The following is a 1,153,433-nucleotide window of genomic DNA, read 5'->3' as shown; positions in this document are numbered from 1 at the left end:
CGTTCTTTGTGTATGCACATACATGCACTTCAACCCCAATTACACAAACTTCAGCTATCCAAAATGGGGTCATGTCCCCCATCTGTTTTTTTCATTGAAAACTCTCCCAGTTATCCAAAAACCACAAATATGTGACATTATTCAATGTCCCGAGTGACATTCAGATAATTGAGGTTATACCGCATGCATGCTTGCTTGCACACGTGAGACCTTAGTATCAATATTATTATAGGCTTATAGAGTTGCTAGCCAAAGTGTCAAACATTTATGTGCTTCATTTATTTTAAAACACCATACAAAATATTTTAAAATAACAAATTCAGTCTAAACCATCCCCCAGTTATACAACAAATTAAACAACCAACTGACAGTGCACTGATATTGGTCCCATCTCCAGCAATCTCAATCAAACTCACCTTTCAGTTCTCTCCAATCAGAAGGCAGATAACTGTGCTTTGAGGTCAACAACTGAGATTATTTGGGACAGAAGTGGGGGAAAAGGGGATGTGAATTCTAAAGGCCTGGCCAGGACACTGGACCCATTGCACTAAGGAAACTGAGATTGGCAGATGGAAGAATACAAAAATATAGTGCCAATAAAAAAGTTTAAAAGCCTCTCTGAAACATTTCCAGAATAGTTTCTGTAAAATGTAGTGTATGCAGAATACATAATTGTGTGGTGTATATAACAAAAACTACACACTCATAGGACTAAGAAACTGTCCTTCTTCCTGAAGTGCAGGTTTTTAAACAAAAAGGTATTTCTAAAATAATTCTACATGAAACCCCATCCTAAACCTTCTCTTTAGGCTTGTCTACTACCTGGATAATTCTCCTCAACTTAAGTCTTCTCTGCAGACTTGGTTTCCACTAGGGATCTTTATCACAGGATCAGGGAGAAAAACATTAGCTCTGATCTCAGAATACTAATAGTAGATTTTTATAAGGTGGCATTGTAATTCATTAAGGGCTAGATTATGGTACTTAGACACAGCCTACAGTAAGGAGCATTGCTGTATAACACCTTATGCAGTGCTGAAAAACACCTCATCAGTAGCACCAGGGGACTTTCTTCTTCAGGGATACAAATGGGTACATAGAGGCAGCATGTCTGCTACTATACTCCTTTGTGCAACATAATTTACTTCCCTCCACCATAGGCGCTGACTTCCCCTCTTTCACATGGGTGCTCGACCCCCAACTCTACCTCTGGCCCTGCCCCCACTCCACTCCTTCCATGAGGTCCCGCCCCTGCCCCTCCTCTTCCCATCCCTTCACTGCCCCCATTCCAACCCCTTCCCCAAAGTCCCCACCCCAATTCTACCCCCTCCCAGGCAATATTCCAACTCCTTCCCAAAATCCCTGCCCCGGCCCCGCCTCTTCCCTTCCTCCTCCCCTGAGTGTGGCATGTTCCCACTCCTTCTCCCACTCCCGGAGCATGCTAACGCTGCCAAACAGCTGTTTGGTGGCGGACGGGCGGGAAATGCTGGGAGATAGGCAGAGGAACAGGGACGCGGCGCGCTCAGGAGGGAGGAGGAGATGGGGCGGGGTGGGGTGCGACGGGACCTTGGCTGCCGGTGGGTGTAGAGCACCGACTAATTTTTCCCCATGGGTGCTCCAGCCCCGGATCACCCATGAAGTCAGTGCCTATGCCCCCCAGTGATGTGCCAGTGTGTGAAGGAGAGGCAGTAACTATATTTAGACCATAGGGCACCCTGGAAGAGTAAGGAGTATGCAGTCCCAGAGGGCTCCAGAGCACAGGGGCTTTACCTGACCTACACAGGGTGGTGGGACTGTTCTTTACACCCCCTCGGCTATGGAAACCTGTGTATGGGGCCAGGCAAAATATATTTGGACAGAGGTTTTCCTACCTCTTAGGTGAATGCCTTAACCCAGGGATAGGCAACCTTTGGCACATGGCCTGTCAGGGAAATTTGCTGGCTGGCCAGGACGGTTTGTTTACCTGCAGCATCCACAGGTTCGGCTGATCGCAGCTCCCACAGGCCATGGTTCACCATTCCAGGCCAATGGGGGCTGCAGGAAGCAGCAGCCAACACATCCCTCGGCCCCCGCTGCATCCCGCAGCCCCCATTGGCCTGGAGCATCGAACCATGGCCAGTGGGAACTGAGATCGTCTGAACCTACGGATGCTGCAGGTAAACAAAGCGTTCTGGCCCACCCGTGGATTTGCCTGGTGGCCATGTGCCAAAGGTTGCTGATCCTTGCCTTAACCACTGGACAAGATGGTGATGCTCACACATTTTCTGACCCAAATGATATTTAATTAAAACAGCTTCAATAAGAGCAACAGAGACACTCACACAAGAATATCCTGTAGCTTTTAGGCTCACCTGAAAAGTGGGAGGTGTCCCTATTTAAATCTTTTCTTCTTATTAGGCAGAGGGGAGAATTGAACCTGCATTTCCCACATCCTGGATGAATAGCCTAACAGCTGGGCTAAAGGTTATAAGGGAGCTAGTTCCTACCTCCTCCCTGAGCTGTTTTGTATGGAGTTAGGCAGGCATCTAAGCCATTCTTGCAAGAATAGCTTAGGTCAGCAATTCTCAAACTTTAGCAACCCAAGGAACCCCATTTTGATTGAAAAAATTTCACTGAACCCCAAGTCCCCCACTCAGCCCCACGTCCTGCCCCCCACTCCACCCCTTCCCCCAAGACTCCATCCCCCACTCCACCTCTTCCTGCTCCACCCCTGCCCCTCTTCTTCCCACCTTCTCCCCTGAGCGCGCCCCATTCCCGCTCTTCCCACTCTCTCCCAGCATCTCCTGCATGCCACTGAACAGCTGTTCCCCAGCATGCAGGAGGTGCTGGAATGGAGGGGAGGAATTGATCAGTGGGGCTGGTGGCCCTGGACATGAATTCACCCCCTCCCCCAAGCCCATCCCATCCCTGCTCCTCTCCATCCCTCCCAGTGCCTCCTGCATGCTGGAGAACAGCTGTTCCCCAGCATGCAGGAGGCGCTGGGAAAGAGTGGGAGGGTTTGAGGGAGAGAGGGAGAGGAGATGATCAGTGGGACCCGCAGACCCGCTGGAGTACCCTCTTGGATCTCCAAGGTCCTTGGACCCCAGTCTGAGAAATGCTGGCTTAGGTGTCTGACTCCAGGAGGGGGTTCCCAGCTGTGGATCATAAGGACTAGGCACCTTCCTGCAGCTCGGACTTCAGCGCCTAACTCCTTGAGAGGCTTACGATATACCCCTGTCCTTGGCATCTCCCATTGGCTAGCTTAGGTGGGTCCCCTCTTACCATGCTGGCTTCTGTGGATCCCGTCTTAGGTGCCTATCCTTCCCGCTGCAGTGTAGAGAAGCCGAGGCACTTAACTCAGGATTTGTGAATTCCAGTGATATTCAAGGTCTCTAAAAGTTAGGGGTGGGAATCAGCTTTGCAATACCTGAGTCGTTTTGTGGAACTGTGCCTGAGAGTTTTGCACCTAATGTCAGTGAAAGCAGACTCTAATTAAACGCTTCATATAAAATTTAAATTGACACTTAATATAATGTTTATTGCCTACTATATAAATTCCAGTTATACATCTTACTAACAGCAACTGATATTATATGAAGATAAACATTTTTGCTTTAACCCAAATGGTAACCAGCTGGATCCATTTATCATCTTACCTGTGACATGAAGCGCTGACTTCTGCCCTCCTGTGACTTTCTGTCAGTGCAGGCCACACATATGTGTCCAGTGGTAGGATTTCTGTTATTGATGCAAATATATTTTACATTCAAATGTTTGTGTTATCTCACTGGCTTTCTTCTGAAATGAAGCATACATGCCTATGGAAATAGCAATCGCCAAATTATAGTGAGCGTCATATCAAAAGATGATTTTGGATCACTCTTAAAAGTGACTGTGTAAAACCTGCACCTTCTTACTAAAACTTTGAAGTGGTCACTTCAGAAAGTGGGCTGCCTACTTGAGGTGGTCTATAGAATTATGTTCATTGTATGTAATAGTATTAGCAATCCCCATTGAAGTATTCTATAGTAGATTATTTTTACTATATGTACAGTAACTGGATACTTGCAGTAGGATTCTAAAAATAGAATGTATATTATTATTCAAAAATTCTCTCAGTGCAGGACATAAATGTCTAATGACACCCCTGGTGTCCAGAGAGCTATGAAGATGCCTTCCAGGGGTGCCACATGACTCTTTCTGAACTCTGAGCTCCTTGCCTCTACCACTGGAAACTACTGCTTTACCTCTGCCAGCTCATGTGGTTGGGTCAGAGACTACAAGCGACTTGGTGTCCTGGTTTTAAATATACAGGGTTGGAGGAAAGGGGTGAAGAAATGGACACAGCTCACCATTCTCTGCTAAAAGCAGAGGATCTGCCTCACAGATCTCCCTTTTATTTGTATTGAATGTAACCTCTGAATTGTAGGCAGTGCTGATAGCGATGCCCATAGTTAAAGTTACCTGACATGTCCCATTGCAAGACCCTGTTTTCGATTGCTTATTTATATCATTCAGCCTGAAATTTTCCTTGCTGAGTGTCTGTTTTTTAAAAAAAAACAACTCTATTTCAGCATAAATGATTCAGCCATTCCTTAGAACAAGATTAGGAAAAATTCCTGTAGCTGTTTCACTGAAAAGCTCTAGACCCTCCCTACTTTGGAGCAGGAGGTTGAAGCTTGTCAAGGAGGTTGCCCTGGTATCAAGGATGTGCTTTTTCTCATGCTCATGAAAAACTGCTACAATTTGGGCAAGTTATTAGCCTTGGGGAAAAAAACAGTTCATACATGCTCAATAGAGTCTTGTTAGAGATTGGCAGCTAAATTCTCTGAAGAGTCTGTTGGTACTGAGAATGCACCATACCCTCAGAGCTCCTACCTGCCAACCAAACTGCACATCTACCATTCCCACAGACAGACTGACCATGCTCCAGCCTGGGCCTGCATGATTTTACCTGCAATTGTTCCTCCTGAATACCCTGTGCTTTCAATTTCTGCCCACCCCCAACTTTCCTGGCAACGAGGCAGTGTGGAACAGAAGGAGGAAACTGCCTGACTCATATGCAGTGGGGACAAAAGATGGATGGAATAGGGGTGAAGGGAGTAGATTGGGACAAAGTAGGGGGAGATTGGGAGCTATGGAGGTGACACTGTGTGCTGGGTTGGAGACTGGGACTTGCTAGGCCAGGAGACTGGGATTGCAAGTTAGTGGAAGTGGGGAATGTGAGTGGAGGGAAATTGGATCCAGTGAGCAGCAAGAGACTGAGATCAGGTGAGGAGATGAGGAGAGGTAGACTGACTGGCTGGGCAAAGATACTGGGATAAGTATCTGAGTGGGATTGGGAGCAGGGGGGAAAGACTGCAATCAGACAAGGAATCTGGGTGGGAGGTGGACTTGGATAAAGAACCTGGGGAGACTGGGATTGGCTGGGCAAGGATACTGGGACAAGGTGTATGGGTGAAAGATGGGGACTGGAGAAGGGGGGGGAACAGAAATCAGAGGTAGCCATGGGGGAAGACTGGGTCTTGGACAGTGAGCTTGGAGGGTGAGATTGGGACTAACTGTGCAAAGGGAGAATCTTGGGAGTGGGTCAAGGAGCCAAAAGGGGCAGATTAGGACGAGCAACTGGGAGAAGGTGGACAGGGACAGAATAGAGGGGCAAGGGCAGGGGCAGAAGTGTCTGTTACCACTAAAGTGCATTCCCCTCAAGAACCTGTCATGGAATCAAAGATTCCTGAGTCTCACCATTCTGATGCTGTCAGCAATTATCTGTGGCAAAACATGTCTTTAGTATTCCTTTAGTGATTGGTCTACATAGTGGATGACAACCTACTACACTCCATATTCATTCTACAACTACTCGGGCAACCGTTAAACCTTTTCTTGCTACTGTCCAAGTTGCTGTTATATATCTTCCATAAACCAAGGAAATAAAAGTCTTAATAACCACATATCATATTTGGCACAAAAGCTCCATTAAAGTCAATTGGACAGTGAGAAAAAAATCCCTGCTTTCATTTTGTCAAAAAGTTCAGTGTTTCTAAAAATCCAGGTGTCATGGATTTTTCCAGACCAGCCAATGTTTCTGTCACTAATGTACCCAGAGTGATTCACCAAGGCCTTCGTATTCATGGAATGGTACTCCTTGCACTTTATATACTCAGCTGATAAGTTTGGTGCCTGCAGAACCTAGTGAATGTGCTAGACCAGAAGAATTACTGCTCATTTTCAGAGCTTTCAATGCCTATACAGACTCAAGTCAATCAGACCATGATCAGATATTGGGACAGAATGTACTGGGATTACAGAACGCAGAGGAAGTGCATTACGTGTATTTAGGCAATCAGTGGGTGATTGCCAACACTTGGTTTAAGAAAAGAGACTATCATCTTTACACATACCAAAGCAGTGCAGTATGCACAGAAATAGATTTCTTGCTTACCCAAATGAACCAGAGTAAGATGGTTAAAGATTGCAAGGTTATCTTGAGCAAAAACAGTCTTATTCCAACATAACCCATTGGTGGCAATGGTTGTGACTGGCCAATAGACACGGCCTGAGCTTTGCTCCAATGAGATGTGCAACCAAAAGTGGGGAGTATGTGGCATGACTGAAGTCAAGTTTAGGGATACAATTAAAAGGTTTGAGACAAGAGATATATACATTGGTACAACAGAAGAGGAGTGGTGCATCTTGAGGAACATATTGATTCAAGAAGCTGATATGCTATGTTGATGTGCTAAGATGGGTAGATCACAATCTCATGTAAAACTTGTGGACTGAGGAGATGCAGAAAGAAGTAAGAAATAAGAGAAGCCAGAAAGGTGATGGAAAATAACCTTTCAGAAGAAGTAGTTGCTGCCTGAAGAGCCTCCAAGCAAACAGCAAATCAAGTAGTCAGAAAGGCAAGAAACCTAATTTAAGAAGAGCTAATTTAAGTATAATAAGTTGAACAACTGTCCTTAACTTGACAACAAGTAGTATATGTGATCAAATGGACAAGAAACAAAAGGAGGGAACATGAAGCAACCATGCCATTCATAAGGGATGCAAGTGGCAGACTGCTTGTTACATGTATGTAACCAATGGTGAAAACATTACATTGGAACTGACAATCACAGATGTTGATGACCGTTAAGGCTGCTCTGCTGAAGATGGTACCTGGAAAAGCAGCAGATCCATACAAAGTCATGTTGGAAATGATCAAAGCCTTGAGACTGGTTGGTATACACTGGCTCATGTAAATCCTGCATGCTATTTGAAAATAAAAGAAAAATCCCAAAACACTGGAGAATGTGTATTGGTACCATTAAACAAATAGAACACAATTGTTTAAAGTACTGAGGAATTAAGCTGCTGTCCCACTTCATGAAACTATTAGAGAGAATCAGATAGTTGCATTCATCAAATAGTGGAGCCCATTTTAGGAAAGAAGCAATTTGTTTTTAGAAAAGGAAAGTGAACAACAGATAGTATGTTCATTGCTAAACAGCTGGTAGAAAAGAAAGGAGGGAAATGTTGAGCATTTTTTTGATTTGGAGAAAACATTTAACAACGTACTTTAGCAACTACTGCTATGATGAGGTGAGACAATGTTTGTATGACAATTCCATGAAAAAGGTGAGAATGCCCTTCAGTGTAATGGAAGCTTTTGAGGTGAAGGTTGAGCTCCATAAAGGATCAGCCCTTAGTCCATTACTATTCATAATTCTGGTAGCCTTCATAAGAAAGCAAATCCAAATACAAGATGATACTGCATTAATGGCCTATAGTGAGGAAGTTTTGTTCCAGATGATTGATGCCTAGAACAGAAAACTAACAAACTATGGCCTCAAAATGAGTAAAGAAAAGAGTGAAGACATATGGGTGACTCAACTATGAGAGATGAATATCAACATCAAGGGCCAGCGCCTAAATCAGGTTTCTGCTTTTAAGTACCTTGGGGGCCAGTTAGCAGCAAATGTAGAAATTGACAGAATTGCAACAAGCCTGTTCAGTGTGGGAAAAGATAAGTGGATTTATTCATGATAAACAGATGTCCAGATTACTTCAGGGTCAATTATACAAAATCATGGGAAGACCTGCTCTTCTGTATGGATCAGAGACATGGGTAACCAAAGAGAGGCACTTGAGAGGACTTGGAGCCATTGAAATGACATATCTGAGGGGAGTGTGTGGGGTGATGTTGCTGGACAAAATGCTGAATGATGTCATCAGGAGTGAAACCAAGATCTACAATATCAAAGAGAAGCTGTAAGAGAGGAGGCTGAGATGGTAAGGCCATGCATGGATAAAGGGATTTCTTTTGGGGAGGCATCTGAGATTAGGATTCAAGGGAGGAGAAAAAGAGCATGGCCAAGAAAACAATGGATACATCAGGTATGGGAGGAGAGAGTGGACGTAAAGTGTTAGCACCTGTTAGTAAATATTAACCCTTTTAGTTTTCTTTTTCTTGTATATTAAATGTATTTACATATGAACTATTGTCCCAAAATCTTTAAGGTATTAGCAAAGAGTGTGTTTGAATAGTAAGGCCAGAGTGCTGGTTTATAAAGAAGATCTAAGATTAAGTATTGGACCATACTTCATTATGGTTGGTGCCTCCAACTCTGGGAAAACAGATGTTCAGGAAAGAGACCCCCCTCAGACTAGTAAAAGTGTCTGCAGAAATATAATCAGGACTGGGAGATTGATAAGGAACAATTGTTATTGCAGATGTTTTCTGTAATGATGAAATGGGGATCCATTAAAAGATGTTAACTCAGTGACAACTGCTGGTTGTTCCAGCTGTCAGTAATAATGACTGGATTAGAATGCCCTTGAGGTTACATGACTGATAAGATAAAACTACCATAAAGGATATTCCATAAGCAATGAAGTAAACAATGTTAAAACATAACACAGTGAAATTAATCCTGGGAAAGTATTTTTCCCTCCAAAAAGGGGTTTGTCTCCTCCCCTATAAAAGGACAGAGGTTTTGAAAATCAGGTAGGGAGTGCAAACTGCTGGCATCCCACCAGTTACAGAGGAAAGAGAGATGCAAAAGCCAGCTCTTTACCTTACACTAAGGGTAATAATATATCTATTCTTTCTGTATTCTGAATAGTGCTGTACTAATCTCAGACTTCAGAGTAGCAGCCGTGTTAGTCTGTATTCGCAAAAAGAAAAGGAGTACTTGTGGCACCTTAGAGACTAACAAATTTCTTAGAGCATAAGCTTTCGTGAGCTACAGCTCACTTCATTGGATGCATTTGGTGGAAAAAACAGAGGAGAGATTTATATACACACACACAGAGAACATGAAACAATGGGTTTATCATACACACTGTAAGGAGAGTGATCACTTAAGATAAGCCATCACCAGCAGCAGGGGGGGGAAAGGAGGAAAACCTTTCATGGTGACAAGCAAGGTAGGCTAATTCCAGCAGTTAACAAGAATATCCGAGGAACAGTGGGGGGTGGGGTGGGAGGGAGAAATACCATGGGGAAATAGTTTTACTTTGTGTAATGACTCATCCATTCCCAGTCTCTATTCAAGCCTAAGTTAATTGTATCCAGTTTGCAAATTAATTCCAATTCAGCAGTCTCTCGTTGGAGTCTGTTTTTGAAGCTTTTTTGTTGAAGTATAGCCACTCTTAGGTCTGTTAGACTGCTGAATTGGAATTAATTTGCAAACTGGATACAATTAACTTAGGCTTGAATAGAGACTGGGAATGGATGAGTCATTACACAAAGTAAAACTATTTCCCCATGGTATTTCTCCCTCCCACCCCACCCCCCACTGTTCCTCTGATATTCTTGTTAACTGCTGGAATTAGCCTACCTTGCTTGTCACCATGAAAGGTTTTCCTCCTTCCCCTCCCCCCCCCCCCACCGCTGCTGGTGATGGCTTATCTTAAGTGATCACTCTCTTTACAGTGTGTATGATAAACCCATTGTTTCATGTTCTCTCTGTGTGTGTATATAAATCTCTCCTCTGTTTTTTCCACCAAATGCATCCGATGAAGTGAGCTGTAGCTCACGAAAGCTTATGCTCTAAGAAATTTGTTAGTCTCTAAGGTGCCACAAGTACTCCTTTTCTTTTAATCTCAGACTGATCATCTTTGATTAGATAATTCCATTTGAGCCTGTTTGACAATTTCAGATTGTTAATAAATTCAAACATGCAACAGGAGTGAACATCGGACCAGCAAGCCTGAAAAAAGACTAATGCAGTGTCCCAACCCCAGCTACTTGGAAAAGGGAAGAAGGAGATACTACATTGGAAGGGCCAGAGAGACAATGGTGATCTGTGTCCCATCTACTGCCCACTATAGTTTATGATGTCCAGCTCTGTGAACCTATCTATTATTTCCTGCACATTGCCCAACCTCACTACTGTCTACATCAAGGCACACTTTAGCAGCTTGAATATCTCAATGACAAGTACCTCTACCATTGATTTTTCCAATGCCAAATTGATGACTCATCAATTGGAAGTAATCTAGGATTGTAAGCTTCCACATGGTGATCACCATTCATTTCTCCAGTGTAAGGACAGCTCTTCTCTTGGTGTTCATTCTCTGCAGGATGGGGTTGAGCTGAGCACACAATTCTGGAAATTTGCTTTTCTGAATTTGAAAGTTCTGGAGCTACTGCTTGTCATCTCAGATTTGCTTCTCAATTTGGCCCCACCACTTGGTGCTCATCAGATGGGACCAAAACTGCCACTCTACCAGTTGTAGTCATTCTGTATTCACTGTCCAATCATCTTGTTTAGTTTGTCCAAGTGCTATGTCCTTGCAAATACAACAGTATCATATGTCCTGTCCTTACAATGGAAAAGAGAAATGTATTCCTCTGTGCTGCATCAGTGTTTTCAGAAAGGAATTCATGAGTTATAGAATCATAGAATCATAGAATCATAGAATATTAGGGTTGGAAGAGACGTCAGGAGGTCATATAGTCCAATCCCCTGCTCAAAGCAGGACCAACACCAATTAAATCATCCCAGCCAAGGCTTTGTCAAGCAGGGCCTTAAAACCTCTAAGTATGGAGATTCCACCACCTCCCTAGGTAACCCATTCCACTGCTTCACCACCCTCCTTGTGAAATAGTGTTTCCTAATATCCAACCTAGATCTCCCCCACTGTAACATTGGTTCTTGTTCTGTCATCTGCCACTACTGAGAACAGCCGAGCTCCATCCTCTTTGGAACTCTGCTTCAGATAGTTGAAAGCTGCTATCAAATCCCCCCTCACTCTTCTCTTCTGCAGTTTCCAGTGGTGACTTCATGAGTGACTGGCTGGCACGAGAGAGCTATTGCTAATGGGATAGAACAGCAGGAAGTGTAGGCATCTGACTTCAATCCCACAGTTTTCTGAGAGTCTTGTGGTTATCCCACAATACTCATCAGCTGCCCCACAATGCACAGTGGCAATTTCCTACAAGGTAGTGCTCCTAGCGGTGAGGTAGAGGACGCAAGGATCCTCAATCACAGAGCAACATGTTTTTTTCTTTTCTTTTTGGCTGATACAACTGTGTGGACACAATACACTGGCGCAAGCAGCCAAGTATGAACACATGCTGCCAAAATGGCTTTGTTGGTGTCACAATGCCAAACAGAACTGTTACTGGAACGACGGTCTAGTGTCCACAAGGACTTATAAAGAGATGGGAACACAGAGGAAAAGAAGAGAAGTAAACGTATTCAGGGACTATTGAAGGGGGAGGCTTGGTTTTGTCAGCAATATTAGCAACCCCCCGGCCCCCAAAGGCCCACAGATTAAGGCTCTCCTTAAAGATTGCTTTCTCTGTGACAGCCCCAGATTTCCCGGCTGGACTCACAGCCACAGTCCTAGCCAGTCAGGGAGGAGGGGTTCCGTTAGCGCTGAGATTTAACTGGGAAATCTGGAGAACAGCCTGGGGTGAGTATTTTTTTCCCCCTCCCGCATCTGCCCCGTGCCGCTCAGGCTGCTAGAGCGGTGAGAAATGTCTGCAAAATCATCACTCTCACGGGCCCTCCACTCCCCGCGCGGTGAATGTTAGTAGCACCGAGGAGCTGCCGCGGGGAGTGCGTTCTCCTGGCGGGTGTTCCTATCCTGCTGCCAGGCTGACCCTCACAATCGGTCTGGGCGCAGCTGTCACGGAGCCGCTCTCCCATCCTGGGGGCCCCGAGTGTGACCCCCCTGCTGGAGGAGGCCTTTAGGACCCAGGGGGATGCCGGCCACCGGGCGAGGCTTTGGCGCCCACGCCTCCCACCAAAAAGCCACAGCCCGGTGGCGCTGGGGCGCTCCCATTCACAGTTTCCGCGAGAGGTCGGAGCCTGGCGCTGGCGGAGAGGGAGGCTTCTCCCCCGCCCATCCCAGCAGCAAAGGCACCCGCAGGAAAAATACCCCCAGGCGAGGCTGCGTGGCACTGTGAAGGTATTTGGGTTTGTTTTCTTCTGGCTTTTCAGAGGCTCCTGCCTTCCCCTTCCTCCCCCCCCCCCCCCCACGGCTGCGGCGTTTCAGCACTACCCTGCCTGGACAGCTCTCAGCCGCGTTCCTTCCCGTCCGCCCCTCACCTTGCACTTCTCCGGGAGCAATAACATCGACATTCTCCAGCCAAAAGCCCAGCCCCCGGCAGGGCAGGGGCAGGGGCACAAGTTGGAGGGGAAAGTTCAGCTGAATGATGCAATCTAAACACAAAGGTGGGTGGGGGGAGTGAGGGGAGGCTGGAAGGACCCCCTAGCCAGGCGCTGGCAGATGGGGCGCGTGCCCAAGACCAGCAGGGAGCGGCTCCTCCTCAGTACATTGCTGTCTGTTGTCATCCGGCATGTTAAACCCGAAGCGCGAGGAGGGGCTGGGGAAAACCATCAGGGGTCAAGCCAATGTTCTGGCTCCCCGAAGGGAAATCATCATTAATGGGGGAGGGTTGTGGGGTGAGTCACTTCCACCCGGCTCCCCTCAGCTCCTCCACTGCAGAAACTCCAGGAGTAAGTTGCTCTCATGTAATGTAAGATTAAAAAAGCAAAGGATTTATCTTAATCGATTAAAAAATACCCAAAAGGCAAGAAATACCATGTGTTTTATAGGACCGAATTGATTTTCAGCTGTTCAAAGCTTGGGGGAGGATGTTGTTTCTGTGGGTCTTTTTCCCCTTCTCAAAATGTTGATTCCTAAATATTTGCTCCAAATAAGCCTAAATAAAAATGAAGTTAAGGAACAGATGGCTGGTCTTTCTTTCACTAGTCAGCGACTGGACTGGATCATATTTTGGAAGGAATGATCAAATTATAGAAAGACAGATTTCATGGAGTCAGATGATAAAATTGATTTTCTAGTATATGAAAAATTAACATGGAGCCAGCATGTAAAAGACATACTATGCAATAACATTATGCCATGCATGGCATAGCAAAGGTAAGGATTTTATTTTTCAGCTAATAGTAAATTGGATAACCTTATATATCTTTTACTGATTTGTAGTTAAGTATCAGGCTTGACATTAACAGGGTCCATTTGTTTTTGTCAGCATAATCAGTTCTAACAAATAGAAAACATTGCTGATGATTTTAAGGATTTTATTGCTTAATCTCATCTTTGAAAATCATTAAGTGTTTTGTAGGAGTTGGCCTTTTGCAAAGTAATACAAAATAATGGAAACTGTAATAATCCATTTTAAGAACCTTTTGAGTTCCTGGTTCATTATTTAATTACTCCTGACTTTTTAATCTTGTGCACACCTGATTCTGCAACTCTTACTTATATTGCATAACACTTACTCCAGTGAGATGTCCTCTTGACTTCTGCAATGTAAGGGTTGCAGGAATTAATTTGACAGCATTGGTTCACATATATAATTCATTAAAGTCTGTTTGCTTTCACATAGAGCATACCTTATTCAAACACCAGGACGGGCTGCTGATGTTCCAAAAGAGGACAATATCGGATAAAATGCAAATTTCTTCATTAGTTCTATAGTATAATTCAGATACATTCCTTAAACTTTGGATCTGTAAGTCCCTTCAGCTTTCCAGTTACATGTGCAATCGATGAAACATTTACATCACCGTTTGGCAAGAGCATTTTATTCTCTCACTATAGCTATTTCTAGTGTTACCATCTTTGTAGCATCTGGACACCACTATGACATATACATGGCATGTAGTAAAGAAACAGAAGCAATATCAGGCTTATTTTATTGAGGAGGGGAAGGGTTGTGAAGTTCAATGAGTAGTGGCCAATGCTGATTTTGTTTGGTGAATAAACAGAGCCTCATCCCTTTTGAATTCAATATAATCTCCAGAGATTTAATCTGAGAACTCCCCAAACAGTATTCTTCCATATAGGATTTGTGGAAATCAAAATCCTAATGTCTAGCACTTTCCTTAACAGACTACAAACCTTTATCCATTCTAAAATGAAATTAAACTTCTCCTTTTATGTAAATTTGGAACTGAAGGTGTGTGCAAGGGGTCAGAGGTAAAACCACACGAAAATTCCAGCATTTCCTCATTTCAGTAGTGTGGAAGGCCAATCTCTTTCTTTCAAAATAAATACAGTACAGGGTTAGTAAAGGGACTGATCCTGCAGGCCTTACTCAGGAAAAATGATCACTGTCTTCATTGGGAATTATATCCCAATTAGAACCAAAAGCTGTAGGATTGTGCCAGTCATGTACGATTAACATTAGCATGCAGTGAACTGTTGTTTTTAAAGGATCCAACATTTATAATGTGGATCAAAAGAACAGGAAAATTAGGTAAATCGGTTTTTTTAAAGGCATAGGAATAAATCCATTGATTATGTGTCAGGTACAACTTATACATATGCTTGTGCAGATATTGTAACACAATCATCTCTACCCATATAGTAACTCCCGTCCATCAGCATTTCAGTCACTCACCACTCAGATTTCAGCATGTTTCACAGATATCCTATTTGTATGTGAGAATTCATAGCATTATCCATTACTGATAACGTATTCTAAAAGAAGAATATTAAACTGCATGCACAGTGTAGTCCATTGGATTGAGTATGACAAAAGCCTATGAATATGATGCTTTGTGAAGGACTGTATACTGACATTTGGACTATTTGACACATATTTCATGAATAACATGTGTCCTACTGCCTGTTTTATTCCTTCTGAATTTTCCACACTTTGGATGCCCAAGTTCATTGATGACATTGCATATAATATGCATTTTATCAAGGCTTGGTTCACTATTGATATCAAATTATTTGAGGAAAGACTGCTATCATTTTATTAGCTTATAAGAAATTTTGTACAAAATATTTATTTAAAAGATATTTGAGTCCCACCATGACACTGTTTCTACACAACTTACGAAAACATATGATGCAAATTCCAGACTTAAAGATAATTGGCCAAATTCTCTATCGCTTTTACACCCTGCCACCTTATTACTTGAATCTCTTGTCTATCAACCCATAGAAACAACAGGAGCAAATGGAAGTAGGTGGTGCAGTCTTTGCTGCTCTACTTGTTGTGGAAAGGTGCTACAAATTTCAATCTAGTGGCTGCAGTGTTTTGTCCTGCACTATGGCTGAACTACCCGTGCTGGATAGATAAATGTTGCACTCAGGTAACCTGTAACTGACTTAGGGCTTGTCTACATGGTGCAACAATACATACTACAGAGGTATGATTTCTAAAGCCACTACTATGTTGCACAATAATTGGTCCATGTAGACCCCTTTGGTTCACACTCAAAAGTTCCCTATTGTTTTTTAACAACTATCACACAGTAGGGAATGAGCAGGGTCTGGACAGACTGCATGACACCTTACTGTGCTTTGGAAATCATACTCCCATAATGTGCGCTACTCCACAATTAAGACCTGGCCAAAAGTTTGTGTGTGGGGGGGAGGGTTAGCGTGTGGGGAGACTAACTTGAAAGCATTAGGGATCTGTCATGTTTTAGTGTCACTAAACTTAAGGAAGTGTTTACATTTGTACATTAGCTAGGATTCCTAGTTCCAGGAAATTCTGGAGTCTTGAGTTGTTGAGTCTGATGCTGATGTTATAATCACAACCATTTCCTATTCCCACATTCAAGGGAAGCTACAATGCCCCAGTGAAGTAAATACCAGACTTAGAAAGATAATGAAATAAGATATTTCCACCCATTTAACCTCACTGAGCCATTCTAGCTCTTCATATAGAGAAGTAGGAAATGATTGTGATGGCACTAGTAAGATGGAACTCTAACAACCTCTCGGATTTTGATGGGATAGAGAATCAAAGAAGAAGTGCAAATATTAATGAAACATAAAGAAACATTAAACTGCTGAGGTCTAGATTGTGCCATTTAGGCTCAGCCTTACACTGGGGACAATGTGGAGCTGCAGAGCCCTGGAAGGAGCACTGGACACACTGTCTCATGGAGCTTTCTAGTGCATAGGAAGAACATGCACATAACTTCATTTCAGCCAACGAGGTACAACATAACCCTGGTCAGTATGTAAGGGGTGGAATGAGAATTGCATGGTCAGGGTACTAACTCAGGAAACCAGTGTTCAGCTTCCTGCTCCATCAAACACTTCCTGTATGACTTTGGGCAGATCACTTTGTCCCACTGTGCCTCAGTTTCCCCTCTGTAAAATGGGGATACTAGTACTTTGCTGCACAACAGGGGTGATATGAGGATAAATATCATAGTATCTCATGGTATTTAGTGTAACAGAGGCCATATATGCACTATATATAGATTCAGTTATAACTCCATCTCTCCTTCCCTGTTAGACAGGAGTGCTGAAACAATTTTTATAGTGTGGGTATTAAAGGCCATTGAACCAGACTGCAAACCTTGTATATAATGGAAACCAGTTCAAGCCAGGGAGTGCTGCAGCACTCCACACTCATATTCTAGTATCTATGCCAGTAGGAAGTAGAATCTAACCCCAAGTTTCAGAGTAGCAGCCGTGTTAATCTGTATTCGCAAAAAGAAAAGGAGTACTTGTGGCACCTTAGAGACTAACAAATTTATTTGAGCATAAGCTTTCGTGAGCTACAGCTCACTGCATCGGATGCATCTGATAAAGTGAGCTGTAGCTCACGAAAGCTTAACCCCAAGTTGTTTCACAGAGTTAATATCAACATATTTTAAAAAGCAATTTAATGAGATGACACTCACATGGTGAAAGTCGAGTCACTCTGGAGTACCATCTTACTTCCATTTCTACCCACTCACTTCCCTTCCAGAATGCTTTGAGCAGCCAATATCCTCATGGATGCCAAGAGTTAGAAATTAAGGATCAGATCCTAATGGAGCTATGCCTATTAACACCAGCTGAGGAGCTTGCGCTAATACTTTAGATCATCTAAAAGCTATGACAGCAAGCTTTCAGATGACTTACAGACTTGATGTAGCTCTCAAAGATCTGGAGATAGGGGTAACAAATCCAACTGGAACTGAACTTAATGGTAAAAGGCAAGATGGTAATCAGAATAATCAAAGCTGTGCTCAAAAATACACACAAAGGGATGTTAATATCTAATTTGATGGGAAAGCACAGGACCAGAGAAATGTTATACATCATTGGAAAGCTGGAATCATCAGATTGTTGGTGATGTATAGCATGTATAGTAGTAGTGTGAAGGGCAATAGAGATAAGAATTGTCTGGAAGATGGAAAGATGGAAATGGAATGATTTTAAGGCAAACAAAGAAATCTGGGTATAGGATTGGCTGCAGAAAAGATTTCAATGGTAGAGACAAACAGCTGGTAGGATGCCAAAGAAAATAATGCAGATGGCCCAGGATACCTAAGTTAGCACTTCTGGCTCTGCCATTGACTTGCTGTGTGATCTTGGGAAAGTCACTTAAACTTTGTGCTTCAGTTTCCCCACATATCAGATGACATTAACAGTGCTTACCCATCTTTGTAAAGTACTTTGAGATATTCTGATGGAAAGACCTATATAAGTGCTGCTGCTTCTTCTCATCTCAAAGCATCTTTACAGACAGAGAGCAGTACCGTATCATGCATTCCTGTCCATGGCTTGTTTCTCCACTTAGCGTATCCTGGTCTTGTCCCTGCATACGATTTCCCACCATCTAAGGGCTGACCTTGGTTGTATTTGTAATATTTTCTTTGACATCCTGTCAGCTGTTTATCTTCAGCAGCATCTTCACCAACATCATCTTTTTTACTTCATCCAATCCTGCACCCAGATTTCACATGCTTCTCTCCTAATGTTTTCATATGCCTTAAGACCATTTCACTTTACACCTGTCATCTTCTAGACAACTTATCTCCACTGCCTCCAGCTTTTTGGTATCTGTTTCATGCAGCTGTTTATGCAGCTGCTGCCAGACCAGAGTTATAGTGTTAGCATACTGGTTTGATAAGCTTTCACTTTGGTACCAATGTTTTTATCAGTCTCTCATTTCATCAACTTCTATGCTGCACTTAGAAAAGCAGTACTTGTGGCATCTTAGAGACTAACAAATTTATTAGAGCATAAGCTTTCACACTCTGAAACCTATGCTGCACTTGTAACTAAGGCACATCATTTAACCTCATCCTTGATGGAACCATCAGCACTGATCAAGCTTCCTAGATACATGCAATTTTATGACTTCACTGCTGCTGCATTTAACAGTTTGTCTATTGTCCATTTTCCAAGATGCACGCACTGGGTCTTCTTGACATTTATTATATCGTCAACTACACCAATTTTCCAAGGTGTGCAGAGTTTCATCATTAATTCAAATGTCTGCCAGCTATATGATGTCATCTGCCTAAACTAAAGAGCTTAACTTTAGATCACAGCCACCAACTCATTTACTATTCTTAACATCCAATTTAAGTAGAAGATGAAAAGTGATCATGCCTTCTTGTCTTATGCCAAACTTCAACTTGAACCAGTTGCTTAATTTTCCACCAATACTTATGGAACTACAGGAGTCCTCATATATAACTTTTATAATTGCATTTATCCTATTTGGGATTCCATATGGTTTTACTACTTTCTGTAATGCTTCACAAAGGCATTCGATTTGGTTTGGAGAGAAGTACATGAAAACAGAAAACATCTATAATCCCCATTCTCACTTCTCCACCTCTACACCATTAACTGTTGGAGCATGAATATCAAATGCAACTTTGCCAAGACGTGAAGGTTCATTGTTCCTCACCTACTCCTCCTCAAAAACTGGCCTTAATCTGTTAACAACTGATTTCATCATGATTTTTCCCAGGACTGATCATTATTTGGATTGGCAGGTCTCCTTTCTTCAGGATTGGTACAACTATTGTATTTCAAGTCATCCGGCATCTCCTCTTGCTCCCATACATTCATGTATATTTTTCCGAATGTTTTGATAGTACTTTGAAATGCCAACTTTTAGCAGTTCAGCTGTTATATTGTCTATTCCTGCAGCCTTCCTATTTTCTAACTGCTTCTCTGCTCTTTCTTTCAATGGTTGTTTAGTCCTGATATCCATTGTGCCTTGCAAGCTGCCATGTTCATCTAGTTTGTATAGAATGCTTGCATCTGGATGGACTACAAAGTTGAGCATTTTGTCAAAATGCTCCTTCCATACTTCCAGCCCTTCTTTGGCATTTATTATCAGTTCACCGGTTGCCTTTCTTACAGCTCATATCATTGATCTGATTGTGTTTCCATACAACTTAACCTTTGTGTATATCATTTTCATGTCTTGTTTTCTTGATGCCGCCTATAGTTGTTGAGCCTCTTTTTCAGACCTTTTGCTTGCCCAGTCTTTGTGATTTTTTCATTACTTTCCCCCACACTTTTACTTTTCTACTTTCCCAGCAGTTTTGGCTTATTACACTTTTCCTGTAATATTCTTGTTTTGTTTCTTGTCCAGCTTTTCTTTGTTTGCTTATGCCTTCCAATAACTTCCTTTGCAGTATTTTCTATCACTCCCTTGATCGTTTTCTATCCATTCCGTAGTGAGATTTCTTTATCATAGCAAATTAATGACTGGAAAGATGCTCCAAGTGTCACCCTGCTACCCTTTCATTTATCAAGGTCAAATTTGGCTCCAGTTGTACCCATCTTTTTCTTGGACTTGAACTACTAATTGGAAGGATTAAGTTAATCATAGCTACACTTGGTGTTTCTATAGACTAACATCCTATCGTGACCATCTATCCCTTTTACTGATAATAATGTGGTCAGTCTGGTTTTTGGTTTGACCATCCGATGAATTCCATGTAACCATGGACATGTCATTTGAAACTAAGTACCACCAATAACCAAATTGTGCATCTCACAGCATTAACCTTTCCTCATATGGTTTATCATCCCAATGACATGTGGTCCAACACTGTTCATTTGCTAACCTTATCCATTACAAACCTTTGCATTCATATCTCCCATTATCAGGATCTTATAACGATCAGGAATCTCATCTACAGTGGCATCCAACTGTTGATAAAATCCACGCTTCTCTTCCTGTTTTGATGCTTCTGATGGTGCATAACAATAGATCACAGTGATGCATAGTTCATTGTAGGCAGTAGTGACAATCAGCTCAGACATCAGTTTCCAGCTGTTCATCGAAGTAACTGTTCTCTTGTCCACTGTTATAGCAACCCCATGCCTATGCTTCACTTGTGCACTTAAATGTTCGGACTAAAGGAAAGTATAATTCTTAACTGTCAACTCTCCTGTACCCAGCCAATGTGTCTCCTGTAAGGCAGCAAGGGAAATGTGTAACTTCTGTAACTCCTCTGCTTCTAGCTCAGTTAGGCTAGGGGAAACATTCCAGCTGTTATCCAAAAATCCATTACTATTTCCATTTGCTAGGCATGATGAGCCTTGGTCAAAATCCACATAAGTCAGTCTGGTTTGCTTTACTGTTTCTATAATAAGTAATTTTATAATACAGTGGCTTATTAGGCCAACCCACTCTATCCCACTCATGGGAACACCTTGTCATATCCCGCTGGGAACAGGTATCAGTGGTTCCACCCTGTCCTCTTACCTTCCACAGCTAATGAGCTTGGACTGCTCAGATTTGAAATCAGAGTTTCCTTCTCCTAGATAGACTTGCCTGAAGAAACTAAGTAATCCCTGTCTATCCCCATTTGAAATCAGAGTTTTCCTTCTCCTAGATACTGTTCTTTCTGCTAGATACTTCATGCTGAGACAACAGCATAGAGGTAGGTCTCCTGGGTACTGGCTGGGGGTAGCCTGTCTTTGGGGAAATCCAGAAAGCTCACACAGAATATTACAGAATAAGGTGCTGTGAACCAACAGTATTATTATTATTATTATTACTATAAAATAAACACAGGTCCCTCATAGCAGGCAAAACTACAGGCCATTGACTGGAGAAATCAGTATATTTTCAGTATCACAAGCATCCTGCCCCTTCTCTGAATCTTGTTGGGAACTGAACACGCTGAAAATAAAAGAGGGCGTATGTGATGAATAATTACTTCTCATTCAATGTTTCTTGTTTTGAATAATGATCATTATTTTTCCTGGTATATGTCTGGACTTTGTTCCTTTGGAGGGCCAATTTGTTTTAAGAAGCTGTGAAAGGCCCCCAGCAGAGGAAGAAGTCATAATATGTTCTGAGCAATGCTCTTGCCGAACAAAGGCTCTGTTTTGCCTTTCCACAGCAACACCATTCCTGGGGGTGGGGGGAGAATCTGGAGCATTTTACACAAGCAAGAGATGTAGACAACCCAAGAGGAGAAAGGGAAACGTGTGGGTATGATGATGGGGAATGTGCATGTTACATATTTAGGAATTCAAGAGCTCAGTACCATGTGAGAAATCAGAGTGACAATTCAATTGGGTAGCTCTCTGGCATTAATGCGTGTTACTAATGTAAATACCGTGGGGGCGAAATCATCAGATGGTGTAAATCAGCATAGCTACAGTAAATTACAACAGCTGTGGAACGAGTCCCATGATTTCTAATGGAATTCTGACCATTCCTGCTTTGTTTATATGTGCTGTGGATTATTTTGCAGTACCAATACTGTAGTTCAGAGAAAACTCTGTTTAGCCCATTGATCAGAGTGTTCAGTAGGGTAAGAAGCTTGTCTCTATAGGAACAATCTGTAAAATGTATTTGAAAATAAATGGTCTTAATCGCATTCGGTATTTCTAAATCGCTTGCTGGCAACTACTATCTTTGTGAAGTGGGGACTGTCTCCCCCTCTGGATGTGTTTAACACATTATGGGTGCTTCCATAACCTAAATAAGGTAATAAAAATAATACTCAAATTAAGAAGTGGTATCATTTGTGATGCTTGTTGTACAGAAATCATGTAAAACAGACTGTAAGTAGTAAAGCCTCCACCCATACTTTAAGAATCTGAAAGAACAGTAGTGTTAAAAAACTAAATAAATATAATGAGACAGATTCTTTCCCTCATTTCTTGCCCCGGTTCACTGGTGAGGGGCAGAATCTGGCTGTCTCAACTCAACCAAGAATGTGCCCAGACTCTAACAATGGAGATATAGTGAAGGAGGCAAGGGGCAGGAAAGGAGAAGGGCAGAGTGAAGTTCTATTCCACAAATTTTCAGCTGGTGCATGATCCCTTAGAACCATATCCAATTGACATAAATCAGAGTAGCTCTTAGGCTGCTTTAATTTACAACAGGGGTAGAGTCAGAGCTGCTGCAGATTGAGAATTAGGGAACTTTAATTGGCTCCCTGTCTGCACCCCTCCTCTGCTTAGCAGACCTTACAGCAGCCAAAATTCTGGTCCCATGTGTTTCTTTGGATTTTGAGCCACTGCTAAAACAGACTGGAAACTAATATACCACTTCTTAGACAACACTCCCATGCTAGGGAGTATTAGTTTTAAATAAGTTAAATGCCACCAATTATAATTAAAAACTTATTAAATGCAAGAAAACTAATGCCACATTAAGTTTGAAATTTTAATTAAAAAACAAAGGCCTTGTTCTTGTGCAGCCTGCATCAGTTTTAAACCAATGTAACTCAACTAACATCAATGGAGTTACCTCAAATTACATCCAATGTCACTGCCTATAGGTATGTCTACACTGCAGTTAAACACCCATGGCTGGCCCGTGTCAGCCGACTCAGGCTCATGAGGCTTGGGCTAAGGGGCTGTTTAATTGTGGTGTAGATGTTCAGGCTCAGTCTGCAGCCTGAGCTCTGGGACTCTCACACCATTCAGGGTCCAGCCCAAGCATTCCCACACAATTAAACAGTCCCTTAGCCTGAGCCCCACGAGCTGGAGTCAGCAGGCATAGGCCAGGTATGGGTTTTAATTGCAGTGTAGACATTCCGTAAAACTCCATTATTTTTCAAACAACCTTTTTCAAACCTAATAAAGTACCAGCCTCACTGAGGGGTATGTAGCGTCTACATTTTAAAAGCAATCTCCTTTTCAGATATTCAATCTCAAAAGAGAAATCTGAACTTTTTTTTTCTATAAAGGCTGAAAAACTGGGCCTGATTTTGATCTTACTTCACACATTGACTTCAGTGGAGGTATCTCCTGATTTACACCAGTGAAACTCCTAAGAAGATTCTGTGGCATTTTTTGTTATGCTTATAGCAGTCCAGGACTTTTTTTTTTATAAGCATAGCTAAGAACAAGTATGAAAAACGTAAACACAAATTGTAAAGTTTTTCCAGAAAAATTACAAGATACTGGAAGTAAGAGCTTACAATAAAATTATCATCTTAACTATTAAAACATCAAGCTCGCAATGCTAGAATTATCAAACACATTTCACAGTATATTAATTGTGAGACTTTGTTATTTTGAACTTCTAGACCACTGGGCTAAGCAAACTAGATACTGTTTTCTTTTCAGAAGAGAAGCACCAGTACTTAAAAGACCATTAAAAGGAAAGAGAGAAGGTGACAAGGGACTGAGAGGTGAGAAGAGAATGTGTGTGTGTGTGTGTCTGTGAGTGTGTGTGTGAGAGAGAGATATGCTCACCAGGAAGAACACTTCTGGACGAATATTAGTGGGTTGGGAGTCTATATTGAGCATTAAACTTTGCTAGTGATGTTATTCTGCACCTGGCAATTAAAGAGATGCTGGCTATGTCTTCACTGCAAAAAAAGGTGGATTCTTTTAGTGGCACAGTTTACACACCTGAGCTACCCAGTCGTAAAATCCTAATGGAGACAAGGCACCTGTAATTTTTACCATGAGGAAGCCAGGTGAGATCAGCACTATATTCTCCCCACCTGCAGTTGACCTCGCCTAGTTTACCTCTGTAAAACTACAGTGCCTTGTCTCCAGTAGAATTTTACAGCAAGAGCTAACACACCTTAGTTGTCACATGGTGAAAACACACCTTTTATGGCAGTGAAGACAAAGCCTCTAGATTATTGGCTCAGACAAGTGTTACCACTGGAAAAAACAAGGAAGAACTTTTTAAAAAATGAAAACCCTCAACGGAAAATGTTTTCTGAGAGTGCTCTCCATGTTTCAAATGATCCCGGCTGCCATGGTGTTCACAATTTTATCATGGTTCTCTGCACAAGTCTAGGGAAAAGTTATAAACACAGGGAATAAACGGATAAAGAGAAACTTATGAAATGATACTATTCACGATAAACCAACCTTTAAAAAAATACTAGATTCATCATGAAAAGTGGAAATTTGTTTATTTAAAAGGCTAAAAATGTTGCCTTTTTGTTTTAGCCTGGCTCATCAGAAGAGAACACTTTGTCATATCACGGGTGAAAAAACAGACCAGTAAACTATTAGCTGCCATTATTTTTACAGCTGTCACTCCAGGCTGGCCCTGGAAGAGACTTGTATCACAGGAAAAGCATAATAGTAATAGAGCATGGTTATGAAGTGCTGGCCTTTCTACATTGTTATTTCTAAGCTAATTGAGAAAGAATAATCTAGTACTAAACCAGTATAACATTGCCATTGCTGGTTTTAGAGTAGCAGCCGTGTTAGTCTGTATTCACAAAAAGAAAAGGAGTACTTGTGGCACCTTAGAGACTAACAAATTTGTTTGAGCATAAGCTTTCGTGAGCTACAGCTCACTTCATCGGATGCCATTGCTATATGCTCAATATAATGATAAGTTCATCAGACTGTCTTTCTGGGATACTTACATATTATGTATTCAAGATGTCAATGATAGCATTAGGCTAACTACACCATTCAAAGACTATTTGGTTGTTATCCTCCGAATATTTTAAATACAGAAGCAGTGCAGTGATTATTGTATACGAGCTCAGAAGTGCATTCATTTAAGCCTTCAGTACATATATAATCCATGTTTTTATATATATTTGTTTTTTAGTGAGTGATGGAATAAGCTACACTTGCTTTTGGATGGATTACACTACATACAAACTGAAAATTATACCTCCTTGCAAGGAGATGAAAAAGGCCCTCGAACAATCCTTTTCAAACAGCTGGGCAGCAAAAAGCTTTTGAATGGATCATGCTTACAGCAGACCATTAGTTGAATGGGATCAGCATTTCTCCTGCTAAATAATCTGAAGTTAAGGATCTGGAAAAGAGATTTTTGCAGAGATGACCCATTTACAAACTGGACTTAGTCCAGAGACTATAGAGAAAGCCCGTCTAGAACTGAATGAAAACCCAGATGTTCTGCATCAGGATATCCAACAAGTCAGGGACATGATCATCACCAGGCCTGACATTGGGTTTTTACGTACAGATGATGCCTTCATCTTGAGATTTCTCCGAGCCAGAAAGTTTCACCAAACAGATGCCTTCAGACTGCTGGCCCAGTACTTCCAGTACCGCCAGTTAAATCTGGATATGTTCAAGAACTTCAAGGCTGATGATCCTGGGATCAAACGGGCTCTGATTGATGGATTTCCTGGAGTGCTGGAAAAACGTGATCACTATGGCAGGAAGATTCTTCTGCTTTTTGCAGCTAACTGGGATCAGAGTAGGTAAATGTAGATAGTGTACTTATATATTTATACACACACAAAACCTGTTCACTGTTGATTTATGACCATATTTGAGGCAGTGAGATCATTTTGATAAACATGTATTCTAAACATGAGTCCATTTCACTAAAGCCTTCATCTAATGTGATTGTCTATCATTTCTCATACCTATGCCCCTGATGATTTACTATACATCACTTCAAACAGGTAGCTCATATTTTTCCAGAATGTTTGCAGGTTTAAGCCAGACAATTGCCTCTTGCAATAAGTACTTTAATACCTATTACACAATAACGTTAGTAATGTCAGACATGAGCCGAACAGGCTGAGAGCAAAAACCTGACAATTTGTCACCACATGACAATTCTCATATGAACTGTGATACATAGGTGTGATGGGGCACTCTATTCAGCCCTCAACCCCACCCCCTCCTGGCTATTCTGGGCATTAGTTCTTCCAGGCCGATGCCCCTTCCTGCAGTTGCACTCCATCACTCTGTCTCTCTCTCACTTTGGGGCCCCATCTTGAGCTGCAGCTTCCTCTTCATGACTCAGCCCTCTGGACAGGTCACTAAGTGGTTTTCCCTTCCCAGGTGGAGTACTTCAAAGTCTTTCTTTTCAGGTGGCATTAGGCAGTCCTCACGCCTGCCACCCTGACCCTGTCTCTCCTGCAGTGACTCAGGCAGTCTTCTAGTTCACTACCCCTAGTAGTACCACTCTGTAGAAGTTGGAAGGGGAAATCAGGCCAACCCTCTAATCTTGCCTGGCCTAATTCAATCCTCTCAAGACCCTCTCAACAGGGCATTTACCTTACCTGTTCTGGCTCCACACCTCTAGGGGATACAGTCTTGGTTTTAGAGTAGCAGCCATGTTAGTCTGTATTTGCAAAAAGAAAAGGAGTACTTGTAGCACCTTAGAGACTAACAAATTTATTTGAGCATAAGCTTTCGTGAGCTACAGCAGTACAGCCTCTGAATGAAATATTCACAAGAACGGCATCTTAATTTCTACACACTTTGGTGCTGTGGGTAAGTCAGATATTTGGGAGATACAATCAGGCAAAGGGTATTTTCATATTTCTGCTATAATGTGTTACAACCAAAGATCTCTTCCAACCCCTAAAATAAAATGATATTAAAATTTAATGTGACTATTTAGTCAGCTCTCTCTACCTCTTTGAGGTGGTATAGACATATATGAAAGGGGCAGATCTGGAATGTTCTTCTCACAGTATCTTTCTCTTCTCAGGTCACTCCCCTGCAGTTCTTCTGCCTGCAAGATGAGGTTGAGAAACTTAATAAAATACAGGATTTTAATGCAGGGTAGCTCAAGCTGCAAAAGGCCAAATTCAAATTTTGAACCCCCCAAAGTTTGCACTGTTCTATTCCAGGGATTTGGGATGGCTCATTAGAAAGATGAAGGCTCATTATAAAGGCCCCAAAGCAGTGTAATCTATATCAGGATTAAGATTTTAACCCAAAAACTCAGTGCTGGTCAGATGCAGGGTTTGTTACTCCTGGGGGAATTCTGTGTGACTGGCCATGCAGAATTCATGTCACGCACATATTTCCTTGCTTCCCTGCAGAAAAATGACTTTCTGATGGGGTAGCAAAGGCAAATCATAAGAATGGTCATGTGCCTCTCCCCAGCAGCATGGGTGCCCGGAGCAGCTGATAGAGAGTGAAATCACTTCAAGGGGGCACTCTGGGGCAAGCCTGGCCCTTGCGCTATGTCAGGGTTGGGTGCAGCCAAGTACATGTCCCTGAGGGGGGGGTGTGCAGGGTGATTTCCTACCTCCTTTCAGCTAGTGGCCTATGCTTCCCACTGCTAGGCTGGAGTCTCCACATTTATTTACTGACCATAACATTTGCAGAATTTTAAAATATTGTGTACAGAATTTTTGTTTTTTGGGTGCAGAATTCTCTCAAGAGTCTTTCAAACTCAGGAATTAGTAGGCAAGTCTAGAGCTGTGCCTGTATTTTGCATTTTTGAAGTTTTTTTGAACATCTTTTTTAGCCATATGTTATCATATATGAAAAACTCAGATGTCTGTGTCATTAACCTTTGCACATGCAAATTCAGGATAAATACATTCAGCTATCTTATTCTGCATGTGCAAAAGCAGTTTGTTCACTTTGGGTGACATCTTGGCCCAATGTCAAAACTCCCATTGACTTAAATGTGTACATGGAATAAGTACATTTTTGCCCAATATTTGTAAAGTTGAGTTTTTGCCAGAAAACAGATGCCCTTCTCCCAACCCTCCAAAACAGCTCTTGGCCAAATATGTGCTGCCATGCTCAGTCTCTTTCAAGCAGGTTTATTTTCTAATTAATAAGTATATAATAATTAACATATCTGTGTTTATGGGTGGGCACTTTAAAAAGGAGGGTGAGCAGTAATTAAATTAATCAGAACAAGAGTTTCCAAAGCACTAAAAAGTAGAAAATAGAAAATGCAAGTTGAGGCCTGGAAACTGTCTACAACTAAATTCTATCTGTGCTCACAAGGTCAATATTTTTCATAAACGCAGAGAACATCGTGACAATAAGAGTTTTCAATTATCCCACGATGAATTTCAGCTACAGAAAAATAATATTGGGCCCATTTGTAGCAGGGGTCATAATGCAACACAGCCAGATACCTACCTACTGGAATAGACCATTTAACTTTCTATTTTCTGATCATGCTGAGTAAAGTTGCCTCAGTAGAGGTTGATTTTCAAAGGAACAGGTAGAGCAAAGTGTAAGTATCTTTGCCAGTGTTTTCTTCTTCTTGAAAGACAATACCATTATTCCATTGAAGTTGAGATGTGACTGGAGTATGTATGTGCATGTGTTTACAGCTCTGACTATCATTCATATAGCCATATAAATCACATATCCAAAGGAGCCATTGTATATAACATCAATAACAAACTGTTTAAAAACCCCAAGCATTTACATAACAGCCCACAATAGATCTTTATAGCCATAATGATATACTAGGTCCAAATTCAGGATCTGTTTGTCTACTCATTTACACTGGTGTAAATCAGAAATAGCTCCATTGATGTCAATGTCATTACCGTGGCATACTTTTAAAAAGTGTCAAATATGGATTTAGTGTACATGAGAAATCATATTTGCTCTTCAGAGTAAATCAATATCTTTCCCATTTCCCCCATGCCCACCTCCCAAAATAATAACTTGCAAGTTACCAAGTATCATAGAATCATAGAATATCAGGGTTGGAAGGGGCCTCAGGAGGTCATCTAGTTCAACCCCCTGCTCAAAGCAGGACCAATCCCCAACTAAATCATCCCAGCCAGGGCTTTGTCAAGCCTGATCTTAAAAACTTCAAAGGAAAGAGATTCTACCACCACCTCCCTAGGTAACACATTCCAGTGTTTCACCACCCTCCTAGTGAAAAAGTTTTTCCTAATATCCAACCTAAACCTCCCCCACTGCAACTTGAGACCATTACTGTCATCTGCTACCACTGAGAACAGTCTAGATCCATCCTCTTTGGAACCCCCTTTCAGGTAGTTGAAAACAGCTATCAAATCCCCCTCATTCTTCTCTTCCGCAGACTAAACAATACCAGTTCCCTAAGCCTCTCCTCATAAGTCATGTGTTCCAGTCCCCAATCATTTTTGTTGCCCTCCACTGGACGTTTTCCAATTTTTCCACATCCTTCTTGTAGTGTGGAGCCCAAAACTGGACACAGTACTCCAGATGAGGCCTCACCAATGTCGAATAGAGGGGAACGGTCACGTCCCTCGATCTGCTGGCAATGCCCCTACTTATACATCCCAAAACACCATTGGCCTTCTTGGCAACAAGGGCACACTGTTGACTCATATCCAGCTTTTTGTCCACTGTAACCCCTAGGTCCTTTTCTGCAGAACTGCTGCCTAGCCATTCGGTCCCTAGCCTGCCATATTTACTATTCTTTCTATACATCAGGATGATTTGTCCCTGTAACCTCAATAAGGATTCTTTAAAATACAGCCAGTTCTCCTGGACTCCTTTCCCCCTCATGTTATTGTCCCAGGGGATCCTGCCCATGAGTTCCCTGAGGGAATCAAAGTCTGCTTTTCTGAAGTCCAGGGTCTGTATTCTGCTGCTCTCTTTTCTTCCTTGTGTTAGGATCCTGAATTTGACCATCTCATGGTCACTGCCTCCCAGGTTCCCATCCACTTTTGCTTCCCCTACTAATTCTTCCCGGTTTGTTAGCAGCAGGTCAAGAAGAGCTCTGCCCCTAGTTGGTTCCTCCAGCACTTGCACCAGGAAATTGTCCCCTACACTTTCCAAAAACTTCCTGGATTGTCTGTGCACTGCTGTATTGCTCTCCCAGCAGATATCAGGGTGATTGAAGTCTCCCATGAGAACCAGGGCCTGTGATCTAGTAACTTCCGTTAGTTGCCGGAAGAAAGTCTCATCCACCTCATCCCCCTGGTCTGGTGGTCTATAGCAGACTCCCACCACGACATCACCCTTGTTGTTCACACTTCTAAACTTAATCCAGAGACTCTCAGGTTTTTCTGCAGTTTCATACAGGAGCTCTGAGCAGTCATACTGCTCTCTTACATACAATGCAACTCCCACACCTTTTCTGCCCTGCCTGTCCTTCCTGAACAGTTTATATCCATCCATGACAGTACTCCAGTCATGTGAGTTATCCCACCATGTCTCTGTTATTCCAATCATTTCATAATTCCTTGACTGTGCTAGGACTTCCAGTTTTCCCTGCTTTTTTCCCAGGCTTCTTGCATTTGTGTATAGGCACTTGAGATAACTCGCTGATTGTCCCTCTTTGTCAATATGAGGCAAGAGCCCTCCCTTCTTGCACTCTCCTGCTCATGCTTCCTCCCGGTATCCCACTTCCCCACTTACCTCAGGGCTTTGGTCTCCTTTCCCCGGTGAACCTAGTTTAAAGCCCTCCTCACTAGGTTACTAAGTACATAGCCTATAAAATAAATTGGAACCTCATGCACTTGCTGCTTCTTTTACCAAATACTGTTTCATTTATTGAGTTCCAAACTCTTTCAGTGAAGAGATACAAATGGTGCCTGCTTCTTCTATGTCCATGTCCAGGTCCCTTTCCCCCACCACAAGGTTCAATTCCTGTAACTCCATTGAGCTTCTCCTGATATAAGTTTACACTGATGTGAGAGGAGAATCAGGCCCTTCGTTGCATAACTTAGGTGCCTTGTCTGAGTTCCAGAACAACACTGATAGCTTTGAACACTCATCTTAGTGCAATGCAAATGTTTGTTACACTTACCTAATGGAGCTGATTACTATGCATCTTGTTCCATGAAAATTAGTTACATTCCCAAAACCACTTCTGATGTGCATCCCAATATCTTACCAAAGAGCAGAATTCAGCAAATGTGGAATAGGAATAGTGCAGATGCATTACACAGTTCAATACCTGAGTTCAAAAAAGAAGCAGGCAGAAAATGAAATTAACCCTTGCTCTTGGATGACTTCCAAGGAAATACTACATGTAAAAGAATAAAATCCACTAACCTAGAAGATGTTGCTGTCTTCACTTAATTCTTCTTCTCCTTCTGCTTTCAACTAGAAATGTGTGAGTAACTGATTTTTCAGTGTGCTGGTCAAACCAAGAACTTGGAAAAATTTCATTTCAAGTCCAACAAAATAGTTCATTGAATCCAAAAGAAAATATTTTATATCATTTTCAAGGTCTTTAAAACTTTCTTTAAAAACAAAATTGAACTGAAATTTAAAACATAGTCCATTTCCACTGAAAAGTCAAAATGTTTCATTTAAAAAGTGTCAAAATGAAATGTTTCAACTTTTTCAGGATTTTTTTCCCTGGCTGCAACAATTCAATAAATTCCCCACAAATCTGTGAAATGTTTCAGTCAAACTGAATCTGCATTTTTGACAAAAAAAATTTTGGCTGAAAATTTTCACCCGGCTTTAAATCTACCTTTAATTCTTTCCTTTTCTTTTCCCCTCCAACCTGACCTGTTTTCTCCATTTTGTTTATTTTATCTTCTTTCTTGTCTCTCTCTCTCTTTAACCTTAATGATGTGTTATGGTATCTTCCCATTTTCTTCCTCTGGCTCTTCCTTTCTTCTGCCCCTTGCTCTCCAATTCTATTATCCCCTCTTCTGATATATCTTTCTGACTGTTCCCTCTAGGTACCTGTTTTTCAACTTGGACTTTCCTTCTTCCTCCCTCCCTTTCCTCCACCTCTAATCTTGACCTGTCCTCCTAGGAAACAGCTTCTTAAGATTTGTGAATATGAAAGATTTGTGAATATGGTTTCCTAGGCCAAATCTTAATTCTCTGTTGTGTAAGTGCAAACAGGAGCAAAACAGTTTAAGCTCATAAAGAAATCTAAAATCTTTCTCCAAAATATTCCTCAAAATTCATTTCAAAACTGTAATAAAAAGGAGTAAGCTCTGATCCAACAGAAAAACTATAGAAAATTGCTTCATTTTTCAGTTTCTCATTCTAATCCAAGCGATTTCTAGCCACCCACTGCAATTTAAATTCAGTTTCACTTTGTTAAAGCCCTTCACTTCTTTGGATGGAACAGTGCCTGCAATTCTGGGCAGGAAATACTGGCAATTTGAGGATGCCCTAGATAGGATAAATGAGTGAAATAACAAGAAATGAATGCCCAGCATCTTCCTATTATTCTCTACTGATACACACACACACACACACACACACACACACACACACACACACACACTTATTTTCCTTCAGTGAACGCTTTATACAGTTCACTTAAAACATAATTCATTGGTGCATCAAAATTCAAACTATGTGGTGATATACTCTAAAAACAGCCAAAAAAGTTGTAAACCCAGTATGTCCTTTATTAGATAGACACACAGTACATGATGTGCCTGTCATTGCAGGTTTATTTCTAGCAGATTCTTTAGGCTGAAGAGGGGGCCTTGCCTCCTAGTTTTTAGATAAAAGCATTTGGGTTGGATTATTTTAGTTCAGACAAAAGCATTTGAAAAGGATAAACCAATGAAGTACTTTGAGTAAAGAACATGAGGATTACGTTAGCAGACTGTGTATCTAAAAGTGCTATAGGATACCTTGTATTTAAAGATGCTTTATGAAACCAAATTCTCTTCCAATATCTAGTTCCCAATTCTTTAATATTTTCTATGTGCTTTATGTATCTCTCATACTTAAAAATGCAACCACTGAGGATAGCTTGGATGTTAAGTTATTTTCTATAGTCATCATTTCCCACACTTAGGCCCATATCCTCTACAGTGCCTAAATACCTTTGAAGATCTGAACTTTAGTGTTCACAGCTGCTGCACACCTCCAAAGATGATGACTACAAGATCCCTGTTGGTCTCGGTATCTAGTAAGTGCATGACGCTGGTTTGGGCCTTATAACAGGGAAGCACCCACCTCTCACATGTGCCCCCTTCTGGTTAGGTGTGCTTGCTGTCTTTCAGTTCTGGTGACCCCTGTCAGTGGTTTCTCATGTGTTTTTTCAGTGACTTAGTCCTCTGGCTGAGTCACACACACACTACCTGTATGTGAATCAGAACAGACCCCTTCCGGGACATACAGTCCACCGGGGGCTATCTCAGTACCCCTTGGTTGGTGTCTCACTAGCCCTCCATGGGCTCAGTCTTTAAATAGTCCTGGCCCTGGTATGGAGCTATACCCGCAGGGCTCCCGCCCTGGAGAAACTACCTTCCTGCAGCCCTCCCCAGGATCACTTAGTCCCAGCAGCCAGCCAGTAGCTCCTTTGTTGCTCCCCCCACCCCTGCTGGCACTGAGCTATCTGTAGTCCGGATGCTTTTTCAGCCTCTCTTCTGTAGCTCCAGGCAGCAACTGACTCTGTTCTGTTCTGCAGCTTCTTTTATATGGCCTGATTGCGCCCTGATTGCCTGCTCCCAGCAACCTCTCTAATTGGCTGTTTCTTCACAACCACTCTAGGCTGCTTGGAGAACTTCTCTTCTGCTATTTCCTGGGATGCGGTGTAGGAAGATGCTAAGGCCTCCAGCAGGGGGCTTCTGGGCCTAGTCCACCCTATCACACACCTCTCCCCTCAGGCAGGATTGAGGTAGGGTTCTACTGCTGTCTTCTGCCCTGCTTTAGCAAGGTCTTCTCCTTACCAGACTTTTGTCTGGAGAGTGTTTTTCACTGTCCTTTTGCCCCCGTTAGTCAGGGTCTACTCTCCTAGGTCTCTCTTACTTAGAGAGCATTTAAGAGTCCTTTCAGTTCACCTTTGCCTCTGGGACTTCAGGGTCTTTGCACACCACAGTTTGTCCATCCCTGAATGCCACGCCTCCACTTCTGTCTTGAGGTAATATACCAGGTGGAGCAGGCATTATTTCTCCTCCTTAGCAAACTGTAAATCCATGGCCAGCTGTTCTCTCTGTCATCTGAGATCCTCCACTTCACTCTCCATTGGCTCCAGCTATTCAGTTAGCTCATCAACACTTCGGAGGGAACTGATAGAATTGGCCTGATCTACCTTTTTCCCTTGGGGTGACCTATGCTAACCTGTTCACTGTGAGGTACAGCCTGGGTTCCCACCATAATTGGCTGACCTTGAAAATCTGTCTGGGTCCCAAATGTATCCCACTGCTCCTTGGATTCTGTCTGGGTCCCCACGCTATCTTTCTGTACTCAGGGCCCCTAAGTTCAGGGTAAGGTATCGATGAAGGCTGGGGCTGTGGGGAAGTGGCCCTGGGAGCTGAAGGCAGTTTTGCTAAAGGGACAGAGTGGCATGTGGCTGCAATTCTTAGGATCCCTGGGTGGGTGGGCCCGTGTCCTCTCCCTTCCCCCCAGGCCACTGATGAAGGGCCTAAAATTGGACATCAATGTACCCAGAGAATGCGAATGTATGGTCTGCAGGTGCAGCTGGAGAGCTGGGGCCAGAGCAAAGTAAGAGGGTGAAACCATTGCCTCCAGGGAGAAAGCCCTGGGGGTTTGGCCTGATACCAGGGCCAGGAGTGGTTTAAAGACCTCAGGCATGCCTGAGCAGAAGGGGCACTCACAAGTGGTGGGTGACACACGTTTACAGACCTGTATGCAGCTATCTAATAATGGAGATGTTCAAATTGTTGTGAGAGGACGATGGGATGCAGTGTATGTCTGTGCATCCTACTATGTGCTTAGTCATTTTGCAGTACAGAATTTATATTCAGACAAGGTTTCAAGAAATAGTCCTCCAAGGTAATCAACACTGATTTGCTGGCATTTCCCAAAAGGGAGAAATTCCAGGAATTAAATTAATTCCAGAAATGCACAAGTATGTTGAGAGGAATGACATGCAGGAGAGGTGAGAGAGAAGGGAAATTATGTGTGCACTTTTTATCTTCAGAGGTATTTGTATTTCCATGGTGGGGGAAGTGATCTCGCTATCTGTGGACTTTAAAATCCAGATCCTGTCCATTGACTGAAATCTGGCTACATCTTCATAGGGGAATCCCAGGGATGGTGTGACCAGCCCTGTGCCCCTTGCTCCAAGCCTCCCAGACACAGCACAGGGGGCATGGTGGAGTGTGACTGGGGACAGGAAGCATGGCCAAAGCACCACTGTGCTGTGGCTCTCCCTGACTGTTGCTGATCTCTTTGCGGCCATTACATCCAGGATTAGTTTGCTGGTATAAACCCACTTTCCTCCTTAAACCCCACCAGCTACACTGGAGCATTGTTTTGGTGCAGCTGAGGATCTAGCCCCAAGATTTTTAAATATACTCCTTGGAAAACTCTCAGGGCTGTTAATCTGGAAATATTGACTGTATCACAATGCCACTGGGGTAGGAATATACATTGTTTACTGCGTCTTCCAATTCAATGATACAAGACTCAAGTAAGGCTGTAAATACTGAAGCTTTTATTTACCATGCTTTGGTAAAGTGCAGAATGTGTAAGCAGGGAGGTGATATATAGACAACAGCCAAGAGTAAAATAAAATATAAACTGAGCTAAGTATGGAATCTAAATATAGTTATAACCAAAACTCTTATAGTGACAGCAATACCCAAATAGATGGTTGCCTATTATGATATACTTATAAAGCAGCAGCAGTAGAATAATGCTGGCAATGCTGTGGTCATTGACGAACAAGCCAGTTTCAAACATTTATTATTAACTTTATTTAATTATATTACAGTAGCATTTAGGTGATCCAATCGAGATTACAGTCCCATTTTGCTAGGCACTGTGAAACCCACAGTAAGAGACTGTCCCTGCCTAAGAGACCTTACACTCTAAATAGAGACGCTAGATGGAGGGTGGGAGAAAGGAAATACTAGCAACTCCATTTTACAGGTGGCACAAAGAGATGAAGTGACTTGTTCCAGGTCACAGAGTGAATCTGTGGCAGAGTCAGAAAATCAACTCAAGTCTCTTGAATTTCAGTCCAGCATTTTAACCACATGACATATTTCTTCTCCAGCTGTGGAGTTTCTGGGCAACATTCCCTCTCTTCCCATCTCTAAAAGAAATGTACGTGAGTCTTCTCATTTGTGTGCAATGTTGCCTTTCGGTCTCAGAATCGTTTCTGTACATTTTTTGAAGCACTCTGTTCCAACTGAAAGTATTCTAAGTTTTAAATTCCCCTATCCCTTGCTGTCATGTACGGGATTTGGGGAGTGGGGTACACAAAAGGGAGCAGAGTAGGAGAAATGTTCTTCATAACTAGAGGGACTGAATGAGCCGTGTTGCCCACAGACAGCAACACTGGATGAAGCCTTTGATATAGAGCAGTTAGCCAGTGACCAAATGAGTTCCTGCAGGTCAAAGCCCCCACCAATAGCCAATGAGGAAACATGCTAGTCACCTCCGCGCAGTCATCTGACCTAGGGAATGTCCCATGGAGGACTGTCCATAAACTCTGTAATACATTTGTTGGTGATTTTCAAGACCCCCCTGTAATGGGTTGGACCCCCCCGTCTAGGGTGCCACCTGATGTCCTGGGGTTTCACTGAACCTGCCTGCTCCACTAGCCTGGGCTCCCTCTCCCTATTTTGCTGAATCAGGCTCTCCAGCCTCTGACAGCACACAGACAGACGCACCAGCTGTAGAATCACACAGGAATCTGCAAACAGCTGTCTATGGAAAGACTCAGCTAGGAAATTGCCCAAACTGGGTTTTATAATAAACAAAAACAAGTTTATTAACTACAAAAGGCAGATTTTAAATGATTATAAGGAAGAGCAGACGAACAAAACAGATTACTAAGCAAATAAAATAAAACAAAACATGTATACAAAGCTTAAGATCTTAAATAGATTGGTTTCAAGAAGTAATTTTTTCACCCTAAATGTTGCTTTGGGGCAGGATGCAGAAATTCTTGAAGGTTAGCTACCCCGCTTGCAGCTTAAATCTTTAGACACCATATTCACAGACCAGATCCCTTTTCCAACCTGAGCTCAACTCTCCCCATCCCTCACCCACCTTGTGTCTTTGTTTCTTAGATCTTTCCAGCAGCTGTCATCCTGGTTGCGGATTCAACGAAGAGTGAATCTAGATCAATTTACACCCCAGCCTTAAATGGAATTTACCTAAGGTGGCAACCTTTTGTTTCCCAGTCTTGACCTCCTACTCCTTTTGGTGGAAAATCCCTAGACCTCCAAGATAGTGTTTAGTACCAGGTGACATGACCTTGTAGTGTCAAAGCAACCTCCAAGCTTCTCAAGAAGGAGTGAGATTAGTATCTTCAAAGTCTTATTGTTTCTTCCTAATGGCCCATCAAGGCTGATGGCCTGCTATCTGGTGGGTGTTTCCCAAATACACACACAGTTGTAATTGTTACATAATCAATATTACTAATTTTAGATACAGAATGATACGTGTATACAAATTGGATAATCACATTCAGTAAATCATAACCTTTCCAATGATATCTCACATGACCCATCTTGCATAAAACATATCGTAGTTATGCCATATTCATAGCATAACAATATTTCTATGAAAAATATGGAGTGTAACGTCACACTCCCTATCCCCTTGCCTCACTTGTAACAGTTTGTAACCCTGAAACAATTGTAAATATGTGTAAAACTGAAATGCAAAGTTAAGGACCCACCTACCCCCTAATATGTTATGGAATTTATGGATAGCCGACAGGACATCATCCTAGCATCTCTCTGTCTTTCTCCTTCTTTGGATCTCTGAATATGATCTAACTGCTTAGATCCTTATGAAGCTGGTGGGCAGTATGTATTCCTTACTCCAGCCACCTCCTTTCATGAAATAATAACATTTCCTGAAGAGACAATCTGAAATGGTTCCTTTTGCTATCTCATAAATCTGACCTAGGATTTTGCTCATCATAAACTACTAATATAAATATGTCTGTTATAATAAATGGCTATTTTATTATCATGAAATATCTAGAGAGATTAAATTAGTTCCTAGGCTAATGGCCAAGAAAAATTTATGGTGGGCAAGTTGTGCTATGGGATACCTCACAAATTCTTCATTTCTGGAGACCATGGATCAAAGCCTAAGTACTGTAGATCACAAGTTAACGTTAGTTTGTTGAGGTCAACCTACTCCTAGTGAATATTGGGCACATCACAAATTTACTGCATAGTTTAGCATGAATGGAACACACGTATTCCAGCCAGTCTGTTCTTAGTCAGTAACACTGGCCTTTCCTTTGGCTACACTCTCTCTCTCTCTCTGTACACACACACACACACACACACAGAGGGAGAGAGAGAGAGAGAGAGAGAACTGATTAGCTACAGTTTTACATCCACAGTAAGGGATTTATCTATGCAATGATTGTAAAACATTAATTTTAAAAAAATCATCAGTCATTTAGTATACATAAATCCTTGTTAGTTATGTCTAATATAAAATATTATTGAAGTTTCTACTTGTGGTTGGTGGAAATTTGAAATGGGCTGAAGCAGTCTAGTTGTGGTATTGATTTTGTCAAAATCACATTAATTCTAGTTTTGGTTTTGCAAGCCCTAAATGACTCATAATTTTGATTTTGAATTTATGCCTCATAGGAAACAGTGAAAGGTCCCAAATATGGGAGAGATAGAATTGCCATATTGAATCACACCCATAGTCCATCTGGTGCTATAGCCTGTCTCTAACATTGGCCAACACCAAATGCTTCAGAGAAATGGGCAAGAAACCTGCCATAGGCAAATATGAGCTAATCAGCACCCTGCCCTCTTCCCCCCATGGAGGTCTCATCTTAATGCCTAATAATTAGAGATAAATTGGCTAAAGTTAGAAAAACAGTTAGGGCTAAATGCTCAATCCTGTCCAAATTGCAGTCAGTGAAAGTCTTACTACTGACTTCAGTCTGGATGGGTTTATGCCCAAACCTTAAAAATTAAGTGCAATGGGAGTGGCTGCAAGCTGTGGCATTTATGTATGCAAATGGACATTTCTTGTGCAGGCACAATGAAGGAGCAAGCACAGTGTTGTTTTTGTGCTTATTACACTAAACGTCTTCTTTTAAAAAGTGCCATATTATGTCCCTATGGGATCAGTGAGTTCCAGTTGCATAAATGACTCTGAGTGGGCTCACACCCCATTCTGGAGAAAGTTGCAGAAATGATGTAGGTGTATCCTTCAGATGAGATGTTCAATTTTGGTGCTTTCAGCCTTCCCACATCCAGCCCAGAGCAGCTTGGTTTAAGACTTGAATCCAGCATGGATCATAGTCTGAGAAGCAGCCCTAAATTGCTTTTTTGGTGTTCTCTATTCAGTGGAGATTGAATTCACCCCTGTACAGAAGGATCACACGAGGCCTGTTCCTCATGTTTGTCACGCTTAATCTTAAGAGCTACAGCGGCTCGAATTAAATTTAAATAGTGCACAGGCACTTGTTCAGGCACTTTTGCATGGGGGGAATTTCAATCAGGGTGAGAAAAGGTATAGTAATGAAAAACAGAAGGGATGAGACCTATGGAAATAGTTACACTTTAAAATCAATAAAATATATGTGGCTTGTTGTATTTTAAAGTAAATCATTTAGATTTTCGTGTCTGAAAAAGCCCCTTTCCCAGTAACATTGGATTGTGTTATCACAGGGCAGATACAGTAGCTCTTACATCAGTGGCCCCATTGACATCTGTGGGATAAAGGATCAGGTCCACAAGTAACAAAGTGCTAGATTGTGCCATCCTTATTAATGGTGAGTAGTACCATGCTCCTAGTATAAGGCCAATAAAATGTATGGGACCACTTAAGATACTGGCCAAAGTGAGAAAGGGTGACAGAATCCAAAGCATATCTATTAATTAGCCCAGTGGCTCTCAACCAGGAGTACATGTACCCATGGGGGTACACAGAGGTCTTCCAGGGGGTACATCAACTCATTTAGGTATTTGCCTAGTTTTACAACAGGCTGCATCAAAAGCACTAGCGAAGTCAGTACAAACTAAAATTTCATACAGACAATGACTGGTTTATACTGCTCTATATACTATACACTGAAATGTAAGTAAAATATTTACATTCCAATTGATTTATTTTACAATTACATGAGAAAGTAAGCAATTTTTCAGTAATAGTGTGACTATGACAATTTTGTGTTTTTATGTCTGATTTTGTAAGCAAGTAGTTTTTAAGTGAGGTGAAACTTGGGGGAACGCAAGACAAATCAGATTCCTGAAAGGGATAAAGTAGTCTGGAAACATTGAGAGCCACTGAATTAGCCTTTCTGCTTTGGAGGTCTGGGCTAAAATACATCTTACTGAAGTCACAAGAGATGGAATGAATGTGAGAATTCTCAACCTAAAACATGTTTGTGTTTGTATATGATTTATCATTATATAGCACAGCTGGCTGTCTCTGCTCAGGAGAGGTGCTAGAATGGAGAAGCAGGAACTATACAGCTCAAAACCAAAGTGCATTGGCAGAGCTATGAGGAGGAAGGTTGGAGTTTGTACAATGGCTGTTCACTCTAAGGACTGGCTAACGCGAGGCAATATGTCTAGCTCTCTATTTCAAAAGCATAAACATTGATCCAACGATAATTTTCCATAGCACAGTAATGAAAACTGGAGATTTTCCCTACTGCCTCCATTCAGCGAGATAATTAAGCACATGCCTAATTTTAAGCCTATGAATAGTCCCATGGACATTAACTACAGAGACAAAGTATAGCAATGGAACTGCTCATATGCTTGAAGTCAGGCATGTGCTTAAGTACCTTGCTGAAGTGGGACCTAAGTCACTGACATGTATGTCTTAAATGGAAATGAAACCAGCACACTTCCTTAAATAAAGAGCCCTATTTCGTTTTTACAGTACTAAAATTACAAAACGTTAGCTAATGCTGAATGCAAGTTAATAAAGTGGCAGAGAATTCTGTGAGACCTCTGATTTATTCAGTTTAAATATAAACATAAATTCAAAAGCAGGGAGGCTGGGAAAATTTTCATTCTTTGCATTACTACAGAAGTAACTAACAAACAATATATTGGGACTTTTATCCTGCAAAAGCTTGGCTTGCTGTATTTTGTCAAAGTTTGGTATTGCAGTAAAGGCCCTTTAATAGTATTTTTGAGAAGTCACAGTACTAGCTAGAATAAAGAAAAGTATAACCATAGTTGCTTTAAAAGGTACTCCTCAGATTTTCAAGCAGCCCAAACATGTCACAAGAATGTGTTTAAATTAATAGGAGTAAAACCTCCAAGTCCTGATTTTCTATTTTTGATATAATGTTACTGTGAGAGCAATAGAGAAAAACGGCAGGCCAACTGATATTACCAAACCTTGCAATTTCATCAAGGACTCCCATCCTATCAAATTACAGTCTTCGTAAATTAATTCTTCCAAAGGGTTGACTCCATTTTTTATAAATGAGGTTTCTCCTTCCATGTCCTGTACATCCGAGTCTTTCCCCACAGGTACTTTTACAAAACAACAGCCTCAATAAATCAAGGTATGAACATGGTGACATCAAGTCCAAAATAAAGACAGTCATTTACTGGCATGAAACCTGTCAGATCACAAGCAGGACTAAATTCTGGCTTTTTTGACCATTAAAGCTTTTGGTATGAGCTCTTTATCACATCTATTTGCTCTATGCATTAGCACATAAGAAGCTATTTATAATTAAACAAGTGGGCACAACGGTGACTTCAGTTACCTAACCTCTCTAATATTTCTCTGTAAATGCACTATGTGGGAGTGTCTTATTGCTACTGTTAAAAAAAAATCATTTAGCTTTCTTTACATTGGTTTCACAAAAACAAACAATACAGCCACACATAAACCATCCCAAATCCTCAACAGGAAGTTTCTTAGATGAGACAAAAGTATGTATAAAATAACACAAGCACCTGGCCCATGATTGAGATCAAACATCTGTAAATATGAGTGCACTATATTATAAGGGAACTGGTAGTGACCCCTATATTTAGGCTGTCTTAAATTTTAGGTTGTCTAATACTTTTGTAATTAGTATTATTTGAGATATTCAAACAGATGCATTGCTTGCTACAGGCCTTTGAAATTCAGCAGAGGGAATGCCCTTGAAGTGCATTTCCCAAGAAATATCATTCCAGTTTAGCTGAGTTATAAACTGTTAAAAAACATTATTTCCCTTCTCTCTTTTGCAATCCTCAGGAAACTTTTGGAGGACTGTCAAAATAATAACTGAACATATTAACATTCTAAGGGTAGGCCCACACCACCACCACAGCAGCTGCAGCCCTAGTATATTTGTACTGGAAATGTCTGGGAGCTGCCAGAGCCACTGTAGTGGCAGCAGGTGAGAAAGAACCACAGTGAACTGAAGTCAGCACTTATTTGAGAAAATTTGTGAATTTAAAGGGGTTTTGTTTGTTTGTTTGCTTGCTTTGTTTTACTATTTGACCAATTCTACTATCAGGTATATATCTACTGTAAGAATAATCAATTTGTGCACAAATAGGTTTATTAGGCAGTCGTTAGAGATCTTTGTCAGCATTAACAAAACGATGGGTACAAGTCAACCAGAAGGCATCATTTAACGTGGCTTGTGTGGTCGCGGCGGAGCGCTGGGAGAGAGCTCTCCCTGCACTCTAAAAATACCACCTCCACGAGGGGCATAGCTCCCAGCGTTGGGAGCCCGGCTCCCAGCACTATCTATACTGGTGCTTTACAGCGCTGAAACTTGCTGCACTCAGGGGGGGTGTTTTTTCACACCCCTGAGCGAGAAAGTTGCAGCTCTGTAAAGTGCCGGTGTAGACAAGCCCTTTGCAATGATATGGTGAGAACTAAAAGGTTTAAAACTCCTTAAAAGACTTGAGGCAAAGAGTGGGAGTCAAAAATGGCCAATTATCAGCAGAGGTTAATAGTAATCTGTCCCAGTAGTAAGATCTTTGTTGTTCATGAAGGTGAGGTGAATAGCGAAATGGCAAAATGGGCACTTAACAAAATGTTGTGGGTTAGTGAAGGTTAGGAAGGAGTGAAAAGAATTCTAGATTTAGCTAATCATACAATGAGCTAGTAGATGATGTTCATTGTAAGTAAACGCTAAGTTTTATCATATGGACATATCTGGTACTCAGGTCCTTTGTCCTTTATACTTGTACACACTGTTGGATTCGGAATTACTTTTACCCTCTGTGGAAAACATCTAGTCATTCTTGAAAGGACAATTAAAAAACATTCTCAAAGCACAGTGGTGGTCCGAAAATATAAGGTTAAGTTATATTAACTTAACTAGAGAATAAATGGAAAATGCCATTATGTATGTTAACATTCTATCCTCACCTTGAATACTGAATTCATTTTTCATCATGTCGTCTAAAAAACATTGGCATAGCATAAATATAAATGTTCAAAAAAGGGCAATGGATATAATTTGTGGAAGGTAGGAGTGAAGGAGGTGTCCACATCCGAAGAGATTAAAAAGCCCAGAACTATGTAAACTGGAATGGAAAAAGACAGGAGATTTAAAAGAGGTTATATAGAACAATGTATGGTACAGAGAAGGCTGATTGCTCCTGCTCATGCCTTTCCATAATAATAGAACAAAGGCTGAACCGTGTTGTAATTAGACACTAAATTTAAAATGTACAGAAGGAAATTGTTTTTTTCTGTAATGAAAAAATTAACTTGTGGAACTCACTGATGCAAAAAATTGAAGCAAATAGCTTAATATGATGCAAGAACAGATTATAATACACAGTGTTTGAATAAGAAAAGACTATGCAATTACACAGGCTAGGAAAAAACTACAAAAGCCATCAATTCTCATGCTTCCAAGCATAAACTGTTCACCAAGTGGCATTAGAGAAAATATCCTTATTATAATTATTATTAATAGTAGTACAATAGTGCCCAGAGGCTATGGTTGGGTACTTACAACATTGCAAGGTGGGTGATGGGAGATTTAAGCCTGCCTATCCAAGTACCCAACACTGACCACTGTTGGAGAAAGAATATAGGATTGAATGGACCATTTGTCTGTTTCAGCACATCATTTCCTAGATTCCTAAAAAAGAAGTTAAATAAATCATAAATACCTTTCCAAAATAACCATCCATGATTTTTATAAGTCAACTTTTTTGTTTTTTTATAGACAGGTATTCTTTGTCCAGTCCCTTGTGCAAAAAAGCTACGGGATTGTATAGTAATCAATTGGAACACTGCAGTAGCTCTGTTGTAAATAGGTTGTATTTGTGGCCATTACTGTAGCATTTGTAAGGACTGACACAGCCACAGGGCGCATTTACATAAGTAAAAACAACATACTGTCCAGGACTGGCAGCCACAGTGAAAGACAGACACCCTGTTCCCCACTCCTTTTGAATGTAAGAATTGTGTGTATATCCAGCATAGGTTTGGAAATTACATAGCCAAGAAAATAGCCAGAGAATATTTTAGAGGCATTTTCCTGTTTAACAAACAAACAAAAGAAAGAAATCAGAGCATATATTACACTGGAGCTAGATTGTAGCATTTACCCTGAGCAGTAAGGAGCAGTGTGCAGGCACGTACCTCTTTGTCATCTGCCAGGGTCTTGATTTTGCAAGGTGCTGAGGACACTGCCCCCACCCCCCATACCTCTCCAGCAAAGTACTTAGACACACACAACTTTAAGCATTTGAGTTGTCCTGTTGAAATCAAGGGGATTGCTCATATACTTAAAATTAAGCATGTGCTTTGGTGCTTTGCTGGATCGAGACAGAGTGCCCAGTGCCTTTTCAGATCAAACCCCAGAAGAGCTCAGGGAAGGATTTTTGGAGTTCAAGAGAGCATTGGGGGAGTACCCACTTTTCACCGTCCATTGGAACGAAGCACCATGGGATGGTACAGCTCGTTCTTCTCTCCATGGACTGGTGCAGAGGGAAACCGCTTTGCCATCTCCCCACCTCCTGCCTGTCCCTCCCCATATTTTTTTGAGGCAATTCCCACTTCCAGAGTTTCACTGCAGGCACAGTTCCTATGCTTTCTCCACCCCTCAAGTACATGGACTGTAAACGTCTTTGGCCCTTGTGCATCAGGAGTTCGTCCCCTCGCCCCTTGCATACTCATACTATGATCAAGGAATAACCCGTCATTTGATATGCGTGTCCACACATGAATGAGCATATGTAGGAAGAGATTTGTAACATAGGGTTGAACGTAGATCATGTGATGCTTTTTTCCCCCTTTGCTTTTTACTGGTTGCTATGGAGTCCTATTGGCAGTAAGTGGTATCAAAAAGCCTCATAAAGGGATAATACAAGGATAATACAAGTATATAAAAGGACTTCAAACAGAAACCTAATATGGTGAATATTTCTGTACATCTAAGAAGCACTCGCTGACAGATGCAAATTCTGAGAAAAGATAAGAAAAAATGACTATGCAATTCTTCTGGGAGTTGGAATATTTTCACTCCACTGGGAAACCTCAAAGATTCCCACTTGCTTTGAGGAAAGACATATTCCAGAGGAATTCAAAGCCAGTCAGGAAATGTGGGGAGAATCTGTCCCCCTTTTAATCATGATAAACTACATGGTATGTTTTTGACATGGACAAATATCTTTTAGAGCCTAATCTTAGCCCACCGGACTCTTCTTACTGTTACCCCATACAGATTTGAATCAAGGATTCAACAAAGCTACTGCGCTGACCTATTTCATCCCTTTATCCTGGATCTATGGTTACCTGGAAACAATATTTATATACCCACACACATGCTGTTACCAGATTTGCCTGTTACTTTGGGGTACGCTCATTTATTAGGGTTACTCTTCAGGGCAGGGAGGGGGAGTTCTGCAATTCTATCAATGTATTGCTTGTGTCACTTGTGTTTTCATATGGAGCTCTACTTTTCCCTGCTGCAAGTTCCCTCCCAATGGAGCTATCCTGCAAGACATAGGTTCCCCAGGCCTGGGTTCTTCCAGCCCCAGAATCACACGCACACACACACAGTCTAAGAGGACCAGGTTAATCCACACTCCCAAATTGACCCCTTATATGTCCCTGGACTCAGCAGGCTGGGTCGAGCAGCACTTCCAAGCTGTCACCCTCATAGGCCCTTGAACTCAGCAGGCTGGGTCGAACAGCACCTCCCAGCTGTTAACCTTATATGCCATGGGCACTGCACCAGAATAGAGTACACTTGAGCAGGTTGAGTCAAGCAACACTTTCAATCTACCACCCTTATATGCCTCCGGACTCAGCAGAGTGGGTCAAGCAAAACTTCCAAGCTGCCACCTTCATGTCCCAGCTTCAGCACGTCCTTATCCCCACTTTCACATTACAGTTCTGGTAATAACCCACTTGATGAGCAAACCCCACAGGATTTTTTGGCGCTGCGGGGATCTTTAGCTTAGGTATAAGGAATGTTGCTTCAGAGCGAATGCCGAAGCCAAAAAACACCCACGAGGGGAGACGGGGAGTGGGGGAGAGAGAGAGAGAGAGGCAACCAGCTTAACCATGACAGTTGTTTATTGCCAGGTAATAACCATAGGGGAGCCAAACTAACAAAACAGTTATAATATTAAATCTAACCTAAATTTGATTATAAAAGTCAGGTTTAGAAAACTATACCTGATCACACAAGTCAGGGTCAGAAGGCTATACCTAGAGAGAGAGAGCTGGGTTCTCACCACTCCGTGAAGCTTGAATCGATCGGGGGTCCCAGGTGGTGGTGGTAGCTGAGGGTCCTGAGTGCTGGATACAGGCAGAGCCCCCAGCACGATCAGCCAGGAGAAGATGAAGTCCCAATAGAAATGATGCAGATTTTGAATCCAGGCAGCAGAACACTTACTTGAGCATAGACAGGAGTTTTGTAGGGAAAGAACAGTGGTTCAAGGGAGAGCACTAGATTTGTTTATGGGTAAACTGATGGCTCAAGGGAATATACCAAAGTCGTTTTGTTCAGGCTAGACAATAGGAACTGATCATTTCTAGCTATGGATGGTGTTCCTTGGAAGAAGCTAACAATGCAATTAGGGAGCATCACTATGTTGGATACCGATAAAGGATTTATTACTAGAATTGGTATCTAGAAATTACTAGAATTATTACTGAGCTGGGTGTGTGTGCAGGCATGGGTTCATTAACATCTGGAGCAGAGAGCCCCATGATGCAGTGCTTCCCTGCTTTTCTGGTCCCAGCATTCCATGCGGTTCTTGCCTTGGAATCTCTGTTCTCCATTCTGTATGTTAATGGAGATGCCCCCATCCCATCTTCGATGCAAATGAGGCTAGGGGAGTTTCCTTAGTCCTGTCACCCTTGTCCCATGGGTTTAGCTGTGTCTCCCACTGCCTTTTCATTGCTTTTTGTAAGTCTTTCTTCCGATCGGTTTTGGTTCAAGCAGAGGCAGAGAGGGAGTGGTCTTTCGTGAGTCAGACAGGCTGGGTACTGTGCCCTGGTTTCCCAAGAACACAGAGCTGATAGGTAACAATGCTGTACAGAAAAATTAAATGAGTTCCAGTAACAAAAAATTAGAGATGCCTGCCTGGAAATGATGTACAATAATGGCCTTTAACTAAAGTTGATGTTAGAGAAGAATAAATTGGAGTTAACACCAACTAATTTACTGCCGGTTCTGGTTCTGTAGAGATTATGAGCAAATTCTGATTTACTGTGATGAGCAAAATGAGTCTGAATCTCATCAAAATCTTATATTGCAGTAAGATAATTCTCTGTTTTGAGTGTGCTACTAAATTGCTCATATTTTTCAGGAAATAAGAGGAAATGACTAACTTAACTTGTTGGATTCCATGAAGAAAATAACTAGGGCTGGTTAATATATTTGATGTGAATAATCATAGTTGTGAATTTAGCCCTTTTTCTCTGTTAGTGAATCACTGACAAATGTAACAATTTCTGTGAGTATATATGTAATTCATAATTTTGCTGGATGGTTTGGACAAAACATTTTTAGTGTATGAGTTGGCTGTGAAGTTTCCTGTTTGAGTATTCACTATTTTTGGAGAGTGCTTTGTCATCTAAATCACAATGTGTGTTTTTTTGGCTTCCTGATTGAAACCTTTTAAACAGGAAAATGATGACCAATCACAACCAACCATCGCATTTTGAAGATCAAATACTAAAACATATTTCTATAGACCTGTTCACAATCATTATCATTAATTATTATTTATATTACCATAGTTCCCAGTGGCTCCAATCAGTTTGGGCTGAGTGTGGTAGGAACACACAGAACCGATATAGGAACAGACAGTCTCTGCCCCAAAGAACTTAAATATGAAGGCTCTGATCCTGTGGTTACAATGTGTGAACTTACTGCTGTGCCCACACAAAGCTCAGTTTATGTCAATGAGGCATTGCATTAGTGCGTCAGTCCACAATTTTCAGATTTTGAGTCAAAGATCTGAACAAACAATATAGTGATGAGAATAGTAATCCCTGCTAGTCACCTGTTCAGCAGAGATCATGGATAAAGTCACATGAAGTTTAACAATTTGCACAAATGACCAAGCCCTTTCTAATAATAAATAAATTCAAGGAAATTGGGCCCCTCTCATTGATACTCCATGAAGAGCAAAGGGAACTACATAATAAAAAATAATAAAGAATAATGCCTGGCTCTTATACTGCACTTTTCATCAGCTGATCACAAGAGCTTTATAAATGAGGTGCACTATGATCACTAAGACTCTTTCCTGAGTGGCACAACCCAGCTCTGTGGCTGAGTTGATCAAAATAGTGCTGCCTGTATTAGCTTGCATGAATCAGTATTAAGTTTCACCTCCCATTGTGTGGCTCATACACATCACTTTCTTGGGTCCCTCTGGAGTTCCCTTCATAGTTTCTTTAGATTTGATTAACCTAAATCATTTTGGGGAATTGGCAAAATTTGCCACATTGCTCTTCACCTCCTTTTTCACTCTTTAAAGAAAATATATTATTCATCCACAGTCTTACTAGGAATCCTTTTGGTATTGTACTGTCAATCTTTCCTAGACTGAAAATTAACCATTTATACTCGTTGGTGGGGTTTTAGTTGTTGTTTTGTCTCTTAGCTAGTTTCTAATCCATCACAAAACTTTATTTCTTATTCCATGATACCTCGACTTTTTAAAAACTTATTGTGAGAAACTCTGTAAAAACCTTATCAGAAGTTCAAATACATTTAATCTGATTCTAGTTTAACCACTATTTTGGTGAGATGGGTTACGTATTCTAGTACCTTGGGGAAATAAACTTTTCCTTTACAGAAGCTGTTGTTCCCATTATATCATGTTTACCTAGCAGTTTTATAACGCTCTAATTATTATTTAAATAAGTCTATATGGTGCTGAACTAAAGCTCAGTGATCTATGATATCTACAGCATTTGCTGTCCTTCAGTCATAGAATATCAAGTTGGAAGGGACCTCAGGAGGTCATCTAGTCCAACTCCCTGCTCAAAGCAGGACCAATCCCCAATTCTTGCCCCAGACCCCTAAATGGCCCCCTCAAGGATTGAACTTACAACCCTGGGTTTAACAGGCCAATGCTCAAACCACTGAGCTATCTCTCCCCCTGTAGTATAGCAGCAGATTTGAATGAGAATTTGCATATTTCTGTTAGTAGTTGTATCACTTCATCCTTAATAGCAGTGATGCAGCAAAACACTTAAGCACATCCTCAACTTTACACATGTGAGTAGTCCCACTGAAATCAGGTTATGTCCCATTGAAGTCACCAGGAGTATTCACATGGTTAAATCTAAGTATGCTTAAATACTTTGCAGACTGAGTCCAGTGATCTCAAAACGCCTGGGTGATACCATTTCTCAGAAATATATGCTTCTTTCGGCACCTTAATCTTCAACAGCATCTCATCTTTATCAGCTGAAAATTGTAGGTATCTCCTCAACATCTGTGGTGGTGATGACTGAAGCAGATAAATCATATAGCTTCTCTGCGTTGTCTTTATCCCTTTTAATTGATCCCTTTGTACCCGATACTCTACTCAGTCAATTAATTCTCTCACAGGTGGCTTACTTCTGCTATAATTAAGTAAATTCTTAATTACTTTGTATAAATTTGACTAATTTTGACTAATCTGTCTTCAAAATCCCTTAGCTAAACCCTTCCCATTTTTCTATCATGCTATTGGTTCCTTACTACTATCTTCCATTTGACTATCTCCTCATTTTCTTAGGGATACTTGTTTGGCTTGAAGACTTCTTTTATGGTATCTTGCTATTCAAACAAACTGTTTGCTTGTTTCCTTCCTTCCTGGCTTTTGTTGTTGAGTGGCATGTGCATATCTTTGGTAATTCATTAATGACAGGCTGAAGTAGGCTCCATGCTGAGGCCACACAGCGGTATTGTAGTTGCCTTTCTTGAAACAGCAATTTATATCACTTTTTGTAAGTGTGTCAAGCTGGGGCGGGAAATGGAAAATTGAACCAAGTAACAAAAGTAGTCGAGTCCCAGAAAATTATTATGACTTAATGTATGGAAAATGATTTGGATGCAAATCAGTGAAACAGCTGAATGCTTCGCATGAAAGCCACAAGATTAGGAAGCTGAGGGCTTCAACCTCGGCAGTCAGCATTATTTCCATAGAGATTCTGCAAACATTGACTGGCATGCTTGTAAAGAATCCATCTGGAGGATCAGTGTGCTGCCTTCATGCCTAGTTGTACCTCACCCAATAAAAGAAACAGCATTAGCATTCAGTTTTATATGTGCCATGTCCTAGAATATGCAAATTTGTAGACAGGGTGTGACAGTATGCAGGAAAATGCTAGATTAGTTAATCCTCCCATACTCACAAATATGGTGTCCAACTCTCCCACAAGTAACCTTTATTAAAGTCAATGGGAAATGCAGGTGATCAGTAGCTCTGTTAATCTGGTCATTTAGTTAGGTGCTTAAATACAGATTTCGGTACCTAAGTGTAGGCATCCATGAAGAAGATTTGGGCCCAATCATAACAAAAATTTCAGTATGATTTAGAATTTAAATAAAACATATTAATGCTTTGTGCAAGCAGTTCTCATCCATCCCTAAAATTATTCCACTCCGTCTCCTTTTAAGGTGTCAAAGGTGGCAGCACAAGGAACGTCACCGTGAATGTTCTGTAAAGGAAGCTTTCCTGGCTAGAACTAGGAGACCAATCCATTTCTGCACCCTGTGTAGCCCTATTTGTTGTTTCCTACAGTGATGAACATTAAATCTGTTTTTAAAATGGCATATGTGGGATTAAATTCAGACTGGGATTATTCCATTCTCCCCCCTCCCCACCCCAACATAATCCAGGGTACAGAGCTGCCATTGGCAGAGAATCCACCTGACATAATTGTGCAAGGTACCTGCAATCTCCTTTCTGTTTTGATAACTACAACAACCCAGGACAGCCCCAAAAAGAGAGAGCACAGTGTGAGGAGGCATGGCCAGTATATCATGATCACATTTTCCAATTCAGTGCCCCCTACTAGAAAGTTGCTATTAGTATTCATGGAGGTCTGACCACAAGCTAAAGCAACCCTCCCATGATGTGACAAGAATGCCAGTGGGGTATGAATTGAGGGCACAGAGTCTGAAGGAGAAATTACTTTTCCTTTATTGGAAGTTCATGGTTGTCTGAAGTGTTTATTGGTTAAATCCTGCTATGAGGTGTTGTATTAATTTAGATGGAATATATGGGCCAAAGGTATTCACATAACTGAGTCATTGGTCTGACCATTAAACAGTTTCAAGTGAGGTTCATTTGAAATATAACGTACTAAGTATGGCTTTCATTTTAACGTTTCCTTTCTCTTTAGCTGGAGAGAGTTTTTAGAAGGAAAAAACTTGTTTGACAGTCTCTTAGGTGGTATTAAAGATGGTAATAACTGTCCTTTGTGGGGAAAGGAGAAGAAATTAGCAGAGATGGGCTGGAGCTCTTATTGTTGCTGTCGTTGTTAAAGTCCAGTCCCATTCCCAAGTAGACAAAACAAGGCAAACACACTCACAAAGGAGAAAGAAAATAAAATCAAAGACAAAAAACACAGCTTCTGTGTCTGGTGCTGACTCTCACTTGGAATCTCGCTGCTGGAAAAACACAGGCACAGTATGGTCTTATATGCCACTTGACCTCGCAAACTTGTACCAGCACTGGGCTATTTAGGGCACTGGTTTTAGCTGCCTCTTTTTGGTCACAGGCCTGCAGTAGCATTGCAAAATATGCAGTCTTGGCCAACTAGGCCAGACTCTTATCAGATAGAAGGAAAAAGGAGAGGACTAGGGCAGAGGATAAATGAGGCAAGGAAGGAAAAGGATGCATGGGCGGCAGGGGAGGAAATGGAGTCCCACAGTCTGTGTGGTGTTCGGGATTCAGCAATGCCAATAGAGGTGGTGGCATCCTCTGGCCCAATCTGGTCAGGACATTTTTCAGGATTAAGATGAGGAAGGCCAGCGTGATGGTGACAGCCATGATAATGAAGCTCACTCCAGTAGTCAGGTTTGTTTCCAAAGTCTCTTTCTTTAAGGACCTCCAAAGGCAGTGATGAGTGGAATAGCCTGTCCTCTCATTATTTTGGGCACCAATTAGGCCTAGTTGCCGACACTCCAATTTTTGTTTACTAATTTCTGGTTCCACACTTTTCTTGAATACCAGCATGATCTTAACACAGTCTTTGAGTTATATCGATAGACTTTTTTATTTGGACTAATTCAGTCTGTTTCCCTTCCATTCCTTTTCCCATCAACATGTGTTATTATAGGTTATGGTCACCCTTTATAAACTGTCACTCACTTTTTACAGTTGAGCTCACAATTAGGGTAAATCTGAATGATCACAACAGAAGCTGATGAGTGGACCTGGCCACCTATTTTGGATGTGGTTCCAAAGAATGGTAAGAGAGGAAATGCTATATGTACATTTGGCGTTTCTTTGGACAATAAGATCCTTAAAATTAATAAAATAAATATTCAGGTGAGACACAGATTAATTTACCATTGTTCTGCAGCCTTCCACTACTGAGAAAAGCACTGTCTTTAGTTTGACTTCTCAACTCAGATTTTTGGGGTACTATTTGGTTAGATTCCCAGTAGCCCCTTTGTTGTTGCTAGGGTGCTGATAATGCCCAATGCCAAGAAAGCTAAACACACTTTCATCCCAAACATCTGCAAGCTTCTGTGATTATCATATTTTGCTCTGGTGCTTATACTTTGAAGGGTATTTTTACTATGTTATGAAGCAGGAACAAAGAAGCACAGAAAATAAACTGATTCTTCAGGATATTAGAGAGGTGGGTGAGGTAATATATTTATTTACCAAATTCTGGTGGTGAGAAAGACAAGCTTACACAGAACTCTTCTTCAGGTCAGGGGTACAACAACACATAACACAACAATCTTCAGGATACAGTTTCTTCAAAGCAGAAATTGTAAACTCTTAGATTAAGATTTGCCAAAAGGGGCGAGCAAAACTAAGGGTTGAATTCAGTCCTGACAGATCAGTGGAGTTGCCCTTGGTTTTATGTAGTAAAGGCAAAACCTGCTTTAAAACTATGCTTTCCAGTTTTCGTTTAGCTTAATACAAATAGAAACAATATACCTTCAATATAAAACGACTCATTAAAGATTAAAGAAAACAGCAAAATAAAACAGAACTAGATTTTCCATGAGAGAGCACAATGTGTCCCTCCCCTGTCACAGGCAATATTAACTTTGAAAACCAAATGGTAGCCATCTTTCCACATGGTCAGAGCTCTAAAAAATACAGTGCAAAGATAACAGGGCTGGAGCACCCACAGAAAAAAATTAGCGGGTGCTTAGCACCCTCTAGCAGCCAGTTCCCTCATGTCCCTCCCAGTGCCTCCCACTCCTAGCAGCCCAGCCGACCAACTACTGCCCCTCCCTCCCAGTCAGCTGTTTCACAGCATGCAGGAGGCTCTGGAAGGAAGGCGGAGGAGCGGGGATGGGCCACACTCAGGGGAGGGGGTGGAACTGGGTGGGAAGAGGTGGGGCAGGAAGCGGTGGGGACTTGGGAGAAAGGATGGGATGGAGTTTGGGGTGGAATGGGGTGGGGGGGCATTGAGCAGCCCCGGGCCCGGAGGAAGCCAGTGCCTATGCATACATAATCATTTCCATAAGGACTAAACTATATTTTTTTGGAGAGACTCATGCTTATTGTTTACCAAAGAAAGTTTCCCAGTCCAGAATTACATGTTAAGAAAAATGTACAGTGTTTTCTTTTCTGTCTTTGTTTATCTCTCCCTTCTTCATAACTACAGATGTTAGTATGTTAGTAATTATTCTCTCTGAGATGACAGAGCCCCTGCAATCAGCCTACTGCTAATTAATACAGAGTTCCTATTTTGATCTGTTGTCGTTATTTTCCATTTTATGCTTGAACCATATAAGCTGGGCAATGGCTAAAATTTATTATACAAAAAAATGAACCCTTCCCTCCTTTTCAAATAGCCTCTCTTATTTATCGCTATGTAATTTATGCATGTCTTGTACAGACTTGCCTGTCTGTTTCTGGTTTTCCTCCTTATATTGCAGACAAATTGTTGGTGGAATGTATCCAAGGAGCAGGAATTCAATAGGAGGGCTAGCTCAAGCAAATTTTCTTAATAAAGCTAAACCTTGTTCTATGCATTACTTATTTCACCCACCTGAATCCTATTGTCTCAGGTTTATAACAGGGTTCCTTATCTCTTTTTTAAATAAATATAATCTGTGGTTTCAGGATTCACAGGGGTAGCCGTGTTCGTCTGTATCAGCAAAAACAAGGAGGAATCCTTGTGGCAGCTTAGAGACTAACAAATTTATTTGGGCATAAACTTTTGTGGGCTATAACCCATTTCATCATATGTTGTTGTTGTTTTTTTAAATCTGTGGTTTAACACTAGTTTATTGCTTCTTACTCTAGAAATGTTGTTCAAATTCTAACGGGCTTTCCTTACTCAAAGATCTTAGCACTGATATCTGTACTTTTGAATTACTGTGCGGTTTCTACACCTTGGAGCATGCCAATATATGGCCAGGCAGTGCTGGCTAGGAAAGGATTTATACCAGGGGCCAAATCTTCAGCTAGTGTACACCTGGTAGTCCCTAAATTATAGGCTATGTTTCTGTTTCTGCAAAGAATGACTATAGCTCATAGAATATTTTCTTCCAGCAAGAATGCTGATTTGCATCAGGTGAAGATCTGACCATAGCTCTTTGATTTATCAGGGTCTGTGAGTGTGAGTTTATCACATTTAGTTTCTAGTTGTTACCAGATTCATTACTGTAAGAAAATGAAAAAAGGAGGAAGGAACAAAAAGGAACAGAACAGCAAAAAATTAATGAAAGAGAATACTTGAATTTTGTGAAACACAGGAAAATCTGGCTGATGCATGTCTGTCTCATTAGTTCTGTGGGCTTGCTAGTTGTCATAGTTAATGCAGAGTGTTTTAAACTGATAGCCTAAACCTGTTTCATTTACTATAGACAAATATTTTTCCAATGTAGCTGAGCTAAAATTTATTATAAGGGATGCCACAAAATGCCAAGAGATTTAACTCAGGATCTATTTTATCCATCAGTGAACAGATGTTATCAAATCAAGGAATTCCTTGGTGATGCTTTTTAAATATCTGTCTTTTCTAAAGAACTTCACCAAAATAAATATCTGTTTCCTTGTACATGAAAAATCCCAGGCATATCTGCATTTCCTGTGGTCTGAAGATAATTACAACCTTTTACGTCTGCTTTGGCCTTAGGAACTCCTTCACAGATATTCTACGGGCTATTCTGTTGTCCTTGGAAGTTCTCATTGAAGATCAAGAGCTTCAGATAAACGGCTTCATTTTAATAATAGACTGGAGCAATTTCTCCTTCAAGCAAGCCTCCAAGCTAACACCGTCCATCCTCAAACTGGCCATTGAAGGGTTACAGGTATGTTGAATGTGGGATGCATGCATGCACTCAGTTACCTAGGTTTTGTCATTGTAGTCAGGATAATATTTCTCAGAAAGCAAAGGGGAGAAAAATCAATAAAAAATTTCAATTGAAAATCATTTGAGTATCATCCAGTTATAGCCTAGCCCAAGTTTCAGATGTTTATTTTTGATTATCTATTGCTTTCATTTGAACACTAAATCATCATTGCCTCAGGCCTGTATTACTTACTGTAGCAATTAGAATAATGTTTAGAGATTTGAGATTTAATCCATTTAAGAGTTCCTGGGGATTAAAATCCCACAACATCTGCCTTATGAAGCATGCTATACATGTGTGGGGTGCGTATGTATGTGCAGGATGGTGAAGGGAAAGGAAGGGGGAGTGGTTGTTATTATCAGGAGATGGAAATATACTGCCAAATCATTCAAATATATTTGGGTTTGGAGTGTAATGGGGAAGAGGGAGGGAAGACCCCCTGTGGGACTCAATGTACTGCCATTCAGACTTCCCTAATTTCCCTCAGAAGCCCTCCAAGTATGATAATACACCAGACATTAAATTATGTTATGGTCCAGTTCAGAGGAGGTACGTGCATCTGACACCTGTAAACAAACAGGAACAAGGTAAAACTACATGAAAACCAGATCTGTATACAATGGGGCCATAGCATTCTTTAAAAGAGCTGTTATAAAGAGGATTGTGATCAACTGTTCTCCAAGCTCACTGAAGGTAGGGTAAGAAGTAATCAGCAATCTGCAGCAAGGTTAAATATTAGGATTTTTTTTAAACTGTAATGGTAGTTCAGCTGTGGAATAGAGAGATTGTGGAATCCCTGCCACTGGAGGATTTTAAGAAGAGGTTGGATAAACATCTGTCAGGGATGGTCTAGGTCCTGCCTCAGTGCAAGGGGCTGGACTTGATGACTTCACGAGGTCCTCTGTCTGGCTCATTGGTCTAACACCCTTACTTGGATACTTCAAGAAACCTTTTGTTCCCACTCCAAGGTTCTGTCTACTTGATGGCTCTGTAATAAAATCCATATGAACTCCCCCACACTGGGGATATATTACATTCAGTCTGCCGGCCTCTTAGGTATCCTCTCAGGACCTTTCACAGGCTTCTTCCTAAAGCCCCTCTCAGAATCTTTGATTGGAGAGACCCAAAGTTCAAACCCCTTTACTGATCTTTCTCTCAAAATAGTAAGCCACACCCTACTCTTTCCCATCCTGCCTCATCATGGAGACCCAATACAGGTCTAACTCTCTGCCAGTCTCCCTTAAATTCAGAAAAGAGAGCTGTCCTTGTCTGCTTTCCCAGCATGCTTTTCTGAGAGGCCTACAATTTTCATGTGCCTTGGAAATTGCAACCTCTTCTCTTCCCTCCTGAATGCCTTTGTACTGGGTAGAAACTAGGAACAGGCCAGTGCTGGATCCAGAACCTGTCTTAAAGGGTCAGCATGCCCCATTACAGTCCCCTAGGTCACCTGGTTTGTTTCTGTTCCTGTAAAGAACGAACATAACTCTCAGAATTAGGTTTCTGGTGAGAATGTTCACAGAAAAGGCATTTAAAATTAGATTTCTGCAAATATTTAACAATATTAGCAAGAAATTAGGTGTTTCTGTGAACAGTTTAGGTATTTACATGGCTCCCACTTTAGCATCTCCCTCCCAAATATTTATGTAGCTATCCTCACAATACCTTCTATGCTAGGGGGAATTAGTATTATCCATACTTTTACAGATAACAAACTAAAGCAAAGAGAGATTAAGTGATTTGCCCAAAATTACACAGGATTGAACCCAGATTGCCTGAGTCCTAGTCTAGTGCCTTAACCCAAAGCTTTTTATTACAGGTTCTGAGGCTGCATTGTTTTCTGATAAATCCCTGTGTAATGTGCAAGGATTTCATTTGTTTATCTACAGGCTGCCAGTCTTAGTGGCAGATGATTTCTTAATTTTTTTATTTAAAAAGAACACACAGATGATTGCAATAAATATATTTGGAAATAAAAATAACTGTGTTTCTAGAACAAATTAAAACAAGGGGAATGTGTCATGGACTGTACAGACCACTGAAGGATTCCATTTGCAATGGTAATTGTAAACGCTGCAATTTGGATTGCAAATGTTGGAAAACAATGCCTTGATGCTTCTTGAAGGTTACTACACCTCATGACTTCCAAACAACCATTCTGTTCATTTCACCCAACCAAAAAGGAAAATTGTTCTCTTTTTTTGTTGAACATAATCTACCAATCTGACACCAACTAGTACTGGGCCATTCATCTGACATCAGAATAAAGGAATCAGGAACTTCTTTAGAGAATTTAGACATATGAATTGCAAAATCATTGTGGAGATTGTAAGTCAAATACTCTTATATAAAATACAGACTTTTCAAGTGACTGATTTCCCTGTTTAAAGAGTTTCAGTAACTTTTTCATTTTAACATACCTGTCACTATCCTAATAATTGTTTTAGTTGCTTCAGATGGTTTTTAAATATAAGCAAGACCTATATCGGAGGGGGAAAGGGAGAGAACCACTGTATGAGTGTGTTGCTTCTACTTCAGAGGATGCCTGGATTCATAGATTTCCAGGCCATAAGGGGCCATTGTGATCATCTAGTCTGACTGTATAATACAGGCCATAGAATTTCCCCAAAATAATTCCTAGAGCAGATCTTTTAGAAAAACATCCAATCTTGATTTTAAAATTGTTAGTGATGGAGAATCCACCACGAACCTTGGTAAATTGTTCCAATTGTTAATTACTCTCACCTTTAAAAATGTATGCCTTTTTCCCAATCTGAATGGAAGTACTTAGGAGGTTCTAGTCTCAAGGTTTATCATGTCCACAAAATATCTAAGTGGGTTTAGTGCTTTGTAAATATCTGCAGCCACTAATCTCCACATGCCGATATTCAAACAGGCAGATTAATGGAATATACCCATTCCCTTTTTTAAGGAACAATATTGGACCAAATTTATTCCTGTATCAGGCCAGTGAAGTGGATGGAGTTACAGCAGGAATGAAATTAGTTCATTTTTTTATTATTACATATGGAGTTGAACCCAAATCCTGATCTCTACGGAGCTTCAGATATGAATTTTGCAGATTCTCTTCCTAATTGGCTGAACCTAAACTCCAAATCTGAAACCTCTCTCTCTCGTCTTAGGGAAACTGATCTGGATACAAACTCAGAGCTTTGGACCCATCTTTGTTTGAAATCTAGGATTATTGAAAAATAAACATTAATTGATTGAATAATATTTCTTGTCACCGTTAAGGTGCATCATGTTATCCATCCTGGTGAAAGAGAGCTGCTTGACTTTGTAACTCAGCCCTTTTAGTTTTTCTCAATCTGCTCCTGCAATGCAACAACACTAAGTAATGAGAATGGATGTAATTTAGTGCACGTTAATTAATCCCATTCTGTAGAACTTCCTCTAGTTATACCTAATATGCTTGATAGTAATGAAATTATTCATATATAGATGTTATGCAGATTTCTTATTTATGAAGATTTGCAGATGTACAAATTCTAGTTAAAACTCAAGTTGACCTGAAATCACATTTTGCTCATTTTCCCATTATTTATTGGAGTTCTCTGTATGTAAGATCACACCAGTTAGTTCATTATAGGTCTACAGGGCAGCTCTTCTCTTTCTCAATTACCCTATTTAATTCCCTAAAATAGTGCTCGTATCACCATCTTAAACAAGGGTCGTTCTAATGCTAAATAACTATATGTACAGTGTGGCGCTTTTAATTATACCTCAAATGTGCAAGGACAAATGTGTTCTAAGCAAGGCTCTGATTAATTAAGTCCATTCTTTCATAGTGAGGAAATAGTTGCTGAATGTCTTAGTAGATGCTAAAAGAAATGGAGTACTTGTGGCACCTTAGTCTCTAAGGTGCCACAAGTACTCCTTTTCTTTTTGCGAATACAGACTAACACGGCTGCTACTCTGAAACCTGTCATTATAGTAGATGCTTTATTTCTTTCTAGAGTTTTTCTATTTTCTATTTCTGTTTCTTTCACTGATGTCTGGGGGAAGGTAGATCTTACAGAAAAATGGTCATACAGAGGCAAAGGGGAAAAAGATGATATTTATACAAAAGCAATTTACTATGCCAATAAGTTGCTGGATTTTGATTTCTATTTGTTAGCATTTCTATGTGAACAGCTTTCCCCCTTCACAGCCTTTCTCTTTCTGATTGCTCCTGCTGTGAAGTCATATTTTTATGTCTGTGATGTTGGTCTATTAATTATCCCTAAGGTTGTGGGCAATATTGACTGTAGTTTCAGTTAATCGGAGATTAGTTCATCAGGGTTTACCTATAACAACATTTCTTTAAACAATATATTCTCGGATAACTAAAAAAATTCCAAGAAATATAGTGAACTGTGGAAAATAGCCACCACAATCCTTTTTGTAGGGTGACACATTTTGGAGTGATCCACTGAAAAGACCATGGATGCTTAAGAAAATTATGGCAGAGGTATAGCTGCTGCAGTTAAGCTGTACTGGGTGCAAGGAGAACTACAGAGATTTCCTTTTCCCTGCCCAGAGCTTTCTGAAAGGGAAAGAGCATTCCTAGGCACATTGACCATCCCAGAAGGGCTATGGGGGGATGGACTGGGGCTATGGCCCATTCCCTGTGCACAGGCAAATGCGAAAATAAATGTGTCTGTGTGGGCTGTTTCTTTTCTGAAGGTGCATGAAGGGTTGCCAGTGATATGGTCAGGGCTGTCCCTAGGTGGGTGCGGGGCCCGGGACAAATAAGCCTCCTCGCTAGTCTCCTCACTGTCCAACCGGCGTGCCCTGCTCGCCTCCCACCTGCCCGCCACTTGCCTCCCCACTAGTCTCCTTGCAGTCTGTCCAGCACCCCCCTGCACCACTCTCCTCCTTGCCGTCCGCCCAACTGCCTGCTTCCTCACCCTCCTCCTGCCTTCCCACCTGCCTCCTTACCCACCTGCCCGCTGCTTGTCTCCCCAATACTATCCTCACTGTCCATCCAGCACCCCCGCCCCTCTGTCAGCCTTCCCACCACTCTCCTCCTCACTGTCCACCTGCCCTCCTGCCTCCTCACCCCATTCACCTGCTGCTTGCCTCCCCATTTTCCTCCTTGCCCCACTCACCCATCTCCTCACCTGAATATTGTGACAAATGGCATCCTGATTGTACATCAGTTGGGATGCGGGACAAAGGGATAAATATTGGGACAGTACTGATTTTATTGAAGTGCAGGATCCCCCAAAGTGTGGGGCCCAAGGTGGTTGCCCTGATTTGCCCTACCCAAGGGATGGCTCTGAGTATGGTAATCCTGGAGACACTGAGCTTTTTTCTGCCATATGCAAATGCAATTCTCCTGCCAGGTGGAGCCAGCAGCAACAAGGGCTGGGGTCAGTATCTAGGGGTTCCTTTTCAAAAATACAACACAAAACCAGCTCGATCCCCCACCCAGTGACCTGGGATAATTACACACAACCCCTGGGTGCCTCTAAGAGGTAATACTTCACCTCTCACAAATACAGGTCTGAGTGTAGCAAAAACTTTTAATAAAAGGAGGGAATTAACTCAGCATTAATTTGGGAAAACACCACAACTAGGGTTCATAAACACAAACCATGAGCAAAATACCCACCCCGAGTAAGTTGGGCAGCATCTTTTTCCCCTCAGGGTCTTACAACCCAAAAGTCCCCTTAATGTGCCCATCCCTTCTCTGTACTCCACTCACAGTTGCTGTCCTTGGCCAGTGCACCCCCAGAGTTCAGAGGTTCATTCACTGAGTTCACCTCCCACCCTGTGTGAAAGGCAGGGGGTGGTAAGGAGGCACCTTACACACTGCACTCTTCAGGCACTCCATCACCCCAACAGCCGATTGCCATGCCTCTGCAGGGCTCTGCTCTGACCCTGTCCACCAGCTTCTCTGTTGACCACACCTCTCCACCAGCCTCCCTGCTGGCCACTTGCCACCCCCTCCACCAGCTGCCCACTCACCAAGATGTCTTCAGGGCCCCCCCACACACAGACTTAACACAGCTCTCAGTGATTTCAGCTGTTAGTGGGGGAGCCTCACTGCTGGTGCACACTGAGCAGTCTCTTGCAATAGAGACACTGTCCCAAAGTAGGTCTAATACTTAGACCTAGGTATCAGTGATTTCAGCTCCACAGCATGTATCAAGACTCTCAATTGAGTCTAAATTAGCTCTTTTATTATACTATGGAGAGAGGAAGGGTCAAATGGTATCTAGGACCATTAAACAAGGCATCCACGTCCCCTCTCAACTCACTGGGCTTTGGAACTCATGTCCCTTGCCTAGCGAGTGCCATTCAGATGAGGATGAGTCCCTCTATTGGGGCATGCTGGTACAGTTCTGCTGCTCTCGGTTCACACAACAAGGATAACAACCATTTATTATTCCTGCCCCAATAACAAGGGGACTGGAAATCCAACACCAGCCACAACTGATCATTTGGGCAAGCAATCCCATCATGCTGAGCACCTAGGCAGGGTGAGTGTGTCATGGAAACAATATCAGCTTCTGAAGTCTTTTTCCACAGCTCACAACTAGATGTTAGGGGAGAGCTCATTCAGACCCTGCTTACAGAAATATATTATCTCCAGCAATTGGTGCTCTGTTCTAGTGTGTGTATACATACATACGCATGCACAAAGATAGATCACACAGCCAGCATTGAAGAGCAGCCACCTATGAGTTGAGATGTGACAGCTTCTTTAACACCACGCAGAAACACTACAGAACACTTGAGAAAAAATCAGGAAAAGTGTCTCTCAAAAACTGATCCCAATTTGATTAGTTTAGTAAAGAAATCCAGAAGATCAAAGGATCTGGAAGTCCAACCGAGCAGCACGCAGCACGCAGTGAAAATATAGCTGAATGAAGGCATAGCTGCCTAGAGCAATTATAGCTAGATATATTATAACTAACACATGAATTTGGGTGTCACAAAATTGATAGGTTGTCAGTCAAAAGACAGAAGCTTATATCGATTAGTGACGAACCAAAGAGTTTACTGCTGTTTAAACATTTGCTTAGGATAATACCACAACTTTTTATAAACTAAGATTAGAATGGCAAATTACCTATAGTTAAAACTTCTGGTAAATTCTATGCAAAATTAGAAGTAGCTTTGAATCAGTAAATCCATATTCAGGGTTAGTGTGTGATATATGGGAAGAAGGCTTGACTCAGTTGTAGTTATTTGGGAAGGCAAGTTTAAACTGACATGTGAGTAGTTAAATAATTGTCTCCTGTTGTAATTTTAACTGAATTGTCATTAACAGTCTCATTGACGATCGTATAATGATATTGAAAGTATAAAGCTTGACTGATGAATCAATAAGAACTTGAATTAAGGAGCCATATTGATACCAAAATCACAATCTTAAAAGAACATGGAATAAATTTATCCCCTTGTGATAAGTCTCTGATTTATCAGTTACTTCCTGATTAAGCTTTAACATCCTAGGTTAAGTCAATTCATTTAGGGATAAATCCTCAGCTGGTATAAATTGGTGCAGTTCCATTGATCTAAACTTTTTAAGCTTTGTTGGAACTATAACATAACCATCTTTATTTTACTCTGTAATTTCTTATTGTATTATACATTCTATGTTGCTTAATATAATATATAAAGGCCATGTTCTGATACGCTACTTGAGAGGAATAAGACCTTATTCTGCAAGCAGTTCCACTGAATTCAGTGAGACCACTCAAGAAGTGCTATTCAATGTGAGTAAGGCTATTAGAATCTGGTCCTAAAATTATAAGGACTCTTGAGTCTGCACTTTACCTAAAATAAAATGAATTGATAAGGATAATTGGTTATTTAGAGTTACTTACCCAATGTGTATGTTTTATATAGAGTTAGCCAGAAAATAGTCCTTTTCCCCAAGGAAACATTTAATTTTTCAGCAAAAAATCTAAACCCAATTTTAAAAATTTGTTACTGAAAACTTTCAGCAGAAAACCAAAAACTTTGATTCATAAATGCCAGTCCATAAATGACTCATGGTGTTTGTCAAGTTCCCATTCTCTTCTATGACACAGGCTACTTGATTGGACTACATGTTCCATGATGCACCACTGTCCCTCCTCTGACTGAGCAACCGTGATGCATCATAGGAGTCCCTGGACAGTTTGCATCAAGAGAGATATTGTCCAATTTGTGAACCTGGTGGATAGAGGAGTAAGGAGGCAGTAGACAGCCAAACTACAACTCTTATGAGGCACCGCCACACCATTTCTAAAACAAAATGTTCTGGGTGCTCAGCTTGTTGATGAAAAGTCAACATTTTCCATGGAAAGCAGATTTTTTTTTTATTATTCTTCAGTTGAAAACCCAAATTTTTTTTGCCAAAAAACAGTTTGCTGGAATTTTTTGCCCAGCTCTAGTTTTATACTATATCTATCCAAATGTTCTCACACATCTCTTCCCCTTTTCCGGCCTCCAGAGACTGTCCCATGCTCTTGCTTTTCTCCACTCTTACATATCAACTTCTACCTGGAGTAGTGTTTTAAAAAAAATAAAACTGTGGGGGAAGAATGTATGCGAGGTGGATAATCTTGAGTGCAGTCCACATCAATAACTGTGATCATTATTCAAACACAATTAACTATTCAATAAATTGCACCCTTTCAATTTACTATAAGTGCCTGAGTGAATGTTAATAGGGTCACTGAGCTCTTTGAACTGTCACTGACGTCAAAGAGCTCCTGTGGTTTGCAAGAAACAGCATAGTATAATTTTGCTTTCTTTGCAAGGGCATTTCTTAATGATATCATTATACCGTCTAAACTCCAACTCCATTTTTAGAAATGCAAAATGCTTCAGCTGACAAGTTATCTTCCCTTCTCCCTTGGAGAGTTGAATCTCAATTATAATTTATAATGTGTTACTTACCCAGTGAATATTCTTTTTCTTGCCTCTGGAAGGTGCCAGCTATGGTATTTTTAATGAAGTACCCTGTTTTACAGACTTTCTACTCTAAAAGTAGAGCAACTGCTCTTAAAGAGATAGGCTTATCAACAAGTTTGCTGAGCAGACAAAGCAAATAAATCCCACTTGTGTTATCTTATTAGGCAAAGCAAAATAATTTAGATACATCTCTGTTGCAGACAGTGTTGCTGCCTGCACAATATGTCTGGAGCTCTAATAAGAAACCTTGCAACCAGAATTCTGCCATCAGTGAAGGTGTAAAGTGTGTGAGCATGTACGCAGGCATGTGTGCATGAAGTACTGTTGGGGAAAAAAGGGAATGTTCATTCAAATGTTTGAAGTATATTGCTCTGACTGTTTTCACTCCCTCTTTTGGGGTTAATGTTCCATAACTATTCTAGCAAATGAGCTAAACTCTCAGGAGTCTTTGTTAAACTGGCACAGGAAGTGAATGTTGCAGAATATTCACAGAAAGTGAATTGTGAGTCCATCATTCTGAGAATTCACCACTCTAATCAGGAAACAGAAACGTACCATATTAGCTATGTATCCATCCAAAAAAGCCAGAATGGCAAAAAGTGAGTATTCAAAGCAGTACTTGTAGCAAGTAGTGGGTGAGTAATCGATATGCTGAAATATACTCACATAACATATACAGCAAATAACTATGAATAGAAATAAATTGGGGGAAATTGTGACCTGTTGGTAGACAATTTCCCATCAAAAACCAAGAATGAATAAATTGTTCACTACATATCTTGACGGGGTCAGACCAGATGGCTACAGGACAGTGATAGAAGGTAGATATATTAGCCCCAGATTAAGCAGGTTCCTTTTCCCTGAGTAAGATCATGGGCTGTTCTGAACAATCAGGAAGTTGCTGGAACCAATGAAGGCAGGCTAATTAGGACACCTGGAGCTAATTAAGAAGCTACCAGAATCAATTAGGGCAGACAGGCTAATCAGGGCACCTGGTTTTAAAAAGGACCTCACTTCAGTTAGTGAGGATTGTGTGAGAAGCTGGTAGCAAGAGGCACTAGGAGCTGAGAGTGAGAAGACGTACTGCTGGAGGACTGCGAAGTACAAGCATTACCAGACATTACCAGACATCAGGAGGAAGGTCCTGTGGTGAGGATAAAGAAGGTATTGGGAGGAGGCCATAGGGAAGTAGCCCAGGGAGTTGTAGCTGTTCCAGGAGACACTCTAGACAGCTGCAATCCACATGGCCCTGGGCCAGAACCTGGAGTAGAAGGTGGGCCCGGGTTCCCCCACATCCCCCTCAACTCCCTATTTGAGACAAGAGGAGGTGACCTGGACTTTGGGTCCCACCAGAGGAGAAGGTCCCTGGCCTATCCCAACCCACCAGGTGGATCAGCAGAGACTGCGGGGATTGTTCTCCTCCCTTTCCCCATGCTGGCCAGTGATGAGGTTAGCTGAGTAAATGGCAGGTTTGAGCCACTAGCAAAAGTGGCCAAACCAAGGGCTGATGTGAATCTCTGAGGCGAGCAAACCCACCAATAAGTGCAGGACCCACCGAGGCAGAGGATAAACTTAGTCACAATATATTTTGCCCAGCTTTAGCTGTGTGCATGGATAGGAGAGGGAGAGAAGCCAGTCATACTACAATATACAGAGTTATTTTATATCCCTATCCCAAAGAGGAAACTAGGTCTGGAAGTTCACAAGCTTAAGTAGCAGGAAGAATATGGAAAGTGATCATCTTTGCCTAAAAGCAACTTTGTCAGTTAATCCTCTTTTAACAACATTTTTTGTTTATTTATATTATACAGTACAAATACTGAGTGAATAACCACTTCATGGGTTCAGAATAATGAGTCTTAGAAGGCTTCGCCTATTAATAGAATGATTTGGAAGGACATGAACATTTTGCTGGAAATTGTAACAATCTATTTTTAAAGGCACCGCTGGTACAATAGTTTTGGTTGATTGCACTTTCTATTTCCCCACAATATCACTGTCTCAGACATTGGGTCATAGACAGTATCCTCCCCACTGTTTATGTTGTGTTGGGGGCACAATTTCACAAGTATATAATGTTATCAGTTGCTATTATTCCTGATGTTGTGGCAACCAAAAGGCAAAAATCTGTGACTTTCTCTGTATGTGCTCATTCACAGGTTGGGTGTGCAAATTCCAAACCCAAAGAACCCCCAGACATCACTTCTGCATGGGGCCTGTAGGCCACACTTTCAAGTCAGAGCTCTTTGAAATCAGGCAGCCTGGCACACTGAAAGAGTGGGAAAACATTTTGTAAATGATTTCATTGGAAATGAAACATCTGTTGATGTGTATGTAGGCAGCATTTCTTTTCTAAACCTGTCTGCTTCTGTAGAGGCAGCCTTGAAAAAAGTGACACAGTTGGGCACTTTGAACTCCTTGACTTAACTCAAATTTCATTGCAGCTTAACTGTTTTGTCATGTAAAGTATGTACCGCAGTTCTTTAAAGATCTCTAAATAGTGTCTGTATATGCAAAATGCAACATAGCAGTAACTTCTGAATGTTTTATCAATTCTTTTTATCTCAATTTCCGCATCTTCAATCATGACCTCGTTTAGCTTCCTGCTTGCTATTGCATGCATCCACATGCAATAAGTAGTGAAATATTGCCATGAAGGAAACTTTATGAAGCAGAGCTGTCAGTGCCATTTATTTGTGTTCAGTGTCAGAATTATTCAAATGTGCTTTGTGACAATGCATCAAATATTAATAAGCTTTCTATAAGGAGACAGTAATGGAAGGAAATTTGCAGTAGTTTGCTTTGCTAAATATACAAGAGAACATGCTGTTTCACATATTTTATTGCCATAACCGTCACATTCCCATGTTACGTCCTTCCTCCGATAATTTTTACCTATAAAACCTGATTTCTGAGATATTGTCTCTCCTTCAAAGAGATATATTTCAGGTGGCTGGGAGAATCTTGAAAGGTTCAAAGTCTTTTGGGGATGAATGCTTTTAAAAACTTGTAATATATTTGGGGGAAAACAGCACATTTTTCAAATTATAAACCTATTTTTGACAGGGCCTTGAAAATCCCTATGAATGCAACATAGATAAAATACATTAGTTTTCATCCTGTGGCAAAAGAAATTAAATAAAATTAGAGGTAGATATGTCTGTAAAATATGTCTACTTATGTAGCAATATAAGCAGAAGCTGTTCAAGACACTCTGCCACCTTAGGCAAAATTCAATGTGCTGCCCCCCGCCTAGCCCAAGAACAGAACTTCTCAACCAGTTTCATTGGACTTTCATGGGGAAGGGGCAGAAAGCGTTTACATGGTTTAGTATTTATAGCAGAAGTCAGGGCAGGGGGCAAGCAGCACGTCTCAGCACCACTAACTCGGATTTGGCCCAGCCACTCCTCCCTCATGAGGGTGTCCGATAGGTCAAATTTGAGTGACTGATGTGATCCAGTGTCCGGGTTTGCAGTCCCACTCAGGTTTGGCCTAGCCACCCTGATGCCCTAAGCAGAATGTGCTGCTATAGGCAGCTGCCTAGTTTGCCTACAGCTAGAGTAGCCCCCGAATATAAGGGTTTCTGTCCTCTTCTGGTGGCACCCACAAGAGAAGAGAGGACTGCAGGTCAGACACTCCATCAAGCAGGGGGCAGTATACATATAGATTTATGAGGAAATCCTGCCTCAATCCTTAGAGGTCCCAGACACAGAAGAACTGGTTCTGTGTTCTGAGACAGGACAAGTGTTATGATATTTCACTTCCCTATAAAAGGTTCGCTGCACGGTCACACAAGAGAGGCTGGGGGGCGGGGGATGACAGCGGGAGGACTGGCTAGGTTACCATATTGCTGGGATCCACCAGCCGTTTTCCCCAGGCTGAGTGGGGCACATAAGCTCTGGGAGTTACAACAGCCTCTAGGCATCAGTAGTGTCCAAAGACCAGCTGTTCAGCATGTCTAAGCCTTTTCCCCTTTATTCAGGCACCAGCTGTTCAGCACACCCACTAATAGGGATCTCAGTCTCTTCCTGTCCATCTCAGTCATAACTGTATGAAGCACATTGTCTCCCTCAGTGGGATCAGTATCAGCATGCAAGTACTATGCTTAAAGTACTATCAAGAATTAGTAGTTTGGGCTGGAATTTGTCCCATCACTAAAGACACTGGTCCAGAACTTCAGGAGTGTAAACCAGATGGTTCCATTAAAATCAGTATTGCTACACCAATTTATACCAGCTGAGGATCGGACCCATTACATTCAAAGTGTATAAAAAGCAAAAACAACAACCCCGTTAAACTAGATTTGCTAAAGATGATTTTTTTCATTAATTCTTGCTTATCTACCTCTGATTAATATAAAACTTGTAGATTAACACTGTTTTGATCAAAGAGAGAGCTCTCTGATGCGCCCTGTAAAATGAAAGAAGTTGCAATCAGCATGTGAAAAAGACCTGTTAGTGTCTCTCTTTAGACAACCTGTCTCTCTCTCCTTATACACTCCAGTAACAAAATTAAATAAATAAATAAACCACTCCTTTCATTATCATAATTGTATAAATCTTTCTATTTCTAAGGATTCATCTATTACTGAAACATAGCAATCTATGGGGTGGACTGTGGCAACTGTTTAGCAATACAATGCAAAATTCTTCATCTGCAACTTTTTTCCAGAGAAAACCACTGAGATAGTGACATGAAAATGTTTTGCCAAATTGTTCGTCTTGAAAGCCCTCCCACCAAAATAAAAAAAAAAATCAAAGCATATTGTGCTAATGACTTTCATTTTAAAAGTTCCTTTAATTTTATTTTTAAAAATTCAAAAATGTTTCTGAGTGGTCATTTTGATTTTGTCAAAACAAACATAAGAAGGGCCATACTGGGTCAAACCAAACGTCCATCTAACCCAGTTTCCTGTCTTCCGACAGTGGCCAATGCCAGGTGCCCCAGAGGAAATGAACAGAACAGGTAATCATCAAGCGATCCATTCCTTGTCGCCCATTCCCAGCTTCTGGCAAAAAGAGGCTAGGGATACCATCCCTATCCATCCTGGCTAATAGCCAATGATGGACCTACCCTCCATGAATTTATCTGGTTCTTTTTTGAACCCAGTTATAGTCTTGCCCTTCACAACATCCTCTGGCAAAGAGTTCCACAGGTTGACTGTGCATTGTGTGAAGAAATACTTCCTTTTGTTTTAAACCTGCTGCCTATTAATTTCATTTGGTGATCCCTAATTTGTGTGCTATGAGAAGGAGTAAATAACACTTCCTTATTTACTTTCTCCATACTAGTCATGATTTTATAGACCTCTATCATATTCCTACTTTAGTTGTCTCTTTTCCAAGATGAAAAGTCCCAGTCTTATTAATCTCTCCTCATACGGCAGCCATTCTATACCCTTAATCATTTTTGTTCCCCTTTTCTGAACCGTTTCCAATTCCAATATATCTTTTTTGAGATAGGGTGACCACATCTGCACACAATATTCAAGATGTGGGCGTACCATGGATTTATATAGAGGCAATATAATATATTCTGTCTTATTATCTATTCCTTTCTTAATGATTCCCAATGTTCTCTTGGCCTTTTTGACTGCCACTGCACATTGAGTGGATGTTTTCAGAGAACTATCCACAATTATTCCAAGATCTCTTTCTTGAGTGGTAACAGCTAATTTAGACCCCATCATTTTATATGTATTGTTGGGATTATGTTTTCCAATGTGCATTACTTTTCATTTATCAACATTAACTTTCATCTTTCATTTTGTTGCCCAGTCACCCAGTTTTGAGAGAGCCCTCTGTAGCTCTTTACAGTCTGCCTGGAACTTAACTATCTTGAGTAGTTTTGTATCATCTGCAACTTTTGCTACCCCACTGTTTAGCCCTTTACCCACATTATTTATGAATGTTGAATAGGACTGGACCCAGTACAGACGGCTGGGGGACACCACTATTTACATCTCTCCATTCTGAAAACTGACCATTTATTCCTATCCTTTGTTTCCTATCTTTTAACCAGTTACCAATCCATAAGAGGACCTTCCCTGTTACCCAATGATAGCTTACTTTGCTTAAGAGCCTTTGGTGAGGGACCTTGTCAAAGGCTTTCTGAAAATCTAAGTACACTATAATTACTGGATTCTACTTGTCCACATGCTTGTTGACTCCCTCAAAGAATTCTAGTAGATTGGTGAGGCATGATTTTCCTTTACAAAAACCATGTTGATTCTTCCCCAACAAGTTATGTTCATCTACATGTCTGACAGTTTTGTTCTTTACTAAAACTTTTCATTTGACCCCAAATTAATTTTTGATTTTTCAATTTGCTGAAAATTTTGAAAATGTTCGTTTCAGTCTGACCCGAAACAAACTTTTTCCAATTTTTTGAAATTCCCAACAAACTGAAAAATCCATTTTTGCCCAACTCTACACAGCAACACTGTAGACCTGATTCTCCTTTTACAACTTCAACAGCTATTTCTGGTTTACACTGTTGTAAATGCGAACAAATTAGTATTAACATCAGAATTATATTGTTTAAATATATCAATACATCATATGCAGTGTCAATGAACAGGGAATCGCTAAATGTATGTAGTCCAGCCTCTTTGAGTTACAGGCTTCATTTTTAAAACAAATCTGTACTTTAATGCATTTATTTTCAGCTTCAATGATATATGGAGCTGCAGTTTTGATACGACTTGCCAAATGTTTCAGCTGATTTACATAAAAAGGTTCACAGGCTGCAGAAACATTTGCCTGAAGGATAAAAATAATCATGCAAGAAATCAAAATGTTGAAAAGTGTATTAAATGCTGGCATTCAGTGGAAAGCTGCTTGCATTTCTCACTTTGCACATCTAGTATGTACATGTCAGAGTTCAGTGCACTAAAAGCATAGTTTCCTTAACTAATTCCAACATTTCAGTTGGATCTCCACAGAGCGCTAAATTGTGTTATTTACCCCCCCCCCTTACTTTGCAAAGGGGATGGGGTGGAGGTGGAGAGGTTGTACTACATCAGGATGAGCACTGGGGAGATTGCTACTTACACAGGCACAATCTTTCCCAATGCTTCTCTGCAGGCACTTTGCACCAACCATTGGTCCAGTAGGGGGAAGGAGTTGGACCATGACTCCGCCTACTCCCTGCCCACATCTACTTTTTTTTTTGGCATCTTGCTCGCCAGTGGAGCCAGATGTGAGTTGTCCTTGCAATTCCCAGAGCTCAGGGAGGGCAGAGACTGATACTGTGGGAGGCCCTTGTATGGTGTTGTCAACTCAAAACATTCAATCATCATGAATAAAGCCCCACAAAAGCATGAGATTGGCTTAAAATCATTTTTTTAAAAAAAACATGGCTAATTGTATTTGCCGTCTAGGTTTTTGAGCCTTTAAGGTGCACTTGATTCATGTTTTCAAGCTATTCTCTGCCACCATGAGGGCTCAAGCTAATTTTTTTAAATGAAAGCTGAGATCCTCATGCAAATCGTGATTCCAGCTGCTGGAAAGGAACGTGCCAAAAATCACAAGACTTATGATAAAAGCATGAGAGATGGCAACACTGTGATTGTGCAGCTGCATCCCATCACTGCTTTATCATTTGTTGCCCCCCAACTCTACTTGAATCCTGGGTTCAGTGGCTCCTCCCCTTAGGCTTGGGGAGGGGCCTTCAGATGCAGGTGGGATTTCAATAGGGGTGCAAGGCTGCTTGCCTACCCCATAGCCCATGGGAGCTTAGGCAAGGGCTCCTCACAACCTGGCCTCTACTAGTCCTGTGGAAGTGCTAATTGTGTTTCTTTGCTGCTTTCAGATCTATTTATTCATCTTTATCAGAAGTGGTGCCATTAGTGGAAACATGGGGCTCAATTATCCCCTTACTCTGAACATTGTCAGTAGTCATCTGCTAGGTGGGTGCTGGTGGATGGGCCAGTTTTGACACAAAAGTACCTCATTACATTACTGACTGCAGTTCAGATATTTGCCATCACAGGCAGTGTCTTAAAACAAATGCGTTTTTCCTTTAAATTAGGAGGCACTCCAGTGATGAAAGAATACATTTATACTGCTTTTTGCTTCTGTTAGCCCTGCTGAGACAAACCAGCAAAGAGACAGTATGCTGGAAACGCTTGTGCATCCACTGAATTCTTCACTAATCATTTATACCTGTGCAAACTCACTGGGCTGTATATATGTTAAAGACAGAATTTGACCTACAAACCCTTTACTATTGGTGAGAATGAACAAGAAGAAAAGAACCCAACAGTACTTTCAAATCCTAGGTGGAGTTAATGTGGTTTGTTTATTAGCAAGAACACATCTTTTTTTTACCTGCAAAATGAATATATTTGATTTGGAAATCATTGTGAGATAGACAACAAGCACTCATTTGTTATAGTGATAGAAGAGGGCTTTTCGTTCAAGCAAACAAAGGCATTACAAGAGCCAATGGCTGGATGCTGAAGCTAGACAAATTCAGATTAGAAATACAGTGCACATTTTTAATGGCGAGGGTAATGAACCTTTGGAATAATTTACTTAGAGGTTTGGTGACTCCTTCATCACTTGAAATCATTAAATCAGGATTGGAAGGTTTCCTAATAGATATGCTTTAGCTCAGTCAGGCCTTCCAGGACTTGACACAGTACTCAGTGGGGGAAATTTGATGGCCTGTTTATGCAGGAGGTCAGACTAGATAATTATAATGGTTGCTCCTGGCCTTCAAATCTAGGAATCTATGAAAAATAGGAAAACTGATTCTGCTCTTTTTGCACAGTACACTTTTCAGTGTAGAAACACAATTTAATGTTGCTTGTCTCTGTATTCCTGAGAGATAAGGCAGCATCTAAAATCTAAAGGGAAACATTTTTATGCACCAAACCAATCACTCTTTGACAAGGATGCAGTCTTAGAAAGAGATGATCAGCACCTACAGAATTTTATTAGTCAGGTCAATCTTGGCCTTCTCACCCAGGTATTTACTTTTGTTCTTTACTAAATTATGTTCTTTATTAAAACTTACAAAACTTTTCATTTGACCCCAAATTAATTTTGATTTTTCAAGTGGAAGAACTACATCATGAAGAGCTTTTTGACCCAGGTCTGTCTTTTTTAGAGTTCCCAGTAGCAACTAGTGTACTATAAATATAGGAGAACACAATGTCTGTTTCAAATAAGACAAAATGGTTAATATCATGTTTAATGAGATAATTGTATGCTTGGCCTGCACTTTGAGTCTAATGAGAGACTGGGATAAGCAAAAGTATGAGTGAGAATAAGGCCTCCAATTCTTATCCTGCCCTTGCAGTATAGACTTAAAGAAAGAGCTGATATGTGACTCCATGAAGGTAATAATGTAATCGGCCTTCCTGGGAAGTATAGGAAAGATTTTGTACTAATGCAGCACTAAAGAGCTTCTCACTCCTAGGACCTGGTGATTTCTCTTTGTAGTTTATCTTTTACTTGAGCTAAGGCAAACTTAAAGATGCCTTCAGCAGAAACAGAGATTTGAACTAAAGCAGCGGTCTGTCACTAGGGTACTAACAGCTTCCGGTTACTCAGTCAAGACTGCTCAATCTCTAATTTTGAATAATTACAGTAATCTCCAACACAATGGTTTGGATTTGGGTCCCATTTTGCTTACCCCCCTCCAAGCTCGGGAATTAGGTGGAAAGTAGATAAACACTTCCATGTGAGGTTCATCTTTTTTCCAAACAGAGCAAAATGAGAGGGGGGAATTTTTCAAAACCCAGATCAGAAATGGCTCACATCTGAGTCATCACTAACTGACAGCAGGGTACAAAGGAAATCGGATGTTAAATGTTCCTGCAATTGTAATTAAACTACTATTTCTGTTATACTAATGTAAAGTGTTATGCAAGGGATACATTAATATTAGCCATAGACGGGGAAACTGGGTTTAAGTAGATTTTTAACCTAACGTGTCTGTAGAGTTAAACATTTCAGCTTTATAAAGTACTTAATATTATATCCAAAGAGAAATAATAAGTTATATAAGTGGTGTAGCATTGGTAGGTGTCATTCCCCAGAGCCTGTTCTGGTCAGAGTCTGTACCAAGGGGATGGCCACAGCTGGTTTTCTGATGCCTAATGCAGTGTCAGTAATGAGGAGCAGAATGAATCAGGAGAAGTCCTAGCCCTGGTCTACACTACAAGTTTAGGTCAAATTTAGCAGCATTAGATCAATTTAACCCTGCACCCATCCACACAACAAAACCATTTTTGTCAAGTTAATGGGCTCTTAAAGTTGATTTCTGTGCTCCTCCCTGATGAGGGGATTAGCACTGAAATTGACACCACTAGGTCGAATTTGGGTTAGTGTGGACGCAATTAGATGGTATTGGCCTCCAGGAGCAATCCCACAGTGCTCCATTGTGACTGCTCTGGACAGCACTCTTGACTTGGATGCACTGGACATGTACACAGGAAAAGCCCCACAAACTTTTGAATTTCATTTCCTGTTTGGCCACCGTGGCGTGACCACACAGAGCGCAACAGCAGAGATGACCATGGAGTCCCAGAATTGTAAAAGAGCTCCAGTATGGACTGAACGGGAGGTACTGGATCTGATTGCTGTATGGGGAGACAAATCCATGCTATCAGAACTCCATTCCAAAAGATGAAATGCCAAAATATTTGAAAAAATCTCCAAGTGCATGAAGGACAGAGGCTATCACAGGGATCCACAGCAGTGCCACGTGAAACTTAAGGAGCTCAAGCAAGCCTACCAAAAAACCCAAGAGGCAAATGCCTGGTCAGGGTCAGAGCCCCAGACATGCTGCTTCTCTGATGAGCTGCATGCGATTCTAAGGGGTGCCCCTACAACTACCCCACACCTGTATGTGGACTCCTGCAAGGGAGTCTCACGCAACTGGGATGAGGATTTTGGGGGTGAGGAAGATGATAGCGCACACCAGGCAAGCAGAGAAACAGTTCTCCCTGACAGCCAGGAACAGTTTATCACCTTGGAGCCAATACCCTCCCAACCCGGGCTCCCGGACCTTGAAGGCAGAGAAGGCACCTCTGGTGAGTGTACCTTTGTAAATATAATACACAGTTTAAAAGCAAGTGTGTTTAATGATTAATTTGCCCTGAAGACTTGGGATGCATTCGCAGCCAGTACAGCTACTGGAAAAGTCTGTTAACGTGTCTGGGGATGGAGCGGAAATTCTCCAGGGACATCTAAATGAAGCTGTCCTGGAGGTATTCCCAAAGCCTTTGCAAAAGGTTTCTGGGGAGGGCAGCCTTATTGCGTCTTCCCTGGTGAGATACTTTACCATGGCAGGCCAATAGCATGTAGTCTGGAATCATTGCATAAGAAAGCATGGCAGCGTTTGGTCCCGGTGTTTGCTGGCATTCAAGCAACAACCGTTCTTTATCTCTCTGTGTTATCCTCAGGAGAGTGATATCATTCATGGTCACCTGATTGAAATAGGGGAATTTTATTAAGGGGACATCAAAGGTGGACATTCCTGCTGGGCTGTGTGCCTGTGGTTGAAAAGAAATCATCCCCGCTGTTAGCCACACGGGAGAGGGGTGAAACTATCATCACAGAAAATTGGGTGTGGTGGGGGGTTAGTTGGATTTGTGCTGCACATAACCCCAAAACATCAGCCCCTCCTTTTAAATGGCCAGTGTGTCTTTTTCAATTTTAATATCCCTTTTTTTCTTCCCGCAGCTGCAAATGTTTCAATGCTGCGAATAGCATCTCCATCCCAGAGGCTAGCTCAGATAAGAAGGCAAAAAAAACCACACTCGTGATGAAATGTTCTCTGAGCTCATGCTGTCCACCCAAACTGAAAGAGCCCAGCAGAATGTGTGGAGTCAGACAATGGCAGAGTCCAGGAAAGAACAAAATGAATGTGAGGACAGAGGACGCGTGAGAGGATAGATGGCCGGAGCAACAGGAGAGGTGGCAGGATCAAGAGGAAAGGTGGCAGTAGCATGATGAAAGGAGGCAGGATGCAATGCTGAGGCTACTGGAGGATCAAACTTATATGCTCCGGCATATGGTTGAGGTGCAGGAAAGGCACAGACCGCCACTGCAGCCCCTGTGTAACCAACTGTCCTCCTCCATAGCCTCCTCACACAGATGCCCAAGAACATGGCGGGAGGGAGCCCTCCAGGCACCCAACCATTCCACCCCAAAGGACTGCCCAAGCAACAGAAGACTGGCATTCAATAAGTTTTGAAGTGCAGTGTGGCCTTGTCCTTCCCTCCTCCCCTCATCCACCACCCTTCCCGGGCTAACTTGGCAGTTATCCTCCATTTGTGTGATGAATTAATAAAGAATGCATGAATTTGAAACAACAATGACTCTGCAAACAGTGATCAAAGGTGGGAGGGGAGGGCGGTTGGCTTACAGGGAAGTAGAGTCAACCAAGGAGGCGAGTTTTCATCAAGGAGAAACAAACAGAATTGTCACACTATACCTTGGTCAACCATGAAACTGGTTTTCAAAGCTTCTCTGATGTGCAGCGCACCCTGTTGAGCTCTTCTAACCACCCTGGTGTCTGGCTGCACATAATCAGCAGCCAAGTGATTTGCCTCAACTTCTCACCCCTCCATGAACGTCTCCCCCTTACTCTCACCAATATTGTGGAGCACACAGCAAGCAGTAATAACAATGGGAATATTGGTCTTGCTGAGGTCTAGCTGAATCAGTAAACTATGCCAGCATGCTTTTAAACGTCCAAATGCACATTCTACCACCATTCTGCACTTGTTCAATCTATAGCTGAACAGCTCCTGACTACTGTTCAGGGTGCCTGTGCATGGCTTCATGAGCCATGGCATTAAGGGGTAGGCTGGGTCCCCAAGGATAACTATAGGCATTTCAACATCCCCAATGGTTATTTTCTGGTCTGGAAAGTAAGTCCCTTGCTGCAGCTGTTCATACAGACCAGAGTTCCTGAAGATGCAGGCGTCATGTACCTTTCCCAGTCATCCCACACTGATGCTGGTGAAACGTCCCTTGTGATCCACCAGTGCTTGTAGCACTGTTGAAATGTACCCCTTTCGGTTTATGTACTGACTGCCTTGGTGGTCTAGTCCCAAGATAGGGATATGTGTTCCGTCTATTGCCCCATCACAGTTAGGGAATCCCATTGCAGCAAAGCCATCCACTGTGACCTGCACATTTCCTAAAATCACTACCCTTGATAGCAGCAGCTCAGTGATTGCGTTGGCTACTTGGATCACAGCAGCCCCCACAGTGGATTTGCCCACTCCAAATTGGTTCCCGACTGACCGATAGCTGTCTGGCATTGCAAGCTTCGAGAGGGCTATTGCCACTTGCTTGTGAACTGTGAGGGCTGCTCTCATCTTGGTATTCTTGCGCTTCAGAACAGGGGAAAGCAAGTCACAAAATTCCATGAAAGTGCCCTTACGCATGCGAAAGTTTCACAGATTCTACTGGGAATCATCCCAGACCTGCAACACTATGTGGTCCCACCAGTGTGTGCTTGTTTCCTGGGCCCAGAATCAGTGTTCCACGGCATGAGCCTGCCCCATTGCCACCAGGATAGCCAATTTGCTGGGGCCCATGTTTCGAGAGAAGTCTGTGTCCATGTCCTCATCACCGTGCTGCTGTCACCTTCTCGCCTGCTTTTGAAGGTTCTGGTTCTGCACATATCGCAGGATAATGTGCGAGGTGTTTACAATGTTCATAACTGCCGCGGTGATCTTGCTTGCAGTGCTATGGCGTCTGTGTGGGCAATCCATGGAAAAGGGCACAAAATGATTGTCTGTCATTGCTTTCATGGAGGAAGGGATGGAGGGGTGACTGATGACAAAGGCAAATGCGAGGTGTTTATTTACAATGCTCACAACTCCAGCTGTGGTCTGAGCAGACTCCCACTTTCAGAGCTATGGCACATGGGTGGGCAATCCAGGAAAAAGGGCATGACAGGATTGTCTGTCATTGCTTTCATGGCGGGGGAGGGGGGAAAGAGGAGTGACTGACGACATGTACCCCAAACCACCCGCAGCTACCTTTTCTGTTATCTCATTTATTTTTAAGTAATAAAGAAAGAGTGCATGGTTTCAAAACAATAGTTGCTTTATTTCAAAGGGGGAAGAGTGGTTGGCTTACAGGGAGTTAAATTCAACAAAGGGGGCGGCTTTGCAGCAATAAGAAACTGTTTTTTAAAGTCTCTGTAATGCACAGCGCGTCTTGCCCACCCCACCATAAACGTCTCCCCCTTACACAGGCATCATGTAGCACACAGCAAGCAGCAATAAACAATGCAAATGCTAGTTGCACCGATGAACAGCGGCAGCGAGCTTGTTAAAGTCCAAAGGCACATTGCACCACCATTGCTCCTTACTACTATCTGGGGTCATGAGCTATGGGAGCACGGGATAGGCTGGGGTAGGTGCAACCACGCGTGCTGCTGGCTATAAGAGCAGCCAGGTCGCTGGAGATCAGGATGGCAGAGTTGCAGTGGAAGCAGCCGAGTGAGCAAAGCAACATTGTATTGCCGTTCCGAGGACAGCTAAAAGTCATACATATGACAACGGCTTTCAGTCCTTCCACACGATCTGCTGCTGGATTGCAGGAGCTCTGGATGGCAGAGTTGCAGCAGAAGTGGGGGAGCGAGCAAAACACCATTGATGTTCCAGACGGCTACAAGTTCTACTGATGAGGACGGCTGCAAGACTTCTTCTCCAGCGACAAAGAAGATGAATAGGATGCGGCTAAAATTTAAACAGGTCCGCACATGTCCCAGAGTCACTACCGTTTAGACTTGCCTGCAACAGCAGTGATGACGGAGAGCTGAGCGGGCTCCTGATTGCAATGCTATGGAGTCTGCGCGGTTAACCCGTGAAAAAAGCCGTGAAACGATTGGCTGCCATTGCTTTCACAGAGGGAGGGAGGGAGCGAGGGTTGACTGACGATGTTTACCCAAAACCACCCGCAACAAATTTTTGGCCCCATCAGACATTGGAAGCTCAACCCAGAATTCCAATGGGCAGTGGGGACTGCAGGAACTGTGGGATAGTTACCCACAGTGCACCGCTCGGAATGTCGACGCTAGCCATGGTACTGTGGACGCACTCCGCCAACTTAATGTGCTTAGTGGGGACGCACACATTCGACTTTATACAATCTGTTCTCAAAAATCGACTTCTATAAAATAGGCCTCATTTCATAGTGTAGAAATACCCTTAGTGGCTATGTAGCTCTATGGGTCTGTAGAGCTTCTATTGGTCATTTATCACATAGGCTCCTTTTTAGCTGGATGGGACCTTAATGTTGGGCCAAATCCTGCAGACATGAAAACATCCATTGATGGAAGTCCTGCCTAAGTCCAGACTGCAGCATTTGCCCCATTGAGACTAAATCATAATGGGATTTTTGTGGCAGGCTTTCAAAGAACTTCCCAAAGCTGCCTCTAATCAATTTCCAGCTGCCACACCATTATTTTCATTGAATCAGAACCACTTTACAGTTTTATGGTTGTTAAAACTAAGGATTACACCCACATCTTTCTTCAGGCCATGTGCAATTTATTCCATTTCCCCACTGTTTTGATTGCATTTTATGTGTACTTCATAACACTTAGAGTAAAAAGTGATTTTCCTTTCTCTTTTCAAATAAGGATGAATTATTCTGGGGGGGAAGGAGTAATTGTTTCATTCATAGTGTGTGTAGCTGAATGCAGTTCAAGTTGAACAAGTGGAACTTTGTTAAACCCAGTTCATGTGCCTGAGTTGCTTTGCACCTAACTCCCCACATTTCCTGTTCCACAGGGGACACGGGCCCTTTGATTCCAGTTCAACTGATCATGTGACACTTCCCTATTTTATTACCATTTTAATATAAACAATGAGGACATGTAATTGATGCTTGTACACTTGCACAAGTCTGACTGAATATTTCTGGGACCTTCCTCTGCTCTTGCCCACACTGCTAAAAGGGTTCACCTTGGCACACTCCTTGCAATGCTGTCCTAGTGCAAGGCACTTCTCCTTTACCTGCTCATGCTGTCTCCTACAGTAAGTACACTATGGGCATATAGAACCATGGCTACTTGCTCCCTTTTTCTGTTGTCTCACTGCATGTTCCTGGGAGGTGCGATGCCTCTTAGAAGTTTCATCCTCTCTGTTGAGGCTTCCACCACATGCCCCATGGCTAAGCATCTATCTAATGTGAGCTTGTCTTCCTGGAGGGGTTGCTCCTGCATTTGGTGATCCCCCATGTGCTGCAGACTGTGTTGTCCCAAATCAGGGGGGTCTGTCAAATCCCCCAGATTGCATGTAGCAGCCAGTGTGTATAAGGCAGTAACCTAGAGATCTATCCCCTTCCCTTTGGTGTGGTCTCTAGTGAAAAACCTGTGTCACAGTTTCATTCTGCTCTGAGGTTTCAGAGTAGCAGCCGTGTTAGTCTGTATTCGCAAAAAGAAAAGGAGTACCGGTGGCACCTTAGAGACTAACAAATTTATTAGAGCATAAGCTTTCGATGAAGTGAGCTGTAGCTCACGAAAGCTTATGCTCTAATAAATTTGTTAGTCTCTAAGGTGCCACCGGTACTCCTTTTCATTCTGCTCTGAGGAGCAGTAGGTCCCCAGGGATTCTAGGACTGCTCTGAGGCTTGAGGTAGTGGTGAGCTTCAGATCTCCCTGCCTGATACGCTGATAAGTAAAGTAATAGTTTTATTTCCATGCTGTTGTCATCCTTCCACATAGCCTGGACTGTGTCCCCTAAAACTCCTGCTTCCACGGGGGTCCGAGGTTTGTGTCTGCAAAATCCAGGGCTCTGGAGGTTTCAGACTGAGTTCCCTGGCTCCATGGGCATGCATACGGGGTGTGCTGGGTGTGCCCAAGCACACCCTAATGTCTCCAAAAAAAAAAAAAAGTAGCTTTGCGTTTTAATTTAATCATGATATGCTCTTTTAATTTAAAGTATGGATTGTTGTATTATGCGATAAGCACCGAATTGCATAATATATATGTTGTAGAAATGTACAGAAAGCCCGGGTTCGCTCACAGCATGTCCCCCCACTACTGCGGCACCACATGGTCCTCCCTTCCTACTACTATCCTAGAAAATTATTTGACCTATATAAGAGGCCGTGTCAGGCCTGCCCAGTGCAGTGTCTACAGTGTTTGTAATCTTTGTCGCGTGTACTCTACTGAAATAGCATAACAAGCCTGTGGCTTTACGTTTTAATTCAATCATAGATACCCCCTTTTAATTTTAAAATATGGATTGGTTCATTGTTAAGATAAGAAAAGGAGCAGACAAACTGAATTATAATGAATGTGCTGATAGTAGTGCAAATACCTCTGACTCCTCGGTTAAGAACTTACATGAAGATAATGCCACTACCAGTTTCAGTGCATGCAATAAACTGAGTAATGACCAACAGAAACAGACTTTGTCTCTTAGTTCAGGTCAGTGTAGTTCCTATTCAAAGCCATCAAACATTCCATCTGATGACCCATCTATGATATTCCAAAAAATACATTAGAACGCCGGTCTCAATTATCTAGAGGTCCTTATCAGCCTAGATTGAGCATGTTTCCTAGAAGTAAAATAGGGAATAAACAAAGAAGTTTTCAGTCTGATTGGTATGAAAAGTATAGGTGGTTAGAATATAGCCCACCAAAGGATGCAGCATTTTGCTTTTACTGCCATTTCTTCTCCTCTAATGATGCAGCAAACAAAGATCACACTGATCCAGCATTTATTGATAAGGGATAAGCGGCTGCATCAGGCATGCCCAGCGCAGTGTCTACAGTGATCCAGTATTTACTGATAAGGGATTCAGAAACTGGCATAGGGCTAACGAATGTTTTAAAAACCACCAACTGTAAAAATCTCATGTGTTGAGCTGTTCTTCATGGTCAAATTTTAATGAAGGGAAATCTTATTTATGTACTGTTGGATGAGAGCAAGCAGACTTATCTGTCTAAACAAGAAGAATGGTGCCATAACTGAAGTGTAATGGAGCAATTGATTGACATTGTTCTGTGTTTGGCGAAAGGTGGGAGACCATTCAGGGGTCACAATGAAAAAGCTGACAGTTTTGAGAGAGGTTTATTTCTAAATCTTGTCAATACGCTCCAAAAATATGATCCCGTAATGGCAAAGCATGTGCAACAATCTCCTCAAAATGCTAGCTATCTGAGTAATCACATCCAAAATTATTTAATTGTGGCCTTGCACAAAGTTGTGCAACAAAAGATTGTGTCTTCACTAAATGGAAAAATGGTCTCAATAATTGCCAACGACACTACTGACTGTGGACACCATGAACAGATGTCCATTGTGGTGCGGTATTTTGACAATGAAAAATATAGACCATTTTGAAAAACACAGTCCATAGAACATTTTGTGTCTGTTCAGAGACTATTAACAGTTGATGCTCAGTCTATTTTTGACCAGTTAAATGATGTCCTTGACATTCTTAAAATTAACTGGTCATCAGTGATGTCTGTCTGTTTTGATGGTGCATCTACTATGTCTGGATATACTGCAGGAGTTCAAATGAAATGTAAAAAAAGAAACAGTGAAATACTCTATGTACACTGCTATGTACACTGCTATGTGCATTGTTTGAACCTCATCCTAGTTAGATGCATGCACGTCAAATAAACAAAACAGTGTATTTTTGGTGTTATTCAGACTCTTAATGCCTTCATGGAGGGGAGTCCTGTGTGACATGCAGTAATGGAGAAGATTTCACAAGAAGTAGGATCCCAGTTGAAGACTTTGAAGTCACTATCAAACACAAGATGGGCATGCAGAGCAGAAGCAGTGGCTGCTGTAAACAAAACTACTCCATCATTTTACAAGCTTTACAAGAGATTATTGAAACAACTCACCTTGCTGACACTAAAATAAAAGCCAGGGGCCTTATCCATGAACTAAATTCATTCAAGTTCATCTTTGCCCTTCACATGATGCACCCTATTCTCCAGATGGTGGTAAAAGTGAATAAGGCTTTTCAAGCTCCAGATCTCAACTTACTTACTGCAATAACGGGTAAAAAGCTTGCATAACTCTTTGTCTGCGATGAGAAGTGGCCCAGAATATTTTCAATCACAATGTGAAAATGTGTGTAGAGAATGATATATCGATTCCCCCAGTTAAGGAGAGAAAAATGTCCACTCGTATTGATGATGCGTTTAAGTCCCAGCATCACTTTGATACAAAAGAGGAGCAGGAGAGAATAACTTCATTTTACCCACTCGTAGACTCAGTGATTACCGGCATTGACCAGCAATTTGAACAGGAGACTTGTAGAACTGTGACTGCAATGGGAAAACTGCTGAGCTTAGACATTGGCAGGGATGATATGAGAATAATTGCCAACAAATTTAAAGTGTCCTTGGATGAGTTGGAAACTGAAGTCAGATTGCTTCGGGGTTATGACGGATCTGTTCCTAAAGGTAGCACCACGAACACCACCAGAGAGTGGCTTGATTGGCTAAAGGAATCAGATCGGTCTTCCATGTTCCAGGCCTTTTACAAATCTATTCAATGCTTTGCAGTCTTACCTGTTACAAGCTGTTTATGTGAAAGAACCTTTTCAAAACTAGCACATGTAAAAAACAAACTAAGAAGTACAATGTCCCAACAGTGCCTCGACTCACTCATGATTTTGTACATTGAACAAGAATTGGCTTCGTCAGTTAATTACAATGATGTGATTGAAGAATTTAAGTCCATAACACCTGGTGAGCGACATCTCATTCTCTAGGACAAGAAGATGAAGAAACCTTAATCTGTTTTGATCAATTTGGATTAGCTCATTATCTGGTTAAAGATAAAGATCATGAAAATTGACTATCTTTGTATATGCCTGGTTATCACTACAGCAAGAATTTGGTAGTTTGTGTCTTATTTTTTAAGTTTGTATTTTTTAAGTACAATTTAGTTGTTAATTTTAAAAAAATTAAGTTTAGTTAAATTTTAGTTTCTTTTGTTTGTTTGATGAATAAAGATAATGTTCTTTATGATTGAGTAGTCAATAAATGTTCGCCTTTAAAAAAATAAAATAAAATAAAATAAAATTCCCTGGGTGCACACCCTAATGAAATGTGTTGCACACATGTATGCCCGGCTCCCTCTGCCAGCTTCTGCACTGCAGAGAATTCATTCAGTTACTACCATCGTGTTTCATTCACAAAACATGAAGCTGAACACAGGTTAAGTTCTATTAAGCTCCGTGCACTGCTCCATCCATGGGCTGAGTTGCTCCCAGCCTAACACTCCATGATTTCCTTTCCACTGGTGTCCCCGTAGAAACAGCCCCTCCAAGGAACATTGGGCCTCTGATTTCAGTTCCACCCATCATGACACAGTAACATACTGTGATACGGGAGGCAGAATTTGAAAAAGATGCAGTTCAAGTTTAAAAATATAAAGTACCTAGGCTCATTTTATATTGGGTTTCATGTCCGTTTTATTTAAGATTCTATGTCCGATTGATTTTTGCCAACATGAAGGCGTGAAAAGTCAACATACTGGTTATACGTCCTGGAGGAAATCCAGCACCATTGAAGTTAATGGCAAAACTCCCATTGACTTCAGTTGGGCAAGGATTTCATCTCCTGTGTTTAAAACTCTTTGGTCTTCTCTGAATCGCTGGAATTACTGAACATGGGACAAGTGAGGGATGGTTTTAGCTTCTCTTTTGCAAAATTTCTGTTGCCTTGTTTTGTGCTGCAAATAATTTAAAAATAATTTCTACCCTTTTTCTAGAACTATCAACTAAAGCTGATTGAAAATACATAAAATTTCACAACTTTTTTTGTCAAAAATTTGACTACCCAATTAGGTGGCTAAAAAGCTTCAAAAAACAATTTACCAAAAAAAAAAAATGTTTTTAAACTCCAAACCAGATCAGCTATGAAGGACAGCATTTAGATTACATATATTATAAAATAGCATCAAAAACTGAACTGGAAAAAGCATGTCATCCCCTTACCTGTCAATGTCTTCTCAGAACAGAGGAGGATGCTTGTGAAGTGGAGAAGGGACAGACAAAGTGACCTGCTGTCTCAGGGTAGGTCTACACTGTAATCCAAAGGGTTATTGCAGCTGGGATAGACATGCCCATACTAGTTTTACCCATGCTAGCATTGCTAAAACTAGCAGTGTAGACATGGCGGGAGGGACTTCAATGTAAATTAGCAACAAGTAAGTACCGAGGGTCCCTTGCATATTTGTACAGCCTGATCTGAAGCCCATGCCACGTCATCTATTCCACCTTTTTTAGCTGTGCTAACACAGGTAAAATTAGCATGGGCACATCTATTCCAGCTGCAGTCACACCTCAGATTGCAGTGCAGACATATCCTATATATGCCATCTTCAGAGATGACTAACAGGCCCACTACCCCATCCAGGAAACACATTAATTCTCCATTCTTCTCATTCTTGACAGCGTGCGTGTCTCCCCATTCTTCCCCGTACTGGTGTGTGTGAATGTGGGAAACTGGGGGACACTACCCCCTCCTGTCAATGGATGAAAAAAATATCATGCTCAGCACAAACCTGTGCTACTTTCAGCATCCAAATGCAGGTGATTGTTTCCAGCGGATATTTGGTCATTTGCTCTGTCGCCAAGGAACTACAGGCTGCTTCCATAAGCATCCTTCTGTCCCACTTCAGCTGGACAAAATTAGGAGTCCCTCCGTTCCACATCAGACCATTAACCAGAGTTTTCCTCAATCAGCTGCTGAACCAGCAATCAGATCTTCAGCACAGCTGATCACAGCATTAGATAGAGAGGTCTGATTTAGTACAATGAATAACCTCACTGTGCTAGCGTGAAGCAAGTACATTGATATGAAATCAGTCATGTTTTGCTTTGTACTTTCTGAACTGGTAAAGCATAATTTAAACAGTTATAATAAAAATGACAACGACAACACTTGGCACTTACATTATTGCTTCTCATCCATGGATCTCAAACTATTTTACAAAGGAGGCTAGTCCCTTTACCCCTCTTATCTCTAATAGAGGAATCTGAAATACAAGGGCAACGCAAGTAACTTGTCCAAGGTCACACAGTAAATCAGAGCGGGAAATTGCACCTTGGTGCCCATTGAATCAGTTCTCTAACCACTGGATCATACTGCCTCCCCTTTCACAAGATGAGAAATCTTTAAAAAGAAGATACCATGTGCTAATGCTTCAGGGTCACCCTCTTAGGGTATGTCTACACTAAAATGTGATCCCAGGGTTGGTTGGACTTGAATCAGCTGATCTTGGCTTAGAGAACCCAGGTCTTGAGCGTCTACACTGATAGTTAACTCTACATTAAGAATTTTCTAACCCAGGCTCGAACGTGGGGCACTAGCATCTGTACTGCAGCATGCAGACCTGAGCCAAACCAACCATATCCCAGACTCCCCAGTGCCGTCCCAAAATGTGACTGCTCTAGCTCTTTGATTGTAGTGCACAGTGGAAAACTTGACTGCCCACCCTGCATGTTACTGGAAGGTTGAACAGCTTGCTAATACTGCGCACTTTTTGGTCTGCGCACTCCCAGCTCCTGGAGCCAGCAAAATGGAAGAGGTGCCTTTTAAATAATTTCTAGGGTTAGGAAAAGGGCAGAGCTTCTGTGAGATGCTGGTGGACATTTTGGCAGCATTTTCTGACCCACCAAAGGCAACTGATAGAGCTTATGATGGAGCAGGAGGAGGAATACCCAGACATGGCAGATTCAAACTGGCTGATGCTGCTCATGACACTTGGTATAGCTGCTGATGCCCCCTCTGCAGACCAGGACTTCTGGAGCTGGGTGGGATGGCTGCATGGGGCTGGCCCAGCCCAGCCACTCATGGGGGCTGACTGCATGGGCCACCCAGCTATGGAATCTTCCAAGCTGCATCTGGACTGCAACACACGAAGGGGACTTGGGCTGTGGTGCAGGTGATGCAGCAGGAGCTGCTACTCTGGCGGCCATTCGTGACACGAGCCACTCAATTCTTTCTGCTGAGCTCTGTCCTCCTGCCTTAGTCACCGTTCCTGTTCCAGGAACTGTGTAACTAGTGCCTGCTCCTGTGCTGAAACCCTGTCCTCAAGCTGTGCAGCCAGCCTCAGCCTTTCCCAGGGGCACCATTTTAGATTTTGAGGGGGAGGGAGGGAAACTTTAACCATGATTCCAAGAGCTACTTAGGCACCTGAAAACTCTAGGGGATTTTTGCAGATAGTAACTTAGAAATTAGCTGATTGAAGCACTGTATCTAATTCCTATATAAAACAAGAGGATTTAATAAATATTAGACCCACACAGCTCTAATACTAACATGTTCTCACATCTTGCGAGAAGTCACTTAAGGAACACTAGTTAGGTTTAAAATTTGAATGTATATTCTTTGATACTAACTCTTGAATACAATGGTGGAAAAATCTAGATTACTTGCTATCACTTTTTTGCAGTTCATCAAGCTTGGAATGGATCATTTAACTTTGGAAACATCCTACTAGGGCATGACCCCATGAGATATGTAGAGGTGTTACCTCACTACAAATAATAGACTAGAAACTAACCTTAAACAGGAGTGAAGCCTACACTTTCAAGTCACTTTCACAGTATTGCCAATTCCAAATGTTAAAAAATCATAAAAAGAAAAGGTGTACTTGTGGCACCTTAGAGACTAACATCGGATGCATCCGATGAAGTAAGCTGTAGCTCACGAAAGCTTATGCTCAAATAAATTTGTTAGTCTCTAAGGTGCCACAAGTACTCCTTTTCTTTTTGCGAATACAGACTAACATGGCTGCTACTCTGAAACCTGTTAAAAAATCATGAATCAGGCTCACCAAAAATTCATGGGATTGGCTTTAAAATCATGAGATTATGTTAAAACAACAGATTTTGGGTTCCTTTTATTTGCCTTCTGCTTTTTGAGCCTTTAGGGTGCAGGTACAAACTTCATTTTTCTTTAAGAATGAAGGCTGAAATTAATGCATATCCACTTCACTCCAGGAGCTGGGACTTTAAGGAAAATAATTATCCTGAGACTTATGACAAAATCATGAGTTGGCAACACTGCTTTTACTTCTGTTTAAAGGCTAGTTACTTTCCAGAAGACTCTTAAACACAACACTACAGAGTTGCAATTGAGTTGCAATTCTCACAGGAGAATATTTAAAACCAAACACCAAGAAAATTCTATATTTTAAAGCAGAGGGATTTTGAGCAGTTCTTCCTTTAGAAAGAAGTTGGAGGGTCAAATCTTCTAGTCCTTAATCTACTAAAACTTCTATTGCCATCAGTGCCTCCATTCAGAGATATAAGCATCACAGTGAACATGTGATAACATGTGTGGTCAATAACTATACTCTTCATATTTAAGTATCTGAGCCATCTTATCCAGAGTTACATCTTATATGCGTTGGCTCAGGGACTGGATTTTCTTGCAATTTCTGAACAGTGCTGAGCATACAGATGGTGCCCAGTAAATAATGCAAATCATAACGATAATCATTGACTTTATGGACTCTGTGGATGCGGTTTCTGTTCTTTGTTCTGGAATTGGCCTGAATCCAGCTGAAACCCTAAGAATTTGAGGCATAAACTCATCTGATACTCATACAACACTTTCTCATTCCTTTCCTTTTCTCAAACTCAGAACAAAAACTGACTGAACAAAACGGTTTCCAGTTAAAATGTAAAATTTCTCAGCAGCCATTGCTGTACAGCCCAGCCTGGGACAGAACCTGCCTCCCTTTGAGACTTAAGTGATCTCTTCTCATCTGACTCTCATTTTCCATCCTCCTAACCTCTGTGCTGCTTTTCATGCTGTCAGCCAGGGCATCCATCCTGGGACCATTTGCTGGAGTCTCAGAGAACTGTCCGCCTTGGTTTTGCTCCCATCTATCAGAATCCTCTTTTTTTTTTTTGCCACATACAGCAGAGAGAGAGGCTGGTCTGCTGGACAGGGAGCTAGCTTTGAAAGACCTGGGTTCTACGCCCCCCATGGACTTCCTCTCTGACCCCAGGCCTGTGCTTTAAGGACAGAATTTGAAAGATTTTTAGGCACCCAAATATGCAGCTTGGCATCTAATGGGGTTTACAAAGCACCAAAACTTCTAAGTGTGTTTGAAAAATCTCACTAGGTGCCTAAATACCTTTGAAAATCTGGCCTTTAGTCTGTGTGTGCCTCAGTGCCCCATCTGTACAATGGGGATAACAGCACTGCTCTACCTCACCAAGGGCCTGGGAGGAGAAATAGGTTAGACATTGTGGGGCACAGCATACTATGGTGATGGGACCACATAAGTACCACAGATATAGAGAAGTTCCAACTCTACACTGCTTGCCCTTCTCTGGGTTTGGCCTGTTCTTTTCACCTACAACCCAAATCTCCCCCTTTTTTGAATGCAACCTAGGTTCAGTGCCCTTCTCCCCCTCTCCCACTCCCCAGAGGTATTCCTCTTTTACAGGCTAAACTTCCATATCCTTAATTTAAACACCAGCCCTCTCTTATCTTAATCACTCTGCCTCTGTTTGTAAACAAAATACTGACTCCCTGCCCCAGAGGCACTTCTCCTCTGCAGAACTTACATTTCACAAAAAGAAAAGGAGTACTTGTGGCACCTTAGAGACTAACAAATTTATGTCTCTAAGGTGCCACAAGTACTCCTTTTCTTTTTGCGAATACAGACTAACACGGCTGCTACTCTGAAACCTTACATTTCACACTAATGCAGTGCTGTAGTTAAAAGCTCCACCTGGGACCTTGCACACCTCCTGTATGAAACTCAGGGGAGGGGGGGATCCCACCCTCCCCTGCCCCCTCCCCCCCAATTGGCACTCTTGGCCTTTCCTCTTGCATCTCACCATGCCTTTCCTCTAGTCACAAGTCATTCTGTCTTTGGTACTGGACCTGGCTGCTTGTGGTCCTTCTCTAGAACTTCAGCCATAAATTCATCACAGAAAGCTTCCTCTTGGAACAGCCCATGAAGGTTCATTGGCCTGGCCCAGCCCAGCCTTTTGCTGCAGTGTGTGCACATTGTTGAGGATACTGCAGACTGTTGAGGTCAATGGGCCCAGAAGAGAACAGGACACAGAGAGTTATTGTCTCAAATAACTCAGTGCAGGAACAGAGGAAAAAAAGTCTCGTGGAATTTCAAGGACTCAAAATGATGCTTTTACATACTGAACTTCAGTATACTGTGAAAGGGATGCTTCAGACCACAGAAGCTCCCTGGACACAGCCTGGTTAATTGCAGTAAAAGAATTGCAGGCATGGTAAATTAAAAATACAAAGCTGCTTTTTTATTTTAGAAAACTGCAAAACTACTTGGATTTGGGTAGTGGGGCCCATCAGTGGGCGTGTTACAAAAGTTTTTTATTATTTCAGGTCTTCCACATTTTGGAGGACATAGTTCTTGTGGTGCCTGATTGGCAAAGGGAGATGTTATTCCAAGCTGCTGATAGGAAACCTGCAGTTTATGCAACATACATATTCAAACGTCTAGTGACTGAACAGCACATCTCTGGAGTGGGCTGGTCAGCTACTGAGGTGGCCCTGGAAAATATGCCCTTCACACAGTGTGACTACCTATCTGGAGTTCCTGCTTTAAGAAGAGTTTGCAGCTATGAGCATCTGTGATTGGGTTAGAATTCAAGAGGGAATGAACAGGATGCTGAGTTAGCATCCACATATTTGGTTTAAAAAATGTTGACACAAAATATTTTGATTTTGGGGGGATTTTTTTGGGAGAGGAAGGGGGGATTCAATTGACATCATACTTCAAAATTCTACATGGATTTGCTAAATGTTTCAGTCAACCTAAAACTGCATTTTTTCAGCAAAAAATAGTTTTGTTCAAAAAAGTTCCCCAGCTCTAGTATGACGGCTGTATTCCTATTCTCTTCCTGGATTTTGTAGTAGTCTCCCTAGATAGAACCTAAAAGACAGAGTTTAGAGAGAGTTTTTCAGCAACAAGACTTTACAAGTTACCTAGACAGGGAGAGTTCTTGTTCGCCAGAGTTTCTTTGGCATTTCTTGCGTCTTTCCTCTGAAACCTCCAGTACTGGTCACTGTCACAAGATACTAGGTTAGATGGACCGCAGGTCTCATCTGGCATGTTCCTTTGTATTATCACATAAAATAACCTCAGGAAATATCATAATTATGATGCTATTCATAGCACTTCATTTTTAAAAAAAGAATATGCAAATCAGTTCAATTATTAACACACTACTGTGTTAATAATAGTGGGGTCTAATTAAAATTTACCCTAGAGGTGGTAATAAGATGGGTGCAATATCATGGGGTATATAAAAGCATTCATTTGACATTTTAATAGGAGAGACATCTACATAATGCAGCAAAATCTTACATTTGATAATGTCATCCACGTACTCACTCCTTGCAGACCTGCCTGCCTACCTTAATCAAATGCAATCAGCACAATTTTATAAAAGTGCCATTGACACACATAGTTCAAACAAACCACCTATTTAAGATTATTTTGATGTTATTTTTCTATAAAAAAATACTTGTGATTCTAGGTAGCAGAAGAAGATTTTATTGAATTATGACTTTTTTCAGGATTGGTTTGCATATGCAATTTTTAATTATTTCCCTAAAGAAAGGTTGATTCTCATTCGTTGACAACCATTAAAACATGTTGATTGTCAAGTAAATATAACCTTTACACTAAATTTGATACTTCTGTATGCTAACCAATATAGTGAATCTATACACATTTATTTAAGCCATGATATAGCTTAATGTATTTTGTACAGATGCTCAGCCCAGTTTTTACTTATTTTATTTTTTAATGTTAGGAAATAGTGAATGATGTATTAATTATTTAGTAGATGTTTTTATACATTTGTTTACTCATGATTTTTCTTAAGGTCCTGGCCAATGTCTAGGGATCCTAGGGGCTACAGAATACAATAATAATATGTGGATGGAATTTGGAATTCAAAATGCACAAAAAGCCCTTTAAAATTTATTTTATTAGTGAAATAAACCCACCTGAAATGTGCTAGATACACAAGACCAAATAAAAATAAGGACCTGTCTACAGGAACAATTAGTGCATGGCAAACTGGGGTATGAAGCAACCCACACCAGCCTACTGTGGATTAGCGGTCTGAGGCTATGTCTACACTAAAGAGCTTACAGCAGCACAGCTGTACCGATGTAGCTGTGCCACTGTAAGATCTCTTGTGTAGCCACTCTATGCTGACGGGAGAAAGCTTTCCCGTTGACATAACTAATCCATCCCCAACGGGTAATGGTAGCTACATCAGTGGGAGCAGCTTGCCAGCCAACACAGCACTGTCCACATCAGTGCTTATGTCAGTGTGACTTATGTCGCTCACGGTTGTGTTTCATTCACACCTGAGTGACAAATTATCCCGACATAAATGGTAGTGCAGACACAGCTTGCATGGATCCTGGTGACATGCATTCATTTAATAGTTCACACACGCCAGTAGCGTCCACCCAGACAGTTAGTCCATAGGAGGCTAGTGAGAGGTAGATTCACACCCCAGCTTGCTATTAACTAAACGTTTACATCATCAAGCCCTAAGCTTATAAAAATGTGTTTTGCATTTAAAATCAACTGATTTATTAATCAAAGCAAGTATTACCCATGGTTAGTGAACTGGACTGTTTCTAGTTACCACATCCTTCAAGACTTTAGAACTAGTAGATCTTAGAGTGGAAGAGGAAAACAAGCCTTTCTGCTTTTTCAACTCCCAATTGGTTTCTTAAAATAGTAATTGAACTGAACTAGCTGAATAAACTGAAATGAAGAAAATATTCTCTCTGCACCTACAAAAGGCAGTCAAAAGCTGGTCTGGCACTTCTGCAAACTCTGGTTCCAGGTGCTTGGCCAGTGACTTCCACCAATTCAGTGGTCTGACTGAAATTTCAGCAGCAATCATGAACTGATTAATATTATTTTTTAAAATGTAATTTAAATGATTTCAATAGATTGTAGTAAGTTTAGGCCTTTAACATAGGTTATCATAATTTCAAATTAATTTTAAATATGTTTATTTTTAAAAAATATTTAAGTTAAAAAATCTGATTTACATTTTAAAAATCCATGTTTTTCATTTTTGAAATGACTACATTTCAGAAAACAGGATTGTGCTTCCCTTATGCTGGCTATTGGATGGAAACAGAATGGTTCAGCATATTTGTTTATTCTAAATGGATAGCTTTTTTTTACAATTGATCCAGTGAATATAGCCTTGTTTAGAAGCATGCTATAACTTTAGTAATTTCTCATGTGCAAAGACCTTTACTGAAAACATGTTTTTCTCTTTGCCATGTCCTATAGGTCATTTTCTTTCTTACTTGACTCAAATGATTGAAATAGTATCCAGCAACTGTCATATTGTTAGACGAGGTTTTCTATGGTTTCCCTTGCTCATCCAGGCCCCTGAAGGAAAAGATATAGTTTTAAGGCCCATGGGAAGTAAGAGGATGAGTACAGTATACTGTCAAGAGAAGAATTATAGTAGGCAACAATCCAGTGGCAGACAAGTATTTGAAGTATGTGAAGGATATTCACATTCTCATGCTTAGGGACTACTGTGGGTAGCTCCCAATTCCCTGCACCACCAGATGAGACTATACCTCTTTGTTGCTAATAACAGTTTTTGTTCTTCTGGGGGACTCATGCAAGAATTGCATCTCTGGGAATCCTGGGGTCTGTGGTGAATTACTTTCCCAGAAATAACAGTGGCAGGAGCAACCAGGGCCACAACCAGAGCCAAAGACTGGGAATATAGGGAAGGCAGTGTTTAGGTCGGGCCATTGGGGACTTGGATTATTTTCTAGTCTACCCTGTTTTTGGGCTTCCCTCGTAATGAGCTCACCCCAGAGTGCATTAGGCACCAGATTTGAAGGCACCAGGGTCTAAGAACAAACACAGAGGCCCACCCATCAAAGCTGCTGGAAATAAGACATCCCTGACACCCAATATGAGTCTCAAGGGTTAGATGGATTTTAAAGTGTGGGATCATTGATGAGAAGGAGGGAATCAGAAGTCACTATGGGAGAAAGAGGAATTTGGGGAGCTCCAAGAAAGAGAATGAAAGACAAGCTGGGAATGGGCAGTCACAGAGAGAAAGATAGGTGGGAGAAGTCCAACTATGAGGGTGTGTGCACAGGGATGAATAAGGTGGGTGGTGATGCAGAAGGATGCGGACAGTGTTATTCAGTGCAAAAAGCCGAAGAATTCTATGTCTGAGAACAAAAGAGGTGAGCCAAGTCTCTTCCAAGTATCCAAGCCATCCTATGACTCAACTGTATGGTGATCTTTAATATTGGCTGCTGAATATTCCCCATGGTAGTCAGACATCACTGAAAACTCTCTTACAGACTTCCACTGATAATTTCAATCTTTCAAACTGACATCAGATCAGTGTTCCATATTATTTCCATTTAAATGCAAGATCATTTCATCTTCCCAAGCCTGAGGCAAAGCGTAGGTAGCATTTAAAATATATTTGGCTTGATATGGCAGTTGTTTCTCCAGAGCCTGAGATAAAAAACAGAACAAAGAACTTGAAATTCTTCAGCAGTATGTGCTGTTCTTTATGTCTTGAGCTATTATGTAGATGCCATGGTGATGGGTTCTTTAGAACAGCCTGACATTGCTACACTATACCTACCAAACTATAGGATTCCCTCTTTATAAGGAGGAAAGGCTTTCAACAGATGGCTCTGAAATGTGATTATGCTCTGAAAAGTGACTGGAAAAAATGGCATCTTGAGTTCTATATTTATTCTCCGCATATGACTATCACATCAAATTTTGTTCAGTTTAAAAGATAAAGCAATAGCAGCCTAACTGCAAACACTACAGATACAAACATTTTCTACTTTATACATCATCAACAACAGTGAGTCTGGAGTCAGAACTAAGATATATTAGTGAGTTTAACATGACAGATTTATGACATGACACATGTATAGGGCTAAATTCATCCCTGGTGTAATTCCAATAACCTCACTGGAACACACCAGGAAGAAATTTAATTTATACTAATTGATTCAAAGCTCAGTGAAGTTGATGGAAAAGCTCCCTATTCACTGTAATGGGAGGTAAACCCCTATAGAGGCAGGCATGTGCAGAACCAAATTGTCATTTATACAGACATTTTCCTAACCCTAACCTCATGTAGAGTTGGGTCCACAGTTGAGGCTCCAGTTTATATTCACAGCAGGATTGCTCTATAGCTAGGGGAATTCTGCAAATTTGACTGCAGCTCTCATTCTTCAGTCCCAGAGAAGTGTTTTATACAGGTTCTCTTGGTGGTAGAGAAGATATTGCCCATAACTTGCTCTGTATGCAAAATTTGTAAGTTTTTGGTTTCAATTTTGTCCTCAGTTCCATTGTTCATGCATATACATGAACCTGAAACCAAAGCTTGAAATAGAACTCATTCAGAATGATTGAGTTTCATTTGGCTTTGTACAGAAAATATAAGGTAGTACAAATTCATGAGCCACTCAGTTTGGCATGAATCTCCCAAATCAGGTGACCTTCAAAATTTCATAACTAGAGTTTTGTATACATTTGTGACTTGAAGAGAGTGTTTGCCATCTTGTTTATATTTCCTGATAAATATACATTAATCTTGTAACTATCTCTAGCAAGATACAGACATGTGTTCGTTAGCTAGCCATATACTGTTTATGCAGCAATGAAGAATATAGCTCTTGTACTCTTGCCCAGAAAATACTGGCTGAAATCCTGCTCCATTGAATTGAATGGCAAAACTCTCAATGACTGCAGTGTGGCCAGAATTTCATCCACAGACTTCTATTCAGCAAGCTAAAGGAGCAGCTTCTCTACAGGAATTTGGAAAGGTGTGGGGGGAGCAACATTAATCAATATGAGTAGCAGAGAAATTTAAGAGAAGTTAATGGTTGGTCAGACAATGCAACCTGATCCTGATCAACAACGTTGTCTGAGACAGAATGTTACAAAAACAGAGCTTGGTAGCATATCATGAACAGTGTGCAAGATTATGAATTATCCTTGGTCTGATTCATGTTGAACTTGGTTTAACTGTTCATAGCGAAAAAAGAAAGGGGGTATTCTGTAATAAGAACACATTTTAAAATCTTTCAGAAATGGCCTTGTGGAAGCAGTACCTGAACTCCTGAACATTCTAACAGTGGTTGTATTTTATTTATATTACAATCGCTGGTGCTAGCTGCTTTATATTTTTGTGGGAGTCTTGATTATTTCTATGATATATACTGTCTATTTAGGAAAATACTCTGGAATGGATGGTGTTAACAATACTGGAGACTACACTGTGTCTTGTTTTAAGAATTGGGAAAGGGGAAAGAATTGGAGCTATAAAAACGATTCACCATGGAAGTAACACAAATTATAGAGAACTGTGGTGTGACTGGATGAAAAAGCCATTGTTAAGTGTCATGCACATGAAGAGCAGATGTCTTGCTCTCATGGCCAGTTCAACTGAAACTAGCCACATGTCCCAGTCCAATCTTGCCCACTGTTCCAGCCTTCATCTCTCTATTCTCTGCCTCTGCTGCTACCCACCGGCCTGCCCTCTCTAAGCAGGGAGAGAGATGCTACTATCACTGTTTCTCTGGTAGGTGTGTGGCCACACAGTCAGAGCCATGGAATACCCTGTGTCACAGTGTGCTTCAGATGGTTTTCAGGGCTAGATTAAGGCAATCAAGGGAATAAATCAGGTAATTATGAAACTGGTGCTTTCTGTTTGGTCTTAAAACCACTTTTGGGGGAGGTGCCAACCTATGTGGACACCTAAATTTTCCCACCAAATGACTGTAGAGATAGAGAAGAATGGTGCTGACGTAATTATACAGAATGACTCATTCCTTCTTCTGTATCATAAGTGTGTCAGTGGCCCCTCTCTTGAATTTCTGTTTAAAGACTCGCTACACTCAGAAACTACTACACATACATGGCAAACGTGCAATGTCATAAAAAAAACATTCCTAATCATCCAATGAAGTGAGCTGTAGCTCACAAAAGCTTATGCTCAAATAAATTTGTTAGTCTCTAAGGTGCCACAAGTACTCCTTTTCTTTTTGCGAATACAGACTACACGGCTGCTACTCTGATTCCTGGTCAGGTTTCCCCTCAGTGTTAAACCTAGTTTTTTTTCAATAGTACTCACACTACACTAATGTTTTGTGGACAAGTACTAGCTTTGGTTCTGAAATGTTATATCTAAACTCTTACCAAACTGCTGGAAATGCTCCTACTGGAAATAACCTTGACCCCCTGGAAAACTGGCCAAGGAACAACATAAATGAAGGTATTTTAAAAGACTAGATAAATTTTAAAAGACTAGATAAATTACTGTGCCAGCTATCAGTTTCAGTGATGGGTCAATTAAGCTGATGGACATAGGCAAGATGGATATGCATGGGGGTATGTGTGAAATACTTTAGCAATCAGTAGGTAATGCAGCTTTTCTGATGACTCATGTTAGACTCCAGCACATTACTGATATAAAAGAAAACCTGCATTTAAGGAACATGGCTGCAATGCAGTTAGTTTGTGATAAAGATTTAGCTGTGTCTGAATTGTGTGGGGTTTTTTTTTTTGCTTTGCTTTTTTTGTTGTCAGTCACGTTCACAAGCATGAACTTTACTTTATTGAGGTCCGTATCTTAAAAATAAACCTAGCCCTCTATGCCATTAATTTACCAGGATTTTTATGACTGATTTTAGAAGGGATGCAAAATTCAGCTTTAAACAGAAACTCAGGTGCAATCATACCTAAGACGTGATTAATGGTCACTCCATAAGTATGCAACGTGACTAGGTAAATTCTCCAACAGGTCTGACAAATCTCAACAAACAATTACACACATGTGCAAACACAAAATACATGCAAAACCCCAAAATGAAACAGAAACAGCAAAAGGTCTTGAACTTTGCATACATCCAGGTAAGAGAATTCCCTAGCTGGGGGCCCCCCCTCACAGAGAACTCCCTGTTTCCCCAATCTCTCAGGCCAGGCAGCAGTTGCAACCTTGGGAACCTGAACTATAAGTACAACAGGCAATCAAATAGATAAAGAAGATCTATTTTATCTGATACTTTAAGTGTTAATAAACCCTTGACATGGGACTTTACGATAGACCCAAGAAGCAGTTTGAAGAGGGGAAATTTTGTGTGTTCTTGAAGCTGAAGTGGGTGATGCCAAAACCTGAAGTCAAGGTCTGCTGCTAGGCACAAAATTTCAGTGAATCTGAAGAATAGTCACAGTTTCCTACTCATGCTCCAAGAAAAATAGTTCATAAAAATAATCAGAACTAATTTTAAAAATACCACAGAACCATCTAGCCTGCACCCTGGAATTGACCTGGACCCATTGGGATTGGGGTGAGGAAGTGGCTACTGAGATTCGGAAGGGAAAAGTGATAGATCTACTTGTATTCTGCAGGCTTGTCCTGCATTGGTATTGTGGTGGAGGAAGGTGGAACTACAGGCAGACTCTTCAGAAAATATAGCTGCCAAACTCTAACAAGTTTCTACGGAACATAGATTCATAGATTCAAAAGCCAGAAGGGACCACTGTGATCCTTGAGTCTGAGCTCCTGCACAAGACAGGCATGAACTTTCCTGCTCAAGCTGCAAAATTTCCCTGGAGTTAGTCAAAGTTTCCTCTACTCATGATTTTCATGCTTGGCTGTAGGCAACAAAATGGCTGGTGAGCTACAACCACTGCTTCCCTTGGAATTGCTTGGACTGTGGAAATTGAGGGCTCTTTCAGCAACATTTTTTTATTGGTAAACTATAATACTCTTTTTGAGATCAGAGTTATGACTGTGCATTGGAGTGAAAGAATGAGGAATTGGATGTGTGCATTGAAGCTGGTTGTACGCTGGAAGGAAAAGCGTTTGTTGTAGAAGTCTGTGAGCATGGTTGGTGTATGCTAAGGCATGTGCTCTGAGGTTGATGTGGGTGTTAATGCTGCCTTAACTGGCAATTCCCATGATTTTTAGTGATTGAAATGCTAGGAAATTCCCTTGAGCAACCTTCACTGTAAGTTAACAGAGTTTAGTATGGCACATGTGTGATCATATTATATATATATAAAAATGTAAAAAAAGGTTAAGATTGCAAACTCAAGCACTAAAAAGTTAAGACATACCGGAATTAAAGTTGTCCAGTCAACCTTAATACAGATCCTTGTGAGTATGCATTATGATACAGCTGGGAGCAGCAATTGCTGTAAAACTCCAGCTCAGACCCATCTGCCCTAAGCTGTAGCATGCTTGGTGCAAAAGGAATCATCAGAAAATTAAGCTGCCAAACTCTAAGTCTCTATTGAGTATAGATCCATAGATTCCAAGGCCAGAAGGCTCCATTGTGATCCATCTAGTCCGATTTCCTGCACAATACAAGCCACAGGACTCCCCTGAATTAATTATAGCATGTGCAAACTGAAATTGGATCATTGTGATCATCCAGTCTGATCTCCTGCACAATACAGGTGCATTACAGCATGTGAGAACTGAGATTTTTTCAGTTTTGGAGGCTCATAGCTTGGCCAAATTTGGGCAACTTTTCACAGAAACATCAAAATGCACATCCCTAATACCAACATGACTCTTCCCTCCAACCACATTTTAAGTTCTTATTCCAAAGCATTTGGGCAATAAAGCTTTTCAACGAAGGGGTCAGAAGAATGTTATTAACATGGGCAAAACAATGTATTTCCCCCAACCTCATTCTCAGGAATGGGTGAATTGTTTTATCTGAAACTGTTAGAAAACAAAAATCAGCCTGAGGCAGAGACCTGCCTTGGAACATTTCAGCCCAAACAGTTACAGTCTGGTAAAGTTATAAGCAACTGACACAGGGTCTCATAATGGAAAGTGTCAGGTAACCCTAATTGTAGGTGGTGCTACCAACAATGCCTATAATATTAAAAAAGATAAAATAATCACTCATGATGAAAAAAAATCATTCTGCTCTCTGTACTGTATAGCAGTAGACTTTTTAGTCCAAAGTATCCTTCATAGCTGATTTTTAAATGAATTGCATAGAAAATATCATGAATAAAACTCAAAAAGCTATCTGTCACTGTAAAGACAACTTTTCTGAATAATACGTTTTGCTTAGCGTGAAGCCACGAATCTCTGATATTAATCGTATTGTGTTTGGCCTCAAAATATATTTCAAGGACAGTTAATTACAATTAAGTTTCTTATTAGCTGGGCACTGCTGCATTATTAGAAGAAAAAAAAGGATTGTATGGGGCAGAGTGCTACACAAAGAGATTATATTTTATTGAAGAGCAAGCACTTTGTTCCACTCCTGTCAATTTAGCCCTGGGGCTATTTTGGTCTTTGTGAAACACAAATACATGAAACGAGTTTCACTTCTGCATGGAGGGATGTGGCAAAAAAGTAACCCTAATGGCATATTAGAAATTAGGTGGAGACTGAATGACACAAATAATGCCAAATGATCAGATAGCTTCCATACATTTCCATTGTTCTGAAGACTAAGAATGTGTGTGTGATGCAGAATCAAAGGCAATTATGTAGGAATGTGTTTATCACTACATTAAGAGCTGCCTTGTATTAAATCTCCCTAGGGGAACATTTTCAGCAATGAACCAGGATTTAGATTTGAGACTCCCTGTGATGGGGCACCTGCTACTCCTGTTTTCTTTGCTCTCATACAGATTGCTCACAGACTTTCCTTCTGGAGACATCACCCTGTAGTTTATTTACAGTGCTTCACCTCACCATCTTTCCCATTCTCATGCAACCATACTATTTACAGAGACATTCAGCTTAGCTATCCCTTCTACCAAGGGGTGGGGAAAGGTCTCTCCACACAAAGAGTTCCCTTATAGGTCCAGCTAGCCTTGGGTGTCTCTTGCTTCTGCTCTGCACTTCCTTCCTGTGCTTTGTTTTCCAGTTTCCCTGTTATGGGCTAATTAGCTCATTAGCTTCCCTGCCCCAATCTGATCTGGTAAACAGGAATTCCTCTCCTTAGTCAGGCCATTTCTGGGACCATAAATGGTTAAACAGTGATCAGGGTGCTGGTTCAGTTGCCGATTCCCAGCACTCTGTTACACTCCCATAAAAGCCAATGGGAGTTACAGAATTTAACCCCACAGAACTCTTCCTCAAAAGGAAAAATAATCACAAAAGACCATTCAACAAGATCATGGCTATGACTCTCCTGTGTATTTATCAAGGACATGCAAACCTTAACGAGAGGGACCATACTAGCCTGGACTGTTTTGTCAGAACTGTTCCAACTAGCTCTAAAGTCTTCTCAGCATTCAAAGACTGGTCATGTCTTTGCTGTGTGCCACTTGTATCTAAAGCATGTGAGGCGAACAGAAAGTATTGTCATATTACATTTTTACAAGAATTGAAATTGGAGCTGGTTAACAGGAGCAGGGGCACAGGAGACAGCAAACAGAGCTGAAAACAGAGGAGTTTGGGGGAGAGTTTGTTAGGGGAATTTGGAGGAGGGAGTTTGTTTGGACAGTTTGGGGGGCAGTTTGTTAGGAGAATTTGGGGGGAATTTGAGGGGGAGCATTGGGGGGAATTTGTTAGGGGAGTTTGAGGGAAGGTGTGTGTGTGTGTGTGGTGTTTTTGTAGGTTTGTGTGTGTGTGGAAGGAGGTGGTTCCTTCTTAGGAGCTTAAGAGTGAAGACTATGACAGCTACAGAGGCAGCAGTGGTAGAGACCCAAAGAATGGAAGAGACAATGAAGATGACTGGATGAGCTTTTCTTGCAATATGTTACCCTGTTGACTCATATTTAGCTTATGATCCACTATGACCTCCGGATCCCTTTCTGCAGTACTCCTTCCTAGGCAGTCATTTTCCATTTTGTATGTTTGCAACTGATTGTTCCTTTGTAAGTGGAGTAATTTTCATTTGTCCTTATTGAATTTCATCCTATTTATTTCAGACCATTTCTCGAGTGTGTCCATATCATTTTTAATTTTAATCTTCCAAAAAACTTGTAACCCCTCCCAGCTTGGTATCATCTATAAACTTTATAAGTGTACTCTCTATGCCATTATCTAAATCACTGATGAAGATATTGGACAGAACTAGACCCAGAACTGACCCCGAGGGACCCCATTTGATATGCCATTCCAGCTTGATTGTGAACCACTGATGATTACTCTCTGGGAACAGTTTTCTAATCAGTTATGCACCAACCTTACAGTAGCTTCATCTAGGTTGTATTTCCCTAGTTTGTTTATGAGAAAGTCATGTGAGACAGTATCAAAAGCCTTACTAAAGTCAAAATATACCACCTCTACTGCCTTCCCCTATCAACAGTTGTTACCCTGTCAAAGAAAGCTATAGGTTGGTTTCACATGATTTGTTCGTGACAAATCCATGCTGACTGTTACTTATCCCCTTATCTTCTGGGTGTTTGCAAGGCTGCAAAAGAGCTGGAGGGTTTGAAGAAGTGGTCTCAGTGCAGGCAGATAATGGGGTTCCAGGAAGAGAGGATTTTGAGGGGGAGAGTCTTCGCCTAGGGACACCAGGGTGATCCTTGCCCTGGCAAATCCAAATTCATGAACACTACCCACTACCCCCACCTGCAGGGCTGCACTGCTGCTGCCACTGTTGTCTCATTGCCCTCCTGGACCTGGAAGACTCTCAGCTGCCTATTCATGGGTGGTGGGTGAACCATGGGCTTGGGAAAGCTAGCCCCCGGCACGGCCCACCCCTTCTGCCTAAGGCCCTGTCCCTCTAGCCCCCCTTCCCCTGCCAGAACCCAGAGGGCCCCCCCGCCCCCGCAGCCATTCGGGTCTTGCACAAAGTTTCAGTGACATTCCTATTTACTCTGAACTAGTTTGCCCATTGTTATAAGTAATGAAATCCTCTTTTCTCCATTGTCATATTTGTTACATAAAAGTGATGGATTACAGAACAAGTCTTAGTCCAGCAATGATATTCCCGTTTTATACATGACCACAACCATAAGCATGATGGGGAGTTTTGGTTTAAAGTTAATAGATCTCCTGAGATGAAAAGCAAGTGCCAACAGACCTTCCTTAATAGCCTTTTGTTTGGTTGTCTTTATCCACTTTAACCAATGCTATGGGCATTTTTCCTCTCTGTGACATTTTAATAGAAGTCATTCAGTGTCTACTTTCGTCATGTCTGAAATTCTTTGAGCCAAGAATACATGAGCAGATACTGCAAGGCCAATGTGAAGGAAATACAGAATAAAAGTGAAAAAGAAAAGTAGTACTTGTGGCACCTTAGAGACTAACAAATTTATTTGAGCATAAGCTTTCGTGAGCTACAGCTCACTTCATCGGATGCATTCCGATGGAGTGAGCTGTAGCTCACGAAAGCTTATGCTCAAATAAATTGGTTAGTCTCTAAGGTGCCACAAGTACTCCTTTTCTTTTTTGCAAATACAGATTAACACAGCTGCTACTCTGAAACCAGAATAAAAGTGCTATACTAGTGGTGTAGATTTCTTCAACAATATGGCTCAGGAAAACAATGCATGTTTAAGGAGACTGACTCTACAGAGGTGTTTCCCTTTTAAAGTAGCTTTTTGCTTTTACAGTTCCTGATGTATGTCAAATTAACTGGTGTACTTTATCCACTTTACCCCTGGCTGTTTGCATGCACTCATGTGTCTCCCTTCACTGCCCTTTTAAATCTGGTCAAAATGACTCAGTGTTTTCTTCTCTGTCCCCCAGAAACACAGTGCCCCCATTCTTTGACCTATTGATTTGATATCATAACTGATCTATTACCTTCAGGTCAGGCTGCAAAGCTCTTCTGTTTTCACAGGCTTTCTATAGGATAGGAAATAACTAGGAAGGGAGACTTTTAGTCTGGATAGTTTGGGGTAAGTTGTAAATGTTGTGTATTGGTCCAAATAATATCATATGTATTTTGCATTACATTTTTTCAAATGTGCCTATAGTTCAGTGATAGCCACATTTTAAATACCATCTAAATAAAGAAACATCAGTCCAAATCAGCTTCTTGCATTAATCACCAGTAAACCAGGATAATATAATGGCTAAGTGCAAACAATCAAATCTGTTCCCGGAGAGGAAAAAGAGCCTCCTATTTATTCACAATTAAAGCAGTTACTCCCTTAGCTCAAGTGGAAGAGGCTTATACTGGGTCAGTCCCCTCTGATGGCTATGGTATGTATATGTGGCCACCATTTGTTCCTTCAGAATACTGTGCTTACTCAAGCTAGGCAAAATTCTCTGAATTTAGAATTTTTGACTCAACTTTCCATCCAAAACTCAATTTTTAGCCATCTTCCTCTCTCCCTGAAAATTTTAATTAAAAAAAAATCAGGTTTTTCAATTAGTGGTTACCATTAAAAGGTCCACATTTAGCCACAGTTGGCTCCCTTTTTTTGTCTAAAATACCCCACAGTTATTTTTCCAAATATAAGGAAATGACAGGGGTCTTTTCACTGTGACCACATGTTGACTTTTAATGCTGGATACTGTGCTAACATTTTACTTTGGAAGGTTCTGTACCAGGACACAGGCCAACATGCTATATGTTGCTTCATTGCAATACGAGAAAGGTGCTGCACTACTGTCAATGCCAGCCTTACCTCATGCCTCCCAGAAGCGACTTACAACAGACCACGGTAGAAGATCCTAATCCAGTCAGCAAGGAGGACAGGGTTCATGAAAGAAGGGAGAGGAAATTGGGAGCTGTTGCAGGAGCTAGTGTGGTGACAATAATCAAAGAAATATTATTGACCTGGAACTCTGGCTCTAGGCATAGCTATAACAGCAACAACATGAAACCATGTGGACATCTTCAGGTAAAAAATCATTTAACCAACAGACAAAACTATAACAGCTTTTAATCATAAACATTGTCAGGGTCAAGTAATTTCGTCCCTTTTATCACTGGCTCATCCCAGTTCAATCCAAGCTTGAAGTTCCACCTACAATGAACCACCAGAGGGTAACACAAAGACAAACAGAATTAGCTTCGAGGCCTTGACTACTCTCCTAAGCTTATTGCTAAGCCTGCTGTCATGGAGAGGCTTGGAAACATGGTTCCTCTTAGAAATCTGGCATCTATATAGTTCCTCTGCTGTTTTGAGGATTTCAGATGAATAATTGTAGCTAATAGTTCACAGTAGGTTTGGTAGCTCAGAGAGTTTTGTTAAGTTCTCTAGTCTATTTCTGATTACTCAGTATAGCAGTAGCATATGCATTCATTCAGCAGACCTCTAGAACAGGATTCCATATAGCACCCCAGGAGTTTTATGGCTTCAAGTTAAACCTTAAAGTACTTCCAGATCTGATGGTCTTTTGGTTGCCTCCTGTCAAGGTTCCTTCCCCACTCTGAACTCTAGGGTACAGATGTGGGGACCGGCATGAAAACCCCCTAAGCCTATTTTTACCAGCTTAGGTTAAAACTTCCCCAAGGTACAAACTATTTTACCTTTTGCCCTTGGACTTTATTGCTGCCACTACCAAGCGTCTAACAGATATATAACAGGGAAAGAGTCCGCTTGGAAATGTCTTTCCCCCCAAAATCCTCCAAACCCTACACCCCCTTTCCTGGGGAAGGCTTGGAAAGGAAAAATCCTCATCAATTTGCAGAGGTGAACACAGACCCAAACCCTTGGATCTTAAGAATAATGAAAAAGCAATCAGGTTCTTAAAAGAAGAGTTTTAATTGAAGAAAAAAAAGTAAAAGAATCACCGCTGTAAAATCAGGATGGTAAATACCTTACAAGGTAATCAGATTCAAAACATAGAAAATCCCTCTAGGCAAAACCTTAAGTTACAAAAAGACACAAAAACAGGAATATACATTCCATTCAGCACAGCTATTTTATCAGCCATTTAAACAAAACAGAATTTAACGCATATCTAGCTAGATTACTTACTAAGTTCTAAGACTCCATCCCTTTTCTGTTCCCGGCAAAAGCATCACACAGACAGAGAGAGCCTTTGTTTCTCCCCCTCCTCCAGCTTTGAAAGTATCTTGTCTCCTCATTGGTCATTTTGGTCAGGTGCCAGCAAGGTTATCCTAGCTTCTTAACCCTTTACAGGTGAAAGGGTTTTTCCTCTGGCCAGGAGGGATTTAAAGGTGTTTACCCTTCCCTTTATATTTATGATACTTCCCCACTACCCCAACATGTAATTTCAAAATTTGTATACTCCGCAGGGTTCAGAGGTATAATCAAATAATCTTGCAGACTTCTTCACTGGCAACTTTATCCCCCCCACCACCACCCCCACACCCTTTAAAAGAACAGGGAAGCTACATTTAAAAAAAAAACAACAAAAACATATTAATGTAAGTTAATGGGTCAGATTTTATACCCACAGATGCTAAGAAATTCAAAGTTATAGTTTGACACCCACCAAAACTTAGTCACAGTGAGCACACACCTATATGACACATAATACAGAGGATACAGAACTGCTGGTATTATAGTACAAAATGCAGATAAGCAATGCGTCCCGGTAACTTTTGAATTCCTCACTTCTGTTTTATAAAATCTCAACCACACTGTTGAGGGGTTTTTTGTATTTAATTGGACTGCATGTTATTTTGGAGAGAGGACATGTATGCATGTGACACCTCTGCCAGGATTCCAAAGTGAAGACATGACAGTTACTCAAGCTAGAAGTCGTACCAGAGGCTGATTTGGGCTGAAAGTTAGTCTGAGGTGGGGGAAACCCAGTATAACCATTTTTAGTATGCTTTTTGGAGTTTTGGATATTTTTAAAATTCTTAAATGGTTCTGAGCTGCTTCAGCAAAATAGGAGGAGGAGAAAAAAGTGAAAGAATTCCCCCTGCAGCCCCAAGGTTACCTTAAAAGCTATTTGGTTAGACCATGTGATATGTCAGTGTGAGTCTAGCACAAATTAAAGTTTACTGAACAAATCTGTGTCCTTTACCCTAATCGTTGGTACCATCTGCCAATTCACGAACAGATGCTTTGTGGGCCCTCATTAATTTGCACTAATGACTGGGAGACCTATTGTCAATTATTGAATTTTGTGAATTAGTCAGTATGGCAGGAGAACAAAAACACACACAAAAACGCTGGAATAGTGGATCCCAATGTTCACTTTATACTTCAGTTTTCAATATGATAATATTTCAGCATATACTAGTGTATGTACTTAGGTATGCTACCAAAAAAAGGCAAAATCTTATTTGACTAAGATTTAGCTATAGCCCTCTATTATTAAATCCTTCTTAAAAGAGAGGACTTTTGGTGAGAATCGTAAGGCTCGTAGATTAGCCAGGGGAAAATTAACGAGTTCTTACAGTGTTTTTTTAAAATTGAATTTAGTGCAGGGAGAAGCTGTGAGATTGAACAGGAAACCTTATAACTATCCACCAAACCTGGGCAGTACCAGTACAAGCCTCCCCAGCACCCTGAGTCTGAGGAACTGTGCTGGTGGGGGTAGGAAAACAGTCAGCCCCCATGCTCATTCAATGGGTAGACAAGCATAAACATTCACCTCAGCTGGCTAACACAACCTGCCCTGTTTACATGAGGGCTTCAAAATGTGTTAAAGCACGTTAGCCAACATGTTTTAAAATACACCCTTTAGCCTAGCCTACATATAGCCATAGGCCACTGCAGAGGCATCAGACAGCAATAAGTTTCACTTTCTATCACTACCGAACTAGGCTAGTTTTGGACCTGGGACCTAGAGCTGAAAGTCTCCTTACATCACTATGGCACCAGTCACAGTACTTCTCTGTGGAGAAACTGTTACTGAACTATTAATACTATCTGTGGAAGCTCTAAACCATTATAGGGAATGATCAGATGTACTGAGAAGCAAGAAGCTTTAGTTTTTGTGCTCAATGTAGAAAAAAAATTACCTGATTATTTTTTATTTGCGATTAAATGTAGGCAAAACTGTGTTCAAATAGAAGAGGTTGTGCATTTATTTGCATTGATGAGGGGATTTTTACACAGATTGCACTGGACTTTTGAAGGAGATATGATTTTGCTTTTTGATTGCAAATGGTTGTACACATGCATTGTCATTAGCGATATGTTTGAGTCACAAAATTCAGAACTGGAATGTGATTTCAATCTGAACTTTCCCAAATTTGGAAGTTTGTTTGGATTTTGTGTGTTGGTTCAGATCATTGGTGGTTGAGTTCGGAAGGTTTGGATCCAGTGTTCCACCTCAGACCCATTTCTAACTTTTATAGTCAGAAGATTAACTTCCCTCTCTAATATCCTTTGGTGTCAGAAGATTTTATTTAGTGTTAGAAAATCATCTTGATTTTTAGCCTTCAGCACAAAAGAATGAAGAAAGAACAGTAGAAGGTTTCTGTTGTGCGTTCACATGGAAAAATAAATAAATAAATAAAAGAACACGGTGATGGAGGGAGTGGGAGGAAGTGGTGAAAAATTGTCTCTCACTCAACTCATAGATATTCCTCCCAAGTTATTTAACATAATGTTATGTGCTTGACAGTTTTCAGTCCCAGACTGCTGTGTATTGCAGTGCGGAGGTGGCACATAAAACTTGAGGGAGGGAAAGAACTGAGTTATCCTCCCTTCTGATCTCTGAACTAGGAGAGTCTTGTCTTTACAGCACGAAAGGAAAAGGTATATTGAGGTGGATGTGGACATCACAGTTTTCTTGAAAGTTCCACTCTGGCACTTCAGTGTTTATTTTTGTTACTAACTTCTTTGGAGAAAAAAAAGCACTGGAAAGAGAGAGAGAAAGAAACACAAACAAAAAAGAGGAATTCTGCAACAGAAAGTCTTTTCTACAGAACCAGTCAAGTCAATACTAGAAACAAAAGGTTTCCTACAATCTGTGTATGATGCTGTCAAATTTGAGCCCCATGGAGTGAGATAAGTACATAGATAGCTAGTCTGAGAAATCTGCAGATGTCACAGTTTCATCACCAGTGCAGAAACTGAAAGACTCCTACTGATTTCAAATGGCTTTGGATCTGGTCATTAATGCATTTCCAGACTTATTTGCAAGATGCAGTCCCTGCTCCCAGAAAACTCAATGACAAAATTATCATTGATATCAATGGGAAGGTTTAGGCCCAAATTTTGTAAGAAAGACTCAGCTAGAGAAAAGATTAAGGGTCTCTTTCCCAGCATGGATTCAAATAAAATGTACTCAAGACAGACAAAAAAAAAAATCTTCTCATTATAAAATGCACATTCCCAAGGAATCACAAAGGCACAAGAAAGACAAAGAATTTCTAAAAGCACAAGCTCTCCAACAGAAAATCAACTTTAATTACTTTCATCTTGCCTCAGAGAAATCAGCAGAGAGTCCAGGCGCGATCAGGGAGAGATCTCACACATCTTAGTGCAACTAGCTAAAAACAATGCAAAACACTTCTTGAGACATGAGCCTTTCTTTCAAATATATTTCTGCTATGATAGGTGTCTTTGTAAAAATAGTACACTGGCATTCCAGAGCTCTCTCTCAGCAATATCCATATTGAATGTACAGAGTTGAAAAGAAAAATGATGTGTCTTTCTAACTGATAGCCCTACAAACCCAGGCTGGGATTTGAAAGTCAAGCTGGGCTCTTTCCTGTTCATAAAGCCCAGTAATAAAAACTCTGCAGGATGCTGCAGCAAGCTGTCCTCTGTACCCCTTGGGGAATCCTATTGCCTATTGGGATTTCCACAGGTAATTAAGGCATAAATTGTTTAAATGTGAATGCATTTAAACAATGTGGTTGCATGGGTGGCTTCACTATTGTACTTAGTATATCCCATTGTACACAAGCCAGAATCACTGACCTCCAGGGCTGTGTTGCATTGATAGTAGTAAAACTTACTTTCCCCACTAACTTATATGTGCCAAGTGGAGGTATGCCAATATACACCACTGACCACCTGGCCCATATAATTCTGAATGCACATAGAATATAAATTTACTTTGGGAGACGGTGCCATTAGAGCTGGTCACAATATTCTGAGTGAAATGTTTTATCATTGGCAAATGGAGTTCAGTTGAAATTGAAATTTGCCATAGGAAAAGAACAATAGTAGGTCATTTGAACTAAAACATTTGGTTTTGGGTCAACATTAATCTCAGTGTCTGCTACCATGATCTACCATGGTGATTTATGGGAGTTGTAGTTCCAGGTCCTTAATTCCTCTATGCTCTTTTGCTTCCTGACATGCATCATCTCTTATGTTGCACTCCAGTCTTTCCCTGTGGCTGAGCTACTGGGAGAGACAGTCTGCAGCTCTGCTACAGAGACCAAGAATGACCCAGAACTACAGCTTCCATGAGGCACTGTGGTGGCTCAAGCAGACACAGAGAATAATGTCATTCTCAATGGAAATTTTTCAGAAATTGTCATTCTGTGAAATGTTTCTATATTTTGACTTTTCATCCCAAATTGGGACAAAAGCAAATATCAATATATGGGAATTTCCCATGGGATGGAAATGCCATTTTCCAATCAGCTTCAAGTGCTCTTTTTACATTACCCTTGTACAGAGCAGAAATCCACTTTTGGCTTTGCCGAAAGTTCATATATTTCCATTTTTTTCCAGGTGCATCTACTTTAAGGGCCATATCCTCGCTGGTGTTAATCATCATAGCTCTACTGAGGTCAATGGAACCACACTAATTTATAGTTGCTGAGGAGCTGGTTCTAAAATTCTTACTGAATGCTATAGCCATAATGGAAATAATAATTGCCTCCCTTTGGAGCTGGTGACAAGCAAAATGTCTCAATAGCGAACGTATCTTCTTAGTTATTTACAAAGAGGCCCCAGTTCCTGTCAGAAAGCAGCCAACTTGCCTCTCTCTGTGGGTGTCATCAGCACATATATGCAGCAGCCGTTGCACTACTTCCAAAAGTGAAAGGAGCCTAGCCTGTTTCCTGATAGACCCTGACATTTGCATGATGTGAATGTAGATACAAAATATCATTTACAATGTACCTTTAAAGAAACTTCAGTAGCCTCCTATTTATTATGTGTACCACATTGCAGTAGCATCCTCTTGCACCTATGCAAACACCTCTGTTACACTACTCTACCTGAATGTTAATGCTTGGATATTTATACTAAACCTCAGCAGCAAGCACTTGGTGGTGTAAGTTTCCATGGTGCTGTCACATGCTCTGTCTCTCTCTCTCTGTCAACATCTTCACATATCAGCATTTCCTACCCACCTTACTCCCCATAATGTGCTGCTCACTCACACAGAAAGTTCAGCTATTGTAATGATGATTTAAGGGGGAATGGAATGGGGGAGGGGCAAGGGTGGCAGAAAGGGTGAAAAAATGAGCTGTGTGTTGGAATGTAAGTGGGAATTTGCAGTTCAGTTATGTAACACAATAAGGAATTAAAATTAGTCCCCTCAAGGGATTTTCAGGAAACAAGCTGTATTCGTCACCCCTGCTGCATTTCCCTTCTCGGCACACTGCAGTGTGCTGGAGTGGAGTCTGAAGAAATTTGGGCAGAGAACTTGATATCTGCTTTTTTTTAAGCACTAGAAACCAAGGTGTAACTGCACTGCGGGAAATGGGATAGTGGCTCCTTAAAACAGTGCATGTGTTTCTTAGTCCTCCTGCACTACCCATCCCCCCACCACAAGCCAACTGCTGATTAAATGGTGTATCAGATAGTAAGATGCAAACTTGTTCCTCTGACTTTAGTCCAGCTGGCTGCCTGACTAATTTGGTGCATTTGTTAATTGCCTTCCCTTTCTTTCTTTTCTACAGGACAGCTTTCCTGCTCGTTTTGGGGGAGTCCATTTTGTCAACCAGCCCTGGTACATCCATGCCCTGTACACGCTAATCAAACCATTCCTCAAAGACAAGACAAGGAAAAGGGTAATTAGAGGGGGAGAAACCTATGAAGCTTCAGACCCAGAGTAGCTTGAATAACTCTCTTCTTTCTTTGCTTTATTCTTTTTCTCTGTTTTTTTTTTTTTTTTTTGAATGGGCCTCTGAGAACTGCAGCTATGACTGAAGCCTCAGCTGGAGTTTGCAATTAGCCTAGATTTAATCAATAATTCAGCAGAAGTAGGTTATTTTCAGAATTCAAGTCAGGGCCCAGAGAACCTTTGATTACTTACAAAGAACAGGCGCTATCCTATTATACAGTGGACAAGGCATGCCTATGGACGGAGGAATTATTTACTGAGCTGTGACAGTGGAGGGACAGGCACAGTCTCCCATTGAAGCCACCCATATGAAAAAGCTTCCATAGAGCTAGACCTCTGCCCAGTGAGATACCATCAACTCCAAGGAACTTGCCAGTTTTGCTTCTTCAGCAGGTTGCCTTTCTTAACTCCCACTGGGGTCCACAAAAACTTCCACTTCTCTACATCAGCTCACGCAGCAGGAAGCGAAGCAGGTCTTTGCTGAAGAGATGTACCTGGATTAGTGGACCTCACTGTCCTTGTCCACTTTTATCCTGAAGTCCATAGTCACGAGAATGGATCTCAGAAAGGCACCAAAATCTCGCCTGGGCTCCATTTGAGGAGTATTGAACAGGCTGAGAAGTCCTTCCGTGTGAAAACATGTCTGGATTAAAGAGTGGAAGGATAACTGGAGCTGAGCAGTGTTCAGATAAAACCATAAATTACTAGAAGCTTTGTGTGGTTCAGTGTTTTGTTACAAATTCAGAAACTGAGGATAAATTCAAAGAAAATTATTCAGTTACATGGACTTGGGTCAGTTTATAAATGTGTTGAAACAGCACAAAATTAGCAATTTGTGCAATTTTGATGAAAAATCAGTCAAAACGCCATGTTTTGTTTGAATCCCAAAACAACTCACTTGACTGGAGAGAATGTGGATCCAAATGCAGAAAAATGTTCACACGTGACCCTTTGCACACCAAAACTACTGTTTTGAACAGCTCTGAAAATACATAGGTCTAGATTTTGGGGCCTATCTGAAAAAGACAGTGATTCTGTCACTAAGCTGGACTCCAGGTTTAATTGCTACTGTACCAGTTTCAGCTCATTGCCTTTATGTTCAAGATCGTCTTGATCTTGTTCTAGTTTATATCTCTGATCTTGTCTCCTCTTGCTCCCTATGCTCCCTTACAGACCTCTCACCTTTCCCATCCCTTTATTATCTTCTCTCACTCTCTTCTTCATGCTCTCTCTCTTGTGGCACCCAATAATAGAACCATATCCCTCTTCTTCAGAGCCTGATTTAGAACTTAGAACTTAGAACTTCCAGGAATCTTTCCTCCCTTCCCTCAAAAATAATTCCACAACCCACTTTCCCTGGTTTTATATGATATCTTGTGGGAATGGCAGAGAACATCTCTAGTACCATATTTTCAGCATTGACTTCAATGACAGCAGAGTTAAGCTAACGCTGAGTGCTTTTGAAAAGCCCCACCCATAAATTGCAGAGCAAATTCACAGCTCTAAATGATAATGCTTTATGAAATAAGGAACTGACTGTGCCTTCGTTTTATTTTGTTTCAGATCTTTCTCCATGGTAACAATCTGAACAGTCTTCACCAGCTAATACACCCTGAATGCCTGCCCTCTGAATTTGGAGGTATTCTTCCTCCTTATGACATGGGAATTTGGGCTCGGACGTTACTTGGTCCTGACTACAGTGATGAAAATGACTACACTCACACTTCCTTCAACGCGATGCACGTGAAGCACTCAGCCTCCAACCTAGAGAGAGGGTTCTCACCGAAACACATGACAAGGTGAGAACTGGCCATGAGTGCAAATTCTGTCATGTTGTTTCACATTATAGGTTTTGTATTTAGTCATCACCAGTCTAATGGTTGGACTAACCCAATTTAGTAAGACACAGGAGCTCATTTTGCTGAAGCTGAAAGTAAGGGGCACTTTAGCCTGAAAAGTGATTACTACATAGCAGTGAAAGGCCAGTGTCTTGGCAGTACCATAATTACTTCTCTGATTACAAATGATTGTGAACAAAAACAAGTTGAAATTAATGAGGCCCTTTACATTGTATTCAATGAAAAAATATCACAATGGAATGCCATTTCCATGGCATAATATACAGGATTATTTCTGTTCTGTTTTACATTCACATGTTGATTTGGTACATGCTGAGCACATTTGTCAATGACAGATTTTAGCTCCCTGTAATGTACTACTTGTAGTTGGTGTATAACAAGCACCGTAGCCCTCTAAAAACTGAATAGTCTCCTTCAGGTGCCGGCCTATGCAGTCACTACCAATTATCTGTTCAGCTAGCAAAGCTGGTCTCTTAAGCCTACAGGAAGACCTTTACTTTTGGATCTGATGATTGTGCATAGTGCTTCCAAAGCTTAAAATGGTAGTTTTTAAATCCACGAAGCTAACTAATTTGTACTAATTGACTGGTGCGGGACCCAGTACAGAATAGTGAGGTTTGTGGATTTCTGAGTATCATTACAAGGCTGTGCTGGATGACACCACACTCTGAGGTCTGCTCTACATTACACAGACCTATATTGCTATAGCTACAGTAGAACCTCAGCGTTACGAACACCTCAGGAATGGAGCTTGTTCGTAACTCTGAAATGTTCCTAACTGAACAAAATGTTATGGTTATTTGAAAAGTTTACAACTGAACATTGAATTAATACAGCTTTGAAATGTTTCTATGCAGAAGAAAAATGCTGCTTTTAACCATCTTAATTTAAATGAAACAAACACAAAACAGTTTCTTTACCTTGTCAAATCTCTTTTTTAAAACTTTCCCTTTATTTTTTTCAGTAGTTTATGTTTAACACAGTACAGTACTGTATTTGCTTTTTTTTTTTTTTTGGTTTCTGCTGTTGTGCTGCCTGATTGTGTACTTCCAGTTCCAAGTAAGAGTGTCGTTGACCAGTCACTTCGTAACTCTGAGATTCTACTGTTCATCACTCGGGGTGTGAAAAATCCACACCCCTGAGCAAAGTAATTAAATTGATCCAACCCCCCCGGTAGACAGTGCTATCTTGGCGAGAGAGCTTCTCCTGCCAACATAGCTAACGCCTCTTGCAGAGTTGGATTAACTATGCTGATGGGAGAGCTTTCTCCTGTCAGCTTAGAGCATCTTCATTAAAGCTTTAAGTGTAGACTTGCCCTAAGAAAAACTCAACGATGGAGGGATACGTTGGCCCCTGGGGAATGTGACATCATCTCCTCTGGTCTCACCAGCTGTGCAGCAGCACATCCTCTCTACTCTGTACTCCACTAAACTGCAACCCACTACTTTGCTTTCAGTGAAGATTGCATCTATGTTTACCTCACTGGTGACACTTGAGGCGTTTACTACTCACAGACCCTGCATCAGTGTGTGTGACAGGAATAGGACCACTTTTTGTAACAGTGGAATCCAGCCTGACAGGACTGACAAGCCATAATGACATGCAATTAATTACATCTCTGGAGAGGGAAAAAGTATTTTTTTAAAGCTTCCCACATAAGAGAGATTCCACATTCTTATTCTGCAAATCTAGGCCCTGATCCTGTAAAGCAGTAGTGGGCAACCTGTGGCCCACTGCTTCCCGGAGCTCCTATTGGCCGGGAATGGCGAACCGTGGTCACTGGGAGTTGCGGTGGGCCATGCCTGTGGATGGTCAATGTCAGCAAAATTGTGTCATGGCCCGCAATCAGATTACCTTGATGCCCACCACTGCTGTAACGATTTATACACATACACATGCTTTGACTGGCTTCAGTGAAACGTCTCACAGCATACAAAGTTAACCGCATCTGTAAGCCTTTGTGGAACCAGGGCCTTAGCCTGCAGATAACTGGCTGCTTATCCACCAGAGCCTGGCACTAGTCATTAGTGTATTTTTAGGGGCAAGTGATTTCTTGATCTTAAATCTCCATTTTTCATATAATACAAATGAGTTTTTCCCCTTATCATTTAATCATTCTCTTTTTCTCCTCTCAGAGAAGCTCTGCTTCTCCACAGGCATCATAAAATCTTGTCTCTTTTAAATCAAGGCATAATTTTGTTTAGAATTTATCAGATGACCAACACCTGCTGTGTGCTTAGAGAGTGGCTAAAAAATATACATATATCTGACACTTTTAGTCAAATTTTCACGTGTGCATATCAAACTACATAACACCAGAGATAAGAAAATACCCCAGGAAGTCTAGGATGATGGCAAATGGTACAGGTACAATGAAGAAGAAACAGGTACATGAGCTGCCTCAGAGATGCAGAACTGAGCCGAGTTTTGGAATACTAATTAGCAATGAGACCACAACAGTACCTCCCTCCCCCATCCTCAGCAGGTTTTTTCCAGTACCATGAAATTGCACAAGATCTCTTCTTGTAAACAACTTCATGTTTATTTTAGCAAATGCCAGTCTGTGTAAATGAGGAAAACATTCTAAAAAACATCATAGAAAATAGTTCTTGAGCCTAGGAATTAAAATAATTTTGAGAGCAGTTTCACGAACTGGCAAATATTATAGTGTGAACAGGGTCTTACTCAAACCATCTGCTGTTTCCTTTTGGTCCAACCAAGGACCTGAGTGGAAATCAACCACTCACACTGAGAAAAAAATCATAACAAATGGAAATGATAGCCCCATCCTCTGAAATTATCTCATACCATGGAAAAATACCAGAGCCCTAATACTGAATAACAGATGGAAAACACAGCAAAACTGCTAATGACTCCAGATAATGAGTGTAATAACCAGAACAGCAGCAGCAGCAACAAAATCCATTCAGATTTGATCTGTTTACTAAGATTCAGCTCAATGAAGTTTGAAATAGACAAGGTAATAAAACATGAAAACTAGCATTAATACACTAATGGCAAGATCAACTCATTCTTAAAGTGTGGTTATGTTGGTTTTAGATTGTTTATATGGGTGAGAACGGGGGCCAGTCATCTCTCTTTGAGAGAGTGTTCCGGTCTAGGTCCAGCTCCTGTAAAAGTTCTGCCTCCAGTGATAGCAAGCCTGTTCGGCTGAGCAATGTAGCTCTTGTGGGAGATCATGATTATGGAGGGAGAAGTTCTCTCTCGCCTAATGAGGGCCAATGCCACACAGAGTTTTGAATATCAAGATAATGGCCCTGAGTTGGACTCTCTATTCAATAGGCAGTCAGTATGAGCCCAGAGCACCAGACTGAAGTCCTCATGGAGATCTTCGTTGTTTAATCAATGAGCTGCTGCATTTTGTACCAGTTGGAATTTTTTTCTGGGCATCTAGCTTCACAGTTAGATATAATGGCTTGAACTAATTAAGCCTAGAGGGTCAGGAATGCCCAACATGCCAGTTACAGATGGAAATGACTGCCCATAGCTATTTGGACTTCCGTTAGCAGTGACTGCAAAAGGATCTCCAAGCTGAAGACTGAGTTAGCAATCAGGGTGGATGTTACAGAGGAAGGTAATTCTTTGAAGATCTTCCCTTTTCCCAAGAGTGCCACCTTAGTCTTGCTTGGATTCAGCAGCAGTATGTATTCTGCCCTTACTATCATGTGAATCTCTTTCATTTCCAATACCTGCCTCTCTATTATACTGCTGTCACCTATCAACAGCTGGGTCTTGGGTCACTTCTTCCTCTGTGAACTAGATCCTTGGCAAAGGTGATGGAAGGGGAATCCCTGACTTGTGGTAGACTCGGACACAATTTGTCAGCTAACTGCACTTCCTCCATTCCCCATGTCAGAACAAGCACAACCCCTTGGAACTTGCCTTAAAGCCAATACCACTTACAAATAAACTGTTGAGAAATGAAATTTAACAAAACTACCCAGCCAAAACACTGTGTTATGACAGAGGTTAGGTTGAGAACTTGTATGAGTGATTTCAGGGCAAAATACCACAGGTGCAGGAACTAGTGGTGCTCCGTTTTATGCGGGGTCCCGGCTGCTGGCTCCACGCTCTCTCCCAGCTGTGGCTCCAGCCTTGGCCCCCTTACCCTTGTCCAAGTCCCCCTCTCCCAGAGACACAGCCCTGCTCGCGGCCACAGTTCTGGGGGGTGGGGTGGACAGGGATAAGGGGGCTGACTTTTAGCACCCTCACTCTTAAAAGTGTTCCAGTGCCACTGCAAATATGTTGCAATTATCCCAAAAATCAAACATCATAAACCCAGAAAATTCAGAATTACAGTTACACTTAAAAGAAATCCAGACATGCTAACATCTGGAAACCCATGGTGTAGGCACCAAAACATCCTTAACTCTGCCCTATAGTGACCAAGGACCAGATTTTCAAAGGATTTATGTGCCTAAAAATGTAGTTAGATACCTATTGGGATTTTTTTAAAGCACTTCAATAGGTTAGCCATTGACATCAATAGGAGTTAGGTGCCTAATCTAGTTAAGTGCTTTGAAAATTCCTATAGGCCCCATCTTCATCTTTAGGTGCCTAAATTCTTTTGATCATCTGGCCCTTAATCATTAAGATTATGATTAAGGCATTTTTAGGGTTTGTGACCCCAGATTAGATCAAACTAATTTTTAAATACACATTAGATGTTTTTCATATTTTCTGCTCATGTTTCTTAAAGGATCATTTTCAAGACAAATATAACTCAATCTAATTAACAAATTTACTTCTACTGTCTCAGAAAATTCCTGCAGTGCTCAAAGAGATGGAGCTGTATGTTTAGGGAAGATAGGTTTTATTTCTCATTTCTAACAAAGACAACGAATACCTGCTTTAATAGAAAAAAAAACAGTACTTAAGACAGCATAATAAACAAAGAAATATTTTTTGGAATATTTTTGAGCCTGAACTAGGGGCTCAATCTGGGCAGAGACGTGCAGGGTTCCTATTTATTCAGACTGGCTCCTGATGGCTAGGTTGTGGAAGTCAGGTCTTTCACTGTTTTATTAGTCATTAACTCCAATGTGACCTTACTATCCCCCTTCTGTTTTTATGGGGCACGTTTGATGCTGGCTCACAGTCAGCACCTAGTTACTGGAGAAGTGCTAAAATACCATAACATAAAAATTAGGGCTATCAATTAATCACAAAAAGAAAAGGGGTACTTGTGGCACCTTAGAGACTAACAAATTTATTTGAGCATAAGCTTTCATGACCTACAGCTCACTTCATCGGATGCATTCAGTGGAAAATACAGTGGGGAGATTTATATAAATAGAGAACATGAAACAATGGGTGTTACCATACACACTGTAACGAGAGTGATCACTTAAGATGAGCTATTACCAGCAGGAAGGCGGGGGGTGGGGGGAGGAGGAAAACTTTTTATGGTGATAATCAAGGTGGGCCATTTCCAACAATTAACAAGAACGTCTGAGGAACAGTGGGGGGTGGGGTAGGGGGGGAGAAATAACATGGGGAAATAGTTTTACTTTGTGTAATGACCCATCCACTCCCAGTCTCTATTCAAGCCTAAGTTAATTGTATCCAGTTTGCAAATTAATTCCAATTCAGCAGTCTCTCGTTGGAGTCTGTTTTTGAAGCTTTTTTGTTGAAGTATAGCCACTCTAAGATCTGTGATCGAGTGACCAGAGAGATTGAAGTGTTCTCCAACTGGTTTTTGAATGTTATAATTCTTTACGTCTGATTTATGTCCATTCATTCTTTTACGTAGAGACTGTCCAGTTTGGCCAATGTACATGGCAGAGGGGCATTGCTGGCACATGATGGCATATATCACATTGGTAGATGCGCAAGTGAACGAGCCTCTGATAGTGTGGCTGATGTGATTAGGCCCTATGATGGTATCCCCTGAATAGATATGTGGACAGAGTTGGCAACGGGCTTTGTTGCAAGGATAGGTTCCTGGGTTAGTGGTTCTGCTGTGTGGTGTGTGATTGCTGGTGAGTATTTGCTTCAGGTTGAGGGGTTGTCTGTAAGCAAGGACTGGCCTGTCTCCCAAGATCTGTGAGAATGATGGGTCGTCCTTCAGGATAGGTTGTAGATCCTTGATGATGCGTTGGAGAGGTTTTAGTTGGAGGCTGAAGGTGATGGCTAGTGTTGTTCTGTTATTTTCTTTGTTGGGCCTGTCCTGTAGTAGGTGACTTCTGGGTACTCTTCTGGCTCTGTCAATCTGTTTCTTCACTTCAGCAGGTGGGTATTTGTAGTTGTGAGAATGCTTGATAGAGATCTTGTAGGTGTTTGTCTCTGTCTGAGGGGTTGGAGCAAATGCGGTTGTATCGTAGAGCTTGGCTGTAGACAATGGATTGTGTGGTGTGGTCTGGGTGAAAGCTGGAGGCATGTAGATCGGAATAGCGGTCAGTAGGTTTCCGATATAGGGTGGTGTTTATGTGACCATCGCTTATTAGCACTGTAGTGTCCAGGAAGTGGATCTCTTGTGTGGACTGGTCCAGGCTGAGGTTGATGGTGGGATGGAAATTGTTGAAATCATGGTGGAATTCCTCAAGGGCTTCTTTTCCATGAGTCCAGATGATGAAGATGTCATCAATGTAGCAGAAGTAGAGTAGGGGCATTAGGGGACGAGAGCTGAGGAAGCGTTGTTCTAAGTCAGCCATAAAAATGTTGGCATACTGTGGGGCCATGCGGGTACCCATAGCAGTGCTGCTGATTTGAAGGTATACATTGTCCCCAAATGTGAAATATTTATGAGGACAAAGTCACAAAGTTCAGCTACCAGGTTTCCCGTGACATTAATCGGGGATACTGTTCCTGATGGCTTGTAGTCCATCTTTGTGTGGAATGTTGGTGTAGAGGGCTTCTACATCCATAGTGGCTAGGATGGTGTTTTCAGGAAGATCACCGATGGATTGTAGTTTCCGCAGGAAGTCAGTGGTGTCTCGAAGATAGCTGGGAATGCTGGTAGCGTTGGGCCTGAGGAGGGAGTCTACATTAATCACAGTTAACTCACACAATTATCTCAAAAAAATTATTCGTGATTCATCACAGTTTTAATTGCACTGTCAAACAATAGAATACCAATTGAAATTAAATATTTTCTATGTTTTTCTACATTTTCATATATATATATATTGTATTCTGTGTTGCAATTGAAATCAAAGTGTATATTATTTTTATTACAAATATTTGCACTGTAAAAAGATAAACAAAAGCAATAGTATTTCTCAATTCACCTCATACAAGTACTGTAGTGCAATCTCTGTTGTGAAAGTGCAATTTAAAAATGTAAATGTTTTTATTACATAACTGCAGTAAAAAAAAACAATGTAAAACTTCAGTGCCTACAAGTCCATTAGTCCTACTTCTTGTTCAGTCAATCGCTAAGACAAACAAGTTTGTTCACATTTACAGGAGATAATGCTGCCCTCTTCTATGTCACCGGAAAGTGGGAACAGGTATTTGCACAGCACTTTTACATGCCAGATATGCTAAACATTCGCATACCCCTTTATGCTTCGGCCACCATTCCAGAGGACATGCTTCCATGCTGATGACACTCGTTAAAAAATAATGTGTTAATTAAATTTGTGACTGAACTCCTTGGGGGAGAATTATATGTCCCCTGCTCTGTTTTACCCTCATTCTGCCATATATTTCATATTATAGCAGACTGGGATGATGACCCAGCACATTATTCATTTTAAGAACACTTTCACTGCAGATTTCACAAAACGCAAAGAGGGTACCAATGTGAGATTTCTAAAGATAGCTACAGTACTTGACCCAAGATTTAAGAATCTGAAGTGCCTTCCAAAATCTGAGAGGGACGAGGTGTGGAGAATGCTTTCAGAAGTCTTAAAAGAGCAACACTCCGATGCAGAAACTACAGAACCCGAACCACCACAAAAGAAAATGAACTTTCTGCTGGTGGCTTCTGACTTATAGTGAAAATGAACATGCATTGGTTTGCACTGCTTTGGATTGTTATCGAGCAGAACCTGTCATCGGCATGGACGCATGAAGGGACATGAATCTTTAGCACATTTGGCACGTAAATATCTTGCAACACTGGCTATAACAGTGCCATCAGAACACCTGTTCTCATTTTCAGGTGACTTTGTAAACAAGAAGCGGGCAGCAGTATCTCCTGAAAATTGTAATCAAACTTGTTTGTCTGAGTGATTGGCTAAACAAGAAGTAGGACTGAGTGTACAGCGTTATATTTTTGAATGCAGGTGGTTTTTTTTTTTTAACTTAAGTCTACATTTGTAAGTTCAACTTTCGTAATAAAGAGATTGCACTATGGTACTTGTATTAGATGAATTGAAAAATACTATTTCTTTGGCGTTTTTTACAGTGCAAATACTTGTAATCAAAATAAATATAAAGTGAGCACTGTACACTTTGTATTCTGTGTTGTAATTGAAATCAATATATTTGAAAATGTAGAAAACATCCAAAAATATTTAAATAAATGATATTCTATTATTGTTTAATAGTGCGATTAACAGTGTGATTAATCAAGATTAATGTTTTTAATTGCTTGACAGCCCTAATAAAAATCAGTAGGAAAATATGTGAAAGTGTCTGATTGCCCATGAACAGCAATTGCCTTGTCCCCCTTGCTAACTGGGAGCTGGCTTGTTCCATGCCAACTGGAGGGATGCAAGGAGGGGAACAGATATTTCATATGAGTATTGAGTCAAAATAGTTCTATTCCTTGCTTTATAAACAACATATAAAATACTGGTGGAGGTGGCACTTAGTTTTCACTATTCATATTTTGGGTTCAAAAATGAGGAAACTACTTACTTCTTTGTGGCACCTCATCCCCGTCATTGGTTCATGATGAGTGAAACAGGCCATAATACCCAAGGAGGCACCTGAGGGCATATTGTAAATGTACAAACAACGAGGAGTCCTATAGCACCTTAGAGACTAACAAATTTATTTGGGCATAAGCTTTTGTGGGCTAGAACCCACTTAATCAGATGAATGGAGTGGAAAATATAGTAGCAGGTATAAATACACAGGACATGAAAAGATGGGAGTTGCCTTACCAAGTGGGAGGTCAGTCTAATGAGACAATTCAATTAACAGTAGGATACCAAGGGAGGAAAAATCACTTTTGTAATGGTAATGAGAGTAGCCCATTTCAAACAGTTGACAAGAAAGTGTGAGTAACAGTAGGGGGAAATTAGTATGGGGGAAATTAGGTTTTGTAATGACCCAACCACTCCCAGTCTTTATTCAAGCCTAAGTTAATTGTATCCAGTTTGCAAATTAATTCCAATTCAGCAGTCTCTCATTGGAGTCTGTTTTTGAAGTTTTCTTGTTGAAGAATTGCCACTTTTAGGTCTGTTATTGATTGACCAGGGAGATTGAAGTGTTCTCCGACTGGTTTTTGAATGTTATAATTCCTGATGTCAAATTTGTGTCCATTGTTTTGCATAGAGACTGTCTGGTTTGGCCAATGTACATGGCAGGGGGGCATTGCAGGCACATAATGTCATATATCACATTGGTAAATGTACAGTAGCCTGTGCTGATTATTAGCTATTGAAAAATGTTACAATTGGTGACCGGATTTTGCTAAAGTTTCAGAAACTAATGGAAAAAGCTGTGGTGCATTTGCCCTTTTAACTGATCTTTGGCAGGCAGCATATGAAATGCTAGAGCATTCTCCAAAGAAGCAGAGGGCAAGGAATCAGAAGGCCTGGTCAGAAGTAACAGGCCATGACTACACCTACAACACTAGGGACCCCGAGCATACCCAGAGTGGGGCAGAGACCTGGCTGCCCTCCTAGGCAACTCTGGCTGTGGTTTTAATCCATACACAGCACTCAAGTACTACAGTGATCCGTGAACCGTAGGAGTGCAGACAAATACAGCTGACGTATTATAGCCAGGACTGGTAGCACTGCCTGTTAGTAAGGTGGCCCAATGCTTCCCATTATAACACCCTATTTTCAGTTGTATATAACTCTGCCAAACTTTATCCAGCAGGGCTGAAATATTCCAGGCCAGGCTGACTTTTATTGGGAGAGAAATTTTAGCCAAAATTGTACAGCTTTTTCCAAGAATGAAGCTAGGGGAAAAAATTGTTTAGCCAATGTTAAAATATTCTTAAGAACTTTTCTTTGAACAGCTCTAGTGCCCCCATGCTTTGGAGCAGGGACTTGAAATTTGGGTTGGGGGGCGGGGAACGGTCTTTGTGTAAGTGATGTGCCTTTTGCCATTTCTGTGAAAATCCACCCAAATTTGGCTAAATTATAAACCTTTGAAAAATCACAGTTCGCACACACTCAGTAAAGATGTCTTTGATTTTAGCAGCTAAAAGCTCCAAAGATTCCATTTTCACTGGGCCCACTCAGTCAGCTCCTAGTGCAGGACCATCCCCAAAGAACAACCAAACATGCTTCAGTCCAGGGCTACAGGAACAAAGCTGAACTTTTCCTGTAGATGCAGTTTCCCAACAGCTCTGGGCCAGGCTGAGCACTGAAACTGAGATCAAGGAGCCTGACTCTCCTGTGCTCTCAATAACGCTCCTGCTTGCACCCAGGCAGGGGGGAGAAGGAAGCCATCTGATTTTAATATCGAAGGACCAAAAGCCAGCCCAGAGGGGAAGGAAAGCAGTAGACTGGGACAAGGAGTCTGGCCAAGCTGGGAGTTGGGGAGAGAGAAACTGTGGGAGTTGGAGAGCTGGGACTGGTTGGGCAAGGGGACTGGGAGCAGATAGGGGAAATGGGAAGATAACACGTCATATGAGAACCTGGGGGTGGGAGGGAGAGACAGACTGGCTGAACAAGAAGATTGGGCCAAGGAACCACTGTGGGAGGGAATGGGGGCAGAGGGGAGGAGAGAGTGATCTTAGAAGGAGCTGGGTGCAGTCTTGGGATGGGGAAGAGAACTGGCACTGGCTGGACAAAGAGATTGGGACAATAAGCCAGAGAGGGGGTGAGGGAGTGAGAATGGGGAGACTGAGATTGTGTGAGGGGGGGATGGGAAAGACAGATCAGATGAGATCCAGCAGTGGGGATCTGGAACCAGTTGCAAAAGGAGGCTGGGCGTGAGTGTAGAGAGAGGGAGAGTGAGGAATGGAGTCTTGGACTAGGTAGGCAAGGAGAACGCAGTTGGAACAAGGAGCCATGGGTGGGGAAGAGACAGGCCTGGGACAGGAACTTTTTGGAGGGAATGGGGCAGAAGAGTCTGTGCTCACTCAAGCACACACCTCTTCTGGAGCCTGGCAGGGAACCCAAGACTCCTAAGTCTCACCAAATATCCACGAAACCCACTGGTGAATTGTGTCTTCTCCTCCTGTAGTGCCAGTCCACACACAGAGTCTGACAACCTACGATTGCTATCAGGTGTTCCAGTTACTCCTCTGCTCATGTGGCAGAGGTCTGTGCGGAGGATCTAAAGGTTCTAATCCTGCTGGTGAACAATGTATCAAAGTAATGCCACATGATGGAATTTTTGGGGTTTTTTTCAGTTTGCTTTTTTAAAAACCATAGGAAACTATATACACACAAAAACTATGTTAAAACAACATTATTAAGGTTGTGAAGTCAACCACTCAAAAGTTAGAAAATTTCAGAAATAAGGTTGCCAGTGTAACTTTAATTCAGCCTCTTTGTGCGTTATGATTACTTTTTAAATTAAATTACTTTAAATTACTTTTTAAATTAAATTAAATTACTTTAATTACTTCATCACATACTATTTTTTTCCACAGGACCCTGCCCTTCTTCTGGCACAGGATGAAACTGCTTTGGGGCTGAATTGGGGTGGTGTAGTGAAGGAAACTGTTGTGTGTAAGACCCCCCTGCCTCATTTGTTGCAGAAGTTGGAAGGTGTGTGGTGAATGAGATGGGATTTCAGGGAGAGAAAGACAGTCTTATGGTTAAGGCTCTTGAATGGTGCCATGGGGAATTGAATTTTATCCCTGCCTCTGCCAGAATTCCTATGTGACGTGAAGCAACCTACTTAACTCAAACTTTTCACAGGTGGTCAATAATTGTGTGGTCCTCATTTTCTGGGTGCCAGACTTGAGACCCTGGGGCCTGATTTTCAGAAGAGCACTCACAGTGCTGCAAACTGAAGTTAGTGGGAGCTGGGCTTTGGACATATGCAGTGCTATATAATTCTAAGTACTCTGAAAAACTAGGTCCTTGGTGTCTCAAACTGGTGTCTGTCTGAAAGGCTTGAAGCCTCTCGCTCCTGAGGGGAAAAAAACAACAACCTTGGCACAACTGTCTTGTTTGCCATAGCGCATCGGCTTGTTAGTAGCAGGAAGGAAAGAGTAAATAAGGGAGGCATAGGACTGGAAAAGGTGGCTTTCAAGGTGAGCATGTCATGAGCATGTTATTGGTACAGAAGTGGGGTTTTGTTGGTTTATAACGCCTTTCAGAAGTGTGATCCAGCCATCTTAAATTCCTGGCAGCTGAATCACCACAGTTTTACTTCACTCGTACCCTACCTTGTCTCTGAAACCAATGGAGTTAGAGCAGTATAAACCTGGATTAAGAGAGTAGTAATCTAGGCCTTGTTGTAGAGTTTGTGACTGAATGTAATGTAATCACATTAAAATAATCACACACATGTAAAGTCAGCTGCACTCTCTTGCATTTTTATATATACATTCCTACATAATGCTGTCATTTGAAAACAAAGGCTAATCTGCTGGAGAAACTGCAGGGTTTTCTTGGCTTTCCCAACTTCAGAATATCCCCACTGAGGAGTGAATCGTCCCATTTGTTTTCATTTACTCTTTCAATAGTAAGAACATATTTGAGCATTACTCAAAGCTTCATATGTGAGCATGAGGATTCACTCTTCTTTCCTCTTTGGATTTGCTCTCCTACACAAGGTTAGTTTGGTAAAGAAGTTTAAGATCATTGAATAGCTTTTAAGTACATTCAGATATAGCTCTGAATGTGTCAGACTCCTGAGTTCCAACCCTGCAAAGACACTCATGCTTAACTGAACACAGGAGAACAGATTCAGTGAAATCAATTGAACTACTTGCACACATAAAAGTTAACACATGAATAATTACAGGTTTCAGAGTAGCAGCCGTGTTAGTCTGTATTTGCAAAAAGAAAAGGAGTACTTGTGGCACCTTAGAGACTAACAAATTTATTAGAGCATAAGCTTTCGTGAGCTACAGCTCACTTCATCGGATGCATTTGGTGGAAAAAACAGAGGAGAGATTTATATACACACACAGAGAACATGAAACAATGGGTTTATCATACACACTGTAAGGAGAGTGATCACTTAAGATAAGCCATCACCAACAGCAGGGGGGGGAAGGAGGAAAACCTTTCATGGTGACAAGCAGGTAGGCTAATTCCAGCAGTTAACAAGAATATCAGAGGAACAGTGGGGGGTGGGGTGGGAGGGAGAAATACCATGGGGAAATAGTTTTACTTTGTGTAATGACTCATCCATTCCCAGTCTCTATTCAAGCCTAAGTTAATTGTATCCAGTTTGCAAATTAATTCCAATTCAGCAGTCTCTCGTTGGAGTCTGTTTTTGAAGCTTTTTTGTTGAAGTATAGCCACTCTTAGGTCTGTGATCGAGTGACCAGAGAGATTGAAGTGTTCTCCAACTGGTTTTTGAATGTTATAATTCTTGACGTCTGATTTGTGTCCATTCATTCTTTTACGTAGAGACTGTCCAGTTTGGCCAATGTACATGGCAGAGGGGCATTGCTGGCACATGATGGCATATATCACATTGGTAGATGCGCAGGTGAACGAGCCTCTGATAGTGTGGCTGATGTGATTAGGCCCTATGATGGTATCCCCTGAATAGATATGTGGACAGAGTTGGCAACGGGCTTTGTTGCAAGGATAGGTTCCTGGGTTAGTGGTTCTGTTGTGTGGTGTGTGGTTGCTGGTGAGTATTTGCTTCAGATTGGGGGGCTGTCTGTAAGCAAGGACTGGTCTGTCTCCCAAGATCTGAGAGAGCGATGGCTCATCCTTCAGGATAGGTTGTAGATCCTTGATGATGCGTTGGAGGGGTTTTAGTTGGGGGCTGAAGGTGATGGCTAGTGGCGTTCTGTTGTTTTCTTTGTTGGGCCTGTCCTGTAGTAGGTGACTTCTGGGTACTCTTCTGGCTCTGTCAATCTGTTTCTTCACTTCAGCAGGTGGGTATTGTAGTTGTAGGAATGCATGATAGAGATCTTGTAGGTGTTTGTCTCTGTCTGAGGGGTTGGAGCAAATGCGGTTATATCGTAGCGCTTGGCTGTAGACAATGGATCGAGTGGTATGATCTGGATGAAAGCTAGAGGCATGTAGGTAGGAATAGCGGTCAGTAGGTTTCTGATATAGGGTGGTGTTTATGTGACATTGATGACATCTTCATCATCTGGACCCATGGAAAAGAAGCTCTTGAGGAATTCCACCATGATTTCAACAATTTCCATCCCACCATCAACCTCAGCCTGGACCAGTCCACACAAGAGATCCACTTCCTGGACACTACGGTGCTAATAAGCGATGGTCACATAAACACCACCCTATATCGGAAACCTACTGACCGCTATTCCTACCTACATGCCTCTAGCTTTCATCCAGATCATACCACTCGATCCATTGTCTACAGCCAAGCGCTACGATATAACCGCATTTGCTCCAACCCCTCAGACAGAGACAAACACCTACAAGATCTCTATCATGCATTCCTACAACTACAGTACCCACCTGCTGAAGTGAAGAAACAGATTGACAGAGCCAGAAGAGTACCCAGAGGTCACCTACTACAGGACAGGCCCAACAAAGAAAACAACAGAACGCCACTAGCCATCACCTTCAGCCCCCAACTAAAACCCCTCCAACGCATCATCAAGGATCTACAACCTATCCTGAAGGACGAGCCATCGCTCTCTCAGATCTTGGGAGACAGACCAGTCCTTGCTTACAGACAGCCCCCCAATCTGAAGCAAATACTCACCAGCAACCACACACCACACAACAGAACCACTAACCCAGGAACCTATCCTTGCAACAAAGCCCGTTGCCAACTCTGTCCACATATCTATTCAGGGGATACCATCATAGGGCCTAATCACATCAGCCACACTATCAGAGGCTCGTTCACCTGCGCATCTACCAATGTGATATATGCCATCATGTGCCAGCAATGCCCCTCTGCCATGTACATTGGCCAAACTGGACAGTCTCTACGTAAAAGAATGAATGGACACAAATCAGACGTCAAGAATTATAACATTCAAAAACCAGTTGGAGAACACTTCAATCTCTCTGGTCACTCGATCACAGACCTAAGAGTGGCTATACTTCAACAAAAAAGCTTCAAAAACAGACTCCAACGAGAGACTGCTGAATTGGAATTAATTTGCAAACTGGATACAATTAACTTAGGCTTGAATAGAGACTGGGAATGGATGAGTCATTACACAAAGTAAAACTATTTCCCCATGGTATTTCTCCCTCCCACCCCACTCCCCACTGTTCCTCTGATATTCTTGTTAACTGCTGGAATTAGCCTACCTGCTTGTCACCATGAAAGGTTTTCCTCCTTCCCCCCCCTGCTGTTGGTGATGGCTTATCTTAAGTGATCACTCTCCTTACAGTGTGTATGATAAACCCATTGTTTCATGTTCTCTGTGTGTGTGTATATAAATCTCTCCTCTGTTTTTTCCACCAAATGCATCCGATGAAGTGAGCTGTAGCTCACGAAAGCTTATGCTCTAATAAATTTGTTAGTCTCTAAGGTGCCACAAGTACTCCTTTTCTTTTTGCGAATACAGACTAACACGGCTGCTACTCTGAAAATTGTAAGGAGAGTGATCACTTAAGATAAGCCATCACCAACAGCAGGGGGGGGAAAGGAGGAAAACCTTCCATGGTGACAAGCAGGTAGGCTAATTCCAGCAGTTAACAAGAATATCAGAAAAGGAGTACTTGTGGCAATGCATCCGATGAAGTGAGCTGTAGCTCACGAAAGCTTATGCTCAAATAAATTTGTTAGTCTCTAAGGTGCCACAAGTACTCCTTTTCTTTTTGCGAATACAGACTAACACGGCTGCTACTCTGAAACCTAAGAATATCAGAGGAACAGTGGGGGGTGGGGTGGGGGGGAGAAATACCATGGGGAAATAGTTTTACTTTGTGTAATGACTCATCCATTCCCAGTCTCTATTCAAGCCTAAGTTAATTGTATCCAGTTTGCAAATTAATTCCAATTCAGCAGTCTCTCGTTGGAGTCTGTTTTTGAAGCTTTTTTGTTGAAGTATAGCCACTCTTAGGTCTGTGATCGAGTGACCAGAGAGATTGAAGTGTTCTCCAACTGGTTTTTGAATGTTTGTTTGAATAATTGTTTTCAAGCTCAGGGCCTTACACAGGAACCTTTTACATGTAGTGAATGCTACCCTCTACTAAGGAGTTAAACTCCAGCTCACCTGCCCCCACCCCCAACACACACACACACACACACACACACACACACACTTCCTCATAAACCTGAGCATTTTCACTTTCAGATTTACTGAACAGTTTTATTGAACAAAAACCACAGAATCTGGGATTCAGTTGTGCCCACTCCCAACTCTATGTGGTTGAGTAGCATGGAGGGAGCTAGCTTTAGAAGGGGCGTAACTGCAACAGGTGAAAAATATTGCCTCTCAATTTAAAGTCCCCATTCAACAAGGCTCTTTTTTACTCCATCGAGATTTAAGTGCTCTGCTGAATCAGGGCCATATTCTGTGCAGGTATCATAGGGACTGAAGGACTTTGCAGACTGCTGAAGAGAGGAGTCACCTGATTTCTACTAAATGCTAGATCCAAAACTGAGTTGCTATGTGGTCCTTTGAAAGAGGATTGATGTGAATAATTGTACTTGCGACTGATACAATACAAATCCCCCTCTATCTCCAACATATATGAGACACTGATTTATGAGGAAAGATTTAGGACCTGTTTTGTTTTGTTTTTAAATTACCTTTAAATTACCTTTAAAATGGGCCTGCCATCCCATGTGGGAGCAAATAATAGAATTTAAATGTGTAACTAACCGGTCTGTGAGTACAAACATTTGTGCTGCCAATTGCGATGGAGAGCCCCAGGCCTGGGGGACTCCTTAGAGCCCAAGCAGGATGGGTGCATGCAAGTACCATGCAAGACTCATGTCTTTGAACAGGCCACCCCCAAATAACTGAAAGTAGGTGCTTCCCACATTTCCGCATGATAGACCCCTCCCTTACTAGAGAAGTTCTGGGCGCACTCGCTGGACCTAGACATCAATCTGAAATTGCTAGCGTCTCCCTCTCCAGCACGAACGAGCTGCTCCCATCATTGTGATAATCACCCGGCTTGGGTTTCAAAGCCATATTTATTCCAAAGCCTTCCACAAAAGCTACTCCAAGGTAGAGAAATCACAGTGTAATCACCTAATTCTTGTCTCCGGGAGACCACAGCTGTCACCGCCACACACTGTCAGAGGGACAGCAAATTCTGGGTGTAACTAAGTAAATACACCCCTTTTAAAAATGGATGCACAGTAGAACCTCAGAGTTATGAACTGACCGGTCAATCACACACCTCATTTGGAACTGGAAGTATATAATAAGGCAGCAGCAGAGACGGAAAGAAAAAAAACAAATGCGGTACCGTGCTGTGTTACATATAAACTACTGAAAAAAAGAAAGGGAATGTTTAAAAAAGATTTGACAAGGTGAGGAAACTGTTTCTGTGCCTGTTTCATTTAAATTAAGATGGTTAAAAGCAGCATTTTTCATCTTCATAGCAAAGCTTCAAAGCTGCATTAAGTCAATGTTTAGTTGTAAACCTTTGAAAGAACAACCATAACATTTTGTTCAGAGTCACGAACATCTCAGAGTTATGAACAACCTCCATTCCTGTGGTGTTTGTAACTCTGAGGTTCTACTGTAGATAGAGACAGAACCACCTGGCTCATGGATCCTGGCCTGTAAACCCTCCCACCCTGCTTCTTTCATCATATAAATGGTGTACTCTTTTCCAATCTGCTGATGACAGACGGGTCCTGCAAGACCATGCACAAGATAACAGGTTAGACTCCTGCAAAGCAGTCTCACTAGTGTCTTTGATCTTTCATTGGTTTAGGTGAGGAAAATAGACTCCATGAAGAAAAAGCTTCAAGACATCTTAAATAGAATATAATTTATTGAATACTAAATGCTGTGAATCTGTGCCACAAGAATAAATACTTTTAATGCTATTCTAAAAAAGAATACTTAAATGAGATTTAGCAACGACAGCTCCAAAATCCTAGACAATGAGGCATTAGCAGCATTAGTATTTCCTATCACATCATGTAAAAAAGTTTCATGGAAATTTCTTTTGCATCAGACTGCAGAAGGTGAAGTTTTACCATAGAAACAGGAGCAAAGGGCATTGGGGCTTTTATTATTGTGTGAATAATCAGTGAACATCACAGGCTTACCTCAAGACAAGAAAAACTTCCAGGGGTGAAGGATGTCTTCTGCTTTCCTTCAGTGGAAGCAGCTGTGATCCTTGGAGGACAAAGCCAGAGTTTGCATGTCCAGCTCCTGCCACCAAGCAGACCTCACTTCTAAATACAAAGTAAACCAGCATCCATTTTAGATCAGTGGGTTTTAAGGAGAAAACAGTCACACGTTAGTGCTCTGACTAGCCCTAGCATTTTAGCTTGGCACATCTAGCAATAACTTCAGATATTATTATCAGGAAGATGATTCATACTTTCTAAATCCAGCTAATGTTTGGATGGTATTAAACTGGAATGAGTCACCAGCACAAAGTAAAATGTGTGTGAAGGATCACTTGGCACTACCACCTGTGGGTTTAGAACAAAATGTTCAATTACCATGGAAGCAGCATGAATCCCAGTGAGGTTATCAAAGGAAGCAGGGAATGAATACATGACTAAAGTGCTCAGGCTAACAGCCATGCAGGATTCCTTTCCTCCATCGTGACTTACATTTCCCTGAAATGCACAGGAAGGACTGAATCCTTCATCCAGTAAAGGCAGCAAAACTTTCATTAGCATCACTGGGAACACGGGTAGGGCCCAATGTTTTCATCCTCCTGCTCTCCTGTGACACTAGAGATAGGTATTGCATCCACAACCTTCATTTGAATTGGAATGCTGGTGTTCAGCAGAGATTTTTCAGTTTAGTCAGTCAATTGTGGTTTGCAGTATGAAAACCGCTGAGACAAAAGATGTGCTTTGCAAGGCTGGAGTGATAGGTATTGTAAATAGTGGCAGCAAATGCTTTAGAAGAAAATCAGCAAGCAAATCACTAAAATATAGTGAGGTGGGGACGAGGACTGGATGGACCAGAAGACTGATAAAGGGATAATTCATCTTTCTTATTTAGATGATTGGCTCACATATGGTCCAAGACATAGTGGTTGTTCAGTGTGAATTAGGGTGCTTACCTTTGCCCCCAGTGAGCAGAGATCCATACCACCAAACCCACCTCACAGTTAGCACCCTTGAAAATCTTACTGGCAAGGCCTAGGAATTAACTGGCAGAGAGGATGAACTATCCTCCATGTCAGAGTTAAGATACACTGAGTGGAGGGGTTTGGGGGCACCTGCATTTTCCTTGCCCCTGTTCCATGGATAAACAAAGGTCTTTATTACCCAGGACTGTCCATCCAGCCACATTCACAAGAGCTAAATTCACTGAAGAACATTCTTTTTTGAAAAGTGAATACACGGCAATATGCAGTTTTAATTTAATTAAATTGATCAGAATGCTCCATTCTCTAACTCACTAGGAAACACACACAACAGTGTGGAACTGTCTGAATTCTCTTCTTGACTATAGAGAACAAATACAGAAGGGCAGGGAAGAATGACTACATAGGCTAAATCTGCTTCTCGGTGGTTGTGGCTTATTCCCTGGTCATGTGAGCTACTCATTCCTCAACTGCAGCCATCAGCTCAATTTCAACTAGTCATAACCCCATGACTTCTGAATTTATATACAGTAAAAGCTGTTTTATCCGGCACTTCACCAACCGGAAAGCTCTATAAAACGGCATTTCTGATCTTCATTGAAATTCCGGTTTATAGTCCGGTTGGCGCAGGGCCGGCAGGGAGTTGGTGCGCAGGCTCTGGGAGGTAGTTTGGGGTGCAGAAGGGGGCTCAGGGCATGGGAGGGGGCTCGGGGTGCTGGACCGGGGACTGTTAATCTCGGACGGCTTCCTGCAATCGGTGACCTGTCTTGGGTGCACCTAGGCGGAGGTGCGGCAGGCAGCTCCCATTGGCCACAGTTCCCAGCCAATGACAGCTGCAGAGCTAGCTCTTGGGGAGGGGCAGGCAGCAAAACCGCCTACCGTGCCTCCACCTAGGAGCAACCGGAACAGGTCACCGCTTGTGGGCAGCTGCCCAAGGTGAGCGCCCCCCGATCTAGCACCCCACAGCCCTCCCATGCTCTAATCTGCTGCCCTGAGCCCCCTCCTGCACCCAAACTCCCTCCCAGAGCCTGCACCCCCAACCCCGCACTTCCTCTCTCCCTCTTAGTTAACTGGCATTTTTCACTGATCGGCACCCCCGTTTCCCCAACATGCCAGATAAAACAGCTTTTACTGTATATCACTTATCTCCACTGTGTATCCTTGCACTCAGAAGTCAGTGGATACTGTACCTTATAAAATATCCAAGTTATTTTACAATATCTGTGATATGACCCGTGTAATAATCAGCCTAGAGTAGACCATGCTATTCATAGATTCATAGATTCATAGATACTAAGGTCAGAAGGGACCACTCTGATCATCTAGTCCGACCTCCTGCACAGCGCAGGCCACAGAATGTCACCCACCACTCCTATGAAAAACCTCACCCATGTCTGAGCTATTGAAGTCCTCAAATCATGGTTCAAAACTTCAAGGAGCAGAGAAGCCTCCCTCCAGTCAACCATGCCCCATGCTACAGAGGAAGGCAAAAAAAACCTCCAGGGCCTCTCCAATCTGCCCTGGAGGAAAACTCCCTCCCGACCCCAAACATGGCAATCAGCCAAACCCTGAGCACATGGGCAAGATTCACCAGCCAGATACCCAGGAAAGAATTTTCTATAGTAAATCGATCCCATCCATCTAATATCCCATCTCAGGGGATTTGGCCTATTTACCCTGAATATTTAAAGATCAATTACTTACCAAAATCCCATTATCCCATCATACCATCTCCTCCATAAACTTATCGAGTAGAATCTTAAAACCAGATATATCTTTTGCCCCCACTGCTTCCCTTGGAAGGTTATTCCAAAACTTCACTCCTCTGATGGTTAAAAACCTTCGTCTGATTTCAAGTCTAAACTTCCTGGTGGCCAGTTTATACCCATTTGTTCTTGTGTCCACATTGGTGCTGAGCTGAAATAATTCCTCTCCCTCTCCTATATTTATCCCTCTGATATATTTATAGAGAGCAATCATATCTCCCCTCAACCTTCTTTTAGTTAGGCTAAACAAGCCAAGCTCCTTAAGTCTCCTTTCAAAAGACAAGTTTTCCATTCCTCGGATCATCCGAGTAGCCCTTCTCTGTATCTGCTCCAGTTTGAATTCATCCTTTTTAAACATGGGAGACCAGAACTGCACACAGTATTCTAGGTGAGGTCTCACCAGTGCCTTGTATAACGGTACTAAAACCTCCTTATCCCTACTGGAAATGCCTCTCCTGATGCATCCCAAAACCGCATTAGCTTTTTTCACAGCCGTATCACATTGGCAGCTCATAGTCATCCTATGATCAACCAATACTCCAAGGTCCTTCTCCTCTTCCGTTACTTCTAATTGATGCGTCCCCAACTTATAGCTAAAATTCTTGTTATTAATCCCTAAATGCATAACCTTACACTTCTCACTATTAAATTTCATCCTATTACTATTACTCCAGTTTACAAGGTCATCCAGATCCTCCTGTATAATATCCCGATCCTTCTCCGAATTGGCAATACCTCCCAGCTTTGTATCATCTGCAAACTTTATTAGCACACTCCCACTTTTTGTGCCAAGGTCAGTAACAAAAAGATTAAATAAGATTGGTCCCAAAACCGATCCCTGAGGAACTCCACTGGTAACCTCCCTCCAACCTGACAGTTCGCCTTTCAGTAGGACCCGTTGCAGTCTCCCCTTTAACCAATTCCTTATCCACCTTCTGATGTTCATATTGATCCCCATCTTCTCCAATTTAACTAATAATTCCCCATGTGGCACGGTATCAAATGCCTTACTGAAATCTAGGTAAATTAGATCCACTGCATTTCCTTTATCTAAAAAATCTGTTACTTTTTCAAAAAAGGAGATTAGGTTGGTTTGGCACGATCTACCTTTTGTAAAACCATGTTGTATTTTGTCCCATTTACCATTGACTTCCATGTCCTTAACTAATTTCTCCTTCAAAATTTTTTCCAGGACCTTGCATACTACAGATGTCAAACTAACTGGCCTGTAGTTACCTGGATCACTTTTTTTTCCTTTCTTAAAAATAGGAACTATATTAGCAATTCTCCAATCATTCAGTACTATTCCTGAGTTTACAGATTCATTAAAAATTCTTGCTAATGGGCTTGCAATTTCAGGTGCCAATTCCTTTAATATTCTTGGATGAAGATTATCTGGGCCCCCCGATTTAGTCCCATTAAGCTGTTTCAGTTTCGCTTCTACCTCTGATATGGTAATATCTACCTCTATATCCTCCTTCCCATTTGTCATGCTATTACACCATGGAAATCAATAAAGTGAAAATGCAGCTGCTTATAACGCTAAGGGGCAGATCCTCAGGTGGTGTAAGTTGGTGCAGCTCCATTGAATTCAATCCAACTGAGGATCTGGCCCTAAGTCTCGCTTCCTATGAGGATACACCATTGTTGGAATAGAATATCTCATTCATGCATGGTGAAAATGGCCTTCAGAGCCAAGTAAATGCAGATGCATTGGAGTTACATCATGGGTGAACTGGGACATAGGAGATGCCTTCAGAAATGTACATTTAATTATACCCACTTAGACCTAATTATGCCTGCTTTACTCATGTTTAAGGAAGTCTACACAGATTTGCCTTACTCACTGAGAGTCTAGAAGATGCAAGCTAAAGTATTCCCCATTCTACTTTAACTTACATCTTCTGGCTTCTTGGTATGTAAGTTAGACATGGACACAAAGCAGGAATCTAAATTAACTTATACCACCTTACCCATCACTTTGGAATTTGGCACTAGGTAATCACTTAAAGGCAACAAAATAAAGAAATGTTGGAATTATGAACTTCCACTTATTTGTGTCTTTCATTTAACTAAGTGTTACATTATGTTTATGCACGACACTGGTAGGAAAACAGTCTCTGAGTTTGATCAGGGATGATGGTATAAGTCAAGGTAAACTCATCTACCATAAGTGCAAAATTTTGTACTGCCCACTTAACAGTTAAAATCAAAATGGCTTAAACTGGTATTTAAATGGTAGGGCTACAAGTTATATACACGATGAGGCAGCCAACATGATCAGATTTCATTGATAGATTTTGACGAGTGACTGACAGAATTGTTGTGAAGAAAGTGTTAATACACCTTCCTCTATTTCGGTATTTTTGAAAAACAAAAAAACAAAACCCCACCCTCCTGTGAATCCTAGTTTTAATATTAGATTGAGCATTTACCCTTAAATGCAAAGTTGAATCTGTTTGTGCACATCTAGAACATTACTGCTTTCTATGGATTGAAGGCACTTGTTAGTGACATGAAGTAGGCCCAGAAACAGGAGCCAAGAGAGTGAGTTTCACTGTTATAAAACAGGTATTTCCTTTATTTAACTGGTTTTTGCAGCTAGACAATATTAGATATATAGACAAGATAATCTATGGCAGGCAGAAGTGCCTTGTAAACAGGCAGTCTGTAATAGACCACAGTCTCTTTCTAAAATTAGGTAAAGTAATTACTGAATATAATATTTCAAGATGTATTTTAAAACACTAATATACATTCATGTTGCAAACCTTCCACCAATTCACATCATCACATCAATAGGAGCACCCTGCCTATGTGACCATACGTCCTGTTTTGGCTGGGACAGTCCCCTTTTTAAGCCCTGTCCTGGCTATCCTCAATTTTTGGCAAAAGTGGGCATTTTCCCCCTTGGCTCTTGATTGGGTGCTGAGAAGCGAGTGGCAATGCCAGCCCCCTTGTGGCGGGGCAGGCAGGGCTCAGGTGAACAGTCTTGCTGAAGGAGGGGGGGTGCAGGCAGGGCTTGGGCAAATGGCTTGGGCCAGACCCATTTGTGTATGTGGGGATTCGGGCAAGCGGCTAGGGCCAGCCCTGCAGTGGGGGCGGGAGAGTTTGGGCTACCCCATATGGTGTCCCGTTTTCCCTTTGGGAAATATGGTCACCCTATTGCAGCCCACTGTGAAATCTAGGACATTATAAGACAGATCCTCACTGGTGTAAATGGACAACATTCCTTTCTAAGGAGCTACATTTTAGTAACTACCAGAGCCGATGTACATGAAAAATTCCTTTTCCATCCCAGTGAGAATTAACATAATCAACAGCTGTTTCATTGTTTTCTTCCTAACTCCTTCCATAAAGCAAGCAACCAAAACAAACAAAAGCAAAACCCAACAACATCAAAATCCACCAAACACGCTTAAACTTTCATTTTCCAGCAAATAAAAATATCTGTGTTTAAAAAGTGAAAATCCGAACAGGACTTTGTTGTGATTACTTAGAGATGCAGGCAAGCTGTGCTGACTGTTTAAATCAGTACTCTGCCTCTCGGGTTAAGATGGATTTAAGTATTAGAAAGAAAGGGCTGAACTATTTATTTTAGTGGAGGGGGGCTAAGCTGCTTCTAATGAAGACAAAGGGGGGAAACAGATTATTGCTGTCAGAGAGCTGGGCCACAGATAATGTTGAGGTTGGGTCTCTGTATTGTTTTAATGTGCTGGTCATTGGACCTGGTTTATGCAGTGACCTGTGGTGAACAAGTGTACTGTGATGCATCTAGTGGACAAGTATATTATGATGAGGGATCTTTCAATAGGTATTCAGGCTATTTTAACTCAGACTGAAGGTGGGTTGGGGAAGGAGTGAAGGACTAGCCAGTGGGTGCAGGATTACATGTGCACACGTATGAGTTGCGACTCCTATTCCAGCCCCTGAGCTGTACTAGTAGTAGCGGTGGCAGGGCTGCTCTGTGCCCTGTCAGTGGATTGGGGGATTCGCTCTCTCCCACCCCATTGTAGCTCTCCTGCACGTAGATCATTTATCTAGGCTGTGTGCGCCTGTGAACGTCACCCTCTAAGGCTGGACATTCCAAGTGCCTTTGCTTCTGTGCGGGAGAGCGCACATTCTCTGCGACATCAAGTTAATCACAGGACGGGGCTTGTCACTTACTCTATGTTCATAAGGAAGGGGCTGCTCTCAAACAAAGAAACAATTACCTGCCATTCAGAGAGCATTAGGATTAGCTGCACAGCACGGTAAGGGGTATGATTTGAATGGTTTGTAACAATGCATAGGACCTTGCTTTTGTGTCTCTTCCTCTCCACATCACTGGGCCACATTAGGTTAATTATGTGTGGAATATGAACAGTGGTGGGTGACACATGGAAGAAATTGAAGATATGGACCCTGCAAACTAAGCAGAGAAACAAAACCCAGATGCCCTGGATGCTCAGGTGCTTGAAGGGTGAATTAAACGAGTTGACAGGCTTCAGGGGAGAAGCATGTTTAACAGAGGGAGATTGGAAGAAGGGAGATGAACCACAGCATACCCGGTCCAGAAGGGAGTTCCAGGCGTATGGGCCCACATGGAAAAAGGTGAGACGAGGAGTCTGGGAAGGATACAACAGAAGTGGTGAGACCTGCAGCCTTTCAGAGCAAAGGCACTGTGACAGGGTCAGGCCAGAGGGCTACAGGAGAGTGTTCCTATTGGGATCCAGGAAGTGGGTGGGCGGAAGCCCGCTCACTGCTAAAGGATCCCTCCCCCCAGCCTAAGATGGGAATCCACAGGACCTGGAAACCAAGTAATTCCGGGGGACAACTAATGAAATAACAGGGACAGGAGTGCGGTCAAAGGGTCAAATGAATTGAACCAGACAGGAACTCCGAGCAGAGAACCCCAGACAGTGCCCACTGCTCCTCGAAGGCATCAAGGGAGTCAGTGGACGCCGTCCAGAGGAACTCTGCCCTGATACACGAATGGACGGAGGCTACAGGATTGTGTTAGAAGGCAGATATATTGGTCCAAGATTAAGCAGGTCAATTTTCCCTGCGTAAGATAACGGCTGGAACAAATTCAGGCAGGCTAGGATACCTGGAGCCAATTAAGAAGCTGCTAGAATCAGTTAGGACAGGCTGGCTAATCAGGGTACCTGAATTTAAAAAGGAGCTCACTTCAGTTTGTGGTGTGCGTGCGAGGAGCTGAGAGTGAGAAGGCGCACTGCTGGAGGACTGAGGAGTACAAGCATTATCAGACACCTGGTGGTGAGGATAAAGAAGGTATTGGGAGGAGGCCATGGGGAAGTAGCCCAGGGAGTTGTAGCTGTCGCACAGCCGTTCCAGGAGGCACTCTAGACAGCTGCATTCCACAGGGCCCTGGGCTGGAACCTGGGGTAGAGGGTGGGCCTGGGTTCCACCCCCAAACCTCCCAACTCCTGATCAGACTCAGGAAGAGTTGACCTGGACTGTGGGTTCCAACAGAGGGGAAGGTCTCTGGGCTGTTCCCCGACCCACATGGTGGGTCAACAGAGACTGCGGGGATTGTTCTTTCTTTTTCCCATGCTGGCCAGTGATGAGGTTAGCTGAATGAACGGCAGGTTTGAGCCACTAGCAGAAGTGGCCAAACTAAGGGCTGCCATGAATCTCTGAGGCAGGCAACTCCGCCAATAAGCGCATGACCCACCAAGGCAGAGCACCCAAGTGAGGAGTGATGATAAAGCTTGAGCAAAGATGTCCAGAGGCGGCCACTGAAAGGCAGCATTTGGCAATCATGATATTTTTTCCATTATTCATAGAAGAGGAGCTATCTGTGGTATGTTTGCAAATGTTCTTTTTTTTTTTTTTAATTGCAGCCAGTAGGGGCATAAACCGAGCTTTGCAGAGGAAAGGACTGATAGACTATCAATGTTTTTTTCCTCTTTGTTTCAGTTTCTTTGATATATTACAGTACTGTGCATGCATGTATATGCATAAACACACACAGAGAAAGAAAGAGAAAAAGACTGTATGTTCTTATTTGAACTCAGGTTGCATCATTTTCACATCTATGTAATTTGTTTTTATGTATGTATAGAGTGGGGTCCAATCTCTATTTTTGTGTGAACTCAAACATAATGGATTCAGTAATCTTTGTGTATTAAAATGCATGAATTCTCCACGCAATGGATATATTTGGGGAAATGTATTTTTTTGAAACATTTGATACAAAGACTTCATATTAAGTATCTAGTTCTTGTAATCTAGAAAACCTAGAATGAAGCTGCTTGGAGATTTTTTAATTTGAAAAAATAGCTAGTAAAAAAAAAGCCATTTATAAATTTGGGGTTTAAGAAAAAGATTTAGAAACCTAAAGACTCTACTAATTTACCCATCAATCCTCACCAGGATTTGTTCTCTGTTCTCAGTACTGCAGGATGCATTTAAGTAATGATTCTTATCAATTGTCCAGCAGTATCTAACCAGTGAGCAAAAAGAAAAGGAGTACTTGTGGCACCTTAGAGACTAACAAATTTATTAGAGAAGGTGCCACAAGTACTCCTTTTCTTTTTGCGAATACAGACTAACACGGCTGCTACTCTGTAACCAGTGAGCAGTGAGTCAGCTAGTGGTCAAACAGAGGTTATCATCATATTAAGGACTAGGAATTAGAGACATGTACTATAGATAATGAACTGGCAGTAATCCTGGGTAACTGTATCAAGGAAAGACTGTTCTTTAAAACCATACTGATTATCATGTGGTTTATGATTTTATTTCTATCTTTTTTTAATTTTAAAACTCGAAATGATTTCCCCGTTGGTTTATTCTTAAATGTTAAAACCAAGTGATTTTGCCCCAAATAACAACACGAGTAAATTCCTGCCCCAAAACACAGATGATTGAGGCGTTTAGACAAATCCTTTATCCCCTACTATAACAACATCCATCATTGGAGCTACGCAGCATATCTATCCTACAAAACACACTGGCCCTTCCTTTCTTAAATTGTGAGCATGGGCAAAGGTAGAGGCAAATAGCTCCAGTAAAATGAATGTGTTTTATTTTTTTCCTGTTAGTTTAATGCATTCAGTTTTAGTTTTTGCATGTTATCTTGTCACTGTCAAATTAAGCTCTCCTTCATACTCACTCATTCACTCCTCTCTAACTGCTCATAGGCACTCCACTAAGCTTAGTACTGAATGACAAACTATTCTTATCAGCTTGAGGATAGAGAATTGGCTTTAAAATGGTCTGCTATTTAAAGTGAGTTTATGCAAGCCAAGTTGTTTCAGGTAGAGAGGGTTGTGATCTAGAGATCTGAGCACTGAGGGACTGAGAGTCAGGGACTCATCTCTTCTCATCCTGGGTCTGACCCCATCCGTGGCCTTGGGCTAGTCATAGAAGCCCTGTGCCTTAAATTCCCATATTTGTAAATCAGGGTTAATTCTGTCTTGCCAATCTCAAGGTATGTAGCAAGAATAAATTAGGCATCAGTCCTGCAAGCACAGGGCACACATGAGTAATTTTACATATCTGAGTAGTCCCCACTGAAATATTTGCAGGATCAGGACCTCATGGCCTTGTCCAGAGAGCAAGCCCCTACAAATCCCATTGTCTTCATTTCAGCACCTCATAAGAACAGCCATACTGGGTCAGACTAAAGGTCCATCTAGCCCAGTATCCTGTCTTCCGACAGTGGCCAATGCCAGGTGCCCCAGAGGGAATGAACAGAACAGGTAATCATCAAGTGATCCATTCCCTTTGGCCCATTCCCAGCTTCTGGCAAAAAGAGGCTAGGGACCCCTGGCTAGTAGCCATTGATGGATCTGTCCTCCATGAATGTATCTAGTTCTTTTTTGAACCCTTTTACAGTCTTGGCTTTCACAACATCCTCTGGCAAGGAACTCCACATGTTGACTGCAGTGTGTGAAGAAATACTTCCTTTTGTTGATTTTAAACCTGTTTGTTTTAAACCTCTCAGGGTCAGGCCTTTACTTTACAGTAAAGAACATGAATGATTATGTGTAAGTGTTAGATAGTTAAATTGGACATGTAATAAGCAAGTGGTATTCCTGTTAAGTATATGTTTTCCAATGATTTTATCTGGAATATATATAGTAAAATCATTACTTTTATGCATTTCAATTGAGCACCGTAGAAAAAGCAAAGGTCACGATATCCTGAAGAAGCTAAGGCACGTTGAAGATGTTAGTATTTCTGCCTTACTCTTTCTTAGCATGCGTGTGTTTTGCTTTCAGGTCTCAGTCTGTGGTGGAACCTGGCACGCTGAAACATGAGGAACTGGGTGAGAGCGAGAACACCCAACTTCTACTGGCTCTAGACTGAGTTCTACATCACCAACACGCACAAACGCATTGCCAAACTTCAACAACCTGCAACAACCAGAAACCTGCAAAGCACACAACACGCTTTAAACAAACACACACTCTCTCTCTCTCTCTCTCTCTCTCTGTGTGCTTGAAAACAGGTCCTTCATTTTTCCAGACCAACTAATGATTGTCACCAGCCACCTGTCTGTGCAGCCAAAGCTAAACAAAGACAGAGATTTCTTTTGGTGTAGGATGCTAACTAAGATAAAGTAAGGAGTCTAGTTGTTAAAAAAAAAAAAAAAAGATCTTTTTAGATTTGCAACATTAAAATGACTGAAAAGCGAAGGACGAACTCCTTTGTACACAACGAATGCACAGATGGATGTTTTTCTGAGTCATTATGCAGGGATGTGCTTTAATTTTCCTAAAACAAAGTTTAGATTAAGTGCATTTTAAAGTACAGTATCTTGAAGTTAAACTGTGCAGTCGAATTATTAGGTTTAATGTAGCTTGCATACCTGAGATAACAGCATCTCCAATACACTTCAATCCCTACCAAGGTTTTTTTTTTTTAAAAACAAACAAAAAAACCCCCCAAAACATCACCAGCATAATGTCATTCAACATTACAGTATGTGATATCATCCTGGCTGCTTGAAGGATTCATTTATTTCTGTACCCTGAAAAGATTATTCTTTATTTATGAAGCCTTTATAAAACTGTCAGCTAAATGTAATGAGCTATGTGGGCAGCAGACACACACAATTTGAAATGCAATTATTTAATTTTACCAATGTGTTTTTCCACAGGCAACTCTACAGCCTGTTAGCCCTGTGTGTGTCTGTAAATGTGTGCAGCGGGGAGAACTCTTTGGAAAAAATTCACTGGTGATTAATGGTTCAATCCAGATTATTTCATTTAGATCACTACAGCAAATGAAAGCTCTGCAGAGCCATTTAACCCTCTTCCATCCTGCAGTCAGCTAAAGGTATAGCCAGAAGGATCTGCTGATTGCAGATGGTGGCTGTGGTTAAATCAGAAAGGGAAAACTTAGAATGAATTATATAACATAGTACTTTGACTGGAAGGAAATGTGAAAGAACAAAAATGTAGAACTGAAATGCCAAAGATCAGTTTGTTATCTCTTTCTTTGCTCTACTTGCAAAATGAATCCCATCACTACATTGAAATGGAAATAGATAAAAATAATAAAAACAATCCACTGTTAAGAAATTGCATCTGCTGTGACTTTATTTCTTTAAACCATTGTACAATTTTTTCGCATGCACTTTTTACCTTTCATTCAGTTGTGCTACATGGCATTTATTAGAACAAGTGGTCGCTGCCCATATGTCAAATAAGGTAATTGTAAGTCAGATACACAATATGAGTTGACAGTGGACAGCATAATACTCTTTTAAATATGCCTCGGGGGGGCCACATAACTTGTGAGTGGTACACTGAAGCGATGACATAGTTCAACTGGGAATAGTCATCCCTAATGAATGAAAATAAAAGGTGTTACCTCTAACCGACGTAGAATATCACATTTATACCTGGCCAGAAGGGGTCTGTCCGATACTATTATACACAACTAGGGATTAATACAGCTACTAATGTTACATGCAGAATAATTGCAGAAAGTGTATAATTTGTGTGGTTTGTATTTCTCAGCAAGATGGGGTAGATATAGGGCTTGATCTGCAAGGTGCTAAGAGCTCTGCAAGGTGATGCTGATGTCAACAAGTATTGAGGGCCCTAAGCACTTTGCAAGAATGCCCAGAACCACAAATGAGCACTTAGCATGTTGCAAGATTGAAGACACATATCTTAGTGATTCCCCCCCATTAAAATTCACGGTAGAATACACTAGGCACATCGGCAGGTAGTAACATAGCATAGCTCCATTGGCTTCAATGGAGACAATACCATAGTGTCACTCAAGAGAGAGGCCTTGTTTTACAGCCTTTTTAGTTAACACATTTACCTGTGTTGCCACTGAAATGATACTCTCACAAGAACAGTGATGTAACATTTTGTAAGTCATGAGGTAGAGAGAAAGAAGACTAAGAAAATCTTAGCTGGGAAATTCTGCAATACATTTTAGTAGCCTGAATTTATTTAAGTCAGAGTTGTGCAGCTGAAGTGTTTTGAAAGCTATTGAATTCGTAGTCCATGAGCATCAGTGTCTATAAAAGGTAAAAAAGCCCTTTAAGCTGTTATGACTAAAACATACAATGGTGACATGAATAAACATCTGTGTTGGCCTGTAATACATATCCCAAAATATCAGGGCATGACTAAGATGGTGGTTCTTATTTAACTCTGTGCATAGGTACATGATAACTATGAACAGGAAAAAGAAATGCAATTTTCACTGACCTTATTGGTATGATACAAACATTAGATTGTACAGTCCTCTGTCAAATTGCCTCCCTTTGTTGAATGAATATGAAGGACAAAATATTTTACTGAAGATATTTTTCACTTTAAAAAGCATTTTCATTTGTTTCTTCCATTAAGATTTCCAATGTAGAAATTTCTTAGGGGGAAAACATCAGTTTGCAATCTAAAAAGCTTAAAATGAGGTGTGATGTATACACTGTACAATTTTATAGGTTCTTCCATATGCTTACTGGGTGCACAGCTATTCCAATAACTACATCCAACAAAAAATAACGTTCTTGACTCCTTGCCCCCAAAGCACAACAGAAGCATTTTCAGTGGTGGAGAAACTACTAATAATGAAGCCACATCATCCACATTGCCACATTCACGGCACTTCTGTTTTTAATGCACAATATAGCAATCCCTCATTATTTAATGAGCATTAATATGTTTATAGGTTCATGTTTAGTGTTGAGTGCTTTAATGTATTTGCCGATCATAATCCCAAATGATAAAGCATCTACCTTCAGAGGAAGAAACACTACTAAACTATAAGGGAACAATCGGAGCTACAAGAAAAGCATGATACGAGTTTTCACAAATTAAAAACTAAACATCTGTTATATCTCTAGAGAATGAGTATTAAATCCAAGCAATGGAAATTGCAATGTAGTTTAAGGTGAATTAAGGTGAATCTAAAAGGAAACAATTTTGGGTCAAAGCCAAACACTTCTATTCATTCTTTAAAAATTATTTTATCATTTATCTTTCTTAATCATTTTCAGTATTACAAAATATGCCATGCAACTAAACAATTGGCTGGAGAGGCTGCCTCCCACTGAGTCCAGTTATACTGAGCACCTCATTTATAAATAGTTCTCATTCATCGTTCTACCAAATCCTCCCAATAAACATTTTTACATATTTCGAATTGTGAAATGAACATAATTATTTTAGGATCTCCTGATAATTAAACTGAGAGTTGTGAATTTCTTGTTGAAGTGGGTATATAGTTGTCTCTGGTTTAGAAAGCACACCCAAGCTTTTCTGGATCATGACTGAAACTGAAGTCTTGATCAGTGCATGATCATCAAATTTTGCTAATCCAAAAGGAAATAAACGTGCACAACTCTAAAAAATAGTTACAGCATCTCATGGCACAAACCATCATGCAATGTGTTATACGGCACTATATGAACTAACTATTTAATAAATCCAAAATCTAAGTGACTCTTAGTTTATGGGAATACAAAGTTAAGGCTATTTTATCAAAATTGCCACTGTAATGAAGTAAACAATCTCAGACAGTCTGATTATGAGCATATAGAGTATGTGTGCATGGTGCTTAGATACCATGATATAAGGCACCTTAGTAACAATACATTTGACAGTTTACTGCAACATGAATGTTTCCCAAGCCTAAAATGGGAAGAGGCCTGTCTCCCTTCTCTGGAGATATAACTAACAAAATCTAAGAGCTCTAATTTCTGACATGGAAGTTAATACATTGAAAACTATATTCAAAGCTGTTCTTATCTGGTTCTGTGTTCTAGCAAGAAGTCTGTGCTTCCAGGCAAGGATCAGAATTCCACATCAGAATTTGGTCCTCTGCTCCCAGCTCAGAGAATTCTGTCTCTCTTCTATTTAGGTTCTTATTCTGAGGAATGACCACTCAGGTCAATCTAGAAGCAGCCCCTGGAAGGAGCTGTGTCCAACTCTTCTTGGACAGAAGATGGCATGACACAAGGGGCCTTGAAATGATAGGTGACATAGCAGTTAACTACATAATCCTAAAGTAAGAGCACCTGCAACTCCCACTTAAGACAATGGACGTCCCAGTACTTCCCAGGATGAGGTCCTGAAATTGAAGAGATCCTTTTAGCTGAAGGAGACTTAAAAGATTCTTTCATTCTAGGAAAACAAAACTGATTGGATATGAGTTTTTAGACTCTACTAACTGGCAGTTAAATAATACAAGTTTCTATTTCCATTTCCAGATGGCAAGAAAAGGCCACACTTAGCACGTAGAGTTCCTTCCTCTGCTAAAAGCAGGACGTGCACTTATTAAACATATTTTTAAAAAATTAGTGGTTCACAAAAGGAAATGATCAATGTATAGCTATGATAGAAAAATACAATTACCCATGTAGAAAAATACAAAATAAAACTATTCATTCACATTATCTACAGTTGATACTATATGCATATTGTTTCATACCTAAAACATTTATGATTAGAAATTGAATGAGAGAATTTCGAAGCTAGTTGTGTGCAAATGTTTATGCACATCTAATGTATACATGTCATTACCAGGTAGCAGTGCACGTACAAATCAGATATTTGTGCATTAACATGGCCAATAAGGTGACTAACTGGCTCTGTGCACATGTACGTCTGTGATACTGGTACACATAATATAGACATGTCACAAACATTTTCACATTCCTCATTTTGAAAATTTGACCTGATAGCTCTTTGGTTGACAAGAGTATTATTGCACTTGCAGCCTACAAGCAAATCTATCAGATCAGTGCCATTTCAGTATGAAACAGAATGGAACATTTTTAGGTAAGTCCATAGTAATTGTGGAACAATTTCTTCACATCTTCTAGCCCCTAGAAGAGTGACATTTGCCACATGGCCAGCCAAATTAATGTTGTGTATTTATATTTCCAGACTCCAATGGATTAAACCTCATCTGTTTCCTACATCAGAAATGACCTCTTAAATGGCAGGAAGGGTGCGTCTCTGTTGGGGTGTTAACTCAGGGTGCCACACATCCACAATGAATATCAGCCGATAACTGCCAGCATCCTGCCACACTTCATGCTCAAAAGAGTCGTCGAAGATAAGAACCTTCCCTTCTTCCCAGGTTCTGTAATAGAAAAGAACATCCTTTTTTATTGTGTTTTGGGCACCCATTAATGGGTACTTATCTGGGCAGGTATTTGTGCTGGAGATGCTCTTCTGTACATGGAGAAGGTATAATCAGCATGTTTTGCATAAGGAATCTAATACTACTTAAAGAGAAATGAGATGTCTGTATCAGAGCTCTGAATGAAATAAACTATAGAAAGTTCAGTTTGATGTAGCTCCATTCACTGAGTTATACTTTTATGTTCTCTGTCTCTCTCTTTGTATGCATACAGGAATATACACTATATATATATATATATATATATATATATATATATATATATATAGGGATCTGAGTCTAGAGTCTAGGAGGCATTGAGCATCCACCATTCTCAATAATCTGGATACTTTAAATCAAGTCCCGCCCCCCACCTTTTTTAGACATATACTATTAGAGGATAATGGAGAGATGAGCAATAGCCAGCAAAAGGTTTTAAAATAAACATATGTCAAACAAACTGGATTAAAAAAACAGAATTACAAAATTAAATCCTGGTTCATACTTAACGTCAAAAATGTGAGTAGACGCACTGCATAAATCTTTGCAGGATCGGAGCCTAAGCGCGTGTCTAGAGAGGAAAGCTGCACTAGTATAGTTTATTTTGGTATAATTATGCTGATATAACTACATCAAAAGTGAGAGTCCAAGCTGCTCTGTCCATGCCCTTTTAAGCTACAGCAGAACCTCTGTTTTAGAAATTGGGGATAGAGGCATTTTTAACATCAAAAAATCATAAAATGGAATATTTCAAAAAGATAGTAGGTCTCGTGCATACATTGCAGCACTTTCTTCTTGTCCTTCCACCCACTGCAAAGTGATTTCCAATGCCCTGAAAGCATTGGAATGTGAAGGGATGACAGCTTGTTCTTCACAGACATCACTTTTATTATGCAATATTTTTTTCCCTAATTGGGAACAATGGTTCATATGTCTGGTCATTTTAAAGACTGGTGTTCATAAAACCATGGTTCTACTGTAGTTTGCTTGGTTAAGCGCTGCTTCCATGGAGTGTGACACCATATGGAACAAACACATAGCACTCTGAGTGGGTATTCCAAAATGCAAAGCACGGCTAGCCAGGGAAAGTAAAGTTATTCCAGTGAAATTTTCCCATGTAGACATGGCCTTCGGCAGGGAACACAGTAAATATTACATATTTTTTATTTTAGTGCAGAAAATTGATACTTTCTCAAACCATAATACATACAATTCATTCAAACTGGCTTGTGTCTGAGCATGTCACATTCTTTAACAACAAGCTAAAGAACAAAACTTAAAGGACAATGGTGAGAAGCAAAGTATCAGAAGCAAAGGTACCTAATCGGTTGGAAGGATCAGAGTTAGGTTCAGTTTTAACATCTTCATTAATGACCTTCAGAAGGAGTTTAAAGGCATGTTAATTAAGGTCTCGATATTGCAAAGTCAATGGGACACTTGAGTGAATATAATCGTCCATGAAAAAAGAAAAGGAGTACTTGGGGCACCTTAAAGACTAACAAATTTATTTAAGCATAAGCTTTCGTGAGCTACAGCTCACTTCATCGGATGCATTCGGTGGAAAATACAGTGGGGAGATTTATATACACACACACAGAGAACATGAAACAATGGGTTTTATCATACACACTGTAAGGAGAGTGATCACTTAAGATGAGCTATTACCAGCAGGAAGGTGGGGGGGGGAAGGAGGAAAACCTTTTATGGTGATAATCCAGGTGGGCCATTTCCAGCAGTTAACAAGAACGTCTGAGGAACAGTGGGGGGTAGGGGAGAAACAACATGGGGAAATAGTTTTACTTTGTGTAATGACCCATCCACTCCCAGTCTCTATTCAAGCCTAAGTTAATTGTATCCAGTTTGCAAATTAATTCCAATTCAGCAGTCTCTCATTGGAGTCTGTTTTTGAAGTGTTTTTGTTGAAGGATAGCCACTCTCAGGTCTGTAATCGAGTGACCGGAGAGATTGAAGTGTTCTCCGACTGGTTTTTGAATGTTATAATTCTTGACGTCTGATTTGTGTCCATTTATTCTTTTACGTAGAGACTGTCCAGTTTGGCCAATGTACATGGCAGAGGGGCATTGCTGGTACATGATGGCATATATCACATTGGTAGATGCGCAGGTGAACGAGCCTTTGATAGTGTGGCTGATGTGATTAGGCCCTATGATGGTGTCCTCTGAATAGATACGTGGACAGAGTTGGCAACGGGCTTTGTTGCAAGGATAGGTTCCTGGGTTAGTGGTTCTGTTGTGTGGTGTGTGGTTGCTGGTGAGTATTTGCTTCAGTTGGGGGGCTGTCTGTTAGCAAGGGCTGGCCTGTCTCCCAAGATCTGTGAGAGTGATGGGTCGTTCTTCAGGATAGGTTGTAGATCCTTGAAGATGCGCTGGAGAGGTTTTAGTTGGGGGCTGAAGGTGATGGCTAGTGGTGTTCTGTTATTTTCTTTGTTGGGCCTGTCCTGTAGTAGGTGACTTCTGGGTACTCTTCTTGCTCTGTCAATCTGTTTCTTCACTTCAGCAGGTGGGTATTTGTAGTTGTGAGAATGCTTGATAGAGATCTTGTAGGTGTTTGTCTCTGTCTGAGGGGTTGGAGCAAATGCGGTTGTATCGTAGAGCTTGGCTGTAGACAATGGATCGTGTGGTGTGATCTGGATGAAAGCTGGAGGCATGTAGGTAGGAATAGCGGTCAGTAGGTTTCAGATATAGGGTGGTGTTTATGTGACCATTGCTTATTAGCACTGTAGTGTCCAGGAAGTGGATCTCTTGTGTGGACTGGTCCAGGCTGAGGTTGATGGTGGGACGGAGATTGCTGAAATCATGGTGGAATTCCTCAAGGGCTTCTTTTCCATGGGTCCAGATGATGAAGATGTCATCAATGTATCGCAAGTAGAGTAGAGGCGTTAGGGGACGAGAGCTGAGGAAGCGTTGTTCTAAGTCAGCCATAAACATGCTGGCGTACTGTGGGGCCATGCGGGTACCCATCGCAGTGCCGCTGATTTGAAGGTATACATTGTCCCCAAATGTGAAATAGTTATGGGTGAGGACAAAGTCACAAAGTTCAGCCACCAGGTTAGCCTTAAGGGTTTTCCTCCTCCCCCCGCCCTCCTGCTGGTAATAGCTCATCTTAAGTCATCACTCTCTTTACAGTGTGTATGATAAAACCCCTTGTTTCATGTTCTCTGTGTGTGTATATACATCTCTCCACTGTATTTTCCACTGAATGCATCCGACGAAGTGAGCTGTAGCTCACGAAAGCTTATGCTCAAATAAATTTGTTAGTCTCTAAGGTGCCACAAGTACTCCTTTTCTTTTTGTGAATACAGACTAACATGGCTGCTACTCTGAAACCTGTCATAATTGTCCATGAGTGTGTATCACTTTGCAAGACAAGAGCCTTAATTCTGAGGTGATGAATTAAGTATTGCAAGTAAGCACAGAGAAATAATACAAAGGGAAGTTGTGACACATGGCTAGAAAGGGTTAAACATCCTGCAAAATAAATAACCCACAGAAGATATGTGGGAGATAATGTTTGTGTTTTGGTACATTCACATATGTATGAGTAGGGTGGACAATGTAACCAACAGTCCCTGTCTATGCTGTATTCTGATAATTTAGAGGTCAAAAGAACATACTAGCATGTAAATGAATTGTAAACACAGGATATCTCAGTGTTCATCTCTCTTTGAAACATACTGTGAATTGTGACGGAACAAGCAAATGGCCTTATGTTAATTTGTGTAGCTAAGTACTGGTGATGAACCTCCTTCAAAGTCATCCTATAACTACCTTTTGTTCCCTGAGGAATTCCAACTTTTCAGAAGACATGAAATTGTATAAAAGATCCTTGGGTCCTGATTCTGTCATCTCAGATCCGCTTAGACTTCATCAGCAGAAGTTTGAGTCTCAAGTCTGAGGTCCCAGTTATGCTGGTATGCCCTGAATATGAGATTTGCTATGTACTCTCAACGTACGTCTCCTTCAGCAGTACTGCTGTCCAGCTTTCTCCTTCCCATTGTTTAGCTATGCCTCAGTGTACTTTTACCTAGATGTATTAGGCTGCATTTTTTCAAGCTGAACCTCATTTTATTTCCTGTCCATGTTTTAATCTCTTTACCTCTGTGACTCGGGCCCTAGTGGGGAGCAAGCTGTGGTCATTCAATTATGCAAATAATGGGGCAGACAATCCCCATAAAGATGGTTCCAATGCCTAGATTTACCAAGCCAGCATAAAACAGATTCTTTATTACCTCACTGGTTACTCAGAAGTCCAAACAACACAGTTCCCTTAAATATTGTCATTTGGGGCGGGGGGAGGATTTGTGTCTTTGGTAATGAATATTTAGCTTCTGCTGAAGTAAACTGGAGCTGTACATGTCAGTGTAGCAGAATCTGGCCCTTATACATTAGTTTTACATTTTTAATAAGTTAATTTAGTGTGTACAGAATGTGCCAGACTCAGAGCACTAGGGACTGAAACCCTCTCTTTACAGAGCAGTAACACCACCAGCTTCCCTATGCTTCCCTGACAAGTACCAGATGTGGAGGGACCAGTACAACAGGTGACAGGGTAATTCAGTCTCCATGCCACTAAGCTGTCTGCTCAGATTATGACAAATAAGGATGTCAGTTGTTATCATGGATTTAGAGTTGTGGACACCGGTACACTCAGATCTGGAATGAGACCCACCACTTTGTTTCACACAGGTCAACGAACAGCCATTTGATGACTCTCAGTGACTACTGCCCTGAAGTCACAACAGTGACCGAAAGGTGGAAGGCTCCATGCTCATTAACAAGCCTCTAAACCATCTAACCACCACTCCCTCCGGCCCAAATGTGTACAGTATCTTCAACCTATTTCAAATACTGAGCCAGAAAGCTGAGAACAAATGTATTCATCAGTGATTAGACAAAACATACTACATTAGCTGCAATGCTGACACTGTGATAGAATATTTGAATGAGGTACATGCTGGCAGGAGTCCCATCACTTCTGCAAACAGCTAGATTATTAATAGTTGAAAACTCCTACTCTCAGAATTCTACAAATCATCCGCTCTGGTTGGTTTACAGAAGACTTCACTCAACTACATGTTGTCATGATGCTTGATGTGTTTTTCATCATCAAATGCATCTCCACAGTAGCAGCATGCACTCAGATGCTGTTAGAAATATACTACCTCTCTGAAAATTCCCAGTGTAAACAACAGAACTCCGAGGGGCTGGGGTGGGGACTTCTGACTCAAAAAATAAAAATCTATACGTGAAAGGCAAATTTTTCCAAGTTAAGGTAATTAAATTGCTTAACTTTCCATTTTGTTAGTTTTATACATTTGTGATTTTATTTATAATGCCATATGCAGGCATCAGATGCTACAGCTTGGTCTTTGATATGTTTCTCTGGGGATTACGTTCCCTGAACTCAAATATCTAGTTATTGTTTTTTAAGATGAGCAAATGGAGATTGAACAGGTCTGCAATGCAACACAACTTTACCTAATAGAAAGCAGTTTTCCTTCTTAATGCATTTTAAACTTAAGAAAACTTTTTATCAAATCCACATATTGGGCTAAATCCTCCGCTACTGTAAAATCAGCATAGCTTCACTACCTTCAACTTCAATTGAACTGAAGTCAATGGAGCTATGCCAATACATACCAGCTGAGGACCTGGTCTATATGGGCAGACTAGAGTGCTTTTTATCCACAGCAGTAAAGAAGTAAACAGAGCTACAGTGAAGAGTCTAGATTTTGCTGATCAAGATGACTGATCTCCAAGCAGAGGAAAGGGAAAAATGGCATAACTCTTGCATTCAGATGGTAAATGTCATTGGATTAACGACCTGAGATTAAAGTCTTTGGGCTATGGACACAGTTACTAAGATAAAAATGGCCATGGCATGAAAGAGCAGGTTTAATCTCAAAAGAGTGTTGGGTCACTGCATGACAACTGAAATTCATTTATTTGTAACAAGTTCTAGGGACCAAACTGCTTGTTATATTTTTTAATTGAAGACCCCTTTGCCAGCAACCAACACACATCAGAATTGTCTTTTTTGTTTTGTGGGTCACATCTGAAAACAGGTGCACTCCAATTTTTTAAGCCTTAGGGAAGAGAAGGAAATAAACATACCTGTTCTCCTTGGCACATCGAATTCTGCAGCCTTCTTTTGGTATAACCAAGCCCAAATGCATCCTCAGCCTACAGTTTGTAGGCCCTGTGTGAGGCCAGACATGAGTCCCTGGGTGCATGACGGAATACTTGATCTGCAAACAGAGATACAATTCATTAATCAGGCCATTTTCACTAACCTTCTACTAGAAGAACAGAACTTTACTACAGCTGATTCAAGATAAGTCATGACAGCCCAACATTGCAGTATCCAGTGTTGCTAGAGCTGTGTCTGTCCCCGGATATTAGACAGACTAGGTTGGTGAGCGAATATCTTTTATGGGACTAACTTCTGTTGGTGAAAGAGACAAGTTTTTGAACTACACAGAGCTCTGCTTCAAATCTGGGAAAGGTACTAAGGCTATGCCTACACTGCCACTTATGTCAGTATAACTTATGTTGCTCAGGGGTGTGAATAAACCAGCCCACTGAGCGACATAAGTTACATCAACATAAGCGCCGGTGTGGACAATGCTACATTGGTGGGAGAGCTTCTACCACTGACAGAGCTACCACTGCTCATTGGAGAGTTCTCTCCAGTTGGCTTAGAGCGGCTACACGAGAGATCTTACAGGGGCGCAGCTGCATCGGTACAGCTGCCCCACTGTAAACTCGCTAATGTACACATGGCCTAAGAGTGTCACAGCTAAATACGAGATTGAACAGATCGTTTAGCATAAGTAGTTAGTACATATTCTAAGGGATCCCTCAAGGTGAAGTGGCCCATTAACACCACTCCAGTCATACGAAGGTAAGGAGGGCAGGAGAAGCAGCTGTGGGGAGGGTTACTGGGTTACAGATTGTTGTAATGAGCCGTAAATCCAGCATCTTTTTTAACACCATAATTTTTAGTGTCTAGCAAAGTTATGAATTTAAGCTCCCAGGCTTATCTTTTGACAGTGTTGTGCAGATTTCCTTTGCAGAGGAGGACTGATAGGTCGGATATAGATTGATCACTTTGTGAAAAGTGTTCACCCACAGATAATATGATTGTCTTATCATTTTCTTGTGTGAGTTCATCTGAGAGCATAGCAATTGTTTGGTTTCACCCACATAGCTGTTATTGGCATAGGCATCAACTTCTCTTTGCACTGGTGGGTGCTTGACCCCCCCACCCCGACTCCACCCCTGCCCCACGCCCTCCCGCCCTTGCCCTGTCCCCATTCTAACCCCTTTCATAAAGTCCCCACCCCAACTCCGCCCCCTCCCTCCCTGCCCCTATTGGACTCCTTTCCCAAATCCTCGCCCCGGCCCCACCTCTTCCCCTGAGCATGCCACTTTCCCATTCCTCCCCCTCCTTCCCACAGCTTGTTACGCCGCGAAACAGCTGTTTTGCGGCAGCAAGCGCTGGGAGGAGAAGCGGGGACATGGCATGCTCAGGGAGGAGGCAGAGGTGAACTAGAGTGGGGGGGCGGGGCAGGGAGCTTGGCTGCCAGTGGGTGAAGAGCACCCACCAATTTTTCCCCATGGGTGCTCCCAGCCCTGGAGCACCCACAGAGTTGGCACCTATGGTTATTGAGGCATTTAGTGCACTGGATGAGGTACACCACATGTTGTGACAGGTATGTGTAGGACCCATGGATTTTGAAAGCTGTGTTATGTGGGGTGTTGATCATTGTAGCTGTGGAGATCAGGCTGCAGGTTTTACATCTATTATTTTAGCAGGGTCTGGTTCTGTTTTGAGTTGGTGTGTTTCTGTCTGTGGGCAGCTTGCTTCTGATGAGCTTGGAGAGGCTGGGAGGTTATCAAGATTCAGGAAAGATTTCTTTCAGGATGGGTCACCACTGAGTATGGGTTGTAGTTGTTTGATGATACCTGTGTGGGTTCCAGTGTGAAATGGTATGTAACAACTAGGGTGTGCAGTCAGAGGGGTTTTTATTTCTGTATTGAAGTAGGTCCCCTTGGGGTCTCATGGAACAGGCCACCCAAATATCCCAAGAAAACCTTCTTCAACACAGAGATAAAACCCCGACCAACTGCACACCTATGGTCCCACCCTGGAATGCATATGGGGTATCATCAAACAACTTATGCCATACATATAATTAATAAGTACTGTACCACACATACTGTACAACACATATATATTAATATATAACATCCATAAAACTGCATTAAAATAATGTTACGGCCGTAAAGTCAAGCATTCAAAATTTAGGAAATGCCAGAATTAAATTTGCCCATGCTACTTTATTTGATTCCGTTATAGATTCATAGATACTAAGGTAAGAAGGGACCATTCTGATCATCTAGTCCGACCTCCTGCACAGCGCAGGCCACAGAATCTCACCCACCCACTCCTATGAAAAACCTCACCCATGTCTGAGCTATTGAAGTCCTTAAATCATGGTTCAAAGACTTCAAGGAGCAGAGAAGCCTCCCTCAAGTCAACCATGCCCCATGCTACAGAGGAAGGAGAAAAACCTCCAGGGCCTCTCCAATCTGCCCTGGAGGAAAATTCCTTCCCAACCCCAAAATATGGCAATCAGCTAAACCCTGAGCATATGGGCAAGATTCACCAGCCAGACACCCAGGAAAGAATTTTCTATAGTAACTCAGATCCCATTGTTATGATATGCAATAGGATACAATCATTATATGATATCACATACTATTTTTTCCACAGGATCTCTGTCTTGTTCAGAGAATGGGTAGTTAATTATTCAATTTTTTTTTACCCTCATCCAGTGTGTGTCCCCAGACTTTATATAATGCACACCATCCAATCCCTGTGCTGAATACAAAATTATGAATTTCCTTACAGGTGTTTCTACAATGCTCTACTCATAATATCTGAGTGCTTCAAAAAACATGAATGAATTTATCTTTACAACACCCTGTGAATGTATAACTTTATTTTATGGAAAGGGACCTGAGGAACAAAGAGAATTCTTTAATAGGGTATTAAATGGGAGGAAGCAGTAGATGAAATATATCTTGCTTTTAATAAGGCTTTTGACACAGTCCCATGCAACATTCTCATAAGCAAACTAGGAAAATGTGGTCTAGACTAAATTACTATAAGGTGGATGCATAACTGGTTGAAAGACTGTACTCAAAGAAAGAAAAGGAGTACCCGTGGCACCTTAGAGACTAACAAATTTATTAGAGCATAAGCTTTCGTGAGCTACAGCTCACTTCATCGGATGCATTTGGTGGAAAACATCCGATGAAGTGAGCTGTAGCTCACGAAAGCTTATGCTCTAATAAATTTGTTAGTCTCTAAGGTGCCATGGGTACTCCTTTTCTTTTTGCGAATACAGACTAACACGGCTGCTACTCTGAAACCTGTACTCAAAGAGTAGTTAACAGCGGTTCACTGTCAAACTGCGAGGAAATATCTAGTGGGATCCTGCAGGTGTCTGTTTGGGATCTGGTACTATTCAATGCTTTTATTAATTACTTGGATAATAGACTGGAAAGCATGCTTATAAAATTTGCAAATGACACCAAGCTGGGAGAAGATGCAAGAACATAAGAAGATAGGATTAGAATTCAAAACAACCTTGACAAATTGAGAATTGGTCAGAAATCAACAAAATGGAATTAAATAAAGACAAGCGCAAAGTACTACACTGTGGAATGAAAATACAAATGGGGAATAACTGACTAGGCAGCAGTACTCCTGAAAATTTGTGGATAGCAAATTAAATATGAGCCAACAACATGATGCAGCTGTGAAAGAGACTAATATCATTCTGGGGTGTATTAACAGAAGTGTGGTATGTGAAACACAGGAGGTAATAGTCCCGCTCTACTAGTGGTGCTAGTGAAGCCTCATCCAGGTTATTGTGTTCAGTTTTGGTTACCATTCTTTCAGAAAGATATTGACAAACTGGAGAGAGGTCAGAGGACAGCAACAAAACTGATAAAAGGTTTAAAAAACCTAACCTATGAGGAAAGGCTAAAAAAAGGGAGTCTGTTCGTCTTGAGAAAAGACGACTGAAGGGGGACCTGATAACAGTCTTCAAATAGCGTAAGGGCTGTTATAGAGGACGATGATCAATTATTCTCCATGTCCACTGAAGGTAGGACAAGAAGTAATGGTCTTAATCTGCAGCAAGGGAGATTTAGACTAGAGATTAGGGGAAACTAACTATAAGGTAGTTAAGCACTAGAATAGGCTTCCAAGACAGGTTGTGGAATCCCTTTCATTGGAGATTTTTAAGAACAGGTTAAATAAACACTTATCAGGGATGGTCTAGATATACTTGGTCCTGCCTCAGCAGGTCTGAGGTCCTTTCTAGACCTCCATTTCTATACTTTAAATTTGGAATGCTTGACTTTGCACCCCTAGCATCCTTTTAATGCACTTTTTGGAAGCAATTTCCTAATTAAAACATTGAAAAAAATGACATTTCATCCTGTAGAATCATACTGACCCAGCTCGGGTCATCAGTTGGGTCTGGACATTTAGATCCTCAACTAACTGAGTAACTGGTAGCAGGAATAGGCTGTTACTCTCTATGTGGACCAGGCACTTGGCAGGGAGATGCACACTTTGCCAGCATCCTGTGGTGAGTCTTAAAGTTGCCTTCCAGAGGCAGAAACCTGAAGAAACCTGGAAGTGTCACTACCGCCTGCCTGCCTTGAGGTGAATCTTCATGCTGACCCATGAGCCAGATTGGTGCAAGTGGGTATAGTTTATAACTCCCTGAACTGCAGTGGATCTGGCCTACTGAATGAACTCAGCTCAAGTCAGTGTCCCCTATGGGTACAGTACTCATCGACATCACCTTAACCCCACCCTCTTGGATTGCAGTAATGAAGCATGTCAATAAGTACCTGTCCTCTTCGGCACCCTGTAGCCTCAGGGAATCTTTCCAAGAAAGCACACGTTTTAGGGACACCTTTACAGGCATTTTCATTTTTTCTTCCTAACAAAACAAATCGGCAAGTGAAACACTAAATAAATAATCTCTACACTTCCCACTCACATAAGCATGTTTCAGCCAAAGATTTCAAAGAGCTTTCTACAAAAGCCAGGTAAGTATCACTGTCCCCATTTCACAGAAGCAAAGAGAGGATAGACACTGAAACTAAAGCAAAGAGAGATGGCTTGCAATATTATCAGTTTAAGTTACAGCATCCTGCTTTTAAATCATTCATTTAGGGTATGAGTCATAAGACAATGAATGAGGCTCTATGGGGAAAAAGAGATGAAAGTGACTCCCATCAAGACAAACTATACCTCAGTGTTGAAATGATATATTTTAAAGTTCTTTCTAATATGTAAATCCCTACACTACTTAAGGTCATTCCAACATTCAGGCCTCCCACATCACAGCTCAGAGAAAGAGCAGCTGGTTTATTAAAACATATACTGTAGCTCATATAGTTTCTGAATGACAGAATTGCATCTGGTTGGTGACAAAAGACTGGCGATACATTTTTTCCTTCCCACCTTCTCTCCAACCTCTGGGCTGATTTGTACTTGTGCACTACTGACTTTGCTAGAACAAAATCTTGGCAACTTTGCCAAGAGATGGGTATTGTGGTATTGGATTCTGCAGGTGCTCCTGGGCAATGTGATTTATCATAAAGAATTCTTGCTCATTATGCTCAGGGAAATTATGCAAATTTCACAGGCTCAAATGACGGTTCCAGAAACTTAATGAAATAGCTTTGGTTTTGTAAAGCTATATTACTATTTATTACAGAATATTAAGTGAACAAAGGGGAGGGGGCAATGGGAAGGCACACTAATAAATAGGTTACTTACCTTGCTGCCACAATGTGAACTGGCTCCAATCTCCCTTTTCTCGCAGGTTCTCATCTTCAGGTAAGAAGAGGCCTTTTCCTTTATCCATCACAGAAAGCCCTTCATCACGAATAAGCTTCCAGGTTTTTTCTAGGGACTTTAGTGAGAACCACCATTATTATTCTGAGAATTTGTGTTCAGTTTTAGCACCTCTTTAGTTTTTCTGCCTCTCTCTCTCTTTTTTTAATTTAACAGCAGTAACAGCATTCATCATTGTCAAGTTTTCTTACTTTCAATTTCTGTGAAGGCATTTTAAGGCTGTAAAAACAATCATGTCATTCTTCAGATTCAATTACTTTTGTTTCATAAAAATTTCAATAATCCCCAGCCAGCTCACAGACTGGCCCCCACTTTAATTTGCTTTTTAATTAGCCTAAGGGCTGTGTAACAGATCATTTTATATTGCAAGCTAACAAGAGTGCTGATGATCTATTCAATCTCAGCACACTAGTACTTGGCATACTCTCGAGACAACAAGCCCACTACCATAATCTGAAACTCAAAGCGCCAACTGAGTTTTACAGTTCAAAGTGGAACAACATAAGCACTCTACTTAACACTGCAATTATAAGTTAAAACTTCAGTGAGGTCTACTAAACTTCATTTGTACACTCTAATACCATTGAAAAGGAAGATAATATTTGACTTGAAATTCCAGTAGAAGGATTATATACACAGTCCCTGAAAATGGTAGACAAGTTTAAATCAAACATCTATCCTCTTTTTGGCCAGTATGCATTCAAAACTGAATCATTCTTCAAAAGTTAGTATGAGAAATTTAAAGCTCTACCCTTCTCTGCTTCCTTGGACATTATATTTGCATAGAATCTTATAAATTACAGAATTAATATTCTAATTGTAGCCAGTAATTTTAATCTTAGAGTCATATAAGTGAACACAGTAACAACTGGACCTAATGATACAAAAATTATTTCTATTTCCCAGCCATTTACTTTGTTCACTGAACCACATTTTGCATGAGCAATTTTGCATTTCCTCCTCCAATTTTTGAAAACAAAAGCATGTGTATAGGAATATTTTAATTCATTTCAACATGCAACATGGGCTCTTACTGGTTCGTCTCCATATCATCTGTTTGAATGTGATGGGCTAGATGCAAGGATTGCTGTGTGAGATTCTAAGATCTGTGTTAACGCAGGAGGTCAGAGTAGATGACCATAATGGTCGCTTCTAGTCTTAAAATGTGTGAATCCATGACATTTCCATTTCAGTCCAATGGCTGCCTTGACTTTCTTCAGTTAAATGACAGGCAGCAAGCGGAGCCCAGAAAATGGATACCTTGAAAAAACTGCAAAGTGAAGATGTGATTGTAGCATGGGTAGGTATGTTTGTGTTAGCTTTAATTTAGCTACAGGTAACAATAGTACAGGTAGTACAGGTAACAATAGTAGAGTAGACATAGTGGCATCATCTAGTAACCTGAGTACATACCCCAGCTGGCTCCGAGAGCATGCCAGATTGGCGCCAGCTTTGCTCGAGACAGTATGCTAAAAATAGCAGCGTGGATGTTGCAGCCTAGGCGGCTGCTCGGCCAATCACCCAAGCTTGTACATGGGGGTCAAAAAGGCTAGCTCAAACCAAGCTAGCACCAGTCTGTCTATTTAGGCTGGGAGGCACACTCCCTGCTGCAACATAGACATACCCTGGAGGGACTGGACTCTGATTGCTATGCCACGCTGAAGTCCATGCCACCACATCTACACAGATATTATCTGTGCTAATTAGATTAAAACTAATCTGGTTGTGCCTACCCATGTGACAATCAGACCTTAACTTTGCAGCACAGATGTATCTAAAGGGCTTTAGAAACACAATTCCTAGAATTCTCTGGCTTTTCCACAATAAAATGATTGACTCTTATCAGCTCTTTTCTGAGAGAGAGTGTGCCAAGATCTAGGAAAATTAGGATTCTATTTCCTGTCTACTGTAGATCTCCTTTTTTCTTTCCAGTGGCTAGGATTCTCTCTCTCTCTCTCTCTCCCTCTCCAATATAAGAGACAGTGTTCGCAATTACTGTGCTTCCTACTGTAGCCTCTTTTCAGGTGGGTTTCACTACAATCTTCGGGTACACTTAACTCCAACAAGAAAAAAAATCATTTTCCAACAAAAACCACAGAAGCTTTACTTTTCTTATTGGGGCGTGGGGGAGGGAGGAGCAAAAGTCCGAGGATCAAAAAAGTTTACAGACCCATTGCCAGCCATACATTGGTAAAAATACTTTACACCTTCGCTGCTTGGGAATCCAGGAGCATATGCAGGTAGCAAACATCCTTGACAAACGGAGGGGTAACAGATGGGTAAATAGAGGGATCAGATGCAAGCCTTTAGAGATTTCACCCTTCCCCACTAGTATGGCCTACATAGTGTCCAACCTGATGAGAAAGACTGCACTGCTTAGGTCTGATGGAAAAGACAGAGCTGAATTTAGAATACCGGTAGTAATGTAGTCCTAAATAGCTCACAGGCTTCCTCGTTGCCTCACGTGCATATCAAAGAGCCCTGCAAATCCCAAAGCAGGGTACTTTATGGATATGCAGTTTCATATCATCAGCCTCTGAGACTTTTTGGAAAGGCTAGAATGGAGCACTGAAGACAGTGTTGTTAACCCCAGCCTGAATCGGCAGGTGAGTTAATACCACTTCATGTTCAAAGCTATAAAAGGCTGTTGTTCCAGATGAAAATACTAGCATGAATAACTGACCACCTATTGGCAGGAACAGAGGAAGGATACCAGTGCAGCTTGAATTTATACAGGCTGTAATCTAAAGTAATATAGGTCAAGAAAATCAGAAAACTCTAAATGGTGCCGGAGGTGCTTTGCGACAAACGCCTCAATCCCCTGGCCCAAAGAGGAGAGGTTGAGACTGGGCAGTGAATAGCTAGAATATCAGTATCAGACATTTCTTCCATTTGAGCAAGGATCTAATGCAAAAGGTCTGTATCTTTCCCTCCCAAAAGGAGATATTGTTAATCCCTGACAATAACTGGCCCAGCACCCACCTCTTGCTAATATGAAGAGCATGGGTCTATATCATAGCTTGTATGTAGCATCTTCCCTACCACTTCTAGAGGTCTGCAAGCAAAACAGGCCAAAATTCAACTGGAAGGTCCTTTTACTTTCCTTTTAAGACTCTGTCTCCACAGACCCACGGACAAACTGATTTGAATAGAACTGAATATGTCTGCAAAGCAACTTGATAATTCTTCACCACAAGTAATATTCAAATCTGTCTCTTATCAGATGGAAAGTGGATTCAGGAACCTGAGCACTATGTGGAAAAGTTCAAACACAAACTCAGTGTTTATCTCCAAGACCCTGGTTTTGAAAACACTTACACACATGCTGAACTTTAACTATGAATAAGGCTGCGAGTTTCTCACGGAGGTCACAGATTCTGTGACTTTCCGCGACCTCTGTAGTGGCCAGGTGCACCGGCTGCTGCTGGGGCAGTCTCAGGCCACCATCACCACCCCAGCAACAGCAGGAGTTTGGGTGGGGAGCTCAGGGTTGGGAGTTGGGGCGATGGAGTGGGCGAGGGCTCTGGGTGGCACTTACTTTGGGGGTGGGGGGAAGATCCCCAGAAGTGGCACATCCCTTGGCTCCTAGGCCAGGGGGCTCTGTGCAATGTCTCCACCTGCAGGCAACACCCCCACAGCTCCCATTGGCTGTAGTTCCCAGCCAACGGGAACTGCAGAGCCAGCACTTGGGGAGGAGACAACACGCAGAGCTGTGTGATGTCACCATTTCCGGGGAGGCGTGGAGCTGGGTAGGGAGCTTGCCAGCCCCGCCTCCCCGCCGCAGCACTGGTTCCAGGACGACCCCTCCCCCAAACACCCACAGCATCCCTTGGGCTGCACCCCTCCCCAAGATTTAGTCGGGGGTATATAGTACAAGTCGTGGAGAGGTCACAGGCCATGAATTTTTGTTTACTGCCCATGACCTGTCCATGACTTTTACTAAAAATACCTGTGACTAAAACTTAACTATGAGTAGTCCTGTTGAAATCAAGCACATGAGTGTTTGCAGGACTGGGACCAACTGTCTTGCTGATATTCCAAGTACTGGCATTTCCCAGGAAAATATTTAAAATTACCATACCATATTATATGCATAATTTCAAACAACAGGTTGAGACAAGCCAACTCTTTTGAGTTGTGATCCAATCTTGATTCGAATCAAGAATCCAAATGTGAATAGTATCTTGAGTACAAGCATTTGTTTAATAAGAGCTGATTTCTATAAACCTCTATATATTTTTTTCCTCAATGTCTTTTTCTTAAACAGTAATTGCATCTTACTGTTGCTTTGCATTTGATTACACTGTAGATTTTAATTGCAAATACTGTACTACACTTGAGTATGTGTTTTCTTCACTTAATCTTGATTTTTAGGGAAAAAAAAAGAGTACTGAAAACAACAAGAAATCCTCACTCTGAGTTTCCAAAGCCTATTTAATCTATAATCACCACCAGTGTCACAAAATAAATGTTTAATGCCTTTGCTCTTTGCAAGACAGGGCTTTCCTTAAAGTCTCTACCCACTTTTTTATATTAAGCAGTTACTCCTCTTAATTTACAACTCAATTTCACCATTCAGTTTTAACCTTTATCCTTTCTTTTCTAAACCATTTCAAACCTAGGTGTCAGCACGACCTGCAAAAGGTTCTATTTAACCACCCAGCACTCCTTTCAAGGCCAATTATGGATTGGGGACATGTGGTAGGGTAGCTACCGCTTTCATTTTCTTCCAGCTGAGGATGGCTTGAATTTCTTAATTAGTAAAATCCAGATTGTCAGAGAAAACAGAGAGTACATGATCTACTTTAATCAATCATTTCCACTCACTGTAGTACATTGCTGGCAAAGTATTACTGGGATCCTTTCCAAATGTCAAAGCTACAATACAAGGAAAGGACAAAATTATTTGTGTTGGTATTTATTTAGGACTAGTGAAGATTATTTCAGGATACAAAAAATGGCTGACCTCTTGTACATTTTGAATGAGAACTAACTCACCAGAAAGTAAACATATATTGGATTTAAATAAAAATACCACACAATGGTGCAATGAATCAAAAATAACCTGCTACATGCTAGCAGAGGGCAACTAATTGCACCAAGGAAAGGTGTCAGCTGCAGAAGCAACTTAGTTAGCTATTCGTTCAGAGACGTATTTATTCCTTTAGTCGAGACTGAAGAAGAAAGGAGGAGTTTCTTGCATCTTATTAGGGCTTGTCTACACTGGCACTTTACAGCGCTGCACCTTTCTTGCTCAGGGGTGTGAAAAAACACCTCATGGATGTGGGATTTTTTTTAGAGCACTGGGAGACTTCTCTCCCAGCGCTGTGCCACAACTACACAAGCCACTATAAAGCATTGCCGTGGCAGCACTTTAACGTTGCCAGTGTAGACAAGCCCTCAGAATCCAAATCCCTCAAATACTATGATGACCTAGACAGACAGAGAGAGAAATATTACCAGCACACCTACTTACCAGTCACTCAACAGGCTCTTTCCATGCAGCTCGTTTAGATTCTCTGTCCTCTAGGGAAATGGAGGCTTGTCACCAATTAGGCTTGTCCCTATTTTTTTCAAGGACCCTCCAAAGCTTAATTATTAGACTGTATGCAGCAGTTGCAGGGGCATTAACCTCTTGCTTACCAGGCATAAGCATCCCTTGAAATGCCATTATTTTAAAATATGCTTATACTCATTTTTGAATATTCCCTGGATCCTGGAATTAGCTGTGTTATTGTAAAATAAAGGAAAGAAAAGTGACTATTCTCAAACTAGGAATACTAGAAAAAGGCATTTTTCTCTAAGTTCTTTGTACACTGGGCAAGACAAGACACAGTTCAATTCTCATCGCCATCCCAAAGAAACCATAACAGAACATTAAATACGTTTATGGTAGTCTAAGTGACAAAATGGTACTGTTTTGAACATGGCTATGCACTGCTGTGTTTATTAATACAATAGCAGACAGCGTAGATCAGAACAAACTGTGTTCAGCATTGTATCACTAATAATGAATAAACCCTCAGTGTGTAGAATTTAATCACTGTAAAAGTGCCATAGTGCTGAATATGATTTGTTCTTGTCTACACTGACTGCTAACTTGCATTCAACAATACATAGAACAGCTCTGAGGGAGAAGAGGCCTGATTACCCACTGCCTGGCACCTTGTGCAGCCATGTACCCCTGTGCAAAGAAAGTGTCAAACTCTTTCATTCCCGTTTGGTTGCAATTTACATCCATCTCACACAGATGTTAAATGACCATATAAGATGCAAAGCAGGGAAGAATGATTACAGATTGGTTTTCATTGTGTGAGATGAGGAAACAACTTGCACAGATTTTCATCCTTTTAACAAAAATTTAAATGGAAGTCGGAATGTCTGAAGTTAATAAAACAGCCGTTTTTATTAAGCTTGTTACCACTGTCTCGGGAATGCTACTGCACATTTTGCTCGCAGCACAGTACATTTTTAGAATTAATTTGACCTTTTTTTAAATATTCAAACAATTGTATTGAGTCATTGGGGGGTGGGAATGGTGGTGGGTGGGAGAGGAACAACACTACAAATCTTTTTTGGCGATACCTTCAACTTATATTTCGGACTCACACTAGCAACTGTGAAGGTTACTTTAAACTTAAAGAATGTGAAACATCTCTCTCCCCAGTTAAAGTAAAATGTAAACATAAATCAAGACCAGTAATACAGTCCAAGTGCGATGACATAATCTGTCTAAATATTGCATTACCTCTGAGTACTTTATTAGTCATCACTGCATAGTACTGTGCATCCAACCTGATTTAGCTTTTTCTTTTAATCATTATTTTGCTTACAGTGGTTAACAAATGTTAAAGGACCAGGTTTCACTGTTATTTGGACAAATGACTGACCTAGTTACCTTGGTAGTGATCTCCCATTTTCTACATAGGAAAAACACAGACTGCACAACTTTGTGTACAGCTGTAACAGTCTACAACTACTACAACAAAAGCATTTTAAATTTCATCAAGGGCAATATTTTTAACATATAAATAAAAGACACAAAATAAAATAAAATATCATAAACTAATAAATATGAGAGACATAATGTGAGTATACAAATATTTTCCAATGTCAGCTTTCAGATCCAAATTGACAAAAGCCTGGAAATTGCAGATGGTTTTCATATCAATTCATATCAAGCTTCAGAAATTCTACATTTTCCTTGACATCCAACTATCCCAATTGTTGTTTCACTTCCTTATATTATTGATCTTCCTCTTCTTGTTCCTACTCTCTTCTGTCATTCATTGTGATTGTATTTTTGTGCTTTCAGGGATTCCATTGCTTGTATGGTTTACATAACTCTATTCTATGGACTTAAAAGTGCTTTTAAGGTGCAATACCACCACTGAAGAAATTCAGGGAGGCACTGTACTTCAGAAAGGCAGGCTCAGCTCCTGGAAATCCCAGAGTGCTGGGGTTGCATAACCACTGCATCACCCTGGGTGAGGGTGCAGTATTCACTTCTCTCTCTGCTGGTGGATGGGACCGGGCCATGGCTCCATCTTTCCTGAAGCTAGCTCTGAAAGGGCACTGCCCTGAGGACTTCCACAGTGTGTGTGTAGCGCCTTATTGGGATCGAGAAAGTGCAAAAGGATCTCCCCTCCTACCAGCTTAAGGGGGGAGTCCACAGGACCTGGAAACCAAATAATTATGGGGGACAACTAATGAAATAACAGGGACAGGAGTGTGGTCAAAGGGTCAAACAAAGGAAACCAGACGGGGACACCAAGCAGAGAACCCCAGATAGCGCCCACTGCTCCTCGAAGGCGTCAAGGGAGTCAGTGGACGCCACCCTGAGGAACTCTGCCTGGGAAAAGTGAATGGACGGAGGTTCGGAAATAGGCCCCACAGTCACAGGAGACTCCATCAGCCAACCTCCTCACCCTGGTTTTATAGATGGCCACTTTAGCCAGGGCCAGGAGGAGGTTGACCAGGAGGTCCCATGACTTAGTGGGGTCACGGATAGGGAGTGCATAGCTAAGGAGGTGAGGGGGAAAGTGCAACCAAAATCTTAACAAAATATTTGTGAGGAGCTAGAATAGGGGCTGCAGCCTGGCGCACTCCAAGTATATGTGCGCCAGGGTTTCCCTCACGCCACAAAAGGAACAGGTGTCTGGGATAGGGGTGAACCACGCCAAATACATGCTTGAGCCCATGGCCCCGTAAAGGAGCCGCCAACTGATATCCCCGGTGGGCGTCGGGACCAGAGTGGAATATAGGCCGGTCCACCAGGGCTCCTCACCCTCTAGAGGTGGCAGGAGGTCCCGCCACTTTGTGTCGGGGTGGGAGGCGAGGGTGAGGATGTGAAGGGTGTGGAGCACGAGCGTGTATAGATGTTTCCTTGGCGCGGTCTGGAAATCGACCAGCTGCAAATCATGCAGCTGGCTCATGGTGAAGGGACGGGGGGGTTGGTAAGGTCCACGGGGCAGGGGCCCAATGAAAAGGTCCAGAGGGTCTGGAGTGGAGGGTGGGCAGGGCGCACCCTCTCTTAGGATCCAGTCGAGGTAAACCCAAGCCGCGGGCGGCAAAGTGGCCCTCACCTCCTGAAGTACGCGTCGGGGAGTACAAGGCCTGGAGAGCTCCATGCGCTGAGCGAGTGTTAGGAGATCCAGACAGTGTCCTCGGTCATAGTCCAGCAGGTCTCCGACTCTGGTGACTTCTGCCAGGACTAACCTCTGGCGCACTGAGGGGGACTCCACCACCTGCAAACGGAGCTGGGGGTTTGTAGCAGGAGCTCCACGAGGAGATCTCCCCCCCCCCCCGGGTGGCTGCCACTGAGAACAGTTTCCAGGTCCGGAGGAGGTCCTAGTAGAAGACTGACAGCTCAGAGAGTTCTCGCGGAAGACCTTGGATGGAGATAAAGGAGCTGCCAGTCATATCGGAGCCCTCGGAAGCGGCGCAGGAAGGCGTGCGCCAGTACGCTCCACGCAGGACTACCTGCACCATAAAGGAGCCTTTGCAGGGCCTGGAGGAGGAAGACATGGACCTGAGTGTGGAGACACTTCAGGCCTTGCTCTCCTCCTCCAGGGGTAGATGGAGAACCCCTGCAGGGACCTAGTGCAGTCCTGATCAGAAGAACTCCAGAATTGATGTCCGGAGGTTGGCCAGGAAACCTGGGGCCGGGACCAGGGTGTTGAGCCGGTACCAGAGCATGGACAGGACTAGTTGATTAAGCACCAGTGCTCTCCCTCGAAGGGAGAGGCACCAGAATAGTCCTGTCCATTTCCAGAGCCGCTCTATCACCCTTCCCTCTAAACCATGCCAGTTCTCTGGCAGAGACAGATGCGTGGCAGAAAGGTAAACACCGAGACAGAGCAGTGGACCCGCGCTCCACCAGATGGCCTGAAGCGCGGGTGAGAGGGAGCTCGCCTGCCACCAGTCCCCTACCACCAAGCCAGAGCTCTTGACCTAGTGGACCCACGTGGAGGAGGCTGCCGAGTAGATGGCCTGCCTCCACCCGCACCAAGTCACCCAGGTCCTGGACCATGAGGAGCACATGGTCGGTGTATGCCAACAGGACCAGTCGCAGCTCCGGCTCCTGCAGCACCAACCCTGTCAACCTCCTACGGAGGAGACAGAGGAAGGGCTCTATTGCCAGAGCATACAGCTGGCCCAAGAGGGGGCACCCCTGCCATACTCCTCGCCCGAAGCTGACTGGTCAGGCTCAACTGGACCCTGACCGAACCGGACACTCTGCGGAGGTGTACAGCACCCGGAGAAAACCCACAAACTGGGGTCCGAAGCCAAACGCTCGCAGAGTGCTCAGAAGATATCCGTGGTCCACCCCGTCGAATGCCTTCTCTTGATCCAGGGACAGGAGGACAAACGACAAACCATCCCTACACCCGAGTTCCAAGAGGTCCCGGACCAGATACAGGTTGCCGAAGATGGTGCAGCCCGGGACGGTGTAGATCTGGTCTGGGTGGATTGCGTTCGCCAGCACAGACCCTAGCCTCAGCAAGATGGCTTTCGCTACAACCTTGTAGTCCTTCGGAGACTTGTAGTCCCTAAGGAGAGCACCTGGCACCTGCGGAGACTCATCCTACAGCCCCGGGTGTTAAACGTTGCGATTGTGAGAGTTGCCATGAGGAGGGCTGGAGGGGATCCTCGCTGGCAGGGATGCGCAATAATCCTCTCCCGCTCATATGGATGCACTGGGGGAAGCACCCCTTGGGCCCGAGCGGGAGCACTGGTGGACTGAGTAGGAGGAGGGGCGGCTCCGGGTGCCAGGCAGCCAGGGGCGCCGGCGATGACGGGGCCGGCGCCCTGCCGGGGCTCAGGGGTCCCAGATGTCCCTCCTTGCCGGGCCAAGGGGCAGTCCCTCCAGACGTGCCCCACCGCCCGGCAGAGGTAGCACCGGGCTTTCCCCGTGGAATAATGCACCCGGTAATGGGCCCCCTGGTAGGGGACCAAGAATGACCCCTCAAGCCTCTCTCCGCCACTTGCCGGTGGCAGCAGTTGAAGCTGCACTTGCTGGCAGAACAAAAGGATGTGACGGCAGGCGGGGTCGCTGCAGCCCAGCGAGAGAAGGCTCATGACAAAAATGGGCTTCCCCGGGGTGGAGAGGGCAGGTAACAGGGCGGCATTGGGAAGAAAGGAAGGGATGAAGGTCAGGACCAGGTGGATGCCCAGGTCCTCTAGCGGCTCCAGGGGGATGAACCCCCCCCCCACTGCCAGGCCCTTCTCCACCGCCTCCTGGGTGGCGGCCTCTGATGCTAAAAAGAAGACGACCTTGCCATACATTTTGGAGGCTGCCACAATGGCCGTGGGCCCCACCACCCTCGCCAATGCCGGCACATAGGTCTCCACGTGGGGCAAGGTGGGCACCAGGAGGCAACGGACGCCGTGCTTCCTGGTCATGGTGGGAAAGGAGCCCCGGCCGCTATAGATGGTAGTGGAGGCGGTGGGCGGGAGAGATGACGTAGCGGCAGGTGGGGGGGCTGCTGCCACCTGGGTTTATGCCCTGGGGGCTGGGCGAGGGGCACCCGCAGATCTGGTGGAGGGAACAGCGGGAAGGGACGACGTGGCTGGTGGCGGGGCCGCAGTGGTGGGGGCAGCCCCTGCCATGGAGGGCCTGGTCTTTTTAGAGGGGCCCTTCCCGCCGGCTGGGGGGCTCCCCCAGAATCTGAGGGGGGGGAGGACGTGGCAGCAGCGGGGGTCACCCCGGTGCCTGCTGCTGCCGGCGCCCCAACGGGGGCGGTGGCAGGTGGTTTGGCAGCGGCGGTTGAGGTAGAGGCTCGGAGGGGTGATGGAAGGGCAGGCAGGGGAGGGGCAGTTGGGGCTGCTGGAGGGGCCCCACTCGCCGTGTCCCCCGCCCTAATGAGCAGGGAGGGAGGGGAAAACACCAGAGAGAGGAGGGGAAAGGAGAGACAGGTCGACCGTTCCTCCCCGCTAGGCCGCAGGCAGGGGAGGAGGGCGCCAAAAGGGGTGGGCTGGACAGCAGCCAAGGGTGGGAGGGTCCAGCAGCTAGCCAGCAACCAGGTAGCAGAGAAGGGGGGTGGGTGGTGTCCGGCCCAGCCAGGGGAGCAGCTGGGGCAGCGGTGGCAGCAGCAGCAAGAGCCCAAGGCCCAGCAGCAGCAATCTCCCTCCTTCCTCCAGGCCAGCTGGATTCAGCAGAGGAGCCGAAGGCAGTGCTTCTAGCCACTGGATGAACAGTTTCTGTTCCCTGACTGACCAGAGCAAGGGCTGCTCCGGGCTAATGAGAACACCTGACTCCAATTAACCTGCAAAGTGTCAGGTGAGGCCACTAAGCTAATGTGACCAGCTGACTCTAATTAAGGGCCCTCTGATAATATAAAAGGGCTCATCACTCCAGTCAGGCAGGGAGGAGCCAGAGGAGAGGAAGTGCAGGTGAAGGGATGGTTAATGAAGACACCCTCAAGTCATTGGTAAAGGAGAAGCAGGAGAGCTGTGGGGAAGTGGCCCAGGGAAATGTAGCAACTCTGGCAGTGAAAGATTGGCTGCCAACAGCTGCTACCATTAGGGTTCCTGGGCCGAAACCCAGAGTAGAGGGCAAGTCTGGGTTCCCCCCAACCCACCACTACAGAAATACCTCCTGGAAGGGGAAAACAGGCCCGTCAGGGAGGGTAAACTGTTTTGGTATGAGGCTGTAGGAGCAACAGAGACTGTGGGAATTCTCTCACCAACCTCCTTGCTGGCTTATGATGAAAAGGGCTCAGTAGACTGTATCCCTGGCCCTAGAGATAGAAGGGCTACATGGAGGGTTGCAGTGAGCCTCTGAGGCTAGCATAAACCGCCTGGAAGTGCGGGACCCACAGAGACAAGTTCGGAGCTCTGCCACAGTAGATACACACAGATTTTATATTCAATCAAAAGTTATTCAGGAAAATGTGTTTTTCTCAGTAACTGGGAAATTACAATGGACAGTCATTTTTTTTTGCTTTAGATCTGCACCAGAACCATAACATATGTTGTTTTATATATAAATATGAAAATGGCTGCCTTGGGGGGAACAGTCTGTTTTTTCATGGAAATGAGTAGTTGTGTTTTTAAAATGCCCGCATAGTATAATGTTGCTGATTCACACTTTGCAACACACACACATGCACAAAAATGTTACTTCGTCCCATTTCTCATCAAGGATTTCATAGTGGTCTGTTGTAGTGAGGTCTCTGTTTGTTTAAGGCTATATTCTTTACAAGATATACTAAAATACATTTTTGCACATGATGAAGTATTACTATAAATATTAAAACTGAACTACACTTGTCAAATTAAATGAGCAAAGAACATTAAAAGAACTAAACAGTATTATCCTGGTATCCTTTATTGTATCTGTCACTTGGGGCCTCAGCTCATATTTCTGATGCAATTAAAACTCCCAATGAAGCCACTGACTTTTGTAGCACAAGGGATGAAGGATTCAGCCCTTACTAACTAATTACAAAAACTCAACAGTTCACAGAAGGTGCCCGTCATTGGTGCAAATCACTGAGGTTCTGATGTCATTTGCACCTGATAAACTTCAATGGCCTATCATGTAAATTTTGTATTTACTAACTAAATCTATTTCAGCCACCCAGTATAAAGCATCTGGAGTTAACTTTATAGTCTATTAGGTAAAAAGAGAGGGAGAAACTCATTACTTACCTTCACCAATTCAGTATAACCAGTTTCCTTTGCTGTCCACCAAGGCTGAGCTTTTAGTCCATTAACATTGTAGAGAGAGCGCTGCCAAACCGATGCAAAGTGACCTCTCTGGTGCCCAAGCTCATACCACCTGTATGCCTAGAAGATTGCAATTGTTAACAACCAATTTACATCAGCCCAACTTCAGCAGAAAAGAATAATCTTAAAAAGGCATTTCAACACCTCTGAATGACACTCCCTCTTGGCAAAGCAACAGGCTTCCTATAGGAGCATCATTTTATCCTTTAAGATAGCCTGATAATAAGCACTTAAGAAAAAAAATAGAGTAGATAGCTAGAGTCAACCAAAGTTGTGAAACATTCCAGTCTGTATTCACCAAGACAGGTGAAAATCAACCCATGGTAATTCACTAAAAGGAGGGCTGTTCTAATAGTTCAGGGGCTAACCTGGGACTTGGGAGACTTGGGGTTCAATCCCTTGCTCCTTCCAGGTGAGCAAATCACTCCCCCGCCATGCCTCAGTTCCCTATCCATAGAACAGGGGTGACAGCACTTCCCTAGCACACAGGGATGCTGTGCAGACGAATACCATAAAGACTGTGAGGCACTAGACACCATGGAACCAGGGGCTTTGTGAGCACCTGAGAGAGGAATCCTGATTCCATACTAGCCAACACACCACATTCACCAGACCAGGAGGTGACCCTGAAATTCTCCCTGCTCTCCAGTCCCCTCTCCAAGGCTTCCCCGCTCAAGGCAGTGCTGCCGAGAGCCCCTCTCCCAGACCTCCTGAAACAAAGGACCCACCCTGCTTACCCCCTTATCATGTCTCAGCCACTCCAAGCCAGCTGGGGAGCAGAGGTTGAGGCAGGAGAGGAAGATCAGCTGGCACCAGAGAGGAGACCCAGCTCCAGCATCCTGACTGCCCAGCATGGGAACAGAAACCCCTAGAGGCAGGGGCTGACTGGCAGCTGCTTTCTCCCCACCCAGCTCCATGTGACTGTGCACATTTTGATTTAGTGAAACAATTATAAAGACCCATTTGATTGTGCCACTGTGCCACAGTTTGCTAACCACTGCTCCACAATAAATCCTGTCTAACTCTTATGCTCTTGCTTTGGTCTGATCCTGCAAGCTTGACCTCAGTGGGACTACTCACATAAGAAAGGAATCGTAGGCTCTCACCCTTTATCAGCAGGCAAGGTTAATTTTGCCTTTTTCTGCCACTAGAGTACAGATCCAAGGACAAGAAAAGATGATCTACTCCAAAGAGAACTCACCAGAAGGTAGAACACTGCTTGTGTTTATGATGTTGTATTAATTATTATTATTATTATTTGTATTCCAGTAACACGTAAAGGCCCTGGTTAGGCACTCTGTGCTAGACACTGTACAAACATAGAATAGAAAACAGTTCCCTTATCTCTTTTGTTACAGTGAATCCCTGACTGTTCACAGTAACTACAATCATCTAGTAAACTGCACACATATGGCACAAAGGACAAACACCCAAGATTGTTTGCAGTAGAAATACAGATGTTTAACATTTAAGCAAAAGGACAATCACTTTTGGTTCTCTCTGTAGGTAAGCCTATGGACAAAAGTGAATACAATCCAACTAAGCACATTTGACATTCCATCCAGTATAGGACAGTAATGCCAGCATATTAAACTGCCCCCAAAAGCCTAGAGAAGTAGAAACAAAAATAGAAGTGTTTCTTGTACAGGAATCGGATACTACAGTTCTGCATGCTTTGACTTAATCTTAGCCGTCACTGATTAAGGAAGCTATTGGATTTCTTCACATAATGGAATTCCTTCCTAAAAAATCTGATGTGTCATTTTAACCAATTACTTAATACACTTTTGTTCAAATAAAAAAAGTACTTTACACTTTAGTGGATGAGTTGGATTTCAAAGACAAGTTATTAAACAACCATCAAGGACTATGAAACCAGAGAGAATTATTTCTTTGGAGGTCTATGTTTAAGTTTTCATCACTCTTAAAATGTTGGATGATACTCTGGTGTATAGAACTCTGATGATCTATGAAGGAGAGAATTGCTGCAAAATGTGCTCTTACAGTAGATGTATAAAGCACTGAAAAGCTATGTTGACAAATAGAACAACAGTGGACAGCCTTGGAGCTTTTCCTTTTGACTGCTATAAAATATTACAAGTTTCTGAGGAGATTTTTAACATTGTGTCTTTAGGTATGGATCATAAAAATGTTATGTATTACCTTGGGTAATCTCCAGTATATCTTTATAGTTTAAATTTATCTGGTTTTTAAGCCTCTGAAATGGAAACACGATGATTTTTAACATATGTTCCTCAGCCTGTAGTTGTAACAACTATGGCTACTAGTAGACTTTACATGCTCACTGCCTGCGCTCATTTGCAATATACCTAAAGCTAGCCCAGGTGACAAGAGTTTGAATTACCGGTTTGAACTACTGACTGTGGAGAGAGATCACTAGTGCTCATTACGTGTAGGGATGTATATTATTGTTAGCCCATATTAAAAACATTTTTATTTCAAATACATCTGTTAATGTCGGGAAAGATTAAGCGGAGCCCACTCTACAATTTAAGATAGCTGCAACAGTAAACAATGTTTTCCAATTGATTGATAGTCTGATAAGTACTTAGTCCATATAATCCCCATGAAAAATCATTTTCTCCACTTATTCTTTATATAACACTTTCCATTTATTTTATATTTTTTTAATTGTGTGCCATTTTATAGGATTATTTGAGTTGGAAAGAGCCTCTTCTATTCTACCCCTGCAATTTACCAAAGATGAATTGCTAATTTAGCCCTAATAGATGAATGTCTACTTTCTGTGATGACAATTCCGTATGTTCCTTATGTACTGATCTCTTTCCTTGATTAAATCTTGAAGTTCAGCAAGTCTAGTAAGGCCAGTGAGAAAAATTTAGATTAACAGTTTCCATTATCACTTTCCATTGTGATAAATTTAACAGTCTGCTCTACCGCAAGAAGTTCATTCATCATTGATTAGATCTTTTTCTACAGAACTTTGGCCTTCAACTCCATACACATTAGTACAAATGCCTACTTGGGAATTAGGATGGTACAAATTAATTGTGTCTGTGTGGTATCGTTAGCCACACGTAATGAATAATTTAGTCCTCCTTACAAGCAGGATTCTTCTTCTCCTTAATCTTCTCCACTTTAAGCATAAAAGCATTTCAATTTTGTTTGATATATATTTATAGTACAAATACAAATTAGTAAATATATAAATAAATAAATATATATATAAAGGGGAGGCCAACTAATTCTTACTTGCAAATGAACTTTTAAATCCACAAGAATTCAGCAGAGGGATATTTTATTAAACTTCCACAGGAGATAACCCAACTTTAAAAATTCAGGTGCTAAAATATTGTCACCTGGATCTGGAGATTTAGCTTCAATCTAATTGTTCCATGAGGAGTTATAATCACAGTTCTATAAGATTTTCATAGAATAATTGAAGGTCAGTCATATTTGGTTATCTGGTTCCAGTTAAGATCACAGCCAAAGTCTGATTATAGCCACTGGTTTACGTTGACTACAGAAATGCCATGAGCAGATTCATTTGTTCCAATGATTGGATATAAGATACACAAGAGGCCTGCATTTCTAAAATGTTTCTAAAATGACTTGAATGTCAATGCCTCTGAAATATTTTTTGTGTCACTGATAAATAACACACAAATAGAAAACTGTCAACTGCTTTCTTGTTTTCAGCTGTCCATATTCCTTATCAAATAAACTTTTTTATTTTCCTGTCAATATTAGGATTCATAGTTTAAAAAACATCCATGTCTTCTGATTTCCCCTCAAAAGTAGTAAGGCTAATCCATGTGTAACTTTGAATATATTAAATTCAATAAATCAGAAGTTCTCTTTGTTTCCATTATATTTTGTGCGCATTATGTCCTGAAGAAAAATCCTCAATATTTAAGCAAGGATCCTATTTTTCTGATCTGCCTGCTAATCTAACACACAGATGATTACAGGAAACCAATGCACTGGTTCCAAGTACTGCACTACTTATATGTCTGTTGCAGTGAGAGTCCTACTCCCATTGTTGAGGTCTAAGGGAGTTTGTTACATTGAACCTGTGAGCAAACATGCACACATATACTGTATTCATCTACTTTTGTCCCTGGGGGAAAAGTTCCTGTAGTCCAGAGTTGGTTCCACCTTCAGCAGCATATCTTTTAGTCAAACATTACTCATTGAATCTGTGAATTTCTCTGGCCGCCCTGCCTACTCCTTGGTTTGCACTGGTTATCTTTCTGTGCCCTTCCCTCCCCCCTCCGGTGGATCAGGATTTAACAATGGGTTGCTGTGCACCCACACTCCAGGCAGACTTTCTGCTGCTGCTGACCTACAGCACCACCAGACTCTGGGCTGTTAAACCAATGGGACTATTCACGTTCCCAATGTTAAGACCATGCTTAGGTGCTTTTCTGGATTGGAAAAAGAGCGCTCAGCACCTTGAAGGACTGTATTTTTTAGAATAAGGGATATGTAAGACTCGTACCTCTTTGCTTCCAACTCTCTGCAGGGCATCACCTAAATGAAAATAAAAGCGTCCATCATCAGTGCCAGGGTCACCAGACTCTAGGCCTTCCTAGAGAAAGAAATAAAAAGAAACAGCAGTGAAACTGAGATAATTTAGCTGTTACAGTAAGCTGTCCATTCAATCCAAGAAATAGGCATGTAAAATATATCAGTAAATAAATATATACAAGTAAAATTATTTGTTATCCTGGAATTTAGGTTCATAGAAGAATCATGGAAGATTAGGGTTGGAAGAGACCTCAGGAGGTCATCTAGTCCAACCCCCTGCTCAAAGCAGGACCAACCTCAACTAAATCATCTCAGCCAGGGCTTTGTAAAGCTGGGCTTTAAAAACCTGTAAGGATGGAGATTCCACCACTCTCCTAGGTAACCCATTCCAGTGAAATAGTTTTTCCTAATATCCAAACTAGACCTCCCCAACTGCAACTTGAGACCACTACTTCTTCTGTCATCTGCCACTACTGAGAACAGCCTAGCTCCATCCTCTTTGGAAACCCCTTTCAGGTAGTTGAAAGTTGCTATCAAATCCCCCATCACTGTTCTCTTCTGCAAACTAAATAAGCTAAGTTCCCTCGGACTCTTCTGGTAAGCCATGTGCTCCAGCCCCCTAATCATTTTTGTTGCCCTCCGCTGGACACTCTCCAATTTCTCCACATCCTTTCTGTAATGAGGGGCCCAAAACTGGATGCAATACTCCAGATATGGTCTCACCAGTGCCAAATGGAGGGAAATAATCACTTCCCTCGGACTGCTGGCCATGTTCCTACTAATACAGCTCAACATGTTGTTAGCCTTTTTGGCAACAAGGGCACACTGTTGACTCATATCCAGCTTCTCGTCCACTGTAATCGCCAGGTTCTTTTCTGCAGAACTGCCGCTTAGCCAGTCAGTCCCCAGCCTGTAGCAGTGCATGGGATTCTTCGGTCCTAAGTGCAGGACTCTGCACTTGTCTTGGTTGAACCTCATTAGATTTCTTTTGGCCCAATCCTCCAATTTGTCTAGATCACTCTGGACCCTATCCCTACCCTCCAGTGTATCTACTTCTCCCCACAGCTTAGTGTCATCTGTGAACTTGCTAAGGGTAATCCATCCCATCATCCAGATCATTAAATGAAGATGTTGAACAAAACTGCTTGATACCGGCTTCCAACTAGTCATTGAGCCCTGGATCACTACCCATTGGGGTTGAATGAATAACATTTACTTCAGCCAAAAAAAAAAAATCTGAGAAACACTGTAGTTTTTTCAACTGTATCCTTCTTCCCACCCCTCCCCCACAAAAAGAAGGTTTTTGGTTTTTTTTAGGAAGCCTGGAAATTCCAAGACAAGATTTCACTTTACAAACTTTCCTCCCAAACATTCAAAAGTATGCAAATAAATAATTTGGATTACTCAGGCACCTTAAGGTTGGCCCCATACTGCCAATCTCAAAACAACCAGAAACTCAAACCTATCCATCACATAAGATCGTTCATTAGTGACTAAGGAAACATTAATACTTTATGCTTGAATCTTGGATGTATAAGGGTGTCTCAGTTTACAGATCTGTGCAGTTATGAATATATTCTGGGGTAGTATAAATAGTTATTTATAACTATTGTGCTTATAGCTAAACCTGTGTTATCATAATTCCCCTCCCTCTTTTCTACCATTTTTCTACCAGTAAAATGTATTTTTCATGAAAGAAAGAAAAAGAAAGAAAGAAAATGACTAATATGGGAATTCCACCTTCAAATATGGAATGCTCTCTACTATCTTGTTTTCTGCCTTGAGGATGAAGCCATAATGTACTTTAGCAAAGCCATCATTTGGAGCCAGACTCAGGACCTGTTTTAAAGCAAATTAATAATGATTACATATTCATTTATGCATTTCTTTTCAAAATTAATTTAGATTGCTCAGTATGTGGCAGACTAACAATCATGTTAGTGTTTGTTTAAACCACAAAATCCTATCATCTGCTAACAACTCTCTAAGAATCCCTTGACTTGGTCAGGTTTTTCCAGGCTTATTCATGACACTTTGGTATCTCACTACAATAATTTATGTGAACAGTAAAACAGTGTCAAGCACATCTTTATGGTTAGAAATCACAAGCTGCACAAATTAACATTATTTGCACCTATCTTAGCGATTCAGCTACATTTCTTTATTTTCTTTTCTCCCCCTCACGTCTCATAGAGCATGTCTTCACTGCAGAGTTAACTTGAGTAATCTACACTCAAGTTAATTCTCTTGACTTAGCCTTGTTCAAGTGCGAGTGGCCACATTGTAAAATAACATTTCAGCTACTATGACCACACTGCACTCACCCGTGTGTGGTGTGAAGACTTCTAGGGTTATATCCCATGGTTCTCTGCACTGCAGCAAACTGAGCTGTTCTATGAATTTTTTCCCAGTGAGTTGTGGGAGAACTTATTTGTCCTTCCTTGGCACACAGAGGGAATTACATCACTCAAGTGGAGCTAGTCTGTGTCCTCACTGCAGCATAGCTGTGTTACCATAAGACTGACAAGCTGTGTAAACTCAAGCTATAGCCTATAATGCCTAACAGGCTAGCCAGCTTGAGTTGAAAGAACCACCACATTCAAGTTAAAGGGTTTTTGTGTTTGGATGAACTTGAGTTGGGGGCAATGCTCAAGTCTGCAGTGAAGACAAGCCCACAGACAATAGAGAAGTGAAATGTTACTAGGGATACAATGAAGTGGCTTGGAGAACAGGCTTTGAGAGGATATTTGTGACCTAGGAACCTCTTGGTGTCAGCTGACAGAGGGCACTGGGGTGCACAGAGGTTACAGGGATCTTGGGTCTGGTTAATAGTAGTAGAACATAGTAGTTCACCAAAGTGTGTTATATAAGGTATGTAATAAAAGTCAGTCATACTGGTCCTCAATCATTGTAAAATGTGCGTACAGAGAATATGTAAGGAGTCATGTTTATATACTGAAATTTATGTTCTTCAGGTCTGTGGCTTGGGACAAAAAAGTTGAGAAACAAGTTTCTTTCAGGCAAGAGACCTTTATCTGTCCAACTATATGCAAATTGAGTATTTTATGGTTCCCAATGGACACACACTACTGTCTGAGCAAAATGCTAATCAAGTGATTGTAAAGTCTCCAGGGGAGGCCCTAGACAGGAAAACACAAGCGGTAGGGGGTTATCCTGTCACAAGTGTGGACAATGGATTTTTGGACTATAACTGTAGAGACAAAGAAAGTATAAATCTTTCCACTGAAGAGGCAAGAGTACAGCGTGGTTGTTTCATGAACAGAGGATCATAGCCAAGCCTTACTGCAGTATGCTGGAAGGATTTTAGCTTTTGCTCTTGACATGGCAATATTTTATTAGTTAAGTGTAGGCTCTAGTATGCATGTTATGATTTGATTTCAGATGTAGCCCTTTGTTTCCAGTACTTCTGCTCGTTATCATTGGACTCTCTGGTCTTTGTTCAATAAACTTATACTTGCTTTCTCTATAAACAAATCCAAGTGCTATATGTTAGGCAGAGCTGAGTTCTATGATGTAACTGGCAAACTGTGGGTACCATTCCTTTGGGAACAGGGCCTCTGGAAATTCTGTGAGTGCCCAGTGGATCAGGGCTGGGCACTCCAGGGAGATGCTTGGAAGACTCGGGGGTTGGAAAGTGCCTATCATTAACCTGTAACAAGAGAGCAGGGCCTGTGGAAGTCTGGAGGTACTGTAAATGTTGCCAGAGGCTGGTGGAGTTTGGGAGCTGACCCACAGACAAGGCTTCCTCTGGCTAAGCGCAGTGCCCCTGGGGAGCATCACAGTATTGTATGCATCTTATCCCCATAGATTGGGAGTGTTTTAAGCAAAGGGTGAAGTACGAAGAAGGTGGGTCTAAGCTCCAATACCCTCAAACTACACTCACCACTTTCACCCTTCTCTATTTTTTGAGACTAATTATGTGTTTACTTTAGTGTCGTGTGGTAATATATGATATTAATTATGTTCTTAAGTCTGTCTTTTGTTACAACGTCTACAACTTCCATTATTTTAAAGAATGAGAGGAATGGGCACGGACACCAGGACAGATCCTCAGCTTAATCAGCAGAGCTCCGTGGACATCAATGGAGCTATGCCAATTTACACCAGCTGAGGACTTAGCAGAGTGACCAAATCTGGGGGCCTGTATACACACCGGGGCTACAGCAGCACAGTTGCTGCTCTAGCACTGTAGCCTAGGCGTTCCCTGCATCGAGGGAAGGGGGTTTCCCACTGATGTAGGTAATCCACCTCCTCACGTGGCAATAGCTATGTGAATGGAAGAATTCTTCAATCGACCTAGCCATGTCAACACTGGGAGTTAGGTTGGCTTAACTAGGGCACTAAGGGACATAGGCGATGACTCCGTGGGAGCTCTGGGCTGGAGCACCCACAGAAAAAAAAATAGTGGGTGCTTAGCACCCACCTGCCAATCAGCTGTTCTGCGGTGGGCAGGGTGTGCTCAGAGGAGGGGGCGGAGTGGGGGCAGGGCCTCGGGGGGGGCAGGGCACCCACCCGGAAAAATGAAAGTCAGTGCCTGTGCTCAGGGAAGTAAATTTTTCATACCCTGAGCAATGTGGCTAGGTTGATCTAAATTTTAAGTGTAGACCAGGGCTAAGGCAATAACGAAACCTTCCATATTTTAAAAATGCAGTTATAGAACTATAGTACAAAAATATTCCTGAAGTTACTAGTTATGTCAGTCCTTAGCAATGCACATACATGCTTCACCCATATATTCCTGTGTCTTTTCCAGTAATTGTCTCACAACACACAATCCTGCCTCTTAATCCTGCCTCTTTGGGCAAGCACCTTCTCTTCTTTCCTTTGGACTAGATTCTGTGCTGTTTTACACCTCATATAATTATTTTTATCTGTGCAAACTGAGTACAAAGTGTGTAAAATGCTGCTACCTAAGAATGGTAGCATTTTACATCCACTTTTCTCAAGAATAAATTACTATAAAGGTTCAATCCAATAGATAATCTGTTTGGGAGTCTATAAAATTCAAGAAAGAAAGAAAGATACTAGAAAAAATATAGAGTTGGCAATCCACAGTTAAAATCTGTTTGATCATCCATTCAGAAAAAAAATGGTATTGCCATTGATTTTACATCTTTTGGCTACAATATTCTATAGCTAATAATTCTGTTCCAAGAAGCTGCACCTAGAGGACCAAACAAATTGAGTTTCAATAGTATTTATGTGCCATATAATTTTGTTACATCTGATTAACTAAGGTAGAAATTCCAAACATACAACATCTGACTTAGTTTTACAAGCCACTTGGCATGATAGTTAATTGTAAACAATATCTATCTGCATTAAGACAAAAATCTACATTCACGACCACTCCAGGAGAGTGATTCAATAAAAATCAGCAGAAAGTACACTTGAACCATTTAATGTAAATTATATTAACCTGTTGCTATTGTTGCATACAAAATTAATTATGTTTAGAAAGAAGTTATACTAAATTGCTCCTCAGGGGCTATTCAGAATAATAACCAATCAGTGGCACAAATGGGCAGACAGAATTTGCCTTCAGGTCACTTGCTCTGTAAGTGAGGAATTCCTTGAAGAGTGTTAAATCATGATCTGTAGACCTTTGAAAACAAACAAATATGTGACTCCTCCAAAGATTGCTTTTAATGCACTGTTCCTGAATTCCTAAACATAACATTCAAAGGAAGGGGGAAAAATTGAAATCCTATTTCTTAACATTCCCTTCCAGCAGTGGTACAGGGGACAGCTTGATAAAATAGGGCATATTTCCCATCAGGTTAAACTCTAGTTTTAGACACAAAAGTCTTTTAATTCAAGTTTCAGAGTAGCAGCCGTGTTAGTCTGTATTCGCAAAAAGAAAAAGTGGTTCTGTTTTGTGGTTGCTGGTGAGTATTTGCTTCAGGTTGTGGGGCTGTCTAAGCAAGGACTGGCCTGTCTCCCCACAACCTGAAGCAAATACTCACCAGCAACCACACAGCACACAACAGAACCACTAACCCAGGAACCTATCCTTGCAACAAAGCCCGTTGCCAATTCTGTCCACATATCTATTCAAGGGACACCATCATAGGGCCTAATCACATCAGCCACACTATCAGAGGCTCGTTCACCTACACATCTACCAATGTGATATATGCCATCACATGCCAGCAATGCCCTTCTGCCATGTACATTCGTCAAACTGGACAGTCTCTACGTAAAAGAATCAATGGACACAATTCAGATGTCAAAAATTATAACATTCAAAAACCAGTTGGAGAACACTTCAATCTCTCTGGTCACTCAATTACTGAGAGTGGCTTGTGGCACCTTAGAGACTAACAAATTTATTAGAGCATAAGCTTTCGTGAGCTACAGCTCACTTCATCGGATGGAAGTGAGCTGTAGCTCACGAAAGCTTATGCTCTAATAAATTTGTTAGTCTCTAAGGTGCCACAAGTACTCCTTTTCTTTTTGCGAATACAGACTAACACGGCTGCTACTCTGAAACCTGAGAGTGGCTATGCTTCAACAAAAAAACTTCAAAAACAGACTCCAACAAGAGACTGCTGAATTGGAATTAATTTGCAAACTGGATACAATTAACTTAAGCTTGAATAGAGACTGGGAGTGGATGGGTCATTACACAAAATAAAACTGTTTCCCCATGTTATTCCCCCCCCCCGCACACACACCCCCTACCGTTCCTCAGATGTTCTTGTCAACTGCTGGAAATGGCCCACCTTGATTATCACCACAAAAGGTTTTCTTCCTTCCCTCCCCCACTTTCTGCTGGTAATAGCTCATCTTAAGTGATCACTCTCCTTACAGTGTGTATGATAAAACCTATTGTTTCATGTTCTCTGTGTGTGTATATAAATCTCCCCACTATATTTTCCACTGAATGCATCCAATGAAGTGAGCTGTAGGTTACGAAAGCTTATGCTCAAATAAATTTGTTAGTCTCTAAGGTGCCACAAGTACTTTTTTTTTTTTTTTTTTTTAAATTCAAGGTATGATGTTTAGGTTCATCGTCTAAAGTGAAAAGAAAGGACATGTTGCACATAAGCCGATCACCTCTGAAATCAAAACCTGACCATACATACTACTTCTGCAGTCACTGACTTCTTATGGAAAACTTGAAAAAACTGATTTTAAAACAGTTCTGCTTATATCTCATTTTCTGAATCCAACTCCGTTGTTACAAAGATGATTCAACTTCAATGGCAAATAACCAGAGAAGAGGGGAAAATGGAAATCTGCCAAGACTCAAATTCAGATTACTTTATTTTCTTTGCAACAGCTAATGACATGACTACCACCTAATATTTGCAAACAGCAGCATTCATTTTCTTAGGGGATGTCATTCATTGTTGCAAGAAAACACCTACAGCCCTAAAATCAGGTCACTGCTTAAAGTAAGAAACGATTTTCAGCAATATTCTTTTAAAATGTAGCTATTTAGAATTAAATCAGTATATTCCATTACTGATTTAGGATTTTAGGACTCGATCCTCTGCAACGATGAGTGCCTCTTTGTGACTCCAAGTGAAATCTTGTGACCTTTTTTAACAAGGTCTAACACCTACACTGTTTGCAACATGCCATTGTATTTCAGAAGGAAGTCTCTAGTCCAAGGTCCATCATGTCTTTTCACTGTTCCATGACATTCTTTGCAGATTTGGCTGAGATACCAGCTATTAAAATTGCCATTTTTTTCATCTCACTTACGTTCTGTAGGAAAAAGTTTGGTAGCATGCCAAAATAATAATTGAACATTAACCTTCTAAGGCAGGGTTTATATAAGATGCCAAAGCAGCAGCCACAGCAAACACTGTGCTGAGAACACCTGGAAGTTGGGTACTGGAACTGGTCTCCTTGCTCCGACCACACCCTTCCCTAAACATGACATCCAGCTCCAGAAGCTCATCGATCCTCTGGGGGCACCACATGGGGAAGGAGCTCCCTCTACCTCCCAGGAGAGTGGGGGAGACAGAGCTGTGCAAGGTAGAGCAACAATTTTATTTGCTACAATAGCAACTGACTATCCTGTGGACCCGGCACAATGCACCAACAGCTTAGCCTATTCCTCACTTTGGATAACAGCCTTCTCCTGCACTGGCCAGTCTAGTTAATCCTGTAGCTCAGGTGGTCCAACAAGAGCACCAGCATCTTCAGGGGAAAGACAGGGCCTCCCCTCACGCAGCAGGGAACAGCCCCTCACACAGCCTGAGCTCTGGAAGCTTCTGACCTGCCAGACCGGATGAAACTCCACAAATGGTGGGAGGGATTTCCTGCTTTCTCTGTCATGTGGCTAGGGAAACCCTCCCAGATGGATGGAGCTTCCACCAGGATATTCAACTAAAGTGTGAAACAGGTAAGCAGCATCAATCCTAGTGAACAAGACACCACATAAAAAACATGATTAAATTGGCACTTGTGTTGGCAGTCTGAGCAAAGACGACAAGGTTTGAAAGGTCAGAGATTGAACCACCTTATCACATTCCTAATGCCCTACCAAATTCATGGTCCATTTTGATCGATTTCATGGCCAAATGTGGTCAGTTTCACATTTTCAGATGTTAACATTTGAAATTACATGATGTTGTAACTGCAAGGGTCCCAACCCAAAAGGAGGTTGGGGGGACAAAGCTGTTTTAGGGGGGTTGCAGGATTGCCACCCCCACTTCTGCACTGCCTTCATAGCTGGGCTCTGAAGGCAATACCTGTGGAGCTTCCTGCAGCCAGGGGAGGTTCCCAGAGGTCGGTCTGATCTCCCCCATGATACTGGGAGTGCCTCAGCCAGGGGCTCCTAGACTCAGCCAGGCTGAGGAGAAACAGGACTTCCTTTTCCCCTACACAGCCCAGGGAGGGATCAGACCCACCTCCAGGGGCTTCCTGCAGCCAGAGGAGGTACCCAGAGATATAGGTGGGTCTGACTTCCTCCCAAGAGTAGTTGTGCAAGGGAAGAAGTCGTCCCATCCCTCCAGAACCCAGCTGATTAGCAGCTGGAGCCCGATGAACAATAGATGCCCCAGTTGTGGCACCCCCAGCCCTGCCCATCCTCCTTCCCTCCAATAGCTAGATTTCACGGGGGAAGTCTGATTTCACTGTCTGTGAAGTGTTTTTCACGGCCGTGAATTTGGTAGGGCCTACACATCCATCTCTCCAGAACAGGGCTGAGGGACATTGGCAGAGCAAAGTAAGGGGTCTGTGCTATGTTCTGTCCTATAGATAATTAAAAGTTTTCACCTCTCATCATGAGTGTTAGATTCCTATGTATATTAGTATATAAATACATACACAGCTGGTTACCCTAAGATATAAGGAGCCAATTTATGTTAATCATGTGAAAGAGTTTCATCTGAACTTTACTAGTCTATAAAGAAGAGTGTTTAACATCTTGATAACAGGAATATTTGATTAACCAATTTAAAGTCAACTATTCATGAGAAAAGCGTTATTTATGTTAACCCGTAAGAGCCATACATATACATGATTTGCTTTACAAAGCATTAAGGGAGTTAGTAAGCAAACTTTTGAATAAATATATTAATGTATTTTTTCTCAATTGATATGAAATGGAAGCTCACCTCCTCATAAACTTTCTTGGCATTACTGTTATCTCCTTTTAAGAGGTAACCCACTCCAAGATCATTCTTCAGTGAGATATCATTGGGAAACAGATGAACTAGTTTCTGAAGAGTAACCAGAGACCCTCTCATGTGACCTAATTTGATTGAACAAAAGTGAATTATAACAAGAAATAAATGCTGATCAAACAATTGTGTCCCCACCTTTCATTAATGATCACAGATGATGCAGAACATAAAAGTGGACTTCGTTACATATGAATACATTTAACTAGCCCATTCTCACCTTTCAAGCAATACCTAAGAAATCTCCGATGTACACATCTTCCAGGGTTATGGGAACCTCTAGTGGACAATTCTATGTATGGCAGTAATAGTAATAATACTTTACATTTTTGTAGCTATTATTCTTCTGCAGATCTCAAAGTGCTCCACGAAGTCAGGAAAGCACTTTAACTCAAATTTTGGCCCTGATAAATCTAATCATTTAAGCATGTTATTAACTAAGCATGTGAATAGTTCCATTGAAATCAATTGTTTCACATGCTTAAAATTAAGTATGGGCTTCACTATTTTCCTGCACTGGGATCTTCCTGAAGAACAGAAAAATTAAGAGCAAGTCAATCCTAAAAACTGATCCATTTGGATGGACTCTGATGCCTATTAAGTCAATCTGGCTTTGTATACATTTAGGGGTCAGTTTGGATCATTACAGGACTGGAACCTACATTTTCAAAAGTGCCCTCTAGTTTGGCAGCTTCAGTTTTTAGTTTCCTACAGTGTGATTATCAGAACCCACAAGTCCAGCTGAAATCAGTGGGAGATACTGGTGCTGCCATCTCTGAATGTCAGGCCATTTGAGTCCAAAGTTAAGCAACTTAAAAACTGAGGCACTCAACATTTATTTTTCCAAATGTGTGCATAAGGGATTCCTTTCAAATCATGTTGCGTCAGTGCCAGTGTGACTAAGCCTCGATCTCCTGACTCCCAGATCTTCACTCATTCCACTAGACCACATCTTCTCTCCAGTATAATACTTGGGGTCTGAGGGGGCATAAATAGGTTGAATCCCACAATCCTATGGGGGGCCTGAGCTCAGAATTTCTCTCTCTCTTTTTTTTTTTTAAGACAAAATTCCAAAACTCCCCAGATTTTTTTTTAGGGAAGGGGATTTTAAATAGGGCTGTCAAATGGTTAAAAAAATTTATTGCATTGTTAACCAATAACAGAATACCGTTTATTTAAATATTTTTGGATGTTTTGCACATTTTCAAATATTTCGATTTCAAATTCAACACAGAATACAAAGTGTACAGTGCTCACTTTATATTTATTTTTATAATAAATATTTGCACTGAAAAAATAAAATAGTATTTTTCAATTCACCTAATACAAGGACTGTAGTGCAATCTCTTTATCATAAAAGTTGAACTTACAAATGTAGAATTATGCACAAAAGAACCTGCATTCAAAAATAAAACAATGTCAAACTTTAGCGCCTACAAGGTCCCCTCAGTCCTATTTCTTGTTCAGCCAATTGCTCAGACAAACAAGTTTGGTTACATGTGCAGGAGATAATGCTGACTGTTTCTTGTTTACAATGTCACCTGAAAGCGAGAACAGGCGTTCACAAGGCACTGTTGCAAGCCAACACAAGGTGTTGCAAGATATTTACATGCCAGATGTGCTAAAGATTCATATGTCCCTTCACAGGGCCATCCTTAGGATTTATGGAGTCCTACGCAGTATTATTAAACCGGCGCCCCTATGCTCAATGGCAGCCCGAGCTCGCAGCCTGGTGGGGGAGGGACGAGGCAGCAAAGGATACTGAGATGCCCCCCCGCCTGCCTCACAGCGGTGGAGAGTCACAGTTCCCCACAGAGACCCCCTTACCCTCTCCCTCACACAGAATGCGTGGCGCCGACGCATTCAGCTCTGTGAATACGGCCCCTGCCTAAGGAGACTGCAGTGCACACTAGGTGTGTGGGAGCTGACCCGCTCTTACCTGCTGTCACGGGCAGTGGGTGAAGCTGTCGCTTGGGGAGGCTAGCCCACCTCTTCTGCCTGTGGCCTCTGCCCATACTCCACTCCTGCTCTGCCTTAGGTCCTTCCCCTACTTTGCCTAGGCCCTGCCCTCTCCCCACTGTCTCCCTCCTCCTGCCCTCCCCCACCCTGCTCAACCCCTTCCAGCCAAATCCCTGAACCCAAAAGAAGCAAACGACATTTGAAAAAAACACTCTTCTGCAATTTCTTTCTAAAGAAAACGGAGCATGTTTTCCACTGCATGCCAGAAGGTGAAGACTGGACACGCAGAAGGTACCTAATTAAAAACACTAAACCTGGAAATAAAAAATGTCAGTCACGGGTTTTTTGATATACACTGAAGTTTGTTAGACATTTATTTGCAAAAACTATGTAGTAAGGGCCAAGTCAGCTGTCCTGCTGAATACAACATTAAATATTATAGAATACATGATGCAGCTCTTCTCTGATTTACATTTTTCTTAATCAGTATTTCTAAGCTGATTTATATTTTTAATGTACTTTTAAGCCTTCATAAGATAATCATTCCAGATTATTACATATTTAACTCACTGAAACAAAGACATTATTTTAAATTAATCAGTCACAGAGGTTTAGTGTTCATAACAATGTTCATTGCTTTTAGAAAAAGGAAACACTAATTTACTTTGTGTGATCTCCATAACAATAGACATGTTTATGAAATTTCACCAACTTTAAAAAATATGTTTCTAAAGATTTTAGGCATAACAAAGGATTTTATATCTTACTAAGGTACTGATTTTGCTAGAAGGCTCTCTTAAAACTAGCTAATCAAATAGTCAGAAGTAAAGCAAGGGAAACTCATTTGTCCAGCGAAAGGGATGGACAGAAAGGACAGGAAGACTTTGGAAGCAAGTTTTTTGTACTATCGTATTTCAAATTAAAATGTGTATTTTAGATAAGGGTGGTCTTTTGAAGGATTTATTTTAAAAAACTATATGTCTGAAGATCTAAGCATTTAAGGCTAAAGATGAATACTCAGATTGTGCATCTAAAAATCTATGCAAGGATTTTTTAGAGAAGTGATTTTATCATCTTCAGCAACACACTAGTGAAATATTTTAAAGCAAATTTTAAACTAAGGTCCTGCAGACTAATATGTTCTGAGTAAATATTACAGTAATGCACAACTGTTTTTTGTCAGTAAATTCAGAAACTGGCAATATATACCTGAGGGTTGGTAAATGCTTGTTAAATGGTTTAATTACCACTTGAATGGCTCTTTAACAGTTTCAGTGTTGTGCTAATAGGTCTGGCAGGCTTTTTCACTTTTAAGTTACTAGATTCCTTCTGGAGGAAGACTCACCAGGCTGCAACAGCTAGCTGTGGGAGCCTGCAGGAAGGGTCAGAACAGGGATAGGAAGAGGTGGGAAGGTGGATACTAAGATCTAGGTGTGTCCCAAATTTTCCAGTGCCCTACGCAGACAAGTATGCTGAGTATGCCTAAGGACGGCCCTGTCCCTTTGTGCTTCAACCACCATTCCAGAGGACATGCGTCCATGCTGATGACGGGTTCTGCTCAATAACGATCCAAAGCAGTGCAGACCAATGAATGTTCATTTTCATCATCCGAGTCAGATGCCACTAGGAGAAAGTTGATTTTCTTTTTTGGTGGTTCAGGTTCTGTAGTTTCTGCATCGGAGTGCTGCTCTTTTAAGACTTCTGAAAACATTCTCCACATCTCGTCCTTCTCAGATTTTGGAAGGCACTTCAGATTCTTAAACCTTGGGTCGAGTGCCATCCCTATCTTTAGAAATCTCACATTGGTAACTTCCTTGCGTTTTGTCAAATCTCCCCAAGGAGTTCAGTCACAAATTTAATTAACACATTATTGTTTAACGAGCATGGAAGGTTTCAGAGTAGCAGCCGTGTTAGTCTGTATCCGCAAAAAGAAAAGGAGTACTTGTGGCACCTTAGAGACTAACAAATTTATTCGAGCATAAGCTTTTGTGAGCTAAAGCTCACTTCATCAGATGCATGCAGTGGAAAATACAGTGGGGAGATTTTATATACACAGAGAACATGAAACAATGGGTGTTACCATACTATAACTAGAGTGATCAGGTAAACTGAGCTATTAGCAGGAGGAGAGAAAAAAACCCTTTTGTAGTGATAATCAAGGTGGGCCATTTCCAGCAGTAGACAAGAACGTGTGAGGAACGGTAGCGGGGGGAAAGTAAACATGGGGAAATAGTTTGACTTTGTGTAATGACACAAACTCCCAGTCTTTATTCTAAGTGTGTGTATGTGCGGATTTTTTCTTGTGCTTTTTCAGGGAGTTTCTTGAGCAGATGGTGGTTTCTTTTGGTAACCCTCAGTGGGATCAGAGGGTAATGGCTTGTAGAAAGTGGTGTTGGAGAGCTGCCTAGCAACCTCTTGTTCATATTCCGACCTATTCATGACGACAACAGCACCTCCTTTGTCAGCCTTTTTGATTATGATGTCCGAGTTGTTTCTGAAGCTGTGGATGGCCTGAAGGACGACCCATCACTCTCGCAGATCTTGGGAGACAGGCCACTCCTTGCTTACAGACAGCCCCTCAACCTGAAGCAAATACTCACCAGCAACCACACACCACACAAGAAAAACACTAACCCAGAAACCTATCCTTGCAACAAAGCCTGTTGCCAACTGTGTCCACATATCTATTCAGGAGACACCATTATAGGGATTAATCACATCAGCCACACTATCAGAAGCTCGTTCACTTGCAAATTTTTTATCATGTGATATATGGCCATCATGTGCCAGCAATGTCCCTCTGCCATGTACATTGGCCAAAGAAGACAGTCTTTACCAAAAAAAACCAAAAAAAAAACAAAACAAAACAAAAAAAAACCCACAAATCAGATGTCAAGAATTATAACATTCAGAAACCAGTCGGAGAGTACTTCAATCTCTCTGGTCACTCAATTACAGATCTAAAAGTTGCAATTCTTCAAAGTACAAACTTCAAAAACAGACTCCAACGAGAGACTGCTGAGTTGGAATTAATTTGCAAACTGGACAGCATTAAATTAGGCTTGAATAAAGAAGGAAGTGGATGTGACTTTACACAAAGTAAAACTATTTCCCCATGTTTATTCCCCCCCCCCCCCCACTGTTCCTCACACGTTCTTGTCTACAGCTGGAAATGGCCCACCTTGATTATCACTACAAAAGGTTTTTTTTTCTCTCCTGCTGGTGATAGCTCACCTTACCTGATCACTCTCGTTACAGTGTATATGGTAACACCTATTGTTTCATGTTCTCTGTGTATATAAAATCTCTCCATTGTATTTTCTACTGCATGCATCCGATGAAGTGAGCTGTAGCTCACGAAAGCTTATGCTCAAATAAATTTGTTAGTCTCTAAGGTGCCACAGGTACTCCTTTTCTATCAGCATGGAAGTATGTCCTCTGGAATGGTGACTGAAGCTTGAAGGGGCATACGAATATTCGGCGTATTTGGAACATAAATGTCTTGCAATGCTGGCTACAAAAGTGCCAAGGGAACACATTTCTCACTTTCAGGTGACATTGTAAATAAGAAGTGGGCAGCATTATCTCCCATAAATGTAAACAAGCTTGTTTGTCTGAGCGATTGGCTGAACAAGAAATAGGACTGAATGGACTTGTAAGTTCTAAAGTTTTACATTATTTTGTTTTTGAGTGCAGTTATTTTTTGTCCATAATTATATATTTGGAAGTTCAGCTTTCACAATATAGAGATTGCACCACAGTACTTCTATGAGGTGACTTGCAAAATACTATTTCTTTCACCATTTTTACAGTGCAAATATTTGTAATAAAAATCATAATATAAAGTGAGCACTGTATACTTTGAATTCTCTGTTGCAATTGAAATCAATATATTTGAAAATGTAGAAAAACATCCAAAATATTTATTAAATTTCAATTCATATTCTATCATTTAACAGTGCAATTAAAACTGCAATTAATCTCGATTAATTTTTTTTAGTTAATCACATGAGTTAACTATGATTAAATGACAGCCCTAATTTTAAAGTTTATTTTATGCAGCTCAGAGTTTGGGGCAGATGCTTTTCATGACTATAATGATTAAGCTTCCGTTGTTCTGCAATTAAGATAGAATTCTAAGTTAAAGTTATTAGCTGAAAAGTATGACCAATTTACAAAAAAGCATGTAAGAATTCAGATACCATGGTGATGGGCTACTTCATAAAAACCTAGACACACAAATATACAAGGAAAACTGTACAAGATACCATCTGTATTAGACAATCTAGAAGTAGCCCTAAATTATCCATGAATGTACTGAATATAGTTGTACTCTACCCCAGTGCAAGACCCTATCCATTAAATAAACAAATTATTTTTGAGTGACAAGGTCGGTGAGGTACTATCTTTTATTGTATCAACTTCTGTTGATGAAAGACAGTTTTGGTGCTTACACAGTGTTGTTCTTCAGGTATAAGAGTCCCAAAGCTGGCCTCTTTCACCGACAGAAGTTGGTCCTATAAAATATATTAACTTACGCACCTTGTCTCTCTAAAATCCTGGGGCCGACATGGCTGCACCACTGAAGACAAGTGATTTTTTTGTCAGCCAACTGATTGGTTGGTTAAGACAGTTTTCATGTCGTGCTTTAACCCATGAGATATAGTAAACCACACAGCTGAGATACAGAATACCTAATTGGTGGCATAATACTTTACTTAACTTTCTGCTTCTTAGAAAGAGTTTCAATAGCAAAGAGTGTAAATTATGTTAATAGAACAGTTTAAATAAATAAAACTAAACAAATAAAACTGACAGGAAGCTTGTGAGCAATAATAAATATGAGATTTCTTGTCTACAGAATTATACTCACTAATTACAGTCCCTTAACAGTACATTAACAGCTTCAAAATAGATTTTTAAAACCTCAAAATATGCATTAAAAAAGATGGTCTGATTTTGAGAAACAGCACTTTCCCAAACATCCAGGGACGAAGGACAGTCGCTAAAGGCACCAGATTGGGACTCAGGAGAAAAACAATAGCAACAATACCTAACAATTGTATAGTGCTTTTCATCAGTAGATCTCAAAGCACTTTACAAAGTGAAGATAAGCATCATTATTCCAATTTTACAGATAGTAAAACTGAGACAAAGAGGTGAAGTGACATACCCAAGGTTGTTCTGTTGCAGGTTCCCTGCATGATTACGTGTAAGCATTTAATCTCTCCTTGCCTCAGTTACGCCCTCTGAAAATAGGCCTAGCAAAACTTCCTTCTCCTACCTCTGTCTGTATAGATTGTAAACTTTATGAGTCAGGGACTGTCATTCACTATAGGAATATCACCTAGCACAATGTGGCCCAGTTCTTGGCATTCTAGGCATTACTGTAATCCAAATAACTGAGAACTAACAGCATTTTAGGGGGAGATTTTTCAAAAGTATGTAAGGGACTTGGGTATACAAATTCCATTGAAAATCAATGGAACTGGTCGGTGTTCCTCCTTCCCTTAAGCACATTTGAAAATCTTCCCCATAAATTCTGCACATTTAAGTCATACACATAAACCATATTTAAATCTTACCAAGAAATTGCTGCCTGTCTGCTTGTCGTTTCAGGCTCAATTTTACCAGATCAGCAGGGACGTCTGGCAGACTAGCCACCTCCCCAAAGGTATTGATGGCTTTTTGCAGTATTTCATTGCTTCTCATCTTCTCAGCTAAGTCATCCTCACACTAGGTGGAATCACAAAATTGTTATAAATAACAAATCATCATATAGTTTGGAGTTTAAAAAAATTTTTTTTGAGGAAAGGCAAAATTGTATTATTCCTCATTAACGTGTCAGATTTAACAAGTATCTTCAAGTGTAGGCAATTTTGGTGTGAGCTTGGAGCAGAACTCTAGTTGCTTGTGCACTCTGGCAAGGTGGATTTATATCCAGCATTCACATATCCCTGGGAAATATTTGTCATCATATGTATGAGAAAATATATATGCATATAAGCACAAGGCACTTTGTTCACAACCACCTACAGCAGATTCTTACTTCTGCATTCTCTTCTTGACAAGCATTCGTGTAAATGAGATGAAACAGCATTCTTACATCAGAAGGTGTATCATCATAGACCATTTTCTAATATATATAGATTTGGAGCCAAATTTTCGATTCATGTAACTTCATTGAAATCACTGAGTTATTCCAACTGAAAATTTGTCATGTTGTATTTTTCAAAGGTAACATGCTAATGCAATGCATCAAATCAAATTCTAAAAATTTTGTGGGTGATAATACTTGAAATCAAAATTTCTTCTTTAAAAAGACAATATGGAAGGAATATGTTTTATACAAATCAGAGCTGTCAGTGGAGAATGCCTAATTTTCTAAACTCTCCAGACGTTGCCTCATGAGAAAGTCAGAGAAGCAGCTGCCCTGGGAGCTGAAAGATACCGGAGCTATTGTTAAAGTGATACCACCATTTACCAGGTGCTCAATAATTTTCTGGTAGCTTGTGGCATCTACCTTGCTATAACAATAAATCTTGTGTTATTTAAAAACACATTGCTACACCTTATCAGCATGTGAATGAGAAGATTGGTTCTATAAGGCTTGGGAAAACGCTCAGAGCATTGGACCCTATCACTTTCTCCCCTCCACTCCAACCCCACATGGGGAACAGCAGCTGCATCCAGGAGGAGCCTGTGGGGGGGAAGAGGGGGGCGGAATGGCAGACTGTGACAATTCCCAGACTCTCAGGACTCCTCCCTCAAAGCAGCCAGCACCAGCCATAGCCAAGGTTGCAAGGTAAGGCCTTCTAGCTCCCCTTCCTGCCCCTCTGCTGCGCGAGTTCCCTCTCCTCTCCCAATGAGGGGGAAGCAGCCAGGAAAGCAACCTTCTCAGCCTTCTGACAGTATGAGAACTCTGGATATTTTCCCCCTTGTTTTCTGTGTTGGCATTGGCTGCTGCCCTCCCAGCCTCTATTCAGTTCTTCTTCCACCATTGGAACCCATCTGGACCCCAACCTGCTTCTCCCTGTTCATGGTGCTTTTCACCCTTACCTCTTCCATTCATATCTTGCGCTCGTGCACTCTCACTCTTCCCTTTATCTAGTTTCTTCTCTTACTCCCAAAAATTCTTTCCTGTCCCCCCACTTCAACCTATAGTAGCTGATAAATTCTACTAGGAATGTTCCATGAACCTCATTTTGTTTTTCAAGTTTGAAAGCAGACTTAGATGCATATTGACATGAAGGATGAAATCCTCACTCCATCGCAGACAATGGCAAAACTCCCATTGACTTCAAGAGAACCAAGATTTCACCCCTAGCATGGAACCTCTCTCCATTGTCTGCATATATTTTGCTCCTGAGTATTCAATAGTGAAACAGAGCTAGACTGATCTCACATACTTAATTTTAAAAGTGTGGATATTAATTTATATGCTTTCTATGCTGAGTCAAATTAGTAGTGTTCTATGACTCCTTCCTAATGTCTCCTATTTTTATTGTCCTGTGTTTCATTCATGTTTCGCTAATTAGCATGACGAGGTAGGTGTTTTTGTGTATCACAAGCACTTCAATAATGGAAACATATATAGGTCATTCAATCTGGATTCAATGTTTTATCGGCTACACTAGCATTAATTAAAAAGTTTCAATCACATTAGCTGCATATTGTTGCTGTTAGTAGTTAATACCTAACAACTCTTTACCTACAGGGTTTTTTTTTTTTTTTTTTAAAGTTTGCAATGTTCAATGAACTTCTTTGTTTATACAATCAATTCAGCACATCATGACTAATTGGCCCAGGCTCACTATTCTGAAACTAAAAGGGGAAAATACCAAGCAACATGGTCACATCAGCTAAACATTTGAGCGGTTTGTCCCAGAGACAAACTCAGAATTCAATAGTTAGGAATAATTTATTTTTTCTTGATGGAATACCCTCTAAGAAACTGGCTTATTTTCTAGGATGCAGGATGGGGAAGGATGTTTATGGAAAAAATATAGTAGGAATGAACAGTTGCCATCGTATAATCCGAGATAAGATACTAACATATATCAAATCTCAATGATACATATCACATCATATATCATTTGGAAAGAGCTCTTAGATCTCTGAGGATGAAAGGCACTACATCTATGTAAGATATTATCACTACAATATAGCAATTCTGACATGGTCTTAGCCATGCCAAGAAATCAACATAGAGATTGCTTGTACTTTTGGGATAATACCATAATAATAACTGCTATTGCAGAAATTTGGGGAAAGGAACATCCACAGCTTTACAATTACAAGAAAAAAACCAAGCCCCCATCTATCTATTAGAATCTGGCCAGTTCGTACGTATTGTATGAAGTCAATGGTGCCTTCATAATGCAGGAGTGAGGACACTCTTAGGATGAAATCCTGGCCTCCTTGAAGTCTCTGGCAAAGCTCCCATTGACTTCAGTGGGTCCAGGATTTCATCTCAGCTCATCATTGCAGACTGAGCCTTTAGTTAGCGATAAGAGACAGTGAATATGAGTAGGGTTTTACTGGTTCAAATACCCTGTTAAAAGTAACAGTGTCTTATAAATCAAATTATGTTATGGCAGTCCTGGGAATGATCCATAGTACTTCAGCGCACACCATGATTGACCAACTGCTTTCAAAGGCCCCTATCCTCCACTGAAATCAATAGGAGTTCCGTCAGTCACTTAAAGCATACAGAAGTAGAAAGTTAATGCCACCTAGCCCCTGATTACAAATTCTATAAGTAGAATACAAGGCTGCCAAAACCAGAGATGGACCTATAATAAGTTACTTATGCATGTCTGAGAAAAGAGTGCAAATTATGATATTAGGGTCTGATCCTCAGCCCCTTTCAGAATCATACTGCTACACTGAAGTGGTCGAAAGCGATATTAAAAAACTGTCTTAAAAGGGCAACTGAAGTTCCCAACATTTTGAAGAAAACCTTGGATGTCAAAAAGTCAGCATAGCTGGTTTCATACCCCTTGCTCCCAATTTAAGGAGTGCTTTGGGGGTGAGGAGAAGCAATGCCAGCGCCAGCACTCTGGACAATCCTCTGCCAGTGGAACAGCTTACAGGGAGTTGTTCCTGTTAGAGTACATTAGAGCAGCCTCTGGCTAGCCCCAGAATAGTAAATAGCAGAAATGGGATTTAACACTAACGTTACTCTCTGCTTCCTGAGCCGTTAGACTTCTGTCCCCATTTACACAAAATGCCTTTAGCTGAGGGCAAAATTTGACCCAGTACTTCTCTCACACACACACACACACACAAAGAAAAGGAGTACTTGTAGTACCTTAGAGACTAACAAATTTATTTGAGCATAAGCTTTCGTGAGCTACAGCTCACTTCATCGGATGCATTCGGTAGAAAATACAGTGGGGAGATTTATATACACAGAGAACATGAAAATGGGTTTTAGCATACACACTGTAAGGAGAGTGATCACTTAAGATGAGCTATTACCAGCAGGAGCAGGTGGGAGGAGGAGGAAAATCTTTTATGGTGATAATCAAGGTGGGCCATTTCCAGCAGTTAACAAGAACGTCTGAGGAACAGTGGGGAGTGGAGTGGGGGGAGAAATAACATGGGGAAATAGTTTTATTTTATGTAATGACCCATCCACTCCCAGTCTCTATTCAAGCCTAAGTTAATTGTATTCAGTTTGCAAATTAATTCCAATTCAGCAGTCTCTCGCTGGAGTCTGTTTTTGAAGTTTTTTTGTTGAAGGATAGCCACTCTCAGGTCTGTAATCGAGTGACCGGAGAGATTGAAGCATTCTCCGACTGGTTTTTGAATGTTATAATTCTTGACGTCTGATTTGTGTCCATTTATTCTTTTATGTAGAGACTGTCCAGTTTGACCAATGTACATGGCAGAGGGGCATTGCTGGCACATGATGGCATATATCACATTGGTAGATGCGCAGGTGAACGAGCCTCTGATAGTGTGGCTGATGTGATTAGGCCCTATGATGGTGTCCCCTGAATAGATATGTGGACACAGTTGGCAATGGGCTTTGTTGCAAGGATAGGTTCCTGGGTCAGTGGTTCTGTTGTGTGGTGGCTGGTGAGTATTTGCTTCAGGTTGGGGGGCTGTCTGTAAGCAAGGACTGGCCTGTCTCCCAGGATCTGTGAGAGTGATGGGTCATCCTTCAGGATAGCTTGTAGATCCTTGATGATGCGTTGGAGAGGTTTTAGTTGGGGGCTGAAGGTGATGGCTAGTGGCGTTCTGTTATTTTCTTTGTTGGGCCTGTCCTGTAGTAGGTAACTTCTGGGTACTCTTCTGGCTCTGTCAATCTGTTTCTTCACTTCAGCAGGTGGGTATTGTAGTTATAAGAATGCATGATAGAGATCTTGTAGGTGTTTGTGTCTGTCTGAGGGGTTGGAGCAAATGCGGTTATATCGTAGAGCTTTGCTGTAGACAATGGATCGTGTGGTGTGATCCGGATGAAAGCTAGAGGCATGTATGTAGGAATAGCGGTCAGTAGGTTTCCGATATAGGGTGGTGTTTATGTGACCATCGCTTATTAGCACCGTAGTGTCCAGGAAGTGGATCTCTTGTGTGGACTGGTCCAGGCTGACGTTGATGGTGGGATGGAAATTGTTGAAATCATGGTGGAATTCCTCAAGGGCTTCTTTTCCATGGGTTCAGATGATGAAGATATCATCAGTGTAGCAGAAGTAGTGTAGGGGCATTAGGGGACGAGAGCTGAGGAAGCATTTTCTAAGTCAGCCATAAAAATGTTGGCATACTGTGGGGCCATGCGGGTACCCATCGCAGTGCCGCTGATTTGAAGGTATACATTGTAATACATTTCCAAATGTGAAATAGTTATGGGTGAGGACAAAGTCACAAAGTTCAGCCACCAGGTTAGCCGTGACATTATCGGGGATACTGTTCCTGACGGGTTGTAGTCCATCTTCGTGTGGAATGATGGTGTAGAGGGCTTCTACATCCATAGTGGCTAGGATGGTGTTTTTAGGAAGATCACCGATGGATTGTAGTTTCCTCAGGAAGTCAGTGGTGTCTCGAAGATAACAGGAAGTGCTGGTAACATACGGCCTGAGGAGGGAGTCTACATAGCCAGACAATCCTGCTGTCAGGGTGTCAATGCCTGAGATGATGGGGCGTCCAGGATTTCCAGGTTTATGGATCTTGGGTAGCAGATAGAATACCCCAGGTCGGGGTTCCAGGGGTGTGTGTCTGTATGCGTATTTGTTCTTGTGCTTTTTCAGGGAGTTTCTTGAGCAAATGCTGTAGTTTCTTTTGGTAACCCTCAGTGGGATCAGAGGGTAATGGCTTGTAGAAAGTGGTGTTGGAGAGCTGCCTAGTAGCCTCTTGTTCATATTCCGACCTATTCGCATCATCAAGGATCTATAACCTATCCTGAAAGGATAACCCATCACTCTCACAGATCTTGGGAGACAGGCCAGTCCTTGCTTCCAGACAGCCCCCCAACCTGAAGCAAATACTCACCAGCCACCACACAACAGAACCACTAACCCAGCAACCTATCCTTGCAACAAAGCCCGTTGCCAATTCTGTCTACATATCTATTCAGGGGACACCATCATAGGGCCTAATCACATCAGCCACACTATCAGAGGCTCATTCACCTGCGCATCTACCAACATGATATATGCCATCATGTGCCAGCAATGCCCCTCTGCCATGTACATTGGTCAAACTGGACAGGCTCTACGTAAAAGAATAAATGGACACAAATCAGACGTCAAGAATTATAACATTCAAAAACCAGTCGGAGAACACTACAATCTCTCCGGTCACTCAGGTTACAGACCTGAGAGTGGCTATTCTTCAACAAAAAAACTTCAAAAACAGACTCCAGCGAGAGACTGTTGAATTGGAATTAATTTGCAAACTGAATACAATTAATTTAGGCTTGAATAGAGACTGGGAGTGGATGAGTCATTACACAAAGTAAAATTATTTCCCCATGTTATTTCTCCCCCACCACCCACTGTTCCTCAGACATTCTTGTTAACTGCTGGAAATGGCCCACCTTGATTATCACCATAAAAGATTTTCCTCCTCCTCCCCCCGGTTCCTGCTGGTAATAGCTTATCTTAAGTGATCACTCTCCTTACAGTGTGTATGATAAAACCCATTGTTTCATGTTCTCTGTGTGTGTATATAAATCTCCCCACTGTATTTTCCACCGAATGCATCCGATGAAGTGAGCTGTAACTCATGAAAGCTTATGCTCAAATAAATTTGTTAGTCTCTAAGGTGCCACAAGTACTCCTTTTCTTTTTGCGAATACAGACTAACACGGCTGCTTCTCTGAAATCTCTCTCTCTCTCACACACACACACACACACACACACACACACACACACACACACACACACACAAATCACTTTGATTGAAGTTGTGCCAAAACTGCTCTCTAAAAAAACTGTCTTTTTTTTTTTTTAATAACTGCAGCTTTAATCTAAATGCAATGGTGATAAGTATTAAAATCACCATCCTCTCACACTTGTACCAGCTTCATCCAAAGTCCCCACTGAAATGCAGGCTGCTGTTGGTTTCAATTTTAATTCTTCTGTAATGCTTCCATAGACATTTGATACCAGTTGAACCCTCCTCCTGTTGGCCAGTGGACTGCTTCAGCAGCAAGAGAACTACTATTTGAATGTGGCATTTTGTTAATACTTTATTTAGTGTTATGGAGTCTTGTTCTGGTCTGACTGTTAAGCTCTGTGAGACTGAGGATAGTGCTACACACATTTACGGCATTCTATTATACTATGGGGAGTTACTGTTTAAAACGTTTGGAAGCATTAAATTACAGCTCTGTGGAAGGGGTTAATTCATAAAGAAGGGAAATATGAAAAGCATTGTTTAATAAAGAAATCTGACCTTAACTGAAGCACCATCGCACAAATGGGGCCAAATGTTCTGCTGGTGTAAAGGGTATAGATCCTTTGACTTCAATGGAATTTCATCCATTTACATGACCAGAGAATTTGGTCCACTGTGTAGTAGTGTCTATGCACTAGATTTTTTTTAGTAGTTGGGACTTTGGTTTTAGCATAACTGTTATTTACCGAAGATTTTTATTACACCTATTCCTGTGATTCCTTCATGCTTTATGAAAATATAATGATTATTTCTGTTTTGGAGTTATTGTATCAAGGAACTAAATTATTATGAAGTCAGAGCTTGTTTTCCAGGGTCTTTATTTTCAGGGGGAGGATGCTTGAAATAGACAAGTGGGGGGTTTAACTTAAAAACTGGGATCACTGTATAGAATACAGAAAGAGTCTGTTTTGTACACAGGTCTCTACTATTAGGTAACCTCTGAATACTATTTTTCCATTTACAACAGTTTCACTGGTACCTGTGCTTTCCCATATCTTGCTCGTGGACTCTGTGGATATTTGCTCACTAATATTTCAAAGGTCTTCACAGCTTCTTCAACTTTTCCCTGAAAGGAAGATATTTATACTAAATATTTTCTGTATCTTGTAGCAAAACACTTACAAAACCCTGAGGGATAAATGGTGTAATATGACTAGTACCACTGATTCTATAAAACAAAGCAGAAAAATATTTCATATGGTTAATTAACAGGTTTTTCTCTTACACACTATCTGACCAGATTGCCAGCTTATTCCAGAGAAATACATTTTTATGAATACATATAGCTCAACATAATTAGCTGCTTTTGGTTAAAATCAATTGTTTTGTTTGGTCTTACAACGGGTGAAAAAAACGTAGATGGATTAAAATTGTACTGTAAAACACTAGACACTAAGGCAAATCACATTACATCTTAAAAAGTAAATTTGGTCAGAAGCAGTTAATCAAGGAATTTAAAATGCAGTACAAGAAATAGCTGACTGTAGCTAGAATTTTCACTTCAGCAGAGCTGAGTTGACCAAGGTTTTGCCTTGCCCAAGTAACATAGGCTTTTTTGCAATGGGCAACTTCAATGACCACATAGACAATAGTCCCTCTGGGTTGACTATATATAATGATTGACATGTCAACTATGATCCAGTCCCACGTGATCTAGTTTTTAGGATTATGATTACAGGAATAAGAATTACTGCTGTATTATGAGCTGAACATCACCATCTCTCATTTGAAGCGATGGCTCACTTCTGCTCCTGTTAGGGAATGAACATATTGCATTGGTATACCCAGAGAGATGGATCCAACCCAAAATGGTTTCAGACATAAATAAGAAATGTATATACCATACATCCAGTAAACAAGTCTGTTGATTATTTAGTGTGATATACTAACCCTTAACCCTTCACAGAAGGCAAGATGGCAGCTTCACCCAAAAGAGCAGTCATTAGGCTGGTACTCATGAATCCATCTCCTGATGTTGAGGATCTTGCTAACTGTCGCCCTGTCTCTAACCTGCATCTTTACATAAATTCATCGAGAAGACAATGACAACGGAACTTTGGGATCATTTGGAGTCTTCAGATTCAATTGCTTCCTCTACACTGAATCTGGGTACGGGACGGAGTCCACAGAAGTTGTGCTGGCTGGAAACTTTTTCCCAAAAATGGACAGCGATCAGATGTTCAGGCCGATTCTTTTATATCAGCAGCCTTTGATGTGATTGACTCAACTTTGGCCCTGGCACAGATGGATAGGATTGTACTTGAGTATTCCAGTTTCTCTCCTTCTTGGCGGGTGAGTAGAGGGGGAGAGAAGCTGAGTGATCATGGGGCACTTCAATTTCAGTGACATATGCTGGAAGTCTCATGCTGACAGTACTAAAATATACCTGGAATTTCTAAATATTATAATTTCCTAACTCAAAAAGTGTTGCAGCCAATATAGGGAAATTCTGTATTAGACCCTGTCTAATAAAGAGGAACCGATCACAGAACTAAAAATTAGTGGTAACTTAGGTACAAGTGATTATGACTTGACCATGTTTATAATATGCAAACAGAATAAAGTCCAGACCAGTGATATATACTGGTGCTTTAAAAGGGTCAATTTCATAAAGCTGAAAACAATTATGAGCCAAATCAGCTGTGAGGAAGAATTAATCAGAAAAAATTGAATAATAGGGAATTGTTTAAGAACATTTACTAAATGCCCCAAAAGCCACAGTCCCACATTTCAGGAAAAAGGTCATATTGGCTAAAAAAATGGCCAGGTTTAGGAGGGGAAGTGAAAGCATCTATAAAAAAAATGATTTATATCTATCTATATCTATATATATAACCAATGGAAGAAAGGGGAAATTGAAAGTAATGAACATAAATCAGAAGCCAGGAACTGTAGAAAAGTGATAAGGGAAGCAAAGGGACTCAAGGAAAAATCTACGGCCAACAGAGTTAAGAACAATAAGGAGAAGTTTTTAAAGTATTAGTAACAAAAATAATCTTAATAATGGTATTGGCCCATTACTAGATGGAAATAGTACAACAATAATAATATAGAAGAGAAAGAAGTGTTAAATAAATATTTCTGTTCTGTAACTGGGGGAAAAACAGAAGTTATGTGATCTGTAGTAATGTATCAATATCATATGATAACACTTTCTGTTCCACTAGTATTGCAGGAGGTTGTTAAACAGCAGCTATTAAAGTTAGCAATTTTTAAATCAGCAGGTCCAGATAACTTACATCCAAGAGTTTTAAAGAGCTGGCTGAGGAGCTCGCTAGATTAATAATGTTGATTTTCAACAAGTCTTGGAATACCAGGGCAATTCCAGAAGACTGGAAGAAAGCTAATGTGCCAATATTCAGAAAGGGTAAACAGACCTATAATTACTGGGTTATCCTATCTAACATCCATCCTCGGCAATATAATGGATGATATGGAACTCTATTAATAAAGAATTAAAGGAGGTTAATATAATTAATGCCAATCAAAATTTGTATGAGATTACAAGTTTGGTTGATAAAAGTAATTGTGTTGATATAATATACTTAGACTCCTGTAAGGTATTTGAGTTGGTACCACATGACATTTTGATTAAAAAACTAGAAAAATATAAAATTAACATGGCACACATTAAATGGATTAAAACTTGGCTAACTGATAGGTTTCTAATGTAATTGTAAATGGAGAATCATCATACAACAAGTGTGTTTTTAGTGATCGCGCTCCAATTATATTTATCACAGACACTGGTTGCGCATCATTAAAATCTCCTAGGTGGACTTTGCTACTAAAAGATGCAAAGTTTTGTTCTACAGTTGATACAGTCATTTCTAAAGTCATACAAGAAAGAAGCCCCCTAAGATACCATCTTCTGGGAAGCTCTGAATGCTACTGTAAGGGGTGAATGCATAAAGTATGCCTCTGAAAGGAGAGAGAATCACTCAAGTTACTAGACTTTCTGGACAGGAAATAGATGAGTTGCAGAGAAAGTATAAGATTGACCTCACTAATGAAAACCTTCCATGTTCTCTAATCAATGCCAAATATAAATATAATGAATGCTTATCCAGCATTCATTGAATTTTCACTCAACAGGGTCAAATAAAGATATTATGAATAGGGAAATAAAGCAGGTCAACTATTTGCCAGAAGACTTAGATTGGATCTAGCCAACAATATTTCTTCCTTATTACAAGAGGACAGGAATGCCATCTTTGAACCGATAGATATAAATAATCAGATTAAGCAATTCTAACAAGCTTCAAATCAGACATCCTCATCAATCCCATATTTATTGAATGCGGTTAATATTTTTGAAAAAATCTCTGGTTTTTGTATTAACTGGAATAAATCGCATGCAATGGATCTATCCAAAAGAACAGATCCTTCTCAGTTTCAGCATTTTCCATTTGAAAAATGCAAGGAAATAACTTATTTAGGTGTTAACATTTATCCTAATCACCCCAAAATTGTTTCTATATAAATATGGCCTATGTATTAAAAGAAATTTCCAAGGATGTAGAGATGTGGTGTCTCCTCCCTCTGTCTTTACTGCAGAGGAATAGAAATAGTCAAAATGAATATCTGCACAAGAAAGACTTATATCATTTGCTTATTGCCTTTCAAGGTCTCTCCTTTGCTTGAAAAAATAGGCTTATCATGCAATTTATATAAGATAACTTTGCTTGCCACACTGAAAAAATCCTAGGCAACTGGATGAATTTGTATCTATATTATCTACCATTCCAAATGCATCCTATTAGAAGGTGGTTCCCCTCTAGTAGCTCTGTACACACAGGCCTGGTTTGAGATTGAAAAAAGCATAGCTATGCCATTTGGTTCCCTTTCTTATTTTATATCCTTAAGAGAGTACCCACACACTTAAGGAAAAATCCAATCTTTGCATCTCCATGGAGCCCCCTGCACCATGTTGATTACAGTATCCGATCTTACTAATTCTCCTCTTGTACCACTATAGAATAGCCCAGGCCTCAGGATCAAAGCCAACTCTATGCTTACGACAATTTGAATAGAAAAAAGATTAACAATAATTAAAGATATAATACAAGACAATAGACTGGCCTTCTTCAATTATATATGCAGTTTCGGCTACCGCAGTCTCACAGTTCCTTCTTTCAGCAGCTATGCTCAAGGATTCATGCAAGGATGGGGGACAATAGGTCTCTTTCAACTCTTACCTCTAGGAACATGTTAAGAAATTTGGAAACAAAAGCCACTTTGTAGGAATTACTTATAGGTGGCTATTACCTCTCAATCTCAGTCTCAGAGAAAAACCAGGAGAAAAAACTTAGCCTTATTGTCCCAACAGAAACCTGGGAGGACATCTGGCTTAACATGAAGGATACTTCAAGTTCTTTATACTTGTGATTCTTCTAGACCAAGATATTAAACAGGTATTATGGGACTCCAGAATGTTTAAGGCTAGATTGTTGGAGATGCAAACAGCCCTATGCCAACCTTTAACACTTCCTCTATAGCTGTCAAAAATGCATGTGTTCTGCAACCCCATATTCAGTGCTCTCTCAAACTTTTAAGTGTTGCTATTTTTCACTCTCCAAGCTTGAGTATTGTAGGGGTGCTGGATTGGTATTACCAATTAACATTAAAAAATGGATTGCAGCAGTGGCCAAAAGAGTTCTCTCAGAAAATAGAAATTTGCAATTCCTCCCTCCTACACAGACTGGCTTAGTGAGCTCTTTACTATTGTATTAATGGAAAAAAAAATGACATGGTCTAATAACAATACTTGGGGGAAAAATAAAGCTATCTGGTTACACATCAAACTATTGCATACTTTTGCAGTTTAGGATATATTAGTCCCCAATACTCATAGCTTATGTTCTCACTTATATATCTACTTAGTCATTTTAACAATTGATGCCCTGCATGACCAATATAGGTTATGGGTGTTTGTTTTATGTGTGTGTGTGTGGGGGGGAGGGTGGTTGTTTGTTTGGTTTTGGTTTGTTTTTTCCCCTAGGTTTTACACATAACACTGAATTTTGTTACTCATACGGTATTTCCATCTTGTGCATATATTTATATCTTTTTTGTTTTGTTATGCATTTATATTAACAAGCTGTAGTATTATCAGTCCTTATATGATCCTATTTATTTGAAGAATTTGCTATCTCCTTATTCACTTTAAACACAATTGAGCTCAGCTGGTGTGCTTTTGTTGCAGTGATTCAATTTGAACATGTGAGTAGAGAAGTTGGAGCTTTGTGTACCCATTAGTAAGACAGAGCCAGAATTTATTGATGTTCAGGAGAATTTGTAAAAATTGAGGTTTCTGCCTGAAGAGATAGAGGAGTATATTTATTTTTACAGGTGGATATAGGACGTCCATATATCCATTGAACAAGGCCTGATAATTTTTTAAAATAAATATTTTGTATATGCACTTAGAGACAAAGATGTGAACATTTAAAAAAATACAAAATTCAGTAAGTGGTTAAGATGTAAATTTTATAAAACACAGTGAGTGCCTATGACAGACATGAAAGAACACACATTATGACCCGAAAGGATGAAAGGTGATGACCAAGCTAAAATGAACATTGAAGTACAATCACAAATGTGTGCTGAATACCTGGTTAGAGAAAAATGGAAACAAATATAAAATTAATTATCCCTGTTATCTTGATGCCTATTTGTTTTTAGCCATAGTTCACTGCACCAGGAGAAACAGAATTCAAACCTACCTTTTTACGTAGCTTTTCTGCAGCATTCAGTTCAGCTTTAATAGTCTTATCAAACTTGTTTAAGAGTTTTGGTTTCTTCTTAGCTAGAAGAGTTTAAAAAAACAAACAAACAAAAAACTACTATGACTTCCCCTGAACATTCACAAGTATATGTTTTGAAGTTTCCTTTAACCACAGCATGATAAGGTAGATTCAGAATACACCAGAAAAAAAATAGGCAAGCATTCATTATGCCTGCTAAAAACTATATTTACATATGAAAGCCAGCATTTATGCACTTAAATTGAATAACTGTTCACTTAAATGGACTTTTGGGAATAAAATTATCCATTTTGAATGTACAAACGTCTTTTCTGACTGGATACAGTCTAAATAATTAATGCAAGAAATGCACATTGGAAATAAAATATACTCTACAAAAACTTAATTTTCCCATACCAAAATTATATTTCACTGGGATCTGAATCCAATCGTGATTTAAAGATTTCTTGTGATGCAGAATCCATCTAACCCAGTGAATCACCCTCACTGTTAGAGACTTGCATTGTATTTAGAGTTTGAATTTATCTAGCTTCAACTTCTATATATGGGATCTTATTATGCATTTGTCTGTTAGGTTAAAGACTTCTCTACTAGCAGAAATTTTCTCTCCATGAAGAAGTTACCTCTTAACCCACTCATTATTAAACGAAATGTTCATAAAATGATCTGAAACAAGGAGTGAACAGTGAAGTGACAAAGTTTGCAGACAATACAAAATTACTCAAAATAGTTAAGTCCAAAGCTGATTGCAAAGAGTTACAAAGGGATCTCACAAAATTGGGTAACTGGGAGACAAAATGGCGGATGGAATTCAGTGTTGATAAGAGCAAAGTAATACACATTGGAAAAATAATCCCAATATTAAATACAAAACAGATGACATCTAAATTAGCTGTTACCACTCAAGAAAGAAATCTTGGAGTCATCATGGATAGTTCTCTGAAAACATCTGCTCAATTGCAATGACAGTCAAAAAAGCTAACTATGTTAGGAAACATTAGGAAAGGTATGGATAATAAGAGAGTGGCATGATATGCCCACACCTTTAACACTACATGCTGTTCTGGTTGTCCCATTCAGAAAATGTATATTATAATTGGAAAAAGTGCAAAGAAGCATAACAAAATGATTGGGGTATGGAACAGCTTCCATATGAGGAGAAACTAAAAAGACTCGGACAGTTTAGCTTAGAAAAGAGATGACTTGCAGGGATATGATAGAGGTCTGTAAAATCATGAATGGTGTTGGGAAAATGAATAGGGATTTTTTTTAATCCCTTTATATAACACCCAATGAAATTAATAGGCAGCAGGTTTAAAACTCACATAAGGAAGTACTTCTTCACACAATACACAGTCAACCTGTGGAACTCATTGTCAAGTGATGTTGTGAAGGCCAAAAAGTATAACTGAGTTCAAAAAATAATTAGATAAGTCCATGGAGGATAGAGCCATCAATGATTATTAGCCATGGTGGTCAGGAATGCAACTTTATGTTCTTATGTTATTAAATAAATTGAGTTTCTTTACTCTCTCACTGTTAACATGTTTTCCATCATTTGAACCATTACTGTAGCTCTTTTCTGAACCTTTTCAATATCCTTTTTGAAGTGTGAACATCAGGACTGGATGCGGTATTTATCCCATTAATGGTCTCACTAATTCTGTATTCAGAGGTAATATTGTCTCCCTACTCCTAATGATGCCCTCTTTATATGGAATAGCATTAGTCCTCTTAATCACAGCATCACACTGTGAGCTCACGTTCAGTTAGATATCTACGACGACCCTGAATCTTTTCCAGAGTCACAGCTTTCCAGGACAGTCATCTATCTTATTTTCTTTGTTCCTAAAAAAAATCTTCTATTTGGTTGCATTAAATGTGAGCGCACACACAAAATTACTGATGTTTACAGGATAAAACAGCAGATAACTGCTTTTCTCCAAGTTTATTATGGATTACGTATAAACAATCTTTGCTCTTACATTTCATTTAACACAAATATCTTCCCTGACACAAAAACCTACCAGATGTCCATGCTTTTATTTAAATTATAATTATTTGCATTTTTTAATTTAAATTAGATTTAATTATTTCTTTGTTTCTCTCGGGACAAAAAGCCATTAATAAAATGAGAGGAAACAGAAATATTATATTTCTGTGTAGGAGTTCAGAACAGCAACAGTCTTTTTGATTAATACTACATGTAAATGTCGCGCTGTTGCCATGTCAGAGCACCTGCTCCTGGCATGGAGTGGCCCTGCTGGCCCCTCAGCCTTTGTTCTCCCTTCTCAGAGGTCCTCAGGAATACTTCTCCATTATCATCTTAGGCTAATAAACACCCACATCACATAGTAATTTATTAAAGTGGACACCTCAAATGAAAAAATAAAGTTCAATACTATAACTCAAAAGGTTCGGGCTCCACCATCTTTCATGACTCCAGGATCTTTGTTTGTCTCAACTGTCCCTCAGACTGGAGGGCTCTTGGGCTTACCGCCAGAGTCCCTTACTAGAGTTCAGAAGCTCAAATGAAACAATATAACAATGTCCATCCACCCAGGGTTAACAAAACTCTCAAGACCCTCCCGAGTCTTTCCCAGCTCCCTGCCCCTTGTATGTGACCACAGGGCACTCCCCTGGACCTCCCTTTTGTTCCCGAGTCTCCTCCTGCTATGCAGGCCTCCCAGCTTCTGGCCTGTTTCCCTATTCCCAGGCAGCAGTTGCAATGAGAGCCCAGAGTCTGCTCTCTCTCATTCTCTGCCAACATCAAATCTATGCTCCAATGACAGTTTTATTATTTATAAAAAGTGGATCAGCTTCAAGAGGACAGATTGAGAAAGATCCACATCAGAATATCCCATAGTCCAGTGGTTAAGGCACTTTCCTGCAAAGTGAGACACCTATGTTCCAATCCCTTCTCCACATTAGGCTGAGGGGGAACCTGATCCCAATCCTCCCACATCCCCAGCAAGGTTCCCAATGATTGGGGCTAAGGAGGCAGCTGCCTCCTCCCAGCTGTTTTGCTTTTGTCAAAATAGCCAAAATCAAAATGAACATTTTCAAGTTGGGTTGAAACAAAACATTCTATTTAAACATTTCTAAAATGTTGATGTTTTTAGTTCAGTTGTAATCATTTAGTGAACTCAAAACAAATTTGTGAATAGTTTGGGTCGACCAAATCTGCATTTTTTTGGTGAATATGCCATTAATCAAAAATGTTTTGCTCACTTCTAGTCCTGACCACTTGTGGTCATTAAAGATTCTTTGGCACTTTTGGTATAACACTCTTGTGTCTTGACCAAATTTTAATTCTACTAATTATAGTTTCCAAATCTCAGTTCTTCCTCAACTTTCAAATGGAGAGAGTATTTTTTTATAGTTTCTTTATAAACTGTTGTGTAGCATTGCTATGTACTGTTAAACAAATGCCAAATTTCATTTCAGAGGTGGTGATATTTAAACATTGTGTAAAGTATTCCTTACTGCTGTGAAACTTTCAGTATAGGAAGCGCTTTGGGATACTTAGATAAAAAATACTATAGAAGCACAAATTTATTATCATAATTATTTTAGCCCTATTGATCCCTGATACAACACAGTGACTAACTAGATTTCAAAAACTGCTTTGTAAATTGGGGAAAAGCTATACAAAATCTAAAAAGATTTTGCTCCTACTTAGTATTTACTAACAAATAGGATGGAGAATAAAATTCAAAAGAATCTCACCTCATTAACAGATTGTTTTTACTTTCCTAACCATTTTATTGTCTCTTTGTATGTTATCCTTTGAAAGTCAGCATTTGTAGATGAGTACAGAAGAAAGTACTTCAAGAAGGCAATGATGATAGAATCAAATTGATCCCATGAGTGTTTTACATAATATGGAAACAGCCACTCTCAAATTGCACTATCCAAATGCACAATGCAATATGAACTATGCTAGTGAATAGGGGGATATTTTGAGTGAAAAATGCAATGCTCTAACACAGAAAACACAGTATGAATTACATTTATTTTGTTCATTTCCCCATGGAAGATTTAATAGATCTTCATTTTACTTTGTGGCCTAAGCTAATATTCTGTTTTGCTATGTCTCTCTTTTGTATTGATCTATAACAGGAAAGGAATAGGTTTGGTGTATTTTCATATGTAAAGTAAAGTAGTGTTTTAGCTATGATAAGGTCTTGATCGAAACATTCATATATTTTGAACCCAACAGAACCAGTGCAATTGTTATTCCCTATCAGAGTGGTGGACCATCCAGTCCAGCATCTTGCCTCCAGCAGTGACCAGCACCATATGCTATAGAGATGGTGCCAGAAACCTAGTAAAGAACAATTATGAAAAAGGGGCCATAAGACATCTGCCCATCAGCTAGCGATTAATAGAGGCCCTGAAGCAAGAAAGTCTATATCCTTCTCCTCCTTGATCGAGTGACCAGAGAGATTGAGCTGTAGCTCACGAAAGGTAATGCTCTAATAAATTTGTTAGTCTCTAAGGTGCCACAAGTACTCCTTTTCTTTTTGCGAATACAGACTAACACGGCTGCTACTCTGATACCCATCTAATGTATCTTTAGATTGTCTCATTAGCCATATAGTCATGATTGCTCCCAAAACAGTTAGGAATGCTTGAATGCACAAAATTAGTGTGTGTTTTACAGGACAGAATTTTCAAAGGCTTTCTCCACTTCGAGCCTTATGGTAGCATCTCAAGACCTCAACTGAGATTAAAACCATGGTATTAAATATTGTAATACACCTGATCAGAGACAGCCCCTGCCACAAAGAGCTTACAATCTAAACTCTCAAAGGATTGTAAAGGAAGAAGAGCCCAAAGATCAAGTGAATTGCCCAATTCATCAAGCCAGTGGGTGAACCACCAACAGAAATCAGGTCTCCTGATTCCAAATGGATCATGCTGCCTCTCTATCTTCAGGATTAAACCGGCTAACCAGAATGATTTATGGCAAATGAACAACCAAAAGATGTGCCTTGAGCTCAGTACTTTCATGACAGAGTTCTTTTGGTGAGAAAATCCGTTAGACTTTATTATTAATTATTATTATTGATTCCAAATATAGGACTTGATTTTAAATACTACTGTACTTTTTTATGGAGTTATTTTTGATATTCAGCCAAAATTAAAGTTCTTCACACTGGAACTCTGTATATAGAAAAACTTTACACATTTGTGACTTCTCAGAATTTAATTCTCAGTTCTTACTGCATGAATCAGGATCTAAGTGAAAGACTAGCTAACTGCAGAGAAGCTGATTGCCATAAGATACGAAGGAAGGTTACATGGTCTCGTGGCTAGGGTATATGTCAACATATAAAGCAGCTATTTTGTATTTTGGGTCTCATCCTTCTCACTTCTGTTGAGGATGGGAATGGTTAGTTTCCTTGGGGGAAAAGGGCAGACTGCCCCACACAGGAAGTATATCCCACTGAGTTGAGGACACTGCTGTTCACATAGATATGAGAAGGGAGGGAGACATCAGGCATATAGCAAACAACGGCACAGAAGTGATATTGAGAAAAAAACCCAGCATTGTAAATTGGACAGATATGATATACTGAGTCTCTTTCTCGGAGGTTTTTTTCCCGCTGAATGCATCCAATGAAGTGAGCTGTAGCTCACGAAAGCTTATGCCCAAATAAATTTGTTAGTCTCTAAGGCGCTACAAGTACTCCTGTTCTTCTCTCAGGTGGGAAGAATGTTTCCTCTGTTTCAATCAAAATAATATCATTTGATCCCCCTTAAAATTACACATCACCTCTATACCAGCAAGAGGCCAATATGCAAAGCAGAAAATGAACTGTTAACATAAATATTATTCAGCTGTGAGGCACCAACTAATACGACACAGTAAACATTACATAAAGGGCAATCATTTTCATCTTCCTGTTTTACTGAGATGCTGTACGGTTCATCTGGGAACTTTCAATGCAACCATCAAGTATTCCAGTATATTAAATGTAGCCTGTAGTCTTCCTGCAGGGGTATTTTAATAAATTATACATAACTTCCTTCTAGTGTAATAATCCTTTAACAGATGAGGTCACATCTGTTAAATTAGACATTACGGAGAAGCTAACAAATCTGGTTTCTGGGGGAAGGGGGACCTCCCTAAATAAATGCAGAATGATATGACCACCTAGGAGATTTACATTTCATCTCTGCTCAGGTACTAAAATAATAATGTATTTATATATCATGCTTTGATCTTGCAAGAACGGTATGAGGTGTGCTTAATTACAATCCTGGATATAGGAACAGGTTTGTTACTCAATGGCACAGAACTACTAAGAGTTGGTGACATAAAACAATCTCCATTGTCTCTCACAATTCCATTTCCATTGTTAAAAATGGGTAGGGCCCTACCACTTTCATGGTCAGAAGATTTTAAAAATAGTCAATTTTGTGGTTTCAGATGTTTACATTTGAAATTTCACAGTGTTGTAATAGTGGGCGTCACGACCCAAAAGGAAGTCGTGGGTGGAGGTCGCAAGGTTATTGTAGGGAGGGTTGTGTTACTCCTACCTTTTTATGTGAAGAAACATTGTATCGTTTGGGTTTTAATAGATTGCAAGTTACTTTTAATGGGCCTCTTATGCACAAGATTCATCAACTATTTATAATATAGGCACTTTTTACTAATCACATCTATTGAAAAGTTAAATTAAAGGGCAAGATACTAGTATCACAATTTAGCAGGATCAGGAGAAGAGGTATGTTTTGTCCTTATGGGACACATTAATTTTACCCCTTGACTTAAAAGTTCCTGTATAAACTTTTGCTCCCAAGAGAGGACATCAGAAGAACATCATTAACAATCCTAGAATAGTTATAGTTAAAATTAACTGATTTTAAAGTATTTTATTTTGCATACATTCATGTGTGTTATAGAAATGTTTTCCCACTCTTATACTCTTTTTAAATTTTGGGCACAGAAAATTTGCAATACTGTAGTTTTAGTTTGACACAGATGTGCACAAATACTCACTTGGCTGGCTAGGGTGTGGCTTTGATGGATCAGGAGTAGTGCATATACCTTTTAGGGCCATAAGGAAGAGATCTCAATTGGGAGCATGTGCCCCCTCTCCCTTCTCCTACCTTTACCCCCCACCCTTTTGCATACAGAGTAGGGGGGATGTTTCTTCCCCCTTCCTTCCTTATGTTCATAATGTGGTGATTGGAAGGGGACGGGCAGGGGGTGTCAGATGCTGCATCTAAAGCCTACAATCTGGAGCCTACTGCTGCTGCCATTAGGTGATTGGGGTGGTGTTGGGGTTCATTTGCTAGTGGTAGAGTGTTAGGGAGGTTGGTAGAGTTTGTGGACTCCTTATTGCTGCCCCACCCTTAAACTAGTTGCTAGATCCCTGGTGAAGCTGGGAAGTAGGCGGAGCTCCAGTTTTGGGGTCTGGAAAGGATTTTTTCCCATATTGGAAATTGGAAAACTGTGTGGGTTTTTTCACTTTCCATCTGGCATTCTGGAAGTCCAGTTTTGGGGGGTGGGGGAGAGGGTGTTAAATTTCCATTGTCGCAACTTTGATGGGTTCCCAAAGTAGTTGGTGGATTAGAAATGTTCTAATGAGTTCTCTGTAATGGTCTAATGAGTTCTCTGTTTGGACACTGGTCCTGAGCACAACAAGGCATGGTGAAGGGCTATGCCTCTATATCTCATAAAGCTTGTAGGTTCCCCTCCCCTTATCTCCCTTATATACCTGGTGTGGCAGAGAGGAGCTGGTTGGGGGTCTGACTTCCAAGAGGATATGTTGGCAGGCCTTAGGGTGGAGAGGGGGCATGGTCTTCAGACCCACTCTCTGGTTTATAATCCACTCAGGCCATTTATGCCCATTGAGAACCACATTGGAAGAAGGCTACTGGAAAGTCTGGACAGTAGTTATCCCAGTTAGGGAATAGTTTTCGATAACGTTGTGGCCTCTTTATTTAGCCATATTATGGCGTCTGTGTCTCTGCTTCCACATCCACAGCAACACACATGGATAGAAGTGTAGGCTGTGGCTTTATAAACCAAATCCAAAATAAAAGAACTAGCTTCAAACTAGCACTAGCAGTCAAGTGCAGGTTCCAGATCCGTCCAGCCAGGGCAACCCCCAGCAACTACCACCCTGAGGCCTCCCCTTCCCTACTCCATTAACTCTCCCTCATCCCCGCCCCATATGACATGAACTGACGCCACTAGCCATGGGGAAAAAAACAGGTACAGCCAAATTTGTGAGTAACATGAAAACAATAAGACCTAACCCCCATATCAGGCCTCCCAACTGCTGTGAGGAAGGCAAACAAAATCCATACTGCACTTCGCCGGTTCTCCAGTGAGGGGGGGAAAAAAAAAAACCTTTCCTTGAGCCAAGAGATGACAGGCTCTGCTCACTTCATAACTGGAAACCCAGTGATAACATGCATCACACAAACCAGATAAAGGAGAGAGCGGGAGCTTCTGGACACCAAGTAAATATTGAGCCCAGGAGGAGCTCTGAAAGACAGGGAGAGCTAATCAGTTTATACCACTCACTTCAGATCTCCCAATAGGCCACCAAGGCAAGGAGGGATCTATCCACCCTGATAGCCCTCATTGCACCAGTGGGGGCGGGGCCTGTGCTCACACACCCAGCCAAGAGTTGTTTATCTGGTCAAGTCTAGCTTCCTGTCTCTTGTGCCCAAAACAGAGGAGACCTTAAGTTGTTGTCCTTTCAAGAGGCTTTTACTGTCCCTATTATGTGATTTTGTACAGAGAATCACTATTTTACTTGTAAAAACAAATACTTGTTGTTTCTGATTTGCTTGGGTGTATTCACAGAGGAAAAAAAGGGGGTGGGGGCAAAACAAAAACAGCAAACTCAAAAATGAATGGTTGTACAGAACACAGAAAACCACCACAATCATCATTCCTGGTAGCTGGTTTAATTAATGTTTTCAAGTTAAACTGAAATTGTTAACTACCTACACAATGAGATCAACTTGGAAGATGCAGCTCACAACACTGTGCTTTATTATTAATTATTATTATTATAATAAATGTGAACCTTTTGACAGACTAATGTAAGTTAGTAGCAGGGAGATTTCTGATGAATGGCCTGTGAAATTATATCGTAAGTCTAGTAAGAATACAGATTAGATAATCATTTTAAATGTTTTATTTTCCCTAATAACTCAATCTCATTTTATAATCACAATTAGGCACTGTGAGGTGAGCATTGCTGTGCTGTTGTCAGATTTCTCAGGGGTAAAAGACAATCTGCCTTTGGCTTCATTCCTCAGACCTGTGGAATGCAATTAATGGCAAACAAAGCATCAGCTAAAGGCACCATAGCATACTAATCTACCCAAGCCAATACCATACCTCTAAAATAGGGAAGGGAAAAAAGGAAAGGAAGAAGCAAGAGGAAGAGAAAGATGATGGCAAATCAAATTACTGGTCTTTCCTCTTCCTCATTCTTGAATAAAAACATTATTCCATTATGAACAAATGGCAACCGTGCACCTAAACAGAATACTGAAGCACAGTTCTACTGAAAGATACCTCACCAGTTCCAAACAAGTTAAGCTTTCATCAATTCACATATCTGAAGGACTGAACAGGGCATTATGATTATCTAGTCTGATCTGCATAAAACAGTCAAAGATTTTCAAATCACTAATTTCTATATCAGGCCCATAACTTCTGATTACCCAGGAAGAATCCACCACATCCCTAGGCAAGTTGTTCTAATGGTTTTTTACCCTCACTGTTAAAAATGTGCACCTTATTTATAATCTGAATTTATTTAGCTTCAGCTTCCAGCCATTGGACCTCATTGTACTTTTTTTTTTTTTTTTGCTAGATTGAAGAGACATCGGTAAGTTCTTCCTTTGTAATTACCTGTCACATGTGACCAAGCCACCTCTTAGCTTTCTCTTAGATAAACTAACTAAGTTGAGCTTCTTTCGTTTCTCACTGAATGCCAAGTTTTCCAGACACTGAGTCATTACTGAAGCTCTTTTCTGAACCCTATTTAATTCATCCACATCCTTTTTGAAGAGTGGATACTAGAACTGGACATAATAGTCTGACTAATGCTGTATAGATATAATATTCCCTACTCCTAGGCATGTCTAGATAAACCAGTTAGTGCACAGCAAGCTGGAATGTAAATCTCCACTGATTTACAACATGCCATGCACTAATCGTCCACTTGGACCCTGCTACTGTGCTTTGACTTACGGCTGTTTAAACATGCATTCAGACCACTCCACCCAAATTGTTCATATTGCTCAAACGAAATATTCTCAGATCCTACATGGGGGCAGGTGTATCTGTCTGTTGAACAGAAACTCCACCACAAGTAACCTAGTGGTCTTCTTGATCTTTTAAGATCACTGAGTAACAAATAAAACTTTTAGTCTGTGTGTCTTGAAGGACTTTTAGTGGAATGCATGAAAAGTGCTTTTCCTGCACTAAATGAGAAACATGAATGAGGATACCAGATGAATGCAATAAATTAAACACACAGGAGAGAGGAGGGCAATAAGTTGGAGGGACCTCCATGACACATGAAGAGAGGCACAAGAAACATTTGGTATGACTATCCCATTCTGAGAAAGTGGAAGTTGTGTTGTTACAGCTGGCAGAGCCAGAGAATAAGAGAGAAAGCAGCCCTCCCATGTACAAAAGCATTCTCCATGAGGGATTCCTGCCTTTGCGATGTTTCACCTTATATAGCCCTGATCTATTTACTTTCAGGGTGCACTGAATGGCTCATTATTTTAAGAGAGTAATTGAGGAGGAAAATTCTGATGAAATGGTATTGCATAGGAAGGGTGTTCACATGACAATTTATTTACCTTTGGACAGTTGCTTTAGTTATTTGTTAGATTTTGTGGGGCTGCTAGTGCTGGATTTTCTATTGTTGTTTGAAAGTATTCATTGTGTTTTTAATCAATTGTCTGGTCTGCCTACAATGAGATATAGGCTGCTTCTTGTGGTTTTATAAGTCTCTTCCTGTGCTACACCGCCACAGTTGTGATCAGTGGAAGCAGCAATGCTAGATCCAGCTTGTGGGATCTTGTGCTGGCAGGACATTTTCTGTAAGGATCTGGGTCTCTGGAATGTCCTCCAGCCATTGATCTGTGGATTGGCACTTCTTATTTTCTTGAGAGAGAAATAAATGATAAAGAGATATTTACAGCAGTCATCCTTAAAAGCTTCCCACCTGGTTTTGTAACTAATATTGTACTAAGCCTAATTTTACTATTTTTCTCATACTGTGAACACAACAGTCATATTTTCAAAGATACAAAGGCTAAACTGAAAGAATAGCAAGAGTAACCATGGTGTATTGTATATAAACTAGCTAACTACTCTCTATTTGAAATTCAAAACTTGTTCAGGAAATATTGTTTTTCTTATAGATTCATATATACTAAGGTCAGAAGGGACCATTCTGATCATCTAGTCCGACCTCCTGCACAACGCAGGCCACAGAATCTCACCCACCCATGCCTATGAAAAACCTCACCTATGTCTGAGCTATTGAAGTCCTCAAATCATGGTGTAAAGACTTCAAGGAGCAGAGAATCCTCCCTCAAGTGAACCATGCCCCATGCTACAGAGGAAGGTGAAAAACCTCCAGGGCCTCTTCCAATCGGCTCTGGAGGAAAATTCCTTCTCGACCCCAAATATGGCGATCAGCTAAACCCTGAGCATATGGGCAAGATTCACCAGCCAGATATTACAGAAAATTCTTTCCTGGGTAACTCAGATCCCATCCATCTAATATCCCATCTCAGGGGATTAGGCCTATTTACCCTGAATATTTAAAGATCAATTAATTACCAAAATCACATTATCCCATCATACCATCTCCTCCATAAACTTATCGAGTTTAATCTGAAAGCCAGATAGATCTTTTGCCCCCACTGCTTCCCTTGGAAGGCTATTCCAATACTTCACTCCTCTGATGGTTGGAAACCTTTGTCTAATTTCAAGTCTAAACTTCCTGGTGGCCAGTTTATACCCATTTGTTCTTGTGTCCACTTGGTGCTGAGCTTAAATAATTCCTCTCCCTCTCCTGCATTTATCCTCTGATATATTTATAGAGAGCAATCATAGCTTCCCTCAACCTTCTCTTAGTTAGGCTAAACAAGCCAAGTTCCTTAAGTCTCCTTTCATAAGACAAGTTTTCCATTCCTCGGATCATCTTAGTAGCCCTTCTCTGTACCTGTTCCAGTTTGAATTCATCCTTTTTAAACATGGGAGACCAGAACTGCACACAGTATTCTACCTGAAAGGGGGTTTCAAAGAGGATGGCTCTAGACTGTTCTCAATGGTAGCAGATGACAGAATGAGGAGTAATGGTCTCAAGTTGCAATGGGGGAGGTTTAGATTGGATATTAGGAAAAACTTTTTCACTAAGAGGGTGGTGAAACACTGGAATGCGTTACCTAGGGAGGTGGTAGAATCTCCTTCCTTAGAGGTTTTTAAGGTCAGGCTTGACAAAGCCCTAGCTGGGATGATTTAACTGGGACTTGGTCCTGCTTTGAGCAGGGGGTTGGACTAGATGACCTTCTGGGGTCCCTTCCAACCCTGATATTCTATGATTCTATGATTCTATTCCAGGTGAGGTCTCACCTGTGCCTTGTATAATGGTACTAAAACCTCCTTATCCCTACTGGAAATACCTCTCCTGATGCATCCCAAAACCACATTAGCTTTTTTCACAGCCATATCACATTGGCAGCTCAGTCATCCTATGATCAACCAATACTCCACGGTCCTTCTCCTCTTCCGTTACTTCTAATTGATGCGTCCCCAGCTTATAACTAAAATTCTTGTTATTAATCCCTAAAAGCATAACCTTACACTTCTCACTATTAAATTTCATCCTATTACTATTACTCCAGTTTACAAGGTCATCCAGATCCTCCTGTATAATATCCCGATTCTTCTCTGAATTGGCAATACCTCCCAGCTTTGTATCATCTGCAAACTTTATTAGCACGCTCCCACTTTTTGTGCCAAGGTCAGTAATAAAAAGATTAAAAAAGATTGGTCCCAAAACCGATCCCTGAGGAACTTCACTGGTAACCTCCCTCCAGCCTGACAGTTCGCCTTTCAGTAGGACCCGTTGTAGTCTCCCCTTTAACCAATTCCTTATCCACCTTTTGATGTTCATATTGATCCCCATCTTTTCCAATTTAACTAATAATTCCCCGTGTGGCATAGTATCAAACGCCTTACTGAAATCTAGGTAAAATTAGATCCACTGCATTTCCTTTATCTAAAAAATCTGTTACTTTCTCAAAGAAGGAGATCAGGTTGGTTTGGCACAATCTACCTTTTGTAAAACCATGTTGTATTTTGTCCCATTTACCATTGACTTCAATGTCCTTAACTACTTTCTCCTTCAAAATTTTTTCCAGGACATTACATACTACAGATGTCAAACTAACTAGCCTATAGTTACCCGGATCACTTTTTTTTCCTTTCTTAAAAATAGGAACTATATTAGCAATTCTCCAATCATTTGGTACTACTCCTGAGTTTACAGATTGATTAAAAATTCTTGCTAATGGGCTTGCAATTTCAGGTGCCAATTCCTTTAATATTCTTGGATGAAGATTATCTGGGCCCCCCGATTTAGTCCCATTAAGCTGTTTCAGTTTCGCTTCTACCTCAAATATGGTAATATCTACCTCCATATCCTCATTCCCATTTGTCATGCTACCATTATCCCTAAGATCCTCTTTAGCCTTATTAAAGATCGAGACAAAGCATTTGTTTAGATATTGGGCCATGCCTAGATTATCTTTAACCTCCACTCCATCCTCAGTGTTTAGCGGCCCCACTTCTTTCTTAGTTTTCTTCTTATTTATATGGCTATAGAACCTTTTACTACTGGTTTTAATTCCCTTTGCAAGGTCAAACTCTACTCAACTTTTAGCCTGTCTCACTTTATCCCTACATGTTCTGACCTCAATAAGGTAGCTTTCCTTGCTGATCCCTCCCATCTTCCACTCCTTGTATGCTTTATGCTTCTTCTTAATCACCTCTCTAAGATGAAAAGGAGTACTTGTGGCACCCCAGAGACTAACAAATTTATTAGAGCATAAGCTTTCGTGAGCTACAGCTCACTTCATCGGATGCATTTGGTGGAAAAACCAAATTTTTTCCACCAAATGCATCCGATGAAGTGAGCTGTAGCTCACGAAAGCTTATGCTCTAATAAATTTGTTAGTCTCTAAGGTGCCACAAGTACTCCTTTTCTTTTTGCGAATACAGACTAACACGGCTGCTACTCTGAAACCTCTCTAAGATGCTTGCTCATCCAGCTTGGTCTACAACTCCTGCCTATGATTTTTTCCCCTTTCTTGGGATACAAGCTTCCGATAGCTTCTGTAGCTTTGATTTAAAGTAATCCCAGGCCTCCTCTACCTTTAGATCCATAAATTCTTCAGTCCAATCTACTTCCCTAACTAATTTCCTTAATTTTTGTAAGTCAGCCCTTTTGAAATCAAAAACTCTAGTTGCAGATTTATTTTTGTTAATCCTTCTGTTCAGTTTGAACTGAATTAGCTCATGATCACTTAAACCAAGATTATCCCCTACAACCATTTCTTCTATGAGGTCCTCGCTACTCACCAGAATTAAATCTAAAATGGCATCCCCTCTAGTCGGTTCAGCAACTACTTGATGAAGGAATCCATCAGCTATCGCATCTAGGAAAATCTGAGCCCTATTATTATTACTAGCACTGGTCCTCCAGTCTATATCCGGGAAGTTAAAGTCTCCCATGATCACGCAGTTTCCATTAGCATTTACTTTATTAAAAACATTAAAAAGGGCTCTAACCATATCCAAATAAGCTTTCGTGAGCTACAGCTCACTTCATCGGATGCGATGAAGTGAGCTGTAGCTCACGAAAGCTTATGCTCTAATAAATTTGTTAATCTCTAAGGTGCCACAAGTACTCCTTTTCTTTTTGCTAATTCTATAGGTTTCCATAAAGGAAAAATTAGAAGATAGAAAAACAAATGTGCATTTGACAGCAACTATGACATTTAAAAGCACTTGAACAGCAATAATTAAAGATGTTTCAAAATTATCCTAGTGCAACAGTCAGAAATGTCCTATAATTAACTTATCTAGAGATATAATCAGACAATAAATGCTTAGGTATTTTAGAAACTAATAAAGCTGTTGAATTTAATGACTATAATAAATCTTTAGCAGCGGTGATTCCATGTGTGATTTTCTCTGCAGCATGAAGGTGTTCTTCAGGGTTTATGCTGAAACTGGTTAGTGTACATTATATGCCAATGCTCATCATAGGCAACAATTACTGACCAATAATGGTATTTTTCAGTATATCCCCTCTTTGCTCATCATCCCAGGCCTCTTAATGAGTTTTGACTTCACTCACAGGAAATCATTATACATCCCTCATTAAGTCCAGAAATAGATTTCCATATTGACTTCCATAATAATACACTCTAGTATTCTAGTAATGGTCAAACACGAAGGCTTAGCATTGTGTTACTGCAGTGTTGGGTGCCTTGAAGGAAGATACTGGAGTATTTTTACAAGGGGCAATATATTAATATGTTCATTATTTGTAACGGAAAGAATAAAATTAATGTTAAAATCAAATTAGAATTATATGGACTTTGCATCTTTAAAAACAAAATTAGCTTCAGTGACACCTGAAGTGACGCCAAAACATCCCAGAGCATGGTCACTAAGACCGGTGCAAGAGGTAGGGAGATGCTTTAAATGCTGATAAAATACAAAGGTGAAGAACAAAAATTAGAACCATTAAACCACGTCACAGGATTGCTGGCCCCTTTAAGAGGAATACGGGCCCAGGCTACTAATGATAAGCTAATTAATGGTTAATTGAATAAGGAGCACTGAGCCTTATAAAAGGCCATCAGAGCTCAGTTGCAGGGAGGTGCTCAGAGAGAGACGCTCTTTTAAGGGAAAGGCGCTCCCAGAGAAACACAGGCTCCAGGGAGTAGAGCTGTACATACCCTAAGCTAAATGGTGGAGATTGCAGGCCAGAGAGGCCAGGACTGAGAACCACAGGCCCAAAGGAGGAGGGCTGTGCAACCCTGAGCCCAAGGGGAAAGACTATTTCAAGCTTATTTGGATTTAATAAAGTAGAACCTCAACAGGGAAATTTTGTCTTACATCTTTTGGAGTATGGAATTGTTAAGGAGCCCTGAAAGAAGGGAAACGTAGGCAGAGAGTGCCTGCAATGCCACACTAGGCCAGGATGCAGCACTACAGGGCAGGCACATGCTGAGACAACTGGTATGAGAAGGGGGATTCTGAGACACCCTCCCATTAAGAAGGGATGACCAAGCAATGCAGTGCAGAGACCTTTCTCAGCTGAAAGATGTTAACCCTCAGAATATAAGAACGGCCATACTGAGTCAGACTAATGGCGCAGCTAGCCCAGTACCCTCTCTGATAGTGGCTGGTGTCAGATATTTCAGAGGGAATGAACAGAACAGGGCAATTTCAAGTGATCTATCTCCTGTTGTTCACTCCCAGGTTCTGGCAGTTGGAGTTTAAAGACACCTAGAGCACGGAGCTACATCCCTAACCATCTAGGCTATCTTCCATGAATTTATCTAAGTCTTTTTTAAACCCAGTTATACTTTTGGCCTTCTCAACATCTCCCAGCAATGAGTTTCACACATTGACTGTGTGTTATACGAAGAAATACTTCCTTTTGTTTGGTTTAAATCTGCTGCCTATTAATTTTATTGATGACCTCTGATTCTCGTGTTATGTGAAGGGGTAAATACACTTCGCTATTCACTTATGCCACACCAGTCATGATTTTATAGACCTCTATCACATCCCCTCTTAGTCTCCTATTTTCTAAGCTGAACATTCCCTGTGTTTTTAGTCTCTCCTCATATGGAAGCTCTTCCAGACCCTAATCATTTGTGTTGCCCTTCTCTGCACCTTTTCCAATTTTAATACATCTTTTTTTGAGATGAGGCAACCAAAACTGTATGCAGTATTCAAGTTGTAGATGTACAGTGGATTGAAAGTGGCCTTGTGATATTTTTCTTATTATCTATCCCTTTCCTAATAAATGGCTTCTCACATTCTCTTAGCTTTTTTGACTGCTGCTGCACACTGAGAAGATGTTTTCAGGGAAATATCCACAATGACTCAGATATGCTTGTCTTGAGTGGTAATAGCAAATTTAAACCCCATCATTTAGTCTGGATAGTTGGGATGTTTTCCTGTGTGAATTACTTTGCACTTATTAACACGGATTGTCACCTGCCATTTTGTCTCCCAGTCACAGAGTTTTGTGAGATCTCTTTGTAACTTTGTGGCCAAGCTTTGTACTTAACTGTCTAGAGTAATCTTATATTGTCTGCAAATTTTGCTACTTCACTGTTCATCCCATTTTCCAGATCATTTATGAATATGCTGAAGAGCATATGGAGGGGCAGCCAGAACTTTGGGAATGCCAGCTCCAGTTTTTGGAAATGTCCAATATGCAGGAGAGGCCTGTTGAGGAGGCACCATGATGCAAAAGAGTCAGTTATTGTTGACACCGAAAGAGAAGGCACCACCGGGCTCAACCAATGGTATGTTTTGATTGAAGAAGTGGGGCACGCAGGATGGCTTTGTCCCTATATGAACCAAGATTGCATTGAGCACCAGAAGAATCAGGGAGAGAAGGTCTGTTAAAGACACTATGCCACAAACTACTGGGGCCTGGGTTATTGTGAAGTCTGAATGAAGGACTGTGGAGACTGAAGAGCGATAACCCAGGGACAGGCTGTTTTGGTTTTGGGGAGAATGGGCCCTGCTAAAAGTTTTAGCTTTGGGTGGATGGACTCTAATTATGAAGAAGTTAGAGCCTACAAGAACAGGCAAATATGGAGTAGTCCAGGAAATAAGCCCAGGGGTATACAATTAAAGGTAGGAGGATGGCCGCAGGTTTCACCCTTTGCATTGGTTAGAAGGGATATCCTGATGCCATTTCTCAGCCCCACAGGCTGAGAGCTGTGGAACCTGAATAATTTGGTAAAGGAGCCAGGTCAGAACTAGGAACCATGGATCTAAAACCATGGTGTAACGAGGCAGGCCTTCTCCCCAGGCCAATCTCCCCAAAAAACCAAGTGCCACATTCAGTCTCTTTTAGGTTGTTTTATTGTCTAAAACGTAAACACAACAAACAACAAAAAACAGTTCTTCAGCTCATCCCAGGGGTCTTACCCACATTACCTATCAGGATCTCACTGCCTTCTTTTCCCAGGGGACTCTGTCAGGAATGAGGCCTTGCATCTGCATCTGCACAGTCTCCAGGCAGCCTATGAGCACAGCAGGGCCACCTGATTGACTCTGCCTGATTGGCCAAGGAAGTCAGCAGGTCTGTTCTCAAGTACAACAGCAACAGCTAATCTCTGGCTGCTCAATGTTTTATGCCTGCAGCTGGGATCGCTCCTATGCCTATTTTGTTCACAGTCCTGATTCTGCCTCAAATCACAAACTTTCATCAGTCCTGCTCCAGTCTTGCTTCTGCCCTGCCCTGCCCCAGTCTGCTCCAGCCCTGCCTGGACTCCTGGCTCTGGATCCAAGCACTAGGTCTGACTGCCTACATCCCAGTTCGTAACACTCTGGCAGTCTTGCTGCCGCTGCTGCTTCTTGCAGCTGCCTAGTCTGACTCACCCAGGCTCTCTCCCCTTCTAGGCCCACCTGCCTCTTTTAAATCTAATTGGGATCAGCTGACGAGGCACAGGTGCACTGGTCCTGCTTGCTCCTTCTTAAAGAGCCAGTGTCACTCTGGGACTCATGGGACTATGATGAAGTTCCAAGACAAAGCAGCAACGGGACCTCTCTTAAAAATAAGGGGTCTATCCAAGGGAAGGGGAAGACCCAGATAGTGCTATGGTCCGGAGATCATCATTCAAAAGGTACCGTATGTCCAGGAGGAGAAGAAATGGGTGATCGTGAGTTAACTATTAACAGCAATAGGAAAAAGGGTGCAGTCTGTTAGGAGTGCTAGTGCCAATGTAGGATTCAGGCCTGTATTTTTGCCTGAGATAGTATTTTGTTTTTTCCACCAAATGCATCCGATGAAGTGAGCTGTAGCTCACGAAAGCTTATGCTCTAATAAATTTGTTAGTCTCTAAGGTGCCACAAGTACTCCTTTTCTTTTTGCGAATACAGACTAACACGGCTGCTACTCTGAAACCATAGTATTTTGAGTTTCGCTTGCCTGTTGGATTTGTTGATACACGTACATTACAACTGATGTGTGTAAACAAAGGACAAAGACACTGTGTATGTTCCTTCTCCCTAGCCAGATAGGTTTGTTAGTACAATGGGAACAGATAAAAGCAGTTAAAGTGTTACTGGAGTGAACATTTTAAGATTGCCTCAACCCCTATCTCAAGGCAAGATCAAGTAACCAGACCGAGAGGTGCAAAGAGGACTGGGGGGGGAGGTATAAAACACTAAAAGACCAAAGAAAGGCCTGTTCCTGATCATAGCACAACCTCACCTTACCCCTCCCATGGGGTATAAAAGAGATGGGACGAAGATCCCAGACCCACGTCCCCCTCCCCGCCCAAAACGGAACATGGCCATAAGTTGTAAGGGGTGGGATTGTGGGCATGCATTTCAGGTATAATTATTCCTGCTGAGGTGGTGTGGAGGGACGGGACACTGGGCTTTGCTGTGTCAGAGTTATGGGACATATGCTTGCTGGAAACTAACCCCAATAAACATCACATTGCCTGCACTTAGGACTTCTGGTCTTCTGCTTTCTGTCTGCAGGACAAGAACCAGGGGAGAGTGTGAAGAGAAAGCCCCCTAACATAGACATTAGCATCTGGATGCCCCAAAAGGAAGGTGGATTTATGTAGAGACATTTTTAATTCTGAGGGCTGAGCTACTGTTTGTAGGGAGGCTCCTCCCTAAGCAGCAGGAAGGCTCCTCCTTAAGCAGCAGCTTTAAGTCAGTTCAGCTGTGGGGAAAACTTTGCTTCATCTTTTGTGGGGTAAAAACTGTACAGTTCCTAAGAGGGATTCATCCTCTGGTGCATGCAAAGTACACGGATAGAGCATCCAGTGGTACCTAATATTATTTCTGTTAAATGACACTGCTGCACAAATGAAGGTTAGTTACTTGTAACCAGAGTTCAGGGTGACTAAATAGTCACACTTATGGGTAATGCGCTGGCTAGTACAGCCCAACTGTAAAACCTGCTCCAAACAGTGCCTGTTAGAGTGAACGTGCATCCCCTCCTACCTCTCCCCTCATCGTTGCTGAATATTCTGAAGGCACGGCTATATAAAAGGAGAGATGTGCCTTCTACAGCCTCAGTTCCTTCCACCTCTGACCCACAGAAACCAAAATAGGACTTTGAGAAAAAGGGAAAGGTGGGAGGGAAGTGTGAATATGCAAAGTCATCTTGAAGAACTCCAGTTACAAGTAACCAACCTTCATTCTTCGAGTGGCTCTGCATATGCCCACCTATAGGTAGTTTGGCAAACAGTGCAGAAAAAACTCAGAAGGAGAGAACAGAGTCTCAATTTAATAATGATTGAAGCACCACTCTACCAAATCCAGCATCTGCTCTTGCAGCCAAATCCAAAGCATAACATTTGCCAAATTTATAGAGTGACTTCCAAGAAGCAGCTTTACAGATTTCCCTGACAGGAACTCATTTAATACAAACAAATAGACAATGATGATGATGATGATGCCACTGCCTTAGTGGAAAGAGACCTCACAACAATAGGCTCAGGAATGGCTGTTAACTTGTAACATTCAATGATGTGCAGTTTACCCCTCTGGAAACAGTATGTGCAGATCTACTATATCCCAGTGGCTCTCAACCTTTCCAGACTACTGTTCCCCTTTCAGGAGCCTGATTTGTCTTCCATACCCTCACTTACGTTATTTCTAGGACCCACTTGTCCCATGTAACAATCCTCCAATTGTTGATAAAAAGGGCTTACCTGTCAATGATTTAAAAAAAAAAAGATGGATTTTAAAAATTTTAATTAAATACAGGTTTAATGGCCATTTTCTCTCTCACTGCCTTCTTCTGAACCAACACAGCTGAAACCAAGAGTTTAATCTTAAGGTTCTTTGCCACCAACTGAACTGACAGTGCCTTCGGACACCTCAGCAACCTTAATAGGAGGATCTGACGAAACAGGAACAAGAGCCGAGCACATCCCCAGGATCGTTTAAGCACCTTAGCCTTACCAGACAAAGCAGTTGGAACCAAAACAAGCCTCTTAGTCTTCAGATCTGACACTCTCGTAGAACCCAACAGCTTAGCAACAAGAACTTTCTTAAGCAGAAGCACCTGAAGTCTATTCTGCCTCTCCTTACATGCTCTGGGAGTGAAAGTCTGACAGAGTGACAGTGACCTTCTTTGAGGCAATTAAGACACCCAAAATGTTCGAGCGATGCCAGGAATGTGGGTGGGCTTGAAGTGCCTCTCTTAAAACTGGGCTTTTTTTCCTTAGGTCCACCATCACACGGAACTGAACCTGAAACCAAACTCAGCTAAGTATAACTACAAACTCAAACTAAAGTAACACTAAAAACTAACAACTACAACTCTCTAAAGTTGCTAATATAAGAGAAAACCCGCTGATCTGATGGACCAGAACAGATCACTTCCATCTGGCGCAATCATTTGGAAGGAACTGAAAAAGTAGAGGGTGCAGCATCCCCGTATACAGATAGCCTCACCCTCAGATCATTTGGAGATCCTTAGGGGAGAGGTAGAGGGTGCTCATGTGCATTCTAGCATGCACTGCCTGGAGAAAGTTCTACCGTTACGCTGCACCAATCAATGCATTACCCATAAGTGAGAATATTTAGAGTAATCTTGAAGTTATAGTTTTATATGTACTTCCATTTTTGAATGAGGATGGTGATGGGGTTTTTTTTTATCCTTGCTTTTGTCCTGATTGAAATGTGATCTCTATAAAAGTGGGCACCTGATGCTATTTCTTATTATTTCATTCTATGGTTTAATTAAATTTACCTAGAACATTTTTAATAAATGTCAAGTATTTAAGCTTATTAGAGTAACATATTTTCTGCTGAGCCTATCCCCCTGCAACTGTTTACATCCTAGCACTTATTTTAAGAATCTCCAAGTTTAATTCTCAAGTAAACCAAGTGATTTATTAAAAAAAGAAATATTTCACGCATACATACATGACTAAATACATACATAACTACATACAAGAATACTACACGACTAAATACATACATAATTACATACATGCATGCAGTACATACATAAATACTTTTTAAAAAAAGTTAGGAGGGAAAAGTCCTAGAAATGCTATCAAAAACCCGTTATGCTAAAAGAACATTTTAGTTCCATGGCTAAGGACTCAGAAGCCAGGAAACAAAGATTATGGTTCCACCAAGGAAGAACAGAAACCCTGAAGCCCCTGATGCCTCCTAGTGAAGGAGCTCCCCAGAGTAGTCAGTACTACTCGGTGTGCACTGTCTGACCACAGGGGATGCAGCCACATATGGAGGAACCGTGGTGCTAAAGTAGCAGATACCTTCTTATCATAACGTGACTCATGTATGTACTGTTTTCAGGCAAACACTAAAGTAGAATGAGAACTGTTTTTAGTGCCATCTGGTGTCCATTTAATGCATACACCATTTTTTCCAAACAATATATACACTTTTCTGGATTGAACGCAAGTACAGGATGTTAAGTATATTTAGTTCATACTAGATTTTTATTGTACTAACCAAGGCAGCCATGCTTTAACTGTGTTCTATGTTGCCGCACAAATATCTAGAAAAAAGGAGTAATTGTGGCACCTTAGAGACTAAAATTTGAGCATAAGCTTTCGTGAGCTACAGCTCACTTCATCGGATGCATTATCTAGAGTTACTATAAAAGGATTTTAGATTCATGGATAGGTATATACTGTATGTGTGGTGGTGACCCATATGAGAGAGCCGCCAAATGATCAAAGCTTTTATTAGCATATATCTTTGCCAGCCTCACTTCCACTCTGTCTAGTAATTCATCTCCTTAGGACCAATTATAATATTACAAATTTGTACACAGCTTCAAATAACTTTAAATCAGTCTATCACCAAAATATTTCCTTCTTTACAACTTAAATGGGGAACTTTTGCTCCCCCCAGTTTCACTGGTCTGAGGCTCAGGATGAGAGATATTCAATCCCAGATCAGATACAAATTTAAGGGACAATGTTGTGACCTTTAAGGGTTAGAAATGGGAGTTTGGAAATGGAAGGAGGAAATTCCTTGCTTTCTATGGCACAAAGAAATACTTTAAGCTTAATACTTCCGTACATATTCAGATATGGAAATGCTATTTTAGGTAGTGTGTTGAATTTGGTTTTTAATTTGTCCTCAAAAATCTGTAGTCAAAATAATAATAATTTATACATATGATGGTAGCAGCCAGGAACCACGATCATGGACCAGGACCCTGTTGTGTTAAGCACTGTACAAACACAGAACAAAGATTGTTCCTGTTCCAGTCCTTATTTTCAAAGCTCCCTGAAACACTTCAAAAATACTACTTCTAGAAAATACATGCCATATACAGAATACATAATGTACTCCCAGGAGGACAAAGGGGCTTGCTCAATGATGTTATAAGAACATGGTAGTTTTAATTGTGCCTGATAGTTTGCTTATCCATAGAACAAACATGGAATGGGCTGAAGCAGAAGCTCCCCCCATGCGACTCTGCTAGTGTGCTTCAAGCTTTGTCAAGGGGGACTACTAGTGATTAGCTAATTCCATCTTCTGTATCATGTGCATGGGAACAAATTGGTGGGACTTTATGACACAGAACACAGCTCTCAGCTCCTTTAATATTACACATACATTATCTCGCAAAAGCAAATACACTTTATGCTTATTTAACTCCAAATTATCTATTTAATGAAAATCACACTTTCTAGAAGATGTAACTTAGGTCTTCAATGTAATACAACTTTCTCATCCTTAAGAGAATACACATTTACCTTTTTCTTTTTGTTCCTGTTCAGTTTCTTTACTTTTTCCTGGAAGATTAAAAATAAAATAGCATAAGCATTTTAGCGAAGAACAGTACAAAACACACTACCAGTAAATCAATACCTATGGAAAAGAGACAGTTAACGTAAAAACTTTTTGTAGGACTTCATGGCTTGGGTACTTTATAGTTCAATTATAGCTTATTTTCTAACATAGGATGGGGATAATGCTGCATGAAATGTTTTAGAACCAACAGCAATCTTTTCCAAATAAGAAAGTCTGACCCCCGTCCCACATGTATATGAATCTCACACACACACACACACACACACACACACACACACACACAATTATACATAATTCTTCTAGGTTCTTCAGCCACTAAATGTTTGATTAACTTTGTACCTATGGGTTCAGTTTACTTTTCTTAATTTTACCTATTCACTTATGCTTGACAATAGGAGTAAAATTTCAAATGTGTTTAAATCTCATTAACTTTCAGTCAGATTTAGGATCCTTGGTGCCAAAGTCAGTTTTGAAAAATGGAACTTAGGCTTCTGAGTCATTTAGATGTTTGTGAATATTTTACCTGTGATATATATTAATTTACCTATTTACTACTTCAGATAGGAAATGTTTTGTTTGTCAGTATAAAGCTGAGAAAACAGCCCATCCTGAAAGTATGTATGAATGCAATCTACCTAATATCTCTATGTTTATAGTTTTCATAGAATTTCTCTCATTAACCTACACACTAATTAAAATACTAAAAAAGAATTCTCCTCAGCAAGGGCTACAAAAACAAAACAAATTAGAAATTCCCAAGCCTAGACATTTTGGAGATCTGATGAAAAAAGGAATAAAAATAAACTACAGCGACGTTTTCAACACACTAAATCTTTAAAATTGCCTGATTTTTACCAGACATCCTAGAAATTCTATCCTGGAATGATCGGCAGCATGTAAAATCTTTACAGTCAACAGTGACTACTGCTACTTCAATATGCCTAGATTGCTAAATTCTCTGGATTTCCCTTAATATTGACTTGTGTCCTGTAATGCATCAACCAAGTTACAAAATAGTGAATTAAATAAACATGGTGGTGTGAGAGAATTATTTGCCTCCATAATTAAATATAAACTTTAAACTACAAGTTATATTAATTAGAAATGGGAAAGATTCATAGGTTGATATATTCAAAAGCTATAGGCCCGCTTGGATAGGGAATACATTTACTATGATTTAGGATTGTACATGAACAAATGTAGTTGTCACCTGTTTGCATAATTACGTTATTTGCATGTGTAATTGTAATAAAAACATTTTTTTCTAAGTTCGTTTCAGTGTTTTCATGGAATGATATTTTAGAGAGACCTACAACCCAGTCTCTAGCTGACAGAGACAAAGTGATACATCTTGAGTTTTTGATTTCTATGATCGTGTGGAATTCACTGTCACTCAACCCCATCCACAGAGCATACAGAAGGACTGTGTAGTAAATCATGAAGTAGTGAACTATTTTAACTTCCCACTCCTCTCTATCCTTTCCCCCATCACCAACACCTTCCACTCACTTCTGTAAGCTCTTCCCCTCTCCTGCCTTCCCTTACCATTCACAACTTATTTCTACAGGTTCTTTCCTCTCTCAGTAAAAAGTACGGTATAGTCTCACCCAATTTACCCTCTTCACTTCCTCTCCAAGTTCACTGAATGTGCCATCTATAACTACTGCCTCAAGTTCCCCTTCTCTAGCTTCATTCTAAATTCTCTCCGATCTGGCTTCTGCCCTCTCAGCTGCATTTGCTCTCAAAGACTCTAATTACCTTTTCTTGAGCAGTCCTTAGGGCGTCTCTTCCATCCTCATTCTCCCTGATCTTTTGAGCTACTTTTGACATTGATCGTACCCTCCTTTAATTTTGTACTCCCTTAACGTTTGGTTCCCCATCTTACCTGATTCTCTGCCTACTTGGCTGAGTGTTCCTCTCTGCATCTTGGTCAGCGAGTACTGCTGCCCTCACTACTTATGTCTAGGTGATCTTATCTGCACACATGGTTTTAACTAACATCTTCATGGTAAAGACTTACAAATCTGACTTTCTCCCTCCTGAAAAAAAAAAAAAAAGAGATCCGTGGTGCTAGAAAGCGTTTTTTTCATCAACAGGAGTTGGTCCAATAAAATAACTCACACATCTTGTCTCTCATATCCTGGGTCCAAAACACCTACAACAACATTGTAAACAACTGTCTTCCTCCAGTAGAAATTAGACATCTCTGTGCAAGTGTCTTGCCAGCGTCTTAAACTTAGCAGGACCCAGACCAAGCTCCTTTCAGGCCCACCAACCCTTTCCCCTGTTTTTCGCCCTCATACAAAATACCTCCATCCTCCGTCATTCTGTCTTATAACCTGAGTGTCATCATTCACTCTGACCAACGTGCAAAAGTGAACATTTCTGGAGCAATAGGAGGCTGTAGTTATTGAAAAATTACACTGCTGTGATTCTAATGCGAAACATCTGGGTAAACTTGCATTCAGCTGATTGTGCTAACTAGAGCAGCTCTCAGCAGCCAGCAAGTAGTTGTGCAAATGTAAAGCAAAGTGCTCCCCCATGAAAAAAAACCAACCAAAAAACATGTGTTGCCACAAAGAAACATTTACTTTTCATGTAGCATTAAAAACAGTATTTTCAAAATTGAAAATATATTTTACATATTAGAAAAATGACCTGTTTCATGCTTAGAATATATGCAGCATCTTGCAGATACACATTAAACATACAACCATATATAATTAATACATACTATACCCATACACACATCAACTCTAATATACAATTTGTGTTTGTGGTTACTTAGTTTTATTTTATATTTATACTGTTTTACAAATACCTAAATTACTTCAGTTTTATATCAAATTTTACAAAACATACGTTGCCGTAAATATTTGATTTATATCTGCAGTATATCCCAGAATTTCCTATTTACAAGAGTTATATCATAACCACTAGCTCATCTCTGATTAGTGGGAATCATAGAATCACAGGACTGGAAGGGACATTGAGAGGTCATCTAGCCTAGTCCCCTGCACTCATGGCAGGACTAAGTATTATCTACACCATCCCTGACAGGTGTTTGTCCAACCTGCTCTTAAAAATCTGGCTGTTTGAACTCTCCCTCCAATTACCATGGAGTAGAACTGAAGAATTACTTCTCGCGTCTTGCTTACAACACTCCTGCTAATACATTTCAGAATGATGTTTGCTTTTTTTGCAACAGTATTACACTGTTGACTCATATTTAGCTTGTGATCCACTATAACCCCTTGCTATAGTACTCCTTCCTAGGCAGTCATTTCCCATTTTGTATGTGTGCAACTGATTGTTCCTTCCTAAGTGGAGTACTTTGCATTTGTCCTTATTGAATTTCATCCTATTTACTTCAGACCATTTCTCCAGTTTGTCTAGATAATTTTGAATTTTAATCTTCCAAAGCACTTGAAACCTTTCACAGCTTGGCAAACTTTTTAAGTATGCTCTCTATGCCATTATCTAAATCATCAATGAAGATATTGAACAGAACCGGACCCAGAACTGATTCCTGTGGGACCCAACTCGATACGCTCTTCCAGCTTGACTGTGAACCACTGCTAATTACTTACTCTCTGGGAACAGTTTTTCAACCAGTTATACACCTACCTTATGGTAGTATACATGTTGTATTTACCTAACGTGCAGAGGCAACTGAAGTGGTAATATATTTTCAACTTTAATATATTTTAGTTGTTAAACAGTGACCCATTTCATGATATTTATGTATTATTTTCCCGAACTGGTGTGTTTTCCAATACCACTGAAAAAGACAGCAGAGTGTAAGAATCCGTGGTCTCCTGAGGGCACAACAGGGCAGGCATGGAAAAGTACAGGGAAGGGTGGGGATGTGCCTTGCTTGGAACCCTTTGCCCAACTACGTTTCAGTCTACATTAGACCACAGGATTGTCAGAGAATCAAGGAGGTGTACCAGACCTTTTAATGTCTGCTTTAAACTGTGTAGGCATCCACTTTACACTTCTAAATCACAATATGGACCACTGGCACAATTTTCCTCCAAAAAATTTACACTGAATGTGTGACCTTTTTCCCAATCGTGTATTTCAGTGAGTAAAATGTCATTCCTTCCAAGTCACAAAGAAAAAAAATATACACCCCGGACCAAATTTTGGCCAACCACGTAATTGGCTTTAGAACTGGACTGACAAGCTTCATAAGCGGAGTAAACATGCAGCAACGTTCTAGTAGATAATGTCCTCAACCCATTGCCACTGCCTCATCTCCCCTCCCCCACAACCAAAATAAAGTTTATGTCCTGTTCGAATTTTGTCCTCCTTGCATATTAAATGTTGACAAAGAACTATAGGATGACAGATTGGTGATATTAATTAGTAGATGAGATAAGTAGGTACTGAAAAACCTTTATTAATACAGATACTAGATTTCTGCACTTAAGAGTACAAAATAAAGACGCCACCAAAGCAAAGATATTCTTCTGTGTTTTATTGCAGATAAAATTAAAACAGAAGAAATACACTTTCTTTTTTTCCTTTTTTCTTTTCTTTCTTTTTTTTTTTTTAATTAAAGATCCCCTTGACCATTCCCAGCTTGGCACACTTTTGTAAACAAGAAGCTCATAAAAAAAATATCACACACTTAATTACAAAGTGTTTAAAATTTGATCACAGCATAACATCCTCATAGTCCCATAATTCTATAAACAGACTGTCATATTACACAAAAATGAAGAAAAGTTTATGTTCTTTTCTTTCACAAGTCTTAAATTTTACTTCCAAGCTCCCTACAAAATATGGCTTTGTAAAATGTATTGCTTTGCAATTCACAAACACTGAGAATTTTACACCAAGAAGAATGCCATACTCCGCCTCAACCCACATCACAGTTTAAGATTATTGCTAACCTGACAAGTTTAAAGAAATCACTTTGGGGCATATTTTACACTTGCTCTGCTCGTGGAACTCAAAGTGAATTGGAATCCCACACATTAAACAAGCATATATGTCCTTTCCTATGGGTGTAACAGAAAAATCTCAAAACAGTGTTAAAGAAACAAACAAACAAAAAAATCTCCCTGTCATCTAAAACACAGCCTATGTTATTTTACTGATACTCTATTTTAAAATAAGGTATTTTATTTTTTCTAGTTCCCATATCAGACTTTAAAATATTTTAATCACAGCAACTATTCCTGAGCCAAAAAGGAACAACAAAAAGCCCAAGAATGAAAAGATGTCTCTACAGTTGTGGAACAGCAGCATGCAACAAGTAGACAACACATCAGCTTTATTAAAATTCTCAGTCATTCAAAATATAGATTAAATGGAGTTGAGTCATTAAAACTGTTTTTATATTTACAGTATTTAAATTTTTAAACCTCATTTTTAGGTAAATATCTGACAAAGTCAGCTTTTAAATTTATGTAGTTTATGCATATCTGTTGTTTTTCCTTCTCTGAATAGTTTATTGAGTATCACAATACATAAATTACAGCTGTGATAGTCAGTGCTCTGGCCAATATAAAGTATGCCTTACTAAGCCCAAACTGATTCCAATTACATACCTATGTGTCGATATACACCCCGACTTCCTGCCAGGCTGTTTTAAAGTCTTCGGGTTCCTTAGTTTTAAAATCAAATAAGCATAAAGTAACGTGTTCAAATTTCAACATAAAGGATTATGGAAAAAGTAATTTAATAATCTGTCTATATACTGCTTAGAATTAGACATGTATGTTTTATAAACTGTAGAATTATTATAAATGATTTGAAGCTCATGTAGTGTAACTTAACATAATATCAGTGCAGACAGATACAAATCATAACTTCACAGCTCCATGTCTCAGTGTTTCCAATAAAAATGCAGTTAAGCTCATGTTACATTAGTAGTAACACGTTTTAAATTTATGATCACATTTGTACAGTTTGCCCAATCTGTTCCCAATGTTTTCCTGTATGTACCTACAACAAAAATATATATATTAAAATCTGAAAAATCAATTGATGCTCCATCATAAATAGAATATTAACAAATTGCTTGAATACCACATCTAAAATGAATGTCACACACATGCCTGTCAAAAACAGGGAAGAAAGAAATAAAACCAATGAATGCACTAAACTTGACAAAAAAGTTAGACAGGAATGTAAATTTAAACATCTAAACGTTAAAAAAAGTGTAATAAAATGACAGTTGGCTAAAACCCATTTATAATATTTTAGTGTTCATTTCCCAAGATCCTGAACTGTTCAGTAATTACATCATGAGATCTATTACAACCATCTGCTCCCCTTGTGTAGCGTATGGTTAGGGCTGGTCCTCCTGCTGTAGGAACAGTCTTTTTGAAGCTTTAAGTATCTGAAAAAATAAGGGGAAATCTAAATTAAAGGACCAACCAAAACACAATTTAAAAAAAAAAGCTACATGCTAAAAAAAATTCAACTTTGTGGCATTGTAGTTTATTTGGAGAAAGCTATCATTCCCAGGAGCTATACTACTTTGCTATAGAAGATAGGGAGTACCAAATTTAAATACTAATCTGAAGAATAGATCTTTGAAAACAGAATAGATCTTTGAATTTAACTTGCAAAGGAAATTAGGGCCATGTCCAAATATACAAATATTATATTTTTAAAAGTCAATGACAGGTGGAAGGGAAGAAGGGACAGGGGAGAAAGGGATTTCAACCACATGTTAAGCTGAACTTAAAGATGTAAAGCACACAACAACAAGATAAGAGGAAAAAAATTTAAGAATATCTGCAATTTTAAGAATCAGAAAGCTGGGGGAAGTTTGGCAAATGTTTAAATACAGAAAAAGCTTAACTCTGTCACACTGAACCTTCCCTCTATCCTTGCCACATTGAACCCTTCATGTAAGACGGATGAGTTTCTGGCAAGTATCAGACTACAATAACTATCGACTCCAGACCAACTGCATACCATGACTGTTTGGAGACCCTGAGAACTGGGTTACACACAAGTTTTGCACTGCTGTAATCATATCAGTCTAGAAACAGATATAGATAAAGTGATACAATTCCCTAGTGTGGGCGCAATTATACCAGTATACAGGAGCTTATATTAGTATAGCTTATCCCCATAAATTTGAGAAATTGAGCAACAGGAGTGCCCATCCTTGCAAAGGCCTGACCACAGTGGTTTTAAACTGTTTACAAAAATTCCAAAATCTGAAATTTTTCAAGTCATTTTGGGGAAGGTGAATTGATAGGACCTTTGGTCTTAAATTCTTGATAATGGAGGATTTCTTGATGGACAGTCTATAGTAACTTAGGTCCCACATATCTCCGGTGAATATTACTTTCATCAAAATGTCAAATTTGATACAATCTAATGCAGATATATATTTTATCATCAATATTAAAAACAGTTTTTGCAGATTCTAAATCTGCTGAATCCTGCATGTGTGCGCAGGATAGATGGAATTACAGCGACAAAGCTGTGGTTGTTTAGATTTCCTTAACTCACTATTTCCATGCTTTAAAAAAAATTTTTTTTTTTAAAAGCAGAAGAACTTCATTAATTTTATTGCCTTTAACTAAATGAAATGTGTTTATAATCTACCCCACAATTTACCAATAATGGGCCTTGAAGTTTCATGCATTTAAAAAAAAAAAATTAGAAATGATTCTGTTTACCCTGATGTATCATTGGCTTTGACTGCCACAATGTATTCAAGTCTATCTGTGAAGTATTATTGTGCTGTAGTGCCTTGCTGGATTTTCCACTGGGCTTCCATTCTCCAAAATCCATAAGAAATACCTGTCTCAGATCTCCAATATACCCAAACCCTGTATTAAGCCCCTTCCTCTCCTTTCCCAGTGTTCAGAGGCTTCCCGCACCTAAACACACACACCTCTCTGTTCCAGAGATTCCACACATAATGGGCCAGATCTTCAGCTGGTGCAAGCTGGTCAAGTTTAAATATGTGCAGCTCAACTGAAGTTCATGTGGTGAGAATCTGGCCCTACATCTGCAAGCCGGCCCTACTGACATTATAATATGCCTGTGAAACCTCCTGGATCTCTCAGTTTCCCCAAAAGCAGATCAAATATATTAAATATTAAGCAACCAAGCTTCCCAAAGACACTTACAGGCACCAAGTGAATAGAGCATATTGAATTGAATGGCTACTTCTGTTGCATCAACTTAACAGAGTTTTAAATAAACAGAAGAAACTCACACTGAATAACTGATAAACTGAACTCCGGTGAAATTAAAGAAAAAATATAGTATAACACCAAAGAGGGTATGGTGAATTAATTTAAAACAGAAAATAGAAAACCTTGATATAAACTATTTTGGGAAGTTCTATGGCTTTTACTTTACAGGAAGTCAGACTAGATAGGTGGCCCCCAAACTGTGGGGCATTCACCTAGGGGGTGCAATAGGACCGGGCCAGCCCCCATTGGTGAGCAGGGAGGATGTACTGCTCTTCCCCCAGCACCGGGGGGGAGTAAGGGGGAGAATAGACACATTCCCTTACTAGTAAGGGTGGGGCACGGGAGGAAAAGTTTGGGCACCACTGGACTAGATAATCACACCCTTCTATGTAGTCTATGAAAACTCATGGATTTTAATCTTGTTTTGCATTTGTACTTATTTTCCTAAAGGAAGTTTCCAACCAGTGAGAATCAACCTATTACAACATGCTCATTTAAACTCAATATAGCCTTTGGACTAAATTTGGTACTTTTTGCTATTCAGAAGGTTACACTATATCTAATTATATAGCTTAAGATACAACTGTTCAGAGTCTTAATTTACATTTTTGATGTTATAAATGGTGAATTTTTTATTTCCTAGATGACTGTTTACTCATTACTTGTGTCAATTTCTATTTGAATGGAAATTGGCATTTAAAACAGTTTTTTTATTAGTTAAATAAAACTACCCGTACCTTAAATATGCTGGATACAAAAGTAAAAGCTTTTATCAAAACATATTTTGAATTTTGAACTACTTGATTTATTAAACAAAGGAAGTATCAGTATTTATTGAAGTGAACTGGTTATTTCTGGTCACCAAGTCCTTCCCAATTTTAGAACTAGTAGATCTTATCCTTTTACACTGAAGATTTTATTCATCAATTGGAAGAGGAAAACAAGCTTTCCTGCTTTTTCAACTCCCAATTAGTTTCTTAACTTTCAATGAACTAGGCACTGAACTGTACTGAACAGCTGAATACAATGAAATGAAAATAATAATCTCTGTGCACCTGCGGAAGAGGCTACTGCTGTCAAAAAATGGCTTAGCACTTCAACAAACTCTGCTTCCAGTGACTTCCACCAATTCAGCGGTCTGAAACTGCAGCAGCAAACATGTACTGGTTAATATTATTTATTTAAGTAATTTTAATAGATTATAAGTATCAGGAGGTAGCTGTGTTAGTCTGTATCCACAAAAACAATAAGGAGTCCGGTGGCACCTTAAAGACTAACAGTTAATTTCTTGTTGTTTTAATAGATTATAGTAAGTTTAGGCCTTAACACTGGATGTCAATTTCAAATGTACATATATTTTAAAAAGATATTTTAAATTCAAATAGTTAATTTAAATGTATCGTCATTTTTTAAAAAAATGATTTTTACCCATCTGAAGGAGAGGGAACACTCAATCACCCAAAATGTCTTTTCAGTCAGAACTGTTTGATAAGTGTTTGATATATTCTGGAGGATAGGGGGGATATAACAAGAATGTCTCCTGAGTGAAAGCAGCAAGTAAAGTCTGAGACCTTAAAAGTATCAGAACCATCTATATTTGAACGGATGTTATGTACCCAGTTAGCAATTTATAAAAAGATTATCCTCTCCTCCCCAAAATGACAACGGAGCACAGAAAATGCTCACAGAACTCCATCAAAAACAAGGGATGGGGGAAATGGAAGGCTAGGGTACTTGAAACACAAGGAAAAGCCACTACCTAATGGGGGGACCAGATGGCAGACAGCTGGATGCAAGCCAGCCACAGCTTGGTTTGGTGATAATGAGGTGTATGTAACAGCTGTGGAAAACCAGCTATGTTAGGAGGAGGGGTGAAAGAGAATAATCCCAAATCAGGACCTAGGGGAAACTGTTTTTCCTTCCCCAACATGCATATCACAAGTTACACTACCAAGTGTCAGCAGTAACCTAATGTTCCATTTAACAGTCCTACTTCACCAATTCTGAAATGGCAGAATGGGTATTGTGTAGCTTCCATTCTTTCATATGGTGTCATTTTTCATCCACCCACCATATGCACTTCCCCTGCATCGATAGCAAAATCCATTTCTGCCCATGTATGCAGATATTTAGGCAAGACAGACATTTTACACTTACTTCCCCCCTTACATCTTCACCTTTACTTTTTTAAAATTAAATTATAGACTTGTAGCCTCCATACTGACATAAAACTAAGTTTTATTTACAATATGTATTTTCTTAAAAAGTATTATGCAATTAGATCAAGATTTTCCACACTTATCAGAGTTTCTCATCTGAGCAAGGTAAAAAACTTAATGCTTTTCTTACACACTGTATGTATAGACAGGATAACCTGTTTCTTTTTGTTGAGTGGGTCATTTCATTTTGAATGGTCAGATAGTATATTTAGTAATCAGCACTGAATTTGTTAATTAACAAGCTCTAGTTTATACCAAGTCCTAAGGAGGAAGAGAAAAATATATTCTCTTCCCCCTACATTTCCCAGAAGAGAAGCAACATCCAGCAGAAGGCCAATCTCACAGTTTGTATTAAATGTAAAAACAACATACAATGGAAGAATAACCCTAAAATCACCAGCAACGGAACCATGAGAAATCTGCAGTAATTAAACCATGGGACCTTTTTTACTTGTATCATATGAGATTTCTAAATCTCCGCATGCAAATCAATTTACACTTGATTAGAGACTGGTAAATATCTTTTACTCTCTCATCTAAACTACTCTTCATACTTCAGTTACTGTAATGAATACAAATATAAAAGAGGCAAATAATAGAGATGAAGTTCTGTCTCCCTTAGGTACTAAAACACATTTGCTATGCTAAACTAAATTATTTGTTAATACTGGCAAAAGAAAGTTACATATCTTCATATTTTAAAGGACAGACAGAGAAAGTTACCTTAAAAAAAGGGGTATTTATTGTGACCAAACACAGAGTCAAATTGTGTTAGCTACTGGCATTTTCTGTATTGGTAGCGTAACACCGACAGACCCCAGTCGTCAGCAGTCGGGATCGAACCGGGACCTCTGGAACTTAGTGCCTCTACCTACCTTAGAGCCTCTACTGCATGAACTAAAAGCCAACTGGCTATTAGCTAAGGCTATAGAGCAGACTCATTAATCTCTCTGTGCTCTCAGTGCCACTAGACTGAGCACCACACCCAGTAGGTGGGGGGGTTACATACATCCCCTAGCTGAGGAAGCACACCCCGAGCTTCAGACACTTCCCAGTTGAAATCCCAGACGAGCCCCCACTTGTAACACCGATAGACCCTGGTCAGCGGTGCGTGAGATTGAACTTGGGACCTCTGGAACTTAGTGCATGAGCCAAAAGCCAACTGGCTGTTAGCTAAGGCTATAGAGCACTTTCTCTCTCTCAGAACACCACACCCAGTAGATGTGTGGGTTACAGTAAGAAAGCACAATTTCTCCAGACAGGGATTCATCAGACACCCCCCCCCCCCACACACACACACACTAAAAAAAAAAAGACCACAACACACACTACCATGCCGGCAGAAACTCATGTCAGACTACCTCTGAGCCAGTCTCTACATGGTTTATGAAAAATCTGTAACAGCCTTGATGGCTCTCTTTACACCAGAACATAAGGAACACACAGTAAACAATTAGGGCCCAGTTCTGCCACATGATCCATTCACGCTTCCATTAACAGTAGTAAAGATTACATAGTTACACATGTGGAAAGATAGGAGAATCAGCCACTCTTATTTAACATATGCCAAATTACTTTGAGCAAATAATGGAAACATTCACTGACATGATTATGAGGCAGAAATCACATCAGAAGAAATCCTAAATTACAGGAATGGCATCTACCAAAACCAAAAAATTGTAAATTGATGATTGGAATTTGAATTAAGCATCAAAACAGTATGCAAATCACACAACAGGGTGATGTTACTACATTTTGTACCAGTCTGAAGAACATTATGCAAGTACGATAATTCTCTACTTTGAAAATTATGGACTAGTTGCACCAGAGCCATAAAATATTAGCTTCATTATGTGTACTACCATACAGTATTGCATTTGTACTGAAGTCGGAAGCAGTAACATTTCCATGGAACAAATAAGCCTTGACAACAAGCATCTTTCCTTGGACTAAGGTTGTGGCCTCAAAACAAAAACATACCGAATCTGGATACTATCTTTACTGAATTTACTAGTGTCAAAGATATCTATCGGCCATACCTTAATCAGTTTATAAACTTTTTCTAAAACAGCTATTGTTAAACAGTTAACTAAATTGCATTTTTAGATAAATCTCATATCCATGCTCATATCATGTCATAAGTAGTGGAATGTACCATGCCTGGATTAACAATACATTTGCTGGATAAACTTCATAGCCAATATGGAATTATGTACTATTACAAAAACATTTTAGATTCCCTCAGTCAAGGTTCATTTAGAACACTAACCACTTCACAACTGTGATTTGTAAAAAGCCACAACGTGGGGTTCTTGGATCTTTTACTACCACAGCCACTCCTGCATTGACCAAAAGTCAAACAAATGCAGGTATCTTATATAGTAGGCGACAATTTTACCACTGAACCACTTGTTTACTGGATGACAACTGAATAGGATTTCACTGCATTTAAAAATACAGAGGATTCAAAAGTAGTATAGTGAAAACTTCAACCAGAAATATAGCCTGCACATGAAATATCTGAGATACCAGGTAGTATGTAAGATGCACAAAAGTTCGAGGATGAAGAAGGAATTGAAAGAGGAAAGGGAACAAGACTAAACAATAGACTAACTCATCGAAAATCTCTCCATAGCATTTTTTGAAAACTGAATAAGGATGAGTGTATCTCTGTCTTGTACCAGGAAATAAACCCAGACAATATTTTGCACTTGAAGACAAACACAAAGTTGACAAATTCTAAATGATACAAATTGAAGAGTTTCAGAGTAGCAGCCGTGTTAGTCTGTATTCTCAAAAAGAAAAGGAGTACTTGTGGCACCTTAGAGACTAACAAATTTATTAGAGCATAAGCTTTCGTGAGCTACAGCTCACTTCATCGGATGCATTTGGTGGAAAAAACAGAGTAGAGATTTATATACACACACAGAGAACATGAAACAATGGGTTTATCATACACACTGTAAGGAGAGTGATCACTTAAGATAAGCCATCACCAACAGCAGGGGGGGGAAGGAGGAAAACCTTTCATGGTGACAAGCAGGTAGGCTAATTCCAGCAGTTAACAAGAATATCAGAGGAACAGTGGGGGGTGGGGTGGGAGGGAGAAATACCATGGGGAAATAGTTTTACTTTGTGTAATAACTCATCCATTCCCAGTCTCTATTCAAGCCTAAGTTAATTGTATCCAGTTTGCAAATTAATTCCAATTCAGCAGTCTCTCGTTGGAGTCTGTTTTTGAAGCTTTTTTGTTGAAGTATAGCCACTCTTAGGTCTGTGATCGAGTGACCAGAGAGATTGAAGTGTTCTCCAACTGGTTTTTGAATGTTATAATTCTTGACGTCTGATTTGTGTCCATTCATTCTTTTACGTAGAGACTGTCCAGTTTGGCCAATGTACATGGCAGAGGGGCATTGCTGGCACATGATGGCATATATCACATTGGTAGATGCGCAGGTGAAGGAGCCTCTGATAGTGTGGCTGATGTGATTAGGCCCTATGATGGTATCCCCTGAATAGATATGTGGACAGAGTTGGCAACGGGCTTTGTTGCAAGGATAGGTTCCTGGGTTAGTGGTTCTGTTGTGTGGTGTGTGGTTGCTGGTGAGTATTTGCTTCAGATTGGGGGGCTGTCTGTAAGCAAGGACTGGTCTATCTCCCAAGATCTGAGAGAGCGATGGCTCATCCTTCAGGATAGGTTGTAGATCCTTGATGATGCGTTGGAGGGGTTTTAGTTGGGGGCTGAAGGTGATGGCGAGTGGCGTTCTGTTGTTTTCTTTGTTGGGCCTGTCCTGTAGTAGGTGACTTCTGGGTACTCTTCTGGCTCTGTCAATCTGTTTCTTCACTTCAGCAGGTGGGTACTGTAGTTGTAGGAATGCATGATAGAGATCTTGTAGGTGTTTGTCTCTGTCTGAGGGGTTGGAGCAAATGCGGTTATATCGTAGCGCTTGGCTGTAGACAATGGATCGAGTGGTATGATCTGGATGAAAGCTAGAGGCATGTAGGTAGGAATAGCGGTCAGTAGGTTTCCGATATAGGGTGGTGTTTATGTGACCATCGCTTATTAGCACCGTAGTGTCCAGGAAGTGGATCTCTTGTGTGGACTGGTCCAGGCTGAGGTTGATGGTGGGATGGAAATTGTTGAAATCATGGTGGAATTCCTCAAGAGCTTCTTTTCCATGGGTCCAGATGATGAAGATGTCATCAATGTAGCGCAAGTAGAGTAGGGGCATTAGGGAACGAGAGCTGAGGAAGCGTTGTTCTAAGTCAGCCATAAAAATGTTGGCATACTGTGGGGCCATGCGGGTACCCATCGCAGTGCCGCTGATTTGAAGGTATACATTGTCACCAAATGTGAAATAGTTATGGGTCAGGACAAAGTCACAAAGTTCTGCCACCAGGTTAGCCGTGACAGTATCGGGGATACTGTTCCTGACGGCTTGTAGTCCATCTTTGTGTGGAATATTGGTGTAGAGGGCTTCTACATCCATAGTGGCTAGGATGGTGTTTTTAGGAAGATCACCAATGGACTGTAGTTTCCTCAGGAAATCGGTGGTGTCTCGAAGATAGCTGGGAGTGCTGGTAACGAAGGGCCTGAGGAGGGAGTCTACATAGCCAGACAATCCTGCTGTCAGGGTGCCAATGCCTGAGATGATGGGGCGTCCAGGATTTCCAGGTTTATGGATCTTGGGTAGCAGATAGAATACCCCAGGTCCTGGCTCCAGGGGTGTGTCTGTGCGGATTTGTTCTTGTGCTTTTTCAGGGAGTTTCTTGAGCAAATGCTGTAGTTTCTTTTGGTAACTCTCACTGGGATCAGAGGGTAATGGCTTGTAGAAAGTGGTGTTGGAGAGCTGCCTAGTAGCCTCTTGTTCATACTCTGACCTATTCATGATGACGACAGCACCTCCTTTGTCAGCCTTTTTGATTATGATGTCAGAGTTGTTTCTGAGGCTGTGGATGGCACTGTGTTCTGCATGGCTGAGGTTATGGGGTAAGCGATGCTGCTTTTCCACAATTTCAGCTCGTGCACGTCGGCGGAAGCAGTCTATGTAGAAATCCAGGCTGCTGTTTCGACCTTCAGGAGGAGTCCACCTAGAATCCTTCTTTTTGTAGTGTTGGCAGGAAGGTCTCTGTGGGTTAATATGTTGGTCAGAGGTGTGTTGGAAATATTCCTTGAGTCTGAGACGTCGAAAATAGGATTCTAGGTCACCACAGAACTGTATCATGTTCGTGGGGGTGGAGGGGCAAAAGGAGAGGCCCCGAGATAGGACAGATTCTTCCGCTGGGCTAAGAGTATAGTTGGATAGATTAACAATATTGCTGGGTGGGTTACAGGAACCATTGTTGTGGCCCCTTGTGGCATATAGTAGTTTAGATAGCTTAGTGTCCTTTTTCTTTTGTAGAGAATCAAAGTGTGTTTTGTAAATGGCTTGTCTAGTTTTTGTAAAGTCCAGCCACGAGGAAGTTTGTGTGGAAGGTTGGTTCTTTATGAGTGTATCCAGTTTTGAGAGCTCATTCTTAATCTTTCCCTGTTTGCTGTAGAGGATGTTGATCAGGTGGTTCCGCAGTTTCCTTGAGAGTGTGTGGCACAAGCTGTCAGCATAGTCTGTGTGGTATGTAGATTGTAATGGATTTTTTACCTTCAGTCCTTTCGGTATGATGTCCATCTGTTTGCATTTGGAGAGGAAGATGATGTCTGTCTGTATCTGTGCGAGTTTTTTCATGAAGTTGACAGATTTCCACTCTATACGGCTAAATAATTCCACCATGATTTCAACAATTTCCATCCCACCATCAACCTCAGCCTGGACCAGTCCACACAAGAGATCCACTTCCTGGACACTACGGTGCTAATAAGCGATGGTCACATAAACACCACCCTATATCGGAAACCTACTGACCGCTATTCCTACCTACATGCCTCTAGCTTTCATCCAGATCATACCACTCGATCCATTGTCTACAGCCAAGCGCTACGATATAACCGCATTTGCTCCAACCCCTCAGACAGAGACAAACACCTACAAGATCTCTATCATGCATTCCTACAACTACAGTACCCACCTGCTGAAGTGAAGAAACAGATTGACAGAGCCAGAAGAGTACCCAGAAGTCACCTACTACAGGACAGGCCCAACAAAGAAAACAACAGAACGCCACTCGCCATCACCTTCAGCCCCCAACTAAAACCCCTCCAACGCATCATCAAGGATCTACAACCTATCCTGAAGGATGAGCCATCGCTCTCTCAGATCTTGGGAGATAGACCAGTCCTTGCTTACAGACAGCCCCCCAATCTGAAGCAAATACTCACCAGCAACCACACACCACACAACAGAACCACTAACCCAGGAACCTATCCTTGCAACAAAGCCCGTTGCCAACTCTGTCCACATATCTATTCAGGGGATACCATCATAGGGCCTAATCACATCAGCCACACTATCAGAGGCTCCTTCACCTGCGCATCTACCAATGTGATATATGCCATCATGTGCCAGCAATGCCCCTCTGCCATGTACATTGGCCAAACTGGACAGTCTCTACGTAAAAGAATGAATGGACACAAATCAGACGTCAAGAATTATAACATTCAAAAACCAGTTGGAGAACACTTCAATCTCTCTGGTCACTCGATCACAGACCTAAGAGTGGCTATACTTCAACAAAAAGCTTCAAAACAGACTCCAACGAGAGACTGCTGAATTGGAATTAATTTGCAAACTGGATACAATTAACTTAGGCTTGAATAGAGACTGGGAATGGATGAGTTATTACACAAAGTAAAACTATTCCCCATGGTATTTCTCCCTCCCACCCCACCCCCCACTGTTCCTCTGATATTCTTGTTAACTGCTGGAATTAGCCTACCTGCTTGTCACCATGAAAGGTTTTCCTCCTTCCCCCCCCTGCTGTTGGTGATGGCTTATCTTAAGTGATCACTCTCCTTACAGTGTGTATGATAAACCCATTGTTTCATGTTCTCTGTGTGTGTGTATATAAATCTCTACTCTGTTTTTTCCACCAAATGCATCCGATGAAGTGAGCTGTAGCTCACGAAAGCTTATGCTCTAATAAATTTGTTAGTCTCTAAGGTGCCACAAGTACTCCTTTTCAAATTGAAGAGTATGTGTCTAAAACTCTATTAGATTGATCAAAGACTAAAGAAACAGACTTGCACCCAGAAGAGACAGGAAACATGACAAAAAAAATAAATAAAGACAGTGAATCAGATGTTCACCTCTGCTGCAGCCCCTTTATGCCAGATGAAAGAGCTGGAGTGGCATAAATAGATCTTAAAAGTCCTGAACCATGCCGCAGACAGATTCCTACAGCACATATACAGTGGAGGACATCCATAAGGTTGTCTTTCAAGGATGCCTGGCAAGCTCTAGTGAAGGGGGTATTCCAGGGCATGGGTAGGGATGGAGCCACAACACAATACTTCAGAGATTCTGGGAAGCCCAGGGAGGGTGCCACACATTAGACAGCCCTCTAACCAAAGGGCTGACTAAAATTATGCTGGGGATCCCCAGAGCAGCCTAGTCGGATAGGCACATTTGATCTCCCTCTGGACTGCAAGGTCTATCCATCGGCTCATGTGAAATTCTGCACTGTACTTCTTACAACTTGTCTGCTCTGTTTTAAAAGAAAAACTGGCAATGTTTGATGTTGAACTCAAAGCAGGACCCAAGGAAAGTGTGCATGGGGCTCAATTTATTGGATAGTGACAAAGGAACAAAACCATGTACCTATCTATAGAATTAAATCTCAAAAAGTACTAAGTTCTGAACATCTGGAGCATATTTGTGGGTCTGACAAACATTATGCATCACTCTGTTCATTTAGATAATGAATGGAGGAACTGGAAGTACTGTGGCAGTCTGGTAAACTGATGACTAAGACAAAAATACTCAAAGTAGCATGTCATAAAACGGGTGGGGAAACTACAGCCCGTGGGCAGCATCAGGCCTGCCGGCCGCATCCAGCCCTCAAGCTCCCGCTGGGGAGTGTGGTCTGGGGCTTGCCCCACTCTGGCGCTCCAGACGGGGATCAAGGTCAGGGGCCGCTCTGCACAGCTCCTGGAAGCAGTGGCATGTCCTGCCTCCAGCTCCTGTGCATAGGGGCAGACAAGGGGTTCCACTCCACATGCCGCCCCCAGAGCTCCCATTAGCCGGGAACTACAGCCAATGGGAGCTGCAGGGTCACCGCGGACGGGGCAGCACAAAGCAGAGCCTCCTGGCCGTACCTCCACGTAGGAGCTGCAGGGTGGACGTCACTGCTTCCAGGAGATGCTTGAGGTAAGTACTGCCCAGAGCCTGCACTCCCCCCGAGCCATCCCCACCCACGCCCCAACCCGCTACCCCATCTGTGATCCCACTCCCGTCCTCCTAACCCCTCAGTCCAAGCCTGCACCCTCAACTGAAGCCCTCAACCTAGCTGCCCCAGCCCATATCCCCCTCCTGCAATCTGAACCCTCAATCCCAGCCCAGAGCACCCTCCTACACTCCAAACACCTCATTCCTAGCCCCACCCCAGCACCTCACCACCTTCCCCCCCCGGCACCTCACCACCTTGCCCCAGCCTGGAGCCCCCCCTTCCACACCCTGAACTCCTCATTTCTGGCCCTAACCCAGAGCCTGCACCTCCAGCCAGAGCCCTCACCCACCCTCCCCTTCTCCCCACACCCCAACTTTGTGAGCATTCATGGACCGCTATACAATTTCTATGCCAAGATGTGGCCCTTGGACCAAAAAGTTTGCCCACCCGTCATAAAAATCTTCCTTTCAGACGAGTACCTAAAATTACACTAAAGAATGCATTGCTTTCTTCAAATACACACATTTTTATTTCTCTCTTCATCTGTTGGACAGTGTTTTTATTTTGGCAATTTTTTTCTTGTTCATTTAAAATTTGAATTGAAAATAACTGGAATAGTATTCTGAAGTTACTTCCTGTTAACTCAATATAAATGGCCCTAGGGTGTATTCACATCAAGATAAGACTATTACTTCAGAAAGTGAAAGCAAATTCAAGTAATATTTGAGCACCTATACTTTTCTCTCTCTCTCACACACACACACACACACAAATTTCTTCCTAAATTTCACTACTGTGAAGGGTTTAATCTTATTAAAAAAGATAACACTCTAAAAATTAACTTACCCACTAGATCATCATTTGAGTAATTCTCTGCTTCAACAGGAACTTCTGTAAATCAAATTTTGCAGCAATTACATATAATGTGTCTGTTTTCAAAACTTTTAAATAATCCTGTATGGGTCATTTTACTAGTAACTATTTCATTAACACATGCTACTCCTTCAAAATACCTTTCTGAACAGATTATTTTTAGAGTGTGTGGGGAGAAGGGGGCTTTTGCTAGGGGTCTGTAATGGGGACACTGGGCCCACTACACACACCTTTTGAAATGTGCGTGTACATTGGCCATATATATTTTTTTTTTAGCATGTATGCGTTTTGCTTTATTTACACACATTTAAATTTAAAATTGTATTACTGTATTTTATTGCCAGAAGCTGGGACTGGACCATAGGGAATGGATCACTCAATAATTGCCCTGTTCTGTTCATTCCCTCTGAAGCATCTGGCATAGGCCACTGTACGAAGACAGGATACTGGGCTAGATGGACCAATGGTCTGACCAAGTATGACTATTCTTATGTCCTTTTGTATTTAAAGCCAAAAATATATACCTCGTCACTCAGCCTCACGGTTTGATAACATTTATTATAGCAAAGGTGTTGTTACAAAAATGACGACACTAAAAGCTTCAAAAATAGCATGCACTGAAACAGTGTTAACCTTTGCAGAACAAATCTGGAAACAGAAAAAAGAATTTAATTCATATCTGCCTAATTATAGAACAGGATTCCATTTCACAGCAGTCATAGTTCTTGAGTTTCATAATAGAAATATTTGCTAAAAAATTAGGAATTCAGAGATTTATTGAGAAGAGTTACTACACAAACCTGTTTCCTGAGGTTCAGCAGAAACAGTGTCTTCTGTATGTTCTTTTTCCTCTGTTACAAAGAAAATTAAGGTGTATGTTATGCTTACAGTATGTGTGCATGAGTTTGCTTATCAGACTAACTGCAGACTCAACAGATGGGTACGGATGTGACACTAGATATTACTTATTAAAATCTGTTCTGTGCAATAGTTTTTAATGCCTCTTCACTACAATAAGCATCTCATTTTCAGTAAAACTTCTATGTATTAAAAGCTGAAATAATTGTAATATGAAATACCAACAGTAATATACACTTTCAGTTAGTTGTATTAGAGCAAGGTTTTTTAAGTTTATTAAACTAAAACATTAGAAAAAAAACTACATTAACATAAGGTCAAATCCTCTAGGCATTACTCAGAAAAAACTCCCATCTAGTTCACTGGAAGCACTCACTGAGCAAAGACAGAGTAAGGCTTGTAAGATTTTTCTCACAGTAAGCTGACATATTAAGTTGCTTTTGTATTAAGTTCGGCCCAACAAGAATGTAGTTAGTAACACCAAAGCAACAAATTTAAAGGTTTTCAAAACTTAAATCTTTTCAAATAGTCTTCAAAATAAAGAGAGACAAGACTGGGGAGGTAATATCTTTTACTGGACCAACTTAAAGCTTCTCTGTCTCTCACCAACAGAAGTTGGCCCAATAAAAGATATTACCTCACCCAACTTGTGTCTCTAATATTCTGGGACCAACATGGCGACAGCAACACAGCATTCAGAATTAAAAGTTCATACATTCAATTTTTTAAATCAAATGCAAATACATTTCTGCAAGTAATTAAAACATTTATTTAACAATTGGTGTGTCAGTGGGCAAAATTAATATTTTCTATTGGGAGATCTAAAACCTCAAATATTTCTTTAATCCACGTAGGAAACATTAATTAATTACATCCCTTTGTTTTACATTTAACTGACAGATATGGCAATTTGAACATGAAAATAAATACTTTTACAAAACAAATATTCATACCGGATTGCTTTCTATTAATTTCCACGTCCTCAGGAATTTCACCTAGAGTTAAAGGTTTGCAAAAATAAAAACACAAAAAAAAAAAAAACTAACTGTTTTAGGGTCAAATACTTCAAAAAAAAATGCATATATCAGACGCTTAAGACTATATTTAGAAAACATATACCTGGCTCTGTATCTTCATTTACCGGTTTTGGAAGAGCCCCTGCAGCTAAGAAGACAGAATATTTGTAGCAATACCTAAAGTAAGTTCTACACTTGTTAAACTAGCAACAAAACAATGCGAAGGCTAATTGCTAAGGCTCATATTACCCCTCCGATGGAAAACCTCACAGGAAGAGAACTGAGATAAGGAAAATTCTACGAAGTTTGTGTCTGATTCCCAAGCAAGCACCTCAACCAATGGACCATCCATCTTCTTTAAGCATGCATTCCAGATGAAATAATCACAGGTTTCAGAGTAGCAGCCGTGTTAGTCTGTATTTGCAAAAAGAAAAGGAGGACTTGTGGCACCTTAGAGACTAACAAATTTATTAGAGCATAAGCTTTCGTGAGAAGTGAACTGTAGCTCACGAAAGCTTATGCTCTAATAAATTTGTTAGTCTCTAAGGTGCCACAAGTACTCCTTTTCTTTTTGCAGATGAAAAAATGTAAGTCAATTTCAAATAAGAAAATGTCAAATTGTTAGAAGTTTCCCAAAACCATTAGTAACAACTGTGTTGTATAGAAACTGTACTACATGGCAGAGTTAACACTGCTATAGGAACCAACACTTTTCGATTTCCTGACTTATGTGTTTGATTTTTCAATTTTAGCTGCACTAAAGTAAGTGGACATGTTTACTAAGACAAACTAAGGCTCAATTTATACTTTACCAGCCAGTGCCAGAGAGCAGGAGAATGATCCAAGTTGCCAGGCTTCATGGATTAGTGGGACTTGAAATATTTCACATACTGTGGTGGGGAATATTGGTCTATTATTGTGGAACTTTTGTAATAAATTAACCCTGCAAAGGGCTATTTACATGTGGACAATATGTATGGAGTTATTAGGGACTCTGGGAGAAAGGGGAAATTGAGGCAGGCAGGTCTGTCATACTGTGACCTGCAACTGGAGAGCACCCCAGGCAGGAGACATCTTAACAAATATGGTGGAGAATGTGGAAGGGTGACGGGCCTCTGAAGAAGGGAAACAGCCAGTGCATGGAAGAGGGAAATCGAGGCAAGGAGATTGCAGGGCCACCCTGAGGCCGGGGGGGCGGGGGCGGAGGCAGGTGGTGGTCACCATTTGACACACAGAGACTACTTGCACCAATAGAGCTTAGTCTTACTTGAACCAGGTATGCGGCACCAGTGCAAATTGTGACTTATTGTACATCATTTTATCTTTTCTACCCCTGGAGGCTTGATTGGTTCAGCTATTCTAGTCACTGCCCATCAATAGTTGAATTCAGGGGAAACCCTCATGACAGACAAAGCCTAAGGTCCCAATTCTGCAAACAGATACTCCAATGAGCAACTTAAGCATAAGAGTAAGTCCTATTGGAGTGAACTGGTCTGTTCCTGCAAGGCTCCGAGTACTTTCAGTTTCCATTGCTTACACAGGAGTTAAAGAAACAACACGCAGAAGCAGAACCTAAATTTAGTCAAGTTCAAAGATAATGAAGAAACTGAAGTATAAAATGGTTAAGGAACAATGAGACCACAAATAGGTTTGGACAACTGTGGAGTTCAGATACCACATCCAGTATCTGAGATTCACAAGAGGCAGTAAGCAGTAAAAATATTAACAAACATTTTGTTATAACCCGGGGGGAAAAGAAAACCTGCTTTTATATTTTTTTAAATTTTACACTCCAAAGGAAATTAGCTGTTTAAAACTACTGTATTCAACAGGAAAAATCTCAGTCAAGTACATGTTTTAACAAGTGTCTTAAAGTTGTATTAAGATAGAGTAACTACAGAAAAATAATCTTTAAGCCCTCCTTTCAGAGAGATAAGAACAGCTTATACTCACTTTCATCTTCCTTTTCAGCATCAGCAGCTGGTTCTGTTGGGAACAACATTTCTTAGCTTCAAGTTTATTCTTTTGGGCCAACATCATTGCTAAGCATCAAGAGAACATTTATAAAATGTCAAATGCCTAAAAAAAGGTTATTTTAAGGAAGGAATAATGTTCTACAATATTAAGAAATTTCTAATTACTCTATAAAAATGGAAACAAGTACATGATTTTGTTGAAAGATAACCACAAACAAATCATCATCTAGAACAGGTTTGCATTACCCAGAACAGTAGACTTAGTCTATCACGGTGGGGCTTAATTTAAATCATGCTTCGTTTTAAGGAGGCTAAAATTCCTGACAAGGACTGAGAAAGTGACCATGCCAATATGATATGGGCCCCAATTTTTGTAACATTTAGGAATCTTCTGTATATGAAACCCTAAAAATAATACACAAACATTGTTGCATAATTAATGTAATGTAAACAACTAAAAAATGTATTTATTTTCACCTTGTATGCTTTCTTCATAGTAGTCTTCATTTTCAGGCTCTTTACCTGAAATGGGGATACATTCAAATGATACATGAGAATAACATTCTTTAAAATGACCTTTATTAAACAAATGCAGAATTCATAAGCAAGGTGTTATTTATAATTAATTTACAAAGGGATGCTAGCTTGAAATCCTGTCAATTTCAATGTGTTAAAAGTAGTTTCAGATATTACACGTCCTGGAATCTCCCTGCCAAATTTCATAGATTCAAAAAATCACATTTTCCTACTTTTTAAAATGGTTCTCTTTCTCTCACTCTACACGAATGGGGGAAACAATTGATTAGGCAGGTAGAACAGTGAAGCTACCTATATACAGGTGTTGTAAATGTACCAAAAACAATTTTGTGATACAAACAGAAAAATTAACTGCTCTCTCTAATCTTTCACCTATAGCAACCTTAGATGTTACTTGAAAAATAATAAATTTTTCAGATAGTGAATTTTAAGTTACCTGTGCACCAGTAAAAAAAATAAAAATAATAATAAAAAAAAATCAATCAATCAATCTCCTTTTGGCTCTAGCAGAAATAGGGTAGCAGTTGGGGTTGTTTTCTCTTTATTTTGATGTTGGGGAGATTTATTTATATTTAAAAGGTTACTATCCCAAAGTACTTTACCTGCAGTTTCTTCTGTTTTTCCAGTCTCCAATTCTGCATACACTAAGGGGATATAATTTTATCTTACAGTTATTTACGTAAGTGCAGTCATACAAAAAGCATGGACTAATAGATTTTTCTGTAAAATAAAATCCCAGCATAAACGTATTAGGGTTATTAACCTAAATGATGTGTTAACTTTGCTCTTTACTTTTTTCCCCACTACTTACTCTTTTTCTCTTCTCTGGAGCTGTATTGCTCTACCAGTGAACCAATTCTTTTCCCCCTTAATTCTGTGTATTGTTTTTTCCTATTACTTTTAATAGGTATCTGGGTATAGGACAGGTAGGTAAGAATTGTCCTACTGGATCAGACCAGTGGTCCATATTCTAATCCCATATTCGGTCTCCTGTGGCCAACACCAGAAGCTTCAGAAGGTGCAAGATATCTTGCATTAGGCAGCTGTGGGATCATCTGTCCCTAACATCACATTGCCTCTGAATCCCTTTATAGTTAGGCCTTGTCTACACAACAGTTTTTCTGACAAAAGGCAGCTTTTGTCGACAAAACAGTGGAGGTCTACACACTACAATGCTCCTCCTGCTGATTTAACTTGCCTGATACGTAAATATAATAAAACCACCCTGATGAGAGGCATTGTGGCGTAGTTAGAGCGATGCAGCATCAGTGTAAACACTTAATTCCTTACATTTCCATAACTGGCCTCAAGCAGGTATACCACAATGCCCACTGTTACTACTCTGGTCACTGTTTTGAACTCTGCTCTCCTGCAGCCAGCTACACAGTTATGCACCCCTCCCTTTTTAAAGTCCCAGCAAGTTTTGAAATTGCTCTTCCTGTTTGCTCGGCTGGACAGCTCATGTAGCATCTGCCCAGGTGAGCAGGCTGGCTGCACACCGCAAATGAGCTCCTGTCTGTACTACAGGGGAGGTGCTGCTTCTACTGAGGCTGTGGGTCTGAGGCTGGGTCTGTGGGGAGAAATCACTGTAGGAAGGCAGGGGGAGAGAATCACAAGACACTCCCTACAGCCCCCCAATCCATGCATCTTCCAAGGTTGCAGCAGTACCCAAAGCACTCCACCCATGGGAGACTAAACACAATGACAGCCAAACAGTGTTGGGGGAATCCTGCTCTCTGCAACATTAGGGCTGCAGCGGCAGGTAGGCTGCATGGCTGAGTCCCCCGTCTTAAGAGAGACATCATGCTGACACACTCACTCAGGCACGCACCCTCCCCCAACACACATTGTGTGTGTGTGTGGATTTCTTGTGTTATTGTTCAGCAATGTCAGTTTGGTCACATAACCAAGTGCTACTTTCAAAAGTGATTTAAAATGCGTTACTTTTTGGGCACACACAGCAATCATTACAAAGTTCATAGCACAGCGCGACAAACAATGCCAGGCTCAACACACTACAGCAGCACCCTATTACTGTGGCTCAGTCTTAAAATGCTCCTTCAAGGCCTCCTTCAGCCACAGAGCAATCTTCCCCCATTGAGCTCCTCCTTGGGTTCAGAATGCACAGCACAATACTAAGCAGTAGCGCAGGATCCATGCTTTCTGACAGAGATGGCTGGCCTGCAGGTTACCAGGGCAGTTGAAAAGCAGCTGGCAATCTAGTAGGATGCCCATGGAACGATGGGATTGGGAAACCTGCATCATGTGACATTGAACACGCCCAAATGAGGCATTGCAAATTTTTCCCAAAACATGCTGCGGCCAGTTCCACGGTGGGATAGCTACCCATGGTGCACTGTTGTGTGCGTCGATGCAAGAGCTGCTATGGTGGATGAGCTCCACCGACACAAGCAGCATAATGTGCACATGCAACTGTGGTTTAATTACAGTGGTGTCTGTACACCAGGGGCGGGCAAACTTTTGGGCCCAGGGGCAACATCTGGGTATAGAAATTGTATGGCAGGCCATGAATGCTCACAAAGTTGGGGTGTGGGAGGGGTGAGGGTTCTGGCTGGGAGCGCAGGTTCTGGAGTGGGGCCAGAAATGAGTACTTCAGGGTGTGGGAGAGGGCTCCGGGCTGGGCCAAGACAGAGTGTGCTCTGGCTGAGGGTACAGGCTCTGGGGCGGGGCTGAGGATGAGGGGTTCGGAGAGCAGGAGGGTAGTCTGGGCTGGGACCGAGGGGTTCAGAGAGCAGGAAGAGGTAGCTTGGGGATGCAGGCTCCGGGCGGTGCTTTCCTCAAGCAGCTCTTGGAAGCAGCATGTTCCCACTTCGGTTCCTACATAGAGGCATAGCCAGGCAGCTCTGCTGCATGCTGCCCAGTCTGCAGGCGCTACCCCTGCAGCTCCCATTGGCTGCGGTTCCCGGCCAATGGAAGCTGTGGTTCCCGGCCAATGGGAGTTGTGGGGAGGGTGCTTGGGACGGCATGCAAAGTGGAGCCCCCTGGCTGCCCCTATGTACAGCGGCCAGAGGAGGGACATGTTGCTGCTTCTGGGAGCTGCGTGCAGCTGCCCCCGACCCTGCTCCTTGGCTGGAGCACCAGAGTAGGGCAAGCCCAAGACCCTGCTGTCCAGTGGGTGCTCAAGGGCTGGATTAAAACAGCTTGCAGCTGGATACGGCCCACGGGCTGTAGTTTGCCCACCCCTGCTGTACACTGACGTAACTTAACACGGCTTAAACCTTGAGGCATGAGGTTTAGTAACTCTCTCAAAATTTGTTTCAATTAACTGCTTTAACTGTCTGTATTCTTGTTATCCATATAAACACCAGTCTCTTTGAGACTTGCTAAATTTTTTGGTTTTGAGGACATCCTGTGGCAATGAGTTCCACAACTTGATTATATATGGTGTGGGGGAAAAAAATTCCTTTTATGAGTTTGCCACCTTTTAATCTAATTGACTGTCTCCTTTTTCTTATGTTCTGAGACAGAAAATAAGAACAAGGAGAAAACAGAAGCTCTTGATCTACCTTCTCTAGAACATTCGCTATTTTATATCCTTTTATTGTGGCTATTCTTATTTGTCTCCTTCAAAAGCTAAAGAATCAGAGTCTTTTCAATCACCTCTGTTCATGTGCAAAGGCCTCAAAGAAGCTTCATATTCCTGAATATAACACACTGCATCCAAACAAAATAAACAAACTTAACTTATTGGTGTTGAGAAGAGAGTAGAGACACCAACAAAGGACATCCAGCACTGAAAGCAGGATCAATGGGCCAAAGCAGAGCCACTAGTGACAGCTCCAGATGATTTTCCAGGTCCTGTAGGCTCCTTGCCTGACTGCAGTCAATAATCAATGGGCCGGAAGGTTCTAGGGCTATGGTAGTGGCAATGGGCAGCACGCAACCAGTAGGTCGAGGGGAGCAATGCTAAACTATCACATCAGAACTGTCCGAGGGAGCCCCTCAAGAAGCTTTGAGCTAGAGAAGTTCCCAACCTGTCTCTCACTGGGTCAGACCTCAAGAGTGAGAATCCTTTGAAGATATTATCTAAAAAAACATACGTGGAGGTGATAATCCTCCAAATATTATTCAAAACTAATGTCTCATTACAACCACCATTAGCTGAAGAGCATAATCCATCTTTTCCACAACCCAAAGTATATTCTGACTGAATAGACCACATAAGGTATTTGTAACTTTCTGACATGACCCAGAGTCCACACTGTAATATAGCTGGATTGTAGGCTGAAATTAAGGTTGTTTGGGGAGCATTAACTAACAATTATCTAATGCTCAATTACATTTAAACTAAGATATTATATTTCATTTAATTGGTATTTATTTTCTGCTTTAACTCCACCTTAATGACATTTGTTTAAGAGCCAAAATATCTTCCCACACGTTCAATATAACAGTATTAGATCTCTACCTGTATCCTGGGTCTCAGTCCATTCTTCATAATTTGGTTCTAAAAAACCAGAAGAATTAATATTAATCAAAAGTTCTGGGGTCTGATTTAGCAAAGCGTCATAAAAACATAGCATATTTCCTAAGTGTAGGTATTAAGAGTTGGAAATGAGCTCATCTAGTCAATGCAGCGCATTCAAGTGCTTTGCCAAGTAAAGTTTTGGGGCCTGACTGCAGCAGCTCCACATACACACAGAGCCTTTATTGAAGTCAATGGGAATTCCACACATGAAACAACTATATAACTAGACCCATAAATGTCGCATTAAAAAAAAATGTAATCAAGAGAATTTTGACAAAGTGAAAGTTCAAAAAGTATTTTTCCATTCAACCCAGGTGAGATCAAAAAGTTAGATTTCAGCACATTGTCCCAAACAGAGATAAATACTCACGACAATTATTGATATGCAGGATAGTTTTATACAATTATTTGGTCAAGCCAAATTTGCTACCTTTGTACATAATTCAAGGGCTATTTCTTTTTTGAAGTCTTTGGAGAGGAAAGAGGCTAATTGACTAAAAGGCTTTATTATTATTTTGCTGTTGGGCAATGGCAATTAGAACTTTAAGAATTGGCCATTTATTATACTGAGGTGTAATGTGTTGCTGATCATGTGAATTTTAAAATTTTGGAAAGGGACCCAGTACATTAGATGGGCACTGAGTATTTATTTCAAATTTATGCAATATCGGTAAGTACTACAAGAAAAGCTCAATTTAAATGCAAACAAATTAACATGTTATTCTAAAAATAGAATACCCCTAACGATTTAGAACAAGATTCACAAAAGGACTTCTGTGCCTAACTGCTACCTCAGGTGCCTAAATCCCAGAATCAGGCATCAACAGGATTCACAAATCCACACTCAGCTATCCCTGGGACCCTGCAGGAGCCTAAACTCACTTAACATTTAAATGTTTGCAGTAAAATTTCTCTAAGTGCCTATGTTTCTGCCTATGAGCATGCACATTGCAACCCATCTCATGAGTCCAGGCACCTAAACTCCACAGCAATGCCTGAACCAAGAAAATATAGGCATTCCTGTGGAGAAATAATTAAAAAAAAAAATCATTGGAGCCGAGGGACTGGATCCTGGGCCTTCCTTCTCCCAGGTGAGTGCTCCAAACATCATGCTACAGTGTTATTCTCATGCTCTATTTTTCATCTCTAGCCCAATGTGGACACTGTCACCCCACCCTAAACCCCACCCCAGCTTCTTGCTAAAACAGCATAACCACCTAACACCAAGAGAGGGTTTCCCAAGAGGACAGAGGTGCCTCCCTGCAGCCCAGATTTAGGCACACAGAGGGAGGAGCTTAGCACACACCTCTCAGCTTGGCACCTTCCTTTGGCTATGTTAGGTGAGAAGCTGACTAGAGTACTGACTTTTATGAATCCCATTCTGAGGGGCCAATCTCTCCACATTTATTATATAGGAAGCCTAGGCACCAAATTCAGGCTTTGTGAATCCCAGTGATTCAAATATAGGATAACAAAACTGGTGCATGTACATGAAATGACACTTTTTATGAGCTTGCATTGTCTAGTAGAGTGCTGGGCAATACAAGATGCACATTTTTGGGCGAAAGTCTGGGACTAGAGAATCTGCTGGTGTTCTTCTGCAGGGTAATTCATGAATGGGTAGCTAGTGGCACTCAATACTGTGTAGCTGGAATCAAGTTACATGCTGGAGGCTGTGTGAATTTGGTAGGGCCCTAGCAATGGGTAGATATTGCCCCTACCCAGTATTAAGTTAATAAAGTTGTTGCCTGCTACTTAAGAGCCATTCTAGTTTCTGTCTTTCACACATGCATGTTCTGCGCAAGATAGTGTTCCACTCATGTGGCTCCATTACAGGGGCAGCTGCATTGTTTTACATCACATACAAATTAGGTTTATAAAGTGCTTTGGAATCCTGCAGGATGGAAACTATAATATAAATGTAAGGCATCATCAAAAAGTTGATGAAGTCCTTAAATTGTAGGAAGAAAGGCACCCCCCTCCACCCAATTGAAATGCAGCTTTTTAACCACATGGTATAAAGAGGAAAAAGTTTTCTTTTACAGTACCTCCATGATGTTCAAGAGCAGCCTCCTGTGCTAATTCAGTGTTATCTAAAAAGAAAGATATATTTACTTGCTTTGTTTAGATTAATCGGTCATAAAATACCCAAGGAACACAGCAGTAACCAAAATACCCTGAGAGTAAACATTTAGCTCCAATTATATTCCGGATACTAATAGTATTTGTAATCATGCAACATTATGTTTAACCACTGAATACTGTTTTATAAAACCACACATCCACAATCTACAATAGGAATCCCCAGTCTTGGAAACATTTATACACGTGCTTAATTTTAAGCATGTGGGTAGTCTCGTTGACTTTGGTGGGACTATTTCCATAAATCAAATGAAGCACTTGTGTATTTGCAGGATTGGGGCCTACGGAGTTGTATTTACAACTATAAAGCAAATAGTATTCCAAGAATTAAGGCAACAGATTTTTGCATTTCCTCAAAATAATGTTTCTACATATACTATACATGATCTTAAAAAAATGTACACTAACTATTATTTTTCATTTTCTTTGTGGTCTCAGAAACAGGGTAAGAATTATTTCAAGATGAAAGGGAAGATAGAATTATGAACTTGATATTGTTTTGCAAACTATATATTTTTTAGATGAGAACATGTTTGGTTGATAAAGATAACGGTGTTGACACAATATACTTTAGTACCCCATGACTTGCAGAAGCCTAAGTCAAATGGCATTCTGATTAAAAAATAGCACTAAACAAATACAACTTAGCACATACTAAATGGATTAAAAACTGGCTGACATTTGAAAAACAACTAATTAGGACTCATCAACTGGGGGTACTATTAGTGTAGTCTGGCATGGATCTGCTCTTGTCCTAGTGCTATCTATCAGTGATCTGGAAGAAAACACAGAATCTTTACAAATAAAGTTTGCAGATTAAACAAAGATTGGAGAAGTGGTAAATAAGGACAGGTCATTAATAATAAAGGGATCGGGACTGTGAAAACTGGACTCACCTGAACATTTAATATAGCCAGATGCAAAAGATAATACATCGAGGAACAATGAATCGAGGGTCAGACTTGCAAAATGAGGGAGTATATCCAGGAAAACAGAAACTCTAAAGGAATTTAGGGGTCATGGTATATAACCAATTGAACACAAATGTCCAGTGCAAAGCTGTGACTAAGAGGGCTAGCACAATCCTTGGCTGAATAAAGAGGGTAATATAGGTTAGGAGTAGAGGTGGTATTACCTACATATAAAGCATCAGTTGGAAAACTATGTCCCTGTGTTCCATTATTGTAATAAAATGTCTTGGTTTCCATATTTTGAAAAGGATGCTGACAAATTGGAAATGGTTCAGAAAACAGCTACAAGAATGATTTGGAGTCTGGAAAACCTGCCTTACAGTGGGAGACTAAAGAAGCTCAGTCTATTTAATTTATCAAAGTGATGGTTAAGGAGAAACAATCGCAATCTGTAGCTACCTCTAGGGGGAGAAGATTTCTTATAGCAGGGGGATCTTAAATTTAACAAAAAAGAAAAGGAGTACTTGTGGCACCTTAGAGACCAACAAATTTATTTGAGCATAAGCTTTCGTGAGCTACAGCTCACTACATCGGATGCATCCGATGAAGTGAGCTGTAGCTCACGAAAGCTTATGCTCAAATAAATTTGTTGGTCTCTAAGGTGCCACAAGTACTCCTTTTCTTTTTGCAAATACAGACTAACAGGGCTGCTACTCTGAAACCTTAAATTTAACAATGGCTAAAAGCTGTAGCTAAACAAATTCAAATGAGAAAATAAGGTTCAAATTTTTATCAGTGATGGTAATTAACTACTGAAACAATTTACCAAGGGATGTGGTGGATTTTCTTATAGACTTTAAATTAAGATTTGATGTCCGTTTAAAAGGCTGCTCTAGTTTAATCAGAAGTTATTTGGCTTGCTGCAGGAATTAGGGGTGAAATTGTATGGCTTGTGTTATGCATGAGATCAAACTAGATAATCATAATGGTACCTTCTGGCTTTAAAACCTAAGGATCTATAGTTACTCCAGTTTAAGAGTCCCAAGTCAGCACAGGAAACTCCTTACAGGTTAAAAAAATTCAAACACATGGAGGGAAATCCATGAACTTCAGTGAAGCCAGGAAATTTTATCATTGACTTCAATGAGGCAAAGATTTCACCAATGGTGGCCTAAATTTTTTTCACTTACCAAAATTAAACAGAACTGCTGTTTTACAAAACCAAAGCCACACCCAGATTTGCCCATTCCTCATTACAGACTAACATTTACAACATGCACTAAAAACTGTTTATTATGCCAAACTACTTGAGAATACAAACCTGAATACCATATATAACATATACAAGTAATTTTTAATGAGAGGTTTTTTAATAGTTTACAAACCTGGAACTTCTGGCTCATATGCTGGCTCTTCTAAATCCATGTAATATTCATATGGATCTGTAAAGTAAGACATTTGCTGTTTTTTCATATTTAATGTTCTGATATTTTAATGGGTGACAATATTCTGGCTCTCAATCACTGCAAATAACCCCCAACTTCTCAATATACATACGGGCAACTGGCTGAGAATGAACAAACTAAGGCCCTGCAACTAAACCTGTGTGGTTGGACTCATGTATGTCTGATAGTAAAATTCCAGACAGAACATATGTTTTTTTCCACACACTGACAGACTAAGAGGAAGGAAAGAACCTATGGTTGGATATACTAAAAGTGAATGCATTGCTCTTTGACTAAGGTCTTATGTATTATGAGTTTTAGTACCTTATTTAGTTGATTTAAATCAGGAAACAAGAAGGGACAATAAAGCAAAAGAGAATTAAAAAAAGTTATCCATAGAAGTAGACTTTCATTATGTTAGTTCCATTATTGGCTATCACTCAATATCAAGTTCCATACGTAGGCTGTCACCGTGCCTCCAGCGGATCACAACTGAGACTACCAATTAGGAGAAACTGCTGAGAATAGGCGACTTCCCAAAACTGGTGTTTTTTCTTCCATAAGCTATACCATACCAGTAACAAAAATGAATTTCTGTCTCACCACATTGGCTAACAGGAAGTCAGAAATGCAGCCTCCTTAGGTATTTCAGCCCTGGATTCAACACCCAGACAGCAGATTTAATGATGAGTGGTTATTTAAAACCAATTTCAAAGGGTTCTTCTGATCCCAAAGGACCAGCCACATACCCAGATCAATATACAACTCAGATCTTACCCAATAATCACGTTGTTGCTAATCCTTTAGTATCTAATTTCTAAAGTCTTATTTATAAGAGAAAGAAAAAGGTGAGAGTTAAAACTGGTTAAAGGAATCAAATACATACAATAATTGCAGAGTTCTTGTACAGTAACTCCTCACTTAAAGTCGTCCCGGTTAACCTTGTTTCGTTATTACATTGCAGATCAATTAAAAAACATGCTCGTTTAAAGTTGCGCAATGCTCCTGGTTTGGCAGCTGCCTGCTTTGTTCGCTGCTTGCAGGAACAGCAGCCTGTTGGAGCTAGCTGGTGGGGGCTTGAAACCAGGGTGGACCAGCAGCTTCGCCATCAGCTCCCCTAAATTCCCTGTTCGGCAGCCGCCCAGCAGGCTATCAATTACCAGGCAGTTCAGCTGTCCCACCCCCACTGCCCTGGAGCTGCTCCTGCCCTCTGCCCTGGAGCTGCTCCCTGGAGCCTCCTGCTTGCTGTGCAAGGGGGGTGTAAGAGAAGTGCTAGTGTCAGGGTGTCCCTCTCCCCCCACTCCTTTATCTCATCTCCACAGAGGAGGGTGGGAGGGACACGACAGTTCAGGACAAAGGGAGCTTGCTGGCAGCAGCTGCTGTCTCAACTTGCTGATCTAATTAAAAAGACAATGTACTTAGAGTGAGGTCAGCATACTTAATGGGGCAATGGCACATCTCTCCATCACACACACGGTGTGTACGTCTGTCTCTCTCTGCCATGCTGTCTCCCCTCCCTCCATTCATGCTGCCTTGTAGAATGTGAGGCTACATTAACATGTTAACCTTGAGGGCTCAGCCAAGTGCTCATCGTTTAGCAGTAAGGCATTCCCTGGGAAATATCCCATCCTCTTCCACCCTCTGGCTTCACCACCTCAACCAAGTTTCACAATCATCATTGCTGTGTACAGTATTAAATTGTTTAAAATTTATATTGTGTGTGTGTATAGCTATATCTATATATAGTCTTTTGTCTGGCGAAAAACATTTCCCTGGAACCTAGACCCCCCATTTACATTAATTCGTATGGGGAAATTGGATTCACTTAACATCATTTCGCTTAAAGTGGCATTTTTCAGGAACACAACTACAGCATTAAGCAAGGAGTTACTATACCAGGTTTGGAGCAGTGATGGAATAAACTGCTTGCTTGTAAAATCTCTGGGTGCTTCCAAATCATTGGAAGGTCCTCAGTCCCTTGGTTAAAATGCTCCCATTAGTATAACTCCATAGTCGAGAGATCAGAGCAGGAAAGAGGCAAAACGGAGATGCTTCCAGGGCCTTTTATAGCTTCTGCCATGTGGAGGGAAAGCTCTCAGTCTTTGTGCCTATGTTTTTCCACAAACTAAATGGAGTTCAGTACCACATGGTCTAGTCATATGCCCTTGCATGCTTCTATGAGCCATAGCAGGGGCTATTACCCATATTCTAGCTAGAATGTCCACAAGAAAGTTTATCAAGTGAAGATAGGTTTCTTCCATGTCCTATTGTGTTCATTGATGGGCCGTTAACCAAAATATTCCCTTCCCAATGTGCTGGCTAGACTGGATGCAAATACCTTGTGCGTGTTACCCAGGAGTAAACATTTGAAATATAGGTACAGTGTCGATTTCATAACTCCAGATACAAAAATGATGCATGCATACAAATAGGATGATCACACCAACAAACCATAACTTTTCTATTGACACCTTACATGACATATGTTGTACAAGATTTGTTGCAATTATATAACAGTGGTAGCAACAATGATCTACTTGGTCATATTTTTATCAGATAATGTAAATTATCCATAGAAGTAGACTTTCATTATGTTAGTTCCATTAATGCGGTCATTCAACAGAAAGTTCCATATGTAGGCATAGGGCCTAAATTTCAAGTGCAGTTTCACGGTAAGAACAAGAGGGGGAAAAAAATGTGGATTCCAAACTTCTGATCATCTTTATATAAGGATGCCCATATCACAATAAAATCCTCCCATTTACAGCTCACTTACAAATTCTGCCAACACCCTTGTCTATCAACACATGTCTATCAACATACATAGAGAACCATTACAACTAAACAATAGAAAAAAATTAAGTCAGCATTGGTCTCTTGACTAATACATCTTTGTTCAAGAATAGGGAAACAAAATTATGGGAAATTGTACATTAATCTATGATGTACCACAGAAAGAGGGGAAAAAAGTTTTCATTATACCATTACGAACAGTCAGTTAAATGACAGGACACCACAATTTTTGGCTGTATTTTTCAAGTATTTTTTGAGGTCAAGGTCAATATTGCGTAGTGAATCAGCTACCTGGTTAAAGGGTTATGGGATAATAGTCTCCATACAAAACTGTCACTTGAATGGCAAGTCAGGTTTTCACCAAACAACAGTCACGGAGGCAGGAGTCTTGAGAGCAAAGCTTGCTGTTGAATGACAGCATTAATGGAAACAACATAATGAAAAAAGAAAAGGAGTACTTGTGGCACCTTGGAGACTAAAATTTATTTGAGCATAAGCTTTCGTGAGCTACAGCTCACTTCATCGGATGAAAGCTTATGCTCAAATAAATTTGTTAGTTAGTCTCTAAGGTGCCACAAGTACTCCTTTTCTTTTTGCGAATACAGACTAACACGGCTGCTACTCTGAAACCTAACATAATGAAAGTCTACTTCTATGGATAATAATTTTTTAAAAATTCTTTTGCTTTATTATTACCCCTTTGTTTACTGATTTAAAATAAACTAAATAAGATACTAAAACTCTTAATACATAAGACCTTACTTGAAAAGCAATGCATTTACTTTTAAGAATATCCAACCAGAGATCTCTTCCTAGTCTTTTTAGTCTGTCCATATGTGAAAAAACACATGTTTTGTGGAATTTTACTATCAAATACATATTCTAGACAGCCAGGGGCATACACTGAATGCACAAGCCTTTCTGCAGCTTTTGCACTACTGAAGACAGATACTTTTTTGTGATTACAAAAATTCTTCCCTTACACTATTAATTTTAAATTGCAAACCTCCGAGTCCATTTAAAGAATTCAAATACCTTAGACAACAACAATATAAAGTTTTTGGAGCAGTACAAAGTGTTTTTAAAATCACAACTCTAGATTAGTTCGGTGATTTCTATTTAACTTTTCTGTTTTTATTTTTAGCAGTATGGCAAAACACACCAGTATTATGCAGTTAAAAAAAACAGTCATACCAGGAATTTCAACTGCTTCAGGCTCACCTACTCCATGCTCTTCTACCAGATTGTCAGTTTCTGAGAGACAAGAATGAAAGAATTGTTTTCAATTATTTGTGTGCGCACGAGCGCGTGTGAGAGATTTTACTTACACACACACACACACACACACACACACACACACACACACACACAAAGACTAAGTAACGACAGAGTCAACTTTCAAATAGGCTTCAGCGCAGCCCCTAAATTTCCACAGTAAGACCATTTGGAGAATATAATAAAAAATGTGTAGGTAGAAGAAAGAAATTCTAAAGCAATCAAAAATAATCTTGTTAAAAACAAATAAATAAAACAATAGGATTAATTAACTTGCTATGAATTAAAATGCCTTAATCTTGTTTTGATTTATAAAATATTTATATTTGGGAATAGCTTTTGCTGAGGTTTAACATTTGTCACATATCTACACCAAACTGAAATTTAGATATAAATCACACTCTTAAAAGGCATGCATTACATGCACTTCAAAAATTGCAATGTACACTCCCGTAGATGAACAAAGGCGTATTTGTTTGTGAATATTTGCCAGTTATGTTCTCAGTTAATGGTCTGTACACACAAATGCAGTAACCGGCCTGTCACAAGGCCCTAAAAACTTCAATGAGAATTTCTGTCATGTTACGCTTAGATAAGTTAATTATATTAGCTCTTACTATATCTGTAAGAATCAACTAGAAATATTTTAATTGGTTCAGATACCTTCCTGAATTTGTTTTAGTATTTCAGATACTTCAGGTATTCCATCTTCTAAAGCTCCATAAAGGTCATCAGTTGTAGGAATTTCAAAAGGTTCTTGGTATACTTCATCCTTCCCCTGTTGTTCATCATTTAATCCTTCCTGTGCACCTTCCTCATACTCGTCATTTAATTCTTCCTCTTCACCATCCTCATGCCTCTCTCCTGATTAACAAGTTCAGAGGATGTAAACACCATACCCAGCAACCGCTGAATTAAATTTCCAATAAATAATCCAGATTCAAATTTATCTCTAGTAGTTCTTAGACATTCCCCCAAATAAGTAGGGTCTTAACCATTATCAGAATGGACTTCTAAAATGCCTGTATATTGATCCACTGGAAAAACAGCTAGGAGAGAGAGAGAACCAGTGACAGACGACACCATCCGTGTCCTCTCTTGCTATGTCAAGATGTAACATTTTGAAACACGATTTGTAGACTGGTCAATGGGAGCGACAGGTATTCAGAACCTCTGAAAGTCAGGCCAGTTATCAGGCTTTGTTCCCTAGACCACCTGAGCATTGATAACTTGTTGGCTATCCTCTCACATACACTTGAAAGGAAATACAGTACACTATCATCAAGAATCTCTCTCAAATTTGTCTAGTCTGTTGTGCTATTCATAAATTCTCCAGTGACTGCAAAGTCTGAATTCATACCAGCTTGTGAATGGAGTGCTTCACGAAGAATGGCCTGAATTTCCTCTTCCAGTTCTGCTTCAACATTCTTGTGCTCTAAATGGGTTATAAAACATGTCAAAGATAGGTGCAAAGGATAACAAAGTTTGCACTTGAAACTGTTGTAATTAGTTAGTTTGTAATAAAAAGATGGACAAATTCAGTAAAGCAACTCCTTGACCTCATTAGATCACTGTAGAGTTTTCTCATCACCTCTGTAATTAATTGGATTGGAGGTAGGGGATGAGAGAAAATAGGTTGCATTTTTTAAACCGTAAAAATGTACACCTTTGACAGACTTTTAGAAATTTCACTGAAGATGAATTGAAAGCATTTGCTCTATGCTTTTTAGTATGTCATGAACATCAACTTTTCTGTACAACTTTAAGTGACAGTATCACTAGTGATTTCAGATATTTGCATTCCAGCTGCCATATAGTAATCACCAAGAACTCTCTGGTGTTAGCCTATACAAAAATATTTACTGCAACATACACAAGAAGGAAAAAAAAACCCACCCCCCACAACTTTTAAAAATAAAAATGGAAGGCACTGAAAAAAATTGAACTGCTTCAAGTAGCAGTAAAACTCTACATCTTACCTGACCCACTATTACGTTTTATGGTTCTAAAACCCACTATATTATTTTAATCTCTTAAACAAAACACTCTTACCTTATGGGCAATGTCATGTGTGTGTGATGCTGTAGGGACAGCAAAATACTATCCAAGTCAGTGGGGTTTTTGTTTTGTAAAAAACAACAGGTAAGTGGTGTCAATTTTTCCACTGTTAAGACTTCCCAAGCAGTTCATGCCACATTACACACAACGGTCCCATTTCGACCCATTTATTTATGATTAAACCTTTGTCTCACTCTCCCCCACAGGCCTGTTTTAAAAAATTGCTTCAGATGATTGGTTCTCCTTCCAGCAGTTATATAGCTCCATAAATAAGATGTGAATACAGAATATTTCCAAAGCAGTACTACAGGAGTTAAAAGACAAGCCTCCTAAAAGAAAGTGTATGCATGCACGCGCGCGCGCCTTCAAGGACATTGTTTTGTAAGTCTTAACTTTATCTCACCTCTCAGATTTACGAGGCTCTAATTTAAGACACTACCCACACAAGAAAAAGAAGAGGTGATAAACAGCAATACATACTGTATTATCAAATGATCTTTCAAAGATGTCTTGAGAAAAAATATGCCATATCCATATTATTATTATTATATTTATTGCTTCCTTTATCATCTCTTTCATGTGATAGAGACAGAAACTGATTACTACAGTTAGGTATGTGCGACTGCTCATTTGTGTACACGTAGCTCAGTTACAAATATTTAAAATGTGCACAGGCTAAACCAGAAATTCACAGAAGCATGTGGCCAGGTAGGTGCTCAACTACTAGGTAAATACAAAAATACCCTATTTTAATGAAGTCATCAAGCTCTGAAAACCTATGTTGAGTCTGCAACAGTTTATACACAATAACATCTTCCTGCACTGAATACTTGGCCCACAGAGTTACTAAAGAGACCATTTCTTCTTACAATATGCACATGCTGGAAGGAAGGCTGAGTGTTTGTCAGTCACCAGATTTACTCCTGGGGGAATTCTGCACCACTGCGCATGTGCAGAATTTATGTCCCCTGCAGATTTCTTTGCTTCCCCGCAGAAAAATGGCTTTCTGACAGGGAAGCCACAAGAGCAGTCATAAGACCTCCCCAGCAGTATGTTTCAGGTGCCCAGGGCAGCTGGCAAAGAGGTAAATCACCATGGGGTATGGGATGGGACAGGGGAAGAAGCAGCTGGTGGCTCCTACCCTGCATCGGGCTCAGCTCCTAGTCTCAACTGGTCTGGGGAGGACAGGACTTCATCTTCCCTTCAGTATCCGGGACCATGTCAGATTCACCCCATATTTCTCCTCCGGCTGTAGGAAACTCTGCAAACCCTCCTTCCCCCTGCGCCCATCGCTCCTCAGCTGCAGGAGAAGGGATTACTACAGGAAGCTGTTCCCCCATCCAGCCCTCCTCATACCCATACCCTCCTGCTGAACCCCCCCCACACATGGATCAAGCCCCTACCAGCTGCACCTGAATCCCCCCCCCCCATAATAAGTCCCTCCATACTTGACATGGAGAGGCAGGGCTCTGGGGTGTTTCCGGGGCAGGGCCCTGTCCTTGCGCTGTGTCAGGGTTGGGTGCAGCTTCATCGCTGAGTCTGTGTTCCGGGGCGGGGGGAGCTGCAGAGTGATCTCCTGCCTCTGTGCAGCCAATGTCCTGTGATCCCCAATGTCATGCTGGAGCCTTCATTTATTTGACAGATAAAATTTTCAGAATTTTAAACTATTGTACATGGAATTTTTAATTTTTTGGAGCATAATTTTAAAAATTTTTCCTGCAGAATGCCCTAAGGAGTAATCATTGCAAGTTCCAGAAAGACAGGTCCTGGATTTTAAACATGAAGTTTTGGAACACTATATTTCTATCAATTGAAGAAAGATTTAATTTCCTATTATGAAGTGTGCATGCGCGCGCGCACACGCGCGCACACACACACACGATATGGAAGAAAATATCAGTTTATTAATCCTAATATGAATCTTTTTCTGGATTTGAAATTCAAAGATAAAAGGTAAACAAAATGACAACTAGTAAGTCTTTGTAAAAAACAGTGACCCTTAAACGCCTTCTGGCTCTTCAGTTTTACACACACTGAACATATACTACGTAATTTCATGTCAGCTTGAGCTACCTGAGCTTCTCAACAAGTTAAAATATTAGTCGTAAAATGGACTAATTTTTCAGAAAGGAAGCCTTTTAGTCCTTGTCCAGAGCCTACTTCACAGTGGCTCAAACTGAAGAATTTGTCTGAGGCAAGAACAATGGAATGGGTGTAATCTTTAATGCTTAAAGTAGGTAAAGTGCTATTTCTAAATAAAGAATTACCAATAGATTTCTTTTTTTTAAAATACTGATGTCTATTACAAAGATTTTAGAAAAACAAAAAGCAAACCAACCACAGAGAACTCATTTTCAAAACAGTTTCCATAAAACTCTCTTCTATTATCAATATTAATTTAAAATAGTAAGACTATTATATATGCAGTCCAAATCATGACTATTCTTTTTCTAATCCCTTATTCAGCAGCAAAAAAGTTACACTATATAGAGGGAAATGTCAGATAAATTTAAGATTATATAAATTAGATACTTGACTTTAGAATTTCAAAAAGAGTAAGTGACAACAATGGAATTACAGACACTGGGAGAATAACTGCTTAAAGGAATATACCAAACTGTATTCAATTCAATTTAGATACATAATTTTAATATGCTTTTTAGATTAAATAAATTATAAACACTGAAGACAAATGTTAACGTTTCCGACATAGGAATTTAGAAAACGCACCAGATGGTTGTTTCCATAGGGTGCTTCTTCTGATAAGATTATAGACATAGGATAGAAATTATTTAATACAAAATTGTAGGATTAAGTTGTACTATTAATATTAAATATAAATCAAATATTAATATTTATATGTATTATTATACCAAGTAGGTACTATACATGTATGCAGATGGGACCACTCAAAATAGTTAATTTGTGTAATACTACTTTGGGCACTTATGCAGTTCATGCATTCAGATCATTTAAAATCAGTGTGGGAAATTGAAAATTATTAACTCAGCTTTTAAATGAATTGTATAGCAAAATTAAATGATTTAAGAAAACCAGCAACGTTTGTATGTTTGGATGAAGTGCACATACTTGGTATCTTCAGAAAACATGGAAATTACTATTTAAAAACTCTATGAATTTTATCAACTGTGGTACAAGAAAAATAATTCTGCTTTTTTAGCCCAGACTCTAATATCTAGTTATTAACAATATGTCCTACATTCGTAACTCATTCTGTATAGTCCTATGCACATATTCAATAGGATATACTTTCTCAAGGGACAGAAAAAAGATGCAGAAAATCGGTTTTTAGAGTCCAATCAATGCATTGTGGCTGGTAGTAAGTAATACTTGATAGCAAGCACTAGTAAAATTAGGTCTTTATTTCCTTGAATTCTGCGTAGGACTGGTGGGTTTTAATCTTTGTGATGCTTTATGCAAGAAATCTGTTCCTGAAGGTAGATTCTGAACATTAGTACAAGTACTTGAGTAATACATAAGTACTGAATGCTTAAAATATGTAACATTGATCAAACTTTGCCCAGTTATTGAGCTTAAAATATTGCAAAAAACACAAAAAACATTTAAATTACAAAAAGAAAATACCATCTTTTTGGTAGGGGTGTGTGTGTGTGTGTGTGTGTGTGTGTGTGTGTGTGTGTGTGTGTGTGTGTGTGTGTGTGTGCGCGCGCGCGCGCGCACACGCATACAGTGCAAACCACTGTGTGGTCCTGAGCCTAGTTTGGTGGCCTCTTAGTATTACTGCAATACAAATAATAATAGCAGCAGCAGCAACATTAATATTTATATAAAGGGGCATTAATGATGGGTTTACAATGGTTTCCACACTTTTGTTCGAGCAGTTGAGCCAAATATGAACTCCCAGTATAAACTATATTATATATATATGTTATAAAAACCATTTTTAAAAATGCTGTTCTAATTTAAAAAACAAGCTTTATGCCTTTTTCCAAGTCACAAACTTAAATTCTATATTTGGATATTTTGTCCTCTAACTAGGAGATCAATGAAATCATAAGAGAGACAGCATTCATGTACATTTTTATGTATTGTACTACCTTCATGTAACACTTGGTGGAGCAAGTGTTAAATTAAACTTTGAAGACTATTCAAACCAGCAAATCTGCTCCCATTTTTGATTAAGTACTCTACTACATCTATATGCATATCAACATTTGTATTCTTACAGAAAAATATACTGGAACAATACTATACAAATTGTAGTCAAGAATGTTTACAGATGCTTTCTATTGTATGAATTAACCAGTTAAAAATTTTAATGTTTATTGATTTTAGAACAGTTATTTAAAGTGATTCCTGAATATTCTGTGAATGAATTACTACACTAAACTGACAATTACTAAGTAGTAAAATGTTGGCAACAGAAAGAAGGGATTTTTTTACCTGTGGTGAGAGGTCATGCAATTTCACATCCACGCAGACAAAAGGACCATAATTCAAGTGAAATGTTTCTTGCCTTTTGTTGTCATGTACAGTTTGTGAGAGACCTTACCTGATTTAACGAATGACTGCTCTGCAGGTTGAATGGACTCTTCAGATTCTGCTGGTGTTGGCTGTGCTGGGACAGATCTTTCTTTTAGTCCTGCATTTTTCAGTTATAAAGTTAACTTTAGGCTTTTTTTGTCTTGATTTAATTATATAGCATCATGAGATAATCTTGATAATCAGCATGAGATTCAATTATATTATCAATAAAACAAATGGACTGTATAAGCACCTGAGGATTTACTCAAACAAACAATGTACTGTTCTAAGTTGTCCTTAACAGTACATTCTCTGCAAAGACTAAAGCATGTTGGGAGGGTTATTTGAAGAATACATAAACATAAATTTAGAAAAATGGGTAAAGATGCCCAAACTTCTTTCATTGGTTTAAGTTTATTGAACAAAATCCACACTGATTTAAACACATCACAATACTGTTCATAGGTTTTGTTTAGTACGAAAAAGTAATGTATGCTGATAAAAACAGACATTTCTTTTTACTTCACCTATTTCCAAATTTAAAAAATGGTACTTAAGTGATTTTTTTAAGCTGTCTTAACTTGAGTTCTTCTAAAAAGTTTTCATAACACATAGCTCGCAATAAAACAATTGACTAGGCTCACAAATATAGCTCAATAAATTGTAAAGAAGGCTACAAGCTTAACTGTGCCTTCAGATTCAGCAATCTACCCTTCAGTTCTCTTCAGTACATAAATCAGGTCTATGAACGCTTAGCAAAACCATGATTCACAGAGTTCTGGTACAAAGGTTTCCCCAATATAGTAAGACTTGCTGTACAACTAAATAAGTGCCTTTGGATCTCACCATGATGGAAAACAAGGGAGCTGCACACATACAGTGATCAGTGCCAGGGGTAAGAGAGAGTCACAGAATTTCCAGGTGGGAAGATCACCTTGTCCCATCTTTCAGGTGTCCAGTGCAGAACTGGTACCTAATGCACATTTACCACTTACTTTCTAAAACTAGACTGCATAAGTGAAAGGTTTGAGTCACTCACATTGAGAGATTGAGATCTTAGGATGCAGAGCATTCTCAAAACACACCCTGATAATCAGGATAAATTTTGTTCTTCTATAGGACAATGGATACAAGCCAGAGTTCTTATTCAATAACCACACTACAAGATCTACACGCTTCCTGTATTGTTCTCATTGAAACATCAGACTGTATTGTTTCATTAATAGAAACATCCATTCCTAAAATGTCAAACTCATAAAATTTAAAATTGATTATACATCAGATTTGTTTTAGGATTAATGAAATCTAGCATTAGTCCCTGAACAGCGTTCATTAGGGCTCAAACAGATCTAATTTTTGAGGCCTGAACAATGGAGGAGGCAGTGAGAACTTTAGTTTCCTCAACTCTATTTTAGGTGTTTTTAGACAGGATTATGTTATATAGGTTTTTTGAATTCATTCTCAATAAAAAACTTAGCCTAAATGAACATCAATCAAAAGATAGAGAAATGACCAACTATAAGTATTTCAACAGCTCTGTAGAATCTTCTCTCTAATAGTTACAAGCACAGATGAAACATGTCAGTACTTAAAATATTTAAAGCCTGATTTAAAAAAAAAAAACAAACAAAGCTGCAGTTCACCACTCTGCATACTAACTCCTCCTCACTTATAAAAAAAAACATAGCAATTTAGTCATCTTGCTGCACATGCCAAAAACTCTCAGTTTCAGATCTCTCACAATATCAACTGAGTTTACAAACTTGGTAGATCAACAGAGCATAAAATGCATGTTAAAGTATGTGCCCATGTCTTGGTTTCATTGTTTCAAGTTCTCCATTTCTCTTTAAGTATGGACTGGGAGAGCAACAGATGTGCTGTAATTATGTGACAGGAAGTCAGGAAGCAAACAAGTTGCTCCAAAGTGAACTACACCATACCCCTTTAAAATTGACTTTAAGCCACCACTTCAGTTCCATCAGCCTTTTTACTATTATTCTGTTTTAGAGCAATTTTTCTGAAAACTAAATCTGCATTGTATACCTTAATTTCACAACCATTTCTATTTATGTAAACAAGTACTTTTATATTACTTAATGGGATATTTTAAATTACTGTGGTACAAGGATTGTTTAAGTCATACCTTTTATACTAATAAAGCTCAAGTGTTTTTAAATTACACAGAACAGCATGAGCAGATTGTAGCAGACCAGCAAATCCAGAGTTAAAAGATTAAAATTGTATATTTGACTGTTTCTCTATAAAAAAAACGTAAGATTGATTGGGTCACTCTAGTGCAACATACTTATGCAAGACATGCCTTTGGGTTTGTCTACATTACTTGCTGGATCGACAGGCAGCAATCAATCCAGCAGGGGTCGATTTATCTCATCTAGTGAAGACACTATAAATTGATCCCTGAGAGCTTTCCCATCGACTCCAGTACTCCACTGGAACGAGAACCACAGGCGGAGTCGAAGGAGGAGCGTCAGCTGTCGACTTGCTGCAGTTGCGTAACTTACATCAATCCCCCTCCCACCCCAGTGGAGACCAGGCCAAATGTCCTCAGACACATGTGACAAATGTCCTCAGAATATGCTCAGAGGTATCTTTCAGAAAGAAGGTACACTATGATGAACAATCTTCTGTTGAGTTGTTCCTTGTAAGTATAATTTCCTTGATTGAAACAGTACACACACATTTTATTTTCAGGCTCTTAAACATGCCTTTATACAGTAACAACTGCATTGGATTTAGATGTTTGATTTTAATGAAACGTGTTTTGAGACACAATTCTATGATTAGATTACAGAGTGACTGACCTTTCACACACCATGTATGTGTATGTTTATTCCATTTAAAACTATATACATATTGGAATTCTCAGAAAAACGTGAATTAACAATTACAAAGAAACATGATAGTCTGAACTACATTAGAAGTTGTCATGAAGCTGCTTTCAAAGAACAGCAGCTTAAGTAAGGTTCCAAGGCTGCAAAGTCTTACACACGTGCTTAACTTTATGCATGGGAATAGTCCCAATGAAATCAATGGAACTTCACATATGTATAATCCTTGTAAGATTGGGACTTAAGAGGATTGTTTGGGGTTTTTTGTGGCTTTTTTGGGGGGGTGCAGGAGCATATGAGGGAGAGTTAATTCTGCCTTTTTTACCCTCAATGCCACTCGATGCGTGCAACTTAAAAATACATACTTGTACATATTCTTAAATATAACTGCGCTCTGTTCACTTTGAAGACTTTTTTATTGTCAAGTGAAAAAAAGTTTTTTTTATGTATACCGAGACATCTGTTCCAGTTTCCCAGTAGGAGAAAAAGCAATCTAAAATAATTGATACTATTAATGGCAATATGGCAGTTCAGAGCTTGGAAGAGATAGAGGCATTAGAGAAAGGTATGACACTCAAATCTCCACCTCCCTCCACCCAGATGTACTTTTCTGTTACCAGATATAAGAAAAATGTTGATGTACACACTCTCAATCCATTGCATAACAACAGGTTTCAGAGTAGCAGCCGTGTTAGTCTGTATTCGCAAAAAGAAAAGGAGTACTTGTGGCACCTTGGAGACTAACAAATTTATTAGAGCATAAGCTTTCGTGAGCTACATGTTAAATGCATCCGATGAAGTGAGCTGTAGCTCATGAAAGCTTATGCTCTAAAAAATTTGTTAGTCTAAGATGCCACAAGTACTCCTTTTCTTTTTACTCTCAATCCAGACACTGGAGGGACTCTAGATGTAATCTGCCAATAGAAGTACTTCTAGTACCTAATTACAAGAGAAGTGTTTCTCTATCAAATATTTATCTTCATTTCCAACAGATTGCAGTGGAATAAGAATATTAATATTGTTACTGAAACTTAAATTTAGGAGAAGTCTGGGCTTGTTATGCAAGAATAGATATCAAGTCCCATTTCCAAAGGAGATTTAGAAAAAATTTTAGAGCTGTTCTCAGAGATTTCTATGTTCACTCCCACATTTTTGCTAATCATCTCTAAAATGTACCGTGATCAGTACACGGGTGTGTATATATACACACTTTATATTTGTATTTTCCCAGTATTTAGAAAGTAATTCAGTATGTCATTCCTCCTAATTGTGTCACATTGTACTGTAGTATTTGCCATTGTTTTTGTTTTCAAAAGTATTGTTTCTTTCACAGCACTACATAAAAGTATACTAGTGCACCTGTCATCCATAGGTCTTAAAGCACCATACAAATATTAAGCCTCAATACAACTAAGCATGAATATATGTACTGGATCAACTGAGAAACAGAAGTGAAGTAATTTATACAAGGACACAGAACAGTTTATGGTAGAACCAGAACTGCGGAGTCAAATTCCAAAACCTTGCTAGGACCACCAGCCACTATAATCAGTGACCCTCAAGTATCATTTCAGATCAATTCTATTGTTTGTCCAATAAAATCAGAATGTGTACAATAAGTATCTCTTATCATATACCAACTAGAAATTAAGTACAGATTTTGTAACGTACGGAAATACACTATTTCTGAAGAAAGTTTGTAACATCCTATTTACCCCAATTAATAAGACTCTTGGATACTTCTCACTCTTCATTGCTGAAAATAAAACAATGAAATGCCAATCCAAAAAATGAGCTAACGTACAGAAGAAGAACATTTAGAATTATTGTAGGAATAAGCTATTCTATGAGTGGCTGCAATACACAAGTCTGTTCTCTAATCCAGTCCAGCCAAAATACATATAATGGTATAATGTTAGCTTCCTGAAATTTGATCAACAAGCAACATCTCTGTAAGTGGCTAGATTTTCAAAAGCAGTAAGCGCCCAGAAGCTTCCATTGAGAAGGGAGCTGCTGGCTTCTGAGCACTTTTGAAAATCTGCCCCCAATTTTGGCCGCTGAATACTTTTGAAAATCTTGCCCATAGTGAACTAAGAAAGGTTTCAGACAACAGATGAAGCCAACACAACAGTAATTTAGCATAGTAATAGCAATACAAAGCAAACGGTCACAGGACCACTGAAAAACATTACAGCACTCAATAAAAGCATCAGACTCTGACAAACGTGTTTGACACTATTTCTAGTTTGCATGTCTTCTAATGAAATGAGAATTAGTTTCTTACAACAGGAATTTTCAACACTTAGGTAATGTCCAGGTTAACCTCTAAAGAATACTTTAATAAACTTCTACATATGATCCACAATGTTTTTACACTCTTCAAGAAAAATGTAACTTTAATACAAAGCAAGAAACATATATTTAAAGGGTTAGGTTGGTTTGATATTTTATGTAAAAAGAAAAAAGTCAGATTTCAAAGCTATACCAACAATTTTTAATGTACAGGACTTGTGATCAAATACATTATGTACACATTTTAGCTCCACAGCAGATATATTTGTTGTGTGTTTACAAATGCAAGTACACACATAAGCAATCCGCATAACCGTCACTCACACTAATGACTTTCAGAAAAATTGTTACTAATACACTAAATTATGTTATCAATACACTGAATTTTTCTCACCATCAAACTCCTATTTCTGTTTTTTCTTCTCATCTTCCTTTGCTGAATTTTCAGCAAGTCCAGAAGGGATTTTAGCTATCTTTTTAGTTACTGTGTCTTTCACTGCTTGAGAAGGGGTAACCTCCTTTGCAGCAGCTGATTTCTTCATAGTCTCCTTGTGTTTCACATTTTTGTGTATTCCTGATTTTTCATTTTCCTTGCCTGTGTCTTTTTTAACCTTGTCAGAATCTTTCTTCAATTTAGCCATCTCAACAACTTTCTTAACCTTTCGGTCAGCAACTTTTCCTTCCATGGCCTTCTTTTTCTCTTCTACAACTTTGTTTTCCTTCTTCCGGGATGCTTCTCTCTCTCTTATTTTCTTGAGTGGTTCTTTAATTGCTTCTTTTACTTTTCAGATTTTCATTTAAGAAATGGAAAATGTTAATTAAGAGCACAATGTTTAGATCATTGAACACAATTTTGTGCAAGTTATCTGCATAATTCAATGACAATCGCAGCTCCAAACCTGAAAAATCTATGACCACCCATATTATTTTTCCCCCATCTAATGCTGAGATAGTTAGCAGCCTACTTTTTATTCAAATTAACCCATAACAAAATTAGTGAAATATTTATGCAGAAAGATATCTTGATGCCTAAATACTTTTTAATTAGGATGGCAATTTAAAGCTATTAATACATTTATAAAACTAAACAAATTAGATCCGAGTTTCATACTGAAGTCTTAAATCATGGAGCAGATGCAGAAAATAAGCATCTTATATTAAACTGCTGTATTTTCAATTTCATCCACTAATAAAACTACTTTTCTATACCTAATACTGTTAATTTACTTTTACAGAACACTCATGCTTTTCAATTACTTTGTCTAACACCTCTTTGATCCTGCTACTTTGAATCTTATATGATAAAGTATTGTATTTGTAAGACTACCTTCTTTAAAACAAGAGCTATTCATGAATTTTTCAACCTCATAGTTTAGCAAGAAAATTTATAGTAACTAATATCCATAGCATAACACTTTAGGGACACTGTCACCTTAATTAGGCCAAAGATTACAAAAAAAAATTAATTTGAATAGGAAAAAGTTTGAGACCCCAACAGCACTGTTAGTGAATTAAAACCAGAATAGGGAGTACTAGAAACTGATTGTAAAAAAAACAAAAAACAAAAAACCCAAACTGATCAGTCTAGTTTCATTGTACAATGAAAGCAATTAATATACATACATTTTTATTCTGATTTTTATCTTGACATTGTCCCTTTCATACTTAATTTGTCTTATTTATTTAAATTACTTAAAAGCTTACGATATAATGCAACATTCAGATAACATGCTAAAGCAGATCAACACAGCCTTCTCAACTACTGAAAGTACACACACACACACACACACACACACACACAAAGATGATCAGTTGTATTTTAAAAGGGCTGTAAGGCATTTGATACCGGTAGAAATTTTAAAAAGGGGAGGGAATGTTTAGGAGTGCCCAACCTGTGGCTTCAGAGCCACATGCGGCTCTTAGAGGTTAACATGCAGCTCCTTGTATAGGCACCAACTCCAGGGCTGGAGCTACAGGTGCCAACTTTCCAATGTGCCAGGGGGTGCTCACTGCTCAACCCCTAACTCTGCTACAGGCCCTGCCCCCACTCCACCCCTTCCCACTCCCTTCTCTGAGCCTACCATGCCATCGCTCCTCCTCCCCACCCCAACCCGAGCCTCCTGCATGCCACGAAACAGCTGATTGGGAGGTGTAGGGAGGGAGGGGGATGTGCTGATCCCTGGGACTGCCAGTGGATGGGAGGAACTGGGAGGAAAATAGGGGAGCTAATGGGGGGCTGCTGACGTATTACTGTGGCTCTTTGGCAATGTACATTGGTAAATTCTGGCTCCTTCTCAGGTTTACACTAATGTTTGTCCTCAATTTTCATTAGGATTTAATATTTAAATTTCCTTAACAATATGCAGAAAAGGTGATTCAGCAAAATAAAGTTACTTTGATGCAATTTTCATACTTCGTGCAAAAAAAAAAATCTGTCAAAATAACTTTCCACTTCATACATAAACCTAGAAACTAGAAAAATATTTTGCTTACTATGACGGGTTTAGCATAGAAAAAAGTAATTTTCAGCCCTGTTCACACCTACAAATAAAAAATTAGTCTGGTCCTATGAAAAGCAATAGTAATTTTTTACCTATGTAATTTAACAGAAACAGATATTCAATCTTGCTCAGAAAAGTCTCCCCTTGAAGCCTACTGGAGGTTTTGCCAGAGTAAATAATAATGAAAGCTGTAATGTAGTGTATTACTAACTGATTACCTGTACTGTCTCATTACATTTTCTGCATATGAAAAGAATATACTCTTTCAATTCATAAAATTTATAATTCAGTCACTATATATCTTCTGAACAGGTTCTCCACAAGATGCACAAAGACTAAAGGCATTTCATAACATTCCTTCACTACAATACCATACAATTCTTCAGGAAAAACCCAAACACAATAAGTAATTAAATGGCTCATTTATTAATATTTTCAAAACAAGTTATTCCAAACACAATGCAAAACAAAAGCTATACATTTCAGCTGGCATGCAAAGATAAGAAAAAATAGTATTCATATGTGCATGAGAGCTTTCCCCAGTAGACATTTTTTCTAACAATCTTTCCACTGTAAATTAACAAAAAAATAATTTGGTACTCTAGCCTTAGAGGAAAAAATGATAACCAATGATGGTGTAAAGTTTATTACATTCAACAAGCAGGCTGCCCAGTACAGAGTAGTAGATGCAATACATTAGCTGGGAATAATCTTTCTTTGAATAAAACTAGAATTGCAAACAACCCTAGAAATAACATCCAATTATAACAAACAACCACTAAACTCTACTTTAATTTCTAAACCACACTAAAAAATTACTGGATGAAATTCTATGGTTTATGTTCAGTAAATTACCAGACTATATGATCCTAATGGTCCCTCTTCTACCTGAAGATCAATAAATCCCTTAAACAATAAAGATGTCACTGAAGAGGATTAAGGACAAAGCAAAATTGGGGCATATATTCAAAATGTATCTTTCTACATACACAATATGAAACAACAGTTGTAAGCCATACTCAGCGAAATCATGCAAAAAACTTGCAGTGTTTTTGAATAGATTTACATTTAATTATATCCTGGTTTAGGAAAGCACTAAAATTAGCTGCAGATGGATAACAGGAATTTGAAATTCTCACTAAGATAATTTGCAGGGTATTTGTTTGCTGTGTCTCCAACTGAAAAGACAACCATCGCATCTAGCATTAGTAGCCAGAGTTCAATTACCTGGTTTGCAAATCTCATGCATTTCAGGCATTAGAAATTATTTGCACAAAATTCACTGACAAAAAAAGCATCAAAGTACCTTTGGCCTTAGCTTTTCTCTTGTCTACCCCTCCTGGCTCCTCTCCTGATGTTTGTAAGATGGAAACAGGTTATAAACATATTTTGTGATATTCAATACATTAAGTAAACAACATACATAATTTACCAATCTAGAGCAACAAAATTTCATTGGCTCTTTATGGTAGTTAGAGTTCCAGATTTCTTCCAAATACCAACCATTTTAAATATATTTTGGAGTAATATATTTGTTAAAATAAGAACTCTTTATTGTACTTTCATTTGTTGGAGATAGCATAGATTGCAGAACTGGGCTCAAATTAGGGTCAGATGTTCATGGAACAGTTAAATGATTCCCACAAATACCAAGCATAAGCAGACCCCACACAGCCAGCAACAAAAGGATAATTAGACCATTACCACCATGGTGATGGCAGCCTTCCCTACCGATGAGCAAGTTTACGTCAATAGACATTGTGTAATCTGCTACTGCATAGCCAGCCAGCGAGATGAAGACCAAGTACAGTATGTCTCTGGGGCTATAGGTACTTTAATTGAAACAACTTTCAAACTACTAAATGTATCCACCAATCAATTATAATAATACTTTTGGCCTCTATAGTTAAACTGTGTACTTTGTGCTGAAAACTGACAAAAATGTCTTTATTACACTGAAAAAGACTTTTTGAACTGCTAGCCATACAAACTTGACCTGAGATCTGAAAGCCAAACTGCATTCTCTCCTCATGCTTTATCAGTGATAAAATAGTTAAGGCCTAACTTGGCTGGAAACATTACACTTGTGTAACTTTACTGCCTCCAGCAAATAAACTTACAAGAACCAAATAAATCACTCAGTTGAAGCAAAAGGAGTACTATTGAGCTGATGGAGATAGCAGAATAAAACATATTTAGCAAACTTATGAAGCAAGTAGATATGAAAATACATTTTAAGCTGTTACAGTGTTTGATAATTTAAAATGGTAAAAAAATCTGGTTATTTCAAAAGCTTTTTGCATAAATAAGAGCGTGATTTAATTAGGAAAAAAAATGTTCAGAATTTAATTTTACCTTTCCCCAAAAGATCAGTCATTTAAAATTTTATTTCTAATTGAAATGTGCATACTCCCCAGGGAGAGAGCTCAGCAAAAACCCTGTTTGTATTTTATGGATGTTTCACTTGTTTATAAATACCCATAATTTGCTGCAGTCTAACTCTTTTTCATGTAGACAAAGAACAGTCCTCAAGTTCTGAGCAAGTTCTTAATGCAGCCCTCAGGTGTTCAAATTTTATGTTATCCTCTATTTAGCAAGACAACTAATAGTATCATTTCCAAATCAAAGCCATGTCTATCATCATTCTTGGTCACAGAATTCTACAGTAAAATATCTCTAAACACTTAAAAACAAGAACAAACATACTTGAAAATTACTACTCTATTTCGATCTAATTTGAATGCTTTACAAACTTTTGGCACCAATATTAGTTTTGTTTTGTTAGAGAGAATTATTATGGTAAACAAATATGATTTCAACAAAACAAAACCCTTACCGCATATCAAGTGGTTAATGCCTCACATGGTTAGCATTAACATATTATAGTTATACTTTTCTAGGAGAACGATGCAATAGCTGAAATCAATCCTAAACCACACTGCTACATACATACATAAACAGCTAGCCACAAGAAAGATTTCAACCAAATCAGTAACTTTTCCTGAAAAGTTTGTTTTGTTTTGGCTGTACATACTACATTTTTTAGAAGATATTAAAATATAGTTTACATAAATTTACAGGCATATATTGTAAATGTCAGTATTATTACCATTTCAATCATATGTGATAAACATATGTGACAAAGTCAGGCCAGATGGCTGCAGGAGGGTCTGGGACAACGGATATGTTAGCCCTAGAATGCTAAAGGCCCTTTTTCCTACAAACTGGGAAAGGGTTACTTCAGGTCAGTTAGGGACACCTGAGTCCAATTAAGGGCTGCCTGAAACCTGTTAAAAAAAAAAATCTCTATTCTGGTGAGGGGAGGACAAACTGCTGCACAGCTGGTGGCAGCATGGAGATAGGTTTCTCCAGTGTGAGAGACTGTGCTCCTCCCCGGAGGGGAGACACCCAAACCCAGTGCCCGTTTAGGGGAAGGACCGACACCCCAGAGCCAGTGACAGGGCAACACCTGCCCCAGTGAGGGAGCCAGGGAAAGTTATTCCCCTTTAGTATTAGTGCGTTATAGACTTGTTTTCTTTTGTTTGGCCGAGGACCACTCCTCAGGCCTGCCCTGAGGCTTACCGGGAAGGCTCTGAGAAACAAACCCCGGAGAGGGAAGACAGACATGCTCCAGAGTGGGGCTGATTTACCCCAGGCCCTGTCCCTGCCAGAGGAGAGAGCGCTAAGTCCAGCGAGGCAGAAGGGGTGCCTTGCCACACATACTATTTTCAAGTTTTATGACAGATTTGGAGACTTCCGCAATTCTTTTCACAAGCTGCTTACTAAATTATGTGAAAACAAATATTACTATAAATATAGTGTCTTTTCATAATGCCTAATGTTAGTCAACTTGGTACTACACAACTCTACTTAACTGACACTAACTTTTAAAACATTACACACAAGGTATTCTTAAATTCTTACGCTTGTATCACACATTTTTTTTTAATACGAAAGAAAATGTAGAATGAATCACACAAAAAAAGCACCTTAAGCATTTCATCACTAGAGAAACAAGTACTATCAGAAACAATACTTAAAGATGAAGAATAGTTAGAGTATTTAAAACAAAATGAAACTTCTAAAGGATATCATTTTAAAGATGTTCGCACTTTATATTCTGATGTACAATACCTTCTTGGAAACTTCCAAGTTTCACTCTTTAAAAATAAATTAAAAAACAATTTACTTCCCATGTTTTATTTGACAAAATGTTCTTTTTTTCTAAACATTTAAATTAACATGACTGAATACACTTATGAAGTGCCTTCGAGTGTCAGTTTCATTAATTGAGGTCAGTATAGATCTAAAGAACTGCTGATGCAATTTTTGTTGTTTTGTATTTCAAAAAGGATTTTTTTTGGGGGGGTAGGGTCTACCAAACCAGTGGCTATTCAAAAATAAATAAGTAATTAAGGATGCTAATTTTTTTTTAAAATGCACATAAAAATGCTCATAAAATGTCACCGATTTTTAAGCAGAACTCCCAGTTGATGGGGATTTCCATTTGAATACTGACAGCATGATTTGGTCCTATACATTTAGAATCCAGAGGACATTCCTCCATCAGTTTACAACTCTTAGGCAGATTTTTTTTTTAAAAAAGGTAAAATGTAAATATTTCTGAGCGAGTTTCTAACAAAAGTAGGTCCTGTTTTCCCAGAAGTCACAATGCTGAACTTAATAATTAGCGATATTAAAGCTATAGTACAGTTTAATGAAATTTTAAAGAGTTAAATTATCTCAAATCCATTACTGACATTGACATTATTTGTTACTATCCTTGTTCTACAAAAGGTAAAGCACATTTACAAGAACTGTAAGTAAACATCAAAGTCTACATTTTAATACTTAGACATAACTTTTGTAGTTCACATTCAGTCTGAGCATATTTGTTTCCATACCCCAGAAAGTTCCATCAGAGACATCAGGGTAGCAGAAAGAAAAAAGAGTTTCATGTCGGTCCACCACCAAGTAGTTTCCCAAACTAGCCATCTTTATCTTGCATACAAAAAGTTTATCTCTAACAGAAGATTAACAAAGGAAGATATTTAAATTGTGGAACTAAGAACGCAAAAGTAAGTTTCCAAGCAAGAAGTTAATCTTTATATTATAAATCCACCGATCTTGAACACTGAATTTTACACATCTATCCATACTCCACACACGAACCACAAGAGAAAACTAATTTATGTTTGTTTTTTTCATCTTGTCCATATCATTTATTTTACTTATGCAATTTACTGTATTGGAATTGTATGGCCTTCTGCTCAACCAAAACAGTTTTCTTATAAAAGGCTACCACTTACCTTAACTTGGATTCTATTTGCTACCAAGTTTCACATGTCCTTCAGGTAACCAGGAAAATCAGAACTTGGAAAGATGTTCTTCCCACACTCTCAAATGAAAGAGAGCTTTGTAGTTTACACAGCTAGCATAACAGAGGATTGCAGGAACTGCTGTCAAGTCATTCACAGTAAGCTTCTCTCAAGACTCTCTTGCTTGCCTGCTCACCTAACTATGAAAGGAAGAATTGAGTCATAGCCATGGTACATTTGATCAGGGTTTCTGAGCTGAAGGACGTTGACCTACAAATCTATTAAAACACTTCCCGCAATTATATGGATCCCAAAAATATCTGGGACGGAATGTATGTTGTTAGAGGACATTCATAGCTCAGATTATCTATCTTCTCTCTAAATAGAAAGAATTCGGCTTTAAAAATTGGATTTTCTTTGTGAAGATAAATCACAGATGTATGAGTATTGCATCTTGTTTGCCAAGTAGAAACAAAGTCCAAGAAGTAAGTCTTTTGTCTTTGTTAGCCTCATCAGAGTGGAAGAACCATTCGTAAGTGCAACACAACTGTAAAAACTGATTGAAAAACCTCTTGGTAGTGGTGCAGCAGCATGAAATTAAGTGCTACAGAAAGCTACCTTGCTGGATGGCTATGGAGTTGGGAAACACATCAGTGCAGACTGACTGAACCACATTGACAGGACTTTTTGACCTCAAAGTATGAAGCAAAGAATGTTTTAAAAATGGATTTATTCTATCCTACCATTTTTTACTAACAGGAGCTGCAATTAAAATGTTCCCTAACCATTCAACGCCCTTCCCTGCCTTTCCTCCTCCCACATATAACCTAAATGAATAATTCACAAAATTTTAATTTCTTCTAAAGTAAGTCACTGGAGACTAACTAGTGATACAAAATTATGAAATGTTACTTAAGAATGAGCGGTCTTATAACCAACTGCCTTTGAAAAAGTTTAAGAGTGAAAGTTTTAAAAAGATACTTTTTTTAAAAAGCTCCAAAATATATGCAATAGTAATCCCAAAAGATATTTATATATTTCTTGGTTCATTTTATTCAACTTTAATAATAACTGATTCCAGACATTCTAAACATTGTCTCTTTAAAAAAAAATTGCTCACACTTTCACATTAAATACTGTTGAAGGTGTCACAGAAATCAGGGGTTCAGCCTTTAAATATATTAATCAGCCATTACAATTTTTGTGGGTGGAACAAAACTATAACTTATGTAACTCATTTTTATTAGTATCACAGCAAAGCAAGCAAAAGCTTATGCAGAAAGATTAAGGACTTTTCAGCATCCACCATCTCAGCTCACTAAATAGTATTTTTAATAAGCAGATCAGAAGCTTTTTTGTTTTTTTTGTTTTAAAAAACAGCGCCCCCCTAACCATTGTGTAGAAAACAAAAATGATAATCAAAGAATTAACCTGATTTTCTCTTCTAGAATTATAGAAGATTGCACAAGTTAGAAGAATCATATTTCATATTTACAATTAAGATTTCTGTTTGAAACCTCATAACCAGAAATTTTCAGATCCACCCCATTCAACTGAGGGTCAGCATGCCTAGTTTTTGAAGTGTCAAGTTATTTAGCCCCAACGCTTTTCTGAGCTCTCTGGAAAACCTAACAATTTTACAAATATAATTTGTCATACAATATCTTGTTTGTAGGTTGTGACTTGAATTCTGATAATTGTTTGCAATTTTGAATGTTATGAAATTTTTCATCTATGGAAAGCATAAGGGAGCAGAACAGAGAAGTTCATCCAGAAATATTGTTCATAAAAATTCTGGAGAGGTGGAGAGAATCATTGTCCTGTTGCTTTAAAAAAGCTGCAGTTACTTGTTTGATGCAACTCCATGCACCTTATTAAAAATAATCTTTTGAGAAAGATGAAGACCATCATAAATGTATCCCAAGAGAAAATATTTAGTCAAATCTTCACAGTAAAATTAATATTATGGTATAAGATGTAAGTTTAGTTCATGTCACATTAACAAGATCTCACAGAACAGTATTCTCTCTTTTAGGACTACAAAATAAACTGAGAAATTATCATTTATGCAGTATATACGTGCCATTAAAATACGTATTATCACTTAACTTCAACTGTTATACATAACCCGGCTCTCTTCTCCGAACATATTTTAGATCATATCAATGTATGTGGAAGTGAATGAAATTTTGCACTTTTTACACATTTCTTTGGCTTTTGTAGAATATTTTAATATACCAAATGCATTTAAAAAGTGATTTAAGTCACAAAGGATAATCATATGTTTGGCTTTTCCTGGACAAAGCCTCTTTTTGAGTCTCTTTTCTCTGTCCAAGGGGGATTTTATAAATAGGAAATGTCCTAGATTTTTGCAGAGCACACAAGCTGCAGCTCAGAAAGACCCCCCACTGGTCTGCTTCCCAATTGATCCCTACCTTGCAGCTAACTGGTCTATTTCCCTGCAAGCCACAGCTGCTAGATCCTGGATCTCAGCCCTGGGCAAGAGGGCCCACAGGGAGGCACTGACTGATGGCTGTCACTGCATCCTGAGCTTGGGCCAGCCACTCTGCCACAGTGACAGACAGTAACACTGCCCCCCACCCCTCCAGTGAGTACCCCTGCTGCAGGAACCCCCTTCAGCATTCCCAACTGTCCTCCCTTCTCAGCTCCCCCTTCTGCCCTCTCCTCCCCGCAGGTCCCTCCTTCGGCAGTGTCCTCTTTTTGGGAACCTGAAATATGCTAACCTTAAGTTTAGGCTTCAACCCAATTTAACCCACCATTTTGTTACATGGGCAGTACATGGGTATGTAAGGCTCAAGCATATTGTTTGTACTTAGACATGACGACATTGAGTTTCAGTTCTAACTATTCCCTTGCTTACCTGAATATAACTGTAGGCCTAACTTGACATAATTAACTTGCATTATTTCTTAATGGGCATGACTAGGGAGGTGAATGGAAGGTTAGATTGTAAATAGGGGCTTAACAAGCAGTATGTTGAAGTTATGATGTCTACACTAGTTAAGATAAGCCGAACACCCCAATGCTAGGGACAATGGACAAGATAAACACAGAATGTAAAGATCAGGTTCTATATGAGAAGCACATGGAAAGAGCAGGCTTTACAGGGAGAGATTCCTGAAAAGTAAGCAAGCCAATTCAAAAACATGTGATGCAATGTCATAAACATGTATGTAAATGTATATAAAGGAAGAGATTTTCTGTGCAACTTTGGATATGTGGTATGCCCTACACCCAGCCACTATGCTTGAGTCTGATCTAATCAGAGTAGCTTTGCTGTATACCAAATAAAGGAACCTGAGTGATGAAATATGGAGTTGAATTGAGTTTCTGGATCCTGGAGAACCAGATGAAGTGTTCTCCCAAAACTAGAGAAGACATTCTGGATAAGCTGCATGGAAAAGGTCTCGGAGGGAATCCCAACAACAAACACACACACTAAAGTAAAATTAAACCTCACGAAACTTGTATTAGGACCTCCAAGACCAAAGTCCCTCACATCGTTAGATAACCATTAGCATATTTCAGTCAATGAAACGAAGTTTTATCATAGACTTTAAGAGTGGGATTTCACAACTGCTCAGCATTGACTTAAAACTGCTCCCACTAATGTCAATGGGATTTTAGGGTACATCTACACCTGTGTAACCGTAGCGCAGTTAGGAATACCCACACTAGCTGTAATCAGGGTAGTGCATAACAGTGGAGAAGTGGTGGCGTCAGTGTTGGCTATGTCCCATAAGAAGCCAACTGGGGACTCTGGGTATGTTCTCAGGTTGCTAACCCACACAGAAGTCTGCACCACCACATCTTCTTTACTACCCACACAGGCTAAATTACAGTTAATGCAGATATGTCTTCCCACGCTACAATCACACCTTAATTTGCCATATAGACACAGTGTTAACTTCAACAGGAAGAGAGTTTAAGCCAATAATAAGCACTTTTAAAAATCCCATTCTAGAGACTGAACAGCTCTAGTAGGTCATCTAGTCTACCACCCATCTGTTTTCTAAAGTATTTTCTATTGCTCCAATTTTGTTTTAAGTGTCCTCAGCTTCCACCATTTTGCTTGGAAAATGCCCTTATATTCTTAATGTCTAGTTGAGTGTCATGAACATTTCTCAACAATAAGACGTTTCCCTCCCTTCATTTTATCTTGTTTCTTTGAGTTATACCCTACTCAAAGTAATTATTGCCCTTTCTGGGTGTTTGCAGTTCCCAAATATTTCAAGACAAATTCCGTACCTCATTCTGCAATTTACTTGCAGTTCAAGATGCCACCTACACTCAATTTCATTAGTTTCATTTTGAATTACGCATCAATGCTGTCCGAGCTACAACACTATTTATATATCTTTAAAACTGCCCTGTCAATTGAAAATTCATTTAAAATAAAGCACATTAAGTTTAAACCTGGATATGACAAATTAAAACCCTGAGATACGAGTTTCACAATAGAATTTTTTTACAAAACATAAGCGTAACAAAGTTAATAGGCATCATTAACAAAATGCTTATGGTATTTTGAACATTAAAATATCAAAGAATTATATGAATATACCATATTTGTAATTTAAACTGAGATCTCAGTTCAATGTTTCTAAACTAGGTAAGAACTGAAGCTGATTGAACACCACTGAAAACCTGCCTCTCTATAGCAGTTACCTTCACTATCAACCAATCCATATATGCCAAAATAGACTTTGGAAACATGCATTAAGCAGATTAACCCTTGCAAAAATGGAATCAGGTTTGTTGAATTTGGCAAAAAAATAGAAGACATTAAATTCTACTTTGTGTGGAGTAATCTTTAATATATTTCATCATTACATAAGAAATAATATTCACAATTTCCCACTTTCATAAAATGCTCACTAAAAAACCCTTGAAAACGGATCAGAGCAGCCCTTAGGGTGTGATTATTATACAAAAAATATCAGACTGAAAACTTTCTTTCAAATTAGATAAACATATTGACATGCTATTTCCTGAACACGATATGTTAACTAACCTAGAACAAAATATTTTTATACATTTTACAAGCACTAAACAGTGCTTCTAATTAAATGGGTAAAAAGCATGTATCTGAGAAATCAGTGAATCACAAAATTAATTTTAAATTTAAGGTATGAATAATTTATCATATGGTATTTCATAAGAGCACTCATTTGTATAATAGCTATATTAGTAAGGATTAACATATAAATATATATTTACATAACATATTAATCATGCCAGAATATCTTGTAATCAAGCCCATTACAAAATGCATCAATTAATGCTCGTTAGAAAGACAAATGTTTATAAGGGGTAACGGTACAGCTTACTATAGTTAGTTTGCCAACTTTAGTGCACAAAATGCACAAACTGAAGCAAAACCATACAGAAGCCAGCTATATAACTGCAGATACTTAGTTATTTTATCCTAGGCATAATTACACATTTGGGTAAATATTAATCTCCCTGTCACAAAATGGAGAAAGTCACTGAAAGGCTTTTCAAGTACTGAAACTATATCACATGGCTGGCTGATTTTAGCTCATATTTAGAATGTTCATTCAGAGTTCGGTTTGTTTTTTAAATCCACCCACTGTCATAAAGCCCTGTCATATTAAGATTGATGATTGCATGGACATTTTCACAAGCCAATAAAATTAGCCCCTGAATCAGTCACTGGTTCTGTAAATCCACAATAACGCAAGTCTTTTTTCCCTGAACCCCTTCATTCTGTGACGTACCATCAACATCATCTGCAGCTTCGCTCTCTTCTTCTTCTAGTATTTCAAAAGGAGTCATTACATCATAGAGAAATGAGAGGAAGCCATAAAACCAATCAGAACTTTCCTCTGCTAAAATATTAAGGACTTCCTCAAGGGAATCAATATTTTCATTACTGCCATCTTTGGTCAAGCCTACACAAGAATAGAGGAAAGAGAGAAAGAGAAAAAAAGGAGAGCAGTTAGGTGGAAAAAGGAAACTGAAGAAGAAGAATCTATGAAAGACATCTCATGTCACAGACAGCAGTCTTTACAGGAATGCTAATTAGAAATAGAAGAGAGGTTACAAAAAAAGTGTCACCCTGCAAAGTAGAGGTTCAAATTTGGACAATACATGCACTGTGTCAATGTTTCAGGCAACAAGGCAAATCTGGTTCCTCTTTCACACCTTCCTCCCTGTAAACAAACTGAATAATGTTCATATGCATCTTGTCTCTTGTGGCACTTAATATTAAAAGGCAGGAGCAGTCTCAGGAAAAAAAACAGTTACCTAACTTTCATTCTTCGAGATGGGTTGCTCATTTCCATTCCATGTTAGGTGTGTGCACACTCATGTGCGCAGCTGCTGAAGATTTTTCCCCTAGTGGTATCCACAGGGCTTGCCGTAGTGCCCCCTGGTGCCCCACACTCATGCGCCGGTATAAGGGGCATCGACGGGTATAAGGCACCCTCTCAGTTCCTTCTTACAGCAACTCTGACAGAGGGGTAAGGGAGCGGGGGGGATCTTTGAACGGACATGAGCAACACATCTCAAAAAAACACATACAAACAGTATTAACCATTTTTTTCTTCGAGTGCTTGCTCATGTTGATTCCACATTAGGCGACTCACAAGCAGTATCCCTGAAGGTGGGCTCAGAGTTCACAGGCATGCTGATTGTAACACTGCTTTCCCAAAGTGTGCGTTGTCCCAGGCCTACTGAGTGATAGCATAGTGGGACACAAAGGTATGAATAGATGACCATGTCACAGCTCTGGAGATGTCTTGGATCAGAACTTGTGCGAGGAAGACTGCTGACAAATCCTGAACTCTCATTGAATAGGCTGTCAAGATGGTCGGCAGCAGAACCTTTGCCTACTCATAGCAAAATCTGGTGCAGGCATTTATCCAGGACAAGATTCTCTGGGATGACATTGGCAGACCTTTTATCCTGTCCACCTCTGCCACAAATAGCTGCGTTGACTTGCAAAAGGGTCTAGTCCTTTCAATGTAGAAGGCCAGGGCACGCCTAACGTGCGGACCATGTTCCTCATCCAAACTGTGGGGCTTCGGGAATAAGACAGGCAGAAAATGTCCTGGCTGTAGTGGAACCGTGACACCACCTTAGGCAAGAAGGCCAAATGGGGGTGCAGCTGGACCTTGTATTTGAAGAACACTATGTAAAGGAGTTCTGAAGTCAGGGCTCTGATTTCAGAGACCCTTCTAGCTGACATAATTGCCACTAAGAAGGCAACATTCCAGGAGAGCAGCAGTGAACAAGAAGCCAATGGCTCAAAGTGGAGCTGTGTGAGCCTGGACAGAACCAGATTTAAGTCCCACGGGGGACTGGGGCGTGGACCTGTGGATATAGTTGCTCTAAGCTCTGGAGGAACCAGACTGTCATCTCATAAGAGAATACTGACCTGCCCTGGACTGGAGAATGGAAGGTTGAAATGGCCACCAAGTAGACCCTGACCAAAGGATAGAACCAGATCATGGTGCTTCAGGAGGAGCAGGTAGTCCAAGATGGTCTATAGAGAGGACTATGTCAGGGAAAGATTCTGATCAGCAGCCCAACAGATGAAGTGCTTCCACTTGGCCAAGAAGGTCACTCTGGTGGAGGGTTTTCTGCTACCTAGTAAAACTTGCTGGACCTGATCCAATCAGGCTTGTTCCTCTGAGTTCAGCCACACAGCAGTCAGGCTGCCAGGTGGAGGGATGCAAGGTTTAGATGGAGTAAACAGCCTTGGTTCTGGGAGATCAAGTTTGGGTGCATCGTGAGCTCTAGTCCAGCTACTACCAAAAGTTCCAGAAGTATGCCTAACCAATGCTGCGGGTGATTAGAATTATCCTTGCCTTGTCTCTTGATCTTTAAGAGGCCCTTGTGAATCAACGGTATCAATGGAAAGGCGTACAGCAGACCCCCACAGACTATGAGAGCAGAAAGGCATTGGACAGGGAGCACTTGCTGAGCCCTCATATTGAGCAGAACTGCTAGTCTTTCCTGTTTTTCCTGGTGGCGAACAGGTTCATTTGGGAAGTTCCCCACTTCTGGAAGATGGCACTGACTACCTCAGGGTGGAGGGACCACTCACGGCAAGAGGAAAAGGACGTGCTAAGGCAATCTGTCAGCGTATTCCAGTCCCCTGGAAGGTGCACTGTCTTGAGGTGAACATGTTGGATGAAGTCGTCCCACAACCGTAATGCCTCCTGGCACAGGGCTGAGGAACGATCAAGATCAAGGCCATATTGTCCATCAGGATCCACGCCACTTTGCCCAAGAGGTAAGGAAGAAACAACTGGCAAGCTAAGCAAATCTCCCTCAGTTTCCTGACGTTCATGGTGAGGGAGAGTTCCTCCTGTGACCGGAGATCTTGGGTACTGCAACTGCCAAGGTGGGCTCTCCAACCCAGGTCTGACGCGTCTGAGATCAATGTCACTGACTGGCATAGAATGGCAAACGGTCATTACTGATCGCGGATCTGCCCACCAAGTCAACAATGAGAGAACGGCCAACGGGATTGTGAGGAATAATTCCAGGTGGCGTTTGCTGGAGGAGTAGAAGTCTGAAGTGCAGCCATGCATACCATGCACACTGTCATGTGGCCCAGCAGTCTCAAAGCATACCGGAGGGGCCATGAGCGGGTGGAATCTGACATGGGGGAACTGGACTTCTGGCAGGTAGACTCTGGCCTAACTGAAGTTGAGCATTGCTCCTATAAAATCTATCCTCTGTACTGGGATCAGAGTGGATATCTGCTTGTTTATCAGCCATCCCAGCTCTAGCCAAGTGACCCTTACTATACTGAAGCTGTGTTGAACCTGAACTCACGAATGGCCCTTGATTAACCAGTCGTCAAGATATGGATAGATCTGTATGCCTCGATGTCTCAAGTGAACCGCAACTACCGCCATACACTTTGTAAAAATCCTTGGGGCTGATGAAAGTCCGAAAGTGAGTGCAGTGAATTGGTAGTGGCGCTGGCCCACCACGAATTGAAGGAACCGCCTGTGTCCACAGAAGATGGATATATGGAAATAGGCGTCTTTTAGAGCGAGGGCAGCATACCAATCTCCCAGATCCAGGGAGGAAACGGAGGACAGGGAGACCATGCAGAACTTCAACTTCTTGAGATGTTTGTTAAGGAGACGAAAGTCACTCTAGGATGGGCCTGAGGTCTCCTTTGGGCTTCGGGATCAGGAAATATTGGGAGTAAAACCCCCTTCCCCTCGAGGAACTACTTCTATGATCCCCACACACACACACACAGGAGAGTCTATCTCCTGAACGAGGAGATGCTTTTGAGAAGGGTGCCTGAAGAGGGACAGGACTGGGGGATGAGAGGGCGGGATGGATGAAAACTACAGAATGTATCCAAGTGTCGAAGTGGAGAGCACCAAGTGGTCTGAAGTTATTTGGAACCATGAAGTATGGAACGGAAATAAATGCTCAAAAACAAAAGGGCAGGGGGTGGATCCTGTGCTAAGTCTGATACGCTGCCCTGAAGCACACCCTCAAAAAGGCCTGTCTAAGGCTAGTTGGGTAGGCCGAGGTGGAAGGTGCAGGCTGTCTGCGTTTATAGCCCTTTCCTTACTTCTTGAAGGGCTCGTGCCTAGAGGTCCTGAGAACTTTTTAAGTGGTTGCGGCGGGAAGCCTTTTCTGGAGGCTAGGGACATGTATAGGCCCAAAGATCGCAGCATGACCCGAGTCTTTCAGCCCATACAGACTGGCATCTGTCAGCTCAGAGAACAGGGCATTGCCCTCGATGGGGAGGTCTTAGACCCACTGCTGCACTTCTGGAGAAAAGACAGAGCACTGCAGCCATGAGCGGTGCCGCATGGACACTGCCAAGGCCATTGACCTGGCTGCCGAGTCAGCCTCATCCAAGGCAACCACGATGGCCAGGAATTCGTGCCTCGAATCCTGAGGCAAGGACTCTTTAAATTTCATCACGGAGTCCCAGGTATTATATCTATATCTCCCCAGCAATGCCTGGTGGTTGGAGATCCTGAGTTGGAGTCTGGCAGTGGAATACATTTTTCTTCCAAACAAGTCCAGCATTCTTGTGTCCATATTTTTAGGTGTAGTGCTTGTCTGACCCTGTGTTTCCCCACTTATTTACAGCGGATGACAGTGGGGATCCGGGCAGTGGGTACATACATTCATAACCCTAGATCAGGACATAATACTTTTTCTCTGCCCTTTTCAATATTGTGAGAAGAGATCCTGCTGGGATGGGGTCTGCCAGAGTGCTTTGACTAGTTTCAGCATCCCTTCACGGACTAGCATCACAACCTTAGAGGGGGCCGCTGCAACCCAGAATATCCAAGAGACTGTCTTTGGGCTCCTTCAGCTCCACTTCTAGCTCCAAATTCGAGATGACCTGTTTAAGGAGCTCGTGGTGAACCCGAAAGTTATCCAATGGTAGTGAATGGGCAGGACCACCCACCACCTCATCTGGGGATGATGATGAGGACAATGCTAATGCTGTGGGAGGGGCTGGAACCTCCTCTGTAACTGGGATAGATGGCTCTGGAGCCTTGGTACCGGCATTGGAGTTTGAGTCAGCCAACTGCAACAGCGGCACTGGGGCTTGCTTCTCAGATATGGATGACTGATGGGAGTGGGATCCTAGCATCAGGCAGAACCCCCAGGAGTTCCAATATGGCCAGTGTGTTGGCTACTGCCCTGATGGCCAGGCGCCCACTGCAGGAACAGTCCCGAAACCCAGTGTACAGGCCAAATGGGGTTTCTGTGGCCAGGGGATGGATTCCCCTTCCAACTCCGAGAAGGACTCCTCCCTCAGAGATCATGGATGTCAGTTCTTCCCCCTACCAGCTATGATGGGGATTGACGCTGGAGGGAAGGAGACTGGCATTGTGACTCCGGGAATCAATACTGAGACAGAGAATGCTGAGGAGTCTGGGATCGAGGAGCCAGCGACAGACCATTGCGGCAAGCCCATGAGGGGTTTCCCTCTGGAGGAAGCCGCCTTCACTGACTCCGAGGTCGAAGGTTAATCTTGCAATGTGGGCGGCACGGGGAGGGCCATCAGGTCCCTTAAAGCCTGAAATGCCTCTGGTGTCAAAGTGGCTCTCGAGTGCAAGTCCCGACTGCTCCCAGGTTTTGGTGGCAGTTCCTCACTGGGCTCGGAGCCCTGGGTGGAGATGCTCCTGAATGCAGCTCAGAAGATGACAAGTGGCGTGGCACGGGTCCTGGCTCATCCGCCACTGCTTTCTTATCCTTCTTCAGTACAGGGGAGTGCCCTGGGACATGATGGCACCACTACCTATACTAACTAAAGCTAACAACTAAGAACTAAGAGGTAACTATACACAAGAAACGGAGACCAAAAACCACTTGGAAGTGCAAGGGAGAAAGACATTCAAACAACTGTCACAGGCAGTAAGAAGGAACTGAGAGGGCATGGGGTTGGTACTGTCCCTTATAATGATGCATGAGTGCGGGATCCCAGGGGGCACTATGGATACTACTGGGGAAAAATCTCTGGCAGCTGTGCACACGGGCATGCACACACCTAACATGGAATCGACATGAGTTAGCAGTCAAAGAAGAAACTAAGCATCCCTGCTTAGAATGATCAAATCCAATTTAAGGCTATCAAACTTTAGAGCTCACAATTATTAAATCTCTATGACAACAACCGAGAACAATGTTTGGTTTAACAACTGTGTATTTTAAACAAAAGTTTGTCACAATTAAAGGGTAAAATGTACTCAGAGTCAGTATCCACTGGCCTGATCAAGTGCCTCTGGAGTTATTCTGCCCATTCCAGCTTATATATGGAGGTGGGTATCAAGAGTTGTGCTTGTTCTTGTTTTCTATCCTTTCTACCTCAGCGTTTTCTATAGCATCATAACCATAGTGTTTTTTTTTTTTAAACTTGTTTGTCAATTCCCCTTGCTGGCATGCTGAGGGTATACACGACACAAGATATGATCCGATCCGCAGGCACCAGAAATAAGAGTAGATGCTTTTTTACTCTGTAGCTGTATTATGTCAAAAAAGGTATATTCATTCATTTTAAAACAAAAGCAGTACAAGCTGGGGTTAACCAGAGCAGTGGAGAGCTACTAAAAGAAACCAAAATTACAAGTGTACAGATTGTAAACTCTTTTGAGGTGAAGACTTACTGGTACTATGTTTGCACAGTACCATGCACAACAGGAGCTTGAGCTAAGCGGGGTCTCTGGGAGCTATGACACAAACAATGATTTTACGTTTTTTGTATATAGAAACCACTGCTCTGGCTCTATACTTCTAGAAAGTAGCCAGCAATCAATATGTTCCAACAATATAGGAAGAATACAACAGATAACCAGCCACTTAACAGACAATTAGTGGTCAACTTGAAAAAGACTGCCAAAATAACTTCTCAGAAAACTATGACCTAGCTTTTTTAGTCTTTACAAAAAAATCCCAAACCCAAGCTAATATACAATGCATATATTAAAACCACCCAAGAGAAATCCTAATCCTTACAGTCTTAGACCAAAGAAGGAAATAGATGCCTTTGCAAAAAGCCAAGCTGTCCAGATACTTGCATAGGCACAAGTGATAGATGTTCTTCTAGATTTTAATCTAGAAGTAAAACTAAATATCAGAAATAGCTGTTGTAGATTTGTTCTTAAAATAGACCAGGCTCAGTCAATGGTCCTTAATTAAATAGGTCCTTAAGCCCAGAAGAAACCAGATAGAGCTATTTAAAATCAATACCAATCTAGGGAACCAGGGTTTTCACAGACTGTAGAATGTGAAAAGTATAGTACAACTGCTTCCGTGTCATGACAGATTTTTTTCTGAGTGGGTCGAGGGGTTGGGGGTACATTTATTATCAAGAGAAATAAGGAAATGCATCTCTTCTCCCACAAATACTTCTTCCACAAAATAAGAGCATGCCAGTCTTCCATCTTTGAAGATGAAATATTAAGAGCAAATCTTAGGACTGCCATATCAAGCTGAGCACTGCAAATAATTCTGCTTCTGCATAGTACCATGTAGATGTTACCTGACCAGAGATTTTTCTGATTGTGCTCCCTATTTCCTGCTGCTTGCAGGTATTTTGCACTGAACATAAGTGGCTGTGATTGAGAAGAAGTTTGCTGGCTTACAGATTTAGGGAGTATGCTGTTCACCCCATTCTGGTGATTATGGGACCATAGTTGTTTCCTCTTATGTGAAAAGACATAAATGTTGAGGAATCCAGAGGAGCAGCATATTGACGGAGTTTCCTACACTAAAATTCCAAAAAATTGATCATGCTGCAACCTTCCAGGAAGGTCTACTTGCAATGACCCAGAAATGAGTCTATCTTGATTCCACACTCCAAATGGTGTTCATGATTCAGACTGGTGATGAGAATGTTGCATTTGGATTTCTATCAATAAAGGGAATGTGTTACTGAGGAAGTGCATACGACACTTCCAGAGCCTGGAAATTCCAGCTTCTAATGAAAAAATTCTGAAAAAAGGTTGGAAATGTAACATTCTCCAAGGAGTCTTATCCACATACAAGACCACTTTATCAAATCAGTTGCAGAAATTAGGCTGCGGACACATTGCTGTGGGTTCAGGAGCTGGTCTATTAAAAACTGGATCTTGTAGAATTTTTCCTAAATAGTTCCCAATAAGCCTGGAAAACAGAAGTGGCCTCAAGGTCACTTCTGCACTGGGCATTGCTGAGCACAAGATATGCCTCTTTGAAGTCCCCTGAAGCCACTTCTAACTGCAGCAGGAAGAAGCACTTGGGCAGACCTCTGCTGCTAAGGTAATTCCCCAAAATGCCCTCACTTCTACTTAGGAGGTAAATTTCCTTTCAGTTAGGATGAAAGTGAGGGAAGAGGTTAAAAAAAAGAATCCAGAACTTGTGCTCTCAGAGGAGCAGACGAGGAAGCTCCCTTTTTCTAAGCAGAGGCAGTAGACAAGATTGAGGTGTCAGTTCAGTCAACAGGAGGAACTAGCAAGTAAGGAAAAAAGGGTACGAGAACTCTTGGTAGTTGTCTCTATCATTTGGAATGAGAAGGTTAATCAAATGGCTACACCAGTGGACATACAAAAAACTAATTTAGCAAACTTGAAAGCTAACTTCTTTTTAAAAGGGTGCACAACATAGCAAAGAAAGAATAGCAGGATTAAAAAGCTAATATTCTCTATTCTTGATTACTTTGTTTATGCATGATTTGGCAACTTAAAACATGATGCTGCTTTGCATTTTTTTTTTTTAAAAAAAGATAACAAATATAGAGATTTATTTACTCCAGCCCAAAATAATGCAGGAATCTTATATTTGTTTAAAGTTTCAAAAATAAGTTTTGAGGACCAAATTCTGCCCTTATTTACACCAATGCTTCATGCAGTAGTTATAGGCCATCTCCAATGTCTTTTTTATAAAACATACCAAGCATCTTTCAAAGATCCCCAAAAACTTAAATCAATTCAGCCTGAAAATAAGGGCCTGCAACTGATGGCATCAGAGAACTTAAAAACCCAAAAAACAGTTTTGTTTGGGCAGAAAGATAAAAGTTCTCTGCCACCCACAAACTACTGCTTCAAATGCATGAAGGGTACTACCCAAACACCCAACCTTACTCCCCGTGAAGTCAATAACTTCAACAGGAAGAGGAATAGGGTCCAAAATCAATACAAAAGAAATTTAGATTGATACTGTAGTCTCCTCCTGTTCCAGTGTACATAAATATTGTAGCACATGGTATATTAAAATCAACTACTTATCACACTCCTGCAATAAAAACCTACACTCCTTTTGCTCCTCTTGAAAGCATATTGGTGAGAAGCACTTTTTGCTATTTAGAAAATGTAAATTGTATTTATAATTAAGTTAACTAAAACAAATTTTAAACCTCCTGTTGGCAGCTACAGTATTATTGGAAGTGGATGTCACCTTTGGTGCTGCCAGTAGGAGGTCTGAATGTCAAGGATTTTAAAGCACAGTGGTTTCTCTCCTACTTTAAAGGCCAGTTAAAGAACAGAAAAAATTATGATTTATTAGCATTAAATATTATGCAGTAAAGATCTTCTCATTATTAACACTATTAAATTAGCATGGAAACAATCTCTTAATTTTGTACTCCCACAGATATATGCACCACAAAAGATATCCTTTTACAAAAAAAAAAATTCTAATCAAAGTCACACAAGATACACAGTAAAATAGTCACACCATGCAAGTACTTGGATAGTTACACACAAGCAGATGAAGTAGCCTTATTAATATACATGTTTCTTCATTAGCTTCACAGACTTAATTTTAGACTGCACGTTTCTCAGGGCAGGGTCATGTCTTTTACTTGTCTTTAGAGCACTATGAATACATATGGTACTGTACAGATTATTATCTATTTATACAAGATTAATAACAGAACAAAGTCCTTTGGCTACTATCTATATCTTTCCTAAAATGTGAACTGCAATTAAATCATACTATGGACTAATGGCTTGACAAGTTTTATTTTTTTTTAATTCCTAAAGTTTGTGTATTAATCAGTAACAGAACTACTTAAAACCACCCATTATTTTTCCCATCCTCCAGAACATATTGTTGTAACAGTAAAATTATATTTCAAAACTGGTATTTAGAGGGAAAAATAATAACTGATCTGTGACCTTTTATAAAATATTTAAAGGAGACTGTATTTATGTTTTATGCACATTGGAAGGTGAGTTTATTATAGAAACAGTGTCATAGAACTGGCAGAATCCCCAATCATATCAAGTTCTGTAAAAGTGGAGATGTATCAAAGAGCAACACAAGTATCTTGCTACCAGCTATGCAGCCAGAATGAGACTGTCATGAAAGCAATATTCAGAGTATTGTCCTATTTATATACACCATGAGAAAATTCAGATTTGCAGAATGATTACAGAAAAAAAAATCTGTTAGAGTTTATCATAAGTTGACAAAAAACAAGATAAAATACAAGCAAGTGTAATGTTCAGTGCCAGCTCCCAATCTGTAGCTCTACAGACACACAGCCCCATAGTCATAGGTTTGATTAGAATTCTTCTTGCTCTGATCTTCAACAGACTGAATGTAGCTCTGATCTCAGGAGTTCTGTCCCTAAACAGAAGAACTAAACAAATAGACTGAAGAACAAAGATTCTTGTCTCTCTCTTCAGACAGGAATAGGGGAGGGTAGCACTAAATGGCCATTCAGAAAGCATGCACAACGTCCTGATTCTATACAAGAAGTTTGCACTGAAGTGTGGCATCAACACATAACACAAGAACTAGGGGTCACCAAATGAAATTAATAGGCAGCACGTTTAAAAAAACAAACAAAAGGAAGTATTTCTTCACACAACGCACAGTCAACCTGTGGAACTCTTTGCCAGAGGATGTTGTGAAGGCCAAGACTATAACTGGGTTCAAAAAAAGAACTAAATAAATTCATGGAGGATAGACCCATCAATGGCTATTAGCCAGGGTAGGTAGGGATGGTGTCCCTAGCCGCTGTTTGCCAGAAGCTGGGAATGGGCAACATGGGATGGATCACTTGACGATTGCCTATTCTGTTCATTCCCTCAGAAGCACCTGGCATTTAGCCACTGCCGAAAGACAGTATACTGACCAGTATGGCTGTTCTTATGTAATATTTTGCAATGATGCACCATCAAGATGCAAACAGTGCAGGTAATTTCAGGACACTGAATTGAAATTTTTCAGTTACTCTTTCTAATTCCATTTGATGACAAAGTATTTCACCAGCTTTGTACACTGAGTAACAATTTCTCAAAAGGTTTCTAATCAAGTACACAAATTATTTTCTCTTTAGTTTCAAGAGGTGAGTTTTAAGATCAATATATTGCTCCTTATTTCCCTCTATTCAGGCTCCCTATTTACTTTTTTTTAAAAAGACTAACGATCAATGTTGTTATAATAGAGTGGAAGGGAATTGTGGGAGAGATTCAGAAAGATTTAGTTTGGATGTCACTCCAACCAGTATATGTATTGTTTTTATTGGTAACATTTATATATATGTGCCCAGAACTCTGAATGGGTTAATCTGAACAAAAGAAAAAAGAAAAAAAAAGAAAAAACTGAAGCCAAAACCCAACATGAAACTTATTTGCAACTAGATATGAAATAACCGTGCAAGTCTTGAGCCAAGTTTGAGATCTGGTGGTCCAGAGGTCTTAATGAATCTGATGTAGTACATTGACATGAATAGTATCTGAAGTTTATGTTCTAGAAATATCTCCACTAAAATTCCAGGTGAATACAAGAAAAGGTATTCTCTAGCCACAAATTAAGTAATGTTGGTGTGCTCCAGAGGAAGCCTAGACTAGGCTTTTTCTATGTCAAAGGGATAGTCAATGTTATGCAAGACCTTTGAAGGGCAAAGGAAGTAAACAGTGATCTTTGGAGCTTTCAGGACCCCTCTGAGGGACAACAGAAAATAAAGGCAAAATGCTCATACTTTTAATGTATAGAAAGCATTTATATAATATTTAGCTATTTCTACTATAACCTGATTTACAATGGACCTGATATATGTTTGAACAATGCTGTATTATTGTGAGCGTTTTAAGTACTGATCCATCTTACATAAAATAATTTTAAAAAATTCTTGGTATAATGATAAGTGAATACATTGAGGGCTGAGGATCTTAAAGTCAAGTAACGTGAGGTACTAAATAATTCTACCTACTTTGTAAAGGAAAAAGAGTTCCTACAATTTTCATGAAAAGAATTATATTCTTAGGGTATTTCTCTATTTCCCAATTTAATCACTTAATGTCATAAAGTGAGACAAATCAAGCAATATGAAATATGAAGGGTATGTTACACAGACTTCAGATTGTAATCCAAAAAGTTCTGTGTGTACTTGCCTAGCAAAACTTTGGCATCTTCCACATCAAAATCTCCATCTCCATCAGCATCATATATCCCAAGCTTGCCTAAAATGCAAAAAGAAGGGATAAGGATGAAAGACTTCAGTAAATTCTTCCAAAGTAGTATGTTCAACATGTGTTCATTATATACAGTGGGTTGTAAATATTATATATATTTTAATGATTTAGCTTCTCTCTGCCCAACTCAATTTTAGATCACGTGGAAAACAGCAAAACCATACTGAGTACAACACATTCTCTAAATAGGATTCTTACTGGAGTATAGGTCGATATCTATTTCAATGCATAATTTCTTTAGTCTGTCAGACACAACAGCAAGTATATAATTCAATTAGAAATTGTGCACTTTATCTGAATGTACTGAATTCAAAACTAGCTGTATGACAACAAGCAATCTGAAAGGGTGTAATCAAACAAATTTATGCAAACATATAATCACCATTTCTTTTTTTTTTTCTTCATACTGACTGCTATTCTAGACACTTCCCATATATATTAAAAAATGTTGTCGGACAGTTAAAATTATGGTAGACTGGTTTCAGTATTGGGTTAGTGGAACAGAAGCAGCACATATCCCATAAAAAGTGGGAAAGAATTCACAGACATTTCACCAACGGCTACGCAGGTTTACTGTAGCTAAGAAACTAATCATCGTCCAGGGCATATCATCACCACCAGTCATGATCCGTGGTATACATGGAGAAACAAAAGCAACATGTCATAAATGGTGGCCGCCTTAATCAATAAAATCTAGTAAGGATTTTTAATACATGATCAAAACATGAGAGGTCTTGCTTTTCTTTTATTTCAGCCACAGTAGCTTTAGCAGCCATACAGAGTTAACACTCACGGGAATGTAGTCTCTTTTAAAAAATAAAGTATTACCTAAAACTATGTCATCTAAAAGATGATGTTTCCTGGGATCAACAAATGAATTAGTAGGTCATTTAATACTTAATTAGTTTTTGATATATCTCAATATCATGGCAAAACTCAAGCCTGAATCAGAAAGCTGCAAGACCATGGGGAGAAGTTGTAAAATTTAGAGGTTCTTACAGCCTATCGGTTTATTCTGAGCATGCCATTGTTTTTCCCTTCAGGAAAGAACAGTCACCAACCACTAACACAGTGGCAAACATTTATACAAAAATAAAAATAAATGTTAACCACTATTTTCCTGTTCTCCACAAAAAATAATCCTACAGAAAATTTTAATAAACTAAAATATAGTTTATAAAATAGGACAGTTTGGTGGAAGCTGAATTCCAGGAACAGGTTCAGAATAGACTATAAATAAGCCATCACTATTCTGTTGCAACAATGAAATCTAAATTATTGCTGTTGATTTTCAGATTGAAGTACATAGTTAGAAATTCTGTAACATTCAGTTAGTAAGAACTACTGAATTTCTCCAAGAATAGGAAGAAAAGTTAGAAATAACAGAATGCCGGAGTCTTTTATTTGAATAATGACTGAAGGAAAGAAATTTTTTTTAAAGTTAAAATAAAGAGTAAAACAGAATATGATTTGCATAAGATTTTAATCCCAGGGAGAGTGAAGGAAGTTTGTTTCCCAATAGCCTACCTTGAAGTACTTCTGACAAGTTATAACGGAAGTCCTTTGCTTTGGCTGCATGCATGGTAAAAATACAAAAATCATTATTTGCATCATCAGACCCTGATCAGGTTTTTAAACAGGTGCTTGAACCTTACATACAGTTCAAGTACAATATTCTCAGAGATTCACCTGCATCAAAAATCAAGAACAAACTAACAAAGTATCAGCCAGGTGAACACTGGACAGATTTCTTAGTGCCTAACAAACAAGAAGGTTGGTTTTTTTTTGTTTTTGTTTTTGTTTTTAAAAAACCACTATTAGAACCGTGAATTTTAAACATGATACGAAAAGCACAGCATGCATCTTATCATACCAGCTGTCCATTGACATATTTATCTTGTAAAAATAATACACTTGCAAATATATGTGCAGTAGTTAATTTACAAATCGGTGATGTGCTCCCATTTATCTGAAGGCAATATTAAATCTTCAGTCTTTCTTCCTGAAATTGGAAAATGCTTCAATTCAATGAAAGAAGATACAAGAAGCACATTTTCTGGCGCACTAAATTATACATATTAAGACATGAATGTTCTTACCTAGAACTTCTTCATAATCTACAAGTTCAAACCAAACAACTGCTACTGATGTCCAAACTCCCAGCAGTGCTATTACCATAAACCAGGTGAAAAACGAGCTTCCAGAGGGGCCTTCTTTCTTCCCATTCTTGTTTCCTCCATGCTTTGTCTCTGTTAAAGATGTGTAAACATGGAAACTGGGTTACTATTAGAAGGCATAATGTTTTATTATAAGAGTATGCATGTTTTTACAAACTACGCAAGTAACGTATTCTATCATGACAGAATAATGTTTCTGTAGTACCAAGTGCTCAATTACTTTTGTAAGGCTGTTTACACTACAAGCACTACAGTGGCACAGCTGCAGCTACGCTACTATAGCATTACCTAGTGCCACTATAGCATTACATAGCATAGTGTAGACATTTGCTACAGCAACAGAAAGGGTTTTTTCCCAATCAATCAATAGTTAATCCACCCCCTGGAAAGGCAGTAGTTAGGTCCACGGAAAAAATCATCTGTCGACCTATCCTTTCTCTGGGCTCAGTACCAGGGCTTAAATCATCTTAATTCCAAGTGACATAGACAGGTTGACGTAAGTTTTAGACCAGGTTTAAGTTACTTTCACTACTATTATCTCCTTTATTAGTAGTAGTAATTGTAATAGACAGGGTTTGCATAAGCAGGCAAAAAGTGTGTTTTTTAAAATGAGTGAAGCTAACTTGATTGAACATCCACCTCTTTAATGCCAGCATATACACAGTTTGACTCCTTTTAGATGACAGGTTTCAGAGTAGCAGCCGTGTTAGTCTGTATTCGCAAAAAGAAAAGGAGGAGTACTTGTGGCACCTTAGAGACTAACAAATTTATTAGAGCATAAGCTTTCGTGAGCTACAGCTCACTTCATCGGATGCATTTGGTGGAAAAAAAATAAATGCATCCGATGAAGTGAGCTGTAGCTCACAAAAGCTTATGCTCTAATAAATTTGTTAGTCTCTAAAGGTGCCACAAGTACTCCTTTTCCTTTTAGATGGTTTATATTGTTTGTATTGTTTCCTAGGCCTCCACCAAGGTGACAATATGATCAGATCAAAGGATCAAAGAGGTGTTAAATCAGATCTACACTAGTTTAAAGGGGATTTTCTATCTAGTTAAGATAAATTGACTGAGCTAACTCATTTAAAAAAAAAAAATACACCATTGTCACTTGTGTAGACAGAATTCAAATGCTAGAACACATTACGGGTTTTGATCTGCAACTCAGCCACCTTGTTGTTCCCTTCTCTACTGCTCAAAAAGGATGAGACAAATGAATAGCAGCAAGATGAATTGTATCCATTTGCCAAAAGTTTCCAAAGCCTTCATGTTAAAAACAGAGTTAGTATATTATGTACCCAACTCACAGGGCTAAACTATAAAATTACAATCTGGATGAGCTTCCCTTTATTAAGGGCAGAGAAAGAAATGTGACTTAGAGCATCAAAATTTCTCCCCCGCTTCCCCCTTGCTCTAGGGAAAAGGTTACTTCAAAACATTTTCATACAGCAGTTTACTCCCTGCTGTGTACTAGCCAACAATTCTTACTGGCAAGCAATGGCAGACCCAGTGCTATTCCTACTCCCCACCCACTTGCTCACAAAAGTATCAGACAGGTAGTCCCTGCTTTCCAAAGTAAATCTTGCAAACCTTCAAGATGTTTCTTGGAGACATTAAATTTACATTTAAAGTTACAATGAAAAAAAATCCAGCTAGAAATAAGAAAAATCTTTTTTTTTTAAAAATAAAAGTAAAAATACCAAAAAAGATTAACTACATTTTTTAAAAGAACACACACCACGTTATAAACACAAATAAAATGAATAAAAACAGAATATAGTTTTTTCCTGGATTTTCTCACAGGTCAAGGGAGTCTGCCAATACAATTAATTAGAAGAAAAAGGAACTAGTGATTATTTAGATGTGCAACGTGCATGCACTTCAAACCCACTGGGGAAAAGTAAAAACTTTACAAAAGGGTATTATAATCAAACAATACAGCAGCAAAATTATTGTAATGACTCAACTTTTAAAAGGTTGCCAGACAACAGAGTTAACCCAAATAGTTTAGGCCAAATTTTTTACAGAATTAAAAAGATGTATGTTATACATTTTTCAAAATACAAAGAATATTTAAGCATCACTAATGTACTGTGATTAAGATTTGTGTTTAATATCAGTATTATCATATTAAGTCCAAGTCAAATATTTGTTTGCCATCTTTAATAGGATTAATTAGGCAAAATGAAACCTAAATGTTAAATGATCACAAGTTTAAAAAAATAAAAATAAAAAACCACACACAAAAAGCCACACTAAAAGGTAGTAGCCCTAGATAAGGGTAGAGGAAGTAGGGATAGTGGTGGCCTCTTTAGCTTACTTACATGGCGGGGGGGGGGGGGGGGGGGGGAGGGGGAAGGGAGAGGAGGAAGAGGGAGGGAAAGTCAGCACAGAAGGGCTTCTAGTCACTGCTTGATGCCAGGATCACAGACATACTAAGCTAACCCTTCACCATATTTATTGATTTATATGCAGAGTAAAGACAGTCACAAAAACAGCTGCATCAGCTCAGTTGTTCCTGATGCAATATTTATAGTGGAGAAAAAAAATCTATTTAATATTGGTCCTAGAAGCACAGATTTTTGTTTATAAAGTATAAAATTCTGTTTCTTTCACATTCTAACGATAACATTCCCCTAGTATGGTGTTTCCACTAATCTTTAGAAAGAGGCTAGGACAGTTTAACCTCAGGCTCAGACACATGAGGATAGTTCAATACACTAGCGATTAGTGGTTAAATTCACAAGGGAAGGTTGCAGGCAAAGATAAACAAGGTGTAATATATTTAGCAAATATTACAAATCATATGAAAAAAATCCCTAGCTAAAAAAGTAACTGAATGTTTAGGGAGAGCACAGATAAATATGCTATTTTATAAGATAAACCGCCACCACACATCCAACTCTTATGAAACATAATTGTGATTATGTACTTGCAAGAACAGTTTATATTAAATGCGTGTTTTAGAGAAGTCTGTGATAAAGATCATACGATATATTAAAGAAAACTATTTGTATTTGCATGAGCAAATATAGCATGATTCTATTTTATACTCTTTTCTCGTGGCATTTTCTTTACCATTCTGTCTCTGGAAAAAGGACTGTGTACCACACAGCAACAAGACAGGACATCTAAATAATAGCTTTTTAAATTAAATAAGTAACCTAGTATTACTGCTGCAGACTTCTATTTCTAAAGAACAGTTTTATCCAAGTCTCGCAGAATCAGACCCTACAACACAAACATCATCTGTTACAAGTGTAGCTTCCATTTGCAAGCTTTGACTCCCAACCTTTAAGTGCTTTGAACAATTTTACTATGCAGAACTCAAACAAAACAGATCTGCTCTAACTTGCAACCATTAAAAAAAAAAACCCATCATTTACAGAGGCAAACATACATACATAGAGTCAGAGCTAAAAGCTAACCATCCATTAAGGAATACTAACTCTGGATTTGAACTCATTCCAGGGAGTTAATTCAACTTTGAAGCCCTTTCTCCACACATATCAGCTATGTAGAAAGTAGGTCAGTTTCCATATCTGGTAAGCCTTTGATTACCCTGCCATATGTCTTTATACAGATACCATAAGTGTCTTGAACTACATAATACTCCTCAACAACAAATGTTAAGCTACTGGTTATGACTGGTTTCTATGAATAAAGAGGTTATGTGGGACCAAATTTGTTCATTTACTTATGGTTCTTAATACATTCGGAAATTTGCTCACTTTAAATAAAATAAATAATAACTAAAATAAATAAGCAAGCAAGCAAGCTCAAGTGAAATCTTCACATGTAAAAAAAGCCTTCTATTTTAACAGGAATACTATGCTAAAAACCTATGTTGAGTATGACTGACCACCTGCCATAAAAATCTAGAGAAAAAAAGATCTCTACTTCAGAATTCATTTAAACAGCAAAAATAAAAGCAGTTTGTGATGCAGAGCAAAATAGTAAACTGAATTCAAAACACCCACATACTACAATATGCTCCTTATTCAGCTGAGCACAAAGATAGACACAGCAAAAGCGCAATTATGCATTTTTTTTCGTTTCTGCCAAAGGTTAGAATTATACCTGAATCTTCAGCCATGGCACTAGTGTTCCTTATCCATGGATAAAATAAGTATATTGGAATCCAAAATCAACATCCAAGGTGGAACAAGGAATGAGTTGTCCTCAATCTAGTCTTGCAACAGTGGCAAAAAAAAGTTTAATAAAGCTAACTCAGCTAGAACCTGAAACTGGACCTGACTGCCAACTCTTCACCGAAGCTATATTTAGAGCCATCTTCACAAGCTACAGGCTTTTAAGCTCTCAAATGGAAATCCAGCGCTGACGACAATCAGATTTACTCCCTCCTCTTAACAAAGCATTCTGGATAGTTGGTCCTTTCTCCTCCCTTAATCCCTGAACACCAGACATACCAGGCAAATGAAACAGAACAAACTGTGCTGCTGTATTTTTTGTAATAAGTCATGCCTCAATGCCTGAGTTGTAAGGGCATTAAATCCAGCAGTATAAACTAAAACAAAATCTGGACCCAGAGTTTGTCTGTGTAGCAATTTTCAAGCTAGCTTGCACCCAAGAAACTTGCTTTGTGTTGGCACATACACTTTTTTCTAACATCCTGAGTAAATTGTTTTTTTGAAACTTGTTGCTGTCCACATTAAGGATAAAACACAGCTAAATAACTACAAATGAAAAAAACATGACTACTAAGAATGTCCACGAATTAGAGAATAAATATGAACTGAGTAATGCAGACAGTCACTCCTGTCAACTGCACCTCAAGTTCGCCTCTAGCATTCTTAATTTGGATCAGGGCTACCAGCCATTTTGCATTAGCAAAAAGGAATGAAGATTGAAGTGCCAAAATGACGACTTAAACTCTGCAGCATAAATACACACAAAGAGGTTTTTTACTTATTAAATGGGCATTTTCCTACAAAGCCCATGTTGATTTTACCAATAGTAACCACAATCTCTCTATAAGCATAAAATTTCTAAAATTATGTGGCACAATCAAATATAGGGGCATCCTTCACCTCCTTTTCAGTTCTGAAAACCTGCAGATGACTGTTACCATTTAAAACTAAACCAGTTCAGTGGTGACCAACACCCACAGTGGTTCTCTGATAGAAAAATTAGATAACTGTGACAATGCTACATTCCACATATTTAATCCTCAATGCCCTTCATCCTCAAAAGCTCTCTTTAGGTCACAATGTTTTCCCTATGCTGAGAAAACAAGACAAGTAATTTACCAGCAACAGTGGTGATATAGTGGAGCCTATACTTTAGGCATTTATTTGTCAATAAATGACAAATTTATTTTTTAAAATCACCAAATATGGCAACAGAAGATACAGTATTACTACCTTGCAGAATATAAGCAAACTTGCGCTGCTTTTGTTGATTAGAAACCATAATCCCCAAAATACAACTTCAAATAATTCACAACACTAGAGAGGAAAATAATGTTAATGGAAAATACTGCTTATTAAATGATCATAGTAATTCACAAAGAGGTTTTTAAACGTGTAGAGAAACCATAACCAACTAATTTTAAAAATCAGATCATCCACCAACTAAAAATTTCTTCAAAAGCCCTTTTTTAAAGAAGGCATAACCAAACACAAATTTTAAAAACTTTGCATCTACTATGGACTTGGCAGTGCTCAGTGAATACAACTTGTGATTCAAGTACAATAAAATAGGAAGTAAATTCAAATAATAGGGAAAAGGCACAGAATAGGTGGTGGAGACAGTGGCCATATAATGGGGGCCAGTTAAGGTAATTATTATGTATAGTCTATCACACATGGATACCTGAAAATGCTATTTTGACAACTATAAAGATACACTATGACTCAGTGTCTCTCAAATGCACCCACCAGGGGCTTTTCTTGCCGCCACAGCCTCCTGGATGGTGGCTGAAGGGTGCCGGGGGGAAGCAGCGGAGCCAAAAAACACAAAAGGAGTGGGCAGCCAGTGTGAGTTCCCCACCTTCCCAGTAGTGGTAGGGTTCAGGCTTCTGGCTTCATCTCTGGGGTGCTGGGCTCTGTTCTCCAGCCATGTTGCAGCAGGCTCCATCCTACAACTGCGGGGCTTTGGGCTCTGTCCCCGTCCAGACTCACCACCCCATCGCCTCTGGCCCCTGCTGCTTCCCTACCTACCTCCCCATCCAAGGCTTAATTTGTCCTCCAGCTTACCAGAGCTGAATAAATCTGTTATAAATATCACTTTTCACATGTTTGTTAACATAGCTTTTCACTGCCTCCTAGCTAACAAGACCGTTGCTGTGAAAAGTGATATTAACATACAAATATCACTTAATAGAAACAGACTTACTAGCTAGCAAGTCACTAAAAAAAAAGCAAGCAAACAAGAAAAAAAAAAACCCAAAAGATAAGAACATGCAATGCACTGCATTTGTGTTTCCATTCTGTTTAGGTCCAGTAAAGAATACAGACAACTGTATGTTATTTTTATTATAGAGTCTGCAAAAAACCCTACATAAATAAATTACACTGATTTGGACCTGTATGTGTGATTTTTTTTCCCCTAAAGTTAATGAATTATTTTAGGAAAAACTGTTAGAGTGGCCACCAGCAAGAGTTGGTCGTCTCACTCTGAAGCCACTAAATTTTTTGTTGCAAGAACGCCTGCACTGTGTGGTTTTGTACAATGCTTTCAGTTTGCTATCATACAAGGTTAATGAGGGGTTCAGAGAAGGTGGACATATAGAACCTAGTTAGATTAGATAACAGTGGTATGCAAGAAAGGGTAACTAAAGAAAGCTCATTCCTCTCTGACTGGGCTTCAAAAGTAGATTTTCCATTAAAGTCTTTCCTATGAAAAATGATAGTTAGCAGATGGGAGAGCAATTTCAGAGATTTATGGTCTCCAATACTCAGTAAGTTACCAAAGCAACTGACAACTTTTACACAGACTTCATCTACCTAGCCTTCATAATTGAACACTTTGGTAGACCAATAGCTTCTTATTTGTGGACTCTTGCCTTCAATAAATAAATAAATAAAATAATAAAATCTCTCTGCATCCTATTCTTTCCACCAACTTTTTCTGTCACATGTCAATCTTTCCTCCTGCTCTGCTAGATTGTTTTGCAATATATTAATTTTACAGCTATTTTCTGTATATTCACAAGAAAATGATGTTGCTTAGTCACACTTTAGCCATTCTTAGCTAGAATACTTCCTTCCCAATGTAAAACTATGATAATCTTGGGAGTGTTCTATCACTATCAATATCTATTAATTATAACTGGGCACGTTATTTAAAAAAAATCTTAAGGCTTACTCCTATACTTACTACTCAAAGTATTATTTGCATCAAAACATGGAGACCTACTGCAGTGTTCCCCCCACCCCAAGAAAGTAGAACTTGTGTTGCAGATTTTAAATTTCAAATGAATACATCTAAATATTCTTAAACCTGTTCCTTCCTTACTCTGACTTGTGCTCCTTCCACCTTGTTGTTAATACGGTGTTGAACACATGATCAGCATTAATCTTTTTAGTGAAGACTGAAGTAAAATAGGCATTAAACATCTCAGCCTTCTTGATATTACTAATTATTAGCTCTCCTTCCTTGCTCAGTAGTGGACCTACAATTTGTGTTTTTCCCTTGCTTCTAATTTATGTAAAGAACTTCCTACTGTCCCTTTCTAGGTGCAACTCATTTTGTGCCTTAGCCTCTCTCATTTTTCTCCTTACATGCTTGTGCTATTTCTTTGTACTCCTCCTCAGCAATCTGTCCATATTTCCACTTTTTGTAGGATTCCATACGATTTTCAGGTTCCTAAAGAGCTCCTGATGAGGCCATATTAGCCCCTTACTATTCTTCAAATTCAGACAGTTTGATATTGTGCCTTAATATTAATCTCAGAAGATGCCAGCGCTCAGCTCCTTTTTTCTCTTAAGTTTCCTTCCTTGAACTGATCTTTTCTTTTTTCAGAAACTGAGTACTTGTGGCACCTTAGAGACTAAGAAATTTATTTAAGCATAAGCTTGTGTGAGCTACAGCTCATTTCATCGGATGAATTCAGTGGAAAATACAGTGCGGAGATTTATATACATAGAGAACATGAAACAATGGGTGTTACCATATACACACTGTAGGGAGAGTGATCACTTAAGGTGAGCTATTACCAGCAGGAGAGCGGGGGTTTGGGGGTGGGACCTTTTGCAGTGATAATCAAGGTGGGCCATTTCCAGCAGTTGACAAGAACTTCTGAGGAACCGGAGGGGAGGGGGGAATAAACATTGGGAAATAGGCTTGAATAAAGACCTGGAGTGGATGGGTCATTACACAAAGTAAAACTAAGTTAATTGTTTCAGAGTAGCAGCCCTGTTAGTCTGTATTCGCAAAAAGAAAAGGAGTACTTGTGGCACCTTAGAGACTAACATTTATTAGAGCATAAGCTTTCGTGAGCTACAGCTCACTTCATCGGATGCATTTGGTGGAAAAAACAGAGGAGAAATTTATATACACACACACAGAGAACATGAAACAGTGGGTTTATCATACACACTGTAAGGAGAGTGATCATTTAAGATAAGCCATCACCAACAGCAGGGGGGGGAAGGAGGAAAACCTTTCATGGTGACAAGCAGGTAGGCTAATTCCAGCAGTTAACAAGAATATCAGAGGAACAGTGGGGGGTGGGGTGGGAGGGAGAAATACCATGGGGAAATAGTTTTACTTTGTGTAATGACTCATCCATTCCCAGTCTCTATTCAAGCCTAAGTTAATTGTATCCAGTTTGCAAATTAATTCCAATTCAACAGTCTCTCGTTGGAGTCTGTTTTTGAAGCTTTTTTGTTGAAGTATAGCCACTCTTAGGTCTGTGATCGAGTGACCAGAGAGATTGAAGTGTTCTCCAACTGGTATTTGAATGTTATAATTCTTGACGTCTGATTTGTGTCCATCCTACAACTACAACACCCACCTGCTGAAGTGAAGAAACAGATTGACAGAGCCAGAAGAGTACCCAGAAGTCACCTACTACAGGACAGGCCCAACAAAGAAAACAACAGAACGCCACTAGCCATCACCTTCAGCCCCCAACTAAAACCTCTCCAACGCATCATCAAGGATCTACAACCTATCCTGAAGGACGAGCCATCGCTCTCTCAGATCTTGGGAGACAGACCAGTCCTTGCTTACAGACAGCCCCCCAATCTGAAGCAAATACTCACCAGCAACCACACACCACACAACAGAACCACTAACCCAGGAACCTATCCTTGCAACAAAGCCCGTTGCCAACTCTGTCCACATATCTGTTCAGGGGATACCATCATAGGGCCTAATCACATCAGCCACACTATCAGAGGCTCGTTCACCTGCGCATCTACCAATGTGATATATGCCATCATGTGCCAGCAATGCCCCTCTGCCATGTACATTGGACAGTCTCTACGTAAAAGAATGAATGGACACAAATCAGACGTCAAGAGTTATAACATTCAAAAACCAGTTGGAGAACACTTCAATCTCTCTGGTCACTCGATCACAGACCTAAGAGTGGCTATACTTCAACAAAAAAGCTTCAAAAACAGACTCCAACGAGAGACTGCTGAATTGGAATTAATTTGCAAACTGGATACAATTAACTTAGGCTTGAATAGAGACTGGGAATGGATGAGTCATTACACAAAGTAAAACTATTTCCCCATGGTATTTCTCCCTCCCACCCCACCCCCCACTGTTCCTCTGATATTCTTGTTAACTGCTGGAATTAGCCTACCTTGCTTGTCACCATGAAAGGTTTTCCTCCTTTCCCCCCCCTGCTGCTGGTGATGGCTTATCTTAAGTGATCACTCTCCTTACAGTGTGTATGATAAACCCATTGTTTCATGTTCTCTGTGTGTGTGTGTATATATAAATCTCTCCTCTGTTTTTTCCACCAAATGCATCCGATGAAGTGAGCTGTAGCTCACGAAAGCTTATGCTCTAATAAATTTGTTAGTCTCTAAGGTGCCACCAGTACTCCTTTTCTTTTTGCGAACACAGACTAACACGGCTGCTACTCTGAAATCTGTGATAAAACAGTGCTTTGGATCCAGCTATTGGTGGTGACAGAGCTCAAAGGATTGTGAAAGCAGGCTAGCCTTTCCCCAAAGGGCATACATGAGGTGAGAGCAGCAACAAACTACAACAGTGCTCTGGACCAAGGAGTCAAAATGGGTGCTTGTACTGTCTGAACCTCAAGCCCAACTGCTTTCTTCTGTGGGATCTATCACTCTTTCTGGAGTAGTCACATTGCCTCAGAGGAGGGAAAGGCAGTCCAAGCATGCACTGATGACGATACTGCTGCCACCGCCATTGATCATCATAGTGGCACCAGCGCATACACTCCCAAGGACCACATGATAGCCCTTGAAGGAGAGCAGAGTCTCAAATTTAATCTGAGAGCTGTTTTTGGCTGTCAAAGGGCAAATCCTCAATGGCTTGCTGGACAGCGGCGGCAATACCTGAATTTCATTGACAGGAAGCCCTGGTCATGGAAACTGCAGAGGCCACGATGTCTAGTGTGGAGTGCAAGGATGTCTTAGCTACCAAGCAACCCTCCGTGACAAATGCCCAAAATCCCTCTTGTAAAGCTTTGGCCAGCTGGTCTGCAAAATTTGACACAGCTATCCAGTTAAGTCTTACTTGGACAGCAAGGATTCCTGGTTAGCAATTCACATCTGTAAGGAAGAGCTGTAAATCTTCCTGCCCATGAGGTCCAAATCATTCAGAGTTCCTATCTTTGTGGGTGGATGTGAACCTGGCTTCTCCCTCATCAGTACCAGGCATCCGTTGAGTCCAGAAGCTGGAAAAACAGTTGGTAGTTCAGGGTTTCTAACCTCCCTACTTGGTATCAAAGAAGGGTTAAAGGTACCCACAACATCCTGCATGCCAGCACCAACTCCATGCCAGTCCACGCTTTTCTGGGGAGGCAGAAAAATCACTCCAAGACCAAAAGGAGTCTTAACTGGGTCTTACGCGACCCTTTTCCTCAGCACAGTTGATGGAAAACAGCTCCTGTTTCTTCAGAGAGGCACCTGCTCTAGAATGTGAAGCAGCAGCACTCTCACAGAGTCCCGGGGTAATCTCCAATCCAGCGAGGGCTTTGGTACAGAAGCAGGCCACATGGCCTATCCAAGCAATTGCTGCTTCAGATAAAGGTTCTGAGGCCACATGAGTCTATTTCTTAAGTGATATGTAGATCACGCAATGCTCCTTCACATGGCCCTCGCCAAAACAGAGCAAGCACTACACGTGGGGTTTTTCCCCCGAACGAAGGACAATGTTTAAACCCCGATGAAGGCATCACCAAGGAAAATTACTACAATTAACACTAACACTGAGGGTAGTACTAACTATATACAATGGGGTGGGGGTTGGGGAGAAAATGAACTAGTTGTGAGGTTTAGACCACAGAATTCCAACTCTAGCCACAAGCAGTAAAAAGGAACTGAGGGTGTATCGGGATGGTGCTGCCTGATTGAGCCAGGAGGGAATGTGGCCATGCGATCCAAGTGACACCCCTCTACTCGCAGGCAAATTTCTCCAGCTCCAGTGTGCTGGGCATGCACATTCCTAAGTGGAATACACAGCTGTATCTCCTCAAAGTAGTAGTCATGATATGTATCTAGCTGTATGTAAGGCTGGTTGGAACCTGGAATTCCCCTTCAGCAGGAAATCCTGGAAGAAAAAAAAAATTTTCTGCATCAGAAAAAAAAAATCTCAAATCTTCCAATGGAATGGGAATTAAGCTTAAAAAAAAAAATACATCAAAATGAGGTTGAAGAGGATCACTGAGCTGGCTGAAGACTCTGAAGTCCTGCTTTCAGGCTCCCCAACTTGGAGAGTGGAACAAAGAAGCCCTGACTGCTATGGCTCCAACAGGTCCCCAGGCTCCAGGGAGGGCTGCCAGGAAACCTGCCTGGTTTCTATCAGAAGAGGTGACAAAACTGACACATTCCTGTAGACATTTTTCTACTCGCTCTAGTCATGTGGCTTCAGTCCCACACTGGGGAAATGATTAAGGTACGATGGGAATGGGTGTGAATATAAGCACAGATTAAATATAAAAAGAGATACTGTAAGCATGGAGGTGTTCCTCATGTGAATGTAGAGGGTGCACTGGGCACCTTAAATGGCAATTTCTAGTTATCACGGATTAAAACTTTTCAACTTTGATTAATTAACGTGATGATTCTTCAAGGGAAAATATTTCCCTCCTTGTTCTATACACTCTGTAGTGTACTTCCTATCATGTTTAGCTATGTGTTCCAATTAAAACTACGAGAGAGCAGCCAGCTGAGATGTTCTTTTGCTGGATTGAATTTTTTTCATGGTTTGAAAGAGTTACCTGTAATGAAAAGAAATTCTAATGGCTATACTTCTATTATCCCTGTACTATGTTGTGAGCATAAAAAATTACAAAGATCATGAAGACATTCAAAAGGCATTCTAAAAATTGTCAAAATTTCAGAAGCTGGGAGCTTCAAGTTTGGTACTTCATTAAAGCAATCTGATTCTCAAAAACGTTAAGAACCTGAAGTAATTACTGAGTTCAAACGGGAGTTGTAGAAGCTAGTTAGGCAAATTAGAAGTCTAAATCTGGCTTCATACTCTCTCCTTAGGCATCCAAACTTTTAAAACAAACACCCTTAAGCATTCATCTTATCCATAATGGAAAGTATCACTTCTCTGCATTAATCCTTAAAAGTTCATTTAACAGAAAATTTCCATGAGCAGATTTTCCAACTACTGTCCACATCTTTTCACTAAGCATGGAAGATGGTATGGTAGATTTCTAGCTAGTTGTGGACCAGTAATCATGTTAATTTTGAATAACTCAAATTCTGGTCAACTCAAATTCCTTTCTTCTCCCCTCAAAGCAAATCACCATCCTATATTTAAAAGAGCACTTAGTTTATAAAACTGTAGTTCACAACAAGACTTCACTCTCTTAGCGTTGGATATGAAACATTTGTCATAACTAGGTATCATGCTCCAATAGCATTATGCAGTAGTAAGTTAGTTATAATATGTACAAAAGTACAGGTTAGGATCTTTAATTGTGAACAACAAAAATTTTAACAGTTCAAATATTACAGTCTGTCAAAATTCATCATATGCATATCTGATCACTTCATATTGCAATGTTTACAAGACAGTTCATACAGGTAAGATTTTTCATTTCAAATGAAGTCACACACAAAAAACCCCACCTCTCCATGCAGGAAGTCAGTCCATATGATGCAGGAGGGTTTTTTTTTGGGGGGGGGGGGGGGGAGGGGGGAAGAGGGGGGAGAGAGAAAGTCAATCACTGCATGCTCTCCACACAAATTACCAGTTTCTGATCTTCATCAGGAAAGAACCACCTGGAGAGAATCAGAACTTCACTGCATAAGTTCTCTACAATGAAGAATCCAATAAAAGAATTAGCTTTGAAACAGTTTTAACAAGGGCATTAAGCAGAGATACTGTGTTTCCATGCAGATTTTTAAAAACTGAAGCTTTTTTAAAAGATTCAACTATTTGTTTAGTGGTAGTCTGTGTACAGTTACAGAAACAGCAAGGGCAAAAGCGTTCACTTAAACAGTCACTTCATAATATAAGCTTACACAAGTTTGTCTTGTAGCACTACTACTGTACATTACTTCAAAGTTTTATTGCAGCAATTGAATATTCAAAGATTCTGTACTCCGTGTGCTCAGATTTTCAAAGTTATGCCTGTATAATAAGGCGACTCATATTAGATTCAATGTATGCAATTAACCCTATGCGGCTTGACCTCCAGTCGTGCTCCAGGACCTACTTTTTATAGCTTTTAATTCCATTGTAAAAATCAAGGCATTTTGGGGTTGTTCTCTTTTGTTTCATTTTTGAAGAATGTGGAAAGAGCAAAGATGACCCCTAAAAAGGGTGACATAAAAAAAGGGACTGTGCCCTTATTTGTTTTGATAAGGAAGCTGCTTTAACTTTAGAAATTTAGTTTAGAAATTCAAATGCTGCCTACGTTTTTTAAATTACTGATGTGTATACCTGGAGAACTAACAGATACCAAATACGTGAAACCTGATTACATTGTACACATTACAGCTGGACCTACAATTTAGTAGATAGTTATGACACAGTAAGCTTAATCAATTACACAGATCAACATACAGCAGCTTTTCTGTCTGTCTTTGTCCAATATAACTTTATGTATAAACCTAACATCCTACCTGACCTTATTTTCAGAAGTTCCTTCTGGCACACTTAGGTAGTTATCCTGGAGTCACACGGCAGTAGGATACCCAGGAAATATGGATACTTCTCCATTACGGATTTCTTACTTAAACCCATAATCCCCTGCCTCAGGGATCAAATTTACCATTTTTCCTTCATTCTTTTCTTAGTGGCACTGCAGGATGCTAGACGTTCTACATTACCACTAACTCGTTAATGGCATGGATGGTTTTGCACCTAGCAGCAGCATAAGGTGAAAAGTCATTGTGTAGATAAGGCCTAAGAGGTGATATAATAATCCCCCTCTCCCCCAACATACACACACTCAGTATTTGACACTTTAATACCTATTTGACTCAAACACATGACAAACATGTGGAAGAAAAGCTGCATCAAAGAACCATAATTTCCCCGATCATCAAATATGCTTCTCTACTGAGGACCTGAAGAACTTCTGCCTTACCGGAAAAATCAAACTGATATTCTAGATACTTCTAGAAACAAACTAACTTTTCAAAAGTTATATAGAGTGCTGATAAATGCTCCTTTCATTTTATCTAAGATTAATTAGACTGACTCATGTGGAAAAAGTTATTTCCTGAGGTTCTCTATAACAAAGATTGTCTTCATTATAAAGAAAAGGAGTACTTGTGGCACCTTAGAGACTAACAAATTTGAGCATAAGCATGCATCCGATGAAGTGAGCTGTAGCTCACGAAAGCTTATGCTCAAATAAATTTGTTAGTCTCTAAGGTGCCACAAGTACTCCTTTTCTTTTTGCGGATACAGACTAACACGGCTGCTACTCTGAAACCTGTCTTCATTATGGAGACTACCAGCAAATGTGACATCCCACGTCAAGGGTCCTTGAAATAGCAAAATGGATCTTCCTTAAGGAGCAGTTCCAGATAGCGTGGCAGTAAGGCTAAAAGACAAGTAGTAAAAGCTACATTCACCCTGCACTTCCATTAACCAAATTGTTCTTTGTATGACTAATTATTGCTTGAGAAATTAGATAGGCGAGGGATGTGTTTTATTGGACTAACTTCTGTTGATGAACAGTACAAACATTAGAGCAATGCAGAGCTGCTCTTTTGAAGAATGTGACATCCCATGTCTACTTCAGAAGAAAAGCTCTGTGTAGCTCAAAAGCTTGTACCATTCACCAATAGAATTTGGTCCAATATAATATATTACCTCACCTACCTTGTCACTCTCATATCCTGGGATCAAAAACAGCAACACCACCACTGCAAATAACTATTTCAAGTATGAGTAAATACACGATATTCACACTTAAGGTGTTTATGCAGTTGTGACATTATCTGATTAAAATATGACCATAGATCATTGTTGCAACCACCCTTATGTATTTGCAACAAATCTTGTACAAAATGTGGCGTGTAAGAGGTCTATGAAAGGGTTATGATTTGCTGGTTATGAATATGCTATCTGTATGCATATATCATTTTTTGTAATTGAAGTTATGAATATTGGCTCTATACCTGGATTTCAAATGTTTGCTCCTGGGGTAACGCCCACAAGGTGTTAGCCAGCACATCTTGGAGGGACTATTCAAATTAAGTGGCTCATCAAGAAACACTTAACTGTCAATGGACAATGGGAGATGCCCATCTACACTGAATGGACTGTCCTGCAAACATGCTGTTTGAGGTAAAGGTAATGGCTTCTACTGTGTCCAAACCTTCATGCATGGATATGTGACTTGCCTATATGACTCCAAACACTATCTTATCACCTGTAATTTTCCACTAGCTGTGCTGAGGGCTTTGCTTAAAACAATGGGTTTTCCTCCACATGGCAGAAGATATAAAGGGCCTGGAAACACCTCCATTTTGCCTCTATACTGCCTCTGGACTATAAACTTATATTAATGGGAGCATTCTAACTAAGGAACTGAGGACCTTCCAATGATTTGGAAGCTGCCAGAGACTTGACTTGAACCTGCAGTTTATTCCATCACTGCTACAAGCCTTAACCAAGAACTTTGCATTTATTGTATGTATTTGATTCTTTTAATCAAGTTTAACTTTCACCTTTTTTTCTTATGGATAAACCTTTAGATTCTAGATACTAAAGGATTGGCATCAGCGTGATTTTTGGGCAAGATCCGAGTTATATATTGACCTGGGTGTATGGCTGGTCCTTTAGGATCAGGAGAACCTTTTATGTGATGAGACTGGTTGTACAGAACCACTCCCCTTTACATCCAGTGGTTTTGGTGGTGATGATATAAGAACTGGAATGCCTAAGGAAATTGCTTTTATGACTTCTTGTTAGCCAGTGTGGTGAAACAGAAGTTTACTTTTGTTGCTGGTTTGGTATATTTTATGGAAGAATATACACCAGTTTTGGATTGTGTTTGCCCTGTTTCTCAGCAGTTTGTCCTGAGTTTGGCACTCAGTTGTGACCCACTGAGGCATGATTACAGTAATGCCATAGGAAACGGACACGACCACAAAAACAAGCTTTTGGATCATCCACTCTTTCTGTTCAGTGGCAATGCGCTACGTATCCCAAAATGTGAACTATGAAATACAATACCACTGTACAGGTTTCAGAGTAGCAGCCGTGTTAGTCTGTATTCGCAAAAAGAAAAGGAGTACTTGTGGCACCTTAGAGACTAACAAATTTATTAGAGCATAAGCTTTCGTGAGCTACAGCTCACTTCATCGGATGCATTTGGTGGAAAAAACAGAGGAGAGATTTATATATACACACACACACACAGAGAACATGAAACAATGGGTTTATCATACACACTGTAAGGAGAGTGATCACTTAAGATAAGCCATCACCAGCAGCGGGGGGGGAAAAAAAAAAGGGAAATCTGTCAACTTCATGAAAAAACTCGCACAGATACAGACAGACATCATCTTCCTCTCCAAATGCAAACAGATGGACATCATACCGAAAGGACTGAAGGTAAAAAATCCATTACAATATACATACCATACAGACTATGCTGACAGCTTGTGCCACACACTCTCAAAGAAACTGCGGAACCACCTGATCAACATCCTCTACAGCAAACAGGGAAAGATTAAGAATGAGCTCTCAAAACTGGATACTCTCATAAAGAACCAGCCTTCCACACAAACTTCCTCGTGGCTGGACTTTACAAAAACTAGACAAGCCATTTACAAAACACACTTTCCTTCTCTACAAAAGAGAAAGGACACTAAGCTATCTAAACTACTATATGCCAAAAGGGGCCACAACAATGGTTCCCATAACCCACCCAGCAATATTGTTAATCTATCCAACTATACTCTTAGCCCAGCAGAAGAATCTGTCCTATCTCGGGCCCTCTCCTTTTGCCCCTCCACCTTCACGAACATGATACAGTTCTGTGGTGACCTAGAATCCTATTTTCGACGTCTCAGACTCAAGGAATATTTCAAACACACCTCTGACCAACATATTAACCCACAGAGACCTTCCTGCCAACACTACAAAAAGAAGGATTCTGGGTGGACTCCTCCTGAAGGTCGAAACAGCAGCCTGGATTTCTACATAGACTGCTTCCGCCGACGTGCACGAGCTGAAATTGTGGAAAAGCAGCATCGCTTAACCCATAACCTCAGCCATGCAGAACACAGTGCCATCCACAGCCTCAGAAACAACTCTGACATCATAATCAAAAAGGCTGACAAAGGAGGTGCTGTCGTCATCATGAATAGGTCGGAGTATGAACAAGAGGCTACTAGGCAGCTCTCCAACACCACTTTCTACAAGCCATTACCCTCTGATCCCACTGAGAGTTACCAAAAGAAACTACAGCATTTGCTCAAGAAACTCCCTGAAAAAGCACAAGAACAAATACGCATACAGACACACACCCCTGGAACCCCGACCTGGGGTATTCTATCTGCTACCCAAGATCCATAAACCTGGAAATCCTGGACGCCCCATCATCTCAGGCATTGGCACCCTGACAGCAGGATTGTCTGGCTATGTAGACTCCCTCCTCAGGCCCTTCGTTACCAGCACTCCCAGCTATCTTCGAGACACCACTGACTTCCTGAGGAAACTACAGTCCATTGGTGATCTTCCTAAAAACACCATCCTAGCTACTATGGATGTAGAAGCCCTCTACACCAACATTCCACACAAAGATGGACTACAAGCTGTCAGGAACAGTATCCCCGATACTGTCACGGCTAACCTGGTCGCTGAACTTTGTGACTTTGTCCTGACCCATAACTATTTCACATTTGGAAATGTATTACAATGTATACCTTCAAATCAGCGGCACTGCGATGGGTACCCGCATGGCCCCACAGTATGCCAACATTTTTATGGCTGACTTAGAACAACGCTTCCTCAGCTCTCGTCCCCGAATGCCCCTACTCTACTTGCGCTACATTGATGACATCTTCATCATCTGGACCCATGGAAAAGAAGCTCTTGAGGAATTCCACCATGATTTCAATAATTTCCATCCCACCATCAACCTCAGCTTGGACCAGTCCACACAAGAGATCCACTTCCTGGACACTACGGTGCTAATAAGCGATGGTCACATAAAAACCACCCTATATCGGAAACCTACTGACCGCTATTCCTACCTACATGACTCTAGCTTTCATCCAGATCATACCACTCGATCCATTGTCTACAGCCAAGCGCTACGATATAACCGCATTTGCTCCAACCCCTCAGACAGAGACAAACACCTACAAGATCTCTATCATGCATTCCTACAACTACAATACCCACCTGCTGAAGTGAAGAAACAGATTGACAATGCCAGAAGAGTACCCAGAAGTCACCTACTACAGGACAGGCCCAACAAAGAAAACAACAGAACGCCACTAGCCATCACCTTCAGCCCCCAACTAAAACCTCTCCAACGCATCAAGGATCTACAACCTATCCTGAAGGACGAGCCATCACTCTCACAGATCTTGGGAGACAGACCAGTCCTTGCTTACAGACAGCCCCCCAATCAAAGCAAATTGAAGCAAATACTCACCAGCAACCACACACCACACAACAGAACCACTAACCCAGGAACCTATCCTTGCAACAAAGCCCGTTGCCAACTCTGTCCACATATCTATTCAGGGGATACCATCATAGGGCCTAATCACATCAGCCACACAATCAGAGGCTCGTTCACCTGCGCATCTACCAATGTGATATATGCCATCATGTGCCAGCAATGCCCCTCTGCCATGTACATTGGCCAAACTGGACAGTCTCTACGCAAAAGAATGAATGGACACAAATCAGACGTCAAGAATTATAACATTCAAAAACCAGTTGGAGAACACTTCAATCTCTCTGGTCACTCGATCACAGACCTAAGAGTGGCTATCCTTCAACAAAAAAAGCTTCAAAAACAGACTCCAACGAGAGACTGCTGAATTGGAATTAATTTGCAAACTGGATACAATTAACTTAGGCTTGAATAGAGACTGGGAATGGATGAGTCATTACACAAAGTAAAACTATTTCCCCATGGTATTTCTCCCTCCCACCCCACCCCCCACTGTTCCTCTGATATTCTTGTTAACTGCTGGAATTAGCCTACCTTGCTTGTCACCATGAAAGGTTTTCCTCCTCCCCCCCCCCCCCCCCCCGCTGCTGGTGATGGCTTATCTTAAGTGATCACTCTCCTTACAGTGTGTATGATAAACCCATTGTTTCATGTTCTCTCTGTGTGTGTATATAAATCTCTCCTCTGTTTTTTCCACCAAATGCATCCGATGAAGTGAGCTGTAGCTCACGAAAGCTTATGCTCTAATAAATTTGTTAGTCTCTAAGGTGCCACAGGTACTCCTTTTCTTTTTGCGAATACCACTGTACAGCATCCAACAACATTGGTTTTTGCATATGAACTCGAGGTGGATTTTGGTATTTACACAAATAGTGCTTGACAGAGTTAGTCAGGGGAAAGAATTTTTGGGAATTTTTTTGAATTTCAAGAGACCTTAAACTAATTCTAGTACTTGATTCCATACCAAACACACTTCATCTTACTACACAGTCTAAGAAGAACAAGCTATTCTATCAGAACTACGGTTTGTAACCTGTCATTTAAATCAGCTACTGGACATACTGTACCCAATGACTGGAAGATAGCTAATGTAAAGCCAATATTTAAGAAGGGTTCTAGAGGTGATCCTGGCAATTACAGACCGGTAAATCTAACGTCAGTACCGGGCAAATTAGTTGAAACAATAGTAAAGACTAAAATTGTCAGACACAGACGAATATAAATTGTTGCGCAAAACTCAACATGGTTTCCGTAAAGGGAGATCATGTCTTACTAATCTATTATAGTTCTTTGAGGAGGTCAACAAACCTGTGGACAAGGGGAATCCAGTGGATATAGTGTACTTAGATTTCCACAAAACTTTTGACAACGTCCCTCACCAAAGGCTCTTCGTAAATTAAGCTGTCATGGGATAAGAGGGAAGATCCTTTCATAGATTGAGAACTGGTTAAAAGACAGGGAACAAAGGGTAGGAATAAATGGTAAATTTTCAGAATGGAGAGGGGTAACTAGTGGTGTTCCCCAAGGGTCAGTCCTAGGACCAATCCTATTCAACTTATTCATAAATGATCTGGAGAAAGGGGTAAACAGTGAGGTGGCAACGTTTGCAGATGATACTAAACTGCTCAAGATAGTTAAGACCAAAGCAGACTATGAAGAACTTCAAAAAGATCTCACATAACTAAGTGATTGGGCAACAAAATGGCAAATGAAATTTAATGTGGATAAATGTAAAGTAATGCACATTGGAAAAAATAACCCCAACTACACATACAATAGGATGGGGGCTAATTTAACTACAACTAATCAGGAGAAACATCTTAGAGTAATCGTGGATAGTTCTCTGAAGACGTCCAAGCAGTGTGCAGCAGCAGTCAAAAAAGCGAACGGGATGTTAGGAATCATTAAAAAAGGGATAGAGAATAAGACTGAGACTATCTTATCTTATTGCCTTTATATAAATCCATGGTTCGCCCACATCTTGTATACTGCATACAGATGTGGTCCCCTCATCTCAAAAAAGATATACTGGCATTAGAAAAGGTTCAAAGAAGGGCAACTAAAATGATTAGGGGTTTGGAATGGGTCCCGTATGAGGAGAGATTAAAGAGGCTAGGACTTTTCAGCTTGGAAAAGAGCCTATGGGGGGATATGACAGAGGTATATAAAAGCATGAGTGGTGTGGAGAAAGTGAATAAGGAAAAGTTATTTACTTGTTCCCATAATATAAGAACTAGGGGCCACCAATTAAATTAATGGGCAGCCGGCTTAAAACAAATAAAAGGAAGTTCTTCTTCACCTCAGCCGCACAGTCAACCTGTGGAACTCCTTGCCTGAGGAGATTGTGAAGGCTAGGACTATAACAGGGTTTAAAAAAGAACTGGATAAATTCATGGAGGTTAAGTCCATTAATGGCTATTAGCCAGGATGATTAAGAAATGGTGTCCCTAGCCTCCGCTTGTCAGAGAGTGGAGATGGATGGCAGGAGAGAGATCCCTTGATCATTACCTGTTAGGTTCACTCCCTCTGGGGCACCTGGCATTGGGCACTGTCGGTAGACAGGATACTAGGCTGGATGGACCTTTGATCTGAGCCAGTATGGCCATTCTTATATTCTTATGTTCCATAAAATGAAATGTGAAAGATGCTTTTGTAACTGTCTATTTTGGTATTATCTATTATGATTTAAATGTCAATGCCCACTATGAAGTAGAATTAAAAAATACACTACCTAAAATTCCAATATGTAGGAGAGATAGCTTGATGAGTTTATTTAGAGAAGGAAGGGGGTGAACATGGAAAAAATTACTGAAACAAAGCCAGGTTTAAAAAAAGGTTGCATTGCGTTCTTAAAAAAAAAAAAAAAAAAAAAAAAAAAAAGCCAAGGTCTGTTGCCATTCTTATCTCTTCCAAATGTAAGTTCCATAATCTAGGTCTAGCTCCTGTGAAAGCTCTATGTTGCACTCATGAGCCTCTATCCTTTGATGGACAGTTCTGGTTCCAGTGGAATATGGTTGTCATGGTAGAGGCAATTTATCCCGTAACTAGGGTGAATTCTACAGAAGGCCTTAAACATCAGGACAGACTTTGGACTGGATTCTCTTCAATGGGCAGTCAATGAAAAGAGCTAAGAACTGGATGAGGTGTTAACAGTGATCTGTACTACACCAAGCATGTGTGCCCTGGGTCTACCTCCTTACATTCAAATGCAAGTATCTTGGGCCACACTTGGTTCAGGCCGTGAGCCTTGATAGAGAAGGGTTGTAGAAAGAGCTCATGGATATGTGCTCTGGCAATACCCCACTAGTCCAAATGTTTTCTGCTTCTCAAAGAGTTAGCTGAGCCATAAGAATTGAAAGCAGCCTAAAACCACAAAGCCAACAATAGAATACCTACCCTATCCACAGAGGTATGTAGCTTTCTGTTATACATTTGGACACCCAGGGAAGAAAAAACATGAGCAAACAGAAACAAGAAAAAGATAAAAATAGGATACAGGAAAACAAAAAGATCAGAATTGTGCCAGGTCATGGCTACAGGTGCACAACAGCAGCTTTTCAAAGACTGCACATGTAACTGAAGAATTTTTTTCTCATGGGGGGGGAGGGAGGGAAGAGGCCTGTCCACATTTAGCCAGTTGTTCCTTCAGAAGTTTGGATTACAGGTTTTAAATCAGATGTTGGAAGAAATACAGTATCCCAAACCACTAAGTCTGTATTTGAAGAATGGCTTCACTTTCAAAGATAATCCAAGCTACAGGAAGAGTCCTCTTCATTCTTCACATTTAAAAAAACGCCAGTTAAACCTATAATTATATTCTGTGTGACTGGATTTCTCAGAGCTTGTTCTCACAGGGGAGCAACTGCAAAATAAACTAGGGTCTGAATTTAAAGTGCAATAGCTATTCTGCACTAGCATCCCACGTGGACAGTATTGAATAAGCGTCCGCACATGGAGCTAATGCGAAGAAGTTTTTGTGCAATAGCTACTTCACCATGTACACCATCTTACATTCAACAAATCTGAGAATTTTTAAACCATTCATCTAAAAGTATTCGACTACCTTAATTCTTCTCCAAACACACCATTAAAACTCTTCTTCGTAAAAAGGACTTGGACTTGAAACAGCAGCTTTGAAGTATAAGAAGTGTTGCTCTATAACAGGGGTTCTCAAACTTCATTGCACTATGACCCCCCTTCTGACAACAAAAATTACTACACAACCCCAGAAGGGGGGACTGAAGCCTGAGCCTGCCCGAGTCCTGCCACTGGGGGAGGAGGGGACCCCAAACTCCACTACTCTGGGCTGGGAGGCCAAAGCCAAATGCCAAGGACTTCAACCCGAGGCAAGGGGCCTGTAACTTGAGCCCTGCCACTCAGGGCTAAAGCCTTCAAGCTTGGTGGGTTCACGCTTGGCCCGAGGCCCCAACAAGTTTAAGACAGCCCTGGTAACCCCATTAAAATGGGGCTCTGATGCACTTTAGGGTCCCGACCCATAGTTTGAGAACTACTGCTCTAGAAAAATCAGGACAATTTCCTTCATTTTCACTACGATAAGCCAAGTAATTAAAAAACAGCTCATTTTTAAAGTGCACAAGCTAGAGAGTTTATTAAGTCTGGCCTCAAATTGAATTGGTATAGTGCCACAAAGTTGGGTCTTAATAGTTTAATGCATGATATTACTTAAGATAGGAACAAATGGATTTTAAGAAAAAAAGATAATGGAAAGTTAGTTATCCCTTTTTCCCTTTATGTTTTTCCCTTGATATTTTCTGTATTTCCTCCCCTCCTGCCCCCACATCATTCTAGTACCGAAAACTAGTCTTTCAGAGAGACATTAGTATGGCAGTATAACTTATGCACTTTGAAATAATTAAACAAACTACCACCAAACCCTCTACTTCATGACAAAGTGACTTGACTAGTAACGGAACAGAAGAGCTTCCCAGCAGGAGATTGACTGGTCTGTGACAGCAGCACCTTCAGAAGAATCTTCAGACCAACTCCCTGCTCATCAGTGTACCAGTTGAAGAAATGGGCTTCATTTCCAGATGCTCCCTAAAGTCTATTCTGCGTAAGAGACATAACAGGAAATTTATGAAAGTTATTCCATCACCACTAAACCTGTCAGAATACCTAAAAAAAGTACACCCAATTGAAGAGCACCTGGGTCAAGCTGAACCCCTGGCTAGACCAAAGTAATGCTTATTGGCAAATGAAAATGCTTTGAAGAACTTTCTGAGACATCACAAAAGGACTAAAATTGCCAAAGAAACATAAATGTTTCATTTTCAAATGCTTCATTTTAAAAGTGTCTATTCTGAATCAAAATGGTTCATTTAGAAATTTTCTTCAATTAAAAAAAAAAAGTGTTAAAAAGTGCTTGAAATACTTTTTTTTAAACTTAGATTCACAAAAACATCAAAAAAATAATTTTGGGTCAACACAAAACGACTTTTTAAAATGTTCAGAGTTGCCAGTGAATCAAAAAAAAAAAAAAAAAATCTATACACTATACACTGAAATGTAAGTACAATATTTATATTCCAATTGATTTATTTTATAAATTATATGGTATAAATGAGAAAGTAAGCAGTTTTTCAGCAATAGTGTGCTGTGACACTGGCGTATTTTAATGTCTCAGTTTGTAAGCAGTCAGTTTCAAATTGTAGTTAGAGGCCTGGGGTCCTAATCTACAAAGCAATTACTGGATGTGGTTTTTGGAAAGGGTTTAGGAGTATGTTTACTGGAATGATTAAGGGAGAAAGGAACTATTTTGTAGGTGGCTGGCAGAGTTCCTGCCTGAACTGTTTAAGTACTTAAATAATAAATGATAATGGATCAATAAGAAGCTATATGAAAGATAGAATTTCTATCTGCCAAAACAGTTGTGCTCCTTTGGAACAATTCAGATGAAGACCAAGATGAAGTATGAGAGCTGGGGACAAAGCATTCTCAGTTGAGAGGATCGGTCTATGGAATATACAGATGGGCAAATCCAGTCTGACTGTGACAGAGTGCTGAGAACAAGCAACTGAATCAGCACTCTGATCACCGTAAATCCAATTAGAACCCTCAGAAAGGGCCTAATTGAGGGAAGAAATGACTAATTACTAGATCAGCCTGGGCTGGAGGAGATAATTAGTCCATTAACTGCAAGAGTAGAAAAGGAGTACAGGAAGGACAGTATTAAGTAGAAAAACTTTAATGCAATGGGTGCAGCTGCTTGGTTACTTCCCCATTTCAGAGCTGTTTGTTTCCCTTCCATATATGTGCATTCTCAGACATTTATTAGTTCTAAATTCTTATACCACACCCATCACTGCACTATCTATTAAGTAAGAACAAGATGAGCTCTCTCTTCTCCATTTCATTGAGAGTTTTGTTTTTTTAATATCTGGTTTTGATGCAATTACTGTGGGAAGGTTAGACTGAAGTGAGTTTTACACTTTGTTCCGAAGGAACTGAAGTTCATGGTTATTTCAGTATCTTTCAGGTAAGAGTTCCAGCCATGGGCCAGTTACTGAGAAAGCTCCATGTCTTGCACACACAAATTCCACTCTTTAGGTTGACCAGCTCATTTTTTTCCAATTGGTCACAGGTGACCCAGGCAGCAGTTTGAGAGATAGCCTCTGACTGGCTCTTCAATAACCTGGAACAATCTCATGGTTTCAAAGATGAGGTCTGAAATATGGAATCTGATATACAAGAAGCCAAAGAAGAGAAGAAAACATTGTGGTGGTGATGTACTCTGGATCCAGTGTTGCAAATCTGACTAGCTGCTTTAAAAAAAAAACAAAACAAAAAACCCACAGCAAGGTTATTCTGAAGTAGAATGTGTTACAGTAATAAAGCCTATGGGTCATGCATGTATGGTGACATTGCAGTCACTATTCTGCAGGATGATGAGGAGCAGTTTCTGCTCTAAACTGTTCTGGCTATTTTACAGTATAGCTTGATCACCTTCCACTTTTGGTGTACTCTGTAAATTTGATTAAAAATTAACCCCAAAGAACGACAAGTACCAGCCATCCATGGTGTGTGGATAGAGAGGCCTGTTATGTGAGGAGCTGTATTATTTTGCTTTCTGCTTTAAAGTTTTTGAACAGAAACCCTTAGAAACGCTAAAAATCATACACTGGAGTATAGATGGCAGAAAATCAGTATTTTAGGACTGACAGATCTTTATCACTGCAACAAGCTGCTCCACAAATCACAGACATTACTAGCCACTGGTAAAGCTCAGTTTCAGAGTAGCAGCCGTGTTAATCTGTATCCGCAAAAAGAAAAGAAGTACTAGTGGCACCTTAGAGACTAACATTTATTTGAGCATAAGCTTTTGTGAGCTACAGCTCACTTCATCGGATGCATTCAGAACCAGGCAGAACATGTCAGCATCAACCAGACAAGTTACAATCTATCTTTTTGGATGAATTGGTTTAGAAAGGCAATGTTGAAAATCAGAAAGCATATTTGGTAGTTTAAGGTTACCTGCATCAAACCCAAGTACTCTGACCAATTAGTAGTGTTAAAAATATAGCCAGAGGCCCACATTAAGTGGCAATTTGATCAGAAACCCAGCTAATAGCTTATTAATGCAGTATTCATCTCTTTACTGTCAAGTATTTGCAGAATTTTAAATTGATGTTTCAAAACTCCCATAATGCAGTTTGGTATCATAGAAAGGCCTGTTGAGTAGTTCAACTAGTGAAGTACAAATGGCAGGTATTCTGTCATTGTCATGTAATATCCATCTAAAAAGTGCTAAGAAACCAAAATAAGATCTGCATATTTTTGAATAACTGCTACAGGAAATTGTGAAGAAAAGATTTCATCTTGACCTAAAAGTGAAATTAAGGAACTGAACTGATTATTTAATTGAATGGTATAATTAATTCTGGCACATTAACATTCAGAAATGGGGTGAGGTACACTGGGACTTCAGACTAGTCCAAACACTTATTAGCAAACACTTACATAGCACTAACTTTCCAGAGTTATTAAAAAAAATCCCTTCCTGCAAGAATTTACAATTTAAAGTCGACAAAGGAAAGTATAGAGAGATCAAAATAGGACAAGAAGAGCAGATGCAATATAGGAGTTTAAGTCAATGAAATAAAGTAAGCCACCAAAGCAGGCATGTCAAATATAAAGGGAAGGGTAAACCCCTTTAAATCCCTCCTAGCCAGAGGAAAAACCCTTTCACCTGTAAAGGATTAAGAAGCTAAGGCAAGCTCGCTGGCACCTGACCAAAATGATCAATGAGGAGACAAGATACTTTCAAAGCTGGAGGGGGGGGGAACAAAGGGTTCTCTCTGTCTGTTTGTCTTTTGCCGGGACCAGAGCAGGAATGCAGGTCAGAACTCCTGTAAAAAGTCAGTAAGCAATCTAGTTAGATATGCATTAGATTCTGTTTTATTTAAATGGCTGATAAAATAAGTTGTGCTGAATGGAATGTATATTCCTGTTTTTGTGTCTTTTTATAATTTAAGGTTTAGTCTAGAGGATTCTCTATGTTTTGAATCTGATTACCCTGTAAGGTATTTACCATCCTGATTTTACAGAGGTGATTCTTAAAAAGAATTTTAAAGAAAAAATAAAAGAATCTGATTGCTTTTTCCATTGTTCTTAAGATCCAAGGGTTTGGGTCTGTATTCACCTATGCAAATTGGTGAGGATTTTTATCAAGCCTTCCCCAGGAAAGGGGGTGTAGGGCTTGGGGGAATTTGGGGGGGGGGGGGGGAGATTTCCAAGCAGGTTCTTTCCCTGTTATATTTGTTAGATACTTGGTGGTGGCAGCAATAAAGTCCAGGGACAAAAGGTAAAACAATTTGTACCTTGGGGAAGTTTTAACCTAAGTTGGTAAAAATAAGCTTAGGGGGTTTTTCATGCAGGTCCCCACATCTGTACCCTAGAGTTCAGAGTGGGGAAGGAACCTTGACAAGGCGTCAGGAGGGATCTCAAGGAGGAATGAGTGAGGATGCTTAGAGAAAAAGAGGATGCCATTCCACAAGCAGGGAGCAGAATGAAAGAGCATTTAGATAAGAAAGTACTGGAGGAGTTTGACAGAAGAGCAAGTCAAAAGGCACTGGAAAAATTCAGCTTCTTCAAAGACCTTGGAGATAATAGGGAAGGGAGATGAGGCAATAGAGAGAAACAGGACTTGTTTGTACAGTTTTGTACCATTTTATTGAGAGTTTCAAATAGATATAATTAAGGTAGTACATCATACTAATATGGATGCAGTTAAACTAGTATTACTCCTGGGGGAATTCTGTGTTAAAAAATTAAAAATTCTGCACACAATATCTTCAAATTCTGCAAAATTCTGCATGTTTTATTTATCAAAAACAACACAATATAATCACACCAGTTTCAATTATTTTTGGCAATTTATTTCAAAATACCTGTCAGCATTCTGTCTGTAACAATACAGACAACAAAAATTCAGGAAATGTTTGACAAACAGATTCCTTACTAGGTATATTAATACAGAATTCAGAGTAATAATTCATTTAAGCTACAATACAGAACCGTATTTCCCCCACCCCTCAGAAGGCTTGGGGAGACAGGGGTAATGGAGGAGCTGAAGAAGAGGGAAGAAGATTGGATGTGAACTTGGAGGGTTTTTGAATATGGGTGGGACATATGGAACAGGTTTTGGGGGAAAACACTGTTAGGGAGCTTCCCCCTGCAGACCGTGGCTGACCCCTAGCCTCTCCCATTAGTCAGGCACATCTGCCCCGTCCCCATGCATGCCTGTACACCCGGTCCCTATGCATCCCTCCACCGCCATTCAGACACCCACTCCACGCAACACAATGTGACCCTGCACCCCGTCCCTCTGTCCCCATGTGTCTCTGTGCCCCCACTTAGCCACCGCTCTGTCCCTATGTGGCCCTGCACCTTCCTCCCTCCTGTGGCCCTCCACTCCCATTCAGCCCCTGCCACAGTTCGTCCTCCCCCAGTGGCCCTTATGAGCCCCTATCTGACTCCCCAGCAGCCCCACGCTGTCTGTCTCCCCATAGCCCCCATGAGCCTCCTGACCTCGCCCGATAGGCGCGGTGAACAAGGCAGGCTCTCTCTCTTCCCTACCTGGCCAGGAGCTGCTACACTGTTCTATAGTCAGTGCCCTCTGGTGAGTAAAAGGAGGAACTGCAGCAACTTTTATTTTCAGCTGGGGCTGCCTGGGAGGCTGCTCTGTTCCAGCAGCACAATGCCCTCTGGTGGGCAAAAGGCAAAACTGCAGCAACTTCTGGGCAGAGCTTTTTTTTCTGTGCAAAAAATTAAAATTGTGCAGCTCATTAATTATGCATGCACACAGTGGCACAGAATTCCCCTAGGAGTATAGTATGAAGATGCTGCTATTAGTATAGCTTAGTCCCATAAATTTAGCAGGAAAAGCTGTACCAATAAAAGGCACCTTTATACTGGTATAACTGCATCCACTCAAGAAGTTGTATTGATTTAATATTTTTTAGTTAAAAGAGATCTGCAATCATACCCTAGCCAAAATAGTTAAAACAGCCCAAAAACTGTATAGATCAGGATTTCCTCAAGATAAGCTTGAATGCAGATAGGGAAGAGGAGAGCAATCAATAAGGAGGAAAATAAATGAAGAGGGATTATGGAGATCAGAGTAATAACTTTGAGTTGATAAATCACAGTATTTGAGCTAGAGAGACGCATGGAGATCTCAGAAAAATGCAGGAGGACAATGAGAATGTAAGAACTGCCATACTGGGTAGGACAAATGGTCCATCTAAACCCCATATCCGATCTTTGATAGTGGCCTGTATGAGCTTCAGGGAAGTGCCCAGACCAGAGCAGTCAGAGTTATCCACTCCTCTTCCCATCCTAGCTTTCAGCAGTCAGAGGTTTAGGATGGTTCCTGATCATCTTGAGTAATAGCCATTGATGGACCTATTATTCACGAATTTATCTAGTTTGTTTTTTTTAAACCCAGTTATACTTTTAATCACAACATTCCATGGCAACAAGTTCCACAACCTTCTGTCTATTCATTTCACTTGGTGACCCCTGGTATTTGTATTGTGGGAAAGGGAAAACAACACTTGTCTATTCACTTTTTTGGCACCCTTCATGATTTTATAGACCTCTATTATATCATCCCTTAGTCACCTCTTTTCTAAGATGAGCAGGCCTAATCTTTTTAAGTCTCTCCTCATATGGGAGGCATTCCATACCACTGGTCATCTTTGTTTCCTTTCTCTGAACCTTGTTCTTTTTGAGATGGGGCAACCAGACCTGTACACAGTATTCAAGGTGTGGCCATGCCATAGATTTGCATAGTGGCATTATAATATTTTTATCTCATTTTCTATCCCTTTCTTAATAGCTCCTAAGTTTCTTCTAGCGTTTTTGACCACTGCTGCACATTGAGATGAAGTTTTCAAGAGATTATACACAGTGACTCCAAGATCTCTTTCTTGAGTAGTAACAGCTAATTCAGACCCTATCATTATGTATGTATAGCTGGGATTATTTTCCCCAATATACATTACTTTGCACTTATCAACACTGGGCAACTAAATGACAGGTGAAATTCAGTCACTCACTTTTGTGAGATCCCTCTGTAACTGTACCTTAAATAATTTTGTATCATCTGCAAACTTTGCCACTTCACTGTTCACTCCCTTTTCCAGATCATTAATGAATTGTTGAACCTACAGGTCCCAGAACAGATGCTTGTGAGACCCCCGCTGTTTACCTCTATCCATTGTGAAAACTGAACTTTTATTCCTACCTTTTGTTTCCTACCTTTTAACTAGTTATTGATCCATGACAGGACCCCTGTTATCCCTTGACTACTTAGTTTCTTTAAGAGTGTTTGGTGAGGAACCTTGTAGAAAGCTTTCTAAAAGTCCAAGTACACTATATCAACTGGATCACCCTTGTCTGCATTTGTTGACACCCTCAAAGAATTCTAATCAATTGGAGAGGCAAGACTTTCCTTTACAAAGGCCATGTTGACTCCTCCACAACATATTGTGTTTCTCTGTGTGTCTGATAATTCTGTTCTTGACTACAGTTTATAATACCAGTTTGCCTGGTACTGAAGTTAGGCCCACCAACCTCTAATAGCAGGATCACCTCTGGAGCCCTTTTTAAAGATCATCATTACATTAGCTACCTTCCAGTCATTTGGTACCGAGCCTTGCTTCAGCAACAGTTTATGTACTACAGGTTATAGTTCTGCAATAAGAGATAAAATTAAAGAGAAGATAAAGGTCTCCTGCTGGACCCAAATTTTGCCTTTAAAGAAGTTTGCAGGATCCTGGAGAAAGGACAGAACTAATCATTCCACTACTCCAAAGTAACTGGAGAATCCTCCTCTGATCTTCAGAAAACTATTGAAAGGCAGATGACTGAACATTCACACACAAATAAATAGGTCTCTCTTGTCCAAGCACATCATTTGCTATGAGAAAGGGGAGTAGCTCTCCATACCCCCAGAGTTGGTCCCCCACAAACTTTTCATAGTTCCTTGCAAGCTGATGCTCAAGTGCCTCCTCCAGACCCGGGGGGGGGGGGGGAGGAGCAGAGGGAATCCTAATCACCACATTGTCAACACCATCCCCTCTACTCCCAGTTGGACAGGAAGCAGCAACAGCCTAGAAAAGAGCTGAGTACAGAGTGAGCTGAGCTCAAATCTCTGCCCTGGGCCAGCCATAAATGAAAGATACTCTCCTGTCCACTACTGCCTCCCACCCCCACCTACATATTCTCCAGGATAGGACTGACATGCTACCTCCTGACCCTCTTCCAGGATGGAACCACCCATTAACCTCTCCACAAACAGCAACCCCCAGAATTTTTCCAACTTGATATCCCTGATCTTATCTAATATACTTAAATTGTAAGCAGACACTGTCTTTTTGTTGTGTGCATGTGCCGTGCATAGCACAATGGAGCACCATCTCTCATTGGTGAGTGTAGGTTCTACCGTATACAAATACTAAAAGTTTTATAGGGGATATATGCCCTGAAACATGAAGGGTTTAAGCCAGCTACCAACTGACATGATGGGTTAGAAAGATACTTCCCAGGTTATACGTAACAGGCCATTAGGAAGCGTCTTGAACCTTTTTCCTAAAGCCACCGTCACACACAAGATACTGGAATAAATGGGATATTGTTCTGATAAGTAGGAAAACAGCTATAATACAGGGAAAGCTGCAAATGTTTGATAAGGAATTAGATTGTAGGTAGCCTTTTTTTTTTTTTTTAAACAAATATGCACTTGAATTTTTCTGCTCTGATACACAGCAGGCTTATTATATGTATCCTAAACCCTCAATACACACATTTTGACAAAATGAAAATGCTAACCTTTACAGCAAATCTTCTATATCTAATGCATTTTATTACTAAAGTGCATCACTAATACAGAAGTTTTTATAACAAGCCATATCCAAAAGAAAATGCCACAAAAATCATCCTTGATAATGAAGTTATAACTATGTCTTCATTTCAATGTCAAGGTCAAAGCTTTTTAATTCATTTACATATCCAATGCGACTTGATAATATCTATAGGAATAGTGTCATACTACTATTAATGTTGAGTTAGATTTCTATTCAGTTTCGCAATGTAGAAGTTAGCGACTCCAAAACAATTTGAAGTTATCAGTTACATATCCAAAGACAACATTTTGTTTTACACACTAAGTTACTGGCTGTATTTAAATATATAACAGATTACAAAGTCTCTCAGATATTAAGAGCAAAATTAAGTCTTCCACTAGTAAAAGTTTGTATGGAATACTACCAGCATATGTTTGTACCAACTCTGAGAAACACAAGAATAGTTGTAGGGGAAAAAAATTGTTGGAAGAGCCACTGTAATTTCTCGATGTAAGAAACATAGCATTCAATTACTTCATAGTAAGATCTGAAGCAGTCACACACTCCAATGGCAATTCCAAAATCTATACAGACAAAGAAACTCACTTGATGAATACCTTGTAAAACAAATCAACCTCACATTAATTTATATAAACCTCTTCTATCCCTACTTGTTTCCTGTCCTCTGCCCCATACCATGTACCTGTATTGCAGGGGTGGCCAAACTGTGGCTCACAAGCCACATGTGGCTCTTTTACCATTGAAGTGCGGTTTGTGCAGAGCCTTCCACGCCCCTCCCCAATCTCCACCTACTGGACTGGGGGGAGCACCTTGGGACCTCTGCCTTGCAGCAGTGTGGTGGAGTAGAGGCTTCTGCCCAGCGAAGAAGGGGGTCTCGAGGCTCCAGCCAGGGCTTGGGGCTTCAGCAGCGCTGAAGCCAGACACCTCCATAGGTGCACTCCTGCTCTCCAACTTCTGAAGATTGTTGTATGCGGCTCGGAGGATCAGTAAATTTGGCCACCCCTGCTATATTGCTTCTTAAACTTCATGCTCAATGATGTTTTATACAAATGTTAACTAGTTAGATTTAAACTATGAACCAACACCCTGTACAGTAACTCTTCACTTAAAGTCCTCCTAGTGACATTGTTACGTTGCTGATCAATTAGGGAACACGCTCATTTAAGGTTATGCAATGCTCCCTCATAACATTGTTTGGAAGCCGCCTGCTTTGTCCACAGCTTGCAAGAGCAGCCCGTTGCAGCTGGCTGGTGGGGGGCTTGGAACCAGGGTGGACCTGCAGCCCCCCAATCAGCTCCCCGCTCCTTTAACTGCCCTGTGCACCAGCCACCCAGCAGGCTACCAACTGCCAGCAGTTCAGATGCCCCTCCCCCCACTGCCATGTGCTGCTCCTGCCCTCTGCCTTGGAGCTGTTCTCCGGAGCCTCCTGCTTGCTGTGCAGGGAAAGAAGGAAGAGGAGGGCTAATATCAGGGTGTCCCCCTCCCCCCTGCTCCTGCACCCCGCTTACTCCATCTTCCATGGGGGGGGGGACATGACTCAGGATGGAGGGAGCTTCCTGGTAGCAGCTCACATCTCAGCTTGCTGATCAACTTAAAAAGGCAATGTACTTAGAGTAGGGTCAGCATACTTAAAGGAGCAATGTGCATCTCTCTCTCACACACAAGCTGCATCTCTATCTCTGTCTGCCATGCTCTCTCCCCTCTCTCCATTCATGCTGCCTTGTAGACTGTGAGGCTACATTAACAACGAGTTAACCCTAGAGGGCTCAGTCAACTGCTAGTTCATCATTTAGCAGCAAGGCATCCCTTGGGAAATATCCCACCCTTTGACTTCATCACCTCAACCAAGCTTCACAATCATCATCGCTGTATACCAGTATTAAAATGTTTGTTTAAAAAACTTATACTGTCTTTGTCTCTGTGTATAGTCTTTTGTCTGGTGAAAAAAATTTCCCTGGAACCTAGCCCCCCTCCCATTTACATTAATTCTTATGGGGAAACTGGATTCACTTAATGTCATTTCACTTAAAGTCACATTTTTCAAGAACATAACTACAACGTTAAGCGAGGAGTTACTGTATTTAAAATTTGGAAATACACCTTGTCCCTCTTCAAAGGGCATGCATTTCTCAATGGGTCCCCTGGCAATGACGACTAGTTAGTAGTGGGAAATAAGATACTGTTTTGTTTGTTTTAAGAAAGTAACAAAGCTGCTCCATTCTGTTCCAGGAGAGATTAAGCCCCAAAATTGCTAGAGTTAAGGTCTGCCCTGACTTCCACCCCAATGCACTGAATTACATAGGTACTTGCACCCATGCTAACCTAAGTGTCGCCTTTCAGCAAGATCACCACCACCAATTGTAGGCAACTCAAATATTTATGAAAGAAAAAACTATTTACAAACATTACAAATATGTTAAAAGATACTTTAACATCTGAATTTTCAGAATGGTAAAATGAACATGGATAGTTTTATTTGTAGTCTTAAAAGCACATACCGTTTAAAGTCAATTCTAATTGTTGGTTTAAACTTCAAAGTCTATACCAATTTCAACTTCTGTATAACAATTTCAGGAACTCAGACTGTTTCAGATTTCATCTACTTGTGAGACTAATGCCAAAATGGTCAGACTTTGGTGCCTAAACACAGGTGCCTAAATAAATGTCCTGATGTTCAACAGTACTGCATTCCTACTGACTTCACCGGCTCCACTGTCCATGGGCAATGCTAGGTGGGAAGCCAAGTCTTCCTCCATTAGTTGCTGAGAAAAGGAAGGATAGCTGAAATCTCTCCAAGGTGCTTCTCCAATCAGAGGGCTCTATCTTTCACACCCTCATGTTGCAAATGTCAACTTTATTTCCCCACCACTTCACAGCTCTCTTTTCTGGGAGCTGGAGTGAAGAGCTTTCTCTAAGTCTGTCTCCAAAGAGACCTAGTTGCTAATACAATGTAAGGAGTCTCCACCACTTTCATTCCTGTTGAGCAGCCATTGTCCAGTGCCTGTCTCTGCTGCTTCTTGGTTTTCTCAGGCGGGCAGCAAGAAACTGACCCAAGACTTGTCATTTACATGCAGCTATCCACAGAGTTCTGATCAGAAGTTGTCAAAAGTGACAATACTTCGGTTACCATTTACTCTGCTTCATCTTGGGACTGTGCTGCAGATTTAGACAGACCCCCTGCTTCTGTTTACACTGTTCACAACTGGAAGGTGCCCTGTGCAAGCATACGGGCCCAACCTTTTTAAAATAAAAGGACAGATTTTGAAGAGGTAAAAAATGTTGTTAAAGCTAATGTTAAAATTATACGATAAACAAGTTGAGAACAGAATGTCTGTACATCTTGGTATAATGCTTAGGTTATCCACAAATACAAAGTTTGTTGAAAAACTCTTAAAATACATATAGTACATAATCGGCAATAACCCAAATTTAGGTAAATTTGATTATGCAGTCTAGATATTGGAATCTAAATAATCAAGTAGATCATTCATGAAAAGCTATACAGAGAATTGGTTGTAGAAAGAAAATATAGGAATGAGTGTATATTGCCCCTCAGTAATTGAGCACTTAGGATGGGTTGTCCCTTTGTAGATATAATCCATCAGAGAAATATTTTAGTTACTTTCCAATTTTCCTTTTCATCCGCACTGTACATTCCTGGGAAAGGTTCTTACTCAGGACAGGTAAATGCATTTTTCAAACTCTGATCAAGAGGTTTTGTTTTGTTAAATTTGAACTATTAAGTATTATCTATATTGGAGTTCTCTGTAGCATTCAAGATTCTATACAGGATGAACACTTTCAATGTATTGTTTTTCAAAACACGCATTTTACAGAATTTTACTGAAATAAGCTCCTTCTGTTGTTGCTGTATGGACACTTATTATAATGTCATATTGTCTTCATAAGTCCTGAATCAACTGGGCTAGAGAAATTTAAGGGATATACCAGCAACTAACCTAATTAAACTCTGTGTAACTGGAAAGCTTGGCTCTTTCACCAACAGATATTGGTCCAGTAAAAGATATTACCTCAGCCACCTTGTCTCTTTATAGCACCATATGAAACCATTGCACTCAATTATCAAGAGGATCAATATGGGTAAAATGCCACATGAATGAAGCTCTCATCCAGCACTATGAGCTCTACTAGGACTATGCACATGTGTGATATTACATATGTGAAATGCAAGACCAACATCACATCTGTGTCAGTGGCGTCAAACGAAACTGAGAAATTAAAAGTCCACAGATCTAACAACACACAGACAGAAAGCTTGTTCACTGTAAAGCTAAAAAGATCAGATCCTTACAATCTGTACAGTTATACAACTACCAGAAAGGCATTCATATACTTTCACCTGACAAGTACTTTCCTTCCATTAAGATAGCTTTGTTGTGTTACAGAAGTTTACTGTAAACGTTTTTTCATTTACTTCTATGATTGGGTTTGTTGACCCAGTTTCAAGTTGTTCATCTCTCTTACTCTCTGAAAATAAGTCTCTCTTTATATCCGCATTTTTCATACTGCATTTACATTTAAGTAAGAAGCCTACAGATTAATAACAGTTTTCAAACGTGGTTGCCTCAAGTGAAGATCTCAACTCCAAATTTGGACAACTAACTAAAAGCAATTGGATTTTAAAAAGGTGCTAAACAGCCATATTTTCCACTGACTGCAATGCTCAGCACCTTTTTTAAAAATCAGTCTGCTTTTTGGAGGGGAATTTAAGACACACATGGATGCCTCTCTCAGACACTCAAGTCTGTCATTCCTGGCCCAAGCACATCTAGGGATATGTCCAGCTCCACTCATTATTAATCCTCTGTAATTTGGAATCTCTCTGTTTGCTGAGCCAGACTCTAAGCTTTTCCTCTACTTCGACTCCAGCAAAAAGGGGAATAAATGAAATTTGAGTAACAGATTTAAACCATCTGTTCCTACCTCCCCGCCCTCCAAGAACTGAGCTGACACGTAAACGCACGGAGGAGGCTGAAGGTGACCAGGCAGCGAGAGGGAGGCAGATATACACACCCGCCGCCGGGCGCTTCCCCGCACCCGCTGCCCCGCCTTCACCTCCTGGCCCGCAGGAGCCCGGTGTGCAGCGAGGCGCGCCCTGGACCCAGCCACAAGCTCAAGAGAGCGGCAACTTCGAAAATGCAGCCGCCGCCGCCGCCCCTCTCCCGCGGGGCACCAGCCGTCCCGGGACGCGCGTCGCGCCGGCCCCACCCCCGGGGCACCAGGGGCCGGGACGGCTGCAGAGCCCCCCCGCTACGGGCGCCCAGTGCGGAACTGGCTCAAAGGGCCGCCGCCGGGCACACGGGGAGCGCCTCCCCCGCCCTTGGCCGGCGCAACCCGTCCGCGCTCCCACGAGCCGCCCCGCCGGCTCGGCTCCGCCCCAGCTTGTTGCGCGGCCCCAGCCCTCGCGCGGGAGCGGGGGGGCAACGGCCGGGCCGGGCCCAACTCCTGCCCCTGCCCCGCTCGCAAGCAGCGCTGACCTTTCCTGGCCCCCTGGCCGGGGCTGCTGCCGGCGCCTTTGGAGGGGTTCCTGCGCGGAGCCATGTCACCGCCTGTCAGGGAGCGGAGGAGGAGGAGGAGAAGCGGGCTCCCAAGAGCTGAGCGAGGACACAGCCGCGGCTGCTGCCTGACCCTGCGTGTGTAGCCGCCGCAGTCAAAGGACCCGCCCCGGCTACCGACTGACAGCTACCTTCGCCAATCCTAGCGCTCTCGTGGGCACCACTTGCGTCTTATTGGTGTAGACACGAGGACTGGGCGGGACCCGTTGCCCTTTTCTCCCCTTCCCTCCCTGAACCGGCCGCTTGGAACGTGGCAACATGGAGCGAGCGCTCTCGCGAGGATTCAGCTTTCGACCTAGTGGGAGCAAGCGCGCGCGCGCTGTCCGCGAGGGGGCGTGGATGGGGCTGCTTAGGGGGGCCTGGCGTGGCTGCGCGCCCCGTAGAGTTATTTAGCCAGGGCTTGTGGCGTGACCCTGATCTTAGCTGCATGCTCACCTACTTGTGTTGCTAAGTGAGCCTCCGTGCCTCAGTTTCCCTACCTCTAGGAAAGGGACAGTGCTCAGTTACCTGTACAAAAAAAGCAGCGTGCAATCATGACGTAAGGAGTATTAGAACTGGCTAATGCTGTCTGCTACTGTACACCTAGGTGTGGTTTGCGCCATAGGCTCTCAAACTGTGGTCCATGAGCTCCATTCAGGTGGTCCTCAGGCTAGTTCCCTCTAAGCTGCACGCCTGGGAAGCCGCACATGAGAGAATGCAGGGCTGCCCACCTAATTAGTGGAGCCGCACAGGCATGGCTTCTCTAATTAGGTGCCTGGACCCTGGAGAAGATGCACATGTAAGGTGAGGTGGTGGCCTTGAGGGGAATAGGTGGGAGGGAGCAGAGTGGTAAGAAGAGTGGGGTGGGAGGATTTGGGGATATGCAGAGCTGCAGTGGCCAGAGAAAGAGGTGACTTTCCCCAGCTCTAGGGCTGCGAAAGAGAGAGAGCCCTCCTTCCCAGCCTCATCTCTGGGACTGCTGTGGTGGGGGAGAGACTCCTCTCCTTCCCAGCCCAAGTTCGGAGACTGCCGAGCTGGGGGAGAGAGGGCACATCCATCACATTAGAAAGGTATGACTACTGATTATTAAAATATGAGTTGTGTGCTTTTATTTGAAGAACAAAATTTATTATTAAGGTTTTTTGTTATATATATAGCACTTTTATCCAAAGCGCTTTGCAATAGTTTAGCTAATGTATAAACAACATTTGGAAAAATCATTAAGTGGTCCACCGAGACCCTCAGCAATTTTCAATTGGTCCGTGGGAAAAAAAAGTTTGAGAACCACTGGTCTACACTACAGAGTTAGGTCCATACGAGGTAGCTTACACTGAACCAACTATGGAAGTGTCTACACTTAAATTTTGCCCTTGCTGATGTAATTGCCCCATTACCCTGACTTAATAACTCTACTGCCCCAAGTTGCGTGAAGTCAAGGTCAATGTAGTTAGGCTGACACAGTGTCAGTGTAGACCAATGGTTTTCAGGTTGCGGGTTGTGACCCAGTACTGAGTCGTGGAATGTAAGGCACTGAGTCACGGAACTCTGGACGGCACCCCGTCGGCAGTGCTGTTTAGTTAAGGCAGGCTAGTTCCTACCCGTTCTGACGCTGTGCCGCTCCCCAGAAGCGGCCAGCAACCGGCTCCTAGGCAGGGAAGCTATGGGGCTCCACGTGCTGCGCGCCCCCCCCCTTCCCCTGAGCACTGCCTCAGCACTCCCATTGTCTGGCTTCTGGCCAATGGGAGCTGGGGGAGGGCGGTGCCTGCGAGCGAGAGCCATGTGGAGCCATTTGCATACCTCCGCCTAGGAGCCGGACTTGCTGCTGGCTACTTCTCGAGTGCAGCACGGTCCATGGGGCCTGGACAAGCAGGAAGCCTGCCTCTGCACCCCCGCTATGCTGCTGACCAGGAACCACCCGAGGTAAGCCTGTGCCCCAATCCCCTGCCCCAGCCCTGAGCCCACTCCCTCAACCTGGAACTCTTTCCTGCACCTGAAATCCCTCATCCCCAGCCCAGAGCCTGCACCCCCAGTCCAGAGCTCTGACACCCTCCTGCACTCCAACCCCCCGCTCCAGCCCAGAGCCTCCTCCCATGCCCCTCATTTCCGGCCCCACCCCTTTGCCCCAGCCCTGAGCCCCTCCTATACCCCAAACCCCTCATCCCCCAGCTTCATTGGGTCACGGGCATCAACAATTTTTTTCAGCTGGGTCACCAGAATAAAAAGTTTGAAAACCGCTGATGTAGACATTGTGTTGCTTAACTCCACGGCTGTAACCAGGGTGGGGCAAGTGAGGCAGTTACTAAGGGCCCAAAGCTGTGGGGGTGGAAAAGTGGGGTGGGAAAATGATGGGGGGGGGAAAATGGTAGGGAGTGCAAATATGCTTGCTTACCCTGGGTGCTAAAATGCCTATTTACTGTTGCTGACTTTAGCAAGCTGCCCCATGCTGATAGTGCAATTGACACAGGTGCTCCTGGTGAGGATACACACAGCTGACACAAGAAGCAAAGTGTCGATATGCATAAGCAATGTAATTTCTGCAGCAGCTGTATACCGACATAAGTTGACTTAAGGCCATATCTACACTACAAACGCATCAGGTGTGGCTCATAGCCCCCTTTCCACTGAGGATGTGCAAGTGGTAGGAGTTTGTGCTACTGGAGCAGGAGACTAAAATGCCATTCCTTGTGCCACTGTCTAGGATATGCAGCATAGTAAAGATCTGGGTAATGGCTATAGATGGGTGACAATATTAGTTCTTTCTTCACAGTGGGGACCTAGAGTATAATGGGGAAAGAGGCTCCTTTTTCACAGATGTACTCTAGAAGTAATTAGCTTTCCTTTGATCTGCCACTTTTTCAGTCAGTGAGGTGCATTCAGAGAAGCTCACCCAATAGTTGTCCCCCAGCCCACAGAATTATACATCAAATCATCAATTTTCAGCTCTTCAGTGCAGGGATTTATGTTGTTTATCTGTACTGTGAGGCCCCAAGCACATTTTTTTGGATTCCATGAAATAAATACTAATAGAACATGTTGCACAGTTATCCAACATTATATGCATAGAAAATAATGCTTTTTTTCTTTTTAAATTAGAAATTAAGCAAGATTGTGCAGCATGATAAATATCCAATATAAGTATATAATAATAATTATACAGACATTTTCTTCAATAGATCTCCAAGCACTTTATAAAGGAGATTAGTATCAATACCCCCATTTTACAAATAGGAAACTGAAGTACCGTGGGCGCTATGATTTGCCCAAGGTCACTCAGTAAGCCAGTAGCTGAGCTGGGAATAGAACTTCCGACTTTCAGTTCAGTGCTCTTTCCTTTGGGCCGCATTGCTCTGGATATGAACCTAAATCCACCAAGTCAATGGAAGTTTTATCATAGACTTCAGTGAGAACAAAAATAGACCCTTTGTGCAAAAAAAGACAACTAAATGCAGGCTATAAACATACATTCTTCAAGTGTATACGATTTTTTTTAAAACATTTTGTTTTGTTTCTTAAACTGGTTTGTCCAACTTGCTATTAATTTACTCTTAGCTGGGGATATTGGAGCCCCCAAACTACGAGAGACAAGTAGTCCACAAGCAGTCTATCAAATGACACTCTTGGGGTCAATGGAAAGGAGCATTTTAAAGTATTGACCTATCACCAAATTAACTCTGAAATAGTTTGTAAAAGTATTCAAACAGCAGAGGAAAAAAATCCCTCCAGTAGCCAATAATAAAATAAATCTGTATTTTTTTAATGGAAATTCCTTATCTTAATGTGAGATTTTTCTTTTTGGTCAGTTATTGATCTGGAGAAAAACATACTTGGATAAGTTTCAGAGTAGCAGCCGTATTCGTCTGTATTCGCAAAAAGAAAAAGTATTTGTGGAACCTTAGAAACTAACAAATTTATTTGAGCATAAGCTTTCGTGAGCTACAGCTCACTTCATCAGATGCTCACGAAAGCTTATGCTCAAATAAATTTGTTATACTTGGATAACAGACTTTTAGGCGCCGACTCCATGGGTGCTCCAGAGTTGTTTCATGGTGTGTAGGTCAGCTCTGGGAAAGATGGGAAGAGTGGGGACGCAGCGCGCTCAGGGAAGCAGATGGAAAGAGGCAGGGCAGTGGCTTGGGGGAATGGGTGGAGTGGGGGCTGGGCTTGGGCAGAGGAGGGGCGTCGAGCACCCCCCCAGGTAAAGAGGAATTCAGTGTCTATGAACAGACTGGCATAAAAACAAATGAATTTGCCCATCCCCACCCCCCAAAAAAAATCACATTTGGGCTAAGACCATGTGTGACCCGGTGTGCCTCAGGCAGCCCTCACTGGAAATGCCAAGGTCAGGGCAGGTTGCAAAGGGAGAGCAGATACTCCAAAGACTGCTGGGTAACACTGTAGTTAAACTCCCCAACCATTCACAAACTGTGCTTTTGATTCCGCACAGTGGTTATCAAGAAGCAAAAGAAACAATCAAGGGGGCTGTGTGATTTCATTAGAGTTCTCTGGTGCCCAGTCAGCACGTAGGTCCAGTAAAGTGAGAAGTTATTTAAAAAACTCTGCTCACATATACAAAATGTTCTTCTGACCCCAAAGGGTCAGCCATATTACCAGGTTAGTATAGGTTTGGATCTTACCCAAAATACTAGGCTGCCAGCCAATCCTTTAGTGACCTAAAATTAAAGGTTTATTATAAAGAAAAAAGAGAACAAGAAGAGAGTTGTTAAATGGTAAAGCAATCACATACATTAAAGTCCATGTATCAGGTTCTTAGCAGTATTGGGGAGTTTGCTGGCTTGAAGAAAGTCTCTCTGAAATGCATCCACAGTGTGGATGGGTCATTCAGTCCTTTGTTCAAAGCTTCATTTGTAGAACAGTTACTATAGCGGTAAGAAGCAGGAATGAAGACAAGCGGGACTGAAGACAAAATGGAGATGATGCAGCTGCCCTTTAGTCCTTGTGCCATGTGTCTGGTATTTCCTTTCTTTCAGACACAAACTCCTAGCACAGGTGCTGAAAGGCCTTAGAGTTCTCTCCATAGGCATGCCCCTACATGCCTTGCTGAGTCAGAAGTAAGGCTACATTTTAGTCACAGGTATTTTCAGTAAAAGTCACGGGCAGTAAAGAAATATTCATGGCCCGTGACCTGTCCATGGGGGCCCCATGCGTGCTGGGGAAGGGTGGTCCAGCTGCTTTGGGATGTGGGGGGGGCGTTGGTGCGTGGCCCGGGAACCCCGCTGATGCTGGGATGGGGGGGGCGTTGTTGGGGCTGGCAGGCTCCCTACCTGGTTCCACCCCCACCAGCAGCAGAGTTTGGGTGTGGGATGGGGCAGGGGGTTGGGGCATGGGACGGGGTGAGGCAGGCTCTGAACCTGTGGGGTTCCCTGGAAGTAGCGACACCCCCCTTGCTCAGTTGCTAGGTGGAGGTGTGGCTAGGCAGCTCTGCAGTGCATGTTGCCTCTGCCTGCAGGTGCAGGCACTGCCCCCGCAGCTCCCATTGGCTGTGGTTCCCGGCCAATGGAGCTGTGAAGCCAGCTCTCTGGGTGGAGGCAGTATGCAGAGTTGCCTGGCCATGCCTCTGCCTAGCAGCTGAGTGAGGGGGATGTTGCTGCTTCCAGGGAGCAGATAAGCACTGTCCAGAACCTGCCTCGCCACAAACTCGCAGCCTTAGTCATAAGGTGTAGTCCCTGGCCCTTTCAACTTTATTGTACAGTTGATGTCCCTTGATGGGCCCTCAAGCAGGCCTACTGCTGATTCCAATCTGTCTGGGGGTGTCAGCCAGAAACACAGCACAAGTTTGGAAATACAGATGTACCCTACATATCTATAATTCGTAATACAAAGGTGATACAAACATATGAACAAAATCATACTTGGCCAATTATAACATTTTCACAGATACCTCACCATATCTGTTGCAATTTATTAATATTGGTATCAACAATATCACAAAGTGTCTCCCATATTCCATACAGCATCACACCATGAATGTGAAGTTTCAATTCAAAAGAAATATTTATAAAAATTATGAACTATTGAAAAAGAAATCTAGAATGGAGGAAACTCTTTTCAACATTACCATACTACTTGCTACTGACCTAAATAACAGACTAAGGTTTGGTCAGAAAGAATTGCTTACTGATGAGCACTAAGAAGCAACTCTGTAATGAGGTCCAGACTTTGAAACATACAGTCAGAAAGGCAGCATTGTTTTGCACTTGAACTGGTAAAAATGCTAAATATGTAATTAATGTTTTGCAAAGTGCTTGTTTTTCTGTCTTGTTAGGGACATTTGTGAATGGTGAAATATGTTTCATAGCCCTTAGCTCTAGTTGCAAATTTTTGCAGATGATTTTTGAAGCGCCTCTATAGCTAATTTCCATATGAAAAGTTGCTACAACATGAGAAAAGAAAAGGAGTACTTGTGGCACCTTAGAGACTAACAAATTTATTAGAGCATAAGCTTTCGTGAGCTACAGCTCACGAAAGCTTATGCTCTAATAAATTTGTTAGTCTCTAAGGTGCCACAAGTACTCCTTTTCTTTTTGCAAATACAGACTAACACGGCTGCTACTCTGAAACCTACAACATGAGAAAATGTTTTTTTGGGGGGGGGGGCTGAGTGTAGTTTGCTGAGTTACTATGTGAGAAGTAAGGGGAGGAGAGAAAAGAGAGATCTCTTTTAAGAGAGATAAAAGCTGATAAGTTACTGGGTAAAGAGTGACATTCAAAAGGTAATGTTTAATGTTAATAATTTACTTTGAACTTGGATGAGCGCTAGGCTTGCACACAAACTGTGTGATGCTCTTAGCCCCTGTCTGCATTTACACATGCCTTCCAATGGTCTTATTTGGTCAAGCCTGGTTCTGGTTCTGTCCTATGAAAGGACAGTCCTGGCCACCTGCTGGATTCTCTTGTCACAGCAATACTGAAATTTGTTTATAAATAATAATATCCCATGATTCTTTCATTTGCAAAGGGTGATGCTTGAATGCAGAGTAAGTTGAACAAGTGGAACTTTAATAAACCCAGTGAACTTCTCTGCCCATCTGACTGCCCATGTGACTGCCTCCAGCTTAACCCACATTCTCTGTTTTGTCCCATCATTAGCAGTTCCTCCAGGGAACATGGGGCCCTCTGATTCCAGTCCCACTGATCATTATCCATCTTCCCTTTTTTTACAAACATTCTAATATAAACATTAAAAACAAATAATTAATGCCCGGAGCCCCACCTGTGTCCCTTCAGCCTAAGGTTGCTAGTTGTGGCAGGTGGAGTTGCTCTGTAGCCCCACCCTGTCTGGCCAAGCCTAGTATTGCAGGCACGCCCTGCCTTCATCCACTGCTTGTGACCATAAGACTAGCATTGGTCTATTACCAGCTCAATAACAAGAGCGATAACAAACTCAAACTTTGACACTCTTTGTCATGACTAGGGATTGCGTGGTCGTGCCTAGTGGTGATCAGAAGGTGAGGAACTGCTCCAAAGATCAGAGCTGGAACCAGAAGTTAGAGCCAAGGTCAGGAGTCCAAGAGCAAGCCAAAAGGCAGATCCATCACTATAACGGGCAGGGACTTTATAACCTTGTTGCATGGACACTTCCTGGAACTCCTCCTCAGCTTAAATAGGGTGCCTGGACTAATCAGGAGCAATGAGGGAATAAGTCAGTCTGACCTTCCAAGGTGGTACTTCCTGTGGTGTTTATCTCCACAGGGTTTATATGATGATACACACAGCCCTATCACAGCTGCAGGGTAGCAGTGTGGAGGAAGGGGCCCTCCCACAGCCCTGGGTTTTAGTCCCCTCAGAACCTCACAGTCTGTGCCTTTAAATAAACAAAATTCCAAGGCGCAAACACATCTTCAGTGCTTGAAGGCAGTTCCTGGCCTGGACCAAGGGTTCTGGGCTAGCCCAGAGGAGCTCCTCTTCCGTCCCAGTCTCGCCCTCCACTGAGGAAAATGTAGCTAAACCTTCTTAACTGAGGGCAGGGAATGCCTGATAGACCCCATCACACTATGACATAGGCAAGTTGAAGTCTTGTCTTTGCCTCAGGCTCAGATGGTTACATAATCTTGAGATAGTTTGGTCTCTTCAAGAGGTGACCACACAGGGAGTAACCTATCTCTGCTAACTGGGGAGTCTCCCTCTCCCTGTGGCCTCCAGATGGTTCTCTGTTTCTCTGTCTGTAATGATCTCTGTAGGCTCTCAAACTCATAGATTTTTAAGGTCAGAAGGGACTATCATGATCTTCTAGTCTGAAGGTCTAGCTCTCTCCTGGTTTTGTCTGCTGGCTCATAATCATCTCCTGTTCTTTCAGATCACTTATTCCTCTTGCATAATAATCATCTTATATGACCCAGGGGTAGCCCTGCAACCCTCATGACTTCTTTATTCCACTCCTTCTGGCATCTCTCTAATGTCTGGATCCTCACAGGAGTGCCTATCTCCAGGGCCACCAGGTTCTTGGCCAATCACTAACTTGCTTCTTGTATCAGGCAGGGTATTGACCTCCCAAAAAATTGAGTAGTAATACACTGTAATCAAGTTTTGCTTTTTCCTTGAAGGCAAATAAGTCTACTCCCACCTTTCCCCATGGTCAGGTGGGCAGCTCATGTGGTAACAGAGTGTCTTTCTGCTGGTGTCAGAGTAGCAGCTGTGTTAGTCTGTATCCGCAAAAAGAAAAGGAGGACTTGTGGCACCTTAGAGACGTGCATATGCTCAAATAAATTTGTTAGTCTCTAAGGTGCCACAAGTCCTTCTTTTTCTTTTTTTTTCTGCTGGTGGTTATCACATGCCCAGCTGGAGTCGCACCTTGCTCTGAAGGAGACAGTTGTATATTCATTCCCAGACAGTAAACACATTCTCAGTCCTGTCTAAGACAGCTATCAATGCCCAGGTGTGAGGCATGTATTTTTTGCATGTCATGCTTATGTAATGAGGCAGGGATAACGGTTCTCTGCCCTGAAAATATGCTTTCATCCAGCACATTCAGCTCATCTGTAATTTGAAAATATGGGTCTGCTCCTTCTGGTACTTGTCTTTTGTCTTTGGCCACCCTGTATTGCTTTCTTGTCTGCCTGTAGCTGAATGTCTTTCATAGCCTCTTTGATTTCCCTCAGCTTCATTGTTGAAACTGGGAGATAGTGCAGTGTGTTAATGGATTCAGTGTCCTGATCCTCTTCCCCCAGCTCTCTGATGCTGGGGATATATGCCTTGCTCAGGGTGTCAGCTCACACCAGTAGTCATTCTGGACAATATCTGATCTCTACTTGGTAGCACCGCTTTGCTGTCAACGAGCATTGTTGTAGCTCACAAAATGCTCTATTTGGAGCATTAAGAAGGGGCTTTGTCATGATTGTCTCTAAGGGTTAGTGGTCTGATTGCACTATTGCTGGGTGGCCACAGGTAGACTCCATTCCAGATATCACAGGCAGAAAGTCATTTTATGTTTGGGTGACCCCTGTTCAGTGTCTGACAAGGCTCTGCTGGCATAAGCAACTGGCTATTCCTGCAAAAGAGCTATAGCCAGTCCTCTCTCTAGTGAATCATACTGGAGTGTCAGTGGCTCTCCTGGCTGTAGTACTTCAGGACTGGGATTTCAGTTATCATTTGATTCAGAGTGTCAAATGCTTGCTGTTGGGGACCTACCCAGTCCCACTCAACATCCTGCCTTGCGAGCTCTGCAGTTTTTGCCGCCCCAAGCAGTGGAAAGAAAACCGTTGCCACGGACAGTAAAAGGAAGAAACTGCTGCTGATTTGCTGCTGCGGCAAGCAGAACAGAGAGGCTGCCGCCAAATTGCTGCCGCGGCCAGAGGAACTGCCATCCCTTTCTAACTCCTGCCACAAGCACCTGCTTGGAACTACTGCAGCCAGATATGGACAGAACTTGGACTGAGAATTATCATTCCTATGCAATACTGACAGGTTTCAGAGTAGCAGCTGTTAGTCTGTATTCACAAAAGAAAAGGAGTACTTGTGGCACCCTAGAGACTAACAAATTTATTTGAGCATAAGCTTTCGTGAGCTACAGCTCACTTCATCGGATGCATTCAGTGGAATTTCCGCTGAATGCATCCGATGAAGTGAGCTGTAGCTCACAAAAGCTTATGCTCAAATAAATTTTAATCTCTAAGGTGCCACAAGTACTCCTTTCGTATGCAATACTGTACTCCTTTCACATCAGCTGGAGCAGGCATGTCTCTGACTGCCTTGATCTTGTTGGGATCTGCTTTCAGTCCCTCTGCTGTGAACATATGTCTAATGTGTGTCTCAGTCACATTTTTTCTGCCTTGAGTTTCATGTTCTTGTCTCTGCATCGCTGTAGAAAAGCTTGTTGTTTTCTGTCATGGTCTTTTCAGCTTCTGTATCATCACTCTCTTCACCTACAATGCAGTTATTTTCGCCCCAGGCAGTCCTTTCAATGCTTGGGTGAGTCTTCTTTGGTGCTGGCCGTATGCCCATCAGCATGCACAGCCATCTGTAGCAAACAAATGGTGTTGCAAAGATTGTCAATATGCTGGATTTTTATCCAGGGTTATGTGCCAAAACCTGTTCCTCAGACTGTAAAGATTCTAGCACTGGATTGTTGTCATCAATCATGGACAGTGGATAGTGGCATCTTTTCAGTGCCCAGTTCAGTGGCTTTGGGTGTAGGCAGATATGTAATTTGCTTGATGGTTTTTGTTGTGTGGGGGTTTTTTTTTGTTGTGTGTTTTTTTTTTTTTAAATCACAATCCTGCTTACACATTCTCTACTGGCTTCTACGGGTGCTATGATACCCTTGTTCTGCAGACTTTTGAGCTCCTTGCATACTGGATTATGCGTTGCCACTGGACTTTTTCTTCATGGTAAGCACACAGGTTCCTCTCTGGGTTCTTACAGTCACAGGTTTTCTTTGAGGCATCCATTGCCTTTGAAAACATCCCATATCTTTTTAAATTGTCTCCATTGGCCATGGGACTCCCTCTTATTTCTTTCACTGCAGCTATGAAATTCTGATGCTGCCCCCTGACCAGATCCATAGTTTGTATGGCTGTATTCCCCAAGTGGTGCTTACCACCCCCACTCCACCCACCCACACACTTTGGTTTGTACCCTTTGTTATTTTTGGAGTTAATTATTTTCAGGTCACATTTTCTTATGGTCTGCTTTATACCCTCATTGCACATTGTTAGATTGTGCCTGCTGCTTGTAATGGTTGTCTTCAAGTCCAATTGTATGATATTGTAGGAGGCCACACTATCCAGCTGAAATCACAAAGGGCATTTCCCCGTTAACACTGTTGCATGCATGAAGTTGCCGTTGTGCCTTGTTGCTTTCCTGTTCTGACAGCCTGAACCTGATATGCTGTCAGACTCAAGGAGAGAGTCATGATGTCATCATTACTGTTTGATGTGCCATCCCTATCTTGTACAAGTCTTACTGAATCTTTTTGTGTGTTTCCTCTACTCTTGAACTCACTACTAAAATATTTTAATTTGCCACATTCCTTCCAATGCTGGCCAAGTGTGGGGCACTTCTTTACCTGCTCATGCTGTCTCTACAGTAAATGCATCCTGTCATGCTGCCTGGAGTGGCTCACGAATGAGAATAACAACCTCAAAGCAGACTGTTAAGAAGTAGGGCACAAACCCCAAATTGGTTGTGAATTCAAAAATTAGATTTCACCAACCAACAAATGTATACTTCTCAGACACTATTCAGCCTTAACATGGAGCCCCAAACTGCCCCTTGACCATTCTGGTCTATCTTGACATCCAGGCAAGCTTGATGCTATGCTAGACGGTCACTTTACACCAAAGATCACAAAATTATTCAGGTTACTTCTGGTCCCATAGGACTAGTCATTTACCCCAGGTCAATTTGTGCCTCAGATCTCACACCAAAGACAATGCTTGTAGCAAATTCTGTGATAGACCAGCTCAGGGGTTGGCAACCTATGGCATGTGTGCCAAAGACAGCATGCAAGCCGATTTTTAATGGCATGCTGCTGCCTGCTGGGTCCCAGCTGCTGGCCCCACTCAGCGCCTGCTGCCGAACCCAGGCCAAGACCCTGGCAGGCAGCAGCATGCCATTAAAAATCCGGCCCACTCTTCTTTGGCCCCCCACAGGGGCAGGGTGAAGAAGCTTGGTCCTGCCGGCTGCTGCTGCAGGGCAGGCAAACTCCGCCTCCCCTGCCGTGCTGGGTTCCTGCCCCTCCTCCCCTCCCTCCCTGCCGCAGATCAGCTGATGGCCCTTGCGAGGGAGGGGGAGAAGAGGAACTGCAGCATACTCGCTGCTCCGGGGAGGAGGCGGAGAAGAATGTGGGGATGGGCCTAAGGGAGGTGGAATCAGGCCATATCCCCTCCAGCCCCCTGCCGTGAGCCGCTCTGGGCAGGGGGCTGGGACCACCCCCACAACCCCGGGACCACACCCCCAGCCCTCTGCCCTGACCCCTACACCCCCCCACGAACCCAGCCTTGACTCCAGCACCCCTCACGCATGCCCTGACTCTTGCACCAACCACATTCTTACCCTCACCCTGAGCACCAAACTGGAGCTCCTGTGCCCCCCCACACACACATTCCCACCTGCACCCTTCGCACCAAATAGGAGCTGCCCAAGTAAGCACTCTACACCCAAACCTTCCGCCCCAACCCTGATTCCCCTCCCTCATACTAGCTCCTGGCCAGAACCTACACCCCAACCCCCAGCCTGCTCCTTCACCCCCAGCCCTGTGCTCAGTGCACTCCCACCCTCAGCTCAGTGCAGAGAGACAGAGGGAGGAAGAGAATGGGCTAGAACCAGGGGGAAGGTAGGTACCCACTCTATGTGGGCAAGGCTGGGATCCCAGACCGGCAGCAGACTGAGGAGGGCTGGCAGCTGGGACCCTGGCTGGCAGGAGCTGGCAGATGGAACCCCTGAGCCGGCTACCGGCCTAGGTGAACGGAACCCCAGGCTGGCAGCAGGCTGAGCGGGCCGGCAGCGTAAGATCAGCATTTTAATTTAATTTTAAATGAAGCTTCTTAAACGTTTTGAAAACCTTGTTTACTTTACATTCGACAATAGTTTAGTTATATAGTATATAGACTTATAGAGAGAACGTCTAAAAACGTTAAAATGTATTATTGGCACGTGAAACCTTAAATTAAAGTGAATAAATGAAGATTCGGCACACCACTTCTGAAAGGTTGCCGACCCCTGGACTAACTAAAGGTTTATAACTAGGAAAAAGAAATAAGAGTTATTTATAAGGTTAAAACAGACACACTCACACAAATGAGTTGCAGTCTTAGATTTCAGATGATGATAGAGCTACTAGGGACCTCTTGCTTACGTTCAGGAATCTTTGCCCCTTAGAGACCAAGCAGTGTAAAAAGACCCTAATTCCTTTTTTAGTAAGGGATTCTTATCCCCCCCGTCCCCCCCTCGAATCCGGGATAATGGGATGAGTGCTTCTGCACATAACCCCTTCATAGGTGGAGCAACTGACAAAGTCATTGTTCCACAATGGCCCATTTGGATTCAGTAGTCCTTCTCAATTGGCAGGAGATTATACCTTCTGTAGGAATCCAGCATTCTCCATTAGATCAGAGGTGGGCAAACTACAGCCCACAGACCACCCTTGAACTACTGGCTGGGGAGGCTAGCCTCCGGTCCCTCCCTTGTTGTCCTCCCTTCCCCACAGTTACACCGCCGTGCGGGCAGCCGGGCTGCAAGCTCCTGCCGCTCTGAGTGACATGGTAAGGCGGTGGTGGCAGCGTGCAGGGGTTGGATGGGGGCCCCGGGGGGCAGTCAGGGGACAGGGAGCGGTTGGATGGGGCAGAGGTTCTGGGGCAGTCAGCGAACGGGGGGGGGGGGGGTTGGATAGGGTGTGGGAGTCCTGGGAGGGCCTGTTGAGGGGATGGATAGGGGCCGGGGAACAGTCAGGGAGCGGGGTGGGGCGGGATCCCGGGGGGGCGCGGTTTGGGGCAGGGAGTCCTGGGAGGGGGCAGTCGGGACAAGGGGCAGGGGAGGTTGGATTGGTTGGAGATTCTGAGGGGGGCGGGAAGTGGGAGGGGACAGATGGGGGCAGGGGCCAGGCTGTTCGGGGGGCACAGCCTTCCATAGCTGGCCCTCGATACAGTTTCGCACCCCAATTTGGCCCTTGAGCCAAAAAGTTTGCCCACCCCTGCATTAGTTGAATTTTTTCCTGTTTGAGTTGCAGATTTTCAGAACTAACACTTTATGGTTTTAGAGCAAACATTTAAATGTTTTTCTTATTGAGTGGAATACAGATATTATAAGTAGGATTAATACATGCAACGTCCTACAAGCATTCCACGAAGTCTAAACATTAAATACATTCTTATAACACTAATATCTATTTCAGCTATACTAACCCACAGGCAAGCCAGACTGGTTTCCAGCTATGCATTTGTCAGTGCTCAGTGAGGCCTGGGAATTTGGCATGAGCTGGCATAATGCTGACAGACCCTAGTCGTCGGGATCAAACTGGGGACCTCTGGAGCTTAGTCAGTGATGAGCTGCCAAAATCTTAACAGGTTCCCTCCTCACCCCACAAGGGGGACGTTGCCCACCCCTGCCCCCCGGGACTCTTGCCCCATCCAACTCCCCCCACACATTCCTTGATGCCCCATCCACCTCCCTCTCCTGTTCCCTGACCCCAGAACTGGGCAGGAGGGTCTTGTGGGCCACCATAGTGGGTGGCCACCATAGTGGGTGCCCACCCCATCCCTAAGAGCCAGAGGCACCTGCTGGGGGGGTGAGGTGAGGAGTCCCGGAGGTGCTTACCTGGGGCAACTTCCAGGAAGTATCCGACAGGTCCCTCTGGCTCCCAGGGACAGGGGAACGTAGCTGAGGGGGAGCGGCCGTTCCCCCACTGATCACATCAAAAGTGGCGCCTTAGGTGCCAGCTCCCTGGGTTCTCCGGGGCTGGAGCACCCACGGGGAAAATTTGGTGGGTGCAGAGCACCCACCAGCAGCTCCCGGCCCCAGCTCACCTCGCTGCCGCCACGGCCACCTCCTCCTCCACTGAACGCGCCGCCCCGCTCTGCTTCTCCGCCCCCCGGCTTCCCACGAATCAGCTGTTCGGCGGGAAGCCGGGGACGGCTGAAAAGCAGGCGGCGGCTTTCCGCTCAGGTCAAGGGTGGCAGAGGTGAACTGGGGCGGGGAACGGTTCCCTTGCGCAGGGCCCCCCCCTCGAGTTACTTGCTGCAGCGCGGGTGACCCTCCTCACGACCCCCCGCTCCAGCTCACCTCTGCCTCCCTGGGCCTGAGCAGGAAGCTGCGGCCTGCTTCTCGGCCTGCCCCAGCTTCCTGCGCGAACAGCTGATTCGCGGGAAGCCGGGGGCAAGGGGGGCGGAGAAGCAGAGCGAGGCGGCACGTTCAGGAGAGGAGGCAGAACGGAGGTGAGCTGGGGTGGGTGTGGGACTCTGCACCCACCAAATTTTCCCCTTGGGTGCTCCAGAGCTGGAGCACCCATAGAGTCGGCGCCTAAGGCGCCACTTTTGCCCAGTTAAATTTAGAAGCCCTTTTAGGACTGGTCCCTCGCAGAACAACTGGTTCTAAAAGGGCTTCTAAATTTAACAACCGGTTCTAGCGAACCAGTGGGAACCGGCTCCAGTTCACCACTGAGCTTAGTGCATGAGTCTCTACCGCATGAGGTAAAAGCCAACTGGCTGTTAGCTAAGGCTGTAGAGCAGACTCATTTTATCTCTCTCTCTCTCTCTCTCTCTCTCTAGATGGGACAGAACATCACACCCAGAAAGGTCGTTCTTCTCCATGGCAGAACTAAAACAGTGATTATGGTGACTCATTCTCCTTGTAAACACATCCAGAAAGGACCAGATTCACATATACTGGTTCAAACTGGATTTCCAGAGACTAGGAAAACAAAGAAAGCACTTTTGGCTTCAAAAGACTGTGTTTAAACTGACACAGGGCCGCCTTTCTGATCCAGCAAATGAACAGTACGTTTTTATCCAAGGGCCCAGCCCTTGCAGAAGGGTTGGAAAGACTTTGACCTGCAAGGACCTCATAAATCTGTTGGGTGACCTCTGGTAAGCTTTTAGCATGCATATGGGAACATTTATATTTTTATATATATATTTTCTCTGTAGTGCTTGTACCCCAAGAATAAAAGCATTTTGGTCTGTGAAAGCTGGTTGGTAACTGGTATACTTTGTTATAGCCTGGAGAAAGAGTCATGTAGTAATTTTTGTTGTCAGAAGGGTGTCGCAATGCAATGAAGTTTCAGAACTGCTGGTGTAAGTCAATGAAGCAAGAGGAGCAGGATTTTTCCTTTGCTTTATTTACATATAGCCTGTTTTTTAACTGCCAATTTTAAGTCTAACTTGACTTCAGTTGGAGCTTTGCTGAGCTAAGACTGCTGTATTTGGCTTTAAGTGCTTAATTTCCTTTAAACTCCAGATAGTCAAAGGCTTCTTAAATCTTGTCCCAACAAGTAGCCAACCTTTCATGTATTAACAATAATTATATCATTTTATATAATATGACAAATTACACACTAGGAACAGGTGTTTCTGACTTGGAGAGTTCCAATGTAACTACTTCCTAGACAGCCGACACAGTTTCAGGTTTAACTGCACCTTTGATCCCTCTTCCTTGAGGGCACCCACTTAAGGTTTCAGGCTTTCCAGACATCACAACTCTTGGGGTGGAGACGCACGTCTCTCTCCCTGCAGACTGGGTGTGATACATGGCCAGAAAGGGTTAAGCATCCTGCAGGATAAATGACCCAAATTCAACCCTTAGAGACATTTTGGTGTAATATTAATTGCAAATTAATTCCAATTCAGCAGTCTCTCACTGGAGTCTGTTTCTGAAGTTTTTTTGTTGAAGAATTGCCACTTTAGGTCTGTAATCGAGTGACCAGAGAGATTGAAGTGTTTTCCAACTGGGTTTTTGAATGTTATAATTCTTGACGTCTGATTTGTATCCATTTATTCTTTAATGTAGAGACTGTCCAATTTGGCCAACGTACGTGGCAGTGGGGCATTGCTGGCACATGATGGAATGTATTGCACTGGTAGATTTGCAGGTGAACGAGCCTCTGATAGTGTGGCTGATGTGAGGGCGCCCCCCCTGCCCCCCACACTTCTGCTGGTAATAGCTCACCTTACCTGATCACTCTTGTTACAGTCTGTATGGTCACCCCCATTGTTTCATGTTCTCTGTGTATATAAAATCTGTCCACTGTATTTTCTACTACATGCATCCGATGGAGGGATAGCACAGTGGTTTGAGCATTGGCCTGCTAAACCCAGGGTAGTGAGTTCAATCCTTGAGGAAGCCATTTAGGGATCTGGGGCAAAAATTGGGGATTGGTCCTGCTTTGAGCTGGGGGTTGGACTAGATGACCTCCTGAGGTCCCTTCCAACCCTGATACTCTGTGAAGTGAGTGTAGCTCACGAAAGCTTATGCTCGAATAAATTTGTTAGTCTCTAAGGTCCTCACAAGTCCTCCTTTTCTTTTTACTATGTTTACAGTTCATTTAAATGTTAATATTTCCTTTTGATCTTTGAATTAACAGAATACAGCATAGAGAGGGACTGTTTGATTACATTGTTCACCTCTAACCATATAGATGTAAAAACAAAAACATTATCTACCAAAATGTCTCTAAGGGTTGAATTTGGGTCATTTATCCTGCAGGATGCTTAACCCTTTCTGGCCATGTATCACACCCAGTCTGCAGGGAGAGAGACGTGCGTCTCCACCCCAAGAGTTGTGATGTCTGGAAAGCCTGAAACCTTAAGTGGGTGCCCTCAAGGAAGAGGGATCAAAGGTGCAGTTAAACCTGAAACTGTGTCGGTTGTCTAGGAAGTAGTTACATTGTGAACTCTCCAAGTCAGAAACACCTGTTCCTAGTGTGTAATTTGTCATATTATATAAAATGATATAATTATTGTTAATACATGAAAGGTTGGCTACTTGTTGGGACAAGATTTAAGAAGCCTATGACTATCTGGAGTTTAAAGGAAATTAAGCACTTAAAGCCAAATACAGCAGTCTTAGCTCAGCAAAGCTCCAACTGAAGTCAAGTTAGACTTAAAATTGGCAGTTAAAAAAACAGGCTATATGTAAATAAAGCAAAGGAAAAATCCTGCTCCTCTTGCTTCATTGACTTACACCAGCAGTTCTGAAACTTCATTGCATTGCGACACCCTTCTGACAACAAAAATTACTACATGACCGAAGCCTGAGCCCACCCGAGCCTTGCCACCCCGGGCGGGGGGACCGAAGCCCAATCCCCATCATCCTGGGCAGGATGGGGTGGGGGGGGCAAAGCCTAAGCCAAAGGGCTTCAGCCCCCGGCAGGGGGCCTGTAACCTGAGCCCTGCTAGCCAAGATTTGAAGTCCTTAGGCTTCGGCTTCAGCCCCAGAGGGTGGTGTTCGGGTTTCGGCTTCGGCCCCAGCAAGTCTAACACCAGCCTTGGCGACCCCATTAAAACAGGGTGTCGACCCACTTTGGGGTCCTGACCCACAGTTTGAGAACTGCTGACTTACACTAACTTCTCAGGTTATGGCTACACTTGCAGATGTAGAGCTCTTTGAGTTAAATGAGCCTTCATAGAGCGCAGTAGGGAAAGTGCTGCAGTTTGTCCACACGGACAGCTGCAAGCGCACTGGCGTGGCCACATTTGGGGTACTTGCACGAGAATTGGGTGTGGTGCCTTATGGGCAGCTATCCCAGCATGCAATTGACTGCAATGTGCTTTTGAAATGGGGGTAGGGTGGGGGGTGACAGGGAGTGTGGTGTGTGTATGTGGAGCGCAGAAAGTGGGTTTTTGGGGGACTGAAAGCATGTCAGTGTGCTGTCTGTCTTGTAAGTTCAGACAGCAGCAGACCTCCCCCGTCTCTCACTCACACACACACACACACACACACACACACACACACACACACACACACACACACACACACACACACACACACACACAGCATTCCACAGTAACGGCTTGCTTTGTCTCTGAGCTGGCTGTCGGAAATGGAGCTTTCAAAGGGCATATCCGCATTCCTAAGCGAACTCAAAACAATGAGAAGAGTGGCCACTTGATTTAAGGGGATTATGGGATGTTTCCAGAGGCTGATCAGAGCACGGTAATGCAACACCTTCTTCACACTGACACCCGGGCATGTCAGCCACTACGCAACAAGTGTTTAATCTTCACGCTGAGGTGGAGTACCAGGAGCTCTCTAGCCGTGGAGTCAGAGCACTCTATGTGCCTTGCCAGTGTGGACAGGGAGTGAGCTAGGGTGCCCAGGGTTGCTTTAATGTGCTCCAACTCACAAGTGTAGCCAAGCCAGATGAGTAAGGCAACCAGAATTTGACTTTTGGATTAGTAGGATGGCTAAATACTTTGGAAGTTTATGTGGCATTTCTTGGCTTCTGGATACTTTGTACTGATGTTTTTTCTGGACGTGATTCAGCTAGATCCCCATGAATGCAATTACAGCTGGCTATATGACAATAATAGTAAGGGTCACTTCTTGCATTATACACTTCTTGGGACTAGATTTTGCAGCTGAGGAAATCGTATTGTTTTTTGATTGATTGGATTTAGCATAAAATTTGAAGATTAACTGAACTAGGGTAATATCAAGCACCCTTATAGCTGCCCTAATCCTGGGTAAAAGATATCTTTCCATACTTGTCTCATTTTTCTCTCCATACTTTGTAATGAGATGGGTATGTTGTTGTCATTACAATTAACACATGGAATGTAAGCACACACGAAGGGTTTGATTGATTGTGCCTTATAGGCACAGTCATGCAGAATTGTATCACCTGGGTGGAAGCAGTGTACCAGTACTTTCCAGAACTTCTTGGAGAACAGAGGTGCACATGTACTGTGCCTCCCATTGGGGTATATACATCTCCAAGGGGCAGTGTAGAATTCTCAGTGCACCTAAACATAGCAGTGTGGCCGCTGCCGTTGTGTGGTATTTTGGGCTAGCCATGCGAGTATGTACCCCAGGGGTCATGTAGAATTGTACTCGGGCAGCTAGCCTGAGCTTCCACCCATACCCTGTGGCCAAACTGCGATTTTTAGTGCTAGCTTGAGCAGAGCTAGTGTGTGTATATCTACCCATGCTGAGTATTTCATGTTTTTGTTCTAATTTCTCTGTTGTGAAACATAACAGGATATAAATTGATCTTGTATGCCTTGATTATTGAAGTTTAGTTGCTGGGAGATCATAGGTGTCACAGTTCATGAATGCACACTTAATCAGTTACAGAAAGTGAGCTGCTGGAGCATCATCTATTGCTTCCAATCTGATCGCAACAAGCTGTTGCCAGGTTGTAGGGGTAGGATTTTATATTTATATTAAAGACCAGAGTTTATCCTGCCAGCCACCCTTTTTGAATAGCAGAAAGGAATGACCCTCTGGGGCATTGGTAGAAATGCATCTGACAGACTGCCAGTGTCTGTACTGATGTTAAGGCAGGGACAGACAAGAACAGTCCTTATGACTGATTATGGCCACCCTTTGTTTTAGGATAAGTTGTATTATAAAAGATGGGATCTTGTTTCCTATATATATTATAAACTTCCCTCAAGTCACTTCTTTGTTTTAAGGCTTAGCGAGTAAAAGTCAGGGTCATGTATTGTGTCTATGTTAATTTAGATTGGAGGAATGCTGAAGGCCCAAGCCACAGTGTGAACTGTTTTGATTACAAGATTTAGTGAGGTTTAATTTCTAATGCCTTTCTTGCTCTATATAAAACACTGCTGTTTGTATATCTTTGAAGGTCTCTGTAAATGACTTTTTGTGTGAATGAGGAGTGCATGCATCAGGAAAAGATAAGGTGTGAAGGCCATTGTCGGAGCCAGATGGCCGAGGGTGGAGAAGTGAAGAAATTTAACAGACTTATGGATGCCAGAGAACCATCAATGCACATCCATGACTTAGGGAAGGCAGATTGATTGCCCTGAGGTGGAGGCTGGCACCCCTAAAGACAAGACAATTGATTAAATCAAAAGGACAGGATGGCCCTCTGGGAGGTGCTTTGGAATGTTAACATCAGAAGAGAACACCAATTAAGGAGTAACCGGTCACAAACTGACACAGCAAAATCCATAGACTTCAACAGAGAAGAAAGACTATAAGAACGTCATGCTTTGTATGAGCATACCAAGGTTTGGTTTGTCCTATTTGCCTCAACTGGATTCTTACTAGATAAAAGACAAAAACAGTTGGAAAGGAGGTAGGAGGAATAAAGAAGGGGTAAAGACTGATACACAAGGGAGGACCTCTGAAACTGACACAGCTACAGAGATGGAGAATGGTCTGATTCTCTCCCCTTATCTGGTTTGTTTGGAACATATTTCAGTATCAGGAAGAAAAAGATCAACAGTGTGATGGGAAAACTCTGAGTCCCAGACAGGGGTGGTGGTGGTAGAAATGTTGTTGACTGATGTGATAATGATGCCTTGATATCTCTCTCTCTCTCACACACATTTTGAATAAGCCACTAAGTCCTTCCTAGAACAGAAATATTCGAGGAGCATGGCACCATTGACCCATGAGACTCGACCTATCTATATAAATTTCAACTGGTCCATGTTTGAACACCTACTCTAATCTTGAGAGCGTTTTGATCTATTACTAAAACATTTTTAACCTCACTTGGGAGACTAAAACCCCTGATCAACCATTCTTTTACTTTAGAGAAACTCATTTTAAATACTTTAACTCTTTCCTATGCTTTCTTACAACAATTTGACATAACATTTATAGATTAAAAGGGCAGCTCTGCCACTTTTCACCCATTTTGAACAATTTAAAACTTCAGCTTAGGGTATGGGTCAATACAGTATCCTCTCCCACTTACTCTTCTTACAGATTTCATCGCTGGATGACTCAGAACTGGTGTCAAGTGAGGGCTGGGTATTGCTGCCAGAACCTCATTGCCCTCCTGGCCAGAGTGTGGCCTTAGCTGAAATGGCGCTGAACCCAGTTTGTCCTCATCTACATTAGTAGCTCACCTGTGCTCATCACTGGTTCATCATTGTCCCTATTGCAGACTCCCATTGTCCATAAAGGGTATTAAATCTGGTGTAAACAGGGCCTTGAAGAAAAGAATTTACAGTTCTAAACACAGTCCTCAATACACTACATATGCTATGTTCATTTCTGGTAATCTCAGAACCAGAAAGATTCCAACAAGATGGAGGGTGTGGTGGGGCAGATCCCCACTGAGCCATGAAGGGCTTAAAGAGCTCCTCTGGGCACAGTCAGTCCCAAGCTGATGAACCTATGAGAAAGTATTTCTTCACAAAACACATAGCCCACCTGTGGAACTCCTTGTCAGAGGATGTTGTGAAGGGCATGACTGTAACAGGGTTAAAAAAAGAACTAGATAAATTCATGTCGGATAGGTCCATCAATGGCTATTGGCTAGGATGGTCAGGGATAGTGTCCCTAGCCTCTGTTTGCAGATGCTGGGAATGGGTGACAGGGGATGGATCACTTGATCATTACCTGTTCTTTTAATTCCCTCTGGGTCACCTGGCATTGGCCACTGTTGGAAGACAGGACACTGGGCTAGATGGACCTTTGGTCTGACCCAGTATGGCTGTTCTTATGTTCTTGTCAAACCTGGAGAAAGGCAGATCCCTGCTCAGTTTGAGGTGGCACTCTGTGGGATCAGGGCTATAACCAGGAGCTCCTTAGACCCAGGAAGCAGGGGTTTGGTGACTGGCATAACCACTTGAGAGGCTTAGCCACCCATGCCCTGTCAAAAAGGAGAGGTACCAGCTCTTTTCTCTTTTTTTTTTTTCCTTTGCTTTCCAAAGGCTCTAGAATCTGCCTTTTGTGGTCTGCAGAAGCATCCTGACTCTTTCATTTGGACTACTTTACTCACCCCACTGTAAGGGGGCAGATGCCTAAGCAACACAACCTGAAGGTTGTGCTCTGGACTCTGGGATAACACCATAGCAATGGTATGGTCCAGTGAAGGACTGCTGAGACAGAAATGGTTCCAGACATTTCCCCAAAGGGGTGCCAGAGAAGTATAACCTACTACAGATGGAATTCAGGGAAGAACAGCACAAAGCATGAAGTAGTTTGAGGGAGTAGCTCTGAGGAAAGAGTAAAAGAACGCTGTATTTTTTACTTGTCCAGCTAAAGACCCCAGTTGGAAAATCTGTTAATGTGGGTATGGCAGTCTGTACCCTACATTCACCCCTTTTACAGGAATATGATACTTTATATGAAATTTATGTCTTGTGAGGTATCATTTGAAAACTCATAATTTGCTAACCATTATTGTCCTGGTAAAATGTGTGGCAACGTTGTATGTAAAGTTATAAGATTCTACTGTACGATATTAGTAACAAATGTTCCAAGTCTGGGGAGCATTCACAAACCATTGCCTCAGAGACAAAAGGCTAGCCAACGCCTCAGCCAGGTGTCGTCAAAATCAAATGGACCATCACCTATGGCCATTTTTTGGCAGGAAACAGGGTCTGGGTGGAAAATCTACATCTTGACAAAGAAACAGAGTGGGGTTCCCATCCACATAGACTTTGTCTCCTGAACCTCAACTGGAGATGATTCTCAAAGAGGAGAGAAAACTATAAGACAGGAAAGCATATGCCCCAAATTATCTTTCTCCTTCTCTCTACCCATGGCATCGACAACACTTGAAGAACAAAGGAAGCAGCATTGGATTGAGGGAGGAATCCTGACTGAAAGAAATTCAGCCAGTAAAATGGCTGAAACATGTGGTGAGAGACATTAGTTTTGAATTCACTTAGCTTATTAAGTTGGGCATTAGTTGTGTTTTATTTTTGTTTTCTTTAACCAGTTCTGACTTTTATGACTCATTACTTGTAGTCACTGAAGCTTGTTTTATTTAATCCAATGTGTTTGGATTAAAGTGTTTGGGGAAACTCCATTTGGGATAACAGGATTTCTGCATATCATTTCTTACTAATAAAATGACAGTCTTTATATGACCTTGTATTGTCCAGGAAATAACTGGGCAGTACAAGATGTACATTTCTGGGGAAAGACTGGGACTGAGAATTTGCTGGTGTTACTCTCCAATGTAATTCAAGAGTGGCTAGCTATAGTACTCATATTCTATACCTGGGTGTAACTTGCATGCCGGAGACTGTGTGAGAGCAGATCAGGAATGGTAGCTCTCTCAGCAAAGCGGTATAAAAGACACCCCAAGTTGAAGAACTGAGGACACAGCTGTTCATTAGTCCAGATTGTAACCCGGGTAATGTCACAGTGGGATATTGAGTACTCCTGTAGGGTACAAGAAAAAGCCTTTGGGTTTATTTCTACACCATTATTCCATTTCTCTAGCTCAATCAGAATTTATGGACTTAATGCAGGAATTCTGGGTGAAATACTATAACCTGTGTTCTGCAGCAGGTCAGTCTAAACCATAATGGTTTTTTTGCCCTTGTAAATGGTGATTCATAGATTTTTATCAAACAATAGAATACACTAGATAAACACATTAAACTCAATGGCTTTCTCTAGTTCTGGTACTGTAGTGTGTGTGAAAGTTCAGTGATTGTGATATTTTATTAGTATCCTGAGTCTTGGTCCTGAAAAGTGCCGAGCACCCTCAGCTCTCACTGACTTCATTGGAAGTTGAGGGTGCTCATCAACTTCCAACGCAGGATAGAGAGATTGGTAAACATTGGCCTTCTGGTGAACAAACAATTCTGAAGAGGTTTACATTTTAATTTTATCAAGGGTAAACAGAGAACAAATATAGTAGAGAGGAAAGAGTTTATTTCATGGCATGATTCATACTTATTTGCAAAGCAACTGTAAACTGCACATCTGGACTTTAAAAGTATTTCAGTACATGTATACTACAGTATCTTTTAAAATTCATGAAGGATTTTCTCCTCCTGCTGTGTTTAATTGCAAATCAGATATTGGTGTCAAAATATGGTTGGTTCCACATTGTACTGATTTTCATAATAAATATTTTAAATATATTAGAGAAATGTGGGTGATGTAATATCTGTTTATTGGACCAACTTCTTTTAGTGAAAGAGACAAGTTTTCTAGCTTACACAGCACTCTTCTTCAGGTCTGGTAAATACTCAGTGTCACAGCTAAATACAATATGAAAGAGATTTAGCATAAGAGTTGACACATATTTCAAGGGAGCATTTCAGGTGAAGTGGCTAGGTTTTATTTTTTTTTCCCCTTTCGCCCTTATGACTGGGAAGGTGTTAACTGCTGTTACATTTCCCAGACCTGAAGAAGAGCTTGGTGTAGCTCAAAAGCCTCTCTCTCTCTCAGTAAGAGAAGTTGATCTAATAACAGGTATTACTCACCCACCTTGTCTCTCTAATATCCTGGGACTGACACAGCTACAAGCACTGCATCATTCAGATAAAGGCACTATAAGTCCCAGTCCTTTTTAAAGTTAAAATTAATGAGCTATAAACTTCGGAGCTTGTCCCCCAAGAGTCGGTGGAGTCATTTATCTACAAAAAGAAAAGGTGTACTTGTGGCACCTTAGAGACTAACAAATTTATTCAGTCTCTAAGGTGCCACAAGTACTCCTTTTCTTTTTGCGGATACAGACTAACATGGCTGCTACTCTGAAACCTGTCATTTATCTAAGTTTCTGAGATGCACTGGAGGTTGGTTGTCTCCTCTGAGACCAGATTGTGGACAGTGATAATTTTATATAGCTTTGTGCCATTTTTAGTCTGACTCATGCTTTAAAATGTGCACCTCGTTGTACCAAATAATACAACATTTGCATTCCCTTCATTTAACTCAGAGGATTAAAAAGGTTCTAAAATGTGCACTTTCCACAAGCTGTATATTTCAATTAGCTATTCTTCAGTCACTGACAGGTTACAGTATATCCTCCCCTCTGATTAGAGCAGAATGATTTAAGACTGCTTGATTTTATTGCTTGATTAAATGACCCTTAAACTTTTTTTATTTTTGTTTTACCCTCTTCCATGTAATTTGCCCAGAAATTTCAGTGAAAAAAATGAAACTAAACTAAAGAAAAAAGACACCACCACAAGATCCACACCCAGCTGCATTAATTTACATCAAATTAGTCAACAAGTTCAACTTGATTTCTGACCAACCGTAATATTTTCATCATGAAGACAGCAATTATATATGAAGTAGGCAGGCAAGATAGTACACTCTTGTCCAAAAGGAGCCAAAAGTGACTGACTCAAACATTTGATTGCATTACTCTTTCACTGCAGTATGTATTGTGCATCATTACATTGCTGCCTCAGAAACTGCAATTATTTGATAATCAAAAGATCAAAGTCCATGAAATACCAGGATGTTTCTCTTCCTGATTTTATTTTTCATGCAGATTATAAGGTTTTGCTTGTTTATTGCCATCAAAAGGAAAAAGACACCATCCTTCCTGACTCAATTCATGGTGACACCATCATTGCCAGTATAAAGGTCTCCATTGTCTCAGTTGTGAAGGTGGTCATAGAAGATGTTATACTGAAGGTTCCTTATTCATTATTAACCATGCATGTGATTGTCAGTACTGCTTCTCTTTCTTTCATCGTAATGGAATCATAGGGTTAGAAGGGACCGCAAGAGTCATCTAGTATAAGTCAGACGTGTCAATCTTAAGCCTGGACTCGGTAAGAATGACAGATTTGAAGTGGTTGTTTTTATAACACTGTGGGTCAAAGTCTGCCACCCTTACTCATGTTGAGTAATGAGTAACTTCTTTTTTTGAGTGGAGTAGGGTCCAACTCAACATGAGTAAGGGTGGCTGAATCTTTAATTTTTTTAATTAGTTTTTCTCTTTATAACATTTAGCAACGTCAGTCTTCTAGTGGCTCAGACTTGGGCTCCAAACCTTAGGGGCTAGATCCTCAGCTGGTATAAATCAGTATAGTGTTGTTTTCCACAGAACATTGCTGATTTTACATGAATTAAGGATCTAGTCCCAGGGTTTTAGCTGACCCTCACCAATCTGGAGTGCACTCTTTTGTTGAGTCCAAGAGAGCTATTACTTCTATTTTAAAGCTGCACTTGAGGCAATTGTTTTCTGTATTTTAGTCACAGACATTATATAGTTTGTGTGTTTCCTTTAATTTATAAGGACACAATAAATTGAGCTGCTAAACAAAAATGTGTCCTATTGTGTGCTGGGGCAGGGAATCTCCCATTGAAAAATGAAATATTGCTACTAAATTTTAAAATCTAAATGCAATTTTTTAAAGTTATTTTTCTGCCCCTGCTGATGATGGGGGGGGGGAAATATAATACTGTTAAAAAGACGGGCCCATTCCCGGTTCATTGAAGTAAATGGCAAAACTTCCATTGACTTCAGATTGCATAGTCAGGCCCTACACTTGTTGCATTCATGGGCTATGACCTTCTGCTGAATCCATCATAGTGGTTTATTGATAAATGGAAAGTGATGTTCCAAGCCCCAGTTATATTACACTGTAAGTGAGATAGTTAAATACAGATGTATAAGATGATGATAATCTAAAACTACAACACTTGTCAGCATGCATTAACAAAATTAGTCATGTGTTAAGTATGATGTTTAAAAAGTCTTATTTCAAGAATGTATTTGCTTTATTCCTGATTAGATAAAAACATGACATGAATGATTTAAAAAAAAACACACACACCCTGTGAACCATGAATACAAGATGGCAAAATCTGAAATTTTGTTTAAAAAAAATAGTATTTGTGGTGTAACAGGAGCGGGGAGAGTAAAAGCAAGGGCAGAATTTACAAACATCAGGCAAAAGTGTTTTTTGTTTTGTTTTGTTTTTTTTATTGTATGTACTTATTTAGGTGAATATGCCCCCACTAAAAATGAACAAAAACAAAGCAAGCTAAACTAATTTTATTAGGAGTAATATTAATCATGTTTGTTTGAGTAGTATGTAGGGGCCAACAAGAACATGGTCCCATTGTGGTAGGCACTGTATAAATACAGAGTCCATGCTCCAAAAAGCTTACAAATCTAAACAAATGGCATGGATAAAGGGTAATAGAAAGAGCTGTTACACTCTAGCAGAGTAAACAATGTGATGGTGGCAAATACGGCACTAGTACTGCAATTTTTGGGGAGAAGGTTATTTGGGAGAGGATATGCTGAATGGAAATACAAGAGCAGGGATCAGAGATGTTGAAGAGAGGGGACAGTAAAGGAAGGAGGAGGCAATGAAGGGCAGGTGTAGAGTGGGGCTGAGGTGAAGAGGCTGAGAAAAGGTGCAGGGGGCAACTGGTTTGATAGCAATTTCTCTACTTAAGTTCAAACAGTATTAACAAGTAGATAATGTCCCACTAAACAAGTCATTTCCATTCCTCTCAGTGCCCAGTGTAAACAGTGTTGCTGAGGCAATGATTTCTTGACTGGGGTGCTCCTGTGTCCATAACTGATCCTGGGGGCTGATGACAATTGTCACAAGTTAAAGCAGCCTGCAAGTGTGGGGGGGGGCGCGACTCAATGGAGAGTGGCTCAGCCATCTTTGAAGACCTCTATGCATATAGCTCCCATCAGTGTAGTATCCAAGTACTGAATAGCATTAGTGTCATTGCTGCTCTTTTCCTTCACAATGAGTTGCCATTTAAATTCTGATAATTCCATCTCTAGCTAAGAATAGAACAAGACCAGAAATAGCATGACGCTAATATAGGTCTGGGTTGAGTTAGTATTATTTCCAGTGCTATTACAGCTTTAAGATTATAACCTTATACTATTCCTCACACAGCCCACTGCATTTATACTTACATATGTTACAAGAGCCTGCTCTGCTGATTGTCACAGCCGAACAGTGTTAGCTAATGAATTGTTCCATGTGAATTAACAGACTGAAGGGGTCCTCTACCAGTCTAATGCTTACAACAATATGTGAAAATAATACATTCGTTGAAGTAGACTGTATTTGAAGTGCCCCCATCTCCGAGTGCCACAGTGGGCCTCTCAGTGTGTTCGATAATTAGGTGACTGGTCAAGTTATCAGTTATTCGTAACCACTGAAGAGGGTGCTTCAGCATGAAGCACCTGACCCAGCTCACTTGAAGCCAATGGGAATCTTTCCATTGGCTTCACTGGGCTTTAGGTTTAGTGCCAATTGTCGCAGAGACACAGGCTCCTTTGAAATGTAATGAGCGGAATGAAGACTTTTCTGTGAGGTGAAAATGTTTGGTTTTTGACTAGCCAGAAAATTCCCAAATTACTAAATTCTGGGGTTTTGTGTGAACTTTACCACCACCATCAGCCCTCCACTTCAGAGTATATCTACATGGGAAAACTTGTGTTTTTCTGCACTAGTGCAGGTTCCCCCGTGCTACCAATCATAAAGTTGCATGGCAGAAAGGGTGCAGGCAATTTTACTACTGTGTTGTTTAACTCTGCACTAGAGCCATATAAATGCTACAGTTGTCATTGGTAGCGCTGCAGGAATTCCACTGATTCAACGTAAGCAATACCAATCATACTCCGAAAACACTGCCAGTTAGGTGAGGCAACAGAGATGTGCCACCCAAATAGTTCAATCTTCAACACATTGGAGACCCTGACATAAAGCTGCAGCATGCAGCTGTAATTTGCTCCTGTATTTTATGGGAGGATTCTACTACGGTTCCTTCTAGTTGCAAAATATGTTGAGCTCTTTTAATGTGGTTTTATTTTTCACATCAAACACTATGTTAGTTTGTCCAGCACTCAGGAGCAAGCTTACAACAAACCATTGTGCATGGAAAAAGAGGTGGAAATTTTTATTGGATATAGGTTTCAGCTATCAGCTTCCAAGGTGGTGTTAAGATACTCACTTCCAAGTTATGCATCTCCCTTACAATCATATAACACATGAAAATTTGATGTGAGAATACTACTAACCTCATGTACTTTGAGAGCTTCATGAAACTCTGAAGCAGATCCTGGGGTGATTTGGGAAAAAAACAACAACAAAAACACTTACTGGAATGCTGCTGCCCTTATTGACTCTGTGAGAGCAGGGTGCATGGTTTCACCCTGCATTACTGAAGGCAGCTACGCCTTGTGGGTATTTGTGACTAGGAAGCGCAAATGGTGTTTGCACCACTTCATGGTAAAGTAGACTATGCTGATATCTTGTGACACTACAAACCCATTGTAACAGGGCAGTCTGCTCCTTTAATACTTCAGGGGCCCAGGGAGCAGCCATCTCTGTTCAGGAGAGGTAGGTGTTGGGAATCATCCAACCCACTTGGACAGCATTCAGTGATAGGGTATGATGATTCCCAGGTAGGGGATATAAATAAGGACCCCAGGCCCATGAGAGGGTGTCACTGTGCCTCAGTGGGTCACAGTGGAAGATGCCAAATTCAGGACAAACTGCTGAGAAATATGGAAGACACACCCCAGACTGATGGTTATTCTACAATTAGATATACCAAGCCAGCAACAAAATAAACTTGTGTCTCACCACACTGGTTAACAAGAAGTTAAGAATGCAGTCTCCTTAAGAATTCCGGCAGGTTTCAGAGTAGCAGCCATGTTAGTCTGTATTCACAAAAAGAAAAGGAGTACTTGTGGCACCTTGGAGACTAACAAATTTATTTGAGCATAAGCTTTCGTGAGCTACAGCTCACTTCATCGGATGCACTTGGTGGAAAATACAGAGGGGGGATTTATATACACACACAGAGAACATGAAACAATGGGTTTTATCATACACACTGTAAGGAGAGTGATCACTTAAGATGAGCCATCGCTAGCAGCAGGGGGGGGGGAAAGGAGGAAAACCTTTCATGGTGACAAGCAAGGTAGGCTATTTCCAGCAGTTAAGAACATCTGAGGAACAGTGGGGGGTGTGGTGGGGGGGGGGAGAAATAACATGGGGAAATAGTTTTACTTTGTGTAATGACTCATCCATTCCCAGTCTCTATTCAGGCCTAAGTTAATTATATCCAGTTTGCAAATTAATTCCAATTCAGCAGTCTCTCGTTGGAGTCTGTTTTTGAAGTTTTTTTGTTGAAGGATAGCCACCCTCAGGTCTGTAATCGAGTGACTGGAGAGATTGAAGTGTTCTCCGACTGGTTTTTGAATTTTATAATTCTTGATGTCTGATTTGTGTCCATTTATTCTTTTACATAGGGACTGTCCAATTTGACGAATGTACATGGCAGAGGGGCATTGCTGGCACATGATGGCATATATCACAGTGGTAGATGCGCAGGTGAACGAGCCTTTGATAGTGTGGCTGATGTGATTAGTCCCTATGATGGTGTCCCCTGAATAGATATGTGGACAGAGTTGGCAATGGGCTTTGTGGCTATTTCCCCATGTTATTTCTCCCCCCCGCCCCACTGTTCCTCAGATGTTCTTGTTAACTGCTGGAAATAGCCTACCTTGCTTGTCACCATGAAAGGTTTTCCTCCCTCCCCTCCTGCTGCTGCTGATGGCTCATCTTAAGTGATCACTCTCCTTACAGTGTGTATGATAAAACCCATTGTTTCATGTTCTCTGTGTGTGTATATCAATCTCCCCTCTGTATTTTCCACCAAATGCATCCGATTAAGTGAGCTGTAGCTCACGAAAGCTTATGCTCAAATAAATTTGTTAGTCTCTAAGGTGCCACAAGTACTCCTTTCCTTAAGCATTCCAGCACTGATTTCACCACCCAGACACTCAACTTTATAATGAGTGGTTATTGAAAACCAATTTCATCAAACAAAGGGCCCTTCTAACTAAAGTGATCAGCCACACAGTAAGGTCAATATATAACTCAGATCTTACCCAATAATCACACGGTTGCCAATCCTTTAGTATCTAATATCTAAAAGTTTATTTATATGAGAAAAGAGGAGAGAGTTAAAATGGTCAAAGGAATCAAATACATAAAATCATTGCAAAGTTCTTGGATCAGGTTTGTAGCTGTGATGTTATAAACCGCTGGCTTGTCAAGTCTCTGGTAACTTTCAAAAAAATTGGAAGGTCCTCGGTCCATTTATTGAAATGCTCCTTTTAATGTAAGTGCATAGTTCAGAGCAGGAAAGAAGCAAAATGGAGATGCTTCCTTTGTACCTTCTCCCATGTAGAGAGACTGCTCTCAGACTAGTTTGTGGAAAATTAAAGGCACAAGAGTCCAGGTCACAAGAGAAAGTCACATGCCCTTGCATGCTTTGATGACTCATAGGAGCAGCCAGTACCCATATTATGGCTAAAGAATCCACAGGAAAGCTCACTGGACAGGGACAAGCTTGGCCAACTGTGTTCTTTAATGGGCCATCAGCTTAAATGGTCCATTCACAATGTGCTGGCTAGACTGGATGTAAACTACCTTGTGGGTGTTGCCCCAGGAGCACACACATTTGAAATACTGGTACATAGTCAATATTCATAACTTTAGATACAAAGATGATACCGTCACACCCTGACACCCCCTTATTCACCACTGTCATATAATTAGGATATGTTTTGCACAAAGTATGCATTGTGAGGTATCATTCTAAAAGTCTTAATCTGTTAGACAATATCTCATTGGATTGTACGTGTTATCATATGTGAACTTATGCGGTTTGGCTATGTATGTGTTACTGAAACATCTTGTGAAGGTTGAAAACACGCACAAACAGCCTTTTAGGTACAATAGTAAAAAGGCCAAACAATGTTAATGGCTTGTTGAGGAGATTTACACAAGCACAAGGATTACCCCAGGAATTGTGTACAATAGAAACCTCTCAGGAATAGCACTACCCAATGGGAAGTGTTTGACCCAGGTCACAGCAAAAGTGCTTTCCACCAACTGGGAAGAAGATATAAAAGGGGAATAATGACATCATGATGGTACCTCACTCTCCCTGCAACAACACCCCTGGAAACACCCGAGGAACAAAGATTGAACTGGGAGAAGTGAGGGTCCCAGGCTAAAGGAATTTTTAGCCCGTGTGTGAAAACTTGGGAAACCCAAGCTGCAAAGCAAAGGCAGCTTGTACCTTTAAGAATATGCCAGACTGTTTATCACTCAGGGTGAGAATTTGCTAATTCATATCCTACCTATCTAGGATGTTAAAACTGCAAACTGAGTTTATTTGCTAGGTAATCTCCTTTGATCTGTTTGCTATCACTTATAATCACTTAAAATCTATCATTTCGTAATTAATAAACTTATTTTATGTTTTAATCCAAACCAGTGTGCATTTGACTAAAGGTGTCTGGGGAAAATCTCATCTTGGTTACCACAAGTGTGCATGGTCCTCGTCACATTGAGGGAGAGGCAGACCAGGTATTTAACCCATATACTGGCCAGTTTTGACCAGGACAGAACAATACTGCTCTGGGGTCCTAGGCTGGGAGGCTGGCAGTTAGAGAGCCTGCATGTAATTGCAGCTGGCTATCCCTACCTGTGTGAATTTTGGTGAAAGTGCAAGCATGTAGGGCTTTGCAGCTTGTCACAGAAGCACAGTGTGAGAGGGAGCTCTGGTGGGTCAGAAGGCTCAGTGGTACCCCAGTTTCAGGTGGCACCCCAGGGGAACCTGTCAGAGATACATGCATACAAACAGGATAATATCTGTTAGAGTGTAACTTTTCCATTGATACCTTACATGACATACTTTGTACAATATTTGTTGCAATTGTCTAACCGTGGCAATATTAATGATATAAATGATCATAGTTCTACCATACTGCATCACAGAGGGCTAGAAAGATATTCCTGTAACTGCAGCAGCAGCAGATTACAAGAGGGCTAGAAGGCCTTGCAGCCTCCCTGGGATGGGAAAGGCCCTGACCATTAAGCTGTCGGAGGCCAGAGGGCCCCATGATATAGGTTGGGAACAAGACTGTTATTTGATATTATTGTTTCATGTTTCCTTTCCCCACCCCCACCCTCCCACCCCACATTGTACAATAAACAGGGACCTAAGGTAAAGGCAACAAACTGAACTGGGCTTGGCCAGTTGTTGTTCTCAGTCTGGTGGATGGAGGAGGATAGGGTGTATGTGGCCATAAACTGCTTTTGCAAGTGATTAATGTTTTGTTACAAGAGGACTCAGCAATCTCTGATGCCAAGAACATTATTCCTATCTACATGAGAAGAAGATTCAACAAATTGCAATATTAAAAAAGAAAGTAGTGATTTTTGTAACTTGGTCTATGACTTGCTGCTTTTTATTGTGATGCAACTATATGTGGCTTTTCAGTAATTGCATATGCAAATGTCCAGTTACACATACAACTTCTCATTTGCATAAGCAATTATTGTGATTTTGCATGCAGTCGAGAACTGTGTGGAAGGGCAGGTTCATTTTTACATGAACACTTAGAAAAATGACTGTTAATATAATTAAAGACTTCAGCATCATTTGTGAGTTAACATTTGTTTTATTTAAGCTATATTCTTTCTAAGTCATGAGAAGAGATGCTTTTAAAAAGTAATAATTATGAATTTACACTCATTGTTAAATTAAACTTCATATACTTGATATAACACAAGTATGTCAAATATCCTAAAGAATATTAGGACCATAAATGTAGAAACTGTCATGATAGATGAGAATAATAATACATCTAGTCTGGTATTCTGCCTCTCACAGTGATCTATACCAGATGCTTTAGGGGAAAACAACAAAACAAAAGCCATAGACCTGATGAATGCACTTGAATAACTGGTCAATAGCCAGGGTAAATTTCTTCCTAACTTGAGTTTATATCCTGAAGTGTGAAGATTAATAGAGCCTATTTCTGTTATCCTAACTAATGTAATAATAGAAAGTATTTATTTTCATTTTTGTGTCTAGCTCTATTTTATAACTTACTCCTATGTTTGCCTCAATAATATCCTGCTAGAACTCTTTTATTGAGTTTAATCTGAATGAGGAATAAAAGGTCACAGCACACAGTAGTTCTCTACTACATCTAATAAGTTGTGATGATTATTAACAATTCTTCAGCATAGAGAATCATCTGACCAGGTTGGCCTATTCCCAGGTATGGACAGCTGTGAGATTAGATCCATTTTTTTCAGATGTGGATCTTGTCATGCATGCCTTTGTCACTTTAAGATTAGATATAGGGGACTACTGCTTGACTCTATTGAGAAACTGCAACTGGTGCAGAAATTGACAGCCTGCTTTTTAACAGGTGTTCCTTTTGTGGAGCATATTAAACCTGTACTGGCTGTCTATTGATTTCCAGATTGGTTTTAAGATATTAGTTTTGACTTACTGAGCCTTAAATGGCCTAAGGCCTATATAAGAAACTGCTTCTGTCCCTGTGGCATACTGCCAGAAATGCAGCTAACTGAGGAGTTTGAGCTGATGTCTCATTGGAATAAGAGTGGGTGGCTGGCAGGGCATTCTCCATTAGAACCTTCGGAACTTGCTTCCATGCCAAATCCGTGTAAAAAAACCCACACAAAACACACACCCCTCCCCCCCACCCAATAAACCTGAGTTCTTTCAGCCTTCCATGTGCCCTGCAAGGCTCATATTTTCTCTCATGATCGTGAGGGGATGAGAGTTGGATAGGGCCGAGTAGTCGTGGTGTGGGACTGGGGTGGATTTGATTGATTTCTGTTTAATTTATCCTGTCCTTGGCTCTTTGATCTGATCTGGGAGGATTGACAGGTTTGTTTATTTTGTCAAAGATTGTCTATGCCTTCCAGAGCACTGGACAGTGGCTCTGTTAAATCCAGTTAAATTACATAAACAAATGTGTATACAAATTATAATTGAAATGGTTCACCCTCCTTTTATTAGGATAACTTCATGGTGCTAAGAGGGTTTTAGATTTCTTGCATGAGTATAATGCTATACATCTCACTTGTGTAATGTATTCATTTACAGGGTGTGTGTTGGACCATGAAAATAAATTGCAGGAAAAAATGTAAAGACTTTGGAGAGTGTGTGTGTGTAAGTAAATAGAGAAGGAAAGCATGAATAGTAGCAGGTTCAGTTTGTATGATTACAAGAAAGTGCATGGCAGTCAAAATGTGGGAACATAGGATTTGGTATACAGAATCAGATAATTAAACTACTTAGCACTTACCTGAAGCAGAATTCTGGACTAACACCCTGTACTTCAGAGGAAGGATTAAAAAAAACAAAACAAAACCCCAGACCCACAATGCATCTAGCCAAATCTGCTAAGATACATGTTTGAACAAAATTCCTTCCTGATCTCTGTGGGTGATCAATTCATACCTTGAAGCATGAAATTTGATAGCTCTTATTATCTTAAACTTGCTATCTACAAATGGTCTTTAATGCTCATAAAATCATCCAATCCTTTAAAAAATTCAGAAATCATATCTATTTAATGACTTCCTGTTATAGTGAAAGTAATTTTACTTCTATACTGTAAAAAGCAATATTCTCTTAATTTGTACTAAATTTACTAAGCTTTTAATTTCAAAGGTGGCCCCTTGTGTTTGTATAAGAAAACTGTATAAGAGAGTTACCAATCAGTTTTTATTATAAACTTCATAATTTTGAATACTTAAATTTAGGAACAAGGTGAGTGAGGTAATTTCTTTTATTAGACCAACAAAAGGATAATATCTTTTATTGGTAATATTTTGTTGGTCTAATAAAAAGACATTACCTCATTCACCTTGTCTTTCTAATATTCTGGGGCTGACATCTACAAAACTAAACTTCGGAACATCTAGTTTCTCATTTCCCAACTAAACAATATAGTGTATTTAATCTCTTATTATAGGGAAGTCTTGCTATACTTCAAGTCATCTTTGTTTCCCTTCTTTGTTCCTTTCCAATATCTGCTTTTATTTTAAGGTGAGGCAATCAAAATAAAAAAAACTATTTTAACTGAACTCATACCATTGTATAAAAGTGATTTGATTTCTTCCTTCCCCAAAAGTTATAAGGCTTAAAGGGATGAAACTCTGCTTCTTCTGCAGAGGAAAAACCAGCTCTGGCAAGCCTTATTTGTATCCATAACGTTGCTTACCCATAGTTCCACATACTGTCTTTTGTTGAATTAGTTGAAATTTGTCTGTGTTCTGAGTGAGTAAATGATAACAGATTGTTCCTGGGACTGAACTAATGAAAAAGCAAAAGGAATAGTGCTCAAACGCACTATTCCTTACTGGAGTAAGTAGATCACCCTGAGTGTATAGACAGAGGACTCTGATTTGGGAATCAGATTCAAGTTCAAAAAGAAAGGGGAATGAATTTTATCCTAGAAACTAGTAGCTCTGCCTGAAAAAGCAAGAACTTCCAAGGGTCCTATTTTGTTCTAGGCTCTCTATCTGGCGATTCTGAATCCTGAGTGGAGGGATTCCATGGCAGGGGATGGAACTAGGCTGAATTAATGTGCAGTGACTTAACAGTATCCTGACAAGTGGCAGCAGCTCAGAGCTGAACTTCATAGGCCCAAAAAGACCACCTGTGGCAGAGCTGATGTTCTGTAGTGTGAACATCTCTGGACTGAAGCAAACAGTCTGAGGAGAGCAAATCCCTCACACCTAATTTGTGAGTCTAATTTGACTTGTGAGTAGGCATTCAGGTGGATGGTATTTGGTAACTTCATTCTGGACCTCAATAAGCCAGATAATAAATACTTAGAACTACACTGTGGCCATGCTCCTGATACACACAAAGGACAAACCCGAGTCAGAGTGAGTGTGTGTATCTATCTATCTATTTATCTCTAGATAGACATCGAGAGAGAGAGAGAGTTATTCTTTCTCTTCTCTTCCTCTCCCCCCCTTTTTTTTGGTTCCATGTTCCCTGGGATTCCTGAGTGCTTGTGATTAGGGAAGAACTACCTGAGAGATGAGCAGAGAGGTTATATTTACATTTCTCAGAGCTAAAGTAGGAATACAGCTCTGGGTGGGGGCTCAAGCCATCATTCTATTTATGTTAGAAAAGGATCCCACACAGATTGCACTCAGCCCTTATTGCTGCCATTGGCATCTGGCAGAAGGGTTATGCTATTTATTTTGTCTCTTTTAACCCACCCATGTATCCTGTTTGCTTCTATAACTGCTGCTGTGTTACTGGGCTTGATGAAGTAATTCCTGTGGGAAGTTCTATGGCCAGTGTTATGTAGCGATTACATTATTGTAATTCTCTTTAAAAAAAAAAAAACCTAGGAATTTGTGAGGGCCAGACATCTGAATTGAGCTATATATGGTTACTCTTCTATTTCTTTCTCATGCAAATGCAGAGCACATCAGCATATGATAAGATGATGGTGCACCAGTGTACAGGGGTCAAAAGCCCTGCAACAAATCGGGAGAATTTACCCATTTTAGGCACTGTGTAGGGCTACTGCCCCCTTACAAGCGCAGAGCTGGGGCCAGGAAGTGAGTTGGTGTAGCAAATGACACGACAGAAATTCTGGGCTGCTCAGAAGTCTACCTAGGAGAACTATGAAAGCAGGCAGAACACAATGAAAATATACTTCACACAAAGTTATAGATAAATTTATAGAATGGTCACACTCGATGTTTATTCGTTTGTGCAAGATGTTACCAGCTCTAGATATATTCCCCATTGCATTTATAAGAATTGTATCTCAAACTAGTAAACTTCAATATTTGTAGAAACATTTTAAATGTGGGGTTTGAGAGAGAGAATAAGAGGTCAAATTCTGCTCTCAGTGTATGTATGTGGCTCCAAATAGCATATAGTCCTAAAATCCTGCTTGAAGCCCCACTGAAGTCTATGGGAATCTCTCCACTGACTTTAATGGGCTTTGAATCAGGCCCTAAATTAGATGCCATTGTTCTTTTTCTTTACAACTCTTAAATGTTACTGGTAGACAATTACAGTGGCCTTCAGGTTTGTGACTTACCTTCTATTAGGGTTTAGTAATGGATATCGCTTTGTTTTTAAGCAATTTTTTACTGAAGAGTTTTTGTGTCCTGAAACAATACTGAAAGTTAGACTTTTGTTTTTAAAGCTTCCTAGTGTATCAGATTTATGAGTCTGGCATTTCAGCAAGATGTTATTTTACACATGCTCCGCTTCACTGCTTTGGAGGGCTATGTGACTAATGTGCATTCGCAACCCAACCTGTTTTTTATGGGTACCTCCTTTTTCAGGAAGGCATATAATTAGAAGCAGAATTTAATGAGGATAATCAAATTCTTAAAATCAATGTTTATGTAATTTATCTGTCAAAATTATCCTTAGCTGTACTACCACCCACTATTTGGGGGAGAAAGTAAAATAATGGGGTGAATAAATTATCCTGTTTCTGCTGTGCCTTTGTATCAAATATAATACACTACAGTTTAAGTCAAAGAGTGAGACTGTCCAGCTGAGAGTTGTTATATATCCATTGAACATAGAGGGGGACATAAAACATACTCTCCCATGGCTGACATGCTTCCCCTCCAGAGAGGGAGCTCGTCACAAGCATCTGAGGTTCATAGCAGTTTGAATCCCAGATAAGCCCCTGCTTACATGATGGCTGCAATCTTGGTCATCACCAGACACTAAACCAAGAACTTCCAAAGCTAAAGGCATGAGTTTCTACAGTCTGAGCTAAAGATCTAGCCTCTATAACTAAGCTGCAACAGACTCACTGTGGAACAGGCATAGTGGGGGACATATAAATCATACACTAATACGTGGGTTGCACTTGCATTTTTGAAAAATATACTCCCTGTTGTGTTTTGAAGAATCACAAAGCATCACATGAATTTCATTAACAAAATGGTTAACTTTGATTTAACATAGAAAGAAAAGCCCAAGAATTAGCGAGCAATGTAGCAGAGTAACCAGTATAGAAGACAGCATACTACATTAGTATTTCTCAGTGTGGTCACTATGCAGCTCTGGAGCCAGAATAATTAAACATAGGTGCAGACTAGAACATTAGTTTCAACAAGATCCAAGATTTCTTGCAGCTCACTTGGCCTGTAGCATCTCAGCTGCTTCTTATCAGGGCTGGCCCTTGACAAATAGCACCCCAGGCATGTCTTCAGCGCCCCCCATTTATTAAATTTTTGAATACCTTATTTATTGCATTTATAGCCCATTTCATGACTTTGGTGCATGATTTATCCCTGTCATACAAGATGATACATTTGTATGCTAGGCTCTGTAAATCTAGCACCCCCCAAGCCTAGCAGGTAGTTGCCTAGGCTTCCGGCCCCTAAATCCAGCCCTGGGTCTTATCCAAAGCCCATTGAAGTTATTCTATTAACTTTAATGGGCATTGATTGGATCAGTATAATTGATCCTATCTTACTCTATGTATGCTTACAATTCAGAACCTGTTAAAGATTGGGACTTACCCTTAATGGACCATGTCCTTTAAAAAAATAAATAAATAAACCACACATTTATAAAAACAAAGAATCATAGAAGTGCTTCCCCTATTAAATGATTCCATTGGAATTTAAGTTAACATAATCATTCACCTTTACTGCTGATAAACATGCCACTTTGTGCTAATATCCAAAAACATCGCTGAATAGAAAGTTTCTAGAAACAAAAGTGAAACTGAGTAATCTGTTTCCATTGTCTAAACCAGTGGTTCTCAAACTTTTGTACTGGTGACCCCTTTCAAATAGCCTCTGAGTGTGACCCCCCCCCATATCAATTAAAAACACTTTTATATATTTAACACCATTATGAATGCTGGATGCAAAGCAGGGTTTGGGTTGGAGGCTGACAGCTTGGAACTCCTCCTGAAATAGCTTCTCAACCCCCTGAGGGGTCCCGACCCCCAGTTTGAGAACCCCTGGTCTAAACAGATAAATAAACAATGTCACCATTCATATTCCAAGGTGTTATTTATAGTATAGGTAAATTTAATTAATTAAATTTAAAAAATATTTTAAATCTGACAGTGTCCCTTTATCATTCTAGTTAGTAGCTTACATTATTGGTTCAGCACATATCTAAAACTTCTGGTTAGTTACTCTACAATCTGAGCCAATTACTTGGTCTTGGATGGATGGTATGTTTTAAACCAATTATACCAAAAAAACTCCAATAAATGTGCCTGTTCTCTTTACAGAGGAAAAAAAAAGTAATGTAAAACCCCCCAAATATTTAAATCATACAATTTTATAGAACCATATCATTCTCTTCCCAAGCTTTTCTCCACAAGGGAGACAGGAAACTTCATGAAGTTCTCCTTGCAGACATTTCTATGTAACATTCTGTTGGGGTAGAGGAGGAAGAGGAATCTGCTACTTGGAGCCATAACAGAAGCTGGCTGCAAGTTCAGGAGTCTCAAAAAAGGAGGGTTTTAAAATACAGAAATATGTCCAAGTTAATGCCAAACTTCTGAGAATGTTTGTAAACTGGTGGGCTGTGTCACCAGCCCAGGAAGGGAAGCAAACACTAATCCCAAAATGTATTTTGCCTCAGAACAGAATTTAGTGTTTTAATACAGAAGACAAAAGTAATGCAAAATAAGCAACTCCAGTGACCAGTGCTAGCTGAATTCCCCGAAGGAATTTCCCTGCCTCTACCAGACAGGGGAAGATAGGACACCTTTCCCCTGTGCTCTATGGCCTCAGCTTTCTCCTTCTGTTATATCCCACCCAGCCATGATAGGTAGGCTGCTGTTTCTTGTTGACAGAGTGTTGTGGGGCAAGTTGTCTCCTTCTCCATGGGTGCCCCTCCTCCTTCAATCCATGGGGAGGCCTCCAAATCCCTTAGGGTTTATCTACATAGGAAAGTTATTCCAGAATAAGATAAAGTTTGAATTAAAAGTGTAATAGCTATTCTGGAATAGTTACCCATGTTGACACTATTATTCCAGAGCAGAAGTATCTTTTTCTGGTTTAGCTTACTCCAGTTCCAAAATGGATTTAGATAAATCAGAAAAAGGCCCTTTATTCCAGAATAAATTTGTCCACAGGGGAAGCTGTTCTGGTCAATTTCCCCATGTAGACAAGCCACAAGAGAAGAATTTTGGCAGAGGCAATGCTTCCACTCTCAGTCCTTCCAGACAGGTAGCAGCCCTTTGCCTTGCATCATTACCCATTATTTTCGCTGAAGAAAATAAAACTAAGGCTTGAATAGACATGGTCATTTACTCTTGTTGATTTAACACCTTCCATTTTGAATATCCTTTGAGGCCCTAGAGAATAGATTTCTCTCCCTACTGGTTTTGTCCCTTTTCCATTTGGCAAATATTTGTTTTGTTCCTTGCATTTTTGACTGGTGCTGAAACTAATAAGGCTTTTTACTTTGTGGTATGCGCAAAATAATAATCATGCACGAAGATAGCAGTCTGGAAATATTTAATTAATAGATATTGTGTATCGTAAAACACTAATAGTTTTAAGGTATATTCTACAGAGCTCAATGATGGATAATGGAATAATGAGTCTTTTGCTTTAATGAACTGATTGAATCCAGCCCAGATCTGAACGTAGTCAGTGGAGTTCTTCTGACTAGTAAAAGCCCTACGTGAAATGAGCTTGAATTCTGTGCAGATGCCCCCACCATGACCCATAGTGTCAGTCCTAGTAGAGAGTCCAAGGATCAAATGGGCATGGAGAATGCACTACCTTTTCTCACCCTGAAGAGGCATGATGATGGTAGCACTGTTGTTGCCCATGCTGTACTGTTTGTGTGGATAAATGTAGAAATCTAATTAGATTGACAAAAGTCTTCCATCATTAATATCTAGGTTGGTCAATCTGGAATTTTTCACAAGGATTACCATATATTTTAAAAAAATCTTATCTAATTCTGGGTCTAAAGTGCTTAAGTAGAATCAGTATTAGAGGGATAAAATATGAACACAATCCACATTCAGATTAAATGTAAACCAGAACATTAAAAAGCTACAAAATGATTTAAAGTGCTCAGTCAGAGACAATTTATTAAATATTTTTTAATGGAAGACATGCTCTTGCCACAGAATATGATATGCCTCATGCTCCTCATTAATTAAATGTCTAACCAGTTATACACATACCAAGACATCTCTGCTGTACTATTTTAATAATGTTCTATTTTTACAATACAAACTAGGGCCCTACTCCTAAGAGAGACTTACACGTCTTTAATTTTAGTGACGGGAGGTCAAAGATCCCAGTGATGAAAGAACTCTGCGTGCAGAACTCTCATTGACTCTAATGGCAGTGCCCCATGCCCAGTGTTTGCACAACTAATGTTTAGAATTTTAACACAGTTTCACAACTGCATTCCTTATCACTCTGATAGTCATGCCATACATTCTAATGAAAACCAACTCCTTCAGAAGGTTATAGAACCCAGAGCTCTTGATCAAAAGCAATCTAAGGATATGATTCTACAGCTCTTACTCATGTAAGCATTCCCACTGACAGTCAAGAGGATAACTCAAGAAGGAAGACTTTGTAGTATCAGCCCATTTCTCCCTCTGCTATAAATGGGCAACAAGGCAAAGGAATTTATTCAGTCAATATACTTATTACTCAGCAGAGGTCAGTAGAGAAGCATGGCAGAGAAAAACTAATATTCTTTTAAGAACTCATAGTTCCAGTACATCAATGTTGCAATTGGAAAAAGTCTGGAAAATTGCGATTTCCAGAAGTGGAATTTACATAACCTTCTTTTTAGCAAAACTTTAAAGGAAAAATGCAGTGGAATATAAAATAGTTTCTAATAGTTTGATCTGATAAAATGTGGTTCTCTCACCAGTAATCATTTACTACTATAGATATAACGATACATTTGTATTTAAAACAACTCATTCCTAAACTGTAGGTGCTGTAAAAAAATTACAGCAAAGCCCACAACAATTAGATTATAAATACAATGTTTATTAATAATCTTAATATGCCCATGAATCGAAAATTATTAAGCAGGAAGCCATGTTGTCAGCCTGACAACATCTACCTATGAAGGAAGATCAGCTCTATAGCAAGAGGGTTGTGGAATAGCAGATTTCTCTTTTCAGTTTTATGTGGCTACTCAAATGTACAAAGTGAGGGGGTAGGGGAAAGAGGCATAGAAATCTCTTGCTGTCATCTGTAGCTCAGGCTGCACCTCTGATCATCCTGTCTTAATATATGTCATCAAGCTGTATTTCCTTTTGGATATATAATGGCCCTAATCCAAGGTTTACTGGAGTCAATGGGACTCCATTGTCTTTAATAGACCTTAGATCAGCACTGTAGTATATAGGAGCCCAAAGGATGAACATTCATGTCAGTGCAGATTTTGAAATAGTTTAACATGCATGTTAAGTACTACTTTTTAATGTTCTTATCTAACCTAATTAAATTATTTTGTCTATTATCATCTAAGGCCATAGAGAAGAATCATTTTCAGTTTTCCTTGACCTCTGTAGCAAGGTCAAGACTCATCAGTGTAGCATCTCCTGCTGGTCATCTGGGAATTAGCTCTTTTCCAGCATATGGAGCACCCTCTGCAGACCAGCGGCTTGCCTGCTGCTGGCCCCACGTCCCTCCCAGACCCTGGTGCCCTTTACTCTTGGGTTTCTGCCCCCAGCAGTACCCCACAATCTGGGTCTCCTCTCCCAGGGGAACTCCCAACCCTCTAAACCCACTTTGCCTCAGTGGCTACTGCCATTCATCATCTAGCCCCCTTTTACTGGGGCAAACTGCAGTCTGTAAAAGGCCACTCATCATTGGCAAGGGGGTCAGACCAGCTGCCTCTTTCTATTCCCAGGTTGTATCTCTGCAGCCCTAGTACCTCTGTAAGCCTTCACCAAGGCCTGCAGCCTGGAGTTTTACCAGGCTAGAGCTCCCCAGCTCACTTGCCCTATTCCTCAGCTCTAGTTCAGGTACCTTGCTCCCAGGCAGCTAGCCCTGCCTACTACAGGGCTAGAGTGAAACTCCTCTAGCTCCTGATCCCCCAGCCCTCTTATCAGGGCCAGCTGAGCCCTAACTGAGCTGGCCACACCTGTGGTCAGCTACTCAGGTGCTTTCACTCCTTTTCCCAGCCACAGCCCTCTCCAGGGCTGCTTTTGTTATTGGCTCCCTAGGGCTGTTTTAACCACTTCAGGGCTGGAGCAGGGTGACCATCCCGCTACACTTTCCATATTATTTACTTTTCTTTAAGGACAGAATGATGAAAGTACTAAATCAAGTAAATTCGATATCATGCAAAACTGGGTTATTGACCAACATATATAGATTTTTTTAGGTTTTAATGTAAAATCAATAGAAATATTTAACACATTCTGGCACTTTCTGAATCTGATTTGAAATGTAGCTTCTCAGAACACAGACTGTGTTGTAAAACATAATGTATTGCCAAAAGGTTGCTCTCTGAACAGGAAATGTATTTCCAGTGCTTGCACAGTTCAGCAGTCCTCCTTACCTTTGTGCTGTTACTGCGGTTTTAATTGAATGGATTTAAGGACTCTCTCTCATCTCTGAAACAATAATTCAATGACACATTAATTTAGCACAATCATCTGTCTTTCTCTTGAGGAGGCTCAGAACTCAACTTCAGGTTAAAAAGATTATTTTAATTTAGAGTGAAACAAAGAAACTGTGCAGCCCATAACAATCCAAAAATCTGCCCCATACCTGTTTCATCCCATTCCCTCAGCTGTGCTAGGGCCCGATCCAATTCCCATTAAAATCAATGAGTGTTTTTCTGCTGACTTCATTGGAAGGTGGAATGGGTCTTAGATATGGAGCATTTTGAATTCTGACACATATTAAGGGCCTGATTCAAAGTCCATTGAAGTCAGTTAAAAGAGTCCCAATAATTAATTCAGTTGGCTTTCGATCAAACACCAAATGAACAGGTATAGATTTTATATAGGCAGGGGAAGTGCTGTAAAGCTGCTTCTAGTAAAGCTATGTCTTCACTGTGAAAAAAGATGTGTTCTTAACTCAAGTTAGCTGTCTTTTTTCAATATAGCTTATACTAGGTCCCTGCCCCAGCCCTCCCTTCCCCCCTACCCCCCAAAAACCCCACACCTATATCAGCATGACTGCATCTACACTGGGACTTTCTTTGGTTAGGAATATGGTTTCTATTGCAAACTCCTAACTAACACAGCTATGCTGGCAAAACTTTTAAGTGTAGACCAGGGTTTAGTGTCAATGAGTAATCTCTTTTTGTCCTTCCTTAATTAACATTTCAAAAACTACAACTTTTCCCTTTCCAAAAAAAAAAAAGACTAAGCATGCCCAAGAATTCCTGTATGCCTTTGCAGTCAGCACTTTGACAAATTCCACATCCATATTCTGCAATGGGCCAGAGAGTCTTCTCACATAAACATTATACCCACATAAGTCCGTTGAATTCAGAGGAGTTATTCCTGATTTACACCAGAATCAGTCCCACTGCCTCTAGCAGCGCACCAATACTAAGCATGGGCAGTTTTGATTTGCTGTATGCAGTTGCTTTGATGCAACAAATAAGTAAAACAGCTTATCTAGAAAAGTAATTGCTAATAAATTCCCCAATCAAGAGATAAATAAGGACCTTTTATCCTTTATCATCAAAATACCTAGTCTTGAAGGATTAAAATGTTTAGCTAGTTGAAAGAATTAAAGAACTAGCAACCTTTCTAGTATACTAAACTGCAGTTACTAAATATTGCTCCAAAAGTTTTTAACTGTAAAGATGGTGTATGGCAGATTCTAAGTTAAAAGAAGTGCTTGGAGCATGATCTGCATACTGCATACTGAAGTGTTGCAAATAGAGTGAGAAAGGAAGAATACATAATGAGGTTAGTGATGAGGGTCTGTTCTGCAAGCATTCCAAGATCAATGGAGTTGTGCATGCAGAACGGATTGGAACTTTGGGACAGCGATAATATGAGCTCGGCTTGATCTACACTAAATGTTTTATAGCCACAACAGTCAAGGGTGTGAAAAAATCAGACCCAATCAACATAGCTATATCAAGAGTAGACATATTTAGATTTAGACATATACAGTGGGATGATGTGGTAGCTCTAAGCAGCAGTTCCTCCAGCTGATTCAGCAGCAGGAATGATGACCAGGAAGAAGAGAAGGGCACTGAACAACTCTTACTACAGGAACCATTTCTGGAACAGCTTCACATCATGCTGGGCCATTTCTGGGCTTGGAAAATCAGCATGGATTGGTGGGAAAGGATTGTTCTGGGAGGAGTAGCAGTGGCAAGAAAATTTCAGGATGGCATAAGCAATCTTTTTTGCTATATGTGTTAACTAACCTCAGAGCTACAGTGGTAGCATACTAATATGTGGTACCTCATAGCTGTGGAGAAGTGGGTCACCATTGCCAACTGGAAGCTGAGGGCAGGGGGGTTGGGAACTATGTTCCCTGTTTGGGTTTACATTTTTGCTTATAAAGTGTCAGAGGGAATAATGGGGGGGCTTCTGGGAACGACCAGCTTAGTAATCCCCTCTACATCCCCATTAGGTTGTCCTGACTTTTGATGACATTACACCAAATTAAGTGATTAGGAGGCAGAGAACAACCTTTTTCAAAAAGGCCAAGGGTAGACCAATGAGATATGTTGTGAAGTTATTCACCAAGATGGTACCACCAGAAGTGCTGCAGGAGTGGAAGGGAGTTGAGAGCTATATGGATGGGGGGGGGGGGGGGGAGGAAGACATGCAGCTATCCTCCATAATGTCTGAATCAAACTAGAGAAATTTCTTAGTGTTAGATTCTGCTTTATCACCCCTACAGACATGGTGAAAGCGCAGAGAAAAATAGAGTTCTGCAATGATTGTCTGAAGCATTGTGTTCCCAGAGTTTCTCTTTGTGAGCCTGTGAGAAGCCGTTAAGAGCTTTGCTGTCCCTAAAATAAAGCTCTTTTCCTGTAAGTAAGTGTGTTACAAGGCATTTATACCTCTGAATGGAGCTGTAATATTTGTACCTTTAAAGGCATGCTATGTCCGTGCCTACCCCATGTAAACGGAGAATATTGACCAAACTTCTTTTCCTGTAACCACTCTCTCCATAGATTGTTGAATTTTGCACAAATGAATGTTTTCATTATTCAAATTTTCTGAGGGAGGGTGGGGTGCAGGTTCCAGTTGCCCCCTGATGCCAGCTGCCATTTTGAGTTGTTGAACCAGGTTTGAGGCAGGAGAGATTGACAAGGCAGGACAAGTGTGGGGTAAGGAGGCAGGAAAATAAATAGATATTTATTTATGCATGTATCCACAATGGTGTGGTCTTAAAAGTGGTCAATAATTGGGGCCTTAGCATGAGATGGAGACCGATTACCCAGCTGGAGCAGCTGCTATTTTGAAAATGTGTACAGAGGGTCCATTAAGTTTGCTTTGCATCACTATACTGGTGCAAAGCAGACTGAAATTGATCTTAATTGGCCATTGGAAAATGCCCATTGTCTAGGGCTACTATAGGAGTGTGGCCAGGTAAAAGGTGGTATGGCCAGGGTGTCTCTACACCCTGCTCATCCATGTCTGTCAGAATAGCTAGGGTAGTCCAGTGACACATGGAATAAAACAGAGCTGCCTTTAGACTGCTCAGTGTTGTGCAGGGCACCGCGTAGGCACCAATTGGCCCCAGGATCATGAAGATGCCAAGCAGGCCTAATGCCATTTTACCCTCCAAACTACTATTAGCACTAATTGCAGCTCCGCCAATTCAGAGTCTCTGGGCCTTAATTTGGAAATCATTGAGAGACAATAAACGTGGAACCCCACAGTCCCATTCGTAGTGGTTTTTCAGATTATAATACATTTTAAGTGACTGGAGAGGTCATTCCTAACAACAGCAATGATGCAGCCTCTCCTTTCCGAGGCTGAGCGTACTGACTTGAGTTGTGCCCAGATGAAAACACCTGGAACAACCCCAAGTTTTGGAAAGCTCAAAGCAGGATCTAAACTTTGTGTTTGAGCATATTTCTAATCCGGATACCTTGGGCAGTAAAAGCCCGTGCTGAGACATGAACATATTCCACACATATCCTCATTTTCCCACAGGTTCTGAGGGAACATTGTGGATCTAAAGCACAGAATCACTAATTTCTTGCACTGTCTTGATCTTAAGCAAATTCATTACATTGCTTTAAGACATTGGTTACCAAACATTTTCCCCGCAAGGCCCCATTTTCACATGTATTGCTTCCCATGACCACAGACAGTATGGATAATGTCATTTAAAAATGACATTTTCCATGCAGCATGACCTTGCATGCAGTGAAGGTTTTGGTTTCTTTACAAAATGGCATCCTCTGCGCAGCATGACCTCACACACCAATGGTGCATGTGAGGTCAAGCTGCATGGAGAGTGCCATTTTGTAGAGCAAAACAGCATTCTCTATGTTGTGTGACCTTGCACATATGGTGTGTGGCAGGTCACATTGTGTGGGGGCTGCCATTTTGCAAAATGGCATCCTCTGCACACTTGAGATTGCTACAACCCCATCAGCTGATGGAGAGACCCCATTTAGGGTCATGATCCACAGTTTGGGAACTGCTCCTTTAGGGGCTCTATACCGTTAGTCTTACACTGCTTAAAACATTCCTTCTTGTTCTCTTACTTTGTAAATAAAAGGGAACTGCATCTTTTTCTATAAAGCTGTCTTGCCTGGAGGTTTGTGAGAGCATTTTTCTGTAAGAATTTTCACTCGTCAACATCAACATTGTGTCATTTGGACTTTCTTCCTCTTATTTCCTCATTGAACAAAATTGTGGTGAAAAGATGCCAGGGTGACAGGGGACCTTCACTGCATACCAGTTACTTTAGGTCACACTAGAAATCACTCTGGATTTCACTTCTGGTCTGTGAGAAGCTCAGTGTTCATGTGCTGTTGTTCTCTTAAGAAATGATCCTGAGTGATGGTACTAGGGAGTAGGAGTGTAATGGGTTTAATTCTCCCCTGCCTTGTGCCTCATGTAGTTATTTACACATCTGCAAAGTGGGTTTAAAACATGTCAGTGAGTTGAGAATTCTGATTTATTCATGTTTTACACCAACACTGGATTCACTTTTCATGGATGACTATGCAAGCTGCAAGCCAGTGGAGAATGAATTCCAATGCACAACAGAAATGGAAGGGAGCCCAGAAAGTCCACTTAGGTACATCCTTGTTTGTAAAACTGCTAAATCCCCTTTTAGTACCACCATTTCATACACAGCATGAATGAAAAACTGCTGCACTCTAGCTTGATTTCTTTTACTTCTCTAAGTTCTTGCATAAGAATTTTTTGAAGAGGCAGGGCCAAGTCCCCACAGGAGCGTTGTGGGCCTGAATAGTCTCATGTTTGTTAGGTGCCTTGGGATCCTTGGGATGGAAGATGCTATTGAATTGTGAAGTACTGATTATTGTTGTTTCTAGTAGTTATTATTTTCCAAATTTCCAAGTTTAGATTCTACCCATTATAGAAATTGGTTTAGAGCTGTGAACTCTGATCTGGAGTTTTGATTTAGGCTCATCTCTAATATCAGAAGTCAGAAATCAACCAAGAGGCAAGATTCAGATGCAGAATTAGACAACAGGATTCCAGTACTGACTCTGCAATCCTTACAATGGGCAGTACTTACTTATATGGAGAGAGTCATTGACCCACAGGTTGACTGGCCCCTTTATAGGGAAATGGCACCAGCTCCACCTGTATCATAATTTGCTGCCTCTTATACTGAGGGAATGAGCTCAATGGGGCCAGATGATAGCCTGATGAACACCTAGGCCTCATAAAAAGGGCGAAAAGAACTCAGGTATGAAAAGGAACTATAGAAAGTAGATTAAGCTCCTGTGGGAAGGTCTGAGGTAGGATCTGCGTGAAGGTCCCAGGAGAAGCTGCTAGAGTCCCCTGGGAGGTGAGGCAGCAGGAACCTGATAGAAAAGAAGAATCTCCAGAAAGAACGCCCTGGGAGGCTGTGCTAAGTTAAAAGAGCAAGGTGAAGCTCTATGGGGAGTGGGAGAAAGGTGTGAAGAGCTAGGATATACAATGAATAGAAGAGAGAGAGAGAGACTCCATGGAAAGCAGCCAGGGCATCCTTTCCCTAGCAAAGCAGGGAAAGACTTAAAGATAGCTAAGAAGGGGTCTGAGAACTGAGTACCCCAAGGGCTGAGATTGAAGAGTAGCCCAAGAGGGGCAGAAGAACCATTTGTTTGACTTTTAGTTGGACTTTTGTTAACACAGAAGGGGCCTGAACTTGAAAAGTGACGAGGCCAGAGGGGTCAGCTATGGAAGCTGCCCCACTGCAGAACAAGAATGGCAGACAACAGTGGGTATTAAAGAACCCCTGCAACGTTCATGGCCAGGGGTGCTCTGGTAGTGAGTTCCCCCTATTACAGACTCAATCATATTGAGTAGCACTTATTCATGGGACACATTTCACTAAAGTCAATGGAACTCTTCTGTGATTAAGGATTGCAGAATTGAGTTCCTTATTAAGGATGAAATACTATAAATCTAGTACAAGGCATAAGAAATCTGAAATTAATACCACCCATCAAACTGATAGCTGGGGTGAAAATGATGTATCCCTATCAGTGTCCTGCTAGGGACACAATATTGATCACTTCCCCATAGTGTCAGCATATTTACAATTCCTGAGATGTGTCCATGTCCATATCCATTCATTTATTGTGTAATGCAACAACAATTAACTACAAAAACATTAGGAAAGTGAATCTCCTACATCTGACTGACTTGTGTAGCGCTGAAGCAGCTGGAGCCCCTTCACCAAATAATTCATCAAAAGGTCTCATTACCATCAGTCACACTAATGTCCAATCGCACCATTAGCTTAGGCGAGCTCATGGGCAGCATCCGTTTAATTTTTCTTTCATGAGTGACTGTTTCAGCACGCCTACCCCTGCCACAAGTCGCAGAGGATGTCTCTCTCCTTCCCCCCCCCCCCCCCGTTAAGACTCACATTCTATATATTCAGATCCATTTGAGAGGCAAGTTATACAACAGCAGGGGATATCAATATCCACAAGAATAAGGTGAAGATTCTGAATACTCAGTAAAAATAGAAGGGCCAGATTGTGAGCAGTCCTTGTGCAGTAAAGTACGATTAGAAGGGATAGTTAACATAGCCTGGTGTCATTAAGTGGATATGAAGCCTTAGTAAATTCTTCCTCCTTCCCCCTCCAACGTATGGCTGACCCTGTTCTTAGCCATTCAGTTCTTCAAAGTCTCTTTGGAGAAACTTTGACTGGCTCTGGGAAGGGAGAGGGAAGAAAAGTCATTTTACAATGACAAAATTGCCTTCTGCATGGAGACGAGTTCTGCTGGATCCTTTATTCCTGGATGGGATGTTATGACCCATTACCATTAATAAGATTTAATATAACTGATCAATAATATCATCTCATTATGTATCCATACTCCTATATCTTACCAGTATGTTTTACAGAAATGTATCACCATGAATATATACAAATTATTTGCAAACTTCAACTAACAAAGAATGTGGCAACCACTAATCTGAGTAAAGAGCACGTTGTATCTTTGATCTGGGATCTGTGTTGGTTATTGATTGATTTCTGTGAGAGTTTTAAAGTGTTAATTCTGACCTTTAAAGTCCTAAATGATGGCTTGGCTTTCGCTATCTTAGACCTTTCCTCTCTCCTTGTGTGCTATCACAGCTGAGGAATTTATCTGGCACACTTGGATGAGCAGTCCCCATTTTCATATAAGTGGGAGGAGTTGGTGGCAGAACATTCTTAGTAAGATGTCTTCAGTTTTGGAACTCACCTTGCTAGTTGGTCTGCCGGAGCCCAGATTTGGTTAAACTGTCAATTACAGCTATTGTGTTCACATCATACACACAGGGAAATTAGATAAAAATATTAAATACTTTTTTCTGGAAGATTACTGTGTAACACAACTTTATTTCTTAGAATTCAGAACCCTAAGACGTGAGAACCTAAAACACACAGAGAGAAAGCAGGATTCTCCCTAAGGCAGAGAGGTGCAATTCACCCCACCTTACTCTAGGCTGGTTCTTTGCAGACTGACTACACAAGTCCCAGATCGCATGCTGAAAGCAGGACTAGGAAATATTTAAATCACTATATTTAAAGTGATAGCTTGTAATTTTAACAATACACCACAACAAATAATATCCATTACAAATGTAGTTCCCTTTTTGGTTATGGAATCAACCAGGATATGCTACAAAATCCAAACTCTTTTTAAAGTAGAGGGACTTGATTGCATGGCTAAGTAGAATCCTTTTGAACAACAGTTAAATCCAATTTATGTAACGAAGACTGTTTTAGCACTTACACCCATCTTCTGACAAATTTACTCAAGCTCCAATTCAGAAGAATATTTAAACATGAGCTGTAGTCCTGTTGAAGGCAATGGACCTCTACTACATGCTTAAACTTCATATGTACTTTAAAACTCTGATCCTGCACCACTAAAATCATTGAAGCTTTGCCATGACATCAGTTAGCGTCAGGATTTTGTCCTGTTTCACTTGGTGGGTTGGGAGGGAAGGGCGAAAATGCCCCTTCCAGCCCTAAACTTCTATGATTCTATGAAGATCAAGCCATATAGGCTGTCAAAAATAGGGATAGACTTAAGCATGTGAGTAAAACCTTGATTTCTCAGAGTATTTAATGTGCACCACCATATGTATCAACTGGTATAAGTACTGATCCTACCATATATATTATCAATGAATGTAGATGATGCTTTCTAAATTAACTATTTCACATGGCATGCTGTCACTTTGATGTCTCTGTGGATGTGAATGAATGCATTTTTGAAGGGCCAGTCACTTTGCAATAAGAAGTGTCCTTAAAAGAAATATTGTTTGCCATAAAAATACTGATGAAAACGTCACTATCGAGAACTGGATTTTGAGGTAAGCATTAGAGTATTTTGTAGTTATGAGACTTTATAGCCACATATGCTAGTGGCTGGGCATTCAGTTAAAACAAGTATAGGCACTCTTTAAAACAAATAATTAGACAGGTAAGATAGATGGAAAATTTGCAAGTCAGAATTAATTTACCTTTCATAATCTTCACAACAAAGTTATGGAAAACATATACCAACCCTTTTACAGTCTTGTTTTTCTGCTGTATGATTTCATTACTAGCAATAAAACTCTTTGAAATTCAAGAAGGCAACAGCTGACTGATTGCTCAATGATGCAGCAGAATAAATCTGTCTCAACCATAATTAAAGAGCGAATAAGTTCCACACTGCCCAGGCAATGAACATCAAATGTGTTACATACAGGAAGGAGACATCTTATCGATTACTTACAGTTCCCTAATAAATTGAGGTAATTAATTTCTGCTGAGAAGCTCTCAGATGAACATAGCTTAAACTTTGTAAAAGTGCTTTTTGTATTCAGCAGAAATGGTTTTGTATTTAGCTTTCCCAGTGTTTGAAGTATTTAGATATGGAGGTCTGATTAAGCCCATATCTTAGTTAGAGTACCTTCCATTTAAAACAAGCTTGCAAATTCGACTCACCCATTCATCTGAGCAAAGTTGTTTTTTGAGATCCAAATAAAATGTATTGGGCGAGATCCCGTTCTCCTGAAGTAAGATCTATTAGAGATTGACAGACCTCACACTAAACTAGGGCAAGGCATAGAGCAGTACTGGGGTAGGGAGACCCTGCCCATGGGCAGCTGCAGGGCATGCGCCAGGTGGAGGGATAGTTTAAAACAGTGATTCTCACACTTTTGTACTGCTGACCCCTTTTACAGCAATCCTCTGCATGCGACCCCTTTTATCAATTAAAACACTTCTTAATATATTTAACACCATTATAAATGCTGGAGGCAGAGTGGGGTTTGAGGTGGAGGCTGACAGCTCATGACCCCCCATGTAATAACCTTGTGACCCCCTGAGGGGTCCCAACCCCCAGTTTGAGAACCCCTGGTTTAAAAGGACCCTGGTAGGCGAAGGGACAGAGTTACAGGCTACACCAGGAAATGAGACAGTGGTTGCAGCATTCTTAAGGCTATTCTGGAAGCAGCGATATAGATTTTCCACCCCCTTTTGGGAGCTGGAAACTGACACGAGACGGTGAAGAATGGGACATTGTCCCACTAACAGATAAGTGGCTATGCATGAGTCTGTGGCCACACCCCAGACAGAGGAGCCATACACTAAAAAGTGACTTGTGGGGAGGATAACTTGGGGTGGATCTGTGAGTGACCCGGACTCTTTAATGTCCTTCTAGGGCCCTGGGTTGAATCTGCTGGAGTGGGTGGGCCTAGGTCCCCCTACCTTGCTTCGCCATGCCTCTGCTGTGACAGAACTCTAAGGGGAGTAGAAGAGACATTCAGGAGGGACTGAAGTCTGCCGCATAGGACCTGGCTGGGGCCACCTCTGGAATGATCAGGCCAGAAAAAACAGTGGAACTACTGCCTGACTGCTAGGACAGCAGCTGCAGTGCCCACATGAAAGAAAACTCGATGTAATTATCCTTTACAGAGGTTTCTGTGTATTTTATTATTGAGGGGGTGAAGTTTCACAGGAGGAACAAAGGTTCCAGCACTCAAGCCTCCAGGGTCCTCTGACAGCTAGGAATCTTGGGGAATCCACCAGAGGCTACAATTATCTGTGCACCAGTTTCAGAGCGTCCTATGGCTCTCCACATCTTGGAAACATGATGGTCAGAGCCATGCTGTCAGAGCTGCCTCTGCTGCTGGAGCTCCTAGGAAAGGAAAGTTCAACTGCACGTTGAGGAATAATGAAAAGGTGGTGCATTCATAGGCTGTCTTATCCTTTTGGTGGGTTTCCTGGGTGGTGGGGCTTAGGCTTTGGTTTCAGCCCCAGACTGTGGGGCGTAGGCTTCAGTTTCAGCCCCAGGTGGTGGGGCTTGGGCTTGTGCCCCAGGTAGTGGAGCTTGGGCTCAGGCTTTGTCCCCAGGCTCCAGCAAGTCTAACGCCAGCCCTGGCAACCCCATTAAAACAGGGTTGCGACCCACTTTGGGGTCCCGACCAACAGTTTGAGAACTGCTGGTGTAGAAAAACTTTCCATACCGTTACATAGCAGGACACCTGATATACGTAAAGCTGTATATCGCCCTTACATTGAAACTCTTTGGGAGCAGAGCTATGTCTTCCTATGTGTTTGGATTGCCCTGGCACATCAAGGGCATTGCAAGATTACAAACACTAACATAATGAAGATTGCTTTAAGATAGTTTTTGATCTCCAAGTATGAATGTCAGTGGGGTGGGAGAACTGAAAGCCCAAGCAGAGTGAGTGAGTGAGGTAAAGCTCTGAGCTGTCAGCCTAACGACGGTATCAAATCATATATACAGAAAATGTGACACCACAAGTACCAAACTTTCATTAGGCATCAGTTGAAATTACTGTTTAGAATTAATTGCTTTTTAAAATGGCTGACCAGAAAAAACGGTTCAGGGGTATTTTTTTCCCCTTGGGATACTAATGTTAGTTGTGTACAGAATCTGAGAACACCTCATTCTGATGTATTCTCTCTCTTCTTCGTTCTCATTCTGATGTATTCTCTCTCTTCTTCTACTATCTACATTGGTATCCTTGTTTTGGTAAGTAACATGAAGGAGGTGTAAACTTAAAAACAGTGGAGAACTAGTTCTGGATACATAATAATCAGAAGTAACACTTATTACATGAATTATTTCAACTGTACAGGTCAATATGTGAAGCCACAATGTGTTATTTATGAAGGTATTCATTTAACATTAATATTAACATTAATATTGCAGCCACAACCAATTTGGTACCCTTTTATTAATTATATTGTTATTATTTATTTATTTATATTTTAGTAGAACCTAAGAGCCCTAGTCATGGACCAGGACCTCATTGTGCTAGGCGCTGTACAAACACAGAACAAAAAGATGATCTCTGGTCCAAAGAGCTTACAGTCTATGCATAAAACAACAGATGGATACTGGCAGATGGGGGAATACAAAGAAACAGTGATAATATCAGTCAGTATGATAGGCTGCATTCTCAGCATACCAGTGGCCTAGCCTAGTGGTTCTGCTAGATGCTGCCCAGACATAAATAAATTAGTCCTTGCCCCTAGCAGCTTACAGCCTAAAAGGTTAAGGTATAATAGGTGGATGAGACAAACAATGAGGCCTGGGTATGGTGGGAAAGAAGACCCCCCTGGGTATGGTGGTTCTGTGGTGGGGAAGAAGACAAATAAATGCCTGAAAAGTTGTATTTTTGTAGAACTATTTCACTTTTCCCCATTTCTGTATTTTTAATTTAATTTGATATCTAGTATGCTTTGTTGACCTACAGTCTGGCTATTAAATAGCTTTACCACGTACTGTGTATAACTATTAAATAGCTGGTTTCAGAGTAGCAGCCGTGTTAGTCTGTATTCACAAAAAGAAAAGGAATACTTGTGGCACCTTACAGACTAACAAATTTATTTGAGCATAAGCTTTCATGAGCTACAGCTCATTTCATCGGATGCATTCAGTGGAAAATACAGTGGGGAGATGTATATATACAGAGAACATGAAACAATGGGTGTTACCATACACACTGTAAGGAGAGTGATCACTTAAGTTGAGCTATTACCAGTAGGAGAGCGTGGGGGAGGGGGAAGGAAGAGGGAAGACAGGAAGGAATCTACAGACAGAGGGAGGAGTGGATACTACATTAGACTTTTTAAAATCTAATTTTAACTATTAATTATTTGAATGAGTAATTTAGTCTTTCATATGACACATACTAAATCATAGTGATGAAAATAGGAACTTTATTCAAAAGAGTTCTGGAAGATTTTTTAAAGATAAAACCTACAGCATTTGCTCCTTCAGCCTGCTATGCTAAAAGAAAGATTTAAATCCGAACTACTTGTAATTCTCCAGCAACACACAATAGACTCAAGAAAGCACTATAAAACTTGTTTACGAGAGCTCAGAATGAAAAATTGTTGAGTTTTAAATGGCGCAGAAGAAGAGGGAGCTTACAAACCTAGGGCCTGATTCTCCACTGCCTTGCAGCTTGTGTAGTCATTGACACATGTAAATCACTGCCAAGTCAGAATGGTTTATGCTCACTGGGCACATGTCAGTGACAACACAAGCTGCCAGGAAATGGAAAATGCTTTGTCCTGAGCACTCACACACTTCTTCCTAGATTTTGCAATCTTTATATATCATGATGAAGACAAATGGGTGTGTGTCTACACTAGCTCTTTTCCCACTGCTGGTTTAGCACCAGTGAAGCTCAGTGGTGGTACCAGCAGAGGGAGTAGGTTAGATCAGGAAAAGGCATTTTTACCAGCATGTCATCTACCCCTGCTCTTGGGAAGTGTGACTAGAGACTCATGACTCCCCTAAACCCTTGCAGACTCCATGACTCCCCTGAAGCTGCAGAGCTTTGATAGTGATTTGTTCACTTCCAGACATCTTTGATAGGGAGGGAATCTCTATAATTATCTCTCACAAACTTTCCATTGTTAACAAGCTTAACAGGAGACATGAACAGCAGGGTGGATGGCCTCTGGGATCCATTTGTAGTTGTTGCTTTGTCTAAGAAATGAAAAAGTTGTTGATGAAAGGAGCTTAACCACATGTTGAAGTTTGTGTGCGAGGGAACTTAATGCAGGTTTCCCACATACAGCAGATGGAGCCAAAATGTTTTTGAACAGCTTTCTAAAACTATTCTCCAGCCTGCATACAAACCAGTTGGTCCTGTTTGAAAACAGTTTAGGTGGGACTTTGTTTAAACTGAGCTCACAGTTTAGATTTACAATTTGAGATATAAAGGACCAAATTAATCCCTGGTATAATTGGACAATAGGGTTGGCCTAACTCTTTTCCCATTGACGTCAATGGAAGAAGAGTTAGGCCAATGGCTGTTTCTGAAAATCCCACCCTAAATTCCTTGAAGTCAATTCAGCCCTAGTGTATATGGGCATAAATATGGCCTATGAATCATGTTAATGCTGGCACAGAGAGTGAGAGAGTGCAAAGGTAGTAGAAAACAAGGCACAGATAGGCCACCCAGCCCCTTGGAGTGTTCTAAGATTATGGTATGCTGCCAGGCAGTTTAGGCCAAACTTTACACAGACACAATCTATAAAAACAGTTACAAAATGTTAATTCAAAGGTGTTGTTCATCTATTCAAAACAAAATGTCTGTAAAAAGTTTTACTTAGATATAAAGATTGTTTTACAGTGCTTGCACCACCTCCATGGCAGCATGGTTCTAGAGCATGAGAACCAAAACAAAACCAAAAACGCAACCAAAACCAAAAACCAAACAGCAAAACTCATAGGTCCAAGTTTTGTGCTGGTTCCTGTGTGACATTTAATTAAAAGTATGTAATAGGGAATTTGTAAACGTACATAGATCCATAAACTGTATTTGATGGTTAACGCACCCTGCCTCAAGAAATGGAGGGAGTAGGGCATGGAGCTGCACAAAACCTGGCAGTTGTGAATGGAAGGGTGGGGGGGGGGACTGCTGGAGGGTTTGGGGCCAGTGTTGAGAGAGAGCGAAGCCAGAACTGAGGCCCACACTTCTCCACTTGCTGCTGCTGGTGTCACCACCTGCTCTTCCTGGCTCTTCCTTTCCAGCCTAGATCTAGCAGCAGCAAGATGAGAGGCAGAGAAGTCACCTGGCAGCAGATGATCCAGAGGCACTGGGCGCAGATCAGCAGATTACCCAGAGGCACTGGGTGCAGATCCTCAAAGGTTTCAGTGGAGAGTTAGATGCCTAAATACCTTTGAGGATCTTGGCCCAGGTAACCAGGAGCAGCAATTGGAGGCTATTCCTGTAGTCCACTTGGATGTGTGCGATCTAAGCTGGGCTGCAGGAAGGTATGATAGTGCTGTCAACTGCAGGAGTGTCACATCAAAGGTGTGACTCTTGGAAGCCCTGTAAACTTACTACTCTATGTTCATTACCCATTGTGAATGAGACAGAAGAAGAAAGGACAACGAATACATGAAATTAGATTTTTAAAATTGCTCCATTTAAATACTCAGTCTTTACAGTAATTCATTTATAGTGATACCGAAAATGACACATTTTAAATCTGTGGTCGATCTGATTCTCCACTCCATTATATCACCTGCATGCAGGTGTGATTCCACTGTCTTCATTAGAGTTACCTTTTATTTCCCTTTTTGTATATCAGAGGAGACTCCCACCCAGTCTCTAGGCCTGTTGACTCCAGTGAACTCACACCCATGCACAGCTGGATGTGGAGAATCTGCTCTATTATTTGTAACACTGCAGTTTCCCTTTAACGAAGGAAGAGCTGTTGGGCTTTGTGTGTATTCAGGGTCTTTTTTCCTTGTCCAGGCTGTGCTTGCACACATGAAAGGGAATGTGTAGCTGAGTGGGCAGCTTTACAAGACACAGAGCAGACTGCTTCCTTCTAAGCGGTTGTCTGGAGGCAAATACTTCTTAAAGCACTGGGTCTGAACCAAACCTCGGAACAGTTTGGATCCAAAAAGTTTGGCTTGGATCCATCTTTGTTTCACTCTAGTGTCTTACCTCTTCAATAGTAGAGAATTATCTGTAGTCCTTTCTTTATGCTGCTTTTACTAACGACTCATATCACATAAGTGAGCTGTCACATCAGTGCCTAATTACCATAACTAGTTAGTATTTAGGAGTGAGAGCCACAAGCAGGGCTGGTAAATGCAGTCAGTCTCTACATGCCTGATCTACCTCTACTGCTGCTAAACTGCATTCTGAAGTGTTACATTTTCCTTACTCCTCAGGTGGAGATTACAAAATAAAGTGCAATCTGAAGAGTACTGCCCAAGAACAGTTCTGAAAACAATGTTTACCAATAGCTTAGATCAACAGTGCAGAGGTTGATAAAAAGCTAAACACGACAAGCTTGCTGTGGGGTCTCATTCTAACCCAGAGCTGGGTTTATCTGTTTATTTTTTAATCTACTCGCACAAGTCCAGCACCAAATATTTTGCTGGTGGCTGCTGCTGCAGAAGTTTATTGCTGACTCCTCTTTGCACTTTTCAGAACTCTAAATATCATTGTAAATCCATTAAGACACACAAATGAGACCATCTCCATGGACTCCTTAAGAGGAATGCAGACAGTTCATGACATTTTGTGTAATAGAATTCTGTCTACCAGAGGACTTATCTTCCATCGGATTCTAGGTTATTTCCTTATGTTTTAAGGAAAGGATGTAATCTGATAGTAAGTTCAGTTCTTTTATGTTTGTTTCCTTGGGTGGGTGAACAGGACAAGTCTATAAATCTTACCTTACATGATTTCTGACCCTTCCATTCAAACTGTGTTGCATTGCCATCTGCAGGACTTTCTGGCAAATGTTAACAGATCAGCATTATTCATAGGGTCATAGAATATCAGGGCTGGAAGGGACCTCAGGAGGTCATCTAGTCCAACCCCCTGCTCAAAGCAGGACCAATCCCCAACTAAATCACCCCAGCCAGGGCTTTGTCAGGCCTGACCTTGAAAACCTCTAAGGAAGGAGATTCCACCATCTCCCTAGGTAACGCATTCCAGTGCTTCACCATCCTCCTAGTGAAAATGTTTTTTCCTGATATCCAGTCTAAACCTCCCCCACTGCAACTTGAGACCATTACTCCTTGTTCTGTCATCTGCTACCACTGAGAACAGTCTAGATGCATCCTCTTTGGAACTCCCTTTCAGATAGTTGAAAACAGCTATCAAATCCCCCCTTATTCTTCTCTTCTGCAGACTAAACAATTGCAGTTCCCTCAGCCTCTCCTCATAAGTCATGTGCTCCAGCCCCCTAATCATTTTTGTTGCCCTCTGCTGGACTATTTCCAATTTTTCCACATCCTTCTTGTAGTGTGGGGCCCAAAACTGGACACAGTATTCCAGATGAGGCCTCCCCAATGTCAAATAGAGGGGAACGATCATGTCACTCGATCTGCTGGAAATGCCCCTACTATACAGCCCAAAATGCCGTTAGCCTTCTTGCCGTTAGCCTCCTACTATTGACTCATATCCATCTTGTCGTACACTGTAGCCCGTAGGTCCTTTTCTGCAGAACTGCTGCCTAGCCATTCAGTCCCTAGTCTATAGTAGTGCATGGGATTCTTCCATCCTAAGTGCAGGACTCTGCACTTGCCCTTGTTGAACCTCATCAGATTTTTTTTGGCCCAATCCTCTAATTTGTCTAGATCCCTCTGTATCCTATTCCTACCCTCCGGTGTATCTACCACTCCTCCCTGCTTAGTGTCATCTGAAAACTTGCTGACGGTGCAGTGCATGCCATCCTTCAGATTATTAATGAGGATATTGAACAAAAACAGCCCGAGGACTGACCCGTGGGGCACTCCGCTTGATACCGGCTGCCAACTAGACATGGAGCCATTGATCACTACCCATTGAGCCCGACAATCTAGCCAGCTTTCTATCCACCTTATAGTCCATTCATCCAGCCCATACTTCTTTAACTTGCTGGCAAGAATACTGTGGAGGATCGTGTCAAAAGCTTTGCTAAAGTCAAGGAACAACACGTCCACTGCTTTCCCCTCATCCACAGAGCCAGTTATCTCATCATAGAAGGTAATTAGGTTAGTCAGGCATGACTTGCCCTTAGTGAATCCATGCTGACTGTTCCTGATCACTTTCCTCTCCTCTAAGTGCTTCAGAATTGATTCCTTGAGGACCTGCTCCATGATTTTTCCAGGGACTGAGATGAGGCTGACTGGCCTGTAGTTCCCAGGATCCTCCTTCTTCTGTTTATTAAAGATGGGAACTACATTAGCCTTTTTCCAGTCTTCCGGGACCTCCCCCAATCACCATGAGTTTTCAAAGATAATGGCCAATGGCTCTGCAATCACATCCGCCAAATCCTTTAGCACCCTCAGATGCAGTGCATCCGGTCCCATGGATGTGTACTTGTCCAGCTTTTCTAAATAGTCCCAAACCACTTCTTTCTTCACAGAGGGCTGGTCACCTCCTCCCCATGCTGTGCTGCCCAGTGCAGCAGTCTGGGAGCTGACTTTGTTCATGAAGACAGAGGAAAAAAAAAGCATAGAGTGCATTAGCTTTTTTCCACATCCTCTGTCACTAGGTTGCCTCCCTCATTCAGTGAGGGGCCCACACTTTCCTTGGCTTTCTTCTTGTTGCTAACATACCTGAAGAAACCCTTTTTTGTGACTCTTAACATCTCTTGCAACTGCAACTCAACTGTGATTTGGCCTTCCTGATTTCACTCCTGCATGCCTGAGCAATATTTTTATACTCCTCCCTGGTCATTTGTCCAATCTTCCACTTCTTGTAAGCTTCTTTTTTTGTAAAAAGAAAAGGAGTACGTGTGGCACCTTAGAGACTAACAAATTTATTAGAGCATAAGCTTTCGTGAGCTACAGCTCACTTCATCGGATGCATTTGGTGGAAAAAGCAGAGGAGAGATTTATATACACACACACACACAGAGAACATGAAACAATGGGTTTATCATACACACTGTAAGGAGAGTGATCACTTAAGATGAGCCATCACCAGCAGCAGGGGGGGGAAGGAGGAAAACCTTTCATGGTGACAAGCAGGTAGGCTAATTCCAGCAGTTAACAAGAATATCAGAGGAACAGACCTAAGAGTGGCTATACTTCAACAAAAAAGCTTCAAAAACAGACTCCAACGAGAGACTGCTGAATTGGAATTAATTTGCAAACTGGATACAATTAACTTAGGCTTGAATAGAGACTGGGAATGGATGAGTCATTACACAAAGTAAAACTATTTCCCCATGGTATTTCTCCCTCCCACCCCACCCCCCACTGTTCCTCTGATATTCTTGTTAACTGCTGGAATTAGCCTACCTGCTTGTCACCATGAAAGGTTTTCCTCCTTCCCCCCCCTGCTGCTGGTGATGGCTCATCTTAAGTGATCACTCTCCTTACAGTGTGTATGATAAACCCATTGTTTCATGTTCTCTGTGTGTGTGTGTATATAAATCTCTCCTCTGCTTTTTCCACCAAATGCATCCGATGAAGTGAGCTGTAGCTCACGAAAGCTTATGCTCTAATAAATTTGTTAGTCTCTAAGGTGCCACACGTACTCCTTTTCTTTTTGCGAATACAGACTAACACGGCTGCTACTCTGAAACCTGTGATTATGCAAGGCACTGAATTTAGCCGTATAGAGTGGAAATCTGTCAACTTCATGAAAAAACTCGCACAGATACAGACAGACATCATCTTCCTCTCCAAATGCAAACAGATGGACATCATACCGAAAGGACTGAAGGTAAAAAATCCATTACAATCTACATACCACACAGACTATGCTGACAGCTTGTGCCACACACTCTCAAGGAAACTGCGGAACCACCTGATCAACATCCTCTACAGCAAACAGGGAAAGATTAAGAATGAGCTCTCAAAACTGGATACTCTCATAAAGAACCAACCTTCCACACAAACTTCCTCGTGGCTGGACTTTACAAAAACTAGACAAGCCATTTACAAAACACACTTTGATTCTCTACAAAAGAAAAAGGACACTAAGCTATCTAAACTACTATATGCCACAAGGGGCCACAACAATGGTTCCCGTAACCCACCCAGCAATATTGTTAATCTATCCAACTATACTCTTAGCCCAGCGGAAGAATCTGTCCTATCTCGGGGCCTCTCCTTTTGCCCCTCCACCCCCACGAACATGATACAGTTCTGTGGTGACCTAGAATCCTATTTTCGACGTCTCAGACTCAAGGAATATTTCCAACACACCTCTGACCAACATATTAACCCACAGAGACCTTCCTGCCAACACTACAAAAAGAAGGATTCTGGGTGGACTCCTCCTGAAGGTCGAAACAGCAGCCTGGATTTCTACATAGACTGCTTCCGCCGACGTGCACGAGCTGAAATTGTGGAAAAGCAGCATCGCTTACCCCATAACCTCAGCCATGCAGAACACAGTGCCATCCACAGCCTCAGAAACAACTCTGACATCATAATCAAAAAGGCTGACAAAGGAGGTGCTGTCGTCATCATGAATAGGTCAGAGTATGAACAAGAGGCTACTAGGCAGCTCTCCAACACCACTTTCTACAAGCCATTACCCTCTGATCCCACTGAGAGTTACCAAAAGAAACTACAGCATTTGCTCAAGAAACTCCCTGAAAAAGCACAAGAACAAATCCGCACAGACACACCCCTGGAGCCAGGACCTGGGGTATTCTATCTGCTACCCAAGATCCATAAACCTGGAAATCCTGGACGCCCCATCATCTCAGGCATTGGCACCCTGACAGCAGGATTGTCTGGCTATGTAGACTCCCTCCTCAGGCCCTTCGTTACCAGCACTCCCAGCTATCTTCGAGACACCACCGATTTCCTGAGGAAACTACAGTCCATTGGTGATCTTCCTAAAAACACCATCCTAGCCACTATGGATGTAGAAGCCCTCTACACCAACATTCCACACAAAGATGGACTACAAGCCGTCAGGAACAGTATCCCCGATACTGTCACGGCTAACCTGGTGGCAGAACTTTGTGACTTTGTCCTGACCCATAACTATTTCACATTTGGTGACAATGTATACCTTCAAATCAGCGGCACTGCGATGGGTACCCGCATGGCCCCACAGTATGCCAACATTTTTATGGCTGACTTAGAACAACGCTTCCTCAGCTCTCGTTCCCTAATGCCCCTACTCTACTTGCGCTACATTGATGACATCTTCATCATCTGGACCCATGGAAAAGAAGCTCTTGAGGCATTCCACCATGATTTCAACAATTTCCATCCCACCATCAACCTCAGCCTGGACCAGTCCACACAAGAGATCCACTTCCTGGACACTACGGTGCTAATAAGCGATGGTCACATAAACACCACCCTATATCGGAAACCTACTGACCGCTATTCCTACCTACATGCCTCTAGCTTTCATCCAGATCATACCACTCGATCCATTGTCTACAGCCAAGCGCTACGATATAACCGCATTTGCTCCAACCCCTCAGACAGAGACAAACACCTACAAGATCTCTATCATGCATTCCTACAACTACAGTACCCACCTGCTGAAGTGAAGAAACAGATTGACAGAGCCAGAAGAGTACCCAGAAGTCACCTACTACAGGACAGGCCCAACAAAGAAAACAACAGAACGCCACTAGCCATCACCTTCAGCCCCCAACTAAAACCCCTCCAACGCATCATCAAGGATCTACAACCTATCCTGAAGGACGAGCCATCGCTCTCTCAGATCTTGGGAGACAGACCAGTCCTTGCTTACAGACAGCCCCCCAATCTGAAGCAAATACTCACCAGCAACCACACACCACACAACAGAACCACTAACCCAGGAACCTATCCTTGCAACAAAGCCCGTTGCCAACTCTGTCCACATATCTATTCAGGGGATACCATCATAGGGCCTAATCACATCAGCCACACCATCAGAGGCTCGTTCACCTGCGCATCTACCAATGTGATATATGCCATCATGTGCCAGCAATGCCCCTCTGCCATGTACATTGGCCAAACTGGACAGTCTCTACGTAAAAGAATGAATGGACACAAATCAGACGTCAAGAATTATAACATTCAAAAACCAGTTGGAGAACACTTCAATCTCTCTGGTCACTCGATCACAGACCTAAGAGTGGCTATACTTCAACAAAAAAGCTTCAAAAACAGACTCCAACGAGAGACTGCTGAATTGGAATTAATTTGCAAACTGGATACAATTAACTTAGGCTTGAATAGAGACTGGGAATGGATGAGTCATTACACAAAGTAAAACTATTTCCCCATGGTATTTCTCCCTCCCACCCCACCCCCCACTGTTCCTCTGATATTCTTGTTAACTGCTGGAATTAGCCTACCTGCTTGTCACCATGAAAGGTTTTCCTCCTTCCCCCCCCTGCTGCTGGTGATGGCTCATCTTAAGTGATCACTCTCCTTACAGTGTGTATGATAAACCCATTGTTTCATGTTCTCTGTGTGTGTGTGTATATAAATCTCTCCTCTGCTTTTTCCACCAAATGCATCCGATGAAGTGAGCTGTAGCTCACGAAAGCTTATGCTCTAATAAATTTGTTAGTCTCTAAGGTGCCACACGTACTCCTTTTCTTTTTGCGAATACAGACTAACACGGCTGCTACTCTGAAACCTTCTTTTTTTGTGTTTAAGATCAGCAAGGATTTCACTGTTAAGCCAAGCTGGTCGCCTGCCACATTTACTATTCTTTCTACACGTTGGGATGGTTGATCCTGCAACCTCAATAAGGATTCTTTAAAATACAGCCTGCTCTCCTGGACTCCTTTCCCCCAGGGGAGAATTCAATCTGTTTCAAGTTCTCTAGGTCTTTTGTCAAGCCTTATAGAACTTGTGGTGGTTTGCATAGTCACACGGATACTATGATGACAAATGTGATGGAAGGACCTATACGGAAGTGGGATACCGGATAGTAATTTAGGCCCACTTTTTATTAGAAAAAATGAGGCAGGGTGATAAAGCAGGAAGATTTACAACACATATTAAATACTCAGCTCAATCTTAGTTCTGGTGCCTTTTGTATAAAATTCATGTTAGTGCAGAGCATAGTTGCCAATGTGAAAAATTTACCAGAAACAGTTTTTCATATAAGTAAGGGTTCAAAGGTCATCAGGTTCCCAGCCACTCAACTGATATATGAGGATGTTTGTTAGTGAATTTGGGGTTATTTTCTGATTAGAGTGCAAGGAGAAAAAAGCAGAGGAAATTGCCTAATATTAATTTTTTTTAGACTGCACCTAATTCTGTCTCCTGGCTCCTCCAAATTTCCCAGACTATTTCAAAGCCTTCCCTTGCAACAATTTTGTCTTCCCCTGATTTTCTCTGTTCCCATGTTTCCTTTTCCCAGCCATGGCTCTTCTCTCTCTCTCCCCAGAGTGCCAGAGAAGTCCTCCAAGAAAACCAGCTTCATTTGAATGCATCCCCTTAATCTTTGCACTCAGGAACAAGACCAGTACTTCTGCCTCTCATGCCCACCATGATTTCCCGACATGGTACCAGGTCCTCAGAAGGTTCTGCTCCATACTCTGTAGAGAGTCCCCTTTTTGCCCCACGTCTAGCTGTTAAGCGCTATGTAGCCTGTGCTTCAATATGGTTTGGTAAATCTATTTGTGGGTCCTTACTTGATCCTTAGCAGTTTCTAGACAGTATCTTGGAAATGTAGTTACCCTGAATCTTTAACTTCACATGTGACATGAAATTCAGTGTTGATAAATGCAAAGTAATGCACATTGGAAAACATAATCCAAACCATACATATAAAATGGTGGGGTCTAAATTAGCTGTTACCACTCAAGAAAGAGATCTTGGAGTCATTGTAGATAGTTCTCTGAAATCATCCACTCAATGTGCAGCAGCAGTCAAAAAAGCTAACACAATGTTGGGAATCATTAAGAAAGGGATAGATAAGAAGACAGAAAATATCATATTGCTTCTATACAAATCCAGGGTGCACCCACATTTTGAATACTGCATGCTGATCTGGTTGCCCCATCTCAAAAAAAGATATATTGCAATTGGAAAAGGGCAACAAAAATTATTAGGGATATGGAACAACTTCCATATGAAGAGAAATTTATAAGACTGGCACTTTTCAGCTTGGAAAAAAGACAACTAAGGGGGGATATGGTAGAGGTCTATAAAATCATGATGAGTGTGGAGAAGGTAAATAACACTTTCTTATTTACTCCTTCTCATAACACAATAACTATAGATCGCCAAATGAAATAAATAGGCAGCAGGTTTAAAACAAATAAAAGGAAGTATTTCTTCACACAACACTCAGTCAACCAGTGGAACTCTTTGCTAGAGAATGTTGTGAAGGCCAAGACTATAACAAGGTTCAAAAAAGAACTAGAGAAGTTCATGAAGGATAGGCCAATCAATGACTATTAGCCAGGATGGGCAGGGATGCAAAACCATAATCTGAAGTGTCCCTAACCTCTGTTTGCCAGAAACTGGGAATGGGTGACAGGGGATGGATCAGTTGATGATTTCTTGTTCTGCTCATTCCCTCTGAAGCACATGGCATTGGCCACTGTCAGGAGACAGGATACTAGGTGAGATGGACCTTTGATCTGAACCAGTATGGCCTTTCTTATGACCTGTATTAATATTCTCTCTTGATTTGGAGATTGGATTTATATGTGTAAATCTATCAGTTTTTAAAGAAGCCAATATACCAGTTGGAGGCTACAGAGATCTATTTTGCCATCAACTTTCTTCTGTGAATTGTCAGGAAGTGTATGAAATCAGGAGTGTGGGAACGAGGTGGTCTATTGCATCCCACTTTAGAGTCCCATGTTTATGGCCTACAGAAATCACTTGCAATCTTTTTTTATTTCTCCTCCCCTAGACACTCCTAATAAAAATGTTCCCAGTTTGGTCTTCTCCACAATCCTTTTTAAACTAAAAAGCTAAGTCCCCATAAAATTTAAACTCCAAATCACAAAGCATATGTACCCTGACTTCTGAATAGCAAGCTGCCAAGCTCTTTCCCCCCTCCCCCCACCTCTGACCGATCTTGGCACTGCCTTGGCTTGACTTAATTCTTACTCACCCACAGGCAACAGCTGTATTTTATTTATGTTTTTGCAGGGTAAGTTTTCTTTGACTACTATAATTCTTCAACAGGAGCCTCATTAGACTCTGTTTACTATCCGTGTCATATCAGCGTTGGGTTGCCTTTTATTTATTGGTTGGCATAATGCAGTTCTGTTTCTTCACTGGTGATGTATACAATCTGTAGCTGTTCCATATCTTTGACCTTGAAGCTTGGCATTTTGGATGCTCACTTACTCTGCTGTGTGATAAATAGAAAACTATGAATGTCTCAAAACTGTTTCCAGTTCAATTCTACTAACACAAAATTTATGGGGCCTGATTCCATTGCACAGTTTCAGCGACACAGGGATTTAAAAGAAAAAATATTATTCTGGATTAGGTGAGGTTCCAGTCCCTTTCTAAGCTATTGCTAAACGTTTGAGGTGAGGGGTAGTGAAAGTTGCATCAATCCAGAGCTCTTCTCTCAAAACCCACACTTGTAAGATCACTATTGCACCTTAAAAGGGAGCTTCACACTGTGCAAATGCATGTAACAGACATATTTCAGTTTTATTACCTTCTGGAAATAGGCCATTGAGCCACAAAGTTCAGAAATAGATTCAAGTTTCCCCAAAGTTTAAAGGGTTGTCAGAGCCAGGGTGTTGGTTCAGTCTCATCTCTTGTTTCCTTATATTCTTGCCACACTTGCTACCTATTGAAGATATTTTGTGCTTGATTCTCCACTGCCTTTTACCTTGCATAGACATTTACATCCATGAAATGCTACCATCCTGATATGATAGAGTTTCACACCCATGGTGCACAGGTATAAATGACTACACAACGTGCAAGACAGTAAAGAATCAGGTTTTTAAGCAGGCAAGTATTTTTTCCTAGCCTATCTTCTCCTGTTATTTGACCTTGAAGTGAAATCATAAGGCTGAGTTTGTGATATCATAAACTTTTAGGGTAAAATTCTGGCCCCTATAAAGAGAACGAGATTTGCCATTGACTTAATAGGACCAGGATTTCATCATCCTGTTTCAATCAATTGAGATATTGCAAACATGGAATTATGACTTCATGGCAGGTTATAAGATAAAGACAGAGGGAGAAGGCTCTGATTCAAACCAGCCCCCTCAAATAATAAAAACTGAATGGAAAAATTACTGAATACATTATTTTCTGTGGATTTTTTTCCCCATTGCTAGTCTGGCCCTCTGTGGTTTAAATCCTTTGTATTATGTTGATTGTGAGTATTGAGTACACTTGCATGTTCAAAGACCAACTGACACACTTGATTACTGTTTTCTGGCTTTTTGTTTTGCAGCAGAGTGAGCATTTTCCATACATTTTTGCTTACTAAAAATAGAAACGTATTGAAACTAGTTTTGCACTTTGCATTTATGATGGGTTGCCGCCCCTTTCCAGGGTGCCACCTCATAGAATCATAGAATCATGATTGTACTGGGGTACCACTGAGCCCAGCTGTTCCACCAGCCTGGGCTCCCTCACTTTGTCCTGCTAAGCCAAGCCCTCAAGCCTCCTCCAACACACACACTCGTAGGGACACACCCAGCTGCAGAAAGACACAGATACTGAAATCAGTACTGCATGGGAAGGCTTTCAGCTAAGGAATTGCCCAGCACTCAAGTGCACTCCCTCTCTGGAGAGTAAACCCAAAATTGTATTGTCTTCTGTTGCACCAAGAACTGTACAGTGTAAACAAATTGAAATTTGCCCTCTCCCTCACTGTGGAGAGAGAGATGCACAGGTCCCCTCCCCCTCCCCCCCAGTTATGAATTACACAAAATGGGTTTAAAACAAAAACAAGTTTATTAAGTACAAAAGGTAGTTTAACTAAACAAAAAATGCAAACTGAGTTTTACACACTAGATAGGTAGGACATAAATTAACAAATTCTCACCCTGAGTGATAAACAGGCTGGCAGACTCTTAAGAAACAAGTGGCCTTGGCTTTCCCAGGTTTTCATACACAGGCTAAAGATCCTTCTAGCCTTGGACCATCACTTCTCACAGTTCAGTTCTTGCCCCTCAGGTGTTTCTAGGTGTGTTGTTGCAGGGAGAGTGAGGTCCCCCTATGATGTCATTGTTCCCCTTTTATATATTCTTCCCACTTGCTGAAAAGCTCTTGCTGTGACCTGGGTCAAACAGTTCCCATTGTGTAGTGCTGTCTCTAAGAGTTTTCTATTGTACACAGTTCTTGGGTAATCTTTGTGCTTGTGTGCATATCCTCAATAAGCCATTAACATTGTTTGGCCTTTTTACTGTTGTACCTGAAAGACTGCTTGTGGGTGTTTCAACCTCACAACATGTTTCAAGTAACACACACATACCAAACTTCATAACTTCCCATACAACGATAGCACATACCATCCAATGAGATATTACTGTCTAACAGATCAAGACTTTTAGAATGATATCGCACAAGACATACTTTGTACAAAACATATCCTCATTACATGACAGTGATGAATATTGGGGTGTCAGGGTGTCACAGCACTGGCATACAGTTTTAAAAGAATCTTCAGCTCATACTGATTTTCATTATATATAATGTATATTCTTTTGGGGAATTTAGTTCTTGACATATACAGCCTTGGAGTCTGAAGTCCTGTATTTATCAGAGATACAGCATGAACAGCAGTGTACGTTTACTAATGCCTGAAATGTTCCCCGGCTGTAGGGGCCATTTCTTGAGTTGATAGGCTGCATCTTTACATAGTCTATTAACAGATCACAATAAAACCAACAATAGTGACCACACCTAGTAGTCACCCCTTTGTCTTCCATTATTAATTTAAAGTTTTTCCAAGGTTTCCAGTACAATTGTGCTTGACCTTTTCTAGGCAAATACTCTGGGCTGTTCTTTTAGGTGGTCACTAATGAGAGATTGTATGTATGTGTGTGCACACACGCACATATATAGCATACATGTAATATACAGTCTCTCTACCAGGTTTTTCACATGGGATGGTATAACTTTTTTTAATGGTTTAAGCCTTGAATGAAAGCATTTCCTGTCACTAGGCATCTAAACTGTGGCATTCTTTCAAATGCTATTAGAGACTGACTGTGATTCAAACGCAACCTTCATTAAATATGTTCCTATTCTCCAGAGATTTTAGCTTCAGTTAATCGTGTTGATTCTGGCTTTCAAGGCTAACAATATTTACATGGATGCAAAACCCCATAAGATGTGATTTGAAAATTAAGCAGCAGTATAATCTTAATAAACCAATCTTAATGAGGATTTTAACAAGCAGATTCATGTACTATATTTCTACATGCATGAATGAGTATAGAGTTCAGAATATGTAAATATGGCTTGGACAAACTGCAAATCTATGTTTTTTTCTTTTGAAGAATATATCGGCTTATGAATCTGTAGTAAATTGTATTCAGATCATTGAATGTCCAGGATTTCGGGACCATTTTGATCCAGGGTTTTAGCTAAGGTCCATCTCTACCCAAACAGATTAAGTTTTTGTATTTTTACAACTATAATTTATGCTTCTGAACATTTAGTAGGTATGTTGCCTTGTAATTCTGTAGAATGTTGACTCGTTCTTGTCTGATGCAGCAAGGCCCTTAATCAGGTGCCTAATTTTAATCATGAGTAGTCTTTTTCATTTCAATAGGGCTACTCATGTTGTTAAAGTTTGGCACCTGCTTCAGTGTCTTCCTAAACTGGGGCCTCTATAGTACCAGTACTTGTACCCCATAATATCTTTGGCATGTCTGTATTAGAATATTAAATAAAACTGTGGAAACTGTCTTTTAACATTTGCTCTTCTCCCAATCTAGTGGAGGCTGAGACAAATAACAAAGATACTAGCATATTTGGCAGTGGTTCTAGATGAAGCTACTAGATGGAGGCTCCATTTTGTCTTTTTCCCCTGCTACAATGTACTAGTCACAGTTTTAAGTACAGCTATTTGGCATTCACCGTTAGGAAGGATCATTCTTGATCAATATGGAGCCTTGTCAAAGATGAAATAATCTGGATTTATAATTATTAACTTATTATTTCAACACCCTTACAGTCTACAAATTTTATAAACTGCTGTCCTGCTCCTTATACATAAACCTTACTCATATGAGTTTTACCACTGGGGAATCTGTGAGTAATTTTGCAAGTTATGGACCATTTGGCTAATACCTAATCCTCTGTAAAACATGCTTGACAGAATCTCGACAGGATTTAAGGGAAAGAGGAAAAAACACCCACCCCACTTCCAAAACAGATAATCTAGCCTCAGTGTTTTCCCTGCAGTATCTGAGGCAGTAACTTTGTGCCAGTAGATTAATATTATTGCCCATCTGCCAAGCAGTAGCCGATGTCCAGGGCCTTGCAGCTTGGCTTCCCAGTGGAGGAGGAATCAGTGGTGCAGATTCTGGATATATCTTATCTTATTCGCACATGTTGCACAGTCCTGGAACAGAGGTGGTCAATCAGCATGTAAGACAATCCCTTCTTCCAGGAATCTCAGTTTAGCCCTTATACTTGGTCCCCAGGGTGCAGCTCTGCCTCAGAAATTTGGAATTGTATTTATTATGTATTTAACACAAGAGCGTCCTGGTCTATGAGTAAAGTCTCTAGGTACTATTTCAATACAAGTAATAAAGAAATTGATTCCAATCAAAAACCAAGGCAGAGAGCAAACTCCCTGATGTTTTCATGGCTTCCTCCACCCAGAATCTTGCATAACTAAAACTAACCAGTTTTAAAAAATTGGGCATGTTTATTCTTGAGAAAATAAGCCCAATGGTGGAAGACCTGATAACAATCTTCAAATATGTAAAAGGCTATTATAAAAGAGGATGATGAGCAATTGTTCTCCATGCCCATTTAAGGAAGGGCAAGAAGTAATCAGCTTAATCTGCAGCAAGGGATATTTAAGTTAAATATTAGAAAAAACTTTCTAACTACATGGCTAGTTAAGCACTGGAATAGACTTTCAAGGGAGGTTTTGGAATCCCCATCCCTGGAATGATGGTCTAGATTTACTTGGTCCTGCCTCAACACAGAAGACTGGACTTGATTTCTTGAGGTTCCTTCCAGCCTTTCATTTTCATGATTCTTTGATCATATCTTTCCATGACTGAACATTTGCTCAAATGCAAAGAAAAATAACTTGGAAGACTGTGACAGTGCTGCTGGGTGACAACTGCCAAAACAATCTGATCACAGTGCCACTGTCCATGCCTCCTCCCTTCCTGATCATCTGTGCTTTACTCTTGCAGTGCTTCTTGAAAGGTAACCCAATAATGTACTGAAAATTCTCCTAGCCCTCCAAAATGAGGGTGGCAACATTATTAAAATCCTAGTTCCCCAATTGCATGATACCAACAATAAACCCAGAGGCTGGCTTTATTGCCATCACTGACATTCATGTAATATAAGTGCATTCCAACATAAATCCTTTTTTTCTATATTTGCACTTTTAAAACAAATTTTTATCAGGCAGCAGGGTTCAGTAGCAGACAATCCTCTTCTCTGATGTGAGAAAAAACTTCTTGCAATGCAGGTGCCATTATTTAAGTATTAGCCCTTCTATACCTGACCCATTTTTCTATATGGGAAGAATTTTTCTCCCTCTTACATTTTCAAAGTCATCACATACTAGTATTAGGCCATCAAGAATGGAACAGTAACTATCAGATACCTACTCTAGTTTGTCATGATTATCATTTCTCCCATAATCTTCAAGCATTTGCTCCCTGCTCAAGAGAAAATATCCAGGCATTATTCAAGAGCAACACAAATAGAAATAGAAAAAATAAATAGCATGTGTTTAAGGAAGATGTTGGAAAAATAAAGGGGGTGGACAATGTACTAAAACAATTTTTGTTTGAGAATAAAAAATGATTGGTTATTTTCTAAAATAAGGGCCATAAGAACGTAATTATTCAAAGATTACAATAATTAGACTATAAAATGATTCATATAAAAATGATTTTCAAAGCTCATACAAAAGTGCCTTGAATACATTAGACTTATTTGACTTAGATCATTGCTGTAATTTAATAAATATAGACAAGTTTTCCCATTTCATTTTGGTATTCTTAGTTATTCCACTCATGCTGAAAAAGTTGATGACTACTTCTTTACGCTACGGGGCTAAAAATAGGATAGACATTCAGGCTCGGGCTGGAGCCCAGGCTCTGAGACACAACCTCTGTTGCTAATCATAGGACTCTAGCTTCAAACAATTAAGCAGGCTGCTTGGTCTCCAGATTAGTGGTGTGGGAACAAACAATTATAACCAACACTTTCATAGGGAGGTTTGTGAGGGGAAAGCTCTGTAGACAATGGCAGTCCTAGGATTGCCATGGAATGCTAATGAACGTTAATATTTGCTAACAGAAGCAAATTAATTGAAGCATGTCAAAAAGAGATTGTCTGGAGTACAAACCAAAGGAAGAACTGTTGGACAAACAGAAAAGGAGTACTTGTGGCACCTTAGAGACTAACAAATTTATTAGAGCATAAGCTTTCGTGAGCTACAGCTCACTTCATGTCAGGGATGGTTTAGCACTGCCTCAGCGCAGGTGCCTGGACTAGATCACCTATTGAGGTCCCTTCCAATCCTATATTTCTATGATTCAACTAAAAAACCCTTGTTTCCAAATCCAATACTTCATTTTCATGATTTATAAATTGTAAATTTCAGCACGTTAGCAATGTGTTATTGAAGCATAATAAAAAAACACACCAAATCTAAAGGGACCAAATTTACAAAAGTTTTAAAGATTTGAAAGCACATATTTTAAGGTAAAATGATTTACGGGGTGGGAAACAGTAGATTTTTGTGAATTTGCTGAAAATCATTTTTAAAAAAAAGTAAGCAAGGGAGTTCAAATGCAAGATAAAAATATACCTAGCTCTGAAACTCTTTTCCTTTGCAGCTCTGAAAGTCAAAGGAAAGGGGAGAGAGAGTAGTGGAATAATTGGACACTTATATTCTTTAAGCTAGAAAGTGAACACTGAGGTTATCATCTCAATATAGGCATTCAGCAGAACTAGGTTGGGTGCATGAAATCCATTGTTTCCTTCTGTGTCTTGGAAGTTCTGCCTTACCATTTAGTATAGTGTGATTCTAGCAATGTGATAGTTATGGTTAAGAATTTGCTTCCAGTATCAAGGTATGTGGGCAGAGGAGAAAAGAGTGGATGGGAAGCTTCAGAGCTGTTTTAATTTATGGAAATCTGTAAAAAACCCAGACATCCTGGTTTGACTGGAAACCCCCAGTTTTTCATATAATATTAGTCTCCTGAGAACTTCTTTTGAGGCACATGAAATATGATGGTTTTTTCAATTCTTCAGTATACACTGGAACTGAAAGAGTTAAGGAGCAACTCTGGACCCAGGCAACCTCACCCAGCCACAACGGCTGAGCACACTCCAGCTGGAGGTAGAGCTTAAAAGGGAGCCAGACAGCTCAGAAAATGTCTGACAAGGCAGGAGGGGAGACCTACCCTGAGAGCCCCTGGAGAAAGGCAGTACAGAAACTACCTTCCACAGAGAAAGAGCCTGCCTGCTGAGCCCAGAGGGGCTGAAGGTTGAATTATAATCTTTTCTTTTACTACTTTGAGAGGCAAACTGTAAGACTTTGGCAAGAGAGGGGTGGTAGAAAGTGGCCCAGGGAGGCAGCCATAAGGCACTCCTGGGTGCTTGACACTGGTACCTTTTACAGGGCCCTGCGGCAGAGCCTGGTGGAGTGGGAGGGCCTGGGCTTCCCTACCAATGCTGCTTGTTAAGGAGGACACAAAAATCCTAATTTCTAGACTCTCCCTAGGGCAGGAAGGAAAAGATGAAGACCTATGGAAATCCCCCGGGGGGACTGCACATTAAAGGGGGTCAATAGATAGACCCCATATTTTCCTTGGAATCCCGTCACACTGGTGAGAGAGATGACTGATTGCTGACCTGACCAGAGGGTTGCGTCAACCCCCATAAAAAACAGACTGCCACGGGGCAAGACAGTGGCCCAGAAGGAAAGATTAGAGTCATGGAAAGCAGAGGCCTAAACCCCTAACTACTAGGTGACGCTACCAGCAAACACTGCCCATTACAATCATTTAAAAGGTTTAGGTTTTTAATAATGACAAAATATATGGTAAGATCTGTTTCACTGATCAACTAGCAACTGTATGTTTTGCATCAGTCATTGTTCAAGCCTAAAGTAAACCCATTATTATTTATGTCTGAATATAAATGTCATACCAGAACTTTCTGAAGCCTTCATGATCCATTGCTGACTTCGAGCACTCATCAGCTAGCCTTCCAGTGATCTGCTGCACACCATCCATCCATCTCCTCACTGGTCATGCTTACTACAATGACCCTCCACCATTTCTTCCATAGTAACTGTGACACTGACAGACCAGCCAACCTGTGTATGACCCATAACAACTTAATGGGAGGCATTACAATTGCTATCAAAGCAATACACTTGTTTGTGAATTTCAGAGAGATGTACTAGACTAGCAGTCAAACTCATTCATTCATAATAATAGAAATCAAGGGTAGATGCAAAGTGTGTTTATTTGTGTTTACCTTTATCTTATTAGAAGTTTAACAATGTAACCAGATTAGTTTGTAGATGCTAATTCCCTTTCATGTCTTAATTGCCTTAATTATGTATGTGACTATGTCCAGTTAACCTTAAGATCAAAGATGTAAGATACTTCAGGAAACTAATAATATTATCTACATTGTCTTCAGCTTAACTATCTCTGTTATAATGAAGGACCAGTTAATTGCATAGGCGCCGACTCGTGAGTGCTCCACTTAGCACTCACTGGCAGCCAGCTCCCCTCTCCCGCCGAGCGCCTCCCATCCACCAGCAGCCCCGCTGATCATCTCCTCCCCCTCCCTCCCAGTGCCTACTGCCCACTGCAATCAGCTGTTTCGTGATGTGCAGGAGGCTGTGGGAGGAGCGAGGACTGGGCATGCTCAGGGGAGGGGGCAGCACTGGGTGGGAAGAGGTGGGGTGGGGCCGGAAGAGGCGGGGTGGGGATTTAGCGGAAAGGGTGCGGGTGAGGCCTGGGGCATAGCAGGGCGGGAAGGGGTGGGGGGGGCAGGGCTTGGGGGGGAGCAGGGGATTGAGCACCTGCCGGTCCCGAAGGAAGCTGGTACCTATGCTTAATCATTTTATGTGAATGAGTGTAACTAGTTCAGGGGTGGCCAACCTGTGGCTCTGGAGCCACATGCGGCTCTTCAGAAGTGAATACACGGCTCCTTGTATAAGCACTGACTCCTGGGCTGGATCTACAGGTGCCAACTTTCCAATGTGCCAAGGGGGTACTCACTGCTCAACCCCTGGCTCTGCCACAGGTCCTGCTCCCACTCCACTCCTTCCCACCCCCTCCCCTGAGCCTGCCATGCCCTCGCTCCTCCCCCTCTCTCCCAGAGCCTCCTGCATGCCACAAAACAGCTGATTGGGAGATGTGGGGAAGGAGAGGGAGCTGCCAGAGGGTGGGAGGTGCTGGGAACAGGGCAGCAGAGCTGATGGTGGGGGGCAGCGCTCTCCTGACACATTACTGTGGCTCTTTGGCAATGTACACTGGTAAATTCTGGCTCCTTCTCAGGTTCAGGTTGGCCACCCTGAACTAGTTTATCTGTGTGTGCATAGGAAATAGAAGATTAATTTACAAGCAAAGGTCCAAATTACCTATTCTTTTTCCAGGGAAGGCCCTGCTGTGATGACTGCTGTGTGCAGGCTTGTCAGCCTGCTAAAGAGCTATAAAAGTGAAATCTCAGGCCTGATCTTGCCATCTCTAGTCTGCTTAAACTTTGAACAGGGAAAGTATAAGCAATGGTGGATTAGCCACTTGGCCAATGGGGCCCGTGCCCAGGGGCCCTGACCAATTGGGGGCCTCTGGAAAAGTGGGCACCCCCACACCCTGACCCACTCTGCCTGCAATCTAGCCAGGAAGCGGGGGCAGGGCGGGGCGGCTAGCCCCGCTCCACCAGCCCAGCGTGGGGGGCCCCCGGCAGGCGGAAGGAGTGGGGAGGGGCCTCCACTTGCTTAGGCCCAGATGCCCCACAAAACCCTAATGCACACCTGAGTATAAGTCATAAGATGGAGAGTGCTAAAGGAGTTGGCGAATGTGATTGCAGAGCCATTGGCCATTATCTTTGAAAACTCATGGCGATCGGGGGAGGTCCCAGACGACTGGAAAAAGGCTAATGTAGTGCCCATCTTTAAAAAACGGAAGAAGGAGGATCCTGGGAACTACAGGCCAGTCAGCCTCACCTCAGTCCCTGGAAAAATCATGGAGCAGGTCCTCAAGGAATCAATTCTGAAGCACTTAGAGGAGAGGAAAGTGATCAGGAATAGTCAGCATGAATTCACCAAGGGCAAGTCATGCCTGAATAATCTAATTGCCTTCTATGATGAGATAACTGGCTCTGTGGATGAGGGGAAAGCAGTGGACGTGTTGTTCCTTGACTTTAGCAAAGCATTTGACACTGTCTCCCACTGTATTCTTGCCAGCAAGTTAAAGAAGTATGGGCTGGATGAATGGACTATAAGGTGGATAGAAAGCTGGCTAGATCATCGGGCTCAATGGGTAGTGATGAATGACTCCATGTCTAGTTGGCAGCCGGTATCAAGTGGAGTGCCCCAAGGGTCGGTCCTTGGGCCAGTTTTGTTCAACATCTTCTTTAATGATCTGGAGGATGGTGTGGATTGCATCCTCAGCAAGTTTGCAGATGACAGTAAACTGGGAGGAGAAGTAGCTACGTTGGAGGGTAGGGATAGGATACAGAGGGCCCTAGACAAATTAGAGGACTGGGCCAAAAGAAATCTGATGAGGTTCAACAAGGACAAGTGCAGAGTCCTGCATTTAGGATGGAAGAATCCCATGCATTACTACAGACTAGGGACTGAATGGCTAGGCAGCAGTTCTGCAGAAAAGGACCTAGAGGATACAATGGACAAGAAGCTGGATATGAGTCAACAGTGTGCCCTTGTTGCCAAGAAGGCCAATGGCATTTTGGGCTGTATAAGTAGGGGCATTGCCAGCAGGTCGAGGGACGCGATCATTCCCCTCTATTCGACATTGGTGAGGCCTCATTTGGAGTACTGTGTCCAGTTTTGGGCCCCATACTACAAGAAGGATGTGGGAAAATTGGAAATAGTCCAGCGGAGGGCAACAAAAATGATTAGGGGACTGGAACACATGACTTATGAGGAGAAGCTGAGGGAACTGGGATTATTTAGTCTGCGGAAGAGAAGAATGAGGGGGAATTTGATAGCTGTTTTCAACTACCTGAAAGGGGGTTCCAAAGAGGATGGATCTAGACTGCTCTTGGTGGTAGCAGATGACAGAACGAGGAGTAATGGTCTCAAGTTGCATTGCGGGAGGTTTAGGTTGGTTATTAGGAAAAACTTTTTCACTAAGAGGGTGGTGAAACACTGGAATGCGTTACCTAGGGAGATGGTGGAATCTCCTTTCTTAGAGGTTTTCAAGGTCAGGCCTGACAAAGCCCTGGCTGGGGTGATTTAGTTGGGGATTGGTCCTGCTTTGAGCAGGGGGTTGGCTAGATAACCTCCTGAGGTCCCTTCCAACCCTGATATTCTATGATTCTATGATCTTTCTAATTATTATTTGGAATAACCTGGAAAATGAACAAAAACTATAATATACTTTATATCTAAGCTGCCTTTGTATTCTGACCTGTTGTGATGATTCCAGAGAGACTTTTAAAAGCTAGCAGTTTATTCTATCACTGCTGTGATCCTGAACTATGAACACTGGAAGTCACTCATATGTATGTTGATCTTTAACCATTTGATGTTGATCTTTAACTACAACTTTCTTTCTTTTTTCCTTTTATTATGAAACCTTTAGTTTTAGTTACTAAAGGAATGACATTAGCATGATTATTGGGTGAGATCTGAGACTCATATTGACCTGGGGATAAGTGATTGGTCCTTTGGAATTGGTGAACCTCACATATGGTGAATCAGGTTTTCAGTAACCCCTCACTATATTAGACTTGGCTGTCTAATGGAAGCAAAGGGCTGGAAAGCTTTAAGAGGACTGTGTTTGGCTTCTTGTTAATCAGTGTGGTTTTACAGAAGCTGTTTTGTTACTGGCTTGGTGAATCTAATTAGAGAATAAATCATCAGTTTGGGGGGGATTGTCTGCCCTATTTCTTGCCATCTTCCCTGAGTGTGGCATTCTCAGTGTGGCTCATCAAGGCACCCTGGTCACAGTAACTTTCTTCCTGTTATTTCCATATCTATGCAGTATGTGATCAAAGCACATAAGATTGCATCTGTTGATTTCCAACACCAAGGTCTGCTTTTTTTCTAATAATATTTCTAATACATCTTTTTTTTCTTGTCCAGCAGATACACAAGAGTCTTCACCAGCACCACATTTCAAAAGCTTCAGTTTTCTTCTTGTCAGCAGCATTAACTTTCCCGACTTCATATCTATAAATTGATAAGGAGAAAGTTAGGCTTTCACCAGTCACACCTCTGTACATTTTCAGATGTTTTTCTACACTTTAAGGGAGGCCACAGCTGAGCACATCATCAATCCCTACTCATCTTCCCATTTCATTTGGAACAGTCTCCTTGATCAGATTTATGTGAGCCCAGATAATTAAATTCATCTGCCTGATGGTATAACAAAGAACTATATTGACTATGTAATGATACAGCAACATTGGAGATCAAGTGTCCAATGGACAAAGACTTTCCTGGGTATCTGATCCACAATCTGCAAACAGCTGTTCACTTCAAACATCAAATTAAAATGTAAAAAAGATATGACATTCAACAGGTCCACTGTATTTGGACTTGTCCAGAATCAACAAAAATTACATAACTTTTTTCCAGAAAGGCGTTGAGCATTGGCACAGGTGAAAGAAGAGAATAACCCCAACAAACTTTAGAGTAAAATGAAAACTATAATGCTTGACGCTGCCAAAGGACACATTTCAAAAAGTTAGTGTCTGATTGCATCATGGTTTACTGAGCAAGTGTCTGAGCTGACCGAAAAACGAGGTAGAGTGACGGAGAATGACTTGGAGACAGAAGAATGTAGGAGAAAATATATGGAACTGAGCAGACAGATTCAAAGGCAGATGAAAGAAGATGAGCAAATATATAAGGGCAAAATGCATGGAACTTGAGAACTATAAAGAGTAATAATACAAAAGGTATGTTCACAGTTGTGAGACTTCTCAACAAAACTTTTTCCCTATTATCGAACATGAGCATGAGGGCAGAGTCCTCACTGAGGGTCATGATATTAAACACAAGTGGAGAGATTACTGTGCCAGTCTGCCAGCCTCACCAGAGCCACTCATAATACAAGAAAATGGAAAAGAGAATCTGGAGCCAAAGCCATCAATCATGCAAAAGCACGTGGCTCTTGCTATCATGACAATGAGGCCTGGGAAAGCACCAAGGATAGATAACTTGCCTACAGATCAGTTAAAAGCAACTGGCAAATGTGGTCCTGATATTACGCAGAAAATTTGTAATGATATATGGATGACTAGAAATTGGCCAGATGACTGGCCAAAGGGAATTTTTCTGTCCTTGCCAAAAAAGGGAGACATAACAGTCTATTAACTATCAAACCATCTCCCTGATATCACTCAGGAGCAAAGCTCTGATCAACATATTTAGGATTGCATGAAACTAAAGACAGAAGCAGAACTAGCACCACAACAAGCCGGTTTCAGAGGGGACTAAGGCACACATGACCAAATCATGAATATCTGTCATATCATTGAAAAATGCAGAGTACAGTCACACTCTGATCATGTGATTCATTGACTATTAAAAAGCATTTGATCCTGTCCAGCACAATCATCTTTGGAGGAAACTGGCTGACATGGGGATTCAGAGCATCTCACTGAACTCGTCACAAGTCTCTACCATCACCAACAGACCACAGTATCAACTGCAATAAGTAAGTAATAGTGAATGGTTTCCCACTGGGCAGGGTGTGAAACTAGGGTGTATTTTGTCCCAAGGTTTTTAAATAAATATATACACAGAATTTATTATGGGACAAGTCTTGAAAGGTTCTGACAAAGTGGAAGGAGCTGGGATTTCCATTGGTAGACACTTCTTAACTGACCTCCAGTAGACTGATGACACACTACTCTTTGCTACAATTACCAGTGCAATGCAACAAATGTTGGAGTCTCTAAGAACAGTTAGAGAGGAATATGGACTTTTCCTGAATGCAACACAAACAAAATGCTTGTACGTTGACATGACTAACAAAAACAGGAAGCAAGTGGACATTGTGATGAATAGACAAACTGTAAAGGCAGTAGATGAATTTACTTATCAAGCCTACAGCTTGTCATAATCTGGAATTCCAGTGAGTTAACCTAGTCTACTCACTACAACACCCTGTTCTGAACCCTTTCCCAGATCCTTGTTGTCTTCTTCCAGTCTGACCTTCATACCTGCGTCTATAGTGCAGTTCACTGCTTCTAAATTAGTCTCCCATTTCTTGTCTGCATTTTCTTCCTTCAAACCTAACTCTTCCAGGAATCTTTCTTCCCTTGTTCTCCTCAATTGTGATCTCTCTTCTCCCACCCACACACAATCTGTTTTATGTCTCCCCTTTGACTGTAAGATTCATGGCAGAAAGGTGTCATTCTTATTTTATGTAGCTCCTCACACACTTATACCACTATATAAATGAATGTCATTATTGACCACCTACTGCACTTGAGATATACAATAAACAGGTGAATGAGAGGAGATGACTCCTATTTCCCTTTCATCTATCATTATATTAATAAGCCCTAAAAATATAGTGCTTAAGTCTTATTGCTTAATTTCACTTTTTAGTAACACTAGCTTATGTGGTATGTTCCATCTGGGTTATTTTAGAATGCAAGGGAATGGCTAAACAACTTCTACATTTAATTCACTTTTTTCTTTTTCTGTCTGGAACACAAAAAAGCAAATTAAAATCAGTGATTGATTGTCTTTGGGAGTATTATCATCAAGGCTGAATACATAAACAGTGTGCCAAATGAAAAACTATTTAATCACATTCTTTCCTGTGTGTCTCTCACTTCTCAGTTGGTATATCATGAGCCAAGTAAATGACATTTACTTTTATTCAAAATAGGAAAAGTTCATTTATTCAGTTTGAACATTCCTCCCATGTCAAAGATGTGTTTTTTTTCTTTTACTTGAAGTCTCTATATTTAGGAAAACATAACAGTATTTGAATTGAAGTCATTTGGCATTATATATATGTATATACCTTTTAGAAATGGCTCACGGAAAGGTTCTGTCCTCCTACTACAACATGGACAAAGCCCTAGTGAATGTGGAATGTTGTTTCCATCAATATACACCTGTGTACAATTTTGGAATCCTTCTAATAGATGGTCAATACTGTTTCACGTTCTTCTTAGCTGGTGTTTCTTTGAATCATTCTCATGTATTTAACTCCACTGTGTGGTTTTTGTGTGTGTGTTATGTTTCAGTTCTATTCTATTAGTTGTCTCAAGGCCTGTGGTGATGGGTGTCCTAGATAATATCAGAATGCTACTATTCTGCACCCTTCCCTCATTTTGCATGACTACAGATTGTGCCAGGCAGGGGAGAATAAGGATCATTTGTCTTTTTTGTATTAATGTAAAACACCGCTACTCTATGCATTTCTGACTTCTCTTATGAAAAATTGGTAGACTTTTTTTTGTGGCAACTGTGACGAGGCAAGGCCAGGTGGCTATGGAAGAGTAGTCCTTTTGGGATCTGGGAAGTGGACAGGCGAAGCCCGTCCATTGCTAAAGGATCCCCCCCCCCCCGCATAGAAGGGGGATTCACAGGACCTAGATTCCAAATAATTCCAGGGGACAATTAATGAAATAACAGGGACAGAAGTGTGGTCAAAGGGTCAAACGAAGGGAACCGGACAGGGACACTGAGCAGAGAACCCTGGACATCGCCCACTGCTCCTCAAAGGTATCAAGGGAGTCAGAGGACGCCGCCCAGAGGTACTCCGCCCGGATACGTGAACGGACCGAGGATGGGAAATAGGCCCCACAGTCACAGGAGACTCCATCGGACATCCTCCTCACTCTGGTTTTATAGATGACCTTTTAGCTAGGGCCAGGAGGAGGTTGACCAAGAGATCCCGTGACTTTGTGGGGTCACGGATAGGGAGTGCATAAATAAGAAGGTGAGGGGAAAAGTGCAACCAAAAGTGTAATAAAATATTGATGAGGAGCTGGAATAGGGGCTGCAGCCCAGCACATTCCAGGTATACGTGTGCCAGGGTTTCCCTCACGCCGCAAAAGGGGCAGGTGTCTGGGATTGAGGTGAATCGTGCCAAGTAAACGCCTGTGCTCATGGCTCCGTGAAGGAGCCGCCAACTGACATCCCCGGCGGGCCTCGGGACTAAGGTGGAATATAGACTGGCCAACCGGGGCTCCTCACCCTCCAAAGGTGGCAGGAGGTCCTGCCATTTTGTATCAGGGCGGGATAGGAGGGTGAGGGCGTGAAGGGTGTGGAGCACAAGCATGTATAGATGTTTTCTTGGCGCGGTTTGAAAGCAGACCGGCTGCATCTCGTGCAGCTGGCTTACAGTGAAGGGGTGAGGGGGTCGGTTGGGTCCACAGGTCGGGGGTCTGGGGTAGAGGGTGGGCAGGGCGTGCCCTCGTGCAGGACCCGGTCGAGATAAACCCGAGCAGCGGGCGGCAAAGCGGCCTTCACCTCCTGAAGTATGCGCCGGGAAGTACAAGGTCTGGAGAGCCCCATGCGCTGAGCGAGCGTCAGGGGATCCAGCCAGTCTCCCCGGTCATAGTCCAGGAGGTCTCCAACTCTGGTGACTTCTGCCAGGACCAACCTCTGGTGCACCGAGTGGGACTCCGCCACCTGCACACGGAGCTGGGGGTTTTGTAGCAGGGGCTCCACAAGGAGATCTGCCCCCTCGGTGGCCGCCACGGACCTGGTCGTTGAAAAGAGTTTCCAGGTCCGGAGGAGGTCCTGGTAGAAGACCGGCAGCCCGGAGAGGTCTCGCGGAAGACCTCTCGGATGGAGATAAAGGAGTTGCTGGTCATATCAGAGCCCTCGGAAGCGGCTCAGGAAGGCGTGCGGCAGTATGCTTCATGCCGGATTACCTGCACCATAAAGGAGCCTCTGCAGGGCCTGGAGGCAGAAGACATGGACCTGAGTAAGGGGACATTTCAGGCCCTGCCCTCCCTCCTCCAGGGGTAGATTGAGAACCCCTACAGGGACCCAGTGCAGTCCTGACCAAAAGAACCCCAGAATCGATGTCCAGAGGTTGGCCAGGAAACCCGGGGCCGAGACCAGGGTGTTGAGCCAGTACCAGAGCATGGACAGGACTAGTTGATTAAGCACCAGCGCTCTTCCTCGAAGGGAGTGGCACCGAAATAGTCCTGTCCATTTCCAGAGCCGCTCTGTCACCCCACCCTCTAAATTCTGCCAGTTCTCCGGCGGAGAGGGATGCATGGCAGAAAGGTAAACGCCGCGTTAGAGCAGCAAACCCGTGCTCCACCAGATGGCTTGAAGCGCGGGTGGGAGGGAGCTCACCTGCTACCAGTCCCCTACCACCAAGCCAGAGCTCTTGACCCAGTTGACCCGCGTGGAGGAGGCTGCCGAATAGATGGCCTGGCAGGCCTCCACCCGCACCAAGTCACCCGGGTCCTGGACCATGAGGAGCATGTCATCAGCATACGCCAACAGGACCAGCCGCAGCTCCGGCTCCTGCAGCACCAACCCTGTCAACCTCCTTCGGAGGAGACAGAGGAAGGGCTCGATTGCCAGAGCGTACAGCTGGCCCGAGAGGGGGCACCCCTGCCATACTCCTCGCCCGAAGCTGACTGGTTTGGTCAGTGTCCAGTTGAGCCTGACCAGACACTCTGCAGAGGTGTACAGCGCCCGGAGAAAACCCACAAACTGGGGTCCGAAGCCAAATGCTTGCAGATGGCTCAGGAGATACTTGTGATCCACCCTGTTGAACGCCTTCTCCTGATCTAAGGACAGGAGGGCGAATGACAGACCATCCCTACACCCGAGTTCCAAAAGGTCCTGGACCAGATATAGGTTGTTGAAGATGCTGCGGCCCGGGACGGTGTAGGTCTGGTCTGGGTGGACCACGTCTGCCAGCACGGACCCTAGCAGCAGCGAGATTGCTTTTGCCACGACTTTGTAGTCTGTGCTGAGGAGCGAGATGGGATGCCAATTTCGTAAATCGCGGAGGTTCCCCTTCTTCGGCAATAAGGCAAGCAGGCTCGCCTGCACGAAAGAGGGAGGACCCCGCTCTGCAAAGACTCGGCCCAGACGGTGACTAGGTCTGGGCCAAGGACGTCCCAGAACATGCGATAGAACTCCACGGTCAGCCCGTCCATGCCCGGAGATTTATTGGTGGGCATGCGACGGAGGGCTTCCGAGAACTCAGCCAGAGTGAGAGGCAGCTCTAGCCAGTCTCGGTCACCTGCGCTGACCGTAGGGAGCTCCTCCCAGAGCACTCTGCAAGTGTTAAGATCGGTCAGATCTGGGGAGAAAAGGCTTGCGTAGAAGGCTCTCGCCCTCCCGCACATCTCCACCGGATCCGTGAGGGGGGTGCCATCTTCTGCCAGAAGGCAGACAGTCTGCCGGGCTCCGCTTGGCAATTTACTCTTGTGACAGACCATGCACCCGTCCAGTGGATGCAGCGGAATAAGGAAAAGAATTCAAGGGTCACCAGGTGGTTCTTATCCCTCCAACCATTCCAGTTCTGCATATGGCACAGGGCTGAATGCCACCATGGCAACGCTGATGGTCTGTCATGAGCATACTGCCTGGTGTCCCAAGTTGCCCAACTCTATGGTGTTGAGCGGGGGGGGGAGGATATGTGACGGGGCAAAGCCAGATGGCTATGGAAGAGTAGTCTTATTGGGATCCGGGAAGTGGGCAGGCAAAGCCCGTCCACTGCTAAAGGATCCCCCTGAGCCTAAAAGGGGGATCCACAGGACCTAGATGCCCAAAAAATTCCGGGGGACAACTAATAAAATAACAGGGATAGGAGTGCGGTCAAAGGGTCAAATGAAGGGAACCGGACGGGGACACTGAGCAGAGAACCCCGGACAGCGCCCACTGCTCCTCAAAGGCGTCAAGGGAGTCAGAGGACGCCGCCCAGATACGTGAACGGACCGAGGATCAGAAATAGGCCCCACAGTCACAGGAGACTCCATCGGCCAACCTCCTCATTCTGGTTTTGTAGATGGCCATTTTAGCTAGGGCCAGGAGGAGGTTGACCAGGAGATCCCGTGACTTTGTGGGGCCATGGATAGGGAGTGCATAAATGAGAAGGTGAGGGGAGAAGTGCAACCAAAAACGTAATAAGATATTGGTGAGGAGCCGGAATAGGGGCTGCAGCCTGGCACACTCCAGGTATACATGTGCCAGGGTATCCCTCACGCCGCAAAAGGGGCAGGTGTCTGGGATTGAAGTGAACCGCGCCAAGTACAAGCCCGTGCTCACGGCTCCGTGAAGGAGCCGCCAACTGACATCCCCGGTGGGCCTGGGGACTAAGGTGGAATATAGGCTGGCCCACCGGGGCTCCTCACCCTCCAAAGGTGGCAGGAGGTCCCGCCATTTTGTATCAGGGCGGGACACGAGGGTGCGGGCATGAAGGGGGTGGAGCACGAGCATGTAGAGATGTTTTCTTGGCGCGGTTTGAAAGCAGACCGGCTGCATCTCATGCAGCCGGCTTCTAGTGAAGGGGTGAAGGGGTCGGTTGGGTCCACGGGGCAGGGGTCCAATTAAAAGGTCCGGCGGGCCTGGGGTAGCGGGTGGGCGGGGCGTGCCCTCGTGCAGGACCCGGTCGAGATAAACCCGAGCAGCGGGCGGCAAAGCGGCCTTCACCTCCTGAAGTATGCGTCAGGGAGTACAAGGTCTGGAAAGCCCCATGCGCTGAGCGAAGGTTAGGGGATCCAGCCAGTCTCCCCGGTCATAGTCCAGGAGGTCTCCGACTCTTGTGACCTCTGCCAGGACCAACCTCTGGCGCACCGAGCGGGACTCCGCCACCTGCACACGGAGCTGGGGGTTGTGTAGCAGGGGCTCCCGCAACTCCTCTCGCAGCGCATGGGGGGCTGGGGTTATGGTCTGGTTACTCCCGGACGGGGCCCTTGGTACAGCCCCCTGGCCCAGCAAGATGGGCAAACAGGGTGCAGACCCCCGACGGGGCTCTTGATGGGTTGACCTGAATGCTGGGGCGATAGGGGGCGGCAGAGGGAGGATAGCAGCCCCTGGTGGGTCGGGACGGGTAAACACAAAGGCCATTCCCTGGGAGTCATCTGTTGGAAAGGGGAAGGAGATTGTCCCAGGGGTGGCAATAATATCTCGGGAGGTGGGCGGGACAAGGGCAGGGGCAGGGGTAGAGGTGAGAGTCTGGGTCGGGAGAGGACTCTCACTGATGCTGGGCGCAAGCTCTCTGGTGGATTTGGCAGCCACGGCATCAGGAGGTGGACTTTCTTCTGTAGGGTCCTCTCCCGGAAAGGAGGTCGAATGCTCCTCACCAGCGAGGGATGCCCCTGGTGGCTCAGGTTCCAGCCACGTGGCACTGGCCGTCGCCTCAACTGGCTCGGCGGCTCTCAACGGGGTGCCCTCTGCAGCCGGGTTGATGGAGGAGTCCAGGGGCTCCTTGGAGGTGGGAGCAGAAACAACGGTTAGGGGGAGGGAACATGAGGAAAGGGGGGCTGGAGTGAAGTCGCCCAGATCGAGGCCCGCTGGCATAGGATCGTCCTCCCCCTGGGTGACCGGGGTCAGACCCAGGGCCTCGATCTCCTCATATATAGATGGGAAATTGTTTTCCGCTACCCCGGGATTTTCCCCGCCGGCACCTGACGCGACGGTTACTTCGGGGCACACTGGGTTTTCAGATGGTGCCTCAGGGGTCTTGGAGGGGAGGGACTCCCGTGGAGTGGAGATACTGCCTTCCAGTGCTGCCATGTCTTCCCCAGCCGGCTCTGGTGGGTGGAACACACCCGTGGGTAGAGCGGAAGGCTCGGCATCGGTGCCCCCCTTCCTGGTCTTCCGGGGGGCCTCCGCGTCAGATGGGAGGAGCGGAGCTCGAGCCTTCCGCTTGCCCCGCTTCCCCTGGACTACGGCCCAGCCCTCCATGGCATCATCTGGGGGCTGGCTAGCAGGGGTTGTGTCAGGGGGCAGAGGCGATGGCTCAGGGACTTGAGGGGTTAACGGTGGGGCAGCACAAGGGAGGGAAGATTCCCCTTGGGGCGGGCCCTCTCCCATTCCTGGCAGTGTCCCTGCCGCACCCTCCTCCACAGGCCCCGCCAGATTGCAAACAGCGGGGGAGGGGTTCTCCCGCTCGTCTGGGCATAGTGGGGGAGGTGCCCCTTGGGCCTGAGCGGGAGCAATGGTGGACTGGGAAGGAGGAGGAGCGGTTTCGAGCGCCGGGCAGCCAGGGGCGCTGGCGATGACGGGGCCGGTGCCCTGCCGGGGCTCGGGGGTCCCGGATGCCCCTCCTTCCCGGGCCAGGGGGCAGTCCCTCCGGACGTGCCCCATCGCCCGGCAGAGGTAGCACCGGGCCTCCCCCGTGGAATAATGCACCCGGTAATGGGTCCCCTGGTAGGGGACTAGGAAGGACCCCTCGAGTGCCTCTCCGTCGCGCGCCGCCGGCGGCAGTTGAAGCTGCACTTGCCGGCGGAACGAGAGGACGTGATGGAGGGCGGGGTCTTTGCAGCCCAACGGGAGAGGGCTGATGACAGAGATGGGCTTTCCCAAGTTAGAAAGGGCGGGTAACAGGGCGGCATTGGGGAGAAAGGGAGGGACGGAGGTCAGGACCAGGTGGACGCCCAGGTCCTCTAGCGGCTCTAAGGGGACGAACACGCCCTCAACTGCCAGGCCCTTCTCCACCGCCTCCTGTGCGGCGGCATCCGATGCTAAGAAGAAGACGACCTTGCCATACATTTTGGAGGCTGCCACAATGGCCGTGGGCCCCACCACCCTCGCCAACGCCCGCACATAGGTCTCCACATGGGGCAAGGCGGGCACCAGGAGTCAACGAACGCCGTGCTTCCTGGTCATGGTGGGAAAGGGGCCCCGGCCGCTATAGATGGTAGCGGAGGTGGTGGGCTGGAGAAATGACGTAGCGGCAGGCGGGGGGGCTGCCGCCACCTGGGCGTATGCTCTGGGGGCCGGGAGAGGGACACCTGCAGAGCTGGTGGAGGGAACAGCGGGGAGGGGCACCCCAGCTGGAGATGGGGCCGGGGCATTGGGGGCAGCCCTTGCCATGGAGGGCCCGGTATTTTTAGCGGGGCCCTTCCCCTTCTTCTTCCCCTGGCCCTTCCCGCCAGCTGGGGGGACTCCCCCCGAATCTGAGGGCTTGAGAGACGTGGCAGCAGTGGAGGTCACCCCGGTGCCCGTCGCTGCTGGTGCCCCAGCCGGGGCGGTGGCAAATGGTTCGGCAGCGGAGGTAGAAGCTTGGGGGGGTGACGGAGGGGCAGGTGGGGGAGGGGGAGCTCGGGCTGCTGGAGGGGTCTCACCGTCTCATCCCTCGCCATCATGAGCAAGTAGGAAAGGGGGGACACCAAAAGGAGGAGGTGAGAGGGGAAGCAGGTCGACCACTCCTCCCCGCTAGGCTGCAGGCAGGGGAGGAGGGCGCCAAAAAGGGATAGGCTGGGCGGGGGGCAATCAGGGGTTAGGGGTCAGTCACCGACACAAGGTGGAATTCCGGCTCCTCTTGGTGCACTAGGGGAGGGGGGGATATAACAACATTGCGGGTGCAGTGAAGAGAGTTGCAACTAAAATGGGGAATTGCACAAGCGCATGGGAAGGGGGCATGGGCACACGGAGCGAGGGGCTAAGCGGTCTGGAGGTAGAACAGGGAAACCAAGGGGCTAGCTTCAGAGGCTGTGGCGGGGCAAACAAACAAAGGCTGCAGAAGGAAATGGGCGGGGCAGGCAAACAAACTGAAGCTAGTAAGGGGGGCTGGAGCAAAAGAGGAGGCAAAGCAAGTGGCAAATGGGGCAGGTAGTAAAGGGCAAAACTGGGGGGTAGGCAGTCTGGGGGGGGCACATGTGCCCATGTGCACTTGCACAAGTCTTTTTTAGCTGGCTGCTGCTTCTGGCCCAAAGGGTGGAAATAGGGCGTGGCAAGCCATGCAAGCAGCTGAGTCCAGAGGCAGGAGCTGAGGTAGATGGTATAGAGCCAGTGGGGGTGGTGGAGGGGGCAGCGGTGGTGGTAATAGTGGTGGGGGTTGGGGGGGACACACAGATGGATCGGGGGGCAGCTCCACGCCACACCCCCTGTGTCCCTACAAACACAGTCAAAACCCCCACCACAAGAGCACAGTTTGAAAATTACTCAGTCTTAGGACCCCCTCCACGGTGGTCTGCATAGTCTCTAGGTGCTGCCCCACTGGCAGATGATCCTCTTCTTCTCCTCCTCGGGCTTCAGCAGCTCCAGGCAGCGGCCTCTGCAGCAGCAGCAGCAGCTCCAGGAACTCCAGGTGGTGATCCAGGCAGGCAGAATGGACCCCTCTCAGGTGGTGGTGGTGGTATCCACAACAGCAGCAGTGGCTGGGGTCCCTCACTCCTTCTCTCTGGGGAGTGGGCTAGCAGCCCCCTCCCCACCCCAGGGCTGCAGTTGGAGCAGTAGCAGCACCCAAGAATGGGGGGTCCAGCACCCAGGTAGCAGAGAACAGGGTGGGGGGTGTCTGGCCCAGCCAGGGAAGCAGCTGGAGCAGCAGGGAGAGCTTAAGGCCTAGCAGCAGCAGGAGTAGCAGCTTCCCACCTTCCTCCAAGCTAGAAGGCTATGGGAGAGCAGTCTTATTGGGATCCGGGAAGTGGGCGGGCGAAGCCCGTCCACTGCTAAAGGATCCCCCTGAGCCTAAAAGGGGGATCCACAGGACCTAGATACCCAAAAAAGTCCGGGGGACAACTAATAAAATAACAGGGACAGGAGTGCGGTCAAAGGGTCAAACGAAGGGAACCGGACGGGGACACCGAGCAGAGAACCCCGGACAGCGCCCACTGCTCCTCAAAGGCGTCAAGGGAGTCAGAGGACGCCGCCCAGAGGAACTCTGCCCGGATACGTGAACGGACCGAGGATCGGAAATAGGCCCTACAGTCACAGGAGACTCCATCGGCCAGCCTCCTCACTCTGGTTTTGTAGATGGCCATTTTAGCTAGGGCCAGGAGGAGGTTGACCAGGAGATCCCGTGACTTTGTGGGGCCACGGATAGGGAGTGCATAAATGAGAAGGTGAAGGGAGAAGTGCAGCCAAAAACGTAATAAGATATTGGTGAGGAGCCGGAATAGGGGCTGCAGCCTGGCACACTCCAGGTATATATGTGCCAGGGTATCCCTCACGCCGCAAAAGGGGCAGGTGTCTGGGATTGAAGTGAACCATGCCAAGTACACGCCCGTGCTCACGGCTCCGTGAAGGAGCCGCCAACTGACATCCCCGGTGGGCCTTGGGACTAAGGTGGAATATAGGCTGGCCCACCGGGGCTCCTCACCCTCCAAAGGTGGCAGGAGGTCCCGCCATTTTGTATCAGGGCGGGACACGAGGGTGCGGGCGTGAAGGGTGTGGAGCACGAGCGTGTAGAGATATTTTCTTGGCGCGGTTTGAAAACAGACCGGCTGCATCTCATGCAGCCGGCTTCTAGTGAAGGGGTGAAGGGGTCGGTTGGGTCCACGGGGCAGGGGTCCAATTAAAAGATCCGGCGGGCCTGGGGTAGCGGGTGAGCGGGGCATGCCCTCGTGCAGGACCCGGTCGAGATAAACCCGAGCAGCGGGCGGCAAAGCGGCCTTCACCTCCTGAAGTATGCGCCGGGAGTACAAGGTCTGGAAAGCCCCATGCGCTGAGCGAAGGTTAGGGGATCCAGCCAGTCTCCCCGGTCATAGTCCAGGAGGTCTCCGACTCTTGTGACCTCTGCCAGGACCAAACTCTGGCGTACCAAGCGGGACTCCGCCACCTGCACACGGAGCTGGGGGTTGTGTAGCAGGGGCTCCGCGAGGAGATCTTCCCCCTCGGTGGCCGCCACGGACCTGGTCGTTGTAAAGAGTTTCCAGGTCCGGAGGAGGTCCTGGTAGAAGACTGGCAGCCCGGAGAGGTCTCGCAGAAGACCTCTCGGATGGAGATAAAGGAGCTGCCGGTCGTATCGGAGCCGTCGGAAGCGGCGCAGGATGGCATGCGCCAGTATGCTCCACTCCGGACTACCTGCACTATAAAGGAGCCTCTGCAGGGTCTGGAGGCGGAAGACATGGACCTGAGTGAGCAGACATTTTAGGCCCTGCCCTCCCTCCTCCACAGGTAGATGGAGAACCCCTGCAGGGATCCAGTGCAGTCCTGACCAAAAGAACTCCAGAATCGATGTCCGGATGTTGGTCAGGAAAGCCGGGGCCGGGACCAGGGTGTTGAGCCGGTACCAGAGCATGGACAGGACTAGTTGATTAAGCACTAGAGCTCTCCCTGGAAGGGAGAGGCACCGGAGTAGTCCTGTCCATTTCCGGAGCCGCTCTATCACCCCGCCCTCTAAATTCTGCCAGTTCTCCGGCAGAGAGGGATGCGTGGCAGAAAGGTAAACGCCCAGATAGAGCAGCGGACCCGTGCTCCACCGGATGGCCTGAAGCGCGGGTGGGAGGGATCTCGCCTGCCGCCAGTCCCCTACCACCAAGCCAGAGCTCTTGACCCAGTTGACCCGCGCGGCGGAGGCTGCTGAATAGATGGCCTGGCAAGCCTCCACCCGCACCAACTCGCCCAGGTCCTGGACCACGAGGAGCACGTCATTAGCGTACGCCGACAGGACCAGCCGCAGCTCCGGCTACCTCAGCACCAACCCTGTCAACCTTCTTCGGAGGAGACAGAGGAAGGGCTCGATCGCCAGAGCGTACAGCTGGCCCGAGAGGGGACACCCCTGCCGTACTCCTCGCCCGAAGCTGACCGGTTCGGTCAGGGTCCAGTTGAGCCTGACCAGACACTCTGCAGAGGCGTACAGCACCCGGAGAAAATTCACAAACCTGGGTCTGAATCCAAACGCCTGCAGAGTGCTCAGGAGATACCCGTGATCCACCCTGTCGAACGCCTTCTCCTGATCTAAGGACAGGAGGGCGAACGACAGACCATCCCTACATCCAAGTTCCAATAGGTCCCGGACCAGATATAGGTTGTCGAAGATGCTGCGGCCCGGGACGGTGTAGGTCTGGTCTGGGTGGACCACATCCGCCAGCACGGACCCTAGCCTCAGGGAGATGGCTTTTGCCACGATTTTGTAGTCCGTGCTGAGGAGCGAGACGGGACGCCAATTTTGTAAATCGCGGAGGTCCCCCTTCTTCGGCAATAAGGCGAGCACGGCTCGCCTGCACGAAAGAGGGAGGACCCCGCTCTGCAAAGCCTCGGCCCAGATGGTGACTAGGTCTGGGCCCAGGACGTCCCAGAACACGCGGTAGAACTCCACGGTCAGCCCATCCATGCCCGGAGATTTATTGGTGGGCATGCGATGGAGGGCTTCCGAGAACTCAGCCAGAGTGAGAGGCAGCTCTAGCCGGTCTCGGTCGCCCACGCTGACCGTTGGGAGCTCCTCCCAAAGCACTCTGCAAGCGTTAGGATCGGTTGGATCCGGGGGGAATAGGCTTGCGTAGAAGGCTCTCGCCCTCTCGCACATCTCCACCGGATCCGTGAGGGGGGTGCCAGTAGGCAGATGATATGTTTCTTAGCCCCCCTCTTTTTTTCCAGGGCGTAGAAGAAGCGGGAGCCGCAATCCAAAGGAGACGGATGCGGGATCGAACAAAGGCACCCCGGGCCCGATGGTCCTTGAGGGTCCGGAGCTCCTCCCGCTTCTCCCGGCACGCTCCGCAGAGGTGTGGATCCTCGGGGCTGGCGGCCAGACGCCTCTCCAGCTCTAAGACCTCCCGTTCCAACTGCTCTATCACTGCATCCCTCCGTCGGCTGGCGCCCCGGGTGTAGTCACGGCAGAAGAGCCGGGTGCGCACCTTCCCTAAGTCCCACCACCGCCGTGCCGAGGGAAAGGCACGCCGCTGCCCTCGCCAGGCCAGCCAGAACTCCCGGAAGGACGCCACGAAGCCCGCATCCTCCAGCAAGCTGTTGTTAAAATGCCAATAGGCTGGCCCCGGCCTCTCCGCGCAGAGGGAGGCTGTCACAGTGGCTATGTGATGGTCAGAAAATGGGGCCGGCCGGATGCTGGAGGAGTGGGCTCGTGAAAGATTAAAGCGTGATAAATAAATGCGGTCCAACCGGGAGTGGTGGTGGTATCCACAACAGCAGTGGCTGGGGTCCCTCACTCCTCCTCTCTGGGGAGTGGGCTAGCAGCCCCCTCCCCACCCCAGGGCTGCAGTTGCAGCAGTAGCAGCACCCAAGAGTGGGGGGTCCAGCTGCCAAGTAGCAGAGAATGGGGGTTGTCTGGCCCAGCCAGGGGAGCAGCTGGAGCAGCAGGGAGAGCTTAGAGCCCAGTAGTAGGAGTAGCAGCTTCCCACCTCCCTCCAAGCTAGAAGGCTATGGGAGAGCAGTGGGAGGGAGAGAGAGAGATTCGCTCCAGGCTAAACACATCCCTGGTACCAGGATAAGTGAAATGGAAGCTGTTCCAAGTCAATTAAGACACCTGGGGCCAATTAAGGACTTTCCAGAAGGCAGGGAGAAGGCTAGGTTGATTGGGACACCTGAAGCCAATCAGGGGCTGGCTGAAACTAGTTAAAAGTCTCCCAGTTAGTCAGGTGGGAGTGGTTGTCAGGAGCTGTGGGAAGAAGTTGTGCTGTTGGAGAGGCTGAGTAGTACACACCATATCAGGCACAAGGAAGGAGGCCCTGAGGTAAGGGTGAAGTGGAGCTTGAGGAAGTGAGGGCTGCTGTGGGGGAAGTAGCCCAGGGAATTGTACGTCATGTTTCTAAAAGGTCAGCTACCATAGCAGATACTATTAGGGTCCCTGGGCTGGAGCCCGGAGTAAAGGGTGGGCCCGGGCTCCCCCCCCCAACCTTTGCCCCTGCTTAATCACAGAGACTGGGAGACAACAGAGACTGGGCAAGGAAGGATAACTTCTCCTCATCTCCCTCACTGGCTTATGATGAAAATGGCTCAGTAGACTGTGACCCTTGTCTCTAGAGAAAGAAGGGTTACGTGGAGGGTCACAGTGAGCCTCTGAGGCTAGCGAAATCAGCCAGGAAACCCACGGACGCAAGGACAGAGCTTTGTCACACTACATTACTAAAATGTACTGAAGATACATTTTTAATGTAATGATCTGAAAACAAAGATATAATTTTAATAAATTTAATCATGTTGACCATTATTTTTATTTAAAAAAAGTATTTTTCTCCAAACTGGCACCTATCAATTTATGGGCCAATATTTTGTACATTTCTCTTCTGCAGGATCTCTTGCTGAATCTTTTAGTAACTATGACCACACCCCAAGATCCTTTTTATTTCTCCTCATCACTAGATGCAGAGGGGCACTTTTATGCCAACCCTGTTTGGCATGGCAAGTAGACCCTCAAAGAGCCTAACTGGGGTTCACGTATAAGCCTGGCAGAATCTGGCCCTTAATTTTCATGTTTTCTCAGAGCACATATGTCATAAATATAAAGGGAAGGGTAAACACCTTTAAAATCCCTCCTGGCCAGAGGAAAAGCCCTTTCACCTGCAAAGGGTTAAGAAGCTAGGTTAACCTCGCTGGCACCTGATCAAAATGACCAATGAGGAGACAAGATACTTTCAAAGCTGGAGGGCAGGGGAGAAACAAAGGGTCTGGGTCTGTCTGGGTGAGGCTTTTGCCGGGTACAGAACAGGAATGGAGTCTTAGTACTTAGTAAATAATCTAGCTAGATATGTGTTAGATTATGATTTCTTTAAATGGCTGAGAAAATAAGCTGTGCTGAATGGAATGGATATTCCTGTTTTTGTGTCTTTTTGTAATTTAAGATTTTGCCTAGAGGGATTCTCTATGTTTTGAATCTAATTACCCTATAAGGTATTTACCATCCTGATTTTACAGAGGTGATTCTTTTTACTTTTTCTTCTATTAAAATTCTTCTTTTAAGAAACTGAATGCCTTTTCATTGTTCTTAAGATCCAAGGGCTTGGGTCTGTGGTCACTGATGTAAATTGGTGAGGTTTTTTACCGAACCTTCCCAAGGAAGGGGGGTGCAATGTTTTGGTGAGGATTTGGGGGGGGAAGACGTTTCCAAACAGCTCTTTCCTAATAAAAAACCCGGTTAGACGTTTGGTGGTGAAAGCGAAAGTCCAAGGCCAAAAGGTAAAAGAGTTTGTACCTTGGGGAAGTTTTAACTTAAGCTAATAAAAGTAAGCTTAGGAGGTTTTCATGCAGGTCCCCACATCTGTACCCTGGACTTCAGAGTGGGGAAGGAACCTTGACATGGTGGCAGAGCGGTGGGATTAACTTGAAATCATTTTGAGATCAATTTGAGATTTTTTGAACCAGTAGCACAGATTTGAAAAGGATTTTTTTTCCTTTGGGCTACTGAAAAGCAGGGTTTTGGCTGAAAGCAGTTAGTTTTTTCTCTGCTTTGAGGCCAGAGTTTTCTCTACCAAGAGGCAGGGTAATTAACCTCCTGCAGGGAAATTCACAATTCTTCACAGACCTGAAGTTGTTTTTACCTAAGAGCAACTAGAGGGGTTTTCTGCCTATTTGCCTGGAGACAAAGGTATTAGTTTTTGGGGTTTCTTAGGTTTTTGATTTTTTGAACAAGGAGCATAGATCTTAAAAAGGAAATATTTTTTTTCCCTTTGGGCTGCTGAAAAGCAGGGTTTTGGCTGAAAGCAGTTAGTTTCTTTTTTTCTGCTTTGGGGACAGAGCAGAGACAAAAGGGAATTGTCTTTTGTGAGCTGGAGTTTTCTCTACCTAAAGGCAGGGTAGTTAACCTCCTGCAGGGAAATTCACCAGTCTTCACAGACCTGAAGAAGATTTTTTTTTTAACCTAAGAGCAACTAGAGGGGTTTTCTACCTATTTGCCTGGAGACAAAAGTGTTAGGGTTGTTGGTTTTTTGTTCCGTTTTTTTGTTGTTGTTTTTTTAATTTTTCTGTGGGCTCACAATCATTATCAGAGAATATAGGTATCATATTACAGCACAGCAAAATTTTACAAGCCAAGTTTTTTGTTTGTTTGTTTGTTTTATTTCTAACTCTCAGGTATAAAGTTAGTTAAAAACAGAGAGAGGTAAAGATGATAGAAACCAAGACACAACACAAATTGGAGTTAGCCAGACTGGAGGCAGCGAAAGGGGCAGAAAAAGCCCTAGAAGCTGCCCACAGGAGAGAAATGGAGTCAAAGAACAAAGAAATGGAGGCAGTGAAAGAGGCAGAACAACACTGAGAGGCTGCTCACAGGAGAGCTATGGAGGCAGAAAAAAATGAAGAGGCTGCTCACAGGAGAGCTATGGAGACAGAAAAAAAACAAGAGGCTGCCCACAGGAGAGCAATGGAGGCAAGGGCCAAAGAACTGGAGGAGAAGGAAAAAGAGAGGAAGCATGTGGAGGAGGAGAAAGAAAAAGAGAGGAAGCATGCACTGGAGATGGAGAAGGCAAAGGCTCAGCAGAATATACCAATAAACCCTAGCAATCCTTCTCCAGGTACCACTTCCCATGCCAGAAAATTCCCCACCTACAAAGCAGGCGATGATACCGAGGCCTTCTCAGAAAACTTTGAAAAGGCCTGCCTTGGGTACAGCATCTCTACAGACCAATACATGCTAGAGCTGAGACCGCAGCTCAGTGGACCCTTAGCTGAGGTGGCGGCTGAAATGCCTAAGGAACACATGAACCAGTATGAACTGTTTAAAACCAAGGCGAGAGTCAGAATGGGGCTAACCCCTGAGCATTCCCGTCGGTGATTCAGAGCCTTAAGGTGGAAACCGGATGTGTCATTTATCCAACATGCCTACCACATTGTGAAACATTGGGATGCCTGGATATCAGGAGCAAGTGTTAAACTCCAGAAGATTTGCACTTCCTAAAGCAAATGGAGCAGTTCTTAGAGGGTGTTCCTGAGGAAATAGAAAGATACATCCTAGATGGGAAGCCCAGAACTGTAATCGAGGTGGGGGAGATTGGAGCCAAATGGGTGGAGGTAGCAGAAAAGAAAAAAACTGGTCGCAGTTGGAGCGGATACCAGAAGGGACAACCTCAGACCACCCCCTATTACCGGGGGCCGCCCAAGGCCCCAATTACCCCCCAAGGAACCCTCCAGACACCTTATCGTCCCACCACACCATTCTCCAGGAATCCACCTTGCCCCAGTGACCCGTCAGCTGGACGATGTTTTAAATGTAACGAGCCGGGGCATGTAAAGGCCAACTGCCCCAAGAACCCCAACAGATTACAGTTCATTGCACCGGAATCACCCCAGAGGTCTTCAGGCCCTACCTCCCAGATACCCTTGGAGCGGAGGGAAACTGTGAGTGTGGATGGGAAAAAGGTTACCACGTGGAGGGACACCGGAGCACAAGTGTCAGCTATCCATGCTTCCTTAGTGGACCCCAATTTAATCAACCCAGAGATCCAAGTGATGATTCAACCCTTCAAGTCAAACTCTTTCAATTTGCCTACAGCCAAGTTGCCTGTCCAGTACAAGGGCTGGTCAGGAATGTGGACTTTTGCAGTCTATGATGATTATCCCATCCCCATGCTGTTGGGGAAGACTTGGCCAATCATGTGAAGCGAGCCAAGAAGGTGGGAATGGTCACCCGCAGCCAGGCTAAACAAGCCGTCATGCCTAGCTCTGTTCCAGAAACTTCTACCAGGACCCGATCAGAGGTGATGGACCCGGACGCCAAGCCAATATCTGCAACAGCAGTAGTGGATCGAGTCCCAGACACCCAGACAGAGCCAGTCCCAGAACCGGAACCGGCGGAACAACCAGCACCAGACCCATTGCCAGCACTGAATCCAGTACTTGCAACCCCAACCCCAGAGGGCCCCACTGAACCTGAACCAGCAGCAACCAATAACCCTACACAAGAGGCTCAGCTGGAGCCTGAACCCCAACATAGCGCACCAGCGCAGAGCGGTTCACAGTCAACGGAAACAGCCCCATCCCCTACATCACTTGCAGAGGGACCAAGCATAGGTCCACAATCCAATGAGGAACTGATGTCTCCAGCATCAAGGGAACAGTTCCAGACCGAACAGGAAGTAGATGAAAGCCTCCAGACACCTTGGACTGCAGCACAGAGCAACCCACCGCCTCTCAGCTCTTCTAATCGATCCAGATTTGTTGTAGAAAGAGGACTTTTATACAAGGAAACTCTTTCTGGTGGACATCAGGAAGACTGGCATCCTCAGAGACAATTGGTAGTTCCAACTAAGTACCGGTTCAAGCTCTTGAGCTTAGCCCACGATCATCCTAGTGGCCATGCTGGGGTGAACAGGACCAAAGACCGGTTGGGGAGGTCATTCCACTGGGAGGGAATGGGCAAAGATGTTTCTACCTATGTCCGGTCTTGTGAGGTATGCCAAAAAGTGGGAAAACCCCAAGACCTGGTCAAAGCCCCTCTCCAGCCACTCCTCATCATTGAAGTTCCATTTCAGTGAATAGTTGTGGATATTCTGGGTCCTTTTCCGAAAAAGACACCCAGAGGAAAGCAGTACATACTGACTTTCATGGATTTTGCCACGCGATGGCCAGAAGGAGTAGCTCTAAGCAACACCAGGGCTGAAAGTGTATGCCAGTCACTAGCAGACATTTTTGCCAAAGTAGGTTGGCCCTCCGACATCCTCACAGATGCAGGAACTAATTTCCTGTCAGGAACTATGGAAAGCCTTTAGGAAGCTCATGGGGTAAATCACTTGGTTGCCACTCTTTACCACCATCAAACAAATGGCATGGTGGAGAAGTTTAATGGAACTTTGGGGGCCATGATACATAAATTCATAAATGAGCACTCCAATGATTGGGACCTAGTGTTGCGGCAGTTGCTCTTTGCCTACAGAGTTGTAGCACATCCTAGTTTAGGGTTTTCACCATTTGAACTTATATATGGCCGCGAGGTTAAGGGGCCATTACAGTTGGTGAAGCAGCAATGGGAGGGATTTGCACCTTCTCCAGGAGCTAACATTCTGGACTTTGTAAACAACCTACAAAACACCCTCTGAACTTCTCTAGCCCTTGCTAAAGAAAACCTACAGGATGCTCAAAAAGCGCAAAAAGCCTGGTATGATAAACATACCAGAGAGCGTTCCTTTAAAATAGGAGACCAGGTCATGGTCTTAAAGGCGCTCCAGGCCCATAAAATGGAAGCGTCATGGGAAGGGCCATTCACAATCCAGGAGCGCCTGAGAGCTGTTAATTATCTCATAGCATTCCCCACCTCCAAACAAAAGGCTAAGGTATACCATATTAATTCTCTAAAGCCCTTTTATTCCAGAGAATTAAAGGTTTGTCAGTTTACAGCCCAGGGAGGAGATGACGCTGAGTGGCCTGAAGGTGTCTACTATGCAGGGAAAAGTGCTGGTGGCATGGAAGAGGTGAACCTCTCCATGACCCTCAGGCGTATGTAGCGACAGCAGATCAAGGAGCTGTGCACTAGCTACGCGTCAACGTTCTCAGTCACCCCAGGACTGACTGAACGGGCATACCACTCCATTGACACAGGTAATGCTCACCCAATTAAAATCCAACCTCACCGGGCGTCTCCTCAAGCTAAAACGGCTATAGAACGGGAGATCCAAGATATGTTACAGAGGGGTGTAATCCGCCCCTCTGGCAGTGCATGGGCATCTCCAGTGGTTCTAGTTCCCAAACCAGATGGAGAGATACGTTTTTGCGTGGACTACCATAAACTAAATGCTGTAACCCAGTCAACTATCCAATGCCACGCACAGATGAACTATTAGAGAACCTGGGATGGGCCCAGTTCATCTCTACCTTGGACTTAATCAAGGTGTACTGGCAGGTACCGCTAGATGAATCTGCCAAGGAAAGGTCAGCCTTCACCACACATGTCGGGCTGTATGAATTTAATGTACTCCCTTTCGGACTGTGGAATGCACCCGCCACCTTCCAAAGACTAGTAGATGGTGTCCTAGCGGGATTAGGAGAATATGCAATCGCTTACCTTAACGATGTGGCCATATTTTCGGATTCCTGGGCAGAACACCTGGAACACCTACAAAAAGTCTTCGAGCGCATAAGGGAGGCAGGACTAACTATTAAGGCTAAGAAGTGTGAAATAGGCGTAAACAGAGTGAGTTACCTTGGACACCAGGTGGGTCAAGGAACTATCAACCCCCTACAGGCCAAAGTGGATGCTATCCAAAAGTGGCCTGTCCCAAGGCCAAAGAAACAGGTTCAATCCTACTTAGGCTTGGCCGGTTATTACAGACTATTTGTACCGCAATACAGCCAAATCGCCGCCCCACTGACAGACCTAACTAAAAAGAAACAGCCAAATGCCGTTCAGTGGACTGAAGAGTGTCAGAAGGCCTTTAACCAGCTTAAAGCGACACTCATGTCTGACCCTGTACTAAGGGCCCCAGACTTTGACAAACCGTTCCTATTAACCACCGATGTGTCCACACTTGGTGTGGGAGCAGTTTTAATGCAGGAAGGACTGGATCAAGAATTCCACCCTGTAGTGTTTCTCAGCAAGAAGCTGTCTGAGAGGGAAAGCAACTGGTCAGTCACTGAAAAAGAATGTTACGCTCTGGAAAAGCTTCGCCCATATGATTGGGGATGATTGGGGATGGCATTTCCACCTGCAAACAGACCATGCTGCGCTACAGTGGCTTCATACTGCCACGGGAAAAAACAAAAAACTTATTTGGTGGAGTTTAGCTCTCCAAGATTTTGATTTTGTCGTACAACACATCTCAGGTTCTTCTAACAAAGTGGCTGATGCACTCTCCCATGAAAGTTTCCTAGAATCAACTGGTTAAAATCGTCCTTGAGATGTTGAAAATATTGTTAGTCTTTATATACTTGGTAGTATATTTAGAGGTGCATGTGTCTTATTAACTCTTTTTTTCCTAGAGGTCCAGGAAGAAATCCCAGCCAGCGTTTCACCCTATCTGTGATTTGGGGGGCGTGTCATAAATATAAAGGGAAGGGTAAACACCTTTAAAATCCCTCCTGGCCAGAGGAAAAGCCCTTTCACCTGTAAAGGTTAAGAAGCTAGGTTAACCTCGCTGGCACCTGACCAAAATGACCAATGAGGAGAAAAGATACTTTCAAAGCTGGGGGGGGGGGGAGAAACAAAGGGTCTGGGTCTGTGTGGGTGAGGCTTTTGCCCTGGACAGAACAGGAATGGAGTCTTAGAATTTAGTAAGTAATCTAGCTAGATATGCGTTAGATTATGATTTATTTAAATGTCTGAGAAAATAAGCTGTGCTGAATGGAATGGATATTCCTGTTTTTGTGTCTTTTTGTAACTTAAGATTTTGCCTAGAGGGATTCTCTATGTTTTGAATCTAATTACCCTATAAGGTATTTACCATCCTGATTTTACAGAGATGATTCTTTTTACTTTTTCTTCTATTAAAATTCTTCTTTTAAGAAACTGAATGCTTTTTCATTGTTCTTAAGATCCAAGGGTTTGGGTCTGTGGTCACTGATGTAAATTGGTGAGGTTTTTTACCAAACCTTCCCAAGGAAGGGGGGTGCAATGTTTTGGTGAGGATTTGGGGGGGGAAGACGTTTCCAAACAGCTCTTTCCTAATAAAAAACCCGGTTAGACGTTTGGTGGTGAAAGCGAAAGTCCAAGGCCAAAAGGTAAAATAGTTTGGGGAAGTTTTAAGCTAAGTTGGTAAAAGTAAGTTTAGGAGGTTTTCATGCAGGTCCCCACATCTGTACCCTAGCGTTCAGAGTGGGGAAGGAACCTTGACAGCATACAATTGGGATTTGAATCTCGTAATTTTATTTCCCCAAAATTCTTAGGGAAAGGAAGGAGGATATTTTTGTAGCTTCCTCAGCAGGAAGTCAATGACATTTGCATGCTGAATTTCAAAGAGTACTGACAAATTAAGCCTTTTTATTCAGTTGCAATCACATTGCCTTTTGTGTGTGAGGGATTGAGGGGAATGCTGGTTAACATCTGTAAACACCACTACTTCTTCTTTGAGTGCTTGTTCATGTCCATTCCACATTAGGTGTGCGCACACTGCGTGCACAAGTGTCAGAAACTTTTTTCCTTAGCGGCTCCTGTCAGGCCGGAGGGGCTCCCTAGTGGCACCACTGCGCTGTGCATATATACCCCCGCCGGCCCGACCCTCTCCCGTTCCTTCTTACTGTCCGTGGTGGCATTGGAACAATCTCTCTCTCTCTCTCTCTCTCTCTCTCTCTCTCTCTCTCTCTCGTAGAAGAGCAGTCCCTTAGCCTTTAAAGTAGCTGTTATCAGATTGTGGACACTTAAGTCATTGGAGTGACTGGAAGCTTGGAGGCTTCCAGCACCTGCCCCAGGCCATGGGGCATGCTGCAGGCCGACGGCTTCAAGGCTTGCACCACGTTTCGCAAACCTATGCCAGTTAGTGATCCCTACGACTCGTGTCTACGTTGCCTGGGGGACGGACATCAAACTGAATGGTGTAGGATTTGCAAGGCGTTTAAGCCAAGGACAAGGAAAGAAAGAGACTTTTGCCTAAAGCAGTGGTTGATGGAGGCTGCATTGCAGCTGCTGGGCCTGGAGCGCCCGACACCGGTTCAGGCTTCCTTGGTGCGTAGTGCCCCGGAGCCGTTGAGAGACCTGGCACCGGCTAAGCACCATAAACTGTCAGCCCTGGAGCACCAGGCTAGGCCCCAGCACTGCTCATCCTCCCCGGTGCGGCCCCCGGCGCAACCTAAAGGAAGGCGCAGTCATTCCCCACACAGGAGGCCGGCACCTCCCAAGGCTCCAAGCGCCAATAAGAGCAGGAAGGCCGCGGTGCTGGCGCTGACACTGGCGATCCCAGCAGCACAAGCCCCACCAAGCCCAGACCTAAGTGAGCTCAATGCGGACGATGGGCTAGAGGGCATAACGGATCAGCCCGCTACGCCTGGTACCTTTGAGGCTTCAGTGGACCTCATTAAGCTGTCAGCGGCGAGCCCCCTCCCATATGGGGAGAACCCTCTGGCACCCATGCCTTGGGCGCCGTCGAGGGGTAAGCTGGCTCTCGAGGACACCATCCCGGCACCGCTCCCAGAGTTGGTCCCGGTCGAGCTCCGACTCCGCAGACTGACACTTGCCAGCAGCCCAGAAGGAGGTTGCGGCACTGGCAGCGGGTCGGCGCGAAGAAGCACAGGAAAGGACACGCCACTCTCCGGCACCACCCAGAGACCAGCACCGGGAGGAGTTGAGATGGCCCTTGCCAGAGGACTCTCGCAGACAGTCCAGGGAACGCCGGCACTGGTCCCAGGGATACCGGTCTGCTCCTGCTCCCGCTCAGCCAGGAGCCGCTCGTTCTCCAACTGGCGCAGATCATGGGCACTGCCATTGCATTCATGATCGGCGTTGCCGCAGTCCGGCGCCGACTCCGGCCACTATAGCTACCCGCACCGGGCCCTGGACAGCAGAGACCCTCAGGGGAGCTGGCAACCCCAATGGGGGCTGCCAGGCCATTGGCCCTTCTAGACCTCCTGGATCTATCAGGAACACCAAGGGGCCCCATCCAGGGCAAGTTACTCAGTGCAGCAACGTTACTCAGTGCAGCAAGTTACTCAGAGGCAACAATATCCAGACCTCCAGCATCCCCCGAGCATAGACGGGAGAGACTGGCACCGAGCCCGGTGCCGTCCCATGGACTCCCGCCCCGGCCTGAGCCGGAGGCCCCTCCCACTGGAGATGGGGAGCAGGAGGATCAACCAGAGGGGGTCAAGCAGCAGCTAACCTCCTCATCTTTCCCCCGATGAGGCAGTGGCGGGTATAGAGGTGTCCGGCCCTCCACCGATAGACCGTAGAGCCCATCAGGAATTGCTGCATAAGGTCGCCCAAAACTTGGGGTTGCAGGCCGAGGAGACGGTTGAACAGGAGGACCCCATGGTGGACATTTTGAGCCTCGAGGGTCCATCCAGAATAGCGCTCCCGCTGATTAAGACCATTCAGTCCAACTATAAAACTATATGGCAGACCCCCGCCTCCAGCGCTCCAAAGGCTAAAGGAGTGGAGCATAAATACTCTGCCCCATGTAAGGGCTATGAGTTTCTGTTCTGCCACCCGAGTCCAGGCTCCCTAGTGGTTTCAGTGGTAAACGAAAGGGAGCGCCATGGGCAGCAGGCCCCGGCCTCTTAGGCCAAAGAGGCGAAATACCTGGATCTTTTTGGTAGAAAGGTGTACTCATCTAGGGGCCTTCAGTTGAGGATTGTGAACCAGCAGGCCATCCTCAACAGGCACAATTTCAACTCCTGGGTGGCGGTGGGGAAGTTTAAGGACAACCTCCTGGAAGGTTCCCAACAGGAGTTCATGGCCCTGGTGGATGAGGGCAAGGCAGTAGCCAAGGCCTCTCTCCAGGCCTCCCTGGATTCGGCAGATGCGGTGGCTAGAACAATCACGTCGGGGTGGTTATGAGGCTCTCGGCATGACTCTAGGAGTCAGGCCTGCCACCCGAGGTCCAGAATACACTCCAAGACCTCCCCTTTGAAGGGTCCATGCTCTTCTTAGACCAGACAGACACGAGGCTGCATAGCCTCAAGGACTACGCTACGCTCAAGTCACTGGGTATGCACACCGCGGCGACCCAGAGGAAGCTCTTTAAGCCGCAGCTTCCCCCTCAACGCCAGTAACAGCCTCGCCATAGGCATAAGCTTTACTGTAGGCGAGGCAGGGATAACAGGCGACGGCGCAACAACAATAACAATAATGCGCTGGGCCAGAACCAAGGCCAGCACAAACCCAGCTGGGCACTAAGCCAGGCTTTTGAAGGTGTGCTCGAGGACAGCATACCAGACCAGTCACCAGCTCCATCCCTTTGTTTCCTGAACCACCTGTCCTGTTTCTCCCATGCGTGGTCCACCATTACGTCAGACTGTTGGGTCTTATGCATGGTGTGGAACGGGTACTTGCTGCAGTTCACCTCCCTCCCCCCCTCACACCCGCCTTCCCCATCCCTCTTCAGGGACCCCTCTCATAAGCATCTCCTAGAAAAGGAAGTCTGCTCGCTGGTAGAGGCGGGGGCGGAACAGGTGGTGCCACACAGCCTAAGGGGAAAGGGGTTCTACTCCCGGTACTTCCTCATCCCCAAGGCCAAAGGGGCCTTCACCCCATCCTAAACCTGCGCAGGCTTAACAAATTCCTGATCAAGGCCCAGTTCCGCATGGTCTCTCTGGGCACCATCTTTCCTCCCCTGGATCCGGGGGACTGGTATGCCACCCTCGACATGAAGGACAAGTACTTTCCTATCCCCATCTACCCAGCACATCAGTGGTTCCTATGCTTCACCGCTGGCCGAGAACATAACCAATTTGCGGTTCTCCCGTTTGGTCTAGCCGCGGCCCCAAGGGTGTTCATGAAGTGCATGGTGGTGATGGCAGCCTTCTTACGGAGGCAGAGAATCCGGGTGTACCCGTACGTTGACGACTGTCTCCTGGCGGGCCGATGGGAGGCAGAAGTACGGGGCCATGTGGAGGTGGCCCTGAGATTGTTCCGCGAGCTGGAGCTCCTGGTCAATGTCCCCAAGTCCATGCTCGTACCCACGCAGAGAGTGGAATTCATAAGGGTAGTCCTGGATGCGGTGCAGGCCAGGGCAAGCCTTCTGGTATCCCAATTCTGGGCTATCCAGCAAGTGGTGGCCTCCCTGCTCCAGTTTCCAACGACAACGGCCAGGTGCTGCCTGCGGCTGCTGGGCCAAATGGCAGCATACATACACGTGGTCAGGCATGCCAGACTGAGGCTCAGGACTCTGCAGGCATGGCTCGCTCAGGTGTACCACCCATGCAGAGACCCCCTGGACTTGGTAGTGACGGTCCCAAGGGACGTGCTGGACTCCCTGCTGTGGTGGCAGTCACAGCCTGTGGTTTGAGAAGGCATCCCCTTTGCCTCCCCACAACCGGACCTGACGCTAGTGATGGACGCGTCAGACCTCAGATGGGGGGCTCACCTGGGGGAACTCATGACACAGGGGTTGTGGTCCGGAGCAGAGCGGTCGCTCCCATACCAATGTGAAGGAGCTCAGGGCAGTTCGTCTCGCCTGCCAGACCTTTCACACCACTCTGAGTGGTCACAGCATGAGAGCTCTGACAGACAACATTACTACCATGTTTTATATAAACAAACAGGGAGGGGCTCGTTCCTCGCCACTCTGTCGCGAGGCTCTCCTCCTCTGGGACCTTTGCATAGCCCATGCAATTCACCTCGAGGCATCCTATCTCCCGGGGATACGAAACGAGCTGGCAGACACCCTCAGCAGGTTGTACCGCATGCACGAGTGGACGCTCATCGTGCTTTCGCTCTTCCGCAGGTGGGGGTTTCCCCGGGTAGACCTGTTTGCCACCAGGGCCAACGCCCAGTGCCCACGTTTCCGCTCGTTCCAGGGCCGCAGCCCAAGCTCGCTCGCAGACGCGTTTGCGATCCCGTGGAGAGGGGGCTTAATGTATGCCTTCCCCCCGCTCCCCTTGGTGCACAAGGTCCTACTCAAGGTGTGTGGTGATCCTCATTGCCCCAGCCTGGGCCTGCCAGCACTGGTACACATTGCTCCTAGAGCTGTCAGTGGCGGCCCCAGTAGTCCTGCCCGTACACTGGGACCTCATTACACAGGACGGCAGGCGGCTTCTCCACCGTGACCTACAGTCACTGCACCTGACGGCATGGAGGCTCTGTGGCTAACCGCCCTGGAGAGCCAGTGCTCCCTTCCAGTGCAGCAGATTCTGCTTGGCAGTAGGAAGCCCTCTACCACAGTGGCCTATATGGCCAAGTGGAAAAGGTTCTCGTGTTGGTATGAACCCTGACAGGTGCGGCCATGCCAGGCTCCGGTGCAGGCCATCCTGGAGTATCTTCTGCGCCTCAAGCAGCAAGGGCTAGCCCCATCCTCACTCAGAGTGCACCTGGCGGCCATCTCCACCTTCCATCTGGGGTTCTCGGGGGGCTCGGTGTTTTCTCACCCAATGGTGGGACGGTTCCTTAAAGGGTTGGAGAGGGTGTTCCCATACTCCCGCCCACCAGTCCCTCCATGGAACCTTAATCTGGTCCTCTCAAAACTCCTGGGACTCCCTTTCAAGCCCCTTGTTTCCTGTTCCCTCCTCCACCTTTCCTGGAAGGTGGCATTTCTGGTTGCCATTACCTCGGCCAGAAGGGTGTCCGAACTGAGGGCCCTCATCTCTGAGCCACCGTATGCAGTATTTCACAAGGACAAGGTGCAGGTCCAGCTGCACCCCAAGTTCCTCCATAAGGTGGTCTCCCAATTCCATTTGGGCCAGGACATTTGTCTGCCGGTGTTCTTCCCAAAACCCCATACAGACCCGAGTCACTGCAGCTTGCACACCCTGGATGTGCGTCGAGCACTGACGTGCTATTTGGAGCGCATCAAGCCCTTTCATGAATCCACGCAGCTGTTTGTGGCTGTAGCCAAGAGGATGAAAGGCCTCCCGGTGTCGGCGCAGCAGATTTTGTCTTGGATTACAAGCTGCATCTGGGCGTGCTATGAGCTCGCAGGTGTTCCGGCTCTGGCAGTCACGGCCCACTCGATCAGGGTGCAAGTGACTTCCACGGCATTCCTGGCACAAGTTCCAATCCAGGAGATCTGCAGAGCAGCCACCTGGTCCTCGGTGCACACCTTCACGACCCACTACATGGTCAACCAGCAGGCCAGAGAGGACGCGGTGGTTGGCAGAGTGGTCCTCTGAGCAGTTATTCCGTGACTCCTACCCTCCTCCAGAGGTAAGCTTGTGATTCACCTAATGTGGAATGGACATGAACAAGCACTCGAAGAAGAAAAAACAGAAGAAAGGGATAAAAAAAACCGGTTACTTACTTTCTTGTAACTGTTGTTCTTCAAGATGTATTGTTCACATTCATTCCACCACCCACCCTCCTACCCCTCTTTCGGAGTTGCCGGCAAGAAGGAACTGGAGGGGGTCGGGCCGGCGGGGGTATATATGCACGGCGCAGTGGCGCCACTGAGAGGCCCTGCCGGCCCGACAGGAGCCACTAAGGGAAAAAGTTTCCGATGCTCATGCATGCAGCGTGTGCACACCTAATGTGGAATGGACGTGAACAATACATCTCGAAGAACAACAGTTACGAGAAAGTAAGTAACCGTTTTTTTTATCCCTTTCAGATCCGCTTACAGGGTCACTTCTCCCATGATGCCTACAGAACACTGCCATGTGATAACAGCTAAGCAGGTGATGAGCAGAGATTACTGTTATTGATCATCTTATTATACCAATGTATTGTGCACCCAGTTGGTCTATGCAAAATGTACATGATTTACTATTACCCTGTCCTGTCCTCCCATTCAACTCTCCACCCATTTGTCTTGTGTTTTGTCTTTAAGGTTGTGTGCTCTTTGAGGTAGGGATTATCTTTTGCTATATATCTGTGCAGCACCTAGTACAATGTGCCCTGAACCTGGCTGGAGGCACTACTTAAATACAAACAATGAAAACAGTAATTAATAATAAACTGACACACTGACCTGTCTTAAACAGTACAAGGATTGTCTGGACAGTCCAGTTAAGGTGTCTGTCCATTTTAAATTGACAATCTGTACAGAAACCTGTTTTACATAAAGAGACCTTAATTCATTTTAATCCCACCATCCACCATTTTCACCAGTATTCATTTTACCATGACCCACCCTTGTGGTTCCTCTCCATCCCCACATTCTCACTGAATATTACCCTCCATGAAATCCATAGATCTGTGTAGGGTGACCATATGTCCTGTTTTGACCAGGACAGTCCCTTTTTTAAGCTCTGTCCCAGCTGTCCTGACTCCCCTCCCCCCTCCAAAAGGAGGCATTTGTTCTGTTTGCTCTTGATGACTTGATCAGTTGGCAAGTTCAAATGGGACAAATGCTCACTTTTGTCAAAAAAGTGGGGTGCAGAGTGGAGGAATGTGTTGGGGGGTGAGCAGAGATACCAGCCCTCCCCACCCCGGCCGCAGTGAGGAGGCAGAGCTGGGGAGGGGAGGCAGTGTTCCAGCATGGGGGTGGGGGGACCGCAGGATTCCAGCGACTGGCAGACAGCCTCCTGAGGCCCCCCTCCTCCCTTGCAGGGTTCTAGCCACGGGCAACAGTCTCACGGGGGGGGGGGAGGGAAAGGGGGAATCGGGCAACTGGCTGCAGGTGTCCCATTTTCTCTTTGGGAAATATGGTCACCCTAGATCTGTGGCATACTGTCTATTAACTACTTTAAGTGTTTCTCTCTGTACTTACTGAGTTTACTATACAGTGCTGTGGTTCGCTTCTTGTGAGAAGAAAGGCAGACAAGTGGTAGCCTATCACCAGAGAAAAGGCTATCACCAGTTCACTGCGGGATAGGTCCTCATGTGATCTTAAAAGTGGGGAGAGTAAACTCCTAACCTATACCAGGAATGGATACGGGCTGGGACTGCTTTTTCTATATAAATATGAAAGGGGTGGTAGGAGTTGGGATGATTGACAGACTGACAAGTCACTGGCAGAAAGTGACCTGAAAGGAGCAGGGTTTTAAATACAAGGTTTGCTTTCTTGAGAAGTCAGAGGGTACAGTGGGTAGGAGAGATCAGCTATAAACAAATCTCTGGCCTAGAAAAGTAGGAAGTGTCTGTGCCTTTGATCAAAGCATTTGGGTTTTTGCATAGTTAACTGTCTTTTCTTTTTCTACAAATAAATACAGCTGCTTTTTTGGTAACAAAATGAACTTGCTCTAAACTGGTTTCTGTTGAAGGTTCTGGCACTGCACTTGCTGTACCTTTAAGAATTTTCTCTAGTGAAGCTTGGAGACTTTGATTTCTTTCTGTTGGGACATAAACCAGTAAGTGTGTGTTCACTAGAGTGCACAAGACTTCACAGTTGGAGGGTGAAGCATAACCATTTAAGGGGGGAAAGGAGGTTGGTTTGAATGAGAGAGCTCATATGTAAAGGAGATGAGGCTGAAGTAGAGGGGAAGTATGGTTCTAAGTAGGCATAATGGAGGCATGCAGGTATTTAGTGCCTCCTGTAAAGTGAGGCTCAGTGACTTGTCACACATCACACAGGAAGTCAGCATAAGAGTGGGACCAGAAATTAGAGGCCAGATCCTTGCTAAAGTCTCTTTGTGCCACTTGAGCCATTACAACCCAATGTAAGTTACAGCAGCTCCAGGCTGCTTTAACTTGTTGTGTGGAAAGGTTTGGCCCTAACCACTCCCCAGATTTGGGGAGTAAGTGAGTCAGGAAAGTGGTTTAGAGTCACTTTGCTTTTGTCTTAGTTATGCTGGGCTCTGCTCCATCACAGCTGAAGATTCAGTCCTAAATGTGCTGACTCCTAGTAGAGTGGATAAGAGGTTGGGTTCCTGGGGTTTCAAAACATCCGTAATTATGCACTTTAGAAAATACTGTTTCCAGAGGGTAATATGGTCAGTTATTTCAAGTAATGGAAAATCCAACAGTCTAGTTCTTTGTTTTTGAAAGCAAGAACAGGAATGCTGAAGGAACAAAAATATGTACGGAGAAACCTGTACACAGCCATCAGTATGGGTTAAACACTGAATGTTTTTGGCAGAAGTGCAGATCTGTAGGCTTCCAGTAGTCTCACCTGTAAAGAGAGATCTGTGGAAATTAAGAGGTAAGGCCTTTGAAAACATTCCAAACCTCTGTGATGCACTGAGATCTGATTAAATTTGTCTTGGGCACATTTTTCTTCCTGAGAGTAGAATTTGGTTTTAAGGCTGGTACAATAGATGAACAGCAATTTTCCAGACCCTTGCAATCCTGCAGCAATGCTGCTTGCAGTGACATAGACACAAACCTCCTTTACTTTTCATGGTTTACCATCAGTAGGATTAATTAATGTGTAGCACATCCCTTCCTTATCAATTACTTTTTAAAATAAACAAATTGACAAGAACATTAGAAAATATAACAACTATTAACAACATTAAAACTAAAAATATTCTTCTCAGGTGTCTGGACCATTGATACATTCCATCCTTATGATCTACAAATTAGAGAGCTTGTATGCTTCCAGGTATAAGAAGGAGTCTTCTCTTAACACTTGGAGCCTAGTAAATATAAGTAATTACAACAAATCAGAGGCCATTGTGTAATTGGTATTTTTTTATTGCATTTATTTATAAAGCATGAGCAAGCAACTTTACAAATCACTACCAAACACAATCCAAAAATACAATACTAACAATCACAGAATTGAATGTATTACTTTTTGGTTAGAGAAATAAATGCTCCAGGAAATGAAGAATGGGACCTGATGAAATGACAGGGGACCTGGTGAAAGTCTTGGGCAAGAGAGGCATAAAATGGATGATCAGAGTGGTTAAGGCCATATGGATAGTAGACTTACACCTGTCCTTCAGGAACCTAACTTGGTTCCAATTCATAAGAAGGGAAGCATCCATGAATGTGGAAACTATCAAGGGATAAAGCTATTGTTGCATAGGATGATGATACTGGAAGTATCCTGGATGCTAGGATAAGAAGAATGGTGGAACCCCTCCTCAAACAAGACCAGTTCAGCTATAGGAAAGGATGAGGAACCACAGATGCCATGTTTATAATATGGCAAGGGATAGAGAAGCAGCTAGAACACCAGCAGGATAGGTTAGAGGCTTTTAGAGACCTGGAAAAAGCATACAATAAAGTGGACCAAAGGATGCTCACACCAATGCTGAGGAAATATGAAAGATTTAATAACTATGGGAATGCCCTATTTAGATCACCTACAACAGTGATCTATCTGAATGTGGTTTTTGGAACAAGAAGTCTTTTTGAAGCGAAAGCTGGACCGCACCCGGGGACAGCCCAAAGTCTGCTCCTGTTTATCATATTGATGGACTGTGTCAGCAGGAGGATCCCACTGGGAAACTGTGAGAAGCTGTTATCTGCAGCTGACATAGCAATAAGGGCATCCTCAAAAGGACACTTAGAGATAGTAAACCAGTGATATGACCAGCTAAATTGTCATGGAACGAAAATGAGCATGATTGAGGTCACGTGGGTCAGTAGAAGTGCCACAGGGAAACTGGACATAGAGATTAATTAAGTGAAACTAAACCAGCCTTACCAGTTCAGGTACATTGACAGGTGGGTTATGGAAGACTGCAAGTTTGAAGATGAGATACAGTCAAAACTGGGGAATGCTGGAAAAGTGTAGAATAACATCTCAGGGGTTGTATAAATTAAGCCAATGTCACTAAGTCTTAAAAGTCCACTGTGTGCAGTGCAATGCTGGTTGTTGCAAAAGCATGGGAGATAAAGAAACAACAGGTTCAATGCCTACAAGTGTTTGAGATGAGATGTCTTTGTGCCATAAAAGGGGCTCTTTCATTTCAAAATCTGTCTTTGTGTATTAGGGTGGAGGTCAAAGTTCATGAGGTGGCTGACAAAAGCCCTGGCTAAAACTACCTTTACTTTTCCTAACAAAAATCTCTATCTGTATGAAGAATGAACCACAGGTGGATCAAATTCGTATCCAGAAGTTCTCTGTAGTTTCATTGATATTGCAAAGCTCTTGTTCCTTACTGAAAAGATGACATTTGCTATTGAACACTGACATTTAAAAATACAAAACTAGCATATTACATTTTTTCTGAAATATTTGATATTTTAGCAAACAAATGACAGGCAAGGCTTTTCTGGTTTCATTAACTTTTGAGGAAACATTACACACGTTATTTGTTCTGGAGTCTCAATCCTTCTCCATTGCAGTAGCGAATGAAAAGCTGATCTTGAGGAGTTTAAGGCAAATTGCAATGTTATTTTATTTCTCATGGTAGCATCCAAAGACTTCAGTCCAGATTGGGGTCCCTTTGGGATAAGGTATCAAATGCAACATAAAAGATGGTCTCTGCTTTAAAGTTTTTTGATAAATATATCAAGACTAATTAGAAAACATCTTGAAGAGAAAGAGTTTACTCCTTTTATATCAGAAATGCAAGAGCTAACATGGTTCTTATTGCAGATTATGAAAAGTATAAAATCAGCCCAATATTAAAATTAAAAAGTATAGGACGTAGATAGGTGCCACACAAAACAAAGCTGTGCCTAGCATCAGTATCATCCACTATTGGAGCATATATGCACAGCTTTGCTACTCTAGTATCAAAGATATAGTAGGACTGCAACCAATGAAGCTGCACCAGTGTAAAACCAATAGAGAATCTAGCCCAGTAAGTGTCATAGTTGTTTGATTCATTTAATGTTGGCAGGGCTGCTTTTTTCTTAACTATACACAGATGTGCAAACTGTAAAGTTGGAATAATGATTATTAAGGAGCTGTTAAGGGGCCAAATTGAAGTCAATAGAATGGACTTTGGATTAGTTCCTATTTACATCTCCCATATATTGTGCAATTTTGAAGGGCTGTCCAAATATCCTTTTCATTTTGCAATGGACATAATTCAGATTTTGAATATCTTTGTAACTTTTAAGATACAAAATCATCCATAATCACAGCCTCATTCTGTCCACTGTCGGAGAAAGTTCTGACCATTAGAGCTGGGAAAACTATTTGCAGCAGACAATTTATTTGTAGCCTTTTTGTTTGAGAATTATCTGCAAACAGATTGAATAATAAACCAATAAAATACAAGTAATTCAATTAGTTGTTTAGGCAACTGTCTTTGAGCCAATGGACTACTTTTGAATTATTCACTCTGGCTATTTTTTGTGCTGGGTAATCAGTCAAATAAGTCAGGTAATATTGTTTCTGCTCCCTGAATGGATGACTCCCAAAGCCCTAGAGGGCTATCTACATTATGGCAGCCTGTCATCGATTACTGATGGGTGGTAGTGCTGCCTAGACTTTTTGTAGCTCTATGCACCATGGCTCCACCTGTTCCTATCTCTGACAGGTCCCTCCCTCACTCTAGCCAGGTGTGTATCCCACACAGACCCTGAATAGGTTAATGTGGGCCTGCATGGCCAGTTATGCTATCTGGCTGCATCTTGAGGATGGGCCACACTTAAATGACCACTAGTCCAAGCTGGCAAAGGAACTGGGTGGCTACTATAAACAGGACATTCAGAGCAGAAAGGGGCTGGGCTAAAGGGAGGTGGGGAATTTTCTGACCCCATATGAAGTCACTCTGGAAACTGAAAAAAGAGTCTGTTAGAGAGGGACAATGGGTGTGGGGGCAAAAGCACAGCTGAGGATGAAGATGCTCTATGCTGATGAGAGAGCTCTCCCATCGGCATAGTTAATCCACCTCTGTTACAGGTAGTAGCTATGTCAGCAGGAGAAGCTCTCCCGCTGACAGCACTGTCTACACAGAAGTTTAGGTCAGTGTAACTATGTTGCTTGGGGTGTGTGTGGATTTTTCACACCCCTGAGTGATGTAGTTATACCAAAGTAATTCTGTAGGGTAGACCTGTCCGAAGGGTTCAGCTATTCAGAACCAAGCCATATAACCCCTCTCCCTTAACGTATTATAAGTGCCAATGGTATGGGCACTAGCAACTGTTTATAAAGGGAAAATGAGATGCAGTAAATGTGAGGGAGAGCATTCATATGAAAAATATATAGAAGGGGCAGAGTTTAATGTAGTAATTGCAGTGGTAATCACAGTCCAGCATATAGAGGGTGTACTGGAGCCAGACAAGCTAAAGAGACACAAAAGACAAAAAAATGTTAATAATATACATCTTTTACACAAGCTATAAGGAGCCTCTCAGAGCATCAAGTAGAGATGGAAGAGAAAATCAGCAAATGAAAAGGGGAACAGTAGACACAGCCTTATTCTGTAAAGAATATGATAAACCCTGTAAAAGGAATAGGTAATAATATACTAGCAATGACAAAATAAGGGTTTCTTGCTTTTATGATAGAAGTGATAAATTATACATCACAAACAGGGAAAAAAATCAGAAAAAATGAAAATTATAGCAAGAGCAACAGAAAAATACTTGTATATTAGCAACTTGTCAATGGAACATATTCATGCAATTTTGAATGAGATTAATGGAGAAATATGACCAGTGGGGATCACAGTCTTTTGTTGGAATGTGCAGTTTGATAGCATATGGTCAAGAACTAAAAAAGTACTGGAAATGAAAACTAAACCAGATATATGTATACAGGAAACATTGCAGGCTAAAAAGCTTGCTTTTAAAATTCCAGGGTATATTGACTTTAGGCAAAACCAAAAACCAGGAAAAAAATAGTGGGTGCTCATCACCCACTGGCAGCTCCACTAATTAGCTCCTCCCCTCCGCCCCGCAGTGCCTCCTGCCCACCGGCAGCCCCGCTGATCAGTGCCTCTCCCTCCCTCCTGCTCACCACCGATCAGCATCATGCAGGAGGCACTGTGGGGGGACGGGGCGGTAAGAGGTGGGGTGAGGGCAGGGTGGGAAGGGGCAGAGCAGGAGTGGGAAGGGGCAGGGTGGAGGTGGAGTAGAGGCAGAGTCTGGGGCAGAGCCGGGGTCGAGCACACCCTGGTAACACTCAGTGCCTGTGGGGGGAAATTAGAAAACTCGGAGCTACAAGAAATAGTGAAGAATGCTAAATCATATATTATATGTGGTGACCTAAATAGTCATAACAAATTGTGGGGGAAGTAGAACAACTCATACAAATGGTGCATGTTTCGAAAAGTTCATTGATGAAAACAATTCAGTAGTTTTAAATGATGGCCTCACCACTAGATTTAATGCAGCAATTGATAACGTTTCCTGTTTAGACCTGGTAAATATAACAGCAGATATGGTAAGTAAATGCAACTGGGAAATATATAAAGAAGAAAGAATGGGGTGTGATCATTTCCATATACTTATTACTTTTCAAGGGTAAGGTGAGTTTGAAGGCAATGGAAAATTATCTACCTAGAATTTTAAGAAAGCTAACTAGGAAATATTTACATGTTAATGTACTGAGGGAATGTATTTGGGAGTAATCTATGTGTGAGTGATGACACAGGAAACTGCAATGATAATGTAATAAAGGGATTAATAGCAGCAGCTACTGTAGTCATACCTAAAATACTGAAATACTCAAAACTAAAAACTCACTTCCATGGTAAATGAGGAGTATAAAATGGCAATTAAAGAAAGGAACAATCCTACAAAAAGTGAAAAGTACAATGAATAGCAAATATCTAATGAAGTATAAAAGAAGGCAATAGCACAAAGAATTATTAAATAAACATCAAAGAAAGAAAGTTGGAGGAAGCACGGTCAGCGGATAAATAAAGATACCAAGACATCTTTGTACAGATACAGGCAAATTAGAAAAATTAATGGAATTCAGACTAAGAGTCATATCCCAGGTCTGATTGCGACTGACAACATAGCTAGAAGTTCTGATAATGAGAAACTTTCCCAGGGCTAAGTAATGATGAAAATCAAAGTGAAGTTTTCCACTAGATTAAGGCAATTCATTGAAGAGGGCGTCCTGATCTATTATGTAGTTAGAGTAAACTTGAAGATACTGCACTGACTAAATGCTTTTGCATCTGGAAATTTGAGAAAGTTATTGATATCAGCAAGAATAAATCCCCAGATAAAAATAATATATGCAACATAATGTTTAATTATATCTCTGAAAGCAGTTTGAGGGTTCTCTTGGAATCACATAACAGTATATGGGGGAAAAGGCCCGGTAGGGTGGAAACACATAGTATTTATTCCAATATGAAAACCAGGCAAACTATCCACGGAAGTGGATGCCTATAGGCCAATTGTCCTTACATCCTTTATGGATAAAATTATGGAGAGAATGGTGAATGCAAGATTGGCTGCCTATTTGGAAAACAGTGGCATTATAGGTAAGTGAAGAATGGTTTTCGGAGAAGAAAATGCACCATTGATCACATTATTAAATTAGAAACTGAAATACAAAAAAGTATGAGGCACAAAGGTTTCATGATAGCTGTCTTGTTAGATATTGAAAAGACATATAACATGCTGTAGAGGGAAGTCTTGTTGTATAAAATAAGTGCACTATGGATAAGGGGAAGAATGTATGGGTGGATTACAGAATTGAATAAAAGCACCATGCAGAGTTGGGGAAAGTTTAATGTTGAATATGTATATTAAAAATGGTACACAGCCAGGAAGCGTTACCAGCCCAGTTTTATTTAATATTATGATAAATGATCTCTCAAGACAATAAGTGCGGGATAGAGTCACTTTATTCGCAGATGATTGTATCCTGTGCGTTAGGAGCAGGAATATTCAGGTGGCAGAAAAGAGGATCAACAAAGTGCTACGTGAGACCTCTGACTGGGGAAATGCATGGGGTTTCAAGTTCTCCATTGCTAAGGCCAAAGGACTTTTCTTTACAAAAAGGAAATCTACAAAGGAATGTAACCTCTAACTGTAGAGAGAACAAAAGAAATAATTAAAGAGTTTAAATTCTTAGGGGTGATATTTGATTACTAAATTACCTTGGAAAGATAATATAAACTATGTTAAAGATAAATGTACAGGAAGGATTAACCTGCTTAAAAGTCTTCCTGGGACTAATTGGGGGGAACAGTTAAAAACACTGTTGATAGTATACAAAGCCTTAATCAGACCAGCTATTGATAAGGCTATGAGTTTGTCACAGAGGTCACAGATTCTGTGACCTTCTGGGTCCTCTGTGACTTCTGCAGCGGTCAGTGTGGCTGACCCCAAGACTCCTGAGCAGTTGGGGTGGCTCCAGGGCCAGCCACACAGGCCGCTGCTGGGACAATCTTGGGCCACCCCTCTCCCCCCCCCCCAGCAGCAGCAGGAGTTTGGGTGGGGGGCTCAGGGCTGGAGGTTAGGGTGCAGGAGGGGGTGAGGGCTCTGGGCAGCACTTACCTTGGGGGGCTCCCCAGAAGGGGTGACATCCCCTCCTTCAGCTCTTAGGCAGAGGTGTGGCCAGGCACCTCTGCATGCTGCCTCTGCCTGCAGGCACTGTCCCCGCAGCTCCCATTGGCCATGGTTCCTGGCCAATGGGAGCTGCAGAGCCGGCGCTCGGGGTGGAGGCAGCACACAGAGCTGCCGGGCCAGGCGTCCACCTAGGAGCTGAGGGAGGGGGATGCACTGCTTCCAGAGAGGCATGTAGCCAGGTAGGGAGCCTGCCAGCCCCACCAACTGCCCCACCCCAGCTCCCGCAGTGCCCCTGGGCTGCCCTCTGCCCCCCCAAGTTATAGCCCAGGTTATATAGTACAAGTCATGGAGAGGTAATGGGATGTGAATATTTGTTTACTGCCCATGAGCTGTCCATAACTTTTACTAAAAATACCTGTAATTAAAACGTAGCCTTAGTTATTGACTATGGCTGACCCAAGTGCTGGGCAGCCTTAAGCAAAATTAGAACTTAAAAAATTAGTTTTAATACAAGCCCAGGCACTGCATATTGCGTGTGGTACATTTTATTACAACAGCTATATGTGTGCTACTCAGATTCTAGTGAAATGCCAGTTACTCTACACCTGAAAACTACTGAACATAACTTTCCGGGCCAAAGTTAATGGGAACTGCAGTGATGAAAATAGCAAACAAATATGAGGATTGTTTGGTTTTTTATAGGCAAACTATAGCACATAATGTTAGAACTCCACGTACCATCTGAGTTCAAGTGTAGATGCAGAAGATGAAAGACAAGGAAAAGCTGAATAAAGTCAGAATTTTTAGTCCTGGGAAGATCACTTATGGGTGGAAAGCTGCATGTTTAAACATGGATTTATAATCCTTTTATAAATGTAAGGGGAAAAAAGAGATAAGTAGGTATTAAAAATGAAGTGTACCATTGTGTAGATGAAAAGTGGAATTAGTTTTGTCAGATATATACAGATGGGTCCACAAAAGAAAAACAGAGTGGAGACAGCATATTGTATACCAAAACTGGGAATTAGTACATCTAAAAGAATATCCAATTATATAGCTGTCATGACAGCTGAACTAGTACCAATAATGCTAGCATTAAATTGGATCTGGGAGGTGTGCCCAGCAGTGATGGTCATTTTTTTGGATTCAGTTTCAGGCCTTATGGTGAATAAAAAGGGTGTCAGTATGCAGAAGTGATTTAATCAATGAAATTATATTTCTAATAACAGATAAGAATACATGTAGCATTAGCTTGGATCCCAGTGCATATTGGGATAACAAGGAATAAAACAACAGACAAAGCAGCTAAAAACACTGTAAAAAAACAGAAGGATTGACACATAAATAGCCTTGAGTAAAAGGAATTCAAAAGATTAGTACAGAAAAATGTAAAAGAGGAATGGCAAACAAATTGGATTAATGGGAAAAAAGTGGAAGATTATTTTTTTTGAATTATGCCCTAGAGTTGAGGATAGCAACATTCTTCAAGGCCTTGATAGGACTAAGGAAGTGCTTTTGTTTAGAGTACTAACTGGCCATTGTGGCTTAAACAAAAACCTATTTTTTTAATAAATAGACACAAAAATGGACTATGCATGCTCTGTAAGGAAGAAACAACTGATCATCTCGTACAGGTAAGTAAAGATTTTGATAAAAGGGAAAAGCTTTCTGAGGAATTCAAATGACTTGAGGTAACAAATTAAAAACATTGGAGAACTGGGGTATTATTAAAAAGGCATTGTTATATTACCTGAAAAAGACAAGGCAGAGCGAGAGAATCTAAACTGTTAAATATTGAGGAATTATATTTAGTGGTAGCCATAGATTATTCAATCACGTCTGCTTTGCTATGAAAAAAAAAAGGGGCTGCAGATAGGGAGAAACTCTGCTGTCGTGTTCTGAGAAGAGCCCCTGAATTGTGGGGTGGGTTGAAGCACAGGACAGCGTAAAGCAGTGGAGGCATGTTGGTGACAAAATGGCAGCCAGGTGAGCCCAGCCAGGAAGAAGGTTTGGTTTTTGTATTGCTACTATAGGATTTTGGTAAAGGTCTCTGTAGCCCTGGAAGAGGCTGGACTGTAAACTGGAGTAGGCCAAAGGCCAGTGAGGGAACCTGAGTCAAAGTTGCTGCAGCACTGAATCCAGACAGGAGGGGGCATGTTGGGCTAGTAACTTTGCCACATACCCACTTTCTACTAAGTCTTTTGAGGTTGTCCTCAGAGGACAGCCTGGAGTTGTCTTCTTCCATTCCTATGCCAGAAGAGTTCTCAGTTTTAAAGTCCCCTTACACTATTCCAGACCCTTTATCTAATGTCCACGGGCCAGACTGGGGATGAGAATCTCTCCCAACATATCTAAATCTAAGGGTATGTCTACACTGCAAACCTAAGTCAACCTATATTAAGTTGACTTACCACCACCCCAGTAATTACTGCAGTGGTGCATGTCTACACTACCCTCCTTGGGTTGGTGGTTTGCGTCCTTACCAGGAACACTTCCTCAGACCTAAGAAAGGCAGTATGGGGAGTTGAGAGCCCTGTCTCAGCTCCTCTCTCAGGTCCCTGCAGGGTGCCCAGCTGCCCCACAGGCTCCTGGACTTCTGGTGGCTGTACCCCTGCCCCACTCCCTGTTCCCTGGCAGGAGTGGGAGGAAGCTGCTTGGGGCTTCTCAGATCCAGCCAGCAGTGGGGTCCAGGCCACCCAGTTCTCCAGGAGAGCGGACAGCCAAAAGACAATGTAAGGAACACAGTATCTACTCAGACACTACATTGCCGTAACTACACCAGCGTAAGCATTATGCCTGAGCTGGAGTTATTATGTTGGTGTAGTAGGGCACTTACATCAGTTGGAGGAAAGCTGTAGTGTAGACACTGAGGGTATGTCTACACTACAAAATTAGGTCAATTTTATTTAAGTTGACATTGAAACTCCAATTTAAACAAGTTGATTTTGTTGGTCCCCCCTATGCTAATTGTGTTGGCGGAGCACGTTGTAACTAGCAGGGCTTGCATGGACTCAGCGACCATGGTAGCTATCCCACAGAGCATAGAGCCGAGTGGAATGTTGGGTTAGGCTTGCTATGCCTCATGGGACCAAAACATTTGCACGGGTGGTTATGGGAACATGGCATTGGTCTCCCATGATACACTTACTTCACTCCCTCCCTCCCTGAAATCAACAGCAAACAAACCAAGCCTTTTTCACACCCTTTTTCCTAAGCCTGGGATACCCATGCAGATGCTATAGCACAGCAAGCGTGGACCTCACTCAGCTGTACACTGTTGTTGTGAGCATTACAAACACCTCACGCCTTATCTTGCAGTACTTGCTCAGCCAAAGCAGAAGTCGCTGCAGGGAACAATGTGATGCCACGCGAGCAACCCTGCTTGAAGCCATGGCGCGGAGCAATTCACAGATGCTGGTGACAGTCGTGCATCACCTTGACATGGTGGAGCGCCGCTTCTGGGCCCTGGAAGCACGCACTGACTGGTGGGACCATATAGTTATCCAGCTATAGGATGAGCAGTGGCTGCAGAACTTTCAAATGCGTAAGGCCATTTTCATTGACCTGTGTGAAGAGCTTTCCCCAGCCCTGAAGCGCAACAATACTAAAATGAGAGTTGCTCTGACAGTTGAGAAGCGAGTGGCAATAGTTCTTTGGAAGCTTGCAATGCCAGACTGCTACTGGTCAGTGGGGAATCAATTCAGAGTGGGTAAATCTACAGTGGGATCTGTTGTGATCCAACTTGCCAGGGCAATCAATAGACTTCTGCTAAGAAGGGTATTGACTCTGGGAAACATGCAGAACATAGCGGAGGGCTTTGCTGCTACAGGGTTCCCTAACTGCAGTGGGGCGATAGACAGAACACATATTCCTATCTTGGCACCAGACCACCTTACCAAAGAGTACATAAACCAAAAGGGATACTTCTCAATGCTGTTGCAAGCACTGGTGGATCACAGGGGCTGTTTCACCAATATCGACGTGGGATGGTCAGGAAAGGTGCATGATGCGTGCCTCTTTAGGAACTCTGGTCTGTTCAGAAAGCTGCAAGCAGGAACTTTCTTTCCAGGCAGCAAAATAGCCGTTGGTGATGTTGAAATGCCAATTGTGAACCTAGGAGACCCAGCCTACCCCTTGCTCCCATGGCTCATGAAACGGTACACAGGCAACCTGGACAGCAGTAAGGAGTGGTTCAACCATAGGCTGGGCAAGTGCAGAATGGTGTTGGAATGTGCCTTTAGATGTTTAAAAGCCCACTGGCATAGTTTGTTACTAGGTTAGAGCTCAGTAAAAGCAATATCCCCATTGTTGTTGCTGCATGCTCCATAATATCTGTGAAACAAAGGGAGAAAAGTTTCCAGCAGGGTGGGGGTGGGGGGGTGGAGGAAGATCTCCTGGCAGCCAATTTTGAGCAGACAGACACCAGGGCAATAAAAAGAGCACATTGAGGGGCACTGTGTCTCCATGAGGCTTTGAAAACTAGTTTCATCAATGACCCACAGTAATGTGAGACTTGTGTGTTGTTCTTTACCAAGCTGTCCCCTTCGTCGCATGTACTCCCCTGTAAACTACACCCCCGCTAACCATTGTGTGCTGAATGAATAAAGAGCCTTTTCTCCTAAGTCCATTAAGTTTTATTATGCTCACAAACACTGAGAGACAGCAAAGAAAAGTAAGATAACCTGGGGCTGATAACACTGGGGGGAGCGGGAGGGAGGAGAAACCAGGACAGCTTGCTTACAATTGCACCACAATAACAATCAAAGGTGTGGGAATGGGCACTGTCTGTCCTTTTACCCTTCCCTGGAGTTGAGTGCAAGGGATACCAGACCCTCTCCTCCTCCCCGCCCACATCCTAGGACATCTGGGAGAGGAGGATGTGGAACTTGGCAACGATGGCAGCAGGTTCCGCACAGGCTGCAGTGAAACTCTAGCCTCTAGCTGTCTTTATTGAACTTCAACCAGATGCCTCAACATGTCTATTTGCTCCCTCATAATCTGCATCATCTCATCCTGCATGTCACGCTCGGGTTCCCTGCATGCTCTCCTGTCCTCGCGGTCCTTGTGCAAGCTGTCGGACAGTGCAATCCTCCATGAGCTGAGCTCCATCTTGTCACTCTCAGAGGCATGCATTAACTCATTGAATGTGTCCTCCGGTGTCTTTTTTTTCCACATTCCAATCTGGGAAAGTTTCTGTCCCTGAATGGAGGATGCGCCAATGGACAAGGTTTCCACTACAAAGAATACAAAGCACAAGGGTAGCATTGAAATGCATACATTGTTTCTGGTGCAAGATTAAATCTTTTTATAAAATAAACTCTCTTCAATGCACTTCCCCGCAAGCCACAACGTAATCAAAACTGCTGGCTATTGAAAGAGTCAGTTTGCTGCTCCAGCCATGGTGAGTAAGGCCACGAGATGGGCGAGATGTCTTGTGCTGTAGCTTTTCTTAAAACATCTTGGAATCACTTGTTGGAACTTGAGAAAAGCCCCCTTTCCCCTAGCAACCTGGATGGTGCTTGAGGATGGGCACCAGAGCAAAGCCCTGGAAAGAGTTTGATTGTTAAAAGCGGCACCGGGTTGGGACAGAACAGAGACAAACAGGAAGCGTCGTCCCCCTGCCTTTTTTAAATGCTGGTTGCAATACGCGGTGATCCCTTCCAACCACAACCAGGGCACTCGGGAAAGCATGGTTTTGTGACCCAGAATTCACCAAGCAGGGGAGGATTACTTGTCAAATTACTTGCGGTTTAAGGACTAGCATTGAAAACTTCCCCCGTTTCCCCTAGGTGACCCTATGCAATATCACTCTCCTGAGGGTAACAGAGGCAGAAAGAGAGCAGACACTGCAAGCATCTGGGTATAGACCTGGTCCTTATGCTGCAATGCTGTGTGCCGCAATGATGCCAGCAGAGTTAATACTGGAGTGGTGAGGGAAAGTGTCCTACCCTAGTGGGCAAAATAAGGCAGCCCTTCCCAGAAACCTTCTGCAAAGGATTGCAGAGTACCTCCATGAAAATTTCCTAGAGATCTCCATGGAGGATTCCAGGGTCACCCCATGGACATAAACAGTCTTTTTCAGGGAGCACCCCTCTGCGTAGCTAGAGTGGCCACCAATAACCACTATCTCAATTTTTCAATTCAGATTCAACATTAAAACTAATAGCATGTAACCCCTCCACTTTCATTGAAAATGCTTACTCACCAGAGGTGCCTTCCCTGGCATCACACTCTGATGACAGTTGGTCCTGGGCAGGGTTGGGCTCCAGCAGAGATTTCCCTACCCCCCCCCCCCGAATTTCCCCAACACCCCCCGCAGTTTTGTGAACTAGTTACATGCAGTGTTGCCAATTTAGTGATTGTTGTGAGTTTTGTAGTGAAATTTGAATTGAAATTGAAACATTAATACACACTTTAAAAGCATATAAAGTATATGATAAACTATGTGTATCTGAAAAAGTATAATAGATTTGAAAAGTATGAACACAGACTAGCTTCCTTATACAGCTGTTGTTTTTATGACCATGTCAGTGCATTCATTTTGGTGATGTTGGCCAACCTAATAATTTCAAATTATGCTTTGTAAGCAAAGTCTAAATGAGCTCTCCCTGACAGCTAGTGATGAGCTGGGGGCTGGGGGGAAAGGCTTCAGGACCAGATTGTATTTACATTCACACCTAATCTACCTAGGTATCCAGCAAACAGAGCTCTGTTGCCCAAGTGATAGATGTTGGCTGTGGTTGGGTTACAAATCACTTGAATGCAGGGGGTAAAGAAATGTTGTTGTTCTTATTGAGTAAAGGGCAGTAGAACTGTACTTAGCCTGTGCTGATTGAGGGCATCAAGAGAGAGGGTGGGGACAGGTATTTTGCTTGATGGTCTGCCTGAGTCGCAAGAACTATTAGACCTGCCCCTCTCCACTGTTTAAAGATGGAGCTTTTGTTCTGTTAAGTGATAACTACAGCTGAAATTAGTGATGATCAGGTCTAAGTGCTTAAACCGGCTGTGGGACTGTGTTTCTGTGGACGAGACGGCCCAGTCTGCACTAGCACCCAGGTTCCCCCACTAAGAGCTCAGCTGAAATCACTGAGAGCTGGGTGGAACCTCAAGAGACCAACTCGCAGAGGTCACAGTGGCAGGTGGCAGCAGGAGGTGACGGCGCAGGGCCATTGACAACAGAGTGATGGAGTGAACAGTGGCACAACAGTGGCCAGAGCCAACAGTGAGCAGCTGGAGGAATGAGCAAGGTGCCTTCTTGCCCTCCACCTGGGAGGTGAACTCATGTGAAAGCACTTCTGAACTCTGAGTCTCCACTGACCAAGGACAACACCAGTGAGTGTTAATGAGCTGTTAAGAATGCTGGAGACACAACACAGTTCATGCGAACAAACATGGCTGTGGCATCATACTTTCTATTTAAGCAAGAGATACCACACACTACAAACTGGAGGCCAATGTTAAGTGCATTGTCACTTGTTCATCCTGAAGTTGAAAACTGGTTCCGAACAAGACCAGCAAATGCTCTCACTATCTTTCTGTAAGAAACTCAACTGACTGGCTAGACGCATGTGGTGCAACAGTGAAAGACTCAACAGTTGAAAAAGTGAAGAACTCTCTCACCACATTCAAAAAAATTGCATACATGGCTGATGAATGCACCAATGCAAATGGTCATCAAGTGTTATGTCATTGTGTACGTTATCTTGATGTCAGTGATAGGCCAGTAGATGCATTTCTAGATGTTCAAGTTATAGAAGACAGATTGGCTGCATCTGTGACAACCCACATCTTAGAAGAGTTAAATGCTTGTCAATGGGACCCAAAACAGATGGCTGCTTGTGCATTTGATGGAGCTGCAAACTTCTCTGGAAGACATGGTGGAGCACAAGCTTTACTCAGAGAAAAGTGTAACCCTAATCTCTCCTATACACACTGCAGAGGCCATCTACTCCAACTAGTGCTAGTACGAGCTGCAGACCATTCAAAAAACATTTAAAAAGCTATAAATTTAATGTCTTAATTATATTCTTTTTTCAGCACTGAATATCTTGGAAAATATAGAAGACACATTGGGACTGAAGTTCAAATTAGTCCAACCTGGGAAAACCCTCTGGCTTTCTCATGAACGCTCCTTGGCTGTTGTCTTAAAATTACTCCAGCTGTTATTACTGGCTTTGGAAAGTATCTAGCAAGATGGGATGGATCTAAGTAGTGAGACTGGTGGATTACTTTTGCTTCTACGTTCAGAGAAGATTATTGCCATTCTCTCTCTTGTAAGTCTACTGTTGAAACCACTTGGGTCATTAAACAATGCCATCCAGGCATCTGCTACAACTGTAGTAGATCTTTGTCCAGCAACAGAAGCTGCATTTGGATCAATCAGAGAGCTATCCATTGAAAAAGTACTGGAAGAAGCAAAGACTTCAGTCCAGAAGTTGACTAATGAAGGCATTTATACTGAATCCTTAAGAAGACAAGAAGTGTTTGTTAAGGCAACTGAAAAAGTACACAGACTTGATTCTTAAAAATCTACAACAGCGACTTCTAGATTCTACTCAACCTCTGCGTAGTTTTTACAGATCCCTGTCTTATAAAACACCGACTGTTGTGTGGAGTGAGGCACTACCAGCAATGGGGCTGCCATGTGCTCAGGACAGAATTTGAACACAGAGTGGAATATCATACTATGAATGAATGAAGATTTGACGTCAACTTCTTTTTTATCATCACTAGTGGCTCAACCCAATCTTTATGCTATGTTTCCTGGGCTGAAAGAAGTAGGAATTCATCTCTTGCTACTCCCAGTCACAACAGCTACCGTTGAGCATTCTTTTTCATCATTTAATAGAATTTTGTGTTTTGAAAGAAGTTGCCTTCTGCCAGATCATGTGAATGAACTAATGAGCATATCAATTGAAGAAATGGAAGTACCAGACACATGAGAAGCCACCAAAGATGAACACATTGCATTCAAGAAGTTCATTAACAGAATTGTGCAAAATTATAACAAGAAACCAAGAAGGATGTAGATGTAGTGCTTCACAGAAGGCTTGAGTAGCCAACTTTAATTTGTGTGATGATTTTAAAATCTAATAAAATGGACATGAAACATTATTCAGTTTTTACTTTGTGCCACACAGCCCACCTTCATCCTCACGGTCTCACCCCCTCGGCCCTGATCTCCTCCCCCGTAAATTTGAATACCCCCCCTAATTTCAATTCCTGGGGAAAACACTGCTCCAGAGTTAAAAAAGTTCTTGGCTGTTGGGGAGAATGGATGCTTCGCTTGCCTGCCTTGCATTATCTTTCCTCCTCCTCCTCTTCCTCATCAACAATGTCCTCGCTGTTGCCCAAGGTTGCCTGGGGCTCCTGGGAGGTATCCACGGGGGGGTAGTGGTGGGGTCGCCGCAAAGAATCGCATGCAGCTCCTCATAGAAGTGGCATGTCTGTGGCTCAGAACCAAAGTAACTATTCACCTCCTTTGTCTTCTGATCAAGCATTTTCACATGGCACTGCTGTATGTCCCTGGTATAGCCCTTCTCCCCCCTGCCCTGTGCGATTTTGGCATAGACGTTACCATTTCTACTGCAGGATTGGAGCTCTACCTGCACACACTCTTCTCCCCCCACAGCAATAATAACATCTCCTGTGTGCGTCATGCTGGAGCGCGTTTGCGACTTTGAGCATCCATGGTCAGCTGTGCTGACGAGCTCTCTATGCCGATCGAACAGGAAATGAAAATTCAGAAGTTCCCAGGGCTTTAAGAGGGAGGTGGCTGTCTCCTGTGTACCTGGCTGAAGTGCAGTGGAGTTGAAAGTGCTTTCCAGAGAGGTCACAGCAGAGCACTGTGGGACACTTCCTGGAAGCCAATTCATTCAAATTACACAATGCAGTGTCCACACTATCCTCATGTCAACGTGTGGATATCGACTCAAGTGCTATGCCTCTCACAGTGGTAGAGTTCAGAAATTGACTTTACAAGCCCTTTGGGTCGACAGAAGGGACTGGGTACTGTAGACACATACATTATTAATTCGACCTAACACAGCATATGTCAACCTAACTTTGTAGTGTACACCAGGCCTGACATAATTAGGTTGAAGTAAGCTGCCTTATATTGTCCTAACTGTGTAGTATAGACCAGCCCTCAGCTTCCAGAGAGCAATCCTTTTTGATGCTATCAGGGTTTGCCCTCCATGTAGGTATTCTAGTAAGAAAGTCTAACAAAAGTGCCTCTCTATAAAAGTCAGATATAACTGTGTATAGTAGAGAAAGTAGAGTACTGCTTTTTCAGTAATTCAGAGACACAGGCTAAATTAGGTTTCAGTGAACTCAGTTATGGAAATTGAAAACTGAAAAATGTATTTATTTCAGAATGACACATAATTATGTGCTTCTAGTTTGCCCTGTCTGTTTTAAATTACTTCATGCAAATCTCATTTTCAAGGATTATGTATAGAGTGTAAAATTAGGTAAACCCTTAAACAGCTAATATAATAGTGGAATTATTGTGTGCATGAAGGGGAGGGGTGTGTATTCATACACTCATTACACTCATACATAAATGGCACTCTGTATACCATCCAAATGATAATTTGTAAATCTGGTTGGTTTCACTAGCAGAAATTGGTTTTGTTTTAGGAAAACTGGGAAATCTAACTTTTTCCAGGAACTTAATGTTTGTATTATGAGCTTATTGAGCAGAAAGAAAAAATGATATGGAGCAAAATAATTGTGTGTGTAAAGATACATGTAACAGGGTGGCTTGCTTGTGGGCTTCATAGCCTGGGAATAAACCAGCCATGATTACGAGATAGCCCTACCTGAAGGGAATTGAGTAATTCCAATGTAAAAGGTAGCATGAAGATATAGAGGGCAGATAGACAGAGCAAAGAAGCCTGAGATAGAAGGCTAGGTTTCTGCTGTGCAGCATAAGAGCTTTGTGGATGACAGGAGCATTAGTGATAGGTATGAACTATGGGATTACTATAACTGGATCTTGTGTTTGGGACACTGAGGACTATTTTGAATTACTTCGGGCAACTAACAATTTCAGTCATAATCTGTCTTAGAGCTATATGTAGCTCCCAGCAGCCACTGAAGAGAGTAGGCGGAGGGAAGGCTCCATGGTAACACCTTTGGCCCCCAGGGGCACCTGGCAAATAGTGACCCTTCTACAATACACAAATGGGAAACAGATACTGCCCACCTAATCTGCCTGGCCTGGCCGGTGCTAACGGAAGAAGCTTCCTGCTCCTGCATGGTTGGTTAAGTGCCAGGCAGTTTTGCAGGGTCAGATCCTCAACTTGTGTAAATTGTCATAGCTCAGTTGAAGCTAATGGAGCTATGTCGCTTTACGGTAGCTGAGGATCTGGCCCATAGCCTTTGCTCTCAGGGGAGCTAGCTGGCTTTATGTGGAGGAAGCCGTATTCCACAAAGAAATGAAGTAGTAAGCACATTCTCTCTGCATCTTGGAAGTAGTGTCCTGGACACGAGGGAAGACAGACAACATGCAAAAAATGGTTTAATAAGGCTGCAACTTTATTAACTTGATTCAGCTGGGAACTATCCAGCAATAAGTTATATAATGCAGGTCATCCTTCCTTAATCATTTCCAGATGGCAGATGCCTGCCATCCACTCCCCAGCCCATTGCTGGGACTCTACTGTCCTCCCCTTCTATGAGGGTTAAGGGCTGGGGAAAGGGGTTGTCTCCTTGCTGTACCAAACATTCGGAGGGTCCCAACCCCATTCCTAAGCTTTTCTAGGAGATATCTTCCTCTAAGTCCACTTCCAATTCTGGAATATCTGGGAACTGCAATCCTTGTGAAATAAGTACCTGTACGGGACATCAGTCACAAGGAGGTGCCAGCAATTAGCTTAGCTGCTTATCCCTCCTACCACTCTGCTGTCCTAAGCTGGCTTTATGAGAATTAACAATTCCTTCCTTAACAGCCAAAAAAAACCCCCAAAAACCAACCCACAACCCACCCTGTGTGCTGTCTAGTCAAAGAGGGGTACCCACAGTCCCTGAATTACTCCATAGCTCATATGATATTTGATGGGTAATTACCCATCCTCCCCATTACCAATGCACACATCTTTGGGCCTTGTCAATCCATGGAGACCTGCTGCAGAATTTTAGGCCAGTTTACATTCACCCCAGGAAAAAGTCCTAGATCTGTCCTAAATCTCTCTTCAAACCCCTTATGAAATCCTACGTCACTTTCCCAACCCCAATAATAATTTCTGGTGTCTAGTTTCTGGCTGCCAATGAGTATCAGAGGAGCATCAGCTGGTCCCAGTACATGCCCCTCTTGCCTAGGGGCAGCTGTGAGCCCCCAGGGGTGCCTGCCTGAGGGTGCAATATGCAACAGTGTGTGTATATAGATACAAACACCAGCTCCTATAGCCCTTTCCCTAGTTCCTGAAAACTGGATAAACAGCATTGGACTTTGATTCTCACCTTGGCACCTCACATACATCCTGTGATTATTCGAATGCCAAAGACTAATCACCTGTGTCCTATGAACCTTATGAAATTTCATGATGGACAATCACAAACCTTTCCCACTCATGCAGTTTAGCCACCAACTGATATATCTATCTAAAGGCCTTGTCCACTTACAAAGCCCTTGTTGCTTCTCTGGACTCTTGACTCCACCTCAGTTGCTTTGTTTGTTTTTTTAATCTAAATCCCCCAAATTGTTTCCCCTCAAGCTTCACACTGATCCTCTCACATACCCACTCCCTGCCAATGAATGGAAGAGGGGCATCCACTGACTCCACAGTGTGCTCCTCTGTCCATTTCAAATCAGAGCTGCCTCATGACTGAGGCCCAATGATTAACTTTCAGGGCCAAACACACAATAATGTGTCTGCACATCCAGTCACCAATCCCTGTGACCTATTTACTAGATGCTGAAGGAAGGGATAAAGAATGAATTATATTCCCCAGTAGGGGCCTCCATACCGTTGTATGTATGTGGATGCCGTCATTAACAGGCATAACCCACTGGACTCCCATGCCAAGCTGTGCTATGGATGTGATCCAGTAGTGTGCAAATGGGATCCCACTTCACCAGAATCTTCTGGTGGAATAGTTGGAAGTTGAAGCTAAACAAATTCAGACTGTATATAAGAAGCAAAGTTTTAAAAGTGAGGGTAATTAACCCTAGGAACAATTTACTCAGGGTTGTGAAGGATTCACTGTCACTGGTGATTTTAAAATTGATTGGATATTTTTAAAAAAACAACTGCTCTAGCTTAAACAAGAATTAATTCAGAGAAGTCCAGTGGCCTGTGTTATTGTGGAGGCCAGACTAGATTATCACAATGGTCCAGTCTAATCCTATCTACAGGTATGTCTGTGCTGCAGCAGGAGGTGTAATATCCAGATTGAGTAGACATACCCACTCTAGCTCTGGTCAAACTAGCATGCTAAATATAGAAGTGTAGCCACAGCAGTGGGAGTGGCAGGACAGGTGGCTTCCCCAGATATGATGCTGCAGGGAACCTAGGCATTGATTCAGGGAGGCTAGCCCATCTTGCTGTTCATGCTGCTGTAGCTGTACTGCTACGTTTAGCATGCCAGCTTGATCACACTTCCAGCTGTAGTGTAGACAGATCCTATGAGTTAGGGTAGCATCAATGATACATAATCTTTGATATTGCCATAACCTTGCAAAAAGCCTCTCAGTTCATCTCCCTTCCCTGTGAAGAGAATGTGGCTTGACCTCAGCAGCCTCAACACTAGACAAGTCTGTACTGCTCTGACTGGGGAAATCCAAGCCTCCATACCATGGCGGCGGATGAATGCACTCTTGGGGCAAGCTAGCCCCTCAGCCCCTCCCACTCTGCCTGAGACCCCACCCCTCTGCCCCTCTCATCCTGAGTACAGAGCACATACCCCCCATGGTCACCCCTCCCTCCCTGAACACCCCCAGCCTCAGGTGTGCAGCATAGTTAGAGCACCCCCAGCCCTGGGGGTCTTGTGCACATTGCAGCACACAGCCTGACTGCCCCAGCCTCTGGGCCACAGAAGGGAACAGCAGAGAAGAGGGGGTCTGGGGTTGGAGCATGGGCGGGCCACCCCAGACTGCTTGGGGAGGCACAGCCTGCCCCTGCATATGATACCTGCCACCCATGCTCCCCACACTCTTGTAATAGTATGGCTAACCTTGCCATCTTTAACTGTAGAGTGGGAAGGTATTGTCACACTCTCCAGAGTGGCTCACAACTGTGAGTGCCTACCTCAGGGCAGATTACCAGAAAACAAGGGCAGATATCCCAAACTGGTGGTATGTACTATAATTAGATTTCACCAAGCCAGTAACAAATGTGAACTCCTGGATCACTATACCAGTCTTACCACGGAGTCACAGATAGTTCCCTTAGACTGGAGAGGCTAACTTTTATATAACAGGTTATATAAACCAAAAGTCACACCACCTCAGGTTTCTCCCAGTCCCAAAGGATCAGTCACTTACCCCCAGGTCAGTTGGTACTCTGGATCTCACACAAAGACAATGCTGGCAGCCAATTCTATAGTAAACTAAGTATAGGTTTATTAGTTAAGAAAAAAAAACATTGAGAAGTTAAAGCAGGTAAAATGTAATAACAGATGAGTCAAAGTCCAAAATGATAGAGATGTAGTAATCTGCCAGTTTCCTAAGAGTCTTTTCAGGGCTACCCAGAGTAATTCTTGGGATCTGTCTTTTTGTTCAGTTATTCTTCCCTGTTAAAATCCAAACAGTCCAGAGATAAAGGATCTTCCTTTGAATCAGTACTTATAGCTTCTTCAGACAACAGTAAGTGTTTTTACTCACGGAATGGTCTCTTGCTTTGAAATTAGCATTTCACAAGATTTCTTTGAATAAACTAGTTACAGGGCTATACATAAATGCAAATGATTGTAATAGCAAACAATCAGGGATTTCATTAATTTTCATGAGTTGAACACCTGAATACATTCTCATACTAACACACACTTTAATTCAGGGTTATCTAATTACAGGGGTATTGTAACTGGGTGGCACTCACTTCTCACCAGCGCTTCTGGTACACGTGTATGTGCCTGAACTTTCTCTCTGGCTTGGGGTGGAGTCTTCAGTGACTCAGACCTCCTGTGAACCAAGTCACACACAGTCTGTATGAGAGATAAAAATCAAACCCTTTCCCAGGTACAGGTCCAAAAGGGGGCCTATACCAGTGCCCTCTGTAACATCTCTTTATCTGGCCCTATCCCTGACTCAATCCTCAATCAGTCCAACAGGGCCTATCACAGTACCAACTGGTACCAACTGTGTCTCAGCCCCCTCTGGGCTTTCTCAAATTGTGCCTGCTCTGATATGGAGCAGTGCCCCAGGACTCCCTCTCTGGAGACCATGTTTTCATCCCCTCTGGGTCTTTCTGGCCCCAGCTCTTCTGCTAGGCCATTAAAAAAGTTAAGTTCCCCTTCTGGAGTACATTCAAGATAGCAGCCTCCACCATGTCCCTTTAAACCACGTCACTGCTGCAATTCCCTGGGCCACTTCCTCATTCATTCTTCACCCATCCTTCACCCTCAGGGCCTTATCCTGGTTGAGTCCCAGAAGCCATCCTAGAACTCCTTCATGTTCCCTCAGTCTTTGCCAGCACCGCTCTGTCTGAGGTCTTATATCTCCCTCAGCCAGACAGGCATACCATCAAGCAAGGAACTAATGTCTGCTTTCCATAGCAGCTCCTTTTATATGGACCTGCTGGGCTCAGATTGGCTGCTCCCTGCAGCCCCTCTCTGATTGGCTGTGTCCCATGACGCCACTTTGGGCCACTTGGAGGATTCTCTCCACTGCCCTTTTCTGGGGTGTGTTGTGGCAGGGCCATAAGGCCTCCAGCAGGGGGCTCCAGGGCCTACTCCACCACGTCACAGTTATACATAATGTAAACGTCATTACAGGGGTATGTGTAATGTAATACAGATAACTGTTTATAGATAAGTGAATACAATAACATTAGCATCTCTTTTGATCTCCATTAGCATACGAGTGAATTAATTTGAATACATACTAATATACTTAACATTTCTGTGATAGTCACCCTCAAGTAAATTGGCCTATGGCTCTGGCCTGTGTTAGTGTGTCAGTGGCATGGGTCTGTTCGGTTTTTTTGGCACTTTGAGCATCAGCATATCAATCTCCTCCCCTGCCCCTTGCAGATTCCTAAATTCCAAAGTCTTATCTAAATCCGTTCTTGACTAGCCCCTTATTAGCCCTGATAGACATCACCCATATACCAATATACCATCACCCAATAGCCTTAACACACAGGTTGTAATGTCAAATTCTGAGACAGTTTACCCTGCCCTCAAGTGGAGTTGAGTAAATTCCTCCACATCCCCCATAAATACTTTGAACATTCAGGCATTAAGTGTTTTGCACAAAGACAAAATTTGTCAAAAACCAAAGTTGCAGAGGTTTAGCTGTGCCTGAATGGGCTCCTCGCTGGCCCCCCGCACCAATTCTCAGATTCTACACACTACTTATTCCGAGTGACTTGCAAGAACAGAGGTTCAGGCTGGAAGGACAGGGTTTATATGCCCTCCCCCAGGTACACTGGGCTGACAGTTTACCAGCTTAGCTGCCACCTACCAGCTTAGCTGATGCATCCCCTCCCTCCCTCTCAGCTTCCTTCCTAGTCCCCTAAGGCTGGGGGATAATTAAAGGAACCACTACCCTTTTTTCTACAAGCCCAGTCAAAACACCCTCGCACCTTGAGATTGCAGGGGTTGCGTTCTGCTTTGTGAGCCAGAATGCTTCCCCTTGGGTTGGTGTAGCTCCTCACAACCTCATATTACAGGCTGTGCCTGGATAGCACAATCTAGCCTTGTATGTTGCAGACACCTTAGTTAAAATGTTTAATAGTACAGATATTTTTTTCAAAAACAAATATAACAACTATAATTTAGATGAATTTTGTTGTTTGGCATTAAGTAGCCAAGTCATCTTTGCCTTTCTTGTCATTACATACTGGTATACAACTGCAGGAAAGGAAGCACGAATCACACTGAAAAAACACTAAGTCTTCTTAATTAACAGTAAGCCCCATGGCCATTTAAAGAATGGTATTGACACTTGCTGTGTCCTGTATTGGTATTGGTATTTGTTATTAAAAATTAATTAATATTAGAATAGAACCAAGCAGAAGAGAAATTATAAAGAACACATAAAGAACAGACATTTCCTATATTTTGGATAATCTAAATTCACCTTCATGTATGCAGGGATTTCCCTCCAAAATATTGTCAGAAGTTTCCACTGTTCCATTGCAAATGCTTTTAAAGAATGAGTAGCAACAGACGATTTGTTATCATCCTTCTGCAACTAGAAGATATTTTAAATTTGTCATTTATTCACTACTGGAAAACATGCATTTTTAAAATGCATGCATCCTTTTTTTTTTAAACTAAAATATTTCTGGGTCTCCTAATCCAGGAAATACAAAGGTATTGGTATCCTGATTTCTAAAAATGTTCATGCAATTTCCTAATGATAATGGGTAACACTTTCAAAAACACCTACACAGAGGGCACATCTACATTTGCAAAGTTACAGGGCTGACAATTATGGCGCCTCTCAGAGAGCGCTGAACGAAAACCGCTGTTGTGTGTTCATGCTGACAGCTGCCTGCGCAATAGCGTGTTCACACTTGCAGCACTATTTGGAGAGGTGCACTCTGGGCAGCTATCCCACAGACCACCTCTTTCTCTTTCGCTGCTAAGACTTGTGGGAAGGTGGAAGAGGTACTGGGGCATCCTGGGTCCTGTCCCAGTGCCCTATGATGCATAGCTTTGCATCCCAGCAATCCCTGTGTTTCCGTCAGCATTTGGCGCCATCTTTCAACGGTTTGTGTACTGCGTGCCCTGCCTGCCTCTTTCGGGCTGCAGGAATGTATCCCGAGCTGTTGACCAGTATGCTGCTCGCTCTGACCAACATATCACGAGTGGCAGTGGAGTTATTCCTTAAACTACAAAGGCAAGAGGAGTGCAACATTGATCTCATCACACGTAGTAGCTACGTCACGAGATTGCTTGTGGCATTCACGGAGGTGCTGACTACAGTGGAACACCGCTTTTGGGCTCGGGAAACAAGCACTGAGTGGTAGGATTACATCGTGATGCACGTCTGGGATGACGAGCAGTGGCTGCAGAACTTTTGCACAAGGAAAGCCACATTCATGGGACTGTGTGATGAGCTTGCCCCAGCCCTGCAGCGCTAGGACACAAGAATGAGAGCTGCCCTGTCGCACCTGACAATTGCACTGTGGAAACTGGCTACTCCAGACTGCTACCAATCGGTTGCTAACCAGTTTGGAGTGGAAAAGTCAACCACTGGAGTTATGTTGACAGAAGCATGCAGGGCCATTAATATCATCCTGCTCCAAAAGACCATGACTCTGGGCAACGTGCGTGACATTGTGGATAGCTTTGCATAAATGGCTTCCGTAACTGCGGAGGGGCGATCGATGGCACGTACATTCCAATTCTGGCACCAGACTAGCTAGCCACCGAGTACATTAATCACAAGGGGTATTTCTTAATGGTTTTCCAGGCACTTGTGGATCACCATGGGTGTTTCACAGACATTAATGCAGGCTGGTCCAGAAAGGTGCATCTTTCAGAACACTGGCCTGTTCAAGAAGCTGCAAGCAGGGACTTTCTTCCCTGACCAGAAGATCACCGTAGGGGAAGTTGAAATGTCCATTGTGATCCTGGGAGAACCTGCCTACCCCTTAATGCCCCTCATGAAGCTATACATGGGGCAACTTGACTGCAGCAGGGAGCAGTTCAACAACAGGCTGAGCAAGTGCAGAATGACTGTGGAGTGTGCATTTCGCCATTTAAAAGTCCGCTGGTGATGCCTGTATGGGAAGCTGGAGATGGCTGATGACAATATTCCTATGCTTATAGCACGTGCTGTACACTCCATAATATTTGTGAAGGGATGGGTGAAATCTTCACTCAGGACTGGACTGCAGAGGCTCAGTGCCTGGAGGCTGAGTTTGAACAGCCAGAGACCAGGGCTATTAGAGGGGCACAGCACGTGACCTTAACGATCAGGGATGCTTTGAGGCAGCAATTTGAAATGGAAAGAAATATTTGTTGCTATGCTCAGAATTGCAGTGCTTGTAATGCAAGGCGGTAATTGGTGCATATGATGCAAGAAGGGACCTTAACATAATTGTATGTTGCTTTGCTGTGCTCTTTTTGCTTTCACTTAATAGAATAAAGATTGCTTTCAAACAAACATAAATCCTTTATTGAAAGACAACAACCAGAGGAGAGAGTCAAATGAAAAAAAATCATCAGCAGGGAGGGGGATGGAAAATGGGAGAAGGGAAGATCTCAAGAGGAGGAGGGGTGCTGGGACGGCTACAGATTTGTCTGTGTCCAGGGATTGTATCCAACCATCTCTTGTGGAGTATGATGCAGCGGGTGCTGTACTTCAGCAGGGCCAAACTGCAGAGGGATGGGTGTTGAGTGCAGTGGGTTGTGGGAGTCCACACTGATGGACTGTGAGGAGGGAGCTTGTACCTAATTCTATAATTGATTTAACATGAGGAGGGAGGAGTGAAATGCTGCAGGTAGAGAGTGGAGCCAGGAGGTTGATAACAGTGTGTTGGCGGTGTGTGTGGGGCACAGGAAAGAATTTTGCGACAGCAGCTGCAGGGGAGGGCGGGTGCGGAGCTGCTTGGTTTGAAGAGCCAGTATTGTCTGAAACATGTCCAGTTGGCACTCCATAACTGCTAAGAGCCACTCCTTGACTTCTTTCTGGTATGCTGCATTCTCCTTTCTGTCCCTCTCCTTGCTGTCCCGCCACTCCTTCAATTCCTTTTCCTTGGTGGCGGAGTGCATCATAACCTCATGGAGAAAGTCCCCCTTAGTTCTTCTTGGACGCTTTCTAATTCTGTGCAGCCGTTCTGCCACTGATAACAAAGAGGGAGGCTGCGCAACATTTTACAGAAGCAGTATTGTTTGCAACACAGACAACACTGCTTTAAAGCACAGCCAGTACCATAGGTGCTGACTCTGTGGGTACTCTGGGACCGGATCAACTAAGGGGAAAACTTAGCGGGTGCTCCGCACCCACCGGCAGCCACCCCTCCTCGCCTCCTTCTCCCACCCACGCAAGTGCACCACTTCCCTGTGCCTCTCCCTCCGTCCCAGCACTTCCTGTCCCACCCCTGCCACCTAACAGCTGTTTGGCTGCATTTAGGACTTTCTGGGAGGGAGGGGGAGGAGCAGAGAAACACTGTGTTCAGGGGAGGAGGTAGAGAAGGGGCGGGGATTTGGGAAAAGGAGGTAGAAGTGGGCAGGAAGGGGGTGGGGACTTTGGGGAAGGGGTGGGAGGAGGGAGGGCAGTGCAGGAGCGGGAAGAGGCGGGGCGGGAAGAGGCAGGGGGAGTTGAGCACCCACCGGGCAGAAGGGAAGTCAGTGCCAGTACTCACACACCTGTCACTAACTGGCTCACCCCAAGCAAGCACACACGAACCACAAGACCCCCAAAATGGTGAGTAGCTGCAGGGTCAGGCTAAATCATTGTTCCCGGACCCTGCTGTACACTGGGCATGTGGCTCTTGGGCACTTGGGGAGAGCCAGCACTGTACAATGCACCTGATAATCATTCCTGTCCCCACACTTTCCACAGGAGGTGATCATATGGAAGATATCTCACTGCTGAGGGTGAGCAGGGAATCAAGGGAGGGTCTTCTCCAAGCCTGGGGCTTCTGCCCTGGCGCCTATGCGGCTAGCCTGTGTGCAGCAATGGTCCCCCACCCGTCACAGCAAAGTGGTGTGGGAAAGTTCCCGTGAATTGGCAAGAAACAAAGCAACTCTGCCGAGAACATGTGGCAGCGGATTGTCCAGTATCTCTACAAGAGTTTCTTGGAGATCTCTGAGGGAGATTCCTGTGAAGTGAGGGAGTGTATTAACAGCCTATTCTGCCACTCAGACTAGGCATGCGGTGGGATAAAAGCCTACTTTCTGCAACCCTCCTGCCCACAACAACTCACTTCAGCAATTCCCAAAATCAGATTCACTTACCAGGGGCCTCCTTTCCTGTTTGCACTTTGCCAAGATCAGATTGCTGTGACTGGCTAGGCTCTTCCAGGGTAGAAAAGAGCTCCTGAATGCATACATCTCTGGCTTCCAAGTCATCATTTGCCTCTGGGTCCCTCTCCCCCCTCTTCATCCATGATTGCCTCCTCCTGGCTCGGTCCACTCTTGACTGGCACATGAGCCAATGAAGTATCCACGGGGTCCTTCACAGTGGAGGTGGGTTCACCACTGAGTATCGCGTCCAGCTCTTTGTAGAACTGGCAACTCATGGGTGCAACTGAAGCAGTGGTTTGCCTTCCGCATCTTGTGGTAGGTGTTCCACAGCTCCTTAACTTTTACCCTACACTGCAACAAATAATGGCCCCTTTCTGTCATACATCGTGAAATCTGTCCATAGGTAGCATAATTCCTACAGCTGGAGCACAGCTGGGACTGCACAGCCTCCTCTCCCCAAATGCTGATGATGTCCAGCAGTTCAGCACTGCTCCAAGCTGGGGATCACCTCATGCATGGAGCAGGCATGGCCACCTGGAAAGATGCGCTGAGACCACTGCACGCATCACTGAGCAAACAGGAAGGGGACTTTCAAATTTGCAAAGGAATGTACGGGGTGGGGATGACACTTGGTCACCAAAGGGCAGGGCAGTAGAGTTCAAACTGATGACCAGAGAGATGAGAACAGGCATTGTGGGACACCTCCTGGAGGCCAATCGCAGAGCTGTAATCACCACAGTGTCTACACTGGCTGTAGCCCCTACAGTGCTGCTACAGTGCTGTAGCCCTGGTGCAGAAAGCAGTACACCTCTCATTGGGGTGGTTTTTTTAGAGCACTGCATCTGTGCAGTTTCTGTGCACTAAGTGGCTTGGCAGTGTGTACATTTCGGGAGTTACAGTGCAGAAAGCTGATTTACTGCATACAAACTTGCCAGTGTAGGCCGGGCCTTAGGCTCCTGAGTCACTTAGGCACATTTGACAATGTTACCCATTTTCACAAGTCTGCTAAAATCAGGAGTCTGTTCATTACTATTGTTTTAGTGAATACAATAGGGTGGAACAAAAACACCTAGTGTATTGTGTCAATGATTTTTGCTTTGTGTACGTGGTAGTGTTTCCATTAATTTTTGTTTGTTTGCAGTCAGGCTTTGGTACTGCACTTGTATTCAATTGTTTATCCTTGAAAGAAAGATAAATAAATAAGGACTGCAGCACTATATTTGTTCACAGTGAATGTTTATTGCCTAGCAAACAAAAAAAAAAGTGTCTGAGTAGTTGTCATCTTAGGTGTTTCTGTGGTTAACATAAACAAGAGAGTTACAAAGTGAAGCTCTGTAGTGGTTTCCTAGTCTGACTAGGGGTGATTGTGCCATTGTAGCAAGCACTACATATAAACAGGAGTGGTAAGGGAAAATATAGAAAACAAAGGAAATATAGCTTAGCTGGACAAAATATTTTGTCAACATGCCAAGAAATGTTATATTTATTCACCAAAGACAGGCTGAGGTTTGCAAACTTGGTTTCATATGCCATCTTGGGTTATAAATACAAATTAGCTTGTGGTGTCATTCTACTCTGTCAATATCCATAGTCAACCTCTGAACAAGGGAGCCAAGGACTGGAAAGCAGGGGTGTTACAAATCAAAGTTAAGGTATATGGGAAGATCTGCAAGAGGAAAGTAGTACAACAGCTGCTCATGCTATTCCTTGCTCAGATATGTGCCATTGATTCACCCACAATATTATTTTAAACAATATCTTTTAAATAAAAACTTCTTTCACCGATCACATAGGACTTAGTAAACTTTTCCATTCCATAAAGTCTTTACATTTTAATGAGGAATATAATTTCCTAGCAAGAGGTGCTAAAATTGGAATGAAAAATTAGTTCATTATACTGCAGTTCTGCCTTCTGAAGGATAAATTGAAACTGGGTTTTACTAACATGGATAATATCTTGAAATACCCATTTGTCTTTAAAAGTATATTAAATTCTATGTAGTTTTTAGGTTGTCTGCACTGCAGTATTTTAAGATGCTTATGGAAAATATAGTAAATATGTTTTCCTAAGCAATTACAATTCTGTATCTGACTAAAACTCAGCCTATTGTTAACTATAAGGAGAAGCACTATGAATTCTGTAACCATAGAACAAAAATATTTAAAAAAAAAATAAGACAGACTCTGACTGTCTTCCATTATTTCTCCACCATATGCCGAAGAACCAAAAACCTACGAACCATGGGAAACTACTTTAAGGTCCGATCCTGAAACTCTTAGATGAGTAGGCTTAATTTTCCATACTACATTTAGGACTACTCAGAGTAAATAAAGGTAGACAGGGGTGTAAGTCTTTGCAGAATCAGGGCCTAAACTGTAAGAGCCCGATTCCGAGATGAGTCAGAATGAGTGAAGGGTACCTTACTCTGAGGAGTCTCATTGAAATCAATGGATTCCTTTCAAATCAGGTACTATTCCAAATGTCAAGATCACAAGAGAAGAGTCCATTTCCTGTTTTGATAATTTGGTAATTGGGCTATGCTGAACATATTTAACAAAACTACTTTCCTTAACTTCCTGATCAACCATATTTAATTGAGGTTGAGGCACAGACAGAGAATTAAATAAACATGTTACTAGCTCCTTTGAGTAATACGATCAATTAAAAAAGTTACAAGGAAATTTGGGGGGCAAGATCAGTTGAATATCATGAATTCTACTTGCTTTTTGTTTGTTGACTTGAGCCTTATAACCTGGTTGAAGCGATTCATAGAGTCGCATACATATAGTATTTGTATATTTGTGATCACCAAGGATGTAACCTCTTAATCCCTGTACATATAGGATATAAACAGTCTCTCCTGCCTGATGCCATAAGTACATATTGACCCAAATTGGAACTTCAAATCTGAATCACTCAAACTTTGGGAAAGTTTGATGCAGACAGATCAAAACTTCATAGCTTGTACCTAATTCTATAATTGATTTAACAGATTAAACAATAATGTATTTAATGTAATACATATAATTGTGCTGACCAATATTCTCTACACATATTTTCAAGTTTAGTTTGAAAAACACTTCAGAGCTGGATTAAAGTATAGGACATTATAGGCCCATATCTACAGCCCCAGCACCTCGAATCATGCCATTATATCGGAATATCAGCTTTTTAAAAAAATAACTTTCTAGCTCTGCATATTTCCAAAGAAAAGCTTGAAAATGTGAACAGACTGTAAGCAAAGCAGCACTATCTGCCTCAGTCTGCAGCCAGCTTGAAACAGTAGCTATGAGAGATGTGATTGCCCCAGGCATCTCAACTGAGTATTTATTCCAAGATCCACTGATCTGGGAGAGTCCAGCCAGTGCCACCCCAGCAGAAGACTACGTGCATAGCATGATGAGAAGAGTGAAGTGGGCCCAGCCCATCTACCCAGTTTTGCCAGGTACCCCAGAAGCTGGGATCAGGACTGGAGGGTCCTTGCTGCCATCCCTGCCTCTCTGGTGGTGGGGAGGGGAAGAGATAGCTCTTACTGCTCCCAAGATGAGTACTACTAGTATGGGTGGGGGATGTGTTAAGGGAACCTAAGGCTACAGACCCTGCCTCTTGAAGTGCAGGTAGGGTCAGGGTGCAAGGGTGAGGCCACAAGAGTGGAACTCCAGGAGCAATGGGAGACCTGTGTCATGGTGGGCCTTGGGCACCAGATTGTCATAAGTCCCCCTGAAAACAAAAGTTAAACTACAAGCATTTACAAAATGACATAGTTGTCAGAGTCTTTCCTTGGTACTGTGATGTTGCACTCCGTATGAATTTATGAAAATATGCTAAGGAGTGTGAATATAATGTAATTGGAATATGCTTCATGCAAAAGGTCTCTTGTAAGGTATCATTACAAAGCTTATAATCTACTGAGTGTGGTCATCCTATTTGTATAAATGTATCATTTTTGTATCTGAAACTAGAAATATGAAATATAACTCTGGGAGGTCCTAATGTAATTATGCAAAGTGTGGGCTATTAATGATGGCTTGGAATCTTGAAGGACAATTGGTTGTAAATGGCTCTGTTTAATTGCAAGCCTTCCTGTGAGTCAGACCAGGAAGAATGAAGGCTTGGGGTCTCACAGGACATGTGACCATGTCACCTGGTACTGGAATCCATCTTAAACCTAGTGCTTTTCCATTTAGAAGGAGGGGTGGGAACCCAGAGAGACAAAAGATTCCTGCCATGTGTCCAAGCTGTATAAGAGGGTGGAACAGAACAAAGGAGGTTCCAGTCATGAGAAATCCCCTTGTTACGACCTGAGCTGGAGCTAACAAGAACTGTACCAGGGGAAAGGATTGGGCGCAGTCTGTGAAAGAAGCTTACTGGAACATCTCTGAGGGTGAGATTTTATCTGTAATCAGTTTTTTAATGAATTAGGCTTAGACTGGCGTGTTTTGTTTTATTTTGCTTGGTAACTTACTTTGTTCTGTCTGTTAGTACTTGGAACCACTTAAATCCTACTTTTTATACTTAATAAAATCACTTTTGCTTATTAATTGACCCAGAGTAAGTAATTAATACCTGGGGGAGCAAACAGCTGTGTATATCTCTATCAGTGTTATAGAGGGTGTACAATTTATGAGTTTACCCTGTATAGCTTTATACAGAGTAAAATGGATTTATTTGGGGTTTGGATCCCATTGGGAGCTGGCTGTCTGTGTGCTAAAGACAAGCACACTTCCTAAGCCATTTTCAGTTAAGTCTGCCGTTTTGGGGCACGTGGTTCAGACCCTGGGTCTGTGTTGGAGCAGACTGCCGTGTCTGGCTCGACAAGGCAGGGTTCTGGAGGCCCAAACTGACAGAGAAAATGGGCTCAGAGGTAGTCTCAGCCCATCAGGTGACAGTCCCAAAGGGGTTTCTGTGGCCCAACCCATCACAGGTACTATCAGTGTCATAGACCCACTCTCTCCAAGAAAAGCCCAGGACAGTAGATGGGCCTTGCAGCATACCCTGAGGACTCTGTTGGATTGAGTGTAAAAGTAAAATCCAGAACTGTTGATCCTTCACTGAGAATGCCCTGCTAGCTGCTTGCTCTTGTCTTAAATAGAAGGTTACTAGCTTGAATGCCTCAGTTGATTTTTTACTGTAATGGAATCACACTAGGAAACAGGTGGTATCTGAAGTACCAAAGTCATTCAAAGCTTTCTGGTTGACCTACCAAGCAATACCTTAAACTTCATCTGGAAATCAGTCACTCTTTAAGCTAGTCCAGATCATGGAAGGTAGGTGTAATGTGTTCGCAATATGATACACTGCTTAAAATGTGAGCACTACATTCTGTGCTCACTGCAATTTCTGAATTGTTTTAAGGTTACGGTGATTCAATCTGGATGTGATGAATGTATGAATGACTGTGACAGAATCTGCATCTGAAAAAAGGACTGCAACTTTCTTCTTATGTTGCAGATAAGAACGCTCTTGGTAACTGCTGCTACCTGAGCATCTAGCAACAGTTGGGAATCCAGCAAGACCTTGATCTCAGGCATATCTCCTCAGAGAAGGAAATACTGATATCTCTTATGCCTTACAACGGCTTCTACTAACCTATGTGTATCATCTCACTCTTATCTGGGTTATCTTATCTCAGCCAACTAGCCCTTTTATCCGTACCCCAGTCTCTATTAGACATTGAGTTAGTTGCTCAACTCCAAAGGGTTGGAAAAAGAAGTAAATATAAAGACTTGATGTCTTCCCTACATTGAAAGGAGAACCAGATGCTTATACTCCACCTATCACTATGGTATTTGAGCACTTTTCCTAAATACCGGGATCAAGATGGAACCTTTATTCTCCATACTCCTAAACTTTGGGAAAGTTTAATGCCTGGTTTTACTTTAAAAAGAAAAGGAGTACTTGTGGCACCTTAGAGACTAATAAATTTATTTAAGCATAAGCTTTCGTGAGCTACAGCTCACTTCATCGGATGCATTCAGTGGAAAATGAAACTCTGAATCTTGGTTTTACTTTGTGTCTAAGCCATTTGTGTAGTCGATATAAACCTCTGACACTTTTATTCAGTATGTGCCCTGAGGATGTTGCACAATGGGGTTAAATTTTGCTTAAACACATGACCAATTGATTATTCATTTGAGTAATGTGATCATTACATGGCTCTCACTTCTTTCTTTATTTTGTTCCTTCATGAATATAAAACTATTCTTAGCACTTTATTTAAAAAAAACCTTAACATTTTAATAAATTTAAAGCAGCATTTCAAACCAAGATAAACATGTCACAGTCCCATAATTAAATTTTTAGTAATCTTAATTATTTTGTGATTATTATTAACATTTAATCCATCAATTAAGTAATAATTCAGATGGTAACAAATCTTAAATAAGTCACTATTAACTCTTTGAGGAATTAAAAGCCTGTCTATAAAAAGTATTTTAATTCTTGGGTATATGAAAGTACTGTATACTTCAACAAGGAATATCAATCAGGTATTTTTCCAACCTCACAGAAATGTAGGTTTCTCCCAAAGTAAGGCTCAACAATCATTGGTAGTAGTTAGTAGACAACAATGACAACAGTAGACCAAAGGACGTTGATGATTAGTGACTGGAACATGCCACTTCTGCCACAATGCCAGACAATTAATTATGCCGTGCTGAAGGAAAGGAGGGGATAACTAGCACTTTATCCACTTGGACAAATTTTTTCAAAGGGAATGTACACATTTATTTTTATTGTTCTCACTTTCTCCTACATACCTCACTTGTCTTAGGCCTTGATCTTTCAGTGTGGTGCAGGAGTCTGGGCCTTAATACTTGTAGGGAACCCATTCATCCTGCAACCCTCACATCCAAATAGCAAGACTTTCCCAGAGGAATGAATCATAGAATATCAGGGTTGGTTATTCATCCTTGTCCTTTCATGGAGGCAGTCTCCTTCTTTGCAGCACTGTGATTCCAAGTTTTACCGAGTGAAACTATTCATGGGGCCAAGCCTTTCTCCTGCGGGTCTTTCCCAGCTCCTGCAAGAGAACCTGTGACTGTATAATCCGCCTGGCTGGGGCGGCACACAGAGGTTGCCATAGAAGGAACCGTGATTCCCCAAATATCCCGTGGATTAATTGGCGGAGGAGCAGATTAAAGAATTTAATCGTGAAGGCACCCAGGCGCTTTACCCTCTACCAACCACCTCCGCTCTACCTGTCTGTGGGGGAACGTGGAATCGCTGACGTCCCTGCAATGCCCAGCATAACTCAGTGGTTTGAGCATTGGCTTGCTAAACCCAGGGTTGTGAGTTCAATCCTTGAGGGGGCCATTTGGGGCAAAAATTGGGGATTGGTCCTGCTTTGAGCAGGGGGTTGGACTAGATGACCTCCTGAGGTCCCTTCCAACCCTGATATTCTATGATTCTATGATAACTCCATAGGACTATGACTACCTTCAACTAACCCGGTTCACCCAACCTTTGAGGGAGTCCTGCAGGAACAAAAGGCTGGACCAAATTCTGCCCTCAGTTACACCTAGGCAGCAATCCGGGGCGTTCCTTGGAGTATGAGGCGAGTTAGACCAATACCCGAGCTCAGTTACACCTGTGCAGCTCCCCCCGCCCCCAGCCGAGGCGGTCTGCGGCTCAAGTTCAATTTCCCTTCCTTAGTGAGAGTGGCGCTGGGATGCATTTCAGAGCAGGGTTTTACTAACCCGGGCTGCTGAGATGCTTGCACGCTCCTTCTTTCCCGAGGGATAGGAACAGCTGCGAGACGATTGCGCTCTTTCACATCCCAAGCAGCCAGAGGCACCAGCGATGGGGGCCTGAGGGGCAGCCCGATCAAGTCCCGCCGGCCCCTTCCGGGATCCACGCATTCTGCCCGCGCGTCTCCCTTCGCCCTCCACAGCCACATCAATGACCCCCCCGCCCCCGTGCTTTCGGAAAGCCTTGGCGCCCTTCCCCACCGCCCCCGGCCGGGGTCTCCCAGTGCCAGGACGGGCCCGTGAACAATGGAGCCAGGCTCCCCCCGCCCCTCTCTCCGCGGCCCCAGCTGTGGAAGCGGGGGAAGGGCTGTGGGTGTGGTCGAGTGCACGCCCCCCCCCCCCCACCCCCCAGCAGAAAGCGTCATCGCCTCGCCCTCCCCAGCCAGCTCCCTTCGCCGAGCCACCCAAGTCCCTTGAACTTTCCCGGGAAGACTCTCGCACCAAGCCCTAGCGCCCGGACAGCGGCACCCCGGAGCCTGCTCAGCGGCAGCCTCCCGCCCACGCTCCCTCAAGCATCCCCCCGCCCGTCACACCGCCCACGGCGTCCCGCCGTCTCACTACAGCCCCCCCTCCCCCCGCCCCTCCTCCACTCCGAGCCGCCCGCCCGGACGCTCCCCCCCCCCCCATTATCCCAGCCCCCAAACACCCCTCCCCCAGCGCAAACTCCCTCTGCCCGCCCCCGGCCGCTCCGCTCGCGCCGTCCCCGACCCGCGACCACCGACCGCCGCAGCAGCTCGCGGCTGGCCAGAGCCCGCCGCCGGATGCTCCGCTCGCCCGGCTGGCGCTGAGCTCCGCCGGCTCCTGCCCGCCACACAGGAGGGAAGAATCCCGAGGAAGCGACGCGCCTCCAGCGGGGAAAGAGCCGGGCAGCGGGTCGGTCCGGATGCGGTGAGCGCCGCGTTGCCTCCGGGGCTGCCTTAGCGGAAGGAAGGAGAGAGAGAGCGAGAGCGAGAGAAGCAGGGATCGGGCACCGGCCGCCACCACCATGGGCTGCTGCACCGGGCGCTGCACGCTCATCTTCCTCTGCGCGCTGCAGCTGGTGAGTGCCTGACCCGCGCGCCGCACCCGGGCACTGCCAGCGTGGGGGTGATGGTCCCGTGCTCGCTGCAGCTGGCGGGATCCTTCTCTCCCCGCCCCCCCCCCGCCGCACTCCCAGGGCACTGCCAGCTCCTCCGCTGGGGGTAATGGTCCCGTGCTCGCTGCAGCTGGCGGGATGCTTCCCCCCCCCCCGCACTCCCAGGGCACTGCCAGCTCCTCCGCTGGGGGTGATGGTCCCGTGCTCGCTGCAGCTGGCGGGATCCTTCTCCCCCCGCCCCCCCCCCCGCCGCACTCCCAGGGCACTGCCAGCTCCTCCGCTGGGGGTGATGGTCCCGTGCTCGCTGCAGCTGGCGGGATGCTCTCCCCCCCCCCGCACTCCCAGGGCACTGCCAGCTCCTCCGCGGGGGGTGATGGTCCCGTGCTCGCTGCAGCTGGCGGGATGCTCCCCCCCCCCGCACTCCCAGGGCACTGCCAGCTCCTCCGCTGGGGGTGATGGTCCCGTGCTCGCTGCAGCTGGCGGGATGCTCCCCCCCCCCCGCACTCCCAGGGCACTGCCAGCTCCTCCGCGGGGGGTGATGGTCCCGTGCTCGCTGCAGCTGGCGGGATGCTTCCCCCCCCCCCCGCACTCCCAGGGCACTGCCAGCTCCTCCGCTGGGGGTGATGGTCCCGTGCTCGCTGCAGCTGGCGGGATGCCCAAGCCGCTTGTCTCTCGGGCTCCCTGCATGCAGGTCTCAGCTATCGGGCACTGCCAGCTGCTCTAGTGCTGTTGCGGTGCAGGGGTTCATCGCGATCTCCTCGGTGCCTCTGGTGAAGGCTCACTAACCCGGCACCTCTGAGTGAGTGACCGGTCCCCACCTGATCCCCCGCTCTCCCCGGGGAGCACAGCTAACTCTTGAGCCCTGGGGTTAAGTTTTGTATTTTTATGTTAAAACAAATGTGTTTGGTTTGAAATCTGTTCGTTTTGGGGGAATCTGTTCCCATCCCAGGGCCAGGCTCTGTTTAACATTACCCAGTTTCTCTTTCGGGTCTCTAGGGGGTTGCCACAGCTTTTCTATGCCTGCCAAGTCTCATGTGCTTGAAGGATTTCTGAATTCATTTCGAGTCTCTCTCTTCCTCAACCCCCTCCTCCCCCCCCCCACAGCCAATCTGTTTGAACTAGATTTTAAAAATCTCACTCAGATTTCTTTGGAAATCACAGTCATTCACATTGTCTCAGGTTGACAACCTTGTGTTAAAATCGTTTCATGATCAATATAAGATCAGAGTGTTCAGGCAGCATTGCGGTCCGATGATGCCGGTGTGTGTGTGTGTAATATGAAGTCAAAGCGACTGAGAGACTAAGTTCTATATGATAGCCTAGCACATGAATGACACTTTTAGGACATGTTTGTTGGGACCTGTCATTGGACTCTCCTATTCATTTTCTAGTCACTTCATTGAGGTCAGGAGCCACCAATCTTCTTTTGTGTCAGATCCATTGTGGAATGTACAAAAATCTCTTTATGCTTAAAAAGGCAAAATCTGCACATCCTTCTGGGTATTTCCTCCCAAGTGTTTCATTTCAATTACATACACCCTGATGTGTAATTGACACAATTGAAAATGTGTCTTGGTTTTTTTTGTGTATTAAAGTTGGCATATTTGTTTCAAAGTAGTGTTGTCAGAAAGAACTATACTGAGCAATTACAAGTCCTTGTATGGCTCATTAGCTGAGTGATAACATAATGCTCTTCCTTTAACAGTCAGTCTCTAATCCCATGAGAATTTAAAAAGATTTTTTCTTTTCTACTGATTCAGAGCCATCTTTTTTGCCACATGATATTTCTTTGGATAAGTGTGGGTTCTTCAGTCTGTGGGTGTGCAAGTGTATGTGTAAAGTAAAACTATCTGGTGATTACAGAATATGATCATTTGGCAGTCATCCTAGCTTCCGGCTAAACCTCTAGAAAAGGCTTCTGTTTCATGAGAATTATTAATGGACTGTTAAACACAACATATTCAATACTTCACTTTAAGAACATCATTCATTTTCAAAGTATTAGTCAAATCCTCAGCTGGTGTAAATTGGTTCATTAGTATTGTCTCCTATTCAGATATTCTTAAATACCATGGGGGAGGGTACAGTGTTAAAACCTGAATAAAATAAACTAACAAAAGGGAAAGGGATTAAATGTATTCAAAATTTGTTCTTTTAATATTAACCAATCTTTGTTTATAAAGCTATGGCCTTGATCCCCGGACTTGTTTTACACTCCTGTAACCTATTGACTACTATGGAGTTATTTTTGATTTACACTGATGTGTGTGAGAGGAGAATCAGGTACTTCATCTTTAAAAATATAACACTAACACAGCTATGAAGGTTATAGTAACAGTATTTACTATTCTGTAAGATTACTTGGAGGCTATAAAAACTGGAGAAGTAAAGTATGAATAGCCATCATAATATGTAGAGTACTGCAGATAAAATCTTTCAAAAAAGATATCATGTTTTATAACAGACCCATCAAATGATCTAACAACTTTCAAACTGTAGACTTTTAATATACAGATTTTTTCTACTGTACTTTCCTGTTTTATAAAAATGCATACATTAGTTATAGTCTACTATAACATCCATAGGTTTTAGTGACTGATCAATCCATGTCTAGCCAAATGCTTTTAGTGTAATTTATTTTAATTAAAAACATAAAAATAAAAACTGCACTATAAATATGGTTAGACCTAAGATTTAATCTAGTAGACATGAACTCAAGCCAAGGTACTCACAATGATCTCAGTGGTGGTTGTGTTGAATTTATGTTTGTAGGAATTGTCACCACAGGGGATTTTAGATCTGTTTTTTTAACATCACAGAAGTCATGAGTATAAAGCATGCCCAACAAAACTGCATCCCCAGACATTACTGTCATTAAGAGAGATTTATTTTACCTTGCATCCATTTATGGAGAGGTGAAAGACATATTACTGACTGTGGACTATGTTTAGATTAAGTGCTACAGAAGCCAAAGTACTTGTTTTGCTAATTTGTAGCAATGGAAAAATACAAATGATTTCTATGGGTTGAGAAAACTTTACAAAAATAGAAAGATGGCAATGCTTTAAAAAATAAGTAGTGAATTTTTACACAAGAAACAGTTCATCCTCTCAATAAGTCTTGTTAGACCACACCAAAGAAAACCAAAATAGGTCAATAGAAAGGGATTATGTGAACAATTCAAGACTTTTTTTTATTAAGAACTGTATAGACACCAGCTGAAAAGTCAGACGGACAAAAATCTTCATGAAAATACTTAACTTGCAATTCTCTTTGTTTGTGAAGTGGATTGTGCTGCTCACATCTCCCAGGCGATTGCCGATAAAACACATATTTCAGAAATATTTGATACCCAACACAGCAGTGGTTCTCAACCAAGGGTCCGGGGGTCTAGGGGCCCACAAGCAGGTTTCAGGGGTCCGCCAAGCAGGGTTGGCATTAGACTTGTTTGGGTCAAAGGCAAAAAGCCAAAGTCCTACCATATGGGGCTGAAGCCTGGTGACCCAAGCTCCACCACCTGGGGCTGAAGCCAAAGCCTGAGCAATTTAGCTTCACAGGGTCCACTGTGGCGTGGGGCCTAGGGCAACTCCTGCTTGCTACCCCCTAATGCTGGCCCTGGCTCTTATATGCAGAAAAACAGTAGTTGTGGGCCGTGAAGTTTTTATCGCATGTTGGGGGGCCTCGAAAGAAAAAAGTTGAGAACCCTTGCAAAAAAGGACATTTCTATTATTGTACTGATGTTTGGAATTGGAAGTCTTTCTATACAAATGATAGTATTATCCCTAAATGGAGTGTCTGTCACACTCACACAATCTTTGGTTTTGGAGCGTCTCATATTTGATTTTAGTTAGTTGCTCAAAATTAGACCTTTGAACCAGACAGAGCTGCCTTTCCACTGTGTTACACCAATTTGATACCAGAGGCATTTCATTAAAATAAATGGAGTCATGCCAGTGTAAAACTTGTAAGATAGTGGAGAATCAGGCCCATAATCTCTTTTAGAATTCCGTTCTAACTGCCTCTAAAAATGCTTGCCACAGTTGTGATGTGTGCTGGCTTCTCAGCACAGTTTTGCTGGTTCCCTCACAACCTTTCCCCTTCAATCTATTTTCCCCTCTTACTTTTGCCCATTATGCTTGTATATAGAAAAATGCTATTGGGAAGAGAACCACAGTCACTGAATGACTGTGGTGTTGTGAGGGGTCTATACGCCATCCTTTCTCTAATGGTAAAATACTATGGCTTACTATCTTCAAGAAGAATTGTTTGTAAACATGGAGTGTTGTGTGTGTATGTGAGATTTCAATAGAATATATTTTTAAAATGTCATTATTTTCATTTCTACATTTTGATCTACAAAAATGTATACACCAAACTGCCCACATAACCTTTCAGATTTGGTACTGACTATAGTTCAGTCTTAAGTGCAATAGACTCAATACAATGCACACTAGTGAACACCCCAAAGGCATTCCACGGTTAATCTTATATGGTTTCATATAAATGTATATTTCTTATAATGTAAATCTGCATAAATATGTATAATACAAGGTGTCAGAGGGCAAGTGCACCCTGTCCCTTCTTGGGACGAAGTGTGGGTAAAGATGGCCCCACGGCTGAGTCTATACAATCATCCCTTGTCTTGGGATAGCTTGGCCTGGCAGTAAAAGTCAATATGGCTGCCCTCTCTCAGGGCTTTGTGGCCTTCCGGTCAGTCAACAGGGCTGCCCTGTTCAGCAGGGCCGTGTGGCCCAGTGGCCAGAGTCAGCATAATGGTCCTCTTCAGTAGGGTTGTTTGGTCTAGCGGCCAGTCAGGGGAGTGGGCCACCACCTTGGGTGGGGGTGGGGGTGTGGCGACTGGGTAGGGGGACCCGGGCCCTCCCTGCTCCACCGGGTCCCAGCTTAGAGCCCTGACACTGGCAAGTCTGCTCGCCATTGGGTCAGCCGGGTGTCCTCCCGAAACACGCTGACACCACTCAGTACAATGCCTAGTCCCCCTGAGCTACTTCCTACCCTGTCCCTTGTGTAGTGGTCCTGGTGTCCCAGAAGTGCATAGTCTCCTCAGCCTGTGTGACTTTCAGCAGCTCCATCGCGCCTTGGATATCTGTAGGAGCTGGGGCATTATTCTTGGTCTCAGCATCTCTGGCTTCCACCATCTGTTGCTTCAGCAGCTCCCAGGCTGGAGCTTGCAGCGTGTGTCTTCCCTTTTCAGCGGTCAGCCCTGAATGAGCCAAGCTGTACCCTTTTATATCCCAGCTGGAGCATGCCCATCAGGGCACAGGGGGCATGACCAGTGTGGGGCAAGTGTGCCCTGTCACACAAGTATTCTGGAAAGAGCCTCAAATTGAATAGGGCATTATTAGGCCCTGATTTAGGAAGCTACTTAAGCACAAGCTTTCCTGAATTGGGTCATTTTACAGTGTTGGAGGCTGTCCCCGTATTTGCTCAAGCAAAACTCCCTTTGAAGAACCCAGAGTAAGGAGAGAAATTTCGAGGACTTGACTTTACGCTGTGATCTTATTAACTCTAGAACTGTAATGTCATTTCAGAAGATGTCATACTGGGAGCTCTAAGGTGTATATATCCTCCTAATGTGTGCATAGCAGGAGTTACATATATCAAGAGAATATATCACAATGATATATTAATCTTTGAGTATGTGCTGTAACTCTCATTAGCATCATCAGGAATCACATATCACCTTTTCTATACAAGTCAGTAGTCTTTTTACAGAAACTGCCAGCAATGTTGTAAACGCTAGTGTAGCCACCAGGTCATGAAACACTGCAAAATGAAAATGTTCAGAAAATAAAGCAAATAAAAAAATACTAATAAATTCTGGAAGGGGCAAATTGGCAAAGAATTATACAGAGAGTTAGCTGTGTGAAACCAATTGAAGTTAATGTGTCACACCTAAAGCCCTTCTGAGGCCTTGAAAATGTATCTCTGAGGAATTTACATTTACATTTCATTTTGTTTTAAAGTTTACATTCATTGTGTGTGTCGGCGAGGCAGGGATGTTGGTAGGTAAGAATTATATAGATATGTAAACACAACAAAAGTGTTAATAAGTCATGGCTCAGATTTTCAAAGCAGTGCAGAAAAGATTAATGGAGGTGTATGGCTAATACCCCATCTCAGTTTCGAAAATCTCAGCCTATGATTTAATCTATAGGTGTTGGTTCTCTGTGTTCATTTAAAGCCCTTGATTTAGAAGTAAAACATTATATGGTGCAGCTGGTATAAAATAGTTTATTTTCTACTCACCATATTACTCTCAAATCAATTTCAGTGTTAGTTTAGCACAAGTTTAGATAATTGTAATGGAAATGTGACTACATATTAATATTTGCCAACTAAGTGATTATTTTGTGAGTTCATTCGGTCATCTTAAACTAATTCTTCTCTTGATATGCAGGAGATTTATGCTTGTAAATCCCATTAATGCTAATTGGAGTAACATGTGTAAATCCTTGCACTTTGAGAAGAGACTGTATCCATTAGACTAAAAGATAATACTTCACCATTGATTAGTATGCATAATACCATTTTGATAGTGGTGCTGGCAAATGATGCATAACACATGATGTAATAATTTACGTTTTTTCATCTCATTTGAGTATACTTTACAAAGCAGGAAATTATAACTGCTACTAAAATGCACTTTATGTAACCTTCTGATTTTGGCTTTGTGCACTCTTATGTTAGAACAGACATATAACAATTATATAACAGCATAAGGACTCGAGCGATGTGATAAATGAAAGAAACTAACCCTTTGAACCGATAAATTGCTGCACCATTTGATGCTGGTAAAAGAACCACCAGTCCATTGATCTGGAGATGAAGCATCTGTCCACGGGTAAAGCAGGAGGTTGAGAATGTATGTTTTATATTAGTGGGGCAGGGAAGGGCGTGGTTCCTAGCTCTAACAAATGTACTGACTGTAAGAATCAGAAGGCCTGTTGTTTTTAGTAAGGGAAGAAGGTGTAAGGTAACATTGGCAAATTTGCTCTGGCATCTCATATGAGTTCTACAAAATGAAGTCCTACTCTTTTGGCTGACAGATTGATTCTCTTTTTAAGGCCCTTATCCTGTAAAGATTTATATACCTGCTTAAAAGAGCTGGGTGGGAACTGGGTTTTTTGAGATACTATGGTTTACAGAGGTTCCCCTCATAAAAATAATTGAAATTCAAAATAAGAATTATGTTGTTACATCTAAATTAGAGTCTGGCTCAAGATGCAGAACTTGGATGTGAATATGTATTGGGATCAGGACAGGCTTTGTGTTCTCCACTCTGATCAGGGTACGGATTGTCTAGATGATGTCCAATTGCTGATTTTGTGAGGTAATGGTACAAAATAGAAAAAAAAAACAACCTTTGAGATTAGGTGATTAGTTTAGGAGATTAGAAATCTTTAAATATCATCTTGCAAAGAGATTTCAGCCACATCTGCACCAGAACCAGCTCATAGGTTCCTTTTTACTTTTGGGTCTGACTGGTATCAAACTGGTAGTGGCAGGTTCAGATATAAGATTTGAAATCAGAAGTCTACTACATTTACATTTTTAATCTGTGCTTTGGGTTTTGGCTCATCTCTAATCTACATATTACTTTCTTACATAAATAAATTAAACTTTAATTTATTACATATGTAAATAAGGAATGGAACAGGTTACAAAGTTCTTATATCCTGATCTTGCACTATAGAAGACCATAGCAGTTTTGCAACTGACTTCAGTAGGAGCAGGATCAAGCCTTTGGTGCAGATATTGGTAGGCATCTTGCTCAGGTGCAATGTAAATAGCCATGGATTCTTCATTAAGAAGTGTGATGGGGTCTGCCAGATCTTCTCTTCTTGCTGAGGAGGCATCAGCACACTGACACTCCCTGCCTAAGGAAAATCCACTCAGGCTGGGTGAGCATCAAGACAGTCCGCCAGAGGCCTAGCAGGGTCAGGAGGAAATACTGAACCAGCAGGCCAGTTAGGAAGGCTTGCCTGCTTTTGCTCAGGGCCAGGGTCAGGTGAGACTGGGACAGGGGAGGTGTTTCTCAGGGCTAAGCACTTGCATTTGAAGGGGTTTTCCACTTTGTTTAGAGTAGTGGCTCTCAAACTTTTGTATTGGTGACCCCTTTCACACAGCAAGCTTCTGAATGTGCCCCCCCTTATAAACTAAAAACATATTTTTTATATTTAACACTATTATAAATACTAGAGGCGAAGCGGGGTTTAGGGGTGGAGGCTGACAGTTTGTGACCCCCACATAATAATCTTGTGACCCCCTGAGAGGTCACAACCCCAGTTTGAAAACCCCTGATTTAAAACACAGACAGCTGAATACTGAATTGCTGTTTTATTACATGATTTTGTAGAGCAGTGGTCTCCAAACTTTTTATGTTGAACCCCCCTTACCTGTAATATAATCTGTCTGTGCCCCCCCAGGAGTGGGGCTGGGAGCCAGGAGCAGAGCAAGGACTGGGGCCAGGGCCGGGAGTGGAGTCATGGCCGGGAGCCGGGCTGGAAACAAGGCCATGTTTGGGGACCGAGGCCGGGGCTGGGAGCCAAAGCTGGGGCCTTGGCTGGAGGGCTGGGGCTGGAGCCAGAGCAGAATCGGGGGCAGAGCGGGACTGGGTGGTGTTCCTTCCCTGCCCCCTGTGGGGGTTGTCCTGGGCCCTACTGCAGTCTCCCCACCCGAATATTCCTCCCCACAGTTTGGGGACCACTGGTTTAGAAACTGACGCCAAGCTTATGGCACAGATTGCTCTGCCCCAAGCAGATATCCAGATCTTACAAACTAAGGTGGGGAGGGCCTGCAGTACCATGTGTGGCCCTAAAGAGGGCGATATTGGGCAGCCCCGCCTTCCACGGGAGGATATTTAAAGAATTCAGTAATTTAGATTACATTGAGGGTGGAAGAAGTCCTTAGAATCTTTTAAAAACTGCTAGTTTGATGTTATGGAAATGAATCTGAAATGGGAATGGTAATTTTCAGCCTTCAGACATCTCTCTCTCTCTCTCTGTCAAATTTCCCTGCTAAATTTACAGAAGAATAGCAATTATCTGGGGTAATTTTGCCTTCTTTTTTTTATTCCACAAACACTGTGTCAAATCTTGTTTAGATACATTTGTATTAAAACCAACTAAAGTTAATTCACTCAATTTTACAATGATTTACTAAACTAGACTGCAACCATTTTGGGGCAGGGAATCTGTCTTTATCTGTATTGCAAAACGTGATGCACATCTATGGCTCTAGATAAGTAATATATAGTAATAATAATAAGGGACTTCATGGTTCAGGAGACCAGTAAAAGGATGAAGAGTCTTTCATCTTAATAATTGAAATTCAGCGCAGGTTAGTTGCTGCTGAAAGTCAATATGGCCTCTGTGCAATGAGTGTTTCAATACAATGTCCATATCAAAAAACAGTTCCATATTAGCACTAATTGGCACCCTGGCTGATGTGCTAGTTCTAGTCTCAGCAAAAGGCCATGGTGTCATGAAGACCAAAGCAATCTTATTTTCTAGTGGTTCCCACAGGCCATTTGTTCAGGAATATCAGCAGAGTGCAGTGATGAAGTTTGCATTACTTTGCCTGTATTGTACCTGGTTTGTAATACAGAACTTTATTTACTAGGGTTCTCAATCTGGCACCTTTCATAAGCAATACATTAAGTTTAACACCTACCCCAAAATAAGCAAGCAAGCAAACAAACCAACAAACCAAACACACACACACACACAAAAGAAACAATATGGATTATTAGCTAGATTTCAGTTTTGTTAAGGAAGAGACCTTTCCATTCCCTCCCCTTGTCCCCATCATTTTATTTGAAAGACTTTGACTTGGAAACAGAATTCAGGCAACAGGAAATATTCAGCACTTGGGAAATACTTACTTTAGAATCTTGAAAGTTTTTCTGAATCACATCACATAAAACTGTCTCCCTTCATCTATCAAGAGAGACTAACATATACCTTTCCAAAGGGGGTGCCAGCATGTTATGTTTATATGATGCTACTTTCAGTGTGGACTGCACTTCCCTAACAAATCAGTACCAGTGGCACTATCACAATTTTTAGTGTGATTATGGTCTTTGATCACAAAAAGGAAAAATGAAATCTCTGTGATTTCACTATAAATCGGTGTCTTTTGGCAGGTTTATAGGCAGTAGTGAGCTGGGATAAATCTTTGATCTCTGGAACATACAGAGTGCTTAAGACCACGGTAACAAAAAGGTAGTAAAAGATTTTATTTTGACTTTTCATTTTTTTATTATATTCCTCTATTGTCTTCTTCCTGCACGTGGATCCATACCTTGTGCATTACCTTTCCTTGGCTCAATGGGCTGGTAGACTGGTATTTTTAATGGCGTCTCTGGTGATTTTGGACCTGATTTTATGAGTTGCTGAATGCTCTAAACTCCCACTGAAGTCCCAGAAAGTCATTGTTATGGGTCTAGCCCTTTAGGCTCAAGTAAAAAGAACAATAAAACCTTTCTAAACAGTAAAGGCACAGAAACATAATATTCAGAAAAGTTGGTTTTCTGCTTGGATTTGAAACAAACAGTGCCTACCAAACAAATGTCCCCGATAGAAAGCTCCAATAAAAAGAAGTAAAATGTGAAAATTTGTGAAATGCAAAGAATGAGGAAAGGAAACCAATTAGTTGTACTTAAGGATGTTACTCTTTTTAAAAGATCATACTAGAGGATTCACATGAAGAAAGTTGAGACTAAGGCACAACTTTATTTGGTCAAGAGTATCAGAAATTATGAACATAGAGAAGTCTTACAGGCATGGAAATATATGTCGATTAAGTGTCATCATTGTAGAAGGTATCTGATAGTAATCGGGAAGAAAGACTAGATAGAAAAGAGCATATACCTGAGAACTGGACCTTGTGGAACTATTCAGTAAAGAGTTTTGACACACACAGGCGAAGTCACCACTACGGATGCCATCCAGAACCAGGCCCATATTTTCAAATGGATTTTTATTCAGAACGAAGCTGTGGAATGTATCGGCTTTTATATTATGCCTCATTTTCTAAAAATGGGATTCTGGTAACATTTAGTATAAATTTCAGACTTTTGCACCTTCCCAAGAAGGCACGCATAGAAAATAGTCAGTTAAAAAATGCAATTTCTGCTGCTGCAAGAAAACCCCCAAAGCTAGGCAATAACATAAATTATACTACAGAGATAATATCACAGAAATGTACGGGCTTTATCAAGGGTTGGTAGAATTCCATTTTTATTTTTAAAAAATAATTTGAATGGATAATATCAACATTTATTTTTAAACACAGATATTTTTATGTATTTAAATGTTTAGTAGTGGGAAACTCTGGAGGGGTTCAGACAATTATTTAATAGCAATGGACACTGAGATTCGAAAAATTAGTTTTATAACTGTTAAAGCACAAATTGTCAACATCGCATGTCAAAATATACAAAGTAAATATCCTTCAGTCAAAAAATCACACCTTCAGTCAATAAATCCATTTGTTAGTCAATTTGTAACAAGCTTACTACAAAGGTCTAAATCACTGGATTTTGGGTCTATTAAGTTCTCAGGCATAATTTTTCTTACTTTGCCTATCTCCAAATTTCAGTTATCATCAATGGAAATATTTTGTCATGGGTTTGTGTGTATGCTGTGAAATTGACATTTAGTGATATTTACTGATGATAATGTAATCCCTTTAAGTTTTATCCTACACACCCTCTCAATGCAACCTAAATAGCCTTTTTGGGGGGGGGGGCGCGGTGGAGGCAGGGAGGGCTATTTATTCTTGCTGCTAAAAGCTTCCTGTACCTTTTTCCTACACAGTGAACTGAAAAGTTTTATTATTTAATATTTATTCTTTTTACTGAATTAGATAGACACTGTCAAGGTAGGAGTGTTTAGAGGATTTTAACTGTGTCAGAAGCCTTGCTACACCCACAGACTATCTGAATTATTTACATCATGGAAATCTCCAAAGTGTTCTAACCCAGATTAACCCACTTTACTCTCAGAACACCGAGGAGTAGAGTCCTCATTAAAGTCCACTGATCTACTGAAGACTAATGGACTTCTCTGTGACCATCTATTCATTTTTAGGGTGCCCGTCACTATAGTATGCACATACAATAACAAGTGCATTGATTTTTCCCCATTCCCCATAAATGGCCTAAATCTCACAGTCTACCCTGCTGCTTAAACTTCCTGCTATCTCCCAATGGACTATCTTGTTGGCAAACCTCCCTGACTGCTGCCCTATCTCAGTCTTCCTTTCCTCCCATAGCAAATTCCTGGCTCCAGATTTTACTGTTATGAGATACTTGAGACTATGCTATTCTAGCTTAGAACCCTTCTGCTTCTCTTTTCCCTGAGAAAGACTTGGCTCTGAAAGCTCCTCCTACCTACCCTTTGTAAATCTCCAGGCCCTGCTCTCTTACACTTCTTTTGGCTTCAGACCCTTTCCACGGCACTCAAGACAAGATTATTGGTTGCTACTCACAGCTGCTAATCACCCAGCTGATCGGAGGCTCTCTCCATTCCCCCAGCTATTCCTGCTCACAGTTCCCCTATTCCAACTGAGCAGCTGTTGCATCACCACACTGTTTCCTTCTGCAAGTGTCTCCTACTTGAAAATTATGTAGCATAATGTAGGGTTAATGTATGGCTTGATGATAATTATAAAGGAATTGGTAGGTACATGCAGTAGAACAATAAATACTTTGTATAGTTTTAACATATGTTTTAATTACACAAATGAAGATTAAAATTGCTGTGGCTTTAAAAAAACAACAACAACAACAATCCAAAAACTGAGAATTGAGCACTACATCCTGGTTGAGAACCAGGATAGGTTTTCAGAATGTCAGGCCTAGGATTCCACTTGTGAATTTCCCTATCTTCTCTTCTATAAAGTAATGCACAGGTGCATCGGAAACACCTTTAATAATGCTGCACTACACATAAAATATTTTTTCTTGGTCTCTGGGTAGAAAAAAAAAATTGTGTGTGTAGCACTGGGTTGCAATTTGCTGTCGTTTACATCTGCTGTAATCCCATGGAAGTTAGTTGTATTGTGCGCAGTCTAATTTAAGGCTGAATTTGGCTCCTCATATTTTGTAGGCACCAGCACACTAAAAGAGGGAGTGACTGATAGGATTTTGTTTCAGAAAAACTAGAACATAAATGTGATAGATAATGACTGATGCTGGATGAATGAACTAATAATGTTACGCTCTGTAATGCCGTTCTCACAGTAACTCTTTCAACAGAGTAGTGAAATGGAATTGAAAGAGTTTCTCCGTCAAAAACTGCATTTGTGATGACTTTGTAAATAAAAATGCAAGTATTCTACTTTTAAACTTCATCATCACTAGTGACTTAAAGTGTATTGAAGTATTTTAAATTTAGTCATGGATGTCTTGAATGGCTTTAAATCGTATTATTAATGTATAATTTAATCATAGTGATTTGATGAAAGCTGGAGCTGATTCTGTTGTGTTAGAAGTATCCACAAAGTGCCAAACTCACTTTAAATTGGATTAATATGATCAAACCCTTAGACATCAAGGCATCCAACATCTCCTGCTATTTCATAACATAGCTCTGCACATCTGTGGATCAAAGTCTGATTCTGTGCTTCTCCAGCCTACTGAGCTTGCAAAGACGACCTGGATCATGGACACGCACTGCACAATGGTATGAGAGTTCTAGTGACCGTAACCGTAACCTCTCTTGGTTGCTTAAGTGAATTAAAGATCAAATGGAAGAATCAGGGGAAAGCTGAGGTGAAATAATTTCATCTCCTTTTTGTATCACTGAAAGTTTCTACGAACAGGATATAGTATTTTTATGCACAGGCTGTATATGATCACTTACATTAAAAATTGAAGATCTGTTTTCTACAGGCTTTGGGGACTCTAGAACTGTCAAGGTTGATCTCGGATTTAATTTAAAACCAAAGTTTCTAGGCCTTTTTTCTGTGTAGATAACCATGCAAATGAAAATTGATCCATACAATTGAAAGCATGCCACTGATCTTATCTATGGATTCACAGTTCCTCTAAGTTTCATAAAGTTCCTGTATGAGCAGTGAAACCCAGGGCCATCAGTACCTCAGTTTTTTGAGAGAATTAAAGAACAAGTTGAAAAAGCTGAGGGACGTGCCACACATGCTGCTGAGGGACATGCCTTGGCTTAATGGTGAAATCTTAGCGGATCTTAAACATAAAAAAGAAGCTTACAAGAAGTGGAAGGTTGGACATATGACCAGGGAAGAGTATAAAAATATTGCTCGGGCATGTAGGAAAGATATCAGGAGGGCCAAATCGCACCTGGAGCTGCAGCTAGCAAGAGATGTCAAGAGTAACAAGAAGGGTTTCTTCAGGTATGTTGGCAACAAGAAGAAAGCCAAGGAAAGTGTGGGCCCCTTACTGAATGAGGGAGGCAAGCTAGTGACAGAGGATGTGGAAAAAGCTAATGTACTCAATGCTTTTTTTGCCTCTGTTTTCACTAACAAGGTCAGCTCCCAGACTGCTGTGCTGGGCATCACAAAATGGGGAAGAGATGGCCAGCCCTCTGTAGAGATAGAGGTGGTTAGGGACTATTTAGAAAAGCTGGACGTGCACAAGTCCATGGGGCCGGACGAATTGCATCCGAGAGTGCTGAGGGAATTGGCGGCTGTGATTGCAGAGCCCTTGGCCATTATCTTTGAAAACTCGTGGCGAACGGGGGAAGTCCCGGATGACTGGAAAAAGGCTAATGTAGTGCCCATCTTTAAAAAAGGGAAGAAGGAGGATCCTGGGAACTACAGGCCGGTCAGCCTCACCTCAGTCCCTGGAAAAATCATGGAGCAGGTCCTCAAAGAATCAATCCTGAAGCACTTAGAGGAGAGGAAAGTGATCAGGAACAGTCAGCATGGATTCACCAAGGGAAGGTCATGCCTGACTAATCTAATCGCCTTTTATGATGAGATTACTGGTTCTGTGGATGAAGGGAAAGCAGTGGATGTAGTGTTTCTTGACTTTAGCAAAGCTTTTGACACGGTCTCCCACAGCATTCTTGTCAGCAAGTTAAGGAAGTATGGGCTGGATGAATGCACTATAAGGTGGGTAGAAAGCTGGCTAGATTGTCGGGCTCAACGGGTAGTGATCAATGGCTCCATGTCTAGTTGGCAGCCGGTGTCAAGTGGAGTGCCCCAGGGGTCGGTCCTGGGGCCCGTTTTGTTCAATATCTTCATAAATGATCTGGAGGATGGTGTGGATTGCACTCTCAGCAAATTTGCGGATGATACTAAACTGGGAGGAGTGGTAGATACGCTGGAGGGGAGGGATAGGATACAGAAGGACCAAGACAAATTGGAAGATTGGGCCAAAAGAAATCTAATGAGGTTCAATAAGGATAAGTGCAGGGTCCTGCACTTAGGATGGAAGAATCCAATGCACCGCTACAGACTAGGGACCGAATGGCTCGGCAGCAGTTCTGCGGAAAAGGACCTAGGGGTGACAGTGGACGAGAAGCTGGATATGAGTCAGCAGTGTGCCCTTGTTGCCAAGAAGGCCAATGGCATTTTGGGATGTATAAGTAGGGGCATAGCGAGCAGATCGAGGGACGTGATCGTTCCCCTCTATTCGACACTGGTGAGGCCTCATCTGGAGTACTGTGTCCAGTTTTGGGCCCCACACTACAAGAAGGATGTGGATAAATTGGAAAGAGTACAGCGAAGGGCAACAAAAATGATTAGGGGTCTAGAGCACATGACTTATGAGGAGAGGCTGAGGGAGCTGGGATTGTTTAGTCTGCAGAAGAGAAGAATGAGGGGGGATTTGATAGCTGCTTTCAACTACCTGAAAGGGGGTTTCAAAGAGGATGGCTCTAGACTGTTCTCAATGGTAGCAGATGACAGAACGAGGAGTAATGGTCTCAAGTTGCAATGGGGGAGGTTTAGATTGGATATTAGGAAAAACTTTTTCACTAAGCGGGTGGTGAAACACTGGAATGCGTTACCTAGGGAGGTGGTAGAATCTCCTTCCTTAGAGGTTTTTAAGGTCAGGCTTGACAAAGCCCTGGCTAGGATGATTTAACTGGGACTTGGTCCTGCTTTGAGCAGGGGGTTGGACTAGATGACCTTCTGGGTCCCTTCCAACCCTGATATTCTATGATTCTATGATTCTATGCCACACATGCATTGTGAGGGCCACCACCGGTTTCCTCCAAGCTGATTCATCTGCTGCGCAGCCAGTGTAACTTCTGATCACAAGAAAGTATTGTTACTTTTAAAAAAATCATTTGCATTATAGTACAACTAACCGTGCTTTCGTGCTAGGCTCTGTACATACACACATAGTAAGAGACAGACTCTGCCCCAAAGAGCTTACAGTCTAACACAGAACACGCAAGGTTGGTCAGAGGAAGCACAGAGACATTAAGTAACTTGCTTGAGTTCACATGCAAAATCTGGGAGCTGAACTCAAGTCTCTCTAGTGCAAGCAGTTAGCCTCAGGGCCATTTTTCTTCTCTGTGTGCTTATGTTTGTGTGTTCAACTACCATAAATTGGGGGTCTGACCCACATGTGAGTATAGGTGCCTATCCATGGGCAAACAGTTGATTTTTGTGTGTGTAGTCATGGTACTTGGGAGTGCAAATGTACATATACAAAAATATGCATGGGTTTTTAATTACTTAATGTTTGTAAGGTGTTTATATATACGTGTGTGCATGTGTGTGCGTGCGTGTGTGTGTGTCATATATATAATATATATATATATATATATATATATATAGACGCGCACACACACACACACACACACACATACATGTGTCTGTTAATATTTCACTGCAATGTGTAACAAAGCCCTGGCATGAGGTGAATTTTAGTGGCCTCCACACACCCAACGTATTTGGAAAATTGCCCTCATAAACTTTTCCACATGATGACAGATCTGAGTAGACCCCAGCGCAAGCTACGGTGCTCCAATTCTCCTGCAGCAGGAGCCTGGTGCTGACCAAAACATGCTCCTCACCCCCTAGCTAAAGAATGATTTTGTCTGAGGATGCCTATGCCACAAAGAATCTTCCTACCAGATGTGTTCATGGGGGAGAGTCCTCACAAAAGACAGGAGTCAGTTATTTATTGTGGGTCATGATGTGTGGGTCAATGGAAAGTTTTCACTGCAAAAATGCTAAAGTTGACTCTCCACAATGTAGAGTGGGGGTCATTTAAAGAGAATGAAGAATTTCTCCTGCCCCCCACCTCGATCCCCCACCAATGCCACGATAGATTTAAGGTCTTCTTTGACTGTATAAAAAGAACTTGGATCTTCACGGTACAGTTTGGTATATTACCTCCTTCATCCTATCTGATTACTTTAGTTTTGGTAACTGGAATTAAGATGTTACAGAACTCTTATTGCAATAACAGAAAGAAATTCTACCTGCTTGGAAGACGGGCCTTTGATTTTTGCACGTGCTCTTTTTCCAAGCGAAAAAAGCACATCTGACAGTGAATCCGAGACTGATAATATCCAAGGCAGACCATTCATAAGCAATAGTTTTCCCTCTCAGAGACAAAGCCATACATTATTTTCATTGTCTAAGGGGATAGTCTCTCTTGGCCTTAGAGTGTATGAAATATCAGGGGCCTAAATGTCTTATTCTGCAAGATGCTAAGCACCTCCTTAAAAGCACTGAGTAGCCTCAGCTTCCGTTGAGAACAGTGGGAATTAAGGGTACATATTACCTTCCAGGAGGCCCTCAATACCTTGTTAGATCACTCTGTAACTGCTGTAGCCGTGCCTTTGAATGGGCTTTGTAAGTGCTAGCACTATTAGAAGGGACCATTAGGAAGCCTGCAAAAAATTAGTACTCTTTTTCTGATCTAAAAAAGTGTTGTGGTTGAGAATATGCGCATAGAACCATCCTCAAGGAAAGATTTCTTTTACACATACTGACTCCATCAATGATACCACCTAGCAGTTCACTAACATGAGACTTACGCTTTGTAACGTTTCACAGATTCCCACATCATGCTGAGTAGAACTGGTCATCTATTATTAACATGCTGGCATTTTTGCTAGACTAAAAGTGTCTTCATTTCATCCATATTCCTATTAACCCTTCCATGATAAAAGACACTTGCAAGCCCTATTCTGTTGTCACTTTATCTCTTTGGAACAAAGGCATTTCAAATCTCAAAAATTACACATGCTCCCTTCATAGCATACAGAGATACATATTGATTTTTCTTAGAAATACCTCAGACATTTGAGCACAATGTCTGTAAAATACTTTCTTTTTTTAAACTATATTTCAGTGCATGTCTCTGAACATTATCATAGGGTTGCATTAGAAATACTAGGATGATGGCTGAGCCAGCGTGTTTTGCACTTGTACAGAGATGTACATTGACAGCAAATGTTAAGGAATTACTGCCCTTATGAGGTATTTTAATTCCAGTTTTGCAGATGAGGATACTGAAGGGGCCTTGCCCAAAGTCACAAAGGAAGTCTGTGCCCAAGCCAGGAATAGACCCTCACTCTTGTGACTCTGAGTCTCACGTCTAAATCACAAGACCATCACTCCTCTTTTATGAGCCTTTCTTGTTTAGTGCTTTCAAGTTTTCAGAAGAATTAGCCTTTGTGTTAGGAAAAAACATGAAAAAGATGGATTTTCTTGTGAAAGGTTTGGTAACGTTACACTTGGTGGTTTGAGCTGACTGAGCATGCAATAACTGGACAGTTAAGAACTTTTTCAAATGCTTTTTCTGTGCCTGGTTAACTCAGACCTCATTTTGGGCTTGCTCCCCAGTTGATGCAAATAGTTTGACTTCAATGGAGCTGCTTTACACCAGCCGAGGATCTGGCCTGTTGTTTTTAAAACTTCAGATTTGGATCTGGCCCTCAGTGATCAGTGTCATTCACATTTTTTGAAGAAAGTTGGTTTAGAAATGAATGTAGGTGTCCAAAAATCACATCTAGTAAGCTTGCCACTGAATTTTTAATCAAATACTAGACGATGTGGCAGGAGTATAGTGGGACCGCTGTGGATTGAAACAAATAGAGTTGCATTGATTTCAATGATTTCTCATTCAAACACATTCCTGTAGGGACTAATCTCTCTTCTCTTTCTACCTCCTCTCATGTTTGCACTCCTGGGAGTGCAGAGACCCAAGATGCAACAGAATTGCCATGGTTCTGTTTCTGTAGTCATGACTTTCTGCATAAAGACCACGTAGAATAACCAAGCAATGCCTGCATCCTGTAGAGTAGTTCTCCATGGCAGTTCTCTATACTGCACAGAGGGATGACGGTAAAGGAATGGGAGGCATTGTCAGTGGAATCACAGATACATTCACCAAATTCATGTGTGTGGGTGTATGTTTTGAGCAATAGCCATGGCCACTGTTTCAGCCCACAGGCAATCTTAGCAGCAGCAGATCAAGTGAGCATTCCATTCCCACATCTCTTGTGGAGATGTTCAGTGTGAGGCCGATTTACTCAGTGTTACACAGAGATCCATAATTTAACCTAGTGTGCAAAGTGTATTTATTGGATTGTGTGATCATTCATTTTCTAATTTTTAGTTTTTACACAGATTTTATTCTTGACATAAAAGAGGAATTACGTGCAATGTTACAGTTACCATTTAAAACATGCCGGATGCATTTCCTGGGGTTCAGTCCAGTGCTTTAGCTATAGGACCCATCCTTTCTTGACCCATCTTATTCTCTACACATCTTCCAACTTCCACAGTGAATAGAGCAGGGGTCCTACAGACAACAGCCTCATTCATTACACAACCTTTATTCATTCCCAGTGTACTCAATGTGACAGGATACTTAGCAAAAATAATATATGATCATGTGATTAAAGATTGCAGCATAATACTATGCATAATGTGGGCAAATTCTAGCATTACCAAATGTTTCAGTGCTTCACTTTGAAACATTACCACTGTTATTTCAGGGTCCCATCCAAAACACATTGAAGTAGAAAGACTCCCATTAACTTCAGTGGGTGTTAGATCTTAATGTAGGGTTTTGGTATTTTTAATGTATAAATGAACTGTGTTTAAGTTGCTGCAAGAGACATATTTTGCATTCCCTAATTCTGGCCTGTTTAAAATCTCAACTATAACTCTGTATTAACATAATTCTTTGCATTTAACACTCTTATGAAGAAGGCTAGAAACCTGCAGGTATATGGAATCATTATCTGAAGACCTTTCCAGAAGTGTCAGGAGAAATATTATATATGCATTCTTAACCTTTCAGCAGGAAGCAAGAGCACTGCAAGCCAAATCTGCAATTCAGAGCTGGAACCAATACATCCTACGGCAATAGGATAAAACAACAGAAGAAATCACAAAAAGGCACCTTAGTTCCCTGCCTCCCACATTCTTGTTAACTGTGGGAGTATCAGCAAATAAAATAAAACTCACTCATTTTATTGGTGTTTTCAAATGCAAATGACACATTTTTTTATATAAATGAGGAAAAATGCATTTTTACTTTGGGTCTCAGTGAAGTCGATGGGAAAACTCCCATCAACTTCAGTGGAAGCAGGATTAAGCCATCAGTGTGGACAGTATGCATTACAGAGATGCCGATTTGTGTAGCCTTGTTCAGGAATTCATGCTTTCTTGAGTCTTTTTCTCCATGCAAGTTATAAACTACATGGGCCAAAATGGGAGAAGAATTTTGTCCAGTGTCTTTGCTGCTTTCACAAAAATAATTCTCTGTTTGAATAGCATGAGAGATTCTTTACAGAAGTGCTTTGATCAGGAGCATATATATATACATACACCTACTAAAATTTTTCAGACACGAGATGTGCATATCTTGAAAAACTAATCTCACACTGTGTGGTTTCTTTGTTGGTATCTCTTCCTGTGAAAGGTGGACTTGATTATTGGATCGTTCACTTACTGGTATTTGTAGATGGCTCTATATTATTTCCCATGCTCCATCAGATATTGATCAATGTGTAAATCAGTCTGATGGAACATGGAGAAAAATAAATCATCCATCTGGGAATCCAGTTGTGAATTTCCCCAAAGATATTAAGGATCAAATTCTTCCTTCAGACACTTATGGGCAAATCCCGTGGACTTTAAGAGTTGCTTACACAAAACTGCTGATGGCAGAATTTGGCTTCAAGTACATCGCTGAAGAGTTTTTTGTACTGGTACATCATGAAAAACAGACCAGAAATAAAAGGCTCTGTTAGTGGGAGAGGAAGTGTTGTCCAGTGATTAGAGCACTACTCTGGGACTTAAAATACCTGGATTAAATTTTCTGATCTACCACAGACTCACATGTGACCTTGGACAAGTCACCCTCACACTGTGCCCCATCTGTTAAAATGTTAATAATAAAATACTTCCTTACCTTATAGTGGTGTTGGGGGGATAGATACATTAACAATTGTGAGATGCTCAGATATTAAATACCTTAGATTCCTAGATAGCTCTGTTCCATATTCATTGCTACTTCTCCCAGCATATGAATGAGCAAGAGCTACCTTTTAAAAGGAGCCTGTAACATTCCCTTTTGATCGTGATGGGCATGCTTTTCTACTGTTGTCCACCAGTTATACAGCAAACCCTATTTTATTTTAAATGAAATTGTATTCTGTTTTGAAGAATGTACGCTTAACTAAGGCAGGAAGTAAGTGCAAACATTAACTATTGGATAGATCTAAAATTAATTATATATTATAAAGATATGTTTATTATGGACCTGTATTACATTGCCTTGGGAAGTAATTATGGAATGCTTGCATGATAACAGAAAATTAACACATTAAAAGAAGGAAAGAAAGCAGAAAGGGCAAAATATAGCAAGATAAGAGGAGAGATAAGACAATGGGTTTAGACGTGAAAGGCTCTCTTACTTTAATATTTTGTGCCAGATTCTGCTAGTCTTACTAAATTTTAGTAATACCTTACTTCTCAGGGAGTCCCAATGATTCCAGTGTGACTCCTCGCAGTACAGGATAATAGTTACTGTGAATAAGGGTAGCAGGATCAGATCCTTTAAAACTTGGGTTATTTTAGTTAAGATAAATTCAAAATTTTCTCTCCAGCATGATAAAAAGCTTATTTTTGCTGTATGTCTGACAATTACTTGAGCCCCATTACTTCAGCCCCATCATCTTCTACCTCTCTCCCATACTCTGCTCTGTTCCTCCTCATCACTCCTTCGCCCTTCCTTCTTGATACCCTTCTGTCCTCCAACATCTCTGTTTGGTCTGTTAAGTAAAAAAATATAATTAGGAGCCTAATCTAGCTTCCTGCAGTCAGGGTCCACTTCACTGTACCACCATGAATTCCAAATACAGTCCACAGTGGACTGCTGAGTGATGAGTGCAGGGGAAAGCCGCAGTTTCTGTTTGAAGTACTACTGCAGCAGGAGAAATTGTCACCCATTGGAGACATGCACCAAGAAACTAGTAATGTACATTTTTATTGCTATATGGACAGCTGCTGCAAGCTAACAGATCTTGCAATATGTGTACATGCAAAACTATATGCAGTACCTGTACTGATTTCACAGAAGGATTCCAGAGTCCAGTCCAGGGATTGTAGCTAAGTACCCTAATGAGTGATCCCATGTGCAAGTGGCACATCTGGAGCTGTTAAAGACAACAGAATTTATCCCATCCCAGGGGTAGATGAAACAATTCAGACTAATGGAGGAAATAGCAGAATTTCAAGGTCCTGAGCCTTTAAACACTTCCTCATGTGAGTAGGCCACCAAGATGCCACTGGATAATTCACATAAGTAAAAACTATTTTTATAAGTAAGGATAGCAGGGTTTTGAGCCAATATTTTTGCCTGCTTTTTCAAAAAGAGAAAAATGTGGCATTTTCACCCACATTTTTGGTAATGGTGAAGGGCGGTTTATTACAAATAAATATTTAAGAATGTTTAAATATTTAATGCTTTAATATTTAAGGGGGCAGTTCTGAACAGCTGTGCCACACCCCCCCACATTCCTCAGAAAATCTAGCGCATGAGGAGGGTAAAGGGTATTTCCACTCAGCAGGAAAGGGGTTAATACACACATTGCCAGTGGAAAAATCAGTATGAGTGTGTGAGGAAAATTATTAAAATCAGAATTTAGACTTGAATACCTCCAGTGTCATTCATTTCTTTCCTTTGTGTTCAATAATAGGCTGGTTAACTAAACATTTTTGAAACCACAGGATTAATAATTAATGTTTTTATATTGGTGGTAATTGGAAAGTCTGTTAAGGAAACCCTCAAAGAGCTATTTTCTAAAATAATTTTGAGATGATAGTTTCCCCTTGAATGGCACTTAGACAGAATCAGTAGCTGTGATACAACTTCTTAGTAAGGGGAACATTTGATAAAACTTGCCCACACCTATTCTGGGCATGTAGGGTGAAATCTTGACCTCATTGAAGTCAATAAGACTTCTTACATTGATTTCTCTGCCCCCTCCCCTACACTCTTTCCTCCTTTCTCATTTCTGAGAATTTGGCCATTATTTGTACATTCATTTGAAAGCTCTGGCCTGCTTGATCAGAAAAGAAAACCTCATTGCATGTGGCAAACAACATATCACATCAGCAGAAGAAAGAGTCATACGGGCAACTCAAGGCTGAAGCCCAAAGGAAAATCTGTGACATCAAAAATAAGTGGTGGCAAGAAAAGGCCAAGGAGATTGAGCTTTATGCTGATAAACATGACATGAAGAGTTTCTTTCAGGCAATAAGGGCCATTTACAGCCCATGCTCCCACGGACCCACACCACTCTGAGCCCAAGACAGGTCAACGTATTTTAAGGACAGTGAAACCATCAAAGCCAGATGGAAGGAACATTTTGAGCTACTCTTGAACTGTGAGTTAACTATCTCTGATGCCGTTATCAAGTTTAGCTCATCGACATGAAAGAGAATCTCTTGCTGACCCCCCCACCCTTGAAGAAGTAACACGAGCCATTTTGCAAATTAAGAACAACAAGACAGCAGGGCCAAGTGGCATACAAGCTGAAGTCTACAAGTTTGGAGGCAAAGAACTGGTAGGAAAGCTCCACAAACTTTTTCTTCATATCTGGTATAATGAGAAGATTCCAGAAGACTTGAGAAATGCTGACATTGTTACAATCTTTAAGAAAGGAGGTAAATCAGAGTGTGGAAATTATTGAGGCATTGCTTGCTATCTACAGCAGGGAAAATTCTTGCCCATATCCTCTTAAACCAATTACTTCCCCTTGCTGAGGAAATATTGCCGGAATCTCAGTGTGGTTTTAGACCATCCTGCGGGACAACCAACATGATCTTCACTGCCCACCAAATCCAGGAAATCAGGGAGCAAAATCAGGACCTGTACATGGCTTTCATCGATTTGACAAAGGCCTTTGACTCTGTCAATCGCAAAGCCCTGTGGAAGGTGCTGGCCAGATACGGCTGCCCCCCAAAATTTATTAAGGTCCTAGGGCTTCTCCATGATCAGATGACTGCCACGGTTCTCTGTAATGGCCTTGAGATGAAACCTCAAAAATCGACAGTGAGATCCAGCACAGGCTCCAGTGCACAAGTGCTTCCTTTGGGAAATTGCTCCAATGCGGACCGTGATCTACAGCAGGACACTGAGATTCAGGTATACAAGACAATTGAGGTTCCAACACTCCGCTATGAATGTGAAACCTGGGTGACCTATCAACAGCATCTCGAGTTTGGAGAGGTATAACCAACTATGCCTCTGGAAGATCCTTCGCATCAAGTGGCAAGATCGCCGCACTAACACCAGCATCCTCGCTGAAGCCAATGTCATCAGCATTGAAGCAATGTCTGTACCTACTATGGGTGGATTTGTGGTTCCAGAATCGGATAAAAATACCATCTGGATTGGTCATCTCGGGACCCATATGTAAATCCATGGTAGAGATCATCCTTGAATCGAGGGATCGCCCTTCAATTAATCATGGCAAAGCTGTGGCATAGTAGTCTTCAGGGGATTTTTAGGGTCCATCGTTTGTAAGTTGTGCATGCTGTTTTGGATTCCCTCATATTGTCCCAGTCATTGTGAAGCTTTAAAAAGCTTAGTTTAGATTCTATATGCCAATTTTAGCTTCAGTACAAGTGGCAACAGCTTATTATTACTTACCATCATTATTATTTTGTTTCTAGAATGTTATGGGCACTTTACAAACAGGTATAAAGACTAGGGGTGAAATCCTGGCCCAGTAGCAGTAAATGGGAGTCTTGACAAAGACGTCAACATGGCCAGGATGTCATCTAGTTTCCGTACCCTCAGGAGTTTAAAATCCAGATGGTATTGTTATCTAAAAACACCAAACTAAACAAACTCAGGATTCTGGGATCAGAGGTGCTTAAATGATCCTAGCCCTGCACTGTCTTACAAGAACAGAACCAACAAGGGAGAGTACTGGAGGGACAGAGTAATATGCAGGTTGCTGTTGATGATCCCAACAAAATAATTATTTGGGTACTCAGCTCAGTCATTGGAATTCTGAAAGCAAAAGCCCCTGTTTTGGAGGACTGACAATTTTATTACTTAGATTTTAATCTCTTTGGGCAGGGTCCATCTTTCTGTTATGTATTTGTACAGTACATAGCACAATGGGGTTGGAGCCTCTAAATAATAATTTCAGTGTTAGCAAATGTACAGCATAGTGATCCAATTTGGGGCCCGTTGACTTGGACAGTGTCTCCATTAACATATTTGTTTGAATTACAGTGAAACCAGTAGTACACCATGGGAGATGTAGTCCAGATGGGGAGCTCTTCCAAATTATAGGAGAGAAAGGGGGTAGGAGGCAGCTGAGCTAAAATTCCCATGAGGCACCATAGCGACATTTTGCAAATGTTGTTGTTGTTGTTGTTTTTTGCTAGAATTTTATTTTTTCAGCCAAAAATTTCTGCTGAAAGCAGACATTTTTTGTGGAAAAAAATATTGAGTCAAAAACCCAATTTTCCACCAAGAACTCATTTTGATGGAAAATTTTTGACCAGCCCTATAAAACATATAAACGTTGTGTACATAGTATAGGAATATAGCCATTACAACTGTTAGGAAAGTGGAATTTCTCTACTGCAGAAAATTTCAACATTTGGAAAATCTCAAATAAGGACCAAAAAAGGAAGAGAAAATGTAGAAGGGAAAATTATGAAAATTTCATTTTGGGAGAACCAAGTAGTAATTTTTGGTTTGCTTCTAGATGCCGGATTGCCCTGACAGCTTCCTCTCTGTTGCCTTACTCCCCAGCAAGTTGTCAGCTAAGGAAGACAGATCTCCATGGAGCTGGGGGGACCTAGGATGGCAGGAAACCAGGCAGGCAAGCTGGTTTTGAAGGAATAGATACAGTCCCAGAGAGCGTTTCAATTCCATCGAATCAATATTTTCCAATGGAAAAGTGTTCCATTGGAAATTTTTCAACCAGCTCTAATAACCATATTCAAAGATTAATGTAAATTACTCTACACAGGCCCCAATCCATGGAACCTTTATGTACATACTTAACTTTAAGCTAAGATTAGTCTGTCGACTTCAATGAATACAAAATTCCAATTTGAACATCAACTGCTGTTGCATAGGCTTATTAATGCCAAAATGTGCTAGGCACTTGAGCAACAAGTATAAGGAAAAGATTCCTGTCCTGAGGAGTTTACAATCCAGATAGTTTTCTTTCTAATAGTGTCACAAACATCAAACTGAATAAACTAATTGAAATCAATGGGATTACTCATATGCTTAAAGTTAAATTTATGCATAAGTATTTCCAAGATTGGACCTTAAATTGTGAGTGAATTGTGCCTTAACAGTTCTATCTAGTTTGTTCTTAGCATAATAATCTTTTCTGGCAAATGGAGTGATAAGCCAATTGCCGATGTAATATAAGAAATAAATAGTGAAACCACTTCATATTTAATGTACCAGTCTGATCATAAATTGTCTGGAGGCTCCAGTGTCTGGAGAAAAGTTACAGTAGGCACCAAAAAAGAAAGCAGGCTATTACATTTTCAGATTTATAGACGGAAATACAAAAAAGAACTAATTGTTAGAAAATGTTGTGTTGTGTAACTAGTCTTCCTTCTCTTTGTACAGACCTATTAGTTCATAAATATATGAAAAAGATGACCATTTTTGTCTGTTTGAGCCCACTAAACAATATTTCATACACTATTGTTTCTCAGAATTCCCTATAGAAGTTCCAAATACGTATTTTAAAGAAGTTTCTTAGATTTTTCTCTATCCTTTGCAGCTCTTATATATAATATACTCTCTGTAGTTTCAGTTAGAAGTAATGCAAAAGGTCAAAGTCTCAGGTAATAGCAATCTAAGTGGACCAGTTTCATTTATTGTTGCATATAGTTTCTATTTGATGTGAACGTAGTTTACTCTGTTTCTGATATTCCATAAAATAGTTCATGACAGTTAAATGCCAAAACAAATAGCTTTTTACTTTCTGTAAACCTTTGACTTGTCTATTCTTTCTACAGACTTTAAATACAAAGTTTGTGCCAGCTCCAGCAGAATGGATATTTTGAAAGAAAGTTTTAAACAGATCAGAGGCTAATGAAATGTGTTCAGGAATGGGTTGGCTCTATTTAGGCTTCTTGTAGAGAAAGAGGTAGTAGATTAATCTGAGGCTTTGCCCCCTCTCGAAGCATAACCATGTTAGCAACAACTGTGTTTCAAATACCATTGTAACTATCTGAAATCTAACACGATTCCCCTGATCTTAGGGTCAGTGACTTTCTCCCCCTTGAAAACCATGGTGACCAAACCGTTTTGTAGCTTGTTGTCTCATTCACTAGGTATAATGACCATGACATGGCTCTAACATGGACAGGATATTCATGCTGGTCAGGGAAACAATGCTAGAACCCTGCTAGCAGCAACTGTCTTTAAATATAGCTGTACCTAGCTCCGAAGGTGTAGCTTCCAGTGTAGGCAGTGGCAGAGAAATGTGATTTTTTTTTTATGAGGCTACTGTCCAAAGACAGAGAGAAAAGTAATAACAAAGGACAGAGACAAGCTGAGTATAATTATGGAACTGGAAATACTCAGAGGACCATGGATAGGCTGGACTTCTTTATCTATCCAGTGTGCTCCTGACACAATATACTTCCACCTTGAATTGTCATTTCAGGAAGTAAGGCCTGTAAAATCAGTAGTTTGGGGAATACAGTTACAACAACTGCTTTTTAGTGGGAGAGAATTTAAGTGAATAGTACTCAGCCCAGTCAAGTATAAAGTTAAGTTGCAGAATATGAATTTCCGCTTCAAATTCCACAAACTTCCATGTAGGTTCTCTAGTCTATAATAATGCCACAAAGGAAACCCATTAGCTGCATAATACGTCAAGACTGATTTCCCTGATTTGTGGGAAGGACACCAAAAAGTAGCATTTGAGACTTTTGCAGATGACATTTATGGCAGAGATACAAACACAAAGGCATTCCTAGTCACTGTTTTCACAGATAGGGCAGACTATCCATGAATAGACAGGAATTTTGGATATTCCAGTTCTTTCTTCTGTAGTTAGGATAGATAAGAACTATTTTTGCAGTAACACAGTAAAAAGCAAGTATTACATAGTAGTTTGCTAAGCAACTTCACTGTAGTGATGTCAGAAGAATCCAGAAATACAGTAATTAAGACCTAATAGCTGCCACTTTATTGTAATGATGACTGAAAAGCTTGTAAAAGTTGAAGGAGCTAAGGCTGGATTTTGATCACATAAAGGTTTTACCTTATGTAACTCCACTGACTTATGGTTTACTATCACTGGAGTTATATTCTGCAAGTAGAAGTACAACATTCTGGTGAAAATGGGAATGTAGAATGTGAATAGTTCTGTAGTCTTCTCCAGACTAAGTACAATTTTATGCATATTTCTTCCCAAAGGTACTCAAATTAAGAAAACAATATTAGTTGTATTTTTGCTTTTTAAATTGCTGGGCATTTACTTTATTTACTTTATTCCAATTTTCCCACATTCTTTTCTTCTGCCAGAAAAAGAAAGAATTAACTTGTTTCCCTTTCAATAACATCACCATTCAATTTTATTGGCCCTACAGAATCTCTTATCACTTTCTTCTAAAAGGATGACTACATTCACTATCCTGTTCACATCATCACTGTGTTCCCAGGGTTCGAACTTCTCATCAAATATCTTCTCTAGCTTTCAGAACTAAAAGACCTGTCCATAAAGGATCTATAAGTGGACACTGATGGATGTAGTCAAGTTTTGGAAGGCCTTTGGAAGGATGGTGCTTTCCTTTCAAAAGTAAGGATTATTGTCTTCTTCCAGGTGAAATGTACATGCATTGCCTCCTGCATGCAGGACGTGCATCCTGTCTTTCACAAAGCCCACATAGGCTTTGTGAAAGACAGGATTTGGGCATGGACTGTGCAGCTCTTTAACAGCCTCCATTCCAAACTACTTGCTGAAGTAGTGACTATTGTCCCTCAATGCCCATTGTGTTTGGAGTTGGTACAATTTTATCCAAGTAAATGTGGATCCAGAGGCTTCTTCTTGGTCCACCTCCAAATTTTCCTTCTGTCTATTTGGGGTTAACATGGAGCTTATTTTCCAGTGCTCTCAAGTGATACAGATGGTCCATTGCATGGCTACTTTGTTTGTGTTCCTCCAAAATTTTCTCTGGGGTTTCCATGGCACAGAAGGCCTTGCATAGGTGCTCTACTAGGGAGTGAATTTCACCCTCAGTGCACTTACTAAACTCCCACCTACTTTAGTGGGTCAGGATTTCATCCAAGGTGTCTTAGGGTATGTCTACACTATGAAATTAGGTTGAATTTATAGAAGTCGGTTTTGTAGAAAGCGTTTTTATAGAGTTGAGTGTGTGTGTCCCCTCACAAATGCTCTAAGTGCATGTAGTCGGCAGACTGTGTCCACAGTACCGAGGCAACCGTCGACTTCCGGAGCTTTGCACTATGGGTAGCTATCCCACAGTTCCCGCAGTCTCCACCGCCCATTTGAATTCTGGGTAGAAATCCCAGTGCCTAATGGGGCTAAAACATTGTCGCGGGTGGTTCTGTGTACATATCGTCATATGCCCCCATTCCCTCCCTCCCTCCGTAAAAGCAAGGGCAGACAATCGTTTTGCGCCTTTTTTCTTGAGTTACTTGTGCAGACGCCATACCACGGCAAGCATGGAGCCTGCTCAGCGAACCGTCACTGTATGTCTCCTGGGTGCTGTCGGACATGGTACTGCATTGCTACACAGCAGCAGTTTATTGCCTTTTGGCAGCAGACAGTGCAGTATGACTGGTAGCCATCATCAACGTAGTCCTGGGTGCTCTTTTAAATGGGCGCCTGGGCAAACATGGGAGTGACTCAGCCAGGTCATTTCCCTTGTTTCATCTCATGGCGATTGAGTCCTACCGGCAGAGCATTGTCTTTCTTAATCTGCAGCTAGCAGAAGACGATGGCCAGTAGTCATACTGCACCGTCTTCTGCCGAGCACCCAGGAGGTGACGATGGCTAGCGGTCGTACTGCACAGTCTGCTGCCAGCATGATGTATAAAGATAGATGAAGTGGCTCAAAACAAGAAATAGACCAGATTTGTTTTGTATTCATTTTCTCCTCCCTCCCTGCCTTCTTCCCTCCCTCTGTGAAATCAACGGCCTGCTAAACCCAGTTTTGAGTTCTATCCTTGAGGCAGCCGTTCAGTTTCTCGCAAAGCCACCCCTTTGTTGATTTTAATTCCCTGTAAGCCAACCCTTTAAGCCATGTCGTCAGTCGCCCCTCCCTCCGTCAGGGCAACAGCAGACAATCGTTCCGTGCCTTTTTTCTGTGCAGATGCCATACCATGGCAAGCATGGAGCCCGCTCAGATCACTTTGGCAATTAGGAGCACATGAAACACCACATGCATTATCCAGCAGTATATGCAGCACCAGAACCTGGCAAAGCGAAACCGGGCGAGTAGGCGACGTCAACGCAGAGACGAGAGTAATGAGGACATGGACACAGACTTCTCTCAAAGCACATACCCTGCCAATGTGGGCATCATGGTGCTAATGGGGCAGGTTCATGCGGTGGAACACCGATTCTGGGCTCGGGAAATAAGCACAGACTGGTGGGACCGCATAGTGTTGCAGGTCTGGGACGATTCCCAGTGGCTGCGAAACTTTCTCATGCGTAAGGGCACTTTCATGGAACTTTATGACTTGCTTGAGGTGCAAGAATACCAAGATGAGAGCAGCCCTCACAGTTGAGAAGCGAGTGGCAATAGCCCTGTGGAAGCTTGCAGCGCCAGACAGCTACCGGTCAGTCAGGAATCAATTTGGAGTGGGCAAATCTACTGTGGGGGCTGCTGTGATGCAAGTAGCCAATGCAATCAAAGATCTGCTAATATCAAGGGTAATGACCCTGGGAAATGTGCAGGTCATAGTGATGGCTTTGCTGCAATGGGATTCCCTAACTGTGGTGGGGCCAAAGACGGAACCCATATCCCTATCCCATATCCCTATGCCTATCCCTGGCACCGGAGCACCAAGCCAGCGAGTACATAAACCGCAAGGGATACTTTTCAATAGTGCTGCAAGCACTGGTGGATCACAAGGACATTTCACCAACATCAATGTGGGATGGCCGGGAAAGGTACATGACGCTCGCATCTTCAGGAACTCTGGTCTCTTTCAAAAGCTGCAGAAAGGGATTTTCTTTCCAGACCAGAAAATAACCGTTGGGGATGTTGAAATGCCTATAGTTATCCTTGGGGACCCAGCCTTAATGCCATGGCTCATGAATCCGTACATAGGCAGCCTGGAGAGTAGTCAGGAGCTGTTCAACTACAGGCTGAGCAAGTGCAGAATGGTGGTAGAATGTGCATTTGGATGTTTAAAAGCACGCTGGCGCATTTTACTGGCTCGGTTAGACCTCAGCAAAACCAATATTCCCACTGTTATTACTGCTTGCTGTGCACTCCACAATATCTGTGAGAGTAAGGGGGAGACGGCAGGGGTAAGGGGCAGGGTGGGAGGTTGAGGCAAATCGCCTGGCTGCTGGTTACGCACAGCCAGACACCAGGGCACTTAGAAGAGCACAGGAAGGTGTGGTGCGCATCAGAGAAGCTTTGAAAACCAGTTTCATGACTGGCCAGTCTACGGTGTGAAAGTTCTGTTTGTTTCTCCTTGATGAAACCCCCCGCCCCTTGTTTCACTCTACTTCCCTGTAAGCTAACCACCCTCCCCACCTCCCTTCGATCACCGCTTACAGAGGCAATAAAGTCATTGTTGCTTCACATTCATGCATTCTTTATTAATTGATCACACAAATAGGGGGATAATTACGAAGGTAGCCCAGGAGGGGTGGTGGAGGAGGGAAGGACAAGACCACACAGCACTTTAGAAGTTTAAAACTTGTTGAATGCCAGCCTTCTGTTACTTGGGCAATCCTCTGGGGTGGAGTGGCTGGGTGGCCGGAGGCCCCCCCACCATGTTCTTGGACATCTGGGTGAGGAGGCTATGGAACTTGGGGAGGAGGGCGGTTGGTTACACAGCGGCTGTAGCAGTGGTCTGTGCTCCTGCTGCCTTTTCTGCAGCTCAACCATACGCTGGAGCATATTAGTTTGATCCTCCAGCAGCCTCAGCATTGAATCCTGCCTCCTCTCATCACGCTGCTGCCACTTTTCAGCTTCAGCCCTCTCTTCAGCCTGCCACCTCTCCTCCCAGTCATATTGTGCTTTCCTGCACTCTGACATTGTCTGCCTCCATGCATTCGTCTGTGCTCTATCAGTGTTGGGAGGACAGCATGAGCTCAGAGAACATTTCATCGTGAGTGCGTTTTTTTTGTTTTCTAATCTTCGCTAGCCTCTGGGAAGGAGAAGATCCTGTGATCCTTTAAACACATGCAGCTGGTGGAGAAAAAAAAGGGACAGTGGTATTTGAAAAGACACATTTTATAGAACAATGGGCACGCTCTTTCACAGTAAACCTTGCTGTTAACATTACATACATAGCACATGTGCTTTCGTTACAAAGTCGCATTTTGCCTCCCCCCATCACGTGGCTAACAGCGGGGAACATTTCTGTTCAGCCATAGGCAAACAGCCCAGCAGGAATGGGCACCTCTGAATGTCCCCTTAAGAAAAGCACCCTATTTCAACCAGGTGGCCATGAATGATATCACTCTCCTGAGGATAATATAGAGAGATAAAGAACGGATGTTGTTTGAACACCAGCAAACATACACTGCAATGCTTTGTTCTACAATGATTCCTGAGTAGGTGCTACTGGCCTGGAGTGGTAAAATGTCCTACCATGGTGGATGGAATAAGGCTGCCCTCCCCAGAAACCTTTTGCAAAGGCTTTGGGAGTATATCCACGAGAGCCACGAATGCCAGGGAAAATTAATCATTAAACATGCTGGCTTTTAAACCTTGTATAGTATTTTAAAAGGTACAGTCACCAGAGGTCCCTTCTCCATCTGGCAGGTCCGGGAGGCAGCCTTAGTTGGGTTCGGGGGGTACTGGCTCCAGGTCCAGAGTGAGAAACAGTTCCTGGCTGTCGGGAAAACCGGTTTCTCCACTTGTTTGCTGTGAGCTATCTATAACTTCCTCCTCATCGTCTTTCTCGTCCCCAAAACCTGCTTCCTTGTTGCCTCCATCTCCATTGAAGGAGTCAAACAACATGGCTGGGGTAGTGGTGGCTGAACCCCCTAAAATGGCATGCAGCTCATCATAGAAGCGGCATGTTTGGGGCTATGACCCGGAGCGGCCGTTCGCCTCTCTGGTTTTCTGGTAGGCTTGCCTCAGCTCCTTAAGTTTCACGCAGCTCTGCTTCGGGGCCCTGTTATGGCCTCTGTCCTTCATGCCCTGGGAGATTTTCACAAATGTTTTGGCATTTCGAAAACTGGAACGTAGTTCTGATAGCACGGATTCCTCTTCCCATACAGCGATCAGATCCCGTACCTCCTGTTCGGTCTATGCTGGAGCTCTTTTGCGATTCTGGGACTCCATCATCGTCACTTCTGCTGATGAGCTCTGCATGGTCACCTGCAGCTTACCACACTGGCCAAACAGGAAATTGAAATTCAAAAGTTCGCGGGCCTTTTCCTGTCTACCTGGTCAGTGCATCTGAGTTGAGAGTGCTGTCCAGAGCGGTCACAATGGAGCACTCTGGGATAGCTCCTGGAAGCCAATACCATCTAATTGCGTCCACAGTACCCCAAATTCGACCCAGTAAAACCAATTTCAGCGCTAATCCCCTTGTCGTGGGTGGAGTAAGGAAATCGATTTTAAGAGCTCTTTAAGTCGAAAAAAAGGGCTTCGTCATGTGGACGGGTGCAGGGTTACATCGATTTAACACTGCTAAATTCGACCTCAACGCCTAGTGTAGACCAGGGCTTAGCGTGTTTATAATAGTATTAATGGGAGTGGAATGTACACTTTAAGGACCATATCTTTCACTGGTGTAAATTGACATAGCTCCTTTTGAAGTCAATGGACCTACCTCAATGGATGCCAACTGAGGACCTAGCCCTCAGGGTGAAATCCATCCCATGCAGAGAGCCAGCACAAGGCAAATGTACTACTTAGTTTAAATGAAATGTATCAAAATACACCTTAAATGGGATTTAAGAGGTATCTAAGTCTTGTACTTGCCCTCTGCACAGGGACAAAATTCACCCTGGGTAAAGGATAGATCTCAACCTCTTGTTTAGGCCTTTCTGTGGTCTTGTGTCCTCGTCTCAAGGTGCACTTAGATTAGATATCTTATTTTACAAAATCAGGACACACATGATGAAAATAGCCTTTGCTGTTGGCTTGCAAGCATTTATATAGGAGTTTCTTTAGTACCCATCACCTGAGTATCTAGGCACTTTAGACAATTGAAATTAGATGAACTCTTATATTTATGAGCTACTTTCCTTCACAATAAGCCATTATCACCACAGTGAATTGGCTGCCTTTCTGTGCTTAAAAGTAACCCTTCTTACAGCTTCTTGATTGATTGCCTGTTAAATATTTGGCTACAGTCTACATGTGCTCTTCTCCTTGAGGACATCTGCAATTTATGGGAGAATACCTATAGTCAGAGTAAGGTATATTTCATAGCAAGTTGATGTGTCCTCTGCCAAAAGTTGGCCTACCTTGGATCTACAGCCTTCTGATGAATTTATATGGCTTGGAATGCCACTAATATTTGTAGTTTGATCAAGTTCATCATGTCAAATCCTGCATTTTATAACTAAGCATAGGTCTTACTGCCATGAGTGGTACTGCTAATGGGACTACTGACAGTAGTAAGTGTCACAATAAGTATTTCCATTATCAGGTGGATTGTGAACTTCTTAAGTTTGGAGGTTCAGACCTTTGAACCTCCAGTTCTGAGATTCCACACTGTAAATCTATAGCCTCAAAGATCCATGATTGCTAGCGGTGCACATTTTAGAAAAGAAACGCAAAGCAAGCAGTTTTATTCATTTTCATGGCTGTCGGTGCCAGGTGACATTGCTCTCAGTCTTTAGACAAGGCAAGTTTTTCCATATTGTAATAATAGATCTGGAAGATTTTAGATGATATTACAGCTAGACAGATATTCTAAAATAATTATAATCACAGGTTTTTACACTCTTTAATTTTCATGCATTATCATCGCTAATGTTTTTTTGTTTTGTTTTTTTACACATACCAAGTATTGACAAGTTACACTTAGTCAAGAATTTTGATGCCAAAGCTCCCTTACATTGATGAGCATTCATTTCTGTGTTCTGGATGTAAATAGAAACAAAAGCCTAATCCTTCCACCCAGATTTGTATATGGATAGGACTGAAAGCAATCTCCTTTTGCTTTTGTAAATGGGAGAATTAGCTACTTCGGTTGCATTGGTCCCTTTCCTAACCTCATGGAAGGCTCCTGGTGGAATACAGGATCTGCATATGGGGAGGTGACAAAGTTTGTGGGGACACGTCATCTCCACACCAACCCCCTAGGATATACTTAGGAATATGAGAGCAGTCTGGGAATCTGTAGAACCCTCTGTTGCTGTTTTTTTTTTGGCCCAATGGACTGCTGTCCCCACAAGATCAAAGCTACGAGTGTCCTTTAGTTTGATGCAGAAGTTGCTGATATACAATACAAAGATGCATAGACACTTTAAAAAAACAGTTCAACACAAAGGACTAGACCTCCAGCTGATGTAAATCTGCATAGCTCTACAGACATGCCATCTGCAGACCTGACCTTGCTTGTCTTATCACACTTTTACTTTCCCCCAATGAAAATCCAAGTTCATACTAAAAGCTTTAGTTTATAAAAGTTCAAGTAAAGAAGGAAACTATTTGTAAACTTCGGAGAGCCACAAAATACCCAGAATTTGCTTCTAACTTTTGTACAATTGTATACTATAAAAAAATCAAAATCATGCTAAATAATAACAGATCCTCCTTTTTCTTGTATTTCCCATGCTGTCTTGGAGAGAATATATGTTGCTGTGTTATAATATCTTGTAAACATAGTTTTAAATAGAAATTGTGATATTAACTAAACCAGTTCTCACAGGTGCCTTTATAATTTGTCTATTATTTAAAATTCTCCATTGATGTTATTAACAGAGGTTAAGATCCCTTATCAAAGCCTACAATAGAGAGTCTTCTATTGAAATTACTGAGAAACCACAAAGGAAGAGGGCATTAACCAATGTGTCATTTTTGGGGATAGATAAAGAGCTTTATTTTTTAGTACTGACTGTCTTTTGATCTCTGGAATTGAAATGCATGCAATCTGAATCTAAATCTGAATACACAGCAGGAACAAACCTAGTTGCAAAATGCGCTTATTCCCACTCTCCTGGGATATAGCAATTATTTTAGCAAAAGTCAGATTGATTTTCATAGTTTACCAGTAGTTTACTTCTTCCTGTTACAAACATGGATTGATTGTTTGGAACACAACATGTGACAAGTCTGTGAAGAACAAGGATTTAACTTTTCCTACTTTCTTGTCTCTCTGCTTCATTGCAAATATCAATGAGCTCTCTTTTTTTGGTTTGTGTTTTTAAAGAAAGTTTAACAACATTTAATGAACATTTTATCTTTTAATAGAAGCTTTGTCTTAAATTTATATTAAATGGTTCATGTCAGGTTTCAAACTATCAGAAGAGAATTAGCACTTCATACTGAAAGAATGTTTTCTCTGAATAAATTGTCTGTGTGATCTCTGGGAAAGAGACCACTTCAATTACCGAAAGTACAAAGAAGCTATATTTTTGTTCACTGTTGCAAATACTAGTGGTGTAAACCAGAATTTAAAGGTAAAAGATATGCAGAGAGGTATTTGTTTAAGCATTACTTCTTCGTATATGCATCACCACTCCAGTCAAGAGAACGTGACTTTTTATGGAGGCAAAGATGACATAACTGAATGTACAAGATTTATACAATACATAGAATGCTTGTTTCAGGGTTATGAGGCGGTCCTTTGCATTTCATACTATTCAGTAAAGGAAAAGAGAAGAAAAAACACCAAAAGTAATACATTCCTGTTATCTTTTTATCTCACAGACAGGTTTTAATTAAAGTAGTATAGAACATTGTAATGTGGCTGCACTCCATTGTACATTTTAAGTATAATTGCAAATGATCTTCTGGAAGTGTGATTGTCAGAGCTGGTCAGCAAAATTCTAACGAAATATTTTTTCTTTGGAATTTGCTGATTTGGCAAAAAGTGAGCCATTTCATATGGTTAGATTTCTCCAAAGTTCTGATGGAACCCAAGCAGGGTTCTGATGGAATCCTGTCTGCTAGGTAGGTTTCAAAACCTGCTTTGTTTCCTGCAACTTGTCCCCTGGCTTCTCACTATCTGTTGTCGCTTGTAGTATACTTAGATTGTGAACTCTTTGGGATGAAGACCGTGATATTTTTTTTTTCTGTTTTAGAGCACTTACCAAAATGGGGTCCTGGTTCATGAATAGGGCTCATAAACTGTATGGAATACAAATAATAAATCATAAGCAAGAGAAAGCATCCATACCAGTTTGTGCTGGAGAGTCAAGGCCTACATGTTTTCCTATTTAAACCACTAGATATAGCCATATATTGCTTTTGTACAGTACAATATATTTAATTCCTAAGCATATTTTGTTAGAGTTAGGACTTGCTTTTCAAGCAGTGTAACTATGAATATTTTTGTTTTGCAAACAAAAGCATTTGAAATAGCTATGGGTAAATTGTTGTTGGGAAGTCCTGTGCAAGTTGCCTATATTTTCACCTTCTCTGAAGCACTTTAAAATTCTTCATTTAGAATAAACAAGAGTACTCTTTGTTAGAGAAAAACATTTCCATTCTCACCAAGCCATCGCTTTAATTGCCTCAATATTTCTGTCAAGGAGAGGTTTTTAGTGTGATGTGGTGCTCGAGCTGAGGAGCTGTCAAACATTTTCTTTTACAGTTAATGGAGTCATGATGGATTAGTTCATTGTTCTGTACTGGAATAAGACAGACCCAGATGACATGAATAGAGGTGCTCCACCACTAGTCAAACAGTTCTGGGTCCTAATGAGACTGAGTGTAATATCATCCACATCCAATGCTCTTTAAGGCTTGAATTCAGAATTGAAAGCCTAATTCCTTGGAGAATATTTTCTTCTACAGTACATGTAATCACAAATGAACTTTTATTTTATCGTCACTGCTTATAGATAAATATGAGTTGGCCTCAAGACTTTCTTCTCCCCTTGCATACAAAGATTAGTGTTTAGGTGAACTTGCTTACTGCTGGAAAATCAAAGAGGCAAACCTTTGCTGTCATTTCGCTGTCTATCTTCCTGTGTGTCTGTATCTTTATTCAAAAGAACTGTTTGATATGGCTAATTTGTGGTACATTAACTGTGGGCTCTTTTACTGTAATGATACTCAGAAGAACAATAGCCTGAAAACCGTTTTACAGGAAGCCAGTGCTGTGTGTTGAAGTGGTTTAATTGTAAGGCTTATGTTTTTGCATGTAATTTTGGCTTCATTTTATTTCATTATGTACAAATGGTACTGTAGTTTGCAAGTGATAGCATCTAGTAATCCAGCAACAAAGCCAAATTATCTTTCTGATGTATGGGGGGGGGCAAGAGGATATTTATATGACCCTGACATTAAGTGAGGGTGAGAAAATGGTAATGACTGAGAGCTTGATATCAGATCACGATAAACTTTTCCTTCACCCTTCTCTGATTTCCTCTCCCCCCTCCCTGCCATGTGATGATCACACTGAATCAGCGCATAGCAGAGTCCCTTTTCCCCTTAACACAGCCTTTGGAGATGCATCTTTTGCTGGCTCCCCCCACTTCTTTAAAGCAGTCTCCTCTGCCATGCAGAAAAAGATATCTCCTAAACAGGTCATGCCCAACCATTTCTCAGATGACGGGATGAATATGGTAGAACTCCTATAGACTTCTGAAATCAAGATTGCTGTCGGTTATCTGTCACCTAGATCCACCTTTCCATAGGATCCTGCTACTGGAATTTAGGAGACTCTCTCCAAATAGAGGCAGCAGTTACCGATTAACACAGGTGCCCCAAACTGTTCCCTTTCATTTTGGGAAAATGTTGTGGCATGGTATAAAGGCCTTGACTTCTGTGTACCTGGACAGATTCATAGATTCATAGATAGTAAGGTCAGAAGGAACCATTCTGATCATCTAGTCTGACCTCCTGCACAATGCAGGCCACAGAATCTCATCCACCCACTCCTGCGAAAAACCTCACCTATGTCTGAGCTATTGAAGTCCTCAAATGGTGATTTAAAGACTTCAAGGAGCAGAGAATCCTCCAGCAAGTGACCTGTGCCCCATGCTACAGAGGAAGGTGAAAAACCTCCAGGGCCTCTTCCAATCGGCCCTGGAGGAAAATTCCTTCCCGACCCCAGATATGACGATCAGCTAAACCCTGAGCATATGGGCAAGATTCACCAGCCAGATACTACAGAAACTTCTTTCCTGGGTAACTCAGATCCCACCCATCTAATATCCCATCACAGGGGATTAGGCCTATTTACCATGAATATTTAAAGATCAATTAATTACCGAAATCACGTTATCCCATCATACCATCTCCTCCATAAACTTATCGAGTTTAATCTTAAAGCCAGATAGATAGATCTGACCAGATAGATCTTTTGCCCCCACTGCTTCCCTTGGAAGGCTATTCCAAAGTTTCACTCCTCTGATGGTTAGAAACCTTCGTCTAATTTCAAGTCTAAACTTCCTGGTGGCCAGTTTATATCCATTTGTTCTTGTGTCCACATTGGTACTGAGCTTAAATAATTCCTCTCCCTCTCTGGTATTTATCCCTCTGTTATATTTATAGAGAGCAATCATATCTTCCCTCAACCTTCTTTTAGTTAGGCTAAACAAGCCAAGCTCCTTGAGTCTCCTTTCATAAGACAAGTTTTCCATTCCTCGGATCATCCGAGTAGCCCTTCTCTGTACCTGTTCCAGTTTGAATTCATCCTTTTTAAACATGGGAGACCAGAACTGCACACAGTATTCCAGGTGAGGTCTCACCAGTGCCTTGTATAACAGTACTAAAACCTCCTTATCCCTACTGGAAATACCTCTCCTAATGCATCCCAAAACAGCATTAGCTTTTTTCACAGCCATATCACAATGGCAGCTCATAGTCATCCTATGATCATCCGATACTCCAAGGTCCTTCTCCTCCTCCATTACTTCTAATTGATGCGTCCCCATCTTATAACTAAAATTCTTGTTATTAATCCCTAAATGCATAACCTTACACTTTTCACTATTAAATTTCATCCTATTACTGTTACTCCAGTTTACAAGGTCATCCAGATCCTCCTGTATGATATCCCGGTCCTTCTCTAAATTGGCAATACCTCCCAGCTTTGTATTATCTGCAAACTTTATTAGCACACTCTCACTTTTTGTGCCGAGGTCAGTAATAAAAAGATTAAATAAATTGGTCCCAAAACTGATCCCTGAGGAACTTCACTGGTTACCTCCCTCCAGCCTGACAGTTCACCTTTCAGTAGGACCCGTTGTAGTCTCCCCTTTAACCAATTCCTTATCTACCTTTCAGTGTTCATATTGATCCCCATCTTTTCCAATTTAACTAATAATTCCTCATGTGGCACGGTATCAAACGCCTTACTGAAATCTAGGTAAATTAGATCCACTGCATTTCCTTTGTCTAAAAAATCTGTTACTTTCTCAAAGAAGGAGATCAGGTTAATTTGGCACGATCTACTTTTTGTAAAACCATGTTGCATTTTGTCCCATTTACCATTGACTTCAATGTCCTTAACTACTTTCTCCTTCAAAATTTTTTCCAAGACCTTGCATACTACAGATGTCAAACTAACAGGCCCGTAGTTACCCGGATCACTTTTTTTTCTTTTCTTAACAATAGGAACTATATTAGCAATTCTCCAATCATATGGTACAACTCCTGAGTTTACAGATTCATTAAAAATTCTTGCTAATGGGCTTGCAATTTCGGATGCCAATTCCTTTAATATTCTTGGATGAAGATTTGCTGGGCCCCCCGATTTAGTCCCATTAAGCTGTTTGAATTTCGCTTCTACCTCAGATATGGTAATATCTACTTCCATATCCTCATTCCCATTTGTCATGCTACCATTATCCCTAAGATCCTCTTTAGCCTTATTAAAAACTGAGGCAAAGTATTTGTTTAGATATTGGGCCATGCCTAGATTATCCTTAACCTCCACTCCATCCTCAGTGTTTAGCGGCCCCACTTCTTCTTTCTTAGTTTTCTTCTTATTTATATGGCTATAGAACCTTTTACTATTGGTTTTAATTCCCTTTGCAAGGTCCAACTCTACTCGACTTTTAGCCTGTCTCACTTTATCCCTACATATTCTGACCTCAATAAGGTAGCTTTCTTTGTTGATCCCTCCCATCTTCTACTTCCTGTATGCTTTCTGCTTTTTCTTAATCACCTCTCTGAGATGCTTGCTCTACAACTCCTGCCTATGAATTTTTTCCCCTTTTTGGGATGCAGGCTTCCGATAGCTTCTGCAGCTTTGATTTAAAGTAATCCAGGCCTCCTCTACCTTTAGATCCATAACTTCTTCAGTCCAATCCACTTCCCTAACTAATTTCTTTAATTTTTGAAAGTCAGCCCTTCTGAAATCAAAAACCCTAGTTGCAGATTTATTTTTGTTAATCCTTCTGTTCAGTTTGAACTGAATTAGCTCATGATCACTTGAACCAAGATTATCCCCTACAACCATTTCTTCTATGAGGTCCTCACTACTCACCAAAACCAAATCTAAAATGGCATCCCCTCTTGTCGGTTCAACTACTTGATGAAGGAATCCATCAGCTATACCATCTAGAAAAATCTGAGCCCTATTATTATTACCAGCAGGTCTAATTTATTTTGTGTTCCTCTCTCACAGGTCATCTCATCCACAGAATGGCCTCTCCTTAGCGCCTGGACTGTGTCACTGAAGTTTGGTCCAAGCAAGACCGAGGCAGCTACAACCATGAGGCTTTAATGTGTCTGTGGCCTGCCATTCAGCCCTCCCCCTCCAAACCCCAAAAGAGCAGGCAGGAAAATCTCCCAACTCCTAAACTCTTGGTCCCCTTCACCTAACCTATCCGTTATGTGGTTAAAATAGACTGTACTTTCCTGGAAGGAGAACCCACCTCATCTGGCTAAATATTGGATTCCAGCTCAACAGTGCCTTCCAACACTGCTTTAAAAGCCTTGCCTTCCATAATCCCATGTTAGAGCTAAATCCTTTTTCAAATCCCATGTTCCTGAAACACTAACTCTTTTCCAGACAAGATTCTAGGATTTTGGGAATGTTTGCTTTAGCTACATGTTTGTGTTAGACATGAAGTATATGCAGAAGAAAGAGATGTCTTTTTGTTTGATATTTGACATGTTTTATGTTTATGGATTTATAATATATTTACAGGATTTTATATGTATTTATATCAACTACATTGTTTTATTTTGTTGTCTTTAGTTGGGGATGTTAAAACTTATTATATATAGTATACATATATTATAGAAGTGTGTGTATGTATATCTATACTTATTCTGTAAAGTATTCTAGTCTTGTGGAATATTCAAAATCAGCTATGAAGAAATAGTAGTCACTATTTATGTGTAACTCAAGCTACCAGATTTGGGTGGCGAAGATTTGCTGTGTAGCATGTGAAGTCATTTAAAATGTCAAAAATGAAACAGTTGGGTATTCTTAGGTTCTGTATTAGGACTGATGTTGCCAAACATATTGGATAATGGTCTCGAAAAAGAGGTGACAAGTGAGGTGGCACTCACTTTGCCACCAAAGACGTTTGCAGACATCAAATTATTTAGGTTGTCAAGACTAGAGAAGACTTCTGGGAATTTCAGAGGTACCTGAGAAAGGTAAGTGACTTGGTAGCATGAAGACAAAAGAAATTTGGTGTCAACAAATGCAAGGTAATGCACATTGAAAAGAACAATTTAAAATATTCATAGACCACACCATTAGATACTTCTAACAATCAGGTTTTTTTCCCCCTGTTTTTTAATTCAAGACTACTAGGAAAATGTGGTCTAGGAAATTACTATAGGGAGGGTGGAAGACTGATTGAAAGACCATACTTAAAGTGTAGTTGTCAATGGTTTGTTGTCAAACTGCAAGGACTTATCTAATAGGGCCTGCAGAGGCCTGTCCTGGGTCCTGTATTGTTCAATATTTTCATTAATGACTTGGATAATGGAGTGGAGAGTGTGCTTATAAAATCTGTGGATGACACCAAGCTGGGAAGGGTTGCAAGCCCTTCGGAGGACAAAGTTAGAATTCAAAATGGCCTTGACAAATTAGAGAATTGGTTTGAAATGAGGAAGTTGAAATTCAATAAAGACAAGTGCAAAGTAATACACTTAGCAAGGAAAAATCAAATGCACAATTATAAAATGGGGAATAACTTGCTAGGTAGTAGTACTGCTGAAAAGGTTCTGGGGGTTATAGTGGATCACAAATTGAATATGGAACAGCAATGTGATTCAGTTGTGAAAAAGACTAATATTCTGGGGTAGATGTGTCATATAGTAAGACATGGAAGGTAACTGTCCTTCTCTGCTTAGCACTTGTCAGGCCTCCACTGGAGTGCTGTGTCCAGTTTAAAAAAGATGTGGACAAATTGAAGAGATTCCAAAGGAGCGAAACAAAAGTGATAAAACATTTAGAAAACTGGACCTATAAGGAAAGGTTAGAAAAAGGGCATGTTTAGTCTTGAGAAAAAATTGTTGGAAGGGGGATCTGATTTGTCTTCAAATAGAACTAGAAGTACTTGGCTTAAGCTGCAGCAAGGGAGGTTTAGGTTAGATATTAAGAAAATATCTAACCTAAATAGTTAGATTAGTTAGATTAGAATAGGCTTCCAAGGGAGGTTATGAAATTCCCATCCTTGAATATTTTAAAGAGCAAGTTGGATAAACACCTGTCAAGGATGGTCTAGGTATACTCATCCCTGACTCAGTGCAGTGGTCTAGACTTGTTGATCTCTCAAGGTCCCTGCATTTCTATGATTCTATAATGTACTTTATCACTTTTTACCACCAATGTTGCATGTATGCTCTCGCTTGCTCTTGCTTGCTGTTGCTTACACTATTTTTCAAACTTTGGCTTGATTACCAGGATGCTCCCCAGAGAGGTTAGCAGTAGATCACTTGTTTTACCTGTTTCTCTCAAAGAAGACTTACATACTTTAAGGGACAGCTAGGGATATAGATCCTTGTGGAAGGGGCAATGCACTCTAAGCATTTGTAATCCATACACCATAACAATTACGTACATCCTACATACATACAAAATACCATGAGTCCCCTACCCCCACTCCTTCTCCTTATCAACTGTCTCCAGATAAATTGTAATATTAGCCCAAATCCTGAGAGGTGCTGATCTCCTGCTGAACATGTCCAACTCCCAGTGACTTGGCTCATTATCTTTTAAGTTAGACCTTCAATGCCATTTTGCATTGTATAAATTAAGGAATTACATCAGTCAAACAGGCCAGGGGGTGGCAATTCATCACCTTTCATCGGTGATGAAAAAGAAAAAGAAAATTCTTCTTAAAAAGAAGAATTTAATAGTGAGATATTATTCTAGCAAGCAGAGGGCTCCAGAGAAAGAATAAATGGATAAAGGCTGAAAGCAATATGTACCCAAGGAGTTATACTTGGTACTCAGGTGGTCAGGAACTGGTCTGTCTGGTTTTAATTAGTCCTCTGAGACAGGAGAAACATGTGGCCAGCCACTCATTGCTAATTTTGGACAAACAAATAATACTGTATGCCCAGTGGTGCATTTGAGCCTGTAATTATGGGTTACTATTTTCATGCCGCTGTTTACTTTGTCATTAATCAGCAGGGCTATGTGTTTTTGATCTAGGCATTTCCCTTTTATCATTATCCCTTTACGTTATTAAGGTTTCTGGTTTAAACAATAATAAATACCTATTAAACCAGGAAAAACAGTCCACAGAGGTCTTGTATTCTTTACATCCATCCATCAGCTTTGTGCTCCCCCTTTAAATTTAAAACTGGAGAGTAATGCAGGACTGACAGCCCAGGGCATGCACTTAGGATCAGTAGAAAACCTACAGATGAACTAGGGGTTTTATTGCCCGAAACATATTTGATGACCAAAACAACCCTTCTCCCTTTTTAAATAATCAAACGAATCCCAAGAGCTATAAATTTAGCCATAATTGAGTTTACAAGCTTTGTTTTCAGACTTCTCTTCCACAACTAAACAGATTTATCACTCATTCCTGCATCTCCTACCCAAAGGCATCATATTTTAAATCTGAATGAATTATCCCAAGCTATCTTCATGATCAACAGGAGATGAAATGTTACATGGTATCTTAAGCTATGAGGTATTAAGGGGAAATCATTGTTTCACTTAATATTATGCCAGCCAGACATAGTTTTTCTCACAATAACTTCATGTTACCTAAGGATGGCAGAGGAACAAATAAATGTATCATTGCTATATCAGTTTATACTATGAAGAAAGGATAAACAGGGAAACCTGTAGGAACCTGTTACTGGTCCCTTACAGATTTTGTTTTAATGAGCTCATGCATTTCTTCTCCATGAGATAGCTTTTGAAGCCCAGAACTGCCATTCTGTCTTGGTATTTGTAATGGATGTAATATGTAGGGGAGTGCTTCCATCTTTATTGGCCTACTTCTGAAGTCAATGGGAGCAGAGTTAGGCCAAGGTGGAGTGCTTTTGAAAATCCTGTCCCTAATTAATAATAAAATGGGCACTTCCTAATGTGTCCTGTTCATGTCTGAGGTGTAATACTGTCTAGTTCAAGGCCAGATTGTGACTTACCCTTATACAGATGCACTGGGTGCTGAGTACTTTGGACCTCCCTCATTTGTGCACTGCACACAAGGGCTACCCTGAATGGCAGAAGGCATGGCCATGATCCTTACACACTTCCGGACTGTTAGAAACTGGGATGGAGATAGTCAGGACTAGTGGTCAGAACTGGAGCAGTCAGGCCTAGAGGTTAGAATCAGGAGCTGGAATCAGGAGTTAAGGGCAGGGTTGAAGAGAGGACTGGGAGCAGGACAGTGGCAGGAGCAGGGCTGGAACAGGCTAAGGTCTGGGGAGTTTGTTGCCACTGTCAGACAGGAGCGAGTTCCAAGCCCTGGAGTGATGTTAAGCAGGCTGAGCTCTTGGTCCTCCTGTGAGGCTTATTTATATATGTGGTCTGGGAGTCAAATTACCAGTTCATGGCTTGTGGATTGGCTGGAGCGTAGCACAGGAATGACTTATCATCTTACACACACCAATGTTAATGTGGTGCAGCCTGCACGTTCCACCTATGAACTAGGCAACTGTGGAGGGAAGGTGCCATTCTGAGACACAGTTCCTCTTTGAGCACCTCATTGAGCAGTGTGGTTATGTACTACCCCTATCCCCTACTGAGACAAGTGCATACAAATCCTGTCCCTAATTAATAATAAAGTGGGCACTTTATTATTTGGTGCTAAGATTAGAGCTGGTCAGAATTTTTTTGATAAAACATTTTTACATTGAAAAATGCTGATTTGTCAAAATAGAAATTTGTCATGGGAAAGAGCTGTTTTGAAGAATGTTCTGCTTTGAAAAAATGTTGAAAAATTTTGTAATTGTTAAAATATCTCATTTTTGCATTTTTTAAATGAAAAGTTTTTTTGTTTGAAATGATTTTATTTAGAAGTTTAAGTTGATTCCTAGTTTTTTAAAAAAGTAAAAATTAAAACAAAATGTAGCCAAACCATTTTTTTCAGATTATTGATTTATGAATATTTTTAAGATTTCAAGTATTTGTCCTGATTCAGGACAGCATTTTTTTTTATCTCTCAAATTTTCCAGGGATGGGTAAACCATTTCAGGCCTAGCTCCAGCTAAAATATTACATCAGGCAAGGTACAAGCAACAGAATAGGATTCCATGATGTCAGGTTGTGTAGTGGCTGCAACTTCTATAATCTCGCAACATATTTTACAGCTCAGCACAAAATCTTGCTCCTGTGTCTCATTTATTGATTCTGGAATTACAGACCAGTTATTATAGAGGACACACTCCCATCTTGAGCCTCTATCTCAAGGCTCTTTCTCACCAAGTTAGTCTTGATCCTTTCCCTCAGTTTCAATCTGGAGAGTTCCTGACCAGATGAAAACAATCATATCAAGTGAAGGAAATAAATTGTTTAGGGCCAAACTGTCCCCTGCAAAATCAACTAAGTTAATGCAGTTGTGTGAGTGTCTGACCAGGGCCTGTCACCAATGCTGTCTCATTGTTTCCTTGTACTTACCCATCTGTCTGTATCCATCTGCTGTCTCTTGTCTTACACTTATATCATAAGCTCCTTGAGACTGAGACAGTCTTTTTGTTCTGTGCTTGTACAGTGCCTAGCACCATGGGGTCCTGGTGCACGACTAGGTGCTACAGTAAAACAATATGATAATAACAAGTAATAATAATATAATTTGGCCCGAGCAAAGCCTCTTGTATTGCCCAGAGCCTACTGTGAATTAAGGGAATTTATCAAGAAATTTTTCTTGTTAGCTTTGCTTTATAATGATGTAGGGTTAGTACTGGAAATAGTTTTAGGATTTACACACTAACTAAAATCTGGGGCCCTGATCCTGCAGTGAGCGCTGAACATGTGGAGTCTCACTGATTTCAGTGGAGCTGGGCACGAGCCCAGGGATTCATCTGCACTGTGCTCGCTGCAAATTTGTGGTCTAAGAGTTCAATATCCCACATCACACCAAATATTTGCCTTGGTCATTCCAGTGAAACTCTTGCTTATTAGAGAATAGTGCCAATATTATTTTTTTAAAGATACTTTATTAATTTTTTTTTCACTTTTTAAATAAATAAAATGCTGATCTATTTTAACAATGCTTATTCAAGCAATGTTCTGAATAACTGAGAAGCCTTCCCTTTAGCAAACAAAGGCTTATCTGCAGGAGTTATGTCATAATCCACAACAGGAGAGGAGATTATCGTATGCTATGGGTAGTGTAGAATCCAGGAATAATATCTGCATTACTTTACAAAGACAAATTGCAAATTCAACAAAGAACTACTTGTACTGTTTGAAAACTAAAGTGAATACAGCAAAATTTGTTGAATACCCTGACCTCCTTAATATAGCATGTATGCTATAGTGAACATGGCAATTGAGTCCGCTGTACTGACATATAATGCATCATGAAATGTTGGCCCTTATCATTTATTTTGTACCTATTTTAAATTAATTTTAAACAGTTTAATACTCTGAATATTATTTATATCAAATTTGAGGATATATTAGATTTCTCTGCCTTCATATATGTATGAAGCAGGAAAATACCAGCACATCTTTAAAGTCACTTTGGAGAAGAATTTACAATTCACAGTTGAGAGATATCAAGCACCGTGGAAAGAAATATTAAAAAATATACAACATTAGATAACAAATGGAATGGGACAAGGCTATACTCTTACCTGGAGCTTGTCGTTTATGCTTCTGTATTAACTGAAGTACCTGAAGTTTACATTCTGCCTCAGTTACACATTTGTATTATAAAATCCAATACATCAGTTTTGTGGGAGATGATTTTGATTAAATGAATTTTTGGTCAGTAAGCAAACTGGTTTAATGATGCACATCTGCATAATAGTTTGGGACTGTAACTTGCTTTGCAGCTCCTGCAAATAGAACAGAATATAATGTATTTAATATAGGATCTTTCATACCAGGTATCACACAATGATTTACAGTGCAAGTAAATTATAAGCAATGGAGGAAAACAAACTTTTAAGGTGAGATTTAAGGAGAAAAATTGACTCAGTGCCTCAAAAGGGAGGAGAGGATTGAATTCCAGATAAATGAGGCAACAAAAGTGAAAGAGTGACTTTCCCAGTTTGGGAGGATTGCAAGACTGCTAAGACTGGAGGAGTGGACTGAGCAGAGGACAGGGGAGTAGGTGAATATAAGATTATGGAGGTAGGGTGGAAAAAGTCAGTGGGAGGTTTTATGAGGTAGGAACATAATTCTAAAAATAAGGAACACATTATTAACATTGATTTCAGAGATAGACTGGAGATGACAGAGAATGATAGCGATGTCTTCTCACTTTTTGGAGCAATACATTAGTTTGGTTGAAGCATTCTTGGCCTCTTGAAGTTGTATGTAGGGATTTAGGAGTAGAATAAAAGAAGAAATTACAGTAGAACGTCAGATCTATGAACATCTTGGGAGTGGAGGTTGTTTGTAAGTCTGAAATGTTCATAACTCTGAACAAAACATTATGGCTGTTCTTTCAAAAGTTTACAGCTGAACAGTGACTTAATACCGCTTTGAAACTTTACTATGCAGAAGAAAAATGCTGCTTTCTGCTTTTTTTAGTAGTTTATGTTTAACATAGTTCTGTACTGTTTTGTTTTGTTGTTCTTGTTTTTAGCTCTGCTGCTGCCTGATTTTGTACTTCCTGTTCCAAATGGGGTCAGTTCGTAACTCTGGTGTTTATAACTCTGAGGGTCTACTGTATGTTGGTCAAAATTGCTACTTTATCATACTGAGTGGTGTTTTTCATCATAAATAGTTTCCCTTTAAATTGAGTGAAGCAAAAGATATAATACATATCTGCTTTTTGGCTACATGCCGCAAAATACCACTGTTTCTACTTCATTTCCTTTGGGGGAAAAAAAGTGCATCCTTTTGGTGAGACCAAACATAACTTGAAGAATAATTCTCCAAAGAATTTACATGACCATTGCCAGGATGCTTGTGAGAAACATTTTCTATGATGATTCATTATAGAATGATCTTTGAGATATGTTGTCACCCTGATCTTCCACCAAAAACAAAAACAAGATTTATGGAGCCTGCCCAATCGTGGCAGCCAGACTATGGTGGATTTATAGACCATGCACATCATTAGAATCTAGTTCTAGAAATGGGAGGGCTATTGGATAAGAATTTTCCATAGTTGAAGTGTGCAGATCTGGAAACTTCCCCATAGGTAGATCTGCATGATTTAGGTACATTTTCATGTCAGCTACCCTGCTCATGAAGAAAAGTCCACAGTTTCTTGGGAGCTGTATTAGTGCATCTGTGCATATAGCACATTAATTTAGCTCTTAATGTGTACTGTATATTGTGCTGCTTCTTTATCCATCAACATCATTTTTCAGTGTATAGTAGGTTTGATTGCATAGTGTAGGAACTGAGATTTTACCAGGTTGCAGTCTCGCTTAGGAGGAACAGTAGTTTTATCATTCAGGCTGATTTTGAAATAACTCTTATTGACTCATGAAATAACATGTTTAAAGATGGGAAATTTTGTGTCTGTCCATCTTGAATAGTGTTTCTTTAAAGACGTTTATGCTGATAAATCTATTACCTCTGAAAAACTATCTAGGACATTGTCATCTTGAGTTATCTGCTCTAAGCACGTTACAGTTTTTAATGAACCAATGTGCTGTGCTTCTTTGTGCCCCTATAACACTCTTTCATATCAGACTCCAGTAATGAAGACTCCAGCACATTAGTATGTCCTTCTCCACCTGACTGATGTCTTGATGAGTGATGAGAAATCTATGTTGATGAATCCCTGTTGTTGTTGTTATGTTAATTACAAATAATTAATAACTAGCTCCTAAGTCAGCGTTTTTCAAAGTGCTTTATAATGGAGTTCAGTGTCACTATCCCCATTTTTATAGATGGGAGAAGTGAGACACAAAAAGGTGTAGTGTCTTGCCCAAGGTCTCCCAGCAGGTCAGTGGCAGACAAAGGAACTGCACCCAGGTCTCCTGAGTCCCAGTGCTCTGTGCACTAGGCCACTCTGCCCCCCAGTTCTTTTACACAAGAAAAAAACATAAAATATCCCCAGTGGCTGGAGCTGGGACACTAGGTGAGGAGGGCTCTGAGTTACTACAGAGAATTATTTTCCAGGTGACTGGGTCTTGCTGATATGCTCAGAGTTCAACTGATTATTGTATTTGGGGTCAAGAAAGAATTTCCCCCTACGTCAGAGAGACAGAGACCATGGGGGTTTTTCTCCTTCCTTTGCAGCATGGACCATGGGTCACTTGCAGGTTTAAATTAGATTAAATGGTGGATTCTCTGTAACTTGAAGTCTTTAAATTATGATTTGAGGATTTCAGCCAGAGGTTATGGGTCTATTACAGGAGGATGGGTGGATGAGGTTCTGTGGCCTGCCATGTGCAGGAGGTCAGACATGATGGTCCCTTCTCGCCTTAAAGTCTATGAGAACATCCTGCCATTTTCAGATGGCAATCACGCTTTCACAGAGAATAAGGTATTTCTGCCCCTCCCCGCCCCCCACTCCCCTTCTTCTTCTTTGTCCACTAGGCCTCAGATTCACCTTTAGGAGGTATTTATGAGCCTTTGTCTATTGCAAGAGGGTTTCTGATTTGGTTTCTTTACACTGTCTAGCATTATTGATCCAGCAAAAATTTATAATCCTGACTGGTGTTGTGTGACCAAATATTGCAACGAGGGGTAAACACCAACTGGATTAGTTTACTATAAAATCTATGATCTGCTAGACCTTGAATATAAGCATAAAGAGATTCAGCAGGATCCATCCATATCTCTACTGGGTGCAAATGTGGTTTGTTCTTATTAGAATAAGTCATTAGTGAATTGTAGGTTTGGTGATTTCTCTTTCAGAACTCAGCTGAAGTTTGGGTGAACAATAAAGTAAATCAATTTCTTTACATCGCTTTATTGAAGTCAAATAGTAGATTTTGAAACACAAAATCACTACAAAGTTTTATTTAATATTGAATTTTACATGCCTTCTGTTGGAAAAAAAATTGTAGTTCAGCTCTGCAGGTGTTGAAACTCAATTGGTACTTAAGCCCTTTTGTAATGGAAGATAAGAGTTTCTACTTAGAAAAGTGTGTGCCCAAGGTCCTGCATGTCAGCAATTTCATAAAACTAATAATTATAAGCAGCTGAAGAGTAAAATAGTAGAAATTACTAATGGGAATTATAGTCAGCATAAGCTGTATTCATTAAAAAAGCTGTATGCATTTTTATTTACATATTTGTCTATAAAAATCAACAAGTGCTGACAGTTACTATACAATGGTATCTAAAATGCAAGTTTTCCCCTATTACGTATTCCAAGTATAGGAAAAGTTGGGTTCAGTGGGGTTACACCAAGGATAATTTGACAGTGTGCAAAAGCACAAAAAATTGTAGTTGTATGGTACTGATAAAAACCCAGCCCTTCCCTATTGTGCTCAATTAGCTTTACAATATGAAGGTGAGGGTGGGGTTGGAATCTGCAGTTTCATGGGCTGCCTTTCCGTATTAAATGTGAAAGCAGAGGCAATCTGTTCCTGTCAGCACAAGTTCTATTTTGTTTCTATTCTAGAAGAAATGAACAAAATAAAGCAAATTAGTGTGCGATAGAAGAAGACCCTGCACAAAGGTGTGATGTTTGTCTATATGTCCAATAATTTTTACAGGCAAAAAAAGAGGCTAAATTATACTCTTGCTTAACTTGTTTAATTCTATTGTACTCCCTTTCCATTTTTTCTTATAGCTTGTGAAATGTTCCCCACAGAAAAAAGAACTGCAGAGGCAGGATATGCTAATTATACAATTTTCTAAGGACTTTCACACTCATGTTCTGGTTGTAATGAATTCCAGTTGTTCTATAGCTAATCTGTTCAACCCACAAAGACTAGGTTGATTTGTCTTCATTATTTGCCATTGCTTATGTGCATTCTTTTGATGAAAACAAAAGTGTAGTGTACAGTGCTACAGTGCAGGGTTGACACTTCTAGGAAGCTATAATAGGATACTTGGTGACAGTCAACAGATTTAATACAGCCCAGTCGTTGAATAGAATGGGGAAACTCATTACTCCATAAACAGATCTTGTGGAAAAGCCACATTTAAGCTGTTTATATAGTGCTTATACAGTGTAATTAATTCTTGTCCTCTTATGGGTCTGATCTCACTTTCTGCTGTACTATTGTCCTGCCTCTGAAAAGTAAGGCTTCAATAATGGACTGTGTTCTCAGCATGTCCATATGTATTTCTCATCTGCTGTGCACCTTTATACAATGCTTTTTTTGTATGAAGAACACATTTTTAAAAGTAAAGCCACTCTAGTGAATAGTCATTTTTCTTGTTCTGAAGGGGCTAGCTGAATAGTTTACCAGTATTTCTGTCAACCTTTCTTTTTAAGGTTTAATTGAGAACATAGCCAACATGCAAGAGATCATAGGCAGTGCTCTTGCTGCCAGGAAAGGCTGTAAGGAAGTACTAAATCCCAAACTAGACACCAGTGTAGCAAAGCAGATTTAAAACCCACCTGAAGTGCTGTTCACTGATTAGCAGCAGGAGTTTTGAAGATTATCAGTGTGATAAGTGGCAGTACACCACTGTTAAGAATATAGTGTAGCACCATTATCTTGCTGACCATGCAGAGTGGTAAGTGAACTGTGTTGGTTGTACTCTTGGTCCTATTCGGTCTGCATTTGTGCATATAACTTATCTAGGAACAAGAAGACTGAAGGAAACTTTTCTTTCAACTGCTTTAGTTATTTTTAAAAGCAAATTAGACTGTTTCATGAAAACCAATTCACTTGGAAGTATGTAGTTGATGTAACTGAGTTGTGAAAACATCAATCTCTTGAAAAACCTTCCTACCATAACCAAAAATTATGATACACAAAATTATTAATGTGCTCAGGTCTTTCACGTGAGCTGGAGAAGACAAGGAGAACAATGAATTTATCTTTAAAATACAGCAGTAACAATCTTGTTACAAGTTTATATCTGTCACAGGCACACTTTCATTTGCATTTGCAATATTTTTTCCATTTGCGAAGTAAACTCCAGTAGTTTATTCTGTTGAAATTTAACAAGGGACATATGTAGCAGCACACAGTAAATTAACTATTAATCCAAAGAATCATTTTCTAAACGTTATAATTTCAAAACAATTAAATTAATAATGATTTTTCATATTGGTTCCATCCTCATCACATAAACTGCTCATAATATCCTTGCACTGTGTATTGATCCATCTATTATGCCAGTTCATTCCATTCTTGTGCAGAGAGAGCTTATCAGTTGCACCCATGAGTCTGAATTTATTGGAACAGTTAAATGACATTTAATGCACTGTATCTGGGAAACAGTGCCAGCAGACAAACCTATTATTATACTAATGGAGTTTTTGAATTACATCTCACTAAGCTCAGCATTATCTTCTACGGTATTCTCAAACCCAATGACAGGTAGGATAGTTTAATATCTTCTGAATTGTGTACAGTTCTGATTTGTTTGCTTAATGGACCCACAGTTTTTTCAAACTCAGAATGAAATTAGTTGATAAAATAATTCCAGAAAAATAAAAGCAAGATGAGACGCTAGATCCTCAGCTGATGCAAATCAGTGTGGCTCCATTGACTTCAATGGAATTAAGCTGGTTTACACCAGCTGAATATCTGACTCAAATGTTTTACTACTCCTGAAATATTCACTTGGAGCCTGATATTTTCAGAAAGGCTAACCACCGACAAGTCCAATGTAACGGAGTGGTACTTCCCTCTTTTGGGCCAGAGGCTAGGAGCTGGCCAGCCCTCTCCAATTAGGCCTTCTTGCCACAACTGGGATGGGTCATGGGGGTTAATTAGTAGACCCAGGTGAATACAAAGGAACTAATTCCCCTCTAAAGAGCATCAAGAAGTGACTGAGGGAGAGTGTCAGATAACCAGAGGGAAGCTGGAGTGAGAGATTTCAGCAGAGGTTTGCCAAGGTAGGGAATGGCTGCTAGGAAGTAATGCTATTTCCCCATGTTATTTCCCCTTCCCCTGTTCCTCAGATGTTCTTGTCAACTGCTGGAAATGGCCCACCTTGATTATCACTGCAAAAGGTTTTCTTCCTCTCCCTCCCCTCCCCCCCACCACTGGTAATAGCTCATCTTAAGTGATCACTCTCCTTACAGTGTGTATGGTAACACCCATCGTTTCATGTTCTCTGTGTATGTATATAAATCTCCCCACTGTATTTTCCACTGAATGCATCCAATGAAGTGAGCTGTAGCTCATGAAAGCTTATGCTCAAATAAATTTGTCTCTAAGGTGCCACAAGTACTTGCTTTTCTTTTTAGGAGTGAGCAGGCTCCAGCAAGGAACTCTTGGTCTTCAGGGAAAAGGCTCAAGACAAGGAAGGCCTGGGAATCTGTCAGCAGGAAAGATGAGGAGTACAGACTTGATAGAGATTTGAAAACTTGATTTTGTTGCATTAATAAAGCCAGCCCTGAGGTGATACGTACCTGTACCAGTGAAGGGCTTGTTTGAGAGAGCTTGGAAAATAAGGAAAGTGAGCTGCTCCAGGGTCACCTCAGGCCATGAGGGGGTGCTTGGGAGGCAGCTAGCCTGTTCATATGCAGTAATAATCCACTGAAGTTTTTCATATGAATCTTTCATTGTATGAGAAGTTCAAGAAACCGATAGTATGCATGCAATAAAAACATCAAATAGCATGTTCTAGTTGATTTTAAACTTAGCAGGCCAGACCTACAACTGGTATAAATCAGTGGAGCTCTGCTGACTTACACTAGTCATTCGGCTAGGGTCATTGTTACAATTTGTCTTTCAAATGTCACAGGCAAAATGCCAAAGAAAATAAGAACTACACTATGGCATAGTGGTATCTACTCCATAGTTAAGGTTGGTGAGAGTTCTTCTTAAAGGGAAAGTGGTAGCAACCTCCCTATAGAGTTTGCCTATATAATCTCCTGTTTTTAATAGTTTTTGACTTTAACACACTTCAGCCATTCGTGCTGACTTGCTGTGGTGTAAGGGAATGGAATCCTGATAGGGTGTTGGGAAACATGGGCTTCCTCACATGGAGGTTTGGAACCACAAGCCTCCCAAATGCTCCGCATGTGTGCTTGAGTGGGATTGTGAGGGTTTTAGTGTGTTTTTAGTTCGTTGAAGGCCAGATCCCCGGCCCTCAGAATGTCTCCTTTGTACCACAGAGCAGCAAAAAGGAATCATAAAGGTGTCCTAAAGTGGGAGCTGGAGATTTCCCTTGCACAGAGGAATCCTCACCTGACATAGGGCCAATATAGCCCTGTGCATAGATGGTATGTTAGGTCTGATGTAGGCTTTCATAAGCTAAATGATCTGATGCCAGATTATCCACTGACAGCCCCATGGATCAGGGCAGCACAAAAATACTTGGGTTCTCTGCTGCGTATAGATTGGTTGCACCTGAGGAGCTAGACCTGAGAATGTTTACAGCATTAAGGAATCAGAAATGAAGTTTGGGAGAAACTCTCTACTTTAGGGAATATTCATGTACAGATGTGAATATAAACAACAGCTCTCTAATTATATAAATGTACATTTTCATGTACCAAAGCTAATTTATGGCTACTTTATACTCATAGATGTAACAGAGAATTTTAGAAGGAACATGTGAAATCATAAATTTCTCAGAAATGAGAGAAAGCCAGCTAGTCAATGAAATATTAACCCATTTCCAGCTATAGTGTAGGTTGTCAGGCCACAGTAAGGTGGACAGTTAAAAGGATCTGTGTTTGACCTATATAATTGTGTGGTACACAATACACTACAAGGGATTTAATAAACCTTTGGCTTCATGGCTGCAGTTCACAGCATTAACATTTTATTTATTTTATCTTCAAAGGATATAAAATACGATTAACGAAAGTTAAACTGACATTTATTATTTACATTTATTACTCTGTTATGGGGATGATGGGGGAGGTTAAAGGGAAAATTACTCCTGGATTTTTTATGACTTCTGAATTCCTAGAAATGTCATCTTTTTTTTCTTTGACTATATACTAAAGCAGGGGGAAAATGGAGGTAGCCTGCCTCCCTGAGGATAACTTGTTAAGCAGGCTTCCTCTCCAGGGGCCCTAGTAATTGGCATGCATTGCTATCTTTGTGCTTTATTTGTTACAATGTGGTCTGCAGAGTGGCTTAAGTACCTCTGGGATTACTGCATATCATAATCCATTCATTCCTACCTGATGAGGTGATAAAATTCCTGGAAGTATCCGTTCCAGAGGGGATGGATGCAGGAAGTGAGGTTGAAAGGGGAGGAAAATCCATTATGGCCATACTGACTGGAGGCTAATGTGTTAGGTAAATACTTCATAAAATCATAGAATTGTAGGACTGGAAGGGACCTCAGAAGGTCATCTAGTCCCATCCACTGTACTCATGGCAGGACTTGATCAACTGTGTGTACATGGGCTCTCTGAACTGTTAAAATAGCAGGTTCTGCTTTATTTATCCCTTTGGCATATATTAATGAGGGAACTAGGAGTACTTCAGGGCCAATTTTTAGGTCAGGCAAAAGGGAATTCAGAGCAAATGTTAATAAATTCCATGTTGCTGATCATATGCCCCAAGTGTGATACGCACAGAATATACCTTTTGCCTGTCTGTTTCCAAGAGCACTGCATTATCATAATTCAGCAGACATTAAATCCTAACTGACCATGGAATTTATATAATCTTTCAGTGCACTTGCACATATAGTGTGAGTGTATAGGTAAATGGGCCATCTGCTGTGTGTCATGAGTCATAAAACAGCACAAACCTACATTTTAAAAAATGATAGTTTAGCTCAAAATGCTCTATGCTTGCTAATTCTTCCAATTGTTTCGCATGGATGTATAAAAAACCTTAAATATCTGTTAATACAGTTTCACAAAATAAAATTGATATTTTATATGTAGGCATTTGTGTTTCTATCCATTGATGTATTGATTAGTCCCATTGACAATCTAGGAAATATAGGTAATGCATTCACGTTCAGAAACATTCATATCCAAATTCTTTCAGATAATTTTAAAATGGATTAATGTATAGAAAATCCAGTTCTTGGATACCATTTTCATGTAAAAGTGCATCTCTGTATATTTTGGTGGTAGGAGAGCTTTTTAACAACATGTTATTGTTAGCATTTTAAACTTCAAGGGCTATGTTTTCAAACGGGCCTCAAGGTGGCCATTAATTTTTGTGCATACTCTTTTGCATTCACAATGGTAGAAATAAACAAATTCTAGCATTTGAGTTGCCAAGTTACAGTGCATATAGAACTATGTATGCAAAATTCCAGCTCATATTTTAAAAAATTGTCTTCAAGCATCAGTCTTTTCCCTGTGATTTAACAGTATTGCCAACTTCAAGCATTCAAAAATCATGAATCAGGCCCCAAAATCATGAGAATGAATTAAAAAGCATATTGGTTGTTTTTAATTGCAAGTTCTGGATTTTTTTTTTTTGACCCTTTGGTTTCTAAGTCTTCAGGGTGCACTCAGGTCACATTTTCAAGTTTTTTTTTTCCCCACAAGAATGAAGGCTAGAAACTTTATTTTTTTTTTTTTAAATAGAAGCTGAGATTCTTTCCTAATCATAGGATTCCAGGAGCTAGGGCTTGAAAGAAAACACCTAATATCACAAGACTCACAGTAAAAACTGAGCATTGGCAGGACTGTGATATAACAGTCCCAACATTCCTTTATTAAGTTTGATGGGAGAGAGGTGTTCATCGAAAAGCAAATTTGTAGTTCCATAGCCATTTCTGTGTCTAGGCACTGGTAGGATACTATATATTATGATGTCAATCAAGCTGTGAAACTTTGGTCCCTGGTTAAAAATACAAAACTCTTCAGAGACAAAGCATTCTATTTCTAAATTAATGTGGAGGATATTCTTAAAACTGCCAAATATCAATCATGTCCTTTCTTTAAAGCCTATATTTGGACTATTTCATATTCCAGTAAAATTGGAATTCATTTCTGGTGATATGTAAAAGAACAACTCCGAGTACTTTGCAAGTTTGTCTTCTCTATGTACCATGTGACAGATGCCTCTGCATTTTTCTTCCAGTATCGGGTATACTGTAACAAAGGGGTAGATTGGGGGAAAATGATTTTATCCCTTTATCCAACAGCACAGCAATACCATATAGGGCAGACATAATACCTGGCTATCTTTGCTGTGCTGTTGCAAAATTTTCCACCTGCCATGACATTTTAATTTATAATTATGTATGTTAAAATTATTAGGCCCGAATCTGCTCTGATTTACACCCATGTATATTAGGAATACCGCTGTTGAAAAGAGCGGAGTGACCTGTGAAAGGAGAATCAGGGTGCTTTGCATTTATATTTATTCAAATTGCCGGTGTCTGTACCAGAGCCAGCAGGATAATCTTCACATTCTTGTCAGGCACAGCACAGTTTGTTTCTTATGTTCAGACTCCCAGTGCACACAGGCAGTTTACATTTCTTGTTATCCATTAATCTAAGTCTTCTACATATAAAGTACAACAAAAAGAAGGTCAATTCCTATACTTGGCAGGCCCTTTTATTTTAATCCAGTAAGGATTAGAGTAGAGTTCTTATTTTGTTGTCAAATTTTGATGAAACAAATAGGATTTAAGTAGAGTATGTAGCCATTCTCTTAAATTAATCAGGCTGTATATGCTGCAGGTAGAAGCATAGTGTGTCATGTCCCACCCAGTCCTGAATTAGACTTACTGTATGTGGAGTGAAAGTTTCATGTCCTTAGGAGAGGAAAAGCCTCATAGCAGCTTTGCTGGTGAACAGTGAAGAATAATTTAATTTAACGTAAGAACGGCTCTACTGTGTCAGACCAAAGGTCCATCTAGCCCAGAATCCTGTCTTCTGACAGTGGCTAATGCCAGGTGCCCCTGAGGGAATGAAACAGAACCGGAATCATCAAGTGATCCTTTACCTGTCTCTCATTCCTAGCTTCTGGGAAACAGAGGCTAGGGAAACCATCCCTGCCCATCCTGGCTAATAGCCATTGATGGACCTATCCTCAACAAATTTATCTAGTTCTTTTATGAACCCTGTTATAGTCTTGGCCTTCACAACATCCTCTGGCAAAGAGTTCCACAGGCTGACTGTGTGTTGTGTGAAGAAACACTTCTTTTTGTTTGTTTAGAATTAGAGATACTGATTAGAGATGTACTTACTGTGTCGATGCAATGATTCAAATGGGAAGTGGCTTCAAAAGAGAATCCAGTATAACAGAAGAGTGTGGACACTCTACTTTAGGAATAGTTATTCCTGATTAAGTTAAGTAGAGAAATGTAATCCAAAGTAATTTTCAAGTGTAGATGAGCCTTACCATATATTGCAGTACTAGTTTCACACTTACTCCCAAAGTTCATAAAGCACATAGTTGAAACTAATTAATGTGTTCCTATTTTTTAATGCCCAAAGACTTGAAGTTAGTAGTTTGATAATTAGACTGTTCATATTTAGACTGAAAATGGAGATGATCAGGAATGAGGAAACACTGTGAAGGTCAATTGTGCATCATTATTAGAATAATTTAATGCATTTTAATGGTAGTTGATAAGGTGCCAAGTGCTGTGTAAGCTCAGGCCCATCTCCAGTTAGGATCTCCTAGCGCCTGGAGAACAGTTTAAGTTTAAAACAAACTTCCATCCACTGAATCTTCTTTTTCTGCTTGGGGTAAATGGTAGTTTTTAATTAATTCTCTCCCCCCACCCCGGCCCTTTTTGTGGGGTTGGGTTGGTGTTCACTTCCAGAAACTCCTTGCCACATGAACTTCCTTCTTGACACCTTAAGGATGCAATGCACAAGTCATTCCACAAACATACAGATGCAGAATGGCCAGCAGTGCTTTCTCCAGCAAACAGACAAGGAAGAGCAGCCCTGCTAAGTAAGCAGCTAATCCCTGGAAGATGGAAAGCATGATCCCATTGTATGACATGCTCCTTTTCTTAACTGAATACATGGTCCTAGATGCTATGGTGATGGGTGCATTACAAATGCTGAACCATAGTAGTGTTTGTATTTTAGTTACAGGTATTGGAGATGACTTTTACTTTCATGCCCTTGTTATTCTAGGTAATATTAGTAAGGAAACAAATCAAAGTGTTTCTAGGAGATTCTTTAGGTATTTTCCTGTAAGTATAGCATGCACTTGCTCCAGGTGGTGATTGGTCAAAGTTAGTGAGTCAGTGTGTTTCTCAGTCCAGTAGTACCAGTGCTTCTCTCAGGGAAGTCCAGTGGAGAAGTGACAAACCCTCTCTTGAATGAGGCATCCAGACAATTCCTATAAAACTCTTCCATTGTAACAAAGCTGTTTTATTCTCTTGCTCTCTGCATTCATTACAGCTGGTTGAATCTCTCTCTGTCACATGGCTAGGCAAACTGTTGTCTCACCAATGTTAGAATGGAGAGACTTCAGGACAAAAGAGCTCCCACATCTTTTGATTTTTCATGATCTAGTGGCACAGAGTTACTAGGCTCCTGTTTTATTGATGAGCTGAATGAAAGAAGGGTTATCACAACAGCCATAGCCAACGTGGCGTCGCCTGCCCATTTCCTTTGTGATATTTCCCGAAAAGAATATATTACAGGAGTCAACCGTTGTCTTAGGTTGTCAGTCAATCATACAACAGTTTGTTTGAGAGAACAAAGTCTTGAGACAGAATCACGTTTTTCCAGATTGTATTCATGAAGAATATTCTACATACTGTGTCAGGAGGAGCACCAAGAAATGTTAGAGAGGTTAAGAGAGACTTTCCATTAAGATTCAGTTAAAAATGAGCTTTGATTAGGGCTCTTTAAAGGAATGAGTAAATTCACTCCATAGAAAGAGTATCTCTGGAAGGCTGGAGTTCGGTATGTTGGCTTTCCAAAAATTGTTTTTACTGTTCTACATTGTTACTTATGTCTAATTGTTTTATTTCATATCATCTACATTATAATGAATAATTAAAGTCAGTGCTGAATTTCATAATAAATTCAAGAAATCCTTAATATTTCTTCTGTGAGCAGATTTTTATGAATTTAATCTTAGTGTTTAGAAATGTCCATTCAAAAGAGAGGCCTTACAATATATGTGTTACAGATGTACAGAAAGACATTCTTTCCATAGACTCACCATGGAGTAGAATTATTGACAGCCTAGGAGGTATTAGTAATATGTTTCCTTTTCCAAATTCCAATATGCTAATTCTTTTAGAAAATGTCAAGCTACTTTACACTAATGGAGGTCAAGAAAATTGCAAAGAGCTATAGATATCGGATAAGTTTTTTGTTTTGGGCTTTTCAGACTCATTCCCTACTTGTTGTTAGTTCACATCACATCAATTGAAAATGTAATAACAAGCATCTCTTCCAGAGCCTTTCAAGTTTCAGAGTAGCAGCCGTGTTAGTCTGTATTCGCAAAAAGAAAAGGAGTACTCGTGGCACCTTAGAGACTAACAAATTTATTAGAGCATAAGCTTTCGTGAGCTACAGCTCACTTCATTGGATGAATGCATCCGATGAAGTGAGCTGTAGCTCACGAAAGCTTATGCTCTAATAAATTTGTTAGTCTCTAAGGTGCCACGAGCCTTTCAAGTAGCACGTACTTGAACATTATCAATAGATTTAGATATGGCCATCCCCAGATGATTCTAACTTTTAGGTGAATAACAAAGCCCTAGCTCAGATTTCTAGATGTCTGTGATTGGAACTTTTCTCAATAGAATGACAGTCAGTTTATTGGAATTACAATGTAATCCAACATTTGAAGATGTCCACTATCAGAAGATTTATCAAGTGAGAACACTAAATTGCTCTCTCAGCCTAGTAAATCGTTCACTGAACTGTCATAGCATATAAGTGACAGGGTAATAGTAGGCTTGAAAATCCCCTTCCCCCTACTCCCACAAGATGTTTCACTTTCTACCTGAAATTGTTGCTGTTCATTCTTTGTTGGCAGAAGTAAGGAATTGGATGGTAGTCTCTAATTTTTTTCCAACTTTAATTTCTATAAGATGAATGTCACTGGAAACTGTAGTGGCTAAAAAGCAAAAGCAGGATTACTTATTTGTCACATTCAAGGTGATATTTTGTATCATGTGTATGCACCTCCATTTTGAATTAACTATTCTGCTTCTGGTGGTCCTTCAGTTGCTGTTCCACACTGCACAACAGAGTCAGCTGTCTGATTTCCTGTGTGCCCTCTACTCTGGGCTTATCTTGGTGGGATGTCACCTTCCTATTTAAATACCAGCGTGCAACCATGTGCACCTCTTTGTGATTCCAGTTAGTGGCAAGTTCACACACCTAGAGTCACATATTGTTTATACAGCAGACATGCCCCATATTTCCATGTGGTTCCATGCTGAGGTCCATCCTGGACTTGCTTGGCCTGTGGGGAGAGGAGCAAATCATGGATAGCACGTGGTTCCAGCATTTGGGGAGGCTGGCCCGAGTGTCGGTTTCCCCCCGGCACCCAGACTGTGGCCCCATCCCCTGCTCCTTCCAAGGCCCCGCCCATGCTCTATTCCTGCTCTGCCCTAGGTCCCACTCATGCTAGACCCCCTCCCCCAAGGCCCCCCACTCACTGCTCGCCGGGTCCCTTTCCCCCCCTGAAGCCCCCACTGCTTGCTGAGTCCCTCCCCCCCACCTCTGAGTGGCTGGGGGGGCCAAGCGGTGGTGTATGTGGAGGGACTAGGTGGGGGGGGGCACAGAGGAGGAGTGGTGGTGGAAAGGAGGGACTCGGTGAGCGGAGGGACCACAGGGGAGCAGTGGTGATAGACGTATTAATGACCGTCAGGATTGCCGTGCCCAGCCATGTTTCCTCCATGCTGCCTGATAGTAGTTGGAAAATAGTGCTGTCCTGTAAAAGCATGATGGGATGGCAGGAGAGGAATCCTATGAATTTGTTAGTTTGACTCCAATTCCCAGAATTCCAGTGTCTTCTAGTAGATATCCTACAATGTGTCATAAAAAATCCCAGAATGCACAGAACCTAGTGATGGAACATTGCATCCTGGGATGTCCACTCAGACTTCTGTGTGCTTACTTTCAAAAAGCACAACACTGTGTGGATGCAATGATTCAAAATGGAAGTGGATTCAAAAGGAAATCCAGTATAACAAACAGACTGCTTTAGGAATAGATATTCCTGGTAAACTGGAGTGGAAAATGTAATCCAAAGTAACTTTCAAGTGTAGACAAGCCCTAATATATTCTGCAGTAATATGTTTTTATTTTTTAATACCCAAAGACCTGAAGTTAGTAGTTTGATAATTACTGTTCTTCATATTTAGACAGAAAATGGAGATGATTAGGAATGAGGAAGCACAGTGCAGGTCAGTTGTGCATCATTATTGGAGCAATTTAATGCATTTTAATGGTACTTGATAAGGTCCAAAGTGCTATGTAAGCCACAAGGTGGATGCTTTATTCCATTATACATTAAATGTATAGGCATAAATAGACTCACATTTACATTTTTCTAGTTTGTGCTCAGAAAACTGAAACTTGTTCTCACGTGATGCTAGAATATGTAATTGTGTGAGATATGCCTGTTGGTGATTAGGTATCCTAGGCTTTTCAGGAGTAAATTGACATAGTATTGCACTTATATAGTGAAGTCAACAGGAAAGGTGATTTTAATGCCTTATTCATCTACAGAGCTTATGTTAAAGTTGCAGCCTCTGGGCCTAATTCTGCAAGCCTTATTCTCCTTGAATAGTACTGATTTGAATTATCCCATTAAGTTAATGATTGCTGTAGATTCTGCTGAGGGCTATGCTCAGGCCACATTGTGTCACTCCACAAAGTAGCCTTTCACTCAACAGATACAGCTCCTAGCAGATCTTTGTTTCAAAGTTGCCAAGAGCCACCATGCTGGCTGTTATATCACTCCATCCGAGCACCTGTTATGTGGGGAATGGCTGGGTAAGACAGTGTGGTTAGGGATCCAACATACCCTAGCTATCCCTGGTCCTTTATTGATGTTGGCAGAGGCTATATTACAGTAGGAAACTGGCCATTTTTGACAAATATGGCTTTCCTTGATTCCCTGCAGCTATGGCTAAGGAGAATTTGTTGGAAGTAAATTTAGTGGTTAAACTGTGTCAAGTTTTTATGCAAAAAACATGATAAGCTTTTATTCTAATAGGCTCTTATCATAGAGTCTGCATCAGATCCTGAACACAGTTTGGCCTATCTCTATTGGTGGTCAAACAGTATTCAAACACAACTGAAGGATAAGTTATTTGCAGCTTTGATTGAAATCCAATGTCAAACAACAATTTATTTTCTAGCATAGGAACATTCTGCAACAAAACAACTTTATTTCTGTTTATCAGAAAAACATAGACATTGGCTGTATTTGTCTCATTTTCAAGTGACTAGTGATTCTGGGTGCCTCATACTTTGGATGCCCACCTTTAGAGAGAAGAGCCTGATTTTTCAGAAAATGCTGTGCACCAACTTTCTGAAAATAAAGCTCCATTGGTGGGTGGGATCGAACCGGGGATCCCTGGAACTTAGTGTATATGCCGCTACTGCATGAGTTGAAAGCTAACTCATTTAATTATCTCTCTCTAAGTGGTCTCAGTGCCACTAGATGGGACAGAACACCACACCCAGAAGGCGTGTGAGTTACAGAAGGACCCAGAATAACTAGTCACTTTTGAAAATATGGCTAATGTTTTCTATTTAGTAAATTTTCCTTTGAATTTCTGTGTCTTTCTGCACAGTTGCTTATAAGTTTCACAATTATAAAAATGTAATATTGAGGAAGGGAGGAAAAGGAAAAAAATGTGTTCTGTTGCACTGTTTCATTGCTGTTTGAGAAGTAGGAATGGACATTGGTCCCGAAGTACATTGAAAACAGCAGCTTGATGAAGAGAGAGATCTCTAGCCCTAGTGATATCATGATAGAGTGAGCAAAGAAGAATAGCTTCCGACATGAAACAGTTCTCCTTTTGGACACACTTTGAGCCTTAAGTGCTGTGCAGGAACTCCCAAGCATCCAGGAAACTGGCCAAGTACAAGGCTGCTTTTTGATCCATACACAGTTGTTGAAGGGCCCTTCACAATGCACACAATAATGAGAAGTTCAGACAGGATGCTGATAGAAAGGAGAGGAAAGAGATTACAAGATTTTGGTCTTGATTAAGTAGCCTCCATCTCTTTAATAAAGAGCACTGTGGAATGGTAGTATGTTTCTTCACTAAGAAGATTTGCATACAGTATATTAGTACAGTTTGGGGGCAAATGTCCAGGCTGTTCTCCAGCGTTCTTTGGTGGTTTATCTTACTACCGATGTGTATTGCAGTTGTTCTTTAAAGTAACATCCTATCTATAATTCTGCTTGTAAGGAAACTTTATGGCTCAGAAAAATGAGAATGGAATAGGAAGATTTTCACCTCTACATGATTAGCATAAACTTGGCACAGGGAGCCATATGCTTCCTTCTTTCTTGGAGAGGAACAAATGAGTGCAAATATCTGCCAAAACAGCCAGAATTTACACTGCATACCCCTCAGCTCTTCGTAAGATGGCAGGAATTCCTCTGTACAAATGCAGCATGGTTAGGGGTGTATGAAATTGTGGATAAGAAAGTTGTTTGGTCTGCTCAGAGACCTGCAGATTTTAATGTGGAAAATCCATATAAGGGTTTTAGTTTTCAGTGTTCCATTTCAGAGTAGCAGCCGTGTTAGCCGCAAAAAGAACAGGAGTACTTGTGGCACCTCAGAGACTAACAAATTTGCACCTTTCAGAAACAGCTTCATTTAAAAAAACCTCAACAAGATTCCTGAGAACACACAGGGGGGATTGGTGGGTTGTTCTGTTTTTTTTTTCTGTTTGTTTGTTTGTTTTTTGGGGGGAGGGTGTTTTGGTAGTGTTTTTTTTTTGTTTTGTTTTTTTTGGAATGAAAGAAATAAGTTAGCATTCTGCTCCTGTTTTTTAACACTCGAGGTTTGTCAAGCTAGATGATTGCAAGAAACCCCTAAATGTGCCCTTGGGGCAAAACAGAAGTTTGTGGAGCTCCACTGATTGTTTTGAATTGAGCCCTAATTTTTTTTTTTATATCGTCTTGCTCTTTTCTTGTAGAGCAGATTGACTTTGGTAAATTTTGAGTATCAGAAAGTCAAAAATGCAAAAGTTAGGATTTTTATATCGCCCTTTATTGGCCTGTATTTATGTGGCATATCTGAGATTACTAGCTATGATGGAATATAATCTTCATATGCAATGGTCCTGACTGAACTGCAGTTACCAAATCCAGACCTGTTGTGAGTAGCTGTAAGTATTTGAGTTTTCTGACTTTTGTGTTTTTAAGGCCCCAATTCTGTAATGAGCTCTGCACAAGACCCTGGAAGTTCATCACAGGATTAAGGCCTAAAACTATAATCCTAATGTTACATGAATTTAAAGGCATTTAAAAAAATATTTATTATACAAGTCATACATCCGTGCTAGTAGTAGTTTCTTATAATAATTTCACAGTCCTTGGGTTTCTTCCTTTTCTTATTTCTTCTAGGAGAAGCTCTCCAGAAACCTTTTCTGCACTTATAAAAGATTTCTCTGGCGATCTAGATTTTTGTGATTTTTTTTTTCATATTTTCCTCATAGAATTTATAGAAATTAGAGATTTCACCCACTGCAGGAATATTTTGTAGTGGTTTGTCATTATTGTTTTCTAGGTTTCTTCTCATTGAATGTCTGTATTTCTAATTATTCTTCCACAGGTGTACAAATGGGCATGTAAAAAAACCCCAAAAACAAACAGACCCCCACCACAAAACATGAAACTTATTTCCTACCCCCATAACCTGTCAGTCCTTCTGTATTATTGTTTGTGTGCATGTTACTTGACAAATGTTAGTATAATTAGCAATGTGATTAAGGTAGATTTAACTGTAAAGTCCTGATTTGATCATCTAAAGCCCACTTTTAAGATGTTAGCTATTCTCTCTATGTTGACCTGTGCATTTCATTAGATCTTCTGGAGGATGGGAGAAAAGGACAAGAAAATAATAGTCCCCAGACAGTGGCTTTGGGAATATCACATGCTACTAACGAGTATAAACTGCTATGAATTTAGTTTGTTCACTTTCAAACAGATATGCTTCAGTGTACAAAAGTAGGATACATATTGACAAATATTCTTATTGCCAGTGTTTACATGAGGAATATTATAGGCAAGTGACTGACCTGACATTTTGGAAAATATATTTAGATGGCTACTTGGTGAAATCTCTGAAGTTTCATGAAAGACTTAAATATTCATAATACATTTCCTTTACTGTTTTCTTATTTTTAATTTGTGAGGTACTACAGTGGATACCAGGCCATTGAGTCAGTTCTGTGCGGACACAGGAGAGATGTAACCAGGGAGCAAATGCCATCTCCTTGGCCTACTGTTAGGTGTGTACCTCTGAAATAACCTAGCATCAGAGACAGATACTGTGCTAGCTGTTGAAATAGTTATGACCATTCCTAGTATGTCACTCTATCACATCCCCAGCTAGTAGTACACGTAAGCTAATGATGATTCCCCTGCCTAAACAGAAAGAAACCGATTCATTGCTCATCTGTCATGCCCAGTATACTCAGTCAGGTATTTAATCAGGTTCTCTCTGTCTTGCTTTTTTCAGCACGACTGAAGAAGCAAAATGTACACACTGATGTACGTAACAATGCAGAATTGATGTCTATTGCATGGGTATCAACTCACCTTTATTCTTTTCAATGTGACCGTTTATTTGTATGTTACTTCTTTTTCCCCATCTCTGTCTCTCTCGGTCCCTTCCTCCATGTGTGTGTGTATCTGTCTGTCTGTCTCTCTCTCTCTCCCTAAATACATCAGAATGCAAGTGTGTGTATTTATTGTATATGTAAATGAGCAAACACATTCCTATATGTGCTGCATTTTATTCCCATTAAGTGAGAGCATTAGAACAAATTAGAGCATTACTTAATGTGGTGTAAAACAATTAGCATATGAGAAGTCAATTAACAAGATAAAATTTGCAGTAATGCCTTAAAGGTGAAGTGCAAAAGCTTTCCATTAAAAAATGGAAAAAGAAAAAATCTCTCAAGGTCCAAAATCCTTATCAGAATATATTTGCAAGTGTAAAAATGACAAATATATTTAATACAGAATATTTAAAGATAATTTCCTTTTTCACTTTCCTGTTGCATTGTAATTTGGGGGCTTTGAGTCATCCCTGTTAGAGCTGATGACATATAATTACACGAGAGTACAAGGAATGCAATTTCTTGCTGCTTGCCATTCTATCAACCCTAAACTCAGACTCTGCCCTCAAATATGGGTGGTGACCACCACCTCCTCCACATTTTTCTGAGATCAGCAACAACTCAGTTTTCAAAGTGAATACCAAGGGCTCATAATGCAGAGTGTTATAAATTGCAAGCCCTTTTTTAGGAGCTGTGAAAATCCCCTGCAGTGCTTTGAGCTACCACTTAGCTTAGACAGAAGTGCAAAGTTTGCTACCACTGGAGTGCTAATGGGCTAATATTTCCAGTATTATACTCATAGTCATGAGAGCAATACTGCTATCCTTATCTTTAAAATTTCATAGTGAACACAAACCATCATTTGGTAAACAGCATACTTTTAAAGGATGGCTAGCTGCAAAATATTTGATTTCACTGAAATCATAACAAATCAATCATATGATCTAGTTCTGTTTTCAGGAATATCAGAATTTATTTAATGTTTTCTAAATTATGATCTTCATAGCTTTCACTTTTATACTTCTAACTGTATGCTTCCTGAAGTGTGTGCGTGAGGAGAAGGTTGTTGCTTTTGGAAGAGGTAGGGTGGGATTTTCACAAGGGCATAGCATTGCCTGGCCCTACAGAGATCAGTGCTTATTATGTGGACAATTGTCTGAATGCATTTGCAAAGCTGGAATTAGGCACAGGTTAGGCTCCCAGCTAAAATAGGGAATGCCCAGTCGGCTCCCATAGCTGGCAATCTGAGGAGTTCTTACATGAGATATGGTAGACAGAATTTACCAGAAGACTAGTTCAGAAGGCAGCATGCAGAGGAGTGGCGAAGGAGCCCTTATGCACCTGTATCTGTCTTACAGCTACAGGTCTTAATCAGGTGCAAATGTTGCTTACAGAAGGGTGTTCACTGAACATTTGGTTAGGGATGCATAGGCACTTATCTGCACCGCTTTCTGACCCCTAAAAGTAATGTGAGCTCAGTAGAATCTGATCTTTACTAAAATGACATTTTGCCATATGTTTTCAACAGACTTGACTCCCCCCTCGCCCAAAAGATTCATAGATTATAAATCCAGAAAGGAGCACAGTGATCCTGTAGACTGACCACCTGCATAACAAAGGCCATAGGACTTCCTTAAAATAATTCTTGCTTCAAATCCAATAGTTGTAGTTGAAATGAAATAAAGCGCATATTTTAGAAGAACAGTTGAGGTGTCTCCTCAGAAATGCTCAGGTACCCAGGGGATGGATGTACAATAAAGCCTTATTTCAGTATTCTTGTCCTTCTAATGAAGAGCTTTAAACTTCTGTGAAGATTGTTCATTAACAATGATCTTTTTGTTTTGAATTCCAATACATTATAATGGGGACATTTTGTCCAATTACAATAACTTCCTTACCTGCAATAAATCCTAATTTTACCAAGTATTTATTGGGTAATGGAAGAACAGAGAAACATGCCAACTGCTGGCTTTCCTAAATATTCTGTGTCTCAAGCATTATTAAACATTATTAACATCACTCCCAAAATGTGCTAGGAGCTGTGCAAATTTATAAGGAGACCAGGTTGTAAACTCTTTGAGGCAAAGACTTTAACAGGCAAACACAAGATGAAAGAGGATGCAACCAAAAACAAAGTGATTGAGCAACAAAGTTTAGCATATCTTGTTAGTCTTTTTGTTTGTTTTCAAATCTAACTTTCTAATATTGATTTTGTCAACACTTCATTTCAGAGAAGGAGCCAGGGTTTAATGTCTTTTTTTTTTTTTCAAGAAGTGTGTTTTAAGGAATGACTTTGTCCAGAGAATATGCTATAATGCTAGGGTTGTGGGTTTTTTTTTTACATTGACAAGAACTTTTTTTTAATGGCTGGCATGTTGCCTTCACTTAGCAAATAATGCCTGCAAATTAAAAATGTATTATCTGAATTGCCAACCAAAGTGCTTTCTGGTTGTAAGAGCCTCAAGCTTCAATGTATGGCTGCTGTGCTGTTTCAACCTCTGCTGGAAATTAGCATAATCTACCTTGCTAGTAAAAGGATACTCCCTACAAGGGCATAGGTATGTGTACATTTATTTAATACTGAATTTTTAATATCTGCCCCATTGTGGCTGCATCAGGCTCCAGTGTTGTGTGCTTGTAAATGTATTTATGGAAATAATCACTGCATAGTATATATGGAGTGCACAACATGATATATTGTACTTTGTGGTATCACATCTTTTCCCAGATGTCTATGTTTGAAAGGTTTGATTGAATGAATTGTCATATCAGGAAACTCAGTAAGTCAATTTGTTATACTGATATTCCTGTAAAACACATGAGGAGTGAGCCAAGGAGCTGCTGTGTTCCACGAGTCATTTCAACAGTCCTGACTGATGAATCAGATTGAATCCCATTCAGTAAATGCTATGGCTTAAATTTTCTTCCACCTTTCCTTAAATTCAGCTAAACTACAGAAGCTGAGATATAAAATTCAATCGCCAACAGCCAGGTCTGGGCTGTAAGGAAGAGACAATATGAGAAAATGGAAAGAAAAAGAAATAGAGGAAGAAGTGGATTTATCTGACAGTTCTTCATGCATGAAGCCGTCAGCCCAGAATAATCCACACAGAATGCATATGATCAGAATCTTAAGAAAACGGGTCAGTGAATTCTGGAGAGGTTCAGATAGGTTGATCTACTATCTTACAAATGTTACAAAATACTAAATTAAAGGGGCTGCATTAAGTTCTGCAGGAGAACCTACAGACCCCTGTTTTTGTGGTTCTACTTCTTTCCACCACAACGAATTTAGTATCTGATTTGACCACAAACATCTAATTAAAACAAAGTGGTTTGCTATATTATGTCAGGTTAAATCCCCAAGATCACACCACATCAGGTTGTACTGCATCACATAACAAAACTGATTCTTATACATTGTGACATTTATTGACATGTCACCATGGAATGGAATGCAAAACACTGCACTAAAAATCCAGAAAGTCCACACACCTATTCTCTCCTTCAGATTTTTTGGATGAGATACCCACTGTTTAGCCAGAAACTTAGGGCTTGAATTTGTCCATAGGCATAACTCTCAGTAATGGGCAGTTTGCAAAGTTCACTCCCCAGAAGGAGCCCCAAGATGTGCCATACTCTTGGTGCAGAGGTGGGCAGAGAAAGGTGCAGCTCGTTTCTGTGCATCTGGCCAGCTAACCTGGTCAGTGTATAAGGAGCTGAAGCCAGGGCTCCAACCACACTCTGTTGCTCTCTTTCCCATCTCTCACCTGCATCCTGAAAAATGCATCTGGGCTGCAGCCCATGGGTGGCAGGTATCAAAGGCAGGGGAAGGCTCAGCCTACCCAAACTGCCTGTGTGGTCCTCCCTGCCCACACTCCACCCTCAGGCCCTCTCCTTCTTCCCACCGTGCTCTGCTGCTGGGGCCCTGGGTGAGTGGCATCATAATCAGGGGAGCCAGGAGGCCATGCTCTCCCATTTTTTGAAAGTGGATGAGCCTGGTCTATCCACTTTTCACTGGGGTGCTCCTTCTCTTCCCCTGAGGCACCTCCCCACAACCAGGCTAACATGGAGTCCAGCCGTGGAGCCCAGGAAGCTGTGGGGAGCTGCGGCAGACCCTTCACTTGCCTGGGGTGCAGGGGGTGGGCTGAGGGCAGCCCCTTGCCTGTGTTCCCACCCTTTGGGGGGGGCAGGAGGAAGGTCCACAACTCCATGCCGGCTCCCCACAGCTGCCCACGTGGCTCTCCCCAACCCGGCTCTGGACCGTCCACCTGCCCCCTGGGGGGCGGGGACATGGGCTGGGGCTGCTTGAGCCCCCTGCACTGCTGGCAGGCAGAGGGTCCACCGTGGCTCCCACAGCTCTTATCATGGCTGGGTTGCAGTTCTGAGAGCCCTTCCCCCCCCTAGGCTGGAGCCAAGCAGCTATGGGGATCCTAGGTGGGGGCCTGGGACATGGGAAGGAAGCTGCCTTTACCTCCACCTTGGCCGGGCTTTTCTGCATGTTACTCCTGTTACTGTTATGTTAGAGCTATTCACAGCTCATCCTGTGTTACATATACTCTAGGTAATTTGAATCATGAGTTTCTTAAAATCTCCGGATGGTTTACTAGCAGCACATTTTCTAACAATATTAACCCTTTTAGTCCTTGGGTCTAAAATCTCATTAGACATGAGGTAGAGTTCTCCCTATAGATAAAATCTTAGTCATTACTCAAGCCAAATTCTCATTCCGTGATTTCAATCAACGTTTGCCCTGACTTGGGGCTTCAGGGTTTGGCCATGATTTCTTAACATGGGGATCTAATGTGGAGCCTGGTGTAGGATGAGATATACACGTTGTACTAAACTTCCCACTCTGTTTTTTGCCCTCTCTCTTTTCACTGCACTCCCAATCCTACTTGCCTTATTCAGGCGTAATCCCATTGACATCATTGGGACCTAATCACATGACTAATACGAGCAGGTTTTGGCCCAGTGAATTGGCCTCTCCTCCTGCATTATTTCTGAATTTCTTCAATGAGTAAATATTTTTCTGGCATAAGAAGTAGATAGAACAGATGGTATAAAATGGAATGCATCTTATGATGGGGGCTGTGTAAACAAACTTTTAACAATATGGTGCTGCTGCTATATAGAAAACATGCTTGGCCAAATCTTTAGATGGTCTAAACTGGCAAAGCTATATTTATTTTAGTGGACCTAAAGCCAATTTATACTAGCTGAGCTCCTGGCCTGCTGTGTGTCAGAAAAATGATCACCAAGTTTTCTGTGTTTAATGCTCATGTAATATGCTAGATTGTCCTCTTCTATAATTTCAAAACATATCCTATATGGGCAGTGGGAGCCCAAGCTTTCTCCCACTGTGCACGAACCTTCTCAACAGTGACTGCAGAGGGATCATCTTTACAGGGGGGAGTGAGTTTGATCTTCAGCATCCATTTACTTCTTGTAATCTCTGCTGAGATTTCTAAGAGGGGCATGTCAATTGTGAGTGTTTTTTTCATTAGGAAGAATAAAGCTAAGATCACCAAATGATGTCAGGCCATCACACAGCTGCCAGATGGTAACACCTTTTGGCTATTACCATCTGGACCAGTTTTAAGCCAGTGACCTAGAGGTGAAATGCTTTGTGTCCTGTTACTAAGTCATCCAGTTTTTCCTGTTTGCTTTTCAATTATAATTAATAAAATGCATGAACTGCATCTCAAGCTAATCTCATAGGCCCCTGATAAATCCCCTTTGCGCTGCTATGGTGTTGCAAAGGGCACTTCAAGCTGCTTTAAGGTAGCATCCAAGGAGTCTCCTGTCATAAGGGAATTCTCTGAGCATGTCAGCAGAGTGGTGTGTTCCCGAGATCCTGGCTAGTGTCTCTTTCATTGGAAGCTGCAGACATAGGTTAGAGCATTCCTGAGGATGCCATCTATAAAGCCATCTATGCCTGCCCTTTCCCCAAGTATGCTGAATTACATTTTTAAAAACTATGGGGTTGCAGTTTTTAATGGAGAAAAAGGATGTGTGAAGAAATTCACACTCTGGTGTGGTTGTCAGAAGAGCAGACATGGGGAGGGGGGAGAGAAGGAGTCATAAATATGCCTCTTTCACCTGTCCTTGATGCGGTCGTTCAGGGGGGTCTCTACTGCCTCCTGACTAGCTCTCTTTGGCTAGCCTCTGGTCAGGATAGTTCTTGGCTCCTGGCCTCTCATTAGGCCTAGCAGTCTGTTTGTTTGTCCCTTTAGTCTGTTTCTGGAGGCAGGCACCCTCAGCTGCAACCAATAGGGGAAACAAGGCTTGCTATATTAAAAAAAAAAAAAAAGAGCTCAGAGAAGGAAGGGGAAGCAGAAAGTCCTTCATCCTTCCTTCCTTCTCTGAGCTCGCTCTTTTATAGCAAGCCTTGTTTCCCCTATTGGTTGCTGCTGAGGGTGCCTGCCTCCAGAAACGTGAAGGATTGGCAGCTGCATAGGGGTGTGGTCAGGCTGCTTGCCTGAAGAGGCTTCCTTCCACTTTCTGTTTTTGCCCAGTATGGGGTTTGTTGACCCCATTACAGCCTCCTCTAGAGAGGAAGGGACAATGGAATTCTTTATTAAAACTCCTTTGTGGAATGGCTAATGCAAAATCACTTTAATGCAGTTTAAGGAAGGCAAGCAGGACCAACTGGTACCCTACCTCCAATTTCTGCAGTCAGTTTAGCATCTGGAGGAGATCAGAGAGAAATTTGACTTCCTATTGGAACAGGAGTACTTATGGCATCTTAGAGACTAACAAATTTATTAGAGCATGCTAAATTTGTTAGTCTCTAAGGTGCCACCAGTACTCCTGTTCTTTTTGCAGATACAGACTAACATGGCTGCTACTCTGAAACCTATGCCATTGGTCTTCCATGGCAGCTCTCACCTTCCAAGGGTGAATATATTGCTGTCCTATAACATTTGATCCTTGTATAAACCTTTTCTGTTTCCCCTCTCTTTCATACTGTACCTTTCTCCATTTTCTGTCTGGATAAATAGACCGTGCTTCTAAGGACAGTCAGATACCCATTGAAATAGTGTGAATGAAAATGTTTTATTATTGATCATTCCATTATTTACTATAGGGTTTGGAAGGAAGATTTATCTCACTAGATCAATAAGATCTCTTACAAACCTGTCCCTCCCTCCAGTATCCACCCCCACCTTTTCCCTACATCACCCCTGCCTCTCTGGACTCCCCTCTCAAACTATAATCTCTAGTCCATCTCAGATATCACCACCATGACCTCTAGTGACAGGGGAAGTCTGCTTCTTTAAGAAACAGTCTGCGGTTTTGTTTGGTTGTTTTCCCCTTTGTATTCAGTTAGCATTCTTGTTCTATGTTTTCTTGGTTGTGTGATACGAGTGAATGTGCTTGGAGCAAAGCATGAAGAAAGGATGTAAATTCTTCTTTTTTTTTTCCTTTTTGTTAATCACAGCAGTTTGTTCTGTCTTTCGTTGAAAATAAGGAAAATAAATAAAAGCTAATATTAGTGATTTGCTGGGATACTAATGGCTGGAGGAGCAAGATTAGCTAAATCCTGGTTGTGATAGGTTAGCAAAACAGAAATCTCAGGAGAAAGGGAGCTGTCTGGGACAGCTCTGATCAGAGCCCATCATTTGTGGTTGTCTTTGTGGTGTGTGCATTTTATTTTGTGTGTCCCTTTCCCCATGATGCTGGGACTAATAATTTTTTTTAAAATCTTGCTTGGGCTGGCATACCCTCCCCCTACTCTCTCCCCCCCCCCCCCCCGACAATCCAGCCCAGCCATTTGGTCTCAGTCATCTTTTCTTCTCACAATTCCTTCATCTCCATGCTCCTCCATCATTCTGATGCTTTCTCTGCAGCTGTTCTCTCTTACAGTGGTCTCTTCCTTTCCACCCTTTTGATATCACCAAAGGAAATCATGGTGATGTTGGGTTTCTCCTCTATGCTCATGCTGGATGCAGCACCTTTCCTTCCCACTCCTGTCCCCCTGTACCAGAGAACTTAGATGATCAATGATATGGCACAAACAGTGAATCGTTAAAGCAGCCACTTTGCGCAAACAATAAGAGAGAATTTCTTCACATGGGCTGCTCATCAAACAACTGAGTGTAATGGATAAATCTCTTAATAATCACAACCTGCTCACAGATAATCCAGAGGGAGAAAAGAAAATGCTACATTTGTCAAATAAATTATTCCTAACAAAAAATTCAGTCAGCTCCATGTGTGATATAACAGGAGACAAAACATTTGCCTTTATTAGGCCATGAGATGATGACTTTTATTACGAAGTGGTAACAACACTTTCTAAATGGCAGTGATCGCAGTCTTTCAAACTATACAGATGCATCCATAACGCAAAGGGCGAAATGCTGGCTTGAATGAAGTCAATGTAAGTTTTGGCATTGACTTCAGTGAGGCCAGGAGTTCGCTCACTTAGTACATTTTCAATGCAATTTTCTGGCATGCATTGCCAATAGGAGTTGCACAGCTGGGTCCCTGCATATCATTTTGAAAATGTACCCTTAATTTAACAATGCACATATTTTAAAAGTGCTGTCATTAGATGGAGAATCCTTTTAGTTAAGTGTTACCTATGAAAATCACCCATAATACATGTTCAGATATGCGGTGATATTGTTCCAGAGAAAACAAAATTAATTAGCTCCAGCTACCATTGCACTGCTTCCATCCCCCTGAAATGACTGATGAAGTGAAAGGGATACCCATCCTCCATAGTGTTGATGCATATTCTACACCCCAGGAGGTGTCTCAGAAGCAAAGAATGATGGCTTAGCAGATAAAAGAAACATTGGGAAGAGAGGTTCCTTTCCGAGGGCTCCTGATTTCAGTTTGGCCCATGAAATGAGGGTTACTGTTAAGTTGCAGAGATGCAGACCTATATGCCAGTTTTATTTTATTGCTACACATATGCAGCTAATAAGAAAAGTTGTGGAGAATAGGACACTGTTGAGACCAATACCCTAGTCACTGGCTTCTGAAGAAAATGCCTTGCTTGTCAGCTGAAATGAGCTGCTCCGTTCTACACACTGTCAACTTCACTGCAGTAAACCGTCTACTGAGGAATTTCAGTATGTTAGGGTTGAGACTTGGAACTACTGCTAACAGCAAATTGCAGTAGAAAATTCTTGCTGAGCCAGGCTGAAAAAGTACCCTCAATGTGAGAAATGAAGCAAAAGACAAAGTGTTTCAAATCCAGAGTAAGAGAACAGTGTCAAAATGCACTGCATGAAGTTACATTGAAAATGTTTTTCATATGTTTTAGGAGAGGATCTCTTTAGACTGTCGGAACTTCCCTTAAGCTTCTTAAAGCATGTGTGTGATGAAAGATGTGAGAAATGGCTAAAAGTGAACTTTTCTCAGCCAGTACTTTGAAAATTACTTCACTGAGCAGTTAGATAAGTTAGGGCCAAGACATGAATTTCATCTGAATTTATCAGACTTAACCTGTTTTAAAACCCAATGCAAAAGATGCACACAGACTATAATAGATGTTCCTCTGTAATTTCATAAACAGGTTGATGTTTCAATGTAAGGAAAATTTGATTAAAAGAGGCTCTTGAGGACTTTGCATAGCTCTTCTTTTGATAAGGCTGTGCATGCCTGATATGATAGAATGGTGTCATGCGTTAACTACTACTGATGTCCAAACAACATACTACACCATTCACCACTGCTAGTTACTGTGGCAGACTGTGCAACAGAACCATGTCAATTTCAAAGGCTCTTTCTCTTCACACAGAATTAAGTGAGCACGGAAAAAGAAAAGTGCTTTGAAGGGAAAATGGGACATAGACAATAGCTCAAGCTAGGTGCAAATGGTCCCTCAAAGTGCTAGGAAGTAGCAGATGGAGAATAGCTAAGGCCTAAAGCAGTTTGAAGAATTAATTATAATGAATATTTAAAGACCCTCTGCCCTCACCCCCCCCACTGCCAGTACAAGTGCGCGTGCACGCGCACGCACACGCACACGCACACTCCAAAGAAGCAAAGGATAGACACAAACTTTCACAGCATATGTGGTATTAGTAGTCTTATCCATCTCTGTAAGTCCTGGGGAACTGAAGACAAAGTTCCAGTTTTAGAGCAGCTTCTGTTATCAAAACCTCTGTCTTCATTTTAAAGGACTGTCCTCTGTACTTCTTGAATGGTTACAAATAGGAAACAGGAAAAGACAGAAGGAAAAGTTAACTGAAAAATTCTTGGGTGATGTAGTGATCTGATTAGGGAAGAAGCTGTCTAGTTCTAAGGTGAGCATCTGCTGGGAGTTAAGTATATGGATCTAGTGCCGTCTTTATCATTTAGATTAGAACCCTCCAGATATCAACACATACAAGTTTATAATTAAGGATAAAAGGGCTCTTAAAGAATTTCAACCCTCAAGCACTTTTCATACAGGTTTCAGGTCCAGTCATCCTGTCCTTTGCTTGGCATGGTATGAAGGTGATCAGTATAGGATAAACCACGAACAGCAAAAAGGTAGATATACAGGACATATCAAGCTGTCATTTACCCTGATTTGTGCAAGGCAGAATGTCAGTGCTGGGCTCAGTCAGGGAGGGAACTTCAAAGGAAAAGAGGGATAGGTCTAGTGAAAAGTGAGCATGGTCAGGTCTGAATCCAGTGCACTGAATAACTCCCATATAGAACACATGGCACCATGGGAAGGGAAGTCTAACTTGGCGCACTAAGCTATGCCTCAAGACCCAAAACCTGGCATTCTTAATAAGATTTTACTCTCTTTATTCAGGCAAAACTCTTTGGAATCAGTGGGTCACTGTTGAAGGAACTGAGCACTTATGACTTCCATTGACTTCAGTGATAGTGTAGATGTCTGAATGAGATCACAGCCCCAATGTACTAGGTGCTGTACAAACACATAGCAAGACAGAATAACTGCCCTGAAGAGCTTACAATGTGAATTAAACCCCTGTCTACATGCAGCAGCTTTACCATTTAAATTTAAATTGTTTTTTCTAAAATTATTTAAATGTGTGTAAAAGCCGTGTAGACACCTTCATTTTGATAAAGTGACTTGTCACTTTAGTATAAATCTGTTCCTAAGCTAAATTGTAGTAAGTCTGATTTTTACCCATGTAAGTGTGTCCATGCACGGCTTTCTACACTGATTTAACTAAACATTTTAAATTGTATCTTTAGTGAAAACACCGCAACTTCTTGTATAAACAAGCCCTAAGACACCATACAACAAGTGAGGGTGACCAACAAAAGGGGAGTATGGGGGATAGGGGAGGGGGAGAAGGAGAGAAACAGTGCCAGGAACACGTAGTTGTTATGTACACTAACTATCTGCCTAAATTACTGCTTCCAAATAAATTGACTGTTTAGATTTAAATAAATAAATAAGTGATATTAACAATGGCAGTAATCTGTGCTGGCTGTCTGCTTAGACAATCTGCCCCTGTCTCCTTGAGCGCTTTTGGATGGTATGGTTATGTGTAACTTGCACTCAATGATTTGTGGGTAATTTTTGGGGCACAGCTTATCTCCTCCACTATTCTTTGCACCACAGGGGCTGATGTGCTTTCTTTTATTTAGCAAAACAAAACTAAGTTATAATGAGAAAATTAATGTATTGGAAAATTACTCTGAATGGGATATCACATTTTACCAACAAATTACATTATTTTTCATCCTCTAACATAAGAAAATGCTGATCCCAAAGTCGTGTATCTCTCTTTCTCTGCTTCTCAGAACTTTAAAAGCTCTATTATTGTTCATTCTCTCTCTATCAGGTCCTCTGTCCCAAAGGCCCCTCTTTCGACTACAAATATACTTTCTCTGCTTCAAAAAGTTCTGTGTTCCTCTTTTACCTGTTTCCTGGTTTCTTTGTTCATTCCAACAATCCTTGTTATCCTTTGGCGCATCCTTTGCTTGGTATCTTATCACATTTCCTTCCTCCACTAGATTATTAGACAGTTTCTCTTTCTGCCTTTCTCTTTAGTTCATACACTCCGTTTCCTTCAAACATGTGAGTCCCTAATTGGATCCTGAGAATTCTTTCACTCTGCTTTATAATAATCCCTACCTTGCTCTTCAAGCTGTGGTGGTCAGTGATCGCTCAGACCCAAGGAGCCTGACAGAGGTCTGCTTCATTCAGTGTCCGAGTTCCAACTGATCCGCACTGCATAGTATGAGCCTCTGCCTCACATAACAACTAGTTCGAAATGGCTCTTGCCAAAGCTTCTTAAAGGTGAAGTTCCCTACATGACTACCAATCTTTTGGCTCAGGAATATGGGACAGGACTCCATTAAACGATTCTCAGCCTTGCTGCATTGTTTGTCAGGAGGGTTACTCTTGATCTCTGTGAGGTACTCTTTGCTCTGGAGATGAACAGCACTACTTTGGCAATGCTCCTACCCTTGCCCAGAAAGCAAGTGACCAAGATAGAGAAGCAAACCTAGTCTTTCTTCATTGCACTGCAGAATAGTTATGAACAAAGCTGAAAAGATTCAGCACTTTGGTTCAGATTAACATCCCAAAGGTCAGATCCCTTCTGAAGCTTATCTTGACTATTAAGCTAAAAATTTATTTGGGAATCTTGCAAGCTTGTAGGCTTTTCTAAAAGACTTTTAGTGTTCCAGCCTTGTTAGAAGTACCTCCAAGAGAGATTTTTCTCATGGTATTTTATCTTCTGTTGCCATACAAATTCAGGCAGTTCAGAGATGGATTTGTTTTAAAAAAAAATTCCCACTCAACACCAGTTTACCATACCTTTAAAACCTCAAAGAGTCAGTTCAGTTAGAGTTTGGGCATGGATTCAGGCTACTTGCAATTTTACCATAGACTGTTAGTTAATACAGATACGAGTGCCGTTCACCACTTCCTTCTGCAGAGAATTATCACTAGATCCAGTATTTTCATAAAGGGGTGCCTAAAGTTAGGCTCTTAAACACACATTTAGGCACTTAAATAAATAGCCTAATTTTTCGAAAATGCTGATTCCTGAATAGCATCTGTTGCCGTAGTGGGAGCTGTCGGGTGCTCTGCACCTTTGAAAACAAGGTCACTTATTTGTGTGCCTAATATGGATTTGGCAACTTAAGTTTAGGCACCCTCTTATAAAATATTGGCCTCAACTACTCAGCACGTCGGAGCATAACTCACTTTATAGTAACTGGTAGAATTAGTGGGTAGAAGTCACATTGGGGCCGGACGAATTGCATCCGAGAGTGCTGAAGGAATTGGCGGCTGTGATTGCAGAGCCCTTGGCCATTATCTTTGAAAACTCGTGGCGAACGGGGGAAGTCCCGGATGACTGGAAAAAGGCTAATGTAGTGCCCATCTTTAAAAAAGGGAAGAAGGAGGATCCTGGGAACTACAGGCCGGTCAGCCTCACCTCAGTCCCTGGAAAAATCATGGAGCAGGTCCTCAAAGAATCAATCCTGAAGCACTTAGAGGAGAGGAAAGTGATCAGGAACAGTCAGCATGGATTCACCAAGGGAAGGTCATGCCTGACTAATCTAATCGCCTTTTATGATGAGATTACTGGTTCTGTGGATGAAGGGAAAGCAGTGGATGTAGTGTTTCTTGACTTTAGCAAAGCTTTTGACACGGTCTCCCACAGCATTCTTGTCAGCAAGTTAAGGAAGTATGGGCTGGATGAATGCACTATAAGGTGGGTAGAAAGCTGGCTAGATTGTCGGGCTCAACGGGTAGTGATCAATGGCTCCATGTCTAGTTGGCAGCCGGTGTCAAGTAGAGTGCCCCAGGGGTCGGTCCTGGGGCCCGTTTTGTTCAATATCTTCATAAATGATCTGGAGGATGGTGTGGATTGCACTCTCAGCAAATTTGCGGATGATACTAAACTGGGAGGAGTGGTAGATACGCTGGAGGGGAGGGATAGGATACAGAAGGACCTAGACAAATTGGAGGATTGGGCCAAAAGAAATCTAATGAGGTTCAATAAGGATAAGTGCAGGGTCCTGCACTTAGGATGGAAGAATCCAATGCACCGCTACAGACTAGGGACCGAATGGCTCGGCAGCAGTTCTGCGGAAAAGGACCTAGGGGTGACAGTGGACGAGAAGCTGGATATGAGTCAGCAGTGTGCCCTTGTTGCCAAGAAGGCCAATGGCATTTTGGGATGTATAAGTAGGGGCATAGCGAGCAGATCGAGGGACGTGATCGTTCCCCTCTATTCGACACTGGTGAGGCCTCATCTGGAGTACTGTGTCCAGTTTTGGGCCCCACACTACAGGAAGGATGTGGATAAATTGGAAAGAGTACAACGAAGGGCAACGAAAATGATTAGGGGTCTAGAGCACATGACTTATGAGGAGAGGCTGAGGGAGCTGGGATTGTTTAGTCTGCAGAAGAGAAGAATGAGGGGGGATTTGATAGCTGCTTTCAACTACCTGAAAGGGGGTTTCAAAGAGGATGGCTCTAGACTGTTCTCAATGGTAGCAGATGACAGAACGAGGAGTAATGGTCTCAAGTTGCAATGGGGGAGGTTTAGATTGGATATTAGGAAAAACTTTTTCACTAAGAGGGTGGTGAAACACTGGAATGCGTTACCTAGGGAGGTGGTAGAATCTCCTTCCTTAGAGGTTTTTAAGGTCAGGCTTGACAAAGCCCTGGCTGGGATGATTTAACTGGGACTTGGTCCTGCTTTGAGCAGGGGGTTGGACTAGATGACCTTCTGGGGTCCCTTCCAACCCTGATATTCTATGATTCTATGATTCTATGAACTGATGCTTGAAAAGATGTGGAACACATAATAGAGCAGTTTTACTTCTTATACATTTTTTTTATCATTAGAGTATTTCAATGTTTGGTTTTTTTAATTTTTATTTTACTAGCCAAGAAATTAGTCCAAGTCCTTAAAATATTTATAATATTGAATTGTGCACAATGGAAACTTTTGGCAAAAACGCCAATAGGCCTGCCGTGTGGTCAATGTCTCTGGCCTTTTGCATTTTCTCAGATTTCCCACTTTGCAGGCTTTGGGTGTAATAACATCTTAAATTTTTAGATTGCTGCCAGGATCTATTTTATAATTTCACCTCCAGTAAGTATCTTACAGTTTCCAAAACTCAGTTGTACAAAGAATAAAATTGCAGTTATAAAAAAAAAAGTATAAAAGAAAAGAGTCTTAGAAAAAGGTGGGGGAAAAAAGAGATAACAAATATAATTTCAATTCTAACAACTTCCAGGCGTTATTAAAAAATGAAAGGACTTAAAGAAAATCAACACACATTTTCGGTCACAACTCAAACCTGTCATGTAAAATAGGAACTCTGTTGTACTTAATACTAAAGAAACACTACAGCAATAAAGTGCAAAGTGTGAAATGATATTTTTGTGTGTCGAGCATTGTTCCAGCAGAAACTGAAGCATATAATTTATTTCTTAAAATGCAGATTGAGAGTGCTTATTGTGCTAGGATTTTGAGAGTATATTTATCATTTTAAAAACATTATCAACCAGTATTGCTTGGAACTGGAGCCATATTTCTTCTTTTTAAAAAGATTACTTAACAAGAGGCCTGTCCCCACATTTCAGTTCTAATGTTTACTGCACTATAAAAAGGTATGGAACTCAGTCTTGAATGATTTTATTCTTCAAAGAGTTGGGTGCCCTTTTGACTTTCACAGTATATGTAGTTCTATTTTTGTAATGACTCATCTTGCTTTTATACCTCTGTGTTGACTGCTGTATATATTTTACTCTTGGTTGCCTGAATTCCCTTATAGTCCTGCTGATTTTCTTCTTTACCATTTCTGGCCTCTATTGCTGCCACGTGTAAAAGCTGCACATCGGTACTCCCTATTGAGGAGGACTGGGCATGGTTCATTCTTTGGCTTATCCCCATTGCTCCTGAGCAGGCCAGAAGAGTTGCTTCAGAGTAATGTGCAACAGTCTCTCCCCTCCTCCCTAAGTTTTAATCCACCTTAATGACACAGCCATGTTCCTGGGCTATCCAGGGCTTTTGAACACCCCTTCCCCTCCCACCGCATTCCCAGTCTACGTTTCCAGGTGATCACCTCCTGGTAAAATTGTTACAGTTGTTGTCTGTGATATGATATAAATGACTGTTTACCTGACCCTGGTGCTGTTCAATTTCCGAGGTGGTCAGGTTTTGAGACCATTTTAATGAAAAATAAGTGAAGACTTGACCTGAAAGGAGCAATGCTTACTTTGTGCCAGCATTGAGCCCTGGCACCTCTAGGCTTGGCAGTTCATAGCCCTGGCACCTCTAGACTTGCAGTGTTAGTTATGAAAGTAAAAAAATTGCTTGAGCCCAAGTGTCTCTTTCATTACAAATTAAGCACTGAAAAGGAGGGAGGTAAAATTTACTGTATAAAATATAATGAAATAAATTATAGCTATGCCTGGGGTGTGAGATGTTGCTTTACTTACTGGTCTTGGTATATATGTAATATACCCTGTTTGGAAAGAATCATAACTCACTGTTAGAATTTGCATTGGGTTGAACAAGTGGCTGAAATCAATTTAACATTTAAGCCATTTTTAATTTTAAAATATGAAAAAAAAATCCCCCTCCACTCCCTTTATATATATTCATTCCCATTCTAGGCATTTGCTTTGGTAATGTTTCTAGGTTTTAGAAATGAATTTCCACACTTCTTTCACTAGTCTTTATTTTATTATGTGACTGAGACCAGTAAAGTATTCCAGTTCTTTGAGACTCAAGTGTAATCTAAAAGAAGAAACCACAAGACATATTTTGGCTTTATGCACTTTCCAGGCCCCCACATACCATATATTCAGAGGACTATATAACTTCAAGTAAACACATGTTAACATGGCTGATACTACCATCTTTGTTGCTATTGTTTCTATGTGTAATGTCACTGGGGATCTATTCAACAAAAGAATACCCCCCAATGAATAGCTCTGTGATTGCTGACCTATTAACATCATTCTGACCAAGGTTTTCTTTCCTGCTAGGTGGAGAAGGTGGTTCGTTTCTTTCAGAGAGTTAAAGCAGTGGATCTGTCATAATAAGAGTGATATCAAGTTTGTTGTGTTTTTTTTTTTCTCACCACATTCATGATGGGTACCCACCTTTTCTTCAGGGGCTGGAAAATTTGAGGGGAAGATATATTTGACATTTTTAAAACAGCTTTCAACATTTCTAGACACTTGCTTAAATTTTATTATCATTTATTTCGTTTTCTGCAGCATTGAGCTGTGCTAGGCAATGAAGGAGCAGTTCCAAAGAGTTTGCAATCTAGGGTCCCAATCCTGGCGTGAACTCTGTGCATGTGGATCCCTATACCTGCACAGAGCCCCACGGAAGTAAGTCTGCTCTTATGGAGCTCAGGGCTAGACTGAGGTGCAAAGAAGAAACAAGGTAGTGGAAAGGTGTAAAACAGGCAGTTGGCGCTGGGCAAATAATGGATTTTTTTAATTTGTTGGCAATTTTGAAACATTAAAAATCATTTTGGGTCCATCAGAAAATGACATTTTCCAAAACTTTTTAGTGAATCAAAATTTCCAATAGAAGCCAATCAAAACTTTACTGAATGAAACAAAAACAATTGCCTTGAAATTTATTGGTAATGTCAAACTCTCTCTCACCAACAGAAGCTAGTCCAATAAAAAATATTACCTCACCCACCTTGCCTCTCTAATTTTGACTTTAAGGCATTTTGACAAAAGCAAGCAAAAGGATGGAAGTAATTCTTCTGTCACACGTTCCTCCCTTATAAGCTTCAGCCCAGTGGTTCGGATACTCACCTCGGATAAGGGAGCTCTAAGGTCAATTCCCCCTCTTCCTGCTGTGGAGAAAGAATTTGATCTTGGGTATCCCCCAGTTCAGAAGCATGCCCTGGACTATGGAGTAGTCTGTCATGGAGCTGATCCTCTTTTAATCAATAATTTAAATAATCATTGGAGCAAGGTCAAACTTGGGTCCCCCACATCCAAAACCATTTTGACTTTTTCAGTTTGGTCAAAAGTATCTGGTGAACGCAGTATGAATTTGTGAATAGTTTTGGTCAACCTGGAACTGCATTTTGTGGTGAATAAACTACTAATCTGAAAAATGTCACCCAGGTCTATATACAAATAAAGTAGTCAAAGCAATGGCTGTTCATATCTTAATAAAGCAAATGTCTTCAGATACATAGACTGTAGTCAGTCTTGCTATTATTAGTTGGCTAATTACTAGTTGGCATCAGTGCGGGAGGGCAGTGGCCTCGAAGTCCCACTCAGGAAGGGTAATCCATGCATCTGGACTGGCTGATGCCAAAGACCTTTTGCATTTAAAGAGTGGACCATGAGTTGCTTCAAATCAATCTTAATATACAAGCACTCAGTGGCATTTAGTAACGGTGCACAGTATCAATCTTTTTTATGAGTTTGGCATTTACTATTGGTACTTTGCCATTCCCCAGGAAACACTGGATAGTTTCCTAGTCGCACTGGTTTGCTTGATGTTTCTGAAGCTTCACAGCTTCTGTGAGGAACACACACAGATTAAATAAAAATGGGCCAGTCCTTTTCTAGTCAAACTCCAACTGAAGCCAATAATATCTAGCATTTTGTGATGGGATGTGTATCCCACACAGGCCCTGAAGGAATTAATGTGATTAACATATCTCTCAGCACTAGAGAGAGAGAGCATGCACGAAAGCCAGGCTTCATTGATGATGAAGCCCATCTGGGGAGGGGCTGGGTGATGATCATAAAGTTAGGAAATTTGTAGAAGAAACTACAAGGAAAGAATCCACAATCACGGTCGGGGGGATAGAAGAGGTAGGAAGCAGTCCAGGAAGACATCAAGGAGTCTGAGGGAGTAGACCTTGTCTGCCAGCTACAGAGTCCCTGCATTGGAACCCAGAGTAGAGGGTGGGCCTGGGTTTCCCTACCAGTGCCAAGGAAGGTGAGCTGAAACCCCCTGTAGGTAAATGGTGTAAGGACTGTGGAGCCCAGAGATGGATGGAAGACCTGTTTGTAAGGTCATTGGACTATAACTGGGTTGGACACTGTTTCTCTGTAAGGGATGGACTAAGGTGTAACCTGGCTGGAGGGCCAAGTTGTGGGAAGAGAGACCACCACAGTGACAGAGTAACTGTTGGCGGGAGGTGCCATTTGGGGAGACAGCTGCTACATCACACCTGGCCACAAGGTGGTGCACCCCATTTTACAGATCAAGAACTGAGTCATGCTTGTTCAAAACAATGAAAGAACATTAACAAAACAATGCTCAAAACACCTTGTGAAAGAGATATAATCCCCTCTTTATATATGGGGAAACTCGGGCTGCTGTAAAGGGTTTGGGATGGGGGTACCCTTGGCACAGTCCAGAATGAGGGAGGTACAAAAGTGGTTTAAAGACCGTCCAGTCTTGTCCCATTGTTCTTTCTCTTTCCAGCCACACGAGGCTCGTCTTAATTGTGATTATTTGCTCAGCAACTATTCTTCTCAGTCAATCATCTAAAGGCCATTGGTGGCCTTTCTGGCAGGGTTTTGATGTTATATTTTATTTGTCTTCATTTTACCCCTTCCTATATGTTAAAGTGAAAACAGAAATTACTACTGCACTTTTAAGTTTTTGAACTTTTTTATTGCTTCCATATGAGGGACAATGCAGATAAGGAATAATAGTAATCTTTTTTTTTAAAGGAGAAAATGAATATAATCTACCTGAAAACAGAGTAGTCCATAAAATGTAATTTTATTTTAAAAAAGAGATCCAGTATAAATGACAAGGCAACAAAATTGATTGGCTGGGGCAAATGACTTGTTTTCTCTTCAGTGGAAATTTTCAGGGCAGAGGGGATGTAGGATTGAACCCGCAAAGTGCTGCACCATTAACAATGGTCCTAAAATTATCAGACGTTCACAACACGCATAACGTTATCCCGCAAGAGGCTAAGAACCTCTGGAAAAGAGGCAGTGTGAGGTGAGGGTGTCCATAGGAGTACAGACCATTCTCACCATCTCCCAGGAAATGCTCAGCATATCACAGCATTAGGCCCCTTACACTTATTAAGAATATGCATCTTTAATAGTGAATGTGACTTCCGATAAGACATAATAGAGAAAAGGAAATGTATTCATAGGTCTGTTGGAAAGCATATAACTGCTTTAAAGAGGAATTTAGATAAGGCTTTAATAGTAATAAAGAAAAAGTTGAAATGCTCGTAACATGTTCAGAAGCCTTTTAGTATATTAAGTTTAAAAAGTTATTTTACTTACTGAACCACTTGATTATGCAAAGAAAAGCACCAACGTATTCTATTCATTGAACCATTAAATGGGAATCCAGCAAGCCATTAAAATTAATAGATGAGCCTGGAACTTGGGTGGATGTAGAAGAAAAAACCCAAGGTGATTAGCTGTCAAAATGTTGTATCTGCTTGTCAAGATGAATGGTGTCATCCAAATTTTGTATAATAGTCTTTCTGTTTTAGCATTATAATTCACGTGCTTGTCACCTTTAAAAGTTGCAGATTAGAATGAAATGGAAATGATATACCCATCCTGCAACAAAACTAGAAAAAATGATAGGATCTAAGCTTGTGGAAATTGATTTCATATTCAGTTTTACTGGTCTCTTGAACTACAGTGCAGTAGGTAAGATCAGTTACATACATAACTGCTTTAAAAACTTGTGCAGGTATCTTTTGCAGGTTTGCTGACATGAAACTATGAAATATCTTCACAAGGTAGAACAAAATGAAATGTGCAATATATGAAACAGATAGCTGAAAGCATGCTAGACTCAGTAGAAATGAGCAAAATGGAAATAGTATGTTGATCCAAGTTTCTAGTACTATTTAAATAGAATCTATGCCATAGCAATTAAGAATAATGTAACAGGCAGCAGGATGCAGCTGAACAGGTTATTTCTTTGGCTGAAAAGGGTAGTGAGAGTCTGAGTAGAATGTTGTTTTGACTCCTTGACTGCTGCTGGACATGCTAGTATGTCTGGCAGAATGCACCTTACTGTGCTTGGGAATCCTAGTGATCCCTTGACTTCAGTGGAACATAAATGCAACATCTGCAACACAGCAGGTACAATGGAGAGCCTGCAGTGAAAAGATTAATGAGGACTATAACTATTTAGTTAGTAATTCTGAAGTGCAGGACACTTCCCTTTCCCATTTATTACTGCAGGCAGCTTTCCATTGCCATTAATGCCTACACTGTGGTTGCATGTGTGTTGTCAATAATTCTTTGTATAATACTATGCGTCTGAAAGAAACTGCAGGATGTTTCAAGTGTATTGGGTCACACGGGGATATTTTCTGTGCCTTGTATGTTGAGGGTTGTATAGATTTTAAAATGTGACTTCAAACTGAAGAATGCTAGATAAAGATTGAATGTTTTTAGACTGTGTCCTAGTCCAGCAAATCAGAACTCTGGAGTCAGCATTAAACAATAAAGATTGGATTTACTTTTAATCCTCTATAAATCACAAAATGAAACTTTTAAAGAATTTCAGTCACTGTTGCAGTTCCAGCATTGAATGAATAATACAGACCTGGGTTTAGATGCTGATGTCAGTTACGCAGGTGTAAATCTGAAGTAACATCGGATGAGTTAATCTGGATTTACACCAGCAAACCTAAAGGCAGAATATTAGCCCTTAATTTGAAGATTACTTCTATTCAACTCCCTCCCTAAATTAGACATTGTATTGTATATCTGATCCTATTGAAACATGATGTGCACTTTCTACAATTTTGACAGCTCACGTTGAATCCATGCTCATGTAATGTGGTTCCACTAGTTTAAGGTGATAGAACTGCTTTAATCCTCCATCAGGAGCAGTATTGCACAAATGCAGTCACCACAAATGAAGTAGTGCCCACTTATCAGAGCTTGAAGTGCATCTCAGAGGGATGTAAGTTCTTTGAAACTGGTCCATCAATTATACTTTGAATTACCATGAACCACTACAAAATTTCCTTCTTTTAGTGCAGACATTTGCTTCCATTTAAATTATGCAAATTGTCTTCCATAGCAAACCACAACACATTAGTGTAAGTGCTGATTCATTGATTATTGATTTGCCCTAATTATCTCACTGATGTTAAAGAATGATTAGTGGTAGGAAATAGCTTACAAGTTGGTCTTTATTAATGAAAGTCATCAGATGCATATCATATAAATATGTGACTTCCTCCAGCTATATATTCTGCTCTGGAATTAAACTTCTCACTAAAAAAATGCCAGGCATAGAAATACATCCACATAAAACTATGTATGTATATATACATGCAACTACATGCTGTACAAAGAAGCAGGTTTCAGAGTAGCAGCCATGTTAGTCTGTATTCGCAAAAAGAAAAGGAGTACTTGTGGCACCTTAGAGACTAACAAATTTATTTGAGCATAAGCTTTCGTGAGCTACAGCTCACTTCATCGGATGCATTTGGTGGAAAATACAGAGGGGAGATTTATATACACACACAGAGAACATGAAACAATGGGTTTTATCATACACATTGTAAGGAGAGTGATCACTTAAGATGAGCCATCACCAGCAGCAGGGGGGGGAAAGGAGGAAAACCTTTCATGGTGACAAGCAAGGTAGGTTATTTCCAGCAGTTAACAAGAACATCTGAGGAACAGTGTGTGGGGGGGAAATACCATGGGGAAATAGTTTTACTTTGTGTAATGACTCATCCATTCCCAGTCGCTATTCAAGCCTAAGTTAATTATATCCAGTTTGCAAATTAATTCCAGTTCAGCAGTCTCTCATTGGAGTCTGTTTTTGAAGTTTTTTTGTTGAAGGATAGCCACCCTCAGGTCTGTAATCGAGTGACTGGAGAGATTGAAGTGTTCTCCGACTGGTTTTTGAACTACTACATGCCACAAGGGGCCACAACAGTGGTTCCCGTAACCCACCCAGCAATATTGTTAATCTATCCAACTATACTCTTAATCCAGCAGAAGAATCTGTCCTATCTCGGGGCCTCTCCTTTTGCCCCTCCACCCCCACGAACATGATACAGTTCTGTGGTGACCTAGAATCCTATTTTCGACGTCTCCGACTCAAGGATTATTTCAAACACACCTCTGACCAACATATTAACCCATAGACACCTTCCTAACAACACTACAAAAAGAAGGATTCTGGGTGGACTCCTCCTGAAGGTCGAAACAGCAGACTGGACTTCTACATAGAGTGCTTCCGCCAACGTGCATGTGCTGAAATTGTGGAAAAGCAGCATCACTTGCCCCATAACCTCAGCCGTGCAGAACACAATGCCATCCACAGCCTCAGAAACAACTCTGACATCATAATCAAAGGTTTCAGAGTAGCAGCCGTGTTAGTCTGTATTCTCAAAAAGAAAAGGAGTACTTGTGGCACCTTAGAGACTAACAAATTAAATTTGTTAGTCTCTAAGGTGCCACAAGTACTCCTTTTCTTTTTATCATAATCAAAAAGGCTGACAAAGGAGGTGCTGTCATCATCATGAATAGGTCAGAGTATGAACAAGAGGCTACTAGGCAGCTCTCCAACACCACTTTCTACAAGCCATTACCCTCTGATCCCACTGAGAGTTACCAAAAGAAACTACAGCATTTGCTCAAGAAATTGCCTGAAAAAGCACAAGAACAAATCCGCACAGACACACCCCTAGAACCCCGACCTGGGTATTCTATCTGCTACCCAAGATCCATAAACCTGGAAATCCTGGACGCCCATCATCTCAGGCATTGGCACCCTGAGAGCAGGATTGTCTGGCTATGTAGACTCCCTCCTCAGCCCGTACGCTACCAGCACTCCCAGCTATCTTCGAGACACCAGTGACTTCCTGAGGAAACTACAATCCATTGGTGATTTTCCTAAAAACACCATCCTAGCCACTATGGATGTAGAAGCCCTCTACACCAACATTCCACACAAAGATGGACTACAAGCCGTCAGGAACAGTATCCCCGATACTGTCACGGCTAACTTGGTGGCTGAACTATGTGACTTTGTCCTCACCCATAACTATTTCACATTTGGGGACAATGTATACCTTCAAATCAGCGGCACTGCGATGGGTACCCACATGGCCCCACAGTATGCCAACATTTTTATGGCTGTCTTAGAACAACGCTTCCTCAGCTCTCATCCCCTAATGCCTCTACTCTTGCGCTACATTGATGACATCTTCATCATCTGGACCCATGGAAAAGAAGCCCTTGAGGAATTCCACCATAATTTCAACAATTTCCATCCCACCATCAACCTCAGCCTGGAGCAGTCCACACAAGAGATCCCCTTCCTGGACACTACGGTGCTAATAAGTGATGATCACATAAACACCACCCTATATCAGAAACCTACTGACCACTATTCCTACCTACATGCCTCCAGCTTTCATCCAGATCACACCACACGATCCACAGCCAAGCTCTACGATATAACCGCATTTGCTCCAACCCCTCAGACAGACACAAACACCTACAAGATCTCTATCATGCATTCTTGCAACTACAATACCCACCTGCTGAAGTGAAGAAACAGATTGACAGAGCCAGAAGAGTACCCAGAAGTCACCTACTACAGGACAGGCCCAACAAAGAAAATAACAAAACGCCACTAGCCATCACCTTCAGCCTCCAACTAAAACCTCTCCAACGCATCATCAAGGATCTACAACCTATCCTGAAGGACGACCCATCACTCTCACAGATCTTGGGAGACAGGCCAGTCCTTGCTTACAGACAGCCCCCCAATCTGAAGCAAATACTCACCAGCAACCACACACCACACAACAGAACCACTAACTCAGGAACCTATCCTTGCAACAAAGCCTGTTGCCAACTCTGTCCACATATCTGTTCAGGGGACACCATCATAGGGCCTAATCACATCAGCCACACTATCAGAGGCTCGTTCACCTGCGCATCTACCAATGTGATATATGTCATCATGTGCCAGCAATGCCTCTCTGCCATGTGCATTGGTCAAACTGGACAGTCTCTACGTAAAAGAATGAATGGACACAAATCAGATGTCAAGAATTATAACATTCAAAAACCAGTCAGAGAACACTTCAATCTCTCCGGTCACTCGATTACAGACCTGAGGGTGGCTATCCTTCAACAAAAAAGCTTCAAAAACAGACTCCAATGAGAGACTGCTGAATTGGAATTAATTTGCAAACTGGATACAATTAACTTAGGCTTGAATAGAGACTGGGAATGGATGAGTCATTACATAAAGTAAAACTATTTCCCCATGGTATTTCTCCCCCCCCCCCACCGTTCCTCAGATGTTCTTGTTAACTGCTGGAAATAGCCTACCTTGCTTGTCACCATGAAAGGTTTTCCTCCTTCCTCCCCCCCTCCCCCGCTGCTGGTGATGGCTCATCTTAAGTGATCACTCTCCTTACAGTGTGTATGATAAAACCCATTGTTTCATGTTCTGTGTGTGTATATAAATCTCCCCTCTGTATTTTTCTGCCAAATGCAGCCGATGAAGTGAGCTGTAGCTCACGAAAGCTTATGCTCAAATAAATTTGTTAGTCTCTAAGGTGCCACAAGTACTCCTTTTCTTTTTTTAAAGATGCAGGTGTGCATGCTAAAAAGAAAATTCAGATGTCTTTTCTGTGGCTTCAGAGATTTCCCCTTTACATATAATTAAATGAAGGTATAGCTGGAACAATCATATTATAAGAACCTGATCCAAAGCCTCCTGAGATCAATGGAGATTTTTCTGTTCACTTCAATGAGAAGTTGATCCAGTCTTTAGTGACCAGTTTCTTCTGAGTTCATAGCACATAATGAAGTCCATAGCTCAGTGTGTTTCACTAATGGCAGTAATAAAATAAATTCTTGCTTCAAAATATCCTGTAAACTGAAGAGAGTTAGTCAGTGGCCATATAATTCACAAACATGATTAAAAAGCAGTCGAGTTTGAAAATGTTTTTCAATAGAGTTCAGCTAATATCACAACAAATAAATCTCACTCTACCCAAAAAAAAAAGCTTTTAAAAAACCCAAAGTTTAAAAAGTCTTGAAATGGTTAAAGGATTCAGCCACTTCCCCGCTGTCATAATTCTTTGTCACTCAATATCATCTCACCTGATTTCATGCCATCCCCAGTGCCCTAGCCTTATTCCTCCAACTCTGTTCCTTTCATGGTCCCTGTTCCTTTCCATGCCTGAACTCTGTGCACCAGTACCCTGCACTTCCTGCTGTCCCCTATCCTCCCTGCCATGTCCCTTTGTCTTTCCCTGGCACTCTTCACTGCCCTTTGTAATAGAAAACTAACATCATCTTTAACTATGGAGTAGTTTCTGCCACTCCACAATATTGGACATGATCTTCATATACAACAAACATTCCTTGTATGTCGTTGCTTTTCATTCAGGACACATGCGTTCATTTTTGACATACCTGACTGCTCACTGAGCTGCAGGTAGGAGATGGGTGACTAGTTGCTTAGGGAAATAATTCTGTACACTCCTCTTTGGCCTTGAAGGATTGCCTGACAGCAGGAATGGCTGGGTTGCACCGTGCCATAGACACTGAATGGCACAGTGCACCAGTCAATGGAGGCTCCTTGCACAACAACATGTAGAGACGGGGAGGATAGCCTCAGAGGATCAAGCATACTGTTGATCATCTAGTGCTCATTCATGCACAGGAGGAGGGGCTGTGTGGGACTGTGGACCTATTTTAGATGAAGTAGTCCTGGCAAAGCCCTGGCTCAACAAATGTTTTCCAGATGGTGCAGATGATTTGTTGCCCTAGGCATCTGCTCAGCACCTAGTCCAAACATTTGGGATAGGCTGCATTGTGTAAGGATTTGGCCCTTAATGTAGACATAAGCTATGGGCTGAATGTTGACAAAAAGCAGTTTAATATTTTAAAAATTAAGTTGGTTTGAAAGATGGTCATTCTAACCCACAAACATATAATGTAGAGATCTTTGTGAACCCAGCCACAAAGGCAATCAGGGAAATTGTGTCAATTGGCCTTGTTTGGTGTGATTCCACTGCATTACCATTTTAATACAACTAACATCAGAAGTTCAATATATGGGGCACAAAGCTAAGCCTTTCCTGTACACATCTCACCTAAATAGGCTTAATGAAGCAGGGGGAAGATGCGTAAGAGAAACTTTCTGACTAACAAGGGAAGTTTCATAGCTTTCATGCTCTCATGTTCAAAGGAGCTAAGGGAAAAACTGGCTTTTGAGATACAATAATGCATCATGGAGGATATTATCTTTCTCACACAATAATAAATACATGGATTTCACTCATGAATAAGCTGGTCTATATTAAGACTAAAAAACGAATACTGTGTTCTGGATCGCGCTTTTCTGGTCTGGATTGGAAAACATTTTCATTGCCTATTTTACAGAGTGTGAAATGGAGAGACAAAGAGGTTAAAGACCTGAATTTGAGAGATGCAGGGAATCCACAATGCCATTTGAAATCAACACCAGGGTGTCTGGTCTGAAGTGTCACAGTAAGCCAGAAGTAAAGGTGGAATTAGAATTCAGATCTCCCAGCTCTGAGCCCTGTGCTTAATCCAACAAATCATGTGGCTCCTCCAGTATCTATTCATTAAATAAAATAATAAATTAAACAAATCTGATATAGTTCTTAGATATAGTTCTCTTCTATATGAATTATATAGAATTATGGGAAAGTGCCAAGTGTCTTGGGAGGGCCTGGGTTCTCTTGGGGGTGTCTCCATGACAACAGTGACAGATGCAGACTTTCCAAGTAATGGAATTTCAAAGGAAAGGAAAAGAAGGCTCTCATGAATTATGCAGGTTGTCAATATCTAATCAAATGTGGAGAATACAGCTGGAATCCTTCTTAATAAAGTTGCCATTACTATGTTGCATCAGCATAGTAATGATGCACTAAAATCTGTATTGATTAGTAATTGAAAGCTAAAAATAAGCTTAAAAGCAGCAATATGTAATCATCTCCCCATCTTCTAATTTTCTTTATAATTGCCATTCTCTGTCCTGTCTTGTACTGTCACTAGACCCTGCTTGCAATTAGAGAAGAGACATGGAAACTAGATAACTATTCATTATTTGCATTTGAAATGCATCATATGTAGCCAAGCCTGGAGTAGGATGGCTCTGCTTTCCATGGGTGAGAGTTAGATTGTAATACTACAGTCTGTCCAGGGCTATGAGCAGCAGGTACCTGGGCTGCCCCAGGAGCAAGGCAGATCTGAGTCACATTCGATCCCTCTTTCCCCCATGGTGACATAAGCTGTGCCAGCCCTTTTTCTGGGGGAAGGCATTGTCCTGTGGACCCCTTTTATTCTTTATTGCAGCTTTCTTTCTTTATTGCAGCTTACTTTCCTCTCTGCCCTATGCCATGGAGTATCAGCACCTGAGGGGCACAGATGCCCTTACCAATATGATTAGGGAGATGTGTCTGGCTAGCAAAACCTGGTGGCAATTATGATATGTGGGAAGTAAGGGGTATTTGATCTGCCTGATTTTCACTCCAGGAGTTGTAGTTGGGCACCTTTATAAGTATTTTCTTCATTTCTAGGATGTACTTATGAGAAGTCTTTGGGATCACAAGAAATAAAAATAAAGCTTTCATGTACATTAGTGTTCAAAAGGGGGGGCAATATAAGTCTCCAAAGTGGGTCTGATATCATAATGAAGAACAGCTATGAAAAGCAGAGAGAAACCAGAAAAGGTAAAGTAGGAAAAGAGAGGGATGAGAGCATCTTTTGGGATCTTCCCACTCTGTAGCCAAGTGCACTGCCAGCAAGTCAGGTGAACCAAGTGAACAGTTTGCGTGTGTTTGCAAAGTTTGTGGTGAGCATTCTGTTTGCATGATGTATTCAACCCCAGGCCACACTTGTTCATCCATAATACAAGTGTTTAGTTTTGTTACTTTAGATCTCAGGGCTGGATTGACTGAATGATTCAAGTCCCTAAAGTTTGCTTAAAGGATGCTCCCAGCTGTGAAACAAACTGTTCTTAGATTACTCCACTGTTTTCAACCTACTCAGAGGGAAAAAGTGTTTTTAATGCTGTTACATTTTTAATTTGTTGCTTTGTATTTGTTGCCTAATATTTCAGAGCTTTTTATAATATATTCATACTGGGCCCTGAGGATACCTCTCTCTTTATTGGTGGATGCCTCTTTATTCCACAGTTCATCTAAGACAGAACCACTCAGCTTTTCTTTATATTTCTATAGCCCAGCCAAGAATTGTTTGAGAATACCCCCGATTATAAATCTAGGAACCCTTACTACACCATGTAAAGGTGAATTATTTTTATAAATAAGGGAGATTAAAGAGGTTGATAAGCACTGAAGAAGGTATATAAATGGGTTCTTAGATCCTTTAAAAATAATCTCTCTTTCCTCCATATTCATATATTGGAGATTTGAAAGTTTTAGCTGCCAAAGCACTCCCTATAGCCAGTGACAAATCTGACCCTCCTTTCAGTCTCATTATGCTGATAGATAAGAGTCCCTTATAGGAAACACTTGCCAAGGCTAAAGATTTTCTCCTTTCTTTATTGTTTCTCATCTCTTTCTGTGTTTCTCTTCACTCCCATGTACAAAGCTACAACTCATTTATCTACCTTTCTTCCTGCTGTATGTTCTCTAAAAGCCAACTGACAGAATGCCAGTGGCTACAGGCTTTTTCTCAATAAAGCCTTGCAATAATCACATATAATTGATTGTGCTAATTCATGACATAATGTATAGCATCCTGCATTCAAAACCCAGAAACTCACTGGTCAGTGATGTGCTGCTGTTAGTCTAACACGCTTTGTTAGAAAGTGAACCATTGACCTTAGAAACAGCAGCTATAGATATTAGGATTATGAAAAGAACCTCAGCTTACTTTAGAATGAAATATATTGGTGGGAGCAAAAGGGAAAGATTTTTTTCCCCCAGGGGCTAAATCCCATTCACATTGCTCAAGTGAGTAGCCCCTCTGATGGCATTAGGACTAATTCAAAGAGGATTTGGCTTCCAATATGTGCTATCATTTTATGTCATCTTATGTTAAAAATATGAGGGAATTTCAATATATTTTTCTATCTGATTTTAATTTAATATAATGCCACATCTACATCGAGATAAGTATGCTGCTTACTTCAAAGATTACAAATCTGCTAGGTCAGTATTTTGTGAGCAAGGTTTATAGTAGTCATAGTAACACCAAAACAATCTTGCAAAGTAAAATATGCTACTATAATCCTTAGAGAACCCTATTAGCATTTCTAATTTTGACAATGGAAACATACTTCAGCTTGATAAGGATATCATTAATGCAACACGGACTTCTGTCCTAGTTTTACTTTTCTTTAATATTAATGTCAGTGTGCCAGAGACTAGGCTACATTTAAATGTCAGTAAAATTGGTAGGTGGACCGTGATGTAAATAAATTATTCACATACAAACAAGTGCATTAATGATTTTTGTAAGACTTTTAACTTTTGGGAATGGCATTTGTATAGGAGACAAGAAGCACTAAATTCTGTCTGCAATGAGGAAACTACAGTACAATTGAATTTGTAAGGACTGGCATCATTAACAGATGTCAATTTAGCTTTCTTGTGTAAAGGAGTAATCTAGATCTAAACTCAGAGTGAAAATATTGAAGACATTTGAAACAAAACAGGTATCTTGATATAATTCTAATAAAAGTCAATGATAAATATTACATTAGCCAAGTTGATTTAAATTATGCAAACTAAATATAATCCTATTGCTTTTTTCTTTCACATAGTTAAAGTATAAAATTGAATGAACCTACTGTGCTTTAACCATAAAGTAGTAGTTGCATTAATTTTTAACAAACTTCAGTGCTGTTTACATCAAGTACATTGACATTAATAAAGAGGGGTCAATTTCATTTTTAGATCTACCCTGTCTTGAAGACTAAGGATGAATTTGCCCCTGAGATAAATTTGGCCCATTTTGGAATCTGTTCACAGGGCACGTTGGTCCTGGTCAAATGATGAATGATATGCAAAAAGAAAAGAGAGCGAGTGTCACAAAGATTTTCCACGCTTTGTAATCTAACAAATAAAAAGTGATATGCTGAAGACATGTGAATAAAAGATATGGCATACTCTCCTCTCTTTCAGTATGAGTGGGTAAGTTATTAGGTTTTTCCTGAGGTTCCTTCATGTGAATGACATGCCATATACATCAGACTCCAGGAAGGTGAAACAAACCTATACCAATTAGCCTCTGCAAAGACTGTAGTTGGGCACACTTTTCATTCTTTTTTTTTTCTATTTTAGAGAGGATGTTAAGAATCTGTATCTGAGTGTCTCACATGGTCATTGAGTTCTTTTTAATTAACCTTTTTCCATGAAAGGGATGAATTTGAATATTGGGGATTTGAGAGAGACCAGAACTAGAAGTTAGGTACTTCCTAACACTGCCCAAGTGAGGCTGCAATGGGAAGATGCTAGGAGACATCAAAGCAATACTAAAAAGGAGCAGATTGCAGTCACCTTCTTTTGTAAGACATTAAATATAATAAATATTTTCCCATGTATTGTACTGCTGGTGTTGTGATGTTAAGACCTCATCCAAAACCCAATAAAATTAATGGAAGTCTTTCCATTGACTTTAGATCTGGTCCTTAGTGAGTGCTCTCCCCTGCCATGTAGGAAGTTTGGGGCTCACTCCATGAATTGGCAGGGCTTGAGTTACAGTGGGTATATTGTGCTTATTCTTCTGGAAGAGGAACAGTTTTTCATTATTCAGTAATGAGTACTCTGGCCAGTTTATGAGTGGAGCTGATGGCTCTGAAGTAAATTCCATTCAGTCCTGCTCTGCCAAAAGGATAACTGTGTGCTTTTAGGGACTTTGTCAAGCCCTGTAGCTCCATGGGAAACAACAAAGCTTCCACAAAAGAGAAAAAATATTTCATGGGTACTGGGTATGACATGGGTCCTATCTTTACAGTATTTCATCATAATTGAATTGTATATTGTATGTGCATGTACAGCCTGGGGCTAGATTCATCGCAGAGTTCATACTGGCTAATTCCACCGTACATCCTGATGCAGGGGAGGAGGTTGTTGGTGGAAAGTGTCCACAATGTGCCTTGGGCCAGATGGGATGGTAGGGTCATACCCAAAGTGGCCAGTGTTGGCTGGAAATGAGGGCCCAGGATAATCAGGAAATACTCAGCCCTCAGCCACTGGTTCTTGCTTACAGACTTCAAAGGGAGCCCTTGTTGGAGCTAAAGCTGATTCCCTGGTAGGAAAGTTCTCTACTATTGCTGCTTTAACTTCCCCCTTCAACCCGGATGTTTTTTAACCAAAGAAGCCTTCTTTCATGATTGCAGAATGCTGGTATTTTGGGCATCCTGCTACCTTCTTTCTTTAGGTTCAATGCTCCTAAATTGCAAGGAACTTTGCTGGACAAAGGAGATTGTAATTTACATTCCCAGCAACAATTTTCGTGAATCTGGCCTTTCTGACATAACATTCTATTTACCCTAGAAGGGATTTCCCACTCTGAAGGTGAATAGTATTGAATGGCAGTGAGTTAAAAACCACTCCTTTCCTGCAGGTGAGATTTGAATGAAATCATGGGACTGAATGCACAGTTTATCTGTGAAATGTAAATATTTCTATTTTTTCCGGATGAAAATGCAAGGAGAGTGAACATGAATTATTCAAGACTGATGAAAGACCTTTAACTATAAAAAAAAATGCTGGAAATATCAAAGGATCTAATTATCCCATTATTTTCTTCAGTGAAAAAGCTTTTTCCATTTTTAGAATCATAGAACTAGAAGGGACCTTGAGAGCTCATCTTGTTCAGTTCCCTGCACTCATGTCAGGACTAAGTATTATCTAGACCATTCCTGACAGGCATTTGTCTAACCTGTTCTGAAAAATTTCCAATGATGGAGATTCCACAACCTCCCTAGGCAATTTATTCCAATGCTTAATCACCCTGACAGTTAGGATTTTTTTCCTAATGTCCAACTCAATGCTGCAGTTGAGGCCCATTGCTTCTTGTCCTATCCTCTGAGGTTAAGAATATTTTTTTTCTTTCTTTCTCTTCCTTGTAACAACCTTTTATGTACTTGAAAACTGTTATCATGTCTCCTCTCAGTCTTCTCTTTTCCAGACTAAACAAACCCAATTTTTTCAATCTTCCCACATGGGTCATGTTTTCTAGACCTCTAATCATTTTTGTCCTTCCTTCTTCTCTGGACTCTCCAATTTGTCCACATTCTTCCTGAAATGTGGTACCCAGAACTGGACACAATACTCCAGTTGAGGCCTAATCAGCGCAGAGTAGAGCGGAAGAATTACTTCTCATAGCTTGCTTACAACACTCCTGCTAATACATCCCAGAAGGATGTTCACTTTTTTTTGCAACAGTGTTACACTGTTGACTCGTATTTAGCTTGTGGTGCACTATGACCCAGATCCCTTTCCGCAGTACTCCTTCCTAGACAGTCATTTCCCATTTTGTATGTGTGCACCTGATTGTTCCTTCCTAAATGGAATACTTTGCATTTGTCCTTATTGAATTTCATCCTATTTACTTCAGACCATTTCTCCAGTTTGTCCAGATCATTTTGAATTTTAATCCTATCCTCCAAAGCACTTGCAACCCCTCCCAGATTGGTATCATCCGCAAACTTTATAAATTTACTCTCTATGCCATTATCTAAATCATTGATGAAGATATTGAACAGAACTGGACCCAGAACTGATTCCTGCAGGACCCCACTTGTTATGCACTTCCAGCATGACTATGAACCACTGATAACTACTCTCTGGGAATGGTTTTCCAACCAGTTTTGCACCCACCTGATAGTAGCACCATCTAGGTTGCATTTCCCTAGTTTGTTTATGAGAAGGTCATGTGAGACCTTCAAAAGCTTTACTAAAGTCAAGATATACCACATCTACCACTTCCCCCCCCATCCACAAGTCTTGTTACCTTGTCAAAGAAGGCTATCAGGTTTATTTATTTTTAACAGATATATCCTAAGTGCCAGATTTATAACGGTATTTAGGTACCTAAACAATCAGATAGGTATCTAATAAAGGCCTAATCTGCTTAATCCAGCTAAATCATAACTTTTTTTGTAAATCTGTCCCCAAGGTCCCAGTCCAAAGACAATTTAAGTCAGTGGAAAGATTCCCCTTGGCTTCAGTCATTCTAATCCTCTGACTCTACCTTCTGCTCACACACACTGACTTTGAGTTAGAAGTCTATACATTTTTGTAGTGTACATGCAGCTGTAGAAAAGTGGATAGCAGATTCAATAAGGACACCTATTTTTTGTTTCTGAACTCTGGACTACAAATATGTTTTTTTTCCCCAATGGCTTTTCTTGATGGCTTCAAAAAAGTCCTTAAAGAATGCAACCAATTGTGTTCTTTTCTCCCTCAATATGAGCATGCATTTCTGATTAGTTTTGTGCACATCAGGGTTGCAATGGAGTTCCTGTGTTGGCAGTGTGTGATATTTGTGACACTAAAGTAAAAGAATTCAATCTGTGAGGACAGCCACAATTTCTATGCTCTGTAGTAACTTTCCATGAGCATGTTGATTATACCGTCTTTCCTAACCAAAAAAAGGTGGGAATTTTTTCCCCAGGAGAAACAAGTGAATATGGCAAACAAAAGATGAAAAAAACCCACCCCTCAATGTGAATATTTGTTCTGATTTTTAAACTACTTTTGCTTTAGCCATGTACAGACTCAAATACTGGCAAACAGCATTATGTTCTTATTCCATAACTAGAAAGTGAAATTGACCTGCTCCAGCTCGTGAAGTGCAAAAAGTGAATAAATAGTTTGTGGTGAAAAGTAAATTAGACTGTGAGTTACTAAAACAGAATAATTTTTAAATGATATTAACATGGGGAAGAAGTTGTAAGTATGATTTGTTATCTAGACAGTGTGGATTATTTAATTATGAATTGACTTGCTTTGGGATGCTGAGCTGGGTTCAAATAATGAATTAGTTGCAACTCTACCAGCTTTGTTCAAGAACAGAACAGAAGGGCTTTGATTATATATGTGGGAGTTGGAAATGTGCTCAGCTGTGATCCATAGAATTATTTTTATGAAATATTGAATACAGTTGTTTTTAAAGGAAACAATTGAAAAGGTCTCAAGTGTTAGCCTACTGCCCCAGTGATCCTGAACTATATGTGACTCAGTTATTTTCTGGAGATTGAGCTTGATGACCTATCAAGGTCCTTTCCAGCGCTATATTTCTATGATTCTATATGTGGATGTTCTCAATAGGGTCTTCTGTTATAGCCGGTTTTTATTTACATGGTTATTGATAGTGATAGGTGTGCTAAGAACTCAGTTGCATATCTTAAGCCTAGCAGTGAACTGGCACGTACACAAAGATTTTTGTTTTTAAATGTATGCTGACATTGTTTGTCCTTAATCCAGAAAAATCAGTATTTGAGAGAATTGAAACTGTTAATTGATTTGGCTAGGAGTCTATGTATAAGACCAATTACTCTAGACTGAAAGCTTGCTTGTGGGTAATCATGATATGCAAATTATATTCTCTTTCTCTTTACATTGTTCTATTAGCTTTATTTAAATAGGGTTAAAAGCCTCCGCTTCCAGGAAAGTTGTATATTTTTAAGTTAAATGTTCTATCATTGCAGTGGAAAACTTAAACAGGTAATTATTGATAACTTCACTGTGATACATGAACCAACTGAATGTAACTTCAAAGACAGGCTTCTTTGAAGAAGGAATACTGATAATTATGATCAGGGCTTGGCTCTCTCATAACAGAGCAACAGAAGGGTCAGGAGCCTCCACAGAATTATCATGAGATTTTTTTTCCCGCTCCTTCTGAATATGACTCTATAGTACAGGGTGGGAGACTGGCTTCATGGGTCATTCACATACACTGGATTATTAGTCTTAGAAGCCTGTGATTTAAAGCTGCAGATACATAGGAAGGTCCTACACTTGGGCCAAATTCTGTATTGATTTATATCCCATGCAATTTGACTTCAAAGTTTAAATCCATGCCAAAGCTGGTATCTTTCAATCAAGGATAAATCTTGGGGTTGAAAACAAAAGGATTTGAGAACTCTTGGATGATCCTTTCCTTAAAAACAATGATAAATCTAAATAATGTTACCCCAGCACTCTTTGATCAGACCAAAAGTTTTGGCCAAATGCCTCAGTGTTCATTAAAGAAGGTATTGAACCTTTGGGAGGGATCAAAGTTGGAAGATGCAACTCATAACAAACATAGATTTCTTTAAGATCATGAAATGTACCAATTATATTTTTTCTATGTACCTAAGAGATTTACAATGATTCATTATTTTAAGATGTCACCTTGAAATAGAAAAATAAGGAATGTTTGAGGGTTTCCATATAATGGAAATAACAAGTAGCAGAACAGACTATCAGTTTTGAAACTGTAGTTTAACTCAGCAAATAAATGTCAAATTAAATTAAAGCTCAAACTCTTACAGTTTCATTCTCTTAAAATATCTTAAACAATCCATGAGACAAGAAGGGTGAGGTAATATTTTTTTATGGGACCAAAGACTCAAAAAGTAATAGCAAAATTTTTGTTAAGTACACCAGAAGCAGGAAGCCTACTAAACAACCAGTGGGGCCACTGGATGATCAAGATGCTAAAGAAGCACTCAAGGACAATAAGGCCATTGTGGAGAAACTAAACGAACTATTTGCATCGGTCTTCATGGCTGAGGATGTGAGGGAGATTCCCAAACCTGAGCCATTCTTTTTAGGTGACAAATCTGAAGAACTGTCCCAGATTGAGGTGTCATTAGAGGAGGTTTGGGAACAAATTGATAAACTAAACAGCAATAAATCACCAGGACCAGATGGTATTAACCCAAGAGTTTTGAAGGAACTCAAATGTGAAATTGCAGAACTACTAACTGTAGTCTGTAACCTATCATTTAAATCAACTTCTATATCAAATGCCTGCAGGATAGCTAATGTGAGGCCAATTTTTTACACGGAATCCAGAGGTGATCCTGGCAATTACAGACCAGTAAAACTGACTTCAGTACTGGGCAAACTGGTTGAAACTATAGTAAAGAGCAAAATTGTCAGACACATAGATGAACATAATTTGTTGGGGAAAAGTCAGCATGGTTTTTCTAAAGGGAAATCATGCCTCATCAATCTGCTAAAATTCTTTGAGGGGGGGTCAACAACCATGTGCATAAGGGGGATCCAGTGGATATAATGTACTTAGATTTTCAGAAGACCTTTGTTGAGGAACCTGGTCAAAGGCTCTTAAGCAAAGTAAGCTGTCGTTGGATAAGATTGGTAACTGGTTAAAAGGTAGGAAACAAAGGGTAGGGATATATGGTCCATTTTCAGAATGGAGAGAGGTAAATAGTGGTGTCCCACTGGTGTGGAGAAAGCAAATAAGGAAATGTTACTTCCTTCTTATCATAACACAAGAACTAACCGTCACCAAAAGAAAACAGGCAGCAGGTTTAAACCAAACAAAAGGAAGTATTTCTTCACACAACACATAGTTAACCTGTGGAATTCCTTGCTGGAGGATGTTGTGAAGGCCAAGACCATAACAGGGTTCAAAAAAGAACTAGATAAATTCATGGAGGATAGATCCATCAATGGCGATTACCCAGGATGGCAGAGATGTGTCCCTAGCCTCTGTTTGCCAGAAGCTGGGAATGAGCAACAGGGAATAGATCACTTGGCGATTACCTGTTCATTCCCTCTGGGGCACCTGGCATTGGCCACAGTTGGAAGAAAAGATACTGGGCTAGATGGAGCTTTGTTCTCACCCAGCTTGGTCATAAGAATGACCAACTTCTGTTGAAAGAAAAGGAGTACTTGTGGCACCTTAGAGACTAACCAATTTATTAGAGCATAAGCTTTCGTGAGCTACAGATCTGATGAAGTGGGCTGTAGCTCACGAAAGCTTATGCTCTAATAAATTTGTTAGTCTCTAAGGTGCCACAAGTACTCCTTTTCTTTTTGCGAATACAGACTAACACGGCTGCTACTCTGCAAATTCTGTTGGTGAGAGAGACAAGCTTTTGAGTTTACACAGCTCTTCAAGTCTTGGAAGAGTTCTCTGTAAGCTTTCCAGACTTAAAGAAGATCTCTGTGTAGCTCGAAAGCTTGTATTTCTTACCAACAGAAGACTGTTCCATAAAAGGTGAGGGGGGGAGGGATAGCTTAATGGTTTGAGCATTGGCCTGCTAAACCCAGGGTTGTGAGTTCAATTCTTGAGGGGGTCATTTAGGGATCTGGGGCAAAAATTGGGGATTGGTCCTGCTTTGAGCAAGGAGTTGGACTAGATGATCTCCTGAGGTCCCTTCCAACCCTGATATTCTATGTCTCACCCACCTTGTATCTCTCATACCCTGAGGCCAAGTCCAAGGCCCCACCAGCTCTTCTCTGTCCCCTGCCTCTGTCCCACTGGCAGCCAAGCTCCCCTCTTCTCCCACCTCTTCTGTGCCTCCTCCCCCAGCGTGCTGTATTCCCGATCCTCCTCCTCCTCCTCCTCCTCCTCCTCCCTCCCCGTGCATCCCCCCCGCAAAACAGCTGTTTACCAGTGCTCCAGGAGGAAGGGGGAGGAGCTGAGTCTCAGTGCGCTTGGGGGAGGAGGCGGAGAAGGGGCAGGGGGTGGAATCAGGGTGGGGCAGAGCAAATGCGGGGCCCTCCCCCTACCCATCTCCCCCTGCTGTGAGCCTCTCAGGGCGGGGTGAGGCTGGGGGGCTGGGAGCACTCCCCTGACTCCTGCACCCTTCACATCCCCACCCCCATCCAAAGCACTAAATGGAAGCTCCTGCACCCCTCGCCCACATTCCCACCTGCACCCTCGCACCAAACAGCAGCTGCCCCAGGTAAGCGCTCCACACCCCAATCTCTTGCCTCAGCCCCCTCCCAGACCCTGCACCCCCCCTCACAACCTCCCCAGTCCCCTTCCCTCCCTGACCACTGCACCCCCACCCTACCTGCACCCCTTACCCCAAATGGGAGCTTCCCCAGGTAAGCGCTCCACATCCCAACCTCCTGCCCCAACCCTGAGCCCCCTCCCTAACTCCTGGCCAGACCCCGCACCCCAATGTTTTTTTACATTTTTTTTATAAAGCGCTCTATCTCAAGAGATATCTTATCTCTTATCTTTACAATCATCAGTTAACGGTACAAACAATAGTTGGAAAGATCATTAAGTGTTCTGCCGAGACCCCCAGCGATTTTCGAGTGGTCTGTGGAAAAATAAGTTAGACTACAAAAACAATCAAGGTATCTCACTTTATTTTCATGTACTTGCTATTACTTATAGGAGGAAGATGAAGAAAAAAAGAATGAAAAACGGGGTGGGGTGGAGATAAGAGAGAATGTTCTTTTTCTTGGCTGGGTCCCAAGGAGGGGCCCCAAAAATGAAGCTGAGCACAGGCCCCCACTAACTCTAAATCCACCACGGGGCTGACCCCCCCACCCCTCCCTGGGCTCCGCATGCTGCTGCCAGGACAGGGGCTGACCCCTCTCTTGCCCCAGCTCCCCACACTGCTACCAGGGGCTGGGGCTGGCCCCTAACCCACCTACGCTCCATTCTACCTGTGGCTGAGCCCCCAAGCCCTGCTGCCTGACGCCTCGTGTCGCCACCCTCCACATACATGTTCCTCCATGCCCTGCTAGGGGGGCGCACCAGTCTTTTTTGGTAAACTGGGCATTTGTTCATTTGCTCTTGCCAACTGATCAGTTGGCAAGAGCAAACAGGATAAATACCCGTTTTTGTCAAAAAGGTCAGGATGGCCATGACAGAGCTTAAAAAAGGTACTGTCCCGTCCGAACAGGGACGTATGGTCATCCTATCTCCAGGCAAGTGGGTCCTGAGGGAGTCTGGACAGGGCAGGGGCAGACCCTTACCTGGCTATTTGCACCACTCCTGAGAGGCCAAAGTGATTCCTCACCCTGGCACTGGACTAGCCCCAGCCACGCTGCCAGCTCAGCCTGGCAGACACTGTCAACTTCCAGCAGGGAGGGAGTGGGTCTCTGGAGGTGTGTGTGGGCTGCTGGCCAGTGGGGGACTCTTGTGGGGCGGTGGGGGTGTTCTGTGTGTTGGGATGCTGGGCAGTGGGGGGGTCGTTGTGGTGGGCTGTGGGAAAATGTTTGGGCAGTAGTGGTGCTGCTGTGTGTGGGGGGAGTGGTGGCGTGCGGGCTGCTGTGCATTTGTGGTGGAGGGTCTGCATTGGGGGCTGCTGGGCATAGCAGTTCTGGGGGATTCTGGGCATAGGGAGTCAGAGGCTGTGTGGCACGGCATGGGCCCAACCCCAAGGAGAAGGGGGCACACTGGCAGCCCAGGGCTGGGCGGGTCAGTGTGCATCTGGCGACTGCCGGTTTGTATACAGTGCCCTTGCAGTGGGCTGGGTGGAGCAGAGCCGGCCCCACCATGCTATGCCTCATTGCCCCTCACTGGCCCCTTGCTCTGGGGACTGACCTCCCCATGCCATGCTCCTTTGTCCCCATGGGGGCCCACAAATATGTTTGGTGCCAAGCCCACAAAAGATTAATCTGGCCTTGGGTAAGAGAGGCTTATTTTAGTTTCTTAATCAATTAGAAATCTGTCCACGGCTAAGCTGCTAGAAGCCAATCTTACACAGAAATAAGTGTCCACACTTGAGCACTGACTTAACTAAATAATTTTAAACACAATTCAACTTAAACTTGTTTGACTTTCTCATGTCTTGTGAAAGTCCCTTTTATGGACTCGTGTGAAAATTAAAACAATCAGATTACTTGAAAGGTAGGAAAGCAGATGATTGTTAGATAGGGTAGCCAACTTTCTACTCACACAAAACCCGAATGCCCTTGCCCCTCCCTTTACCCCATCCCTCCTTTGAGGCCCCATCCCTACCCCTTCCAGAAGCCCTGCCCCCAGCTCATTCCATCTTCCTTCCCTCCCTCTGTCACTCGCTCTCCCCATCCTCACTCGCTCATTTTCAACGGGCCAGCTGAGGGGGTTGGGGTGTGGGAGGATGTGAGGGCTCCATCTGGGGGTGCAGGCTCTAGGGTGGGGTTGGGATGAGGAGTTTGGGGTGCAGAAGGGGGCTCTGGGCTGGGAGGTGAAACTGAGGGTTTCAGAGTATGGGTGGGGGCTCTGGGCTGAGGAAAGGTGTTGTGAAGGGGTATGGGCTCTGGGTTGGGGATGTGGGCTCTGCTGTGGGTCTGGGGATGAGGGATTTGGGATGCAGCAGGGGGCTCTGAGCTGGGCCAGGGGGTTGAGGTGTGGGGGTGGGAGGTGAGGGCTCCGGCTGGGCATGTGGGCTCTGGGGTGGGGCTTGGAATGAGGGGTTTGGGGTGCAGGAGGGTGCTCTCGGCTGGGATCGAGGGGTTCAGAGGGCAGGAAGGGGATCAGGGCTGAGGGAGGAGGTCAGGGGGTGCAGGCTCTGGGCAGTACTTACCTCAAGCAGCTCCCAGAAGCAGCGGCATGTTCCCCCTCCGGCTCCTATGCGGAGGTGCGGCCCAGGTGACTCTACACACTGCCCCATCCACAGGCACCGCTCCCGCCACGGTTCCCAGCCCATGGAAACGGTGGAGCCAGCACTTGGGGCAGGGGAAGCACGCAGAGCACCCTGGTTGCCTCTATGCCTAGGAGCCAGAGGGGGGGCTGCTTCCAGGAGCCGCATGGAGTCATGACAGGCAGGAAGCCTGCCTTAGCCCTGCTGCACCGCTGACTGGATTTTTAATGGTCTGGTCTGCAGTGCAGACCAGAGCCACTAGGGTTCCTTTTTGACTGGGCGTTCCTGTCGAAAACTGGACATCTGGCAACCCTATTGTTAGAAATCCTTTTGAGTAAAACGACCTCTGTAGTTTGAGTTCACAGGGCAGAATCCTCCTCACAGAACCATCTTTCATTGGCATAACTTAATGTCATAGACAGAATTTTAGCAGGTACAGAAGCTCTTAAACCACTGGTTTAAGTACAAAAATGATCATCAGTATCATGTCCCTAATCTAGTACTTCAGACCCAAGGTCTTTTTTCTCAGCAACTTCCATATATTAGAATATTATGGGAGTTGATGAAATAGTTGTTAATAAGTGTCCTTACAAATAGTGGGCTGAATTAAGTCACCTACCATCTTTTTTTGTCAAATTTTAATTACATAAACTTAACTCCAGTGTGGATATTTATAACTGAGTGCAGAATTTGATAGTGTGTATTGTGGTTTGGTCATTTCTCCTTGCCAAGTAGAAATCAGTAATTCCACCTGTTTATTTCCCACAGCAGGATTCTCAGCAATGAAGAAGAAAACAGAAGCAAAAATAAATAAGTGAAATTATGGGAATATTTTAAAAAAAATCAAAATTTATATTTTACATGAGGAAGAAAATAGCTGAAATGTGTGACCAAGACAATGGCTTAAAGAGAGAGTTTGAAAACTGAAAGGCCTTAAACTTTGATCAGCTGTACTGTTCTTTATTATCCTCATCATTGGTATTGAGGTAGTGTCTTCTCTGGGCACTGAGAATCTGGCTTGGTAATTCAAAGACAGTATCATTTGATATCGAATGGAGTTTTGTTTGAATAAGGTTTATCTCATAGCTTGTCTTATCTTCCACTAGACTTGTTATTGTCAATCTCTCATTAGGGGCCAGCGTTCCTTAGAAGCATATTTGCTATGGTGAGGCAAACTCTGAGACTGAGTGCAAGCCATTTAGAACTTTGTAGATCATGACCAGGGTTAGTCCCTGTTAATGATGAGATCTGCTCCCCTCTTTCTTGGTTTGAGAACTGAGTTCTTATGTCATGCTGTGAAGAAAGTTGAAGAGCAATAACCAGACAGTGATTTCCACAGCAGTCCTTGTTTTACACTTCCCCTCATTCTGCCCTTCCAATGGTTGTGAGAAGAGGGTGTGCTGCTTCTCTTGTGGGAGGGACCTTTGAAAGCTTACTTGTCTAGGGGCTATTTAACAATGAAGACGTCAGAAAACAGATAGAATGGCTAAATTGAAAATTAGGGCCTACAAATTAAGGCCTACAAATCCTTAATCACACGAGTAGAATTCAGTTAAGACTTCCGTTGGGCAGTTAGTGTGAGTAAGAGTTTGAGGGCAGTTGGTATTTTTATTTGCTTTAATTACAATATTTTTAAGTTACATGTAAGGCAAGATTAAGGCACACTTAAAAAATAAAGGGCAGCTTCTTATTCAAAGGCCTGGCTAAACAGAAGATGTATTTAGTTTGCACCATGAATAATCTAATTAAACTGTTTCCACCCCCTCCATCCCCCGCATTGTTTCTACTGGTGAAAGACTAGGCATTTTCTTTGTTGAATTTGGTCAAAATTGCCATGCTAGTTTTTAAATTCTGTCCATGATTATATCCCTTGGGTTGCTTAATTTTAGAACTTTGCTTGCTATGAGAGTATGTCACTGTTTTGAAATCCATTTAGCTCATGTTTTGGTCTTCAAGAAGTTTGTATTTTTTCCTTTTATGTAGAAAACCATCCTAATATGAACTGAGATGATGTTTGAGTTACATGTCTTTTCTGCACATGATGGGACTATTAGACTTCTTGGTGTGTGGCATCTAAACATTGTGTATCACCTGAACAATGCAACCTTCCCAAGCTATACTTCCCTTTGTCTTCCCATTTTGAACTCTGTTGTGCCAGAATTCCAGAAACCATCATGATGATGGTATCAGAGGCCAGTCAAGTACCTTCATTATATGAAACAATAAGAAGCAAGTTTAGAATTTAGCTAAATCATTAACAAATATCATACTTCTAGTGGGTTTTTATGACTGTTTTCCTGATGTTGCACTCCATACACTGACAAAATTCCCATTGACTTCAATGGGAGCTTTGCTTGAGAGAGGATCATGCCCTATATTTATTTGAAAGCCTCTTAAGATTCCTCTGACTCATTTTACTTTATTGTAAGAAGAAGGAATTGGGTGCAGATGAGACGAGATTAAATTAAATATGTTTTAGTCAGCACTAAGGATATTTTGGGAAGAGATTCAGACCTTTGACATTAAACTTCTCATTTGATTGTTTTAATTCATTGCCATTCTCCCTTTCCTAATTAACATGCAAGGGATAAAGACAAGAACAGGTGAAACCACCTGCAGTGACAGCAATAATGACTAAATTATCTTTTATACCAGCCTTCACTTTTGTGAAAGGAGGAAGAATAATAATAAGAAATCATGGGAATTTGTTAAGACGGACCCCAGGTCTGTGACACAAAATAAATGACAACACAAAAATCAATAAAAGGATAAAATGGGGTGGTTTTACTTGGCTGATATTAATGTGGGCTAAATATAAACTTCCCTGCTGGTGGCAGGAATTGATGGTGGGGCGATGCAATAAGAGCGTGCAGACCAGTTATGGGAAATGAGCAGCAGCCGTGCTAGTCTCCATGGTGACTGAATGGCTGACAGACCAGTCATTTGCAAGTGAGAACAATGCTTATTGTTGCTTTTAAAAAAAGAAATGTCTCTGTGACAGTCCAGTACTTTTGAATGTCCGTTTACCTTCGGTAATCAGGGGTTGTGGAACAGCAGTGCTCCTAATACTTTTCTTTTCTTTTAAATTTGTGCCTCAGCAGCTGGCAGTGGCCTGCTGGACACCCTAGTCGAGAGCAGTTAAGAGCCTCAGTATAGAGGCTTGAAATGATTTTTAATTTGGGGAGGGAATTCGCTCGGAAAATATGTAGGCTGTAATGCCTTGAAAGAAACCTTTGTCAAATTTTCAAACTTGGCAACCTATAATTAAACACTTAAATCCATATTTAGGCATTTTAAACCTCAGGTTTGAAAATATTTGCTCTAGAACCTGGGATAGGGCTCTTTCGCCATCTGCTAAGGAAACTGTCCCAGAGATTAAGTGTGAAGTGAACGGTCCGGGTGCATATCTGTTTATAGACAGTACACTGTAGGACAGTGGTGTCCCATGCCTTCTACATTAGGCCCAAACATACTATTTCAAAAAATCAAGGAGCCACAGATAATTCCTTATGGCAGATTATCTGTCCTATTCCGCTTCCTTAGCACCAGTTAGCATTGGGGATCCCCCAGTGGCCTTAGTCAGCTTGTACACATCCTTCCCTGCAGCCCCTCATTCAGAGAGTAGGTTGAGGGAGTGACTGGAACATGCTGGTCACTATGGGGACTACTTAAATTGTAAGTTCTTTGGGTGAGGGCCTATCTTTCTTATGTATGTACAGCATTTAGTCTATGAGTGGAGCCTCCTAGGTGCTACAATAATAATAATAATTAATAATTAATAGGGGACCATAGTTATGTGGTGCAAATTAAAGCTGCCCCTCTTCCCTCCCCCTCCCCCATTAGTGGTTCTCAGCTTCTCTTCTCTTTTTTTTTCCTCTCTTGGGTTGCGCAAAGGTGGATATGTTGAGGACAGGAACAGTCTTTCACTAGGCACTCGCCTAATCTCACTCAGGGCTAGTCAAGCTGCTGTCCTAATCTTCCTGAGGATGCCATAGCACGTAGACAATGAAGCAGTCAGAAAGATTTACTTTCTTCCCTCCCCCATGATGCACTAAGTGGCCTGTGAAGTAAGAGTTGCCATAGAGAAGTGCTAGCAGGTATATGGAGCATTCCTGGGCTATGCAAAGTGAAGAGATTGGGAAGTGGGACCTTCTAAGTTTCCTCCCTTTACTGATTCAAACACTTCCATTTAACAGCTGCAAGGTGTAATTATTTCAATTAATAGTAAGATACAAACTTTCTTTTCAGTGCAGTCACCTTCAAAGGTCACTGGTTGGACACCACTGCTGTAGGATACTTCATTAGTAATGACAGGTTTCAGAGTAGCAGCCGTGTTAGTCTGTATCCGCAAAAAGAAAAGGAGTACTTGTGGCACCTTAGAGACTAACAAATTTATTTGAGCATAAGCTTTCATGAGCTACAGCTCACTTCATCGGATGCATGCAGTGGAAATGTCCAGCATACATTAGTATAGAACAATATTACCAACTTGCAATGTAGCCTCAAGCCCATGGTTACTGACCCTTGCCATGTGACAAGGCACTTCTGTTTGTAACCTGGATCTGTGTCATATGACTGGGGACAGAAAGGAAGATGTCAGCATTTTGGCATATTACACTCCTATTGCACTACCGTGATACTATCACTATTAGTATATTATAATAAATGGCACTGCCAAGTAGTTCATCCTTCACAACCTATGTTACCTTTAAATTGTTAAAGTCTGGTAGGAAATATCTGGTTTATAAAGGCCATATTTTCAGACAGTGACCTAATTTTGCAAGCAGAAATCACTGTGGGTACACTATTTAGACCTGCAATTATTTATGCCTGCAGTCTATGTCACTTAGACAACCCAGCCTCTGATTTGAGGGTCTAATTAGGGCTTAGAGGTGTACAATGGCCTAATTAGCTGGCACAATTAATTGCCAGCATAAAATTATGCTCACATGTTTGCACTTGTGATTGCGTATCTGCAGAAATAGAGGTTTAGTCAAGGTCTCAAATTTGGACTTAAATATTCATTTTGGTTCAACTCCACTACGTGGCAAATTATTTTTTTTTAAAATGTCAGTGTTTAGGTGAGACCCTACAATATACTGCAGTTGCTTTGCTGCTTTACAGCCAGCTGCCAAAGAAGGCTAAGATTAATGAATGAGCCTTAATCTTCAGAGCTGTGCAGACACCACTGGCGATAGTGGTGTCCAAACAAGGAAACAAATGAAACAGAATGATGATAGCCTGTGCTTTTTAAAAACATAAGAATAAAACAATATTTGGCAAATGGAAAAAAAATAGAGTCCCTGATGTGTGATCCGTGATAGCCCCTTTGTACTCAGTAGGCTTTCTCACATATGTAAAATTGTTCATATGAGTAAGTGTTTGCAGGATCAGGTCTCTGGTTAGGAAGAGAGATGGCAAAGACAACATTACAGAAAATGGATGGTAAAAGTGTTTTATAGTGTGAATGTCTTTTTTTTTTTTTTTAAACGATAATGTGTATCTAGGAGTTTGAAGGTACTTGTGATACACCTCATATAACCTGCCAGACAAGTTTATTTACAAGTGGCCTTCTGTGAAATGTCTTTTCGTCAAACCCAGTGAAGACCCTTGACTCAAATGAAATGCTGATCTGTTAGGTCAGTTTATTTTCCTTATTTTGAACAGACTCAATCTCCTTGAGCTTCAATAGCATTTTTGAGATACCTAGGAAAAAAACGTAATGCATCCTATTAATGTCTGGCATTCATGCAGAGCAGATTTGTGTACAATTGACTGAGAGATCTGACCAGTAATAAATCAGTATTGCATTCATGATCATGAGTTTTGGTTAGAGAGGGAAGGGCTGTGAATCCAGCAGTCTAATTTCAAGGACATAGTCTTCTGTCATATTTTCTAGAGCTATAAAAGAAACATGACATCCTCTGTTTGTCCTCACCATAGGTTTGTCTCCAAATACATTTGTTTACACTGTGACAATCTATTTTTCTTGTACTCTCCAACAACAGCAATTTTTTAATGTATTCAGATAACCTGAAAAAAAGATTTATTTTCTGCTAAGTGTTGTTGGTAATCCGTGAGAATGACAGTAACAGTGCATTAAAGATTTAATTATCTTTTTTTGAGATCCTTAAGAACTGAAACAATTACTAATAAAAATAATATAATTAACGAGTCCTGCAAAATATCCCTTTCAATTAAACCATAACCAAAATTAAACCAAACCAAATTGGAAATTTGAACATTTTGTGAGATTGTTTCAGCTGGAGAGACAGGAAACAGATGTATTTAATATCACAGAAGTACAGGTGGATTCAAACACAACAAACAACACATGATCATAGGTTTATAGCAGCTCTTCAACTGTGTCACCATATATCAAGGTTCCTTCCCCACTCTGAACTCTAGGGTACAGATGTGGGGACCTGCATGAAAAACCCCCTAAGCTTATTTTTACCAGCTTAGGTTAAAACTTCCCCAAGGTACAAACTATTTTACCTTTTGCCCTTGGACTTTATTGCTGCCACCCCCAAGCATCTAACAAATATATAACAGGGAAACAGCCCACTTGGAAACGTCTTTCCCCCCAAAATCCTCCCAAACCCTACACCCCATTTCCTGGGGAAGGCTTGATAAAAATCCTCACCAATTTGCATAGGTGAACACAGACCCAAACCCTTGGATCTTAAGAACAATGAAAAAGCAATCAGGTTCTTAAAAGAAGAATTTTAATTGAAGAAAAAGTAAAAGAATCATCTTTGTAAAATCAGGATGGTAAATACCTTACAGGGTAATCAGATTCAAAACATAGAGAATCACTCTAGGCAAAACTTTAAGTTACAAAAAGACACAAAAACAGGATTATACATTCCATTTAGCACAACTTATTTTCTCAGCCATTTAAACAAAACAGAATTTAACGCATATCTAGCTAGATTACTTACTAAGTTCTAAGACTCCATTCCTGTTCTGTTCCCGGCAAAAACCTCACACAGACAGAAAGAACCTTGTTTCTCCCCCACCTCCAGCTTTGAAAGTATCTTGTCTCCTCATTGGTCATTTTGGTCTGGTGCCAGCGAGGTTATCCTAGCTTCTTAACCCTTTACAGGTGAAAGGGTTTTTCCTCTGGCCAGGAGGGATTTTAAAGGTGTTTACCCTTCCCTTTATATTTGACACCATATGATAGGCCATTCATCAAAATTGTCACCTGGAATACAGTACGGTTCAGAAGGAAGGCTTAATCATCCAAAATATGCCACATATATTGTTCAGATGATAAATCTCTGCTGTAGTAGCTTTATATCCTTCAGAAACCCACAGAAGAATTAAAGCACCATTGTCAGCAGATGATATCATCAACAACTTGTGCTCGCACCCCCAGAATCAAGTTCAATTGAGAATTTTCCTTTAGTTTAATTTCCCAGCCTGATGATTCTTCTTACTAGCAGAGTGGGTCTCAGTATGAGTCTCCATCTAAGTCAGCAGAACTTGAACAGGAAATAGTCAAAGCATCTGTTCTGACCAAGATTACTTTCCAATAGCTGTAAAAAAATAATTTTAATGAACTACTTCTGTGGCAAAAGAGAACACTGCCATGCCTTTTAATTTAGTGACCCAGAAAACTCTCTCTGTTGATGTGACCCAAGGGAATATACATTAAAATTAATCTGTGACAGACACTGCATATTAGCATGGTATTTAATGCCTTGTCATATTAGGTTTATACATTTTTTTTCTTGCTGTTTTTAATCCTTCCTGGAGGGCAGAGTTCAGTGCTGGGAATGGCCACCCTGGAAGAAAATGCAAGTGTGCAGCATGCATACTACAAACAGACAAAATACTATTCTGTGCCTTTACTTCTGTAAAAGTGCACACTTTCCATTGCTGCAGTAAAAGTACGACTGAAGCTTGCCTAGACGGCCCTGCAGTTCAGACTATAGCCTATATGGGGGTTGAATTGCAGCACTAACATCCTGCCCTGTAGCTGCCCCATGTAGACCCCGTGGACATGAACTAAAAGTTCAGGGTTTACACAAGGCGGTTACAGCACAGCACACTAGTGCATGCTGCAATTCACAGACCACAGTTCATACTACAGGATGTAAAGACTTACCCTGAGTTCTAATGATGGCTTGAGTATCTGCACAAAAAATGCAATGGCTCAAGGGAGCATGCAGTAGAAAACACAATGGCATCCTAACTGCATGTTTGTGTGCAGAAAAGGGTGATTGTACACTATACTAGAAACAGCATTGCTGTATTTATTATCAATGTTAATAGTCATTCTGATGTGAACTGTAATTTATGTGTAGGAATGGAACATGATTTGTGAGGTCAGAGTGTCTGCTTTGTGTATGAAGCTCCAGTATGGATTGGAACTGAGAACCCAGGGCATGTCATAAACAAACTTTTTATACTTATTTTCATGAAAAAATTATAAGGAGAATTATCATATAGATTGTTACCAGGGTTTCAATTTTACAGGGGTCAGATTGTGCCTACCTCTTCCACGCTCACCAAGTGCTCCCATGCCAAAGGTGAAGAATCCTTGTGTGCATCCTGCACAAAAAACATAGGACAGTCAGAGTCCCTATGCTTGGCAGAGGACATTGGCTGTTCCTTCCGTGCAGCCCTTGGGGACCAAATCCCCCAAAAGGAGGCAAAGGAAGCAATGCCATGAACACTCCACTCTTTATGTTGGCCTACTGAGCCAGATGGATATAGAGAAAGGCCAGGTTATACCATGTAAAAGAAAAGGAGGACTTGTGGCACCTTAGAGACTAACAAATTTATTTGAGCATAAGCTTTCATGAGCTACAGCTCACTTCATCGGATGCATTCAGTGGAAAATACAGTGGGGAGATTTATATACACAGAGAACATGAAACAATGGGTATTACCATACACGCTGTAACGAGAGTGATCAGGTAAGGTGAGCTATTACCAGCAGGAGAGCGGGGTGGGAAAAAACCTTTTGTAGTGATAATCAAGGTGGGCCATTTCAAGCAGTTGACAAGAACGTCTGAGGAATAGCGGGGGAGGGGTAGAAGGGGAGAGAATAAACATGGGGAAATAGTTTTACTTTGTGTAATGACCCATCCACTACCAGTCTTTATTCAAGCCTAAGCCAACATCTTTACGGCTGACTTAGAACAACGCTTCCTCAGCTCTCGTCCCCTAATGCCCCTACTCTTCTTGCGCTACATTGATGACATCTTCATCATCTGGACCCATGGAAAAGAAGCCCTTGAAGAATACCACCATGATTTCAACAATTTCCATCCCACCATCAACCTCAGCTTGGACCTGTCCACACAAGAGATCCACTTCCTGGACACTACAGTGCAAATGTGATGGTCACATAAACACTACCCTATACCGGAAACCTACTGACCATTATGCCTACCTACATGCCTCCAGCTTTCACCCAGATCCCACCACATGATCCATTGTCTACAGCCAAGCTCTACGATACAACCGCATTTGCTCCAACCCCTCAGATAAACACTTATAAGATCTCTATCAAGCATTCTTACAACTACAATACGCACCTGCTGAAGTGACGAAACAGATTGACAGAGCCAGAAGAGTACCCAGAAGTTACCTACGACAGGACAGGCCCAACAAAGAAAATAACAGAACGCCAATAGCCATCACCTTCAGCCCCCAACTGAAACCTCTTCAACACATCATCAAGGATCTACAACCTATACTGAAGGACGACCCATTACTCTCACAGATCTTGGGAGACAGGCCAGTCCTTGCTTACAGACAGCCCCACAACCTGAAGCAAATACTCGCCAGCAACCACACACCACATGATAGAACCACTAACCCAGTAACCTATCCTTGCAATGAAGCCCATTGCCAACTGTGTCCACATATCTATTCAGGGGACCCTATCATAGGGCCTAATCACATGAGCCACACTATCAGAGGCTCTTTCATCTGCCCATCTACCAATGTGATGTATGCCATCATGTGCCAGCAATGCCCTTCTGCCATGTACATTGGCCAAACTGGACAGTCTCTACGTAAAAGAATAAATGGACACAAATCAGATGTCAAGAATTATAACATTCAAAAACCAGTCAGAGAACACTTCAATCTCTTTGGTCACTCGATTACAGACCTAAAAGTGGCAATTCTTCAACAAAAAGACTTCAGAAACAGACTCCAACAAGAGACTGCTGAATTGGAATTAATTTGCAAACTGGATACAATTAACTTAGGCTTGAATAAAGACTGGGAGTGGATGGGACATTACCCAAAGTAAAACTATTTCCCCACGTTTATGCTCTTCCCCCCCCCGCTGTTCCTCAGACTTCTTGTCAATTGCTGGAAATGGCCCATCTTGATTATCACTACAAAAGGTTTCTCCTCCCCCCTCTCCTCCCCGCTCTCCTGCTGGTAATAGCTCACCTTACCTGATCACTCTTGTTACAGCATGTATGGTAATACCCATTGTTTCATGTTCTCTGTGTATATAAATCTCCCCACTGTATTTTCCACTGAATGCATCCGATGAAATGAGCTGTAGCTCACGAAAGCTTATGCTCAAATAAATTTGTAGTCTCTAAGGTGCCACAAGTACTTCTTTTCTTTTTGTAGATACAGCCTAACACGGCTGCTACTCTAAAACCATATAAAAGGATATTGCAACTGCTGTGCACTCCTGTGTACTGCAGATGCATAGGATGGATTGCATAAATCTTCCTGGAGCTTCCTCTGGGATAGTGCAATGCCTCTAACAATGGGGTGTACCTTTATGGACACACACTGTGCTAAAGGTAGTAAAGCTTTCGTGAGCTACTGTTTTATAACCCATTGTGTCTAGCCAAGGATTCCAAATTCTTTTGATTATTTCTGAACATGCTTGTGTACCCTTTAGAGCTTTTCCGATTTCCATTTCTTTCTGATCCATATAATTGTACAAGAAAAAAGAACATGCAGAAAATTATTTGGCGTGACATGTAGAATAATCTTCAGGAAGAGGGCACAAGAAACCCCCCAAATTTGGAATCATGTGCATTCGAACAAAAGGACAGAGGTCTCAGTTCAAATTGAGTCTCCACACTGCATCCCTAACCCACTGTCAGCATGGTCCCACAAGACAGAAGGGAGCATGTCACCATGACTTGGAATCACTACAAGGTACAGTCAACATTCCAAGTGTTAACTTATGCTGGGAACCTGTGCAGAGAGTGGGATGAGTCTGTGGAAAGTTGCTGTTCTCCAGTGCTAACCGTTCCCCAATATAGAGTATACATGGAAGTAGGCATAGGGAAGAATGATGCAGAACTAGCTCTATCCATCAAGGATTTGAAGGTTTTGTTTCTAGAGGGGAGAATCTGGCTCTAGGCTCCTTGGCCTTGTCTGCATTATCACGCCGATGCAGTAGAGATCACACATTGCTCAATATTTCATGTTCACTTGTTTCCTTTTTATTCAGGTGAGAGACATCTTAATAATTTATCCTTACTGAAGTTTTCATAATCCATAACCATTGTGAACTGTAAATTCTTAATACAGAAATCTGGCATTGGTTTCTGAATGAGAAGAGCAGCTTCCTTTCGGAACTGAGCAACTAATACTTTAGAGAAGTAAGTGAACAGATCAAACTGGGACTACAGGAAAGCTAGGATGACAACATCAAACCACATAATGAACAGAGCAATCATTCTAAGAACAACAGAAAAACAGATAAGACTGGAGCTTATCATTGTCCTCGGGGAAACATTATGAAACACAATATAGATTCTCCTGTTTTATTTCCTGATTTTTTTAAGAGAGCTTTAACCTGAATAGTTAAGGAAAAACAAACTAATTTTGGGTTTGGGATTGTATTTCCCCAGGCCAAGAAAATATGTAGCAGATACTGGAGTAATAAGATGTTTCATTTATACACAGTCTTCATTTTCTCTTGTTAAAATGCTGAATCTGGAATACTGTATCTTGGTCAGCTGATGCTGTTCCTGTTCATGTCACCTCCAGAAATAAAGCTGGTACTCTGGAGATGAAAGACAGAAGAGTGACACTAGGAATGTGTGAAGTGTGCTCAGTGAAAACCAAATATACCTGTTTTTTGTGTTCCATTCCAAACCCCTGCAAGACAAACCATCTGCATTCAGACAGCTGTGCATGATGGTCCCGTCTGTCTGGGTACAACCAGCCTAAGGTCAAGTAGCACAGTGGCACCTGTGGGAAGTTGGGTGACTCGGGTATCGCAATAACCAGCCATGTCAAAACATCCTAATTAAATCAGTATTAATTTAGCCTCTATAGGTTCCTGAAAGTGCTTCTTTGGTTATGTTCCAATATTCATAATTCCAGAGAGAAGTTTTCTTTAAGTTCTATTTGATCTAATTCCATTTTATTATGAATGATTATCAATACATAATCAGTTTATAAAGGGAGACATTGTCCCTGTCTCAAGTCTTATGGGCCTGATGCAGCTTCCATATAAGTAAGTGCAAAGGCTCCTGTTCACCCTGATGGAAGTTAGATAAGGCTTTAAATGGGAAACAGTGCAAGATGCACTGAGAGACCAAGAGGCTCTGATAGAGAAGGGGTGTTATCTGTCTTCCTTTCAACCCCCATTCCTCACTGACATGGGCTAGCATTTGTGGGCCTAGAAGAAGATATAAGTCATCAGGGAATATTAGAATTGTATTCTGTTAGGATTGTAAAGGATGGTTACATGATGTGCTTCAGGGACAGGTGGAGGGCATGCCAGGCATATGAGATGGTATGGAAGAGGCAAGAGGATGGGAGTGGTAGAAAGGAGCAAAGGTAGTAGTGAGGTGCGATTCATGAAGGGATGAGAAAGAAACATGTTCAATTATACTTTTTCTTCCTCAAGTTCCTAAACTTGTCCAGGCTGATACGTTGCACTATATCAAAACAATGAGAGACCTCCACGTTATGCCTGCGAATTGTGCACATGGCTAGCCTACGAGAAAGTCATGCTTATATTGTGGTGACTACATCCTCCCTCCTGGTTTCCCATTTCTTCATTTCACCTACCTGTTGCCTCTTGTCCTTAGCTAGGATTGTAAGTTCTTTAATGCAGGGATGGTCTTTTGTTGTACATTTGCACAGTGCTTTCTAAAATGGAGATGTAAGTTGGGTGTGGCCTGAAGATACTATTGTATTGCAAAATAATAAAAATCTTGGTTTGCTTCACATCATACCTTTTCCTGGTGAGAGCTGTCAATGGTGCATGCTGCCAAAATAACCCCCCCCCACAAAAAAAACTCCTGAAGATGCAACTGATTAAATCAATTCAGTGGAATTTATAACCCCTTCTTTGATATTTGTGAATGTTTGAGGTTTTGTTAACTCACAGGTTTATGAGGTACCTGTTATAAATGCAGATGAACTTGTTCACATGTGAATATTAGTTTGCATATATGGTTGGGTCTTCATGCTGGAAACTATAAAAGTTAGTCATCCAATCAGGTAACCAAACAATATCATGATACTTTTGTGACCGATCAGAAAGCATGAATAACAAACAGTGCAAAAAAATCACAGTGAACAATTCACAAGCTAGTAAAAAGGTGGAAATGCGTTTACATAAAGCATTCATTGAACAATTTCAAGAACTGATTTGTAAAAACCATATGGACAATTTGCAAACCAAATAAAAGAGCTAAATTCATTCAATAAATTGTTAACTGCTATTAGTTTGATTTGTTCTAATAAGTTTTATTCAGTATCAAGTAATGAAGGAAAATATAGTATTAACATTACACTTCGGCCAAATGGATCCGCATTCAGAACAAATCTGGACAGATCTTCAAAAAGACACTTTTTCCTTTCCTAATTTTCTCAATATGTTTGCTTTAAAAATCATGGCCATTGAAATTCATGAGTAATATATGAATAGACCTTTTTAATTATTATTCTTCCTGTTTCAACTGCAAGGCTAAAATATAGTTTCCTACGCATCTTAGGCTCCATTTGCTATAGTCTTTATTGTAGTAAGAAAAGTCTTTATTGTAGTTTTCATTTTACAGCCTTTTGTGTTCCTATATCCATGTAAATACAAGGATTTTTTTGCTAGCTTTATCCAGTTCTCAGCTGGAAGCTTTTTATTTTGATCTTTTATATTGTGTGCAGCTCATTATAGCTTGAATTAGGTCTCTGAGGAGGCCTGATGCCCTTTCCTGAAGGTGCATTACATCTGTAAGCACTTCCAAGGTCAGGTTCTTCTTGAACTGGGAAAACATAATTATCTTTTTATTGATCTATTGGAGTACTTTTATTTACCTTCTTATTGAACACCAAAAGGGATCAGGAAATATACCAGAAGAATCAGAGTTTCTTTTTTTAGTTATGATTTGCACTATGTGGATAACAAATTATCAGTACATCATTTTCAAAAACTGATTTTTATACTGACAGCCTCTGAACAAAAAATAATGACCCTGATTTACAGAAGTAATGAGCGGACTCCGCTCTTGTTGTTGTGGATGGGAGTTGAGGTTCCTCAACATATGTAGAAGTTGGCCTGCCGATACACCTTAGGTTAATGGCATGTGCGAGTGCCTCCTTGGGGAGCCAAAGGCCATGTCATCATACTGTCATGAATATGTTTAACAATTAACCTCAAAATATGCAATTTCTTACATCTAGAAAGTATACTTTAATATCTGGAAAGCAAAAAACCTCTGTGTGTGGGGGGGGGGTGGGAAGAGAGAGAGAGAGAGAGAGGAGAGGCAGGCATGTGGCAGTGGGTACCAATGCAATTGGCATCAGCTCTGCAGAACGCAATATACCTGCAAAACAGACACAGCGAAGGGGGATGGATGTCTCCCCAGGCAAACGGGGAGAGAGTTACACTTCTGCACGGCTAGCCACTGGCTATCACCCTTCAGCCACAACATATGCTATTTCTACCATTTTTGTGGGGTTTCTGAAACTTATCCTTAGTTTCCTCCTTCAAATCTTTCATTAAAATCCACCTCTGCTGTGATGCCTACTAAGCGCTTGACAGTGGTTTGGCAGCTGATGGGGATATCTACTGCTTATTATTCTAATTGTAATAATCTCACTTTTACCTTTGTGGTCCCTACCTGTATGTATGTTATATATACCTGTTGTCTCTTTTGGGGAGTAACTGCCTTTTCAATGTTTCAATGTTTGTACAGTGCCTAGCACAATGGGGCTTAGTCCCTGACTGGTGTCTTTCTGCTACTGCAATAAAAATAATAAATTATAATAAAATAGTTAGTTAGTTTCTCTAGTCCCCACTGTGGTACTGGTAGGAGAGAATCCTTGTTACATGGCTGCTTTTGTGATTGTGGGTTGTTGTACTGAGTTTCCGGCCATGCCCTCCTCCTTCCTTAGGTTCATTTTGGAATGTGGAACATGGCTAGCTGAACTTCAAGTTATTCTTCTGCTCCTTCCTTCCTGAAACTGTTTTTTCTTCCCTGTCCCCTCATTCCTGATCTTTCATCTTGTTTGTTGTAGTAGTAGTAGTAGCACCTAAATGCCCAAATGAGATGGGGGGCCATGTTGTGCTAGTCACCTTATTGTGTATTTGTAAGAGACAGATGTTTAAGGCAGAGTGTCATTCTGGCTAGACCAGACCAAGAATGAGAGGGGAGACAAAGGCATAGAGGTGATGTGACTTGCTCAAGCTCACACAGCATGCCGGTGACAGGGCCAGGAATAGAAACCAAGGCTCCCAACTCCCAGTTCAGTGTCCTCTAGATATTTCTCCTCTCCACTTCTTTCTCTTCTCCTCCTGTTTCCTGATGGATCATTCTCTCCCTTCCCTCCGCCCACCTAATATTTCTGTACCCCTAGCTCAGCTTAGCTGATCTTTCTCCTTTCCTCTCTCACTTATGTCCCTCTGTCAGTTTTATCACACCCAAAACCCTTATATCACAATTCCCTCCAATTTGACAATATATTTCTGGTTATGGGATTCCCAGAACTGAAAGGCAGATATATTCCAGTGACATACAGTGTCTATGATGCCCCAAATTTCATTGTTCTATTTTGCTGCTATAACATATTTCAAACTTAGACTAGTTTGCTGTTCACTATAATCCCTGACTCTCTATCAGTATTACTGTTCCCAGGCTCTTCCTTCTATTTTGCTTCCTACCCTGCCAGTCTGTAACTCTCAGTATTCTTGTCTGGTTGTCAATTCCATTTTCGACTGCCATATGATAATATATATCCCACTGCTAAGAAGTAGCTGATGTCAGAGCCTTTCAGGTTGCTTCAAAGGAGAAATCAGTGATACAGTGTCTGGGTATTTTCTTAGTGTAATTTTTTTTAAATAAACCAAACCCTGAACAAAGGCAGTCACAAAATGCATGCAGATACTTCAGCCTCAACACCAGTGCCCTGTTGGAAGGAAGCAATTCTACCCCAATAACTTACTCTAATTAGATTAGGGCAGAGAGCAAACTCTCTTGCTAATTGCTTCAGCTTTCCCAAAAGAACCTTCCTCAAAAGACCTAGTGTTTCTTCAAGTACTATACAAGGCTCAGACACTAAGAAAAATAACTTGTAAGACTGTATACACCATAACAATATTGACCTTAAACCTCTGAGTAGAAAAACTTACTAATTTCTTATGTCTTCCATTCTTTTTCAGAAAAGCTAAATTTGCAATGGTGTTGTGTCATCTATCAGTATTTCATGAATTAGTCACTTGTAAATATAGCTGACAACATCAGAATTTCTCTCCTGTGGGAAATTTCAATATAACACTTGGTTTTCCTCCCAAGTTGACATTGTAAATCACTATCTAAATTTTTCATGGAACAAAAAGTTCTGAAAATTTTCAGTTCAGAAATGTCAGTGAAACACTTCAAGATTCTTAAATTCAAACATTTGGATTTGGTTTGGTGAATAATATCAAAACATCTCATTTCAGCTTGGTTTGATGTTGATCTGTTTCCTCTGACCTTCTGGAGTGCTTTTTGGTCGGTTTTCTTCAAGTGCCTCATGACCTCATTCTTCTCTATGGGCTTGGCTCCCCAGCAGGACTGCATTACTATGGTGCATTGCGATCACATGACTCCCATGATACATCAATCTGTTCAACAACAGGGGAGACTGTGCTGCTTTATAGGAGATGTAGTTAAGCCAGGGAACTGGGCCCGGTTCTAATTGTAGTGCTCTGTGAAGAGCCTTTCAACTTCTCTCTCAAAATGTATTGTTTGGGGATCCCCAGAGAATTTGATCTCAAATATAGATTCCTAAGTGGTTTTCCAGAAATCACTTTAATAATGAAATGAACAGTTGTGCACAGTCATATCCATCTATATACATAGTCCAGTGGAATGTCCAGTGAAAGTGGTGACATGTTCGCAAAAAGAAAAGGAGTACTTGTGGCACCTTAGAGACTAACAAATTTATTAGAGCATAAGCTTTCGTGAGCTACAGCTCACTTCATCGGATGCATTTGGTGGAAAAAACAGAGGAGAGATTTATATACACACACACAGAGAACATGAAACAATGGGTTTATCATACACACTGTAAGGAGAGTGATCACTTAAGATAAGCCATCACCAACAGCAGGGGGGGAAGGAGGAAAACCTTTCATGGTGACAAGCAGGTAGGCTAATTCCAGCAGTTAACAAGAATATCAGAGGAACAGTGGGGGGTGGGGTGGGAGGGAGAAATACCATGGGGAAATAGTTTTACTTTGTGTAATGACTCATCCATTCCCAGTCTCTATTCAAGCCTAAGTTAATTGTATGTACCCAGAAGTCACCTACTACAGGACAGGCCCAACAAAGAAAACAACAGAACGCCACTAGCCATCACCTTCAGCCCCCAACTAAAACCTCTCCAACGCATCATCAAGGATCTACAACCTATCCTGAAGGACGAGCCATCGCTCTCTCAGATCTTGGGAGACAGACCAGTCCTTGCTTACAGACAGCCCCCCAATCTGAAGCAAATACTGACCAGCAACCACACACCACACAACAGAACCACTAACCCAGGAACCTATCCTTGCAACAAAGCCCGTTGCCAACTCTGTCCACATATCTATTCAGGGGATACCATTCCAGGGCCTAATCACATCAGCCACACTATCAGAGGCTCGTTCACCTGCGCATCTACCAATGTGATATATGCCATCATGTGCCAGCAATGCCCCTCTGCCATGTACATTGGCCAAACTGGACAGTCTCTACGTAAAAGAATGAATGGACACAAATCAGACGTCAAGAATTATAACATTCAAAAACCAGTTGGAGAACACTTCAATCTCTCTGGTCACTCGATCACAGACCTAAGAGTGGCTATACTTCAACAAAAAAGCTTCAAAAACAGACTCCAACGAGAGACTGCTGAATTGGAATTAATTTGCAAACTGGATACAATTAACTTAGGCTTGAATAGAGACTGGGAATGGATGAGTCATTACACAAAGTAAAACTATTTCCCCATGGTATTTCTCCCTCCCACCCCACCCCCCACTGTTCCTCTGATATTCTTGTTAACTGCTGGAATTAGCCTACCTGCTTGTCACCATGAAAGGTTTTCCTCCTTCCCCCCCCTGCTGTTGGTGATGGCTTATCTTAAGTGATCACTCTCCTTACAGTGTGTATGATAAACCCATTGTTTCATGTTCTCTGTGTGTGTGTATATAAATCTCTCCTCTGTTTTTTTCCACCAAATGCATCCGATGAAGTGAGCTGTAGCTCACGAAAGCTTATGCTCTAATAAATTTGTTAGTCTCTAAGGTGCCACAAGTACTCCTTTTCTTTTTGCGAATACAGACTAACACGGCTGCTACTCTGAAACTGGTGACATGTTGTCATATTGTCCCATGCTAGTTGTAATGTATGTGTATGGTATGTGAAAATAGGAGGGTGGAAGAAAAGACTGTTAAGAAACTGGGATGCAAACTGTTGCCTAGAAAAGTGTGCTTTGCTATGTTACTGACCACTATTGTGAATTCATAACATTACATAATCTAGAATTTGTTAGGACAGTAGGGTCAGATCTTCAACTAGCATCAATTGGCATAATTCAGTGAAGCTACACTGGTTTACATGAGCAGTGGACATGGTCCAATAAAGAGTTGGATTGTTTTACTTGCTATGTATAAAACTCTGCAGCAGGCTTTTGTACGCTGGGGTGAGAGTTTAGTCACTTTTTTTGACCCCTTCGTGTCTGCTGTTTTTTGGTAACCATTTTCTATAGAACATTAATTTAAATGATGGGAATCAGATGGTAGCAAGCACCTTTTATAGAACTGGGAGAATGCATTTACCGTTTGCACCAGACTCATGCTGTAACTCATTCAGCTAGAGCTGATACACACTACTCATAATCACGACTGTGAAGCCAAGCTCATTTGCTGTGTGTGTCACAGGTAAGGGCAACTGCATGTATATTCCCCCATCATGGGCCACCAAGGGTACCCACTGCAGGCTCCCAACTCTGCATTGTCCTCCCACTAGACAATTCCCAGGTAAACCATTTGACACTGTTTGTCCCAAAAGTTCATTCCTATCTGGCACATTCAGTATAGTCCCAGCTTATCCCTAGAAAGGTTGCATACAATCCCTGACCACAATAATACATAACCTTTGCATTTAAGACAATGAATTCCAAAGATTCTTAAACTTAATTCAATAGGGTTTTTCAAGGATATTGCAGGAAATTGTCATATCTGGCACAATGTGGTTTATTTCAGTTCTGTCATTATAAATGATGCATGGAAATGGTGCAGCCTGATGTTTTGATTTTTCTTTGTACATGATAAAGGAGAAGTAATTTTTAATATAATTTGCACCATAATATGAAGTCACACAAAAAACAGAGTCCAAATAACTGCCCTATTAAATGAAGTTTTATTTTGTCAAATTATGATCTAATTTCACATATCAATAAAAATTTCAGGGGAGGCAAAAAGCTAGCATGACCATAACAAACCTCTTATACACAAGGGTTGCTCCTAACAGTCAGACAATTGGAAAAATGCCCAGACCTTCTTTTTTTAGAAACATATTTGTATAAAGAAATGCAGCCTGAGCAGAAAGGTACAACCTACTTATTCAAAATCAATACAAATTAATTTTTGCCTCCTAGAGAACACATCTTGGGCTAAGCAAATGAACATTCAAGACTAGACCGCAGCTGCTTGAGCCAATGCTGCATTCGGGGGTAGGGGTCATGCCTACATTGTCTAGAGGCATTCTGCCTGGGGAGAACACATGCACACAGTGTCTCTAGAGGTAATAAGGGAACACTTTTTTGCTCTCACACACGCATGTGCGCGCATGCACACACACTCTCTCTCTAGTGGCAATCAAATGCTCTCTCTGACTTCCACACCAGACTAGTGGCCAGTTCGCAATGGGGTGAAGAGTCTCACTTCTGCCTCTTTAGGGCATCTGAGTCTGATGTGCCAAGACCTGCCCCTTTTCTGTCCCCCTCCCTTTGCAGTCTAGGAGAATAAATGGGAATTCTGAGTACAATGTGTGCATATGTTGCTTATGAGAGAAGCAATCCTGTGGCCTGTCTCCACCCACGCTGAGGCAGTCCATTCACCTTCTTCATAAATCATAAGGGAGCGACAAGTGATCAGTCTCCCCATTGCCCATATTCACCTCCTCTAAGTTCAACAAAAGTGTGCTATGGGGGTTGGAGCCCATTGGCCTTCCCATGATATGCCTCAGCTCTGCAAATCTTAGGGCCTCTCTGGATGTAGTCAGAGAAATAATACCTACTTGAGAGCAGGACTTCGGGTCTCCACTGTTGCAAAGTGGAGTAGGGGTGGGGAGACTCTAGACCTCCCAGATGACCCATATTCAGTTTGGAGTAACAGAGGCTACAGATGTTGTGAGCCTCATGATTAGTTGAGCCAACTAGGCTAATGCACGTAGCTGATGTGGTTAATGGTCAGTTGGTTACCGTTGTAAACCTCTGGAGGAGAAGAGACGAGTGGATCTCAGGTGGGAGCATAGGATGGTATGTAGGCTAGTGGTCAGCCCCTCCGCAGAAGATGTGAAAATTAAAGGAGATCCCAATGTGTGTAATTTGTAAGAGAGAGCTTATTGGATTTTTGTGAGTTCATTCATTGCATCCTTCTTTGAAATTTTGGCTCCAAATGTCAACAGAAAAAATAATGCATAATCTTTCACAACCCCATGAAACAGTGACTAGAACTTTCTTAGCACTAGTATTACCCAGATAAAGAAATGTGTTTAAGAGCCTGCAGTGCTAACCATTGTGAGTGAAATGGGCACTGTAGAAATTCTCCAAGCAGGAATGTATCATTGCTCTGACAAATTCAGATGGAGCATATTAATGGAAAACTTAACTGGGATGAAGACTATGTGCAAACTGAAAAATTTAAAACATTGAAATTTAAATAACGAAGACATAAAGGAATAACTTGTACAAGCTGTCCATCAACAGAGCTGCCCATTTTTACAAATTTCCCTTTTGTCACGACTCAAAGGAAAGAGGAGACATTAAAGCACATTTTGGGAATAAGGTTTATTTTAAAGGCAAGAAAAATATGTTCTGAATCAGGAGTTGGAAGTAGGAAACAGCCTTTCACTTCAAAGCTGCTGCTTTAAGCCCAGGTTATTATAGTCACTATCATCTAAGGCAGTGATTCTAAAACTTTTGTACTAGTGACCCCTTTCACATAGCAAGCCTCTGAGTGTGACCCCCCCCCCCCCCGAATTAAAAACACTTTTTGGTATATTTAACACAATTATAAATGCTGGAGCAAAGCAAGGTTTAGGGTGGAGGCTGGCTGCTTGCGATCCCCCATGTATTAACCTCGCAATCCCCTGTGGGGTCCCGACCCCCAGTTTGAGAACCCCTGATCTAAGGGCTGCCAGTTCATAGTAAACGGGTCCTGATATCTAAAACCACCATCAGAATTAGGATCTTATATGGCAGTTAAAGCATGGAGACTAAACTGTCGTCTTCTGTTCTGAGTATACTGACTCTTCTGTACTATAGTGGTGTTCCCTCCATATACTTATTCTCTTTTTTCCATCTAAATATCTATCTAGGTTCCTTTTGCACCACAGTCATCACCCTGAAATATGAGCATCTATTCAAGGGCCTTATATGGTCCAATAAATGTATGATACTGCATGTATAACTGCACTCAATCTGTATTGTATAATCTGTACATGCTACAGATCATTTAATGCTGGACACTTTCCTTATGACGCAAGGTTGTCTGGTTTTGGCAGGTGTGATTTTTTTTAAAAGGTCATGATGAGCAGATATGATGTTTCATTTTCCCCTCACTAATTCATGGATGCATGTGCTTTACACCTCTGGGAAGCCCAAGTGAATGGAAGCAACCAAGAGTCTAGAAGTTCTTCTTACTTTATCCACACTAAAATTTGAAGTCTGCTAAGGACATGCCTGGCAACATGAGCCACTGTTCCAGTCAACTTGCTGTATTCCAAGTTCTTTCCACGTTTGACTGGAAGCATTAACAAATGGTGAAGGTATAAAATATTTAAAGCCTATGAGGCACTGCAAACTGTCAAAATGATCTATTCCACATGTGTGGCATTATACTGAGCCTTTTAGAGCAGCTTTTGCAGTTGGTTAGCTCTAGCTAGAATTGCTGTTTTCTTATACTTCACTGAACTACATCATAAAACAAACAAAGTTTGGAATATACGTTTAAATTTCCAAGCCCCTTTTTTTGGTTCATTTTCCTTCAGCTGGTATGCATCAGACTCGGAGAAAGGGTAGGGGGTGTAGATTTTACATTGTTCTAATGAATGATTTAACAGTTTTGGAATCGGAAGTAACCTTTGGAAAAACTTTTTCTTTTGCATCTTGCTGCTTCCACATCTTGCTGAGTTGCTAGTATGAACAGATTTTTTTTTCAAATTTAGAAGAGAATAAGTCATGTTAAGATTACCAAACTTCCATCTGGGCCTGAAGGAAACTCAATAATGTCCACTGCATGTGGTCCTTTCATGCTAGGGTCGCCATCTGTCATCCAGTGAGCCTAGCAGCTTTGCCTGGAAATAATGTGTGGGAGGGGATGTATATGACTTGCTAAATAAAAAAGCATCATTATCCCTGAGGGAGAAGCAAAGAACATTTGAATCAAATTACAATATCCTGCATTTAAGGTGGGTTTTTTTTTTGCAATTAAAGTGCACTTCTACTTTTTTCCCCAGTTGCTTGCAGTTCAGACAACAGAAAGTAGTGAGTAAAAGTGTACAGCCACCTAATGATGAAAAATGAGGATGGGTTAAACAGGATTTCCAAAACCCCTACTAAATCCAGGAAATTCCTCCTTAATAAATCAGAAGAGCAAGGTAATAAATGAATCAACTTAGGTGTCCTGTGACATTACTAATATCACTCTGGTTGAAGGAAGGCTCCTTGTAATGGAAAGGTTTGTTAATAAAGAAGGTTCTTCACAGCCGTTGGGATTTTTTTGTTAATAAACATGGTGTCAGTTGGCAATGGTATTTCTAGGTAATGTTCTACATTTCTAACGAAGTAATATATTGAAGTGGCTGCAAGGACATACACACTTAGTTTTTTTGTTTTTTCAATTATCCTCCTTGATATCGAGGTCAAAAGATAAATATTTGAACTGATAGAATTTCCTGTGAGGCTACAACTTGTTTCTAAGCAGAAATTGGTCAAGAAAGGTTCTTAGCACAACTGTAGTCACCACCAGATTGCAAAATCTGGGCCCATAGAATCATAGAAATGTAGGGCTGGAAGGGACCTCAAGAGGCCATGTAATCTACCCTCCTAAACTGAAACAGGACCAATTATTCCTAGATCGCTGATTGGGAGGTGTTTATTTGTCTAACTTAAAAAGCTCCAGTAAAAGAAGGCAAAAAACCTTCAATGATGGGAATTCCACAACCTCTCTTGGAAGCCTATTCCAGTACTTACCTAGCCTTATATTTGGAAAGTTTTTCCTAACATCTAACCTAAATCTCCCTTGCTGTAGATTAAGCTAATTACATTTTGTCCTACCTTCAGTGGACATGGAGAACAATTGATCACCATCCTCTTTTTATAATAGTTGCTAACCATATATGAAGATTCTCATCAGTCCCTCCCTCCCCCCGCAAACTCCATCTTCTTTTCCCAAGACTAAGCATACTCACTTTTGTTAACCTTTCCTCAGAGGTCAGGTTTGCTAAACGTTATATCATTTTTATTGCTCTCTTCTGGACCCTCTCCAATTTGTCTACATCATTTTTTTTTAAAATGGTGCCCATACTACTTCAGGTGAGGCTTCACTTCAACCAGTTATAAACGCATCTCATACGAATTTAATCTAGATCACATTTCCTTAGTTATTTTATGAAAGTGTCACAAGGGACTGTGTCAAAAGCCTCACTAAAATCAAGATAGTTGTTTACTGTTTTCCCCCCATCCACTAAGCCAGTAGTGCTGTCAAAGAAGGAAGTGAGGTTGGTTTTGGCATGATTTGTTCTTGGCACCTTCATGCTGACTATTCCTTAAACCCTATTATTCTCCTGCAAACTGATTTTATTTAATAATTTGTTCCTGTATCTTTCTGGGTATCGAAGTTAGGCTGATTGTAATTCCGTGAGCCCTCATTGTTCCCCTTTTTAAAGATAAGTGTTATATTTGCCCTTCTCCAGTCATCTGGGATCTCACTCATCCTCCATAAGTTCTCAAAGATAATTGCTAATGGTTCAGAGATTGCTTCAGTTAGTTCTTTTGGGACCTATGGTGAATTTCATCAGTGTCTGCTGACTTGAATACATCTAACTTATCTAAACAGTCTTTAACTTGTTTTTCCCTATTCTGGCTTGTGTTCCTTCCTCCTTTTTGTTACTATTAATTATGTTAAGAATCTAGTCACAATTAACTTTTTTTAGTGAACACTGAAGCAAAATAGATATCAAATACCTGAGTCGTCTTGACATCATTTGTTATTAAATCTCCATCCCCGCTAAGGAGTGGACCTATACTTTAATTAGTCTCTCTTGCTCCTAATGTACTTACAGAACCTCTTCTCGTTGCCTTTTATGTCCCCTGATAGGCACAAAATGAGTTCCACCTTTCTGTTGTCCTTGCATGCTTTGTGCTTTACAGCCATGTTGTACCCATCCTTAGCAGATGGTCCATGTTTCCACTTTTTGGAGGATTCATTTTTGATTTTCATGTCATTAAAGAGCTCCTGATGCAGCTATGTTGCCCTATGACTATTCTTCTTATTTTCCCTTCAGGCTGGGATCATATGCTGCTGTACCTTTAACATTATCTTTGAGAAACTGCCATATCTCCTGAACTCCTTTTTCCCTTAGATTGTCGTTCCATGGAACCTTACCTACTAGTTCTCTGAGTTTGCTGGTTGTTGGTTTTTTTTAAGCCATTGTCCTTATTCTGTAAAAGCGGCAAAGAGTCCTGTGGCACCTTATAGACTGAAAGCTTATGCTCCAATACATCTGTTAGTCCATAAGGTGCCACAGGATTCTTTGGGGCTTTTACAAATCCAGACTAACATGGCTACCCCTCTGATACTTATCCTTATTCTGTCGCTTCTCACTCCTTCCTTTCCTTAGAATCATAAAGTCTATCATTTCATGATCACTTTCACCCATATTGCCTTCTGCCTTCAGATTTAAAACCAATTCCTCTGTTAGTCAGAATCAAGTATAAAATGGCTGCCCCTCCCTCCTTATCCCCCAATTACTTTTCCATGTTCTGAAATGAAATGTCCCCAGTACATTCCAATGGCTTACTGGAGATTTTGTGTTTTACACAGTACACTAAAAGTCATATCAAGACTGCTGCTAATCAGGAGCACTGAAGAGAGAAGTCTGAGAGAGCATTTCCCCAATCTGCACCTCTCTGGGCGGGGGATCCTGTTTGCTTACACAGAGTTCCCTGGGCTTAATCCTTATCTGATGTAAGTCAGCATGGCTCTATTGATATTGTTGGAATGAAAATGATTTGCACCAGCTCAGGATCTGACCCCCATGACTGCAAATGTGAGGGCCGCAGCAAAGTGCTGGGACTGATTCACCCCATCAGCACTAGCTAGAAGTTATGAGACCTACTGGGGACTACTCACACTGCAGCTTGTTACAGGTGTAGAGGTTGCAGCCACTTTTTCTCCCCCATCCACCTAGAAGTATTCTGCTTTCATCTCTCCTCCACCAACACAATGCTTCCATCACTGTAATGCTAGCGTAACGCTGTGCATCCTCACTTACAATTGGAGTTGCTATTAGTTAAAACTGGTTGTCAATTTCTCAGAGATTAGAGATGGTTCTAATTCGACAAAGTTCCAATTGAACCCAAGCCCAGTTCTGATGAAAAATTGCCAGGTTTCCTGCCAGCTTACCTGTCTGTCTCCAAGGCCATGAATAATGCCTCTGAGTTAGGGCCAATTGCCGCAGAGCTGGGGCTCCATTCTCTTTTGTGGAGGATTTTTTAAAAAAACATAATGGATTTTGTTCTGAATATCAAATTCCTCCATGAAACAGAATTACCTTTCTCCTCCCAGCTCAGCTACTAGTGCCACAAACTAGCCCTAAAGATTCATTCTTCATCTTGGAGACCAACAATGTTATTGGTACAATGAATGCTGTGGCTGGATTGGGCTGAACAAAAACTGACCATGCTATTCCCTACCAACTACAGTACATATTGCAATCAAGGACAGAATTGAAAAGCATTTACTAATTGCAGAGGACTATTGTGCACTTTGTAAATGGGTGCAGTGAATAATTCAGAGGGATTTTCTCCAAATAGGAGGTTGTTTTCCATCCACTACTACTAAACGCTGGCCAAGGAACTGAGGACTCATCAGACAGAGGATTCTGAAGGAGCAGGAGCCAGGGGCTGGCTGGAGATTTTCTTGGCCTCCCAGGCTTCCTACCACTAGGTGAGCAGCAGCACCGGGTGAGAGAAGAGGGGTCCCAATCTTCTGTCAGCCTTTTCCACAGGAATGAGTCTTCCCCACTAGCATCTCCTCTCCTCTTGCAATGAAGAAGTCAGGGGATAGAAGAGAAGACACAGATGACCCAGCATCAGCACATCTCCCAACTCCAGCAGTGTCAATCCAGGATGTTACTATTGCACAGCAAGATATTGCACTGTAAATTCATGCACTGGCTTCCCATGCAATAATGTCCTATGTAAACCCTCCTACAGTCATATCCCAGCGGTAACAGTCTGGCCCTGTCAGGCCCATCTCTCTTCTTGGCACCCCATAGGGAGGGAAGGAGTGAATTTAGGAGAAGTAAGGGAGATAATGGAGGGCAGATGGGATTGAGAAGGGAGAATGAAATGAGAAGAATACATGGGAGAAAGGAAAGGAATGACAATGTTCCTTCTCTGCTGGTCTCCTGAGTCAATGCCGTGACAAACTGTTCCATACACAGGGTTTGCAGTAAAACCACCATTTAATCTTGAACCAGAAGAGGATCGCTCTATTTTGTTCAGTTGATATTGTGTATTTGTTGTATGTAACCCAAGTAAAATTCTACACTGACTCTCACCTTGTATGATCCCACTGACTTCATCATGGTTGCAGAGGGTGCATGTCAACGCAGAATGTGTTCACCTGAAAACTGGTATTGACATCTAGTTTTACATCTGTCTGGATGAAAGCTCTATTTCTGTGCTAATCTGCATTTTACCTTGTGAAGCATTACCCTCGCAATGTGTCCATGTAGTATGAAGTGGTGGTGTAGCTATGTGGATCCCAGGATATTAAAGAAACAAGGTAGGGGAGGTAATATCTTATATTGGACCAACTTCTGTTGGTGAGAGAGACAAGCTTTTGAGCTTGCGCAGAGCTGTTTCTCAGGCCTGTGTAGGCTCGAAAACTTGTCTTTGCAACAGAAATTGGTCCAATAAAAGGTATTACCTCACCCACCTTGTCTCTAATGCATCCATATGGCATTTAAAACAGTAATAGAGAAAATAACCCAGTTAAAAAATATACTGTCAAAATAGCAGTGTTCTGTGAGTAATCTGCTCCTTAGGCAGTAATGCTCTGTGGGTGCCTTCCATGTGAGAACTGTACGTTGAAATCTCTCACAGAAACATCTTACAATCCACACACCTCTGAATATATATTACACAGCAAAGCAGGGTTGTCTAAAATCTCTTCTAATAAAAGGATTCTGATTTTATTTTTCTTTTTTGAGTAATTGTGTCTCCCACTCACAAAGGGATTTTCTGTTGAGTACCTTTCATATGGTGAAGTAAAGGAATGAACATGATGATTCTTGGCCAGATTTTTAGTCTTAAAAAAGAATGACTCTGTGGTTTTATAATATAATTGTCATTATCTTTAGATTTCTCAGAATATAGAGTACATATATACCCAGATCTTCACCTATCCTATTTCAATCAGGAGTTTACTCTTACTTGCTTTCGAGGATACACTCAAGAGTTCCTTCCATGGTACTTACTCGTGACCATATTCTGCAACCTTTGTTCAACTTGAGTAGTATCTATCAGCAGCCCTATTCATTACTCACGGAATGAGGAACTATTAATTGTGAGAAAGAGTGGTATGATATAATCCAAACTAATTGTAGAGTAAATCAGTGTTACAATTTTTGGGATGAGATCACACATATCAATATGCCAGACCCTTTGTCTGGTAGACATGTTACTCACCACATTATGGCTTGCAATTTGTCCCCCTTGAAATATGAAAAAAGGCAAATGTGCTAATCTTAGGAAGTGTTTGGATCCTGTAGCATTTTTTGTAATCCAGGTTACGTAATTTACCTGAATTTATTTATGGGATACTACTATATTCATATTGCATCTATCTGGTTTAGAATTAACAATCATTTCCAAATATGGAGAACAAAACTTGTTTCATCTATGGCTTAGCAATTAGAATTGGGTGAAGAATTGATTTTTTTCAGTTTGGTGGCAGTTCCAATAGTTCAGGCACTGAGAAGTGGAATATTTAGGTATCTGTGTTTCAGAGCATGGATTCAAATGGGGGCAGATGATAAAAGCCCACAGTTAAATCAAAAATGTGGAGACCTCAGATAAGTGTCAGAATCTGGGGGGGAACATTGGCTGTTACAGAAGGAACAAAGGAGAGACAAGAGAGAACATGGGGGGAATCAAATCAGTATCTTAGATGTCTGTATACTAATGCGAGAAATACGGGGAATAAGCAGGAAGAACTTGAAATGCTAGTTAATAAACACAACTATGACTTAGTTGGCATCACAAAGGCTTGTGGGATAATAAGCATGACCGAAATATTGGTATAGAAGGGTGCAACTTGCTCAAGAAGGACAGCCAGGGGAAAAAAGGGGGGAAGAGATATTGCCTTATATATTAAAAATGTATACACTTAGACTGAGGTTGAGATGGAAATAGGAGACAGACTTGTTGAAAGTCTCTGGGTAAGGATAGATTCATAGATACTAAGGTCAGAAGGGACCATTCTGATCTAGTCAGACCTCCTGCACAGCGCAGGCCACAGAATCTCACCCACCCACTCCTATGAAAAACCTCACCTATGTCTGAGCTATTGAAGTCCTTAAATCATGGTTCAAAGACTTCAAGGAGCAGAGAAGCCTCCCTCAAGTCAACCATGCCCCATGCTACAGAGGAAGGCGAAAAACCTCCAGGGCCTCTCCAATCTGCCCTGGAGGAAAATTCCTTCCCGACCCCAAATATGGCAATCAGCTAAACCCTGAGCATATGGGCAAGATTCACCAGCCAGATACCGAGGAAAGAATTTTCTATAATAACAGAGATCCCATCCATCTAATATCTCATCTCAGGGGATTTGGCCTATTTACCCTGAATATTTAAAGATCAATTACTTACCAAAATCCCATTATCCCATCATACCATCTCCTCCATAAACTTATCGAGTAGAATCTTAAAGCCAGATAGATCTTTTGCCCCCCCTGCTTCCCTTGGAAGGCTATTCCAAAACTTCACTCCTCTGATGGTTAAAAACCTTCGTCTGATTTCAAGTCTAAACTTCCTGGTGGCCAGTTTATACCCATTTGTTCTTGTGTCCACATTGGTGCTGAGGTTAAATAATTCCTCTCCCTCTCCTGTATTTATCCCTCTGATATATTTATAGAGAGCAATCATATCTCCCCTCAACCTTCTTTTAGTTAGGCTAAACAAGCCAAGCTCTTTAAGTCTCTTTTCATAAGACAAGTTTTCCATTCCTCGGATCATCCTAGTAGCCCTTCTCTGTACCTGCTCCAGTTTGAATTCATCCTTTTTAAACATGGGAGACCAGAACTGCACACAGTATTCTAGGTGAGGTCTCACCAGTGCCTTGTATAACGGTACTAAAACCTCCTTATCCCTACTGGAAATGCCTCTCCTGATGCATCCCAAAACCGCATTAGCTTTTTTCACAGCCATATCACATTGGCAGCTTATAGTCATCCTATGATAAACCAATACTCCAAGATCCTTCTCCTCTTCCGTTACTTCTAATTGATGCGTCCCCAACTTATAGCTAAAATTCTTGTTATTAATCCCTAAATGCATAACCTTACACTTCTCACTATTAAATTTCATCCTATTACTATTACTCCAGTTTACAAGGTCATCCAGATCCTCCTGTATAATATCCCGATCCTTCTCCAAATTGGCAATACCTCCCAGCTTTGTATCATCTGCAAACTTTATTAGTACACTCCCACTTTTTGTGCCAAGGTCAGTAATAAAAAGATTAAATAAGATTGGTCCCAAAACCGATCCCTGAGGAACTCCACTGGTAACCTCCCTCCAACCTGACAGTTCACCTTTCAGTAGGACCCGTTGCAGTCTCCCCTTTAACCAATTCCTTATCCACCTTTTGATGTTCATATTGATCCCCATCTTCTCCAATTTAACTAATAATTCCCCATGTGGCACGGTATCAGATGCCTTACTGAAATCTAGGTAAATTAGATCCACTGCATTTCCTTTATCTAAAAAATCTGTTACTTTTTCAAAAAAGGAGATTAGGTTGGTTTGGCACGATCTACCTTTTGTAAAACCATGTTGTATTTTGTCCCATTTACCATTGACTTCAATGTCCTTAACTAATTTCTCCTTCAAAATTTTTTCCAGGACCTTGCATACTACAGATGTCAAACTAACTGGCCTGTAGTTACCCGGATCACTTTATTTACCTTTCTTAAAAATAGGAACTATATTAGCAATTCTCCAATCATTCGGTACTATTCCTGAGTTTACAGATACATTAAAAATTCTTGCTAATGGGCTTGCAATTTCAGGTGCCAATTCCTTTAATATTCTTGGATGAAGATTATCTGGGCCCCCTGATTTAGTCCCATTAAGCTGTTTCAGTTTCGCTTCTACCTCTGATATGGTAATATCTACCTCTATATCCTCCTTCCCATTTGTCATGCTACCATTATCCCCAAGATCCTCTTTAGCCTTATTAAAGACTGAGGCAAAGTATTTGTTTAGATATTGGGCCATGCCTAGATTATCTTTAACCTCCACTCCATCCTCAGTGTTAAGCGGCCCCACTTCTTCCTTTAGTTTTCTTCTTATTTATATGGCTATAGAACCTTTTACTATTGGTTTTAATTCCCTTTGCAAGGTCCAACTCTACTCGACTTTTAGCCTGTCTCACTTGATCCTACATGTTCTGACCTCAATTAGGTAGCTTTCCTTGCTGATCCCTCCCATCTTCCACTCCCTGTATGCTTTCTGCTTCTTCTTAATCACCTCTCTAAGATGCTTGCTCATCCAGCTTGGTCTACAACTCCTTCCTATGAATTTTTTCCCCTTTCTTGGGATACAGGCTTCCGATAGCTTCTGCAGTTTTCATTTAAAGTAATCCCAGGCCTCCTCTACCTTTAGATCCATAAGTTCTTCAGTCCAATCCACTTCCCTAACTAATTTCCTTAATTTTTGTAAGTCAGCCCTTTTGGAATCAAAAACCCTAGTTGCAGATTTATTTTTGTTAATCCTTCCATTTAGTTTGAACTGAATTAGCTCATGATCACTTGAGCCAAGATTGTCCCCTACAACCATCTCTTCTATGAGGTCCTCGCTACTCACCAAAATTAAATCTAAAATGGCATCCCCTCTAGTCGGTTCAGCAACTACTTGATGAAGGAATCCATCAGCTATCGCATCTAGGAAAATCTGAGCCCTATTATTATTACTAGCACTGGTCCTCCAGTCTATATCTGGGAAGTTAAAGTCTCCCATGATCACGCAGTTTCCATTAGTATTTACTTTATTAAAGACATTAAAAAGTGCTGTATCCATATCCAAATTAGATCCCGGAGGTCTATAGCACACCCCAAGCACTATCGTAGGAGAAGCTTTACTAGTTTTCTTCCCCAATGTAATTTTTGCCCAGACAGACTGTCTTATCCATTGCATCGCTTCTTATTTCTTTACATTCTACCTCATCATTGATATACAATGCTACTCCACCCCCTTTACCTTTGTTTCTGTCTTTCCTAAAGAGCACATACCCTTCAATACCTGTAGTCCAGTCATGACTACTATTCCACCATGTTTCTGTTATCCCTATAATATCTGGTTTCACTTCCTGCACCAGTAGCTCTAGTTCCTCCATTTTATTACCTAGACTCCTCGCATTGGTGTACAAACATCTTAATTTTTGCTGTTTGGCCTCGCTCACATTTTTTACCCTATTAGGCACAGTCATTCTACAGCCAGTATAACCTATTAGACTAGTATCCACACCGCCCTCACTCCTTATATACATTCTCCTACCCACGGCTGTATCCATTCTTACTTCATCTTCTTCCCTCTCAATGCTAAAATCTGGCGTGGAGATTACCTGGACATCTCCCATCCATCTCCCCCCAATTCCTAGTTTAAAGCTCTCTTTATCAGTTGTGCCAGCCTCGATCCTAGAAGTCTATTTCCTTCCCTACTGAGATGAAGTCCATCCCGAGAGAACTGACCTCTGTCCATGAATGCCTCCCCGTGGTCATACATCCCAAAGCCCTCCTTATAGCACCACTGCCTAAGCCATCTGTTGACAGTCATAATCTTGTCAGACCTTTGTTGCCCTTCTCTAGGAATAGGAAGGATCCCGCTAAAGATCACCTGAGCCTCAATTTCCTTAAGCGTCTTCCCCAGCCTAGCATAGTCTCCCTTAATACTTTCCAGTGAGAATCTAGCCGTATCATTTGTTCCCACATGAAGGATAATTAGGGGATTCTTTCCCGCTCTCTTTAGGATCCTTTTCAACCTCAGGTCTACATCCCGTATCTTAGCACCCAGAAGACAGCACACCCTTCTATTCTCAGGATCAGCTCTAGTTACAGGCCTGTCTATTCTTCTCAATAAAGAGTCCCCGATCACATAGACCTGCCTTTTCCTGGTGACAGTGCTATTCTCCAGTGTCTCCCCTGTTCTCTCTGGCTGCAAGTTCTTTCCATTCCTATTTTCCCTTACAATCTTCTTCAACCCATCCTGTATCCTCCTGGGGCTCATATTTGGTGTAGTCTCCCTTGACTCTTCTCCTTTTCCTATAGGAGTAACCTCTCTTCTCTTCTTCCTTACCCTTCCACCTTCAGCGACTACCTGCTGAGCCCCTTCATTTTCCAACTCTGCAAACCTGTTCCTAAGCTCTATTTCTCCTTCACTAGCCCATCTTTTTCTCTGCCTGGTTCTTTGAGTCACATGTTTCCACTGACCACTTTCCTCATCCAGTCTCCCCTCAAAATTCCCCAGCCCTGCTTCCATCCGTGAGTCTGAGCTTTTCCCTTCAGATACCTCATATCTTTGCTCCATCATCTGCTCAAACCCCTTCCTAAACTCAACCAGACTTTCCACCTGCATCTCCAAACCTCGGATCTTTTCCTCCATCAGCTCTATCAGACAGCATTTCATGCAGACAAAACTCTTACCGGTTCCCCCCTCCAGGATCATGTACATACCACAGCTTCCACATCCAGTCATCCTCAATGTGTCTTTCACTACAGGAGTCACTCCCACAGCTGCCTCTGTATCTGTCATCTCCTTCCCACCTAAATCCTGTTCATCTGGGAAACACAAGCCACACCAAAAAGACCACCCCCACCCCAGCAAAAGCAAACCCCAAACAAGCACCACAATACAAACTCCCACTCAAACTCCCCTGTTTAGAGCTCTATTTGCTAGCTCCTGTGCCGCTGCAGCTGTCTGTGCCACTGCCTGACTGGCTGGCTACCTTTATAGGACCTCTAGTCAGAAGCCCCACCCCCTAAGCAGGGCTCAGCTGCTCTCCCAGCACAAAGCCCCTACACACACACACAAATACTAAAAATACAAAACCAACTACAACTACCTTCTCCTCCAACAGAACTCCCACTCAAACTCCCCTGTTTAGAGCTCTGTTTGCTAGCTCCTGTGCCGCTGCCTGACTGGCTGGCTACCTTTATAGGGCCCCTAGTCAGAAGCCCCACCCCCTAGGCAGGGCTCAGCTGCTCTCTCAGCACAAAGCCCCACCCCCTAATCAGGCTCAGCTGCTCTCCCAGCACAAAACCCCTACACACACACAAATACAAATACTAAAAATACAAAACCAAGTACAACTACCTTCTCCTCCAACAGAACTCCCACTCAAACTCCCCTGTTTAGAGCTCTGTTTGCTAGCTCCTGTGCCGCTGCAGCTGTCTGATAAAAGGGGTAATAAACAAGTGTGATGTCATGGTAGGGGTCTACTACACCACACCTAATCAGGAAGAAGAGGTGGATGAGGCTTTTTTTAAACTAACAAAATTCACCAAAGCACAGGACTAGGTGGTGATTGTGGACTTTAACTACCCAGACATCTGTTGGGAAAATAATACAGTAAGGCACAGATTAACCAACAAGTTATTGGAATGTATTGGAGACTATTTTTTATTTTTTTTTATTTTAGAAGGTGGAGACGACTACTAGCGAAGAGGCTGTTCTAGATTTGATTTTGACAAATAGGGAGGAACTGGTTGAGAATTTGAAGGTAGAAGGCAGTTTAGGTGAAAGTAATCATGAAATGGTAGAGTTCGTGATTCTAAGGAATGGTAGGAGGGAAAACAGCATAATAAAGATAATGGATTTCAAGAAGTTAGACTTTAGCAAACATAGGGAATTGGTAGGTAAGATCCCATGGGAAGCAAGTCTAAGGGGAAAAACAGTTCAAGAGAGTTGGCAGTGTTTCAAAGAGACATTATTAAGGGCACAAAAGCAAACTATCTCACGGTATTGGAAAGATAGGGAGTATGGCAAGAGATCACCCTGGCTTAACCAGGAGATCTTCAATGATCTGAAACTCAAAAAAGAGTTCTACAAAAAAGTGGAAACTAGGTCAAATTACAAAGGATGCATATAAACAAATAACACAAGTATGTAGGGACAAAATTAGAAAGTTCAAGGCAAAAGATTAAACTAGCTAGAGACACAAAGGGTAACAAAAAAAAATCTACAAATTTATTAGAAGCTAGAGGAAGACCAAGGACGAGGTAAGCCCATTACTTAATGGGAACAATAACAGAAAATGTGGAAATGACAGAAGTGCTAAATGACGTTTTTGTTTCGGTTTTCACCAAAAAGTTTAGTAGCGATTGGATATCTAACATAGTGAATGCTAATGAGATAGGATCAGAGGCCAAAATAGGGAAAGAACAAGTTAAAAATTACTTAGACAAGTTAGAAGTCTTCAGAGCCTGATGAAATACAACCTAGAGTACTCAAGGAGTTGACTGAAGAGATATCTGAGCTATTAGCAATTATCTTTGAAAAGTCGTGGAAAACGGGAGAGAATCCAGAGGACTGGAAAAGGGCAAATATAGTGCCAATCTATAAAAGGAGAAATAAGGACTACATGGGGAATTACAGACCAGTCAGCTTATCTTCAGCACCCCAAAACATAATGGAGCAAATAATTAAGCAATCAATTTGTGAACACCTAGAATATAATAAGGTGGTGTGTGTATATGTATGTGTGCGTGTGTGTGTGTGTGTGTATATATAAACTGTCAACAAGAACAAATCATGTCAAACCAACCTAATAGCTATCTTTGACAGGATAGGGGAAAATTGGTATATGTGTTTAGTAAGGCTTTTGATACTGTCTTTCATGACCTTCTCATAAACAAACTAGGGAAATACAACCTAGATTGAGCTATTATAAGGTGGGTGCAGAACTGGTTGCAAAACCATTCTCAGAGAGTAATTATCAGTTATTCACGGTTGAGGTGGAAGGGCACAACGAATGGGGTCTCACAGAGATCAGTTCTGGATCTGGTTCTGTTCAATACCATCATCAATGATTTATAAAGTTTGTGGATGACACCAGTCTGGGAGGGGTTGCAAGTGCTTTGGAGGATCGGATTAAAAGTCAAAATGATCTGGACAAACTGGATAAATGGTCTGAAGTAAATAGGATAAAATTCAATAAGGACAAATGCAAAGTACTCCACTTAGGAAGGAACAATCAGTGGTACACATACAAAATGGGAAATGACTGCCTAGGAAGGAGTACTGCAGAAAGGGACCCGGGGGTCATAATGGATCACAAGCTAAATATGAGTCAACAATGTAACACTTGCAAAAAAGCAAACATCATTCTGGGATGTATTAGCACGAATGTTGTAAGCAAGACATGAGAAGTAATTTTGCTGCTCTACTCCACTTTGATTAGATCTCAACTGGAGTATTGTGTCCAGTTCTGGGTGCCATATTTGAGGAAAGATGTGGAAAAGTTGGAGAAAGTCCAGAGAAAAGCATCAAGAATGATTAAAGGTCTAGAAAACGTGACCTGTGAGTGAAAATGGAAAAAATTACATTTGTTTAGTCTGGAAAAGAGAAGACAGAAAGCAATTTTCAAGTACATAAATGGTTGTTAAAGGAGGAGGGAGAAAAATTATTTTCCTTACCCTCTGAGGATATGATAAGAAGTAATGGGCTTAAATTGCAGCAAGAGAGATATAGGTTGGACATTAGGAAAAACTTCCTAACTGTCAAGGTGGCTAAACACTGGAATAAATTGCCTAGGGAAGCTGTGGAATCTCCATCAATGGAGATTTTTCAGAGCAGATTAGACTAACACCTGTTAGGGATGGTCTAGATATACTTAATCCTGCCATGAGTACAGGGAACTGGACTAGAGGACCTCTCAAGTCCTTTCCAGTCCTACGATTTGATAATTCTATGAAACCTGGGTCTCCCACATCCCAGGGGAGGACCCTAACCACTGGGCTAAAAGTTATAAGGGGGTGCACCACCTCCTCTTCCAGCCACTTTTTTTCTGTCTTAAAATAATTGGAGAATAATGTCTAATTCATTAATCATTTCATGACAACTGACCTGCATTTTTTAATTGGAATTAATTTGCAAACTGAATACAATTAACTTAGGCTTGAATAGAGACTGGGAGTGGATGGGTCATTACACAAAGTAAAACTATTTCCCCATGTTATCCCTCCCCCCACTGTTCCTCAGATGTTCTTGTCAACTGCTGGAAATGGATCACCTTGATTGTCATTACAAAAGGTTTTCTTCCTCCCCCCTCCGCCCCCAGCTGGTGGTAGCTCATCTTAAGTGATCACTCTCCTTACAGTGTGTATGATAACACCCATTGTTTCATGTTCTCTGTGTATATAAATCTCACTGTATTTTCCACTGAATGCATCCGATGAAGTGAGCTGTAGCTCACGAAAGCTTATGCTCAAATAAATTTGTTAGTCTCTAAGGTGCCACAAGTACTCCTTTTTCTTTCTGCATTTTTCTGTGAATAAACTATTCATCCAAAAAAAATTGCCTAGCTCCGTTAGCAATATACTTAGAGAAGATACTTTATTGTTGCATATGAATCTCTTTCCCTGTATCTTAAGTGATTCACTGTTTTCCTTGCAGAGTGTAATTAATGAAGTAATTGAATGAAAAATTTATCACTGATTTTTATTTAAACCAAGGAATTGTGATATATTAACTTAGACAGATATAGATATATTTAAAAATATAGCAGCCTATCTTACACTGCTCTTCCTCACTATAATTGCTCTTTGCTTAATTCATTCTTATGTAGGTAGCATATACTAATATCTGTTGTTGTTGCATATTAGGCTTGTGTCCAAAATGACCTGAACAACAAAAATAGTTTCACTATTGATCATGCAGTGATTTTCTGTCTCCTTTGTTTGGGCTGTATCTATAGAGGAGATTCAGAGATGAACAGCAACCATATTAATCCACTTCCATCCAATTGCCAAGGGCTCCAGGTTTAGACGAAACAAAAATATTGACAGTACAATAGGTAACAAGGGTCATATAATTGGCTGCCTGTCTATCTGTAAGTCTGACTTTGTGATTAATCTACCCTTTTTTCTTGGAGGTGGGGTTCCCCCCGATCTCCCCAGCAGTGGAATCTCATATTTCAACCCTTTTTGCTTGGGTCCATACTTCGGTGCTGGTTCTGTGTATTTCACTTACCATACCTGTGGTCCAGAAATAAATATAAAAGGTTTGAAACTTAGGAAAAAATAGATATATAGGGCATTTAGGTAAATAAAGAATTGATCAATATCACCATTTATTAAATATGATTGTGTGTGAAGATGTGACTGATAACTGCTGCTGTATAGCAAGGGCTCTGTGTCTTCCATTTTCCTGTAAGACAATAGTTGTTGAAAAGTTCTGTGATGAGACATCATCAGCTATCACCTTGCAGGGTTGGACAAATAATCTTGATCTGTGGAAACAGCTGATGTAGATAGGGGTTTGTGTGCATGTCTCTGAAGTAAAGAAATACCAATATAATAATTACATATTTCTTAAATAATGATGTATTGTCATTTAGACAAGCTTCCTATAAAGGATGCTTATGCCTTTTAAAAAAAGTAACCACTGAAAATAATTCAGTATGCCTAAAATGTGAATGGGTAATGCATTTTTCATGTTCTTTCGTTGCCTTATCTAACCTTTCATCATAGCTGTGATTAGACTCAAACATTATTCTGTGGCTAGTCCAACACCAAGCAAACAGTGGGGCGCTCAGAAAATTATCTATGTCCTAATTACTGAGTGGACTAAAATCATAATTTGCATGTATGACTATTGACAGAATGAGTGCAACATTCATTGCAAGAATGTTATCTCATCAGGTGTCTTTTGTATCATGACTTTTATTGACTTGCAAAGTAATAGCCTGAACATGTTAGTGAATTATTGCATTTTTATTAGTTAACAGAAATTTCTGAACAAGGCTTGAAAGTGTTCAAAATGTAGTTAATAGACATAGTTGAACCTTTTTTGCATGTGTTGAAATAAGTGTTTTTGGAGTTTTCCACTTTAATCATGATTTATTGTAGCAGAAGTAATCTACAGTGATTAAAAATAGCTATTTATTTATTTTCTTCCTGCATGTTAGGCCATCTAAAAATGTTCCTAGGTCTTCCAGATTGGAACACCTGAGGGATTACATGAGACATGCTAATTTCAGATTTTGTGTTTATTTTGTTTTTTAAGAATATTTTTGCTTCAAGCTTTGTTCACCAGGTTTGCTACTCTTCCTCATGTTAGACAGTACTTCTATTCTCAAAAAGAAAAGGAGTACTTGTGGCACCTTAGAGACTAACAAATTTATTAGAGCATAAGCTTTCGTGAGCTACAGCTCACTTCACGGCTGCTACTCTGAAACCTACTTCTATTCTGTAAATAGCCCTATTAACTATTTGTGGTAGAAGGTACTCTACTTGATGTAAGGAAGAATGTCAGAAATGGGTCCTCAAAAAATTGAAGGAACTGGATGTTTAAGGGGATTTGTTGCCAGATTGAATCCATATGTTGCTCCTGACTGAAAGTTGTTTCAATCATCTGAATGGGGAATGGCCTATGAAAAATGACTAGGCAGTTTTAATGCTGTTCCTAGTAGAGGTGTCCGCATCACAATTGTCACTAATTAGCAGGGCAGTCGAGGCCTGGATGAATACTGGAAATTAACTATACTAGAATGGTGATGGGGCAGTAGAGGGGAAACTTAACAGCTGCTGCCTGTACTTTGTACCTGTTCTACTGATAAAGATTTGTAGCCTTCAATTTCAATCACACACCTTTCTTGACAATTTTTTTTAATATTTATACTTAAAAAAATAAATCCAAATATTCTCATAGGAAGAAAAAATCTAGAAATGCAGTGGGTCTGTACCATTTACTATTTTTAATATAGGTCAGATTATCATAGCTGCTGGAACTAAAAGTACTGGGGGTACTGCTGTATTCCTTGGCTTGAAGTGGTTGCCAGCATATACAGGATTTACCATTTGGTTCAATGGCTCTCAGCACCTCCACTATGCAAATTGTTCCAGCACCACTGCAGATTTTGCCACTTTTGATTACATCAAGTAGTGCATGGCCCTGAAAGTGCATGGCTCCTTCATTTCACTGGGGTTGTTTGTGGAGTCAGATGCCACTCAGAGTAAGTAAGTGTAGCATAATATGGCCCTGTGTTTAGCACTCGTGTATCTTCACCCTGCACAAACATGGAACCAAACTGAAACACAAACAAACAAAACAACTCAGATTTTTATTGAAGGCACAAGAAAAAAAAGTGGTTTAAGGAGGGATTAGAATTTGGTGTATGGTCTGGAGCTTTATTAGTGCACAAGGACAGGGACAAGGACAAGCACAAGGGAAGAAGGTGTGAAAATGAGAAGGAGAGAAGAATACAAATGGGGCACTGAGGAAGCATGACTGGGAGAAGTGTAGACTGCAGAGAGGGAGTAGGAGGAAATAAGAGCAGAGACATCAGCAGGGATGATGTTGTACAGTACCTTAAAGGTGAGAACAAGAAGTTTAAACATGATGTGAAAGGAAGCCGGTGTGAGTATTCAGAGTGGAGTGTCCTGAGGAGTGAAACCAAAAAAATTCAAACATTGCAGAGTGGACCAGTGCATGAACTATAGAAGTGCCATTTATTATGATGATGATTTATAATTGTGGTAGCACCTAGCGGCCTCTGTTCACTGTACAAAAATAGAACAAAGAGACAGTCCCTGTTGAAAAGAGCTTGCAAGCTAAGTAAATAGTAATAATTAGAACATAATAGTGTTTTTCTTTGTTCTTTGTTTTTATGTTTTCAGATATTACTACATATATCTCATATGAATTAACTTTTATTTTTAACTCAGATTTGAATGGAAGTGAGAGATGAAGGAGTATATATTTCATCAGAGTTGTGGCTGTCCCTTCATGCAGAACCTAGGTCATTATTACAGACAAATCTGAGTATTGGCACCTCCCATTATTTATGTGTACCGCCAGTTCAAATGTGGGCACAGAAACATGACCACAAATTGGGCCCACAGAAAGGAGACTACTCATCTGAAAATGTGGTTTTAAATATCTTTATTGGAAGTTCTACTTCTTCTTAGAAGTTATATCATACATTGGAAAAAAATTGATGAAGCTTTTTCCGGATCATAAAATGTAGTTTGAGGTTTCTTTATCTTTTGCTATATGCTTCGTTGCTTTTCAGAATAGCCAATTGATATCTCAATATTTTCTTGCTGAATAATTAACTGTATGAATGACATAGGGAGACAAATTCATCTTTGGTGTAACTCCATTGAAACCACTTGGCTACTAGGAAGTTATACCAGGGATGAATTTGGCCAATGGAATTTACATATTGTATCACAAGGACTTAATGTTTTTCAACCCATATAATTTAAAACAAACAGTTATTACTAGGTCAACACTGTCTATTCCATGCAGTGCACACTATATTGTTAGAGAAATTATATGTGGCTTTTCATGCCATTGCACTGTGCTTTGTGAGATCTAAGCAAGACAATGGAATAGGAAAGCCTCTTGATATATTCCTTATCTCTACAAATGCATTTTTGCCACATATATGATTTAAAAAAAATTTTTTTTTGCTAGTTCAGAGAGTATTTCTTGCAAGGTTGGTTGCCACTGAGCCAATAATGTGGATCTCCTAGGGAAAAAAGAATCTTGTAAGATGATATTCTTCAAATTTCCAGAATGTACACTTTCAATACTTCAAATCTTTGCACATCAGTAACCTCATCCCACTCCAGTCTGAGTGAAAAGTGCAGGCAAGGGGACCAAATTTTCATGAGCCTTGAGAATTTTCCTGCTTTTCAATCTGTTCTTTCCAATATGGGCTAAACTCACCTGAGGGATAAATGGAATTTCAATGGGCTGACACCAGTGATGAATATAGCCATATGTCTTAATTCTGAGGGAACTTCCCAAAGATTAGTTAGTGTTTCCCTTGTGGAGATATGTTAATGAAAAGTGAAGAACCAAGAAGGATGATGTTATAAACTAAAAGAGAAAGAATGAGGAAACAAATTTAAGGAAAAAGCAGGCAGTGTTAGATCTGCACATAATGCATACCATAGGTTTCTAGAGAAAAGTGAATAAAACTTTTAATATTAACAAAGAGGAGGGAAAGGTCTAATTAATTCCTGTGTTCCCTTTTGTGTATTTTTTTTCAGGCATGTATTTTTAACTAGGGATGCAAAGCAGCAGATTGCACACAAGATTTGAAAACAGAAGCTGAAAGATCCCTGTGGAGTGCAATTTGTTTTCTGTTAGAGAAAAATCTCCATGTGAAAATTAACAAAACCAGCTCTTTACTTATTGTAATCTTTTTTCCCCACTATATTTTTCAATCCTCTGACAGTGAATTTTGTTCTACAGAGATTCACTAGTTCCCATTGACAAACATACCACAAGTTAGGAGTGATGGATAGAGCTTGGGTTGCAGAAATCTCATGCTAAAATTGGACTGATTGTGATGCAAAGAACCTTTGAAATCTTTTGCTGTGGACATGCAGGAAAAGAGGAAACATTTTCCCACTTCACTATAACATAAAGCTAATATTTTTCTCAGGTGCTAAGGCCAGGGCTGAAGGATATGGGCTAGAGAAGAAGGGTGCTTCATACTTTGCAATTGTTATTGTTGTTTACTATTAAGTTTGCCCATAAATTCCCATTTATTCAGTTGCTTAAAACTTTGCCAAACTTTAACTGTTTGGATTGAAATTTTACATGTTGGGTGTCTGCCTTGAATATTTTTGGAAAATTTCAGCCAAAATGGGGTTTCAGCTGTTTTTAACAATGAGGCAAGGGAACATATGTTGTTTTGCCCATGTTAAAAATTCTGGCGACCTAGTCTTTGAACAGTTCTTGCCCTCCATGCTTTGGAGCAGCACTTGAAATTTGGTAGGTGGATGGCCTTTGTGTCAGGGATGTGCCTATTGCAATCTTCATGAAAATCCATCCAAATTTGACCAAGTACTAAGCCTTTTAAAAATGGTAGTTCTCAGAGGCCTCTTGGATTTTTAGCAGATAGACTTTCCAAAGATTCCATCATGACTGAGCCTGCTCAGTCCTCTCACAGCTCTTAGTACAGACCAGACTGCACACACCATCCCCACAGAGTGTTTGAGCATGGTCCTCCAACCTAGGGCTACAGGGGAAAAGCTGGACTTTCCCTGTAATAGCTGCTTCCAGATACTCCAGGCTGTGGTGGGGGTGGGGAAAGGGGGTGTGCACTGTAACCTTTGGGGGTGAGGAGGGGAAGGAGTTTGGGACATTGAGTCTGGTCAGACTAGGACTAGAGGAGGGGAAGAAAGTGAGACTGGGGCTGGCTGGTCAAGGAAAGTGGGACTGGGAACTAGTGGGGAAGGGGAAGGTTGGACTGGAAGATTTGGGGAGGGAAGGCTGGGACTGGCTGGGATTTGGAGTTGGATGGATTTGTAGCCCACTGTCTGGTGGTACAAGAGAAACATTAGATTGAATGAGGAACTGGAGGAGACACAGACTGTCTGGACAAGGAGACTGGGACTAAGTGGGGGGGGGGGAATGTATCGGGCGAGAGGGGAGACGGATCTGAGAAGGAGCTTTACATTGGGGATATAACTGGGACAAGGAACCAAGTAGTGGGAAGCATTGGGAAGGAACTGGGGTAGGAATGGAGAAGGAGCCTGGGGAAGGAGACTACGACTGGGGGCGAGTTGATGGGGAGAGGAAAGACAGATTGTGCAAGCAGCCAGGAAGGGAGAACTGGAACTGGTTGGACAAGAAAAATAGGGACAAGGAGTTCAGGTGGGAGGGGAATTGGGACTGGCTGGGAAAGGAGATGTATGCGGAAGGGGGGACTGGGAATGTTTTTGGGTGGGTGCGGGTGGGGAAGGGTGGGAGGCGGGGAAGGGTTGAGATTGCAACTCAGACAGTGAGCCCAGCAGAGTAGACTAGGACTGGTGCGGCTGGGATTGGTGTATGCAATCTTAAATCACTCCGTTTTTCTGTGTGCAGTATTATGATACAGTCTTTAATTACGTGATCACATACCACTTTTTCCACAAGAACTCAATTCTAGCTTTTTGTAACTTTCATTCCTGAAGAGGTAAATTTTTCATTTGAAGCATGAAAGCCTAGAACCTTCAGACTGTCAGCATCCAAAAAGCAGGTTTTCCTATACCCTGCAACTACACAGGACACTGATTAGGAAATCACAGACTTCATAGGTGTCTCTCAACAAAGATGAGGAATTGCTTCTCACAGTGTTCATGCCATGTAGGGTCCTGATTGAGAACATAGCAAAAGAGCTGTAAAATTAATTTGACTCCATTTACTCATCACAGATCCTGTTTGATAATCAAAGATAAGATTCTGTTGGAACAGCAGTTACTGTAACAGGTGCTGTTCGATCCCTAAATGTAGAATTTAAACAATGTTTATAGAATGTTTGAATATATAGGAACCAGAGTGAAAAGGTTTTGCCCTACTAGGTCATACCATTGACCAGTCAAGTCTGGTAGTATTCTGCTTCCAGCAGTAGCTAATACATGGTAATTCAAGGGAACACAAGTTCATCCCATCCCACGCATATGCACGCATGCACTCACACAAACACATACAACAATGCGCTTCGCCAGTAGAGGAGCATTACACATGTGTGGGAGGGGGAGATGTGGAAGAATCCTTCCTGCCCTCTGCAGTAAACAGCATATGTCCTGAAGCATGACGTTTGATTACCTTTACTTTAGACTGATGATTCAGCAGGAGTGTAAGATTTATAAGATTGGTGGTGCCATTCTTGTTCAGGTTGTGTCAGTATTTCGTTATGGATGCCTCTATATAGAGAGTTATAATTCAGATGTACAGACTTGCTTCTGTCTGAAAAAGAGAGATTATAGTTCTCAGATGAGGACTGTATTTTTTTTATTGCAAAATCCCCCAAGTTAGTTCATCCTTATTATTAATTATTGTTGTAATAAAAAGGTAGATGAATATTAGTTTCCATGGGTGCATTGAACCATATGCTTTTGGTATTTTCAAAGAAAAATATTTTGAAACACCTGGACTAATTGGTTAACTTTGTAAACTCCACAATTTTCTCCACATGCTCTTTTACATGTTTCATTCACACGATATTTATATCGTTCCATGTAATAATTTTGTCACAATATAATATATGTAAGGTCACAACAGCATAACATAACTATGGCAAACATGTTGAAACTATATGATTACAAATATTTAACTTCTATGTGGTAATTTAATGTAATTAAACTAGCTATGTAAATGCATGATAATCATAAGTGAAAACTTAAACTGAACAAGGAGATTTTCCCACAGAAATCTATACAAAATTACCAAAAGTACATGTTGGGCATGTACATGTAAAGCGCTCCTAGTTGAAAGGTATTACCTCAGTACCCAGCTTCAGCAGAGCAGTAATTTTACTCTTCTGTACTATGTGGTTCCTAGATACTGGAACTTTTAATTTTTGACTGTGATTTTCCTTATTTTTAAAGTTGATCAGAAAAACATTGGCATTATTCCATGGGAAAATGATTTACCCAGTCTATTGAAACTGAAATGCTTCCCAAAAGCATGTCAATTTTGCAGAAATTTTGTTTTGGAGAGAAAAATGACACTTTCATTTCTAGTTATATAATAATATTTTAAAAAGTCAAAATTGAAATTAAACATTTTGATTTTGTCAAAATGAAATGTTTTGATTGCTCCAAACCAAACAAATTTGGAGGACAACAGTATTGATTTTTTCAGCTATCATATCTGGTATGTACCAAGAATGAAACAAATCATTGTAACTGCACCTCAGACATGTGAAAGATTTTTCCATACAATATTCTACTGCACAAGATGCTCCTTCTGCTAAACCATTCAATGTTTTATGTATAAAATTCCTTACATTTTACTTAATCTGGGAGTAAATTCAAAACTTTTTCTTTATACTTGGCTGATAGCTGCAGTAGATTGTAAGCTATTAGAATGTGTAAAACAGCATTTAAAACAGCTCCAGCCAATTAATTCTAATTTTAAAACTCCAAACTGGAGTTTTGAAAGTACTGACATGCACTTTTATAAAAGCCTTTCATATATATGCACTCTACCTGCCAATACAATTTGTTACGACTGCTACTTAATTCTTCTTTTATTCAAATTAAATACCTTCTAGTCATTCAGAAACTGTGAATTATGTTGCCACTTCTTGCGATTGTCACACTAGTTAATTAGCTCTTGGCATGCCTGATGTGTCTGGAGAGATTGGAAAAATGATTTGTAAATGTTCACTGAAGTACGAAGAGGCACTTGAAATAAATAAAGCTACACAAATGTGGAAGAATAGATGTGTATTTCTATCTAATTTAGGTGTAAGTTTTTTATTTCATTAGCAGAAAATAGAAAGGCTCATTTGTTTTACGAACAAAATATAGGCTCGCTATTGCTACCTTTACCAGAGTTTAGCAAGGTCATAAAATACTAGGAAAACTGTAAAAAGAAAAATGAAATTTTATAGAAACAAACTGCCAAATAAAATTTGTGAAGAGTTCCTCCTGTAAGACCTTTGCTTGAATTAAAATTGATTCTTATTACTAATGTTATATTGTATTGGAATGGAGAGCTCTAAACCACAGACCAGAGTGCACACAGTGGAAACTTGCAAGCCTAAACTCATAGGACGGGGTTGTGGGTCCCTTTCAGGCTGCTTTTTGTGTCTCTTGCAGCACAAAGTAGCCTTAAAGATTGCCTAAATGGCCAGCAGAGGATTCACCTGTAGCTGGTTCTACATCACCATCTCTCCTGGTCCCTGGTAGAAGGGGTAGATTTGTGAAGGAATGGCTGGCAGGAATCTCAAGAGGTCACCTAATCCTGTCCCCTGTGCGGAGGCAGGACCAAGCATACCTACACTATAAGGTGGAAAGTACTGTAGCCTCAACACCCTTTTGGGAGCTGTTGCAAGTGGTCCTAAATTAGAGATGCCCTGAGGCTGCTGTTACTTTCACCAGGGGCTGAACTGGCATCTGGGAGCCCTGAGCCTTGAGGGAGGACAGAGGTAGCAGGCAGTCACCTTCCTTCCCTGACTCCTGCACTGAGTGCAATTTATCTAGACCCAAGGATTGTAAGCCATGGAAATTCAATGAGTTGTTTAGTCTCTCCTGCAGGGGAGGAAATGGTAGGACCTACGTTAATACTTTAAGTGTTGCATTTTTGGAGGCTGTGGCTTCCTTTGGTAGAGGTGGAGCCAAATCCTGCTCACAGAGTGATGTTAAATCAATGGTATTTTTTAATCTGATAAAGGGGTACAAGATTTTCTTGCTTGTTTCTGCCGGATTAGGAAAAAAATGATCCAGGATATCAGTGTGCTCAGTTTGGTGATTTTTCATTTAAAGAGAAATCTCAAAACGCTTCATTTTTGGAACAGTGGTTACCCCCGTTGCACATTATATCAACAGGGAAAGCAGGCCATATACAGTATGCACCTAAATCCCCTGAGCATGAATAGGAGATATCTGCATGCATTGATGGAGTCAGAGAACTTATTGGTTTAATAACTTCAGAAACCCTGTTGTTCAGTGTTTTGTTTACCAAAAGCTTAATCTCCTAAAGAGTCATGTATCTGAGTGAGGATGCCAAGTGCCTTGTTAATGCAGAGTTTAACGTACTGCAACAATGGTGTCAGATAATTAACTTGACCTCACAATAGATTTTCCAATAAAACTGATGGTATAAACCATTTATTTTTTATTATTTATAGAAGACATTGTAGACTTTTGTTGAAATTAAAATCAATCTGAAAATAAAACCTCAAAATCTATAGCATGCTTGTAATTTTGGTCACCTTGGTTCAGAATTGTTTCTGGCTCACTTTCCTTCCTTGTTCTCCTCCACCTTAATTCTGATTTGCTTTGAGAAAAGTAGGCTGCCAGGGGTTCATTAATACTCATAATTTGATCAAGAAAAGCAGTGTGGTATGGAGAGAGAATTTTCACAAATAGCCATTTCAAACAACTTTTTAGAGTGTTTTATTGTTTGAATTCTCCAGTTGATTAACCTTCCTGGCAGCAGCATTGTGAGTTTTCACTGATTCCCATCCTGTGGTCTTATGAACTCTGTGTTTAGAACAAAAGTACTGTTCACAAAGATGAGGAAAATAATTCACAATTACTATGAAGTGCTTTTTCATATTCAAGGCACCTTACAAATTTTATTTTAAAATTTGTATTGTAATTATATCCAGAGACTCCAGTGAAGATTGAGGCTCCATTTTGCTAGTTGTACAAACACACATGAAGAAATGATCCCTGAAAAGTTTACAGTCTAAGGCCAGGACCCTGCAATGAGATCTATATGTGGTCTGCCAACACTAAGCTCATTGCGGGATCAAACCAGTAGAAGACAAGTGACATACAAAGGGTTGGGGGAGAAGGATACAATCAAATATATAAAACTTTTATTTTCACAGATATTTTATCTCTATAGAATTATATATAAAACAAAGTGTAAGTGCCAACAACCCCCATTTGCCCTTCAATATCTCTTTAGTTGTCTGATTTCTTATGGGTGTCATTGCAGAAATGGATGATGACGTGCGATTTAAAGGAGAGTGCTCTGAGTTGCCTTCTCTAAATGAATTTTCATAACCAACCTGTAAGATCCTTTAAGATCCATGTATTGTCTTCATTACACAAGGGAAAACTATAGCAGAGGGATTAGTGAACAGTCCAAGATTACCAAGGAAGCTGGTGTCGGAGGCAGAAATAGAATTTAAGACTTTCTTATTCTGAATCATGGGCTTGATCCTACATCATTCAAGGCAACAGGAGTTTTTTCCATTGACTTGACTAGAGTCAGGATCAAGTCCTGGGTGCTTTAAATCACAAAACTGTGCCTCTTTCAAGTATTGGTGTAATGACTTAAGTAATTGATATGATAATGATCTGATAATTATCCCAAAGTGCTTAACATAATTTTTGTATAAAATTGTTGTGAAGTGCCCAGAGTTTAGGATGGGCACTTAAATCACATAGCATCTTTCACCCGAATCAATCTAAAATACAAACTAGTTTAATATTGTGTAACAAATAGCTCGGGGCAACAGTTTTGGACAGGGAGTGCAGAATGTCATGTTCAAGTGAAACTGTTGTGCCTTCTGTAGAATATCAACCATTGCAAAGAGAGAGGATGTGGAAGAGTGTGAGGGAATCTTTTTTGCAGACGTGGTTTAAAAACAATAACCTGCAGATATTTATAGGTTGGATTCTGTCTCCCAGCACAGCTAAACCCAGCATTGCTTCTGTTGGTAAGGTGTTTTTGAAACTCTGTGCCCTCCAGTAAGTGAATGAGTCTCAAAATCCTATCATCCTTGCACGGGCAAAGATTTTATTCAAGCCACAGCAGGAACTCTGCTTGAGTAAAAATGCCACGGGGCTGCAGAATTCCCTCCCCTTCCACAACCATCTCTTCCCCTCCACACTTCTCTACTTATTTTATCTCTTCATTTCTAGTTTTCCTATTCATTTCTTTTTCTTACTTTGCAATAATGTGCCTCTTCCCTGTTGCTTTATAAAGAGGTCAAAGGCATTTTAAAATGGATTACCACACCAATACAGAGGATATGAGAGCCTAGGGAGTACACTGTGACTAAAGGATGAAATGACACACAGTTTGGCTATCACTGCAGAGACAGCTTGGATTGAAGTGAAATATAGGAAAGGCACAAGAGCAATCACAGGAAATTATTATAGTTCTCCAAGGGCAGAATGAAGAGGCAGACAAGGAAACATTTATGCAGATAGAGGAAGCAGCTTGTAAAAATGTTAGAATGCTAATCATGGGGGATATATTCAGGACTGATCAGAGACTAAATTGTAGCAACCTTATGGGATTTAAGGTGGGAGAGACTTTGGTAGGAATTTTCACATGCAATATGAAAATTTTAAGATGTTACTTGAAAGAAATCAGACAACAGATGCACATTATTGTTCCATTAATAGGCAGAGATGTTATTAACATAATTGACACGCAAGGATGGGAAGCCAGAGGCTAAAAGCAAGGCAGTTGAAGGGGACACAAGTAAATAGTGAATTTGCTGTCATATACAAATGAGCCCATGTCATGCTTATACCATGAATGCCCCTTCTGCTTTGGTGTGCCATGTGGCTGATTCTTGGATGTCTCCCTATGGCTAGGCCTGTGTATGTTAGTGACATAGGACTTCATCCAACTCTATTTAAAGTCGTGGGAAGCCTCCGATTGATTTGTATGGGAGTTGGGTTGGCCCCTTAGGAGCAGAAACTCAGCTGGTATAAATTGTTCTAGCTCTAGACTCTAGAAGAATTGGTGAACAATTTCCTAAATGAGTATGAACACTGCAAGAGACAGCAGTTACGGATTTTTGGAAGTATGTGAAGGAAGAAATTGCATTATATTACAGATTGTCTAAGGCTCCCTCATGTTCAGAAAGAGTATTTGCAATAGAAATAAAGAGGGATAAGAAATCCGGCTCAATGAAGCTTCTGCATCTGTTTCCACTAATCCTAAACAAACTGTTATATTTGGCAAGGGGCCATGGAAATTAAAGGGTATAATCAAATAACTTGGATATTAGGAACTATAAATTGCTTTAAATATGCAGAAGGGAATAAACATATGGGATAGATTACTTTGCAGGGTTATTCAAAGGAATACTGGCAGGACAGTTTCCAGGCACAGAGTGAGAATAAGGAGGAAAATGGAAATCATCTTAATTCCCCGCTTCCTGTAACATTTCCTGTAATCAAGCCATGTTAGATATTCCAAAACCATTCTTTAAGCTGCTTCAAAAGCAAAGCTCCATAAAACAATGTCAGTCCAAACAGTTCCCAGTTTACATATCTAGCTACTTATATGCCTTCCAGCAACATAATATTCACCAAGCCAATACAATTGGGGAACTTTAAGTATCAAAACACAGTCCTTGAGGTGGACCCTGTATTCATTGGGAGCCATTGCAGGGAGCAGAGCACCAAAGTGATGAGTTCACAGCAATCTGTATGGTTAAGCAGAAGGGCTTTGCAATTTGTACCATTTGGAGTTCTTCAGAGTATGTAGGAGTTTGTAATAAGTATGTATAGAGGTGAATGCAGTAGGACTGTAGGTCATGAATGTATGGATCACTGTGACCAGTTCTGTGTCTGAAAGAATGGAGTGCAATCTTCTGTCCAGCCACCGACAGAAGTGGACACTTTTTGCTACAGTGGCTATTTAGCAGTGAGAAGGAGTACAAATCCCAAAGCTTCAAACTGACAATATGAGAGTAGAAGCTTGTGATAATGGGGGATGAGGCAAATTTTTCAAGTGCTTTCTTTTTTCTGGGAGCTGTTCTTCATCCTGGTGCTGATTTCAGTTGCTGGGAGATAGTGCTCTTTAAGTTTTATGTAAAGAAGATGGAGAACTTGGAGTTGTCTGAATACTGCTGGCACTTCAGCCTGTGTTGTCTCACCAGCTCCCACGATAGCTTCAAACAGATGTTAAATAACATGGAGGAGATAAGTGAGCCCTGTGGAGATTTATAGGCAAGACTTGGGAGTGGAAGAACAGTTACCCATAAAAAAAAACAACCAACCCCTCTGGGTTTAGTCTGAGAGGAAGGAGCTGAGCCATATCAAGAAAGGAACAAATTACATTTGTACTGTATTGAAAAGTCATTCTTTCAGGTTTCTAACATTTCCATTCACCTCCATGCTGTTGTTTGGAGATGAGAAAGGAGTATTTAGTAATCAGTAGCATCAATGCTACAGGGAAGTGCAGTGGGGGATGGGGTGTGGATTTACTTCTTTTACCTATGGACAGAGGGAGGGCATCCATCACAAGTCCTGTCTTAGTACTGTGCCCTGGCCTGAAGCCTTGACGGAGGGGGATCCATGATCTTGGCAACTAACAGATACCATTGGAAAGTGTGGTTTGCTAGCTTCTTAATTAGCTTATTAGGAAAAGGAAGTTAGATGCTGACTGAATGATAGTATATAAAGTCTCCTAGCATTGAGAGACTGGTTACACTACTCCATGTTTTGAGGTGGCTAGTAGAGTTCCCTCGCTGAAGGAGGTGCTGACAGTCTTTGTAAGGAGGGGTCTCTACTCTCTCATCATTCAGGAAGGGTAAGGGTTATTGCCACTGTTAATGCTTCCATGGAAATCTTGTGCTGATCACTTTCCTATTCTAAGCACACCAGATCAAACTCTGTCCTCATTACACCTATACATCCCATTGAAGTCAAAGGCAGAATTTGATCAGTTGTTGTCATGGACCAAATCTTCAAAAACAGAGCTTAGATTTCATCCATTAAATGTGCATTCAAACAAGTTCACTAATAGAGTTTATACAGTGGGAAAATTCTAGCCTTGTCTCTGTCTCCTATATATGAGCTTTAAACTCGAGTTTTGCTCTTTATAGCTTGATCCTACAAGGGCCCTCTGACCTCTTTCTAGCAAAGCACTTAAACGTCCCATTATGGGCTCAAAGTTAAGCATGTGTTTAAATGATTGGCTGGATCCAGGTTAGAATGCTCAGCATCTTGCAGGATGAAGCCCTTACATTCATATAACATTTGTTATTTCACTGAAGTTACATTGGGTGTGGACTAGCCAGAATTACCAGTCTTCATCTCATGTAACCTCCGTGGAGATGACAGGGTTGCATGGATATATTTGACAGCAGAAGATACAATATTTATGCCAGGTTCATATTCTCTAGATTTCACATGGTTTAACTTCCATTTCTTCCACAAAGATTATTAGTAAGCAAAATATACCAGATGAATGGGACTAAAATATGTATTTTAGTCTGATGAGTAAAAAAGTCTAAGTATGTTTTGTTTAAATTAGAGAAGCCACTTTTATTTGAATGTTGCAGACCCCTCTACTCACATCTCTTTATGGGAGAACCTTACCAGATCAAGAAGAAAAGATGAGTTCTAGTACATCAAATCCAAATATGTCACAAGATTAACTCCACCAAAGCTATTGTTTATTTGTAGGAGACGGCATAAAAAAGTGTCAAATGGAAACTGGAAGTCTGATAGTGATTGTTAATGCACATATGGGACTCGATAAGCAGTGGTATCACTGCTTTCTGTCCTTATTCCATATTCTTCAGATAAGCTATTTCTATTTGTATCACAGAAGCTAAGCAGATGAGATTTGTCCATTATTAGGAACAGCGCACTGGAGTAATATTAGTCATTGCCAGACCTAGGCTTGCAGAGCAGATTCTAGCTGTTCTGAATTGCTGGAACCAAAGAGAGTATAAAAACGCTTCATCATTACTAGGAGAATGAATGTGGCATGGTGGGCTAAAATAGTGAGTAAAAATTTCCTAATTTTCTTGTAACTTTGTAATAGAAGAAATCTATTAATTTGTACATTTTAATAAGTTGACAGTTAGAGTGGGAATGGGAGAGTTAGACACACTGGTTGCAAAGTTCCCTAAAGCAAGGGTCTAGCAATCTTGACAATTAACAGAGGAATAGTCTTAAAATCCTCTTTACATGTCACAGGATTATTTGAAATTACCTCAGATTTTCCACCAGTGAGAGTTTACTGTTTTTGGACAAATAGATTTCTTTCTCATCTGTGTGGTTCAAAGAGTAACTCATCCTGCCTTTCCTTTCCCCATGAGTAGTATTCACAGGAGTGGAGCTAATGTTTAAAACAAAAAATCTTTTATAAATTAAATGAATTGATTGGGACATAAATGGGGGTGAATAATGTTCCTTGAGGGATTTGAACTGCATTTTTTAAAAATGTGCACCTGCTTTATTTCTTGAACTATGACTGTGATATATTATCTTTGAGTGTGTGATTACTACTCAGATAGGTTTCAGAGTAGCAGCTGTGTTAGTCTGTATCCACAAAAAAAAAGGAGTCTTGTGGCACCTTAGAGACTAACAAATTTATTTGAGAATAAGCTTTCCTGAGCTATAGCTCACTTCATCGGATGCATGCAGTGGAAAATACAGTGGGGAGATTTTATATGCACAGCGAACATGAAACAATGGGTGTTACCATACACACTGTAATGTGAGTGATCAGGTAAGGTGAGCTATTACCAGCAGGAGAGAAAAAAAAGCCTTTTGTAGTGATAATCAAGGTGGGCCATTTCCAGCAGTTGACAAGAACGTATAAGGAACAGTGTGTGTGGGAGGGAATAGTTTTACTTTGTGTAATGACAACTAGTGGCGTTCTACAACCTATCCTGAAGGACGACCCATCACTCTCACAGATCTTGGGAGACAGGCCAGTCCTTGCTTACAGATAGCCCCCCAACCTGAAGCAAATATCAGCAACCACATACCACACAACAAAAAGACTAACCCAGGAACCTATCCTTGCAATGAAGTCCATTGCCAACTGTGTCCACATTTCTATTCAAGGGACACCATCATAGGGCCTAATCACATCAGCCACACTATCAGAGGCTCGTTCACCTGCACATCTACCAATGTGTTATATCCCATCATGTGCCAGCAATGCCCCTCTGCCATGTACCTAAAAGTGGCAATTCTTCAACAAAAAATACTTTAAAAACAGACTCTAACGAGAGACTGCTGAATTGGAATTAATTTGCAAACTGCACACCATGAATTTAGGCTTGAATAAAGACTGGGAGTCATTACACAAAGTAAAACTATTTCCCCATGTTTATTTCCCTCTCCCCCCCCCCCGCACTGTTCCTCACACATTCTTGTCAACTGCTGGAAATGGCCCACCTTGATTATCACTACAAAAGTTTTTTTTTCTCTCCTGCAGGTAATAGCTCACCTTACCTGATCACTCTTGTTACAGTGTGTATGGTAACACCCATTGTTTCATGTTCGCTGTGCATATAAAATCTCCCTACTGTATTTTCCACTGCATGCATCCAATGAAGTGAGCTGTAGCTCAGGAAAGCCTATGCTCAAATAAATTTGTTAGTCTCTAAGGTGCCATAAGTACTCCTTTTCTTTTTACTCAGATAGGATATCAGGTCAGATGATATGATTTTGTGTGCATGTATCTCTACCCTACTAACCTTACACATACACGGCCCAATCTTGCGAAGTGCTGAGAACTCTGACCTCAATCTAGCAAAGCATATAAATGCATGAAGAGTCCTACTGAGTTCACTTGGACGCCTCATATTTTTTCAGTTAAGTATGTGGTTAAGTGCTAGATTTGCTACATTCGGGCCAGAATCTTCAAGCACCTTTCAGCATTGAACACCCTCGCCCTGCCCTCACAGTGTAGTTATACAATAGATATGATACACACATTTTTCAAAAGTAGAGGCCCAGATGCCCAGTTATGTGCATAGAAACAGGGTACATGAATATTATCGCCACTGAAGGTGCAAATAGCCATTTAGATGCTGATCTAGACATATGCATTTGTAGTAATTGCTTATGAAGTAGGTTTCTACTATTTTAAATATTGCCCCTTTGTGTGAGTTTATGAGAAGGAATTTATATATAATTATGAAATTACTATTGCTATCACTCTTGGACCATTTTTACTCAATCTTGTGACTCAGTCCATTGTTTTTACATTCATCCTATGCCCAACAGGTGCCTCCAAGCACTGGATAGTGCTTGTTTACCAATTCCAGATTACATCTGGGGTAATGGGCAGGAAAGAAAACAATAAAATAGTAAATCAGTCAAGGCTCCAATGATGTCAGAAATGTGAGAACTTCACTGTTGTGGTTTATTGGATTACAAAGAAGTAGACAGATTCACAGAATGATTTGTTGTCCGCTTCTCTGGAAGACGGACCAGAGACACTGGATGTGGTTTAATTAGACCTCAATGTTTTTATTATCTGTCTGGGAGTATCCAGAAGATAAAAGTGCACAGTGCAGATAATTTCATGATCATTTCTCTCTCTCTCTCTCTATATATATATACATATCCGGGGGACTTCTGTCAGCCCTCCCCCTTTCCCATCCTGGTCCCCAGTTTACCAGCTGCTGGAACCTTACCATCCCCACCTCGAATGATGGTTAACGTGGGCTATAAAGGGGGGGGAGAGCTGGCTTCCTGCTAGGCCACTCATAGGACCCCTAAACCAAAACTCCGCCCCTGCCATTTCCGCTCCTTTAACACACACATCCTTTATATCCTTTACTGATCTATTTTATCTGATCACTGTATCCCTTCCCTACGGAGTACCTGTACTGGATATCCGCCACAAGGAGGTGCCAGCAATTAGCTTGGCTGCCTGCCTTTGCCCCACCCCCTTTTAATATTGGCCAAAAATGTGTCAGTCCCCAAGTGTGCAGGTAGACCCCATCCTCCCTGAATAGGTCCGGTGCCTCATATGCTATGTCCGAATGTGAAATTACTGACGCCCCTGTGATCCCCTCCCCATGAACTTGGACATTTCCCTATTCACATACCTCCTAGCCTTGTCGACCTGGGGGGCCTTCACATCTCCCTGCTACACCCTCCCTGCATTGCAGCATGTCTGACCATACAATTTTTACTCCTGGGAAAAGTTCCTCTTAGCTCTGAGCATTAACTCTGCCCCTTCACACCTTCCCAAATCATTGTTCCCAAGGTGAACCACAGTTATATCTGGTGTCCACTCACAGGCCCCCACAGTGTACAGAAGGGGCATCAGCTGGTCCCATAACATGCCCCTCCTCCCGTGCCAGCTCAGGACTGCTTCCCTACTGAGGCCTCGCTGCAAACCTCTAGACAACCTGGACACCTGCCAGCTCAGGACTGCTTCCTTGCTGAGGCCTATTTGCAAAACTCTTGAGACAACCTGGACATCTGCCTAAGCACCGAGTAAACAATATTGTACCTGCAGAGCCACACGACCATCTGCCTGGCCCATTTATCCCCATCTGGAATGAAAACATAATGGAAAATTAACATTGATTCCCCACATAGGGTCTCATGTAAGTAGTGTATGCTTCAGAATGACAATGCCCAATTGACTGAATTGCCCTCACCCCATACCCTGCTGGGCTGCTGCTGTTGCCATCCCAATCCTGAATGAGTGTGAACCAAATTCATATGCTGGGAGCCCCAATATTGTCAGTTCCCTTCTCAGCACTGGAACAGAGTGGTGTGTTGTGAGAGGGCCCCTGTCACCACGAATAAAGAAAGAGCCATCTCTCCCTGGTCTTATCACCATGTGTGTCCTCACAGCCTCCACAGGACAGATCCTCCCATAGAATAATGGATTCATTCTGACCCTCTGGATCCATCTTTGACTTCCTTAAGTTTAATATATCTGTTCACCCCTCCCAGTGTATATCCCTCAGTTCCAAGGCCCTGCCAGAAGACATGTGACCCAGGTAATAGCTTGCTGATCCTAAGAGTTAAAAAAAAAATAAAAATCAGAACTGCAACTCTAACCTGTTAGAGTTCTTTGTGGGGGTCAACAAACATGTGGACAAGGGGGATCCAGTAGACATAGTGTACTTAGATTTCCACAAAGCCTTTGACAAGGTCCCTCACCAAAGGCTCTTATGTAAATTAAGCTGTCATGGGATAAGAGGGAAGATCCTTTCATGGACTGAGAACAGGTGAAAAGACAGGGAACAAAGGGTAGGAATAAATGGTAAATTTTCAGAATGGAGAGGGGTAACTAGTGGTGTTCCCCTAGGGTCAGTCCTGGGACCAATCCTAACTCTCTCATAAATGATCTGGAGAAAGGGGTAAACAGTGAGATGGCAAAGTTTGCAGATGATACTAAACTGCTCAAGATAGTTAAGACCAAAGCAGACTATGAAGAACTTCAAAAAGATCTCACATAACTAAGTGATTGGGCAACAAAATGGCAAATGAAATTTAATGTGGATAAATGTAAAGTAATGCACATTGGAAAAAATAACCCCAACTATACATTCAATATGCTGGGGGCTAGTTTAGCTGCAACTAATCAGGAAAGAGATCTTGGAGTCATCATGGATAGTTCTCGAAGAAGTCCACGCAGTGTGCAGTGGCAGTCAAAAAAGCAAACAGGATGTTAGGAATAATTAAAAAAGGGATAGAGAATAAGATGGAGAATATCTTATTGCCCTTATATAAATCCATGGTACTGCCACATCTTGAATTCTGCATACAGATGTGGTCTTCTCATCTAAAAAAAAATATACTGGCATTAGAAAAGGTTCAGAGAAGGGCAACTAAAATGATTAGGGGTTTGGAATGGGTCCAATGAATAATGGATTCATTCTGACCCTCTGGATCCATCTTTGACTTCCTTAAGTTTAATATATCTGTTCACCCCTCCCAGTGTATATCCCTCAGTTCCAAGGCCCTATCAAGCCTTTATATTTTTCAGTAGGTTGAATGGTTACCCAGATCCTTGCAGCAGTTTTTCAGTTCAAAGGTTCCTAGCAGGGTGGTCGCAAAGCACTGTCCCCAGGGAGAATACACATTATCCAATCACCATTAATACACTTCAAGCTCTGGTGAGGATCCTAGAGCCCACATGTCACTGTCGACAGGAGGTGGCCTTGGTCAGGGTTAGAACATAAGAATGTCCATACTGGGTCAGACCAAAAATCCATCCAGTCCAGTATCCTGTCTGCCGACAGTTGCCAATGCCAGGTGCCCCAGAGGGACTGATCTCTCTCTAACAGGTCATGATCTCTCTCATGCCATCCATCTCCACCCTCTGACAAACAGAGGCTAGGGACACCATTCCTTACCCATCCTGGCTAATAGCCATTAATGGACTTAACCTCCATGAATTTATCCAGTTCTTTTTTGAACCCTGTTATGGTCCTGGCCTTCACAATATCCTCTGGCAAGGAGTTCCACAGATTGACTGTGTGTTGTGTGAATAACAACTTCCTTTTATTTGTTTTAAACCTACTGCCCATTAATTTCATTTGGTGGCCCCTAGTTCTTATATTATGGGAACAAGTAAATAACTTCTCCTTATTCACTTTCTCCACACCACTCATGATTTTATATACCTCTATCATATCCCCCCTTAGTCTCCTCTTTTCCAAGCTAAAAAGTGCTAGCCTCTTTAATCGCTCCTCATATAGGACCCATTCCAAACCCCTAATCATTTTAGTCACAAGCTGGGAGTGGGTGATACGGCATGGATCACTTGATGATTATGTGTTCTGTTCATTCCCTCTGGGGCACCTGGCATTGGCCACTGTCGGAAGACTGGATACTGGGCTAGATGGACCCTTGGTCTAACCCAGTAGCGCCATTCTTATGTTCTTCCTGCATCACTGCCCAGTGTAGCATTGTACTAAATTTCTCAAATGCTGAACAGAGTATTGATAGTAAAATTGTTCCTCAACCCCCAACCTCCTGAAAAGGTTGAAGACCTGCTCTGCTTGGTCCAGGTAAAAGAGGCTTCTCCTGCCCAGCATGTACTTATATAACCTTGTCTCTCTTCTGGACACCTGGGGCGATGGGTCAGCATCACCACATTGACCTGCTCTGCAGATGCTGCAAGATCATTCAGACTCTCTCTACCCCTTAAAGTGGTACACACCTTCCTGCAGCAAGCCGGACAATGCCCCCTCCTCCCACACCTTATTGTTAGACAATATTTTTTATGATAAAAATTATTTTTATTTTACAATGTAAGAAGTACATTTTTAAACAGAAAACAACTTTAAAAATGTGTCCAAAAAGTAGTAGTGCTGGAGTAGAATATGATTGTAGAACTTAAGTAGTGACTGATAACAAACAGAATGTAGTTTCTTTTATTATGATATATGAGCATATTATAGAAGGGGATATCTTTTCCCTACACACACAGTTTACATAAAAACAAAATTAATATTCTTTGTTCCTAAATTAAACTTAACTATAAATTGATATGGGGAGTGTCAAAATATTGACTTTCTACATTTTTTTTAGAGACACATGGTAGGTGAGGTAATATCTTTTATTGGGCCAACTTCTGTTGGTGACAGAGACAAGCTTTCGAGCTACACAGACCTCTGTTATGAAGAACTTTATTGGCTTGAAAGTTTGTCTCTCTCACCAACAGAAGTTGGTCCAATAAAAGCTATTACCTCACCCACCTTGTCTCTCTAATATCCTGGGAACAATGTAGCTACAACTATACTGCATGCAATGTTTTGTTTTGTTTTTAAAAATTGCAATGATTTTAACAATACTAATAAATTTTAAAGCAGAAAAAAATGGAAAAAAGTGTGTAGCCAAGAATTGTCAAAATGTTTAGATGGAAATGTTTTTGCTATGTTTTGTATTTGCCTATTATGGAGATTCAACCGATCAAGTTTCACTAGCATAAAAATCACAGAAAACAAATTAAAGTCAAACAAGTTAAAGTCATAAATGCCCATATAACAGTAAATAGATTTTACTTTTGAACATACAAGTATTCCCACCAGAAATGCTCATGTGCTTATCCAGTCAGATCATAGAAATGATATCATGTGACCTGTCTGTCCAGCCCAATCCAACTTGCATAACAAATAGTAAATATCAAGTAATGATGGAGAACTGATTCAATCTACATTTTAAAAAAAAACACAAATTCATTGACTCTCATATGTTAGAGGAAATCATGATTTGCTTGTGTATATACATAGTTCTAAAAAAAAAGTTTACTTTGACTAAAACTAATCACTTTAAATTGTTTCCTCATTTTACAATTTCTGATTGAATTTTCTACTGCACAATATATGTTCCATCTTTCTTTATGTACCATGACAGTTAGCTTGACTATCTTGGGAGAACTAAAAAATTGGTATTTATATTCTGACTTCTAAACAGGCTGAAAGACACTGTCTGAGACAAACAGGCTTTCCTGAAATGTAAACACAACTCTAGAAAACAGTGAACCAAGCTTTTATCATCAGAGCCTTAACAAACAGATTTGTGTACTGTACAAAAGTTGCAATGAAAAGTGACACATTTGTTGAAAATTCCATGGAAGAGGAGGCAAAAAGAAATTCTACAGATCTAACAGTAGCAAAAAGTCAATGGTTTCAGAGTAGCAGCCGTGTTAGTCTGTATTCGCAAAAAGAAAAGGAGTACTTGTGGCACCTTAGAGACTAACAAATTTATTAGAGCATAAGCTTTCGTGAGCTACAGCTCACTTCATCGGATGCATTTGGTGGAAAAAACAGAGGAGAGATTTATATACACACACACAGAGAACATGAAACAATGGGTTTATCATACACACTGTAAGGAGAGTGATCACTTAAGATAAGCCATCACCAACAGCAGGGGGGGGAAGGAGGAAAACCTTTCATGGTGACAAGCAGGTAGGCTAATTCCAGCAGTTAACAAGAATATCAGAGGAACAGTGGGGGGTGGGGTGGGAGGGAGAAATACCATGGGGAAATAGTTTTACTTTGTGTAATGACTCATCCATTCCCAGTCTCTATTCAAGCCTAAGTTAATTGTATCCAGTTTGCAAATTAATTCCAATTCAGCAGTCTCTCGTTGGAGTCTGTTTTTGAAGCTTTTTTGTTGAAGTATAGCCACTCTTAGGTCTGTGATCGAGTGACCAGAGAGATTGAAGTGTTCTCCAACTGGTTTTTGAATGTTATAATTCTTGACGTCTGATTTGTGTCCATTCATTCTTTTACGTAGAGACTGTCCAGTTTGGCCAATGTACATGGCAGAGGGGCATTGCTGGCACATGATGGCATATATCACATTGGTAGATGCGCAGGTGAACGAGCCTCTGATAGTGTGGCTGATGTGATTAGGCCCTATGATGGTATCCCCTGAATAGATATGTGGACAGAGTTGGCAACGGGCTTTGTTGCAAGGATAGGTTCCTGGGTTAGTGGTTCTGTTGTGTGGTGTGTGGTTGCTGGTGAGTATTTGCTTCAGATTGGGGGGCTGTCTGTAAGCAAGGACTGGTCTGTCTCCCAAGATCTGAGAGAGCGATGGCTCGTCCTTCAGGATAGGTTGTAGATCCTTGATGATGCGTTGGAGGGGTTTTAGTTGGGGGCTGAAGGTGATGGCTAGTGGCGTTCTGTTGTTTTCTTTGTTGGGCCTGTCCTGTAGTAGGTGACTTCTGGGTACTCTTCTGGCTCTGTCAATCTGTTTCTTCACTTCAGCAGGTGGGTACTGTAGTTGTAGGAATGCATGATAGAGATCTTGTAGGTGTTTGTCTCTGTCTGAGGGGTTGGAGCAAATGCGGTTATATCGTAGCGCTTGGCTGTAGACAATGGATCGAGTGGTATGATCTGGATGAAAGCTAGAGGCATGTAGGTAGGAATAGCGGTCAGTAGGTTTCCGATATAGGGTGGTGTTTATGTGACCATCGCTTATTAGCACCGTAGTGTCCAGGAAGTGGATCTCTTGTGTGGACTGGTCCAGGCTGAGGTTGATGGTGGGATGGAAATTGTTGAAATCATGGTGGAATTCCTCAAGAGCTTCTTTTCCATGGGTCCAGATGATGAAGATGTCATCAATGTAGCGCAAGTAGAGTAGGGGCATTAGGGAACGAGAGCTGAGGAAGCGTTGTTCTAAGTCAGCCATAAAAATGTTCCTAACCCAGGAACCTATCCTTGCAACAAAGCCCGTTGCCAACTCTGTCCACATATCTATTCAGGGGATACCATCATAGGGCCTAATCACATCAGCCACACTATCAGAGGCTCGTTCACCTGCGCATCTACCAATGTGATATATGCCATCATGTGCCAGCAATGCCCCTCTGCCATGTACATTGGCCAAACTGGACAGTCTCTACGTAAAAGAATGAATGGACACAAATCAGACGTCAAGAATTATAACATTCAAAAACCAGTTGGAGAACACTTCAATCTCTCTGGTCACTCGATCACAGACCTAAGAGTGGCTATACTTCAACAAAAAAGCTTCAAAAACAGACTCCAACGAGAGACTGCTGAATTGGAATTAATTTGCAAACTGGATACAATTAACTTAGGCTTGAATAGAGACTGGGAATGGATGAGTCATTACACAAAGTAAAACTATTTCCCCATGGTCTTTCTCCCTCCCACCCCACCCCCCACTGTTCCTCTGATATTCTTGTTAACTGCTGGAATTAGCCTACCTGCTTGTCACCATGAAAGGTTTTCCTCCTTCCCCCCCCTGCTGTTGGTGATGGCTTATCTTAAGTGATCACTCTCCTTACAGTGTGTATGATAAACCCATTGTTTCATGTTCTCTGTGTGTGTGTATATAAATCTCTCCTCTGTTTTTTCCACCAAATGCATCCGATGAAGTGAGCTGTAGCTCACGAAAGCTTATGCTCTAATAAATTTGTTAGTCTCTAAGGTGCCACAAGTACTCCTTTTCTTTTTGCAAAAAGTCAATGGAAGTTTTGCCATTGACTTGAATGGTGCTACGATTTCACCTTTATTTCATAAACTGCAGAAGATGGGGATTGGCTCAATCCATCTAGAAAAAGATGGTAGCAGATGATCTATACTGAATCAGAGTATTTCAGCAGAAATTTGGACCTCCATGCATGGCCAGAGAGCAATCACTATCTTACGTCAGAGTTCTTGTGGTCCAAAAGTGGGCTAGGGAATCTGAGAAGCGAAAATGTATAGTGAGCGCATTATATAGCAGCAGGAAAGGAAGCAAAAAGTGGATAATTGCAGCACCAAGCCACAAGCATTCTCTTGAACCTTTCCATGAGTTGTTCTGTGTTGTTTATCTCAGTTTGGGTTCAGAAGCCAAACAAATATGTCTATTCCAAGTGAATTTGTGAATTACACAAGAGAAGAGAATGCAAGAGCAAATGGAACTTTTTAGGGTATTTGGTGAGAGCAAAATCTGATCTTCTTCACTGAAGTTTTAAACCAATGTACAGTTAAAGAAATAACCCACAGCTACTGTACACTGATAAAATTAAGCACCAGTCCAAGCAGAAAATAAGCAGAAACTTGTCTTGATAGCAGAAAGCATACACAGAGGGCTGTGACAACTAGATAAGCACCTACTGCCTGTAAAACATTTTCTCCCATCAAATCTTTAACCCATTACTATTAGCATATCACTGAAGTGGGAGCAACTCGGAGTTCAAAGGACTGTAGCAATCCCACTGTGCTGCAGACCTTTATGTTCACAACTGCCTGTCTTCTGTGGTACCATGGCAGCTGTTCCTCTGTTCCTTGACTCCTTCCTTCCTAAAGCCCACCTTTTTATTTCTATCCATTCCTTCCAGCAGGCACGCACCACTCCTCTGCCGTGTACAGCTGGCACACAGCAACAATACCTCCCCTAGAGTGGCTGGCACAGCTGCAGCTACTAAGTGTGAGCTGGCCAGCCAGCTGCTCCTAATGATTCCCCTGATAGCTCTCTTCCACTTACTGTGCTTTTCCCATCTACCACCTTCTTGACTCTCCTTTCCTGAACACATCATCTGCTCCCACACACACTATTCTGTATTCCCCTACTGCTATCTACCCAGCGTCCTCTTCTACCTCAAGTCCAACAGCTACGACTGATTCTATCAATCATCATCATATATAAGAGATGACCCACCCCTGACTTCCTGCATCACTGTGTCCTCATCTCAGGCCTCATAGGCTGATAGGTCAATATTAGAAATGGGCCCAAACCAATATTTCAAATTGGAATGACCTGCTGACATTTGGGAAAGGTTGGAGGCTGATCCAAACGTTGGCCTGTTGCACCCATGTGGAGCTCTGTTGAAGTCACCACATCTGTGTGGCTCTCCTTCTGGGATGATTGTCTTACGGATCCTATATGTTTCAGAGACTGAACCGAAACCCTGAAATCAAACATCTCCAGGCTTTGGGAAAACTTGGAACTGCAACCAAACTTTGCATCTGAAATTCATCCCTATTTACTATATCCCCACAGACACTGTGTGTGTGTGTGTGTGTGTGTGTGCGCGTGTGTGTAATATAAATCTTGTGTTTACAGATCCATCTAGGTTGAATTTGACCAGAATTTATGTTAATCTAAGATGCATACAGTATCTTCTTTCCAAGACTGCAGCAGTTTAACATTGTATGCTTTTTTTCCATCCTCTGTCTGTAAAGTTTGAGCTCCCTGACTGCTGGTAGGATTAGTTAGTAGCTCATGAGCTGGTTCAGAGAATGAAGCATGGCTATTGAAGGTTGGCAGAAACACAGAATCCTGCATCTTCCTGAGTGTGTGTGTGTCTGGATTAATTTTCCAGAACCAGTACATTAAGCCTCCCTTGATTGGACTGTGTTACAAAGAAAACTGCTAAAAGGCAGGACTTGGAACTCAGTGGCAAACATGCAATTGACACACATCAGTAAGCTTACATGATATCTGGTTTTGAGTATTATGAAGAATATCATGCTCTAGCATGTGTTAAGGTGCTATTTACAGTAAGTAAACATAGAAGTAAGGGGTGAAAAGATTCATATTCCTTTATGGGATCAACAAGTTGATTAAGCCAATCCATTAAAGAGTCTCCTTTTTCCACCGGTATTCAAAACTATTACAGCCAATATAGTAATATTTATCTGAAACCTTATTTAGTCAATTTCTCTGAAACCTTATTATATGAACCTCTGAATTATCCAAACCCTTCCTTGTCTCTGCCCCCAAAACAACTGCCGGCATGCAACCCCCTGCCACTTGTGCCCAGCTGCCTACATATTCATCTCTTCCCCCTGCCTCCCTAACCATCTCCCGGCACCTCCGCTGTGGAGCTGCTCTTCACCTGGTCAGTGTAATAGTTGTAGCTTTGAGTGATGCAGCATTGACGGGCCCAATTCCCATTTCAGCGTGGACTCCATGCTGGTCCTCCCACAGTCTGTAGGATCCAGTACTGGAACATGCATGTGCCAAGAAGCCACAGAAGGACCCCGGGTGGTAGGAAGTCTGCTGCCTGGTTGTTACTGCATATGTTTAGGGAGAGCAGTGAAGTCTGTACCCTCTTAATTATCCAAATGAAATGCACGTTCCCCCCGCCCCCCACACACACTATTTGGATAAATGGGAGGATGCAGACGCACAAGAAATGTTTTAATAGCTGACGTGATCTCTTTTAATGCCACTAAATGCATCCAAGTACAGTTTGAATGAATGTGGCAGGACGGCACATTGCCACAGAGCCCCATGTTCCCTAGCGCTGATCACAAGCCCACTGCTATTAATGGGAAGACGCTTCAAATGGGCTTGGGATCCGGCTCTAGCTAGGCAGGAATTGGGAGCATTGCAGAGCAAACACCTCATAAGAAATGCCATACTGGGTCAGACCAAAGGTCCATCTAGCCCAGTATCCTGTTTTCTGACAGTGGCCAATGCCAGGTGCCCCAGAGGGAATGAACAGAACAGATAATCACCAAGTGATCATCCACTGTCGCTCATTCCCATCTTCTGGCAAACAGAGGCTAGGGACACCATTCCTGCCCATCCTGGCTAATAGCCATTGATGGACCTATCCTCCATGAATTTATCTAGTTCTTTTTTGAACCCTGTTATGGTCTTGGCCTTCACAACATCCTCTGGCAAGAAGTTCCACAGGTTGACTGTGTTATGTGAAGAAATACTTCCTTTTATTTGTTTTAAGTCTGCTGCCTATTAATTTCATTTGGTGACCCCTAGTTCTTGTGTTATGAGAAGTAGTAAACAACAGTTGCTTATCTAAAAGCAGCAAAGAGTCCTATGGCACCTTATAGACTAACAGACATTGGAGCATAAGCTTTCGTGGGTGAATACCCACTTCATCAGATGCATGTCTACTTCCTTATCTACTTTACTTTCTCTACACCTCAATCATATCTCCCCTTAGCCGTCTCTTTTCGAAGCTGAAAATTCCCAGTCTTATTAATCTCTCCTCATACGGAAGCTGTTCCATACCCCAATCATTTTTGTTGCCCTTTGCTGAACCTTTTCCAATTCTAATGTATCTTTTTTGAGATGGGGCGACCACATCTGCACACAGTATTCAAGACGTGGGCATACCATGGATTTTTATAGAGGCAACATGATATATTCTGTCCTTTTATCTATTCCTTTCTTAATTATTCCCAGCGTTCTGTTCACTTTTTTGATGGCTGCAGCACATTGAGTGGATGTTTTCAGAGAACTATCCACAGTGACTCCAAGATCTTTCTTGAGTAGTAACAGCTAATTTAGACCCCATCATTTTATAAGTACAGTTGGGATTATGCTTTTCAATGTGCATTACTTTGCATTTATCAACATTAAATTTCATCTGCCATTTTGTTGCCCAGCCACTCAGTTTTCAGAGATCCTCTTGTAGCTCTTTGCAGCCTGCCTGGATCTTAACTATCTTTAGTAATTTTGTATCATCTGCAAATTTTGACACCTCACTATTTATCACTTTTTCCAGATCATTTATGAATATGTTGAATAGGACTGATCGCAGTACAAACCCCTGGAGGGGTTTACCTCTATTACCACTTACCACTATTTACCTCTCTCCATTCTGAAAACTGACCATTTATACCTATCCTTTGTTTCCTATCTTTTAACCAGTTACCCATCCATCAGAACACCTTCCCTCTTATCCCGTGGCAGTTTACTTTGAGTAAGAGCCTTTGGTGAGGGACCTTGTCAAAGGCTTTCTGAAAATCTAAGTACACTATATCCACTGGATCCCCTTAGTCCACATGCTTGTTGAACCCCTCCAAGAATTCTAGTAGATTGATGAGGCATGATTTCACTTTACTAAAACCATGGTTTTTTTCATAGATTCATAGATACTAAGGTCAGAAGGGACCATTCTGATCATCTAGTCTGATCTCCTGCACAACGCAGGCCACAGAATCTCACCCACCCATGCCTATGAAAAACTTCACTTATGTCTGGGCTATTGAAGTCCTCAAATCGTGGTTTAAAGACTTCAAGGAGCAGAGAATCCTCCAGCAAGTGACCCATGCCCCATGCTACAGAGGAAGGCGAAAAATCTCCAGGGCCTCTCCAATCTGCCCTGGAGGAAAATTCCTTCCTGACCCCAAATATGGCGATCAGCTAAACCCTGAGCATATGGGCAAGATTCACCAGCCAGATACTACAGAAAAATTCTTTCCTGGGTAACTCAGATCCTACCTATCTAATATCCCATCTCAGAGGATTAGGCCTATTTACCCTGAATATTTAAAGATCAATTAATTACCAAAATCACATTATCCCATCATACCATCTCCTCCATAAACTTATCGAGTTTAATCTGAAAGCCAGATAGATCTTTTGCCCCCACTGCTTCCCTTGGAAGGCTATTCCAAAACTTCACTCCTCTGATGGTTAGAAACCTTCGTCTAATTTCAAGTCTAAACTTCTTGGTGGCCAGTTTATACCCATTTGTTCTTGTGTCCACATTGATACTGAGCTTAAATAATTCTTCTCCCTCTCTGGTATTTATCCCTCTGATATATTTATAGAGAGCAATCATATCTCCCCTCAACCTTCTTTTAGTTAGGCTAAACAAGCCAAGCTCCTTGAGTGTCCTTTCATAAGACAAGTTTTCCATTCCTTGGATCATCCTAGTAGCCATTCTCTGTACCTGTTCCAGTTTGAATTCATCCTTTTTAAACATGGGAGACCAGAACTGCACACAGTAGTCCAGGTGAGGTCTCACCAGTCCCTTATATAACAGTACTAAAACCTCCTTATCCCTACTGGAAATAACTCTCCTGATGCCTCCCAAGACCGCATTAGCTTTTTTCATAGCCATATCATATTGGCGGCTCATAGTCATCCTATGATCCACCAATACTCCAAGGTCCTTCTCCTCCTCCATTACTTCTAATTGATGCGTCCCCAGCTTGTAACTAAAATTCTTGTTATTAATCCCTAAATGCATAATCTTACAATTCTCACTATTAAATTTCATCCTATTACTATTACTCCAGTTTACAAGGTAATTCAGATCCTCCTGTATGATATCCCAATCCTTCTCTGAATTGGCAATACCTCCCAGCTTTGTATCATCTGCAAACTTTATTAGCACGCTCCCACTTTTTGTGCCGAGGTCAGTAATAAAAAGATTAAATAAGATTGGTCCCAAAACTGATCCCTGAGGAGCTCCACTAGTAACCTCCCTCCAGCCTGACAGTTCACCTTTCAGTAGGACCCGTTGTAGTCTCCCCTTTAACCAATTCCTTATCCACCTTTTGATGTTCATATTGATCCCCATCTTTTCCAATTTAACTAATAATTCCCCATGTGGCACGGTATCAAACGCCTTACTGAAATCTAAGTAAATTAGATCCACTGCATTTCCTTTGTCTAAAAAATCTGTTACATTCTCAAAAAAGGAGATCAGGTTGGTTTGACATGATCTAACTTTTGTAAAACCATGTTGTATTTTATCCCATTTATCATTGACTTCAATGTCCTTAGCTATTTTCTCCTTCATAATTTTTCCAAGACCTTTCATACTACAGATGTCAAACTTACAGGCCTGTAGTTACCCAGATCACTTTTTTTTCCTTTCTTAAAAATAGGAACTATATTAGCAGTTCTCCAATCATACGGTACAACTCCTGAGTTTACAGATTCATTAAAAATTCTTGCTAATGGGCTTGCAATTTCAGGTGCCAATTCCTTTAATATTCTTGGATGAGGATTATCTGGGCCCCCCGATTTAGTACCATTAAGCTGTTTGAGGTTTCACTTCTACCTCAGATATGGTAATATCTACCTCCATATCCTCATTCCCATTTGTCATGCTACCATTATCTCTAAGTTCCTCTTTAGCCTTTTTAAAGACTGAGGCAAAGTATTTGTTTAGATATTGGGCCATGCCTAAATTATCCTTAACCTCCACTCCATCCTCAGTGTTTAGCGGCCCCACTTCTTCTTTCTTAGTTTTCTGCTTATTTATATGGCTATAGAACCTTTTACTATTGGTTTTAATTCCCTTTGCAAGGTCCAACTCTACCTGACTTTTAGCCTGTCTCACTTTATCCCTACATGTTCTCACCTCAATAAGGTAGCTCTTCCTCAACAAATTATGTTCATCTGTGTGTCTGACCATATTGTTCTTTATTATAGTTTCAACCAGTTTGCCGGGGAGTGAAGTCAGGCTTATAGGCCTGTCATTGCTGGGATCACCCCTGGAGCTCCCTCACATCCTCAGCCGTGAAGACCGATGCAAAGAATTCATTTAGTTTCTCCACAATGGCCTGATCATCCTTGAGTGCTCCTTTAGCACCTCGATCATCCAATGGCCCCACTGGTTAGCAGACTTCCTGCTTCTGATGTACTTAAAAAAATGTGCTCAAATCTCAAATATCTCTTGTATTACCCAGTCCTCTAATGCATTCAGCCACTCTTACGCAACAGTGATGAACTCAAAGACTGCTTTGCCTAGTCATCTTTTGGCAGAAGGAAGATGCTGTGACAATAATACAGGCACTGTGAAGATAGTGGTGAAAGTACTGAGTGTGTTATGCACTGAAATAGCAGAGGTGCCTGTATGATCTCCCCCCAGATAACCATAGCTGAAGACTCTGATGTGATGAAATGTGTCTAAAATTAGCAGAACTATTTCCTTCTTTTTGTCAACGAGTTTCATTGGTATTCCATCACTTTAGTGCCATTAGTTTCTTAGCAGGGAATGTTTCAGTTCTTTCCCTCATCCTCACCAGTGTAATAATCCTTTACCATCTTAATAAGTACAATAAATATGCTCCGTTAATGGACAGGGGTAATGAAGAGTGTCATTTCTGAAAAGACTTAACATATTTCACAATTAAGAAGGCATTAATTCAAGGTCTTTTTCAAAGCGTAAACAACCAAGATGTTTTCCCGAATGATATTTTCTGCCCTGGAGACAGAGGTGTTTGTTGTTTTTTTTCTGTTTGTGTGTTTTTTTAAGTTTTCTTGCTGGCGTGTGCAGTGATTTAGGATAAACCAGCATTACCTAGTTGCATAACCTGCCTGCAATGTACACCACTTTCAAATAGTGACATTGCTTAAAATATATAATTTCACAAACATAGCCATCTCTTTAAAATTGTGGGTTATTGCCCAAAAGATGCAAAGCAAATAATGTAAATGTTTGGTTTTGTTTTAAAATATATGAAAATCAGGAAGGACAATTAATAATTCAAAGAACCAATAGCACTGTGCTTATGTTAACAACATTGCGAAGAGGCCACCTTTTAATAGTTTTCTTCTATTTTACCTAATAACCTGGCCTTAATGATGCCTATGAGTGCTCAACATTGCTCAGAGTTCAGCTCTATGGTGCTGATTCCGCAAAGCATTTAAGCATAAATCCCATTGACAGCAAACAGCTTTACTGAACTTGGGCTGTGAGTAGTTCCATTGAACTCAGTGGGGCTGTTTATGTGAATAAAGTTAAACAAATGTGACTTTTTTAAGGATTGGGACCTAGAAGTTTCAAACATTGATTTTAGAGCACTGAAATAAATCTTGCATGAAACTTAAAATTTCAGGGTACTTGCAGTTCAATATTTTACCATCTGTTTTTTCTGTTAGTGAAAATGACCTTTTTATTTTGGTGACTGAGTTGGAAATGCATATGAGAGTGAATAAACTTTGTTCATTCCTTTTTATAAAGGAACAGAAATGCTGTGATCCCTTTCTGGTCCCAAATGATACCGCATGCATGTCTTTCATCTTTAGACCAATCAATATGACCAGTTAGCTACCATTCCCAGCACTAATCTACATTCCTGCCTGATACAGATTGTGGCTTTACATGCAGACAAACTCTTGCCAACTGTGAGTCACTCTGGCAAATTGCCAGGAGTCTAAGGGCGGCTCCCAACTTGTATAAAATTGTAACCATCCTTCCCTTCCCTTTCCTGTGGATGTGCAAAACGCTGGGATCTGTAATCTCGGAAGGCCTTACTGCTACAAACCGCATTGTAGAAAGTGATGGGTTTAATTTTGGTTACCCTGGCAATCAGATATGGTTTATTGAGAGCAGTCCCTGTAAAGGACAGCCTTCCCTTCTGTTTTGCTATCCTGTACAACATGAGATCTTTAAAGAGGTTACCATTTTAATTATTTTCTCATTATTTCTTGTCACGGTTGAGGCATCTTCAAAGGACTGATAATGTCAGGAAGATAGATAATTGCTGATTTGTTTCGATGAGAGAGACCAGCATTTAATAACGTTGGGCATCACTGACAACACTGAACCACTTTGCCTTGTGAATAGTAAGACAAAGACTAACCATCTGTAAGGTTCTTTGGCCAATTTCCCTCAAGCTCATTAGTAAGCCTGGGCCAGACCTGGTGGTTTGTTCCACTCCCATCTGATTCTTTTTTCATATTAGCAACTGTTGAAGGATTAGGTATGTCATATCTGTCTGCTCTGGACTTGTTTTATTGTTGTGCAAAATGAGGGATATGGGTAAGGCAACAAGACAGTCCTTCCATTTAGCTCTCTTCTGCATGGTTGTTATGAATTAAATTGTGTATCTAGTAAGAATCTGAGTGTTAAATTCATTGCTCATTACACATGAAAAGTTGGGTTTGCTGTGCTAGACTCTGAGAATAATTGTTTGAATTAGGCACGAGAGACACTCAGAAGATTTCAAGTTCTCAAGCACTGTCCTGTCGAACAAGAGGGGAAAAAAATTCTTTAAATGAAGAAACATTGTTTTTATGTGGCTAATTAACATAGAATGCCAAAAAAAAATCTAGATGGAATAAAATTTGCAAGACCAAGTAAACATTGAGTCTCAGATTCATATTTCTTTCAGGTCTGAATTAATCACTAATGCTATTTAGGTATGTACCTTTCTTGATTCCTTGGGCAATCCCAGCCCAGGGTCCCAGTTCTCTGCCCACAGGTCTATCTACGTAGGTTCTCAGATGGGCCTCCTTCTCACAGTGTCTGAGAACCTCATAGATTTTAATGTATTTATCCTTACAACACCCTGGTGAGGTACAGAAATGCAGTTATATCCATTTCATTGATGCAGAACGGACTTATAGAGAGACTAAGTGACTTGCCCAAGGTCACATGGGAAGTCTGTGGTGTAGCTGGGAACTGAACCAGGTTTTTTAAAATAATAATACCCAGGCCTTATTTAGCACTTTTCATCAATAGGTCTCAAAGAACTTTACAAACCTGTGATCTTTTTCCATGTGTACATTTCAAACTATCAGAGTCAGAAAGAGCTGGATATGTAATCTGAATATGCTTGAACATATGCAAAAGTCCTGTAAGAGATGTAAAAAGCTCTCCAGCTGAACTGCTCGATCTACAGTATGTCATGTGGCATTGCATAGTGGTTAAACAGATGTGCTATTAATGTGCCATTAAAATAGTTTAGTGATTTATTATCTTTCTATAACTCTACCACAGAAAGTTACTTTCTGTTAGAACTTTATATAACAGCAGAGATGCTTAGCAAGTCCCGATATTACACTCATTATGTTCAGTGATCACACTGCTAAGGGAAGGCATGAATGTCTTCTTAAGGTATTATTGATAAGGTGGTTCACTATGGACTGCCATTGAGTGATCCTGGTCCAAGCAGCAGTAATATTTCTAATCAGTTTACTTTAATGGGATACCAAATTTAATGCCCTTTTTGCTGTTTGTTGTTATTGCACAACACAATATTTAAGATAGATAACTGTGCGTACTATGGACTACATCCTGAGAGGTGCTGGTCTGCCAAGCTGTCTCAATTTCCATTGCAAGGAGAGGAAGTTGAAGTTGAACGTGCTCATCAGCTCCCAGGAGGCACTCAGCATTTTACAGGACCAGGCCCTAAGCTTGACTGCCTTTCCCCCTTTAACAGACGATCTTCAAAGCTCCCTCTCCCCACAAATGCACATAAAATAAAAAGACTTCTAATTCCTTGGCAGCTATAAATATGCATTCTGGGCCATACTTCAGGACTCCCTTATTCCCCTGGTCTTTGGCAGTTAGATCTTTGCAACAGGAATAAAATATGACATGTTCGTCATCTGGTTACTTGTTGGCCATATAGAAGAAATACAGTGTTTTGACATCGCTGATTCTGTCCTACTTGATTGTCAAAGCTTGATTTTTCAATGATTTTCTTAGACACTCTCTCTTCTTTCGCCTTATTCTCCCAAATAGATACTACAATGAAACCTAGTGTGCTATTCCTTTAATTAAACCCAAAATGACAAGTAAATTCAGGGGGGGAGGGATCATCTTTTTGTTCAGTGTTTATGGAGGGCTCAATTTACACAGTGTGCAAATTATTTCATTGTTTGTTGTAGAGTTAGGCAGGAATATTAATACAGAAAAAATATTTGACTCAACCCCCACTTAGATTTTGTCCTGTGATCAAGCTTTGAGTATCCCAACCTTTACCCAAGCTTGCAAAAAATTGTAAACAAAGAATGAAATTGTACACTGCAAAATCTATGAACTCTTCCTCCGCCATTACTTCCCTTCCCTTCAATCAAGCATCCTGACAGCCCTTCGTTCCTTAGATACCTTTGGTGGGTGATAACAAATGCAGTGACCTCCTTCCCTTACTTCATTCTTCCTAGGTCATGGTTGTCTGCATTGCTTGGGTCTTTGTGTGATACCAACACTGGCAGGACATCATGCCCCACAATTTGCATACCAAGTCACCCCAGTAATCTGCCCCAAGATCAGGAAGTAGTCACTTGTGCCTTCCCTTCCATCCCAAGGTGCTAGTAAAATACTTATTTTTCTCAATCAACCAATCCAAGGCCTGCCTACCACCTGTCTTCATGTCCTACCTCTTCTGCAGCCACAAGCAATTTCACTGTCATCCCATTGTCTCCCTGTGCCCTCCACACATGAAGCATCCTCTGCCTCCGGCTCCTTCTCACCTGATATAACAAACATTTTGTATAGACCAGCTGTTGACTACTTTTCTGTGTTCACAGTAAATCTCCCATAAAATAAAATTACTTGACATTATAAAAGAGGCAACTTGTAGCAAACTGTATGGATTATTAAATCTTTATTGCACAGGTGTACAAAGCTTCGGATGAGAAACATTAGTGGTAGGACAATGGTGTCAGCATATTACCTCAAACTCTTCAGGCAAGTACAAGGGGCTGCAGAGAAACCCTCTCATGGTTGTTTCTCTGGTGGTGCATGTGCACTATAATCCTTCCAGACTACACATCTACACAAGTGAAGAAATTAACATGTTCTTAACTAGTATTCTCAGTTTGGTTCTCCCAAAGATTTAGTGGGTGCCATGCACTATCTTGGGCAAAACTCGACAGATTGAGACGATTTTTGATCCTCATCACTTCAATAATTTTTTCTCTAGCTTTGTGGGGGAAAGAAAAGCTTACCTAGAAGCTTTTTGAAAAATGGCTATTTTTTCTGAGCTTATATCGCCACAATTCCTAACTCAAATGACTCCAAGTTTGGGCCACTCAACCCACCCTGCACTCTTCTGAAGCGCATCAAATTTCAAAGGAATCTGACAAAGCATGTCTATTTTAGAGGATTTAGAAAGGTTAACCTCTAAACTGAAGTCATGCAATCTTAAATATTGTGGTGCTGCTGCCCCTCTATAATGTGTGGTATCTTTCAGTCAGTTCCGTTCTTAACTGGTATTGCAGTTATGCAAAGGAATATCTTCAAATGAGATAATATAATATCCTCTGGCAAAATCCTGGACACATTGAAGTTAATTGGAACTTCCTGGTTTTTAAGCTTTATCACCACAATACATATATTGACTCAGTCAACTTGTGGACAAGGATAGGCCTGTCTGGCTATATTGATTACTGTTTCTTTGACCTCACTATCTGAGATCAATTAGACATAGAGTTGCTCAAAGTGGTCTTCTATTAATAGTGAATTACAGTATGTAATGTCCTAGTTCCTGTTTTTATTCTTTGCTGAAGTTGATGCTGGCTGTTGAAGGTCTTTGTTTTGCTACATTGAATCCACGGAATCAGTCCTTGTATTTGTGCGGTGTCTGAATGGACTCTCTTACATGGAAGTTTGCAGTGTTGTGGTAGCCATGTTGGTCCCAGGATATCAGAAAGATGAGGTATTGGACCAACTTCTGTTGGTGGAAGAGACAAGGTTGGTGTTACAGAGAGCGGAAATAGAGCTCTGTGTAGCTCAAAAGCTTGTCTCCTTCATCAACAAAAGTTGGTCCAATAAAAGACAGTACCTCATCCACCTTGCCTCTCTTACATAGATGTCTCACTATATTCTCTGATAATAAGTAAAAATTACACTTTACCCAGCTGGCACCCACAAAGCTGAAATTGTTTTTTATTCTCTAGTTCTGAGAGTTGGAGCTTTCAAAACAGATCGAGGAGACAGCACTGTGACTTCTTTGTCCTTTCTGATGCTAAAGTGCTGCTGCTTTTCCCATACATTGTGCACATTTGTCAGCAGATTAAAAGCTTTTTCTTGGTGAGGTTTGTGAGAGAAATGACACCTTCCTCCAGACAACCCATTGCAAACGCCAACAAGGGAACAACATGCTTGTAGAAAAGACACATAAAAAGGAGATGGATGATGAGATAGTATCAAATGACCTTTGGAGAGATTCTGGCTGTTCAGAAGTTGGTGACTGAAATTGCCAATATTTTAAATCCGTGGCATAAATATTGCTGAAAAGATTGGTGTTTAATGTGTAAAACAAATGCTCTGAGATGACAGGCTCATCAGTCACAACGTTGGAGAATTGGTCTTACTAAAAGTAATGTGATGAATTGTCATGGCAAGAAAGCAATTCCTCATTCTCTTTCCTCCTTGGATAGTTGTTTAAAGATAGTTTTTGACTGATGATAAAACTGCTTATATGAAAACTTTAGGAAACTTCAAGTGATACTCTGACGTAGCATCTCACTCCAGAGATATTTTCCCTCTCTCCATGATTGTTCTCCTCTGCCATTCAGTTGCAGAATAAAAGCCTTCTCTGGTCTTATATTTCTGTCCCTACTATTGTTGAGAATTTTACAAAAGATGTTCCCATGTTAGGCAAATTGCACATCTTCCTTTTCCCAAGTGGTACTTCTCACTCTGATACTGAATCGGGTTGGAGTCTTCTATTTGTCTTTAATTAAACCTGTTTCCTCATGTCTTCACTCCTGCCAGTCAGGAGGGTCCTGCTCTTCTGCTGGGCTCTGCTGAGCAGGATATTTAAGCTCTGTCTCCACAAGCACTTTGGCCTATCACCTGCTAGTTGGAACCTGGAGGCAGGGAGCAACTATACAGCTGCCACCTGCTCCCAGACAACCTGCTCTAGGCCTGATTGGCTGAGGAGCTGAGTAGGGATGGAACTGAGGATCTTCGAGTACATGTCAGTGTCAATCCCATTGTTGCTGGGCTTGTGTCTCATGCACATGAAATCAAAGTTTTTTGAATCTCAGTGAACTTCGGGACCATGCATGCATTCTCTGCTACCTCATGTTCCCATACGAGGGCAGAGTGACCAGGGTCCTCCCACCATTCCCTCCTACAGCCCATGGCGGTGATACAGAATCTGGGAAGTGTCCACCCTGCTATTGGTTTTCTAGCTTCAAACTTACCTGTTCAATAAAGAATCTCTTTCCCATACTCCTGTTCTCAAATTGGTCATTCTCAAAATAAATGAATGAAGAAGAAAGGGGAAAGACAGAGACCTCTGTGTAGTGGGCAAGGTATCTTGAACTGACCAACATGATGAACTCCAAATCTTCTGTGTTTAAAGCCTGCCCAGCTGGTGAAGGACTCAGCCCCATGCTCAATGAGCATAGTCAATGCCTATTCTGTCTGGGGGAAAGCCATATCCCAGATAGGTGTTGTGGGTGCAAATTCTTCTCTTCTCAAAGACTTTTAAATCTAGGGATGAATGGCTGATGCTTCATCGGCTCAAGCAGTCGGTGAGCATCAGTTCAGACCCTGAGGAGGTGAACACCTCCAAGGAATGACCCAAAAGTTCGTCATCAGCTTGTATTCCCCTGAGCACGCACCTCATCCCAGGATTCAGCCACAAAAGAAATGCAGAAAAAAAGACTCCATCAAAATTAGCACTAGTTATTTTGATGCCAAATGCTTCATCTCCAGAGCCTTCAGCACCAGTCAACTCTACACCAACACTAGCACTCACAGACATGATAGTGGCACCAGTAAAGTTGACATCAGTCTTGGCACTGGTGCTCCTGACACCAACAGTGTCATCATCACAACCAATACAAGGGTGAAGCTGACAGCTGAGCAGAGCCCAAGCATAGCTCCAAACACTGAGAGGAACCTTCCTGTAAAGAAGCATCATTCCTCCCAGGACAAGGCATCAAAGTGCTCCATTAATGCAGGAAAAACACAGTATATCAGTATTGGTACTGGCACTGGCAACTGTACAGGTTATGAACCTTGGATGTGTCCTCACAGAACCACTGAGATCATCATTACTGGAGCTATGCCCAGTACCAGGACCAAGGTATTACCCACAGCACCATCATTTGAAGAGTATTTCTCTTCTTTGCCATCACAAGGTTATGCCTTCTCCCTAGCATGGAGCAGGGATGCCAAGGTTTCCCAAAGGGCTACTAGACATTTACTTTACACCACCTCACTGTGAGGATGGTCTTCTGAGAGGCTATCAGGTTGGCCAGAAGAGTGAGTGAGCTTTGAGGCACTGATTCCCCTATACAACATTCCATAAGGAAAAAAGTGATGCTGTGAAGTTCATTCCTAAGGTGGCTCAGAATTTCAGCTAAACCCATCAACTTGCCTGTCTTCTTCCTGAAGCCACAGTCGGCACCAGGAGAAAATAAGTTGCCCAAATAAATGTACCCAGGACTTTGCTTTATTATATTGACAAGACCAAGCCATTCAGGCTGTTTCCCAGTACATTCTAAGCCAGGGGTTCTCAAACTTCATTGCATTGCAACCCCCTCTGACAACAAAAATTATTACACAACCCTAGGAGGGGGGACCGAAGCCTGAGCCCATCCAAGCCCCTCTACCCTGTGAGGGCTGAGCCAAAACCTCACCTCCCCAGGCCGGGGTGCCAGAACTGAAGCCCAAGGCTTTGGCTTTGACCCCAGGCCCTAGCAAGCCTAAGCCAAACCTGGTGACCCCATTAAAACAGGGTTGTGACCCACTTTGGAGTCCTGACCCACAGTTTGAGAACCGCTGTTCTAAGCCATAGCCAGAGTTCTAAAGATCAGACCACTTTAAAACTGGCCATTTATTCCTACCCTTTTTTTCCTATCTTTTAACCAGTTACTGATGCATGAGAGAATCTTTCCTTTTATCCCATGACTGCCTACTTTGCTTAAGAGCGTTTGGTGAGGGACCTTGTCAAAGGCTTTCTGAAAGTTTAACTATACTATATCCACTGGATCACCCTTATCAACATGATTGTTGACACCCTCAAAGAATTGTAATAGATTGGTGAGGCATGATTTCCCTTGACAAAAGCTGTGTTAACTCTTCCCCAGCATATTGTGTTTATCTTTCTGATTTGAGCAATAGGTTACATCCCACAGTTTATAGTTTTGCAATTTCAAATTTGAGTTCCTTCAGAACTCTTGGGTGAATACCATCTGGTCCTGGTGACTTATTTCTATTCAGTTTATCTTTTTGTTCCAAAACACCTACTATTGATACTTCAATCTGGGACGATTCCTTAGATTTGTCACCTAAAAAGAATGGCTTGGGTATGAGGATCTCTTCCAGATCCCCTACAGTGAAGACTGACTCAAAGAATTCATTTACCTTCTCCACAACGGCCTTGTCTTCCTTGAGTGCTCGTTTAGCACCTCAATCATCCAATGGCCCCACTGACTGCTTGGCAGGTTTCCTGCTTTTGAAGTACTTTAAAAAAATACCTTAGTTTTTGTGTCCTTAGCTAGTTGCTCTTCAAATTCTTTATTGGCTTGTCTTAATGTACTTTTATAGTTGACTTGCCAGAGTTTATGCTCCTTTCCATTTTCCTCATTAGGATTTGACTTTCCAATTTTGAAAGGATGCCTTTTTGGCCTCTAACTGCCTCTGTTACTCTGTTTAGCCATGGTGGCATTTGTTTGGTTCTTTTAATGTTTTTGATTTTTTTATTTGGGATGTTTAGTATGAGCCTCTATTAGAGTGAGACATGCCCGCAAACAATCATGACTGTTCCTTTTAATTTCCATTTAACTAGCTTCCTCATTTTTGTGTAGCTCCCCTTTTTGAAGAGGCGGGTTTCTTTGTCATTTCCCCCCTTACAAGGATACTAAATTTAATTACATTATGGATGCTATTACTGAGTGATTCAGATATATTCGCCTCTTGGACCAGATCCTGTGCTCCATTTAGGACTAAATCAGGAATTGCCTCTCGTCTTGTGAGTTGCAAGACAAGCTGCTCCAGCAAGCAGTCATTTATGATGTCTAAAAATTGTATCTCTGCATCCCTTCTTGATGATGACATATACCCAGTTAACATGAGGATAGTTGATATCCTCCATTTTTATTGTGTTTTATGCCTTTGCCTCTCTAATCTCCCTGATCATTTCACAATCACCATCATCATCATAGACCAGTGATTGGTACTGCTCTATTTTTACTGTTCAAGCATGGCATTTCGATCCATAGAGTTTCTGTGTTACAGTTTGATTCATTTAAGATCTTTACTTTATTGACTCTATGCTTCCTTTCATATATAGTACCACTCCCCCATCAGCACAACCTATTCTGTTATTCCTATATATTTTGTACCCTGGGTCATGGGGTTCACTGCTCACTGCTGGTAGGGCACCTCCTTCTGGTCGCTTTGGGGATTAGCTCTTGAAGTCGATGCTCCCTTCCATTGTTTGCACGCCATTGCTCTGTCTTTCCCTCTGGTCTGCAGCTTCTCTCTTGTTCCAGGAACCATAGTGTCCTCTTCATGACTCAGCCTTCTGGCCATGTCACTCTGTTTCCCCCTCTCCAGGGTAGCAAAGTTCCTTCTCCCTAGCACTCCCAAGCAGTCTTCCCTCTCACTGCCCCATGGTGCCGCTCCCTCAGTGGCTGGTAAGGGTATCTGGGCCCACCCTCTACTCTGGGTTCCAGACCAGGGACCCTCAGCTCAGCAGTTCTGGGCTTTCCTCTCTCAGCCCTCACTGCTCCTTCCCTGGATGGCTTCCTACCACACCTGATGCTCGCTCTCTCTCTCTCTCTCTCTCTCTCTCTCTCTCTGGGTGTACCAGTTCCACAACCTTCCTCCCTCTTCCCAGGAAGTGACTGCTGCCTGCCTTCCTGCAGCGTTTCCTAGCAGCCCCCATCTGTTGACAGATATACACACAGACCAAGCTTGCTTCCAATTAGTTCCCTGCTCCCTGGCTCCTCCAGGTGAAGCCTGTGGAGTAATTGGCCTGCAGGGCCATCTTAAACCCTTCCAATGCTGTGTGGGGTGGACAACCCATCACACCCTTGTATTACTGCAGCTCATTAATTATCCTCATTCCACCAAGTTTTTGTGATGCCTATTATATCAATATCCTCATTTACTGCCTGGCACTCTCATTCACTCATCTTAGTATTTAGACTTCTAGCATTTGTAGATAACCACTTGTACATTTTGTCAATATTCAGTTGCTTGCCTTTATGTGTTATAGTTAAATGGGACTCTTATGTTTGACTGTTCCTCACAAGCTCCTGCCTATACTTTACCAACTTCTTTCCTATCCTCTTTACTAAGATATAGATTTCCCCCTTTAATAAACTCATCTCTATGGGATGTCTCCACCCAAACTGTGTGCTCCTCTGCACCTGCTTGTTTTTCCCCAACACTTAGTTTAAAAAAAAACCCTCTACAACCTTTTGAAATTTACATGCCAGAAGCCTGGTTCCATTTTGGTTTAGGTGGCCCTATCCTTCCTGTATTGGCTCTTCATTTTCCAAAAGGTTCCCCAGCATCTAATAAACCTAAAACCCTCCTCCCTACACCATTGTCTCATCCACACATTGAGACACTGCAATTCTGTACATCTTTCTGGTCCTGCTCATGGAACTGGAAGAATTTGAGAAAATGCTACCATGGTAGTCCTGGACTTTACTCTTTTATGTAGCAGCCTAAATGTGACCTCCAGGACCTCTCTCCTACCTTTCCCTATGTCATTGGTGTCTACATGTACCATGACCACTGAATCCTCCCCAGCACTACACAGAAGTCTGTCTAGATGTTTCGTGAGATTTGCAACCCTTGCACCCCGGCAGGCAATTTACCATGTGGTTCTCCTGGTAGTCAAGAACCCAATCGTCTACATTTCTGATAGTCAACTCCCCCATTACTATTATCTGGCTTTTCGTAATAACTGGGGTTCTCTCCCCAAGAGAGGCATCCTGAATATGAAAGGAAGGAGGGTCCCACTGGAGGGGGGATGCTGCTATACTATCCCCCTGAAAGTCTTCTGTATGTACCTAGCTATCTTTCTTAGACCCTCTTGTTCAGCCCCTCTGGCTTCAAGAGCCCGTATTGTCTCTCTGAGGACCACGAGTTGTTTTGCAGCACATGCACATGTATGCTGCCTACCCACAATGGTACGTTCTACATTCAGTGCAATAAACTGGATAGCCCACACTCTGCTGCTGAACTTCTGCCTGCATTATTTTTACCCTTGCAGGGTTTGGTGGGGTGGGGGTGGGGAAGGTGATTATTGGCCTAGGTTTAAAGTAGGTTTGTTAGGTGTATCTGCCTCTTCCTCTCTAAATTCCCTTGCAAAACTCTCCTGTTTCCTGCTCCTCTGGTTGCTTAGGAACTGGCTTTTTAAACCCCTGTTTAAAAACAATATAGACAGAAAAGGGGTGGAAGAAAGAAAGTGTTATTTATCTCTATTTTATAGGTAGGGAACTGAGACAGAGAAATTAAAGCTAGGTCAACAGTGCGAGCTAGGGGTATAAACCGCAGTGTAACCATGTTAGCATGGGTAGCTGTACTCGAGGCATGGCTGTGCTGTGCCGTGCCAAGTACACATCCACCAGTTTTAGGTGAGATTGTACTCAGCATGCTTTCACTGCTGCTACCTGTGCTACCACAGTTACACTGTTATTTATACTCAATCTAGCTTGACGAGAACTAGCATGTGTATGTGTACCTGAGCAGGGGAATCAGCTTGTAGTGTAGCCTAAGTGACTTTCCCAAGCTCACACAGGAAGTCTGTGGCAGAGACAGAAATTGAAACAAGATCTTCTGAGTCACATTCCAGTGTCTGAGTAACCAGACCACTCATCCTCTAAAAGAAAAGGAGTACTTGTGGCACCTTAGAGACTAACAAATTTATTTAAGCATAAGCTTTCGTGAGCTACAGCTCACTTCATCGGAGCTCATGAAAGCTTATGCTCAAATAAATTTGGTAGTCTCTAAGGTGCCACAAGTACTCCTTTTCTTTTTGCGAATACATACTAACATGGCTGCTACTCTGAAACCACTCATCCTCTATTTCACAAGCTAGAAGCCTGTGTTTTTTCTTTATTGATCCCACATGCATCAGTTGATTGGGACCTTGATGCCTGTATTGTATATGTACTTGGCCACAGGCTTATAGTCAAGTAAACTGATATCAGACTTCCTACAATAGTTCTCTTGGTAGGCGAACCCTTATTCTACTGGTTTTTTCCCTTTCAAACAGACAATGTATTATCACCTAGATATGTCCAGTATTTAAAAAGTTTCTGAAATATTTTGGCAGCAGGATATGTTAAAAATATATTTTGTTGAGTTTTTATCACAATCTTTGCTGCTCATCTTATAAAATATTAAATGCCAAATGAAACTCGCTCTGACAGATGTGTTAACATTATTTCCATTTCTGTTTCAAGTCAATTTGGATGAAAAATAAGCAGTCTATTCTTGTCAAGACTTCTATATCCCTTGAAGATAGTGATTCCACTTAGGACTTTGAAAGTAAATAAATATATGCCTCAAAACTACTATAAAGGAACACAAGGATGTTGTATTTCCAACAAATGATATGCAAGGCAAAACTTTGAGAACAGTTGTTTTCATTTGGTGTCCTTCTGTATCTCATGTAAGATGGGAAATCGATAGCCTGGTGAAGGTGTTGGAGTGAGCATATAAACTACCCAACTGCTGTATTTCTATGAGGCTCTCACTCTATAGAGTGCTGTGTCCCCATTACCTTTTCCCCATAAGTCCAGCTAAGTCAGCTACGGTTCCACAAACCACCACCTCACTGAGATATACCCCAGTTCTCTCTCTAACTGAGACAGTCCCAATTTAAAGCAGCTAGCTTATAGCTCAATGGAATTGCCATATGTTTTGTAGCTTGTAGGAGTGACAAATGCTCACAGCTCTCCCTCTTTAAAACATAGAACAGTGGACCATACATGATGCTAATGGAGAGCTTCCCTAGTAAATATAGGTGGAATAACACTAACCTATATCCAAAATGGTACAGGCACAGGGACCCAACCCTCACAGCAGACACATCTCTTGGTCCTGCTTCAGTCAATCACAGGACTGTCTTTTAACTCTTGTGCTTATTTCCTTACCCAGCACTGGCTCAGTTCTAAGATGATCATTTGTGTGTGGCTCCTAAGATTGCTTGCCCTTAATTAAAGTGTTTATATATAGCTTCAGCTACAACTACTGAGCATGCCTAGTAACCACATCAGTCAGATATTTTTGGGCTCTTCTTGCCTTGCCCTTGCTCCCTGCACAGATGCAGAGACACAGCGTGCAAACAAAAATCCATGTCCACTGCTTCTCTCCCTTTCTTTGGACTTAAATATCAAATGCTGCAGTATAATCTTTAAGCATGTGAATAACAAATGCAAAGTGCTAGCTATTACTAATTATACTTTACACTTCTTATGCCTTTTATTCAAGAATCACAATTAATTTTTATTAATAAAGTGCCTTTAACATGATCTTAACTTATTGAAAATGATCCTTGATTGACCAGGACATCAATACACTTACATATATATTGTTGTATCTTTATATTTTTTCCAATATATACTTTAATATACACTTCTGAGATACAGATTAAAATATATAAGCTATGCATGAGACAAGTCATGTGAGTAGCAAGGACAGAAATGCAGATCTGACCCATTAGAATGATTACTAATCATGTTTGTTTGTATATTAAGTATGTTTGTGCAGTTAGAATAGCAATAAGGTTTTTTTTTTCTTTTTTTTTTTTACAGCAGAGTACCTTATTCAAGTGTTAAAGCCAGTTTCAAAAATCACTTTATAATCAAACTCATAACTGTAAACCTATCTGCTGGATTTCTACTGCCATTTGTTTATTTTTGAGGGGTATTACTTATTCAGGGTGAAAATAATTCAAACAGGGAGGATCTATACCACTAAGTCTTACTTAAGATATTAAAAAACAGAATTTAAGTAATACTTATACCATTGCACAGATCTGTATTGGGATTGATTTCAAACTCAGTTGAAATAGTAATGGGTATCTGTAATGCATACTTTTAGACAGGTTTCTGGGATGTTTGCCTACTTAATATTTGGACCCATCTGATTATACTGGCAATTTTGACATCTGCAATTTTTTCAGCATGTAACTTGGAAAAGTATAAGAATTTTTTTTTTAAACTGCACTATCGTGATTGTGAAAAATGCTTATTTCACAGGACACGTACAATATATGGTAAAAATGTTGTCATCAGGCTAAAATTTCTTTCTAATAATGCCATAAAAGAATGTGTGTCAATGTCAGAAAAATGGAAGGACTAGAGAAAACAAGCAAGCATGCTGCTACCATCAGTTGGAATTATGGATTTTACAATACTCTTTGATATTTTGTCTTGTGATGTTAATGATTCAGACTCTTTTTTTCCACTTGCTAATAAAAAGCTGAATATAAGAAAAAATTGATCTAGAGTAGAGAAGTCTATGTCCTTCAGACTTTACTGATGGAAAAAAGTCTATTAGTTTTCTGTTTTGAATGGAAGTATTTCTTACATGCTGTCTCATAGTTTGTTAGCAGAATTGGTTATGTTGCAGGAGCATTGTACTAAAGTATTATAAAATGCCAGAGTTTAGTGGGCATCATTATGGTTATGCTCTATCATGCATACATTTTGTAGGAAGCTTTATTAAATTTAACAGGAAAGTGTATAGTCAAGTTAATTAAAGTTGTAAGGGCCTTACAATTATTTCCTTAAACAGCATAACTTTCTCTTAATATCATATAGGTGAGAAATCAAATCCAAACCTTGACAGTCTTCATCAGTTTTTGTCTGCCTGTTCAGTGGTATCTAGGGACCTTACCTGAATTTGTACTTTGACTCTGCTCTATAATGTAGACAGCAGGGTTTACAAAGATATTTCACCTTAACTATCAAGCCAAGATTGAAGATTCAGAGGGAGGCAAATGAATGTAAAATGTTTTAAGGTCACAGAGTAGCAATGACCTTTAGATTCCTTCAACAAATAACTATTATCCATTGTCCTTTATGGTGCACCTGCAGATGTGCAAAGCATTTCTCAACAGCCAGTTAGAGCAACAATACAAAGATAACTCAATCAGTGGCGTAACAGTATATTAATGGCATGTTTTGTTGATAGATAATGTTTGTTCTTAAGTTGAGACAAACACATTAAAACTTCCCATGTCTTGGAAAAATTACATAGTATTTACAGTTTACCCTTCTTAGGACCCAATCCAGACAGAATCTCTTTGACCCTGGGGTTTAGCATTCAGGAAGGTTTACAAGATAACAATGTTGAGAAACTGAAATGAGATTGAGTTCAGTTTGAATCTTAATTAACTCAGCTGAAATGGATGTTCTCATAGCAGAAACCATGATGAGGAGAGGTACTGTCAAACCAATTTCCATGTAATGGCAATTGAAGTTAAAACAAATCAGACATGCTGATAATAAAATAAACAAAAGGGACAAATTTCAGAGTAGCAGCCGTGTTAGTCTGTATTCACAAAAAGAAAAGGCACAGCCATGGTTTATTCAGCTTTCATTGCCAACATTACAGGAGGGAAAGGATAATATTCTGACTGCCATAGTGCCTATAGTAGGCAATCTAATTTGACTTGTTAAATTAAACTTTTAGGAGTAGCATTAATAATGACAATTTATCTATTTCCAAAGATTGAGGCAATGAGGTTACTCCTCAGATTGTCTCCTTGCAGAGGAAAAGTAATTTTTAAAATACTCATGGACTCTGAACAGATAAAGAATAGAGACTGAGCAGTGCGGAATAGGAAAAAGGACATTTAAGAAAATAAGATTTCTTATCACAGATACTTATAGGTTTTCCTTTGGAGCCTCTGGGGCCCTAAATAAAACTGCATTATAACGTCCCATGGTGGGAGAGGTTTTAGAAGGAGTTTGCCATAAGAAAATGAATTGTGTAAGATGTACTTTAATTTGAGAGAAAAGCCAGTATGAACACATGAGGATGATCCTTAGCTGTGTGGACTTCAATGGAGTGATAACAATTTACGCCCGCTGAAGACCTATTCCACAGGACCTAGTTCTTCTCTCATTTTCACTTGTTTTACACATTCATAACTCCTTTTGGATTCAAAGGCATTATTCTTGATTTCCCCCTGGTATATCAGAGCAAAATCAGGTCATCTTCTCCTTGCCATGTTGGACCAAATTTATTCTTAACATCATTGTCCTATAAGCACAGGAAGTCCGAGACTTAGAATTCTGCTTCCAACCTGTAAGACTTCTGACAAAATAAATATTATATGCCAGTGAAGGGCACAGAGCTCCTCTTCTCCCATTCGGCACCCAATTCACTGGTTGTCGATGCAGTCCATGAACATGGCAGACAACAGCAACCAAAGAACACACCTTAAGGACTGGAAAAGGCTCAACCTTTTCACCACAAGGCTTACTCTTTGGCTACACTACATCTCCGGATAGCCAATTATGAGGCCTTGCAGGCAAAGTATGATTTACAATTACACAAAGTTTTCTGAATTCATTGACTTTATTTCTGAAGATAAAAAAAGAACAATTTACAACACTTGTATCTGAGGGACAACTCATATCTAGAACAGCCCTCCAATCTGCACTGAACTCTATGGACTCAGCTGCAAGATCAGTGGCGACCGCAGTGGGGTGATGAGAAGGGTGTCCTGGCTCCATTTCTCCAGCTTCCCTAGGGAAGTGCAATCCATGGTCAAAGACTTACCATTTGAGGGGCCCAAACTCTTTGCCGCAAAGACAGATGTCTCTCTCCATATGCTCAACATTCACGAGCGACACTCCGATCTCTGGGGATTTATACACCTCGACCCAAGAAAAGATAGAGGAGTTACTATGCCCCTCAACGCTACCGCCACATTCCATACTCACAACAACAATGGCAGCTTGAGTCACAGGATTGCAAACAGAGACCATCGAGGAGATGACAGCCTATTCCTCCAGCAGCTGCATCACACCATCAACATTCAGGCAACAAATTTGAAGCCTTGGTCGAGGGTCTGAGAACCCCATGTCTTTCTGTGTGAAGACATCTACTCTCTCCTAACCATTCAGAGATCACCTAGTTCTGTTTTATCCAATCTGGAATACCATCATATCCTACAGAAGGGTTCTAGAAATTGTACAAACAGGGACACACATCTCAAAGAACTTACGCTACTGCACAAGATGAGTAACTTTCTATTACAGGAGGATACCTATAGATATCCTATCCTATCTTATAGGAAGATAGATCAAATATTCTCACTGTCCATCTCTCTTAAATGAACTGTACAAGAGTAAACATTGCACTTTACAAAATCAGCCTTACTTTTGCCCCTATCCTATTTCAATCCTCATCTATCAGTCTATACACCAGAAAAGCCTCTTTTGCCAGACACCATTTTATATTGTACACATTTCAAATACATGCTACAAACAGAAACAAGACTGAACACATATAGCTCACAGAACAAACCACAGACTATCTTCCAGTTTACCTCCTGTTATTGACTTACCAGTATTTTGACTCTAACCAGAGCTGGTCAGAAATTTTCTAGTGGATCATTTTTCTGTGAGAGGAGGCCAATTGGTCAAAACAAAAATGTTCCATGGGAATATTGAATTTTAAAGTTCACCCACCTTTCTAAAGGACTTGAGTTCTACTGCTGCCAAGTGATATATATATATATATATAAATGTTTACATCCACTTTACATTATGCCACCAGAATAGAGTAAAGGAGTCTTAGTGTAAGTGAGAATCAGGCCACATAGGTACAATGAAAATGTAGTAACTTTTCTATGTGAAAGGCACATATATGAAAGGGACTGAGCTCCGTTATTTGTTATGTACTGATTTGGGAAGAGAGAACCTTATAAAGCTAAACCCATCCTAGATAATGGCTTGTGTTGACCGTGAGCCCTAAAATTAGACCCCAGTCTATTTTATCACTGAATTATTTCAGACAGATCAAGAAATCACTTGATTTTAAATAAAAAACAAATACATTGATTTTTTCCAAAATTTCCAGTGTCACTTGACAGGCAGTTCCTCTATGGAGCTATATGGCCCCATTTGGTTCAATTTTGAATTATTATTGATTGATTTAAGGAATAACTCAGCCAAATGGTGGTGAATTGAAAAATGAACATTCCCTGAAAGGAGTACAGTAACTCTGATTACTGATTCCTTCCCAATATGGGGGTCAAATCAGGTCACTTAGGAAATGAGGCCAAAGTGAACAAATTATTAACCTTCAGGTTGAGAAGCTGTGTTGGTTTTATTTCCAAAGACATTAATTAACCCCTGCAGTGTTAGGCAATTGTAACAGTGTAAAACCACTCAAATTTATGGCATTTCTGCAGAATGCCAAAAGAGGCCCCCAGGACTTTCAGGTTGTTTTGCTTTCCTTTTTAAAGGCTTTCAGCATAACAACTGTGATATTTAAACTCTTTTATTCTAAAGAGCATTTCCTCCATTCTGTCTGAAGCTTAGCCTGCTCCATGCTTGCTACCAAGCACAACTTGACATTTTGAAAATGAACACAGGTCCCTAGAGGACATGCGATGTACTCAGGTTTAACAGCTGCTTGAGTTAGTGATGTATACAATCATATTAAAAATGTATTAATTACACATCAGGATTAACACTGACTGAAGGTTTGCTGAAAACAAAGCCCACACAATAGCAATCCGTTACTTTGCACCTCTGCCTTCACAGAGAAAAAGGTGAATGAACCCATATAAATTTCTTCAAATCAGCACCGGCTTCATAATTCCACCTGTGAGCTGTCACGGAGTCAGACTTAGCTTTAATGGAGAGCTGTGTACTGAGAATTCTGCCACAAAGCCTCCTAATGAATGTTGATTACATTAAAAATTGCTTGCTGGGGATGGCATACTTAAATGTGAATTATAGCCATTGCAAAGTTAAAATTCTGAAAGGAACAAATATTGAGGAAAAATGAACAATGGATAGTGAAGATAGTCACAAAACATACATTTAAATCTGCCAAGAGATTATTGGCAGTGACTTCAGTTTTCCTGGTTTTTAGGTCTGCAGAAGCTCATTTCTCAATACCAGAAATACTACCAAATAAAACAAGGCCAGATTCTGCTCTCACTGACATCAATAACTCCATTGGCTTATACAGTGGAAGGGAGAGTGGGCCTAGTTCATTTGGAAAAAGTATCTCTGAAACAGAATGGTTTAACTCTAAGTTTCAATCAAGTTGGACAACTCTTCCCAGCTCTCTGATTAGCTAAGCATATGAAAAAGAACTTTAATTAAAAAAAAAATCCTGATTGGGCCCATTACCTTTACTAGTGGCCAATCAAAACTTACCTCAATTTGTCTGGTACACATGGCAGTCTGTAAATAGACCTACCTTTTCTTTTTACTGGGTAAGCCCACAGACATATTACTTCCAAATGAGGTATCCTTTCTTGTTGTATAGGGATGAATTTGCTCCAGGGTTACTCACCTTATTCTTTAATTTGTGGTTTAAAAGACTCTTTATATGACAGTCCGAAGGAGTTGGTCTGAAACAGAATCCTTTCAGTACATATGCTGTCCTGTTCCTAGATTAACAGCTTTATTTGGGCATAAGCTTTCGTGGGTAAAAAAAAAACCCCACTTCTTTAGATGCATCTGATTGCATTTGAAGAATTGGGTTTTTTACTCAAGAAAGCTTATGCCCAGATAAAGCTTGTTAGTCTTTAAGGTGCCACCGGACATCTCGTTGTTTTTGTGGATACAGACTAACACGGCTACCCCTCTGATAATTAACATAAGAATGGCCCTACTGGGTCAGACCAAAGGTCCATCTAGCCCAGTATCCTGTCTTCCGAGAGTGGCCAGTGCCAGGTACCCCAGAGGGAATGAACAGAACAGGCAATCATCAAGTGATCCATCCCCTGTCACTCATTCCCAGCTTCTGACAAACAGAGGCTAGGGACACCATCCCTGCCCATCCTGGCTAATAGCCATTGATGGACCTATCCTCCATGAATTTATCTAGTTCTTTTTTGAACCCTGTTATAGTCTTGGCCTTCACAACATCCTCTGGCAAGGAGTTCCACAGGTTGACTGTGCATTGTGTGAAGAAATACTTCCTTTTATTTGTTTTAAACCCACTGCCTATTAATTTCATTTGGTGATCCCTAATTTGTGTGTTATGAGAAGGAGTGAATAACACTTCCTTATTTACTTTCCCCACTCCAGTCATGATTTTATAGACCTCTATCATATTCCCCCCTTAGACATCTCTTTTCTAAGTTAAAAAGTCCCAGCCTTATTAATCGCTCCTCATATGGCAGCTGTTCCATACCCCTAATCATTTTTGTTGCCCTTTGCTGAATCTTTTCCAATTCCAATATATCTTTTTTGAGATGGGGTGACCACATCTGCACACAGTATTCAAGATGTGGGCATACCATGGATTTATATGGAAGCAATATGATATTTTCTGTCCTATTATCTATTCCTTTCTTAATTATTCCCAGCATTCAGTTCGATTTTTTGACTGCTACTGCACATGGAGTGGATGTTTTCAAAGAACTATCCACAATGATTGCAAGATCTCTTTCTTGAGTGGTAACAGCTAATTTAGACCCCATCATTTTATATGAATATTTTGGATTATGTTTTCCAATGTGCATTACTTTGCATTTATCAACATTAAATTTCATCTGCCATTTTGTTGCCTAGTCACCCAGTTTTGAGAGATCCTATTGTAGGTCTTCGCCGTCTGCCTGGGTCTTAAGTACCCTTAGTAAGTTTGTAACATCTGCAAATTTTGCCACTTCACTATTTACCTCTTTTTCCAGATCATTTATGAATATGTTGAATAGGACCGGTCCCAGAATAGATCCCTGGGGGACACCACTATTTACCTCTCTCCATTCTGAAAACTGATCATTTATACCTACCCTTTGTTTCCTATCTTTTAACCAGTTACCAATCTATCACAGCACCTTCCCTCTTATCCTGTGGCAGGTAACTTTGCATAAGAGCCTTTGGTAAGAGAGCTTGTCAAAGGCTTTTTGAAAATCTAAGTATACTATATTCACTGGATCCCCTTAGTCCACATGCTTGTTGACCCCCTAAAAGAATTCTAGTAGATTGGTGAGGCATGATTTCTTTTTACTAAAACCATATTGATTCTTCCTCATCAAATTATGTTCATCTCTATGTCTGACAATATTGTTCTTTATTATAGTTTCAACCAGTTTGCCCAGTACTTGAAGTCAGACCTACAGGCTTGTAATTGCTGGGATCACCTCTGGAGCACTTTTTAAAAATTGTCATCACATTAGCTATCCTCCAGTCATCTGGTACAGAAGCTGATTTAAATGATAGGTTACAGACTACAGTTAGTAGTTCTGCAATTTCATATTTGAGTTCCTTCAGAACTCTTGGGTGAATACCGTCTGGTCCTGGTGACTTATTGCTGTTGAATTTATCAATTTGTTCCAAAACCTCCTCTAATGATACCTCAATCTGGGATAGTTCCTTAGATCTGCCATCTAAAAAGAATGGCTCAGGTTTGGGAATCTCCCTCATATCCTCAGCCGTGAAGACCGATGCAAAGAATTCATTTAGTTTCTCCACAATGGCCTTATCATCCTTGCGTGCTCCTTTAGCACCTCGATCATCCAATGGCCCCACTGGTTGTTTAGCAGGTTTCCTGCTTCTGATGTACTTAAAAAAAATTGCTATTACTTTTTGAGTCTTTGGCTAACTGTTCTTCAAATTCTTTTTTGGCCTTCCTAATTGTATTTTTACACTTCGTTTGCCAGTGTTTATGCGCCTTTCTATTTTCCTCACTAGGATTTTAACTTTTACTTTTTAAAGGATGCCTTTTTGCCTCTCACTGCTTCTTTTACTTTGTTGTTTAGCCACGGTGGCTCTTTTTTGGTTCTCTTACCATGTTTTTTAATTTGAGGTATACATTTAAGTTGAATCTCTGTTATGGTGTCTTTAAAAAGTTTCCACACAGCTTGCAGAGATTTCACTTTTGGCACTGTACACTTTAACTTCTGTTTATTTAATTTCTCTTCATTTTTGTGTAGTTCTCCTTTCTGAAATTAAACGCCACAGTGCTGGGCTTCTGTGGTGTTTTTCCTGCCACAGGGGTATTACATTTTATTATATTATGGTCACTATTACCAAGCGGTCCAGCTATATCGGGGTAGGCAAACTTTTTGGTTTGAGGGCCACATCGGGTTTCCAAAATTGTATGGAGGGCAGGTTAGGGGAGGCTGTGTCTCCCCAGACAGCCAGGCGTGGCCTAGCCCCTGCCTCCTATCCAATCCTCCACGCTTCTTGCCCCCTGATGGATCCCCCAGGACTCCTACCCTATCCAACCCGCCCTGTCCCTTGATGCCCTCCCCGGAACTCCTACCCCATCCACCACCCCCTGCTCCCTGTCCCTGACCATCCCCGGAACCCCCACCCCTGACTGCCCCCTGCCACCCCATCCAACACTCCCTTTCATTCTTGACTTGCCCCCCGGAACCCCTGCCTCCAACCACCCCTTCTCCCTGTCTCCTGACTGCCCCCGGAACCCCTGCCCCTGACTGCCCCCTGCTGCCCCATCCAACCTGACTGCCCTACCGGACCTCTGCCACATCCAACCGCCCTATTCCCCACCCTCTGACCACCCCAACCCCTATCCACACCCCTGCCCCCTGACCATCTCCCCCAACTCCCCGCCCTCTATCCAACCCTCCCTGCCCCCTTACTGTGCTGCCTGGAGCACCGGTGGCTGGCGGCGCTACAGCCGTGCCACCCAGAGCTCCGGGTCAGGTTGCAGCTCTGCAACTGCGCTTCCTGGCCGCCCAGAGCATTGCGTCAGCGGCACAGTGTGCTGAGACTGCGTGGGAGTGGGAAATAGCAGGGGAGAGGCCGGTGGCTAAACTCCTGGGCCAGGAGCTCAGGGGCCGGGCAGGAGGGTCCCGCGGGCCAGATGTACTTTGCCCACCTCTGAGCTATATTCACCTCTTGGACTAGATCCTGTGCTCCACTTAGGACTAAATCAAGAATTGCCTCTCCTCTGGTGGGTTCTGTTAGGGGCTTATTCCTTCACCTGCTCACTTCCCTGGTCCTATTCGCATGAACAGAAAGCAACAATACCCGAAGTCCAAAGGTGAAAACAATTCAATATTTATTGGGGTGAACTCCCAGCAAGCAATGATTCCAATTTCCTTCCTTAGTGTCCCCCTTCCCAGCTCTGACACCACAGAACCTTACCTGTGTCCATTCCCCCCCCTTAGCAAAACATGATTACAATTTCCCCAACCCCATTCCCCCCCCGACTTCCTTAATGACTGCAGACTATATAGTAAAACTTGAGTTCTGCTTAGCCATACCTTAACCAATCATTTTACTGAAATTTAACTAACCAATCCTAACATATTGTAACATGATTATTTAGCCAATTGTATCCCACCACCTTAATTACTTTAATTATACAGCAGACAGAAACTATCACAGAACCAGACAGAGATTATACAGACAAACAATAAGGAAATGTTTCAGAGTAGCAGCCCTGTTAGTATGTATTCGCAAAAAGAAAAGGAGTACTTGTGGCACCTTAGAGACTAACAAATTTATTAGAGCATAAGCTTTCGTGAGCTACAGCTCACTTCATCGGATGCATCGGATGAAGTGAGCTGTAGCTCACGAAAGCTTATACTCAAATAAATTTGTTAGTCTCTAAGGTGCCACAAGTACTCCTTTTCTTTTTGTGAAAAAGGAAATGGGTATTACAGTGATAGAACAACAAAGAAATGGGGATTTCACATCCCAGCTATTGATAAGTGAGTTATTGCCAGACAGGATGCTATCAAACTAAGTTTCCTTTTACATCTTCTAGGCACTTCCCTTTCTCTGGAGGTGATAGGAATACAATCCTGTCTTGATAATGCCTAGCAGCCCAATAGCACCTTATTTCAATGTGACTAGTTTGGAATGTGAGGAGGTGACCGGTCGCTTCCCAGCTTATGGCTGCCTCTGCTCCTTAGCCAAAGGCCTTAGCCTAAGAACAGGGCCTCAGACTGTCACAGTAAGAGAAGGCCTTTACACCAGCAGACAGCAATTTTGACTGATTTCTTTTATACCTCTATAACTAGCTAAGTGATAAAAATACACCTAAATTCTTAGAGTACAGGCCTTTACAAAAAAGAAAAGGAAAACTTATGGCACCTTAGAGACTAACAAATTTATTTGAGCATAAGCTTTGGTGAGCTACAGCTCACTTCATTGGATGCATTCAGTGGAAAATACAGTGGGGAGATTTATATACACACACAGAGAACATGAAACAATGGGTTTTATCATACACACTGTAAGCAGAGTGATCACTTAAGATGAGCTATTACCAGCGGGGGGGGGGGGGGAGAGGAAAGGAGGAAAACCTTTTGTGGTGATAATCAAGGTGGGCCATTTCCAGCAGTTAACAAGAATGTCTGAGGAACAGTAGGGGGTGGGGTGGGGGGAGAAATAACATGGGGAAATAGTTTACTTTATGTAATGACCCATCCACTCCCAGTCTCTATTCAAGCCTAAGTTAATTGTATCCAGTTTGCAAATTAATTCCAATTCAGCAGTCTCTCGTTGGAGTCTGTTTTTGAAGCTTTTTTGTTGAAGGATAGCCACTCTCAGGTTTGTAATCATGTGACCGGAGAGATTGAAGTGTTCTCCGACTGGTTTTGAATGTTATAATTCTTGACATCTGATTTGTGTCCATTTATTCTTTTACATAGAGACTGTCCAGTTTGACCAATGTACATGGCAGAGGGGCATTGCTGGCACATGATGGCATATATCACACTGGTAGATGCGCAGGTGAACGAGCCTCTGATAGTGTGGCTGATGTGATTAGACCCTATGATAGTGTCCCCTGAATAGATATGTGGGCAGAGTTGGCAACGGGCTTTGTTGCAAGGATAGGTTCCTGAGTTAGTGGTTCTGTTGTGTGGTGTGTGGTTGCTGATGAGTATTTGCTTCAGATTGGGGGGCTGTCTGTAAGCAAGGACTGGCCTGTCTCCCAAGATCTGTGAGAGTGATGGGTCGTCCTTCAGGATAGGTTGTAGATCCTTGATGATGCGTTGGAGAGGTTTTAGTTGGAGGCTGAAGGTGATGGCTAGTGGCGTTTTGTTATTTTCTTTGTTGGGCCTGTCCTGTAGTAGGTGACTTCTGGGTACTCTTCTGGCTCTGTCAATCTGTTTCTTCACTTCAGCAGGTGGGTATTGTAGTTGTAAGAATGCATGATAGAGATCTTGTAGGTGTTTGTGTCTGTCTGAGGGGTTGGAGCAAATGCGGTTATATCGTAGAGCTTGGTTGTGGATCGTGTGGTGTGATCTGGATGAAAGCTGGAGGCATGTAGGTAGGAATAGTGGTCAGTAGGTTTCCGATATAGGGTGGTGTTTATGTGACCATCACTTATTAGCACCGTAGTGTCCAGGAAGTGGATCTCTTGTGTGGACGGGTCCAGGCTGAGGTTGATGGTGGGATGGAAATTGTTGAAATTATGGTGGAATTCCTCAAGGGCTTCTTTTCCATGGGTCCAGATGATGAAGATGTCATCAATGTAGCACAAGTAGAGTAGGGGCATTGGGGATGAGAGCTGAGGAAGCGTTGTTCTAAGTCAGCCATAAAAATGTTGGCATACTGTGGGGCCATGCGGGTATCCATCGCAGTGCCGCTGATTTGAAGGTATACATTGTCCCCAAATGTGAAATAGTTATGGGTGAGGACAAAGTCACATAGTTCAGCCACCAGGTTAGCCGTGACATTATCGGGGATACTGTTCCTGATGGCTTGTAGCCCATCTTTGTGTGGAATGTTGGTGTAGAGGGCTTCTACATCCATAGTGGCTAGGATGGTGTTTTTAGGAAGATCACCGATGGATTGTAGTTTCCTCAGGAAGTCAGTGGCATCTCAAAGATAGCTGGGAGTGCTGGTAGCGTAGGGCCTGAGGAGGGAGTCTACATAGCCAGACAATCCTGCTGTCAGGGTTCCAATGCCTGAGATGATGGGGCATCCAGGATTTCCAGGTTTATGGATCTTGGGTAATAGAAAGAATACCCCAGGTCGGGGTTCCAGGAGTGTGTCTGTGCGGATTTGTTCTTGTGCTTTTTCAGGGAGTTTCTTGAGCAAATGCTGTATCAGCACAAAAGGCTTTCCTCCTCCCCCCCCCCCTCCTTCCTGCTGGTAATAGCTCATCTTAAGTGATCACTCTCCTTACAGTAAAAAGAAAAGGAGTACTTTTGGCACCTTAGAGACTAACAAATTTATTAGAACATAAGCTTTCGTGAGCTATAGCTCACTTCATCGGATATGAAAGCTTATGCTCTAATAAATTTGTTAGACTCTAAGGTGCCACAAGTACTCCTTTTCTTTTTGTGAATTCAGACTAACACGGCTGCTACTCTAGGCCTTTGCAGACAGTCCTGAATATCTATATCCTAACAGGTTCCAGGACCAGCTGCTCCAAGAACAAGTCATTTAAGGTGTCAAGAAACTTTATCTCTGCATCCCATCTGAAGGTGACGTGTACCCAGTCAACATGGGGATAATTGAAATCCCCCAGTATTATTATTGAGCTTTTTATTTTAATAGCCTCTCTAATCTCCCTGAGCATTTCACAGTCACTATCACCATCCTGGTCAGGTGGTTGGTAATATATCCCTACCACTATATTCTTAATATTAGAGCATGGAATTTCTATTCATAGAGATTCTACGGTACAGTTTGATTCATTTATGATTTTTACTTCATTTGATTCTACGCTTTCTTTCACATAGATTGTGAGTCTTTGGATTCAGATACTTCCTTAGTAAATGCTTTTTGACATTTTACTGCATTTCAATGGAAATAAGAGAAAAAAGTAGTAGCAGTAGTAATATAATTCAAAAATATTACTCTAAAGTCCACACAGTTGTATATTTCATACTGTTAAATATATTTTAACAGCAGTTATTTATTATTCATGCCATTCACCCATCTGTGAATTTATCTACCATATACAACAAGAGTGATTGTAAGGAAGTAGTTGTTTCTCTTGGACTGCGTCACGTGGATTATTAGAAATACAGGACCAGATCGTTGGGCAGATTCATCCACAAGTTCATAGATACTAAGGTCAGAAGAGACCATTCTGATCATGTAGTCTGACCTCCTGCACAACGAAGGCCACAGATTCTCACCCACCCACTCCGATGAAAAACCTCACCTATGTCTGAGCTATTGAAGTCCTCAAATCGTGGTTTAAAGACTTCAAGGAGCAGAGAATCCTCCAGCAAGTGACCCATGCCCCATGCTACAGAGGAAGGCAAGAAACCTCCAGGGCCTCTTCCTATCTGCGCTGGAGGAAAATTCCTTCCCGACCCCAAATATGCGATCAGCTAAATGCTGAGCATATGGGCAAGATTCACCAGCCAGATACTACAGAAAATTCTTTCCTGGGTAACTCAGATACCATCCATCTAATATCCCATCTCAGGGGATTAGGCCTATTTACCCTGAATATTTAAAGTCCAATTAATTACCAAAATCACATTATCCCATCATACCATCTCCTCCATAAACTTATCAAGTAGAATCTTAGAACCAGATAGATCTTTTGCCCCCACTGCTTCCCTTGGAAGGCTATTCCAAAACTTCACTCCTCTGATGGTTAGAAACCTTCGTCTAATTTCAAGTCTAAACTTCCCGGTGGCCAGTTTATATGCATTTGTTCTTGTGTCCACATTGGTGCCGAGCCTAAATAATTCCTCTCTCTCTCCTACATTTATCCCTCTGATATATTTATAGAGAGCAATCATATCTCCCCTCAACCTTCTTTTAGTTAGGCTAAACAAGCCAAGCTCCTTGAGTCTCCTTTCATAAGACAAGTTTTCCATTCCTCGGATCATCCTAGCAGCACTTCTCTGTACCTGCTCCAGTTTGAATTCATCCTTTTTAAAGATGGGAGATCAGAACTGCACATAGTATTCCAGGTGAGGTCTCACCTGTGCCTTGTATAACAGTACTAAAACCTCCTTATCCCTACTGGAAATACCTCTCCTAATGCATCCCAAAACCGCATTAGCTTTTTTCACAGCCATATCACATTGGCAGCTCATAGTTATGCTATGATCAACCAATACTCCAAGGTCCTTCTCCTCTTCCGTTACTTCTAATTGATGCGTCCCCAGCTTATAACTAAAATTCTTCTTATTAATCCCTAAATGCATAACCTTACACTTCTCACTATTACATTTCATCCTATTACTATTACTCCAGTTTACAAGGACATCCAGATCCTCCTGTATAATAGCCCGATCCTTCTCTGAATTGGCAATACCTCCCAGCTTTGTATCATCTTCAAACTTTATTAGCACACTCCCACTTTTTGTGCCAAAGTCAGTAATAAAAAAGATTAAATAAGACTGGTCCCAAAACTGATCCCTGAGGAACTCCACTAGTAACCTCCCTCCAGCCTGACAGTTCGCCTTTCAGTAGGACCCGTTGTAGTCTTCCCCTTAACCAATTCTTTATCCACTTTTTGATGTTCATATTGATCCCCATCTTTTCCAATTTAACTAATAATTCCCCATGTGGCATGGTATCAAATGCCTTACTGAAATCTAGGTAAATTAGATCCACTGCATTTCCTTTGTCTAAAAAAATCTGTTACTTTCTCAAAGAAGGAGATCAGCTTGGTTTGGCACAATCTACCTTTTGTAAAACCATGTTGTATTTTGTCCCATTTACCATTGACTTCAATGTCCTTAACTAATTTCTCCTTCAAAATTTTTTCCAAGACCTTGCATACTACAGATGTCAAACTAACAGGCCCGTAGTTACCCGGATCACTTTTTTTTCTTTTCTTAACAATAGGAACTATATTAGCAATTCTCCAATCATACGGTACAACTCCTGAGTTTACAGATAAATTAAAAATTCTGCTAATGGGCTTGCAATTTCAGGTGCCAATTCCATCTTAATATTCTTGGATGAAGATTATCTGGGCCCCCCGATTTAGTCCCATTAAGCTATTTGAGTTTCACTTTTACCTCAGAAATGGTAATATCTACCTTCATATCCTCATTCCCATTTGTCATGCTACCATTATCCCTAAGATCCTCTTTAGCCTTATTAAAGACTGAGGCAAAGTATTTGTTTAGATATTGGACCGTGCCTAAATTATCCTTAACCTCCACTCCATCCTCAGTGTTTAGCGGCCCCACTTCTTCTTTCTTAGTTTTGTTCTTATTTATATGGCTATAGAACCTTTTACTATTGGTTTTAATTCCCTTTGTCCAACTTTACTCGACTTTTAGCCTGTCTCACTTTATCACTACATGTTCTGACCTCAATAAGGTAGCTTTCCTTGCTTATCCCTCCCATCTTCCACTCCCTGTATGTTTTCTGCTTCTTCTTAATCACCTCTCTAAGATGCTTGCTTATCCAGCTTGGTCTACAACTCCTGCCTATGAATTTTTTCCCCTTTCTTGGGATACTGGCTTCTGCAGCTTTGATTTAAAATAATCCAATACCTTCTCTACCTTTAGATCCATAAGTTCTTCAGTCCAATCCACTTCCCTAACTAATGTCCTTAATTTTTGAAAGTCAGCCCTTCTGAAATCAAAAACCATACTTGCAGATTTATTTTTATTAATCCTTACGTTCGGTTTGAACTGAATTAGCTCATGATCACTTAAACCAAGATTATACCCTACAACCATTTCTTCTATGAGGTCCTCACTACTCACCAAAACCAAATCTAAAATGGCATCCCCTCTAGTCGGTTCAGCAACTACTTGATGAAGGAATCCATCAGCTATTGCATCTAGGAAAATCTGAGCCCTATTATTATTACTAGCACTGGTCCTCCAGTCTATATCTGGGAAGTTAAAGTCTCCCATGATCACGCAGTTTCCATTAGTATTTACTTTATTAAAAACATTAAAAAGGGCTCTATCCATATCCAAATTATATCCCGGTGGTCTATAGCACACCCCAAGCACTATTGTTGGAGAGGCTCTACTAGTTATCTTCCCCAATGTAATTTTTACCCAGACAGACTCTGTCTTATCCATTGCATTGCTTCTTATTTCTTTACATTCTACCTCATCATTGATATACAATGCTACTCCACCACCTTTACCTTTATTTCTGTCTTTCCTAAACAGCACATACCCTTCAATACCTGTAGTCCAGTCATGACTACTATTCCACCATTTTTCTGTTATTCCTATAATATCTGGTTTCACTTCCTGCACCAGTAGCTCTAGTTCTTCCATTTTGTTACCTAGGCTCCTCGCATTGGTGTATAAACATCTTAATTTTTGCTGTTTGGCCTCACTCACATTTTGTACCCTATTAGGCACAGTCATTCTACAGCCAGTATAACCTATTAGACTAGTATCCACACCAGCCTCGCTCCTTATATACATTCTCCTACCCACGGCTGTATCCTTTCTTACTTCGTCTTCTTCTCTCTCAATTCTAAAATCTGGCGTGGAGATTACCTGGACATCTCCCAACCATCTCCCCCAAATTCCTAGTTTAAAACTCTCTTTATCAGTTGTGCCAGCCTCGATCCTAGAAGTCTATTTCCTTCCCTACTCAAATGAAGTCCATCGCAAGAGAACTGTCCTCTGTCCATGAATGCCTCCCAGTGGCCATACATCCCAAAGCCCTCCTTATAGCACCACTGCCTAAGCCATCTGTTGAAAGTCATAATCTTGTCACACCTTTGTTGCCCTTCTCTAGGAACAGGCAGAATCCCACTAAAGATCACCTGAACCTCCGTTTCCTTAAGCGTCTTCCCCAGCCTAGCATAGACTCCCTTAATACTTTCCAGTGAGAATCTAGCCATATCATTTGTTCCCACATGAAGGATAATTAGGGGATTCTTTCCCGCTCCCTTTAGGATCCTTTTCAACCTCAGGTCTGCATCCCGTATCTTAGCACCTGGAAGACAGTACACCCTTCTATTCTCTGGATCAGCTCTAGTTACAGGCCTGTCTATTCTTCTCAATAAAGAGTCCCCGATCACATAGACCTGCCTTTTCCTGGTGACGGTGCTATTCTCCAGTCTCTCCCCAGTACCCTCTAGCTGCAAGTTTTTTCCATTCCTATTTTCCCTTATAATCCTCTTTAACCCATCCTGTATCCTCCTGGGGTTCATATTTGGTGTCATCTCCATTGACTCTTCCCCTTTTCCTATAGGAGTAACCTCTCTTCTCTTTTTCCTTGCCCTTCCACCTTCAGCGACTACCTGCTGAGCCCCTTCTTCATTTTCCAACTCTGCAAACCTGTTCCTAAGCTCTATTTCTCCTTCACTAGCCCGTCTTTTCCTCTGCCTGGTTCTTTTAGTCACATGCTTCCACTGACCACTTTCCTCACCCAGTCTCCCATCAAAATTCCCCAGCCCTGCTTCCATCTGTAAGTCTGAGCTTTTCCCTTCAGATACCTCATGTCTTTGCTCCATCATTTGCTCAAACCCCTTCCTAAACTCAACCAGACTTTCCACCTGCATCTCCAAACCTCGGATCTTTTCCTCCATCAGCTCTATCAGATGGCATTTCATGCAGAAAAAAAACTCTTACCAGGTCCCCCCTCCAGGATCATGTACATACCACAGCTTCCACATCCAGTCATCCTCATTGTGTCTTCCACTACACGAGTCACTCCCACAGCTGCCTCCGTATCTGTCATAGCCTTCCCACCTAAATCCTGTTAATCTGGAAAACACAAGCCACACCAAAAGACCACCCCCACAGCAAAAACAAACCCCAAACAAGCACCACAATACAAACTCTCCTTTCAAACTCCCACTCAAACTCCCCTGTTTACAGTTCAATTAATATGGAAATAAAACAAGCAGCTCGGAAGGAAAATGGAAACAATAGTCATCTGTTGTGAGAACTTCACAGTCCATTTTTTCCTTTCTTGCTTAGCTCAAGTGATCTAATTGGCTAATAGTAAAAAAAGATCAGAGCATGGTAACTTCGTAAATGTTGTGCTTTATTGCTCCTGGGTCAAGTTTGTAGTATGACACTTTCAGAAAGCAAAAAAAAAAAAAAAATCTCTGGGAGTATTTGTTATTTCCGTAAAGATGTTAAAGAGCTAAGCTCAAAGAGTAAATACACTGGACAAGACCAAGTGCCTAGGAATAATTCGTTTTTAAGTTGCTATATTAAGTTTGTTTCCATGGTAGTATGATGAAAGGGAGTCTTATAAAGAGAGACCTATGTGACATCATTATAACACTTACTGTGATTTAGACCAGTGGTTCTCAAAGCCGGTCCACCGCTTGTTCAGGGAAAGCCTCTGGCACGCCGGACCAGTTTGTTTAGCTTCTGCGTCCTCAGGTTTGGCCGATCGCAGCTCCCACTGGCCGCGGTTCGCCGCTCCCAGCCAATGGGGGCTGCGGGAAGCAGCGCGGGCTTTGAGAACCACTGATTTAGACTACATCCCAGTGTATGTTCTATATTCAAACATGTCAGCTCTTGAAAGCAGGTGTGATCTGCTTAGCGACGAGGGGACAACAGAGAAAACAACAGAGAAAACCCCAATATGGTTATTTTTAAATTATCAAAAATTGAACATAAATATTTAACAAGTAATGCTAGAATTTTTTAAGCACATTTAGAATTATGTAACTGAGAAAAGATAGATTAACCTTCAAATATTCTTACAGCTTCAATTGTCTTCTTTAAACAGATGTAAGTAAAATATATTATCCATTCCAGAAACCACTTAAAAGTTTATTCCAGATGTCAGCCTTAACATATAGGCCAGAAGCTCTCTTTTCCTCACCCAGCATTCATCGTATACATATTTTAAATACGGATTACAAATAGAGCTGGGTAAATAACAGATTTTTGTCAGTTTGCTGTTATTTCCAAAAAATACAATTAAAAAAATTCAGTTCAGGTCAAACTGAATTGAAAAATTACAAATATTTTCATGAACTGGAAAAAAAATCAATTTTGGGCCAAATGAAATAGGTTTTCTTCAACTCAGAATGGAGTTTTGGGCCATTTTTAAAAGGGATAGATTCACAAATTAGCTGGAGACGAGGGTAATTCCCTCCTTATAATACTTAGCCCCATGGTTAGGAATCAGAGGTGGGAAACCCAGGTTCAATTCTCTCCTCTACCTGATGTGGAGAAGGGATTTGAGCAGGGGTTACCAATATTATAGGAGAGTATGCTAGCTATAGGACACTTTTGTGTGGGGCTTTGTCACTCTCTCTTGTTGAAGTTGTTCCACTTATTATAAATTGTCATCATTTAAGCAGGGACCTGAATTTAAAATGTTTTGCATCTTAAGTGAGTGCCCTATCTACCAGGCTATATGGTCCTTCTTGTTCTTGTTCTCTTTCTGGCCCAATGAAAATTAACGGTCATTCATATTAGTACTTCATAGTCATTCACCATCATAACCTTCTCTACCTCTTCTGGCTAATACATGAATGGCACCTAAATCATGTAGGGTTGATCACCTGAGGTCTCTTCCAACCCTAATCTTCTATGAGTCTACGATCTAAAAATACTTGGCCAAAAATATTTGTCAAATGTGTGTCTGAATCATGAATAGTTTTGGTTTGGCCAAAACTGCATTTTTCAACAAATAAACTATTTTCTGGAAAAAGTTCACCACTCAGCTTTAGCGACAAATCCCTACTCACCATATGGCCCACAGACCATATTCCCCTTCCCATTATAGATAGAACAAAGACTACTATTCTATCTCAGTTACGGTGAAAAACCATCCATAATGCATTATATTATCCTCATTCTTATTCTCTTATTAATCCTGGGGTATCTTGCTAGTAGCATTCTACGACAAAGTACCTTTGACTTAAAAATCACAGCACTGTGTGCAAGAAATTGGCATCAAGACACCTTTTATCTTTTGCACTGAACCCACTGATGAGATGATTCAGAGGGAAACTGTAACAAGGCATCACAAAAGCAAAGCTTCTGATCAGTTTATTTTCACTAGAACACTGTGATGTGCTGTCAAAGAGAATCATTTGCCTTCCGGGTCCAGAGAAAATGGTAACTGGCAGTGCTAGACTGTGTCACCACTGAGTGATATGATTAAAATTAATTTGAAGACACGGGATCATTGAGATTCAATGCTGCTTTTAAAAAAAATAAAATCTTAAATAGTTATTTGTAATTCTATAGATAATACATCAGATATTTTTGTAATTTGAATGTGAGCCAGGACTTTGACACATCTAGTAAGAAAACAAGAAACTTTATTGCAGTAAATTTTAAAAGGGTAAATTGTGTGTGGGGACAAAAGGACTTTGACTTATTATGTCTGGAATCCTTTTGGCCAAGATGAACTTTACTTTGTAACATGAGGTTAATTTTAGTGGTTTAGTCATTCAAATAAAACATCTTTGGGGACAATTTATAGGGCAGCTTATAGCAATTGCCCTTTGTTCTCAGAATATTGTAGGGTCTGAAAAGTCAGAAGAACTTCACAGCTAGGTCAATATTTCCTTAACAAAGTAAATAAATGGACCACATCTCATAGAATCTTCTATAATATTACCTGGCTTCTCTGTTGTACCCAGAGCAGTTAGTGCTGAATTCTACATTAATTACACAAAACACAATCTTCTCCTTTTCAAGAGGAATACACATCATCATTATAGACTTCTATAAAATTTTTAAATTACATATATTGCTAATTCCACGTTCTGGATTCACTGCTCCTTCTGTGGTGGTAAACCATCATACCACCCCCAAAGATGAGCCAGTGACTATCTTGTACAATCTGGTAATAAAAAATTTGCATATGGAAGTTAAATAATAAATACTGAGGCTAGAAAGTTAGCAGGTAACTAGGGAATTGTGTTTAAAAAAAGATGATTTCTAGGCATTAATGTACACCCATTAATTCTTGACTATTCTAATTTATAGCTAGCAATTTTACATCCCCAGAACTATAATATAAATAGACTTGCTATGGCTTCAGTGATGCAACCTTGATCTACAGGGATAGTGGACATTTAAGGGTGGATTTTCCATTCCATGGACAATTTCTTGTACCTGACTTCTCAGAAAGTGTTTTGCTGTTTGCTAACTGGGAATTGGTGCTAGGGTACAGAAATGTTAATCCATAAATTCAAATCTAGGTCAAGTGTTTAGTGAATTAAAATGTTGGCAATATGACATCTGTATGGTGCCATTTATGAAATGAGACAGCAACTTTAATTCATTTCCCTGTGGCTAGATAGCCCTATCACAAAATCCATCATAATAATTAGTACCTTTGTTGGCAATTCTGGGACAAAGTCAAGTTAATGAATTGTTTCAGCTAATAAGTGTCTTCCTACTTCCTGACAGTATGTGGGAGCTTGCACTGCAGCTGATTGTGCTGCTCCCACTTCTATTGGTAAACAGAGGACTTTTAATGTGTTAAGTCCCAACATTTCATGTGTAGTTAATTTCCAATGGAAAAAAGGGGGGAAGTTTGTATTACTGTTTTCATTAGAGTAGATCTAATCTAATCTAATCTACCTGGATTTCACTAAAGCATTTGATACAGTCCCACATGGGAAATTATTAGTTAAATTGGAGAATATGGGGATTAATGCAAGAATTGAAAGTTGGGAATGGAACTGGTTAAAAGGGAGACTACAACAGGTCATGCTAAAAGGTGAACTGTCAGGCTGGAGGGTGGTTCCTCAAGGATCAGTCTTAGGACCAATCTTATTTAACATTTTCATGAATTACCTTGGTACAAAAAGTGGGAGTGTGTTAATAAAATTTGCTGAGGATACAATGTTGGGAGGTATTGCCAATTCAGAAGAGGACCAGAATATCATACAAAAAGATTTTGACATCCTTGACAACTGGAGTAATAGAAATGGAATTAAATAGTGCAAGTACAAGGTCATGCACTTAGGGACTAACAAGAAGAGTTTTTCATATAAACTGGCGACATATCAGTTGGAAGTGACAGAAGAGGAGAAAGACATGGGTGCATTGGTCAAACTCAGGATGACTATAAGCTGCAATACCATGAAAAAAGCTAATGCAATCCTAGGATGCATCAGAGTGAGGTATTTCAAGAAGAGATAGGCAAATATTACCATTGTACAAGGCATTGATGAGAACTCATCTTGAATAGTGTGTGCAGTTCTTGTCTCCCAAGTTTAAGAAAAATCAATTCAACCTGGAACAGGTGCAGAGAAGGGCTATTAGGATGATCAAAGGAATGAAGAACCAACCTTGTGAGAGAAGACTTAAGGAACTTGGCTTGTTCAGCCCAAACAGGACAAAGGATGAGGGAAGATATGATTGATTTCTATAACTACATCAGAGGGAAAAGGAGTACTTGTGGCACCTTAGAGACTAACAAATTTATTTGAGCATAAGCTTTTGTGAGCTACATCAGATGCATGCAGTGGAAAATACAGTGGGGAGATTTTATATACACAGAGAATGTGAAAAAATGGCTGTTACCATACACACTGTATCAAGCATGATCAGGTAAGGAGAGCTATTACCAGCAGGAGAGGGGTGGGGTGGGGGGAAGGAACCTTTTGTAGTGATAATCAAAGTGGGCCATTTCCAGCAGTTGACAAGAACGTGTGAGGGTGGTGGGGGGGGAGGGAATAAATATGGGGAAATAGTTTTACTTTGTGTAATGACACATCCACTCCCACTGAAACAATACACAGGAGGGGTAAATACCAGGGAGAAAGAGATGTTATTTAAGGGACAAATGCATATAAACTGCCCATCAATAAGTTTAGGCTTGAAATTAGATGAAGGTTTCTAACCATCAGAGGAGTGTAGCATGAATCAACCTTCCAAGTGGCATAGTGAGGGCAAAAGTTGTTACTTGTTGTAAAATTGAGCCTCATAAGTTTATGGAGGGGAGGATATAATGAGATTGCCTACAATGGCATATTGACCATCTGTGTCTGCTAATAGCAAATATCTCCAATGGTTGGATGTGGTACACTGGAAGGGGAGGACTCTGAGTTAGTACAGAGAATTATTTCCCAGGTATCTGGCTGGTGGGTCTCACCCACATGTTCAGGGTCTAATTGACTGCCATATTTGGTGTCAGGAAGGCATTTTCCCCCAGGTCAGACTGGCAGAGATCCTGGGGTTTATTTGCCTTCCTCTGTAGCTTGGGGCACTTGAATTGGAGTAAATGGTGGATTCTCTGTAACTGGAAGTCTTTAAATCAAGATTTGAAGACTTCAGTAACTGAGCCAGAGTTTATTGTCCTATTGTAGGTGTGGATGGAAGAGATTCTGTGGCCTGCAATGTGCAGGAGGTCAGACTGGATGATCATGATGGCCATTTCTGGCCCTAAAGTATGTGAGCCTATGAGTAAGACTTAGAGGATCATCAGGAGTCAAGATCCCCATATACTATGCACTTAAAACAGATGTAATAAAAAAGACAATCCCTGCCTCAAAGAGTAATTGCAATAGTAATACAGATGGTAATATATAATTAAAGAAATTAAAGGCACAGAGTGAAAGCTGACAGAGCAGATGGCTGTTCTGTCGACTTCTTTATGGACACTGAGATTGACATTGCTCCTAGATCACAGGTATCAATGAACATGGTGATCTCCAATACCTAGTTTCTATGTGAACTTTTACAATGTTTATTTTTGCAAGATTATTCTGTTGTTTTCAAGATAGACTAGAGCTGGAATTGCAAGGCTTATTTAGGCCAAGATGAATGTGAATCTGTCCCATATATGATACAACAAATAGTGGTCTCAGCCCAAGGTTCATATTAAATATTTTAGGCTCCATTTTTATTCCAGTTATATTGATCTAAATCCAAAGAGATTCCAAGATTCACAGAAGTGTACCTAATTTCACAGTTAAATACTTTATAATATGATCATTGTTATTAATATCATTATAGTCCTAATCAAGTGTGTAAAATTTTAGCAAAACAGTCTATTCACTGGGAGAAGATAAGCAGAAATACTACATTTTTTTCAGAAAAGGGGAAAACAAATGGCATACTTTTATGCATTTAATACTGAAGTAATTATTGATTTTACAGTGAGAATAAACTCAATAGTGTTTTCTGGTCAGAATACAATTATGTGAGAATTCAACTTTAAAATGATCCGAGTGTTATGTGTGGTAGTTGTATAACTTTTTTTGTTACCTTCAAGATTTATACAGCTCTTCCCAGGATAATGTTGAATGAGAAATTGATGCTGTCTGCATGTTACCTGAACAATAAGAAACCAATGCAACAATACAAATCACTGGCTTGAGATCCTTGATGACATACATTTCAAAGGGGCATTTATAAAGGCTGCAGTTATGACCAATGATTTTCATGTTACCAATGAGTGTATTTACTTTTCTTGCTAAAGGCAGTTATTAGGTTGCATCAACAGCTAAAGAGAAGGAAGGTTCCTCTGAAACACCAGAAAGGGGGTTGTTTGAGAAAAAGTCTTTGGACTGGGTTCGGGAAGAGAATACTCAACACGGTCTGACGGGGGCTTACCCTGGTGGGTCTCATGCCAAAGGTTGCCGATCCCTGTGCTATAAGAAGTGCACCCATAAACTGAATTTGGCAAGGTTGGAAATGAAGTACATTGAGCATTAGGAAGAAGTTGAATGGGCCAGGAAAAGTGCCAGCTGTGGAGACTTGACTTATACTGGTTCCCATGGCATGCATTTTGAGAAGAACACCTGCTTCTTCTGTGGTAAGCTGGAAGCCTGAAGGTATCCATTAAGCACAGTTTCAATATATGATCTCAGTCACTATTAAAAACATTGCATGGAAATTAAAGTGGGTACATTGACCCAAAAGACCCACAGGTATAGGCCATTGCATACCACATCAAGCCCCACTCCAAGAATGCGATGCATCAAAAGGTAAAAGCAACAGAAACAATTACTGATTTTACTACTGCAAACTGTGCAACTCATCTGGAGTTCATAAATTGCCTCGCAGAGGCTCTAATGATTGGGAAAGTGGTGGTGATGGCTGATGCAGAGGATAAGTACAGAAAAATATGTGCTTTGAAAGGGATTGAAGAGGAACAAATGCTTAGCAGAAAGGCTCTTACAACATTTATTGAAGATTAACCGTGGGATAGGGACATAATTTGTATCAGTCCTATCCACAGAAATGAATCTCAGCACATATCCTTAAAAGCTGCAAAAGACATGGCACTATAAAAACCAGAAGAAAGTGCTGATATCAACAATAAATTGTAGACACTGTGCAGCTGCTAAATTTTTATGGAAAAGGATTTTCCCAGAAACTCCTAGAACACATGGGAGTTTCAGGCATCCATAGCTAATGCCAAATCTGAAAAAAATAACTTCATATGATCTGTTCTACTTCTTTAAGAGGTGTATCTGTGCTCACAGTGACTTCAGCAGCAGCAAATCTGACAGTAAGCAAGTGGAGCACCAGGCTGCCATTTTATTGCAAAGCCTCAGTGTATAAGGGCTTGAGTGAAAGGCAGGTTTCCAACACCTACACAACAACTGTGTGACATACATGTGATCTATCACTACTGGTGGATGTTGGTTTAACAATTCATTCCAAAACCTATAGCAAATTCCTCATGTAGCTTATGCAGGTCAGCCACTCCTCCATTGACTACAACAAAGTACTCCACTTGGAAACTGCAATTGCTATGAGGTTCTTCACTGCATCAAACTGAAAGAAGAGTTTTATCTTCCCCCACACCTAATCAAAGGTAGGTTTATATTTTGTGCTCCCAGTAACTTAGATTTCCTTGAAGACACAGCATGCTATTGTTATTGTCTGCTATCAGAAGCATATTAATGAGGAGCAGTCCCAGTCTCAAGTATGGTCTGGACCAGCAAGAACCATTCCTTGAAGGAGCTTCCTGACTTCTACTTTCCTACCAACAGCCAGAAATTCCGAAGCCAAAAAGTCCAGTTTTCAATGAAGCACCAGTTAAATTGACTATAGTAGAGCTTTCTACATTCACTAATCTTGACCTCACTTGGTTATGGTGGGATGCATTCCAGAGGCAAAACTCCATGAGTATGGCTTCAGATGAAGAACGAGAAGACATATCCTCAAGTAATCTGGACCTCCAGGACATACCATACCACATGATTTCAGGGTAAATGTACATTCCAACATGGTCAGTCTTTAACTTGGCACTACATGAAGTACCAGACTGAATGACCCATGTATGCATACTGCCAGTCATACCTGCTAGCCCCACTGATATTTTTTCTGAGTGAACTGAGTTAATACCAGTAAGGGGTGCATTTATACCTGCTATCAAGAGGGCAAATCATCAAGTAGTGGGATGGCTCTGTGAGCGCATCCAAAACTACCTTCTTCTATCAAGAATCAATGGATCTGGGAGGAAGGACTGATCACACCAGTTGTGTGAAATACCATGCACTCCTGAATCAATCCTTCAGATAATCAAATGCTCATGTGCAAATACCAGAAGCTTACCACCCTACAAATGTTTGGCCAGCAGCCTGCCTTGTTTGTAAATATGCAAGTGCTGAGCAGATAAGGACCAGTGTGACAATGTGTCTAGCAGTAGAACCCTAGTTGGAGTTGACACTAATGATGACTTTGATGAATAAATGTTTTCAGTCCTACATGTCAAGGATACCTTTTCTAGCATTACCAAAGATCAATGTCTTATGTGAGCAATGCACCCCCGGGTTAACGTATAATTTTAAAAAATGTTGATTTTTATACATTTTCTCAAATATATATCAACATGATTGTTTTAGGTGTGTCACATTTGGTACCATTGTGTTCATGGGAGAAAGGGCTTTCATATGATACCCCACTCAATCAATTTCCAACAACTCTGTACTATCAAAATTTCCACCAATCGGAGGTCCTGGAGCTTGGAGTTGCGATGGTGGGGGCCATCAAGTCCCCCCTGCCATCCTGCAGAGGATGACACCATTGAAATTATGATTCTGTAGATTTTTACAACTCAGATGACATCTCCCTTACTTTTCTGTCACTAACTTGCCCACAGAATGTACTTTTACTATATTGTGCCCCCAGACTATATATAATCTTTAGTACTAAATCCCAGCAGCTCATCTGGTTTTAACTTGGAGTTGTGGGTGCTCAGCATTTTTGAAAATCAAGCCTTAAATGCAGTCACAAAAATAGTTCTGGGAGGCGTCAAATGCAATTTGTGGTAAAAAGACACACGGACTCAAAAGTGGATGCATTCAGGAACTCTTTATTTGAGCACGTACCTGATTTACGTTCACATCTAGTTATCCAAGTGCTTAAATCAAGCATGTGCAATTTTATGGGTGCAACTGAGTGGACCTATTTTAAATAGGCTCATTACTGTACAGCCCAAAGTAGCAGAACCATAGTTTTATGGTTAAGGAATGGTCTTGTGGCTAAACTAGACAACTAAGTGTCAGGAGAATTATATTCTATTCCTGGCTCTGCCACAGACTTCTAGTTAAGATAAGACACTTACTCTGGTGAATGATATTTGCCTACCTCCTAGAGATGTGAGAATAAATTCATTATTGTTTAAGTACTCTGAGATCCTTGGATGGAAAGTGCATTTAAGAGCAAATTATCAAATTCTAACCCATAGAAAAACAGATTTATACTGAACATAGGCTGGAAAATGTGTTGAACTGAAATTTTCATTTTGTTTTGTTGAAAAATGACATTTCAAAATTTTGAATTTTTGAGATCATAAATTTATTTCCACCCCTTTTCTCCCCACTAAGAGCAATAAAATAATCATGGTAAAGATTTCCCCACACACACACACACACACACTCACTCACTCTCTCCTGCTTTTCCATTCTGTAACTTTTCAAAACCAAATCAAAGTAAAAAATTCAATTCAAATCAGAATGAAATAAAATTTTCATGATATTTTGTTTTGAAATTTTCTGGTGAACACTTAAAAATCCTAACAAAAAAATTTGAGAGTGAATATTTCCTATGGGGATAAAAGACCTTTTTTGACCAGCTCTTAGTTGTAGCACAATGGGGCTGTGATCCTGATTTGGGCCTATCAACACAAATCTTCATATGGTTGATGTAAATGTAGAGCAACAACTATAAGCCTACCGTTAAGCCAGATAATTGAGTCTGGAGTAGCAGAGCGTGATGCTTCATCTATATTTGTGAATCGGGCATTGAGTTGTATGTTCCATGGTCTGTTCTGGCTGACCACAGTTGCACACTGTGGAGTCTTTAATTTTCCATTTGTGCTGCAAGTATCTGCATCTGCCATAGTTTGTGTGGATGTGGTTCGGGTTGCCCATGAGCTTCATGGAAGATCAAAGCCAGGGATCTTCTGTGGGGGTCTTTCATGAGGTATCTATTTGTGGCTTCTTGTGAAGTTCATTCAGCTTTCCAAGCTTCATCAGGGTTGTAGTTGCATTGTTGAAGGCTAAATGCCTGGGTCCAAAAGGGCTTACGTGACTTCAAGTGGTGGTGAGGGATGTTGTTAAGGTCCCAGTGAATGGGAAAATGTTCATGTTCCATCCATTCACCACGATGCTGCAACCCTTTGGGAATTCCAGAGGATCATGGAACATAAATGTCTCCCCATCCACCGCCTTGCATAATGACAGGTTTCAGAGTAGCAGCCGTGTTAGTCTGTATTTGCAAAAAGAAAAGGAATATTTGTGGCACCTTAGAGACTAACAAATTTATTTGAGCATAAGCTTGTAACTCACGAAAGCTTATGCTCAAATAAATTTGTTAGTCTCTAAGGTGCCACAAGTACTCCTTTTCCCCATCCACCAAGACCTTAACAGCACAACACAATAAATAATAAGTTGAGGTGAAAGAAAAATACACTTCTTGGCCTGGTGCATTGGTACAAAGTAGCTGGGCAGCTATCCCTCTGCCATGGCTACTGTCACAATCCATGTTCAACACCTAACAGGATGGAGCTCTAAATGATCAAATCTTTGAAGCTACCAAATCAGTTCTGCACGGATGCAAAAAAGTGTGTGTGAGAAAATCAACTTGCCCACACACATCAGAAGACATGCTTGTGCATTTTTTCACTTGCCCATTTGAAATTGTAGGCCAGTTCTCCAGTGATAACTGTGTTTTGAGCTTAGTTTTTTGCAAGTCTGTCTAATCTCAGAGTTGACTCTGTGAGGCAGCTTTTCTCAGCTTATCTGAGTGGTATCTGTGTGGCACCTGTCACAAGCTGCAAACTGACTGTGTGGAAACTGACTTTTTTTTTTTTACACTGTGTCAGTTCTAGTAGCGTGTGATATCTGCAAACGGGCTGTGCCATATAGTATCTCACTCTGACCAAGAGAAGATGCTGCACAGAACTCAGTTATTTTGTAGCTGTTTGAATATATAGCTGTGTACTTTGCAATCCTATCTCACTTTTAGGTAGGCAAATCCATGCTCTAGATGTCCCTGACTCTGAGATGCTGACACTGGAGAACAGGGGATGGATCACTCAATTACCATTCTGTTCATTCCCCCTAAAGCATCTGGAATTGGCCAAAGTTGGAAGATGGGATACTGGGCTAGATCGACCATAGGCCTGACCAGTAGTGCCATTCTTATGCTCTCATCCACTTGGGAGAACTTGTTTTTTATTTTATAATTTTGACTGATAATGTTGATGTTTGTTCTTTTTTCAATTTTTATCAATTTAATTTTTCACACTTGTGGAAAGTAATGGGGGAAGGAGGTCTCAGACAATTATTTAATGAAAATAAACACTGAGGTATAAAAAGGTAAAGCTTTATAAGCCATTAAAACACAAACTCATCACTAACAGGGTCAGCACCTGCCTCTTGCTAACCCCCCAGCTGAGTCTGAGCCTGCTGCTTCTTAGGTTTTGGAACAGGGTGGTACCCGCCTCTCATGAATGCCCTCCTACCACAGCCAATGGTTTCTTCAGCAAGTCTTCAGTGACTCAGCTCTCCTGTCGAGTCACACACACTGTCTCTAGGTGGAACAGAATGTACAAACCCCTTATGAGATGTATAGTCTTTACCTTGTGCCAAGGCTTCCTTCTTGGAGACACTGTCCTCTAAAACAGTCCAACAGGACCCATCGCAGTACTCTCCATTGGTGTATCCTTTTCGGCAACCTCACCCCACAGGCTCAGTCTTTAACCAAATCAACAGGGCCTATCGCAGTACTCTCCCTTGGTCTGGCTAGGTTCTGGGCTCAGTCCTTGCTTGATCCCTACAGTCAGCTAAGAGCTCCTTCTTTGCTCTCCCTCCTCCCCCCAGTCTTCAGCAGCTCGCCCTGGCTGCACGGAACTGTCCATGGTCCTGCTTCTCTTCCTCCCAGCAAGAAACCTGGTCCTCTCTCTTCCAGCTTCAGGCAGCAACTGACTACTCTGGCTCTGCTGCTTCTTTTTATATGGCCCTCCTGCCCCCTGATTCGCCACTCCAGAAGCCCCTCTGATTGACTGCTTCCCCTGCAGCCACTCTAGGCCACCTGGAGGACTTCTCCTCTACTCTTTTCTGGAGTGGGGTCAGAGAGGGCCAGCAGAGGGCCTCTGGACCCACTCTACCTTGTCACAATCGCACATCAAAGTATGTAAAGTAAATGTCAAATCATACCTGTTTTCACTATGCATTTCATAGAATCATAGAATATTAGGGTTGGAAGAGATGTCAGGAGGTCATCTAGTCCAATCCCCTGCTCAAAGCAGGACCAACACCAAATAAACCATCCCAGCCAGGGCTTTGTCAAGCCTGGCCTTAAAAACCTCTAAGGATGGAGATTCCACCCCTAAGTAACACATTCCAGTATTTCACCACCCTCCTAGTGAAATAGTGTTTCCTAATATCCAACCTAGACCGCCCCCACTGCAACTTGAGACCATTGCTTCTTGTTCTGTCATCTGCCACCACTGAGAACAGCCGAACTCCATCCTCTTTGGAATCCCCCCTTCAGGTAGTTGAAGGCTGCTATCAAATCCCCCCTCACTCTTCTCTTCTAAATAACCTCAGTTCCCTTAGCCTCTCCTCGTAAAACATGTGTCCCAGCCCCCTAATCATTTTCATTACCCTTCGCTGGACTCTCTTGAATTTGTCCACATCCCTTCAATAGTGGGGGGACCATAACTGGACACAATATCCAGGTGTGGCCTCACCAGTGCTGAATAGAGGGGAATAATCACTTCCTCAATCTGCTGGCAATGCTCCTACTAATACAGCCCAATACGCCATTTGCCTTCTTGGCAACTAGGGCACACTGTTGACTCATATCCAGATTCTCATCCACTGTAATCCCCAAAATCTGCAGAATTGCTGCTTAGCCAGTTTGTCCCCAGACTGTAGCGGTGCATGGGACTCATCCTTCCTAAGTGCAGGACTCTGCACTTTATCTTCTTGAGCCTCATCAGATTTCTTTTGGCCCAAGCCTCCAATTTGTCTAGGTCACTCTGGACGCTATCCCTACCCTCTAGCATATCTACCTCTCCCCCCATCTTAATGCCATCTGAGAACTTGCTGAGGGTGCAATTCATCCATTATCCAGATCATTAATAAAGATGTTGAACAAAACTGGCCCCAGGACCAACCCCAGGGGCACTCCACTTGAAACCAGCCACCAACTAGACATCGAGCCATTGATCATTACCCATTGAGCCCAACAATCTAGCCAGCTTTCTATCCACCTTACAGTCCATTCATCCAATCCATACTTCTTTAACTTGCTGGCAAGAATACCGTGGGAGACCGTATCATAGATTCATAGATACTAAGGTCAGAAGGGACCATTATGATCATCTATTCTGACCTCCTGCACAATGCAGACCACAGCATTTCACCCACCCACTCCTGCGAAAAACCTCTCACCTTTGTCTGAGCTATTGAAGTCCTCAAATCGTGGTTTAAAGACTTCAAGAAGCAGAGAATCCTCCAGCAAGTGACCCATGCCCCATGCTACAGAAAAAGGCAAAAAACCTTCAGGGCCTCTTCCAATCTGCCCTGGAGGAAAATTCCTTCCCGACCCCAAATATGGTGATCAGCTAAACCCTGAGCATATGGGCAAGATTCACCAGCCAGATACTACAGAAAATTCTTTCCTGGGTAACTCAGATCCCACCCCATCTAACATCCCATCACAGACCATTAGGCCTATTTACCATGAATATTTAATTACCAAAATCATGTTATCCCATCATACCATCTCCTCCATATACTTATCAAGTTTAATCTTAAAACCAGATAGATCTTTTGCCCCCACTGCTTCCCTTGAAAGGCTATTCCAAAACTTCACTCCTCTGATGGTTAGAAACCTTTGCCTAATTTCAAGTCTAAACTTCCTGGTGGCCAGTTTATATCCATTTGTTCTTGTGTCCACATTGGTGCTGAGCTTAAATAATTCTTCTCCCTCTCCAGTATTTATCCCTCTGATATATTTATAGAGAGCAATCATATCTCCCCTCAACCTTCTTTAAGTTAGGCTAAACAAGCCAAGCTCCTTAAATCTCCTTTCATAAGACAAGTTTTCCATTCCTTGGATCATCCTAGCAGCACTTCTCTGTACCTGTTCCAGTTTGAATTCATCCTTTTTAAACATGGGAGACCAGAACTGCACACAGTATTCCAAGTGAGGTCTCATCAGTGCCTTCTATAACAGTACTAAAATCTCCTTATCCCTACTGGAAATACCTCTCCTGATGCATCCCAAGACCGCATTAGCTTTTTTCACAGCCATATCACATTGGCAGCTCATAGTCATCCTATGATCAACGAATACTCCAAGGTCCTTCTCCTCTTCCGTTACTTCTAATTGATGCGTCCCCAGCTTATAACTAAAATTCTTGTTATTAATTCCTAAATGCATAACCTTACACTTCTCAATATTAAATTTCATCCTATTACTATTACTCCAGTTTACAAGGTCATCCAGATCCTCCTGTATGATATCCTGATCCTTCTCTAAATTGGCAATACCTCCCAGCTTTGTATCATCTGCAAACTTTATTAGCACACTCCCACTTTTTGTGCCGAGGTCAATAATAAAAAGATTAAATAAGATTGGTCCCAAAACTGATCCTTGAGGAACTCCACTGGTAACCTCGCTCCAGCCTGACAGTTCACCTTTCAGTAGGACCTGTTGTAGTCTCCCCTTTAACCGATTCCTTATCTATCTTTCAATGTTCATATTGATCCCCATCTTTTCCAATTTAACTAATAATTCCCCATGTGGCATGGTATCAAACGGCTTACTGAAATCTAGGTAAATTAGATCCACTGCGTTTCCTTTGTCTAAAAAATCTGTTACTTTCTCAAAGAAGGAGATCAGGTTGGTTTGGCACGGTCTACCTTTTGTAAAACCATGTTGTATTTTGTCCCATTTACCATTGACTTCAATGTCCTTAACTACTTTCTCCTTCAAAATATTTTCCAAGACCTTTCATACTACAGATGTCAAACTAACAGGCCTATAGTTACCCAGATCACTTTTTTTCTCCTTTCTTAAAAGTAGGAACTATGTTAGCAATTCTCCAATCATATGGTACAACTCCTGAGTTTACAGATTCATTAAAAATTCTTGCTAATAGGCTTGCAATGTCAGGTGCCAATTCCATCTTAATATTCTTGGATGAAATTATCTGGGCCCCCCAATTAGTCCCATTAAGCTGTTTGAGTTTCACTTCTACCTCAGATATGGTAATATCTACCTCCATATCCTCATTCCCATTTGTCATGCTACCATTACCCCTGAGATCCTCTTTAGCCTTATTAAAAACTGAGGCAAAGTATTTGTTTAGATATTGGGCCATGCCTAGATTATCCTTGACCTCCACTCCATCCTCAGTGTTTAGTGGTCCCACTTCCTCTTTCTTTGTTTTATTCTTATTTATATGGCTATAGAACCTTTTACTATTGGTTTTAATTCCCTTTGCAAGGTCCAACTTTACTTGACTTTTAGCCTGTCTCACTTTATCCATACATGTTCTGACCTCAATAAGGTAGCTTTCCTTGCTGATCCCTCCCATCTTCCACTCCCTGTATGCTTTTTGCTATTTCTTAATAACTTCTCTGAGATGCTTACTCATCCAGCTTGGTCTACAACTCCTGCCTATGAATTTTTTCCCCTTTCTTGGGATGCAGGTTTCCGATAGCTTCTGCAGCTTTGATTTAAAGTAATCCCAGGCCTCCTCTACCTTTAGAGCCATAAATTCTTCAGTCCAATCCACTTCCCTAACTAATTTCTTTAATTTTTGAAAGTCAGCCCTTCTGAAATCAAAAAACCCTAGTTGTAGATTTATTTTTGTTAATCCTTCCATTCAGTTTGAACTGAATTAGCTCATGATCACTTGAACCAAGATTATTCCCTACAACCATTTCTTCTATGGGGTCCTCACTACTCACCAAAACCAAATCTAAAATGGCATCCCCTCTAGTCGGTTCAGCTACTACTTGATGAAGGAATCCATCAGCTATCACATCTAGGAAAATCTGAGCCCTACTATTATTACTAGCACTGGTCCTCCGGTCTATATCTGGGAAGTTAAAGTCTCCCATGATCACACAGTTTCCATTAGTATTTACTTTATTAAAAACATTAAAAATGGCTCTATCCATATCCAAATTAGATCCCGGTGGTCTATAGAACACCCCAAGCACTATCCCAGGGGAGGCTCTACTAGTTTTCTTCCCAAGTGTAATTTTTGCCCAGATGGATTCTGTCTTATCCATTCCATCACTTCTTATTTCTTTACATTCTACCTCATCATTGATATACAATGCTACTCCACCATTCACCAACAAAAATCTTTTCCTTCAAGCCTACTTACAGATGAGGTCAAAAATTAGTATGGGCACACACACATACCTCCAGTGACACACAAGTAAATACTGAGGGGATTTTGGTAATTCCTGTGCCCTGGATATCTGTTGTACTGCATGACTTCCAAACTTCATTGTGCCTCCTAACCCACTGATTTTGGGTCAGGCCTGAGCATGAGAGTATATTTAGGCTCAGCAAACTGTATGTTGTGTGTGTGGGGAGGTCGGGGGGTGTTAATTTAAGCAATCACAAGTTTATTTGAGAATTCAGGGGCTGATTGTTTTCTCAGCTCCAGCTTCCATTGACTTGGCTAAGAATTGAAAGTGCTGAGTACCTCTGAAAGTCAAGTCTAGAAACTTTATCCAAATCCTTCTGAGTGGTACCACATTAGTTCAAACCCATATTGTATCTTATGGAAAGATGCAAGGCCCTTTGCTTCCCTTAGTTTCTTATGATATCCAAATCTTTGTTTGAGACAATTGTCAAGTACAGTAGAACTTCAAAGATATGAACACCAGAGTTATGGATTGACCAATCAACCGGACACCAACTGGAAGTAACCAATTAGGCAGCAGCAGAGGGGGAAAAAAGCAGCAAATACTGTGTGCCTATATTGCATCTTAAAAGGAGGCACGTCTGGGACACCCCACCCCACCGCCACCTCCACTCACACACAGGGGGCAACCACTTACAGCAAGATACAGGGGATGCCAGCCCAAGGCAGCTGACGCCAGCAAAGCAGAAGCAGTGCTGGCGTTTGTGCCTCTTTCACCCCTGCCCCCACCCACTGCTGGAGGGGACATGCTGTTTACATGCACACACATGCCAGGAGCGGGGCAAGCTTGCAAACTCATGCCTGCACTTAATAGGCAGCTCAGCTGCTGGTGAAGCCTAGCCTGGAGTGTCAGCTGCTGGATCTGGAGCCCAAACTGCGCTTTGTTCAGCATTACGAACATTTCAGAGTTACGGACAACCTCCATTCCCGAGGTATACGTAACTCTGATGTTCAACTGTATGTGTACTTTGGGTGGGCAGCTGAACTTAGAAATGAACAAAAGAGCTTCCAGAGAAGATCTGAGATGAATGGGGAGAACACTGCTGAATAAATGGAGAGTTCTACTGCATAACACAACCTATCTTTTCTATATACCGCATGCTAAAAAGCAGCAACACAGCTAATTGGAGGGTGGCTAGAAATGTGAAGATAAAGGCAGATAATAACTAGATCCAAGGATGGTAAGAAGAGGGATAGATAAAGTTTGTAGTAACACCACAGGCACACTGCTAAATCGATAGAGGTTGCCACAGAGGTCACTGTAGGGAGAGAAGCCAGATGGTGAAGGGTTGTACGAGGGGAGAAGTAGCAAAACTAATGGAAATAATTCATCATAACATAAATTATGTAGAAATTAAAATATGTGGGATAATGTTAACCATTTATATACATTTGTGGTTAAAATGTCTAAAATTGGCAAATATGTAGTGTATGATGATTGCACGTACTTCTTGATTTATCAAAGTGTCTTTACAAAATGGCATTTCCTTATTCCTAAAACTTGGTTTTATGGTGCTGATTATGCACTAATTCATCATCTCTGATCAGATTTAGACTGCTAGTAAAAATATCCTGAGGCTTGATAGACACTATTTCATATCTCAAGCAATATCAGACCATTTTCCAGATTAGGTCAATAGTGAAACAGCAAAGGGATTAACTTCACTGTTCGTCTTCCTCTCAAAGCGGAGTATCAATTTTGTTAAAGAATGCTAATGTATGTCTCATTAGCTCAGTTCTAAAGGTGCTGAGCATGGAATGGCATTTGCTTCTATTGACAACTTTCTAGGAAGCACTCAGTACCTTGCAGAGCTGAATCTTCCATATACAGCTCAATAAAGACTTTATCATGCACTTTGGAAGTCAACGAGAGTTTTGTCATTGGTTTCAACAAGTGTTATTAAGATCTGATCTGGCACATACATGCAAAAGAGAAGGACTTAAGCTGGGGCATTGTTTTTCTACTTTGTTGAACCTCTTTCTCTAGCTGTGTGCTTCTGTATTTGTCCAAGGATACCCTCTACCTAAGAATTCCCATTATTTTAACAGGTTACCAGGATGTTCTTATACATTCAAATGGTTATAAATGCCCTTTTAGCTTCTCTCTCTCTCCTTACATCCCTCCTGCCCTCTCTCCCTCACATTCCCTATTTGGGAGAATGAGGAACTTTCATAGGTGATTAAGTTTACTTCTTTGCCCTATGAGTATACTGAGCTAGAATACAGAATAGCACCTTTATAGCCAGATTTTGTAAAATCCTTCTTATTACAGTCAGCATAAGAATGCTCTTTACAACCCGTATATCTAAAGTTCCAAAGTAATAGGATTAAAATGTCAGCACATTGACACTAATCTGTGTATTAACATTGTACCTTTCTCTTGCCAGTTATGTAATAAGCCTATAACTCATATTTCTTGGAATTTAGTTCTCATTTCCACCCTCCCCATTTCTGAGAAGTCTTTCTGAAAGTCTTCTGCAGCAAGCATTATAGAGTATGGTTCTCAACAGTAACTTATTCGTAAGATAGACACTGTTGGTGAATTACTTCTGATAACACTGGGTCAAAATAATTTGTTGAACTGTTGTTCAATTTTATCTTTATCAGCAAAAAAAAAAAAACCAACAAAAAACAAAGGGTTTAAAAAAGACCAGTTGCCCTACTTTTGGTTGACAGTGGCTGGCAGGACAGCTCATGGGATGCTATGTGTGTGTCAAAGCTGCAGGATTAGATATTTGATACAAAATTTTGGTAATTGTAAACAACAGATGAAAAAGATATAGTGCAAAGAACATGCCACAGATAATCATTTGCAGCCTCCAAAGAGCTTATCTATGTCCATAAAAATTAGAGGATACCTGCTGGTAGCAGTGGATCCAGATCCTCAGTTTTGCTTATGAGAATTTATGGGGTAACAGCAGTCAGCTGGCTAACCTGTTGGAAACATTCGGTATTCTTTACTATGCTGATGAGCAAAGGAAGTTTTGAATTGTTTTTCCCAATGATGATGCACTAAATTATGCTGCCTTAGGTTGCGTAGGTTCAGCTTATGTTCTTAACAATGGAAATTGAAGAGTTCAATTATAACATAATGGACAACCTCACTTGACTTGCTGCAGCAGATTGCTCTAGAGGGGATTCTCTCTTTCTTCCTGCTGGGAGGTGGGAGTGCCAACTGTTTCTCCCCTGCCCTCCTGAACTGCCTCAGAGGCAACAAGCCTGGCTGTCTGTGGTGAGGGAGGAAGAGCTGCAGGGAGGCAGAGAGGGAGAATGGGAGATAAGGAAGGTTGAAGTTAGAAATTTACTGCTCCATAGCTGGCTTGGCCTCAAATCAAAGGCTGCAGCAGTGCTGCCAGAATGTTGTAGCAATGCTTTCATTTACACAGGGGAAGGAGGCCCAGAGTGCATCCGCTGACCTTTCTGCCCCTCATATCCTAGGCTAAATAAACCATGAGACTGAAAGCCGAGGGATGGTGTTACTTTACTGTAAACAGGAAGCACTTGAAAGTTGTTGGTTTTATGGAGAAATATCTAGTGATTAAATGTCAGACAGGTTTTTCCTATCAGCCTGATGGAATGAGAAGCTGAGGTGGTCAGGTTAATTGTTGGGATATGTCTGAGTTCTGATGGCAGCAGCAAATGTGGGTGAACTGCAGTGCAGTTAGTGGGATCCTATTCTGCGCTACACAAGAAGAGAGGAAGCTTGCTCTGTTACAGGCATGGGGAAGGTGAGGGGTTGCTCACATGCTTTCAGGGTCTTTCCCATTACATTTGTTTCCAGAAATATCCCTCTCCCACTGGGTCCCTGCTCTGCTTTCCCCCATGGGTTTGGGGAAACCAAGTGGCTCCCCTCCATACTTTCTCCTGTTCCATAAAGCAGGATCTCTACAGAGGGCAGGTAGAGAGGTTTCTGTGGAATGTAAAAGAAAAGGGAATCATGCTGCAGAGGCAGACTCCCCACTGATGTGGGTGCTAATATGGAGGGTGACACAACGTGCATCATTTTTATTATAAAATGTTCAATGTTTCATTTTATATCTAGGAGAGAGCTTATTGATCTAAGATTCAGGTTTAACAAATCTCGACCCGCTGGATCCTCAAGCTTACATCCCAGCTGGGTTGGTCTCCACCCTGCATCCTCCTCAGGCACTATGCCGTTTACCTAAGCCTTTCAGAGGATATGTTAAAAACAAGATTTTGAATAGACATTAAAGATTCCTTGGCATAGTTCATAAGGCTAGAGGTCTGGCCATGTTTTCTACCCCCTATACTATGGTCTGATTCAGAGCATGGTGAAATCAATAGAAAGATTCCCATTTACTTCCGTGGAACTTAGATTAAGCCCCTATTATACAAAGAACAGTGCACTGGCTAGCTGCCCTCCCTACACTCAGTATGGGTATTCATTTTGGTGGCAAGTTATGCGTATACTCTAAAGCACAATTTCTTAATGTTTATAAAGCTCAATGACTGTATTAGGTTCCTTATAATGTGCAAAATATGCTAATTAAAAAACAAAACATCTACTACCTAGGAGACTTTAGAATATAACTAAATGAGTGGATACAATATAATGAACAGATATACACTGGGTTTTGGATTAAGGTCATGTGACATGTAAATTATTATTACACATAAAACATATTTTAATAGGTTTTCTCCTTTATCTTCATCTTTTCACATGAACGCTATTGTACATAAAAAGATAGGGAACTTTTAGATCCTTTAACCCAAAACGTATCTCTTTTGTCTTCCTTTGCTGTGCATGTGTTGGCATTTAAATAAAACAACCGAGGGAGTCTTAAATTCCATTACCGGCACATTCATTCCAGCTATTTGTGGGACTGTATAGGTCAACCAGCCAAGAGGCTTAATCTTAATGTTTTAGGATCAGTTTCGGCTTCATTGGAGGGTTGAAATTCAATCTTAAATCACTGTTCTGTGACGAATTGGCAGTTTGGGTTTTTATTACAATAGTTGGCTTGTTCCTTGTCCGGGCTACTCATGGACTGTAACTGCATTTTTATAGTGTCTATTTGGTACAGCTATAGTTGTCAGGCTGTGCTACATTATACTGGCACATGCAGTGTTCTAGGATGCAAGATCGTTTGATGCAGCTCTCATGTCATTGAGATCAAGGGGCATTAGGAAACAAATAGTAACAGATTCTCTCTTCTGCACTGCTGGGTGTGATTCTTAAATAATTTACTATCAACTTTCTGGGTTTGGGCCTGAAGTCCTGACTCAATCAAAGTTCCCAGGGATTTCAGTGGGAGTTTTGTCTGAGCTAAGATTGAAAGATCAGGCCCAATATGTTGAATGTACAGAATTTTTCCTTTATAAAAGTCATCATTACAGGGCTACACTGACATCATTAAGGTAGCTGCAAACTTTGTGAAGTTCACGTAATTCAGAAAATGTCATGCCTTTAAGAACAGCCTTACAGAATGATCAATATTTTAGAATATATGGCACTTTATTGTTTGTTTGCTTAATAGTATGTAAAGCAGTTCTATAAAAACAAATGAGTATTTATCAAAATATAATGAAAAATACATGTTAAGAATTAGGTTCCTTTCAGTCTAACATAATTATTCTTGCAAAGCCAAACTTTCAAAAGAGCTCAACTCCTGTTTAGACAGCCCAATAAGGCCAGATTGGTACCCAGAAGCTCCCATTATGACATTTATGCTAGGTTTTGAAAAGAGCTGAGCTCTTTTCAACATCTGGCCCAAAAAGTGGGTGTTGAGGTCTTTGAAATTATGTCTCTTAAGGATTTTTCATTAGTTTGTATTTGCAGCAGGTTATGAATTAAGAGTATTATCAGTACACAAAAGCATGAAATGCCTAGTCTCATAAGAGCAATGATTCACAAAGCATCCTGGTAGCTACAGGGAAAGAAAACAATGTATTTGCTGAAACTTACACTGCTATAGTATATGCATAAATATCTCCCCTTTAAAAGATCTGTTTATTAAAAGAACCTGGGTAATACTGTAATAAGTGCCTGGTTAGATGTTGACATGAATGTAATTTTTTGTAGACAAGACTTGATACAGTGTTGTGGGTTTTTTTAAATAACAGAATATTTAAGCTCTCAGTGCATATTAGTTAGGTTATTACGTTCTCAAATAATTGTTTGTGAACAAAATAACCTAAATAACAAACACTGTTTGTGAAGTAATGATGAGCTGAGGTATGCTACTTTTCCATGTCTTCCTAATGAGGTCCATATTAATTTCACCATAAATACAATATTTGTGACATCTTTAGCACACATATAGTATATACTGTAACATTATGACTGTACCTACATCCTTCAGCAATTATTTCAGAGAAGAGGTTGGACGATGGACCATTGCCCAGTTCCTGAGATTTCCCCTAAGAGAGCTTTGCTTGTTGAGCTATGAGCAAAAGGTATCACATTAGAATCACAGAATCTCTTTCTTTTTAAAAAACTAATACATTATATCTGCCTTTCTCTTTCACTGTTTCTGTGTTCACTGTTAGTCCTCTACTAACCTTTGTCATTGCTCTTTGTACCAAGTTCTTTCAGCAAGAATGTCATGTATTTCTTTTGTATTATATGTTACCCATAGTCCATTACACATTTGACCAGCAGTGCAAAGTCACTTTTGATATGATACTACCAGTTTCCTTTTCTTTGACAATACCTTGTCCAAAGACTAGTGATTTCTCTTTTGTCCAGTGCAGCTGAACTTACTGAAAACACTAGTGATTTAGTTAGAACCACATAATGCTCTATGAATCTCAATAACCTTCATGCCACATTTAAATATTTTGTTTAGTTGGATATTTTAAGGGACAGACCTTTTCAAAATCACCCAGAAGCTAATACTTCACTTGGACAAGCTAGTTCAGCAGTCAGACCACTGAACTACCACTGAAGTAAGCTGTAGCTCATGAAAGCTTATGCTCAAATAAATTTGTTAGTCGCTAAGGTGCCACAAGTACTCCTTTTCTTTTTGCGAATACAGACTAACACGGCTGCTACTCTGAAACATGTCAACTACCACTGAATATCCTATTGGAGTATCTCATACTTTGGATCCAAATGTTCTTTACTCCATCTATACTCCACAATGCCCTGTGTGCTGTGAGTCTCAAAGTCAAGCACACTAGTAACATTCTAAAGGTGAAGTAGGAGAATAGAATATGTACTCAAAACGTGTTTTGCACTTCCTTTGACATAGCTCAGTCTCTGACTCAACTAAATTTTGTTGTATCTCTGGCTTTGGTTGTTTGCACAGCATCTTAAGGATTCTGAATTTTAAATATCGGATAGGCCAAATATTTTTACTCTAAAAAGAAAAGGAGGACTTGTGGCACGTTAGAGACTAACAAATTTATTTGAGCATGAGCTTTCGTGAGCTACAGCTCACTTCGTCGGATGCATTCAGTGGAAAAATGAAGTGAGATGTAGCTCACGAAAGCTTATGCTCAAATAAATTTGTTAGTCTCTAAGGTGCCACAAGTCCTCCTTTTCTTTTTGCGAATACAGACTAACATGGCTGCTACTCTGAAACCTATTTTTTACTCTGTTACAGCGGATTTAAACAATAAAAAGGTGGCTCTGGCACCTAGCGTCACTAATGCACTAGCACAGAGGGGGAAGCAGCAGAGCAAACGCTGTTGTGAATGCTCTGTGATTCTGAGAGGCAAAAGGCTAACATAGAAAGTAGATGGGATCTTCCATCAGTGTCTGCAACCCAGCAATCACAGGAAATGAATAACATGGAGTACATATCATACGTTTCCCCTTTGTCAATGGCCTTATTACCAGATTGGTCCGCCATAGTGGAACTCAGGTTTGAATTACAACGGAGCCAGGTGAACTGCATGGGATTTTATTTTAGCTCTGATGGCTGTGGAATACAGTACTGCCTAAAATCGGGATGAGCATGAATCTTGCAAGATTCCCTTTTTCTGGTGAGCCATGTGTGATAACAAGTTGTCAGCATCAGCCCTGGTGGAAGGATCTGGTAGTTCTTGAATGACAGAGTAAATCTAGAGGGAGAAAGGGAAACAGATAGGTTTCTCCAGAAACAGGAACAAAACTATTTTTTTACATCTGCTGGCATTCAAGTACTACAATGAGCAGTGCCTTAGAAAAACCCATGTTACTAATAATTATTGAACATCCTCATCCAATACTGATTCTCATTCTCTCCATTCTATTGTTTTAGACAAGTTCCAGAATTGTACCTGGAATTTAAACTCTCTAGATGTAGTTTCCTGGGGGAAGGCTGTTCATTTGTTTTTATCATGCTTTTTAAATTTTGTTTTGTTAAGTTTAGTTTTGTTTTAAGACTGGGAACCATAAAACATAGTTGAGAAAGGCCATAGATTTGGAATATTTTAATAGAGTTTTTCTATTTTTATTTCAAAAAAGCTTTTGACACCACACTTTGATGTAGTTGTAATTAATTAACTTCACTCTTTCTTTGTAGATTTTGAGTACGGTGCATAGATTGCTGCTGAAAGTAAGCATTCTAGAAGTAAAATGTATACATCATTAAATATTATTATGCATTGTTTCTACATAACATCTAAGTGGTTTTGTAATTTCAAATACAGAAAAAATACATTTCCAGTATTATAAACACAACAATGCACAATACATCAGGGCCACAGATGTTTTTAAATAGTGCCATTTTAGTTTGGTTTTATGAAAATAAAAATTTTATTGTAAGGCTTTATGAAGCATCCTTCTTTAAATGCAAAATCTTTCAATTTGGCACTTTCCACTCTGAAGGGTGTAGAAACTGGTCTCAAACTAGTGTGCCCTTTATAATATGGGTCTTCTCTTTATAATGTAAAATTGAGTGTTATCCCTGAGGTTGATGACAGAAAAGGAAATTGAATTTTCACACACATTTTTGAAAAGTTGACTTCCTAAGTCTGCTGTGGTGGCTCATCACCCAAACAAGCTCTGATTTGTACTGGGAAAGCATAATAGGACTGAACAATTATTGGAGGACTGTGCTCCATAGTAGGCTAGCTCTTGGTGCTTACAGTCAGGCATGTGGTCTGATTACTTTTTGTAGTTCTCATACAGGCTTCCTTCCTGCTGTCTGACCCCTTATACTGTGTCTGCATCATCATAAACAGGATATGTGATACCGAAAATTCCTCCCCACTCACATTGCAAGTGAAGTAAGGTTTATCTGAGGTGGTTCATCTCATCAAACCAAGCAGGACTATGAATTAAGATGAACCCAATCTCTTTCTGGTTTTCAACACAGAAAACAAAGGGTTTGGCAGAGGCCAGAGGAAAATGACAGAGCACTATTGAGCAATATCATTGTAGTACATTTTCAAGTGCACTTTGTAGGAAGAAGGACACAGGAAAAGGTAAGACTGACTTAATGACACATAGAAGAAAATCCAGTCAAAAATCTGACTCATTCTTATTAATAGATTTTGTATAATCCCACTATAGTGTCCTGCTGCTAGGCTCCCTGATATCTCCACTCACTGGAGTAGTGTCCTTTTCATCATAGGAGTGGATCTTCCATCCTTAGAACTACTATAATGGAACGCTGGTAGCTAAAGAACACCAAGATTTGCGTAGTCAGTCACAAGAAGAGCTAGTGGGAAATGTAGTTTATATTCTGTAAATTTCTGAAGAAAGTTTACTTTAACCTTTTTTCAGGTTTTCATTACCTGAGAACTGAAAAATTTTGGTTTTCAAAAACTGAAAACCACAAAGTTTTTGTTTTTGATTGTCAAAAACTGAAAAAAATCAGGGTTTTGTAATTTCGGATGAAAGCAGAAATTTTCTTTTGAACGTTTCTTTTTAGCAAAAGGGCATTTATCAGCAAAAATATTTTGGTGACTTGTCAACCAGCCTATAAGCATATGGCTCCAAATTCCTCCTTATAACTTTTCGTTACCTATCAGTCCTTACTACCTGGCATGGATTAGGTTGATAGTCACCTGTGACTACTGAAACTACTACTTATGCAAACCCACTTGTACCTACTGTTACCATATCCACACACTTGCTTCCCCCCCACCCCCCTCCCATTTATCTGCTTATTGTAACTTATTGTTTAAATTCAAGTTGTGAGCTTTCTGGAGCCGGGATTGTCTGGGTTAGTTACTTGTAGGGTGCGTGACAAAGTTCCTGCTCTACCTTGGTGGGTCTTGCACTTATTTGCTCACCTTGGAGCTTCACAGCAGCCCTCAGCTTGGCCTTTTTTCTGAACCCACTGTCCAGGTCGACTCCTCTTGTGTCCTCCAGGAGTTGGGAGGATTTGGGGGAACCCAAGCCTGCCCTCTACTCCAGGTTCCAGCCCAGGGCCCTGTGGAATGCAGCTGTCTAGAGTGCCTCCTGGAACAGCTGTGCGACAGCTACAACTCCCTGGCCTACTTCCCCATGGCCTCCTCCCAACACGTTCTTTATTCTCACCATAGGACCTTCCTCCTGGTGTCTGATAATGCTTGTACACCTCAGTCCTCCAACAGTCCTCATTCTCAGCTCCTAGTGCCTCTTGCTCCCAGCTCCTCACACGCACACCACAAACTGAGCTCCTTTTTAAAACCCAGGTGCCCAGATTAGACTGCCTTAATTGATTCTAGCAGCTTCTTGATTGGCTGCAGGTGTTCTAATCAGCCTGTCTTAATTGTCTCCAGAAGGTTCCTGATTGTTCTGGAACCTTCACTGTTACCTTACCTAGGGAAAAGGGACCTACTTAGCCTAGGGCTAATATATCAGCCTTCTATTACTCTCCTATAGCCATCTGGCCCAACCCTGTCACAGGTGTTTAAAGGTGGGTGCCCTTAATCTCTGTTTGGGAGTTACTTTTAGGTGCTACCACAGTAGAAATAATAATAGTAGCTGTTATATTTTTTTTTAGTGCATTTGAACTAGAAATGCTGTCCTTCTGTTACTATTAGTGTTGTTATTGTTGTTATTTGTTTTAGGTAATGCCTACAGTGTGCTATGTACTTTCCAAATGCACAAAGAAGGTTTTATAACCTAGAAGAGGGTAGATTTTTGAAACAGCACAATAGTACTACCCACCCTTTTCCTCTCAAGATTTCTGTAGATCTTCACCGGTAATGCCTTCTGTGGGTTTCGGGGATAGTAACAAATAATTTAATGAATAGGAGAAAACAGCCCAACAAATGGGGGGTCAGGCGATCTGCTATGTTCAGTAATTTGGCTTTAACACTTCTATGGCTAATAGGAGGCAACTAAGTGAGGAGAATAGATTACAGAATTTAAAGCAGATAGAAGCAGGAGGAGCTCACACCACACCAGCCATGGAGGAGGGGGAGTTATGGGAGTCAGTTGCTCCCCACATGCCAAGCTAAGGAGATGGGTGGGAGTTCTCCATCTGCCTTACTAGAAAAGGGGATTCTACATGCCCTTCCTGCTCCCTCTTACTTTATCCCATGCCTAGGTGTTCAGGGAGAAAGAAGTTATTCCTGTTGGGAAGGGGCCACCACTCAAGTCCAGCTGTTATTACCAGTCTATTGTGCATGATAATTGTCACCTCTTCATATTGAGCCAGGTGCTGAGTGGATGTAAGTCCCATGTGGCTCTATTGACTTTAAAGGAGCACAACAATTACACCAGCTAAGGATCCAACCTTTAATCATTTAATTATTTAATCATATTAACCAAGCTGTATATAGAGGCCCAGATCCACAAAGGTGCTTAGGTATCTAAGTCCAAGTTATAGGCATCATTGCAATCCACAAACCTCTGCTCAGCTGCTGCCTAACCTGTAGGTGCCTAAAGTCACTTGGCACCTAAATTTTTACTGAAAAAGTTTCCTAGGCACCTAACCTTTCTACCTATGAGCAAGTGCACTGCTGCCTCACTCTAGGCATCTGGATGCCTATCTCCTGCTTAACTCCCAATGCTTCCATGAACCAGGGAAAGATAGGGGGAGGAGCACCTATGTCATCAACAGGGCCCAATCCAGTAGGTGCGTTCAGAGGCTGTCTGCTGGCTCAGGTCCCATTCAAAATCTGGTCAGAGAAGGAGTGGTGGTGGTGTCCATCTTATAATGAATAGCCCATGGGTTGGAGCACTCATGTGGGATGTAGGAGACCAGTTCAATTCAATTCCCCCTTCTGCTTCTTGGTGAGAGAGGATTTGAACAGGGATTTCCTATACCTCTAAGGAGTGTGCTCTAACTAACAAGCTATGAAATGTTTTGATGTGGGGGCTCCCTCAATCTCTTACTGAAACTGTTCCACTTTGGTGAAATATTCAGTCATTGGAGCACAGCGATTGGACTCTGGGTCTTCCACTTCCCAGGTGGGTGTTCTAATCATCAGACTATAGAGTCATTATTTCTCCATTATTTATCCAAAATTAAACAGCTTCTACATGTAAGAATGTGGAAGCCTCCACATCACATTGTCCCATAGCTCAGTGGTTAGAGTGATCTCCTTAGAACTGTGGGAGATGCCTGTTCAGATTTTTCTCCCTCTGAGCCGGGGGATGGGGGGAAAATTGAACCTGGTTGTCTCATATCCTGGGTGAGTGCTCTGACCGGAGGGCTAAAAGTTAAAGTGATCACCTCCTCTTCCAGTCATTTTGTGCAGAGTGAGGCAGGCACCTAACTTTCTCACAAGAAATGGCTTATGCACCTAAGTTGCCTGACTCCAGGAGAAGGATTCCTGTTTGGGGATCTCTAGCAGAGATAGGTGCCTCTCTTCAGCCCGGATTTAGGTGCCAAACTCCATGATGTCCCAGTGGCTAGTTTAGGCAGTTCCCAAACTAGTGTGCTAGCTTTTGTGAATTGCATTCTTAGGCCCTTCTCTACCCCATTCATTGCATAGAGAACCTAGACACCAAACTGAGGCTTTATGAATTGCAGTGTTCCTGTGATTTTCTAGACACCTAGGTTATGCTCAGTGTGGCAGCTCCTAAGTTCCTTTGTGGATCCAGGCCAGAAAAATGAGCTCTTTCCAACTGGCTGAGTTTTTAAGAGAACGGTCCAGATTCACTCTTCGCTAAACATGTTCCAAGCCTATAAATGAGTATGGTCCATTATGTGTAAAATAAAATGTTTGAACTAAATGATATACCCACACATGATATTGATTTGGTAGATATTCATAGGGCTGTACACCCTCCATCTGCCTAAGTATCAATATTTTAAGTGCATATTATGGTAAATTTTAGGGTACGTAACAATATAAGTAAAATCAAGTGTAACAAACTCTGGCATGCATAGAAATTCAGTCATGGGATTTTGTTTAGCAGCTCAAAAATGTTTTGCTACATCTGGAAAAATATTGAACCAGACTTAACCCTCAACAAGTACATTGCCAAAAAAGCTGATTTTAGTATCTTTACAGCAATTTTTGGACCATCAGGAGTGAGTGCTGGAGAATCAAAATAGTAACATTGCTGCAAAGATGTTTAAAAACTGTATTTGCAAAGGAGGTGAGCAGGAGAAAGGTTTCTAGTCCAGACTTTTTGCTAGAAATGATCATGGTTTTAAATTTATAGTAGCACCTGGATGGCCCAGACTTGATATGGATGCCATTGGGTTCTACAAAAATATAGGGTGAGATTCTATACTGCTCCCGTAAGAGGCACAGCACAGAACTTGCAGCCTGGGAGGAGGGGGAATAAGGTAGTATGCTGAAGTGGCTCCTGGCATAACTTATACAGCCCTGAGCGGCTAACAGTGTTCCATCAATTTGTTCCCAGCTGTCTCTGAGCAACAGTGCTGCCCACAGTCTCCACAACACTACATGTTGTGGCCCTGCCATTACCACAGCTTCCTGTCTCTGTCCCTATGCCAGGGCTTCCTCAGTTCCTATACCAGTGAAATTCTCCCCTAGCTGGATCTGGGGCTTTTAGAGCCACTCTGCGCTGCTCTGACCTTTTTACCCAGTGTAAATAGGCCAAAGAGTGGGTAAGAATCTCACCCATAGCGAGAGACCAAATATCTTACAATATAATTAAGACTAGATGCAACAAAATGAAGGGAATAGGGGAGGAAGGATGATGATAACAGTGAGGGAAATGTAATGGCATTATCTATATTGATAGCTGTTTGAAACAATTTTTGTATTTAAATAAATATCAGCAAACATTGCTCCCAGCAGACCAGGACAAGTTAATTCTTGATGAGAATTTACCAGTCTTTGGTTATCTGCTAAGCTGTGAGACAATACTGAAATCAGCCGGGGGCAATGTAACTAGAAATATTTTTAAGTGCTCTATCGTTAAAATAATCAGTATGCGAGTTAAGCAAAAATGTTCAGTTATCAGTCCAGCTCTCAGAATTCCAACCTCCACAGACCTCCAATCCAAGTCAATCTGGTAGAGTCTGATGCAATGACATAAAAATAACAAATATTCTGAATAACCCCAAATTAAACTGTTAATGTCTTATGTGTTTCCTTACAGCTGGCTGCATTAGAAAGGCAGATCTTTGACTTTCTTGGCTTCCAGTGGGCTCCTATTCTTGGCAATTTTCTACACATAATAATTGTCATATTGGGTTTGTTTGGAACCATCCAGTTTAGGCCTCGATACATAGTTGTGGTAAGTCTCTCTTATTGACTTTGTGTTCATAGTAGGCTTTAAAATCTCTTAAATGACAAAACATATATTTTATGCTTGAAAACATATGAATGATCCTTTCTGCATTATCTTTTGAGGTCTCCAGTTATCCATCATTTTGAAACTTATGGCCCAGTAAATGAGATCTGGTTTTGAGGTATAGAAAACTATCCAGGGTAGTTAACAAATAGAACTCACTGCCACAAATATAATTAGGCTTGGCAGAATTCAATTCTTACTTTTTTATAATTTCAAAGGATAATATCTATGTTTATTTTTAAGCATTTTGTTTTTTTATTGATTAAAATGTTCACAGTAATGCAAAAGAATGGGGTTTAAGCATTTATTTAATTTTTTGCAGTTACAGGAAATTGTGCATGGGCAGACTATGGGGGAATGAGACAACAATTATATAATGACAGTAGACATTGAGATTAAAAAAGGTAAAGCATTATAGCCATTAAAACACAGCTTGTCAACCTCACATGTCAAAATATACAAAGTAAATATTCTCAAATCCAACTCTAATAAGGTCTCAGGCAGCACTTTTCTTTCTTTGCATACCTATAAATTTTGATTATTATTGGACGTATTTTTTCATCAGTCTGTGCGTGTATGGTGAAATCGACGGTTACTGACATTTACTAATAAAAATCTAATGTTTCCATGCCTAAACACAATTAAGGCCAACATCTTCATAGGATTCAAAAAAGGAATTAAACATTTATATGGATAATGAGAATATCCAGAGTTAGACTAGACTGAAAAAAAAAAACCTGAGGGCTATAAATTGTCATATTTTTAACCATAAGACAACCTGTAGCTGACAGGAATTGGGGAAAAAATTATTTATGGGCTAGTTATTTCACAATTGTCCAAAATATAGTTTCACCTTTCTGTGAAACAACTGGTACTGGTGACTCTTGGATCCAAGATATTAGACTAGATGCACCTCTGGTATAATGCAGTATGCCAATTCCTGCATTCCTATGATCATAGAGAACACTGACTCCTGAGATGACTTTCTTCCAGTTGTCTCTAACTTTGCCAATAGCTGTTGTATATTATGGGTCTGATCCTAAACTGGTATAAATTGTCACCAAGGACCTGCCTCTGATGTATGTAACTTGAAGTAAGATATATTACCTCTGAGAAACATACAATCTCAATCCAGCCAGGAATCAAAAATTCCAGTGTTGATTCCTGTAACTTTTTGTTATTTCTTTAAAAAAAAAAAAAGGGGGGGGGGACCCTCCCCTGAGAAAAAAGTGGTCTGAATGTAACATTGAGGTTTTTTATACTCACTTTTTATCCTCCAGCCCAAGGGATGATGAGGTTTGCCTGTCAGATTCTAAAATCTGATTATATCACAGTCCAGGGCCATAAGGGTAAAAATGGAGTTTTCTGACAAGCAGACTGGTTATTGGCAACTCAAAATCTGGTTATTGCAAATATGTAATAAGGGCCTGATTTTCAAAGATAGCTAGGTGCTTAAAGATGTAGCTAAAGACCTAGTGGGATTTTTTAAAGGGATTTAACCACCTAACTCACTTAGGGACTTCTGAAAATCCCACTAGAAATTTAACTGCATCTTTAGGCACTTTAATGTTTTTGAAAATCTGTCCCTATGTCCCTTAGTGACAGGTATTACACATTAGAACAAGGACTCAACTCAACTGACTTAGCTGAGGAAATATATTGAAACAGGCTTTCGGAGTCATCTTCTCTGATTGACTCAAATCCAGAAGCTGACTTAATCAGATCCAGTCTAACTGGAAAAGCAACCAAATATTTCAGGAAAAAAATGTAGCAGTGTATATTGTGTTCCCTGATGATTTTCATTGCAATTATTTTGCCCTTTATGTCTACCTGATCCTATCTAAAGAAAGAATGTAAAGTATTTAGCATTTCATATCAATTCCTAATAGATACCGATCCATAGTATGTGTGTGTATATATGTATGTGTGTAGATTTTCTTTGTAATATTATGTCATACTGTTTTCCAGAGGCTTTGAAGGACCTGCTTTGTCCTCAGCACGAGACCTTTAATAGATCAAGCCTTTGTGTGTAAGGGAGGCTGTGACTAGTGCTTTTTCTGTGTCTAGATCATTTACAATGCAGTTCCCACCCTGCTCCCTCTGTAATGCTCTTCACACACAAATTTTACATTTACTGTATTGCAGAATTATGAAAGAAATGATACATGTGTTAAATGTTTGATTAACAAAAGCAAGGTAAATCAGAGTTAAGGGTGACCCAGCATCTTTTAAAACTCTCAAGTCTGAGTATGACTGTGCATAAATTGTTGTTGTTATTACATGAGTAATTCTTCTCTTCTTCTATCTCAGAAATGTCTCCTAAATAAGTTTAGCTTCAGAGAGTGCCAGATTAGTACTTAACTTAGTCAAGGAAAGGACCAAACAGGAAAATGTGGCTTTCCTCATACTCTGAAGGTTGTAAAACTTGGGCTGAGACTGATCTCCAGCAAGAGCTAATTCCTGCTGAGACCCTTCCACTGAGAAAAGCTTGACCCTGTCTCTCAGACCTCCACCCTGCTGACTGACACTTGAAGCATCTCTGCTGATTGCAATTGTTCTATCAGGTCAGGAAAAGAGCTATTATCTAAGGTGCTGTGGTATTTAATTTAGATGGAATAAAGGGGCCCATAATGTCAGAGGTGTTAACATAACCCAGTCATGATTCAAACTTAAATAGTTTCAAACAAGGTTCGGGGTTTGGTATACAGAGGCCTCAGCCTGCTTAGTACCATGGCAAACAACATTAAAAGTCCTTTTCAAATTCTTATTAAAGACACAGAAAAGAAGGGAAAACAGCTAAAGCTTTTGAAACGTAAACTATTAAATCAGGCTTTCATTTTCACTGCTCTCTTCGTTCCCTTTCCTGTTAGCTGGTGAGAGTTTTTAGGACAAAACCCCTTGCTGGACAATCTTTTAGATGGTATCAAAGATGATAATAATTGTCCTTTTTGAGAAAAAGAAAGTAAGTCAATTGAGATGTGCTGTCCTTGTTAGTGTTTCCTAAAAGATGAACACACGCAAAAGTGGGGAGAGAAGAACAGCAAAGATAGAAAATGCAGCTCTGGTCCATGCTGCTGACTTTCACTTGCAACCTGCCAGCTGGAAAAACATAGGCACAATACATGGTCTCATGGGCCACTCTGAGATCTGGCAAACTTGTCCCAGCATCAGGATGTTCAGGGCTTTGCTTTTAGTTGGATCTTTCTGGACACAAGCTTACAGTAATGCTGCAAAATATACAGTCTTGGCCATCTAAGCCAGACTTTTATTAGACAGAAGACAAAAGGAGAGAGATAGAAAGAGAAGAAATAAGGGAGGGGGGGGCGGAAAGGACACATGGATGCGGAGGGGAGAGACAAAGTAACAACATCCCAGTCGGTATTCAGGATTTAGACGGAGCTAGTAGAGGTGGTGATGTCATCTGGGTCCTCAGACTGGCCCATTTTCATCAGGACATCTCTTAAGATCAAGATGACGAAGGCCTGGGGTCCCAGGAGATTATAAGGTGGCAGCCATGATGGTGAAATTCACTCCAGTAGCCATTTTTTCTCTGCAAAGTTTCTTTCTTTAAAGACTGAAAAATGGGAGTGGTTGGCAAAATAGCCCATCCCCTCATTATTTGTCCACCAAATTTTTCCAGTTTCTTGAACACCAGTTTTGGTTTATTGATTTTTCAGTTTCACACTTTTCTTGTTTACCAAGCACGAGCTTAACATAACCTTTGAGTTATTTCAGCAGGCCTTTTTGTTTTGATTAATTCAGTCTTTTTGTTTCACTTTTGCATCTTTTCCCATTAACATTTGTTGTTATAGGTTATTGTGTCATCTTATGAACTTACACTCACTTTTCACAGCTGAGCTCACAATTAGGGTAAATTTGTAGGCCCACTTATTACAACAGTATCCAGGCCACAGGTCTTTCAGGTCTTTGAGCATGAGGACCAATATCCTGAAATGGACCTTGAATTCAACTGGCCCCCAATGTAGTGTTAAGTTTATTAAAAATTGTGGCATGTTCTTATTTCTTTGCCCCATTTGGCAGGCCAAATAAAATGATCTAGTGGGCTGGATGTGGTCCCCAAGCCACTAGTTCACCATTCCTTTTTTTTTTCTTTGGTTTGGTGGTCAGGGGAGCCTCTCAAATGGGGGCCCTGTGCAAGTGCACTGAATGCACATGAGTTAATCTGGGCTTGGCTACCCATCCATAGTTTTCAAAGTACACTATTAAAATGGAGTGTTCATTTGTGCAAAGGCAACCTGAATACTAAGTATTGGGGGTTGCATTAACAGAGGTGAGTGCAAAGGGGGTCATGCCATAAGAAGGCTTGGGAAACACTGCCTTAACATGATGAAAGCAAGGATCACGTGCACCTGCAACAAAAGGCACAATCCCCTGGGCTTCCAGGATGGAAGAAGTCATGTCCAGCCATCACGTCTGTGTAATGTTCTGCAAAGGTCTGAGATCCTTAGTGCAATCTAGCCAACCAATGGTGAAAGAAAGATGGAATGGATGACAGCCTTAACTCTGAATATTTTGCTCATCTTAAGTCAAACAGTTCCATTATTTTAACTCTTTTTTTGTATTAACTTCTAATTTAAATACATCTCAGAAAACAATCCACCGTGTCATTTAGCAGATATAATATTTAGGACACTTGAAAACTTTGTGGATGAGATTAATCTGGCCAAAGTTCCCGGTGGGCATCAAAATGAAAAACTAGTTCATAATTTTCTTATATTAGCTTATTTGAAAATTTTTACAAATATTAATTTGCAAAGAACAAAGAAGAACTAAATTTGAATTCTAACCCACAATGTAATATACTAATCACACAGCTGTGAAGTTATACCATGGTCCATTTCTCTGTACATTCTTTTCCTTTCTTCATAGAACTCCCCTTAGCTAGCAATATTTCTAAGCTGTTAGAATCAATTAATAATGCTAACAGAATACTCGTTAAAGTTTTTTTTCTAGCACTGTGATGAAATTGAAGAACGCTCAGAATGATGAGTCATATGGTTAAGACAGTGCAAACCTGGCCCAGCTCTGCATAAATGTATTATTGTACAATGAGATGTGAAAATAAAACACTTTAACCTAAACTGAGAGTGGATCTAATTCACTTAATTTACTCTATTACATAATATGATATATGAGGTGCTGTTATAACTTGGTGATGTGTGCAGTATAAACACCTAGAGAGAGTTAGATTTAAAACAGAAAGAAATTAGCACATATAGAAATTCCATATACATTGATCAAGGAAAAGTCATTCCACACATAACCTTACAGCTTCAAAATATTTCGGTATTCAAAGCTGCTGTGTGAATATAATACTTTGGTAAATCCTGCACTGACAGCATTCATGTTCTTTCATATTGCCTTGTTCTATGATTCCCACTCATCTCTCATAAATTAAGTTGAGTTGGGCTCTATCAATACTTGTGATACCTCGAGGGCACACCTAGATGTATGACTCTGTAGTTGCGTCTCTTCCCTTGAATTAGCACTGAGCCAATATGCTGTTCTAGAGTCAGGGACACTGTGTTACTGGAGGTACTGCATTTCAGATGAGATATAAAATTGAATGGCTACTTATGGCTATTTTTCATAAAAACTAAAGTACTAATCTCAGTATCCTAGCCAAATACAAATGCTGGAATGTCCTACCTTTTGGTTAAACACTTTTTGTCCTAAACTCCTTAGTGGCACTATATATTGTTAAACAGTTGCTGTGTTTTACTCCAAAAATGGCTGCAATTCACTGGTGGATTTAATGTAATTTCTGTATCAGTTTAAATATGCAAAATGCTTTGAGAACCCTCAGAATGAAAGGAGCTATATAAATGTGCCATTATTATTATATTCATTTGTACATATTTATAGTTATAGATCTGAGACAGAATTGATATGTATATAAAAGCAGAATTTCAAAAGAGAAAAAGAAACAAATTTAAACAAGCAAGTCTCCCTCATGAAATATTTCACACAGAGCTAGTGGCCTATTATTAAGGTTGCCCGAGGTTTCCCATTATATGATCCTATTTTCAGTTGCGTATAACTTTGCCAAATGTTAACTGTTTGGGCTGAAATTGTCTGTGATGGGTGTCCACCTCAAGCTGAATTTATTTGGGAAATTTCAATCAACACATTTCTGGAAATGAAGTTGGGGGAACAGGATCAGGTCTTGCAGGATTTGTCCTGGTATGAAGTATGAAGCAGCTGTCCCATTAGTACTAAATATCTGGTGACATGTTAATGTAGACGTGCAGTTCTCTAATATGGTTTTGAAAAATGGATTTCCTTCCTATTTTGAAATCTGCTTTTATGAACCATTATGGCTAAACCTGAGTAAAATGCTGGCACATTGGTATTAGCTGCTCTGTGCACCGAAGTACACATCACATCACAACTTGGTCACTGCATAGATATTCATCAGTTATTGCCTTTGATATAGAGTCTATAGTGATGATAATGACAATATCCCATTTAAGTGAATAATGATGATAAAAAGCCAAAACCTTTACTGCAGATAGACTACAGTAATTTTAACAGTTTATTGCTGTTTAAATAAAAGGTTAAAAGCAGGCCTCAGGTAGTACACTGATCTTCTCTGTAACATACAGGAGATTGGCCAGGTCTGTTACTCTTACTTTGTACAAAAAAAAAAAAAGGAGTACTTTTGGCATCTTAGAGACTAACAAATTTATTTGAACATAAGCTTTCGTGAGCTACAGCTCACTTCATCGGATGCATTCGGTGGAAAATACAGTGGGGAGATTTATATACGCATACAGAGAACATGAAACAATGGGTTTTATCATAAACACTGTAAGGAGAGTGATCACTTAAGATGAGCTATTACCAGCAGGAAGCGTGGGGCGGGGGGCAACGGGCTTTGTTGCAAAGATAGGTTCCTGGGTTAGTGGTTCTGTTGTTTGGTGTGTGGTTGCTGGTGAGTATTTGCTTCAGATTAGGGGGCTGTCTGTAAGCAAGGACTGGCCTGTCTCCCAAGATCTGTGAGAGTGATGGATCGTCCTTCAGGATAGGTTGTAGATCCTTGATGATGCGTTGGAGAGGTTGTAGATGGGGGCTGAAGGTGATGGCTAGTGGCGTTCTGTTATTTTCTTTGTTGGGCCTGTCTTGTAGTAGGTGACTTCTGGGTACTCTTCTGGCTCTGTCAATCTGTTTCTTCACTTCAGCAGGTGGGTATTGTAGTTGTAAGAATGCTTGATAGCCATCACCTTCAGCCCCGAACTAAAACCTCTCCAATGCATCATCAAGAATCTACAACCTATCCTGAAGGACGACCCATCACTCTCAAACCTCTGAAACCTTACTTTGTACAATTCTCTTCCATTTATGTAATAGTTATCCTGAAGGCACATGGGTACTGTACATTATGACAAATTAAATTTAACGAACTAACCTGTTTTGTGTATAGAAGCCATGGAAGTACAGGGGTCTATGAAAAAGATCAACCCCGTTCATATGAATCTTTTCATTGTAGACCTCAGGGACAAAGAGGAAGAAGGAAACCTAATGAAAATTGTACAATAAAGTCAAACTAACTGTACCATTGGAATAGAAAAAGGATCTGGCATATTCGAGATTAGGGTATTGGGTTTTAGAGAGTATATTGAGGCAAAACAAGTATGTTATCCTGAGAAGTCACAGCAAATTAGACTCTCAAAGCTACTAAGTGCAATTCTCCATTGTAAAGTTTTAAATGTAAAGTGGCAGTGCCATTGCAGCATCTCATTACACAGTTTAGTTGGGTGTAGCTCCAGCATTGCTTCTTGTGCAATTAACTCTTCATACATAAATGGTTCTGAACTAGAACATTTGGATAGCTAATTGTGCAAAGTTTCACAATACCACATAGGGAAATTGTGCATTCCCATTTTAAACAGCATCTGGATAGTAATAAAAATATTTAGGATGAACAAATTGATTTCCCAGTCATGCAATGTGCTCTGTGTGAGCAGATCCCTGCACCAGCATGGAGTGCCAGGCACCCCAGAGCAGATCCATGTAGCCTCAGGAGTCCATCTCCCTAGAGCTCATCGTAGTGTCATGGCCTAAGTTTCTTGCTACCTTTAAATTCACAAGGCCAAATTGAACTGTGGTCTAAGTTGGTGCAGTGCCACTGATTTCAGTGGAATTATACCCATTCATGCCAATGCTGAATTTGTTCTGCTGTCTACTTCTTAGCAAATATGAGGAAAAAAAACAAAAACCAAACCAGCCTATCATGGTCAGTTGAAAATATACCATAGCATCTTGTTAAAATACATTTTACTGGAAGAAAGTTCATGGAGACTAAGCTCAGCTTTAATTTCACCTGCCTGATGATTTTAAATGACATCCAAATATCAGAGAAACTCAATAGATAAGGTCATATCTTTCATTGGAGCAATTTCTGTAGGTGGAAGGGACAAGCTTTAGAGCTTCACGGAGCTTTTCTTCAGGTCTGGGGACTGGTAAGCTTGTCCCTTTCTCCAATATAAGTTGCTCCAATAAAAGATACTAACTCACCTACCTTGTCTCTCTAATATCCTGGGACCAACATGGCTTCAAAAACACTGCAAATCCACGCAACAGACTAATGGGGCTTCTTGCTTGATTGTGGGTTTTTCCCTACTTCTTTCCTCTTAACATTTAACAGGGTATAGCACTTCAAAAACAGACTCCAATGAGAGACTGCTGAATTGAAATTAATTTGCAACCTGGACACTATTAAATTAGGCTTTAATAAAGACTGGGAGTGGATGTGTCATTACACAAAGTAAAACTATTTCCCCATGTTTGTTTTTCCCACTTACTGTTCCTCACACGTTCTTGGCAACTGCTGGAAATGACCCAGCTTGATTATCACTACAAAAGGTTTTTTTCTCTCCTGCTGGTAATAGCTCACCTTAACTGATCACTCTTGTTACACTGTGTATGGTAACACCCATTGTTTCATGTTCTGTGTGTGTGTGTGTGTGTATATATATATATATATATATATATATATATATATATCTATATCTATATATATATATATATATCTTCCTACTGTATTTTCCACTGCATGCATCTGATGATTTAGCCCATGAAAGCTTATGCTCAAATAGATTTGTTAGTCTCTAAGGTGCCACAAGTACTTCTGTTCTTTTTGTACAGTTCTGGGATTTCCAGCAACAGAGCTGAATAATGATATACACATGAGTCAAAAATGCATAAAAAACAGTGATCAAGTCAGCATTCTGGAATTAACTGGTATCAGTAGGCTAGTCTAACATCATAAACATAAATCTAATTTTTATTGGTATGTATTTAGAGCAGGAGAGAATATTGGATTTATAATTTGTTATGGTTCTTAGGGGACTTGAGCCAGGAGAACTCTGTTTCTGGACTCTCCCTGTTTGTTGGTTCTTAGAATAACTATATTTATTGATATATTTTCTAAAAAAAAGTATTGATCTGCTCAGTATAGAGCCTTTCCATCTTCACATTTTATTTTTTTTTCTTTTTTGCTGTCATCTGGCTTTTTGTCTAGTACACGGTGTGGACTGCTCTCTGGGTCACCTGGAATGTTTTCATTATCTGCTTCTATTTGGAAGTAGGCGGGCTTTCTAAGGTAGGTCCCTTATAATTCTTGAGGGTTGTGGGGGAGCAAATGATTGTACTTTGATAGCAACAATGCTAGAGTGTTCTAAATTACTAGATCCAGGAGAAAAATTAGTGTGCTCTTTTTACATGTAATCAGAGCTTCAAAGGTTGTTTTTTTTTTCTAGCTAGAACTCCAGTATATCAACTTGTCTGTAGTAGTAAATATTCATAGGTTGGAAATAAGTAAATGTAATTAAACTGAACATCTGTGTCTCTCTACAGTAAAGCTTGCTGCTGAATCCATTCAATCAGGTTGACGGTTATTTTGTTAAAAAACATACAATATCTGTTTAGCAGATGCTTTGAATGAGTACATGAAATATGGTCCTGAATGTTCTGGGGCTGGTTTGAAAGCAGATAAAGAGATTGATTAATAAGGTTAATGCAACAACTTGTTGAGCAAAGTGGTCTCAGTGTAAAAATTCTAATTCAGTAAAACAAAATTGCACAAGAAATGACGACATTTTTGTACATGAGAGTCAAGCTTCCCTTTACTGTGTACCCAGTACTTTAGTTTGCTGAGTCCTTTTTCAAAGTCCTGATTAGAGCAGAAGTGTTTGCTGGAAGCATCAATGTACATATTACTTTCATACCATGTAGCACTTATGTTGATATAGTTTATAGTTAACCACATTGTAGCCACAGTGACTTCTGTATAACATCCTCTGATTTTCATCCTAGCATAACAAACTCAACAAAATCAATTTATTTGCCATATTTATATGAACATGATCTAGAACACATTTTCATGCTGTAACCCATTAATACAAAGGAAAAACATTCTTAGAATTAGTGTGGCTACTAACATTCTCAGACTTGGCAATATTAAGTACATGGCTGTGAATTCATACTATTATCTTATAAAAGTACAAACTGGCTAACATGGGATCATTTGTGGTTTAGATCCTTTATTATTAATCAGGAAAAGTCATCACAGTATTTGTCAAACAAAAGATCTGGTGAAGTCCATTTTATAACAAAGAGAACGTAATTTAGTCAGGCGGTAAGATATCCATTGAAAATTTGTTTCAGTATATCCAGCGATGGGCTTCTTTTTGTTTGTTGATTAAACTTTTAAATTAGAAGCTGTAGCTATTCTTCTCATCTGCAAATATGCTTTCTTTCTAAAAGAGATGCTGTAGCTCAACCAGGAATTTCGGGGTTGATGCAGGAAATACTGGGCTGATGCTATGCAAAAGGTCAGACTAGATACTGATCCTTTAAAATCCATGAATCTATGAAATGAATATAGACATCACACATAATATCCCACAAGAATGACAGACTGGTAATAAATCACCAATATAATTTTTCTTTACTACTTAAGCATTAAAGTGACCACAAGTTAAGAAAAGTTTATTTTTATACCAGTTGTGCGATGACCTTCGCTGCTACTTTTTACCAATTGCCTAGAAAACAAAAGTGTATTATGAAGAATTTTAATACTCTAAAGTCTGATCCTTAGCTCATCAAAATCAATAGTAGTCTTTCCATTGACTTCAGTGACCTTTTGATCAGGTCCTCAGTGATGGCTGTGTTAAAAACAGCATATGTGAATTAAAAACATTAGCCATTCAGTTTCACCATTGTACTCCAATTTTGGGTGTCTTACTAATAGTGTATGATAAATCACAGTGTAGTGGAATAATATCACAATTTTACTACTCAAAGGATTTAAAAATTATTATTTTAAATTCTTGCTACTTAGGCTAACTTTCTATGTCTGTTAGAATTCTTAAATCATGGTCTAGAACTATTAGAATTTCAGAAGTTGTTTTTGAACAAAGAGATGTAGAACATATTTTCCCTATTACAGTCATTTGGGGTTTCATAGTGGACTTCAATGCGAGCAATATCTAGCTTCAAGTTTGCAATACAGTAAATTAATATAGCGAGGGAATTCATATTGTCCCGTGAGCTCAGCATTCATGTCACACTCCCTGTCAGTACCTGCCCTGGGCCGGGGAAGCTACTGATTCAACCAGCAGACCAAATTCAGTGATGAATCCTGGTCACGTGCCACCTGAGGCACGTTGCACATATGCTAAAAAGAATGATAAAACAATCAAAGCTTTCCAAATTTGCAGACAGTTCTGTGACTATGTGGAAGGTTAGAGACAAAGTTATAGATGCATTCATGGGCTAGATCCTCAGCTGGTGTATAAAGACATAGCTACATTGAATTCAATAGAACTATATTGTTTATACCAGCTGAGGATCTATATTGGCTCTTCCTAATCTACCCTTATGAAACCACAATCTGCATGGATTAGATGGGATAAAAGGAGTACTTTTCACTTTCTTGTTCTTGGGAACTTTAGAACCTTTTCCACCTTACACTCTTTATTAATCCAAAAGTGATAAATGTGCTTCTGAATTGTTTTATTACAAGTAATGGGCCTTCCTTTACTTGTATATCAGGAGTAACACCACTGAACTCAATGAAGCTATACTAGCATAAATGAGATTAGAATCAAGCCCAGTCTTATTTTCATCCATTGTCTGGTGCAGTTCTCTCATTTCAGTCATCTTTAGTAAGGAAAAAAGTGAAAGAAATTTAAAGGCAGTTGTCTATCTTTATTCCACATACTTAATAATAGCTGTACTGTTTCTTACAACAGAGGTCTTACACTGTATTTTTCCCAGAAAAAAAGTGCTGGCATGCCCTTCTTTATGAAGATTGTCCCCTTCTGCTACACAATAAAGGGAAATAATATGCTAAGTGAATTGTATGTAGTATTTTTCCCTAATGTTCTGTTCAAACACCAACCTTTTGAATTTTTTAACTACTTTGGCAATAAACCTGGAATCCAATTTACTGCTAAGTTATGTTAGGAATGTCATGCAGAAACATTTCAGAGCTTCAAAATAATGAGTCTGGCCTTGGGTAGTAGTAGGGACTGTTAATCAAAAATTCTGTGCAATGATGGTATGCCCTTCAGTGGTAGTTTAACAGTAATTTCTAATGTTCAGTTAACATCAGTAATATATGCATCAACAGAAGCTGCATGCATTGCTTTATGATTACTGTACAGTAACTGTTTGCAAAAAACTTAGACTTCTATTCAAAGGATCATTTGTGTAGCTGTGCAAAAGTATATTGTCTTTTTAATATATAGTTTACATTATTCAACACAAAAAGAATAAATACAATTCATACTACTAACTTTAAAATGCACTGAAATTATTGTTAGCTGTGCAGGAAATACTTAACTCATGCACTCTTAAAAATAAGAGGTAATTATAGAATAGAAGAATTCTAATCTACTAGGAATATGCTCTAGCTTTACACCAGTGTAACTGCATTGATGTCTATGGAGTTACATCATTGTAAAATTTAAGTAGTACAACGCCCATACACTATTATTCCAGAAGAAGCAGCTGTCTTTTGGTTTTATTTTGGCGTTTTAGATGTTAAGTAGTATAATCAGACAACTACTCAAATATACCTACCGTGATCTGTGATGATCCACTTTGCAGAACTTCAGTAAAACTACAGTGCCATTTAACTTATAATGAAATATTTGTTTAATCTTGGAAAGAGTTAATCCTGCAACTAGCTGAACCTTTGGTGGTACAAGTTGAACATAAGGTCATTCTGGAAAAAATCATATGGAACAAACAGAACACCAGTAAATGCCACTCAGACTGCAGAAGATGTCATTCTGATGTTAGAGTGTTTAGTGGATACAATCACATTGCTGAGGATCTTAATTAGGAATACATTCCAGATGGTGCAAAAACCAGAATTTAATATTTTTTCAGCTGACTTTTACAGTGGCTCATAGGATTACATACAGTTAAAGCCATTAAGTTTTGCAATATTGCTTTAAACAGAATTAATTTTCTTTTATAACACCTTGATTTTTAATTTTAAAACTGACATCCCATATGACCCATCTTCATTTGGCTAGCCAGATTCTCAGATACCACTGTGACAGGTACAGTTTAAAAAGCTGGTTACATGGATAGATTTGCTAATGTAAATTTTTAAGCTGTTCTGATATTCGTTGGTGTACATGACCATTACCTTCGGCTTTTTGCAGAAATGTTCAAGAATTGTATAGTAATTGAATAATTTAAATGGTCCTAAAAAAAATCCCAAATTGTGTAGCAAAGGAAGGAGGTAGGAAAGCCTCATCTTGTTGGATTCTGCAGACTCTTACTGAAACCACCCTCAGAACTCACTGTCACATGGTATCATTGAGACTAAGAGCTTGGCAGGATTCGAAAAGTGGACATTTATATGGATAAGGAGAACATCCAGAGTTATAGATTCATAGAATTTAGGGCTATTACAGGACCATTGGATTATCATGTCTGACCACCTGTGTATCACAGCCATTAAATTTCACCCATTTACCCCTGTATTTAGCCCAATAACTTGTGTTTGGCTAAACTATATCTGCAGAAAGCTATCCAGTCTTAATTTGAAGAAATCAAGAGATGGAGAATTCACCACTTACCTTTGTAATTTGTTCCAGTGGCCCTCACTGTTCAAATTTGTGCCTTCTTTCTAATTTGAATTTGTCAGGCTTTAGCTTCTCGCCATGGGTTCTTGTTATGACTTTTTCTGCTAGATTAAAGAGCCCTTTAGTATCTGGTATTTTCTCCCTGTGGAGGTACTTAAACTGTAATCAAGTCTCCTCAATCTTCTATTTGATAAATTAAACAGACTGAGCTTTTTAAGTGTCTCACTGTAAGGCATTTTCTCCAGACCACATATCATTTTTGTGGATGTTTTCTGTACCCTAATCAAGTTTTTCAACATCCTTTAATAATACGGTCACTACAACTGCACCCAGTATCAGTCTCACAAATGCTGTATGTACAGATGCAATCCTTAGAGTTACAAACAAGGGAGTAGTGAGGTGATTTCACTAACCCTTTTTGCCATAGTATTTTATTAGGATCTCATGGTGAGTTGCTTGTTTGTTATGATACCGTTCCTTGATCCCATACGTATAACACTGCATTTGGTTGCATTAAAAACATTTTGCTTAATTGGCATCAATTTACCAAGTGATCCAGATTGCTCTGCATGACTCCCTTGTCCACACTAATATTTACCTCTTTGCCAATCTTTGAGTCATCCACAAATTATCAGCAGTGACTCTACACATACTTCCAGTTCCTTGATGAAAATGTTGGACACCATCGGGTCTAGTACTGATCCTTGCAGAACTAGAAACACTCATTTGATGATGACTCTTGATTGATTATTAATTTTTGAGATCTGTCAGTTCACAATCTATTTAGTGTATGGTTTATTGATTTGTATAGTGCTAATTTTTAATCAGAATTCTATGTGGGAATAAGCCTTACAAAAGTCTATTACATATACCCAGATTTCAGAGTAGCAGCCATGTTAGTCTGTATTCGCAAAAAGAAAAGGAGTACTTGTGGCACCTTAGAGACTAAAATTTATTTGAGCATAAGCTTTCGTGAGCTACAGCTCACTTCATCGGATGAGCTGTAGCTCACGAAAGCTTATGCGCAAATAAATTTTAGTCTCTAAGGTGCCACAAGTACTCCTTTTCTTTTTACATATACCAGTTACCCTTAATCAAATTTTATAATCCCATCAAAAATAAAATCAGGTTTTTTTTAACAAGACCTGTTTTCCATAAAACCATGTTGACTGTCATTAATTATATTCCCCTCTACTTCTTTATTGGCTGAATCCTGTATCAGCTTTCCCATTATTTTGTGTTGGCTTGATGTCAGACTGGACCACTTACCCTTTATGAGTAGTTGCACCACATTAGCACTCTTCCAATCCACTGGAATTTCCCTACTAGTCCAAAATTTATTAAAAATTAACAGGTCAGGGATCTCCTCAGCCAACTCTTTTAGGACTCTTGGGTGAAAGTTACTCAGGTCTGAGGATTTAAAAATGTTAATCCCTAGCAAATGTTGTTTAACATTCTCCTTAGTTACTAAAGGACTGAAAAGTACAAGTACATCACCCTGTTTCTTTCCAGATAGAAAACAGAAATATTTATTGAACACTTCTGCCTTTTCTGCATCATCATCATCAACAATTTAATCATCTCCATCTAGTAACTGGTCTATAACATAGCTAAAATTTATTTTGTGACAAATATACTTTAAAAATGCCTTTGCTTTACCACTGAACCAGGAGGGGTTTTAGCCAAAATCATTCTCTTTATTGTTGAATCATGGCTTTTTGGTTATATGATGACCTCTTCATAAAGAGCATCTAGTTTTCATTTATATTTTTCTTTCTAAATTTCCCCCCAAGTCAATATTTCTCATAATTTCCCAAAATAACTAATTTTCTAAAATTTTGAAGAACCAGCTATATATATTATTGGTTAGGACTGTACTCTCTCTCTTATATTGAAAGTAATCAGGTCATGATCATTGGTTTGTAGCTAACCACTAACTTCCAGTCCAGTGAATAATTCATCTTTATCTATCACAATGAGGTCCAAATAGAATTACCTCTCTTTGTATTAGAGTTTCTAAAAATTATAGATGATTATTTTCTAATTATATTTTACTACTGGCTGCAGAAGCCCTCCAACATACGTCTCCCGAACTAAGTCCCTCATAACATCACAATTTTTTGTTCCACACATTACAGACAGGTGCTTACAGAATAACTTTTCCTGTTTTCTAGTTTGATTGACTGGTCTGTAACAGATTTATATTCCTAAGGATAAACACACATACACACACACACGAGTGAAATCCTGACCCCATTGAATACACCACTGAAGTTTTCACCCCAAGAGTTTTGGGAGAAATCCAAACCCACATTCTTCAGGGCATAAACCAACCTCCAACTGGTGAGATTAGGAAGAGTCTCTCTGTGAGAAGGTTATTCCATTATTACCAACACTGGCTATAGTCAATGGCAGGATATTAGACTCAATGGATCACTGATCTGATCCAACATGGCATTTCCTTTGTTCTTAATTTGCACCACCATTTTTGTAATGACTACTGTAGAAAAACATTGAGAGTTAGTTACGTGCACCAAAGGTACTTTGTAATTCTAACAACTCTTGAGAAGAGTCTAGCCACTAGGGTCACAATCAAAATATATATAGTAGACATACATTAACAGAACATGCCATAATAAGAGTGCAATATGAAAACATTGTTATAAACTTTGTTAAATATGTTAAACAATCAATGCCATAGTGATGAGATGTTTTAAGTTAACAGGAAAAAACAATAAACCTTCTCCCCTCTTAAAAAGAAAGAGGAAAAAGAAAGAAAGCCTTTTGAGAACTTTGAGCCTTTTTAGAATTTTCAGTGTAATGTTTTTGGACATTTTTCCTAAAGGAAAATCTCTCTAACATTATCAGTCTTACCTAACTGTGTCCTACTACAGAATTCTCCTACATTTCTTTATAGCTGCACATCAGCAAGATACATGGCTAACTTTAAATGTGAGTAGTCCCATTAATCTAACTAGAACTACTTGTGTGTTATGGAGCTATTAACATGTTTAAAGTTAGACATGTTGTAAAAGAGGTTGATTCATGCAGCAGCGCCTTTTCATGGCCAGGAATAGTGTAGAGACTTTCTTCCAATACGATGCTCCCTGCTTATGGTCACTTAATTGCTGTGGTAGTCTCCATCCCTTCTCGGGGAACAGAATCCAATCAAACTGTAGTCCAATGACATTACAATAGGTCTTCTGTTTCAGAGTAGCAGCCGTGTTAGTCTGTATTCGCAAAAAGAAAAGGAGTACTTGTGGCACCTTAGAGACTAACAAATTTATTAGAGCATAAGCTTTCGTGAGCTACAGCTCACTTCATCGGATGCATTTGGTGGAAAAAAACAGAGGAGAGATTTATATACACACACAGAGAACATGAAACAATGGGTTTATCATACACACTGTAAGGAGAGTGATCACTTAAGATAAGCCATCACCAACAGCAGGGGGGGGAAGGAGGAAAACCTTTCATGGTGACAAGCAGGTAGGCTAATTCCAGCAGTTAACAAGAATATCAGAGGAACAGTGGGGGGTGGGGTGGGAGGGAGCAATACCATGGGGAAATAGTTTTACTTTGTGTAATGACTCATCCATTCCCAGTCTCTATTCAAGCCTAAGTTAATTGTATCCAGTTTGCAAATTAATTCCAATTCAGCAGTCTCTCGTTGGAGTCTGTTTTTGAAGCTTTTTTGTTGAAGTATAGCCACTCTTAGGTCTGTGATCGAGTGACCAGAGAGATTGAAGTGTTCTCCAACTGGTTTTCCTCCTTCCCCCCCCTGCTGTTGGTGATGGCTTATCTTAAGTGATCACTCTCCTTACAGTGTGTATGATAAACCCATTGTTTCATGTTCTCTGTGTGTGTGTATATAAATCTCTCCTCTGTTTTTTTCCACCAAATGCATCCGATGAAGTGAGCTGTAGCTCACGAAAGCTTATGCTCTAATAAATTTGTTAGTCTCTAAGGTGCCACAAGTACTCCTTTTCTTTTTGCGAATAGGTCTTCTGTCTCTCTTTGGGCTCTATGGTCCATACACCCCTTACCTCAGGGGGTTTCACCCCACTTTCCTTGGTTTCTGGTAGGGGAATACAGGTCCACCCTCTATTCTGGGTTCCAGCACAGGGTCCCTGTAGTTGGCAGCCAAGATCTACTCCTTCAGACTCCTTGATGCCTTCCTGGACTGCTTCCTACTCCTTCTATTCCCCTAGAGAATAACAGCAGATTTTTTTTTCTTTCAATCCTCTTTCTGCTACAACTTCCTGGCTTTATGATCACCACCTTGCCCATCTTCAGCTGGGCTGCATCATCATCAATTAAGCCCCTCTCTCTCTCTCTGGTTCACTCACTGCTAGATACATTAATTGGGCTCTCAGGCCCACATTAACCCCTTCAGGGCCTGTGTGGGGTTCAAACCCTGTGACCGATTTCTCCCCCTTCGGGGTGCCACCTGGAACTGGGGTACTACTGAGCCTGCCTGACCCACCAGCTTGGGCTGCCTTTACACTGTACTGCTGTGACAGGCTCTCGAGCCCCCTCAAGCACACATACAGGTAGGGACACACCCAGCTGCAGCGTCACACAGATGCCAAGATCAGCTTTACATAGGAAGGCTCAGCTAAGGAACTGCCCAGTTACTGAACTGCACACCTCCAAAATTATACTGTCTAGTGCTGCACTGGGAACTGTACAGCGTAATCTCATGAAATTTGCCTCCTCCCTCAATGTTGAGGAAGATAGTCAACAGCTTTCTGGCTCCAGTTAGGATTTACACTGGTTTTTAGACGAAACAAAAACAAGTCTATTAACTACAAAAGATAGGTTTTAAGTGATTATGAGGGATAGCAAACAAACAGATCAAAGCAGATTACCTAGCAAATAAACAAAAATGCAGTTTAAACTTAATATACTAGAGAAGCTGAATATAAGTAGCAAATTCTCACTGTAATTGTTGGTTTAGGCAGTTTGCAGAGATTTTTGAGGGCAATCTGCACTTGCTTGCAGCTTAAAACTCCAGGTATTCCTTTCACAGACTAGAAATCCCTCTAGGCTGGGTTCAACCCTTCTCCCCCAGTTCAGTCCTTGTTTCTCAGATGCTTCCAAGCATCTCCTTTGGGCAGGGAGTCAGTGAAGTAGAACCACAATGATGTCACTCCTCTGCCTTAAATAGCCTTTGCATATGGTGGGAACCCTTTGTTCCCATGCCTTTCAGTGGAAAAACACTAGTATTCTATAATAGAGTCCAATACCAAGTGAGTTGATCATATGCCTCTGTAAGGCCATAGCAGCCATCTGTCAGAGGCTGTTTGTAACGTTCTCAGGAAGGCTCCCAGTGGGAGACAAGCATCTTCTAAGACCTATTGTTCTCTCTAATTGTTCTCTCTCCTTCCCATCCGGCCATCTAGACTGATTGCATTCTGCCTACTAAGTGTTCCCCAGGTGTAAACACATTTATTATAGATGCATAGACAATATTCCTAACTTCAAATACTAAAATGATACATGTATACAAATAGGATAATCTTATTCAGTAAAACATAACCTTTTCAATGATACCGTATATGACCTATCTTGCATGAAGTACATCATAGTTATGCTATAATCATACCATAATAATATTACTATGAAGAATATGGGGCATGATGTCACAAACGCCATCACACATATGCTTATGTAGCCTGTTGCATTGGGATCACTGTTGGTGGAACCTTTGCAATGACAGAGAATCCTTAGTCCTCTCCTTTGCTCAGATGTTACAGTTAAAAACCCCTGCAATAAACTTTCATCATGTCTTGCAGTATCAAAAACTGAACTCCCAAGATCTGAATGCATTAGAAATTAATACTCTAAATCTGTCTGTTTTTTCCTACACTCAGTACAATGGTATCTAATCACCTTTTGATTGAGCCTTAAAGTAAGCTATATGGTTATTTACTTTTATTGATTCTGCATAGGTTATATGTAGCACATTGTAGTGAGCTGGTCATCCGCTCCTGCCCTGAAGGGCTTGAAATCAGCCCTGGGAGAGGGCTGAGACTGCAAGAGGGCTGCTGCTAGGAAAGCAGCAAGCCTCGGCTGATTGCGGAAACAGCCACAGCTGCGGCCACGCCCCAATCAGGCCATAGTTGGCCTGTATAAAAAGGCTGGGAGCCAAGAGCTTAGAAATGTTCTTTCTAGGCTTGGAAGGAGTAAGGTTCAGTTGCCTGCAGAAAGGGTACTGGGAGTGAAGCAGGGTTGGGGAATGGCCAGAGGAGTTCCAGGCTGGCAACTCCCAGGCTGCAAGGCCTGGTCCTAAGCCCACATAGGTACTGGGTGGTAGAGGAAGATAGCTGGTCCAAACCCCCCTTGCCTATGAGTGAGTAGGGCCTTGATGATGACTGGCAGTAGCCCAGACTGAGGCAAGGTGGGGATTAGAGGGTTGGGGGTTCCCCAGAGAGGGGAGACCCAGAGGCAGAGTGTGGGGGTATTGCCAGGGGGCAGCACCCCAGATAAAAGGGCACTGGGGTCCGGGAGGGACACTTGGCCAGTGGACAGTGAGACAGCAGAGGGTGCTCTGCACTGGAAAGAGCTAATTCCCAGATGACCAGCAGTAGGTGCCGCAGGAGTGAGTCGTCATGCTGCTACACACACATTTCTTGGTGATTAGTGCCCTATAAATCCCACTGACAGCTAAAGTTGCATTAGGTAAACTGAATTAGAGTATGAAACTTGTTTTAATACTCCTCTTTATTAATCAATCACCTGTTTTAACTTGCCCTTCCAGGTATCTCCTAAGCATTCCATAGGATTAAGTGTATTAAGTTGCCATCAGTCCAATGCAAACAGAGGCCACTCAAAATTGATTCCAAATAGAGCCACTCCTAGAAACCAATGAATAATGAATCTCTTCTTTCTTTCTTTCTTTCTTTCTTTAATTCCACTATACAGGTCCATGGTACTCTTACACCTTGAATACTGCTTGCAGTTCTGGTCACCTCATCTCAGAAAAGATATACTGGAATTTGAAAAAGTACAGAGAAAGGCAACAAAAATTATTAGGGGTATGAAACAGCTTCCATATACCGAGAGATTACAAAGACTGGGACTGTTCAGCTTGGAAAAGATATGCTTTGGGGAAGACAACTATGTAGTGGAGAAAGTGAATAAGGAAGTATTAGGTACCCCTTCACATAACACAAGAACCAGGTTACCCAATGAAATTAAGAGTCAGTAGCCTTAAAACCAACAAAAGGAAGTACTTTACACAATGCACAGTCAACCTGTGGAACTCATTGCCAGGGGACGTTAGGAAGGCCAAACGTATAACTGTGTTAAAAAAAGAATTATATAATTTTATAGAAGATAAATCCATTAATAGGTGTTAGCCATGATGGTCAGGGATACAGCCCCATGCTCTGAGTGTCCCTAAACTTCCCACTGCCAGAAGCTGGGAGTGGACAAGAGGGGTGGATCACTCAGTAATTTCCCTGTTCTGTTCATTCCCTCTGAAGCATCTGGCACTGGCCACTGTCGGAAGACAGGATACTGGGTTAGATGAATCCTTGGTCTTACCCAGTATGGCCATTCTTTCGTTCTTATCAGCTGAACTCTTTTGAACATACCTAAAAGGGCATTACGTTTGTGCTTTGCCTAATTCTGTGTATTGTTAAGTTTATATACTGGAGAGCCAAAAAGTTAAATATAATAAATTTTGCACTTTTATTTCACTTCTGGCTAGTGAACAGAGCAATATTTCCACTATAAATAATCTTTCTTACATTACAAGTCTGTTTTTATCAGTATTTGCTTTTCAAGTCTTTTTTAAAAATGGAAGTTTTTGTATTTCAAGTGTTTTGCGAAGAGTAAAATGTCTTCTGATATCAAATAAGTATGATTTAATATTTTATTAAATATTCTCCAACTTTTAAAGTAAAATTATTGGTCACTTTTATTGTAATCACAGGTTTCAGAGTAGCAGCCGTGTTAGTCTGTATTCGCAAAAAGAAAAGGAGTACCGGTGGCACCTTAGAGACTAACAAATTTATTAGAGCATAAGCTTTCGTGAGCTACAGCTCACTTCATCGGATGCATTTGGTGGAAAAAACAGAGGAGAGATTTATATACACACACACAGAGAACCAGCTGTAGCTCACGAAAGCTTATGCTCTAATAAATTTGTTAGTCTCTAAGGTGCCACCGGTACTCCTTTTCTTTTTATTGTAATATCACCTTCCTAAACAGATCACTCTGTCAGTCCATTGAGTGGTTATTTAATTCAGGTTTCACAGTAGATAAAAGGAAGAAATACAGAAGCCTCTGAGTTACATTATTCTTGATTATAGAAGTAATATATGAGAACTATAAATAATACTCAAAACAAAATATAGTATTTAAGTAGCCACAGATCTTACTGCTGTTCAGATATGCAAAGTTGGTAAATGCCACTTTCATGAAGGGAAGATAAGAATTTATTTTGTGGAATTTAAATATTCTTGATCCTCAGAAGTTGTAATTTGATAGAGCTCCAGTGAAGTTAATGAAGCTCTACTCATTTACATCAGCTGACAATCTGGCCCTGTAAGTTCAACATGCAGTTAGAAGCTTGAGTTCCAAAGAAATGAACCTTCATTGACTGAAAATGATGGGGTACTGTTCTGAGAAGTTTGAATGACAATTCACTCATCTGCTCGTCAGCCAGCTACATGTGTGGTGGTAGACAGCAGTTAGCTGGTGTCCTTAGTCATCTAAGAGAGTAAACAGAGACCCACTAATTTACAAAGATTTCCCTGTTCTGCCAGCTAGGGCATGGTGGATTCTACAAAGGCCAAAATGGCCTCCACAGCTGAAACACCTACAGAGAAGATTCACTACCTGCCTAAGTTCACAGTCACAAAAATTGTTCCCTCTTCTGAGGGAGTGGAAGCCCTCAGTTGCAGTGATGTAAAGCTAATGTGAGACATCTGTTGCTGCCGAAGCCATCCTCAGGGATGACTAAAAGACTTCATCCAGAATTGTCTTAAAGGGCCCTCATAGGCTGAAATGGAACTTTCCCATTAATGGCTCTGAAGGGGAGTTCAGAATAGGATAGGAACCAAAGGAAGAGGCAATTTTTCTGTAGAGTCTCACCCCACTCCTTGTCCCTCCCCTGCCACTCCCAAAGGAAGTGGTAGATGGAGGAGGAAGAGAGAATCCTCTCATCATTCAGGAGACCTCTCCCACTCTATCCTTCCACATACAGAACAATGAAATGGGTAGAATCTCCGGCCACTAGTGAAGGATGGACCCCATCATACAATCCCAATCAGTGAACAGGATGGGAGATGCTACACCCCGTTGTCCTCAACGTCTGGATATTTTATCTTTTATTCACAAATCAATGCCCTTCAGCTGAACCAGAGCCTGTTGTTCTCTTTCTGCCTGCGCTGTGTAGCTTACTTTGTCTGTATTTGTCTATCTGCTACAATTTTTGGCCTCTTGGTTCCTGATCCTTATTGAAGTCAAAGTTTTTTCCATCAATTTCACAGTGTTTTAAATTAGGTCATTGGTGCTAGAGTGCCCTCGAAGACCAAGTATCCACTCTGTTGGATAGGGCCCTGAGGTATTATACCTGGTATCTAAAGTTTCCTTAAATGTCAAAATACTTTTCTTTTAAACAAAAGCCAACCTATGCTGTTTGCTTGTACTTGCTGATTCTGTAGTAAAATTGGCATCTTAAGAACGAGTGAATCCTTCAGTGTGTTATAGATCTTTGCTTACTGGATATAGTACAATCCTACATTTGAGAAGAAATTTTAGTGTAATATAAAAGGCAGACTACAGGTCCCTGAAACCAATGACTTGCAAAATTGCCTAAACATTGAGCAATATGCATGAATAATTTAAGACTGTTTTGTTAAATGTGCAAAATTCAAGTTATCCTTGCAGTGAGACGCATTGGCAATTGCCAGCAATTTATTGTGTTTTTGAAAACCACAGGCAGCAATTTACAGAGAAGATTAGACCTGTTACTAAACACGTAACATTTTCTTGATTTAAACTGTCATTCTAAAAAGCTGTTACCTGACAACTAGAGTTTGGAATGAGGTTATAAAGTTTAGTGAAGGACTCCTTTTAACTGAGTTAGAGCTATATTTCTGCACTGGCAGAGCACAGCATGTAGACTTCTTACTGGAACTAAAGTACGTATGCATTCAAATTAGCATTTTCAAGGGAAATTATACATGATCTTTGTAGACATTCATGTGCTGCAGAGGTATTGTGATATTTTACATCTCATAAACATAGTAATATATTTCTGAAGTACCTTCATTCTTCTGAGAGATGTCAGAAATTCTGATTATAAATGCTTCAGATGGCTGTCTCAATATGCATCAGCTTCATCATTTCATCCAGTCCTTGTAGCTGATGCTTAAAACATATGAACGGTCATACTAGGTCAAACCAATGGTCCATCTAGCCCAGTATGCTTCAAAAGTCATCAGGATATCAGATCCAAATATCTATCACAAAGATCTTTTAGACAGCTACACACAGAAGGCTACCATTTGTCATGCTTTAATAAATGCTGTCACTTAAGTTTCTTTACACATGGATTTATTGTCAAACCAGTATTCTCTAACTACTGTACCTTGGTGATACAGCCTCCACAAGATCACATAACAACTTGATGTGTCACAAGCCATCATTTTAATTGCAATGCACAAAATTCCTGTCATAAGATCTCATGAGTGGAATGAAACTAAACGGCACCACCCGGCTGTGTGCTAATTTGAGTTATTCAATCTTCCAAAAAGAAAAGGAGTACTTGTGGCACCTTAGAGACTAACAAATTTATTAGAGCATAAGCTTTTGTGAGCTATAGCTCACTTCATCGGATGCATTTGGTGGAAAGTCTACACCAAATGCATCCAATGAAGTGAGCTGTAGCTCACGAAAGCTTATGCTCTAATAAATTTGTTAGTCTCTAAGGTGCCACAAGTACTCCTTTTCTTTTTGCGAATACAGACTAACACGGCTGCTACTCTGAAACCTGTCAGTCTTCCAAGAATCTCAGCATGACTGCAATATGTCTACATACATGTTGTTTTGTGGTTAAGCACTGAAATAAGCAAAGCAAGAGTAAACTCTAACCTAAAGCTGCTCCAGGATTGATTTTTCTTATGTTTTAAATCAGTCTGTTTCAGGCCAGTCTCTACTTTCATTTTTGATGGTTTGTTTTTATCTCCTTCGACCCCCATTTTTTCTCTCAAAAGGGAGAGGAATGGTGGCTCTTTCATAAATTACTATTTTTATCTCCCCTCTTAAGTTTCAGGGACTCAAATTGAAAAATACTATAACTTCATCACAGAAGTCAAACTGAAGAGGTCAGTGAATAGAGATTAATATTAATCCATTAGTCTGGTATTACCTAGGTTATTTCATAATAAGAATCAATAATACACAAGCTAGTTCCAAATGGTCTGTGAAATCTTTTCTCTGCTTTTGATTTTTCAGAGGTGTCAAAGTCAGCTCTAAATTGGGTCAGCAATAATTATTTTACCAGGAAGACCTACAGCATGAAAGAGATTGGGCTGTACATTATTGACAAGCCCATATGCTTCTGACCTGATAACAAGAGCACTGCTATGAAATTTGAGGAGGCAATACAATGCCTTCTCTCTCTCTCTCTCTCTCTCTCTCTCATTCCCTTCTTTATAAGGTTTCCTCTCATCTCTGATAGAAGGCTGCTAAATACAAGCCCCAAGCTCTTTTGGTGAACTATGTTATAAACTTCTTGTGTCAAATCAAATGGACTTCAATGGCATTGCTCATAGTGTAAATCAGCACAGAATTGTCATCTTATATATAATTCTTTCTTTGCTATGATATGTACAACATCCTTGATCTATGAGAATATTCTGTGTAATGTCATATTTAATTATCGATATTGCATTCCAGAATCAAGGATTTTTGATGGCCATAATCAAAGTGAAGGCATTTTTCCAAGCCTCGCATATGGGAGTTTCATGTACTAATGTTTCCAAAGTGTCAGAAATCCTTGGATGAAAGGCACTATGTATATGCAAGGTAGTAGTAGCAGTAATAACATAACAGCTCTATTCTGAAGGTTGAACCTGTAAAAGACAATTTATACCTCCAAATTAAAGTTTCAAATTTAGCATTAAACTCTTTATCGTCCCAACATATGCAGACATACCCTTTCAGCGGTTGACGGGAGCATCTGGGGGGCGGTGGGGGGTGGGGTGGGGTGGGGGGGAGGGATGACATGGGGAAATAGTTTTACTTACAACTGTGTGTGTGTATATAAACTGTGTGTGTGTGTGTGTCTATATAAATCTCCCCACTGTATTTTCCACCAAATGCATCTGATGAAGTGAGCTGTAGCTCACGAAAGCTTATGCTCTAATAAATTTGTTAGTCTCTAAGGTGCCACAAGTACTCCTTTCCTATTTTAACAATTCTTCCATGTTGCCAACTGCAGTAATTTCTGGGCTGTTTGCTGACAGCCAATTGCCCAAACACAAAGTGAATATCTCAGAGTTCCCCTCTTGGTTGCCTGACATCTTAAAAACAAAGGGCCTTGAAAGGGACACTGAGCTCCCAAAGCCACTGCAACAAAAACAAAGAAACCACTTAAGCCCTGCTGATGCCTACGCTCACGCTCCCACACACGCTGCCATTCTCCACGCTTTAGATGTAAATATATTGTTTAAAATTTAGTGTAGACTTTGATGGAAGCATCATGACAAAACATGCCTCAGTGATGCAACTGATTCATTTCAACTCATTCAGGTTATAAATGTATATTTTGTACCGTATTAGCTCTTGGGGAGAAATTATCACCTTCTATATACATTTATCATCTGTCTCAAAAAACTCAACCTTCTCACCTCCAAGTTAATTCATTGAAAAAAAAAAGTTTCCTGAAACACAAGCTTATTTTGCTATTCAAATATTTCATCCAATTTTTAATTCAAATATAACAATAATAAACCTGGAAATGAGAATCCAATAAAAATTCATAATAACTTGCAGAGGGCCATAATATGGTGGAGTGTAATCAATAAATCAAGTGTCACTTGTGGATATTCTGTGTGTCAAGGCATATTTGTCATATTTAAAGTATTCAGCTACATATTTTTGTATTTTTGTCATACTTTTCTGTTTCCTTGGTCGATATATTTTTGGCTCCTAGTAAATGTGAGGAGAATAAAATTCTGTCTCTTCCCATGCAAAGAGGTAATGGGACAAGGGATTCAACAGAAAACCCTGCTTTGTAAACACCTTTCTGCTATGTATGGATTTGTGTTTAGGTGTATTATGCAAATCACACAATCACCAATTAACTGATTTAAAAATCTAAAGTCACCTTTGACATCTACTGATGAGTTTTTGGCAGGCATAGGTCATTGGGATTGGTTCAAAATGAAAACAAGTGTTTGATGAACAATAAAGGCATATTCCTAACGTCACAGGTTTGGAATTTCCAATCTTTTATGGAAAATTGCTGAAGTAGCATCATAAATTGTCATGAGCTGGACAGCGCTGGGCTGGTGGTTTCATGTTGAGATGAAGATGAGAGTTGTTGGAGGACCTGTGGATTTTTACTATAAGTATAGGATAGAAGGTGGAGATTGTATGCTTTCGAGGATTGGATACAGGTAAGGGTTATGTGCACTCGAAGATTGGGTAGGATGTGGTGGTTGTATGCACTTGAGGATTGGGGAGGATGTAATGATTGATCGTGTACACTTGAAGATTGGATGTGATGCTGTGATTTTTGACTTACTGTGTTAATCACCTTGATCAAAACTTTCCTGTGCCTTCAACATCCTTTGTACACTATTGATACAAGGGAGTCCACAGAAAGAGGTAAGTATTGTAATACACTACCATTAGAAATACATCTCATTATAATATTTGTTTACTAGATAAATTTATGTATTCAACAGTAAATTCATACAATTAATGTTAAAGTTTTCCAAGAAAGAAACAAAACCAAAACAATTACCATAGGTGATATGCCCAAGTCAGTATCAAGGGTCACAGTGTAATTCTGGAGGGGAGAGAAGGCCCAGGAAAAGTCAAAAGACATAGTAGCCAAGTTCCTGATGCATGCTTCTCTCACTGGGGAATGGCCTGTGGAGTCATAGAAGAGCTAGGACCAATGATCACTGCACCCCATGAATCCTAGCAAAACAACCAACCCTGTAAGGAGGCTGCCTCTTTGCACTGCTCTCTGGAGCCCATTTCCACCTCATAGCATGGCTTTTTACCATTCCTGCACTTTATTTTCCCTCCACAGTGAAAATAACGTCACACTGTGCAAGAAATCAATCATTGCATTGTGCAAGAAAGCTAATTCAGTGTTCGGGGAGATTACTAGAAAATACCATGGAAGTTTTGTATTAAGGAATTTAATGCTCATAAAATAGTAAAATATGTCAAAATATTCAAATTTGGGTGCTGAAAGTTAGAAACTTTAAGAAAAAATAGTGGCTTGATTTTTGCAGGGTGTCCACAGTCCCTGTAGACATTAGTAGGAATTGATGGTGCTTTAAACCTCAGAAAATTAGGTCTCTTTTATTTCAGTGCTTAACTTTAAACACCCAGGTTTGAAAATTTACCCATAACCCACATTTGTAAACTATTTAACAAATAGAATGTGCTCAGTGTTATGTGGTCATATCTAAAATCTTGTTTTAAAGTTTGATCAAAAGTACATTGAAGTCAATGGGAATCTTTCCATAATTTCAGTGGAGCTTGCAAAGAGCCCACAATGACTGTCACAACAGCACAGAGTGACCATGAGAATTTCCTGGCATTTGGCATATGAAAATAGACTATATGGATATAAGTAGGTTGATGTAAGCATCCAACAGTTTTACTTATTTGAAGGTTACCCCCAAAGTATCGGAACTATTTTGGTCTAGAAATTTGGTTGGAAATCTAAAAAAACTAACCTTTCTTTTAGTACTTCAGTTATTTTGATTCTTATTTCTTCTAATACTAGAAGTGCAGCAAGGCACGAAAGGAAAACACTGAAAGCACAAAGGTTCGAAATAGAGGTTTTCAAGCCTAAAAACATTTTTGGTTTAGTTTTAGTTCCAGTTTTGGGAGAATATTTGAGTCAGTTATTTTATCCAAATCCAAAGCTAAACTTTAATGTTATATTAATATATAGTAACTGTTGCATTGGTCTCTTGTTTTTTAGACCTTGCTCCTACAATGATTTCTGTATGGAGGACCTCTGTGCCTGCACACAGCTCATTGCAGGATTGGGCTTAAACTGGTGCTGTGATTTGCAGAGGTTTTCTTACAAACCTTTCATTTTTGTGTCATTCAAAGATGTCTAGAAGTTTTTCTCATATAATGAAATGCATAGAATTCTCAGAGTACAAAATCACCCCTGTGGGTGAGGGAATATTTTAACGTTCTAATTTCTGATTCAAATTGGTGATTCTATTTTTTTAAATATTAAAGCTTTAAATATTACTTTCATTATCCATGCATCTGCATCCAATCTATGGCTTTATTGCTGGCTGCATTCTTCAGACCCGTTATACCTGGCCTTAAACCATACAATGGTCTACAGAACACCTCAAGTCCTTCCTAGGAACATATTGGGCATCAGCCATATTACAACTAAAGCAGGAAGAGATTGAAAAAATATCATTTTAATTGTCTCCATTGGTATCTGAGAACTCATAAAGCTTGTTAATTTCTAGCCTTCAAACCACTGACACCATTGGGTAATAAGGGAGGATGTTAATAGCCCTGTAATGTATCAAACAATGGTCTTGGAAATGCTGACATTTTTAGACATTTTTGGTCAATGATGAAAGTAATGAAAGGTGCCAGTTAGTCATTCCAGAACCACAAAATACATCAAAACCTGAAAGGTGAGGTAAATTAAAGGAGAATGTAGGACTGGCACAGTATACTGTGAGGTATGGCATTAATTCCAATTAGTTTCCTGGTATTGATTAAGAAGAGACTGCAAGTACTCATTTGTGGGCCGGAAAGCAGATAAGCCTCTTTGCAGACCATTTACTCTTCCTTCATATGCGTAATTAATAGTGCTGATTTGAAGGCTTGTGGTACAGAACTAGCCTGTCAATTAAACTATATTCAGTGGTAAGGTTTGATATCAGATATTTTTTTTTCTCCAGTGCTGTTATCACAAGTACAGTTAAGACTATCTGTTTTTCCTTTGCATCGTCAATTAGCATTTAAATTGTTGCACTTAAGTTACAAATAAACATGTCAGCTCAGGAACCATTTATCATTTGACTTAAGGAAAAACATCAATTTAAAATCACAATTCTGTCTGGATTTTTTTACTGCGATTCTTACAAATTACATTTAAGACACTATAACTAGGTCCCTAGCAAATTCATGGCCAAGAAAAATGTCATGGACTGTGAAATCTGGTTCCCCCCCACACACACACACATACCTCGTGAATTCTGATCTTTTGTGTGCTTTTACCCTATACTCTACCGAGTCCACGGGGGACACCAGAGTTTCACAAATTGGGGATCCTGACTCAAAAGGGAGTTGCAGGGGGTCACAAAGTTATTTTAAGGGGGATCGTGGTATTGCCAACCTTATTTTTGCACTACCTTCAGAGGTGGGTGGCCAGAGAGCAGCAGCTGGTGGCCGGGTGCCCAGCTCTGAAGGTAGCACCCCACCAACAGCAGTGCAGAAGTAATGAGGGCAATACTATACCATGCCACCTGTACTTCTGCATTACTGCCTTCAGAGCTGGGTGGCTGAAGAGTAGCGGCTGCTGACTGAGGGCCCAGCTCTGCAGGAAGCAGCACAGAAGTAAGGATAACAAAATCATACCATGCCATCCTTACTTCTGTGCTGCTGCTGGCGATGGCTCTGCCTTCAGAGCTGGGCTCCTGGTCAGGAGCCGCTGATCTCTGGCCACCCAGTTCTGAAGGCAGCACTGCTGACAGCAGCAGCGCAGAAGTAAGGGTAGCAGTACCGCAACCCCCCCCTACAATAACCTTGTGACCCCCCAACTCCTTTTTGGGTCAGGACCCCTACAATTACAACACTGTCAAATTTCAGATTTAAATAGCTGAAATCATGACATTTACTATTTTAAAAATCCTCTGACTGTGAAATTGACCAAAATGGAACTTGAATTTGGTAGGGCACTAACTATAACTGAAGGAAATTAAGGAGGAATGTTTCCTTTAATATGAACATTAGACAGCATTTTGTATGTAGTGAGGTTCAGCTTTCCTCCGTATAGTCACAAAACTGATTAGGGGGATGGAGCAATGACTTATGAGGAGAGGCTGAGGGAACTGTGATTATTTAGTCTGCAGAAGAGAAGAATGAGGAGGGATTTGATAGCTGCTTTCAACTACCTGAAATGGGGTTCCAAAGAGGATGGATCTAGACTGTTCTCAGTGGTACCAGATGACAGAATAAGGAGTAATGGTCTCAAATTGCAGTGGGGGAGGTTTAGGTTGGATATTAGGAAAAACTATTTCACTAGGAGGGTGGTGAAGCACTGGAATGGAAATGGTGGAATCTCCTTCCTTAGAGGTTTTTAAGGTCAGGCTTGACAAAGCCCCGGTGGGATGATTTAGTTGGGGATTGGTCTTGCTTTGAGCAGGGGGTTGGACTAGCTGACCTCCTGAGATCCCTTCCAACCCTGATATTCTCGGATTCCTGTTTTGATTGTAGGTCTTTCCACAGCAGTGGTAGAGATTTATTTATTTATTTATTTATTTACAAAACAAGAAAATGTGGAAAACCACAAAAATCAAGAGGGACTCAGGGAAATGTGTTGCATAGAAAATTACTTTTAACTTATTATTAATACTGATTAAGAACACAATCAATATGATATGTAAATTTGGTCTAAATTATTTTCCCCCTTTTATTCTTTTTACTTTCGTTTAGTTTTCTAATTGCTTGTGATTACCTCATTCTGTTAATTAAACATGATGCACCAAAATCTGCATTATTGTCCACACTGCATTTTCACAAGTTCACTATGTAACCTTGCAAATTTTTTATCATTTGGTTGACCAACTTAGCATTTTTTTTACTTTATCAACATTTTTACTGTAGGAAGGTATTCTGAGGAAGATGAGGCAGTGGTGTGGTAATATAAGTGTAGGTCAGATTATATACATATACACAAAGCACCTTTAAAAATGAACATTTACCATGTAATGTAATAACGGCAGGGGGTAAATGTTAATGGATTCTAACATCAGTTTACTCTACCTGTATACCTCCATCTGCCTAAACCGGACAGAACAAAGACACCTAATATAAACAGTAAGATTTTCTATGTGAAAAATCTTTCTATGCCCTTAAATTCAGAACTACCAAACCGCTTACGCTCAAATTGTTCTTTCAATATCAAGCCAAGCTAAAATAAAACCATTTCAGCCATTGTTGTATGTGAATGTAAATTCTGATTAGAATATTTAGGAAAAATATTGGGTTTTTTTTAATTTTAACACACACAGCTCAAACTGATTTTGCTGGAACTTTCCCAAAAATTGCCTCATGGCACAGACCAAATAGGGAAAATTTCATTCTCAAAGAAATTTCTGGGAGGTATGGATAATTGAAAAAGTGTTATAATAGAAATTGAACATCGTCTTTGAATATAGTGATCACCGTTTATGTGCTTTACAACTTTGTATAGCTTGGAATCAAATAGTAGAACTAGAAGAATCTTCCCTTCTTGTACCTAGCTGCCATAACAGCATTGTTAATTGAAAGTTTCATCTCTGGCATTTCTCTTGGCATTTTTAATAAACCTTGACAGCTGTCACTTTGCTTGATTTGCTGTTTTTCCCCATGTTTTCCCAATTTTTTTCAAATTCACTGTATATTGATGGAGCTATTGCATAAACAAAAGAGGTCAATCCACTGTGTCCACTCCCACACAAGACAGTCAGTTGAAATAAAACTCACAAAACAAAAGAGATCCAGGAGCAACTAATTTCTAAGGCTACATTCCATTCAGGGTAACTTCATTTTTTGGATTTACATGGCAAAATGTGGGTAGATTTTTGGTATTCTAAGACTGTAGAGGCAAGTTTCATTGGGTAACAGGGCCTTCTCTTGACCCTAAATGTTCTTTTATTAATTTGTATATTAAGAGAACCCTTCATCTATGTCTTTGTGTGTTTTCAGTACAGTGGCTCTCAGTGTTTTCCATCCCACAACCTTGTTTTTCATAGTGTGATCCTTCTTCCCCCACTCCTGCCTCCCCCAAAAAGAAACCTCCCTCACATCTAGCCAGGACACGCACAGTACCACCACTACCATTTCTCCCATTTAGCATTATGGAAAGGGCCAAAGTCATTATGGCCATCCCTCACCCAGGTTGAGAACACATTTTTCAGGGAACCAAACAAAGATAACATGAAGAGTTTCAGAGTAGCAGCCATGTTAATCTGTATCCTCAAAAAGAAAAGGAGTACTTGTGGCACCTTAGAGACTAACAAATTTATTTGAGCATAAGCTTTCATGAGCTACAGCTCACTTCATCAGATGCATGCAGTGGAAAATACAGTATGTAGATTTTTATATACACAGAGAACATGAAACAATGGGTGTTACCATATGCACTTTAACAAGAGTGATCAGATAAGGTGAGCTATTACCAGCAGGAGACAGGGGAAAAACACTTTTGTAGTGATAATCAAGGTGGGCCATTTTCAGCAGTTGACAAGAACATGTGAGGAACAGTAGGGGGGAAAATAAACATGGGGAAATAGTTTTACTTTGTGTAATGACACATCCACTCCCAGTCTTTATTCAAGCTTAAGTTAATGGTGTCCAGTTTGCAAATTAATTCCAATTCAGCAGTCTCTCATTGGAGTCTGTTTTTAAAGTTCTTTTGTTGAAGAACTACCACTTTTAGATCTGTAATCGAGTGACCAAAGAGATTGAATTGTTCTTCGACTGGTTTTTGAATGTTATAATTCTTGATGTCTAATTTGTGTCCATTGATTCTCTTACGCAGAGACTGTTCAGTTTGGCCAGTGTACATGGCAGAGGGCATTGCTGGCACATGATGGCATATATCACATAGGTAGATGCGCAGGTGAATGAGCCTCTGATAGTGTGGCTGATATTAGGCCCTGTGATGTCCCCTGAATAGAAATGTGGACACAGTTGGCAACAGCTTTGTTGCAAGGATAGGTTCCTGGTTTAGTGTTTTTGTTTGGTGTGTGGTTGCTAGTGAATATTTGCTTCAGGTTGGGGGGCTGTCTGTAAGCAAGGACTGGCCTGTCTCCCAAGATCTGTGAGAGTGATGGGTCATCCTTCAGGATAGGTTGTAGATCCTTGATGCGTTGGAGAGGTTTTAGTTGGGGTTTGAAGGTGATAGCTAGTGGTGTTCTGTTTTCTTTGTTGGGCCTGTCTTGTAGTAGGTAACTTATGGGTACTCCTCTGGCTCTGTCAAACTGTTTCTTCACTTCAGCAGGAGGGTATTGTACTTGTAAGAATGCTTGATAGAGATCTGGTAGGTGTTTGTCTCTGTCTGAGAGGTTGGAGCAAATGCGGTTATATCATAGAGATTGGCTGTAGACAATGGATCGGGTGGTGTGGTCTGGATGAAAGCTGAAGGCATGTAGCTAAGTATAGCGGTCAGTAGGTTTCTGGTATAGGGTAATGTTTATGTGACCATCGCTTATTAGCACCGTAGTATCCAGGAAGTGGATCTCTTGTGTGGACTGGTCCAGGCTGAGGTTGATGGTGGGATGGAAATTGTTGAAATCATGGTGGAATTCCTCAAGGGCTTCTTCTTTTCCATGAGTCCAGATGATGAAGATGTCATCAATGTAGCGCAAGTAGAATAGGGGCATTAGGGGACGAGAGCTGAGGAAGCGTTGTTCTAAGTCAGCCATTAAAATGTTGGCATACTGTGGGGCCATGCGGGTACCCATAGCAGTGCCGCTGATTTGAAGGTATACATTGTCCCCAAATGTGAAATAGTTATGGGTAAGGACAAAGTCACAAAGTTCAGCCACCAGGTTTTCCAGGACATTATTGGGGATACTGTTCCTGACCGCTTGTAGTCCATCTTTGTGTGGAATGTTGGTGTAGAGGGCTTCTACATCCATAGTAGCCAGGATGGTGTTTTCAGGAAGATCACCGATGGATTGTAGTTTCCTCAGGAAGTCAGTGGTGTCTCGAAGATAGCTGGGAGTGCTGGTAGCATAGGGTCTGAGGAGGGAGTCTACATAGCCAGAAAATCCTGCTGTCAGGGTGCCAGTGCCTGAGATGGTGGGGCATCCAGGATTTCCAGGTTTATGGATCTTGGGTAGCAGATAGAATACCCCTGCTCGGAGTTCTAGGGGTGTGTCTGTGCGGATTTGTTCTTGTGCTTTTTCAGGGAGTTTCTTGAGCTAATGGTGTAGTTTCTTTTGGTAATCCTCGGTGGGATCAGAGGGTAATGGCTTGTAGAAAGTGGTGTTGGAGAGCTGCCTAGCAGCCTCTTGTTCATATTCCAACCTAGTCATGATGACAGCACCTCCTTTGTCAGCCTTTTTGACAACAGAGGGGCATTGCTGGCACATGATGGCATATTGACAGATTGACAGAGCCAGAAGAGTACCCAGAAGTCACCTACTACAGCACAGGCCCAACAAAGAAAACAACAGAACGCCACTAGCCATCACCTTCAGCCCCCAACTAAAACCTCTCCAACGCATCATCAAGGATCTACAACCTATCCTGAAGGACGAGCCATCGCTCTCTCAGATCTTGGGAGACAGACCAGTCCTTGCTTACAGACAGCCCCCCAATCTGAAGCAAATACTCACCAGCAACCACACACCACACAACAGAACCACTAACCCAGGAACCTATCCTTGCAACAAAGCCCGTTGCCAACTCTGTCCACATATCTATTCAGGGGATACCATCATAGGGCCTAATCACATCAGCCACACTATCAGAGGCTCGTTCACCTGCGCATCTACCAATGTGATATATGCCATCATGTGCCAGCAATGCCCCTCTGCCATGTACATTGGCCAAACTGGACAGTCTCTACGTAAAAGAATGAATGGACACAAATCAGATGTCAAGAATTATAACATTCAAAAACCAGTTGGAGAACACTTCAATCTCTCTGGTCACTCGATCACAGACCTAAGAGTGGCTAAACTTCAACAAAAAAGCTTCAAAAACAGACTCCAACGAGAGACTGCTGAATTGGAATTAATTTGCAAACTGGATACAATTAACTTAGGCTTGAATAGAGACTGGGAATGGATGAGTCATTACACAAAGTAAAACTATTTCCCCATGGTATTTCTCCCTCCCACCCCACCCCCCACTGTTCCTCTGATATTCTTGTTAACTGCTGGAATTAGCCTACCTGCTTGTCACCATGAAAGGTTTTCCTCCTTCCCCCCCTGCTGTTGGTGATGGCTTAAGTGATCACTTTCCTTACTGTGTGTATGATAAACCCATTGTTTCATGTTCTCTGTGTGTGTGTATATAAATCTCTCCTCTGTTTTTTCCACCAAATGCATCCGATGAAGTGAGCTGTAGCTCACGAAAGCTTATGCTCTAATAAATTTGTTAGTCTCTAAGGTGCCACAAGTACTCCTTTTCTTTTTACTATCTCTATTCTTACTGAGCCACCGTGAAGAACACATTTGTGGAATAGTTTCAGTGCTGCTCTCCCCACTAGCTAGATTAACAAGGGGATTTAGGTGCCATTCACAAAATGATCAGAGGCTATTTACCCAATAGCCCAGTGATGAGCACTCATTAAGGATTTTGGAGACCCACGTTCACATCTTCATTCTGCATGATTTGGATCAGGGACTTCAACTTGAGTTACACACTTCCCAGGAGAGTGCCCTAACCACTGCACTATAGGGTATTCTTGAGTGGGTAGTTCTTAATCTGTCCTGCTGAAGCTTTTTCACTTCATATAAATAATTAGATATTCATTGGAGCCAGGCTGTTACCCAGGTGTCTTTCCACCAAGGTGAGTGTCCTAATCACCAGGCTAGAGTCATTTTCTCTCTCTATTTACATACTTATAGAAAATGGAACAGCTTCAACAGTCCAGGCTGAGGGCACCCTGCATCAGAATATCCAAGTGGTTAGAGCACTCACTTAAGAAGTGGGACACTCAAGCTCCTCAGCTGAATCATACACATGGGTGACTCTACCTGGGTCTCTCACATGCTGAATACGTGCTCTGACCCCTGGGATTTGGGGCAAAAGGGAGCCACCGCTGCTACTACTATTGGGAATGTAGTTTTCAAATTTTCTTTGCTTTTAATTAAAAAGTGGTTTAAAATGCCCCAAAATGAAAGGTTTTGTTTCTGCTCAAATGGAACATTTAATTTGATTTGAAACATTTTTGTTCATTTTGAGTACATTTGAAACAATTTCTTTTTTCAGTTTTTCATTTCAGCTAGATAACTAAGAAATTAATTATTCACAAAGTTCTAGTAGCATCATGGGAGATTTAGTCTATCTGAAAAACCTGGTCCATGGAGCTTAGGAGGAGGTTGAAATATAAGTCCCATGAGGCACTGGTGCCATTTCCAAATCAAGATTGTTTGGTGAGAAGTGGCATTTCAGGAATTTGGATTTTTGATAAATTCCAAATTTTCCGTAGAAAGCAGACACTTACATAATATTACATAACTGAAAGCTAATTTTCCACTAAAAAACAGCTTAAACGGAAAATTTGACAAGTCCAACAGCTGGGTCTAGGCTGCCCAATCTTGATATGTTTATACTATTACATAAACAGTTGAAACAGTAACAGTCTGCCTAAGCTATATCAGACAGCACCCTTTTCCTTATTAGCCAACCTATTGAGGTAAAACTAGGTACAGAGCATCATCAATACTGGAACATAGCCCAGCCATTAAAAAGTCATTTCCACCTGTGGCCAAGAAGAATTGCATTTTAAAATTTCCTTCTTATAATGCAGTCGCTGGCTTTATTCCCGGTGCCGACAGAAATATTTCTTTAAACACATGGGGAGAGAGAGAGCGCCCAATACAACAGAAGTAGAAGCATTTTGCTTTTTTATTACTATTATTATGTGAGGTAGAAGGAGGGTTAAGGGTTAATTAGTACTTAGTCCTGTGTAGATGCAAAATGCAATGAGGAGTACAAAGACACCTTCTCACCAACAGGAAAAAACTTTTCCTGTCCTTCTGTTCCCATCGTGCAGGGTCTGAAGTGTGCTAAGTGGTGTGAGATAGGCATTGCACCCACCTTTACACTAGCTAGCTGAGCTGGGCCTGGCACAGAGAGAAGCCCATGCTACACTCTGTAACTGAATGAATCAAGGATTAGTCAGGCTCCTATTTAGTGGCTATTGTGGTAGTTTGATAATTATATCTTGACTTGGCAGGATAAGATTTTTATCAGAAAATGTCAGTAAACTTCAATTTCACCGTACACATAAACCAACAAAAATATTTCCAGCAATAATCAAAATGTACAGGTAGGCAAAGTAAGAAAAATGCTCCTTGAGAATTTATTGAATTCACCATCTTAATGTGTATCAAATGTGTTGTAATGCTGGCACAGGGGTGCCATTGAGGTAACTTTAACTTTTTTAAATCTCAGTATCTACGGTAACTAAGTAATTATCTGTCCATAATTTCCCACAACTGTGAAAACTGATAAGAATTGAAATATATTAGGGCTGTCAAGTGATTTAAAAAATTAATTGTGATTTATCATGCTGTTAAACAATAATAGAATACCTTTTATATAAATATTTTGGATGTTTTTCACATTTTAAAATATATTTTCAATTACAACATAGAATACAAAATGTACAGTGCCCACTTTGCAAGTATTTATAATAAGTATAATGTAAAAACAAAAGAAATAATAATTTTCAATTCACCTAATACAAGTATTGTAATGCAATCTCTTTATCATGGAAGTTGAACTTACAAATGTAGAATTGTATACAAAAAAATAACTGCACTCAAAAATAAAACAATGTAAAACTTCAGCGCCTACAAGTCTACTCAGTCCTACTTCTTGTTGACCCAATCACTCAGACAAACAAGTTTGTTTATATTACAGGAGATAATGCTGCCCATTTTTTGTTTACAGTGTCACCTGAAAGTGAGAAAAGGCATTTGCATGGCACTGTTTAGCTAGTGTTGCAAGATATAAATCTGTAGTGCATCTGGCACGTAAATATGTCCCTTCATGCTTCAACCACCATCCCAGAGGACATGCGTTCATGCTGATGACAGGTTCTGCTTGATAACTATCCAAAGCAGTGCAGACCAATGCATGTTTATTTTCATCTGAGTCAGATGTCATCAACAGAAGGTTGATTTTTCTTTTTTTTTTTTGATGGTGGTGGTTTGGATTCTTTAGTTTCTGCATCAGTGTTGCTGTTTTAAGACTTCTGAAAGCATGCTCTACACTTAATCCCTCTCAGATTTTGGAAGGCACTTCAGATTCTTAAACCTTGGGTCAAGTGCTGTTGCATCTTGAGAAATCTCACCTTAGTACCTTCTTTGTGTTTTTGTCAAATCTGTAGTGAAAGTGTTCTTAAAATGAACATGTGCTGGGTCATCATCCAAGACTGCTATAACCTGAAATATATGGCAGAATGCAGGTAAAACAGAGCAGGAGGCCTACAATTCTCCCCCCAAGGAATTCAGTCACATGCCCTCTGGAATGGTGGTCAAAGCATGAAGGGTCTTACAAATGTTTAGAATATCTGGCACATAAATACCTTGCAATGCTGGCTACAAAAAGTGCTATGCAAACATCTGTTCTCACTTTCAGGTGACATTGTAGATAAGAAGCAGGCTGCATTATCTCCTGTAATTGTAAAGGTTTGAGAGTAGCAGCCCTGTTAGTCTGTATCCACAAAAAAGAAAGGAGGACTTGTAAGGTGCCACAAATCCTCCTTTTCTTTTTCTAATTGTAAACAAACTTGTTTCTCTTTGGAATTGGCTGCACAAGAAGTAGGACTGAGTGAGTAGACTTTTAGGCTCTACAGTTTTACATTGTTTGGTTTTTAATGCAGTTATGTAACAAAAAAATCTATATTTGTAAATTGCACTTTCATGATAAAGAGATTGCACTATGATACCTCTATGAGGCGAATTGAAATACTATTTCTTTTATCATTTTACAGTGCAAATATTTGTAATAAAAATAAAGTGAGCACTGTACACTTTGTATTTTGTGTTATAATTGAAATCAATATATTTGAAAATGTAGGAAAACATCCAAAATATTTAATAAATCTCAATTGGTATTCTATTGTTAAACTGCAATAAAAACTGCTATTAAGCACTATTAATTTTTGAGTGAATCGCATCAGTTAACCATGATTGATCTATATCGTGTGTGTGTGTGTGTGTGTGTGTGTGTGTGTATGTATAAAGCCTTTTTTCAATTATCTATTTATATAAATAAAATAAAAAATTGAATTCTGACAAACCTAACTAAATCTCTTTAGTTGTCTACACCATATATCAGGAGAGAACACCATTGAACCCCCAACTTCTGTGCCCCGTACCTCTGGGAACATCCTCCAATATGGGGAGTGATTTAAAGCCACAACATTTTGTATTAATTATTAATTATTTGTATAATGGCAGCATCTAGTAGTCCAGGTCATGGAACAGGTCACATGGTGCTAGCTGCTATACAAACACAGAACAAAAAGACAGTTCCTGTGTCGAAGGGCTTACAATCCAAGTTTAGCCCATTACACAGGACTTCTCAGTAGGGTGTTGTCCTGTCTCATCCTTTAGTCTGAGCTCTTCTGAAGATTAATTTTGCGACATGAAATGAAAACAATTCTTTTCTGTATTTTTAATTTTCTCTTAATGGAAGATTGTCAATCAAGACCCCATTTAAATACATAGCTTCTCATTTTCAAGAAAATGCTAATAAAACTCATCAGTATTTCCATATTTTAGCTGTTTATAAACATTTAATGGATGTTGCAGTTAGACAGCTGTTATTAATGAAAATCTAATGGTATCTTGTAATCAGCCCTAAATCTACTCCAAACAGCTTTCCAATATGTTTGGACACAAACATAGCTCTAAATTTTTGTGATTTTTTTTTTCTAGTAGATAGGTGCTATATACAAAACTGAAGCACAAGAACAACTATTGGAATCAAAGTTGTTTGTGTTCACTTGTTTTTAAATTAAGCAAATGTTGCCAGTATAATTTGTAATCATACCATCTCTGGTTGTGATCCAGTCACTTTAAACAGGCTTGAGGTTGATCAGTATTTGGGATGGAGGCCACTGGCAGACACCCAAGTGAGGTAATCAATAAGGGTGTGTCTACACAGTGGGATAATGCACACTGTGAGGGTATACTTTTTAAAGCACACTAACGTGTTGCACATTAATTGGTCTGTGTACACCCTGTGGTGCACACTAAGAGTTCCCTAGTGCACTTTAAATTTAGTGCTGTTTCAAACATCACTACATTAATATGCACTAGGGAACTTTTAGTTTGTGCCAGCAGTATCTATCTGGACCAGTTAGAGTGCAACACAGTTAGTGTGCTTTAGAAATCACACCCCCATAGTGCACATTATCCCATCATGTAGATAAGCCCCAACCTGCCGTTTTGCCTGGAAGTCAGGATTGAAGCAATACTTCAGCATGTCAGGAGGCATGGTGTTGCTAGCGTAGCCATGTTTCAGATAGGACCTAAATTCAGACCTCTGACTATTTATATTCATTAAAAATATCCTGGCATCTTTTGTTTAAGTAGAAGTGATGCCCACAGTGCACTAGCTAAATTCCCAAATCCTTTAACCCATCCCCATAGTTTCAGTTGGATATTCTTAATTTGTTCTTCTAGACTTGCATAGAGCTGCTGTATTCCACCCCACAGGTGGATGAAATGATATCTATAAATCAGTGGTTCCCTAACTTGATTGGTTCATGTACCACCTTCTTAAAAATTGGTGTGGGTTGTACCTCATGCACATTTCTCCTTTAGTGCACATATATTGTAGGCTTTACTAGGCTTAATTTAAGAATTGTATGGACTCCTAGTAAAATATATTTTCAATCTGGCTGGTAGGGATCTGCATGGGGAAAATTAGAAGAGAAAGGAATCTAGCTTGAGCAGTCTGGGTTGGGGAATTTTTCAATGAAACATTCTGTTGGAAGATGCCAATTTGCCAAAATTGAATTTTTGAAGGAACCTACCAATTTTCTTGAAATGTATTGGGAAAGTTTTCTCAAGTCATGAATCTTGCCTATAATTCTCCTCTTCAGGCTATCTTCCCTCCCGGGAGTCCCTTAATGCTTGGATTTTATTGTGGTAAGGAGATAGTTGATTAACTGGCCCAATTCCCAGCAAATCTGCTGTTCCCATGTTTCCTTAAAGTGTCCATTTCCTGAAACTGGTAGACTGGCCCCTGGTCCCACTAGGCCCTTAAAAGGGACAGATCACCCTGTTTACAGCAGACTGGTTCCAGCAAGCTCATGTGCCACAGTGGTACTTATAACTCAGTTTGGGAACCCCTGCTATAGGTAGTTTAACTACTTTGCAAGGGTATTTTAATTAATTAATAGTTATAAAGTTCTTTGAGATCACAGATGTACAAAGCAGCATAGAAATCCAAACAATTGTTACATTGGTTTATTAAGAATTTACACCCACTCACAAAAAGAAAACGTTAACACTTTGATGTATGCAAATATTATTTAATAACCTTAAAATGAAGATCCCATCTTCCCAGAAGCAAGCAGAGATATGTATACAGCATCTCTGAATGAAGAATCCATGCTTCACTAAATTATATGCTTTAGTGTACTTTGAAGTGGATATATTAAATGTCAGTCAGTTTGGACAATTGTGTGATGGTGTATTTAGAAGGAATAAATGGACCCAAACAGTCAAAGGTGTTAACATGATCCCGTCGCCGTCCAACATTAAACAGTCTGAAACAACGTTTGGGATTTGGTATACAGAAACCATGCTTAGTACCATGGCAAATTATTATTAAAAATCTTGTTAAGCTTTTATTAAATATACAGAAAAGAACAGGGAGTAAAACATTTGAAATATCAAGTATTACGTACGGCTTTCCTTTTAGCAACATCCCTTGTTCGTTTCTCTTTTAAGTGTAGAGTTTTTAAAAGGTACATCTTCTCTTCTCCCATCTGACAATCTTTTAGATTGTATTAAAGATAACTGTTTTGGTTTTTTGGGCGGGCGGGGGAGGAAGTTAGTTGAAAGGAGCTGGAGCATTTATTGCTGTTGAAATCTCTTCCTGTTTTCTGGAAGACAAAACAAGATTAACACACAAAAGAGGAGAGGAAAGAATAGCAATGATACAAAATGCATCTTCTGACTCTGGTGTTGACTCAGTCTCACTGTTGGAAAGCACCAGCACACAGCAAGCAGTTTTATCAGGACTCTGAGACCTGACACAATTGTACTAGTGTCAGGCTGTTTAAAGCATTGCTTTTAGTTGCCTCTTTCTGGTCATGGGCTTACAGCAGCATTGCAAAATTTACTGTCTCGTCTGGCTAATACAGATTCTTATTAGACAGGCAAAAGGAGAGGGATAGGAAGAAATAAGGTGGGGAAGGAAAAGCATACTGTGGTTGAATGCACCCCTGTATTCACACCCTACATACTATTATTGTAATCTTTGTACAATTTGAAAATTTGTATAATTTTGAAAATTAATAACTCACTGGTCAATATCTTGATGATATGTATGTATCAACTTTATAAGTAAAGTTATGAATTCCCTATAAGTGATGTCGGTAGCACATGATCAAATCCACATAGCCTCAATTAGGCAGGACTGTTTGAGCAGGTGTTAAAGAAATGTGTGTTTACTTCAGTTTACATATAAATTGAGACAGTGAGAGGGGTGAAATAGCAGACTCTGAAAAACTGCATTTCAGAAAAAAACTGCATGCAACCTCTTTTTACCACCAGTCACCATGTCACCTTTTTTATTGTTTGAATGAACCTTAATAAGGTTCAGGAAAATGCATTTCAAAGGGTGATTAAACTATAAAAACACCCCCATTGATCTCTCAATATTCACCGCTCTCTTGTCACCTAAGAAGACAAAAGAAACAGCCATTGAACTTTGGGAGTAAATCCTGGCCTGATGATTTTGGTCAGCAATATATTGAAAATATATGGTAAGGGACTTCACTTTGAAACCAGTCTATTTCATGAAGTTAAGTTTAGAAAGCATTTATCTTTATTTCTCTTGTAACCATTTCTGACTTTAATGCCTTATGCTTGTACTCACTTAAAACCTGTGTCTTTGTAATTAAATAAACTTGTTTTATTCTTTAATCAAAACTAAGCCACAGATGTGAACTATGTGAACTCCATTTGGGGTAGCGAACACTTGTATATTAAACCCCTTAGAGGCAATGGACCTAATGTAGCTGGGCTGTCCAGGAGAGGGTTGGACAGTGCAGAACACATGTTTTTTGGGGGAAATCCAGGGCTGGGAGTGTGTTGGACTAATCCTGCAAGTGGTAGGCAAGGCTGGTAGAAGCCAGACTGACTGGAGTGTGCTGATGGGCTGCAGCTATATACAGGCATGCAGGGTGTTACCTGTATGCTGGAAGGCTGTTTGTGAGCAGCCCACATGGGAGTTACAGCAGAGAAGCATTGTGAGACACCTGATGGGGATGCAGGGAAGATGGGGATGCAGATCTGGATTGCACCCTGAGACGTCAGACACACTGAGGTTGTGCGTGTGTGACAAGGTCTCCCAGCCTAGATGTTGAGATTTAGCTGGAGCTGGTAAAGGGGGCAATGTCCTCCAGTAAAGATGGTCCTCAGTCCCAGGAGACACTGGGTGTGGCAGCCATGATGGTGAAGTCCACTCTTTCATCTCCTCTTTCAGTCAGCCAGTATTCAAATAGTCACCTTTCCCCCCAGGATCTCTTTTTGAGAACCCCAAAAGGGAGTGATGCACAGAATAGCCCATTGCCCCAAGATTTTGTCCACCAGTTAGGCCTAATTTCTGATGCACCAATTTTGGTTCACTGATTTCTGGTCCCCCACATCTCTTGTTTACCAAGCATGAACTTAACACTATCATTGAATTATATCACTGGGCTTTATATTTGGACTCATTCACTCTGTCTCACTTTTGCATCTTTTCTCATCAACATTTATTGTTATAGGTTTTTGTTACATTTTATGAATGGTCACTCACTACTTACAGCTGAGATAACTGGGCCTATAAACCTACCTTAATTGTAATTACAAGAGTGGCCATTTTAGTGATATGGCAATTGTGTATTACTGTCACAGTGTAGGTAAACCGTCACCCCTTTGAGTGCTACGGCACTGTGGCAAAGTCCAAATAAAACTCTTCTCAGGGTTAGGAAGTCCAATGGTCAGACAGTAGGACTGTCCTTAGATTCAGGACAACCTAGTGGCCCATGTCAATGAGGTAGCTTTGTAGGTCAGGGCAGTGTGGCCCACTGTCCAGAGTCTGGCGTGGGGAGGGGGCTGTCCTTAGATTCAGGACAGTATTGTCTAATGGTCAGAATCAATAGCATCGCCCTTCAGCCCAGAGTGGTATGGCCTAATGACTGGCATCAATAGGGCTGCCCTTCTGGGTACAGCAGCATGTCCCAGTGCCCAAAGTCAATAGGGCTGCCCATAGGTGCAGGACAGCGTGGCCCAGTGGCTGAATCAATGAGGATGTCATTCTGTGCAGGGCAGTGTGGCCTAGTGGCCAAAAAGGCCATGGGCCATCACTCACGGATAGGTTGGTAGCTAGGGTAAGGGGACCTGTGCCCTCCCATCTCCCCCAGATCCAAGCCCAGGCCCTATCAGTGGTGAATGTATTTGCCACTGGGTCAGTGGGGATCCCTCTGAAACATGCTGACTCAGTTCCTGGTTCCACAACCAGATCAATGTGTGGGTCCCCTAGACTACTTCCTCCATCTTTCTGCTCCATAGTCTGCAGGTTCTCTGGTTTTCCCCCTAGTAATCGACTGGCAGAGCATCTGAAGACTCCTTCCACTCACAGGCTTCCATGGGCAACCGGGTATTCAGCTGTCCCTGGGTGCCTGGCCTCTGGTCTGGGGCCCTGATAGCTTCTGGGAAGGAGCCTGCAATGCATGTCCTCCCTCTTCCATGGTTAGTCCTGACTCAGCTGAGTTCCTCCCTCTTATACTGTGGTTCCATTTGGAGCATGGCCCACAATATGAATATAGAATTTTGTGTTCTGAAAGAAGTTGCCTTCTTCCTGATCAGGAGCATATCATGAAGGACAGGAAGTAACAGACACACAAGAAGACACCAGAGCTGTGCAAAATTATAACAAGAAGGATGTAGATATAGTGCTTCACAATAGGCTTGAGTAGACCTCTTTAATTTCTGTGATTTTAAAACATGAGTTAAATCTAATAAAATAGTCATGAAACATTTTTCAGTTCTTACTATGGTGCCATACAGCCCACCTTTGCCCTTACGGTCTCAACCCTTATTGGTCCTCACATGCCCTGTATATTCAAATACCCCCGCTCCCTAATTTCAATTCCTGGGGAAAACACTGGGTCCTCCTCCTGGGCAAATGCTCCACGTGCCTCCCTCCTGAGCTTAGTCCAGCAACTGCTTCCATATTTACCTGTTTTGCTGCTATAAAAGATTGCAATACAACATATTCATTACATTTACTGCCTCATGTCTAAGGGGAGCAAATCAATGAAAGAGGCAGAATGATTCTCTGCTTAATCCTTATTTCCAGATAATGGGATGAATGAATAATAAAAGCAGAAAGCAATCAGTGTGTCAGCAGACAGAAGGAAGATTGCTGAACTTGGTACAGTGCAGCTTTGTCTGTAGAAGATGCACTGTTGACTAGAAAGACCCAGTCACAAAAGAACCTTTTATCCTTGACAGCTCCTGTGATTAGCAGCTTTCCCTTCCAGTAAATCAGAGTTCTACCAAATCAAACTAATAGCTCAGAATGTTTTAGAAAGGAGGGGAAAGGTAATCCAAGAAGGCCATGAACTTAAACGCCATCTTTAATGGCTGGGTGTTACTTCATAGGTCATTTGGTTTACACAGTTAGTAGTCAGGAGCTAAATTTTCATTCTAGTAAAGAGGGCCGAAATGCCCAGTTTGTGGGTTAAAGAAAAGCTAATGCTGGATGGAGATTTCACCAGAGTTTAATTAAACAAGTATCTCCTGAAGTTTCAACAACCTTGAGGAAAATGTTTAATCTCCACTTTGGCCTGAAAAGGGTGGACTGGGTTAAAGGAACTGTGCTCACTACTTCTCCACCTCAGAGAAAATTAATTCTAGGTGTTCTCCTATTAAAAATCTGGGGGAGGGGTTAGTGGCTTGAAGTTTATTTTAAGTTATCCATGTAAGGTTCCAAGATTGAAAAACTTACTTGAATTCTCTCTTCTAGTTTCTAATTAACTAGGATGTTTTATGTGTATTTGTGTGTGTGTGAGTGTGTGTATATATAATATACAAAAATGACCATACATATAAGCACTTTGCAGCACTGTATTAGAGACTTACTTGTTAGTGCTACATACTACCATATAGCATAGTTTGGAGCAGATCCACAGCTGGTGTGAATTGTCATAGCTCTGTGGATGGAGGTGTGGAAGTTTGCACCAGCTGAAGGTCTGTCTCCTTGACTTGAGAATGACCCTGGTTGCCCTCTACCTCAAGGTAGAGGAAGATGGAATATTGTATAAGTGCTTGTATTGTTAATGAAGGTTTGGCATCTTGCTACCACCCCCTATCTATAGGAACCTCTTGTAGCTGCTGAATATGGTGTATGCCATTGCTGGTTGTGCATCAAGACTCAGCAGCATCCAAGCTATTATTCAGCAACTAAGTAACAGTGTCTGGGATGTAGGAAGAAACAAAAGATATATTCTACAGGGAGAAATGGGCAACCCTGATGGAGAGCAACAAGTCCCATAATTCCTACCTAGACTACCATCTGTCTTGATTTGAGGACTTATGAAGGGGGAACAGGGCACCTGGAACACACAACCCCCATCACAGGGCTAGATGAAATGTTGAGATGCCAGTGAGCTGTAGCTCACGAAAGCTTATGCTCTAATAAATTTATTAGTCTCTAAGGTGCCACAAGTACTCCTTTTCTTTTTGAGATGCCACAGTAATCCCTTCTAAACTAAGATGCTGTCAGCACAGTACAGCTTTGTTTTCTACAATATCTTTCATACAGACTTTATCCCCAAATGCTTTGCAGTGTTAAACAATAAACTTATGGAGTTAATCATGAATAGTATCAGAGGGAGAAAAGAATTAAGAGGCTTAGGCAAGGGAGAATAGATATGTTCCCAGATGAGATTTGAAAAGAGAAGCATAACAAGATTTTTAACTGCATGTGCTTAAATATTTTCATAATAATAATAAACCCTGCAATGTTCAGCCAACTGGTCACTGGGCATGGCTGTGTAATATAATCACTCAGACAACTGATCTCTGGGCTAGCATCTAAGGCCTAGTCCACAGTGGAAAACAATTGTGAAGCTATACAGAGATAGCTATGCCAGCAAACCCTCCTGATCTGGATGCAGCTTATACTGGCAAGGGAGTTATTTTGCTGGCATAGTTTATGCCAGTTCCCCCAAAGGAATCAGATACACTGGTGAAGGCACTTTTCCCCCAGTGTAGCTGTGTCTACACTAAGGCTTTTGCCAGTTTAAAAATGTAAGACTCATACTCGTTAACTAATGTGTACTGGTCGCTTTACTGGCACAAATGTTAAGTGTAGACCTGGCCTAAACTTCTCACTGAATTCCTCTAAACTTTTGCTAAACAGTTGCATTAGCTCTCAAGAAACATTTCTCTGTGTTTAAGGACTCCGTCTCCTGACTGAACTATTAAATAACATGAAGCCTCAGTGCAGTTTTCTTGAATATCAGTTACCCAATGAACCACTTACTACAATCCAACAAAGAAGCACATGTGTTATTAGGCATTAGTGGATTTCTGATGGCTTTTTGTTGTTGTGATTAGGCGGTTTACACCTAATCTCTTACCTGCAAAGATATACTAAAGAGGATAGTGCAGTCTGTATTCTCCAATGCTGGGTTTACAAATCAGCTTTCATTAAAGTATCCTCTTTCTCAATCCTTTCTTAGACTTTAGCTTTGCACTGTGGAAATCAAGCTTGAACAATAATAACCATTAAGATCTTTAGAGAAAAAGAGATGCTGCTGAATTCCTGCTTCTGAAGTCTCTGGATGTGCTTACATTAGAGCTGAAGGTGTTGGTTTCCAGCCAACGTGAATATACATGCCTGGCTTTGACTGAGCTAGTGCACTAAAAATGGGGGTGTGGGTGGCAGGACGGTCTAGCCGACTCAAGTAAGCACATATTTTCCCTGGCAGGATAATACTTGGAGGGGCTAATCCGTTCCAGCACTTGCATCACCATGACTACACTTCTCCTTTTAGTGCACTAGCTCCATCAAAGCTAGCACACATATATCTACTCCAAGCTGGAAACGACACCTCCAGCTTGAGTGTTAGAGGTACCATTTCTCTCAGTGGCTCTTCTAACATTGGTTGACAATTAAGGGCATATGAATGGCTTTGGAGGAAGGGGGCTAGCGGACTTGAAAGGGCTCAGAGAATTCGTCCTCTTCCTCCTCCTCCCCTTCAGTTCCCCGCTGCCCAATTGCAATACTAGACCTGTGAGGACACAAGTCTTGGCTCTACTAGGTTCAGTCTGGAGTGTTCAAACAATGGTGTAGATCCAAAAGATGTTAGTGGCCACCGTGGACTGGAGAATCTGCCTCATGAGAGGAAAATTCATTTATGTGAGCTCTTCTTGACTTTCTAGTCTGCTGTGACTTTTCTCCATAGTTTGGCACTGTAATCGCCTGTCTGGGTGTACTGGTGTATATTTTTATTAATTAGAGCTAGTCAATTTGCAATTTAAAAAAATCCCTGTTTTTATTTTAAAAAGATGATTTCAAAATTTTGGCTTATTTTTTCATAATTGAAAAAATTTGACCTTAAAAAAATCAAATTTTCAATAAAAAATTTCATCAAAAATTCAACCCAGAACACATTTTGACCAGCTCTGTGATTTAATGAGAACCAGCAATATCTTTGCTGCTGTGCAACATGAAAGCCTCTGAATCATAGACAAAGGGGGAAAAGATGTAATAAAGAAATCTACATTTCTAGTGCTGACCCTCCATTATTGATGTTTTCAGTTTCGATTCAAATGTTGGGCCCAATTTTGCTAAGTGTTGAGAACTTACTGGAAGGTGTTAAACATCTCCAGCGGCTCATAATCTTGCAAGATGAAAACTATTGCACATAGAAGTTAAATAAAATGTCATAGTAGCACCACTTATAATTAAGATTACCTGACACTTCATTATAAGATCCTGTTTCCAGGTGCTTATAACTTTGCAAAACTTTAAGCATTAGGACTGAAATTTTACATGCTGAGTGTCTGCCAAGTGTCTGCCTCAGACAGTATGTATTTATGTATTTATTTTAAAATTTTCACCAAGAATGGCTATTTCTCATAATGAGATTAGGGAAAAATACAGAATTATACCATATTAAAAAACTGTATAACCATTTCATTAAGAATCTCTATCATCTTGAAATTTGGTAGAGGGTAGGAGTCACCCTGCTGTTACGGATATATCTTTTTGAAATTCCTATGGAAAATTTGACCTGTTTTGGCCAGGTTATGATTCTCCAAAAAAATGTGACCCTGACTCAATATTTTCATTCTCCAACAAAGTCACTGAAACAAAATGTTCACAGTTGGCCATGAATTGTGGGTTCTTGGTTTTCAGGGTACTGTGAGAAATCTGGAGCTAGATTTGCAGAAGTGTTCAATGCTTATAACTATATCTGAAGACAACAGGAGCTGTGCTTTGAACATATAAAATATTATAATAATGCCAAATGCTCTAAAAATCAGGCCCTAAGAGTCACAAATTTGGCACTAGATTAATGGACATTTTTTTAAAAAATTTTGGCCTTAATCTTTCTGTCTCAATTCCCTGTCTGTAAAATTAGGATGATAATCTGAGGAGTGTTGTGAAAATTAATTCATTAGTGTTTGCTGAAGCACTCAGCAGAAACACCCATGAAGAAAAACATAATTCTGTATACAGTGCAGTTTGTAAGATATGTGTTAAATAAGGTCTGAGGCCACACGTTGAATGAGGAAGACAAAAAGAAATAATTAACTACCCATTCATGAATGAGGCAAGGGTCCTGTTGAAAAAACAGTATGTGATCATGTAATTAAGGACTATCATAATGCATACGCACATTAAGATTAATTATGATGTAAATATTCCAATTTTAAGATTAATTGGAACATTTAAGTTTAATTGGAATGTCTATACTCAGTAATAAGATCCCATGTAGATTATACAATTTTTCCATATCTGAAAAATAGCATGGAAAATTTCTAAACAGGGTAGTAGAACATGACCATGTTTTGAAAGTTCCATTTGGTACACTAGCTAAGGGCTTGACTTGGACTGGAAGCATCAGTCACTGCCAAAACAGTTATTAAAGATAATCTACTGAAATTCTGTCATGTAGATATGATTTGCATATACACAAATACATGATTAATCTTCAAGCAGGAAGATTTAGCATGCAGAAAGTGACCTGTTTCCTTAGTATGGTATCGGGCTATGAATGATCAATTGCAACATTGCACAGTGATTTATTTTTATACACTATTTGCCACAGTAAATTTAGTCTTCTAAGAGGGAAAGGAGGGGGAATTGCTCTCATCTCTATCTTGAAAGGTTGTGAATAAACAGCAGAGGTGTTGTAGAAGGGGAGGATAGTGCTGTAATTTGCTGTACAAATCTTACTGCAACTGTTTGCATGTGCGTTTCTCTTTGCCAGCTGGCCTGTTTCTGTAGCCTGCTGAAATTTTGAAAAAAGGGGAACCTTGCATCCTTTTTTCTTGGATACAGGGAACATTTGTCACGTGGCGATGATAAAGAATGACATTTTACAGACTGCCTTGTCACAGAATGGGAAATGGCTGCTGGTGATAAAGTTAATTATTAATGGAATTGGAAACTCAGCCTTCCCAGCCACAGGCATCATCTTCAATCTATTTCTGGTACTGAAGAGAAAAACAGAAGTCATAACCATGCTCACTGTTGCATCACAAAACTGCATCCACACTGCACAGCTTTGGTTAGAATCCTGAAACCAAGTCATTTCTCTCGGCTCCTGATCTTATTATGGAATTGGTAAAGCAATGAAGAGATCTTATATGCAGGAGATGCGTAGGTAGATACTTCCATTAGGAACAGGAAAATTCATACAGCAATTGTTTGTCTGGGACATTTTCCCAAGCTTTACACAGCTTATAGGATTTTAATTAAAAGTGTCTGTGATGAGTTTACTTCTATTTAGGCTCTTGAGAAGCATTAGAACAAAGACAAGTTGTTAGGTGCTGTCATTTGCATAACTTTGTTGAAATTAATTATCATACCAGTCAACAGCAATGTCAGTAGGTATAGCACCAGCCATGCCACATTGGTGGCACTGTGTTTGCTATCTAGTCATAATTTTTGGTTCTTGAATTAATTTGGAAATCCTTTTTAAAGCAAGAGAGCAGAAATATGGTACATTGGTATTTAGTGGCATTAAAATGGCTGCAAAATATCATTATTTTTCTGTGTGTTCTTTGAAGGGATTAAGGCAGGGGAGTGATTCATTGTGCAACTAAGGGTGTGTCCACACTGGCAGAGTTACATTGCCAGCAGATACAGCGCCGCTCAGAGAGCACTGAAGGGAAACAGCTGTTGTGTGTTCACACTGTCAGCTGCCTGCACAATAGCGTGTTCACACTTGTGGCACTTGCAGCGGTAGTTGGAGCAGTGCACTCTGGGCAGCTATCCCACAGAGCACCTCTTTTTCTTCTGCCACTAAGACTTATGGGAAAGAAAAGGGGGTCATGAGGCATCCTGGGTCCTGTCCCAATACCCCACGATGTATTGCTTCACATTCCAGCAATCCCTGTGCTTCCATTCACATTTGGTGCCGTCTTTCAATGGTGTGTGTACTGCGTGCTCTGCAGACCGAAGAGGCAGTAATGTATCCCGCACTGTTGACCAATATGCTGCTCGCTCTGACATAAAAGTCCCGAGTGGCAATGAAGTTATTCCTTAAACTACAAAGGCAAGAGGAGTTTGACATTGATCTCACCATGCATCGTAGCTATGACATGAGATTGCTTGTGGCATTCACAGAGGTGCTGACTACAATGGAACACTGCTTTTGGGCTCAGGAAACAAGCACTGAGTGGTGGGATCACATTGTCGTGCACATCTGGGATGACGAGCAGTGGCTGCAGAACTTTCACATGAGGAAAGCCACATTCATGGGACTGTGTGAGCTTGCCCCAGTCCTGCGACACAAGGACAGAAGAATAAGAGCTCCCCTGTTGTTGGAGAAGTGCATGGCAATTGTACTGTGGAGGCTATTCCAGACTGTTACCGATCGGCTGCTAACCATTTCAGAGTGGGAAAATCGACCGTTGGGCTTGTGTTGACAGAAGTGTGCAAGGTCATTAATCGCATTCTGTTCTGAAAAATCGCGACTCTGGGCAATGTGACTTTGTGCATGACACTGTGGATGGTGTTGCACAAATGGGCTTCCCTAACTGTGGAGAGGCGATAGATGGCACACATATTCCAATTCTGGCAACAGACCACCTAGCCACTGAGTACATTAATCGAAAGGGGTATTTCTCTATGGTTCTCCAGGCGCTTTTGGATCACCATGGGCATTTCACGGTCATGAACACAGGCTTGTCTGGAAAGGTGCGTAACACATGTATCTTTTGGAACACTGGCCTGTTCAGCAATCTGCAAGCAGGGACTTTCTTCGCAGACCAGAAGATCAACGTAGAGGAAGTCGAAATGCCCATTGTGATTCTGGGAGACCCCGCCTACCCCTCAGCAAGTACCAGTTCAAGAGGCTGAGCAAGTGCAGAATGACTGAGTGAGCTTTTGGCCATTTAGAGGCCTGCTGGTGCTGCCTATATGGGAGGCTGGACTTGGCCGATGACAATATTCCTATGTTTATAGCTGCATGCTATACGCTCCATAATATTTGTGAAGGAAAAGGTGATGGCTTCACTCAGGGCTGGACCACTAAGGCTCAGCTCCTGCAAGCTGAATTTGAACAGCCAGAGACCAGGGCTATTAGAGGGGCACAGCGTGGGGCCATAAGGATCAGGGATGCCTTGAGGCAGCAATTGGAAGCTGAAAGCCACTAATATTTGTTGCTATGCTCGGGAGTACAGTGCTTGTAATGCTAGGTGATTGTGATTAGTGCAGATGATGCACTAGGAAGGTTTAAGAAAATTGCCTATTGCTTTGCAGTGCTCTGTTTTCAATTAATGGAATAAAGATTGCTTTCAAACCAACACAATTCTTTTATTAAACAACAACTGGAGGAGAGGGCCAAAAAACCCCAACAACAGATCAGCACTGTGGGGGATGGAGGAAGGGAGGGTCCCAGGAGGAGGTGGGGTCCTGGGATGGTTAAAGATTTGTGTATGTCCAGGTATCATATGCAACCTTGTCCTTTGGAGTACAGTGCAGAGGATACTATACTTCAGCATGGCTAAACTGCAGAGGGATGGATGTTGAGTTCAGTGGATACTAGGAATCTGCAGTGCTGGACTGTGAGGGGGGTAGAGTGGATTGCCACGGGTATAGGCTGGAGCCGGGAGGTTAATAAGAGTGTGTTGGCGGTGTGTGAGGGGTGAATGGGAAACTTTTGTGATAGCGGCTGCAGGAGAGGGCGGGTGCAAAACTGCTCAGCTTGCAGTGCTAGTAGCGCCTGGAGCATGTCTGCTTGGTGCTCCATAATGTTTAAGAGAAGCTCCAGGGCTTCATTCTGGCGCACCGCATTCTCCTTTCGGTCCCTCTTCTCGCTGTCACGCTACTCCTTCAATTCTTGTTTTTCGGCAATGGAGTGCATCGTTACATCGCACAGAAAGTCCTCTTTAGTTCTTCATGGCCACTTCCTAATTGTGCGCAGCCATTCAGCCAGCAATAACAAAGAGGGAGGCTGGGCTCCCAACATCATATCTGTGAAACCAAAATGCAACATTTTATAGGAGCAATATTGTTTGCAATACACAAACCACTGATTCAGTTATTCAAAACATAGCCAGTACTCACACACCTGTCACTAACTGGCTGACCCCAGGCAAGCACACATGAGCCACAAGACCCCAGAATATGAGTAATCGCAGGGGCAGGGGAAATCAGAGTTCCAGGACCAAACTGTACACTGGGCACATGGCTCTTGGGGAGAGCCAGAACTGTAGGGAGGGCCTTATAATCATTCTTGTCCCCACATTTTCTACAGGCTGTCTTCATTATGGAAGATATCTCACTGCTGAGGGTGACCAGGGAATCGAGGGAGGGTCTTTTTCAAGACTGTGGCTTCTGCCCTGGCCCTTATGCAGCTCGCCTGTGTGCAGCAATCGTCCCTCTTGAGATGGTGCCAAATTGGTGTGGCAATACTAAATAAGGGTAAAAGCATAACTTGACATGACTTAAATATGGCTAAATCACTGCAGAGAATCCTGAAAGTAGTTTCCCTTTAAGCAGAAGCAAATTTAATAAAGAACTGGCAAAGTCTGCCTGTATGATCAATATTAAACCCATTGGTTGGCAAATTTACTTTTGCATGGGCCCATATATCACATGTATAAAGTTCCACCATGGAGCACAGGTTAACCTGGTTATAGTGACCGTACAGCAGGAATGTCCTGCAAAGAGCCAGAGTAAATAATTAATAAGTAAGTAAAAGTGGGGTGATCTTCGTTCGGTACCACCATCTCCCCAGCCCTTTCTAAAATACTAACCAGGTAAAAATTTAGCAACCACATGCCCACTGGGCATGCTTTTAAAACATGTAACTCCTTTGAGGGAAAAAAGAGTATAAAAATGAAGCAAATTAAATTACTGTTAAAATGCCTTAATTAACGCTTAAAAAGCAACGCTGCTAGACAAAGTAGCCAAAACTCTGCTCCGGGGGCTTCAGTAGAACTGTGAACCAAGGCCTTGCTTCAGGGAAGTCCAAGACAGACCGAAGGGCTAAAAAAAACAGACAAGGAGGAAAAAAAAGCAGTCTATAAAATTGGTAATCGCCTTCCCTGTTTGCCAAGCAGGAACTACGTGAGGCTAGTGCAGGGCCTGTTTGTGTATGGTTATTAAAAAAAAAATTGTTAAAAAATGTATAGCTCTTAATGTCTAACATAAAAGTTATGTGCTTAATATAACCCTTTACTGCTTGTGTAATTCCTTCTCAATAAACTGCTGTGTAGTAAAAATAATTACTGTAAACCTTTTTCACTGGTCTAACAATATTTCTGCTACACTGAAGGCCAGTAAAAATCCATTTATGGGGTAGTAGTGCCCCCTGTTAACGGTCCCCTTCCCGCCACCCCCACCCCCGGCCAAGTGAAGGCAGAGTGGCACAGGAAAGTTACCCTTTAATTGGGCAAGAAACAAAGCCACTCTGCCAAAGAACCTGCAGCAGCAGATTACCCAGTATCTTCATGAGAGTTTTGTGGAGATCTGAGGCAGATTCCCGTGAAGTGAGGGAGTCTATCAACACCCTGTTCCACTGCTCATACTAGACATGTGGTGGTATGAACATCAAACAGACAAGCCTGCTTTCTGCAACCCTCCTGCCCCCAACAACTCGTTTCAGTGATTCCCAAAATCAAAGCCACTTACGAGGGGCCTCCTTTCCTGTTTGCACTTCGCCAAGCTCCGACAGCTGTAACTGGCTAGCCTCCTCCGGTGTAGAGAAGATCTCTTGGCTGCATACATCTGACCTCTGAGTCGTCCTCTGCCTCTGGGTCTGACTCCACATCCTTGTCTAAGATTTCCTCCTCCTGGCTCGGTCCATTCTCAACTGGCATGTGAGCTACTGAAGTATCCATAGTGGCCTTCGCAGTGGAGGTGGAGTTGCCACCGAGTGTCACATCCAGCTCTTTGTAGAACCAGCAGCTTGTGGGCGCAGCACCGGAGCGGCAGTTTGCCTCCCACGCCTTGTGGTAGGCGTTCCACAGCTCCTTCACTTTGATCCTGTACTGCAGTGTGTCCTGGTTATGTATCTGTCATGCATTGTGAAATCTGTCCGTAGGTATCATAATTCCTACAGCTGGAGCACAGCTGGGACTGCACAGCCTCCTCTCCCCAAATGCTGCTGATGTCCAGCAGCTCGGCATTACTCCAAGCAGGGGATCGCATCATGCGTGGAGCAGGCGTGGCCACCTGGAAAGATGTGCTGAGACCATTGGAGGCGTCACCAAGCAAACAGGAAGGGGACTTTCAACATTCCCAAGGAATTTAAGGGGTGGGGCTCACAGCTGGTCACCTGAGGGCCGGGCAGTAGAGTTCAGACTGATGAGGTGAGAACAGGCATTGTGGGACACTGCCCGAAGGCCAGTCGCAGTGCTGTAATTAACTAGAGTGTCTACACTGGCACCATGGTGCTGTAGCACTGGCGCAGAAAGCTGTACACCTCTCGTTGGGTGGTTTTTTGTTTTTTTTTTACAGTGCTGCAACTGCACTGTTTCTGTGCCCTAAGCGGCTAGGCAGTGTGTACGCCTCGGGAGTTACAGCACAGAAAGTTGCTTTACTGCACAGAAGCTTGCCAGTGTAGACCAGGCCTAAGACTGTTCCAGAGAGTTAATTGCACAGTTTAACAAAGCACTGCAAGCTAAGCTGTGTTTAGGGACAGATTGTATGGATCTGCAGTTTTTCTGGGGAATTTGTGGGGGGATTGTGTCCTTAGGATGTGGTAATGTTCTCCCTCCTCTATAGCCAGCCAGCTACTCGGGTCAATATGGATGATGGGGAGTAGTTGAGGCAATGGTCCACACTTCCACAATCCCTTTGGGGAAATTTACACTACTGATTGTGCACAGAGGGAAGACTCTTTGGACTCTGCCAAAGCCTGGCCTTTACACAAAGGATGCAGGTTGGGCAAGTCTCTTTGTGCCCTCTCTCATAGCCCTGTTCCTCTGGCCAAGAGCCAGAGTAAGTCTGTCTTTATTAACAGCACTGATTATTACACTTAAAATGTTTCTTTTTTCCTTGGCACTGAGAGACTAACCTTGTGTAAATGGATCTGAAATAATGTGTTCATGCTTCAAGGAAGCACTCACCAGAGGGGGTTGGTGGCTTTGTGCACAGTGATTAGACGTGGTCAGGTGCTGCTCCTCTATGGCAGTTCCCACTGCTAGCAGCCAGTGGAGTCTGTGAGAGGAACAGCGGCCAAGTAGGTCAGTCTTCTCACTGATCTTGTCGTGTAATCTGGAAAGTTGGGTCATAGCCACAGTAGCTATAGACAATGGAGACTTTTTAGTCCTGCTTCAATCTCACATCTTGATTTTAAGAAACAATGAACAATAGAGCAAACTTGGATAATAAATATATGACAGTGATTGTTAGCTGCACTCTAACTCAGAGCATCCTATCCAGTGGTGGATCTAGGTCAAAATTTTTGTTGTGGCACCATGTCCTTCCTTAGCTGCACATGCACTGATCAATAAAAGACACTTTCAGTCTTTTGCTGTGGTTGCTGTGTTGTTTACTGGAATGTGGGTGCAGTCCCTGGGAAGCTGGTTGAAGGTGGTATTCTTCTACACACTCTGGAACAATTCCCCTGATGTGGATCTTTCATTTGGATGATGGAAATATTCCTCCATGGGAGTGTGTAGGGCACATGTAACTGTGAGAAAACTAATTTATTTTTACTTTATTTTCTCATTGTTCTGAATGGAACAGAGCCCTGCATTCCCCCCAAATAACCACTAAGTTCCAGTATTGCCAACCCAGCACATTCAAAAAATCATGAATTAGGCCCAAAAAGTCATTTAAAAATAATTTCTCATTTACCTTTCAGTTTCTGAGCCTTTAAGGTGCACTTGAGTCATATTTTCAAGATTTTCTCCACAACAATGAGGGCTAGAAACCTCAGTTTTTTATAAATGAAAGTTGAGGTTCTCATATAACCATTTGCTGCAGGAGCTGGGGCCCTGAGTAAAAACCTCAAACATCATGAAACTCTCAATAAAATAACATGAGGTGGTAACATTGAGTTACAACCTAGGGAAATCAACAGAAGCTGGGACCAAAAAAACAGATACAGGTCATAGAGTTTAAAGAATTTAAGGCCAGAAAGGACCACCAGGTCATCTAGTCTGACAGGCTACCAATACCACCCAACATCTGCACCCCAAACCCAACAACTGAAATTAGACCAGGGTATTACAAATTTCAGAGGCCTAAACTATTAGTGCCACAGACAACGAATAGGAGGGACTGAGGTGCACCAGGACCCTGCAATGGTGGGAAATTGATTGAAATTGGGTAGAAAGCTGGCTAGATTGTCGGGCTCAACGGGTAGTGATCAATGGCTCCATGTCTAGTTGGCAGCCGGTGTCAAGTGGAGTGCCCCAGGGGTCGGTCCTGGGGCCCGTTTTGTTCAATATCTTCATAAATGATCTGGAGGATGGTGTGGATTGCACTCTCAGCAAATTTGCGGATGATACTAAACTGGGAGGAGTGGTAGATACGCTGGAGGGGAGGGATAGGATACAGAAGGACCTAGACAAATTGGAGGATTGGGCCAAAAGAAATCTAATGAGGTTCAATAAGGATAAATGCAGGGTCCTGCACTTAGGATGGAAGAATCCAATGCACCGCTACAGACTAGGGACCGAATGGCTCGGCAGCAGTTCTGCGGAAAAGGACCTAGGGGTGACAGTGGACGAGAAGCTGGATATGAGTCAGCAGTGTGCCCTTGTTGCCAAGAAGGCCAATGGCATTTTGGGTTGTATAAGTAGGGGCATAGCGAGCAGATCGAGGGACGTGATCGTTCCCCTCTATTCGACACTGGTGAGGCCTCATCTGGAGTACTGTGTCCAGTTTTGGGCCCCACACTACAGGAAGGATGTGGATAAATTGGAAAGAGTACAACGAAGGGCAACGAAAATGATTAGGGGTCTAGAGCACATGACTTATGAGGAGAGGCTGAGGGAGCTGGGATTGTTTAGTCTGCAGAAGAGAAGAATGAGGGGGGATTTGATAGCTGCTTTCAACTACCTGAAAGGGGGTTTCAAAGAGGATGGCTCTAGACTGTTCTCAATGGTAGCAGATGACAGAACGAGGAGTAATGGTCTCAAGTTGCAATGGGGGAGGTTTAGATTGGATATTAGGAAAAACTTTTTCACTAAGAGGGTGGTGAAACACTGGAATGCGTTACCTAGGGAGGTGGTAGAATCTCCTTCCTTAGAGGTTTTTAAGGTCAGGCTTGACAAAGCCCTAGCTGGGATGATTTAACTGGGACTTGGTCCTGCTTTGAGCAGGGGGTTGGACTAGATGACCTTCTGGGGTCCCTTCCAACCCTGATATTCTATGATTCTATGATTCTATGATTCTATGATTCAGTGAGAATACCCAGATGATCCTGACAAGTTACCCACAACCCACACTGCACAGGAAGTCAAAAAAAAACCCAAGGTCTCTGTCAATTTGACCTGGGGAGAAATTTGCTCCTGACCCTACATACTGCAATCAGTTAGACCCAGAGCATGTGAGCAAGAACCAGCCATCTAGAACCAGCCATCACCAGCACGTGAGAGAGAGAATGCTCATTGCCGCACAGAGCACTGGCCTACCTTGTCCAATGTCCCATCTTCAGCTGTGGCCATCTCTGACGCTTCAGAGGAAGGAGGGGGAAAAAGAAGTTGAGGCTAATTATATCCTGACCATGTTCAGTCCCAGGGTGGTTGAGACAATTTTTCATTTTTTTAGCTTGTCAGTGAAGATCTGTCTACATCAGACTCTTGACAGAGACAGATTGCCAGGGAAATGTTACAGATCAAATATCCCATGTATTTGGCTCCACAGAAATCGCAAAGAAAATTATGAAGGCTTCAGTGATCTGTAGCACATCACTACATTTAACAATATACAAACATTCATGTTGTCCGTGAATTCTGCATGAAATCATCCAGCTGCAAAGAGCCTTCTTTGTCAGTGCCAAAGTCTATTACGCGAACAGGCTGCCTGACTATTGCAATTGAAACCGTCTTCCCATGTAAACAGATGAGAAATGTCATCAGGTTGGCAAAGCAATCATTACAAAGTTTGTAGTTTGTAGTAATGAGCGGGAAAGGATCATTAACTTGTGCCATATGTACACTCGAATACTGGATTTTAGAAGACACTTTTTTTTTAATCCTTGAGAGTGTTAAATCTTGAGACTCCTTGTAAAGAATTCTGGGGTGGGGTTTGAGTTTCATCTGCTAGCAATTAAATAAAAGTCTAGGTTTTGACTCTTAGATCTTGGGTATCAATACAGTCAAAGGGAACATAGTGAACTCTTCAAAGATGAATTAATAGCAGGAGGAAATGACCCCCTTCCTTGGTCCTTTGTGAGGTTTGAAGAGGGTCTCAAAGATTTTGGGGGAATGGAGTTCCCCCCAAAAAAGCATTTTCCTACTTGTTTTCACATTAGAAATGTCTAGTTCTCACTTCCAAATCTTGCTAATTCACCTTTAAGTGGATTGAAATTGTAATAACTGCCCTCTTAAAACTTTCTTCTCTATTATTTTTTCCTATTAGTTTTTGACCGTCTGTCACACATTCACTCTTCCCAGCCTTTAGGAGTAATAGCTTGGTTACTTTATCAGTTTTTATTTGTATGTGTGAGAGAGTAGGATGTTGTGTATCTCTGTTAAGAAATTATGTAAGTCAAAGAAATGAGTTTTGCACTGAGTTCTGAAAAGCCGTGGGATCCGTGATCACTTTTCCCTCTTGCACTCACAAGTTTTATAGTCTCTTATCAGCTCCTGAGAAAGTTTTTTCTCCTGCTGTCAATAGCTTCATGCTGTTGGCTGACAGCTTCATCACTACTGGCCACCCCAAGCAATCAAGAAGCATGAGCTAGGCCGCAAAAACCAACCAATATCTTAAAATTATGAGATTTTTAAACAATAGAGTAATAAATGTTGGGTTGTTTTTATTTGCCGTTTGATTTTTTTTTTTTTTAGCCTTCTGTGGGCAGCTAGAAACATTTTTTAAAAGGAAAGCGTCTTCCATAATAACACAACTGTGGGAGCTGAAGCTTTAAGATAAATCCATATATCATAAGCCTTGCAATAACATCATGAGTGTTGACGACACCAGTGGAACTGAGGCCAGGTCTGTGTTTGAAAGGATGGGGTGTAATCTTCTGAACAGGGAGCAGCAGACATTTTTGCTAGCCTAGTTATTTGATAACTAACAAGAGCACTGAGGGGGCCATGCCCGCAGAACAACTGAACAGTCTTTGAAAAGATTGAAAAGGTCCTGCTTTGAGCAGGGGGTTGGACTAGATGACCTTCTGGGGTCCCTTCCAACCCTGATATTCTATGATTCTATGATTCTAAGATGCCTATAAAAGTGGAAAGGATTATAGAGGAGGCAATCTTATCAAAGTGCTTCCCTTTTCCTACCAGTATCACCTTAGTGCTATCTCGGTTTAGCTTTAGCCAGGTGCTCATTGTACAAATGCAGAGCTCCGATAAGTATTGTGGAAGCTGGAAGATGATGCTGTTCATGTTCTATGTAAAAGAGATGCAGAGCTGGGCATTGTATGTAACTGCTGGCACTTCATCCTGTGTTGTCTCACCAGTTCTCCCAATGGTTTATGTAGATGTTGAATAACATGTGAAGGTGAAGGCATTGAGGGTGTTGCCTGTAACCAACCCTTGGTTTTGTCTGAGACAAAGGACCTGAGCTATTTCAGAGCACTTCTGTCCACACTCCTAAAATCTGGGTGGTTGCCAAAGGATGTAATGTTAAGGTCTCAAATACAGTCATGTTACCATTAAGGACTTTAAAATGAACAATAGAACAATTTTTTAGTCAGTTTGCCATTTTGTAGGCAGTAAGGGTCAATAAAGCAATGCTGGTGTAATATGATCACAGCTTCTCAGGTGTGTGTGTGTGACTTGTGTCCTTTTTAGCCCTCTACCAGTATTCTGAGGCAAACCCAAATGGGAATGAGGATAGTGTTTACTATAAATGTGCTTCTCCCTTATCTCTAGTTTGTGCTCTGTAGTCCTCTAGAAGAACAGCAACTTACACACCCAAGGCCATGGAAATTTAAGGGCATAGTTATTTTTATAATGTTTCTTGTCCAAGAGTACTGATGCTTTACCTGGTATTCATGAGAGCTTTTTAAAATGAGAAATACCTCTTGCTGTATTTTGATTAAAAATCCTTTATTAAACAAATTAACAGGAAAAGGACTCATTGCCTGCTTTGTCTCATTCAGCATTTGAAATAAAGCAAGCACACAGACTGGCAGCAAGTCTGGCTTTTTATAGTCCTAAAACAGATTTCAAATCATTTATAAATTTGGGCTAATCCTTATATTAATGGCACCACGTTCCTCACATTTTCTCTGACCATTTTGCTTCTTAGCAAGGCTTTAAGTGTACAATATATAACTTTGTCTGATCCTGGGTAGGTGAATTTTTTGGGAGCGATCTAGTTGGATAAATGCAGTTTGAGTGTCTGCACAGTTTGCATTCAATCACCCTGCTCTTTGGCGTCCACTTGGGGATATGTATTCCACTGTTATGCTTTTCCTTTCTATATTCTCTATGGTAATTTGCACCTCCATCCTCTGGAATCAAATAAGATGCCTGTGATGTGAGACATTGTTAATGCTTTTGGGACCCTTCTTTCAGGAAACATTTATCTTTGCCTTCTTTTGTTTAACAGACTAGTTGTGAACCAAGTTGAAAAGGCTGTTGAAGAAATAGTTCAGAGACCATTTATCTCTATATTCACTACTAAGGTAACAAAAATCATGCTTCAGGGCCTAAGCTGTAGGGGACAGGAGGGAATTTCCCACCCATACTCCTTTTGTACAATACTGCACAATATTATGGGTTCATTTTGGGACTTTCCCCCCCCCTCTAAGGCAGCAAATATGGACCACTATTGAAGGCAAGATACTGGAACTGATCAACCAATACTCTGATCTACTATGTCAAATCCTTTGTTCCTACTAGCCTTCATGGGACTAAAGTGTTGCAGTAGAAGGGTAAAACATCCATGTTTGTTTCCTTTGGTGATGGTGTGAACTAATAAATGGACTTTCTTTGAATTCTGCTGTCTAACTTGTTTTGTTAATTATCTAGTTCTTTTTTAAGCTCCCTTTTGAGGTTTGGGCAGAAATGAAATGTCATATCAGTATGACAGACTGCAGCTGTAGTAGGTATGAAGATGCAGAAAATGCTCTGTTTGTGTGAGTTTCTATAACCTTGGGTGAAGTGGTGCTATGTGGAATCTTTAACGCTGAACACCTATTAAGAGCAATGGATGCCCATAGTAGGCATAGAGCCAAGGCATTTGAAGCTAAAACTGAGGTTTTATTTATTTAATTATTGATTTTTTGTAACTGGTTGATTTGTGAATAAGTGTAGGAGCTTATACAACACACACCAGGTATTCACCAGTGGATTACACTACTGTAGTATCACCATTGCTGTAGCACCTGCTTGTGCTACTGGAATTGAGGATGTATTGTCCTTTCCAATCTAACCACCTATTTTTAGGCATTTGCAATAATTTATTCATGCAAATTTTATTTTAATTTTTACGTTTTTATTTTTGAAACTAAATTTCTAAGCCATTTATTCACAAATTATGTAAAACACCAGGAGCATCAAAAGAGATATGCATCCCCTTTGGCTTGGGTAATATAGCTTATTTATTTATCTAGGTAAAGTCCTATTGTGTTTGCATTCCAAATATCAGACGCCCATAGAAATCAGTAAGAGTCCCACAAAGAAGAGCTGTAACAGCTGGACCGTTGGTGATATTAAATGCCATGTAGGCTGCATTGTGGTGGACAAAGGACAAAGTTTGGCCATGTTTGTGAGGGAAGCCTTGTCTGCAATCATGTGGTAATTATGCAAAAACAGGTGCACAAGTTTTGCCTCTGTTTTAAAAACAAGATCATTAATGTCTTGTCTAATGTGAGCTGAAACTAAACCTTTATTACTATTGGTTTAAAATATTGAACTATCACCGCAGTGTTAATAGTACATGTGTACCGGAGTCACAGGACCCATGTGCTCTCTCGGCTCCATACAGTCGCTAGGAGGAACCCCCTTCAGTGCGACAGCCCTTCTCAGGGTCCACTCTCTCTTGAGGGGTTAAGACGTAGGCCCCTCCACTCCTGGGACTGCACCTCTCTTGAGCCTTCAGTATGCCTGTCTCTCACTGTGGGCCCCTTCAGGGACTCCACTTGCTCTGGACCCCCTGGGCCTCCACTCCCAGAAGGAATAATGCCACCCTGCTCTCTAGACTAGAGCAACTCTCAGCCAGCATAAAACAGCAGGGTTTATTGAGCATCTGAACCCAGCACAGGAAACTCTCCAGCCTTCTGGCCTAACAACCCTCAGCACAGTACATCTAGGTCTCTCCTGCATCCGGGGGGATCTGGCTGCTCTCTCTCTCTCTCCAGTCCAGAAGCCCCCTCCTTCCAGCCGATCATCCTAGATCATCTTCCTGAACAGCTCCTTCCCTCTCCTTTGTCTTCGGTCTCAGGTAAACAGGTTGCCTGGGCCCCCTCTCTTCTGTCCTTTTGTTTCCACTGGCTGGAACTGGCTAGTCAGGCCCCCGGCGTCCTGTCTCCTCAGCCCTTTGTCCTCACAGGCCAGAACTGGCTGACTGCCAGGCTGGGGTGGGCCTCCTGGTCACCAGGTCACTAGGCAGTTGTCCAGGGTCCCGGGTGCTAGGCAAGGTCACACCTGGTTCTCTGTAACAACAAACCCTCTCCCACCACCTTGTTACCCACACATCACACAGGAAAACTGAGACCCCCACAGTATTCATACAGAACTCTTAAAAAACAACAACAACAAAAACTACATTATCACAACATGTAGTGTACATTGTATGTTAAATGAAAGTAGGTCAGAAAATAGATGAGTGAAAATGATTATTTGTATAGCTCCTGATTCCGCAAGCCACTTAAGTATGTACTTGACCTTTAGTTGTCCCCTTTAAGTCAGGAAATTTCTTAAGTACCTTGCTGAACTGCAGTCTCAGCACCAAAGTTTGCTAGACATTTTACAAGCAAATAATAATAAGATAAGGTACTTGACCCAAGGAATTTATATTCTAAAGACTTATCTGCACTACAAAAATTACAGCTGCAACTAAGCCAATGCTGAATATGATTTTACTGAAAGTGTAAACAAGAGCAAACAGTATTAAGTTACTAGGTTCTGAAAAGATGCTGAACCCAATTCATCCATGTCTATGCTTGTAGGTAAATTGTGTTCATCATCAGGCCACCTATACCCACTGCTGACACCTGTTGTCAGCTGTAGGCAATTTTTGTATTCTACACAAGGTTTTAGGGCTTAGTAAAAAACACTTTTGTTCGAGCGTACACGGGCTTATATATGTATATATATATATAATACAGGCAGTCCATGTGGTGTCAAGGTCACTGAGATTGTTTCTCTTCCTCTGTTCTAATAGAAATGTTAATTATTACCTCCCATTGTTCCACCATTTTAAGAGGCCTAAGTCATGAAGGATACAGCTGAGCCCAGCCAGTTTACATTAAAGCTAGACTTGAGCAATTAAGGCCAATACAATTCTTCCTCCCTGGTTTAAAAATCAGTGTAGGGTGTTGCTGAAACCCATATTGCCTGATAGCCTTTCCCCCAGGGTAGCTATGTAGAGATATATCTTATCATTCAGAGTCCAAACAATTCAAGTCTCTTTAATTTACATATTAAAAAAATACAGGGCAATGATATGTCATACATGTTTTAAATTTGGACCTAAATACTACAATGATGGATGTTCTACGCACGTTCTAGATATGTTCAGTAATTAGCCCACAATAATATATACTGCAGGGTTAGGGCTCAAGAGGGTAAGTGTAAGATATGTGCCTCTTTTGTGTTTAAGAAGCACCTAGCACATTGTTGGTGCTAACAGGAATAAACAGTAAAAATAATAGTTGATCAGTTGCAGGTACCCAAGTTAATGATTTGAAATCTATGAATCATATAACAGGGTAGGTAACTATAGACTTATAAAATTCTCAAAGGTAGCAAGGGAAAAAAGTATGTATCCAATCTCACTCCAGTCTTCTAGTACTCATGCTAATCCATTTCCCAACAAGTTCCAAGCAAGGCAGTCACTGTGTGTGTTTGTTTCTCACAAATACTTGTGCTTATTTGCAACACACTTGCTCTGCTCTGCAACTTACTTATGCCATCATCATAGCATTTGGGTGATATACATGATAGGACCAAATTCCGATTGTTCTGTGTGCATTAGCATGTGCCATAAAATGTATGGGCATAATGAAAACAAGAGGAGGAACATGTCTGTTCCAGTTCCATCTACCTTTAAAACCAAAGGACAGGCCAATCCTGAAGGCTATCCTTAACAGGAGATTAGATACTACAGTGATGGGTACTATAGACTCAGTTAGATGGGAACTCCAAAGGGGCATTCTAGGGTTGAGAGTAGCATTTAAGAGGCTTGGTCTACATATTTATGGGTATATGCGAGTCATTCACATTAGGTACTGCTCAGTATACCCAGCCTTCACAGACTATTTCTACTGCTTTCCGAAATAATCAGGTCAGCGGCTGTATTGTAGAGAGAAGGATAGTATTGCTATTGTGTCCCTTCAATTCTTCCTACTCCATATCAGCCACAACAAATTCAAGATCAGAGAATCTAAATCAGTTAAAAATCATAATCAGCTTTTATTTAATAAACAATAAAACTGGAGACAGAATAACAAATGTGGCTGAGTGGAAAGAAATCAGTGTTTCCCAATTAATCTGTTGTAGTGCACACACAAACAGCACATCAAGCAGATCTTAGGATGGCATAAACAAACAGGTTTCAGAGTAGCAGCCGTATTAGTCTGTATTCACAAAAAGAAAAGGAGGATTTGTGGCACCTTAGAGATTAACAAATTTATTTGAGCATAAGCTTTCGTGAGCTACAGCTCCGATGAAGTGAGCTTTTGTGGAGAAGAAAGTGTAGAAAAGAAAAAATGAAGAAAAGTGTACTTTTCTTTTTTGCATAAACAAACAGTGACACTAATATAAAAACAATTTGTGGTAGGAAAAAAGTCATAAAAACAAATTATTTAAGTACAGTAATAGGCAGAACACAACAATGTAATGAATGTAAATGAAACACAAGTAAAAATATAAATACATCATTCTTATAATTCATTCCCCAGAATAAATCACTTTAAGCATCCTATAACATGCATGCTAGTTATATATTCAGTGTTAAAGAAAAAGCGTACAGCACCTATTGGGCCCAATTCTCATTTACACTGGAGATATGTCTGTATTGCATTTGGGAGCAAGCTGCCCAGCCCAGGCAGAAGAGCTTAAGCTAGCATGCTAAAAATAGCAGTGTGGACATTGTGACTCCATTGGAGACTTGGACTAAACTCCTGAGCTTAAGCTGAAGCAATGGGGTGGGCTTGAGCTCAGCTGGCTAGCACAGATCTCTTCCAGAACCACAACATTCACGCTGCTATTTTTAGCACTAGCTTAAGCCCCACTGGTGTGCACCTGTCTCCCTGGGCTGGGAGATTCGCTCTCAGCTGCAGTGTAGACATACACTCGGGGTCCTCTACACTGCTTTAGCAGTTTAAAAGGACTTTAAAATGCGTAAATTGAGAGACATTTATCTTAAGGCCTTTTTATGTTACCAGACTGATATGAAGTGACCTTAGTGTAAATGAGAACGAGACCTGAGTTTTTAAACCTGCACTTGTTTAAATACCGTGGACCAGATCCTTCTGCGTACTAATCTGGCATAATCTAGCTATAAATCAAGAATAACTGACTCAACATGGCTCATAAAGATGGCCATACTGAGTCAGACCAAAGGTCCAACTAGCTCAATATCCTGTCTTCCAACAGTGGCCAATGCCAGATGCTTCAGAGGGCATGAACAGAACAGGTTAGAGTGATCCACCCTGTCACCCATTCCCAGCTTCTGGCAAACAGGTTCACACCAGTGTAGTGATCTTTCAGAAAATTATATCTAGTGTAGGGATTTTATGCCACTCACTCTTCCTTCTGCTTGTGTAGGAGGGAAAAGTGTGCATAGCTGTTGAATAAGAGATGAGGTCAGGAAGTCCCTGTGCCACACTGATCCTAAATTGCATTTTTGACCCCATGTGGCCATTGCAGTGGGTTTGTATTAGAGTAACTTAATGGCTGTTCTAATAAGATCCAGGGAGCCCAGCGCTAGATAACATAGCAGGAGGCTCAGAGGACTAAACAGTAAACATTAGGTCATGTTGACACCACTCCCTTGAACTCTGGCCTTTTGGTCATACTGAAAGATCAGGTCCCTATGTACAGTGCAATAAAAGGAAAAACAAGGAAAGCCTACAAACATAATGGAGCCCTCAGTGTCATCACCTGTGGTTCTGGTCTTACTCTCCTTAACCAACAACTCTTTTCTCGGTATTTTCTCTTTTCGATATATTTTGTTAACATTCACTTTCTGTAAAGGTTTTAAAACACAATCACATAGGATGCTTACAGAGTAGCTATTAAACAACTGTTTGCAGAGACAGAGGCATAGATGGGACACTTCTGAATTTCATCACCCATGAGCTATCTCTGAACTGCTAGAATTCAGTGTACCTGCAGCAAAAACCAAAACCAACCAGTTGCACCCCAGTCTCATGCTAATGACATTAATTCTTGTCCTTTGCATGTAGCAGCAGGTAATGAATACCATTTCTCTTTGTAATTTACCTTAGCATTTATACTGATTCTATCTTGGCTATTTAAACCAATAGTTTCAGTAGCACTTATAAAATATAATTGGTATTTTCATGAGGCTTTATATTTCTGGGTGAGAAATCAGATTTAAGATTTTGCCGGTGGCTGTATGTTACAACACATAGGGTAATGAGCAAATACTCTTTGGCTAACAGTTCAAATTAAGGGTCTATATGGTATATTGAGCTAGAAATCTGTCATGCCTTTGTTTTCTGTATATTGCTCTTTTAATTCTCTAGGGACGCTCTTCCCTGGAGAGACAAGCAGCCTTTTTGTATTCAAATGCAGTCTGCTACAGAAGAAGGGGGGCATATTGAGCCTGATTTTCCTTTCATTTACTCCAGTGTAACTCAGCAATGATTATGTTTAAGTCAGGGAAGTTATATCTGTGTAAATAAGGAGCAATTTCACTGAAGCCAATGGCCCCAATTCTCGTCTCATTTAGAAGCCTTAATTATTTCAGTTTTTATTCTTTATTTATGCAAGAGTAAATGAGATCAGAATCAAGAGCAGTGGGCTTACACCAAAGTAAAACTAATGTGAAAGGATAATCATGCTTACTTTGTCTTCTCTAGCAGAGACTTTATTTTTATTCTTTCATATTCTGGTGTTCTCTTGCTATAAAATTGTTTTTATACCATGCTCACCACTTTGGTATCTGAGCAACAAACATTCTGAACGAAAGCATCTGTTTGTCATTGTGTATGGAGAAAAACAACCTAATATCCGAAAAACTGATTTGTTCTGATAGTTGCTAATGCCTGTAGTTGCTTTGTTCCATGATTGCATTGATTTCATTTGTCCAGTTGCAGTGAACGAATGGGTTTGTGGTCCATTTAAAAAATATTTGGTGGCAGGTGTATGACTAAAACCTGGTTAGCAATTCTTTTTGGTGTCCACCTCATTAATGTAAGCGTGTTTGAAAATGAAGACTTTTGTGGCTCTGTTACAGGGATGGAATAGACTGTATTAGACCTTCCTTTTAAATTAACATTCTTCATTCTCTGTGGGAGGAAAAGGTTTCTACTAAGAGAGCTGCTCCTTTGTCTTCTCTTGCTATCTTAATTGAGCCTTTGAACTGCTTTAAAAGCTCACAAAAATATAGTATCCAATAAGATGTATATTTTAAAAATGAATCTACATTTGAATACCTTTTGAGTTCCCAACAGCACCTGCAAAAAAAAAACCCTATATGAAAAGAGAATATATTTGCAAGTTTAATTTCCCTGGGGAGAAGCAGGCTTTTAGGAGCAACTTTGATATGTTTTTCCTTTCTTCTCTGTGTAACCTGTGGTTTAATTTTTATTCAGATTTTTGCGTTCATATTTGCATTATAAAAGATGCAACACCTTTTAAAAAAGGGCCCCTCTTGAAAGTCTAAATTGTTCATAAAAAGCCCAAAGAGCAAAACAGGAATAAAATTTTTTAAAACGCTCTCTTCTGAGCAATTTACATAATCTTCTAACATTCACCATCCTTTAGCTGATGGTGGCAGCCTACTGACTTCCTTGGGTACAGTGCACAAAGAATATTGCCTTGCTACTTTCATGACAATATTCTAATTTGATTCTGTATTTTTTTTAATGGAATCACCTCAGTGATGGAATTTTTGACTTTCAAAGGTAAAGATATCCTCAATGATTTTTCTCCAAACCCAAGCAAGCTTTTAGACTGTATAGCATCCTATTTGAAAACTGCTTTCACACTCTCCATACTGCGGCTGAGATGGTTGTGAAACTCTTAAGAAAAAAGCTCTGAAAGGAAATAGTCTCAAATAGTGAGGGACATCTTATATCTACATTATTTTATGCAGGGGCTTGTTTCCTTTCCAGTGGTTCTTTAATGAACACTATTTTTATTTATTATTGTAACATTTGTATTGAATATAATTACTAGCATGAAAGATAAATTTGAGGATGATAGTTTAATTTGTTTCCTATCTATTGGTCTTGGTACTTATAGTATGTAAGTCATTACGGTATCTGAGTGCCTCACAAATACTTGAAAAAGAGAAATGGTTGTTTCTATTTTTCCCCCTTCCCAGGGCAAATAGCTTGATTAGTTCATAGGTATTTTATTTGCTTCTGGTTAGTAGTTTTGAGTGAGTAGGTTTGTGTGAAGAAATTACTCAGGGAAAGTTGTGAAAGTGGTTAGTTCCTTCATCATGTTTACCACCTGTGAGACTGAATTTCACAGTCTTGGTCCAGCTCCTGTTAAAGTTCTGTCTCCTGTGTAGGTAAGTCTTGCCCTGTGAAAATTTTCATTATTCCAAATTAACACAGACTTGTCATGAGAAGTAACAATCTCAGAGAGCTCTGGTAGCTAGAGCCAAATCCCATGGAGGGCTTTAAATATCAGAACAGAGACCTTGATTTGGGGAGTGGGAGTCATGTCAGAGAGCAAAGCACTGGAGCATTGGTTCATGATCACCTGAGTTACTCAGGGGACAAACTGCTGTATTTTATATCAAAAGGAGCTTTTGCAGTTCATGTGGCTTCAGTTCTAGATATGATGAGGTGAAATAATAAAAAACAAATGGAAAGATCTTGGTAGTCGGCTCTGTGTCTGATAGCATAGGGTGAAATTTCTTCTCAAGTTTCAGATGGAAGTGGGTTTTTTTTTTGTTTTTTAAGCTATCATGGCTATTTGGATATGCAAAAGCACTGAGGAATCCAAAACGACCTCAGTGCAGCACACCAAGTGTGGATTTATTCCCCACTGTAGTGAGGGATGTTATAGAGGAGGCAAATCTTCAAATCCCAATGACTTGATACAGGTGTTGAATAATGTGAGGGAGAGGATGAGCTTTGTGGGTCTCTGCAGTTGAGGGCTTTTGAGGTGAAGAAACAATTGTACATTATGGGTTTGGTCTGAGAAAAAGGACCTGAACATTCCAATGTGTTTCCATTTGCCCCACAGCTTCTTCAAGGCAGGACAGTCATATTTGGTGATCATCACTATCAGGTGTCATAGAGGAATTCCCCGAGGAATGAATATGGCTGTAGTTCCCTTGGCCATGAACTGGAGGACACCATCCAACAGAGCAGGGTTTGGCCTGAAACATGACTGAGAGGGATCAAGGATACTAGAATGTAACAGGTGGTGATGTATGGTACTTTTTCGTGTCTTGATTAGCTTGCTTAGGAAAGGGAGAATGAACACTGTGTGGTAGTATGACATCTCTAGCATCAACAGGTGTTGTCAGTCTTTGTTAATGGTGTCCCAGGTTTTCTTTCCTCTTAATCACCATTCAAGAAGGCCAGGTGTCAGAGTCACAAGTGGTGGTCCTGATTGCCATCAAATGCTACTATTTTTGTGAGTGGGCTGAATTTTTAGGAGTGTTGTGCTTCTAGTCATGTCCTTGCTTGCTTGTTCTTGATGGCCATCAGGCCAACCCAGCTGCTGTCACTGTGTCACTGGGGGATTCCTCAGTCCCTCCTTTTCTGACACTGAAACTGGTGCTAAAGGGGCTTAGTTTGGCCTGAGGATCTTGCCCTCTCTTTTCAATACGATTTCATATTTAAATAGCATGAAAATCAATTACTTTTGTAAGATTATAAAAATAGGTTTTGCCACACAATAGATTGCACATCCATTATACAGAGAGCTCATTCTCTCACTTAAACTCCATACTTTGAAAATATATGTAATGTGTTTTTAAATTTAGATAAATACTTACCACCTACATTTTCTTCTCTGTGGCATGATTTACCTCTGGTAGAACTGGGTTTTTGTATTTGTTATTTTTCATAGAATATATTTAATAACTGTATATTACTTTTTTTCTTAATGATTTTTATCCTGTCTGCAGGTTAGATTCCTGTTTTCCTGTTTGTTTTTTCGATTTGAGCAGTGAAGTATTCTGTTCCTTCTGGCTGGTGGCTTATTATAATTCTTCTAACTTGTCGTCATCATTAGGTATATATTTTAAAGTGTCAGGATAATCTGCATATTTATAGTGTGTGTGTGTGTGTGTGTGTGTTTCAAATTCAGGGGCTGCTGAAGAGGACTATTAAATGATGGAAAGTTTGATCAGAGTGAGGAAAAAACCCGATATGGGATAGAAACCCCAGCACAACATTTTCCATCATAAATCCACCAATATCTTTTTTGTTATTGTTAAAGATTTGTTTGTTTTTAATCTTTATTTATTCAGGTACATTTAAACATAGAACCAAAACTGTCCCCAGATTGGATAAGAGAAGTACAGGAACAAATCTTCTGATTAGAAACAATTAGTGTGTTGCAATTGTTTAGGACTAAAATGCATCCCTGATATGTACCTACTTCCAGGTTATTGTTCTGCTTATTGCTTTTCTCCTCCTTCAGTAGAACTATAAATTCAATCAAAAATACCTTTTTTTGGTTTTTGCCATTTTAAAATATGCACTGTTTCACTGCCAGGAACATTGAAAGCTATATCCTCTGTAACTGTTTTGTTTTCCTGGTGTCTGTCTGAAGCTTAGAAGTACTCTCAATGGCACCTTAAACCACAATGGAGAACTTTAAAAGGATAAAATATTTGATTAGGTTCAGATGAGCCTTACAGCCTCGATATATAGACCATTTAGTTCTAAATGTAGGAAAGGAGTTCTTAATCTTATCCATAGCTGGATCCCCCCCAGGACCTTCCTTCCATCTAGCTGAAATCTAGTCTCGGCCTCCTTCCCATTTAATAGGAAATACTTTTTTCGCATACTGCATAATTAGACTGTAAAAAGAAAAGGAGTACATGTGGCACCTTAGAGACTAACAAATTTATTAGAGCATAAGCTTTCGTGAGCTACAGCTCACTTCATCGGATGCATTTGGTGGGAAAAAAAAATGTGTAACTCATTGCTATTAGATGTTTCTGAAGCCTACAATATAGCCAGATCAAAGAGGGATTGGACATCTTTATTTAAATAGATTTTTAAATTTTACTTCATGTTGTATTATGTATATAGTGCTAGCTTTTTCCTGTCTTCCCATTTCATAGTTTTAAATTCCTAAAATGGATGGGGTTTTTTTACTTGTTTCTCTAGGTTTCCTAATTGTTAGTAGAGTTTCAGATTTTACATAGATTTCTTTTCCTACTAAGAAGTTCCACACTTTAAAAGCTCATCTATTCTGATAAGGAGAAGTCCATGGCCTCATTAATATCCTTATTGTAAAAACAACACAAACTTAAACACAAAATTGATAAACAGAGATAAATAGAGTCTGTGCTATATTTGCAACAAACTTCACCCTCAAATACAGTGAATTTCCACAAGTAAAGAAACCTGAAATGCTTCCACCTGCTATGCTTCTCCATCAAAGTTTGCAATTTGAATTCAGGTGACTTAGGACCACAAGTCCCATTAAGTGCTTTTGAAAATTCCACCTGCAGGTGCCATAATATTGTCTTTGGAGAATAAGTTTGGGTTCCTGTTTCTTCAAAAATTTGGCCTGCATGTATTTAAAAAAATCACTCTAACTGTAGAGTGTATTAAATGTATTAAAAGTCTAAAGAACTTCTCATTGTTAACACTGAAGCAATTTCTATTTGAAGTCACAAAGATTTTATGCCACTAAGTTTTTAATACAAATACCATCTTAGTGCAGGATATTGCAAACACTGCCAAAAGGAGAGGATTATAGTTACTTCATAGGAGTATTGTGCCTATTAATTTGTTAATATCTGTAAAGTGACTTGATATCCTCAGATGGAAGAAGCTGTATAAATGTGGATGTTATTGAAATCCAGCAACCCAAGAGTGAAGAGCTTAAAATGAGCGAATATCTTGAGTCCCTACTTGATTCTACATTAAAAAATCAGAAACTTTATGGTTAACTAGGTGAATCTAATCCTTTTTTTAAAAAACTTGAATTAAGATTTTCAAAAATTAAATCCACATTGAGGTGACTAAGCAAAGTCCTAAATTAGGAAGGTTACTTAAACCTATACTTATCTTCAATGAGGCTACTGATGTGCTTAATGTTTGTCACATTCTTAAGTATGCTGAATTGGGCCTGATCTGTGAAATTCAGCCTGAGTCTTTCATCTGGTCTCCCATGTTTAAAAAGGATGAATTCAAACTGGAGCAGGTACAGAGAAGGCTACTAGGATGATCCGAGGAATGGAATACTTGTCTTATGAAAGGAGACTTAAGGAGCTTGGCTTGTTTAGCCTAACTAAAAGAAGGTTATGGGGAGATATGATTGCTCTCTATAAATACATCCGAGGGATAAATACAGGAGAGGGAGAGGAATTATTTAAGCTCAGCACCAATGTGGACACAAGAACAAATGGGTATAAACTGGCCACCAAGAAGTTTAGACTTGAAATTAGACGAAGGTTTCTAACCATCAGAGGAGTGAAGTATTGGAATAGCCTTCCAAGGGAAGCAGTGGGGGCAAAAGATCTATCTGGCTTTAAGATTAAACTTGATAAATTTATGGAAGAGATGGTATGATGGGATAACATGATTTTGGTAATTAATTGATCTTTAAATATTCAGGGTAAATAGGCCTAATCCCCTGAGATGGGATATTAGATGGATGGGATCTGAGTTACCCAGGAAAGAATTTTCTGTAGTATCTGGCTGGTGAATCTTGCCCATATGCTCAGGGTTTAGCTGATCGCCATATTTGGGGTCGGGAAGGAATTTTCCTCCAGGGCAGATTGGAAGAGGCCCTGGAGGTTTTTCACCTTCCTCTGTAGCATGGGGCACGGGTCACTTGAGGGAGGATTCTCTGCTCCTTGAAGTCTTTAAACCACGATTTGAGGACTTCAATAGCTCAGACATAGGTGAGGTTTTTAGTAGGAGTGGGTGGATGAGATTCTGTGGCCTGCACTGTGCAGGAGGTTGGACTAGATGATCAGAATGGTCCCTTCTGACCTTAGTATCTATGAATCTATGAATAACAGGAATAGCCAGATTTCAGAGTAGCAGCTGTGTTAGTCTGTATTCGCAAAAAGAAAAGGAGTACTTGTGGCACCTTAGAGACTAACAAATTTATTAGAGCATAAGCTTTCGTGAGCTACAGCTCACTTCATCGGATGCATTTGGTCCTTGAAACAAAGCCCTTTGCCAACTCTGTCCACATATCTATTCAGGGGACAACATCACAGGGCCTAATCACATCAGCTACACTATCAGAGGCTCGTTCACCTGCGCATCTACCAATGTGATATATGCCATCATGTGCCAGCAATGCCCCTCTGCCATGTACATTGGTCAAACTGGACAGTTTGAAGAATGAATGGACACAAATCAGACGTCAAGAATTATAACATTCAAAAATCAGTTGGAGAACACTTCAATCTCTCTGGTCACTCGATTACAGACCTAAGAGTGGCTATCCTTCAACAAAAAAGCTTCAAAAACAGACTCCAACAAGAGACTGCTGAATTGGAATTAATTTGCAAACTGGATACAATTAATTTAGGCTTGAATAGAGACTGGGAATGGATGAGTCATTACACAAAGTAAAACTATTTCCCCATGGTATTTCTCCCCCCACCCCACCCCACCCCCCACTGTTCCTCAGATATTCTTGTTAACTGCTGGAAATAGCCTACCTTGCTTGTCACCATGAAAGGTTTTCCTCCTTTCCCCCCCCCTGCTGCTGGCGATGGCTTATTTTAAGTGATCACTCTCCTTACAGTGTGTATGATAAACTCATTGTTTCATGTTCTCTGTGTGTGTATATCAATCTCCCCTCTGTTTTTTCCACCAAATGCATCCGATGAAGTGAGCTGTAGCTCACGAAAGCTTATGCTCTAATAAATGTGTTAGTCTCTAAGGTGCCACAAGTACTCCTTTTCTTTTTAGGAATAGCCAGAGTTAGAGTAGTGGGCTACTAACAAGAAGTTTAGAAAGGAGATAAACGCTCATTATTCAGGTCTAACTATTAGGAATTAGGATGAGATCAGGGGTCAGATTATCCCACATCTGCCTGCTCTGGAGTTTCTTGCACCTTCCTTTGAAGCATCTGGTGTAGGTCACTGTCAGACAGGATATTGGACTAGATGGGCCTCGTGTCTGATCCAGTATGGCAATTTCTATGTTGCTATGTTTGACATATGGGAACAGCAGGTTGGTCTCAACCCCTGACATCCATTAGGATTGTGACTTGTAGATTGAAAACTCATGCTCCAGGGCCTAAATTATACAGCTGGTCATGACAGAAGTCACTGTATCACAGGAAACACTGGTGGTGGTGCTTCAGAGGTAGTCTGGCTAGGGATCCCCACCCATAGAGGAGAATGGGGACACAAGGCAACCAAGCTACAATTCTCATAACTTTCTGGGGTGGTTGGGTGTTCAACAAAAAATCAAAAAGTCCACAAAAAACAGACATTTTTTCACGTGCGCACACACAAATTGTTCAGTTGAAAACCCAATTTTTCTGCTGAGAAACAGAAAATTTTCAACCATCCTTATTAAATATGTTGAAGCTTTAGAGGCTTAATACACTGCAGGGAACAAAAGGAAATGAATGTTTGATGATATTAAGAAACTGCCAGCACTGTGTAACCATCCCCTTCTGATGTTAGTCACAGAGACTTGCTGAGGGCCAAGTTTTTCCTCATTTTGTTCACTTAACAGGTGGCTGATTGGGTTAATTTGTCTAAATGATGCTTTGCAGCAAAGATTTCTTTAGTATCAGTTATATAAGGCTTCATGATATGAAAGCCATGTTTGAGCATGGTCCATTGGACAGAATGATGAAAAGTGCCCTTTGAATGTCACTATACATTATTTACTCAGTGGTTAGTATTTTCTGATCAAGATTTAGCAATACATTTTGTCATGTAGCAGGTAGAATTCTGTCTGGTTGAATAAGCTGTTGAAGTGAAGTTTTTTATGCTTAGGTCGATTTTAACAAGAATTTTTTGAACGTTCATAGAGTGACAAAAGTGAGCGCAAAAAATCCTCCTTACCTGTGCATGCAATGTGATATGGGAGATGTCCGCTTCAGAAACAAGGACTTAAAACAGAAGCTAGCATGGAGGTTTTTTAAAAGATTGAAAATAGCAGTTGTATGACAGCCTCGGTAAGTGTAATTGGTTCACAGATTTATAGCTTGATCCACCAAGATACTGAGCATTCTGGTCAAAGCACTTTACTCATGTGCTTAAAGCTAAGCACATGCTTGTCCTGCTAGACGGAATCCAGCAGGCTTGTGTCCTTAATCTATTATATACAAAAAGGGGGTGAACATTGTGGTGGATATATATATAGAATGAGATCTGTGGATGCCTCGGGAAGACTTGAGCTCCTGGTGGAGAGTTACATGTTTCATAGTAAGGCTGCAGAAGGTTCCATTCATTCAGTATCATTCTGAAGATTGTTTTCATGAAAGTTCAAGGTACAAATATGTTTTCATAGATTGGCTTGTAGGAACCACATCTTGGTGCTGAAATACTACAGTGCTTGGAAATTATACAACACATACTCAGTTGGAAGTGGTTTGCTCCATTCAGAATTACTCATCAAAATACTATGGCAGACATCCTGGCAATTTTGTCTTGTAGATACACGTCAGAGAGAAATAGACCAAACAAGAGATATGCATTTATTATAGGCAGAGATGGTAGTGCCACTTATAATTAAGGATGCCATATTATTCCTGTTATAAGACCTTGTTTTCAACAGCTTCAAACTTTGACAAAGTTTAACTGTTTGGGTTGAAATTTTCAATGCCAGCAATCTGCATCAGGTTGAATTTATCTTTCTGTCTTTGTTTCTTCCTTTTGTAGAAAGTTTCAGTTAAAATGGTTCAGATGTTTCCGAGAATGAGGTTAGGAAAAATACATTTTTTTGTCTGTTAAAAAACAACAACCTTACAGCTAGTTAGTTGAGAAGTTCTAGCATCACCATGTTTTGAAACAAGGGCTTGAAATTTGCCAGAAGGGTAGCCTTTGTGTCTTTTGCTGTCTCTGTGAAAATTTGTCCAAAATTTGTCCAAGTTATAAGCCTTTGAAAAATTGTAATGTGCACATGCTCAGCAGACACTCGTTAGTTTGGTAGCTAATTTTGCCAAACATTTGGTCTGTATTGGACATGCTCCATCCCAGGGCTGCATGGACTGAGCAAGATTTTATCTACTGTTGCTTCTCTCTTGTGGTACCAGACTAGAGAACTGAGAGAGAGGAGACTGTCTCTCCTGTGCTTTCAATGCCTCCCTTGCTGGTGCTCAGGCAGCATGGAGGAGGAGGCTATCTGATTGAAATACATAGGGGTGAGGAGCTGGAGTTAGGGGATGGAATTATGAGGATTGGAAAGAGTACATTGGATCAAGGAGCCATGAGGGAAGACTGGAACTGAGGTGGAGTCCAGGGGGGATATTGGGAATGGTTGGGCAAGGACACTAACTTGGGAGAAGCCAGAGGAGAAAACTGGGATAGGATCCAGTGTTGGGGTGTGTGTGAAAATAGATTGGACAAGGAACCTGGGAAAAGGTTTAATGAGATTGGCTGGGCAAGGAGACCCAAGGGGAGTGGAAGAGACTGGGATTGGCTGGGAAAGGAGTCTGGTGGCAAGACTGGGACTGGGAGCTGCCGTGAGGGGAAGGTTGGGATGTACAGAAGAAGCCCAGAGGGGGAGACTGGAACTGGCTAGGCAAGGAGACAGGGAGTGGGATGAAGAGCTAAAGGGGTATGGGAAGATTGAACTGAGAGCTCAAGGGAAAGAGACATTATTGGCACAGGGACACGCTAGAGGAGATGTGGCCAGAAGGGATCAGGATTAAGGGAAGCAAGTGCCAAAGGGTCTGTGCTCACTGGAGAGCATTCACCTGCAATGGAACCCCAGATATACTTTCCCTTCCTGCAATTCCCTGCCTCATTCATGGACCTTCTAAATCTTAGTTTTTTATGTATAATATGTTACACTCAGCATAGAGCACCAAGCTGTGGCACCATCGGTCAGTAGCTACAAGGAGGCAACAGCTGTCAAATCTTTCTGTTGTGATTTTCTGTGGGAGATTTTAACCCACAAGAGATTCCTTTTGGCCTACTCTACTGAGTTTGACCAAGCACTTGACTGTAACTGATTGCTATAGGAAATTATTGGAATTTGGCCAGAATAACACTTCTAATTTTATGCAAAGGTCTATGAGATCACAAATGGTCAGAGACTCCGCTTTAGGGCTTCTCTACACAGGGAAGTTACTCTGGAATAAGATAGGATGTGAATTCAAAACACAATAGCTTACTCCACAATAGCTGTTCTGGTCAATTTCCTTTTCCTTCCTAGAGAAATACTTCCTATCACTTAATCATTGCTGCTCAAAATTATTTGTTTTCTGGGAGAAATTTTCTATGGAATGTTAAGCTATCGTGTCTCATCTCTGCATTTTTCAGCACCAAAATTGTTCACTCCATAAAAGTTATCTCGGATAAATGAGCTAAAACTTGGCCATATTGAATTTTTCATAGTCTGCTTCTGTTATGAACTTTTCCTTCTTTAACAATATTTCAAAGGGTCAGAGCAATTCATCAGTTCCTTTAATAATTCCCATTGCATCCCTTTCTCCTCCAAAGAAACCTTTAAATAAACAGTTCATATTTCATTTAGGTTTACAAATCACCTATTTCCACCTTGGTTTTGAAGTATAAGTTCCTGCTTTTCTTTTTTTTAGCAATGTTTAACTTTAGGGTGTAGGAAATGAACAGACCCATAAGAATCTCTTGGGCTTAATCCCCCAATGAACCTCACTTCTGCTGAGGATAGGGGTGAGGGAAAAGTGGCTCTAACTATCTTTACTCTCTCTTGATCTAAATCTAGAGCCGGGTGGTGGCCATTTTTCCCTGGTATATCTTACAGCAATCTAAATTATGTCAGCTCCAATAGTTCCTAAGGAGATCAGGTAAAACACTGTGCACTCTGCTCTGTTTCCAGCACACCCACATGCCATTTCTACAGCACAAAGCTGTTGGACTGGAGACCACTTCAAGGACCACATCTAGCCCCTTTGTATTCATCTTGTTTGCTATCACTCTTGTTTTTACCCTATCAATCTTATTTTAATTTCAGTTTGCATGACAGAAAAACATAATTTTCCCTGAGACTTCTGCTTTAATATTTCTGCTTAAGAGAAAAATAAAGCTTAAAAATAAGAATAAAGAATTGTTTGAGGAGAAGCAGAAAGAAAAATGTAAGAAAGTCTGGAGATTTTACATTATGTTCTCATGGTCTCCTTCCATTTGCCTAGTTAGAACAACTGTCATTTTGTATCAATCCATCTGGTACAGTAGCATGGAGCGAGCTGTACTGTGATGGATGGAACTGTCTTGAATCCTACTGAGTATTTAGATATTGCACCAATGCATTACATTTACAAACAGCTGCACTACAGGATGTCATGGTTGTTCTCACCTCTCCTCTCCTCTGACATTTTTAAGATTAGGCAGCATAGCAGAAAAGTCTGTACAAACTTATAAAGTATGTGATGGTCCATTATTTGCTGTTGTAGAGGCTAAATGGCAACATACCCAAGATTTCTCAAAGATCCTGTTCTCAGAGATTTCCATTACGAATGTACAGTGCTCTTCTAACTTAGACACAGATCAAAGCTGTGTCCTAGAGAGTAACACAGATTTAAAGGATAGAATCTTGAAACATAGCCTCAAGATTATCCATTTTTTAACAGAGTGGAAAAATAATGTCATAAAAGTACAAACGAATAATATATTTATTTTACAGGTTCTATTAATTCTTTTCCCTAAATCATTTCACCTTGACAATTCAAATTAAAATACTGGTGTTTTGCCTTTACAGAACTCATTTCTTATTTTTTCTTGTTTCTGTATTCCGTGCAGACTTCACTTGCATATTCTCTATAGCTGTTGAATGAAACATTTTTATCTTCATTTGAAATGCCTTGAGATTTTTCTTTCATAATTAGAGGAACAGTGGGATTTTCTGTGGATGAATTTTTAGGAATCAGTTTCCTTGGAGAGGTTCACATCAGTTGCCTACTTGCTTCTAGGAGGATTCTGAACTTCTATGACTGAAATTGTGGATTAGTAGGTACATTTTAACTAATTAGTGGACAATAGAAAATAATAACAATACCTTGCATTTCCTTAGCACCTTCCTTCTGATAATCTTTTCAGACAGGAACACGTTTAGCTTCACAAGTCCCCAGTGAGCGTGGCAAGATTATTATCTCTATTTTATTGATGGGGAAAATGTATACAGAGAGATTAAGATCAACATCTTAAACTTGGGTGTCCAAAATGAGACACCTAAATTAATATTTAGGTGCCTAAATAAGTAGACTGATTTTAAGAGGTGCTGAGAACCCACTGTTCACACTGATTTCAGGGGGCTTTATGTTGTTGATCAATTGTATAGTCAACTGCTTTCTACCTTGATTTTCTGATACATGATGTACCCCTTCTTTGTTCTGAACGCATACATTCTAGGTACCAAAGGATGTGAAGGCACCTCTTGGGTTTGTACCTGTGTACAACAATCCTATATCTTGTCCTTTTCCTTTGGGACATCCCAGTACTGGTCTTTGAGACTAATTCCCTGCTTGTTGCTATGCTAAAACACCCATATATCCTTCTCCTGGCAGTTTTCCTATCTACTTGTGTCAGTACGACAGCTACTGCAAGGTGTTATGGGATACTTGACATGGGTGAACAGAATTGTGGGGTGAGTATAATACATTCAGTTATCATAAATTCCCGACACTTATAATAATAATATTATGCCTAACATACATGTATTTGCTAACACTGCCTAACTTTCATGCCCCCGGTTTTATTGTAAGTTACTTGTGCAAGGTCACGCAGTAGTTTGTATCACAATGGGAATGGAACAGATTCCCAGAACTATGTCTTAACCACAAGACTAAGGTATATTTGATGTGTACCATATTTTTTTTTCAAATTTCTTTGAAATCACTGGAGTGCAATGGAACCATGTGACTCTGACAGATATACAATGTCAAGTACTCAAGAAAATGATGTTGTGACCTCATCTTTTATTATAACTTTGGTTTCCACAGAATGTTACATCCTCTCAGCCTCTGTCTGGAGTCAGTTTGTACCAACAGGATAAACACTGAACAGTAATAAAGGCTTTATTTAGAACACATTGAAATGAATGGAAGGAGTCCCATTGACTTTAGTGGGCTTTGAATTAGACCCTAATTAGGCTAGGGAAACTCTATCTTGACCTGTCTTTTTTCTGTTGGGTCCATTGCAGTGAACAGGAAAGGGCCAGATCAAGGAGATGATGTCACTTCCTGACATGCATTTTGAATGCTGTATGCTGTAAGACTGGACTAGATGGATTTCGCTGAGGACTATTGGTGGCAGAAAGAATTGAGACTAAGGGTTCTCCAGCACTACCAGCACACTCTTCTGCTCATTCATTGATGCTATCACACTCCATTGAAATATACCTGTATCCGCTGCCCCACAAAATTATTTTAAACTACACTGCCTGGACAATGGAAACACCATTGCAGGAAGGATTAGCAGAGAACTCAAGAAACTCCTAAAACAAGTTAAATCTTCAGGGATTATTTCTTTAAGCTTTTCCCAAAGAAGAAAACTCTTATTTGTAGATGAGACGATTTATGTTAAACTCAATTTCGTCTTGTTTGTATTATAACTACCACGTGACTCAATCACCATAATCACTGAAAACATTGCCAACTATCTTGTACCTAATCAGCATCTAGTTTATTCAACAAATACTGATAGGATTTTGCTAAATGGAATCTGGCTGGAACCAGTTTCCTGGATTTCCAGGATAAAGATGACTTTATTAAGCCCTATCTCTCCTCTGAATAAATCTTGAAGGATGGGTATAGTTGGGCTTGGCAGCATCAGATATTTTTAAATAATTTTGACAGATAATATCAATGTTTATTTTTAAGCATTTTAAAAGATTTTTTATCTATTTACATTTTCACACAAGCAAAATTATGTCTTAATATTTTTCCAATTTTAATCAAAATTTTCACATTTATGGGAAATTATGGGGGAATCAATTATTTAATCACAGTAAACACAGTAAACACAGATAAAGCTAAGGCTTTATAATTGTTGAAACACAGATTGTTAACATCACATGTCAAAATATACAAAGTAAATATCCTTAAATCAAACTCTCAAAAGTTCTCGAATGGCATTTTTCTTTCTTTCCCAGCTGTAAGTTTTGATTATTATTGATGGAAATATTTTTTGTCAGTTTGTGTATAATACATTGACATTTACTGACATTTACCGATAAAAATCAATCCTTCCAAACCTCGGTATATGTCATTCCAGATGTGAAGTATAGTTTTTAATGGCCAAAATTTCAGAGTTGTCTAAGTTTTAGCTACAAAATGTGCCCATATAAGTTCATACCTGTTCACACAAGTATGTATTGCATACACAAGTAACTGTTTGCTCACACAAGTATCAATGTGTGTATGCAAATATGCAATTTGCATGTGTAAAATACCTACATGAAAATGTAACGCTGACAGACCCTGGTCATCGGCGGGCAGGATTGAAATGGTCATCTCTGGAGCTTTGTGCATGAGCTAAAAGCTAAGGCTGTAGAGCAGACTCATTTATTTATATATCTATCTATCTCTCTCTCTCTCTCTCTCTCTCTCTCTCTCTGTGCCACTACATGGGACAGAACACCACACCCAGGAGGTGTGTGGGTTACACAAGTGCATATGAATATTTTATTTTAAAATGTGCCTATTTAAAAACATAACCATAAATGCTTAAGCTATTAATTACCTCCCTATTAAATAATGTATTATGTATATCCATCAAAATCAAGAGTGATGCAAATTAAGCAGTGCATTATATATAATTAATGCATTGTAGATAATATTTTGTCTGAAGTTGTACTTGCTTGTACTCTGAAACTTAGCTTTAAAAGGGGATTTTATTTCCCTTGAAATCAACCCGTCCCTGTACACAGTTGTTGACTAATATATGCTGGCTAAACTGCCCTATATACACTCTCTATATATGTATTAAGCACCAGTAACATTAAGTATAAATATTATAACAGCTAAACTGGCCTATCCTGTTCACTTATGCTAAGTATCTCATAATACCTTGCATTTGCTGCAGTAAGGATTTGTTAGAAGCAGATAGGAAACTTGTCAAAATCAAGATATATTTGTTTTATATCTTAGTACAAACTAGGGAAGTACCTTCACGGATCAGTACCTGGAATGCTAGTGTCCAAAACAGAGATAAGGAAGGAACAGAATGACAAGTTAGGGAACCGGAACAGACTGATGGGTTGTACTTTAGTGACCTATAAAGAAATATGTAACTTGTAAAATCATATAAATAATACGAGCTAACTTGGGGAGCACACAGTGAATGTAACATCACTTCTGCGTACAGTGAATGTAACATCACTGCATAGACTGGTATCATATACAACCTTTGTCCTGTACCATATTATTAAGCCTGGCTGACACTGGTTATTTGGTCTCGAATATATTTCATAACGAAATAGCGAACCAAAGTGTGGTTGAGCAATTGACTACACAATTTATCAACACAGTGTGGGAAGCAAAAGTTGGGACTCTGAAACAATTGCGAGTGTGACAGCAGCAAATTACATCCTGATGCTGCTAATTCCATGAAGAACACAGCTCCAGCTGTAGCCTTCTGTTCTTTTTACTGATTCTCTCATTTAGTCAGAACTGAGCCCTAAGAATAGAGCCACAATGTTTTCCAATATGATTTACAGCAGAATTATTAGTATTATTTTAATGGAGTTTATTTGGAGGCACATCATTCCCAGAAGAAACTGAGGAGAAATTGTAAAGCTACCAGTAGAGTTCTGTTTTCTTTCAGTTTTGATTTCTATGGAATTTAAAGCAGCAATCTGTTGCTAACCAATCAATCTCCCCTATTCCCTCAGCCTTTATTCATCTGATTTAAACTCTTTGCTCCTTTGTCCATGACTGATGTGCCCTTCTGCTGTTTCTGTTCAGTATGGAAGTAATAAGGGATTCCTTTTGTCGGAGAAAAACACCGTTCTCACTCTCAGGTTGGGTGCAGCAAGTCAGATACAGTTTATTATCTCAAGCAATTGCACAAAGGGAGAGAGTGCACTAGGACACAGGATTTCCCGCATCTAGGCAGGTCTCTCTCAGATAAACAATTTGAGCAAGTATTTATACCTTTATTACAGACAATAATAAGCAACAACTGCATATTGCATATACATATTCCTTCATGATATTTTTTCTTACCATTTCTCTTGTAGTCTGCATTCTATTCTTATCTAATACAAGGTAACAACAGCCTCTTTCACAGTTGTTGTCCACTTGCTTTGCACTATCCCCGCTTCTACAAATCTTGCATTATTAAAGCTAGAGTTAGCCTGACCCTGCTCATTTCAGAGGCCTGCATCCAAATTCCCTTTATCTACTTCCACACTGTCCATGGAATTATGAAAAGTAGAAACTACTGAAATTTCACAGCAAACAGAGATTTCAAAAAGTCAGATCCTCATTTGCAAAGGAGACTCAGCCTCTCTATTTGGGCCCACAGATATTCATGCACCATTATTTACACACACACAAGCTCATGTTTGCATGCAGATATGTGCATTCAAATCAAGTAATTACATTTCTTCCTTCCAAATTTTAACGCAATTGCCACCTGAAAATGCTGCTTTTTCTTTATACAGATGGTGCACCCAAAACAGCAGGAGCATGGAATCATGGAAATTATAGATGGAAGGGAGGAATTTATTAGCAGAGCTAGTTTGATTCCCTTCCCATTGCAGTATTGTTCTCTATAATATATTTGCTAGTGCTTTGTACAACTTTGTATTAATTATTATAGGAGGTAGGGTTTCCAACATATCTCTTGAGAATCTGTTCTGAAGACTTATGTCTCACTAATGAGACTTTTTACTAAATACTCAACCTGACTTTCCTTGATTCCATTCCATTACATCTATTTATATTCCCCTGACTCACCCAAAATACTTTTTCTAAATCCTAAGTGTTTAAGATCTTCAGCTATTTATAAATTATTACTATATACCTCTTATTTAGTATTTAACCAAGCAGTACACAGTGGTTCTGGCAGGTGAAAGGAAGAGGAGGGACACATAGCTTGGCAAGACTAGGTTTTTGCTTAAAAGTTTATATAAAATAATAAACCTTATTATGTCATTCCATACCCCCATCTTTACTCCCATTATATCATGGCTTATCTTTTCCTCGTTGTTTTCCAGGGTTTTTCTTACTGCAATGTTGTTTTTTTCCATGCTTAAAAATCCAGTATCTTGTCTCCTTTCTCTTCAAGGAGCAATTCTTTTTTTCTCATCTTGCCTCTCTCAACTTCTTAGATATTCCCCTTGAAGATTTTCTCCTTCCTATTTGGCACTGTTTAGCTCTATATTTCTTTTCTCTCCTCTTTGTCAAATGTCTCCCTTTGATGTTAAATCTTTGCCCACCTCTTTCCCATTCCTGTTTGTTTCCCTGGGCTTAGTCTCCTACTCCTTCCCTCATATTTTCTCCATGTGTTCTCCTTCTCATTATTTCCCTCCTGACTCTCATTTTCTTTCCCTTTAATTTCTTTCCATCAATGTCTTCAGAGATGTTTGCACCAAAACTCTTCTCTCTCCTTGCACAAGGTCTTGCACAGTTGGAGAGATGCCAGAGTACGTTCTCCATTCCTGCTCACACATGCAGAGCCTGGGGGAAAGGTCCTACCATTGGACTTCCATAAGAGTACAATGAGACCATGATGGCAATGGGGGGAAAATGGTGCTTGCATTGCTGCTTGGTGATATAGTCTCCTCATATCACTAGGTGGAGGGGCTGCTGTCTGAAGCATGGAATCAGTGGGAAATGGGAGACTTAGGAGTGCAGAGGCCTCAGTCGACAGGGAGGAAGAGCAATAGGTGTACCCTGTCAGGCTGAACAGATAGGTGGGGGGGGGTGCGCACGCCCCCCCCCCACACCCGCTGCTAAATGATGCCTGGCTCTGTGTGAAGCCAGTGTGAAGGATTAAAAACAAAGTACATTTCTCTTTTAAGTTGTGAACAGATATCTGTGTGGGGTTGGGGTGGTGAAAAAGATGGATGATTTGATAGTAAGTCTATTATTATTGCTATTTATTAACTATATTACATGATGGTGTGATGTGATATAATAGTTTTATCAACTTGAGATTGGGTTCTTGGCACTACTCATGAATAACAAAGCAGCCCTGTATTTGAAAGATACTCTGCCGCATCCAGCATATATTAGGAACTGCAAAGAGGCAGTGCTGTCCAGGAAGTGTAGCTGGGTACCTGGTTCTCTCCTTGCCTCAGCTCTGGGCACAAGTCAGAACAGCCTGGGGGCTATTCTAAACTGTGCTGGCTGGCTCTGGTCCCTTGAAGACTATACAAGCTGATGTGCTTCAGCTACTCACCTTTCCCACTTCTATTCACTCCCTCTCCTCATGCCAGGTGCTGAAGGGAGGGAGGCACAGGATCCATTTCTGTCAGCACTATGCCACCTGGGGACATCCTCATTCCATAGATACTCTCAGCAAGGGCCTTGAGGTAGTGAAATGTGGCCATAAATCTGAGTGAGTATGTGTAAAACAAGCATTCAAAAGTTAGGAAATGCAGGTTACAGATACACCCTTAATTTGCCCTCTTGTGGATATGCATTATCTTACAAGCTTTAATTACATGATTACATACTACTTTTTTCCACTGCCTCATTCAATGTACACTGAATGAGCAACTACTCAATATTTTGTTTTCTTTTCATTGTTCAGTGCATGGCCTCAGACCTTATTTACTGCACACTATACAAAGCCTGCTCTGCAGACAAAATTATTAAATTCCATATAGGCTTTTCTATGGCGCTCATCACTATAGTATCTTTGTGCTTCACAAACATTAATGGATTTATTTTCACAACACCTTTATGAGATGGAGTATTATTATTCCCATTTTGCAGATGGGGAACTGATGCAAATATCCACTAATTTTTTGCTGACTAATTTGAGATATCTAGTGCGTGATTATTGAGAGTACAGGTACCTAGCATTTTATATGTTTAAAAAACAGTTCCCATTGATTTTAGTTGCCACTCAAGAGTGCTCAGCACTTCTGCAACTCAGACCCCAGGATATCAAGTTGGGTACCAAGAAAATGAGGAACACCAGGTCTGAAAAGTTTAGTTTAAGTGACTAGCCCAGGATCACACACAAACTCTGTGGCAAAGACAGGGATTTAATCCATTTCTCCAGGACAGCTTTCAACTGCATTAATTGAGAGAACATCTTTTTTCTTCCTGAAACCACCTTCCTCATACACTACACACCTTCCAGCTTCTGCAACAAATGAGGCAGGGGTCCTACAGACAATAGTCTCCTTCACTACACAACTCTGATTCATTCACAGAGCAGATCTATCCTGTACACTGAATGAGACAGATATCCTGTGGAAAAATTGTATGTAATCACATCAATTAAAGTATATATCATAATGCATGTGAAGAAGGGAGCTGAATTAAGATCACACCTCCATTTCCTAACTTTTAAGCAGAGCTGTTTGAAAATTTTCTGACAACAGTTTTCCATCAGAAAATGTTGATTTGACAAAATCAAGATGCTTTGTGGAAATGTATCTATTTCTTTAAAGTTTTCATTGGGAAATTATCAAAATATTTCACTTCAATTTTATTGTTTCAACTTTTAGGTTATATAATATAACATAACATAAAAGTCAGAACAATAATGTCGGAAAGAAATTCTCAACTAAAATTAAAATGAAACCTTTAAATGGTGTTTTGATGTTTCTGAAGTTTCATATTTCTGAAATGTAGTTTTTCTGTAAATTTCAGAATTTCAACTTTTTGTTCTGATTCAGGATGAAAAAATTTCAAAATGTTGGAATTTCCTGCAGGCAGAAACTGTTTTGTTTCCTGCCCACTTTTGAGTGTTTTACTTTGCAATCTTCATGTCCCTTAACGTGGGTGTGTGTGTGTGTATAATTTCCTAGCTTTTAGAAAAGCAAACTGAAAAAAACAAATTCTCTCATATGGCATTATATTGACACTCACGTGATTTACTAGCAGGATTGGAACCTTTAGATCCACCACACGGACCTCTGTTCTTCTAGCTAACAGAATACCTGTAAACAGTAGTAGGTTGTCCATTATGTGGATTAGCATTAGAAAGGGAATGAGACACTTTGCCTGTGGGTTTCACAGATATTTGGAAACCTCAGAGGAATGATGAGACTCAGGAATCTTGATTTTCATTCAAGGCTTAGGAGGGGAGTGTGCTCTGGTGGGCACAGACCCTTCCATCTGTTCCCTCCAAATTTGATCCTTTGTGTCCTGTCCCCTCCCCTCCAACCTGTACCCATCAGAGTCCTGTCTCTTCCCCATTCCTGGTTCTATGTCCCAAACCCATTCTCCTAGTCATACCCTTTGTTAAGAAGAAGGATGGCTCCTTGAGGCACTGTGTTGATTGTTGGGCACTCCACAAGATGACTATTCAGAACCACTCTCTGCTCCCTCTCATCCATTAACTCTTTGATTGGCTGCACTTTGCTCAAATTTTCATGAAACTAGACTTAGAATATGGTATGTGTATGAGAGGCAGATGAGAGAGAGACTGCTTTCTACACCCCTTATGGTCACTTTGATTAGCTGATCTTGCCATTTGGTCTATGCAATGTCACAGCAACTTTCCGGTACCTTATTAATGACATCTTTCAGGACATGCTAGACCAATTCATTAATGGTTCCCTGGATGATATTCTTATTTTTTCAGAGGATCAATCACTTCACAGCCAGCAAGTATGTAGTGTTCTTGAAAGACTTCACCAGAACCACCTGTATGCCAAGCTGAAGAAATGTGAATTTGACCAAGACACAATGGAAGTTCTTGGTTCTATCATCTCCCCTAAGAACTGGCCATCACAGACTGAGTCAGAATTTCTACAGGTGGTTTATTGAAGGATTCTCCAGTTTGGTCACTCCTCTCACTGCCCTTCTGAGGAAGTGAGCCCCTTCTGTCTTGTCCCTGGAAATGCAGACTGCCTTCAGTCATTTAAAACCCCCCATCTTGATCCATCCAGACCATTTACAGTAGAGGTAGATGCCTCAAATTTTGCATTGGGAGCAGTCTCTCCCAGCCATCTGACTATGATTGTAAGCTTCACCATCATGCTTTCTATTCATGCAAACTGACCCTACTGGAGCAGAATTATGACATCTTGGATAAAGAGCTGTTACCCATCAAAGTGACCTTTGAAGAATAGCAGTGTCTCTTGGAGGAGGCAAGTCCCGAGTCCAAGTTCTCACTGGCCATAAGAACCTGCAGAACATAAGGAAATCCAGGAACCTGAACCAGCAACAAGCACATTGGTCCCTCCTTTTTACACAATTTGATTTTGTGATCACCTGCCACCCAGGGACAATGAACAGTGCCTTTTCTAGAAAGGATGAGTACTGTGAACCTGGCAATGAGGCTCAAGCTACAATCCTCAAACCCTAAAACTTTATTTTTGGCACTGCAGTACCTAACCTGATCCCCTCCATCCATTCCCTGCTGCTCAATGATCCCTTTGCCGTTCAAACCTTCACCAATGCCAACAACCCAACTACCTCAACATTCATGTTCCAAGACAGGATTCCGTTCTGCAAAGAGTACATCTGCATGCCCGAAGGCCCACTGAGGCTTCAAGTCCTAAAACTCTATCATGACGCTCCTCTTGCAGGGCACTTTGACCACTCAAGACCTGGTATCCTAAGAGCTTTTGGTGGCTGGCCCTATGTGCTTCCATAGTGATTTATGTAAAGTCCTGTGATCTCTGTGCTTGGACCAAAACCCATGCCTATATGAGACAGCTCAGCCTCCTCCAGCCCTTGCCTACTCCATCTTTGCCTTGGTCCACCATCTCTGTGGATTTTATCGTGGACCTGCCACCCTCCCAGGGGCACACTATGATTCTTGTCATGATTGATCTTCTAAAAAAGATGGCACATTTTATCCCATGTCGCACTCCCCCACTGCATGAGAAACAGCCTGCCTTTTTGTTGATAACATCTTCTTCTGCCTCCATGGGGTACCAATGACTGTGGGTCCCATTTTGTGTCTGGCTTCTAACAGGAAAGTCCATGTGTCCTGGGTATCGATGATTTGGTCCCAACTGTGTATCATCCAAACACCAATAGGTAATGCAGAATTGTTGAACAGTATCTGTGCAGAGGTCCTTGAACCGTATCTATGCTGCTTCCTCAACTATCACCAAGACAATTGGCTGTTCCTGAACCCCTATCCTGAGTTTGCTTACAACACCACTGTCATAAATATAAAGGGAAGGGTAACCATCTTTCTGTATGCTGTGCTATAAAATCCCTCCTGGCCAGAAGCAAAACCCTTTCACCTGTAAAGGATTAAGAAGCTATGGTAACCTAGCTGGCACCTGACCCAAAATGACCAATGAGAGGACAAGATACTTTCAAATCTGGAGGGGGGGAACAAAGGGTTAGTCTGTCTGTGTGATGCTTTTGCCAGGAACAGATCAGGAATGCAGACTTACAACTCCTGTTAAATTAGTAAGTAATCTAGCTAGAAATGCATTAGATTTCCTTTTGTTTAATAAACTGTGCTGGATGTTTTTGTGTCTTTTTGTAACTTAAGATTTTGCCTAGAGGGATTCTCTATGTTTTGAATCTGATTACCCTGTAAGGTATTTACTATCCTGATTTTACAGAGGTGATTCTTTTACCTTTTCTTTAATTAATTAAAATTCTTCTTTTAAGAACCTGATTGCCTTTTCCTTGTTCTTAAGATCCAAGGGTTTGGGTCTGTGTTCACCTGTACAAATTGGTGAGGATTCTTATCAAGCCTTCCCCAGGAAAGGGGGTGTGTAGGGCTTGGGGGGGATATTTTGGGAGAACATGTCTTCAAGTGGGCTCTTTCCCTGTTCTTTCTTTAAAAAGCTTGGTGGTGGTAGCATACGGTTCAAGGACAAGGCAAAGTTTGTACCTTGGGGAAGTTTTTAGCCTAAGCTGGTAAGAATAAGCCTAGGGGGTCTTTCATGCAGGTCCCCACATCTGTACCCTAGAGTTCAGAGTGGGGAAGGACCCTTGACAACCACCATCTATGCCTCCACCAAACAGACCTTTTTTTTTTCCAACTACGAGCTCTGCCGTCACTTTCACCCCGAGACCTCCACCAAATCACCAGTACCTACCATTGCTGACCTCACCACTCAGAACCACCAGGTGCATCACAAGCTCAGAAAGGAAGTTAGAGGAAATTAAGGCAGCATACAAATAGTATGCTGACCGGCATCATCAGCTGGGCCCCAGCTTCACAGTAGGGGATAAAGTCTGCTTTTGTGCCCAAAACTTTAAATCAAGTCATCTATCTGTGAAACTGGGCCACCAGTATTTGGGGCCCTTGAAGATGACAGAACAGATTAACCCTGCATACAGGTTGCAGTTACCAGAATCTCTTAAGGTTCACCCCAAGTTTCATATCTTTTAAAAACTGTATGTTGAGAATACTTTACCACATTGCACCATTCCTCCCCCCTACCCAATCCCTCCTCCCCCCACATTCCCTGCCAATAACCATTTGGGAGCAAGAGAAATACATGGTCTGGCAAATTCTGGACTCCTGCCAAGTCTGGGGAAAGCTACAATATTTAATAGATTGGGAAGGATACAGATTAGACAAATGATCAAGGGAATCCTTTTAAGGTCCATGCACTGGACCTCTTCGTGCCTTTCTCTGCATGTACCCCAAGAAACCCAGCCCTAGAGCTCCTGGAAGGTGCCCCTGAAAAGGGGAGTAGGTATTGCTAGGCTCAGGCCAGCTAGGACCAGCTACTTGTCTACTTCCATGCTAACTTTGCTGCTAGGCAACTAATTGGTCCAGCTGCTGCACTGCCCTGGAACTGCCTATTTAATTACAGCACCTGTTTGACTGCAGGGCCAGAAGCCTGGTTTATAAGCACCGCAGAGCAACAGCTGCTCAGTGTGCTCCTTGCTTGCACACTTTGTCCTGTCCCTGCTTCTCCTGTTCCCGCCTGTACCTGCCCCAACTGTGTCCTGATTTTGGTCTCCTGGCTCTGACCCTCAACCAGACCTCCTGACTGTGACTTCAGTTAACCCATTGGCTTTGGCTTCTGACTCAGGCTTGCCCCTTCTGAATTGAGCTTCATCTGGTAAGCCAGATTCTTGCTTGAAACAATAGGCCAGACCACCAATGACTTGGCTCTTTCCACTTGTCCCAGTTCTCTCTCCACACCATGGCTCATCAGATCTATCTTTCTTCCCTCCCTCTCCACCCCAGTTCCCTTCCCACTCCTTCTCTTTACCCAGATAGTCCCCAGCCCCACAGCTCTGTCTCCTGTCCCCCCTGCATTCATATTGGATGGCTTTCTTCTCCTTGCTATCTGGTGGGTCCACAAGTCTGGGAGGGGAGGGTGGCACTGCAAGCACAGGAGAGACAGTGTCTCAATTCAGGTGCCTGGATCCAGGCCCAGGCTGGCCTGCAGCAGTTGAGATCCACAATTGCAAGGGAAGACCTGCTCAGCTTCAGGCTGGAACATGTCTAGTATAGACAGAATCTTCTGAGATTTTAGCTGTTAAATTCTAATAAATCTGTATTAAGCATATGCAAACTGCAATTTTCAAAGGCTTATAATTTGGTTAAATTTGGGGAGATTTTTATGGGAATGGCAAATGGCAAATCCGTGAGATAAAGGCCGCCCTCCCCAACCCTGCCAAATTTCAAGTCTCTGCTTCAAAGCAGTGGGACATAAGAGCTCTTCAAAGTAAAAGTTGCTACTTTTTTTTCCAAACATCATTTTTGGAAATAGCTACATTATTTTGGCTGAAATTTTCCACAACAAATCAGCCTGAGGCAGACTATTGAAATGGAAAATTTCAGCCCAACTGGTTAAAGTTTTGCAAAATAATAAGCAACAGAAAACAGAGTAATATAATGGGAACTGTGGGGCAACCTTAACAGGCAGCGCCTATATATGTGCTCACGCACACAGTATCTTTCAAGTAATTCATTCATGCAGATTATTGAGGGCTGCTCAAAATGCTTTGCCTGAGCTTGCCACTCCATCCTTGCTCATTTTGTTATTTCATGCTCCTGTCTTCAGGGCGCTGATTTGAGAAAGCACTTAAGCACATGCTCAGTTTTAACCATGTGCTTAATTTCCATTGACTTTCAGTGAAACAGGTGCTTAAATTCTGTCCTGAAAAGGGACATTTTCTTGAATCAGAGTGCAACTCCCTTTATACGTTGTCTAGTTCCTTCACTGGTATCTGCAATCCTTTGAATTTAGCATAATCTATTAAATGTATTGCTAACTCGCTTTCCCACCTAATTTATGAATGTAGTATAATAACAACAGACAGGTAGTTTATATCAGACATGTATGACAGGAGAGATGATTTGTGTGTTTTCTGGACTTTACTGCATGCTTTAGATTCTAGTTTAGAACCTCAGAAAATAGAGAAAAAGAAAAAATACATAGAATTAATCATTAAATCATACACAAGGCTAAAACAAATAAGCTAATTTTGAAAGCCAAAGGTCGTATATGTCTGACAGTAACAAATACATCTCTATACCATTTCATAAAACAGTCTGCAGTGCAGCAACTTGAGGGAAAAGGAGAGCAATATTCAGGCTCTTGCTTTAAAAAACAGAGGTGATAAAAAGTAATGTGCTGGACAATGAATTTTTAGTACCTTTTTGCTCATCTCTGAATTAAGTAATGTAATTTTTTAAAAGGTGACCGTGTTACAAAGAATACAAAGAGAGCTTCAGTGGCAAGATGTATAGCTACCATGGTCTTCATAGCTTCATGTGTGACATTTTTCACAGAAATGAGCATCGGAAGTGAGCGAACTTTTTGTGATTTGGCTCTTTCCCTGAATCTATTTTTATCTTCAGTGTTCTCTGTCCTCTTTTCACCTCTTTCTGTCCTAATCCACCCACCACCTCCACTATTGTTTCTTTATCTCCCCTTTTCTCCTCTTGCTCACACTATATTGGCTCTTTTTCTCTCCTCACCCTCTTTGTTCTCTTTCAGTCCTTTTATCCCCCACTTGTGACAATTTTCCAGTCCTGTCTTCCTGTACTATATGCGTTTCTCCTTGTTGCTTCCTCCCCACTGGGTTGTCTGCATAGAGCCAGAAAATGTGCAGGCAAAAGAGGGGAGGTAGACATCACTGGTCTTCTACTCCCAGCTTTCTCCATCTCTTCTTCTCCACATTATCATCTATTTAGTTGCACTGTTAGAACAGCCTCGTCTTCTCGGTTGGCCCTGTGAAAATGTTTGCTCCCATTTGCCCCCAACTATAAGTGACACCTGTCTACTATGGCCACATTGCTATGCACAGGGCTGACCTGAGGATATTCAGGAAGGTCAGAGAGAGGGTTCTTTTCAGTAACCCCAAAATTATCAGAATAGTTTGATATGAAAAGGGAATTGGGATATGTTCATGTTATCACTAGGCTCTTGCTGTGGAAGAAATGGAGCACTTTGTGATGGGGTCCATGGATAGTTGCCCATATTTAGAAAAGGAACGATTCCAAGCCTTGGCTACTTGATAAGCAACCCTGCAGCAATGGTGAGTGGCTGGGAGGTGGAAGTTCTAGGGAAACTTTCCTTACTTCCTACAGGCTTACTGAGAGTGGCATTTTAACATGGGTTAGTGACATAGGGATTGCTGGGACAAATACTTGACTGTGCCATTGGGTAGGTATATAGATGGATACATGAGGTGAAGCAAGAATGCCCACATTTTGGCCAACTGAAGTACACATTGGCAGCATGCCAGGCTCCCAGCTGGCACACTATAATAGCATGATATACAAAATAAAATTAATTTTTGCTGGCAACCTTATAGGGACGTACAGTTCTCTGTCCTCTCAGGTCAAGATGGAGCATTGCATGCTGGGATTCATAGCCTCTGCTCCATCATCTGCACCTTTGTATTTAAGATGAGAGGCATGGCAGAGTGCACTTTTTGGACCTTGCCTTCGCTTATATAAACCCACAGCACATCATACATTTTATAGTACACCTGCAATTTCCTGCCCCCAGCCCCACCCCAGAAGTGGAAGGAAGGAAGCGCACTTTACAGATGCTAGCCATGTAATTTCTTGCACTATAGGAAGATGCTCTGATAACATGGTAATGGGCTCACAATAACCTGAATGGAGGGGGAAAACAGACTGCAGTGTAGAGCTTTGTGGTCTTTGTTTAGCTACCCTTGAAATAAGGACTAACATGGAGCGGATATACTAGCCTTCTGTGACTGTGTTGGTATCTTAAGTAACCTTTAACTTAAAGAAGGGTTTTTCTGAGAATTGGTGTTCTGATTGTTATACAAGCAGTTGGTTGGGACATTTCCTTGGAATATCAGGTTATGGTTACTACTTTAAAGTGGAATAAACTGAGGGAGGGAGGAGGCCATTTGAGTGACTTAAAGTGATGTCTGTTTCATTTAAATTAAAAGATCATGTTAATGTTCCAATATGTAAACCAAGCAGCATCTGAACTTAGTTTGCAAATAGGAGAGGAAGAACGTGTGGAATACAAAGAATGAGAAGAAAAATCACTGAGTAAGGAGATTTCTTTTACTGGAAGTTATGGAATAACTGAAACTCCAGATAGAGCTTTCTGTTCACTGTCAATATTATAGCCCTGCTAATAATACCTATCTCTCTTTTCCTTATTGTTATTTATAAACTCCATTTCATAATAGCAATAAAATGCTGCAGGAGTGCAATCCTAGGGGATTAATGCTTTTCCTGGGTGATGAGATGATTCACTCTTTGGTCTTGTAACATACTTCACTACCTGAGGAGTGCTCTAATTGCATAGAGGCTAACTGTATGTAAAGTCTGATTTCTTCAGTGTAATAATGTAACATCTTAGTAATTATATTGTAAAAACTGATGTCACAGTACCCTAGTAGTGGATAATTATCTTTTTCCCCCCCATCTTCTAAAAGTCAGCATTGTGATGAGATCTAAAAACTGTAGGTTACATGGTAATTAATCATTGAAAAAGTGGGTAACTTTCAAGCGTAATTAACAGGTGTCTGTGGAAACAGTTAATGACCATGTATGTATATGGTATTTTGTCATATAATTATTAAAGACTTAGTTTTATGGCTATGCATTCCCAGAAAGATGGTAAAGGTCAGAAGGTGCCTGCAAGTATATAAATTATTTGCCATAATCAGTCTGAGAATGCAGCCTGTTACTTTTTCTAACTGCACATTTAAAAAACTCATATGATGCTAGTGACATTTTCTCTTGGTTATACACACATAACTGTTAACCAACAGATAAAGCTGTCTTCATGCTTGAACGTGGCATCCCCTGTCATGTCACGTTTATGGATCTAGAAACGTCAGATGTGCTGCCAAAATATTACGCATTATCTTGCAGACTTGCAAGGCTGTAAAATTCAAAAGACTACAGACCATTACTCCTAGATGGGCCAAGGAAATGACAGGAGAGATTTGATGTCAGACATTTTTTCCCCTACATAGAAATTTCTGCTGCTGGGGCAAATGTACAAAAAGCACTTGTTACAAGAGACGTTCCTCATTTTCTGATTAACAATCCTCTCTGTTTCATCAATGAGGTAAAGAGTTCGTGTTCATTCTGAATTATTCAAAAAGAATGAAATGATGGGAAATGTCAGATATTTGTGAACAGTCTCCAGAACTTTTTGATGGAGTGGACCACATACAAAGACAAAGACTCAAGGACCACCTCCCTTCCCAGTTACAAACATGCAGACTGACTCCCTTCCCATTCAGAATTGAATAACATCCCTGAAATAACTTCATAATTGTGGATATGGAAAAATATTAGGAACTTATTAATGTAAGAGGGTTTCTTAATGCAATTTAGCTTCTGGAATAAAAGGAAGAGGAGCCAACACTGTGTGACTAGCCAACTCTACTGGCCACTAGCAAATGTTCCAATGACCACCTCTGATCATACCAAATCTTGTCAAGAGCTCTGTCAGGTTCTCCCTCAAGTAGATCAAAAATTTCCTGTTTTTTTTTATAGACTGCTGCCAGTCAAGAAAGAGACAATGTATAAATACACTTAAATCACAAAGGATTTCATTCTGTTTTCTTTATTTAAAAATGTGTGAGAATTTAGTGATATGAAGGACTAATTAGCTGAATCTCTTCCCAAGCCTAATTTGAGGAGAACACCATGCATTCCTCCTCAAAGATTTGTCAATGTGCCATAACCCTGACCTGTTACATTTCTGCTACTGTAGTTCAGGGGCTCTTTTTTGTGTGTGAAAAACATCTATTCTAAACTGAATGATGTTTTGATGTGTATAAATGAATGTTAGGAGGAGTCCACTAAACTCAATTCCATATGTGTCCTGAGGGAGGACTGAAACTCTCACATTTAGTGTTGAAATCAAATGCATTATTTTCCCCCTCCCCCAGTAAATTAACTTTGATAAGTTCATATCTGTTGTGTTGCTGTTTTAACTTTTTCCCTGCAATTGTGTGTATGTGGGAGAGGTTGTAGAGCTGGAAGAGCAGCATTTCCAAAGTATTTATGACTAGGGCCCTACCAAATTCATGGTTCATTTGAGTCAATTTCACAAGCATAGGATTTTTTTAAATTGTAAATTTCATGATTTCAGCTATTTGAATCTGCAATATCACATTGTAACTGTAAGGGTCCTGACCCAAAAAGGAATTGTGAAGGGTTGCAAGGTTATTGTAGGGGGCGATATGGTACTGCTACCCTTACTTCTGTGCTGCTACTGGTAACAGCACTGCCTTCAGAGCTGGGCAGTTGGAGAGCAGTGGCTGCTGACCAGGAGCCTAGCTCTGAAGGCAGCGCCACTGCCAGCAGCAGTGCAGAAGTAAAGATGGCATGGTATAGCATTGCTACTCTTACTTCTGCGTCTGCTTTTGGTGGGAGCACTGCCTTCAAAGCTGGGCACCCAGTCAACAGCTGCCGCTCTCTGGCTGCCCAGCTCTGAAGGCGGTGCAGAAGTGAGGGTGGCAATATTGCAACCCCCTAAAATAACCTCATGACTCCCCTGCAACTCCCTTTTGGGTCAGGACCCCCAATTTGAGAAATGCTGGTCTGCCCGGTGAAATCTGTATACTATAGGGTAAAAGGACACACAAGACCAGATTTCACCTTCTGTGACGTGTTTTTCATGGCCGTGAATTTGGTAGGGTGCAAAATTTAGTTTGAGTGTAACGTTTCCTCTCTCAAGGGACCTGAAACAGTTTTTGCTGGTACACACCTTAACTCGGTAATCAGCTTTGGACTCAATTTGAAATAGAAGAAAGCTCTCTGCTGTTGCTCTAAGAAGCTCCTCCTCTTCTCCACCTTCCCCTCTTCACTCTTTGAGAGGTGCTCCCTCTACTGCCATCTTTTTCCCCCAGGCATTGGGATCTTCCTCGCCTATCTGCTATTCTTTTCTTCCCCCAGGAGAGAATAAGGTAAGAAGGGAAAACCCATGCCAAGTCAGACTTGCCCAGTATGATTGGGATAACGTCCAAAGTTGCTGTGCTTGATGTTTGAACTTTTAAATGAAGGTCCTAGAAGCTGAACAGTTGAGTAAGATCAAAAGCTTGTCTCTGTCCCCAGCAGAAGTTGGTCCAATAGAAGATATTACCTCACCCGCCTTGTCTCTCTAGATTTGATGATTAGCTGGTATAAATTGGCATCGCTCCATTATCTTCAATGGAGCTTCATGGATTTACACTGTCTGAGGATCTAGCCCTAAACTGTTTGATATCACTGTATGTACAACTTTGAAATCCTTCAATGGAAACCTGTTTCTGTTGCCTGTCTAACTTCATGCTTAGCTTGTGAAATATCATTTGGGGGCAGGGAATCTAGGCAGTTGGTTGCTTCCGCTTAGATTTAAAAAAAAACAACAACTTTTTTTCATGTAATTTTAATCACTTTCCGGAGTCTGTCGGGCATGAACACATTGAAACGTGTAATTTAAAGCCTGTTTTTAAGATGTGATGTGGCAGAGCATGTCACTTTAACGTCCCTGTCTCTGTAAAATCAGCAAGCATTGGCTCCCATTCTGCTGAAGGCATTTCTGCTGGAGTATTGTCTAACCCCACTTCAAGAAGAGTTAGACGAGAGTGGTGGAAATGTCTAATCATCACGCTGCATCTTCCACTTTTGCCATCGCTGGTGGGGAATTATGGGTCCGAATTGTCCCAAGTTTTAAGCACTAGAAAAGTAGACTAGACAAAAACATTTTTTTCAATGCTGATTCAGAGAGTAGACTGACCTTGTCATTTAAGGTCAGGCTTGACAAAGCCCTGGCTGGGATGATTTAGTTGGGGATTGGTCCTGCTTTGAGCAGGGGGTTGGACTAGATGACCTCCTGAGGTCCCTTCCAACCCTGATATTCTATGATTATGAGGCTTTCCCCCGCAAATGTTCCTTAACCCACCCAGCAATATTGTTAATCTGTCCTATTATACTCTGAGCCCAGCAGAAGAATCTGTCCTATCTCGGGGCCTCTCCTTTTGTCCCTCCACCCCCACGAACATGATACAGTTCTGTGGTGACCTAGAATCCTATTTTCGATGTCTCCAACTCAAGGAATATTTCCAACCTCTAACCAACCCACAGAGACCTTCCTACCAACACTACAAAAAGAAGGATTCTGGGTGGATTCCTCCTGAAGGTCGAAATAACAGACTGGACTTCTACATAGAGTGCTTCTGCCGATGTGCACAGGCTAAAATTGTGGAAAAGCAGCATCACTTGCCCCATAACCTCAGCCGTGCAGAACACAATGCCATCCACAGCCTCAGAAACAACTCTGACATCATAATCAAAAAGGCTGACAAAGGAGGTGCTGTCATCATCATGAATAGGTTGGAATATGAACAAGAGACTACTAGGCAGCTCTCCTACACCACTTTATACAAGCCATTACTCTCTGATCCCACTGAGAGTTACCAAAAGAAACTACAGCATTTGCTCAAGAAACTCTCTGAAAAAGCACAAGAACAAATCCGCACAGACACACCCCTGGAACCCCGACCTGGGGTATTCTATCTGCTACCCAAGATCCACAAACTTGGAAATCCTGGACGCCCCATCATCTCAGGCATTGGCACCCTGATAGCAGGATTGTCTGGCTATGTAGACTCCCTCCTCAGGCCCTATGCTACCAGCACTCCCAGCTATCTTCGAGACACCAGTGACTTCCTGAGGAAACTACAATCCATTGGTGATCTTCCTAAAAACACCATCCTAGCCACTATGGATGTAGAAGCCCTCTACACCAACATTCCACACAAAGATGGACTACAAGCCATCAGGAACAGTATCCCCGACAATGTCACGGCTAACCTGGTGGCTGAACTTTGTGACTTTGTCCTTACCCATAACTATTTCACATTTGGGGACAATGTATACCTTCAAATCAGCGGCACTGCGATGGGTACCCGCATGGCCCCACAGTATGCCAACATTTTTATGGCTGACTTAGAACAACGCTTCCTCAGCGCTTGTCCCCTAATGCCCCTACTCTACTTGCACTACATTGATGACATCTTCATCATCTGGACGCATGGAAAAGAAGAAGCCCTTGAGGAATTCCACCATGATTTCAACAATTTCCATCCCACCATCAACCTCAGCCTGGACTAGTCCACACAAGAGATCCACTTCCTGGACACTACGGTGATAATAAGTGATGGTCACATAAACACCACCCTATATCGGAAACCTACTGACCGCTATTCCTACCTACATGCCTCTAGCTTTCATCCAGATCACACCACACGATCCATTGTCTACAGCCAAGCTCTACGATATAACAGCATTTGCTCCAACCCCTCAGTCAGAGACAAACACCTACAAGATCTCTATCATGCATTCTTACAACTACAATACCCACCTGCTGAAGTGAAGAAACAGATTGACAGAGCCAGAAGAGTACCCAGAAGTCACCTACTACAGGACAGGCCCAACAAAGAAAATAACAGAATGCCACTAGCCATCACCTTTAGCCCCTAACTAAAACCTCTCCAACGCATCATCAAGGATCTACAACCTATCCTGAAGGACGACCCATCACTCTCACAGATCTTGGGAGACAGGCCAGACCTTGCTTACAGACAGCCCCCCAACCTGAAGCAAATACTCACCAGCAACCACACACCACACAACAGAACCACTAACCCAGGAACCTATCCTTGCAACAAAGCCCATTGCCAACTCTGTCCACATATCTGTTCAGGGGACACCATCATAGGGCCTAATCACATCAGCCACACTATCAGAGGCTCGTTCACCTGCGCATCTACCAATGTGATATATGCCATCATGTGCCAGCAATGCCCCTCTGCCATGTACATTGGTCAAACTGGACAGTCTCTACGTAAAAGAATAAATGGACACAAATCAGACGTCAAGAATTATAACATTCAAAAACCAGTCGGAGAACACTTCAATCTCTCCGGTCACACGATTACAGACCTGAGAGAGGCAATCCTTCAACAAAAAAGCTTCAAAAACAGACTCCAACGAGAGACTGCTGAATTGGAATTAATTTGCAAACTGGATACAATTAACTTAGGCTTGAATAGAGACTGGGAGTGGATGAGTCATTACATAAAGTAAAACTATTTCCCCATGTTATTTCTCCCCCCCATTCTACTCCCCACTGTTCCTCAGACGTTCTTGTTAACTGCTGGAAATGGCCCACCTTGATTATCATCACAAAAGGTTTTCCTCCTCCCCCCCCCCGCTCCTTCCTGCTGGTAATAGCTCATCTTAAGTGATCACTCTCCTTACAGTGTGTATGATAAAACCCATTGTTTCATTTTCTCTGTGTTTGTATATAAATCTCCCCACTGTATTTTCCACCGAATGCATCCGATGAAGTGAGCTGTAGCTCACGAAAGCTTATGCTCAAATAAATTTGTTAGTCTCTAAGGTGCCGCCAGTACTCCTTTTCTTTTTGTGGATACAGACTAACACGGCTGCTACTCTGAAACCTAGGGCTAAATGTATGAGCTAAAAGCCACATAGCCCTTAGCTAAGGCTGTAGAGCAGACTCATTAATCTCTAAGTCAGGGGTGGACAAACGTTGTGGACTGAGGGCCACATTGGGGTATGGAAATTGTATGGCGGGCCACGAATGCTCACAAAATTGGGGGTTGGGGTGTGGGAGAAGGTGAGGGCTCTGGGGTGAGGCCAGAAATGAGGAGTTCAAGGTGCGGGGTGGGACTCCGGGGTGAGGGCTCTGGGGTGGGGCTGGGATGAGGCATTTGGGATGCAGGAGGGGGCTACAGAAGGGTTCAGAGGGTAGGAGGGAGATCAGGGCTGGGGCAGGGTGTTGGGGTACAGGGGAGGGTGGCAGGGCTCCAGCTGGGGGTGCGGGCTCTTGGGTGAGACCGGGGATGAGGGGTTTGGGGTATAAGAGTTGACTCTGGGCTGGGATCTATGGGTTAGGAGGGCTGGAGGGGATCAGGGTTGTGGCAGGGGATTGGTGTGCAGGGTGGCTCAGGGGTGCAGGCTCCAGGCGATCCCTATTGCAAGCAACTCCTGCAAGCATGTTCCCCCTCTGGCTCCAAGGCGTGGCCAGGTGGTTCTGTGCATTGCCCCGTCCGCAGGCGCCACCCCTGCAGCTCCCATTGGCTGGGAACTGCAACCAAAGGAAGCTGCAGGAGCAGCACCTGTGGATGGGGCAGCGTGCAGAGCCGCTTGGCCACGCCTCCGCGTACTATGTAGGACCTGAAGGGGGGTCAAGCCGGAGCGGGGGATCATGCAGGCTGCTTACTGGGAGCCATGCAGAGCGGGGCAAGCCCCTGACACAGCTCCTGGGCTGAAGCGGGGCAACCCCCTGACTCCGCTCCCAGCAGGAGCTGAGGGCTGGATTAAATAGTCTGATGGGCTGGATGTGGCCCCTGGGCTATAGTTTGCCCACCCCTGCTGTAAGTGGTCTCAGTGCCACTAGAGGGGGACAGAGCACCACACTCAGGACGGGTGTGGGTTACAATTGCTGACAACTTTGTCAGCAACAAGTGCAGCTGAACTGGTGCTGAAAGGGGTTTGAGCTTGGAAATATCAAAATAGAACAGGAGTGAATTCTTAGTGAGCAAATTAATTGACTCATTGATTCAATTATGTCACAGTATTTTAAAAATGGAATATTCAAGAAATATGTTTTCATTAGTTGCCCAGCTGTTGCAGTGAATATTGTCGTATTGAATTTCACTTTTAAGTTGGAGTGAATATTTGTGAATAATTTTTTTGTACTGATCACACAGTTCTATTCTGAAGTGTCAATTTTTTGTTTGTGCAGCTTATGGACCTCTAATTCCTGAGGACATAACTAGCATATGGCATTTTTTCATTGGTCTTTTATCTAATCTTTGACCTACGGTGATTACATCTGAGATACAAAGTTTACTGTAGGATGCCCTTTGTTTTCTGTGCATTGTACCTTTTCACATGTTTCTAATCTGTGTGCACAGTTCAGCAGTCATTCTCAGAGAACCTGAAGCTATAACAAAAGAGACACACACACTGTGTTCTGTGATGGAGACTTTAGCTTTGTTTATTCCTGTTGCTTTTCTTAGTCTAAAAACAAATTGAAAATTAATGGTTAGCTTTTTGTGAATGGAAACATAACAAGAAGGAAGTGTGGGAAATAACTTTTAAAAGTTGGAAAGTAGCTTTTCAGTAGAAAACCTGAAAGTGATATGTTTGCAGATATGGCTTGACCCTACATGGAACAGGACTGAATAATTTTACACAGAAGTGAAGGACAGGGTTAGACCTATTTCATTATAATTCAAGCAGCAGCAAGAGTTATAGATCCCAAAGGATTTTGTCAGTCTGATAAATGGAGTGTTAGTTAATAGTTATAAGATGCTAAGTCATCCCCAAACTATCTCCTTAAGCTCTTAACAGGTTTGTGTGTGAAAATTATTTTGAATTCAACAGTTTTACTGTTTTGAGCTACAGGATGGGCTTATTAAACAATTATCAAATAGCTATTGATAAATTAGGACAACACACAAGTAGTGATCAGTGTTTCTAAGCTTACATGTATACCAGTTCATGAAACTTTCACTCTGAAAAATGTTCTTTATCCAGCAGGTTTGTACAACTTTTTTGACATCTAAAGGATCCAATTAAGTACATCACAAAACAGATTATATATTTTCATTCAAACTTATGGTCAAATCTACACTACATCTTCCACCACTGCTGCCCTGGTGGGAATTACAGGTCCTATTTTTCCTAACGTAGCCAAGACTCATCATCACTTAAACTAGTTTTGGTACTGGGATGACCCCTGCTGAGGATAATTTCTTAGCAATTAATTAATTTCCTAGTAAAGATAACACTTTTCATTGTGAGTTTTCATCTAATCAAGAGTCACACTTATATTGGGATTAGTTGGAAATGCTGCTATGAGTTCTCCCACATAGCCAATAGAGGGTTCTACAATGCCTATTAGTGTTTTCCAAGAAAAGGAACACGTGAAGGGAGAGAACCATCTGTATCTGAGGGTGGAAGAGCAGTATGAGGCGTTGCTCTGGGAGCAAAAGCAGCCTTTGGGATGAAGGATGTGGCTGGCAGAGGGGCCAGCACCAGCAAGATAAGGTGGGAGCAAGCAGGAGTTGTGACGCTCATCTGCATCTCTACAGCAGGAGAACCATGCAACAATGCCATGTTCTATACGGACTGAGTTCTGCACAGTACTACAGACAAGTACTTAATTGCTCTTTTTGGAGAAGGGTGGACTAAAAAGAGTGCCTCACAACTCCAGTACTCTCCTCTATTGGAGCTGAATTAAGAATGTGGTTATCTGTATTATAACTGTTCAGGTTATTGTCTCTAGAGCATCTGCAGCCTTTATTTGCTGCCTGGTCCTAGTAAATAATCCTTCAATTGGAAACATGATGTGAGTGCTTCCTGGAAACTCATGAGACTCCAGAGGCTATAGGACTTATCGGTTGAAGTGTCTTCAGCGTTTACCTTTGATTTGCAGTATATAACACTGAGAAAGTTTGATATACCACAACACCCTAGTAAATCCATTAAGGGGAGACAATTGCAGTATGTTTCCAGCACTTTGTCCAGTCTATTTCTAATTAACTTAAGCAACGGGATTTGTACTATTTCTTTGAGAAACTACTGCACAATTTTAATGGGCCTCATTGTTCAGAAGTTTTCTTTCTCTCACCTTTTTCCTTTCCTCAGTTTAATCTACTACTTCTAGTTATTCTCCAGACAGTTTGTTCTCTCACTGATGTTAACATCTTTCAACACACTTATAGATGGCTATAATATCTTCCCTTTAGTCATCATCTGGCTGATGTAAAAATAATTAATTCTGTTAACCTTGCCTCATAAATCAGCCTTTCCAGTTCCTTAATTTTGTCTCTCCTTTGTATTACCTCCTATTTGTCAACAACATTCAGTTACTGAGGTGCCCAGAATTGTATTGTAACTGGAAACTAGATTGATTCTCACAGTGAAAACTAAAGGGTAGAGTCCTAAAACTGAGATTTTGTTCAGACAAAATAGGTAGTACTGTGTGTAGAATCTTACACTTAATAAGCACTGATGACTAAAGCTGGCTGAAACTCAGGATGTTTGTTTCATGAGAAATTTCAAGATTTCAAATTTTGATTTCATTCCCAATCATACGAAAACTAAATGTTCAAAATTTCTCTTAAAAAACTCAGTTCAGAAATACTGCCACATGGTGTTTCCGAAACAAAATATGCTCTTCATTGACATTTTCATCAGTTTTACTGGTGCAGCCACCAGGCATTCCAGGATCTAAGGCTCCAGAACAGCCCTACCATGTGGACTGCCTTTGGGTGACGACCATAGGGCTTCAAGCATCTCTGGCCGTTGTCTCCTTGGACCGCCCAACTTTCAGGGCATCTGGCTCATCAGGCTGGCTGCAGCAGTCAGAGAGCCAGCCAGCCTGAGAGTGTAGAAGCTCTCTATCCCCAGCTCAAGGTACTCTACATCATGGTGTTGTCCCAGAGCCACAAACCCTAAAAATCTGTCCCAGGACCTCCTGGCTTGTAACTTCATGGCAGGGAACCTAAAAGATCTGTGAGCCCTGGTTCACGTTGGGGTTCTCACAGCTTCCAGGTTCCCAGTTTCTGAGAACCTGCAGGGCTTCCAAACTCCTGCTTGCATGGAGGGAACCACATGTTAGCGCTGCCTTGGGAGATGTAGACCCTGGAAATCAAGGGTTCTGGGCAATCTGAATGGCATGAGGCTGCTCCAGAGCCATGGACCCTGGAAGCTCTGCGGTCCCCAAGGGAACTGTTAGGAAATTAGGCAGGTTTCCAATGGACTCCCATGCCTCTTATTCAATGAAAGTTTGTCAAAACCTGACTCACTTTTGTGAGACATTTTAGGTTTGAAGAACCAGCATTTTTTGACAAAATAATAATCCACTGGGCGGTGATAATAAAAATATTGCTTACTTAATTTGCCATACTTAAGTTAAAAAAAGTCTGTTTTCTATTAGATTACCTTATTTTAATCTATCCATGTGATATTTATAATATTTATTTATCTTCCATCCAAGGATTTCAATCTTATAATCATGAGTGAATTTGTCCTCACACAATCTCTATAACTTACATCAGGAGTTCTCAACCAGGCTCTGGGGACCCCTGGGAGGCTGCGAGCAGGTTTCGGGGGTACACTAAAATAAACCAGAGAGCAGGGCTAGTGTTAGACTCACTGTGGCCCAGAGCAGAAAGCCGAATCCCAAGCCCCGCTGCTCTGAGCTGAAGCCGAAATGTATGCAACTATGCTTCACGGTCCCCTTGTGGCGTGATGCCCTGGGCAATCGCTCTGCTTGCTACCCTCTAATACTGGCCCTGGCTATTAATTTACTGAAAAAAACAGTTGTGGCAGAAGTGGGCCATGGAATTTTCATAGCATGTTGGGGGGGGGTGGCCGGGGAGGAAGGCTCAGAAGGAAAAAGGTTGAGAACCCCTGACTTAGATCATCAGCATTATTATTTCTATTTCACAGATAAAGAAAATAATGCAATTCATTAAAAAATGTAACCGCACAGGACTCTTGTTTGTGAAGCATGTTAAGTTTCCCAAACACTTTGACAGGTTTCAGAGTAGCAGCCGTGTTAGTCTGTATTCGTGAAAAGAAAAGGAGTACTTGTGGCACCTTAGAGACTAACAAATTTATTTGAGCATAAGCTTTCATGAGCTACAGCTCACTTCAACGGATGCATTCCAATTGAACGGATACTTTCCAACCTCAGTCCCACAGCAACAATGAACCTAGTTTTCTTTAGTACTTGCTGGCTATTAGCATATTAGTCGTCATCATCACATCAGAGTATTAATATCATAAACTCCGGAAGAGAATCTCTGTTGTATGCCATTAAAATACTTCACTTACATATTAAGTAATTGACCACATGGTTCTATACATGTATGAATCAGTAATCAGTATGACACAGGTACCATTGCGGAGAGTGGACCAGATGATAGGTCTGGGGGGAGAAAGCAGAAGGAGACTCCGCTGGTTGGGAGGCATGAGATGCGATGTCCTGAGGTTGGGGGTTCCACGACCACCACTCCCAAGAGGAGAAGGCGGGTGGTGGTGGTCGGGGACTCTCTCCTCCGGGGGACTGAGTCATCTATCTGCCGCCCTGACCGGGAAAACCGAGAAGTCTGCTGCTTGCCAGGGGCTAAGATTCGTGATGTGACGGAGAGACTGCCGAGACTCATCAAGCCCTCGGATCGCTACCCCTTCCTGCTTCTCCACGTGGGCACCAATGATACTGCCAAGAATGACCTTGAGCGGATCACTGCGGACTACGTGGCTCTGGGAAGAAGGATAAAGGAGTTGGAGGCGCAAGTGGTGTTCTCGTCCATCCTCCCCGTGGAAGGAAAAGGCCTGGGTAGGGACCGTCGAATCGTGGAGGTCAACGAATGGCTACGCAGGTGGTGTCGGAGAGAAGGCTTTGGATTCTTTGACCATGGGATGGTGTTCCATGAAGGAGGAGTGCTGGGCAGAGACGGGCTCCATCTTACGAAGAGAGGGAAGAACATCTTTGCCAGCAGGCTGGCTAACCTAGTGAGGAGGGCTTTAAACTAGGTTCACCGGGGGAAGGAGACCAAAGCCCTGAGGTAAGTGGGAAAGCGGGATACCGGGAGGAAGCACAGGCAGGAATGTCTGTGAGGGGAGGGCTCCTGCCTCATACTGGGAATGAGGGGCGATCAACAGGTTATCTCAAGTGCTTATATACAAATGCACAAAGCCTTGGAAACAAGCAGGGAGAACTGGAGGTCCTGGTGATGTCAAGGAATTATGACGTGATTGGAATAACAGAGACTTGGTGGGATAACTCACATGACTGGAGTACAGTCATGGATGGTTATAAACTGTTCAGGAAGGACAGGCAGGGCAGAAAAGGTGGGGGAGTAGCACTGTATGTAAGGGAGCAGTATGACTGCTCAGAGCTCCGGTACGAAACTGTGGAAAAACCTGAGTGTCTCTGGATTAAGTTTAGAAGTGTGTGCAACAAGAGTGATGTCATGGTGGGAGTCTGCTATAGACCACCGGACCAGGGGGATGAGGTGGATGAGGCTTTCTTCCGGCAACTCACGGAAGCTACTAGATCGCATGCCCTGATTCTCATGGGTGACTTTAATTTTCCTGATATCTGCTGGGAGAGCAATACAGCGGTGCATAGACAATCCAGGAAGTTTTTGGAAAGCGTAGGGGACAATTTCCTGGTGCAAGTGCTAGGGGAGCCAACTAGGGGGAGCGCTTTTCTTGACCTGCTGCTCACAAACCGGGTAGAATTAGTGGGGGAAGCAAAAGTGGATGGGAATCTGGGAGGCAGTGACCATGAGTTGGTTGAGTTCAGGATCCTGACGCAGGGAAGAAAGGTAAGCAGCAGGATACGGACCCTGGACTTCAGGAAAGCAGACTTTGACTCCCTCAGGGAACAGATGGCCAGGATCCCCTGGGGGACTAACATGAAAGGGAAGGGAGTCCAGGAGAGCTGGCTGTATTTCAAGGAATCCCTGTTGAGGTTACAGGGACAAACCATCCCGATGAGTCGAAAGAATAGTAAATATGGCAGGCGACCAGCTTGGCTTAATGGTGAAATCTTAGCGGATCTTAAACATAAAAAAGAAGCTTACAAGAAGTGGAAGGTTGCACATATGACCAGGGAAGAGTATAAAAATATTGCTCGGGCATGTAGGAAAGATATCAGGAGGGCCAAATCGCACCTGGAGCTGCAGCTAGCAAGAGATGTCAAGAGTAACAAGAAGGGTTTCTTCAGGTATGTTGGCAACAAGAAGAAAGCCAAGGAAAGTGTGGGCCCCTTACTGAATGAGGGAGGCAAGCTAGTGACAGAGGATGTGGAAAAAGCTAATGTACTCAATGCTTTTTTTGCCTCTGTTTTCACTAACAAGGTCAGCTCCCAGACTGCTGTGCTGGGCATCACAAAATGGGGAAGAGATGGCCAGCCCTCTGTAGAGATAGAGGTGGTTAGGGACTATTTAGAAAAGCTGGACGTGCACAAGTCCATGGGGCCGGACGAATTGCATCCGAGAGTGCTGAGGGAATTGGCGGCTGTGATTGCAGAGCCCTTGGCCATTATCTTTGAAAACTCGTGGCGAACGGGGGAAGTCCCGGATGACTGGAAAAAGGCTAATGTAGTGCCCATCTTTAAAAAAGGGAAGAAGGAGGATCCTGGGAACTACAGGCCGGTCAGCCTCACCTCAGTCCCTGGAAAAATCATGGAGCAGGTCCTCAAAGAATCAATCCTGAAGCACTTAGAGGAGAGGAAAGTGATCAGGAACAGTCAGCATGGATTCACCAAGGGAAGGTCATGCCTGACTAATCTAATCGCCTTTTATGATGAGATTACTGGTTCTGTGGATGAAGGGAAAGCAGTGGATGTATTGTTTCTTGACTTTAGCAAAGCTTTTGACACGGTCTCCCACAGCATTCTTGTCAGCAAGTTAAGGAAGTATGGGCTGGATGAATGCACTATAAGGTGGGTAGAAAGCTGGCTAGATTGTCGGGCTCAACGGGTAGTGGTCAATGGCTCCATGTCTAGTTGGCAGCCGGTGTCAAGTGGAGTGCCCCAGGGGTCGGTCCTGGGGCCCGTTTTGTTCAATATCTTCATAAATGATCTGGAGGATGGTGTGGATTGCACTCTCAGCAAATTTGCGGATGATACTAAACTGGGAGGAGTGGTAGATACGCTGGAGGGGAGGGATAGGATACAGAAGGACCTAGACAAATTGGAAGATTGGGCCAAAAGAAATCTAATGAGGTTCAATAAGGATAAGTGCAGGGTCCTGCACTTAGGATGGAAGAATCCAATGCACCGCTACAGACTAGGGACCGAATGGCTCGGCAGCAGTTCTGCGGAAAAGGACCTAGGGGTGACAGTGGACGAGAAGCTGGATATGAGTCAGCAGTGTGCCCTTGTTGCCAAGAAGGCCAATGGCATTTTGGGATGTATAAGTAGGGGCATAGCGAGCAGATCGAGGGACGTGATCGTTCCCCTCTATTCGACACTGGTGAGGCCTCATCTGGAGTACTGTGTCCAGTTTTGGGCCCCACACTACAAGAAGGATGTGGATAAATTGGAAAGAGTACAGCGAAGGGCAACAAAAATGATTAGGGGTCTAGAGCACATGACTTACGAGGAGAGGCTGAGGGAGCTGGGATTGTTTAGTCTGCAGAAGAGAAGAATGAGGGGGGATTTGATAGCTGCTTTCAACTACCTGAAAGGGGGTTTCAAAGAGGATGGCTCTAGACTGTTCTCAATGGTAGCAGATGACAGAACGAGGAGTAATGGTCTCAAGTTGCAATGGGGGAGGTTTAGATTGGATATTAGGAAAAACTTTTTCACTAAGAGGGTGGTGAAACACTGGAATGCGTTACCTAGGGAGGTGGTAGAATCTCCTTCCTTAGAGGTTTTTAAGGTCAGGCTTGACAAAGCCCTGGCTAGGATGATTTAACTGGGACTTGGTCCTGCTTTGAGCAGGGGGTTGGACTAGATGACCTTCTGGGGTCCCTTCCAACCCTGATATTCTATGATTCTATGATTCTATGAGTCTTAAATAATTAACTGATAAACTGTGATAACTCTCCATTTTATTACTGATACCAGAGATTCTCACTTTGTGTCTCTCAACTAATTGGCTCAGAGAGAAATGATCATAATCTGGGTAAGCCCCCTTTCATGTTACTTACTCTGAAAACAATTATATGTTACTTTCAAAAGACCGTATTGAAAAACTCTATCTATTCACCTTTTCCCACTTAAATATTAATTAGGCTCAGTGAAAAGTGGCTATTTGTTTGACATATGATAATTAGAGAATCAAAGTTTCTATTGGATTGTTAAAAAGTAAAACCAGAAATCACTTCCCTGCTGTCAGTAAGTGTGATACTCTGGAGGGACCTTCCAGTTAGAGTAGGCTAACTTATTATACCAGCTGATTATTTTTGTGACAGGCTGCATTAGAAATAGCACAGTCCTTATTCCCAGGTCACTGACTTAAATAGCATCTTCTGTTTTATTCAGTATCATTATCTTTCCAATCCTCACAACTAAGTGAAAAAGCTTTAATAAACTGTAATTCTTTTCTGTAGACCCACCACTATAATCCGATTTCTTTTGGCAGTTAATAAATAACAGTGATTCTTTCCCAACATAGATCACCGGGTCTTACATTTTCCTTTTAACACAGTGAGTTAAGGTACATTTTTTTTCATAGCCTTTGAATTAATGGAAGCTTTTATTCTCCCTAGCTGAAATGGATTTTATTTGTATTTATGTCACAGTGATGTTCAAGTACCTTCTGTGGGTTTTAATTAAAATGATAGTGAAATTTATGCAAAATAGCAGAGCTGAGCTGACTTCTGGGATCTACAAAACCCACAGTGGAAGAGGGTCCCAAACTTAATGAGGGAATGTGAACACAGCAGCATGTTGTTTGGGGCTCCATTAATTGTACTTTATCTTTGGTACAAAAGGTGACTGGAAGAAGACTGAGTATGTAGAGATGACCGGTTTCAGAGTAGCAGCCGTATTAGTCTGTATTTGCAAAAAGAAAAGGAGTACTTGTGGCACCTTAGAGACTAACAAATTTATTTGAGCATAAGCTTTCGTGAGCTACAGCTTTTCCACCGAATGCATCCGATGAAGTGAGCTGTAGCTCACGAAAGCTTATGCTCAAATAAATTTGTTAGTCTCTAAGGCGTCACAAGTCCTCCTTTTCTTTTTGAGTGTGTAAAGACACTCCTTCATAACCTTGCTGAGAGCATCCAGATTCCTAAAGATGGCCTAGAGTTGTCAGTTTGATACCAAAATGCTTCAATAACAGTATAAAAGGTGCCTTACATATACACTACTGCACATCAGATCTTCCTTCAATGCAGGAACATGATTCCCATTAGTGTGAATAGGACTAATGGTCAGGAGGTGGGAGAAGGGCCCTCACATTTTAATTTAAAAGCATCTTTAGTGGCTTGTGGTTCTGAACCAACGATCCTGGGGCTTCTCCCTTTAGATTATGACATCATTTATATAAGTGCAGAATGTGAGGTTGTCATAATTGGTGACGCACATGGTAAAATTACTGAACTGCAAGCACTTGGAATGAGCTCTAACAGAATAGAGTATGTAACAGAATGACTTGGGTGTATTTTTATTGCCCTCCACAGCTAAGCCCACAGAGGACAAAAGTCTACTGGCTCCTAGATGTTACAGGGATGGAAACATAGAAATGCCTTAGATTTTTGTATTATTTTTGGCAAGAGTGTAATTAAGTATAGTACTCAAATGCATTTATCAAAATAGTCAAGCGCTGTGATTAATTTTTGACTAGATAGAATATATTCCCATGGTACTTTACAGGTCATATTAAAAGTTGAGAGACAACAAAATTTGTGTCATTTAGTTTAAGATTACACACAGTTAGGTGTTAATCATGGTGCCTGGACATTTTTATTCAGAGTTCCAAAATCTCCACACCCATTTTTGCTATAATTTTCTTGCCCAATTAATGTAAGCTAATTTATGCATCACGTGATATTCCACATGTCCATCTTCAAATCATAGACTTTTCTAATGAAATAGACTCATCACTTAACTTCTTAAACTTATTTTTTATTTTAATAGCAAATAAAAGTTTCTCTTGAGCAACTATTCCATTCCTCCCTTCCCCCCCCCCCCGAACTGGTTTTATTTTCTTATGTCCATAAGGGATGAGATGAGGGGAAACAGAAGTGAAGAGTTGTGTTTGGAAAAGAACGGACTGGTGGATAGACAGGGGGCACCTGGAAGGTATCTGATCTAGCAATACTTTCCATTTCATCCCTATGCAATTTACTTTTAGAATGTGGCCAAATTATAGTTACTCATTCCATAGAATAGACATCACAAGTTTGTTGAACGGCTGGGACAACATAGTAGATGAATCCCTGTTTCCTAGTTTCATCAACCTCTTTCAAACATGATGTGGTTCCCCTTTTTGATTGGTAGAAAGTCATATGTCCTGAGAATAAACACAATGGTTACATAACATCTTGTGAAGCTATGTGACAAGATAATTCATTTAGCTACCATTTTTTACTTTCAACAAATATTTTTAAAATACTTTGTAACATCCGTATATCCTAGTAAAGATAGAGGTCATCCAGAAGTGAAATGGCTGCATATACATGGAAGCTGTAGAAATAGCCATGTGAAACTGGCTGTCTGGTTTACAAAGAAATAATCCAAATATATGTTTGCTAGCAGTAACCAGACAGATTTTCCAAATGAAGAGTAACATACAGTTCTATCTCAGAGAATGAGAGGGAAAGTCCTCCACCTACTGTAGTTGTTTTCACTGTCTCCCTTGTTTCCTGAAGTGTCGGCAACTATACTAGGGCAGATGTGTAATATGGGAAGTTTTCCAGAGCAATCATTAAAAAACATGAGGTTCTCAGCATTAGCCTCTCTATGTACACTTTCTTTCCTCTCAAACTGCTACCAGCAACACTAAAGATGTGTACGCTGGATGGTGGGGAAGTCAGACCAAAAACACAGCCAAACACTGGTTTGCAATACACTAGTGGTCTTCCTTAACAGCTATAAGCAATCTTATTCTAGTGAAATTCTTCTGCTGATACAGCAGCAGCTTGAGTTTATGTGAACAGCCACACTCTGGGATGCAGATAAAGATCCGAAGATTGCCCTTTCTACCTCAAAACTGATGCAGAAGCAAGAATAGATTTTATGGCTGATGGTTGCAGTGGTGTCACTCTGCTTGTCTGTAACTGTCTCACCAGTTTCTCTGAGAAGATGTTCATGACAACGTAGCCTCCAGCATTCACAACATCCTAGAAAAGATTCTTGTTAATACAAATAGCATCTGTTCTGTGCCTGGAACAACTGGCAAGCCATGGTTCCAAAACGCAGCCTTCCCTTTAAAGTAATTAAATTCTGGAATATTAAGAAGAAAATGTTTTTAATTTAAAATCATGTCTTCAGTTACTTCAGATGAATAGGAGGAGCCAGTTCCTCAGCCCTCACTAAGCCCTTTGTGCCACTTCAGTTGCACAAAGTGCATTTAAAACTACCTTTAATTAGGCAGTTGAAGATTTGCTCAGTGTAAGAGAATCCTGTATCCTGTAATTACATCACCAGCTCCCCCACTTCAGTGAGAGTGGGAAGAGTAGCAATGCTGGAGCACTTAGCACTGTGACTGATTCTCTGCTGATGGAGTGGTCTTTTGGGGACCATTCTAGCTGATGCAATTTAGAGAGGTCCTTAGTCTTCTCTAAATTAGCATGAAGCCAAGGATTAGCAGAAGAATAAGGCTATTTTTGTCTTTCCACTAAAAGGCTCAATGCAAGTAAGGATCTAGCCAAAGGGGCTTACAGTAAACAAACTTAATATAATAACAGCTTAAATAACCAAATGTGCTGAATGGAACATGGTGCCAGTTGTGGCATTTTAAGCTGTTAAGACGATTCTTCATGCATCAAAACGTTTTTCTGATTTATTTGAAATTTTAAAAATCTCAACCAATTTTAAATGCAAATATTTAGTAAATGCTTTTTTAAAATTTGCTTCCAAATTTAAAGCAAGAAAAAGTAAGCTCAGTTCAACAGACAAGATTCACTACACTAAATGAGAGGTAAGAATTGTTAATATATTTCTTGCTCCACTCCATATTTTCTCAAGCAGATCAGTGCAGTGAATGGTGCTGTAAAACACAATACTATTTATTTCATTATGATCCTAATGAGCAACAATAAACCTCAGTCTCAGCAGGTTTTAAAATGTTTAATTATTACACTACAGTTATAAATGACAGTGATACTAATGCTGTCAAATACACATATAGAGTGTTGTTGCAGAAAGTTTAATTAGATAAGTACTGCCTTAGGTATTCAGAAAAACTGGCAGGGTCCATTGTTCTTTTTAAAATGTGCTTCTCCCACTGCTAGCTTTTGATTGTCCATAGTTTTTCCGCCTGAAATGATATACAGTACTACCATCTTAGGGCCAAATTTTCTGGTAGTGTAAATGGGCTCAGCTGCATTGACTTGAAAGGAAACTGCCCATTTACACCATCAGGGAATATGACTCTTGATTGGGAGGAAACATTCTATAAAGCGGGCACTTTATTTTCTACCACCATTATGGCACTTGCTGCTGTCTTGCATCTGAATACACTTTTTTTTAAAAAAATATTGCTTGTCCAATGTTATGGCATAGTACAACTTAAGTGTCACAACCAAAAAGTATGGGTGTGACATTCCGCTTATTTCACCAGCGTGTATGAAATGTGCCACTGACACACAATGCTGCAACCTTGTTTTGAAGGCTGAGGTGGAGTTGCACAGAGCCTTGTAAGTTTGTTTGTCTTTGTCTTCTACAGTGAGAAAAGGGAAGCCAGTAGAGAAACTCAAAGAAGGATGTGATATACTTAGATTACTAGGGGTGAAAGTCTGGCTCCACTGAAAGCAATCAAAAAATTCCCATGTCTTCACTCTATAGGTGACTAAGATCATTTTTGCAGCTTCATTATGGACTGGAATGGTCTACGAGGACTGACTTATGAAAAAAGTAAATTATTTAAATTTGTCTGAGCACCAACTCTGATGAGACATAGGTCAACAAATATTTAGAGGTCTACAAGGCCTGAAGGATATATTTTTGGATGGTACATATGGCTTTAAGCAGAAGTAATGGTTAGAAATTAAAAGAGGGAAAACTGAAGCTGAATACTGTACCACAAAATGTTCATGACAGCAAGACTGGGACCTATCTTGGTAGTGCAGTCTTGCATCTCTCATTGTCTTGCTTGCTGTCATCTCAAGATCAACATGGCTAGACTCAAGCTTATTTTTTATTATTTCCAGGCCAACTCTTGTGGCTCACTTCTCTGTTCTGGATAACAGCACCCTCCTGGTCGTTAAGGCCTTTAGCCCAGGGAAAATGATCTGAGATTCAGCCCCATCCTTCTCCTCCTCCAATACCCAGGCTGTGACCGAATCCTGTTTCTTCTTCCTTACTTCATCTAAAAAATCCTTGCCTTTTTACATGATACTGTAATGATGACAGACCTCGGTCATTGGCAGGCGGGATTGAACCGGCGATTTCTGGAGCTTAGTGCATGAGCCTCTACTACTTGAGCTAAAAGCCAACTGGAGTAGAGCAAACTCATTAATCTCTCCCTCTCTCTAAGTGGTCTCTGTGCCACTAGATGGGACAGAACAACACACCCAGAAGGTGTGTGGGTTACATACTTCCCCTAGCAGAGGAAGCATGTCCAAAGCTTCAGAGACTTCCCAGTTGAAATCCCTGACGAGTCCCCACTTGTAATGCCGGCAGACCCTGGTAGTTGGCAAACGGGATTGAACTGGGGATTTCTGGAGCTTAGTGCATGAGCCTCTACCGCATGAGCTAAAAGCGCTCTCTCTCACGCGCCTTGGTGCCACTAGATAGGACATAACACCACACCCAGAAGGTGTGTGGGTTACACTACCAGTGATTCATCAAATGCCATCTCCAAGTTCTGTGTGCCAAGATATTTCCTTTACTTTGTTTAAATCTTCTCTGAAAACTCAGTTCTATTGTATTTCAAACAAGGGGGTAGAGAGAGAAGAAGAGATCTGTAAGATCTTATCAAAGTGACTCTTATCCTGCCTTTCCTCAGTCTCCACATTTTTGTCTCTTTATTAGCCTCTCATTTTGTCATGTCAGGTTCAGGTTATACACTCTTTGGGTTTGGGACCTTGTTTTTACTTGTTTTTGTAAACATGCCTACCATATTTTGAAGTACTCAAAATAATTCATAATGATGATGGTAGTTTATTAAAATAAGCTGTTGAAGCCACATTGCTGGGAATATTCAGAAACAGTGTTGACAAAACACTTGTAAATGAGCAATAAGGACTAAGCAGGCACTGGCAGCAGAATAAATTATATGACCTTATAGGTATTTTCTGTTTCCACAAGAATGTATATAACAGCTGTACACAAAAATTGTCTTCAGTGGGCTATGGATCAGACCCATAGCCTGATGGGTAGAGTAGCCCAGAAGGGGTAAAAGGAGCTGTGGATGGGTCCTTAATTTTGTATGTTTGTTTCAGTGTTACAAGGAGTGTGTGGTTATGGCAATCACCAAAAATGTGTTATGAATTTATGGACAGTCCCAAACTAATTATAAAAGGGAATGTAAAAAGTAGGAAGACATGAGCATTCAGCACAAAATCAAGATGCTGAGAACAAAATTAATCAAACTAAAGGACACAAAGAGAAGAGATTCCTGAATTGCCTATATATCAATGCTAAGAGTCTAGGTGACAAACAAGAACTGGAATTGCTCATTTATGAGCATAAATTCAATCTAGTTGGTATTACTGAAATCTGGTATGTTATCCAGAGTTCTTTCAACCCAAAACTCTTGGTAACTTTTCTCTGTACGAGGTGGTGTCAGGAAATAAATTAGGGGAGACATGGCCATCCGACCGATAGATGGCTGGCACAAACAGGACAACATTAGTGCTTTCACTTAAAGTTAAACTTTACTTAGTCTCAAGCACTTATACATACATCTGCAACAGGTTAGTAAAACACCCCCAACTATTGATAATTACCAAAGCTGAGTGTGGCTCTCAAGTGGCACAGCGGTGGGAGAACACAAGATGCAACCAGAGGGAGAGTCCAGTCCTGCAGAGTCCCCCTTACCTCAAACTTTCCCCCTTATTTATACATTAGTAATAGAATAACATGTCCCTTAAAGAAAACTTGTTAAGCAAGCAGTTCCAATGGGCAAGCAAGAGGCTCCTTCTGATTATTGATTAACCAGATGTGGGTTTTTCCAGAGTTTGCAGCCTTGAGACCCCAATAGACATTCCTGGGGCACATCCTGCTCTTCTAAAATGCATGTATCAGCAACTTCAACACAATTCTTGTCAGGAAGGATGCGGTGTCAAGCTGCCCTTTCTCTGGCACCCAACCTCCCTTCCCCCCTCCCCCACGCCGGTCAAGCTGAGTTTGCTACATGGCCACTTTACGGCCTGCTGACTTGGTTGCTTTTAGCAATAAGCCATAGTGATTTCAGGCACTTTACTGGTTTGCTGTCCCCCCCCCATACAGGTGGAATGATTTGCACGATTGGAATATTAAAATCAATGGTTATAACCTATTTAGGAAGCATTGAGTGGGTAAAATAAGGGCATGATAGTCTGTCAAAAATGGCATTACCTGTTAACAAGTCACCGATACCTCCAAAGAAAATGATCTTAAATGCTTATGGCTTGTTGTTGTTGGAATCTCCCATTGCAGTCAACATACAAAAGTCAGTTTGTGTCAGTGCATAATCTTGTGCAAATGTAAACTGATAAAAGAGCCACAGCTGTGTCTGCACGTCAGGCAGATGTGGCCACATGTTTTTGCCACAGTCTGCTTTCTTTGATTATGCTTCTCTTTGGCTTTTTCTGTTCTGCTATTCTCGGCGGCTTTAGCCACAGACCAAGAGGTCTACTGCCATCCTGATCTGTTGGTGGCAGCAGCAGCAGCTTCCCATGTGTTTAGGTTAACTTGGCCAGCTTTTAGGTGAGCTTTGAGAGTATCCTTTTATTGCTTTTGTTGGCCTCCAACCGTATGTGCTCCCATTTTCAACTGTCCATGAAATAAGACTTTGGGAGTCATGTGTCATCTATACGTATGAGGTGACCAGCCCAGCGAAGTTGCACCTGTATGATTAGGGATTCAATACTAGTCATGCAGCACTAGTCCAGGACTTTCAATGTTTGGTATTCTGTCTGACCACTTGATGTTACAGATGAGATACAGACAGTGCATGTGAAAATGCTCTAATTGCTTTAAGTGCTATTATAGAGTGTCCATGTTTCACAGCCGTAGAAAAGAGTGACACAATTGCAGGATAGACCATAAACTTGGTGTGAAGTCAAATGCCTCTCACTTTCCACAGGCGCTGTCAAAATTGACCATAGGCAGAACAGGCTTAAGAAAAGAGCTGTATGATTTCTTTCTCGATCATGGCATTATTAAAGTGCTGCCAAGATAATAAAATTTTTCTACCGCATTAGGCAGTTTGTCATCAATTGCAATTTCAAATGCGGAATACATTTTTCATGGAGCAGGCTGGTACAGAACTTTGGTTAGCACATTTTCATAACAGATAAAGCACAAAACAGACCACAAAATCACACTGAGGAACAGGATGATGCCTTCTTACGCACCTATCTATAATGTGTAGGAAAAAACTGCGAGTTCATGTGGGACTTCAATTTGAGTGATATATGTTGGAGGTCTCATGCAGCCAGAATAAAAACATGCTTGGAATTTCTAAACATCCTTGGAATTTCTAAACATAATAGATGACAATTTCCTACCTTAAAAGGTGTTGCAGCCAACACAGGAGAATTCTTTTCTAGACCTTGTCCTAACAAATAAAGAGCAAATGATCACAGAACTAAAAATTAGTGGTAGCTTATTTACAAGTGATCATGTCTTGATCACATTTATAATGTGCAAACAGAATAAAGTCCGGACTAGTGATATATATACACACACACTTTAATACAAGTGTGGCCAACCTGAGCCTGAGAAGGAGCCAGAATTTACCAATGTACATTGCCAAAGAGCCACAGTAATAGGTCGGCAGCCCCCCATCAGCTCTGCCTTCCCCCCTGCCCCAGCTCCCAACACCACCCGCCCACCAGCAGCCCCTCCCCCTCCCTCACTCCCTGTACCTCCCAATCAGCTGTTTGGTAGCGTTTGGGGGGAGGGAGGAGCAAGGGCATGGCAGTCTCAGGGGAGGGCATGGGAAGGGGTGGAGTGGGGCAGTGCCTACGGCAGAGCCAGGGGTTGAGCAGTGAGCACCCCCCAGCACACTGGAAAGTTGGCACTTGTAGCTCCAGTCCCAGAGTTGGTGCCTATACAAGGAGCCACATATTAACCTCTGAAGAGCTGCATGTGGCTCCGGAGTCACACGTTGGCCACCCCTGCTTTAATAGGTCCAATTTCACAAAGCTGAAAACAATTATGAGCTAAATCAGCTTGTCAGGAGAATTTAATCAGAAAAATATGAATGATAATTGGAAATCATTTAAGAACACCTTAGTAGATGCCCAAAAAGCCGCAATCCCACAATTAAGGACGAAGGCTATGCTGGTTAAAAAATCCAACCTGGTTTAGCAGGGAAGTTAAGGAAGCTGTAAAAAATTTAAAATAATACTATATAACAAATGAAAGAGAAGGGAAGTTGAGAGTAATGAATATAAATCAGAAGTTAGGAATTGTAGAAAATTGGTAAGGAAAACCAAAAGACACAAGAAGAAATCTATGGCCAGCAGTGTTAAAGGCAATAAGGAGATTTTAAAAAATATATAAGGAACAAAAAGAATCCTGGCAATGTTTTTGGCCCATTATTGGATGGAAATGGTAGAATTTTTGGTGGTAATGCAGAAAAAGCCAGAAGAGTTCAATAAATATATCTGTTCTGTATCTGAGGGAAAAAATAGATGATATTATCTCATCATGTGGTGGTGATGATTCTCTTTTCATTCCACTAGTGTCTCTTGAGGATATTAAACAGTCAGACATTTTCAAATCAGCAGGTCCAGATAACTTGCATCCAGGAGTTTTACAAGAGCCGGTTGAGAGGCTCGCTGGACCGTTAATGTTGATTTTCAATAAGTCTTAGACTACTGGAGAAGTTCCAGAAGACTCGAACAAAGCTAATGGTTTGCCAATATTTAAAAAGGGTAAAGGGAATGACTCAGGTAATTATAGGCCTGTACTCCAGGAGCATCTAAGAAGAGTCACCACCCAAGAAATGTGTACACACCACTAAACAATTCAAAAATGAGATCATACAGTTAATGGCAACAAAAGTCAAACAGAAGATTGTGGCAGATCTGAAATTGGCAAGATATTACTCTGTTATTCTGGACTGCATACCTGACAACAGCCATATGAAACAAATGACTTTAATGGTGAGCTTTGTAACAACAACAACAGAACCTAGTGAAAATGTCCCTGCAATGGTGACTGTCAGAACATTTTCTATAATTTATTGACATGGATGATACTACAGGAGCTGGAATGAAAAATGTGCTTCTTAAAAAGCTGGAAGATACGGAAATTGCAGTAGCTGACATGAGAGGTCAGGGCTACGATAATGGTGCCAACATGAGAGAAAAGAACAGAAGAGTGCAGACACGGATCTGAGAGTTAAACCCTCAAACTTTTTTTTGTCCCACGCAGTTCTCATTCATTGGACTTGGTGGTCAGTGATGCAGCATCAGCTTCTAGTGAGACTGCTGAATTTTTTAATGTAATTCAAAGCATCTATGTATTTTTCTCTGCATCAACTCGTCGATGGCAAAGCAAAGTCATACCTACAGTCTTACCGGTCAGATGAGGGATTTCAAAATGTTCTGGATTTCAAAATGTTCTGAAGAGCGCACAGAAGTTGGTAGAGGAACTTCATACTGAAGCTATTTTCCCACTCATTCAAGAATACAAGAGTCACTGAAGAAGAAGACATTTCGATTACGAGGCACGGGATAATCCCATAAGAGACCCCAAACAACAATTCAAAGTTGAATTCTTTAACTAGGTGCTAGATTGTGCAATCCAGTCAGTTGAAGAACGTTTCATGCAGCTCAAGGAACACAGCAGTATATTTGGGATGTTGTATGATATTCCAAAACTCCTCACTATACCTGAAGAAGACCTACACCTGCAATGCAGGGCACTAGAGACAGTGTTGACACATGATGACATGCGCGATATTGATGCGAGTAATTTAGGTGATGAACTGAAAGCCCTTTCAAGATACATTTCAGCAGGATCAACTCCAAAGGCTGTTCTGGAATATATGTGCACAAATAAGATGATCACCCTCTTTCCAAATGCTTTTGTTGCTCTGCGCATACTTCTAACACTTCCTTTAACAGTTGCCAGTGGAGAATGCAGCTTGGAGAAGCTGCAGTTAATAAAAATACATCTACGCTCCACCTTGACACAGGAGAGGCTGGTCGGCCTTGCAACCATCTCAATAGAGCATGACCTGGCCCAGACTGTGGACCTTCAGGAAGCAGTTCAAATCTTTGCAACCTAGAAGGCATGGAAAGCACCACTTTGATTATTCAAACAGATAAAAAGTCCAGTGTTTACTATGCAGACAAGAAAAGTTACATTGGCTGTTCGGGTGTTTGAAAGTTAAGTGTTACTTAAAATTTTTGAACAAGGCATTTTAAGTTGTTAGTTCTCCTTTATTGGGGTAGGTAGCAGAGCAGTACCATGAGCGGAGTAGAACAGGAAGAAGGCAGAATTGAGACCTTTCATAGTTTTGGCCCAAGCGAGGGGGCATGGGAGCGTCATTTGAGCTCCCCACCTCAGATGCCAAAATGTTGTGGGCCGGCCCTGCTTGTAGGCATATCCTTCAAGGCTATTTGACCCAAAACTGCCAAAGTTGGGTGAAGGGACCTAAGGCCTGATCTACACACTGGTTTTGTTCTCATAGAACTATTTCAATTATTTGATTTTTTTTTAATGGAAATAGTTAAAGCAGTATTGTCCTTAATGTGGGCACAGTTATACGTGTACTGGAATAAGCTATACTGCTATAAGCACCATGAGGTTCATGCTGCTTTAATGATATCGGTGTAGTTACAGTGGTACAAATTGCATGTAGACAAGACCTTAGTGAACATGACAATCTGTCCCATACTGATTTTCTTTAATTCACCAGAACCTCACACAAGCAAATTATTCTCATTATGTTGGTCAGTACACTATAGTGTACTGTGTTAAAGTGCACCAGGGAACCTTTAGTCTGCAAGAGCAGGATCTACATGGACCAATTAATGCTAAGCATTTTAGTACACTGGAAATCACATCCCAGTAGTCCACAATACACCACCATGTAGACAAGTCCTAAGTCTGCTTTATTGTTTTGAACTGTCTTACTTTTATATAGTAATATGAGCCATAAGAAGTCATGCTGTAAATGTGACTCAGGTGTGATTTTTTTTTCCAAGAGGGGTGATTATTTTTCTAAAATGAGAGATTTTATTGGAGGCTGTTTTTTTTTCTTCTCTTACTTTCTTTCCAGGCCTTTTCTGATATTCATAATTTTGAATTAAAGCCTTTGTGGGAGATGTGTGTATGAGGACTGATTAATATTTTTGATGTGCTGACTTTTTTTGCAGATTTTAAATTCCAGAACTTCAGATGATGTAAAGCTGAAGTCAGTTGTGTCACACTGGTTTGCACTAGCTGATGGTCTGAGTCTTTATCATCATTTTCTGTTGATCATGACAAAAAATAAAACCCTGACTTTGTAGTGCTAATGAACACATAAGGACCTGATATTCCCCTCTCTGATCCCTGTAACTGCATTGACTCCAGTGGAATTATTCCTGGATTTATACCTGTATCAGTCAGAGGAGAATCAGGCCCATAATGACTGACGACATTAAAATAAGGTGGTTTTACTATGATCCCTTAAGGGCACACATGCATTTCTACAAAGTGGACATCTCTAGATCTAGCTGCTAAAGTATCCAGGGACACAGACTGTGCTGATGACTTCGTTTATAGAACCAGGTCAACTTTGTGATGATTTCCTTATTCTTTCACCCTGGTATCATTGATTCAGACCCCCCAGCTCAGGCTTATCAAAATTTCTGACACACACACACACACACACACACTCCACAAAACATACAAAAAAGTGAATGAACCCATGCACTTAATGAAGCCATGCACTAACACAAGAATAAAAGCAGAGAGTTATACTGCCATTAATCATAATGTCAGAATTAATGATTTCCTCCATTTGCACCAATATTTCATGCCTTTCATTGCATAGTAGCATCAGAATGTGTTTCAATTTGGTAATATATTCCAGGAGAGCTCATTATGGGCTGGAAGGGGGGTATTGTTCCATGACAGCACTATTCAGTTTAATTGCCTCCTCTCTGCAAGCAATACATGTAGTCATTATTTAAAATTATTTAAAATATATCAGGGAAAAATCCATGTGAACAACATAACCTAATTATAACATCTAGACAGCATTTCCTATTTCTGTCTCCTCTCACTAGGTGTTCTTTGAAGCTGAATACAATTGTAGCCCTCCATCATTTTCTACATTTGCATTTTTAAAATAAACAAATCATTCATTCCAATAGCCACTACATTTCAATCTTTGCTGGGAATGTGATGTTTATAACTCGATTGAGGCTGTGTCCCAAGCCCTCACTGAAAAGCAAGTACCAGTGCCACCCCAGGAAGAGCCTTTGGAAGGAAATTTTGATTTAAATTTCCTTCCCTGGTTCCTCCTTGCTCCAGGTAAGAAGAAAGTTTCTGCAGCCCTTCACAGGGTGTTATACGATATTACCCCCTGTGGCAGCCTTGTCCTCTCCAGGCCCTCTTTATCTCTATCCTGCCCACTTTGCTTGCCTTGTGGATCCTCCTCTCTCCCCTTGTACCCAGACTTACAGTCTGGACAAGTCCTATGTGGCAGTGCAGACAGATGAAGGGGCTCTTTCACTTCTGTTTGTTTTTATTTGCTTCCCTTCACGCATCCCAGGGAAGGATACCATAAGGCCTTTCATGGTTTGGGAGTTCTGAAACCATGATAAACAACTTGCCAGTCAGACTCAGGTGCTTCTTGGTTTGACTGTTGATGTTTGTACTAGTCTGTTAAATTGTAATATGCCAGTTCTCTTGGTCTTGATCATAACCCAATGGAAATACACCAATTGGCACATTCCAGGTATACTGCAGTCAAACAAATTCAAAATTTAAAATGCCAGCTTCACATTCTGGGCTGACTTTTGACCAATAAATGAAACCAGCAGAGTCTGCTACTGTCTCTTCCTCTTCCATTGGAATCCTCATCAAGATGGTAACACTGGGCGAAATTTAACCCTGTGCAGAGAGTCAGAGCATGCCCTATATGTACCACTGAAATCCTACCAAAATCCTTAAAATAAGTCTTAAATGGGAATTAAATGAGGCATAGTTCTTGTGAATTCCCCTCCCTCCCCCACCCCCAACATACAGCCCCACTTCCTTCTTCCACAAATACAGGCATGAATTTTACCCATTGTGAATAAAGTCTGTATGAATACTGGACCAGATACTCCATTTGAGTATCAATGGAAATCAATGGAGCTATGACAGTTTACCCCAGATGAGGAGCTGGCCTACTGTGTCACAGTGGGGAGAGAAAAGCTGGGCATGATGGCCCAGGGGTCAGAACAGTTTAGAGTTAAGGTTCCTTTTCCACACATCTCTTAGGTTTGGCAGCTTCTGTCTCCTCACTCAGACACACAACCCCTCCTCTAAGGGAGCATTCATTGGAAAGTGCAGGAGGAGAAGCTTATGATGTTTCTTAGATCTGTCCTCCTTCCATGGATTTTATTTAGTAGGGCACAATGTGGCTCAAGTGTGGCTATGGTATTACAAGGTCCCACCCACGCCTCTGTGAATCATATCAAAGCTGATCCTTACTTCTTCTGCAAAGGGTTTCAGTGGGATTAATGGAGAGATGAGAGGTTGATTGTAAAAAGTTGGGAATCTACTGAATACCAGGTAGCTTTTATTGATATTTTTTTAAGGACTATAACAAACACCAATTTTCTGGCAGTTAGAGGGTTCAGTAAATTCATATGGTGTTACATTTTTTGAAGGTTGCTGTCTTGGACATTTAATTTTGTGTTTGTAATGTGGGTTTATGATCCTGCAAACCAGATAAAGAAGTTGCCATAGTTCTATTTTTTCCCTTAAAAAACATACTAGTGGTTGTGTGATGGTTAAAAATTATGAGATTGTATTGGATTTTCCATTAGAAATCCATATTTTTTTAGGGGTTTACAACATGACTATATATTTTTGTTTGGAGATGAACCCTGAGACAATCTCGATGAATCTTTTATTACTATTTTTTTTTAGTGCTTTTAAAACTTGGGTATATTTTCAGTTGAAAATCTCCTTTCCCTGTGCATTTAAAAAATATGACTTTTCTAAGTTAAAATGGTGAAAAAATGAAGCAGAATATTAATATTGAGATCTTTTGGCCATTAATATACTTTAAAAATTAATTCATTTTAAATGAAAATTTTCAGGTCATGAGTCTTTAATGTGGACTATTCATTTTTCCTGTCTGAAAGAGAAAAATTCAAGAGAAGGGTTTTCTTTTTCTTTAAAGATTCACGTGCTGCATGTGGATGGCATATTCTGATCACTCCAATGGTTTAGAATATTTTCTAACTTGCAAATTTAAGTGCTGTAGCCACATGATATTCTGCATGCTATGCGAAAAATACACCGGGCTTTTACACACACTCTCTCTCTCTCTCTCTCTCAGACACACACACACACACACACACACACTCCCCCCCCAACAAATAGAACATTCAATTATTCATATCTATCTGACTGTCCTAATTGTTGTTTGAGTAATCATATTTTAAAGGAGTAGCACTCAGATGTGCAAAACCTGTTGTATGCCAAAACAAGAGAACAACATTCAGTGGACAATCCCGAAGGTGTAGTTATCTTTTTAAGTATGTAGATTAATATATCTGTATAAGAATCCATATATATCTATCCTATTATATTTTCAGTATGCCTATCGCTGTGGTATCTCAATTCAAAACACTGTGATTCAGATTCACGTTGAGTCTGTTTTTCTGCCTAATGTTTAGTTTTAGTAGGACCTAATCTAAAATTCACTGAAGGCAATAGGAGTTTTCCCACTGACTTCAGTGGACTTTGGCAACCACTCATATTGTACAATTTAGCTCTAAAACCTATTCAGTGAATTTGCAGATTTTAAGTTATGGAAGTCTTAGGCATGCAATGTTGTACATGTAAAAACAGTGTTGTTTCCAGAAGTGCAACTGAAGTACATGCTGGACGCAGCTGCACCTCTGAAATTTTTCACAACTTAGAGTTACAAACACCTTGGGAATGGAGGTTGTTCATAGAACAAGTAGAACTCGTTCTAAGTAGAACCTTAGAGTTACAAACACCTTGGGAATGGAGGTTGTTCATAACTCTGAAATGTTCGTAACTCTGAACATAATATTATGTTGGTTCTTTCAAAAGTTTGCAAGTGAACAATGACTTACTACAGCTTTGAAACTTTGCTATTCTAGTTCAAAAAAGAACTAGATAAGTTCATGGAGGATAGGTCCGTCAATGGCTGTTAGCCAGGATGGACAGGGATTGTGTCCCTAGCATCCTTTTGCCAGAAGCTGGGAATGGGCATTGGGTGGATCACTTGATGCTTACCTGTTCTGTTCATTTCTTCTGGGGCACCTGGCATTGGGCACTGTCAGAAGACAGGATACTGGGCTAGATGGACTTCTGGTCTGACCCAGTATGGCCATTCTTATGTTCTATACAGAAGAAAAATGCTGCTTTCCCTTTACGTTTTAGTAGTTAATGTTTAACACAGTACTGTACTGTATTTGCTGCTTTTTTTGTCTGTATTGCTGCCTGATTGCGTACTTCCAGTTCCAAATGAGGTGTGTGGTTGACAAATCAGTTAGTAACTCTAGCATTCATAACTCTGAGGTAATTCCTTAATGCATAGATCTTTTAGGTGACCATCTGAGGTATCACACTGCAGAAGGGCCAAACAAATTCTCAAGCAGGTTTATCATACTTCCCCTTCTTTCCCCATGGCTGTTGTCTCCAAAATAACACTGCTTTGACCATAACTGTGCATCCTGTGGCTAATTGGCAAGCAGTAGCCACTGAGCCATAGACTGTCAGCCAGCCAACTCTTAGCAGTTCACTCGGGAACTTAATTGTCATTTTCTGTCTGCTGCTGAGATGTGCCAGATACTGCAGAAACAGTCATGAATCTTACCAGGGCCAGCATCAGAGATGTTCTGGACAATAAGAGCTCAGGAGAGAAGGAAAAGTCTGAGGAGATCTGGAATAGGGGCACTGCAATAAAAAAGGTTTTAGGCCAGGTCTATGCTAGAGACCTATCTTGATATAATTATGTCGCTCAGCGTGTGAAAAATCCACACCTCAAGCGACGTAGTTATATCAACTTAACTCTTGTGTAGACAGTGTCATGTTGATAGGAGGGCCACTCCCATTGACATAGCTACTGCACTTGGGGAGGTGGATTAACTATGCCGATGAGAGATGCTCTCCTGTTGGCATAGTAGCATCTTCGCTAAAACACTACAGTGGTGCAGCTGTAGTGAAGACAAGCCCTTAGAAGAAGGAAAAATTAAACAGAGTTATCAAAAGAAAAAGGAGAGCCTGGCTAGATGAGCAGAAGAAATGGGGAAAGTTGGTATAGACAGCCCAATACTCTATCTCTGTGAGGATAGCCCTATAGAATCCAGTATTTCCTACTCTTTGCCACCTCTCTCTGCTACCAATGGCCTACACATGCCCAGAAATATTTCAGTACTGCTGCCTCCCAGTGCTGGAGCAGTTCCAGCCAAGGCAGGAGTCAGTACTGCACCCTGGAATACAATCAATTTACACTACACAGGCATGATATTATTGATGGGGCTTAGGTCCATGAATCCCTAATTACCAGCTGTGTGAGGTGAGAACAAACAAACAAAAAGGTAGAAAGGAGAGAACAAGTAGGGTAAAAATGAAGTGGGAAACAGGAGAGAGAATGGAATAAAGGAATGAAAAAGAAAATAGAGGAATAAAAATAACATGGTGCAGCTAGTAATTTTTTTTAATTAATTGTTGTCTGTTCTAGGGGTAGTGGGGAACCTTGACAAAAAGCATTCTTTGCATAGGATGCCCCATCCTTAGGGGCATCTCTTGACCCCTATTGTTTATTTAATGTATGTTGAAATTCTAGCCTTAAACTTAAATGCCAACATTAGAATGTAATTTGTTTTATTTTGGTGTTTGAGTTGAGTGTTTAGTCTACTCTGATGTATTTCATACTGCAAACCTTTGTAAACAGAACAAAATAGTATTGTAGTCAGTGAACTAATAATAATCCATAACTACTCTCTGCTCCCCCCAGAAAATGATAGGGATATTCACCAACAACAGCAAAATTGACAGATTTTGAAAACAATAACAGACAACAATACTAATCCCAGTTTAGGGCAAGATCCAACACCCACTATAGTTAATTGGAATATTTCCATAGACTTCATTGGGCTCTTAGCAGGTACATGACATTTTGCTCTAACACCCGGACACCTTCTTTGCTATATGTCATTGTGCTAATGTGTTGTGTACAGGACACACTGAAAAGAAATTCTTTCTTACCTTCAAGAAGGATACATTATATTGCCCTCTTCCTCATCCTTCTCCTCTTATACCCTTCTCAAGTTGTCATTGCTTCCTATTTCTTCTCATCACTTTAATGTAGGCCTCAATGAACAAACTCTTATTCACATGCTTTACTTCAGTAGGACTATACACAATGTGTAAGTAAGTATATGGATAACATTTTGCAAGTTTAGGGTGTTTAGGCTTTAAATTCTCCTGCTCAGGGAGACGGTCTGTATTTCTGTATTTTAAAGTCTCCAGCATGTTTTCTGTTACGTGAGTATGAAATAATAATAATAATAATCTGTAATGTATAGCCTTATTAATATCCTCTAAGGGACAATGGGAATTAAAGGTACTCAGCACCCTGCAGGATCAGGCCCTATATTGTGAATTTCTTTCTTCTCAGACACTATCTTAATGTTCTTTTTATATCTATTATGTTTCAGCGGGAGGTTTATATAGTGGGTTTTGTTTTCTGCTTTTAATAAATAGGAACAAAAGTAATTTTAATCCCATCTGTCCTTTTTTTTAAAATTGTGCCATGCCTGCGCTTATAAAAAACAGATGATGCTGAACTACTGTTCTTCCCTTTTTTCTAGACACTGTCAGTATTATTTCAAATTGGCAGCAAAATGATACCATAATTTAAAGCATTCATATGTTTTTATTCCTCTGAAGTATTCCAGGTCCATTTCTATTTATTAGAGTGGGATAGATTACTACTTGGATGATGATGGATTAACAACAGGTATATGAAGTTAGAAACTGCATGGATCATTAGGCTTCAGAGGTCTATTCCTCTTTTAAAGTGACCAGCACTATATAACTCATATTAGCAGGAACATTAAAAAAATGACCTAGACTTTAATGTTTCTTAATAGGCCATTATATCTTTTTTATATTGAAATTTATTAATAAAGACATTCCTTGATAATGTACAGAACACAATTAGTTAGAGCTTTTAAAACCAGGGTTTAGGTCAGCTTAACTATGGCACTCAAGAGTCTGAATTTTTTTGCACCTTTGAGTGACTTAGCTAGGTTGGCCTAAATTTTAAGTGTAGAGCAGGTCTAAGTGTGCAGAAAGAAGAGACCTCAGACTGCCCTTCCTGCTTGGTGGCTTCCTAAAGACACTATACTTTTTAAGTCCTTAAATCTGAAAGAAGCTTGCCTATTTTGCAAAACAGGAAACAGATTCCTGAGCAGGTGGCAAATTAAACAAAGCAAAGCAGCTGTTTTTCCATTTAGGCAGCGAATTTGCCTGTTTTTCAAATAGACTCACACATTTCATATACTCACTTTTATAAAAAATCAGACCTACTGTGTTGCCCAATCAACAAAATAAGCAGAATACAGTACTTGCCTTATCTCTCCACTTTCCTGGGCTTTTCATCTGTTTGGCTGCATAACCTAACTTTTTAACCAAAAATAAATTTTAAAATAGCCAGTTTTATTGCCTACTGCAGTAAACAACCAGTACTTTCTACCAGCTCTGTGAATGGGTGAAAACACCTGTTCAATTTATGAAACTAGGAATAATTGTGCTGACTTGTGAAAAGCTATTTAGTATTTTACTTTAAAAGTGTCTGCTCTTTTCAGAGAGATTCATCAATATCCCCCATGTAAATATAGGGTATACTTGCTAAGCATATCAAATCTTTCAAAACAAAAGACATTTTCTAAGTATATATGTCTTTATTCCTGTCTATATAGTTATGTATGAACTATAGATTAATAGACAGAAGCTCTATAAATGAGGTACATTCAGACACCAGTTATGTTTCCTGGGGAGTCCTGACCCCACTTCCATAGTTGTGGAGTTGACTAGTGTCATGATTACAAATCTAGCTATACATCTGTCCCCTCATTGGGCCTCACTGAGTGCACCCACTCAGATGTCAGGCCTTGTGCCTTCACCTCTCCTGAGGTGGAATCTCGCAATTCTTCTGTGTTAAACTGGGTCCTGGGTTACAGTGCCCTGTAGATCAACTGTGCTTACCTAGCCCGTCCAACTGGACTTGGTAACTGTGGTTCTTCCCTGGGGGAGTCTGTGGCCAACAGTAAATACAGTGACACCAAACTGCCTTCTTAAAACAAAGTATTGTTTAAACTCATCAGTGGGAACAAAGCAAAGCATAGGAGAAGAAGTTTTTAAAACAACCATCCCCCTCAAAAGCCTAGATCTCCAAGCAGGTGTCTGTGTTAGTCTGTTCCCCAGGGAACAGCTCATTGACAATTGTATTCCTTCCCTCCAGAATCCCTCATTTTAATTATTTAAGTGCTCTTAATCTGGATGCTCCCAACACTGGCAAAACAAGTCCTGTAACTTGGCTGGCAACTAGAAGTAACATCTTCACAGCTTAATGTGAAGCTCCCTGATGTGTTTACTGAGAGGCTGCTCATTTGGAGCCATTGTGTTTCCCTCTTACTTGTTTGCTAACATCCTTGCTACTAAACTAAACCATTATGTGTACAATAACTATTCCAATACCCCAATATACCATTCTGTAGCTATCCCAATAACCAGGTCACATATAGCATTCATAAATTATTGCAGATCATCCTTCACAACTAGACATAGTGGAGATGATAGATTTCCTCTGCATTTAAGCAGGGGACCAGATGCTGGTGGTATGCACGCCACAGAGCCCCTCTGAATGACAGTGTTTCCCCTTTTTGACCCAAGCAGCTAGCAAAAATTTTGGGATCTTGCAGGTTGTTCCATTTGGGAGTTGAAAGTGATGGCTGAAAAGAAAATGCTAGATTCCATCTTATTTATTTACAAGGAATGTACAAAGTCTAGCTTCTCTGAATGCAGAAGGAATGAAAACCAGGGGAAAGCTTCTTTGCTTACACAGCACCCCCAACCTAGATGCTTTCTCTGGGCTTCTCCCATGCTTACAGGCTGCTGCTTGACTTTCTTGGTGTCTCAGAGTCTCCTTCAGTTTCTTGTTTCCCTCCAGCACACACACACATCACTAGTCTTTTTTCTACACCCACAGACACATCCGCCCACCTGGTCACAAAAACCACCTAGTAAAACCCTCTGCCTGCACACTTCAATAAACTACTTATCAACAAACATTCCTAACACCCTTAGTCATAATACACTTCTTATCAAAAGGTATCCAAATTCTGAGTTCTCTTCCAGTGTCAGTTTGACTCTTTTCTTCCCTCCTCCCATTCTAATTAGCAAAAACTGCAAGTGTGCAGCTAGCATATGACCTCACCTCCAGAAGCCCTGCTTATTCAAATTAACCCTTAACTCTGTGGTGTTCTATTTGATTAATTCATGGTGGCTGAATGCGCACACTATGGTTGCCATTAGCTTGATCAACATCTGGGGTACACATACCCCTCAAATCTGGGGCAACACTGTACCCATTGAAAGAATGCCTCTGCAGTCAGGACAGAGCCTCCATTACAATCTTGTGGGCCCTCACTCCATGATTGTATGATTTATTGCTTGCTGTGTTGCTATGAGGATGTCTGCAAGACCACTCTCTTCATACTTTTTTCCTAATTACAGCTAGAAATGTCTGTGCTATGTGGAAACCACCCATTCTCAAGACTGTTTTCTGAAATTCCTCTGGGTAGGTCCACTGGATCTCTTTGGAATTACAATATACAGCCTCATTAAATGTCAACACATAATGTTGCCCAAGTATCCAAGATATCTTGCTGACATTCTACTCTACAGTGAAAACTCTAATCCATTCAGTATGTGATGCTGGAAGCACTGGACAGTATCCAACAGATGTTACTGTTGGTATGGTGATGACATCGTCACATTAAAAAGTTGTACATCCTGGTACTTGCTGAGAATTCTCCTTTTCAAACTCAACATCAAATAGCTTGTTTGGGCAGTATCTTAGAATTATCCATTGCAGATCAAGGTTGATGGCTTGTCAGCAGGACTCCACATCAATATACTGATTACTTTCTACTTTTCCCACAAGATTAGAGAATTGTACTTCAGTATGTTGTGGCCGAGTGGTTAAGGCAATAGACTAAAAATCCACTGGGGTCTCCCTGTGCAGGTTCGAATCCTGCCAACTACGAGCTGCCGATAATTTTGGGGGAAGGGATAGCTCAGTGGTTTGAGCATTGGCCTGCTAAACCCAGAGTTGTGAGTTCAAGTCTTGAGGGGGCCATTTAGGGATCTGGGGCAAAAATTGGGGATTGGTCCTGCTTTGAGCGGGGGTTGAACTAGATGACCTCCTGAGGTCCCTTCCAACCCTGATATTCTATGATTCTATGTCTTGCACATTGCAGAAATTTCAAGTCTTAGTCTTTGCAATGCTGTTTCCTCTGTTCGAACCTGAGCACTGTGCAAAATCTGCCTTCCAGAACCCAGGGGGTCTGACAGTGATACACTACCATAGACTAGCCGAAATGAAAACCTCTTTTGTACATGTTTTATAGCTGTAATACATGAAATACGTTTTTTTCCAGAAATCACACTGGATAAGCAGATCATAAATTACACATATAAACAAAACAACAAGCAGAGAACATATTTAAAGTAATTTTTCCATAACAAAATTGAATGAAATCAATATATAATTGTACACATGCGGAGAGATTATACTTTGACTTTTCAAGAAATATGAGACAGCAATATGACATGATTTACAAAAGCATCCATAATTCTAAAAGAATATGCATATCACATCCCCTCCCACAAAATCACTCTTGGGGTTAAGCCTTTCTCAAAAATATGTCAAACCTGTTCTGTGGAGGCTGGGGGGATGCTACAAATTTAAACAGGGTTTTCCATTTGGGCCAGCAGTTCTGAGATTGCAGTCATGGGCACATTTTGATTATTTAAAGTGCCAGCAAGATAAGTCCCATCTTCAGTTTTACAGATGGCTTTTACCTGAGTAGAGCTGAAGTCAAATATTTAGATTTAAGGCAAAAAAGGAGTAATTAATATTCAAAATATCAGAAGCCTGAACCATCATCATTGCTAATGCATATGAGAGCTAGCGACAGAAGTGCCTGTTATTCACAATGCCACTTACTTAGTGCAGTCTGCCCAGTGCTTCAAAATCAGTCTGTTCAGCTATAATGAGGAGGGACAGACAGTGACTGGTCAGATGCAGCATTAACTGGGATCAGAACCTGTACACTGGGAATGTAATGGAGTGGAAAACTAAGGTTATTCTGCAAATTGTAGACCTAGGCTTGCAGCTAATGCTCCCTCTCCAGGGTAGCTATTCAGTTAAAGCAGGCTTCATTAACACTGGAACACATCATTTGCATCTAATGGGGATTAATGACTCTTTAAAATTAAATATTATGGAATTTGCAGGCTTTTTGTTCAAGCCAACATCATCACATCAAAACTGCAAACTTAATTGAGTGTAGGGAATTAGGACAAAATATTGTATGTTACAGTCCCTTTTTTCCTGGAATTATGTACATTATAATTATTTGCCAATAAGTTCTTTGAATTAATGTCTTTCCTCTCCACTTGTGAAAATGGAAGACTTAGTTGGGGAAACTGATCAGAACTAGAGCATTCTTGTTCATTTCAGAAAGTGGTATGGGACTATTTATTGCACTGGTGGTGTTATTTGCTAGAAAAGCATCAGCTATCTGCTATCGGCTGCACAAATAAGAATGAAGATAAGATCCCTGCTGTTTATGCCAAATCTGCCAACTATAGGTTCTTGTACCTTCCTGGGAAGCTTCCAGTACTGGCCACTTTCTGAGACAAGATACTGGATGGACTCTGCATCTGATCCAGTATGGCAATACCTATATTCCAGAAGAAATCACCTTCTAAGCAGACACAATGAATAAATGTGAATGGGTCAGACAAAAAGCAGTGTGTTTGATCCACAATTCTTGTTGCTCTCCTATGGGTATTCTTCCCCCATTAAGGTTGCACAAAGTCACCCAAAGTGAGAACCTTGAAAGTTAAGATTCTAACAGTAGCATTAACTTAGCTACCTTGCATATGTGTAATTTTCTATCCCTGATTTTCTAGTTCAGTGTGTAGCTTAATATATTCTTACATTTGTAACAAAGTATATTCCATACAACATGCAATGCAGCCATGTTAATTTTTCTGTTGGACCTTTAACATGTGTATTTCCTGATCTTTGGTGACTTTAATCATGCAACCACAATTTTTTGCATGTAATCATACTATTCATTAAGAACATACACATATATATGTGAAAAGTGAATGTAGGTTTCAAACCTATCTGCTCCACTATCATGAACATTATGATACATCTAGAGTCACTACACAACAATGTATATGGGAACTGTCCAACTGAAACCTCAAGAAGATTTTAGGTAGAATGAAATTAGGCCAGGGCATCAGTCCCCATAAATCTATAAGACCTTTAATGATGTTGGCTCATCTTATCTAAAAGAGAGAATCTCCAGTGGCCCAGTGACCTCTGACAATGACTGGAATTCATTTCTGTGCAGACAGGCAGCACAAAGCCTATGTACCACTTAGCCACTAGAGTTTTAAAACCATAGCAAGTTAAATGGGATTTAAGTGGTGCATAAGGTCTTCTGCTGGCCCTCTGCACAGGACTGAATTTCAAGCAATGTGCCTGAGAGGGAAGAACGTGATATATGGAATAACTAGCATCACTTCTCTTTTACGCACCTACAATTTTCCTGGAACATTATCATCCATGTACTGTTCGAACATAAGTGTGTGAGATCTAACAAGACTGCAGAAGGAGGAGGAATGTCTTATAACCTGATGCAACAAATAAATGCAAGGACATGTGGTATGAGCTTTAAGTGCAGAAGGTCCACAATCCTAAAGCACTGTGCCTTTGCACTATCTCTTTGGATTCAAGGTATGCTGTTATATAGATGCATAGAGTCTGGTACACAGTCAGTAGTAAGCTTGAAAAACTGCATACTTTTGTAAGAAAACAGCAATTTACATTACATTACCTATTGGAAGATTGAGTGTCTTGAAGCAGTTGTTTAATGGTTGTTTTTAACATGAGAGAACAGTATGTGTTGCATATTGAAAAATTGCAAGCATCTTCTGGACTTTCCTAACAAACATTTAACTTTCATATAATACTGAAAGGAGTAAGCAATCAGTGCTACAGTCTAAGCATCTTGCAAAGTGGTAGTTTTGTGAGAAATTCTGCAGAAATACCCAGATTAAATTACAATGGTATTTATAAACTGTACATTGGGAGAAACAAGCTTTGGATTTTCTGGTTCCAAACTTAAGCAAAGCACTTTGAGCATGTTCTTTATTTTAAATATGAGTAATCCCATCCCTATTCAGCAAAGCACTTAAGTGTATGCTTAAATCCCACTGACTTCAGTCGGATTTAGATACTTGTTGAATGCTTAGCTCACTAGGGATGGGATTATTGATGTGCTTAAATTTAAACACATCTTTGCTGAAACAGGGATTTATCCTATGTGCATACACTTTATAGATCTGGATTAAAATGTAACACTGTGGAGTGCACTTATCTAATGCAATGCAAGTGCTGAGACATCTGAACTGATATTTAGATGTGTTATGGTTTAAAGAACGAGGAGTACTTGTGGCACCTTAGAGATTAACACATTTATTTGGGCATAAGCTTTCATGGGCTAAAACCCATTTCATCAGATGCATGGAGTGGAAAATACAGCAGGAAGATATATATCTACAGAGAACATGAAAAGATAGGGGTTGCCATACCAACTCTAACAAGACAAATTAATTAAATTGGGCTATTATCAGCAGGAGAAAAAAACTTTTTTAGTGATAATCAGGATGGCCCATTTCAAACAGTTGACAAGAAGGTGTGAGTAACAGCAGGGAGAAAAATTAGCATGGGAAAATAGTTTTTAGTTTGTGTAATGACCCATCTATTCCCAGTCTTTATTCAAGCCTAATTTGATGGTGTCTAGTTTGCAAATTAATTCCAGTTTCTTGTTGGAGTCTGTTTTTGAAGTTTTTTTGTTGAAGAATTGCCACTTTTAGGTCTGTAACTGAGTGTCCAGGGAGGTTGAGGTGTTCTCCGACTGGTTTTTAAATGTTATAATTCTTGACATCTGATTTGTGTCCATTTGTTCTTTGTTTGTTGTTTAACAAATTTTCCACAAGCTTGATATGTGGCATCTGAAATGAGTGGTGGCATTTCAGTATTGTATATGTTATGGCATATACATGTGAATTATTTGTTCAAAATTATATTCATATTGCCTCCTTGAAAATCACAACACTTTAATTGCACCTAAAATGCAGAGGTCATTGCAATTCTGTACATGAACACATTTTGCTTATTGTTAAGATTGCTTAGTCTGGAAGCTTTTTCAAACAGGGATTATCATATTATAAATAGGCTTGGCAGAATCATTTTTGTATACTTTTGAGGAATACCAGTGTTTATTTTTAAGCATTTTTTCTATTTTTATCTATTTACATTTTCACAGTTCTGGAAAATTATTGGGAAGCTCAGACAATATTTTAATGATAGCAGATGTTAAGATTCAAACTGTTAAAGCACTATAATTGTTAAAACACAATCTGTCAACATATTTCAAAATAAACAAAGTTCCTTAAATCAGACTCTAAGTTCTAAAGCAGCATTTTTCTTTCTTTGACTTTCTTTAAATTTAGATTATTATTGGTGGAAGTGTGTGTGTGTGTGTGTGTGTGTGTGTGTGTGTGTGTGTGTATGTGGTGAAACTGATGTTTAGTGACATTTAACAATAAAAATCTAATCCTTCTAACCCTAATTATAAGTGTTTGTATAGTGTCTAGCCCAGTGGGGTGGGTAGGCTCTGCTATAAAACAAATAGTTATTAGTATTTTTATAGGTTATTAGCCATAAACAACATTTTGTGTGGAAAAGTAAAAGACACAGAGTGGATCAATGTTCTTTATCTCATTTCACCTTTGTTTTTATTTGAGTTTCTTTATTTCAGTATAAATAGTAAAACTACTAGTTGATTTTTTTTAAGAATGGCATAAATGACTCATTTTATATATATATTAGGTACTTCCTAGAGAGAAGATACACTTTGGTGACTGCAAATTATTTTTTTCCGGGCTTTCATTTATTGATCAGTAGCTTAACATTTATCAGATGTAACATTGCCACTTTTTGGAGTAACATATTAGAGGTCAAACTAAAGCACCAAGTAATTTTTTTGTTAGTTTACACTTATAAGACTCTGATCTCTGCTGGATAATTATTTATCTTTTGCATCTGCTTTGGAGAACCAGGGTATGGCACTCTGGCATTCAGTGCTGCTGAACAAAATAATGATACAAAAAGTGCCACAATCACATCCTTTGTACATCAGAGCAGAGAATTTGATGGTGAGATGGGTGTTTCCTTCTCTCATTGTACCATCAGTGGCTTGATAGTCAGATTTCACAAATGTCTCCTCTTCCATTACTGAATGAAGGATGATAATGGCCAGTGATGTCAATGGGACTTCTTAAGCACATGCTAAAAATTAAGTACATTTGTAGGTGCTTTGCTGAATAGGAATAAGAGCTGGATGACAAATTTTAAATTTAAAAACATTGTCAGCATTTGCAAAACATAATTGGGAGAACTTTTCCGAATTTTTGTCCATCTCTAGATGAGATTTAGGATGTTTGTGTGTTTCTTTTATAAGGTTTATTTTTAATGACGTACTATACATAAATATATTGGCTCACTCTTGAAGAAAACAAAACAATTGCCTCTGTAATGGTAAAGTTCTTTTGCAGATCATATTTCTGGCTTGCAACGATACATAGCTTCAGAGTTAGTTTACAGGGTAATCCCTACTTAATGTTGTTCTTCCTGTACCATGCAGGAAAAATAGGCAAACAACTATTATGAAACAGGGTGAAATTCACCCCTTGCGTGGAGGCCTAGTAGAAGGCCCATGCACCACTTAAGTTCCATTTAAGTCTTCAGGGACTCAAGGCAGAAAAATCCTTATTAAAGTTCCCACTACCAAATATGGAAGGAGAGACTTTTCCATGGTTTAGTAGCATAAAGAGAAGTCCATCAGTAATGTGTAATAAAATAACAGGGATTGTTGCACTGAGACAAACATGAGAAACTGCCCATTATTGGCGCTTGCTTTTATTTATATTTATAATTTTACCTAAGCAGAGTTGTCTGCCAAGTTTTATTTCAATTCAGTAAGATATCACCCTACCACAGGGGCGGGCAAACATTTTGGCCTGGGGACCACATCAGGTTTTCAAAATTGTATGGAGGGTTGGTTAGGGGAGGCTGTGCCTCCCCAAACAGCCAGGTGTGGCTCGGCCTCCCGGCCCCTATCAGACCCCTGTCTGTCCCCTTATACCCCCCCACGACCTCTGCCCCATCCACCCCCCCGTCCCCTGACACCCCCAGACCCCCCACCCCTGATGGCTCCCCGCTGCCCCATCCAACCCCTCCTCTCCTTCCTGACGACCCCCCCGGGACCCCGCCCCCATTCAACCCCCCGTTCCCTGCCCCCTGACCACCACCCTGAACTCCCCTGCCCTCTATCCAACTCCCTGCCCCCTTACCGCACTGCCTGGAACACCAGTGGCTGGCAGTGCTACAGCCATGCCACCCAGAGCACCAGACCAGGTAGCCGTGCTGCCCTGCTGATGCCAGCCATGCCACCGTGCAGCACAGAGCACTGAGTCAGGCTGCGGCTCTGCAGCTGCGCTGCCTGGCAAGAGATCTCAGCCCCGCTACCCAGAGCATCGCGCCGGTGGCACAGTGAACTGAGGCTGCAGGGGAAAGGGAACAGCAGGGGAGGGGCTGGGGGCTAGCCTCCCGGACCAGGAGCTCAGGGCCCGGGCAGGAGAGTCCCGTGGGCCAGATGTGGCCCGCGGGCCATAGTTTGCCCACCTTGGTCTATTGTGAGTGCAAAATTTTCTAAAATGGAATCAAAGAATGATGTTCAAAGTCAAAAGACAGATATCTCACCAAGTCTAAATAATAACTTAGCAACTATATAATATGTTATACAATGGCAAAAATCCTGCTATTTTTGTTTGGTATGGACCTCTTCTTCCACAGAAAGCTAAACTTGTAGGGCAGATTAAAAAGGTTCAGTATGTGAGCCTGTAAAAGTATACCTGCAGCAGCCCACATTCGTACCCACAACTAAGCATGTATATTTCTAGAAAATGTGATGCTTTTTCAGTACAGCCAGAAGACAAGCATTTTTGCAGGCACAATTGGAGCGGTCTTCAAAAATTTGTTAGAATTTTGCCATTTTTACTGCTCTGCTGAGCCATGAAGGTGGAAGTGAGTGGGTGAAAATATGCATGTTATACTACACTATTCATGTTATACTGGTAGGTTTACACAAAATAACAGATATTTCCACTAGACCTGTGGCCTCAAATGCATTCTGTAGAGGTTTATTTTAGATTTTATCCTGTAAAAATAACATTGGGTATATGCTAGGGTTTCTCGGCCCATGGGTTGGGACCCAAAATTGGGTCACAAGAATGTTTCAAAGGGTCACATGGCAGCTCCTCTGGGTTCTGTCCCACAGGACAGACTGGGTTCACCTCCCTGCTCCAGGCACAGCAACCTTGGGGGTCCCAGCACCACTCAGGTTTGGCTGAGCCATCATAAAGACAGGAGCTTGGGTAGGCCAAATCTGAGTGAGTGACACTGCAACCCCCTGAGCCAGATCACAACTCCACTCACACAAATTTAGTCCAGTCATGGGGGCAGGGCCGGTCTGAGTGGCACAGCAACCCTGCAGGTTGCAACACCCAGAGCAGAGAGCCAAGGCCAGCCAGTCATACAGCACAGGAGTTGCCACTGTAGGGTGAGTGTCGGGCAGGATCCAACCAAAACCACCCCAGGGCCTCCACCCTTAGACTATTTATTGGGTCACAACAGGCCATAAAAATTTATAAGGAGGTCATGATCCCAAAAAGGTTAAGAACCACTGTTTTAAGTGACTGTCACCTTTATCTATCATAAGAATAAACACATTCTGGAGATACTTTCTAGTAAAGCAATAATTAGGTTGTATTTTTAGACTCCAAGTTTCTTTTGGACAGGGAATATTATTTGCTCTATGTTTCATAGTGTATCTAACCGATCAGGGCCCCAGTAAGATTTCTCTCTCTCTCCTTGTCTATAGTCTGGCTTCATCTTAGAAATTTGTATTAATTTATCTATTTACTTAGCTGAGTTTTTCTTTTATAAGTGAAATTACATTTATTCCTGTTTTCACCTTTAATGCTGTGACAGAAGAGGATTTCATCCCTTTTTCTCTTGGTCTCCTAGGAAATTGATCTCATGACCTTTAACATTTCAATGCACCGTTCCTGGTGGCGAGAGCATGGGCCAGGCTGCATACGGAGAGTGGTGCGCCCTTCAGCCCCTGGGATCCTAGACGATTACTCCTATGTCTCTGTGACAGGCTGCATCATTGACTTCCAGTATCTCGAGGTCATTCACAGCGCCATCCAAATATTACTGTCTGTAAGTTTCTATTTTCACAAATGCTATTTTCAGTTATCAGATTGTACCATTCCTACTCTTCTTTATTATGCAGGTCACATGCTATTGTTTCTGTTTACTGAGTGGATGGTTTCAGTAACTGACCAATAACAGTACAGATTTTACGTTGCATATTTGAGTATAAAACTTGCCATTTGAAATGTACACAGCTCTCCTATGCTGATATTTCATAACAGCCCTACATTGGGTTCATAGCCCTAATGCTGGCCCTTTCTATGGAAGTGAATTTCATCCATAGAAATTAATGCTATTCTTTAGAACATGTGCAGAAAGGGAACACTTCATCTAGCTCTGAATATAAATCTATTTTAGCTAGTAAATAGTTTCCTAATGCAAACAAAGAACAAGTGAAAAAGGGAAATTGTAGTAATTAGAGTACTACTATACCTTTTTTTCTGACATTCTGTATCCTTCTGTCGGAATCTGAGGTATCCAAACATTTTACCTTAGTGGGCCACTTATGGCAGTTACCGTATAATTACCTTACCAGCCTGAAACTGCACACCATTTAATATAGTAATATTATTGTGCCATCAAGAGAAGCCTATTATCTATCAGATACTGCAGATTGTTCTGCTACTGGACTGTGAACATTTGCACTATTGAATCTAAAGTGGCCATGGGGGAAGAGGGAGAACGGGACCTAATTTCTCAGAAGCAGTAGAATAGATTTTGTTTATTTAGTTGAAAATTGTTTGCAAAATATAATAATCATAGTTTTGTACAAGATCTTGGTATATGTGTGTAGGAGGGTATTGGAGTGGACAGCAATTGGTTACAGCTACTGAGCAAAAAAGAGAGAGAATCCTGTGAAATTGTTTATTGCAAAGTAGAATTAAAATGCCATATTTTAGAAAGAAAGAAAGAATTAAAACATTTTTTTTCTGGCAGCTAGTTCTAAAAGTGGATTGTGCCTTTCTGGAGCTTGCAATATGGTTAAATTTCATAACATTTTTATGTAGCAATAGTAGTACAATAAACCTTTTAATAATGTAACAAAAATCTTATTGGCATAACAAATTGTTTTATCATGCTAACTCTGGTCCAAATGAACAGGAAGGTAAACGCTTTTATTTGATAGGGAGTTAGATTATCTGTACCATGAAATCCCTCAAGGTGTAAATACTGCATACCAGTCCAGGTAGATCTTTCTGCTTTTTAATAGATCTTTTCAAAGATTCCTTTTACTTAAATATTTTAACTTGTATATAAAAAGCAACAGTTTTATATGCACAAGATGGTGCATCTATGACCATATTAGACCCTGCTTACATCACTCCTTTACCTCTAGTGCAGTCCAATCACCTGTGATGCTTGCTGTATATGCATTAGAGTAGTCATCATTAAAGAGTCATCCTCTGCAAACAGTTACTAGACCAGAGTCATTTAAGGTCTGAACCTGATGCTGAACATTCAATGATATCAATGGGAATTGCAAGTACTCAGCATCTCTCAGGATTACACTCTTTTCCCTATTCTAACTATAGGGAAATCCAGTCATATTTTAGAGTAGTGTGGTAACTGCTGTAAAGGCTGACTTTTAAAAGGGAAGCTTGGTAGCATTACACAACAATACATTATTCTATGTACAGTGCATGGAAAATTTCCTATTGATGAACACATCCTTATACACAGTGCCTTTAATTTTTAAAAAGTGAGGCATGTCCTCTATGCTGAGTGCCAGATTTTGCAGGGAACAAATGCTGGTTGCATAAGTGGTAGCAGCTTTGAGCATGTCTGTGGCCCATTAAACCGTTCTGGGGAGGCTATTTGTAGATAGATGTTCTTACACAAAACTGGAAATGCTAAATGGGGAGTGGGAACTGGCTTTCATAAGACAATCTCTGAAGTCCATAGAGAGTCTCTCATTTGACTTCAGTGCGCTCAGGATTAGACTCACAATGAGCCATTTTATATGGACATTAGGAAAAACTTTAGTTTTAGGTTGGACATTAGGAAAAACTTCCTAATTGTCAGGGTGGTTAAGCACTAGAATAAATTGCCTAGGGAGGTTGTGGAATCTCCATCATTGGGGATTTTTAAGAGCAGGTTGGACGAACACCTGTCAGGGTTGGCCTAGATAATACTTAGTCCTGCCTTGAGTGCAGGGGACTGGACTAGATGACCTCTCGAGGTCCCTTCCAGTTTTATGATTCAATAATTCTGTGATATATATATACACACACCAATCTAATATTTTAAAATGTTTCCTTATGCTTATGAACAGCCACCCGTGCTGCAGCTTTGGGGCTACTGTTCCTCAAGTTCGCTTGGACCTGGCTAGATTCACACTAGCTTGGCTATATCTACACACGCTGCACTCACAGCTCCCGACTGCAATGTGGACACACCCTGAATTAAACAATTCTGCTCCCCTAAAGTCAATGAGTGTTATACCACTGTCTTCAATGGGAGCAGAGTTAGGCCAGTGCAGAATGCTTTGGAAAATCCGACCTTTAACGTTCATAGACATGTCATCCAAGCACCTGCAGAGTTTAACAATTTTCATTAACTACTTAACTGAATATTTCAATGTTTTGTTGGTTCATCCATGAACATGCAATCATCTCTCTCAAAAAGATAATTATTTCCTCTTGTTTTATCACACAACTATCTGCTCTCATGGCCATTTTTCTTCTGAATGTATAAAACGTACTTCCATAAGAAAATGGTAAACAACATGGTCTGATTACATTAGTTCTGGAAATCTGTTGTTTCTCTCCCTCAGCAGTACATCATGGTAACCCAATGCAATTGCCTTACTTTATGAATTATTTCTGCATCCCTGCTTTCAGAGAATCTGTCAAACATTGATTTAACATTACAATGAATTATGACATTTGGTGGATTTCAATACTATTTCATCAAAGAGAAATGGAATTTAATTAGAAACCGTATTCTGCACAACAGCCATTAAAATGGAGGATCTGAGATTCATGTAAATAATTAATCAAAACAAACATGATTGTCAAGTTTGAGAGAGAGATTAAAAGCAAGACAATAAATGATACTGGAAAATAGTTGCTTAATGAAGTTCAGATTGTTGACAATGTCATCATCCTGAGCCATAGATTCAAACACATTTTAAGTTAATTTGAGTAGCTTTTCATGAGTGCCATGCATCAAGAATTCTCTTCTATACTCCATTTTAAAAACTCTAGACCGTCTTTTTCAACAGGGTTATAAAGAATTTTTTTCTCCTTCTCTTTAGACAAGCTAGAGCTGCTGGAATGATTATTGCAGCCCAGTTATCATTTGATATAACAAAAGGGCTAATGATATCAGTATATAACGTGATTCCTCTGAGGAACTACAGCAGTCCCTCTTTTTCCCATTAGTTATAGCTCTGTTATTTTTATAATTGGGATCAGAAAAGATGCTAGGAAGCACATCATCTACACTCAAAATCCCTTTAGAGAATGGTGCCATTGTTCAACCTGGAGCTAGGGTCTCTTTCCATTTCCCAGAATGACTCCTGACTGATTATGAAAGCCAATCAACATCAATATGTGAGAGTAAAACATGAGCTAACTGGACGTGAAGACCTATGGGAAATATATATGAATAAAATGTATTTCCCTTTTGATATTACATCACTTTGTGAATTTCAGTCATTACTTTTGTCATCTTTATTGTCTAGGTTGGAAACATTTACTGTGTCACTTTTCCATCATGAACAATTGTACCAGGGCATAGAAAAGCAAGTTAACAATGCTGAATCCTGACCCTACCTTCAACATTATACCAAAAGAGAGTATCAGTGAAAAGCATATGTGTAATAATAATAGTGAAAAAGACATGATTAATAGCCATCTGAATAGCCGTTTCAGTTGGCCTATGGGCTTCTCAAAGATTCATTAACAGCTTTAGAGTGTTCAACAGCTGATAACTTTTTTTCAGCCTGAGCAATTTTGCAGTAGAACTATAGGGCTGCACTAAGTAACTATAACTGCAAACAGAAGACTTTGTGAAACCTGTGACAGATGCATCAATTTCCTGAAATATCTTTGGGGGATCTTACTGTAGTAATTTTATGTATCATTTTGGGCCAGGGATTGTATGTAATTCCATGTGGGTGGGTGACCCGAGCTCCTAGAGGTACTAAAAAAACTGTGTGATGATTATGGCAAATCAGCCAAGTTGTAATCCCCCAGAGAGGCTCACCCTCCTGCAGAGTCTCACAGATATATAGATTCCCCAATGACCAACAGACAAAGAAAGGACTTTTGGATAAATAGCCTCATATGGGGCCTTCTTTCTGATCCAGCTAATGGACAGGACCTCCTGTCCAATGAGGCCCCAATCCTTCCTGTGAAAGGTTAAAAGGACTTTGGCCTACCAAGGCCCCATAAGACTTCTGACCCTAGGCTATGGCTCTTTGGCTTCTGACTCAGTGCTCACCTTTGGCTTCAGCTCCTGTTCCCTATCTGAACCAGGCTCTGACTTGCAGCTCTAACACTTGTCTCCTGACTTTGTACCTGCCCATTGGCCTCGAACACCATGCTGACCACCAGGCCAGACCACTCACATCCCCATCGCTGGCACCAGTCTTCCACAGACCCTGAAATAGTTGTGGTGCACACCGTCTTGTGCAGAACACCAGTTTGAGCAGCCTGGAATGGTCCTTGACCCAGGTAATAGTGGCTTATATCCAATCAACTTTTAAAAAAGGCAAAGTCCATAAACATAACATAAAAAAGCCCTATGGCCCTCAGAGTTTTTCCTTCTCTGTCCACCTCCCTTGTACTTCCAGAGGGTTCTAAGAGGCAACTTGGGGCTAGCTCCTGTGGTAGAGGTTTGTTGCTCCCTTGAAGTCCCAAGCTTTTCTGTCCCTTCTCATCCTGGTCCTCCCTCTTTATACTTGGGCTTGCCCTCATTAGCTACAGCTGCTGGGAGCATGTCTCTCCACAATTTCTCACAGCTGAGCCAGAGCTCGGCTGGTTTTGCTATCTGAAGATGGAGGGGGTTTGGTGGGGGGTACGTATACCCCCATCACAGAGACAAAAATCCACTCATATCATCTGAATAAAACTAGTAAAATGGATTGTAGCTGTGACGTAAAAGAAGTGAGAACAGTTGAAGTCTTGGGAGCAGAGTAACATAGCATAGTTATGTGGCACTGGTAGGATCTGACCAGACTGGCCATAGATTGGAATAATGTGAATGTTGGAGGAGGTGGGGCAGAGGTAGAGAGAGAAAGAAAGAGGCTATGTCTTCACTGCCAAAAACTATGTGTTTCTACAGTGAGATAACTAATATGCATTAGCTGTCTTGCTGTAAAATCCCAGTGAATGTAATACGGGATATTACTACCTGAGGTTAACCGTATACCTCTATTCATGACTGAGCTACATCACAGTAAAAATTACAGTGCCTGTCTCCACTCAGATTTTACAGCAAGATGGCTAATGCATGTTACTTGTAAAAACACACCCTATTTTGGCAGTGAAGACAAAGCCAGAGAGCAGGAATAAGTTCTGGCACTAAAGAGGGGTCAGCAGTAATTCATCTGGCAGGAAACCACCACTGATAGCTCAAAATGTATCACTTAGGGCTTGTCTACATGGGAAAGTTATTCCAGAACAAGGTAGAGTGAGAATTGAAAGCACTATAACTATTCCAGAATAGGTTTCAGAGGGGGTAGCCATGCTAGTCTGTATCAGCAAAAACAACGAGGAGTCCTTGTGGCACTTTAAAGACTAACAAATGTAATTGGGCATAAGCTTTCATGGGCTAAAACCCACTTCATCAGATGCATGGAGTGAAAAATACAGTAAGCAGAATATTGTTATAGAACATGAAAAGATGGGAGTTGCCTTACCAAGTGGGGGAATAGCTCCCCCGTGGACATTCTTAACCCAGAACAGGAGTGCCTTTTTCTGGTTTAGTTTAATCCACTTACAAAATGGATTAAACTGCATTGAAAAAAATTACTCCTATTCAGGAACAAGTATGGAGAGTTATTCTGGGATAGCTATAGTGGAAGAGTTATTCCAGAAGAGCTCTTCTGAACAATTACCTCATGTAAACAAACTTTTCAACAATGCAACGGTTTTTCATTGAACTGGAGTGAGAGACTTGAAATTATTCCTGAACCCAAGTCTCCACACTTAAATGTGAGTGAGCTCTATGGACAAAGCTGGAGGCTAACCTAATACCATAGTTCGTTTTGTTTTGTTTTCAGCAATGGATTTGTGCTGCCCTAGTACTCATCAAAATTATCTCCTCTGTATATTATAGTTGTCAACCATGTAACCATACTTTCATATACAGGGGGAAATATACACCGATTAAAACCTGTCTCTGTGGGAGCCTGCACAGACAGGACATTTTTCTTTTAATCATGCACTGCATTGACAGCCTAACTCTTCCATTACAATTTGTAGACTGAATGTGACCTGAGTGCAGAAAGGATTTTTTCCTAAACTATGGTCCCAGGTGATTTGCAACATTCTATATGTTATACTATTCAAACAGGAGACTATCGAGTTGGGGTTGCACTGTGTGCACATTTGCTGCATCTCAGACTTTTCAAACTTTGTTGTAGCACTTTGGTTTTGGCTGAGAAAGAAGGTGCATGTCCATGTGACCCCATTTCAGGGCAGCTCAATAAAAGGCATATGCAAGATTGTCTAGGAGCCTTGATTTGTGAAATTTACAATCCATAAAAAGGTCATATTCTGTAGCTGCCAGAAATAGCTTCAGAGGTTTTAATGGCTTAACTCCTTCCCAAACCTAATCCGTATGAAATATATTGGCCTGTCTTGGCTGAAGTTTTTCCACTGCCATATGCCCCAGAAAATCTAAATTAAAAAAAAAAAAACAAAAAACTTGTTTTATGCCAATTGTAGAAGGTGTCTCACATACCTGATGTAAGAGTGAACTTGCAAGGAGGGGCTAATTTGAGATATGCAGTTCCACCAACAAAGCAGAAGTTCTGTGTGTCACCGAGAACAATTCAGTGTGGATACCTAATGCATTGGCACACAGAATCCGTTTGGAGTCAGGGCAGGGATGGGCTACAGGTGGACCTACTGGATTCACTGCTACATATATTTACTGATCATTGCCTTATAGGGGGTTTGATCCTGTAAGGTGCTGAGCACTCTTGCCCTGATCCTACACTTACATTCGTGCTTGGCTTTAAGCAAATGAGTAGTCCTGTTGGGTGAAATCTCAGTCCTATTGAAATCAATGGTAAAACTTCCATTGACTTCCATGGAGCTAGTTTTCACCCATTAAATTCAATTAGATTGATCACACATTTAAAGTTAAACACATGCTTCAGTGCTTTTCTGAGTTGGGGGCCAGAATACTTAGCCCTTTGCAGGTCTGGGCCCATGAAGCCTGTGTCGAGGAACCAAGGGAGATATTGTAGAGAACTCAGAGCTGCAGAAGTGGCCACAGCATTGCTCTCCTGCTACGCCATGTCCTAGGAGAGCAGATAGCTTTCCCTGGCACCCCAAAAGTCCCCTTTTCTTCCTCTTCCTCACCTCCTCTTGCTCACAAAACAGATACTTGGGTTCCATGGTGGGGAAAGAATTTTCCCCTCACAGAACACAAGCATGTGAGGAAAGGCCCTCAGAGGTTGGCTGACAATGTAAGTACTTATGGGAGACTAAAAAAAGAACTGGGTATATGTTAGTTCATGTCAGTCACAGATAAACCATTGCCCAAATGGTGATATTTTGCAGTCATTATGTTTGCAGGTTCCTGTTGAATTTGTCTTTGTTTTGATCTGTTTTTTGCCCTCAATAGTTGGCAAGTGTGCTTAGAATCTGGGAGAGGCACCTTTTCTAACTTGCTTTTCCAAATCTAAAGAAATCAATAAATATATAAAATAAACCACATATTGTAGAAAAGAAATTTCCAAGGTCTGGCTAAGCACAAACATGGAGGGCAGTGGCTGAGAATATGGCCATGAGGAAGTGTGTGCCAATGTGTATGTGTGTTCAGAATGGCTTGAGATTGAGTGATTGATGCCTGTGTCATTTCTTTGACATGGTTTGACCATGATTGGAAAAAGGAAGATTTTTATGCATACCAAAGATTTTTTGGCAGAGACTGTCAGGTGAATTACTTTCACTTTGCAGATTTGTCATGTGTAAGACTACGGTTATGTCATGGAGGTTATGTGAATCCTTGACTTCCATTGACCTTTGTGACATTTTCTGCCCTGGGGCTGGAGCTCCAAGCCAGCCCCACCCTTGCAGCTCCCAGCCCCCAACCTGGTGGGGGGACCCTGCAGCTGCCCAGCTGCAGCAGGCAGTGGGGACTCCCCACAGCTGCCCAGCTGCACCCGCGGCAAGCAGCTGGAGGACCCTCCAGCTACCAGCTGCCCCAGGTGAGGGGACCCCACAGCAGCCCATAGCTGGAGCAAACCCTGACTTGAAAAGGAAGAAAGTTACAGAGAATTGTATTGCTCCTGAATACTGTTCAAGCAATCTGACATGAGTCTGAACCAAATAGAGAACCTAATAAGTCAACTGTTCTGAAAAACAGTCCCAGCAGCTAGAACTCTGCCCAAGTCTACACAACATAAGAGTTTTTGAGAAATTATTCAAACTGATTTGGAACACCTTAGGGAGCTAGCTATTGATGTTATTTGTATTTGTACTTCTCATAAACTTCCAGATGCCACTATGTAAATTCAGTGATAATCATTGTGAATGACAGCAGAAAGACTGATAATTAATCATCCATTTAAAGGAACATTACCATTTTCCATTTTTATCTGTGTTTAGTGTCATTTGTTTGTATCATTCTTTTGTATTAGCTTATAATGCATGTAACACATTCACATACTGTAACACGCACACACCCCAAACACACAAAAACACACAGACATTTTTACAAATAGAGATAAATATACAAAAAAAAGACATATCCTGAAGACCTTACCCAGTGTCTCCTGAGTATTTACTCAAGCAAAACACTTTAATTGTTGAATTTTTGCCAGACTGAGGACTTCTGAAAATGGGCCTCATCCAAAGCCCAGTGAAGTCAAGGTAAAGACCTCCATTGACCTCAGTAGCCTTTGGATCAAATAATTCTCTGACAGATTTTAATTTACACAGAGAAGTTGGTGATGAATACAGATGTAGCAGAAAGTTTGCCTGATCAATGTTACATTAATTCAATTTGGAACATTTATGTGACAAGGTATGTAGGAGAAGGATGGTCCAGTGGTTAGAGTATTAGTCTGGACCTTGGGATTATGTGTACATGAGCAGGGGAATTACACCCCTAGCTCATAGTGTAAATATAGCCTTAGTCTTTCTATGCCTGAGTTCCCCATCTGTAAAATGGGCTAATAGTACTTCCCTACCCTTTCCAGGAATATTGTGAGGTTAAATGTATTTAAAGACTGTGAAGCACTCGGACACAATGGTAATGGGGCCATAGAAGTATTATTGATAGATGTTATTTATTTGAATCTCTACTTCAAAATTAACAGGACTAACAATGAGGTATTGCCATTGTCACAGTTCTGCTTTTGTATAATACTTTCTCAGTGACAGTTTAAATGGATAACTAGTGGTATGAAATATCTAAGGTTTCTTCTTAATAGAGCTTAAACATCATGAAAGATATTAGATTGCACCCTTGTACGATCGCTGTTCAATGACAAAATAAATTGGAACAAGATGCAATTTACTGTGTGGGATTGAATACAATCATTAGAATGATTACTATCCTTAGGTTTAATTATGTTTTCAGTATGCCATCCTTACAGATGCCTAATGGGCTCAATAAACAAATGCATGATCTAATTAAAAAAAATAATATAGGAAAATCTAAAAAAAAAAAACCACCTAGATGAAAATTAGAACTTGTACAGCTGAAAAAAAATCTACAGGGAGTTTAAATTGCCCTAATTTGAATCTATATTATCTGACAAATTGCCTTATATACTCTGCAAAGGCCTATACTCTAAGTTGTCCAAGGTAACAAAAGTCCAGTGCAGCGTGTTATGTAAGATTGTTTATAAAAGTCAGCAGAAGTTGGAGACAAATAAACTGGTAAAACGGGATTACGTTAAAAGAATTGAGATAAGGTTAGGGTGACCAGATGTCCCGATTTTTTAGGGACAGTCCCGATATTTGGGGCTTTTTCTTATATAGACACCTATTGCCCCCTGTCCCAACTTTTCACACTTGCTATCTAGTCACCCTAGAGGGTATCAACGAGACTCCTAGTAAAATTTGATAGGAGATGAAAAATTAAAGAAATCATAGGAAATGTTTATAGATGAAATCATCAAAATGTGTTTTGACTGATTAGTGCTAATGGGATGAGGCTGCCATCTCTTCTTGGACATTTAGCTGAGGATCATGAAGGATATGTTTGCCCCACATTTAAACCCCTGTGAGGGGGAAGGGTCCCAGAGCCCAGACTCCAGCCTGAACCCAAACATCTACCAACAATTTTTAGCCCTGCAGCCTGAGCCTTGCATGCCCAACTCAGGCAATCTGGGCCAGCTGTGGCTGGGCTGCAGATCTTTTATTCCAATGTAGAGGTACTATAAGTGGGAATGAGTGGGACATCTGGACTGGAAGGAGCTAGGTTTACCATCATGGCGGCTACCCTTACCATCTCCTGGGGCTAGGATTCACCATGACACCATTGAGCCTTCATCGTCCTGATTCTGAAAGATGTTCTGACGAGACTGCACCAGAGAGAGGGAACTGATGACACCAGCACATCCACTGGCTTTGGCTAAACCCTGAAGAGCACCTGGAATGTGAAACTTTGGTTCCTGCTGTACCACCTCCCTCATGTGTCCATTTCCTTACCTCACTTATTTCTTCTTTCCTACCTTTCTCCTTTGCCTTCTGTGTAATAAGAGTCTGGCTTAGCTGGCCAAGATTGCATCTTTTGCAACTCTGCTGTGAGTTTGTGACCAGTTAGGCAGCAAAAAGCAATGCCCTGAAGAGCCCGATGCTGGTACCAGTTTGCCACAGCCACTCCGAGGCTGATCAGACCATGTGCTTTCCCTGCATTTCTCCAGCAGTGAGACTGCAAGTAAGAGTCAGCACCAGAAACAGAAGCTGCATTTTCCATCTTTATTGTTCTTTTCTGTCCCTTTTGTGTGTATTTGTTTTCAGGGGACCAGGTTTGGACTTCAACAATGAACTACACTGCAGGCTGGCTCCAAGTTGTATCACATGCCCAACGCCACCTAATGTGCACACTCAAAACCCTTAACCCTGTTTAAGGGTGTGTTGGACCCAAGCTAGTGTGCTTGGCCAAGGGAATGGGGCAGCGTGCATGTTGAGCTGTGACCCCCACACCTGCCCACAATGCTATGTGAAGACAGCAAAATTGTGTGTGCCTGGGCTCTTATTTAGTTAGTACTCCAATGCCATTCCTACAATTCCCCATGTCAGTATCTTCCAATATTTTTATCTACTCACTTACTACCAGAAGCTCCCTGCCAGTTTAAAAATCTTTGCTCATTATTTAATCTTTTATTTCCATAGGGCCAGTTCCAGTTTTTGCACAGCTCAGTCCAGCTCTGCCAAACAGCCTACAAAATGCCTATCACCCAGCTGGCTAGATGACGAGCACACCAGGAGCACACCAATCCCCTAATGTACCAAAGGCATGTCGGGTGTATCACGACTTGTACGCAAGCACTGTAGGTCCTTCAGCAGCTAGGCCTTGTTGGCACCAGCACTGGTGGGTCCCAATAACCGCAGAGACACATGGTTAAGAGAAAGGTTGCAAATACCCTAGATACAGAGGCTTAAACGGTTACAATTCAAAGTGAGCAATAGCTGTAAATGTTTGGAACCCTAGGACCTAGTGCCTGGAGTGCCCTCTCCAGTCCAGTTTCTATTCAAGCAAATAGGAGCTTGCAGTTTGCCAAGGCAGGTTCAGTTAGTGTCCCTCTGCACTGGCTCCCTGCCCAGCAGCTGCTGCTCCCCCACAATCCCACATAGACCTGCAGCCAGTTGTAATGACCAGCAGTCACAGCCTGTTCCACACGCCACTCTTCATGCAGTTCCTGGGGGTTCCTCTCTGCATTCAATTTCTCTGCAGTTCCTGCCAGGCCATGTGGCTGCTGCTTTCCAACTTCCTGGTTCAGGACCTTTTCCCCTTACTTAGCCTGGGGGAAAGAAGTGCAGAGGGGAAGAGGCTGATGGGAGTTATAGCCCCCAGTTTAGCAGCTCCATACCACTTCCATAGGAGCACCAGAAATTGGTTTTGTTAATAACTTTGTTTGGTTGTACAATACGTTGGTGTGTGGGAGCTTGCGAAAGGAGGAAGAGTCAGGAAGTTATGTCTGAAGCTTTTAATAAAATATCGAAATCTTATAGTCACACAAAATCTATACCAAACCAACCATCAGGCTGTATTGCTGATATGTACAACAGTACAAAACTTACTGCATTACAACCCCTCATCACAGGCCACCATCACAGCAGCACATCTCAACCGCATCAACCTGCATGGCCAGCAAGTGGGCACACAAGACGTCCCTCATTTCCCTTGGCTACCCGGTCCCAGAGCCAGTGATAAATGCACTTTCTGATTGTCTGTACCAGGTCTGCAAACCACTGGTGTCTTGAGAGCACTCCATGCAGAAATATCCTTTGTTAGCCTCTCAGATGTTGTGTAGGTCACAGCATGCCAGAATAACATGATGGCACACTTGCATCCAAAAAATTACGTTAGCATCTTGCCCCGTTCAGCCTGCCAAATGTGCACTCCACCACCATCCTGCAACTGCTAAGCGTGCAATTAAACCTTCTTCTGCCAGGTCCTCTGAGATGGGAGTATGGCTTCATTAGCCATGGCTGGAGAGGGGATGTAGTTGTCCCCAAAATAAAAATGCCACTCATACCCTGTTGATAACCAGGTCCCTTTAAGGGATTAAAGGATCCCTGCTTCTCCAGATCTCTTCAGCACCCTGGCATCAAGCTCCTTTTTCCATACACCTCACTGGTGTTCATGAACCTGATTCCATGACCAACCAAGAATTGGAGAACAATGGATTAGTACCTTTGTGGTTGACATATTCACTTGATCTTTTTCCTATCATCTTCCATAGATGGCCTCAGAGCAGTCTGGGAACTCCATTCTCTGGAAGCCAGCTACTATTGCATACACATTTTTATGCTCACCACCAATATTAATCATCTCACAAATCTCCACCACCACATCACTGACAGTTGACTTTCCAACACCAAACTGGGCCACAGAAATATTGAATCATACAAATGTGGGGCTGGAAGGAATCTTGAGAATTCATTTAGTCTATCCCCCATGCTGTAGCAGACCAAGTTTACCTAGACCATTCCTCACAAGGTGTTTGTCCAACCTTTTCTTAAAAAGCCTCCAGTGACTGGGATTCCCCAACCTCCCTTGGTAACTTATCCCAGTACTTAACTATCCTTATAGTTGGTAAAGTTTTTAATAACATCTAACCTAAATCTCCTTTCCTGCAGATTAAGCAAATTATTTCTTGTCCTATCTTCAGCAGACATGGAGAACAGTTGATCAGCATGCTCTTTATAACATCCCTTATGATATTTGACAACTGTGAGCAACCCCACCTCCATCTTCTTTTTTCACGTCTACACATATCCAGATTTTTTCAACCTTTCCTCATAGGTGAAGTTTTCTGAAATTTTTATTATTTCTGTTGCTGTCCTCTGTCCTCTCTCCAATTTTTCCATCTCTTTCCTAAAGTGGGGTATCCAGAATTGGACAAAATACTCCAGATGAGGCCTCACCAGTGCTAAGTAGAACAGGACAGTTACCTCCCAGGTCTTGCAAATGACAATCCTGATACACTAATACACCCAAGAATGATATTAGTCTTGTTTGCAGTTGCATCATATTGTTTGCCCATATTCAATTTGTGATCCACTATAACCCCCAGATCCTTGGCTGACATACTACTTCCTAGCCAGTTATTCCCCATTTTGTATTTGTGCATTTGAGTTTTTGTTCCTAAGTGTAGTACTTTGCACTTGTCTTTATTAACTTTCATCTTGTTGTTTTCAGACCAATTCTCCAGTTTGTCAAGGTTGTTTTGAATTCTAATCCTGTCCTCCAAAGTGCTTGCAGCCTCTCTCGGTTTTCTGTCATCTGCAGATTTTATAAGCATACTCTCCACTCCGTTGTCCAAGTCATTAATGAAAATGTTAAATAATACCAGACCAGGACAGAACCCTGTCCAACTGTAGTAGATATAGCCTTCCTGTTTGACAGTGAACCATTGATAACTACTCTTTTTGAGTATGGTTTTTCAATCAGTTGTGCACCTACCTTATAGTAGTTTCATCTAGACTGCATTTCCCTAGTTTGCTTATGAGAATGTCATGGGGGACTATGTCAGAAACCTTACTAAAATCAAGATATATTACATCTACTGCTTCTCCCTATCTAGTAGGCCAGGAACACTATCAAAGAAGGAAAGTAGGATGGTTTGGCATTATTTGTTCTTGACAAATCCATACTGGTTATTCCTGATAACCCCATTATCCTCTAGGTGGTTACAAATTGATTGTTTAATAGTTTTCCCATTATCTTTCCAGGTATCAAAGTTAGGATGATTGGTCTATAATTTCCTGGATCCTCTTTGTTCTCCTTTTAAAAGTTGTATTTACCCTTCTCCAGTCCTCTGTGACCTCACCCATCCTCCATGAGTTTTTGAAGATTATTACTAAAGGTTCTGAGATTGCTTCAGCTATTCCTTAGGCCTGGTCTACAATAAAAACTTAGGCTGACCCAGCTACATCACTCAGGGATGTAAAAAATCATATGCCTGAGCGACGTAGTTAAGCCGACCTAACACCTGCTATAGACAGTGCTAGGTTGATGGGAGAGTTCTTCTGTTGACCTAGCTACCGCCTCTTGAAGAGGTGGATTAACATGCCAATAGGAGAATCCCTCCCATAGGTGTAGGTAGCATTTACACTGAAGTGCCACAGCAGCACAAGTGCAGCATTGTAGCTGTGCCCCATAGCGTTTCAACGATAGATAAACCCTTGCGTACCCTATGGTGAATTTCATCTGGCCTTGCCAACTTGACTATATCTAACTTATCCAGATATTCTTTAACCTGTTCTTTCACTATTCTGGCTAGTGTTTCTCCCCCTTTGTTGATAATATTAATTGTGTAAAGCACAATTAACCTTTTAATTGAAGACTGAAGCAAGACAGGCATCAAACACCTCAGCCTTCTTGTTTTTGTTCATATTAGCTTCTCTTCCCCACTAAGTAGTGGACCTACAATTTCCTATGTCTTTCTCTTAAGAACATAAGAATGGCTGTATTCGGTCAGACCAATGATCCATTTAGCCCAGTATTCTGTCTTCCAGCAGTATCCAGTGCTAGAAGCTTCAGAGGGAATGAACAGAACAGGACAATTTATTGAGTGATCCATCCCCTGTTGTCCAGTCCCAGCTTCTGGCAGTCAAAGGGCCTGGAGCATGTGCTAATAGTATTGATGGTCCTATCCTCCATGAATTTATCTAATTCTTTTTTTTAACACAGCTGTAATTTTGGTCTTCACAACATCACATGACAACAAGTTCCACAGGCGACTGTGTGTTGTGTGAAGAAGTACTTCCTTATGTTTGTTTTAAACCTATTGCCTATTAATTTCATTGGCTGACCCCTAGTTGGTGTGTTATGTGAAGGGGTAAATAACACGTCCTTATTCACTTTCTCCACAACATTTGTGATTTTATAGCCCTCTATCAAATCGCCCCTTAGTCATCTCATTTCTAAGATGAATGGTCCCAGTATTTTTAATCTCTCTTTGTATGGAAGCTGTTCCATACCACTAATCATTTTGTTGCCCTTCTCTTTCCCAATTCTAATATATCTTTTTTGAGATGAGGCTACAGAACTACATGCAGTATTCAAGGTGTGGGTATACCATGAATTTATATATTGGCATTATAGTATTTTCCATCTTATCTATCCCTTTCCTAATGGCTTCTAACATTGACTGCCACTGCACATTGAGCAGATGTTTTCAAAGAACTATTCGTGATGACTCCAAGCTCTCTTTCTTGAGTGGTAACAGCTATTTTGTATAGATAGTTGGGATTATGTTTTCCAATGTGCATTACTTTGCATTTATCAACATTTTTATCTGCATATGAATTTTATCTGCCATTTTGTTGCCTAGTCACCCAGTTTTGTGCTATCCCTTTGTAACTCGTCGTTGTCAGCTTTGCACTTAACTATTTTAAGTAATTCTTTATCATCTGTAAACTTTGCCACCTCACTGTTCACCGCCATTTTCAGATCATTTATGAATATACTAACAGCACTGGCCTAACTATAGATCCTTGGGGAACCCTACTATTTGCCTCTCTCCGCTGTGTAAACTGACCATTTATTCCTACCCTTTGTTTCCTATCTTTTAACTGGTTACTGATCTAGGAGAGGACCTTCCCTCTTATCCCATGGCTGCTTACTTTGTTTAATGGCCTTTGGTGTGGGGGCCTTGTCAAAGGTTTTCTGAAAGTCTTGTTCCTCATGTATTTACAGAAGCTCTTCTATTGCCATTTATGTCTCTTGCTAGATGTAACTCATTTTGCTCCTTAGCCTTTCTGATTTTGTCCCTACATGTTTGTGCTGTTCTTTTGTACTTCTCCTTAGCAATTTGTCCATGTTTCCGCTTTTTGTAGGATTCCTTTTTGATTCTCAGGTGATTAAAGAGCTCCTGATGGTGCCATATTGGCTTCTTTAGTATTCTTCCTGTTTGCCCTTCCCAGAAGTATATTTTGCTGTTGTGTCTTTAATATTGACTGTTTGAGAAACTGCCATCTCTCCTGAATTCCTTTTTCTGTTAGTATTTTTCCAACGGGACCTTACCTGCCACTTCTCTGAGTCTGTTAAAAATCAGCTTTTCTGAAATCAATTGTCTTTATTCTGCTGTTCTCTTTGAGCAGCTCTCTACCCAGAGGGCTCCCACAAAAGTTACACAAGGAGCACAGAGGCATCAGTGGACATTTCTGCTTCTGTTTGAGACAGAGGGGGGTGACAGCTGTTTATTCTGTTGTAATACCTGGTTGAATAATCATGCGTTTGCATTTATTTATGAGCCTTTCAAAATTCCTTTCTGCTTTTCTGACTGATGGAGTTGTTTACCAGATGTTGGGGCAGGGGTTCTTAAGGATTCGAGATTTACCTTCCTCAAGCTTTTGTAAACAGAAAATACAAATAATACAGAGATTTCCCATGTGCTCTGGTGTTTTTTCATTATATTGTGTTGACAGTCTCACATTTATAACCTTACCTGCATTGGCGCTTGCTGCTGGTGTTTGCTTGCCCCTCAGTTCATAGGTGCCGCCTGAAAATGTTAAATTAGCGAGCTTTCTTTATTGGTGGAGTTTCGTCCATTCACTTTTGCAAAGACAGTCTGCATTCACACCAATGTAAATCAGGATTAACTCAATTGAGGTATGTGGTGTGAGTGGCGAATCAGGCCCTGGTTGCTCAGTAGTAAAGATATGGAATGTGTATAGAGAGTGAGGAATAATAGAGAGGGTTGCACAGATACTCTGGCTCCTAGGACTTTAATTAATTCCTAGCCAGTAATGTTTATTAAATGAGAGATTGTAATAATAACAAGTGGCACATTTCTCATCCCTTTTTAATTTTGTTGTTGAGTAGGAAGGCTGCCCTTTTGTGGGAAAGAGCATGATCACAGATTGCTGCCCTGCCCTGCTACTGAATACTGGGCAGCACTATGAACCTCTGACACAGAAAGGATGGAACCGCAGGAGTGTACCACTCGAGTATAACTTCTCCAATTAACAGCCATTGTGTGAGAATGATGAGATTTATAAAGAGACCATCATTTTAATGCTCTGTTTATTTGCTTTTGCATTTGATATACTTTGGCTGTGAGTGAGATGGAGATGCACTTGACTTATACACATTCACATATCACTTGGTTCACTCTTAAGAGCAAGAGTTCTCAACCTTTTGGGGTTGTAGGTTTCCCTTGAGATAGCTCTGCACCAGGGCTTCTCATGTCTGTGTCCATTGATGCCTCTGTGCTTCCTTTGAACTCCTGTGGGAATGCTATGGATAGAGAACTGTTCATAGAGAACAGAAAACGAAGACATATATACTGCATAAAAGGAGACACCAGCCATTCTCTGCTCCTTGGCTTCACCCTGCAAAAAGGGCATTTTTGCACCAGAAGCAGAAATTTCACTATTACTACCACTCTTTTCTTCCATTTCTGCTGGTCTATCCAGTTGTTACACCCACTTCCATCCTCCAATTTTATGGGGACATTCAGAGACAAGAGCAGGGAAAAGGCCTGTTTAAGAGTCTCCCCTTGCTTTTTTTTACCACCCCTATGCTGCCGGCTAAGTGGCACTGGCACATGCATTCAAAACTCATGCCCCAGTGCAGGGATCTGCCTCATAGATTAGAACTACTGATCAACAGAGAAAGAATTTCTGTAGATTGATTATTTTTCTCCAGTGAGCTACTGAAGCACCTAAGCATAACCAGTGCAAGAAGCAAAAAAGCATCTGCAAGCACTAGAAAATGAGTGAGGAGGTTGGGCTGGAAGCAGAGACTCTTGAGAATGAAAGTACATCTGCACAGGCTGTCTTTCTCCCTCTCTTTCATCTCCTGTTTTTCAGCTTCCCATTTGTAGCTGAAATCAGAATTTCGATCTATTGCTGAGATGATGATTTTTCTGATAAAAGGGGAGTCTTCCTATAGCAATTGCATAGTGGGGGGAAGGGGGGCTGACTAAAATACATTGAGATGGGATACATTTAAAGCACAGCCAGAATGTTTACACCCTCAGAAATAATGGACCTTGCCAATTGTTCCAATCATAGCTCTGTTAAATCAAGCTCCAAAAATCTCAACTGTCCCGTATCTGGCCCCTCTATTTTCCTTTGCTCTTAATATAATGAAAGTCTCTAAAAAACAAGTGCAGACTTTTTTTGAATCCCCAGTAAAATTGTCTTTGTGCAGTGGTTTTACTTTGTGCTGGCATTTTTTACTGGGGAAAAAATTATATCAACATATGTGAATAAAACTAGACATATATCGATTTTGTCCTTGTATAATAAATGTATGTAACTATAGCTGTACAATAAAAAGGTTTTGCATTACAGAATACAGATATTTCTAACCTGTAAATTGCCAGGTCTCTGGATAAATGTAACACAATATTCCGGAGTCAAAGTCATAGGTGCTCCAAAAAGCAATAGCCGAAAGTTTAAAAAGAAAACCTGACTTGTAACTGCATTTTGTCAAATAGGTTACATAAATATGGTAGTTGGGCTGTTTTACATCCAAATGCATTTGATTATTCAATATACAATGGGCTGAGTAATCCTATAAATATTTATGAGTGAGCTACAGAGCCTGGCATAGGCTTTTCTCTATCTTCCAGCACATGGAGGTTTTACAATGTGCACCATGTCAGTATAAAATAAAACTTAATGTTTTGGTTACTACTTAATAAATTCAACTGCATGGCTCTGAACCATATACGCATATTCTCTAGACAGTTTGTCATAGACAATTTTGTTTAGGCCAATTCACGAGAAGCCAATCTGTGATCACCTAATTCCCAAAGCAGCTATTGGCGGCATATGTCTGGGGAGGGGTGAGATCTAAAACAAGCTGCTCTGCACTTTGACCTGAGGCAAGATGATTTGGAATTCACAGATTAATAGATTTTGAATGGCTCAGAATGCGCAGCAATCCTCGGTGGAAGAGAAAGGAGCTGAAGAACCCAAACAGACCAGAAAATTACATAAGAGATCATCAGTGTGACTTGTACAAGTACAGTGGCTTTAAGGATGCTGCTGCCACCTACTGAGTGAGTGTTAAATTCTGTAGGTTTCACAGTAGCAGCCATGTTAGTCTGTATTCGCAAAAAGAAAAGGAGTACTTGTGGCACCGTAGAGACTAACAAATTTATTTGAGCATAAGCTTTCATGAGCTACAGCTCAGAAGTGAAGCTCTGATTCATCATACTATAAGAGCAGACATGAAATGAATGAAAAAATAGCATTCTGCTTTTTTTGTAAAATAGCTGTCTTCCAAAAGCTGTACTCCCTTCACATGGCTTACTGTTGTCCATTCTCCCCTTTCATATCCTTCCCTCTGGCCCCCACAAACCAGGGCTCTCTTTAGTTATCGAGTTATCTGTTTAATCTAGGACCCAATACTGTGAGATACTGAGCCCCTTCATGGGAGTGGGAGGCTACTTACTCTCAACTCCAACAGATTTCAGCAGCTGAGGGCACTCAGCATCCAGGGAGATACCTAGAATTCGGTAGGATAGGACTCTTAGACTATAAGCTCCTTTTCATTTTGCAGTATTGTAGGCAGCACAGGTACTTGTTAAGGTTACGTGACACTTCCCATTATAAGACCCTGTTTTTAGTTGCTTATGACTTTGCCAAATTTAAACTGTCTGAAATTTTTCATGTTGGGTGTCTGCCTCAAGCTGAATTTTTTGGGGGGCTGGGGGATTTCAGTTTAACTGGTTCAGACTATTCCAATAATGGAATTAGGGAAAATATATTGTTTTGACCCTGTTTAAAAATATCTTACATTCATATTATTGAGAAGTTCTAGCACCTTCATGCTTTGGATCGAGGGCTTGAAATTTGTCAAGGGCATTGTTGTAGTGTCAAGGATGTGCCTTCTGCCATCCCTGTGAAAATCTGCCTAAATCTGTTATGTTATAAGCCTCCAAAAAAAATCTATGTTTCCACCTATCCAGTAGAGACTTGTTAGTGTTTGGCAGCTAACTTCTCTGTAGATTCTGTCTACACTGAGCATGTGTTATCCCCTCACAGTTCCCTTGTGTGACCAGACTGTGCATGCACCATCCCCACATACAGATTGATTATGTTTCCCCCAGAGCTGCAGGGAATGAGGAGAACTTTCCCTACAATTGATCCTCTCCACTCCTTTTGGCTCTCTCTTCTACAATTTCAGTGCTTACCTAATGGTGACCAGGCATCTTGGAGGGAAAGGAGTAAACAGCTTGACTAGGAATAAAGAATGTCTGGGGATGGGATAGAGATGCAGGGGAGAAAGTGGCAGGCACTCAGGAGAGGGAGAATAGCATCTTGGGAGGCTTGGACGGTGGATGGAGACAGGAGGTGGGAAGAGGTGCAGAAGGGCAAGAACCAGGGATGGGAGAAGAATAGGAGCTGAGGAGAGGGGACTGGACAGGAGGCAGGGTGTGGAAGTATGAGAGAGAGCAGCAGTGGGTAGTATGGGCAAGAAGTGGAGGAGATAGCAGCAGAGGTGAGGGACAGGGTCAGAGTCAGGAGCTATGGATGGGAACAGAGGGGATGGGGAGACCTTGGGCCAGGGGCAGAAATGTTTGTAACTTCTAGAACATTTATAACCACTATATCCCTACTGAGCATGGAATAAAACCCTGAATGAGCCAGGAGGCCTGTGGGGAAAAAAAATTTGTATGTGATCATGTAATTAAAGACTATCATAATGCATATGCACAAAGGGGCCAAATTAAAGTTGCACAGGCAACCTTCATTCTGGCATTTCCTAACTTCTGAGTGCTTGACTTCACAACCTTACCGCTCTTTTGATTTAGTCTTGGGGATGAATTAATGTATATAATTATCATCTACACCAAAGCTGCTAAACAGATAATATTCTGATCTATTTCTTTCTTTCATTGTATGTAAAAATGCCTCTTCCTGCCCTCAAGTGCAGGAACAATTTATATAACGAACATAAGTTTTTAAATGCTGACAAACTTCACCATATTGAATTCATTCAGATACATTGTGGTTGCTTAGAACTGCAGCAAGCTCTTTGCCAGGGTTTTCAGGTCTTAAAAACAAGCTCTTCTAGGTTATCTGTGAAAATCCATGCTAAGGCCAGTTGTCCTTGTGTCTGACTTATCAAGATTTAGGCTCAAAAGGAAAATACATATTGTTATAGCTTCCTTGTAAGGCTCCTTTATGATAATGGTTTCCACATAAAGGTTTATGTATAAGAACAGCTTGCACAAAAAGGAGGGTTGATGCCCAAGTCCACCAGTACATGCAGTCTTGGGGAGCAGCCTTGTACTAACTGTTTCCCAGGTAAAAGGTATGTGGACTGAGGGAGGAAAAGAGATCATTTGTTAAGCAGCAGGACTTGTGTGAGACTCAGGAGAGAGACAGAGGCTCAAAGACATCTGTGTCTGGGGACAAGGCATCATTGCCTTAAATGAGGTTTCTGCAAATGAGTTTTTGTGTGCCGTCTGTTACCAGCTTTTTTCAGGGAAAGAGGAATTGTCTGCATTCTGTAAATAACCAAATTACACTATGAAAATTCCTGATTCTGCTCCAAACAGGAATCTGCCAAGCAAAGCCCTGAAATTTGCTACTACTCTGCAAAGGGGCAACAATACACCGTATAGATCATAGGCCTAATTACTGGGTTGAGTTGAGCTGTGTTTGTCACAAGACAAAAGAGAAGGACAAAAGCCAACACCTCATACATCTCCCCTAACCAGTAGGGGCTGACTCAGCTGCCATTATACATTGAAATGATTCAACCATCAGTGAAATGTCTGAAAAGTGAAAGTCATGTAGATGTCAAAGAAATATTTTGAAAAAGGAACCCTGGGGGCCTCAGTCCTTTGGGTAGCATTCTGCTGTTCTCAAGGTCCCACCTTATTATGTGGAGGGTTCCAGGTGTGTTTTACCGCCACCAGTCAGCAGCAGATTGCCATGTGCATGTAGTGCAATCGCACAGCAGCTCTGAACAGCCCCCCTGCTCTAACTACAGCAAGCAGAATTTATTAACTGTATCCCTCTGGTCACGCCGTGTTTCCGGCTGGCTCTATGTTTTAAGGCTAAGAATTTCAAAAGTGGGTGTCTAGAGTTAGGCTCCTAAATTGATATTCAGGCATCTAAATAAGTGGCTTGCTAGTTGGCTTAGGGGCCTTGCACTCAACTCCACAGCTTTTCTGTTTGTAGTTCTGTAGCTGTCTATAGATGAGAGAAGCTGTTGATGGTAACGATTAACATCTTCCATCATAACACCTGCTTCTCATCTCTGCCCATCTTCCCTGTAGAATTTAAAATGTTGAAACCCAGAATGATTTATCTCCCAGACAGAAAGAAGAGAAATACAAATGGTGTGGGGAATGGGGGTAGACAGAACCCTTAGCATGGAGGAACAAGTGAACAGGGTGCACACAGCTCCTGGTACATGGCAGAGGGGAGAATGGGGGATATACAGAGTCACTGGTATGCAGGGGGGATGTGGGGCACACAGCCTCTAGCATGGGGGAACAATGCGGGACCCTGGTATGGAGGAAGAGGGGAATAGGGGCACAAAGAGACCCTGACAAGTGTGGAATAAGGGTCTCTCAAAGACCCTTGCATGAGGGAAGGGGCTGGGGGTTACAGAGAGTTCCTGAAATAGAGGGGTATGTGAGCTTGTGCTGGAGAATGGAGGAATGGTGTGTGCAATGAACTCAGCCTACAGTCGCAACAAAACATGTGATTCTCTAGTTTAAAAAATTCTAAGCACTCAGTGACTTCCATCACTATCAGTGGGAGGTGTTGGGTTCTCCACACTTCTAAAAATCAGCTCCCTTATCACAGTCCGTGAATGTGCACACAGGAACCTTGGGTGGAATTTTCAAAAGCATCCAAGTGACTTGGCGACACAAATCTCAGTGGCCGGGATTTTCAAAGTGGCACAAAGGAGCTAGCCGCCCAATTTCCATTGATTTTCAGCAGGATTTGTGCTCATAAGTTACTTAGGTATTTTTGAATATCCTGCTCTTTAACTATAGGCACTCTTCTTTTGAAAATCTTGGACTAATCTAAGCCTGACACAGACAGCAGTAAATACAAAAGCTGCAAAAAGCAAGTTTGGAAGTTTCATTTCCAGTGCACCTCTCTCTTCAGCTATAACAGTCACTACTACACACCTTCACAGTATCAGTACCTACAGTACTATACATGTCTAATGAAGCCTGAGATTTCTGAGTTACATAATATCTAGAACAGGGTGTGTGCCGAGTCTTTCAGAAGTGGTGTGCTGCGTCTTCATTTATTCACTCTAATTTAAGGTTTCACATGCAAGTAATACATTTTAATGTTTTTAGAAGATCTCTTTCTATAAGTCTATAATATATAACTAAACTATTGTTGTATGTAAAGTAAATAAGGTTTTTAAAATGTTTAAGAAGCTTCATTTAAAATTATATTAAAATGCAGATCTTATCAGTTTAGTGTGATCCTTGCCCTTGCTTTTCCTTGCTGAATTTTCCAATGTCTGGCACGTATTTGGATACTTTAAGCTGCACACAGGCTTCTGAGTGATCAGTTGTTAACCAGCTCTGAGAAGGAGAGAGGACAGATTTCATGTGTGAAAATACCTGTTCACACAGATATGTGGATCCAAATGCTGAAAGCATTGCAAATGCAATTTTCTTCGAACAGTTATATTTCACTGGTAGGGACGTCCAGCAGGTCAGAATAGAGGTTCCATGTTCTCACTCGGTAGCTTCAAGTGCACTCTGCAGATCTCCAAACTTTGATGCCCACAATTCTGAGCTTTTTAACTGAATGAGCTGCATTTCGAAATTTTCAACACCCATCCACTTAAATACAGACAAATCCAAATCTCTTTCACTGAACTTTTCAGATTTAATTAGAAAAGAAAGCATTGGACCAAATCACTGGAAATCTTGAAATCTGTCAGAAAATTCTGATTCCAGTTCTTGCATGTACATTCTAATCTGAGTGTCAAATGCAGTGCGCTCTTTCACGTGGCGTGATAGTGATGTAAGCAGCAAATCAGGACTTAAAAATATCCCAGTACAGTGCTGCTTTTTTAAAGTGAGGGTACTGAGCTGTGCCCCTTCTTACCTCTGTCTGCACCCCTCACAACCCCAGGCTGAGGCCAGTGGGCCACAGCTGGGGGTGGTTGCAGAGCCCTGGGCTGGCAGCCGGGACCCCAGGCCAGCAGCGGCCTGAGCGGGGCCGGCGGACGGAACCCCAGCTGTCAGGGGGCCAGCAGCCAGTATCCCAGGCCAGCAGTGGAGCCCCCTGGACTGGTGGCCAGGATCCGGGCAGTGTGAATGTCACTGAAAATCAGCTTGTGTGCCGCCTTTGGCACACGTGCCATATGTTGCCTACCCCGATCTACAATTCCCAGTGTGTTTTAACACAAGTGAAAGAATATCGCTAATTAAGCACCAACTACCAGAGACCGGTCTTCTCTTAACGTAATTATTCTATGGGTTTGTGTAGACTGTAGTTGACAGTGGGGCCTTTCACATCCATCCACATTCAAACAAATTTTTTGTCTCCTTTTTGGGGAAAAAGGGTCTGTAGAATTGTCAGCTGCGACTGGGGTGATGTGTGCTACAGAGGCGACTTGAATTTCACTTCTGTCTTGATTGTTCTTTTTTTCCTTTCCTATTTTTTCTATGTTCAATAGCTCCGCTGTGTCTGAAGGTCTGATTCTAAGAGGTACTGGTGGTCCTCAGCATGTCATAGCATCAGGCCCTTGATTTACACCTCTTAGAGCAATGACTGGTTTTGTATTTGTGTTCTGTGCAGAGCTGAGCACATTCTCAGGGCTTATCAAATAGAACACAACAATCTGAAAACAGGTAAAGACTTTCCCAGCCAGAAAGTAAAGTGTTCTGCATTGCAGTAATTGGTCTTCTAATGAGACAATCTGTGAGGTGCTGCCAGGTTGCCATTCTAAACACACTCTCTCTCATACTTCTTTGTGGCATGTAACTTGCTAGAAATATGCATTCAGATTTTATCTAGAGACATGCATCTGAGACCAAGTAGATTGTTTAAGAGATCTGAGATGTCGCATACATACAGTATGCTCGTCTGACCCGAGGCTACTGTCATGAAGGTGCAAGAAGGTTGCCTCAGTCCCATTCAAAGAATTTTCAGTGCTGTTTTAAGATGAATCTGTAATGGTACAATAGCTTCTTTAAACCCCAATTTCATGGAGAAGCTGAATTAGCTGGGATACAAAATGATTTATAACTGTACCCAGATGTCATTTGCATGAAACTGTCATTTTCTAACGGCATTCTGAGAGTCTCAACAAATATCCCTTCACTGCAACATTAATTGTGACTTGTCTGTGATATATGACTTACAGACAACTACTGGAAGATACATGGGCAGACAAAACATTACACACCTGTCACACAGCTGAAAACAGCATTTAGGCATGTACTACTTTTCAGCTCCCGGGCAAAGGTTTAAATGAGCAAAAGCCTTCACAGAAGGCATTAATCTGAGCAGGCAGTAAAAAGCAACTACTTTAGTACCTCATAAAAATAGTTTTAGATTGAGCAGCATTCAGTGAATTAAATATGCAGATTTTGAGTGTATAAGTATAGAACGCTGTGCCAAGGGATCATTACTTTAGCACATGCGCACACACACACACACACATGCGCGTACACACACACACAGCCTCTTATTAGCAAGTACATCATGGGGACAGAGGGTAACAATACTCTTAAGAACTTATTGTTCTGTTCTCCCTGAAGCTGGTTCTGGAACCGTGTGTGGGTTTTCTGAGATCATAGCTCATTCTCCAGTCAGTTGAGAGTTCAATGTAGGAAACAATACAATAATGTCAGTGGGACAGAGAAGAAAACCTTATGGATCTTTTTCTGTCTTTAACAGTTTTGATTCTCCAACCTGAGATGGTAAATCTGGGTGGAATCTAGAGCTGGGCAAACTGTTCATAGCAAACTATTTAATCAATTTCTTCCTTCATTTTTTCATGATTTGTTTCAGAATAGATGGTGAGTTTTGTAAATTTGTTTGTTACTCAAAATTATTCAGTCAAACACATTTTAGTCTATTCATTGCTTGTGAATTGTGTTTGATGAGTGTATTAATTACAAGCAACTTGATTCTCACTTGATGATCACCTGAGTTACGTGCTTTAGGTTCTGTTTCCTAACTGCATGGGCGTGACTGCATTAAAGAAGGAGATGGTGTCATCAAAATGTAGGTCCATTGATTCTCTCAGGGAGAGAATGGGAGCAGGTTTTTTATGGAGTAAAGAAGTGTTCAGCTGCCTAGAGTAGGGAAAACTTAGGAAGTTTTAAAGGTTTCTCTTCCTAGGCCACATGAGGCCACACTGAGGCTAGAAAAAGTAGACTGCTGGAATATTTCTGTATCTCACTTAGTTTAATTATTTTTGTTCCAGGGCTCTGGCCCTGGATTCCATCAATAATTTTTTTGCAGGTCTTTGCTGGTATTAAGCACTTTGTCCCAGTTTGTTAAGCAGTAGCAAGTCCATGCTTTGACTTTACTGCTCTCTAATTTTACAGTAATCTATTACCATTTACCACAGACATTGTTACAAATAAATTAGTAATTGGGGTAGAAGCATACATGTGCAATCCTAGTTTGGTCAAATCCATGTAATAATCTACTTGAGGGCTCTGTTGTAGGGCCAGGGCAACATTCCAATAGGTCTGTCCCTTCCTTATGTACATTAAGCAGAATATCCAGAAATATCCATCACTTCTACACACTGGCTGAGAAAAGCAGTCAATCTACTGTGGGACCCTTGTGAGTATAGAATTTGTCACAGACTGTTGTTGTCCAATCACAGGAGGATGCAGACGAGGTGTGTATATCTGAGGAGAAATGTTCATCTGTTGATGATGCAAGTAATAATGGCTTTTCTTCTGAGAGAAAAGATAGAGCTAGTGCAGACCCAAGATGTTTTCAGGCAGAATCCCCTGGAGGATAGAGAGGTGCCAAAAGAAGAGGAGGAAAACACATGATGGGAGATGATGGCTTTCATTTCTCTCATCCAAGTAAGAAAGGTCAACCCTTCTTGAGGGCTGTGGGCAAAGGAGCAGTCTTGGAGGCCTTTAGTGAATGACTACAGAGCAAATCTATATAGATATGCGGGGTAGGGTATCTCCAAAACAGCTGCCTTAGCCTCACAATTGTTAGCATCTCAGAATGTGGTGAATGAACCTTTACATAAATATGATATGCAGACATTTTTTCAAACTTGATGTACCAGCAAGAATTCTAGTTTTGTCATTTATGTTAAAGGGACCCACACCAGCCACAAAGAGGTTAATTTTAAGGCTATACCCTTAGAAAAGGCCATTTTTACATACTTTATATATTTGCATGTGGCAGGATTGTTTTGCAGCTAATGAAGTATGCAAAAGAAGCCAATCATCTTAAAGAGATAACCATGCAAATAATAATAATGCAAAGCCATTAGCAGACATCTCACTTTATTACACTATTTATTTCTAGTAAATATTTGTGCACCATTTATTTTACTAAAAGTCTAATCTAGCCTGAAGTCTTGTTTATTAGTAGAAGCAGGAAAGTTTCTATTGAATGCTGATTGCAGTTTGTATGGCACCACCTTCAAAATGCAAAACGCTAATATTTCATGGAGGGACAGAAATTTACTCTTACTGTATAGCACCTTAGTCCACCATTAAACCCATTAAAATAAATGGAGTTACACTACAGCCAAGGTGTTGCTAAATGTAAGCTGTAGTAGGGAGAGGGCCTGAAACATAAGCCCTTGTATTAGAGGTCTGATATGAGGCCTGAGGCCTAAACTAAAGTAGTGGTAAGAATTTGCTAATATAAAGCAAAGTTAAGTTGTGAGCAAGAGGCAGGCCCTGCTCACAGAATCTGGCAAGAACAGGGCTAATATTGCAGAAACACACATTCCTAAGTGGTGCTAGTCATAAGAATATATATGCAAACACATTCCAGATAGGTGGTACTAGAACACCTTGATACCAGCACATTCCCCAAATATAACGGGAACACTCTGACCCATCCTAAAGATAAGGTCAGGATGGCAGCATGAGGGATAGAAATTTTTTGATCAAACCAACATGTATAAGGTAATGGGTGGCACCCAAATACATCAGAGAGTGGCACCTGGATGTGTCAGAGGGGCAATACATAACTTGTTTGTATCGGTGTATAAAGAAGTACCTCAGAGGGAGTGTCTTTGGCTGGCCTAGGGGATAATGGAAAGTCCTGCCATTAACTGAACTAGTCCATTGCAATGGGCACACATGTGTTCATGTACCTGTAACCATTAAGCCAGGACATTAGAACTGTGCTTCATTGACAATATACCTGACCAACTGCCTTCACTATGAACCGAGTCTGTGGATTTATTGGGCAGTTTGATTGGAGCCTGCTGTACGGGCTATCTGGCCAGAGTCAGTAGAGCATGCAGAAAGAACACACACATGAACAAAACATCTGACCGTATAAGGGTGCTCAGTCTGGACCAGAGTCACACTTTAAGGTGATTCTCTATTTTTGCAAGATGTTAAAAAGTTATTGCCCTAATTTGTTCTATGGGCTAGATTGTGTAGCCTTTACTCCTACTGGTAGATAATGCTTTCTATGATTTCCTGATATTTCATTCTATTACATGTTGGAGTATGTTTGTCAGAGAACAGGTCAGGCTACGCCGTACCAATATAGCTCCTACCAAAATCCAGAGATCAGTCTCTCCTCTTGTTCTATGATTAATTAATTTAGATAGAAATAGGGAGAAAAATAAAAGAACCAAAATAACCATTGGATCAATGAACATACCTAATACATGAGGCAAAGTGCATCTCATGGACTTCCTCACATACTAGCTATCAGAACATCACTTGAAAGGCTGATGTTCCATTTGCACAGTGGTGGATTAGCCACTGGGCCAATGGGGTCCTTGCCCAGGGGCCCCAGCCAATTGGGGGCCCCCCAGAAAAATGGGTGTCACCATGCCCTACCCACTCCGTCTGCCTAGTGCTTCTGCTGGGAAGCTGGGTCAGGGCACGGGGGCTTCCCCCACTCCTCAGCAGGAGCGCTGGGCAGGCAGGGCAGGACAAGCCCCTGCACCTCAATTCCGCTCCCTGGCAGGCACCAGGCAGGCAGGGGAAGCCCCCAAGCTCTGACCCAGATCCCTGTCAGGAGTGCCGGGGGGTAGAGGAGGAGCGGGGGACAGCCCTGGATGGGTGGGAGGGGTCCCCACTTGCTCTGGCCTAGGGCCCCACAAACTTGTAATCCGCCTGTGCATTTGCACATCAGTGCTTAAGAGAAACCTGTATCAATAAAGGAGTTCAGAACATTAAGACTTCTCACAAGCTTGCAGTCTGATAAAGCAACTTTGTGTATGCTGTGTTGTTGTAGCCAGGATAATAGAGAGACAAGGTGGGTGAGGTAATATCTTTTATTGGACCAACTTCTGTTGTATTTAGCAGTGACACTCTGACTTAGTTTCCAAGACCTGAAGAAGAGCAAAAGCTTGTCTCTCTCACCAGCAAAAGTTGGTCCAATAAAATATATTACCTCACCCACCTTGTCTCTCTAAAGCAACTTCTTGTCTAGTTAATGACAAGTTAAGAAATTAAACCTGGGCTAACCAACAGGGACTGTCTTTTTTGTTCTGTGTTTGTACAGCACCAGCAATGGGGTTTTGATCCATGAGTGGGGCTGTAGGTGCTACAATAATACAAATAATATTTCTGTTATCCAGCCTAAATATAGTATGAAGATATACAAGGATTACTGGTCAATCAGGAGTGTTGCTTCTATGCTGATCTTAGCTCTAGACTTTGGATTTGAACAGGGTTCTGCCACATCTCAGATGAGTGCTCTGATTACTGGACTACGGAGAATCCTGGAAACTAGGAGTGGGTGACAGGGGATGGATCAGTTGATGATTACCTGTTCTGTTCATTCCCTCTGGGGCACCTGGCATTGGCCATTGTCAGAAGACAGGATACTGGGCTAGATGGACCTTTGGTCTGACCCAGTAGGGTTGTTCTTATGACTATCAAGTAGTCTGATGTGGATCTTCCTCAGTCTCTCCTATTGAAGTTGTTCCACTTTAATTCAATATTAACTGAGCTAGGAAAAGGGTGAGAATGACTCTATAGCCTATTGGTTTAAGGGACTCAACTGAGAGGGGGCAGATCCCTATTCAAATCCCTTCTCATCGAGCAGAGGGAGGATTTGAATCAGTGGTCCCAGGTATGTGATCTAACCATTGGTTTCAAGCTTAGAAGGGAGTGCCTCCTTGCTATTTGGTGTAAATCCGGATGACCTCTGAACATACCTATCAGATTAAGGCTCCAGCACATGAGCTAGGTGAAGGAGCGCCTATCTTCTCCCAATTTGTGGATCACTCTGGGTCTTAGGCAAGAAATAGGCTCCCAAATGCATAGAATGAAGGAGCAGTACAGATGCCCAAAGGCAGTAACATAGGTGGCAGTTGAATGGGAGTTTTGTGGATCACCATGGTTCCTAAAACTAGGATTTAGGCAACTAAATCTTGGTGTTAGGCATAAAGGGCCTAGATTTTTAAAAGGTATTTAAACACAAAGCAGGATTTTCCAAAGCACCTAGGCATTTAATTCCCATTGATTTCAATGGCTTTTAGGCAGCTAGATGCTTTTTGAAAAAGTGCCTAAATACCTTTAAACATCTGGCCCTAAGTACCTTCATGGATCTGAGCTTTTGATACTATCTGCTGTAACAAGAGATTACAACCAGGCGATGAGCAAGGTGCTAGGCAATTAAAATCAGTTTCATTCAGAAAACACTGAAGAGCTGCTCTGCTTTGGCAATCAAGCTTACTCACCATTATAACACTGTACTAACGAATGCCTTGAAGGCTTAAGCGTAGACTACTTGTGCCATTTAATAGGCATCATAAACAATGTCTAACTGAACACCTATATTCCTCAAATGAATCCACGGGGACTAGCGTCCAAGGAAGACCTTCACACTGGAAAGAGAATGGGAAATGATCCCAGTTTGAACTAAGCTAATTATAGCAGTGAAATCTTATCTCACATATGTATATTCTGTGCCTTATTATCTAGCTTTAAAATGCTTGTTCAGGTAGAAGGAATCAGATGATACTGCACCTTGCTGACCTGTTGTTTTAGTTTTATTATGATCAGAATACACATCAAGGTTGTATAGTCTGCATGTGAATATAATAGGAACATGCAAGGAACATGCATCAATAATGAAGAAAATAATATAAATAAATGAGGCTGAAATATGAAGGAATTCATTACATTGGAGTTTCATTTTCACAAAAGTAAAAGTTCATTAGAGAAGCAGGCTCCTGCAGGAAAGTTGCTGGTTGTACTATACAACACTTGCTGTCATTTTTTGTCCCACTGTTTAATCTGAATGTGCACCACGTGCCAACTTCTGCTCCCATTAAAGTCAATGGCAAAACTCACATTGACCTCAATGGGACCAATGTTTGAACCTCTGTCAAATCACTGGAAGCATTTTCCAGTAATATATGCATGCTTTCAGTAACTAAACTGTTATTCCATTATTCCCTGATGTCTGCTGCACTGGCTTCTTTGAACGGAACAAATATACAAGGATGAGCTTTTACAAACACAAATCAGAACGTGTTTATGGGAAATAAAATATATTATTTTCCAGCAATTGCAAGGCTGTAACAAAGTATGAGAAAGAGGGACCATCACCTTCCTAAAATCATCTCTAACTGTGTTTTGCAGCAGCAGCGAGTAATCACTTTTTAATTCATTTTACTACAAAGCATAGTCTGCTTTTATTGACACATTAAACTATGGGTTTACCTTTCGGGGTAAATTAACTGCTTTTGACTGGTCTGATTATGACCCGGTAGCTTGTGCATTGAAAAAGTTGGTTGCAAAATGAAAAAAAAAATTGAAAAATATTGTTTGCAATTTTTAATAATTTTAAAGTCAATTTTTATCATTTTCTGCTTTTGAAATAAGAAATACCTTTAAATGGATTTTTGTGAGTGTAGTCACATGAGTGGGCTTTTTAAATTCATATTTATAAAACATTATTTTTTGAAAATGTCTTTTTTTAAAAGCAAAAATGATAACTGATTAAAAATTGATACATTTCATAGTTTGTAGAAAACAATTTTTATGACAATGTTTGATGTAAAGAAGGTCGTTTCACTCAAAAGAAATGTCATTTGAAAAATGTCACCCAGCTCTATTAACAAATTAAACTTTATTGCCCTCTTCAAATCAATTGTGTCTTATATCAGTAACTACTGGTATTGCTAAATTTGTAAGGCTCTAAAATTTGCTACCCCTGTCTACTCTGGTGTAGCTGGAAAATTAAATTGTTGCTTCTATGTTGACCAAGATAACTAACAACCTTGAAATTACCTTACTGTAGCCAAAATGCCCAGGCCCAAACTCTCTAGTTATAAGAACAGCCATACAGGGTCAGACCAAAGGTCCATCTATCCCAGTATCCCATTTTCCAACAGCGGCCAATGCTACGTGCCCCAGAGGGAAGGAAAAGAACAGGTAATCATCAAGTGATCCATCCCCTGTTGCCCATTCCCAGCTTCTGGCAAACAGAGGCTAGACACCAACCCTGCCCATCCTGGTTAATAGCCATTGATGGACCTATCCTCCATGAATTTATCTGGTTCTTTTTTGAATCCTGTTATAGCCTTGGCCTTCACAACATCCTCTGGGAAGGAGTTCCACAGGTTGACTGTGCGTTTTGTGAAAAAAACACTTCCTTTTGTTTGTGTTAAGCCTGCTGCCTATTAATTTAATTTGGTGACTCCTAGTTCTTGTGTTATGAGAAGGAGTAAATAACATGTCCTTATTTATTTTCTCCACACCAGTCATGATTTTATAGACCTTTGTCATATCCCCCCTTAGTCATCTCTTTTCCAAGCTGAAAAGTCCCAGTCTTATTAATCTCTTTTCATATGGCAGCTGTTCCATACCCTTAATCATTATTGTTGCCCTTTTCTGAATCTTTCCAAGTCCAATATATCTTAGTTAATCTCCTAAATTTATATTTGGCTTCCTAAATAAGTGGCCTGAGTTTCAAAAGTGCTGAGCAGGAATTTCCATTGCCACGATTGAGAGTTGTTAAGTGCTCAGCACTTTTGAAAATTAGGCCACTAATTTAGGCTATCATTTTTTAAATCATTGCCTATGTATTTATTTATTTTTCATTTTCCCATGTATGTGAATCCCATTCATCATAAATAGGGATATTTATTTCTTTTCTCAACATTTCTTTCAGTTTGCTGAGATCTTTCTGGTATTTAGATCCAAGAGTCTAGGCCTGAGCTTATCAGTTCTGTGTAGAAAGGAACTACCATTCTATTCTGTGATATATTGCTTTTGCACATTCAGCTCAAAATCACACTGGCTTTTCTATTTCCAGTACAACTTCATATCTAATTTGCTACCCAATATCTCCCCTAGGTCCATTCCAGCATTATTACTTTCCAAATATTTCAGTGAGACTATCTACATTTCAGATTATTATTCCCCATCTTGTTTGCCTACGTTTTTCCAAATTGAATCTCATTTTGCTATTTCCTGTCCATCCTTCTACTGTCTTAGTTCTGGTATCAATCCTCTATTCACAGCACTCCCTAATTTAGCATGATCCACATATGTTTTGCATTTATCTGTTTTTCCACATCATTAATAAAGTTGTTTAAACTGGTCCAACCCAAGTCTCTGGTAAAATGTTAACAACCTTGTTGAATTCAATTAGAGGTATCTGCTGGCAGGGTATTCTCTGTGAGGGGTCCTATGCTATAGAACTTGCTCCTAGCAATCAGATCAGCAGAGAACAAAGTTGAAATTCCAGTTCCACTGAAGTCAATGGGAGTTTTCTTACTGACTTCAGTAGGGTCATAACTTCCCACCAGATTAGTTAACCTTCTGAGCACCTTCCAAAGACCATCTTTTTTCCTCCTTCTCTAAGGCTGTGCAGGAGGGTTTGAGCCAAACTGAATATATTTATGAAGTCTTTTGTTTGTTCTGTGATTTTTAATTTATGGGATAGTATGAATGAGTAAATAAATCCATTTTTATAGAGTGTACAGTCTACATGTTCTCAGATAGGAAAGATTAGAATAGAAGGTTTCATTTTAGAAAATATACAATCTAGAAAGAACTGTAAGAAAATATTCCAGGCTCTTAAAATATGCTGTTCAAATAATAATGAATTTTAATTTGGTTTGTAACTTTGGTCAATTAATCTTAAACCAGATAATGATAACATGACAGTCTTGCTTACAATGATAAAATCTGCATGGACACTGGCAACAGAAGAAATAAAGAGAAGGCCACATTCCATTTGATTAATTGAGGCACTGATGGATGTTCCCTCTGGAGAGAAGAGAATAAAAGGTGTAATTTTCTGACGGTGAAAGGCATTTCCCCCCAAAAATAGCCAAGGGACCTTCTTTTTTCCATTGCAACGAGACTTGGTTGATATTTGATTTCTAAGGAAATGCTGGCTAATAGTATAAGGCTTATTAAGTATTAGCTCCTTGTAAGCAACCTTGCTTGTAATGAATTAACATGCCTTTTTAATGAACCTACTCTTGTTTCATTCTTATGCAAGCCCTGTGACAGCTTGTTCATTTGAGCTTTTCTCTAAGTGTGCTTTGCACAGATAATAGTCCAGATTTTCAGGCACTGGCTTCCATTTTTGCAGATGCAAATAACTGTGGACACAGTTTTAGGAGTAAGAAAGTCTGAAAGAAAGGAAGGCTGAAGAAGAGGAGCAATGGATTGTCCAGTAAGACAGAAAAAGATAACCATGACATGATCCGGGCCTTTTGCAGTGGAGTGCCAGAGAGGAAAGTAGAATTTCGAACTGTCATAGAGGGAGAAGTTACACAATTCGTTGAAAACCTAGAAAGGAAGAGAAAAGGAGAGAGAATAGTCAAAGATAACCTCATTGTTGCAAATCTAAGTAACAGAGAAGACAGGGAGATTATCAACAGTGATTGAGAAAGAGGAGATAGGGAAGAGGGTGGAGAAGGAGAGATGTGCAAGTCTCTGCCATATTTAGCTTTAGAACGCATCAGGATGTTCCTGAGAAGATACTGGAAGAGATGTGAGCTTGGAATTAAATCACAAGTGGAGAGGTATGTTTGGAGCTCATCAGCATGGAGGTGATAAGAGAGACAATGGGAGCAGATAAGATCCCATATATGAGTGCTGAAATGGAAAAATATGGGAGAAAAAAAACCCAGGCTCTTGGGAACACAGACAGGAGGAAAGAGGAGATAAAAGACTCACTAAAGATAATACACTGAAGGAGTGGTCAAGGAGATAGGTGAAAGACCAGAAGAGGAGAAAGCTATGCAAGGCAAGAGAGTATCTCAAAAAGAAGTGGGTAATAGGTGATGTTAAACTCCAGAAAGCTTTACTCATGTGAGTAATTGTTACTCACCCTAGTAGTCTCATTGTTTGGAAGGTTCAGGCCCCTGGTTACTAGTGAAGTGCTCATAGGTCTAGAAACGAAATGTTGTTTATGAACACAAAGCTTCATCTGTAGCTATTGTCTGAACCAATTGATATTTCTAGAGAGATTTGACTTAACAGATGTTCCTGAAATTGATCGGCAGTGCCTTGGGGTCTTAGTTGTATTACCTGCTTACATTTCTCCATTGGGCTATTAAATAGAAAATCTATCATTAACTACAGGTATAATGACAGATTTATCTGGGATTATTGAAGGGCATACTGAATGGCAAACTACAGAATAAGTAGAGCTGTAATAATTTCACTTGAAATTGCCTATGTAGATTTCTAAGGGGAATATTGTACTTAGCCAGACTCAATGATAATGGCAATCCATATCCAGTGACACAAGTTATTAGGATTTTATGAAAGTCCTTGATAAAAATTGTATTGTTAGACTCCTCCATAAACTATAAGGTGGAGATTCCAGAGTTAGATATGGAATAGGTGCAAAAGTAGTTAAAACATCAAAAATATGGAATAAGGATGTGGAGATAAAGAAAACTTTTGCCTAATGAGATGATTTGGTTGCTTCCATCAGATGTTATTAAATTGCTTCATTATCCTTCATTACTGCACACTCACACAGTTGCTGTACCTAGTCTGGCCCTTACAATTAAAAATATATTTTTGACATGATTTTGAAAACTTGGACTCTTTCTGTCAATGCAGTTTTGTGCCTGTAGTTTATCAAGAGTGCATTTTACAAAATTGCCCCTGCAGAATTAGAGGCAGAGTTGATTTTCTTTTCAAAATAAGCTTTAGGGGTGGGGGAGGGTTGGTTGGTTGGTTAGTTTTTTAACGTTAATGCTGGTCAATCATTGTAAAATATCTTATAGCGAAAGAAAAGACAAAGCGCAAAGAAAAAGACAACCACAGACTTAAAAGGTATGGATTCAGCAGGCAACCTACCTGACTAAAGAGAAATCCTTACAAACTGTGGTTCTGTAAATGTTCTCTATCATTACAATATTCATTTCAAACTATATCACAGTACTAAAGGTTGTGCATTCATTGAAGAAATTTGAAAGAAAACAAATCTGGAACAGATGTTTGAATATTGAAAATCCTTTTTCTCTCTAAGGACTATGACAGTGAGAAATAGTCCCGTAGTCAAGGTTGAAGGAATGAGAAGGCAGGAGTCATTTAAACAAGAATTCAGTGGCATGATGGGAGGGTGAGGGATAGTAATGTACAGTGCCAGCAGAGAAAAAAACTGCTGCCTGATATTAATTGTTTCTGCTCAGTATTCCTCCCTTCATATCTCACATTAATTCCTCTATAAATCATTTGATAAAAGGAAAAGAATATAGGTGGAATTTTTAGTTTGAATTTAATACTTGAAAATACTCAGTTGCTATAAATTAAAATTTTATTTCAGTTTACAGTATGTATTATACTAAAAGTAAGATGCTATGCCTCCCATTGATTTCAGTGGGCTTTGCGTCAGGCCCCTAGTTAAGGGTGAATGTGCACTATAGCCACTACAGCAGCACAGTTATGGTACTGCAGCTGTGCTGCTGTAGTGTAGACACTTACTACAGTAATGGAAGGGGTCTGTCCGTCTCTGAAGTTAATCTATCCACTCAAGAGGCAGAAGCTAGATGGACATGAGAATGCTTTTATCAACCAAGCTACATTTACTGTGGGAGTTGGGTCGACCTAACTGCATCACACAGGGTGTGAAATTGTTCATATCTCTGAGCAATGTAGGTATGTTGACCTAAATTTTAAATGTAGATCAGGCGTAAGAGCACTGTAGCCTCAATTGTTTATATACATGCGAGACTGCCACAGAGCAATTGGTTTCAATTTTCATCTGAAAATTACAGGCTGAGGTCATCATGACTCATGATAACTCAGCAATGTGTAGCAAAGTTAATATGAGACCACTCTAGTTGATGTGATGCTCCTGTATGCCCAGTTAGGATATTATCCCAAAGAACAAGAACAATAAATAGTAAAGTGCCACCACTTTGTAATCATGTTAACATTTGCATCTCAAAACAAGTTGTCACAATTTAATTACTAACAAGAAGTAACTCAGAAACACTAATTCAGTGTGGAGTGGATCAGCAAGAGGTATTGTGCACAGTTTTCATTTTTTAAATAATAAGATAGAAATGACTCTCTTATTTGATAATATTTAGACCAAATAATTCTTATACTAATTATTGAATTTTGATATTTTTAAATAGCATATATGAAGATATAGAAAAGCATAAGTGAGTGCTTCAAATTTTAATGACTAGGGATTGTTGTTGTAGCTATGTCGTTCCCAGGATATTCGTAAGACAAGGTGGATGAGGTAATAACTTTTATGGACCAACTTCTGTTGGTGAGAGAGACAAGCTTTCAAGCTTACCTAGAGTGGAAGAAGAACTCTGTGTAACTCAAAAGCTTGTCTCTCTCACTAACAGAAGTTGGTTCAATAAAAGATATTACCTCACCCACTTTGTCTCTCTAATTACTAGGAATGGCACTTCTTTGTTGCAATTAGAAAAAAGGATATATTATTCTGTTCTTGTTTTGATAAATATAGTCCCCATCACTACCTCCTTTTGCCAGGAAACAGTGTTTGAGAAAATATAACCTTCCCATTACAAACACCTGCATTTCATATTAAATTCTAGTGTTCATGCTATCTCTCATGAAAAATACATAGGTTTATGAATCCTTATGCACCCACTTACTATTTGTCCACATGCCATACGTAAATATTCTCACTGCCCATGCTATATTTGTTCATAAAGAACATTCTCTCCAGGTTTCTCCATTGGGGATATTTCCTGAACACTAAATTCATGTTTTTAAAGGAATAAACAATGAAAACAAAAGTAAATATGAAGTAGAAAGCCTGTAAAACATAGCTTTTATGGTATTTGCTGAGGTTGTCAGGCTTCCAAAGATACAACTATCCATGTTTTTTGGAATTGTCCCAGCTTGCTGGCTTTCAGAGGGCATGTAACTAACTCTATAAGTGGGATGGTTAATAAAAATATAACAATTATCCTTTATTTGGTCTTTTGGGAGTAGATAGTAAACGAATCTCTACTCTAAAATGTCATTCTAAATTAATATTAGGACTTTTAGAGTGTGTGCCAGGAAATACATTACATAACTCTGGCACGATACCCTGTCTCTGGCCTTGAAAGAACACACTATAGTGCTATAGCTTGGAAGAGAAAACACATACCAGGAGGTAAGATTCTGAGTCTGATATTAAACCACAACTATTTACACTAATTGTAATTCCATTGGCTTCAGTGGAGCAGTTCCAGATTTACACTGGTTTGAGCAAGATCAGAATCAGGTTCTCTATCTTTTTTTAACACTTTTAAAGATATGAAAATTATGGAACCAAATTATCTACATCTGGAAACATTTGCTGTGATCAATTAACAAACCCAATTTTATTCTTATGCACTCCAATGTAATTCTTTTTCTGTGTAACTAAATATTGTTTAATGTTCTTTCTCATTTTCTCATGATATTCTTTCTGTTTCCTCAGAAAATGAAAAAAAATCAACATTTTAAAACCAAAAAGGATTATCTTAATCATAGAAATGGAAGATGCAAATTACTTATTCTGCTATCTGGTCTATCTCATTAGTGCAATCATGCTAAATATTTTTTACTGCATTGTCTAGTTTTAGATATTCTTTTTCCACATATACTGTATATTTGATCATGTCTAATCTGGGTTGAGGTGGATTAGGCACATTTGCTATTTTTGGACTATTTTGATACATTTATGATCTTGTGAAGAACAAGTCTCCCTTTGCATAGACTTTAGGCAATTTTGAGCTTTCTTACATTTGGTATTAACAAGAAAGTGAAAAAATGTAAATTTATAAAGGAGTAGAGTGGGATGGTTTGTAGAGATGTGATATAAAGAAACTGACATAAAAGCTCTTTTATCTAGTGTAATGCAGAACTTGTGAAACAAATTGAGCCTGTTAGTCACCATATGGCACTTTTAGTGCTCCATTTGTTGTCTTTATATTCTAAACCCAAGCGCTTACCAACCAAATTTCACCTTTCATAATGCCTTATTTACTTCATTACGTTAACTTCACAGTTCCATTTGACCATGGACACTGATTGGAAGAAAAAACAATTTATCTGAATAAGAACAAATGTTAATGTTAGAGGAGGCAACCACGATAAAATTAAACATCCGTTCCATTGCATTTTTTTAGTGATACCAAACACATTCCTGACCTATTTTTATCCTACAGATAAAACCAAATAGTAATCCCATACTGTATCCTGCAGAGATCCACTATTCACTCTAAGTGAGCTCAGCTGGAGTTAGTAAAGAAGGAGAACAAACATAAAGCTACTGCACTAAATCCAATCATAGTGGGTATGATGATGTGACTATGTTATAGATCACATAATTAGTGAGTTGAGGAAGATGGAGAGCAGATGGTGCCTGAAGACATTGAAATAAGTAAGAGTCTTTCCATTGAATTCATTGAGCTTTCAATCGGGTCCATGGAGGTATCACTTATGGAAGCATTTTCATGTATTTTCAGGGTTATTCCAAACCATGGACAAAGAAACACAGAATAATGTAATCATGAATCAGATATTAATTAAAAAAGGGGAAAATCTGAAGGTGGAAGAAAATTTGGGATCTTAAGACATCATACTTGCATAAAGAAAATCCTGTTAAGATAAGGAGTTAGTAGTGTAAAATCGTTGGCTTTTTCATAAGCCAGTCTTGTGAAGTTCTGTGTCTCTTCTGTGAGATGCTGATATTGAAGTAAATCTATCTAGGTTTCTATATCCCATAGTAACTGGGAGCCAAACATACTCCTCCTTCTCCTTGGGCCCCAAGCCAAAAAACATCAAAGCAAAGTAATAATGAACATGTGAAGAAAGGAGAATAGAAAATGATTGTATAAATATGTTCAGGAAAAGACAAAAAAAAAAGAAACAAACACAAGACATGTCTGCAGCTCTTACTTGGCAAAACAACCTAGACTTTAATGGAAATGTTGCCTTTACAAGAACTGCAATATAGGGTCCTAAAAAGGGGAAATGTACAATGAGCATAAAAGTGAGGAATCCAGAATGACTGCTCTGCTACAGCTTAAACCTGCACTGCTGAAGTAAATCACAGTTTTAACATTATCATTGAGAGGAAAATTGGGTCCTTATTGTTTACGAGTCTCATCTTGCCAGGTCCTCAATGCCCTTTAATTTGAGGGTTGGATCCCATGGAAAAAAAATCATACTGTCAATGGTTTTGTTTCTCTCAAATATAAATTAGTAGCAAACTAACCAAAATCTTAAATAGCTGTTTTTCTCTGTCAGTGAAAGATAGAACAGTAATAAGGAAATGGAGAAAGTTAGTTGACAAAGCAGGAAAATTATTTTTAGACATTATTGTTGGTCAGACCAAGCGCAAATTGTCAGCAAGGCAGTGAGCAGGTATCTGGCAAGATTATAGATGAAATTCTGGCCCCGTTGAAGGCAATGGCAAAACTCCCCACTGACTTCAATGGGGCAGTATTTTACCTTATATATATTTCACCTTGTACATAAAAACACTTTCCCCAGAATACTTAAAAACAAAAATGCCAAGATACCCAGCAGCTAAAACCTTAGAAATACCTAGGATTGGATTAGATAACAATGGCAAAAGAAGAAAAGGACAGGTCACAACAGCCTGCACACCCAAAACTGCAGATACATTTACTTACAAAGATAATAATAATAAGTAGGACTCTGCTCTAAACGTTTCTTTCCTGCACCATCTGCAATGGTTATCACAGACAAAGAATATGTTCTGTTTCTGCTAGCTCCCAAATTAGTCTTCTCTGTCTCCCATGTGTTTCTCTGTCCCATTCCCACAGGTCACCCCCATACCATATTGCTGCTCCTTCCCCACTTCCCCATGTGGTTCTTTGGCTGCCACTTTTATTGTGGCCAGCTTCACAGCAGCCATGAGAACTTTTAAATGAAGCTTTGGATCCATACAGAAGATAAAAGCTCCACAGTGGACCATGCAGTTTTTGTGTGCATCAGGGCCTTTAGATTACATCAAGCACATGGAAATCACTTAACATATCTAAATAAATCCTTACTCATCCCTTTCTCACTCCTAAACTAGGTAAAGGCACCAACTCTCATCCATTTCAACACTATAATAAAACTGAATTTCTAGACCAAACCAATTTGGAGATACGACAAGCAAAAACAAAACAACAACAAAAAAGGAAATATGCATCTTACATTTTTCACCTGCACTATCCCCAACATGTCATAGAATCATAGAACTGGAAGGGACCTTGGGAGGTCATCTCGTCCAGTCCTCTGCACTCGTGACAGGACTAATTATCTAGAGCATTCTTGACAGGTGTTTGTCTAACCTGCTCTTAAAAATCTCCAATGATTTTTTGGGTCCCGATTTTTCACACTTGCTATCTGGTCACCCTAATGTGAGGGTGGTATTTTGCATTTTAATGCATTTTGATTCAGCCCCATATAGAAGGTCTTAATGTTTAGCTTTTGAAGAACCCTAAGCCTTAAGAACACTAGGCTCTTTATTCATCATTCCCACAGTCAACTAATCTCTTTCCATCCATATAAGCAACTGACTAAAAGTCTTTTCATTTGACATAGAGAGGGAGCACTGTATAGTGACCAGGAAAAGTTATAGAAGATCTGAAATATATTTGATGCTGCACTCTGTTGAATTAGCTTTATGGGGCTCCTTGACCATATCAGGATATTCAGAACATAATTCTATATTTACCTCAATGGGACTGATTTGACTCTCAGGTTATGTCTGCATATGAGTTGGGATGTGTGATTCCCAGCACACATAAATGTACCTATGCTAACTCTACTCAATCTAGGTTGCTATAAACAGGAGTGGAGCTGGGATGCCAGCTTTGGCTAGCCACTTGAGTATGTTATAACTGCCAGGACACTCTGGGTATGTACACACAGGGCTAGCCCTAGACCAAATGGTGCCCCAGTGAGGAGCATCTTCAGCGCCCTCCCCATTTGTTTAACTTTTGAATACCTTATTTTTTATTGCATTTGTAGCCCATTTCACAACTTTGATGCACGATTGGCATGTGTTATTTATCCCTGTTTAATAAGACGATAAATTTGCCACTAGGATCTGTAAATCTGTATTTATTCATGCTATATATAAGCAAATAAAAAAATTCATTTCCTATAAGCTTATAGAAACTTTTTTTTAATTTTAAGAATAACTGAAATGTACTAACATCAAGAAATTGAACTGTGCACCAACATTGGGTGGACCAATATTAAATAGTGTTACAGTGGGTTAAAATTCTAAGGCTGTCACCTAAGTCCTTTAGTTCAAAAGGTCACTTTTCTCACCTTTGCCCTCGCAAAGTGAAACACAGCATCAGAGAGATCCAAAGATTGGCCAATGGCATTTTCAAGAGATAAAATAGCAAGTGATGTCAGTCTCTCATCGGTCATTGTTGATCAAAGATATGTTTTAATGAGCCTGAACTTCAAAAAGTTGCGCTCACCACTTGCAACTGTGACTGGGAGTGTGAGCAGAATACCCAAAGCTATCCACACATTAGGAACACTGTCCTTCAGCTCTGCATCATGAATGAATTGGAGAACTTGGAGTGAAGAGTGCTTCCCATGTGGCAAAATGTGATGGATGTTGTCCAATTCAACATAGAGGTCTTTATCATTTATGTCTGAACATTCCCCATGTTTTCAGCATCTAGTGAAGATCAGTACAATTGTTCGAGAGTGTTTTCTTGTCCACCGGCAGCTTATTAAGGTCATACAAAAAAACCCAGATCTTTTTATGGTGCTTCTTTTTTTCCAAACCTTTATTCGATGAACACTCAAACAGTGTCAACAAGTGAGCAAAACAACTTCCTCTTGAATTTTAATTCCAAGCTTCTCATCACATCATCTCTGCCCCCAGAACAAAACTGTCTCTTCTTTTGATGAATAAGTTTCCCACCATTTCTTTGCAGCAGTGATGGCATTTTCAAATCCATTGTCTCTGTAGGCCACAATGAAATCAAGGCAACTTCTCATCAAAGTAGTAGCAGTCACGATGTCCATCGACTGAGTTTTTAATGCTTTGCTTACTTGGAACAGGATATCCTGCCAAACTATAATTGAGACCAGAAATTTGAAGTCAGTGATCTGGTTTGCCAGGTGTTGTGCCTCATTTCAGATTCTGACCTTGGCTTTACTATACTGCACCAATTCCATCAGGGCATCATAAACTTCAGTCACTTGATACCTCACTGGCCTTATGCTGTGAAGGCGACTCTCCCAGCAAATGTCACTTAGCGGCTTCATGGTCAGATTTGTAACATTGTCCATGAGGATCTTCCCCCTGACAGTTGATGTTGAAAACAGGATGTATATCCTTGGAAGTACTCCAAAGAGAGATGATGAATCGAAAAAAGATGCTGCTGCATCTGACACAACTAGGTTGAGGCAAAGGCAGCCTCAAGGCATGAAGAAAGCTCTTGTATTCAGCACAAAGATCCTTGCCTGAATGCCACTGTTTCTTCCCTTCATGTTCATGCTGTAGCTGTAGCCATAGGCTTGGCCATGGCAGTCCTGAAGCTTTATTTTATTCTCATTCAAAACGTTCATAAAAAAGTTCTGTTGGGCTTTTTCCAGCAGAGCTGTCCACAGACCAGAAACAGATAGTGTTCCTTTACTTGGAGACAGCCATCCTCGTGGTCAACAAATCTGACTATAAATGACATCTTTTCACTGTGACTAATGTCAGGAGTGCAGTCCATTCCTGTGGCGTAGTACTTCACTTTGCCAAGTCTCATTAATATGTTATCAAGCTCCTACCTTGCCATAAGGTCAATAAATTCATTTTGAATTGTTTTGCTGCAGTAATGGTCCATAACTTCTTTACGAACTATTCAATGTAGGTGCTCATGCATGATGTTGTCATATTTCCCAAGGAGCTCTACGAAATTGAGGAAATTACCATTATGTTCAGTGAATAACTTAACCGATGACCCCCAGAAAGCCAAATTATTCTTTGTAAGGAAGAGGGCAATTGAGATTGAGCACGTTCCTCAAGCTGGGTTTCTACACTGATAATGCACTGGTTTTCTGCATTTATGCATTTATTCAGCTTTAGCTGAATGGCCAGGTGATTTTTCATGTTGCTTAAGCGCATCAGCTAACTTATGCCATTAATTGTACCCAGAATAAGCAATGATTTGTCATTCTTCTCAAATATTTTTCAACAAATACAGAACACTTTATCAGTTGATTTCAAGTAAAGTAGCCAATGCCAATTCAATTTCTCACCATACTCAGGCACTCTTTCATAGTGTGACTTTAAAAAGTATCACTTCTGCTCATTTACTGGAAACTTCATAGCCTCGATTTTGCCCAGCCTGTTCAAAATTGTACAATGAATATCAGCAGAGTTTAGGCCATAAAGGCCACTGGCCATAAAGGAGGATCTGAGGTATCAATTTGTGGTGTGCAATTTTTCTCACTGTTGTTTCTGGCATCATGCAAGGCTGATTCCTCTTTATCGTATCTCTCCTTTTCATGAAAACCAGATTTTTCTTTGTCATTACTCTCCTTTTCATGTGAACTACATTCTTTTTTATCATCACTCTCCTTTATGCCACCAGGAAAACTGGACAATTCTCCATTACTTTCCTCACATTTCCGTTCCTTACCTTTAGGTAAATCTGCTAATTCCTTAGTAATAGGACTTCCATCATTTACGCTGCACTCCTCAATTTCTTCAGCACTGGGACAATTACTACTGCCTAAAGCCCAGACTATGTTGTTCTGTTTCAGATATTTTCCCATCAAATTTGCCCCTTGCTGCAAACTAGATTGCAAATGAGCTTTTTGCTTCCTATACTGAGCTCCTGAAGACTTCTTCGTGGGCATCTTTTATTTTCTACAGGGGAAAACAGACAGTGTTAGGGACAGCAAAAGTCTGTTCCACAGTCTTAGAAAGTTATCAAACATTTCATATCAGAGGGTAGCCATGTTAGTCTGTATCCACAAAAACAATGAGGAGTACAGTGGCACCTTAAAGACTAACAGATTTATTTGGGCATAAGCTTTCATGGGTAAAAAACCCACTTCTTCGGATGCAGGGAGTGAAAATTACAGATGCAGGCATTATTATAAATGAAGAGAAGGGAGTTACCTTACAAGTGGAGAACCAGTGTTGACAGGGCCAATTCAGTCAGAATGGATGTAGTCCACTCCCAATAATTGATGAGGAGATATCAATACCGAGAGGGAAAGTTGCTTTTGTAGTGAACCAGCTACTTCCAGTCCCTTTTCAAGCCCAAATTAATGGTGTTAAATTTGCAAATGAATTTTAGTTCTGCAGTTTCTCTTTGAAGTCTATTTTTGAAGTTTTTTTGTTGAAGTATGGCTACTTTTAAATCTGTTATAGAATGTCCAGGGAGATTGAAGTGTTATCCTACTGGCTTTTGTACGTTACATTTCCTGTTGTCTGATTTGTGTCCTTTGATTCTTTTACATAGAGACTGTCCAGTTTGGCCAATATACATGGCAGAGGGGCATTACTGGCACATGATGGCATATATTACATTGGTAGATGTGCAGGTGAATGAAGCCCTGATGGTGTGGCTCATATGCTTGGGTTCTCTGATGGTGTCGCTAGAGTAGATATGGGGACAGAGTAGGCAACAAGGTTCGTTACAGGGATTGGTTCCTGGGTTAGTGTTTCTGTGGTGTGGTGTGTAGTTGCTGGTGAGTATTTGCTTAAGGTTGGGGGGCTGTCTGTAAGTGAGGACTGGCCTGCCTCCCAAGATCTTTGAGAGTGAGGGATTGTTTTCCAGGATACATTGGGGTCTGTACATGATGGCCAGTGGTATTCTGTTATTTTCCTTGTTGGGCATGTCCCGGTAGTAGGTGACTTCCGGGTACCTGTCGAGCTCTGTCAATCTGTTTCCTCACTTCCTCAGCTGGGTATTGTAGTTTTAAGAAGATAAAGATTTTGTAGGTGTTTGTCTCTGTCTGAGGGATTGGAGCAAATTTGGTAGTATCTTAGGGCTTGGCTGTAAACAATGGATCATGTGATGTGTCCTGGATGGAAACTAGAGGCATGTAGGTAAGTATAGCAGTCAGTAGGTTTCCAGTATAGGGCAGTGTTTATGTGATCATCACTTATTTGCACTGTAGTGTCCAGGAAGTGGATCTCTTGTGTGGACTGGTCCAGAGGTTGATGGTGGGGTGGAAATTGTTGAAATTCAGGTGGAATTCTTCAAGGGCCTCCTTCCCATGGTCCATATGATGAAGATGTCATCGATGTAGTGCAAGTAGAGGAATGGCGCTAGGGGACGAGAGCTGAGGAAGCATTGTTCTAAGTCAGCCATAAAAATGTTGGCATACTGTGGGTCATGAGGGTACCCATAACAGTGCCGCTGACTTGAAGGTATATGTTGTCCCCAAATCTGAAATGGTTGTGGGTGAGGACAAAGTCACAAAGCTCAGCCACATTTTGTGTTAATCCTGGCAAAAGAAGTAACAGTATTTCTTTTATATTGCTGCGTAGATAGGGATTAGATAGATACCTTTGTTGTCTCATTAAATATGTCCTTTATTAGTCACTACTTACACTCTTCAAGTCTTAAAACACGAGTACACTTTCACAATTACACAATAAAACAAGGTTCACAATATCGCAGCTGGACTCTCACTTCATTTCACTTCATTCTTATATCTCACGGACTCCCTGGTGACACTCCGCCCCTTATATACCTGTGAAGGCATGACTGACAACATTCTAGGAAGTTCGAGGAAAATTTAGCTCTCTGGAAGGTTCCATGAGATTCTACAAAGGTGCAGAACGTTCTAGAAGGTTAATGAAAAATTAATCCACATCTAGTACAGCTGAAACATTTTACTTCAAGCATTCTATTTTCCCTTTTGTTGTTAACAACAAAAACAGCACCCCAAGCCCAGCGTCCCACAAGTCTGGTACCCCAGGTGGTCGCCTACCCCTAAATCCAGCCGTGTGTACACGGGCAGCTAGCCTGAACTACCGCCTGTGCTATCCCAACTATACTGCTTTTTTTAGTGCCCTAGCTTGAGCAGAGCTAGTGTGGATACATCTTTGTGAGCTGGGAATCACACCTTCCAGCTCAAATGTAGATGTAGCCTCATTTTCAATAACCAATGCCTAAAGTTAGGTTCCTAACTTCATAGATAAGCATCTAACTCTCCTCCCTCACACACCTTTGAATCACTGGTGTAAACCTTCTGTGAGAGGTTTAGAATTTTTGGAAAGAAAATACAGTTATTTTGGGGGAGCTCTTACTTGTTAGCAGGGATCCAGTGAAACACACTTTCAACCTTAAATCTTTTTTATTACGTTTTCTGTTTGGAAATGTGCCTTTTTGCCTAGAGAATAAAATAAAGACACATAAGTACAATGTACCACTGTGCCAGGAACAAAGACTTGAAGCTACTATTTTAAGTAAACTTTTTAAAACTAAACACTATCCGATCTATTTTATAGAGAATCAGTCACCACAGTGTCTTGATAGGAGTATCTTTCTGTGAAAATTTGATATTATATATTAAATATGGATAAGGAGTTGATACATAGAGGCAATCAACAACCGGACTGTATACTCTGGCCTTCGTGCAGTAATTTAGCTCTTCATCTTAGATTAGGTTTATAAATGGAGTATCAATTTCTTTTTTTACTTATTAGTAAATTGTCACTGTGTGAACAGAGCTTTTGCTCTTTGCTTTCCAAACCCTAAGAGAAGGTTTTAACACTTAAAATGGCTTCCCTGGTCATTGAAGTAATTACAGTATAGTGCTGCTGTTCTCTTAACCTTTAGGTTGACCTTTTAAAATGTACTCTAATAAGTTTCTCTCCAGTCAAGTTAATTAAGAATTTAATATTTCCACCTGTTAAAATGCAGTAAAGTGTAGTTACTTTTGCTGCATCATGTTAATGATGTCACTAATTGAGATAATAATTGTCACAAAACGGGATCCTTCGTTTTGGTCTGAATTAATGGGATGAGTTTTACCTTTAGGAGAAATAGACCATGGGAAATGCAAACTGTACTAATGAGATAATTTGTTATTAATCAACCAGTAATGCAGAGGAGACCTGCAGGAAAAACAATTAGTTTGAGGCAATAGTGTTACTTTCATTTGTGGTATTGTTAGTAGGGACATAGAAACAATTAGTCAGATCACATGGCCAGTATTACTGGTTTGGAGGGTCTCTTCTGTGCAACACACCCATTACCCTGACTCCACTTACCCTCCATGGCACCATCCCTGCTCCTACCACGTACCCCCTGGATTTCTCTTTGCTGAGATCCTTGGCTAAGAAGAAGGCAGGAATAGGAAAGCAGAGTGGAATGGCCTTGCATCTACCCCCATTTCTAATTCACTGAAACACAATGCCTCCCAGAAATACTGCTTCAGATCAAAATTGGAGTCTGATTCTCCTCTGCCTTGCACCTTATGTAGGCATATACACTTGGGCAAAGGAAAGCTGAGTGGGTGTAAAACAACCCCAAATCATAATGAGATCTGCACATGGAAAAGGTCTGCGTAAGTACAAAATATTGGTATCAGGCCATTTTACAGTTAAGAAAATGGAGAGATGGGTGGGTTAAAAGTCTGATACTGCACACTGAAGGTTAGTGACAGTTTTTTCATTGATCTCAGTGATAGCAGGGTCATGGTTTAAGGTTCAGATCCTCAAAGATTTGTAGACACTGATTTCCCATTGAAATTAATGGGACTGATTTAAATGGAAGTTAGGCACCATGAGGATCTGGGCCTAAGTGATTTGCCAAGGAAGCAATATGAGATACTGTAGTGGGTTGGCCTGGACCTCTGAACTGAAAGATCTGGCTTAAACTTCTGGATCTAACACAGGAGTTCTCAAACTGGGGGTCAGGACCCCTCGGGGGGTCACAAGGTTCTTACATGGGGGGTTGCGAGCTGTCAGCCTTTACCCCAAACTCTGCTTTGCCTCCAGCATTTATAATGGTGTTAAATACATAAAAAGTGTTTTTAATTTATAAGGAGGCTTTCTATGTGAAAGGAGTCATCAATACAAAAGTTTGAGAACCACTGTTCTAACACCTATTTGCTGTGTGATCTTGGGCCTGTCACCTACACATCTCTCTGTGCCTCAGTTGCACCATCTGTAAAATGTGCCCACAGATGCATGCTTAGTGTTGATGAGCACTTTGCCATCTACGGATGGCAGTGCTATGTAAAAGCAAAGAACTAAGCAAAGGATTATTGGTGGTATCATTCGATTCTTTGGACGGATAATGAAACTGAGACCGACAAAGTCTGAGTGAAATGCCAAGGTAAGCCTGGAAGCCAAGAGGCCTTGGTTCTCATTCTTGGTCAGAGGCTCATTTACTGTGTGACACTGGAAAAACCACATTAGTCTCAGTTTTTCCCCAACTCTAAAATGGGGATATTGATAATACTGATAATCCCTCTTATGAGGATATTGCCCAGTTTTCTATAAGTAGTTATTATCCCTGCCTCTTGGAGGAGTAGAGAGTATTTATCAAGGGAGAACAACCATCCTTCCTTCTATTCTAGGTCTAGTACTCTCCACAGGGCCCAGGGATGGGGTGGGAAAGTATTACAATATGTCGGTAATGAGGATATTGGAGTGGGAAAGATTGGTACAAACACAATGTGTAGAGAAAAAAGCTGATTACAATAGTTGAGAAAGTGTCCACTATAGTTTGATTATGAATTTCTGTCTCACAATATGTCTAACTACTTTTTGTTTCAATTCTCTGGAACTTGGTATTCTTAGCTATGTTTTTTTCAGTGAGGTGACAAAACCAAACACAGTGCCTAAGTAAAGATGCACCGTTGTTTGATGCAAATGATGTTGTTTTAATATGTTCTCCACTGTTTTTTACCCATTGTTAAGGCTAAGATTTAGTCATGAGTATTTTTAGTAAAATATGGATAGGTCATGGGCAGAAATTCATGACCCCGTGACCTGTCCAAGACTTGTACTATATACCCCTGACTAAATATCAATCCTCTTCATGATAACTCCTAAGAATTTTTTCTTCAGAGAATCCAACTTATTCAAAGCCCATCAGTGTATGAAACGTCTAATTAGATTTTCAGTGTATCTGACAAGCCTAGCTGTGTGAATTCCAGATGAACCATCTGGAATCAGTTGATCTTGAAGTGAATTAAAATAGTATTTCAATAAACCTATATTTGAATGCTGCCATGTTTGTGATCCTGAAAACACCAGTCTCACGATCAGCCTTTTTTCAGTGAAGAAATGAGTTCTCCCTAAACAGCCGCACAATGTAATAGGTGGTGGTTTTCTTTTAAGGGTTATTTATTTAGCCTATTTAGGTACATACAATATTACCCATTCCTGGAACCAGCCAGAAAATAACCACAGACAAAGGGTGAACTTGAGCAGCACTGAGGCTTGATGTATTGCTTTCCTTATTGCTTCCTGTATTAGAAGGAGTTATACTCACACACACAACTCATTCATGCTGCCAGGTGCAGGTGCAGATGTTGGTTTTGGTGACTGAGGCTGGCCACAGCTGCCCAGAGATCAAACACGGGGCACCGAGAATCCCCGGAGTCCCTTTGGATCCGCGGGAGGGCTCTACTGCTTCTGGTCTGGTCCCAAGTTTAGTGTACTGTTACATTTCCTTGTTGCACCTTAGAGACTAACAAATTTATTTGTCTCTAAGGTGCCACAAGTACTCCTTTTCTTTTTGCGAATACAGACTAACACGGCTGCTACTCTGAAACATTTCCTTGTTGGTAACTTGTCCTGGCCATCCATCTCAAGATTTATACCTTCACCACGATAATACCATGGTTGCATAAAAGGCAATATTTGTTTCTTTACTTTGCCATTGGCTGTCACTCACACTATCTCACTCATTCCTTACATTAATTGATTGCATATTCATAAGTATGAATACAATTGGCAATATAGAGCAATGTAGCTTTAAGCAAGCATCTAACATCACTAGGGACTTCCATTGTTTGTGGCTTTGTAACAGCATAACAGGAAAGGTGTGCAAACTGCATTTGAAAGAGCAAATTGGGAGGTATGGGGAGGGAGGGGGCATGTCTGTCTACAAATATAATCTAATGTCCTGTACTTTTCTGCCTCTTCTGCCTCTTTGAAATAAAAAAAAAGTGCCAGCAAGTTATTGGTTCAAAGGAGATAGTCCATAGACTCCTTGCTAAACATTGGAGAGGAAGGGTTTATCCTACCCCAGATCAACAACAGCTTCCACTGCTGTCCTGCTTTTGCTAGGGAGGCCAACAGTTAAGGAAATGTGACTGGACTCAGATGGAATGAGTTACCCTATCCCAGAGGACTCTAAGTGATCTCAGGAAGCTCTCTCCCAAGGTTTGTCAGGCAGATAGACAGGTAGAGGCTAGAGTCTGCTTGGCTGTAAGAAGCACGTTTTGTTCTTCTCTAGAGAAATTCCTTTCCAGAAGCATTTTTTGATTCAATTTAGTTAAGCTCTAGCTATAGGAAGGCGAGTTCCTTTAGATCTATAAACCCTAATACCTGGGCCGGCTGTTCTTTTCCTGTTCTTGATTCACTGGACCTAGCATAACCCTGCTTTAAAAACAAAGAAATGAAAACTTCAGTTCTAAAAACATGTCAGAGTCATGGAAACTAAAGACAGAAAAGCTCTTTTAAGCCATCACCACGTGGGGTCTCCTCAATCCTACAGCTGGATATAGATAATTGTAAAATCCAGAAAATACGTTATTTACATATAACACAGATAAACACTTTCCTAATGGTGCCTCCTTCTGCAAAGGATTAAGTGGATAAATTAATTTGTGAAAGGTATAAAAAAACGACACAAGTAGCCTCTTATGCTATGTTCCTACTGTTTAAATACTTGTTTAGATCATACACAGCCACTCTTCACACCTTTCATTAAGCCAGTTAGCTAAACTGCAATCAAGCAGTGATTAAACATAACCCCTATATATCAAGACTTTTCCTAGTTCAATCAAGCCTCTGTTTGCCCAAACTAAAAAACTACTATAGTATTAAGGCCCCTTGTTCTTTCCCCTCAGCTCTAGTCCCTGTCTTCTTGCACTTGATAAATAAAAATACAAACTAAAAAGCATGATAAAGTACTCACACTGCTCTTTCCTTAATTATAATGCTAATTGCTAATCCTTGCCATACAGTTTAATACTATGCCTATTAAATTAAATTCATTGTCAGAACTTCTTTTAACATAGCAGAAAAATAAAACAAACAAAAAAATGATGCAAAGTTTACATAGGGAAAGTGTCCAAGACTTTAGTGTCTGCTGAAGTCCTTTACTCTTCACTGCTCCATCACTTCAGAAAGGGTTTGTTTTACTTAAACAAATGGAATTGGACTACAGTCATAGAGACTAATTTTTGTTAAATACAAAGCCCTTTATCTGTACAAAAACGCATTCTACATGCAAGTATTATTTTCTTAGAGCCTTCTTGGTACTGATTTTGAAAATGGAGGGTACATGGTAGTGGATTTGTTTATATTTCTGCTTAGAAAAACATACTGAAGCAATCAGTAGCATCTTTTCATGACATATTCTTCTTCATTCAGTGTGTAAGTTGTTTTCTTCTAAAATCTTGTTATTAATATACAAGAAGCCTTCCTTTGAACAAATTATCTTTCATAAGCAAGCCTTGTACTACAGTGAGAAGTATTTTCTCTGTTCTCTGGATCACTCTAACCAATTAGTTTCCTACACAGAGTGGACATTTTTAAAGACTGCATTAGTTTGACAATAATTGACAATATTATTGTTTATTATTTGTATTATGGTAATGCCTAGAAACTCCAGTCAAGAGGTCTAATTGTGCTGGTCACACTGTCCAGACAAATAGCAAAGTCTCTGCCCCAGAGAGCTCAAAATCTACGTGACAGGCTGTGACAAATGGACAAAAGAAAGAGAGAGTGGGGGTGTAACAAAGTGAACAGAGTCTAGCAGAAAAGAAATAGCAGACACCACTGCTGTTGATGGCAACAGTTTCTGCATCTTTTGTGACATATAAAGACAATACCAACAATAGATTGTAGAGGATTTTTCTGCAAATGTGCCGTCTTTACCTATTTTAACAATCTTGGATGTGATGTGTCTTTCAGTAGCCTTTTTTTATTCAATCTATAAAACATTTCCTACTCTGTATCTTGCTGCTAATTATTTTATTATACCAATGAGCCACTTTCATATAGTGCTTTTCATCCAAACATGTCAAACTGCTTTACAGCTTCACTACTATAAGTTTCTATTATGGAGACCATTCCACCCACCACTAGTAATTAGCCTGTCATGCATGGAGGACAGAACTGTTTAGTACAGGATGTGATTTTCTGCAACTGAAAATTGTTGAAACCACAGATAGGATTGAAGTAACCAGCTGGAATTAGGTCAAGAAACTGGGCTTCAACCCTTTACTCTTTAACGACCTTTAGTGTTCAGGACCTTCCTTTCATGTGCCTTCTGAAAGACAGCACAGTGCTCCCAATATACTAAGATATTGGTTTACTCTTGGTGCTTGTCACTAAGTAGGTATAGTAAATGATCAACACTACTTCCTGTTGCACCATGGGTTTCCTTGGGGCTTCTCCTGTCCAAATACTGACCAAGCCTCCTCAGCTTGCAAGATCTCACAAAATCACTGCCAGAAATGCTTATGACTTCAGTATAGGACACAGAGTCAGGATTTGGTTGAATTAAAAGATATTAAAATAACACCGTCCTAAAATCCTCTCTCTGTGTCTCAAACTGGCCTCTTTCTTATTGTGTGTCTCCTCTTCTACTATCCCATAACCAATCAGCATTGAGAATGACACATTTCTACTTCCTAGGAAGCAAAATAGCTAAAGGCTACAAAATTTGTCAGGTACAAATTTGTCAGGCACTTCTGATTCCCTTGGTCTTATATACCTCCTTGTGCTGAAAGGCTGGGTCCAGCTGCTCTGCCTCATGTTCCTCTCTTCCTGGGTGACTGAGAAATAAAGCATTTGTCAGAGAATTAAAATAAGAGATTTAAAAATAAGTCTTATTCCACAGCTTTCTAGGCCAGCTTCAAGGAAGAAACTTCCTTGAGAGCCATTCTGTCTCTTTCCCACACTTCCTGCAATGAGGCATAAAAAAAATAGGACATCTATCCTGCCTCCTATCAAAATGTCCAATCTTCAAGTGTAAAGTACAGCTATCTTCCTCTGATCCATAGGATGGGGGGCCTAAATTATCCCTCTCTCACTCGTTACACCTCTCTGTGGGTGCAGCCATTCTTGTGCCGTCTCCACAGCGTAGTGAAACTACAGGTATTCACTATTTCTGCCTCATCCCTGTCATTTCAACAGCAACCATCTGCACGGTGTCAGAATAGGAAGAGCTTCTACTGCCTGCTTTGCAGTCAAATGTCTTTTTTCCAGGCTTCAGAGTTCCATCCACTATAGACTGTAGGTGATTTTTATTACATCATCTTATCACCTTCACTCCCTCCTACTCAATTTTCTTTCATGGTCCTTAGGTGTTTTTTGTGCATCTATCTGACCGCAACTATGACAACAACACAGCTTATGGGAGAGAACATTATCCGTGCCCTTTAGAATAAGGTCTCCAAATTGGGATAGGTTCCTGACACTCTTCCTTCTCTTTTGAAGGTATTTTTTTCTCTCTGCAACAGTCACTGTGAAATTCCCCAAACAACCGTGTATGATTCAAACTGACTCTTTAGAACCAAGATTTATTAAATAGAGAGAGAATATAAAATTAAAACACAATGAATGCTTGGCACCTATTATTGCACCCCAGATAAATTAATTTAGATGAGGTACAATTGTGGTTCAGTTACAGTGACAAAAAAAGAATTTGCTTCTAGAAGCAGCTTTCTCCTCTCTCAGTCATATTAGCTACTCACACAGCCACCCTCAGTCAAGCCACATGGCATCTTAGAGACTGTTCTGGGCCAAGGTGCTCGAAGCACCACAGGCCTGGCAGGAGTACTCTGAGAAAAACGAGGCTTACACACAGCTGTGAGTTATTGGCTTTACTGAAGGTTAGTGACCCACCCGCAACGGGGACTCCAAGCGTTGCAGTCACAGAGGCGGGGAACCCAGCACACCGGAGCTCTGCCTGGGACAGAATCTAACGGAGGGGCAGACAGTCAGCGTTAATAAGCACTACACAAAAACAGCTCATGAATATAGAATTAGGTACTTCCCAAAGGGGGGCTTTCCGCTACCTGGAGAAGGGCCATGCAAAGTAGCTGTGTCCTTCAAGAACTATCTATATCCTGCAATAACACAGCAGCTGTGTCCTTCAAGAACTATCTCCTACAATAACAAAACAGCTATCTATGTCCCACAGTAACCTCTCGGCTCGAGAAAGTGAAAGTTCCCTAGCTAGGACGTAACAAAGTCTTCTGCAGTCCCTTACAGAGACCCTCCCCCTATGAGTGGTGGCTAGGGTTGCTACTTTTTTAATGGCTGGTAACTGGACTCTGAGGCCCTGCCTCTGCCCCACCTCCTCCCTTGAGCCACACTTCTTCTCTTGAAGCACTGCCCTGCCACACCTCTTCTCTCAAGGCTCCGTTCCTGCATGCCACAGGCAGCTGTGAGCCGCATGAGCAGCCTAGCCCCACAGGCAGGTTTTGCAGCTGTTCTGCCTCCTTCCTTGTGCTCGGGGTTGCCACAGATCAAAAAACTGGACATCAGGGCTTTTCAAATGGCACCCAGGCACATGAGTAGAAACCTGGATTGTCTGGGTGAAAACCAGACGGGTGGCAACCTTAGTGGTGGCCCTGTCTTTCAAGTTGCAAGTCCTGGTCTGGCTGTAATTTGTGATTTGTTAGACCTTGAAGGTGAGGTTACCATCTCAGGCTGAAGGTTACATTGGCATTTCAGCAACATCATATTTGAATTGGGGGAAATGGAATGCTCTTTGATTTGTACAAGGGTGTCATGAATTCATAGGGTCTGGTCTATGCCCCAGCCAGTAACCAGTCCCTGGGAATGACCCCTGTAGTGGGCTGGACCCCAAGGATCCACAGAAGTCTACAAAGGCAGGCCCTCAGCTTCCATGACTGAAACTGGGCCTTTAGGCACCAGCAACCCCTGTCTCTCTCCACAGCTCCTTGCAGTGAATTGAGCCAAGCCAGATTCCTCTGGGAGCTTTATTCCTACCCCTACAGGTCACAATACTCTCAGCAAGTATTTGCAGCAACACCAGGCAGCCTTTTCTAAACAAGGTAATAATTTATTAGTCACCTGGCCTACAGCATCTGAAAGTCCTTAGATTAGCATAGAGAAGCAAAGTTTAAGACAGTTCAGACTGGCCAATGCCAGGGCTCCCTTCAGGCATGCTGCAATAGAATACATCTTGGCCCTTTTGCCTTTGTCTTAGTCCTGGGTCAGACCCCGTGGCTGGCCTGAGTTAGCTGACTCAGGACTTGGGCTGTGGTGCTGTAAAATTGCTATTTAGACATTTAGGCTCAGGCTGGAGCCCTAGCTCTGGGACCTTGGGTCCACAACTTGGGCTCCAGCCTGAGCCTGAAAGTCTACAGCCCCACAGCCCAAGCCCTGTGAGCCTAAGTCAGCTGACCTGCAGTTGTGAGGATTGTCATTTATTTCAGTGTACATGTACCCTGTGAGCTCAACTCTTAACATAGCCACTTGACACTTTTCCCTTCATTCTCCAGGCCTTTTCTCTGCTTCCCTGCTGGTCATAGGTGTGAATGTCCCAGGCTTTGGGGTGTCCATTGTCTTCATTCACATGTATAGACTTTAATCAATTTATTAACGACTCTGGTCTCCATGCAGGCAACTGTGTGAGTCAAACACCTCATAACCGAGGAGTGCATAAGAATGAAAAAACTATGACCAAAATTCCCACATTCATCACATCATGGTTTTGGTAATTTATTTCTCCTAATATTCCCGCTACTCTCAATTTAGCTTTGGAAGGATTTCCCAACTTCCATGCTCAAAATCTAACAGTTCAAAGACCACTTTGATCTTGCCTGCACCTTAGGCAGCCTAAAGAACCAAGGTGATGGAATCCTGGTTTGCATATCACTCACTCCTGGCTAGAGGCTTGAGACAAAATTAAGCTCCATCTGCCTTCATAACAACCTTATTTACCATTTTTGTCCTGTTAAGAAGATAGTTTTATTTCTCTTAATTCCCTTTTACAACAGGGACTCCACAAGAAGTATGAATTATTATTGACGGATACAAAATAATCTATCACACTGCTCTAAAATAGTAATGAGAAAACTCGAGTCTTTTGACATTAGTAGTCATTTCATGTTGTAATTGAATCTGAAAAGCTCTGTTAAGATCTATATCATTTTACAGCAACTTACATTTCTTTTGATGGAAATGTTTTATAATTAGTTTAGATGGCAACAGTCTGAAAGATGATTTTTCATTTACATTTAATGTGAATGATGTGAACACATTGTTTGTCCTACTATGTGACTAGATGAATTTCCCATTAGCAGCTTACATGAAAAGGGATTGTGGTCACACTAGATTTTCTAATGGACTTGTCTCTACATCCAAAATACACTACAATTATAGGCATTCTCAGTGGAGAAGCCAAGGAATGAGTATGAATATGGAAAAGCCAAAGTAAGAACATGAATATGAACTCCTAGAGTTTTCCCTGCAGATTAGGGGGGAGGTTTTGGTGGGTCATTGTGGGGAACTTCAGACAGCTTTGGTCTATGGTTCAGTAGATAGAGCATGTCAGTTTCCAGGTTTCTCATCTGAGCACCTGACACAAACACTCAATTAACTTTATTAATAAAAATCAAAATTTGTATTGGACTTTCCCTAACACAATACCTACCGTGAAGTCTTGATGTTCACTTTCCACTACTCTTATGTTACAATGGACCATTAATCTGCTGATGCCCAAAATGGACACATGGTGTGACAAAGAATAAAAAAATAAAAAAGGATACAGGGATACTAATGGTGCAAGGGGTTTAAACAATGTCAGAATCTGTTCTGTAGCGTGAACAAACACTGGCTTCAATAATCCTCTGCATCCACACTCCAACTGATGCAGGGAAGAGAGGGGATCTCTAGGGAACCAATTCTGGGTCACTGTTCTTGAGCCAGCCCAGTTCTAGTGTCAGTTAGAGAAGTCTAGAGGCTGGACACAGTGAAACCTGGGCTCATTCTGATGTCTTGCAGTAAGGCACTACATATAAGTGGGGATCATCTATTGAAAATACTCTGTCTCCAGTTCCTGAGAATTTCACAGTAGATCACCTTCAACTTTAGATTGCTCAAAATTCCTCAGAATTTCCTGTTTAAATAAAACTATGCAAATATTAAGGAAATCCAAGAGGCTACTTTCCTTGTCTTTTAATAAGAAACGCTGTATTGGATTTTTGCTTGAATTTGTATAACCTCCATGGTTAGTTCTCACCCTTATAAACTTGCCAGTTGTCTTAGATAGATGATCATCTGTCTTCAATATTTATACAGCTGTTACCTATGTGTAAGAAATACCACAAATATTTATCTCTTTATCATCTAAAGCTGAAAATGGCAGGTTTTTAAAGCAACCAGGTAGATCAATAAAGGGATTGTTGTCTTTAAAATAAATGCCAAGTTGTAGCTGAGACTGTTAAGGGCTCATAAAAAAAATATGACCAATGGTAAAATTTTGTTTGAGTGTCTCAAATTGATTGAATAAAATAAAATATTTCACAAACCAGATACCAAAATTTTATAGCATTCTTCTTGTATTCAAAGTGGTGATGGCCTATTACCTTAAAACCAACCACAAATTGGTAGACAAGAGTTGGATATTATAATATTATGTCTGATTATTTATAGTTTGTAATTTCCCATTTTCAACCTGTAAAAAATAGTCAGCCACAAATATCTCCAATTGGAAGAAATATAGTCCATTTATCTTAGAATTTCATTAAGTAATGTATAATCTAGAAACAGCTGTGATATGTGAGTGTTTCTCACCCTGAATAAATATACTGTAAGTTTGAAAAATTAAACACTGGGGCATAAGTATTTTCACATTTTCTCTAGTGGAGGTGCACTGCACACAAATTGTGCATGGTGCTAAAAAGAAAATCTCAAAATGACTGATTTTCAGATTAAGTATTTGGCATTTTATTATATTAGGCTCAATACATGATCAATGCATTCCAAAGTTCATTACAATGACAGTTATCAGGAAGTCCTGGATTATGATTTGCTGAAAGTAGTCATGATGACCCAGCCTCATACTCAGAAAAGCTGCACTGGTCGCTTAATCTGAGATAAATAAAACACTGGGCAGAGCTGCACTGAACAGATATTGTAATATGTAAATCAAGCCTTCTAGAGCTAGTTTTTCCCTTTTTCTCCCATAGGGGGAAGTAGAGAGTTCTGTCCCTCTAAGCCTTTTATCTTACTAATGTAAAAACCCCTTAAAATAGTAATACATTGTCATGTGTTAATTCTGCAGACACAGAGCTGATGATCTTCTGGAGAGAAACTAGCAAGGGGGGAAAATTGCTAGGTAAGCTCAGCGTGGTTCACCACACACAGTGGTCATTCTGTTGAGGGACAATGGGGAATTTGTGTGGTTTAGGGACTGAGCAAGGAGTGTCATCTCTGAATTGCCCTGATAATATGGCTTCACGTGGAAGCATGTCACTGACCCCACAGTTCTAGGTGCATTTGCACTTTTCCTGGTACTCCTTTCACCAGTCAGAAGCCACGATGCCACTAGTTTGCCACCTGCACAGTAGCACCTTTTCTAAGGGGTGTAGAGGGCCTTAACAAGCATTCATGCTCTAATGGGCATCATGTATTATATGTACTCTCTGGCTCTTCTCCTGGCAACTCTACCTTGACTCCAGTGGGAAACTCATAGGGACTTGAATACCATGTGTATAGGGTTTGAAAGTATTTTTGAGAGCAATTGTGATGCAATGAAATTCGGGTGAAATGGATTTTGCTTTCAATCCTCTGGAGTGTCTACCCTTTTGAATAGCTAGTGAAATGGTCCAAAATAAGAAGAGGGAGTCCAGAAAATGCACAATAAAGGAAGCCTCTTCTTATTCTTTTCAAAAGCCTAGCTTTTTTACATCATAAGGCATATGGAAAGAGAGAGAGAAGGAATCCTCTACATGCAGGTAGTGAGAGTTCCTTTACATTCCATGAGTTGAGAGTGACTGTATAACTCATGAGTAGGCTTGGAAGGATTAGATTTTTAATGGTAAATGTTAATTTAACCATACACACACAAACCAACAAAAATATTTCCATCAATAATGATCAAAATTGATGGATAGCCAAAGTAAGAAAATGCTGCTTGAGAACTTCTTGGAGTTTGATTTAAGGATATTTCCTTTGTATGTTTTGACATCTGATGTTCACAATTCATGTTTTAATGGCTATACAGCTTTACCTTTTTAAATCTCAGTGTCTACGGTCATTAAATAATTATTTTCTGACCCCTCATCCCCTTGTCTGACCCACTCCTACATTTCCCACAACTGAGAAAATTTAAATTGATGAAAATAGAAAAAATGCTTTAAACCCATAATGTTGCCCAACTGTGAAAATTTAAATAGAAAAAATGCTGAAAAAAAATCGATATTATACATTAAAATTATAAAAAAACAATCTACCAGCCCTACTTCTGAGCAGCAGAAAGTGTGCACATAGCAGAAGACCCTATTGATTCTCTTGATTCTCTGCAATACTAATCTCCCTTAAAGGGCTGATTCAACATTGTGGTTGGACTGTGAGGTGAAGTCTTTATGGGAAGTATGGAACCAAGGGTGCACTACAGTGAGATCGGGCTCCAGGTATGAGGCATTACTGATAGTCAGAAGGAAACTGGACATGAAGCCGCTTGTGAGTTGCTATGAACTTAGCATAAGGCAATGATGTTCTGTAAGTCTATAAATTCTGCTGTTGAAAAGTGGTGTAAGAGATCACGCTGAGTTACATAGGACCTAGAGGCAGCCTCTGAAACTCATTAGGCAGTGCAGCTTGACAGAAAGCACTGCTTCATTGTAACTCTTGATAGCTTTTCTTCCCAGTGGGAACCAAGCACAAAGCCTTTCAGCACACAGTTTAACAGGGAATACCTGGGCAAACAGATAACACTGCTATTTTTAAAGAAGCCTTGTTTTTCACATCTCATGTCAGGCCACTTCACAAAGCACGCATATATTTTTCCATCTGTGTGGGCAGATGCTGTGTGAGGGATGTTGAAAAGAATTATGCCATATTATCCAACATGAGATAAAATACAGTGGACATTAGAAATTTATAATAATGCAAAATATTATATGAGAACTTTTAAAAATTAACATACAATCTTGGGAGACAGCCCTTGCTAACAGACAGCCCCCCAACCTGAAGCAAATACTCACCAGCAACTACACACCACACAACAGAACCACTAAACCAGGAACCTATCCTTGCAACAAAGCCCGTTGCCAACTCTGTCCACATATCTATTCAGAGGACACCATCATAGGGCCTAATTACATCAGCCACAATCAGAGGCTCGTTCACCTGCGCATCTACCAATGTGATATATGCCATCATGTGCCAGCAATGCCCCTCTGCCATGTACATTGGTCAAACTGGACAGTCTCTACATAAAAGAATAAATGGATACAAATCAGACGTCAAGAATTATAACATTCAAAAACCAGTCGGAGAACACTTCAATCTCTCTGGTCACTCGATTACAGACCTAAAAGTGGCAATGCTTCAACAAAAAAACTTCAGAAACAGACTCCAATGAGAGACTGTTGAATTGGAATTAATTTGCAAACTCGATACAATTAACTTAGGCTTGAATAGAGACTGGGAGTGGATGGGTCATTACTCAAAGTAAAACTATTTCCCCATGTTATTTCTCCCCCCCCCCCCACCCTACTCCCCACTGTTCCTCAGACGTTCTTGTTAACTGCTGGAAATGGCCCACCACAAAAGGTTTTCTTCCTCCCCCCCCCCCGCCCCTGCTGGTAATAGCTCATCTTAAGTGATCACTCTCCTTACAGCATGTATGATAAAAACCATTGTTTCATGTTCTCTGTGTATATAAATCTCCCCACTGTATTTTCCACTGAATGCATCTGATGAAGTGAGCTGTAGCTCACAAAAGCTTATGCTCAAATAAATTTGTTAGTCTCTAAGGTGCCACAAGTACTCCTTTTCTTAATACGTATATAGGATATATTTTATTATGCACACGTTTTAGGGTGTTACAGTTGCACACAGAGGCTGCCAAGCCACCCATCAAACATACAAATAACTCCACATTTTGGGTGATAATATTTGTTTTTGTCATAGGATAAGATTGAGTCCATATTTTTATATATATAAATCTGGCATTGATTGTATATATTTATGTGATAAATTGTAGCGGGTTATCAGATTAATATTCTGACAGGTGTAAGGAGGTTTGGGGATGGGGTGAAATAATCTAGCTAGAATTTCCTCTCTCTGTCTGCCTGAGGTTTTAATATAGCAGCATACCACTGTAATATCTGAGCACCGTTCATATAAAATCAATAGCAATAGCAAAGTTCCTACTGGACTTCATAGAGTCTCAGACACGTCTCCCTCTCTGAAGTCAAAATTCTCTTGGGGTAGAGTTTTTGGGTTGTTGTTTTTTGTTTGGTTGGTTTGGGGGTTTTTTAATTTTTTTGGGGGGGTTAAGAAGAGTTTAGTAGTAGAAGTACAAATCTTTTAAAAATAGTATGTAGTTGTTAAAGACTTACAGAAATAAGGAACCTCAGAGTTGGAGTGAAGCTTCCTCTCAGTGTTGAGTAAATGTGGCAGGTTTTCAAACAATTTGTGATCATTCATGCTGCCTTACATGAATTTCTATACTCTTGTGAACTTAAATCAGCTATTTAGTATTATTGGAACATATTTTTGTGTGTGATTTAATTACTACTAGAGCTAAGCTGGTGCATGTCTTTCAGGTAATGGAACTTCCTTTTGAAGTACATTTCTGTGCCTACATTTCCTGAAAATCCTATTTGAGTGTTTCACTAGGGGGCTAATAAGAGCTGCCTGGGTAAATGCAAAGATAAATCTTACTTCACAGTTCATTAGATCATAGAACATTTTCCAACATAAGTTGGTATGCTGCCTTGCACTTTCTTTTCTTTTTTTCTCTGAGACGTACTCTGAGGTTAGCATACTCATTGATAGTGTTAGCTTTGCATTTGCTTGCCACAATTTGCAAGCCATGCTTCTAATAATATCACCTAGAATTGCACTCTACTCTTGTGATCCAAGAACCTCTGGATGCCAACTGGCAGAGGACCCTTGGACATACAGGGGTACAGGGATCCTCTGGGTTCACCAAAAGAATGACACATAAGGTCTCTAATGAAATCCTGTGTCACATTCATCCTCATAACCATTGCAAGATATATGTATGGAGAATAGGTGAAGAATTGTGTATATATACTAAAAAATATGTTATCTGGGTTTGTAGTTAAAAACAGACACTCAAAGGTAGTGTGTCTTGAGACAAATTCCTCCAGGTGGGGTTGGGGTGGGGCACGGGGGTACCATTGTGTATTGTGTGTCATACAATAGGAGTCTATTAGCATTTTAAATCAAATGCTAATAAAGAGCTGGCAGAAACTTGAGAAAGAAACTAACAGGAAGAGGTTAACAGCAAAGAGGGGAAACCCTATCTTGAGGTGAACATCAAAGGGCTGTTCTGGAATATTTAAGAGTGCAAAGAGACACTCTGGCATCCTTCACCTAGGAAGTAAAAAGACAGTGAGTTTGCTTCACAAAAAAGGGGATCTCAACCAGGCATGGATGAAAATGCTGGAGAGAACTGTGGGTGAGATAGACTTCTTTAGACAGGAGGATAAACTTGTTAGTTATGTTTAGGCTTTAGAATACATTTTATGATGTTGTTTTCTAGGTAACAATTTGTTCACATCACTCACACTTGTTTTTATTTGAATCTCCATTCATTCTTCAATTTCCTTTTATTTTATAATTGAACTCAGTGCTGTGCATAATACAGGAGCAGTGGTCAAAGGTGAAACTGGTAAACTGTGGTACACTGTTCCTTTTGGAATAGAGGATCTGGCATTTCGGTGTATATCCAGCGATCAGGGACTGGATATCACGGGGGAAACTCTGAAGGGATACTGGGGATGGAGTGAATCTGTTGTCAACATTCAAGTTAGCCCAGAAGAGAGTGTTTGAGTGGCTGACAGGCTGGTTGTGTTAGGGAGCTAACACTCAGCTAGTACAGGCAAGACTCCCTTATACTAGAAGCAAGTGGTAACAAGGTAACTCACAGCCATGGGTTCCCCCAGATGAATCACAACTCTCTCAGCTATTAATAGCTGATGTATTTAAAAAGTACTATGAGGGAGTATAGGCTAGGGTTAAGGAAGGGGAACTAAAAGTCAGGTAAACTGAGGTATGTAGAAGTTAAGTCAGCATGAGTTGATGGCAGAGGTAAAATAGACTCCCTTTCTGTAAAGTGAGTGTTAGTACCTGCTTCACAGAGATGTAGTAAGTTTAGTTGGGGGGTGTTTACATGGTGCATTAACCTTGATAAAAGTTTCAGTAAAAAGAAATTATTATTGACTGAAGTGAATCTTTAGAAATGAAACTTAGTATGTCTGCCTATCTCCATAAATAAATAGAAATGATACCATTAAAGCATTCATTCCTTTTTGATGTACCATGGATGGAGAAGTTTTTATACTACAGAATAAATATCTACATATTGAACTGTTGGTATCGTATCATCAAATATCAGTGCTCTCGATAATTCCACTGTGAGCTGTGGAATATATTACTTCCAACAAAAAAGGAATGATAATCAAAATTACTCAAGGTGGGATCTGCAATGTGATGCTAGGTTTGTGGGGACCAGTTTTACAGCATCATGAGCTCAATACAGGAGTAACTGGATGAAGTTCTCAAGCGTGTGTTATGTAGGAGTTCAAATTAGCGGATGTAATGATCTCATCTGGCCTTAAAATCTCTTATCAGACTTTCCTTATCCAAGGAAAAGCAGGATTTTCTTTTTTTAAAAAAATAGCCCTGTGGAATAGCAAAGTAGGAAGAAATAAGTAGTAACTAGTAATTATACTTTAGCAAGAGACTGAATCTTTCTCACAGCTATTCCTTTGAGAGAATCCTCAATTCTAAACAAGCTGCAACAAATCTTGGCAGCATTCTCATAGACGGGCATGTCAAAGAAATTTAAATATAATTTTGACAGACGTTATTGATATGTTTATCAATTTAAATTTTCACTGTTGAGGGACATGATGGGGCAGACAATTATTTAATGACAGGAGATGTGGAGATTCAAAAATTAAAGCTTTATAACTGTTAAAACACAAATTGTCAACATCACACGTCAAAATATACAAAGTAAATATCCTCAAATCCAACTATATTAAGTTCTCAAGCAGCATTTTTCTTACTTTGCCGATCTGCAAATTTCAGTTGTTATCGATGGAAATATGTTTTCATCGATTTGTGTGTGCACAGTGAAATCGACGTTTACTTACATTTACCAATAAAAACCTAATCCGCCCAAGCCCCACTTCTGCATCCTGCCCTTTTCACTGGTAGGAAATAGCAGCTGCCACAGGGGAAAAGGCCATTTGGTTAATTGGGGCAATAAACCACCCGCAGATGGCAGTTATATGCTCATGCAGTTAAAGAAATTAAATTCTTAGCTCAAGTGCTGGTGGCCATAGTTATGATCTGGGTGTGGAGAAATTGGATCATCAATACAATTCTTCATTTACTGGGGAAACAAAAGGAATAGAGGAGTTAATAGCAACATGCACAGGACCTGCACTTAAAAATTCACAGCAGTTGATATGCACAGTATTTTCGGCAAGCAGTCCTCAACTCCCAGGACTACAGAGAGAATATGCAAGTGGAATTAACTACTTGCTGACAGAATGCCAGACATTCAAATTACCCCGCTGCCCCTTTTATATATAAAAATAAAAACACCTACCCACCTTAATGTCCTGTCACCCTACTTCTTAGACCTGTGCAAAGCCCATCTGAACACAGCTTCATTGTAGCTTACAGGGAGCTCTTTATCACAACTGTACATGGCAAAGCTAGACCAAGCTGACTGGGGATGGAGGTTTGGGTCACACTACTAAAACAGGGAGACAGTGCCCCTAAAGCCTGAATTTAACTCATGTCAAATTCAGTACATGTAAGAAAGGAAACAGCAGAATTAAAGATTTAGACAGGGTAATGTTCTTTAGGGGTATAATTCACAAGATGCTATTTCCATACACCACTCTGTTTTCTGTCCTGTATTTGTTCTGTTTGTTTTCTTTTATGCCTTTAGACTTGTAAAGGCTTCTGAGTAAGGCCCAGTAATCTGCATGGTACCATACATATAAGCAGTGCTATGTAAATGAATTTTAAGGGCATAAATTCAACTATTCATAGCTCAAGATATTTAAAATATACACAAAATTTCATCATGGCTATAGCAAGATTATCATGAATGACAAGTTTTGAGAGGAGATCTTGAATCTCTCATTGGATAATTAACAATAGTCATGGAGTAATAGTAGCATAAAATCAAGGCTCCAGCCCCAAATTTCTTTAGATTTAATATAAAGTTTGCTGTTATGTTGTGTAAATGTGTTTTTGGATGCACTTCATCACTCAGTTCTAGCATACAATCACATGCCTTTGAGAATTAATCTTTTTTCCTTCTTTATTTAAAATTATTTTATTTAAAATTTTGGAGTGGTTTAATAATGGCCCCTTTTCTTCAGTTAACTTTCCTGGTCACCTATTCTGGCCGTTTGGCAGTACGTGAAATTATAACCCCTGCTACTCTCAATGGTCTAGTCCCCAGTCCTATCTGCCCTTGTATTTAACTGATTCGTTGATGGACACACACGTACACATGTGCACTCGCGTTCTCTCTCTCCCTCTCACTCACACACACACAGAGTACATTCCCTTCCTTCTACGTGTCTACATATATTTTTAATAGGAAAAAATCCATTTGGTAATAAAAAAAATATTTCACATTTGGTTTTCAAGTCAGTAAAGGCAGAGCAGCACACAGTGTGACAGCTCTTGTCATAAATCCACAGAGTCTGGAGTCCATGTGAGTCTAAATCTATTTCAAAGAGCATTTTAGGGGGATTTTCAAGATCTTAAATAAATAAAAAGGCTTTACTGCTCTCTTCGGAGCTCATTACAAAGCATGAATGGTAAAATAAGTTGATTGGTAGGATGACACATGAAAACTGACCATTTCTCTGTTCTTTATGCAGAGTTTGTTGGATCCCAGTAGAAAAGATTCAGAAAATATCTTATTTCTGCCAATATTAATCAAGATAAAATCCAGACTAATGTAATATAATACAGTTTTAACTGCTTACTGCAATATGTTTCTCTTCAAGGTTTATCACTTCACTATTTCCATTTTGGAAGCTGCCTGTACAGAGAGACCATCAGGCTGTGACACCTTTTTTTTAAAAAAAAAGTTTGTCACAAAATATAAAAACAAGTGTAAATTAAACCCCTCGCTTTTGTTTCCTGAGATTGTGAGCTCCTAGGAGCAAGGCTTTTTTACAGATTGTAGATTTGTACAGTACCCAGAACAATGAGGTTCTATTCCAGACTGGGGTCTCTAAGCACTACTGTAATATATATAATAAATAGTCATGACTAGGAAAGTCCCATTCTGTGTATTTGTATCAGGATTGATTTAAACAGAAGTGTGCTCACTTTGAGCTAAGTTGTGTCTAACCTTGGGAACAGATGAACAAAATTCCCCAAACTTTTACACTTAACCAGGGGCCAGACACTGCCTCAGTCCTTGTGCCTGCGGCATAGAAGAACTGGTTTAATGCCAGTGGGGTCCTAGAAAACCTACTGGGGAGCAGAGGAGCAAGACTAAGTCCATAGCTACATCTGCCTTCTGCACTTGCCAGGAAGCAGGGAAGAGAGCACACATTGCACCTGGTTAAAAAGCACAGCAGACACCGCTGCTCTGAGAATACCATCCAGTGCTTCTGAAAGAATTAAGCCTACATCTTTGCTACTTCCTCACATCTTACATGTGTGCACAGCACACACACACACAATGGTTTAAAACTATACTCTGGCTTTTTGCTCTTAAGTGATGATGACAAACAAAAGCAGGATCATAGAATCCTAGAATATCAGGATTGGAAGGAACCTCAGGAGGTCATCTAGTCCAATCCCCAACTAAATCATCCCAGCCAGGGCTTTGTCAAGCCTGATCTTAAAAACTTCTAAGGAAGGAGATTCCGCCACCTCCCTAGGTAACGTATTCCAGTGTTTCGCCACCCTCCTAGTGAAAAAGTTTTTCCTAATATCCAACCTAAACCTCCCCCACTGCAACTTGAGACCATTACTATCATCTGCTACCACCGAGAGCAGTCTAGATCCATCCTCTTTGGAACCCCCTTTCAGGTAGTTGAAAACAACTATCAAATCCCCCTCATTCTTCTCTTTCGCAGACTAAACAATACCAATTCCCTCCGCCTCTCCTCATAAGTCATGTGTTCCAGTCCCCTAATCATTTTCGTTGCCCTCCGCTGGACGTTTTCCAATTTTTCCACATCCTTCTTGTAGTGTGGGGCCCAAAACTGGACACAGTACTCCAGATGAGGCCTCACCAATGTCGAATAGAGGGGAACGATCACGTCCCTCGATCTGCTGGCAATGCCCCTACTTATACATCCCAAAACGCCATTGGCTTCTTGGCAACAAGGGCACATTGTTGACTCATATCCAGCTTTTTGTCCACTGTAACCCCTAGGTCCTTTTCTGCAGAACTGCTGCCTAGCCATTCGGTCCCTAGTCTGTAGCGGTGCTTGGGTTCTTCTGTCCTAAGTGCAGGACTCTGCACTTGTCCTTGTTCAACCTCATCAGATTTCTTTTGGCCCAATCCTCTAATTTGTCTAGGTCCCTCTGTATCCTATCCCTACCCTCCAGCGTATCTACCTCTCCTCCCAGTTTAGTGTCATCTGCAAACTTGCTGAGGGTGCAATCCACACCATCCTCCAGATCATTAATGAAGATATGGAACAAAACGGGCCTGAGGACCAACCCTTGGGGCACTCCACTTGATACTGGCTGCCAACTAGACATGGAGCCATTGATCACTACCCGTTGAGCCCGATGATCTAGCCAGCTTTCTATCCACCTTATATTCCATTCATCCAGCCCATACTTCTTTAACTTACTAGCAAGAATACTTTCATGTAATGTTTGTTATCATACCAAAATGGAGACATGTGATGGAGTGCCACCTTGAACTGGGGTACTGTAGAGCCCCCCGACCCACCAGCCTGGGCTCCCTTTTACACTGTACTCTTGTGACAAGCTGACAATCTCTCTCCAGACTCCAGTCTGCACTTTCACCAGCACACATACAGGTAGGGACACACCCAGCTGCAGTTACATGCAGATGCTCTGACCAACTACTGCATGGGAAGGCTCCAGCTAGGTCACCTCCCATTTCCTAAGGCACACACCCCTTCTGGAGTATAAATCCAAAATTATACCATTTTATGCTGCACAAGAAACTGTACAGCATAAGTTCATGAAATTCACCCCATCCCTCAACATGGAGAGGAATATACAACAGTTTTCTGCTCCGAGTTATGAGTCCCACACACTGGGTTTTAGATAATGCAAAAACAAGTTTATTAACTACAAAAGATAAATTTTAAGAGATTATAAGGGATAGCAAACAGATCAAAGTAGATGTCTGTGGCACTAGCGGGCTCAGGAATTATTTTACTGGGTAAAACACAAATCCACTGACAAGTGAATTGATAAAAATGCACAGTGGCAATGTTTATTGGATAAACAAAGTTACGTGGTGGCTGGGGAATAGAGCGAACGGTTTGCCCATAGGCAATTCAAATTATACAACCTCTTAGGCAAAGGGGCAGAAGGGGGAGTTACAGACTTAAAGGTGATAGGAAAAGTTACATACATGCCACACATCCGAGCCAACTGACCAGCAGTGCAGACGCCAATCGCATGGGCATAGGATAAGTTACAATGAACACTACATGACAAGGGCCGGCGCTAACTGGAGGATTATCTCGGCTGAGGGATGATCAGTCTCCTTGGCATACACACAGAAAATCCCCCCGTTTCGCTTGTTGGCTGCTGTATTTTATGGGGCTTTGTTGGGGTCGTGTCATTTTGCTATAGGTCGCTTAGCTTTTCCGCCTTCCGGGTTCCAGGTTGGGGCCCTCTTACGTCAGCAAGTCTGCTTTTGGTTCTCTGCACATGACACCTTTGATTTATGCACTTGACACGCTTTTTTGCCTCCTGGGTCCCGGGTTGGCACCCTTTATGTTAGCGGGTCTGCACACAGCTCCTTTTGGTGTACATGACAAGAAGCTGCTGTAAGATGGGGGCAATTTGTTGTTTCTTGTGGTGGGCCGACAATTGGCCAGCCCGGTTGTTTACCTTGGGTTGTGACAGTAGATTATCTAGCAAATAAACAAATGCAATCTAAGCTTAATATACTGCATAGATTGGATATGAACAGCAATTTCTCACCCTAAATGATGATATAAGCAGGCTGCACTTGCTTACAGCTTGGAATTGTCAGGTGTTCCATTCACAATTTAAAAATTCCTTTAGCCTGGGTCCAACATTTCCCCCAATTCAGTCTTTGTTCCTCAGGTGTTTCCAGGAGTCTCCTTGGGTGTGGGAAAGTCAATAAAGTCACTCCCCTGCCTTATATAGCTTTTGCATAGGGCGAGAACCCTTTGTTTCAAAGCTTGGTTCCTACACCAGTCAGTGGAAAAATACTAACATCCCAAGATAGAGTCCAGCACCAGATGACCTGGTCACAAGTCCCTGTGGTGTCACAGAAGCCATAACTTGGAGGCTGTCTGTAGCGTCCTCAGGAAGGCTTACTGGGTGGGAAATAAGCTTCTTCTAAGGCCTCTTGTTCTCTCTAAATGGCCCTTCCCAACCGCTACCTAGTCTGAGATCATCTTGTCTGGGGCATTCCCCGGTGTAAACACATTTGAGATCCAGATACATAGTCAATATACCTAACTTCAGATACAAAAATGATACATGCACACAAATAGGATAATCATATTCAACAAATCATAACCTTTTCAATGATATCTCTCATGACCTATCTTGCATAAAATGCATCATAACTCTGTCATAATCACATAATAATATCACTATGAAGAATATGGGGTGCAGTGTCACAAGACTATTGCTGAGCAACAGAGTTTGAATTTGAATAATTAAGACATAACTAGATTATTTTTAATAGTGTAATGAAAGTCAAATCTGGGCCTACAATGGCTGCTGGTGTCCTTGAAAGACTTGTGCTTCTTCATTAAACTCATCAAATACAGACAGACAATCAAGTCAGATGATTCTTGACTAATGGTTTTTAGAGCTGAAGCAAGCCATTCTCCAAAGGACTGAACCTTGCCCTGTAAACTCCAGAAAACTCTCTTTAAATTTAAGAGGATAGAATGAATATTTATTCACCTGGAAGGAAAATCAAGGCAGATTATAGAGAGTAGCACGATCAGCAGACGTGGGAGTAGAACTGAGATACGGGAAGAGATATCATTGTAGGGTATGGAGTTTAGCATTAAACAGGGAAAAAGAGAAACATCTCCCAGTAAGTGAAGATTCTGTTTGCCAAATACACACTCCAAAGGATCAGAGGTAATATAGGAGGTAGATGGATGATGCCAGCTGAGGTCCATTCATTTCATATGGCGCAGTAAAGAAAACCCATCTCCAATGAGATTAAAAACTGGGATTATAAGAAATGGGCAAAAAAAGTTTGCCCAAAGGATAATAAAGCACAAATTTGGCATTTTCATTTTCATACAGTTCTTATTTGAGGGATCTTGAAAGTCTGACTTGATTATTGTGACTCTGCTGGTGGCTTAATTAAATTTGGCTAAACCCAGTTACTTGGTATTAGATTTTTGGAAACCTGCATGTAGTGGCTAAACTGGGATAAACATATTAATCCTTGAGATTAATCCAGTAATTTAGCTGCTATCTTAAATATCTGGTATATAGTGACATATTTCCTTTGATCCAATGGAATTGCAGTATGCAAAATATGTAGAGAAATAATCACATGCTACATGTATGGACTAGAAGTTTTCAAATTGCTGATGACAAAGCAAGTTGGGATTGATTTAAATTGAAGTGATTTAAATCACTGGTTGTCCGGCTATACTGAAAGAAAGACAGGAGTCATTTGATATGAATTTAATCATGCCGCAACTTTATTATTAGATGTCTGGGACTACCCGGTAGATAAAAGTGTACAGTGTAGCTAACCCCATGTTTATTCCATAATTAACTCAAGGGCTTCTGTCAGCTCCCCATCTTTTTACATCCAGGTCCCCCCTGCCAATCCATTGCTGGGTAATTACCATCCACACACACCCCCTCATGGGAGGGTTAAGGTAGGCTATAAGAAAGGGGGGCTGGCTCCCTACTGTACCAATCATAGGAATTCCCAATCACCACCCCCATTCTGTTCCTTTAATGAATACCTTTGTAAATTTTGTGAATTTTTTTGTGAATTTACCTTTGTAAATCCATTTCTAATCCATTTTTCTGGTCACTGCATACCTTCCCTATGGAGTACCTGCACTGGACATCCGCCACAAGGAGGAATCCACAATTAGCTTTGCTGCCTCTCCATGTAAAAGGGAGCTTCACGGACAGGCCTGTCCCCTTTTAAATCCTTCATCCCATCTGGTTCCCAGGGGATGAGTCAGTGTTGCCAGGCTGGCCCCTTGTCTCCTTTTCAGCAGTTTTTTTCTCTTCTCCCCGCCCGCAGCAATAAAGCACTGTTTCTTTCATTTGGCCAGCCAGACAAATCCCGCCCCCCGGCCCCTCCACAATAAAGGTGAGATGTGGACATATTAATCAATATTTAAATCAGAAAGCAGGAAATGTGGATTTAAACAATCATTTATAATTTTGTTTTGTATCTGTACTTTAGTTATTTTCCTAAATAAAGGCTGGTTCTCATTGGTTGGCAGCCATTAAAACATGTTGATTTGCAACTAAATATAGCCATTACATTAAATATTGTACTTTTGGGGGGCTAATCAGGAGGATATAGTATATCTATGCATATTTATTTAAGCAATTAGATAGCGTAACATATATTTTTTAGATTCTTCATTTTTACATTTTTATTATGTTAGAAAATGAATGATGCATTTCTTATTTAGAAGGTGGTTCATTTTTTTACTCATGAGTTGTCAAGTTGCATTTGAATGGTAATTAGAATTCAATTAAAATACATAAACTCAGCATTTAAAATGGCATGTATTAGGTTAATATAAGTACCTTAAATGTGCTGGGTGTATGAGAAACAAAAGGTATGTTTATCAAAACTTGTTTTGCATTTAAAGCTAACTGATTATTAAACCAATGAAATATTATCTGTATTGATTGAATTGAACTGATTGTTTCTGGCCACCATATACTTCAAGATTTTAGAACCAATAGATCTCATCCTCTCATTTCTAGTTGTTATTCATAGATTAAAAGAGGAAAACAAGCTTTCCTGCTTTTTCAGATCCCAATTGGTTTCTCAACTTTGAATGAATTAGTCATTGACCTCTGAACTACTTGAATAAATTGAAATGAAGAAAATATTCTCTCTCCACCTGCTGGCAAAATCTGGTGTCGCACTTTATCAAACTCTGGTTCCAGGTACTTAAACTGTGACTTCCATCAGTTCAGTGGTTTGACTCTCATTAAAACTTTGACAGTAAACATGTATTGCTTGAAATTTATTATTTTTTATTTAATATAAATTATTGTAATAGATTATAGTTAGGTTCAAGCCTTAACATAAATTTGACATTCTGATGGTCTAATTTTAAATAGATTTTTAAAAGAAAAATATATATAATTTAATTTAAATTTTAAAAATCCAATTTAAATAAAAAAATCCAATGTTTTAATTTTTAAAATCATCATCAATTTTTAGCCAATATTTTGATTAAGTGATTAACAAAGGACCTAAAACTAACTGTTAATATAAGCGTGTGCTACAAACCAACAATACTTTGTAGGCCTATAAGTATTTATCTTACTTTAGAATCCAATCAAGATCATGGCCCTATTGTGCTAGGTGGTATTAAAACACTTAGACAGACATGATTCCTGCCCCAGAGACTTAAGTCTAAAGACCTGGTCCAGTGCCCATTGGTGTCAATTGAAAGAATTGCATTAACTGCATAGGATGATGAATTAGGCTCTACAAGTCTGATCCTGAGCCATCAGCAACACGGATCAAAATACCTTTAAAAATTTGGCCCTTCCAATCTCACTACTTCAACATACACCATAAAACTTTATTGAAATTCAAGATAAGAATAATTATCCTTTAGGTAATTTGCATTGGCTTTTCTTTTGTTAACAGGGAACACAGGTTTCACTTTATCATTTGGTGCCAGGCAAATAGCCAAAAGGGACTATTTCAGTTAAGATATTGAGAAACCAAGTAGTGCAAACCAATCAGCCCAATGCAAATTGGTGATTAACATGACAGCTAGATGGGCTTGCGTGACTATAACATTATTAATTAAACAGCAGTTGGGTTAATCAAGATAACAAAAGTAATTTGTTGGAATAAATATTTTATTAGTGTGGCCGTCAATAAAGAGAAAAGATATGTTTTCATTAATTCATTTGTAATAATATTCAGATTTTGTCTGGTATAAACTATTTAAGGATCTGGGTCTAATGGCTGCATAGTGGTGTGTTTCCACCTTATCACTTCCTATTAATTATACTGTAAATTTAAGTTACCTGATTGTAATTACTGGCATATCATTTATCAACTGAACTTTAGTGTCCACTGGTGACCAACTGAACCTTATAGTAGAATATTAAGAAGTTCTTTAGTTGTATAGGACTTTCTTTTTAAACAATATGCATTCTTTCATTCAATCAGTAGGAAGATGTTCATTAAAGGGTAGGGGGTTATGATGTATGCCACCAGATCTTTCCTGTCCCCCCCAAAGTATGCTTGTACTACGTACTTTGGTAAGATATAAATAAAGAGATTGCCTACTCCCACTCATGATAAAGAATCAGACATTTAATGCTCTGTGAAGAAGTTATTTTAAATGTAGTCCCTAAACAACACATAACATGAAATTGGGATTTCTATCAGGATGAGGGAGGTTTTAAAGCTAGATCATAGATTTATACAAAAACATAGGTTGTCACAGTTCAGGGCAACTACACCTGTATTCCCCCTTTGTGTCAACCAAGGGCACATACTTTAGGCTTCTGGCTCCCATCAGTTCCCTCTCCCGAGTGAAGTCCTTCATTTCTCCCTGCTGACTGGGGATTTTAAAATTATACTGTCTTTCACTGTGATATCTCCAGCAAGTCAGGTGGTCTAAAAAGGCCACTGTCTGCACTTTGCTTCTTCTCCAAGGGCTTTGACCAGTGGTCCCCCCTTTCCCCCCCCCAGTTATAAGTTACCATACAGCTCCTTCTAAATAAGCACATTTTTTCTTAATTTTTAGTTTTATGTTTTAGGCCTACAGCTGAGCTCAGTCTGCACTCAGGAAAGTCTTTACCATTGGGAACTTGATCTCCAGCATTGCATTACATAGTCAATTTGGTTCTTTGTCATATTGTCAGGTGACCTCCACATTTATAAATGTCTAGGATGTTGGGTGAAGATGGTGTTTGTAATAACTTGGGATTCCTGCCAAGACCTTTTCCACTTGATTTATCCAGAACACCTCATCCAGTTCTTGGAGAACACTTCATCCAGTTCTTTGGGATCTAAAAACTCAGTTTGACTCCAATATGTCAGTGAGATTACTTTATTAAGAACATAAGAACAGCCATACTAGGTCAGACCAAAGACTCTAAAATTTGCTATGAAGTGTACTCTAGTTTAGATGGAAAATTAAACTGTTGTTTCTATTTTGACCAAGATAACAACCTTGAAATTACCTTACTGTAGCCAAAACGCCCAGACCCAAACTCTCTAGTCATAAGAACATAAGAACAGCCATACTGGGTCAGACCAAAGGTCCATCTATCCCAGTATCCTGTCTTCCGACAGTGGCCAATGCAATGGACCTAGAGGGAATGAACAGAACAGGTAATCATCAAGTGATCCATCTCCAGTCGCCCATTCCCACCTTCTGGCAAAGAGAGGCTAGGACACTATCCCTGCCCATCCTGGTTAATAGCCATTGATGAACCTATCCTCCATGAATTTATCTAGTTCTTTTTTAACTCTGTTATAGTCTTGGCCTTCACAATATCCTTTGGCAAGGAGTTCCACAAGTTAACTGTGTGTTCTGGGAAAAAACACTTCCTTTTTTTTGTTTTAAATCTGTTGCTTATTAATTTCATTTGGTGACCCCTAGTTCCTGTGTTATGAGAAGGAGTAAATAACACTTCCTTATTTACTTTCCCCACACCAGTCATGATGTTATAGAGCTCTGTCATATCCCCCCTTAGTCATCTCTTTTCCAAGCTAAAAAGTCCCAGTCTTATTAATCTCTCCTCATATGGCAGCTGTTCCATATACCCCTAATCATTTTTGTTGCCCTTTTCTGAACCCTTTCCAATTCCAATATATCTTTTTTGAGATGTGGCAGCCACATCTGCATGCAAGATGTGGGCGTACCATGGATTTATATAGAGGCAATATAATATTTTCTGTCTTATTATCTATTCCTTTCTTAATGATTCCCAACATTCTGTTGGCCTTTTTGACTGCCACTGCACATTGAGTGGATGTTTTCAGAGAACTATCCACAATGACTCCAAGATCTCTTTCTTGAGTGCTAACAGCTAATTTAGACCCCATCATTTTATATGTATAGAGGGGATTATGTTTTCCAGTGTGCATTACTTTGCATTTATCAACATTGAATTTCATCTGCCATTTTGTTGCCCAGTGACTCCGTTCTGAGAGATCCTTTTGTAGTTCTTCGCAGTCTGCTTGGGACTTAACTATCTTGAGTAGTTCTGTCTCATCTGCAAATTTTGCCACCTCACTCTTTACCCCTTTTTCCAGATCATTTATGAATATATTGAATAAGACTGGGCCCAGTACAGACCCCTGGGGACACCACTATTTACCTCTGTCCATTCTGAAAACTGACCATTTATTCCTACACTTTGTTTCCTATCTTTCAACCAGTTACCAATCCATGAAAGGACATTCCATCTTATCCCATGACAGCTTACTTCGCTTAAGAGCTTTTGGTGAGGGATCTTGTCAAAGGCTTTCTGAAAATCTAATTACACTATATCCACTGGATCCCCCTTGTCCGCATGTTTGTTGACCCCCTTGAAGAGTAGTAATCTAGTAGATTAGTGCGGCATGATTTCACTTTACAAAAAACATGTTAACTTTTCCCCAACAAATTATGTTCATCTCTGTGTCTGACAATTTTATTCTTTACTATAGTTTCTTACCAGCCTGTAATTGTCGAGATCACCTCTGGAGCCCTTTTTAAAAATTGGCATCACATTAGCAGTCCTGCAGTCATTTGGTACAGAAGCTAATTTAAATGATAGGTTACATACCACAGTTAGTAGTTCTGAAATTTTACATTTGAGTTCCTTCAAAGCTCTTGGGTGAACACCATCTGGTCCTCGTGACTTATTACTGTTTAGTTTAACAATTTGTTCCTAAACCTCCTCTAATGACACCTCAGTCTGGGACAGTTCCTCAGATTTGTCACCTAAAAGGTTTGGAAATCTCCCTCATATCCTCAGCCATGAAGAATGATGCAAAAAATTAATTTAATTTTTCCATAATGGCCCTCTTGTGTTTGAGAACTCCTTTAGCATCTCAATCATCCATTGGCCCCACTGGTTGTTTAGCAGGCTACCTGCTTCTAATGTACTTTTAAAAAATGTTGCTTTTACTTTTTGAGTCTTTGGCTACTTGTTCTTCAAATTCTTTTTTGGCCTTCCACATTATGTTTTTATACTTCATTTGCTGGAGTTTATGCTCCTTTCTATTTTCCTCACTAGGATTTAACTTCCACTTTTTAAAGGATGCCTTTTTGTGTCTCATTGCTTCTTTTATGTTGTTGCTTAGCCATGGTGGCACTTTTTTGGTTCTCTTACTATGTTTTTTAATTTGGGGTATACATTTAAGTTGAGCCTCTATTATGATGTCTTTAAAAAGTTTCCATGCAGCTTGCAGGGATTTCACTTTTGGCACTGTACCTTTTAATTTCTGTTTCACTAACGTCCTCATTTTTATGTAGTCCCCCTTTCTGAAATTAAATGCTACATTTTGGGGCTGGTGTGGTGTTTTCCCTGCCACAGGGATTTTAAACTTAATTTTATTATGGTCACTATTACCAAGCGGTCCAGCTATATTCACCCTTTGGACCAGGTCTTGTGCTTCATTGAGGACTAAATCAAGAATTGCCTCTCCTCTTATGTGTTCCAGAACTAGCTGCTCCAAGAAGCAGTCATTTAAAGTGTCAAGAAACTTTATCTCTACATCCCATCCTAAGGTGACATGTACCCAGTCAGTATGGAGATATTTGAAATCCCCCATTATTATTGATTTTTTAATTTTAATAGCCTCTCTAATCTCCCTGAGCATTTCATCCTGGTCAGGTGGTTGGTAATATATCCCCTGCTATATTCTTATTATTAGAGCATGGAATTACTATCCATAGATAGAAAAGGAGTACTTGTGGCACCTTAGAGACTAACAAATTTGTTAGTCTCTAAGGTGCCACAAGTACTCCTATTCTTTTTGCGAATACAGACTAACACGGCTGCTACTCTGAAACCTATCCATAGATATTGTATAGTACAGTTTGATTCATTTAAGATTTTTACTTCATTTGATTCTACATTTTCTTTCACATGTAGAGCCACTCCCCCACCAGAACAACCTGTTTTGTCGTTGCGATATATTTTGTACCCTGGTATTACTGTGTCCCATTGATTAAATTCCACCAATGTGATGCCTATTATATCAATATCCTCATTTAATATGAGGGACTCTAGTTCACCCACCTTATCATTTAGACTTATAGCATTTATATATAAGCACTTTAAAAACTTGTCACTTTTTAGCTGTCTGCCATTACATGATGTAATTGAATGGGACTCTTTTTCATTTGACTGTTTCTCATCAGATACTACCCATATTTTATCATCTTCCATCCTCTCCTCCTTACTAGGGCATAGAGAATCTCCATTAAAAGATCCTCCCCTAAGAAATGTCTCTGTCCTAACCGCATGCTCCTCCACACCTGTCAGCTTTCTCCCAGCCCTTAGTTTAAAAACTGCTCTACAACCTTTTTCATTTTAAGTTCCAGCATTACATTAGGCATGTAACAGCCCTATGCCCTCACTGGCCGGGCCCAGATGCAGAAGTTTTTGGTATGGGTGATGCCACCATTCCAAATCATATCGCACACTACACAGTTTGTATGCATTTTTCCTAGCTACTAACATCTATGTTTCTTGAATCTTATTGGTTTGAACATTGTATGATTATGTAAGAACCAATCATTTTGCAGAACATATAAGGATCAATCGCTTATGTCCTCACCTTATGTATGTTTCAAGCTTAATAGTTCAGGGTATTCCCACTTACCTCAACTAGCCTGAAAACGCCATCTTCAGCACATAGCCTGTCATGACCTTGTTTACAGTTTAGCTTTGCACTCAAATCAAGCTATCTTCAATTTACTCATGCCCAGCAAGACCTATACCTACAATGACTTGGTGATTATGGAAGAAGAATTCAACTAACCATCTTCCTCTTGCATTTTGTTAGCCCAAACCATTATTTCCCATTAGTTCTTTCTGAGAGCTTGCAGCTCCAACTTCTGCATTCAAATTTCCAAATTACAAGGGTGATATCTTTATTTGGTGTTTCAGTGAGAGTTTCTTCAAGTCATTCATAGAAGTCATTAATCATTTCATTGTAAACTGCTGTTTTAGGGGCATATACCTGTATGATTGACATATCAACTGGCTTCTTCTGAAGGCCAATTTTAATGATTCTGTCACTGATTGGATTATATCCAGACACACATTCTGATGTCTCCTTGGATAAGATAAATGTAATCCCACTGTTTCTCCTGGGGGAAGTATAGTGCCTGATGATAGCACCAAGAACAAGAATGACCTGAGCCTTCATAAATGAATCATCAGAGTAGGAACATAAAATATGAGGAGCATGTATGAAGGGAAGCTTGCCATTGTGACCAAAGAATTGGAGAGGTGTAAGATAGAACTTTGTGGAATCTCAAAGCTTTGTTGGAAGGATAGGGATCATTTCATGACAATGGATGGATACATAACATATTATTCTCTCTGATAACTTGGTCCCAAAAATGTTTAGGTCAAAGTTTATACCCTGAAATGCACCTGAAAAATATTGACAGCAGAGTAACATGTTTCCTATGAGAAGTTCTTCTAAGCAAGTAACAAACGACCTTCTGCAGCAACTGAAATTTCCAAGTGGCATAATGTTACTGTTCTGATGCTTATAGCCAATGAACACTAGTCAGTCAGGGCCTGTGGTCTTCAAGAGTCACCCCCACATACATAGCACTGCAGTAATCCAATCAGCAGATGACAATGGCATGGATAACGAGTAGAAGAGTTTTCATTAGTGTTAGGATATAGATATTCAGGCCTGTCTGTAAAGGTCTATACTCTAAGAATTTAGGTGGATTCTTATCACTTAGCTAGTTCTAGAGGTATAAAAGAAAGAATCAAAATCACTGTCTACCAGAGGAAGGGCCTTCTCTCACTGTGACAGTCTGAGGCCCTGTTCTTAGGCTAAGATCTCTGGCTAAGCAGCAAAGACAGCCATAAGCTGGGAAGTGAACGGTCACCTCCTCACATTCCAAACTAGTCACACTGAAATAAGGTACTATTGGGCTGTTAGCCCTGGTCTACACTAGGCATTGAGGTCGAATTTAGCAGCTTTAAATCGATGTAACCTGCACCCGTCCACATGACGAAGCCCTTTTTTTTTACTTAAAGAGCTCTTAAAATCGATTTCCTTACTCCACCCACGACAAGGGGATTAGCGCTGAAATCAGTTTTGCTGGGTCGAATTTGGGGTACCGTGGACGCAATTAGATGGTATTGGCATCCGGGAGCTAACCCAGAGTGCTCCATTGTGACCGCTCTGGACAGCACTCTCAACTTAGATGCACTGACCAGGTAGACAGGAAAAGGCCGGCGAACTTTTGAATTTCAATTTCCTGTTTGGCCAGTGTGGCAAGCTGCAGGTGACCATTCAGAGCTCATCAGCAGAGGTGACCATGCAGAGTTCATCAGCAGAGGTGACCATGATGGAGTCCCAAAATCGCAAAAGAGCACCAGCATGTACCGAACGGGAGGTACGGGATCTGATCACTGTATGGGGAGAGGAATCCGTGCTATCAGAACTACGTTCCAGTTTTCGAAATGCCAAAACATTTGTGAAAATCTCCCAGGGCATGAAGGACAGAGGCCATAACAGGGACCCGAAGCAGTGCTGCGTGAAACTTAAGGAGCTGAGGCAAGCCTACCAGAAAACCAGAGAGGCGAACGGCCGCTCCGGGTCAGATCCCCAAACATGCCGCTTCTATGATGAGCTGCATGCCCTTTTAGGGGGTTGTTTGACTCCTTCAATGGAGATGGAGGCAACACAGAAGCAGATTTTGGGAACAAGGAAGACGATGATGATGGGGTTGTAGATAGCTCACAGCAAACAAGTGGAGAAACTGGTTTTCCCGACAGCCAGGAACTGTTTCTCACCCTGGACCTGGAGCCAGTACCCCCTGAACCCACCCAAGGCTGCCTCCCGGACCCGCCAGGTGGAGAAGGGACCTCTTCTCTTAAAAGGTACCTTTTAAAATACTATACAAGGTTTACAAGCCAGCAAGTTTAGTGATTAATTTGCCCTGGCATTCGTGGCTTTCGTGGATATACTCCCAAAGCCTTTGCAAAAGGTTTCTGGGGAGGGCAGCCTTATTCCATCCACTATGGTAGGACACTTTACCATTCCAGGCCAGTAGCACATACTCGGGAATCGTAGAACAAAGCATTGCAGTGTATGTTTGCTGGCGTTCAAACAACATCCGTTCTTTATCTCTCTGTGTTATCCTCAGGAGAGTGATATCATTCATGGTCACCTGGTTGAAATAGGGTGCTTTTCTTAAGGGGCATTTAGAGGTGCCTGTTCCTGCTGGGCTGTTTGCCTATGGCTGAACAGAAATGTTCCCCGCTGTTAGCCGTGCGGTGGGGGGAGGCAAAATGCGACCTTGTAACGAAAGCACATGTGCTATGTATGTAATGTTAACAGCAAGGTTTACTGTGAAAGAGTGTACCCATTGTTCTATAAAATATGTCTTTTCAAATACCACTGTCCCTTTTTTTTTCTCCACCAGCTGCATGTGTTTCAAGGATCACAGGATCTTCTCCTTCCCAGAGGCTAGCAAAGATTAGAAGGCGAAAAAAATGCACTCGCTATGAAATGTTCTCTGAGCTCATGCTGTCCTCCCACACTGACAGAGCACAGACGAATACATGGAGGCAGACAATGTCAGAGTGCAGGAAAGCACAAAATGACCAGGAGGAGAGGTGGCGGGCTGAAGAGAGTAAGTGGCGGGCTGAAGAGAGGGCTGAAGCTGAAAGGTAGCGGCAGCGTGATGAGAGGAATCAGGATTCAATGCTGAGGCTGCTGGAGGATCAAACTAATATGCTCCAGCATATGGTTGAGCTGCAGGAAAGGCAGCAGGAGCACAGACCGCCGCTACAGCCCCTGTGTAACCAACCACCCTCCTCCCCAAGTTCCATAGCCTCCTCACCCAGACGCCCAAGAATGCGGTGGGGGGGCCTTCGGCCACCCAGCCACTCAACCCCAGAGGATTGCCCAAGTGGCTGGCATTCAATAAGTTTTAAACTTTTAAAGTGCTGTGTGGCCTTGTCCTTCCCTCCTCCACCACTCCTCCTGGGCTACCTTGGTAATTATCCCCCTATTTGTGTGATGAATTAATAAAGAATGCATGAATGTGAAGCAACAATGACTTTATTGCCTCTGCAAGCGGTGATTGAAGGGAGGTGGGGAGGGTGGTTAGCTTACAGGGAAGTAGAGCGAACCAAGGGGTGGGGGGTTTCATCAAGGAGAAACAAACAGAACTTTCACACCGTAGCCTGGCCAGTCATGAAACTGGTTTTCAAAGCTTCTCTGATGCTCACCGCACCCTCCTGTGCTCTTCTAACTGCCCTGGTGTCTGGCTGTGCGTAACCAGAGCCAGGCGATTTGCCTCAACCTCCCACCCCACCATAAACGTCTCCCCCTTACTCTCACCGATATTGTGGAGAGCACAGCAAGCGGTAATAACAGTGGGAATATTGGTTTCGCTGAGGTCTAACCGAGTCAGTAAACTGCGCCAGTGCTCTTTTAAACATCCAAATACACATTCTACCACCATTCTGCACTTGCTCAGCCTGTAGTTGAACAGCTCCTGACTACTCTCCAGGCTGCCTATGTATGGCTTCATGAGCCATGGCATTAAGGGGTAGGCTGGGTCCCCAAGGATAACTATAGGCATTTCAACATCCCCAACAGTTATTTTCTGGTCTGGGAAGAAAGTCCCTTCCTGCAGCTTTTGAAACAGACCAAATTTCCTGAAGATGCGAGCGTCATGTACCTTTCCCGGCCATCCCACATTGATGTTGGTGAAACGTCCCTGGTGATCCACCAGTGCTTGCAGCACTATTGAAAAGTACCCCTTGCGGTTTATGTACTCGCTGGTTTGGTGCTCCGGTGCCAAGATAGGGATATGGGTTCCGTCTATGGCCCCACCACAGTTAGGGAATCCCATTGCAGCAAAGCCATCCACTATGACCTGCACATTTCCCAGGGTCACTACTCTTGATATCAGCAGATCTTTGATTGCGTTGGCTACTTGCATCACAGCAGCCCCCACAGTAGATTTGCCCACTCCAAATTCATTCCCAACTGACCAGTAGCTGTCTGGTGTTGCAAGCTTCCACAGGGCTATTGCCATTCGCTTCTCAACTGTGAGGGCTGCTCTCATCTTGGTATTCTTGCGTGTCAGGGCAGGGGAAAGCAAGTCACAAAGTTCCATAAAAGTGCCCTTACACATGCGAAAGTTTCGCAGCCACTGGGAATCGTTCCAGACCTGCAACACTATGCGGTCCCACCAGTCTGTGCTTGTTTCCCGAGCCCGGAATCAGTGTTCCACCGCATGAGCCTGCCTCATTAGCACCATGATGCCCACACTGGCAGGGCCCATGCTTTGAGAGAAGTCTGTGTCCATGTCCTCATCACTCTCGTCACCGCGCTGATGTCGCCTACTCGCCCGGTTTCGCTTTGCCAGGTTCTGGTGCTGCATATACTGCTGGATAATGTGTGGTGTTTAATGTGCTCCTAATTGCCAAAGTGATCTGAGTGGGCTCCATGCTTGCCGTGGTATGGCGTCTGCACAGAAAAAAGGCGTAGAACGATTGTCTGCTGTTGCCCTGACGGAGGGAGGGGCGACTGACAACATGGCTTACAGGGTTGGCTTACAGGGAATTAAAATCAACAAAGGGGGTGGCTTTGCGAGAAACTGAATGGCCACCTCAAGGATAGAACTCAAAACCTCAAGGATAGAACTCAAAACTGGGTTTAGCAGGCCATCGATTTCACAGAGGGAGGGAGGGAGGAGAAAATGAATACAAAACAAATCTGGTCTATTTCTTGTTTTGAGCCACTTCATCTATCTTTATACATCTTGTTGGCAGCAGACTGTGCAGTACGACCGCTAGCCATCGTCACCTCCTGGGTGCTCGGCAGAAGACGGTGCAGTATGACAACTGGCCATCATCTTCTGCTGGCTGCAAATTAAAAGACAGTGCACTGCTGGTAGGACTCAATCGCCATGAGACAAAACAAGGGAATTGACCTGGCTGAGTCACTCCCATGTTTGCCCAGGCACCCAGTTAAAAGAGTACCCAGGACTACGTCGATGACGGCTACCGGTCATACTGCACTGTCTGCTGCCAAAAGGCAATAAACTGCTGCTGTGTAGCAATGCAGTACCACGTCCGCCAGCACCCAGGAGACATATGGTGACAGTTAGCTGAGCGGGCTCCATGCTTGCCGTAGTATGGCATCTGCACAGGTAACTCAAGAAAAAAGGCACAAAACGATTGTTTGCCCTTGCTTTTACAGAGGGAGGGAGGGAACGGGGGCCTGATGATATGTACCCAGAACCACTCGCAACAATGTTTTAGCCCCATCAGGCACTGGGATTTCTACCCAGAATTCAAATGGGCAGTGGAGACTGCGGAAACTGTGGGATAGCTACCCACAGTGCAAAGCTCTGGAAGTCGACGGTTGCCTCAGTACTGTGGACACAGTCCGCCGACTACATGCACTTAGAGCATTTGTGTGGGGACACACAGACTTGACTGTATAAAAACGCTTTCTACAAAACCGACTTCTATAAATTCGACCTAATTTCGTAGTGTAGACATACCCTTAGGAATACAATCCTGTGCTGATAATGCCTATTGCCTCCAGAGAAAGGGAAGTGCCTAGAAGATGTAAAAGGAAACTTAGTTTGATATATCCTGTCTGGCAAGAACTCACATATCAATAGACACAGCTGGGAAACCCTTATGTCTTTATAGATGTAGTTGTGAAATCCTCACTTCTGCATTGTTTTGTCATTATAGTTCCCACTTTGCTATTGTTTATTTGCATGGTCTCTGTCTGGTTCTGTGATTGTTTCTGTCTGCTGTATAATTAATTTTGCTGGGTGTAAACTAATTAAGATGGTGGGATATAACTGGTTAACTAATCATGTTACAATATGTTAGTATTGATTAGTTAAATTTCAGTAAAATGATTGGTTAAGGTATAGCTAAGTAAAACTCAAGTTTTACTATATCGTCTGCAGTCAATCAGGAAGTGGGTGGGTGGGGGGAAAGGGAATGGGGGGTGGGGAATTGGAATCATGTTTTGCTAAGGGGGGGAATGGGAACAGGGACACAGGTAGGGCTCTGTGGTGTCAGAGCTGGGAAGGGGGACACTAAGGAAGGAAACCGGAATCATGCTTGCTGGAAGTTTACCCCAATAAACATCGAATTGTTTGCACCTTTGGATTTTGGGTATTGTTGCTCTCTCTTCATGCGAGAAGGAACAGGGAAGTAAGTGGGTGGAGGAATAAGCCCCCTAACAATTAGAACTGATTGTATAATACCAAAAAATGCTCTGTTATTTGTAGTGTCATATTATTCACTGTTCTTGACAACTGGACATCACAGCTTATTTATGTAAATGTCTTCAAATCATATAAGTTTCACAATTTTTCCCACAAATGATTATTCCTCTGGACATGTGTACAGGAAATGCATGCTGTTGAGCATCCTTTAGTAATTATTCTCTTATTCAAACAATTTTTGGGTGCAGAAATAAAACCAAATGACTTAGGTGAACACATCACACAACACAAATAATGAATAGCCAACAGTCAAAGGGAAGTTCATGAGCACACGATATGCTGAAATTTGTACAGCACAACCAGAGGTTTCCAGACATGGAGGAAATTGTAGTGTAGGCTCCACTGCACACCCATTATCATCACCTGCACCTTCTGAATTCATCATCTCTAGTTAATTTCCTGAGAATTTTAAATGTGTAGTTGTTTCTTTTTTTTTGTAGAATAACTTATAAATAACAAAACAAAATAGCTGTACTCTCCAGCAGCACAGTGCCCTTCCACACCCATTATCATCATCTGCACCTTCTGAATTCCCATTGCTAATTAATTTCCAGAAGAACTTTAAATGTGTAGGTGTTTCTTTTTCTTGTAGAATAACTTATTATAAAAGACAAAACAAAATTGCTAGACTCTCCAGCAGTACACTGCCCTTACACACCATACAGAAACCTTGGTTCATTACTGACTCAGTGGAATGCAGTGTTTGAGATGTGGAGTTTGACTTAGACATGGTCTGATATGGAGTTTAAGAAATATGGGAGCAGTGATTGTGGGCATGGTGAGTGGAAAATCTTGGAATCAATGGGTATGCTGCAAGGACAGACTGCACTTCCCTGAGACCACTTCTAGTCATGCAGGGCTAGCAATATCATCAATATACTGCTTTTAAGGTGCTTATGGCAATCTAAAGTTTTTCTGAGACTGTTATAGAACACTGCTTCCCCTGTGTGCAAGGGAAAAAAACAAACAAACAATTAAATAAAGGGTTTTGGGGAGGCTTTTAAGGCTAAAGTAATTATCCAGTAGCACAAAATACATAACTTTGATGACCCTCATCTATGACAGTAGCAAAGTGACTTAGTACACTAAGTGCTTAATGCTTTTGTGCATTAACCCTCTGTTTTCTGAAGTTGAAAGACAATGACCAGGTTTGGATCTGAGCTCAAAATGTGTATCACTGTATGTTTTCTTGGAGGGGTGTGAGGTGGGGGGGAATAGAGAGAGGAGAGAGAACCTCAGGGCATTTCTGTGTCTTTTACATGGTGCAAACTGAGGAGACAGTTTATTAGCAGTGCTGTGGCTGTGTACAAAACTTGACTTCTTATATTGCTGCTTTTGCTAAGCAGGTGTCAGTATAATACACTCTGTACCCCTTATACAGCAGTTTGAAAGTGCCAGTAATGGTTTTGTATCATGAACTCTTATATAATTGGGAGCCAGCCACGCTTACTGTCGCTTGAACATAACATCATACCCGAGAGCTTTCCTTTAGATAATAGCATATTTTAGGCATAAAAACCTATCTTTAATATGGCAAAAAAATTAATATAGCAAATTAGGTCACAAATATTACCCTGATTTTACCAGTCATGTAGTGTACAATGTGTGTTCTACCATTGGGCCAACTGAATCTCTAGATATGAGAGATGATGGCAGAAAAACAAGCTGTTTTTCTGGATTAAATGTTGTTTGAAGATTGTACTGAAATTGCTTTAATGCTTTAAAAAACATCCACAAGTAGTGCCTACAGTATTAATACTATAAATGAGATGCTAAGGGTCAGATTTAATGACCCATGTGAAGGCTTACAACAGGCTTCAGTAACAGCTCAAGGAGTTTCCTACAGGGTTGGTGAAGAGATAAAAGTAGAGCCCATGCCTCTCTTATATGTATCATGAGCCCTGCAATCATAGGACTGGAAGGGACCTCGAGAGGTCATCTAGTCCAATCCCCTGCGTGAGCCCTCTGGAGGCTTCAAGGAGGAGAAGGATGGTGATGTAGAAATTTCAAGTGCCTAGTTAAATTTGTGTCAAGTGGTTTCACAAATTCAATAGGACACTTTATGCAACACTAACTGAAGCTGTAGTAACTTAATTATGTATTTACTTAACATACAGTAAGTACAGTGTCCTTTTCAAATATGAATCAAATGGGCAATGGCCCCTTCAATTCCAGTCTGCCTTGGTAGTTAGTGTTCATGTGAATGGAATCATGTGTGCAAAAGAGACAGAGAACACTCCTAAAATTGCAGTTACTAGTTAAAAATAATGGTTCAGATTCTTCCAATCAGTAGTACTTGTGCAACCATATAGATAATCAGTGGGGTTGCTTTAGTTAAATGAAGTTAGAATAAGGCTCTGCATAAGCAAAGGTATGTACAATGTGTCTTTGTATGATCATGTGCTGAAATCTGCTTCTAAATTAAGAAAATGAAAGAAAAACGTTTTGAAATACAATCTTGGCAGCTGTATTTATTGAGTATTATAACGCATTTTCTAACTAACAAATTATTTTCCTCTTATTTTCATGCAGTTGATTGGTTTTGTGTATGCCTGTTACGTGATCAGTGTTTTCATGGAAGAAGAGGACAGCTGTAAGTACTGATACACATCTACTCATCTCTGTAGCTACAGTGTCCGGGGTGAGACTTAGTCTTGCAATAGCCAGCTATAAAGACAAAGAACCAAATATGCAAAATGTAGCCTTCATTTGCACGTGGACAATTTTGTTTCTGCAAACACTCGCCTGATGATAGAATCATTGTGTGCAAAACCTTCTTAGATGGATTTTGTGAACTACCACAGCCACATTAAAGCCATATTGCTCAAAAATATCTGAGCAAGAGTGTGTACACCCAAGGTTTGGTGTATGTAAATACAACTTGGATTGAGGCCTCTTTGAAAATTTGTCCTGAAGACATTTAACCTTGGGAGTACACACTGTTACAACAGTGAAGTTAATGGTAGGCTACTCGACAAGTCACATTGGCAATGTACAATATGGCAATCATTACACTGCAGTGGACACACACACAGAGTGCTGTTACAGCCAATTAGACACTTGAAATGCAGCTCTCACATTTTAAGTTTGCCTTTAACAAGAAAAATAAAACTAAGTAGTTTGCAAAGTTAGGAAGGAGGGAAGACCCTATAAAATAAGTATTGATCAAAAGCCAGTAAAGGAACTCTTCAAAAACCTGAATATGATCAAAACAGTCAGTCCAGCTGATGTGTGTGGCTCTCAGAGTTCCCAGGACTGTGAGTCAGCTTCTTACCCCCTGCCTCTAGTGGAAGCTGGATGTCAGCTCCCTAGCACCACCAGCATTTCAGCCACTCAAGCACTCTCCTCTGGGCTTATGCCAGCCCTTCCATTGCAGGTTAACAATCGGTGCACCCCAATCCCTGAGTCCCTTTGAATTGTTCCCCTGTGATATTTAACCCCTGATGCTGGATACTCACAGAAATTCCAGATCCTCTACACCCAAAGGTGTGCAGGGTACCCCAGTTTCCCCTTAAACCAACGCTCCTGTAAACCACACAGGACTTGTGAGCACTTAGGATAAAGCAAATGTAGGTTTATTTAAGAAAGACTAAAGATTTAACTAGAAACAAGAGAGCGGTGGAAACAATGGTTATGATACAAAATAAAATATAAAATGTGAACCTAGGTTTACAATTATCAATAGTTGCCTTTCTTATCTAACATAGTAGATTTTGTCCCAATGTTTAGTCTAAGATGTAGTTGTCTGGTTTCTCAAAAACAAAACTAAATAATCCAAACGTTCACCCCCCTCTGCCGGGAGTTTTCCTCAGTGAATGGATTGAAAGTGTCTTTCATAACACTCTTTAATACTGAAAACAGTCTTTTGTTTCTAGTTGCAGGCAGGGTGAATCCCTGCTTTGTTCCAGAGTTCCTTTTTATCATTAAGTGGCTTTAATTGTCTGTCATTGATTTATGGTTTTGCATTCACTTTTCTGGGATGTGGCAAGGGTGGACAATAGAATCTTGCATTTACCTCACCAGCTGACTAGGGAGAGGTGACAACTTGCTCTTGCTTGGATGGGTTATCGTCAAAACACATTACCGCCTGGTGACTAATTTCAACTTCAAGTCCATAAAGCATACTTTCAATATAAATATATTATTCCTTAAATGTTACCCAGACATACATCTCACAATCATTCTGAGTATTGACAAGTTACAAGCTTTCTGTAGCTATCTTACATGTTGCTCTTTATGGATAAATATCCTGTGGACATGTTTGTGTATTGAGTTTTTCAAGTCTGAGGTGAGAACTGTTTGCAAAGAACAGGGGACCCTTTGCCAAAGAGTCTCTGAGTCATAGCATTTCTAAGGATATTATAGGAATTAGCTAACAAACTTTCTGTACACCACATAACAGTCTTCATTATTTTATAAGCCCTAGAGAAACACAATGATACTGGAAGCGTGAATAAAAGCAAATGTGATACCAGCCTTTAAAAAAAGGAAGGAAGAGTGGTCTCGGCACTTGTTTTCTCATACACAAATACTTACATAGTCTAACTTCACCCTTTAGGAAAATAATGTAGTGAATGTCAAGAGAAAAATCACTAGACAGCTAGAGGGTAAATAATAAGCAACAAACATGTTAGAAAGACTAAATCTTGACAAACTTGGTTGCTTTCTTCAAAGAACTACAAGAAATTCATTTGGATTTTAGGAAAGCATGTGATAATGTCTCACAAAATCATATTGAAAATTGTAATTCAAATTGACTGATGGAAACTGCCATATTTTGCTTGAAACCTGTGTGAAGGACCATAAAGGAATTGTTATTACATAGTATAAACAGTACTATATTTCACTGAAGGGAACTCTCTAGTGGGGTACAACATGCATGAGTATAAGGCCAAGTCTACTTAACATCTTCTTTTAGGTCTGGAATGCAGAGGAAATAGCAATACTAAGTTGGGAAGAGATGCAAATTTCAGAGAGACAGATATAATATAGAGAGGCCCGAGAAAAATTAGAAATATGGACAGAGACTAACATAGTGAGTTAGAAATATGAAAGTTGGGGTCAGTAACCTGAAACACATGTTTTGAATGTTAAGGAGAACCCTAGATAGCACTAATTCTTAAAGACATTTAGAGATAGTAATGGCCAGCAAATTAGTAATGAGTGTGCAGTGCAGTGTGACAGAAAAAAAGCCATTGTGTTTTGAGGTTCATAAACAGAGTTCTTGCTTAATGGATCATTGTGGATGGGAGTGGGGAGATAATAATTGTCCTTATATATATGGCTCTGGTAGGACTACACCTGGAACATTACAGATCTGGGTATTTTATTACCAGAAACATAGCAACAAATTTCATAGACTAGAAACATCAAATGATTAGGGCTGGTGGATGCACTGATTAGAAAGCAAGTGCCATCAGCTGTTTTATGAATAAGATGCTTCACACACTTGCACCTTTGAAGACTGCTCTTTACTTTTTAAGTAAGTCGTTTTCTGTTCTCAATGTTGCTCAATCCTAAATAATAGTGTGCTTCATAAGACAAATGTTTTAGTGACGTACATAAAGAAATACACAGTTCTCTCTTGCCAGAAAATAGACCATACTGTTGGAAAATGTAATCACCTGCTAAAAATGCTATACCATTTGTATTCAGCACCTGACAACAGGTTTATAGTCAAGTGCATTAGCCTTGAGCCTACTTCACAAAACTCATTGACATCAGCAAAATAAGGATTTAATTCTGGGCTGCTCTTGCAGGCTGCTGAGTATTCCATGGTGTGTTACGTCAATTCCCTTTGACATAATGGAGAATTGAGGGTGTGTCAGTTTCAGGGTAACTGTGCCTGTATTCCCTCTTTGTGGTCCCTCAAGGGCACATGCTTAAAAGTTTCCAGCTCCCAGCTATCACCTCTCTTGGGTGGAGACCCACATCTCTCTCTCCCTCCTGACCAGGGTTTTTTAAGGCTGCACAGTTCCTAGCCTACACTGTGATAGCAAGCCAGACTGCCTAAAAAGGCCAGCATCTGTACTTTGCTTTCTCTCTGAAGGCTATGAACAGTGTAGTTACCAATAATTGCATGTCACCACACTGCTCTTTCTAAGCAAGGATATTTATTCTTAAGATGAAAGCATTACAGAGAAAACATCAAAACACTAAAAGAACCTGATGTATGCTAAAAAGCTTTCCAGAGATCGCCCCAACTCTAACCTCAGCATCTGGTAGGTGTCAGTCCTTCAAAACCCACAACTGGATTTTTCCCATGGCTATAGGTTCACAACTGTCTCAGATTCAGAACCAGAACACAAGTTGGGCAGTTCAGCCATTTTTTATACAGCTTGGACCTCTGATCACCAGCTTCCGGAACAGGTAATCAGTAGACAATCACCCTCTTCTCAGGGTGTAAGTTCAAAAGGCTGGATTGTTTCATAATCAGAGGTAGGAAATTTGCATTAACCTCTCCCTAGGTATCCCCCAGGAAATCCTCTTACCTCTTACTATGCCCAGAAATTCTAGTCTTCTCTGGCACATTTTCAGTATAGTCCTTTGAACTCCCAGGTCTCCCATCTGTCATATTTCCCACCACCACCACCACACCCACACACCCAAAAGAGGTTATGTACAGTCCCAACCCACAATGATACATAAATCACTCATTTAATATAATAGACCCCAAAAATATTTAATTTAATGCGGTCTCCCAAGGATATGGCAAGACACTGCCATATCTATCATAGAGGCCACTCAATACTTCCCAGGCTCAGATCCTAACACATTTAATTAGGGGGCAAAATACAGCAAGTGATACAGAACACAAAATACAGCAAGTGATACAGAATAGCCTGGTGCATGTTTTTTAGAACTTTAGAGAGGTCACGTACCTGAAGTCAGTTTTTACTTGTCTTCACTATATACCAATGACAAACAATGTTTTGTTGCTGGATGCAAATTGCAATTTTACATATCCAGTGAAGGTTTATTTTCATTTAGCTCTCCATCCTTCATTGGGATTGGTATGTTTTGGCCTTTTCTCTTGTTCAGTTATACATTTTCCAAATTCTCTTGGGCGTAGGCTAAAATTTTACTAGATTTTAGATTTTCTCAGTCACCGTAACTGCATAACAGGTTTTCTTTCTCTGATGTACTTTTCAATACTAAGGACTAAATTCTCACTGAGAATTTGGTTCTATTTATTTGAAAAGGGGTCAAGACACTTTCACGCGTACAAAGATCTTTGTTATGGTATTGCATGCTAACAAAAAAACAAAGCAAAAAAAACCCAAGCAAACACTGAGAGGCACTATATGTAAGTCTAAGATAGATGCATCTTAAGAAGGGAATTCAATATACAAAATATTTTAGTCACCCAAAAGTTTGGACAATGTGTCAGTGTGGCTGAATTTATGATTATTATTTTATTTTTTTGCCAAGCCTGTGGAAAAAGTCTTTCAGACACTTAAGAATAACAGAAACAAAATTAAAACATTTACTTTTACTTATTAATATGCATTTTAATGCTTCTCGTTCAAATGATTGGTAAGATGAGCCGGTCCTGTTGTAGATGAGAATGAGATCTTTTCCACTGTTTTATAATATATTTTTAAGATGATAATCTCAAGAAACAAGATTTAAAAATCATTTTTCAGTTCAAACCATCAAGGATCTTGGAATTATGAGGGTGATATTTTTCTATTAGTATTTAAAAATCTCAGAATCTAGCAGAAGGCTAAACATTGCTGATGGGTATCAAAAAAGCTTGACGTCCAGTTGAGATAAGCTCCCCAACATTTGGATACATATCCACACTTTTTCAAAAACCATTCAGATCTGCAAAATTGAGCTACAAATCTCGGAGAACAGGCACTGTTGCATCATAGACTTGAATTTGACACAACAGCCTTTTCATTGCACTTTGTTGCTTTTGCTCTTGGCTGGAACCAAGCTACTATTCTGAATTGAAAAAGAATTTTAAACAAAGTGAATTAAATATGCTTTGTGGCTTTTTAATTTAGAGTAAAGGTTTGGATTGGTTCCTATTTTTGTGGAATCAGTTCCCCCATCACTAGTAGTTCTACTGTTTAGGACATTGATACTCTCATTTACTTCCTGTCAGAATTTGTTTTCTGTAGAAGTAGCCCAGAGACGGAGTCTTCATTGATACTTAGAATATAAGGTCTTCTTTCAGCAGCTCTCATTGGTTTGTGGAAACAGTTTGACTTTAAGAAGTGTCACTGTTTTGCCAAAGATGTCTTTCAAATTTCAAAATCTTCCCATAATCTTCCCTGATTAAACTCTAGCAGGAATATAGAGAATTTTAGAATTTCTTCTTCACCTTTGACTTATCCTGTCAATCGGAGTCTATGGCACTTGTTCTTCATCTGCAAGTGTTCTTATCAAGTGCATCTTCCAAGCTGATACCAGCCTTCTTCATATCCTCCAGTGTATCAAACCACCATTTTGGGCGTCTTCCTTATGGTCTTTGTCTCGTAACGTCTAGCTCTTGTACTCTCTACCCCACATATCATTTTACATGACCCAGCCATTTCAGTCAATACTCCCTAGGCTTTTCCATGATGGGGGGCTACCTGCATCATGACTTACCATTTCATTATGTAGCCTATCAGCTCTCATCTTGCCCAGTATCCACCTGAACATTCTCATTTTGACAGCATGAAAGAGTTCTTCTCTCTTCCTCATTGACCAGCATTACAACCCACACATCATAGCTAGTCTAATCATAGAATGATAGAATCACAGAACTGGAAGGGACCTCAAGAGGTCATCTAGTCCAGTCCTCTGCACTCAAGGCAGGACTAAGTATTATCTAGACCATCCCTGACAGGTGTTTGTTCAACCTGCTCTTAAAAATCCCCAATGATGGAGATTCCACAACCTCCCTAGGCAATTTATTCCAGTGCTTAACCACTCTGACAGTTAGAAGGTTTTTCCTAATGTCCAACCTAAACTGCCCTTGCTGCAATTTAAGCCCATTGCTTGTTGTCCTATCCTCCGAGGTTAAGAAGAACAATTTTTCTCCCTCCTCCTTGTAACAATCTTTTATGTACTTGAAAATTGTTATCATGTTCCCTCTCAGTCTTCTCTTCTCCAGACTAAACAAACCCAGTTTTTTCAATCTTCTCTCATAAGTCATGTTTTCTAGACCTTTAATCATTTTTGTTGCTCTTCTCTGGACTTTCTCCAAATTGTCCACATCTTTCCTGAAATGTGGCGCTAAGGTGACCAGATGTCCCAATTTTATAGGGACAATCCCAATGTTTGGGTCTTTTTCTTATACAGGCTCCTATTACCACCCACCCAATGTCCCAATTTTTCACTCTTGCTGTCTGGTCACCCTATGTGGCACCCAGAACTGGACACACTACTCCAGCCAAGCCTAACCAGCGTGGATTACTTCTTGTGTCTTGCTTAAAACACTCCTGCTAATACATCCCAGAATGATGTTTGCTTTTTTTGCAACAGCGTTACACTGTTGACTCATATTTAGCTTGTGATCCACTATGACTCTCAGATCTCTTTCCGCAGTACTCCTTCCTAGGCAGTCATTTCCCAGTTTGTATGTGTGCAACTAATTGTTCCTTCCTAAATGGAGTACTTTGCATTTGTCCTTATTGAATTTCATCCTATTTACTTCAGACCATTTCTCCAGTTTGTCCAGTCATTTTGAATTTTAATCCTATCCTCCAAAGCAGTTGCAACCCCTCCCAGCTTGGTATCATCCGCAAACTTTATAAGTTTCAGAGTAGCAGCCGTGTTAGTCTGTATTCGCAAAAAGAAAAGGAGTACTTGTGGCACCTTAGAGACTAACAAATTTATTAGAGCATAAGCTTTCGTGAGCTACAGCTCACTTCATCCGATGAATGCATCCAATGAAGTGAACTGTAGCTCACGAAAGCTTATGCTCTAATAAATTTGTTAGTCTCTAAGGTGCCACAAGTACTCCTTTTCTTTTTGCGAAACTTTATAAGTGTACTCTCTATGCCATTATCTAAATCACTGATGAAGATATTGAACAAAACCGGATACAGAACCGATCCCTGCAGGACCCATGCCCTTCCAGCATGACTGTGAATCACTGATAACTACTCTCTAGGAACGATTTTCCAACCAGTTATGCAACCACCTTATAGTTGCTCCATCTAAGTTGTATTTCCCTAGTTTGTTTATGAGAAGGTCATGTAAGACAGTATCAAAAGCCTTACTAAAGTTAAGATATACCACATCTACCACTTCCCACCCCATTCCCCCCCATCCACAAGGCCTGTTAACCTGTCAAAGAAAGCTATCAGGTTGGTTTGACATGATTTGTCCTTGACAAATCCATGCTGACTGTTATTTATCACCTTATTATCTTCTAGGTGTTTGCAAATTGATTGTTTAATTATTTGCTTCATTATCTTTCCGGGTACAGAAGTTAAACTGACTGGTCTGTAATTCCCTGGGTTGTCCTTATTTCCCTTTTTATAGATAGGCATGATATTTGCCCTTTTCCAGTCTTCTGGAATGTCTCCCATCTTCCATGACTTTTCAAAGATAATTGCTAATGGCTCAGATATCTCCTCAGTCAGCTACTTGAGTATTCTAGGATGCATTTCATCAGGCCCTGGTGATTTGAAGACATCTACTTGTCATAGTCTTATACTCTTTGTTCTTTAATTAACTTGGCATGTTCTTTTAGCACAGAGAATTTCCATCAACTCTCTCCGTTTGCCTCAAGAGTTCTTCTTACGACTCCGAACATGCTCATCAACATTCCTGTCATGGCTCCACTCTAACCTGAAGTATTTGAATTGTTGCACAGACTTTAACTCAATCTCATCTAGCTTTACTAGCTTCTCCTTGTCCCTCTCAATGAAGCAGAGCATGTGTTTCCTCTTTTGTCAACTGATTCATCCACTATTTTCTTCTAATGCAGCCCTCCATCATTCTAGGTCCCTGTGAGGCGGTGCATCAGCACAACAGCATCCACCCTCCCCCCGTCCAAGCGTGCTGTAGCCCTTGAACTCACATAGCCTAGCAGAGCAGTCAGTCTGTTCCCAGTGCCCAGGAGGCTGAAAACGCCCTGTTTACTCCCAAGTCCATCAGGAGATCAGGAGGGAAAACAAGGGCCACCCTCTCCAGTGGGTTCCAGTTCAGGGCCCTCGAGCTAGATAAGCAGCTCCCCTAGATCTCTGCAGGCTCTCCAGCCTGTGGATCAGTTCACCCCCTTCTGGGCTGTTTTCTGTGGGTGGCTCTTTAGTAATTTTCTGGCAGGAGCTTCTTTCTCCAGCCTGCTCACTTTTTGGTAGCCACCCTGCCCTTCTGCTTGCCAGCCCCTTTATCCTTTCAGCTGCTATGAGGCTGCTGAGCTAGTGTGGGGTATGGACACCCCATAACAGTTCCTTTCCAGGTTGTATTTATCATCATGGCACAACATAATGTGAAATTAGCGAAAAGCATGCTGCATGGAGCCTCTCCCCTGATCACCTGTGGCAAGGTGTCCATTTACAATCATAAATAGGAATGGGCTTAAGGCTGATTTTTGATGCAGGAGTACACTCACAGTGAATGATTCACTGTAGCCACAGCTGCTTCTCACTAATGTTGTGCTACCCTCATACATATCCATGATAATGTGAATATATGTCTATGGCAAACTGAGTGACTGCAGGCATCACCATATCAATTCACTAAGAACTCTGTCATAAGCCTGCTCTAGGTCCACAAACACTAAATACAATTGCTTTCATTTCTCTCTATACTTCTCCTGCAATATTCAGGCTGCAAACATGGCATCCCTTGATGACCTTCCTGGCATAAATCCAGATTGGTTGTTACTTACTTGCTGCTCCATTTCCTCACAGCATCTTTTTTCAATAATTCTTTCCAGCCATTTCATTGGGTGACTCATTAACCCTCCCTGATGTTCATGGATCTCAACCCTTTCCACTTTGCCTCTTGTATTCAGGCAAAGTGCACTCTCCTTCTATTCAGTCGCTCAGCTACTTCTCTTGATTTCCCAGTCATGTTCCTGCATTCAGGGAAGCCAGACATAGTTCTTGGACTCATTTCTTTAACCTTTGTACACTTTCCACAAACATCAGGTGAACCAGTTGCACTTTGCTTTCAAGGAATACCCTAGCACTGTATTGATATACTCCCTGAGGATAAAGACCCACAGAATATGTGTGATTGGCACAACATTTATAAGCTGGCTGGCCATGCCTGACATTCTTGAGATCAGAGTTCCTTCTCCTAAGTGGATGGCCTGCCCTGGCTAACAAGACCCATCTGCCTGGAGAATATTTTTGAAATTTTATATGGCATAAAAAGGACCAAGATAAGTACAGCTACTTGGTGTAGTCCACCCTAGCTGTTCCAAATATCATACAATAGTATCAAGCCAGCCAGCTCAGAGCAATAGCGAATTGGACATGCTCTAATCTATCCAAACACTGGGTCTTTGTCGAATAAGAAAACTGATGCAGTGTAAAATATTGCTAGGTTACCATGGATTAATAAAAAATCATGTCCTCTAGAAGTGTGCACATAGCCTCTGGCAAAGGCTGTTCTATGGGTTTGTGTGAAAGGGAACACTCATCACCAGTGCTGCCTAGTAGACAGGCAGGTCTGTGGCAGGTTGTCTCCCTCCCTGGCATTCCCCCTTTTCCATTACAGTTTTGTCTTGTGAGTCTATCCTTTCTTTTGTGACTCAGCCCTCCAGCCAGGTCACACATTCCTATCCACCTCTTCTGCAGTACACAAAAGAAAGTCCAATACCAGGGAAGTCTTTTGGTGCCTGCAAAGGTGTCAGGGCTTTCTCCTTAATTCAGGGACTTGCGGTCTGGACTCTTGAGTATTCAGGGTCTTCCCCAGCTGGATTCCCTGCCAAAAGAATGGCTTCTATTGTTGTCCTGTCTTTTGGAGTTGTAAGGGGAGCTAAGGGCCCATCCTCTGCACTAGGCTCCAATCCACAGCCCAAGAGTGGGCAGCTAAGTTTTGCACATTGGGATGCTAAGCAGCAGCGTCCCTGGATCTCTTCTTACCTAAAGTCCCATTTTCCCCCATAGAGTAAATTAAAGAATGAAAAACAAAGTTCCTGGCCTTCATAAACAGTCACCAGTCTCTCTTTTGCAGGCTTTGTTAAGTCTGTGTTGTCAGGTCTCAGGCAACAAGAAAGAACTCCCTCTGAGCAGCTCCGCCTCCAGCTTGTGCAGACTTTGCTGGTGTGGCAGGGCAGGGGTGCTTGGGCCCAGAGCTGTTCCTTAACTCCTTTGCCCCTTGTTCTCTAGTGTAGGATAGAACTAGAGATAAGAATCTCTTTTCCTTCACCAATTACATCCATTTCAAATAAACCAGATTTTCACACAAATCACAAATGAGAGAGTTTTAAAGATTGGGTGAGCCATGGAATACATATGGTCGGCCAGCTCTTTGCCAAAGAAGTTTTTCTAACTTATTTAGAAATCAAAACCAACCCACCCTCCCATGGTATCAGTATCTTCAAGATAGGCATTTTGTTTCTCAACTTTCTAGAAAATTTGTATTATATACAGAAATCTAATTTTTATAGAATCGATGGCTTCTGGTCAATGAGGAAACAAACAACAACAACAAACTATAACTAAGTTATATCAGCTTTAGCAGACAACTTTTCTAACAAAGAAATGCCCATATTTGATGTGGTGGGAAAAGGATTTGGATAGACCAATTACCCCAGAAGAATGGGTTTTAAGATGAAGAAGAGTCCCTGCAATCTCAATCTGTTGCATGACAAAAGAAAATGTCTTTAAGAAACTCTGTTAATGGTTCCTTACACCATTTTGATTAAAATATAAATATATTGATATAGATTGAATGGGATAAATGTTGGAAAAATTGCAGTGAAATAGGTGATTTTAAACATTTTAATACATGTGTGCAGCATCTCTCCTCTCTTTGGAAGCTTTGGTTAATGTATAATATTTCAGCATTTGGGCAGAAAATAAACTCTGAATTATTTGAGATTCAGACTCTCCCTAATTAAATATTCTCAGAATTATTCTGGGCACAAAGTTAAGCCTAGTTCTTGGACTGAAACCTGTCAGGCAGGCTTAAACATTAATAACTGATTTCTACTTGGTTGCTAAGCATTGCTTAAATGGATTTTGAGGCTAGCACTTCAGCTGATGGACACTTTCTGAAGGGTAATAAATGCTTGAGGAAACATTTATTTCCAGCTATTGCTCTTCTTACTTGTGTTTCAGACTGTAGTTAACTTTTACGCAGAAGGAAGATGATTGCAGGTCAAAGAGAATGAAAAGGAAGACATGTAAAAGGCGTATTGCTGTAGTGGGGTTAATCCTTCCATCATTCATCCTAATGAAAAAGTCTATTTATATCACTTCCTTTCATTTTTTTCTTCCTTTGTAGATCTATCAATCTACATGAGCCTTTTGGAGAGACTAAAAGATGTGAAATCTGTAATCATAAAAACCTGTCACTATCCTGTTTGTAAATCATTTTCGCTTAAAAAATGGACTGAGAAGCTTGTTACCAGCTTGTCAGAGTTGCTGAATATTTTTTAAAAAAGGGAGTCTGGAGGCAAAGCAAAATAATTATTTTTAAAACATGATTAACCTTTATAAACATTTTGTAGACTTTCTTAGTAGAACAACTGATAACATTTTATTACCACTAAATGCTAGGTTGTAAATATAACATCAGTATATGTCTAAAAGGGGTAGCTCTGAACTGTGTGTGCATCTCATGGCAGTGGGAATTCAGTTGCATGTAAACAAAATGAGTCAGGAAAAGGATGTGAAGTAGGAGGAACGGAGTTGCCACAAAACCTTCAGTTGTGATTCAGTATTTGTTACACAGGCAACACCGAGAACCAAATGGTTAACCAAAGGAAGTTGAAATCTCTCCTGTGTCTGAGCAGAACTACAGGAAGCTTTCATTGTCCAAGAGGTGAAGGCATTATCCAGACAGCAACACCACAAAACCAAAGTTAATAACTGAGTAGTCGAATGTTTTATGCCTGTCCCCTCTATATCAAGGCTGTTGTCAGAGCTAACATATTTTGAGAGCTGAATATGCTTATTTTTTCTCCCTGGAGGCTCTTTTTTAATGAAAACGTTTCATTATACTGTAATCTCTAATAAAGAAATAGCCAGGTGGCATTGCTAGACAAGTCTATTAATTAACACATAATATATTAGTACCCACACTAAAAAAACTATAACGTTGTGCTCTATGAAATATAACATTTCATTTATGCCCACCTTTGAACATCTGTACTGATCAGTCAAATGAGCAAGAGGTTTATTTCCTGACATTGTTTAATATTTACAGTTATACAGTGGGTGATAAACTCCCTATGAATCCACTCTCTTTTGTGGGAGGCAATAAAGAAGTAGCAATGAATTCCCAAGGACTTGGCAACATTTAGCAGTAGACATAATTCTACTATATACATAATTCTAACATTGTACTATCGTACAGGGGCTACCCCGTGAATTTTTCACTTGGAACACAAAATTGAACCCCCTTATGTCCAGCCCCCACCCCGCCCAGGGCTCCCTGCCACCCTTCCCCTGGTTGGTTTCCCCATGTGGGCACACACTGCAGCTCCCAGTCTTGAGGCTGTGGCTGAGCAAGTCCTGCAAGCAGAGCAGAAGGGACATGTGCATCTGGAAGAGGGACAAAGCTGGGTAGGTCCCCAGGATGGAGACCTGGTATAGGAGCCAGCCCTATGGCAGGGGAGAGGAGGAGCAGCATAGGTCACCCCACTGCCCACTCAGGTTTGGCCCCACAGTCTCTCCATCATGACGAGGGTTGGGTGGCAAGACCAATATTTAGTGAGTAGGGTTGCACCCTTGTGCCAGGGGGTCACAGCACTGCTCAGGAAGGGCTGCAGAGCCAAACCTGAGTGGCATTGCAACTTGCATGTACCAGGTTGCACTGCCACTCACTCAATTTTGACCCACCCTGATGGAGGGCTACGGGTCCAAACCTTAGTGAGCAGTGAGGTGGCCAGTGCTGCTTCTGCTTATTGCTGCCATGGTGCCATCACCTGCACAAGGGCTATCCCAGGGGTCCAGCCTGGCCTTGTCCTGCTCCTAGCAGCCTGAGCATTGAGCACTCCTGCCAAAAGTGTGAACCATGTGTAACGTATTTACGGCTGCGGGCATTGTTGAATGGAAATTCACCACTCAGCTGATGGGACAATCTTTATCAAATCAAATCTTTATCACCCAGAAGTAGTGATCAATTACAAGTGGAAAGCACTTTGGAATCCCTATCCTTTGTTATACTCACTATATATAACTTTCTGTTATCTTCCCTTATACATATGTATTAACCTCTAATTTGCCTATTAACTCGCCTCCTCTGTCAATACAGGTTTTGTGCTTGCTCAAATCAGTCTTTTCTGGTTGCGTGGTTACTTTTCTCTTCAGCATGCCTTGCAAACTTGATTACTTTGCCATTTCTTACACCTGTGCAATTCAACTTATGCTAAGTAAACCTAAGCAGGCTTCATCAGGCCTGAGCATGTTTTCACTCCTAACACTCCCCACTATGAAGCTATAGAATCCTTTCTAAGGCATCATCCAGGCCTGTATTTCATATACATCTCTGCTTCTCCTCAATTGCTTAATCAAGATCCAAACCTGCCAAATCAAAACAATTTACACAAATATTAATATGCCTTGCACAATTACAAAGCCCGTTGATATCATGCATCCACAGATGTTCCCCGATATAGTACGCTAACTCCCACCACAGAGCATTTCCCCAGTGTGTCTATATTGCTCTGAATACTTCAACTGTCCTGTTTTCAAGTCAACAAATGTTCTGTGCGCCTACTCGTTAAGGCTTTCACATTTAAATACAATGACGGTATGATTCAGTTTAACTGTACCACAGTGTTTAGGGATGCACTAATCAGAGGGACATCAGCTGATACATTGTTGATCTGATGTTGGGGAACTGGATAAATTATCTTGTCCTCTATTCAGGTGATCTGCCTGGGACTAAGTAGAACATTGCCAATCATAACAACATGTTTGAGTCCCATATAGAAAGTGTCCGGCCTACAAAGTTACACAATATTTGCCTCTCCAGCCTTTGCAACCTTGGCTTGACCTTATCCCCATTGCCTCAGCTGAACTGTGCCATTTTGGATTTCATCATCCAAGGTGAACCCATATGCCAGCAATGCACTTTGCTGTACATCACAATGACATAACCAGGTACCTCTTGCAACAACATAAGTTATGTGTGGCTTTCTAGAACTCCCCCCACATCCATCCCTACACACACACATACTCCTGTTCTTACCAGCATCTGAAGATGGGTGACAAATTCTTTTAAGATGCAACTCGCCATGGTTGGTTCCAATGTCCCTATGAAATGGGCACTCTATATACTTAATGCCTGACTTAACCTGAAGCCACGAGCACCCCTGGCACCATACAATGGATCCACGTCTCATTGACTTCACATCTTTTCTCACTATAATAAACATCTGAGTAGCACTCGACCCTGCACCAATCTATCTGTCATGAACTGTGCACTTATTTGGAATCCGCTATTACATCATCATACCAACTGGAAGACTTCATATGGTTGAATCCTTTTGAAATGCAGTCCTCTAGACTTATGTTTTAATAGAAGAGGATTTTCACCATAAATCAAAATAGTTACCATATTGGCATTATACAGGGATGACCAAGAAAAAGGCTGACTGCCTTTCAGCTGCATTATGTATGACAAGAACCATAAGTATCACAAGACAATAAACATCCTAATTAAACGTATTGAAAGCAGGAGGCTTCTGAAACTTTCAGAACAGTGGCCAGCAGTTCCTAACTTAAACAATCATTAGGAATCTGTGAGATGCTGTTAGTATTATAATGACAGGCAATGAGGAGAAACACAATGTGTCGCTAATGGCTAGTACTTCAATATGCTTGACTGACCATCACAATAGAACGATAATAGGCTTTACTAGCTGGCACTGAGACAATATTGTTGCTGCCTGATTTAAAGCATTCCCCTGGGTTTGGAGTGTTTTTATAAGACAGCAGTGACTAGCTGTATTTTAGGAGACTTATATGGATACTTGTATCTTTCTGAGCTGTCTGTGCCAGAAACCTCCAAAGATTAACAATTGGGTCAGCCAAGAGCATGATGTGCTGTTGAAAATGGAGGCAGGATGAAATCACAGCCCCGGTTTGTCCCCAAGGAGTGCCTTGAGCTGTGACCAAGCGTGGGTGGATTTCTCTGACAACGAATGAAATGCTTTTTTTGTTCCATGGATTCTACAGTTATTGTCTGTCTGGAGATGAAGTGTCTAATCTGTCAGTTCTCAAATGTGGTCTCAGGAGCTCCAGGGGCCCACGGAGCATCTGCTGGTGCTCTGTGAAGAATTGGCTGGTAATATGGTGCTGGCTGCTCCCCCTTGTTTTCAAGTGTTAAATCACATTAAAGACAGTTGAAAATATATAAATATTTTGGTAATATCACTTTTCCATTTAAGCCGTTGCTGTAGTTGCAAATGTTATATGATTGTGAATGGCAGGAGAGATGAAACATGAGATCATGAATGCAGAGGAGTCCATGAGACACACTGTCTTTTGAGAGATGGGTCACCACGTGAAAATTTTTGAGACAACTTTTCTGGAGCTAATCAATGACAACTTTTCTGGAGCTAGTTTTCAAGCCACAGATCTGGTAGATTATTTTTCCTAGTAATCTGGCACCACTGATGAGGCATTGTGTATTCAGCTGGAAGCTGATTGTTTAGATTCATACCCCACATATTTCCTGTGCCACTTTTGCCCTCCTTTACCAGCGCCATCTTGCTAATACAAAGGATGAATCTTCTATGTTGATCTTGAAATTCCTTTGATGCCCTCCCGCCCATCAGTAAACCCTAGTACATGATGCTTATGTATCACAGGATGAACTTGAAATCTAAAATTGCTCCTAGACTAAGCTAACACAATGCATTCTGAAGTAAATAATGAAGACAAACACAACAAGGGCCATTCTGCTCCTTAAATATCCCTACACGTTACTTTATTATTTACACTGAAGAAGTATGCAGTAGTCTCAACCAGCATCAGGATCCAGTTTGGCAGGTGTTGTGGAAACATGTGGATTGATAAATTCCCAGTATTCAGTAGCAAAATCTATGGGAGCTACACAAAATAAAAACCTGTTTAATACTATCAGCACTAAAGACAGGAAGTGAAATCCTGGCCCTGCTGAAGTCAATGGTAAAACTCACATTGATTTCAATGGAGACTGTATTTGACTCTCTTATTCTACTTCAGAATAATGGACCTGTACTATGACTCACCCCTTCAAAAATATCATGACAAGTCAAAAACTGAGAAAAGAAATCTATTTTAGCCTCTGCCCTGCAGGTCAACAGGCAGATTGAATAGAGTAGTCTTCATCTCTGGTTCTAAACTGTCATGCAGTATTGCTGTGCACTGTTAAACAATTGCTAGGTTCTGTCCCAGTAGTGACGAGGAGATGGTACCCAGACGTGCTATAAAAGTGATCCCTGTATAAAAGTGTGGTGTGGAAGATCCTCACACCAGCCAGGAAGGAGTTAAAGAGCTCCTCTGTGCAAAATCAGAGCAGCTGTGAAGCTTGTGAAGCCTTGAGATGGGCAGGTCCTTAGAATGGAGAATCTCTACTCAGTGCACAGCAGCACTCTGAAGGAGCAGAGCTACAACTCAGAGCTCCTTGGTCCCTGGAAGCAAGGGTTTCTGACCAGGAAATGGCTTGAAAACCTAGGTCTCCCTGGCCTGCTCAGAGATTAGATGGGCTGACATTTTTCTCTTTTTTTTCCCCTCTCTTTGGCTCCTTGAAGACCTAGCACTCTGCTTTTTGTGGCCTGTGGCAGCACAATGAGTTTTTGTTTGGACTACTTTAACTTCTTCCCACAAGGGTGAGACACTCTGAACATCTAGAGGACTGTGCCCCAGGCTCTAAAACAGGAACAGTGCCCACCCTTTCCCCCAGGGGGTGCTAGAGAGGTATTGCCTGCTACAATGAGGCTATAGTGTCTTTAATAGTCACATGCACAATAAGGAGCAGGGTGCAGATATAGGATATAGCACGGTGCCATATTTCAGAGGGGAGCCTTGACTCTGGGATGTGTTCCATGGCAAAAAGGAATCATTCAGTTAGAAGAAGCACGCAAGTTGGTAGCCCATTCCAGATCATTATGTGTATATAGGTAGATTGTGGTCAATGACAGGGAGAATGGCAACATTGAAAAGACCCATACACACACACACACACGTTCTAGAAGCTCATCAAGAGAGCACAAGCTACAGGAAAAAGTGAATCAAAAGACTTGGGAATCAAAAGCCTGGTTTATTTTTGCCAATACCATTCTTGCCTGTGGTAAATTATTTATGTATGTCTTCACTGCAGGCCTTTACTCAGGTGTTGGCCCTAAAACCCCTACCATCCATACTGGTTTAAAGTGATTCTTTAAACCAGACTAGTTGACCCAGCTGTGGGATGGGTTAGAGCTCAGGTGCCCCTTTCAGTAGGGCTAGTAACCCACCCACTTTGCAGTGAGGAAGCACAGTGAATCACTGGAGTGCTTGTGGTTGTCCAGTGCCTTCCCACAATTCCCTCTGCATGCCCAGAAGGACACACAAGCTCTCCCACAATTCACTGGGAAATAATCATAAAGCAGCTCAACTTACTGCAGCACAAAGAATCATGAGTCATGTTCCCAGAATCCCTAGCAACACACACAGGTGAGTACACACCAGGGAGGACACAGATTTAATATGGGTAGGACTTTGTGCTGTGGCTGCTCACACCCAGGCTAGGCTAACCTAGGTGTTCTGTTGTAGGTGCCAATCACGCAAGCTACCTCTGCAGAGATACCCTTTGTATTCAGAGTAATTCTCATTCTTTCTTGTGAAACATTAGGACAGTTAGAAAAATATGTTGTGATGCAGAATTTAGCATTTGTTAATGTTTTCTTGCTCCTCTAAGAGTAAAGTGTCACAATGAATTACAGTTTCAACCATCAGAATATCTAGTGATACAGAAATACAGACCCTAGCCTCTAATCACCATTCTGGATGCTGAAAATACACACAAACATGCCCACGCACACATTTCCCTTAGGATTAAATTAGTTTACTGATGTAAAAATAAAAATGTGAGTCTTTTCAGTTAATTGCTTCCTCATACTATGCAAATTTAATTCCTGTTCATTGGTTTTGCTATTGATCAATATATATCTATATCTATATCTATATATATATATATCCCTTCCCTTCAAATATGAATGCAATTTCCTTGGCCCGGGATTGTGCCTTCCTTTAAGTGTCCAAGGGGACACTAATATAATACATAATATTCCTATTCAGGTTAAACAGTGCCTATAGTTAGTGTTCATGTATAGTTTATTAAATATGTCTCCTTGTTTCCCATGTCCACGCATTCCTTCCCCATCCCCAAATACTCTATTCAGCAAGCTTAACATACTGATTTGATTCCAGCTTCCACTTAGCTAATTTAATATTGATCTTGTTGTAGTCTCCACCTACCACCTCCTTGGCCTTTCTGTTTAAATTAAATCTACACTTAAATGGATGTTATCCCAAACCTCAGCTCTCAGCACCTTAACTTTTCTGTTTAAATTGTATCTATTGTTAAATCAATCTTACTCCAGCTTCCATCTCCTGATCTTTTCACTTGACATCACATCTAGGCCTAAGTGGTGCCTGTTCACATCCAGAGCTTCCCCTTGCTTTTCCATTAAAGTTGAATCTGTTTTTAAATCTGTATTTCCTCATCCACTCCTGATCTTTGTACTTTTTCACTTCTAAGTGGCAGCTCCCTTGAGTCTGTTTTCCTTTGTGGAACTTGTACAGTAACTTATCAGAATCCCACCCATCAGTGCAAATCCCGTCTCTCAAAATCTTAATTTTTCTTCCTTTTATGCAGACAGGTTCTTCCAATTTCCAGTCCTCAGTTTAAATCACATCTATTTCAGTGTTACTGTTCTACAAGTGACAGTTTTTGCTATCTGGCATCGGGCTTAAGAACTCTAATTTAATAATAGCTTTCAGTACTGCTTTTAATATTTGATGTGTGGGTCTGGATTGAAAGGTAATTGCATGTTGTGAGGCCATGTGGAGAGCTGAATAGATTATAGAGTCAATTAATCAGGTCTTACACCTAAATTATTCTGATTACACACTGGTAAAGGATCTTGGGATTCAGTAATTTGAATGGTTTCAGTTTAGATGAATTTTTCCATTGCTTCCTTTTATGAATAGCTCTGCATGTTTGATTCATTTAAAAAGCTCATGCATGAATTAGCAATTTAGAATTCTGAGCCTGCAGCTGTAGGCCCCCTGCCCTGTTAAGGAAACCAAGAAATGTAGAGGACAATCTAGCTTAGTTTTAATAAAGAGGAAGTTTCTCATCTTTTTCCTTACTAAGATAACCTTGAAAGTGTGAATCAATCCATACAGGTCCCTGGGCTGAGAGCAGAGTCATTCAATTTTCCAAAAGATCACAGATTATTCACAATTCCTTTGCAGCCCCCCAGGACTATGCTTTGGAGTACAGAAAAAAACATACCCATGAGTCCCTAGTTTCATGGAAAGATGCGGGATCAAGATCAGTTATAGGTCCTAGTGCACCAAGCTATATCAAGCTCCCTCTCAGTCAACTTCTCTGCAGAGCAGCTTGTATGGCCACTGGTCCCAAGGAGCAGTGGCTCAATAGCATGAGAGGTAGCATGGTATATTGGACTAAGCAAGGGACTGAGGGGAAGGGAGATCAGGTGAGTAAGGGTCAGGTGCTGGAGGGGGATGATGATTTTTTTGGTGGGGCAATAAGGGTGCTGGTGGCAAAACTGGCAAAATCTTCAACTGGACTTGGAAATCTGAATCTCATAGGCAGCTTTGAAAATCTCAGTGCTAAATGCCACAAATGAGAAAAGAAACCATTACATATTTCTGAGAAAACTGGCAAGTTGTTCTGGAAAAGAAAGACCTAGGTTTTTTATACTAATATTAGTATTTAGTTAATATTAAATTAAAACAATCAAATGAAAACAAAAGAAATATTTATAGAAAACAGGGACATCACAAAGTATTGTTAGGATGGCTACAATGATAGGACAAGAGAAAGGAGAAGACAAATACGATATATTTAAAATAAGTGAGATTTGAGCAAATTTCTTAGATACAAGTTAACACACCACCTGCCCTGAAAGATATTCCTGTTATAGTAAATGCTTGTTTATGAGTGGTTTCTGTTAGAAGGTTCTAGTAAAAGAACTTTCTTCCACTGAATGACTTCTCCATTTGTGATCTGGGTTTTCTTCTGCAGCTTAACTTAAAGGGATGAGCTATGTCCACTATTCTACACATCCAAAATATTTGGTAAAGCATCATCATTCATGTATTTAATGTTGAAAATATATTGCTCTGGGAGATTCAGCTGTACTGTTACTTAATGTGTATTGGAACTTGATCATAAGAGAAGAATTAACTTGAGAAAATTACCTGACATAGCAATTCGGACTGTGGTAAAACAAAACAATAGCACTTGAGACAATCTTGGCTAAAAAGTAACAAGGAAGGTAGAGAAGTATAATTAGTACAATGATGAAAATTCAGATCATACTGACAAATAACTGAAGCAAGAAGATGATACAAGTACTAAAATCAAAAGGCAAGAAACAGCCTTCTGGGTCCCTCGCAGCATAAAAAACAAGCTTAGAGGAGCAAAATACCTAACTTACAAATTGGCATTGACCTGTAAATGGGATAGATCTGTTCCAGTCAATCTTACCATCTGTACTAAACATTTTAAAAGGGCACCAGGCTTTGTGGCCTCAAAACCAGCAGAGAGATAAAGGTGCACTAATAGAGAACACATATCCCTCATCAGCCTGCAGCAAAAGATCAAAGCGCATCTTCAAAAAGCAGACTCCTAGTTTTGTCTCCCCTGAAGCCAGCCTGGAATTTATCATTAAGATCCTGTGTTCTGAGGTGTGACTGAAGCTGTAATGCAACAACCTTTATATATAACAGTCTCCTTTACTGTTTGAACTAGTGGAGCTGTCCTTTTAGCAGACCAGTGCAACACCAGTATTGTTAGAGCTGCAGGGCATCATTTCTGTTCTCAGTATCATATGAATGTGGTTGGTGGATGACTGTGAGGGTCTATGTTTTTGTATCCACATCCATGCCTGGACTTTTTTTCTCAATTTAACATGCACATTTGCATTGTAGCAATCTCATTATGAGGAAATGCAGAAATCCCAGAGCATTATAAGCAAAGCAGTTAGATCAGGAAGTAAGCAAAAAAGACAAATTCAGTAGTTAGCCAAAACTAGTTCCATCAAGTATTCTTCTTTCCAAGTATCTTACCAGTTAAAATTAGGGAGTAGAAGTTAAAATAGCTGGCAGATATAACTCACACTTCAGTCACAGGCACCACTATATAGTTAGCCTGCCTCATGCCCTATTTTCAACTAATACTGTCTCACCACTATTACCATGATTTTCAAAAGCACACAACTTTCATTGTTTAGAACTGCTTTAAATAGAATTGTCAGCTTTTTACATAAATCAATGACAATCAATGCATTTGTCAGTTTATTTCAGTCTTCAGAGGTGAATTTTTTAAAATTATTTTTACGATAAAACTTTAAAAAAAGAAAAAGAAGGAATTCCAAATATAATCAAGAAAAATATATAACTTGTAATATTTTGTTTGGAAAGTACTTGTGCAAAGCAATGCTACTATGTGGCATAAGTTATAGTCAAATATGTAGAAAAGGATCGGACTCCAACGCCCGTGTTGACTTGCCCTGATAAAATGAGTATGAATCAAAATTCTAATTACAGGGAGAGAGAACTGTAATAATGAAAACCAAAATGGAAACTAGAGAGGGCAAAATAACCTCGGTAAACCCAAGATGTCAGAGTGGAATTCATAGATGGCAGAGTATAGTCTGATAGGATTGGTAAATAAAAGTAATTAAACTTTGTATTCATCATTACAAATAATAAAATGTAGCTATTTACTTAAATCTAAAGAAAAAGTTTCACATGCATGTCAAGTTAGAAGCTAGGAAGGACAACAGACACAGCCCCCTCAAAAGACCATACCTTTCTGAACTCTCATTAAATATAAGAGGCTCTTAAAATTTACAGGTGCTTTGGTTACAGACTTCGTACATAATGGAAACATCAAGAGACAGATAATATAGAAAGAGTAATACTCTTTCAAGAGATTTTTATATGTCATCTCAGTTGAAGAGAGATCCTTAAAGACTAGAAAGCAATCAACATAAAAGCTTAATTTAAGAAAATACTTTGTGAAATTGCACAGCATGTGGTTTAATTTCAATAATGGAGTGAAGCGTTAAGTAGCTTTTTAAAATATGGCTAGAGAACATTTTGCAAAGCACACTTTTATGAGATTAAGGAGGGCCAAAGTGGTCCAGTGAAGGAAAGTTTGAGCCTCACTAACATGGTAACTTCTTTGATGCTCCTTATATCTTATTCTTGTACCCTGTCCCATTCAGTAGTGAAGATCATAGTTAAAATGACTCTAGTCTTAGTGTCCTCCAAGTGTACTCAAGACAGAACATTTCTTCAGTGTAGTCATGCAAAGAAACACCATCCGAATAGTATTCAAGTGTCAAAATATGAACACCCAAAATTAGGAAGCAAAGTTTAAATATGGGCTCTATCTGTCCTGCCCAAGACTACAGAGGCAATCCAATATCAGAGCAAGGAATATGACTCTGGAAAGCCTTTTAAACCCTGAAATCTCTCCCTCCAATCCCAAGTAATCAAAACCATTTTAAAAAGTTGTTTCTAATAATTTTCTGTCCCCTGTTCTTTCCTTGCCCCTTTTGTCTCACCTGGTACTTTTTGGGGACAGCGAAACAATCATATATTCCTATTGATGTTGCCTCTGATCTTCCTTCTTTACACCTCCCTACTGAACTATTTCCACTTGTAATAGGGAGGCAGTTTCTAGGCTCCTTCAGAGACATGCAGGGTTTTTCTGTGAAACCCCCTCAACTCAGGTGCTAGAGCCGAGTATAAAGATGCAAAATAATTACTGTTGGCCCATGCTGGTAAGTGGATCTGGTTAGCTCAACCCAGGATATAAGAGTGGAGTGTCTCTTGAGGGCAGAGGGAACTGCGGGGGAGGGAGGAGTTGCTCAAGGGAAATCCTACTTGCAAAGAAAGCTTAGGCTGAGGTTTATACTTAGTTGGTGTCAGAATTACAAATAATTCAGACCTGAAAATGGAGGTAAATTTGAACCTTATACATGAGTCTATCACACCAATTTTATACTCATGTAACTGTATTGGCTTCTTCTTCCTAACAGAGCCTCTTGAGGTCCCTTATTGAATTTGGGTTCTTTTCCTAGCCAGAGTCCACTACCTATCCAGTCATGGTGACCAACTTTCTACTAAGTATATCTTGCACAATTCATATGCTCTTTCATGAATGAACACCATTGCATTAACACACACATTCATAAAATCATAATTCAAACAAATTCCAAATAATGCAACAAAACACACTACACAGAACTATGGATAAGCAAAATTATACTTTATGTAAATGACACCTGCCAGTAGCTTCTCTAAAGGGGCAAGCAGAGAGTAACATTACTTTAAGCCATCAATCTGTGGGGCTTAAACAAGTATAAAGGATCTTCTTGATCTTACCTTCTCCAAAGTCATTTCAGGCTGAACTACTCAACATGGTGTTAATGTGAAGATCCTGCAAGAGCACAGTATGTATTTTGCATATGGATGTTCTGCTTACACCTCCATGTTCAGCCACACCTAAAACTTGGTAACTTTGAAAGGAAATATTGGTAATATAACAATGGCCTGACAAGCTATGGCAGCTATATAGAATCATAGAATTGTAGGACTGGAAGGGACCTCAAAAGATCTTTTAGTACAGTCCCCTGCACTCATCCTGCAGAGATCCTGAAAACAGCAGGTTACTGTTATGGGCTATGGCCAAAGAAACTATGTTTTGTAGGATAATAATCTTTTCAGACCCCTTTTCTTATCCTTCTATGATTTCCTCCCAAACCTGAAAAGAAATTTTAGTTTCAGCACGAGGGAGAAAGCAGTGAATTAATAGCAATAAAACATATATGGATGTCCACTAACCAGCAAAGAATAGATCTTAACATTATTAATGACAGCAGGAGCACCTCCTTGGGCCCGCAGTATTTTACACTCTTCTCGCTGAGGGAGATTGACAGCCATTCCCCCCTAGTACAGCCCACGAGTAAGTGAACATCATTTTAATAGACTGCCCATAGTAGCAGTCAAAGCAGTTTTGCAGCTTTCAAGCTCAGCACGAATGAAATCTTAAAGAATGTTTCAAACTGGCCATTAAGCATCCGGCACAACCACAAAACTGAGGCAACACAAGGAGAGAGCAATTCCCTGGAAATATGGATCATGTTTTGCAGCCATCTGCAGATAAAATAACTAGTTTCCTCTATAACCAGCAATTATCTGCAGGGTGCTGAAAATTCTCTCCCTAGTTTTCTAAGTGTATCTCCGCAAGAAAGTAGTTAATGACTGGACTCCATGCAGTGTTCTTTTCTAGTGACTGAATATCACTACTGCTAAACTGTTTTTTTTAATGCATAGGATATATGACTGCATAGAAAATCAAATGATATTTCCATAGAACTTCCATATTCATGATGTAAGTGGCTCTCTGGATTAAAGCGTATTATAATAGTCTTATGGATCCATAGCAGGTATTGCCTATAATTCATTAACCAGGCAAGAGATAAGTAAATCAGTTATTCATTGCCATCTGTACGTTTGTTTGTTTTTCTTGGGGGGGGTTCTACATAAAAGCTCACTGACGCAGAAGCAAAGGGTTTTGTTTGATAGACGTTTGACTCCTACAGCCAAACCTGAGTTGTCTCTTGTAGCTGGCTGGTACACAGAAATATTTCTTTTCTCAGGCTGAGAATAGAAGCTCAGATATCTTCATAGTTAATGGCTATCTCTTCTTTGCTGTTTCCATCCTGGGAATCAGCTGAGACCTAAGTAAAAAAAAGCAGGTGAGATCAAATTTCTAAAAAATTATTATATGAAAAATAATTATAATTAAATAACTGAAAATTAATCTTTTATAGAGAAACTACATAAAGAGGAATTATAATCTGAAAAATTGTCATCCAGATCTATGTAAAACACAGCTTATAAGGGAAAAATGACATTTTCCTTTGTTGTCTCATGTGATAGACCTGTTTCTTGTTTTGAGAGCTATCTTAATATGATTCAAAGTCAAGTCCATTCATATTTATAGGAGAAGGCTTTTGTAAGATCATGTATGTATGGCTATGAATAGCAAAGAGAAACATTCAGCTAGATATTCATCTCATATCAACTCCTAGTTAATATCTGATATCTCCAAATTTGCATGACATGTGATACATTATTTCATATGTCAGGCAAAGACTGGCAATCAGTGTTGGCAATCAGTAATATTCATTAGCCTCATTTTCTACACAAAAGTATATTAGGGAAAGATTAGCTGGTTTATGTTCTCCTTTTGCTTATGGATGGAGATTGTTTGTGATTGGTGAGAGAGGAATTGTGTGTGATTCTGAAGAGGTGAATTATCCAAAAGAAATGTATTTCCTAAGTTCACGTTTCCTTCCTAGGAAGCTGTAGTGTTTGAATATGAAAAATATTTTGTTTAGCAAGATATGCTTATAGAGTTATGGCACCTCACCCATCACATGACCTCAATGAGTAATAATCCTTCTCAGGGGGTTGAGAAGGCCAGGCTGGAAGACCACAAGGAGATTGTTACTTTGAACATAATTTCTTCTGAGAGGTCAGTTGGTAGTTGTGTACTATGTTTGACTCCTACACAAGAAATAGCTGAAAATGTCGACAAACAAAAGGCTTTTAAAAGATACATCCCACTGCTGCTGTCTTTCACTCTGGATGTTTGTATTGTATTTTGTTATAAGAGTCTGAATAAAGGTTGAAAAGTAAAACAAATGCCGTACAGTGGAAGAGTGGCAGACACACTTTGGCTGGCACACTGACTGTCTTAGCTTTTTTCAATATGATGTGATGCTCAATTAGCTGTGAGACAATGGCCTAGTGGCTAAGGCACTAGACTGAAACTCAGTATATCTGGGTTTAGTTCCCAGATAATTAGGGCCCTACCAAATTCACGGTCCATTTTGGTCAATTTCGTGGTCATAGGATTTTTAAAATCATAAATTTCATGATTTCAGCTATTTAACTCTGAAATTTCACCATTTTCATTGTAGAGTCCTGACCCAAAAAGGAATTGTTTGGGGGACTGCAAAGTTATTGGCGGGGGGGCTTGGCGGTACTGCTACCCTTACTTCTGCGCTGCTGCAGGCAGCAGTGCTGCCTTCAGAGCTGGGCACCTGGAGAGCGGCAGCTGCTGGCTGGGAGCCCAGCTCTGAAGGCAGAGCCGCCGCCAGCTGCAGCATGGAAGTAAGGATGGCATTGTGTGGTATTGCCACCCTTACTTCTGTGCTGCTGCCTGCAGAGTTGGGCCCTCAGTCAGCAGCCGCCATTCTCCAGCCGCCCAGCTCTGAAGGCAGCAGCACAGAAGTAAGAGTGGCATGGTATGGCATCACCACCCTTAGTTCTGTACTGCTGCTGGCTGGGACCTGTCTTGAGACTGGGCACCCAGCCAAAAGCCTCTGCTCTCTCAGCTCTGAACGCAGCACAGAAATAAGGGTGGCAATACCATACCATGCCCCCCCTAAAATAACCTTGCGACCCCCCACTGCAACTCCCTTTGGGGTCAGGATCCCCAATTTGAGAAACGCTGGTCTCCACTGTGAAATGCGTATAATATAGGGTAAAAGCACACAAAAGACAGATTGCACAGGGGAGACGTGTACCAGATCCGATCCGTGATGCATTTTTCATGACTGTGAATTTGGTAGGGCTCTATAGATAAGCTAATAAGGCCCAGATTTTTAAAGTATTTAGGTGTAGTGCCCTCAGCATTGAAACTCCTCACTGATTTAGAACCCTAAATCTCATTTAAAAAGGAATGTAGGAGTTTAGGTGTCTAAATCCCATTGATTGTCAGTGGGATTAAGGCTTCTAAGTCCTTAAAACCCTTTTGAAAATGAGATGCAAGTGTTTAAATCAGTTAGGTATTGCAATGCTGAGTGCCTCAATGCCTAAATACCTTTAAAAATCTGGTCCCAGCTTCCTAAATTCAATGGGAAAGCCCACTGAAGGCAAAGGGAGTCTTCCCATGGATTTCAGTGGGCTTTAGATCAGCCCTTAATCTCAGTTCCTCATCTATAAAACAGAAATAACAGTGCCTTCTCTGTCTGTCTTATCCTTGGTGTACACAACAGAGTTATGTCAACACAAGGCAGCTTATGTGGATCTAACTCTGTAAGTGTCTACACTAAAATGTAGCTCCCATCGATGTAACTCACCCAGTACATTGACTTAACAACTCCATCTCCAGACAGGCATAGCACTTTGGTTGATGTGGTTAAGGTGACACAGTGTCTGTATAGACACTGTGTTACTCACATTGCATGTTGGTTGTCAGTCCCATGTGGGGCTGACAGCTGGAGCCCCTCCACCGGGGCTGACAGCTGGAGCCCTGCTTTACTATGTGTCTGTACAGTGCTTAGCACAGAGGGTTCTGATTTTATTAGGACCTATAGATGCTACAGAAATACAAATAATAGTAAAAAGAAAAGGAGTACCCGTGGCACCTTAGAGACTAACAAATTTATTAGAGCATAAGCTTTCGTGAGCTACAGCTCACTTCATCTAGTGATTGATTGAAGAATCCTCATGTGAATTGAGCACATCAGCACTGGGGATTGAAAAGGCAATTCCAGACAAGAACACACTCTTCCTATCACACACAAATTCAGAACAAAGAAATGTTTTCCCTGAAGCAGTTGAGCTGTACCTTTCTTGCTGTTTTCCTGCTACTGGATGCCCAGAGTAGTCTTGATATAGCTGAATCTCCACCCTCTGAACTCAGTGATGAGAAATAGGAAAAAATGTGGCTTGGCGTAGGTGTTGGAACTAAAGAACCGGGGTAAGAACGAAGAGCTAGAAGACACAAACATAATTATTTCAACGAGAACTCATTTATAAATGACCACAAGAAGTGGAATTAGTGATCTCTCAAATGCAGATATTCTTCCATTATTTCTGATGTAGAAATCTTGAAAGAAAAGGCGAGATGCTTTCTCACAAGATCACCTGCCCGAAGAGGGTTGTTCAGAGACGCCTCTGCCGCCTTTTGATCTTCACTCATCACTTTAGTGCCACAAATAAAGGGACAAACTCCTCTGCCTGTCTCACATATGTAACTTCCATTGATTTATATATGTTTAACTGCAAGCAGAAATTGGCTCACAGGGTCCAAAACCTTCACTTCTTTCCCCACCCCACCCACACAGACACACTTCCATAGGGTTTTGATCTGAGCAAGAACTGCTTGATCAAATCCCCTGGCAATAAAAGACCACATTACCACAATGTGGCTTCCACTTGCACACCGCAAACACTACCATCCCCTTTGGAAGCATGCAGGCACTAGAGTGCACAGCCTTTGGGTCCATGATAGACTAATGTCTCCCTGCACAGAATTAAACAGACACAAAAGGAGGTTGGGTTAAGGCCCCTCTGGAAACGAATCTCACAATATTTTTCATTTACATGTATGTTTCTTCTCTGTGTGTATGTTCTTTATTGCTATTATTATTTATTATTCAGATCGTTTTTCCATTTTTAATTCTGTTTGTGTGTTTTTGTTTCCATTTATTCATTTCTGGAACTGTTGTATTTTCAGTTGATTTCATAGGTGGACTTGACACATACTGCTATCGGCAACACCCTCTGGAACATGTTGAGTTAAAGCCTGTAAAGCCTGTAAGTAAGGTTTCAGTCATACGGACAATATTAATCCTTCTAACTGGACTGAAAGCTACCCTGCTGCTCAAATAGTTTTGACATGAGATTACTAATGATTTCATTATAATTTACCACTAAACATGCTAAAAAACTCTACGCTTTTACATCCGCCAAAGCAACGATGAGTGGATTTTTCTCATTTTATTATGACTTATTTGTTTTTACACTATGTAGCTTTGGGATTGGCATCAGTGGGTTCAGAAACATTGAAGGGAAGAAATTCTTCTCTGCCAGCTGTGAAACAGGAATAGTGTAGGTATATTGCTGCTACTGCCGCAGTGCCTAGGCCTTAATGCAATGACCCTTAAAGGAGAGGCAGAAACTCTTATTTTTGTCCAGATTTGGCTGTTTACCGAATGTGTTTCATAGTCTAATCTGTAGAAAATGACTTGCTGAGCCAATGCAAGTTCACCAAGATAAATCCATGGAGCATCACTAAAACTCAATTATCTTTTCACCACAAGTGATTTGCTTCCACAATTAAAATGCCATTGTTTCCATATTTTATTCAAATAAAATATTCTCTAGTACATAAAAGACACACTTCCAAAATGTTCCTTTTGGGGTTTTTTTTTTGTTGTTTTTATTTTTTTGTATTTGGGGTAAATTTATGCACTAGCAGATGTTAGCAATGCATCAGTTTGGCAGAAGCTCAGATACCTTCAGATGAGGGACACTTCAAAGTACATTTGCAAAATAGATCACTTGAAAATTCTTGTCAGGTGTTTTTAAATTGCTGTCCTGATCCTGTGTGTCATGAAATTCACATCAGAATCTTTCATGCATAGTAAGATGAAGCCAAAGTGCAGCTGACTAACTGAACTTAATGTGACACAATTTACTGTGTTTTAGCCAGCTGGTAAGAGAATTAAAGGTTACATTTTTAAAACTATGTATTTAGAACGTTTTCACAAGTTTACAAATTCTTGCCATAGAAATAACTGAAACAAAACAATCATTATAACTGTTAGTTTTTGTTTAGAGATGCATTATACAGGTATATAGTTATCAGACCTTTCTAATTAACAGGGTATCACCATGTTATAGAGTGAGTATCATTACAACACTTATGTTGTTTCTAGTGATTTTATTAAATTGAGCAAAATCACTATATATACATATTTAACAGACCAGGTATGTCTATCAAATATTCATATTCAAAAAAATAGATAGGTGTGCTGTCTTTTCTGCAGGTGAATGTACTTTGTCTGAGTACTGAATAAAAGGTAACCAAATATCTAAATATCTCTCTGTCCTCTGTCTTTTTAAGATTGTTTTTGTTTTCCTGGTGTATGTGTTGGGGGATTGGAAAGAGATCTAGGGGGAGACTGTTAATTTAAAGAGAACTGTTACTAACACAGTGTTTGGGTTGGACATTTGCTCCCTGAAATCTGAATTGAGTTTTCATTACTCTTAGAATGTTGTCAACTATAAATGTTCACTTATGTGCACCAGCATTTGGTTGTAGAAATGTACATGAGCAATAATGTTTCAATCTTTTTTAACGTTACAGAGAGACTATATAGTATGGAATTATGAAAGCCCCAAAAGAATAAGAAACAATTGCAATTTAATAGTGTGGGAGTGGAAGAAGTTAAGACAAATTAATAAGGCAAAGTACTGATCCATTTATGATCATATTGCTAGGATCTGCATTTACAAAAGTATTCCACTAAGAAGGTGTCTACACATGGAGTCATTCTGGAATAACTATTCAGGATTAGCTACTCTGGAATAACTATTCCTGACTAACTCCAAAGATGGACTCTCTTTTCTGGTATAAGAGTGCCTTTTTCCGGTATAGCTTAATCCATTTCGGATTAATCTAAACTCAAACAAGGTATTCTTATTCCTGAATAAGGGTATCCGTGCTTGAAGTTAGTCAGGAATAGCTTTTGTGCTTTAAATTCACACTCTACCTTGAAATAACTTTTAAGTGCAGATAAGCCATAAAGTAATGCTTTTGTTGCACTGTGACATGAGAGGAATGGCAGGGGCATGGGTTTATTAAGTACACTGATTTATTAAGTACCTTGCTACACTTGCAGATGTAGAGCGCTGTGAGTTAAACCAGCCCTTGGAGCGCAGTATGGAAAGCGCTGCAGTGTGTCCACACTGACAGCTGCAGTCGTGCTGGTGTGGCCACATTTGTGGCACTTGCAGTGGCATTGGGAGCGGTGCATTATGGGCAGCTATCCCACAGAGCACCTCTTCCCATTCTTGTGCTGTGGCTTGTGGGAAGGGGCGGGGAAGTGCATGGCATTCTGGGTCCTGTCCCAATGCCTTATGATGCATTGGTTTGCATCTCAGCAATCCCTGTGCTTCCATCCACATTTGGCGCCATCTTTCAACGTTTTTGTACTGCGTACGCTCTCTTTCCTTTTGGTCTGCGGGAATGGATCCTGAAGTGCTGAGGAATATGCTGATGAGTCTCGCCAGCTCTTCATGTTTGGCAGTCGAGTTACTTCTTAAGCTACAAACTGACAGTGAGGAGTCTGACGATGATATCGACTCGAGTAACGCATATGACATGAGATTGCTTGTGGCATTCATGGACATGCTCACCACTGTGGAACACTGCTTTGGGGCTCGGGAAACAAGCACTGAGTGGTGGGATCACATTGTCTTGCAAGTCTGGGATGATGATAAGTGGCTGCAGAACTTTCAGATGAGAAAAGCCACTTTCATGGGACTGTGTGAGAAGCTCGCCCCATCCTGTGGCACAAGGACATGAGATTGAGAGCTGCCCTGATGGTGGAGAAGTGGGTGGCTATTGCAATCTGGAATCTGGCAACACCTGACAGCTACCAATCGGTTGCTAACCAGTTTGGAGTGGGAAAGTCGACCGTTGGAATCGTGTTGATGCAAGTTTGCAGGGCCATTAATCGCATCCTGCTCAGAAGACTCTGGGTAACGTGCATGACATTGTGCCTGGCTTTGCACAAATGGGTTTCCCTAACTGCAGAGGGGCAATAGATGGGACACATATTCCAATTCTAGCACCAGCCCACCTAGCCTCTGAGTACATTAATTCGAAGGGGTATTTCTCTGTGATTCTCCAGGCGCTTGTGGATCACCATGGGCATTTCATTGACATTAACACAGGCTGGCCCGGAAAGGTATACGATGCACGCATCTTTCAGAACAGTGGCCTGTTCAGGAAGCTGCAAGCTGGGACTTTTTTCCTAGACCAGAAGGTCACCGTAGGGGAAGTCGAAATGCCCATTGTGATCCATGGAGACCCCAGTTACCTTTTAATGCCATGGCTCATGAAACCCAACACAGGGAGCCTTGACAGCAGCAAGGAGTGGTTCAACACCAGGCTGAGTTGGTGTAGAAAGACTGCGGAGTGTGCATTTGGCCATTTAAAGGGCTGCTGGTGCTCTCTGTATGGAAAGCTGGACCTGGCCGATGACAATATCCCCGCGGTTATATCCATGTGCTGTACCCTTCATAACATTTGTGAAGGGAAGGATGAAAGATTCACTCAGGAATGGAACTTGGAGGTTCAACACCTGGAGGCTGAATTTGAACAGCCGGAGAGCAGGGCTATTAGGGGGGCCCAGTGCGGGGCTTCAAGGATTAGGGATGCCTTGAGGGACCAATTTGAGGCAGAAAGCCACCAGTAATGGTTGGTGCCCTGCAGTGGTTCCAATGTTAGTAGGAATCTATGCTTGCTACACTGACTTGCAGTGCCCGATGCTTTCCTGGGCTAACATACCTTTTACTTAATGCAAAAATAAAGAATGTTTTCAAAGCCAAAAAAGCCATTTATTTAAAAATGCTTGAGAAACAGAAAGGGCAATGGGGTGGGATGGGGAATGGTTCAATCACAGATTTGCATATGTCCTGTTCTCATACTCAGCCTTCCTGTCTAGGGTGTTGTGCAATAAGTGACTGGCTAAAATGCATGGTGATGGGGGTTGAGTGAAGTGGGTAAGGGTCGTAGTTTGCAGGACTGGGTGGTGAAGCTACAGGTGTTGGAGGCAGCTGGTGGTGATAAGAACCTGGATGTTGGGGAAAGTGGGTTGGAGGTGACATGGGGGCACAAGGGAAAGAGTTTTGGGACAAGGGCTGCAGGGAGGGGCGGGCACGGTAGTGCTCCGCCTGCCTGGCTAGGAGCACCTGTATTGAGTCCGCTTGGTGTTCCATGATGCTTATCAGCTGCTCTGTGTTTTGGTGCTGGCTCCGCATTCTGCTTGCGGATTCTCCTTTCGCTCTCCCTCCACTCCTGCCCTTTTTGATTTTTGTTAAGGGACTGTTGCATGACTTCATGCAGCATGTCTTCTTTGCTTTTATGTGGCCTCTTATTAATTCTTTGGAGTCTTTCGGCCAGTGATAACATGGACAGCTGAGATCTCCAGGTTGCATCTGTAAAGGCAAAATGCAACACTTAACAGAGCCAGCATTGTTCACACCAGACAAAGCAATGATTCGCCCTTACTTAAAGATGTCTGCAATCTAACGATGGCAGAATTTGCCCATCCCAAAGCGAGTGCACATAACCCACAGGAGCCCCAAAATGGTGAGTAAGCAGAGGATCAAGGGGGACTGATTGTTTCATGGCCGAACTGTCCTCTGGGGTTCTGTGTCTTGGGGAGAGCCAACAGCTGCAGGGGGCCTGTACACTGAATACTGTCCCCACATTTTCCATAGGAGTTCATCCTCGAAGATATCTCACTGCCGAGGGTGACCTGGGAAGCAAGGGAGGGTCTTCTACTACAATACGGCTTCTGCCCTGGCCCATATGCAGCTTGCCTGTGTGCAGCAATGGTCCCCCCGCCCCTCACGGCATAGTGGCACGGACATGTTAGCCTGACAGGGACAAGGAGTACAGTGGCACTCCCAAGGAACCTGTGCAAGGGCATTGCACTGCTTCTGAATGAGACCTTTGAAGAGATTACTGAGGCTGATTACCGCAATGTGAGAGACACATCAACGCCCTATTCCTCATCTAGGCATGCATGCAGCCCTAACCCTCCTCGCCCCAAGAGCTCACACTGAATAACTTACTTCCCAAAATAAAAGCCGCTTACTGGGCATGTCCTCTGGTGTTTGTCCTTCCCCAAGCACCAGCTGCAACTGGATACCTTCCTCCTGGCTTGAGAACAGCTCCTGGCTGCATGCATCTAGGGATGCCAGGGTGTCTTCCTCCACCTCAGCACCCTCGCTTCCGCTTTCCTCGTCCTCCTCCTGCCTTGATGAACTTGGCTCTGAAGTGTCCATGGTGGTACTCAGAGTGGAGGTGGGGTTCCCCCCAGTATCATGTCCAGCTCTTTGTAGAAACAGCAGGTCGTGGGGGCAGCACCGGAGTGGCGGTTTGCCTCACGGGCTTTGCAATAGGCATTCCACAGCTCCTTCATTTTAACCCTGCACTGCAGTGCGTCCCGGTCATGGCCCCTTTCCCTTGATCCCTTGATACCTGCCTGAAGGTATCATAATTCCTATGGCTGGAGCGCTGCTGGGACTGGACAGCTTCCTCCCCGCAAACACTGATGAGGTCCAGCACCTCGCCATTGCTCCATACTGGGGATCACCTGGCGCATGGAGGCATGGTCACTGGAAAGATTCGCTGAGAGAACTCCATGCCTGGCTGAACAAACAGGATGGGGATTTTCAAAATTCCCAGAGAATTTAAAGGGCGAATCTGATGGTTGATCACCTGAGGGCAGGGCAGAATTCAAAGTGAGGACCAGAGTGGCTAGAACAGGCACTGTGGGACACTTCTGGAGGCCAGTCAGAGCGCATTAACAGGCCAGGGCATCTACAGTGGCACCACGGTGCTCGAGCCAGGGCGCATCAAGTGTTATGCCTCTTACGGAAGTGGATAAGCAGGAGTGCTCCAGCTGTGGAGTCAGGGCGCTCTACATGCCTTGCCAGTGTGGATGCATCATGAGTTAGGGCGCACAGGGCTGCTTTAATGCTCTCTAATTCGCAAGTGTAGCCATGCCCTGAGGTTTGGTTTGCACTTAAAAGTTAGGTCAGCAGACCTAGGTAGCTCTGAGGTGTGAAGACCAACATAGCTGTGACAACCTAACCTCAAATGTATATGCAGTTATGTCAATAGAAGGCTTCTGTTGACATAGCTATTGTCATTCACAGAAGTGGTTCCTACACCAATGAAAGCATCTCTTCCATCATTGTAGGCTATCTCTGCACTACAGTTATGTTGGCACATCGCCTTGTTGGTATATTCTCCATAGTATAGACATAACTCATTGAGATATTGGAGACCAAGAACATAGACTGGGTATCCAGTGGGAAGAAAGTCATAGCTGCTATATTTACATTTCTGTTTTAAATGCTCTTTGCCTTTTTAATCTATGGAGTTGCATCAATGTTGATTTTAAAGACCACCACTAATTTTCCTGAAAGGTTAGAGGAAAAATTGTGATGTCCAATATTTTATTAACCAGTGCACTATTACTGAAAAAAATGAAATGAAGGGGTAAATTTTTCAGAAAAGGTGGTTTCCTTTTTGATTGTCTGCAAAATTTGCAACTACAATTGAATTATTGTTATTCCTTGACTTTAGCAAAGCTTTTGATATGGTCTCCCACAGTATTCTTGCCAGCAAGTTAAAGAAATATGGGCTGGATGAATGGACTATAAGGTGGATAGAAAGCTGGCTAGATCATCGGGCTCAACAGGTAGTGATCAATGGCTCCATGTCTAGTTGGCAGCTGGTATCAAGCGGAGTGCCCCAAGGGTTGGTCCTGGGTCCGGTTTTGTTCAATATCTTCATTAATGATCGGAGGATGGTGTGGATTGCACCCTCAGCAAGTTTGCAGATGACACTAAACTGGGAGGAGTGGTAGATACACTGGAGGGTAGGGATAGGATACAGAGGGACCTAGAAAAATTAGAGGATTGGGCCAAAAGAAATCTGATAAGGTTCAACAAGGACAAGTGCAGAGTCCTGCACTTAGGACAGAAGAATCTTATGCACTGCTACAGACTAGGGACCGAGTGGCTAGGCAGCAGTTCTGCAGAAAAGGATCTTGGGGTTATAGTGGATGAGAAGCTAGATATGAGTCAACAGTGTGCCCTTGTTGCCAAGAAGGCTAACGGCATTTTGGGCTTTATAAGTAGGAGCATTGCCAGCAGATCAAGGGATACGATCATTCCCCTCTATTTGGCATTGGTGAGGCCCCATCTGGAGTACTGTGTCAAGTTTTGCGCCCCACTCTACAAGAAGGATGTGGAAAAATTGGAAAGAGTCCAGCGGAGGACAACACAAATGATTAGCAGGGGGTTGGCCTAGATGACCTCCTGAAGTCCCTTCCAACCCTGATATTCTATGATTCCATGAATTAGGGGTAAAAATTTGAGAATGTTCACATCAAATTACCTGTTTCCAAGCTCAGATCAGGTAGGGACACTTGAATGAAGATTTGTACTCAGAATTCACTTTGTTGATAGGCAAATTTTGTGGACATAAATTGCATCTGCTAAATGGGAGACCCCCCCATTCTTTCCAGGTCCTGCTTGGGTTAACTTGTGAGACCTAACAAGATCATAGCTGGCAGCCCTGCAGCTGTGGAGTATAAATCAATAATAAACATATTCAGTGATATTGTGGTTTTACATAATGACAAAGTACAAATAGGATCTTTGCTTAAACAAGGGGGGAAGAAGAATGTCATGATCAAGGTAAATTTGAATTAAAAGCCAAGTTGCAGGAGACAATTTGGATAGTCACTAAACTGTGCTATCCATTGGTTTGCAAATGCTTATCTGTCTGCAGTGCATCAACCAGCCTGCTTGTTGTCTTTCAGTAAATTGCTATCTATATCAATTGTAGATGGTCCAGGAATACCACAGTCCCCTTGAGGAATGGGCCTTTCAGTATCCAAACTGTGAAAAACTCCATGCCTTTTCACTTGGAAGTTGGGGATGAACGAGAAAGATACTTGTTAACTTTTATTAAGGCTCTTAATCCATTTATATGTCTTTTACTGTCTTCATCATTTTACATTTGGTTAAGAAAGTATTGTAGAATTACCCGCTCTTCCTTCTGTGATGGGTAGTAAAATACCAGGGAATAGGTAGGTTCCTAAACTTTTATGAATCAGTTTGATCAACTCCTACTGAACAGAATATCACAACCTCTTCTCTATTTGTGAATTGTCCTGCTCAGTACCTGGGAGTCACATTATAAGACTTCCATGGATTCTGAGAGATTAACAAAGCATAGCACTTCAAACATGCAAAGTTCTATGGTCTTATCAAAACTGTGAAAGAGAGATCTTTAGTCAGCTGTGGATAATTCATTTTCTTGTATATGCATAGGCCATATTATAGTATCTGTCTAGGGCTAACATAATTATTAATGATTAGCAAGTCTAAGAATAGTTGTCCTTTTCACCCCTGAAGAGATGCTAAAGTTAAATGCCTTCTCCTAGGAAGCATTTCTTTGTGCACACATAAATGAGCATAGCTGGTCAGTTTGTTGTTTGTTTGTTTGCCTGGCACTCTATAATACAGACACATTCTTTGCCCTGAGGTGGCTGCAGTCTAGATGAAGATGTGCAGAAGTAAAGGAGGAGACAACACAGAGATGAAATAAGGAAAAAAATGGACGAGGGAGGGAGAGGAAAATATGAATGCATTCTCTTTGGAAGCAAAGGGGTAAACAGGTTATAAAGGGGATCATCAGGCTGAAGGGACATTACATTTTCACAGTTCTAGGGCAGCATTAAGCTCTAGGTTAAGTTAGTTGGGTGAGGAGACAGAAAGTTTTGGTAAGGGGCTAGGGAAGGTAGTATATTTAAAATAAAAAAAACCCAAAGCTTTACCTGCCCCCATAATCATAACTCTCTATTTTGCTGTGTGGATAAGACCCCTGACTATGCTCATGTAACAAGGTTAGCTGGCCTTCCTCCTTCACAACTCTCTGTGCATCAGGACTGTCACACCTGCTTCTGACACTACACTGTGTGCACATCCTCCAGGCACTGTGAATCAATATGAAATAACCACACGAATGGTCCTAGAATACAGTGATTGAAAACATGGTCAGAGGGATGGTATGTGCGAATTCACAAACTTAACTGACATATGGCTGTGAACCAAAGTCGTATGTGGATCCAGTTCAAATGTATTTGCCATAACCAGTCAGATGAGAGTGTCATGAGCCAGAATACAAAAATGTGATTCATTTAATATAATGAAGCCGAGGGAAATCCATCATTCTGACAGCTTCTGACACCTTACCGGCAGCAGTGCCTTCCCCAGCTTCTGTCACCATCATGGTACACACACACACCCTTTAACCAAAGGAGAGAATGTGGGGGGAGGGAGTCTCTTCAAAACTGCCACAATGCTTCCTAAGCATGCGTCCATGCAGTCAGTATTTTCTCTGTTCCTAGGAGCCTATTCAATTGTGACCTTATACTTGGTCACCATCAACATAGGAAATGAACACCCAGAGGTCTGTTATCATCTTGTTGATAGATTAGTAATTCATATCTCTTTACAGGTCAAACTAAGTAATGAACATTGACTCAGCACTGTCAACTGCTGCTGTTGCCGAAGAAACAGACTTCAGAAGAAAAGACCAACTTTGTGAACCGTTGTCACAGAAGAGACATGTCCTATATTTCTCACAGAGTGTGTGGATTGCTCTTCTCACATGTGACTGAATCCTTCAGTCGCAGCCTCAGTATCATTATCAGCATTGCCATTAGATGGATACTTGTAGATGATCTTGGATTTTTTAAATTATTTACTTATATGGACACTTGTAAATTGTTTTCTTTTTTTAATTTTGTTTTTTACAATACCTAGTGTTAAGGCATGAAAACAAATCAACCTGTGAAAATTATGAGAGAAGAATGTGTGTTTCTCAAGAAACTCAGTATTTCTGGACTGATACAATCATACTGTGCCTGGCAAAGGTAGTATTGGTAAATGATAATATGACTCCAGAATACATGTCAAGGGTCAGACACCTATAGTGTAATATGGACTGTCAATAATGTATTAGACATTCACAAAGTCTGCACCTAACGTTGGTTGAGCTACTGTAAGTAGTAGAAACTGATCAATAATTCTTCTTTTCCAATACCAATATGCTTGTCTAAATATTCTAATTCATATATGGTTTCTTCTCCCCCTTTTTGTCTCCTCCCCTGCACCCACAAACAGTAGTTGTCTGTGAGTTGAAGAGAAGTGAAATGGATGTTCTCTATTGATGTCAGTCTCCAAGAACCCTTAAAAGCAGGGCTCTTTTAGATGTCTGTAATTTGCACATTTTTTTTTACTCTTTTCCCCTCTTCCCAGAAGAAGCCAAGCATGAATGTACAATATAGGCACCATCAACAGCCTTAGGAGTGTCTGGGGTGAATTTTGTTCTTCATTTAAAAGTAAACAAGAAGATCTGGATATGAAAATGTGTATAAAAGTTTGTAAAGTTTTCTGTAAATACTTATCGAAAAAGGACATGTATGTAACTGTGCAGCATTTTGTTTTATATTCAGTCACCACCGGTATAAAAACAAAAGTCATACACAAAAGCTATTTTCTGTGGGGAGTTGGCAGTCTTTTTAGCAAGACTTTTTTCATAATTTCTTTTTTATTAATTAATATTTAAAATATTGCATATGAAAGAAGCCCGAGAGAGTGAAGTGCTCTGTCTCTCCATGGAACCAGAACTCCCTCGGAGGCAGCATCACAAGCTTCCTCAGAAAGGTCTGCCAATCAGCCTCAAGTTTTGGAAGAAAAACCTGTAGGGCTGTGAGAGCACTTCCATCTTTGTGCTTACTCAGTTTGTTACTTCTTTGATGAAACTGTCAGGAGGGATGGTATTTGTGATGTGCACACCTGCACTTGTCCATTAGGTACTGGACTGAGGTCACCAGGTTCTTTCATATAAGCCACAAAGAGTCTTCAGATGCTAATGACTTTTGGTCCATCATCAATGGGCTGAGGCATACAGCCCCTCAACTAATTGTCTTATGTGAAGCTTACTTCATTTGATTTTTCTGTTATTGACAGATTACAACTAGACTAAAGCTTGCCTTGGTTCTTTACATTGGAAACTATGTTAGTGCTATTTACCAACAAGAACCTAATCAAAAAGTCAGCAAACACAATGCTGTCCATCATTTTTAGATTGTTGAGCCCCAAAGGTCTTGTGGTGCTTGCCCCTTTTTCACATTCAGCTCAACCAAAGATCACACTGTCTTTTGTGAAGAAATAGATCTTGCCATAATTTCACATAGGCTACTTTTTTCTGAAACTATATACGAAACAACTGCCAAGCCAAGAACAAGCAAGAACGACAGTGCAATAAAATCACTCGTCAGTATTTTCTGTGACTAGGTAGTACAGGACAATATGCAGCGCTAGAAGTCAAATAGTGCCAAAAAAGAGGATACTTTGTGCAAAAGATAATACCACACTTCTCTGAGTCTCTGTGTTCCTCTGTTGTTTCCTGTTGCACCCTGATGCCAGATATTTGGTCTGCCCTGTCTTGAAGTCCTAGTCTTCTGAGAATGTCAAAATGGGTAATTTGTCACAAAACTAATATGAGAACACTGTCATTTTTGAGACACCACAGCTGGACCTCAGAAGACCAAACTGCAGAACAGTTAATATTTATAAATCACTTATATTTGACAAAATGCCCCTTGGTAGAGTTTATTGTTTGAGTGTGTACCGGTGCGCATGATTTAGTTTCTTATACATACAACCTTACATAACAACTATAAGCATATGATACAGCTAACAGATGCCTACAGCTTTCTGTTATCTATGTCAGTGCACTTCAGAGTCGAGGATTTTTTTGAAAAAGTTTTGTTAAAACTTGTCTACGTGCCTGAATACTCCACTTTTCCCCTGCTCTGTACACACAGGGGTGTTCAGCATATATTCCTGCAGTTCCTCCCTGCGGCCGGAGCCTTTGCCCATCCCAGGGAGCAGTGGGAGCTGCTTTTGCTGCAGTGTTTAGCTACACATACCCAAATGCCACCAGCAGCGCCGTCAAGGCCACACCTTTGACTGCAGTGTAGACATACCCTCCAGTCGCAACATTTATCTCCTACCCTAAGTGAAGGGGAAAGCTGGTCATCTCAAATACCAACAGTGAATTTTTAATGGCAAGCACTGTATGCTTCTCTGAGCCAGGCTGTTTAATTTCCTTTCACTTTAGATTTATCTGATTTAAAAAAACCAACCCAGCAATCTATCAAGGCCCTATAACAGTGTTTGACAGTGGCAAACAAAAATTGACATCCTAAACTAATTGGCTTGCCTCCTTCTAGAATCAGTCTCATTTAGTTTAATTATAATAAATTACAAGCTGGGAGCTGTTTTTTGCAGTGAATAAGTTTTCTTCCAACACAGCAAAACACTCAATATTTACATACCCCGTTTCTATATACCTTCTGTGAGAAACCACTTCAGCTCTTATCCAGCATATAAAACCTTCAGCCAGAAACCACTTGTTTAAAAGTCTTCACTCCAGATCATTTGCAGTGTTGTTATAATTGTGATAGTCCCAAAATATTAGAAAGACAAGGTGGGCAAGGTAATATCTTTTATTGGACCAACTTTTGTTGGTGAAAAAGAGTTCTGTGTAGCTCAAAAGCTTGTCTCTTTCACAGGGAAGATACTACCTCACCCACGTTGTCTCCAGACCCTCATTTATCATTTACGTATTTGGGGTTAAACCCTGCAAAGTTCTCAGCACTCTCAAATCTCATTGAAGTCAATGGAAGTTAATGGCAGTCAGCCATTCATGTCTTCCTTGTGCATGTCTTTGCTATAATTTACCACCTGTTGGCTAACCTTTTTATCTACCTTAATAATAATAATTAGTATTTATTTGCAGATAAACTCCAATTATCAATAACTTAAACATTTTGAAAGATCTAAAATTCAGAAATATCTCCTGAAATCAGAATTTTATTTTTCCAAAATTCTGATCTTCTGATGTATCCCCCCATAGTATATTAATCATTGTAGTGCTTCACATGTTCAAATTGTTTAACAAATTAGTCTCCTCAACAGCCTTTTGAGACAGGTATGTATGTAGTAGTAGCCTCATTTTACAGATGGGAAAGTTCAGTGTATGTTTCAAATGCATTTATCTGTGAAAAAGACACCTATCCAGATGAAATAGCATTTAAATATATTTCCACCACATTTGCTTTTTCAGTTCTTTCGTCCTTCAAATACTCAGTAGTTCTCTGATATATCTAAATTACTATATAATCTATATCTGTATTGTGATATTTATCTGGAGGAGGGTGCCAATAACCCTGTTATGATGCTGAGAAATATAGCCATGTAAAATGATTCCATTGCACATAGTGCTCATTAGTAAGACTGACTATTTGCAATGAAACCAAAGACAGCGTGCAGAGCAGACAAACTGGACAGCCTGCCTCCTGTTTTCTTCCCACATTTCAGAGTGAGACAGATAGAGGAGTAACAGAAAGCAAAGGATCTGGGCTGGAAAAAACAGTAGTAAATGATCAAATTTCAGGTGTAATTCCAGTGAAGTCACAAGGGTTATAAAGGGATGAATTTGGCCCTGGGCATCTTGTCTGCCTTCTAACTGTATAGATATTTGTATTGATTGTTATTTGACAGCCTTTTCTAAGGTATGCTCTTTACCTCACTGTTTGGCTGACTGTTTACAAATGATTGTACTTTTCACTGTAATTTCTGTTTCTTGAATGTCCATTATGTGTAATGTTTATGTTTACAGGGGTCTTTATTTTTAAACGAATGAAACATCTGGATCTAATCCCTACTCCCCAACTTTCCCTTGCATCTGCTCATCAGTTTCGCTTAGCATAACAGGAGAGCATGTGAAGTGCTTCCTTGTAGGTCTTCAGGGAATAATTGCCATTGCATGTCTGTTGCCGTTCAAGACTAGCACCATAATTGAAAGCGAGTACCACTAAATAACAGCTATGTCCCAAACACTGCTGAGAAGCCACTGATGTTCTCATTCTATTGCTAGCACCACAAAGAATTATTGAACAGTGTAACTGACATCACAATGCATGAGCTGTTTTTCCACAGTTCCCTAGTTACTTAATTCCAATCGTACAAAGGCATGTTTTCAAAATGCTTTTGGACACACGTGTCCCAGGTTAAACCCACTGAAGTTGTTAGAGTTACACCTGATATTAATTTGGCTCAAAGACACTACCTTTAACCTATTCCCAGTTGTTACAGGAAAATAGTGTACCCAATCAATTCATGTGATATCATGTTGATGGAGGGGTGACAGCATTTCCTAGCATGTGACATGCTTGAAGTGAAAGGCATGTTATATGTAAGCCAATCAGTTCATATGGGGTATAAATCAGTGCAAATGTTGGCTCATAGTGTTAAGTAAAATAAAGGATATATTTTGTTTATTGCTACAGAGTGATTACATGAAATCACCTGTGCTGCAGTATCTGTAGCCAAAAGCAATGCACGGCAGTGAAGAATTCAGTCCTGTGGCAAATTCAGCCAACAACTCATTTAAGCAACCACGCTATGATATTAGTAACATACTAAAAACCTAAGTGATTTTCTACCATCTGTACACTCCCTTGATCCTCAGGTCTGCCACAGCCCCCAGCATAAATCAGAGCAGACTTAGTTGCCCTAAGAGTTTAGACCCTATGTCAGTGGGGCCGGGGGGGGGGGAGGGGAGGCGGGGTCTGGCTCAGGTTTCTTCTGCACTCAGGGAATCTTCAGCTGATGCTTTGAGGGAGCTTTAATTTCTCCTTGTACCACTCTAGTATGGTATGCTCCAGCAGTGCAAAGGGGACTTAAAAATGGATGAGGACCTTTACCGATGACCAGTAAAAAAAATGACATGCATGGCTTAGTGTAATCTAGTCACTAGTTTCTAGAGCTAGGTGCCATCACCAGTGAGTAACCTCACAGGATGTCCTTGAATGCTGAATTTTATGTTTGGAGTCTCTGAGACCCTGGCCTTGTTTATTCCAGCTAGCCAAAGGCATAAGCTGCTCTCAGGAAATGAGTTTCTGACACACTGATGATGGTAAAATATAACTTTGGTGTTCCAGCTAAAGTTGTCCCTATTCTGGTTAAACCCCACTTCAATCCCATTTTTAATCTCATCAGGAGCTCACCAGGAGCCTGCTGCATAAGATTGTTTGCTGCATTTAATGAAATACACACACAAAATTGAATCTTTAAAATTGTTGTTGGTTATGGTGTGTGTGTTTTTTAACACGGCTTTGTTCCAAGAATTTCAATGGCGAAGTAATGACTCTAAATTATAATATGGAAAGGTATATGAGCGACAGAATGACAGTTTGCTTGCTGTTACACTGTACTAACTGTGCCATCTCCTGGCTAATACCAGAAGTACCTAGTGCATTGTGTATGTATTCTGCTGAAAGTGGGGAAAATAAAAGTAACACATCTTTCTAGTTACACCTGCTGAAATAATGCAGACAGGTGCTGTCAGCTCACAACACATGGTGGAAGCTTTTGTTTTTGCACTGCCTGCTTAAAGCAGAAATACAACAAAATGTGTATTGCTCATTTTGACAATGGAACTTGTTGAGTTTTATAGTAAATATATTGTCAATGTGATGTTTTCTTCCAGTCAGAATTTATACTGTCCTATAAAAATATTCACTGTGGAGTACGTTCACTATGTGTATCTTGCTTTATAGGAAATTCGGAGCTGCTAGGTCTCCATTAATTGGAAGCATATAGTCTTATTAATTCCAAGTACTACCTGGCACTACTTCTTCCATTTCAGTAATGGGAAATACTCTGGATTTACAGTGATGTAACTTCGACTAGATTCCAGCCATGTATGTGTATAATATATACACATATGTTATACTCACATTTTAATGTGACCTAAAAGTTTTATGGCTAGAAATACTTAGAACATATTTTTACTTCTCTAAGTAACCGTTGAGTCTAGGTACAGGTCACAGTACACAAGCAGTAGCTGGATTATTCTTTTCCATTATGATAAATTGTACATTGTACTAGAAAGTGGTTACCAGCTGAACTGACGAGCTGTGTGTGGTGCAGTATGTTTACTAATACTTAGTTTCTCAGAGCTGAATGAAAAACCCTGTGGCAAAAATGTTTGTTAAGAACAGTGGTATGACCCTGGGAGGTGAGAAACGCACTCACAAACACCTTAGAAGTCAGTGGTTTTTCCTTTACTGTCTTACGTAATGTACGTTCAGATTCAAGCTGCTTATAGCACAAAGGTTTAAGGCCCTCCTAGCTGGGCAGGATCCTTTATGTTCCATCCTGATTATGTTTCAGAGTAGCAGCCATGTTAGTCTGTATTCTCAAAAAGAAAAGAATGTGGCTATTGTGGGTTTATTTCATTTTGTGTTTTAGTGTGGGGCTCATGAGTGATATTTTTTAAATGAGAAACAGTCCCCACTTGTTTACACCAATTTTAAATGAGGTCAAATGTGGGGTTTAAATTATTTGATACCGTCCATTTAGAGAGGGCTGGGGCTATTTTTCTAAAACAATCTCATTGTATCTATTTGTTTTAGTAATTCAAAAGTAGATCAGAACTCTTTCCCCTTTATCTTTGAGTAGTAATCTGCAATACAAAGCCATTGATGTGTTTGGGACATCTCTTCCTCATTTCTTTGAGTTGTCAGAAACATCAAATTCCCAAAGGATGATTTACCAACCAACTACATTAAGTGCAAAGAGAGACAGAAATTTCTTCTTCTTTCATGTTAAGAACTGATTATTTATTAAGAGTGAAACACAATATATTCATTGGGCTGAAGGCAAATGTGCCATTTTTAAACACATAATGTGGAAATGTGCAATCACTACTAATGCTGCTTCTTTAGATTTGTTTAATAACCAGCTCATGGGGGGAGCAAGGATAATAAAACTTTTTGAGTCAGAATCTTCAGGGGGAGGGGAGGTGAAGGAGGGACAAAAAGATATACCCATGTATTCTTTTCCCATTTCCAGTTTCAGAGCAGACATTACATTCACCTAGATAGAAATGTAGTTGAATAATGTACTGCAAGACCAGTTTTCATACCTTTTGAGATTAATTCTATTCATACAGCAGATCCATTATATGCCTCTCATTCTGCTCTGTGTGACACATAATTATGCATAACATTACTCAGGCTATTGGAAATGGAATCTCCATAATAAATACAATTTCTGCTTCCAAATTAAATGGAGCTGATTTCTTGGAGTCAGCTGGTATAGGGCTGTCAAAATCTATTCTCTGAAGAAGCTTGTGTCAGTTATAATGATGTTTAAAAAGGCTCTGATGAAGACCTGAATGAGTCAAAACATTAGCAGTTAATGGTGCCTAGATCTGTCTTTGTCATTCTGGAGATGAATAAATAAAAGGAGAGTGGACTTGGTGAATGGGGACTTCTTACAGTACTTCAATAGAGCAATTACCTTACTTTACAAAGTGTCATTAGAAATAGAGTAGAAAATTCAGCCTTCTTGGGTTTAGAGATAGCATTAGGTACTGTATTCGTTGTATTAGGCATTGTATTAGTTGCAGAAATATTAAGGACAAAAACAGTGTGTTGTATTTATGAAGCAGCAGCAGCATTGTCTAATGGTTAGAGCACAATCTAGGGACCTAGAATCTAATCATGGCTCTGAGACTGACTCACTGTATGATCTTAAGTTGTTTAAGCTTTCTGTACGTCATTCCTCCTCTGGAAAATGAGAATAATACCATCTACACATTTGCCTCGCAAAGCTGGGTTCTCATAATAAGCAGCTTATCCACACTCTACATATATAATGCAGCATACTTATTAGCCTATTAAATGTAGACTATTCATTACTATTATATATTTGTATAGTGCTGTATTTTGCATATTACTTTCCAGGATTTTTTAAAATGGTCTTCTCAAGGTTCCTTCCCCACTCTGAACTCTAGGGTACAGGTGTGGGGACCTGCATGAAAACCCCCTAAGCTTATTTTTACCAGCTTAGGTTAAAACTTCCCCAAGGTACAAACTATTTTACCTTTTGCCCTTGGACTTTTTTGCTGCCACCCCCAAGCATCTAACAGATATATAACAGAGAAAGAGCCTGCTTGGAAACGTCTTTCCCCCCAAAATCCTCCCCAAACCCTACACCCCTTTTCCTGGGGAAGGCTTGATAAAAATCCTCACCAATTTGCATAGATGAACACAGACCCAAACCCTTGGATCTTAAGAACAATGAAAAAGCAATCAGATTCTTAAAAGAAGAATTTTAATTGAAAAAAAAAAGTAAAAGAATCACCTCTGTAAAATCAGGATGATAAATACCTTACAGGGTAATTAGATTCAAAACATAGAGAATCCCTTTAGGCAAAACCTTAAGTTACAAAAAGACACAAAAACAGGAATCTACATTCCATTCAGCACAGCTATTTTCTCAGCCATTTAAAGAAAACAGAATCTAACGCATATCTAGCTAGATTACTTACTAAGTTCTAAGATTCCATTCCTGTTCTGTTCCCGGCAAAAGCATCACACAGACAGAGAGAGCCTTTGTTTCTCCCCCCCTCCAACTTTGAAAATATCTTGACTCCTCATTGGTCATTGTGGTCAGGTGCCAGAAGGGTTATCCTAGCTTCTTAACCCTTTACAGGTGAAAGGGTTTTTCCTCTGGCCAGGAGGGATTTTAAAGGTGTTTACCCTTCCCTTTATATTTATGACAGGTCTGTAGCCCAAAGAGTTTACAGTCTAAAGACCTGATTGTGAAATTCCATGAGATCTGAATAAGAAGCAGCATATAGCTGCACTGACATTGGAAAAGCCAGACCAAATTGTGCCCCCGAGACTTACTATTCAGTCCCTGCTTCTCCCTTGCTCCAGGACGGAGGTAATCTGTGCTACTGCTGTACCTCACTTCCCCCTCTACGCCAGCCCAGCTCAGCTGTGCTGCCTGAGATATTGCGGTGAACAGGAACATTTACAATGAAAGGGAGTAATATCTATTAGAGTTATTTGAGGGGGTCAATAAGCATATGGACAAGGGTGCCTTAGTGACTATATTTCAGAGTAGCAGCCATGTTAGTCTGTATCCACAAAAAGAACAGGAGGACTTCTGGCACCTTAGAGACTCTCAAATTTATTTGAGCATAAGCTTTCATGAGCTGCAGCTCACTTCATCGGATGCATTCAGTGGAAAATACAGACTATAGGGTACTCAGATTTTCAGAAAGGCTTTGAAAAGGTCCCTCACCAAAGGTTGCTAAGCAGAGTAAGCAGTCACGGGATAAGGAGGAAGTGCCTTTCATGGATCAGTGACTGGTTAAAAGACAGGAAAACGAAGGACAGGTATACATTCAATGGGGAGAAGTAAATAGCGGGTCCCTTAAGCAGCTATACTTTGCTGTTAACATATTCGTAAATGATCTGGAGAAGGGGGTAAACTGTGAGGTGGAAAAGTTTGCAGATGACACAAAATTACTTAAGATAGTTACATTCAAAGTTGACAATGATGAGTTACAAAGGATGACTGGGCAACAAAATGGCAGATGAAATACAGTGTTGATAAATGCACAGTAATGCACATTAGAAAACATAATCCCAGCTAAACATGCAAAATTATTGGGGTCTAAAGTAGCTATTACCATTCAAGAAAGAGATCTTAGAGTCATCATGCATAGTTTTCTGAAAACATCTACTCAGTGTGCAGTGGCAGTCAAAAAAGCTAACAGAACATTAGAAACCATTAGGAAAGGGATAGAAAATAAGACAGAAAATATCATAATGCCACTATATAAATCCATGATATGCCCACACCTGGAATACTTTGTGCAGTCCTGGTCACCTCAAAAATATAGAGTAGAATTGGAAAAAGTACAGAGAAGGGCAACAAAAATTATGAGTGGTATGGAACAGCTTCCACATGAGGAGAGATTAAAAAGACTGGGACTGTTCTTCTTAGAAAAGAGACTATTAAAATGGGATATGATAGAAGTATATAAAATCATGGCTGGCATGGAGAAAATGAATAAGGACGTGTTATTTACCCCTTCACATAACACAAGAACTAAGGGTCACCCAATGAAATTAATAGGCATCAGGTTTAAAACCCACATAAGGAAGTACCTTTTCACACAATGCACTGACAACCTGTGGAACTCATTACCAGGTGGTGATGTGAATGCCAAAAAATTCAACTGGGCTCAAAAATAATTAGATAAGTTGATGGAGGATAGGTCTATCCATGGCTATTAGCCAAAATAGTCAGGAATGCAACTCCATGCTTTGGGTGTCTCTAAACCATCAACTACGAGAAGCTGGGTCTGGATGATGTGATGAATCACTTAATAATTGTCTTGGTCTGTTCATTCCCTCTGAAGTATCTGGCACCAGCCACTGTCGGAAGACAGGATACTGAGCTAGATGAACCATTGGTCTGATCAGGTAGGGCCACTTCGTTCTTAGGGAAGGGAGAGAGATAATATGACTCACATTGTTATATAATAGGAGAGTCATATAAGTTCTGATTCTTTTAAGCAGAGGCTGAAATAGGGCAAGAGGGGAGATGGCCTGGAACCAGCCACCAGATGTGGAAAAGAAGGTGAAAGAAGTGGGGTTTGAAAAGAGATTTGAAGGCTGCAAGTAAGGACATGTGGCCCACAGGAGGGGGAATGCCCTTCCACGTACTGGAACCAATGGGGCAAAGGCACAAGACAAGGAATAGGGCAAAGCAGGAAGAGCACCAGGGCAAGCTGGGGAGCACCACCAGATGATAAAATGAGCTGCTGACGGCAGGGGAAGAACCAGGCAGGTTGAAAAATGAGAACAGGAAACTTGATCTGTAAAAAAAACTGTATCACCTCCCACCTTCCTATTGTCTTGCTCCTTCTAGGTGTGCTGTGAGGGACTGTCCTGGGGAAGGTGTATCACTTGCTCTGATTTGTCTTTTATTCTGAGAGCACAAAGGAGAAAATATTTATTAAACACAGTGTTCTCAAAGATTCTGTCACTTCCTTCACACACAACTCTTTGGACTATATTTGTACTGTATTGTTTCGCTTTCTTTTTCTTAGTGTATTGTTTTAGATCTGTATTGGATGGGTTTACTTGAAAGATAAATAAAGGACTTGCACTACCCGGAATTCTGTCACTGGGGGGTCTTCTCTGTGCTTTCTCAACTGGATGAGCTACTTATACATAGCACCAGTTCAAGAACTAAAAATAGCAGGCTCTTATTTAAAGGATTGTGGTTTCTCTGTCTCTTTCCTTCCCTCAAAGTGACTGCACTCAGATAAACTCCATGAAGTGGCTGGGAACTGGCACAAATGCCAACATATTCCTCTTCACTTGTAATTGAAAGTGCAGTTGTTGCCTTTGTCGTCAACAAACCCTGAATGCAGCCTAAGAACACAGCTGTGAAATCTGACATGATGTTCTCCGGCCTCCACTTTCACTTTGCCAGATCATCACTGAAAAACTGATTAAAAGTGCACCACACTGAGCAACAATGGATGATATACTAGTTGCTAATGCTGCATGCACTGCCAGTGCCTCCAGCAAAAGCTCTGGGCTACATTTGTTTACTATATTTTCTTTCCTTCCTTTTGTGATTAAAAAAGTAGGGGATTAAAGATTTTGCTGATACAGATCTAAAACAACACACTCCCACAGAGAAAGAGAAACAATAAATAAACACACAGTACTAAGGCAACTGGACTGATCCTGTGCCCTTTGAAGTAAATGACAAAACCACCCATGGTAATAGGGATCAGTAATAATACCACATTGAAGGGTTGATACAATGCCCAGTGAAGTCAGCAATGCCCATGTGAGTTCAATGTGTGCAGTGGCCTCAGTTCAGCAGTCCATGCCTATTGACTTTAAATGGGATTTATGCATTAAATGCTTTGCTGAACTGGGCCTGTGTCAAGGCAAGAAATATAGTTCATGAAATGCTTAAGTGCTCCTCTCTCTACATGCCAGCTGAAAATTCTAGTAGCTTTCCAGTGCCCCTTGGTGTAATATCCAGAGGACCACAGTGAATTAAATGCTTGTCTTTTTCCTGTTTTATTCTGCTGCTAGGAGATTAAGGGGTCACTAATGGCAAGTACTTAAAATAAAATGAAATAATTCTTCACACTGGTCCAAATCTTTATCCTATTGAAGCCTATGGCACAATTCTTATTGACTTTAATGGGTCAGGATTTGGTCTGCATCAGTTCACAAAGTCAAATACTGTAGCTGGAATTCTGAAGGGAGTAGATAAGTGTGTGCCCTATAACAGCATTTGTCGCTTGTTAACGCTATTACACTCAGCCCAAGGTCTATGATAGGAAGAGGAACAAAGACAGATGGCGAAAGGGAGAAGAGCGAGATAAATACAAGTAAACTAAAATACCTAAGCAACACATACCTGAAGTGCCCCAAAAGCAAAGTAGAGACTGAACTGAGTCTCAGAGAGTAATGATTCCATCCCTGATTCCCACTTTGCTCCAAGGAGAGATGTAATAGCTGTCAGCCCTTTCTTTATCTTATGTCCCTCCCTCCCCTGCCCAGCTGTATCTGGAAAGCCATGACCTTTTCCTAAATAAATAAATAAGAAATTATGATAACACTTGCTACAGTAATATAAAATTAACCAAACCCCATGCTTCAGAGTGTCATTTGACCTCTGCAGAGGATGAGAAGGAATTTGCCAGGACCAGCAAATTCCTGATTCATAAAGCTAAAAGAAAATCAGTAATTAGGTCTTAACACTCATTCATTCTCTACCTTTTAGGCACCACACATAGTGTAGGGTCAAATGACTGAAACCACTATTAGTTTGGTCAAATGAACAAAAATAAGAGCCAGCCAGTTAGCCATATGCCTAAAGTCACTCTCTGCATTAAGCAACTAAAGGAAAAAAATGGTTTTGTAGTTGGCTGCGCACATTAAAACTTGTGTTCTGTACAGTGATGTTAACTTCTTGTACGGCATTTCTGTATTTCTTCTTATTACTATATTATTTGTATTACATCAGCTGACCCGGCCCGACGCAACCTGCTACTTACTGTACAAACATACTGAGAGCTTACCGTCAGCCAGACAAAGAGTAGAAGGGGAAACAGAGCGAAAATCATGGAATTGCCCAAAATCATGAAGCGAGTCACTAAAGCAGCCAGAAATAAACCCCAGGTCTTCTGACTCCCAGTGCAGTCAGTGATGCTGCCTCCCCAGTTAAATTCAATACACACAGTCTCCTCTCATATCCCTCTTGATCTTGGCAATGTGAGCTCAGCTGATGACATTGTCACAGTTAAGGACATCTGTATCTCCATTTCCTATCTATGGTCCAGCAAGGGCACTCACTCTAGGCACCTCATCGTTCTCCCTCCTGACCGTGGTATTGCCAGGCTGCACAGCTTTCTGCCTACCCTGTGATATTGCCAAAAAAAAAAAAAAAAACAGACAGCCTAAGCAAGGCTGCTTCATTTCTCCCCTTTGAGACTGTACATCATGTCATTGCCACAAATAAGTTACCACACAGCTCTTTCTGAGCAAGCACATTTATTCTTAACTTTAAAGCACTGCAGCGAAAAACAATAAAAGAACCTATACGCTAGTCAATAAGCTTACAAACACTCACCCCCTGATGCCAGCCAGGGCTCTGGTTGGTGATCAGTCCTTCAAAGCCCACGCAATGTTTTGTGGCATACGAAGTGGGAGTGGGCTAACACAATTTTTAGATACCACAAAGTTGGGAGGAATTGCCAATACAGAGATGGACTGCAATATCATATAAAAGATTTGGATGACCTTGAGAACTGGAGTAATAGAAATGGGATGAAATTTAATAGTGCAAAGTGCAAGGTCATGCATTTAGGGCCTAAGAGTTTTTGCTAGAAGCTGGCGCTTTACCAGCTGGACGAGACAGAGGCGGAAAAAGTCCTGAGTCTATTGTTCAATCACCGGGTGACTAATAGCCTCTGATGTGACGTGGTCATGAAAAAGACTAATGTAATCCTAGAAAGTATTAGGCGAGGTATTTCCAGTGGAGATAGGGAACTGTTATCCCCATCATATAAGGCACTGGGGAGTCCTAATTTGGCATACTGTGTGCAAGTCTTGAATCCCATGTTGAAAAAAAGATGAATTCAAACTGGAAAAGGTGAAGTGAAGGGCTGCTAGGATGATCAGAGGAATGGAGAACCTGCCTTATGTAAGGAGACTTAAAGCTTGACTGATTTAGTCTAACAAAATGAAGATGGAGGGAGTGGGGATATGATTGCTCTCTTTAAAAACATAAGAGGGCTAAACACCAGGTAGGAAGAAGAATTGTTAAGGGCCAATGCTGGCAAAAAAATAAATGGATATAAACTGGCCATCTACAAGTTTAGGGTTCAATTAGATTAAAGTTGCTAGCCATCAGCGGCATGCTGGTCTGGAGCAGCTTTCCAAGTGGAGTAGGGGAAGCAAAAATTGTAACTTGTTCCAAGACTCAGGCTGATAAGTTTATGGAGGGAATGGTATGATGAGATTGCAAATAATGGCATGTGACCCATCCACGACTGCTATTAGTAAATATCTCCAACAGCCAGAGATGGGACACTAGATGGGGAGGACTCTGAGTTGCTACAGAGAATTCTTTCCCAGATGTTTGTATGGTGGGTCTGGCCCACATTCTCAGGGTCTATTCAATCACCATATTGGGGTCAGGAAGGAATTTTTCCCCAGGTCAGATTGGCAGAGACTCTGGGGAGTTTTCACCCTCCTCTGAAGCATGGGGCTCAGGTCACTTTTGGTTTGTACCAAAGTAAATGGTGGATTCTCTGGAACCTGACATCTTTAAAGTATGATTTGAGGACTTCAGTAACTCAGCCAAAGGATATGCACCTGCTACAGGAGTGGGTGGATGAGGTTCTGTGGCCTGCAGTGTGCAGGAGGTCAGACTAGATGATCATGATGGTCCCTTCTGGCCTTAAAGTTATGAGGCAAAGTTCAACACAGCTTCAGCTCAAAAAAGCCTCCAAATGTTATGGGGCCTCAGTGTGCCAAACATCTTCAAGACCTTCCCTAATTATTGAGCCCCCTCTTGGACCACAAGTCCTGTCCACTTGTTGGATCAGAAAAAAGTTTTAACTCTAACTTTGTCTGCTGGTCCCTGGAGAATCGAGTTTGAACCAGTATATGTGAGCCTCTCTTCTGCTGGTGGTAGCTCTCTGGAGGTATTACAGTCTGAGTAAATTTACCCAACCAGCTGACACTGTTCTTAGTTCTTAGTTTCTGGAGGGCTGTGGTCCCCCTCCCATATGTAAATACATACAATCCCTCAGTAGTTCATAAATATTTGCATTTTTAATACACTGAACGCCTAAAGTACATAAACTTCATTCAATACGGTTTGACCAGGATATTACAGACTGTCATAGCTGTCACAGACATTTCTTCAGTACCAAGGCTGCTCTAAAGTCTGCCAGCTGACCAAGGGCCACATCACTTGCTAGGGATTGTCCAACTGCAGTAGTAAGCTCAGTGCAAGGAGGCAAGAACAAACTGGAGAGAAGCTGGCCTGGAGTATGTTGTGTATGAATCAAAAACTGAGGCTTAGCTCCAGTGATGACTTTATAAAGACATTGGCTAAAACTGAAAGAAAAAAGAATATTAATCAGAAATTTCTAGAAAGGACCCAGATTTTCCTACTGGTATTTTCATGAGCAAATTTCCATATTTGATAGAATCAAGTAAAAATGCTTTACAGATGCATAATACAGCAGGGAAAAATGAGTCTGTGAGAACAGCAGATGGCTTGAATACATCTGAGGAGCTTTTTAATATTAAACAAATAAATGAAGATTGGAGAAGACTGTCTCTCAAGCATCTTGTTAGATGGTTAATCAGGCAGAAGAGCCATCCCAAATTTTAATTGCCTCAGGTTTTTTTTAGCACTCCTATCTAATTTTAAATTGCCTAAATGATGCACTTTAGTTTTTCTGTCTACTTTAGAAGCCTCAGTAGCTAGATGATAATTTAGCAATAAATTCTACAGTGACTACAGAATGAGGCAATATCAAAAACACTGGTAGCAGTTACGCTATGGGATGGTGTTTCTTTTTAATTATTTTCAAATAATTAATCATCCATCAGGCTGAGTCATATTCTGCAATATGCCTTATATTACAGCCATGAGTAAAAAATATTCCTTGAATACACGGCAAGCTCATTAAGAGAATAAGCTGTGATACAACAGTAAAGGTGAAACTAATGATGTCTGCTAGTAATCTGAAGATTACAGTACAACTAATATAAGTGTACATGAAAAATGCAGGGTCACCCTTTCAGTTCCTCTGTGCTGAACAAAGCCACCAACTTCAACTTTTAAGGTAGTTTTTCCCAAAATAGCTTTTCTCATTGTAAACCCCAAGCCTGAAGGAATTGAGCAGGCACTCTCTAATTCATCAACCTGATGATTAATCCCAGTAAGGCTCAGCCTAGTGCAATGAACAGCACTAAGTAAGCTGATATTTGTGACTTCAGAATGTACACTCCAGATTGGTCAGCAAAGAAGCTTCTTGGGTGAATAGTCAATTCTAATGAAATGCATGGAAGACTTACTGCCATGCTTTTATGGACAGAAGCAGTCCATAACCAGGTTGGATGTCCAAATAGAAAAGGACAGTTCAGGGGTCACGTTATAGAAACCTGACAGTTCAGCTTCTTTACAGTTTGGCTGAGACTGAAGACAGCGAAAAGGGGGTTAAAAGCTATGAAGGAGGGAGGTACTGAAGGTCAGCAATGCTGACAAACACCTAGTAGTGGGAGAGGAAGAACAACATTATTCTTGGCTGCAAAGTGTAATTTCTAATTAAAACCACAGCCAGATGTACACTTCACTCTGGCGATGAGGGCGGGGGAAGAATGAGCTGTGTTTGGTTCATTGTTGCTAGGCAGATGCACAATTAGCATACAGTTCAGAAGTTTCTGGAATTGGGTATGGTAGTTTTGGGTATGCTCAGTAGGTTCCCAGTAGCTGGACTCAGACTTCATGAAAGCAGGGAGTCAGGCAGTTGGTTTACGAAAGACCATGTGCACTGTGTGGGTTGGAAGAAGTTGAGCCCCCCGGAGCAGAAAGCTGGCTGTTTTTCCCTTAACTCTGAAGCATTTTGCAGCAGATTAATGATATTGTTAACCTTTCAACAGGGAAGTCCTGGCCATGTTAATTATAGAAAAGGGAAATTGGGAGGGAAAATTAATTTAGCTTATTTTAATTGCATACTGTGCATGTTTGATGTCAGCCAAGCTGTCTTAGTTAAAAGTGTCTCACCTAGTATGATTCACTAACTTTTCTCTTATTTAAATGTGATGATGGGGAATAAGTCACTTATATTTTGCGCTTCTCAGTTTATATTTTTCTTGTAACAGGGTTTTTTTTATTTATATACTTAAACTAAGTGGCTGGTGACTTAATTAGTTAAAAATGATCTCAACAGAGGAGGAGGAAGAGTCTGCATAGATTCCAGTCAGAGATTTCTACAAGCAAATGGAGGGAAGATTTGTTGCAGTGCTTTTGACTCAGCAGACTATAGATTTTAGTGATCAAAGACTGTAACTGAGACTCAGCTGAACTCAATGGAAGCTTTTGGGGTCTCCGAGTTACTTCTCACTGTGTTTTTTTGAGAGGACTGAACTGTTTAGATTTAATTTGTTTTCTTTGTTTGTATTTATGTACAGCTGAAGATAATGTGGAGTATAAAGTAGCCAAGTTATGCTGCAGAAAGTAAGTTATTAATTATTATTAGTGTTGTTTCTTTATCTTTATAAAGTTGGTACTTAAGAATTAAGTTCATTCCTTTTGTTCTTTTTGGAATTGAATGTGGGGAGGTTGACCCTGTGCAATCCTTGCTGAAAATCCTTACTGACTGATTTCTGGGTCTGTAGGTGCTTTTCTATGGGAGTTGGGTTATTTTAGGCACTGGAGAAGGGCAGAGAAGTAAACTCTGGCCCACCCAAGGTTACAGCTACACAGGCATAAATTTCAACAGATATTTAAATAGACAGAAAAAAGACCATTGTAGTCATTGCCTGTTTAAGCATCACCATAATTCCTCCTAATATGACATAGACAGCTATAGCTAGAATGCTATGTCTACACACGTACACTTATATAATATTATACAGTGAATAGTCTATTTCAGATTTAAGTTTACTCTGTACACTTTGTAGGGAAAAAAGTTTCTCATAAACTGTGGTGGAATTCTAGAACCCATGAATATGTGCCATTGCAACATTTGTAGTACTATGGGCAATGAATACTTTAATGAAACACAGAACTATGAAACATAGAAAAGGTCCACATAGAGTACCTGAAAGAAGTTCTTAAATAATTATGAGCACTATTCTTCACTCTACGTGCACAATGTCTTCTTTAGCCTTAGTGAGAGTTAAGCATCCACATCAAAGGTGAAAGAAGCCCTATCTATTTACTCCAATGATTTTGCCTTTTCTGGGGCTCTCTTCCATTCTTTAAAGAAATAATTTAGTTACTGGTGTAACCCACTGGACCCAGTGCTGTAACATCCCTTCGCCCTCCTCCTGAAAGCTGAGCCATTCCACTTCAATTCAGCAATTTCAAAAGGAAACCACCCATAAAAGAAAAAAAAAGGAAAGGATTTCCTGTTCCACCAGGATTTCCTTTCCTGACAAGACTCTGGTCAGTTTCACACTGACTTCAGTGAGATTTCAAACAGTAAAATCCAAGCAATTCTGAAATGGCCAACTGAGAGAACTTGGTTTTTCTCTTACATCTGCCAGTTTGTTCAACCACAAAGGAGGAAGTCAAGTAAAGAATAATTAAGGCTGAACAGCTGGCAATATTTCCTAAGTGTGTGGATTATAAATTGTGAAACAGTCTCACTAAGGACGTGATGGAAGCCACGTCGCTCAAGTAATTTAAAACTAGACTGAGCATTTGTGTATATTGTTATGAGAGTGTGTGTAATTCTGTTTATTGTTGTTATTGTCTCCTTTCAGTTCCTGGTGACCAGGCTAAGGGAGCAGACGGTTGTGATGGTTTAGAAACACCAACAAAGCACTGAGGGAAAGAATGGAACGGTGGAGGGGATTGATTAGACTGGCCAAAGCCATGAAGGCTCAACTGGTCTCCAGCCCCTTCTCAAACTGTTCAAGTGAGAACTATGTAAAGCTAGAGGCTCAGTCAGGAGTAATTATTGTCTGGACTGGTGTTACCTGAATTTATATAAGATTTAATCCTTTTTAAGTGAAATTGCAATTAAAATATACTATATTTTTCAAAAACACTAGAATGTTTTCCCCTTAAAGTGGGTTTAAAAACAATAGTTCTCATGCTACAGCTGCAGTGTAACAGTCTCACTTCTCTTTCAACCAAGCCACTGTTTAAAATGAGTCCAGCTTCACTGCTTACTTGACTCAGCTCTCTTGGTGTAAAAATCAAATTGATCATGCAGAGGAGGGAGATGGCCTATTCAAAAATCTCAGCCTCTCACTTATTCCTTAGGGGATCCCCTCCTTGCCCTCAAAAAGATACAATTGTTGATAGTTAAAGAATATGAGACACAAAGAAGAGCACAAAATCAAGTTTATACTAGAGTTTTTGTCCTCAGGTGCAGGGCAAAATCTTACCTCAGGCAGGTGCACTGGAGATGAAGAGGACACAGGCAGCCTCTCCTGTCCCCCATTGTTCTCTGCCCAAAATAAGCACCCAGTGCTCGCTACATCTCCACTTGTGCTTCGCTACCTCAGGGATGTGGAATCTGGTGGTTTAGGGATATGGCTCCTCTGTGCATAAACTTCTGTTGGCAGCAGGCACTTGAGGAGGAGCAATTGACACAGCACCTTTCTGAAGGCTCAAGCAGTCCAGACTCCGGATTAGTCCAGCAACAGTCAGGATTTGCTTCCCCAGGGAGAAGACCAGCAGCCAGATCTCAACCCTGTAGATCTGTGGAGATTCACTGATGGCCAGGTCATCATGCCAGCTTATGGCTTCCTTGCTACTCTACCTGATTCCTGGACAGCATGGCTCCACTACAGTTGTGTTGCTGAGATTTATTGGATTAGTGGACCTCTAAAAAGGACATGTAGTGTGCTGACGGGGGGGAGGGGGGTGTAGAATGGGCTGGCAGAGACATAATGCAGTCTCAGCCAGAGGTCTGGGGCATCCTGGAAAGTGCAATTCCAGTTTCAGGGGATCTGCCAAAATAAACCAGAGAGCAGGACTAGCGTTAGACTCACTGGGGCCCACGGCTGAAAGCAGCTTAACTTTGCAGGGCCCCCTGTGGTGTGGGGCCCTGGGCAATTGCCCTTCTTGCTACCCCCTAACGCCGGCCCTGGCTTTTAAGCTACTGGATATGCAGAAACACAGTTGGTGTGGCACACGTGGACCATGGACTGTTTATAGCATGTTGGGGGGCGGGGGGCGCTCAGAAAAAAAAAGATTAAGACCCTCTGGTCTAGGCTATATCAGCTTTACAGTGGAGTTTTTGCTAGGATCTGATGAGTGCCCCTCCCCATTCCCAAAGACTCTCCTCAGCCCTATGCACAGAGCCCGAATCCATAGAGGCTGCTCCAAGGGGTCTAGTGTAATGTGAATAGTTTTATGAGGAGAGCTGATACCATATTCTCCCACTGGGAGAAGGGAAAAATAGGCCCAAATCAACAGAAATAATTCTCTGTCCCAAATTATATTTTGCTTAGCTTGACTATTTTAAATGATTAAACCTTTGGTAAGGCAGCTCTTTTTATGGATAACTAAGCCATATTCAGCCCTGTGAGTTTGCCTTTAAACTATTATTTGTAGTGGGGCCCTGTGATGGGGAGGTAGACCCCATCCCTCGGCTAGCAGAAAGAGTTCATCCTTTTGGCCTAGGAAGGGCCACAGATGGGTGCAATCAGTGCAGACACTCAGGAGGGAACATGTGACTGCCTGGGAGGACTGTTTAAAGCCATGCTCTAGGCTACCCTGAGAGAGATTAGGGTCTAGAAAGACCGTGGCATTTTGGTTTCCATGGAGACGGGCAGGAGGAGACTGTCTCGGAAGAGAGCCGTGGCCAAGGGCCTGGGTTGAGCTTGGGGAGAGCTCAATGGGCTGGGACAAGAGTGCAGGAGTAGTGAGCGACCTGGCTAGTGAGACGGTGGAAAGCCTGATGCAAGAATGACTGTGAACCTCTGGGAAAGAACTGGAAAAAGCTAGTGAACAGGAGCAAGGCTAAAAAGGACTTAAGGAAACTGGTTACAAGAACGAGGGGTTGAATATACTTTTGTTCCATAACAGTGGAAAGGAAACATTGAGAAATTCAACATTGTGTTTTCAGCTTCATGGAGTTGGTCCCTGAAAAAGGGAAACTGAGGCATGGCACTGAACGCAGAAGGGAAGATATGACACTTAGAGATCCCAGCTGAGGTGGAGGAGTATTATAGAACGTCCTACACATAGGGCTTGCCTTCACTACCAGGGAGATCGATGCTGCTAAAATTGATGCAGCGTGTATTGATTCAGCAGGTATAGTGAAGACCCACTAAATCAACAGCAGAGCACTCTCCCGTCAACTCTGGCACTCCAGCTCCCCGAGAAGAGTAAGGTAAGTCAACTGGAGTGCGTCTCCTGTCGACAAAGTGTAGTGAAGACACCACGGTAAGTCAACCTAAGCTACGTCAACTCCAGCTACGTTAGTCAGGAGCATAGGTTGACTTACCCCAGTAGTAGAGACAAACCTGTAGTAAGAGAAAGCTGCTATCCCAAATATCTTGCAGTCTAAATTCATGAGAGAGACAGAGGGGGAGAATGGGGATAACACTTCCTTAATACAGATGAGAAACAGACAGAGATTAAGTGACTTGCCCTAGGGCACACAAGAATTTTGTGGCAGAGATGGGAGTTGCACTCAGGAGATCCGAGTTCCAGACCAGTACCTTACCTCTAACCCTGTCCTTTCTCTCTTTCTAGCTCAATTTGTGTGTTTTTTCTAACTTTTTGCTTCACACACGGACTTTACAATTTATTTTTGCTTTACAAATATGGTATAAAATTGTATAATATATGAAATCCAGTTTCTGCTACATAAAACACAGTGAAACGTCATATACTCCATAGAACCTTAAAAATGGGAAGCTTCTATTGTTCCCCAGAAGTGCATATTCTCATGCTAATTTTATTCATCCAATTGCATTTAATGATCTAATGCTATGATTACTCTTGCTTAGAAATTACTGTGTTACAGCCTTTTGTATTTGCTTTCTTTTTTCACATAGAGAACGCTTTGGGTGTGAATAAAAAATGGTTTTATTGTTCTTCCAACAACTACAAAGGAAAAGGAAATTGACTTTTTAAAATTAAGTTTGGCGCAAACTCCTGCTTTATACAGCACTTTCAAATGTTGATGAATATTTTCATGCAGGGTGGGAGAATGTGCTGGAAACACAGCTCCTTCCCGGTATATATCTGTGTGCCCTTTCCCTTCCCAATCGCCTTCCGGTTGCTCTGTGCAGAAGATGGAAACATGTCACCCTATATGTTAAGTAATGTGTTAAATTCTCAACTAGACATGCCAAATGCCTAATATACACTGAATCCACAATCTTATTCAGTCCCTCTTGTACTTAAACAACATACCATAGTACTATAATTATCCTATTCAAACACTAATCTTTGGTGTGAACCAGAAAGTTCTTCTCAAATTTCAAAATGGTCCAATACAAAACACACTACACATGTTAAAACCATTTATAAAAATATTGCTTTCAAAGGCATTCAAATATGTGTAATAGACAGAATTGCAGTGGTGATGGTAAGATCAATTTTCAAAATAGTGGGCCAGATTCTGTTCTCCATTAGTCATCTCCTCCAGACAGCTGTATCGAGCCCTATGTCTCTGCCCTCTCTCTGCCTCCCACAGATATTCTGAAATGTTTTAACTATATTTCAATAATGCAAATAATGAGGTCTTTAAAATTGATCTATTAAAACATGCACTAAATAATTAAGAACCTACATTACAGATTAGAAGTTTTATATTAAAAACATATTTGTGGGGGGGAGGGGCGTGCTAGCTACTTTTGAAGTCTTGCGGGTTGTTTCCGTTAGGAGGAGAAATTGATGGAAACCTGTTTATTTACAAATGTGCACAAAGTGGTCTTTCCCTGAAAACAATAGGCATCAAATATGAGGAGGCAATTTCTTTGCTAACAGTTCCTAGCCTCTTTCCAACTAGCTCTATGTCCAAAAAAGCGCTCTCTGGCATTCTCTCTCAGCCACATGACCAGTGCTTCTTTTGTTCTCTCCAGATCAGTATCAATCTGCCCATGCCCCTGCATCAATTCTGAAACACACTAACTGTACTTCAATAATGCATCACTTGCCCCATAACCTCAGCCGTGCAGAACACAATGCCATCCACAGCCTCAGAAACAACTCTGACATCATAATAAAAAAGGCTGACAAAGGAGGTGCTGTCGTCATCATGAATAGGTCGGAGTATGAACAAGAGGCTACTAGGCAGCAGCTCTCCAACACCACTTTCTACAAGCCATTACCCTCTGATCCCACTGAGAGTTACCAAAAGAAACTACAGCATTTGCTCAAGAAACTCCCTGAAAAAGCACAAGAACAAATCCGCACAGACACACCCCTAGAACCCCGACCTGGGGTATTCTATCTGCTACCCAAGATTCATAAACCTGGAAATCCTGGACTCCCCATCATCTCAGGCATTGGTACCCTGACAGCAGGATTGTCTGGCTATGTAGACTCCCTCCTCAGGCCCTACGTTACCAGCACTCCCAGCTATCTTCGAGACACCACTGACTTCCTGAGGAAACTACAATCCATTGGTGATCTTCCTAAAAACACCATCTTAGCCACTATGGATGTAGAAGCCCTCTACACCAACATTCCACACAAAGATGGACTACAAGCCGTCAGGAACAGTATCCCCGATAATGTCATGGCTAACCTGGTGGCTGAACTTTGTGACTTTGTCCTCACCCATAACTATTTCACATTTGGGGACAATGTATACCTTCAAATCAGCGGCACTGCGATGGGTACCCGCATGGCCCCACAGTATGCCAACATTTTTATGGCTGACTTAGAACAACGCTTCCTCAGCTCTCGTCTCCTAATGCCCCTACTCTATTTGCGCTACATTGATGACATCTTCATCATCTGGACCCATGGAAAAGAAGCCCTTGAGGAATTCCACCATGATTGATCTCTATCATGCATTCCTACAACTACAATACCCACCTGCTGAAGTGAAGAAACAGATTGACAGAGTCAGAAGAGTACCCAGAAGTCACCTACTACAGGACAGGCCCAACAAAGAAAATAACAGAACGCCACTAGCCATCACCTTCAGCCCCCAACTAAAACCTCTCCAATGCATCATCAAGGATCTACAACCTATCCTGAAGGATGACCCATCACTCTCACAGATCTGGGGAGACAGGCCAGTCCTTGCTTACAGACAGTCCCCCAACCTGAAGCAAATGCTCACCAGCAACCACACCCCACACAACAGAACCACTAACCCAGGAACCTAGCCTTGCAACAAAGCCCGTTGCCAACTCTGTCCACATATCTATTCAGGGGACACCATCATAGGGCCTAATCACATCAGCCACACTATCAGAGGCTCATTCACCTGCGCATCTACCAATGTGATATATGCCATCATGTGCCAGCAATGCCCCTCTGCCATGTACATTGGTCAAACTGGACAGTCTCTACGTAAAAGAAACAATGGACACAAATCAGACATCAAGAATTATAACGTTCAAAAACCAGTTGGAGAACACTTCAATCTCTCCGGTCACTCGATTACAGACCTGAGGGTGGCTATCCTTCAACAAAAAAGCTTCAAAAACAGACTCCAATGAGAGACTGCTGAATTGGAATTAATTTGCAAACTGGATACAATTAACTTAGGCTTGAATAGAGACTGGGAATGGATGAGCCATTACACAAAGTAAAACTATTTCCCCATGTTATTTCTCCCCACCCACCCCCACCCCACCCCCACTGTTCCTCAGATGTTCTTGTTAACTGCTGGAAATAGCCTACCTTGCTTGTCACCATGAAAGGTTTTCCTCCTTCCCCCCGCCCGCTGCTGGTGATGGCTCATCTTAAGTGATCACTCTCCTTACAGTGTGTATGATAAAACCCATTGTTTCATGTTCTCTGTGTGTGTATATAAATCTCCCCTCTGTATTTTCCACCAAATGCATCCGATGAAGTGAGCTGTAGCTCACGAAAGCTTATGCTCAAATAAATTTGTTAGTCTCTAAGGTGCCACAAGTACTCCTTTTCTTTTTGCAAATAGTAAGGTATTTAAAACTGAGCTATTATATACATTAACTAAGTAATTAAGAACCAACCCTATAGATTGGAAGATTTATATTTTAAAAAATTATTTTTCTTTTCCTGAGCCGTTAGCCATTTCAAGGTCTTGCAGATTGTTTCCATTAGGAAGAGAAATTGTTGATAGAATCTGGGATTTCTTAGATGAAATCCTGTTTATTTACAAAGAATGTGCACAAAGTCTTATTTCTGTGAACACAAGGAATCAAACAACAGGAGACAGTTTCTTTGCTCATAGTTCTAGCCTCTTTCCAGTTAGCACTCTCTTGGCTTTCTCTCAGGGCTATCTTACCAGTGCTTCTCTTCTTGTCTCCTGGTTTTCTACTGCCTCTGGACGATTCTGCCTCACAGACACCCACAGCTCCACCAAAATATACACAGCCCCTATGCCTGCAATCCCTAGTCAAAAGCCCTCAGACCTCAAGAATCAGCCCCTACTCCATCCTTACCATACTGATCTGTGATTTGGGTAGTCACTTTTATTGTTTCAACTATCACTAAACAAAGGGGCATTTAATTCCTCTTTATTTAGCCTGAATGACAGGCAGCTATCATTTTCATCAGCTTCAACGAGGTTTGTGACTGCCCATAAAGAGACACTCTTTGGGAATCACACAAACTCCACCATAACTGTATTAATTTTTCAGCGCTGTGATTGATTATTAGAAACAAGTTCTCTGCCCTGCTCTGCCAGAGAGCTGAAAAGAGAGCAGAGACTGATGGAAGACCCCAACTCGAATTACCATAGGTGTGGGACAGTCCCCATCAGAAGGGCAGCCAGAATAGTCTGTACCACCCTCTTCTGTCCCTGTCATGGGTAAGCAAAAGGGAGTGGCTAGAAAGCGATGCATTTTGGCAATCCTCAGCTGTCAGATGGTCTCTGGAGACCACAGCCAACTGGTGCAGGTTAGACCAGCCTCTGGACTGTTCTGTTTTGTGATTGCATCAAGATTGGGCTTGGAGTGAAGCAGCCAGGACTCTTTTATAATTTTTTTTTTTAATAGTCTGTGTACACCTCTCAAGGAAGATACAAAACTGCTTGTGTAAACTTTATTTCAAGTATTAAAAGAAATCATTTAATACAATCAGTTCAATGAAGTGCTACTTTATAAAGGAGAACAAAACAGCAAGGAAATAAACTTCCAAACTCATGAATAAATACACTGATCTCACTCATATTACACACACACACCCTACCCTTTGCATTTGCACACTTTGGCCCTGGTCACAACCAGTAAAGTTAACAGAAATTCCACTTGCAGGATTGGTCTCCACTATATTGGGGCTAAATCATGCATTTCTTACATAGACAAACTGGGTATAGGGTATGTCTACACTACAAAGGCTACAGTGGCACAGCTACAGCGCTGTAGGCTAGACACTTACTACAGCAACAGAAGGGGCTTTTCTGTCACTGTAGTAAATCAACCCCCTCAAGAGGTGGTAGGTCCATGGAAGAATTCTACAGTGCAGGTAAGGTCAACTTAAACAGATCGCATGGCACATGAAATTTTTCACAGCCTTGAGCAATGAAGCTATATCAATGTAAGTTTTAGGTGTAGAAAAGCCCTATTAGGCAAAACTCCTGGGGATGCTTAAGTAAGAATTGCAGGATTTGGTCATTAGTCTGTAAGCAGTTTAGCTGCTATGCCTGTATGTAGATACAGAGTCCGACTGTCTTTGGAAACTGGTGTAACTCAAGAATCAGCAGTAACTCTGTTGAAAACACAGCTATGCTAATGTCATTTCTCACACTGGTAAGCCAGGACTCAGGAGTCACGCTATTGAAATCAAGACTATATTAGTGCAAAACTGGGATAAGAGGAGAATCAGGCTCATAATATTCTATATAAAAGAGTCCAGGATTGTCACTCAGTCTGTATGTCACTCTGAAGCCTAGAATGTCTGTTGAGTCAATGTGAAGTGATAGAAACAGCTACAAGCAGGGCTGAAAGCACTTTTTGTTTAGAATATCAACAGGTTGAATCATCACTGGGATTAGTTCTTGATTACCATCCAATTTTTAAGTTGTCAGCCACATGTCTTTATAAATTACACCCGTGTGACAGCATGGGCTTTCAGCTACTAGTAGATACATAATACAACACAAAATTGTATTGTGCTGAATTGGGGTAGTCAAGCACTTACAGAAGTGATCTAAAATGTCCTAGGCTAATTAAGCTTTGCACAGTTTGACTGTAATAGTACCTAGAAATAATGAAATACAAATGCTGAATTTTATAACCAAAATACAACACGCTTACGAGTGCACTGGGCTGGATTCTTGAGAGTAGTTACAGATCAAAATTTTTGCTTTATAGAACATTAATGAATGTATTTCCAGTTCTTTCTGTTAGGCCTGCTACAAGTTAGCCCTTATCTGGTCATGAATAGTGAGTAAGAAGTCTTCCACCCTCTTGAATGCCCTGATAAATTATGCACCCGTAATGCAGATGTGGTGCTGGAACTGCTGTGTGTTACTAACTTCCAATTCTAGAGACCTGAGGTTAAAACGCTATTCCCACTGATTTCAGTGGGAGGTTTGGGCCTGTGGAAGAAAAGGGAAATGAAATGGATTGCCTCATCTTCGTCCTATTTTGACACATCACAAAAACTACTGTACAAACTTTTCAGTAATTGAGAAGAGCTACTTCAAGTAAATGTGTTGCAAGGCAAAGCAAAAGGAAAAAGTACAGTAAATGCAGCTGCCTAATAATTACAATCATTGCATTGTATCAGCAGTAAAAGTTTTTGCTGACTGTATCCCTGTTAGTCACATTGCTGAAAGGCATTACATCAAAATGTATTTTAAAAAGGGATGAAATCCTGTCCCAACTAAAGTCAATGGCAAAATACCCCTTAATTTCACCAGGGTCAGGATTTCACCAAAAGTCAAATTATACATTATATCATCATTAAAAACTCTAGGCAGTCATATTCTTTCAAAAAGCAAACTAATTCAGGGCCTATCCAAAATCTTTCCACTGACTTCAGTGTGCTTTGGAACAGATTCTTCAGGAATAAGTGAAGCTGAACAAGGGAGCAGGAGATAAATCAATGTTTTAACTGTGCCCTCCAAAACAGACTTACTTTAACTGATGTGTGCAGTGCCTAAATAATACTGCACCTTCACTATGTAAATCCTACAAGGTACAGATGATACTGCATACACTTCTTTATGCCCGTTTGCAATAATGTTTCCCTGTTATTTTGTCACGTTTCTAAAGGACAAACAATTTTTTCTACCAAGAGTTTGGTTACACAAGCACACATCTGTCAAGCTCAAGATCAAAAGATTATTTCATCTTTTAATTGTATTGTAATCTGACCAAGAGAAGAAAATTATGATAAATCAAATCTTTTATTTACCCAGCTGTTATCACAGAGCCCACAACGTTTTGTAGAAGTCATTTCTTTCAAATATATGGCCAAAAGTATTGCTCAGTTTTTTTAAATAAACCAAATTTGTTTCAAATTTATAAGTGCAATCAAGTTGCGGTCTCTGGAGGTAAAATGTATTTCTCTGTAGCAGGTATTAAAATGAGATCCAGGACCATTATAATGTAATTGAATTGAAATCTGTCAGATTAATAGGCCAATTCTACAGAGGTAACATAGGATAAATCACTGTAAAGTAAACTAAGCATTTTGGCTTTCTGCCACTTGCAATGCACAACATGAGTTTAATTATGAAACTTGCAACAAATAAATTTATTTACAGATAGCTATCCTGTACTATGGGATAGATGTTCAATCAAAAAAATAGACTTGCTCAAATGGAGAAAATGTACCAGTAAAAACAGGGGTATAATTGTAAATCAATGTTTTGGTCTCTTCACCCGTATTAGGAAAATGGTGCAGGCTCTTCCGGGCTGTAAAACATTTTAAAAGAACAGATTACTTCACTGTCATCATCCATGATAGTATCTTTCTTGGTGAAATCACTTATTCTATATAGGATTATAGTAAGCAGTACTGTAATAATTTAAATTTGTGGGGAATATTATGGAGCTAGCTTTTCCAAAGATACTGGTAATAGGGATACTATATCATCATGGAAGAATGTTAGTTTTTAAGAGCAATCGCTGCTTCCAAAAACTTGATTCTTGCAGCCCTGGAGACCCATACAACACCAGAACTAATACACTGCAATACTAGACTATTAGATATTAAAATGTTGGGAAAAATTGTATTTGCAAGGAAAACAAAATCCTACTAATTCAGTTTTTTCCATCTGGAACTAGGCATACGTTAAAATTAACATGAAGTCATAACAAATATCATTGATGAAAAGTATTTTGTTTCAGCAGACTGGACTGGTTGTTAAATACTCATAGAAGCCGAGTATAAGTCTCCACTGGTCAGCAAATATTTTGCGTTTCTTTCCCCACATTTTATTTTTATGGTTAGGAGAAAATAGGCACGATGGATTCTGATATATGTAAAAAATGTTCAGGAGGCAGTGTTGGCCTACACAGCATTGTTGTCAATCTGTTCTGAGGACCCTTCCTGGGCTGCAGAGATTTTTTTAGCCAGCTGGAGTAATGGCTGTAGAGATATACTGAGAGGATTAACTACTGTACCTTAAGGGACTAACACAGAAGAGTTTGTGGCATGGCACAAGAGACAGAGTAACACAGCTAGACACTGCAAGAGGAAAGTGTATTGGTCTTTCTCTGAGCCTGGAGACCGTTTCCTACTTACTTTTGTCAATCCCTCTACTGTAATTACCCCAAATAAAACAAAAAACTCAGAAAGCTTCTGGAAATAAAATCTTCCATTCATTATCTCATTCTACCTACTTTGCCCAAGGCAGAGTGAGACTGGGATGTGAATAAGAGCTTTGAGTTCACCTAGAGTGCAGCCTTAACAATTCTAAAGGTTCATCAGTTTTTGGTGTCTGCTCAAACGTTTATATCAAATTAAAAATCGACACTCTCCTCCTGGCAAATTACTCTCTACTAAAAGAGAGTATGCTTCCATCAGAATGCTTGGCTTTTGTTGTTACTTTTGCTTAACCATTCTATTTACAATGTCCCTCATTTTAATAAGCCTTTATAGCTTGCATAGTATGTGCTCTTAGATCATAGGTATAGTATTTTGACACTTTGAAAGGGGCCTTTTTCCCTCTCAAAGAATATTCTACTGTTTTATCTCTCTGAAACTAAATTTTATGAATATAAATGAAAAAAGAACTATTTACCTTCATTCACTAAGAAGTCAGCTACGTAATATGCAACTTTCATAGCTGATGCAGAATGTGGTATGCCTGATGAGTTCTTCCATTCAAAAGGATTTTTCTCTGGATGCCACTGGACACCATAAATTGGGTATTTATGTGCTGTGTAAACAAATTTTCCATCAATGCATGTAACATTTAGGCCTTCACTTAAATTATGGCATGCACAATTTTATTACAATGAACACATTATTAGAGATCTCACTATATCTCACATATAATTCATGACTTCTATAATGGGACCAAAAAGCCTTAAACAGCTTGTAAAATGTATTCCCACCTAAAACTTCACATACAAGATTTCAGCCCAAGACAATAATGTTTATGTTTAAAAAATAGTTTGGTCAATTTACATTATAAGAAATTAAAAGTTATAGTGAGATGCTAAATGAAAAATTCTATGCAAACAAATTTCTGCAGGTCACTGTTCACCATTGTAATCTGATTGCTTTAGCTGCAATATTTAAAAAAAAATGAAAAATAAATGATTTCATTATAAAAAATAAGAGTACTAAAAGTAGTGTTATTAATTGCAGTTATGATCTAACTTCAGTACCATACACTTACTGTATAGCTTCTAGCAGAAAAATGACAAAATCCTCTCTCTAACATATTCTAATGCAGTGGTGGGCAACCTGCGGCCCACAGGCAGCCCGTCAGGGTAATCTGCTGGCGGCCCACGAGACAGTTTTTTCACATTGACCGTCCGTGGGCATGGCCGCCCGCAGCTCCCACGGTTTGCCATTCCTGGGCTGCTGCTTCCTGCGGTTCCTATTGGCTAGGAACAGCGAACCGCGGCCACTGGGAGCTGCGGGCAGCCGTGTCTGCGGACGGTCAATGTAAACAAACTGTCTCGCGGCTCGCCGGGGATTACCCAGATGGGCCGCATGCAGCCCATGGGCTGCAGGTTGCCCACTACTGCTCTAATGAATCAAAACAGATGTTTCTGGACTTAAATATGCCAGGTAAAGGCACAGGTTATGCAGGAATCTTTTGGAAGACAGCAATTACCAGAAGTGTGGCCAAAGAAATGGGGGATACTGTTGGCACGTCACTAGCATAAATGGCTCTCCCTGTACTAGAGGCATGGATAAAGAGAGCAACATGGAGAGGCAGTATCTGTAGACAGCCAGCAGTGGAAGTGAAGACTATACATGTTTCCACTGAGGAGGGGTTTAAATTACAGAAACTGGAGTGGTGTTTCCATGTCTTGTCCCATAGATCTGAAAATATTTCATTTGGTAAAGTGTGCTAACATATCTAGGTGTGGAGTAGTGGAGTGAAAGAGAGAACAATCATACTCTGAAAAATGCATATCTGAAGTGCAGAGGTATAAGTTATCTTCGACAAAACATATTCTAATCAACCAGAAGGCAGGCAGTGCAGACACTTAACTCCTTATCCTAACATTAAAATTAGTAACACCACCGCCGCACTCACTGAGGTCTTTCACACAAAAAACAAGCAAACCCTCCCCCCTTCCCTCCCAAAAAATAACCCCACAAAACCCTATCACGGTTTACATGTTACACTGATAACTACCTTCCATTGTCGATATAAACTCCACGTCTGCATGGGTGTTAGTTGTCAGAATCTTATAGAAATTGCGTAGCTTCTCATTCTGTGTGAAATTCTGCATTAAAAAGTGACAGAAAAAATGTTTTATTTCTAGATTTAACAGAGTAAACTCATTTTGGTTCACTAAATCAAATGATCAAATACCTGCATGGAGAGGCTCCAGTGATGAAAGTGTGCTGTCAAAGACTCAGTGGCAAGTTTTCGCAACAAGAAGTCTGGAAAATTCTTGAACATCCTGCTGTCTTGTGCAGCTTGTACGGAAAAGACAAAGGAATATTCTCACTACCAGGCTGTCATAGGAACATCATTATTAGGATGGGGATAAATGTGATGAAGTACTGGCTGAATTCATTTTAATTCCTTTTGATTCTGTTCTTTCATTGAATTTTACTAATCAATAATACAATACAAACATGCCCCAGGGATAAATCTATAATACAGCTATGGCAGAGTGAAGTCTAGCAATTCTCCCTAGGCCATATGCTGCAGCCCTGACCCACTAAGGGCCCCATTCTGCCTCCTTTGCTCACACTCATTAGAACCATGTTCTACCATTAATTTCAATGGTGTGGTGAGGTACTACTCTGTGTAGTTAGGAATGGCAGAATTTTTCAAAATAAGGCAAGGCAACAGAATTTAGTCCATTGATTAATTACTGCAATCAATGGAAGAAATCCTGCTTATTGCTACTAGAGAAAACATAAAAAGCATCATTCAGAGCCAGCTTCTGCCACTCTTATGCTGAGTTGCATCTCATTTTGCAAGTAGTCCCACTGATTTCAATACTATGTATCAGGGATCGGCAATCTTTGACATGCAGCCCACCAGGGTAAGCCCCCTGGCAGGCCGGGCCCATTTGTTTATAGGCTGCGTCTGCAGGTTCAGCTGATCGCGGCTCCCACTGGCTGCCGTTCGCCATCCCAGGCCAATGGGGGCTGTGGGAAGGGTGGCCAGCACATCCCTCAGCCTGCACCATTTCCTGCTGCCCCCACTGGTCTGGAGCGGTAAACCGTGGCCAGTGGGAGCCGCGAACGGCTGAACCTGCAGACGTGGCAGGTAATCAAACAAGCCTGGCCCGCTGGACTTACCCTGATGGGCTGCGGGCCAAAGGCTGCCGATCCCTGCTATATATTATAGTATACAAGGATCCAGAGCTCATTACAGAGTTAGGGGACTGGATCAAAATTATGGATCTAGGACCAAATTTTCCCAAAGTTCATAGCTTTTCAGATCCATAATTTTGGTCAGGCCTTTCTCTATTTACCCATGACCTGCAAATAGTTTGCTCTCAAACCTCTAATTTTTCAGTCATAGAATTTTATTGGCTTTCTTACAGAAGTAACAATATCAATATTATAAAAACATTTCAAATCTTCAACCATAAATATTGGTTTATTACAAGAAAAAAAAATCTGTGAATCCAAATGACATTAGCAGTGTAACAGGATTGTTCACCTGTAGTAAAGTTCAGTGGGAAAGCAATATCCTCAGTATTAGTCCAAGTCAATAAAATCTCCCCGCTGGTGAGGTATGTAAGCTCTTCATATCCCAGACATGTTCCCCATACAGGAAAATAGTCTCCTTTATCATTAGCCTTTAAAATAAGAAACAAAAAAATGAAGAAATGGATCAACACATACAGTAATTTACGTACAAGTTAAAAAACTGGAAATTCCCTTTACTTCTATAGGACTTTTTCTGTAACATCTAGCCCTTGTACATGCTTGACATTTGCATAGCCAGCAATTTTATGCCCTGGGTTCCTGTAGGAGAAATTTGGACATAAGAACGGCCACACTGGGTCAGACCAAAGGTCCATCCAGCCCAGTATCCTGTCCACCGACAGTGGCCAATGCCAGGTGCCCCAGAGGGACTGAATCTAACAGGTAATGATCTAGTGATCTCTCTCCTGCTATCCATCTCCACCCTCTGACAGACAGAGGCTAGGGACACTATTCCTTACCCATCCTGGCTAATAGCCATTAATGGACTTAAACTGGATAAATTCATGGAGGTTCTTTTAAATCCTGTTAAAGTCCTAGCCTTCAGAACCTCCTCAGGCAAGGAGTTCCACAGGTTGACTGTGCACTGAGTGAAGAACTTCCTTTTATTTGTTTTAAGCCTGCTGCCCATTAATTTCATTTGGTGGCCCCTAGTTCTTATATTATGGGAACAAGTAAATAACTTCTCTTTATTCACTTTCTCCACACCACTCGTGATTTTATATATCTCTACCATATCCCCCCCAGTCTCCTCTTTTCCAAGCTGAAAAGTCCTCGCCTCTTTAATCGCTCCTCATACGGGACCCATTCCAAACCCCTAATCATTTTAGTTGCCCTTTTCTGAAACTTTTCTAATGCCAGTATATCTTTTTTGAGATGAGAAGACCACATCTGTATGCAGTATTCAAGATGTGGGTGTACCATGGATTTATATAAGGGCAATAAGATATTCTCCGTCTTATTCTCTATCCCTTTTTTAATGATTCCTAACATCCCATTCGCTTTTTTTGACTGCCACTGCTCACTGTGTGGACTTCTTCAGAGAACTATCCACAATGACTCCAAGATCTTTCTCCTGATTAGTTGTAGCTAAATTAGCCCCCATCATATTATATGTATAGTTGGGGTTATTTTTTCCAATGTGCATTACTTTACATTTATCCACATTAAATTTCATTTGCCATTTTGTTGCCCTATCACTTAGTTTTGTGAGATCTTTTTGAAGTTCTTCACAGTCTGCTTTTGTCTTGACTATCTTGAGCAGTTTAGTATCTGCAAACTTTGCCACCTCACTGTTTATCCCTTTCTCTAGATCATTTATGAATAAGTTGAATAGGATTGGTCCTTGGACTGACCCTTGGGGAACACCACTAGTTACCCCTCTCCATTCTGAAAATTTACCATTTATTCCTACCCTTTGTTCCCTGTCTTTTAACCAGTTCTCAATCCATGAAAGGATATTCCCTCTTATCCCACGAAAACTTAATTTATGTAAGAGCCTTTGGTGAGGGACCTTGTCAAAGGCTTTGTGGAAATCTAAGTACACTATGTCCACTGGATCCTCCTTGTCCACATGTTTGTTGACACCCTCAAAGAACTCTAATAGATTAGTAAGACATGATCTCCCTTTACGGAAACCACGTTGACTTTTGCGCAACAATTTATGTTCTTCTATGTGTCTGACAATTTTATTCTTTACTGTTGTTTCAACTAATTTGCCCAGTACTGACGTGAGACTTACCCGTCTGTAATTGCCAGGATCACCTCTAGAGCCCTTCTTAAATATTGGTGTTACATTAGCTATCTTCCAGTCATTAGGTACAGTAGCTGATTTAAAGGACAGGTTACAAACCATAGTTAATAGTTCCGCAATTTCACATTTGAGTTCTTTCAAAACTCTTGGATGAATGCCATCTGGTTCCGGAGACTTGTTACTGTTAAGTTTCTCAATTAATTCCAAAATCTCCTCTAGTTGCACTTCAATCTGTGACAATTCCTCAGATTTGTCACCTACAAAAAGATGGCTCAGGTTTGGGAATCTCCCTCACATCTTCAGCTGTGAAGACTGAAGCAAAGAATTCATTTAGTTTCTCTACGATGACTTTATTGTCTTTAAGTGCTCCTTTTGTATCTCGATCATCCAGGGGCCCCATTTGTTGTTTAGCAGGCTTCCTGCTTCTGATGTACTTAAAAAACATTTTGTTATTATCATTTGAGTTTTTGTTCTTCAAACTCCTTTTTGGCTTTTCTTATTACATTTTTACATTTAATTTTACAATTAATTTTACATTTAATTTTTATGCTCCTTTCTATTTACCTCACTAGGATTTGACTTCCACTTTTAAAAAGATGCCTTTTTATCTCTCACTGCTTCTTTTACATGGTTGTTAAGCCACCGTGGCTCTTTTTTAGTTCTTTTACTGTGTTTTTTAATTTGGGGTATACGTTTAAGCTGAGCTTCTATTACGGTGTCTTTGAAAAGCGTCCATGCAGTTTGCAGGGATTTCACTCTAGTCACTATACCTTTTAATTTCTGTTTAACTAACCTCCTCATTTTTGCATAGTTCCCCTTTCTGAAATCAAATGCCACAGTGTTGGGCTGTCGAGGTGTTCTTCCCACAACAGGAATGTTAAATGTTATTATATTATGGTCACTATTTCCAAGTGGTCCTGTTACAGTTACCTCTTGAACCAGATCCTGCGCTCCATTCAGAACTAGATCGAGCGTTACCTCTCCCCTTGTGGATTCCTGTACCAGCTGCTCCAAGAAGCAGCCATTTAAAGTATCGAGAAATTTTGTCTCTGCATTTCATCCTGAGGTGACATACTGAAATCCCCCACTATTATTGAGTTTTTTATTTTGATAGCCTCTCTAATCTCCCTTAGCATTTCATTGTCACTATCACTGTCCTGATCAGGTGTTCGATAATAGATCCCTACTGTTATATTCTTATTAGAGCATGGAATTACTATCCAGAGAGATTCTATGGAACATGTGGATTCATTTAAGATTTTTATTTCATTTGATTCTACATTTTCTTTCACATATAGTGCCCCCCGCCCCTCCCCGGCATGACCTGTTCTGTCCTTCCGATATATTTTGTACCCTGGAATTATTGTGTCCCACTGATTGTCCTCACTCCACCAGGCTTCTGTGATGCCTGTTATATCAATATCCTCCTTTAACACGAGGCACTCTAGTTCACCCATCTTATTATTTAAACTTCTAGCATTTGTGTACAGCACTTTAAAAACCTGTCACTGTTTATTTGTCTGCCCTTTTCTGATGAATCAGATTCTTTATGTGAATATTTCTCATCTGAACTGGCCCATACTTTATCCTCTTCCATCCTCTCCTCTGACTAAAACCTAGAGAATCTCTATCAATAGATTCTCCTCTAAGAGAAGTCTCTGTCCGATCCACGTGCGCCTGTGCAGCAATCAGCTTTCCCCCATTTCTAAGTTTAAAGCTCTGCAACCTTTTTAATGTTAAACAACACAAAACAGAAAAAGTGTCAGTGTTATCTTAAAAACAATGAAACCAATGTGAAACTTGAGTTAAAGGCAAAATTAGGAGGAGAAGGAAAGAAGAGCTAAGGAAAAGCAGAATGAAACCTTCAACTTAAAGAAGCACATAAAGCTCTAAAGAGAGACAATCCGGACAGCAATCAGGTGGCATTTCTATACCATAAGCATGGTTTAAAAGCTCCGTTGCACCAGAACATTATTTTTTTGTGATGGCTGAGTGCATTTTCTTAATTTCTTTCTAAAACAAATTTCTGAGTTGTGACCCAACTTGAGAAGTTATTACTCAAAAGCTATTTTTCTGGAAAGATCTAAGTAACTGAAACTCGGGGCTTAGAAAGAAAGTGCCACCTCCACCTTAACTATATCCCTGATACTGTGACTGTAAAAACACACAGATATTTACTCCTATAGTAAACTACTAAGCTTTACAAAGAAGCTCCAAAAGCATTACAGTATCTTTCTAGCCATCTGCAATGTAAGTGCTAGATAAGTGAGGCTTGCTACTCCTCTCACTTACTCTGATGCAAATGAGGAGTAACTAATGTCAAAGGAGTTACATCAGTTTAAGTGAAATTATAATCCAGCCATTAACATATACTCCCCTTACTTTTGCTGAGCCTAAAAATGCAGCCTAGAGATTAACCACATATTTAACAGCATTAAAGTCTGTAATTTATAATTTATAAGCTGAGGAAAAAATCTTCGATAAAATCCTTGCCTAACTTAAGTCAATAGCAAAACTCCCATTGACTCCCATAGGATTTCACCCCTTGTGTGTACATGTAACTTAAAAACAGTCACACCAAGTAACTCTTTATTTTGAATTTGATGAGGGAAAGTGGGAAGAGACACTGATGTGAATTTAAAAGAACAACAGAAATTCCAATCATCTTCATACATGCAAACATCACCTTGACTTCTATAACTCACATTGCACTTATAAAATGTATCAGTATTTTATAGTGCTAATTAAATCTCAAAGGATGCAGTTCAGAGCACACAATTTCAGGAGTAAAACAGAGAAAAGCATGCCAGGAAAGGACATCTATAAAGAACTGGAAATTACTTTATAAATTTTCAATTATCTTGATTACATACAGCAAGACAAATAAGATTTTTCCTCAAACTCTGTATATGAAGCGATGACAAGCAATTTACTGAGTTGCTGTGAAATGTTTGTGCAATTTCATCATACTGTTTACTGTAATGGTGCCCCCACTAGACGTTGTGGCCCCAATCCTCCACACTTACTTACATGCTTAACTTAATGCATTGTGCGTAGTTTAATTGAGGTAAATGGGACTACTTATACTGCATAAAGGTAAGCACGTCTTTGCAATATCAGGGGCTATGATACCCAGATGACAATGCCCATGAATAAAGATGGGTGCTCAAGGTGAAACACTTTAAAGGGGCCTGATTTTCAGAAAGTGCTAAGCACTCATCCAGACCCCTGAAAATCTTGGCCTCAGTTAGTATTGAGCATAACATATGAGCACCACCTCTGCTTCCTAAAAAATACACAATCTTTCTTAGTATCTAGTGTAAGTGTTGGCAATAAGGTGATTAAGCTAAATTTTACAAGTAATGTTGTACAAATAAAGAAATTAACAGTTGACTTCACTTAAATTATTTAGCGATGGGCCTCAAACCTTAAAGTTCAGATTCTAATTTTCTGGAGGTGTTCATTTGAGACCTGCATCTAATGCTATTAGATGATTTGTTAAACACACATACCAGTAGTCAGTTGATTATTAACAGGCCAACAGGAATATACTGCACTTCAGTTGCAGATGTCCAAATATAAGTCTCCCATGATTTTGGTCCCTGAACACTGACAATAACCAGAACAGTTTTTCCTTTAAGTAGTTACCTTTAGTGCCTTGTTGTAAAATATCCTAGCAATCCTGGAATATTCTGAAGTCTTAAGATCAACACCACCTCCTGGGAAAAGCACCCTGAAAAACAACAAAATATTATTATATGTAAATAACTATAGGTCTAGGCATAATACAATATGTAAACATGGATGGGGCGATAAGAACCCTGAGACCTAAACTCACTGGAGGCAAACACCAAACCATATGCTCACAATGTCTATGTGCTACAGTAAATTCAAATACTTAAAAAAAAAAAACAGGGGGGGGGGTTGCTGCTGAGAGTAACTAAAGATAATATTTTCAGAGTGAGAAGAACCTGAAGCTAAAACATACAAGCCTTCCAAGATAAAAGGCCATAATTAGCATTCTGATCCGAAGCTTCCATATTATGATTCAATGAATGCCGTTACTTTCTTTTACTGATATTATTCATTATTTATATAAAGTCAGCTTCTCACAGTCCTTACTTAACAGAACAGAGCAGCAAGATAGGGGATGGTCCACCCTTACTCACTTGTGCAGCCCTCCTCATATTGTGACTCTGATCACAGATGAGTTGGAATGAAAGGTAAACAGCAGTTACTTGAACACTACTCCCGTTTGCAAGTATTTGGGTGGCAAGAGGATAAAGAGTGGGAAAAGACTTGACTCTGTCCCCTCCAATAGCCAGCCAGATAGGCCCATTTGCTCAGGGCAGAAGATGAAGTTACAGTAGAACCTCAGAATTACAAACACCAGAGTTACGAACTGATCAGTCAGTCAATCACACACCTCATTTGAAACCGTAAATACATAATCAGTTAGCAGCAGAGACAACAAAAACAATAAAACAGTAAATATAGTACAGTACTGTGTTAAATGTAAACTACTAAAAATATAAAGGGAAAGTTTAAAAAAAGAGGTTTAACAAAGTAAAGAAACTGTTTGTGTTTGTTTCATTTAAATTAAGATGGTTAAAAGCAGCATTTTTCTTCCACATAGTGAAGCTTCAAAACTGTATTAAGTCAATGTCCAGTTGTAAACTTTTGAAAGAACAACCATAGCATTTTGTTCAGAGTTACTAACATTTCAGAGTCACGAACAATCTCCAATCCAAGGCATTTATAACTCTAAGGTTCTACTGCACCATCTAGCCCAAAATGCAAGTGTGTTTGGCATTCTACAGAACATAAAGACATTGTCCTTCTCACAAAGAGTCTAATCTAAGGACCTAGCAGTGCCACCTTTATTCACATTGAGTCACATCTTACTCCACAAGAAATCCCATGGAAACTATTCATGGAGTAAAATATCATTCAACCTAAGTAACGGTGGCAGAATCAGGCCCTCAGCTGAAACAATATCATAAGGGGTGAACTGAGTGGAGCAAGGAACCTGGGAGAAAAAGTTTCAAGAAGAAAGTGCGGGAGTAAGAGGGGAAGACAGGAAGAAGGGTAGAGGAACCATGGAGAGAACTGGAAGAGGAGACGGAGAAGGAGTAAGGAGGGAAACAGTGAGTAGGCAAGCAGCAAGGGCTGTGAAATAGCTTTGACAAAATGAAGGCCATCACTGAAAGGGGATATAGACAACATGAGAAAAGTGAAAGTGGGCTGCTGGCTTCCATTCAAATGCTGCTCCTATCAGCCTGCTCATAGGCAGAAAGGGGTGTCAAAATAAGTACAGCTGTCAAGCGATTAAAAAAAATCAGATTAATCTCGTGATTGCTCACACTGCTAAACAATAATAGAATACCATTTATTTAAATATTTTTGGATGTTTTCTACATTTTCAAGTATACAGATTTCAATTATAACAGAATACAAAGTGTACAGTGCTCACTTTATATTTATTTTTATTACAAATATTTGCACTGTAAAAAAAATGTATTTTTTTCAATTCACCTCATACAAGTACTGTAGTGTAATCTCTTTATCATAATAGTTGAACTTACAAATGTAAAATTACAAAGAAACTGCATTCAAAAATAAAGCAATGTAAAACTTTAGAGCCTACAAGTCCAATCAGTCCTACTTCTTGTTCAGCCAATCACTCAGACAAACAAGTTTGTTTAAATTTGCAGACGATAACGCTGCCCGCTTCTTGTTTACAATGTCACCTGAAAGAGAGAGCAGGGAATCGCATGGCACTGTTGTAGCCAGTGTTGCAAGATATTTACATGTCAGATGTGCTAAAGCTTCATATATCAGGGGGTAGCCGTGTTACTTTGTATCCACAAAAACAACAAGGAGTCCGGTGGCACCTTAAAGACTAACAGATTTATTTGGGCATAAGCTGTCATGGGTAAAAAACTACTTCTTCAATTGCATCTGAAGAAGTGGTTTTTTACCCACGAAAGTTTATGCCCAAATAAATCTGTTAGTCTTTAAGGTGTCACCAGACTCCTTGTTGTTTTTAAAGCTTCATATGTTGATGCTGCAACTGGGGGAGGGTCGGACACAGCCCCAGCCACTCCTTGCAGGGGAAAGGGAAGTCCCGTCTTCTCCTGCCTCCAGCCCAGCCAGGATTAACAGCTGATGCTGGCTCAGGATAGGAGCCACTGGCTTGGGTGTCCCCAGCCCTGCAGTGATTTACCTCTCTGACGGCTGCATGAAACAATGAACCTGCGCAGCTAGGGACTGGTACGTGATTACTCTTGCAGATTCCCTTTGCTTCCCTATCAGAAAAGCCATTTTTCTGGGGGGAAGCAAAGAAATCTGCGGGGAACATGAATTCTGTCAATGCGCAGTGCTGCAGATTTCCTCCAGGAGTAATATGTCCCTTCATCTTTAATCACCATTCTAGAGGACATATGTCCATGCTGATGACAGGTTCTGCTTGATAACGATCCAAAGCAATGCGGACCACTGCATATTCATTTTCATCATCTCAGTCAGATGCCACCAGCAGAAGGTTGATTTTCTTTTTTGGTGGTTTGGGTTCTGTAGTTTCCCTCATCAGAGCGTTACTCTGTTAAGACTTCTGAAAGCATGTTCCACACCTCATCCCTCTCAGGTTTTGGAAGGCACTTGAGATTCTTGAACCTTGGGTTGAGTGCGGTAGCTATCTTTAGAAAGTCCACATTGGTACCTTTTATGCATTTTGTCAAATTTGCAGTGAAAGTGTTCTAAAAACAATCATCATCATCTGAGACTGCTATAACATGAAATATATGGCAGAATGTGAGTAAAACACAGAGCAGGAGACATACAATTCTCCCCCAAGGAATCCAGTCACAAATTTAATTAACACCTTATTTTTTTTAACAAGTGTCATCAGCATGGAAGCATGTCCTCTAGATTGATTGCTGAAGTATGAAGGGGCATACGAATCTTTAGCGCATCTGGCACAAATATCTTGCGACACCGCCTACAACAGTGCCATGCGAATGCATGTTCTTTCAGGTGATATAATTAAGAAGTGGGCAGCATTGTCTCCTGTAAATGTAAACAAACTTGTTTCTCTTAGTGATTGGCCGAACAAGAAGTAGGATTGAGTGGACTTGTAGGCTCTAAAGTTTTATGTTGTATAGAGTGCAGTTATGGAACAAAAAAAAGTTGCACTCTCATGATAAAGAGATTGTACTACAGCACTTGTCTGAAATTAACTGAAAAATACTATTTCTTTTATCATTTTTACAGTGCAAATATTTGTAATAAAAATATAAAAAGTGAGCACTGTACATTTTGTATTCTGTGTTGTCATTGAAATCAATATATCTGAAAATGTAGAAAAACATCCAAAATATATAACAAATTTCAATTGGTATTCTATTGTTTAACAGTGCAGTTAAAACTGTGATTAATCACAATTAATTTTTTTTAATCACGATTAATGCACACACCTGCAAGAAAGAAGATTACATTTGCATTCCCTACTTAGAAAAATGAAGTATCTGAGTCTGGAATCACTAAAGCCAAAACCAAGCACTTAACAGTAAAACAACAGTGGCTTTGATAACATCTGTTTTAGAGAGACATTGTGTTAATGGACATTTCAACAGGAAACTGATGCTCAAAGCTTACCCATTAATAGACTGGAAAATCTTATCATACTCTTCTTCTGAACGATTTAGTCTGAAATCCCAACAAAGATAGTTACAGGTATGTCTAAAACGTCATCACATTTTACTATTAAAATACCAAAGATACTTAATACAAGCCATCTGCAATGGGCATGGAAAGTTTATAAAAACATGTATGAAAACTAAGGAAGGGAGTAATTCTAGGTCACTAGAGGCCAAAATCTGCCCCCCCCTCACTGCTATCAATGGTAGTTTACTCTTCTAGTAGTCTATGAAGAGTGTGCGACTACAAAACATGGAATAACTGGCTAGGTGGCAGCAGTGTAAAAAAGGAGCTGAGGGTTACAGTGGACCAGAAATTGAATATGAGTCAACAATGTGATGCAGCTACAAAAAGCTAATATTCTGACGTGTATTAATAGGAGTGTCATATGTAAGTCACAGGAGGTAATTGTCCTGCCTACTCAATGCTGGTGAGACCTCAGCTGGAGTACTGGGTCCAGTTCTGGGTGCCACACTTTAGGAGAGATACGGACAAATTGGTAAGAGTCCAAAGGACAGCAACAAAAATGATAGAAGGTTTAGAAAACCTGACCTATGAGGTTAGAAAAACTGAGTATGTCTACTACTGAGAAAAGAAGACTGAGTGGGGTGATCTAATAACAGTTTTCAAATATGCTAACGACTGTTATAGAGGACAATTGTTCTCCATGGCCACTGAAGGCAAAACAAGAAAGGACTGGCCTTAATCTACAGCAAGCAAGATTTAGGTTAGATATTAGGGAAAACTTTCTAACTATAAGGATAGTTAAGTGCTGAAATAGGCTTCCAACGGAGGTTGTGAAATCCCCATAATTGCAGGTTTTTAAGAACAGGTTGAATACACACCTGTCAGGGATGGTCTAGGTTTACCTGGTCCTGCCTCCGTGAGGGTGTGTGTGTGTGTGGTGGGGGGGGGGACTAGATGACCTCTTGAGGACGCTTCCAACCTTAAATTTCATAAATGGAATCTTACTCTTCAGGGAGTCAGACTGGGCGAGCTCAGGCCTCCTAGAGCAGGGGTGGGGAACCTCCAGCCCGCTGCTTCATTTTATCCGGCCCACAGCAAGTCCCCATGCCACAGGCCAGAAGCCCTGAGCCTCGGCAGCCACCCGCAGGGCCGGAGCCGTGAGCGCCGGCTCGCCCCCTTGTGGGGGGAGGGTTGCCAGGCCATTAAACGTCTGGTCGCCTCCGTGCAGCTCCCGGAAGCAACTGACATGTCCCTGAAGCCCCTAGGAGCAGGGGCAATTGGGGAAACTTTGCACGCTGCCCCTGCTCCCAGCACTGTTCTGCAGGTCCCATTGGCTGGGAACCGAGGCTAATGGGGCTATGGAGGCGGGCCTGCAGGCTCAGGCACAGCTCCCTGGCCCCTCCACCTAGGGGCCGGGACATGGCTAGGATGATTTAAGCCCTGGCTAGGATGATTTAACTGGGACTTGGTCCTGCTTTGAGCAGGGGGTTGGACTAGATGACCTTCTGGGGTCCCTTCCAACCCTGATATTCTATGATTCTATGATTCTATGGTGGCTGCTTCTGGGAGCAGTGCGGAGCCTACCTTAGTCCCTCTGCACCACCAACTGGGAGCCGCCTAAGGTAAGCGCTGCCCAGCGGAGTCCGCAACCCAAACCCTCTGCCCCAGGCCGGAACCCCCTCCTGCACCCTAACTCCTTCCCAGAGCCTGCCCTCCCACCCCAACCCCTTGCCCCAACCCTGAGCCCACTCCCACACTCCAAACCCCTTGGCCCTGGCCCAGGGCCCTCTCCTGCACCCCAAACCCCTCATCCCCAGCCCCACCCCAGAGCCCGCACCCCTGCCCCAGCCCAGAGCCTGGTCCCGCACTCTGAAGCCTTCATTTCTGGCCCCACCCTGGAGCCTAGAGGAAGCCCTGAGCCTCCACCCTCCCTCCCCTGCGAGGCTGTATGGCCCGTGACTGTTTTTTTCTGTGGGTCAGTGGCCCCTGATAGAAAAAAGGTTCCCCACCCCTGCGCTAGAGCCATGAACGTATGTGACAGTCTGCATGCAGATCTCACCCTTTTCACATAGAAGTGGGGACTCCACCAACTTCTTTATCCTATCTCCACACCTGTCAGCCTCAAAGAATTTAGAAAAGACAATATAGTCTGCGTGGCCCCTTACATCAATCCATGGGGCTTTGGGAACAACCCCTGCTGGTGTGTTTCCTTTGGAGCATGGTGTCAGAGCTGGTGCAGAGGTATAGGGCAGCCATGTGAGTATATGATTAAGAGTGATTTATAAACATGAGATCCTATTCCATTCTCACACTGACTTTATGGTTCACTGACTTCAGAATAGTTACTCCTGATTTACACATGTGTCAGCAAGGTCAGAATTGCCCCACCTGTTAAACACACCCTCTGACTATCACCTGCCACACTCAGTCCTAGCTTTCTCAATTTGCCCCATCCACCTTTTTAGCTAAGAGCCAGTCTCTGTGAACAAGGAGCATGTTTTGCCACAGGTTCTCAGACCAAAGTCCCAGGGAGATTCAGAAAGCTGGGGAAGACCAATTGGATCATCAAAACATTGGCTATGAAGAGTGATTACATGCAGGTTTGACACTTGGTTGTGTTCTTGTTTTGTAGCAGCATCCAACCACTATTTTAATTCCTACTAACATCGTATTTGCTGTTATAGTTTTACATTTTACTGTTGGCCATGAAGTGCTCTTTCTGGCAGCCTATTGCCTGAATAAAGCAGAATGTTACTCTGATCCAGAACCTGGAATATTTGCAAAACACAGAGCTCTTTGTGGTAGTAGTTAGTGAGCCAGCATATGAGAGGATCAGATCTGAACACTTCAAGCACTAGTGGCAGTCTCCCTCCATACCCTGAGTCCTAGCTATATTTATGTACATGTGGCAATATATGGCGCTGAAGGCAATAGCATGTATTTTGAAACTTCACAGATCATAGCTAGCAATTGGTACATATATTAAGTCTGAAGATGAAGAAACACTTTTAACACACTGCATTGGGAGGCACCAGCTTGCTGCGAGTCTAGCCTCCATTCCTAGAGATCTTGCAAAGTGCTGTGCACCTTCTTTAGTCTGTGAGGAATTGAAAGTATAAAGTGAGTCAGCACTTATGCATTAAAGCACCTTTCAAGATTAGGCACTTATGCAGTACAAAAGGCCTGGAATTACCACCCACCTGTAACTATATGAGAGCCTACCTTATTGGCACAACTCGTGCACCAGCAGATTCTAGGAACTTCACATATGAAGCAGCAATGTAGGAACTTCCAAATCTACTGAAACTTGTAAAGTCACACTCCTGTGCCAATATCCCTACAGTGTCCAGAAAACAGAGAGGATTGCTACTACACAAATCACAGTAGTTACAGTCCAGAAGAAGGCAAATTAAATCAAGACTCTCATTCTTTTCACTAACTGATTTGATTCATATACTACATTGAGTAGTATTATACTTAATGATTTACCACGAAGTATGAGAAAATTGGAATAATAAGCAAACAAGCTTGCTTAGTAATGGGGTATCAAATGAAACCATTTTAACAGTTTGATTTTAAATTCCCTGCCTTATTTGATTAGTTCCACAACTTCTTATAAACACATTTTCTATATTTAATTTGTTTAGAGCATAACTAAAATATCTTTATTTATCAAAGCACTTTAAAGACAAGGTCCAAGTTCCAAAGAGTTTAAAATCAAATCCCTGACCCTGCAGCCTAATCTATAGTTGGACCACTGGCCCCACACAGTGAATCAAGAGGATTACATAAGAGTTCACAAAAAGAAAAGGAGTACTTGTGGCACCTTAGAGACTAACAAATCTATTTGCATAAGCTTTCGTGAGCTACAGCTCACTTCATCGGATGCATTCAGATGTTCAGTCTCATCCACACAGATTGGACTGCAATATTGGGACCATAGTTATATGCATCAGAGTTGAGATGACAGGCAACACAGGTTATTTACTTTACATCTAATGTTGCAGGCTTTTTTTTGTGGTGGCAGGCGGTGTTTTAGAATTTTCCATTTTCACCTTCTTATGGATTATTTATATTTTCAAACACATCAGAAATACTAAAAACCGTATCTTAAACATTAGCCATACAAAAACCTACAATAAGGTCCATTTGTAATTCTAAAACTAATACCATTTTAGGCCCTAATCCTTCAGACACTTACTCTTGCACTTAACTTTAAGCATATGAGTAGTCCCATTAAAATCACAAGTTCTTAACTTGAAGCACATACATTGTATGTCTGCAGGATTGGGGACTTAGACAATACCTTTTCATGAGGATTTACACAAAGATATTTGGACATTTTCTAAATGTCCATTATGCAGCACATAGCCAGACCAGAACACTGCATTAGAACTTTTCTAGACTGTTGTGTAGCTGTGCCACATGACTCACTGTATCACACATTCTGGAAACAGCGAAAGTGAAAAAAACCTAGTTTCCTGACTAATTGCTTACTATTTTTACTTTACACATGGAAAGCAAAGAGCTGGTAACAAACAAACCAGCTCTGGAAAAGGAAACTTTTTTTTTTTTAAACAAAATCAACACTTGTTCTTACTTCAAGAGGGAGCAGAGGGGCTTTTCTGAAAAAGTTGAGAGGGCGGGTGGGGGGGAGGGGACTCCCGAGTATCCATGTGCCTCGGTCCCGCACCCGTAAGATGGAGATAACTGTACTTCCTTAGCTCTCAGGTGTTCTGAAGATGAATACTCCAATAGGGCCAGTCTACGCGAGAAGCGCTACATCAGTGCAGCTGCACATCTAGTGAAGATGCTCTATGCCAACGGGAGAGCACTCTCTCCTCAGCATAATTACTCCACCTCCATGTGAGGCAGAAGGTTGTCAGGCGAGCCTCTCCTGCTGACATACCGCTTGCGTGGCCAGCGCTGAGGTCGCTGTAACTTACATTGCTCAGGGGGGTGGCTTGGTCCCACCCCTGAGTGACATACGTGATATTGACTTAAGTGATAGTGCAGACCTACCCTAAAACAGGTTTCAGAGTAGCAGCTGTGTTAGTCCGTATTCGCAAAAAGAAAAGGAGTACTTGTGGCACCTTAGAGACTAACAAATGTATTTGTTAGTCTCTAAGGTGCCACAAGTACTCCTTTTCTTTCTGCCCTAAAACAGTTTCTCAATGACAGGTCCAGCGCTGGTCCCTGATATCTCCCTGATAGTTTAGGAAGGCAGCAAGCCAGCCCCTGGTATCAAAAGGGTTGAGAAACCCTGCTCTAAAAGATTAGGAAGTGCTCAGATCCTACCGCAGTGGGAGTATATCGGTATATAGATAGATAGGAGTATATACAGTGGATAGATACAGTCAAATAGTCTTACGCCTGATGAGTCAGTGCAGGCTACGTTGTTATTGCTGAGGCTGACACTATCCTAACAGGTGAGACGGGTCGGCGGCGAGAGGATGGCCCCTTGTTGACACAATGAAGCTTTGTACTCAGGATGTCAACACCGCCCTCCCCACAGAGGTGGCAGACCTGGATGGGGGGGAAGGAGGGGAGTTTTGGAGGAAGGAGAAGGTATTTTTACCTTATTTTAATGCTTTCCCCCAATTGACCCTCTCGTGTTAACATCTGCCCTAACCACCCTCTGCTCCCTCCTCTCTACGGGGGGGGGGTGTGTGGCTCCCCCCCCGCGAACACGGGGGCACGGCTCCCCCCCCCGAACACGGGGGCACGGCTCCCCCCCCCCCGAACACGGGGGCACACCTCTCGCACGCAGGGGCTGTCATGGTGCCCGCCGCGCCCCGGCTCCCTGCCCCTGCGCTTCTTACCAATGATGGGCCTCCCGTTGCTGCCCCCCCGGCGGCTCCCCGACACCACGGAGGCCAGAGCATTGGCGCAGAGGAGGAGGAAGAGGAGGAGGCGGACGCCCGGCGGGCAGCGCGGCCCGGGACAGCGCAGCATGGCTCCCTCGTCGCCGCCCGGCCCAGCACTGGCTCGGCGGCGCCCCGAGCGCGCCGCCCTTCCTGCGGGGTGGGCCCCGCCTTCCCCGGGCTGCACCCTGGGAAACGTAGTTCCGCTGCGGGGCTCCGCCGGAGGAAGGGGCTCTGCGGGGCGGGGCCACATGGCTTCCCCCACGTGCCCGAAAGCCCGGGGCCAGGCAGTCAGAGCCCCCGGGGCAAGCCGGGCAGCCCCAGCGGCTGGTGGGAGGAGCTGGAGGCAGGGGAGGAGCAGGCGTAAACACGAGAGCAGAGAGCCTGAGGGGTACCAATGCCTGGGCTACCCCACCCCTCCCCGGTGTGCTGCGACCGACGGACTGTCCTGGGCCAGGGGCATCGCTGGCTCGCTCTGTTACTCTGGGAGGAAAAGCGGGTAATACTCATTTTATCAAAGGCTCCCTCACTTCCTGCATACACAACTCTTTGGACCACATTGGTACTGTATTATTTCTCTGGCCCTTTCTTCATGTAGAGTTGTAGATCTGTGTGGAAGGGGTTTGCACTATCAGGAACTCGGACCGGGAATACAGCACTAAGGCGTCTTTGTGCTTTCTCAACCGGTGAGCTCTTTAAACTTAGCTCCAGTTCAAGAACTAAACTTAGCAGGCTCTTATTTAAAGGATTGTGGTTTCTCTGTGTCTCTTTCCTCCCGTCAAAGTGAGTGCATTCAGATAAACTCCATGAAGTGGCTGAAAACTGGCCCAAACGCCAACATATTGCTCTTCGGTTGTAGTTGAAAGTGCGGTTGTTGTCTTTGTTGTCAACCGACCCTGAATGCAGCCTAAGAACACAGCTGTGAAAGCTGACATGCTGTTCCCTGGCCTCCACTTTCACTTTGCCAGGTCATCTCTGAAAAACTGATTAAATGGGCACCACACTGAGTGATAGTACATAATATACTAGCTGCTGCTGCTGCATGCAGTGCCAGTGCCTCCAGTAAAGCTCTGGGCTACATTTGTTTACTATTTTTTTCTTTCCTTCCTTTTGTGTTTTTAAAAAAAATTTTGCCAATACAGATCTAAAACAACACACTCACAGAGAAAGAGAAACAATAAATAAACAGGTTTCAGAGTAGCAGCCGTGTTAGTCTGTATTCGCAAAAAGAAAAGGAGTACTTAGAATCATAGAATCATAGAATATCAGGGTTGGAAGGGACCCCAGAAGGTCATCTAGTCCAACCCCCTGCTCAAAGCAGGACCAAGTCCCAGTTAAATCATCCCAGCCAGGGCTAACAAATTTGTTAGTCTCTAAGGTGCCACAAGTACTCCTTTTCTTTTTAATAAATAAACACACAGTACTAAGGCAATTGGACTGATCCTGTGCCCTTTGAAGTAAATGTCAAAAATCAGCCATGATAATAGGGATCAGTAATGATACCACACTGAAGGGTTAATACAATGCCCAGCTAAGTCAGCAATGCCCATGTGAATTCAATAGGTACTGTTGTCAGATGTTCAGCTGTGTGTGTGTGTTTTCCCTATGTGCTATCCCATCTCTGAGCAGACAGCTGGCACGGCAGACCTCAAGCAAACTTCTTAATGACCACAAAATCCGTTAAGGTGTGAAGGTGCTTGGTCCAGTTTATTGTCAACAAAGCACAGTCCTAGCTCCCCAGATCAATGTCTACAGTTACATTAGCACATGTATGCCTGTGACAATGGATGCAGCTCAGTCAATGGCGGGAGTTTCCATTTCCCCCTCGGCTGACCAAAGACACTCTCTGTGAGATACCTCTTTATGCACAGATACAAACAAGTTACGTATTACTCCTGACATATCTAGGTGCCACTCTCTGATGTATTTGGGTGCCACCCATTACCTTGTACATGTTGGTTTGATCAAAACATCTCTATCCATCATGCTGTCATCCTGATCTTATCTTTAGGATGGGTCAGCATGTTCCTGTTATTTGGGGGGAAAGTGCTGGTATCAAGGTGTTCTAGTACCATCTTTCTGGAATGTGTTTGCATATATATTCATATGCCTAGCACTACAGGAACGCCTCACTTAACATTGTCCTGGTTAACGTTGTTTCATCTATTAGGAAACAAGCTCATTTAAAGTTGTGCAATGCTCCCTTATAATGTCGTTTGTCAGATGCCTGCTTTGTCCACTGTTTGCAGGATTCTCTGGAAGAGCAGCCACTCCTTGGGGGGATTAGAACCAGGGGGGCTGGCAGCCCCCCTCCCATCAGCTCCCCTAAATTCCCTGTAAGGTATGTGGCTCAGCAGCTGCCCAGCAGCAGTTCAGGTGGCCCTTCCCCTACTGCTGTGCTGCTCCTGCCCTGCCCTCTGCCTTGGAGCTGCCCCCAGGAGCTTCCTGCTTGCTGTGGGGGAGGGGTGCTGATATCAGGATGTCCCCCTGCTCCTGCCACCCCCCATACCCCCTCTCCACAAAGTGGAGGAGGGGACAGGGCTCAGGGACAGAAAGGAAGGAGCTTGCTGGAAGCTGTTGCTTCCTGTCTGAACTGGCTGATCTGCTTAAAAGGGCGATGTACTTGCATGGGCAATGCACGTCTCTCTCTCTCACTCATGCACGCACACTCCAGCACTTTGGAAAGTCAGCACCTGTGCAGCCGTGCATGTGCTGTCAGGAGGAGAGAATGGTGTGCTCCAGCTGGATAGGGTGGGCTCATCATCATATTCAGTTTTTACAGGGAAGTGTTTGTAGCTACTGCCCTGCATCTATTGTGTTTGCTCCCTCCTGCCTCAGTCCATGCTGCCTTGTAGAGTACGAGGCTACATTAACAACAGCGTATTAATCCTTGAGGGCTCGGCCGAGTGCTAGTTTATCATTTAGCAGCAAGGCATTCCCTGGGAAATATTTCACCCTCTTACTCCACCCTCTCAACCAAGCTTCACAATCATTCATTGCTGTCTACAATATTAAACTGTTTGTTTAAAATTGTTTAAAACTTATACTGTATATATATATCATGACTTTTGTCTGGAAAAAAAATTTCCCTGGCACCTAACTCCTATTTACATAAATTCTTATGGGGAAATTCGTTTAATTAACATTGAAATTAACATCCTTTCACATAAAGTTGTATTTTTCAGGAACGTAACTACAACGGTAAGTGAGAAGCTACTGTACTTAGGAATGTGTGTTTCTGCAGTATTAGCCCTGTTCTTGCCAGATTCTGTGAGCAGAGTTTGCCTCTTGCTTTAAATAACTTTGCTTTATATCAGCCCAGGCTTCAGGCCTGATACAAGACCTCTGATACATGGGCTTATGTTTCAGCCCCTCTTCCTCCTACAGGTATAATGGCCTCAATTCAGCAGTCTATGCCTATTGACTTTAAATGGGACTTATGAATATATTTTCAAAATGCTTTGCTGAATTGGGCCTGTTTCAAGGCCAGAAACATAATTCATGAAACTCTCAAATGTTCCTCTCTCCACATCTCAGCCAAAAATTCTATATGTCACTTTCCAGTACCCCTGCGTATAATATCCAGAGGACTACCGTGAATTAAACTCATCTTTTTCCTGTTTTATTCTGCTGCTAGGAGATTAAGGGGTCACTAATGGCAAGTATTTAAAATAAAATGAAATAATTCTTCAAACTAGTCCATATCTTTATCCTATTGAAGCCTAAGGCACAATTCTCATTGACTTTAATGGGATCAAGATGTGGCCTGCAGCCATACGTAATCAGTTCACAAAGTCAAATACTGTAGCTGGAATTCCAAAGGGAGTTGATAATTGTGTGCCCTATAACAGCATTTGTCGCTTGTTAATGCTATTACACTCAGCCCAATGTCTATGATATGGAAGGAAGAAGCAGAAGGAAGGGTTGTACCAGAGACAGATGGAAAAAGGGAGAAGAGAGAAATAAATATAAATACACTCAAGTATCTATGGAGCCAAAAAGGCATGGCCATCGTCACCCCAGCTGCTCAGTATGTTGTATCTCCTTTCCCCACCTTTCATCTGTCATTTTAAATCTCTTTAGGTTGTAAGATTTTGGGGACAGGGACTGCCTCCCCTCTGTATCTGCATAGCACGTTTTGGGTGCTACTGTAATGTAAGGACTTGATTGTGGAGTCACTCCAAGCTTTAAGTAAAAAACAGCACTTACCTGAGGTGCCCCAGGAGCAAATCAGAGACTGAACTGAGTCTCAGGGAGTCATGATTCAATCCTTGATTCCCACTTTGCTCCAGGGAGAGATGTAATCTGTGGAAGCACTTTCCCTGACATGTATTAGGTCCCCCTTCATGCCAGCTCAGCAGTGCTGGCAGAGAGATTGGGGCTGAGGTATAGTCTTTCTCCCAACCTGCATGGAAGGGGGAGTAGCAGTGACTCATGATGCAAGTAACCTACATAGGCATGTAGTGGTGTCTTATGCATCCTTACTCAGGTGCATATGGAGAGCCATAATCTTCCCCAAATAAATAAATGAATAGGAAATTATAATATTTGCTACAGTAAAACAGAGGTAACCAAGCCCCATGCTTCAGAGTGTCAGCTGATCTCCCCAGAGGATGAGAATCAATTTTCCAGGGTCGATAATGCACGATTACTATGGGGCAGTATTACAGTAAAGTGTATTTTGTTTTGTGTTTTACTTTTTTCAGCAGCTTCGTTTATAGGTCACTGGTGGAAGTGGGTTACCGGACATGAGGGCCTCTTGGTCCCATCAACTTTATCGTTGACAAATGCTATGTTTCTATTTAATATTGGAATTTTATTCCTGTCCTGATTCATAAAGGTTTAAAGAAATCAGTAATTGGGACTTAACATTCATTCTTTCTCTACCTTTTAAACATTGCACATAGTATATGGTCAAATGACTGAAACTACTGTGGGTTTGGTCAAATCAACCAAAATAAGAGCCAGGAAATTAGCCAAATGCCTAAAGTCATTCACTGCATTAAGTAAATAAGGGCGGGGGGAATCATTTTGTGGTTGGACACTCACGTTTAAACTTGCATTCTCTAGAGAGCTGTTAGCTTCTCTTATGGCATTTATGTATTTCTTGTTATTACTATATGCTCTTTGTATTACAGCAGTTGACCTGCCATGTCCCAACATACTTCTTACTGTACTAATATACTGAGAGCTATTAGTAAATATTAATCATTATGATTCTTTTCTATATTGACATCTCATGATTTCTTGGCCAAAAAAAATCCCAGAATCGTTTGTTGTGTTAGCCAAAAGTATTGTTAAATCCCAATGTTAAAGAGTGTTTTCTTTTGGACTAATGAATGTTTGTAATCATAATAGGCTGGTGCTCAATTATTAGTGATGTTTTTACTGAACTTTAGCTGACCCTAGTGAGTTATCAATAAGCTGCATTTTAGCTGGACCTTAGTTGTTATAAAATAATGGATTGTGTGTTCTTCTACTCTGACTCTCAACCCTTAGGAAAATGTGTCCAGGTGGCCAGAAAGGAACCGTTTGTAATTAATAAATGCAGGTGTTTTCTGTGATTAAAAAGATAATGATCTACCGAGAGATGCTTTTAGTTTATCAGAAATGACTGTCACAGATGCTTGCTGTCATAAATTCACTGTAACTGATAAAATATTAGTAATTAACAAAATGGACAGGAAACATTTGGTATAGCAGATGTGTTCTATAATCGATATAACAGCAAATCATGTATTGATTAATGTCTAAGAATTAAGAGTTTATTGTGATTACAGATGTCCCAGTAGTAATAAAATAGCTACAGATGTCATTGGCTTATTTGATTAGGTAAAGTTAGATTTTTCAAAATAAGATCAAAGCATGAGAGAGAACGATTTTAAAGGATTTTCCATGTCCTACACCAGTATATAAGATGTAATTCTGTGAGCTAGTTAGAACACTGCAGTGCAGTGAATTTCCCCAGACTGGTTTGGTATGTATACATTTCCTTTCTGTACTTTGCTGTGTTAATCTTTGACTAATAACCTCTGATTAAATAATTCCAGTTGAGCCAATTATCTGACGTCTTGCACTGTTGTTATTGTTATTAAATTCAAAACACACAACAGAGCTTACCATCTAAATAGATAAGATAGACAAAAGGTGGGAGAAGCAAGAGAGCTACAGAAAGGGGAAGTAACGGTGCCCAAAGTCATGAAGCAGGTCAGTGGAACAGCCAGAAATAAACCCCAGGTCTCCTGACTCCAAGTCCAATCAATGATGCTGCCTCCCCAGTTAAATTCAGCACATTCTCTCTCCTGCCATGCCCACCTTGATCTTGGCAATGTGAGCTCAGCTGCAGACATCACACATTTCTTCAGTTCCAAGGCTCCTCTGAAGTCAGCCCGCTGACCAAGGGCCCCATCACTAGCTAGGGACTGCCGGAGTGCAGTAGTAAGCTCAGTGCAAAGAAGCATGATAAATTGGAGAGAAGCTGGCCTGGAGACTGTTATTGTGACTGTGCCTATGCTGTGTATGACTCAAAAGCTGAATCATGGTCTAAGGCTTAGATACAGTGGTGACATTATAACGACATTGGCTAAAACTAAAAATAAAAAGAAGATTTGTCCCCTAATCAGAAATTTCTAAAACAGACCCAGATTTTATTGCCAATATTTTTAATGAACATATTTCCATTCTGGATAGCATCAAGTAAAATGCTTTGCACATGCATAATACGGCAGGGATCAGTGAGTCTGTGAGAACAGCAGATGGCTTATATACATCTGAGGAGTTTTTAAATATTAAACAAATAAATGAAGGTTGGAGAGGAGTGTCACACATACATCTTGTTGGGTGGTTAATCGGGCAGAAGAGACATCCCAAATTTTAATTGTCTCCATTTAATTTAATATTGCCTAAATGAAGCACTTTCGTTTTTTTCTTGTCTACTTTCGAAGCCTCTGTATCTAGATTATAGTTTATCAAAAAGTTCAACCATAAGTACACAATGAAGAAACTATCAAAAACACTGGCGGTAGTTAAACTATGAGATGGTATTTATTTTTAATTTCTTTTCATATAATTAATCATCCATCTGTCTGGATCGTAATCCTCAATGTACCTTATATTACAGCCATGTGTAAAAAATATGCCTTGAATTCATGGCAAGCTAAACGTATAAGCTGTGATACAACAGAAAAGGTGTAGCTAGTAATGTTTGCTAGTGAAGTTTGCAATGCAGTCCATGTAAGCTTAACTGAAAAATGCAGAATTACCCCTTCAGTTACTGCCCACCGGGCACCTGTCCATATTGCTGAGTTCCTCTGTGCTGAACAAAGCCATCAACTCCCATTTTAAAGTAGTTTTTCCCAAGTAGCTATTTCTCAGTGTAAGCCCCAGGCCAGAAGGAATTGAGCAGGCACTCTTCAACCTGATGATGAGTAATCCCAGTAAGGCTCAGCCTAGTGCCAGGCATAGCACTACTAAGCAGGCTGATATCTGTGACTTCAGAATGTCTGCTCCAGACTTGTCAGCAACGAAGCCTCTCGGCTGAATATTCAGTTCTAATGAAGTGCATGGAAGACTTGTCCTTGCTCCTGCCAGGCTTTTATGGACAGAAGTGGTGGCAATGTCCAAACAGAAAAACACAGTTAAGAGGTCACGCTACAGAAATCTAATAGTTCGACTTCTTTACAGGTTGGTGGGGGCTGAAGATAGTGAAATGAAGAAGGGGGTTGACATCTGTGAAGGAGGGGGGTGCTGAAGTTTCAAACCTTGACAAACCCTCAAGCAGTGGGAGAATAATACATTATTCTTGGCTGCAAAATGTAATTTTAAATTAAAACCACAGCTTGACATACCCTCCCCTATTGCTACACAGGTATAAACTTCAGCTTCTATTTAAATAAATAGGAGACCATTATAATCATTGCCTGTTTGAGCATCATCATAATTCCTTCATACTTGACATAGAAAACTATATTGTATGTAGTATTGTTGTAGCTGTGTTGGTCCCAGATATTAGAGAGACAAGGTGGCAGGGTGGTGCTGGGGGGCTTATGGGTGCTATATCCACCCCAAAATTTACCTTAGCACCCCCGTATCCACACCTTCCAACGCAAAGGTGAAAAGGGCTGAAGCCAAGCTGGGGCTAGAGCCATGCCCGGTCTCCAGCACAGGGCCCGCTGCCCCACAGCAGGGGGCCAGCAGCTGAGCCCCACTGTGGCATGCAGTGTGTTCCTGGTAGAAGTTCAGGGATGGGATGAATAAACCACATGGGAAAGAGAAGGTGCAAGCATTCAGGATCGGTGAGTTGGGAGGTGGGGGAAGTTGGGAGTCTCTCTGCGCATGGCAGGCAGGTTAGGGAAGGGGGGTTGAGGAGAGGAGTTGGGTGGCAGGTTGGGGGGATTATGGGAGGGGAGCTGGGTGGGGCAATTGGGGGGTTAGGCGAGGGGGGCTTGGGAGGGTTAAGGAGGCGAGCTGGGGGGGGATTCCCAGGCTCCAGCCCCAGCTGAAGCTGCAGGTCAGGGGTGCACAGCCGCAGCTCCAGCCACAGCCATGGGGGAAGTGCACAGCCCCGGCTCCGGCTGCAGCTGCGAGGGGGATGCACAGCCCTGGCTCTGGCCGAAGCCATGGACTGGGGAATCACAGCTCCAGCTCTGCCACTGACAGCTGAAGCTGAAGTCACAGAGGTCCGGAAAAGTCACGGAATCTGTGACTTCCATGACTTCTGTAACTAAATTGTATCCTTATAAATAAGCCACAAAAGGCTTGAAAGTTTTGAATATGTTTATGTATACATATGTAAGATAGGGAGATCTTAATATATGCATATATATTACGATATATGCATGTATATTAATATATGCACGTATATTACCTAGCCTTCCTACAATAATTTTATTTGAGAAAACCAAAGTTAATATTTTTTGTAAACTCAAAACAAATTCAAAACTTCAAACAGTTGTCTGAAAGTGTTTTAATGCTAATATTTCATCTATTTGACATTTTATCCATGTATTTTCTCCAAGTCTCAGATGTAATTTATTACATCTTTCTTGGAAGCTATTTTTTGGTTATAAACTGGTTGGATATTTTTAGTGCATTAAATGAAAAATAAAATAAAATGGCCAACTGAAAAAACTTTTTTTTTCTGTATCTTACATCAGTGAGTTCATTTAATCCCAACGAATTAAATTGAGCTAAAAAAAATTTAGGCTGGACAACTGGCAACATTTCCTAATTCTGTGGGTTAGTAAATTGTGAAACAGTGTCACAAAGGAAGTGGTGGAGGCCGCATTGCTAAAGTGCTTAAAATTAGATTGAGCACTTGTGTATACTGGGTTATAACAGTTCTCTATATTTGTACATATTTAAATAGTTGCTAAATATGGTCCCAGTAGATGGTGGTCAAGAATGCAGACCATATTTCCTTGGTTTTGCAGGATCAATAAACTTTTTGTTGTATGTAATTCTGTTTTTGTTCTATTTTTTCATGGCTGGGTGCTGTTGTCTTCCTTTGGTTCCTGCTGAGCAGAGCAAGCTAAGGGCTTGTCTTCACTAAGGGCTAAGTTGGCACTGCTGAGATCGATGCAGCAAGTATCGATTTAGCAGGTCTGGTGAAGACAGGATAAGTCAATTGGAGAATACTCTCCCATCCACTTTGGTACTCAGCTCCCCAAGCCCCGGTCTACATTAGGCGTTGAGGTCGAATTTAGCAGCATTAAATCGATGTAACCCTGCACCTGTCCACATGACAAAGCCCTTTTTTCCGACTTAAAGGGCTCTTAAAATCGATTTCCGTACTCCACCCCCAACAAGGGGATTAGTGCTGCAATCGGTTTTGCCTGGTCGAATTTGGGGTATTGTGGACGCAATTAGATGGTGTTGGCCTCCAGGAGCTATCCCAGAGTGCTCCATTGTGACCGCTCTGGACAGCACTCTCAACTCAGATGCACTGAACAGATAGACAGGAAAAGGCCCACGAACTTTTGAATTTCAATTTGTTTGGCCAGCGTGGCAAGCTGCAGGTGACCATGCAGAGCTCATCAGCAGAGGTGACCATGCAGAGCTCATCAGCAGAGGTGACCATGATGGAGTCCCAGAATCGCAAAAGAGCTCCAGCATGGACCGAACGGGAGGTACGGGATCTGATCGCAGTATGGGGAGAGGAATCCGTGCTATCAGAACTACGTTCCAGTTTTCGAAATGCCAAAACATTTGTTAAAATCTCCCAGGGCATGAAGGACAGAGGCCATAACAGGAACCCGAAGCAGTGCCGCGTAAAACTTAAGGAGCTGAGGCAAGCCTACCAGAAAACCAGAGAGGCGAACGGCCGCTCTGGGTCAGAGCCCCAAACATGCCACTTCTATGATGAGCTGCATGCCCTTTTAGGGGGTTGTTTGACTCCTTCAATGGAGATGGAGGCAACACAGAAGCAGATTTTGGGAACGAGGAAGACGATGATGATGGGGTTGTAGATAGCTCACAGCAAACAAGCGGAGAAACCGGTTTTCCCGACAGCCAGGAACTGTTTCTCACCCTGGACCTGGAGCCAGTACCCCCCGAACCCACCCAAGGCTGCCTCCCGGACCCGCCAGGTGGAGAAGGGACCTCTTCTCTTAAAAGGTACCTTTTAAAATACTATAAAAGGTTTAAAAGCCAGCATGTTTAGTGATTAATTTGCCCTGGCATTCGTGGCTCTCGTGGATATACTCCCAAAGCCTTTGCAAAAGGTTTCTGGGGAGGGCAGCCTTATTCCATCCACTATGGTAGGACACTTTACCATTCCAGGCCAGTAGCACGTACTCGGGAATCGTAGAACAAAGCATTGCAGTGTATGTTTGCTGGCGTTCAAACAACATCCGTTCTTTATCTCTCTGTGTTATCCTCAGGAGAGTGATATCATTCATGGTCACCTGGTTGAAATAGGGTGCTTTTCTTAAGGGGACATTCAGAGGTGCCCGTTCCTGCTGGGCTGTTTGCCTATGGCTGAACAGAAATATTCCCCGCTGTTAGCCATGCGGTGGGGGGAGGCAAAATGCGACCTTGTAACGAAAGCACATGTGCTATGTTTGTAATGTTAACAGCAAGGTTTACCATGAAAGAGTATACCCATTGTTCTATAAAATGTGTCTTTTTAAATACCACTATCCCTTTTTTTTTCTCCACCAGCTGCATGTGTTTCAAGGATCACAGGATCTTCTCCTTCCCAGAGGCTAGCGAAGATTAGAAGGCAAAAAAACCGCACTCGCGATGAAATGTTCTCTGAGCTCATGCTGTCCTTCCACACTGACAGAGCACAGACGAATACATGGAGGCAGACAATGTCAGAGTACAGGAATGCACAAAATGACCAGGAGGAGAGGTGGTGGGCTGAAGAGAGGGCTGAAGCTGAAAAGTGGCAGCAGCGTGATGAGAGGAGGCAGGATTCAATGCTGAGGCTGCTGGAGGATCAAACTAATATGCCCCAGCGTATGGTTGAGCTGCAGGAAAGGCAGCAGGAGCACAGACCGCCTCTACAGCCCCTGTGTAACCAACCTCCCTCCTCTCCAAGTTCCATAGCCTCCTCACCCAGACGCCCAAGAATGCGGTGGGGGGGCCTCCGGCCACCCAGCCACTCCACCCCAGAGCATTGCCCAAGTAACAGAAGGCTGGCATTCAATAAGTTTTAAACTTTTAAAGTGCTGTGTGGCCTTGTCCTTCCCTCCTCCACCACCCCTCCGGGGCTACCTTGGTAATTATCCCCCTATTTGTGTGATGAATTAATAAAAAATGCATGAATGTGAAGCAACAATGACTTTATTGCCTCTGTAAGCGATGATCGAAGGGAGGTGGGGAGGGTGGTTAGCTTACAGGGAAGTAGAGCGAACCAAGGGGCCTTGTTTCATCAAGGAGAAACAAACAGAACTTTCACACCGTAGCCTGGCCAGTCATGAAACTGGTTTTCAAAGCTTCCCTGATGCACACCGCACCCTCCTGTGCTCTTCTAACTGCCCTGGTGTCTGGCTGTGCGTAACCAGCAGCCAGGCGATTTGCCTCAATCTCCCACCCCGCCATAAACATCTCCCCCTTACTCTCACAGATATTGTGGAGCGCACAGCAAGCAGTAATAACAGTGGGAATATTGGTTTCGCTGAGGTCTAACCGAGTCAGTAAACTGCGCCAGTGCGCTTTTAAATGTCCAAATGCACATTCTACCACCATTCTGCACTTGCTCAGCCTGTAGTTGAACAGCTCCTGACTACTCTCCAGGCTGCCTATGTATGGATTCATGAGCCATGGCATTAAGGGGTAGGCTGGGTCCCCAAGGATAACTATAGGCATTTCAACATCCCCAACGGTTATTTTCTGGTCTGGAAAGAAAATCCCTTTCTGCAGCTTTTGAAACAGACCAGAATTCCTGAAGATGCGAGCGTCATGTACCTTTCCCGGCCATCCCACATTGATGTTGCTGAAATGTCCTTGTGATCCACCAGTGCTTGCAGCACTATTGAAAAGTATCCCTTGCGGTTTATGTACTCGCTGGCTTGGTGCTCCGGTGCCAAGATAGGGACATGGGTTCCGTCTTTGGCTCCACCACAGTTAGGGAATCCCATTGCAGCAAAGCCATCCACTATGACCTGCACATTTCCCAGGGTCACTACCCTTGATATTAGCAGATCTTTGATTGCGTTGGCTACTTGCATCATAGCAGCCCCCACAGTAGATTTGCCCACTCCAAATTGATTCCTGACTGACCAGTAGCTGTCTGGCGTTGCAAGCTTCCACAGGGCTATTGCCACTCGCCATTGGCGTCTGTACAGAAAAAAGGTGCGGAACGATTGTCTGCTGTTGCCCTGACAGAGGAAGGGGTGACTGACGACATGGCTTACAGGGTTGGCTTACAGGGAATTAAAATCAACAAAGGGGGTGGCTTTGCGAGAAACTGAATGGCCGCCTCAAGGATAGAACTCAAAACCTCAAGAATAGAACACAAAACGGGGTTTAGCAGGCCGTTGATTTCACAGAGGGAGGGAGGGAGGAGAAAATGAATACAAAACAAATCTGGTCTATTTCCTGTTTTGAGCCATTTCATCTATCTTTATACATCTTGCTGGCAGCAGACTGTGCAGTACGACCGCTAGCCATCATCACCTCCTGGGTGCTTGGCAGAAGATGGTGCAGTATGACTGCTGGCCATCATCTTCTGCTGGCTGCAGATTAAAAGACAATGCACTGCCGGTAGGACTGAATCACCATGAGACGAAACAAGGGAAACGACCTGGCTGAGTCACTCCCAGGCGCCCAGGCGCCCGGTTAAAAGAGCACCCAGGACTACGTCGACGACAGCTACCAGTCATACTGCACTGTCTGCTGCCAAAAGGAAATAAACTGCTGCTGTGTAGCAATGCAGTACCATGTCCGCCAGCACCCAGGAGACATACGGTGACGGTTAGCTGAGCGGGCTCCATGCTTGCCATGGTATGGCGTCTGCACAGGTAACTCAAGAAAAAAGGCGCAAAACGATTGTCTGCCCTTGCTTTTACGGAGAGAGGAACGGGAGCCTGACGATATGTACCCAGAACCACCCGCAACAATGTTTTAGCGCCATCAGGCACTGGGATTTCTACCCAGAATTCAAATAGGCGGTGGAGATTGTGGGAACTGTGGGATAGCTACCCACAGTGAAAGCTCCGGAAGTCGACGGTTGCCTCAGTACTGTGGACACAGTCCGCCGACTACATGCACTTAGAGCATTTGTGTGGGGACACACAGACTCAACTGTATAAAAACGCTTTCTACAAAACCGACTTCTATAAATTCGACCTAATTTCGTAGTGTAGACATACCCCAAGAGGTGGAAGCTATGTTGATAGGAGAGTGTCTCCTGTTGACATAGCGTGGTGTAAACACTGCTGTAAGTCGATCTAAGCTATGTTGAATTAAGTTACATATCTTACGTAACTTAACTAGTGTAACTTAGATTGACTTACCTCATTAGTGTAGACCAGGCTACTAAGGGAGAAGACTGTTGTGATGTTAAACACACTAACAAAGCACTGAGGGAAAGAATGGAAAGGTGGACGAGATTGATTAGATTGGCAGAAGCCAAAGAGGCTCATAAACTGGTCTCCAGCCCCTTTTCAAATTGTTCAAGTGAGAGCTGTGTAAAGCTGGAGGCTTCCAGAAAAAAAATTGTTTGCTCAGGAATAGTGATTGGATTGATGTTACCTGAATATATATGAGATGATTCAATCAATGTTTAAATGAATTTTAAATAAATTATATTATTTTTTTCAAATATAATAGAATTTTTCTCCCTTTACTGCACTAAAGTGGATCTAAAAACAACAGTTTTCATGCTACAGCTGTAGTGTAACAATCCCACTTCTCCTTCAGCCAAGCCACTATTAAAAATGAGTCGAGCTTCATTATTAGTTTGACTCAGCTCTCTTGGTGCAAAAATCAAATTGAGTTGATCATGGAGATAAAGGAGATGACTGAGATTTTCATAGAATCATAGAAATGTGGAGCTGGAAGCAACCTTGAGTGGTCAGAAAGTCCAACCTCCTGAACTGAGGCAGGCCCCAGAAAACCTAGGTCATTCCTAGGTGTTTGTCCAACCCGCTCTTAAAAATCTCCAGTGGTGGGGAATCCACAACCTCCCTTGGAAAGCCTATTCCAGCTTTAGCTATCCTTATAGTTGAAAGATTTTCCTAATATTTATCCTAAATTGCCTATTACTTCTTATCCTACCTTCAGTGGATATAGAGAACAATTTTTCACAGTCCTCTTTATAATAGCCTTTATATATTAAGAGACTGTTATGAGGTCCCCCCTCAGTCTTCTTTCCTCAAGGTTAAACACACCCAGTTTTGTTTAACTTCTCCTCATAGGTCTTTTATAATTTTTATTGCTCTCACCTGGGCCCTCTCCAATTTACCCCTATCTTTCCTAAAGTATGGGAACCAGAACTGGACACTACTCTTCCTGAAGTCTCCAAGTTCTTCCTTGGGGGATATCTCCACACCCACACCAAAAAGATATGATTGTTGATAGTTAGGAATATGAAAGAAAAAGTAGGGCAGTAAATCAAATTTCTGCTAGAGTTTTGTCCCCAGCTGCAGGGCAGAATCTTACCTCAGGAAAAAGTACTGGAGATGAAGAGGGAACAGGCAGCTTCTCCTGTCCTCCAGGGAGCCCAGAATACCCACTCAGGGCTCCCTAGAGCACTAAATAAGGTCCCATACAGAATGTCCACTGTTGTTCCACTGACTCATGGAGGTCGCTCTTCTGTACATAAACGTCAGATGTCAGCAAGCACTTGAGGAGGAGCTGTTGACACTGCACCTCATGTAGACTAGACTCCAGATTACTCCATCATAAATCATGGTTTTCTCTGTTTGGGAGCAGCTCAGCAGCCTGACCTCAACATTGTAGATCTCTGGCGCTTCATTGCAGGCCAGGTAATCATGCCAGCAAATGGCTTCCTTGCTGCCCTAACTGGCTCTCTGATAACATGACTCCAGTACAGCTCTGCTGCTGGAATTTATTCCACTGGTGGACGTCTGTGAAGGACACTGGGAGAAATGAAAAATAGGCCCATATCAACAGAAATAAATCTCCATTCAAAATTATGTTTTGCTTAGCTTGACTATTTTAAATGATTAAACTTTTGGTAAGGCAGCTCTTTTTATGGATAACTAGGCCATATTCGGCCCTGTGAGTTCGCCTTTACACTATTATTTGTAGTGGGGCCCTGTGATGGGGAGGTAGACCCAAGTTCATCCTTTTTGCCTAGGAAGGGCCACAGATGGGTGCAATCAGTGCAGACACTCAGGAGGGAGCATGTGACTGTAGAACATGTGACTGCCTGTGGGGACTGTATAAAGCCACACTCTAGGCTACCCTAAGACAAGATAGAATCAGGAATGATCTTGGCATTTTGGTTTCCATGGAGACTGGCAGGAGGACAGTTGTCTTGGGAAAGAGCTGTAGCTAAGGGTCTGGGGTGAGCTTGGGGAGAGCTAAATGGGTTGTAGTGAGTTGGGGCAGGAATGCAGGAGGTCAGTAACAAGATAGGGGAAAACCTGATACAAGTGTGACCGTGATCCCGTGGAGAAGGGCTAGAAAGAGCTATTGAGCCTCGAGCAGGACAAAAGGGACTTGAGGAATCTGGAGCCAAGCACAAGGAGTTGTATATACTTCTGTTTCATAACAGTGGAGGGGAAACTTTATTGCGAAATGCGAAATGTTGCGTTTCCAGCTTCATGGAGCTGGGCTGAGGAAAAAAAGAGAAACTGACGCGTGGCACCAAACCCAGAGGGGAAATTATGGCGATGCACTTACAGGCCCCAAGTGAGGTGGTGGGGAAGCACTGTGCAGTATCCTGCATGAACACTTAGTAAGAGAAACCTCCTGCCCCAAAGAGCTTCCAATCTAAACACACAAGAGAGACAAAAGGGGAGGAAGGGGATAACACTTCCTTTTTACAGACAAGGAACTAAGATGGAGAGAGATTGAAGGCTTCCCTACATGAACAATTAGACTGCAGCAAGCTGAGGCATGAATCTATTCCATGCCAACTATCCGTGTGCAACCTGCTGATGAATGTTAACATTTTGTTAATGTGCTTTCATCTAGTCCCCTTTCAGAGAGGACTACATCATGGCATTTGAACAAATTGTTAATATACATCAGCATGGTGTACATGGACAGTTAGACCATAGCAGGCTAGTGCAGAGCAGATTCACACCAGCTTGACATTGTCCAATTGTTCATGTAAACAAGGCCGAAGTGACTTGCCCAAGGCGGCACAGGAATTTTGTAGCAGAGCTGGGAGTTCGACTCAGGAGATCTGAGTTCCATCCCTGTGCTTTCCTCTCAGGAAAAAGGAAAATTTCCTCCATTCCTCCCTCATTATAGCTCACTTTTTGTGTTTTTTTCTTTTTTCAAACACACAAGGTATACTTTTTTTTCCTTTTGGCTTTAGAAAAATGATAAGAAATGAATCATCATATATAATCTGTGACATCCAGTTCTCTGATATCATACCAAGCTGCATAAAACTCAATGAAATACAGTGAGACTTCATCTACTATGTAGAATTAAAGAAGGGAAGCTTCTTTTATTCCCAAAGGTGCATATTCCCATGCTAATTTTACTCAATCCAATCATTTTAAAATACGAGATGCTATAATTACCCCTATTTAGAAATTTATGTGTACATATATTTGCTTTAGTTTTTCACCTTTCGGTGGGAATGAAAAGGTGGTTGGTTGGGTTTTGGGGAGGAGGGTTCTGTTTTTTGTATTGCTTTTCCAAAGACTGAAAAGGAAAAGGGAAGTTTTTTAAAACTCTTAAATTGGAGCTTAAACTCTTGGTTTAAGAGCATTGTTAAATTTGATAGATGTTTTATGCAGTTTGAAACTTCTTGGATGAAAATGTTCTTGCAGTTTTTAGCTGCATAAGGACTTGCAAAGAAAACTAGCTCCAGACATGTATTTTGTGTTGTGGAACAGAACTGAGTTGGGCGATAAAATACAGAAAACCAAAGCAAAATCTACACCTCAGGAAGGTGCTGTGTGTGCTCTATCCACCACTTAGCAAGCAGATAACTGCTGGAGCAGAAAACGAGATCTGAGACCAAAAACATAAAGATCTTTATTAATCAAAATGAACAGCTAGAATTGTACCTGGAACTGAATTGGAACCCAGTGCAATTTGTGAAGCACAGATGTAAAGGATCTAGGTTAGGGTTTGCTGTAGCATGCCCTCATCATAGTGTTTCAGCATTTATATTCTATTTAAGAAATATTCAAATCAAAGATAATTTTGGCTGGAATTTTCAAAATCTCCCTTATGAATCCCACACCAAGTTACTCCTAACTAGTAGCAAGGAGGAAAACAAGGAGAACATATAGCTAAACACTTTAGAAGCAGGATGAGAATTGTATTTAAGACTGCGTCTACTGAGATACACCCACTGTCTACCTTCACCCCACTCTGTTGTCACTCTGTATGCTTGAGAACCAGGGAGAAGGTATACTTGAAGCTGGAGCCATCCCCGCAGTGCAGAGGACATTGTGTCAAGCTGAACTTTACTAGCACTCAGAAATGGCCTCCACTCGCACACTGTACACCCAGCTGCATCAGTATTTCCCACATAAGGACATGTTATCTTCAGTCCCCTAGAGTTGTGACCAAGGGGTTTTCACACAGAGTGGCTTCTGTAGTCCCTGAGGACAGGGGTGGAAAATGTTGGGGGAACACTACTCCTCCTATGGTATGTCCAAACCCTTTCCTCCCACTTCTCCTTTCCGTTGCTCTGTGCCGGGGATGGGAGTATGTCACTCTGCATAGTTAATAAATACAATTTAAGTCTCAACTAGAAATGCCAAAAGTCTAATATATATCTAATTATTACTTCCTATTTCATTCATTTCCCTCCTAGTTAAGTAAATACCACAGTATTATAACTATCCTATTCAAACACTTGACATTTTTGGTGTTAACCAGAAAGCGATATTCAAACTTCAAAACGATCTAATGATACAAACTATACATCTGCTTAAGAAATTGCAAGCTAAATAAACTGGTCCTCTTAGGCCACCTAGTGTTAACATTGTAGTAGCACAAAGTTAAAACCATTTATAAAATCTTGCTTACAAAGGTGTTGAAATATATGTAATAGACAGAATTAAGGAGTTGATGGAAAGAAGATAGATTTTCAAAATAGTGGGCCACTTTCTGATCTCAGTTACAGCTGTCTGAATGAGATCAGTATCTGCCCATCCCCTGCACCAATTCTGAAACACATTTTAACTATACTTCAATAATGCAAATGGTGAGGTCTTTAAAACTGAGCTATTATATACATGTGCTATGTAATTAAGAACTAGCCTTATAGATTGGAAGATTTATAGAGCATGCTCTACAGCTCACACCCCCTTAGTCTGGACTGCACTGCCATGTAGACAAGCCCTAAGAGACATTGCTAGGAGTTCTGCCTGAGTAAGAACTGTAGGATTTTGTCCTTAGTGTGTAAGTAGTTTAGCTATGGTGCTTGTATGAAGATATAGGGCCCGATACTCAGGAGTAATTTTATCAAAATCAGGATTATACTACAGTAATGTAAAACTGGGGTAAGAAGAGAATCAGGCTCACAGTATTCTATATAAGAGTCCAGAATTGTCACTCTGTGCATCACTCTCAAGTTTAGAGTGTCTGGTGAGTCAATGTGAAACAAGGGAAACAGCTACAAGCATGGTTGAGAGCTCTTTTTGTTGAGAATATCACCAGGCTGAGCCTTCACTGGGATTCATGGTCTGTTACCATCCAATTTTTAAGTTCTCAGCCACATGATTTTATGAATTACACCCGTGTGATAGCATAGGCTTTCGGCTACTAGTTGATATATAATACAGCACAGAAATGCATTGTGCTAAACTGAAGTAGTCAAGCACTTGCAGAAGTAACCTACAATGTCCCATGTCAACTAAGCTTTCCTGAGTTTAAGTGTAATAGTACCCAGAAATAGTGAAATGCAAACACTGAATTTGACTTCACCAGCCAATCCAAACCCATGCTTCTGAGAGCACTGGGCTGGATTCTTGATAGTAGTTAGAGATGCAGTTTTTGCTTTATAGAATATTAATGAATGCATCTCCAGTCATTTTTTGTTAAGGGTTAAATTATAGCCAGCCAATGTGGCTGTGAGGTCATGAGTAGTGAGTAAGGAGTTTTCCACCCTCTTGAATGACCTGAGAAATGCAGCACCTGTGCTACAAACATGTTGCCTGGAAGTACTGTGTGTTACTAACTTTCAATTCTGGAGACCTTAGGTTCAAAACCTGAATTCCTCACTCACACAAAATGACTTCAGTGGAACATTGTACCCATGAGGAAGATGGCTGCCTAGTCCCAGCCCTATTCTAATATTTACTTTCCTAGAGAGTTTAAATTAATACCCTGGATAAACTTCAAATTGTTGACTATCTTCTCCAATGAAAAAATGAGAGGCAACAAAAGACCTAAGCCAGAATCGCCTAAGCAGCTGAAGGAGGAGCCTGCAAAGCCACAGGAGAACCTAGCTCAGGAGACTGCGGCACTGAAAGAAGTCCTAGCGAACTCAATCTCAAAAAGGATTCGTGGCCTCTCTCAGGATGTATATGATATAAAACCCCAGATATAAATCCCAGGCGGCTCACTTGGAAAATGAGCTACACAAAACTGCCATTGAAACCAGGAAAATTAGAAAAGAAACTGCCTCCTATATATTTGTCTCTGATGCCCATAGGTTATGTTCTCACTTATTTAGCTGTTTAATCACTTAATGATTGATGCCCTGCATGACCCGTCTATGGATCTAGGTCTTGTGTGTGTTTGCTTTTGGTTTGTTTTCTCCAGGTTTTGCAAATAGTAAACATTGATTTTTGTTATTTATATGGTATTTCCACCTTGTCCACATATTTATACATGTTTTGTTTCATTATGTGTTTAGATTATATATAAAATCAATAAAGTTTCAAAAACATAACAAAATTACTTCAATGGCAGGTTTGGGCCTGTAGAGGGAAAAGGAAAAGGAAATTGATTGCCCCATCTTTGTCCCATTTTGACACATCACAGAACTACTGAACAAACTTTTCAAGAATCAAGAAGACTCATTTCAATTCAAGTAATGTGTTGGAAGGCAAAGCAAAAGGAAACAGTATAGTAAATGCAGCTGCCTAACAATTACAAGCATTACATCATATCAGCATTAAAAAATTGGTCTTTTTTTTTGTCATTCATCTCTGCAGTATGGATCCCAGCTAGTAACTTTTCTGAAAGGCATCACATCAGAATGTTTAAAAACAAGAGGTGAAATCCTGGTGAAGTCAATAGCAAAACTCCCCTTAATTTCGGAGGGATCAGGATTTCACCCAACAGTGATAGAAAAAGCCTAATTATACATAATAGCATTACTGAGAACACTAGGCAGTCATATTCTTTTTAAATTCAGGGCCTGAGCCAAAATCTGTCCACTGACTTCAGTGAGCTTTGGATCAGGTGCTTAAGAAAGATGTGAGACTGAATTTGAAGGAGGGAGCAGAAGGTGAATCAATGTTTTATCTCTCTGCTCCAAATGGATTTACATTAACTGATGTGTGTAGTCCCCAAATTATTCTGCACCTTCACTATTATATAAATTCTAGAAGGTATAGGCTCCTCAGAAACAGATGCCTAATGTATAGCAGATATCATTTTACAAATGGCATTTTTTTATGCCAGTTTGCAATGATGTTTTTTGTTGTCGTGTTTCTAAAGGACAAATCATTTTCTCAGCCACAAGCCACACCTCTGTCAAGCTCAAGATCAAAATAGTGTTTCATTATGTTGATACCAATGAGTTCAATTCTTTTATTGATAAGACATTACTTAGACTGAATCAGTTTATTAATCAAAAATAGATAAATCAGCACAATACAGAAAGTTAATACATCACTGGTCTGGAGAGCAGTCTTGTAACATTCAGTTTGTCCCAAAGTATTAGCTCCCTTTGACTTATATTTATGCCCCACTTGTTTACAACAGATAGAAAATCCTCAAATCCACTGTATTAACAAAGTCTTATATCTCTTTTCTCATTTTGCAAGACATAAAGACATCTGTACCAAACAGATCCAGTTCATATAACTATCTGTACCTGGAAGATGGTGCTTATTTCACAAGCCCTCAACAGAATGTACATCTCATTTTCTGACAGACTCTACCGATACAAAGAACAGAACTACATGTACAAAAACAGGGACTGCAAGAGTTTAACTGCTAATATACTGCCACAATAAGCTGAACATGAGTATAGTTCACAGTTCTAAACTTAGCACAAGTATAAAGCATTCCAAAAATATATGATATACATTCCTTGTTTCTTATTAGTAACTTTCTTATTTTAGTTACACAACACACCTTATCCAATTACCCATATAATTAGAGTAATAAAGCAGTATATACATTTGGGTTAATATGTCGGTGAGAATTGACATCAGAGTCCTTAATACAAATCCATTCTTTATTTGGTAAAACTACCACTGTAACATGGCACTATAGCTTCTCAGACAATAATTTTCTGCTTCACCTTTGGTCAAGCTATAGAGCATTGTGGGGCTCTGGTTCAGTTCTGTTATCAATTCTTGACATTTTCCAAAAGAACAGAATTATGCTAAAAGATCTGATTAAACAACACACATGCTATCACAGAGCTAGTGTTCTGAAGAAGTAAACTTATTTCTTTCAAATATATGACAAGAGTATTGTTCATTTTTTTGGCACTGATTAATAAACCTGATTCTTTTCTAATTTATAAGCACAATCAAGATTCCATCCCTGGAGGTAAAATGTATTTCCCTGTAAGCAATATTAAAATGTGATCTCGGGCAATTATTATGTCACTGAATGAAAATTTGTCAGATTAATGGACCAATTCTACAGAGGTAACATAGGATAAATCACTGTAAGGTAAGCTAAGCATTCTGGTGTTCTGCCACTTGCAATGCATAACGTGAGTTTAATTATGAAACTTGCAACAAATAATTCTATTTACAGATCGCTATCCTGCCCAATGGAATGGATGTTCAATCAAAAAAATAGATTAGCTGAAATATAGAAAATGCACTACTAAAAACGGGCATAATTATAAATCAATGCTTCGGTTTCTTCATTCTTACTTGGAAATGGTGCAGGCTCTTCCAGGGTTTGAAGACATTTTAAAAGTACAAATTACTTCACTGTCATTTTCTATGGTAGTATCTTGCTTGGTGAAGTCAGTTATTCTATATGCAATTATAGCAAACAGTGGTATAAAAATTTAATAATAAATAACAACAATAATATCATCATAATTTAAATTGGTGGTGGAAATTGTGGAGCTACCTTTTCCAAAGGATACTGGTAATAAAGATACTTTATTATCATGGAAGGCTACATTCGTTTTTAAAAGCAATGACTGTTACTAAAAATTTGATTCTTGCAGCACTGGAGACATCTGCAAAACCAGAACTAATACACTGCAATTCTATCCTATCAGAAATTGCAAAGTTGGGGAGTCATGTGGTACCCATGACAAAGGTGGCTACCTAGTCTCAGACCTCTTCATTCCCTACATACCAATTCATCTCTAATAATTACTTTCTTGGCAAATTGGCAGTAAGTTTCTGTCATCAAAGTTGAAATTGATCCCCTGAATAAACTTTGAACTGTTGACTATGGATTCCAATGAAAAGGCAAAAAAAGACCTGAGCCTGCATCACCTAAGCAGCTGAAAGTGGAGACCGCAAGGCCTCAGCAGAACCTAACTCAGGATATCACGGTGCCAAAGGAATTCCTCACAACTGGATTTAATGTCAAAAGACATTTGTGGTCTCTCTAAGAATGTATGTGATATAAAATCCCAAATGACTGACTTGGAAAATGAGCTACAAAAGGAAATTAAAGAAGAAACTGCCTCCTTAAACTTAGACTAGACAAAGTGGAAGAAAAATAGGATGATTTAGAAAACAGATCTCAAATAAACAACTTTTGCCTCTTGGGCATAGTTGAGGGTTTAGAGGGGAAGAATATTATCAGCTTTTTTCAGAAGCAGCTCTCTGACATAAATTGGATCCCCAGCTGCTCCCATTAGATATTGAAAGGGCTCATCAAATGCCTGATACTACAAGTCAGGATTCTGGCAAGCCCAGACTCATCGTCTTCAAGCTACTGAAGTTCAATGATAAAGTAACATTAATGAAAGCTGCCAGAAAACCTAAAACCTTTATGTACAAAGGCCACAATTTTTCTCTTTTTCCTGCCTTCTCAGCAAAGTTTAGCAAAAAAAGGTTTACATTCAGTGCACAGGTGCCGACTTTCATTTTCCTGGGTGGGTGTTCCACCCCAAGGCCCTGCCCCCACTCCACCACTCCTGCCAGCACCTACCCCTGCCACCGAGCAGCTGATCAGCGGGTGGATAGTGGGTGCTGAGCACCACCTTTTTTTCCCCATGGTGCTCTAGCTCCGGAGCACCCACAGACTCAGCACCTATAATTCAATAGCATAAAGCAAATCCTGAGGGGGACCAACCTCAGATACAGCATCAAATACCCATCCAGTTTCACTATAGATTTAGAAGGTTCCACAGTATTTTGCATAACCCCTCTGAAGCTTCACGGACAAACTATTTTCCCATGTTATCCCCCCACCCCCCACTGTTCCTCAGACGTTCTTGTCAACTGCTGGAAATGGCCCACTTTGATTATCACCACAAAAGGTTTTCTTCCTTCCCCCCACCCCCTACCTGCTGGTAATAGCTCATCTTAAGTGATCACTCTCCTTACAGTGTGTATGGTAATACCCATTGTTTCATGTTCTCTGTGTGTGTATATAAATCTCCCCACTGTATTTTCCACCGAATGCATCTGATGAAGTGAGCTGAAGCTCACGAAAGCTTATGCTCAAATAAATTTATTAGTCTCTAAGGTGCCACAAGTACTTCTTTTCTTTTTGCGAATACAGACTAATACACGGCTGCTACTCTGAAACAGACACTTCAAAGACTGAGACCAGATTTGACCAAAAATAGCAGAATGTTTGTTTCATCCTGAAAAGCAAACCTCAAGAAGTTTAAAAATTAGTTTGTTTTCCTATGTATCCTCGTATATATATAGTAATATTCACTTATATCATTTTCCAGCTCCTAGCAGATAACCAGCTAGACTGAACTCTTCTGTTGATCTGAACTGAGCAATAAGAACAAGGGAATAATGCTGCAGTGCATAGACTAACCATTTAACACTAAGCTGAGGTTTATAGCACCATCTGCTGACTGAAGTATTATCTGCACTAACCATCGCAACTTGCACCGCTAGACATAATCTCTTCACTAGCTCTGCCTCTCATGGATTGTGTTACGGTGACCACAAGTTCTTTGGAATAGGCAACACTCCTTGCATGTAAATTACACTATAACCTTAAATAGCACTAGTTATTATTCAATTTGTGCAGAGCATTGGACATACTGTGAATATAATTTTATCTTGCATTTTTCATTTTTAGATTTCATACTAATTTATATTTGATTCACCAGATCAGTTGTAAATGTAGATGTGATGAGTTTGTTTATATGTATATGCATACAGTGGAGCCTCAGAGTTATGAACACGTTGGGAACGGAGGTTGTTTATAACTCTGAAATGTTCGTAACTCTGAACAAAATGCTATGGTTGTTCTTTCAAAAGTTTACAGTTGATCATTGATTTAATTCAGCTTTTAAACTTTATTATGCAGAAGAAAAATGCTGCTTTTCCTTTATATTTTTAGTAGTTTACGTTTAACACAGTACTGTACTGTATTTGTTTTTTTGTTTTGTTTTGTTTAGGTCTCTGCGGCTGCCGGATTGTGCACTTCCATTTGCAAATGGGGTGTGTGGTTGACTGCTCAGTTCATAACTCTGCTGTTCATAACTCTGAGGTTCTACTGTACATAGTAGAGAGGCTGAGGGAACTGTGCTTGTTTAGTCTGCAGAAGAGAAGAGTTGTGGAGTGGGATTTGATAGCAGCCTTCAACTGAGTGAAGTAGGGTTCCAGAGAGGATGGAGCTAGGCTGTTCTCAGTGGTGGCAGATGACAGAACAAGGAGCAATGGTCTGAAGTTGCAGTGGGGGAGGTCTAGGTTGGATATTAGGAAACACTGTTTCACTAGGAGGGTGGTGAAGCATTGGAATGGTTTACCTATGGAGGTGGTGGAATCTCCATCCTTAGAAGTTTTTAAGCCCTGGCTTGACAAAGCCCTGGCTGGGATGATTTAGTTGGTGTTGGTCCTGCTTTGAGCAAGGGGTTGGACTAGATGACCTCCTCAGGTCTCTTCCAGCCCTAATCTTCTATGATTCTATGATTCTATATGTATACATAAAATCTGTAGGTAGGAATATATTATACATATTCTAGAATGCCCAATAGTATATACAGGGTTATATTTGACTTAAAATATATTTGTATTTAGAAATGTTTAGACTATTATTAAATAATATAGGGAGGGGAGAAGAGGATGGAACTGAAGCCATCAGAGGTCTGAACATGCCCACACTGGCTTGTTTTAAGTCTGGGGGGTTGGTTTGTTTATTTTGGCTTCATTTTCCCAAAGGTTTTACAGTTTTACAATTCCATCTTGTGCGTGTTTTTATATATGTTATGTGTTTATATTTTATATAAAACAATAACAATATAGGTTTTTTTAAAAAGAAATTGTGAAGTTGGGAAAGATTGTATTTGCAAGGAAAACAAAATACTTCTGAGAGAGACAAGGTGGGTGAGATAATATCTTTTATTGGACCTACTTCTGTTGGTGAAAGTGGCAAACTTTCAAACTACACAAAATGCTTCTTCAGATGTCTAAATATCCACCTGTGACACTCTGAGTATCTTTCCCAGGCCAGAAAAAGAGCTTTCTATAGCTCAAAAGCTTGTCTCGCATCCCAACAGACCTAAATCCAATAAAAGACATTACCTCACCTACCTTGTCTCTCTAATATCCTGGGGCCAATATGGCTGAAACAACACTGCAAACAAAAATCCTACCAGTTCAGTTTTTCACTTCTGGGAGCATGCTCAGGTTAAAATTAACAACGTTGTAAGAAATACCATTGATCAAAAGTCAATTATGTTCCAGCAGAATGGATTGGCTGTTAAATGTTCATAGATTCTGTGTCTCTGTCAATCATAAGAAGCTATACTGGGTCAAACCAATTGTTCATCTAGCCCAGTGTGCTCTCTCCATACGGACCAGTACCAGAGATTTAGGGTGGGAGGCGTACAGAAAAGACCAGTTGGAATGATCCATCCCTGTCTTCTCCACTTGGTTTTCTGGTAGTCAGAAGTTTAGGGTTACCTTGAGCATAAGGTTGCATCCCTGATCATCTTGGATAATAGCCATTCATGGACCTATCCTCCCTGAACACATCTAGTGCTTTTTTGAACCCAGTTTACTTTTAGCTATCACAGCATCTCATGGCAATGAGTTTCACAGGGTAGTTCTGTGTTATGAGAAAAGTACTTTCTCTTGTTTGTATTAAACCTGCTCCCTATTAAACAAATATTTTGTGTTTCTCACTCTACATTTTATTTTTATGGTAGGAAAGAAATAGGCAGGAGGGATTCTGACCTTTGCAAACTATGTAAAGAGTGTTCAGGAGGCAGTGTTGGCCTATAGCATTGTAGTCAACCTTGTCTGAAGACCCCTTCCCGGGCTGTGAAGCTTTTTCAGCCAAATGGAGTAAGGGCTGTAGAGAGAGGCTGTGAGGATTAAGTTCTGTACCTTAAGAGACTAACACAGAAGAATTTGTAATGTGGCTAGGCTGGACTGCCTTGTTGCACTTCAGGAGGAAAATGCATTGGTCTTTCTCTGAGCCTGGAGACAGTTTCCTACTTAATTTTGTCCATCCCTCTGCTGGATCTGCTGTAATTACCCCCAAATAAAACAAACTGAGGAAGTTTCTGGAAATAATGAATAGGAGATTTTATCTCATTCTACCTACTTTGCACAAGGTAGAATGAGATTTGGATGTGAATAAAAGCTTTCAGTTCTCCTAGAGTGCAGCCTTAACAATTCTAAAGTTTCATTGGTTGTTGGTGTCTGCTCAAGAATTTATCTCAAGTTAAAAATCGACACTCTCCTTCTGGCAAATTATTCTCTACTGAAAGAATTTGTCTGCTTCCATCAGAATGCTTGGCTTTTGTTGTTATTTTTACTTAACCATTCTATTTAGTGTCCCTTCTTTTAATAAGCCTTGAAGCTTGCATAGTATGTGCTCACAGATTAATCAAAGGTATAGTATTTTGACACTTGAAAAGGGACCTTTCCCCGCACCAGAGAACATTCTACTTCTTTATCCTTTTGAAACTGAATTTTGTATATATAAATGGGAAAAAACTTACCTTCATTAACTAAGAAGTCTACTATGTAATATGTTACTTTCACAGCTGATGGGGAATGTGGTATGTCTGAGATGTTCTTCCATTCAAAAGGACTTTTTTCTGGATGCCACTGGACACCATAAATATGGGATTTATATGCTGCCATAAACAAATTTTCCATCAGTGCACATACTAGGTCTTCACTTAAGTCATTGCATGCACAATTTTATTACAATGAATACATTACTACAGATCTCACTAATAATAGTGGCTTCTCTAACAGGAACACAAAGCCTTAAGCAGCAAGTTGGATCTCTGTTGTGAAAATTTATTCCTACCCAAAAGGTTTCAGGCCAAGAACAATATTTATTTAAGTTTAAAAAAATAATTTGGCCAGTTATATAGTATGAGAACTTAAAGTTACAATTAAAATTAAGTATATTTTTAAAAGAAAAAGGGTTTCATTCTATATAAACAAGTTTCTGCAGGTTATTGTTCCCCCTTCGTAATCTGATTGTTTTAGTTGCAGTATTAAAAAACTGAAAAAAGAATGGTGTCATTTAAAAAAATGAGTGAGTGCTAGGAGTTTTGTTAACCGCACAGTAGTTACTATCCAGCTCCAGTACTAGTCTAGAATGTACATACACCGTACATTTAGCCTACTGCATAGCTTCTAGAAGAACAATGACTAAATCCTCTCTCTAGCATTCTCTAGTGAATCAAGACATATGCTTCTGGAGTTAAACATCCAGATAAAGGCACTGGTAATGCAGGAGTCCCTTGGAAGACAGCAATTACCAGCTTTCCCTGCGCTGCAGGCACAGATAAACAGAGCAGCATGGAGAGGCAGTATCAGTAGACAGCCAGCAGCAGAAGTCCAGAGTAAACACATTGCACTAAGGAGGGGTTTAAACTACAAAAATGGAAGTGGTGCTTCCATGTCTTGTCCCTCAGCACTGAAAATATTCTATTGATAAAGTGTGCTGACAAATCTGGTGTGGAGCAATTGGGTGACAGAGGGAACACGTATACTCAGAGACACGCACATCAAAAACCAAGTGCGAAGACGTAAGTTATCTCTAGAGTCCAGACTGAACACATTCCAATCAACTGAAAGGCAGGCAGTGCTGACACTCCTCTGATTATCCTAACATTAAATTTGTATTATGAACTAGTAACACCACTACCACGCTCACTGAGATCTTCCACAATAATAATAATTACAATCACAGTTTACATTGGAAACTGATCGCTACCTTCCATTGTGGATGCAAACTCTATCTTTCCATCTGTGTTAGTTGTCAGAACCTTATAGAAGTTGGTTAGTTTCTCATTCTTTCTGAAATTCTGCTGCAAACAAATGACAGAAAAAAATTGTTATATTTATAGATTTAGAAGAATAAACTCATTTGAATTCACTACATCAAATAATCAAATACCTTCATGGAGATACTCCACTTGTGAAAGTGTGCAGTCAAAGGCTCAGTGGCAAGTTTTTGCAACAAGTCATCTGGAAAATTCTGGAACATCCTGCTGTCTTTTGCAGCTTGTACAAAAAAAGAAAGGAATATTCTGACTATTTTATTATCAGTGGAACATCATTAATAGGATGGGGATACATGTGATAAAGTACTGGCTGAATTAATTTCAAATCCTTTTGATTCTGTTCTTTCATTAGACTTTATTAATCAAGAAAACCCCTGAAGTATACTCACATGTGTGTAATACAGCTCCAGCAGACTTCAGCCTTGCAATTCTCACCAGGCCATATGCTGAAGACCTGATCTATTGAGGTCCTGATTCTGCCACCTTTGTTCACACTGATTAGAACCCTATTCTACCATTAATTTCAGTGGGACTACCTACAAGATAAGATATTACTCTATGTAATTAAGAAAGTCAGAATTTGTCTAAATAAAGCAAGGCAATAGCATTTACTCCATTAATTATTGGCAATCAATTGGAGAAATCCTGCTCATTGCTGCAAGATAAAAAGCCATAGAAAGGATCATTCAGAGTCAGATTCTGCTACCCATATGCTGACTTGCATCTCATTCTGGAGGCAGACCAACTGCTTTCAATGCTATGTGTTATGCCACCAAGAAGAACAGGACTGCCATTTATGATTAGAAGTGAGCCAACCTGTGAAGTTCTAATGCAAATGTCTCCAACACTTGGAGGTGTTTGGATCCAAACATTTTATTCAGCTCATTACAGAGTTGGGGGACTAGACCTAAATTTTGGATCTCGGACGAAACTTCCCCAAAGTTCATGGCTGTTCAGAGCCACAATTTTGATTTTGGCCTCTCTGTATATACTTGTGGCCTGCAAATAGTTTGCTCTCAGACCTCTTATTTTATATTCATAGAATTCTATTGATAGAACAATATCAACATAATAAAAACATTAGTCTCACCTGTTCTAAATCTTCAACCTTAAATGTTGGTTCATTACAAGTAAAACATTAAAAGGGGAGAGAGAAGCTCGAAAATGATTCCTGTGAAACCAAATGATATTTGTAGTGTTCACCTGTGGTAAAGTTCAATGGAAGTGAAATATTCTCAGTTTTCGGTTTAACCAGTAAGTTCTTCCCACTGGTGAGATATGTAAGCTCTTGATGTCCCAGACATGTTCCCCAGACAGAAAAATCATCTCCTTTATCATTAGTCTTTAAAATAAGAAGCAAAAAAAGTCAAGAAGTATGTCAACACATAAAGTAATTTAGGTACACATTAATATGCACTGGACATTTCTAGGGTATTGGATTATCTCGGGATAATCTTGTGAGTGGCCTGGACATGAGAACCATGAAATGAGGACATTCCTACTATGAGGCAAGCACAACATTATGCATTAACAAATTGTACATCCTTTTATTTCTATGGGGGACAGGGAGTTCTGCAACATCTAGCCCTTTTATGTGCTTGACGCTTGCATAGCCAGCAATTTTGTGCTCTAGGTTCCTGGAGGAGAAATTCTGACTTTAAACAACATAAAATAGAAAGTGGTACTGTTACCTTAAAAACAATGAAACTGATGTGAAATCTGAGCTAAGGGCAAAACTGGGGTAAGGAAGAAAGAAAGAATAGCTAATAAAAAGCAGAATGAAACTAATTTTTGTAACTTAAAGAAGCACATTTGGCTCTGAATATTCACAGAGAGATCTGGACAGTGAGAAGGTGGCATTTTTACACAGTAGTTTTTCTGATCACACACAGGTTTTAAAAGCTCTGTTGTCTCCAGAACGTTAAGGTGCTACCTCCATCTTAACTATATCACTGACACTGTGACCCTAAAAGCTCACAACCTTGCTCCTACAGTAAAATGTTGAAATATTGAATATCTATGCAAAGAAGCTCCAACAGTATCACAGTATATTTTGAGCTAGGCTTGGAAGGATTAGATATTAGATACATATTAGTAAAAGTCAATTTCACCATACATACACAAACCCATGAAAAAATATTTCCATCAACGATAACTGAAATGTACAAATAAGCAAAGTAAGGAAAATGCTGCTTCAGAATTTATGAGAGTTTCATTAAGGGTATTTACTTTTGTATATTTGGACATGTGATCATGACAATTTATATTTAAATGGTATAAAGCTTTAAACATGTTGAATTTCAGCATCTACTGTCATTAAATAATTATCTGACCCACCCTGTTTTCTCACCCTCCCCATAATTTCCTGCAACTGTGAAAATTTAAATTGATAAAAATCTAAAAAAATGCTTTAAAATAAACATCAATATTATCTGTAAAAATATTTAAAAACTTAAAACAAATTATGGCAAGCCTATTAATAGTCATCTGCTATGTAAATACTAGATGTGTAAAGCTTGCTGCTCCTTTCACTTACTCTGGTGCATGTGAGGAATGAAGGATGTCAAAAGAGTTTAAGTGAAACCATAATCAAGCCCTTAACATGTACTCCCCTTATATTCACTGTCCCTAAAAATGAGCCTAGATGATAATCACATATTTAACATCTAAAGACTGATTTTTTTTTCTAATGTAGCTGAGAAAAGTGTAAGGCAAAACTCCCATTGGCTTCAAATGGACTAGGATTTCACCCCTTGCGTGTACATGTAATTTAAAAACACAGTCACACCAAGTAATCTCTTATTTTGAATTTGACAAGGAAAAGTGGGAAGAGACATGGACATGAATTTAAAAGAACAGTAGAAATTCCAGTCATCGTCATATGTGCAAACATGCTCTTGACTGTCTCGGCCCGCCAGGGACTTACCCTGACAGGCCACATGCCAAAGGTTGCCAATCCCTGGTGTAGACCATGTTTAAAAAGATCTTCTCTCAGACTCTGTATCTAAAGTATGACACAAACAATTTATTGAGTTGCTGTGAAATGTTCATATTTCATGATCACTACTGTTTACTGTATGGTCCCCCCATCAGACTCTATGGCCCTTGCATGCTTACTCACATGTTTAACTTAACACGTTGTGCATAGTTTCATTGAGGTAAATGGGACTACTCACACTACAGAAAGGTAAGCAAGTCTTTGCAATATCAGAGTCTATGATAACCAGATTGAAATGCCCAAGAAAAAAGATGGCGGGGAGAAAACAAACTGCATAGAAAAGTGACTTGTGCCCTCAGATACGTGTATACATCAGACCAAACACACATTGTACTGACCCCCAGTTATTTCACAGTGGCCACCTGTGCAATGAGAAAGACCCAGAGCACCGACAATCATACACAACACTATCCAGGGTGAAGCACCTACCATTTTGAAATAATCTCTATAAACCAATACCAGTGAGAAAATATCACTGTGTTTTCCTTGGCTGCTGTATGCTATATTCTGCACAGCAGGGTATATAGGAATACTGATTGCAAGCTAATGTTCCCTGATGCTGCATCAGTTTATGCATTGTACATATTATGCTTTAGGGCTGATCCCATTTTTTTTTAAATTAGACTTTGCTACAGTGGTTTTCATTGAAATTTTTAATTTGGATGAAAAAAATGCATAACAATCGCTTTTTTGACCAGCTCCACTATAAAGGTTCCCACCAAAAGAGAGAGAGACTGACCTCTCTAGAGGTAAAAGATTAGTAAAATGGAGAGATTCACTGCCGCCAGGACCTTGGATGATCACACTTCTACTTCAAGATAGGCCAAGTGGGACACAACTAACCTTTGAAAAAACTGACTCTTAGAAAATGAGAATTAATTATTTATCTTCAGTGATGAATCAGAGCATCACTAGCATATTCCAAAAGAAACAGCCTCACTATAAATTATGTTATCCATATAAATCTAGATAATTCTCTGTAAAGAGCTTTTTTCTACCCGGCTGCCTTACTGTGCGATGAATCAAGCTCACTTCTAAGGTATTGTGTACTGATTTGCAGTTACTGTGGGTCAAATTCAAAGGAAATTTGTAAAATGTGTGACTCACATTAACTTACACTTCCCCTCCCCCCCACACACTAAAACACACTTAGATCTATTGAAATCTATTTGCCCATGTGTAAGAATAAGGGAATTTGATTGGGTGGGTGCCAAAAGAAGTTGTAAATAACACCACTTTAAAGGTCTCTTTAGACTCCCTTTAATGCTATATAATGATATGACTTGAGCAAACTGTATATGTACAGAATTAATGCATTTAACATTTAAATATTCCCTGTTTTTGGATGGTATTATTATTATTTACTATTTTTATTGCACCAGTGCCTAGAGGCCCCAGTCAAGAATACAGGCTTCATTGTGCTAGGCTCTGTATACACATGTAAACAAGACTGTCCCAACTCCCAGAGATCAGAGTCTAGGTATTGATAAAATCTAAGAGGAGGAAACAGATAGGAAAAAGGATGAAACAGTAAAATTCACACAGGTAGAGTAAACAGCAGGCCCAGCTTGCCATCTGCATTGCTATGTATCATGCACCTAAACTTCTACTCCAGGCACCTCTCCTTTTCCTATGGGCTATAGTTTGAAATTCACAGCTGACTTCTTGCTAACTGATCTATTCTGTTTTTTCCAGTCCCTTTCTTGCAGCATCAACTTGTATGTCTTAGCCACTTCTTCTCATTGCAGCATATTTATGAGGCTATTTCCTTCATCATAGCTCATATCTGCCTTCATTATGCATAACGGAAGAGAGGCAAAATATCTGTATTGCTAGGATAGATTTGTACAGTTAAATATGTTGGGGAAAGTGTGTTAACTACAGTTAGCAAAGAGTGTAGCCAAGATTTTCAGAAGCGACCCATTATTTTGAGGTCCTGACTTTTTGAGTGCTCAACCTGAAACACTAAAAAGGGCATGATTTTCGGAAAGTTCTGAGCACTCACCAAACCCCTGAAAATCTTAGCCTGATTTAGTGTTGAGCAGAACATCTGAGCACTTCTTCTTCATAAAAAATACACTGGATACCAAGAAAGTTTGTGTAAGTGTTGGCAATAAGGGTGACTAAACTAAATTTTACAAATAATGTTGTACAAATAAAGAAATTAACAATTGACTTCACTTAAATTATTTAGCGATGGGCCTCAAACCTTAAAGTTCAGATTCTAATTTTCTGAAGTTTGGAGGTGTTCAGTTCAGACCTGCATCTAGAGCTATTAGATGATTTGTTACACACACATACCAACAGTCAGCTGCTTATTAACAGGCTAACAGGAATATACTGCACTCAAGTTGGAGACTGTCCAAATATAAGCCTCCCATGATTTTGGTCCCTGAACACTGACAATAACCAGAACAGTTTTTCCTTTAAGTGGTTACCTTTAGTGCCTTCTTGTAAAATATCCTAGCAAACCTAGAATATTCTGAAGTCTTAAGACTAACACCACCTCCTGGGAAAAGTACCCTGAAAAACAATAAAGTATTATTACATGTAAATAACTACAGGTCCAGGCATAATATAATGGGTAAACATGGACAAGACTGATAAGAACCCTGAGACCTAAACTCACTGGAGGCAAACACCAAACCATATGATCACAATGTCTATGTCCTACAGTAAATTCCAACACTTCAAAAAAGAGGTGGGGCCTGCTGATAATAATTAAAGATAATATTTTCAGAGTGAGAAGAACCTGAAGCTAAAACATACAAGCCTTACAAGATAAAAGGCCATATATAGCATTCTGATCCATAGCTTCCATATACGATTCAATGGATGCAGATACTTTCTTTTACAGAGTCAGATTCTCACAGCCCTTACTTAACAGAGCAGGGCAGCAAGATTGGGTCTGGCCCACCCTTACTCACTTGTGCAGCCCTCCTCAGATTGCAACTCTGATGACAGATGAGTGGGGATGAAAAGTAAGCAGCAGCTACTTGACCACTACTCCCCTTTGCAAGTAGGTGGGTGTTGAGGGGGAAAGAGTGAGAATAGACTTGGCTCTGTCCTCTCCAATAGCCAGCCAGATATGTTGGCCAAGTTGACAGCAGAGTCTTCACAAAAAGGAGTGAAATAAGTTACTCCCTCCCCATGTGAGCAAGGAAGGACTTGTCACTCTGAGTTACAGGTCATCCTGGTGCTGGACAGCTATGTGCCACCTCTCACTCAAGGTGTGTTTGGCATTCTACAGAACATAAAGACATGGTCCTTGTCACAAACAGTCTGCAATCTAAGAACCTAGCACTGCCACCTTTACTTACATTGAGTCACAGTTTATTTCATGAGTAATCCCAATGAAACTATTCATGGAGTAAGGTGGCATGAGTAAGGGTGGCAGAATCAGGCCCTCTGTTGACACACTATCATAAGGGTTGAGTTGGATGGAGCAAGGAACAAGGCAGAAGAAGTTTCAAGGAGGAAGTGTGGGAGGAAGAGGGTGAGACAGTAGAAGAAGCATGGAGAGGGTTGGAAGAGGAGAAGAGAAGGAGTAAGGCGGGGAACAGTGAGTTGCAAACTGCAGGGGCTGTGAAATAGCTTTGGCAAAATGAAGGCCATCACTGAAAGGAGGTATGGACAACATGATGAGCTGCTGGCTTCCATTCAAATGCTGCTCCTATCACCCTGCACACAGGCAGAAAGGGGTGCCAAGTGAAGTACTTGCAGCTATGCAGCTATCTGATAGATACACATTTCTAAGGAATGGACACAAATTATTTCCTCTTTTAGCAGGGGTGTGTGCATGTGCAGTACTTAGCACACATCTGCAAGAAAGAGGAAGATTAGACACGCATTCCCTACTTAGGAAAATGAAGTATCTGAGTCTGGAATCACAAAGGGTAAAACCAAGAACTTAACAGTAAAACAACAGTGGCTCTGATAACATGAAGCCTTTCTAAAATATATGTTAATGAACATTTCAATAGGAGACTGATGCACAAAACTTACCCATTAATAGACTGGAAAATTTCATCATACTCTTCTTCTGAAAGAGTTAGTCTGAAATCCCCACAAAGATAGTTACAGGATCAATCTGAAACTTCACCACATTTTACCATTAAAATACCAAAGATACTTAATACAAACCATCTAAAATGAGCATGAAAGTATATAAGATGTATGTCTGAAAAGTAAAGAAAAGAGTAATTCTAGGTCATTAAAGGCAAAATCTGCCACCCTCACTGCTATGAATGGTACCTTACTTTTCAGGTAGTATATGACAAGTGAACAACTACAAAATGTGAAATACTGGCTAGGCAGTGGGACTGCTAAAAAGGACCAGAGGGTTACAATGGACCACAAAATGAATACGAGTCAACAATGGGATGCAGTTGCAAAAAAGCCTATACATTCTTGGGTGTATTAAGTGGAATGTCATATGTAAGACACAGGAGGTAATTGTCCCAGTCTACTTGCAATGGGGTGAGGCCTCAGCAGAATGACTATGTCTAGTTCGGGGCACCACACAGGAGAGATATGGACAAATTAGGGAGAATCCAAAGGAGAGCAACCAAAACCATAAAAGGTTTAGAAAAAGCTGAACAATCAGGACAGATTAAAAAAATCTGGGGATGTCTAGTCTTGAGAAAATAAGACTAAAGAGAGATCTACCAACAGTCTTCAAATATGCTAAAGTCTGTTATAAGAGGAGAGTGATCAATTGCTCTGCGTGGCCGCTAAAGGTAGGACAAGAAGTATTAGGCTCAATCTGAAGTAAGGGAGATTTAAGTTAGATATTAGGGTAAACTTTCTAACTGTAAGGATAGTTAAGTTCTGGAATAGGCTTCCCTGGGGAACTTGTGGAATCCCCATAATTGGAGGTTTTTAAGAACAGGTTGGATAAACACGCATCAGTGATGATCTAGGTTTACCTAATCCTGCCTCAGCACACAGGGCTGAACTAGATGACCTCTCGAGGTCCCTTCCAGCCTTAAATTTCTATGATTCCATGGATGGTGCCTTATTCTTTAGGGAGTCTCACTGGGCCAGTTCATGCCCCATTGAGCCATACATGGACAGGACTGTCTGCATACAGAGCTCACTCTTTTCACACAGAAGTGGGGACTGCGCCAACTTCCTATCTCCACACCAATAAGCCTCAAAGAACTTAGTCAGAAAAGACAATATAGTCTCCCTGGCCCCTCCCTCCAACCCAGGAGGCTTTGGGAACAATGCTGAAATAAATTTGTTAGTCACTAAGGTGCCACAAGTACTCCTTTTCTTTTTGCGGATACAGACTAACACAACTGCTACTCTGATCCCTGGTAGTGTGTCTCCACTGGAGTCATGGTGCCAGAGATGATGCAGAGGCATAGGGCTCTCATGTGGATGACTCTGCCTTCCCATGGATCTGTTAGGATCTTCCAGATCCCTAGGGATTCATCAGATTTGAGGGAGGGACCTATAACAAAAGAGTGGGATGAAGTGGCGGATTTAGAGTTAGTGGGCCCTGTGCGCAGCTTCATTTTTCGGGGCCCTCCCTTGGGACCCAGCCAAGAAAAAGAACATCCTCTCTTATCTCCCCCCCATTTTTCATTTTTTTCCCTTCATCCTCCTCCTATATTATAAGTACTAGGAAGTAAATGAAAATAAAGTGAAAATAAATAAATACCTTGATTGGGGCAGGGGTTGGGTGCAGGAGGGGGTGTGGGGATTGGGATTTCACACAGAGCTTGGGTGCGGGGTACAGGCTCCGGGCTGGGGCAGGAGGTTGGGGTGCAGGAAGGTTCAGAGGGGCGGTGCTTACCTTGGGTGCTGCAGCTCTTAAAGTGACCGGCACACTCCTTTGGCAGTGGTTCCTAGGCCGGGGGGATGCGGGGGTCTCTGTGCGCCGCTGCCCACAGGCGCTGCCCCCACAGCTCCCATTGGCTGCAGTTCCCAGCCAATAAGAGCTGTGGAGTTGGTGCTTAGGGTTGGGGTAACGAGCAGAGGCACTCCACCCCCAGGGGCTGCAGGGACATGCCAGCCACTTCCAGGAGCAGTGCGGCGTGACAGAGGGAGGCATTGCGGGCAGGGAGCCGCCTTAGCCCTGCTGCGGGCACATTTCTGCACGCCCCTTGGGAGGAGGGGGGCAGGGGGTCTCCGTGCGCTGCCTGGGGCAGGGGCAGCATGCGGAGCCGCCTCCCCCCACCGGGGAATGCAGAGATATGCCAGCAGCTTCCGGGAGTGGCATGGGGCCACCAGCCACCATGGAATACAGGCAGCCTGCCTGCCTGAGCTCTGCTGCACCACCAGCCGGGACTCAGGAGCAGGTTGTCAGATGAGATTTGTCCTGCATTTTGTGGGGCCCCTGTCACTGGGGGCCCCATGCCACAGCACTGTCTGTTTCATGGTAAATCCGCCCCTGGTGGGATGACCTCTTCAAGGAGATCCTTGTAGTGATTTCATCCCCCAGCTGAATTTGCTGGAGGCCGGGCACCACGGGCCCATACAGCTCCCCACCCCTGAGCACAGAGCGGCCATATTAGCATATCAGTAAAGTCTTCTGTAAGATTAGATGATCAATAGTACTGCTCAGGCCGTTTCATCAACATAAAGAGTGCTCTTAAAAGGTAGTTGTGTTGTTGTCCATGTCAATGAACAGAATCATTTTAAAATTACAAAACCAACATGGAAATAAGAAACTTTGTTTCCTCTCCTCCTAGTGCACAATTTTTCTTGTTGTCCTGGACACCTTTGATCTGTAGTCTCAGTTTTAAAATATTTTAACCTTCAACTTGTGGTCAAAAGAATTTTTCATTATACTTTTTTGTCAGAGATTCAGCTTAGATCATGATACAATAATATCCTCAGAGAAAGGAACTTTTGAAAGATATTACTTCTTGATTATAGGCAAATAGAATAATTACCATAGTTGGCACCTTGTACAATGCACAGCTACACAACTCAGATTCTAAACTATTGGGGAAAAATGTTTTTCTAGTGAGAATTGGAAGCTGATGCTCCTTAGTATATTGCTTTAATTTTAGTTCTTTGGAAAGAAACTCCATCAAGAAATTGTTTGAATTAATTGAAAGTTCAGTGCTTTCCTATGAACACAAAACTTTGTATTGTAGCTATTTTACCTGGCAGAGACACAATCTATTCTCAATTATAAATATGCAGCCCTGTTCACTTCATTTGGGTCGCATGCTTGTAAACAAAGAGGTATGGGGCTTTGATTTTGTTTAACACTAGAGTGCTGAACTAGAATTGTAACCATTCAGTTAAAAAAACCACCCCAAACTCATGTTAAATGGTGTTGTGAATGCATTACAGGTATTGGCACCTCTGCTGTGGTGTGGCTGTGATTTACTTTCTTCATGGGACTCTTATTTGGTTTTTAATGGTTACGCCTATTGTATCACAACAGAGTGAACTGTACTTAGGAGTCATTTGATTTGGGTCTTACCTCAACAGTGAGTTTTGTAAGGTGGGTGGAAGGGCTATTATTTTACACCCACAGAAGGAAGAGGGGGCACTTTGAATTGTAAAGGACACATATTTTCTTCCACAGTGATTGAAGCAGGAGTACCTCTTTAAAGTACTAACTTTCTATAAAATGCTGATGCAAATATAGTTAGCTGCTGACTGTCAGCACACTGTAATGTAAATAGTTTTTGTAATTTTGTACATGTTATAATACGTTTATATTAAAAAAGAAGTAAACTTAATATAACATTCTAGGTGGATCATGCAGTCTTTTTGGTCTGTGTCCTTCTCAACTTTTTATTAAGAAAAATTTTCAATTAGTACGTTACTCTTTATGTCAAACATTGCTTATTATTTAATCAGGATCAGGTTAATATTCAAAGTACCTGGCTAAAGATTCTGGCTTGCTGGCTGGAGAGTCCTCTGAGTATGCCAAAATGGGTGACCAAATTTCAGAATCCTCTTTTTGACGCTTCTCTTATGTACATACTTTGTGTGAAAGCTTTTGCATTACAAAGACAGTCTGTATTTTGCAATACCACATTTCCCGAGGAGATGTCACACTTTTCCAGTAATGTTCAATACAAAGTCTTGCTGCTAACAGTAAAAAAGGAAATTAATTTGTTGCTCTCGTTGAAATGTATAACCTCTCCTGGAGCATTAAGGAAGCAGGTCACCTCTAGGAAGCTGGCATTTTGCGATAAGATGAATCTCTTTAATAATTTCCTCCCAAAACCAAAATTGGAATGAATCTTATGCAAGATATGCTATGTAAGGTATCAGTGGAAAAATTATGATTTGCTAAATATGATAAGCTTTTTTATATGTATGTCATCTTTGTATTGTGAGTTATAAATGTGTGGTATATTGATGTCTCAAGCTTGTGCTGTGTTTCTGGGTGACACCTCTAGACCGATTAGCATCAGCACTATGCAGACTGTGTGAGGCCCATCAAGGGCAATCAGCTGTACAATGAACCTGTTGAGAGAAGCAGGGGCTACACTTTTGAGTCAAAAGGAAAGGAGTACTTGTGGCACCTTAGAGACTAACAAATTTATTAGAGCATAAGCAGCAGGACATATAGGAACATGCCTATGGACCGGGGTTTCCAAATTCTTTTCCATGCCTATCTGCTGTAAATTTGTGTTTGGGACAAAGGAAGTACAACCCATATTGCAGAGAATATAAAAAGGCAGCTGTATCACTTCCATTTTGTCTTTAATCCTGCATCTCACAGTAACTTCTCTACAAACCCATATCTGATACAGCGTTGCAGCTGGTACTAGCTAAAAAGAAAAGGCCTTTCTTGGATTCCAAGCTTGTGAAAGAGTGCATGTTGGAACTGCTGGAAGAGCTTTTTGCCAGAGATAAAAACAAAGATGACATTGTGAACCGTGTGAAGCAAGTTCCCCTGTCTGATTTCACAGCAATAAGAAGATTGGAGGTAATTTATGGGGATTGTTTGTCGGCACTGTTTTCTGATTTAAAAAATGCCAAATATAAGTCTCTTGTAGTGGACAAATCAAATGATTTAAGTGATACTGCCCAGCTATCACTGTTTGTTAGATTTTATGATGGTGACATTTTCAAGGAAGAATTTTTGTTCTTAATACCATTAGAAACCTACACCACCGGAGAGGTCATTTTTGAAAAGGTAAAAAGCTTTTTTGAAAAAAATGGCTTAGATCTGCAGAAAACAAATTTGCTTGTTACAGACGGGGGTCCCTCTATGACAGGAAAAGAAAAGGGCTTTGCTTCATGTTTGGCTGTGATACACCCTTCATCAAATATACTTCACTGCACCATTCACTAGACTGTCCTATGCAGTAAGTTGTCTGGGGACTTGAAAAAACAATGGGTATTGTGAGGAAATTAATGAACTACACATGCTCAAATTATAGCTTGCAACACCATCTTTTTAAAGCTCTTTTAACAAGAAATTTCAGCCAAATACAGTGACCTGTTGCAGCACAGTGACATTCGCTGGTTAAGTAGGGAGCATAATGTTAAAGAGGTTTTTTGCACTTCAAAAAGAAATAATAGAATTTCTTTCAAACTACAAGATGCACAAAGCTTGCAAGGTCTTGGAATTTATGAATGATGTCCTCTCTATGTCACAGGTAGCTTTTCTGTGTGATATTACTGGTCACTTGAATTCCCTCAACTTGCAGCTCCAAGGCCGTGCAAGCAGTATCGGGGATCTGTTTGAAAAAAACCATGCCTTTCAGACAGTCTTCACAGGAAAGATATTGCACTTCTCCACATTACGCGTTGTTGGTAGAGGTGAAACTTCTATGAAAATGATGCAAGAATTCCTAAACAATTAAGGCTCCAGAGCTCAGAGGTCTTGGAAGCAAAATTCAGAGAAGTGGGACTTTGTGATTTCTGGACTCAATATGTTGACCAATTTCAGAATAGCCAGAATCTACCTTTCTATCTTTTAAAGATGTTTGGATCAACATACCTCTGTGGATCTGGGTTTTCTACCATGGGCATTATAAAAAACCAACACCTCAATTGTCTGATAGATGAGCATCTTCACCGGTGCATGTGCCTTGCCTTGAGCTCCTACAAAACGCTCTTCATAAAGCTTGCCAGGGATCATCACTGTCACCTCTCCCATTAGAGATTATCACAAACACAGGTAATAATGTTGATTTTTATACTTTGTTAAAAGATAGAAACTATAATACTTATGTGGCAATCAAGGTCTTTATTAAGTGGCAACTGAAGTTTGTTTATTTTGTCAGCCTTCTTCACAAATGGCCCGCCTCTTGTCATAAAATTCTCAACTTGGCCTACAGGTAGATCTAATTGAGTGTCACTGCTTTACATCGGTTTCATAGTAACAGCCATGTTAGTCTGTATTCGCAAAAAGAAAAGGAGTACTTGTGGCACCTTAGAGACTAACAAATTTATTAGAGCATAAGCTTTCGTGAGCTACTGCTTTACATCCTCTGCCTTGACTGCTACATACAAGCAAAATTTCACTCTTTCCTAAGTATAGAAAATGCACATTTCAGCTTGCCTTCCACCACTGTCATGTCTCTGCTCCATCCTCTTCCTCCATGACCTCTCAGTTGCTTTTGGTACCCTTGATCATACACTCCTCCTTTAAATCTTGTCTTCTCTCAGTCTCCTATAGATAGAGACAGAGGGACAGACACACCACACCTGAATGGCGCTGTGACTCCATGTGCTAAGTGTGCCAATCAAATTTGGCTCCTCACTCCTCAGTTTCCATCTACAGAGGGAAGCACGTGTCAAGCTTGAGTGATGCTGTAACCACATGCACCAGGTTGTAACGTACAGAGTGGAGAGTTGGGCCCATCCCTCCACGACAGAAGCCACTGCTGTGAGGTGAGCATGGGGTGGGTTTGTCATGGACTTGATTCCAATTCATTATACCATGAACACCATGACCTCCAAGCTAAAGTTATAGCCATAATCATAGCATCTGTATCGCATGTCCCAGCTGCAAAGAATATAGTAAAGTACTTGGTTAAGACGTGTGGTCTGGGTAACCACGACTGCAAAAAAGGTAAAGAAGCAGGATATAAAAACCCACAGAATTGCAATCAACTTGAAACAGAATGTAAACTGAAAATCTGTCCTCCAAACTAGGTAAAGTATTAGCTCATTCTGTACAGTGATGATCTATCTTATAAACACCAGTTGAGTAGAGTTCTCTGATGTTTCATTAATCAATAATCCAAATAGAACCATAATACCAGTAATAAAACAGGTTTCAGAGTAGCAGCCGTGTTAGTCTGTATTCGCAAAAAGAAAAGGAGTACTTGTGGCACCTTAGAGACTAACAAATTTATTAGAGCATAAGCTTTCGTGAGCTACAGCTCACTTCATCGGATGCATCCAATGCAAAACAATGAACCAGCTATGCCATTAGGACAGGGCGGGGCAAACTACAGCTGGGAACGGGGCGGGGGTGGCATCTGGCCCTCCAGACATTTTAATCCAACCCTTGAGCTCCTGCTGGGTAGCGGGGTCCAGGGTTTGCCCCGCTTCAGCCAGGGAGCAGGGTTGGGGACTTGCCCCGCTCTGTGCATCTCCCAGAAGCAGTGGCATGTCCCCCTGCGGCTCCGCATGCTGCCCACGCCCTAAGTGGTGCCCCTGCAGCTCCCATTGGCCGAGAACCACAACCAATGGGAGCTGTAGGGCTGGCACCTGCAGACAGGGCAGCATGCAGAGCCACCTGGCCGCGCCTCTGCTTTGGAGCCAGAGGTGGGACTTGCCACTGCTTCTGGGAGCTGCTTGAGATAAGCGCTGTCCAGAGCCTGCACCCCTGACCTCCTCCTGCACCCTAATCTCCTGCCCCAACCCAGATCCCCCTCCTGCCCTCCAAACCCCTTGGTCCCAACCCAGAGCACCCTCTTGCACCCCCAGCCCCTCATCCCTAGCTGGAGCCCTCACCTTCCCCTGCACCCCATTCCCTGCCCCAGCCCAGAGTCCCTCCTACACCCTGAACTCCTCATTTCTGGCCCCACCCTAGAGCCTGCACCCCCAGCTGGAGCTCTCACCCTCTCCCAAACCCCAATTTTGTGAGCATTCATGGCCTGCCATACAATTTCCATATTCAGATGTGGCCCTCAGGCCAAAAAGTTTGCCTACCCCTGCATTAGGATGAACATTTCTCAGCACTTTCCAGATAAAAGACTAAGTCTGTGTTTCTTGCTCGACTTCTTTTAATGATTTTCATCTACCACAATGTCAGTGACCTTTCCCTAGACAGGGAATATTAATATTCCTGGAATGGGTTAAATCAGAGAAACCCCCTTGGGAATTGCCAACTGATGTGCTGAGACTACCTCTAAGCCCGTTTTCCCTGGCAGCTTAGGACTTCAGAACCCTGCCTCGTTGTGCCAGACACACTAGATTGCTACAAACACAGACCCAGGTCTGAACCACATCCCCCACAAGCTGCAGACTTAACTGAAAACAGTTTAAGAAGTGCTCCTGTCTCCACCACTTAGGTACCCAGCTCCCAATGGGGTCCAAACCCCAAATAAATCTGTTTTACCCTGTATAAAGCTTATACAGGGTAAACTCATAAATTGTTCGCCCTCTATAACACTGATAGAGATATATGCACAGTTGTTTGCCCCCCCAGCTGTTAATACATACTCTGGGTTAATTAATAAGTAAAAAGTGATTTTATTAAATACAAAAAGTAGGATTTAAGTGGTTCCAAGTAATAACAGACTGAATAAAGTGAATTACCAAGCAAAATAAAATAAAACATGCAAATCTAAACCTAATACAGTAAGAAAGTGATTACAGATGAAATCTCACTCTCAGAGATGTTCCAATAAGCTTCTTTTACAGACTAGCCTCCTTCAATCACTCACACTCCTGTGGTTACTATCCTTTGTTCCAGTTGCTTTCAAGTATCCTTTTGGGGGTGGAAAGGCTACCTTTACTTGGATGAAGACAAAATGGAAGGGTCTATCAGGACTTTATATAGTTTCTCTCTTGTGGGAGGAAACCCCTCCCTCCCCCTGTGCAGAGTCCCCTCTACAAGATGGAGTTTTAGAGTCAACTGGGCAAGTCACGTGTCCATGCATGACTTAGTACTCTACAGGTATGTTCCCAGGAAAGGTCAGATGTGGACTGGCGTCTATCAAAGTCTATTGTCAGATTAAGTGTTTCTTGATTGGGCACTTACTGAGAATAATCTTTTTTCAAGAAGCTGACCAAATGCTTCACTGAGGCTACTTAAAATTAAACAAGTACACAGCCAATATTCATAACTTCAAATACAAAAATGATACATGCATACAAATAGGATGAATATATTCAGTAGATCATAACCTTTGCAGAGATATGTTACATGGCATATGTAGCATAAAACATACTCCAGTTATGTCATATTTACATTCATAAGCATATTTCTATAAAGTATTATGGGGTGCAACGTCACAATTCCATCTCTTTTTCCATGTTTGAAGTCAATCTTTTGGTGGTGGATCACTAGCCTGTTCATAAGGAATTGTACACAAGCTCCTCTAAATTTGGAGTATGGAGTTAATCCAAGATACGGATCCCCGCTACACTTGCTGCTATGAGCTTCTTCGCATGAAGCTTCAGTAGAAAGAGACAAGCAGGAGTTTAAAGGCAGAGCTGTAGGCGCCTCCTCTTGTTGTGCCAAAACCAACCTGAATAACCTATTCTGGATACTCTGTGGACAGCTTGGCATTGGTATCTGAGAATCTCTGAGGTTTTTGCCCAGGGCTGCAGAGTCAGCCTACAGTAGCTCTTCTATGCTTGCTAGCTGTGGATTTAGGTGAGACTGTCCAAACCAATGGATAAGTTGCTTTAGGAATGAAGTGATCTGAAAGAGTACAGCTGAACAGCCAGAATTTCCCACATGGGAAGTGGAGAGGTGAACAGGCCCTAAAATTATATTAAATAATCTTCCCTTGAGGGAAGGGGATAGTCTATATGCCTGCAGAAATTAGTGTACTTTGCCACTAACTGGAGTTAGGGAGCTGATGTGCATGTGTCAGTGGAGTGGCCAGGTAGATTGAAGTCCCTTGCAGAGCAATAGCTAGGGCACTTTTGAAAATCCCATCCTAGAGCTTTAATGAAGGCAGACTCCTGGTCTGAGCAACAGTCAGGTGGGAAGTCCAGAAACAATATTAAGCAGTTTGCAGATGGAGCCAACAGGGCCTGGCCTGCCACAGGTTGTCATGATTGAAGAAGGGACTTTGAGTGGCTGTCAGAGCACCTTGCTTTAAATACAAAACAATGAAAGACAAACCTTATTTGTAAGGGACCTGAATGACTTCACTTGGGGTGCAAAAGTTCTGTTTTCTTGATGCCATTTGAAGGGGCAGTTGAATGGACGATAACTGAAGACAGCTTTATTCCTCAGTTAATATATTACAGTAGTTTGAGGGGACTATTCGGTTTTCCATATGCATTTTGCTAGAAGCTGTATTGACAGCCTACTTGTGTTGTTAACATTGCAAGCAGTAGCTAGAAAGAGAAGCTACTTGGGAAAGGAATGCTTACGCTATTCCATAATAAGTCCTGAGCATTTAAAAAACAGACAAATAAGTGGAGGGGTTGTAGGAAAAGGTGAACATACTTGCACATGTAGTAGTTGTGTCCAGGTAGATGGTTTTGGGAGGAAATTATTAAAGAGATTCATCTTATCGCAAAGTGCCAGCTTCCCAGAGCTGACCTGCTTCCTTAATGCTCCAGGAGAGGCTCTACATTTCAAATAGAGCAACAAATTAATTTCCTTTTAAGCCAGAATATTTAGCCAGGTACTTTGAATATTAACCTGATCCTGATTAAATAATAAGCAACGTTGGACATAAAGATTAACGTACTAATTGTAATTTTTTCTTAATAAAAAGTTGAGACAGACCAAAAAGACTGCATGATCCATCTAGAATGTTATATTAAGTTTACTTCTTTTTTAATATAAACGTATTATAACATGTACAAAATTACAAAAACAATTTACATTACAGTGTGCTGACACTCAGTAGCAAACTATATTTGCATCAGCATTTTATAGAAAGTTAGTACTTTAAAGAGGTACTCCTGCTTCAATCACTGGGGAAGAAAACGTGTCCTTTGCAATTCAAAATGCCCCCTCTTCCTTCTGTGGGTGTAAAATAATAGCCCTTCAACCCACCTTACAAAACTCACTGTTGAGGTAAGACCCAAATCAAATGACTCCTAAGTACAGTTCACTCTGTTGTGATACAATAGGCGTAACCATTAAAAACCAAATAAGAGTCCCATGAAGAAAGTAAATCACAGCCACACCACAGCAGAGGTGCCAATACCTGTAATGCATTCAAAACACCATTTAACATAAGTTTGGGGTGGTTTTTAAACTGAATGGTTACAATTTTAGTTCAGCACTCTAGTGTTAAACAAAACCAAAGCCCCACACCTCTTAAAGCCAAATCTTTCGTTTACAAGCATGCAACTCAAATGAAGTAAACAGGGCTGCATATTTATAACTGAGAATAGATTGTGTCTCTGCCAGGTAAAATAGCTACAATACAAAGTTTTGTGTTCATAGGAAAGCACTGAACTTTCAATTAATTCAAACAATTTCTTGATGGAGTTTCTTTCCAAAGAACTAAAATTAAAGCAATATACTAAGGAGCATCAGCTTCCAATTCTCACTAGAAAAATATTTTTCCCCAGTAGTTTAGAATCTGAGTTGTGTAGCTGTGCACTGTATAAGGTGCCAACTATGGTAATTATTCTATTTCCCTTTGAACAAGAAGAAATATCTTTCAAAAGTTCCTTTCTCTGAGAATATTATATCATGCTTTAAGCTGAATTTCTGACAAGAAAGTATAATGAAAAATTTTTTGGACTATAATTTGAAGGTTAAAATATTTTAAAACAGACTATAGATCAAAGGTGTCCAGGACAACAAGAAAAACCGTGCACATGGGGGTGAGGAAACAGTTTCTTATTTCTTTGTAGTTTTAAAGTAAGTCTGTTCATTGGCATTGACCACACCATAACTACCATTTAAGAGTGCTCTTGCTGCTGATGAAATGGCCTGAGCATTACCATTGATCATCTAATCTTACAGAAGACTTTACTGATATGTTAATATGGCACTCTTAGTTTCTCCTTCCTCTTCATTTTAAATAGCAAGTTTGTACAAATATCAAATCTACTGATGATTCCAAGAGAAGCAAATTAAACATTTTTGAGTCAACTTTACAAAAGACATTGTTCTTATAAATGCTTTTAACATTAGGGTCCATCAGGAATCATTAAGAGCTGTTTAATACATATGTCAAACAATTCCTGCCTTGTCAAAAAGCCGTAAGAAATAAGAGCTGGGAAGTTAGTCTGCTAAAAAACCAAACAAAATCAAAGTACATTCATTGTTTAAATCCTTTCAGTTTAAATAATGTTACTGATGTGTAACACAGGTAAGTACAATATCTCGTTTTATTAAAAAGATACAATTTGTATCTGGTTGTGTCCCTTTAAGAACCGCTTTTAGTAAAGACATCGGGAAAGTTTTCAATTGCCTATAATAGCTGAAGAGGCATCAGGGTCAATATCAAATACATTTAAGTAAAAAATTTCTGACAGTGCTTAGCAAAACGTCCAGGCATAGGAGATGTTAAATACCCTTAGCATCTCTTGGAATAAAAAGGAAGGTGCTTGGCATCTAACAGCAGCAGTATTCAGTGAGAATACTAAAACCACATGACACCTTTATTTCTATGGTCAAGTCCATGAAGCGAGACCTACTTTCTTCCCCTCAAACATCCCAGTCCTGGGTGTTTCTAAGCACCCTTTACCTCTACAGGACTTCACAGTAGGAGTTAAGGGTGTTTGGCACTTCACAGGAGCTGCCTTGTAACTTATCTAAACAGAACACTTGTTGCCAGGGGAAGAAAAATTATTTTTCAAAGTTAAGGTAATCCATTTGCCCCCCTTCTCTTTGTGATTCATATGGTCTTTTAATAGTTTCCAATTTGAATATCCCTTTACAATGTTAGCAGCTTACTATCTTAAATGCCAATATGGATATGTTCTGCTCATAGCAGCCGCTGGCACAGCAATGTGCCACCACTGCTGACCAGTCTTCATCCAAAGTGCAAGCTCAGCTATGCGAATTGACTGGAAATCCAGTCCCATTCCCTGCTAACATTAGGCTTAAGAAAAAAATCACTACTTTGTACAAATGTGCTTCCAAGCCAAATGACTAACTCCAAAACAGACTTGCCCTGCAGCTCTCAAAATCATTTCGCTCTTTATGTCAGTGCATCAACTTGAGCAGCTACAATGCAAGAGCTGAGCATATGGTTTGTATTGAGTCCTCACAGACTGGAGTTCCATGAGAACATATCGAGAGGAGTATTGTTCTCTGAAGTATCCTACATGCAGCACTATCCAGCCTTTGGGCACATATATAATCTGTTACAAACAGTATTGCATATTATCCCTCTAAATATCAAACTCATGAATCTCTCCTTTAGTTCTGAGATGCAACTCTAATTGAGATGTAATTCTACTTGATTTCCTCTCCAAGCAAATATAAAAATGCAGCAAATGGGGCATTTCTTCCTCAACAATGATCTACCAGAAGTTTTACACAGGTCCCTTTAAAGTAATGACAAATCTATATAAAAAAATTTCTGATTGAAGTTCATTCTGGCTTGCAATCATAATACTAGGAATTAACTGTAGCTCTGTTTTATTGAATTGCCTCAGTACCAAGAGGTTACTTTTTAAATGGTTGCTTCACTGGAAAACCAGAGAAATACTCTGAAGGTAATCTGCAGATTCCATTATGAAGTCAGTCCACTCTTGGGAAAGGTCTTCAATGGAAACATCCTCCCCACCATATTCCTGTGGGAGAATGCTGGCTGGGAAGTGTTGCGTCAGACTCTGTATGTAATTACTCCCATGCATATACACCTGAAACAAGAAAAGCTGTTTAAAAATGGCTTTCCAGTTTTCATAATACACACATACATTTACTTCCATCTGAATCCCACAACGGTTAGTGAAGACATTGGAAAGGCAAGAACCTCAGGTGTGGAAACTGAAGCACAAGCTAGATTTCACTAACACACTGTATCTTCACTTCTTTTAATGTACATTCACTGCCACACTGTGCAAATAAGATTCACTATACTCTCCTAAAGCTCCCAAACTCACAGCTATTCGCTGCTTAGTTCAGGATGAAATGCAACTTGTGTTTTATGCTGCTACAAATGTAGAAACCAAGATCTAGTTTACACAATTTAACTATTTCAGGTAGGGGTATACAATGCATACCCCAGCTACGCTGTGCTTAGACCAGCCCTAAGGGTCTGATCATGCAAGGTACTGTGCCCTCTCACTTCCCATTCAGTATGTTAAGGGCTATTATAAAAAGGACTGATCAATTTTTCTCCATGTCCACTGAAGGTAGGAGGAAAAAGTAACGGGCTTAATCCACAGCAAGGGAAATTTAGGTTAGATGTTAGCCTAAAACTTTAGCTATAAGGGTAGCTGCACTCTGGAAGAGGCTTCCAAGGGAGGTTGAGGAATCCCCATTATTTGAGGTTTTTAACAACAGGTTGGGCAAACACCTGTCAGAGATTGTCTAGGTTTACTTATTCCTGTGTAAGGACTTGACAGGGGACTGGACTTGATGACTTCTTGAGGTCCCCTCCATCCCTGAATTTCTATAATTCTATGATATTAACATTTATTTCTAGTTTTACAACATTTAAGATAAAACATTTCTAAATGGGGTAATTATTTCAACCACCTCAAAGGCTTTTTCTGTGGTTAGAAACATCAGATGCAGAGCCTGTACTTCTAAGAATATCAGTAGAACTGCTTTGTTGTTGTTTCTCCAGTGCCTCATTACAGCCGTTTTGAAGTCTCACGCACTACTTCCTGCCAAATGCTTGTTTCATTTCCAGTCTCTATTCTTAACATTTAAACAGGCTTTTCTGCATATGACACAAAGACTTATTGTATCAAAGCACAATAAAATGAACATGTGATTAAGTACCTTTGTGCTCAGGGCTTTTTGAGCAAGATCTGAGACACAGAGTGAGAAAGGTTTCAGAGTAGCAGCCGTGTTAGTCTGTATTCGCAAAAAGAAAAGGAGTACTTGTGGCACCTTAGAGACTAACAAATTTATTAGAACATAAGCTTTCGTGAGCTACAGCTCACTTCATCGGAAAGCAACGCCTCCTTTTGAAGCTAATGGGAAGCCAGTCCAGCTAGTCCAGGGGTGGCCAAACGTTGCGGCCCGAGGGCCACATCGGGGAAGAGAGATTGTATGGCGGGCTATAAATGCTCACAAAATTGGGGATGGGATGTGGGAGGGGGTGAGGCTGAGGATGAAGAGTTTGGGGTGTAGGAGGGTGCTCTGGGCTGGGACCAAGGGGTTCGGAGGGTGGAAGGGGGGATCAGGGCTGGGGCAGGAGTGCGGGATGGGGTTCAGGCTCTTGGGTGGGGCTGGGGATGAGAGATTTGGGGTGCAGGAGGGTGCTCCGGGCTGGGATTGAGGGATTTGGAGAGCAGGAGGTGGATCAGGGCTGGGGCAGGGTTTGGGGAGAGGTTCAGGGGGTGCAGGCTCCGAGCAGCACTTACCCTCAAGTGGCTCCCAGAAGCAGTGGCATATCCTTTCTCCGCCTCCTATGCAATGGTGCAGCCAGGTGGCTCTACTCGCTGCTCCATCGATAGGCAATGCCCCTACAGTTCCCATTGGAGCGCGTAGGAGTCGGAGCAGTGCCATGCCACGGCTTCCGGGAGCTGCATGGTGCAGCCCCTGATCCAGCACCCCAGCCAGAGCGGCCCCGTCCGGAGTAGGGCTGAGCCGCGTGGTGCGGCCCACGACCCAGCACCCCAGTCGGAGCGGGGCCAAGCCACGTGGTGCAGCCCCGTCCCACCGCCCCGGCTGGAGCAGGGCCGAGCAGCGTGGTGCGGCTCATGGGCCAGCTTAAAACAGCTCGCAGGCCAGATCCGGCCTGTGGGCCGTAGTTTTCCCACACCTGAGCTAGTCACTTCCCAGACTCCCTGGCCTGGTCTAGCCCTAACTATTGACCCCAGGCTGCTTTTGTTCCACTTCGTCAGCTCTGAAGTTTTCTCTGTTCTCTCATTCGCTCTTTTCTCCTCTTCCTCAGCTTAGTCCTGCCGTTAACCAGAGTCACTCCTACCTACTTTGCCTGGAATAATTGCCACACAGCTTGCCATGCAAGAGCAATCCTGCTGGAATGCTTGATGTGCCACTACACCCAAATACAAAAGGGATTTTAGATTAAGTAAACAACAATTATGAATTCATTTAAAGTCACGCAAAAGCTATTTTAAAAAACTTTGCATCAGTTGAAATTTGAACCTTTAGAATGACCCATAAGTCTGTGTTCAGGTTATGGTATAGGCTCTTTGGAGCAAGACTAGTGTCTTCCGTTATATTTGGAGAGGAGCAGTGTCAGTGCCCATTGAGTAATAATTATCGTTTGAAGCAAATTCAGGAGATCTGGGTTTTATGCTCAGCTCTACTGCACACCTGGTGTACGACACTGGGCAACTGATTTAACCTCTTGGTACTCCAGTGTTCCTTATCTGGAGAAATGGTGGCAAGACTAACCTCACCAGTGTGTTGTAATTCTGAAATATTTAATATTTGTACAATGCTTAAAGATTCCCCTAGTGAAAGTTCTACAGAAGTGGAAAGTATAAAACTGATTTATCCTACTTAATGCTCAGGCACTGCAGGACCCAGATCCAAATGGAAATTGTTATTGTAGAAGAAAAGAAATATGTATTTATGTTCACTCACCCGTTCCTTTATTTTGTCAGTGAGAAAGGGCTTAATTAGAGCAAAGACCGGGTGGAAGAATAAAGGCTCATTAATCAAGTGGATGCCACGAACTTTTAATGGAAAGGAATCCTGCAAACATATAAACAAAAATAACCACAGAGTTTGAGAACCCCTGCACTAGAGGGAGAAGAGCCTCCATTCATGCCCCATTTCATTGCTACAGCTCTGCTGACTACAATTTTTCTACTTCTTCCAGAGGTGAACTGGAGATACCGATCATAAATGTTTTTTTCCATGAATATCACTCTAGCCTTTCTTTTCTTATGTTGGATAGGGCCAGATTGATGGGCTCTTATCTGAATTAAAAAATAGCTTGCTAAATCTAACTGTTTTTAGGAACTTTTTGAAACAGTGGGATAAAAACTTAAGCATCAGATTCTAATCTTGTAAAATGTATGCAATGAGCACTGCTATGTAATCTCACCAAAATCTGCTTTTGCCAATATCTGTGGGAACAGATTTTTCAAGATCCACAGCTATGGGCACTGCACAGTTCAGATTAGACTATAGTCCATAACAATTAAATTCTCTTGCTAGCTAATGAGGCTTGGGACTGGAAGCTAAGAAACAGCTTGTCTTCTTAGTTCTTTCTGGGTCCAGAGAAGCAGGACTTTGTACATTCCTTGTAAATAAACAAGATTGCAACAAAGAGAATACCAGACTTTATAAATTTTTGCTTCCAACTGGAACATTCCCAGCACCCTGAAATTGGACTAACTACTTGGGTTAAAAAGAGGCAATACTATTATTTTGATGCTATTTTTCCCTTTCTACATTGCAATTAACCCCTCTGTGTGTATCCTCATATTTGTTCATGCAGTGCAAGATCGTATTTTTACAAGAGATATAACAGTAAAGTTTAAAAAAATAGGAGCTGAAAGTTAGGATCCTAAATCTAAATGTTCCTAAATATGGATTTAGGAAATTAACTTTTTTAAATCTTGGCCCATAACATGTTACTTTAAAATGTCACAATGACAAAAAGGGACCTGAATTGCCTGAACTGCCAAGGAAGAGCAGAAGAAACCTGTGTGTGAAAAATGTCAATCCAACTTAGAAAATGATTAGAGGAATAGATAGAAAATTGCAATAAATAAGTTTATAAATTTTAAGAAGCACTACTCACAATTTATAGTTTTGATTTATTTTCTTTGCTGCCTTATTTGTAATACTTTTAAATGTTTGAAAAACAAAGGGTAAACACGAAAGTAGACGCCTCACATCCAAAGAATTTCTGGGAGGCATGGGGGTACTAGATCCAAATCCCTAGATTTAACCAGGCACCCTCTTTCCCCACCCCCAAAACAAGTTCTAAAGATACCAGGGACCTGTCTACTGGTTCAGATACAGCTGAAATCTCTCAAGAACAGCCATTCTAGTGAGATTTTTCCCAAGATGGTAGAATCATCGTAAGAGTAACCAACCATGTGAGAATTCCCCCACTTAAGATGGCAGATGCTCTGTGAGGCTTGGTTTCAAGAAATTCTCAGGCAGAAATATTATGAGAAAATCTGAGATTGATCTTTTGGTGCAGCAATGACCTAACTCTGATTAAGCCTCAAACCCAAACCCTTGCTAGTCTGAAGCCAGCCATTATCTAGTTGGCTCATCTCTGTAATATTAGCTATTGGCTTTATTATTTTTATTGAGTTCTTATGGGAGTTTACTGACTTTTTAAATATGTAACTAGAATCCGGAGGATATTCACTACTTGATTACGGCAAATTAAATAATGTTTAGATTTAAATCGTTTAAGTGTGTCTCACTTCTAATAGCTCTAAATAGCACTATTTTGTTCTTTCAAGCAGTGTTACCATGACAAGGTCCTACACAAAAGGAAAGCGTGCCATAATTTAGAGTAGAAACATTTTGACTATTGCAATAAAGAAACTAAAATTAAGCATCAAACCTACTGTGAGCACAGCAGCAATCCTCTTGGCCACTGTTGGGCTGATTTGAAATGCATGAGCAAATAGCCACCCTTGAAGATCAAAGATAGCCTTGACTCCATTCCGTTGTGTCTCTCTCTCTTTTACAATGAGCTCTGATGTGATAAGGCTTACACGAAACACATCATATGCTGTAAACATCTTTGGATCCCATCGTCCTGAAGAACAAATAGACTGTAGTGCATTACCACACAGATATTCTGTATACATATATTCCCGCTGGCTATTGTTTCTAATGCACTCCTTAAATACAAAATGAGTAAACAGCAATATGGAGTGTGAAGTCATCTCCTTTTCCTCCTTCAAGCCCTCTCCTGTTCTGCAATAAGTAATTTTGTCAGTACAGAAACTATTTACTCTACTCTACACCCCTCTGGCTCCTCTTCTACCCTGCACGATCACTCCACTCTCTGAAATTCATTTCTACCACCAGTAGGAACCTGCCGAGAAGTTTTCAGAAAAGAATCTTGCAATGTTTGCTTCAAGAATCCTCTAGCTTTGGCAGTGACAGTAGTAATTAAATTGGAAAGTCACTGGCCAAAGCTCCACAATACAATATCTAGGAGGGAATTCCTTAGGATTCACCTCAACCAATACGTGTTAAAAATGAAAAATTGCCTTGTCTACACTAAGATTTGAACATATTTTAGCTAACACATTAAAAATACACCTTTTTTCCTAGTGAAGACAAGGTTTGTGTTACTCGTCTCTAGCAAAGTCTGGCCCTGATTCTTGTCGGGGTTTTCTAGGAACCACTGTAATAGAATTAATTAATTAATTATGGTGGGGTGCTAAATACAATAATTAACACGGCAGACAGATATTACACACACACACACACACACACACACACACACACACACCCCCCAGCAAATGAACACTACTTTATCCAGGTATGTTAAATGAGATAAAATATTCATAGGTAAATAGTGAAAAATTAAAGAGGTTTCTGGCTATCACTAGAGTTTCCACTTAATCAAGTGCTTTTGGAGTTCTCCCACCTGAGTACTTCTCTGCAATATACAGTTATATAGTATGAAGGTGGTGCTTTACTAGCACACCTATATCCACAGGGGAGGGAAATAAACTATACCAGTTTAAGGGATTGTACTGTTTAATTATTTTGATAGAAAAAAATCACACCCATAACCAAGAGAGTTTACCAGTACACAAAACAATGTGTAGGCAATGCCTAGGCCATAGAATTGTTACTTACCAATTCTATAAATAAGAACTTTGCTGCCACGTGGGTCCCTTGATCTCAGGACTCCATGGTAACCAGCATGCAGGAGATTGAGAATAGAGCAAGGCTGTAAATTTGCACTTAATTCTGGGCACTCAGCTCTCCACTTGTGATAGTTCTTCAATAACTGGGGACAAGAGAAGCATTCTTGTCAGAGGAATATCAGTAGAAATGGGAAGCAAAATCCAGTCAAAAGTGTCTTGGACACATGGGTCCAAGTTACAGAATTAACATGTTAGAGCAAAAAGAAAAGGAGTACTTGTGGCACCTTAGAGACTAACAAATTTATTTGAGCATAAGCTTTCGTGAGCTACAGCTCACTTCATCGGATGCATTTGGTGGAAAAAACAGAGGAGAGATTTATACACACACACACACACACACACACACAGAGAGAACATGAAACAATGGGTTTATCATACACACTGTAAGGAGAGTGATCACTTAAGATAAGCCATCACCAACAGCAGGGGGGGGAAAGGAGGAAAACCTTCCATGGTGACAAGCAGGTAGGCTAATTCCAGCAGTTAACAAGAATATCAGAGGAACAGTGGGGGGTGGGGTGGGGGGGAGAAATACCATGGGGAAATAGTTTTACTTTGTGTAATGACTCATCCATTCCCAGTCTCTATTCAAGCCTAAGTTAATTGTATCCAGTTTGCAAAATTAATTCCAATTCAGCAGTCTCTCGTTGGAGTCTGTTTTTGAAGCTTTTTTGTTGAAGTATAGCCACTCTTAGGTCTGTAATCGAGTGACTAGAGAGATTGAAGTGTTCTCCAACTGGTTTTTGAATGTTATAATTCTTGACGTCTGATTTGTGTCCATTCATTCTTTTACGTAGAGACTGTCCAGTTTGGCCAATGTACATGGCAGAGGGGCATTGCTGGCACATGATGGCATATATCACATTGGTAGATGCGCAGGTGAAGGAGCCTCTGATAGTGTGGCCGATGTGATTAGGCCCTATGATGGTATCCCCTGAATAGATATGTGGACAGAGTTGGCAACGGGCTTTGTTGCAAGGATAGATTCCTGGGTTAGTGGTTCTGTTGTGTGGTGTGTGGTTGCTGGTGAGTATTTGCTTCAGATTGGGGGGCTGTCCTTGCAACAAAGCCCGTTGCCAACTCTGTCCACATATCTATTCAGGGGATACCATCATAGGGCCTAATCACATCAGCCACACTATCAGAGGCTCGTTCACCTGCGCATCTACCAATGTGATATATGCCATCATGTGCCAGCAATGCCCCTCTGCCATGTACATTGGCCAAACTGGACAGTCTCTACGTAAAAGAATGAATGGACACAAATCAGACGTCAAGAATTATAACATTCAAAAACCAGTTGGAGAACACTTCAATCTCTCTGGTCACTCGATCACAGACCTAAGAGTGGCTATACTTCAACAAAAAAGCTTCAAAAACAGACTCCAATGAGAGACTGCTGAATTGGAATTAATTTGCAAACTGGATACAATTAACTTAGGCTTGAATAGAGACTGGGAATGGATGAGTCATTACACAAAGTAAAACTATTTCCCCATGGTATTTCTCCCCCCTACCCCACCCCCCACTGTTCCTCTGATATTCTTGTTAACTGCTGGAATTAGCCTACTTGCTTGTCACCATGGAAGGTTTTCCTCCTTTCCCCCCCCTGCTGTTGGTGATGGCTTATCTTAAGTGATCACTCTCCTTACAGGTTTCAGAGTAGCAGCCGTGTTAGTCTGTATTCGCAAAAAGAAAAGGAGTACTTGTGGCACCTTAGAGACTAACAAATTTATTAGAGCATAAGCTTTGCATCCGATGAAGTGAGCTGTAGCTCACGAAAGCTTATGCTCTAATAAATTTGTTAGTCTCTAAGGTGCCACAAGTACTCCTTTTCTTTTTACTCTCCTTACAGTGTGTATGATAAACCCATTGTTTCATGTTCTCTGTGTGTGTATATATAAATCTCTCCTCTGTTTTTTCCACCAAATGCATCCGATGAAGTGAGCTGTAGCTCACAAAAGCTTATGCTCTAATAAATTTGTTAGTCTCTAAGGTGCCACAAGTACTCCTTTTCTTTTTGCGAATACAGACTAACACGGCTGCTACTCTGAAACCCATGTTAGAGCAGTAGTTCTCAAACTGGGGTTTGGGACCCCGCACCAGGTCACAAGGTTATTACATGTGGGGGTCGCAAGCTGTCAGCCACCACCCCAAACCCTGTTTTGCCTCCAGCATTTATAATGGTGTTAAATATATGAAAGTGGTTTTAAATTTATTAAGGGGGAGGTCACACTCAGGGGCTATGTGAAAGGGGTCATCAATATAAAAGTTTGAGAACCACTGTGTTAGAACTTCCATCATTCCAATGCTTCCTTATTTTATTTTTACTTTCAACAAATGAATTTTAGGAGCAAGGAGATTGCCAGACTGGATCACACCAATAGACCAGAATTATTTCCGACAGTGGCTGGCCAGTACCAGATGTTTCAGAGGAAGAAGCAACAAAGCCTAAAATAGTTGCCTAACTGCCCATTGGTTAGATGAAATATCAGGCAATAAGCTTTTTTTTTTTTTTGGAAGGGGGAAAAGGGAGGAACCTTTGCCAATGTAACTTGAACAGAAGCTTCCACTGAGTGATCCACAATGATGCTAAGTTGCTCTCTGCCCTGAGTTATTACAGTGAATTTAGAACCCAATCCATTTGTTAATGGCATATAATCACCATTCAGTGCCACATAGTAGACAGAAAATACTGGCAATAGGATATTTTACTACACAAAATATATAGAAATGGGCTTCTAAACTGAATCCTCCTTGTATTATTTAACTTGATGCCGTGTCAGGCTCATACAGGGGCATGTTGAACTAAGTAGAGACTTACACATCTCATAAGAGGAATTCCCAAACAAAAGGGCATTAAGCCATCTAATTGGACACAAACTTTTATTAATAATTCCACTGGACTGATCATTGTACCATCGCAAGAGACGTGACCAGTGGCACATCCACAGCACATTTTCAAAGACAAAAAGGTTTCTTCATGTAAGATATTGGGAACAAGGTTGATTAGATTATTGATCAATGAGATGTCAGATAATAAAAACACAATTGGGCTGAATTAAGTGAAGATAGATCAACACAAATAGAGAAAGGCAAAGGTTAATAGTACTCACCCTTCTGGGGACAACTGCTGTTCCAAACTGATTACAACTCTGTTTTATATCCCACTTTGCAAATATTTTATTTGCCTATTACATTTTGCAGTTGTTTCCATACTTATCTTATCTAATCACATATTAACGACAAATGTGACGTTAACATTTCCTGTACACCTGCAAGACGATTTCTGGCTACTGTACATTTCCATTCTATATGCAATACAATACTCATCTGAAAGCAATTTCCCATTATTTCTCTATGCGAAGATTTACAGAAGTCTGGTTCAAGTTTGGTACCTAACTCAGTTCCCCAATTATGCCAGGTTTGGTACCTAACTCAGTTCCTCCAGTTATGTTTGTTTATAACATGTCTACTTATTCATTCCTTTTGTGTTGCGTCAGTTACAATTTCACCTCTTGTTGTTCAAGCAACAGAACCAATTCCATTTTATCTAATAAGCACATATCTTCTTACTTGTCACACTTGCTAGCACATACGGAGTTAAAAGTACCCTATGTAGCTACAAAAGAAAATATAGGATCTGAAAACGGGTAAAAAGAAAAGGAGTACTTGTGGCACCTTAGAGACTAACAAATTTATTTGAGCATAAGCTTTCGTGAGCTACAGCTCACTTCATCGGATGCTGTAGCTCACGAAAGCTTATGCTCAAATAAATTTGTTAGTCTCTAAGGTGCCACAAGTACTCCTTTTCTTTTTGCAAATACAGACTAACCCGGCTGCTACTCTGAAATCTGAAAATGGGTGACACCCTAAATATATTATCATTCCTTTTAGGGCATGTTCTACACAAGTTCAATATGCTCAAAGCCATGTGTAACTTTTAGTTGCCCTTGACATAACTCTGAGAAACGCTGGAAGCTCAATGCCTACATGGCAACAAAGAGTATCAAATAATGATGCAATGGATGTCTCTTTCTGATTTCCCATAAGAGACATGCTTTTTGAAAGTGAAAATAATGGAGGTCGGTCATTGCCAAAACAATAGAGATCATGTCTGTTTAAGAAACATAAATACTGTTGTTCAGATGGAGGCAAAACAGATTTGGGCAGCATTATACACTGGAACTGTAGAATGATACAAAAGAGCTATGCGCAGAAGTGATATGAAAAAGTTCTGAAGAAGAGTTACTTAGCTAAAAAGTGCTGCCTTTTGAGGTTAGATGCTGCTGGAGAAAACTGAATTACCCATAATATCATGATTTCCTTTAGAGAATAAAGCTGATGGTACAGTAGTTCTGATTTCCAAATCTGATCAGATATTTTCCTCTTAGAATAAAAATTCATTATAATAAAACTCACCTGCTTGAAAATCTGGACTTTACTTGCCACTAAGAGAAAAGCGCTGCTGTGGAAAGGAGCCATTGGTTTCACCGAGTACCACCACTTCCCTCACTTTATTTCTGATACTGTGAAGAGGTGAGCAGGAATGGAAGTGCTTCTGGTTACTCCAGGAGTTGAGAGTTCTACTATGACTGTGTCATTAATTTGATTGGTGATCTTAACCAAGTAACTTAAACCTTTGGTTAAGATTTTCAAAAAAATAAAAGCTCAGAAGTTAGGCTCCTTTGAAAATCTCAGTTCAGAAGCCTAAGAGAGTTTCAATGGAAGTCGGGGCCTAATTTCACAAATAACTGAAGAAAAACAAGGATAGCCAGCTTTAAATCCTAATGGTAGCAAAGATAGGGCCTTACAGAACTATTACTATTTTTTTAATTTTGTTATTAGTGCTCTCAGACCAGCAAGACAATTCTAATCATCAGCACGTTTTCAAAGACATCAAACATTTTCTCCACAGCAAAGTAACATTGTGCCTGAAGCGACTGGATCTCTCTAGTTACCCTATTTTTCAAGAGCCCAAGTAACATAGCTAGAAATAAATAGTTACCAGTTCTAATAACTAATAAAGTAGAACAAAGTATCAGCTTTCCAACTTCTCAATTCTATGCAAGGCTCTTTCTATTCTAACCAGTTTTTCCAGAGTCTTGAATTGCAGACTAAGAGTCAAAGTGAAATCTAATCCTCTTCCGCTGTAATCACATGGCAAGCTAAGGATGGATATTTACTGTGACTACTGACCTCTTACCCATTCCTCTACTTTTAAGTTCCTCTTGTCTTTTTTAAAAAAGTGTATTTTCGCAGCATATTTTTCCCAGCTCTCCTTGCATAAAGTTGTAGGCTATTTGAAGGGTGTCTTAAATAAATGGTCAAGAAGGAAACTGGTTGAAAAGACCCAATGTGTGTCAGCTCTATCTGTAAAACAGATAGGAAGAGATGGAGAGATATACTGATTACCAGTCATATACATCTCCACTCTTCACATACCCTATAATGATTTATTTAGTAGTGGCTTAAGACCTCAACCAGGCTAGAGCCCCATCTATTTTGAACACTGTATAAAAGGTGGTAAATAATCATTCCTTAACCAAACAATTCACAATCAACCCAGTTTTGCCTGTTAAGAGTTTTAATTAAGTATATAAATTAGCTCTTAGTCTAGGCTAATAATTCATAGAGAGTTTTCTGAGGGGTGTTTTTTTTTTTAAATGTTCTTGGTATGCAAGAATATAATCTATTGGTAATTGATAGAGCAGGGGTCGGCAACCTTTCAGAAGTGGTGTGCTGAGTCTTCATATATCCACTCTAATTTAAGGTTTTGCATGCCAGTAATAAATTTTAACATTTTTAGAAGGTCTTTTTCTATAAATCTATAATATAACAAAACTATAGTTGTATTTAAAGTAAATAAGGTTTTTTCAATGTTTAAGAAGCTTCATTTAAAATTAAATTAAAATGCAGAGGCCCCCCGGACTGGTGGCCAGGACCCAGGCAGTGAGAGTGCCACTGAAAATCAGCTCGCATGCTCCCTTTGGCACGCACGCCATAGGTTGCCTACCCCTGCGATAGAATAATGTGATTAGAAGTTCACTGTGTTGGTAAACAGCAGTCCAGAACTTGATATTATTTTACTTCATGTTTACCTCCTTACAAACAACACTGATTGGCACAAAGTGTTCAGGATTGCATAACCAGACAGCATGAACTGGCAACACTTTGTATTTTTTCTGTTGTCCTTCATACATACAAGTTGAATCAGCAGCAAAACATTTACCGTGCCAAAAAACAAACCAAAAAAACCCCTTCCCAAAAATCTATAGTATTGGTTTCTGGCCTTTTCCTCTATTAGGAGTTGTGCACCCATTTTCAATAATTAATTATTCTATGAAAAGAAAACCACTGTACATAGCTAATGAGTTCTGCTCCATGAGAGACTCAAACTTGGAAAAGCAGGGTGCTGCTGGTTAGGGTTGCCGAATTTTTAATCGCACAAAACCGAACACACCTGCCCCACCCCTTCCCCAAGGCCCTGTCCCCACTCGCTCCATTCCCCCTTCCTCCATCACTTGCTCTCCCCAACTCTCACTCACTTTCACTGGGATGGGGCAGGAGGTTGGGATGCGGGAAGGGGGTGAGGTCTCTGGGCTGGGGGTATGGGCTCTAGGTGGGGCCAGAAATGAGGGGTTCAGGGTGTGGGAGAGGGCTCCGGGCTGGGGCAGGAGTGAGAGTGAGGACTCCCGCTGGGGGGTGAAGGAAGGGGCTCCAGGCTGAAACAGTGGGTTGGAGTGCAGGGGAAGGGATACAGCCTCAGGCTTAGTACTCTGGGGTAGGGCCAGGGATGAGGGGTTTGGGGTGCAGGAGGGGGCTGGGGCAGGCGGTTGGGTGCGGTGCGGGCTCTGGGAAGGAGTTTGGGTGCGGGAAGGGACTCTGGGCTGGAGCAGGAGGTTGGGGTGCGGGAGAGAGTTCGGTGTCTCGCGACTTCCAGGAAGTTGCCGCCAGGTCCCTGCAGCCCCTAGACACATGGGCGGCCAGGAGGAGCCACGTGCTGCCCTCGCACCCGAAGGCGCCACTCGCGCAGCTCCCATTGGTCAAGGTTCCCATGCGTCTAGGGGCTGCAGGGACCTGGCAGCCGCTTCCGAAATCCGCACAGAGCTAAGGCAGGCAAGGAGCCTGCCTTAGCCCGAGGCCCCCCTGCACCCACTGACCGGATTTTTAATGGCCTGGTTGGCAGTGCCAACCGGAGCCGCCAGGGTCCCTTTTCCATTGGGCGGTCCAGTGGAAAACCAGATGCCTGGCAATCCTACTGCTGGTAGAAATCAAGATGTGTGCAAAAACAATTCTGTCCATCAGCTAGTCAATCTCCCTACCAGTTCCAATACCATGTTCCTGCCAGTTCATGCTTTTAGCCACAGCAGCCAGCAGCTGGGATTTAAAATCAGCAGTGTTTGTACCTGAAATGTTAATAAGGGAGACCAAATGACACCTGGCCTGAACATTTGCCTATAAATCACTAAAGATAGTTTAAAAAAAATTAATTATACCATCTCGAGATACAGCCTGCCATTATATGGTGTCAGATGCTATTTTCATCTATTTCTACCAAAAGGTAACAACTCATAGCTAAAAATTGCCAAGCTCTCAGTTCTATTACCTTTACTCACAGTGACTATCATCTTATTCTGTAAGTAGTCCCATTGATTTTAACTACTATTGATTTTAACTATGAACTACTCACTGTGTGAAAGGGGTGCAAAACTGAGCCTAAATGTTTGAAATATTTATTTCCTGTTCTAAAACTGAAGTGTGAGCTTAGCATTAAAGGACTTTCTGGATTATCTCCAGCAGGCATTTAAGGCTCAATCCTGCAAATTTTGCTCAAGTAAATTAATCCTTATTCTACTGAGTAGTTCCACTGAAGTTGCATAGAACTGCTTGCATGTTTAAAGATTACTCATGTGAATAAGGCCTGCAAAAATCAGACTATTCTCAGTGAACAAGCTCTGAAGAACAGATCTCTGTTATCTTTAAAATAAATCTCTAGTTTAACATGGCATAAATTTGCTCAGGGTCTCATGTACAAGGATTACTTGCTGATAGTTTTGAAGGGAATATATCTGTTCTGCTAAGGGAGTCAAGGGAAGGTGTACTGAGTTTATATATTGGCTATAAAGAGCTGTAGGAGTCAATATGGGTATAAGAGAGCTAAGCAATCTGAAAATACGGGGTTCCCATCTGGTTTGTAGGAAAAACAAATCGGATGATCATGATAGATGTAATGGTAATGTTCTAATCATTCAGGATTGTGGAACAGTTATTGTATGGGGAAAAAAATTCAATACATAATTATATTAGTTTATTAATTGAATAAGCAACTGTATGTCTGTTTGGCAACTGATGATGGATGTAAATTAAGTTGGTAAGTGGAATAAATTTAAACAGAAACATAATCCAATGTCTGTGGAACCAATCATTTCATCATGAGTGTCTTCATGCCAGGGACACAGTCCAGGATTTCTGGATGTCAAAGAGTGAGGAAGTTATTGATTAATCTCAGAGAGTGTGAATTCAGTGTCTGACCTAGAAATGATTTAAAGAAAACAATGCATTTATAAATGAAAAATGACTGAATTCAACTTTTCCTGATCAATAATTATGAAAGCATATTGCCAAAGGCACAAATCAGAACTAGGCCTCCATTGTGGTAGAAACTATGCATACACAGGCCATAAGAAGAAACAATCCCTCCCCAGAAGAATTTACAATCTAAAAATAATAATGAAAGATCCAGAAAAGAAAATAAAAAGGAATGGTATTTCTTTAATTTCTTCAGATCAGATCACACATACTGGGCTTATTTCTTTGTCACATAGTTATTACTCGAAACCAACAGTATGCTCATCCCTGGACAAAATAGAGGAAGTCTCTGTCCCTGCCCTAAGGAGCATACATTCTAAAATAGACAATACATACAAATACAATAAAATAGACAGGCCTACGGTAACGTACTGGTGAATCTGAAGATGGTGGTGTCTCAAAATTGCTTTTGTAAAGGTAACACTTATTTCACGGGTGGATTGGTGCCAGGCTATGAAGAGTATGTCTTAAGGAGGGAGTAGAATGTGGTCAGTTGACATATCTGAAGAACGACAGTTTTAGACCACCTGGAAGAAGGTGTAAAAAGAGGAGTGGATTAAATAAACTTTAGCCCTGACTATAGTAGGAAAAGGACCTATTGCCAGCCTTCCTGAACGGATATGGAGATCAGTTTAGCTATTTGTGTAGTCCTACCATAACTGTTTTCAACATCTTTATGGAAAGCGTTATACAGATGCTTCTGTAAGGCAATAGAAAAATTGTGTCCCAGCTACTGCGCACTAGCAGTTGGCCACTTTCAACTCCAGTTAGAGATGGAGGAGACAATTGTCAGCAGTGGGTCATTTTCCTAGTGTGAATGGATCTAATGGAAGCACTTAGACAAGAGGCTTGGGCAGAGCAGAAAGAACAAGATGGAGGGCAGGAAGATAAGGGCAGAACCACAGCAAGGGCTCATGCAGAGCCTTCAAAGTGAGGAAAATTTTGAAATCAATGAGAACAGCAAGAGGAAGTTAGTGAAGGGAAACAATAAGGTTGTAATTAACTCTTGCAAAGAACAAAACAAGTGGCTTATTTTCCATAAGGTATGTTAACATATAGAAAGCAGAACACCATCTTGAACTAAGTTGCGGCATGCCTAGCTCCTTTTATGTGCCATGAAATTTGGTGACTGTGAAGGAAGAATGCCTAAAATGGGCAGCCGACTTTGAACTGTAGTAATCATATTCTGTATTGTAGTGCTGCAATATAAATAATGAACTGAAAGCTGAAAAGTTTAGGAATGTTACATTTGGAGCCCTATTGTGCGCAGGATTACCTCAGAACACAACATGGTTACTATCTGCTATTTCTCAAGCAAGCTTAGGAAAGTGTCCAACATGGCAGCGATTATATTATTTCAATCAAAAGTCCAGCTGTGGAGAATGACAGTTTTCATACATTTGTTATTGATCCAGTAAGCATTTAGGAGAAAACTAACTGCATTCCATTGTTTTGGATCCATACATCACCGGTAAATAAAATAGATGCTGCGATTTGTAACATTATTAAGACTTAGTCTCAGGCTTCATAGATCTCAGTAACCACTGTGGTGAGAAAAACTTAAAAGGAGAGGATTTAATAACAGGATCCTAAAGCACTGAGAGCCCAGAACCCTGCCAATGTTTTAATGTCCTGATCTCACAAATACTTGAAGAAGGAAGATACCCTGCCCCTTATAGCCTTTAGGCTATGGAAAGGGTATTCACCCAGGATGTGAGAGACTCCTCAGCCAAATCCCCCCTCATCCTAGAAAGAGAAGGATTTTGAACAGCAATCTGCCACCTCTCAGGTGAGTGCTCTAACCATTAGACCATAGAATATTCTGATATAGGTGTCCCTAGTTGTTCCATTTTAAACAAACAAGTGAATATTATTATTAATTGGGCCAGTGAGAGCCTTAGAATGACTCTTTAGACCACTAGTTAGGGCACTCAGCTAAGAGATGGCAGATCCCTGTTCAAATCTGCTCTCCCCCTCTTGAGCCCTCCCTATCCAGAAGGCTCAAGATTGAGGGAATTCCTCCCCACACCCTGGGTGAGTTTTTTGGGTCCCACACGCAACTTGAGTGGCTGAATGCCTGCCCTCTCCTGGTTCGTGGACCACAAGGAGAGCTAGATGCCTCCCTGCAGCCCAGATTTAGGCACCTATCATGAGGGAGGGGCAGGACTTAGCACACTCTGGTTGGTGTCTCCCATTGGCTAGCTTAGGCAGCTCCACGCTTAACATGCTGGCTTTGTGGATTGCAGTCTAAGGCACCTAATCTTTGCCCAGGCTCTGTACAGGGAGCTTAGACACCTAATTCAGGCTTTATGGATCGCAGCGTTGTTCCTGTGACTTTTCTAGGCACCTAAAAATTTGGTGCTGTGACACTCAGTATTGCAACACCCAAGTCCCTCCGTGGATCCCACAGACAAGGTGTACCATTTGAACACTAAAATATATCCAGGTAAGAGTTAATGCGCTCACCTGTGCCTCAGTTTCCCCATCTGTAAATTGGGGACAGTGATACTGACCTCTTCCGTAAAGCAGTCTGAGACATACTAATGAAAACCCACTGTAAGAGCTAAGTATTGGTGTTATTATTGCAGTATTAACATCTGATCCCTGCCTGCATTTCCCTCAAGGTGGACTAGCTGCGGGCACTAGCCAGCCTGGGGCAGGGGCTGTGGTGGGGGGCTCTGGGTTCTGGGGCACGCGGAAGGGGCAGGGCCTCTTGTGGAAGGGACGGGGGCTAGCCTCTCCCAGCCAGCGGTTCACGCACCTCCTATGAACCCCTTGAAAGGAACCAGGAGGGATACCCTATGAGTCAGAAGTAAAGCATATGGTATGCCTGTGGACCGAGAACTCTAAAGCTTCCATGCCATGTGCTTGGCAGCTGGTGTTTGGAACAAAGGAAATACAAGCTGCATGGCAAGACTATAAAAGGCAGCTGCATCTTTTGTCTTCAATCCTGCTTCTTACCTCTGGAGTAAGTGTTCTACATACTGAACCTCTGAACAAATGACTGAATGAACCATCTAAGCTGTAGATGTGTTCCAGAGGGACTGTCAAGCCAGCAAACTCACCAATACTGCTAAGAACATGATATGTGGACTTTTAAGTCTTTGTATGTATCTGATTGCTTTGACCATTTAATAATCTCTTCTTGTTCTCTTTTTCATTTATAATAAACCTTTAGTTTTAGATGCTAAAGGATTGGCTGGCAGCCTGGTATTTTGCGTAAGATCGAAACTCATATTGACCTATTGACCCTTTGGGGTCAGAAGAACATTTTGTATATGTGAGCAGAGTTTTAAAATAACCTCACCTTACTGCACCTATGTGCTGAATGAGAGCTAGAGTATTGGAATGCAATAAAGAGAGCTGTGTGATTTCTTTTTTTGCTTCTTGATAACCAGTGTGGGGGAATCAGGAGCACAGTTTGTGACCGGTTGAAGAGTTTAACTTTAGTGTTAACCACTGGTTTTGGGAGTGTCTACTCTCCCTTATGCAGCCTGCCCTGACCTTGGCGTTTCCAGTGAGGACTACCCCAGCACCCTGTATCACACTGTGTATGGAAGAAATCAGGGGGAAGATAAACTTGGGGCTCTCAGTGATAGACAGGCTGGACAGCACACACTTGAGGTGGAATGGACAAGTGATAAGAATGGGAGAAGAGTGACCAGCAAGGAAAGCACAGGAGGATGAGGATAGCAAGACAGGACATGGAAGACTGAGGATATAATGGAAAGACTCCATCAAGAGAAATTTAAAGAGAAAAAGAACTGGAACTACAAGACGTGTGATGAGCCCATATGGTCCACCAGGAATGGAGAAGAATTATGTGCACCTCCGACACAATGTAAATAGAAAAAGGAGTTGAGAAAGAAAGAAAAGAATGTTTTGTAATAACTCTGCAGGACCACATATGAAATAGTTGGTGTCAGGCTTAATGGAATGCACCTCTGGATTTTTAACATCTCTAATCCTTGATATGGGTTTTTCCACCAAAAATTAAATGCTTCAGGGCTGGGTTTTCTCTGATTAAAAAATAGCAGCAGCCTAACACTCCTGAGCAACCCTACAATAGCCAGCGAGCACAGAGCATGGAAGAATAATTGATATAAAATGTTTGTTCCAAGTTTCCAGTGAGTTATTATAAACCGTTATTTTAAAAATACACCATTTTGCCAATGTCTAACTGATCATCCTTCCTTTAGTAATATTTCCATAACGTGTTAGGCCCAAATTTTCAGACATGCCCAGTGTGACAATGTGAGATATGTCTGAACTGAATTATGACTCCCATTTTGCGTTGACTACCATTTTTGTATTAGACAGGCGATCTCCAGTCTCAGTCACTGAGACTGAGATCCAGTGTCAGAGGCTCTGTGATCAACCAGTCAATCACAATAGGGTTGCCAACCCTCTTAGAGCCAAACCAGGAGATCAGCCGCTAGCAATCCAGTGGCACAGTGGGGCTCAGGCAGGCTCCCTGCCAGCTCTGGTCCTGCACCACGGAAGCAGCGGGCATGTCTGGCAGCAGCTGCTGTGGGGGGAAGGGCAGGGGATCTCCACGCGCTGCCATCGCCTGCGGACACCTCCCACGCAGTTCCCATTGGCCAGGAACGGGGCAGCCATTGGGAGCTGCAGGGATGGTGCCTGCAGGTGAGGGCAGCGCATGGAGCTACCTGCTCCCACGGGAGCTGCTGCTGGACTTGCTGGCCAATTCCAGGAGCAACATGAGGCCAGGGCAGGCACGGGCCTGGCCGCTGCTTCCCACAGCTCCCATTGGCCAGGAGCAGCAAACCACAGCCACTGGGAGCTGTGGGTGGCCGTGCAAATGTATACAAACGGTCTGTTGGTCGGCCAGCGGCTTGCCCTGATGGACCACATGCGGCCCGCGGGCTGCCCACCATGGTTCCAAAGGCTCAAAACCCAGAAGACAGATAGAATGCAAAATATTAAAGATTTTAGCAGGCTTGTCTCATGACTTTTGAACACGCAGAGTTGGCCATACTGATTCTCTGATATATTAATAAGTGAAAAATCATAGCCTAAGGCAATATTACAGCTGGGAAATATAAATATAAGGTTTGCTGGGTAACATTAACTCATCCACATCAATTTCAATTAAAATACAACACATATTGAATGCAGGTAAGTTAATATTTCCCTGAGAAATTTTTACCAGTTTGTTACCAGTTTTACCAGAACTTGTTACCAGTTTTTAAAAAAAAAACTTTTAAGTAACTACCACATAAACAACCAGGAAAATGGTGAAACTCACTATATACTGAATGAATTCAAATGCACTAAATGAACAAAGTCAGAAAGAGAGGAAAATATGTTTTTTCTAATCTCTTTGTGTTATAGTAACTCGAGGTGTTACCTATCAGACAAGAATGTGACTTTTAATGTTAATGGCATCCTTTTAAGGGTTTCACTTTCTGATGTTAGGGTATTTAAATCTGTACTCAACGCTGCATAAGTAAGATTACAGAAAGTTAATAGTCATATTGTGCACTTCTCTGGCATCAGGCTGGATATGTGCATCCAGCTCCTGCTTTGTGGAGTTAGAATGTGCTGTAGCTACCAAAACCGCTGCTCCAGTCCAATCCCTCCTAAATGCTACAGCCATTTCCTTTACTCCTACTTTACTCAGTTATTACGCCACCTGATCCTGCACCTAGGAGTAGTCCCATTGACTTTACCAGGGTTCCCTGTGGCCACATGAGTCTATCCAGCCCACACAGAGCTCTTGGCAGGAGCAGGGTCTATACCTTAGTTTGGGGTTTGTCTTTATTTTTCCTGGAACGCAGCGGCCCCAATTTCTCCCTTAAACTGAGGTGTGTGGTTTCATGGGCTGTCTCTCCCTTACCCCACGAGGGATTAGTGTCCGTATTGTCATTACTTATAGCATGCCTACACAAGCTATTAGGCACTTGACAGACAGACCAACAGTTTAGCCCCGACGGGCTCACGCTGCAGACAAGCCGGCACTGCCCGGGCGTCTGGCACTGCTCTCCCCACACCTGGGAGCGATCTCACACAGCAACCGGGGCATGCACCTTCCGGCTCCCTGCAGGATCGTCCGAGGGCGGCGGTCGAACCGGCAGCGCCGAGCCCCTGCAGGGGACAGAGGGAAAGGGCCGGCTGCAGCCTCAGGGAGACCAGCTGGCCTCGGGCCCCGCGCCCAGCCCGTCCTTACCTTCCAAGCCAGGGCCAGGTCGAAGTCCCGGGCTCGCAGGAACCTGAGCAGGAAGGAGTCGGTGAGAGCGAGCGGCCAGCGCTGGCTGCGGTCAGCCGCGGCCAGGCGCCGCAGCTCCGCCGCGGCGGCTCCCACCAGCGGGGACTGGTCGGGCAGCTCGTTAAGGGTCCCCGGCGGGGCGGGCGGCTTCTCCTGAGACATGCGGGCTGTGGAGCCAGGGCCCCGCGGCGACGGCTGCTGCGCAGTGCAAGGCAGGCGAGCGGCGGCCAAATGCCCCCCGCGCCGCACGGGGCGGCCACGAGTCCAGAGGCAGAGCGAGTCAGGGACGCGGGAGCGCCCCCGCGAGCCCCGCCAGGTCAGGGCCTGCTGACGCCAGGAGGAGGGTTGTCATGGGGCCGGGGGCGAGTATCTGGACGCCAGTGGCGCGTTAGTCCCTGGGCCAACGCGCCCGTGCCCGGGGGGGGGGTCTGGAGAAACGGGCGCCGCGCCCCGCCCCCCCGGCGCTCCTGCCGAGGAGCGGGGAGCTTGCGCGCGCCGGGCAGGGCGAAGCGGGACCCGCCCCCAATCCCAAATTTCCTTTCTGTGCAAGGTGCGGCCTTCGTGCGGCCCCGCAAGCCACCGCCCGCCCCAGCTTTGCAGATCATCCTTCAATAAGGAACTGTGGTTTCAATAACGCACATAAATAACAAGAGACCTCTCAAGTCATGCGTCATGTCCCGCAAAAGTTGGGCTGTTCTGGAAAGCCTTGAACATGCCACTCTCTGACCGCAAACTTTTTTTTCCGTGCAAAGCACAGTCCTGTCTCCCTACACCCATCTTCCATTTTTGTAACTTGAATAATAAGCAACTGGGTTTGTAGACTGGCTACAAAAAGGACGGATGAAGGGATCAAAATGTATAAATATTATACACACCTTTTCCATTTTACAATTATACATGCTATCTATATTAAGATACCAAAAAAAAAAAAACCCCAAAAAACCACACCCCTTTGTTGTCAAGCTGTTAAGTTTTCTACACACTTAACATACCTGAGGCTATGGGTTCTCAAACTTCATTGCACGGTGACTCCCTTCTGACAACAAAAATTACTACACAACCCCAGGAAGAGGGACCAAAGCCGGAGCCTGCCTCAGCCCTGCCATCTTGGGATCAAAAGCCCGAGATCCACCACCCTGGGCAGGGGGCCCAAAGCTCAAGGGTCTCATCCCTGAGCAGGGAGCCTATAACCTGAGCCCCACCACCAAGGGCCCTGAGCAGTGGGGCTTGGGCTTCGGCTTTGGCCCCAGGCCCCAGCCAGTCTAATGCCAGCCTTGGAGACCCCATTAAAATGGAGTTATGACCCATTTGGGGGTCCCGACCCACAGTTTGAGAACCCCTGCCAGGTGCAAAATTACAAAAAACAAGGAAATGAAAAGTTAAATCCTCTAATCTGTTCCTCGTCCCACACTCCTACTACTGTCAAAACTAACAATACAGACCATGCTCTGTAACCTTAACTCTTCCCCCAGAGATGCCAGACTTTTATCACTACTCTTATTGGCCCTTGTGCACCAGAATATTTTATCTGCTATCACCTGCACCAGAGATTTCTGTGCATGACAGCAAGTAAGCTGGAAAACCAAGGTGCATTTTGGCTGTTCTATCAAAAAAATTAATTGTATTATTTTAAATACCTTTCATTGCCTATGTAGAAAAGGTTTTAGGAGCATTTCCCTTCACCTGCTCCCTCTGTAGCTCTTTTCCATGTAATGTGAATGTAGCATTAATATTTAAAATAATATTTCAAACATTGATTAGTTCAGTAGAGGACATCAAAGAGCTTGGCCAGAAAAGTAAGAATTTATTAAAGCAAAAATTCTGACATTACAGATGTAAAGGTGTTAGAATAATCTACAATATTGGAAACCATTTAGTATGTTTCCACAAGCTTGGGAAAGCTCAGAGCTGACATTTCTATGATGGCATTTTTGAATTCTAAAGCAAAGGAAATGGAGATATTTCACAGAAGAGATGTTCTCCAAATATCACCTAAAGAAAAGTGGCCTCCGTCACGCTGCTGATGTATGGGTATGTTGCATGAACTACTTATTTTGAAAATTGCTGGATGTGAGATGCTGTCATAGGTTAAATGTTAAGTGAAATTATATAGTGAGGTACGTTATGGGATGAGGACCAAAAAGAACACATACCACTAGGTGGATGGAGACACAGAGTATGTTTACACTGCATCTGGGAGTTAGCTTCCCTGCCTAGGTCCACAGTCTTATGCTGGTGGGGCTTGCACTAGTAAGCTAAAAAAAAAGCTGTGTAGACATTGCGATTTAGGCTGGAGCTCAAGATGTCAAATCCATCCCCACCCAAGCTTGAGAGCTCAAGTTCCAGCCTGAGTCGCAATGTCTACACAGCTATTTGTAGTGTGCTAACCGGGTAGCATGTAGACATACCCACAGAGACTTGGACTTCTGGACAGAAGCTCCACTCATACTCCTCACTTGGAAATTTGGGAGGTTGAATTTGAAGGAGAAGAAGCTCTGCTGGGCTCTTATAATCTTAAACTGTCTCTGCTAGAGTAAGAAGTAGGACGGTCACTAGATGTTTCTGTTTTGCTTGTGTTATGTTTACTCGGTTAGATAAAAGTTTAGTGTTTGGTCAAACCCAGGAGTCAGAGGCATAGTCAGTCGGTGGGTTTTAAAGAGATCCAAAGGGCCTTCAAAATACAGTAACGAAAAGCAGCCAAGAGCACCTGACATTTACAGGCAGGTGTCCTGAGAAGAAAGTTAGAGAGGTAAAAAGGCTCCACTTGTCAGTTGTAGCCACTGACACTGGTGTTGAATAAGGTGTGGTGCCCCGTAAGGGGGAAGTTGTGACAACAGGTATCACAGCAGGGCAAAGGATAATAGTTGATTAAACTCGTCATAACAAATATTTGTACATTAGTTAAAAAAAACTGAACAAATCTTAGCCATCTTTCCTGTTCTTAAATTGTCTAAAGAAGAGAGTTTCTTTAGATCTTCTTTATTCATAATTTTTTATCTAATAATGTCTGAGAAAATATTGCAGCTGGATTTGCAACAAATGAATGAATTGGATTTGATTGCTTTTTTGGGTTTATGTGTGTTTACTCAGAAAGACCAGGCAAAGTGGAAGTACAGGTCTAATATTTGGCAGGAAGCTCAGAAAGGTAGCAATAGTGTATTTTGTCATTTATGTATGTTGAACCCCCCTGTTGCTTATTTAAGAACAATTTGAAAAAGGAAAGGGTGGGAGGCTGTGACATATGTGAATAATTGTTCAGAAATAAATCTTTAGGTCAGGCAGTAGCACATCCTAAACGTTTCATAACGGTTTAATGCTTGCATAAATGTGTCACATGGGGTGACATGACTTATTTTATTATTTATACCAGGTCAGCCCCAGTTGCTTATTCATGAACCACTCCCAAAATGTAAGTGGGGAGGAGATGGAAGAAACTAAGCTTTGGATCGGGGAATGGCATAACCAGGTCTCTTCACCACAGTCTAAATTTGGCAGGGATGTGTCACTTGGGGTGACTGAAAAGTTTCTTGTCATTTATGTGGGTTGAAACCACAGTTCCTTATTGAAGATCACTTGCAAAATGTGGGGAGAGTGGTGAAGCACATTGAGGTTGTGTGACACATTTTGCATAGAAATAAATCTACAGGTCAGGGTGTGACATGCTCTCTGGAGTCTTCAGAATGGTCCAATAGTTGCACAGATGTTTCATTTTAGGTGTGATCCAAAAGGTACTTTTGTCATTTACATATCATCAAATATATTACTTTTTCAAATTAAGAGGCAATTCCATCACGTGAGACTGGGGTCTTGCTTGCATCTCAGAAAAGTGTATCATTAAAAGCATGACTATATAGTGTTTAAAAGCTCAATCTAGGGTTTGGTTTGAGATTTCTAAAAATTAAATTTACACCAATTAATTATTTTTATTATTATTTGGGCCCTTGAATAAGAAACCAACCAATAAGGATCCTAGCCTCATGGGATCCTGGACTTATTGAAGTCAATTGTAGGGATTTCACTCTCTGTGTTTGCACAGTACCTAGTGCAGTTGCATCCTAATCAGAACTATTAAGCATTGCTTCAATACAAATCACAAATAGAAACCAGAATAATGAGGTACAGGAAGGGTTAGCAAGCACAAGAGGTGAAAATTAGAGGTATGTCCAAAGCAAAGCCTTTAAATCAAGAAAGTAAGAAGAGCAGAAAACTCCATGAAGTCCAATGGGGACTTCTCCATGTTACATGGGAAGTACTGGCTGCTGGGCATGGTATAAAACCCAAGATAGAATTAGCAGATGTTAATTGAGCCTCAGACACTTACGTACATGCTGAATGTTAAGCACACGTGTCTACAGAATCAGGCTTAAGAGTTTAATTTTCAAAGGTGCAGCTGCAGTCATTGGGAGTGGCAGGTGTTCAATGTCTCTGAAAATCAACTAACTGCCTTACCTAACTTGCCACAGTGGCTCAGTGCTAGAGCTAGCGAAGAATGTTTGACTCATAGGTCCTAGAGTTTTGCCCAGCAGCTTACATTTGACTAAAATCAATGAAGTTGTTGAGATAGGAGAGCAAGGAGGAATATTATGGGGGGAGGGGTGATGCAGAGAGTCTTTTTGTATGGCTTGCTTTGGAGGGGGGTATTCATCTTTCAAGAAAACATTTACGTTGTTGGCTTGTTTTTGTTATTGATCACACCACTAAAAAGATGCTGAACTTTCAAACGTAGCATGTTCTCAAAGATGGATAAATTGCTTGGAAAAATATTTTACCAGTTTACATACAAAAGGTATAAAGCTAAGTGCTGGTAAAATGGTACATCTCACTGAAGGTTTTTCCATTATTACTGGAGCCCTTTGTCAATAAGCAGCTGGGTTTGCTCCAGAGAGTTATCACGGTTAAGCTTCAGTGTAGCAATGAGCTTGGTATAAGAAGACTTCTGCATCGACACAGAGCCTCTACTGAAGTAAAGAGCTTACTGTCAAATCATGGGGGCTCCTATAGGGTTCAGTATCTTCCATGCAGAGCTCTTTGCAGGATCACAGCCTTACTTGTGAAGAAAAAATACATTGTCTATCATCATATCCTATAAGCTAAGCAAGATTGAGTTGAGAGTTGATTACAGTATTGCCAAGAAATATTTAGTGCTGCAGGAAGAAAATGTAAATAGGTATAATTCTTCCACTGAATCAGTACCATACTAATGCTTCAGTATGGTGTTTGGGTGTTGTGCTGCTGGAGGTGCCATCTTTCAGCTGACACCTAAACCTCAAGTTCAAGTAATCTCTGGTCATTAAAGGGCAAGGGTCAGTGCAAGCCTCTTCCAAGATGTGAGAAGGGCTAGTCGTAAAATCCTGCCACAGAGCCCAGTTCCTTTCTGTGGCCCCATGCCTTGCTCCTCAGGTGAGTACTAGCTTTACCTCCTCCTCTCGTCCCCCCCGCCAAGGCATTGCCTTATGGCCAGGTCAGATGCCAGAAGCTGGAGCCAGGCAGTGCAGGGTGGCTGCTGTGCTAGCAGTGGCTGGTGCCATGATGCAGGTATCTGTAGTGCTCCCCCATCTCCTGCTGTTGCCTCGGGCTGTGGCTGCTCCTCAGCTCCCCACTGCCCTTTGACTGTTCTCAGCTGGTAATGGCTGCCTGGGTGTAGGGACCCAGCTCTGGGGCCGACAGAACCCTAGGGAAGGTGACACCGTGGGAGCTGGGGCCCAGGAGCCCGGGCTGGAGCAGGTGAGTCTAGGGTGCTGTGGGGAGCCCTGGACCCTCCACCTGCCCTGGATGGCATGCCCCAGTGGGTGGGCACATGGGCCAAGGGCTTCTCTTGGGGCCCCCCACCCAGGCTTACTCCAGCACTGCTACTGGCAGGGGCACTGCCTTCAGAGCAGCCCAGCCAGCAGCCACTGCTCTCTCCACTCTGCCTTTACATTTCCAAGTGTTCTACTTCCTGTGTGACTCCACCAGTGGTAGACTGGTCACTGGCACTTTTTAATGACCATACAGTGGTGCTGGAACAATTTTTATAGTGGGGGCACTGAAAGTGGAAACCATATGTTTGGGTTGTTATTACTACTTCAAGCCAGGGAATGTGGCAGCACCCCTAGTTCCAGCACCTATGTGACCACATCATCTAACCTTGCCGTGTTCCTTAACCCACAGGCCATTGGCTTTAAAACTTCAACAAATTTTACTATTTCACTGGGCCTTGAAGCTTAACATACTTTCTGGAGGAGAAAATGAATGACTCAACAGATTGGTAAAAGACTCTTAAAAATCTTTCACTATGTGATAGTTAAGTGACGTCAACTACAGGTAGGGCATAGTGTTGACCTTATCTAGCTACATTGTGGTAAAAATGACAGAGCCTTTTTCCCTTAGGATTTTGTAACAAGATAGCTAATGCACATTAATTATCTCTATGTGAGAGGCTGGACAAGGTCTTTTTTGACAAAGAGTAAAGTCACCCAAAAATGCAGTTCTGTGGATATCATAACTATTTGCAAATTCAGATCAAATTCAGCAGAGAGTTTCAGCCCAATCAAAAATGCGGAAAACTTTTTAAAAAAAGTTGAAATGTTTTATTTTGATATTGTTGAAACAAACCATTTTGTTTCAAAATGTGGTTTTTAAAATATCCATTAGAATCAACTTGATTGGTTATTTATTTATTTTTCTTTGTTTGTTTTTTTCTGCTTAAGCCAGAAAAATCAAAAAGCTGGGTTTTGCTTTGAAATGATGACTTTTTTTTTTTTGGTTCAGCTATCAAACTGGAAAAAAAAAGTTATTTGCTCAGCTGTGTAAAAAGCACACCTCCCTCCCTCCCCACCCACCCCCAGTGAAGAAATAATCTAAGTCTCTGATTAAAATCTAGTCTAGATCAGTTGTTGTGGCCTTTATGTAAAATGAATTGGTGGTTTCAGTCCAGTTCCTAGTGGATGGGTGAACCTATTGTAAGGGGACTGTTGCCCCCAACTAACATTAAGTGGGGGTGTTTTAGTTGGCTAGCTCCCAGTACTAAAAAGGGAAGGGTCTATGGGAAATCAGGACCCTGAGACTGATAGTCCCCAGGAACAATGGGGAGACGCCAGTGCTCCAGGTCAGCCTGAATGAAGGGGCAGGCAGGCTAATCAGGGAATCAAGAGGCCAGAGAGGTCCTGTTCTCCGTGTGAGCTGGATTTGCCTGGGTCAGACAGAGTGGGGCCAAGCTAAGGAGAAAGCTGGGGCCCAAGCTAAGCTGGGGAGCAGAGCTGTGCCAGATCCAGAGGGACCAGAAAAGCAGCCCAGAGAGAGCAGACCCTGTCCTGGGAACAGAGCTGCAGCCCCAAAGCCAGAGGCACACCCAGAGAGAACAGACTTGGCCTGGGAGCAGAGCTGCAGCAACCAGAGCCAGAGAGGCCGGAAAAGCAGCCCAGGAAGCTGGAGGCAGAGCAGCAGAGACAGAGTGGTGGAGCTGGGGCTGGAGCAGTCCAGAGCTGGCTGCGGTGAGCAGCTGGTGAGAACGAGGGGGACCCTGGGCAGCAGGCCCAGCACAGGGAAATGCCTCAGCCAAGAGACTCTGCAGGCCAGGCTTGGATCATAACCCTGGCATGGCGGGGGCAACACTGGGAAGAAGGGTCCTACCACTTGGAGCCTGAGAGTGTGTGGCCACCACCAGAGCAAGTGTCCAACCCACAGCATCCCTGCAGCACAGCCAGGGCCTGAGAAGAAGGCCTGGGACTTACAAGAAACAGACTGTGAACTGCCCTGACATTCCAGAGACACTGTTTGTGATGTTCCCTACCACAGAGCGGGTTGATATGTTTCCTTTAACCTTTCCCATTTTTCCTTATTCTTTTTAAAATTAATTGTTGATTTAAATAACTTGCATTTGCTTTAACTTGTATGTAATGGTCAGTGGGTCAGAGAAGTGCTCAGTGCAGAGAGAGTACCCCAGAGTGGGGACACCCTAGCCCCTGTCCTAGGTGACCACAGCAGGGTTGGGGGTCAAATCCCCCCAGGAATCGTGGGCCCAGCCTTGCTGGGGTTACAAGGACTCTGGCAGACAGGAGAGTGGAAGGGGAATCCTCAAGGGCAGGGAGACCACTGGGTAAAGGAAGTGGGAGCGAGGACTCAGATCCTTTTGCTAGCCCACTTCACCGGGGTAGTGCAGAAGCCAGGAAAGTTCCCCACCATTGCCGGACTATTCCCCCACTTACACTATTACAGAAACCATTAGTTGGCAGTCTCAGTGAAGGACTGAATCAGAAGAGAAACTAAAGCCCTGACCATACCGTTTATTGCAAGAAAGTGCAGCAATCCAGCCACATCTAGTCTTATTTCTCAGTTCTAGAGGCTGTCCTTCCAATTGAGGGCTGAGACAAGCTGGTGAGGCAATGTGGGAAAACTTGCACAGCTGCTATCTGTTCTATAAAAGACATCAGGCTCCAATTTCATAGGTGCCAACTCCGTGGGTGCTCAACGGCTGAAAAATATTAGTGGGTGCAGCCACCTCCCCTCCAACCCCCTGCCAGTCAACTCCTCCTCCTCTCCACCAGGGCCTCCTGCCTGCCACAATCAGTTGTTTTGCAGTGGGTGCTAGGAGGGAGGAGGAGGAGCTTAGATGGGGCAAGCTCAGAGGAGGGAGCGAAAATGTGTGAGAAGAGGTGGGGCGGGGCTTGGGAGAAGGGGCAGGGCTTGGGGCAGGGCTGGGGTTTGAGCCGCCCCCTGGGGTCCGGAGGAAGCTGGCACCTCATTTGTACCTTTCATACAAAACAAATTCCTTTGGTGGCTATCCTGCAGTCAGTTCCTTTGTTTAGTTTTTATCTAATTAATATAATAGGGTTTTCATTCAAGAGCTATGTTTTTCAGAAAACATGGGTAGTGATGGAAAGTAAGACAGACTAAGCAACAACCTCTCAGCAAGTTTTTCATTATCCTTTGCATCTGTGCATTGCACAACTCATGTTTAAGACTGCGTGCTCAATATGACTCTCTTTAATGTACAGCCCTGTGACCCATGCTCAGAACTCTGCTGCTTTTACAGCTTGTCAAGATTTTCACTGTGCAAGCCCACAAACAATAAAGATGGTAACTCAGGTTTTCTGGGGCTGACAGCAACTGAAAAACCACGAGCAAAATAAACAAACAAGCAGAATCAGGTGGGTGAATTTGTATATTTATGGACATTCATTTGCTTTGAGTTTAATCATGTCACCTTTACCTTTGGTATTATTGCTTCTGCTGCTGTGGTGCAAGACTTGCAGTTGCAAATTCCAATAGTGTTTGATTTTAAAGTCAACAGCTGATACAGCATGCAATTTCTGTGGGGCTCAAGGCATTTTTTTTCTGTTTTTCTGTTTTTCACTGCTTTTTTCTGTTTTTCACTGCTTTTGTCCCTGATTTGGTAGCATTTTACACCCATCCCATTCAGTTATAAATAAAGACAGAAAGTGGAAGGCAATGGACAATCAGGCCCTAACAAAGTATGGATTAACCAGGTTTGAAATGTGCAATGTTTCCTTTCCTTTTCAGCAAACACTAATTGTTTATCTATCGTTACAAGTAGATCACATGGTTGTAAACTAATGCAACATATTAATTTGTTCCTGTTTGCTATCTGGAATATAGTCTGCAGGAGAATAAAAGGCAAGATCCCTGTTGTACCCATCTCCACCTCCCAATTTGCATACATTTGATGGAGGAGATTGCATTTTATTTCCTCATGTTATGTTCTGCAAGATAAAAACAACTTCAGTTTAGTGTGCTGAACAACCACTGTTGAACCTTGATAGGCCAATGGTACATAGATCCAACACAACTATAAGTACACATGTTGTGATGCGTTTTTGGAAGAGTAAACTTCAGAGGACCTACAGTTATGTCTCTCAAAAACATTGTTTCATATGTATCTGTGAGGGCATGCAGGTTACCCCAGTGCACCCCCTTTTGGTAACTAGTACCCCAGGTGAGTCTCCCTTCACCCTGCTTATAAACAAGTCCAGACAGATCCTTTTAATCAAAGAGCACCCCGTTTCCAAGAGTCTCATTTATTAACAAGAGCCCTAAACATAAATTTGAGTTTACTCAGGGACACCAAGGGACATTCATCAACTCTGGCTTCATCCAACATGCAGTCTCCAGCTCCTTCCTTCCAGAGACTCTTCTTTCCTGTGCCTATAAAGAGGCTCTACTTCTGGAACCCTTCAGTCCCTTCTCTGGGTTATATCTTTCAGTCCTTCCTTAGGCAGGAATCACCAGCTGTCCTGTCAGGAACTGGGATGTAGTTAGTTAGTCCCCTCACTGTCTCCTTAAACAGGAGTCTCTTCAGTTCTCTTCTCTGATGCTGTTTATCAGATTTTATGATTTTCCTTAAGGAGCCATCATCTCTTCTCTCTGGAGCTGAGTTGTGTTTTAGCCAGCAGTAAAGAGCTTTGCCAACTTCTCCCGCAGCTGGCCCACTTTTCCTTTATCTGACTTCAGGCTGCCTAGCAGGTTAGCCTTTCCCTGCTGGTGTCTACTCTGCTCTAAGAGAGGAGGCAGCCTTTATGCTAGTCCCCTTTTTTCCAGCTCATCCCTAATTGGTTGGATGTGAGGGGACCCTTTCACTGTTCTCTGTGCCAGGCTCCTGGCAGAAAGAAACCATGACAGAATTTCCTCCCAAACCCATTCTGGGACCGCTTCCTCTCTCCCAGGTCCTTATCTATATAAAATCAGACCTTTCAACCTCTTAAAGAGTCATCCTACATGCCAGGGTGGGTTGACCATTAGGCACCACTACCCTTAAGGGACAGACTACCCCATTACATATCAGAATAAATAAACACTGAATTACTGCACTCAGACATAATTTTGCAATGATAGGACCTAATCCTATTCCCATTGAAATCAGTGAGAATAGGAATAGGCCTATTGTTTGGAAAAGCAGTGCTTTCATTATCATCAGCTTGTTTTTATTTCTCAACCTGGGGGTCATGGCCACTTTGTTCTTATCATATTGATACGTGGGAGGGGGCCTGAGCTAGAACCAAGCTACGAGGAAAGGGAATTCAGGGGGCTTCTGAAGTGGAAAAACTTGAGAACCATTGCCCTAACAATATCACTATTTAAACAATCAAATCAACATTGCTGCTGGTCAGCTGGTTCCAGCAAAAGATTATAGGGTTCATGTTTAAGTGCCTCATCTCCAGCTCAAATTAATTTTACATATGTTTGTATTTCCAGCCAATGATTAATGAATACTATTGATTGGAAACAAACATAGTGCATGATGGGATCAATGATATTTTAAGCAATAGGATCGATTCATCTTGTGATCCAGATGATCCACAGTAAAAATAATAAAATTTAAATGTCAGATAAAATATTTACATGGCAAATGATGGGTTGGGAAGATTAGATCAGATGTTTTCAGAGAACTGTCTATGAGTATAGTATCAAGCGAACTTTGTTCATATGAGGCCTCATGCTGTGAAGTTCTGAGCACCTTCAACACCCGCTGAAGTCATTGGGGTTTGAGAGCTCTAAACATAGAGCAGTGCTGTATGGGGGATAGCGAGGTCCACAGGCCTAGTCATGCAATTCCCATTTGTCTACCTCTGATTCTGCATTGATGTGACCTTGGGAAAGTCACACAGATACTGAAGTCTTTATGTTAAAACTGCACCTCCAAAGGTAACTGCATATGCATTTTGCGTTCTAATCTCTGGTTTCCATATCAGAAAATTTGGTTCCTCTATTCTTCTAGCTGCACATGCATAAAATTGGTATTTTTTTATTTTATCAGTAAAGAGCTTGTCTGGTTTACTTCAATTTCTTATTTGTAGTATTCTCATGCTTCAAATGAGTCATCTTATGGTGAACGTCCACAGCAGTCAAGTAGAGACAGTATTAATGGGGGAGAATTCAGTGAATCAGATTGTAAATGATTTATTGAAAAACACAACCTGATCCTTCTTCATCAGTCAGGGGATACTTTAAAGACTGTCTTACAGTAAATACCAATTAATGACAAGGAGAGTGATGTGCAATGTGGGATGTTCTCAGTGAGACACATGAGCTTGCTTGCTCATTTCCTTGCCTCCTTATCCTAGGAACACAGGAGACTGTGGTCCAGATCCTCAGCTGTAGCCAAGAAGAGCATAGGGCCAATAGTTTGTTAATAAATGTAACATAGGTGTAATACTTGGAGGCTGATCCTCAAATACATATTATTCCCACTGATGTCCTATTGACTTCCTAGGAGTTTCATGCAGTACTTACAGGTTTCAGAGTAGCAGCCGTGTTAGTCTGTATTCGCAAAAAGAAAAGACTAAATTTGTTAGTCTCTAAGGAGCCACAAGTACTCCTTTTCTTTATGCAGTATTAGAGTCCTCGTATGCAGATCTGGTTCATATACTAAAGCTCTTTGTTTTTATTTTAACTATTTGTGACATTTCAAGTATTCCTTTTACAACACTTGGAGCTGAGGTAATTTTTTTTGAACAAATATATTTTAAGGGTTATTTTACCCTGTGAAATAACCTGAAAAGTAAAACTTGTGTTAAATGATTCAGTGAATGAATAGGAGTACTTGTGGCACCTTAGAGACTAACAAATTTATTAGAGCATAAGCTTTCGTGAGCTACAGC

The 1,153,433-nt window shown here is 41.3% G+C and overlaps 7 protein-coding genes, 6 long non-coding RNA genes and 1 other non-coding gene across 40 annotated transcripts; 6 read left to right on the top strand and 8 right to left on the bottom strand.

The window, feature by feature from the left end:
* Nucleotides 1–12,076: 12,076 nt before the first annotated feature.
* Nucleotides 12,077–144,892, top strand: CLVS1 (clavesin 1). The gene is made up of 6 exons (XM_038393260.2): nt 12,077–12,384; nt 25,217–25,841; nt 55,927–56,101; nt 112,760–112,870; nt 114,487–114,722; nt 144,252–144,892. The coding sequence occupies exons 2-6, from the start codon at nt 25,453–25,455 to the stop codon at nt 144,337–144,339; spliced, it is 999 nt and encodes a 332-aa protein (XP_038249188.1). The 5' UTR covers nt 12,077–12,384; nt 25,217–25,452; the 3' UTR covers nt 144,340–144,892.
* A 664-nt stretch (nt 144,893–145,556) lies between these two features.
* On the bottom strand, nt 145,557–349,320 carry LOC119852194 (aspartyl/asparaginyl beta-hydroxylase). Of its 15 annotated transcripts, XM_043507813.1 has the most exons (32): nt 349,102–349,259; nt 342,818–342,850; nt 342,711–342,758; nt 310,853–311,002; nt 310,281–310,325; nt 308,673–308,741; nt 277,871–277,960; nt 272,639–272,713; nt 271,942–272,142; nt 271,198–271,257; nt 267,151–267,207; nt 264,761–264,805; nt 262,653–262,691; nt 258,826–258,867; nt 258,164–258,208; nt 257,664–257,696; nt 255,814–255,858; nt 255,648–255,689; nt 254,637–254,687; nt 253,810–253,854; nt 234,188–234,226; nt 210,095–210,177; nt 204,349–204,435; nt 196,550–196,700; nt 188,940–189,076; nt 181,084–181,182; nt 179,315–179,404; nt 174,754–174,891; nt 161,521–161,656; nt 160,584–160,675; nt 155,760–155,893; nt 145,557–149,586 (listed from the first exon to the last, which is right to left on the bottom strand). In XM_043507813.1, exons 3-32 carry the CDS (start codon nt 342,715–342,717, stop codon nt 149,436–149,438), a joined length of 2,478 nt encoding a protein of 825 aa, XP_043363748.1. In that variant the 5' UTR covers nt 342,718–342,758; nt 342,818–342,850; nt 349,102–349,259; the 3' UTR covers nt 145,557–149,435. The 15 variants fall into 15 exon arrangements, with proteins under 15 accessions (XP_043363748.1, XP_038249160.1, XP_038249161.1 ...); XM_038393232.2 differs by lacking the exons at nt 342,711–342,758; nt 342,818–342,850 and having other exon boundaries at nt 349,102–349,316; XM_038393233.2 differs by lacking the exons at nt 342,711–342,758; nt 342,818–342,850 and having other exon boundaries at nt 255,814–255,852; nt 349,102–349,312.
* LOC122458678 (triadin-like) lies at nt 282,460–308,666 on the bottom strand. The gene is made up of 4 exons (XM_043507816.1): nt 302,958–308,666; nt 296,565–296,738; nt 286,791–286,835; nt 282,460–283,764 (listed from the first exon to the last, which is right to left on the bottom strand). The coding sequence occupies exons 1-4, from the start codon at nt 302,980–302,982 to the stop codon at nt 283,388–283,390; spliced, it is 621 nt and encodes a 206-aa protein (XP_043363751.1). The 5' UTR covers nt 302,983–308,666; the 3' UTR covers nt 282,460–283,387.
* Nucleotides 349,321–419,960: 70,640 nt separating the features above from the next.
* LOC122458676 lies at nt 419,961–427,835 on the bottom strand. Its single transcript, XR_006278817.1, has 3 exons — nt 427,662–427,835; nt 422,527–422,529; nt 419,961–419,972 (listed from the first exon to the last, which is right to left on the bottom strand). It is a non-coding gene; the product is annotated as an uncharacterized LOC122458676 (long non-coding RNA).
* On the top strand, nt 425,907–462,226 carry LOC122458677. 2 transcript variants are annotated; one of them, XR_006278818.1, is made up of 3 exons: nt 425,907–426,047; nt 430,854–432,429; nt 460,670–462,226. It is a non-coding gene; the product is annotated as an uncharacterized LOC122458677 (long non-coding RNA). The 2 variants fall into 2 exon arrangements; XR_006278819.1 differs by having other exon boundaries at nt 430,851–432,429.
* A 37,337-nt stretch (nt 462,227–499,563) lies between these two features.
* Nucleotides 499,564–1,022,992, top strand: NKAIN3 (sodium/potassium transporting ATPase interacting 3). 5 transcript variants are annotated; one of them, XM_043507806.1, is made up of 7 exons: nt 499,851–500,200; nt 745,527–745,664; nt 755,266–755,346; nt 890,851–891,048; nt 981,335–981,395; nt 1,010,705–1,010,775; nt 1,020,308–1,022,992. In XM_043507806.1, the coding sequence occupies exons 1-7, from the start codon at nt 500,147–500,149 to the stop codon at nt 1,020,329–1,020,331; spliced, it is 627 nt and encodes a 208-aa protein (XP_043363741.1). In that variant the 5' UTR covers nt 499,851–500,146; the 3' UTR covers nt 1,020,332–1,022,992. The 5 variants fall into 5 exon arrangements, with proteins under 5 accessions (XP_038245085.1, XP_043363741.1, XP_043363740.1 ...); XM_043507805.1 differs by having other exon boundaries at nt 1,010,705–1,010,784; XM_038389157.2 differs by lacking the exon at nt 1,010,705–1,010,775 and having other exon boundaries at nt 499,564–500,200.
* On the top strand, nt 882,578–882,660 carry TRNAF-AAA. Its single transcript has one exon. It is a non-coding gene; the product is annotated as a tRNA-Phe (tRNA).
* LOC122458675 lies at nt 1,005,416–1,009,955 on the bottom strand. Its single transcript, XR_006278816.1, has 2 exons — nt 1,009,814–1,009,955; nt 1,005,416–1,006,910 (listed from the first exon to the last, which is right to left on the bottom strand). It is a non-coding gene; the product is annotated as an uncharacterized LOC122458675 (long non-coding RNA).
* A 24,186-nt stretch (nt 1,022,993–1,047,178) lies between the features above and the next one.
* On the bottom strand, nt 1,047,179–1,076,177 carry GGH (gamma-glutamyl hydrolase). Of its 2 annotated transcripts, XM_038389156.2 has the most exons (10): nt 1,076,059–1,076,177; nt 1,069,702–1,070,726; nt 1,067,102–1,067,216; nt 1,063,871–1,063,921; nt 1,059,863–1,059,947; nt 1,054,415–1,054,553; nt 1,053,104–1,053,210; nt 1,052,924–1,053,014; nt 1,051,346–1,051,483; nt 1,047,179–1,050,014 (listed from the first exon to the last, which is right to left on the bottom strand). In XM_038389156.2, exons 2-10 carry the CDS (start codon nt 1,069,994–1,069,996, stop codon nt 1,049,893–1,049,895), a joined length of 1,143 nt encoding a protein of 380 aa, XP_038245084.1. In that variant the 5' UTR covers nt 1,069,997–1,070,726; nt 1,076,059–1,076,177; the 3' UTR covers nt 1,047,179–1,049,892. The 2 variants fall into 2 exon arrangements, with proteins under 2 accessions (XP_038245084.1, XP_043363738.1); XM_043507803.1 differs by lacking the exons at nt 1,063,871–1,063,921; nt 1,076,059–1,076,177 and having other exon boundaries at nt 1,069,702–1,070,011.
* A 14,956-nt stretch (nt 1,076,178–1,091,133) lies between these two features.
* On the bottom strand, nt 1,091,134–1,109,973 carry LOC119850627 (gamma-glutamyl hydrolase-like). The gene is made up of 9 exons (XM_043507106.1): nt 1,109,944–1,109,973; nt 1,109,816–1,109,901; nt 1,105,968–1,106,018; nt 1,104,401–1,104,485; nt 1,100,168–1,100,306; nt 1,099,078–1,099,184; nt 1,098,895–1,098,988; nt 1,097,660–1,097,797; nt 1,091,134–1,092,448 (listed from the first exon to the last, which is right to left on the bottom strand). The coding sequence occupies exons 1-9, from the start codon at nt 1,109,971–1,109,973 to the stop codon at nt 1,092,396–1,092,398; spliced, it is 783 nt and encodes a 260-aa protein (XP_043363041.1). The 3' UTR covers nt 1,091,134–1,092,395.
* A 527-nt stretch (nt 1,109,974–1,110,500) lies between these two features.
* LOC122458672 lies at nt 1,110,501–1,124,999 on the top strand. Of its 5 annotated transcripts, none has more exons than XR_006278810.1 (4): nt 1,110,501–1,112,073; nt 1,112,565–1,112,789; nt 1,114,825–1,115,028; nt 1,122,759–1,123,434. It is a non-coding gene; the product is annotated as an uncharacterized LOC122458672 (long non-coding RNA). The 5 variants fall into 5 exon arrangements; XR_006278812.1 differs by lacking the exon at nt 1,122,759–1,123,434 and adding an exon at nt 1,122,080–1,122,212; XR_006278808.1 differs by lacking the exon at nt 1,114,825–1,115,028 and having other exon boundaries at nt 1,122,759–1,124,999.
* Nucleotides 1,117,299–1,141,445, bottom strand: TTPA (alpha tocopherol transfer protein). Of its 2 annotated transcripts, none has more exons than XM_038389845.2 (5): nt 1,140,799–1,141,445; nt 1,125,946–1,126,099; nt 1,124,694–1,124,887; nt 1,122,739–1,122,849; nt 1,117,299–1,119,869 (listed from the first exon to the last, which is right to left on the bottom strand). In XM_038389845.2, the coding sequence occupies exons 1-5, from the start codon at nt 1,140,997–1,140,999 to the stop codon at nt 1,119,693–1,119,695; spliced, it is 837 nt and encodes a 278-aa protein (XP_038245773.1). In that variant the 5' UTR covers nt 1,141,000–1,141,445; the 3' UTR covers nt 1,117,299–1,119,692. The 2 variants fall into 2 exon arrangements, with proteins under 2 accessions (XP_038245773.1, XP_038245775.1); XM_038389847.2 differs by lacking the exon at nt 1,140,799–1,141,445 and adding an exon at nt 1,130,439–1,131,706.
* Nucleotides 1,129,077–1,129,573, bottom strand: LOC122458674. Its single transcript, XR_006278815.1, has 2 exons — nt 1,129,450–1,129,573; nt 1,129,077–1,129,414 (listed from the first exon to the last, which is right to left on the bottom strand). It is a non-coding gene; the product is annotated as an uncharacterized LOC122458674 (long non-coding RNA).
* Nucleotides 1,141,446–1,142,113: 668 nt separating the features above from the next.
* LOC122458673 lies at nt 1,142,114–1,153,058 on the top strand. Of its 2 annotated transcripts, none has more exons than XR_006278813.1 (3): nt 1,142,114–1,147,084; nt 1,149,851–1,149,965; nt 1,152,897–1,153,058. It is a non-coding gene; the product is annotated as an uncharacterized LOC122458673 (long non-coding RNA). The 2 variants fall into 2 exon arrangements; XR_006278814.1 differs by lacking the exon at nt 1,152,897–1,153,058 and having other exon boundaries at nt 1,142,114–1,146,561; nt 1,146,988–1,147,084; nt 1,149,851–1,150,139.
* The last annotated feature ends 375 nt before the right edge of the window (nt 1,153,059–1,153,433 follow it).

Source organism: Dermochelys coriacea, chromosome 2 (assembly GCF_009764565.3).
Source record: "Dermochelys coriacea isolate rDerCor1 chromosome 2, rDerCor1.pri.v4, whole genome shotgun sequence".
Taxonomy (NCBI): Eukaryota; Metazoa; Chordata; order Testudines; family Dermochelyidae; genus Dermochelys; species Dermochelys coriacea.
This window is presented reverse-complemented; position numbering and strand designations above follow the sequence as displayed.

Bases quoted from the DNA above. Each gene is read 5' to 3' on its own strand.
- CLVS1 (XM_038393260.2), top strand. From the start codon at position 25,453: ATGACCCATTTACAAACTGGACTTAGTCCAGAGACTATAGAGAAAGCC. The intron at 56,102-112,759 runs GTATGTTGAATG...TCTTTTCTACAG, and splicing joins TGGCCATTGAAGGGTTACAG to GACAGCTTTCCTGCTCGTTT. The intron at 112,871-114,486 runs GTAATTAGAGGG...ATTTTGTTTCAG, and splicing joins AAGACAAGACAAGGAAAAGG to ATCTTTCTCCATGGTAACAA.
- LOC122458678 (XM_043507816.1), bottom strand. From the start codon at position 302,982: ATGGTACTGTGCAAACATAGTACCA. The intron at 296,739-302,957 runs GTAAGTCTTCAC...ATTCTTGTGTAG, and splicing joins ACTGTGCAAACATAGTACCA to GCTTGACCAAAGATGGCAGT. The intron at 283,765-286,790 runs GTACTTTGATGC...AAATCTGAAAAG, and splicing joins GAGAAAAGCTAAGGCCAAAG to TAAAAGAAGCAATTAAAGAA.
- LOC119852194 (XM_038393232.2), bottom strand. From the start codon at position 349,165: ATGGCTCCGCGCAGGAACCCCTCCAAAGGCGCCGGCAGCAGCCCCGGC. The intron at 255,690-255,813 runs GTATATGTTTTC...CTTTAACTCTAG, and splicing joins AAATGAAGATACAGAGCCAG to GTGAAATTCCTGAGGACGTG. The intron at 254,688-255,647 runs GTATGAATATTT...TCTTTGTAACAG, and splicing joins AATTAATAGAAAGCAATCCG to AGGAAAAAGAACATACAGAA.
- NKAIN3 (XM_043507804.1), top strand. From the start codon at position 500,147: ATGGGCTGCTGCACCGGGCGCTGCACGCTCATCTTCCTCTGCGCGCTG. The intron at 755,347-890,850 runs GTAGGTCCCTTA...TTGGTCTCCTAG, and splicing joins AAGTAGGCGGGCTTTCTAAG to GAAATTGATCTCATGACCTT. The intron at 981,396-1,010,704 runs GTAAGTACTGAT...TTGTATTTTCAG, and splicing joins CATGGAAGAAGAGGACAGCT to TTGATTTCATAGGTGGACTT.
- GGH (XM_038389156.2), bottom strand. From the start codon at position 1,069,996: ATGTGGCCCCGCCCCGCAGAGCCCCTTCCTCCGGCGGAGCCCCGCAGC. The intron at 1,053,015-1,053,103 runs GTATTTGATCAT...TTTTTAATGCAG, and splicing joins ACTGGAGCCTCTCCATGCAG to AATTTCACACAGAATGAGAA. The intron at 1,051,484-1,052,923 runs GTAGTTATCAGT...TTGTTTACACAG, and splicing joins GTTTATATCGACAATGGAAG to CACATAAATACCCAATTTAT.
- LOC119850627 (XM_043507106.1), bottom strand. From the start codon at position 1,109,973: ATGTGGTATTGCAAAATACAGACTGTCTTT. The intron at 1,100,307-1,104,400 runs GTAACCACTTAA...CTTATTTTAAAG, and splicing joins TTTACAAGAAGGCACTAAAG to ACTAATGATAAAGGAGATGA. The intron at 1,098,989-1,099,077 runs GTATTTGATTAT...ATTTGTTTGCAG, and splicing joins AGTGGAGTATCTCCATGAAG to CAGAATTTCAGAAAGAATGA.
- TTPA (XM_038389845.2), bottom strand. From the start codon at position 1,140,999: ATGTCTCAGGAGAAGCCGCCCGCCCCGCCGGGGACCCTTAACGAGCTG. The intron at 1,126,100-1,140,798 runs GTAAGGACGGGC...TCTTGTCCCCAG, and splicing joins ACCTGGCCCTGGCTTGGAAG to TTATTGAAGAACTATCACAA. The intron at 1,122,850-1,124,693 runs GTAGGTTTGATG...ATATGTTTGCAG, and splicing joins GGATTGCTGCTGTGCTCACA to GATTCCTTTCCATTAAAAGT.